The 1,144,520-nt window shown below is 36.0% G+C and overlaps 70 protein-coding genes, 11 long non-coding RNA genes and 2 other non-coding genes across 144 annotated transcripts; 38 read left to right on the top strand and 45 right to left on the bottom strand.

The window, feature by feature from the left end:
• Positions 1-963: 963 nt before the first annotated feature.
• Positions 964-14,931, bottom strand: LOC123864500. Its single transcript, XR_006795796.1, has 3 exons — positions 14,921-14,931; positions 9,397-9,398; positions 964-1,113 (listed from the first exon to the last, which is right to left on the bottom strand). It is a non-coding gene; the product is annotated as an uncharacterized LOC123864500 (long non-coding RNA).
• Positions 14,932-28,628: 13,697 nt separating this feature from the next.
• On the bottom strand, positions 28,629-35,580 carry LOC123864472 (beta-galactoside alpha-2,6-sialyltransferase 2). The gene is made up of 5 exons (XM_045904939.1): positions 34,571-35,580; positions 30,830-30,927; positions 30,508-30,653; positions 30,005-30,135; positions 28,629-29,150 (listed from the first exon to the last, which is right to left on the bottom strand). The coding sequence occupies exons 1-5, from the start codon at positions 35,337-35,339 to the stop codon at positions 28,909-28,911; spliced, it is 1,386 nt and encodes a 461-aa protein (XP_045760895.1). The 5' UTR covers positions 35,340-35,580; the 3' UTR covers positions 28,629-28,908.
• A 3,100-nt stretch (positions 35,581-38,680) lies between these two features.
• LOC123864478 lies at positions 38,681-51,719 on the top strand. 3 transcript variants are annotated; one of them, XM_045904954.1, is made up of 3 exons: positions 38,681-40,272; positions 41,942-41,954; positions 51,709-51,719. In XM_045904954.1, the coding sequence occupies exon 1, from the start codon at positions 38,988-38,990 to the stop codon at positions 40,266-40,268; it is 1,281 nt and encodes a 426-aa protein (XP_045760910.1). In that variant the 5' UTR covers positions 38,681-38,987; the 3' UTR covers positions 40,269-40,272; positions 41,942-41,954; positions 51,709-51,719. The 3 variants fall into 3 exon arrangements, with proteins under 3 accessions (XP_045760910.1, XP_045760912.1, XP_045760911.1); XM_045904956.1 differs by lacking the exons at positions 41,942-41,954; positions 51,709-51,719 and having other exon boundaries at positions 38,682-38,909; positions 39,355-40,496; XM_045904955.1 differs by lacking the exons at positions 41,942-41,954; positions 51,709-51,719 and having other exon boundaries at positions 38,682-38,965; positions 39,355-40,496.
• On the bottom strand, positions 41,091-48,253 carry LOC123864473 (transmembrane protein 43 homolog). Its single transcript, XM_045904940.1, has 9 exons — positions 48,097-48,253; positions 47,700-47,809; positions 47,395-47,499; positions 46,873-47,099; positions 46,278-46,471; positions 45,328-45,503; positions 44,123-44,351; positions 43,194-43,299; positions 41,091-42,328 (listed from the first exon to the last, which is right to left on the bottom strand). The coding sequence occupies exons 1-9, from the start codon at positions 48,188-48,190 to the stop codon at positions 42,199-42,201; spliced, it is 1,371 nt and encodes a 456-aa protein (XP_045760896.1). The 5' UTR covers positions 48,191-48,253; the 3' UTR covers positions 41,091-42,198.
• Positions 48,391-54,151, top strand: LOC123864471 (transcription termination factor 5, mitochondrial-like). 2 transcript variants are annotated; one of them, XM_045904937.1, is made up of 8 exons: positions 48,391-48,707; positions 49,052-49,286; positions 49,573-49,733; positions 51,004-51,344; positions 51,884-52,015; positions 52,808-52,926; positions 53,253-53,483; positions 53,864-54,151. In XM_045904937.1, the coding sequence occupies exons 1-8, from the start codon at positions 48,572-48,574 to the stop codon at positions 54,126-54,128; spliced, it is 1,620 nt and encodes a 539-aa protein (XP_045760893.1). In that variant the 5' UTR covers positions 48,391-48,571; the 3' UTR covers positions 54,129-54,151. The 2 variants fall into 2 exon arrangements, with proteins under 2 accessions (XP_045760893.1, XP_045760894.1); XM_045904938.1 differs by lacking the exon at positions 48,391-48,707 and adding an exon at positions 48,793-48,860.
• A 108-nt stretch (positions 54,152-54,259) lies between these two features.
• On the bottom strand, positions 54,260-57,248 carry LOC123864499. The gene is made up of 2 exons (XR_006795795.1): positions 55,878-57,248; positions 54,260-54,320 (listed from the first exon to the last, which is right to left on the bottom strand). It is a non-coding gene; the product is annotated as an uncharacterized LOC123864499 (long non-coding RNA).
• A 179-nt stretch (positions 57,249-57,427) lies between these two features.
• LOC123864483 (homeobox protein orthopedia-like) lies at positions 57,428-63,957 on the bottom strand. The gene is made up of 3 exons (XM_045904961.1): positions 63,267-63,957; positions 59,611-59,734; positions 57,428-59,341 (listed from the first exon to the last, which is right to left on the bottom strand). The coding sequence occupies exons 1-3, from the start codon at positions 63,614-63,616 to the stop codon at positions 58,691-58,693; spliced, it is 1,125 nt and encodes a 374-aa protein (XP_045760917.1). The 5' UTR covers positions 63,617-63,957; the 3' UTR covers positions 57,428-58,690.
• A 460-nt stretch (positions 63,958-64,417) lies between these two features.
• Positions 64,418-72,253, top strand: LOC123864497. Its single transcript, XR_006795793.1, has 2 exons — positions 64,418-65,071; positions 71,626-72,253. It is a non-coding gene; the product is annotated as an uncharacterized LOC123864497 (long non-coding RNA).
• LOC123864496 lies at positions 69,388-79,663 on the bottom strand. Its single transcript, XM_045904981.1, has 15 exons — positions 79,319-79,663; positions 78,465-78,686; positions 77,727-77,918; positions 77,122-77,262; positions 76,570-76,665; positions 75,993-76,189; positions 75,474-75,600; positions 75,152-75,333; positions 74,629-74,707; positions 74,406-74,543; positions 73,807-73,963; positions 73,443-73,586; positions 72,679-72,835; positions 71,616-71,802; positions 69,388-70,389 (listed from the first exon to the last, which is right to left on the bottom strand). Exons 1-15 carry the CDS (start codon positions 79,561-79,563, stop codon positions 69,444-69,446), a joined length of 3,210 nt encoding a protein of 1,069 aa, XP_045760937.1. The 5' UTR covers positions 79,564-79,663; the 3' UTR covers positions 69,388-69,443.
• A 2,084-nt stretch (positions 79,664-81,747) lies between these two features.
• Positions 81,748-85,732, top strand: LOC123864480 (mitochondrial chaperone BCS1). The gene is made up of 7 exons (XM_045904957.1): positions 81,748-82,191; positions 82,507-82,646; positions 83,161-83,373; positions 83,736-83,874; positions 84,533-84,727; positions 85,184-85,318; positions 85,558-85,732. Exons 1-7 carry the CDS (start codon positions 81,869-81,871, stop codon positions 85,676-85,678), a joined length of 1,266 nt encoding a protein of 421 aa, XP_045760913.1. The 5' UTR covers positions 81,748-81,868; the 3' UTR covers positions 85,679-85,732.
• A 1,853-nt stretch (positions 85,733-87,585) lies between these two features.
• On the bottom strand, positions 87,586-95,785 carry LOC123864457. Of its 2 annotated transcripts, none has more exons than XM_045904906.1 (4): positions 95,534-95,785; positions 94,908-95,042; positions 92,522-92,650; positions 87,586-91,353 (listed from the first exon to the last, which is right to left on the bottom strand). In XM_045904906.1, exons 2-4 carry the CDS (start codon positions 95,028-95,030, stop codon positions 88,906-88,908), a joined length of 2,700 nt encoding a protein of 899 aa, XP_045760862.1. In that variant the 5' UTR covers positions 95,031-95,042; positions 95,534-95,785; the 3' UTR covers positions 87,586-88,905. The 2 variants fall into 2 exon arrangements, with proteins under 2 accessions (XP_045760862.1, XP_045760863.1); XM_045904907.1 differs by lacking the exon at positions 95,534-95,785 and adding an exon at positions 95,393-95,481.
• A 6,031-nt stretch (positions 95,786-101,816) lies between these two features.
• LOC123864462 lies at positions 101,817-109,465 on the bottom strand. Of its 3 annotated transcripts, none has more exons than XM_045904921.1 (8): positions 109,269-109,465; positions 107,843-108,058; positions 107,217-107,360; positions 106,031-106,165; positions 104,321-104,441; positions 103,470-103,582; positions 102,532-103,127; positions 101,817-102,369 (listed from the first exon to the last, which is right to left on the bottom strand). In XM_045904921.1, exons 1-8 carry the CDS (start codon positions 109,290-109,292, stop codon positions 102,009-102,011), a joined length of 1,710 nt encoding a protein of 569 aa, XP_045760877.1. In that variant the 5' UTR covers positions 109,293-109,465; the 3' UTR covers positions 101,817-102,008. The 3 variants fall into 3 exon arrangements, with proteins under 3 accessions (XP_045760877.1, XP_045760876.1, XP_045760875.1); XM_045904920.1 differs by having other exon boundaries at positions 101,817-102,452; positions 102,534-103,127; XM_045904919.1 differs by having other exon boundaries at positions 101,817-103,127.
• Positions 109,466-110,831: 1,366 nt separating this feature from the next.
• On the top strand, positions 110,832-128,068 carry LOC123864458 (nicastrin). 3 transcript variants are annotated; one of them, XM_045904909.1, is made up of 15 exons: positions 110,832-111,029; positions 111,206-111,307; positions 111,859-112,054; positions 112,377-112,580; positions 113,076-113,177; positions 114,615-114,705; positions 114,981-115,050; positions 116,131-116,235; positions 116,671-116,912; positions 117,268-117,535; positions 118,030-118,184; positions 118,733-118,963; positions 119,580-119,682; positions 120,586-120,808; positions 128,038-128,068. In XM_045904909.1, the coding sequence occupies exons 1-15, from the start codon at positions 110,966-110,968 to the stop codon at positions 128,051-128,053; spliced, it is 2,172 nt and encodes a 723-aa protein (XP_045760865.1). In that variant the 5' UTR covers positions 110,832-110,965; the 3' UTR covers positions 128,054-128,068. The 3 variants fall into 3 exon arrangements, with proteins under 3 accessions (XP_045760865.1, XP_045760864.1, XP_045760866.1); XM_045904908.1 differs by lacking the exon at positions 128,038-128,068 and adding an exon at positions 121,236-122,246; XM_045904910.1 differs by lacking the exons at positions 116,131-116,235; positions 128,038-128,068 and adding an exon at positions 121,236-122,246.
• Positions 122,754-124,861, bottom strand: LOC123864484. Its single transcript, XM_045904962.1, has 2 exons — positions 123,431-124,861; positions 122,754-123,241 (listed from the first exon to the last, which is right to left on the bottom strand). Exons 1-2 carry the CDS (start codon positions 124,124-124,126, stop codon positions 122,828-122,830), a joined length of 1,110 nt encoding a protein of 369 aa, XP_045760918.1. The 5' UTR covers positions 124,127-124,861; the 3' UTR covers positions 122,754-122,827.
• LOC123864470 (cytosolic non-specific dipeptidase) lies at positions 125,576-157,023 on the top strand. Of its 3 annotated transcripts, XR_006795790.1 has the most exons (10): positions 125,577-126,014; positions 126,366-126,563; positions 127,067-127,328; positions 128,515-128,662; positions 129,877-129,977; positions 131,039-131,169; positions 131,633-131,755; positions 132,300-132,458; positions 133,152-133,287; positions 156,979-157,023. XR_006795790.1 is itself a non-coding variant. In XM_045904935.1 (9 exons), the coding sequence occupies exons 1-9, from the start codon at positions 125,607-125,609 to the stop codon at positions 133,200-133,202; spliced, it is 1,581 nt and encodes a 526-aa protein (XP_045760891.1). In that variant the 5' UTR covers positions 125,577-125,606; the 3' UTR covers positions 133,203-133,713. The 3 variants fall into 3 exon arrangements, 1 of the variants encoding a protein (XP_045760891.1); XR_006795791.1 differs by lacking the exons at positions 133,152-133,287; positions 156,979-157,023 and adding an exon at positions 132,775-132,863 and having other exon boundaries at positions 125,576-126,014; positions 132,300-132,555; XM_045904935.1 differs by lacking the exon at positions 156,979-157,023 and having other exon boundaries at positions 133,152-133,713.
• On the top strand, positions 146,698-163,856 carry LOC123864474 (serine protease inhibitor 88Ea-like). Of its 3 annotated transcripts, none has more exons than XM_045904942.1 (9): positions 146,698-146,939; positions 154,898-155,198; positions 155,837-156,004; positions 156,333-156,594; positions 157,091-157,189; positions 158,584-158,714; positions 159,107-159,233; positions 160,454-160,686; positions 162,452-163,856. In XM_045904942.1, the coding sequence occupies exons 2-8, from the start codon at positions 154,905-154,907 to the stop codon at positions 160,612-160,614; spliced, it is 1,242 nt and encodes a 413-aa protein (XP_045760898.1). In that variant the 5' UTR covers positions 146,698-146,939; positions 154,898-154,904; the 3' UTR covers positions 160,615-160,686; positions 162,452-163,856. The 3 variants fall into 3 exon arrangements, with proteins under 3 accessions (XP_045760898.1, XP_045760897.1, XP_045760899.1); XM_045904941.1 differs by lacking the exon at positions 146,698-146,939 and adding an exon at positions 151,478-151,533; XM_045904943.1 differs by lacking the exon at positions 146,698-146,939 and adding an exon at positions 154,403-154,424.
• Positions 163,857-175,171: 11,315 nt separating this feature from the next.
• Positions 175,172-254,766, bottom strand: LOC123864469 (Krueppel-like factor 8). The gene is made up of 2 exons (XM_045904934.1): positions 254,485-254,766; positions 175,172-177,657 (listed from the first exon to the last, which is right to left on the bottom strand). Exon 2 carries the CDS (start codon positions 177,202-177,204, stop codon positions 175,480-175,482), a length of 1,725 nt encoding a protein of 574 aa, XP_045760890.1. The 5' UTR covers positions 177,205-177,657; positions 254,485-254,766; the 3' UTR covers positions 175,172-175,479.
• Positions 254,767-258,782: 4,016 nt separating this feature from the next.
• LOC123864452 (serine/threonine-protein kinase mig-15) lies at positions 258,783-285,006 on the top strand. Of its 8 annotated transcripts, none has more exons than XM_045904891.1 (22): positions 258,783-259,073; positions 259,249-259,314; positions 259,915-260,122; positions 260,868-261,044; positions 261,798-262,029; positions 262,519-262,647; positions 263,145-263,375; positions 264,056-264,129; positions 264,748-264,832; positions 265,563-265,671; positions 266,578-266,598; positions 267,215-267,311; positions 268,269-268,398; positions 269,173-269,287; positions 271,350-272,180; positions 274,595-274,717; positions 280,442-280,643; positions 280,988-281,208; positions 281,706-281,896; positions 282,541-282,667; positions 283,251-283,385; positions 284,065-285,006. In XM_045904891.1, the coding sequence occupies exons 1-22, from the start codon at positions 259,008-259,010 to the stop codon at positions 284,311-284,313; spliced, it is 3,819 nt and encodes a 1,272-aa protein (XP_045760847.1). In that variant the 5' UTR covers positions 258,783-259,007; the 3' UTR covers positions 284,314-285,006. The 8 variants fall into 8 exon arrangements, with proteins under 8 accessions (XP_045760847.1, XP_045760844.1, XP_045760846.1 ...); XM_045904888.1 differs by having other exon boundaries at positions 280,262-280,643; XM_045904890.1 differs by having other exon boundaries at positions 269,155-269,287.
• Positions 285,007-290,496: 5,490 nt separating this feature from the next.
• Positions 290,497-302,309, bottom strand: LOC123864486 (basic salivary proline-rich protein 1-like). 4 transcript variants are annotated; one of them, XR_006795792.1, is made up of 10 exons: positions 302,044-302,308; positions 301,698-301,900; positions 300,995-301,114; positions 300,312-300,501; positions 299,829-299,921; positions 299,312-299,380; positions 298,611-298,730; positions 298,118-298,242; positions 291,549-291,656; positions 290,497-290,971 (listed from the first exon to the last, which is right to left on the bottom strand). XR_006795792.1 is itself a non-coding variant. In XM_045904965.1 (9 exons), exons 1-9 carry the CDS (start codon positions 302,121-302,123, stop codon positions 294,692-294,694), a joined length of 1,011 nt encoding a protein of 336 aa, XP_045760921.1. In that variant the 5' UTR covers positions 302,124-302,307; the 3' UTR covers positions 294,323-294,691. The 4 variants fall into 4 exon arrangements, 3 of the variants coding, with proteins under 3 accessions (XP_045760921.1, XP_045760922.1, XP_045760920.1); XM_045904965.1 differs by lacking the exons at positions 290,497-290,971; positions 291,549-291,656 and adding an exon at positions 294,323-294,702 and having other exon boundaries at positions 302,044-302,307; XM_045904966.1 differs by lacking the exons at positions 290,497-290,971; positions 291,549-291,656 and adding an exon at positions 294,709-295,955 and having other exon boundaries at positions 299,844-299,921; positions 302,044-302,309.
• Positions 302,310-303,838: 1,529 nt separating this feature from the next.
• Positions 303,839-304,231, top strand: LOC123864716 (p53 and DNA damage-regulated protein 1). The gene has a single exon (XM_045905339.1). The coding sequence runs from the start codon at positions 303,839-303,841 to the stop codon at positions 304,229-304,231; it is 393 nt and encodes a 130-aa protein (XP_045761295.1).
• A 717-nt stretch (positions 304,232-304,948) lies between these two features.
• Positions 304,949-306,591, bottom strand: LOC123864494 (60S ribosomal protein L30). The gene is made up of 4 exons (XM_045904976.1): positions 306,497-306,591; positions 306,338-306,388; positions 305,886-306,031; positions 304,949-305,150 (listed from the first exon to the last, which is right to left on the bottom strand). The coding sequence occupies exons 2-4, from the start codon at positions 306,356-306,358 to the stop codon at positions 304,976-304,978; spliced, it is 342 nt and encodes a 113-aa protein (XP_045760932.1). The 5' UTR covers positions 306,359-306,388; positions 306,497-306,591; the 3' UTR covers positions 304,949-304,975.
• A 1,202-nt stretch (positions 306,592-307,793) lies between these two features.
• LOC123864715 lies at positions 307,794-327,019 on the top strand. The gene is made up of 9 exons (XM_045905338.1): positions 307,794-308,082; positions 311,887-312,004; positions 320,861-321,090; positions 321,543-321,794; positions 322,379-322,555; positions 322,819-322,954; positions 323,913-324,065; positions 326,074-326,225; positions 326,803-327,019. The coding sequence occupies exons 1-9, from the start codon at positions 307,988-307,990 to the stop codon at positions 326,999-327,001; spliced, it is 1,512 nt and encodes a 503-aa protein (XP_045761294.1). The 5' UTR covers positions 307,794-307,987; the 3' UTR covers positions 327,002-327,019.
• Positions 314,709-319,438, top strand: LOC123864467. 3 transcript variants are annotated; one of them, XM_045904933.1, is made up of 2 exons: positions 314,709-315,316; positions 318,332-319,438. In XM_045904933.1, the coding sequence occupies exons 1-2, from the start codon at positions 314,721-314,723 to the stop codon at positions 319,203-319,205; spliced, it is 1,470 nt and encodes a 489-aa protein (XP_045760889.1). In that variant the 5' UTR covers positions 314,709-314,720; the 3' UTR covers positions 319,206-319,438. The 3 variants fall into 3 exon arrangements, with proteins under 3 accessions (XP_045760889.1, XP_045760888.1, XP_045760887.1); XM_045904932.1 differs by having other exon boundaries at positions 314,709-315,320; positions 318,336-319,438; XM_045904931.1 differs by lacking the exon at positions 314,709-315,316 and adding an exon at positions 315,328-316,368 and having other exon boundaries at positions 317,292-319,438.
• Positions 327,020-328,579: 1,560 nt separating the features above from the next.
• Positions 328,580-329,481, bottom strand: LOC123864714 (nucleosomal histone kinase 1-like). The gene is made up of 2 exons (XM_045905337.1): positions 329,433-329,481; positions 328,580-329,286 (listed from the first exon to the last, which is right to left on the bottom strand). The coding sequence occupies exons 1-2, from the start codon at positions 329,479-329,481 to the stop codon at positions 328,580-328,582; spliced, it is 756 nt and encodes a 251-aa protein (XP_045761293.1).
• Positions 329,482-331,636: 2,155 nt separating this feature from the next.
• On the bottom strand, positions 331,637-361,362 carry LOC123864477 (bystin). Its single transcript, XM_045904953.1, has 10 exons — positions 361,357-361,362; positions 349,932-349,951; positions 340,876-341,022; positions 340,011-340,134; positions 339,394-339,634; positions 339,023-339,179; positions 333,289-333,480; positions 332,587-332,795; positions 332,147-332,297; positions 331,637-331,762 (listed from the first exon to the last, which is right to left on the bottom strand). The coding sequence occupies exons 3-10, from the start codon at positions 341,005-341,007 to the stop codon at positions 331,682-331,684; spliced, it is 1,287 nt and encodes a 428-aa protein (XP_045760909.1). The 5' UTR covers positions 341,008-341,022; positions 349,932-349,951; positions 361,357-361,362; the 3' UTR covers positions 331,637-331,681.
• LOC123864456 (potassium voltage-gated channel unc-103-like) lies at positions 354,510-390,851 on the bottom strand. Of its 8 annotated transcripts, none has more exons than XM_045904904.1 (19): positions 390,710-390,851; positions 389,262-389,516; positions 371,019-371,105; positions 369,204-369,351; positions 368,497-368,678; positions 367,634-367,654; positions 364,487-364,641; positions 364,300-364,413; positions 364,030-364,151; positions 363,404-363,522; positions 362,968-363,158; positions 362,316-362,458; positions 361,918-362,111; positions 360,554-360,682; positions 359,512-359,656; positions 358,006-358,083; positions 357,147-357,547; positions 356,489-356,737; positions 354,510-356,361 (listed from the first exon to the last, which is right to left on the bottom strand). In XM_045904904.1, exons 2-19 carry the CDS (start codon positions 389,325-389,327, stop codon positions 356,212-356,214), a joined length of 2,694 nt encoding a protein of 897 aa, XP_045760860.1. In that variant the 5' UTR covers positions 389,328-389,516; positions 390,710-390,851; the 3' UTR covers positions 354,510-356,211. The 8 variants fall into 8 exon arrangements, with proteins under 8 accessions (XP_045760860.1, XP_045760853.1, XP_045760855.1 ...); XM_045904897.1 differs by lacking the exons at positions 389,262-389,516; positions 390,710-390,851 and adding exons at positions 375,310-375,747; positions 381,021-381,567; XM_045904899.1 differs by lacking the exons at positions 389,262-389,516; positions 390,710-390,851 and adding exons at positions 375,310-375,709; positions 381,021-381,567.
• A 4,322-nt stretch (positions 390,852-395,173) lies between these two features.
• On the top strand, positions 395,174-427,129 carry LOC123864451 (ATP-binding cassette sub-family C member 4-like). Its single transcript, XM_045904885.1, has 25 exons — positions 395,174-395,536; positions 399,727-399,858; positions 401,179-401,383; positions 402,191-402,416; positions 403,317-403,414; positions 405,383-405,580; positions 408,178-408,304; positions 410,199-410,351; positions 411,158-411,336; positions 415,371-415,535; positions 416,502-416,639; positions 417,319-417,486; positions 417,604-417,732; positions 418,011-418,261; positions 420,627-420,676; positions 421,525-421,734; positions 422,133-422,363; positions 422,903-423,009; positions 423,359-423,482; positions 423,764-423,937; positions 424,562-424,689; positions 425,238-425,360; positions 425,445-425,567; positions 425,857-426,017; positions 426,452-427,129. The coding sequence occupies exons 1-25, from the start codon at positions 395,310-395,312 to the stop codon at positions 426,729-426,731; spliced, it is 4,107 nt and encodes a 1,368-aa protein (XP_045760841.1). The 5' UTR covers positions 395,174-395,309; the 3' UTR covers positions 426,732-427,129.
• Positions 427,020-428,515, bottom strand: LOC123864498. Its single transcript, XR_006795794.1, has 2 exons — positions 427,739-428,515; positions 427,020-427,372 (listed from the first exon to the last, which is right to left on the bottom strand). It is a non-coding gene; the product is annotated as an uncharacterized LOC123864498 (long non-coding RNA).
• Positions 428,516-430,404: 1,889 nt separating this feature from the next.
• On the bottom strand, positions 430,405-473,436 carry LOC123864713. The gene is made up of 38 exons (XM_045905336.1): positions 473,205-473,436; positions 471,952-472,080; positions 471,051-471,199; positions 468,249-468,555; positions 467,440-467,652; positions 466,591-466,827; positions 463,147-463,332; positions 460,907-461,149; positions 459,781-460,035; positions 458,830-459,049; positions 455,881-456,008; positions 454,963-455,031; positions 451,715-454,711; positions 451,032-451,237; positions 450,573-450,704; positions 449,258-449,468; positions 448,526-448,751; positions 447,972-448,069; positions 447,452-447,649; positions 446,055-446,181; positions 445,585-445,731; positions 444,679-444,836; positions 444,000-444,164; positions 443,360-443,497; positions 442,023-442,190; positions 441,609-441,719; positions 440,452-440,696; positions 439,781-439,833; positions 439,337-439,546; positions 438,531-438,761; positions 437,519-437,625; positions 436,732-436,855; positions 435,568-435,741; positions 434,098-434,225; positions 433,771-433,893; positions 433,171-433,293; positions 432,702-432,862; positions 430,405-431,070 (listed from the first exon to the last, which is right to left on the bottom strand). The coding sequence occupies exons 1-38, from the start codon at positions 473,217-473,219 to the stop codon at positions 430,788-430,790; spliced, it is 9,195 nt and encodes a 3,064-aa protein (XP_045761292.1). The 5' UTR covers positions 473,220-473,436; the 3' UTR covers positions 430,405-430,787.
• Positions 473,437-488,538: 15,102 nt separating this feature from the next.
• On the top strand, positions 488,539-535,225 carry LOC123864230 (ATP-binding cassette sub-family C member 4). 2 transcript variants are annotated; one of them, XM_045904517.1, is made up of 25 exons: positions 488,539-488,977; positions 519,436-519,570; positions 520,521-520,725; positions 521,080-521,305; positions 521,660-521,757; positions 522,843-523,040; positions 524,682-524,808; positions 525,556-525,708; positions 526,003-526,193; positions 526,300-526,464; positions 526,543-526,680; positions 526,765-526,932; positions 527,400-527,546; positions 527,623-527,846; positions 528,174-528,304; positions 528,699-528,908; positions 528,993-529,223; positions 529,315-529,421; positions 529,812-529,935; positions 530,337-530,507; positions 531,002-531,129; positions 531,765-531,887; positions 532,300-532,422; positions 532,670-532,830; positions 533,908-535,225. In XM_045904517.1, exons 1-25 carry the CDS (start codon positions 488,754-488,756, stop codon positions 534,179-534,181), a joined length of 4,182 nt encoding a protein of 1,393 aa, XP_045760473.1. In that variant the 5' UTR covers positions 488,539-488,753; the 3' UTR covers positions 534,182-535,225. The 2 variants fall into 2 exon arrangements, with proteins under 2 accessions (XP_045760473.1, XP_045760472.1); XM_045904516.1 differs by lacking the exon at positions 524,682-524,808 and adding an exon at positions 524,000-524,126.
• A 2,740-nt stretch (positions 535,226-537,965) lies between these two features.
• On the bottom strand, positions 537,966-538,717 carry LOC123864245 (uncharacterized protein CG16817-like). The gene is made up of 2 exons (XM_045904541.1): positions 538,037-538,717; positions 537,966-537,991 (listed from the first exon to the last, which is right to left on the bottom strand). The coding sequence occupies exon 1, from the start codon at positions 538,533-538,535 to the stop codon at positions 538,062-538,064; it is 474 nt and encodes a 157-aa protein (XP_045760497.1). The 5' UTR covers positions 538,536-538,717; the 3' UTR covers positions 537,966-537,991; positions 538,037-538,061.
• A 1,526-nt stretch (positions 538,718-540,243) lies between these two features.
• Positions 540,244-544,140, top strand: LOC123864240 (decapping nuclease DXO homolog). Its single transcript, XM_045904535.1, has 4 exons — positions 540,244-540,837; positions 542,114-542,372; positions 543,286-543,424; positions 543,829-544,140. Exons 1-4 carry the CDS (start codon positions 540,303-540,305, stop codon positions 544,018-544,020), a joined length of 1,125 nt encoding a protein of 374 aa, XP_045760491.1. The 5' UTR covers positions 540,244-540,302; the 3' UTR covers positions 544,021-544,140.
• A 1,986-nt stretch (positions 544,141-546,126) lies between these two features.
• Positions 546,127-557,135, bottom strand: LOC123864238. Of its 3 annotated transcripts, none has more exons than XM_045904529.1 (12): positions 556,977-557,135; positions 556,274-556,414; positions 555,005-555,279; positions 554,323-554,433; positions 551,933-552,024; positions 551,127-551,227; positions 550,626-550,691; positions 550,304-550,421; positions 549,678-549,795; positions 548,843-548,878; positions 546,649-546,836; positions 546,127-546,256 (listed from the first exon to the last, which is right to left on the bottom strand). In XM_045904529.1, the coding sequence occupies exons 2-11, from the start codon at positions 556,396-556,398 to the stop codon at positions 546,715-546,717; spliced, it is 1,164 nt and encodes a 387-aa protein (XP_045760485.1). In that variant the 5' UTR covers positions 556,399-556,414; positions 556,977-557,135; the 3' UTR covers positions 546,127-546,256; positions 546,649-546,714. The 3 variants fall into 3 exon arrangements, with proteins under 3 accessions (XP_045760485.1, XP_045760486.1, XP_045760487.1); XM_045904530.1 differs by having other exon boundaries at positions 556,274-556,416; positions 556,967-557,132; XM_045904531.1 differs by lacking the exon at positions 556,977-557,135 and adding an exon at positions 556,859-556,957 and having other exon boundaries at positions 556,274-556,416.
• Positions 557,136-558,895: 1,760 nt separating this feature from the next.
• LOC123864244 (uncharacterized protein C9orf85 homolog) lies at positions 558,896-560,508 on the top strand. Its single transcript, XM_045904540.1, has 3 exons — positions 558,896-559,268; positions 559,882-559,982; positions 560,301-560,508. Exons 1-3 carry the CDS (start codon positions 558,957-558,959, stop codon positions 560,437-560,439), a joined length of 552 nt encoding a protein of 183 aa, XP_045760496.1. The 5' UTR covers positions 558,896-558,956; the 3' UTR covers positions 560,440-560,508.
• A 3,527-nt stretch (positions 560,509-564,035) lies between these two features.
• Positions 564,036-570,951, bottom strand: LOC123864232 (golgin subfamily A member 4-like). Its single transcript, XM_045904520.1, has 8 exons — positions 570,611-570,951; positions 569,769-569,841; positions 569,086-569,198; positions 568,404-568,511; positions 568,045-568,242; positions 567,760-567,843; positions 564,534-567,674; positions 564,036-564,074 (listed from the first exon to the last, which is right to left on the bottom strand). The coding sequence occupies exons 1-8, from the start codon at positions 570,692-570,694 to the stop codon at positions 564,051-564,053; spliced, it is 3,825 nt and encodes a 1,274-aa protein (XP_045760476.1). The 5' UTR covers positions 570,695-570,951; the 3' UTR covers positions 564,036-564,050.
• On the bottom strand, positions 569,344-569,447 carry LOC123864991. Its single transcript, XR_006795877.1, has one exon. It is a non-coding gene; the product is annotated as a U6 spliceosomal RNA (small nuclear RNA).
• A 676-nt stretch (positions 570,952-571,627) lies between the features above and the next one.
• LOC123864246 (U7 snRNA-associated Sm-like protein LSm10) lies at positions 571,628-575,142 on the top strand. Of its 3 annotated transcripts, none has more exons than XM_045904542.1 (4): positions 571,628-571,838; positions 572,983-573,162; positions 574,156-574,273; positions 574,982-575,142. In XM_045904542.1, the coding sequence occupies exons 2-4, from the start codon at positions 573,020-573,022 to the stop codon at positions 575,120-575,122; spliced, it is 402 nt and encodes a 133-aa protein (XP_045760498.1). In that variant the 5' UTR covers positions 571,628-571,838; positions 572,983-573,019; the 3' UTR covers positions 575,123-575,142. The 3 variants fall into 3 exon arrangements, with proteins under 3 accessions (XP_045760498.1, XP_045760499.1, XP_045760500.1); XM_045904543.1 differs by having other exon boundaries at positions 571,628-571,865; XM_045904544.1 differs by having other exon boundaries at positions 571,662-571,678.
• A 176-nt stretch (positions 575,143-575,318) lies between these two features.
• LOC123864236 (cryptochrome-1-like) lies at positions 575,319-588,042 on the bottom strand. Of its 2 annotated transcripts, none has more exons than XM_045904525.1 (10): positions 587,541-588,042; positions 586,022-586,409; positions 585,276-585,527; positions 584,616-584,800; positions 581,475-581,646; positions 580,159-580,384; positions 578,730-578,870; positions 577,759-577,910; positions 576,824-577,026; positions 575,319-576,132 (listed from the first exon to the last, which is right to left on the bottom strand). In XM_045904525.1, exons 2-10 carry the CDS (start codon positions 586,363-586,365, stop codon positions 575,480-575,482), a joined length of 2,328 nt encoding a protein of 775 aa, XP_045760481.1. In that variant the 5' UTR covers positions 586,366-586,409; positions 587,541-588,042; the 3' UTR covers positions 575,319-575,479. The 2 variants fall into 2 exon arrangements, with proteins under 2 accessions (XP_045760481.1, XP_045760482.1); XM_045904526.1 differs by having other exon boundaries at positions 586,022-586,274.
• Positions 588,043-589,526: 1,484 nt separating this feature from the next.
• Positions 589,527-590,618, top strand: LOC123864249. The gene is made up of 3 exons (XR_006795736.1): positions 589,527-589,577; positions 589,827-589,895; positions 590,507-590,618. It is a non-coding gene; the product is annotated as an uncharacterized LOC123864249 (long non-coding RNA).
• Positions 590,619-592,085: 1,467 nt separating this feature from the next.
• LOC123864241 (60S ribosomal protein L8) lies at positions 592,086-595,573 on the top strand. Its single transcript, XM_045904537.1, has 6 exons — positions 592,086-592,226; positions 592,378-592,537; positions 593,418-593,574; positions 594,069-594,272; positions 594,833-594,991; positions 595,422-595,573. The coding sequence occupies exons 2-6, from the start codon at positions 592,400-592,402 to the stop codon at positions 595,535-595,537; spliced, it is 774 nt and encodes a 257-aa protein (XP_045760493.1). The 5' UTR covers positions 592,086-592,226; positions 592,378-592,399; the 3' UTR covers positions 595,538-595,573.
• A 1,115-nt stretch (positions 595,574-596,688) lies between these two features.
• On the bottom strand, positions 596,689-601,972 carry LOC123864233 (zinc finger protein DZIP1L). Of its 3 annotated transcripts, XM_045904521.1 has the most exons (8): positions 601,499-601,972; positions 601,021-601,088; positions 600,634-600,801; positions 599,505-600,509; positions 598,682-599,103; positions 598,416-598,566; positions 597,424-598,334; positions 596,691-597,182 (listed from the first exon to the last, which is right to left on the bottom strand). In XM_045904521.1, exons 1-8 carry the CDS (start codon positions 601,611-601,613, stop codon positions 596,831-596,833), a joined length of 3,192 nt encoding a protein of 1,063 aa, XP_045760477.1. In that variant the 5' UTR covers positions 601,614-601,972; the 3' UTR covers positions 596,691-596,830. The 3 variants fall into 3 exon arrangements, with proteins under 3 accessions (XP_045760478.1, XP_045760479.1, XP_045760477.1); XM_045904522.1 differs by lacking the exon at positions 600,634-600,801 and having other exon boundaries at positions 596,689-597,182; XM_045904523.1 differs by lacking the exons at positions 601,021-601,088; positions 601,499-601,972 and adding an exon at positions 600,891-601,010 and having other exon boundaries at positions 596,690-597,182.
• Positions 601,973-602,093: 121 nt separating this feature from the next.
• LOC123864239 (opsin-1-like) lies at positions 602,094-606,689 on the bottom strand. 3 transcript variants are annotated; one of them, XM_045904532.1, is made up of 9 exons: positions 606,526-606,689; positions 606,149-606,317; positions 605,751-605,871; positions 605,558-605,675; positions 605,168-605,381; positions 604,660-604,807; positions 604,168-604,278; positions 603,133-603,299; positions 602,094-602,629 (listed from the first exon to the last, which is right to left on the bottom strand). In XM_045904532.1, the coding sequence occupies exons 2-9, from the start codon at positions 606,286-606,288 to the stop codon at positions 602,503-602,505; spliced, it is 1,146 nt and encodes a 381-aa protein (XP_045760488.1). In that variant the 5' UTR covers positions 606,289-606,317; positions 606,526-606,689; the 3' UTR covers positions 602,094-602,502. The 3 variants fall into 3 exon arrangements, with proteins under 3 accessions (XP_045760488.1, XP_045760489.1, XP_045760490.1); XM_045904533.1 differs by having other exon boundaries at positions 606,149-606,319; positions 606,529-606,689; XM_045904534.1 differs by having other exon boundaries at positions 606,576-606,685.
• A 3,770-nt stretch (positions 606,690-610,459) lies between these two features.
• On the top strand, positions 610,460-612,155 carry LOC123864243 (DNA replication complex GINS protein SLD5). The gene is made up of 2 exons (XM_045904539.1): positions 610,460-611,213; positions 611,715-612,155. The coding sequence occupies exons 1-2, from the start codon at positions 610,637-610,639 to the stop codon at positions 611,786-611,788; spliced, it is 651 nt and encodes a 216-aa protein (XP_045760495.1). The 5' UTR covers positions 610,460-610,636; the 3' UTR covers positions 611,789-612,155.
• Positions 612,156-613,819: 1,664 nt separating this feature from the next.
• LOC123864231 (ATP-binding cassette subfamily C member 4-like) lies at positions 613,820-678,835 on the bottom strand. Of its 3 annotated transcripts, none has more exons than XR_006795733.1 (25): positions 655,930-656,597; positions 650,337-650,582; positions 649,425-649,632; positions 648,943-649,168; positions 647,604-647,760; positions 645,553-645,802; positions 643,790-644,041; positions 642,131-642,298; positions 639,582-639,719; positions 635,977-636,144; positions 633,569-633,709; positions 632,849-632,933; positions 630,814-630,946; positions 629,815-630,021; positions 628,719-628,908; positions 628,398-628,534; positions 627,552-627,692; positions 621,806-621,909; positions 621,119-621,408; positions 619,884-620,006; positions 619,146-619,268; positions 616,649-616,809; positions 615,875-615,980; positions 614,484-614,732; positions 613,820-613,963 (listed from the first exon to the last, which is right to left on the bottom strand). XR_006795733.1 is itself a non-coding variant. In XM_045904518.1 (25 exons), the coding sequence occupies exons 2-25, from the start codon at positions 656,001-656,003 to the stop codon at positions 614,541-614,543; spliced, it is 4,020 nt and encodes a 1,339-aa protein (XP_045760474.1). In that variant the 5' UTR covers positions 656,004-656,124; positions 678,819-678,835; the 3' UTR covers positions 613,820-614,540. The 3 variants fall into 3 exon arrangements, 2 of the variants coding, with proteins under 2 accessions (XP_045760474.1, XP_045760475.1); XM_045904518.1 differs by adding an exon at positions 678,819-678,835 and having other exon boundaries at positions 613,820-614,732; positions 655,930-656,124; XM_045904519.1 differs by having other exon boundaries at positions 614,495-614,732.
• LOC123864242 (COMM domain-containing protein 2-like) lies at positions 660,690-663,561 on the bottom strand. Its single transcript, XM_045904538.1, has 5 exons — positions 663,336-663,561; positions 663,167-663,244; positions 662,950-663,032; positions 661,923-662,096; positions 660,690-661,174 (listed from the first exon to the last, which is right to left on the bottom strand). Exons 1-5 carry the CDS (start codon positions 663,400-663,402, stop codon positions 660,860-660,862), a joined length of 717 nt encoding a protein of 238 aa, XP_045760494.1. The 5' UTR covers positions 663,403-663,561; the 3' UTR covers positions 660,690-660,859.
• LOC123864235 (AP-3 complex subunit delta) lies at positions 665,578-681,596 on the top strand. Its single transcript, XM_045904524.1, has 19 exons — positions 665,578-665,813; positions 665,903-665,998; positions 666,387-666,656; positions 667,283-667,412; positions 669,720-669,859; positions 671,427-671,500; positions 672,715-672,863; positions 673,762-673,907; positions 674,259-674,460; positions 674,913-675,084; positions 675,671-675,842; positions 676,344-676,537; positions 677,098-677,253; positions 677,710-677,857; positions 678,194-678,323; positions 678,889-679,011; positions 679,301-679,427; positions 679,817-680,196; positions 681,242-681,596. The coding sequence occupies exons 1-19, from the start codon at positions 665,718-665,720 to the stop codon at positions 681,310-681,312; spliced, it is 2,976 nt and encodes a 991-aa protein (XP_045760480.1). The 5' UTR covers positions 665,578-665,717; the 3' UTR covers positions 681,313-681,596.
• LOC123864237 (succinate--CoA ligase [ADP-forming] subunit beta, mitochondrial) lies at positions 671,520-700,912 on the bottom strand. Of its 2 annotated transcripts, XR_006795734.1 has the most exons (11): positions 700,736-700,912; positions 699,578-699,775; positions 693,938-694,008; positions 693,305-693,467; positions 691,718-691,858; positions 691,128-691,251; positions 690,387-690,530; positions 689,966-690,093; positions 689,364-689,516; positions 688,677-688,916; positions 671,520-671,531 (listed from the first exon to the last, which is right to left on the bottom strand). XR_006795734.1 is itself a non-coding variant. In XM_045904527.1 (10 exons), the coding sequence occupies exons 1-10, from the start codon at positions 700,799-700,801 to the stop codon at positions 688,737-688,739; spliced, it is 1,368 nt and encodes a 455-aa protein (XP_045760483.1). In that variant the 5' UTR covers positions 700,802-700,912; the 3' UTR covers positions 688,542-688,736. The 2 variants fall into 2 exon arrangements, 1 of the variants encoding a protein (XP_045760483.1); XM_045904527.1 differs by lacking the exon at positions 671,520-671,531 and having other exon boundaries at positions 688,542-688,916.
• Positions 683,514-685,787, top strand: LOC123864248. Its single transcript, XR_006795735.1, has 2 exons — positions 683,514-684,571; positions 684,660-685,787. It is a non-coding gene; the product is annotated as an uncharacterized LOC123864248 (long non-coding RNA).
• Positions 700,913-702,978: 2,066 nt separating the features above from the next.
• Positions 702,979-704,722, bottom strand: LOC123864356 (transcription termination factor 5, mitochondrial-like). The gene has a single exon (XM_045904720.1). The coding sequence runs from the start codon at positions 704,566-704,568 to the stop codon at positions 702,994-702,996; it is 1,575 nt and encodes a 524-aa protein (XP_045760676.1). The 5' UTR covers positions 704,569-704,722; the 3' UTR covers positions 702,979-702,993.
• A 616-nt stretch (positions 704,723-705,338) lies between these two features.
• On the top strand, positions 705,339-707,140 carry LOC123864980. Its single transcript, XM_045905806.1, has 3 exons — positions 705,339-705,584; positions 705,869-706,144; positions 706,349-707,140. The coding sequence occupies exons 1-3, from the start codon at positions 705,446-705,448 to the stop codon at positions 706,612-706,614; spliced, it is 681 nt and encodes a 226-aa protein (XP_045761762.1). The 5' UTR covers positions 705,339-705,445; the 3' UTR covers positions 706,615-707,140.
• A 1,298-nt stretch (positions 707,141-708,438) lies between these two features.
• On the bottom strand, positions 708,439-862,498 carry LOC123864435 (pseudouridine-metabolizing bifunctional protein C1861.05). The gene is made up of 11 exons (XM_045904854.1): positions 862,390-862,498; positions 833,248-833,501; positions 832,641-832,863; positions 828,708-828,841; positions 828,381-828,582; positions 826,664-826,795; positions 825,892-826,175; positions 731,502-731,676; positions 729,051-729,166; positions 727,887-728,001; positions 708,439-709,016 (listed from the first exon to the last, which is right to left on the bottom strand). Exons 2-11 carry the CDS (start codon positions 833,470-833,472, stop codon positions 708,523-708,525), a joined length of 2,100 nt encoding a protein of 699 aa, XP_045760810.1. The 5' UTR covers positions 833,473-833,501; positions 862,390-862,498; the 3' UTR covers positions 708,439-708,522.
• LOC123864442 lies at positions 711,563-715,660 on the top strand. Of its 2 annotated transcripts, none has more exons than XM_045904866.1 (7): positions 711,563-711,796; positions 712,419-712,557; positions 713,704-713,843; positions 713,964-714,119; positions 714,537-714,623; positions 714,853-715,024; positions 715,500-715,660. In XM_045904866.1, the coding sequence occupies exons 1-6, from the start codon at positions 711,790-711,792 to the stop codon at positions 715,002-715,004; spliced, it is 681 nt and encodes a 226-aa protein (XP_045760822.1). In that variant the 5' UTR covers positions 711,563-711,789; the 3' UTR covers positions 715,005-715,024; positions 715,500-715,660. The 2 variants fall into 2 exon arrangements, with proteins under 2 accessions (XP_045760822.1, XP_045760821.1); XM_045904865.1 differs by having other exon boundaries at positions 711,564-711,796; positions 714,853-715,031; positions 715,505-715,660.
• On the top strand, positions 720,181-726,590 carry LOC123864441. The gene is made up of 5 exons (XM_045904864.1): positions 720,181-720,376; positions 720,865-721,073; positions 721,740-721,935; positions 723,839-723,967; positions 724,295-726,590. The coding sequence occupies exons 1-5, from the start codon at positions 720,337-720,339 to the stop codon at positions 724,459-724,461; spliced, it is 741 nt and encodes a 246-aa protein (XP_045760820.1). The 5' UTR covers positions 720,181-720,336; the 3' UTR covers positions 724,462-726,590.
• On the top strand, positions 745,722-824,066 carry LOC123864438 (CD82 antigen-like). Of its 2 annotated transcripts, XM_045904858.1 has the most exons (5): positions 745,722-746,050; positions 772,459-772,541; positions 797,311-797,355; positions 815,553-815,645; positions 817,199-824,066. In XM_045904858.1, exon 5 carries the CDS (start codon positions 817,266-817,268, stop codon positions 818,370-818,372), a length of 1,107 nt encoding a protein of 368 aa, XP_045760814.1. In that variant the 5' UTR covers positions 745,722-746,050; positions 772,459-772,541; positions 797,311-797,355; positions 815,553-815,645; positions 817,199-817,265; the 3' UTR covers positions 818,373-824,066. The 2 variants fall into 2 exon arrangements, with proteins under 2 accessions (XP_045760814.1, XP_045760815.1); XM_045904859.1 differs by lacking the exon at positions 772,459-772,541.
• LOC123864439 (ommochrome-binding protein-like) lies at positions 755,424-756,618 on the top strand. The gene is made up of 2 exons (XM_045904862.1): positions 755,424-755,517; positions 755,654-756,618. Exon 2 carries the CDS (start codon positions 755,659-755,661, stop codon positions 756,511-756,513), a length of 855 nt encoding a protein of 284 aa, XP_045760818.1. The 5' UTR covers positions 755,424-755,517; positions 755,654-755,658; the 3' UTR covers positions 756,514-756,618.
• Positions 835,858-916,540, top strand: LOC123864434 (EF-hand domain-containing protein 1-like). The gene is made up of 16 exons (XM_045904853.1): positions 835,858-835,890; positions 837,623-837,818; positions 838,537-838,753; positions 855,115-855,270; positions 882,820-882,983; positions 891,290-891,386; positions 893,553-893,640; positions 898,071-898,221; positions 902,271-902,340; positions 903,172-903,288; positions 911,620-911,842; positions 913,163-913,323; positions 913,802-914,010; positions 914,333-914,534; positions 915,308-915,460; positions 916,221-916,540. The coding sequence occupies exons 2-16, from the start codon at positions 837,631-837,633 to the stop codon at positions 916,479-916,481; spliced, it is 2,457 nt and encodes an 818-aa protein (XP_045760809.1). The 5' UTR covers positions 835,858-835,890; positions 837,623-837,630; the 3' UTR covers positions 916,482-916,540.
• On the bottom strand, positions 866,480-867,554 carry LOC123864447 (microsomal glutathione S-transferase 1-like). Its single transcript, XM_045904870.1, has one exon. It carries the CDS (start codon positions 867,454-867,456, stop codon positions 867,004-867,006), a length of 453 nt encoding a protein of 150 aa, XP_045760826.1. The 5' UTR covers positions 867,457-867,554; the 3' UTR covers positions 866,480-867,003.
• Positions 868,558-870,297, bottom strand: LOC123864446 (microsomal glutathione S-transferase 1-like). The gene has a single exon (XM_045904869.1). It carries the CDS (start codon positions 870,191-870,193, stop codon positions 869,741-869,743), a length of 453 nt encoding a protein of 150 aa, XP_045760825.1. The 5' UTR covers positions 870,194-870,297; the 3' UTR covers positions 868,558-869,740.
• Positions 870,714-871,408, bottom strand: LOC123864444 (microsomal glutathione S-transferase 1-like). Its single transcript, XM_045904868.1, has one exon. The coding sequence runs from the start codon at positions 871,337-871,339 to the stop codon at positions 870,887-870,889; it is 453 nt and encodes a 150-aa protein (XP_045760824.1). The 5' UTR covers positions 871,340-871,408; the 3' UTR covers positions 870,714-870,886.
• Positions 875,827-875,900, bottom strand: Trnan-guu. The gene has a single exon. It is a non-coding gene; the product is annotated as a tRNA-Asn (tRNA).
• Positions 916,541-919,241: 2,701 nt separating the features above from the next.
• On the bottom strand, positions 919,242-928,084 carry LOC123864443 (probable Golgi SNAP receptor complex member 2). The gene is made up of 4 exons (XM_045904867.1): positions 927,762-928,084; positions 927,464-927,569; positions 926,699-926,879; positions 919,242-919,617 (listed from the first exon to the last, which is right to left on the bottom strand). Exons 1-4 carry the CDS (start codon positions 927,890-927,892, stop codon positions 919,409-919,411), a joined length of 627 nt encoding a protein of 208 aa, XP_045760823.1. The 5' UTR covers positions 927,893-928,084; the 3' UTR covers positions 919,242-919,408.
• LOC123864436 (multiple C2 and transmembrane domain-containing protein-like) lies at positions 920,328-967,517 on the top strand. 3 transcript variants are annotated; one of them, XM_045904855.1, is made up of 14 exons: positions 920,328-921,260; positions 948,885-949,017; positions 953,468-953,601; positions 955,220-955,363; positions 956,834-957,017; positions 959,713-959,906; positions 960,256-960,475; positions 960,729-960,874; positions 961,804-961,943; positions 962,401-962,471; positions 965,541-965,644; positions 965,899-966,008; positions 966,193-966,290; positions 966,607-967,517. In XM_045904855.1, exons 1-14 carry the CDS (start codon positions 921,256-921,258, stop codon positions 966,673-966,675), a joined length of 1,752 nt encoding a protein of 583 aa, XP_045760811.1. In that variant the 5' UTR covers positions 920,328-921,255; the 3' UTR covers positions 966,676-967,517. The 3 variants fall into 3 exon arrangements, with proteins under 3 accessions (XP_045760811.1, XP_045760812.1, XP_045760813.1); XM_045904856.1 differs by lacking the exon at positions 920,328-921,260 and adding an exon at positions 939,654-939,905; XM_045904857.1 differs by lacking the exons at positions 920,328-921,260; positions 948,885-949,017 and adding an exon at positions 952,394-952,603.
• Positions 928,668-932,649, top strand: LOC123864440 (neuronal membrane glycoprotein M6-b). Its single transcript, XM_045904863.1, has one exon. It carries the CDS (start codon positions 928,835-928,837, stop codon positions 929,582-929,584), a length of 750 nt encoding a protein of 249 aa, XP_045760819.1. The 5' UTR covers positions 928,668-928,834; the 3' UTR covers positions 929,585-932,649.
• Positions 967,518-967,671: 154 nt separating the features above from the next.
• On the bottom strand, positions 967,672-976,155 carry LOC123864712 (multiple C2 and transmembrane domain-containing protein-like). Its single transcript, XM_045905334.1, has 13 exons — positions 976,097-976,155; positions 975,064-975,142; positions 974,440-974,555; positions 974,093-974,239; positions 973,453-973,621; positions 973,016-973,197; positions 972,461-972,680; positions 971,289-971,434; positions 970,371-970,516; positions 969,831-969,877; positions 969,282-969,385; positions 968,585-968,694; positions 967,672-968,095 (listed from the first exon to the last, which is right to left on the bottom strand). Exons 1-13 carry the CDS (start codon positions 976,153-976,155, stop codon positions 967,959-967,961), a joined length of 1,662 nt encoding a protein of 553 aa, XP_045761290.1. The 3' UTR covers positions 967,672-967,958.
• A 202-nt stretch (positions 976,156-976,357) lies between these two features.
• On the bottom strand, positions 976,358-981,269 carry LOC123864448. Its single transcript, XR_006795780.1, has 3 exons — positions 981,185-981,269; positions 978,454-978,459; positions 976,358-976,368 (listed from the first exon to the last, which is right to left on the bottom strand). It is a non-coding gene; the product is annotated as an uncharacterized LOC123864448 (long non-coding RNA).
• LOC123864433 (protein suppressor of hairy wing-like) lies at positions 978,580-998,155 on the top strand. 6 transcript variants are annotated; one of them, XM_045904849.1, is made up of 27 exons: positions 978,580-978,871; positions 979,193-979,363; positions 979,645-979,770; positions 980,941-981,019; positions 982,890-983,049; positions 983,800-983,923; positions 984,582-984,715; positions 986,579-986,664; positions 987,219-987,330; positions 987,995-988,215; positions 988,804-988,901; positions 989,376-989,442; positions 989,854-989,909; positions 990,006-990,057; positions 990,695-990,867; positions 990,990-991,062; positions 991,414-991,523; positions 991,890-991,993; positions 992,343-992,601; positions 993,203-993,394; positions 994,037-994,164; positions 994,696-994,813; positions 995,269-995,346; positions 995,625-995,685; positions 995,973-996,094; positions 996,605-996,707; positions 997,430-998,155. In XM_045904849.1, the coding sequence occupies exons 1-27, from the start codon at positions 978,722-978,724 to the stop codon at positions 997,498-997,500; spliced, it is 3,228 nt and encodes a 1,075-aa protein (XP_045760805.1). In that variant the 5' UTR covers positions 978,580-978,721; the 3' UTR covers positions 997,501-998,155. The 6 variants fall into 6 exon arrangements, with proteins under 6 accessions (XP_045760805.1, XP_045760806.1, XP_045760804.1 ...); XM_045904850.1 differs by having other exon boundaries at positions 980,941-981,025; positions 996,605-996,692; positions 997,436-998,155; XM_045904848.1 differs by having other exon boundaries at positions 980,941-981,025; positions 997,436-998,155.
• A 589-nt stretch (positions 998,156-998,744) lies between these two features.
• Positions 998,745-1,025,740, bottom strand: LOC123864568. The gene is made up of 3 exons (XR_006795812.1): positions 1,025,729-1,025,740; positions 1,008,276-1,008,280; positions 998,745-998,887 (listed from the first exon to the last, which is right to left on the bottom strand). It is a non-coding gene; the product is annotated as an uncharacterized LOC123864568 (long non-coding RNA).
• Positions 998,764-1,054,203, top strand: LOC123864566 (aquaporin AQPAe.a). The gene is made up of 7 exons (XM_045905118.1): positions 998,764-998,894; positions 1,040,862-1,040,953; positions 1,042,132-1,042,256; positions 1,044,017-1,044,286; positions 1,049,851-1,050,015; positions 1,052,117-1,052,248; positions 1,053,310-1,054,203. Exons 2-7 carry the CDS (start codon positions 1,040,866-1,040,868, stop codon positions 1,053,346-1,053,348), a joined length of 819 nt encoding a protein of 272 aa, XP_045761074.1. The 5' UTR covers positions 998,764-998,894; positions 1,040,862-1,040,865; the 3' UTR covers positions 1,053,349-1,054,203.
• LOC123864569 lies at positions 1,003,968-1,007,086 on the bottom strand. The gene is made up of 3 exons (XR_006795813.1): positions 1,006,836-1,007,086; positions 1,005,644-1,005,653; positions 1,003,968-1,003,979 (listed from the first exon to the last, which is right to left on the bottom strand). It is a non-coding gene; the product is annotated as an uncharacterized LOC123864569 (long non-coding RNA).
• On the top strand, positions 1,032,246-1,034,138 carry LOC123864711. Its single transcript, XM_045905333.1, has one exon. It carries the CDS (start codon positions 1,032,246-1,032,248, stop codon positions 1,034,136-1,034,138), a length of 1,893 nt encoding a protein of 630 aa, XP_045761289.1.
• LOC123864567 lies at positions 1,047,144-1,048,418 on the bottom strand. Its single transcript, XR_006795811.1, has 2 exons — positions 1,048,193-1,048,418; positions 1,047,144-1,047,881 (listed from the first exon to the last, which is right to left on the bottom strand). It is a non-coding gene; the product is annotated as an uncharacterized LOC123864567 (long non-coding RNA).
• A 2,082-nt stretch (positions 1,054,204-1,056,285) lies between the features above and the next one.
• Positions 1,056,286-1,066,992, bottom strand: LOC123864564 (exostosin-3). The gene is made up of 10 exons (XM_045905117.1): positions 1,066,729-1,066,992; positions 1,064,470-1,064,595; positions 1,063,748-1,064,259; positions 1,063,120-1,063,425; positions 1,062,041-1,063,052; positions 1,061,451-1,061,653; positions 1,061,017-1,061,118; positions 1,058,539-1,058,713; positions 1,057,773-1,057,877; positions 1,056,286-1,056,911 (listed from the first exon to the last, which is right to left on the bottom strand). Exons 1-10 carry the CDS (start codon positions 1,066,846-1,066,848, stop codon positions 1,056,807-1,056,809), a joined length of 2,766 nt encoding a protein of 921 aa, XP_045761073.1. The 5' UTR covers positions 1,066,849-1,066,992; the 3' UTR covers positions 1,056,286-1,056,806.
• Positions 1,066,993-1,069,926: 2,934 nt separating this feature from the next.
• LOC123864550 (zinc finger protein 91-like) lies at positions 1,069,927-1,075,634 on the bottom strand. 2 transcript variants are annotated; one of them, XM_045905095.1, is made up of 3 exons: positions 1,075,510-1,075,634; positions 1,074,942-1,075,060; positions 1,069,927-1,073,643 (listed from the first exon to the last, which is right to left on the bottom strand). In XM_045905095.1, exons 2-3 carry the CDS (start codon positions 1,075,051-1,075,053, stop codon positions 1,069,937-1,069,939), a joined length of 3,819 nt encoding a protein of 1,272 aa, XP_045761051.1. In that variant the 5' UTR covers positions 1,075,054-1,075,060; positions 1,075,510-1,075,634; the 3' UTR covers positions 1,069,927-1,069,936. The 2 variants fall into 2 exon arrangements, with proteins under 2 accessions (XP_045761051.1, XP_045761050.1); XM_045905094.1 differs by lacking the exon at positions 1,075,510-1,075,634 and adding an exon at positions 1,075,308-1,075,363.
• An 873-nt stretch (positions 1,075,635-1,076,507) lies between these two features.
• Positions 1,076,508-1,090,623, top strand: LOC123864549. 2 transcript variants are annotated; one of them, XM_045905093.1, is made up of 9 exons: positions 1,076,508-1,076,924; positions 1,077,613-1,077,759; positions 1,078,428-1,078,523; positions 1,082,731-1,082,847; positions 1,083,726-1,083,801; positions 1,083,880-1,083,940; positions 1,084,503-1,084,592; positions 1,085,447-1,085,508; positions 1,085,721-1,090,623. In XM_045905093.1, exons 1-9 carry the CDS (start codon positions 1,076,638-1,076,640, stop codon positions 1,088,793-1,088,795), a joined length of 4,011 nt encoding a protein of 1,336 aa, XP_045761049.1. In that variant the 5' UTR covers positions 1,076,508-1,076,637; the 3' UTR covers positions 1,088,796-1,090,623. The 2 variants fall into 2 exon arrangements, with proteins under 2 accessions (XP_045761049.1, XP_045761048.1); XM_045905092.1 differs by having other exon boundaries at positions 1,085,715-1,090,623.
• Positions 1,084,284-1,103,729, top strand: LOC123864552. Of its 6 annotated transcripts, none has more exons than XM_045905099.1 (9): positions 1,084,284-1,084,294; positions 1,097,571-1,097,749; positions 1,097,868-1,097,991; positions 1,098,551-1,099,553; positions 1,100,332-1,100,537; positions 1,101,499-1,101,608; positions 1,102,098-1,102,304; positions 1,102,688-1,102,914; positions 1,103,139-1,103,729. In XM_045905099.1, the coding sequence occupies exons 2-9, from the start codon at positions 1,097,624-1,097,626 to the stop codon at positions 1,103,362-1,103,364; spliced, it is 2,229 nt and encodes a 742-aa protein (XP_045761055.1). In that variant the 5' UTR covers positions 1,084,284-1,084,294; positions 1,097,571-1,097,623; the 3' UTR covers positions 1,103,365-1,103,729. The 6 variants fall into 6 exon arrangements, with proteins under 6 accessions (XP_045761055.1, XP_045761057.1, XP_045761059.1 ...); XM_045905101.1 differs by lacking the exon at positions 1,084,284-1,084,294 and having other exon boundaries at positions 1,097,517-1,097,749; positions 1,098,551-1,099,127; positions 1,099,176-1,099,553; XM_045905103.1 differs by lacking the exon at positions 1,084,284-1,084,294 and having other exon boundaries at positions 1,097,517-1,097,749; positions 1,098,551-1,099,177; positions 1,099,298-1,099,553.
• Positions 1,094,070-1,104,697, bottom strand: LOC123864556 (decapping nuclease DXO homolog). 2 transcript variants are annotated; one of them, XM_045905107.1, is made up of 6 exons: positions 1,104,690-1,104,697; positions 1,104,140-1,104,145; positions 1,096,601-1,097,092; positions 1,095,750-1,096,014; positions 1,095,002-1,095,140; positions 1,094,070-1,094,404 (listed from the first exon to the last, which is right to left on the bottom strand). In XM_045905107.1, the coding sequence occupies exons 3-6, from the start codon at positions 1,097,076-1,097,078 to the stop codon at positions 1,094,141-1,094,143; spliced, it is 1,146 nt and encodes a 381-aa protein (XP_045761063.1). In that variant the 5' UTR covers positions 1,097,079-1,097,092; positions 1,104,140-1,104,145; positions 1,104,690-1,104,697; the 3' UTR covers positions 1,094,070-1,094,140. The 2 variants fall into 2 exon arrangements, with proteins under 2 accessions (XP_045761063.1, XP_045761062.1); XM_045905106.1 differs by lacking the exons at positions 1,104,140-1,104,145; positions 1,104,690-1,104,697 and having other exon boundaries at positions 1,096,601-1,097,271.
• LOC123864563 lies at positions 1,103,827-1,108,708 on the top strand. Its single transcript, XR_006795810.1, has 3 exons — positions 1,103,827-1,103,979; positions 1,104,661-1,104,665; positions 1,108,697-1,108,708. It is a non-coding gene; the product is annotated as an uncharacterized LOC123864563 (long non-coding RNA).
• On the top strand, positions 1,105,608-1,107,381 carry LOC123864561 (zinc finger CCHC domain-containing protein 24-like). Its single transcript, XM_045905116.1, has 4 exons — positions 1,105,608-1,105,809; positions 1,105,953-1,106,057; positions 1,106,620-1,106,757; positions 1,107,020-1,107,381. The coding sequence occupies exons 1-4, from the start codon at positions 1,105,786-1,105,788 to the stop codon at positions 1,107,206-1,107,208; spliced, it is 456 nt and encodes a 151-aa protein (XP_045761072.1). The 5' UTR covers positions 1,105,608-1,105,785; the 3' UTR covers positions 1,107,209-1,107,381.
• LOC123864551 lies at positions 1,108,411-1,113,566 on the bottom strand. The gene is made up of 5 exons (XM_045905096.1): positions 1,113,284-1,113,566; positions 1,111,256-1,113,166; positions 1,110,587-1,110,756; positions 1,109,844-1,110,038; positions 1,108,411-1,109,100 (listed from the first exon to the last, which is right to left on the bottom strand). Exons 1-5 carry the CDS (start codon positions 1,113,372-1,113,374, stop codon positions 1,108,855-1,108,857), a joined length of 2,613 nt encoding a protein of 870 aa, XP_045761052.1. The 5' UTR covers positions 1,113,375-1,113,566; the 3' UTR covers positions 1,108,411-1,108,854.
• A 585-nt stretch (positions 1,113,567-1,114,151) lies between these two features.
• On the bottom strand, positions 1,114,152-1,125,106 carry LOC123864553 (protein O-mannosyl-transferase TMTC4-like). Its single transcript, XM_045905104.1, has 11 exons — positions 1,124,738-1,125,106; positions 1,124,085-1,124,469; positions 1,123,487-1,123,729; positions 1,122,789-1,122,994; positions 1,122,485-1,122,659; positions 1,121,469-1,121,677; positions 1,120,622-1,120,729; positions 1,116,788-1,116,929; positions 1,116,133-1,116,247; positions 1,115,343-1,115,531; positions 1,114,152-1,114,291 (listed from the first exon to the last, which is right to left on the bottom strand). The coding sequence occupies exons 1-11, from the start codon at positions 1,124,956-1,124,958 to the stop codon at positions 1,114,158-1,114,160; spliced, it is 2,127 nt and encodes a 708-aa protein (XP_045761060.1). The 5' UTR covers positions 1,124,959-1,125,106; the 3' UTR covers positions 1,114,152-1,114,157.
• A 492-nt stretch (positions 1,125,107-1,125,598) lies between these two features.
• LOC123864554 (integrator complex subunit 14) lies at positions 1,125,599-1,131,141 on the bottom strand. The gene is made up of 10 exons (XM_045905105.1): positions 1,130,797-1,131,141; positions 1,130,547-1,130,701; positions 1,129,885-1,130,020; positions 1,129,379-1,129,491; positions 1,128,700-1,128,892; positions 1,127,963-1,128,063; positions 1,127,588-1,127,692; positions 1,126,912-1,127,098; positions 1,126,458-1,126,606; positions 1,125,599-1,125,859 (listed from the first exon to the last, which is right to left on the bottom strand). The coding sequence occupies exons 1-10, from the start codon at positions 1,130,981-1,130,983 to the stop codon at positions 1,125,623-1,125,625; spliced, it is 1,563 nt and encodes a 520-aa protein (XP_045761061.1). The 5' UTR covers positions 1,130,984-1,131,141; the 3' UTR covers positions 1,125,599-1,125,622.
• Positions 1,131,142-1,131,782: 641 nt separating this feature from the next.
• On the top strand, positions 1,131,783-1,133,333 carry LOC123864557. Its single transcript, XM_045905108.1, has 2 exons — positions 1,131,783-1,132,332; positions 1,132,733-1,133,333. The coding sequence occupies exons 1-2, from the start codon at positions 1,131,920-1,131,922 to the stop codon at positions 1,133,199-1,133,201; spliced, it is 882 nt and encodes a 293-aa protein (XP_045761064.1). The 5' UTR covers positions 1,131,783-1,131,919; the 3' UTR covers positions 1,133,202-1,133,333.
• Positions 1,133,334-1,135,625: 2,292 nt separating this feature from the next.
• Positions 1,135,626-1,137,098, top strand: LOC123864710. The gene has a single exon (XM_045905332.1). The coding sequence runs from the start codon at positions 1,135,626-1,135,628 to the stop codon at positions 1,137,096-1,137,098; it is 1,473 nt and encodes a 490-aa protein (XP_045761288.1).
• Positions 1,137,099-1,144,520: the final 7,422 nt, after the last annotated feature.

Genomic DNA, 1,144,520 nt, shown 5'->3' with positions numbered 1-1,144,520 from the left:
AGCTATCTGTGTACCAAATTTCTTCAAAATCGGTTAAACGAGTCGGGTGTGAAAAGCTAGCAGGTAAACAGATAGACACACTCGCGGATTTATAATGTTACTAACATTGTATTGTTTTTTATTTACTGGCCTTTCGCTACCCTTTGCCATATTTTGTATGGTGTTAAATACGGCGAGCCTCTATTAAATGCTTCGAACAATTTTCTGCTCACCAGAGCGCGGCGATGAAGGTTTCACCGTCATTGGAATCATATTATTTATTACCTAACTTTATTTATCGATACTTTTTTATTTGCCAGTTAAAACTGCAATGTAAATTTTGGCTCCGAAAAATAAACTCGTGCCTAATTATTTTGCGAAATTTAATAATCAGTGACTAATTTGTTTGACCGTAAGCAAACGAAATGCTTAAGCAATCGCAGTCCGCAGCATTGAGCTAAAGTGCCGTGAAATAATATCTTGGTTTTAAATTTTCAATTGTAATACGATATTCCTATTGATTCTGAAGAAATTCAAGACCCATTGATTTAAATCTATCAATTCTGCGGTTTACTGGATAAGTGATGATGAATGAAATATTACGATCTTGGTTAATTATGTAATGTAATATTATAAAATTAGTTTTTAAATTGTACGGTCTGCGGCAGCTGAACTTCCAAATTGTATTTTTCACTGAATTAGAAAACAAATGACATTAACTTTCAATAATTTTATTTTTTAATAATAATAGGGTATTTTACTCCAATTTTTTTATTGCTTTATTATAAACTAGGATAAAAATAATGACGCAAACTGAAAAAACTAATTAAATCGATCAAATAACAAAAAAGTTATAAGTATTTAAATATTTCAGATTAGACAGAGATAGCGATAATAGCATTTTGACGTCACTCCGTCACTAATGCCATAGTAGCTTCGTACGGTTTCATACAAATTTTCGTTTTGCGAGAAAGGGACAGAAGACCCTCCCACTCCAAAATTAAAATGCCTGTAACTTTGTAAATTTTTGTTGGATTTTAATATTTTTTTCAGCGTACGTCATTATTTTTATCCTAGTTTATAATAAAGTAATAAAATTTATCAAATTCGAAAGTAGTAAAATACCCAATTATTCTTTGAAATTGATTGTATGAAACTTATAACTAACTTGCACAGATTTTGTTGTGTTGTTTAAATTACGGTAAGTATATTTTATAAATGAAAACTTTTATGAAATAATATTTTCAAAATTGAATTTATCAAAATGTTACCAAAAATCTAGTAAACCTAGCTCATTTCGACTTTCGTAGGTATAATTTTGCCTAATCGCAGTCAAGTTCAAGGATTTCCAAGTGTGACATTCTATTGACACAGCATTTTATGTATATTTTCCTATTGTTCATTTATCAAACTTCCTTTTGATTAAAACGAGCGGAGTCGGTTAAGAGGTCATCCGTTAAATGAAGTCAGTCATGCGTACGATTCTGGAAATCTTGTAATTAGGGAAAATCTTATTGACTGATTACAATACTATTAAGGAAAAGTTAGCAGCTGTTGCTTAATATCTTTAAATCTTGTAATACTCTCAATCAATTTAAGAAAACCAAAAGCCACTGATACAACTCTATACGAGTATATATCTACTTTGTTTATGCGATACACAATTCCTTCCCGTTTCTCTAGATTCTATAGTAATTTTGGAAACTTTAAAAGTGCATAAAAAACTAAAAAATAAAAATGTGAAGTTAAAAAGGTATTGTACCCGTTATCAACATTATAATAGGTATGTCGTTAAACCAGAAAATAAGCTTAAAATCATTACTTTAGGACATGAAAATGAAAAAATTAAATCTTTGAATGAAAAATTAAAAAAATGCATTCATGCCATGATTTACAATCATGCTACTGAAGTATTCGACTAAGGTAACAAATGGCATTTAAGACAAATCAAGACTATACCACCACCCTTTACAGTTTTACGATATATCGTAAAACTTACGATATATCGTAAAACTGTGACTATACAATATTACATATAATATTACAACCACTCATCTACTACTTACTCTATCTTTTAGGACAAAATAGATATAGGTAGGTACTTATAATGTATTCATTCGGTATCAAAGACTGCATCATAGCTTCTCATCAGGTATGACTGTCGTGACCTTCTTTTTTCTACTCAGCGGTTCATTACCTACACTATATTATATACTTATCATCATCATCATCATCATCTCAACCAACCGCCGGTCAAGTGCGTATTGGTAGACTTCACGAACTACCAAGATTAAGAACATTAAAGGGAATTCTTAGGAATTTTTCCTTTACCACCAAAGCAATGATATTTAAATACTTAAAACGCATATAACTCCCCAAAAAAGGTGCATGCTTGGGATCGAATCGCGGAGTCCTCGAAAAGGAGACTGTCTTACCCACTAGGCTATCGCCACCGCAACCATATATACCTACATAATATGTATTACTAGCTGATGCCCGCGACTTCGTTCGCGTGGATGTAGGTTTTTCAAAAATCCCGTGGAAACTCTTTGATTTTCCGGGATAAAAAGTAGCCTATGTGCTAATCCAGGGTATAATCTATCTCCACTCCAAATTTCAGCCCAATCCGTCCAGTAGTTTTTGCGTGAAGGAGTAACAAACATACACACACACACACACTTATACAAACTTTCGCCTTTATAATATTAGTGTGATTATTAGTAGATGTTAAATATTACTGCACTTCCGTTTCCAGAATTTATGGTAATTTTACAATCCAAGATTCTTGCAGTCACTACCTATCGGGCATATTAAACAGCACGCATCTCTAGATGACATGTCGCGTACATACATGCAGATTCGCATCTCGTCGCATCTCATGAGTGACCCTCGCCACTTTCCTACTTCCGTAGGCTCACCAACAGGCAATACTAATGATTAAATCGCAAGACGGCAATTGAGCCAACAGCATTATCTAGCAAAGTCATCGTATAAGTAATTAATAGCTACGAATACAAAGGAAACATCAGATTGTGATTTTTATTTGCCTGTCAGTTGTTGCTATTCTTACATGAGCTACCATGGTTAATGATTTCTGATGTGTTTTTTTATGTTTAATTTTTTCCATACTATTTATACCTATACCTACCGGTAAAATAAAAGAGATCTTATTCATAGTATAATTACATTTATTTTGGTCAAGAACTATTATTATGTACATAAATTAGAACTCGTTTTCAATGAAATGTGCCCATGTAAATATTGTTGATGTTATTTGTTGCCGAATTAGGTAGGCAAAAATCAATTGCGCTCTACAATAGGCTTTGCAATATATTAGGTGCATTCCTAGAAACCTTTTTTGGAATAGATATTTTACTACACAATATTATATACTTACTAGTGAATCTAAACTGCAATAATATTTCAACACTCGCAGATGTTCAGTCAGTGAGTCATAAAAATTAATGAACTGTAGGTATCCTTACATTTTGTTTTATTTATCGTCTTAAGTTACTGTACGCTTAATAAATTTTATATTCCCACAAGATCTCGTTTAATTTTAAGAATAATTCATCATTAATACAAAATCATACATAATGCCGTCACGTTTGTAGAGAAAAAATACCTAGCAAGTTTCCTCTTAGTATTTACGTCAATGACATTTGTATTATGTGGATGACTCATAATTTAACAAGTGACCAAGTGCAAAAGTACGTAGAGATAGATGATAATTGTTTTGTTTATTAATCTAAACGACATAAGTTTAAGTAAATAAAGCTGAGTTTGTTGTGAGCTCTTCTCAGATCTGGGCGCGTTTGGAACCCTTGTAGCTTTAGTTTTAAGTTTACGTAGTTAATTATTAACACCACTATCAACATAAAAATCGAACAATTCTGACCATCAAAGGAGTACAATTAGTACCTATTTTGAATAAATATTTGACTTTGACTAAACTGGTATCTCTAAAACGAACTTTAACTCTTATAAATTATTTTTACTTACTAAAAGATCAAAAAAAAATTAAGTTTGTTTGCTTCCAAAGTTTAATAGCATAGATTAATCAATAATATTACTTAGATAATTACTAACAGGTCCTAATGGAATTGATTCAAGTTGGGTCAATATTGGAAACTTTTCAAGCTTTCTCTGTTCTGAATATTTTCTACCATTTGACGCTTCAGTTGCAAACAAAATTGGCTTAGATAGAAAACAATATGTAACTATTTTGAAATTTATTCATAGACGCATCCTCGTATCTAATACACAATCAAAATATAATACACGTTTTCTGTGTAAGTATTTCCTAATTTTATTGTAAACTTCGAAACTGTAACAATGCATATTAAGAGCCCCACTCCACTGGTTTGTTTGTTTTATTATATTACACTTATTGCTATGCGTAACGATGCTATCAGGTACATTTAGCTTTATCACTATAAATAGAAAAACATTTTGTTGGTACTGTATTGAAACAGTCACATTATGTATAAGTATTTAAGTTATGTTATGAATCGTAGGAATCACTAAAATAATTGAAATATTTTAACGATGATCAATTTGCTTTATTTGTGTTAGCAGTTAGCACCTTACGTCAAGCGGTAGGGGCAAAAACCAAGAGCAATTACACCGGTTATACCAGTTTAAAATATTCGACATGTATTCTCAATATCATGAATGACGCTATTTTCAAATACATTTGCTATAACATGCCAACAATATTACACAAACGCAGACGTCTAAGATCAGTTCTTTATCAGTAAGATAAGGTTTAATGGTGTTATCCGCTAAAGTATCTTTGAGGACAACATCGTACTTAGGTAGAAACATTTTCTTTTGTTGGTAATTATTATATTGAAAACAAAAATCTTCCTGCTAAGTATATTTCTGTATATACACCACATAAAAAGAGTGGCGGGAAGCGGCAAATAGTGCAGTGTGGTGGTACTCATTAGGGAAGGTCTATACCCACCTATATGTTTAACAGTGGACTTCTGGAGGTTGATATACTGATGATAGTATTAGGATGAAGTATATTTAAGGTCTTAACTTTTTAAAGCCTTTAAAGTTAAAAAACGTGAGACGAGCGTTGCCGTTTTGCAATTAATGATGGACAGCCAAACGGTAGAGCCATGAGTGTAAAAACTTCTCCCCAGTGTTGGCAGATTAAATTAAACTACGGATTGCAGTGTCATATTATTATTTCACGTAGGTACACTCACAGGGCACAGCTTTGAGGAGACATTCATAAATATACCTTAACACTCTAATTGCATATATTTACAAGTTTAATTATTATGACTAGATTAGATAGAGACGGTAAATAATATAAAATAACAAGTTAAGAATAGGCAATGCAGTCATCTATTTGTATCGTGTCTAACAAGCTTATACTGAGGTTGCATGTTATACGGCCTACATGGATTTTATGGATATTAATCAACTTTTGTAGAAGGCAGGTAGTGCAGGGATACCTATTTAGACTTTTGTATCTTGTTTTACTTGGCGTTTTAATTACAACATGATTGTTTATTCATCATCATCATCATCATCAATCTATCGCTGACTCGCCACTGTGCACAGGTCTCTTCATAGATTTAGAAGCGTTTAGGCCACGGTCCACCACCTTGAGTAAGTGTGCATTGGCAGACTTCACACACCTTGTTACGGAGAAGTCTCAGGCGTGCAGATTTCTTCACGCAGTTTTCCTTCACCATTAAAGCAAGTGAAATCTAACTAAGTACTTAAAACATTTGGTCAGAGTTATTTGAACTCCGAATAGTTAGAAGTTTGTGCCCGATTTTCATTCATCATCATCATCAGCCTGTGGACGTCCACCGTTGGACATAGGCCTTCCCTATAGAGAGCCAGCACACCCAGTCCTCAGCCTTCCTCATCCTGCCACTTCCTGCCAGCCGCTTTAAATCGTCTGCCCATCGTGCTGGAGGGTTCATTAATAGTTGCAAAATTATTTTGTAAATTTTCCTTACTGGATGAAAGTATCGGCACAAGTAGTAGGTACCTACTAACTCATTACATGAGCTCTATAGTTCACTCTGTCTATAGTAAATAAGTACAATATTTGGATATAAGTAATGCATTCTTCTTTACAATGAGCTCCCTTTGTTATTGACGATATTTATTTGTCCACCATAAAAGCCGCCAGTGTTCAGAGCCTATTTATTGTTTACTCTTAAATAATTCATCTGATAACGATGATACATCGTGCCACAATTATTATTCGAGGCGTGTTATACAGGGGACTGACCAGTGTATCTAGCATTAATATTACCAGATGACAATCGCAAATACCATACGTGTGTTAACTGAACAGTTTATTATTCCACATACAGCGGCTAAGAACTGTACCCACATACGAAGTTTACGTGATTTTATACTAAGTAATTGCATTGAAACATCTACTAATAAATAACAAAAGTTTTAAAGAAAAGTTAAAAAATATTGAAAGTAATTAATGAACTAGCTTTATTTTCATCTTGAGACAGCAAATCTAAGTACTGACCTAAAGCTTCAACTTCTTATATAAAATACCAGCTTTTATATCAACCAGTTTTATAGTATAATATATAGTGCTCGGCATTATATAGCTATCTTAGCCTACCCATGAGCGGTAGAATTTTCAGAATCGGATGAATTCGTTCCAGAGATTATTCCTGGCATCAAAACTTACCAACTTAACCTCTTTATGAAATTAGTTTAGATAGATTTTTAATTATTTTTGTTTGCAGGGATATAATTATTCTCATACAAATATCAAGTCACAAGTCTAAACTTAACTGGTAATCCAAAAAATTCCAAGTTTTATAAAATCTATTTACGGACTAATCTAACAAAAAAATCCAACTTCAAATACGTTTTTACCATGATATAAAAACCCGAATTTTCCATAATACAGCAACGTAACGTAAACAAGACGTAAGATAGGTACAATAAAAACTTTTCATTACTGATTGGGGAGTGCACTGCTTATCTATCAGCTGAAGGATACCTAGATACTGAAAGCGATATGATATGAAAAGAATGTTATCTACTTGCCTGTTCAAATCCCGATTTCACACAATCCGTACTACTTGAAACATTAGTTTGTTTCACTAGTGCGATGGTCAAACAAAGTCAACATTCACAGGGCACTACAGTCACCAAGTTCCACGGGATGGGAGGATCACTTTTTTCTTTGCAATTACACGAATTTTCAAAGAAAATGTGTGTTTCGCGTGTTTTGAGCGATCGTTGTGCCTTACGCGGCACGACCTATCGCTCGCGCGGTTTAGAGCGAATGTACGGCGCGCGAACCGATTCTCGTTTATAAACTACGGCGGGTGCACTTTGTATGGAAGCCTCCGCCCGCCCCTTTTCCCAACTGAACTTAATTTTGCTGAAAAGCTCGCATGAAATGTTGGTATGAACTTTGTTGCGAAACATTTGATTATTTGTCGCTAATCGCTTTCTAATCGGAATTTTAGCGTCATAATCAATTAAAGCTCCGTTTAATTCTTGTAATGGTGTAGATACTTGTAATGTTTCAATGCCAATAGTACGCAATTGAAACTTTAAATTAAGAGTCCCATTGATGACGATGGTGGATGCAATATTACAGTTCATTACGATTTTAGTTTACCGCTAAGGTTGCGATAAATTAGAATACAATTTAAATTGCAGTTATAAAAACTCGTGAGGTGATTGAACCCGCGTACTTTTATTTGTTAGATCTCTTTTAAAAATTTCAGGGACAAATGGTAGTACAGTTTCACGAGGTACATTTGTCTTCATTAGTCAGTGATTCACGAAGCCAATATTTTATACTACAACTCCTATTCTAATTCCTGCAAAATTTCTATAAAACACCGCATAAATATATTCAAAAAATATGTCAAGATGCAATTCTGCATCGTGGAGGTGTTAGAGTATCTTCTAGAAGATTTGTGTGGTGTTGTGTGTTGGTGGTGTGTATTGCTTGCTGTTCCTAACATAGGCAACATAACAACATAGGCAAATTGTTATTCTGATGAAATAATTTATAGTTGTCTAAATAAGTAACTAATATAAAATTCTATGGGTTCCATGCTCGGTATTTTTCGGACATTTTGCACGATAAATCAAAAACTATTATGCATAAAATATAAAAAAAATCTATTTTAGAATGTACAGGTACATACATTTCATATGATATTCCACTTGGCATAGTTATCTTACTTTGAGAATTGAAAATACTAATTAATTATTTTTTCAAGAACATATTTTAATTATTTCTTTGTGATGTAACCACAAATTCACGGTTTTCGGATTATTTCCTTTACTTATGCTATAAGACCTACCTACTGCCAAATTTCATGATTTTAGGACAGACGGACAGACAGACAGGCAACAAAGTGATTATAAGAGTTCCGTTTATCCTTTTGAGGTAACCCTAAAAACAATTTTTAGCTCTTCAAGTGAAAGCTATCTCTGAACTAAACTTAGTCAAAATTGAAAAGACCAACAAGTACACATTTGCATTTTTAAAATTAGTATGGATTTACTTTATATGACATATCCATTTTTTATCGCATTCCGATGATAATACTATTCCCACCTACTTTAGGTTTTGGCGATTTCTTGTAGTCAAAATAGTGGAAAATATTATAAAGTACTTATCGATCCAGTGTGTATAACTTAAAATTTAAAAAACCCCCGACACAAAAACCTCTATAAGAAAATTAGAAAAGAGCTGATAACACTCAAACGGCTGAACCAATTTTCTTCGATTATAGCTAAGAACACTCTCGATCAGACCACCTTTTAAACAAAAAAAAAAACAAAATTAAAATCGGTCCATTCGTTTAGGAGCTACGATGCCACAGACAGATATACAGATACACACATCAAACTTATAACACCCCTTTTTTTGCGTCGAGGGTTAAAAATTAGGTAGGTAGGACACGGTTAGTTTGAACTTTGAAGTGGTTGATTCATCAAAATGTATGTAGGTGTTTTATTGAATTTAAATCTTTACCACAAATCTATAAAGCATTTCCTTAAACTTTTACCAAGTATCATTTAGGTACCCATTGTGCATTCTCACTACCTAACTCGACGAAAGAATGATTTCATATTAAGTATTATATCAATACTATACTGTACTTATCGGAACAAAGGATCTGTGGTAAAATATTGATAGTGTAAACACACACCTACGACAAGAAAATGCTCATACCTATTGTATTAGGTAGGTACATCAAATTGTGTGTTTGAAAAACATACCTACAGAAATTATATTTAGCCATCTTTAGCTAACTTCCGGATATTTCAAACGCAACGGAACTAGTACTCCAATGCCATGCCCCTATGGTTGTTGAAATGTGTCATGAAAATAATATATGCGTGAAATCCATAAGTAAAGTGACTACTACGTACTGAAACTACTAAGCAATAATGAAAGCAGGAACTTTGCCATTCAAGATTCAAGATTCAAGAGTTTTTTATTTGCTGAAACATTTTTTACAGTAAGATCTTATTAAGTAGTACTACAAGTACATATTGTCCAGTAGAAATGTTTCACCTTATATAATCAGGCATGCAAAACTGTTCTTTGAATTCATTAAACTAAATTACATTATTACATTAAATATATCACATGTCAAATTATAATTATTACCTTATTATTATTTTAGTAAGTCAACCAATAAATAATATTATAGCAAATAGTATAATCACATCAAGTCAATAAATACAATATCAAATAGGTAACTAAGATATTTTAAAATTATAATTTTATTCATTCTTTATAATCAAAAAAATCATTTACAGTGTAGAATGTTTTCGCGCTGAGCCATTCATACAATTTTCTTTTAAATGGTCCCAGAGGTAATGATTTGATGTGATTTGGCAATTTATTGAAAACTTTAATGCACATTCCAGTGAAATTTTTTGTATACATTGCCGTTCTAGGGACACAATTCAAAACCAACCTATTAGGATTCCTCGTAGGATAAGAGCGAACATTATACGCTTTAGTGAAAAGATCATTATGCTTCTTAATAAAGACACAAATATCAAATAAATATAAACATGGCAGAGTTAACAAATCAAGTTTTTGAAAAGTGGTTTGCAGCTATCTATTGGTGCGGCACCACACATTGCTCGGACGCATTTCTTTTGGGCAATGAATGCTCTATTAATGTAACTCCCATTACCCCAGAACATCAGACCATATCTAAGACTAGAGGCCACGTACGCATGATACACTTCCAGCCTAGTTTTCATATCTACTATGTTCCTTAGCCGTCGCAGGACAAAACAAAACTTATTGACCCTTTCAGCAACCTTACCGATCTGCTCATTCCATGTTAGATTTGTATCCACGTATATTCCTAAAAACTTGATTACGTTCACTGATTCTAAATTAATGTCATCATAATGTATGTCTAATAAGGCGGGTAGATTTTTATTAAATTGAACATATTTGGTTTTGGATAAGTTTATTTGAAGATTATTAGTGTCAAGCCAATTTATAATTGATTTAATTGTCAAATTAATTTCATTCTCATGGAATTTGACACCAGAAATATTTTCGGTGGATACGACTATTGCGAAATCATCAGCGAATAATACTGTTTTATATATTGTGGCTTCAGTGATGTCATTGATGTAGAGAAGAAAAAGAAAGGGGCCTAATATGCTCCCTTGCGGAACCCCAAAGTTATTGTGCTTGAATTCTGATTGGAATTCTTTAAGTTCCCTGTCGACAATCCTTTTAATTATAACTGATTGTGTACGATTGGATAGGTAAGATTCAATCCATTGAAGCACCAGTCCTCTTATACCTACATTTTCCAACTTTGACAGTAAGATGTCATGACTCACAAAATCAAAGGCCTTAGATAAATCAAAAAATAGGCCTGATGTGAACTTTTTTAAATCTACTTTTTTAAGGACTTCACTTATTAAAGAGAAAATTGCAAGCGTTGTGGATTTATCTTTTTGGAACCCGTACTGTTGTGGTCTTATTATGTTGAATTTATTACAAAAACAGAGTAATCGCTTTAGCATACATTTCTCTAATATTTTTGAGAAGATAGGGATAAGGGTAATAGGTCTATAATTTCCTATGTCTTTATGATTTCCTTTTTTGTATATAGGTTTGATAATGGATAGTTTTAGAATATCTGGAAAACATCCAGATTCGTATGATAAATTTATCAAGTGAGTTAAAACCGGGACAATGTAATTTTTTGAAGCTTTTACTATTTTAGTGCTTATTTCGTCGTACCCTTCTGCTGTAGTATTTTTTAGTGATAGTATTTCCTTTTCTACTTCACTGTAAGTCATTGGCTCTATGTACATAGATTGAGCTATACTATTAAGTTTACTAGGCATAAAGTTATTGGATTTATCTGATTTAATATTTGTCAATTCTATAAAGTAGTCGTTAAATGTTTGTGCTATTTTCATAGGTTCGTTAATAATTTCTTTTTTACTCATAATACTGTCAATAAAATCATAATTCTTAGTGTTTGTTACTTCATCTTTAACAATATTCCAAGACGTTTTACACTTGTTTTTACTGTTATGTATTCTTCGTCTATTTGTCAGCTGTTGTGCATTATAAATACACCTCTTTAAAGTATTCGAAAAAAATTTATACTTATCTTTATATTGCTTATTTTTTCTGTTTTTGTAATATGATAAACGTAACTTTCTTTTAGATTTACAACTAACTCTAAGACCTCGTGTGATCCACTTTTTCTTGTTGTTTGTTGTATCAATTTTGATCCTAATTTTTGGAAAACACAGGTTGTAAAAGAGGCTAAATAGTTCATGAAACTTGTTAAAAGCAATGTTAAAATCAATTTCTTCAAATACTTCAGAAAAGGTAAGATTTTTAATAGAATTGTTGAACTTTTCTACGTTTTCTTTGCTGTAGTTTATATGCGTATATAGTTAGCCATTGTTAACAAGTATTTATTTTTTTGGGAAGAAAAGCATCTAGATGCGATATAGCTTGACGGGAAGCAACTGAAAATGAAAGTTTAGGCTGATGTAGAAGCAATATTTTCAAAACTTTAAGGAGATCGCCAAATTAGTACTAGGTACATAATAAAACTTTAAAAACGCTTATGCAATAACATAGGCTTCACTGTCCGTACTGTATGTAGGCTGTCATTTTCTACTGAAATCAATAAAAAACTTTGCCTTCGAATAGTGAGGTGTATGGGTTCCTCTCAGTAGAATTTGTTTTCCGAACTGGTGGTAAAATCTTGACCTACCCATACGTAACGTTTTTGATAAACGTAAACGTCTACAAAAATATTTGTTAGTTTACTAGAACCATGACATTTGGCATCAAAAATCCGAAAACCGTGAATATATAAATCACAAAAAAAAACTAAACTGTGTTCAGCATAAAATTAATTTACTAAATCAAATGTAGATGGCGCAGACCGTCAATAACTTGCAGTGTTCTACATAAAAGTGTTTAACTATCTTGTACGATGGTACGGAAGCCCTCGTGTGTGAATCCGACTCACAGTTGACCGGTTTGTTTTAATTAAGATTGAATCGTCAGTGTGTAGCCAAATTATAATGGCATGTGGTATAGTAACCTTCATAGGTCTGCGCTATGACGAAGCTATTGTCTGCGGTGAGTAAGGCAGGGTGGCTTCCCTGAACGCGGTGGAGGCATGACTACATGTGACCGAGTTCAAGGCCGCTTTTGTATGCCGTCTGTTAACCCAACAAACATTTGCGCCGCAACCGATGACTGTAATTTTTCTTTCTGACAAATTTATACATGTAGGAAAGCTTTTTAGGGTTTCGTACCTCAAAAGGAAAAACGGAACCCTTATAGGATAACTTTGTTATCTGTCTGTCTGTCCGTCCGTCCGTCGGTCCGCCGTGTCTGTCAAGAAAACCTATAGGGTACTTCCCGTTGACCTATAATCATGAAAAGCAGGTAGATAGGATAGCACAAGTAAAGGAATAAATCCGAAAACCGTGAATTTGTGGTTACATCATTAAAAAAAATTAAAATTTTCAAAGTAAGATAAGTGTACCAAGTGGGGTATCATATGAAAAGGATTTACCTGTATATCCCAAAATAGATTTTTACTTATTTTTATGCATAATAATTTTTGATTTATCGTGCAAAATGTCGGAAAATTACCCGAGCACGGAACCCTCGGTGCGCAAGTCTGACTCGCACTTGACCGGTTTTTTATAGGCATACGTTTTGCACATAAAAAAGCGGTGATAGCTTAGTGGTTAAGACGCCGGCCTCCTCCAGGCACGCATCTGTAACATGTTATATGCATTTTAATATCACTCGCTTTAAGGGTGAAGGGAAACATCGTGAGGAAACCTGCATGCCTGAGAGTTCTCATAAAGTTCTCAAAGGTGGGTGACGTCTGCCAATCCTCAGTCTAAAAATAAGCGTCTCTACCAATAGACAGTAATTAATAAATCCATGCATAATATTATAAATGCGAAAGCGTGTGTTTGTCTGCCCGCTCGCGCTAGCTTTTCACACTGCATCCATTTAACCAATTTTGACGGGTACAGAAATTTGGACATAGACTTCTTATCCCCCAAAATCAAAGAGTTCCCACGGGCTTTTTAAAACCCTAAATCCAGAGATAACCAGAGACAGCTTGCATCCCGTATACAAACACAAGCTACTTTTTATCCCGGAAAACCAAATCTCGGAATGCCTTTCACGTGAAAGAAGTTACGGGCACCATCTAGTATTTAATAACTTTTTGTTCCCTTAGCAATTAATCATTAAATAAAAAAAAAACGACTTTCATTTGAGTCATAGAGTAGGTAGTTAGTAGTTACTTATCTAATTATTTACTTTTACTGCAAGAAAAAAATATGCACCAGTTCAAAGTTCATTTCGAAATTATAGGTTGAAACTTCAGTTACCTAAGCACCATACCTTTATAGGCACATACATACATTAAAGTAGCTCTTATACATTGCCCTCAATGATATTCGTATTCCACTTAATTTACCTACGCAATGGAACTGCTCCATAAAATCAATGGGAAATAACTCAAAATTTTCCGCCAAACTATGAGGTCACAACTCAATATTATGCTCTAGATAATATCATAATAGTTACACTAAAAACACCTCGTGTACGTCTTTGATTTAATTTATTTACTTACCTACGAGGAAATAAGTAACCTATTTTATCATAATAACAGGTACGCGTAATTAATTGTCTATTATGAAAACATGATTTAATTTAATTTTTATAGGGGGTTTTCCTTTCTGGATTCTCTATTACACTTAATATATTATGTTTTTTGCCAAAACAGATTGAAGATAGCCCAGTTAGAGATCATTTTATTATTGGAACAAACTGGGAATCGAGTCTCATGAATGTTCGCCCTAGAAAGGTCGTCCATTGTCTCAACTGACTCAAACTACCCCTACAATATGGAAACGGAACTACATACTACATAATATACCTAATCTCAAGCCAAGGCAATATCATCGTTAAGGGCAAAATTAACATAAGCATCCATTTCAAGTTGATTTGCATCCCAAGGACTTTGTAAGCATAATCATGATGAAAAATATTAAGTTTGCAAGGACGCTACAAGGCATGGTTTTATGTTTATGTACCGAACAATATCATTATGTAGACTTTATGTAGATCTTATATTAGGTAGAGATACGTGTAGGTTTTCATAGACATACTTATATTTGTTTCCGATATTTTAATAAAGCCTAAAACACTACAGAGGCACAGATAATATAGTTTCTAGAATATTATGTTTGCAAAATTTCATGGACTTTGGTTGCTTAATATTCAAATGAGAACGGAGCTAAGATTGTATGGAGTAAGTGACGGAGAGTGCCCTGTTAATACAAAACAATTATTTAATCGTGGTGAGTCCTAAGTGAACCTAGTGTAACACATTATATTTTTTGAAAAAACATGCATCCACACTCCAAAAAAAATTGATAGCCTGTAATGGTTAAGACGTCAATTTTTATTTTAGTAGGCAAGGGATACAACCCCAGGCACGCACCTTTCATTTTTCAGAGTTATGTGCATTTTATCAATGAAATATCACTTGCTTGCGAAGAAAAACGTTGTGAGGAAACCTGCATGCCTGAGCGTTCTCAATAATGTTCTCAAAGGTTTGCGGCACTGGTCCAGCGTGACTAAATATGGCCTAAACCCTTCTTATTCTGAGAGAAGATCCGTGTTCAGTAGTGGACCGGTGCGCGATGGGTTGATCATGGTGATGATAATGATGATAACACTTTAAAAATATGTTTAAAAAAACTTTATAACCAAAAATAAAAATAATATTTTATGAGAGGTCCCGAGTTTGATTCCCAGCAGGAGCAATTTGGGAATATTTAATTTCTAATGGTTTTTAGCCTGATCTAGTAGGAAGCTTCAGTCGTGGCTAGTGATCACCTTACCGGCAAAGCCAAGCAATTTAGTCCTTTGTTTTGTTTGGATTCCATTTTTTTGGAAGATACGATGCCAAAAAAATAGGGCATTGTTTTATGTCACTCAATATACATTCCGTATTTTGTGTGAGGCTAATAACAATGACACGTGGCGACTATGAATGAGTACCTACCTATAATGACTAAAAGAGGTACGGAAGAGCAAAACGTGACGCGTGACTCGTAACTAAGCCAAAGTCAACAATAATAATAATTATTAGTACTCTACTATTATAGGTATGTACCTAAAGTATAAATAATTGATCGTCTAACGAATATATTTTACCTACCACCATGACGATGATGCATTTTAACCCCCGACCCAAAAAGAGGGGTTTTATAAGTTTGACGTGTGTATCTGTGTATCTGTCTGTGGCACCGTAGCGCCTAAAATAATGAACCGATTTTAATTTAGTTTTTTTTGTTTGAAAAGTGGCTTGATCGAGAGTGTTCTTAGCTATAATCCAAGAAAATCGGTTCAGCCGTTTGAAAGTTATCAGCTCTTTTCTAGTTACTGTAACCTTCACTCGTCGGGGGTGTTATAAATTTTTAATTTACACTTGTACCACCATGACACATTTTAAGTCCACGTCTTATAGATGGTGCATTTTTGTTTCAAACGATTACTAGGTAGGTTGTGTAGACAACTTTTTAAATTAATGATAATAATTTTCCAAATAAACTGCTTTAAAAGTTACTTATGAAGACAGTTATTTATAGAAGTTGTATAAAAATGTAATTTTATACAAAAAAATAGCTAGAACCATGAAAGTTTTAACCATGTCCGTTTTCAGTAGGACACTCTATCCTAATAAAGAATGGAAATTTCAATATGGAAAGGAAAGCAAAAATGTAAATAAAATAAGAGAATGTACATTCTTAAAATTAAAATAATTAGGTAAATAATTAATGGTAATATTTCTAATTTTTTATAAATTAATTCATTGTTAACTAAGTAGCATTATTTTGCCTGCTATAAAATTTATAACGTTTGACTTCTTTGCCCTTTATGATTCACGGACGCTACTATTACGCTGATAACAGCGTATTAATATTTTACGAACAACCCCGAGTAAATCAAAGCTTTTAACATGCTTATAGTTAATATATCATGAAATTAAATAAAAAAAGAGATTCTGTAAACATTGCAACGAAAATAAAACTTTAATTTTTTGACAAGACATAATTTAAAGAAAAAAGACGATTATAAAAAAAAGTAAAAATGTCCCAAACAATAATATTATAAGTCATTCGCGGTTTACGATCGAGTGCAAAAAGAAACACCGAATGCCTTCACGCACAGAGGTTTTTCAACTCACGCGTATATCACTGCGAACTCAACTACTACTCGTAAGTACTAACTATAGATTTTTATCTAATTTTTACAAGTAAAATGACGGGTGAGCTAAATAGACAAACATAATATTTGGTCTTAGATGATGCCCGTGACTTCGTGGGCGTGGTTATTAAAATCCCGTGGGAACTTTCTGATTTGGAGTAAAAAAGATCCTATATCCATCCCCGGGATGCAAGCTATCCCTATGCCAATGACAAAATCAGTTAAACAGATGGGCCGTGGAAAGTTAATAGACAGGCACTCTCTTGCATTTATGTTAAATATTAGTATGGATGTAGAAATTAAACAGAATAAATACTTACTCAAAATTCCTTTACTCTGTAGTACTTAATTAGTATAAAGTCGTTTCCCGATGCGATTCGATAGATCTGCTTTGGTACAAAAGTATATCTACCTGTATTATTTTAAAGAAGACGAAAGACTAAGAATTACGTCATTAACTAGTTACAATATTTAGGATACAAACCAGAGCAACAGATGTTTGGGTCGCGGTCGGCCTGATTAAATTAAATTGGGTAGTTAATTTTTTTGTGAGCGCGTGTAGTAAGTAATATATAGAGCACAATGCTAAACTGCGTGTGAAGACTGACATTTTTCTTCATATTCATACGATTTTCACTAATAGATAGATGGATTCATCAAAAAGATTTAGGTATAAAATTTAAAAACGTTTAGTGAAAAGTTTGGCGAAAATCGCAATACTTTAGAGCTTTAGATAAGGTTTATTGGCAAAAATTAGACTGCTAAACTTAAAACTGTTAGATTTATATAAAAGCAATTAATGTTGAACCGTGAGATTTATAAAATCGCACATAACTCGAAAAAGTTAGAGGTGCGTGCCTGGAATTGAACCCTTGATCCCTCGAATAGAAGGCCTTAACCATTAGGTTATCACTGCTTTTACCGTAACGTAGGATATGAATTTCCATTTTATTTAATCAATTTGTTTTGGAACCCAATTTGGAACCCACATTTACGAGTAGAGTATATCCTTGCGTCTTAATCGATGAGTCATCTGATTGTCTGACTCACGAGTTAAGTCTGATCTGTCAACTTTTTATCCGGTCGCCATGTGTGCGTGCCCACACTTATAGCTACAACGATAGGACAGTTTTTAACATGAATTGAATTCATCATCATCATCATTGTCAAACGATAGCCAGCTGGATATAATATTAGGTCTCTTGTAGGGACTTCCGTACGCCACGGTCTTACGCGGGCCTCCTGAATCCCGAGACTGTTGCTCAGTAGTGGGCCGGCAAAGGGTTGACCATGATGTTGATGATTCTTATGTCTAGCTAAATGCCTAAAGTGCTACCTATGTAGTTAGTATGCACTTAGTACCTACTTCCTACCTATGTACCTACCTACTTATGTTGTCTCTATGCCACATGCCACTTAAGTCCTTGCGTCACGATGCGGCACAGCAACTGTTCATAGAAAAACCTTTAAGTACGTATATTTCCAATACTGGTTAATCCATTATAAATAATGAATATAATTAGGGTGTCAGTATATATCAGGAAAATCCAGTTCCATCGTAAATGTGTACACACAATGAAAATTGTTCTTGGAATAACATCCATAATAAATGCAAAAGTGTGTCTGTCTGTTGCCTTTTCACGGCCCATCCGCTTAACCTTGCTTAATCTTGCCTCGCGGAGATGGATAAAGCCTACTTTTATCCCGAAAAATTAAAGTTTTCACGGGATTTTTTAAAACGCTAAGTCGCGGGCGAACGAGGACTCAAGTAATATTGATAGTACTGCACTTACTTATTATTAATAGTACTGCACTAACTCATTCCCGCGACTTCAACTACGCAAATTTCAACCCTGTATTTTACCCCCTTAGGTGTTGAATTTTTAAAAATCCTTTCTTAGTGGATGTCTACGTCATAATAGGTATCTGCATTCCGAATTTCAGCCGGATCCATTTAGTAGTTTGACAATTTGAGCTGTGCGTTGGTTGATCAGTCAGTCAGTCAGTGAGCTTTTCCTTCTATATATAGGTATAGATATTGAGTGCAGATTATTCATTATTTCCTGATAGCATTTACATGCTATCTGGACATCTGAATTTTTACTAAGGAACTGCGCAGAGTCAAGTTTTCTGTAAAAAAAAAAAGTAAAAAGTTCGTCATGCTTTTTTCTGTAATATCAAAGAGGAATAGGAGATCCTATCCAATAAAGTCAGTTTCTTAAAAAAGTAACACGTTTTAATTTTCAACCACTCGTACGACAGTGTGACCTCGTAACGGTCACAAGTGTATTTTGTGTCGTTGTTTCTGTTATGATGGCTGAAACAAAGCACGTGCTTATTACACTTGAAACTGTTACTGTAAAATTTTGTAACAGTAGTGTTACATAAAACATGAATAGGCGTGAGGAGGACATTCCGTGACTCGTACAACGCCGTTAGTTGAAATTCGGCGCACTTGTAATACTGCCAACTAAAGGTTGTTTTTGGATATCGATGTTAAAAGCTAAACTATTACAGCCGAAGTAAGCTTTACAAGTTAACGAGTAAAAGTCAACCAATTTTAAAAACTTGGAGTTGTACCTATTCATTGAAAAGTTTTAGTTATGTAAAACAGCCAGTAGAGTTGTAACGGGCAACTACGAAGCCCTACACTGTGCGTATGCCGGCCCGCACTTGACCGGTTTTTTAAGTTGTTATTATTTTCAGTGTTGTACCTGTATAAGAAACACAGAAGGATCTGGGAGTCCACAGCAATATCGTCCCAAGAATACTCTTCCATTACGTAAACAAAAGGGATATGAGAATTACAATGCGAAGAAATATGTGGAGAAATTGTGGAAAATTATAATATACTGATAAGTTCCGGTCTTATTCTTAATATCTTTAACATTCTCGTCTTTATTATTGGTTGAATCCAACCAATATAATTTTTTTAACTGATTTTTTAAGAGACAATTTGTAAAAAAAATATCTTCCTAACATCATGCTCCTACACATTAAATTATGAAGTTCCTATAACTTATCCCTGAAAATTCGGGTTTCAGGATTTTACATTTGGTAGGAAGCTAAAACCCAAGAGATGTTCTAGCTATTATTTCGTAGATTTGTTCTTATAAAACAATGAGTCATAACTTCCTTGTACTAGTCTAGTACAGTAGGTACGTAACATTATGTCCATATGCACTCGGACCAAATTGAATAAACACAGCTACTTTGTACAAGTCATCTAGTATTGAATTTGATCTTTCCCTTAAAGCTCTATCAATTTTACGTAAAATATCATCCAGTTAAAGATCCTCGACGGCTAATAAAATTAATAATCCACACTAATACTATAAATGCGAAAGTGTGTCTGTCTGCTACGTTTTCACGGCCCAACCGCTGAACCGATTTTAATGAAATTTGGTACAGACTTGGGATACATTCCGGGGAAGGACATAAGCTACTTTTTATCCCAGAAAATCAAAGAGTTCCTACGGGATTAAAAAAAACCGAAATACACGCGGGCGAAGCCGTGGCATCCTCTAGTGCTGAATATTAACGATATCAATAGAGATGATATTTTCTCCACCTTACTTATAAACTCGTGTATGTTGTGCTGTGGGACGTTTGATCTAGTTGATCCAAGTCGATAACTGGATGGGTGAACGATTTTGGTGGTCCGAATTTGGCCTTACCATGTCCTCCGTGCCTTAGAGAGCACGGTTATTATCGCTAACATCTGACTGTGAAAATCTAAGAGTTGAAATATAGTTCTCTTAATTGAGTTGTATGCGGAAGGATTTGGGAACCCACCGCATTACCAAGAAAACTTTATTCATGGAAAGGGATCACGACTCTCAGCACTAATAAGGAATACGACGCACAGAGAGTTATAATCTCCGTAGATTTTCGCTTGCTCAATAAAGTTGTATTATTAAAATTGTAATTTATTTAAATATTTAAGGAGTTACCTTAAATATTTAAATAAATTGTACATGACGTCCATACAATTTCATACGTCATTTGATAAACCTCAAAACCATGCTCAATGAATTAATAATTAATACTTGCCAATGAATAATATAGTTGACCTGCATGTCGGTTGCTACTAAGAACTCTAGATAATTTCAAAAAGTACCTACCTACAGCAGCTGTTAAACACCTTAGGACACAAGTAGATGGTTCTCAAAACTCTAACGAACTTAATACTTAGTGAGGTAACTACTTAGTGAAAATGTTTACATTATATCAGCTATTTAACGGATTTCGAAAAAAGGAGTTTTTAGATCTGGGTGTATGTATGTACCTACATACAGTATGGACAAATAGACACATCTAATGCAAATTTTTTAATAGTTTCACCTGAAAAATTGAGATTTTCCATACAGCGTAATTTGCATGTGCAACGATGCAATACATAATCTCGATATGGAACCGCAATATTGCTTGCTGTGTGCTATTTAGCCATAAGGTAGCACTCCCCAATAGAAAGCTTTCAACATTAAAAGTACACAATTTATACATTTAACTAGAAGTAACTTCAACTTCCTACACGCAAAACAAACGTCTTAGTCATATTGACGCATGTACTACTTACTGAAGATAATAATTAAGCCAGCACATTCAAGTAAAGAGAGAGTGATTCATACTTTGGCTCCAATTTATGTCAAAATAATAAGACTACACATACCGTTAGCCGTCATCCACCCACAGGGCAGTTTATCATCCATTCTTCCTTTCACTTATAAGTGCAAATCTAAAAAATTACAAGTTGAGAAGTGGAGACTATTATATAGCCTACCTATATAATAGTCTCCACTTCTCCACTCTACTACTCGTAAGAGAGAAAATAAAAAAAGCTGATAAAATCCACCTATGTTGTTGCCTTATTGTGGGTAAGATTATTCTTACCTACAATAAGGTAATATCCTAAAATATTTTTTACAGAAATATTACAAAAGTGTATTTTGTAATATTTCTATAAAAATTAAAAAGTACTTATATAAAATGAAAAGAAATGAAACCGAATGAAAAATTATTGTTAAATAAAATTTTGTGCTAGTAATAGGTATACCTATTATCGAACAATTACTTAGGGTGTTCATAGCATAAGTTCTGTCTTATATTGTTTAGTTGAAAATAGGTCTTTACTTATCTTGCCCCTTTACCTAACCTTAACCTTATAACCTTAGTACGCGTTGGACGAATCTACTGAGCCACTAGTATGTAAATAATAAGCCAAGTGGCTCTCCTACACGTTGCCCTTACCTGTAGGTATACTTGAGCTTTAAGGAGTAGTCATAGTCCATAGGCAAGGAAATGAAAAACGTTTGTTGTCGCTATTGTACCTATTTCATTGTTTTTATGTAAATATTACCTATCATCGCTTTATTGAGTGTATTTACTCTCGGCCACAGTATATCTTGCAAGGTTTACATTCAGCCGATTTTAGAGTATCTTGGAAGATGCTCTTGCAACTCAGAAGCACATACCCTACTGGGTATTTCATTCGTTCTAAATAACTATTTCAATATATATACCTAAATGTACAGATATTAAAATTCTTAAGCTTCCTTAAGCGTCCTCTTTCATTACATTTTTTGAAATATTTTGTGGTTACTGAATATTTGATTCTTAGCTACTGAAAATGATAAAAGCTATAACAAAGCGTGACGCCCGACACCCCCTCAAAAACCTAAAACAAGTGTAAATCATATCCGCGGCCACTGGTCAGAAGAAATAAAATAATTTTTAGGGTTCTGCAATGAAACGAAATCTGTTCGTTTTTTTTAACTAACTACCTACATTATGAATAGTCATTTTTAGAGAAATGCAGCGGTATGAGTTGAATGTAAACCGGATAAGTATCACTATTGGCATCCCAAGTATTACCTTCGATTGTCCATTAATATAATTAATATAACTTCCGCAACTCCCGCTGTCTTATGAGACACGTGTATAAAATAAATTATTGTTTACTATCTTCTTTATTTTTATTTATTTTTCCGTTTACTTATAAGTTATAACCAATAGTAATGTATTATGCGCCTATTATTTTACTAACTGCGAAAAACTTGGGCTCTGCTTCGAAATTTTGGAACTACGTTCACATGTTTTAATATAAGTAGATTTTTTTATAGATAGATTTGTTATAAAGCTACGGCTACTATGACCAGTGCCAGCTTTACCTACAGTGCAGGGTGAATAGAGCATTTTCATTTCTCCAAAGAGCATGTGTGACTGTCTCGTTAAATATTAACAACTTTTAACTCGTTAAATATTTTTAAAATTAACAACAAAATTCTATGTTTTATAGTTCCGTACCCAGAGTGCCAACGGGACTTTACTACTAAGCCTGCGCTGTCTGACTGTCTGTTAGCGGGCTACGTCTCGTGAACCGTAATAGGTTAAAAGGTGTTATTTCCTGTACGATGGTACGAAACTCTTCGAAAGTTCTCTTCCCGACACGCACTTGACCGGTTTTTTATTCTTGTCCTTTGAGTTTAGTTAAGTCCTTTCTCCCTAAAAATGTAAGTAACTCTGTATTTGTAAAAAGCATACTTACTCGTATTTGTACATTTTTATAGTAAGTATAAGTTAATACTTACTATAAAAAGCACAAATTACCAAAACTTTAGACGAATTAGATGTATTGTAGATACATTTTCTCCTACAAAATTGGGAAGGCACCTATCCGAATTGGACCGAAAAAGTGAAGTGAGCTACTGTTTTATATGCGCTGATCTCAAAAAGTCAAACACATTTCAAAAGTTTTTAACTCTAGATAGTACCTATAGGTATACCTAGTAAATCTTGTAGAAGCTTCCTATATAAAATTTTTTTATTTGCAAAGCCACGGGAAGTTGGCAAATGTTCTAGTAAAGAAAAGATCAAATATGCAAATTGCTATACCTTTGTTTAATCTTTAAAAGATCGCATAAATAATGAATACAGTTGATTTATCTTATATTTTTATTTTATCTATGATCTATCCTATCGTTGGACTACAGCCAGAGGTAGGTAAGCTAGGCAATTGTCCAATGCTTCCTTATTTACTGAATTAATTATATTCCTTACATAAAATTTGGACATCATCTACCTACTTGCAATAGAACGAATCCTTCGCTGAATTGAACAAGGTGCCTAGGTTAAACACGATTTTCGTACCTAGGTACCTACCTAGGGAGTTTTATCTACGTAGGGTAGATATGAAGTTTTGTAGAACTGACGTAGTGAAACGTGTAATTTAGTGTTAAACCGAAAAGTGTTTATGATAAAAACTTAAAAAGAAAACAAAATCACAACAAATTCAATTGTTTAATTTTAACCTTACTCGATAGGAAAGGAACGAACCAAATAAAACATTACAAATTACAAATAGCGATTTGTAATTTGTAATCTTTTATTTGGGAGCGCCCAGAGCCTTTTCTTTCTCCTTTTTTGAATAAATAGAAACTTTATTTAAAGAAGTTCGTCTACTAGTGGTAAATATTACCTACTTACTTGGTATTTTATTCTAATAATATGCGATTATTTGCTAATTAATAGAATGAATCCTGAAATCAGGTAGGTACCTAGTTCATTCGGTACCGTAAAATTTTATAGGTATCCACATTTTCTACGAATTCATGAGACGTTGACCTCATTCATCAGAACTCTGAAACATAACAAAGTTCACAAGGAAAAGTCCGCTGGTTCCGCTATCAGTACAATTTCAAGTAATTAGCAGTTAAAAAACATAATGTACTGTTTTCTGAATATATAATAAAAACGTGTGAGAATTTAATACGTCTTATTTACAAACTAGCTGATGCCCGCAGCTTCGCCCGCGTGGATTGGTCAGATCCCCTGCAGCATCAGGATTGAGGAGTTGGACTCCAAATTTTTTATGAAACAATGTCGCAAAGTTCCTCTATCGATTAAAAAAGTAATGACGCAAATCGGTTCAGAAATCTCGGAGATTTCGGTGTACATAGGTAGAAAAACACAACTCCCTTTTTGAAAGTCGGTTAAAAAAGTAGCCTATGTTACTCCCTGGTCAATCCTCTACTTGTCTGTGAAAACCCCGTCAAAATCGGTCCAGCCGTTCCGAAGATTAGCCTTTTCAAACAGACAGACAGACAGACAGACAGACAGACAGACAGACAGACAGACAGACAGACAAAAATTTTAAAAACGTGTGATTCTGTTATGGTATCGTTCAAATAACCATATGAGCTTAATATCAGGTAGTTATTTCGAAATTACAGACAGACACTCCAATTTTATTTATTAGTATAGATTAAGGGCAGGATCTAAGCAGGAACGTCGTAATCGCGCTATATTTAGCTACGTTGCGTACGATTTAAGGTACGGTTCCGTGAAAATCATATGATTTTTTGTATATAAGTATGAGCTGATCAATCCACCCATTTAAGTATGATATCGTGTATTTCTTAACAGGTCTAATAGATAGGTATCTATGTATTATTAAATGATAGAGTTCGAGTTAGAGTATAGGTATTGTAGGTCTGTGCTCAGTTACGACCTAACTTAGTATAATTGTGATCCAAATTTCAAAACTACTAATCCCCGTATTATTATGTATATGTACTATTATCTACATACTCGTATATCTTTTTTCACAGCCATGAAATTCAGGTAGTCTTCGTCTATGAACCCATTTACATAATACATCAAATAACGAATACCTAAGTCAAAGTCAAAGTCATTTATTCAAAGTAGGTACAATTGTATTCCTTTTGATGGTCCCTTAAGCAACACGGAGGAACAGTCCGAAAGCTTGGAATATAAACCGATGATTATGAGCCTTTAATTTTTTGCATGTATTATGATGCAGTAAAAACGTGCCTTTATCAGGGCTACGCAGTCGGATGTCGCTAATTCCGTACGCACATAGTGAATTACTAATCAGTAACACCTAGCAGCACCCATCAGTATTCTGAGAGCACCCGCGGACCGCGCGACGGCAAATCGCTAAAAATATAAGATACGGCAAGGGCATCTCATGGCCGACATGGCCTTACTCGAATCTCATAAAATAACAACCAAATGTTTGTTCCTGATGTGATAAACTTTTATAACTTTAGTCATAGCAAATCGTATCAATTAATTTTTGTCTGCAAAATAAGGATAGGTAATTACCAATTTCGATGTAAGAGTGGGTTCATACTTGACTTTTTTAACGATCACAACCAAGTAACATTGTCAGAATCTTATCGGAAAGTTCGCATGCCTATTTAAGTAAGTTTGGGCCCTCACTTTAGTCAAACATTACCGTCATTTAGTCTGATTCATCTGCTCATCCGATCAATATAGCGATCTCTGATTGAATGCTGTATATATTATGTGTTTTTCCATAAAACACGTCTATATCTACTCTGTACTTACCACTTACGATACGCATAATATATACGAGACCCAGTGCTGGTTCCTATGGTGTTTGAGATTGTGCCTGAACATCGCGGTATCCCGAGGTTGGGGAACTATCATCAATCATGATCACAGCAAGGCTATGCCGACAAATCGTGATCGGATAAAAGCTCAGATGTGGATAACCATTAAATAAAACAGAAGTAATGTAGCCAAGTAATGTATTAAAATGAAATATAACATTGTATGGTTTAAAATCAAGCACCTTCGATACATTTAAGGAAGACTAAGATTTTCTGAAATAATATGTACCTAGTAAATAAAATGCAATAAATTGGTCAAAATATAATTAGCGTACATAATATGGGATGCGCGGCGGCGTTGCCGTGCCGTTTCGTTATTATTCGTAGCGTAAGATGTATGGCCTCACATTTTTCCATATTTTCAAAACGAAACACGAAACATAAGAACTTTTTTAAATTAAAGTAAAAAATCCGATCCGCTCGAAAAACTTTCCTGTAATACTCATATTACTGGACTATCACTCCTAAATTTTTTATAGTAATTAAAAAGCAATCGTGCATATAATTAATATTAATTAGTGTTGGTACACAAGTACCCAAATAACCTAGTTACAGTTTTTTATATTACTCCATAACATGGAATTGCAATTTTCGTATAAGTATGAGCAATAAAACATTCCTCGATGAACTTTTCTAACTCTAAAAGTCTAAACTATATTGTGTAAATATACTGAATTCGGTTTTTTTCTGAGCGTAATTCTAGGCCTTTATAATGTCTAAATTATTTATTATTGTCAACAATTTTAGGTTAAATCGTCACGACCACAGATAAGACGATGAGTAAAACTTACAGGTGTAATCGCCGCCTTAGGCTACACACCATATAACATTTAGTATACCTATTAAACTATATATAATTCCTTTTAATATCTAGGACCTCGTTAATAGTAGCTATATGTAGAAAATCTAGTCGTTTTTACAAAGCCTTCTACGCTATGAACAAAGCTTAAATTGTCACGAGTGGTTCTCATAATAATTGTGATATCTAATAATTTCACAAATTGTAAAGAAGAATTTTATACCAGTAGGTACATGGCCAACTACGAACGATCTCTATACTTCTATGCCGATTACGACCTGAACCTAGGACGAGGACTGCATACCTTGAGTAAGCAATATTAGAAACTACATACTTAGTAAAAGTAGAATCAAGTCTGGCACACACAGATATACAAACTTGAATTTCAGCAGTAGGTAACCTACTTTATGAGAACCACTCACGATGATTTAAATTTAATTTTAAAACCAAACAAAATATAGTGCTTCCGAATTACCAAAGGGAAAAATTTCTACCACGTTGTGGTATCTTAGCTAGAAATAATATATTATGCTTATATTAAGTATGTAGACTCGATATATAATTTAAATATAAAACTTAGTTATTTATTGTAGAAATACATAATAATATAACTAAGCAAAGTATTTTCCGTGCAAACTGTAATTTTAATAATTTTCATGATAGAAAATGACAATATTATGGCTTTCCCTTTGTTAGTTCAGACGTATTATAATGAGAATTTTGCTTGTGTTAAGCATTGATATATTATAGTATTTAAGCTATGTCCTGGCACTCAGTAAAGCCTGGCTGGAAACTTTTCAGGTCGGAGTTGTCATCACGGGACGAAGAGACATATTTATTGATTGAAATACACCAGCAGGAAGGTACCTTTTGAACAAGTAGGTACCCATTCCAATTTCCACTTCATAGAAGATTATTGAACCGAAGCACGAGGACGGCTATGCACAGCTCAAGTAAAAATTTTTTATAAAAATTTCTAGCGCATATTTATGAAAATCGTAGGTATATAAGCCTTATGTACGACAGTCAATTCCTTTTTGTCAGCAATTTCAATAAAGTACCTAACTATATAATACCTTATATTATGTTGACTGCATCTTCGAGAGCCAGATTTGTGAGTCACAATCAGTATTTTGGCAAAATTTTTGAGGCATTTTCTTAGATCGAGGCCTAAGTATACTATCAACCTAATCGCAACCATATTTCACATAAATTTTCTAACAGCGTAGGCTAATATTTTTAAGCTATTTACGTCAAAGATCCTCGCCGGAAAACAGATTTATTATATCTATCGTACCTATTCATGATATCAGGAAGAAGCATCCTGAGTATACTATATTATATCTACGTATTTAAGTTACAGGCAAAACTCTTATCCGTCAAAACAACTATTTACTGCAAAAATACGCTTAAAAGTATTTTTGACAGTATGGATTGCGTAAAATAGTTTTGAGTGAAATCCCGGTCAAAACTATTTGCTGGATATAATAAATTATCAAAAAATTCATAAATAATGCATATGATTAAGCCAAATGTAGCCCAGAACGAAATGAAAGCACCCCAATTCCACACAGTCTTGTACGTCCTACCCCTAGAGAGTTTTTTATAAAGCGCGAAGCCAGAAGCTCGCGAAGGAGGTCCTGAATGAAGCGAGCTTATGAAGCCAAGAGGAGTAAAACGGAAGATGGCGAGCGAAGCGAGCTGGCGATCTCTGTATCGAAACGAAGGTCCAGTAGGTAAAGCTCAATAAAAAAAAAACAGCTCATGGTTAGGACAGATAAGGTACAGATTTAAACATTTAAAACCACTATTAACCAATATTTCTATTTTTTGCAGTTAAAAGTACTTAGGTTTGACTGATGAGAGATATTCTGACTGTAACTTTTCTAGCATTGTAATGTTCTAAGTCCGGGTACGTCAATAAAACCACGCTGAAAGATATCGAGGTCAGAGTTGTCACTCATTCGGTGGGCGAGTGCCTTTTCTTGTGCAAGGGGGTGCCATGCGCCGAGCGTGCAGCCAACGTCATCGCCCGTTGCATGGTAGTGGCACCTTCGCGTGGCGCGCACTGAAGGCACGTACTCGAAGACGCGGACACGCTTGCATCGGTGTATTGCGAACCATAACCCTGGATATAAAGATATGGAAACTTATTATTAGAAGCCAGTGTTTATATAAAAAGACGTTGGCGTTAAGTCAGGCGGTTTCCGCTTTAGGGTAGCGCCATAACGATGAGACGCAAAATGATTCCGAAAATGAAGCAAGCTACGAGTAGATACGTGTAAGTAGATGTGACAATTTGAGTTCGCGTTGCTTAAAATCCGGCTTCACACGAGTAGCTTATTACAATTTTCGCAGGGATCTCTAATTATTTTGAAATAAAATATAGCCTATGTTACTCAGGAATAATGTAGTTTTCTACTGGTCAAAGAATTTTCAAAATCGGCTCAGTAGCTTCAGAGATTACTTCCTACAAACAAACTTTCAAATTTTACCTCCTCATAATGTTAGTAAAAAAGGAGTTAATAATGAAAGCCATAAAAATTCAAAAATTCACCAATAAATAGGTAAGCACAGCAAAAAACTGTATTTCTTTGGCAGGTGAATGGGAGGAGTCCAGATCAGCCGGGCGATTCAGAACACTCGATTCGGTAAGTTATCGTTCGATAAGACGTATTTTTCAATGAAGAGTACGTCTTATCGAAAGGTAACTTACCGAAATCGCCCGGCAGATTACTTATCGAGCCTCAGAAAATCATCACCTGTCACTGCACTGGACAAAAACTTAAGATATTGTGAAAATCTTTCATGCTCGTACTCAAAGTCGCGTTCACATTTGAATATTAGGGAATAGGGGCATATAGTCCGATCTGACTCCATTATAAAAGCCTCTACCAGCACTACCCTCGAACCAGCACTGTTCATATTCATGCCTCAACCTGCTATAATCTAAATAATAAATATATGGTAATAGAACAATACCAATGAATCCTGAAGATGGGGGGTTTCTCCTTAAACGATAAGCTGATGAATCTTGAAGAACTTCCCACAAATCCCACAGAACACGAGGGTTAAGAAGGTGAACATCAGCAGTACCACGACGCTCAAGTAATCTACAAATACAAATAGCTTTTATTTCAACTAGACCTTACAAGTTAGGCACTTCGTCCGTCAGTTTCTGACGAAAGGTACAGAATAGCTTGCATCCCGAAAACAAATTTTGTCATAGTTTACTTGACTTACTAAACTACTTTGTCTCTAAATCCACGCGTATGAAGTCGAAGACATAATTCGGTCCTACTTAATCCTACGAAATGAATGCGAAAGTGTTAGTTTTTCCTTCAACTCCAACGCATGGAGCAACGCACAACTGATCAAAATATGAAACCCTGGGGAGTGACAAAGGCTAACCAGGGATCCACGAGATTGTGAAATCTAAATCCACGCAAAGTCGCGTGCATCATTCAGTACCTAATAAAAATTACCTCTTATAGACGGAAAATACTGGAAAATCAGGGTGAAGATACCATTCTTCTAAAGTGGACGAATAATTCGCTGGATCCCATATCAGTATTGAAATATTCTTGTACAAAGAATCTTCTAAAAAGTTAAACTCTGGTTTGGTGACTACCTGAAAATAAAATAAAATACAATTCTACCTAGGTAGGTAGTTAAGTGAAATTCAGATGGAAGGAAAATATCTATTTATTAAAATAACCTTAGGTAGCATGTTGCTAATTAACGATTTAAATTAATTTCGTCATTTTAAGTTGACAATTATTTATTACAAGAAGTAGAAATAATTACCTGAGAGTTCAGTACTCGGAAAGTAGTTTTAGAACCGACATCATCTGTATAGTTATCAGTCGGTGCGTTGTTAAATCTCAACACCATGTCATGAGAATCTGGAAAAATACCTTGTTATAATTATTATCACACTAATATTATAAAGGCGAAAGTTTGTATGTGTGTGTGTGTGTGTGTGTGTGCGTGCAGTAACAAACACACACAGTGTTTGTTACTCTTTCACGCAAAAACTAATAGATGGACTTGGCTGAAATTTGGAATGAAGATAGATTATGCCCTGGATTAACACAAGGGCTACTTCTAATTCCGGAAAACAAAAGAGTTCCCACGGGATTTTAAATAAACCTAATATAACGAAGTCTGAAGTCATCAGCTAGTAAGTAATAATGTCCTCGCAACCAAATTTCAGCCACGGCGGCCCATCTCTATGGATATATTATCATGGAGCACAAGCGTGTTCGCACTTTGCAAACACAACTGCACTCTCTATCTCCCTCATCAGAGAAGACAGATCAGACGCAGGTTCGACGGCTTTACGTGCTCTCTGAGGCATGGGGGTGAAACACTGCCAACTTCCTAACTCCAGATTAGTTTCTAGAATATGTCTGCAAAATTTCATGGACTTTGGTTGCTTAATATTCAAATGAAATTGGAACTACGATTGTATGAAACGAGTGACGGAGAGAGCCCTGTTGAGCAATGGATTACATAAAAGGTTTATAAAGTAACGCCAAAAAGGAAACGCTTTACTTACGATAACAATTTATTAATTTTAAAAAAGTTACTGTGTTAGTAGTTAGTACTTTTACCTACATATAACGCAATTGTTACACGTGCGGCCACGTCTATAAAAACGTAGGGGTAATAAAAATTAATTCAGTATAAAGGTTCTTGCAATAATAACATAAACTATTCAATAATGCATGTGGTGCAGTTCCGTGCATTGACACGTTTGCTGCACCTATTGTCCATACCTACCTACTTCGTGTGTTGAGATTTGAGACTCTAAGGACTCTTAATATCTAGACATGCGGCGCATTGCGCGTCGCGTGGTGCGTTGCGCCGCGTGGTGCGTTGTGTGGCGTGGTGCGTTGTGTCGCGTGGTGCATTGCGTCGCGCGGTGCGTTACTCGATTGAGTAGAGGCGTTGAGAGAAACCAAGCGACATACACCAGCGACGGGGCCCACGTCGTCAAACGCGAAAATACAATAATATGGCGATATGATTGTATTTTATGTATGTAAGCAACATGACCAATAACTACAAGCTTAAACTGGAAAAACATCCTAACGCATGTTGAAACGCAACACAGAATTCGCGTGTAAACCCCAACACTAGCGCATACTGAAATTAGACGAGAGATGAACATACTCCATAATTTACAACACAAAAGGGTTCTTCTCTTACTAGAATGCTCTCTAAACTCAAAATCTGATTATGTCTAGTCTCGTTTATGTATAATGTCGCGTGCACCGCCGCGGTGCCCGCCGCAGTGGCCGCCGCGTGTTGTCATGCGCGACGCTACGTGCTACGCCAGGCAACAACTTAAACATATTGGCCATACGTTTGAATTAACAGCGCGAAGCGACGCACACCACGCGACGCTCAACGCGCCGCGTTTTCATAAAAGAGCCCTAACGTTTTGGGATTTTTAGGATTTCATACCTATCTCAAAAGAAAAATAAAAATAAAAGATTCAGTTTAAAATAGCCCTTATAGGATCACTTCGTTGTCTGTCTGTCTATCGTGTCTGTCAAGAAAAACCAGTAGGGTATTAACGGGGTGGCTCTAAAATCAATGGGTATAACTTCCCGTTGACCTAGATCATGTTTGGTAGATAGGTAGGTCTTATAGCACAAGTAAATAAAAACCGAAAACCGTGAATTTACGGTTACATCACCAAAAAGTAGCTTGTAAAAAGCTTGCTTTGGTCAATAATATGTAGACTAAGAGCTTTTTCTGTAGACAAGACGAAAAAAGACCATGCGTGTTACCAAGGCAATACCTACCTATACGACTTTTTATTTTGTCTATGAAAATCCGTACCATCGCCATTGCCTAGATGGTAATATTATGTAGAGGTAGAGTATGTATGCAAATAAAAAATCCAATAGAGCTTACCTATACATAATTCGACAAAAACTAAGATAATATGAGCTAATGACTTAAGTCTAGTAAGTAGTAAGTAGTATCGACTATTCTCACAAATTAGTCAATACTAGAATTAATTTCTTAAACCTGTGAGGATGATACTGCCATTGTCGCAATTAAAATGCCATAAGCCTACGTTGTCGTACCTATTAGTTTACAAATTGCGAAAAACCAAATTACGAGTCATTGGACGTACTTTTTTAGTTAAATCGATAATAGTTAGCAAGTTAAAACTAACATCGGGCAAGCATCGGGCGTGGATTTTACGAATTTTGGAAGCCCCTCCATTTAATGACTCCTAATAAATAATTTATTTTAGAATAGGCATCATCCCATTTCTGATACAGAATATAGGCGCCAGTACCGGCGCCAGCGACACAACACATACGGCTGCTCGTTCCATATCAGCATATCAGAGACGACGCGCATTGCTGCAAGTTTAGATTGCGACCATCATGAATAAATCAACTGATCAACGCATAATAAAACATTTACAATTTACATGGTATGTAGAGAGAGAGCCAGCGAGTGCCAGACCTTCGTTTTTTAGGGTTCCGTATTTATAAAAGATGAAAGTCTCTCTGTGTATTGTCCCTAACACAGGGAGGAACGATCAGTGACTATGACGTTTGGATCATGGTGGCTTTGGGAGATAACAGGTAACAGAGGTGTAAAAAATGTTACGTCAAAGTATAAAGTGTATTTTTTTTCTTCGGAGTAATATTAGAAATCATGTAATGCATTGCCAGACACTTAAATCGTGGCAACCCCCTGCCAGACACCCTTAAACTTTTAAACTTTAACTTTTTAAGATTTTAAAAAAACTATATCCACGGGAATGAAGTCGCGGTCATCAGGTAGTGTTAGATATTTATAGTGTTTAGATAAGGTTTAGGTACTTATACTATCGTAGGCTATGTTTTGTGAAACAGTAAATAGGTAATAACGTTAGCTTCTTAACTTAAACCTTAATAATAGTTGATTCACACAATTTATAACCGCAGTTTCTAAGTATGTTGAACAGGCGGCAAATTATAAAGTGACTAGGTACCTAGTTGTCTGCCGTGATTTGTAGTCGTGAGTAATACAAGTGAAGTCCCATGAACAACAATTCGCATATGATTTGGGCCGTTCGCCGAAGAGTGTGGCCTGTGCATTACAATGCGTACTCATACAAAGCAAAGATCCGATGCGATAGCTGCACAATACCGGTCGATCACCTGCCATATCGTAGGCACTAGCAATCTTTATAATCTACCCAATTCAATGGCTAACACCACTATTTTTGGTGGCTGTGGTGTTTAGGGATATCTACCCACATCCAAGGCAGTTTATTCCTGACCAAACCTTACCTAATTCTAAAAAAAAATCACAACTAACCCAATCAGAAATCGATTTCAGGACACAAGGCAGCAGCAATTTAGCATGTTGAATATTTCTTGACTCGCCCTGGCCTTGAACGGAGGAATCTACTCAATTTAGGCTGATTAAGTTATTTAAATAATAGGTAACTATAAGTTCAGAAACCACCCAGTACAGTTTTGTTGTAAGAAGGCAGAATAAGTGGGTTTGGCCAAGTAAAGTACGTACCTATAAATTCTCCTAGACGAGATCCAAGCAGGGCACCTGCACTAGTTACTACGGCACAGGTGTTGAACACACGGCCTTCTTGCAATGGTGAATTTGGGATGTGGTACCCCAAACTTGCGAAAGGCTCATCCCGTGCTGTAACAGTTCTTATAAATACTTTTCCAAGTGCGCACAATATTTGTTCTCTACTTTCATGCTTCGAGGACCCCCTTTCGTATTTAACATCGTACGAGTTCTGTGAGGCCAAGCCGGACGTAAACACTTTGCTTTCACTCATCAAAACTCGATGGAATTCTTTCAAAAGCAGCTCTTTGAACTCATTCGACTTGAATTTACATTCTTGCGTAGTATAATCATCACATACGTATTTTTCGCTATCGAATTCTAATATTGGTTTATGAATATTGGGAAACCTCGGACTGCCGCGACTTTTAACCACTATATTATTAGACGGGCGACCTTGCCGGCCTGATGATTTGTTATGCCACTGGTGATCACCAGTTTTGAAAGCGACGACCGATCTTCTACTTTTACGCACGGTATCAAATTTTAACACCGAAACATTTATCACTGAATGGGCATTTTTCGCAAACGTCTCTTGAAAACTTATCCCAGCTATGCTCTTTGGGGGAGAATCGTGGGACTTGCTAAACAGTCTTTGTTTTTCTATGCTCATCCAGTACTGAGACCATATTAAATACAAGTAACCACACATACCAAAACAAAGAAGGTTGATGAAAATCCAGACAGACATCGCTGCGGCTTTCATTTCTGCTGTATGAGGTTGTGCTTTATTTTGGTATTTCAATATATTATCACAATATATTCATGTAATCAGAAATATGACCTAGATTACTATTGCAAGGAGTACAAACACTAGGCACTTATACTACAGATTTAACTACTAATATCACAACCATGGAACTATTAAACGTGGCTCGCAATCTAACGTAAGTCAATGGATGGAATAGAATCAGCTGTTGGCTGTATTGCAGCAAAAGTTCAGAGTACGCGTGCGCAAGCCATTCCTCCCATATTATTCTTATTCTGATGTGTACTCTGGTTCTTCAGTCAACTCCTCGGTGGCGTGGTGACGACCCTACATATACATATACCCCCCTACATATCTATATGTTGAATATATTATTATGTACTTAAATATTATCTACATCACTACATTTCATATACAAAAATTAATCTTTGTATTCTGTAAATGCTTCATTGGGTGATGCTACCCCGGTCCTCCAACAGGCAACGGCTCCAAAAGATCCTTGCGTGGCCTAAGTCGGCTCTACTTAGAGTAGGTAGATATCTATAGTTTAAACAGGTGACTATACAACTAGCTGACTCGTTTCGAAGGAGAGGTGAGTCAATGTTGTATGAAATAAAAATGACGTATTTCAGTAATCCTGAAAGTAATAAGGTAATAAGTAATAACACTGTAAACTTGTAAAGTAAAAACAAGATACAAATCAGAGCAAAACAACATTTTTCCGATGAAGTTATTACAACTGAGCAGGCGCTTTATTAATGCGCCGACGATGCAGAAGACGGGCGCGATCTGCATCTTATCGGGGAAATGTTGAAAAAATAGTTCAACCCTCTTCAAACTCCTTCTAAAATGGCGCTAGCTTCGGCAAAAGAGTATGAAATATGTATTATCTAATCAATGGAAATATGAATGTAACAGTTATTATGGAGTGAAATAAAGTTACCATAAAGATATTATGTTACAAACGGGTTGAATTAAGTCGATATGGAAAATTTAATATTTTTAGTGACTAGAGTAATTAGCAGTCCAGCATACCCTACATCAACGATTTATGTACTTAGTACGTTGTTTATTTCTCGTATTCATCCCTGATTTCTTTATTTTAAATTTACCGCTTTTTTTTTTAATTTACCCTTTGGCTACCTGTAGCGCGGACACTTTTTATGTACACGGAGATCGCACTCCTGTAGTCTTAAGTCTTTGCTCCTGACCAAGGCCGTAGCCAGGAATTGGTACTTGGTTAGTGGAATTTTAGCTTTCAATAATCAATTTGACAGCGAGATAGAATATTATTATCGGTGGCAGCCTCTGTTCTACAAGTACGCCCCCCTGTCTATGTCATTCAAGTGCCAAAAAATCCTTGTCAGTAACTTAGACTATAGGTCACTTATAGGTCAGTAATCACCATGCTATGGCAACTTAAAGCTATGGGAGTCCAAGACTTTTAGCAGCGCCATCTATGAAAAGGATAGGCTACAAAAATATGACGGATTACTCAGTGTTACTAGACTAAAATATACAATTGCAAGATGGGAATTTGTACAAGTTAAAAATCATCCTTATTAATTAATTTATCATTGAATGATAGAAAAAACACACAAAAAATATGTCCTGTTAAATAAATGTACCCTAAACCTTCCCAAAAACCCCTTCGATACCGTAAGCCCAAAATTGCTATTAAAAAAACTTGAAACAATCGGAATAAATGGCATTGCCCTAAAAATGTTTCAATCGTACCTAACCAATAGAGCACAAATTGTCAAATCAGGCGAACATCAAAGCAAGGCTTTAGCTGTAACATGTGGTGTTCCACAAGGTTCTATTTTAGGCCCGTTACTTTTTTTGGTCTACATAAACAACATCCAAGAATTAGGATTGCATGGTCATTTAACTCTCTATGCAGACGATACCTGCTTGTTCTATTTTGGGCCATCTATTGGAACTCTTATTAGTCAAGCTCAAGAAGATTTAAACACTTTGTCTGAATGGTTTAAATATAATCTATTAACGATAAATATTTCAAAAACATCCTACATAATCTTTAAAGCTAAAAATAAATTAATTCAATCATATCAACCTCTTACAATTGACAATATTCCGTTACATCAAAAACATAATGAAAAATACCTTGGATTAAGGTTAGATAATTATTTAAATTGGAATACTCAAATTGAATACGTTAGAAGCAAATTGGCAGCTATGACCGGGTCTATCAGAAATCTAGCAAAATCTATACCACGTGAGCTTCGTTACACTATCTATAATACCCTAATTAAACCACACTTAATATACTTAATTGAAGTCTGGGGAAGTGCTGCCAAGACAAGATTAGCTCATCTGCAAACTGCTCAAAACAAATTAATAAAAATTCTTTTCCAATATCCCTTTCGAACATCAACTAAAAAACTTTATATTGACACCAAAATTATGAACGTTCATCAGTTATATATATACAACACATGTATTTTTGTTAGAAAAACTATAAATAAAACAATCCACACAGATATCACATTTACAAAAATTAAAACTAAAACTCGTCGAGCCAGTTACCTTGTCCTACCCAAAACCAGAACAAATTATGGCAGAAAAACCCTTACCTATGAAGGAGCTAAACTATACAATAAAATACCGGCACAGATAAAAAATGTACACTCATTCAATGCATTTAAAACTGAGTTAGCTGCTCACATTATGAGCAATTCAAGTTACTTCGATAAATGCATTGAATGAGTACTATTTATTTATGCAATAAAATGGCGAATAGTGTATTCTTAGAGTTAAGTTCTCATGTGAATGACTTTTCTATGTCTTTATGAGAATAAATATCTTTAAACCTAAACCTAAACTCATTTTTGGCTGTAATGATATAGAGTAATTTATTGTTCTTTACTGATGCCCTATGTAAAAATGGTCATATTTAAGTTTTTACTATGGTATTACTTTATTGCAAATGGCTGCGTATGAGTTTCAAGTCGCTCGTATTAAACTTTTGCAATATATCTTAGGTATGGTTTGTGTAAGTAGGTCCAGTATGTCCTGTCCTGTCCTGCCCGGCTAGCATGGGCAGTAGATAAAAATTATATCCACTGATGTCATAGAAATCAGTGGATATAATTTTTATCTACTGCCCATGCTACAATTTTATTTGAGTAGGTACTACATTCTATAGCTGTACCTATAGGTAGCTATATATACGATATGGCAAAGTTTTGCCTAGACAAACACTAGATGGCGCTCACTCGAAAGGACCGCCCATAGAACCCGACAGAACCCGAGTTGCCTGTCTATACCCAGTATAATATTGTAGTCTTTGGTAATCACTATGTTGTCAGTTGTCACGGTTGTCACAGAGTACAGACCAATAACATAGCATGTCGTAGTCGCACTATGACTTTTGCACATAATATAAATAAAATATTTAAATATTTTTTATGCGGTTTTTGTAAATATAGTGATATAATTATGAGTAACATCTTTAAATCTTCTTTGGAAGGAATCCAATAGATTACTTTATGAAGGAACCCTACTAAGGTGTACATGCAAGGCTACATGTACATATTATTATTAGTAAGTTTAATATTTATCCAAATTCTATGAAAGTGGAAGTCTCCAAGTCTTTATAGGTAAGTACTAGAAAAAACAAAAATGTTACGGCGTGAAGTTCTTAGAAAACAAGCACGAAACGTGGTCTACTATGTCCATTGCTACATGGCAAAGGAAGCGGAGGAAGGCGTCCATAACGTAAAACAAATACAACAACGAACAGCTGAAGCTACCCAAACAAGCACTGTGACTGTACGCCGAATCGTGAAAGAAGCAAAGGCTAATGACATGTGTAAAATAACCAGAACCCCCGGCAAAAAAAGACTTAAACGTAAAAGAGTTACTGGATTTGATAATTCTGAACTAGGTGCAATCAAAAGATTTATTCATACTTTTCACTTAACGTGTAATGAATTTCCTACCGTTAGCAAATTACTACCTCAGTTGCAAAGCAAGTTTAATTTTAAAGGTGCTGCTGGCAGTGTCAGGAGAATCGTTAAGAGCATGGGCTTTCGATGGAAAAGAACAGAAGACAAAAATAGAATACTCATTGAAAAGTCAAATATCAGGCTGAAAAGAATTGAGTATTTATTTCAATTACAACAATATTGTGAACAAGGAAGAAACATAGTGTATAGTGATGAGCTTTATTTAGAACGAGCAGTGGAGCAAAAAGCAGCCTCCAAAAGCCAACGTGTGGTTGCTATACATGCTGGCTCTGAAGCTGGGTTCATACCTAACGCTTTACTTGTAGCTGAATCACATGATGACTATAGCAATATAAGTGATGATGTTTACTTTGATTGGCTTCAAAACAAATTAATCCCAAATCTTCCACCGAGATCAGTTGTAGTAGTTGATACTGCTTCCCCTCACGATAAAGAATATGACCCAGCACCAAGCTCTAATGCGAAGAGGTCTGACATGACGGCCTGGCTTGATCAGAAAGGAATTCATTATACACCTGACATGTATAAACCTCAACTGTACCAACTAATAAATGAAAATAAGGACCGTTTCAAAATACTCGCTTTAGACAAAATGTTAACAGATTCCGGGCATGACGTCTTACGTATACCCGCACATCATCCAGATTTAAACCCAATCGAAATGGCCTGGGCTGCAATCAAAACTTATGTCACTAGTAAAACCAAAGAGTTTAACGTAAGTAAAGTTAATGATTTCGTGAAAGAGAAAATTGACGCAATTGGTCCTGAAGAGTGGAAAAAAATGTGTCAGGAAGTAAGGGAAATTGAGGACAGTTACAGAAATAACGAACTTATAATAGACACATTAAGTGAGACTATTGTAGCTGGAGATATGGACAGCAGCTCAGAATCTGAGGACAGTGATACTTCTTTATCATCTGATGAAGACAAATAATATAGTTTAGCTGTTAACTCATAAGCATGGGGTGATGGGATAGCACATCATTATTTGGGTGCCATGAGCTGCATCAGTGGGAATCTGTGTTTTTAGTGATTCTAAACCGAAAGGTCGAAGGTTCAAACCCCGCCCATTGCACTATTGTCGTACCTACTCCTAGCACAAGCCTGACGCTTACTTGGAGAGGAAAGGAGAATATGGTCATTTAACATGACTAATATTCTTCTTTTTTTTTTAAATTTTTAACAACTCTGACCTTATCTGATCACATACAAAGTGGCTAATTATTCTATTGAACTCAATAATATCTTAACTAATAAAAAGACAAGTCTAAATAAATGTATTGCTACACCTTTCATAATGCTGTGTGAAAAAGGATAGTACCTGAAGTCCATACTTCCATACTTTAATATTATGAATGCAAAAGTGTATGTCTTTGTGCTAGATTTTCACAGCCCAACAGTTTAACCGATTTTGATGAGACACAAAATTAGCTTACATCCAGGGGATTGGACACATGGCTAATTTTTATCCTAGAAAATCAAAGAATTCCTATTGGGTTCTTATCATTTAACCTATGTTTGGTACAGAGTCATGGGAAATATAAAAAAAAAAAAAACTAAATCCACACAGGAAGGAACAGGCCTCATCTAGTTATTAATAAAACAGCTTTCACTGATTTACTTAACTTTTTAAATTATCAATAAATGAAGTAACAAAATAATAGCTATTTAATTTTATAAATTAAATAAGAAGTCAGTGTGATTTTATTTTAACATTATATCTGTGATCTCTTTAGGTAAAAATAAAACAAGTTAATTATAATGTATTTAAATAAATTTATTGTATAAGTGTTCAATGAAAATTGTACTTTTACACTAAACAAACCAATCTGATATCTGATATGCCAATTCCGACAAATTGAATACATTTTCAACAATTAGTATCATGTCGAATATTAAGTTAATAGCTTCTATTCTATTATACTATGTACCTTACTAGGTACACAGTATAATAGAAAAGAAGCTATTAACTTAAGCTAACTATTAAAATAATAATAATTAATTAAATGTTTGTTGTTTACAAGATACCATACCATTATGGCAAAAATTGTACTGAAAAAACATTATTTAATTACTTGCAGGATTGTTCCTTGTCTTAATATTATTATGAAACCTTCTAACAATAATACCATGTACATTCTCATTTATAATGTTACTCATTAATTATTATTATTATTAGTATTAGTGTTTTAAGTTATATTGTTTTTGGTACTTTAAATAAAAACATGTTTTGTCATTTTAATTAAAAAAATATTTATTTCTTAATTATTATGACTAGAACAAACATTAAAACTAAATAATTCAATTGAACAAATTGATAATGTTTAATATATTATTATTTTAATTCATATAAATATTTTGATTAAGGTATGTGCGATTATTTATTTATAAGTTTCAGGATTTCGAGTCTTATTAATGTCACTCTGCTGTCTGTCTGTCTGTCCTATACTTCTTCCTTCGCCCTCGGAAGTAGCCAAGAAATGTGACATATTAGCAAATTTTACAAATCTCAGTGATTTTTTTTGGTCTTTGGAGTTGTAAAAATAGTCCAGGTAAAAGTATTACCAAACCATACTAGTTTGTGTAAAAATATATCATTCTTATAAGTTATAACTCACTAGTCGTATTATAAATGCGAAACTGTTTGTTTGTTGATCTGCTCTTCAATCACGCCGAACAATGGACCTGCGTGACTGATTGCATGGATGTAATTCTCAGTTAAAAGACCCTGGATAGTGACATGATTTTTATCCCGGAAAATCAGAGTTCCCCAAAATTAATCCACGCAAATGACGTCGCGGGCATCCGCTAGTATTATATTAAACAACCATTTTGAGCAACTTCCACAAAGTAATGTGTATGGGTCAGCGATCTTCCCAGCGGGAATATCTTGTTGATTCGGCAGTGTCTCGACTAAACAGTGTGGAATAGTGAAGTATGGGCAGTATTGCGCCGCCAAGTATCATAACACCAAACGATGGCTTGTGAAACAACCTGGAAATATAAAAAATATTTTATTTGTAATATGAATTAAACGCCGAAGTAGATTTATCATCATCAACCCATTGCCAGCCCACAATCTGCTCAGAAATCAGTATGAGAAGGGTTTAGGCATTATACTGGCCACGCGCAGATTAGCAAACTTCACACACCGTCAGGCCTCATTCGCACGAGAGCTTTTTTAACGTCCGTTAAAAAAGCGTTCCAATAGAATAAATGCATTCCTAAGTATCTGTTCACACGTCAACGCTTTTTTAACGCGCACTTTGTATATTCAGCGCAACGCCGGGTTTTAACGCAACTCTTTTTTAACGCTTGTTGAAACGAGACAGATTTATGTCAGCGATATAACGATGTCTCGTTTTAACTGTGTCTTAAGTTTGAGCAAAGTCAAAGTGCGCTCTATAGATCTCAGCCTAAGACATGCAGGTTTCCTAGCAATGTTTTTTTTTCACAGTTAAATCAAGTGATATTTTAATTGCTACACACATAATTGTGAAAAGTTAGACGGGGATCAAAGCCAAACGTCTTAAGACTTAACCACCAGGCTCTCGTTGTTTACTTGTAGATTTAGAATCATTTTCTGTTTGCAATATAACAGTCAAAATTCATACTAATATTATAAATGCGAAAGTGTATCCTGTCTGTATGTTACCTTTTCACGGCCCATTCATTTAACCTATTACATATATATAACCTAAAAAAATTGTACTAAGATAGCTTTCATCCCGGAGACGGATTTAGGCTGCTTTTTATCCCGCAAAATCATAATCCTCACAGGCATCATCTAGTCCTATAATATATAAATTCTTATTAATATTGTTGCCTCTTAAAAAAATAGTCAACCTGCTTTACTTACCATGGTATAGATATAATGAACAGTGTATACGAAAATGATAAAACTAAGTTAATCCAAAGTCTTGTGCACCTCCTTAAGTTGCTTGAAATCCATTGGCACTGCATAACTGTAAAAGGATACAAACAATGTTTGCTACAAAATATTAAGATCAAAGCTTGATCAAATCCAAAAAGTTGAATAGTAGTTCATTTGTAGTATCAAAAATTAAAATTTCACTATTTGTAAATGAAAACCATTAACATTGCTTTAGTTTTTAACCGACTTCCAAAAAAGGAGGAGGTTCTCAATTCGTCGGGATCTTTTTTTTATTTTTTATGTATGTTCCCCGATTACTCAAAGAGCTCTGGACCGATTTGGAAATTTTTTTTTTTTTGTTTGAAAGGGTATAACAGTGCAGGTGGTCCCATATAAATTTGGTGAAGATCTGATGAATATCTTCGGAGATGGAGAACAGAACTCCTCAATGGATAAGAGCAAATTGCTCGCGATCAGTGTAATTGCTTGGTAAACGGTAGGGTTTTAACTGGGCATAGCATATTACAGTGCAGTGGGGCCACTAAAAATTGTGAAATAAAAAAATTTCAAAAGAAAAATAAAAAGCTTCACTCTTGGATTTCTAATTTTGTTTTAATATGCTCGCTCGGCTTCATACCTAGGTACATAACATGTGTAGCTAAACAAAAAATATTTTCTACTTTTTAGTGTTTTTGGTTTTTGAAGTCGGTTTTATTTTTCTTTTGAATTTTTTTTATTAGGTCTATTGGCACTCCGAGCACTATATTAATACTAGCATGTCGGTGACGAGACCTTGAATTTTTACTCATCCCAAAGCACCTGAAGTTTCACTACTTTCACTTCAATATAGGTCACAATATAACAATAATATCACATAGAGCAATATGGAATTTTCAAATTATAACACTACTTACAAAGAGTCAGCCATTCAGGATGAAGTGTCATAGTAGATGCAAAAACTTGTACGAATCCTAGCATCCTGTATTTCCATGTATGTGTATTAGCCACACTTTTCTCCAAATCATACAACTGCTTGAGACTGTACGAGCCCTTCCTCATTAATGATAATGGGTCTGCCGTTGGAAAATTCTCTGGACTGTACGGTTGAAGCACACCCCTCTCAACCACACCCACTGCTGTGTACTGTAAATAAAATTTAGGAACACCTTTAAGAGCTATCGCAAACAGACGGAATGGAGTCTTGTTGATGACCTAAACTCAGCATTATATACTTTGTCCATACCATTACTATTGGTATACTGAAAAGGTGGACCCGCGCCGCTCTTGGGCGCGAGTTACATATTTCGACGGCCGCGGCATTATCAAGAGAAACCGTGCTCTAATAGAGGAATTACATACACTTCGTGAGAAACGCCGGCGCATAACGATTTCAACTTTGCATATATGCTGATGATGATGATTATGATGATATTATGCTGGCGTACAATCACTAAAGCAGCACCGCCCGTTCCGCACTTTGATGTAGTACTTCCGAAGCATACTAATATCTAGATTAGGTATACGCTAGTACGGAATAAGGTATATAAGCTAAGGTTTAGTTTAGATGTTACAATTAATAGAGAAAGATGGAGGAAGTTTACGAGTACACCCGCAGGGTGCCACACTAAAATTCATTAAAACAGATTGCAAAAAATATAGTATTTAAAATAAAGCTGTAATAATAATAATATCATAATTAATAATGTCAATCAACTGTTACGTGATTTAAACTACTTAAAGAAAGTTTAGAATAAAAAAAAAAAAAGATAATATCTATCTCCATCCACCCTGCAAAAGCTGCTGTTTACTTAATTCACGCCTCGGCTTGCCACGCGGCATAGTAGCGTAGTGGACGAATCTTACTATGAATAAAATAAAGACGCCGCACCTGACTCTCCCGGTATGTATTGCCCCTAAGTATTCTTTTTCCTTCCTTTTCCTAGCCATAAATAATTTATGTTCTCTAAAGATCTTAGAGTTCATGGCATGCAATTTTATAATATAATAAATCATTCAGGAATTTAACAAAGTTTGCGAAAGAGGATACATTGCTCAATAAAGGAATGGAAAAGGTAGTCAAAATTTTAGTACAAAGCAGAGGGGGCAAATTTAGACTTACAATGTCATCCTCTCGTCCTGCATAAGAGAAATGAATTCGAAGATCACCTATTTCATGTTCCAGGGCACTGTTCCCATGATAATAAAAGCCGGAATGCAGTTTAATATCGCTGCGGTCAGGTCTTGTGTCTGACCAGATTTCATAATAGTCATTTACCTTCCTTTTTACATCTAAGCCTACAAAAAAAGGGAAAGAAAACTTCTGAAATAGTAAAGGTCACAATAATATTACGGTCTTGACACCTTGGTGCTAGAATGGCGACCTCGCACCGGAAAGCGCAACATTGGAGGACCCCTTCTATGTGGTCAGACAGGTCAAATAAGTTGCAGGGAGCCACTAGGTGGTGCCAGACCGTGGTTTGTTTATTGTGGATGTATCTACAATAAGAGACCTATGCCTAGCAATGGATTCCTATCAGTCGATATAATGATAATAAAATGTTCTAAGTTGTGACAATTCAATCGATTGCAACAGTACTGTTAAGCAACATTGACCCAAGTCACTGGATGGGTGACGAATTTAGCCTTTTCATTGTCTGTGGCTGGGAGATCACGTTAAAACCTCGGACCTGGATCACTAACATAATATGCGTAAGTGTCTACTTGTCTGTCTATTACCTTTTCACAGCTCATCTGCTCAACTATTTATGACGAAATTAGGTAAAGAGATAGCTTACATCCTCACAGCGTATACAAATACATACAATGGACAGCTACACCTAAGTGCAGAATAAATCCCAGGAAGAAAGAAGCTTACTTCCTAGGGATGGATATAGACTATTTTGATCTTGTAAAATCAAAGAGTTCCCACAAGATTATAAAAAAAACTAATACCAGACAAAGAATTCTTAGTTCATAGTTGTTATCATTGTCTTTTTAAATGGATATTTGACTGTAGACATTATTTACAATTTTTTTATTTAATAGGTAAACACACGTTTGCTGTCTTACCTAAATGCATCCATCCAATTTTAACATTATCTGCTATATGGGTTTCGCTAAACATCGGGAAAGAGGTTGGATTATGGTGGCCTGGTCTGATGTAAAATAAGGACGACTCCACCACATAGTCTCTCCAGTCTTTATGGTACCAATATGTTTTTTGAGATTCTTCAGCTGCCTCACTTAAGAAATTTTCTGTTTCACTGTTTGAAGTGTAAAAAAACTATATTACTAAAAAAATATTTTTGACTTGACAACATCTTATAATTCGATAGAGCTGGCTGCACGCACGAAAAAACATGACTCATGCGGCGTTACCTCGCTCTGAGGCGTTCCATGTAAAGCTTGAAGTGCAAGCGAGAGCGCGGAACGAGCGACAAAGAAGCACAATCGGCCTTTGTTGTCACGTTCAACTATCGTCAGTAAACCGACTTTACAGACAACCAATTTTTTTTACATATTATTATTATGTAATATGATTTAGTAAATTATTTTTTCGTGAACACATTTAAAATTTTTTTTTGTGCTAGAACCACTTTACGGTTTTTGGATTTTTTCCTTTACATGTGCTCTAAGACTCACCCACTTGCCAAATTTTACTTACGTAGTTTCCTCTATCCATTGATACATTTGCACTCTTTTTCTCAACTTCACAGCTTGGACGTGAATGTTATAGTCAGGCTCTGAGATTGGCTCCAAGACTCTCAAAGGGCCTACAATGTGCACAACACGGCCTTCGTAACGCTCTGCTTCATCTCCTGCATGCACATCTATACTCTCCGCAGCAGAAACTAGTTCTTCCAAGATGAGGTTACTTTGGATTGTTTGACCCTGTAATGTGTATTGAATAATACCATGCCAGGTTTACTTGGTCACGTGAACTCAGGAAATATGACTGCCTCTTTGATGGTTCTCATGTAAGTCTTATAAGAGAGAGATAAGAGTTTACACTATAAAAAGAGAGGAGTATTAAATTTTTGGCCACGGCACTGCGTGAGCAGGATTGCATTTTATTGCATTGTAAGAAGAATTTCTATTCAATTAAACAATTTAAATCTGAAAGATACTACTATATTAAGTATTCTGTGATAAAACATTATTTTGTATATGTACATGACATCCTTACCTCGGACCATATCAAGAAGTAAGTAACTCCAGAGAATAAAATCAAACTAAGAAGAGTTGTAAGCCAAGTTTGTTTGAATTGATTACAAACTGAAGTCCAATCCATCTGAAATAGTTTTATTTATTGCTAATATAGGAAGTGTTTACAGAGCATAATTACTTTAAAAAGTATTGTATTATTTACTCATCAAATCATGTTGAACTCTATGTAAATTCCGAAAAACCTAAGCTCATAGCATTTTAAAGGATTAAAAAATTATAACCGTTATTATCTGGAGTATATTTGTACTGAAATTAAACACTTACCTTTACACCAAAGAAATGATTAAAACTTGAGATTTTGCAGATTGCATTCTGCAAGAACCTACACCTCACAAGGAGACCTAGCAACTTATTTTGAGGGTCTGGCTGATCGACTGTAGTAACAAATTATATATTAGATTATTCATTAATGGTACTGATCATACTGATAATAAACTTTAGACAACTAACAGAAGTAATAGATAACTTTTGGCGAATTATTACTCTTCAGTCTTCGTATGAATGAATGGTGATGAAATTGAAAATCACAGACAGATAATTATGAAAATCACAGACCAATGATTAGGAATTTTCTTTTTTTTTAATAATTAATTTTGACCATAAACAAAGCACAAATCAAAACAAAACTTGAGAAACTGCATACCAGCAGCAAACCACTAACCAAAAAAACAGCAAACAAGTAACAACACAAGCACAGGCAAGCGTGTGGACTGATGACGGGGTGTAAGCGTATATGCCAAGCCAAGCCAAGCCATTGCCGTAGCTTGCAGTCTGTTGTTTGCCACAAGCAGCTGGTAAAGAGAATATAATCACTACTGGCAGCTGGCGCCGCCGGCATCAGAGATATGTATAGTAGTTATTATTAATTCAATGTCTGTACTCTGTGATTTCTCCGGATTACTGGTCTGTGGTAATTTCGAAGAACCCAGAGCCGGAAAACCATGTAATTAAAAAAAACATTTCTTTCTTTTCTATCTATCTACCAATTTATTTTGTAAATAAGAACCAACATAAACAAAAATCGGAAATCCTGGAATAGATTAGCAAAAAAAAAAGAAATAAAATTAATGCAAATCTTTACGGAACTACGAATAATGTGACATTTTAACTTCTGAAATAATAAGCGCAAAAGCGACATGTATCTCGTACAAATTATCCAATATTTTCAAAAATCAGCACACATCAGCATTTCATCTCGTAAAACTGTAATAAAACATTATCGCCAATATTGCCGTGGTGTGCCATTCATAAGTCTATATAAGAGAGTAATCGGTATGTATCTACCCACTGTTTTTAGTATTTTATGTATTTTCATTCAAACCTTTTCTGCCATTGAACTACATTATTAGTTTTAGTATTTATGTATTACCTGTAGGAGGGCTATTTCAAACAAAAATCATGTTCTATGAAACTGGCCATCAAGTTGTAAGTGAAAACAAATTGCAGTCTTCAAAAATATTTATTTGGATGGACCACCTTTATACTTCTTTGAGGTCATTGTTTTCTACATAGTAATAAAACACACCTTCAAAATAAAGGAGGAACATAACTTTGCCTACGATCTACATAATACGTAGAAGTGGGTTTGTTTTTTGTACATTAAAATGTTGTTACAGGCACTGTACCAGACAATATCTTATCACAACTTGAACAAAAACATCCCAAAGTTATAAGACTGACTGTTCAAAGCTTACAATGTACACTGCAGGTACTAAGCAAATTTGGTATCTCTGCAGAAGATGCTTGCCTTGAACCACATATTTTCTGTATGAATCCCATATCTATGGATAACTATGGAGAAATATTAAAAGAATGTGACTTTACAGTTATACTTCCTAAACATATAATAAGGTATTTAATGAATTTTAATGTCATATAGAGCTAGCGAATGATAAAACATAAAAGCCACATTTGTTAGAAATGTGGCTTTTCTGTGTGGTTAGTCTATCAAGAACTGTTGAAGGAACCAAAACCACATATTAATCTCTGATCAAAACCCTTAGGCATGCAATTTAGTAGCTATATCTTAAAGCACAAGGAAATACAAAAATGCGAAAACTGTGAATTTGTTGTAACATCACAAAACAGTGTTATTTCTTGAATGATGACTTGTACTTAACCAGTTACTTTATTTTAGGTACCATACGTTAGTTAAATCAAGAACTATTTCTCAGTTAAAAAAGCAAGGCCTTCTAAGAGATGATGCAAAATTGGAGGAATTATTACATGAATATTTGCATGAGTGGCCAAGAGAGTGTCATGATTTAAACAATTTTCAAGATACTGATACAAATATTTGTAGGTAACAACATACTAGTAAAAATCATTTAAAATTATATATTACACAAGTGGGTACCCGGTGTGTGCTACTAGGCTAAAAAAGTGTCCTTTTTATTGGTCTAATACCATCATTGTATTATGGCCTTTTAATGAAACCAGTTTGTGGCGCATCTGTTGAATGGTATCAAATTCTTTAACAGACATAGGTAGAAACAATTTTTGCTGTTTATCACACTATCACACTAATATTATAAAGGCGAAAGTTTGTATGTGTGTGTGTGTGTGTGTATGTTTGTTACTCCTTCACGCAAAAACCACTGGACGGATTTGGCTGAAATTCGGAATGGAGATAGATAATATCCTGGATTAGCACATAGGCTACTTTTTATCCCGGAAAAATAAAGAGTTCTCCCGGGATTTCGGAAAACCTAAATCCACGCGGGCGAAGTCGCGGGCGTCAGCTAGTATAATGAATAAAAGATAAGTGTAAATGTTATTCATAAATTTATTGGTTGATGTATAAATGCCTAAAACACATATTATTGTGAATTGGTTCACATATTATTGTGATTTGGTAAAACATATTATTGTGATTTGGTAACATCAAATTGCTGGGCCAACAGGGACACTTAATTTGTCCTTATGCAGTTCACATATGGCACAAATATTGACCAATTTGTGCATTAAGTCCAATGCCTACTAATATTATAAATGCGAATGTATGTCTATCTGTCTGCTACGTTTTCATGGGCTACTTTTTTAACCGATTTAGACCACATTTGGTAGAGATAGCATAGGAAATACCTTTACCTAGACTTTACCTTTTACTTTCGACATCTCGTAGTTGTGTCAAATGATGGTTTGACAGTGTAAAATGTTCAACGCTGTGCTCCGCCAGATATGAGCCCGTCCTAAGTCTGCTGTTTAGAGCTTAAACGTTTTGGGCTAAGAGCTCATGAGGGTCAGACCTTCGTTATTTTATAAAAGCTAAAAGTTTCTACACATGTTGTCCCATGTTGAAGTTTGGTTCATGGTAGCTTTGGCAGAAAACAGGTAACAAAGACGTAAAAAAAATTACACTACACTTTGCAGAAAGATTTTATACATCTTTGTTACCTGTTATCTACCAAAGCCCCAATGATCAAAGCTTCATAGTCGCTTGACTGCTCCTCTCTGTGTTACGAACAGTGGACATAGAAACTTTCAGCTTTTATAAAATAATGAAGGTCTGGCCTTCACAGGCTCCAAGTCTATTTAGGCTGGGGCTTAATCAATTGGGTTTTTTCAGTAACTGTACGGATGAGTGTTCTAGAAAGATATTTACAATGGAAGCTGTGCATAACAACAGATGAATTCAAAAACTACTGTAAAAATTACCTGCCATTAAAACACAGACCAATGTGTGACATCAAAGAAGCATTGAATATTGCTGAAAATGATATAAAATTCAATAAAGAAACTATAAGAAGGAATGGCTTCATAATATCATCAGATCCTGTGAACACTAAACTTATATTGGAGAATGTTGAAACACTGGGTGGCGTGGACATCAGAGAGGTTGTCAGATCGGAACCTGCAATTCTGAAGAATAACTACCAAGCCATTTTGGAAATAAGAAATTTACTGAAGGTATGATGCACCTGATTTAACCACGAAACACCACGCATAGCTCTCTCCATCGCCGCTGTATTCGGGCGGCGCAAGACCGTGGCCTGTGGAATTTCCTAATACAATAATTACAGACCTACGTCTGGCAATGGACGTCTATCGGTTGATGATGTTGCATCATCATCACTCTAAACCCGGTTCCGTACCCAACAAGTAAAATGGAGCCCTATTAATGTCACTCTGCGGTCTGTCTGTCCGCGTGTCACGGATCTCAAGTCTGACGAAATGAGTTACAAAATACAAAGGACCCTTAAATTTTGGTGTTAGAAAGTTGACCCAAACCAAATATTGAATTAGAAATTCAATTAAAATATTTTCATTAAAGGATGTTGTAACCTGTGACTATGTACGGAACCCTAAAAGAGTGTGACTTGACAGGTTTTTTACTTAACATGATAATGACAAAAACTTTATCGACTCATTTTTAAAAATGGAATCCTGCGCGTTATTAGGTTGTCTGTAACCGTTCGTAAAAGATTCACAACATATTTTATTTTCAGCAATACAACATCTCGGATGATGCTCAACAGCACTGTTTCAGAGTGTATTGCATGCGTCCAAGAACTGTCCAAGAGCGTCTCGAACAACTGTCTAACGTGAAGGAATATAAAGTTCTCTCAACGAATCCTAGAGTAAGAATGATTTTTATGACAAATGTTAACTTTGGTGTAATTAATGTAAGGCGTCACTAGTCGACCATCAGAAATGAAGATTACGACATAGAGAGTTTCGTTGTTTGTCTGTCGTGTCTGTCAAGACTCGTCAAGTGGATCAAAACCTATAGCAATATATAGGTAGCAATGTGTTATAGCACAAGCAACGGGAAAAACAAAAAAAAAAGTGTTATTTCTTGTACCTACGTCGGTAGGTACGGAACCTTTCGTATGCGAGGCCAACTCGCACTTGATTGGTTGTTTTAATATAAATAGCGAGCAAACAAAGTGATTACCGCCGCCCATGAACATATGCAGCTCTAAAGAAACCGCCAATACATGGTCGGTTTTTCGGGAATTGGTAAATCAACCTCTTGAATAACCCCATGTTGAAATCTAGTTGGAACACCACCGTAGGGAGTTAGTTCCACAATTTGTATATGCGTGGAAAAAGATCTGGCACAACAGGTGGTCGAAGTGCACCAGGCACCCAGGTTATGAGGGTGAAATTGCTCACGGTGGCATGCGGTGCGCTTGTAGAAAAAGAAGTGTAAAATGAGGTCAAACAACTCCTCAGAACACTTCTATTATAAAGCGAATGAACACGCAAAAGAGCTTACGTCTCTACATACCTAGGGCTTCAGGCTTTCCGATGAGCTGATTAGTTTGAGATTTGTCTAAAAGTCGGACGTATTAACCCTGGTATGTTAGTAAGCCTTGTTGTGATAATTATCCTTGTTAAACTATATTTAAATAGTATTTCTTACGCAGGTCCTTTACATGGTCGTGCATGAACGTAAAATGATGAATCGCCTGAACAAGATCCGAGCAGCCAAGAAACAGTGCTATAGTCTCAACCATTTAGTTTCCTCAAACAAATTGTTTAATACGTAAGTATTTATTTGCAAATCTTTCAACTGATTGACAAGCCTACTTGCCCATATTTTTCTCTTTTTCGTATTATACATATTATAATTATTTTTTATTTTTTATTGTTACTTCGGCCGCAGTGCTGTGCGAGCTGGATTGCACTTTATTACACCGTAACAAGAGTCGCTATTTATTTAAACATCTGCTGAACGAACCTTCTGTATCTCGAAGGTACTTTTAATAAGTTCTGTGGTAAAATCGCGAAATAGGACTGAAATCATTGTTCTGCACTTCAAAATTTCGTACTGTAATGGACACTTTTTATAAGTACATAACTTTATTATAGGTACATAAGTAGCTTTGGGGACAAAGTTTGCAGTAAAGATATTGGAATATTAATTAGCACTTCCCTCCACGCACGAGGAATAACTAGTAGATCTGTTTTGGACAAACTAAGAAGGCACAAGTATTGGCTACACACGGCATTGAATGATATAGGAGAGAACATACATTTGTTGAAGAAACGGTTTGACGACGATGTTATATTTGATAACTGCCAGATATTGTTATATCCTGTGTAAGTACCTGTTCTTATATATATGAATTAATTTAAAAAACAATGCGAAAATCTTCATCATCATGATCAACCGATCGTTGGTCCACTCTTGAGCACGGCTCTCCTCTCAGAATAAGAAGGGTTTAGGCCACAGTCTGCCACGCTGGCCCAGTGCGGATTGGTAGACAGGCAGACAGACAAAAATTCCAAATAAAATTATTTTGGGGTCTATTTCGATAATAAGGTTTTCTCTGATTAAAATTTCCAAAATATATTCAATGCACAGAAATTGTCCAGTTACAGTTCTTTTATTGCCTAGAGTCAGCCAAGCGAGTAGCGACTCCTATAGGCTATAATTACTTAGATAAGCAAGTAGTACTTACAATGTTATTTTATTTCAGGTTGGAATTAGAGCAATATGTAAACTTTTTACTAAAACTTCGTATAGGTGATATGTCTGCTGAAGAATCCAGTCAAATCGAACTCGATGCCACATACAATAACATTAACTGTGGAATACTGACTGACAGACAGATATTAAGCCTGGTCTTGTATGAGATAGAGAAGAAATATCATTTCAGTGGGGACGGAATATGGAACAGGCTGGATGGCGGCAAGGTCGATTCGCAAGCTACAAACAAGAAATTAAAACAGTGTGCTAATTGAGTGACTTGCCGACTGCGTAAAATTTATAAACACTAGATGACGCCCGCGACTTTATCTTCGTTTATTTAGGTTTTTACAACAATGGAAACTGTGATTTTCCGGGATAATCCAGATTATAATATGATCTATGACAAAATGGATCACATTATACATTCAGACTTCCATCGTATGAGGCCTCCGCGGACAATAGTGCTAAGAAAAAATATAGACTCAAGCAGATATAGAACTTTAATTAAAAAGATAGTAATGATACTTTAAATAAGATATACTAGTAAAGTACTACAAGTAGTATTAAAACTAAATATTACATTTATTCTTGTTTGTTTTTAATAATAACGATTTTTTTTAAAACATAGTCTACGACGTGCCACAGGCCCTGAGAAAAATTATAAACTCAACGTCTCTTTTAATTTCATTTTAATTAATATTGGGTTCATTTTTCTCTTATTTTTAAGCACGTCTATCAGTCTATCAGGCATGCTGTATACCAACTTCATCAAAACAGAACTTGAAATTTCAGCCCATGATAACTCCAGTCTTTCTTTTAGTTGGTTAAAATTCGCGATTGGTGCCTTATTTTGGTCATAAATATTCTTTGCTAATATGCTCCACACATTCTCGATTGGACTGAGATCGGGGCTTGCAGGTGGCCACTTCAATATCTGAATCCCAAACTCTTGAAACCATTGAATAGTAGTAGATGCTGCATGACATGGTGCATTGTCTTGTTGGAAAACCACATTGCAATCTTCAATTAAGGTGATAAAAGGCAATAAGTAATCGTGAAGCAAATTCTGATGACCGGCAGCGTTCATTCTACCTTTTATGTTGGCTAATTCGGTTTTCTGAAGTCGGGAGATACCAGCCCAAACAATGACAGATCCTCCTCCCTGAGCTCGTCGTGACATAATTTTTTTTTCGAATCTTAAATCGTGCTAATAGTAACTGAAACTGTCGGGTTCATCAAGATTAATTTTTTTTCGTCACTAAAAATCACATGCTGCCAAGTATCCGAATTCCTAATGTACTTTTCTGCAAATGCAATTCGAGCTGCAATGACTGCGTGACTTCAATACCGGTTTTTTTTAATACTTCTGATACTTGAAGTGTACAGACTGTACCATCCATTTCCTCACGAGGCTAGGATGGCAGTTCAAGTTAAATTGGCGCACCAGGCTTGAACATGAAATCCCCGTTTTAGAAAGTTATCTCAACACAGCTCGTTTTACAGTAGGTGCGTATTAAGAAGGTCACCCTGATCGTTTTTTCTTGCCATAATTTTCAATCCCCTGTTTCAACAAGTTTTTAACTACACTTTGAGATTTACAAATCACACTTGCTATCTCTCTTTGCGTTTTCCCACAACTTATTAAGTCAATAATTCTTTATTTTTCAATATCGGTCAATTGCTTACCATGGTGCATAGCGAAATGGAACAAAATGATTATAATAATAACATGATTAAAATAATGAAGATTAACTGAATCTAAAACGATGCTGAAAAAAACACAATGTTACTCCAGCATTTCTCCATAGAGACTGAGTTTATAATTCGTCACAGCTCACACACGGCTTACGGGCAACATGTTACGTAATATTGCGGAATAAAAATACCAACAACAAAAATAATTATGAATTTATAACAAGTGTATTGTGTTTCGTGGTTTTCATATTGCTTAGTAATATTTAGTTAATTAACATATTAGTTAAGTTCAAATATTAAGTTGAGTCTATATTTTTTCTTAGCACTGTAGTCAATAGTTGTTCTCAGCGTAGGCCTTTATGACGAATTTAAAAATATGCTTAGCCATTTTCAAATGTTTATTTGGAATTTTAAAAAAATAATCTTGTGAACATTGATGACTACTTTATCAATTTTTTTTCTTGGCTTTATTACTACTTTACTATTCAGATGTTACCTTGTTTATAGATTGTGCGCAGTCGGATAAACACAATTTTAAATTAAGGTAGGTAGTGAGTAGATAGACAGATATTAAAATTTTGTAAAGTAAATTTTTTTATGTAGGTATATTATCATAGAAATGTAAATAAAAAATGTAAATAAGCACATAGTAATTTTTATTTTCAAAAACATCTTTTATACTTATTCTATCGTATTGCTTTTAAAAACTTAGTTTACAAGTTGTCATGCGTTTTCCTAAATTTATTAGCTTGAACCTAAAAGCATAATTAAATACATTTCCACTGTAGAGTTACCCTGCAGTTGTAAATCGTCTCATTTGACATTTTAATAATTATTTCGTATCTATGAAAAATATTGCAAGTTTAACTTCTACTATTTATTCGAATTGTCTTTGGTTTCCTTACGGTTATAAAAAAGCGCACTGATCGTAGTAGATAAAGGTGATCGCATATTACAGGCTGTGTTCAGACAATAATTATACCTTACTCAGGGAAAGAAGTTACTATACTAACTTCTTTAAATAGTAGCTCTCGCTAGTATCGCTCCCTCTGTAACATAAATCGGTGTTTACCATTTTGAGTCACCAACCAATCAAAACAATACAAATTACAATGCAGCGCTGACGTTAAAATAAATTACAGAAGTAAGTATTTTATCAAAATGCAAAAAATATTATCCTACAATACTTAACTAAAGATTCTTCATATAATAATTGTCTATTAGAATCTACTAGCAATAGATATTTATTTAACAATTTTTATATAAATGTACTTATCTATTTGGCACATAATTCACTCCAATGTACTTATTTATTTATTATATTTACAAAATGCGTCACTTATATTACGTATTTTACAGGAGTTAGGTACGACTGCTTCCTTCAAGCTGTAAAGGAATAAAAACTAGTCAAATGCGTGTCAAAATTCAAAACACACAGTAAGGTAGGATTCCGTATCCATGCTAGTTGCTAAAATTATTTCTTAAACAGGAGCACATAAGTATTTGGTTCAAAAACTGTATAAAAAAACCTAAATACTTATTTCTTCGAGAGGGTTCATACAAATTTTATTGTGACTCAGTTCATGTCCGGAAAGATAACTGAAAATTCTTTTTTTAGGGTTCCGTACCTCACAAAGAAAAAGGAACCCTTATAGTATCACTTTGTTGTCTGTCTGTCAGTCTATCTGTCCGTCTGTCTATCAAGAAAACCTATAGGGTACTTCCCGTTGACCTAGAATCACGTTTGGTTGGTTGGTAGGTCTTATAGCACAAGTAAAGGAAAAAATCTGAAAACTGTTAATTGGTAGTTATATCACATAAAAAAAAGTTAAAAATGTGTTTACGAAATATTTAATTCACTAAAGCACATATAGATGGCGCAGACTGTTATTAACTTGCAGAGTTCTACATAAAGGTGTTAGGTATATTATATCTTGTAAGATGGTACGAAATCCTTCATGTGCGAATCCTACTCACACTTGGCCGTTTTTTATTTTATTTTAATATGCATCTGTGCAGCGGTAACAGGTTTCTATAATTACTGTACTTTTCAAATTTACAGCTAACAGCTGTTGGCTTGCACCAACCTTTTAAATGTGTTTAAGTAAAATTTTCTATTCCGGCCCTTTTCTTATTAACTAGTCTAAGTAAACCAGATTATGCAGTTTGGTGCAAGAAGAGTGCAAGTGGGTCATATTTATTTGTAACATGCCTATGACACACAGAAAGTACGGACGAAACTACGAGGGAAGGGATTATACGTACAACGGAACCCCGTTTTTAAAAATTACCAAGGTTTTTTTCTATGACCATGTATTTTGATGTTTAGCAGGTGAAACTTTTTTGTTGTTAATCTATAGATGCTTCATTCATATTAAATGGATAAAAAAAATCGTCAATTTTTCGCAATAAAAACATTTTATGCTAGGATTCAAAGCATAAGTATACTTATTACTTAATCATGCTTTAGCATAGCTACTTAACTGTATTTACAGCATTAACATTATTTGGAATAAGTATAGCTATCTTATCTACTTTATCAGATATAAATACACACATCCCTATTTTGATAACAGAAAAAACTATTCCCAACCGCGAGTTGAACCCGGATTGTAAAAGGCAACACATTATCTCTACTTACTATTTACTTACCCACTAAATTGTATAATACAGTAAGGCACGAGGAATGCACGAGTAAAAAAATTTACTATTTTGTATGTATATATGTATTTATAAAATCCTTCCAAAATAAAAACATCTCAATTAGACAACATCTATAGCTTCAGCATTTTACTTAGACGGCTCGTGAGGTAGGGCGTGGGTTGTGGGAGGGTGACAGTCGACATTCAAGAAATTCAAATTTCAACGTGCGTCGCTGGCATCCTTCCGCAACCCGCAACTCATCCCACGAGCCAGTCAAGCGATACACCTATAAAACTCGATCTCGAACTACTATTAACAATCTATCCTGTTACTTAAGTCTTAAGATTAAGTTTATTTCTAGCATACATACCTACCTACATACTTTCCCCACATCTTATTCAACTAAGTAAAAAATTCATTATATTACGCACTTATTCCTACAATACTCCTTTTCGAAATTGATCTGACCATTAGGATAATTTCGAAAAGGAGTATTTCAATTCAAAAAAGGGGGCAGTGACGTGTACGGCTGACCGGGACTGGGCTCCATTTTGACCACAATAGGCTGCGACAGGTCAGAATGGCGGTCGATTTCGTAGTGTTTGTCGTGCGAGACCATTCCACATTTCTCATAATCCTCAGGCGGCGGCGCGTACCGCGGCGGCTCCTCTTGTAACGCACACGCCGAATATTTATCCTCGTGGTCGTGGGTACGATAGTCTAGTTTTTCATCATGCCCGTGTGTCTCCATCTGAGGCGAGTGAGCTGCTATCATAGGATAATCTCTCACTCCGAGTGGAGGCGGACTACCTTCCCCGTATTCGTAAGAGTGCCGAGGAGCGAACATTTGTCCATCGTGTCCATTGAGCACTGTGGTGTAAGAATAGGCTGGTTGAGTATTGAACCCAGGGTACCCGCTGCTACCCGAAGACAGCAGGTGATGTGAAGAAAGCTCGTACGAGTGTTGATAGGACCAGGAATCCGCCGGGGCTGGTAAACCGTTTTGAGGGAAAGTGGGTAAGTTGCCTGCGATGCCGGAGAAGCCGCCGCTTAGTGTGGTTGAGCTCGGTGAACTGGAGCCGATGTAGCCAGTCTTGCGGGGTGGTTCTCGTTTGCGCCATTTCGCTCTTCTATTTTGGAACCATACCTGTTAAAATTATAGCTATTTAGCGATAGGTTTAGGTAACTATACTAATATTTAAAAAAAAAGATTTGTTTATTTGTAATCGATTAACTCCGAACATATTGAACCGATTTTAATAATTCTGTCACTATTACAAAAGCTACTTTATTTAGAAGTAACATAAATAAGATAGGTATAGACTATAAATTACATGTGTACCGCGGACGAAGTCGCGAGCATAAGCTAGTGAGATATAAAAATAGAGACGAATATCTTAGATATTGGGTAGGTACCTGAACTCGTGATTCAGAGAGATTCAACTTCAGAGCTAGTTCTTCTCTCGCAAACACGTCGGGATATGGGGCGCGCTCAAACGCTCTTTCAAGCTCCTCCAGCTGATATGCTGTGAATGTTGTTCTGTGGACAAAAATAAATATTAGGTACCTATTGCAAGAGTATACAAGTAAAAAATTATAACACCCCCGACAAGTGAAGGTTACAGTAACTAGATAAGAGCTAACTAGAGCTAGATACCTAACTCTCAAACGGCTGAACCGATTTTCTTGGATTATAGTTAAGAACACTCTCGATCAAGCTACCTTTCAAACAAAAAAACTAAATTAAAATCGATTCATTAGTTTAAGAGCTTCGATGCCACAGACACACGTCAAACTTATAACACCCCTCTTTTTGGGTCGGAGGTTAAAAACAACTTAGAAGTCGGTGCTGTTAAGTCAGCCATTATTAGGTGAGAATTTTTTCAAATTCAATAAGAAAATAGTGCAGCCTATCTCTGGTAGGTAGTCTGACTAATGCATCAAGAATTTTATTTATTTACTACGTTATTTATGTTTTTTAGGTTGCGTTTATGTCATTTGAACAGTTAGGTACCTACTATTGCCGGTGTTATAATTACAAAGTCAGGAATAAATAAATTCTTATCATCATACGGTGCATCCACCATCTGACGCGTGCAATATGGCTGCGGGCGCACGCGCAGAAATTGATTGAGCGTGAAACTAAATTCACCCCCGTCGCGCGTGAGCACCTCTAATTGCTTCCCAATTGGTGCACTTGCACTTTATAGTGGTGGTATATTATTAATTACCATATTCAATATTTTGATACATCTAAATTCTAAACTCAATGAACAAAAGCTTAAGTGGATCAGTCCGCTTTTTACCTTTTTTCGACTTAACCGATCTTCATGACATCTTGCATAGATATAATTTAGGTAATTTGCAGACCAAAATACTTACGGCCGAATTACTCCTTAAACGTCAGTTGATTGCTAGCGGGTTCCCTAGTGATTTCCGTACAAACGTAGTTTGTCTGTCTGTCTGTCATGACACGCCAGGGGATGAAAACCTATAGGGTACTTACTTCCCGTTTACCTAGAATCATGAAATTTTGTGGGTAGCAATCTCTTATAGCACAAGTAAAGGAAAACCCCGAAACCCGTGAATTTATGGTTACATCCCTTTGTACTAAGGTAGGGAATCCTTCGTGTTCGAGTGCGACTCGCAATTGACCGGTTTTTTATAGGTAACTTTAAATAGGTATTAATAAGTTTCATCTTATAGATGAAAGTAGGTAAAATAATTTTCGCTGAACTAATTGAAAACTTAAATACGATCCGCACAGCACTTAATTAGGATTACTTGGATGAATAAAACACTTCATCCAAGTAGAACTATCATACAAACAGAACGGTCTGAATTTATAAGGAACGATGATAGAAATGAGAAATAGACATACAGACTCTTAACGACTTCCACAGAAGAAATAAGATCCTGTCGGCTATAATATCTTGATGTAAGATAAGGCAATTGACTCCCTGTGGTTATACGGGTAATTAAACGCTATGACGCATTTCGAGCTGAATGGCCAAGGCGCCTGCATCAAGTGTTTTGTTACAGCATCTATAGTCTACAGTCTACACAGTCAAGGAAGGGTGATAATATTTTCGATAACAGTTATTTCAAAATGACGGAGTGCCAAAGTATAAAATTGAAGGGGGTAATTGCGTGCAAGAATTGTGCATTAATTTGAAAACGTTAATCAAAATTTCTGTTAAAAATGTTATTTATCTTAGGATTTTTGTGAAACATAAATACAAGGACTGGACTTCAACCCACTTTTTACACTACTACATTTGACACGTTCTTACCTACCTATAATATAGAATTGAGTACTTTGAAACAATACTGTTAGAGATATAATATTTTCCCGTAGAAACACTAGGCCGTGTCCAGCACGCAAACTAACTGTGCTGTGTCAGCGGTTGAGCCATGAAAATAAAACAGATTTCGCCGAACTATTACGTTTACTTTAAACTTACAGCTTTCATACTTTCTTTCAACCCCCATTTTATCCTCTTAGGGGTAGATTTTCGTAAAATCCTTTCTTAACTGATGTCTACGCCCTAGAAATAAGTTACCAACTTCCAAGATAGTAGTTACAGTAATTGAAACTTCATCCCCTATCCAGCCTATCATATAACATTCAAATACCAATTTAGGGTTAGGGTGCAAAATCCGGTCTTAGCGAGCACCTAATTTAAATATCAAGCTTCAGAAATTTAAACTCGCTACATTGGATTTTCAAAGATTTCATAATGAGTAACCCTTTTCTCTTTTAAGTATATTATATTTAAAAATCCAAATTGCCCCTGCCGGGAATCGATTCCGGGACCTACCCCGTCCATTTATAAGAAAAACCACAGCGCTGACATTGCGCCTGGGAGGTCATCAAAAATATAGTCATACTTATTAACAGCAGTACCTACCGTAACTGGACGTATAGTGACGGAATGTAGGGCCATATGTCGCTTATCGCGTTTTAAAAATCATCGCATTAGTTATGCAATGGGGAGAGCGATGCATTATCCGATGTTCAATTTGTGATGGATGCTGAACACCAGTTGAAGTGCCTACAACGCCTGAATACAATAAGAGACCTAAGAACCAAACGGTTATTCACGTAACTTTATGAAATTACTAGAGGTTACCCGCCACTTTGTCCACGTGGATTTAGGTTTTTAAAGATCCCGTGGGAACTGTTTGATTTTCCGGGATAAAAAGTTGTCTATGTCAATTACATGGACGCAAGCTACCTCGGTACTAAACATACAAATTGGTTAAGCGGATGGGTCTTTAGGAATCCCGTGGGAACTCTGATTATCCGGGATAAAAAGTAGTCTATGTCCGTCCCAGGGATATAAGCTAACTCTGTACCTCAGAATCGGTTAAACTGTTGAGCCGTGAAAAGGTAGCAGACAGACACACTTTCGCATTTATAATATTAGTATGGAAGTATGGATTATCATATACTTTAATTTCAATTTATGGCATTAATAACTTCAAAAACTTTAAACTGTACCAGAGTGAACTACTGTACTTTAAGTACCTTAGCAATAGGAATCTTTGATACTCATATCGATACCGATATTAAATTCATACTTTTCAAGTCTATGCTACAACTTTTTTGACGTAGCAATTAGTGCTACAACTTTCTTAACGTAGCAATATGTGCTACGCCCAGAAAGCCGTAACCGTCTTCGTCTTCGTAGCGACATCTTGGGCGTGTTGCGTAGACCATGCGTAGACATTGAGGTAGAAGTTTCCTTACGTGTAATTTCGGAATCTAGCTCAAAAATGATATATGTATAATTAATTTAAACTAAACGAACTAGATACGTCTAAAGATGTGAATTAAGTTACATATATAGGTATTTTAAGTACCTGGGTAGGAGGGTGGAATTTTTGGCTTTTAGTTATTCCAATGAGCTTTCATCGGTATTTTGTAGTGTAGCCTTCATCTCGGGTTGTAAATATCAAATAGCAAATGGAACTTTGTATAAGAAAAAGCTGTGCACAGTGGCCTGGTGTAGAGTTATGCTTTTGTAAGAATAATAGTGGTTTTGTTATCAAGTCAAAGTGCAACTGACCTCGTTTTCTTTTTCTTGATTCCGTTATTGTCACCTTTCTTCTTGTCGCTCTTCTTGGACGTGGTGGTGGCGGCGGCGGGCGCCGGCGGCGGGTGCTGCGGCGGATGCGCGTCCGCGGCCTGCAGCAGCAGCGGCTCGTCCTTGCGCTTGTCGGGGTGCTGCGCCGACGCGAACACGGGCAGCTCGTCGCGGTACTGCAGCTCGCCGCCCGCGCCCACCACCACCTGCACCTGGCGCTCCTTGCCGAACTCGCCGAACATGTGCTCCTCGAAGGTCGGCTGCTCCATGCCGCCGCCCTCGAAGGCGCACTCGTAGCGCGGGCCGGCGCCGGCGTCCCCGCACACGAACATGTAGCCGTCGGCGGCGGGCGGGTGCGCACCCGCTACCTCCGCGCCCACCTCGCTCGGCTCCGTGGCGCCGCTACCTGCCGCTCCTCGGCCCTCGGGCTGCGCGAGCCCGACTCGCGATCGAATTATCGGCTCCGATATTAAACAATTGAAGCTCGTTTAGCCTGCGCCGCGGGATCGACGTCGCGCCGTTCGTTTCGTCGTCTCCGTCCCGGTTAAATGGCTTTAATCAACTTTAACGAACTAACCGAATTTGCTCTACGGTTGGTCAATTTATATTACCATAATACGACTCTCGAAGCAGAGTTAGAGCCAATGAGTGTTGTGACCGAGCTCTGCGAGCGTGCGGGTGAGAATGCTATTTTATTTCATAGTAGATGTACAGAAGTGAGATATTAGATCGGACGAGGCGGGCGCATAGGACGATAGCGTAGCGCGGAGAGAGAGCCAATGGCGTCGCTCGGCTGCCACTCCCCCGGCGGAGGCCTGGCGCGCGCCCTCGCGCCGGCTGCGGGTGCCGCCGCGCGCTTCGCGGGCGCACGCTCGCTGCACCATGCGGGATTCCCACAAACTCACCCGAGATGTTTGTTTTCATGGCATTGTGGGGTGCGAACGCCCACATCATTATTTTGAAAGTTCATAGTGCTTTATTGTAAATCCGTATCAATACCACTCATATGTCCATTTCATGATTTATAGCCGTGGGAAATGTGAGTGTATGTCCAAAAAAAATTACCCAGTAAAATCACCACATATACCGCAACCAAAATTGTATACCTACTCTTCATTTAGGTATACTGACTACTGTAACTACTTCTTATATAGAAAACATCTAAGTTCGATTTTTTTTACATAATATTACGAACGGAGAGATCACGCGGTGTCGGCGGTGCACGCAAACTGATGCTGCCGATCAAGTCTACGATCACTTAATTATTAATTAATGGTTGTTGCTGGGGATTATTAATAAAACATTCGCCCTGACTATTGGCACTTAGATTAGCGTTGAGGGAGTAATGGCGCATTTCAACAATTTCGGTTGTTATTTAATTGAAGTCAATTTAGATGATCAGAGTCTATTTAGGTTGGTGCTGGCACTCGGCAGCGGGATCTCTCCTTCATTGGGCTCATTGGTGACTTTCAGGCAGCACGAATTGCACTCGCTGATGCACTTTTAGACGCATTTGCACTCGTTGCGACTACGAACATGTAGGTCAAGAGGATTCACACCTGATTCACGCACGAACCCGAAGATTACATAGCCTACTAGTGCTCGCTATTGGATGTTACCCGAACCAATGTGCAAAAAGATGCAGATGTGGTTTATTGTGAAAAGATTGTGCAGCGCTTCTATAGATTGCAGTGTAGTGATATTATGTCAATTGATACAAAAAGTGGATAGGTTAAATTTTTCTGTTTGTGAAATTAAGTGGAGCCCTGCGACTGTTCGTCTGAACTGTAAGTAGTATGATTCATTTAATTTTCTAAAGTTTCACTGTACTATTCTTTCATTATTCGGATTCATTGTTGCAATCTACTTCAAGTTGGTTTCGAAAGAAACTCGTAATCGGCACGCTACGTACGGCGCATGCGATGTTCTTACTGCGAACTAGCAATTAAACCGTGCAGGCGTAAAAGCACTAAATAGGCACTTATTATTCGTCTCTTTTAAGTCAGCTAAGGACAAACAGATTCTAAGTACGTATACGGTGTGATTTTATTTCACTTATCTGTAAGGTATACTTAGTTGTATATACTTAGTTGTTTGTGTTCAGAAGAATACCTACCTACCCGTTGAAGCATTGTTACGTTTTATTATTCGTTGGACGTTTTTATTCGTAGCGTAAGTGTGTTTCCACACATTCATTAATATTCTCAAAACAAAACATATTTTAATAATTTGTTAAATTATTTAAAATCCGATTGCACTTTTAAAACAAAAATCTTTCCTGTATTTGCCTGTAATTTTTTTGTGGTAAGTAATTAAAAGTAGTCGTATAAGTAGGTGCCTACCTAGGAAGGTACTCCTAAATTTGTAAACGAATGATTTCTGTACTAATATTAAAGTTTTGAAATTTTTAATCGGAGGTATAAAGTAGCGTGATAGATGCTGAGCCCATAATACTAGTTACTTATTTTTAGGGTTTTATATTCTCCAGAGAGAAAAAGGAACCCTTTAAGGTTCATTTCTCAGTTTGTCTGTCTGTCTGTGTCTATTTGTCGTATATGTCGAAGCGCGTTAAGGCAATCAAAACCTATAGGTTCTTTCCGTTGACCTAGAGCAGGTAGATAAGTATAGCTAAAGGAAAAAAATCCGGAAACCGTGAATTTGTGGTCACATCACAAAAAAAATAAAGTGTTATTTCTTGTATGATGGTACGGAACCCTTCCTGTACGAATCCAACTCGCACTTGACCGGTTTTGATAAAATTTGTTCATTTCCCCAATGAAACTTAAAAACAGGTCTCTTATTTTATCAGAACTGATTACTGAAGGGCTCATAGTAGGTAAGGTATCTACTATGAAGATAGGTAGGTACTTACCTACTTACCTTGTGTAACAAATGCCTAAGTCAAAATTGTTTATTATAAATTCAAAAAAATAACAAGCGGCTCGTCTTGACTTTTTCAGTTTTTCAGCTGTATTTTTAATGATTTTTAGGGTTCCGCACCTAAAAAGGAAAAACGGAACCTTTATAGGATCACTTTTTTGTCTGTCTGTTTGGCCATCCGTCTGTCCGTCGTGTCTGTCAAGAAAACCTATAGGGTATTTATTTCCCGTTGTTAGGTCAATCATGAAATTTGAAAGGTAGGTAGATCTTACGGCACAAGTAAAGGAATAAAACTGAAGACCGTGTATTTGTGGTTACATCATTAAAAAAAATTAAAATGTTTTTTAATGTTCAAAGCTAGATAAACTAGTATACCAAGTGGGGTACCATATGAAAGTGCTTTACCTGTTCATTCTAAAACTATTAATTTTTATTTGATTTAATTTATTTTATGCATAATATTTTTTGATTTATCGTGCAAAACGTCGGAAAAATACCCGAGTACGGAACCCTCGGTGCGCGAATCTAACTCGCACTTGGCCGGCTTTTCTAGTTATTAAAGAATTAGGCAACATTTAAATCTCTATTTGAGAGTAAGATAAGTTTCACAGGAGGCAGGCACATTGCTTTTATTTAAATCTAATAAAAAGAGCGTTCGCCAATAAAACTCTTAAATAGAGATTCTTGATGACCCTTTCGACTCGCATCATAGTTCGACTTTACAAATTCGACACGTAAAACTTCTGTTAAACCTTAGAATCCGTGTCCATTGGTGAAATCTACACTGTGGTTAATCTGAGATTAGCGCGAACAGGCAGATAATAATAATAATAAATACACTTTATTTGCACAACCACAAGTAGGATTACATTAAAGAATACAAAACACAGACAGAGGGAAGATACAAAAGGCGGCCTTATCGCTAATTAGCGATCTCTACCAGGCAACCTTAAGATAAACCCAGGCAGATGTATTTGGCGGAGGAAATTTTATTATAATAAGTAGGTATAGTGTAAAAACCGTGATAGTCTAGCAGCTAGCTCTAGTAAAATACTCAAGACGTCCGCCTACTAAACTTGAGGTCGGGGAATTCGATCCCGGGCACGCACCTATAACTTTTCGGAGTTAATATGTGCGTTTAAAGCAATTAAATGTCACTTGCACGGCGAAAGAAAACATTGCGGGAATACCTGCATGCCTGAGATTTCTTCATAATTTTCTCAAAGGTGTGATGTCAACCAATCCGCACTTGGACAGCGTGGCGGTTTGTGGCTTAAACCCTTCTTATTCTGAGAGGAGACCGTGCTCAGTAGTGGGTCGGTGACGGGTTGATCATGATGAAGTACAGTAAAGTAATAATGATAGTAATTAGGTTCTTTGCAAATGGCGATGACTAATAAGAAAGACGAGATATCTATCAAAAAGGATATACTTAGTTTCAAAATATTTGCATTGGCAGGTATCTGCACTTCATAGATATGTTATATGTTAGTAGCCTACTTACCACTGTTTATGCTACTCAATGTTGGAAGTAGGTAGGTACAGTAGGTAAGCACAAAGTTATCTTATTATTTGCGTAGATATACTTACTAAGGATTGTACAAACCTATTATATTTTATACCTGCAATTTCTACAATAAATTCTTACCTATAATTTCTATTTCTATTGATATGCCATGCTATCTGGTAGAGCTTCACAATTGTGTCGCAAAGAATGTTCCGACCGTTCAGACTTGTTATCCTTCCAACTGGTTGCGAATATACCTACACAATTATTTGATCGACATTGACAAGAGATATTTACCAATCATGTAGGTAACAATACCTACTTCCAATGTAAAAGCATGACAAAGACAGGAAAAAAACTGAAATACGCCGTGAGTCATGTGACAGTGAGCGTAGGCGCTTCACATAAAATCTCTCTGTGGACGCAACGACGCTGAATCTGCCGCCCGCTCAATTGAAGGCAATTGCTTTAATTGATTTCAATTGAAATGACCTCGCGCACCGGCTCCCACTTCTAGCTTGACACTCTTGCATCTATCTTTTTTGGAGCTGACATAAAAGCGATGATATACGTCAGTGCCCCTAGATGAACCCAATAAAACACCGCCACTTGCTTCATATGTTTGTTCTGTTATTTAGTATTTTGTACTGTTGTTACATAATCCTCTGTAACGAACCTATTTTATATAGGTACTAGTACGTATCAATTGTCTATCGACTTATGAACTTCAACTTTTACCGTTCTTTTTTCTTTTACCTCTGATGAACCGGTGAAAAAAGGCAACCTAATAAAAACGTTCCACGAAATATTGCAAATTGATCAGTCAACCTTAAGTTTTATAAAATTGAATTTGGATAATAAATAATTAATCATCCAAACTGAATCATTATGATATGAAATACAAAAATCAAAACTCAAGCAAACAGTCCTAAACTATTAGGATCTCTTGAACATTAAAGAAAAAAAGTCAATATACTTACCTACTAAACATTCCAAAAAAATCTCCGCTGGTCTTAGTTGCCATCTCAGGGTAAGCTCTACTTCACGGTCTAAATAACGAACGTAGATATAAACGGACTACGTTACCGAACTTCTTAGATTGTTATTTGCGCTATTTGATGTTTTTAGTTAGGTATAAAATGCAACCAAAAAATTTGGTTCACATAGGTAGGTATTGGAACGAGTGTATCGAAATCCGAAAGGTATTTGGTCCAATAATAATTTTATTAACCACTCCTAGCACACGCTTGATGGTGTAAGCCTTGTTTAAAAACTAAGTACTTTAAAAAACATACAATTTTATTACTCTATGATATTTGGACGGGTTGGCATTGATCTAAAATTAATCATCACACAAATAATTAAATGTCCTTAAAAACACGACATACATTTTGGCACGTGTTCTGTCCGGTCCACAATTGGACTTAATTAGGAAATGGCGCGCGGTGCGGCGAACGCGCAAATGTCTTCAACTATGTGGGCAGATGAGTGCTAACTGCTAAGTTCATTTATGGATTCTATAATAATTTTACAAGATTACATATTTAAGTTACGTGTAAGTATTGTTACTTACACGTAACTTAACAATAGGGATAAAAAGATAGACGAAAAGTTGTAGCCATTATCACTACAATATTGGTCAACATTAATAACTAAAATTTCAATTAGGTACCTCAATGAAATTTTTAGTCCTAATCATGTATAAACAAAGTGTAAATATCAAATTACCTAGTTGAATAAATAAATAAAAGCCCTTTAAAATATATTTATATTTAATAGTAACGTGCCTGCAGATTCTTTTCTTTCTTTTTTTTACCCTTTTTGCCTTTTGAAGTTCCCCAAAACCGCATGAAATCTCGGCTGCTACTCGCTTCAGATTCCATCTGGGTGATCATATCCAGATCTTGGTTATTTCGGCCTTTTGCTCCAAGAGCAATACTTCGCCTGCTTTCCATAGTGTCAATAGTAATTTCTTCATCATTTTTTACTGAAGGAATCATTGTAAGCTCTTCGTCGAATCGCAATCGTTTTGTAATATCAACATGTGTTTTGAGTTTCTCGGGATGAACTTCACATTCAACGCGTATATTCTTAGTAGCAATATTAGTGTTCGAATCACGTTCGTAAAGGGTACTTTTAATTTCTTTTTCATCATCTGTAACAATCACATGCCTTCTTGCCATTTTTCCTTCTCTTTGTTCGAAGGGTAATGCATCGAACTGAGATGAGGACCTGGTTTCTTTAATAAGTTTAATTAATTTTAATTCATCTATATATTTATCGCTATCGCTTTGATAATAATTGACTTCTGAATAATTGCCCGAATCTTTTACCATATCACAACCATATTCATCCTTCTTTTCTTTAGTATAATTTTCAAAGTGCATTTCTAAGCTCTCTCCAGTTTGCACGCCTTCCTCTCTCAGTGCGAATTTCCGCAATTCATATTCCGCAAAAGAAAACATATTTGGTTGATCTAATGGTGCTGAACTATACACTTCGTCGACATAATCAGAATGTTCTACACGTCTCTTCTTGCAAAGCAATAATGCACAACATTTCCTCATGAATCTTCTACAAAAGTTTTCATTGATATCAGCTTCTTTGAGCCCATTTTCATTCAAAATGTCATTATCAAAGAAACGTCCTGGATATGCACATTTGTATGATGATTCATCAACGTCATTAGGTGAGCGCATAATAGAATCCAGAAAGAGTCTGCGAAAAAAAGTTAGGCTCGTTAATATAATTTTTTAATTTATCCTAAGTAGATACCTATCAGTTTTTTACATAAATATATATTTTTTAAATATATTTATTTATGTTATAAAACAGTATAATATTAGGTATGCTTTGCGATTAATAAACGGACAAAGGGCTAAAAAAATTGATTGTAAATAGAGTAACAATAATTTAGTGAGGGAACCTCTTAACTTTAACATCTGTAAATTATATTATGTACAGCTATCTACCTAACTAATGTCTGATTGGAGGTTGTAGTTACTTAATATTATAAAGAGAAAAGATTTTCTTGTTTGTAATCGATAAACTCTAAAACTAGTGAACCAATTGTTATAATTTTTTCATGATATAATTTTTTTTAATAATAGTAGCCCCTAGCTTTGGGGAGCTTGTATGTAATACACAGATGTGACGTCATGAACATTCGACGTAATCGATAATAATTAAAAATGGTTAGAAAACTTAAAAATAATAGTAGACGTTGATTTTACTAGTTATCGAAGACCCTGTATTTAATAATTACTAAGAAATAATTTATTTTCGACATAGGCATCATCCCAATTATGTAGATAGGTGTATTATATGCCATCATCATCATAATCAACCCATTGCTGACTCACTACTCCCCCCCCCCCCCCCCTGTGTGTGAGGGGAGCACAGGTCCCCTCTTAGAACGAGAAGGATTTGGCTATAAACTAACCCCCTTTGACCAAATGCGGATCGGCAGACTTCACACATCTTTGATATTCTCAAATGGATGGATACAAGAAAATTCTCATGCCAGTTTTCTCACGATATTTTGCTTCAACGCAAAGCAAGTGATATATTTTAACGCACGTAGCTCTGAAAAGTTAGAGGCGTGCGTTCCCGAAATCGAACCCCGGGCCCGTCCGACTAGGAGGCCGTTGTGTTAACCAGTATTTTTTAGTACAACATTTTTAGTCATTTTTTGCGTAAGCTTGTTTTGTATACGTTTTTTTTTTGTATCAGAAAGTTGTAACAATAAAAATAAAAACAAAGAAAAAGTTGTCAGGGAAGCATTTATCTCTATAAGAGATCTCTACCAGTGGCCCTTGGCAGTGCGAGAGGTTGTAAAGGGAGTAGAATAGGTACAGCAAAGATAGACAGTAATTATGAAAAAAGCTTAGTAGATATTAGGTATGTTATATTATGTTTTAGTATTCTGGCAGGTAATAATTTACGTGTTTTCAGCGGCGTCGGTGTATAAGAAAAAGGCGTCGGATACTCTGGGCACGCATCGCTTGAGCCAGTAGTGGACGGTGCACAGCGTGATCAGGATCACCGCGAGGAAGGTGAAGGCAGCGATGTAGACGTTGTGCTGAAGACCTTTAGTCACGCCGCACTTAAGGCGGTCCTCGTCGTAAATGTCTGCGACATTGATGTAGAATAGTTATAGACGAAAGATCACGAACAAAATGACATCGTTCAAGTGGCCAGGTTTTTTTAAATGAGAACAAAAAAAAATTATAGAACTTAACACCTAAGCAATAAGTCTAAAGTCTAATTGAACTAAGGTCAACTATTATTTTTGCGTTTATTTTTTTGGGCCACTTTTGCTTTATAATTACAAATTGTGTCGATACTCATATCGTTGGTCTGCGTTGGTCATTATCAAAAAATAATGAAAACAAAAAGTCACACAGAAGTAAAACGTCGTCAAAAAAAAACATGCTTGAAAATCGTAAGATATAATTAATTCTTCAATACCTAAGGCGCTTACATAAGACATAGGCTCCTAACTTCATTAATAATAAGTAATAGTCAACTCTATGTAAAATTGAACTGTATGCATCCATCTATTAAAATGGTTTGGATATTTTTGTTGTTTTAATTAATTACACTTAGTCTAACTGTAATGACCTAATTTAAGTGCAATAATGGTGTTACATTGAAAGTGCTACGATGTTAAATAATTACAAGTTCAAAATCTTGTGAAAAGCAAATGTGTGCTTATGAATATTTTATATCGTTTATTTTGGGGTACCTAAACTAAAGTCATCCAACGCTTACGCACAAAAAGAAATAGAACGGAATCCTTATAGGATCACTTCGTCCTATCTGTGAAATTCGATAAAATGAACAAAATATTATAAGCAATTCCTATCCTTCAAGTCAAGAGTTAATAGGCAACTTCTAGGCAAGCGCGCTCCATCTCAGGCTGCATCATCACTTACCAGCAGGTCTGATTACAGCCAAGCGCTAGTCAGTAAAAAAATAAAAGTATGTAGAAAATAATAAAGTTACCATAAGAGCCACAGTTAGGCACTGTATCACACGCATTCATGGAGTCAATGCAGACTCGAGATCCGATGATTTGGCACTCCAAATACCCGGGTTCGCACAGAGACATACTGCCAACGAGGGACTGAGCTGGTGTTAGTACAAGCGTCATACCTTCCATCTGTTGAGTAAGTATGATTAGTTTATGTTTTGTACTTCCTCTAAGACGCGGGCATCATCTAGTTAGAGCGTAAGCTAACTAGATGATGCCCGCGACTTCGTCAGCGTGGATATAGGTTTTTTTTAAATCCCGTGGAAACTCTTTAATTTCCCGGGATAAGAAGGTGCCTTTTCTTCTCTTCTTCTCTCTCTGGGCTGGTTTCCGCACTTAAACGTTTCCGTCTGTTGTGCGTTTAAGAAGGTGCCTATATCCCAGGATTCAAGCTAACACTGTACCAAATTTCATGTAAATCGGTTAAACGGATGGGCACTGCATAGCTGGGAACTGCCAATGCATAGAAAATTACTTTTGTCACAGTTTTATAGAACACTGGAGATTATGATCTACACACTAGATAAATACATAGTGTAAAGTCAGCCCAACGGATCTCTGAATCAGACCAATGAAATACAAGTTTACCAAGAGATAGTGTCGTATTTCGATTGGGGATGCTTTCGAGGCATACCGAAGTATCACCAGATTTATATTTATTAATTTTCTCATCAAACCGAGGTTACTTTCAAAGAGTGAGAGATCTTCAGTAACGTAAATAAACAATCGTACGAACAGTAAAATTATTGACAGCAATAACAATTCTTGAAGCATTGAAGAGGAACACTTGACGAGACTTTGCTTCTTGAAAGTCACAGATGTTGAACAGAACTGAACCGACGTAATTTCGTAGATAACGTAACGCCAAACGACCTGCTATCTGAAAAACACAATAACAGGTAATAGGATAGAAACAAGAGGTTTTCAGCCCCACAGGAAAAAAGGTTAACAAATTAGATGACTTCATAGTCCAGGCCAGACCTGAGCTAATTTGGCAAATATTGAAAAGAAAAACTAAATAGTATATAAGGCCTCAGCGCACATCATTAAGTACCTACAAGAGATTTCGTCAATTTACACGAAAAATTATTTATTTGAACCTCGTCATCTTGTAACTCGACTAGTCCAGCCAGATCCTGTATGTCCGAAAACAGATAATGCGTTCCAATTTCCGTAGTCACTGAACGCTGCGTGGTCAAATTGCGTGGTCGAGAGCCTTCTATTTCTAGTGCATAGATGTGCCGTTTTTTTTTCGTCCTGCAAAGTAGGTACCTATTTAGCATTTTTAAAATTGTCATAAATACTTTTTCATCGATATCCATTCGATTGCATCAGCCTGTATGCGTCCACTGCTGGACATAGGCCTTTCCAAGAGCGCGCCACCAAACACGGTCCTCCGCCTTCCTCATCCACCCACTCCCCGCCAACTTCTTCAAGTCATCGGTCCAGGGGGCTGGAGGTCGACCCACACTGCGCTTAGCGGTACGTGGTCTCCACTCCAGAACACGTCTGCCCCATCGGCCGTCGGTTCTAAGACAGGCATGGCCTACGCATAGCCACTTTAGCTTACTAATCCTTTGAACACGACAGTATGAAATAATGTAACTATATGTCATGAACCAAAAGTTCCGTTTTTGCTCATGACATATCAGCTAAGAGAATAGGTCCAAAGTCCTGAGTATGGCAAAAATATTCATACCTTCGGTCGACCTTTGTAAGTTTCTCTGTGCCCTGCCGTGATTTGTTACTAAACATTTCACTTTTATTTAAAACAACAGCCATCACAGGGGCTGCTTGGACTATATTTTCCCATGATTCGTGGCCCACCATAGTTCCTCTAAAATAAACATAAGTTATGGGATCAGTAAGAGCAATTTTGAGTGTTGTAAATCATTAATTAATCTAAGGCATTAGGTACATACAATTTCACTTGTTCTATACAATTTTTTGTGCTTATATTATTTATACTTGGATTATCCGGCATCACCGTGCTAATGTTTTCTGAAAAAACATATACTTAGTAAGTAAATAGATACCCTTTATAGGGTACTTCCAGTTGACCTAGAATCATGAAGTTGCAGGTAGATAAGTATCATAATACAGGTACTTAAATGGAAAAATCCGAAAACCATGAATTTGTGGTTACATCACAAAAAAAATTAAAATGTGTTTGTGAATAAATAATTAGTATTTTCAATTTTTAAAGTAAGATAACTATATCGTCAGGCTTTACCTGTAGGTACATTCTAAAACAGATTTTTGTTTATTTTTTTGCAGAATAGTTTTTGATTTATCGTGCAAAATTTTGAAAAAATACCGTTCCCTGTCCTGTTTTACTTCTTCTGTACGGAACCCTCGGTGCACGAGTCTGACTCACACTTGGTCGGTTTTTCGTGAAGAGATAAGTTTATAGAACTAAGTAGTAACTTATAGAACAGTAGGTACCTGTTACAATATCGTACTTATTTACTGTGTTTAAAGTAAAACGATTTTGTTGTGTTGATTGAATTTTCTCATCAAGGCCAGTTTGTAATTTAAATCGATTATTATTGAACATAAATGCATCTAACTTTTTGGCCTTTACTAATAATGTACTGCTTGATAAATTATCCTTTATTGTATCTCCACTATCAAACAAGAAAAAGAATCATCATTTCGTCAATCGTACAGGTCTACTTAATATGGCGTTTTTAACATTTACCTAAATATTAAAAAATCTTCGTTTACTTAAAGTAAATAGGCATGGAAAATCAATAAAATCACGAACCTGAACGTAATGGGATGCATGGTTTTTTGAGAATCTAAATCAGAACCTAAGTTCAATTTTACATAAGCTTCATTATCAGAGAAAAGTTTATTATTTTTGTAAATTTGATCATTAGGAGTTACATACACTGGAAAAGAAAAACCATCAATTATCCTACTTTCTTGCTTTTCTAAGCAATTCTATTCATCTAAAATCTAAATCGATGCAGAGTTTTACCTACCTACCTACAAACAATTACCTAGGTATACTTACCTAGGTAACACTTATTAAATATGATAAAACTAAAATGTTAGTTACTACTAACATTTTAGTTTTATCATATTTAATAAGTGTCCAGAAATTTTAATGTTTAAACTTTAAACTATCGTGTGATAGAATGTACGTCCGTCTGTACTCACGTATTTACCGCCGAGTCCCTATGGAAAAAGATCCCGGATGGGTTCGAAACTAGTCGGGCTTACATCGACTAAATATGTGAGTATAGCTGGTGTCCATACTTAAAGATGTAGGGAAACTTACCACTAATATCATAATCTATGTTATAAATCTTATCTAAAATATTCCGTTTAGTAATATTATCTGCCAATGTACTGCGCACTGTAGTCTGGCTGAAGGGTGTTTCGATCTCCCAAGCTATCGAATTCCGAGTCGGAGCAACAGTTTTAGTGAAAGAGCGATTTTTGACGAAGTAACTCTTTGAACGTGGTGTAAATAATCTAGAAGAAGAAGCAGATATATAGCTACTTACCTTTTATGTATTTTTTTTGCCATTTGGGGTAGAGACTCTAGTGCCCGACTGCTTGAACGCATTTGAAGAATTATAATGGGATTCTATCTAACTCTAAGTTCTAGGGAATAAAGGGAATCTAGTTCATAGTTTCAAATTCATTTTCTATGTAGGTAACTATGTACTCTAACATTAACTCCATAGCTGATATATGTAATTATTGCAATAAATTATCGATTTTCGGTTGTATATCAATCGGCCAAAAGTTTTTTAAGTAAGAAGATATACATAGGTACATGTGCAGGTTTGAGCAAAGCAAACTACACGCTGGAATTTTTTATTGGTAGGTAAACTTTGCAAGATACTCACTTACGAAAGTTTTTTTTCCGAAAATTTAATCTTCTGCTCGAAGACCATTTTCTTTTTCTAGTAGACACTCTTTTATGAAGTGTACTAAATAACAATCTGAAAATTTACGAATGGTTCTCACTCCATAGATCTGATTGTGACGGTTATTTTAATTTCATACAAAATGTTATGTCTATTCTTTGACCGACTTTATCCAGGACATGGGCCCAGCCCTGTTATAAAGAACATAAATAAATGAGACAAAGTTATCCTGATTATACTTGCTGTTATTCTGTCTGCGTGCTTGTCTGTCTGTCTGTCCTTTATTTATGTATTTGGGAATCGATCATCTGATTGCAAAGGAACGTTGGACAGGTAATTTCCCTGATTTTTTTTTCCCCGATGGCATATAGGTGCCATAGACAATATGTATATAATATTAACGTCCTGGTACTAGTACCTACTGCTTATATGTTCCTTAATCTAAGGTACCTACATAGAGTAAAATCTAAGATAGCGCGCGTGAGTGGCTTGAAAGGCATGCCAATAAATAACTAAATAATAAATACTAACCGAGGGTCAATAGTAAATCTGTTAAAGGCGTAGTCGAGTTCGTAGCGTTGTTCTGTGTCGTAGCTTTCTGGGCCAACTGTTTGTTTCTTTATTGAAAACTGCACTAAAGGCAGCACGCTTGTTTCATATTCCACCCCGTTCCTTTTGGCATACGGACAGAATTATTTAACTAAGCAAACTTAATTGTAGTAGAAAAACACTTAGATTTACTAACAATAATATAAAGAAAATAAAGATTCGTAGCACAGGTGAGATGCGTAACCCTAGTGCGAACCTACTGTTAGTACCGAGAAGAAAGATGTCGCACACAGCAAAAAAGAGAAAAGGAGTGGAAGGAATTTAAGGTAACACTTCTGCACGACTTGAGAGTAACTATGTTGAACTTTTCAGGGCAAAAGCGCAAACTTTATTTTCGTCTCCATTTTAAAATGACTACCAAACAGAACAACTGTTTTGAAAACACTAATTCTAACATGACTTTGGACACACACCTACCTACTTACTTACTTATTTCTTTTTAATTTAAACTTAATATCTTTCACAACTTAAAATCTAAATATACCGTATACGTATGTAATTATATAGATACTTCGGTTTAGATATACTTCGGTGTGACGTCATAAATGAAGTCGAACATCTCCTCAGTATTGTACGTCTGTTGCGGCGGCCCTAATTGGAAATTTCCGGACACATTCACCAGCGGCACTTCCATTCTGATGAAGTTCTTTGGCCTGTCTGTGGCCATTGGTATCGTATTCATGAGAATTTTTGGTGTATCTGTTTTAAAATCTTTCGTACTGCAATGAAATCTGATTATTTATTTTTTAGGCATTATTATTATTATTAGGTAGGATTATTATGTAAGTAGGTATTAAGTAGGTACTTTTCTATGACCATATTTCTATTGTTCTATGACAGCTCTTATAGGTAGGTACTTTATTTTAAACTGGCTGTGATATCACACAGTGACAATGTATCACAGATGTGATGATGTGTGTGTCCTCTGTCTAGAGGACAGAATATGGACTAAGTAGATGAAACTCTAAAGGTTATTCGTTTTATTAGGTACGGAACCCTAGAAAGGAAGTCTCCCAAACAAAAAGTGTAGGTAGGTAAATTATTATAGTATTTATGATATTAGAGTGGTTTTAGGATTTGTGTGGTGCTGCGTGGTGATGGTGCGAATTGTTTGCTTGGTGGCCGGCTTTTCCCGCATGTTTAGCAGTGAGGGTGAGCGGGCGTTGCATATCACATGCTGCATGTTGCACTATACAGATTTGTCTATTTCAGCGGATTATAGCAAATTAAACTTTATTATTGTACGTTTTAACTTAAACATTTACCGTCTAATAGTTGTAGGTTTAGTAGTTTTTAGTGTATAGAACCGAGTGTAGTTCCTAGTAGTTTTCTTTATCATCGTATCAGGCAAATGGCCCCAGTAGCCGCCGAATGTTTCGCCAAATTCATATACGATCAGCTGGTTGCTGTTACGAGCGCAGGCATCCATCAAACCCGCTCCTGATAGCAACTGGATTACCATGATGATATTGTTGCCAGACTCAGTCCTAAAGTTGGGGAAATAAATGAAATATTAGCAGTAGGTACCTTACTACGTAATACCTATGTATACTCCTCAAATACTATATGATGCCCGCGACTGCGTCCGCGTGGATTGAGGTTTTTAAAAATCCTGTGGGAACTCTTTGCTTTTCCGGGATAAAAGTTGTCTATCTCTGTACCAAATTTTATATTAATTTTGGATTTTCCCCTTATGTGTGCTATAAGATTTATCTACCTGCCTTTCATGATTCTACGTCAACGGGAAGTACCCTATAGGTTTCTTGACAGAAACGACCGACAGGCAGACAGACAACGAAGTGATCCTATAAGAGTTCCTTTTTTCCTTTTGAGATACGAAACTCTAAAAATATCCCAAGTAAAAACAACGGAGCCAATTATTATCGGATACCTACAGTATTCCACGCGCGACTACAATGACCACTCTATAAAGTTCTATAAAGGGACTACAGCTAGAGATCACTATTTTTACTAGTCTGGACGGCTGAAGCTGCTACTGCTGTTTTAGAATTGGACGAAACAGTAAGTTAGGTAGGTAATTAGGTATATTGAAATATTGTTTTCGAAACCTACAAAAACTCGTCACTAAGTACCTACTAAGAGCGAAGCACTCACAAACCTCACGCTCATTGTGCAACTGTATGGCACGTCTAACTGTGAAAAGTGCATGATTTGAGCGCTGGCGTCCATGACCTGCTTCCCCAGGAACACAGAGGGCGCCACTCGACGCCTGCAATACTCCGACATGTCTTTCTGGTGGTTAAACTTTTGAACAGCAATGGCTAAATCAGCTTCTGGTTTGACGTACATTAGTAAATATAATATGCTTAAAACTCTACGGTCCATGTCAGTGAGATCATCCATTTTAAAGCGTTGCCATATGGATTTTGGTAGGTAGGTACCTAAGAGTTGATTATATGTTTTAACTTCGCTGTGAATTTTGCCTTTGATGTTTTCGCAACGTAAAAATGATAGTTACTTACTTAGGTAGGATATCTTAAATCCGCCTGCAATATTGCAGGATTGTGATCATAAATCATACCATGATGAGACCTATTTTTACAGCGAGGTCGATGTTTAGCAGATTAATTTTACGCACTAGCTTCAGAGTAGGTACCTAGGTAGTATAATTTAATAATAGGTAATTAAGTGTGAGGTTGATTAACTTTTACAATTTTTACTAATCTAACACTTAATGGTAGGTACTAATTGCTTGGGACAGGTATAATTTATACCTACGTTAGAACTTCGCGTAGGTCCCTACCAAGAAACATATTTCCTTGGTACCTAAGATCGTTTTAATCATTTGGTTAGCAGAAAACTGCTAAATTAAAGAATACGTTGCCCTTATAATTTATAGGTATCTATCGACTACTGTACTCGTTTATAAGGGCATCGTATTTTTTCAAGTTGCAACATAAAACACGAAGCCGCGAGCCCCAGCAATTGTATAATTTCGTAATATGAACACGGAGTAACTCAAACAATAAATTAAGACGAACCGCGACGTCAGTCGTCGACGATAGGGGTCGCGTGACCCGCAGCGCGTGGAAGCTTTTATTACGGGGAGAGGCTACTCAGTACCAAACCAACATCATCGCAATTGACTTTGTAGCATAATATTATTATTGTAATAATATGAACATACGCGGTTCAAATAAACTCTGGAGTTTTAGGAATCTAGAACCTACGTAAGCATCTTTCTAAGTATACCTATACCTACTAAGGGCGCCGGGATAAATCCCGTGACGACTAACGAGGCAGTAACTCCCGAGTATAGCAGAGGTGTTGCATCTAGAATCCTGAGTGAAGCGCTCTACTTTCTGCTCCTCGCAAGACAGTAAAATCAAAAATCTTGGTATGCTTAAACAGATAGGTACCTACAACTACCTACCGCTATCTGTCTTTAGAAGTTTGTGAGAGCAAATCGCTTATTATACTTTGAGCATTAATAATTTCCAGCAAAGATCACTACGTTTTACTCCTACCATCATCCTTGTCACTCGACATTTTAATTTCAATTGTAGTTATTCTAGTTTTCAGGTGATGAAGAAAAGAGATCGAATCTTGAGTATATTTTCGTACTCTAGTGACTCCAGTCACAATATTATTATAGCTTGAAGCTTCTTAGCTTGAGGCTTCCGGAACGCCCTGTCTCAGCAGATATAGATACAAGGCTTTCTGCCGCATAATATTATGTATTTGGTACTACTGAAACTACTTTTTGATTATCCGGGATAAAATCCGTCCCCGGGATTCAAGCTATCTTTGTACTAATATTCGTTAAAGTTGGTTAAACGGATGGTCCGTAAAAAGCTAGCAGGCAGGCCGACATAATATTTTCGCATTTAAAACAACGGATTTATTAATACGCTATACTTTTTTCATAGTATCCTAAAATTTTACGCCACTATAATATCAATGTTAACCGTTTCTACTGTACGCTTTAGTGTACACGCACCATTAAAAACTAAAAACGTATAATACTATCTCTATGGTGGACTTCGTCTGTGTTGGTGTTGGCTGGTGGGCGTTTCTGTCTTTTTGGAGTATTTTTTTTTTGTTAAAACTGACTGGGGTGCCGTGCGTATGTCGGCGAGCGCCGGCACAGACGGGGTCCACACTTGTATAGTTTAACTAACTTGTTACAAATAACTACAAACTTGACATTGGCTTATCTTTGTAAAGCCAGACGAGAGAGAAAAAAAAAATCTCTATGGTAGCTTTTTTTTTTTTCTTTAAATCTGGCTTTACTCTGATTAGCCAATGTCAAGTTTGTGATATTTTCAAGTTATTGAATTTATACAAGTATGGACTCCGTCTGCGCCAGCGCCCGCCGACATACGCGCGGCGCCCCTTTAGAGCGCTTCCCAGTCAGTTCCACCACCAAAAAACACCAACTAACACAAAAACCAGCCACTCTTAACAAAAAAACACTCCAAACAAGCACAGCACGCGCGCCAGCAAACGCCATCACAGACGAAGTCCCTATGGAAGCTAGTATCAGCTGATTGATTGTCATCTGTCATGCAAATGCCAAATGTCAATGTCAAATCAACATAACCAAATAAACCAACCAACCAAAACTTGTGGCGTAACAAAAACTGATTAAATATATATTATTTCCAATTATTTCTGCATATTTTGCAGTTGAAAAATATATGATACAATGACATTAGCTGAATATGTGGCCTCACTGTCACAGAATCCATATTTCGGTGCTGGTTTCGGCCTGTTTGGTGTCGGGGCAGCGGCGGCTATTGCACGAAAAGGTTTTCAAACATCTACAATATTATTTCGAAGACATTGTATGATAACTCTTGAAGTGCCATGCCGCGATAAATCTTACCAATGGCTACTACATTGGATCACAAAGAAGGGAGCAAAACAAACCCAGCATCTTAGTGTAGAAACTTCTTTTCTTCAGAAGGACACAGGTCAAATAAAGACTAAATATGATTTCATACCTAGTGTTGGCCAGCATTTCTTTAGGTATCTATGCATTCATTATGAATTACAATAGTATTACGGTAATCTTTTATAAAATTGCCTTTGTTCAAACTATTTTAATTAAAAACTTAATTTTATTGTGTATTACCTAATACACAATTTAGTAATTGATAAAATTTTACCTACTTAACTGTTAAACACATTTAGTACGCCTTATACACTGTGCTAATGATATTAGAGCCAGTAGAAAGATTCTACTGGAAACTAAAATAAAACATGAATGAAAAATGTTTCAAATTATTATGTAATTGTAGTTTTGAAGTTAAAGCAACATAGGTCATTTGTAAACTTTTACAGATATGGTGGAACATGGATAAAAGTGGACAGAACTAGAGAGCAACAAACTATAGATCTGCACATGGGCATTCCATTTGAAACTGTTACTTTAACAGCCTTTGGGCGAAACAAACAGCTCTATTATGATATTCTTGAAGAAGGTAAAATGATTTTTAGCTTTGCATGATCTACTTTATTTACTTTTATGGCTCTATAGTTAAGGTACAGTAATTTACATAATACATTGGAGCATCTTAAATATCAGTCCTATTATCAACATTGTGTGCAAAACCTATATCAAATATAAGTTGTATAATAATTAAGAAACTCTAGAGTATGGTAATGGTCATCATTAAGGGTCCAGTTTAAGAAATTAATTCTAATATCAACAAATTTGTGAGAATTAATTTCTTAAACTGGTCCCTTTCAAGTAAAGATTTTTATATACCTATGAGGATGATACTGCCACTGTCGCAATTAAAATACCATAAGCCTACGTTGTCGTATTAAGTTTACAAATTGCGAAAAACCAAATTAAATTTGAATTTCGCGGGCAGGCCCGTCTCATGCCCCTTAGTAAATAAATTTCTAGGCAAATGCGCTCCATCTTAGGCTGCGTCATGTCAGCAGCTCTAGGCGCTTGTCTATAAAGAACAAAAAAATGTATTTTTTCAGCAAGAACGATGGCTCTAAAAGAGCATGAAGGCATGACAGTGATGTACACGGCGATGGGGTCTGAATGGCGGCCGTTCGGACATCCTCGAAGGCGGAGACCCCTTGAAAGTGTAGTGCTGAAATCAGGGCTGACAGAGAAAATCCTAACAGACTGTCTGGATTTCATTGACAATCCCCATTGGTATACTGATAGAGGAATACCATACAGAAGAGGTACATAAGCTAATAATAACTTGAAAAATTGGTCTGTTCTAGTTAGGTAGGTTTATCTAAACATGTTAGTTGCTAGGAACTTTGGCGGTCATTGTAACTAATGCCATTGTACACAATCTCTTAAGTAAAACGAAATTGACAGGTCTAAATCTCATGTTATCATTTTCCACAGGGAGTATTATGAAAAGGATAGCAATATAATTAGACCTGTCATATTAGTTTAGGTATTGCACACAACAGAATTAGTACCAGTTATGGGAGTTTTTTTTTTCAAATACTGTCTAAAATAATGATTTTATAATACCTATTTAATATGCTATTACTTGTAAGGACAACTAAGAATTTTGTATCTCTATTTTCAGGCTATCTGCTTCATGGGCCACCAGGTTGCGGTAAATCCTCTTTCATAATGGCTCTGGCTGGACAGTTGGAATACAACATTTGTGTGTTAAATCTATCTGAGAGGGGCCTCACTGATGACAGATTAAACCATCTTCTTAGGTAATATGGTACATCGAAATGAAATTATAATTATTCACTTTTCCTCAAATTGAAATAAAGCGATAAAATGTGAGATAGAATCCTATATGATAGAGAGTGAAACAGATGAATGCTGCCAGATTGGCTTGGCGGCGCGTATTGCTCATTATTATGAGTGGTCGAGACAATGACAGAGCTCTGCTTCTGTTGAGAATCCCATATCACCTCACACCTTTTCTTTGTATCTGGCTTTTTGCTTCTGGGTTTCTATCCTTTTAAATTATTATATCACATCTTAAAGCCGTTTCAGATAAGCATTATGACTCAGACTAAATCATCACACTTCACACTAATATTATAAAGGAATGATTTGATCATTTGGATATAGATTATACCCTGGATTAACGCCTATGCGTTAACCCACTTCTACTAATCTACTTTTTATCCCGGAATATCAATGAGTTCCCACGGGATTTTTACAAACCTATATCCACGTGAACGAAGTCGCGCGCATAAGCTAGTAAAGTATGTTTTTGATGTTTTGACAGAAAAAAATTGGGTAAGAGGGGAGGGGACTGGGGAGAAGGTTTGACCTCCAAACCCCCTCCTTGGCCACGACCATGGTGTTATAATAAGTTCTTTTTTAATTTCTAAATTCTGTCTTTCTCTCTCTCTATAGTGTAGCACCCCAACAATCGATAATACTCCTCGAAGATATTGATGCTGCATTCGCATCAAGGGAAGACACGGCCAAACAGAAGGCCGCCTACGAAGGCCTCAACCGAGTCACCTTCAGCGGCCTACTCAACTGCTTGGACGGCGTCGCGTCCACTGAAGCGAGAATAGTCTTTATGACTACTAACTATTTAGAAAGGTAAATCGTGGCCACATGTTTTCTACATAGATCTTGTTTTCGTTAGAGAGGAATAAATCTTCATAGATACCTCAGTGCTGCAGGCATGCTGACGCTATTATGGATGCTGCTCAAGAACCTATAGACTAATAAAATCCTCCCCTCCTGCACTTTACCTTTGCATTCTATCTGAAAAATGACTGTCACTAGACATTTTGTCTTTGCCTTTCCCATTCGTCCTTTGTTTTATTATTTTCTTAGGGCTAGTATGGTGTATGTTATGATTTACTCGCCCCCTTTGTATAAGCCTCGAAAGAAAAAAAAGGTCAATTACCTTCACCGAACCACTGAACAGCATAATATTATGAGATGGCATTGCAGCCGCTATAGTGAGGGGACCTTTCTTCTTCTCTATTCTCTTTATTCTTCTTATCACGCGTATTTTACGTTAAATAAATTGTCTTTTTGAACTTTTAGGTTAGACCCAGCGCTGATTAGGCCAGGGCGCGTGGATATGAAGGAGTACGTAGGCTACTGTGAACAAAAACAAGTGGAACTAATGTTTCTAAGGTTTTACAAAGATCCTGGGCACGCTAAAGTATTTGCACAAAAGTTAGTATTTTCAAATAATAATAAATATTCCGTAAATAAAGTTATATTAATACTCCGATTGACTAAAAGAGCAGAGTACAGCATGAAGAATTAGAAGCGAGCGAATAGTTTAAAATTAACTTTATAAAAAATGGTTTAGCGGATGAGTCGTGAAAAGTTAACAGACAGACAGACATTTATATTTTACATTTATATAGTTGAATGTTTTTGTTCATTAGTTCTTGAATTTTAAATTTCAGGGTTATGGAGAAACAGAGGGATGTTAGTCCAGCACAAATACAAGGCTACTTCATGTTCCACAAACACTCGACGCCAGAGGAAGTATTAAATAATGTGGACGCGATATGGACGCTAGGATAGTACTGTGATGTAAAGCTAGTCTTAGAAAATAATGATAAAGGCACTGTAATAAGTAAAATGTCTTTATTTTGTTTAACTACTCATTTAATATTTAAGTCTTATTTTAGTAATAAAGTAATAGAAAAGTACTATAACATAACTTGTAATAATTTACAATAGGTACACGTTAACACACCAATAAAATAGTTACCGATACAGTTGCACTGAGACGGCGCATGAGACGGCGCGGGTTGCAGGAGGGTGATAGTCGTTTAACAGTCACGGCTCTCAACGTCGCTATTGGACCTTCCCGCAACCCGCACCCGACCTCAGGAGCAGTCTCAGTCCGTCGGCACCTATAATATCGCAGCAGATCGGCAGATCTTGAAAAATATGAGTTTTACCTACTTCACTTTAATGATTACAAAATATAACAATAGGGATGATGACTACTAGTCAAATCAGCGACTTTTTATCAAACGTAAAAACGCTCGCTTAGTAAGGGAGCTTGTATGAAATTCACAGATAGGACGTCATAAACATTTGATGTAATTTGACGGACTTTTTTAGTTAAATAGTTAGTTTATTTAAAAATGGTTAGCAAACTTAAAACTAACAGCGGACGAGAATTTTACGAATTTTGGAAGACTAGATATTAATTTAAAAATTACTAAAAACTAATTTATTTTTAACATAGTCATCATCCCCATTCCAACAATAGCTTAAAATAAAAGAAAAACAATAAATAGCTCCTCCTAGCTTTTGTTATAATTTAGCCTTGAATTATATCAATTTATTAGGTACTTTGAAATATAAATGAATATTTTTAATCTTATTAACTCGTTATAATCACATATAACCAAGTTTTGAGCTCAAACACTACACTAATATTATAAATACGAAAGTGTTTGTTGGTTTGTCCTTCAATCACGTCGCAACACGGAGTTACGGATCAATGTATTTTTTGCATGGGTATAGTTTAAGATTTGGCGAGTGACATGCTCTACTTTTTTACCAGATAAAGAGTTCATGGATTTTTAAAACCTAAATCCACGCGGACGAAGTAGCGGGCGTCAGCTAGTAATTCATAAATACTGCTAAGTAGGAACCATGTAACTAATAGGTTAGAAAATAGACGTAGTTTAGGCAAAAAGTAGTTCTCCGTTTATAAAAGTTGTTATGAGTTACGTTAGATGAAGTTTGTAATATATGACGTCATTCTGCGATCAATTTATTGTAGATATGACCCACAGCAAAACCTAATCACCTCTACTCCACGCAGCCTTGTCTATTTTATCCGTTATGATTTGTAAAGCGTGAAGGCAGAAGAGAGAGGTTTGAGTAAAAAAATGTAAAGTTAAAAAATGGATGTGTAATAAGTAGGTTGCTTACGCGTTGAATTTGAACAAAAGGTGATGCAAAAATTATTTAGGTTAGATTAAGAAATATAATTTAAGACAATAGCTTATAAGATTTGATGATAATTACTGTTAGTCCGTTAGAGGAGTCGATCATAAGCCGGCACCGAATAAAGACGTCTACTACAACGCCGTCGACCGTCGTACATCATTTAACACAACCAACAAATTTAATATTTCATGGCGCGACCCTGCCAGGATTGCATACTAGGTTGTGTTTTTCTACACTGTAGGTACTATGTACACTGATATCTCCGAGATTTCTGAACCGATTTGGGTAATATTTTTTAATCGATAGAGGAACTTTGCGACATTGTTCCACATAAAAAAATTTGAATTCCAACTCCTCAATCCTCATGCTGCAGGGGATCTGACCAATCCACGCGGGCGAAGCTGCGGGCATCATCTAGTTCAATAATAAGATTCCTGCGCAGGTACATCGGCGTAACTAATAAAAGTTATACTACTGTATGTAGGTACCTACTTTTGGAACCCCCGCACCCCGGGACCTGGTATCGATTAAGTCAAATATTAGATACGCGGCATTTTACTAGCGGCGTTTAAATCGTCATTGAGTTTCATTGCGTATTACAAAAAGAATTTTGCGATTTAAACGACCGGAATTCGACTATTTGCGTGCAACAATACATTTTTCACTCGACCTTGCATTTCAGGACGCAATACACCCATGACTATAAAATAAATAGGTACTTAATACAAACTTAACATAAAACAACTAGGTTTACATATACTTTTTGACCTTTGATAATAACTAAAATATTAAGTCAGAAAGCTACTAGTGGGAGATGACGAGTACCTGGCGACAACCTCGCGCTCCTTTAGGTTAACACTTATAGTGCGCGCAAAACTAGTAGTCCAATCTGAACACGAGGCGTTTAACTTCGCATTGTACACAAACCAAATCTCTGGCGGGCTTGTGTATTTATGCTCAGACAAAGAATCATCGAGTCCACCTACTCGACACCAAATTACCTAATAATAAATACCACGTTAGAGCAAGCTAAGTGTATGGAAAAGCTATGAAGAGTGATAAAGACAAACCACATTTTTTGTCTGTCATAGTTTAGCTTTTTTTGTTGGGCACAGTTGTCATCTGTGCTCAACAAGCTTCTGTGATAGTAATTTATTGCGAATATCACGAGTTTATTTAGTTTTCTCTTTTAAATTTAGTGTGAAAGTACGGAACCCTAAAAACACCCCTAAAGGTACGAGTAATGGGTACCAAAAACAACGGCCAAGTGCGAGTCATACTCGCCCACCAAAGGTTCAAAGTAGTAGTAGTAAAGAAACAAAAAAAAAAGTGAATCTGAAAGTTCCACCAAACGATAGTTAATAAGCCCTTGCATAAATTCAAATTCAAAATCATATCAGTAGGAAAAATGGGAACAAATCGTTTCAGCATTACTACTAGTAGGAATAGTGGGACTTGTCTTTCCGAATTGAATAATTACTTATGTTTACGTCATGTTTACACTATTACCAAAACTATAACAGGAACATTAAATTTATCTACCGGAAGATACATATTATAAGTTTACAGTTTTTCTAATAACATTATTAGTTATGGCAGGTAGTTAAACTTGGGAAAAAAATATTACACTTCCTGCTAGTAGTAATGTTGAAACAATTTGTTCCCGTTTTCTTACTTGCAGTATAACTGACAAAATAATCCCAATACTACTATTTACCCACTGGTAGTAATATAATTAATTAGTAGTATATCTGGGAAATGCCTGAAAAGTAATAAAATTTTACAAAATTAATAAAACATAAATGTAAGTATAGCAGCAGTAAGATTGCTAGCAACTACTATGAGTCTTTGGAAAACTCAATTGACCGTAGTAGATTTGTAAAGTAACTTGTATAATTGCACATTGGAACACCAAATCTAGAGGCACTTGCGAGCAGTTTAGGGACGACATCGTCACCTTTAAAAACCTTTAGTATTTCCCATTGCCAATTAGCTGAAAACTTAGCTATATCTAATTCTTTCATGTTGTGGTCATTTGCTTTTATACAGAAAATATTATTTTGACAATATAAAAGCAAACACAGTTTTACTGGTGAGTTGCTCTCTTGTTCAAAAACCACTTTAAATTTCGTAAGACACTGCATTTTATTTAATATTGCATGTATGCTATCTAACAAAACTAAGTTATGCATTTGTAGTAACTTTTGAAAATATCGAAACGGCGCGTCCGTTCTCGTGTTCGGTAATTCAACAGTGTTCAATCTAACGTATTCACGATTTTTCGGTACTGGTTTTGATCCTGGCTGATTAATAGAAGAATTAAATCCAACTGTTTGGACATCCTGCGTCTGTGGATAATAAACCAGATCCTTTTGTACAGGAACAACACTTGCAAATTGTGGGTTTGTTAAATAAACCATGTTACTGTCATTTGCTTGCAGCACAACATTTTGGCCCTGGCTTTCATTATTTACTGTCCATCCCGTAGTTGAAACAAAGGATGATGGATTTCGTTGGCTCAGTGCCTCATTAGACATTAGCTCAGATACAGGTTTAACTTTGATTTTGGGTAGCGTAGATTGTGGTCTGCTAGTAAGGCTATTGTTTTCACTCGCTTTTTGATTGTTATAAGCAACGTTCGGCTGTTCTACCACATTAGCTGGCGGCGCAAGTGACACAGTAGATGCTATAATAGGCATATGAAGCAGATCGTCATTTTTTTCTATATGTTGTTCTGAATGTTCAATTACTTCAGAGTCATTTGAGTATATTTTGACAATTGATGCTGGCTCGTTAGAGGTATTCTTTTTCGGTAGCTGTTTAGGGTTTGCCACTGGATTAGCATTTAGTAACTTTGTCCAATTTCTGTCCGCATCCAGCACAGCACGTAAATGAGAATTATTATCGTTTGATTTCCCCTCAGACGTATCGACGCAAGTCGGCAATTTGTCTGGAACATTGTCGTTATTTGAACTATTTCCAACAGATTGGATGTCAAGTTCCGTTAAATCGCTAAAATTTAATGAAGTACTTGCCTGCTTTTCTTTTTCATTAGAATTTTCTTGACACACTCTCGTTTCTCGAGGGTCAAGTTGAGTTAACTGGCTATCTTTTCTATTCTCGTTAATGCAAGCATCTTGTGCTAATTCTTTTTCAAAAACAAGAGCAAAATCTTCAGTTATATATTTATGAACAGATGTAATATTTTCCCAACCTTGTTTATTTTTATTAATATCTCCACTTTCTCTCGATCTGGTTTTTATTGTAACTTTGGTGTCTATTTTTGGAACCCAAACTACTTCAAGATTTTTATGTTCCATATATCGTAACAGTCCAGTTGTATTCACTCCTTTACCGTGAATAACTTTCCTTCCTATGCTTAGTATTTTATGTTTAAGAGACGATTCTTCTCTGCCTTTATTAGTGTTTCCTGCTTCAGATGCGTTCAACCTATTCAAATACTTGTTAGAACACATTATTATAATATTGTTAATCATTTCATCGTTGCTTGTTTTTGTTTGTTCACGATGTGGTGTTACCGATTCGTTCGTTTTTACACTACTTTTTGTAGAGTTGCTGTCAGAGTCTTCTATATCTACACATTCAATATCGGAAAGAATCTGTGTGTTATTATCTTTTCTAGGTTTTCTAGTTTTGGCAAATTTTTCACAATCAGTCCTCTTCTCAAAATTTTGATCAATCACAACAGTTTCGTTTGAACTTCTAGAAATCAGACGTTGTCTTTTACGTTTTTTTCTATCAAAGACAAAATCTTCATCAGATGAATCAGACAGGTCAAAACGATCATTTGAGTTATTAGTGTAAAGAATATAATAATTTGGCTGCCTGGACTGAATAATTCTGTTTTCATCACAAACAACATTTTCTATTGAACCAGTGAGGTTTGGCTCCGATCCTTTTCTATTTAATGCCACTAAACAGAATGGTTTATTTATTTTTGAATATTTCATATACAATTTGCACTGTTTTTGAATGTGATTGTTAATGGCTTTTTTTTCTTTAAACAATTTCGGACAAAATCGACACCCAAAATATTTTGTGTATTTGCTTTCCCAAGCTTTTACAGATTTTTTTCCTAAAACTGTCTTTCTATTTCTCTTGTGACTCAAATTGGTTATTACAGTTTCCGTAGAAGAAGATCTTTTGGGAACTGGTGTTTTTCTGTTGTTTCTTGTTGCCTCTTCTACTTTATTTTTATTTTCCGTTTCAGCTTGAGTGGAACTTACAGTGTCTTGTTGTTGCTGAATGATATTGTCTATTTTAACCTGAAAACAAAATGCTCTTTTTGAATAAAACAATATTATAGGCAGAATTGTTATATTTTTGTCTCTTTAAACCATATATAACAATAATAATAGTGTTTTATTTACAGCGCACAACAAGCTGCTCACTCAACATACAGTGGTGTGTATTATAATAATAATTAAGAACAACTACCTACTTCAGGGCAAAAGTACTTGTTACTTGTTTTATTTATTTTATTTTATGTTATTTATTTATGTATTTTGTCACATAAAATCATTCCTAACTTTTGGCCATCCATAAATATAGCTACGTAGGTACCTATTTAATATTTAACATAGCAAAATAAACAATCAAAAATTTTAACTTTTCCTGAATATTTATGTATTTTACTCGAAGTTAAAAATGTACTTTCCATGAACGCATTTTTTTTTTTTTTTTTTTTATTTTTTTTTTCCATTTTATTGGAAAAAGTTCTAATATTTTCTATTCCCTCTAAATAAGACATCATTAATTTTTAAGTTTCAGTCGTTTGGATCAATTTATTTAGTTCCTATTTTACAAAAAATCGGCCAAAAGCGAGTCAGACTCGCACACTGAGGGTTCTGTACTTGGGTATTTTTTCCGACATTTTGCACGGTAAAACAAAAACTATTACGCATAAAAATAAACAAAAATGTGTTTTAGAATGTACAGGTACCCTTTCATATGATACCCCACTTAGCATAGTTATCTTACTTTGAAAATTGAAACACATTTTAATTTTAATGATGTAACCACAAATTCACGGTTTTCGGAATTATTCCTTTACTTGTGCTTTAAGTAAGTTTAAGTGCTACCTGCCAAATTTCATGATTTTAGGTCTACTGGAAGTACCCTATAGATTTTCTATACAGTTACGACGGACGGACAGACTGGTGGACAGACAGACTGGCGGACAGACAGACAGACAACAAAGTGATCCTATGAGGGTTCCGTTTTTTTTTTTTGAGGTACGGAACCCTAAAAATTGGTATAAGTAAAAGAAACAAGAAAAGATATGGTGTTGTTGGCAATATTTTGTACAACAATGTACAACTACCCTACATAGGTATTTCGCAATTTGTATAGTTGCACTTTAAATGCAAATATTTCATGTAAGTCACAGGATCTCTGGTTGGTATAACAATACTTAACTAAAAGAAAACTTACATTTGAGTTCAATTTGGACTTCAGATTTTTTTGCTTTTCTTGAAAAATTTGTTTTATACCAGCATATTGGCTCAAAATAGATTCACATTTTTTACAAATTAGTTGTGGTAGACCATCAAACGGCTCAACCTGAAAAAAAGAAACCCAAACTATATATAAATATACGTAAAAGTAAAAACAGTTTCAGTTTTTTTCTTCTAATAAAAACTGAGTTAGTACGTGGTAGTTAATAAAGGCTAATTCTAGTACAAAATTCCTTGATCAAACTAAATTTTTTTTTTTTTTTTTTGATATTTCTAGGCTATCTGCAATCAGTCATTTGCCGACTATAATCAGATTGTATGAGTGCGTTGCGGGTTTGGAGAAGGTCACTCCATCAAGAGACTCTTCTCATAGGGCTATCCCTGGCTTTATTGTCCACAAGACAGTTCTTCTATTGTGGCTCGTTTTAGCCTATTTACTCTGCGGCATGTGGTAAGTGATACTGCCAGACTATTCGCATGGACTTCTAGCTTGGCTTTGTGTTTTTTAGCATTATTATTAATTTCTTCTTTGACTGTGGGCATAGCAAGATACTCATGTGTTTCACTTGTTTTAGTAAACCATGGAGCATTCAGTATTGTGCGAAAGACTGAGTTTTGATAGCGCTGTAGTATTTCTATGTTAGAATTGCTGGCTGTGCCCCACAACTCCAAGCCATATGTCCATACGGGTTTTAAAAAGCTCTTGTATATGAGTACTTTGTTATTAAGTGATAGTCGGGAGTGTCTGCCAAGTAACCACATTAGCGATCTCGTGCGTACACGCAGCTCTTCTCTCTTTTTTTTTATATGTGTTTGCCATGTTTGTCTTCTATCAAGATGCATACCAAGATATTTGGCTACATTACCATGTGGCAGAGTTTCGTTGCCAAGTTTCACCTCTGGGCAATCGCCGGGCCTAAGTGTAAAGGTTACGTGGGTTGATTTGGATGCACTAGCCTTGATTCTCCACTTTCGCATCCATTTATCAATATTATCCAAGTGGCCCTGTAGTCGCTGGGATGCTACCGTTGGATTTGAGTGAGTACTCAGTGCCGCTGTGTCGTCAGCAAACGTTGCGGTGAGGATACTTGGTGTCTCGGGTAAGTCGGCTGTGTATAGGGTATAAAGGGTCGGCCCTAGCACTGATCCCTGTGGAACACCAGCTTTGATATCGTAGAACTGGGAACAATGCTCTCCTACTACGACTTGGAATATCCTGTCTTGTAAATACGACTTCAGCAGAGTATAAATATTATGAGGAAAGTTAATCTTTATTTTGTACAAAAGGCCTTTGTGCCAAACCCTGTCAAAGGCCTGCTGATCAAACTAAATTGACAGATCTTATATCATTCTCCCTATTTACGCTCTGTTCTATCATCCTGGTGCCCTTTTGCCCTTAAAATAAATTCGCCATGTGACTTTTATTTTTTGTGTGCAATAAAAATCTAAAACAAAACAAACATAACTGGGTTTTTCGTTCTGTTTTTTAACCCCCGACCCAAAAAGAGGGGTGTTATAAGTTTAACGTGTGTATCTGTGTTTCTGTGTATCTGTCTGTGGCATCGTAGCGCCTAAACGAATGAACCGATTTTAATTTAGTTTTTTTTGTTTGAAAGATGGCTTGATCGAGAGTGTGCTTAGCTATAATCTAAAAAAATTGGTTCAGCCGTTTAAGAGTTATCAGCTCTTTTCTAGTTTTCTTGTAGAAAAGAAGGTTAGATAACCGTTAGGTTCATAATATTATGTCAATAGACAAATGTCAAGCTGTCAAGATGGACGTTGCCTAAATACATAATTATTTATTTGAAAATGATGTTTTGGAAAACTCAGATACTTTGGATCGTCGGGGGTGTTATAAATTTTTAATTTAGACTTGTTTTAGTTTAGCGATTGTGTGCAACACAATTGCCCGCTATGTTGGATTATACAAATTGGAGATAGACATTACAAGTACTTTTGAATCGTCAAATACATCTACCACTGGTTTGGCATGCCTCTACGGAAAATTAGGCAGCAATTTTTAAATAAGTTTATTATGTAAACCTTCAACAGATGATAAAAAACTGGCCAAGAGCAAGCCAGACTTGCGCCCAGGATTTGGTACTTAGGTATTTTTTTGAATATTTTGCACGATAAATCAAAAACTATTATGCATAAAAACAAATGTTTTAGAATGTATGTGTTATATGCTATAAGACCTACCTACCTGCCAAATTTCATGATTCTGGATCAACAGGAAGTACCCTATAGGTTTTCTTGACAGAAACGACAGACGGACAGACAAACAACAAAGTGATCCTATAAGGGTTCCGCTTTTCCCATTGAGGTATGGAACTTTAATAAATTGTTATTAAAACACTTACATCTATATCAAAACAGTATTTGATTTGCATTTGGACATTAGGCACTATTTGGTATTGCCCTGTTTCATCCAAACATAACCGACATTTGATGAAGAGTTTCGGATCAACTTCTATCATGTTCATTTTGGCTTAGATCTGAAACAATGAAAATATAAAATGCTTATTTAGACAGCTTTAAAACAATCGTAATAATATACCTACCTACCTACTAAAATTCAGATGATCAAAAATCAAATAAAGTATCATTTAACCATAGACTTCAACTGTTATTTAGATTAAACTGTAGGTACCGATATATTATTATCTAATTATTATAGAACTGTTTGAATTAAGTAACTAGAATTAGTCCTGGTTTATAGAAAGCCTTGTTTTAATCCTAGCAAGATAACATGGAACTGAAACTTGTAGGTATGTATGGTATAACGAAACATAAAATTAATAAACTCAATATGTAAGTATATTATTTACTAAACAACGTAACATACGATTAAATTCCTGTCGTAAAAAGGAAACAGCTGAAATCAAGACTGAAACCAGATAAAAAGTAAATTGATACGCTGGACACACATTGGTTTAAATTACACTTTCGCGGGCAAACAAGGTAAGATACACAATCAGAAACTTACTAATGCAATCAGAGATATACAACACTTCCGAAATCCTAACCATATCTTGATGATGAGCATTCAGCGAATTAATATTAAAGTTTCACAAGATAAAAAGCAAAAAACGCAGGCAAGGCAACGCACTGACTCAGACTGAGCTGTCAGAGTAATAATAATAATAATAATAACTAACACTGCCACCTATAGGCGAGTAGCTAAAGTTTTTCTTAACGCCATCTAGTGAAATTCTAATTATTACGGGAACAAAACAGATGGCGCTAAAGTCGATATGAGACCATATTAAATTAACATACAATAATATGTAATATATACATATTATTTATCGAAGGCCTGCATAGCTAAGCTGGTTCAGCTAGATGGTTCCTAGTTCATGGAAGGCACAGAGCCGTAGAATGTAGATTTATGACTCAGAACATTATTAAATGGTAGATAAGTACTAGAATAACAATAGTGTATAGTAGGGTAAAATTAAAAAAGTCACGAAGAAAAAACGAATACATAATTATACAATTAAATGTCATCAAGTTGCACATCTCAGGTTATCTTATCTGCCATTCTATCAACAACTTCGAATTTTTTCAGAGCGCCATCTAGTAGTCTATTTCTACTAGATACATAGCGCTAATAATTCTATTGACACAATACTCACTCTCAGTGTCGTAGTAACATAGTCGGCATACAATGCATTAGCTCCAAATGATCTAGGTTCGAATCTCTTATACGCCGTGAACCACGCAAAGGCGGCCACGTCGATGCTGTACCAAGTCCTCACCTCAAGACTATCACCGAAGACCAAAATTCGAATTTACGGAGCCTATGTCCGTTCGCGCCTGACGTACGCGGCCCCTGCGTGGTACGCTCTTTGTTCGGCTTACCAGAAGCGCCGGCTACAGGTTCAACAGAACAAGTGCCTGCGCCTGATTGTAGGAGCTCCGAGGTACGTCAGAAATGACGTCATCCATCGTGATACCAAGACGCCCACCGTGGAGGAGTACGTCCACGCACTTGCGCGGCGCATGTTTGCCCGCGCGGACCATGGACCGTACATACACCTCCGTGGGATAGCACCGCTACAACACAGACCACCCAATGGGCGTCCTCTACCTCGTGAGCTTCTGCAGTCACCCGCACCAGCGCAACTTGCTGGTGAAGATGATGACGACGAGGACGACGCAAGCATTACTGGACCTGACAATACCCCCGTGCGCGATGGCGAGTCCATCGCCCACAGTACGGGGGCCCTGGATCCAACACACATCCGAGACCTCGAGGCCCAAAGCCAAGAAGGCAGGCCTTAGCCAATAACGGCTTAAAGGACGTTAGCGGGGAAGTGTTCTTCCCCGCGCCACACCCGGGCAAGGAGGCCACGCCTCGAGGCCCGTACCCCCGTCTTGACCTAGGTCAGATGGAGAAGATCCCGCTGCTGCTCTATTGACACAAGATGTAGTTTGTCAAAGGTGGAAAGGTCAGGCGACACCAAAGCAAAGCATTGATAATGATAATTTTAATATTTGAAAAAAAAATATACATATTGCAACTTCAAAGCATCTCAACACTTGGATATAATGCCAGTCGGCTTGGCATCGCTGCAATGAATCCAGAATGGCTCAGGTCTCGATGGAATCGAAGGCTTTCTTGTAGTCCACAAACGCTAGACAGGGAGGCAGATTGTACTCATGAGTATAATCTGCCGTAGCGTGTAGATGTGGTCTACGGTGCTGCAGTCTTTCCGAAACCCAGCCTGCTCCGGAGGCTGAAATTTGTCAAGTCTTCGGGCGAGGCGATTCGTAATAACCCTCGAGAACAGCTTATAAATATGGCTTAGATTGGTCTGTAGTTCTTAATCAGACTTATCTCCATTTTCAAAAAAAAAGTACAGTGACACTTCTGTCTTCTACTTCATTTTTCAGGTGTTGTGCCAGTTTTGATGACAGTATTAAAGAGGTCTCTAAGCTTGTTGAGGATTGGTTTTCCTCTTGCATGCAGGAGCTCCGCTGTAGTACCGTCATCACCTGGAGCTTTATTATTCTTCAGCTGTCCGAGGGCTATACTTATCTCGCCAACATCGATATCCGGGAAGTCATCGGTATATACTGGAGCACAAGTGTCGCACGTTTGTCGTTCGCAGTTTGGGTGGGTGCAGGTTTCGTAGCATGGACAGGTTAGAACTGCCCGTAGAACTGCTCAATCTCAGCTAGCACCTTTGGTTTTGAAGCAACAGTTCGCCCATCACTTAACTTCGTCAAATGGCTCCTCCCAAGACTCTTAGCGAATACTTTAGCCCCCTTATTGCGTTCGATCGCATCTTTTATAGTGCGGCTAGTGGCAGCACGAATATCGAAACGTATTTGCTTTTTAATAAGCTTGTTTAGAGACCTCCACTCTGGCGAAGTTGAAGGCATTTCCCGTCTTTGCTGCATCAAGCCCAGGGTCTCGCTAGAGATCTTGGATGAAAAGGTTTTGCCTTCTTTTCGACAAAATTTACCACCCACTTCCCGAAAGACATCCATAAGATCGCCATATTTCTGATCAACCTTATCGGTGGTTTTCAGCAATTCGAAGAGGTTCCTAAGTTCTAGTTGGAACTTTTATTTTTGCAACTATGGGTTGGCATGATCTCGGACGAAGAGTTGACCTCATCAGACGTCGTTTCTGGAGCTGAAGGTCTATATTCAGAGAGCCTCTTACGAGTCGGTGATCGCTTCCAGTATTAAATCTGTTAATCATAGACACATCTCTAAATATACCCCTACGATCTGTCGTAATGAAGTCAATCTCATTTTTGGTCACGTTAACGAGGCTCTGCCAAGTCCTAAGAGTACTTTTCCTGGAAAATGAGTATAAACTCAAAATGAGTATACCTAATGATAAGAGCAGGCGTCGTCTTTCTAGGAAGTTGACTAGCATTTGGCTCCTGTGATTTCTGTCACCAACTCCATAAGGTACAATCCTCGATTTGTTGCGTTCTTGTACTCCCACCTTTGCGTTGAAGCCCACCATAACAAACTTGAAGTAGGATTTGGTCGTCTTATCTATAGTCTCGAAGATGTCTTCATAAACGGCCTCTACTTCTTTGTTAAAAAATGTTTTCCCATAAGCAACTCTATGTGACATGCTCAAGTGTATCAAACACGTAAAATCTTTATGTTTTGGCAAAAGATGGAACAACTAAAAACGTCGTTTATAAAAATGTACTTGAACAAGCTATTTGCAGAAAAATAGCTTATTTTAATATATGTATGTACCTAACTATGTGTTTTATTAGCAAAATAATTAACCTAGAAAATTTAAAATGCTGCCAAAAGTCACTATTCCACGCCGACGAAGTCGCGGACACAGCTAGTCACAATTAAATATGTATATGAAAGAAAAGGCTGACAGACTGATCTATGAATGCACAGCTCAAACTATTGGACTGGTCGGATTGAAATTTTGAATGCCGACGAAGCAAATATTTTTGAAAATTCAACTCTTAAGTGAGTAAAATAGGGGTTTGAAATTTGTTTAGACCACGCGGACAAATTCGCGCGCATAATATTATAATATCCTCTTTCTTTGGAAGGGCATGAACAGCGCCATCTATGAAGCTTTTAAGGGACGGACCCTGGAAAATTCCTCATTGGTCCTTGATTCAGCTCTACCAAATGTCTAAGTAGTGCCATCTATTGACTAGTAGAATACTTTATACTACCGAAATAAAAATACTTAATTGTTGGTAAATGACGTGGGATGATGATGCTAGAATTAAGAAGTAGGAATATTAGTTTGTTACAGCTACACTTCACAGTTCACTACGATGGGGAATGAAAGCACGGGACTTATTAGTCTACGAACATAATTTTTACATGCTACAAAATGAACGAAGAAAATTATGAAGATTTAAGTAGCTATCTATCTATTCCTGCAGACGCTACATAGGCATTTCAGTTATGACAGCAAAATCAATACAATAACCCGGTCCATGTCTTGAACTCACATACCTATATATGAATCATCAAACAAAGTTCTTAGTAGGTACTAAGAACTTTGTTTACTAGGTAGGTAGGTAGGTAGGTACCTCGTAGGGTAGATAATATTTAGTAAGTCTAAGTAAGTAAACATATATATTTTATCGAGATTTAGTTTAACACCATTTCACAAGTTCACAACTAATACTATTACCACCATCAGAGTACTTTTTACATGATAATTGATAAGTAAACGCGTCACACAATTTAAAGGAAAGACTAATAACATACAAAGTATTTAAGTAGATACTAGGTAGCACGCAGTAGTAAGCGTGATGTTGTCATTTATCTCTATTCATTCCACATTCAATATTTATGGTCGTATTATTCTCGAACATTCTATGGGTAGCGACATCTAGTGTAGAGAAGCAATATTAGCTTGTCAAACCACAGCTTTTAGGTCCATCTAGTGTGAACTAATGGAATTATGACGACATCGACACAGATAATTTTTAACCTCTAGTGGTCTGTGTAACCATAAAACGCGGTCAATATGGGATCAATAGGGAACGAAACCATAGAGTAAAATAATCTATAACTGAAAGACGAAACTGAACTTTACCTATTGTTCTCTCCTTGATTGACGGACTGGGGTTCATATCTATAAATGTTACGAAGGCTCGATTCCGATTCCGAAAGTTCGGAACTTCCGATTGATTAATGCAACTTCGATTTTTTTATTCCATCAGACCTGATGGAAAGTGATGATGTGGCCTAAGATGAGACGCGTTTCCTAGAAGATGCCTATTCACTCGTTTTAAAGATACCCAGATTGTTATTGATAAGAAACACAGAAACAGATCGCGGAAGAGTATTTCAAACCTTAACCATGCGTATAGTCCTACCGGTCGGCTAAGAGCTAAAAGTAAAATGATGACGCAAAACGTTTTGTGCATGTAGACGGAATATCGAGATTGATTTTGCACCTTCGGTATCCCGATACATTTTAATCGGAAGTTTCATCGAAGATGTTCATTACTAGTAGGTAGGTACTAAGATTTTATATTCGATTGTTTTTATTTTCAACACCCAGGAACCTGTAGGTATTTTTTTTCTGATAAGAATATAAGTGTTACGGTGTATGATTTTATTTTTTTATACCTGCCCTTAACACATGTCTCTCCTGCTTCCTCCTCCGATTTAACAACTTCCGTAACATCTCTGGTTCAGATATTAAAATGACAGCTACAACAGCGTATCAACGCGTAGACTGTAGAACAAGGCCATATTGGTGGGCACGCCATGCCACTCGGAATGAAGTAAGGATTCTAAGGCTACTCCATACATCCAAATCTGTTCAGGCATTTAGATTATGGAAACTTGTATCTACATTTTAAGATCTCACTCGCCATTTTAGCTCATGTGTCAATTGCTGTCATGTAAAATGTTCACCTTGAACCTGGGACTAAGATTCCACGTATCGCGCCCGGCTGGTGGAGCTCCGCGCCATAAAACAAAATTGAATTCCACTGACATAGGCAACAATTATCTCATAGAATAAATCGTACTTGCGTAATGGCGAGTGAGATATCAAATGATACGTCTTTCGTTTTAAAGTGATGAATGAATATTGATGACTCAAAAATAAAGAAAATGTTCTTACGTTATCTTTAATATTATTTTGTTATCAAATTGAATAACACATTAAACATAGTATAATAATAATTATTTCTACATCAGAATTTCAGCGCAGAATTTTATTATCAAAAACAAGCAAATTCATAACTACCAATTATTATTATCTCACTAGCTAAAGACCTTACTATACAGTGTTTTTTTAACTGGGACAGTATGGGGAAATCCAAACTCATAGGAGGTACAGGGAAAACTCTTGCGAAACTTCAGCTCTTTTTTTTGTGAAAACAATTTTGGCAGTCATTTTATGGTCAAGCGTGAGTTGTTCATAAAAATAAAATATTTAGTAAATTTCATTGGTTTTTATGGACAAAGTACTCACACTTGACCAAAAAATTTACCATGGCAAAATTGTTTTCACAAAAAATAAGCAAGTTTCATCAGACAGTTTCTATGTGTCTCCTATGGTTTTGGATTTTCCCATTAAAAAAAACCTTTCCTGTTAAAAAAAAACACTGTATACCTAATAACGATGGTGCTTCATATTACATTATGAAAAATGCTCGTCAAAGTTCCCAGTCATACATAAACATATTTATGAATTCACTGTCATGCACCTTTTCCAACAACAAAATTCTCACTCTGGGGTCACTTCAAATAATGAAATATTTTATTATTATCAGTATCTTATGTATAGAGCTTTTTATCACAGCACTTGTAAAGATTGCGGTGTCAAGAACTTAAAATATTTACAACTGAAAAGACCATTTCTCATGCACATGAAGAAACTCCCAGAGCGTTCGTCGTGAGATTAACCACGTTGTAACATAATTGTAACATTACATATCACTCATTAACATTCTTATTCTCAAGTAATTAATAATAGGGTCCGCTTATCTGCGGTGGCGGCGTTTTTTCTTATTACGGTTCCCGTTTCCAGTTTGCGGTTGCGCTTGAGACTGCGACGCGCTTGAAGAGGACGGCGCTACTGGTGAAGGGGCTACCGGCGCGAGTGACTCGATGACAACCGCATGGCCGATGAATGCGTTTAACCCATTCTCTCTTGGTTGAGTATCCGGGGCATTAGGTCTTGTCTGGTTTACATTAGATCTCATTGGAGTACTAGGAGTGTTTTGCCTCGGCTGGGTTACGGCAGTATTCTGTCTCGGCTGAGTTACAGGAGCATTCTGTCTCGGCTGCGTTACAGAAGTATTCTGTCTCGGCTGAGCTATGGGGGCGTTCTGTCTCGGCTGATTTACGGGGACATTCTGTCTCGGCTGAGTTACGGGGACGTCCTGCCTCGGCTGATTTACGGGGGCATTCTGTCTCGGCTGAGTTACGGTGGCGTTCTGTCTCGGCTGATTTACGGCGACATTCTGTCTCGGCCGAGTTACGGTGGCGTTCTGTCCCGGCTGTGTGACAGGGACATTCTGTCTAGGCTGAGTAGTAGCGGGTGGAGCTTGAACTTGATTTGTTTGGGTAGGAGCTAGAGATGGTACCTCCCCGTCGAGTGCTGCACGCATCCTCTGCCTCAAACGTCTCCGTGCATTGCGAGACAAGCCTTGGCGATCCTGCTGCGGTTCAGCCCGCTCCGTTGTCGGTTCCGCATCTGAATCCGAGGCGCGAGCGTTGCCCCCGGAGGAAGTGTCCGGAGCGTGTTCGAAATTTTCAATTCGGGCCAGCATTCGAGCCTCGGAGTGCACCAGAGCGTTTGCCTCGCGGCCCAGGGTGGCGAACGCTCGAGACAATCTCGCCACGTCGTCTTGTAGTTCCAGGAGGAAGGGCGCGATGTCATTGTCCGGGGTGTGGTTGTTCTGGTTGACTCTGTTGGCGATGCGCATCACGGCGCGCGGCTGCGACTGCGCGGTGAGCTGGTCGGACGGCGTGCGGCGCACGGACAGCTTGCCGCTGAGAGCCGGGGGCGCGGTGAGCGCTTGCGCGTCCCGGCCTTGCACGACTAGACAGTGGCCACGCTTCTTCAACGCGCCTTCACAAGATCTGACAGACCAGACCTGTTTAGGTAATAGAAACAATTTATATGTTATTTCAAAAGCACAAATCCATCTCTTTGCGAAGTATTCCTCGTAGCCGAGGGTCGTAACCTCTTTTCATTAATCATAATATAATGGCAAAAGATTTCTTATGACTTAGGTTTAGGATAATAATCTGAATAAAAAATAGTTCTCCGTATAAAATCTATCTCAGCCTTAGATCAGTTCACATACAACTCAACTAACGGCCGAAATTAATAATCAATCCAGCAAACATGGCAAGTAAGTTCTCAAAATATATGCATTTCAACTATGATGTTTTATGACCTACATTTTTTTTTTAAGTTTAAAAAATACACTTACACAGTCAGAAAATATAGCCTCACGATCATTACCACATATGGTAATTGTATAACTGAACTCGTGAGCTACCCACGGCGATGCGGCCATAGACAGCCATGCACACACCAAGTTAGCTGGAAGAAAAATATTTACTCATTATTTGCACAAATACTGCAGCATTATGCTGAGGCAGAGAGAGCCCTTTTGTTTACGTTTAGTTGATAATGTGTATGAATTGTATTTTTTTTATTGTACTCTTTTTTTTGTGTGAGCTGAATAACCTTTTATTTATTTATTTAATTATAAATGAGAGCAAAATATAATAATAGAAAACTTAAGAATATAAGTTTTTTGATTTAGATGAACATAATTAATATGGCAGAAGTTATATCCAAAAAGTGAGTCTCAGATTTTTTTGCTATTGTATCAAATGGAATGTCAAATGAAAGAGGAGAAGATTCTGAGTTCATAAAATAATATAAATATAGTACAATACAATATTAAAATAAACCAAGCAACAGGAAAACAATTTTACTATATTTCAGCATTTATTAAGAGGCTTTGTTCAATATGTATATAACGGTTCTTGCATCTGTCAGTTGTCCTTGACTCAGGTTGAAATCTATAGAGCGCACTTAACCTTTGCTTAGACTTAAGTTTCAGTTAAAACGAGACAGATTTATGCCAGCGGTATAGCACTGTCTCGTTTTAACAGTGTCTTAAATCTGAGCAGTCAAAGTGCGCTCTAATAGATCTCAGCCTCAGTGTTGCACTGGGCAGATTGATTTTTTTTTCTTATAAAATACCTATATCAGTTTCTGTTAGAAGTGTGTAAAAGTATATGAATTTAAATAAATGAAATAAACACTTACAATTTATTTCTATTGTCAAGAAGAATATCCCCATATCAGATATTCTGACTGCAGTCACAAGTTTGCCAGGCACAGTTGAAAATTGCCAAGCTTGTAAGTACTCTCCATTTTCAGAACGACCCTAAAATAAATTGTTGTTTTTAATAACACTTCACACTAATATTATAAAGGCGAAAGTTTGTATGTGTGTGTGTGTGTGTGTGTATGTTTGTTACTCCTTCACGCAAAAACTACTGAACGGATTTGGCTGAAATTTAGAATGGATATAGATATTATCCTGGATTAGCACATAGGCTACTTTTTATCCCGGAAAATCAAAGAGTTCCCACGGGATTTCAAAAAACCTAAATCCACGCGGACGAAGTCGCGGGCATCGGCTAGTATTGATATATGTAGTGTAAATTTCACAATATAGCTGGCGCCTCCTGTGTGATGGATAGCGTCCGCCAGGCGGGCCATTTTATATGAAACTAGCAGACGTCCGCGACTTCGTCCGCGTGGATTTAGGTTTTTCAAAATCCCGTGGGAACTCTTTGGTTTTCCGGGATAAAAAGCAGCCTATGTGCTAATCCAGGATATTATCTATCTCCATTCCGAATTTCAGCCAAATCCGTCCAGTGGTTTTTGCGTGAAGGAGTAACAAACATACACACACACACATACACACAAACTTTCGCCTTTATAATATTAGTGTGATAGTGTAATTGCGTGGACTAGAAGTGCAATTTCTATCTGCAATAACTTGGGCAATTTCTATCGGCAATAACTTTTCTAAGTCTTTTCAGAGTCAAATACAATTAAATATCACTTGCTTTAATGGTGAAGAAAAAATTGTGATGAAACCTGCATGCCTGAGTTCTTCATGTTCTCAAAGGTGTGTAAAGTCCACACTTGGCCAATACGATAGACTATATAGCCAAGCCCTTCTCATTCTGGGAGAAGCTGACAATGAGTTGTTGATGATGATGATGATTATAAAGAGGAAAGATATGTTTGTTTGTTTGTAATAGAACTTACTACATGAAACCGATTTTAATCATTCTTTCACCATTAGAAAGCTACTTTATCCAGAAATTACATGGGCTATTTATTGTTTACTAGCAAACCACTCCGGCTTCACACGGGTGCAATATAGATTATCGCAAATTAACAGAAAACAATATTAAACTATATGTATGAACCGTCCTCTTGAATCACTCTATCTATTGGTAAAAACAACATTAAAATCAGTTGCTTAGTTTAAAAGATCTAAGCATACATACAGGCAGCGGGAAGCAACTTTATTTTATATACACGTACTATGTAGAGAATAGAGATGTATATCAGATTCTAGCTAAGCAAAACCAGGTAAATCAGCTAGTATGTAATAAGGTTATATACTCAACCAAATTTTAGGGAGAGGTGTTCATCCTAAAATAGGGATGATGACTACTAGTCAAATTAGTGACTTTTTATCAAACGTCAAAAGGCTTGCTTAGTAAGGGAGCTTGTATGAAATTCACATTTGTGACGTCATAAATATTTGACATAATTTGACGCACTTTTTTAGTTAAATCTATAATTAAAAATGGTTAGCAACCTCATAACTAACAGCGGACATGGATTGTACGAATTTCGGAAGACCCTCTATTGAGTAATTCCTAAGAAAAAATTATTTTTGACATAGTCATCATCCCAATTCAAGGCTGAGCAAAGAATCGGTTGTCTTACCTCTAGTAAATCTGGAGCATGAAAATAACGAAGATGGTTGAGTAAACGGGCAGATGGTAATCTGGCTGCTTTGCCAGTCTTACAACAAAGGCATCGGAATAGGCCACTGCATGGTTGTGGTGGCCCAGGCGGTCTCTGTAAGTCATCAATTGATTTTATTAAATCTTTCCGGTCAGCTTAAAAAAATGAAAAAAGCTTCATCATAGAGTAGGTAATAGCTAATGCCCATGACTTTGTTCATGTGGATTTAGGTTTTTAAAAATCCTGTGGGAAATTTTTGATTTCCCAGGATAAAAAGAAGCATAATATGTCTCTCTCCAGGTTCTTTATCAACAAGTGTAAATTAAAAATTTATAACACCCCCGACAAGTGAAAGTGGTTACGGTAACTAATAAAGGGCTGATATCTTTCTAACGGCTAAACCGATTTTCTTTTAGCTAAGAACACTCTCGATCAAGCCACCTTTCAAACAAAAAAAACTAAATTTAAATCGGTTCATTAGGTTAGGAGCTACGATGCCACAGACAGATACACACGTCAAACTTATGACACCCCTCTTTTTTGGTCGGGGGGTTAAAAAAATCACATCAAAGCATTGCTTTTTCATGTTGTACCATACAGATATCTATTGAGAATTCTTGTGGTTCCTTGCTTGTCTACATCTTGATATCCATGAAATTAATTTTTTTATAATGCAGGGTTTGATTATAGATGAAGTTAATAATTAGGTTAAAATCTATAGAGCAGCGCACTTTGACTTTACTTAGACTTAAGATTCAGTTAAAATGAGACAGATTTACGCCTGCGGTATATTCAATTTCAATTTTAATCAATTTATTCTAATTCCATAAATACATTCCTTAAATATAACATTTGGAGTAAACACTATGATTATACAAGGTAGTACTATTATGGATATATTATGGATATTTTACGGCAGGCCCTGTCTTGTTTTAACAGTGACACAAGTTTGAGGAAAGTCAAAGTACGCTCTATAGATCTCAGTCTTACTGTCAATCAGTGTAGGGTCTTACTGTCAATCAATGTAGGGGATTTTACAGTATGTGATGATAAATTAGTACTGGATACACCCATGTTAGAGAACAATGGCGGAAGTTTGATCACAGTACTATTGTAAATATTGATTACTAAGTTTGCACAAAATAGACATTTTGTTTCTGCTCACTTCTACAATGTTAGTATTGTTTTCGTCTTCATCATTGTCATCTGCATCATCATTGGCATCGTTTTCATGCTCCACTGAGGTATTTTCTTTAGCAGGTGTGCTGCTTTCTGATGAGCCAGAACCGGAAGCTTTACTGCCTAGTTTCTGAAAAATTTTCAAATACACAATAATTTTGGTTTCAGACAAACACTATCCATGTCTATTTTTTTTTCTTATTGTGTAGTTAAAATAGTAGTGATATGCACTCTATTTGCTGTGTTATTAATTTATTATAATACGGATGATGACTACTAGTCAATTCAGCTACTTTTTATCAAACATCAAAATGTTTGTATGAAATACATAATATAACGTCATAAACATTTGACATAATTTGATGCACTTTTTTAGTTGAATCAATAATTTAAAATAGTAAGCAAACTTAAAAGTAGCAGCAGGTGTGGATTTTATGAATTTTGGAGGCCCTCTATTTAATTACCAGGAAATAATTTATTTTTGACATAAGCATCATCCCAATTGTGACCATTTTCGGAACTTCCATACTATGGATAAGACTTGTAATTAAATGTTATTATATTATAGCCAATATTTTGTATCATAACAAATGTGGCCTGGGTAATACTTACAAGACTGCGCATTTTTCTAAAGTTTGATATTAACTCTTCCATGGCATAGTTCCGAGTGCCAAAGAAGAGTGCGCGACAGACAGGGCACACGTCTAGACGCATCTTGCAACGCCCACAGACATGGTGGCCCTCGTTGCATTGAAAAATCTGGCCCGTTGGTATCTCGTAGCAAACGGGGCATTGTAATAAGTCATCAAGGTTCAGTAGGGATTCAGGCTGAAATAAACACTTTAATTTCAAAATAATTAAAGAAATAGAAAGAAAAATCTATATTGTTGTGATTGAACTTGAAATCAAAAACTGTCACAACTGTAACAACTTGAACCAGATTTCGTATTTAACATGGTATTTTTTTATTTGGTTATTAATGAAAATTGTATACATTAAATGCTCCATAATTATTAATTTATGAAACTCCAAAAAATCGAATCTTGCACCTCCACAAAATCAAAACTTTGTTCATGTGGATTTAGGTTTTTAAAAATCCTGTGGCAATTTGTTGATTTTCCGTAACCAAAAATAGCCTATGCCATTCTGTGGGATGCAAGCTATCTTTACACCAATCATTCTCTAGAATGCAAGCTATTTTTGGACCAAATTTCATAAATATCTGATAAAAAGACGTGAAAGCAACAACCTATTAAAAAGTGACTTGCATCAGTGTTAGTGGACCATGGTGCTAAAAAATTGTCACTTGGACCAACTTTTTATCTCAGAAATTATTCAATACTTTTAATCAAGTTTAACAGAGCAAAATATAAGTTTTTAAGGTGTTTGATATGATAACATAAAGTGGATTTTGCATTTTTGCATCAGTATGCAGGACCTATCCTTTAAATTATGATAGTAAGTAGTATATTATACTTAACTTAAAATTCTTGGACTATGTTATTCCAAAAAGATATGTGAGTGTGAGTGCCCTAAAAGAAACCTTGTAAAAGATGTGATAGAAATATAGGAATTGATCAAGATACATATTTGTTAGGCAAAGATCATCAATAGGCATACATTATTATATTGCAGATAGAAACGAGTTCATATCATGCCTAGTTTTTATTCTATTACCCATACAAAGATTAAGTCCATTGCAGTTATATTTCCAAGCATACAAACATGTTAATCTGCCCTCTATGAAAAAAAAAATTACAATCTTAGAGATTTAGTGGCAAACAATCAATATTAAAATTCAAAAGGTGCTTTTTACACCAAACGTTATGTTGTGGGGCGAAGCGTAGTCTTGAAATTGACAAAATGTTATTCATGCGACATACAATATAATAATGAGGATTAAATACAAATCAGTGTCATACAACTAAATTTCTATTAACATTTAAGGACAACATGTAAAAATATCGACCAGCCGACAAGGTTGAAACAATGGAAGTTTTATTGAATTTTCATTTTCATGATTTAACGAATTACATACCTTCACTTCAGCTTTTTCGACCATAATGCGAGTTATTTTATTGCTGTTTTTTCTTTTTTGTGAACAATCGTCTTGATATTAATTAACTATGAACAGCAGCCACGATGCTATAAAAATGATATACAGCTGTGCCTGTTACAAATGGCGGACATTTTCCACACAACACAAGACAAGACACAAGTCCAGTCCCTTCTGTATTTTACTTCTGACCATTGACAAATTACAAATTTGTCTTCCTATATTGGCATTACCTACTACTTCCTGTAATAAGTACAGTAGAAACGGGTAACATTGATATAGTAGTAGGGGTTTTTAGGACACCCATAAAAAGTTTTGGGTGATAAATTGTGGTTTATTTTGTGAATTTTAAATGTTTTTTATGTAACTAAACGATAAAAAATAAAATACAAAAGAAAAAACAAGGACTTTGGGGATTTTGGCAAATAACCAATTCTATTACTTCGTCTGTGTTGGCGTTTGCTGGCGCGCGTGCGTCTTTTTGGAATGTTTTTTTTAACCGAAAAAAGGAGGAGGTTCTCAATTCATCGGAATCTTTTTTTTTAATGTATGTTACCTGTGATGTTACGGGTAACATCACAGGTTACATACAACATAAAATAGACGTTAGAGTAATCGGGATTACTCTAACGTCTATTTTCAATTATCAATCTATCTGTAATCAGTAGATAAGTTACTTAACAACATTATTATTTGACATACAATTTTTGGAAATTAAACAACATTGCTAAGTAACTTATTTACAGATTAAAGGTAGATTGAACATTGAGAATGAACAGACGCGACTGATTTGAATTTTTTTTTTTTGTATGAAAGGGTATAACTACTTTGCAGTTGGTCCCATTTAAATTTGCCTGCATTAGGTATAATGAATACCTTCGGAGATGGAAAACAGAACTCCTTAATGGATGGTAAACCGTCTAGCTTTAACTGGGTATAGCATACTATAGTACAGTGGGGCCAATAAAAATTGTGAAATAAAAAATTTTCAAAAGAAAAATGAAACCGGTAAACCACACGGTAAGTGTACGTTCGATAGCGACAGCACAACACTACATGAGACGAGGCGGGCGGAGATGCTCCCGCTTTTTACCTCAGGCCCCAACTGCATTCAACTCGTACGCTATTTGTACATTACTAGTGTAGAAACAAAAATTATTTGTTACTTTTTAGTGTTTGTGGTTTTTGAAGTCGGTTTTATTTTTTCTGCTTCTTACTCCACTAAATCTGTGTAATGCCAGACGCGAGAAAAAAAAACCATTATAACGGATTTTGGTCTCTGAAGCTGAAGTCTCAGATTTTTAAAAAAAAAAGTTAATCATTAGTGATTACATACTGTCACTATCCTTCTTATCAAAAAAATTTAAGAAATAACTTTTAAAGTATCGACTAGTTTGTGAGAATAGTTGATACTTTAATTTATTTCTTAAACTGGACCTCTGGATTCTACCCTTAAAAAGGCTAGATTCCAGAGCCGTAAAACCAGTTATTAAAAAAATCATTACATGACATTTCACATTACGAACATTTTTTAACATTATCATTAGAACGTAGTGTTTATATACTCTTTGATTTTAATTTTCACTCATTTTGTTACTGTAGGGAATTAATTTAATTCTTAATTAGACTAATTACAATAAAATGCCTATGTAGGTATTTTATTGTACATACATCAAAGAATGGCGTCTAAAAGTATCTTATATCTTATTTATTTATATTTTTTAATGATAATCGCATTTAAAGGTGAGGTTAAAGTAATTATATTATTATGTACATATCAAATTCAGTTATTTTTAATAGAAAGTAATACTACTCTCCAACGAGAGATATAAACAAAGTATCTAAATAACTATCTTCAATAGGCGCATATTATTTGGTAAGTAATTGGTCTTTTAAATAATATTTTTGGATTATTTCAGTAATAAGATGTGAGAGACTGCGGGAACAAATTTATTCATCAATTGAAGGTGGAGCAGCTTGCTTTCGTAGGCTGAATGGAACTCATCAAGCAGGATGCTCATGTGAGAAAAACCTACTTTCACATAATTTTATATTGAAGATCTGTAGGTAGATTCAAACCAAAATAGTGTACTATGAAGATATCAAAATTAGTATGACACTGGTATAGTAGTTTAGAGATTGTGTAAATAGAAATAGCCACGTTATAAGCTAACAATTGAAGCCTATTCGGTTTTTCTGCATCCTGGTTTATCTGCCCATTCTCCTTTTTGTTCAGAATGTCTTCTCTTGTGTAGTACAAGATAAGAAAGGGCATACAGCCACTACCAACACTTCCCATACTTACAGTACTGGTAACCTTTACCACCAGGTACTACAACTAATACCTATTAAATGAATATCACAACTTCTAATATTAAGCAACCAATTAATTCATTGCATACATGTTTATCAGCATCAATGTAACTTGTCAAATGAATATAAATGTAATGAAACGCAACAAGTTAGCCCACTACCATCTTAGACTGCATCATCACTTACCACCAGGTGCTAACTTATAATGGAATAAAAAAAATTGGGGAAAAACAGTAACAATTGAAATATTATATTTTAGCTTCACTGAATGGGGAAGTTGGTGTTGTACATATGATATACAACATCTCAGATGCACAATGGCTAGTGCATAATGGCAGTGCAGGCCCCTACATGGCTGTTGTTAGTACAGCATTATATTATGATGTTATTGAGCTTTTGCTACAAGAACCAGACAATATAGCGGGCATCCTGCTGTATGATAATGCAACCATGAGGTAACTATAGATTTATTTATTAGCATATTTTTAACATGATGAAATTCTGTTGAATTTATATTTACTACACCTTGTTTATCAATACAACAGTTTTGAATGTGAAATCTAACTCTTACAACCAAACTTACAAACTTTACTTCTTTATGATATAAGTTTAGATAAAGAATCAAATATGTTCAAATGGCTAGTTACACACGTGATTTTTTAAATTTGCCACCATTTTTCATTCGGACAAACAGTTTTACTAGACAGGCTAAATAGGTATATTTCTAATTTTAATAGAGTGCATATTCCCAATATGTGATGAAAAAAATGGTTTCAGTCCAGATTTCTTCACTCAAGAATCTCGGTGTCCAAATGAATACTCTGCAGATCCAGATAGTCAGTGTTCTTCATCACAAGCTGGAGGTATAGTCTGGAACGAGCGAGGCACAGGCCTCTTAAGAAGAGATATTCCATACCCTATATTTTTCTTACCAAAGGCTCGGATCGATGAAATCAAAAAGATTGAAGAATGTTATAATAGGTAAGATTAATAGGTAGATTTTTTATTCATTATAGGCAAGTTCTTGACCATAATCACACCCGATGGAAAGTGATGATGTGGCCTAAGATGGGACATCTTTACTTTGAAGATGCCTATTCACTCTTGTTTTAAAGATACCCAGATCTTTTTTTTACAAATGTATATTTTTTAAATGCATAATTGTGTTTGTTTGTGGTTTTGATGGTTTGTTTATCAATCTTGGTTCAATACAGCAATGGATTGATGTGATTTTTTGCATGGATCTATAACTAAAGACTTGGAGGGTGACTTATATAAGTATATGTTATACTATTTATTTCAAAAAATTAAACCTTTTTCTGTGTGATTTTGTGGGGTCTAGAAACTTTGTACTACAAATTATACTACCAATTTTGTACATGTAGGTTATCTTTATGACTAGGGATAAGAGTGGTTTTGAGAAATTTCAACATGATCTTTAAAAACCTAATGAATTAATTTGAGTTTTTTTTTCAGTTATAATTTAGATAAGGATAACCAAAGGGGAAGGGCTTTATGCTCCCTTCAGCTGAACTCGTTCATGTATGCTGCAGTGAATAGCGTTGTTTGTTTAAGGAGGTTGGTATTTTATTACATTATTCAGACAACATTGCTTACTTGTTTGCTGGCAATTCATGTAATGGTTCAGTCCCACTATGGGGATTCGTCGAATGATTCGCGATATTGCAAATTGTTTACCTATAGTTTGTCAATGAAATGATTCATTTTTTAGGGTTCTGTATCTCAAAAAGAAAAACGGAACCCTTATAGGATCACTTTGTTGTCTGTTTGTCTGTCTGTACGCCCGTCCGTCGTGTCTGTGAAGAAATCTATAGGGTACTTCCCGTTGAACTAGAATCGTGAATTGGACAGGTAGGTAGGTCTTATAGCACAAGTAAAGGAAAAATCCGGAAACCGTGAATTTGTGGTTACATCACACAAAAAAAAATGTGTTTCAATTTTCAAAGTAACGTAACTATACCAAATGGGGTATCATATGAACGGGCTTTACCTATACATTCTAAAACAGTTTTTTATTTATTTTTGTGCATAATAGTTTTTGAATTATCAAGCAAAATGTCGGAAAAAATATCTGAGTACCTACGAAACCGAACGGCCAACGGCCTCGGTGCGCGAGTCAGACTCGCATTTGGGCGGTTTTTTTCATGTAGGAAACTTGTGCCAATTATGATATTGTCAAGATCGATTCAGAAAATAGATGAGACCTGGCAAGAAACTCAGAAGTTGTTTTTTTAACCGAATTACTTCGCAAAGCCCTCCCAGGATTTCGTCTGTGTTGGCGTTTGCTGACGCGCGTGCTCTGCCTTTTTGGAGTGTTTTTTTTTTGTTAGAAAAGGCCGGGTTTTGTTTTTTACTAGTGTTTTTGGTGGTGGAACTGACTTGGAAGCGCTCTAAAGGGGTGCCGTGCGTGTGTCGGCGAGCGCCGGCTCAGACGAAGTCCATACTTATATACCTAGTTTCCCTAATTTAACTTAAGGACTTCGTCTGTGTTGGTGTTAGCTGGCAGGCGTGTTGTGCCTTTTTGGAGTGTTTTTTTTTTGTTAAAACTGACTGGAAAGCGCTCTAAGGGGGTGCCGTGCGTATGTCGGCGAGTACCGGCACAGACGGGGTCCATACTTGTATATTTTAACTAACTTGTTACAAATAATTACAAACTTGACATTGGCTAATCTTTGTAAAGCCAGAAGAGAGAGAGAAAAAAAAACAACTTAAAGCCAGACGAGAGAGAAAAAATCCCTCCCGAATGTAGCTCGATGTTGAGTTGGCATTTGCCGAATCCCGATAGTGGAGATAACATTAAGGCTGAGATCTATAGAGTGCACTTTGACTTTATTCAGACTTAAGACACTTAAAATCAGATGGAGACCGTTGAAATAAATCTGTCTCATTTTAACTGAAACTTAAGTCTAAGCAAAGTTAAAGTGCGCTCTTTAGGTTTAAACCTAAGAGAGTGCATGCATCAAGCATAAAGCGGCTACAATTTTTGTTCAACAGATCAGCTTCTTCAGCATTTCTATCATCCAATAAAGTTTGTGATCCACTTGGTGATTACAATGTCTACTACTCTCTATTTCCTCGTGCAAAGGTTTGTAAACTAGGCAAATTTTTATTTTATTATTGTAGGCATTTGTCTACATTTTATTCTTGAAATATTGTTTTGGATGATAACGTTTTTAACCCCCCAAACGTTTATCGTTTCGCAACATATCGTATAACATCGAATTAGCCAAATATCCATTTTTATTAAACTACCTTCATTCGATAAATCAATAATTTTATATAATATTTTTGACAATTCAAATCAATTTTTAACAATAACCTTACACTTTTTACATTGAAATAATATGATTTCGATTTTAGGAAACTGAAGCGACGAAAAAGCCGGTCACCCTAGTCACGGCACGTATTGACTCAGCATCCCTTTTTGATGGTAAGTACGCCATTAGATTTTTGTTTGATTTAATTAATTGAATTCTAAGAAATCCAGTAATATATGTACAGTCAGCAACAAAGCTAGGTTTGCACCCGTTCATAGTCGGGCGGTGTACTAGCGGGTGGAAACCTAGTTTTGTTGCTGACTGTACTTACTGGATTACCTGTCCCAAACCCTTGCTGTGTTCAACATAAAAGTATGGATCGCACAAAATCTTGTTTAGTCTGGCCAACATAATGCGAGGTGCAGAGCGGTACTATAAAAATCGGCCAAGTGCGAGTCGGATTCACACACAAAGGGTTCCGTATTATCGTACAAGAAATAGTACTTATAATTTTTTTAAATTTCATGGCAGCCATTTTGAAATTTTTATTATTTGTTATAGCGGCAATAGGAATACATTCTGTGAACATCTCAGTTCTCTACCTGTTACGGTTCACGAGGTACAGCCCTCTGACAGACGAACTGATGGACAGACGAACAGCGGAGGCTTAGTAATAGGGTCCTTTTTGTGCCGTCCAGATACGGAACCTTATTAAACTATCCATAAATATTTTGTTGTGTCCGATTGACCCATATCTTTCATCTCGTTATCAGATGGATGAAATTCGTTACAATTATTAGGATCGTAGTATAGGTATTGGCATAAAGAAGCAAACCGGTACCGACAGGCCGGTACGAGTCGATATCGCCCGGTGCGTATAAAATAGCATTACTAGTTGATGCCTGCGACTTCGTTCGCGTGGATATAGGGTTTTTTTTTAAATCCCGTGGGAACTCATTGATCTTCCGGGATAAAAAGTAGCCTATGTATTAATCCAGGCTATAGTCTGTCTCCATTCCAAATTTCAGCCAAATCTGTCCAGTAATTTTAGTGTGAAAGAGTAACAAACATACACACATAGACACAAACTTTTTTGATGTGTGAGCTCATAAGCTAATATGGGGCTATTTTACCCGCACCGACCTGTCAGTACCGAAAACCTGGCTTTTTATGCCAGCAGTAGCGCCCTTAGACCTATCATTAAAACTCAAGTTTTATTTTTCGTAATTTATTTTATTTCCCGTCAAAATTAGGCATAGCTCCCGGTGCAGCAAGCTCGGTGGTGGGGATGGTGGCGAATATCGTCACGGCAGCAACTCTCGCGAAAATGATTCCTGTCACAGATGCAAAATTATATGGTAACATATTATGTATTTAAACGTTTTGCAGATTGTTGGACTGACATATACTACATATATACTAGATGATGCCCGTGACTTGGTCCGCGTGGATTTAGGTTTTTCAAAATCCCGTGGAAGCTCTTTGATTTGATCAAAAGTTGCCTATGTAAATTTCCAATATGCAACAAATTTCATATAAATCGGTTAAACGGATGGGCCTTTAAGAAACCCGTGGGAACTCTTAGATTTTCCTGTATAAAAAGAAGCTTATGTAATTTTTTCCACCTGGGATGTAAGCTAACTCTGTACCAAACCTTAAAAATGGGTAAACTGTTGGGCCGTGAAAAGCTAGCAGACAGACAGACACACTTTTGCATTTATAATATTAAAATATAGAATAGATGGTTGAATTTGCACTTAACACAGTGTTTGTTTATACAATCGAATTTCCAGATCAAAATGTACTGTGGACGCTATTCAACGGCGAATCGTTCGATTATATCGGTTCGCAACGGATCGCATACGACCTGAGTCGCGGGGCCTGGCCTCCGGTCGCTCCGCTCGCCCCTTCCGACGTCCGCCTCCACATCGAGCTCGGACAACTTGGAGGCTCCCTGCAATTGTTCAAGAATAATGCCTCGTGGCCTCTTTATGCTTTCGCGCCGTATAGTTCACAAACTGCTGTACCTTCAAAGGTGAGCTGTAGAGATAATGCGGATTAAGCGTAGGGCGGTCCGCCCCTGGTCTCGGTCTAGAGTGGCCTCCAAACTTTAAGAAATCCTCATTAGAAAAATCCCAAGGAGGCTCCTAATGATTATTTCTGTAAAATTATAAAAAAAGTTTTCTCTAATTTTTTCAGAAATAATCGACGAGAGTTCGAAAAAAAAATTACCACTCTACGGGCAAAACCGTGTCGCTAAGCGATACGATAAGGGGCATGGTTTTACCAAAACTGCCATAACCCTTCCAAGTTAGCTCGCTTTCATCTTAGCCTTCATCATCACCATGAATACGCACGCACCACTAAACTTAGCGTTACATTAATTTCAGATAATAGAATTTCTGGGTGAAATGTCATCTTACTCAAGTCAGAACAATATAACAATCAGTCCGGAGTTTACGTCCAACATACCGCCGTCGTCTTTGCACTCTTTCCGCCGCATCCTCAGGAATGTGACGGAAAGCGGGGCGCTACCGGAGATACTGTTAGTTGACCACAAAGAAACCTTCAACAACAAATTCTACGAGTCCGCCTTGGATGATTACGAAAACATTGGATATGTGTACCACAATATAAGCATCAGCAAAGATGGCACCTGTGAGTGTTTTACCAGATTTTATTTGCTTTCTCTGTAAATCCTAATATACAAGGTGTAACGAGAACGCTAGCAAAAACGAAGACAGGTGATAGTACTGATGTTTACTGATAGGGTATCACAAAAAAACGCGTTTTTTTAAAAAGTTCACAATATATTGAAAACAAGATGATGCCCGCGACTTTGTCTGCGTGGATTTAGTTTTTTTTAAAATCCTGTTTGATTTTCCAGGATAAAAAGTTGCTAATGTCAATTTCCGGAATGCAAGCTACCTTTGTGCCAAATTTCACATAAATCGGTTAAACAGATGGGCTTTTAAGAATCCCGTGGGAACTCTTTGATTTTCTGGGATAAAAAGTAGCCTATGTCCTTCCTTGGGATATAAGCTAACTGTACCAAATTTTAACAAAATCAGTTAAACTGTTGGACAGTGAAAAGGTAGCAGACAGACAGACAGACATACTTTGGCCTTTATAATATTAGTATTGATTTTCAGTTATCCCAACGGATGATCTGCTCGCTAATGGCACCATGAAGCAGACGGAGGCCCAGGTCAAGATAGCGGGCCTGGCGACCACGCTCGCGCACACGCTGTACCAACAGCTCGCCGGAAAACCCTACACCGGCACTGTCAAGGCGTCCGCACATTTGGTATGATAGTTATACATAGTTTGCATTTAAATTTTACTGAATTTTATTTTTAATACAGGAAATTATTTTAATCAGTTTGCACTATTTTATTTTTAAATCACACTTCACACTAATACTATAAAGGCGAAAGTTTGTGTGTATGTGTGTATGTTTGTTACTCTTTCATGCAAAAACTACTGAACGAAAATTGGCTGAAATTTGGAATGGAGATAGAGTATATCCTGGATATAGGCTACTTTTTATCTCTGAAAATCAATGAGTTCCCATAGGTTTTCTAAAAAACATATCCACGCGAACGAAGTCGCGGGCATCAGCTAGTAGGTAATGTAATTGGTAAATAGTGGTAAATTTGGTGATGGTAAAGTTCTTCAGAATCCAAATCCTTTATGCCCCTTAAAAATGTACTCCACGTCTATAGGAAGCCCCATCTGTAGATAAATGGAATAATTGGTAATGACATCGTGAGTAGCGTTTGGCGTCCACCCATTTGACTTCAATTAATCGGTGCGACGCCAAATGGACTGATCGTGTGTGTCGTGATTTACCAGGTGGATGAAATGTTATACTGTTTCCTTCGGAGCCAAGCATGTCGCCTACTGCTGGCGGCAGACTATGCGAACAGCGCAGAGGAGCCGCTCGCGGAGCGGCCGCTGCCGCTGTACGTGGGCGTGGCGGCGTGGGCCAGCCCGCCCGCAGTGTACGCGGGGCATCTGCTCGCGCTGCTCACCGGCAGCCACCTGCACGTCAACAGGACGGCTTGCGACAAGAACGCTGACACGGTGAGTGTTGGATGTGGGCTGTTGTCGCTTGTGACCTACTGCTGGCAGCAGACCACGCGAGCAAACTACTCTTGTATTTAATTTACATTATGTTAGAATGAGATCTCGGTATAAACATGTGCGGGTTGGCCCTTCCCTCCACCACCCGCGTGGAGTCGAATGTTTTGGGTGAGCGGCACGATGATTTTCACCGAAATCAAGCGCGCGAAAAAGGTTGAACAGTCATTTGGGAAAAGTATTTTTGAGAAAAAACTAGTAAGTTTATATCTGCAATGTAAGGTTATTTCAACTAATAAATAAACCGTGTCTAATGTTAAGTTGTTTTAGAATTTTCATACTCCTAATCTTATCTAATTATGCACAAAGTTGACAAAGATTTAGTGTTAAAATAGGAATCTTTCGAGATCCAACTTTAAAATCAATATATTTTTCAAAGTTTTATATATCAATAAACCTAGATAATGACGAGATAAATCTTCGTTTTGAGGGTACAATATCAAATAACGTAATAATCACCCTCCTACTTTTCTATAGAGAAAGCACCAGGTCGTGTCACCTTAATATTGATTTGTACTCGCTGTTCAAGTTCCATACTAAACAATAATTATACTTTCAGGGATTCTCATACTATTGGCTAAGGGGATGGAATCAGAGTGGTGTGTGTATTGAAACGACGATGAACTTCAGCCAAGCAGTGAGCCCAGCGTTTATTAAATCAGGTAAGATAGTACTTTTAAGTACTTACTAGTTATTCAAACTATCGTTTAAAAGCAAAAGCGTTTATTCATATACTAAAAGACAGGATTCCAACGCCATCATCACTAAAGGGTGGCAAAAAAGTTTGAATGTTCTCTTATCGAGATTCGAGATTGAAAATATTTTGAATATAGTTAATATAATAAATAAAATAAAATAACCATAAGCCTACGTTGTCGTATTAGTTTACAAATTGCGAAAAACCAAATTAAAGAATTTCGCGGGCAGGCCCTTCTCATGACCCTTAAAAGCAAAAAATGGTGGCAAATAAAAAAAATAGATCTTGTATTCCCACATTAAGGGAAGAATAAAAATATTTGTTACTTTTATTCTTAAAGAATAATAGAAAACATATACTTAGCAAGAAATTCTATCAAAATCTACTTGTTAAACAAGATTGGTTACCTGCCATTTTGTTTCCTCATATGGGTTATGAAAAGTAGTGCTTAAGTTAGGAAAGCCTATCATTTACACCCCTAAACATACATACAAGGCATACGTAAGCAACATGAATGCTTATGGCTCGCGTGATAACAAGTGGAAAGTTGACAACTTAGGCTGTTATCTATAGAGCGTACTTTGACTTTGCTCAGACTTAAGCTTCAGTTAAAACGAGACGGTTTTATGTCAGCAGTATAGCACTGTCTCGTTTTAACAATCTTAAGTGTAAGCAAAGTCAAAGTGCGCTCTATAGATCTCAACCTGAATGATGCAAGCGCGGCGGTGTCAGTAGCCGTGCTATTATGTTTGCCATTGCGACTCGTTTGATGTCCACATCCGATCTTCCAAAGCTGCGCTTTTCGGTGCGAGTTCGCCATTAATTAATATTATTGCTTGTGTTGCTTTACCCTTCGATGTATGTACAGATTATGATTTGACATCGGGCGAGTTTTCGACGTGGACGGAGTCGGTGTGGCAGGCGATATGGGCGCGCGTGTTCGTGCGCGCGAGCGGCGCGGGCGCGCGGCTGGCGGCGGCCGTGGGCGCGCTGGCCACGGTCGCCGCGGCCGCGCTCACCTTCTGGCTGCAGCGGCACGCCGCACGCGTCTTCGTCGACGCGCCCGCCTCCGTCAGTAGCGATGCCGCCGGGTGAGGCACCTCAGACAAACGTTTTTTTTATTCATTATAGGCAAGCGCTTGGCCACCATATCACCTAATGAAAAGTGATGATGTGGCCTAAGATGGGAGGCGTTAGATAATTTTTTTTTTTTTAAATTAATTAATTTATTATTTAAGCGCTTGACCACAATCTCACCTGATGAAAAGTGTTTATGTGGCCTAAGATGGAACGCATTTACCTAGAAGATGCCTTCTTGATTACAGTACTCAGAAATCTGTATGATGCAACGTGCTGTATGCGATATGCACCGTCATAAAGATTTCTTAATTTTTTCTTAATTTTGAATCATTGTTATCGAATCTTTTGAAAGCAAAGCCAATTTGCACCGTTTTACCATGAAGGCCGCCAAATTTTGTATCCTATCTTTATAGACTAAGTATATCCTATTTGTTTCAGGATAATCCGGACTGTCAACTGTTAGAAGATCCTTTAGCTTTAAATAATTAATTTAATTTATCATAATAAGAGGAAACATTCCAAATGGCCTACCATCATATTAAGTTGTAATGCTCGTACTCATGTTGGGTACTGACCATTTACCAAATTCAAATAATATTTATTAGCCTATGATGTAAAAAAGCATAATATATGAAGAATAAAATCCCTACTAATGTTACTTACACATCACTACCACTATTATTATAAAAGTGAAAGTGTGTTTGTTTCAGTCCAGTTTCAAAATATGAAAATGATTTCGGCTTTGTAGAGCGTAGTCTCTGTCATACTATTATAAGTCTTACCCATATAACGTTTCGTCGGTCTCAACGACAAAGACAACGCTCTACGAAACCGGTATCTCTTTCTGAAGTTCGATGTACAATATTTCGCGCCTGACACTGTATCATTTATCAAAATCTTTAGAACCGTTAAATAGTTACGAGCGGACATAGGAACGGGCACACATACAGGTTAAGCACATAACCCTCCTTTTGCGCGTCACCGCAGTCGGGTGAAAAGAAACAAAGTAGCTAAAAAGCAGCGTGTTTTGATCGTTCCATTTGAATACCATTTTGTCGCATACACACACAGAATATTTGACTACGCATTGTCGTCCGTCCACTACAGGACATGAGAAAAAATAGCCAAACACCGAGTGAACGTTCTCTGTGTTCAGACGTTTCATATTTCGCAGTGAAAGATGCGAATGCCGAAATCTAACATCGTTAAAGAATTCATTCATCACTTCTGATCTTTGAATCTGTGTCCAGACCTTTCACTTCGTGGGCAAGATGCTGAATGAAAGACAAATGAATAAATAGGGAACCGTCTGATATCACCTTAAACTCCGTTTCAATATTATATTTTACTGATCTCTTAAATGTATCATAATAGGTATTTGAACGTAATTAAGTCTGATTGTATAAATTATTTCATATTTTTTTGTTAACATTAAAATATAACCACAGATTTTTTATTTTATTTTTATAGTTATATTTACTTATGAGTGCCAATACCAATTTTTGGCTAAACAAGTGAAACTTTTTGAGTGCACATATTATTATGAAATTGGGTGAAACTGGACCTAATTCTATCGACGGCAAAATACAAAAAATATCTAAATTTGTAAAGTATTGTACCTACTCTGAAAAAAGTGTGTAGCAGATATAAACCACATATTTTTTTGATAGGTACCTACTGCCTACTGAAAATGATATTTATTTTGAACTAGCTGATGCCCGCGACTTCGTTCGCGTGGATGTAGTTTTTTAAAAATCCCGTGGGAACTCTTTGATTTTCCGGGATAAAAAGTAGCCTATGTGCTAATCCAGAGTATAATCTATCTCCATTCTAAATTTCAGCCCAATCCGTCCAGTAGTTTTTGCGTGAAGGAGTAACAAACACACACACACACACACACACATACAAACTTTCGCCTTTATAATATTAGTGTGATAGGTATTGTAAAACAAAGTATAATGAATTAAAATTTTATTAAAATCAACAGTGAAACTACCGTCAAACTTCCTAAAAAGAACTAAAAAATTTGTTTAAATTGCTGAATGTATGAACATAGATACTAAAGTTTTTCCTAAATCTTTTAAAAATACTTTTTTGAAAGATGGAGATAACATAGTGTCGTAGGTAGTTCTGATAAATTTCTCCGCTGCGTCCAAGTTGACTAAAGCCTCGTTAAAGCAGCTGCATTTCAAAATGTACGACAAAAAACTAATTTTTTTATCAGATGAATCGCCACACAGCTTGGGAAGCCATATGCTAGAATTCAAAGAATTTAAAGAATGCTTCTCACTTAATTTTACATCATGTTCCGTTCTCAAATATCTTTCCAATTCTGTATTAGTGTCTATGTCTTGATATTTTTTCACGCGGGTAGCTTGCGTCGATTGATGGGATACCTGTATGTGAAAGGCTATTTCTTTATCTTCTTTGACGACATTTCTACTCTGCTTTGTAATTAGATTTAATTCAACTTCAGTCGTTACCGATTTTGTGTTACAAATCAATCGCATACAGTGATTTAAATCACGATATTCATCCTTTGGTATTGGAAAAATAAAATTTATCATTACAGTACTGCGGGTGAAAGCTTTACACAAAATAAGACATAATGTATTATCACGTATTATGCTTATCGTGTTTATATTGATGTTTTTGAAGATGCTTTTTAAACGTAAGCCTTGAGTAATATTTTGAAAATACCATTTGAAAAACATTGGAGACAAAGCTGTTCCAGGCACGTAATTATTTGTAATTTCATTGTTCCTTGTTACTTGAATATTCATAGTAAATCTTAAATCTTTATCTGCTAAAAGTATACACCTTGGCTTTTGTGAAGGAGTGATTTTGGAGATGCTAGTGGAGGCTCTGGTTATATCACATGTTATATCCGTGGTTAAAACATAAGATGAGCTATCGCAACTTTTTTCTAACGATCCAGTGACCATCGTATTTATTGATTTATAATGATCATGAAAGTCTATATAAATTAGTATGAAGTTACCAATTCGTTTCCTGTTTTCAGAAAATGTTATAATATCTAGATCATTTTGCATATCATTAATTGATATTCCGTGACCCATTTTATTCGTTTGAGATTGAATCTGTAAGTTGTGATTATTCTCTTGTGTTTCAAAGTAAAGAAATATTTTGTTACATTCATTCCCAGATTTTTTCGGACATTGGGTGGGAAGTATTTCAGTATATTTTGAAAATAGAGAGCATTCATTAAATAAATAATCATACTGATTATTATTTTTCTTAGAATGGCTTTTGCTCTCCTTATTATGGTTTATATTGTTACTTACTGTCGTTTTGTTAATAGTATACATACTTTTTTGGTTGTTTCGGGAAATGATACAGTATTTCGATACTTAGGAACCACAGTTAGGAACCTCCAACGGAAGTTGTGGTAAGCCACAGAATTCGCACTTTTTAAAAATAACGTCTAATTTATATTAGTTTTATTTTTACATCTAAAACGCTTTGATTATTTCAAAATCTATTCTTTGTGGCATAGAACATTATTAACAATATTAATATTATGCAACTAGGTATTAATGCAAGAAATTGTTATAACTCAGAACCATATATAAACCCACTATTTCCTACTTATGGCCATAACTTATGACCTTCGATAACAATTTTAACCAGTAGGTACAATTTTCATTGTAAATGAGTTTTAGGTACAATTTAAATAGAAAATTTTAATTAAGGATACTTTAGGTACCTACACTGACATTTTCACTATTATCTAGTGTCATAGTCCTCTCATAATCAAAGTGGCATTTATAAATAACATTCATCCAAGATAAATAATCATAACTTATTAAAAGTGGCAATCAAAGGTGGCGTTTATATCTTAGCAGGAAGCAGGGTTTAATCTTGTAAAACTCTTTTTAAAAATTTTAACTTTTTGCGTTCAGTTAATAAAGTATGGGCCCTATCGTACTTCCTTGGGGAACCTTGATATGAAATTATTTCATTGGAACTATTTTCTAAGTCATTAGGTAAGTGTACTTATTTAGTTTACTTATAATTAGTATAAAAGCCATTTTTTGCATCAGCAATTGCGACGCATTTACTTTGGATAACTCTGCAAATTCGCTTGAAATTCCTGATTATACTCTGGTACAAAGAGTATATAATCACTACGCTCTGGTAGTGCATGCTAAACATCCATACTTCTACTATCAAACTAATATTATAAAGGCGAAAATTTATGTGTATGTTTGTTTCACACAAAAACTAACTACTCAACGGATTTGGCTGAAATTTGCAATGGAGATAGATTATACCCTGGATTAACAGACTACTTTTTATCCCGGAAAATCAAAGAGTTCCTACGGGACTTTGCAAAACCTAAATCCATACGGACAAAGTCGTGGGCGTCAGCTAGTAGTTTTATAGCTCGACGATAAGGGGCATGAGACCGGCTTGCCCGCGAAATTCAAATTTAATTTGGTTTTTCGCAATTTGTAAACTAATACGACAGCGTAGGCTTATGGCATTCTGATTCCGACAGTGGCAGTATCACCCTCACAGGTTTATACAAAAATCTTTACTTAAAAAGGTCCAGTTTAAGAAATTAATTAAAGTATCGATTTATTAAAGTATTCGCGGGCAGGCCCATCGCTTCCACCTTAAGGCACGACCAATAAAATAAAAAACCCTAAAAAAATGGTTCAGTATGAAGCTTCGAAAAAACAGGAATCCAGACCCACAGAGCACGTTATTAAAAAATGAATGTCATTTGTCAAATGTCATCTATCACTGTCAGTGTCAAGTTCAATTTTGGTTTGGTTGGTTGAAATGTCGCCTACTTTGATTACAACAAGAACATTACGAGTTTTATGTGGTTGTAGTAGATTGCCGGTGATAGCATCACCAAGTAATAAATTCCGCCCCTTTTGTTATCCATACTCAGTCGATCGCAAACAAGTGCCGAAGAAAATGGCAGCTGAGAAGGCACTACCTCAGATATTTCAGTACGTCGATCAGAATGTTGAATCATATAAAAGCCTTCTAAAAGAGGCTGTTGCAATTCCATCGGTTTCAAGTGACGCTAAGCACCGCGATGACTGTGTCCGTATGGTAGAGTGGATGCAGAATAAGTTGAAAGAAGTCGGTGCGTCGACTGAACTTAGGGATATTGGCTTCCAAACACTTGAGGGTAAGCAAGTGAAACTACCCCCGGTTCTTGTTGCTGTTTTGGGAAATGTAAGTTATTTATTTGTTACCTGAAGTCAGGCGTTACACTATCAATACTGTATCGTGATTCTAGCATCGCAGGACTTCAAGAACATCCAGATACATTGTGATACTGATCAATGCCATCAATAAGTATTTCCTCGATACAGAATCGCGATATCGCGTATCGCGTGATAATATTGATAATGTAATGGGTCTCTTCCTAGGCCAGTAGCAAAAGGAAAAAAAAATATATAATGAGAATAAGTTCTTATATTACCAATTGGTTCAGCTGTTTGAAAGTTATCAGCTCTTTTCTAGTTATTACCGTAACATCACTTGTCGGGGGTGTTATAAATTTTTAATTTACACTTGATTTAGGATCCTAAAAAAAACACAATCTGCATATATGGCCATTTGGATGTACAACCAGCCTTAATGTCAGATGGTTGGAACTCGGAGCCTTTTGAATTAGTTGAGAGAGATGGAAAGTTATTTGGGAGAGGGTCTACGGATGACAAAGGGCCAGTGTTGGGTTGGCTACATGCCATCAATGCTTATAAAAATGTTGGATCTGAGGTATGTACTCATAGCATAGCATAATATAGTAATGCATGCCATAGGATTTAATTTTATTGCTTGATTGAAAGTGATTAATAATACACACAACAGACAGAAAAGTGATAAATAATATTGTGTCAGTCTGTCTCATCAATGCATGTACTACTTCCGTCAGGTCTGTACCACAGGCAAGAGGAAGTTCAGAAGTATGTAATTCAATCAATCAAACAGACCATCTTCGGTTAAAGTGTTTTACTAAGTTGCTATAAGTAAAAGCTTAAGTATAAGTATATCTATATATAAGTTTAAAGTATAAGTTACAGTGAGAAAAATGGTGTTTGAAATGAATTCGGCTGAAATCTATATAGCATACTTTGACTTTGCTCAGACTTAAGTTCCAGTTAAAATGAGACAGATTTATGTCATATAACGCTGTCTTACTTTAACAGTGTCTTAAGTCTGAGCAAATTCAAAATGTGTTTTATACATTTCAGTCTTAGATCCTCATGTTTTGTCAACAGTTGCCAGTGAATTTAAAATTTATATTTGAGTGTATGGAGGAATCTAGCTCACAAGGACTTGATGAGTTGCTCATGGAAAAGTTAAAGCCTGAAGGTTTCTTTGACACGGTTGACTATGTGTGCATTTCGGATAACTACTGGCTGGGCACCACTAAGCCTTGCATCACATATGGCTTGAGAGGCATTAGCTATTACTTTTTGGAAATTGAGTGTGCCAAAATGGATCTGCACAGTGGAGTTTATGGGGGAACTGTCTATGAAGGTAATTAATATTTGTAACTTAAATAGGTAACTATGGCTGATACTTTTGAAAATAATCATTATCATATTTGTTTTGTGTAATTGTGGGTAAATAACAGATGTCACTACAATAGTAAGACCCAAACACAACCGACTGCCTCAGACAGTGTGCAAAAATATAATGCAACTACGTCCAATCAGTGGTCACTTTCAATGAATTTAAATTACCAAAATTACATGATTCTTCTCAGTCTGTCTGTCCTCCATCCGTCCGTCCGTCCATCCCTCTGTCTATATATCTGTCGGTCTGATCATGAAATTTGGCAGGTAGTTAGATAGGTAATAGCACAAATAAAGGAAAAAATCCGAAAACCGTGAATTTGTAGTTATCACAAAAAATTGATTTATTATGCAAAATTACGGAAAAAATACCCAATTATGGAACCCTCGGTGCGCAAGTCTGACTCGCACTTGGCCGGTTTTTATTATATCATAGCGCCCGCCCCGGCTTCGCACGGGTGGACATTTATTTTTTCTATTTTCCGGGATAAAATATAGCCTATACGGATTCGGAAGAATCCCTCTAAGTAATGGTAAAAGAAATTTTGAAATCGGTCCAGTAGTTTTTGAGCCTATTCAATACAAACATACAAAAATATAAAAATACAAAGGTTTCCTCTTTATAATATTAGTATAGATTTATTTACTTACTCTAGCATACAAGATATCAGAATAATCAGGCAGTGAACAGGATGTTTGCATCCGGTTATTGATTCTTTTAAAAGACACAATCATTGATATTGTTTTGTTGCTGCAGCGAAGCCGTAGTAATTTTGTTTTTAACTTTTTAACTAAGGCAGTCTGAAGGTTTTAGCTCTGTTATTTATTCGGAGTAAACAAAAATACATGACATATTAGTAAAATATTACTATTTCTATTTTTAGTTAAGATCTACATCAAGTCATGCATGGACTGCAAATTATTCATATATTGCATGATATTGTAAATTAAATATTTGAAAAGAGCATCTGCCGAGTTTCCTGTTCGTTCACGGTGGGAATGGCATCCTGACCCAGTGTTCACCTGTAAAAGTTTATCTGTATAAAAGTCTTTCTATCTCTATGACATACTACAGTAGTTTTTAAATAATCATAAGTGTCAGGTCTTTAGGTATTTAGAGTTATTAAATTATAAAGTTTAATTTTCAGCAATGTCAGATTTAATATATCTCATGAACACTCTGGTTGATAAAGATGGCAAGATCCTCATAACAGATATCTACAAATCTGTTGCTCCATTGTTAGAGACTGAAAAACAGCTTTACAATACAATTGATTTCGACCCTGAGGCGTACAGGTACGTTGTTATTCACCAGACTGTAAAATAGTTAAATCTAGTTTAGCACATGTATGACTGTGTGTTATTAGTATGTAAGTTCATTTCATGTTCCCTTATAACTCTCAAACAACATAATAGTTTTGATACATTAGCTTGATAGTTTGCTAGTTTTAGCACTCTGAGGCGGTCGAAATACGACGTCATGACAAAAATATGACACGGAGGACGTAGGTACGACGAAAAAAATACGCAAAGAAAAAATATAAAAAACTAGGGGATGCCCGCAGCTTCGCCCGCGTGGATTTCGATTTTTTTAGATCCCATGGGAACTCTTTGATTTTCTGGGATAAAAAGTAGCCTATGTCCTTCCCCGGAATGTATTCCAAGTCTGTACCAAATTTCATTAAAATCGGTTCAGCGGTTGGGTCGTGAAAACGTAGCAGACAGACAGACAGACACACTTTCGCATTTATAATATTAGTATGGATAATATGATTTGGTAGCAAATAAGGAGTACATCTCATTGTGTAGATTCTGATTTTATGAGTTTAGTTAATAACTAAACTCATAAGTATATTAGCAGAATCTTTAGAAATTATATAACTAAATCTTTAATGGTATTTTTAAAAGTACATAATATGTATTTAGGTAAGTAGCTTTAGAACATAAAACATCTACTTATTGCATTACAAAATAAGTTACGCTATCGCTTCAGATACGTATGAAGGTATCAGAAGTGAAATTTACGATAGGTGCCTATTTCAGTATAAATTGCTAGGTAACAAACAAGATAACATTTATTTTATCGAATGATTTCTATAAATCAATTTTGAACTGATAATAAGATAAATATTATCTTAATTCCCTATACTATATTTGAATACTTATTAAATATCAGATAAATTATTAAGTACATTTTGACCGATCGACCGACCGACCGACCGACCTACCGACACACAGCTTAAATTACTGGATAGTTATTATGACGTAGACATCCGCTAAGAAAGGATTTTTGAAAATTCAACCCCTAAGGTAAAATAGAGGTACAATTTTTGACAAATACCGAAGTTGCTAAGAAACTTATCGATAGATCACAGATAGATTATAAGGATGGATTGATTTAATTATTATTTATTTCGGATGTAAAACAGTAAATTATCCTGCAAAAGAAACCTTAAGGGCTTTTAAAGCTTCTAAGTGGTTAAAGATTAAACGTTATTTCTGACTTTCAGAAAGTCCATAGACGCCTATAAGCTCCCACACAATGCTGTTAAAGAACAACTGCTAATGCACCGCTGGCGGTATCCCAGTTTATCTCTCCATGGCATTGAAGGTAAACTACGGTTGACTCAAGTTTTACTAAAAATAAATATTCAATGCAAGGCACTTATCTGACCGCCGACGTAGCGATAAACGAATTGAGCTAAAAACTAGAAACGAATTTGCGAGCAACGAGAAGCGAGTGTGTACCTGGTTGAGATAGCTACTTATAGATAGGATAGGCAATTACTCGAGACATACATTAATTGATCCCTGCACAAATTGTGCGATTAGTTTGACCGCTAAGGAACGTCGCTGAGCGAGTTTTTCTTTGATAACTCTTGTCGCTGCAACAAACTAGTGAAGTGGAAGGTTTCGCCGACAGCGTGCACAATCAGCGATCAACTGTTCAAATATCCCTTTCATTGACGTGGTACATCGAGTGTACTGTCTTGAGTGAGAAAATAGTCGGTAGCTAGTCGCTTCCTAGTCAGCGGTGGGACAAGTGCCTTGGTTTCTATTTTTTGTAAACAGCATTTTATTAAGTACTTACCTTTTTATTCTACTTACGTTGTATTCATTCATAGCTTTATTATTATTGCGACGCAATTTCATTTGAAAACAACATTATCGCTTTTGAAGATTGCCGCAACACAGGAAAAATTCGAATCAAAGAGGTCAAATTGATTGAACTCAATCTTCAAAGAAACATCTTGTTATTGTTTTTTCCTCTATATTTTCCTTAGCCACAGTGGCAAATTCACCTAGCATGAACGTTTGATAGAGAAGTTTTAATAATATATTTATTGATATAGTAAACGCCTAGACATGTAAGACTGGCGGATATAAAACGTGGAAAAGATATCAAAGATATTTGGCTCTCGCTCGTTTTCACAGGACTTTGACGTTAGTGAAGCGCCGAATATCGATAAGGCTAAGCACCAGTGATTGCAATCGGACATAATATGTGATCGGTAATACCATGCACAAGCCTAGAGCAAATCGGTTTACGTCGCGATTGCCACGAGTCTTGATGTTTACTATAAACTAAACATCTAAATATTACTTGTCTATACTCGTATTATCGATAGAGATTATCGTTATTAGATTATAATATATTTTCATCCATTAAAGGTGCTCACCATCAAGTGGGAGCGAAGACCGTTATTCCAGGAAAAGTGGTCGGTAAATTCTCCATCCGCATCGTGCCAAACCAGGAGCCCGAGGAGGTCGAAAAATTAGTGTTTGACTATGTTAACAAAAAGGTATAATTTATTCTGCTCACTTTATTAAAATATGTAATATAGCGAATCTCGAAAATTTCTACGGTTTTCTTGAATTTTGATATTATAAAACTAGAGTTAAATGGACTTAATCTTAATGGAGCTTGTTTAAAAGTTACCGAACTTAATGTCCGGTTTTCGAGAGCTACTAAAACGTACCGCCTACTAGTACATATCTTGATTAAAGTCGGGATTCGGCCAAAATTGGCCAACGCCGAAGGTTTTCTAGTAAGCGCCAAAATTGAAGAAAACTACGAATACGTGAAGGCAATGGAAAAGGCGAAGGAAGACTTCGGTCGACGCGACGGTTGTGGTGGTAGCCGAATAAGCGGCTTCGGCTTCGGCCAGAAATCGATCTTCGTTCGGTCGGACTCTATAGACCACTAGATTACAAATAGATGGAAGAATTCAGCTGGTTATTAGTGTTTGCTTGTTTTATGTGCAGTGGGCCGAGCGTGGCTCTCCCAACAAGATGAGCATCTCAGCGCAGAGCGGCCGCGCCTGGACCGAGGACCCCGACCACCCGCACTACCAGGCCGCCGCCAGGGCCACCAAGCTCATTTACCAGGTAACTAATCCGTCTCACAAAATTTGAACTTGCGCAGTAGTCGATTTTAAGGAACTATGCGATGTGCAAAGGCTTTTATAGCACTGTGTGACCTAAATCCACACTTCAATAATGCTTATCCTCAACTGAGTAGTCTTTTTTGGAAGGGCATAAGACTACTTCACGGGTAAGCGTTACTAAATCGTGGGTTTTGGTCACGCTAGATGCTCGTGATTTGAGTTAGTCCAAGTCTATTATTGCACAATACTGTGCAACTTGGCTAGAATATGCTATAGTATATGCTAAGCTAAAATGCTCACCATTGATAGCCTGACCAGTTGAAAGAGAAAATCAACAATGCATTGGCAATTCCTCGGGTGCTGTAAATGATCATGGCCAGCGGTAATCACTGGTAGAAACATGTTTTCGAGACTGGGATGTAACACTGAATACTGTGGTTTGCTGCGGGAACCTTCCGTCCTGAGTAGAATTGTTTTCATTTTGCTCTAGTATTTTTGAGCCTCATTAGATGTGGTCTTATATATTACCTTGCATTTTTATACAGACTGACCCCGACATGTCTCGTGAAGGAGGTTCTATACCCGTAACGATCACACTGCAAGAGGCCAGCGGCAAGAATGTGCTACTGCTGCCAATGGGCGCCGGCGACGATATGGCGCACTCGCAGAACGAGAAACTCAACGTGCGCAACTACATCGAGGGAGTAAGTGTTACGTGTTCCTAGACTGTTCTGTAGATGGATCAATTCCCACGACCATACTGCAAAACGCCAGTGGAAAGAACATGGTGCTATAGCCTTAATAAGTGTAAATTTAAAATTTACTACACCCCCGACAAGTGAAGATTACAGTAACTAGAAAAGAGCTGATAACTTTCAAACGGCTGAACCGATTTTCTTGAATTATAGCTAAAAACACTCTCGATCAAGCCACCTTTCAAAGAAAAAAATACTAAATTAAAATCGGTTCATTAGTTTAGGAGCTACGATGCCACAGACAGATACATAGATCGGGGGTTAAAAACATACGGGGCCGGGGAACAATTTTTAAATCTTTGTTATTGTACCGAATTCTTTCAAAACCACCTTTTAATTACACATTTTAATTTTTTTTAATTTTCATTGCACGTATTTTAATTTTTTTATTATTTATTTTTATAGCGGCAATGGAAATACATATTCTGTGAAAATTTCAACTATTTCTACATATCACGGTTAAAGATATGGCCCGCTGATAGACAGACGGACATGAAATTAAAAAAAAATCAAGTGTTATTTCTTTTACGTACGGAATCCTTTGTGTGCGAGTCAGACTATTTGATCGGTTTTTTCGCATATGTATGCAACGCAACGACTACACGTAAACATTTTTTTTAGTAATTTTTCTTTCTTTTTCAGATTAAACTTTTTGCTGCCTATTTTTATGAAGTTGGGAAACTGCCGAAATAAAATTTTGTTTATAAGATTATTACGAAAGATCGACGTTCAATAAAGTTAAAACTATTTTAATTTTAACAATAGCATTTCACATGAAATGTTGATAAGTATTTTACATATTTTGCTGTATATTATTTTACAATCATAGTTGTATATCAGGGGTTTTTACATACCACGATTAGTTACGTGACACATAACGTCTTAAAATATGTTAACATTCCTTATTAAGTACAATACAATTTATATACTTACCGTACCGTAAAAATAGATTTTTTTGAATGATTTCGATGTATAATAAATATGATACGATACGATGACTACATATAGTGCCTTATACGAACAAAGCATAATAAATTGAAGTACTTATGTTATGTAAAAAATACATTGAAATATATTTTTTTTATATTTCGATAATTGACTATGAAACGTCGCGTCAGTTTGTAATGCATAATAATTTTCATTTTCTTCGTTGTATACTTTGTATTTGATATAATTTTATTGAAATATACAAATGGTTTACTTACCTGAATGTTTTCTTTATGTCCATACTCTATAAACTTTATCACAAATATTATAAAATAAAAGATCTTATTACTTTTAGTTTTTAAAAGCTCAAAGCATATTAGTGCAAAATCTTTATAACATAACTAGCGACTCGCCCCGGCTTCGCACGGGTGTTCTATGGAAAAGTGGTTATAATGGCTAAAATATAAATGTTTGGTTTATACTATCGCGGACTTTTTTGTAGGCATTATTGAGTTCTACAACTTTTCTATAGAAGTCAACCATACATCTCTAACCATTTAGGCAGCGTTCGCGAGAATCGTTAACGTACGGCAGTTTTTTCGACGCCTTACTCCACAATTTTCACTACCACGAAAAATCCTATCTATTTTCCGAGATAAAATATAGCCTATACGGATTCGGAAGAATCCCTCTAAGTAATGGTAAAAGAAATTTTGAAATCGGTCCAGTAGTTTTTGAGCCTATTCAATACAAACATACAAAAATACAAAAATACAAAAATACAAAGGTTTCCTCTTTATAATATTAGTATAGATTTCGTCTGGAACCCCGTGAATCAATGTGTCGCAATTCGCATAATATTGTTCCACATTAGGTATGACTTGGAGATAAAGTTCAGTAATTTATTTTTGAAATTAAATAATTCGTTGCTTGTAGCTTCGCTTGACGCAGCGCCAATGTACCTAGAGTTTAGACGCTTGATTAACGCGGCGGTCTCCGTTTTCGTCGATACTAAAGTTTACTAAAATGGAAATAAGTTAGGAACGCATGGATCGAAAAATTTGAAATTAATATATAATATTTTTCATTATATGCCCTTGGATTTGGTCCGATAAAAACATGATTGGACAAACTTTCCTCGATAGAAAAAAAATCAGAAGTTTGGTCTAAAACCTTAGACTTTTGGGTTTTTCTCTTTAATGACAAAGCTCTTAAAGACGTAACTTTCACCATAGGTGTAAAACAATCAAATAAATATTTCGGTCCGATCATTTCACAGTAAGTGCTATATTTCAAATTATATTCTAAATTATTTGATTTCACGCTTTCCTCGCTTATTCTCTTCAAATCGCGTACAGAGCGAGTACAAAGAATTTTCGACCCTATTGTTGAGTGTTATGGGCCGTAATTACGTTATCTTGTCAGTCATACCCGTCGCCTCAGCGCGGTAAGACCTGTATCGGGTTTCATAAGCATTTTGTCTGGTGGAATGTCGTAAGAATGCCATAGAGTAGTAAATTAAGTACTAGGTTATAAAGTATATTTATTTAGGATTTTTCTAGATTTTAAGATAAGTTGATATTGTGCATTTATTATATTAAAAAATAATTTAAGTTTTAAAAGATTTCAGTAAATATTAGATTGCAGTGTAGTGAAACTAATATTTGGTCATTATGGACCAGGACTTATAATTTGAAAATAAAAATAAATAGACCAGGTGTGGTGGCGCTCTTTAGGGAAGGCCTATGTCTAACAGTGCACATCCACAGGTTGATAATGATGATGATGATGATGATGATGATCATGATGATTATGAAAATGACATCCGCTTTCAAGTCCGAGATGTTTCCAAGGTTATCCAAAGGCTTATAATTATTATTTTCTTCACATCCTATGCAATGACATCATTAATTAGGGTTCCGTATCTCAAAAGGAAAAAGGAACCCTTATAGGATCACTTTGTGGTCTGTCTATCTGTCTATCTCTCTATATGTCTGTCTATCTGTGGAGACCACGTATAAGTAAGTGTAATGTGGGATACCCTCCAGCACGTTGGACTGATGATATAAAGTGGCTGGCGGGAAGTGGCTGCATGAGAAAGGCTGAGGACCGGGTGTGGTGGCGCTCTTTAGGGAAGGCCTATGTCCAATAGTAGACATCCACAGGCAGATAATGATGATGATGATGATGGTCATGATGATTATGAAAATAACATCCAATTTCAAGTCTCAAATGTTTCCAAGATTATCCAAGGTGTTATAATTGATATTTTCTTTACTTGCTATGCAATGATATCATTCATTAGGGTTCCGTAGGAAAAAAGAGAACCCTTATAGGATCACTTTGTTGTCTATGTCTGTCTGTATGTCCGAATGTCAAGAAAACCTATAGGGTACTTCCTGTTGACCTAAAATCATGAAATTTGGCAAAAACCATGAATTTATGGTTTCATCACAAAAAAAATGTGTTTCAGTTTTCAAAGTAATATAACTATATCAAGTGGGGAATTATATAAAAGGGCTTTACCTGTATATTCTAAAACAGTTTATTTATTTATTTTTAAGCATAATAGTTTTTGATTTATCGTGCAAAATGTCGGAAAAAATACACTAGTACAGAACCCTTGGTGCGCGAGTCTGACTCGCACTTGGCCGGTTTGATATGTATATACGTCACTAAGTATTATAAGTCAATAATAAGTTTGACCGAAAATTGTGGTGTCGTAAATGTTTTATAGATACAAAAATAAGTATGTATCTTATTCAATATCCTTCAACTTAGACTTTATTATCTCAGCCAAAAGTTGAACATGTGCAAAGCAAAATTTCATACCTACTTTTTGTCATAAAGCTAGTCCAATTTACAAGAAATAAAAGATCCTATTGTGTTTGCCTTTGTCGATACAAAGGATCTTAATGGCTTTTGTGTTCTCACTCACTTAGACTAACACTGGAATATCGGTGTTAAAATATTTGTTGTAAAACTTACCTTATACAGTTACTTTTAAAGTATACATCAAATTGTTATTAAGATGAGAGTTACTTCGTTTTGGAATGTCAAATTAGTGTATCTATTTTTCTGACTGATTTTATTGTTTTGAATCGAAATGTAAGAAAATTAATGAAATCTAACTACTGAAATCGTTTGTTCATAGCTTTCATTAGTCCGTGAGAAATTTTGTTGTACGATAATTTGGTCAATTCCAGATCCAATGTCTCAAAATCCTGTCTTAATACGGGTCTAAGTTATAGAGAGAATCTATTGCACCTTTTCAAACTTCAAAATCACCACCAGGCTCAGACTCTGCATTGTATTAGTAAGTCGCAGTACTATTTTTGACGGTCTTCAAGCCTACCTACGGGGTAGGCTTGAAGAGGGTAGCTCAAAGCTTCTGAATTAGAGATCATAATTACTACAAATTTAAATTTTTTAAATGTAAATCAATGGCCCGAATCTAAAAATAACAAAAGAGCTATAAAATATTATAATCCATTGTTGACTTTGTCCAGTAGTTGACTTCTCGAGCGCATAATATGCTTTGTAAGGTAACCATATTGAATAAACGAAAACGAGGATTATAAACAAAACAGCTTTTTATACAAACGAAATATTTTATAATGTTATCCTGTTATGGCTGCAGGTGCATATAATACCTTTCAAGTGTTTTTGCACCCCTAAAGCTTGTAAAATATTTTTTTACTGTGAATGTTTTGATAATATAGAACAATAGGATTTTACGACCCCGATCATTAGCGAAATGTAATAAATAGTAACTTGTATGATATCGGTGCTAACTATAGTTTCATTGAATTACTCATTACTTCTAGGACTTGATTTGTACATGATGATTGTGGAAAGTGTTGTTGAGATATAAAAATAAGATATAGGATTAAATTTACCTATAAGATGTAAGTAAATATGAATGATGGTATTATTATTATCAACTAGTAACAATTTAAGAAACTTGGACTTGTCCGTACTATATATAATCTTTCATCCTTATGAAGTATCTTTTTCAAGGCCAAGTTTAATGGTCACCACATTAATGGTCAAAACTGGCAGATAGGTTTATATTGAGAACGTTAACGTGAAATAGACCTTAGCAGCCTTGTTTTATAGCTCAAGTTAATCCATTCATGTATAGCCATTCAGACAGAACCAAAAATTAAAATCGGTGTTTTTGAATTTGGGACCTTAAATTAAGGTTATTTAGGTTCATTTTAATCTGATGTTACTGTGTTTTTACGATCTAATTCTACGAAATTTGATAAAATGTTTTAAAAGGTAAGTGTAATCACTTCACTCGTCTCGAGCATATTTTAGAGCATTAGGTATCGTTATGTATTGTACGAGTTTTTACAACGTTGATAGAATGGTATTGGACCTTAACAGCCTTGTTTTAAAGCTCAATTTCGTCCATACGTCTACAGCTAGTGGTGTGAATGGAAACATTCAAACCGGTGAACCGGTTGAACGAATCCTTATCAGCTGTTTTTGCACACTACACACAATAGCATTTTATAACCCCGATAAATATCGAAATGAAATAAATAGAAACTTTGATAGATAACTAGAGGATGCCCGCGACTTCATCCGCGTGTATTTAGGTTTTTAAAGATCCCGTGGGAACTGGTTGATTTTCTGAGATAAAAAGTTGCCTTTGTCAATAACAGGGATGCAAGCTACCTCAGTACCAAATTTCACACAAATCGATTTAGCGCATGGGTTTTTAGGAATCCCGTGGGAACTCTTTGATTTTCCGGGATAAAAAGTAGCCTATGTCCGTCCATGGGATATAAGCTAATCCTGTACCAAATTTCATCAGAATCGGTTTGTTCGGCCGTGAAAAGGTAGCAGACAGACAAACAGACACATGTTCGCATTTATAATATTAGTATGGATTAGTATGGAAGTATGGATTTCGGTGCTAAGTAATTTAGGTATAACCGAACCAGAAAGTAAAATCGGTGATATCGAATTAGTGACCTTAAATCAAGGACATTTAAGTCCATTTTAATCTGAAGTAACCCCTTATACACACACATACGTAAAACACGCAGGTTGTAAAAGATACCTGATATTATGATTGTAAAGAGATGACTCTAAACTAAAACAATAGGCATCAGCTATTTCTTGTTAGGTAAGTATACAAAGCAATAAAAGTATTTAAACTATTGATTGTAAATGATATTCAAATCATTTTAATCAGTAACTAGGGAACACTGTTCACTGTTTACTATTTAATGCCAAGTGGCATCAGTGTGGATTACAAAGTATATAAAACAGCATTTTACTTGTAAAAATAATTTTATGTACATGCAATCTTAACACGTGTGAACATGAACTTAGCGAAGTCGAATGCAGTCGATTCTGATGTTATATGTAAATACTGCAAGAAAGTACGCAGATTAAAATGCAGAAGCAATGCGATACTGATTAATCTACACTGTGGCGATTCGCAACCGGTTCAGGGGCGTCTAAGAGAGATGCCGATACAATGTGTATCGCCATCTCTAGATTTGAAATTATACCTGGTATATACCGCCGCCTTAAGTTTGAAAATCACAATTGCCCCGCGGGTAGCCAAAGATCATTGGGGTCGCATTTAATCTGCAGTCACTGATAAGAGCCGACAATAGATCAATCACGCGAACATTCAGACTTTCTAAGTGAATGCCTGTGTTCTACTGACACAGGTCATGAATATCGAACGAAACAACTTTTTTCAGTGCTGATACTGTCGATTCTTTGGTATACAAGCTTGAACAAAACACTGCTATATTATAGAGTCAGTAGGTTCATATCTAAAGTTACCTATTCAATAGAGTAGGTACATAATTGCATCACACTAAGGGCCGATTTTTTAATCGTCAGATAACTTTTATCTGAGGAATAAATTCGAGGGTTTGACAGTTCTGGTACCTATAGAAAATCGGTCAATATGTACCAATGTAAATTTTTGTGTGTGTGTACTGCGTATGTGTGTGTGTGTGCGCGTGTGTAGACGTGCGTGCGTGGATGCGTTCGTGCGTACGTGTGTGGAGGGGAGCTGTGCTGTGAGAGGCTGACAATATGTTAAAATGATGACGATGATGATGATAAGTATCTAAAAACTAGTCGATTGTCGTCAACATCACCGATTGTAATATTTCGATAGATCCTAAATCGTCAAAGTTGACAGAAATAGGTTGGATGTACCTACTAACTTGCCTAATAAATATTTTAATATAAAAATCAATCACTAAGAGGAAAATAGTAAAATGTTGCTGTGGATGCAAGTTTAGAGTACCTAGGTAAATACACCTACTTACCTACTTCGCGGCCACCGGCCTACCCTTATCATTATGATAATCCTCAGTTCTATGGACGGGGATTTTTTCACAACAATTACTTAATTAATATCTAAGTACCTACCTACTTATGACTTATGACACAGAGTACTTACTTAGTTCGTAATTATTTAGTTAACTAAATATTTTTATTAATTCAGTACACTTACCTACTTCGACTAATCCTTTTTATTTGGCCGTGTTGTGTAGGTCTTATCTTATAATTATTTTATGAGCTGGTTAATAAGGATAATTGGTCAATAAGGTGCCTTTATTTTATAGCACCTACATTCTATGCGAACGGTTATTCATTGGATTTTTCCAATTACCTTGTGGCGACCGACCACTGTAGGTTGGTTAGGCCGCGTTTTGGTCGTCGCGCAACTGTTTGTTGTGTGACGACGGTAAATCGCGGCGGGCAAATTCCAAGAATGCCACCTGCATATTGCAGCTGCGAGCGCACCTGCTAAACACACCTGCGCGCAGCCGGTAAGAACCGGTATTTACTGGCTTTTGCGTAAACAAGTACGGTGGACGGGGAAAGACTATAAAAAGGCTTTCCCCAGATTCCCAGTGTTCAGTGCGTTTCATCAGTCTACTTTGACACTCGTTGCGTCCCCTTCGTGGACGACTCGCGATAATGAATAGAACGCATTCTGTTCCATGTAAATAATTAGTTAGCATTGTAAATACAACTTTAGTGTAAATTTTCTTATTGTGTATTATATAATGTGGGTAACAATAAACCAGTGTACATAACTTTGGGTGTATCATTTAACACCAGCGGAGTCATATATATATACCCCACATATTGGTGACTTCCGACGTGATTAGTCACCACATATTGGTGACCCCGACGTGATTAGTCACCACATATTGGTGACTTTCCGACAATTTTAAATCAACATTTTTAATATTTGTGTTTAAATAATTACGTAAATTATTTTTAATTTTTATTATTTTTACGTAAAATTTTAAATAATGCCGGACACACAGTGCGCGAGTGAAAACGCGACTGACTCTAAACTTTTCCGGATCGGTGTTAAAACTCCACCGTTTTGGCCTGAGAAACCAAAACTTTGGTTCGCGCAGCTTGAAGGACAATTTTCTTTAGCTAACATCACCGCGGACAATACCAAGTTTTATCACGTGATCTCAGTGCTCGAACACAAATACGCGGCCGAGGTGCAGGATGTTATTGTGAGTCCTCCCTCGGAAAATAAATACGAAGTTTTAAAAACTCAGCTCATCGAACGATTATCCGCGTCGCGCGGTGAACGGCTCAAACAGCTGTTAATGAGTGAGGAGCTGGGTGACCGCAAACCTAGTCAGTTTTTGCGGCACATACGGAGTTTGGCGGGCGCCGGATATCCCGACGAATTCCTACGCACCTTGTGGTCGAGCCGGTTGCCTAACCTGCTGCAAAGTATCATTGCAATGCAGGAAAGCTTACCGTTAGACCAGGTGGCCCTCTTGGCCGACAAGGTCCATGAGGCTTCGCCCGCGCATAATACGCAGGTCGCCGCCGCGTCTTCTTCTTTCGCGTTAACCCAAGTGAATAGGAAATTAGATGATTTAGCGGCGAGATTCGAAGCTCTGGAGGCGGTGAGTGGTCACCGCACCACCGGGCGGCACCCTTCGAGACCGCGCGGACGCGGCTGCGGCGCACACAAGTCGCGCAGCCGCTCCCGCGCCGACGGCCAGGTTCTGTGTTGGTATCACGAGAAGTTCGGCGCAAAGGCAGCTAAGTGCAAATCACCGTGCCATTTTTTAAAGTAGCGCGGCCGTCTACGTCGGCCGCGATCCCCTACCACGAGTCTGATTCTCCCCCGTACCAAGAGTGTAATTTTGTCCCCTACTACAAGTGTAAGGATGACCCCTACTACAAGTGTAATGTTGTCCCCTACCAAGAGTGTAATTCGGTCCCCTACCATAAGTGTGATTCGGTGTGCGGTCGATTGTTCGTAACCGACGCAAAGACTAAAGTGCAGTTTTTAGTTGATACGGGATCGGACTTATGCGTTTTCCCGATTAGTTATTTAGGTAAACGGCAACGTCCAAAGACGAACTTTGAACTCTTTGCTGCCAATAACACCGTCATAGCTACTTATGGTTGGCTAAGCGTTACCTTAGATTTAGGTCTGCGCCGCTCTTTTAACTGGCGTTTTATAATTGCCGATGTCAGCAAACCTATTATTGGCGTTGATTTTTTATGTTTTTATAATTTACTTGTTGATGTTCGAGGCGCTCGTTTAGTTGATAAGACTACGTCGCTTACATCAGCTGCCCTGGTTGCATCCGCGTGCGCTTACCCTAAGGTCAAAGTCACGGTTACTGGTGATTCTAAATACCACCAATTGCTGATGGAGTTCCCTGACATTGTGAGGCCGACCGGATCTCCTCTAGAGCGGGAATGTAAACATCAAACGCAACATTTTATAAAAACTACACCTGGGCCGCCCGCCTGCTCTCGACCGAGGCGGTTGGCGCCGGATCGGTTAAAAATAGCGAAGCAGGAGTTTGAAGATATGGTTCGCACGGGTGTCGCGCGCCGATCTGAGAGTCCTTGGTCATCGCCTTTACATTTGGTGCCTAAAAAGGACACGGGTTGGAGACCTTGCGGTGACTACCGGGCGCTTAACGCTCGTACCGTACCGGATAGATACCCGGTACGGCATATCGCCGATTTCTCTCATAATCTTCACGGTTGTAAAATTTTTAGTAAACTAGACCTAGTGCGTGCTTATAATCAGATTCCTGTAGCGCCTGATGATGTACAAAAGACGGCAATCACGACACCTTTCGGACTTTTCGAATTTCCATACATGAGCTTCGGTTTGCGCAACGCTGCCCAAACGTTTCAGCGTTTTATGGACGAAGTCCTAAGGGATCTTGATTTCTGTTTTCCATTTATCGACGACGTACTCATCGCTTCGGTCGATGAGGCACAGCATGTCGAGCACCTACGCATAATCTTTCAGCGTTTCAACGAACATGGCATTTTGCTTAATGCTAGCAAATGCGTGTTCGGCGTTCAGGAAATAGAGTTCCTAGGCTACCTGGTTTCTCCTGACGGAACTAAACCTATCGGAGATAGAATCCAGGCCATACGAAATTTTTCGCGGCCAAAGACTATTCGGGACCTTAGGCGTTTCCTAGGTGCGTTAAATTTTTATAGACGTTTTATTACTGGTGCTGCTAAGTTACAGGTTCCTCTTCACGGTCTGCTTAGTGGCCCAGCAGTTAAAAGTAGTACCGAAATTAACTGGACTCCCGCTTTAGAAGAAGCTTTTAACAAGTGCAAAGAGAGTATTACTGATGCTGCCCTTCTGGCTCATCCAGATTCATCTGCCCCTCTTACTATCGTTACGGATGCGTCTGATTCCGCTATCGGATCGGTTCTCCAGCAACAAGTTCAAGGGCATTGGCAGCCGCTCGGTTTCTTCTCGCGGAAATTAACGCCAGCTCAGAGTAAGTACAGCGCGTACGATCGTGAGCTGTTGGCGATTTACGAGTCGGTTAAATACTTTCGTTATATGGTCGAATTAAAACCTTTTTACATACTTACCGATCATAAACCGATAGTCTCTGCATTTAGAAAACCCTTGGATTCGTGTTCTCCGCGGCAATTTCGATATCTTGATTTCATATCGCAGTTTTCTACGGATGTTCGGTATATCGCCGGAGAAGACAACGTAGTTGCGGACGCGCTATCAAGGACGGAGGCTATTACACCGGTAGATGGACTATTAAACGCGTTAGCTAATTCACAGGCTACAGATTCCGAATTAAGGGAATTATTACGAAACGGTTCGTCTCTAAAATTAGAAAAAGTACATTACGGATCTGTAAAATTATTTTGTGACGTTTCTGGTACTAAGCAACGCCCTTATATAACACCAGAGTTTAGAAAGATAGTTTTTGATAACCTTCATAGGTTAAGCCACCCTAGCGCCAGGACCACTATTAAATTGGTGACTGAGCGATACGTGTGGCCAGGTATTAGGAAAGATTGCCGCAACTGGGCACGCTCCTGTATCGCCTGTCAAAAATCTAAAGTTTCGCGTCACGTACATGCCCCGGTTAGCGATTTCAAACTTCCGTCTAGCCGTTTTTCTCACGTCCACATAGACTTAGTAGGTCCTCTCCCTGTTTCTGACGGGTACAGGTACTGTTTCACCGCGGTCGATAGATTCACGCGATGGCCTGAAGCAGTACCACTTCATGATATAACAGCGGAGAGTGTTGCTAAAGCTTTTATTTCCTCATGGATATCCCGTTACGGTTGTCCACTAAAGGTGACAACGGATAGGGGAAAGCAGTTTGAGTCGCACCTCTTCAGCAAATTGTCAGCAATGATCGGTTCTCAACATCTTAAAACGACTGCGTACCATCCGGCTGCCAATGGTCTTGTGGAACGTTTCCATCGACAATTTAAAGCAGCATTAATGTGTCACGCGAATGATAGTTGGACCGAACAACTTCCACTCGTTCTATTAGGAATTCGCAGTGCATGGAAGGACGATCTTTCAGCGTCCAGTGCCGAGCTTGTTTATGGAGAGCCACTCAGGCTACCCGGCGATCTATTCGAGCCATCTGCTGACAAACAGACTGACTACACCGATTTTCTTGACAGGTTCCGTCTTCATATGAAGAAGTTACAACCTACTCCCATTGCTCGCCATGGTTCGAGCAAAGTATTCGTTTTTGAAGACTTGTCAACGGTTTCGCATGTCTTTTTACGACAGGATTTTGTCAGAAGATCGTTGCAACCTCCATACGCCGGCCCATTTAGGGTGGTGGAACGGAATGATAAGTTTTTTAAGATCGACGTAGCAGGCAAAATAGTTACCGTTTCGATAGACAGGTTGAAGCCAGCCTATATCCTAACGGATAAACCAGGTAGCGTTACTCCAACAGCTGCTGTTCTACCTGCGAGGGATTCTATCGCGGTCCCTCCTTCAGAGCGACCACCTGCAGGTCAAACTACCTCTCGCTCTGGTCGCCGAGTTAGGTTCCCGGATTTTTATCGACCCTAAAGGTCTCCGGGGGGGCTGATGTGGCGACCGACCACTGTAGGTTGGTTAGGCCGCGTTTTGGTCGTCGCGCAACTGTTTGTTGTGTGACGACGGTAAATCGCGGCGGGCAAATTCCAAGAATGCCACCTGCATATTGCAGCTGCGAGCGCACCTGCTAAACACACCTGCGCGCAGCCGGTAAGAACCGGTATTTACTGGCTTTTGCGTAAACAAGTACGGTGGACGGGGAAAGACTATAAAAAGGCTTTCCCCAGATTCCCAGTGTTCAGTGCGTTTCATCAGTCTACTTTGACACTCGTTGCGTCCCTTTCGTGGACGACTCGCGATAATGAATAGAACGCATTCTGTTCCATGTAAATAATTAGTTAGCATTGTAAATACAACTTTAGTGTAAATTTTCTTATTGTGTATTATATAATGTGGGTAACAATAAACCAGTGTACATAACTTTGGGTGTATCATTTAACACCAGCGGAGTCATATATATATACCCCACATATTGGTGACTTCCGACGTGATTAGTCACCACAACCTAATTAATTATTTATAATGCACCCATGATTTTAATTAGGCACCACCGTTACTAATAATCATGTAGGTATATCGGTATCGATGGGTTGGGTAGGTACCTGCTATTGTACCTATAGGTATATTGTATCTAGGTAGGCCGTAGGCATTCGTACGCATCTTATGTTTCTGTAACATGAAATGATTGGTTTAACTTTAAAACATCCTTGCTCATGGCCACGACTTCGTCCGCGTGGACTACACTAAACCGCTATTTCACCCCCTTGGGCGTTGCATTTTCAAAGATGCTTTCTTAGCAGATGTCTCCATGATTATAGCTATCTGCATGCAATTCAGCCCCATTCGTCCAGTAGTTTGATCTTTGATTGCCTAATATTTGACATACCGGCGATTCAGGATCAAACCGAGAGTTTTCTCACTATTTATAGTTCACTCTGCCATTTCCAGCGACTTGTTCCGCATGGATATCGCGATTTTAAAAATCCTGTGGGAACTCTTTGTCCTCGAAATATAAACTAACTCTGTACCTATTACCAAATTTTGTCAAAATCGGTTAAATGGATAAGCCGTGAAAAGCTTTTACCAATACTATTATTATAAATGCGAAAGTGTGTTTGTTTATTGGTTTGTCCTTCAATCACGTTGCAAAAGAGCAACGGATTGGCGTGATTTGTTGCTTCGTTATAGTTAAAGACCTGGATAAGTGATGTAAGGCTACTTTTTATCCCGGAGGTTAAATCCACGCGAACATTCGCGGACATCAGCTAGTAAGTAATATGAAGAAAGTGCTTTTTAGGCTGTAATATCTAGCTAAGTACCTACTAACTGAAATATAAAATATTAAAATATCAAGTTTATCATGCATAGAACTATGAGATTAGGTGATGTGGAAAGCTCTCGGCCCGGGCTCATTTTCCGCCTAAGTATATACTGATTTACGGGTTCCAAATAACCTGAAAGCCAAATTAAAAATTCAAAAATAGTTTATAGAAGAGTTAAAAATAATTTTGCCCTGACTATTTTATTTTGCCGCCACATTTTCGAAATTGTTAGGTAAATATTTACCTAGATTTAGAAGTTTAAGTACAAATATCTACTTATAGTGTAATAAGTATAATTAGTAGGTATTTTAAAATGTTCGTCTGCAGCTCGGGTATAGTGATGTGATGATAATTTCGATCTAAGTACTTAAGTGCAGCTAATCCTTTCTTTTCGAAATTACTGCAAACACCTCAGCTTTGCTTAAAACTAACGTAATGTATGTTAAGGTTAATAAAACAGTTTCATTTGAGAAGTCCTCTTTGTCACCGACACGGCAGGTTTGTCCGCGAACGTGTATACCAGTTTACCAACACTCGCATAAAAGAGGATAGCGGCTGGCCCTCTTTCAGTCTGCCTCAGCATCTCGCCGCTGCAGAACGCTACGTTACGTGATTAAATAACGAATAAATACGTTTTGACATAATTTCCTTTCGATATTAACTTCGAAGTATCCAGTGAGTAAGACATCTAAAGCCAAAGAAGAGGAAAGCCGGTCGCCTAAACAAAATTTGTGGAAATTATTAACAGTAGGTATCTGAATTATAAATAAGGACGCCTGGCAGACGGTGAGTCCAGTTTTGTTTTATAAAAATGCATAAATATTTATTAGTTGCGTCCTGTGTGACTTGAATTATAAGATCACAAATCACTGTCGCATTTAAGGTAACTCCATTCCCTTCCAATGCACTGAGGATTTCATAGAAAACTTCGAAGAAAATGAAGCAGTAACGAATGTTTACCTACACACTGCACAGTGATTGTGACTAAGGATTTAATCGTACGTTATCTGATGATTAATTTTTGCTGGAATAGTAGTATTTACTGTAAAATTGCCTTTTAGAATTATCTATGTTTACAATCCACTCATTGTAGTATGTACTGTGTTAGGTACTGGAGAATTAACAGAGCGTTTATTTTTCCACCCGGTTTTGATTAGTAGCTAGTAGGTACGTATAGACGTACGCTTTCTAATTTACTATGACGAATGCTGAATACTGTCGTCAGTTGTTACAACATATAAGTAAACCCATGTCGAACACAAAGGTTGATTCTGGTATGTAAGGAAATTTTAAAGTTGAAAGAAAATAGAATTTTGTTACTTCTGATGGTTTTCCGTGTAAAACTTAACCGGTTGTGGAGGTCAGCTGATTACGTACCTACTTCTTTTGTTGTCCTGAGTGTTTTGATGGCTGACGAATCGTGGAAGGACATTAAATTATGAAATTCTGATTATGTTGCTTGTTAAATTCGTCTAAAATCTAATTAATGGTACCTACCTTCCTTGACGAAACACAATTTAGCGAAGACCTAACAAGATTCTGCTATATAAATGTATCTCAACCTCGATTTGAATTGCAGATAATTACATAAAATAGAAAAGACATGAAACTAATAAAGCATTAGGTATTATCGATATAGAGTCCAAAACAGTTATTTTTAAAATTTTTGTTTTTCTGTTTGTGCGCGCATCACGCTATATTATGTATTTCTTACTAACACTATTAAACGTATTTAAATGCATCTCTGCACCTACTTACAGATAATACTCTGGGTTAACATAATACTCGTAGTTGTAATCCCAAAAAAATCCATTGTTTTTCTCACAGGATAGGAAAAGAAAGCGGTATTACCTACTATGTAACTCCGTCAAATCTGAACCATTTGGAAAATTCATTTTTACCCTTACAAAGATTTTACTATCCTATCAGGTTGAACCCATATTATCAATTGATACTTAGTAAATATCTGAATAGTTTCGGAGACGGAGGTCGAAATTTCCCAATAGTACGTCGAATACCTATCTCAATCAGTGTGATAGCTTTAATAGCGTAAAAAAATCGACTTTTCCATACATCTATTGTTTTCTCTATCTTAATTCTTAACTTTAACGAGCACCATTAAAACACCATTAAGTAGTTGTACCTGGTAGTTATAAACCCGCAAATTTTATGTAGATAGTAAAATCACACATGCCCACAGAAATCATGTATTATTATGGTCAATTTCAAGATAACGCAGTTGTGATAATAGTAATAATTGCTTGCACAATAATATAAAATAGGTGACAATTTTTTAAATGACTATGCATACAATACAACGCGACGCAAGTAAATAGATATACAGGGCCGGCCGAGCAGTTTTGCCGGCAAGTGGCTAGATTCCATTTTTACATCTACTTACGTATAATATTATATTATTAGGTATGTGCTTTCTATTATTTTCATAAATAAGATCTCCAAATTTTTTTTTCTACTACTAAAAGCGTGAATACTATTTTACCAAAAAACGCGAGCGAAGTGCGCGCGATTTTTTAAAATTAAATAAACAGAAAGGCCTCTCGAAAAATACCTACTATTTGAGATATTATGGAAAAATGCGTAATAATTATTATTTATTTTTATGTAGGCACTTAAGTATATCATGTACCTATCTATTTTGTACACGTGCGTAAGAGCAAGTGATATATGATAATAATATGATATTTATTTTTAACCCCCGACCCAAAAAGAGGTGTGTTATAAGTTTGACGTGTGTATCTGTGTATCTGTCTGTGACATCGTAGCTCCTAAACTAACGAACCTTGTTACCAGTAGGTAACTATGCCAAGTTAGGTAGGTACTTTAAAATCCGTTCAGTAGTTTCAGAGTGATTAAGCGTATACAGACAAACAGACAGAAATTTAAAAAAATATTGATTGATTTGGGGTCTATACCTAAGATCGATAGTAATGTTTCCTCGAATTAAATTTTTCGAAATATATTTAATGTAAGTATACAGAAATCGTTCAGTTACATTTTAATTAAAAAGTAATAAATTATCTTCGACTAAATGCAGAGAAAAATGTGCACCTACCTAAAGTTTGTGTAACGTAATCCTCAGAACGCAACCTACCTATTATGATTCCGTTAGCGTATCGCTTCATTCCAACTCTTATGCAAGTGTTAGAAAAAGAATACCCACTCGGCCTCGTTATTGGAACCTGAACAAACATCGTACCCGGAGCTAACTAAAACGGCTTATATTCATTACTAGATGGTGCCCGCAACTTTGTTCACGTGGTCTACATAAATTTCAAACCCCTATTTTACTCCCTTAGGGGTTGAATTTTCAGAAATCATTTTTAGCAGTTGCCCAAGTCTTAATAGCTATCTGCGTGCCAGACAGCCCGATTCGTTCAAAAGTGAGCTGTGCTTTGATTGATCAGTCAGTTAGTCAGTCACTTTTTATTTTTATAATTATTTAGCCAACAGCTATATTTTCTATCACAATAATCAATTTTGTTTGTAGTAAAACCTTCTGAATAGATATTAAGATTAGTAAGTGTCTAACTATAAGATTTTCCTCTTCCGGTCTTTACTTAGAGAACTTTCCTTAAAGCAAAGTCCTCTATTTTTACCTAACTACCTATTTTATAGAACGCTTTGCATGGAAAGGGCATAATGTTGGAGTAGAATGTAGATAATATAGATACCTGTCATATAAAAACAATGCATTTCTCAAATAAATATTATAAGTATTGTTTGCGTGCTAAGTAGTCCATTTTCTTTTGTAATAAAACTGTTTGGTTTACTATTAAGATATTGTGCCAATTACCAAATATTATATACATGTATATATTCATATAATATAATTGGTGCCGAATCGTATAACGGTAGGTACTGTCATAAAATATTTATTATTATTTTTGAGAGTTTTACCGCAATAAATTACGTATCGTCATTGTGGTGCGCAGTTTGATAAGTGGGTATTCGTATTCCCACAAATAATAATATTAATGTAGGTATACCAAATATAATAATCAATTTATCGGAGTAATTAGCAAACAACTGGCAGAGCTATTATGTATGACTTAGCTTGAAAAATTTTCGCTTCATGCTAAAATCGTTGATGTCTTTTGTACGTAATTGGGGTTTTCCAAATCTTACTGCAACCAATGGTACCGATAAAATGAAATAACGTGAATTATTGATTTTCAATAGGAAAACACACCCGAACCATGATGTAAAAGTGTCCAACTTGCCTCGTAGAAGATGTTTAAAACAAGGAACTGTATGCAAAGCGCATGTGTAGGAGTCGCACTCCTGAAATCGCGGTCTATCTTCACCACGCTACTAATAAGTTGTGTTTAAGTCTAACCACAATCATGGTTGTAGTTAGCTACTCCAGTTTGCTCTATCACACGTAGTTACATAGGCTTATTTATTTTCTTACTAGGGAATGCCTTTTTTTTTTCGACGGAGGGAGGGTATGTGGGACTCGCCGGCCGAGAGGCGACCGGAATACCCACTAAACCCCAGCGGCGCTACTGCGCGTCGCCTGGCGACTGGGTCACGGGAACGGCCGAAGCAAACAACCGCAACCCAGCCAGCGACGTCTGCCGAGGCAGACCCTCCACTGGGGACCTGCTCGGTCCCCACCACCGCACCTCCGGGACGCACCAACGAAGTGCGTCCCCCGACCCTGGGACGCGCACGTCGCCCGTGTCCCGTCCTACGCTTCGTCCACTGTGCCCTCTGCTAGTCAGAGGGACTCGCGGAGAAACCTCCCCCCCTGGCAGGTCATTAGCCATAGCCAACAATATCTCCGAAGGGAAATTATTAGCCATGTTACCGGGGCGCACCGGCCCGAACACTGCTCTTCCCCTCGGACGCATCCAAAAGGGACCAGCAGCATCCAGGCACACTGGGAGGTTACCTGGCTGGCGCCCCTACTAGGGAATGCCTGGGACTTCGCTCTTTTTTTAAAGATTTTTAAAAATCCCGTGGGAACTTTTTGATTTTCCGGGATAAAAAGTAGCCTATAATGTGTCTTTTCCCGGGATGCAAGCTATCCTTGTACGTCGTATCCGTTAAAAAACGGAGGGGTCGTAAAAAGCAAGCAGACATACAGCCACACTTTCGCATTTATAATATTAAGATTTTAAGAGGTTCTCACTAACATAAGACAAAATTGAGATACTTAACCTTTTTTTTTAAATAATTTATAATTCGTATTGACACGCTTTTAGCGGTCGGATTGTGTAACAAACGTGACGTGTTCAACTTTCTCCGGCCAATCTGCACCGCTAAGGGAAATCCGTGCATTATGTAGCTATTGTCCAACAATCAATTGTCCAAGGATGGCTGGGTTTCCCTCTCGCGTCATTTGGGCATTAAAGAGGTATTTTATGAGGTTAAAAATCTTTCGTGCCAATTTTGATGAGTTACTTCCGATACCAATTTTATTATCACTGTAAAATCCTCGCCATTGTTCATTTTATGTACAACACTATGAAGTAGTGTGAAATTTCAGTATATTATTGATATAGTAGGATGATACTTGCGACATCATCCGCGTGGATTTAGGTTTTAAAAATCCTGTGGAATGCGGCATAAACGCACCTTTGTCCGTCCGTACGTCCTATTTTGACGAGGATCAGAAATAACTTTTATCCCGGCAAGCTATTTATGATCTTCGTCAAAATCGGTTAAGGAGATTGGCGATAAAAGGGTAACAGACAGACACACACTTTCGCATTTATAATATTGATATCGATGTAACGATGAACTTGAATATTATAATGCTGTGGATGTAAGCATCTAAATACTAAATAACCTTTTATATACATACATAGGTATGTAGGTATATAGAAGTACATGTACCTACCTATCTTTTCACGTTAAGAATTTCATATTTTATTATTTGCTGACGTATGAGTAGGACCTATATTACTTTGCATGCGAAGGTAACAGTATGCGCAGAAACATCTTGACCCACTGACACACTGATTGAAGCAGGTTAGGTAGTTCAATAACTTGTATGTAAAACCCAACTGAAAAAAAAAGTGCGGTTGGTCCGCTACGCGACTGCAACTTCTACAAGGCGGACGTCACATCGCGTCGTTCACGTAAAAAAAACGCGCTTACACTTGTACGATTGTTAATACAAGAGCCTATGAAGAGTATATGAAGTTCATATACATGAATCTCTTGTATTAAAAAAATTATGAAGCCCGAAACCTGCAAAGCGGCAACTACTTTGGTACTTATACGCGGGCAGCATAGAAACCCTCTTGCTATAGTTGATTCGCTAACTCAGTGTCTAACACTATGATAACCACTGAACTTGGTTGGTTATACATGGCTGCTTCACTGGGTGGTATCAAAATGTTTTTTCGTAGAAAACCTTCAATGGATTAAAAAATGAGTTCGACAGCTATCATTCAGTGTTAGACACTGAGTTAGTTAATCACGTCGCAGTACAAGTCTTCGTATTTCTGTCTTAGTACATTTTTCAAAGAGACTTAATTAGGTCTGTTTTTCATTTCATCATCATCATCATCATCACATCACATCGCCGGCTCACTACTGAACATGTGTCTCTTCTCAGAATGGGAAAGTTTTGGCCACAGTCCACCAGGCTGGGGATTAGTGGGTAGATATATTTTTACACCCCAAAAATCGACAAGGCAAATCCAACTTTTTACCCAGTTTAAAATGCAGCTATTAATTTTGATTTTTTTTCGTTTTTTTTTTATTCATCATAGGCAAGCGCTTGACCACAATGATATGGCCTAATTGTGGGATGCGTTTAGGTACCTAGAAGATGCCTATTCACTCTTTTTGACCCCCGGTCCAAAAAGAGGGGTGTTATAAGTTTGACGTGTGTATCTGTGTATCCGTCTGTGGCATCATAGCTCTTAAACTAATGAACCGATTTTAATTTAGTTTTTTTTCGTGACTTGATCGAGTGTTCTTAGCTATAATCCAAGAAAATCGGTTCAGCCGTTTGAATGTTATCAGCTCTTTCCTAGTTACCGTAACCTTCACTTGTCGGGGGTTATAAATTTTTATTTTCATTTTTATAAATTTTTAAATTTAAAGTCAGCGGCGCAGCGGCGTACCTTTTTAAAACTTTTCGTACCTTTTCAGGGTCTCGTTCGTAGGATACGCCATATATCTGTAACGTTGCGCGTTGGACACATTCCGGTCGCGCTGCGCTGCTTTCGCGCGTTTTTTGTTTCACGATATGTACACAAGACATTTAGGATTTCCCATATTATTACGCTCAGGGTTATCGCGACTGCATTCTGTTGAACCAAACAATCGTGACGAATCTTGCCTGTTATTGTAACCAAAGGTTATGTATGACGTAGGGCATTGTATTTTAAAATTATTAGAATTGCAATTGTTCAAGTCAAATTAACATTTACCTCAACTTGTGGTAAGTAATGCGAGTGAATAAGCATTCTTTAGTTGCATATTATATGGCTCTATTTAAATTTTACTGCCAATCTTCAGGCTAAATCTAGTACTAGGTACCTATACCTAGTACTAGATTTACCTAGGTAGGTAGGTACCGATTTTTGTGCAGTAGATTTTTCATAATTGTATGGGGTTTGAGCCTGAGTTCGAGCAATTTGAAGGTTTGAACGTATTATCTCTATTTTAATCGATGGCTAGGTTTTCATGTGATGGTAGAGACGAGCTAATATAACTCTATACTTTTATAATATACGATACAAAAGTGCGTCTGTCTGTCTGTCTGTTAGCTATTCACGGCCGATTCATTTTAACCGATTTTGAAGAAATTTGGTACAGAGTAACTTGTATCCCGGGCAAGGACATAGGTACTAAGTACTACTACTACCTTTTGTCCCCGAATATCAAAGTGATCCCGCAGAATTTTTAAAAATCTACACCGAAGTCGTGGGCACTATCTGAATAGATAGTGCCCACGGTAAGCTTGCCTTTCGGAGACGAATATTAGATACTTTATATTCCAGAATATCAAAGATTTTTAAAAACTGTAATTTACGCGGATAAAGTTGCGGGCATCATCTGGTACTGAATAAGAATTTATGATTAACATAGTTATCTCATAAGCGATAAGAGAATAAGTATCTAACTGTAGCTTGTCGTCCTCAGAAAGTAGGTAATGCCCCCTCTTGCATTGCCGCCGACTCCACTAGAAAGCGTCGCGCGTCGCGACGCGGTGACATGCAAGCAAAGATGAACTCAGTTGTCTGATAAACACACTCCAACACACCAGTGATTCATATTACTAATTTGGTAATTGAAGTATATTAGATTTCGTTCGCGACGCCATCCGCCTGAATTTAAGACTTAAGTTTGTTTAAATCCCGTAAGAGTCTTTTATTTTTTTGGCATAAAACCTTGCCATGGCTAAACCGCTATGGGGAGTCAAGACATCTTCAAACACAAGCTCTCAGTGCACCAGGACCTGATGTCAATTAAAAATTTACTTAATCCAATTCGTACGTGCGATGGACATACATATTATGATGTTGACATTTTGTATGATGTGTTTTTTATACAACAGGGTTATTACTACCTATCCAATCCATCAGCCTGTATGCGTCCACTGCTGGACATAGGCCTTTCTAAGAGCGCGCCATCAAACATACTACCCATATTACTAAATAAGCATAAATCCGAAAGTGTTTGTTTGTTGGTTTTTTACTTTATTGGTTTGTTGGTTTGTCCTTCAATCTTTTTTTATCAAAAAATTTCTTTTGTTTCAGAAGCAAGATGCTGAAACTAGGCGTAATACTATTACTTACAGTATCAACAAACGTAAACAGTCAATGTTTTTCCAAAGATGATGCCTCGAAGAAGCTTAATCCCGAAGCCCGCACCAATTTGTACAGAAACCAATTGGAGTTCACGTTGAATCTCTTCAATACTATAAACGAAGCAGTTCCAGACGATAATATATTCTTCTCCCCGTTCTCTGTATATCATGCTTTACTTCTCGGGTATTTCGCCGCTGGTGGAGAAACAGAACAAGCCTTGAAGCAATCATTACGTATTTCGGATGCACAGGTAATTTTAAAGTTAAATCTTGTAAGTAATTACGAGTACGTACCTTTTTTTCTTTATAATCGTGATTCGTGAAATAGTGTGTTCATGAACTACTGAAAAGTATTATGGCCGATTCACACCAATTGCGTATGAAGCACGTAATCGTGCCACGTGCGTAGTGACGCACGTGAACCCGTGGACGTAACGGCACGCATTACGTCTACGTGAACGTTTACGCCACGCAGGTGGTATGCCATGTTTCGTACAGTTCCATACATTACAACGCAATGGTACGCGCTACGTCTACATTTACGCAACGCTTACGCAGCCTGTGTGAACGAGCTCTTACTGTCAAAATCCTAAGATTTAGTTGCCAGCCCATCAACAAAGGCTTAAGCAGATTCGGCCACTGCAGCCGCCTTCTGGCATGTGCTGCGTCAATACGTAGGTCGAACCCCACACCAGCGCACGCCCCATCGACCATGGCATCGACGATGGGGCTCACTATAGTCAAGCACAAACAATCCGTTGACATTAATTTATTTTATGATCCATTAGTTTATCATCCGTATCCTAAATTAGTATAAAAAAACAATCTTCGTTGCCAACCATATCGGTAAATTGTAACCTACGTAAAACCCACGCATGTTTGCTTCCAGGACAAGGTGAACATGCTGATGGCATACAAAGTGGACAAGCGGTCGCGTGCTGCGAACAACAACAGTGACAGCTATGAGTTCACGAACGCCAACAAGATGTTCGTGGACTCGGAGCTGCACGTGCGACAGTGCCTGCTCGACATGCTCTCCGGTGAAGTGGATACACTGGTAAATGTTTACTTACTAAGGGGCATGAGACGGGCCTGCCCGCGAAATTCTTTGGTTTTTCGCAATTTGTAAACTAATACGTAGGCTTATGGTATTTTAATTGCGACAATGGCAGTATCATCCTCACAGGTTTATGTAAAAATCTTTACTTGAAAGGATCCAGTTTAAGAAATTAATTCTAGTATCGACTAATTTGTGAGAATAGTCGATACTAGAATTAATCTAAAGATCTTTTGGTTAGCAATAAAAAATAAACAGTAACTATCTTGACCACGTGTGAGGCTACATTTAACATTGTTGATTGAGTTTCCTCAATTATTCATTTCAGAATTTCCACCAAAACCCCCAGGAGTCACGTCAGCAGATCAACAACTGGGTGGCCGAGGTCACGAAGAATAATATTAAGGACCTGATCCCCGCAGACGGCATCTCGGAGTCTACAAAATTAGTACTAGCCAACGCCGCCTACTTCAAAGGCGTATGGGCTTCAAAGTTCCCTGTAGAGAGGACCAAGAAACAAGTATTTTTCGTATCTGAAACTCGCCAGACCCTCGTTCCTTTCATGAGGCAAAAGGGGACATTCCATTACAGTAAGTACCTACTTGCATTATTTATCCTAGTACGTACTTAGGTAAATGAAAAAGTTGCATCTGAACAATAATACTGTGGTAACATTACAATTTTCCCTCACCTATTTCGTATGCGTATCTTTACACAGAGATTTTAAATTTTTGAAGTAGGCACTAGGCATCATATTATGTTACCGATTTTTTTAGTTAGTTTTTTTCATAGTAAATAAAGTCTTATAAAAATTGTTGGCGCACCCTGATATAATACTTTAGTGCTGCAATTTTTTTCGGCTATAGGCAGAACATATTAATAGTTTGGATTTGTTAAAAAACAGTTTGTGGAAGATGGCTTATTGAAATTGAAAGACTAACTAAGTTCATATTTATATTTGGTCTTTCAATTACTTCAACATGTAAATTGTAAAATAAATATAACTTTTTCCTTTCTTGAGTTTCCGAGAACCGAATTTGATGAGTCTCCTGCTAAATACCTACTTATTCAAATTTTTGTTTACAGTGGTGAGTGATGACCTAGGAGCACAGATCCTCGAGTTGCCATACAAGGGCAATGACATCAGCATGTACATCCTGCTCCCACCATACTCGATGAAAGAAGGTATTTTGTTATTGTTAGCTAAATAACTTATTAGTTACTATCTCATGCCCATGCCTACGTCCGTGTGGATTTAGGTTTTTAAATTTCCGTGCGAAGCCTTTAATGTTTAGGAATAAAAGGTAGCCTAGTTCACTCTTCAGGTCTTTAAAGATATCCATGCAAAAAACCACGTCGATCCGTTGCTCCATTGCGGCGTGATTGAAAGACAAACCAACAAACATACACTTTCGCATTTGCAATATGGGTAGTGATTGCCTACCTACCTAATATGATCATTAAAGAGTACATAGTGAGTACGGAACCCTTTGTGTGCGAGTCCAGCTTGCACTTGATCGGTTTTATTTAAATCCTAGATCTGACAAGAAAGCACATTGTTCAAGATTTTAGGCCAAGAGCTGCATATCACTGAACATTACAAAGAAAATAATAATTAATCATTTACTGACCTCTATTTCTACTTGCGCTTGCTTAAAATGTATGACCGCAATTAATTTTAACCGGACGTGAGAAATATTGAAGTATCTATATTTATCATCTTACAAAACTTATGCGGAGTGACTACTCAAACTATATACTCTACCTACTGATCGATTTATCAACGCTGAGTAAGAAGTGTTCGGAGATACAAGCAATCTTGATTTACGCCTATTATTATCAAAGTTCATGCTTCTGTGCTCAATCTTGTGTCCAACCCATTAATTAAAGTTGCAGCCACTTATCGTATAGTTTTTTCTACATGAAAGCCTGGTTATTTAGGATGATTCGGGCGAGATGTGATCAGATCAAAATCTATACCTATACTTTACTAGAAAAAGATGTGATGGTAGAGACGGAAAAGCTAGCCTGAAACATTTTCTGCTCTTCATACAGAGAGTGATCTTAGTCCGTTTCATTTATTAATTACCTTACAAGACGAGAATATCAACTACCCCCATTTACCGCTTTTATCAATTACTAACGGTTGAAATTAATAAAATCACTCTTATCTGTATCTGTAAACTGTCGATATGTTACTTAACAACGTTGTTATTTGTCAAAGTTGTAGTATGGTATTTTTGACTATTAATAACATTTTCGATAACACCGGAATTCATAATCATAATAGAGGCTTTTTTTAGAGGAAGATTCGGACGACATGACGTGTCACACACAACCTTATGAATGGTCTCAGCCACATGAATTGCGTAAAAGTTGAATATGACACATGTCGTTTGAATCGTCCTCTAAAGAAGCCTCTATTTTGACTTTGAATTCCAGTGTAAGGAACATATCAACAGATTACGGATAGATTATTAATTTCAGCCGTAAAAAGGGAGATGTACGGCGGAACTTTAAAATAAATGCCTATTTATTCAGAAGATTTTGATTTTAAAGATACTATACAATTCCTACAGGAGTGTCAAACATCATCAAGAATTTAACTCCAGAGCGTTTGGCCGCCGTTGTCGAGGAAGGATACATGGGTCGTGAAGTGGTCGTCGAAATACCTAAGTTCACCATCGAGAGAGGATTGCCTCTTAGGCCGGTAAGCATATCGACTATTAAATACCTACATAACAATATAAGCATGAATTCTAAATCTAACCGAATTCTCACTGAATCGCCGTTTTCACAACCCATCTCCAAGTGCTTCAAAAAACCGGCCGTTAATATTTTAATGTTATTCATAGATTACATTTTCTCGTGAACTTGTACTTATAAGCTATGAGTCACAGGCAAAACTAGTGAATATAAAAAGAAACAAATAAATGAATAAATCTTTTATTCCAACAACAAGGTTCACATAAATAAGTAATTTGACCTAGTGAAAACTCTGTTAACGGAGTAGTTACCGTTGTCTATTGTCACAGCTTGACTTTATTTTAATTCCGGTTCCGTTATGCTTAAAAAATACATAGGAGTTATTATCTGTTTCAGATTTTGGAAACTTTGGGCGTCGGTGATTTGTTCAGGCCAACGTCCAATTTCAGTACTTTGACGGACGATAGCGGTATCATATTCGATGATGCTATCCATAAAGCCAAGATACAGATTGACGAAGAAGGTAAGTTTGTATGATGTTAAAACTAGGTGATGCCCGCGACTTCGTTCCTGTGGATACAAGTTTTTAAAATCCCGTGGGAACGCACTGATTTTTCGGGATAAAAAGTAACTTATGTGTTAATCCAGGGTATAATCTCTCTCCATTCCAAATTTCAGCGAAATCCGTTCAGTAGTAAGAGTATCAAACATCCATCCATACATACAAACTTTCGCGTCTATAATAGGTATTAGTTAGGACTGTATGGTGCGGATTAGATTTTACGAACCATTCGCTTTATTCCAGTGTGCCTCTCATGCAAAACCCTTACTCTTTTTTTTCTCTCTCGTCTGGCTTTACAAAGATTAGCCAATGTCAAGTTTGTAGTTATTTACAAGTTAGGGAAACTATATAAAGTATGGACTTTGTCTGTGCCGGCGCTCGCCGACACACTCGCGGCATCCCTATATAGCGCTTCCCAATCAGTTCCACCACCAAAAACACCAGTAAAACACAAAACCTGGCCACTTTCATCAAAAAAAAGCACTCCAAAAAGGCAGAGCACGTGCGCCAGCAAACACCAACACAGACGAAGGCCATCCTTACTCTTAATATTAGGTATAAATGCGAAAGTGTGTTATCCCGGAAAATCAGATTTCCCACGGAATTCTTAAAAAAACTAAATCCACGCGGACAAAGTCGTGGGCATCATGTAGTATCAAAAATTGTAGGATTATAATAAAACACACGTAAGATATTTTCTAAGGAATACTAATAGTATCCTTACCTACATTTTGTCTGGGGACCAGCTTATTACCAACACATAAAACTATGAGAACATAAAAATAGTACCTATCTTTCGCACACATGCACTATAATATCTCCTGCGTAGTTGACTAGTGTCCGCTTGGTCAGGTGAACATTATTATATATTTTCATCATTATCATTATCAACCCTTCGCTGGCTCACCACTGACCACATGAAAAGGGATTGACCGTAGTTTACTGAGTTGGTCAAATGCGAATTGGCAGATTTCACACATATTTGAGAACATTATGGAGAAATCTCAGGCATACAGGATTCCTCACGATGTTTTCCTTTACGTTAAGCAAGGAATACTTATATCTTTGAATCGCATATATAACTCCGAAAAGTTAGAGGGACGTGCTCGTGACGGAACCCCCCGGAGGCTATCATCGCTTTTTAAATATACCTATACTTTACCTGAATGATTTCTTTCTAGGGACGGTGGCGGCAGCAGCGACAGCGATCTTTGGGTTCCGATCCTCTCGACCCGCGGAGCCCAGCGTCTTCATCGCCAATTTCCCCTTCGTCTACATCATATACGAGCGACCCACCAACTCCGTACTCTTTATGGGAGTATACAGGGATCCCAAGAAGTAATACAATAGGTGTAGGGAATGATGCTAAGAGAAACACCATAGAACAGGGAATAGAAGTCCCTGTACATACATAATAATAATCTTTTTTTTTTTTTTTTTTTTTTTTTATTGTTTCCCCATAAAAAATTACATCAAGAATTAGGTTAAGCCACTGATGCCTAAAATAAGTTTTACACTTGTGTTATAGGCATCAGGGCTCTCCCCTTACAGAATTGAAGATTATGTTATGGTGAAGTTTAATATATACCTACATATATACATACTAGATGACCTCTCTCGGAAATAGACTAATATAGTACCTATAGTGTATGTCTGCTATCTGTGTGTGTATGTGTGTATATGAGAGAGGGTGTGTAAGATACAATAGTGTGAAAAATTTCAAGGGTATTTAGATGAAATCTATAACTTCAGTTTGTATAAGTTATTTAAAAGTGGTAAGTAAATTTTCGGTGTCTTCATAAGATAATTTATGTAAGTATGAAATTAGTGTTTTTTTGCAATTAGTTCTATTTAGTGGGTAGATATGTGTCAATGCATTAACTTTATTATATATATGAGGCCCCTGGAAGCAGTAAAATTTTTCAATGAAAGCTGTTTTTAATTTATGTGGTATGCTTGCTACTTTATGTATTCTACGATTGTTTAGATAAGAAGCGTCATACGTTAGTTCACTATGCTGTTTCAATAATATACTCAATATGAACAACTTTCTTACTGAAAGAACTTCACAATCTTTATAAAGCAAAAATGTTGGGTACCGAAACGGGCGAAAAGTGGACACCTTTAAAATAGTGCGTTGACCAACTTCAGCTTTCATTAAGATTGTTTTAGACGCTCCTCCCCAAGACGATATACAGTATGTAATTACAGATTGGCACAAGGCTAAATATATAGATTTTAATATTTTAGGTTCAACTACATGCCTAAGATTTTTGAAAATGTAGATCATTTTATTCAGTCTACTCCTTAGTATATTGATATGTTGCTTAAAATTTAAGTGACAGTCTAGGGTCACACCCAAATATTTTATATGCTGAACTTTTTCCAATGTTGGACAACTGCAAGGGGAAATATTAGAATGAGAGCATGAGTGAGCTACTATATGGAGATTATCGGGGAAGTTAGCAGTTTGACGTATTGAAAAGGTGATATATTTGGTTTTATTAATGTTTAGGGACAGAATGTTATCATGAAGCCATTTAGTAACAGTGTCAAAACCCTCTTGCGCTGCCTCAAACACCTCCTTCCAAGAGTCCGCAGCAAAGACAAGTGCAGTGTCATCCGCATACGAAACAATTTGCCCCTGTCTCAGTTGCAAGCGAGTAAGGTAATCAATGTAGATAAGAAAAAGAGTAGGTCCCAATATGCTGCCTTGAGGCACCCCATGCGTAACCATCAGGTCAGTACTTGTGTAGGACTCCACTCTAACACATTGTACTCTATCTGCTAGGTAATCCTTAAATAGTTTCAGCTGAAGACCTCTGATACCGATGCATTCAAGCTTATCAAGTAAGACTGGGATGGATACGGTATCAAAGGCCTTAGCCAAGTCTAAAAAGATACATATGCATTTTTTACCCTGATCGAGACTGTTAGCTATATAGTTTGTTAAGGTATGTACTGCATCATCCGTTGATTTACCGTGTCTAAAGCCAAATTGATTTTGAGATAAGAGATTATTATTTTCTAAAAATTGCACCAATCTTGTATTTATTATTTTTTCCAAAATTTTAGATAATGATGGCAAAATAGAGATTGGTCGATAGTTGCTAATGTTATTTTTGTCCGCATTTTTAAAAATTGGTCGAACCTCAGACTTTTTTAGGGCTTTTGGAAAAATAAGGTGGATTCACACCTGCACACGCGCACGAACCATGCACACAACGCTAATCGAACGACTATAGACGCGTCACTGCCTCATACGCACGCGCATGTCGCGAACACAAAAGTGCTGTCTGTATTCACTCTCAAAAATTCACGAACATGACGTACACGTCGTGACATTTAAAACATGCATGCGAACCGCTAGCAACCCATTTTGAACACGTCAAAATTCTGTTCTCATAATGCGCCAAGCGTGCGCGATTCTTGCGCGTGCGCAGGTATAGATCAGACTTTACTACTCGCGTTGGCTTCACGGGTGCATGTCACGCGGTATTTCCTCCAAGAATCTCTTGATGAAAACTTGTTGTTTAAATAGTATTGTATTTGTGGACAGGTAAGTCTTTGGCGGCATTTTTCTTCCTGGTAAATTCAACTAAAGCTTGACATATGTATTAAAGTACTTACTACTTGTGATATCAATAGTAAAACAGTAAAAGATTAAAACATAGCTTATTACTATTAAAGTAAAGTCTAAATAAATATATCCTGGATGGAATAAAAAAAGTAATTACTTATTAAAGGTTCATTGAAGTAAGGTTTATGTGGAAAATTCTTTTGGCCTTGCTTCGAAATCTATGACGTAGTCACGATGACTAAGGAATTTGCTTCCTATTTAGTTGTCTTTTTGCGGCTTACTTAATTGTCACATGAAATCTGTTGCCTTGGCGAGGTTTGGGTTCTGTTCCGCATAAGTACCTACGAGTAACTCTGGTTCGATCATGTTCGATAATTAAAAATGTTATTTCTTGTTTTCAATAAAGGTAGGTAATTATTTTTTGCATATTAAATATAATATTAAAAGTTGTTTCTTGAATTGAAGCTTCACATTTAAATAATTAAATTATGATCCAAAATATTTTGAAGATCTTAAAATTATTTAAAAAATGTAATTATTAATTATGTAAAAATTATTTACTAAAACTTAAAAGAAAATTGGACGTTTTCTTCAGCAGAGTTCCAATATTAGTCTAAACTTTGTAGAGCGCACGAGATCGCGTTATGTCGCTGATATTAACAGTCTGTCTCATTTTAACTTAAGCAAAGTTTGAGCAAAGTCAAAGTATGCTGTATAGATTTCAGCCTTAGGATTAAGTTAGAGTTAAGACGATGATTTTATAATTTATTTATTTTCTTAACATTTAAAGTAAGACGTTAGGTAGTATTTAGGTGCATTTCGTTTCTGTTAAGTTTTCTACAATATCACTGATTTACATAGAAATCGTTTTTGTTGATGTTTTTTCTCTTTATTGGAACACATGCAGCATTTTACTTTAACTACTAAAATAAACTATTATTATTTTGATAAGTTGTAATTTTGTATCTTGTACCTAATAAGAAATTAAATTAATTACTAACTGGTATCTTTCTTTTAATTATATTTCAATTATATTTCAACGTTTTTGTTATTTAATCATCTTTAGATTAAGTTATACTTAGTAAATAGCTAATGAGGTATAATTAGTTACTACATTCCTGAAATAATTTTAGGTAGAGGTTCACTCTAACTCTAACTTCAATGGAATTAAAAAAGCACAATAGACATACCTTCTTAGGTAACGTGTTCGACACGGCATCATTTCGGCATAAAATTTACGTACCTACTTACTCGTAAGTAAATAGATACTCGCAAATTGGTTAAAATTTAAAAATACCGTAAAATTCATATTTATGCAGAATAGGAAATATTAATGTTTATAACAAAGTTGGGTTACAACTGTAATAATTGGACAGGTGTGTGCGTGAAGAGATAGCAATATTTTTTTTATTTGTTATATAGAAGCAGGCGTTATTTTGCGGAAGTCCATGATATAGGACAAGGAACCAAAACCTTAATTTGCTAAAATCCGCTAAACCAAACAAATCTGTATGGTGCAATATGCAGCATGCGATATGCATCGCCCGCCCTCCCACTGATAAACATGCAGGAAAAGCCAGCCACTAAGCAAGCAATATGCACCACTACCACGCAGCACCACACAAATCCCAACACCACACGACGCACGTTTCGTCCCGATACTGGAGCATCCTCAGGAGATTATTTTTATATTTCCAAAGGAGGCGCATTTTTGTACATTTCGGCACCTCCTAATAATGGCACCCGCTCGCACCACTCCTGGACCAGCCCTGGGTGCGCTTTATCTTATGTTTTATCAGCATTACATTGATACTTGCCCCAAGTCTTGGCCAGAACCAATAAGAGAATCGGTCGACGCATCTATCTGCGATTTATTCCACGCGGCAGGCAACAGAGAAAAATGCAAGAGCAACATAGCATGTTAAAGGGGAGCCAAGATCCTTAAAGTTATGGGAGCTACGCCGAAAGAGGGAGTGTACTGACTACGTCAGTCAAGCCCTGGTAGCTGAGAGTAGTCCATGGAAAACTTTCAGCCAGTTTAATACTAAGCAATTATTGGGGGTATCAATAGTAGCTATGGAAAACTGGCTTGAGTATCAAGACGAGTAAAGCACTATGGACAAATAATGATTCGTCATAATATTCACATATCTAATGTTACAAAACATAAATTAGTGTCATTAAATTCTTAAAACGTCCATTAGCAGCATCACCGTAATAAGTGAAACGTAGTTATTAAAGCATTTATGGTAACTATTTATCACGGCTCAAAAAACATGTTCCTTGACCTTACTAATAACTTCTGATTATACACTGGAAAACCTCTGACGCTAAACAGACGACCAATCCGAATTTAGAAAGTTCGCGTGCTTCATAATAATCAAAACGTCTGTTTACATCTTTTTAACAAGCATTTGGACTAAAGGCCGAAGCAAACAAAATGCGTGACAGCAACGTGCAGCTGGTCGTCACACTGAACGCGCGCGTACGCGTGTACGATTGTTTGTAGTACAAGGAACTGTATTAAGCACGCCATACTGCAACGCGTGATGGCGCGCAAACTGCAAGAGTGCGGCTCCTAATGCGCTTTTTAGAGTTCCGTATCCAAAGGGTGCCAATGGGACCCTATTACAAAGACTCTGCTGTCTGTCCGTCCATCTGTCCGTCCGTTCATCTGTCTGTCAGTGGGCTGTATCTCGTGAACCATAATACGAGACATTAAAAAATGTTATTTCTTGTACAATAGTACGAAACTCTTCCTGTGCGAATCCGACTCGCACTTGACCGATTTTTTGTATTACAATCTACTATATTATATATATATTAAATATAATATACTACTAAAACAGGAATATATCACAGTGTTGTGTTGTGCCGTGACACGTCAGATTAAGCATGTCGGTTAGAGAAATAGATACGACACAAGGCGTCACGACATAATAATGTTGAACATAACGCCAGTCTCTCACTGCATCGAGCTGTCGACCGGTAAGCAGTTTGAGACACTCTTGAGGCAAGTAGGTACCTATATTATATACTCTAACAAGTTTAACTTATTTCTTAACTAGATGATGCCCGCGACTCCGTTCGCGTGCATTTAGGTCTTTAAAAATCCCGTGGGAACTTTTTGCTTTTCCGGGAGAAAAAGTTGGCGAAGTCAATTTCCGGGGAGTACGTGAAAACGTAGCAGACAAACAGACAGACAGGGACACTTTCGCATTTATAATATAAGAATGGATTAGTTTGGATGAATGGATTTTCGAATTATGGCCGATGTTACATGCCCCGAGTTACTATTGTCCCCGGTCTACTCTGCGTATGACCATATATTATACCTGACTGCGGCTTCGCTCGTAGACTCGTTCAGCGTAGAAACAGCTTTGAGCTTTAAAAGTTTCTTACAGAGGTTTGCGTGGCTCAATTCATTTGTCGCAGTACCTACACTTGCAATTTACATTTACTGTCTATAAATGAATGTCGCTTTCCGTTTCCGTTGGCTTTCTTGGCACTTGGATGATTTGTTTAGATTTCTATTCTACGAGTACCTATCTACTAAGTTATATGTCCTATAAAACAAACAAAAATACATTATTAAAATGAACATATGAAATATGTGCCCAAAAGTTTGACTTACCAATGGATAGAATACTTAGTTTAAAATTTAAAAAAGCCCCGACACAAAAACCTCTATAAGAAAACTAGAAAAGAGCTGATAACTTTCAACCGGCTGAACTGATTTTCTTCGATTATAACTAATCCACCTTTCAAACAAAAAAAACTAAATTAATATCAGTCTATTTCTTTAGGAGCTACGATGCTACAGACAGATACACAGATACACACGTCAAACTTATAACACCCCTCTTTTTGGGTCGGGGGTTAAAAAAGCGGTTCTCCTAGTTCAGGGTTCGAAGACACGCACCTCTATCTTTTCGGAGTTATGTGCAATTAAATGTCACTTGCAGTGAAGGAAAACATCAAAGAAACCAGCATACCTGAGTGTTCTCTATAAATGTTCTCAAAGGTGTGTGAAGTCTATAAATCCGCATTTGGTCAGGGTGGTTGACTATATCGAAACTCTTGTTGTTCTGAGAGGAGATTCTTGCTCAGGAGTGAGCTGACGATGGGTTGATGATGGTGATGATGATGATGAGATACTACGATAATATTGTTTATAATCACACCTAGGTATGAATAAAGAACTCATCGTATAGGTAATACTTTGGTACTTAGGTAGATACATCTTTAATGATGTCGTTACTCGTTACCGTAATCATAGGCAATGGTAAGTGGTATTCGTTAGCACCTTTAGGCAAGTTGATTAGCTTAATGTGCTGTGTTAGCGTCCGCAAAATAAGTTATTAGCAGAGCTAAGATGATTATCACAACATTCACGATCTGATCATCAGTAAGTGATCAATTATAGATTAGTTGCAACACACGTTATGTACAGGAAACAATATTACTGCGGGTATCCTGAGTGGGACAAGTTTTGCGTGTCGTGCGTAAAGATGCGACTTTGTAATAAATTATTATTTGTTGCTAGACGATGCTCGCGACTTCATCTGTCTGGATTTAAGTTACCCATTATCCCGTGGGAACTCTAAGATTTTTCGAGATAAAAAGTAGCTTATATCCGTTTTCACGATGCAAACCATCTCTGACAAATAAATGATTCCTGCTAACTCGTATTCTCGGATAGGTATAGGTTTTTGAAAATCCCAAAGGAGCATTTTAGTTTTCCGCGACCACAAGGAGACTATGTCCTGCCCCAGGATGCAAACTATCTCTGTACCAAATGTCAAAATCGGTTAAACAGATGGGCCGTGAAAAGCTAACAGATAGACGGATACGCTTTCGCATGGTACACATCAAATTATTAGATAATATTATTAAATCTTGGTCAGTTTATATTTTGTTTTTAATAACTAAACAAAAGTATAAAACCTGTTGTGAAACTTTTAAATCTAGTCATACAATAATTCGGACGAAAGTTAATTTACATTTTACGTAGCCATTTGAATACTTGTTAAAAGATAAATTCGTTTTATCTAAAGAGTGAACTGCGGATGAATATACCTAGATTTCCTACATTATTTCGAGAAAGTACCGCACGTTACAGCTATGTAGAAACTATTGATACACAATTACCATTATAATAATTATATCAATGGTTTCTACATTATATAGGTAATCTAGATAGGTGATAGACCAAAGTGTGATTCTTCTTGGACAGTGTCTTGGCACCTAGTGGGGCCCGCTTTCCCGCAACTCTGGACTTTATTAATAAGTAGTCTGAGTTTTGTTAATAGGTACCTATCTAGTAGGTATGTCTAGAGAGAAAATATTGTGTTTGTCAAGTTTTTCCTTTTCCAGTAGGTATACGCGGTTAATTTTTATTAGGTAAACTTTACCTACGATAAAGTTCATAAAAATGTAGGCAGGTACCTACCGTGCGATCTATTAATACTTTACATACAGTTTATAACCTAAAACCAGTTCATCGGCTCAATTAAATTTATTCATAATATTTATGAACAGCGTTTTCCTTTAGCTCAAAATAAAAAAAAATCGCTGATCAAGTTGGTTAAGAAATTATTGCAGGCCGAATAGTAAATTAATTCTAACTTAAAAAAGAAGTTAACTACTTAATCCATACTAATATTATAAATGCGAAAGTGTGTCTGTCTGTCTGTCTGTCTGCTACGTTTTCACAGCTCAACCACTGAACCGATTTTAATGAAATTTGGTACAGAGTTAGCTTACATCCCGGGGACGGACATAGGCTACTTTTTATCCCGGAAAATCAAAGAGTTCCCGCGGGATTCCTAAAGACTCATCCATTTAACCGATTTGTATGAAATTTGGTACCGAAGTATCTTGCGTCGCTGTAATCGAAATAGGCAACTTTTTATCCCGGAAGATCAAACAGTTCCCACGGGATCTATAAAAATCTAAATCCACGCGGACGAAGTCGCGGGCATCCTCTAGTATTTATCTAAGTTTCATTTACAATTTTTTAGGCAGCTGAACTTACTTTCTAAAAATAAATAATTAAAATACTTATACCTACTTAAAGTCTTAATATACAGACCAAAATCTTAAATTAGTAGGTACTATTACAGAACTTATATTTAGGTATCTACTTATAAATTAGTTTCATAGATAGGTACCTACATCTTGATTCATGGATATTAGGTAAATTAGTAGAGCCTTCGTTATGAAAATACTAGCTGATGCCCGCAGCTTCGCCCGCGTGGATTTAGGTTTTTAGAAATCTCGTGGGAACTTTTTGATTTTCCGGAATAAAAAGTAGCCTATATGCTAATCCAGGATATTATCTATCTTCATTCCAAATTTCAGCCAAATCCGTCCAGTAGTTTTTGCGTGAAGGAGTAACAAACATACACACACACACACACACATACAACTTTCGACTTTATAATATTAGTGTGATTCTTTTGGTTTTCCAAATTTCGTATTTTTACAGGTAGCAACACCATTATAGAGTGATGTCGGTATAAACTATAAACAATGAGTGGAAAGCGGTTACTTACGTAGGTAAATCCATCGGAAGCGTTGTCGATAGGATCGTTCTGGCCACAATGGAGCTAATTACGACGTGTGGCCGTCGAGGCCGGAACACCGCCGAAACAATGCCCGAGACCTGCTATCTGTTTTTATATGTGCCTTTTGTTCACTTGTCTTACTTTTATCACAATGGAATTAAGCGAATTATTTATATCATCCATGTACGAATTGGAATTTGTAGCCGTTACTCGCTTTATGGTTTTGTTGAGTTACCTATCAGCTATGCTGTGACACTGACACACAAAAAGATTTTACTAGGTACGTATACCTACCTTTTATCCAGTATTAGAAACAGCTGTAGAATCATATAACTTCATTATGCCATAGCTTAAAAAAAACAAAGGTCCATAATACGCAATTCAGTTACTAGTCTACAATACTTACGTTTTATTTGGATCGGGCCATTACGTAATTCTATCTTATTAGTAGGTAGGTAATTCTAAGTAATAGATAAATTAACGAGAAATAGGAAGTATAAAAATAAATGCTACACAAGTATGTAGCTACCTAGAGTCTAGACAATTACCTACGTATAGAAAATGTCGGGGAAAAACGTGTTTGATCAACGGTACCTATACTTATGTGTCTTATGGCGGAGGTCCGTCTGTAAATAACAGGGTTCCGGTTGGCTTAAATGTCAAGACTCAAGATAAGAACTCTCAACTATGTTGGATTTTTTGTTACTTTTGTTATACATTTGCAAGCTTTTTGACAAACGGATACCTTCGTAGACGTTATATAAAAATTTGTCCGTATCAAAGTGCTTAAAAAAATAACTTACCTATATTTTAATGTCATTAGAAAAGTACCATAATATATCTCATACATTTGGCTAAATAGCACCAGGTGTAATGAATTGAAATATTATATGAGCTACTATGGAGAGCACTCTAAAGATACAAACGTATTCTAAGACTTGAGACTATCAGATAATTCGGACTCATAAAAGATTCGAAATTAAAATTCTATAATATACTTACACCAGTGGTACGTAGTCAAAGATATTTTAGGTAATTAGTAGGTAACTATCTAACCAAGAGTAAGATGCACGATGTATTGGTGCCTAACGCAAATCACGTTAGGTACTAAAATCAATCACTCATAAGTTGTAAATAATATGAATGAAAATAAATATTTTTATACTAAGCAAAGGCTTTTAAATTTATTATTAAGTATGTGAAGTATGCCTTGTCGATACTGATTACTTTGCAATTTTGTACTTTCTTATTTAGTTTATTTATGCAAAAAGTTGCCTCCAAAGCTCATAGAATAAATCAAGGGTCATATACATTAAAAATACCATTTTAATAGGTAGGTATGTTGTATGCTGTCAGACATTATCATGGTACTTTTAAGGACACGATATCTAAGATGTCTAGAGAAATAAAAGATACATGTTATTTATATTATAAAAACATTTTATTAGCAAACTTAAATAGGAAAGTAAAAAATATAAGAAATTCAATACAAAACTGTAAATGTGTAATAATATTATGGTAGCTAAATAATTCATTCGTTACACAGAACTTACTGATACTGATATGAATGACAAAACTTAGTAAACAATTGGACAGGCTGATCATGTTATCTTTTGCATTTTTTATAGTTTTGCGTAGCTCTCTTTAAAATATCAACATTATGTTTACTTGTTATATATTATGACGGAATTTACTTTTATAATATTGAAATTATATTGTGATACTTACATAGGTATTGGGTACTCCTAAAAGTATTATATAAGTGATAATGCAAAAGACGTACACGACTGTTAAAATTGTGCATTTGGAAGACAGTTTCTGCAGTGTAAAATGTACGAGCCGTATCACATAAACTGTCGGTAGTTGAAGATGTTTAGCTATAGGTACCTAATAGTTTTCAAAACAGATACAGGACCGCTTCAACTGTCGTCAGTTGCAGTAAATTCATTGTACTGGCCCCGTATTACAAAAAAAATATGATTTATATGTGCACTATATCGTCACTGTTATTTTATTACAACTTACTGTCATTAAAATTACCAAATAATTTATGAATGCTGAAAGATGATATGCTCATAAAATGTCCGGAATGGCCAAAATTCACCTATAGTCGTTAATTAATTCTATTTAGAAAAAAATTTGAACAATCAAATTAGGCACTTTTGTTTATCTCGGTAGATTTTATTATTTCGTCTTTTGTATTTAATTTCCATCTTTCGTCCATTTTCTATATTCAGTATCTCACTTTACGTGAACTATTTATTCGTTTAACCGATTTTGACGAAATTTAGTACAGAGATAGCTTGTATCTAAGTGACGAAAATAGGCTAATATTTTATCCCGGAAAATGAAAGAGTTCCCTCGGGATTTTAAAAACCTAAATCCACGTGGATGAAGTCACGGGCATCATGCAGTCTGTTATATTTTAGGAAAAATGCTTAAAGCTCGCTTCTCTTTATTTTTTAGATCGTTATTAGTTTTGATTAGAATTATAATTTGATGCATTATAATTCATTTTAGTTCACCTCAGGTATTTTTTTGTAAGATCGGTAGGTATTAACCCTCTGGCAATTTTACCCAATATAGTAAGATGTCAACAATTGCATCAAATTATGGAATACAGTTTTGTAATACAGGGAGTTGGACATGGGCTGTTTCTAACATGCACGTTGTGCTCGTACAATTTACTGCATTACCTTGCGACTGAAATGTATCAATAGACATTAGCAAAAATCACAGCTCGGGTTAATCAAAATAAAATTACATTTTCATTTTTCCATTTTCGTCCTATTCGTAATTCTATAAATAAATAATAAAAGTATTGTACAGGACGGCTTTAGTTTAATGATAAGGTGGTCATTTATAAAATAAATTTTGCAATCCACATATTGAGCAAAATAAGAATTCCAAATAAATAAAATTATATTTACAAGTTGCAGGCCACTGTTCTGAGATACGACCCGAATATCATCAGACCTCCGCGACGTCCTCAAATCTAAATTTCTAACGCAATATTAAATTATACTTATATCAATTAATAATAGAAATCTTATAATAGAAATTATTAATAAAATCTAATAATCAACTCAGGAACAAATGCAATAATAATCGATCAAATTGAAAAAAACCTTTTCGAATAAGTACGTCCTCAAATAACCATCATATTTAATATATTACATGAATATATTAACAACCATTTATGCAATCGCACAATATTATATTAAGGTAGCCATAGTTTCTTATAACTAATTGGTAAATCTCTCAAAAGTTTCTTAATGCTTATTACAATATATCTATAAATTCGCTAACATTTCAAATACCACCTAATGAGATACAAAAGAATAAATTTACGTCACAAATTGGTTTCCCTCTTCAACCTGTTACATATATTTACAAATAATGAGTATTGTTAAAGGAATTTTCTAAAATTCATAAATCTATTTATACGCCGTACAGTAAAATCAACCTCTATCAAATCGATAAGGATCATTTCTTTCTCAATTTTAATTAAGTAGGTATATAGTATTTCTCGGTCCGAGTTATATTGGATTTACATTGAAAATAGATGCTGTTTCCAATGAATATTTCAAAGACTTTAAACAACCAGCCATTCAACGAACGAACTTAATAAACCTGCTTATTTTAAATTATAAATTATTATTAACCTTGAATATTTAAATAGGTAGCTACAATAAGAGTATGCATATTATGCATTTCTACATCATACAGCATTACTTCTTAATATAAATCTTACATTATTTTATCGTCTTTAAAGTCTTTCAGTCACATAGAAACTTTACAGGCAGTGTTCAGTAACTAAAATTAAGTGCGCATATAAGCTCATTAATTATTATTTTCTTGGCAAGAGAAACAGACTGATTGACGAGTAGGTATAGCAAAAGTATGTCTTAAGCTTAAAAATGAGTATCATTTTATTCTAGCACTTGTAAGTTATATATAAACGATGTATCAAGTGAAGTTGTAGGTTCCTACCTATTTATAAGTATATCTGAGTATTATTTTACAGGAAATCTACATACTTTTACTATTTTGTATTTTAGTAGTAGGTATATCTAGGCAATACTGAATATGGTTGTGACTCAATATAAGTGGAGTCATAAAATGTTTAAGGTAGATACCTAATAAGATTAAACGCCATAATATTTAATTAACCAGGCCCGATATTCTGTTTCACCTACAAGTAAGCCTGATAGTTAATTAGTCTTAAATGCAGATTATGCTCAACGAAAATAATATTATACTTTATACGAGCGATTGGCGATTTAATTGGTTTTTGGAAGCTACAGAAAGCATCTTTAGTCGCAGAGTCCCAGCAATAAACTCGATTTTATTTATTATTTAAATACACCAAACCGAACGCTGAAATACGTCATTATGGGATGCAGCAGTAGTTGCAAGATCGGCGATCACTTATGCTAAAAGCATTGTATCTGCTATAGCTCTAAAACAATGTATAGGAATAAGGTTTTGATAAAAACAATTAAGTATGTTTTAGAAACAGATCATACAATATACCTGCCTATTAAGATCGTTGTAATTAAATAACAAATCTAGGTAATAAGATAAAGCTAAGAGTTTGACGCCACGCCGATACACAATTATTATTTACTGCCATGTCACGACTCGATACCTATTATAAAAGAACCACATTTCCTGTTAAAGAGGTCGTTCAGATCAATTTAATTTTTTTAATATGCTTCGTAATCTCCTAATGAACTATTAATACAATACAGCTTATAATGTTTTTTCGTTGGTCGTTTATTAATTATTAAGTATGCATGCATAATTATTGAGAAAGTTGTATACATTATAAAATTGGTTAGCATTCAAAATTTCTTTTAGATTATTAAAACAGTTTTTTGCGTATAAGTTGTGTGTGTGTGTCCTTAATACCTACAAGGATAATCGAGTATAAAATATGTTGGTACCGGTAAAATATGTAGGTCGGAAATATGTAGGTACCTCTAGGGCTATCCACAATAGGGCGCGGTGCAGTAAATAAGAAAGGAGCAAAGAAAGGCCAATTTGTTAGATGAGAAAGGGAGCACAATTTTAAAGACAGCTATTGAAACTACTCGTATTTGAAATTTATAGCAATCTAGGTGCAATCAGGCCTCTCCCAATATCAGGCGAAAGATTTAATAATTTTAGGAGCGAGTTACCTTCACCGTACTCTTCAATGTAGAGAACCATGTAATATAATCGATTAGATTGTAGTAACTTGTAAGACTATTACGATAAATGTAGGTATAAACTGATAAAATTATTATCAAACCAGTCATCAATAAGAGAAAAGAAAAAGATACATAATATAGTTACTTGTGTTAGGCATCGCTGCTACGAGGACATTATAGAATCACTTATAAAAAGTAGTTTTTTGAGTTAAAACGTCGCTATTCATGAGTCGATATGAGGAAAAAATGACCAAAGTAACAGCAAGCAGTATAAAGATACGATAGTCAAGCGGTGAAAGATAGTTGGTAAGTACTGAATGCTCGTTCTTTTACTCTGTTTTTTTTTTCATTATTTTTTAGAAAGTTTGGTCGGTCGCGCAGCGAGAGAAATTACAGTGCGGCCAAACTATTGATAATCCTAAATTTGTTCATCATTGTTGGTCACTTATCTGATAATGTTGTCTATTAAAATTTATAGATATTATATACCTACCTAAAGTGCATAGAAATTGCTAATACTTGTAACATTATACTGTACATGACTAATTAATTATGAAGAATGGAATAGTTTGAATAATCTCGTAATTAAAACACTTAATTGTACCTGTTTATAGCTAAAACTAGCTAAAGCTAAAAGTAATCGGTAACGGGCGGAGTTACATACAAATTAACAAGTATGAGAATTTCTGACACATTCTCCTTTACACTTTCCTTAACTGTCTAAATTATTAATTTATTTAGCACCTTACCAAATTCTTCTGTGATATTTCAGCCTTTATGTATAAGCTTAAAAATACATTCGCTCTCAGTAATTCAGTTCAATAATTGACTATCAATACGAACAGGAAATTCGGTAAGAGCGGTTACCTCTGTTTGGTGGGCTTAGAGGCGCCGTTAGCAGCTGCTGTCTTTTGTGCTATGTGAGTCTGATAATGCTTCGCGAGATGCGCCTTCTGCCTAAAGCTCTTCCCGCACAGGGAACACGTGAAGGGCTTCTCTCCTGTATGCGTCCTGACGTGCACGTTCACCGAGTACTTATCCTTAAAACCCTTTGAGCAGATAGAACAATAATGCAAAGATCTCTCCTTCCTAACACCGTTCGATGTAGATGTAGCCGCCTGAACTGCTGTCCCTGATTGTGTTTGACTTGTCGGGGGCAAAGTTTTACTAGGTGGTCTTCTATGTTTTTTGCCAACTTTCGTACTTGTCACAGTTGGCGAAGCAGTTACTATTTGAAGGTGCTGTGGCAGCTGAACTTCACCGGCAGGAATCATAGTAACTAACTCACCGTTGACGTGGTGAATATTATATATACTGCGAGTGGGATCGATCGGCTCCACAGTACAGAAAGGTTGAACTGATTCACCTAACTCTGTTGCTATCCGTTTTAATTTTTCGTAATCGTCAGGGTAGGTGGAATCGAGCTGTGATAATATAATATCATCCACACTTTGTGTTGATGTTGGATTTTCACCATTTGTGATCACAGTGGCGGTAGGTTCTTCTAATAGTATAGATATATTAACATTGCCGTTTGGTGGTCCTATTGCCATTAATAATTCATTTTCTGTATCTTTCGTGTCTTGATACATTGATGGTACATCGGCTTTGTTATTATTGTTTATAATGACTCTTTTTAATTCAGTTTCAGCATCAATTTTCTCTACAGCATTTTTCAGTAGTGTACTATATCTAACAAAGGCTTTTCCTTGTAAGGCACTCCGCAGTAATGATTCATTTGACTCTGTATTTTGATCAGTTAATTTCCAGTCATTATTATTATTATTATATTCGACTTCTAACATGGTAGGTGTTACGATGATTGGGCTATGCGTAGATTCGTCTTTTTTATCATTGCTATGATATTCATTTTCATCATAGGTGAAAGGTTCTATTTTAACTAAGCTGCTTGTACTGAGTTCTGTGCTCGTATTTTGTGAATCTCCATCTTCATAACTAAAACTTTCTACTTTAGGTAACGTATTAAGTGAGTCTTGGCTGAAGTCGTTAGGAAAACCGTTCATATTTAATATAGTTTCAAGATCTAATGATGGATTTTGTTCCATATCCGTAGGACTGGACATAGAAACATCTTCTTCTTTAACCCAATAGCGATTTGTATTCGTTTCATTAATATCTTGATTAAGAACTGTCAGTGTATATATTTGCCCGTCTGTATTATTACTTATCAATTTATTCGAAATAGTAGTGTCAGTACATGAATGTGTGGTCATTTCATTCTCTTGGCTCCAGTAATATTTGTTAAGATCTTCTAACATTGACGTCTCAATCCGATCTCTATCTCGGTCGACATTCCATATGGAGTCAAAACTTTGTAGCGGATTGGAGGTTGTGGCGACAGTCATGCTGTTTGTAGTGGAGGACTGAACCCCAGTTACACTTATTAGACTATTATTGTTCTGTTCCTTAGGTTCTTCCGACAACAGAGGGTTCGATCTCGAGTCAGGCGATTCCATAAACACGTTAACAGATCGCATTTGCTGTTTATACTGAGCATCGGTTACTTCATTTGAGGTCACGAATTCAAAAAAATCCGACTTTGACAATTCTGGTGCAGTGGTCGTCATGACTACCGTTTATATATTTTAACCGAGGACGACGACTCGGCACGGGCTTAGTTTCCGATCCGATTTAGTTACATTAAGCAATCTTGTGCCGTGGTCAGTTATTTTTTGTACTACAGTAAGTATATCTAAGTTAAAATGAGTTACTCTTATAACCCGGTATGACTTGTACTTTTATTGGCAGTCGCTAGAGCGTCGGTAACTGATAGTGGGAGAAGGCGTAGATTGGGGTGCTAATCGGAAATGCCTAGTGCACTCAAACTAATGGGCGGACCAATCGAATGTGCAAACTTGATCCGAACGTTTCTTTTTCCCATTATTCACCCCAATCCCGTACGTTGCTAACGAAGGAGTTTAGTTCTTCACTTTAACGACACGGTGACTAAAATTCTTATATTCCATTATACAGGTGTATAAACGACGGCAACGCCCAACGATGATGGTCTTCTTTCAGATCTGAAATAAAAGAAAAATGAGTATTAGTTTCATTGTCAATCTACGTAAATGCTAATTCGGTTTTTCATAAATCTACATTATATATTATAGAAAATACAATACTTCCAGATCAGATTTAAAATGAGGGTATGCCCCTTTTGATCTCAATGTTACTATTTTTTGTCGTTAGTAATTTGCGTAGGTACACCCTTTGAGCGTCATTATAATAATTCAATTTAAAGGTGATTAAAAATATATTCTACCAATACCGCATCTGAACCTTTCATTAATATGTTAGTCGATTCTTGTGTTTAGAGCCTGTATAAAACCAGGGCGAACGAGTCACGCGGCGCGCCACCGACTAGGTTTCACGAACGCTTTCCGTCTGTGCTGTAGCATGGCTGTAGCTAAAGCTCTCATAGCGGCAGAGCAGTAGCGGATTTAGGGTGGGCTGTGAGCGGTGTGCGGGCCTCAGGTCTGGGGCTTGGAAACTTTGAAAAGTACTTATAATGATAAAATTAAAATGCCAAATATGTCCAAATTAGAATAAGCTTATAGTTATAAGCTTACAGAGGCACTCATAAAAAAATTAAAATAACGTAATTTCTGTCAAAAGCTAGTTTTGCTCGCGCTTATATTTCATTATTAATTAATTTATTTCATTCTGCGGGGTAATTCACTAACTCAGTGTGTACCTAACACTGACCGATAGCCACGGAGCTCATTTGACATTGATAATATATACATTGCTGCTTCACTGAGTGAAATTAAAATAATTTTTCGTAGAAAACTTTTAGTGGATTAAAAATAAATGAGCTCGATGGCTTTTATTCGGAGTTAGACACTGAGTTAGCGAATCAGCAGGCTGGTCTCCTCTAAGAATCAAATCCGAGAAAAATAAATATACAAGGGAACGGAGGCCTCATTTAATGATGGCACCCCAGGCCTCCAACGACCTTAGTCCGCTGCTGCGGTAAAGTCGTGCTCTTTTTTACCCGACTACGGAAGGCTATTAGTATTAGCATAGTTTGTGGTATTAGTACTTATTTCGGTTTATCGGTTCCCGTATAATATTGCCGAACTGATTTGATTCCGAACTGTGTGCATATTGCATATGTTTCTTGCATATTTATGATGACAATTCTATTCAGCGGACATAATAAGCTAAAAATACGTCTACACAGCTACTTCAAGAGAACAAAAAATCGAGCTTGATAACAATTTAAAAATGTATAAGCTCTAGACCAATTTCAAATATCTCTTATTTATAGACGGAGAAAATATAACTATATAACTTCATAATAATATTATACAGGCGAAAGTTTATATGTTTGTGAGTGTGTGTGTATGTTTGTTACTCGATACGGGAAACGCACTAAACGGATTTGGCTGTTTGGAATGAAGATAGATTATAATCATAATCATAATCATAATTAATTTATTGCAAATACACGTTTTACGATAGGTGGTACAAAAGTTTAAGGTTACAGTGTATTTACCATTATAGTGGTGTGCAATAGGCAACATATTTCATAATTATATTGATAACATGAATGACAATAAATGGAAATTGGAAATTATTATTGTAACAAAGAAGAGAAAAATAAAAATAAAGAGAAACGTAACAATTATTATGCTTTATATCTATTGGCGTATTCTTGAATGGTGTACTTACGCCTTGTCTGCTCTGGACTAACACATAAGTTACTCTTTATCTCAGGAAATCAAAGAGTTCCCACGGGATTTCAAAAACCTAAATCCTAACGGATGAAGTAGCGGGCATCAGATGGTACCTAATTAATAATCTGTGGAAATATTTTATAAAGAAGCAGTTCGCTTTTAGTTTGGAACTTTATTTTGTTACAAAAATATTCGACATTATGTACTCAAGTATAGACTACTCTTCATTAAGATGAATTGTGGCTCGAGTGAAGCGAACACAAGTTGCGGTTTGTTATTCTAATTCTTATCTAAGCATCCGTTACATTTTTTTTACGTTTGACTTTTCCTCGTAACCACTTGGTGTTAAGCTTCTTATGTAACCTACACTGAAGATTAAAAACACCGTTCTTTTTCATCAATTTATTAGGTGAAAGGATAAATGTAACTCAATGTTTTTTTTTAAACTTATAATTTACTAGCAGATACCCGGCGTGTGCTACTACAATAAAAAAAAAGAATGTGCCTAATGCATTGATTTAATGGTCTAAAATTAGGCACGTTCTTCAACATCGTATTACCTTTGGGTTGGAGGATTTCAGTCTATAACGACATAGGCAGAAACATTTTTGTGTTCTATATTTTATTTTAGTTTTATAATTAATTCGGTGTTTCCATTTTGCTTATTATTACACGTAAAATGAGAAAGGTATGTCAAACGACACGACGAATTGGAGCAAGCTGGCCAACCGAAACACGACGTATAATATTACATCTGTTAACTGATACAACTGTACGCGTTCATATATTTATAAGAAAGAAGTAGGTACCTTCATAAAAATATTCACTTTACCGACTTTACCAGTAATCATATTCACATTTGTTGCTACACTTTCAACAAAATCTTACAGTTATAACTCATTCATTAAGGTACATCAAACCCCTAATTCCATTAACAAAAAAAAATAATGCATCTTAAATAAGTATTATTAAGCCGAGATCAGTTACAAAAGAAAAAGAGATCAATACAACAATGACCAGTCCAGAGCAGCTGGCGACAGATGGAGGCAATTGGAAGTCTAAGCCAAAATCTTAACGAGGCAGTACAAGAATAAATAAATATATATACCGAATTGAAAAATAAACAAAATTAAATTGATTTAGTATTAGAAATAAGACGTAAATTAGTATAATCTCACAGTAGAATTGCAACTAATACTTATAAGTAGGTAATTGTAAAAGAAACCATGTCTGAATAATGGCTTACAATTAGGTACCTGTAATAATGAGATGAAAACAGAGCCTCAATAGCTCAACCGGTAAAGGAATGGACTGAAAACGGAAAGGTTTTCGCCGCCGCCCGTTGCACTATTGTCGTACCTACTCCTAGCACAAGCCTGACGCTTAGTTGGAGATGAAAGGGGAATATTAGTCATTTAACATGGCTAATATTCTTTTTAAAAAAAAAATGTCTCCCGGGATATTTTTTTTGATTGATAATTCAATAACATCATCACCAAACAAAAATATTGCTTAGTATATCAATATTGGTTGATCTTAATATTGCATTACAAAGTTTCAACTTAATCGTATAAACAATAAGCAAACCCTTAAGTAACGAACAGACAGACTGATAGACAAACATTAACACCTTACCGGCAAAGCCGTGCCTGCGTGTTTAGCGTTTCGGTACGATGCCGTGTAGTAGCCGGGGTACGGATTTAATGAAACCGCCATACCCCTTTCAAGATAACCCGCTTCAATCTTAGACTGCATCATCATCACGCACCACCAGGTTCGATCGCAGGCATGGGCTAACTCGTATCGAATAAAGAATTGTTACTAAAAAAGTGGGATTATGAGTTGCTAAGTAGGTATAGCAACTCACAACCCAAAAATATAACTTTTATGTAAGTTTACATTATATTTCAATTTAACAGTTGCTGTTACTCGTACGTTTAAACACACGATATTTACGTGCTTAAAATTCCCCGGAGGAATATGTTATTATTTATCATTTGACCTCCTGCTCTTTACTATATGAAATTATTATCCACGATTAATTTTATTATCACGGGTGTTGCATAATTTCAATTTACTAGTAATAGTGCCTACAATCTACATAGTATATTTTTGTAATCCGTTTATCTTGCTACATAGTAGGTGAATTATTTTCAGGTACTGAGGAGTGAGGATCATAAATTAGACTATTTAGTTTGGCCAGTTGGCCAGAAACGTGAGACTGAGGGTCGTAAAATTCAAAATCTAATCAATACTTATGTCATTGCGACACAAAAGTATTTAAATCTTAATAGTGTACTTTGCGTTATTACTTTGATGCGTTAAGACTTTACTACATTTGTATACGTAATAGGCGAGTTAACCACTTGAATAATGTTAGTTTCAGAGTGTGTAATATTTTAGTGATTTTACAATAAATGTAGGCAGTGTTTTACATTGCAAAGAAAGTATCTATTCAGTTTACCACGACTGGACCAAGCACATATATGATGTCCGTGACATCGTTCGCGTTGATTATAGGTTTCAAAAATCCCGTGGGGGACTTTGATTTTCCGGGATAAGAAGTAGTGTCCCTCTCCAGGATGCAAGATATCTCTGTATCAAATATTTAGATGTATCTAAGAGATTTTTGAACCCGCCCCGCCCCGGTTTTGCACGGATAGCTTATTACAATTTTCGTAGGGTTCTCTATTTTTTTTAAATAAAATATAATCTATGTTACTCAGGAATAATGTAGCTTTCTACTGGTGAAAGATTTTTCAAAATAGGTTCAGTAAGTATTTCCAGAGATTATACTTTCTACAAACTAACTTTACCTCTTTATAATATTAGAGATTTTCTTCAAAGCGCGCGCTACTTATTTAACATACTCATACAGACAAAAATCCCGAATAATAAATAATCTTTGTTAATCAAGACGTGAAAAGTAGGTACTTCAGTTACTAGCTAACTCACCCCGGCTTAAAGTTGATATTATCACTATTTATTGATATTATAAATTAGTGATTTAAAAATGAGTGAATAAATGAAATAATTTTACAACAGGAAAGATTGTAAAAAGATAATAATTAATAGATAATTTATTTATGAATTAACCTTGTTATTTTCATTTGGTTCCTGAAATAATCTGATAAGATTGATGTTTTTTTAATCGATGACAATATTTTAGCGCTCGACTCTGCTGAGTTTGTTGTGAGCTTCTTCCCAGATCAGGGCGCGTTTGGAAACCTCGTAGCTTTAGTTTTAAGTATATATAATCAATTATCACTATTGCATCAATTAATTGTTTTACAAATTCTACTACCTAGTGTAGTAGTCTGTGGTAAGCACCACCTAAGTGATGTTGTAGTCGAAGAAGGGGGCTAAGTTGGTAGGGATATGGCAGTTTTACTAAACCCATAACAACCCATAACCTCTATTTGGTATCGTGCCGGAGCACTGATGCGCTTGGCGGCACGTCTTTAGCAACAGTGTAGTCAGCAGCCACTACGGAAGACTCCCACCAGAAAACACCAGAGATAGCTGTATAGAAATTAAAAATTTTGAACCTGCCCGTGCCGGAAATCAAACTTCCTACTTATAGGAGTTCTACTGATGGTAGTCGAAATGGTTTTAGTCTTTTAGATAATGGTGTCTATATAATGTAGCTATGATACGAATGGTAGGTAGGTAAAGTATTGGTTTTTTAAGTACTTTCTGAGTACATTTTTAGGCAAGTTATTCACGTTAACAGGCATGGAAGGTGTATCACAGGAGGCAACGTCCACACTATGTGTAATAATTTGTATACTGTGATGTGGGTTAACGAGCGACGCTGGTTGCGCCACCGCAGCGTGCGCCCGCGCCGCACTCCTCCGACACAAGCAATTGGATCACGACACAATCGTTATGCCACAATCGATGAAAATATACCATAACCATTATAACCCTCATTTACATTTTACGATTTTAGCAGCCGCTAATTATACCTATGTATTGGTATTATGAAACGGATTTAACAAAGAGCTTTAAAATAATTATGTTAATTTATTTTAATTCCTCTTATAACCTAGGTAAAATACCCAGGTTTATTATTTCAAATTGAATTTTTACAATAAATTAAAATTTTACGTGACATACTACTTTGTTTTGGATATTTGGTAAAGCTCATATTGTAAGAAGTAGAATTATAAATAAAATGACATCATTGAGAATATGTAAGTATACTAAATTTGTAATTGCCTCGTTGGTTAAAGTGTTTAGCATGTTGGACTGTAAAGAACGAGCTCCTGATTAGATCCCCAGGTAGGGTACCTATAAACCTATCTGGATTTTCTGTACAGCTCTGGATACTAGCCCGGAGTTAGGAAATTGGTAGTGTTTCAATACGGTGCAGCCTAAGATTCGTAATTATAATTATTATAATTTAATTTCGTCACGAATACTTCAGTAATTTTTGGTGGTGTCTTTTGTCTAGGTGAAAAAAGCAAATAAAACAATACATGCCTTTGACTTACCTATTATTTTATCATAAAATTAAGCCTAGTCCAACGCTTCATATAGATTTTTTTTATAGATATCCTTCACATTTTATTTAGAAACACGAGGCTATGTATCACGGAGGTAATCATCTGTACGAAGATAGATGCTGAACTTCAATATTTAAAACAAGCACAAAGAGCAACACAAGCAAAATGCGTGCCTACTCTGCGCTGAACTATTTCCTTCCACTTGACCTTTATTCGATGCAAAAAACAGATATTTCGGTTTGAAATTAGGGTCCAGTTGCATGACAGGCAGTTAAAGTTACGTTACGGTTAACTTTGATCACCAATAAAAGGCAAAGTATTTTTAGCTCCGAGATTTTAGTTAAAGATATACTTTATATATATATATATATATATATATATATAATTTTGGTCTAAAGTTAACAAATCCTGACTTGTGAAACCTATTTTACTCTTATTGACGGTCAGAGTTTAACGGTAACCGTAACGTAAGTTTAGTCATGCAACTCAACCTAAGACATTAGTCGAGCAAAAAACGGCATCACAAAAGCAATTTTCTTTGGCCCACTTCTCTGAATATTCTTACACATAATATACCTAATTTACATACACAATTACTTTATAGGTACATACATACCTAAACATTAACAGGAAATGTTTTGGCACAAAATACATAAGTAGGTAACTATATTTACCTACCTAAACTTTCCGATGGGTTGAGTATTAATTATTTATCCGTAGGATGTATTAATTATATATGCAGACTATTAAATAGTTAATTTTTATTACTAAGTAGGTACCTACATATTATTATTTATGTTAATTCCCAATTAGCTAATAAAAAGTATATAGGTACCTTTATGAAACATAAATCTACTCTGCTGTATCGGTTTATATGCGTGTTCCCAGTCGTAATCGAAACCGTAAACGAGTAACATGATTCTAGAGAGTCTTGAGCGTAAATTTAACTATAACTCTAACAAGTTGGCCTGTAATAAGTTATCTTGCAATCACACTATAAACAAAATACTTGACTAACTATTGGTAATTTAGGAGTGCTAGGTATATCTCGTTATCTTAATTAACATGGAGCCGAATGACCCCAATAGGAACTACAGTGCTCCAATTTATCTTCTCCGGTGATCGAATGATGTCTACAAATTGTATTGTATTTATTTGCTGCAAAAATAAGCAACAATTAATGGTATAATCTCGATGGAAGCGATAGTGTCGCCTGCGCACGGTCGTGGACTCGCGGCGGACGGCGATTTCCTAAAGCGATATGAGCTCGACGACAATGCTACGGTTTTAATTGGCGCTCTTACATAGACATGTCTTGCGCCGACTTGAGGACTTGAGACTCTGTTCGTTTTCGAAAATGGAACGACGAGGTGCACGCGCAGGTGCACCACGAAGCGCGTGATTGGCAAGGCAAGTAAATTTTCAGTTGTCATTGTAATTTATGTAATGCGTAGTCTACCTCTACCACTACCCGTTCTTATTTGAGTTATTAAGCACCTATTGCGACTGCGAGAAATATAGATTTTACCAGTGGTAATTATAGTATGGTATTGGAACCTTAAGCCGTGATAGCCTAGTGGTTCAGACGTCCGCCTCCATTTCCAGAGGTCGGGGTTTCGATCTCGGACACGCACCTCTAACTTTTCGGAGCTATGTACGTTTAAATAACGTGAAAGAAAACATCGCAAGGAAACCTGCATGCATGAGAGTTCACCCTAATGTTCTCAAGGATGTGTGATGTCTTTTTCAGAGTGGCGGACTGACATTGCCTAAACCCTTTTCATTTTGAAAGGAATCCTGTGCTCAGTAATGGGGCGATCATGATAATGATTGAAACTGAATTTTTATTTATACTATTTTTGTATACATTTCTAAAAATTAAATCGAATAAATTAATATGACAAATGTTGACTGATCCGTGTAACAGGCGCAATTCGTGAAGCAAAAAACTCTGGCGCATACCAGAACGTCATCGCGTCACTCGTACTCGGCCGCGGACGGTTGACTTGCTCACCTCTGACATTCTCGTGAAGAAGATCGTTTGCGTGCCAAACTTTGATCTCTCTCGTACACGTGTTAACATACAATTCGATGTCAAATTCTTACGACTTTAAGTTCAATAACAGTAAAAGTGAAATTGCGAAGTTGCCTTCGTTTTCAACATAGTACAATAAAAATGTAATCAACAAAAATCGAGAACACTTCAAATAACATTCCAAATGGAACCAATGCATTTCTTATGAGTCTTTTCAATCGAATTGATTTTGTTAGTTGGTAGGTACTATAAAATATTTCCTTAATTTTATATTTTGTTCTAAAATTGTTACGTTGAGAATCACATTTATTATATAACTAGCGGCTCCGCCCCGACTTCGCCTAAGTTTAATAAATTGCCTATGTTTATCTAGAATACTGTATACCTTTGAAATAGTGAAAGAATTTTTCAAATAGGTGGAGTGATTCCAGAGCACATTTTCCACATAATTACACAAAGTCATAAAATTCGTACTTTTGCTTTATAATAATAGTGTACATAAATATTATTATTTTTATGTTCAGAGTTAAATAGATGACTAATTAATCCGAAAATCTCAACTGTTGTTCCTATATCAAATAGTGCAACGTGAAACCAACGCAAGAGACCTATAACTATTCAATTTGAATATTCGGTAAGGGTTTTAATTAACGTTACTAACTTTGTAGGTATGTTATTTGTCCACAGAGATTGGCCTCAGGTCCTAAGGCGATGTCTTCGCAAGGATGTACAATCCATTCGCAGCTAATAGAGTAGATTACTTACGAGTTCGTTCGGTAACTGGAGTGCGTCGAATCTGACGTAAAATATGGTTGAGTACGTTTTAACAGTATTACTGCTCGAGTTTCCCACGCGGCTAGCGGCTTGTCTGCTGGCATTCAATGACTACGCTCCCGTGTATGTATCTACATAAATGAATACCGTACCTGCTGCTATTGGAGAAATATCCTTTTGGCATTTATGTTCTGATAACTACGATTATGTGTCCCAATATAAATGTTTTTAGTATAAAAACTTGTGCTTGGCTGGTGTTTTATTTATTCATGAACTTTAACATGCTTGCCTAGTTATTATTAGATTCCTACTTAATCAAATTTTTCCCTAATCCTATCGCCACCCATTAATAGATGCGAAAGTATGTTTGTATGTTGGTTTGTCCTTCAATCATGCCACAACTGAGTAACGAATACGAAGAATACTCGTAGTTGGGAATGATTTCGGCTACTTTTATCCCAGAAAATCAGAGAGTTCTATCGGGAATTTAGAAATCTAAATCCATGAAGTCACGGACATCAGCTAGTTTATCAATAATTTTAATATGCAACGCACGGAAACCCGGATTTATAATAATTATGTTATATTTCTTCGTTTTGTTACTCATGTCAGTCACTTTCTTTGAACTAAAAGATATAAAACAGCGATAGACACTGAAATAAATTACTGCAAGCGGAAAACGCGTCAAAGTGCTTTAAAATATGATTTGCTTGATAAGCATCAATCACGATGCTGTGTCGAAATAAGCCAAGATTGTCCTACATCGCAGGTGCACTCGCAAAAAAGAGAAACTGCGGTATTGCGGTGTTAAAGAAAATCTTATTATCGACATAAGGGGCGATATTCGAGCCGGCCGGCCGCTCCAGTTACAGAAAACGCTCCCCCGATTTGGATCCGGTTTGCTCTTGTTTCGTGTGAACCTACCTTCACTCTTTAAAGTGTTTAATCACTGTTATTCCCTTGTGTACAACATCAACTTGAAATTGGATACGGTAGTGTGTATGAAGGTTTTCATAACTTTTTAAGTTTCACTTGTGACTTGCACGAACCTGACACGCCATTTTCTGCGTCTTACTTTAGATCATTTACTGGGTGACGTGCGATTTCTGTTTGTGTTTATTATATCATAGATCGTCAACGTTATATAATGCGCTAATACAAAATATCCTATAGATTATAGTGTGCAGCTAGGCAGCTGTCTAATTAATTAAGGGATGAGTTTGAAATAAATCTATAGTCCACCACTTGTATTTTCATACCCCTGATATAATTTTTTCTTTACATATAGGTGCCTATAGTAAAGTTGAGAGAGGATTTATTTTATCAAGAAGGTATCTACCTCCTCTAAACCAGATGTTAGTTAAATAGTCAATTTCATTTTTTATGATACAAAAATGAATTTATTTTGAACATCACAATAAAAAATATTATTTTAAATACCTATTTCAACATTAGACTATTTACGTATGCTATATTACGAGTATGTTGTGTTAAATATACTTTGGTAGTTATGCAGCAGGCAGCAGGTTGTTAATAATTGAAGAAATTAAAAATAATGTTGTCAGTAGGAAATTAGCAACTCGCGAAGGTACTTTACTTACAGAGCTTTACATGGATCACTGCTGTTCCAAGTATTTTATAAATTAAACAAAAAAGTCTCATTGCTTACTTCTACGGCTTCTTAAAAAGCTTCCGTGATAAATGTAATGTTAATGGTAAGTATATACTTGACACTTACATATTTTGATGTGCATTAAAAAGTTAATACACGAAAATATGTTTTTAATTTCATATTGTATGCGTTGAAAGCTTTGGGCAGTTTATATAAAAAAAATGAATCGATTAACTTAATTGGCTTCTTCACTGTTTAAAAATATAAACCTGCTTTAAAAAATATTATTTTAAGAATAGGTGCCTGATGCAATCTGTTGATTGGAGTGGTTTAGATAAAATAACATAGCAAAGAAATTGGGATGATTTTAAATATACATTTTCATTCACATGCGAATAATGATCGAGAATATGCAAGGCTAAAAAAATAAATAAATATGTAACTGAAAAGCCTTTAATATTAACATAATAAGCATCTTCGACAATCAAGTAGTAAATATTGTCAATAGCAATTCAAACCAAACACTATTGAAATTCACTTTACCAGTCAATTACAATTTATATATTAAGTATAATGATTATAATCATTCATCAAATCAACAAATCAGATAGAGCAGACGAAAAAAATAATTTCCGATTACGACATTATTGATGACTCGACATGATCGAATAAGGAATGGATATATATAAAAGATGATGCTATGACAAGCTTGATGGTAGTGTACTCGTTATAATAGAAACAACTAATTGCTAGTTATATAATGAAAGTTAATAACGTAAAGTAAAAAATTATACAGAAGCAAATTGCTATCAAAAATTGACAGCCAAACATGTTGGTATACCTATACTCGTATCTACTTCCTACTAGGTGTCTCCTTCAGGTGGTTAGAACTATAGCAACACAAAATTATTTTAATAATTAGTTTTTTATTTAATGCATGAAATCCAGATGAAATCTCACAAAAATCAAAAAATTTTGTTGACTAATTTTTATCACATTTATTTAATATTCATTTTAAAAATCAGAAAGTAAATAAGATTATCTACCAAAATACAAAAGCCGGGAGCTATTTCATGTTTTAATGAGTGGTAATGTTTAAAAAATATATAAGTTTTTTAATTGCAGAATGATCATAAAAGGTTTTAAATTGCGTTGAACTGCATTAAGTTTTTTAAATATTATATCACAACACTGTATAAGTACGAGTTAGTAAGAAGAAAAAACAGATTTGTAGGTATAAGTGGTTGAGTAAAAATCAGAGCAATAAAAAATGTTCATAATTTAAGTTTGACTGGACAAAGTAGTTGAAACGTACTGTTCAGGAAGTAAAATGTAGTATACTCAGCTACTAATATACGTAAAATGAATACATTAAGCAATGATAGGCGGGCATAATAAGCGTGTCGTGTTATTCGGTACCTACATGTGATATCTTGTTCTGTATCTACTACTTAATGGAGATAATATATTGCTGACCACGATTAACTAAGCAACATAATAAAAGAAAACTTTTAAGTATGTTGCTGTTAAAAATGTTAAATTAAGTAACATATACGTACAGTCGTACATACTCGTCTTGCCGCCGACATGCCTCTGTTTGCACTAGTAGGTATCTACTTCTACCACCAAGTGTCAAGTCATCAGTAGTAGAGTCACAAAAAACTAAAATAAGTACATGACGTTTCAAAAACCTAAACCTAGCCTACTTGTAATCAAACTGGTTTCTATTGTGATCGTATTTATGAATATGTATATTTTATACTGAGGTATGTGATTCTTAATGGCAAAGAGTTTGTACATTCCAAAATGCTTATATTGATGTCTTTACTGGATAATGCCCACGGCTATGCCCACTGGATTTCAGTTTCCTCAAATTCCCGTGGGAACTCTTTGATTTTTCAGAAAAAAGTAGCCTGTGCCTGTACCAAATTTCATCAAAGCCGGTTAAACAGATAGGCTGTGAATAGCTAGCGGACAGATAGACACACTTTCGCATTTATAATATGGAATGGTATGGAAGCATGGATTATAGTTGTAATATTTCTATTAATTATTATTTAACAATTAATTAAGTCAATAATTTCAAAAACGAATATGCGCCTCTTTCGTAATATTAAATAGAGTTTTAGATATATTTCTTCTTGCATACATAATATTATTACATTTGCATTACGGCAATTGCAATCTTTTGTTTTAGTTAACGTTCACTAAAAGTTAATACAAAGGCAGCATTAAACACGGTCCATTATTTTATACGATCATAATAACTAATCTAATACAGTACTTTTGCGATGAAAATGCATCGTCTAATAATTTCCAAGTCGTGATCTCACACCATCAGCTTATTTCACCATTAAGAGTTTGTCCTTATTTATAGGTATTATCTCGTCTATCGGTCGGTTATATTTCGTAACGCGGCAGTTTAGCATCATTTGCATATTCCGTGATGGTGTCGAAGCTAACCGGCCTTATAGGAACAAACTGCATACCCCATCAACAAATTGTGTCTTAAATAAGGTATGAGAAAACTAGTGACACCCACAGAATGTTTCAATCGAACCAGGGAGCCAATACTTACCTAATTATTCACTGAAATGTTAATATGTTAGCACTATTTTTATATAGGTAGAAAAGTATATTATCAATACTTCTATTTACACTACTACTTACTTAACTAACAGAACGGGGAAGAACATTAGGCTACTTTTTATGCCGAAAATCAAAGAGTTCCCATGGGAATTTTAAAAAACCTAAATCCACACTGAAGAAGTTTCGGGCATCTTATAATATTTGGCACAAGGACTGATTGTTTCCCAGAGATGGGTACATTTATATAGAGTATATATAGGATATACATCATATAAGTACTTTTTATGCGGGAGAGTCGAAAAGTTCTTAAGGGATTTTTAAATAGCCGAAACTTACGCGGACGAAGTCGTGGCCATCATTTACTTAAAAATATTTGGATGAGTGTGGCAACAAGTGTATATTTCTTGCTATTACAACTAAGAGCCAAAAAGTCTGGTCGATGTTGTAACATTTCGCTATCACGGCGTTTATGTATTAACAACCTATTCGAGAATGCAGTAATGATTTTATTAATACTGGAACATTGCGAGTGCGTTTATGATCCAATAATAATTTTCATAGCGTCGAAGGCTGGGATGATCCAGATTCATGCATCCTTTCACCGAAGGCCTTGAGGCAAATGCTGCGGCCAGTGGCCATTACCGATGCACCAATGTAAATGTCCTACCAAACTATTAACATAGATCGGTGCCGAAAGATATACTGAATTCAACCGGCATCTCGAGATCTGATTGTATTTTATTCCCTTGTATTTACATTCTATTTGTAAATTTGTATTATAATTCGTACGATTTACGTGAAGGGAGAATGAAACTGGAACTCCATTGTTCACTTAACGTAGTTAACAGTTCTATCTTTACATAGTTTGAATTATGTGACATATTTAGGGATACTATTAATTAAGATTTGTGAGCGTTAAAACGTATTATATTCGTAATATTTTCCGTCTGACGCTAGTGGAACAGTGAAGATTTATTATCAAGCTCGTTCCAAGAAAACGCTCTATAGCTTTAAAATAATTGAATTTGTGTTATTAAATAAACTGAGCTAAACGAAAAGATGGAGTCAAAAAGTCCTGATTTAAGCAGTTTTTAACCAGTTTTTTGCAAGCAAAAGTTGATACTGATATTGACACTACACAATTTGGGTGAAACATAATTTTTGTAGATAGACTTAAACCCGTCATAACTTGTTTTTAACACTTGTTGTTTTTTTTTTAAATGTTGTGTGTACAATAAATTACTTCTGTGTTAGTAAGTACTTTCGTAGACAATAGCACTACTACTTACGGAAAATTAAAAATAATAGCGTCGTAAGTAGTTATGTTTGCGTGCACTGTCGGTCATTATTTTGTCCGCTGGTCAGTTTATTACACTCACTCAAGGCAAAGTTTTAAACAACAAATACTTTGTCAGTGTTTCAATTTATTTATTTTATATTTTCCGTGTTTATTTGGGTTTCAATTTACCCAAATACTCGGTTATTCTATTACTAGCTGATGCCCGCGACTTAATCCGCGTGAATTTAGATAGATAGATAGAAAACTATTGCACACAAAACATGAAATAATCAATACAAAACAAAGAAACTAAAAACAATTGTATTGCTTAGAGCAATCTCTACCTGAAAGGAAAACCTAGGTGTGTTGGACAGTACTAAATTTAGGTTTTTTTAAATCCCGTGGGAACTCTTTGATTTTCCGGGATAAAAATCGCTTTCCAGATCCTTAACTATTCCGTCGCTCCGTTGCGGCGTGGTTGAAGGACAAACCAACAAACAAACGCCTGTATAATATTAGTAGGTATGATATTATGATAATGTCAACTACTATTTTTACCATATTTCTTGATATCGTGGTTTTCTATGAATTTTCAACGGTTTATTACTTCTTACAGTTTCTTTAAACTCATACCACATCCGTCAGTATCCAGTTTTTTGGCTCTTTGTTTATTTATATTATGCCGGTGCAAGTACATAAATTAAATCAATGATTGGCGTTGATCGCTCGTGAGCGTAAAGAAAACATCTTAGTTTTAAAAACACGTTTGTCCTTGTGGGAAACCTAGAGACTTACTTTCGATAATTTGTTTTAAGGGCTTCCAGTTCTAAAGATATAAGTTCTCAACAATTATAAAAAAAGTGAAAGTACGTTAATGGTAAGGAAAATCCAATAGCTGTAGCTTTATGCGAAATTGCAATAATCGTTCTTACGCTTATTAAAGTGGGGTGTGGGAAAGCCGTTAATTATCCTTTAGGTTTTAAATATAAGTAAGTTATCTTTTGGGCTCCCAATTTATCTACGTAGGTATAGTACTCAACAGATCGAGACGGCAATCAGGGTGGGGACGCCCCGCACACCAGCTGCACAGCCTCTCCGCTAAACAAGTGTAGAGACGATATAAAGCTCATATAATGTGTCAAACTCAAACGTTACCTACTGATAATATACTTAAATGATATACTCGTTGTATACTTACAACTTTATACAGCGATATTTAATATTTTAATATCTTCCTGGTTTCAGTAATTTGCTTTCAAATACTAACGCAGTTTTGTTGGTTTTGATTATAGTAATTGATATAAGTAATTTATTTACTAATTATTTAATTAATATAATTAATTTGTAATGTAGCAAATGTGTAAGTTTTGAAATCAAAACAATATAAACAGAGTAGTAGGTACTATAAAAGAAAAACTACCATAAAAAATGTTTTTACAAAGTAGCTGAAACAATCACACTAATATTATCACACCACATTACACTTTACATTTCATTACACTACACTAATATTATAAAGGTGAAAGTTTGTGTGTATGTGTGTATGTTTCTTACTCTTTCACACAAAAACTACGGGACGGATTTGGCTGAAATTCAGAGTGAAGATAAATTATACCCCGGGTTAACACATAGGCTACTTTTACCCTGGAAAATCAAAGAGTTCCCACGGGATTTTAAGGACCTATATCCACGCGAACGAAGTCTCGGGCGTCAGCTAGTAAATAATAATATAGTATTTTTTTGTATCTACCATCATAAAGTGAATTAGACAGATTTATATTATAATATATTAATATACATAATTAAGATAATAGGTAAATTAAGTACATAATTTACATTTGTACAGATTTAAATACACCGTAAGATATTCGTAAGCAACAACCCTGGTAAAAGGCCGCCATTATTTTTTGAAACACGCAAGTACTGTGTCAAAAATGTGTAAACCTCGCGTCAGCTATGTAGTCTGAGTTGCTCCGCGTGTCTGTCACAGACAAAAGCATAGAAGTTTGTCTTCAGTGTTTAAAATAAAAATAACCGAGCTTTGATTATCTGGAGGTTTATAAAATTTTTGGTAAATAGTAAGCAAACATAAATAAGTCACTGAGAAAGAAATCTATTGACTTTTAAAAGTCAACCCTTTATTTGTGTAAGGATTCAGTGGTTTCCATTTTACCATAAAATTTGTTTGCAACAAGCGTTTGTTGATTTCATAAAAATCAACTTCCATAATATTAAAATCAAATTACTTAAATAATAATTAAAACAAGAGCGGCGATATTAAGAAACCGGAATCTTATGTATTAATTGAAGGTTTAAAACTTTGTGAAGGCAATTGCAACAAGCTTAAAGTGAAAACAATTTATTTATAAACTTTCCTTTGGGCGCTCCAAATATTGACATTTAATTTAAACTGGTGCATATCGGAGCCGAGCGACGATTTGATTCTGATAATAATAATTTTAACGTAGTTGTATAAAAACACGTTATCATGATCGTCCAAATTGTAGCAGGAGCGAACTAACGGTGATCGAATTGACTGATAACAGTGTAGGTCATGGTAGATGACTTGGTTTCTTACTTTATCGGATAAAATTCAAAAATAATCGCTGAAGATAGTAGGTGTAACTCTAATATCGATTATACCTACTTCAAAATATTTCTTGTAGGTTACCTACATCTAATTCAATTTGTAGATACAGGGTATTTACAAATTAAATTAGATTAAATAAGTGATGCAGATGCTAACAATTTAAAAAGAACTAAGTACCTAAACATAAAGATATTGTGTAGTTTTATTTGCTGGAATATAAGTACAAAAAAGATCAAACTACTTTTTGATCAGTTCCAACATATTCTGCCAATTCGGCGTGTAAATACCTACTTAAATTCATTTACAATTTATAATTTAAATTCTATTTATAATCTATACTATATATAAAACACTTGTTCTGATTGACTGATCTATCATCTGGGCGGTGTGTCTTAGAGAAATTCTAAATTTTGATACTAGGTTACTTTTATGACGTATAAACCTCATAGGACTTTTATTGGTGCAATACTGTGTTTTACAACTTTTAGTAATTCCATCATTGAATCATCATCCATTTTTGAAGGTATTTTGTTATTATATTTGGGCTTTGAGGCAAAAATGAAAAGAATATGTTTCAGGAAGTTTTCACTATTTTTGAAAATTCCACCCCTTCACAGAATTTCAAAAATTCCACCTGAGCGAAGCCGGTGCGGGTCAGTTAGTTCCTACATAAAAACATAGTTAGGTATGTACCGAACATTGCGTACGTTCGACGGTTAAAATAATTTTCTAATGGACATTTAAGTGTACTCGCAACTCCGTAGATTATGATAATTCAATGTAAAATAACGATGCTTTCGCTGGAAGTCGAGTCGATGCGATGCGTGCGAGGTCGCAGTGCTACACGACACGTCCATTGCAAACGCTTCGAATTAACATTTACAACCCCGAGCCAATATATCTCATGATTTATGGAATCCTGGTAATTATTGTCTGCTAACATTATTCCACAGACGTCGATACTTATCTCAAGTATATTTAGGGTTCCGTACCTCAAAAGGAAAAACGGAACCCTTATAGCATCACTTACTTGTCTGTCTGTCCGTCTGTCCATCTGTCCGTCTGTTGTGTCTGTTAAGAAAACCTATAGGGTATTTCCCGTTGACCTAGAATCATGCAATTTAGCAGGTAGGCACGTCTTATAGCACAAGTACTTAGAGGAAAAAATCAGAAAACCGTAAATTTGTGGTAGCATCACAAAATGGCGTTTCAATTTTCAAAGTAAGATAACTATGCCAAGTATCATACGAAAGGTTCACTTGTACATTCTAAAACAGATTTTTATTTATGCTTATGCATAATAACTTTTGATTTATGATGCAAAATGTCGGAAAAATTACCCGAGTACGGAACGCTTGGTGCGCGAGTCCAACTCGCACTTTCCCGGTTTTTTAGTCATAGCTTTTCAGAACATTAATTAAAGTGATTATTTTCATGGCATCAAACAAAAATATTAAAGCATCAATAGATAGTGACTCAATTTGGTACTGATATAGCTTCCATGCTGGAGATGGACAAGAATACTTTTTATTACTTTTTGACACTTTCTTTTACACTCATTGCGATGTTCTAACTCGGAAAATAAATATTTCATACATACAAAATATGATGATCGTAATTATTATGTACGGAATCTTAAAAAAGCGAGGCCCGGCTCGCACTTGACCAGTTTTTATTTTTTTAACAAAGTAAGTAATAATTCCAACACAAGGAATGCCAAGTTTGTGACTACCAACTAAACCTATCGCAAGTATAATAATAATATGTGCGATAGACAAAGAAATTTAACTCATCTCTCAAATCATAGTTACGTTAATGTAGGTACCTACATTTCGATAAATTAGATACGGCTCTTGAACCAATCTCGTCCCGTAATCGCTTTTACGAAACGCCTCGTCCCTCGACCCTCTAGAGTCGTTATAGCGTTAGTCTGCGCCAAATAATATGTTGAGCGCCTTCAATGCTGCCGACGAGACTTGTAGGTAATGTGAAAGTTTGTAATAATAATTAGGTACAAGCCTGGTGCAGTGGTAAGCAATGTGGTCTTATTAGTGGAAGGTCCCGGGTTCGGTTCCCAGCAGGGGTTTGGAATTTTATAATTATAATTTCTAAATTTCTGGTCTGGTCTGGTGGGAGGCTTCGGCTGTGGCTAGTTACCACCCTACCGGCAAAGCTATGCCACCAAGCGATTTAGCGTTCTGGTATGATGCCGTGTAGAAACCAAAAGAGTATGGGTGAAATGAAAACTACCATATCCCTTCCAGGTTAGCCCGCTTCTATCTTAGACTGCGTCATCACTCATCACTTACCAACAGGTGAAATTGCAGGCAAACTTGTATCTGAATAAAAAATATGCTTATAAGTAAATTACTTTCACGCAATTACCCGAATACTTAATTGTTTTCAATCTTCCCGCCAATTTCTTTAAATAATAACATAATAAATAATACTTGTGATATAAAAATAAAATACAATTAATTTAAGTAAACGAAATATGACCAATAATTAAATCCATACTTAATATTATAAATGCGAAAGTGTGTCTGTCTGTCTGTCTGTCTGCTACCTTTTCACGGCTCAACAGTTTAACCGATTCTGACGTTTGGTAGCTTATAATATTATCCCGGGGACGGAGATAGGCTACTTTTTATCCCGGAAAACCAAAGAGTTCCCACGTGATCTTTAAAAACCTCAATCCTTGCGGGTATCCTCTAGTATTATATAAATGGTAGTAGTACCTAAACTGTATTAGCATAAAAAATATTATTTAATTAATTATTTAATCAAGTTCTATATTTTTAAAATTCTCTGTCCGGGAGTCCGGGGTTCGATCACGGGCACATACCTTTTGCTTTAAGGAAAACATCGTGAGGAAACCTGCATGCCTGAGAGTTTTCCATAATGTTCTCAAAGGTGTGTGAAGTCTGCCGATCCGCACTAATTGGCCATTGTGGTAGACTATGGCCAAACTTAGTTTTGAGAGGAGATCGGTGCTGCAAGAGTGAGCAGCGATGGGTTGATGACGATGAGAGATGATGGTGATGATTCAAATTCTAGCATATTCGGTGACTTTGATCGCGCGGATTTACGTTTTAGTAAAATATCGTCGGAATTTCTCGAAGAGTTTCATCTAAACCGTGTTTTATCTTTATTTACAGATATTAGCTACCCTAGCTTTATTGTAAAATCTTCAAAATCATCACAGCAAAGGGTAAAAATTTCAATTAGGTGCCTAGTGGGGCTGTTTCCACATTAGAATTCTTTGTATCGGGGGAAACGTAACAAAAAAACTTAAAAATTAATTATAAAAAATTAAGCATGCAACTGAAATTGAAGAAGTACGCGAACATAATAATTGACTACTTTATAAGCCCAGACATTTTTTGTCGTACGTTTTGTTATCAGAATGCGTATGATAGAAAATATTATATTAAAATATTCAATCCTATGAAGGTCCTCGTGAATAACTTTACGTAAGTATATTCCTATAACATGTACTATGGTTATTCTTCTACTATAAGGTAAATTCCAAAGTATTTCTGTAGATAACAATAATGTCTAAAAAGCGTTGTTTTAAGTACGTATTAAGTTGTTTAGTAGCCCTACATAAAAATGCTTTGGTCTTTGTTTTTTCCGTATATCCATCTATGCTGTACTTAGAGCGGCACTACGGTAAGTAGGTCACGATAAGTGATCGACCAACAAATGATAGATTGCAAGACAAGACAAGATCTCTTATCTGTCTGAGTGAACCGCGTAAAAATGCGCTCCCTGCCGACATTTCACTTATGATTTATTTTAGAGACGAGTACAAAGATTGAACGGTGTCAGAAATGTATTTTAGTGAGTAGGTATATTTTTCAATGAGCTTCCGAGTAGCTTGTTAAAATGACTCTACATGAACTTTTATCACATGAAGATCCATCTAAAACAATTTGATTCTGTAAATGAAAGAATATTGTTACTATTTCATTGCCAAACTATTTTTCTAGACAAGTTAGACCATGAGAGTAATCATGGTAGGTATTTCTTAAAAGTTCCTACGTCTTTTACTTGCAATCTTATATACATAGGATATGATGCTTAATATGCATAAACAAAGAAACAAAAGTAAGTAAACTGAAATCGTGAATAAAAATGGGCAACATTTGTTGAATGATTCAAAGGTCATAACTGCATATAAATATTTATATCTAATGAAACGTGTTAATAAAAAATTACACTTATAAATATTCAATTAATGTGGTCACGATATGTTATTTTAAAATAAACTTCATTTCAACCCGCGGGCTACCAATGAAAGAGAATTGAATTAGGTGCGCGCACGCGATCCGCGGGGGAATCCGTAAGCTGACCACTTAACTAGAAAATCAATCTCACTTGCTTTTTTTACATAAAACTACTTGACAAAAAAGCTTTTTAAGGTCACTATCGATTAATAGATACGAGTCTACTCCGTGCAAAAAAAGTTGAACAGGATTTTATAGTAAATCCGCATAACAATGACATAGGGACGCGGTTCAAAGTCAAGTTTGTGCGCAAAAACTATTGTGTCTTTGTCATTGGAGTCGTGCGCGTCCGGTCTTAGGACAAGTATCAGTGCCGGTCTTAAGCTACAGACACATTACTGTATTGTGGTGTCTCATGATATGACAGAAAGCGATCGGATGAATTGAATATTTTGTATGAAGACGTGCATAATAAATATCTATTGTAGCGCTAGTAGGTACGTCTTCTTATGCATCAGCACACGCTGATGCTACCTACCGGCGGAAGGCGTACCTACTGGTTGATCGTTGAGCTAGTTTGCATTGCAGTACCTAAACCACAACACTTACGTGTTTGTACCAATAACCATTTCAAGTAGGTAAATATTAAGAAGTAGCTTTCTGTGAACGAAATGTTTAAAAATTTCATTAAACCAGCATCCTTCCGCGATTTCACTCGACGTAAAAATGAATCTTCTTTATTCCCTATTCCGTGGGAATTTCAAAAAATCCGGCCTTATTCCTTATCCACATTATAATTAAACGAATTATAAAATAAATTAAATTAATAAATATTAAATTAAATTATAAAAAATAATATATATATCAGCTTTCTCTAGTACGCGACAGGTTGAAATGGCAATCGGGAAGGGAACACCCCGCACATCGGCACAGCCTCCGCGCTAACCCGATGCGGGCGAGCGCGGTGACGGGACGGGACGTTCCCCCGCCTCATATACCGATTGCTATCTAAACCTGTCGCGGACTATACGTCCAAGAGTTTGGGCTGGGCGTTGAAGTCTTAAAAAACTGAAGAAAGACTGTTTTATCGAAGTTTTGTAGTTAACCTTAGCAGGCAATCAATGACTTCGAATGCTCTAGTTTGCTGCCTTTTGTTGTCACGCTAATATTTTTAATTATGGACACTTGATTCTAATTCAGGGTTTTCCGGCTTTTTATATCCCTCTATGATGTATAAAACCGGCAAAACATCACAAAAACATTCACGTTGTACACTTACAATATATTCCTTTTACATAAAATTCTTCTTTGTCGTAACACTCTTGGCAGAGCGGTCGTGGTCATCACGAGGTGACGTTTTTGGGGGCAAATGTTATACGCCTCACGAGCATTCGCCACTTACTAAATTAAATATACTTACATTATGAATATACTAAATATGACCGGCTGAACGTTCTTCTTTGCCCTATTTCCAAATTCATCTGAGGTGCTTACTCCGTATTCAATGGGCATCTGCACAAAACCTAGACCAAGTACCTACTTTACTTTTTGGATTCTTTAAAAATAACAAATACTACGTTGCAAAAGTAAGTGTAAATAAAATGTGATTGATTTTTACAGGTTTTTAAGTTTAAATAAAATAAGAGTCTAGTAAGGTAAATAATAAATCAAATCTGGTAAAGTTGATACAGTACCTAGCGCGAGCGGCGCGTTGAAGTCTTTTATATGACATGCCGAACGCTGCTCTACGTAGCATGAAGTCGGTATGTTAATTATTGTTTAATTATTATACTACTGTGTAGACTGTCGAGTAAATATAATTAATATGTTAACTATAGTCTATATACTTGGCGTATTTATTAAACTAAGCCGGTATACTCATATACTTTGGTATGTTATAAAAAATTACCGAACAAAAAATCAATTAGCAACAATGAAATAACTAACGTTTTTTTACAATTAGTATTGGTGCTCTAGTTAGCTGATCGACCACATTAATTATACAGGTAATACCTGGAAACACGCGTGAGTCGAAGGTAGTTCCGTGTCAGTTGACGTCCGGCAAACCTTCGACATTTCCGAACAAAACAGTAGAAACTAGCTGCTGTGGAGCAGAGGGGCCGGGGGGGCTCCCGAGAGGGGCGAGGGAGGGGAGCGGCAGCGTGTTCGCACGCCGCGAGGTCGCTGTCTTTTTACTCGCATTACCTCCTGACATTCGATCTTAATGGAGTTGCCTTATTGAAATTTAAGCACAACGAGCACGACGTAATGGAATTAAATTAGGTTATCGTACCAAGAAAACGGTCCTCGAGTGGCCATCTTTAAACTCACGACGGCCCAATAAGAATTCGAAACATTCGACGTTTGTCGGTCGCATTGATAATATATCCGTCTTGCTCATTGCTCTGCGTATCCCAGCGGCGAGAGAGAAATAGATATAGGAGCTTACTCCTATCAACGAATAGTCATTGTTCTTGATCGTAATGGAACAAAATAAAGACAGAACAGCGGTATTCGTGATGGCGAGACAAAACTATCTAGATAGAGGCGTGCGAGCGGGACAGAGTTTAAGGTTTTTGGGTCGATGTCCGGACGAAGGAACTTAAAATTGGATTTTCTGAAGAATAACGTTTTATTTAGCACATGTCAATCAACAATGACTCATATTAAGGTAATTTTGATTCCAATTAGAAAATTTAACTTAAGTAGGTAAGTAAATAGATTCCAGGGTGTTATTTTTACTTATTGGTACGTCACTTATAGTGGATATAACAATTAATGGTCCAATAAGACTAAAATTCACGTTGGTTGAGTGTGAAGCTTTATTTTAGTTTCAGACAATAAACATTCTCTGTCTTAAAAAACTTTTAGTTCCAACAAAGAGAAATAGGTAGGTAACTATAGTACCTACCTACTAAACACCTAATTTTGATAGTGTTGGTCTATTCAGTATTAATAATTGCATCTAAATAAGATTATTTAGAAGCAATATTGATATTAAATGCTTTCTTCTTTTCCTGGTGGGATTCTTCGGCCGTGGCTAGTTACCTACTCTGGTTAAAAGCTATCAAATCTTGAAACACAAATTGGTACATTAATAGGTAGACAATTACATGAAGCTTAGAAGCAATGAAGAACTCTTTTCCACATTTAAAAACGCAATGCTTCCTTAAATAGCCCTTGTGTCGAAGTTATTTATGTTCCCGGGGTCAGTGTCCTGAACGAACGTCTTCTTTTCGGGTTTTGGTAAAAGAAGTTTTATAGTCTTCCCAAAACAATAAGGCCAGTTACACACTTGATTATTTTATTTTTGAGATGATGAAATTTTGAAAAAGAACTCGCCATATTTGCTCTTGGTGTCAATAATAATCATTGTCATATCAAAAGTACGCTTTACATTAAAGACTAACATAGTATTTTTGACAGGACAGTCGACACAGAACAAATATTATGATTTCTTTCTCCACATTCTAAGTATGTTTTACATGATAACAAATCTGTAACAAATTGGTTACTTTGAATTCACATAAATACCTATATTCATATTTTAAAATATTCAATTATGATATTATATACAAAGCTCACGCTGGTTTTGATAAGGTCGATCACGTTTTTTTATTTTTTCTGGTAAACAGGTAAATATTTGAATTTAAGAAGCGATTTCTCAACCAAAAAGTAATTGAGGTAGGTATAAATTGAATATTTTGTTGTTTTTTTTTTTTACAGAAAATCCGTCGTTTCTTCTTCAGTTAATTTTTTAAAACTATTAGATAATAAGTAATTTGTTCAAATTATGGGGCAACAAAGTAAACATACCTATCAAGCATGACACAGAGACAAAACCTGTATTGCCGGTTTATAGGAAAGTGGATAAAATGTCTAAAACATTCAAATGAATGAAGGCGTAAGTAAAGTTTATGTATGAACTGTCTACCGTACTGTTTTAGTGCTATTTATATGTAATACATGTCAGAGAGTTCTCGCAAATACATAAATCAGTAACCAATGTAGCTTGGCGAATAAGTAGTAAACGAGATAAGTACATCTAAGTACAGGTATGAGGAGTTGTACACCTTTCCCGTAATCAAGTTTAAGTAAAGATCTTCTGCGATGTATTTTTCTGGTGTGATCTTTGCAAAATAATTTTACTATCCAATCCTAAGGGTCTGTTTGTGATGGAGCAATGAATGGATATTTGGTACCTAAAATTAAAAAATTAATTCTTAAGGGATCGTAAATGACTTTTCTGGTGACAAGATAAAGTTCAACACTAAACTCTAACTACTCCTCTTAATTAACTTTGAAACATAGTAAGTAACCTTTTAACCCATCCTTATATCTCTGCCGGTGTTAGGTAAAAATACCTGTTCCACATAATGGCTCGATATGTATAATGTTGATACATACCTATGGCAGCTCTAGATTTAGGCATTTCGTATCATCACCAACATGATCCATGCCGTCAGGTTGAATTACCTAATCTAATCGTAAGTATTCACTAGTCACTTAAGTGTTTAATAAACGGAGTCTTAAAGCACACTCAATTATTTTAACATTGGTAAACTATGTGGTTGTAATACGAATACATACAATACAAATAAGACACGCAGGGCCAAGTATTTGTCATAATGTGTTATTTGTTTATTTTTGAGGCAACTGGAAACGCAGGATTAACGAAAATATGTTTAAACTAGCTGTTGCTCACCACTTCGTCCGCGTGGTCTTCACAAATTTCAAACCCCTGTTTTACCCCTTTAGGAATTGAATTTCCAAAAATCCTTTCCTAGCGGATGTCTACGTTATATATCCCAATCAGTCCAGTAGTTTGAGCTGTGCGTTGATAGATCAGTGAGGCAGTCAATTAGTCAGTCAGCTTTTCCTTTTATATATGCTACAGATGATAACGAAAAGATTTGTGAGTAATTTCCAACTACTCGTATGTGTAAAAGCAACCTAACACAGTATCCCGGTGCTGACGTAGCGGCACGGTTCCCAGCGCGGGCGAGGCTCTACGGGACCGTTACGCGGGCGTCCTTGGCTGAGTTCTTTCGTCGGGCCGCGGCAGGTCGTTCTCGACCCGTTCCGCGCCGCTGCCGCCCGCCGCCCGCCACGCCAACGTGCACGTGTGCGCGGAGGTGCACGTGTTACGTACCCGTCTTATACGTAGGGTTGAATTTTTGATATTACTTTGAGACGAAGTGAGAAAAATACACCTAGGAATGTACACTTATGGAAGTATAGGGTATGTGATAGCCTTGAGGTTAAGACGTCGGTCTCCTAGTCGGGGGTCCAGGGTTCGATCCGTGGTACGCACCTCTAAGTTTTAGGAGTTATATGTATTGTATCACTCGCTTAAACGGTGAAGGGAAACAAAGGTGTAAGAAGTCTCTCAATACACCCTAAGCCAGCTTGTTAGCATAATATGCCAAACCCTTCTCATTCTGAGAGGAGACCATTTATTTAGTAGGATGGGTTGATAATGATGACCATGATAATAGATAGCAAAGTTAGCTAAAGTTAAATTTGATTATTACAAATCGTATCTGCCTCTGGTATACATATTTTATTTTAATTATTTGTACCAAAAATGTGTAATCCAAACGAACGACATTCATTGTTATTTATTGTTACATACCATAACATCTATATTCATAATTAATATACGTGCTAGAACAGTACATTATAATATCCCAAGAGCACGCCTAAAGATTATAATTTGATAGCCCTACGAAATAATGTAGGTATGTGTGCAGCACACGCGCGAGTGAAGCGCTTGTGTGAGTGCATTGAATTAGTCCTAACGGATATTACGGAATTTTGTTAGATAAATACCGCAAATATAGACTAGCAAGTCGAAATGCCTACACTGGCTGTGGCATGAATTAGATATTTTGATAATTAGACTTTTTTCAATTAGGTATAAGTAACTATCACTAAATAGTATAAAGTCAGCCCACTGCGGCTTCCATTTTGAAAGCTCTAATCTCGAAATGTTTTTTTTTAAATTTTAACTAAAAGTTTTTATGTAAAGCGGGGGTGAGCGTCTAAATGGCAGCTAGTTAGTCTACTAAAATAAAAACAAAAACGATTGTTTCTAGATTTTTTAATAGATATCTAAACTAAGTAGGTAGATTTAATTTTTATAGATACGTTCCATATACCTTTTTTTTTGTTAAAACAGTTGACAATTCTCAAAAAATCAGTTATTCGTGTTGTAATTACTATTGATGAAACTATACAACCAAGTTCTAAACAATATAGAGCTATTAAAAAATGGGAGCTAAAGATAAGCTAATGCGTGAAAGTCGTGATTACTAGAATTTCAATTTTAGTGATTTGTTGAATTTATAGTATTCTTGCTGCAACGTTGCATTTCAGCCAATAGAGAGTTTCAGCCAATCAGAGACGAATGCGATTGTCATACTGTAGTTGTCTAATTACGACGGCAGACCTGCTTGTTTTATGTTGATTAAGTAGTCCAAATACCAATAAATCTGTTTATTGAATTATTCATAAAGTTCGAAACTTCATGTTGCATTTAATTATGTGTAGGAATATTTCTTTTTTACAAATGAATAAGTAGCAGATATGTTTTAGAAATCATTCTAAGCAAATTTTTATGATATGCAAAGTAAGCGAGGCCTAAGTATAAATCTGACATAATTTCCATATCCAAACCCAAACAAGAATTGATTGCATTTTCATTGCTTCATTACTTTGCGTGTGACATTATTGAGATAATTTACTAGCACAGGTTTAATTGTATAAGATGTAGAGATTGTATTGCGATTTCTACAATTATAAAATATTAATTACAGCCTACAAAATAAATGGAATATAATAAATAAATTGATACAAAATAAATAAAAGAGGTACAAAAATATTAACGGATCAAGAAAAGAGAGAATAATAATAAATACTTATGTATAATTTGCTAATATTATTCGACGGCTGGTTTGCAATCACCCAATAATCTTTTACTGATAAATGAGCTTTAATTTCTAATACAAAATCTGTCAAAACCACGAATTTATTCCTAAATTAAATAGGTCAAATATATAAAGTAATTGGCGATAGAAAAATCAACCCAAGCAAAACTAACATGAGAAGAGTTAAGTTTAGCTTGCGAAAATTAATAGTAGCTCCTAAATAAAACAATACCTGATTGTGACGAATAGTGTATTAGTCAGATATATTATAAAAGCCATAATTTAGCCACATGCCGAATATGTTTATTTTATGGTATCATAAAGTTTAAAGCTAGTAAATATCCACTAATAAAACAACAGCAGAAAAGAAAAAAAACACTTGGTCTTGGTATAGCTGTAACTTCCGTATTCGTGCACTTTTGATAATTCTTTGTTTGGAAAAAAACTCGTTGGCTCCACGTCAAAGTTGGTATCTTGTTTAAATTTTATTAATGGTCAAAGATTATCTTAATATCAGATTTAAAATGTTAAACTTTTGTAGTTAAGCTAATAATAATATGTACTTTAAATAGATTTATACTATTACTAAAATGATGCCCACGTCTACATTCGCGTGGATGTAGGTTTTTGAAAATTACGTGGAAACTATTCTAACTATGAGAACTTTTCCGGGATGAAAGTAACCTATATCACTCCCTGAGGCCTGTTACATTATCAATAGGTATTATCACGCGATATTGATCCTGTATCGAGGAAATATAAATGGTTTTGTCATGATCGCAATGTATCCAGATGTTTTTCAAATCCTGCGATCCAGAACCACGATAATATGGCATTATAGTGTAACCCTCTTTTAAGTTTTTCACTATATTCATGCCAAAAATCCCATCGATCTGTTAATCCGTTGCAACGAGACTAAAGAACAAACCCACAAACTTTCGCATATATAATATAGTGAATAAACCCAAAAGCACAGAATACAATATAATAGTAGGTACTGACGTACGGAAAGTGTGATGGAATTCGGATAAATTATATCAAAACTAAAATATATCGATTGTTATTGAATTCGATTATTACTTATCGAGTCTGTAATGACATTTAGTACGACCTTGCGACTTAGATCTTTAACAATTGGTTCACGTGTACAACAAGTATCGCAATTACGAAACTCTATGTGAGGTCAGAAAAAACTTGGGCGCCAGAAAAAAAAAACAGAATTTAATTAGCTGCAGCGTTTTGTTTTTATTCTGAAGGCTTTAATGCGATGCGTATTAGCAGTGCATTATCGGTGTCGTAAGCGGCAAGGACGCACGCTGATTGGTTTGTCGCAATCTCGAATAGGTACGAGCTTTTATGAACTAGTGGCTGTCTTGTAGATTATTTTACTTGTACTTTTATTACTAGTCGTGAAAAGTTTTCCTAATACTATGTGTTAAACTTGTTTACAGCATTAGTATTAAAAGATTATATTTAGTACTCTGATTTTATTCTCAATGAATTGAATACTAGATGTCCGCGTGAATTTTAGTTTTTAAAAATCTCGCGGAAACTCTGATTTTTCGAGATAATAAGTAGTTTGTGTCCTTTTCCGCGAAACAAGCTGCCTTTGTAACAAATTTCGTAAAAATCTGTTACTGTTAACTAGATACATAAATAGAACCTAGATACATTTCCGCATTAATTTATAATATTAGTTTGTATTAGAGAGTAACAATCATCAAATTTCTAATTCTTATGACAAAACGATATAAAATAAAATAATTGAAACATCAAGTAGGTAAGAACAGACATAATAGTATCTAAGATATGTCATTTATGCAAGCCTTTACTGCCTTCTCCCAGTTATTGTAGCTATAAATCTTTCGTCAATAGTAGATTGTATTAAGAGATTGATAGATCATATTATTATTTTTGTAATGTCTCTTAAAGTCAAACTAATATTATTTTGAAATCTATTTTAGGAAATAATTGTTGGCGGTAGTAATAATACCAACGTCTATGCTCGACTGCAATTATATGACATCGATGTACATACGTTCCTAATAATACAAAGAAAATTGTTTAAAAACTGCACTATGTCTGTTTGTTAGTTATCTCTTATCTCAAATTTCGCACTCTGACATACAATATTAACAATATATATTACAATAACAATATAATAATAATGATGACATATTACAATAACTGATCGGTCTCGGTAATTTTATCAAGATTATCTAGTTAATGCGACATTAACGATTTCTCTCCCTAGCGGTAATATATAAACCTAGATATCAATATGTATCTACTACAGTGCAATTAAGTAATGCAAATGATAAGCGATAATAGGTATTTAAAATCTTAATACCAAACGTCTTGCCTAACCCGAGTGTACGCTCGTGAATCAGATTACTTCAGTAGGTTTTTGTTGCACACGCATACAGTGGACAAGCATAATGTGTAGCTACAGTGACGTGCAAATGTGTGCGTGTACTCACACGAGTGTCGGAGGTTCAACGTGCTAGTTGCCACTCCACAAGTTCCTCGTTCCACTTTACGGAGCATTATTATCAAAGTTTCCGAATTAGAAAAAAATATTTTAATGCCATTTTAGTAATGACAAATCATATACAATTTCAATGGCAGCTTTAAAATCAATATGAGTATTTTAGATTTGAATATTTTACAAAAATGTATATATTAATTTATAAGCATTAAATTTTATTGGGAATGGTAATGATGTGCGATATGAAGTGGGATTATACGCGATAAGTACATTTTAATATAAGTAGCTACCTATAGCTATTTTGTTAATTTAATGATAAGTATAAGCATATTGTTTTAGTCTGTATAGTTTCTTTATATCATTACTTCATTTAATACGAATGATGCATGTGAGTTGGTCCGCGTGGATTTAGTTTTTTTAATGCCGTGGGAATTATTTTATTCTCTTGGGCTGTCCCTTGGATATAAGCTATCTTTGAAGCCATCACAATCGGTTAAGGGGATGAATTGTAAAAAGATAATAGATGAACAGACGTCAGACCGACACACTTCTCATTTATAATAATAGTATGGATTAGTAATTAGTATGCATATGGATAAGTAGAAAGAGTGATAAAATTAATATTGTAATCAATTATAATAATAAACAATTGATAATAATAATTAATTATAACAGTCGAATTTTTGTTTCTTTACAGCTGAGGTAAAGAAATAAAAAATCGGCTATTATAATTATTATTATAAATTCGAACGTGTGTCTGCCAGTTTGTTACCTATCCCCAGCCTATCCTCTTACTTGTACGAACTCTGGCGAAATAAGTTACGGAATTAGCTTAGCTTATTTTCTGGAAACAGACATAGGCCACTTTTAGTCTCAGAAAAGTCTCTCTCAATAAGTTGCCATCATCTTGACTTTTAAAACCTATATTAACGCGTATGAAGTTGCAGACAACATCTAGTATTAAGTACCTAAATATTTTATTTCTGCTGTAAGCATTTACAGCTTAACTCATTGTTGTAATCAGTTGTACAATAACTGCAAACATAAAGTACACAAGCATTAATAATATCAGCATAAAGGTTAAAGGGCGGTTATATCCATTCAACGACAATGACTCGTTCTCGTTAACCAACAAGACGTCATATTGATAATAATAGGTATATAGCAATATGTGGAATGAACAAAGAAACATTTCTTGTTTTTTTTTTTTAATTTTATCTTTAAATTTTGTCATTACATTTGGAAGTTTTATTATTAAGTATAAGGTTCGAAACTAAAAATCTGACTACAATATAGTAGAATGCTATATAAAAGTATTCTACTATCCATTCTAATAACTAATAATGATAATAGAAGGAGAAACTGGCAACAATGTCAGCATTAATTTTAACGTTCAACTTAATTAAAAATTTAAAACAAGAAGTTCTCTTGTCAATACATTAATCATATTATATCATAACAATAAATAATTTAAGTGAGATTAATACTATCAATCAAATACATAACTATGGAAAATGGCAGAACTACCAGGGATTGGCTGCAAGCGTGGCCACGGTTTCTTCACGGCCAATGTCGAATTTTTCTTTCAATAGTCTAGGCAACTGTTATATTATAAACATATAAATATATATTATATAAAGACATCTAGTAGTGATACATTACAGATGACAATTTACTTTGAAAGAACCATGTTATAATTGTTGTTCCGCCATCAAGCGCACTTGAATAAAATTATAAAACATTTTACAATGTTCTGTCGTTATATCAACTTTAAGCTCCTTCTTGCTGTCTTTCGGTCACGTTCACTTCACCTTACAAGGGTTGATAAAGCATAAAATATAAGCAAACGTTTTTACAACACCATGCTTTGCTAAGCTCGATCGAGTGAAAAATCTACGAAGCATGCCCCAAGCGCCGCAGTACAAAAGACATCAACGAGTTCGCATCGGTATAATTTATCTTTCGCAATGCGCCACCTTTATTTACGTTTTATATAAGGAAGTAATAAATATTGTATATTGAATTTATAATACGGTTCAGTCAATTTTATAGTTTAATCTTAAAGCATATAGTGATAAATCTGTTTTTACTTTTTTAAACCCAGATAGTGAATCGTTTCAATAAGATTTTCCAAAGGTTATAAATACCTAAATAATTTTTCAATGTAAATTACTTATAACATATGATTTATTTCATTATTAAGAAACACAAATTACACTGAACAAATTTTTTATAATATATTCCTATTACATACGAAAATAAATCTGTGTTATTAATAACTTGTTTATGCAACCAGTAAGTAAATTTCCAATTATATTAATATATTTCTTGCTATTTGAGTAATTAACTTAATTATAATAACATGTTAAGAAAGTATCAAAAACCTTTGGCAAACAGATATAGATTTGTATACTAAGAATCTCGTTTAAAGGCTTATGCACCTTCACAAGCGTCAAGCAGTATATATTAAATAACTATATATTAAAGCATATAATTATTAAATACATTAGTATTAGATTAGCAATTTCAAACACTGAGACTTGGCTTTAAATTATACATGTTATAATATTTATGTAGGTACACATGTGGTTGCAAACTAATTAAATGCATCCCACGAAGAACATATTATATTTGAAAAATTTATACAGCACTTTTTATTGATCATAATAATCTTATCCACAACAGATCCTTATTAGCGACAGTCACCCCTAAAGCCGGATGTCCCACAACAACTGTCATGTTTATATGACCTCAGATTAAGGGCCCAGCTGTTTTTAAATAGATTTTGCCAAAAGTAAATGAATATTTAGGTACAGTGGATTAAAAACTTCTGTTTTATACGAATTCTATGTTCTACTATCTACGAGGCGTTTTTCTTTATATAAGTTACACGAGGCCTAAAAAGTGATTTATGTTTCCGATCAATAATATTTCTGAGAACTAGTTAGGTACGAATTAAAATTCTGAATTGATTTGAATATTTCTGTAATAACTTATTTTGATATTTTATTAATGTTCATTCACACCTTAAAATCTCAAAGTTGAGTCAGTTATCTGATGAGTTAATCTGATTTATTTTAAGAAATCAAATTGATAATCTAATATCATGTTAAATGAGTCATAAACATTGTAAAACGGTTTTTACATCAATTTTGTCACACATTTGTTCGCCAAAACGGGGACAGATCGATAAAAATCCAATACATTTACTCATTTCAGCGTGTGGGTCCCCCCCCTTGCCCTCCTCTTGGTAAAGATGCGGAATTCTGGCGCCATAAATGTACGAAAAAATCAACAACTTATTCGGTATACCGTGGGCGTCTCATTTAAAAGATATAATACTCCAAGACTTACGAACCAAAAGACGATAAAATAAACATAAAGTAAAATGACAAACTCAATATTATTTTAAGTCTACATTATAATTATGTTTGTTACTACAATAAAACTTTGGTAATGGATCAATTTTTTTTCTTTTTTAATATTACATTTTAATTGAGAGTACAAAATAATATCTTGGTTTGTCAAAATAAAAAGGACCTCCCAAAAAAAAGTTCATTTTACTTGAGAAGTAGCTAAAAAGCCTTTGAAGATTTTATAATTGTCAATTTTGACTGAGCAATTCTTTCGTTATGATTTATTCTAGTGTGTCCATAACCTATTCAGTGGGTGTAGTCATATACCTATAATATGACACGGAAGTGCTGCGAACCAGTTTTTTTGCTGAATTCTACGTGTGATTTATCAAGATATACTTAAGATAATTTTGTTATTTTTTCAACCAAAATGATTACTTTCGCATAAATAAACGGGTAATATAAAAAATGAGAAAAAAATTCTCAAGTCACGACCACTAAGCATCTTTTTAAATGAACAGTCAGTAATTAAACCATTTAGCACTAAATGATTGCCGCGACTTCGTCCGCGTGGATACAATATGTACATCTCACCAAAAAATAGACCATGCCCTTCATTTTGTTTTTTAAAAATCCCCAGGAACTCTTTTATTTTCCAGGACAAACGTTAAAATCGGTTAAACGGACGGGACGTGAACTAGCAAACAGGCATATAGGTAGACAGGTACACTTTCGCATCTATAAACATTAATATGGATTAAATAAACTTAGAAAAAATCCTAATAATCAGTAGGTAACGTGTAGGTAAGTAAAGTGACTAATATTGTCGGGGAGTTAAGTCCCCCATCTCCAAAAACATTCATTAAATCTTCACTAAATTTACATGGGACTAATTTGGCAGTACAATACAACATCTCTCTCTACAAATACAAATCGAAATTTAACATATTTGTGACCTAAAGTTATAAATTTTGTAAACGATATTCCGTTGAGGGCCGGTCTATTATAAATTCAAATCATAAAAGATAAAAAATAGCTCAAATTTTACGGAAATGAAACTCTACCCTATCCGACCTTTACTGTCGAAAATGGACAATAATAATTTGATATGATTATTCTATACATACATATAAGGGTATTATTACCTACTTGAACTCGTAGTGAGCATAAACTTGATCTAGCCTTTCCACCTCTTAGAAAATGTTGATGACTGGAAACCGCTAAATGCCCTTGGCTCCTAAATGTGCATGATTTAAATCACGGTCGAACCTACATAGTTGCTTGTATAAGAATGCCAAATGAAGCATGATTATAAAACAAAAACTAGAATTGTTTTTACCCGACTACGGAAAGATTATGATTGTATTACTTTTATTTTATTGGAATTAAAACATTTTGTATGCACTACAAACTCAATATTAATTACCTATTAGATGATGACAGAGACAGAGATTTTTTTTTGTAACAAGTGTTAAAATATTCCAAATAATAGTAGAATCAATGTTATATATTACATGTAATATTAAATTACCTTTATATTATTTTGAATCGTCTGAACACGCCTGTATCTGAAACAAATAAAACAATCATCTTAGTAATATTATATTGATAGGAGTAAGGTATAGGGTAAGTATATTAACCCTCTATATACAGTGGGTAGTGAGTACATTGTAAAGCGCAAGGCACACCAGCAGAATCGAGTCGCGGCGTTTTTCTTGATATCAAATCAATTTAAAGTTTATTTGCTTTAGTATAAAGGCAGCGATGCATGACAATAGCAGGGTCACCCATACAGTGCATGCGGCATTCTTATTTGGTTTTCAGTAGGTATACAATAAATTTCAACTGTATATCAAAGTTAAGGTTGGGTATTTATCAAAAATACTCGACTCCACTCCACTCCGTCGTTTACCCTGGCTCTAAGTTTAAGTTATTTCGTAACATTTCTTTAAAATGAAAGTATGTATGTATTAGGAACAAGTGGTGTCACAAAAAGTTGTTTTGGTAGTCAATGTGGCAAATAATGCTTATTTAACGAAGTTTCAAAAGTAATAGACATTGCAAAAGGTGATAATGATGTGTTTCTCATTCTATCTTTTAAAAGATCATGTGTGGGAGAAAGTGTACTATGAAACTAATTACTCGGACTCACACCAAACACGCTTTTAGTATACAAAAAAGTCTACGTCTTAGGTAGGTAAGAAGGTCGAACGAGGACATAAGTAAATGGATATATATGATACGTAGGTACATTTGTAAAGCAAATCGCTCTTAATCACTACTCATCACTACCCATATATTAATTATGCGAGTGTGTTTGTTTGTTGGTTTGTCCAGGTCAATGCAATTTGACGTGATTTTGACGATTTTGTATGGATACAGTTAAAAACCCAGCGAGTAGCATCGCTAGGCTATTTTTATCCCGGAAAATCAAAGAGTTTCCACTGAATTTTTTTAAAACCGAATACCACGTGGCTGAAGTCGTAAGCATAAACTAGTCAGGTGTAATTTACACTAGAGACGTACATACATATAATATTATGTAAGTCGCTAAAATGTACTTTAAAGGATAGCGCCCACCAGGCGGGCCGGATCGGGACACATTGCAACGCAAAAATCCGCTTGCTATATATTTTATATGAAACTGCGTCGACTAGAGACGCGGCGAGATGGATAATTAATGCATACATTTTTTTTGTATTCAAATACAAGTTAGCCTTTGACTGCATTCTCACCTGGTGGCAAGTGATTATGCAGTCTAAGATGGAAGTGGGCTAAGCTGGAAGAGGTATGGCAGTTTTTATTAAAACCAAACCTCTTTGGTTTCTACACGGCATCGTACCGAAACGCTAAATCGATTGGTGGTCAGAAATTATAAAATTCCAAATTTTCCCCTGCCGGGAATCGAATCCGTTGCTTCCTACTGATAAGAACATATCGCTCACCAATGCGCCATGCGTCGAACATACAAACAAACAATATATACGTACAAAATGCTGTCTCGTGGATGACTTCCTTTACTGAAAACATGGGTGGCCTATCATCCATGGGTGGTGTCAATCACTCATACGTCGACGAACCACTCTGGCTACTTTTCTTTTTGTTTGTTTTACTTTACATAATCACATTAGTTCGATTTCTCTTGGTAGATTTCCGATATGATGTTAATTTCACTAATAATAATATTGCTAGCTAGTTTACCCAGCCCGGCTTTGCATGGGGGCCTACGTATCCTATAGACAAATGTGTTATACTATGTAGTTATATTAGAATACGTCTTATAAACCTTCAATGTGAAATGCTCTGAATGATCATGAAATTTATACTAAATTGCAAAAACATTTAAGAATCTAATAATTTTTATCGAAATGATACAGCGTTACTTATAGAAGAATGAAAATGTATGTATTATATTGTTATATAACTAGCTGATGCCCACGGCTTCATCCGCGTGGATTTAGGTTTTTAACATTCTCGTGAGAATTTCCGGATTTGTGCGTTTCCAGGATCCAAGATATCTTTGAACCAAGTATATGATGCCTGAGGATTCATGTGGTTTTACTTATTTTAAAAATACCGTACAAGCTCTTTGATTTCCCGTGCCCAGATCCAACCGTGATGTGCCGGTATACCTTTACAACTTTGTCTTGAGACCAATAAATAAATGTTTGAGAAAAAAACGATAATACATAGGACTTGGCAATTAAAAATCATTCACAGAAACGTCGAAGCAAGAAGCAATTAATGATCGCTTTCATACATGGAGGTAATCGTCACGACGCGACGTTAGTTCACGGATAATGACTACAAATAGCAGTTGATGCAGCATTGCAGTTGATGCATACATTAGTTAATTAGCATAGGGAAATAAAGAATAGCAGGAAGACTTGCTAATTGGTTTTAAAAATCACCTAGACTAATAATAACTAATAGGTGATACTACTTACCTACTTAGTGAACTTTTTATACCTACATAGTTATTTACACATCCAAAAACATTCAAAAACTACAAGCTCCAATACGGTTTGTAAAAAATAGTACATCCTACGGAAGAATCGTCCATATTTTCATTTTATTTCATTACCATATGGTCTCATAGACCAGACACATTAAAAATGCATTAAAATATAATAAAACATATCATTTGGTATTTGATCAAGGCGTTTTTTTACATTTCAATATTTTTGATAGGATTTTATTTTTCATGCTTCAGGACATGAAAAATCAAATCCACGCCATAGGTCATATTATCAATAGTAGGTTAGGTGATCAATAGCCTATACCTAAATTATTTACACGTGGAACGAAGATAAGACCAAGGCCACCTCATTTATCATAATCCAATAAGTTGTTTAGCAATTTTTAAGAAACTGTTGAACCGCTCAATGTTTTTTGGTTGCTATGATAAAATACACAATAGTATACCTTTATAGTGGGATCAAGCGATAAATATTTGACTGATTTTCGTTACTTTAAAGTTTGTTGTTGAATTAAGTGTAGTTAGTTCCTACCAAAGATATAAATTACGCTAGAACACGTTTTAAGTTGTCAATGTGTGTGTTGAGTAAATATCTAAATGTTAAGAAGGCTGTACGCGCACTTGATGGAAACTGGTGCAAAGCGAAGTGGTGCAAACCGCAGAACCAGTCCTGCGGCAGGAAGCGGCCTCGAGGCTCGCCGGCTCCCCCTCCCCCGCGCCCCGCTAGCCCCGCGCCCCGCGAGCCCCGCGCCCCGCCGCAGCAGCCGCCGCGGGGCCACCTGATCCAGACAAAGCGTGTCCTTCGTGTCACTCTCGTGACGCATACAAGTGCATTGCACTAATAATAAGTCGGTTCCATGTCCGGTAACAAATACTATATTTATGGCTAGAGGATGCCCGCGACTTCTTTCGCGTGGATTAAGGTTTTTAAAGATCCCGTGGGAACTGTTTGATTTTCTGGGATAAAAAGATGCCTATGTCAATTACAGGGACGTAAGCTACCTCGGTACCAAATTTCATACAAATCGGTTAAACTGTTGGGACCTGAAAAGGTAGCAGACATACAGACAGACACACTTTCGCATTTATAATATTAGTATGGAAAAACTAACTGAATCGCCCCAGCTTCGCACTGGTGTAGTGGGCTTATTCTATAGGCTCTCACACTAATATCATAAATAATTTTTAAATGCATTTGATATGTATTTAAAAATTATTTAGAAATTTTCTTGAAGTGTAGGTAAAACATTATCATCATCATCATCATCATCAGCCTGTGGACTTCCACTGTTGGATATAGGCCTTCCCTATAGAGCGCCACCACATCCGGTCCTCAGCCTTCCTCATCCAAAACACGATTATAAAAATATAATATCATAAAGGTAAAAGTATATGTATGTGTGTATGTTTTTACCCTTTGGGTATGGAACTCTAAAAAAGCAAGCAGATTGATGAGCTGGCGAACAAAACGACACGAAATACAGGAGCAGCAAAAAGCTGAATGAAAGCTTTTGAAACTCTACTAAATATAATACCTACCATTTTCATCAAAATCAAGTTTGGACTCGGTGTTAGCACAGTTTTAGGCCGTTTTGTATGAAAATGAGTTCAAGCTTGAATTCAGACATCGAAATCATGAACTTTGGATTCAATTTCAGTACTTACAGTTTCAGGCCGTTTTGCTCAGAAATGAGTTCAAAGTTGTATTTGTGGACCAAAAACGTAAAAGACGTATTTTGATGAAAAGTGTCCTTAGCCATTTTATCACCAGCCATCAGCATCTAAATTGATGACAATTAGGGAAGACGCACTCAGCTCGAGCTCGAGTCTTCAGTTAACATTGGCGGTTTATACCTAAATTGTTAAAATTGCTAAAAAATACTTATTTTAACTGGTGAGGATAATGGATGCATGACATGCTGTACAACGGACTAGGCACAAGCTTAATTTGCTATAATCCACCAAAAGATCTGTACCTATGTTACAACGTGCAGCATGCGTTATGCGCACCCTGGCACTATTAAAGAAGTAGGAAAAGCAAGCAATACAGACTAGAAAAACACAACATCATGCAAATCTTCTAGAATCCACTCAATGTACAATTGCTTTTACTTAATAGTTTCCTTGCAGTAGCTATGACGTACGTTTTATTTCGATACCAGAGCATCTTCATGAGATGTAGACTTTACAATGCACTCCACATACATTGTGTCTATCTTTTCTGCACGTTGTTGGTTGTACCCATCGATATACATCGATGGTTGTACCATACAGATTTGTCTGTTTTTGGCGGATTATAGCAAAACAAGGTTGACGTTCCTAGTGTCCGCTTAATTCACCCGCCCGTTCCATAGAGTACATGTTGCATCGCAGTTTTACTTATTAAAATTTAAAATACATGTTAGTCGCGCTCTCTCGTAGAATCATCAATCATTACCATACGGATGGCTAACTTGCAAACTGTTATGGCCTCGCTAATTTATCTGACGGTGGATAAACACTAACATATTGTAAGCTAGCACTGTTTTTCCATTGCGTTCTTTCTATAGAGTCGTGGTCGTATTCCTCATTGCTGAGGGTCGTGCCCCGTTCCGTTAATCACATGATGACAGGAATTCACTTGGAGTAGATCTTAGTTTTTACCTCAGAGACATAGTAGGTACGTAAAGTTTGGATTTTTTTAATTTATGTATGAATCTATGTAGCGATACTAGGATTTTCTGCTATTCAATTTCATCTTTACAGCCTACAATTTATTTTTAAAATGACTGTGACATACAGACATACGTACAGATGGACTTAATAAAACTTCTTTCTTCTTGTTATTTTACTATGGAACCCTAAAACTAGCATTAATAAGTATGTTATCTATGTGCCACATTTCATCGAGATAGATTTAACTTCTGAGGTATGAAAAGATAACAGGCATACAAACAAATTTTAAGCTTTTATAACGTTAGTATGTATTGTATTTATTGTCTCGACTACTGTGAATGTAGTGTATAAGAGACTTTATAAGGTGGTATTTCTTACAACAAAATCGTGACTTAAGCATATCTAGATAGAAACATAAAGCGAATTGTTATATAGAGAGTAAAAGAACAATGTTGGCAAAGAGCACGCGGTCTGGAAGCACGATAGCGAGCGACAGCCGAACAAAGCCTGCGTCACAGGCTGCGAGTCTCATCGAGCCGCCCAAAGAAACGATCTCATTGAAAGTAGAACGACTCATTTATTTATTCAGTGCAGCAGCGGGTGCGAGCGAGACGGAGCCGTGAAACTGGCTCATTAAAATAAAAATCCGATTTAAGAGTGCAACTCGCGCGGAGCGAAATAAAAGTTTCCGTCGAAATTTGCTCGAGTTATTCCAAAAAAGGTGCACGAAACGCCTCCGCGACGCGACGTCGAGATACAAGTGTGAAGAGAAACCGACCGCAATAGCCTCAGACTACTACGCGCAGCCTCACGACTGCGTGCTTTCGATTATGGACATGTTACTATAATGCTTGCCGCTATAGGTAATTACGGATCTCATGCGCAAGCGCATTGGCGCACTGTGCGCACGTCGATAATTTCCCAGGACGCACTATCGTAAAATGCAAACACCTCTAATGTTAGAGCGTTAGGTTCTTTCTTTTCCTCGCTAATGTCTACCTATGTTTTCACTGAAAATGAGCCATTGTCAGAGCATTACGCAGCTCCGGCATCGCATTATCGGCACGATAAAAGCAGCTCTATAATCATCGTTGCGAGTCACGAGATCCGCACGCGCATTTGCTATGTAAATAACACCATGCACGACATTCCACCGCTGCCGCCGACTGACTAAATGGAAATCATTTAATACATTTACATGAATGTTAAATTCTAAAGATTATCATCGAAAACCGTTCGAAAATCCTCTCAGATTACCAAACAGTAAAGTACAAAAGTTGCATTTAACAATTTCGACACAATCAGACACAATGGCTTTCATTTTGGTATGAGTAGGTACCTACTGATGCTAGTGAGTAGTGACAGCTGAACTGATATTTTCAGAGCACTACACGGCAATTACTCAACACACAAAATTAACCAAAATCAAAAAGCGGCGCTGCCTTTCACCACGCGAGTCCTTTCTAGCGTTTAATGTCTGAATAAATTTTATGATTTACCGACTCACGAGAGCAATACAGCGTAATGGTCCATAAAAATGATTTCCATCTGAAATTTATCCACCTCAATTATATTTAAGAAAATAACTTTTTATTAGTAATTTTATAGTAGGCTGTAAATCGGTATGATTAAAACAATAATTGACGAATTTCTCAATGACAAGGTTGCATGGAAACGGTTGGCTTTGCATCCAACAGTCCAGAACACTAGGTAGTGTAATATTTAGGTACATTGCTTATATTAACAAAAAAAATAAAAATGAAAAATTGTATTACTTATCTATTTAATCGTAACATTTTTTAAAGGAACAACTGCTTCTTGCTGGCTTTTCTCAGTAGACCGTTTTTTAGTTCTACTTAGAAAAGTTGACAAGCTTTCCGAACCGATTGTAGAGTCTTAATTACACTAATATTATCACATCACATCACACTTTGTTACTCTTTCACACAAAATCTACTGGACGGCTTTGGCTGGGAATAGAGTAGCTTGTACTTTGACTTAACACATAGGCTACTTTTCATCATGGAAAATCAAAGAGTTTCAGAGGGATTTAAAAACCTATATCCACGCGAACGAAGTCACAAGTATCATCTCGTATAATATCATGAGAGGCTCAAGCTGTTCTGCATTACATAAATCAATTAATTTTATTTAATTTCACAATTAATTTGATTTCATTTCAATCAATGATACTCTTTAGGTACCTACTTGCCATTCACATGACCTACAATAAGGTGATCAACTACTTATTTGTTTCAATTGTTTGGCTATAGGTAAGGGTCGTTGTTCTTTTGTGCTCTTATCATAACAACACTGATTGTTTTTTTTTTTATAATTAAAGTACGCAACAGTAAATATTGCAATTTACCGCTAATTATACCTATCTTTACATGTCCGTGACTTCGGCCGTGTGGGTTAAGCTTTTTATGAATCCCGTAGAAACTTTTTGATTTACTGGTACCAAAAGTATCCTACGTCACCAGGATACAAGCTATCTCTGTACTAAATTTCGTTAGTAACAATACTAGTATGGATTAGTATGGATTACTTACTACTTCTTAGCTGACCCGCCCTGGTTACACTTGGGTGGTTTTTAGTGACAACATAATGAAAGGAATCAACCCAGCGGCTTCTATACGTTTAGGTCAATCAGTAATCAGTCAGTCAGTGAAGTCATTTTATATGTACCCACTTATAGATGAAGTTAATGTTCTATAGTGGACTTCCATTTGAATTTAAAATATGACGTGATATTATTTTGCATTATAATTCATCATTATGTTACATCTTAGAATAATAATATAATGTGTTGAGAACAGTAATTTTTTTTCTAAGTCAGACTTTGGCTTACGTAACATACAATTTCAAATTGAATGAAAGAAAATGATGCGAATCAACTCTATGGTCTGAATAAAGATAGCATCAGCATCTACAAATGACTTCTCACCGATTCAAATGATAGCAGCTGTTCTAATTTGGATATAAAAAGTGCAATTGAATATTAGAAAGTGACTCATGAGTCATGACCCTACTACATCGTACGCGTAAAGTAAAAATGATTTATCTGTAACCACCTGTCTATTATAAATAGCTAAATGAAGTACAAATTAATGCTATTATAATAATGGTTTCGTTAAAGGAAATTCTTGCTATTTATCATTTGCGTCCTAATCACCTCAACTAATTCTTCCTGCTCTACTGGTATTGATATTGGTATCGGATACCTACTTTAGGTTATCAGATTGTTATCAGATGAGTGCAATCATTACAAGATCGAAATTTTAATCATTAGAAACACACAACACTACACTAATAGGATATAAGATATCCGATATGAAGGACATTCCAAACCAGTGCATGGTAGATTCTTTTGACGATTCAGATCACAGGTTTATTCGAATAAAAAACTTTCTATTTTGATGCCCCTTGAAATAGAGTTTGTGTAAAAATCACTTTTGGTTTTCCTATCCTTCAATAGGATGAACCTAGGATGCCTTGTTTACAGTCCATAACTTGTATGTAAATAGATATATTGTAAACTTGCAGCTTCTTCTGTTACACATGTTTACGATATGTGCGAAGTCCACGCTAAGCAGTTTCAAAGGACGTAACATATTATTAAAAGTAAATAAAAGGCACTAAAGGTAAGGTGAAATACCATAACTCTCAGAGAGACTGCAATTCGCATGCACTCTCCACAACTCTCCCATATTATAAAATTGCAAATGTATTATTTTACCGTAGATTACAATATTGATATTCAGAGTTATCTAAGTCTTAGTACTACGAAATCTATGAAAATATAAATAAATAAATAAATTATGTTTAATTTTTACTTTTAACCTGATATTTTCTTGATTTCCTGGATTTTCGTTCAATAACGTAATTTCTGTTAAAAGTAAATACGCTTTCATCCTCAATATTATAATGTTTAGTTTATAACTACTCTTCTTTAAAAAAAAAAAAATACTATATTATGTGAGTAACCTACTGAGTAACTTTAAGCTACTGTATGTTAATCCTACACCTGCAATTATTAACATTGCTACAGTTAATTTGAATATTTTGTAGTTAAACACATTGTATGGAAGTTGTTGGTGTAAATAAATAAAAAATGTATCTATGGAATGAACGTATATTTTCAGTTAGAGTATCACAATATGGAAGAAATGCTATTCATAGTTTGAACGCATTATACCTCTTTTGCGGCAAATCTCAAAAGCGATAAATACTGCAGTTAGATCGTGTTGTTATGTCTTCCATGTGGTAAAACGATGCACTCAGCTCACTTTTTATTTAATAATTTCACTTTCGCGTTCATAAATAAAGTTTCGCTTCATAGCTTAACTCGTATAGAAACTTTGATTTAGCTGGAAATAGCAACATTCACAGTTTTTGTCCTAGAAAATTCAAGCAAGTAATGAATAAGAAACAAATCGGAGATAAAAACCAGGCGGTGCCAATGACCACACAGGCTAAATAAATACCTACGTAAGTATATAGATATTATAAAATGTAATCTAAAGATATTGTGGACTATAATAGCATACTCTTTCTATACTAATATAAAAAGGTAGTTAGTTTGTATGTAAGGCCGGGGTAAGCTCTCTAATGATACTATTGATCCGATTCTGAAAATTGTTTCGCTGACAGCTCCATTATAACATAATATACTTAGGTAGGCTATAAATAATAATTATATGACTGTTTTATATAATATTTGTTATATATATAATTATATTGTGTACATATTATAATAGATATGAAATATATTTACATATACAGTACAATATGTTATATAATACCATTGCATTTATCTACTTGTACTTAATTAATATAGAGCGAAAAGATTTGTTTGTTTGTAAATTAAAAAGTAGTAAAAGCTAGTATATTATACATATAACTTTCTCTTAAATCAAAATGTCTCAATTTAAGTATGTATTTAACTACTATTGCCCGAAAAGACGCTTGCATCAAAGAGCTTTACCACTTGCGATTTCTCAGGCAAGTGACGTCACAGCGCAAGTTAGCTACGACACTGCGGCTTGCGATGTGATGTCTCATTATGGGATGATTCATGCACGTAGGTAGAGGTAATGCTAATTGGCTGCACTCAATGAGAATTCTTTATATACTCTTACGAAGAGATTCGAATGGATCAATAAAAAAATGATTTTGACTTAGACCGTTTGAGAACTGAAAGTATATGAATTGAGTGTGATTTGAGTATGATTTTACTAAGTTTGTGCGCTTGGACAGGATTTAACATCAACATACTACAGCATCGAATATGAAGACTAATAATATCAAATTATTATGTATGTGATATTAATGTCGTATCCCAGAAATTGATCCACGCCCTGCAATCCGGGGGAGCAATAGTGCCAGTGTCTTGGGTACCACAGCTTTGTCAAACGGTGATATTTTTTATATTATATATTTTTTTGACGTAGGTTATTAAGTTATTATTTACTTATGTACTTATTTTTTATTTTTTATTAATCTTTATTGCACATAAAAAGGTACCAACACAGAAGCTAGAATAAAATACTAAGAAAGAGATTCACAGCATGCAAAGGCGGTCTTATATCGCTCATGGCGATCTCCCGCAAGCAGCCATATTTTCTTTCATTCTACACGAGTTAATTTTAATGTAATCAAACATCTAATAAAGCCTACAGCAACGCAAAACCTAAAGCTTTAGGGGTATAGATACATTAGTAAGTATAAGAACATACAAATAAAGTCCATTGTCTTTGCTTAGTGCATGTTACTAAAGTGTACTTACCATTTTATTGATATTCAAAATATTTAATCAGACATCGCATAGCTTACAAGGGCCGCTACTGAATTTAAGCATTTTAAGCTCCAATCCAACCGCCTAAGTTACAAATCGATTCACTCGTCACGAAATCAAAAGTCATCTCTTTCGCACTTATATACATATTCGAGTGCTCACACCATTTGCTCTACGCAAACTTAGGTACTTCCGAAAAAACCGGTCAAGTGCGAGTTGGACTCGCTTATGAAGGGTTCCGTACCATCGTACAAGATATTTTAACATTTTCATGTGCAGCACTGCAAATAATGACAACAGCGCCATCTATATGTGATTTTTTAGTAAGTTAATTTTTTCGTGAACATATTTTAACATTTTTTTTGTGTGATGTAACCCCAAGTTCATTGTTTTCGGATTTATTCATTTATTTGTGCTAAAAGACCTACCTATCTACCAAATTTCACGATTCTAGGTTACGTAGGTTTTCTTGACAGACACGACGGACGGACGGACAGACAGACAGACAGAAAGACAACGAAGTGATCCTATAAGGGTTCCTTTTTTCCTTTTGAAGTACGGAACCCTAAAAAGAATTTAAGCAGAGTTAAGTATTTGTCAAACTGAAAGTACCAACCTTTTTTATACTTAGTAGGTAAGTCTAGACAAGCTATTTCAATAGAAGTGAAACTCTGCACTTTTGATTTTGAACGCGCGGTTGTCATTGCACATTTTTTGTTGACGCACAACTCGCGAGTCAAGATGTGAATGATGTATGATGATTGATGATCGTCTTTTTCTCTTATTTATTTATATCAGGCCAAGTAATATATGGCATCGCAGAATGATTGCTTAGAGTAAATAATAGAACAATAATTATAATTATTATTGGTGTACAGTACAGTCAACAGTGTACTGCAGTAGTAATAATAAAATAATTTTGAACGAAATAGACTGTCGGCCGAAATTAATAATAAATAATCAATCCATCCGTAATATGTCGATAAGTTACCTACTTAATAACGTTGTTAATTTTCAACAACACTATACAATTTTTGATATAAGTATCAACGTTACTCAGTAATCAATCGGCAGAGTACAGATATTTTTATCATTAATTTCATGTATAAAGGTAATATGATTAAGGTGATAAGATCTCAGGTTCTTCAAAGAAAATTGTGTTAATAGTTATTAAAAGATAGATATAAATAGACTATAAATTTCACGATGGCAAAGGTTGGTTTGATATAAAATTTATAGCGACAACGACACGACTAGCATCAAGTGGAATAAGAACTAGATCTGGTCACGGAGCTCGTGCGGTAAATATTATTAACATTGTCCTGGGTCCGGCTCGTTGCATAATCGCTACCGGTACCTGTCATTACATAGTATTTCTCGGTACTACTGCGACTTTAATTATATAGAATTATTCATTTAGATTCCTATTATACGCAAAAACTATTTTGATATACATTTTATAACGATTTTAAGATAACTCGTTTACCTGGTTTACCAGCAAAGAATTCTAGGCATGTCGTGTTTTCCAGTTTTTATAAGCGAATCGATTTTACAAATTTTTCGCGAATGTCTAATATTAAATACCAACATTAGGTACCAAGCATGGTTTCAGTGTAAAATAGTTAAATCAGGGGGCACGGCAGTGCCCCCGCCAAGACGAGCCAAACGCGGCGGCCGGGGCGCTACGTACCTTTTTCTCGAAGTGTTTCGCCGTATTTTCGACCCGTCATAACTTCGGTCTGGATGACGCTAGAAAGCTGAAATTTTCAGTATAAGGTGTCCTCAGCAAATTTACCAAATATACCAAATATCAAATATCTAGCTTTTATGGTTACAGATTTATTGATACCTAAAATACGCCGTTTTCGTCCCTCACTGATGATCATCACAATTCAAAGTCTGTAATTCTAGAGTACTTCCCGAAGTCCTAGAAGGCTGAAATTTGGTATGTAGACTAGAAATTGCATACAAACTACAGGAAAATTAAGACTTTGGAAATTCCCCCCCTCTACGCCTCTTATGAGAAAAGCAAATATGTAAATTCTGTTGCTAGAATGCTGATATTTTCAGGATAAGATGTCCTTGGCAGACTTATTAAACGCACTGAGTATCAATTGTCTAGCTTTTATAGTTTCAGATTTATTGACAATCAAACTTCTAGTCTGTAATTCTAGGGCACTTCCCGAAGTCCTAGAAGACTGAAATTTGGTATGTAGACTAGAAATTGCATACAAACTACAGGAAAATTAAGACTTTGGAAATTCCCCCCCTCTACGCCTCTTATGAGAAAAGCAAATCTGTAAATTCTGTCGCTAGAATGCTGATATTTTCAGGATAAGATGTCCTTGGCAGATTTATTAAACGCACTGAGTATCAATTGTCTAGCTTTTATAGTTTCAGATTTATTGACAGTCAAACTTCTAGTCTGTAATTCTAGGGCACTTCCCGAAGTCCTAGAAGGCTGAAATTTGGTATGTAGACTAGAAATTGCATACAAACTACAGAAAAATTAAGACTTTGGAAATTCCCCCCCTCTACGCCTCTTATGAGAAAAGCAAATCTGTAAATTCTGTCGCTAGAATGCTGATATTTTCAGGATAAGATGTCCTTGGCAGACTTATTAAACGCACTGAGTATCAATTGTCTAGCTTTTATAGTTTCAGATTTATTGACAGTCAAACTTCTAGTCTGTAATTCTAGGGCACTTCCCGAAGTCCTAGAAGACTGAAATTTGGTATGTAGACTAGAAATTGCATACAAACTACAGGAAAATTAAGACTTTGGAAATTTCCCCCCTCTACGCCTCTTATGAGAAAAGCAAATCTGTAAATTCTGTCGCTAGAATGCTGATATTTTCAGGATAAGATGTCCTTGGCAGATTTATTAAACGCATTGAGTATCAATTTTCTAGCTTTTATAGTTTCAGATTTATTGACAGTCAAAACTTCTAGTTTGTAATTCTAGGGTACTTCCCGAAGTCCTAGAAGACTGAAATTTGGTATGTAGACTAGAAATTGCATACAAACTACAGGAAAATTAATAAATTGGAAATTTCACCCCTCTACGCCTCTGTATGGGGAAAGCAAATCTGTAAATTCTATCGCTAGAATGCTGATATTTTCAGGATATGATGTCCTTGGTAGATTCATTAAACGCACTGAGTATCAATTGTCTATCTTTTATAGTTTCAGATTTATCGACATTCAAAACCTCTAGTCACAAATTCTAGGGTACTTTCTGAAGTTCTCGAAGACTGAAATTTGGCATTAAGTAGGAATTTCAACAATTATGAACAACAGATAAATTAAGAAATCGGGTCCCCCTTCATCCCCTCGTATATGAGATGCATATCTGTAAAATCTGTTGCTCGAATTCTAAAGTTTTCAGGATAAAATGTCCGTGGCAGATTTATCAAACGTACCAAGTATCTGTGTATCCTGAAGTCCTAAAAGACTGAAATTTGATATATCTGCTTCAAAATTGAGTTGCAAGATTCCACCCGAACAAACATATTTACATACGAGTACATTGCAAGTTTAATAAAAGCTTTTAAAAAAAGAGGTAACGATAGAGAGTGGGCCATGAAAATGATGTACCTACAAAAAATAGATCCAAAAAAATCTAGGGCACCTGCCAAAAAGAAATGAAATCCCACCAAAAACATTTCATGTAAAAATGTAGCCAAGACTCACAAGTTCATAATGTTTTCACTGTTAAAAAGTTATGAGATCTCTAGTAGAGCCAAGCCCCTAGCTGAGCTTAGATTTGTGCTGGCCATGGGACCTATCCCAAGTCCAAAGTAATATAGCTCTTAAATGTTCTTGACTGTATCAAATTTATAACAATAAATAACAAATCACTCTACTTACAAGCTCTGATTCTACAAACCCTATATCTTGGTAAAAAAAGTACGGCTTGGCCGTTTACAGTTCGTGGATTTTTTATCTGAAATGACATCTAAGCCCGGAATTGCTTCTGCGACCATCACGAAGTACAATACAAATTAGTAATTGTCGAACAAACTATTCTTAAGGCCTTAAAATATGTTATGTCATGTAATAGTTTTACGAACATTAAACGGCCAAGCCGTCCTTTTTTTACCAAGATGTAGGGTTTGTAGAATCAGAGCTTGTAAGTAGAGTGATTTGTTATTTATTGTTATAAATTTGATACAGTCAAGAACATTTAAGAGCTATATTACTTTGGACTTGGGATAGGTCCCATGGCCAGCACAAATCTAAGCTCAGCTAGGGGCTTGGCTCTACTAGAGATCTCATAACTTTTTAACAGTGAAAACATTATGAACTTGTGAGTCTTGGCTACATTTTTACATGAAATGTTTTTGGTGGTCAATAATTACTTCTATAATGAAAACAGTGGACGCATTTGGCTGCACGATAAGACGACTTTTTGCTCAGAAATAAGTTCATAAATTCATTTAAGAGATAACTACATACATTCGCTTGTCTCTCTGTTTAGGAATCATGCTAACCAATTTATTTCTAATACTTTGTAAGAGTATGTCCTAACTTGGAAAATGCACATTATGTTTTTTACTTCTAAAGACAGAACCTTCATAACACAATTAAAAAATCTGTCTGTATTTACGTCACAGTATAATAAGGTCACCAAATAATAACAAGACATGGTAAGTAGTTGTTAAAAAATGAAGACTTCATTGTGTAGACATAGGTAAAAATTTACTTATTAGGTAATATCTACATCTTAAAATGCTTACATTTACAATTAATCGCCACGGATTATTTTCCAAATGTTGTAAAAGAGAAAATGACTGTTAATAGATAATATTAATCAGCATATTATTAATTAACGCTTTCATAGGTAGATATTTGCATAATACGCATAATCTTCAAAATCGTAATCGATAACTCTAAGGCATGCAGGTTTTTTCGCAAAGTTTTCCTTCACTGTTAAGGCAAGTGATATTTAATCGCACTAAACGCACATAATTACTAAAAATCAAAGGTTAAGGCCCGGGATCGAACCCCCGACCTCCTGATTAGGATGCGGACGTCTCAGCCACTACTACTAAAAGGTGGTACTTAAATACGATATCTTTGTACCTACGTGAACTTTACGAACGACTTTTCTAGAGCATTTTTCTCTAGCCCGTGTGTACAACAATATTATAATAATAACAAACGGTCAAACGAAACTAAGGCTGAGATCTGTAGAGCGTATACTTTGACTTTGCTCACACTTAAGATACTGTTAAAAAGAGGCAGCGTTATAACACTCGCATCGATCTGTCTCGTTTTAACTCTGACTTAAGTCAAAGTCATAATACGCTCTATAAATCTCAGTCTAAGTAGGTAGGTATACCTACTCGTTTATGAAAAAGTCTAATTGTTTCCAATATTTTCGCGGAAAGTTAGATAATCATCTTTAAACATTAAGTACGGTACTATTAATTGATTACCCATAAAGTTAATTACATGCACAAATTGTATATTGGATAAGTACCTAAATAATAATATTACACCCGAGAGATACTTCCTGATTTCGAGCGACATGCGAGCAATATTAACTCTGGTTTGCTCTTTGGCATCATAACTCATATCTTGAGGCAGTTTATAACACCACATTCCAGCTAAATGGCCAATGCGGCAATTAATACATGTAATCATAGAGCAAATGTAAGCGTTGTAGTAACCGAGCTACGAGTAGGTAGGTAGAAGGTAACTGTATTGCTACTTGTTTGTAAAAATATAGTTAGGTAGTTATTTTAATTTATAACTCTTGCACCTCTAGCTACTATTTTAAAGAGTAGGTAAATACTGTTTTTATATGAGCTGCTAAATAATTTAAATGATATTTGATACGAGTAGGAAGATTGTTCTTAGAGCGATCGTACCTAGGTATGATCTTCGACAACTATGAATTTTAGATATTAAGATACGTTAGGAATGTGTCCCATCGTGATTTATGGCTTAAGACCTACTTAAGGCATACCAATTTGCTAAAAAGAATCAGGCTACGATAAACATTTGTTAAAAAATAAAGTTGATATCGTTAATCATAATAATCCTTCACAATGACCTTGGATGTCAAAATAAAACAATAGATTATCATCATCATGACCTATTGCCGGGTCATTACTGAGCCTGAAAATGAAAAGGGTTTGAGCACAGCTTACGACGCTGGCCAAGTGCGGATTCACACACCTTCGAGAACATTATGGAAAACTCTCAGGCATGCAAGTTTTCTTAGTATGATTTCTTCACTGTTAAAGTAAATGATACTTAGTTGCTTAAAACGTACTTAACTACAAAAAGTTAGTTGCGTCCCCAGAATCAAACCCTGGACCTTCAGTTGGGCTATCGCTGCTCATTTAGCATTATAATATAATGTGTACAAACTAAGAATAGAGCGACCTTCCTGTCCATATTATGACGTCGTACTTTGTATCGAAACTTATGAATAACTTACATTAAATTGAAATATATTTCCAGATAAAACATCATTGATGGGAAGTCCATCCTATTCTTAGTTTAGACGCATTATACCTACATTTTTAGAAGCGGAGGTTTGCGCGCAAACCGCAACCGGATATCCCTCGCCAGATGTAGTAAGTAGGTACTCACAATCACACTAACACAAACTCTCACGAATTTTTCTCCCAACGCTTTCACATCTTCCACTAATTATTATCCACTTTATCGGGCATCTTTAATTTGATTTACGTCTAGCTCTTACAACGTTCAATCGGTACACTTTTTCTTTTAGCGTCGCGTGGTAATTTAAGGTAATGTTGTACGCAACGCAACGCCGACCTCCACGCGCCGGCTTATTACTGAGCCTACTAATGCCAGCTATTAATTAGGTACCGACAGACAGACAGACGCTGTCTGCCATCTTGTTATTTAATTAACCAATGCACTAATGACACATTTAGTTTCTATTTGGAAAATCATGGCCTAATTTTCCTCTTTTTCGATGAATCTTGCGCAGCGATGTGAATATTCGCGTCTTAAATAGTATTTCCCAAGTAATATCCGTTAATATTATCATTTACCGCTCTCTTACCACCGCTTTTACACACATAGGTATATTTTTTTTTTCACCTAACAACCTTTTCTTCCTCTTTCCTGTTTTGCCCTTCCACATGCATACACCATACTTATTATATTAATATCATTGTTTTATTATACTAATATTTTAGTGGATAAAAATTTACAAAACCCACTGTACCAACAGAACAACTTACAAAGTAATAATTTTGCCATTTGCGTGGGTAGGTGGCTCTGACTTCTAGTTATTACTTACCTGTATTTAAAACGTCAGGCTCATTTTCCGCGGGGTTTGCGGCTTATAAAGTACCTACCACCAATTTCTTAATAAAGAGTGTATCGAAATGACTTAATGGGCAAGCGACGGGTCTGCCTGCGAAATTCAAATTTTACTTGGTTTTTCGCAATTTGTAGAGGCCCGGGATCGAACACCAAGTCCTCCGACTAGGAGGCAGATGTACTAATCAACACACTCAAAGGTATAAAAGCCTGAAAATATTATGACTTTTTTCTTCATGGACATAATGGATTTTAAAGAAGTGCCTATTTATAAATTGCTTATAAATAGGCTCATCATTAGGAAACATGTAACATTCAACGAGAAAGTTGACCTTTACAAACTGATGCCCGATACTTCAGCAATCCATAAGCTGTAGTCTATTACAAAATATATTAATACCAAGTAGCCATTGCTGAAGTCATAAATGTCTCACCGTAGTTATAAACTCATGAGAAATCTCGTCAAAGATCTCTCCTTGTACTAAACAGACTTGTTGCGATCGTTAAAAGCGCAATATCCTCAAATTTTATGTTTAATTTAGAAATATAGATAAGTGGTACCCATTAGGCTATTACAGAATTATACAGAATTATATTACTGAAATACTACTATAATATTACAGAGTTTATATGTTGCCCTACAATAGTTACATGATAACATCCCGAATTGCTTTCAAAGGCTAGTACGAGAGATCAAATTATTAAAATAAAGTGCTAACATAACAACAATGAGACCTAATAATAAGCAAAAATTGACAGTTAATTAGGAAATGTGAATAATAATTGTATAATTAATTACAAGGCCTATGTTTTATTCGCCGAACTAACTTTACCTGCAATTTTAAACATAAAAGCTATTTGACGATTGAAAAAATCTTACCACAAGATATAAACATATAATTTAAAAGTTTTCAAAAACCGGACTACAGCTTGCACTGTATAAAATCAGGTGTTTATTAAGTGAAATAATTGAAGACAAATTTCAGTGGGTCCTTGAAATCGCACCTTATATAGGTAGTCTCATTTATGTGTTGCAAAGTCACTTATCAGCCACTTATTAGCCATGCTTACTCAAAGTAAAGTTAACGTTACAAGTAAAATTTAATTGCTAATCTTACTAATTGTAATTAATAGCGCTAAGGTCTTAGGTAACAATAAGTTATATTACCTTAATAATAATTTTACTTCACTGAATATAATCTCATAAACTTTATAGCCTTCTTTAACGTTTAGCATAATCATAATGTCCAAGGGTCCAATTACTGAGACATGTTTGCATATGTCTCCATTTATGATATCTTATATTATTTATTACCGTTTCGAATCAATTTCATAGAATATTTAGTTATTTTGTACTACAAAAATACCTATGTTTAACTCTATAACGTGCCTGATTCCTTAATTATTTTCTTTTCCATCTTTGTCACTGTTTCTTTTTTTTTATTGACAAAAGTATTCATTGAAATTGCCACATTGCAGTGAAAGAAATTATTATTTATTTTTGACATTCGGAGGTGCTAAAGTGCAAATTGAACAAAATTGAATCCAACAGTCACTAGGTATTCTGCAAAATTTTGAAAGTTTTATTAAAATAACTTCAGTGTCAGTGATTCGACTTGTATGTTATAACTACCTTATGCCCGTGACTACCTCTTCGTGGACTACCCCTATGTTATCCCTTTAGGGGTTGAATTAAATAACGTTTTAGCGGATGTTTACGTCATAATAGCCATCTACATGTCTTTCAGCCGGACCCGTCCAGCAGTTTGAGCTATGCGTTGATAGATCAGTCAGTCAGTCACCTTTTCATTTTATATATTTAGAATTAACCAACAGATATTATACAAACAGATAATATAGAAACAAAAAATAATATTACTTATACTACTACTACTGAGTAGGAATAATTCATACTAATAAGAAAGCTCAGAGTCTCTCGGCGGGCGATGAAGGTGTTTCTCTACGTGAAAAATGAAGAGAGCCATTGAGAGAGATTTACTTGAGTAACGGATGTCCGTTAACTCAAGTTCAGCGGGTTGCGAAGCTGAAGTGGCAATGGGCAGGGCTCGTAGAGCGAAAAACCGACAGACGCTCTGCCTTGGGGTCCCAAGGTGTTGAAATGCCGCCATCGCATCGGAAAGAGTAGCATTGGTAGACCCTGTACTAGGTATATAGACGACATCAAACGAGTCGTAGGGAGCCGCTACAGTCAGACGGCGCAAGACCTAGGCGGAGGAAGTCCCTACAAGAGATGATCTATGTGCATCAGTGAACGTCTTTCGTTTAACGATGATCATGAAGAAGAAAGTTCAGTTGACATTTTCAGACGAAAGGTTTCATTAAAGTCAAAAAAGGAGTTCAAAGCGTATTTTTATATACATTGTACGTATTTACCATTAGAGCAAAATTTGTATAGATGGTGGTTAGGATTACGGGTGGGGCTAATGGAATGATGCACCGATAATACAAGTCGTGAGCGGTGTGGATGAAAGTAGTTTTGCGCGTCGCTATGGCCACTGACCCAAAGCTTCATAAACCGCCTTAAGCGTCACGGCCACCTCAAAACTTTGATTTTTACAACGTTAAAAAACTAATTTATTTTAGTGGGAATCTTCACTTAATTATAGCTTTAGAAGTGATTTATTACTTCCAAAGATCCGCATCTGCATGAATACTTGAAACTTATTTTTGGATATTATTTATTTATGAGCACTTACCTAAATACTGATTACGACACACGTCTTCATTCATAATCAATTTATTAGCACCTATCATATTAGACTGTTATTAAGAAGGAATCATCGCTAAACTGTTGGATCAAGGACAGGATATAGAAGGCAGTAAAAAGATACTTCTTTAGAAGGCACGTGTTGTCAGGAGGTTCTTCACTCTGGAGCCTTCACCACGGCCAGGTTAGGCCCTACCTTACTGCTAGTGGATGCAATTCAACCGCATTCTTAGGAATTTCCTATTATTTTATTATTATAAACATATTTTATAACTATTATTGCAAAGAGTATTGTAAATAAATGAGAGAAATAAAAATGCCCCATATCAAACTAACGAAGTAAGTGTGATCTCAGTAAAATTGGCTAAATACGTCAACAGCATCACCTGTTTGAAAAGCTTTTCAGCACTATGCAAAATAGATACAAGCTTCAACGGTCAACCCAAAGTGTGGCCTACCATGAGCATTTTGACAAACTGCATTAAAAGTTATTTTCATCCTTCACACTTGTTATTTTCTCACATATTAGATGGATATTATTTTCTCACACCAAAACAAATCAAATAAGATATGATAATAAGTGCGACGCTACTTTTGTTCGTAACAATAGTTGCAATCGAATTTATTCATTCTGATAAGTATTTGAATTATTATTCATAGTTTGCATTAAAGCAAGACAATCAATGCTTCATAGCGAGTCCATCTGTAATTACTAAATCTATTAAATTTTTCTCAATTATTTATGTGTTATCAGAATAAAATATTCTAAGATATTAACGTTTATTAATTTGTTTGACGTACCGAATTGAAATTATAAGCTATCAATCTAAGCTTATTCAAATTGAATGGAAGGGAACAGGTGTAAATAATGTTTTATGCATTATCGGAGTCACAATACGCGAAGAAAACAAATTATAAGTTGAGGTCAAACGGTCAATTAGTAATGATGATGCATTGACAAGCGACGGGCAGCGATGAAAGTGTGCGCAATTCAGCCCGCGCTAAATTGCCGTCTACAAAAAATGAAATGTACAAAATTACAAACACATCTACTTTGACTTTGATAAATAAAAGATTATAATTTCAGCGTGCGATTTAATTGCTTGAATTTGAATGAGTATGTGGGGTGCATGACTTTCGTTTGTTCACTTATTCTTTCGAATGTATGATTTAAAATGTGTCGATTTTTAAACACATGATAATATAATTAGCAGCCTATTATTTTATAATTTCTTCTTCATTCTAATATCATAATATATTCCTTATATAATTTAACCAGGGTTAGTTTAACTGACTGACTTACAAATCACGGAAAATCGTATGTTTTAGCGTCGGAAAAAGGTAGGTATCCAAATATTGTTGATAAAGGATGCCTTAAAAATCTGTATAATTTATCTTTCAAATGATGGGATTTTAGAAACATATTATAATATATCATATCCGAGTTATGTACGCCTAAAAAGCTGAAACACAGCAACACGAAACTAATTTATTGTTTGGTAATATTAATAAGGTCCGATATGCGTGTGATGCAGTAACCGTAATACGGCATGGGTGATGGCACGCCGCAGCCTCGCTCTGAGTCACGAGACTCGCTCGGTAGCCGACGTGAGAGCCACGTCAAACGATCGTGATGTGTCTAGATAATAGCACAAGCGCTGCTCCATTTGCATGATCTATGAGCAATCATGTTGATTTGTCATGTGTCTTTTCAGACTTTCCTTTTCACTGACGTCAGCTGTTTTCTCGAATTCCTCACAGGTCAAACGCAGTTCATTAAAACTCCTTAATAGGCACTCTACGAATACCAACAAAGTAACAAAAGGCCTGCTTCAAGAGTTTTGCTTTAGCTGTATTGCCATAATATAATCGTAAGAAAATAATCTTACTTAACATATTTGGTAGAGTTTCCGTGGCATTAAGAAACAGAACTCCGCAATAGTACTAAAGATTCGATCAAAATGCAAAAGGCAGTTCAATTATGCAAACTGTCTGTGTTTACTTGCCAAAAATCAAAAGAACAAGTTTGACGTTTTCAACTTTTAAAATGCATGGAAATAGAAATTTTTTTTTCTTCAAATAAACTTTTACAAGTGTTTTTGAATTGTCAAGTGAATTTGCCGGCCCTTCCAACATGGATTAAGCATAAACAAAATAAAACACTTACACACGCATTAAACAAATATTGACTAAGATGTAATATTATTTCAGAATTCAATAAAATCACGGTTCATAACTGTTCGATCGAAGAGAACATCACAAGAAATAGGCACTTGACCAACATTCTCTGAAAGATCAAATCAAATATACATTCAATGGCGAGGCAAAACGAATCACTTTTAACCATTAACACGTAATGGCACATCACACTCAATGTGAAGTAAAAATTATTGACATTTAAAAATACTTCACGTGATTCGTATGAGGTCTCGAAGTAACATCACGAATTAGAAATTTCTATTGCACGGCAAAATGGAATTAGATACACATGCCTAATTCTTGTTGACTGACTCTATATTTATAGACTTCCTGGGCGGTACGTTTCTCATATACTCAAATTCATAATATATATCCTTTTTTATAGTAGACGTACTCATACCTAACTACCTAGTGCTAAAAGCAAAGAACTCTGGACTCTGGATTCGCGTTTCTGTTTAATCCTATTCATTTTCATAGGTAAATAAATCTCTGTAAGGTACAGTAATAAAAATGCGATTTCAAACAAAGCGAGCGTTTAATTGTTATGTATCGGCTGATCGTTTTAGCATGATAATACTCGTACAGCAAGCCAGGCGTGGGTGCTGCCTCCGAACGAACCGGATCTAAGCCGGAGATAAATCATGTCCGGACCGAAACGAGCTCACCGCTCGGACCTCGGACACGTTTTCCTCTACTCCTCGTGATACTGTGCTTAAGAAAACTAGTCGAAGTCCTTAACAACGAACAAGCACTAGCTGACTCATACAATACACAGACCACGATAGCGGTGCTAGTAATACAATCAAATTGTAGTAATGCGATAGTTTATCTCATTTACGAAGTGAAAATGGTTTACAGTTAGATACATTAAAGTTACTGGTATCTTACATTGGAAACGAATAGAAATACCTACATACGAAAACAAACAAAAAGCCGCCATCGAAAAAGGATGCACTAAAATCTCATATTTGGTTATCTAAATCGTTTGTTACATATTAATACGTGTATACAGCCCGACCACGTTGTAACCTACCTACAATGTACCTACGTGTTTCTCGTCTTGCTAAGTTATGCGATGCAGAGTGAATATGAATAGAGTCATTGTTCTGCATCATACTCGAAGCTGTGTAACAAAATAATATAAAATGGTAACAAAGTCAATAAATGGTAGTAGACATTATTTTTTTCAATAATTTAATGTGATTGATCAATTAAATGAAATTTATTTGCTGTATAAGAGTATATTATAACTTAGTATAAGTGAACTTCATATTCTACTTACTAAATGTAGCATCCAAATATTCAATAATTATCATAATCACCAAAAAAATTGAATATGCCAAAAACAGTAGGTATCAGTTTGATCTCATGCATATTTTGAATAGAATAGACGACGCCATAGATTTGCAGATTGTGGAAAGATTCCTAATACAAGGATTAAAACGAAGGTAAGAAGTGTAAGATTGAAAGAAAATCATTAAAAAAGTTTTTTAGGTTGGTAAGTATGTATTAATTTTATAGGAGATACGTATATGTAACCTCCTAAGTTGCAATAAATATATCTTTCCAAGAAGTATTATGAAGTTATAGTAAAACATCTAGAGTCTCTTAAACTGGTAAATTAAACACAGTTTTAATCAAAGTTAGATCACAAACTGCCGCAATAAAAGATGTTGTCCGAGAGAAGTAACGAGCTTCATTTGTTATTCAATTTCTAATACAAAGGTGTAGGTGTAAAATATGAATAAATTAAGGAAACCATTTAACAATCAATTTCATTAATCCTTCGATCAATACGAGGTTTATAGCACGTTTTGAATACATAGTGTGAAATCCAATGTATTAATATTCACTTCATAATAATTGTAGTTCGGTCAATCAGGTTATGCAAACGAAAGCGCGAGCTCACAGTGTTCACAATTTGATCAAATCATAAATCTTTTGATATTTTAAAACTGTATTGAAATAAATTTTACTTAAATGCTTGAAGAAGAGTTTAATAGTATAATATGGTACCTTAACAATACATCTCTATAAGAATTACATTGGATACCCTGGAAGCTTCTGCATCTCTACTAAGGTTTAAGAAGAAGAAAAAAGATATTGAACAAGTCGGAAGCGCCCGCGTCTCTACTAAGGTTTAAGAAAAAAAAAGTATATTGAATACTTAAAAAAAGTATATTAATCTTCTAGGATTTAAGAAGAAGAAGAAGAAGACGCATATTATTATTAACGAGCTGATGCCCGCAGCTTCGCCCGCGTGGATTTAGGTTTTTAGAAATCCCGTGGGAAAATATCCCGATAAAAATAAATTACGCAAATCGGTTCAGAAATCTCGGAGATTTCGGTATACATAAGTAGAAAAACACAACTCCTTTTTTGAAAGTCGATTAAAAAAGTAGTCTTGTTACACCCTGACTAATCCTCTACTCGTCTGTGAAAGTCCCGTCAAAATCGGTTCAGCCGTTCCAAAGATTAGCCCGTTGAAACAGACAGACAGACAAACAGACAAAAATGTTAAAAACGTGTGATTCAGTTATGGTATCGTTCAAATAACCATATGAGCTTATGAGGTAGTTATTTCGAAATTACAGACATACACTTCAATTTTATTTATTAGTATAGAGTATAGATAAGACATTCTGGATAGCGTCCGCGTCTTACTATACTCGTAATAGCGCGTCACCGAGGCGCGCGTTCACGTCTTCGCGAACGCTGAGCGGCCACTGCACTCGCTTCGATTTCACTTTTATTAGCAATCTACTTAATTGGATACCACTGTTGCGGCTTTATTCATTCCGCAGATTCATCTGAGCCATATTTTGGTAGTGCATTATGACAGATAAAATCTTTATTAATGTTTAATAGAACTCCATGATGAAGAACAAAATACGTAATTAAGTTTACGAATAGCATGAAAATGAAAAATGTATTTATTATAATTAATTTATTCTTCCTAAACATACTCTAAATCATATGGGTAATCTCGTTTATACCATCAATTTTTAACGAGTAAAAAATACAGATTTTCTAAATGTAAGTGTAGATAGGTAGCGTTAAAGTATTAACATATTATGAGTGTATGCGAGTATAGTGAAATCCAGGTTTACTATATTCCATAATAGCCTATTGAGGTTCTATATACCTAAAAATGCAATTAGATATTCTATATCTTTTAACAAACAGGTCTTTAAGCGCAAATTCCAAACCGAATTAATAATTTTAGTGCTATTATGGTAATGTCTTTGTTGCCTAACGACAATTTTAATACCCTTGAATGACTATTAAAAGTTTTGAACGAGTCATTGTAGGTCATACATAACAGTAGGTATACCTGATGTAAAATCATTGTTTTCGACATCAATATTTAGAATAATATAATAATGGGTTTGTTTTACGTTTTGGGAAACTTGATACCTAACTAAACTCCGCTTTTTAATATTCATTTTAACGCTATAAAATTTCACAGTTGTCAATAAAACTGTATAAAACATTAAAAAAAGAAACAATTCAATAAATAAATCATAATAATTCAAAACGAGCAAGTTGAGACTTCCTGGTATTTAACCCTGAATACTCGATCTCATTATAAAAGTAGCTGACCCACGCTGACTTCGCTTGGGTAAAATTTCTGAAAATTCTATCTGAGTGACGTTCTACATTATAGAAAAATCCACATGTAAAATTTCAATGGAATGTTTGTTATGTAATAAAAAAAAATCAAAAGAAAAATAAAACCGACTTCAAAAACCACTAACACTAAATAGTAAAAAATATTTTTTGTTTCTACACGTGTAATGTACGTATGAAGTCGAGCGAGCATAATAAAAGAAACTAGAAATCCAGGTGTGAAGCTCACAATTTTTAGTGGCCCCACTGCACTATAATATGCTATGCCCAGTTAAAACCCTACTGTTTACTAAGCTATTATACTGAACGCGAGCAATTTACTCTAATCCATTGAGAAGTTCTGTTTTCCATCTCCGAAGATATTCATCAAATCTTCACCTTTATATGGGACCACCTGGAAAGTATACCCTTTTAAACAGTAAAAAAATATCCAAATCGGTCTAGGCGTCTTTGAGTAATAGGGAACATTAAAACAATATTTAAAAAAAATATTCCGACGAATTGAGAACCTCCTCCTTTTTTTGAAGTCGGTTAATAAGTGTGGTAAATTAAGTAATTATTTAAAGAAGATGCTGTTATTATCTTACAGCTTCAAATTAAATTCGTATTAAAAATATTATAACGGTTACTAAATATTTAGGTCTGGTCAACTGATAAGATAATAACAGGCACCTATAGAAATATTTTAAGAGTGTTATTTGTAATACTTATAGACATTGAGCCGTCAGAGTTTTATTTATAATATACACATTCAGCTGCATAATAGGTAAGCGATGTTAATAGTATAAATCTTTTAAACTCAAATTATTACCATTCATGTTAAATAGGAAATGTAATCTTAGAAAAATGTGCACTTCATTAGGTTTTCTATCTCCTTGTGTTTGTTACAAACGCCTATTTGAGAAATTGTCATATATGAGTATGTCCCTATAAGAGTTATTCATCTTTTTAGAATCAGTGATCAATGCATTTGCAAGTGATGGTTTTATTAGTGACAAGGTTGTCTTGAATGAGGTACCTGTGCGAGGTAGATGCGTGACTTGAGCTAAACTATACATCGACGGTAGAGAGAGCATGATACTACATCCCTCGCACATCCGCAGCTCCCATATCCGTAGCTCTCATCCATCACGCATCCCTCCATATAAAAAACCACAGCTTTATTGAACCCATTTCCACGAATGCTAAGCTATGTGGAGCAATTGAAATGATTGCTGGATATCATACACATTCATAGGAACGTAGCATAGTATAGCTCTGGTGTAAAAGCAGCCTAACGCTATTGCAGTCTTTATGCATATAAAAATTCAGCTTCGTATGTTTGTGCCCGCAAATCTCGAAAGACGTCAATCGGATGACTTAAAAAAATTCCAATGTAGCATTTCTATACATTGTATTTTCGTATACTTTTTATACTGTAGAAGGTATATGAAAATACTCTTATATAGAAATGCAACGGTGAAATGGGAACGGGAATTATGACGTACTTTTTTTTAGTAAAAATAGCTAGCGAACGAGCAGGCGGGTCACCTGATGTTAAGTGATTTTACCGCCGCCTATGAACATTTGCAGCACCAAAGGAACCGCCAAGGCATTGCCGACTTTTAAGGAATCTGTACTTCCCTAAATTATTATTATTAATTAATATCACACTGAGCCAGGTTTAGCTAGAAGGTACGCAAAGATATTGTATATTTTTCAAATTAGCATCGTAGTAACTTTATTGCTAAAATATACAACAAAAGAACGGTACATATCCAGTAAGTAAAGAGAGAAAACTCAAAACAGAGAAACCTACTTATATATATTTTATAACCATAAGCGGCAAATATGCCGTGTTAACAAAAAGTTGCTAGTAGAGCTTTGGATATAACATTATTACAATAAATTGCTTATTAATAAAGATAAGGAAATTATCATAAAAATATATCCATATCAGTACTTCCAAAGCAAATATTTATCTGAATAAGTCTCCGTGATAAATGTTCCGGCTCCCCGCTAAAAGCTGAAGGTCAGATAGGCGGCTGGAAAAGTATACATTGAATAAAGTTTATACCTAAATCTGCGATCCTAATCCCACGCTCGAGAGACCGATTAAAGAATTAATCGAGTTTTTGTTATAGTCTTGTAAACATTGTGCTAGATACAATGCGCTAAAACTATTTGATACGCTAGGTAATGTTGATTTCTAGGCCGGTATTTTAATTTTTAGGTGCCCTAAGTACCTATTATTGGCGTCACTCAGAAAAGCAGGTATTATTTAAATATTTTTATCGAATTATTGGAATGTCCTCTCCAAAACCAACACGAAAAAACACAAGTTTAATGTGTAAGGTTATCCGAGAGTTTTAATCTAAACAAACTAATGCCAAAATAAACTATTTTAATTAGAGCGTGATTGCTATCACAACATCTAATTATTCAGTTCACAATCCAAATACCGAAAATATGCGATATCGCCCCGAATCTCGGAAGGAGACTAAACTACAACCTTCGAAACACCCGTATTTATGCAAGTTCAATCTTGTTGGCCTCCTAGCAACAGATTGTATGACATCGAATGAGCCAAATATCGATTTTATCAATCTACCTGCATTAGATAAATTAATAATTTTATATTATTTTTGACAACTCAAATCAATTTTTAAAAATAACCTTACACTATCTACCTGCACGTAGTTAATAGGTAAAACTCTATTTAAGCCGGCTCTAGAAACAAGAAATGTTGCAAAAAATTATTGCACAGACTTTTCAAAAATTCATCTTCTATGGGTCGATTCACATTGGCAGCGATTCGAAGCGAAATTCTGAATTTTTCAAATAGCCAGAGTGAACTAGAGTGAGGGGACTCTCGGTTTGATCATGAATGGACGATATGTCAAATATCAGGCTATGGTGACGTAAGATCAAAGGAAAATAGGGTTACTTTTATTGGCGTCACTCAGAAAAGCAGGTATTATTTAAATATTTTTATCGAATTATTGGAATGTCCTCTCCAAAACCAACACAAAAAAACACAAGTTTAATGTGTAAGGTTATCCGAGAGTTTTAATCTAAACAAACTAATGCCACTCAGAAAAGCAGGTATTATTTAAATATTTTTATCGAATTATTGGAATGTCCTCTCCAAAACCAACACAAAAAAACACAAGTTTAATGTGTAAGGTTATCCGAGAGTTTTAATCTAAACAAACTAATGCCAAAATAAACAATTTAATTAGAGCGTGATTGCTATCACAACATCTAATTATTCAGTTCACAATCCAAATACCGAAAATATGCGATATCGCTCCGAATCTCGGAAGGAGACTGAACTAAAACCTTCGAAACACCCGTATTTATGCAAGTTCAATCTTGTTGGCCTCCTAGCAACAGATTGTATGACATCGAATGAGCCAAATATCGATTTTATCAAACTACCTGCATTAGGTAAATTAATAATTTTATATTATTTTTGACAACTCAAATCAATTTTTAAAAATAACCTTACACTTTATAGGGCTACCTGCGTCAAATGTAAGTACTAACATTTGCCGCCTGCCAGTGATGTCGAAGCTTCGACGTTTTGAGTTCCTTAACTGCCGTGAACTGTGGCTTAGCTTAGCATAGCTTATTGACCTCTATCATTGATGTAGGATAAACAAACACACACCTGCCTAAAGCACAAATATCTACGAGAAAAATTGCGAGTAAATAATTATTTACATGGTGGAGATATAAATAAATAATATTATGCTGTGTAAAATTTTAGAATTTCGCTTCAATTCACTGACAATGTGAATCAATCCTAAGGGGATTGAATAGGTGATGATGATGGGATAATATCTCATAATTATTATGACTAGTTTTTATCAAAAGTACTTTTTACTAATAGACTAGTAACGAACGTAAATAATAAACTCCTCTAAAAATTCCCACAACTCATATGTAAAGGCTTTGTCACTAATTAGTTAGCCATCTGAATCAACTTATAGCTCGAGAAATCCACGGGGAAAATCGGGTAATTATAATAATTCTACATTCAATCTACTTGTATCAGTAGACTACAGTTAAAACTTTAAAAATTACTGTCTACCCTTAATTTAAAGCAGTTTATAATCATTAATTAGGAATAATTGCCTCTATCTATCAATTTACATCGATAAAAATTACGTGTAGGTCAGACTAACTGTATATAAGTAATTGTTTTTCCATGTAAAATATCTGGCAAAATTATGTAAACGGTTGGAAAATTGCAATGAATTTAAATAGGTTACGATACTATCAAATTATGTGTCACTATTCTTTCTTGCACTGTACTTACGTAGGTATTTGTCGACCAATTTCCGCATTAAAGTATCATTGAAGGACGGTCGATTGTTAGAATCTAATTTCGTCCAATGTAAATTATTATTCGATTTCATTTACTGATATTGAAGGCACATTTAACTATCAATAAAATTCATTTAATTTTTAATATTGCACTTGCTGTAGAGACATTTAACATTTTTTAAACAATAGAATAATTATACTTTAACTTGTAATAACTTTTTAATTTTTTTCAATTCAATTACACAACAGTTTATATTTTGAATCCGAGAAAATATGGTTGTTTGATTAATTTTGGCAGCTATTAATAAGGATATTAGTCACTAATATATTCAGAAATGACTCAATTCAAATAATCTGTTTATTGCAGACCCAGAGCGAGCCTAATAGATTTTACTAATAGATATACAAAACGGAACTATTTTTTATATGTAAGTCGATGATAGCTTTCACTTGCACTCTATCATCGAATATTTTTACAAACCAGTTCTTAATTCGACTACTTGGCATATTATTATCTACTACGAAGCCAGGCTAAGAATTGTTTCATATAACCGCAGTAGGTATCTACCTTCACAAATGTGGTCAGGATCATAAATATTACGATTTAGAATGTGAGTAAGGATTAATGTTATATTTTTGTTGATACGATTATAAATCATTTTTTATTGGATAATGGTGGCAAGAAATACAAAAACTTAATTAATGGAAATCAGTGTAGAAGATTATCTTCTTGATTTGATTTAATTCAAGATTACTTAACCTACTCTTGAATAGTTATTCATTTTTTAACTGAGCTTAAAAACGAATCGTCAAACATAAAACGCAGTAACATCTAGTATTCATATGTACGTCATAACTCTTTTATGTTAATTTCATATCTTTGGGCTGTAATTAAGTAAAAATAATAGAAAATTTCTATTAATTAATTTAGCATAATCAGAAACCATAACGATAAGTAAATTCATCATTTCAAATCCTCCGATGGCCAAATGTTTTATGTTTTTGTTTTCTCTTTCGACAATCCATTGAATAAATAAGAGTAAAAAAAAACAATACGGCCTATTATGAAATAAATTCTCCTTTGCCTTCGAAAGCTAAGAACATTTAATGAAACAAAACCTAAACAGGTACAGGATACAGGGCTATTTAAAGAGATACGTTGCTTATATGTAATTTATGAAAATATCTACGTTTGACGATATTCTTAGGTAGGTATATAGGACATGCCATTAAGGCAATAGAATACATATTGTGTTAGAAAGCGTTTCATAAGCTCTTCTACCTAGTAAAAAAAACAATTATCCTATAGACACTAAGTATAAAATGTAGTTGTACCGAATACATGTTAATTTGTTGCGGAATCCGAGAGCAATAACCGACTGCGGTGCTAGCGGTATTCGACGGTTTCTTTGCTTCTAATATTCGACAAAAACAACCGGACAGTGTATGTGTGTGCGTATGCATGGCCAAAAAATGTCTGCGCGTTGCTTTGAGCAAATTTCGACATATAAAACTTAATGTGGATATTAGTCACGCCTCCGAGCAAAACCACATTTTTAACAAATATGAGGTTTTATGTTCTAGATTAAAATATATATGTACTTACTATTCATATTTTTTATTATCTTGTAAAATATTTGCGATTAATTCGTGTTCACGTCAGCTGGTGAAATTGGCAAACTTAGAAACGTATGTAAAAACACAGCAGTTAAAATATTATTTAAGAGGGGTCTCTCCGTAACTCGCTCCATACAAACGTAGTTCCAATTTAATTTGAATATTAAGAAACCAAAGTCCATGAAATTTTGCAGACATATTCTAGCTAAACTAATATCTATATGTATGTGGTTTTCCAGATTTCTGTTAAAATATTCGGTTTCAAAGTTACGCGGTCTTAAAAATTCTCATGCAAATCTTTGAGCCCCTGTAATTTTGAAACTACATATTTTTAGAAAAATCTAAAACACCACAGGCACAGATATTAGTTTCTAGAATATGTCTGCAAAATTTCATGGACTTTGGTTGCTTAGTATTCAAATAAAATTGAAACTACGATTGTATGGAGTAAGTGACGGAGTGAGCCCTGTTAAATAAAATCTACTACCTATTAGGCTGCTATCGCTTATTTATATCTATCATATTTTAATCTGAGTAAAATTTAAATTAAAAATACAAGTAGTTATGTACATCAATACAAAAAATATAAGAATTTTCATAGTTTAGCAGCATCACATAACAACAGTTGTTTTCTTCTCAACATTTATTAAATGCACATAAAGACATACGGATATACAAATTTCACTAGCAGAAAGAAAAGAGGACGGAAACAATTTGATCAAGTGAACATTTAGAAGGAAGTAAGAAGTGGATCATATTTCCTATGAAAAAAGTTAAAGACAGGATATCATAAAAACGATTTGCTTCTCCATCGAGTGTCAAAGCGTCGTTAGTATTTTAATTAGTAATTAGTCATTTCTGCCATATTAGATTTCAATTTAATAATTTTTAAGTTAAAAAGAATGCTTGACATAGTTTAATTTTGAAATATGTATTTATAGCTATACACAAATTAACTTTAGAAACTAGTAGACCGTATATGCCTGATTATTATTTATGAATTTGCAAATTTAATTTTATAGGCTTAATTTAAGCCTATAACTTCTTTTATTGCATACATAATATGCATAATATTATTTATACATACCTACATGGCAATTTTAACTTTAGTATTGATTTTATTAAGGCCTAAGGTTAGTAAATACCTACTAAAGGTGGGCTAAACTGTTATAATTTTTCAACGAAATAAACTGTTGTAATATATTTTTATAACTGTTGTTTTAAACTGTTATAATATATATTAAATGTTATAAATTTTAATTGAAATTATTTACGCTGTTGGTTGTTGTTGTTGCAGTTTGCTGTTGTTTAGATGTTATAACATATTATTTAAAGAGGAATTATTACTTTAACACTCAGTACCAGGAACATGGTACGTTTTTTTGGTTTGCTTTTTAGAAAGCGTCTATAATCTAACTATCAATTTGTCATCAATTAGGTACAATCAGGACAAAACACAAAATACTTTTACTTTTATTTTTACACTAATTGTATAATTACATTAAAAACTAAAAATAACTCAAAACGTATTAAACAATATATTACACATAGTCATCTAATTTACTATTCACACTATATTTTTTCCAAAAACAATTACATAATACTTCAAAACGATGATAATAATTTTCAAAACACAATAGTTATAACAGTTTGGCGCATTTAAAAACTCTAAATTTAAACTGTGTAAATGCTGTAAATGGTTCACGTTGGAAATATTATATTGAATGAAAGTGTTGTTTTATCTAAACTGTTGTTTATCTTCGTCTCCTCGCAATTAAAAATAGCTCTTATGTATATACGAAGAGTGCTTACAATACTTTGCAATCTAAAACAACAGTGTTATAATTTTATTTCTGTTCGTCGCCAATAAAAAATAGCTTTTATCATCACGGCCGGAGTGTTCACATTACTTTGAATACTAGTACGAACGAAACCTTTCCGGTCAGGATGAGCGTTCGTGTACATAGATGGCGCTGTTATAGATTTTCAAACGAATTAAACACTAATTAATATAGGTAATAATTTATATTACAACAGTCTAGTGGCAAATTTTATAATGTGTTATAACGTTATAATAATATATTGTAATATATAATGTGTTGTATGTTATAACGCCCACCTATAGTAAATACCCTTTTTACGGTCGTTTTACACGTGGGTAGGTTTAATTATTCATTAGTTCAAAATTCCTGGACACCTAATTATTTCGAAAAATATACTATACCTGTATAAATCGTGTTATAAATGCGAAAGAGGACTTCGTCTTTGTTGGTGTTAGCTGGCGGGCGTGCTCTGCCTTTTTGGAGTGTTTTTTTTTGTTAAAACTGACTGGAAAGCGCTCTAAGGGGGTGCCGTGGGTATGTCGGCGAGCGCCGGCGCAGACGGGGTCCATATTTGTATAGTTTAACTAACTTTTTACAAATAACTACAAACTTGACACTTTTGACATTGGCTAATCTTTGTAAAGCCAGACGAGAGAGAAAAAAAATGCGAAAGATGTCAGTCTGTCTGTCAGCTGCTAACTTTTCACGGCCATCCATTACCTGATTTTGACGAAAAGTACAAAGAAGCTTGCAACCCGGAGGTACTTTTTGTCTCGGAAAATTATAGAATCCTTACGGGAGTTTTAAAATAGGTTACCTTATTGATACAGGGGAAACTAATAGTTGCCACGGGATTCTTAAAAAACTAAATCCACGTGGATAATGTTGCAGGCATTATCTAGTAATATTACGACGACGACGAATTAACTAACTGTTAAAAAATAATGATATTTTCTCCCATGGCCAAAGGTTATAGGCATTGTTCAGACAAGGACGAACAATTTCTACGCAGGAGCGTCACGGTCCGACGCCCAACAACCTTCCGCCTAGCGCTAAGGGTCAAGGCGGTCGGTTATTTCACTCCAATTGATCTATTACCAATTACGCTTTTTAGAGTTTGCTAAAAAGTTTGTGTTACTGGAAAATTTTCTCAATGAACAAGACTACGAAGATTATTCTTAGACGATTGAATTGAAGAGTGAATAGTCTCATCTCGGCAAGTGACAACAAAGTGATCCTATAAGGGTTCCGTTTTTCCTTATGAGGTACGGAATCCTAAAAATAAGGTGACCCCATATCAAAATTCTAAATGACTATTTTTAAAAAACCTTATTTTTTGTAAATAATAAAATAGCGAGCAAAAGAGCAGGCCGGGTCACCTGATGATAAGTGATTACCGCTGCCCATGAACATTTGCAGCACCAGAAGTACCGCCGATGCGTTGCCGGCCTTTCAGGAGTCTGTTGGTCCACCCCTTAAATAACCCCACGTTGTAATCTTCTACCGAACACCACCGAATAGGAGTTGATTCTACAGATTGCATGGAGAGTACAGGGAATTCAGGGTTCTGAGTATTATACGTACTCGTATCTATTCAGTATTTCTATAAGCGACAACATCAATTATGACTTACCGATAGCATTTATTATACGGGAAATTCACATAAAAACCAGTAGCAATTTAATATCTACTTATATCAAGTTATCTAAAGCTAGACATATCTATTTTATGGACTTAGAGTATCAATGAGGTGAGGACCGTGGGACAGCATAAAGTCTTTGTGTTAAGTTACGTAAACTTAGACCCAGGGTTGCAATTCCAATCTTTTATAACAAAATTCCACGATTAATTTTGGACTTGCCTTTACACAAGTTTAAAAAATCTATTAAAAATATGATCCTAATAGGAGCATATTATACAACTGAAATTTATGTAAATGATAAAAGAGCGTGGATTTGACCTGCAGCTTATTCCAGCCATGCGCGCGACTTCAGTTACAGTAAAGTTATGGCATAACATTTTGTATAAAATCTTTAAAAAGAGCAACCGCCGAGTTTTTTGCTGGTTCTTCTCGGTAGGAAAGGCATTCCAAACCAGTGGTGGATGCATTTGACGATTCAAAAATACTCGTAAAAGTAAAATTGAATAAAAAATATTTTTATATATTTATCTGATTTTATTATTTATCTTTTACACGACTACCCAAAAAAGGAGTGCAATGTTTTTAGATTCAGGGTGTATGTATTCGAGTTCCTTTATTCCATCTGACTTATTATTGCCCGAACAGATTTGTATGTATGGGGTGTCGTTAGAATCCTTGCGTCATCCCGATTGACACTGGCTATAATTTTTTTTATGGCGGCTGTATAGCGCCATTTTCAAAGTTGAAAAGTCTTCAGTAGTAGTCTTGTTTTAATTTTTTCTAATTACTACCTTCTTGTAATAAAAATATTTTATAATAATAAAAAATATATACCTTCCTAGTACTTACTTCATAATTAGCATCTCAACTGATCTGTCACAATAAAACTTAGATTATCGCAACAAATATTTATAAACTAGATGATGCACGCGACTTCGTCCGCGTGGATTTAGGTTTTCAAAAATCCTGTTGAAACTCTTTGATTTTCTAGGATGAAAAAGAAGCCTTTGTCCGTCTCCAGGATGCAAGCTATTTCTGTACTTAGTATATGATGCCCGCAACTATGTACACGTGGCTTTACGTTTTTTAAATCCCGTAAAAACACTTTGATTTTAAAGAATAAAAAAAAATGAAAGCTATTTATGTATTGAATTTCATAAAAATCAGTCATGTAGACAGACAGACACACTTTCGCATTTATAATAGTTGTATGGATTATAAGTCTGCCTGGCAACCTTAGGTCCACCGCATCGGTTCATGCTCATAGGGTAATAGATATTATAGCGCGGCATGAACAATGCAAGCTACGCCCTGCACCGCGCCCGCTGACTTTAATGGCATCTTTCTACGCCATAGGCAAATTCTTGGTTGTGCTGAAATGCACAATACTGCGTGTTAGATAATAAGCCGTGTGTCACGATTGATTTTGTGGTTTTCATTAGGTTTTAACATGTATCTACTTTACATGACCCGCTCTCTTGATATTCCTTATAATGCACACGATTCACATGTATTAGAAATTATATTTGATTTATTAAAAACATATTACAAGACTTGCCCTCAGTCATAGACTGACTAGCTGACTGACTGATCTATCAACGTACAGCCTAAACCACTGGAATTAGAAACTTAAAATTATGACAGTAGTTTTAATTTTTAACGTAGGAACTCACTTGATCTTTCGGTCAAAAATTAAAAAGTAAGTACGTAGGATTTTTGGAAATTCCATCACCTCAGACTTTAAAAAATTCCACTCGAGTAAAACCCGGGGGGCGGGGGGAGAGAGTTGGTCATCAAGAAATGTACTTATCTAAAATATAAGAAAAAAAAATCAATATTTTTCGCAATTTATTGCTTATATATCTATCTATAGAGCCTACTTGGTTAATTTTATGTTTTTGAAAGATTTATTATTTAAGATTCATTCAAAGCATGACTAATAATAATAATCTAACCCTTCGCACATAGCTTTGTGTTTATAGTAGGAATAGGAACAATAGTCCAAGGGGTCAGATGGCCAGACGTGATCTTAGTTTTTGAAATGATCAAGCAGGCCTTCTACCGTTGACTTGTATAATATTACCTATGCATTTCAGTATTACCAACACTTACCTAACCACAGTAATACAAGACAAAGTATGTACATTGTATCGGTTTTCTGTACTAATAAATAAATTTAAAGTGACGTCAAGAAATTATAACAAGTTTTTCTTAAATTAACGGTTAATAATTGAAGGTTAATCAAAATCCCAACACCCGTTCCCAAAATTAATGTGTTTGTTTCATTTAAAAATAAAGATTTGAATCATACCTATAGTCAGCTAGCGCGTATAGTACATCGGTTAAGAATTAAATGTATTAGAAGTAATTAAATGACTTAAATCTTTTTTTAATATAAATAGCAAGTAAACTAGCGGGTAGGTCATCTGACGTAAAGTGATCACCACAGCTCATGAACATTTGCAGCACCAGAAGAACTTCTAATGCGTCGCCGGCTTTTCAGGAATTAGTTGATCGGCCCCTTGAAAAGCCCCATTTGAAAATCTAGTGGGTACACCCGCGCCGAAAGGAGTTGGTTTTATCTATTCTATAAAATCTAGAAAATTACTTCCAAAAAGCCTTGAAAGGTGAGGAATAATCCACCTCATTTTGTGATTAAAGTTATTTATTTACCTAGAGCATCTAACTTAGGACAATGCATATATCCTGCTGATATTATAAATGCGAAAGTGTCTGTATGTATGTCTGTTACTTTTCCAGCCCTATCCTAGAGTAATTTTGACTAAAATACAGAGCTAGCTTGCATCCCGGAGACAAAAATGTAATTTAAAATGAATTCTTATATAATGTTCTAAGAGAAATATGAGTTGGTGAGTAATATGTATTATGTAGGTATCTTTATGAAAACTGGTAGTTAGATGTTTTATTATAAAATTAGGTGTGTTAAGTACCATATTTCTAAAATACCTAACTGCTAATTTTTATTAACTGCTGTTGACACAGAAAATGAAATCAATTCAACAAGGAGGCCGGAGATAACTGACCTGTAGGCGGATTACCAACCTTAATGCTACAATGACTTGAAGTTAGCTATTAGCTGAGTAGGCAACTGTTGCATATTTATGCTTTTTAATCTGCCCCACATCGGTTGCAAGCATTTTTTATTATTATCATAAACGCAGTATTACTACGTGGAAGTAATAAAGTACTTAATATGTGGGTAATTTATAACTACACTGCGTCATCGTTTAGCCATCGTGCTTGGTGACATTTACAGGTGATTTATATTATTTAAAATATGTTATTATAGAAATATTATAAATTCCTGTCGTTGTAAGGTCGTTAAATTCAAAACATTTAAGTTTAACTATAACTCAAAACTTTGAGCAAAACGTGGGAAGAAAAGACATCAACGCGCGCGCGGCTCCTTTGCTAAAACACTAGTTTCATGTTATCTAAAAAGACTATTAAACATTTTTTTAACAAGGTTACGAGGAAATTAGCGATGGATTATCTAGTTTTTAGTGGTTTTTATAATGTTAGGCGTAATGAGTTGCAAAAAAGTTTCTTTGTAAAGTCGATTTTCCGAATCGATTTCGAATTTACTGTAAAAAATATAATAATCAATTTAAAGGAGCCATGAGTCATTTCGTCCAATTCTCACCTATAACGCTTTTGGTATTATTATTAGGTAGATTAGATAAATAAAGATGAAAAATAACAAAACTGTCTTAAACAAAAATTATAACAAAGATGTTTGATAACGTTGTAGACAGTTTTGCTATTTTTACAATGGATAAGTTTATTTCAGCTGTATTATAACACGTTACTTTAATACACTCTAACATTCAATATAATCTGTGCAGGTAAATAAAAGTAGAAACTGACTGACATACCGACATAATGTAGCTCAAATTGCTGAGCTAAATTATGCTGGCTTCGCTTGAAATCATGACAATTTTTCATCTCATCTCTTATGTATCTGATTAGTTACTGAACACATCTCTTCTCTTCTTCGTTTAAGTCAAAACCGGAAAGTTGAACGGAGAGGAAATAAAGTACATATTCAGAAAATCCATTAAGTGAAGCTGGGCTTAGCTTGTACCTTAAGAATAACTTTGTTGCTTTTTCTTAGTAGAACCTGCTTTTCAAAGAGATGGTAGAGTCTTAACATTTCAGAAGCGCCATAATATGTTGGTGCACCTACAATCTACATGAAATAAAAATATTTTGGATGCTAAGTCATGAAATGCCATATTACGTAATTAAATTAATGAAAACATATATTCAGAAAACAATAAAGAAGATAAGCAATGTTAGTTAATACTTAAAAGTGGTAGTTGGCTCTACATAAATAACAAAAATAATATTTTATTAGTCTCATGCATTTGAATTAAAAATAAACAGACAAATGAATATGGATGTGTAACAGTGTCAAAATCATTGCCAAAAACGCGGAAAGAACTATCTATTGCAAAACAAGCGTTGCAACTAAATAAGTTGCATAAAATTCCAACGAGTGGAGAGTTAGTTTAATATGCCATGTGGCATAAACTAGTTTTGTTTAAACGCGATTCCTTCAGATTTAGAAAATTTTACTATTGTGAATCTATGTGACTTACAGTTTTGATGTACTCGTAAATATCAAATGATATAAATCAAAAAAAATCCAATAGGATTCAATAGAAATCGTAACTTTGTTTACAGTATTCTGATACTTAATTTAAAATACCCAACTATTGGTAATGTAGGATACATAATATACATGATGTCTGAATTTACAGATAGCTAGAGAATGTCCAGCGTTACAACTTACAATGTCATAACTTGTGATTCCAGCTGAAAAGTTAAATTATAATAACAATAAAATCTATACGTTACACCAGCATATCGACTTGTGGCATTTACTTTTTTATTTTACGTATTCTTACTTTAATTTGTAAGATATCAATAAAATGTTTTTTAACGCAGCAACATTAACGTGGAGATTAGTCACGACTAACTTTAATTAGGTACGTTTAAAACGCAAATTTATGTAGAAATTCCAATGAAAACCATATCAAGTTGTCGTTTAAATATGAAACTTACCTTCGTAGATACAAAGGCGATCCAATAAAGAACCAGAATTGGGATTAGCACTTCAGTGAAATAAGCACGAGTCGTAGCACTTCGTCTCTGAGTTAGAGAACAAGATATGTAGAGATTAGTCCATAAACACCCCTCGGAGTACACAGAGCTCAATAGAGTCCCGGAGGAAGTCCAGGAAGGCGAGGATGGTAATGTGGCAGTAGCGGAGGCCGGGCTACAGGGTGCCGGCGGCGCACGTTGACGGTCGAGCGTCGGCCGCACAACGCGCCTTGCAACGGTAAACTGGCGGCCGCCCGCCGCGCCAACACAGCCTCTCCCTCGCTAGTATGAGTGCCTCCAACCTCCCTCCAAACAAATAGTACCGTACACCGCACTTCTGTCTTGGTAACTTTTATTATACTTTTATTAGTGTTGCCGTCTGCGCTTGTGTGTTCTATTACAGCAACACACGCACACCCCGACCTGAAGTCGTGTAGGTGTCGGAGTTGGTAAAGTACCTATGCGTGCTTTGATCTTACGATTCGGTATGCACGGCCGAGCAGCCGCACGTAGCATCGAGGCTTTATTTTACTTCTATAATATCAAGTCAATAATTTAAGTTTGATGTTTGTGCAACAGCACACTCTTGCTGCGCGGAGTACAACTAGACCACAACCGGTTAGACTTAGCTATAACTACGCCTACCTACCTATATTTACTAGAACATTTTGGCTGTTATTCCATACCTCGCATTAAATTCTTCGTGCATTGTTTAATGTAACCTTTAGTCTAACAACCTTCACCTACCAAAATTAGATCACGTACAAAGATACTTCAATAAGGTCATGATTCAAGATATTGATATAACATTCTGATGAACAGCCACGTCTATGCACAGCCAGCTTATTGACAACTAAGGTTATCCTATAGATCCAGGAATTTTGCAAGTCATATTATTGTATTCTTAGCAATTTTATCCAAAAAAATTCGCTATAATTTTAAAATATATACCTTGCCTAGATCACACCATTAACAGTTAAAATGTTCAATTACTGTAAAGTTCTGTGTATCAATTACTGATTTTCTGTCAAGCTCTTGAATAAAAACTGATTCCTTTATCCCTGATACAATAGATAAAGAAGTGTTTACGCGATAAAACGAGAGAAGTTTATTTAATTTTCGGCCACAGCGCAATGTGAGATGAATTGTACTTTATTGCGTCGTAACAAAAGTCGCTATTTATGCAAACGTATTTACGAAGTGATCCTTCTTTATCTGAAAAGTACTGGAAAGATAACAATACATAGCTGCGAAAAAGCCGCAATACATAGCTAGCTCCGAATGATAGCCACTGAGCCAGTTCGACAATTATTTTTGATTTTGATCCACTGAAGGTTTTCCACGAAATATTATTTTAATATCACTCAGTGAAGCAGCAATGTAGAACCATGCAATGTCATATGAGCTCGGTGGCTATCATTCAGTGCTAAACACTGAGTTAGCGAATCATCCCGCAGTTCTCTAATTCGATGGAATGACAAAAACGAACACAATCAACTGAGCAAAAAGCTTTGAGAATTTGTGAATTATACGTTTGGTGTTGGACGTTTGGGCTAGTTGTAACAATTGCTGCATATTAATCGATTGCGATAGTTAAGCAACGTTGACCTAAGTCGGTATCTAGATGGGTTACCAACTTTGGAGATCCAAATTTGGCCTTTTTCATTCCTCCGTGCCTCGAAGAGCACGTTAAGTCGTCGGTCGCGGTTATTATCCCTATATCTAATAATCTGTAAAACCTATGAGTCGAATTTTACTCCTACCATTAGGTATGTGATTAATAGAAAAAGATCACGCCCCTCACAAATGAGGAATACGATGCACAGAGAGAGAGAGAATAAAATAATTACTGTCAACATTTTAAAAAGTCAACGCCATTTTGAAAGTCCATAACTCCTTCCTCCTTTTAAAAGTTGCAGTAATTTAGATTTTTTGCATGGACCGATTTCCTCCAGAATAGATTTTGCTATAATTTTATCATAAAAAAGAAACTGCTGCCAAATTTTTAAAAATACCCGCTGAATATTAGGCGTGTTACGAAAATAAACCAAGTTTCACTTCTTTCGCATGTACGCAACGGATTCCCGCAAACATTTTTTTATATTACGATGATGTATGAAGTAAGCCCAAAGGAGTATGGGTTTAATGAAAACTGCTATACCCTTTCCAGGTTAGCCCGCTTCCATCTTGGACTATATCATCACTTACCACCAGGTGAGATTGCAGTTAAGGGGCTAACTTGTATCAGAATTTAAAAAAAAAAAAACAGACCAAATGCGAGTCGGACTCGCGCACCGAGGATTTTGTACTCGGCTATTTTTTCAGACATTTTTTTACTATGCATAAAAATATATACAAATCTGTTTTAGCATGTACTTACAGGTAAAGCCCTTTCATGTGATACCACACTTGGTATAATTATCTTACTTTGAAAATTTAAATACCTTTTTTTTAAATGATGTAATCACAAATCCACGGTTTTCAGATCTATTCCATTACTTGTGCTATAAGACTTATCTAGTTGTCAAATTTCATGATTCTAGGTCAACGGGAAGTACCCTTGACAGACACGACGGACGGACGGACGGACGGACAGACAGACAGACAGACAACAAAGTGATGCTACAAGGGTTCCGTTTTTCCTTTTGAGGTACGGAACCCTAAAAAAGGAGGATTTATTAACAGATTCCATTTCGCATGCGTATCTGTAATCAATAGGTATGGCAACTCGTAGGTAGATAAGTACCTTCTAGTAGGTAGATAACTACCTACGTCTCGGAATAGTTTTGCTTGACCGCTTTTTTGACTGCTCTACATACCGAATATTTCTTTTGTTACTGCCCGCAATTCGAAGACTTTTAGCCGACCTTTAAAAAAAGGAGAAGGCTCTCAATTCGACGCTTGTTTTTATTTGGTTAGGTAGGTCTGTACACAACTTTACTTAGGTGGTGGTTGCAATAATTAATTTCCGCTGTTCACAAATAGATGTGGGTAGCAATTTTTACACTGAACTATAATAATTACTGTGACTTGTACCTACACTTTTGAAGCTTAAAAGTGTGTTAAATAAAATCCAGTTGGCAACCGCCATTTTATTTAAGTGATATTTAATATCAGTGAAAAATGGATCCCGGTAAATTATTTTGTTCCGATGTGTAACTCTACATATTTATTTCTCTTTGAAAAAAGTGCGGCCGAACGTACCCACGGAAACTTATGGGGAATCTACTCCATCCGAAACAGTACCTATGGAGAGATTAGTTTAGAAGGCTTAAAAGTGGTGATTTATTTACTTATATTTATTTATTTACTAGCTGATGCCCGCAGCTTCGCCCGCGTGGATTGGTCAGATCCCCTGCAGCATCAGGATTGAGGATTTGTAATCCAAATTTTTGTGAAACAATGTCGCAAAGTTCCTCTATCGATTAAAAAAGAAACGACGCAAATCGGTTCAGAAATCTCGGAGATTTCGGTGTACATAGGTAGAAAAACACAACTCCCTTCTTGAAAGTCGGTTAAAAAAGTAGCCTATGTTACACCCTGGTCAATCCTCTACTTGTGTGTGAAAATCCCGTTAAAATCGGTTCAGCCGTTCCGAAGATTAGCCTTTTCAAACAGACAGACAGACAAAAATTTTAAAAACGTGTGAATTTTAAGAACGTGGGAAGTACCCTTTAGGTTTCTTGACAGACACGACGGACAGACAGACAGACAACAAAGTGATCCTATAAGGGTTCCGTTTTTCCTTTTGAGGTACGGAACCCTAAAAAGACAATATTTTTGTACAATTTTAAACTGAAATTCTAAGCAGTCCTACATTTTTCGTTTCTAACATAAACCCGGACTACAATGAAACTCCACTCCGACGCTCCCTGATGCGGGGAAATTCGGACGGACGGCAATGGCAGCCCTGTTTAGTACATGGAGATGTTTAGTATGTTTTGCGTGATGTTTTGGAAATGGAAGCACAATGGCAGCACTGCAAGTGACATTTTCCGTAATATAAAGTGTTGCATGATAAGAATTATTGTTTCCTACATCCATGGTTGAATGTTTCTAAAAAGTCAAAAATCTCATCACAATCGTCAGAATAGCTTGTAATATTTGTATCGCTCAAAGGTGGTAATATTCTACTTTATAGTTTTAACAGCGGTGAAGTAAGAGCCACTATACTAGCAAAAATAGAAGTGTGGTAGGAATTTTGTGGAAACTTGGTAGAAAATATAACTTCAAATGACAGCAGAATTTGTATTCATGAACTGGCATCCCTGCCGGGTGGTGTGTGCGGCTTATGAATTGTGTATCTGTAATTTACTGTAATTTTAATTGTAAACAATGTATTTTAAAAATCAATCATATTCATACGTGCAAGAATAAAATCTAATCAAAACTTAAGCCAATGTTGTAATTTAAGGGCATTTATTTAGTTTTGTATTGATGTGAGGTGCTCGTGCTTTGTCTTCGTGTGTGACAATATACTCAAAATGGCGCATCAACTGGCACCGTCTGTAAATACTTCACTGGACGACATTGACCTCAGTGCATTAAAGGTAAACTTACAAACTTTAATATTATTTACTATGCCTCCAAATATTTGTAGAGACAATGGCCCTGTATTTGAAAAAAGTCCCAGGGAGCAATGATCTCACAGGGCGTGAATCATAGTTAAGTTAGGGATTATAATTAGCTTTTATCTATACATTTCTTGTGTATGCGTGATTTTAGGACCCGGCTGGCATATTTGAACTAATAGAAGTTGTGGGCAATGGCACCTATGGACAGGTATACAAGGTATGTACATTGAAAATAATAATTCAAACCCCATAACTTGGTAACTCTATGTACCTTTACTTGATTTGATTCGACTCTCACGTACCTAAATGTAATTTACTAAACGACCCATGATGACAAACTGTTGCATTTACTCTGTGAACTTTACAATTTAAATTGTTAAGTATTGTAAGGACTATTAATGTCAATGAACAGAATTAATTTTCATCTGCCAACCTCCAATAAAGCTGTGGCCTATTATTCTTTAACCCACATTATGTACCTACTCACACTTAACTCTAATTATGAGCTCTATCTATACAAATCCTGGTACATAACATATTGTATGTAATGTATATAGTTATAATCAAGAATAAAACCAATCATTTTTATTAATGTAGTACTTATGCCTAATGTATTTTTAGTTTTAGTTCTATCTTTTGTGATCATAGCTATCAGCTACATTTTCTATTTTCCCTGATTTCAATCTATAAGTAGAAAAACAATAAGTAAACTTAAAACAAACCTTGGAATAAAAACTCAAATAAATATTTATAGTAAAATACTTTAATGAAACTAACGAAAGATTATAATTTGATAAGTTAACATATTTTATTGTAGGGTCGTCACACAAAAACAGGGCAACTTGCTGCCATCAAGGTTATGGACGTCACACAGGATGAGGAGGAAGAGATAAAACTAGAGATCAATGTCCTAAAGAACTATTCCACTCATCGTAATATAGCTACCTACTATGGTGCTTTCATTAAAAAGAGCCCTCCTGGAAAAGATGATCAACTTTGGTTGGTCATGGAATATTGTGGCGCTGGTTTGTATTGCTTATTTATAATATTGTTTCTATTAAATAAATATGTTCTAATTGGTACATTGATGATATATTTGAAGGAATTTCTGAAAATCCTGAGACATTAATTTTTGCCCAAAATCTCAATGTGTATGTAGATTACAGATAAATTAGGGGTTTGGATCTATTTTTTGTGGCCAATTGGTATCTAAAATAATCTAAAATGACTGGTCTAAATGCATTTCTACCTCTTTCATAATGCTCCCTAAGGAAAAACTTAATAGTAGATTTGGGCTTGTCAATTTAAGTAGTTCAGTTAAGGGATTGTTTACAACCAATTTAGCCACAATATCATCTAGCTGCTTTATGACCAAGCAAAACCTGTAATCTTGACTGTTGCGACTTTGCCCAGCTCAGGCAAGGTGTTGCGTGAATCACATAAATAACATTAATTTTGTACAAAATGTATTCTTTTATTCTCTCTCGTCTGGCTTTACACTGAATAGCCAATGTCAAGTTTGTAGTTATTTACAAGTTAGGGAAACTATATGTATAAGTATGGACTCTGTCTGTGCCGGCGCCCACCGACATACACGCGGCGCCCCATTAGAGCGCTTCCCAGTCAGTTCCACCACCAATAAACACCAGCAGAACACAAAAACTAACAAAAAAGCACTCCAAAAAGACACAACACGCGCGCCAGCAAACGCCACCACAGACGAAGTCCTGTACAAAATGTTAATTAACATTGATAAATCCAATATTTCAGGGTCTGTGACGGATTTGGTAAAATCAACTAAGGGACAGTCATTAAAAGAAGAATGGATTTCATATATTTGTAGAGAAATCCTAAGAGGTCTCAGTTATTTACACTCCAATAAAGTAATACATCGAGATATCAAAGGACAAAATGTGCTTCTAACTGATAATGCTGAAGTCAAACTTGGTAAGTACAAGTTATTTGTGCTACTAAATGTTTATAAAAGAACTTATTATTATTTTTCATGACTTTTATGTACAGTGTAAACTCTTTTTAAACATAAAAATTTATATATTCAAAACTTTATTAGTTTTAGTCTGTAATTCATAATTATTGCTTGCATCACCTGTTTGTTCAATAGAAAATCTTAATCAATAACTAATTGTATGCATAGTGGCTTAATTATTGTGGGAAACTTCATACAACTGAACAATAAACTACATAAGCATAATATATTTAGCTCTAAGTACACCATAGATGAAATAAAACAGTTTCTCTTTAATAAAAATGTTCAGAACATAAAATGAAAACATAATCTTCTACTTCTATTTATATATATTCTGCTTCTTAGACCATTGCTGTATGTTGAGAACCTTCATGGATTTTAAGTTCACATAAATAAAGTTATCACAGTGATTTCACTATACTTGTAAAAATTGATGCTCATATTCCTTTTTCTTCATCTTTTCTTATCTATAGCTCTTGTACTGCAGGATTCTCATATCATTATAGGCTATAATAGTGTAATATTGTCTTATTGCATCATTGGCGAATTAAACTGTCCATTTGTTACAACTGTAACACAAAATTAAATTAAAGATACATGTATAACATAAATAAACAAACTTCAATAAAAAAAAACCAAATATTATGTCACCAATAGAAATAAGAAACTGTGGAATAAAATGGTGAAATTATTATTTTTTACGTTTTGTACAGTTGACTTTGGAGTGTCAGCTCAACTGGACCGAACAATTGGCAGAAGGAACACATTCATTGGCACTCCATACTGGATGGCACCAGAGGTCATCGCGTGTGATGAGAACCCTGAAGCGACATACGACAATCGGTCTGATCTCTGGTCACTTGGTATCACTGCCCTTGAGATGGCAGAGAGTCAACCACCTCTATGTGACCTGCATCCTATGAGAGCACTGTTTCTCATTCCAAGGTAAATGTTTAAGGATTTTGCACACTAGTAGTCCTAGTCCAAGAGTCAAGACTTCTTGCTGCATTTATAGATTATTAGGATTCATTGTATCATGGACTTGGTCGCTTACTCTTGTTGGTTGCTAACTCCTAGCTGGTGTCCAGTCTCGGATTACTAGTTGAGCGATATGCCTTACACTATTCACTGTCCTATATCTAAAAAGCAGTTCACTGCAAATTTTCTGGTATTGCCAAAAAAGTGGAAATTTTCAAAAACTAATGTTTCTAGAGTGTGCTAAGACCAAGGATTTTAGTTACTTTTAATAATGGTCCTACATAGCAGGCTTACCACAGATGTTTTATCAGTAAATTTGTAGAGATCTCAGCTGTCCAATTGATACGAATACTACCTGCACTAGTCTTATGAATTTGATCCTGCCCACAATGGAATATTATGGTTACCTTGATTGTCAGGATTGATTTATTAAATATAAATATATTTTTGTTACAGAAACCCACCTCCTCGTTTAAAATCTAAGAAATGGGCCAAAAAATTTCATGGTTTTATTGAAACCGTGCTTGTAAAAGACTATCACCAGCGTCCGTACACTGAGCAACTTTTGAAACATCCATTTATCAGGTAAAATAATAGATCTTGAATCTTGGTTTCTAATTGTTGGTGGATATTTGACGAAAATCTAGCTTGAAGGCACTCACATTTTATGTGGCAAGATACACGGACACCAAAAGAGCATTTCACAGTGCCACACCTTTGTATAGAAACTTTTCATGCAAGTAGATTGAATGTCGATCACACAAGCATGCCAGCCTTCTCTGTTAAGATATCCCTTAAGATTGTGAAGTTTCTGAACACACTGTCTTTTTTAGTGGTCTGGTATTTTTTGACAAATGATAATATGACTAGATAATAATTTATGGACAGATTTTAGATAGATGGAATAGAACAGTGAAACATAAAGAGTCTACGTGATCTGTCTGTGAAATATTGAGATAATATGAATTTTGAAGCTGTTTCTTGCAGTAGAAGTTACTTATAGTACTTCATGCAGTCCTTTGAGTTTTTTAATTTAGTTTAGAGATTAATTGTTGAGATTAATTCCTTTAAATTACTTCCAGGGATCAGCCTACAGAAAGACAAGTGAGAATACAGTTGAAAGACCACATAGACAGGTGTAAGAAGAGAAAGCAGGATAACTCAGTGAGGGAGGACTACAAGTACTCCGGTTCGGAGGGCGAAGAGGAGGACAACGCGGTCGCCGGGGAGCCCTCGTCCATCGTGCACAACGCCGCCGCGCACCAGGGCGGCGACACGCTGCGCAGGAACTTCCAGCAGATACAAGAGGGCAGGTTGGTGACCCACATTCATCAGACTAATCATTCATTCCACAGCTGCAGAAAACAAACAAGTAATTTTAAAAGTTTAAAACCCGACTGCGATTTGTCATGTGTTTATAAATGAACAAAAAAATGATTTTTTTCTCACATTCTAAGATGCTGCATATATCATCATCATGATCATCGCCGGCTCACTACAGAGCACTGGTCTCCTCTCAGTGTGAGAAGGGTTTTGGCCAAAGTCTACCACGCTGGCCAACTTCGGATTGGCAGATTAAAATTTGAACTATAGTGTCACTCAGAATGAAAAAGATTTTTAAGCATGCAGAAAGGTGGAAATTGGAATAAAGAAAAACATAGGTTTGGAGATATAGTTGTGGAATGGGTGTAAATGTTTCATTGGAGACAGTTATGGTTTGAGTGTTTTATATGTGTATTTTTCCATAAGGCCTCATTCGTACGAGAGCTTTTTTAATGTCCGTTAAAAAAGCGTTCAAATAGAACAAATGCATTCCCAAGTATCTGTTCACAGGTCAACGCTTTTTTATTGTGTACTGTTGTACTTTTTTAACGCTCGTGTGAATTAGGGCTTAAGTAAATAAAGCAAATTAAATTAATTATCAATTCAAATGTGTGGTGATTCCACCAGCTATTCATTGGTTAAAAACTAAACTGCAGTAATGATCTTTCAGAGCCGCCGAAGCGCAGCAGCCACAGCCGCCGCCCAAACGTAACAGCAAACGTGAAGAGCGTGAGGAGATACCAGGTGAGGTCTTATTCTACATTTTCAGATCGAAAGATGATGGTGGATAAACATCCTCGTCGAATGGCCTATATGCAATGGTGGCTTTATTGCCATCTCTTTCTGAGTACACTACGGTGAATAAATCTATCCTTCTCACATTTTTGCCATAGATCTGGCCTAGTTATTAGTCAATGTTCCGTGCTTAACTGCTGGCCCGTGCCTTTCGTACTGAAACACATTCATGCCTACATCATACACACTAAACTTTGTGTTGTAAGAAAGAACTGCTTTGGTTTATTGACTTGACAGATAAACAGATAAATGTGAAGGTTTATTTTGTTTCTTGGTTTATTGATTTATTACTTTGTACTTCAATCACGTCCAACGGAGCGAAGGATTGGCGTGATTTATTCCAGTGGAATACTTAAAACCCGGAGATCCTGGATAATCAAAGTTCCCACGCAAGTTAAAAAATTCCAAATCTACGCAAACAAAATTACGGGCATCAGCTAGTAATGGAAAAAACAGATTAGATTCAAGATAGACACAAAAATAAGTAGACAGACTATAAATAAATAAATTATACAGCAGAGATTAATTAATGCTATTTAATATGATTCTGTTTTTATATTCCTACAGAGCCTGGCCCACCGGCGAGGCCGTCCATTCCACAAAGACTGATTGTAGTGCCAGACCCGCAGGCACAACAGCCAAATAGATATAGGTAAATATTCCCAATTATAGGCTTCCATACCCGAAGAGTGCCAACGGGACCCTGTTCCTAAGCCTCCGTTGTCCATCCGTCTGTCAGCGGGCGGTATCTCATACGCGTTTATGAGATATATCTCATAAACAGTAATAGGCGGAGATACTGTACAATCCACCATCTCCCATGGCCCCACCAACCTTGCGGTTATAATATTAGGAGGAGAGTTCAAAATTTTCACAGAGTGTATATTTCTATTGCCACTATAACAAACAACAAATAATAAAAAACCAAGATAACGAATTCGATATCGCTGCCAAGCAAATTTTTTTTTTTAAAAGGACATAATTATTATGTAGTCCTTTAACTCTACACTTTATAGTTTTAATTCTTTTAAACCTTTACACACGCATTGTGAACTTTCGTGGTTTATTGCTGTGTCATAGTCATAGTCATAGTCATTTATTCTTGATAATATACATTATACTTCAATCCAATAATTCAAATTATTTTTATAATAAAATGTCACAAAGCAGACTCGTCATTTTATGATAATAATAAAAAAAGTAAAAACCGCTATGAACAAATGTATTGTTAAGCCTTTATTAACTATAAAAAAACTAGCCTGGGCGCCACTAGTATTTGGTCCTGTTTAATTTAGTTCCACGGACGCAATATAGCTAGATATTTTATTTTTTTGGTCAGGCTTGTACAACATTGTAAAATTGTACCTTATGGTTTACATCAGACCCCTGCCGCCCACGCCGAAGTCGTCGGGCTCGTCCAACAGCTCGGGCTCCAACAACGGCACGCCGCAGCCGCCGCAGCGCGGCTCGCACCACATATTCAAGCCCATGGTACACAACATTCACAGTTCTCTCATAAATCTATTATTATTCTTATCTTTTCAATATTATGTAACTCTGTCGCCATATCCATGCAAAATTTGGCGGCGTATGTACGATCGCTGCTGTGAAATCATTCTTACAGAGATAAGAAACGGTTTTTAATCTATATACAATTTTTCTGGGGGGACCTCGGCCGTGGCTAGTTACCCTCCTACCGTGCCGCCAAACGATTTAACGTTCCGGTACGATGCCGTGTAGAAACCGATAAGGGGTATGGTTTTAATAAAAGCTGCGATAGCTCTTCCAAGTTAGCCCGCTTCCATCTTAGACTGCATCAAATGGAAATTCAAAAAAAAAAATTTATTATTGTTAAAACATATCAGCAGTACCGCGTCTCCAGTTTCGAGTTGGCCACTATGAATATGGCTTTAAATTACTGAAGGTCAGTATTTTTGGAATGGATTTCTTCATGAGGTTTTGTTTGTTCAAAGTAACTCCTTAAATACTGCTCAAATATTTTATGTCCCAACATAATTAAGTATTACAATATTGAATATTTTCTCTTGCATGTGCGTCTCAATTGGGATGATGCCTATGTCAGAAATAAATTATTTCTTAGGAATTATCTAACAGAGCGTCGTCCGAAATTCCTAAAAGCCACGTCCGCTGTTAGTTTTAAGTTTGCTAACTATTTAAAATTATCGATTTAATTAAAATGTACATCAAATTACGTCCATCTATGTATGTATTTAATTCAAGCCCCCTTACTAAGCGCTCGTTTTGAGATTTGGTAAAAAGTCTCTGATATGACTAGTAGTCATCATCCCTATTGTGTATGTGATTTTTGTTTATTAGCTTGTTTTTTTGTTTTCATGTCACGCTGTTTTTGTTTGCACATCCAATTAATGAGTGCAGCTTCCGCCGCGGAGGCCGGAGGTAGGTTTGCTTTTTTTTAAATTTACTAGCGACCCGCCACGGCTTCGCACGGGTGCAATTTACTAATGAAGAATTCCTCTCATACGAATCTAGTCTCAAAAATTAAAAAAGCAACAAAAAAAACTGCTAAATCGGTCGAGACTCGATCGAATGATCTTTCATACTTGCGGCAATACAGAAAACTTAGATATAAATTATTAATCATTTATTCTTTTACTTGGTTTCTGCTTTACTTCAAACTGCTGAGTCTATTTAAATAAGCTATGTACGTCATAAGAATTGATCACTGTTATAATTTTAAGTAACACTATTAAATAAAATGTTGAAAAATTGATGTGGGAGAAAAGAAAATCAAAAGCCAGACCAGGGTAGGATACATACAAAGCTTTTGAGGATTTTTACTTTTAAAGCAATCCCTATAATTACGTATGGTTTTTTTTTTTTACTAAGACAGGAATGTAGGGTAACACATATTTTCATACAAAATATCACACCCAATGTCTAAAATGACCTCTGTCAGAATTCCACCAAATTAAAAATAAATCAGACAATAGGCCATTACCACTTTCAGTAATCAATTATTAACATGTCGAATATTAATGTAATGTTTTATTAGGATCTGGACAAATTGGCGGCGCAGCTCAACGAGTTTGCTGTCGTATCCGGGAACGAGCCGCCCAACCGACCGCCGCGCGCCCCCACTAATGGACAAGGTATATCGTAATTTTTTAACATCGCGCAAACTCAAACTCAAAATCATTTATTCAAAGTAGGTATCTATTGTACACCTCTTGATAGTCAGAATTGTTAGATTTGTAAGATGATATAGTGGTGATAATTAAATACGTAAACTTAAAACTAAAGCTACGACGAAGGTTCCAAACGCGCCCAGGTCTGAGGTTGCGTATGCGTGAAGGTATTGACGTGCGAATTAAAAACAAAATGAACGTTTTCATAAGAACTTATAATTTTTAAATTGTATTAATATAATAACTCAAAATTAAAAAAACACCCCCGACACAAAAACCTCTATAAGAAAACTAGAAGAGCTGATAACTTTCAAACGGCTCAACCGATTTTCTTCGATTATAGCTAAGAACACCCTCGATCAAGCCACCTTTCAAACAAAAAAAAACCAAATTAAGATCGGTTCATTCGTTTAGGAGCTACGATGCCACAGAGAGATACATAGATACACACGTCAAACTTATATCACCCCTCTTTTTGGGTCGGGGGTTAAAAATAAGTACCTGCTAGTTCATAGAAAAAATCATTATTACATATTACTTGGCATAAGTGCTCATTGTTTCAAAATTTAAGAATCGTTGTCTAAGGCTGAGATCTATAGAGCGCACTTTGAATTTACTAAGACTTAAGACACTGTTAAAACGAGATAACGCTGGCATAAATCTGACTCGTTTTAACTGAAACTCGCTCTGGCTTGGCCTACATTTGAAATCTATTTTCAACCTAACTGTACAAACGGCCACGTAAGTTTTTTCTTGAATTCATTTGTTTATTGTTTTCTCACAAATCAAAGAAAAGTACTATTCAAGCCGAAATAGCATTAACTGCCTCATTTTATTTAGTCTTTGCAATATTACTCTGCCGGCAATTGCTTGATTTCCGGCCTAGACAGTAATGTATAGACGGCGTTGTGGTGTCCGCAGGGCCGCCGGTGGAGCGCAGCGCGCCCGAGCCACCGTTCGAGGAGTCTGACAGCGACTCGGAGGCGGAGGAGAGCGGCGGCCGCGTGCGCAACGACGGCACGCTGCTGGCTAGCGACCCGCCCAAGCCGCTGTGAGTCAGTTGCGTTGGTATTGCGGCGCCTGAGCCGCACCGCTGCGTCATCCTACATAGAAATCACTGTACCATGCCACACGATGCGTTACGTCGGTTGACGCGCAACGAACTTGGGACCAGAAAGAGGGGAGATAATGCGTTGCGACACCATACTTTTTACCAGAGTGGGGACGCAGTGCCCGTGTAGCACCCAATACTAAAATCGTGTGATCGGAACGTATCGTGTGGCCTCAATCTTATAGCGGTTTGGTACGTCACAGCAGCGGTGCGACACCACACAATATCGATTATAAACTGGTCGCCGGTACTATCTCATGCACAACTGCCCAGAAAAGGCAGTGTTATGTTTTCAGGGGTCATGTTAGACGCGTGGATTTTGGTTTTTATAAATCCTCGTGTAAACTCTTTGATTTTCCAGCATATAAAGTAGCCTATATCTAGAGGATGCGAGCTCTGCACCAAATATATAAAGACTGCGAATTTATACACTTGGGTTTAGTTTTTAACAGTCCGGTGGGAACTCTGATTTTCAGTAACAAATTTTTTCACAATCGGTTGAACGGATGGGACCTGAAAAGCCAGCAAACAGACGCTCCCGCATTTATAATATTAAGTATGGATTGTGTACATTTTTATTATAAATTTACAGGTGTAACTAATTACGTTCCTCTTGTTTATTTTAATTTGCTGCATGTTTATGTTTCTGTTGACTACCCTGGGTTTTGTTTGGTTTGGTTCGGTTCGGCTTGTTAGTCCCGAGTTCTGCTACAGGCCGGGGCTGAGCGCGGTGGCGGAGGACGGCTGCGGCGGCTGCGCGCCCACGCGCCCGCTGCCGCCCACGCCCGACGACGACGACCCGCACGCCGACCGCACGCTCGTCAAGCGGGTGAGTCCCAGGCGCCTGGCGACTGCGGCGAGCCAGCCATTCACAGTTCCTGCACGCACGACGCCAACTTATAGCTGGATTGTGAATGATTATTCATTTAGCGTGGCTTCCAATAAGATGTTGCGGGATGTCTGCCACGTTCTGCAGGTTCCAACGGCCAACGCGCCGCGGCTATCCTTTAATCTGATATTCCGATAATCCTTTGTGGCACGTGGGATCATAAACCGCATCAGTGACGATTGGGTGAGTAGAGCAAATTACAAACTCAGTTCAGTTGTGTCTATGCGTTGCCAAATTAAAGATTTTCGGTCAATCTGTGTTACCGCGTCTAGAATTTCGTTGTTTTATGATTCTAGCTAGCAACCAAAGCGAAAATTAATTTTATGCATGGATATTGGCATTTTTGCTACAAGTATCAGTACCGTTGATGGAACAAGTTACGCGATGTGTGATAGGATGCTCTGCAGGGCGGTGTATGGAGCAACTGCTTCATTGGCGTATTGCGTGCAGGTCTGCGAATGGCTGGCTTTAACGAACGTGCTTACAGCAACTGGCAAACGAGTTGAACAATTAATGTCCACTACCGATTTGTAGGTTTCTATCAGACCGAAATCGGTGCGAGGGAATATTTACCGCGCAGGAGCACACACTTAGTTGATCAGTTGCCCCTTTCTTTCGTGATGCGCCTACCCCTACGCCGCTTTTTGCTCAAGTTGTTTACTGGTCTCAGTTTGGTTTAACCAACGTTTTACTAGAGTTTACTTCAGTAACTAAATTCCAAGATCATATTAATTTGCTGAGCCACATCTAGTGCACAGTATACTGCCGTAGATGTACAGTGTAACGGTATATCCTCAGCACGTTGATTCCGAAAAACCTGCATCGATCATTATTACAATCGCAATTGTTGTGATTGGCTGAATTTACGGTTTTCTTGTTTCAACAATGCATTGTAGCCAATAGTGAGCGATTGCGATCGTCACACTGTAGTTGTCATTTTACCGTAATCGAGCTGCAGATTGGTTGGCCAAAATTCATTGTCGCCACAAAAAGACCATAAATTCAGCCAATCACAATAATTGAGATTGTAGCAATCATTGATGCAACTTTTTCGTAATCGATCTGCTGGACTGTTATCTTGTTAACCTGAAGCCAAACTCTAATATCTCATATCTCAGATACGGTGGAATGCAGCGAAGTTAATTGAAACTACAAAAGGATTTCTTTTGTATCAAATATGACCAAAAACATGCATACACTTCATTTTAAATTCAATTAGTAGAAAAGTAGAGATTAAAATCTTCACGACTATTTACTATCAACATTTAACAACACGACTATTTACTATCACAGTTAAAATGCATAGGTATACGGGCCTATTAAATATTGCATCATCGCGTATCGCTTTATAGTAACTAATAACACTTAAGAGTTTCATTGTAATCATTCATTTCATTTTCCATCATTGTTCCTCGTTCAAGATAATTCCTTAAAAATACAATTCACTTCGCTTCTACCTATCGTATTTTTGCGAGTAGGAGATATAATTTATTCTAGCTGTTTTGTGTTAACAGTTTGCTCACTTAGAATATTTTGATCGAAAATGAAAATGACATTAGTTATTTAAAAAAATTACGGGTGATTCGAGACAAGAAAATTACGGCTGCCTTAAAAAAATGCTCGAAACAAGAAATTGTGATTGGTTCACACAAAATTAAATCATTTTCTGTTCGATCACTTGAGACCTGTCAATAAGTGTTAATGATTTTCAGCATTTAATCATAATATAAAGTATTATTACACTCAGTTGTTTGACTAAGTCCATTTTACAATTACTATAATATTTCTTTATTGCTAGGTCTATTTCATTTCTTTTTATGAATACTTTCATCAATAAAAGAATCGTAATATTGGTCGTGGTGGGGTCATTTTACATTATTTTTCACGCCAAAGTAAGATTAGTGAGCACTTAACAATATTTTTAACAACTTTTAATATGTTACTATTTTGGTGTTCTTATTCATATTATGTACTTTTTGTACTGAACATGTTTGAAAAACAGCAGAGGGAGTCGCAAAATAATAAAAGACAATCGGATGTCGACGAAGCAGTTCTGCTGAAGGATTGGGACTTTGCCAGATTTTTCCCTTCGAGAAATGCTGATAACAAAGAAGAAAAACAAGATCTCACGAAAGACTCCGAGCACATGCGTGCGCAACTCCAACGTCAGTCCCGAATCGAAATGGAGGATGCGTGGGTTAAATACAAAGCTACAGCCACGCCGCCGGCGCGGCACAAGCAACTCCAAAAACCTAGCGAAAAGACTACACAGGAAAAGTTAACCGATATTCTAAAGTACAAAAGAGACCAGGACTCCGAAGTACAGTCTCCTAACAGATTCTTCAGAGCATTCAGGCGCGAGAACTCCGATCTGTTTCCACTGTCGAGCACGAGACATTCCGCAATTTACTTTCCTAAGCACGACAACCAAGCGGGCGCGAAGCCGCTGAGATCCAGCGGGATCTTTAATCATTCGCGCAAGCAAACCAACAAGCCGCAAACCTCGGGCGAGCCCGTCCTGACAGATTTCATTAAAATGAACGATAGTTTAAAAATGGCACAGAGAAACGAAACAAAGAAAGTCGAGAAAAAGTGTGCGGAGAAGAAGGCCGCAGCTAACAACCCCGCCGAGGCTCTGAAGAGCGTCGCCGTGCTGCTGCGACAGGACAGCGGCGACAGCGCGGCGGGCTCGCCCGACGTCGCCGCGGACGCGCCGCCGCGCCCGCGCAGGGAAAAGACCGAGTCCGATATTGTATTTCGAAGGAGTTCCCTATATAACCGGCACACAGAGCTCGTATCGAGTGGGCAGGAAGCGGTAATCGCACAGGATCAGGTAATTGCTCACTGCTCGGGATAGTTTGATTAATATATTTTTACTTACGTTTGGTATGAGGGTTCTAATCTGTTATTACTTAACCTAGTTGTATGACTAACATTGGCGATGCTGTATTGTACGCATACATTGAACGTCCCGTACGTGGTTTTGTAGCCATTGGGTGTGACCTTGGTGGAGCGGGTGAGCTGTGTGGGAATGGTTGAGCTTTGAGCATTCGTATTCATGTTGACTGAAAGTTACCGCGTGCATTTTACAATAGTTTTGAAGCAAAATATTATTGCGATTGTATTGTCATGACAGTATATTTGCTCACGCGTCTTACATTTTGGCGTGACTACATTTTCAATATTTATAAATAATAGTAGAAGTTTTTATTATTATGGGACAATGTAGGGTACATGAAGCTTAAGTAAAAGTAATTGCAATGGTAAATTATGTAGAAAACTAATTGTATCGTAGATATTACGTAGCTAGTTTCTTCTAACCGAACAACATAACACGTATACTTACTAACCTTAACATTTTCATTTCTGCGCGAGTACCGACTTCCTGCCACAAAATTCAAAATGCCCTCTGCGATGAATTGTGCCACAAAAAGATATTTTAACATCAGGAATGACCGCCTAACGACTTGTCACCGAAGCTGCCGAGAACATTCATCATCTGTTATCTGAATGTGTTTTACAATGCATGTTTTATGCTACCGTGTTTGTGTTTGTCACGCTATGCTGTTGCAACGTTAAACCAATAACTAGCCTTTCCGACCGATGCCGGGGCACTAGCCACCTTGATAAGAGACCGCGCAAACACATCTAATTTGTAAGTGCGTTCTTGCACCTTAATATATTTGAAAAATCTTGGTATGCTTATTATTCTAAGCCTTTAATAATGTTTAAAACGGAATAGAATATAAAAGCAGATCCTTATTTAAAAAATCATGAATATGATTTAAAATAGTAAAGTATTCATCCAATGTGTTTGCGCTACCCATATTAACATAAAAACATTTAAGTTGATTAATGAACTTTATAAAACTACATATTTAGAATCATTTTTGTACTATATCAGCTACTGTCGCGGCAAGGTATTTTATGGTAAGTATCAATTGCTAAGTTCAACCTACAATTTATTATTAAGTTTTGTATACATATTATAATTATAAACGTTAACGTTTTCGTTAGCCAAAATTAGAATATTGAATGTCATTTTGTATTCTAAATCAACGCATTTTGCTTTAAAGAAATTCTATTTTACTATTTTATCCGAATATAAGTAAATGAATTAACTAGTTTTAGTACTAGTAGTATTTTTATCTTCAACAAAGGATCTTTCTAATCCAAAGTTTTAGTTGTATCACTTCTGTGGTACCAGGCCGAAGACATACTATGAACACCTGAAGCAACTCACCGTGCGCGTCATGTTAGAATGTTTCTAGTGTGATTCTATTATTTAAAAAAAAAAGATTTTGAATTGACTCGGTATATTGGTATCGGCTTGTTTGCTGTGTTATTAGTATGCTCTAGGCTTTAAACAGAATGTACGCAGGAATCTTATAACGTATATTTATCGGACAACTTGTGTTAGGTTATTATTTTAAAAATGAACTGATTTAATAACTGACTGTTCACGTGCAATCTCAATTGGTGCATGCCTGATTACTTACATTTGGCGTCAGGACTCAGGTGAAAATAATGCTAGACCTTGACCCGACGGAATGGGTGATTTATCGATCTATTTATTTCATGATACAAAGTGAGGTGCGGCGACGGGTTGACTGTACCGCTGCGCAATTGGTTCGCCAGTCAATCTTTCGCTTTACGCCCTTCTACTGCTTTCATCCAGGACTACCTGATGCCAACTCTGCCGTCCTAACGAAGAGAGCAATAACTAGGTTTCGACTACTTTCGAGATATTCGCGGTTATGATTAGCTACTTACAAATCGTAATATTACATATTGCAGTTTTGATAACCAACAGAACCGAAACTACTGAAGATACAAAAAAGACGTCTAAGGCGAAAATATAGAGCTCATTTTCCTGATTACGGATATGGTCTTAAGTCAATTTGCCCAAAAACTCGACTTATTGCACTCTTTGTTAGGACGGCAGAACTGTACGCTGATTTATTTTTCATAAAAATCTGGTAGCACTGGAAACGTCAAAAAATGTTGTTTAGTTACAAAATTCGAAGTTCCCAGTATGCTCACATGACAATCACTAAAGCTATCAGCGCCTCAATGGCTATAATAAAATTGCTTGAAAAAACGTCGTCAATCGCATATCTCGTGTAGGTATATTGTTATATATCTATGCTGCCATAATATCAATTAATGATGGGTACCACTTAAGAAACTTCATACTCTAAATCTGGTTTAATTTGAACTGTTGTGATTTCGAGGAAATGTACGCAGGGTCGATCGAGTGGTAATAACGAAGGCAGCGGCTCGCGGACGAGTTCCGTGCTACCGGACTTGCTGAGTCAGGCCGGCCAGCCGACCACCCCGCCGCGGCACGACAAGTCCACCAGCGAAGAGGTAACCTCACTAACCACCCGTTTTACTCGACAAGCCTATTTTTGTATACCCGAGTATATATTTCTAGCCTGTCATCTAAACATAGCCTATATTAAAGATTATCGCCTTAAGCTTTCCGCCTACTACGTGGGGGACGTACCTACATAGGATATGCCTAGGTAAACTTACTAGGTAAAGGCTAGGCTACATTTACAAGCATTCTAACTTCATTCAATCACTCTTTTTCATTAAAACTCAGATTGGAGCTTGCTAAAACCACTAGTTTGCGCTAACGACAGATAGATTCTGATGACAAAGCGACGTCGAGATACGAGTTAATTTCAACTACTGTGCTAGGCTATATTAGCTTTTTCGCTTTGTAAACTTCGGATATAAGGGGCAAATGACATTAGAAATTTTTCATATTATGTCAAAAATTATGTAAACAAAAATCTATCTTTCATACCCCACTTGATATACCACATTTTTAATTTGTGACCTTCGTTCGATTTGTTTTACAATGTAAAAACATAAAAATGTTTTTCTAATTCTTTAATCTTCAATAAAGTTTGGCAAGCATTGTTTAAAACTTTTCCTTTTGTGAATAGTATTAATATATCTATTGTAACTAGTCCTAGTTATATATTATATTAATACTATTCACATAGTAAGTAGATTATTACTGTGGTTGTTACTAAAATAAGCAGCTTTGACGGACGGACAAACAGACAGGTGAAATTGCACAACTTTTTTTACTATTTTGGTATGGAATTGACATTTTTACGTGAATAGGTATAAATAGAAAGTTGATCACAGGCGTGTTTAGTTCGTTTTTCCTTAGTTTGCTTACAAGATAAACAAAGCGCAGAAATCCTAGGTTTTTCATTCGTATCATGATTTCATTCATGTATAACTTATTTTAGGCATCAGTGGCTCAACCTAGTTTTTGGATGTATTTATTGAAACCATACATGATTATTTATTATTCTCAGTTCGCGGTAACAAAGACGTATGAACCGCCAATAGTGCGCCTCTTACGTATTAAAATAAATATTCATTTCAGCAAGAAGATACTTGTTTACCTTTTAAGTAAACTAAGTAAAACTAAAGTATATGTCTGAATGTAGTAGGCGGAGACCTTAAAAAATTTATTGCAGTTTTAAGTAAGCTCATATTTCATTAGGGCAAAATATTAGAATGTCGACATATCGAATTCACGATTTAGTATTTACCCATTCCACTAAATCAGTGCTTAATTTTTAACTAGAGTGTAACGTTCCGCGATTTTTCATATTTATTGCGACTGGGCTCCTACCACATTTATTTTTCTTATTTTAATGACACGTGAATACAACTGAACACAACTGATTAGAGGGAACACCTCGTATACGAGAAACAGGTAACTTCGCTCGAAGAAAGAACTGTACTATCAAAAGTTATTCAAATGTCTTTTTGTGTGCAGTTAGAATGAATACCTATAAATATTTTTTCAGATTCATACAGATACTTACAGATTTGCTCGATTTTTGACAATTAATGCGTTGTGAAGATAAAATCGAGTACTTTAACTCGATTTTATCTTCGAAGTTATCTTGTGAAGATAAAATCGAGTTAAAGTGTAAGCAACAGACGTTGACAATTTTTGTCGATCGCCACTGTCGATCTTTTTTGTTCTAACTAATACCAAGGTAAAAATCACATCACTTTATCGATCAAATCTGTAAGAAGTTTACAGATTTTATTGAACGAGCGAACATAACGATTGTCGAAAATTGAGATCTTTACCTAGTCTCTAGAGACTTATTGTGTCTCTTAAGACACAATAAGTCTGAAATAAGCTGTGGTAACAACATCGGAGTGCAGTTCTTATTCCTCTTGTAAAGTTACCTCTCGCATGAACGAGGTTTTCACTCTAAAGGCGACACCTAAATACGAATTACACTGAACACCTTATAAAAGCATTTCTTAAACCGCTTAATAATTTCGAGGTTAATTGGTACATATTATAAGACACTGTGCACCATATCGTCACTTTAATGCAATATATTTTATATCGAAATTCCATTACTCTTTATCATTGACCATTGACATCCAAATGATCTAATTTTGTTACATTGATGTACAAAACAGTACTTCTTATACGCCTTTAGCAGACCGACGCATTCGCATGCGGTATTCCTTTACGCCATAGCTATAAAGGCGGGAATAGTTTTGCGGGCGAATGTGTCGGTATGCTAAAAGAAAACCGTAACACAGCACTTTCCTTATTATCTCTTCAATACATTGGAAATGCGGAAACAACTCTTGTTAAAACATGTTATAAAATGTGCAATACTAATTATATTATGACATTTAGTAAAACATTCGTCAGTATTTACCTTATGTACAGTATAAAATAACGATATAGATTCCCAGAGTTAAACATTTTTTGTGTTAGGAGCCCTTACCCAACATATTATGGTGCCAAGCTTCTAGTAATAGTATTAATGTGATAATGGTTGTCAATCATGCAAACACCCTGGAGCCTCCGTGCCACCGGTTTGCAGACTGCTGTTATCACGACGTAAGTACGAATCGTATCGCAACAAGAATGCTTAATACGACATATCATAGAATGTTGTAATAGATTTGTCACTTCTTCTTGTTATGTATGCATTACCTGAATAGCTTACGTGTAATATCCATCCGCTGATCCATATACATTAGCATTGAGAGTAGTTTTGACGATATATCGAGACAGCTTTTAGGCTCGACGCATATTGCGGTAGAGTTGAAACGATGCGATACGACTTGTCCAAAATGTTGCTCAGTAAACTGGAGATATATTTTCCTTAACATTATTGACACAAATTACTCAAATTAATAAAAATTAAAAGCAATTCGTTACGAGCATTGGCCTCTTTTCCATTTTTCAGCCCATTTGCACAAGGATATTTGAACTGATTTACTTAAATTTTGTAATGCTGTCACTTTTTTAGGAAGAGTTTAATGCGGTTGCCAAAAAGCTACGGCATTAAAAAAAAATCAGTTTAAGTCAAATCTCGTTTTTGTACGTGTATGTACGCGCGGTTTTTGTCACGCTCATCTCATCTCATAAGAGGGTAGACGTGCTTGTTCGTATACGCGCGAGCCCCGGAAAACACCAATCCATATTACTACTTTGGTTCAAGCGAACACGTCAGAATGAGCGCGTTCACGTACATTCGGTTTACTGAATCGCAAAATATGTCCCGCGTGTAACTGCGGAGGCATGTCAAAACGCGCGGATAAACGATAGTCTGAAACCACCCATAGTGGAGATAAAGTTCGGATTATCTACTTTGTAACATTTAAGTAAAGATGTTTCGCTTCATATCAACTCACTGCAATGTGTCTTGAACCTTACCGTAACCGCTGTGGTACGATGGGCTCTAAATGTGTAAAAATAAATCTTTTTACTAATTGCAGCATTGTACAGATTTCTTAAGATAATAAAATTGATACGACATGAATATTAAAACAAAGGACAATATCAAAAATAGATTGTTTTCATTAAAGTTTAAAATGTTTTTTAATTATTTTGAAAGTGAAAGGTATGCACTCAAAAGATTGTCTGTTACATGAATTTAAATAGCATAGAAAATAGAAAATCATTTTCCATCTTTCAAACACATAATATTATATGAACGTGGAATGCGTCACAGCACCCTAGCTTTTTTTTTCAAAACCGTCATAATAATACATATTAAATTATTTTAAATCAATCATTACTGCTACATTCCGTTCATTGAAGTTTGCCAAAAATAAATTTGTAGATAATAGCATCGCAGCAAATAACTTTCCAATCATATTTGAGATGACAACTAATAAATGGGAGATGGATTTCAATATATTATTATGACTAACAAAGGATTTAAGGATCTTTATATGCGTTAAAACTCAAAAGCAATGAAACTAACTAGGATCTTACTATTCAAACAAGATTGACATGCTATTTATGTAAGTAGTTTTTTTCCGGTGCTGATATTTTATTTGTTAAAAAACCGCACAAGTGCCGCTACTTGACCGGTGTTTGCTCAATTGTCAAATTTTTAACTCTAGCTATTCATTCATTATTTATTTAGCTATTCTTAAGCGGTTCATGAGATACAACCCGCTTCATGACAGACAAACGGACGAACAGCGAAGGCCTAGTACTAGGGTCCCGTTGCGTTTCATTGCAGTTGTGTTTCATCGTATATTATAAAATCCACAGATTATAACAAATGATAACTATAATAATAAAAAGAGATCGGTCTCGATTATAATACTTAACTTTGTAAAAAGTTCGTTTTGTTTATTACGGGAACAAGGTGACGTCTCGGTCTTTCTCCTTCAGACAAAAACGACGAATCGAGACGACAAATCGTTCCTATTATGCGAGGTCTTTACACGCCTTTTCCTCATAAGTGCGATATTCCGACCGGGATATCGATCGATAAGACGGGCGATATTGACTACTTCAAATCGACTTTTATGTCGAATTTCACAGTTGTAGTAGTACTACCATACCAATATTATGAATGTGAAAATGTGTCTGCTTGATTTCTCGGCTCATCTGCTTAACAGTTCTTGATGAAATTCGAGACAGAGATACCTAGCATCGCAGGCTACTTTTGTCCCGGAAAATCACACAGTCCCAAAATATTTTGGGACTCTTTGATTCTCAATTTTTTTTACCCGACTACGGCAAAGCCGAAAGGAAGGGTTATGATTTTAGCAGTCTATTTAAATACGGGATTCTCAAAATACCTAAATCCATGTGGAACGAAGTCGCGAGCATTATCTATCTGATACACAGATAGCATCCTGAAGACGGGCATATTTCGAAAATCAAAAAGTTCCCACGGGATTTTTTTTTTAAACAATCCACGTGGACGGAGTCGCAGGTATCATCTAGTTAGTGTATTAATAAAAATAAAAATAATAATACATATTATACATTAGGTACAAATGCATAGGTAGCAATAAACTTTGTGGCAAATGGCGCAAGAGCAGGGGTCGCCCACTTTCTTCCATGCACCCGCTTGAATCCTAGACTTTGCACTACCCACAACTCCTAAACAGAGATTTCATCACGAGTCACGACACCAAGAACAAATCTTACATTGATTCCGGGCGGGATTCGTCACTTGTGCGGAAGAGGCGAAGGAGGCGTTAGACGAGCGTTACAGCAGAACAGAAACTCTTTGGCAACACCCAACCACACTACCTGACATGATGTTGATTCAAACAACGTGTGTGCTGACGGTGTCATACAAAGTACAGTTGGCGTCAGCTTAAAAGAACCCTGACTTTGGACGCGGCGAATGTGTGATTTTTTGATATATCTGATGTACGATAAGTCACGGAAGGGGTTTCCGTGCCGCCGCGCTATTGTTTCGTCAGTGAACCTTCCCACTATCGTCTACAGCTCCTTTTACCTGACACCAATTGTACTATGCCTTGATTTGGATCAACTTGCGTGATTAGCCAGGAGTGGGGTGTTGCCAACGCGTTTCTGGCGCTAACTGTGAAGTGATGGTATCCTTTCGTTGTCGGTTCCAGTATAGGCAAGCGATCGCGACAGGCGCGCCCCACCACCACCACCACCCGTCCCCGTCCTCCGTCCAGTCGACCCCGTCCAAGTCGTTCGTGGCGGGCGCGGCGACGCCGCTCGCGCACGGCCTGCAGCACTCGCCGTCCAACTCGTCGGTGGGCTCGCAACAGTTCCTCCCCTTGCAACAGAAGCAGCGCTCGTTCCTCACGTTCGGCTTCGGCGCGGGCGCGGCGGGCACGGGCACGGGCGGCTCGGGCAACGCGTCGCGGCGCGAGAGCCACGTCAACGTCAACGTCACGCCCACCGGCCACGACCTGTCGTCCGACACGCCCGAGATCCGCAAGTACAAGAAGAGGTTCAACTCCGAGATCCTCTGCGCGGCGCTGTGGGGTCAGTCCGCTTCACTTACCAGTTACCACACACTTCACATACACAACTTATTATGATAGGCAAAGTCATTATAACAGCGCAAATGAGCAAAAATATATTCACATTTTTCCTTTGCTTTAACATACTTGCGATTAATTAATGTATTTGCTACTCCCGAATAGTATTCGTAATACTAAACATTCTGCAAAAAGATATCACTCGCAGTCATAAGTTTCACTCCAAGAATTTATTTGTTATTAATGATTATTGATTTATATTAATGATGTTTTCGACTTACTTAGTGTGTTTTAACTTTAGTTTCCATAATGGTAACAAATGAAATAATGTGTAAAATGGTTTTCCAGGCGTCAACCTGTTAATAGGTACAGAGAACGGTCTCATGTTGCTGGACCGCTCCGGTCAGGGCAAAGTGTACCAGCTGATCTCCAGGCGCCGCTTCCAACAGATGGAAGTGCTAGAAGGACAAAACATACTCGTCACCGTCTCGGGCAAGAAGAATCGTGTTCGCGTGTACTACTTGAGCTGGTTGAAGTCGAAGATCTTGCGTACGGACGGTGCGAATGATGTTAGTACATATATTTTATATATTGATATAAATGTTTATATTATTATTATCATCATCATGATCTATATAAAATAGCAATAGACCATTACCTCGTGTACTTTAATGATCGAAGCATAAGTAGGGTTCCGCACCCACACAAAGGGTGCGTGTGAATCTTGTGACAGCCTGGTGGCTAAGAATTCGGCCTCCTATTCGGGCGGTCGGGTGTTCGATCCCGCGCACGCACCTCTCACTTTTTGGAGTTGTGTGTGTTGCAGGCAACTAAATATCGCTTGCTAAATGCTAATGACGAATATTCGTGAACCGTATAACATATGCTCCCAAAGACGTCTCTTTGACCACTCTGCCATGAGTGTTACGATGAAGAAGAAGAAATCCACGTAGATGAAGTCAAAGACATCATCTAGTTGTCTAATTTTAAACACTTAGTAGTAACATCGCCAATGTTTTTTTTCGAAAAGCTGTCTCTTTACAAGTTTGTAAATAATTTGTTGCAGCAAGTGGAAAGGAGGAATGGCTGGATCAACGTGGGCGAGCTGCAGGGCGCGGTGCACTTCCGCATAGTCAAATACGAGCGGATCAAGTTCCTCGTCATCGCTCTCAAGGACTCCATTGAAATATACGCGTGGGCTCCCAAACCATATCACAAATTTATGGCCTTCAAAAGTTTTGGTGACTTACAACACAGGTATTCACTATGACATTCAAATCGTATCTATCGGTAGTCCGCTCAGAGGACGATTTTAGGCTGAAGCCGAAGAAGATTAATCCGCTATAAGTACACCTTTCGACTAAAACCGAAGGTTTAATAATCTAGAAATTCAATTTAGGAATGCCTAATATTAACTAAAATTAAGTTTTTTAAGTTGACTGTTATAAATTGTAAATATGGCGTTGATTCTGATTTCTGATGTTTCTTCATCGGCTCTTTTGCGTTCTCGCGCATACCGAACAGTTCGTTCAATCTCGGCGCTTGCTAGAAACTTTCGGCTTTGGCAAAAACTTATGTTATTGAAACCAAAGCCGAAGAGTCGAACCCTATCTGTCAGATAAACAGCCGCTGGGTATACTATAGACTTGCGATAACTTTCTATAAAGACCTTTTAATAAAGGATTTTCAGAATTTCTACGAAACCGAAGCCACTTTTCGAAGTGACAAGTTGTAAAAATGTATGGTTACAAACGATATTATAAGTTGGTTCAACTACATACAAAGTAACATTGTAGGATTAAATAATTTTGTCAGTACTAAAAAATCTGAGCAGAGTCTGATCAAAATTTGTAAAAATCCTCATATCGTGGTAATTTTCTTACATATTTCTATATTTTCAGGCCTTTATTAGTTGATTTAACTATTGAAGAAGGAACAAGACTGAAAGTAATTTATGGATCAGCAGACGGCTTCCACGCTGTCGACCTCGACACTGCCAGTGTATATGACATTTATATTCCAAAACATGTAAGTTATAGTATGATAGCAACAACATAAATTTTTAGACTTGTTGCTAGGTGTTAAGTTTTATTTTAGAAACATTTTTGTTCTCATTTGAAAAAAACCGGCCAAGTGCGAGTCAGACTCGCGCACTGAGGGTTCCGTACTCGGGTATTTTTTCCAACATTTTGCACGATAAATCAAAAACTATTATAACATAAAAATAATTAAAAATCTGTTTTAGAAGGTACAGGTAAAGCCCGTTCATATGATACCCCACTTGGTATATATCTTACTTTGAAAATTGAAACATATTTTAATTTTTTTTTTAAATGATTTGACCACAAATTCGCGGTTTTCTGATTTATTCCTGTTCTTGTGCTATAAGACCTGCCTGCCTACCAAATTTCATGATTCTAGGTCAATGGGAAGTACCCTATAGGTTTCTTGACAGACATGACGGACAGACAGACAACGAAGTGATCCTATAAGGGTTCCGTTTTTCCTTTTGAGGTACGGAACCCTAAAAAATCTGGCCACTTGAACGATGTCATTTTGTCCGTGATCTGTCATCTATACCTACTATTCTGTAAGTCATGTGTGTTTCCAGACGCAAGGCGCTATAGTTCCACATTGCATTGTACCACTGCCTAATTCCAATGGCGTGCAGCTATTATTGTGCTACGACAACGAGGGTGTCTACGTCAACACTTACGGCAGAGTTAGCAAAAATATACTTCTGCAGGTAAGTAACAAGCACCAACTGTTATTTAATTCTAAAAGCTTGCATCTCCCCAGCGAATTCGCATTATAACTACACAAACACCTTTTCAATGGACAAAAGTATGGCTTTACAAGAACTTCTGCTTCGTACCAGCGTACAATATAGGTAACACAATTTTGTTTTAAATTGCGGCCGTTCTGAAATTCGCAATCTTGGTTTTTTATAATTTGTTACTATAGCGGCAGTAGACGCTATGGAAATTTGACTCCCTGTTAAGGTTTATGATATATAGCCCGCTGACAGACAGGCGGACGGACAGCGGAGGTTTAGTAGTAGTCTCGTTGGCACTCTTCATATACGGAGCATTAAAAACGATAGACGGGATCCCAGATGCTAGACTAGTGACCGCTCCGAAAAACGCAGTATTGGCAGACGACATCACACAAGTCGTACAGAGACGCTGAATTCAGGCGGCGCAAGATTGTGGTGTGTGGAAGTCTCTACAAGAGATCTAAATAATAATAAGAACTATTTTTTTTTATTCTTTTGGCACGTACGTAATTTTTCGTAATTGAGTGTGTATATAGATTTAAGAATGTATTGATATTATAATTTTCTGGTATCCTAATAAATAAATATAAATATGTCCAGCTGTGGACGTGTGACGGTTGGCGATGATGATGAATACGTTTGGTTCCAGTGGGGCGAGATGCCCACGTCGGTGGCGTACATCGGCACGGGGCAGATCATGGGCTGGGGCAACAAGGCCATCGAGATCCGCTCGGTGGAGAGCGGCCACCTGGACGGCGTGTTCATGCACAAGAAGGCGCAGCGGCTCAAGTTCCTGTGCGAGCGCAACGACAAGGTGTTCTTCTCGTCGGCCAAGGGCGGCTCGTCGTGCCAGATCTACTTCATGACGCTCAACAAGCCCGGCATGGCCAACTGGTAGTGACGACACTTGTGATAATGACAGATTGATATGTGCTCAAAAGACAATCCACAAATATTACACTTTCGTATTCGATGACCTTTATCTTTTGACGAATGTGGCGTTTTGTACTGAATACTGTAATTTCAATACGAGCTACTGAGAAATATATATTAGTAAGCAATAACCTATAGGATAAATGTTTTGATATTGACAATTATTCGTAAGTTAATACGCTTAGGTTTTACGTTGCAGGTGTTAATTTCTGTAAGAAAATGTAATTCAAATCAAACGATCATATTATGCCATATATTGTTTATAATGCTAGGCTAGTTGGGTGATGATTTACATACGTAATTGCGTTTGTTAATTTAATTTACACAAAGGTTGATGCCATGTTGAACATATTTGTATTATTATCGACAAACTTACAAATTAACACAATTCGATTTAGATACTGTAAATTACCCACGATTCTATAAGGTTTAAATAAGAAATTGGCACTTAGTCAAGTCACCGTGTATGATAATAATCACACCAAACTGCAATAATTTTATTAATGGATAAATCCTAAAAAATTTGGTACTATTTATTATTTATTTGTTATGTACTATATTATTTACATGTATAAAGATGTAACTGTGCATATTGAAAATTATATATTTGATGACTTTTTATTTGAAATTCCTTAGCCCAATAAAAAAAACGAAATATCTTATGCGTATTTTTTAAACCACGATGTTTTGCAGTATCAGAAGTTAGAACACCATGAGCAACATTTTTGAAAAATGTACTACCTACCTAGCTTTCATGATTCTAGATCAACGGGTACCTATTCATGATCAACCCATTGCCGGCTCACTACTGAGAATGGCTCTCCTCTCCGTATGAGAAGGGTTTGGCCGTAGCAACACCACGCCGCGCTGGCCAAGTGCAGATTGGCTGACTTTACACATCTTTGAGATCATTATAGAGAACTTTCAGTCATGCAGGTTTTCTCATGATATTTCCCTTCACCGTTGAAGCAAGTGATATTTGCTTAAAACGCACATAATTTCGAAGCAGGATCGAACCCTCTACCTTCCGCATGGGAGGCAGACGTCCTAACCGCTGGCACAGTAAGGGCCGGCGCACATATGGCGGAGCGCAGCGCAGAGCATGCCCGCGAAGTTTTCTAATCGCGCGACACATTACGTGAATTTCTACCAGAGAATGCGCGGGACTGCGCGAGTATCCGCACGGATGCACAATTGATTTTAGATATTTCAATGAGGACAATGTCGATAACATTTTGACTGAAAAATGCTCTGCGTTGCGCTCCGCCATATGTGCGCCGACCCTAAGGTACCTTGTACGAGGGGTGGCTGAAAAGTTCTGAGCCTAGGGCATTAAAAGTCTAGATAAAAATCTAAATAAAATTTATTTTTCAATATAGTCCCCATGGACTTCAATGCACTTTTGACATCTTTTATAGAGGGCTTGTATCCCTGAAAAAAAATAAGCCGCGTCTTTAGCTTGAAAATGTTCATTTACGGCCGCCTTCATCTCTTCATCATCTCCAAATCTTCGTCCCCGAAGGTCCTTTTTCAAATTTTTAAATAGAAAATAGTCGCTAGGGGCCAGATCTGGACTATAGGGAGGGTGGTTCACTTCATCGAATCCAGTTTCTCGCAAGGCTTGCCTCGCAATGCGCGCTGTGTGAACCGGCGCATTGTCTTGCAGAAACAAAATTCCTTTGCTGATTTTGCCTCTTCTTTTTTCAACAATGGCTTCGCGAACTTTTTTCAAAAGCCCTGCATAATACTCTGTATTCATCGTAGTTTTTTTTTGGAGGTAATCTATGAGTAAAACTCCTTCGCAATCCCAAAAAATGGTGGCCATGAGTTTGGAAGCCGATTTTTCCACCTTGAACTTCTTCGGCGGCTTTTCCCCCTTCTCTATCCATTGCATTTACTCTTGTTTCGACTCCGGGTCGTATTGTCGGATCCACGTTTCATCAACGGTGACAATACGAGTGCAAATTTCCTCCAAATTGTCCTTGCACAGGTCTATAAATTCTTCGGAAGTTTCAACTCGTCGCTGCTTGTCCAGTGGCGTGAGCATTTTAGGCACCTTTGGCGGTGGACCCACATCGAGGTCCAATAATAACACTGCTGTTTTATGTAGTAATAATTATATTTAGCTTTACTAATTACTAAAGTTAGACCGAAAATGTATCTCGCATGAGTCAACATGCCAAGAGCGGTAAAAAAGTATCTCTGTGTGACAGTGTGTGTCAGATGTGTGAAACGTCAGTTGTTGTGAGTGACGGCTGCGTTCAGAAATTGTTGCAGTCGCCACACCACCCCCCTACGGAGAAAAATAGGCACACGACAAAAAATAAAAATAAAAATTTTACATGTCAAATGGTTTTTTAAAATGCACCATACGTCCTGAACGGGTCCTGTAGTTTACTGAAGGTGCCGGTGTAGAGAGGTCTTCCTGTGGTACTTCTTCGTGGAAGTATGGCTTCACTCTGTCAATAGTCACTACGACAGGTTTCCCTTTGAAGTCAATAGTGATTGTTTTTTTATCCGATGATCTTTGCAGCACCTTGTATGGCCCGGTATAGGGAGGCTGTAAGGGGCGCCGTACAGCGTCATCTCTCAAAAGAACGTGTGATGACACTTCGAGATTCTTGAACAGGAAGACATTCCGTTGCGAATGCCGCGATGCTGACACTGGCCGGATGTTAGACATGTGCTGTCGCAATTGCGATACGAAATCGGCAACATCCTGAGACCTGGGTTGGTCTGGAGCAGCGACCACGATTTCTCCAGGGAGACGGAGTGTTTCTCCATATACTAGTTCTGCAGCTGTTGAGTTAACATCTGGTTTGAATGCTGAACGCATTCCTAACAGAACCAAAGGGAGAGCTTTCGTCCATGAATCTCCGTGGCACATTAATGAGGCTTTTAGCTGCCGGTGAACGCGTTCTATCATTCCATTAGCGGCAGGATGGTAAGCCGTAGTGCGGATCCGTCTTGTGGCGAAACTGTGCATTAATCGGTGGAATAAATCGGACTCAAATTGAGTACCCCGATCCGTTGTTATAACCGAAGGCACGCCAAAACGGGATATCCATTCACGGGTGAAGGTGGATGAAACTTCCTCCGCGGTGGTCGTGCGCATGGGCCACACTTCTGGCCACCGGGTTACTCGGTCGATTGCCGTCAGGCAGTATCGGTATTCTTCCGAGACAGGCAGTGGTCCAATTATGTCCATGTGGACATGCAGGAACCTACCAGTCGGTGTACTGAAATTGCCGAGTGGAGCGGAATTGTGTCTGGACACTTTGCTACGCTGACAAGCGTCACAAGTGCGAGACCACTCTCGACAATCTTTTTTGATTGATGGCCACACGTACCGATCAGACACAAGGCGTATAGTCGCTCTTGCGCTTGGATGGCTTAAATTGTGCAGTTTGGAAAAAATCATACGTCGAGAATTAGGAGGTACATAGGGTCGAAATTTGCCGGTTGAATCGTCGCAAACCAAGGCTATCTCAGTGCCAGGAATTTTGACTTTTGTCAAATTAAGACTGGATGAATTAGAAAGCATGAGTTTGTGCAGCTCTTGGTCATCGTCCTGGGCTTTGGCAAGAGCTTCATACTCTTGCTCAAGGCCGAGGGCGTCAATTCGTGACAGAGCGTCAGCCACTACGTTATCTTCTCCTTTTATGTATTTAATATCAGTACTAAATTGACTAATAAAAGATAGTTGATTAAGTTGAGCGGGAGGTAGTTTTTCGCGACGTTGTACGAAAGCGTACAACAACGGCTTATGATCAGTGTAGATTGTGCAGTGCTGAACCTCAAGGATATGACGGAAATGTTGTACACTTTCGTACACCGCCAAAAGTTCCCTGTAGTAGGCTGGCCAGTCTGACTGTTTTGGAGTGAGTTTCTTGCTAAAGAATGCGAGAGGAACCCATTCTCCATCAACTAGCTGTTGTAAGCAGGAACCGATGTGCATACTAGATGCATCAGTAAAGAGGCCTAAAGCTGCACCACTTATGGGGTGCTGAAGCAGCGTTGCATCACACAGATTTTTCTTACACTCTTCAAACTTTTTGAGCAGCTCAGGTGTCCATGGAAATGGTTTAGAACCTTTGCTGTTGGTTGAAACAAGAGCGTCGATTAATGGTGCCTGAAACTGTGCAGCATGGGGAATAAACCTGCGATAAAAGTTTAGCATGCCAAGGAACCTCCTCATAGCCTGCACTGTCTCAGGTGGTGGAAAATCAAGTAAATTTTGAACACGGTCCTGAGGGGGACGGGTGCCTTGAGCATTGATGATATATCCAAGAAAAAGAACCTCTGTTGCTCCAAGAATGCATTTGGATGGGTTAATTACTACTCCATACTCTTGGAACCGTTTAAAAAGAGCCCGGAGGTGCTCTTTGTGGGTCTCCACATCTGGGGAGAAAACAAGAACATCATCAATGTATGGGAAACAAAAATCGAGACCCCGTGTGACCTCATCGATGAACCGCTGGAAAGTTTGTCCAGCATTTCGCAGACCAAAAGTCATAAAAGGAAATTCGAAGAGGCCAAACGGGGTAACGATAGCTGTCTTCGCAATGTCTTCCTTATGGACAGGTATTTGGTGATAAGCTTTGACAAGGTCCAGGGTACTAAAAATAGTAGAACCAGCAAGGCTGTTGGTAAAATCGTTGATATGCCTAATGGGGTACCTATCTGGGACAGTCCTGGCGTTCAGGGCGCGATAATCGCCGCATGGACGCCAAGTTTTGTCCTTTTTTGTAGTTAAATGTAAAGGAGATGCCCATGAACTTTTTGAAGGCCGAGCCGTGCCGCACTGCACCATACTCTCAAATTCCTGCTTGGCAGCAATGAGTTTTTGGGGTGCCAAACGGCGCGGTCGACAAGATACCGGATTGCCTTCTGTCGTTTTAATATAGTGCACTGTGTTGTGCTTTACAAACCTGGGTAAGCCAGGGGGTCGTGTAATATCAGGGAACTCAGCAAGTACCTCAGAGAAAGGTGTGTTGCTAGAAGACACAGCTTTAATACTGTTTTCTTCTGTTTGTGCTAGAACGGCACAAACAGTCAGTTTTGTGTTCCCATCTATGATACGTTTGTTGCGACAGTCCGGTAACAAGTTATAATGACACAAGAAATCAGAACCAATTATTGGTATGCCAACATCTGCAATAATAAAATTCCATTTAAAGGAACGTCTTAATCCTAAGTTTAAATCTAACTGAATAGTACCGTATGTTTTTATGGTACTTCCGTTTGCAGCGCTCAGGTTATAATCAGCGGGATGCAAAATAGAATATATAAATGCCTTTAGAGTCGATTAATATTGAGTGCACACGGCGGCGCTCTATGTCTGGTCAACAACACCACACTGGGGTGTCATTTAATTTTGGTAACGATACCACCGCCGACTGCTGAGGTTCTACGTTAAAAAAAAACAATCATTATTATAGTCGCCGGTGGTGTCCTTACCAAAAAAAAAAATAAGTATAGACACTCCTCCAGGGACTTCATAAGTATAGACACTCCAGGGACTTCGTCTGTGTTGGTATTATCTGGCGGGCGTGCTCTGCCTTTTTGGAGTGTTTTTGTTGTTAAAGCTGACTGGAAAGTGCTTTAAGGGGGTGCCGTGCGTATGTCGGCGTGCGCTGGCACAAATGGGGTCCATACTTGTATAGTTTCCCTAACTTGTTACACATAATTACAAACTTGACATTGGCTAATCTTTGTAAAGCCAGACGAGAGAGGAAAGACACTCCAGTGCTTGTAGTCATTGGCATGCAACGTTTATAACCGCTCTTAAACGGCTAGTTCGAGCGACCAATACGAGCTCAACTTGCACACAGTAAGCGCGCGTACGCCGTAAGGGGGACTACGACGTTTTGCACATCGAAAGCGCCAAGCGGTATATGTTCAGAGGAGCCATAAAGATTGTCGATTACTGTTTTTCCCTAACTATGAAGTGGTTGGAATTTGGTCGACATCTAGGGTTTTCTACAAAAGAAAAAAATGCAGTATGACTTTTATAATAATTTATTTAATCGTGTAATGTCTTAAGAATTAAATTATTTATCATTTCTGAAACAACGATAAGTAATACAATTAACAGTGGAAAAATTTAAATAAATCTGGATTTATCGCACATTTACTCGCCTAGAACGCAGTATAGTACGCGCAAAACAAGTAGACTAATCTGAACACGACGCGTATGACTGCGCATTGTACTAAAACAGATCTCAGCGTTTTGCGCGCACTATAAACCTGACTGGACAGGAGCCGACGGCGCGCGGCCTGCCCGCGCGCTTGTTGGTAGATACAGGTATCGGCAAGATACTAGAGGCATGATCTCGATTGCGCAGAACTTATGTTTTGGATCTAATTAGCAGACTGTAATGGGCGTAGTGTCCGCGATGGGTTGGCTGGCCCGCATTGATTACCGCGCGTCTTTGTACACTGTACAGTCTGCCACGCAATCACGTAAGTGATGTACACATGCGCAAGTATCCAAGCTCATGCCTCGAGATTCGTGCCCATACCTATATTTATCGCAGAAGCCGAATGACGCAGCCTGCCTCGAACCCTGTTGCGTGTCGCAGACGTAATGTTCCCCATCCCAGAACAGCATGTCATATAACCTAAGTACAGAAAAATAATATGTTCATTAAAAAGTTTATAAAATACTTTAATCTTTATTGAATACTAGAGATGCCCGCGATTTCATCCGTGCTGAATTTAGGTTTTCTAAAAATCCCGTCAGAACTCCCGATTTTCCTGGATGATAATTGCCTATGTACGTCTCCGATACACAAGCTATCTTTCTAACAGAAAGATGCCGCGTGGATTTACTATCTAAAAAAAAAATTTAATTAGATTTTCAAAAATTCCGTGGGAACTCTGATTTTCCGGGACTAAAAGTAGCATTATGTTCCACCAGAGATACAAGCTATCTCCGTACACGTCATAATAGGTTAAACAGATGGGCGGTAAAAACGTAACAAACTTCTTTAGAAGCAATCCATTTATATAAAAGTTGCCTAAATAAAAGAATTGATAATGTTTAATCAAATTACTGTTGCCGTGTGTTTGTACGGATGTATTTACTTGATTACGGATGAATTTTGTCAGACGGTAAGACTATCGCCACGATTTACTATTATAGTCCGAGGAGATAGCGCCTTAGTGATAACCTAATATTATATCATAAATACCTACCTCCATTTCTGATGTCCAGCGTGTCGTCACTTGTATTTGATGATGAGTTTTGACTGGCATGTAAGTATCTTCAATACTTTTTATTTACATGTTATTTTCATCCATATTCTGAAAGTTTAGAATAACATTATTAGCAACATAAAAAAGGTAAATATTTAAATACGTAATATACTAAAATCCTTAAATAAAAAGTTTTTACTCAATCACATCACTATTTCGATGTTAAGTTATATTATTATTTTATTTACTTATTATCTAAATTCTAACGTATAAGACTAAAAACCTATATTTTGTATTACTTTATATAGGAAACGGTCGTCAACAATACATATTGTGGTAATATAGACATGTACGTGTGAATGCTCCAGTTAGAAAAAGTATTTTTTAGTATGTATTCTTATAGACTTTCCAGCCATATGTGACCTTAGTTGTTAGAGCCAAAAATTTAAGATGTAAATTTTAAGCCATTTTTGTGAACCCATCTCCAGAACAATAATTACAATTTCTTATCCTACCTATAAACTTAGCTTTAGCTCATTAATATTCATAAATTTATTTATGAATAATTGCTAATTTTAATAATCATAACCATTTAGTTAATAACTTCAAAATCGTTTCTAAACCCATTGTTTTATTTTGATTCTTATTTATATTGCATATTTATCGATATGTGTAATACGAATTGTATGATAAATATTTTTACTGGCTTAGATTGTTTCAACTATTTTTCTTATAATACACTAAATAATATATCAATCTGAATGTATTGAGGACAACACAGGTTATTGTCTACTAATCATTTCAAATTTCTATCACTTTGAAGATTTTAGTTTTGCCATTGTTTCTTATACATTCAAGTTATATCAACCGGAAATGTTATTTCCATCATACCTAAATCTTATATATGTATTCTTCGAAATATCTTAATCTTATACACTTTTCTATATGATATGCACTTTTTGATACAAGTATATTTTATACCTTGCATGCATGTCGAATCTTTAAATATTAATTATCAGGCTCTTCAAGGATAGCCATAACCCTAGGGAAAGACAGGCTATTTTCGTTCATCGTTCCAAGTTACCTGTTTCTGCATTGCATTTGCAGCTTGGGTATATTTTTGTTACCACTATTTTAATTTTCTTATATTTACTTCACCGCTAAGACGTCAGTATATTATAGTAAAATCAGCACGATTACGATACTGTGCAATGTATATCTTCGGCGTTATTTTTCTTTTCTTATTATTCAGTATTGGTTCATTTGCCATGAATGTCTTAAAACTAAGATTAAAATTTAAAATAACGTTTTCTATCTAAATATATCTAAATAATATATATGAAGCAATGGTTACCTGCATTTCATAACTATACTATATCTTCGAAGTAGTTTAGACTACTCTCGCTAGATCTGTCGTGCTGCTCACGAAGCTTGTGCTAGAATTGCATCCTAGTACGCTAATGACTCGGCTATTATATCTGGTACAGGAATCATATACTTGATATTATTATTCGGTTCAGATCCGATTATTATCATAATAACTATTGCGTGTAACCGATCCTGCTGTTCTGTGTAAAAAAAGTCACATAAAATAATTTCAACTACTTTTACAAAGTTACAAGTGTGTAAACTTTTGTAATTATTGATTGAACCAGAAAATATTACAAGTCTAAATAAAAGGTTCATATAGTATACACTCTACATTAAAAGAACTTTACTGAGAAGATTATAGAGTTTCTTTGTAAAGCAATCAAAATAATGCAATCTGCATTTTATTACCTGCAAAATAAAATAATTTTATAGTAGAACAGTATAATATAAATTAGTATAATTATATAAATTGTTACCTTTTGTCACTAAAGTGACTTAATCCAGAACGAAACCAGGGACACGGTTTGTGTCTGTTTTATGAGATGGTGCTATGTTTTTGCTACATTTGAAGCCTTAAATAGAGTAGCAATTTTCAACCAAAGTAGCCTATACTCTGTTCATCGAAATGAGCTAATAAATAAGAAGTAAGAAACCACACAACATCTTCGGTCACATAACGCACATAGGCCACTTTAAGGTGTTTTGTAGGGAGCAATATAAACACACACCTTAGATTTTTAGGTTACACCCACTGACCAATCACTAGTGCATCCTTTTTCCTTCCATACAATAATAATTGTGCAAAAGAGAGCGCTCTACGTTAGCTCGACTCCTCTAATTGTTAATTTTAGCTTATATCCAAAAGACATATCTATTAATTTCTACAGGATGATTCCTCTATAGGTACTAAAATTAGTATATTATTATATTATTCTAAAACATAATTATTATGTGTAAGGCATCTATTGAGCCTTTTCCAATCAAACCCAAAAAGATCTTTTGTGTAAAATGTTTACCTATGTTGCTAAATCCCAACAATTTTCCTGTAAATAATTTCTGTATTCCTAGACTAATTAATAAATATATATCATACAATAAAATGTAAAATATTTTTTAGAACTTGATAATGATATCAATAATAAATAAATCGTTTAATTGATACTGTACATTCGTCTCATTCTCTCGGAGTTTATTTCATGAAGGTTTCACTTCTACCGCGTGTGAACTTGCACACATCTTTTTTCACTTAAATTTATTAATTGGATCTTTGGTGATTATAAAACACCATTAGGTTTTTTCAATAAAGTACTTAAACATATTTTGCCATAGATATCAACAAATTATTGTTGTATACCTTTCGCTTTGGCTTTATGGAGATTTTCAAGGCAATAAAAAAGTGCGCAATTTGTAGCATTAAATTTTATTAATCATAAGTTCCTTATTTCTAAGCATGGTACTTTTTACATACCATTGGTTACCTATAAATGTTTTAATACAAAGTGTATTAGGGAAATTCATTTATCTTTGTGACGAAACACATTTCATCAATATGCTAACCTTCTTCTTATGACATTTTATCATATTTTAGTCACATCGTCATTAATATACTAGAGTCAATAATTTAAACAAAAAGTTACACAGATCATGTTATATAACAATATTCCTCATTATGACATTCAAGCATCCATTGATGCTTGGTATAAATTGTTCCAGCTTATCTATAGTTAGGGTTCTGTATAGATTTTCTTAGTTTTTCTTATGACTCAAAGAGATCACCAACTGCCTGTAATACAAACAAGTAACAAATATTGATGCTATGCTTAATTTGATTAAATTAAATGCGTGTGTATTAATAAAATCGTTGGTTCATAGAGGTTTTGCTAAAATTGCTATTCATAAGATTTCTAATCCCTATTATCTAGTGTTGAAATTTCTACTAGCTCTATACGATACATACTATATTATGTACTACTATGATACATAGACATAAGGTTGCAAGTTTTTGGAAATTCACAAATATATTGTGTTTTACAAATTCACACATTATAATTTACATATTTTTTCCTATATTATTTATTATTGTATCAATAGTAATTGTACTGGTCACTTTCACTTTATTCATCATGTATGCATTATATGGGTATTTTTTGCTAGCCTTGTCAGATTTTTTGGTTTGATTTGCCCTTTTCTTATTTATTTTCCTATTCTTATTTATTAATATTACGAAACATATGACAAATAAAATATTAAACGGGCAATCTGCGTATTGATCTTAGACCTGTAGTTCGTATTAAATCGTACATATAAATTCCTTTGGTTTATACTTTGTGGTCATCATTGTTAAACTTTATATTAGTTGCATTTATATAGTATAATAGTGAATAGTGATACTTTTCTATATCTATGTGAGGTTCTATTTAAATAAGTACCATAATCTGTATATACTCTTATGCACTCTGTGTGCACTTCTTATAAATTTTCACATACCTACATATTATGTTGTTTGTATAGCTTTCCATACAAGAATTTTCAACAAACTATATATCTAACTTTATATCTATTCTTTTCGTACTAAATTTTCTGAGTTATTTTTTTTTTAAATAAATAATCTGGGGTCATAAACACTAAATATAAAAAATCGTAATCCTTCCTTTCGGCTTTGCCGTAGTCGGGTAATAAGTTGGTAGCCTCAATCTAGGTACATATGTGGTAAAATGGAATTTGATCCCCACTTCACTAAAAACTAAGTATATTTTTGTCTAATTTAAACATTTAGAGGAAAGTACTAAATGTGGTACCAACTTGGAGATTTTGCCACTATATAATATTATTATGGTCAAAATTTTTGTTTTTTACCACGTTGTTAATATCACGTATATTAATTAGTAAAGGATTTCGATATTAAATTAACATGAATAGTTGTGTTTTTATCCTACTATTCTAGACGTAAAGTATTGTTTCATACTCCACTCTCAATGCCTGAGACATATCGACGCTAAATCTTGTGTTCCTAGTCGTATCGCCGTTGTTGAGGACCTATAATTATAATGCTGTGGTTCATTTTCATTCATAAAATAATGATTAATTTATTTGATTATACCTTTATAAGAAAATCTTAATTTTCATAAATGGCTTCTATAAAATATTTCAGACTGTTAACTTGGTAAAATTGCAACTTTGCCTGGGAGAGTGTTTGAACGGTTCTGTGTTCAACATTTGTGGTGAATATCATTGACGGGAAGATATCAATGTGCTATTATGTCTATTACTGATATTTTGAGAGAACATAAAAGTCCCTTTCGAAGTATCCATTAATATTAAAATCCTTGAAATGCCGAGTGAATTTTACAGCATCTATACATATTATAAAAAAAGTAAGTATGTACCACGTTTAAATGATGCAGTAGGTACTACGCAGGTTTGTTTTAGTTTTTTTTTTATATTTTCAACTTTTTAACTAAAAATATATTACATAATTATAATGGCTGAATTATGTCATCTACCTAAATACTTAAACTTAATGTTCAAAAAATTCCCACAAACTAGCATAACTTGTGTATCAAGATAATGCATTATTTACTTTTGATACTTGCTGACACTTGTAATGATGTCATGTTTCTTTATAATCAAAGAGAAGGCATAGCCCTAAAGTATGTTAATACACCTGTTGACTGTACCAGTCGACCTACGCTGTTTTAGTAACAAGCAATATTTCGTGCCTGAACATGTGACTGGAGCTAGATCAAAAATTAATTCTATTGGAACATATCATACAGATTAATCTAAGCAAGTCTATGTACAGTAGTACCTTGAAAAATGTTGTGTTATCCAGTAAAGTATAAAGGATTACCCTGCATTTTTCACCTATAGCATCTTTGACATTAAAATGTGAGATTTAATGCTGATCAGACGTGTCAGCCCACATTGCAAGTGTCATTTTTCAGTATTGAAAATGCGTATGACATCACCAGTGGCTCACATCAGTCGCACTACAGAAATAAACATGATGTTATTAACACGTATATGATCCCCTCGGCGCCTGCAGTGCGTGCGATGCCACATGATCATCGTACACTTATATGATTGTAAGTGTCAAAAAAAACACTTTCCGTGATAAACTATCTGTGATTATATCAGCGCTAGTGGTCTTAATCATAATTTCTAGTTATATTAATGTAGCAAACGATTGTAAGTGCGAAAATCGAAAAATTACATTCTGTGAAAAATCACCTGTGAAATCGACACAAATGAAAATAATCTAAAAGTAGCAATAATGCCCATCACTAGTCAAAAATTTGAATCAGTGAGTCAGTGAGTACCCATATGGATTCCAAGTTTCGACGAAGAAATGGCTCGCGCGCGTACGACAATGAGCTTATAAGCGCAAAACCTATGCTAATTTGAAGCCGCTCAAATGATGACTCGCATTTTCAGTGCTGAAAAATGGGCACTTGCCTATGCCTAGTGAGCAATCAGCATTAATTTAGCAGTTCAACATTTAGTGTTCAACAATGAGCTGTTCAACATTGAACTGTTCAATATTTAGGGTTCAACATTGAGCTGTTCAACATTGTAGTGTGCAAGCGGTACGATTTCCGATGGTTATAAGTGATGGCCCTAAATGCGCCTCAGCATACGCGTCTTTACAACAACATGAGGAGCAGGCGAACAAAACAATGTACGAAATTAAATTTTACAGGAGCAAAACGCTGAATGAAACCTGTTGTACTAATTTTACTATAACTATTGTATTTATTGAAATCACTAAGACAAGTTTCTCTTGGATATGAGTTCAGATTTGCATTCAGTAATCGAAATCATGAACTTTCCACTGCGCCGTTTTAGGCAATTTTGCTTGGAAATAAGTTTAGATTTGTATTCAATGAGCCAAAAGATGCTGATAATAAAAAAAATTGGCAGTCAGTCAACAGGGACTGTCAACAGAAGTGAAAATTTAAAAATTGTAGTATCAAAAATTAAAGTTTCATACCTTGTAAATTAAAACCACTAACAAAACATCTATCTATTAACATTAGCATGTCGATGACGCGACCTTCAAATTATTGCTAAAGAAGTTTTTACTTCAAAAAATATTTTGATCAGATACACAGTTTAACTCGCCGGCTCCTGATATTGAGTATGAAAGTACAGGGCGCGACGCGTGTGCTGAGGCTAGTGCGAGCGGGCGTGGTGCTTACCGTAGCTGTTGTACTGCGGCTGCGGCGCCTGGTAGGAGCTGTAGGCGGGTTGCGAGTACGAGTCGTAGGCGGGCGCGGCGCCGTACGCCGCCTCGCCCGCTCCGTAGCCCGCGTCGCCCGCGCCACTGCATCAAACACACATCTATGAGCTAGTACGCATCGGTAGATTGGCGTTGCGTAGCGTACATATCACCGCGCTCAGTACGGCGTTCGACGAGCGTTAGCAGGGCGTGAATACTTCTGGTTCGGTTCAGAGATATAGAGGTAAGAGTTGCTTGTGTTGCTCCTTTATCAACGACGGCAGAGGCAAAGGCTTCATATAAATTGGTTAAATAGATGGGCATAAAAAGTAGCCTATGTCCATCCCCAAGATGTAAGCTAACTTGGTATGTACCAAATTTCATCAAAATCTGTTAAACTGTTGGGCTGTAAAAACTAACAGACAGGCACACACACTTTATACACTATTAGTATGGATTTAAATTACATTTACCCATAACCCTCATTTTCATAGCCATGGCTGCCACTGGAGTAGCCATAATTGGAGCCGTAGCCGGAATTGTATGTGGAACCAGTCTGCGCTGGTGTCTGAGAGTAGTTTCCTTGATATGTGCTGAAACAATGACAGATGCTTCAATTGGCTCTCTTGTATTCCTCTATTTATTATTATAAAGAGATAAAATCAGTTTGTATAATATCTGCATCTAAGTATCAGACGGCAATTCCTATCGCTTTGTAGTTTCATCATGCTATTTACAGGTTTTGATGTTTACACTCTACTATTTGAAGATACAACTTAAGGAGGACCAAAATAGAGAATGGTTACTGAGGTAGGTATAAACCTTCATGGCTGTAAATTCAAACATATTGGGAAAAAGATAAAACAAGTTACTACTCCTTAGAGATAGACATTGCTACCTAAACCTGTATCCTGTGAAAAATCATGAAGCAAATCTTACAGCTGTCTTACACTTGAAAATTATTTCATTGTAATCTCGTTTTATTTTTTAAATATCTCACGCGAATGATTTGTCATAGTACCAAGCTAAGACGCTAAAGAGTGTACGAGCGAGGACACTAGCATTGCTGCGTGTTAGAAAAAGAAAAACATCTAGTTTTAATGTAGCAAACGATTTTAAGTGCGAAAATTGGAATATCATTTTCAGTAAAAACTAATTGTGGAATATTCATTACCTTGAGCCGTATGACTGTGGCGCGTACGGATCTGCCGGCGGTTGTTCGTAGGGCTGGTACCCGGTGTGCCTGAAGTTAAACAAGTGTATAAGAAAGTATATCTTGATAAGCAGTGTTAGCATAGTCCATCCCAAATATCATCAGTGAGGTTTATAGCGTCATTTGTGTATCAGACGGCACATTCCTATCAAGAACTTGGATCATCATATAATAATTCTAATACAAAATGGATATTTGCAGCATGAAACATTAAGGTTGCATTCAAAATAGGTGCAGTTTCGCGCGATAGCAGTACTCTATGATGTATTGTATATTCGTACACGTCTTATCAATTATTTACCGCACGATTTATTTGAATCAATGCAAGCCGCTGTATTGTAGCGCAGATGCAGTCTTTCAGTACAATAGGTACCACATAATATTTCCTAAAAGTTAAAATGGATAGCAGCAGGCATAGCATTGCTCTGAATCATAATCCTCTAATGCTTTCAGTACCATAATGGTAATGTATACATACTCAGATTGTCCGTACCCGTTGGCTGGCGGAGCATTATGGGCAGCCGCTGGCTGGTAACCCGCTGGCCGACCGCCGCCGCGTGGTCCTTCGAACCTAGACAAGAACATAACATTTGCAAAAACATTTACAACACGGCTAATATTATCTACAAAACTTATAAAAAGTTTCGTTGATTGCTCTCGATAGACCGCTGCGCCCGAAAAATTATATTGTTGATTAATTAACGCAGGTGCAATTTCGTTATTCCTTTTGAGGTATGGAACCCTAAAAACAATGAGGTAGGGCTGGGCAGGGCCCAGGTATGAGCAAAGCCAATTGAGAAGGTCAGAGACAGCACTATACATAAGCGACATCAGTGCTTCTCGTTCACGTAACAACAGGTTGAGAAATGAGTGACATAAGTGCTACTACAATGCAGGCTCTGATAAATTGGCTGGAGTATTGCTTCTTCATGTAGTACTAGTTAGTATTCAGTGGTAATACCTTCCGCGTTTCGGTGGTCCTCCAGGGCCGCCGTGTGGTGGTCCTCCGCCTCGCTTGAAGGGCGCGGCTTGCGGGCCGGGTGGCGCCGGGTGCGGCGCGGGGCGCGGCGGCGCGCTGTGGACGCCGGGTGCGGGCGCGGGCGCACCATGCGGGCCCGTCGGCGGCGGGCCTCCTCCTCTGCCACCTCGACCTGACAGAGTGAAACAACTATCATTCTTCTGTCCTATATCTATAATAATTTAGTTTTCAAAAACCTGACTGATATGCACTGTATCAGATCTGGTGTTTATTATGTGAACAAAATGCGTCTCTTTTGATAAAATATGATATAATTTAATATCTTTAGTATTATAATGTCACAATGGAACAATCAAACATACATAGACTGATGAACACATGACCATTTGTGTTGTGCAATTGGGTTAAAAGTGATTAGGTGCAAACATAGTTCAAGATTTGTCATGAAAAAACATGGGATTATAAAGTTATCAAGGCATAGTTGCAAGTCAATATTTGTTATTTTGTTGTTAACTTAGTTTTAGAGAATTTCTAAATTTTGTATGTATACAGAACAAAATTAGAACAAGTATATTAATATTATAGTTAGACAATCAAAATTGGTAGACTGAAACAATTTAATACAGACAATTGCAAAAATAGACAAAGCCAGAACATAATGTTACCTCTCATTGGCATGCCTCCACGACCTCCTCTATCAGTGCGAGGTCCAAAGTCTCCTCTCCCCCGGCCGCCTCTGCCCCGCATGCCACCCGGGCCACCTCTGTTGTTGTTGAAGCCTCCTCCTTAATAGATATTACATCAATAAATCACATTGTTACACCAAATTCTCTTAAGGGGGTCCTTTCTATGCACTTCTCCATACATAGGAAATAATGGGAGAATGATTGTGGGATATAAACTATCCCACAATAGTTTTCCCAATCCGTTATGAGATAAGCAGTGATAGCCTAATGGTAAGATGTTGGGCTTACTGTACAGATGGTCATTTCTAAAGTGGCAGCAAGTTTATTCCTGTTGTTTGGTTTACCAAGTGCATACATAGTGATTTTGATCATCCTGATGTATTTTAATGATAACTTGGATTGTTTTAAGGACAACTTACATAAGAAAACAAAAAATTATTTTAATCCTACTGATCTTGCAATCACACAGTTGGAACTATAACTTTTCCAATCTATGATAGCAAAATAATGTTTGTTAAACTTTTTAAAAATAACATTATTTTGTCAGTAATATGGTGACAAATGCCACAATTTCAAGCTCTCTGTGCGCAAGTTTGAGGTAGTTATATTGCTTGGTTAAACTCACAGCATGGTTCATAATTCAGAATGACCATAAAGATCGCCAATTACTGTAAATTATTACTTTGTGGAGGTCCTCGAGATTCTATTGTAGGTACAGGATGAGGGCCCGGTCCCTGAGGCCCTGGAGGGAATCTACCGCCTCTTTCGGCCCCACCACCGCGCATTGGTCCTCCTCGGAAACCACGTGGTCCTCCACGAGGTGGACCACCCCCTCTAGGAGGTAGGCCTCCACCGCCACGGCCTCGCATGCCAGGTCCGCCCCCCCTATTCAAAAAACGAAGACAATGATAAAACTGATACTTAAAACTTACAAATCAATATTTAAATTGAGTTAAATTAAAACTCTAAGACTACCTAATCTTTCTTTATTCCATGACTCAATCATCATAATAAGTATTTATGCTTACCTTCCACGCATCTCAAAACCACCACGACCGCGAGGACCACCGCGTCCGCCACCTCGGAATCCACGATTTGGGCCTTCCATGATGGAGCTTTTATTGTACAATAATTAATCACTCAGTTATAATTCAATTCTCAATCAGTTCATTTGCTTAAATTCTATAACTTTTCATTACAATTAATTAAGATATAATTTTGAGGTTATCGGTTTCCTACAGGACGCTATGCGCTACGGGGCTCGGCTTTACAAACAAAATGGCGGTCTGCTGCAGGCGGCGGCGGCGGCAGAACGTCAACGTAGGTAAGTGGTAGTATACTCTTTGGCGGCGAACCATAGATAATACACTAATTTACCTCGGCGGACTGTGACCATCAAAGAGTATGTAATCGGACTTCGTCTGTGTTGGTGTTAGCTGGCGGGCGTGCTCTGCCTTTTTGCAGTGTTTTTTTTTTTGTTAAAACTGACTGGAAAGCGCTCTAAAGGGGTGCCGTGCGTATGTCGGCGAGTGCCGGCACAGATGGGGTCCATACTTGTATAGTTTTATCTAACTTGTTACAAATAACTACAAACTTGACATTGGCTAATCTTTGTAAAGCCAGACGAAAGAGAAAAAAAAAAAAAGAGTATGTAATCACTCCGTGTGACCATTGGTTCATCCCAGTTCACCCATACAAAGTACCTACCTACCTACTCTGTGCTCTAAGATCCATACCATACAATGTCTGTGAACATGTGACATTGACATACGTGATTGACATGATCAAAAGAGCTAGAAACAGACCAATAACATATAGGAGCTAGAGCCCAGACTCCAGAGCCGTAGCCCGAAAAATCGGTTGAAAAAAAAAAACAAGAAATAAAATAAAGAAATAATTGTAATTTGATAACAATCAGTGACGGATTAACCCTTAATCAAATTAAGCAATTGCCTAGGGCATCACGTCTGAGGGGGCACCAGAAGAAGCACAAAAAAATCCGTCTTTAGGGCATTCACGTCTTACTCTCACGTCACCATTAAAACCACACCAAAAAACTTTTTTTGGTGTGGTTTTGGTGACGTGAGAGTAGAAACTTTTCTAGTACTAATTTGAAAATTCGCGTGTTTTAAGTTGACATAGAGTCCGATCTAGAATCATAACCCCACTCCCGCTTGCCCACTCGCTGCCCAACAATTCGAATGTCCCCGAAAGCCGCAAGGCGCATTTCAATAAATAAATAAATAATTAGGCTTTGGTTTTTATTGTTGTCGCACCTACTCCACTTCTAAAGTATGTTACATCTCATCATCTTATTTTACAAAACACTAATGTTTTTAGGCGGTAAAGGTTTAATTAAAGACCGATTCTAGTTGACATACGGATAGGGGGGCCCACAGGCATGGATTGCTTAGGGCATCAAGTAGTCTTAATCCGTCACTGATAACAATACAAGTTTGATAATTGATTTTACTGTTTCTGAATTCAGGGCAAAGAGTATGTAATCACCACATGAATATACGGTAATCACTAGTGATTCAGGGTTCAGGCACAAGTATAGCACAAAACAACTAGGTAGAAGATAGGTATTTACTATTTTAAGCAACAAATGTTGTCTCCAAGACAAATGTTAATTGTGTTAAAAGAAGTACTATAGTCATTACGTTATAGTGACAAGTAACAACTGGAAAATAAAAACTAACTAAAATAATTGGTGCACAACTGCACAGGGGTGCAAGTACAGATGACAGATCTAGAAGAAACTAAAACCAAATTGAATTTGAACTAAAATTATACTTTAAACTTTTTGTATGGATGACCAAGATGGACCAAGCCAAAGTTTTAAAGTATCTCATTTCAATTGAAAAATTAGCAGAAGAAATCCTCAACGATAAACATGAAATAATGCTTTTGGATAAAAGGAGAAATCAGAATCGTGAAGCCCTCAGAGACATTAGTAAAGCTTGTCAAACAAAGTGCTGGGTCACAGTGGGTTCAGTTCTTATAAAACACAAATTGAGTGATACCAAAACACTTCTAGAAGCTGATCAAAAACAACTTAACATTGATATTAACAAACTGCGAAGCAATCTGAAAGTTAAAGTCAATGATTTAAGAGACTTAGAAATGCAACCACCCATACCAGGTTCAATGCTAGTTCCTCTGTCTGATAAGGAAACTGCAGGCCTGTCAAGAAATGGTTTATTTTCATCCTAGAAAATTACTGTGATCAAGTGTTATACATTATCTACTGAATTTATTTGACTTAGCAGCAAACTTTAATTTCTTATTGGCTCCATTATTCATGTGAATTAGTGATTTGTCTTGTAACTCTAATATTATATTAAAATCTGATCTAGAGTATTCGTCACTAGTATATAATATATTATAGTAATTACATAATTAGAATTATCCTGTGCTGAATTTGAAAATAGCCTGTCTCCAGCTATTGTCTAAAGTAGCTCAAACTTCTCTATTATCCTCCAAATTACCTAGTGTGAATCCTACTAGACAAGTGCGCCCCATCTTAGCTGTTACTAAGCACCTATCTTGTAGCATTGATAGATAGATTTCAATTACTTATTTAGCACACAATTTTTTTTTGATGTAACTTAATATTTTAATAGTTGTTTTCTACTAGATTTTGTCTAATTTATAAACTACCTAAATTTTTTACCCTTATTAGTATAGGTAGGTACATACCTTGATAATATGAAAGTAAAATAGCAAACCAAATAGTAATAGACCCATAGCAAGTGTACAGAGATATTTTATTATTGCTTCAATATTAATGCATCTCAGTCATAAGGTGCTCAGCTGCTTGTAAAGAGCAGTCACTCAGGTGATAGCCACAGGCATCCAATTGAAAGTAACAGCAATAATATATTTTTAAATTTGTTAGAATAAATTAAGATATAAGAGGAATAAAAGAAGTTTTATAAAGTACTAGTTTTATTATATCTAAGCTGTCGCCTCTGGGAGTGTTGTAATAATGTCAGAATCTCCGGGATCCGTAATGGCTAGTGTGCACACTCTGTAGTACTTTCCGCATGCAGTGCCTAGTTCAATGTTGTTGCCACTGTAGTGGTGAACTCCAGTTTTGGCTAACAGGGCATAGTACTCAATTTCAGATTTCCTGTAACAAAAAATTTTTTTTTACTGGGGTCAAAGTAGTCACTGGGAGCCACTGAATTCAGGTGGTACACGACAGTGGCGTGTGGAAGTCCCTACAAGCAACCTATGTTCAACAGTGGATGTCCATCAGTTGATAATGATGGTGGTGGTCACGATTGGGTTCAAAAACAATGTCCTATTGTTCTTATATATTAAAACCTAGACCACTAAACTAGAATTGCCCATGTTAGGGTCGATAATATAATCAATGTACAGCGCAAACTATTAAGTCTAGAAACTTGAGATTTGGCATGTAGGTTTTTATTTTAGTATAATTTGTACATACCTTTGTAAATAAGAAACAATTACAAACAACAGAATCATTCTTCCACCACAAAATTAATATTAATTGTGGTATGTACCCATTATCTACAATATAAAAAATCTTTCCTCTATAATATTAGCTAGAATACCTATCTAATTTAAATAAGTGGATCTCACCTGCCTATTAAAAGCAAATGGATTCAGACTACTCCATAGGGTTCCCACAAGTATTGAAGTTCAGTAATTAAATGCTTACTTCAGATTAGATTGAAATGAAATTGATATTTAAGATAATAATTGACAAGTACTAAAGGTATTTAAATGAGTAATTTTACTGAACTTCATTTAGGGAAACCATACTTCTTAGTCCGAAGACTCCATATGCTTCCCAAGAATTCATTATAAAGGGAACTCTACTTCTCAGTAGTCTCACCTTAGTGGTGGTGCATTTTTAGCAATGATGACCAGCTTGGCCTTGCCCTGACGCAATGTTTTGAGAGTTTGCTTGTAGCCAAGACAGTATTTGCCAGATTTCATAACCAGAGCCAGTCTGGTATTGATAGACTCAATGGTCTTTTTCTGGAAATAAAAAATACACTGTGTGAATAATCTATGAAGGAATTATGTACCTTCTTATCTTAGATATTATTAAACCTGTATTAAAAATTAATTATTATAACAATGAATAAAAAGAACTCAAGTCAAGCTTGATTTAACCTCAAAAGTGTATGTTACAATCTCAACCCCGCAAAATACAGAAAAAGCGAGCCTATCGAGTAACATTTAATTTAGGACTTGTAGTAATAGGAGATTATTTAAAAGAAATGATAAATAATCATGCCATAAGTCCACATCACACTTTATGAAGAAACACGTGGTGCTTACCTGTTTCTTTGCGGCGACCATTATGACAATTGAAGGGATTGACCCTGATTACTGAAAGTGAAACACGATATTGAAATTTATATTTATAAAAATTGGTATTTAGATCAATAGAGTATCAGTTTTTAATTTCTAATTTATTTAATAAAAATAATTGCTAACCTTCGCACTTGAATTGATGTGAAAGAAAGGACCACAGATACAGACCCACAGAAGTCAGAACCACAGAGACCAATGAAAGGACATTAAGTGTTGCCACTTGTCTTACCATCAACTTGCCATCACATCACCGACCAGGAAAACAAGGTGCCAACCATAGACCAAGTACGATTGTTAACCAGCTCTCAGCCAAGGTGACCTTAATCGGTCCACGGTCGAGTAATTTCGAAATAACTACCTGATATTAAGCTCATTTGGTTATTTGAACGATACCAACACTGAATCACACGTTTTTAAAATTTTTGTCTGCCTGTCTGTCGTCTGTCTGTCTGTTTGAAACGGCTAATCTTTGGAACGGCTGAACCGATTTTGACGGGACTTTCACAGACAAGTAGAGGATTGACCAGGACGTAACATAGGCTACTTTTTCAACCGACTTTCAAAAAGGGAGTTGCGTTTTTCTACCTATGTACACCGAAATCTCCGAGATTTCAGAACCGATTTGCGTATTTTTTTTTTAATCGATAGAAGAACTTTGCGACATGGTTTACAAAAAAATTGGATTCCAACTCCTCAATCCTGATGCTGCAGGGGACCTGACAACCAAAACTGATGGGATTTAGAAACTGTCGGTTATAAATTGATGATTGATATTGAAGATATCTATACCAAGTAAAGACTTTGTCGTTGACCTCGAGAACCCAACTCCTCAACCCTGATGCTGTAAGGAATTACATCCCTAAATCCTGGTGATCCCTCGGGATTTTTAAAGGATCATCCGTTTAAATGTTTTTACGTGGTAGAGAAACACGTTGTATCCCGGGGACAGGCTATTACGGATAGGCTAATTTGTCCTGCAAAATCAAAACTTCCCACGGGATTTGCTCGCCCCGACTAAGCAACCAATCAACTTGATTTTTAGCCTAAAGATACTTGAAAGGACGCAGAGTTACAAAGCTACTTTTTATCCTGGCAAATCAAAGAGTTCCCACGGGATTTTTAAAAATCTAAATCCACGTGGACGAAGTCGCGGGCATCAGCTAGTAAATAATATAAAATGTCTATGGAAATGGTACCAAAAATGTCTATGGAAATGGTACCAGTATTGTTGGTATTTGCTTCAAGTTGCGACCAAGGTTGCGACAGACAGCAAGCACTGGTCGGGTGTAAAGACCAGACGTAGGTCCGTCTACAATCACGGAACTTGGTAGGTACCACAGACCACTGTGCCACTGGTCTGACCAGTAATCCGACTACATTGTACTTCTTGTACCTACCTGACTAGGCACTAGCAAAGACCTTACACGACACTAGTGATAACATCCTTACATACCAAGTTACATACTCTTTGTTACACCTCTTTGTACTTGATTAATGATTAATGACTTGAGTTACCTGACGCGAGCAACATTTTTGATTTTAAATTTTTAACTTAGTTTAATTTTATTTACGGTCTTAATAGTTGTGTTTGCCGTTTTGTAGGAAAAAATCAAAATGTCTAGTAATTCTTTAAAAAAACACAAACACACAGAACTATCTTTCGTGGGAAAGTCATACCTAATCGTTTATAACGGTATTCAAACATTGGGGTGAGTAGTAATTAGGTGTACATAATAATTTTATCCATATTATGTCTGTAATATAATATTATACGTACGAATGTGTCTCCGTTACGTTTTCACGGTCCATCCTTTTAACCGATTTTGGCGAAAGGTACAGTATTAGCTTGCGACCCGGGGACGGACACAAGTCAGGCTACTTTTACCCGGAAAATCAGAGTTTCTACGGGGTTTATACAAACAAAGTAGGTACAGAGATAGATTGCATACTGTAGACAAATATAGGCTACTTTTTTATTTCGGAAAATGAAAGCGTTAATACAGGATTTAAAAAACCAAAATCTACGCAGACGACATCGCGGGCATCATCTAGTTTAATATGAATCTATAAAATAAATTGGAAAATATTAAAGTGAATTAAGTAAGTACAATAATTGCTTAAAAGTTTTGGTATTGTATTTGGATATGCTCCTGAAGTAATTTTTAGGTAGGGTGACTGACAATCTTTAAATGGCCAAAGAAGAAAAGTTTAGTCGAATCTTACTGGGTATAAAATTCATTTTAAATTCTAACTTCTTGTTTGAATTGAATAATCTAGTTTCCAGGACTACATTGTTGGTGCATACATTTTTTCCTGAATCTATAATTTGGATGTGTGTATAGCCTAGACTAATCGAGAAAATATTACAATGCATAATTCTTAAATTATAGGTTTCTTCAGCTTAGTTTGGTTATGTATTAAAGCTTTATTCAAATCATTTAATTTATCAATAATGTACTCCATTCTTACTTTAATGCAATTTGGTACTTTAATGCAATTGGTACTTTAATGTACTTTAATGCAATTTGGTTTGGGTGAAATCAATTGCCAAATAAGATTAAATCCATATAATTTTAATACAATGTATGCAAATTCAAACTGAACAAACATTTTCTAGAAATTAAAAAGCTTTGACTTTTCTTATTTAAAGGCTAAAACTTGCTATCCATATATTTTAATGCAAAGAACTCAAAATCAAACTTAAAAATCACTTTCCAAAACTAAAATAATTTAAAAATTCAAATAATATAACTTACATAATATTTTAATACAAAGTAGATAGGTACTTTATTTGAAAATAAGCCTGAAAAACATCCTGCAAAGGGATTAAAAAAGGGACAAATTACCTTGCTTGCATATCTGCATTCATATTTTTTTTCAATTTTTCCGCTTAATTCGATTTTCCATAATGCAGTCCAATTATTATGGGTATGTGTGTAACTTTTATTATTATTATTAAATTCAGTCAAAGTGAAAGGTAGTTAGTCGTCTTGAGCAGGTAACATGAGTAAAACTTTGAAAGTTGACCACACCTAGTGAAAACAAAACTGTGTAGGTATACATTCCATTTTAACTCTCTCGATCTGAGCGCGCGATGTCAAAATTTATGAATTTTTATTTATTTATTTGTTACTATATGATTCCCGTTACTTCATCCGCGTGGATTTAGGTTGTCCGGGACCTAAAGTTGCCTATGTCTTTCCTCGGAATGCAAGCTTACCCTGCGTTAAAATCGGTTAAACAGATGGGCCGTGAAAAACCAGCAGATAGACAGACACACATTCGCATTTATAACAATTACTAGAGGATGCCCGCGACTTCGTCCGCGTGGATAGAGGTTTTTAGGGATCCCATGGGAACTGTTTGATTTTCCGGGATAAAATGCCTATGTCAATTACAGGGACGCAAGCTACCTCGGCATCAAATTTCATACAATTACATACGGTTTAGCAGATGGGTTTTTAGGAATCCCGTGGGAACTCTTTGATTTTCCGGGATAAAAAGTAGCCTATGTCCGTCCCCAGGATATAAGCTAACCCTGTACCTTTCGTCAGAATCGGTTAAACTGTTCAGCCGTGAAAAGGTAGCAGACAGACAGACAGACTTTCGCATTTATAATATTAATATGGATTGGTATGGATTTTATTAGTATGGAATATGGATATCGCTGTTATCAACTACCTACCTACAGCGAGAAGACTATTGTGTAACTATTACATAGATTGGTACACAGATACATGTTAAATTATTCAGTGAGGATTGAGGAAACACTTTTTGTTAAAAAACCCGGCCAAGTGCGAGTCGGACTCGCGCACCAAGGGTTCCGTACTTGGGTATTTTTTTAGACATTTTGCACGATAAATCAAAAACTATTATGCGTAAAAATAAATAAAAATCTGTTTTGTAATGTACAAGTAAAGCCTTCTTACTTTGAAAATTCAAAAACACTTCTATCTTACTTTGAAAATTTAAACACATTTTAATTTTTTTTATGATGTAACTAAAAATTCACGGTTTCCAAATTTATTCCTTTACTTGTGCTATAAGAGATACCTACCTGCCTAATTTCATGATTCTAGGTCTACGGGAAGTACCCCATAGGTTTTCTTGACAGACACGACGGACGGACGGACGGACGGACGCACGGACGGACGGACAGACAGACAGACAGACAACAAAGTGATCCTATAAGGGGTCCGTTTTTCCTTTTGAGGTACGTAACCCTAAAAAGCCTGACTGCAGTTTGCATCTTTTTCAGCCCGCTCTGAAAATCCGCCATTTGGATTTTTTTTTTAAATTTTATGTAGGTACCCAATGAGCAATTTTTTATTTTATTTTATGTAGATACTCAGTGAGACTCGCGCCATCAAGCCGAATCTGGATTCTAGTGACGTATCATTTATCAAAATCGGTTTAGCCATTGCGTAGTTATAAGCGGACATAGGAACGGACATACATAAATAGAGCTGAGTTCTCACGTTGTATAGGTCACTGTCGAACTTTGACTAGCGGAGCTCTGAATGGAAAACATATGGTCTTGATTTAGCGAGCGCTCGTCATGAATTCATGATAGGTACTGTGTATGCTTATTTGAATGATAGTGGAATTCTTCGTTAAAAGTACAGAATTAGATTGTAGACGTAGTTAAAAATGTATAAATACTTATTTTGTTTCTTTCTGACTCGCGCTTGGCCGGTTTTTTATTTTACTTAAGAATTTACCTAAGTTAATGTAGGTATGTGTTATAATATTTCTTCCGCAGTAGGTATATTATTATGACCTTTGCCTTAGCTTGTTGTGATGTTGTCATAGCGCACATAAAATATACATAAATCATTATTAATTACATACTTTTCCTATTAACTTTGTTAGACTATATACGAGAAATATTTACTCCGTTCTTCACTAAGTAGGTAGGTTCACTAAGTACTAAGTTGGTGGTAGGTACAATGTACCTACCTAAGCACTAACTAAATCAATGCCCGTGACTTCTCAATCTTGAAAAAAATTCAGCTTCCATTGGACCCTTGTTATTGAAATACTAGATGATGCCCGTGTCTTCGTCCGCGTGGAATTAGATTTTCTAAAAAATCCCCTGGGAACTCCCTTTTTTCCGGGATCAAAAAGTCAATATGATTTTCCAAGTCTTTAACTATATCCGGTTGTTTCCCTGGGATAAAAGCAGCCTGTGTCACTCTTGCCAAGCTATATATATTATTTATCTATGCAAAAAACCATATCGATTCGTTGCTCCGTTGCGGCGTGATTGAAGGACAAACCAATAAACCAACAAACAAAAACTTTCGCATTAATGAATTATACACGAGTATAACTCTATACTCTTTAACTAAAACCAAAACTTTGGTTCGGATCTGGTTTATTTTTTCTTTTGAAAGTATTTAAATACCTACTTATCTAGATGTTTCAACAACCTTGATAAACGAAGAGTAAGATTTCTCTCGTCTTGGTGGTCCGAATTTTTGATTTTCATTGCTCCCTATATTTTCTTTCAGATGGTCATATTTACTATTGCAGTCCTTGACGTACTTTTTAAATCGCGGTACACTAGATAATTTCTGGCAAGAAATCAAATGGACGGTGCTAATATTCCAAAACGCAGCATTGTTAGAGGTAAGTAAAATGACTTGGCAGGTACTACAGGTATAGCGCATGAGAAGGCTCCTGCAGTAGTGGAGCGGTGCGGGAGGGTGATAGATGTCACAAGTTGACAAATCACACCCCTCCTCCCGCATCTACGCTCCAGGCACGCGTTATATCTTCTATCCATTATATTTGTCGATCATATTCTAGAAATCAAATCAAATCAAATCTTTCTTTATTGCGAACTAGCTGATGCCCGCAGCTTCGCCCGCGTGGATTGGTCAGATCCCCTGCAGCATCAGGATTGAGGAGTTGGAATCCAAATTTTTTATGAAACAATGTCGCAAAGTTCCTCTATCGATTAAAAAAGAAATGACGCAAATCGGTTCAGAAATCTCGGAGATTTCGGTGTACATAGGTAGAAAAACACAACTCCCTTTTTGAAAGTCGGTTAAAAAAGTAGCCTATGTTACTCCCTGGTCAATTCTCTACTTGTCTGTGAAAGTCTCGTCAAAATCGGTTCAGCCGTTCCGAAGATTAGCCTTTTCAAACAGACAGACAGACAGACAGACAAAAATTTTAAAAACGTGTGATTCCGTTATGGTATCGTTCAAATAACCATATGACCTTAATATGCGGTAGTTATTTTGATATTACAGACAGACACTCCAATTTTATTTATTAGTATAGATATGGGTAAACAGAGGGGATGTTACAAAGTTTTGTTTTTGGTAATATCCCCTCTGTTTACAGCCAAATTCTGCCTTTACAAGATAAAGCTAAACGGCACTAAATCTGACGGCGACTACTACCGGCGAACTGCCGATAGATAGCGATAAATATACTGTAAAATTGCTTTTCTACAGCTCGGTGTATTTTAAAATTGTAGATACTATCATTTATTGTATTATAGATATTGTAGATATTTAAGAACTCAGAATTTGTTCCTCTTTCATTTGATATTCCACTCAATACAATAGGTAGCAAAAAAAAAATACAAACCTAATACATACATACATACACTAGCTGATGCCCGCAGCTTCGCCCGCGTGGATTGGTCAGATCCCCTGCAGCATCAGGATTGAGGAGTTGGACTCCAAATTTTTTATGAAACAATGTAGCAAAGTTTCTCTATCGATTAAAAAAAAAATTACGCAAATCGGTTCAGAAATCTCGGAGATTTCGGTGTACATAGGTAGAAAAACACAACTCTCTTTTTGAAAGTCGGTTAAAAAAGTAGCCTATTTTACGCCCTGGTCAATACTCAACTTGTCTGTGAAAATCCCGTCAAAATCGGTTCAGCCGTTCCGGAGATTAGCCTTTTCAAACAGACAGACAGACAGACAGACAGACAGACAGACAGACAAAAATTTTAAAAACGTGTTATTCAGTGTTGGTATCGTTCAAATAACCATATGAGCTTAATATGAGGTAGTTATTTCGAAATTACAGACAGACACTTCAATTTTATTTATTAGTATAGATTGACTGCTAAAATCATAAATAACCCTTTTCGCGTTGCCGTAGTCGGGTAAAAATAGCTATTGGTCAGAGATTTGATTCTCTGGCTAAAAGGATATTGTTTTGTTCATTACTTTCGTGACTGAGTGAACCGGCCTGGTTTAAGTTTTTTTACTACGCTTTATTTAACATTGTCAGGGTAACACAAAGCATCTACCCTCAATATTATAATCTAGTTAAGTGAATGTCATTGTATTGATTGTATTCAAATTGTCCAATTATGCATTTAAATTAAAACAATGGAAAGTAGGTAGGTAAATTACTGCTTTTCTGTTAGGTTAAATGATTTTAATTTAAATGATTTTATTTTTACTAACGAAACTTAGTAACTAGTTAGATATAATACAACTACTCTTTAAATTATCAACACACTTTGTTGGTTTAATAGGTAGGTACACTATGCACCTAGGTAGTACATAGTGTACCTACCTATTTAGGTGTTCGAGCCTTTAGGCTTGACCCACTGTGAGAGATAACCCTTTAGAACATCAGCGCCATCTAGTAGTTCGTAACGACACAACCCGAGCATTGATTCGTATCGGCTCGGTGATTTGTGGAGGGGAGTCAGCGCACAGGCAGGTAGTGTCGGCCATTTTAATTACAGTACGCTTTTGAATCTCAGCGTCGTCAGTAAGAAATTAATTCTACAGAATATTTTCAAACATTGAATAAAAATAAAAGATCATTCAAATGTAAGTACTCGTACCTACATTAATAACTAACTAATCATTAACAATCTTACATGAGTGTCCGTAGTTTGATACGGAAATCACTCATGTAAGCTGGTGCTAAAATATGTTGCTCTTGCACATATAATATTCGTAGCTCACGCTACGAACTATTTCATAATCTTATTATGAAATTCTTGTCGTCTCGCAATGAACGACAAACTGCCAGAAAACCTTTCTTAGGTAATGGCAGAGTAGCACCATGACAGGTCGGAAAGGATTCCAGTGTCAGTCGTATCGACTGAGACGGGGGTCGCATCGATTGAGACGTCCAGTCGCATCGATAAGACTCCCAATCCAACGACCCATGCGCCCGGTCGCATCAATCGAGACGACCGGCCGCATCAATCGAGACGTCGGCCGCATCAATCGAGACGACCGGTCGCATCAATCGAGATGACTGGTCGCATCAATCGAGACGACGGGTCGTATTAATCGATACGTCCGCGTCGTCGCGTCAACTAGTAAAAAGTTGTAGCTAGCACAACTCATCTCATATGACGTTTTCGCTACCTTTCCAGATTATGGCGTCCACAACTATGGGAGAACTATGTCTCAGACCAGTCTCACCAGAACAAGAAGGTTTCTTCTCCAGAATAATTCAAATTATTGAAGATACCTATCCCGATGACTGGAGGTCGTGGGAGATCCAAGATCTATCTTACTCAGACTTGTTTGGGGAAAAGATATCGTCCCGCATAGAGGCAAAATTAAGGTTCGCCATACCGACGGCCGAGATGGCTATGGCATACTGCCCAAATGACGCATCTCTATCGGAAAAGAAATATCGGTTGATTAAAAGGAAATTACTAGAATGGCCTCTGGGGAGGGCGCTATTATATTCCCCGCATAGCATTATGGAGAAGATCCATGATAAATCCTACGAGGATTTTATTAAGACAGTGAAATTACTGAAACCGCGGCTGACAGCAAGAGATGAAGCCTCGACTAGCGAATGCACACTGAGAAAAAGGGGCTCAACATCCCCTATCAGCTTGCGTGGCAACAAAACACCACGCTACGAATCGTCAGAACCAAACAGGGTTCCTGTGACAGATTCATTCATGGCAAAAATGATGGATCTCCTTACAAAACAAACCCAAGCGATCGAAAGCGTAGCAAACCGGGTTTCAATCCTCGCCTCTAAGAGTGACCGAGGCACTTCCGAACTAAACGAGTCTTTCGAATCAGTACCAGACAGTACCGAACCCGAGGATGTATTTGAAAGTCCCTCTCTGAATGTTCTACCCCAGGAAAACACCTCATCATCAAGCACCCCAATGGATGCCGATTCTGAAGAAGCTACATTAGTGGCGCAAATCGCCGAGGCCCAGCGACGACTGGCCACTATTAAGGGAACCAACAGTATTCCACAGTGTGACTTTTCACCATCCACAACGGAAGCTGAACCCAAACTGGCCAAGGCTGATCCGAACCTCGTGGATCAAGGTCGAAAGTGCCAACGACTGAATGAGGACGGATGGAAGAATATTAGATATGCCGACGTGCAAAAAACCTTCCATGCTACGCCAGTGTTTGCGGCACTTAAGGTAAACAGTCATTTAGCAACATTGACACCTAACTGGTCTTCAACAGCACAACTAGAGAAGACAGATATGACCCTGGGGGCCATTACATATGGGTTGCTGCTGCAAAGAAAAGCGTTCCAGGAAGCCTGCCAAAAAATGGATCCTAACACCCGCAGGGAAATCCAAGATCGTATGCTTGGCGCAGACAGCCCTTTTAGGAAAATTTCTGACGGGCTACTGCAATACTCTTGTGGCAGAAGGGCCGAAATCATTCAAGCCCGAAGAGAGATCTACAAACCTGCGAACAAAGTACTGAGCAATATTCTTCATGACATACCACCCTCTGACAATCACCTATTTTCTGAAGAAAAATTATCCGAAGTGATAAAGGATCAGGGGGGGGCACATAAGATCTTTCCGAAGAAAACTAGTCCCAATAATAAGACTGGAAAGAAGAATTCAACCTCAAAAGGATCTAAAAACTTTAAAGAGTATAGTCACAAAATTAAAAAACAGCGTAATTTTCGTGACTTTCGCTCAAAACAAGATAGTGGCACGTCCGGTACTAACAAAGCCAAGACCTCTCAAACCACTACAAAGAAGCCCTAATTTGCAGGTATTTCTAGCTGGTCAGCTTGGCTTTAACTTAGATCTATGGGAATTGTTAGGAGCATCAGAGACAATCTTAAGTGTTATAAGGGGTTACCGTATACCCTTTAGTAAAAAGCCACCTAATACGATTTTTTCCAACTGTAATATCGAATCGTATGAACCCAAAAGCTCAGACGAAATGTGTAAACAAATTAAAGAGCTACTAAATATGGGTGCAATTACTCTTAACACTTTTAAATCCGGATATTTATCACCAATTTTCCTAAGACGAAAACCTAACGGTTCTCATAGATTAATTTTCAACTTGCGTCGTCTAAACTCCTACGTCCAGCCACCAAAGTTTAGACTTATAAGCCTGTCGAAGGTATCACAGACGGTACAGCAGGGGGATTATTTAGTAAAAATTGATATCTCGAATGCATACTATCATATTCCCATCCAAGAGTCACACAAAAGATATTTATCTTTTGTGTTTAATAGCAATATCTACAACATGAATTGCTTACCTTTTGGATTATCAAGTGCTCCGTCAATTTTTAGTAAAACTACTAACTGGGTTGCATCTCTATTACGTGAAAAAGGAATAAGAGTTATCGTTTATTTAGATGACTTCTTGCTCATGAATCAGAATTCCGATATATTAGCTGAACAGGCATCCGATACAGTAGAGTTTCTCAAAAAATTAGGTTGGCACATTAACACAACCAAATCGGATCTGAGACCAAAAACACGCATAGAGTATTTGGGTTTAATTTGGGATACAAAAATCAATAAGAAAATCTTACCCACTTCAAAAATTTCCAATATTAAAGACTCAATCCTGAATACTCTCTCTAAAGGCAAATGGTGTTGGATGGACGCTAAGCGGTTATTAGGCAAATTAAACTTTGCGGCCAATGTAATCCCACTAGGCCTCCTATATTGCAGACGCATGCAGATCGCAGCAAAATCACTCCCGGACATACAAAGATACAAAAAGTACCCGTTGCCGGATCTAGTAAAGGAAGAACTAAACTGGTGGCTCCAAAATATTACGGAAACATCGGATATTCAAGTCGCCCCAGCATCAATCTTCATAGCCACCGATGCCTCAGACATTGGATGGGGCGCTATAATAAACGGAAAGAAGCTGTCGGGTCACTGGAGTATCTCTCAAAGTCATTGGCATTGCAATCAAAAGGAATTATGGACCTTATTCGATGCGCTTCGTTTGAACCTAGAAGAGGTCTCGGGAAGAACAATCTTATTTCAGACCGACAACAGAACAGCGGCCTCCTACATAAGGAAACAGGGTGGGACGAAATCAAAAAAACTCCTAAGCATTGCCTCAAAAATCCTGAATCTAGCACAGCAACACAAAATCACCATTATTCCAAAATACCTGCCAGGCAGATACAACGGAGTAGCCGACTGCCTATCGCGCCTAAAAGCCCACCAAGAATGGCACCTCGACCTAACGATACAGAAGGAAATATTTCAAAAAATGGGAACCCCAGAAATAGACCTCTTTGCGAGCAAATCCTCGGCAGTAGTTCCGAGGTATGTGAGCGAAGACCACAAGGACAATACGAGCGAATATACGGACGCTTTCAGCAGGCCATGGAATTACAAAGTGGCCTGGATCTTCCCACCACCAGCACTAATTCCACGTGTGCTACAACATCTGAATGGTTCCCAAGGACACTACCTCCTAGTGATACCGAAGTGGGAGAAAGCTTTCTGGAGGGCCGAAGTAAAGAAGAGAGCAATATGTCCTCCCTACAGAATCCAAAATCTAAAGGACCACCTTCGGGACTTACAAACCAACCTACCACCTCGGAACATTCAGAACTTGTCTTTGGAGGTATGGAAAGTACGGGCTGGTCCAATGAGATAACAAATTGGAGTGAATCGGAACGCACGCTAATACAATCAGCCTGGCGACAATCCACATTCAAAACCTACCGACCTGCTTGGAGAGCATGGTTACAATGGACATCAGACAACAATGTATCTCCAAAAACGCCAAGTCCCGGTGACTTAGCCAGATACTTAATTAATCTTTACAACGTTAAAAAGCTAGCCCCAAGAACTATACTGGTCCATAAGTCAGCAATCTCTACTTTCACAAAGCCTTGTAACACATCCCCTCTAAGTGATCATCCATTAGTGAAGAAAACCATTAAAGCAATCTTATTGAAAAACCCTCCTAAACGATGTTCATATATTTGGAACGTAGCTGATCTTGTAAATTGGATGGGCCAGAGAAAAATCGAGGATTCCAGTTTATTTCAAATCTCACAACATGTGGCAACTTTGCTACTCCTCGCTACAGGTCGTCGCGTTCATGACTTAACGCTGCTCCACATTGACGCGGAACACTGTCAGATTACAAGAGAGCAAATCATATTCTGGCCCTCGTTTGGGTCAAAAACAGATAATGCAAATTATCGGCAATCGGGTTGGTGCCTGTCAAAGAGCGATAAAACTACGTTTGACCTCTGTTATTGGATACCAAAACTGATAAACAAATCAGAACAGCGAAGGAAAGCAGACCCAACTTTAACGAACTTATTCATCACTACTCGGAACAGAGTCAAAGCAGCATCTAGATCTGTAATAACAGGCTGGTTAAGATTAATTCTGAAAGATGCTAAAATCAAGGGCTCTCCCGGCAGTTTCAGGTCAGCTGTTGCTACAGACAACTGGGTCAACAAGAACCTGGATATTGATGAGGTGCTACGCAAAGGTAATTGGCGTAGCAGCTCAACTTTCTTGAAACACTACTTTAAGGAAGTAGAGGCTAGAACAAGAAATGTTATTGCAAATCAAGCAATGTCTGATTTATTTTTTACAATTTAGAATGAATATATCTGTGATTGTGTTAAAGAGTTCAAATTAAATATACTTATTTATTATATTAGTGATTACGATGAAAGAATTATATTAATTACTAAGAAAATAATATCTTATTTTCTCATCCCTAAATGGAACATAATCTTTAAGTGGATCATACTCCATACATAGTCACAGTACGCTAAGTCAGCGCCGGCAGATATTAAACATCTCACAGTGGGTCAAGCCTAAAGGCTCGAACACCTAAATAGAAACGTTTTTCCCCCGAAGGGTAAAAAACGTATATTTAGGTTTCAGCCGAAAGGCTTGACCCACCATTAAATACCTTACCGGCTTCACCTCGCTTCGATTCCTGAAATCAGTACTGAAATTAAAATGGCCGACACTACCTGCCTGTGCGCTGACTCCCCTCCACAAATCACCGAGCCGATACGAATCAATGCTCGGGTTGTGTCGTTACGAACTACTAGATGGCGCTGATGTTCTAAAGGGTTATCTCTCACAGTGGGTCAAGCCTTTCGGCTGAAACCTAAATATACGTTTTTTACCCTTCGGGGGAAAAACGTTTCTATTAAATAATTTACTGGAAATAAATTGAGCATCTGGCGGCATTAACCTCTCAGTTAAGGAAAACTTGTAAGTTTTTTTGCCTTTGCTCAGTCTATTGAAGCTCGAGGCATAAGGTAAAAAATGAAACTGTTAACAACTTAATTTAAAAACAAAATTCATCAACTACATCACACTGATTTTCATATTTAGAGAATTATGTGCCTAATGTTTATTTTACACGATAAACTGACACAGAAAAATTCTTGATTACGTTAGCGCTCCGCGAATATCTTATTCTAAGGGCGCAATAACAGACATTGAAAGAAAAGAAGAAAAAAAGAGAACTTTTTTATTTAATCACCGCAATTAAATTTAAAACTAGTTAAATTAATTCAATCGAGGTAAAGATTCTCTCGCTCTTCAATAAAACAATCGCGATGTTTTTCGATTGTTTCGACTCAATGGACTCGCCGCTCGTGCCGAACTTGATGCGTCGCGTCGTCTATCCCGGCCGCGGCATCGACTCGAGAGTGGAATAGTGACGAGTCACGCTCCAGATTTCAAATTTTTGGTTAAAAATACTTGATTTAGTAGGTATTAGATGATGGCTCCTACTTCGTTCAGTTTTTGGTTGGTTCTTTGGAAAATCCCGTAAAACTCTTTGATTTTCCGAGACAAAAAGGTATAGCTTATACGTTCATCTTCTGAATGCAAGCTATCTGTGTAGGTACCAAAAAGTCGGATTGATAGATAGGACATGGATTAGCAATATGAACTTCTCGATAGCTGAAAATCAAATCTGCTAATTATTGAATTTTTAAGTCGATCGAGTCGAATATGAGCCGTGGATTGATACCCGATGGAGACTCGTCTTGGACTCGAGTCAGAAAATTGTTTCGATTGTTCAAAGTTTCTCGAAAATCATAAAAACGTTTCAACAATCGAATCAATCGATTAAACATCTTGCCATCGCAGATCAAGCTGTAGCGCTCGCGCTGGTTTTCATTGGACGGGGAAGTTCGCGATCGCGAAGGCGTGAAGCCACCCACACTTGTGTTCGCGCCGCAATTCAGAAAAGAGTGGGCTTAATTAAGTAGCGCCGTTTATTTTAGGTCCTGCACGCAGCAATCCGGTTAGTTCCATCCAGTGTCTTCGTAGTCCTGATGCAAGTTTACTCCAGAGTGTTCCTCGTGGCAGGCATCTTGCTGGCCACTGAAGCTGCCACTGTCAGTCCAGGCCTTCCACTTTGCGTCCTCGCTTGGTCTATAACAGAAATAATCAGATACGCTTATTACGCGCTTAATTTGGTTGATGCTGTACCACAGATGCTTACCTTCTTCAGGTAAGAACAAGGGTTATTTTTTTGAATATTTTCCGTAATATGTATGCCTAACTAGGCAAACTGAGTACCAATATTAGATAAGTACCAATTTTCATGCATATAACTTAAAAATAAAGGACGTTCATACAAACTTTCATGCGCTATTTAACCCTTTTTTAGGGGTAGAATTTCCAAAAATCGTGTCAGTCATAAAAGAAATCTACTGTCAAAATTTCAAGTTTCTGACCTCAGCGATTTAGGCTCTGTGTTGATAGATCAGTCAGTCAGAACAAATCTTTTTATATTAGGTAATTACCTAGTAAGGATTTATTCCAAACGTATGCCAAATTAGAAGAAAAGTTTCACTTAAGTAGTAAAAAATTCGTGCAAAGTAGTTCTGTCTTCTTCATAAGATTTTAAAGTGCCTGTAATGGTTGTGTGGCTATTATAAGTTTATTTGGTTTTTATTGCAGATATTCAACTTTCCTCGTTCTATATCCACTGGGTATAACTGGCGAACTACTCTGCATGTACCATTCTCTGGAAGAGATCGCCGAGAAGCGACTGTTCACCGTGTCCATGCCAAATAAGTGGAATTTCATCTTTAATTACTACTATTTCCTAATCTTTTACATGTTACTCTATATACCATTCTTCCCTTACCTCTTTGGGCACATGTTAAAACAAAGAAGGAAAATGCTTAGTGATCCTTCGAAAAAATCAGCGTAATTTAATTTTGTGCAATTGTTTAATATTATTATTTAGGTATTTTAATTTATTTGCATTTCTTAGCGAACTCCACTTTATTTTAAAACGCTCAGTTAATATAATTATTATTATTTGATAAGTAGGTAAGATTAAGACGAACTTGTCATATTGATAGGTTAAATATATTGATATACATAATATTATGGTTAAACATTTTGATTGCAAATTTTTAAATTGCGGATTATTAATTATTATTATACATGATACATATACTAATATCGATGTTATTTTAATTATTGGTTTAATGAATACATTCTGGTTTTTCATGTAGATATCTTTTATTTAAAACCAAGAGACCTATTATAAAGCCCCTTACGTTGTTGTGATTTTTAGTAATTTTGTATTCTATTGTAAACGAACTCACTTTAATTACCTACATTATTTTATAGCTCTGTTTTTTTTTGTCTTATTTATATGTTTCTATAATCCAAAAATAACTCGCACAAGTAGTATGTTGACGAAATAATTAATTAAGAATTAAGATTGTAATCGCTTTATGACCGAGATTACATACAATAATAAGATAATCAATATTATACTTATACTATATATATAATTTACTTGGCTCCGACACGTTTGTATTAAAAACGCATTTGTTTATGATATTAGTGACGGCCCAAAGGAGCTTAAAAATGGATAGAAAAAGTTTTAATCTCGTTCTATGTGTGTTTTCTATGTTAGCAATGGCAGACGCTAACCCTATGCAAAGCAAAACTGAGTATGTATCAATCATGAATATTGAATATGTAGATCAAAGTATATATAAATGTATCAATAGTCAATACTTAATACTGACATACCTAACTTAACTAATTTAGTTCGCCTGTTACTACGAATAACAATAACTAGCCACGTAGTAATTATTCAATCATCTTTGTTAGTTCAGATTATAATTTACCTGTTAAGTATATTCTTAACATAAAAACACTACCTATTTAATAACTAGTTTTGATAATAATTTATGTAACTATAAAATTACAGTGTCAAATGGGGCCACGGGTTATCAGCTACCGTCAACGATTATGTGGATAAAACCATAACAATGATAGTACCATTTTTACAAGAAAACGGTCTCGATCCCATGGATCTACCCGACATCGTCGAGGGTTTTGAAGTTGTAAGTAAATACTAAATAGGTAAACTAGTGGTTCGGTTCGCTCCGCTACGCGTCCTACTAGTTCGTGTGTATTGAATATTAGCAAAGGGTAAAGCTCATTTTTCACTATGTGATCTAAATTATATTATAGTTACAATAATTCGCATAGAGCTTAAATTGGTAAGTACGAATGTTGGGGTCACCCATATATAAATATATATAAATGAATTGTGAAAAGTCCCCACCGAACCCACATTTGTAAAAAAAATTGTATTAAAACATGGTGTCATTTTCGCCATCAGATCCCAAAAACTTCGAAAATGCCACTCATGAGTCATGATGACCCAAATTTATAATTTTTAACAAAAAAAATAATGTCCAGATTTTGAAAATGGACGTCATTTTCGTTATCAGGGCCTAAGAACCCTCGAAAACAAAACCCATATCAATTAAAAAAATAGTTACTTACTCCTTTTTGCCCCTACATGGGGACCGACAAGAAATACTTGGCAACAGCAGAAGTTAACACGGCAAGGGAGCCGTCCGGTGCGAAGGCAGGCCTGGAAATCGTAACTAATGAAAGGTTTGATTCTAAAATATGGTAATATAATTCTTGAGCGTCTTGTAGTGCAGGGCAAGGTGGAGGGTACTAGAGGGCGAGGAAGGTCGCCTATGTGTGTGGTAGTGGTAGATGCTTTTGACGATTCGAAAGAACTTGTAAAAGTCTAATTGAATAAAAACATTTTGAATTTGAATTTGAATTTGAATTTGAATTTATGCAATGGACCGACCGAATTAAGTCCGCTGTGGGCGGTGCCGTGCACGAGTGCAACAGACTATCGGCCAGCAGGGAAAAGTGGCGAATGCTCGTGAGGCGTATAACATCTGTCCACAAAAACGTCCATTCATGATGACCACGACCGCTCTGCCAAGAGTGTTAGGTCGAAAAAGACTATAATGCTTAAATTTAATGTTTTAGAAGCCTATAATTATAACGTACAGCGCCTGGCTGCGGCTGTATGACGGCCAGATGAGGGGCCTGGTAAACGTGGCCCGACACAGCGACCAGGACGTAAAATACTTCGCTAAAATGTTGCGCGTACGCTTACAGCTACAATTTACTGACTTGGAAGTAAGTTGCATTTTAACCTAAGTAACTTTTACAAGTTCAATTATTGCAGCCTATCTTAAATTATAACAAGTCTATCTTAACAGGGCTCTCTCCGTCACTCGCTTCATACAATCGTAGTTCCAATTTCATTTGAATATTAAGCAACCATAGTCCATGAAATTTTGCAGTCATATTCTAGAAACTAATATCTGTGTCTGTGGTGTTTTAGATTTTTCTAAAAATATGTAGTTTTAAAATTACAGGGGCTCAAAGATTTGTATGTAAATTTTTAAGACCGCCTAACTTTGAAACCGAATATTTTAACAGAAATCTGGAAAACCACAGACATAGATATTAGTTTCTAGAATATATCTGCAAAATTTCATGGACTGTGGTTGCTTAATATTCAAATGAAATTGGAACTACGTTTGTATGAAGCGAGTGACGGAGAGACCACTCTTAAATTATAACAATTGAACGGATAAAGAGCTCACGCTTTTTAAATAGAAAAGTAGATAGGTAGGTATCTAAGGCTAAGATCTATAAAGTGCGTTTTGTTCAGACTTAAGACACTGTTAACACGAGACAGCGTTATACCGCTGGCATAAATCTGTCTCGTTTTAATTGAAACTTAAGTCTAAGCAAAGTCAAAGTGCGCTCTATAGATTTCAACATGAATATAGTATAAGTGCATGTTCATGAACTCATTTATCTACTTAAGTAGGTACCTAATTGTTTTTTGAGGACTAAACTTCTTATCAACAAATTGGGTAATAGTCGTTGCAGATTAATATGATAAATATAAGGTACTTAGCTTAATTAAAGTTGCTTATCTCTGATAACTTGCTGATGATTGTTATGAAATGCCGAAGAGCTGCACAGACAACTATAGAAGTGGACTGAAATCCAAGAGATCGTCAGTTCAAGTTCAAAACCATAAACCCCACCCCGTCTACCCATCTGTTGTAGGAGCAACTACTTAGCTCCTATCCACATGCTTTATTCTTAGTGACATTTTTAGGGTTCCGTATCTTAAAAGGAAAAATGGAACCCTTATAGGATCAAAGGCAGGTAGGTAGGTCTTATAGCACAAGTAAAGGAATAAATCCGAAAACCGTAAATTTATGGTTACATCATTAAAAAAAATTAAAATGTGTTTCAATTTTCAAAGTAAGAAAACTATACCAAGTGGGGTATCATATGAAAGGGCTTCACTTGTACATTCTAAAACAGATTCTTATTTATTTTTGTGCAAAATAGTTTTGGATTTATCGTGCAAAATGTCGGAAAAATACCCGAGTACGGAACCCTCGGTGCGCGAGTCTGACTCACACTTGGCCGATTTTTGTTTTGAAAAATGAATAAGTAAGCAAATGTTAAATAAGAATGTATAAATTATCACACTATAACACTAATCAAAATAACAAAAACATGTTAAAAAAGGGAAAGTTTGAAAGTGTGTATAGGTAAGTATATTACGTTTCTCTACTCTTTCACGCAATAACTACTGGACGGATTTGGCTGTTTAGAATGGAGATAGATTATTACACAGGCTACTTTTATCCTGGAAAATCAATGAGTTCCCACGGGATTTTTGAAAAACCTATATCCACGTGAACGAAGTCGCGGGCATCAGCTAGTATATGATAAGTCGTATACTGTAGTGATGGTATAATTGTGTTTGTTGTACTGTGTGAATTAGTTCTTTCGAAAAAATGCTATCTTCGAAAGCCGATAGGAGGCCGACACGTCGCGTCGGCTATTAAGTGACGCTTTTTAACCGACTTCAAAAAAGGGGGTTCTCTATTCGACTGTATGTTTTTTTAATTATTTTTATGTTTGTTACGCGATTAGTCCGCAAATATGAACCGATTTTGTTTTTTTTGTTTAGTAGGTCAGGTCCAGAGGTGGTCCCATTTTAGTTAGTTACCTACCTATATTTATTTATTGTTCAAAAATCATATAGGTAGTTTACAAAAGGCACCAACTATGGCAGTATCCTATCGTAAATCCCACTCTTGACTTGCAGTTCGACTACAAATATCTGGTAAAGGTAATGAACATAGGACCTACCGGCGGCATCATCGGTTCGCTGGACCGATTCGTCGTGACCGCGGATGTCTTGATTGATTTCAACAACGATGATATTCATTTACAACAGTTTTCAATCACTAATATTGGGTAAGCATGTACATACACCTAGTTACCTAATATCACGGGATAGTTATTATAGCTTTTTAGGGTCCCGTACTAAAATGGTAAAAATGGAACCCTTTTGCACGGTGCTACTATATATTCTGTCCGTTCAAAGGCCGAAGGGCCGTCGAAATTGTCAGTTTTAGACCATTTTTGAGACGGGGGCTATCACAAAAACTAAACTAGTTAGGAATATGAAATTACAGTTGGTATATTATATACCAAATACCGTATTCAACAAATACTGAAAATAACGATTTATATAATATTTTGTAAACTGTGACCAAAACAAACGAACATTTTTTGGGGTTTTCTTTCACGGCTTATTGCGATGTTCGGAAAATAAATGTTTCATACACCCAAAATATGACGTACATAATTATGAGGGAACCCTTAAAGAAAGAGGCCCGACTCGCACTGGACCGGTTTTTAGGGTTCCGTAGCCAAATGGCAAAAAACAGGACCCTTATAGATTTTTATTCTCTCTCCTCAGAGAGATCAGGTATCTTGAGAAGATTCTCAAAAAAAAGTAATGCTAAATGAAATTATTGTGACTTTACAGACGTCTTCGGGTACGTTTCACAGGCAATATTCTGACCGACTGGCTGGTCAACCCGATCATTGGAGTGTTCACTAGAGTCTTCAACAGCATTATAATGAAATTCGTCGAAGTTAACATACGAAGTGCAGCACAAATGGCAATCGTCTCGATCAACTCAAATATACGTGATATCATAAATGTTATTGAATCGCACAACTGAAAATTGCGTGATTAATATAACATAACTTGGCAGAGACGTGACGCAGCCTCCCCTTTTTTCCAATAATAATTTAATCAACTACGTAGTATGTCGTTAGCAGTAGGTACCAGTAGTACCTACTGCTAACGACATACTTAATAATATAAATGCGAAAGTGTGTCTGTCTGCTAGCTTTTCACGGCCCAACAGTTAACCGATTTTGTTTGGTACAGAGTTAGCTTACATCCCGGGGAAGGACATAGGCTACTTTTTATCCCGGAAAATCAAAGAGTTCCCACGGCATTCTTAAAGGTGTATCCGTTAAACCGATTTATATGTTTAGTATATACAGAGGTAGCTTGCATCCCAGAAATTGACAGAAAACTTTTTATCCCGGAAAATCAAAGAGTACCCACGGGATTAAAAACTACTAATTTGTGAGAATAGTCGACACTAGAATTAATTTCTTAAACTGGACCCTTTCAAGTAAAGATTTTTATATGAACCTATGAGGATGACATTGCCATTGTCGCATATAAAATACCATATGCCTACGTTCTCGTATTAGTTTACAAATTGCGAAAAACCAAATTAAATTTGAATTTCGCGGGCAGGCCCGTCGCTTCCACCTTAATATGAAATGAAATAAAAATTTATTTAACAAATTTAGATACACGCATTTCATGGAGTCCTGGCCCCTAAACTAGGACACTACTATACAGGACTAATATAAACCACGCCTTAGATGCAATATAGTAGGTAATTATAAATAAATAATTGTATAACCAATTGTAGTTTGTTTTTTTAATTATTATCTGTATCAAACCTATACTTATTTTTAATTGCTGACAATTTAATTTATAAATAGTAGGTAGGTAATTGAAGTATTGTATTTTTCTTTTACTGACAAGTTAACCCTTGACTACAACTATAGCCACGTCCAATGCCTGCCAATCCAATCTAAGTCATTTGAAAATTTATAATTTCCAAATTGACCTTGCTAGGAATCGAATGATCTTTCATCCGGGTTACTGGTCTGTCTTTCATATTGACCACTGCGTCAAAGAGGACATCAAACATAAACAGCCATAAATTTTTAGGGTTCCGTACCTCAAAAGGAAAAACAGAACCCTTATAGGATCACTCGTCCGTCCGTCCGTCCGTCGTGTCGGTCAAGAAAATCTATAGGGTACTTCCGGTTGACCTAGAATCATGAAATTTGGCAGGTAGGTAGGTCTTATAGCACAAGTACGGGAATAAATCTGAAAACTGCGAATTTGTGGTTACATCATTAAAAAAAATTAAAATGTTTTATAATTAAAATTTTCAAAGTAAGATAACTATACCAAGTGGGGTATCATTTGAAAGGGCATATATCATACCTTTACATTCTAAAACAGATTTTTAATTTATTTTTATGTATAATAGTGTGGCGATATATAACGCCGCCCCTTTCGCTGTGGTGGTAGAATACTCTGTGTGAACCCAGCGAAAGGGGACTAGCTCTGTGGTCCAAGAGTAGGACCTAGGATTTGACAGATAAACAAGATAGATATTACTAGAGATTGTTTTATGTACATCAATAAGAGTTACGAGAACTTAATAAAAGCGTGTATAAACTCTGGTGTTTTTATGTGGTGATCCCGTGCCTCGTCCGTTTTGATCTCCATTCACAGCTTTACTTCCCTTCTTCTTCTTGCTTGTGAACTCTAGCTTGCTGCTTCTGGACACTCCTTGTGACTTCAGATAGGTTTCAAACATTTTCTTACACTTGCTGTAGTCGATACTGTCTTTGGGCTTCAATGTGTTAATGTATTCAAAGAATTTGATAAGGGCTTCAGGTACACTGCCAGATAGCTTGGTGATCTCCTTCCGGACGTTCCTCATGAAGGCCTCCTTCATCTCCTGCACGGTCTTGGGCTGCTGGAGACTCTTCTCCCAGGGCAGCTGTCCTGTGAGCCACTGCAGCATGTTGTAGCCCAGGATCTCCAGGTCACCACGCGTTGTGGCCACTCCTAGATGGGCATCCCTGCTGGTATACTCAATGGTGCCATTGTGTGCACACTTGGGGTCGGGCTTGAATTCCTTGTCATTAATCCGTGTTGCGAGGCCGAAGTCCACGAGGTAGGCCTGATGCTCCGTCCCCTTCTTAAGGCCCAGGAGTATGTTACCGCCTTTAATATCCGCGTGAACATAGCCTCTAGTGTGCACATACTCTAACACATCTAGCATTTGCAAGCCCAGCAGGAACACAGTATGTGGGGGGAACAAAGAGGTAGTCGTTAGCGTGGACCGGGTCAAGCCAGCTTACTTGGAATCACAAGCTCATCCCAATGAAGACATTCACATAAACAATCAGACGCCTAAAACTTCTCACACTCGCACCCGCACTAATAATCCTAATGACACACCTGATTCTCAACCCATGCAGACATGGAAGGATGCTGAGTACACCACTCGGGCGGGTCGGAAGGTGCGTTTCGCTCGCCCGTTTGATGCATAATCTTCCTTTCTCCCAGGGGGGGTGGTGTGGCGATATATAACGCCGCCCCTTTCGCTGTGGTGGTAGAATACTCTGTGTGAACCCAGCGAAAGGGGACTAGCTCTGTGGTCCAAGAGTAGGACCTAGGATTTGACAGATAAACAAGATAGATATTACTAGAGATTGTTTTATGTACATCAATAAGAGTTACGAGAACTTAATAAAAGCGTGTATAAACTCTGGTGTTTTTATGTGGTGATCCCGTGCCTCGTCCGTTGGTCCAGCGGGCTTACAATAGTTTTTGATTTATCGTGCAAAATGTAGGAAAAAATACCTGAGTACCCTCAGATTAATTACCCTCAGTACGCGAGTCTGACTCGCACTTGGCCGGTTTTTTGTTGTTTTGGGTATACGCGTCTGTTAGGTCCATTTTGATTCTTTGTCTGAGCTAGGTGGATCAGTGCTGCCAACAGTATAACTTTTCAGTTACAATTTTTATTTTTTATCCACTAAATAAATACCTATATACATAATTAAGTAAATAGCTGGACCTTGTCTGTGTCGGTGTTAGCTGGCGGGCGTGCTCTGCCTTTTTGGAGTGTTTTTTTGTTAAAACTGACTGGATAAGCGCTTTATGGGGGTGCCGTGCGTATGTCGGCGAGCGCCGGCACAGACGGGGTCCATACTTGTATAGTTTATCTAACTTGTTACAAATAACAACAAACTTGACATTGGCTAATCTTTGTAAAGCCAGACGACAGAGAAAAAAAAAAGAAGTAAATAAGTCAAATATGTTATTGGTCTGTGAAATGCGAGATTATTGGTCTGTGAATAGCACAGAATACTTTTACGTGTGAATCTGAGCGCTTCCCAGTCAGTTCCACCACCAAAAAACACCAACTAACACAAAAACCAGCCACTCTTAACAAAAAAAAAACACTCCAAACAAGCACAGCACGCGCGCCAGCAAACACCATCACAGACGAAGGCCTTTTTTTCTTCTCTTGTCTGGCTTTACTGGGCTTTACAAACTTGACATTGGCTAATCTGTGTAAAGCCCAGACTGGTATATAGTGATCTGTGGGACTTCGTCTGTGGTGGCGTTTGCTGGCGCGCGTGTTGTGACTTTTTGGAGTGTTTTTTTTGTTAAAACTGACTGGAAAGCGCTCTAAGGGGATGCCGTGCGTATGTCGGCGAGCGCCGGCACAGATGGGGTCCATACTTGTATAATTTAGCTAACTTGTTACAAATAACTACAAACTTGACATTGGCTAATCATTGTAAAAGCCAGACGAGAGAGAAAAAAAAAAGTGATCTGTGGTAAAGCCAGACGAGAGAGAGAGAGAAAAAATAAGATTTTAATTTTTCCCAATAGTTTTCTATTACATTGTTCATTATTATATGTAGTTATTTAATATGAAATAAATGATACAGTTTTGCAAATGGCAATAAATAAAGAGGCTCTCAACCTTCAACAGGTACTAAATATAACCTAGTAGGTACTATAGTTTTCAATCCATGAGTTTTCAATTTTCCATTGTAAATACAAATCTTCAATGAAATATCAGGGTTGTTTAAACAGTAAAGAAGAGAAACAGACACTTTCAGTGGCATGAATGTAAAGTGGTTGTAATAACAATGCAAAGTCAATTAAATGTAGGTAATGTTAGGTGCCACAAATGTCGACAAGTGTTGCTATCAGATTTGAGTGCTGTATACAAAAAAACACCTTGTATGAAAAATTGTGATAGCTATGATTCCAAAAAATTTATATACCTCCTTGAAGATCAGTTGCCTCATTGGATTAAAGAAAAAGTTGAAGAAGAACAATGGACAAGGGGAAAATTACATTGTGCACATTGTAGATGTAAAGTGGGTACATTTGATTTTGTGTCTGGCAGGAAATGTGATTGTGGTACAACAGTTTTACCACCGGTTCATTTTGTTTCTAGTCAAATTGATATTCCAATTTTGTTACCCAATTTGAAAAAGTAGTTTTAGGTACATGAACATTAATTTTGTAAATAAATCTTTCATCTTGGGCCTCACCTATCCTATCCTACCTGGCTTTCTTTCTATCCTGCCTAAATTATCTGATAATAATATGTAACCACTAGTTTTTATTCTGACATGTTTTCATTATAATAAGAGGTATGTAAGGAAAATAAGACGAATGAGTTCATATAATAAACTTTATTAATTAAAAACAGTTATACATTTTATTCAACAATCATACAATTCTGTATTTGATCATTAACTTCTATGTCCCTGCACTTGGCTGCTTGTAGTTCACGTCTTATCTGAAAAAAAGTAATAATAATAATGAAGCTAATTAAGATGACGTTTGACACTTTAACAATTAAGTAATTAAAAATTGCTATAATATATTACACTATCACATCACACTTCAGACTAATATTATAAAGGCGAAAGTTGGTATGTATGTGTGTGTGTATGAGTGTTTGTTTTTTACTCTTTCATGCAAAAACTACTGGACGGAACACAAGTTACTTCTAAGATATATTACTTACTTAGATACTTACTAAGATATAGTAAAATCAAAGAGTTCCCACAAGATAATAAAATAAAAATAAAAAGATTAAAAAAAAATCTATATCCACACAAATGAAGTCGCGGGCATCAGCTAGTTGAGTATATTATTAAATAAAAAATAAGTTCTTTACCTCTAGAGTGATAGTGGGGTGTGATTGTTTCCGCAGGAGTTCTAGCAGTGCATCTCGTTGTTCTGTTGATATGTCAGCTTTGTAACGTTGAACAAAAGTCAGCAATGCCTGGTGCCACAGCACCGGTAACATTCTGGATTCACTTTGAAACCTGTGTTGCAAACAACATAACACATAAATACATATTTAAAATTAATGCAATGAATAGCTAGTTTAATTTTAAATAAAATAAAAATCGGCCAAGAGCGAGTCGGACTTGTACACGAAGGATTCTGTACCATGGTTCAAGAAAAACACTATTTTTTCTTAATTTTCATGGTGACCATTTTGAAAGTTTTATTATTTGTTATAGTGGTTATAGAAATACACATTCTGTGAAAGTTTCGACTCTACCTATTATGGTTTAAATTACTTAATAATACATTGAAACCATAGCCCACCTGAGAAAATGGAAAACAACTGAATCCACCACCCTGTATGGCAGAGCATATTTCTTATCAAACAATATTCTCAAGAATATAGAACTAGCGCCAGTGTAGTCCATTTCCGCGATCTTTAGCAAAGCAGCACTAGAATGAAGCACTGGTACAGAATTCCTAGCCAAAACCGAGCCAACAATTACAGCCTCGCGCAACGTGCAGTCTCCAGCCTGAAACCATAAACTTCATTTATAAGTTGCAAATAATAGCTGCTTTGTAAACCTTAACCATACTAATCTGTCTGTCTGCTATCTTTTCACAGCCCATCTGCTTAATTGACAATTAAGAAAAGGCACAGAAATAGTTTGCGGCAAGGGGAAGGACATAAGCTGATTAATTTTTGTCCCAGAAAATCAAAGAGTTCCCACAGGACATTAATACAAACTCTAATCTACACAGAAGAGGGCATCATCTAATTTTGCTAAGTACAGAGATAGCATGCACCCTGGCGACAGATAAGGCTATTTAAGCGAAACCGAAACTTACGTGGACGGGCATCATTTAGTTAATCATATTTTTTTTTATTTCAAGCTTAATGCTTGAAAAAAAAAATTGATCCATAATGTCTTGTGTGGTTTATATTTCTTACAAAGCTGCACCGATATGCATTTTGATGTACCAAAACCACATTAAAAGATAGCTTAAAACTATGATTACACTTACTTCTAAAAGTGGCAGTAAAATGCCTTTCATGAAAGCTCCTGGCTTGAATAGAGATTTCCTTAGGGCTTGATATAAATGAAAGTTTAATCTTTTATATTCAGCTAAATCATCTCTTACTCTAGGCAGGAGTACCAAGTTATAAAATCTCTGTGCCATTTTCTCTTTTAAATTTGAGGCAAAAATCCTTGTTGCCTGAAACAAAAGAGTATTAAGAATTTAATGCGGCTACAAGCTACAAATGAACAATTACACTACCAAGCTATTTATAACGCTACAACAAAGCTATTTATAATGCAAAAATCAAAATATTATTATATTACATTATAAAAACATTATTAAACATTTACAAGTAACTTTTGAATCATCCAATGCATCTACCATTGGTTCAGAATGCCTTTCCTATCGAGAAGAACCAGCAAGAGACTCGTTTATTGTTCTTTTCAAAGATTTGATTTACAATATTATTATTAAGGGTGGAGATGAGCGTAGGCTAATATAAATATGTCTGGTAGTCTGGGCTCATCTCTATTCACAACACCTGTCCGGTGTTGTGTCTGGCTGAGGGCCTGGGGGGAGAGTGCTGGTCATGTAGATCCCCTAGGTAAGGCTGGTGTGTTTCCTTCCCGTGGTTGCTGCCTGTTATTGGTCTGATTCCCTCTGAATCAGATATAACAAAAACCATCAGCCGTACCCCAATCATCCCTTACCTTGTGTCCCAGCTCCTATTTTACTCCTATTCTACCGTCCTACACACTGTACAGGCACTATCTTGCATCTACCATCAAACACCCCCTAGCTACTCAGACAGGCACGCTACACAAAACAGACATCTACACTTCAACGCCGAACATCGGGCGGCGGAAACTAACCCGATAAACGCGGGCTTGCTCGCGTCGGCTAGCAGGAGCCAGGAGGAACCAAATCCCCCCCAAAAGTCTGCGTATAGCGCCTTGGGAAAGCGTTATAACTATTTCTCCCAACCCCCCCTTTTTTATGAAAATGTCGAATAATGAGAAATGCGATTTGCCTTGCGATCCGGCTAGCCCCCGGCGCTCATGGGTACCCGGGCCTGTGAGTGAGAAGTTGGTTACCGAAGACTACACAGGAGCGGCCGACCAGGCTCCTGTGTCAGTGAATGCTACTGGCACTACCAAAAAGCTTATACAGCAGGCGTTCCATCCGAGCCTTTTTGTTACAAGACCTAGGTCTTCTTCAATGGGGAACATCTCCACAGCCAGCCATCCAACAAATATATCACCTACAAAGACAGTGGAACAGAAAGCTGAAGACTGTGATAATAATGAAGCACAATTCCCTCCTTCCTGGCAAAGACTACCAACTGAACGAAACCCTAAGAGGAAAAAAGCTTCAAATAGCCCACCATACAGCAATATAGACGTTCCCACAAAGAAAGGTGTCAGTACCTCAAATCGTTTCAGTGGATTACCTATAGATCTGACTGATGAACCAATGAATGAATATCCCAAAAAAATCATCAAGCCACCACCTATTATACTTTACGGAATAGAAGATGTATCAAAACTAACAGAGTTATTAAACAGTACCATACCTAGTGATAGCTATACTTACAAAGTAATTAATAGAAACCAACTTAGGATCACTACTCAGTCTACTGAAATATATAAAAATGTAATCGAACTGATGCGTAAAAATAGTCTCATTGGCCATACTTTTACTCAGAAACAGAACAGGTGCTATAGAATAGTGGTTAAAAACCTCCATCATACTACGCCAGTAGAGGCTATCATAGAAGAAATGGAAAAATCAGGTAACAAAGTTAGGGGTGAAGTGATCTGTGCAAAATCCAGAAAAAATAAGATGCCATTGAATATGTTTTTTGTGAACCTTGAACCCAGTGAGAACAACACAAAAGTAAAAGATATCGAATTCATATTCAACACAAGGGTAAAGATAGAAGACCCAAGAAAAACAAATGAGATCCCACAGTGTACTAGATGTCAACAGTATGGTCACACAAAAAATAATTGTATGCGCCCTTTTAGGTGCGTTAAATGCGCTCAAGGACATCGAACCACAGATTGTCCAAAAAAGGACAGAAACTCACCGGCCACTTGCACCCTTTGTCTTGGTAGTCATCCAGCCAATTACAAAGGATGTCAGGTATACAAAGAAATTCGAGCAAGAAAAATGGGTACGAAACCAGCAGACACGAATCTGAAGGAAAATAGGAAAACAAGTACACGCACGCCTGTATATCCTGACGATTTTCCACCACTAAAGCCCAAAAACAAGTATGCCAGACAAGAATCAACAAATAATAAAGAACAAACACAAGAAAAAAATGAACGCCAACATACCCACATGTCTAACGCGAAAACCACTGGATACTGGGAAAAAAGAACACAGAGCACTCAAGCTCAGCCAACAAATATGTTAGAACAAATTATATCAAAACAATCTGAAAAGATAGACATTCTCATACAACAATTAGGTACCCTTATGGGACTCCTAACGACTCTAATAGCCCAATGTCAACAGAGAAATCCCTAAAAATTGCTACATGGAATGTAAATGGCTTATCTCCGAATAAGAATGAAATTGAAGTCTTTATTAATTATAACAAAATAGACATCCTTTTAGTAGCAGAGACTCACATGACGGACGACAGGACAGTTAAATTTAAAGGGTATAATGTATATTTCACTAACCACCCAGATGGAACATCGCATGCTGGCGCCGCCATAATAATAAAAGAAAATATTAAACAACATGTACTTCCTAACTTTAGACATGAATACCTACAAGCCTCTATAGTATCCATAGATGACTGGCAAGGAACTCTAAATGTCGCTGCAGTATATTGTCCGCCCCGACATAGAATCACTGACAACATGTTTCGTGAGTTCTTTCAGACACTTGGCATGAAATACATTGCTGGTGGTGACTGGAACGCTAAAAACACCACATGGGGCTCGAGATTAACTACCACAAGAGGGAGAGAATTAAAAAAGGCAGTTGACGAAAACCATCTTAGAGTGTTGTCTACCGGAGAACCAACTCATTGGCCAACTGATCAAAATAAAACCCCAGACCTTATTGACTTCTTTATCAGTAAAGGATTGTCGGGGGTGTACACCAAAGTAGAATCAAGTTTAGATGGATCATCTGACCACACACCAGTTATGTGTACCCTAAGCACAACGGTTATCCTGAAGGAACCACGAGACGCTCTATGCAATATAAAGACAGACTGGGAAGCCTTTCGGGACTACATAGAGGATAAAACAAATCTGAGTATGTCTCTTAAAACAGAAGAAGAAGTAGAAAGTGCTGCCTGGTATACAACTAACCTTATACAAGAAGCTGCATGGTTATCTACTCCTCACATTGAATCTACAACACAAATTCGGGACTACACAATAGCAATCCGAAATAAGATAACTGAAAAGAGAAGCCTTAGAAGAAAATGGCACACAAGTAGAAACGCACATGATAAACGACTTCTCAACAAATCTCAGAAAGAATTAAAAATGATGTTGCATGAAAATGAAAACATAACCCTACAAGATCGGCTGAAAACCTTATCCCCCCACAAAGCAGAAGATTACTCTCTTTTTAAAATCACTAAGACTTTCAAAAGATCAAAGGAACATGTGCCACCACTAAAGAAGACTGATGGTAACTGGACTAGAAACCCCTCAGAAAAGGCAGAATTATTTGCCCAATTCCTACAAGGCGTATTTAAACCTAACGACCCAGATGTCTCACATCCTGAAGACGAGATCGACGTGTTTCTAAAGAGTGATCACCAAATGTCACTTCCAATGCGACCAGTAACCCCAAGAGAAGTTTGTAGACATATCAATAATCTAAAGTTAAAAAAGGCGCCTGGGTATGACCTCATAACAGCCGAGGTTCTAAAAGAATTGCCAAGAAAAGGAATTGTGCTGATTACAATCATTTTCAATGCAATTTTACGATTACAGTACTTTCCTTCGATTTGGAAAGTTTCTATTATAAACATGGTAGCTAAGCCAGGAAAGCCCCCAACGGAAGTATCCTCATACAGGCCAATAAGTCTTCTCCCATTACTTTCAAAATTGTTCGAGAAAGTTATTCTACAGCGTCTTCTTCCACTCCTAGAAGAACAAAATGTAATACCAGACCACCAATTTGGATTTCGTGCCCACCATGGAACGACTGAACAGATTCATCGAGTTGCACACACAGTCCGCCAAGCATTGGAACGGAAAGAATATTGTTCAGCAGCATTCCTAGATATCCAACAAGCCTTTGACCGGGTCTGGCACAAAGGCCTACTCTATAAATTGAAACGCTGTTTACCAAACACAGCATATATGCTTATGAAATCTTATTTATCTCAACGGATATTCCAAGTCAAATGTGATGACAGCTTATCTACCTTCTATGCCATCGAAGCAGGAGTTCCACAAGGATCTGTACTAGGCCCTGTCTTGTATACCATCTATACTGCCGACTTACCTGTGTCAAAAGATGTGATCACAGCGACATATGCCGATGACACTGCTCTACTTGCCTGCAACAACGACGCCAATATTGCATCGCTCAAACTACAAGAACATCTCAGCAAAATAAGCTCCTGGCTAAAAAAATGGAGAATAAGAGCTAGTGCAGCGAAATCGAGCCATATAACTTTTACTTTGAAAAAAGGAGATTGCCCACCTGTCAAACTAGACGAGACCATCCTACCTACGCAAACAACAATCAAGTACCTAGGTATGCATCTGGATAGGAGGTTGACTTGGAGAGATCACATCAAGAAAAAAAGAGATCAGGCCAACTGGAAGTTTCGAGAACTATACTGGCTGATAGGCAGACAGTCCTCACTGAGCTTTGAAAATAAGCTTCTCATATATAAATGCATCATCAAACCAGTATGGACTTACGGCATTCAGCTCTGGGGTTCAGCAAGCCACTCAAACATTGAGATACTCCAGCGCTTCCAGAACAATGTTTTGAAGGTCTTATGTAACGCACCATGGTTCACAAAAAACAGTGAAGTACATGCATACACAGAAATCCCCACAGTAAAGGAGGAAATAGACAGGACACTTGAGGCCTACAAACAGAGACTTGAGGGTCACAAAAACAGCCTAGCAGTCCAACTTCTGGATGCCAGTTACAGCACGTTCCGCCTTAAGAGGACAAGATTGGCCAGCATATAGTAATACTTATCTTGAAGGGATGTCACATCGCTGGATGTGCAAAACCCAAACTGATAAAACATTTGGTCCTCAAATCTGTTCATAGTCCACCGACTGATTGCAGATGGAAGAGATATGAAAGAAAAAAAAAAAAAAAAATTACAATATTATGCCAGGTATAAAAGTACCTAATTGAAGTCCCACACATTGCTAGAGCAAGCTGCAAGTCAAACCCACACTCTTTTATAATTCACATAATCTTCGATCGTATAATATGCTTTTTTCAGAACCATATTTTTAATAGTATTAATTTAAAAACCTTTTTCTGAGCAAATCCATACTAATACTATAAATGCAAAAGTGTGTCTGTCTGTCTGTCTGCTACGTTTTCACAGCCCAATCACTGATCCGATTTTAATGAAATTTGGTACAGACTTGGGATACATCCCGGGGAAGGACATAGGCTACTTTTTATACCGGAAAATCAAAGAGTTCCTACGGGATTTTAAATAACCGAAATCCACGCGAGCGAAGCCGCGGGCATCCTCTAGTGAAAAATAAATTACCTGATACATGGCTGCAGCTGACCACGTTGTAGGTTCAGTAATATATAGTATTTGTTCCCAGTTTTGCAGATGTGGTATCATTTTAAATGCCTTAGGCAATTTCCCAGATCTGTATTTCTGTAAGACATCTCTAACACCTTGATACATGGTCTTAATTCTGGAAAAAATTGGTCTTATTATTATATATTAATATTTACTCTTATTACAATATTGCAATGGTTATTCTTCTTACTTAGTATATTTTCAGCTGTCTCAAAAGAAATCATATCAAATATAATTACATGTAATATGTAAACAGTGATCCAATACATTCTACATCAAGATAAGAAATACTAGAAGTATTTCAGGTAAACTAATGGCTTGGTACTTACCTTGGGTCAATATTTTGTAATTTCAATGTTTCTACATCTGAGAATTGAGTTAGTAGTTCAGTTTGTTTGTCTGTAATTTTATCTTTTATGATATCTGCCAGTGTTCGTGTTTTCTCAGGTTTAGAGGACATAAACATTTTAAGAGCTTCCTCATCTTCTTCATTGATTTCAATGTTATCATAAAAAGTATCTGGTTCCAAATCATCATGGTCTGAACCGTCTTCATGGTCAGAAGTTTGATCTAAATATAAATAAAGAATAAAGTTTACTGTAACACCTTAGTGTTATGAATCATTCATTGCGACTTACTTCAAAATAATTAGGTGAGTATTTCATGAAAAAGATCATTATCAAGATATTTTACGCTAAGGACCAATATAAGTATAGCCAATAACCAAAGTAAGTTCTATATCTTAACATCAAAATATTTAATTGCACCATTTTTTTCAGTCTTCGAAGGCAGATAGAAATCATTTCTAATCAATCTTATGAGACCTCATTAAATGGCAACATGCACAATGGCAGGCCCATATGCATGAATAGATATCTGCCCTTGGTTACTGACCCATTTCAAATAAGTATCCCACAGTGGTAAATCATTGTTTGTGATCACTTACCATGAAGTGATAATGAAGCTGAAGGAGTGGAAACAGCAGTGGCAGAAGAAATTCCATTACCAATTTCAGCTTGTTGCCTCCTTGCAGCTTTTAGGATTTTTTTTGATAAGTCAGCATTAACAAACTGGAAAATATTAATCAAAATTATAAAAAACAAAGAAACTATTATAACAGTGGTGACAAATTATTACAAGGGTACCTCTCTGTGGGTAAGGCGCGGTTAGAAGGCAATGGTGATACACAGTACACACAGATAACGATAATTACCATTATTACTTGTGGAAATAACACAATTTTAATCCCACCAAGGAGATCACTTCGAGGAAGCAGGCTCTTATGTTAACAAGTGAATACTTAAATGTTTCTAATTAAGAATTAGTCAATATCAGAGTTCATTCGTCACTTAGCCAAGAATCAAATGGAAATCATTGAATGAAATTTTATGAAATGATCAAAAATAAAATACTACAATAGTTGTAAAAATTAATTCAGTTTCTATAAAGCATTATCCGAATGCAAAATGAACCGGTTATAACTAGCCATGGCTGAAGTCTCCCATCAGAACAGACCAGGGACAATTTAGATAGGTAGGTTTACCTATTATAAATTCCGCAAATGCCATAAACACTGCGCCAGAAAGGTATTATTGTAAATTAAAACAGAAAATATTGCTATTATATAGAAATACCTCAAAATATGGTCGCAACAAAAACTAGAATCGTTTGCTAATAAAACTAGAATATTTTTAATCTCATTAAGTATTTTAGTCGATAAAAAAAAACTTGGTAAAGAAAAGTTGATAAAACAATGATTTAAATGAAGACAGATATCAATGAGATTGAGGGATTGAAGAAAACAAACTTACTTCTTCATCGCCTTCGTTTCTGGTTTTCTCTTTTCTATTTTTTATTTTTATAGCATTCGACGTTTCTATTTGATCTGCGAGTGATATGTTTTTTGCCACTTGTGAGGGTTTAAATTTTTTAGCCTTCCCCATTGTTAAATGGATTATTTAAGAAATTAAGAAATATATTTTAATAAATAGAAACACACTGACAGATCACCTACTGATATCCATACACTTCAATTTCATGTACACCATGTGCTTTTTTGATTAGCCCAGTGTTTCCACATACGGTTTTAGTTTTACCCTAGTTTCTATAGGAATTCTTCCTATATTACATTTTTTTAAGTAACCTTATTTAGGGCGCATTGCAAAAAATAATTTGGAAGGTTAGTAATTAATTAACATCATTTTATGATCCTAAATATTAAGTCTTCTGTCTTAAATGAAGAAGTTGGTTACTATTTTCTTCCATTTTCAAATTTTACTACCTCTCAGTTTCATACGAATAAAAGACGCGACAGGCTGAAGTGGCAATCGAGGAGGGAACACCCTGAACACCTGCACAGCCCCCACGCTAATACAATGAGGGTGAGTGCGGGTGACATGCGGGGCGTCCCCCGCCTCAAACCCCGATTGCCATCTCAAGCTGTCGTGGACTATAGGTACCTAGGTACAATAGAGTCAAATATAATGAAAGCTGATAGAATATTGAAGAAGATAGAAAGATGAAGATACTTTAACATTTATAGAAACCTGCAAATAATGATAGGAACTACAGAAAATGTCACTTGTTGTTTTTATAACATCACCTGTTTTTACCGAACGGATTTATTTAAAAAAATATATATTATTCCACAATGCAAAAAAATAACTAAATTTAACCCTTTTGAGCCCTTTTATAAATCCAAGTAAATTGCAATGAGCTACCATCTGTAGTTTAATTTTACCTCGAATCAACATAAATCCCTCCCTATACGCATAAAAAAACGCCTTGTAGTTGTTGTTTCACCTCAAAAATAAGGAAAAAAAACTCTAAACGTGGCAACACTGAGCCCACAGTTTTTTTAAACTGTTTTTACGGCTCTGGGTTCTAGCCTTTCTGAGCCTATCAACCCATAGAGAACAGAGAATTCAAAGACAAAGAGTGTGACAACGTCGCGCGTCGGTAAGTATTGCTAATTTAGGGTATTCACCAAGAAAATGGACCCGCCAGTGGGTCAAAGCGGTGGGACCACGGATCTGACACCCAATAGAAACGGTAATTTTATGAAACACGTTGGATTGACCAAGGCCAGCTTGGCCGGTCAACCAAACCATGCAGATAGTTCGAAAAACCGATAGAAGTTGGGGTTCCAAATCCCAACCCCAAGGTGCTTGAATGGCGACCTCGCACCGGAAGGCGTTGGTAAACCCCCCCATTAGGTGGACAGACGATACCAAACGAGTCGCAGCGAGCCCCTGGATTCAGACGGCGCAAGACCGTAGCCTGTGGAAATCCCTACTAGAGACCTATATGCTATGTCCAGCCTGAACGTCTATCGGTTGACGATGATGATATCTCATTTGCTTTTACTTTGAAAGAAAATATCGTGTGAGGAAACCTGCATACAGTTGTCCATATCGTTCTTAAAGGTGCGTGAAGTCTACGAATCCGCACTTAACTAGCGTGGTGGACTTTGAACTAAATCCTTCTGATTCTGAGAGGTATAGTGGAGTTGATGTTGATGAAGAAGAATTTTTTAACTGACTTCAAGTTAAAAAGCAGGAGGCTTTCTATTCAATGTATGATATCTTTTACTGCTATCTGTTAAGCTGAACCGTTTTTGAAAATTATTTTTTGATTTGATATATATTTTCATTAGGACGTAATGAATACCTGGCTTCGGAGATTAAAAAGAATAAATAGTAAATTAAAAATAAACCAGTAATAATAAAGGAATAAAGAGTAAATTAAAAAAAAAACCAGTCAAGTGCAAGTCAGAACTCGCTCTTTTAGGGTTCTGTAGTACATTATTTATGAATATCATATTATATTTGGCTGTATGAAATATTTATTTTCCGAGCTAAAACATCGCAATAAACCGTGCAAGAAAACCCCAAAAATATTCATTTGTTTTGGTCACAGCTTCCAAACTTTTTTATAAATCGTTATTTTCAGTATTTATTGTTTAAATATGTAGGTTGGTACATCATAAACCGAAATTTTACATTCCTTACTAGTATAGTTTTGAATTAGACCCCGTCACAAAAATGGTTTAAATCTGACAACTTTGACGCCCCCCATTTCCTTATTTCTTGATTTCTTGAGATAAAAAAATAAAAAAAATATATATTCGTATTTCTAACCTACTTCCAAAAAGGAGGTGGTTCTCTCTTACTCAATGCCCTCTAAACAACCTGTGACCGGTGGATAGACAGATGGACAGACAGACAGACACCAGAGTGACATTAATAGGGCTCCGTTTTTACCCTTTGGGTGCGGAATCGTAACAACCAGGATAGCTACAGCATAATTCACTATTTTTGCACTAGTCTTGTACAAAAGAGTTCAACGAGCACAAAGCTCCACCTATTTTGAACGCTGATTTTTATTTTAAGAACTTTCGGCTTCACTGTGTTATTATTCAAAAAGCCGTTCATCCAACATTAAAACTATATACTTGGGTATTACATACTTTGCAATTTCGATTAAAAGTCTTAATTTTTATTTGAAGAGTAAAAAAATATAGTAATAGAGAAATGCTGCTTGTTTTATTTATTAAATTACACTAGAGAGCTTAAAGTAAAAATTCTTTCCAAAAAACAGACTTCCAAAGCCAACTACAATAAAAAAAAAATTGTGCTTGTTGAAGTCGGGCTAGAATATTATAAAAAACTTGAAATCCATGCGTGTTACTCGCCCACGTATAGAAAAATGTTAGATACCTACCTATTGTACTGTCAGTCTACTTCAGCTTTTTGAAAATAATTTTTATTCCTTAAGTTTTAGCGGTCAGTCTGTTGGGTAGATCCTCTCGTTAGAGAGTAATAATATATTCCTTGGGTAAATCTAAATAAAACAACAAACCTATCGCATGTGCGTGATATTTATTTTATTTTCTCTGAACTTATTTACGTACTCGGCGATCATAATTATTTGCGCTGTTCAAAATATATTCATTCGACTGTAATAATATGGCTAATGTGCTCAGTTTAGTTAAAGTAGTTACAATGACTAGTACACAAATAACATAGCATTGTAAAATAGATTTTTCATTGTACTGAACAATCTAAAATCATAACTTATCAGGAGTAGGTAAGTATATAAAAATTACATAAAAAGCAATAATTAATTAAGCTGTTAAAATCACAGTTTGTACTTAATACAGAATAGTAGCGTCAAATCATCTACTCGTTGTAGATTAATTACAATCTAGCTTATAATTTTTCACACAGACTCATCTTCCTCGGGGACTTTCACAAGAAAACACGTAACCCACTTTATTCTATACAGCTAGTTTCCGCACGCGCACATAATATATTATAGTTTAATTTAGTCATGGATCATCGTTAGTTGGTAGGTATAATTATATCTGTGATGGCACGTGTAATTTAAGTGCTTCCACTCAAATAGGTAACACAATTATAATATTTTCTAACACAAAATGTTACATTCTATTGCAAAGATGTTTTACCTACTCGGTCTCACACAACATTGTAACAATTAGGTATAAAATGATGACGTGTAGCAGAACCCCATGGAGCTGGGGTACCCCGGCGCGGGCGCAGTGCCACACCGCAATGTAATTAGGACCTAGATAGTTCAACATGTCTTGAGTTACGGGCGCCGGGAAAAATCCCAAGATTCTAGAGTAAATTCTGAGCGTAGTGAGGGTGTTGCATCTAGAATTCTGCGTGAATCAAGGAATTCAGAGGGGCCCGAGATGAAGACCGCATTACCCCTGCGTCGTATACTCCTCCTGGATAATATTGCACGCACAGTTAGGTACTGCATGAACCATGGATTCTAGCGAAATGAATGAAAGCAGCTGCGCGGTGGCGTCTTGTAAGTATCGCTTACCTATTATCCCCGAGAGTAGGCGTAGGCATAGAAATCAAGCAAAAGTAATATTTATAATTTATATAGTTGTCATTTTAATTCAAAGTAGATTTACTTTGAATTAAAATGACAATTGCACTATTAGCGGTGTGACTCATGGCGAAAGTGTGGGTGGAGGCGGAAACTGCTTCCTGGTGCAACTCATTGACCCCCTCCCAAATAACACACTCATTATTTGGGACATTTGGGAGGATGGTCAGTGAGTTGAATGTAGTTTTTCTAAGGACGTCAATTTTAAAGAAAAAATAAAATATAAGCTGCATTCAAAGAATCCTAAAAATACGTCTATAATCGAATCCGTACTTTTTCACAAAATCGTACATTATTTTATTGTGGTAATCGAGAGAATATGTTGTAAATAACATAGTCTCTAAAATAAATACAGAAAGAGCACAATCTACGATTTTTCAAGTTTGTCCTTTAACTAAGATTATATTATTATGTTTGGTTATTATTTCATAATTACTGTTTTGCCATCTAAAATCGACGTTATGGACCACTATCTGAATTTAGAACTATCACGCTGTGCGAATCTACTGTTCCTTTCGGCAATCACAGAATGCCGAAAGAAACAGCAGATTTTCGTTTTAGAAACAAGTTTGGAAAATCGTCAAGTCTAACTCTATTTTAGAAGCTAGGTTTCTTTTCAACAGTTATTTCCAACAATAAACCCCAAATTATTTTTGATAAATTGAACGCTTTTCTTTCCTGATATAAGTTTTGAAATGTGTGTGTAAGTATGAAATTTTTTAAATTTTTGAATGCATCTTTTATTTCCTTTAAAATCGACACTATGGTTTCTTAGACCAAACTCTTATCTCTATGAATATTTTTGCCCTTGCGCCGCCCTGCGACTCGTTTGATGTCTTCTCATCAGCTTTCCGGTGAGCGGTCCATTCCACATTCCAGCATCATCAACTCCCGCCCATGTCCATTTTACCTTCGTGATACACTTGTACCTACTTGTGATATTTATGCTTTTAGGGTGCCTTCAAATTGGCTGCAAAGTGCCGCCCTGCGGCCGCGTATCAGTGCGATTTTTATTTTTATGGATTTTCACAAACGTCCCGTGCCACTTCGTGATAGCAGAATATTTCTCTATTTAATTTGCTTAGTACATCTCACTGATCCATGTAGATGGGAGTTACCTGGTTTAAAAAATATACAAACTTACACTTAGTTAGACTTAAATTCGTAGGTACAGCACGGTGGCGCAACGCTAAGTTCGATAAGTACAACAGTAGGTAACAAAATAATCGACGCTCAACCTTTGAGTCGATTTGAACCACGTATAAAATCATATAAGTTAAAATTGCCATCTACTGAATTTAATTTCAATTGTGAAGTATACAATACGTTAAAAATTAAAAAAAAAAAAAACAGATTTACTCTAAGCTGTATCTATAAAATGAGTTTAGTAATGGGTAGGATGCACTTATCCACAATAGTTCTGAGGCTGGGTGCACAATGACTGCTAACGTTTGAACGGTTGCTTACTTTAAGCAGCTGATAGGTTTGCCCCCTTTTTTTAAAGCAATTGGAGTATTTATTTTACTTTTTGAGGTAAAAAAATAAAGTACAACGAAGAATCTTAACAGCATCTTTGCAAAGTTAAAATAATTAATAAATAACATTTTTTCCCGTATGTGAGAATCGGAGAGAGGCTTTTGGCAAGCCGTACTTTAAGGTTCTCATGAAATGTAAAGTAGTTACTTTTGCCTAAAATTATTATAATGTATGGGTGGTAACCTTAACAGCTGATGTGGCTGATTTTTAGCAGCTTAGGTTGTGGTTCAGGCTTCCAATTTTCATCTAGATGCTCGGGGGCGGCTTATGAGTTCGAACCCGGCTGAGTTTGTAATGAGCTTCTTCTCAGACCAGACACATTTGAAATTCTCGTAGCTTTAGTTACCATTACAAAAAACATTGTTATCTTTCAAATTTAACAATTAACAGTCAAAGAGTGTAACTTGTTTTGAATAAAAGCATTTGAGTATTTCATACCTATCGCAGACAAGCTTCAACTTGTTTTTAGGCGATATCGCTGCTGGATCAGATATACTTTCAGACAATAGAAGTAAATGAGTGCCTTGACTGAACCAAATACCAATCTGTCATCGAGAAAACAATAAATGGACGGAGTATAGTTCCATGATGAAAACCAGCCAGGCGCCAGTACGACTTGCGCACAGAACGTTCCGTACATCCAATCGTAAAATAAACTTGAACGATAATGATCTTACGATAACGTGACAAATATGATATATGGTTATACGCGTACAACGTTAAATAATACTTTTAACAATAAGAGAGATTAAGTTAGCTAGAGTAGGTAAAACTTAAAAGTAGGGAGTGACATAAATATAGGTAAGTACTTACAGTGCAGGAGGCGCCTATAATTTACTTGATGAACATGACCATATAATATCTCATCTAGATCCTTATGAGCACGTGAGCGGTGCGTGAGTAGGTAGAGGTGTCTATTTCTTGTACAGACAGATTAGATTCTAAGAAAGGCGAATTAATAAAATTCATTGGAAAGCAAAATATGCAACACAAATAAACGTTTTTATAACATTGTTTATTTATTGTGACTGAAATCCGTTAGGTATTCAGAATCTTACTTTACGAGTACCTACTTACATATTTTAAAACAGCAGCAGCATTCTTTGGGTTTCAAAACAGCGGAATTCAGCAGATATCCGCGCGCCTTATCTGCGCAGATGTCCTTAAAGGGACCTCCGTAACGCGTTTACCCTAACGTATTGTCAGCCACCGATTGTGAGCGAGCGTTACGCGGTTTACTGCCTATCCATGGAAATTCAACTTTTCATTCCCACCAAACCGACAATACGCTGCAGTTACTATTTACGCATATACGCAGTACTACGCTACGTCTACACTATTCAGCGCTAGTCGGCGGCTGATTTTACTACGCCATTTCTCGTCACGGACATAGACTGGCTACATACTCGTAGCTATTTACAGCGTTTGTCAGGATAGTGTGCACGAAAAATGCAGTCTGACTTCACGTCCACACTGGGGCTCACAACGAGCCTGCTTACAGTCGGTGCCGCGGCTGAGCTTAGGCCACGGATACCCCTGTAAGTTTTACTCACGTTAATAGCTTACATAATTAACTTACGATAAATTTATTAATGCAAACACTCTTATAAGTTAATTTACAACAGTAAATTGGGTGTCAATTAATTACGTAAGCTACTTGTGTGAGTAAAACTTACAGGTGTAATCGCGGCCTTACGTTAGGTGTTAGCGCTCGCTATATTACTCTAAGGTGTCACATAGCAGTATTCCTCTAGATTTGTTCCTTTACCCTCACGAGGCTTTGATAAAACCCCAGACACAGTAAGCGCCTATGCAGTTAGGTATAACGCTTTTACTAGTTTACTTCATTTATACACTAATCGCAATACAGGCAATAAGTAACCTACGGTAATAATAAAAAATAATACCTATATAATACAAAAAAACTACAAACAAATGGATAATTCACAAAAAACCTACTAACTTAGTAATAAATTTACATACGTGCGCTTAATTTTCAGCTTAACAATATAACTTTTTGATCACAGACAAAATTACTAATTATATTTATATATTATTATGCACGCCTTAACAATTTGCGCGTTTTATGTTTTTGAAATATAAAATACTAAACTTATGAATATAATACACTATAATAGTACCTACATTATGTTTGTGTGATTATTAATTAAGCTGAAACAACCCGTTTTTGTTACTAAAATTATTTCAAGGCAACAATTTTTAAAATGATAAAGCGAGTTGGTAACTTTTTGTATTACCCTTAACGCTTACGTTTTAAAATCTTAAATAAAAAAAACTATTATGATTTAATGAATAATTTACAGTGACATTGCTATCACATAATATGATAATATACGTACATACCTATATATATTATAAATTTTATTTGAGGAAACTGATATTGTGAGAAAATCCTGTACAGTCTATCATAATTCAATTGCTTGCTTAATTTAGTACATATTATGTACATGACATTAGGTATTAATGCAATGTCGGTCTTTAGCATAGGTTATTATAGTAATACACTTAGATGAAGTTGCGTTAATAAAACTGTAACTGAACGATTTCAGTACATTTAACATTGTATTTTAACATTTTTAATCGGAGGGAGCATTTTTTATTGATATAGAGTCCAAAACAGTATTTTTAAAAATAAAAATGTTGTTTGTCTGTCTGTTTGTCACTGCCTTCACACCGAAACAACTGAACAGATTTGAACGTAACTTAGCACAATTATAGCTAATGCTCCGAGTCAACAGATAGTTTTATCCCAAAAACAATATGGATCGATCGGGATAGCGGATGATTATTTATTTTTGTCGAAGTTACTACACGATATGTAGTAAAAAAAATTTGTTCACAGACATTGTCCTTTCAAGCGAGTCTCATGTTAATGTAGTGAAGATCTGATGAACAGTTTTAGAACTGGAGGATAAATCTCCTTAACGGGTAGCAGCAAATCGATGGCGATCAGTACAATACTTATTAAAAGCTTTTAAATTTAATTTACATAACATGATATTATAGAGCATACATTAATTAATGCCCTGTAAGTAACGCGTCCGATTCTGGTATTTTTTCATTCTCAGTGCAATTCAATATAGATTTCATTATCTATCAGAGCATTTCACGAGGAAGGTTTGTATGAATTATAACAATATAACACTGATATTCATCCATCACCCAAACAAAGCCGGGACGGGTCAACTAGTTTTATATAAGATGTTTGAGATCCAATAAATAAAGTGTAACAAGACAGACATTTCTATCTAAATAATATAAAAAATCAAAATAAAAAAGAAAATATTTTTAAGGATATTTATAAATAATTTATAATGCCTTGAAATCGCTAATCTTATGCCAGTGCATAGTAATTCGAAAAGTGTACGTAAGTTAAGTAAAACAGTAGCTTTATATTATGCTGAATATCTACAAATCTTATAAAAGTCTAAAATTAACGAAGAGTGTGATAAATGAATAAAGGTTCTTCTATATGAATGATAAAATCGATGTGAAAGCCCGTATCGATCAATAGCTAAGGATTGTCTAAAATTATGTAAGATTTGTAAAATTAAAAAAATACGCCTACTGTCCTTGACAGCATTTAAATTATTATCTTTTAGAAGATGGTCGCACTTGTACTGTGGTTTGAACTACTTATCCATTGCTGAAGCGACCAATGCCACCATAATCGTGAAATAGTCAAGTGCTTCTTGAAATGGCAATTGATTTAATTGTATGATGTGGCCACGATAGATACCGTCAAAAGGCCATATAAATGCGCTATTGTACCTATTTTTTGAAGAACAATCTCAGCATTTTTATATTCATTATATTTGATTACTAGCAGATGCCCGCGACTTCATTCGCGTGGCTATAGGTTTTTTGAAATTCCCGTTAGAACTCTTTAGTTTTCTGGGATAAAAAATAGCTTATTTGTCAATCCAGGGTATAATCTATCTCCATTCTAAATTTCAGCCAAATCAGTCCAGTAGTTTTTACATGAAAGACTCACAAACATACACACATACACACACACTTTCGCCTTTATAATATTAGTGTGATTTCTTTTAATTAGCTCATCAAGAACAGTAGTAGCTAGAAGGGCTTAGTTCACAATAAATTACATCATTAAAATAGCATAACACCCTGTGCTTATATTATAATACCTAGTTGACAGTCAAGCAAAATATTCTAAATTTACTTTTCGTAAAAGTGTAGTTTTAAAAACATTATACTAAAAAAAGCTTTAAACTACCATAAACTGTGTTATTTCAAAGTTAAAATATAGCTGCGTTAAAACAACGTTTTTCAAAATAAAAAAAATCTGGTGGGGTTGTGTCGGGGCGCATGGCCGTTGATTGATACGTTAGCAAGCTTTGGATAAAGTTCCTCAAGTGTTCCTTAGAGTTACAGATGGGCCATCTTATTCGTTATTCGTAGTAGATACGAATATGTTTCTTTCAAATCAAAGTCAATCACGCTGCAAGATAGTCTGAACGAATTGGTTTCGAAAAAGTTTTTTTTGTTCGTTGCACGTCGATGGTCTTGCATCATATCAATTTGATTGGTGTTGATATTTATCAGCCTGGATACATCTTCAAATTCATTGAGGGTTCACTCGTTACGGCTATTCAGTTACAACAATGGTAGAGGTGCTCGCTCGCGTAGGCATCCTATAATAATGTATCCGGATGTTCTTAAAATTCTGAACTCCAGGGTATTCATAGTGTAACATCATGGGGATACCTATGTGTGAATCATAACCTCTTTACAAAGATATAAAAGTAGATAGAGTTGTATAAAATGACACCTTGTTTTGTCCCTGAGAGCGTTAGGGCTGAAAGATATATGGTATATAGGGTTAGGGATGTCTTGTCGTCATTTCTGCCATGGTACCTACTCGTATGTTTTAATGTAATTGAAAAACGTTTCATTATTAAGTATAAAATATTAGTGATTTATTAATATTTATGTTATTTTTTTGCGAGAAATATTTGCATCCATCGTGGTCTTTCCAAACCAATGGAAGTGGAAATACCTAATACCATGATGTCCTTTTTGAGTCCAATATTTTGTAAATTTCATAGGGGGATATATATATACCTACTTCTCCTGGCGCTCATGTGTGGCTCTGTCTAAAATACTTATTAGAACTGGTTGATATTTTACTTCTCCGCATATTTTATATGATTCAGTAGGTAAGCGACCTTAAACATTAAAATGAAATGATATTGTAAGTACCTAATTAATAGGGAGACAGTGTAAGGATGCATAATTCTTGCTCTATTTCCCATGAAAAGTTACTTTTCTGACGATTATTTAGACGAAGAACTCTAAGAGCTTTTCAATAGCATGATTAATAACTTATATTAAAGGGAAATGTTAAAATTAGGATAGTAATGGTGAAGTTTTGCAATAGTATGCACTACAGTATCAATAGTAATCTATACATTTATGAAAATCTACTACTACGAAAGCAAGCCCCGATAAAGGCGTTCCATACCAACATGGGAAAGCAAAAAAAAATTTTTAATTTATTAGAACGTCATAGTATCTAATTACATTTCGTAATTGACCGATTGACGAGTATATACCTATTCTAAATTCTATATTGCTATCCTATTCTGATTGTGTAAATAAATAATGTTATTTAAATGTATTTTCAACGCTTGCATTGTGCCACTTTTGAATACTATTCAAAACAATAAATATTTACTTAAAAAATAAATTGGTTTGTATAGTTCTTATTAGATATTTTTTATTTTAAATAAAAACAACATTGAAAGTCGCGCCAGCGCTTTCTTCATGTGGTGTTTTAGACTGCATGCGCACTAGGCGGCGAAGCGGTTCTCGGCGGACAAATTGTGCGGCCGAGAATTCTCAGTTGACTTCACGAGTTGCTTTTAAATAGATGTTAAAGAAAAATGCACGATAAAAATAAAAATGCACGAAAAAATATTGGGTACACCCAATATTATCTGAAAGACAGTCAAAAAGATTGTATTATACTTGCTATTTAGATATCAAAATTATGAAAGACAAATTCTTCAGTTATAATAGCCTAAGTTACTCCTAACAGCATCATCTATCTGCCAGTGGAAGTCTCGTCAAAATCGCTTGAGCCGTTCTGTAGATTAGCCGGGACAAACAGACAAAATGAAAAAATTGCCGTGGCTAATGTGCTTGCAGTGTGCTTGAAGTGCGTAATTTCCAAACAAATTGAGTGATCTCGGCGATTGAGAAATACATGTTATCGAACGATAACTTACCGAATCCAGTGTTCTGAATCGCCCTGCTGGCCGCCTAGTGCGCATGTAGCCTTAGACTTTAGTACAGAATAGACAGGTTGTAAGTTTATGCCCGCACCCTATTACTTTTTATATATTCAATATAATATGTCGACGGTCGCAAAGAACAAACGGTCAACTAAAATTTTTGGTAAAATTCACTTTTTTTGCATAAATTAACTTAGAATTCCTCATATGACTGTTTTTTTATTATTATTTCTTTATACTTCCTCGTGTAATTACAACTACTTTCAAACAACAATTATATTCATTTTTCAAACAAGTGTAAATTAAAAGTTTATAACACCCCCGACAAGTGAAGGTTACAGTAACTAGAAAAGAGCTGATAACTTTCAAACGGCTGAACCGATTTTCTTGGATTATAGCTAAGAACACTCTCGATCAAGCCACCTTTCAAACAAAAGAAACTAGATTTTTTAATTACCGCAGATTTGCGTTATAAATTCACCCCTGAAAAATCGCGTTTGTAAATAGCCGTTTAATTATTTGCGACCGTTATGTTATAGTCAAATGCAATAACACCATGACATTCGGATTTGACTAGGCAATCCTCAGAATTGCCAAGAACCCTAAGGGCCAGCGCACATATGGCGGATCGCAGCGCAGAGCATGCCCGCGAAGTTTTCTAATCGCGTGACACATTACGCGAATGCACAATTGATTTTAGATATTATTTCAATGAGGACAATGTCGATAATATTTTGACTGTGAAAAATGCTCTGCGCTGCGCTCCGCCATATTATGTTCGTCGGCCCTAAGTCAAAGGCGAAATAATAAATACTCGTTTGTGTAAATTAGTAAACCATTTGGAACGAAAAATGCATTAGGAATAAAGTATGGTATAACTAGTCTACCCACTCATCGATAACAGACATGTAAGATGTAGTTACAAATTATAATAATAATATAATACAGTGTGTCTTTTAAATGGGACTGTATGGGGGAATCCAATACCATAGGAGGTACAGGGAAACTGTCCTAGGAAGCTTTTCCTAAGAAAACAATTTTGGCATTGTCAAGTTTTAGGTCAAGCGTGAGTTGTCCATAAAAATAAACAAAATTGACAATTTTTTTTTAATGCCGATCGACTCAGTTGATTATATATAAAGTACATTGCTTCTTCCTATCGTATGAAAAAACATTCACCTACTTTTTGACCAACTTTTGCTGTCCCGATTTTTTTTCTATAGATTCAATGAAATGATCCTTACATTAAACTAAGTCGACCGGCTTAAAAAATAAATTAGTCAATTTCATTGATTTTTGAGGGCAACGCTTGACCAAAAATTGACTATGCCTAAATTGTTTTCACAACAAGAGACCTAATGATTCTTAAAACAGTTTTCCTACATCTCCTATAGTTCGGGATTTCCCCACACTGTCCCAGTTAAAAAAAAACACACTGTGTATGTTCGTCATCGTCATCGTTTTGTATATTTTAGGTATGAAATATTATACGTATGATGATAGATGACGATGATAGGGTTATGAATAAATCAAGATTCAAATTTACTTAGTTAAACAAATTATAACATTTTCCAATACCTAAGCATAAAAAATCTTTAACCCTATCCTATAATAATATATAATATTATGTTTTAAGTGTAGGTTTATTTGATGCTACAGCTGCTTACCATGTAGTCATGAAGTCTGTTTGTTCTTATATTAGTGTATTCTTTATTATTGCTTACATGATATATTGGCGAAATGTCTTACCCGTAATTATTATCTACTGACACGATACAAAGATAATAATATAACCATTGAGCCATAATTTAGCGATAATAAGTCGTAGATATATAAAATAAATCTCACAAAGGTCGCGCTTAGGTTAACAGCTTCATACTTAGGTCTTTTAAAACAATATTGCACTTTTGCATTTTTACTCAGTTTCTGAAATGCTATTCAATGATCAAATCGTTTTTAATTCGCTTTTGTGTCCAAGGTGGACTTGCGAACGGGATAATCGTTAATTATATAAATCAGTTAAGTGTATAAATACCAAAGCAATAAATTTATTTGTGTTTGTTTAACGGTTGGTAATATTTCACGATGCGTTTCTGCAACCCGATCGAAATAGACCGCTTATTCGTTCTTTTGATTAGCCTTTCAGAATCTGAAGGTTGTATCTCTCGATTAAAAGTTCAATATAATCTAATAAACTTAAAGAACTTGTAATACAAAGGAGCAAGATTTCATTTTTAATAGATCAGAAGTCGATACAATATAACATTATTACGTAAATACAAAATAAATTAAGTCAGATAACTGTGCCTTAGTATGTACTTGTACATTAATTTACAATTATTATTTACCAGAAAAATGATTTATTTAAAATTAGACGTTAATCAGTCGAAGTTTGGGTAAATAAATTAACAATAGTTCGGTTTAAATGTTAATATGGGTATGCAACACTGAAGTTTACGCGGTATTTACATACACCTATAATAAATATTATTATGACAAGCAAACTTTCATAAACGCACTTCTACAAGGAGCATTCCAAAATGTTTGATCAAAGTAGTGTTAGATATTACCTAGCTACAATGTAAAGGCAAGGAGCAAGGACGGGTAGAAAGCGTTTATCGTTTACTCTCTTCTGGAAATACAGTTCACGGAGTTACATCGTGTCTCAGTCTTATAACTTTATGCTGTGCGGCTGAGATCTAAACTGATGTTTTCATTTAGATCAACGAATTGTTCACCCGGGTTTAAACGTGAACGATAGATTAACAAAAAGACGAGATCGATTATTTTAGATGTTTTATATATTATGTAATAAATCTCTCATGTTATTTGTATGTATATTTAACTCTCGCAGTTAATCTATGAAAAAATTAAAGCACCCGATGCGTCCACCCATTATTGCATGACAAAACATTCTTTTACTTAGATTGTACTTATAACAAACTTTGTAATTTAATATTGCGAATAAAATTTTCGAAATCGAGGTCAATTTTTATTCGACCCAAACTTGGACATTTCATTCGGTATTCAATTACTTACTACGGCAACAATCTGTGCAATTTAAATACAAATGGACTCGGCGCGAGCGGACATCGTCGGCGGCGGTCCGCCGGTAGGTCGAGAGGACATGTCGGTGTCGGGCACCGACGACAGTACAAAATTGGTCCATGCGTGGGGTCGGGCGCGTCAGAGAAAGGTTCTCGCGTCGTCGCGGCGGGCGCGCGCGATTCGCCGACAGAAGTGGAAACGCGCGCGGGGCGCGGGCGGACGCGTGGCGCCGGGCGCGAGCGCAGGCGCGGGCGGCTCGGGCGCGGCCGGCGAGCCGCCCGCCAGCGAGCCGCACGAGGCGGACTCTGCGAGCGAGCGCGTCGATGGCCGGGAGCAGGGGGCGCTCGTCTCGCCTGCCTCACACTACCTGTAGAACGAGTGCGAGTGCGGCGGCGGCGGCAGCGCCGGCGGCACCGGCGCGTGCGGCTCCGACGCCGAGCGCTGCACTCCCGGCGTGCGCTCGGCGCGCTCGCTGCGTGTGCCGCGCCCGTTCCAGTTCCACTCCCACTGATTCTGTAAAGCGACACGTGTTCATTACATTATTATAGAGCATACAGCTAAAGGAAAATTATTTTTATCTTATTTGATTGATGACAAATGGTTTGAAGTTATTATGTACCGCAACATACAAATGATGTACCTCGTTACTATGAGGAACGGATAACGAAGGCTTCGGTAAGGGTTGCGAGGGAGTGTGCGCCGACTGCGCGTTGTGAAGCGGCGCCTCGCGGGCTTGCAGCAGTTGTAGAATGCGCCGCACGTCCGCAGTGAGGCCGGTCTCCAGCACGGCGACCCGTCTGCTCAACTCTTCCAGTCGCGACAATATCGTGGCTACCGACGCCGCCGTCGCTGCTGCGCCAACGTTTTGGTATTGCGGTGATATAACATCCTGAAACAACGTTTGTATCACCAGTTCGGTAATCGAATTCAAACCGAATTGTAATAGCACTTACTTACTTGAATTATTCTGCTATATTATAATTACTGGTAATATTAAATTGTTCAGTCATTATTGAAGTCTTAATACTAGGTAGTTAATAACTTTCTGATTTTTATTTTGTGCAACATCGCTGGACAAATTTTCCAACCATGCTTTTTTTTAAATGGCACGGTTGTATTTCAACACGTTTATTCAATTTACAAAATTTAAATCAAGTTTCCTAAAATATCCACAAAAATTCTTTTAATGGTCTATTCAATGGCCAGCCTTCAGTTTTGTGAAACTCCATCTTAGTCTGCATCGTCCTTATCATCCATAAAAAGCTCGCCAGTACGCATAATAACATAATACTAATTACCTGCGTAATATTTTGTACTCTATCCGAAGTGAAAGCTAGGGCTGTGGGTCTTCCAGTTTGATGTAGGTTGACGGCGGAGTGCGGGGCGGAGCGGGAGGTCCGGCCGGCGGACGGCGCGTGCGGGGTGTGCGGCGCGAGGATGTCGTCGCACGAGACGTGCACGGGGCCGGACGCAGGCGCGGGCGCCGCCGGCGGGCTGGGCGACGCATTGGTGTAGTAAGAGCTTGGGTTGGTGCTGAGGCTTGACACTGGCAGCGTGGCGCTGTGTGCCGGCGTGCTCACGGCCGGCTCGCCCGCGGCCGCTCCGCCCGTCAGTGGGGAAGTGTCGTTTAAAGGACCCACGGACGATTGCCGACGGACACCTGCTGCCCTCCCTCTGTACGTTTGGGGCGTCGATTGCGCTGGAATGTATTAAAGCATGAGTATTGTTTAGTTAAAATGTAGCTAGAGCTACTATATCCGCTAGATCAAAAAAAAAAACATTTATTTTGTTATTTATTGGTAGGTATGATTAAATTATATAAAATGGTTTTCTTTTATTTAAGTACACAAACTTTTACGAATTTCATTTGTGTAGTATAAAAATGTTTTCAAAATCAGTCCTATTGTCTCAGAAATACTCGTTCACATTTAAATATGCGAAATAATCTATGATCAAAAATATCAAGCTATTTTAATAATAAATAACTCATGAGTCACGACTCACAATACTGATTTTTAATGATCCAGAGACTGTATTAGTCAAATATTCCCAATATTTTGATAGGAACCAACTAGTTGGTTAATTGGTCACAGAGGGTAGGTAAGTCGTTCTTACAGAAACATACATGCAGCTAAAGAGTTCGTAATGCATACTTACAGTATTTGTTGTGCAGCGGCTGGTGGGTTTTATGGTGGTAGAGGTCTGGGAAGCTCCGTTTTAGTTGCGCTAGCATGCCTGCACACAAGGGCCGCGCTCAGAGCCGGCGGCGGAGGAACGTGGACACGAGGCAAATGAGCCAAATTACACCATCAAAAACCTAATACTCAAATAACTTCAGCTCTGTTGAACTCAGTTCGAATTACTCAGATCACTCGTTCCACGTTCCATGCACCACCCCGTAGGAGAAATGTAGGATTAAAAAGCGTATCACTTCATGCTGCCTCAAATTAAATCAAATCGTTATCTTTAGTTTAGTTTATTCCATAGTATATTTAAATTAAAAATAAAGAAACAGGTAATGATTTATTATGATAATATATTGGAGGGTTAAAGATGCTGATAAACTTCATCATTTCCTCTGTATTTCGCAATGGAAAATATGAAGTCTATTGAAAGGTATCAGTCTACCTAAGAAGAAAAAAGATTTTTGTAATTAACAAGTACCTACTATTCTTTTAGAGATATGACGTAACTGATATCTATCAATCATTAGGACAAAGGAACAATGTTTTTAATAGCATTATGGAAAATTTATTTGCTTCTGATGTAAAGAAAGTAATATTAGATTAGCAAGGGACCTTATATCATATAGGTTTCTTGTGGACATATTCATGCTAGAATGTACCGATGGTGTACCTGGGAGGTATATTATAGTTAAATTATACAAGTAAACCTGCACAGTTTTACTATTTAGAGGTCTAGTGTACCTTCAAAAGTTAACATTACCTGAATCTATTATTTAGTAAGATCAGAAAAGGGAACGATTTTTTCCGCTATCTACCTTTCTGTCTATAACGAATGTCAGATTTAGGCACAGTTAACGATAACTGTCTGTCAACAGACAACTGTCTGTTAACAGTTAATGTTAACTTCAAAAGATACACTCAGGGCTGGCTCAGGTAAATCAGAGGAACTCCTTTGCGTGAATAGTTGGGTGACTTTACCGTAGGTACATAATTGATATAGACTACGCTACGCCATGTCATTAAAAGAATGATTTCAAATAAAAAAGTTATCAATGTTCTTAAAGGACTTTAGTTAAAAAAGGGGCTTGCACATCGTTCCATATTTTCTATGTGTGTGCATCTACTCTAAAATATTTTATAAATTTACAAGGAGCGGGACATAACAAACGTTTAAGAATCTCAATGATGTGCATAGAGTAAGCAGACAGAATAAAAAGCAAAAGTATAATTTGACCGTCCTAAACTTTGTTCGAAGCAATCGTTTGATATAGTTTTTGTTATTGACTAAAGAGCATATACATAAACGTACAATTATTATTTATATATTCATGTCAACATTGCTTTTTACTGTCTCTACCCTCACTGCATACCAATGACGAATCAAATATGTATGTAATGTGATGTCACGCTTAATATAATAGAAAAATAAATAAATAATACTTAACACTACATTCCAATAGTAATTAAATGCAATCACCTGTAATAGAATTAAGCGTTGTGGAGCGTTGTTTACTAAAATTAAAATTAAGGGGTGTGACGTCTTGACCCGCTTTGTCGGCAGAAAATTCTAGGATACCTCGACTTGGCGGCGATTCTGTGTCTTCATCGCTACACTGAGAGTCCTGGAAGAAAATTGTATCGAAAATGAACACTTGACTAACTTTAAATATGTAAGTAGATATAGCTCAGTGCGAAGTAAGATTTCAATAAACTACATTTGACGTAATTAATTTTAGACTAGGAATTATAGTTTTTCACAAAACGGTTCTTTACGATTATTGTCTTCAGATTCTCGCAGTTATATTATTATGATCATGCCAATTTAATTTTTGTTTATTGAAGTCTCAATGTTATGTGCATCATAGATATTAAATAAATTACCTAAAACGATATTTCTTTTATTAGTAACAACAATCCAATAGTTTTCTAGGTGCTTACGTATTTATTGCATGTAATTTTCAATGTAAGGAAAATTTTGTATCTAGGACAGTACCTAAAAGACAATGGGGTAAATTTTTGGGTGCGGTTAAAGGCTTGGAGACAAAAAACGCGTGACAACAACAAGATACAGCTTCTAGGAGTTATAATATGTAGATTAATTCAATTAGTTTCAAGGTTTATTGTAGTGTTATAGTCATCAAATAAAAAAAGTTTCCCTTCTTTTCTACCCCTTTCTATCCTTACAAACATTTTAAAATATATACGTTACTTATACTAAAACAGATAAGTCCTTTAAAAAGAATTATCTGATTGTACATTTCATGTTTCCATGTAGTATCGAAACAATCCTTTTCAAAGTATTTGAACACAACCTGACATTTTTTAACTAAATATTTGTGATGTGACTAATCGACTCTTTGCACTGGACCTCTAATTCCTTGTTTAACAAATGATACGAGTATGTATGTGACATCCTGCTGCGCGGTTGCGCACTTTACTGCCGTCACGCTTTGTGTGGGTCCAAGCCTTAACAATAATTTGTAACATATATGGTGCACATAGAAGCTTGAAGCACGCACCACCTTGTCCGCGAAGGTCTCAGTGTGAGGCCGCCGCGTCGTGCGCGCGTAAGCTTCGCGCAGTAGTCTCGCGTCGCATGGGTTTTCGTAGCGCATCCGCCGCCTAGGCTCAATACCGCCTAGCTCTTCCTAAGATTACAAAGAGAATTATAAAGCGCCATAAAAATATTTACTTATCTATGTATTTAAACATCTTTATTGTTCACAAAATTATAAAGAGTAAGAATACAGCATACACTTAACAAAAACAAAGGGCGACCTTATCTCTAAAGTGATCTCTTCCAGGTAACCCATACTTAAGAACTTATAGAATTGTAAGACGGGGAGTCGCAATGCAACGAATAAACATTGGATGAGAAATGCATGAGAAATGATCAAAAGAAAATTTAAAAAATAGGGACTAATTTGGTATGACCACTGATGTTGGAAACGCCACCCCTATGTACAGCATAGAGTCTACGCAAGGCCTACGCCGTAGACCTACAGTTAGACTACGCTGCGTGTCTAATCTATGTGTTTAGCTGCACTGCTACCCGGATTGTGAAAGACCAAACTTTGGAGGACTTTTAATCGACTGAAAAGTCCTCCTAACTGATCGGGTTTTCAAACAGAAAATATTAAACGTGGCTTGCTATCTAAAATGTTGAATTTCGTTCAGATCAATCTATTTTGACACTATTTTTTTATTTAAACACAACCCAAAGGCCACTTAGATACATTAATAGAAAAATTCCGAGAGACTGTAGGAAATTTAAAGAAGATGCTGAATGAAAAGAAGATGAATATGAAATACGAAAGCCCACGGATTTTCAAAAACGTAATTTTTCTATGGCATATTATGAAATGCTCAAATATTTTCGTTTGAACGGGGTAAACCACCCCTGAGTATCGACAGATAAGGTACTACAAATCAGCTTTTATGCAAGCACTAAGGCTGAGAAGGCATACTTAAATCTGTCTCGTTTTAACTGAAACTAAGCAAAGTCAAAGTGCGTTACATTTTCAACCTAAGGCCTCATTCGTTAAAAAAGCGTTCAAATAGAACAAATGCGTTCCCAAGTATCTGTTCACACGTTAAAGCTTTTTTATCGCGCACTGTTGTATTTCCAGCGCAACGCCGGGTTTTAACGCAACGCTTTTTTAACGCTCGTACGAATTAGGGCTAAGGCCTCATTCGTATGAGAGCTTTTTTAACGTCTGTTAAAAAAGCGTTCAAATAGAACAAATGCATTCCCAAGTATCTGTTCACACGTCAACGCTTTTTATCGCGCACTGTTGTATTTCCCGCGCAACGCCGGGTTTTAACGCAACGCTTTTTTACCGCTCGTGTGAATTAGGGCTTTAGTGTTTGGATTCATACTGACGTCTCGCATGTTATAGGTGATTTCCAGGTTGTTGACAAAGGAAGCTCGGAACTCGGGGTAGAAGTCGAGGACATCGAGAAGGTCGTCCCGATGCACGCGATGCAGGTCGCAGTATGTGAGCGCACGTACGCGGCAGTTGCTGCGGCCCACTGTACTGTGTATGCAGGGGTTCTCCCCGAAGATGTCGTCTTTGCCTAATAGAACACAATATCATTTTAGTATTTGTGACATATAGCTAAATCTAAAGCTATAGGTGGAGCTAGATTTAAGAGGAATTCTAAACTAGTGATAGATGCATTTGACGGTTCAATAGGTCTTGCAAAAAATTATTTTAATATAAAATCATTTTAAATGGCATCAAAAAGTTGCTTCTTGTTACAAATATGTGTAAAACTTACCTAATATGGCCATAACAATGTCATCTTTCAGAATTTCAATAGATCCTCTAGATATAAAGAATAGTGATGTGAGGACGTCACCCCGGTGAACTAATGTTTCTCCGGGAGGCGCATGGGTTGTTTTGAACCTTAGAGAAAGTGCTCTGAAATAAAAAGTTGTTTTTAATTTTTGTATTCCGATGTTTCTGTATATTAAAAATTATTTTCAAATACCTAATTGTGTTTGAAACATCTACGAGTATACAGCTAATAAACTTTAGAAAACATTTTGATACAATTATTTCATTTAAGTTTTAATTCATATTATGTATTTGAAAGTACAGTTTCGATTTTAGTAGTCAGCTATCTATATATATTATGTAGGCGAGGAAAGGGAATTTTTATCCTGGGTGATGAAAAGTTCTTATAAGATTTTTAAAATTTACATAAGTACGTGTGTAAAAGCAAGTTATAAAATACGGTATTGTGTCTATGGGTTTTATATTGTTTTATGACTTAACTCAATAGTTTTCTAATTATAATTTAAAACAAAGCTAGTAAAGTATCTCAAAAAAGACATGGGATAGTTTTTATCCCGCAGGGTTTTAAAAAAAGCTTGGGTAACACACACGGACGAAGCAGAAGAAAAAAAATGTCTTTTATTAGTATTTACCTTAGGCAACCTGGACTAGCACCATCAAATGCGGCACAGCTAGCCAGCAAATTACGGTTCAAATGAAGACAAATATCGGCTTGAAGACATTCAGGAAAACCCTTTAAAACGCTGGACGTATCAATTCCATTCGTATAGCTCCATGCATGTTGAAAATACTCTTCTAGTCTTTGTCGTAAGGGATTTGTAATCTGAAAAAGACAGGACTATTTATTTAAGTTACACTTCTATTATTTCACTTTGTTTACAAAGTAATTATAATGTAAACTTTTTCAGTAACAAAAGCTTTTCTTCATACAAATTACCTACCTAATACTCTATTTTATTCCAGCTCAGAACAACAATTACCTCAAAATAAATTACGTGTTATGAACGTAAATACAGTCTTTTAAAAAAAATATTTTTAAGATTTTGAGGGCTAAATTGAATAATTTACCTGATGAAATCGGATAAACTCTCGAACTCTTAATATTTGTGTGTGGTACCGTGCGGTTCCAGAATACAGTCTTTGTATTATTGCGGATACGTTACCGAATATGCTAGCGTACATTAGTGCTGTAATAGTAATATTAATATATTAGTATTACAAAGTAATGTTCAAGGCATACTTGCACGAAGCAACACATTATTTTTAAAATGATATAGGTACATTACTTTCAAAATGATTTAAAGATAAATTGCATTTTATCCACATCAATTTGTGCGATAAAAAAGGGCATTATACTTTGTACTCGTAACATTTTAGAGAAGCCCATAATCATGTTTTTGAAGTTGCGTTATAAGCTTCAAAGTTTAGTAGTCTTTATCGGGCAGATTTCTAATTGTTATGAACCTATAAAACTACTGGTTTTCAGGGCTTCAATAAAGCTTTGGCCATATTTAAAAGTAAAATCATTAGTTAAACCATCTATTTGGTACAGAGATAGCTCGCACCCTGGAGATGGACATAGGCTACTCATTATCCCGGAAAATCAAAGAGTTCCCACTGGATTAAAAAACCTCAATACGCGCGGATGAAGTCGTGAGCATTATCTAGTATAGAATATAATAATATTCACGTACATCCTACAAGCATGACAAATATCGTAAATCCCTTTTCCATGTCAGTATTAGGCGCTACATTTCCAAAGCCGACGCTCGTCAACGAAGTGCATGTGAAGTATAAAGCTGTGATGTATCGAGATCTAAAATAAGGAAAAAAAATATTAACCTCATTATTTATAGTAAAAATCATCATTATCACGATCAACCTATCACCATACTATATTTTAATGGCAAAGTCTGCGAATAAAGTTAAGTTTAAAGTTGACAAACAATTTCATTACTAGGTACCTCATAGACGGTCCCGTGGAGTTATCGTAAGTAGCCTGTACATCGTTAGCAAGAGCGTCAAGCCAACCAATAGGGGCATGCAGTTGAGGTCTCTCCCAACTCCCGATGGCGTACCTTAAATATAAGGATCATTGCATATAAAGTACTTAATAGTCAGAACAGTGTTTGAAGACAAGTTAGTGCTTACCATATACAAGCTAGCCAGTGCGCAATAAGGACAAAGGTAGCCATGAGAAGGAGGAGGACGGCAGTGCCATATTCGGAGTATCGGTCAATTTTACGCGCCACGCGGACCAGGCGCAACAACCGCGCCGTTTTCAACAGACCGATGAGTGTCGTCGTCTGCAAACACAGAAAGCACACTGAAAAAGCTAGACAACAAACACACGAAGCAATTTCTTTAGCCGCATATCGAACCCAAGCAGTTTATGAACGTTCGCGTATTACTAAGTAGCATTAATGAGGCTTCGCAGCGATGTTCACTTCAACCAAGCAGAAGTTTGTCTATGGATATACGATGCGTCTTCCGACTTCAGCCATACAGGTTTTGCAATTACAAGCGTTGTTTCAAACTAGTTAAATTAGCTGGCTTCTTTATAGGTTGCGGTGCATAAAACTGTATATTTCTATTTGTTACATTCAACATAATGTATATTGTTATTGTTTTTGTAATGACTAAACTAATAGTTGTCAAGGCAAAATGCTAAGAACTGTAATCGACTTAATGCTAACCTACTATTAATTGAGGATAGTTTACTAGTAAGTAGGTACCTACTACCTAAATTACGTAGCCTTATCACTCATATCTGCGTTAATATAATTTTCTTACAACTATGCATCCAAATATTATGAGTGTTTAGTTACAGGTGCAATGACGATTGTGTTGTCTTAAGCACAATATGAAGACCTAACTACTCCTAGGTAATACTAGTAGGTACCTATTAAATAGGTTCAGTACAGATTATCTCGTAAGTAAATTACTTATACGTAAGTACTAATTCTTATAAGTAAAACATTTTAGTCAATTGTAAAGATATTAATTTTCTTTGTACAATCGCATTTTCAATGGTGTTTGTTACAGACGATTTTGGTATTTAATGATCTTCATGAAAAAATTGAAAAAAAAATTTACAAAACGATATTTTAATAAATTAACAAAAGAAGTTTAAATTTACATTCTCTTTCAAAAAATTAAAATACACACAAAATAACGATTGCGAGGGATTGAGAAAATGAGTATTGTAAAAAGAAATATTAACATTTCATAAGTAAGTAGGTCTTATGGTTTTATGTAAGGTGGGTGCCACAAGAATGCAATATGTTTTCGATACATATTATTATTATAGTTTAGTGCTTTGTTATGTTGTGATAATGCGATTTTTTACAGAAATATACGTCTGGGAAGTGTGAGCGTATTTACTACCAAGCTCTGTGCACATTGTGCCTTGCACTTCTATGAACTAAGCTTATGATATATATGTTCTGCCTGAAATAAACAAAAATGATAGTAATAGTAATTTTTGCGATGGCTTTTTACCTAAGCTCATTCACGACTTTCTTTCTCCTGGAGCGATCTAACTGCATTTTATCAAAAAATCAATAGGATAGTGACCCTTTTGTTATATCTAGGCTCGTTGTTAGATTTTTCTCTTATTTTATTCAAATCTGTCTAAAGGAACGAAAGATATCATTGTTTTGTACAACTGTGAAATACCTATCAAGAGGCCCTTCAGGCTGCCTGAGAAAGATAGTTAAGTATACTTACTAAGTAACAATGTTAGTCGAGAGATCTTACAGAAATCCACTAAAAAGTTGAGAGTTGTAATGTTTTAAATAAGTGAATTCTGAATTTTATATCAATTAATTAGAATAAATTAAGAAATGAAATAATACAAAAACCCCGCAATTTTTGTAAATATTTGTATCGCATATTCGAAACGACTGATTGTCGTTGTTATCAGGACCAATTCCGAAATCCTTTGTCATTAAGTTGCTCTATATGACGTATTTAGTATATAATATTATTTCGGTTGACATTTGATGTTCGTCTTAGTTGGTATATGGTTGGTGTTAATTCTTCTTCTTTTCACTATGGTGAGAGTTATGAAAGATATAAAAAGTTTTAATGTTTGCCTGTCAGTCTGTTCGTAGGCTATGCGTTTGTGCATCGTTCATACGATCAAGTTACACAGTAACTCTCTTTTCTTTGTATAGTTGTTATTGTGTTGGTAATTGCGTGAAGGTTACTGCGCATGCTGGGCATTAGCTTGTGATAGACAAATCTTAAAGACATCTCATTTTTTTATAAATAGCCAGAAAACGAGCAGGTGGGTCCCTGATATTGTTGATTGATTACTGCCGCCCTTGAACATTTGCAGCACCAGAAGAAACGCCAATGCGGTGCTGATTTTAAGGAATTTTTGATCCACCCCTTTAGTAACTCCATGTTGCAAACCTCCAGTGGCGGAACGGAGTTGGCTCATTCACATAAAGGCAGTAGTAATATTTACGAGGGCAACTGATAATAATGTTCTTCCAGCTATCAAATGTAGAAAAGTCACTCACTGCAATGCGATTAAGTGCTAAAAATTCAATGCGATTAAGTGCAATAATCCTGGGGATGTACCTACTGCTTATATTAACACCAAAATTAAACTGTTTGACTACCCCCAAAGACATGAAGGTCAATTAAATTTCCTAGCATATATGCTATAGCATAGCAAAACTACGTTAAAATTCACACGATTAACACACTATTTATCAACGTATTTTTTAGATACTCTCTCACGGTACTACCTCCTCCTGATCATTTCTTACTTCAGTGGTAATTCATAGTTTTGATTATATCATGCTATAAAGATGAAGGCCGCCATTACCTTGCCTCTAGTTGCATTCTACTCCTCTGCAGGAAACAAAATATATAATTTGTCAATACTATGTAATTAATATAATATCAAGCTACCTTGCATAAAACAAAACCTGAGATGTAATTTTCAAAGTCTATACTGCATTTACGCACTAAAGGTAGAGCAAAGCCGTGACTACATTCAAATATCAATGCAGGACTCATATCTGTCAATAGTAATATTCTCGCCTCGTTATATTATCGGAAACAGGTGGCGAAGCTCGTGATAAGGCGAGTGAGCACTTCTTAGAACTGGCGCTGTGTAAAAGTCAAAACAAATTTGCTCATGGGAAGCGTCCTCATCTTCCATTAACGCATTCGCTTAGTGGATTTAAAATGGCTAGTGGAAATTAATTTGAAAGTATAAAAACTAAAACGTAATAAAATAGAGTGGCAGCAACATAAAAATAGTTCACAAAGATGGTATACCTCATCACTTTCCAGCCCCTGCTGTAACAAGAAACGGTATTACAGATTCAGTACCACCCACCTTGGGCTCTCTCCATACCGATTTTATGGTATCACTAAACTATTTATTTTAATTTGGAAACGTACCAACGAGGCATATAACTTAATTATTGCTCATAATATTACATCTTAATAATAAATTATAGTTATACAAAATAAAATAATTTCGAAATAATAAACATCAGTTAGGTATGAAATAATATAGAGCGATATTGTAATAATATGATGGATGAAGGTTAAATCCGAAATAAATATAGAGGCATATAACCAGCCAATTAGTAAAACATGTGGGGCTTTGTGATTGGCATATAATATCGTTTGGATAGTAGAGTAGTGTCATAATATTCATGTGACAGCTGCGAAAACTGCATTCCACTACTGTACGTGATATGCTAATATTTTTATCCAGAGCTTCATTTGTCCGAAACTAACACTGAGGCCTTCCTTTATTTAAATGCTATTCTGATTTTCTTCCCCTTAAAATAATCTTCGTGAAAATACAACTCGACCTACTTTTCTAACGACCCATTTTATCATTCTCTTAACAGAGTGAATCGTGTTCCGCGATTTTAATCTTACATAAGAGGTAGGTATATATTTTAAAATCGTGCCTAACGGTTTTAATTACTTTTCGTTCTACTGATTGTGTTAACTGTTACGAAATTGGTATGTCCGGGGTATAGTTTGTTATCGTCTGATTTCGGACAATTGATAATCTGGTTGCTATTATACCCTCTAGTTCAGGCATTTTTAGATACTATTGTACTATTTTTAGTAGTGTGTGATATGGTTTGGTGAATGCGTGCGAGGTAAAGGCGGCTCACTTCATCGGTGTCGGTGCCGAAGAGCAGAAGGTCGAAGGGAATGGCGGCGACGAGGTCGATGAGGAACCACCCACGCAGATAATGTAGCGCGATCTTTGCCGGGTCCGACTCCACCTCGTCTGCTGCATTCACGTATGTCGTGCGGAAGTTGATTAGGATATCTATTATGAATGTCACGTCGACTGAAAACAATACAAACAGAGAATATTTTTAGTTTTCATTGTTGAATCTGACCTACGAGATTATATTTTGGGATACTGTCACACTGTTGCTTTAAAGTAAGTAGGTACTCATTAATCACATCCAAATAATTTTACAATATTTACCTCAAAAATATTTTAGGTAAAATAAATTATAACATACTCTAATTTCACAAATTTTGCGAAGATATAAATACAGAGGGCCAAATACTGTAACGATTTTACATTATTTATGAGGTTAGTATGCCAATATGAAGAAAAAAAACTAAAATTTACATTTATGAATAAAATATTTAGAAAAGATAACTTTTGTTGAATATTCTGTTGTATTATCTCTAAACTAAATAAAAATAAAATTTTGGAAACCTATAGCATCACGAACGAAGTCGCGGGCATCATCTAGTAATGAATAAAGACGGCTTTATTCATCAGATAGTAATTAATTCTTTATTAGTATGAGCACCATTCACGATATTATGTTAAATTGTAAAACTCTCCAAATATTACCTATCATATCAATAACAACAATGGGATCCTGGCCGAAACCACGTGAGCGTTTGTCGAAATCAGGTTCATTCAGCTGGAATGCGGCCACGTAGGGGGTGAATATTGCGGTGTAGATGACCAGTATAAGGATCAACCAATCCCAAGCGGCCTGAAATAATACGATCAACTGTACTAAGTATTCATGCTTTTTCTATATGTTTCAACTATTTGTATATACCTAGCTTTGTTAGATGGTGATGACTAATGATAACATAAATAATACCCGGGCTGAGTTTTTAGTGGATTTAGGCTACAACCCCTTGAAGTCCCTTGAATATAATTAATTATTATTGCCTCATCATCAACACATCACCGCCCGCCGGCTTGCTACTGAGTATAGGTCTCCTCTCCGAATGAGAATGGTTTGGCTATAGTCCGCCACGCTGACCAAGTGTAGATTGGCAGACCTTTTTGAGAACCTTATATGGAGAATTCTCTGGCATGCAGGTTTCTTCACGATTTTTTCCTTCACCGTTAAACAACTTAATTGCTTAAAGCGCAAATATGAGTACTTAACTCTGAAATGATAGAGGTGCATACCCGGGATCGAACCCCAGCCTTTCCAACCAGCCGCTGTCTTTAAAACAAGTGGCTATCATTATTGCCTATTGAAAGTAAATGAATCCTACGGTTGGCCTCAGAATTCGAGTTCTTATGATCACAACACTTATGATCCTTTTCTATAAACACGCCACACACACCTAATGCATGTGCATAACCGTGCTACGCGAATATGATGATTAAGGTGCTAAACGACTTACGGCATTTGGCTGTACATGAAACGTATTATAAAGTATTGATTTATGGTTTCATGTACCACAGCGAAATGAATCCAAAACCTTACCTCGTTTACGCTACACCAGAGACTTCAAAACAATTTTAAAAAATATTTCTAATAAATAATAATTGCTTGGAAATATTAGTAGGTAGCGTGTGCTAGCGTAGGTTGCGCTTTTGCGTGCTGGTAACGAGCGAGGTCGATGCGACAAACATTTTTTATTTGCCAGCGCAAACTAAAAACGGAATTCCCTAAAGTACTGCTATGGCCATAGTTTAGCGCGCATACAGTTCAGAAACGATGCACGTAAAGTACCGACGCGAGTGTTACCAGAGAATTTCATACCTGTTTTACAGGTTTAAGACAGACTTTTTTCAGTTTGAGTATGCTGAATAGGCTCTACAGCGTCACCGGGTAGGATGGCGAGCGCGAAGCGTCGCCTAGGGGTGAGCTCTAGGGCTCGAAGAAATAATTGAAAAGGTCGGGGGGAAACGTCCTCCTAAGGGTGCATCCTGTGAGGCTCGGACCACGGCTTAGGATGACGTTGGGACGGGTGGGTTGGTTGGACTGGTTAGTCCACACGTCCCCGAGGCCGTGGCGTGAGTCCACGTCCGGGTGACGTTAGAAATCGGGAGCCTCGTCTTCGCCGACGCAGAATTAACCGCAGTGAAATGTCTCTTACTTTTTTCATCACGAAAACTCCATGGCCCCTGGGTCTAAATACAGCAAACGGAACAAAAATCTAATGTTGATAAAACATCTTTCAGTCCGACGCGAAAGAGGCAACCGCCTTCGATACCTACTACCTAATCCTGCTTCTTGCTGAACTGCGTCTTTGAAAAAGCTTACAAAAAGTTTCAATGTTTCTTACATAGGCATTTTCATATTTCTAGGCATACCTAGATACATACTATACTTTAGAAAGGAATAATGATGAAAGGATACTTTGAATGCTTTTTCGAAGTAGTTTTTGAAAAATTGGTATCGATTAATCTTACCTTATAAGGAGAATGGTGGAGGATAGTGCAGGGGTGGGATGGTTGCGTCGTTCCCTTGTGGCCGCCCGTCGCGCCCAGTGAGAGGACCTGCGGACAAGCGAGACCGTGTTTCATATTTATGTTCTGACGTCTGAACACACACACACTTCAAAAACTTTATAGTGTTTATAGAAATTTCACGATATGTATCTACCTAAACAATGATATTTTCTACTTCGTATAAATACTAATTATGCACTTATTACTCAGTAAATATATTCAAGCATAAATTGCACTATAATTTATATTACTTATATAAACTATAAAGGTACTTATAATGAAACTGTAACTGAACGATTTCTGTACATTAATGAATATATTTCGAAAATTTTAGTCGGAGGAAACATTATTATCGATATAGACCTCAAACAATTTTTTTTTCAAAATTTTTGCCTGTCCGTCTGTCTGTCTGTACGTGTATTACGCTAAAACTACTTAACGAATTTAATTAATGAAATCGCGATCTTTATAATAGCTTGATAAAAAGTCCGCTTATAACCATGATAAGATATATTACCTAACATACAAAACCTATTCATTTCTTCCCCATAAGTAACAGGTTTGATTTCGGTAAAGAAAAAAATTGTCAGTGCATTTCAATACGGGTTTCACTCTATTCAGAAAATTTCACTAGGAAGTTTATAAGAAGGTAGATTCTATAATAGGTATAACACAATATTTCTACCCATATTTTGTCTATGGAATAGGTAGGCTTCCCGTGCGAAGCAGGGGCGGGTCAACTAGTATATAATAAGTAAATACTTGTTGTTATAACATCCATGAACTATGTAAAATTCCAAATAACAATTGGTACAACATCATAAAAAAAACACCTAATAACTATAATTACTCTGTTAGTACATTCAAGCATAACCTGTACTATTATAATAGCATTTGTTGTTATACGTTAACGTCCATGACCATAAGGCTTCAAACAAACAGTAGTTGATATAGTCTTATCAAAAAACAGACTAAACGCAAACCCATCATGGGTATGATTTGTTTATTAAATTATTCGACCGCCTTGATTGTGACTGCATAGCTAAATTTGTTTTTAAAGAAATTTTCTTGTTTTTTTCTATCCTTTTTACCTACATAACCTTTATAGGCTTACGCTTGGAAATTAATCAATCTTACATGCGATTTTCATTTTTGCGGCATACGGGCACTTTTCCGTTAACAACTTACGTAACCATTCCATGGAGCATCAGCTTAGCTTAGCTCTTCAGAAGGTTTAAAATGGGCTTACTTCGCATAGCTTTCGTACACTAGAAATAACTCTAGCTGCACCATTTGCATTCCAAACCTATGAGCTATACTTCATTATATCCTTGTGACGCTACGCTTTGAATTTATGAAGGCTTTGTTGTAGTAATCAGTAGTATTATTTACCATACGTTCATAGCTCACGTATTGTCAGTAGCCGACGTGAGCGAGCGTTGACGCAGTTTACTGCTTTTCCATAGATGGTTCAGCTTTTCATTCACACCAAACTCACAATTTATGCTCCTATTTTGTTATGCGTAGTCGCTGACTCTCGGTTGGCGATTTATTATACTACGCCACTATTCGCCATGGGCGTAGACTTGGCTACGTAGCTACAGCGTATTGCTAATATATATATTGTCAACGAAAAATGCAGCCTGACTTCACTTTACACTGGGGCTCACAGTGACGTTTATGAGATTAAAAATATTCGTCAGCCAAGCCTTTTCATTTGTCTGTATTTTGAGACCGTAGATTATAAAAAGATTAGGAACAATGTTGGTTTAAGTGAAGTTTGATTTCTTCACAAGTCTAGTTAGCTCTACACAAAGCTAATACCTACTACCTACCTACAATTTTTATTTTATTATAATTTTATTTAGCTATTCGAAACATCTTAACAGTGGGTAAGTATTTTATAATAATAAATAGATAGTGAGACAACAATTTCCATACTAGGATTCCCTGTTTTATTTTATTGAAGAACGCTCTTTACTACTTTTCGTTTATTAAAGGTAAGTCTGGGGAAGATGGCCAATTCAAATATTTCAAAAACTACTCGTTACATGGGCCTAGTTGTTGTTTAGTTCGCTCCTCGCTGTGCCTAGGAACACCGGAGAAAAAGTAAAAGGTAAGCAAAATTTGCCTTAATAGTTATAACGGGTTCACGGGTTCCACCATGTTAATGATTCTTTCGTAGAAATAATGAGTTATTTAATCATTAATTGATCAGTTCATGAGTTTAAATGCTTTGTAATAACCTGAAAAAATTCATATGATTATGATTTGTTTACATAAGTACTTATTATTATTTTAGCTGTGACCATCTCACCCGAATACTTCGGGAGAGATATCCAAATGTGTTTTTTTAAACGTAATCCTAGAGTTGATTTCTTTAGAATATTGTATATTTTGCTTAATTATCTCAAAGTTAAACATTGAAAGTTTAATTACAAATAAAAATAATCATAGAGACAATCGTGGTTTTATTTTGTGAGATCAACGAAAAAACTACGGTCAACTTCCCCGAATTTCCCTAAATTAACTATCGTTAGGTAAGTATCTACCAACCTAGATGATAATATTTATTACAATAAAACAAACAACTAATAATAAATATCGAAATTAGACACACTGAAACTAAAAATCCGATAACCTAAAACACTTGTCTGAGTGCGCAATAGTTATCTTATCTCTAAACCGAATTAATAAAATTTAAAAGGAATAAAAAGAAATTCAAATCAAGACTAAATCAAGTTACCCGTCTAGACTTACCCGTATCTCATTACCCTCCTTCGAATTTGGCGCAGTAGGGATAGTTAAATTGATGGCATAGAATTGTTGTTTTTTTATAACCATTGTTAGGAATCCACAACTTGCGAAGTATTTTTGAGTTATTATGTTACTTTCCGACACATAAGAGTTGATTCACACTAAACTGCCAATTGTTCGTCTCTTTCATTAAAAATTTTCAAAATGCAAAAGCAAAAGCTGGTTAGTAAGCAGCATTTTGGTTTTTCTAAGATTCAAGAACTTCGATTTTTATGAGATACCAGCTAATGGCCGGTTGGCATGTGTTGCAACTTGCAATACCTCTTGCGTGACACTTATTTTGCATTAATGGCACTAGGTAGGTATGTCAGAAAATTTTCCGCAAATGCCAACAATATTTAAGCAAAGATCAACTCAATCGGAAGAACGAGAGAATCGAAAAGAATGCACGAACACATATTAGGTAACGAACAGACAAACATATTTATGATATTTAAATTGTACGGACGACGGAACGCAGCCGGCATTATTCTCTGAATCCTCAGTGAATGCACTGCGGTAGATGAATGATATTAGTATGAGAATCGCTTAAAAAATGCTAAAATATAATATACTTAGTGAATGACCCAAGTGACAATTAAATCGACTGCAACAGCTGGTCTTGGTTGGAAAAGAAACAATTACGTACATTTCATCTATCTATAAACATACGTCTTAATAAAATTCATCTGAGATTTTAACATTGTATTAGTGAAAATAAAACTGTTGCGAAAATATAAATTATAATTATCAACTGGGTTCTAAAGTCGTCGTTTTGTATAGCGCGTACAGCTAGCACAGTAGGTACAGCATAAACAGCAAATAACCATTTTTTTTAATTTAAAATGAACACAATATTGTACTCTGTACAGTCAGCATAAGCTTAAAGCTATAAAAACGCATAGGTATATAAATAAATACAGGCGTGGCACAACTCCGATTAGCATGTGTGTAACTTACCTTGGTATTTTAACATTTGTGTACATTATTATAGTTTAGCTTTATGTATTACGATTACAACTTATAGTATGATTTGTGGTAAGGTTCCTTCTATTAGTATATGGTATAAATATTTTAAAACTTGCACAAAATTAATAATATTTTGTGGTTAAATCAAATATTTATAATCATATTTCAAAATACTCGAACAAAATAATATGGCCTACCAGTGAATAAAATTTGTATTAGAATTCAATAAAATCAAAGTTATATTAAAAAAAATAGTACGAGTGTAAGTTTTGGCCTCAATTTAACCTCCATCAATTTTGCTCAATTGAATAGGAAATTCAATAATCAGTTACATTTTTGCGGCAACATAAAGAACATCGACATAATAACTAGGCTGAAGCTCTGCGAGTACATAAATGGGCATAATTAATTATTTTTTCGAAAACACAATCGGATGATAGATCAAATTAATTCCAATCGTTTAATCAGCCAGAGATACGTGAATTACCTCCTTGCCGATGGCAGGCAACCCGTTGAGGCCATTACAGGGCGGTTCGAGTCGTACGACGCTTTTTCGGGAGCCGCGGAAACTGGTGTCGCGCACACGCACCGAGGAGCGCCACGTGGAGGGCGGCGGGTCGTCGCGGGAGCCGCGCGCGGACGCCGTGCGCCGCGAGCTGGTGAGCGCCGCGCCCGCGCCCGCGCCCGGCGGCGTCACGATCAGCGGCACGTCGGCCGGCCCGCGCTCGTCCATGCCGCTGCCGTGCCAACGCTCTCACCGAAACCCGCCGTGCTCCGACGCCTCCAGGTGCTCACATTCCAGCACCGCTCTCTCGTAGGCCGACGCCGTCTCCAGCAGAGCGATTGCCGTGTTTTGCATAGAGGCGCGCTTATCTCCACTCGTTCCTCTGATTCCGATACGTATGGTTACGTTAGGTTAACTTAACTACTTCCAACTAATACAGAATTTCACTAACGAAATATCGATATGTTTACTATGGTATGGTTTTAGAGAATATATTTTGTGCTTATTAGGTGAACAAATAGGTACTTAGTTGGTATACGTAATGTGATGTTTGTTATAGTACCTACTTTGTTAAACGTTTAACTACATTATTTCACCCATCTAATCACACATGAGTATGTTAATGTGATGATGATAGATGATTTCGTTTGAATAAGAGCATCCATAACGCGCAACACATTCGATAAGTAGATTTCGATAAAAAGACAATTAGCCACGATTCAAAAACATGGCAATCAAATCAATTGACCAAATTAACCAGCACATGGGTAAGTAGACATGAAATATTTTTTAGTTAATACACATACTCATATACATATTATATTTAATAGTGTGTAGTTTTATAAATTTACTATAAGTACATATTATGTTTTGCCTAAATTATACTTATTAAAGTATAAAAAATATATAATTTTAATATTAAAAAATAAATTAATATCGTTTGATGAAAATTTGTGCTACCTAACAGAACCTATAATTTTTTTTCTTTGTTGAACGAGGAAAATATAGTTAGGAAGTCTAGTTAATGTTTCCTTTAGGAATAACTTTAAAGTCTTTTTCAAATCGGTCGTACAACAATCCGTTTTTTGAATGCAATAATATGGGTAAGTAGATATTTCTGTAAAAAAAATATCAAGATCGCCTTAACAGTTTAGGAAATAGTCACCAAAAAGGACAGACATACATACATTTGCATATATAATAATGTTAATTTGGGTAGCGTCACAGTTCACGACAGTGAATTTCTAATAAAACGTCGCATCGCGAGGCTTCGACGTCACTGGCAGGCGTCAAATGTTAGTACATTTACAAAAGTATAAAATATATGTATATAGTATTTGCGGGTGGCCCTAAGTAGCCCTATTATTCTTTGATAAAATCAATATACCGTCACCATAGCCTAATATTTGAGATATCGTATCAAACCGAGAGTTCCCTCACTCTAGTTTATTCACTCTGGTAGTGTGGCCTGCGGGAGTTTTATGCCTATACTATGTATTTACTAAGTACAATTGTTATGCTGTTGATGAACCTTTCCGCTGCAATATAGCATAAATTCTGCTCTGCATTTGTGACTCAAAAACTGTCGTTGCCGAATTGGAAATAAAACAATCGACGATGCACACAGACTCGTGACATTTACCAACCCAAAAAGTTTTTCCCAACGGCGGCATGCCAATAAAAAAAACCCCGGCCAAGTGTGAGTCACTCTATTAGGGTTCCGTTAGTAGAACCCATCACAAATTGGCAACTTTAACATTCCCCATTTTTTAATTCATTAATATAAAAAATATAGATTTAGTACAGTAAAAAGAATGAACAATACATTCGTACTTTACTCAATGAGCTCTAGACAATGATACCCCACATGCTAGAGTAAAAAAAATCCGTTCTTCTTTTTCATGTATCCTATACATGAATCCCTGAAAAATAATTTAACTGAAATACCAATTTAGTTTTGACTCAACGTTCTACACCAAATACCGAAACTCAGGTTTGCAACTCATTTCGTCTACGAGCTAGAGATCCGTGACACGCGGATAGACAGACAGACAGACATCAGTGACGTTATGGCTCCGTTTTACCCTTTGGGTACGGAACCCTAAAAACTCTTTTCAAATAATGGGCCATGATCTAGAATAATACATCGTGTTCGGTATAAATGTAGAAGCGAGGGCTGAAAGAGGTAAACGAGGGCGCGGCTTATTCAACACTGTGTCAATGGGTGGTCGGCCTACTTAGCGCCGCTACGCCTGTTCTCCTTGCGCGACCAACGAGTTTCATCTTCTAAACACTTCTATTCAAAAACGTTTTTACTAACTTCAAAAAGACTCCATCCATCCCAAATTCCATACTTGGGAGTAAGTGTAGCTACATCCCAAGCTATTTAATTTTATAAATGCGAAAGTGTGACAGGCGGTTGGCTATGCTACCTTTTCACAGTCCATCCGATTAACCGATTTTGAGGAAAGGCACAGAAAAAGCTTGCATTCCGGGGACGGACATAAGCTAACTTTTGATCCAGAAAATTAAAAAGTTCCGACGGGATTTTTATTGCGACGAAGTTGCGGGCATCGTCTAATTAATTGTTACAGAGATAGCTGGCATCATGAAGACGGATGGTAAGCTACTTTTTATCCTGAAAAATTCAGATTTTAAAAACCCTAATTTGGCAGAAGTCGCGGGTTATAAATGTGTTATCAAATGAATGAAAATGCATCTGTTTCTGTATGTTTGTCAACTTTTCACAGCTATTATAAGTCAATCTCAAAAAGAACGATATGAGTAGGTAAGTACAGAAACTTGTTATATATTTTTACTAAGTACGTATTCTTAAAACGGGCAAAGTCTGCGGGAAAATATCTTACTTCCAGGAGAAAAAAATATGGTAAAGTCACAGATAAAAGCGAATGAAAACAAAAAGAGGCTACTTTACTTTCACATTATTTTATTATCAAATAGCCGATGTCGTCGTGGATTTAGGTTTTTGAAAATCCCGTGGGAACTCTTTAATTTTCCGGGATGAAATTAAATCCTAAGTATAACTACTTATGGAAAAAATCACGTCAATTCGTAATTCCGTTGCAACGTGAGTGTAGAACAAACAAACAAACACTTTCGATAGTGATACATGTACGTTTTTTATATAATAAAGTTAAGCTCAATACTTGTTAGTATTATGGAAATATTTCCAAGAGTGCTCATAATAATAACGTACAAATATAAATATATATAAACATCAAAATATCCAATTGGTAGATACATTTTATAAAACTTTAATGACTGCTTAGTAACTTTTTAGGCTTTACTCTTACACTTAGACATGTCAATCAATTAAAAATATTATGGTTGCGTATTTTCCACGCAGGCGATAGCGCTAACATAAACTTCGTACCTACTAGCTACCTATAGGTATTTAATAATTTCAGCTCTTTCAGTGACTCTGTTGATTGGTCGAATGCGATAAGTCTGACTTTTGGTTAATTTTTTTTGTATACTTTTCCCGATTTTAATCGTCAAGAAATTTTTATCAGAAGAAAAATTTGACGTTTTGACAGATTTCCTTATACGAAAACTGTCAAAATGTCAAACTTAATCCTTAGATAACAGTCATTTGTCGATTGAAAAATCGGCCCTTAAACCTTAGTTATAACTTGTCTAAAAATAAATACTTTTTCTGTAAAAGTACCTACCTATTGTTAGGATTTATGTATAAGCATAATTTTTACCTAATACGTACCTACGTGGTCCGAATTACTTGGATGGTTAATAATATTATCCTTAAAATCTTGTAAATATTAATAAAGTAGGTAAAATATATAGGTACTTAGATAGGTATATAGTATCATGAGTTACAGAAGTATGTTTAAAACTTTACCAAGATACTTTAGATATTTAAGTACTAAGCACCTTAGTCAATAAAAGTAGGATTATACATTTTACTTAACATATATTTTTTTTTAGGCCTCTTAGGCCTTAATTGTATAACCTATATACCTATTCAAAAATAATTAGCTCTAATAGTAGTAAAATAATAATAATAATTGGTCTTCAAAAATGTAGAGACGTGATTTATTTTGTATTGTAGGTACAACTAGGTACTTAGGTAGTATGATTTGGTAGTATAGGTACCTATGAGTCCACCGGGAACCCAAGAGCTGGCAGCTACCTTGGACAAAGAATTAGTTTGGCCATACAAAGGACCAGTGGTGCCAACATCTTGATTGCGATGCCTCGCTGTGGTGGTTTCGATGAGGTTTTAGATTTAATTTAATTTATTTTAATTTTAATTTAATTATTTACTTAATTTTAATGAAATTTTAAGTGTATTTTGTACATTTTTATTTAGTAAGTAAATAAAAATAGTCCTACACAGTGCCTGGTTATGTATGTATGGAGTGCACGCAATTGTATAACAAGTTATTGATTTATTCGTTGGTCACATTTTCGGTTTCAGCAAAAGAATGAAGTTTTCTTTGTTCTATAAAATGTTTTTTTTTCAAACATAACGCTAACAGAACAGCAAAATATCCGTTCTGTTTAATTTGAAATATCGAATTGTTCGACGGGCAAGCGAAGTGCCAAGTTACGTAATTGTATAGCGCCTTAAATCTACGTAATAAATATTCATACATTTTGTTTCATTAGTACCGTCTACACTTTGTGACGTTATTAGGTAGCTACGGTAGCATAGTAAGAAATATTCCCTAATTTGTTCATTGTAATATAATAGCTGGAACTTATACATTTATAAAAAAATTGATTTAAAAACATTTTTAAAATAGTTTAATGTATTATAAACTAAAATGTTTAATGTGTGAACCTTTCATCGGCTTTAATATGAACATGTATTTTTTTATCATTCATAATAATACTATGCCTACTTATGCTCGTGCCTCGTACTGCTAAAATATTAAAATGTCTACATGCTTAAACTATGTACTATAACCTACTGTAGATAATCTACTGAACTACTGATTAAAATAAAGTTGTGTTGTGCGAAATGGTGCCAGTTCTTTGTAATAGGTATGAGGCATTGATATTCCGTCGAAATTTCAGTCCCCTTTCTTTAGACATTATGGGAGTGGCTACGTATGTTATTTGTGTCATTTACGTAATAAGTAACTGATGTAAATAATGTAAGTATGTCAGTAATTCCCTGAATTCACCTATATTTATGTTATGCATTGCATACATTTCATTTGTAAAAGGAAATATTGATTAAGTATAATTTTTACCTTTTTGCTGACTTAGTCTTTACGGACTAGCAATAGTGAGTCAATAAATAGCATTACAGCAAAGCACTCTTGAATTTTTTTTAATTCAAACTGTAAAAGAAAAGCCTCTCTACTTCAAGGACATAAAATGACAAAATGTATTAGATAGAATCATAATTATCGCAAAGATACGCAAGACTGATCGTTCAAAAAAGTTCAAAACGAAGCTCCTACTAAGAGTTCTATTGTGTTCTACCATGATTACTGCAATAAAAGGCTGCAAAAAGCTTACGGTATGTACTTCAAATTCCTCTCCTTTGATCGTATGCACAATATCATGAATGAAATCGATATTCATTCACAGGGAAAGCATAGGATACAATAATTCTAAAATGATTACATATCAATGTAAAGAGTAAACTACCTTTCTTTACTAAAAGAATAAGAGGTATATAATGTAGACAAAGGAAACCATACCATGGTAGTCATAACTCCAAGCATGGATCGCGTTTTATCACAATAATAGCAAAAAAATGTACAACTAAATAAATAAAATAAATCGCCAAAGCTCGCAACTAAATTAACGACAAAAAAAACACCTCTTAAGAACCGACGCACTGTCCACAGTATGAACTAAGCACAGGACGGCACCACTCGATACTTAATTTAAGTTGTGCGAAAGCTTATTCTTGACCACTTGGACTATAATATATAACAACGAAGCCCAGGAGCTGAATCGTAGCGCAACAAAAGCTGCAAAATTTGACCGCAAAACGATAATAACAGTTTTAACTTTTTAATGCAGCCGATCGATTAAGCAAGCACTCGACTCATTTAATATACTTTTTTACATTTTATTGGAAACCTAGGTCGAATTTCGGTATATTTGTCGTACGGAACGAATAAAACGGCATAAATCGCGACGTCGCGTCGTCCAGTAGAGGCGAGGCCCCCGGAACGGATATTTAGATAACAATTCGATGGCAGTGTGAGAGGCGGCAGAGTCCGCAGCGTGGTCACCGGACTCAAACTCGTCGGGGGTGTGCGGCGCACGCAAGAGGTCGCCGTGAGGAGTGCGCGCGCCGCGCCCTCCGCCGCGGCGGCGCCCAGCCCGCCCGCGTTGAGCGCCGAGCGGCGGCGGAGCCTCCCGAGCGCGGTGCGGCGTGACCTCTCCAAGAGTGTGCCCGTTACCGGCCATTGCAGCGGCTCCCACCCGTCGCACATACAGCTGAAACGCATTGTCGCCATGCTGCCTCACTAATCTCGACTCATATGCCTGCCCGCCCGCGTGAATTTAGATTATTAAAAACATCCCGTGAGAGCTCTATTATTTTTTAAAATAAATCGCAGCTTGCAAATTACATTATACCTATCTGCGGGATACAAGCTCCTCTGTACTAAATTTTGTCAAAATCGGCTAAGCGGATGGGCCGTGAAAAAGGAATAATTATGTAAAGGGATGGATCGATAAACTTTCGTATTTTGTACAAAATTCACGTGCTACTAATACTTATTAAGTATATAATAGTTTTCAGATTCCAACACATAAGTTATCTCTGTCTATACTAGAGTTATTAACAATGATAGTGGAAGATATAACGCACAAGCGTAACTTACATATAAATTAATACTATGCATAGACATTTATGCTGTTACATGCATTGCTTCAGTAGATTACGTGACGCATACCTCCAAACGCAAGTTGAAAGCGCATCAGCGTAGTCAGATAGACTATTTCGACGATGGGTTCTACCTCATTCAATTCCATCAATCGTGAATGATGAATGATTGATGGAGTAGAGAAAGATATTTTTTTATTACAGATGTGGCAGATATCATCTAAAGAATGCGTTTCCTTAATTTTATTACATCATTCTACATAGTGCCACCCGTTATCATTTATCATTTTACGTTAGCGCGAGCCATCTGTTAATTTGTGATAAGAGGTAGCATGATGTTTATTTTTTACGCACTCGAAATGCTTTATCATCGTGACTTTCGATATGACGGTAGATAGCATATTTGCATTGATTTTGTCAGTCTGTATTTTTCAAGTATTTAAACTCATTATATTATGAACGGTGATTATATCTATTGGTTAGAACGTCAGCCTCCTAGTGAGCCGGCGTTGGGTTGATCAGGACGATGGCGATGAATTATAAGAATAATTATTTTTGGGATTTACAACGAAAAATTAATTTCTTTCTGTTCTTCTGAATAGAAATCAATTCCCCAGTAATTCTTTTCTGAGAATATTCAGCATTCTCTTCCGAGAATAGTTATTCAGTTGGTTCATCACCCACATCGTCGTTCGCATAACTAACAGTGTACCTATCTCATTTTTAGCTGATTTAAGATAGGATTGGATTAATTCGGATATTTTAAGAGGCTGTTTCAACTTTCTATAGAGAAGATATTTTCAAAAACTAAATGCAAAGTCACAATGATATCTCTAAATAAAGCATATCTTTTGGAAAACACAATAATTTATATGAATTGATGATCCAATTTAAACAAGATAAAACTGTAGATATTCATGTACGTGCATTGGAAAATAGTCGATCCTACCTACGTCATATTTTTTTCAATAGTCCATTGATTTTAGGTATAATGAATGCATTTTGAGAACTGTTTTAGTACTATGTGCCAACCGTCATGTCAAAAATACCGTTTACCCTTATATTAAGGGCTAAAATCCATCTTTTGACATGTTCTCAAAATATACGCACTATAAGCTACGTTGAATTAAATGCGTGGAACTGCTACCCTGAGCAAAAATCGGGCGGTGTATATCTCATGCTGCATGTTGCACCATACAGTTTGGCTGGTTTAGCAGATTATAGCAAATTAAGTTTTTAGTTCCTTGTACCCTACCTCTCTCTCAAAATAAACCTTTTCTTCGTGTATTCATCGATTTCTTATGTTTTGTTACCTATAGAAACTGTGAGGGTTGCATAATCTATAGGTACCATGGGTTGTCGAAGGTGTGCGGTGCCCTTGACCTATCGCGTGTTAATAGCAGGTGGCTCAGTAATTCTTAACGAAGCGAAAGTCTGACAACAGACTTTACCACAATGTCTACTATACTCTTTGAGGTAGCCAGGGTACTAAAATCTGTCGAAACTATAATAACTCTACCCTGGTTAGGGTAGTCTTAAAGTTGACATGGTTCTATTCAATCAAACACAGGCGTACAGAATATGTAAAAATATTGTCGATTCTGCTTTATTTTATTTATTACAGAAAAACATACCTTATTTAACATTTTGGCAACCCGAGCTAATGTCAGCTAGGTATCTAAAGGTAGCTGCAATATAGGAATTGGAATACTTTCACTTTAACAAGTAAGTAAGTAGGTATACCTATTATTTCGCTCTGAAAACTCAAGTGCTGGCCTGCCTGCACTCACATCACGAAAATAACATATAGACTTGCGAAATGTTACACGACTTAACAACTAACCTTTAATTAGTTTTTAACTTATGGTTCGGTGCGTTTAAAAATTTTCAGTTAATTAAGATATATTTAATATGAAAACCGCGGTGCATGTTTTCAATTAAATGTTTAATTTGCTACACAAACCTTTTACGCTTCATATTTTTTTTGTGACTTCACATTGGCATCTTATTGGCACCGACGCCAAAAATAGTAGGTAATTTATGAAACGGTTGCGTAATACTATATGTATACGTAATATTTTATCTAAACTTATATTATCTTAAAACCCAAACCACAATGTGACCAACATTTGGTAACATTTTTAGGGTTCCATACCTTCAAAGCAAAAACGGAACCTTTATGATACCTTTATATCACTTTCCCACAGGATTTTTAAAAACCTCAATCCACGCAGGCGAAGCTGCGAGCATCATCTAAATAAAAAAAAACATACAATCAAATTCCTCTTCCTTTAAAAAAAAAGAGTAGGTACCTACTTAAACATGCTTAAACTTAAATATAAATATCACGATAACATGAGAATAGTAACAAGATGGAATATTTGTACATAATCTCAAGTCATGACTGAAATATTAATGAAGTAAGTACTTAGGTAATAAAAGCAGATAATGTGTAAATTTTATGACATTCATAAAAATTAAAAACGTCGTACAATCTTAGGCGATAGCTAAAACATGTTTTGTCGAGTATACACTCGCTAACGTAATTTGTACATTAATTACTTATTATTGCCTATCTATTTTATTATGCCTCTTACTATAAAAAAATTCTCAATGTTTAATCATGAATTCATAGTTCTTATATTTTATACACGACAAAAATGTATTTCAGGAAGTACTACGATAGTTTCAAAGTCAAATAATTTATTTGAAGTAAATACCTATAATTGCACTTTTTGACTGTCAAATATTGGATTTGTAAGATGATGTAATTAATGGTGATAATTATTTACGTAAACTTAAAATTAAAGTTACGAGGGTTTCAAACGCACCCAGGTCTGAGAAGAGCCCCACAAAATTAGTAAGACGGTATATGTATAAACCAAGAACTTATAACCAAATCTATACTAATAAATAAAATTGGAGTGTCTGTCTGTAATTTCGAAATAACTACCGCATATTAAGGTCATATGGTTATTTGAACGATACTATAACTGAATCACACGTTTTTAAAATTTTTGTCTGTCTGTCTGTCTGTCTGTCTCTCTGTCTGTCTGTCTGTCTGTCTGTCTGTCTGTCTGTCTGTTTGAAAAGGCTAATCTTGGGAACGGCTGAACCGATTTTGACGGGATTTTCACAGACAAGCAGAGAATTGACCAGGGAGTAACATAGGCTACTTTTTTAACCGACTTTCAAAAAGGGAGTTGTGTTTTTCTACCTATGTACACCGAAATCTCCGAGATTTCTGAACCGATTTGCGTCATTTCTTTTTTAATCGAGAGAGGAACTTTGCGACATTGTTTCATAAAAAATTTGGAGTCCAACTCCTCAATTCTGATGCTGCAGGGGATCTGACCAATCCACGCGGGCGAAGCTGCGGGCATCAGCTAGTTAATACATAAATTTGTGATGAGATTGCCGATGAGATGCCGATTGCGTAGTTATTCTATATGACTTTTAGAAATAAGTACCTGCATGTTTTTAAAACATACCTTTAATTCTTGGATGAATCATCAAAGCTCTTATTATTATTATATTGATGTATGTAAGTATGTACCTAAGAGTATCTGATATCGTTCAATATTTTCTTATTTTTATATTGTCTTGAAATACTTATCATCAAATATCACACTAATATTATAAAGGCGAAAGTTTGTGTGTATGTGTGTGTTTATTTGTTACTCCTTCACGCAAAAACTACTGCACGGATTTGGTTGGGTAATACAAATAGATTATATCCTACTACCCTCACATAGCTTACTTTTTATCCCGGAAAATCAAAAAGCTCCCACGGGATTTTTAAAAACCTAAATCCACGCGAACGAAGACGCGGGCATTGGCTAGCCTTAACTCATGAATTCATTATCCTTTCCAGTGAACGTAACTGGAATTGTTGTTAAACACATTTCATTTATTAATCCTCCAACCCATACTACATGCAAAAAGGTGTTTGTTTGTTGCTTTATCCTTCAATCACATAGCAACGGATCGACTTGATTTTTACATTGTTTTTTAGTCAAAAACCTGGAGAGTTACATAGGCTCGGAAAATGAAAGATTTAGTAAGCTAAATCTTATATTATATACCTACTTATGCACGTTTTCGGGATGCAAGCTATCATTGTACCAAATTTTGTCAAAATCAGTTTATAATTTTTTGTTGTATCTCTTTGATTGTCAGTGATAAAAAGCCTTTGCCAATCTCCGTCATGGAAGCTATCTCTATACCAAACATCAAAATCAGCCGGGAAAATATAACAGACAGATAGACACACTTTCATATTTAGGATACATTAGTATGGATTGATGTTCAAGCGGATTTAGATTTTATGGGTTCCGTACCTCAACAGGAAAAACTAACCCTTACAGTATCACTTCGTTCTAGAAATTAATTCTAGTATCGACTAATTTGTGAGGATAGTCGATACTAGAATCAATTTCTTAAACTGGACCCTTTTAAGTAAAGATTTTTATATAAAACTGTGAGGATGATACTGCCATTGTCGCAAATAAAATACCATAAGCCTACGTTATCGTATTAGTTTACAAATTGCGAAAAACCAAATTAAATTTAAATTTCGCGGGCAGGCCTGTCTCATGCCCCTTAAACGCACATAACTCTGAAAAGTTAGAGGTGCGTACCCGGGATCGAAATCCCCTCGAATAGGAGGCCGAAGTATATAATCCGAAAACCATAAATGCTAATAAGTACCTTTTACTGAACACGAAAATTATGCTACATTTTGCAAGGTTGTTGACGACCTGTAACCGCTGACGTAGCCAGAAACTCAATACCTACCGCATAATGACGGTGCAGATTAATTACGTTCGTTGCAATCAGAATTGAAAAGTTGAATTGAAAGCTAGATTTAAGGAGTTGGATAGGTACCTGGGTATCAATGAACCAAGGAGTATAAACTTTAGCCAATTCCTTGGTACTCCGGGACTATGGTGCTCTACCTCATGGTAGTTTTTTTGCTGTTTTTTGGTTAAATAAAGGATATTTAGTTATTTAAAATCACCTAACCCTGCTTACACAGAAATATTTTTCTATTCCATTCAACTCCAAAAGAAAACGATTAACTCATTTCCTCAGGGAGAAAAATGGTAGCTAGGTACGTGTAGAAATAGAAGATCTGCCGGGCGATTCAGAACACTCGATTCGGTAAGTTACCGTTCGATAAGACGTATTCTTCATTGAAAAATACGTCTTATCGAACGATAACTTACCGAATCGAGTGTTCTGAATCGCCCGGCTGGAACGCCAGTGCAGATACCTCTGTATCGTCTATATTGAATTTTACTTAATATTATATGATGCCCGCGACTTCGTCCGTGTGAATTAAGTTTTTTTAAATCTGGAGGGAACTTTTTGATTTTCCGAGATAAAAAGTAGCAATGAAAAGCTATCTCTGTGTCTACCAAATTCGTCAAAATAGGGCAAACGGATAAGCTGTGAAAAACTAGCAGACAGACACTTTCACATGTATATTATGTTATATAAATGCAAAGGTCCGTTTATTTGTTGGTTTATTGGTTTGTTGATCCGGCACGGTCACACATTGACGTGAATTTTTTGCATGGATATATTTAAAACCTGGAACATAACAAAGACTATTTTTTATCCCGGAAAATCAAAAAGTTCCCACGGGATTTTTAAAAACTAAATCAACGCGGATAAAGTTTCGGTCATCAGCTAGTTAAATAATAAAAATAAAATGCTGTTCGTTGCTAAGTGCGTCACTTGATATTAGCTGGACCGATTTGGTTATTTTTTTTTAAATTGTTCAACTTAAACCACTTAGGCAAATCAATTATAGGTTTTATGGAAAGTAAATTTACAAAAGTTTCTCGTTTTTTTTTAAATTCGGCAAAACTGAACGCTCTTTTTCCCGACTGCGGCGAAGCTCAAAAGGAGAGTTATAATATGTTTGATATTTATGTATGTCCGTTCCTGTATTCGCTCGTAACTACTCAACAGCTCAAGCGGTTTAATAAATGATACGTCATTATATTCGTTTTGATGGCGCGAGGGTCATTGGGTTCATAATATTCTTTAAAAAATCAAAATGACGGAGTTTATGCGCTTTAATGTGCAGACTGAAAAAATGCAGTGCAAACCGCAGTCAGGGTTTTTTGAAAACTTTTTAAATTACTTGTATCTATAGGATTTTTTGAACTCAAAAGATTGATTGGTTTTACTGCTGGCATATGCCATAACCTTCCTGGGATGAATTTTGATTCATCCAAGGCCATAAATCACAATTCAAACCATGCGGATATGGGCAATTCGTTTGTCTGTCTCTCTGTCTGTCTGTGCACGCTTCACGCTGAAACTACTGAACACATTTGAACGACACTAGGTAAATAATTATTATAGCTCTAACATTGATCTAATTTAATCGTTTTTGACGGGCATAGGCTACTTTTTCTCCCGGAAAATCAATGAGTGTTCACGGGTTTTAAAAAAATCTAAATCCACGTGGACGAAGTCAAAGGCTTGAAGTCGGGAGTATCACTTTGTAAGAAATAAAATAGTTAAATTTTTGTTGACAAGGAACAATCATGGAATTGTTTCACAATGTCTTTGTTTTAGCTGCAATTAAATTTAATTTAATTCTCAGTAGTAAAGGTTAATTTTCCATAGTCAATTAACTAGGACATAATTAGGCAGTGAAAATCGAATTGTATAACGAGTGTTTTAGAGCATAAGTTTGGTTATATTATAACAAGTGTAAATTAAAAATTTATAACACCCCCGACAAGTGAAGGTTACAGTAACTAGAAAAGAGCTGATAACTTTCAAACAGTTGAACCAATTTTCTTGGATTATAGCTAAGACCACTTTCAATCAAGCCACCTTTCAAACAAAAAAAAAAAAAAAATCGGTTCATTAGCTTAGGAGCTACGATGCCACAGACAGATACACAGATACACAGACACAGATACACACGTCAAACTTATAACACCCCTCTTTTTGGGTCGGGGGTTAAAAATAAATATGTTACTGACGTGACCTTGAAGTTTTTACTATCCCTAAATCCCCCCACGTGCGTAAAGGAGTTTTCACTTCTAAGTTAACAATAAATTAATAGACTTACCACTTTCTCCTCGACAATATCGTTATTGTTGTTGTTGCTCCCATGTTTTAAGGCACCGTTTTCCATGACCAAAAGTGACAGCCAGGATTATATACTTCCTATATATTGAACACTGTACTATTTAACTTATTTATATACACATTTTAATAAAATTAATTTAAGTTTTGTTTATAGTTGGCCGAGATAGCTGGTCACAGCCTGTTAGTTACACGCCAATAATTGCACTTCCATTTCATATCTATAATTACAAACGCACTTAGAGATTCTCAATATAAGTTGTTTATAACAACTTACAAGAGAGGAAGAATCAAGAATAACATGTATTTTTGACAGGCTTTCTTGTGTAAGTAAGTAATAGTGAAATAATTCTGCAGTACTCTATCAACGGGTTCTGAGATTGAACCTTGAAACACTCCCATTATTTTTTGTAACTCGTGATATTCGAGATAGTGATATCCCTTCGTCGCTATTGGATAGATATGGCCGATGGATCATTGTTAATATTTGAAATCTAAGTTTTTATTTATAGGAGTTTAATTTAGATTTAGACAAAATAAATTTTAAATACTTGATAAATCAATATTTGTACGGTAAAAATTACTTTTATTAGTAATTAACAAATACCGTCGAATATAGAGTACCGTCGAATTCCTTTTAGAAAGAGTTGGTTATCCTTTTAACCATTTTTATAAGATTTATAACAATAATTTAGAAGTATGAGCGTGGATGCAGATGTACCTAATTGTATTATTATATTCCACGTAAATATTAGCAATGGGCCAACAGATTTTAACGATATTTTTAGTATAGGTAAGTATGACCTTTATTAGGATGTTTTAATTCCTTGTTTACAATTTATATTTGTGTTAGTTAACATTAGATCCTTGTTACGAGAAGATAAATGTTAGTGACACAATTTCTTTATGTTATGAATGAAATCAATATTAATTGTTATTATTACTGCTTTTGCTTCGAATTCACACCTACAATAGTTTAATCAGACGAATTTTTATTAGATACTATCATTCATTTATCTCCAGTAAAAAATAAATTTGTTAGATAGAATAATATGATATTGGGTAGGTACATAGATAATGTTTGAATCAGTACTTATAGTTAACTTTTAGGCTAACACGTGGAGTAGAAGCAAAGTAGCCGATTCAGTTTTTAACACTTGACCGTTACGTTCAAAAGTTTCGAGATACCGACATATTTCTTTTTCCATTTAATATTTAATCGCGTCTCGCTATCCGATGGCAATAATTTAATAATCGATCACATACACAATTCCCGTTGCTACGCTACATTTCTTTGTAAACACTATTCTTTGTCCTTTCAATAACACAAACATTTTATCAATTCCGCAGCCTTGAATACTGTTTGAAAAATATTCGACCAGAAAGAGAACGAATTGCTTGTTTTTTCACTAATTAATACACTAACACAACCTTAAATAAACTGCGTTAAGATTTCGAAGGCACTGTTAGTGTATCGGTACACATGATATAGGATCGTCAGATAGAGTCGTCATTATTAGTTATAATCGGTGAGCATTAGGCGCATTAGCGATGTTGTAGTCGGGGCGGGCGGGCGGTTGGCGGGTCGCGTCATACTGCGGCGGCGGACGGCCGCGCGCGCTCGGGCGGACTCGCCCGCCGCATACCCGCACTCCAGCGAACACCATCGCTCTACGCACCATCGCTTATATTGATGGACCTTGGGCTACATACACTTTTACCACCTTCGGAAGCTAACAGTAGGTCAATGAATACTCCCTTACTTTGAACGCGCTGTTTGTTTGTAGGCCGAATTTGACGAATACATTTCACATATTGCTCTTTTTTTTGTAATGAAAAAAAAATTCTTTCATATTTTTTACACACACAGCCATTACATTATTATTGATGCGGAAGTATATTTGTTGGTTGGTTTGTCCTTCACTAACGTCGCAACTAAACAACGGATATCGGTGTGATTTTTACATGGATAGAGTAAAGACCTGAAAAGTGGCTACTTTTCATTCCACAAAATTACGTCCCCTTACCATGCTTAGATTTTTTAAATTCCGTGGGACATTAAGCACCCTATGCTCATCCCCGGGATGCTAACTATCTTTATACCAACCGAATTTCATCAACATCAGTTAGATGGTTGGGCCGAGAAAAACGAGTAGACAAACACTTTCATGTTTACAATATTATTAAGTATGGATAACACATTCATATTAAATGTGTATAAAATCTATCTATACATACAAAAGGCAAAGCTAATACAAAGCTAACTGAATGACTGATCTATCAACGCACAGCTCAAACTGCTAGACAGATTTGGCGCGGACTGCAAGTAGCTATTATGACATAGACATCCACTAAGAAAGGATATTTGAGATTTCAACCCGAGGGTAAAGTAGGGGTTTGAAATCTGTTAAGACTACGCGGGCGAAGTCATGGAATTAAACTTTCCATGCGAAGCCGGGGCGGGTCAACTAGTAACATAGTAATTTTTTAAAATACTATCTATCTAGCAATCTAAGGTAAAGACTGAAGTAGGTAAGTATCTATTTTTAATGACCCACATCCATTGCAAAGTCCCCTTATTCCACAAGCCTGCAATCTCCATTGTAGGCCGTAAGATGCTTTGTGTTATGACTAACGTCTCAAGTGTCATTTACGGCGTAAAGCCTGAAGCTTCCAGTGGCCTGAATAACGTTGCTTCTACTTTTTACGTACACATACTCGTTTGTGAATCGTGTGATTTCTAGCATACCTGTCTTCACTAATCTACACTAATATTATAAAGAGGTAGTAAGTAAGATGTGTAGGTATATATTTCAAGAAATGAAGGAGACAATCTCCAGAGTCAATGTCTCGCAGAAAAGAATTGCTTTAGAATATTAGATAGTTTAAAAGAATGCAGCTAACATTAGGTACTCACCTACACTTGACTTACTCAATAAAAGTTCAAAGCTCAAAAGAAAGTTTCAAAACAAACAAAACTCGTATAAAGAAAAGTACTTAATAAATGATATCCGCATGGTGAACCAATGTTGCTAGGATCCTACGAGTAGGGTAGAGGAATTTGATCTGAGCAACAATCTCCATACTAAACTGACAGGTATAAATTCAGTGCTACCCTTTTACGCAGAGAATATTAAATATAACAAGTGTAAATTAAAAAAATTATAACACCCCCGATAAATGAAGGTTACAGTAACTAGAAAAGAGCTTATAACTTTCAAACGGCTGAACTGATTTTCTAGGATTATAGCTAAGAACACTCTCGATCAAGCCACCATTCAAACAAAAAAAAAAAACTAAATTAAAATCGGTTCATTAGTTTAGGAGCTTCGATGCCACAGACAGATACACAGATACACACGTCAAACTTATAACACCCCTCTTTTTGGGTCGGCATTGAAAGTTATTTCTTATTATTAGAGACTAGCTGACTTTGTCCGCGTAAAGTTAGGTGCTTAAAAATCGTGTGGAAACTCTTTCATTTTCGGGGTATTTTGTAGCCTATGTCACTCCCCAGATTTTTAACTATTGCAAAAAAATCACGGCGATTCATTGCTCCGTTGTGGCGTGATTGAAGGACAAACCAACAAGCAGACACACATTCACATTTATGATATAGGTATCTAGTGATGCTGTATAATGCAAAAATGTGTTTCAAATTCAAATTCAAATTCAAATCATTTTTATTCAAGTAAACTTTTACAAGTGCTTTCGAATCGTCAAAATAATCTACCACTGGTTCGGAATGCTGTTCCTACCGAGAAGAACCAGCAAGAAACTCGGCGGTTGCTCTTTTCAAATGTACAATTTACAATAATATGCCATACTGTATACAAGCAATTGCAGCGCCGTGTATTGCTGGAGAGAATCAAATCCAAGCTTTTTTGTCATTTACATAATCTTCGATTGTATAATAAGCTTTTTTCAGGAGCATACTTTTAATAGATTTTTTAAACTTGTGTAAAGGCAAGTCTAAAATTGATTGTGGATTTTTTTTGGAGTTTTTCATTTGGTGTCACCAGTTTTCAAGGCGCCATACGATTAAGGTGCGACGAAATAGCAATATCAGAAAACTTTCACTACAGCAGCTGTTATTGTAAGTACCTGATCATTAAATCGCAGCAACGCATCAAAAATCTCGCTTGCTTCGCAAATCTACGCTGCAGCGTAGTGTATTATTTACTAGTTGACCCGCCCCGGCTTCGCACGAGGAGCCTACCTATTCCTCGGACAAAATATGGGCATGAATATGTTATAACTATTAGAATCTATCTACTCATAAACATGCCTCGTGAAATGTTCTGAATACAATGAAACCCGTATTGAATTGCATTGAGAAATTTAGGCGCATACCAATTTTTTTTTACCGGAATTAAACCGGTTACCTACTAATAAACCTTTATTAACAAAAAGGAATTGTGAAAAATATGTCAATATTTTACAGAGTTAAAGAGTAAAAAATCCGTTCAGTAGTTTTAGCGTGATACGCGTGCAAAAATTCCAAAAAAAATTGGTTTTGGGTCTAAATTTATAATAATGTTTCCTCCGATTAAATTTAAAATATATTTAATGTACAGAAATCGTCCAGTTACAGTTTTGTTATAAATATAGATGGTGCGGAACCCTGTCAACGAGAGTTCAACTTGCACTTGCCCGTCTTTTTTCTCACATGGATTGGGACCTATAACAATGTGATGAAAATAAATTTTGTTATATAACTATTACAAATTATACTACAATTAAAAAAAACCAATATTCATTATTATTAAATGTTTATACCTACCTACCTAATTTAACATTCACAAAAGCGATACGTAGACATATATAACATATCTATCTTAATTTAAAGGTCATAATTCCGATAGAATTACAAAAATATGTAAATTAAATAAATTCTAGCTACAGTTTCGCACGGTGGTACCTTTCCGATACCTAAAATTTTCTATACATAAGATAAAGTTCAATACCCGAACTGAAATACAGTAAAAAAGTATGTTTTTATCGTTTGGTATATTTTAATATTGTATTATATTCATATTTGTGATCTATGATTTTTTTTGAAATCCCACTCCATACATTAGCAATAACAAATTTTTGGAGACCCCACTAATTTTTTGGATATACTCGTAACATCTGTCGGATTGATTTTATTCGTATAAAATGTAGCCTATGTCACCCGAGCCATAATAAAGAATCGATTGACACCTCATTCGTCAAAATCGGCTCAGTATTTTAGGCGTTACCATGGAACAAACATAAATACAAACCTACATACATACATACATAGACGCTAAAATCATAACCCTTCCTTTTGGCTTTGCCGTAGTCGGTTAAAACTGTTGAATCGTATTTAAAAATTCTTTCACCGGTAGAAAGCTACGTTATTCCTTAGTGACATAGGCTATAACTTGCTTTCAAAAAAATATTCTTAAGAAAACTGTAATAAGCTACCCGAATACGAGTTCGGGGCGGGTCGCTACTCAATTTTTTAAAGACGAAACATTTGATTTGTTTGTAACTGATAAACTGTGAAACTACAGAATCTATTTTAATAATTCATCCAACATTAGAAAGCTACTTTAATAACAATTCTTCAAACATTAGAAAGCTGCTTTATCTAAAAATAATATAGGCTATAAATTAGCACGAATTATTTATTGGTATGCACCACTGACGAAGTTGCGGACAAAACCTAGTAAATAAAGAGTTACTCAATACATTGTATATTGTCGAAGTGTGAAATACCTAACCGTGTTTAAAATACCTGGCGTTTCAACTTGCCTGTGAGGCAGCAGCGATAACTACACCCACGCCGCGTCCGCGTCATAATGCTTTATGGATTAAATAGATATCGGTTATACAGTATATTTACATTAAAGTAAGTAGAGCGCACGACGGGAAAATTTAGCATTCTCAGTCGTCAGTCTGGATATGTATAACGACGCGCGCGCAACCACCACCTCTCATACGTGTTACAGTTCGTACGTCTAATTAAAAAAAAGTAGATATAAAGAGTGTGTTTCCAACAAAAATGGTGACAGTCAAAAATTTAGGAAGTCAAACCACCAAAAATGATGCGAAATCTAACGAATCTAAGGAGCCGCCAAAGAAACAACCCCCGGGGATGTTTTCGCGATTGTTATTTATATGGACGTTTCCGATGTTTTACTTCGGAAATAGACGTGATTTAGAGGAATATGATTTAGTGTCAGCGAGAACAATATACGATTCGAAAACAGTTGGAGATGAATTAGAAAGGTAAGTTAACGGATTCATGCTTCAATAAAAGTAAGAATTCAGAACTGGATTAAAATCAAGTATGAAAAATCGTTGTTCCTACAGGTATTAATAATTATAAGTTTAAAAAAACTGCGTGAATATTAATTAATAATAATAATTAAGCGAAAAAAATCTATTTTCGTGACAATTTCATAGCACACATTAAATTCAAAATTTCGCTTATATATTTTATTTCAAGTGTGTTACTATAACTCAAACCATATGTTTCACATAAAATTTTGGGCAATGAACCGAGGATTCGCAAAAATAACTGAAACAAGTTTATGGAATAATTAACTGGTGTATAGTCACATCAAGCTCACATTTGCAATGCGAAAACCATATCTATTTTACGGGCAACTTGATTAACTTGGCAGTATTAATAAACAGCGATCACTATGAATAATACCAATATAGTGTCGGTCGGTAAAAATAAAGTTTTCCCATATATTATCACGTGAACCGGGCAGTAACATGAGGAGTACCCTACTTAGAGCCGGGCAAAATATTTACTTCAAAATTACTACGTTTAAACTAAGTTGGGTAATATTACTTAATCGTACCTAACGTTTAAGTAATATTACCTAATAGAAACACATGGACATTCATGTTCTAACCTAACCTAATTTTAGATTTTGGCAAATATAGTAATGATTTACGTTAAAGTAAGGTGCAAATACCGGTAAAAATAACTTATTAATTACTTTAAACTTCAAATTTGATAATAATTATTAATAATTATTGATATTTATTATTAACTAGCCGATGCCCGCGACTTCGCCCGCGTGGATTTAGGTTTTTTGAAATCCCGTGGGAACTCTTTGATTTTCCGGGATAAAAAGTAGCCTATGTGCTAATCCAGGATATTATCCATCTCCATTCTAAATTTCAGCCAAATCCGTTCAGTAGTTTTTGCGTGAAGGAGTAACAAACATACACACACACACACACACACACACACACACACACACACACACACACACACACACACACACACACACACACACACACACATACATACAAACTTTCGCCTTTATAATATTAGTGTGATTACACTAACCGTGACAGTGATAGTGAACAAAAACATTACAGTTCATCTATCTCTATCCTCCATAAATTATCACCAGTTATGTTAATTTTTCACAAACACAATACTGAGTACCGCTCGCTTTAATATTAACCTATCCCATCAACAGTCACCAACTTTTTTGTTTTTCGCATGATTTATTATATCCCATAGTGAAATGCGAAATTATGTTACTCATCTAGTTTTGTTCTGAACAACTAAGTGTAGGTATACCTATTACCTAGTATATAAGGTTGAAACGGAATGTTGAACTTAAGGCGCAGACCGATGATAGCCCAGAAAATGGTAATAGCCCAGTGGTTATAGACATCGGCCTTCTAGGCGATTCCGGGAACTTTTAACTTTTAGGAGTTATGTGCGTTTTAAACAACACTTAGCATAAGTTTTAAGTATCACTTGCTTTATCGGTGACGGAAAACAACAGGGGGAAAACTGCATGCTTGAAAGCTCTCCATAATATTCTCAAAGGTGTGTAAAGTCTGCCAATTGAGACTTGGATATCCTGGTAGCCTATGGCCATACTATTGTTATTCTGAGAGAAGGACCATTCTCAAAAGTGAGCTGGCGCGGGGGGCTGGTGTGCGTCAAAAATGCTCGCACAATTTTCTTATGGATAAATAATTTAAACAATCTAAACAATAGGCATGGGAGATATAAATAAATGAAGCAAATTCTATCTCACAAGTCTATCCGAACTGGATAAGTTCGTGGGAACACTGTCGAGCATGCGCAACGAGCTCGACGCTCTAATTGCACTAACCAGGATACGAAATTTGTAAAAATTAAACGGATATAATACCTACCGACAACACTTATTAATGTTCAATCCAAGGTTCAATCGAACAAACAAAAAAAAATCAGTTTTCAATTATAGAAGTAAATAGAACAATATTTTATAGATTAGGTCGAAGGAACGATATCTATATTACTTACTTGTTATTCAAGATAATAATTTGATACTTATTAAATGTTACGCAAAATAGATAAGTTTTTTTTGTTTTAAATTCCACAAAATGCACCATTTACATTTTCATTAATGTAAATAAATAAGCTGATTTGCCCTCTTCCGCACGGGTGGCCTTACGTATAAAGATACCTACCTACTCTAGTGAGGTTATTACCAGTATTGGCAGATTGGTGCGAAATCTTGAATTTCTATTCTGTAGTTTTTCGGTTCTATTTTCAAATAGATAGGTATTTGCGGCACAGTGTCTTGAACAATTAGTACACTCGGTTAAGGCGAGCTAACTTTATTTTTAAAGATATTTTATAATGTCCCACGGGGTTTTTAAAAATCTAAATCCATGCGGACGAAGTCGAGTCCATCATCTAGTTATACCTATATAAACTATGCCAGAATATAGATGGTAATCATTTTAGGATCTTTTGTTTGCGAATCATACCTATAAGTATAAATATTAACCACTGCGCCAGAAAGATTGTGGAACCAAAACAATGTATGGACAGAGCCTAAATAATTAATTTATTTTGTTCTTTTTATATTACGAATAATTATGTCTCATTTAATTTAAATATATTTTATCCGTTGACACATTTATATGTAGTATTTAAATAGATGGATTTTATGTCTATTTAAATTTATAAAATTTAAAAAAAACGCAAGTTAATTACATGTATTTTACAATACACGTATATTTCGTCAAATATTATAGACAATCAATTTAAATTAAATCCCCATAACTTATAATAGAAATATCATCAATAAATTTATTTATTTATTTATTTATTTAAATAAATAAATAAATAGATCAATATCACACAAACATTTACCACATAGCTACTTAAGTACTTAGGATATAATTCAACGACATTTGTATCTTTGATATATCAAAGATACAATACAAGATACAAGATATTGCTCAGTAAGCAAGCTATATTTATGTTTTTGCTAAATAGAGAAGGTATTCTCGGCGAAGAAACGCAAAACTGTGCGTCATGTCCAGCTAGCGCGAGCGGCTGGAGCTCCTAAAAACGGGATTAAACAGAAAATGTTTACTCAGGATCGAAACCATGCTAAGGCGACCAGCTACGTTTTTGTCAGTCACTGTCTCAATTTAAACCTGCCTTTATGGATAGAAATGCTTAATTTTAATATTTTAAGTCGACATATAATTATTATGCTATGCAAATATACCAGTTGTTAAAATTTTATTATGCAAAAGTAGGCGATCTTGGAAATTATTAAAACAAAGATATTTCTTAATCATATTATTATGAATTTCTTGTCAAAATAATTATTTTAAGTATGACAAATATGTACTTAAAATGTTCTCATTTACTTGGTCTAGAAAATTGGTGATCTATATGATAGGCAAAATAGAAATCGTACTATCCTTGCTATTCCTGCGCACCTTTGAAAGTCTGAAAATCGCTTGTGGGAATGAGTGTAATCTGGAATAATAAAATTCCACGATCAATTTTAGACTTGCCTTTTCACAAGTTTAAAAAATTATTAAATGTGTGCTCCTGTAATAGTGTATTACACAATCGAAGATTATGCAAATGATAAAAGGGCGTAGATTTGTCTCGCAGCTCGCTCTAACAATACGCGGGACTGCACTTACTTTTACTCCTACAATCTGCATGGCATATTTTTTTTTACGGAACCGGAACACAATGACATGTACCATTACATTCCTTTTTTGGCATTCGTGTGTTATGCATTGGGCAAATAATAAACCTGTTTATTTCCGTGTTATGTTAATAACCAATTTCAATGTCGATAGTAAAGAAAACGAGTTTTTTTTTTAATTACTTTAATACAATTTTTTTATGTGCAAATTATCTCACACGAAATACCTACTTAAAAATTGCGTAAGAAATGTATGTACCTGATAATAATAATAATTATTGTTCGGTATTCTTCTTACTATCTCCTAAGATTTCTATATGATTTTGCTATTACAAATTTAATTGCCCTGACAAGATAAATTAAATTCAATTTTTTTTTATATGAACGATATTTTATCAGTTCCATTTATATATTGTACTTTGTATATATATATTATTGAAACTCAAGCACATAACATAGTTATTACTATACATTTTGTATTTGTTTCAGAAACTGGTTTGAAGCTGAAGCAAAGTCCAAAGTTACAGGTGAAAAACCTTCGTATATAAAAGTACTCTCTAAGACTTTTATGTGGTCCTTCATACCAGGAGGTGTAATGCAGTTTTTATATGTTGGCTTAAGGTTCGTATCTAAAACTTTAAATAGGTAAATGTTAAGTAGGTGCATCATGCCCAGGTAACATTCATTGCGTATTCCCGATTTTTTTCTTACGGATCGCGATGCCTACACTAATAAAACCATTCGTAAATTTTTATGATCTTACTTCCGTATCAGATTTTTGAAATATGAAAGTCTCTGTTTGTTTGTTAAATTACGCCGCTAATCGAGGCCTCAATTAGGTACTTTACAATTTTAGTGGAATTTGACGTAGGTATATCTTGCATTATAGAGACGGATAAAAAGTCTAGGGAATTTTCATCCCTGGAAAATAACGTTTTTACTACTATTTAAAAAAAAATCTGAATCTGGTCATACGTAAAAGATAGTATGTTACTCTATATTTCATCTTACAATATTTCAACGTTTAGCTTATACCTACCCCCTTTTGCTTGTTGGTCCTTTCTACATCGCTGGCCTCCACTAAGGAAGCATCTTTAATTATAAGATTAAAACATAAATCAATTAAGATAGTGGAAAAAAATATGTCCTAATATTATAAAAGAGGAAAAACTGACTGACTGATTGATTGATCTATCAACGTCCCGCTCAAACTATTCAATGAATTGGGCTGGAATTCGGCATGCAGAAAGCTAATATGACGTAGACATCCCTTAAGAAAGGATTTTTGAAAATTTTAAAATAGGGGTTTGAAATTTCTGTAGTCCATGCGGACGAAGTTGCGGACATAAATAAGCTAGTTACCTATAAAAGAAGAATAAGTACCAAAATAACGCGTGTGAGGGAGAGATCAGTTGAGAGATCCATCTGGTTAGTTTGCATTCATGCATGCAGTAACATTATGGAAGCTCAACGTGGTTCACTCCAGGCGCAAGTAATCGACATGAAAATGAATATTCAAGGTGTCGGTGACGACAATGCCGTCAAATTTTAATGACATACAGTTTGTGTCGGGACAAAGCGCTACCACATCGCACTTGTATCGGAACGACAGTGTTTTACATATTTGTTGGGGGAATTCACAATTTGTGTTTCATTTCTTCGTCATCGACCTCTGAACTGATAAACATCCAAAACTGGGCATCGGTCTCATGTAGGAATTCTCACACTCCCCGGTCTTATGCCGCTTGTATTAAACAGCTTCTTGCGACTCGTTTGATGTGCTTATTCTTTTTATCCACTCTAAAATAAGCCATGAAACTAGTGGTTAAGAGGTGTGTGAAATCTCTCGACTTGATTATGGATTGTGAACATATACTCAAATCCTTCCAAAATATAAATATATTTTATAGATTTAAAATTTGTTCTTTTTCTCCTCGATAGGACTGCGACTCCACTGCTTTTTGCACAGTTACTTAACCACTGGTCAGTAAACTCTACTATAAGTCAGACAACTGCTGCATACTACGCGGCTGCTATGGTGCTGGCGAATTTGATTGCTGCTTTCTTCAACCACCATGGAAATTTATATTGCCAGCAGTTTGGTATGAAACTGAGAATAGCGACTAGCACATTAATGTTTAGAAAGGTAAATAAGTTAGATTCATTTATTTATTTATTTTATGAATACCTACTCTTATACATATTTACATAGGTTCTTAACATCCTTGAGTCTTATCGACTTGTCTTGCTGATTACCCAAGTTACTCACAAATATAATACTACCCCCAACACACATACCCCCAACTTTCCATTGGCTTTAACGGTGAAGGAAATAAAACCGGCCAAGTGCGAGTCAGACTCGCGCACTGAGGGTTCCGTACTCGGGTATTTTTTCCAACTATTTGCACGACAAATCAAAAACTATTATGCATAAAAATAGATAAAATTTGTTTTAGAATGTACAGGTAAAGCCCTTTCATATGATACCCCACTTGGTATAGTTATCTTTGAAAATTGAAACACATTTTAATTTTTTTAATGATGTAACCACAAATTCGCGGTTTTCAGATTTATTCCACTATGTACTTGGGCTATAATAGATTGCTACTTGCTAAATTTCATAATTCTAGGTCAACGGAACGTACCCTACCGATTTTAATTCCCCCGAATTGACAGACAGACAGACAACAAAGTGATCCTATAAAAGTTTCATTTTTCTTTTTGATATACAGAATCCTAAAAACACGTCGTTGCTCTTCAACTACAGAGTTGATAAGTGCGGGCCAATGTGCTTTGTGCCTTATCTTGAAAAAAAAATAAGTTTTACCTATCTCATCGTTATTACTGTAAAGTGTAATAATTAATTTATCTGTCTGTCTGTAGATAAAGTAAATACCTACATCTGTTATCTTGAACATAATTAAATAATACAATTTTTAATGTTGTTTTTTAGATTATGCGAATGAATAACGGAGCTCTTGGTGAAACAACTGCCGGTAAAGTAGTGAACCTACTATCGAACGACTTGCAACGTTTCGACATGGCCTTCCTGTTTCTGCACTATGTCTGGATTATCCCCATACAGCTGGTCGCGGTATGCTATCTGGGATTCATTCAAGCAGGCTGGGCTGCCCTCATCGGATTTGCTGCACTGATCATCATTGCTCTACCAATTCAAGGTTAATAAAGTAATTTAATTTAAATAAATTTAAAAATGTGTAATCCATCTTCACACAAGATAAAGTTGAAAACTAAAACCCGACTGCGATCGTCTTAATAAACGCTAAAATATTATAGTAAAGTTGTTTTTCTGTGGCTTGAACTCAAAATTTTCTCCTCTTTCATTTGACACCCCACTCGATACAATAGCAAAAAAAAAAAAATTTTGGAGACCCCACTTTTTTTCATGTAACATCTGTTAGGTCAATTATTTTCATATAAAATGTAGCCTATGTCACCCGAACCTTTACGACAAATCGATTGACACCTCATTCATCAAAATCGGTCCAGTAGGTTAGGCGCTACCGCGGAACACACAGAATCTGAATACAAACATACATACATACCTAGACTGCTAAAATCATAACCCTTCCTTTTGGCTTTGCCACAGTCGGGTAAAACAGCTTATCTACCACCCAAATGAGAGCAGGCATACATAGGTACACCCTTTGATAATTTTGCCGTTTAGCTTAGGGCACATAATATATTATAATAGTACTATATGGTTAGTTTGAGTTAGCACATCCCGATAACATTGATAGGTTCAGACTCTAAATCGGTCTAGCTTTTAGATTTTACCGTCAGTAGAATTAGTGCAGTAGCTCATGCAAGCGACGCTGATGCTGGTTTCAATATAACGAAAACTTCTAAAACGTTATGAATGAGTGTTCGAACCAACATCATGTAAAACCATAGAACTCGAACATGAAAATATTAAGTCCGAACATTGATATAGTCTGAACAAATGCATTGGATAGAGTCCAATGAATTGATGAAGTGGACGAAGTTTCGAGGTTGGGGGAGATTAAACTAAAAAAAAAAAAAAAACATTTAGCAATATTACTTGTTTATTTTTTCAGGTGTACTTGGCCAGATGCTCGGTAGAGTGAGGTTACGTACTGCGGAAAAGACCGACGACCGTATCAAAGTTATGAGTGAGGTTATTAATGGAATACAGGTAGGATTTCTTCAAATCAGTAATTCCCAAAGTGGTAGCGTAATGACCTCTGAGATTTCTCTGAAATACAAGACGTATATAGCTGTGATGTAAAACATTGAGGGTGCAGAAATCATTATAGGTGCATATTACAAAAATTAAAGTCCCCTGTAGTACTAAGTTCGTGTTTGTTAGAGCTAATGTCCGAAACTATTGTACGAATTTTCATACGGTTTGTTTCCTCCAATCTAGAGAGAGAGGGAACTAGAATGACGGAACTCTCAGTTTGATCCTGATTCGACGATATGTCAAATATTAGCCTATGGTGACGTAAAATCAAAGAAAAATAGGCCTACTTTAGAGCTACTTGCGTCAAATGTAGTAATACTTGACGGCTTCTAGTATATGCCTGCCAGTGACGTCGCAGACTCGACGTTTTGTTAGAAGTTCCTCTGTTGTGAACTGTATCATGGTGCTGGCACCGAACGATGATAATAATAGATAAGCCGGCGTTTTCCACTCATAATTATTATCTAATTTCAATCGATAATGATTTTATCGTAATTGAGTTAAACGCCAAAATGGGGGCACAATTAATGGTCAAACCTACATAAATAATATCACTATCTACGACAATGTAAAATAATATGTCGGTTTAATATTTTAGATACGTGCATAATGTTTTTTTTTTTTTGTGAAATTTAACTCAAATGTTATAATGAAGAAGAACATTTACATAAAATATTTAGTTAAAAAAGGTACCAATGTTTATTGTAGCAATTAATGAAATCGACTAAAATGGATTTGTAACTTTGTAAATAAGTATATTAGAACTATAAGTATCTAATTGGTTGTTCAACATAACTATTCGACAGTTGCAATTAGATCAGGGGCGTCACTTTATTGTCTATTTTACTGTGAAAACAAATAGAAATAATATACTTCAATGTTATTTAATGTAGAAATTAATATGTCTATGTATACAGCACATATAAATCAATTGAGATAACTTGAACAAATATTCCAGATTGTGCGGCAAATACTTTGCACAACTATTAAGTCAGATTCACCAAGCTATTTGCAGTATGATATCTAGTACTTTATTCCTAAACCAATATAAATAAATGTATTACGAGTATTTCACGGTTGAATTAGATTAATTGAAGCCTTTTTTATTTGTTTCGAGTTTGTTTCCTTATAGACCCAAGTACCAAGTACTTGTAATAAATACTTAGTAATTGTACCTGCCTATATTTTTGTTCTTCTTTGTATGTATATTTCTGTATTAATTTTGTGGTGTACAGTAAAAGTATATTCATTCATCCATTCATTCGTAAGCAAATGATGTCTCGACTTCGTCGTAACGTTTTGTAAAAATCTTGTGGGAACTCTTAGATTTCCCATGATTAAAATGTCCCTCTCTAGGATGCAAGCTATCTCTAAGCCAAACTTCAAAATCGCTTAAGCAGATGCTAAGGTCGTGAAGAGGTAACAGGCAGAGGATATAATTCAATGACTTTGATAACGTAAATAATAATTAAATAGTAGACTCCGTTAGCAATAGGCCAATAACATTATCATTTAAGAGCTACTAAAAATCAAATATGGATTGTATGGATTGATGTATTTATATATTTTTGCATTTTGTTTAGCAAACATAAACAAAAAATGGCGATCTTAACATATTTCAGTACCTACTTGGCCACAAGTGATGTAGTCCAAGTAGCGATGTCAACAAAGACTATTAATATCTATTCTACATATGCAAAACATGTATGATAGATCAAGATTTAGAATTATATGTACAAACCAAAGTTATCTTTTTCTAGCTCAATACCTCCAGCAGATATGTCTGTGTCGACCAATTAGCCTAGGAAAAAAATGATATGTAGCGTAGATTTAAATATGTAATCCCTTAGATATCCCTTAGACAAAACGGGCTTCCTACTTATCACTATGAAACGCTTTAGATATCTAATTTATTTGCAGGTAATAAAAATGTACGCCTGGGAAATACCGTTCCAGAAAGTAGTCGGACAAAAAAGGGTAGATGAGCTTAAAGAAGTTAAGACGGCAACCATACTGAGGACAGTGTTTCTCGGTTTTATGATCTTCACAGAGAGGGCGGCGCTGTTTTTCACAATACTCACTTACATACTGCTGGGATACAGGATGACGGCTAATGTTGTGAGTACGATTTACTTATTCATTTTTTTAACACAATAGTTGCGATTACATTAATATACATACCTACTTACATTCAAAAGTGTAAAGTACTAGCGATCCGCCTCGGCTTCGCACGTTTATAGCTTATAACAATTTTCGAAAGAACTCTAATTTTTCTAAAATGAATATAACTGTTACTTAGGAGTAATGTAGCTTTCCACTGGTGGAAGAATTTTCAAAATCCATTCAGTAGTTACCTCCTATAAACATACTTACAAACTTTACTTCCATAATATTACTATACTTACTTAGACAATATTCTGCGTGTATCCTTCTCTTAACACGTATACTTCGCGACAAGTCGAGACGGCGATCGGGGTGGGGACGTACTATAGACTGAAGTAGTCACTACATTTCGATTCAAGATTAATATATAGAATTCGTTTTTAGTAAAACGGAATTAATTGTCTTATAAAATATATCGTCTATATTTTAATCATTGTAATGTATGTTATATTACATAAAATGCTACCTGTGAATTTTCGTCTAACTCTAATCTATGTAGTTACTGTTAACAATTGTAATTACCGCACTAAAATAAATATTTGATTATACGATTACTTTTGAAAGGGTGGCATTATCATTATCAGTCAAGAAAACTCTCATTTATTATTATCTTATGTAACAAGCTTTTGAGCACTATTCTGTCTTATCTGGTGCACTTGATAATGGTGTTCAAAATAAAAACCGCTCGAGTCGGACTCGCACGCGAAGGGTTCCTTACCATCGTACAAGATTATGTAATTTTAACTGCTATTTCAATCCACTAGAAACATTTTTTGAAAAATGAAAAAATATCCTTTTACGATATTAAAATTTTAATGATGAGGTGTAACATTATTTGATTATATCAACGTTTGAAAATATAAGTAAGGTGCGGATCGAAAACTTCTGAAAATTCGTTTGTGTATTATGCTTTTTGCCTACTTACCTCTTTATTAAGTCGGTTTTACTTAAGTGTACTCAGTGATAGCACCAAATTTTGAATTGGGTTCTATTGCATATGTATATGAAAAGATTTATCGCAAACCTAAACTGTGACTCTGTCATTAAGAGGGCTCTCTCCGTCACTCGTTTCCACTCGTTTCATACAATCGTAGTTCCAATTTCATTTGAATATTAAGCAACCAAAGTCCATGAAATTTTGCACATATATTCTAGAAACTAATATCTATGTCTGTGGTTTTCCAGATTTCTGTTAAAATATTCGGTTTCAAAGTTACGCGGTCTTAAAATTTTCATACAAATCTTTGAGCCCCTGTAATTTTAAAACTACATATTTTTAGAAAAATCTAAAACACCACAGACACAGATATTAGTTTCTAGAATATGTCTGCAAAATTTCATGGACTTTGGTTGCTTAACATTCAAATGAAATTGGAACTACGATTGTATGAAACGAGTGGAAACGAGTGACGGAGAGAGCCCTGTTAAGAGTATTTCGGATTTTAAAACATCATGTTTACCTAACTAAACGTAGCATTGGTAAGGAAAATCCTATTTCCTGAGCCCATTTGCTTAAAAATCTCTGAGTAAAAAAATCCTTTTTTTAAACAATAATTTATGAAACGTTTAAAGGGTTTTAAAACAAATCGGAGAAGGTGCCTACGGAGATGATGTGTAACAACGGAATAATTAAGTTAACGCTACCTATGCGGATAAAGTTTTTAGGTACAGAATAAATATTCACTTACAATAGGTGGAGAAGAACTATACCTAATTACTATGAATAATCTATCTTTCTTTAGCAAACATTAAAGATAAGCAAATCGCAAAAAAAACTCTCAAAAACCCATGGCGATACACTTAGTACTTAGTTAAATTTTTCGTAGTAGGTATAATAGTTTCATTGTTAGATCATTGAAAGGAAGTTTTTAGAGTCAAGTAGGTATAGCAATTTAACCTTTAACTATAACAAAAAAATACAGACACACACTTACATACCTATTTGCGCAAGTAGATTATGCCTACTCGTGAAGAAAGAGAATACTAATCGTACAGTCATCTTGCAAGATGCCAATCTTACAAAATGACATTATGAATCCATACAAATCTCACTTTCATAAATCACACGTAGGTAAATAACCACAAAGTAAATAACCTATAATACAATGTCACATTTTGATATAGTTGTCTGAGATTGAGATCAAGTACACAATAAACTAGGTAGATACCTACATATTATTTACAAATGCAAATTCCACCATAACAATATAGCTGTCTAACCGCATATTGGTAATACTCATAGTAAAGGCAATAAAAATGAAACTATTCGAAAATAGGCATGAGATAAAACTTGCAAGCTCGTTGCGTTGCCATCATCAATCCTATCGGTAATACGTCAATAAGTCTTCATTGAGCAAAGATCAATTAGTTTTGCAATAAATCAATAAATTATAATTAACTGTCCCTCCAAGTACATACAAAAAAAAAAAACATATTATGAGTTTTTGTAAAATTATTATTTATCGAACTGCGTTTTATCTGGAAGAGATGAAATGGGAATGAAATTTTTGCGAAGAAGGTTGCTTTTTTTTTAAATATGACTATTTTTGCAGATCTATCCACTGCAGCAATTCATAAGTGCAGCGCAAATCAATATCACGCTGATATTGCCGCTGGTGCTGTCCTTCACTGCTGAGTTAATAGTGTCTTTACGAAGAGTACAAGAGTTTTTGGAATTCGGTAAGTATTTATGAAAATGATCCCTTTCTTTCAACTCCCTTTGGCAACGTTTCCACTAGATTTCAACAGGGGTTATTTAAAAAGCAGATCAATAATTTCCTGAAAAGCCGGCAACGCATTGATTGTTCCTTTGGTGATGCAAAAGTTCGTTGGCAGGTTAATTATTTGTGAGCTGACCCATCTACTTGCTTGCTCGCTGTTTATATTTAAAAAGTATGAATAATACAAAAAAACCTGTCAAAATTTAGCAAATGTGGTGCAATTTGTACTTACCTACTTTACTTTTTTTACAGTAGAATTTAACAATTTAAGTAAATATTTGTTTCGTCGTAGATTGATTTTAAGTTATATTTAGTTAAAGGCAAACGTGAGGGGCTTCAATTCTAGATAGGTATAATAGTTATTAAACTTATCTAGCTTTCAAAACAGTTCATGACAATCTATTGACTCCCTGGCTATGTTATGTAAAAAATAAATATTAGCTATGTTTCTATGAATAAAGAGAGCTACAAGGTGTAAGCCTAGTGAGGAGATATTTTCTTACGCATATATGTGTTTCTGCCTAACAATTACATTACTTTTACATTACATTACTTTAATGGTGTCTTGGCATCAGAAAATACAACATTCAATTGAGGATTTTACCGTGCTTGAGTTGCTTTTGCATTTTTCATTTTACGAAAAGCCTGGTAGCCATCTAGCTGTTAGTAAAATTGGTTCAATGTAGAGAAAAAGAACTTCATAAATTCCTTGCACATGTAGTTCGTACCTTTGACCTATAATGGACTTAGACAGTGCAAAGTTTTTGTGCAATGTGTATAGTCACTTCGTACATGCAACAAGGTCGGCCTGATTGCAGATTTGAATATTCATAACTCTGCAGCTATAGTATGCAGTATGCAGTAATCTTTGGGTTGGCATTTTTACTATAATTAATGCAACATGATAATATTATGATTCAAGCTTACGTTGATATTTCAACATTCCGTTAAGAAAATATTTTATACTTAACACTTTTCTTTGACTACCTGAGGATGCCGTTGAACCAAAACTGTAAAAAAATATTTTTGTAAAAAACCTGTAAGAAACTAATTTATTTACTTACTACTTATGAATTTATATTTTTTCTGCCGCTATAACAACAAATATAACTTAATCAAAATGGTCACCATACACATTAAAAAAATCAAAATTGTTATTTTTTGTACGATGCTACGGAATTCTTCGCGTGCGAAGCCAACTCGCACTTGACCGAATTTCCAAATTTAAATTATCTGGGAAAACTAGAAGAAAAGCTATAGATAAATTCAAACTTTTTATAAATTACTTTTTCTTTGCTGCTAAAGCATATTATATTATAATTTTATGTCTTTATACGATATCTTTATATTTATATGATAATATTATGTTGTGGATCGTTCATCATACGAATATGACATTGTTAAAAGCAAAAGACATCGGGTCGTCGCACAAAATGCGTTTCTTTAGCCAAGTTAAAGCTAGAATCATTCTTTTAAAACGTACGACTTGTACTAAAGCAAATCTGATATTTATTATTAATATTGTAACTTAGTGATCATTCTGCATACTCGTAATTTTACTTACGGTTTAACTTAACTTCCCTAACGCCTGTCTTAAATCCATACTAATAAGTACATATTATAAATGTAAAAGTGTGTCTATCTGTCTGTCTATTTATCGGCTAGCTTTACACGACCCGTCCGTTTAACTGATTTTGATAAAACTTATACAGAGATGAACATCCCAGGGACAAACATAGACTACTTATTTCCCGGAAACCAAAGAGTTCCCACGGGATTTTAAAACGCGAGACGTCACGCGATAAAGATCTGACTCTGTCCCTTACTGCCCTAATTCTGTATTTAACCAACAGAAGACAGACCGGACTTGCGAGCGATCTCGGCGGCGCCACAGTCCCAATTGTTCCGAAATGTCACGAGCAGCTTCAGGGAGTCGAAGAAGTCCATCCAACCACTCTCCTACCACACAGTACCTGATGGTCCCATTTCGAACGGCGTTAACAAAGGTAAATTTAATCTAAGATATCTAAATCATAGAATCTTCTAAATATATAAAAAAAAAGTCCTGACTGCCTCATCAACGCACAACCGAAATTCTATAGGATCTAGCAAGCTAATATTTTGCACAGAGATTCCCTTTATTTTGTAGACAAGGAATAAGGCCAGGTTATTCAAAATTCTCCCGGAAAAGTGTCGTTTTAGCAATAATTAATCACTACTTATACTACACTACGAGTACTACACTATAAAAGCGAAAGTGTTTCTTTGTGGTTCGTCTTTTACCACGGAAATAGTTGGCCTGGCTAAAGAACCTGACTAAATCCTGAAGGACCTGGCTAATTTTTACCCCGGAAAATCGGAGTTCTCACAGGATTTTAAACACCTAAATCCACGTGATTGAAGTTGCAAGCATCAGCTAGTAACATAATACTATATGAATACTGGATATTTTGTACCTTATGCTTGAACATTCACAAAGCGCAACGGAAACTGAAACGGAACATCGCGCGCGTATGTGTGTTTCAAATTCAAATTCAACGATTTATTCATGTTTGATTTATAATAGTAGGGTCTAGAGTAGGTACCCATAGAGCGCATCAGCGACGGCACACAATACACAAACATTGCATATTAGGATCCGAAAAGTTAGTACAGTATGCTGCAGTATCAAGTGTATGCCTTCGTAAAAGCGATAGGTATAGCTAATTTGTTTGGAGAGAGATTATTATAATCAGGATGTTTTTTACTAGATTATATATCTAGGTTAAACGTATTTCGTCTTCGTAAATAGAGGTTCTTTACATGTTAACAGGTTCAATAGGCAGAAGATACCGCAGAAGTCTTTCACTATCCAACGATACTGCAGTAGAAATACGTGAAGTATCAGCTAGTTGGACGGGCGACCCCAATTTCCTGGCACTCAAAAATATTTCACTACGGCTCCGCAGAGGGAAACTTTGCGCTATCATTGGTGCTGTTGGATCTGGAAAGGTGAGAACTGCGTGACAACCTTCAAACTTGCAATATCATAATATTCATAACTCATATGTTACAAAAACTATACGCAACATTAATTTGTTATAATGCACTAAAACAGATAAATCTGTATGATGCAACGTGTTCATTGCATGCTGTACGTTGCACCATCCATATTTGCACCTATTGTACCATTCAGATATAGTTCCTTATATATGTATAGTATCATGTACTTTCGCAAAGTAACTCGTGCAAATCTGTACAATTATCGTAACTAAACTAAATGTAAACTGCAGTATCAAAAAATTAGGCCAGCCAGTTAAAATAGCGTGCAATTGGCATAAACTTTTCATTCCAAAAGCCAATTAAATTACTCAATCATCGAATAGGTGATTAAGAATTAATTTATGTAGTACCAATTAGTAACTAATTATCTTTAGTTTTAATAGAATATACATCTACGAATGTAAATACCCAGTATATGTATATGCTTCGGTCATCAAGTTGTTTCAAGAAAGACCATAAACATTTTGTTGGACCAATCGGTTCATAAAAAATTCATTCATGCTTATCCACATTTTTACAGTCTTGCGAATAAATAATATGACAAAATTTTCAAAATTTAAAAAACCCCCGACACATTTTTATTAGAATTTGGCTGGACACTAATTTGTATTGGTCGGATAGTAATAACCGGTCTAATAAGAAAACTAAAAAAGAGCTTATAAGTTTCAAATGTCTGAACCGATTTTCTTGGATTATGGCTAAGAACACTCTCGATCAAGCCATCTTTCAAACAAAAAAAACTAAATGAAAATCGGTTCATTCGTTTAGGAGCTACGATGCCACAGACAGATACACAAACACATAGATATACACAGGTACACAGATACACACGTCAAACTTATAACACCCCTCTTTTTGGGTCGGGAGTTAAAAATAATGACATAGGATCATCATCATTAACCCATTGCCAGTTCACTACTGAACATAGGTTTTCTCTTGAAATTAGAAGAATTTCGCCATACTCCACCTCGCTAGCCAAGTGCGGATTGGCAGCCTTCCTTACCTTTTGGCATACCTTTGATAACATTAGGATTACTTTCAGGCATGCATGTTTCCTCACGATGTTTTCCTTCGCCGTTAAACCAAATGAAATTAAATTTATTTAGTATTAATCATTAATAGTTAATTAATTCAGTAATTTAATTATTAATAGTCAGAGGTGCGTAGATATCTGGGATCGAACCCGGCTTCGGTACCCCTGTATAAGAGGTCGACGTCCATCACCACTTCACGAAATATGATAGGTACGATAGGTAGAAGTAAAGTAATACGAAAACATATTACCTATGAAAATAGCAACGCAGCAACTCTACCGGCTGTTCTAGTTTCCTATATTAAACGACAGAAACCTTCATTCATCTCTACAAAGGAAAAATTTGCGCCATCATTGAAGCATTGTAATCTGGCTGACACTGCACTCTTTGTTACTTGTATTATGGTTGTACTTAGTACTTATACTTACTTAGGAATTTAGTATATCAATCTATGCTTAATATATCTGGATGATTCTTCTATACTGTAATACCTATTGTAAAGAGGAAAGATTTATACATACAATATACATAAATTTTTTATGTGCGTATTAGAATTAATTATTACTTATTAGCATTACCAACAGCAGCGTTGGGAGTTGTGGCTTGTGATTCTAGTTTACCAGCTATTACCTAAGTTTAATTACCTACTACCTCGCCAATTAAAATGCGATGCGCAAGACTGGGTACGGTAGATACAGCAAATATAGATGCAGATAAAACTTTTGTATGGCACTTATATCCGGTGGGAGCGTGTTAACTTGGTTATAAACGCAAAACAAACTCCAATCTAATTTGGTATGAGTTTGCTTATGCCCTTAGCATAAATTGTAATTTAGAATATCTAGGACACACCAAAACTATAAATTATTCTGCCCCACTGCTATATATATACTAACTTATGACTAGGTAATTGAATTAGCAAATTAAGTTGATCATAGAATAACCAAAGAGTATAAAGTCACTACGTTTTAAGAATAACCACATGACAATGACATGACATGACCAATGAGTTGATGAATAGAATAACCAAATGATTGTCTTTTATAGAAATGGTTCGAAATCATTTGTCTGCACGTATTAATAAGTTTATGTATGTATGAATAGGTATAGTTAAGTACTCATGTATACGTACCAGTTATCTTTACTTAAGTTCAAGCAGTATGTAAATTTAATGGGTAGGTAATTTGTTAATTGATATCAACGAAGTAACTACCTACAAAATTAAATAGGATTTAAAGAAAATTGGCAGTCAGTGAGAACTGACGATAGAAGTAAAAACTTTAAACTATGAAATAACAAGAAGTTTTGTTTTTTTAATTTTCATAGTTAATGCAGATAGCATCAAAATATAAAATTATAGTTTATTTTTACATCTATTGGGACTCCGAGCACTATATAGCATGTCGGTGTCGGTTATCACACTTCACACTTAATATTATAAAAGCGAAAGTTTGTGTGTGTGTGTGTATGTTTGTTACTCCTTCACACAAAAACTACTGGACGGATTGGTCTGAAATTTAGAATGGAGATAGATTATACTCTGGATTAGCACATAGGCTACTTTTTATCCCGGAAAATCAAAGAGTTCCCACGGGATTTTTAAAAAACTACATCCACGCGAACGAAGTCGCGGGCATCAGCTAGTATGGTTATAATATGGTATTTTGATTAGATAGACTGATTAGCCGTTAGTCTTTAAAAAGTAATATATAAGTACACACCATAATATAATATGATGTCAAATAATTTATGTCCAAGCTTTTCGTTACACTCGTGTGTGTAATTCAGAAACGTACGCAGAATTATGTAACAAGAAACGAAGTCCAGGATCATTTCGTTGGTACTCATAATTTACATTTCATCTCAAGTGCATAAAAAATGTTAATTTTCAACCTGGTAGGAAATTCCGTGAGCTGGGATAAATTTTTATAATCTTAATTGTATATCTGATCTATATGATACGGCACGTAAATAATATCTAGAATGCAGTTAAGTTAAAATATTTTTTGCGGGATATTTTTGACGATCTCTGCGCAATGTTAAATAACAATATGATGTATTATAATCATATTTTAATGGTTTTTAGCTGTTATGGACTTCCGTCCTCCGTTTCTAGAAATATTTATCAGATCTTCACCTAATTTTTTTTATTCAGATACAAGTTAGCCCTAAACTGCAATCTCACCTGGTAAGTGATGATACAGTCTAAGATGGAAGCGGGCTAACCTGGAAGCGGTATGGCAGTCTCGAATGGAATTAATCTGATGATATAAAATATGACTATTTTGAATAAAAAATAATTTTCAGCAAAAAAAAATACATCGAATTGAGAACATTTTCATTTTCTTGAAGTCTTTCAAAAAGAGAAAAAAAAGTTTCAATACACGTACTTATCTTATTCGTATTTTTAGAAGCATAATATTTTGAACAGGTGCCTTTTGTGTAACGTAGGCATCGATGTATATGGATTAGCCTTTCCCATACAATTCCGTTCGCAAAAATACGCTTGAATCTTACGTCATTCATCGTCATTGACAAAGTCAATAGACTTTTGCAAATTCTATTGACTTTTTGAGCGCGTTTTTATCTTCGAAGGGCCCATCCATATACATCGATGAACGTAGGTGAGCATGATGTAAGAATTTCCGAAAATTGTACCCCTTAAAGGGGTAAATATGGGATGAACGTTTGTATGAAAGTTATTTATTTAGTGATAAAAATTGAAATCAGCTTTTGTAAAAGCCTAAATACCAATTTTCATATTTCCAACTTGAAAAATGCCGAACTTCCATACAGACTTTCATTCCCTATTTAAAAATTTTTGGAGATGAATTTTCAGAAATCCTTACTGCTCACCTATTAAAAAAGTTGTATGGTTGATGTTGCCAATGAAAGATCCCATCAAGCACACGGTAAGCAGATTTGTAACAGGAAATTTATTGTTTGCAGTCTTCCATTCTACAACTACTGCTCAAGGAATTGCCAGCGGCAACTGGCAGTGTTTCTGTGTTCGGGGATATATCGTACGCGTGCCAAGAGGCGTGGCTTTTCCCGAGCACTGTACGGGAAAACATATTATTCGGTGTGCCTTATGACGCGGAAAAATATAAGAGGGTATGTATTCCAAATTAGAATGCCTTCTTAGTTGTGCAATTAATTAGACGTTATTACTCATACTACTTTCCTAAATGGACACATTAAAATACATGTGGTGGATCACTTTTTTAAAAAATAAGACTGGTTAGGTCTATTTTATTTAAACACATATTCCTTTTCGCTTGTAAAACCATTTCTCAATGCTAGAAATTCAATTCCCATGTACCGCGTTAAATTTCGAGTTATCAAGCAAATAAATGAACAGAAAGTATGAAGAACATTTATTCATTGAAAGTTCAAAAATATTTTTTCATCATACCTATTCGAAAAACGAAAACTATAGGGATAGCGGAAACATAATTCCTCGCTACGCTTTGAATTCAAAATAACACCCTCACAAAATATTGAAAAGAAAATCCTAATAGCTTGTAATTATCTAGTTGTTAAAACGTGAATAAATGAACAATGTGTGGGCCAGAGGGTGTCCAGAAAAAATTCCCGCGTGGATTTAGGGTTTCAAAATCCTGCGGAAACTCTTTGATTTTCCACGACGAAAAGTTGCCTATATGAATTTCTAGTACGCAAGCTACCTCTGTATCAAATTTCATATAAATCGATTAAAAAGATGGGCCTTTAGGAATCCCGTGGGAACTCTTTGACTTTCCGGGATAAAAAGTAGCACATGTCATTCCCCGGGATGTAAACTAACTCCGTACCTTTCATTAAAATCGGATAAACTGTTGAGCCGTGGAAGCTAGCAGACAGACAGACAGACTTACTTTCGCATTTATAATATTAAGGATGGATTCGTCCGAACAAAATATTAACAAAAATAATGTTTGGTTTGATATGCGTAAATGAACATACACGGAGATTGGACCAAATTGTTCACCTGAAACTGTCGATGCCTACCGATACCTGTGTTTCGTAAATCTGAGGAGGAGTTCACTTCGGCAACTTGAGCAAAAAACTAATTTGTTCCAGGTATGCAGGGTATGCGCTTTGGAGAAGGATTTCAAACAATTTCCGTACGGCGACCAAACGCTGGCGGGCGAGAGGGGGGTATCCCTATCGGGAGGGCAGCGCGCCCGAATCAATTTGGCACGAGCCGTCTACAGAGAAGTAATTGATTTTTTATTCCTACTCCTAACAACGCCATGTGTTCAATGCTTCCAATTTGGCCTCTATTGGATTCGGCACTGTTACGGAAAAGGTTTCGTTCGATTAGATAATTTGAGCTTTTTTTTGTTCTACCTGAAACAACCAATATGTAACAGACTTTTCAAATTTGTTTATAGATAGCTGAATATGTTAAATGGCTGGATGACATAATGTAAAGTTCAATGTTCAACAGTGGTCAGTGGACGTTCGCAGGCTTAGAAGTTGATGAAGATTGCTTGATGAAATGATTTGACGAATAGTCTTTTTAACCGACTTCAAAAAAGGAGGAGGTTCTCAATTCGTCGGAAACTTTTTTTTATTGCAATACAAATACCAACCTAACTATAGCGTCAAAAGTAGCTTCCCAAAGTCTTGAATAAAAAAATTAAAATTTTTCTCGCAGGTTCCAATGTTTCGTTCTGAAAGCTACCTAACTCTAACTTTCATCATAATTATTAATGTTATACCAAGTATACAGGGTGTAACCAGAACGCTAGCAAAAACTTAGCGTTATTATTATACTACATTTGCCTTATTTTGTAGTTTTAGTGAATTAGTATTTTTCAAACCCGCATTGTATGTTTAATGTATTTTTTTATAACAAACATACTATGTATCTCTACTAATAATTTATTTCTAGGCCGATATCTACCTCTTAGATGACCCGCTATCCGCGGTCGATGCGAATGTCGGTCGTCAATTATTCGACGGCTGCATCAATGAGTACTTGCGCGGCCGCACACGCATCCTCGTTACTCATCAAATACACTTCCTCAAGGCCGCCGACTTCATCGTCGTTATGAATGAGGTATTCACTTCTTTCATTCATCAATATTTAGTCTGAATTCAATGACTACTAATGTGGTCCGAGGGCATTCATTCAGAGTCGTTAAAATCGCTATACATTATGTGATTTTTTTTTCAGGGTGGCATAGAAAACATGGGAACATTTGAAGAACTTGTGTCAGCAGGAAAAGAGTTCGCTCAACTGCTCAATGCATTGCAGGAAGGCAAGGAGAAAGATACTGCTAGCATTGGATCAGGCGCCACCTTGGTAATAGAATGCTGGTGAAATCCTATAGACCTTTGTAAAAGATCTAAGCATTAGCAAGTTAGATATAAATCTTTTAATAAAAAATCTGGCTTGCTGGATCTCGAGCGGTGATAGTTTAGTGGTTAAGATGTCGGCCTCCTATTCGAGAGGTCTGGAGTTCGTTCGTTTTCAGAGTTACTTTGTTAACAATAAAGATGTGTAAATAAATAAATAATGAATTTAAATACCGAAATACTCGTATGTCTATATTTAGCAAATCTGATTGCGTCATCTTTCAGAAATTAGAAGAAAACGAAAGACCTGCTATGCTGAGAGTATTATCAACAAAATCTACTACCCAAGAAGATGCAGACCAATTTGAAGCACAGAAAATGGCTGCCGAAGAGAAGCAGTCTGGTAACTTGCGATGGGAGGTCATATACTCGTATTTCACCTCTGGAGGGAATATATGTTTCATCCTCTTCACCATGTTTATGATATTGATTACCGCTGCTAGTGCATCTGCTGCCGATTTTTGGATCAGTTTTTGGTAAGTGACTTCAAAGCCTAACATGAAATGAAAATAAAATAAAAAATTTACTGTAAAGATATAGGTTCATCTGTTGATAAGAGTGTTGGGAACTGGTTGGGAATACTAAAGCAAGTTAAAAAACCTGTACCTAAACTCAGGAATTCAGGATTCTTGGCTCTTTCCGAGCATATAGTTAACCTTTAGATACGTATTTGACTATGAGAATTCAAATTCAAAATATTTTTATTCAATTAAACTTTTACAAGTGCTTTTGAATCGTCAAAATAATCTACCACTGGTTCGGAATGCCGTTCCTACCGAGAAGAACCAGCAAGAAACACGGCGGTTGCTCTTTTCAAGTATTCAATTTACAATAATGTGTGACACAAATGTGTGTATTGCTGGAGCGAGTCAAATCCAAGTTTTTTGTCATTTACATAATTTTCGATTGTATAATAAGCTTTTTTCAGGAGCATACTTTTAATAGATTTTTTAAACTTGTGTAAAGGCAAGTCTAAAATTGATTGTGGAATTTTATTATAAAATATTACACTAATCCCCACAAATGACTTTCCCACTTTCCTGAGGCGGAGCGTAGGATATGCGAGAATAAAAATATATGCGTGTAATTTATATGCGTCAATGTAAGTAAGTAGGTAAACTGGCAGATAGCCCTTCTTTCTTTAAACGGCATATTTTTTTCTCAAACTGAGATGGGTATACTAAGTTTGAGCTTTCGAAATTTCACTTTGCTTTTAATTTTACTTTGTCTAATCAATTGATTTTATTTATAATGTCTAAATGTGTAGGATCTTCATTCCGAACCGGCGGCGCGGTGCAATGGTGGAGTCATAGCCGTAGCATTAGAGATAGTTGACCAACAATGAAATAAATAAATTTTGGTTTTGATTTTTTTGATTTTAGCAATGTAGGCACACCTTAAAACAACTTGTCTAGAAAGTATTTTGTACGTACGTCTATCAAAGTTTTTGCTTCCCACTAAGAAAGGATTTTCAATATTGGATCCGAGCGAAGTCAGCTTTATTTATTAGTTCCAATAGACCTCGTCCGATAAATAGTGCCTTTGGCGAACTTACATCGTGGCTTGCACTTTGACCTTACAAAATAACAGGTTTTATATTATTATTTCAGTCATGATTTGGGACAAAGATTAGGTTTTTTTATCGATACCATAACTAATTATATTCTTGACAACAGGCATCCTTTTTAAAAATATTTGTCCGCGTATTTGTCTGCGTCCGCGTGATGATAAATGTAGCTCGCATCTAACAGTGAAAGAATTTTTGAAATAGAAGTTTCGGAGATTACCTCGCACATCCAAACTTACAATCTTTAATTCAAATTAAGGCACGCAATTCAAATTTGTAATATCGAGGAAATATCTGTGAATTTTTTTGCAGTTACAATATCATGTTGCTTGCGAGCTAATGCCCTCAAAGACGGTTTTCAAAAACTGAACTCTTAGTAACTTATCTGAACTGTTATTACTAAAATTGTTTTAGATAGATAATTTTTTCACAAAGTTGAAATAGCGTAGCAAGTGTCGTTTCATAAGACAAGGGTCATGGGCTCATGGCACACCACCAACACAGAAATAACACTTGACCTTTTGAGACGAGACTGCAAACAATGGAAGAGCGTCTTAGTTTTGGCTTTACGAGGCTCTACTATTATGATTGGACTATATTGTTTCATGTATTTACGAATCAAATAAGAAAATCGTGTTTTACTAGCTATTGCCCGCGACTTCTACCGCGTGGATTTAGGTTTTTAAAAATCTCGTGGATTTTTTTGATTTTCCTCGGTAAAAAATTGACGTAGGCACTTAAGACACTTTTAAGTCTTTAAATATACCCATGCTAAAATTGAAGGAAAAACTAACAAACTGGCAAACAAGTTACACATTTTTCAGTGTATGGGCTAGTGATTTACACTACTTTAGTATAATTCGTACTTTTATTTTTTGATAAGCCCGAAGCAATCAAAAGTATGTACCTGCTATGTAGGTATCTGTGCGTTTTAGGTATCTATACCTATTGTATAGATACGGGTTAGTCATTAGATTTGGATTTTAAATGTTACTAGTGTATCATTCATTTCGTAATTCATGATATCATAATGTAAAAACGAAGGAGATTCGTAACACATGCGTCTAAAGAGAAGACTTAGACGCTTTAGACTTAAACTACCGCATTTAGGTCACATTCGTAAAGCGCTATATTTTCTACTTTCATGCGTTTTAGTGTCTTCCTCATCAGCAGAAACGCATATTATACACCATGTACCTAATATCAACGTTTTCATTCTAAATTCAAAACATGTGGACGAAGTTAGTCGTGAATTCGACCAATTTTTGTTTCAGGGCAAACCAAATGGCAATATTTGAGGAAGAAATTGGTGAAGGTGATATTGGTTAGTTAATTTTTTTGTTCCATTACGTACTTACATAATGAATAAAACTAAATGTTAACATTTAGGTAAATTGTTAGTTTATGATGGTTTCTTCTAAATTGGCTGACATCTGATCTGACTTGAGCGGGGCTTACCAAAATTACCTTGAGGAACTCAGATTTAAAAATAATAAGTACCCCTTTTAGAATTAATTGTGTGTACAAGTACCTACTCTTACATAATTGCCTAATATTATCTTGTTGTACTTATTGATATAAGAAGCAATGGAAAGGAGTCTTAGTTTTGGCTTTACTCTTATCATTGGAATATTATGTTTCATAAATTATATTAACAAAGCAAAGAAAAACATGTTTTACTAGCTGATGCACACGACTTCAGCCGTGTAAGGAGGCTGTGAAAAGCTAGCAGACACACAGAGACACTTTCACATTTATTATTTTTTAATTTTTAACAGTAAAACTTATTTCGTAAAATATGTTGAATCTCATAATGTAAGATTTTTTTAAAATTCAGATACGAGTTAGTCCTTGGCTGAAATCTCACCTGGTGCTAATTGATGATGCAGTCTAAGATGGAAGCGGGCTAACCTGGAAGGGGTATGGCAGTTTTTATTAAACCCATACCCCTTTGGTTTCTACACGGCATCGTACCGGAACGCTAATACGCTTAGTGGCACGGCTTAGTCGGTAGGGTGGTAACTAGCGACGGCCGAAGCCTCCACCAGATCAGGCCAGAAATTTAGAAATTATATAATTCCAAACCCCTGCTGGGAATCGAACCCGGGACCTCCCACTAATAAGACCACAGCGCCAGGGAGGTACCTACTAAACTGTAACCATCCCTTACAGACGAGGACCTAAACACTCAAGTGGGCGCTTTCACCACGGGACAATACATCATTATTCATGGTTGCATTGTCTTTGCCTGCGTCTTGCTCACCCACCTTCGAGTTATACCTTTTGCAAATCTTTGCGTCAGGGCTTCGCAAAGACTCCATGACCTCATGTTCTCGACCATGATTAAAGGCATCATGCGGTTCTTTGATACCAGTTCTTCCGGTAAGATTATTTAAATTTTGTACAATTTTAGTAAAACCTACTATCATGCATTTCAAGGCAACATTTCAAACAAAATCGTCTTGTTTTATCTACAGAGATAAGATTGCTTGATCTGAAATTTGTCTCATGCGAATAAAGATGTATTTATTGATGTATAAGCTAAGGGTAAAAATCGTGTGGGTACCGTAATTTCTATAAATACCTAGTTATTAAAGTTGCCTATGCCATAACTATGAAACACTGACTTTTAGAGCGACATGTTTTAGGTGAATTAATAATATTTATATCTAGATAGGACATAGTACGTCTACGACGGGTGCCTACTTAATTTGCTTTGTATTCTCAATATGTTGTAGTGTTTATTTCAACGAATAATGTTCTTTTATTTTGTTTTTTAGGACGCATTCTCAATCGTTTCACTAAAGACATGGGTGCCTTGGACGAAATTCTGCCCAGAACATTGTTAGACGTCTTCCAAATCTACAGTACACTGATATTCATTTTGACCCTCAACGCCATAGCTTTGTATTATACACTGATTCCTTCAGCAGTGTTGATGATTATTTTCTTTTTCTTCGTAAAGATATACCTTAGAACTGCACAAGGTGTGAAAAGATTGGAAGGCACAAGTAAGTAGAACATTTTTGCATAATATAAGAATATCTCCGTAAAAAGACGCAAATATATTATATTTTTGTGGTGTGTTGTAACAGGACAGAAAGCATGTCGATGTTGTCTCACATTTGTGCGCCAAAGCTCGAGGCACGCTTCTATTGATCGATCGTCAACTCTCTGATGTGTCTGTGGCTTAATAGCAATTACACATTAGGTGTTGGACATGGCGTTAAACCTGCATTAGTAGCGTAAAGTTACTAATTTTTACTTACATGCTGTTAGAACTTAAACGACGAATGAACGTGAAAGTTTTTTGTTGCGTTTAGCTTCTCTAGCGACGCTATAAAAAACGATCGCAGAGGCAACGAGATTTTTGGGTGCCCCCAAATTGTCTACAGAATCATAATTAAGAAGTGTGGGTTTGCGTGTATAGCTTACTTGACCCTTTTGGTTCTTAAAACGCACGTTACCAAAGCACGCATTTCAAACCACCTAGGTTTGCTAGCTCTATTATTTATTAATCTGTTTTGATAAATCAATGTATTCCTTTTAGCAAAAAGTCCTGTGTTCGGAATGGTAACATCTTCTCTGAGCGGAATTGCAACAATTCGATCAGCTGGCGCCCAACAAAGACTTGTTGATGAGTTCGACAATCATCAGGTTGGAACTTATTCGAGTAATAATTTATCAATCTAATATTATAGACTTTTAAATGCTTCACTTATAATAAAGCTTCTAAAGGTTAAAACAGTCTGGAAGTGCCTGAGAGGTGAAATATAAGAACTCTATTAATAAATTTCGATTAAGGTCGTTCCCACAAGACGCGTGTTTGGCGCTCTTGACGAGCTTCATACAGTTTCTTACATTACAAATAAAACACGCATACGCACGCGTTCATTATAAAGACTGAGGCGCCAAGCTCGCATCGCAGGTTGTGTACATATAATGCCTGTAACTTCCAAGAAAATTTACACAGGCCATCGTAATAAAAAATCATTTTTAATTGCAGGACCTGCATACAGCAGCTTGGAATTGTTATTTGGGCGGCGGCAGTACATTTGGATTTTATTTAGATACATTATGCACTGTTTATCTTACAGTTATCATCTTCGTGTTTTTGTATGTTGACTTCGGTAAGTTTCATTATTAGGTAAAGACTGCCCAGTCAGTGACTGGCACCCGTATTCACAATCATTACTATGAGGTCTCACGGTGCGCTTGAACGCACAGTGTAGGTTCCACCAATCAAATGACTGTGTCACGTCAATTTACAATGATCTGATTGGTGGAACCTACACTATGCGTTCGAGCGCACTGTGAGACCTCATAATAATGATTTTATGAATACGGCCGTTAGTCACCTTTGCCTTTTATTTAGATTAAAGACTAATATGAGCTTAATTTGTTCCTACAGGGGATGTGATCCCGGTGGGCAGCGTGGGTCTGGCGGTGACGCAGAGCAACATGCTGACAGCGATGCTGCAGCACGGCGCGCGCATGCTGGTGGAGTTCCTGGCGCAGCTCACCAGCGTCGAGCGCGTGCTGGAGTACACTCGCATAGAAACCGAGGCCAACTTGTACGATGGACGTAAGTCTGTACTATACAGGGTGTAACCAGAACCTAGTACCTAGTATCCATCATCATCATCATCAGCCTGTGGACTTCCACTGTTGGACATAGGCCTACCCTAAAGAGCGCCACCACACCCGGTCCTCAGCCTTCCTCATCCAGCCACTATCCAGTACCTAGTATCCATACTATCTATCAATGCTTCTATTCTATCCATACTAATATTATGTATGCGAAAGTTTGTCTGTTATCTGTCTGTTTGCTAGCTTTTCATGGCCCATCTTGTGAATTTAAAAAAGTTTAAATCCACATGGACGTAGTAGCGGGCATCATCTATCTACGAGACCTGTGCAGGGAAAGCTTGCATTCCAGAGACGGATATAGGCTACTTTTTATCCCGGAAAAACATTACTTCCCACGGTAATTTTATGAAAACATACGTGGACGAATGGATGAAAATGCTTTTACCATTCGAAAAGTAGGTACATTATTCTTCGATATGAGATGGACATAGCTAGACTTTATTATCTTGCTTAACCCGAGCGAATCCGGGCTGCGCTACTATAGTACAGTATTAAAAGCTAAACAGATACGGCGAGATACGACCGGACCTATGTATTAACTGAATTCGTTCAATTACAGAATTGGCTTTACCTCCCACGTGGCCCTCTCAAGGGCGAATCATTTTCCAAGGTGTAAATTTGAAATATGCACTCGACGAAACACCAGTACTCAAGAACTTAAACATTACTGTTGATTCTGGATGGAAGGTAAACGAAGCCAACGGACTATCCAATTTTATTTGCAATCTATTTATAATTTTTACTATACTAAGCGACCAATTTCACCAATGTCGGTGGAATCGGCACTTAGCTCTAATTCGCACGAGCGTTAAAAAAGCGTTGCGTTAGAACCCGGCGTTGCCCTGATAATACAAAGTGCGCGTTAAAAACGCGTTGACGTGTAAACAGATACTTGGGAATGCATTTATTCTATTTGAACGCTTTTTTTAACGAACGTTAAAAAAGCTCTGGTGCGAATGAGGCCTTTGACACCGAATAAATTGTGCGTAATAACATCGACACCAAATAAATTGTGCGTAATGACAGATTTTGTAGTAAAAACCTATCAAAATATGTTTACTTTCGGATAAGACTCATTTTATGTTGGTGAAATCGGCTCTTAGTGTTTTACCTACACTTCAAGGATTCCTGCCGGTTTCGCACTTTTTGATTTGTATTTAAAATTACTTATTTATTCACAACCACTAAAACCTTCTCATAAATAACTAAATAAGTGAAATTTTCTACTTTCTTAGGTTGGTATCGTTGGTCGGACGGGTGCCGGCAAGTCATCTCTAATATCCGCAATATTTAGATTTGCCTTCATTGAGGGCAAAATAATGATTGATGGTATCGACACCTCATTATTAGCGAAGCAGGTCTGTTAAAATTTCTTATAAGCATTAAACATGTAAATATATAAATTTATTTTCTTCACTCTGTCATTATTTTTATCATTTCAGACTTTAAGATCGAAGATATCAATTATACCTCAAGAGCCAGTCCTATTTTCTGCAACTATACGATACAATTTAGATCCTTTCAATATATACAGTGATGACGAACTTTGGCGAGCTTTGGAACAGGTATGTGGAAAAAAGGCTAAAAAGATTTTTATACTATCCTACACAGCTTGAAAAAACGAGAGCCCCAAGGTGCTACAATGGCAACCTCTCACCAGAAAATGCCACCAGCGTTACAAGACCCCTAGGTGGACAGAGACCACATCAAAAGAGTCACAGGAAATCGCTGGATTCAGGCAGTCTCTACAAGAGATCTTTGTCTAGCAACGTCTATTGATTGTTAATGATGATGATGATGATGATGATGACAGACTGACAGATAAACATTTATTACAGTTTTGATATTTTACAGGTGGACATGAAATCAGCTGTTCCTTCTTTAGATTTTAAAGTGACTGAAGGAGGAGCAAACTTCTCGGTTGGTCAAAGGCAATTGATGTGCTTAGCGCGAGCAGTTCTCAGATCGAACAAAATATTGATAATGGATGAAGCCACTGCAAATGTAGATCCACAGTGAGTAAACTGATATTAGACATAATCTTATTTAGATACAGTACATTAATACATTTATAATTAATGTCAATGTACCTGCACAGAAATCTTATTTTTGAATGGCGCGTAAATATCTCAGCCAATCATAGTGCGCATCCGTCTGAGATTGATTGTTACCTACGCGCCATGTTTTGTACGCGTGGAATATCGAGGCACGAGTCTCAGTAATTGTTCTTTTGATTAAAATGTAGACGAGCAATAAGGTCTGTATGTCATTGGTGATATATATTCGGTTTAAATCAGCGTTTGGTTGCGCTTTTCTGCGCTAACGATTTTTTCCAATGCAACTTATAAAGGTGGTACCTAGTACGGTGATAGCATAGAAGCGAATCAATAACTGCTAAAAATAAGTACACTTTAAAAAGTTTACCTTACATAAATTGTTCATGTTACAGGACTGACAACTTCATTCAGCAGACCATTCGTCGGCAATTCGCATCATGCACAGTCCTCACTATCGCTCATCGCCTTAATACTATCATGGATTCCGACAGAGTCCTAGTCATGAGCGCCGGGGAAATAGCAGAATTCGATCATCCTTATATACTACTTTCCGATCCCGATAGTATGTTTTCCTCAATGGTCAGGGAAACTGGGGAAAAAACCAGTGAAAAATTATTCGATATAGCTAAGGATAAATATTTCGAGAGCAATGTACAAGAGATTGTCAGATAAAAGGAATATGATTTGTGTAGTGTTCCATCGGACAGATTTAATAAAATGTATATAAATACTTATACTTTTATACTTACTCATATTTTCTCGTTGAAATTCTATGATTTAAATGTGTTTAAATCCTATACAACAGGCTCGATTATCTAATGTAAGGTTCACTTTTTAGATTTGAGCATATGAGTTTCAAAATAACTCGAATGTCTTTTAAGAAATATACCTAGCTCTTGGACTACACGATAACTTTTGCTAGTTGTGATAATGGAGTAATGAAATGAGTGAAACATAGTGTAAATAAATAGGCAAATTTATTTCAAATAGGTTAAGTTAAAATAAAAATAGGAATGTTTTATAAAAATATTGTAACACGTTTGTTTAAGTATTAAATATTTTTTGTTACATATCTCACTTGTTTTACTTAGAACATACAAAGTATTCGAGTTCTTGGATGGCGGCACTTAAAGAGGCGGTAAGCTAAATATAAAGCCATTACAACAAGTCCCAATACGAAATACAGAGTTGTTGATTTGTTCCCAATGAGTGAGTTCTCCAAAAGGATATCATCATTCGTGCAACCATCGCAACAGCTCATTGTTAAAAAATCTTAGTTATTTTCTCTTTCAACCCGTACTCATAAGTTGAATCTAAAACAACAAGATAATTAAATACTTTTGTACCTGTACAAATTATCGATAGTGCTGAGCTAGTTGAATTGAAATTAATCATATTCATACATTAGATCGGTTGAGGAAATAATCTGTACAAAACAATAATTATAACTTTACTAAAAAATTTAGGACCTTTGTCGGCAACATCAAAACTTTACATCTTTGTGGTCTTAAGAATGCAATGCAGAAGTTAAACGACGGTCCTCATTATTTTGCAAACAAAATTTCACTGAGGCTCGGTCTATATTTAGATTTCCATTGTAAAATAATAGTTTTGCAATACCTATATAGGTACCAAGCTTAGCTAGTAAATATTTCATAAATACCTAAATGAATTCTCACCTTGGAATTATATCTCTTCTTGTTTGACAAATTAACACCGTCGTCGGCAAACTTCGCATTGGTACCAAGACCAGTATAACCATATGATTATCAATATAAGTATTCCGGAAATGATTGCTACGCATGGATTTTCAAAAAATATTTCTAGTACGTTTGAGTATATCGTGCGTAGCGAATATAAGGGCGAGAATTCAGTAAGCAAAGGAGACATGGGTGAGAATTTGCGATAAAATGGGATAAAGGTGACGACTTTGTACTTTTGTAACTAGTAAAAGAAGTGACTTTGTAGTCAACGATGATAGAGGCCCAAACGGACAGATTTTTCGGACAGTAAGTTGTTATTATGAATTAGGTGACTGTCCTGCGGACGATGATAAGAGAAGGCAGAATTTTGAGACCTACGTTGATTCAGACGAGGAATTGAATGAAAGTTTTGAGGGCGACGATAACTAGTGCAAGTATTTTGCAAGCAAGGATAACTCTGGTCAGTGTTTTGTGGGTAATGATACCTTTGGCGAGGATTGCGGTGAAGACTCTGGAGAGTATTTAACTGGCGATGGTTTTATGCTGTTCTTGCAACATGGTTTACAGCCCATTTTAACTTTTTACAATTATAATGCTACCATTTTATTTGTTCATGACTATTTATTTTGATATTTTTTTATTTGAAATTTTACTTCTTCCATTTTCGTCTAGATGCGTATCATAGCTGTTTGATTTTGTAAGAATATCAGGTTCACATAATTATTTGTAAATTAAACGAATGCTTGACAATCAATTGACAGTATTTTAATATGTATTCCTAGAGATAAGCAAAAATTATCACCAAAATATTTCTCTAATCTGTGTACATCTTCTACAAGACCGTGTGATATCGACACATAAGAGTACGCTAGATAAGGTGTGCCATACAAAATGAATTTTTGGGTTGATTCAAAGCACCATACTGAGCTTTCCATTCTATGTGTCTACTGCTGGACATATCCTTTCCAAGAGCGCGCCACCAAACACAGTCCAAGCTTACCAGGAACTGAAATTGTCACTTGTGTCAAATGGCCTCTGTGATGCTACTATGTAAATACCATCAGAATCAAAAAGACAAAACCGCTATATTCCATTTCATCAGAGTTTGAGTTGAGAATTGTCGCCTAGGTGGTTCCATAAAATGTCCAATTACTTATCCCACAGAGTTAGGAATATATAATGATTTGATTTGATTTGATTTGAAAAAAAGGTATAGGTATACGTGATTTATATCCAGCCCTATTTTGAAGTAACCCAACCGAAGTATTCGCACTGCCAGGCCAGAGGTCGTCAAAATAGGTCGCTAGGTAACGGATGGCCGGGTTTGGCGCCCAAAATGTTGAAGCAATTACTTGGATCGTTGCCGCTGCACTGTCCACCAGCCGATGACAAAGTTAATAATGTTATGTAGTCTTATTAAACTAGCTAACCAGCACCAGTTTCGCCTGGATGAAATTTTTTGAAATCCTTTCTGTACGTAGTATACAAAAATCATTCCTTCTTTGGATCTAAATTCAAATTCAAATTCAAAATGTTTTTATTCAATTAAACTTTTACAAGTGCTTTTGAATCGTCAAAAAAATCTACCACTGATTTGGAATGGCATTGTGTTTTAAAATTGGCAGGTCGCTCGCCTTCTCAATTCTTTTAAGGTTTTCGTAGGGTACAGAGTACAGACGTATACAGTAATAGTTCATAGTTATTGGTAAACAGAACACAATTCAATTTTCAACTGTGTCTTGATTTTTTTCCACTACTTATTGTCCAACATTTTCTGCGGCCGATAACTACATTGTACAGGATTTGCGCAGAGACGGTGTAAGCGGTGCGACCACACCGAGCACCACCGGCACCATCATAAGTGGTTGAGACTCACGAAATATGTTGGGCAACTCTTCGTCACACGCTAGAAAGGCTACCACACTCCGTGGTTAGAACAAAATAACAGTAGGATTAGTAGGAGAATTTACATGTTGCCAACGTTATCAGAATTCGAGCATCAAAACACTTTACCGTCAAAGTATGGCTCTAACTTAAGTTTTTGTTTGAAAGCTTATTAAGCTCGTCCATGAATTCACCCAGCGCTCCAAGCAGAAACTTTGAAACTTAGGCGGCGACTACGTCCGCATGGATTTAAGTTTTTTAAAATCCCATGGAACTTCTTTGATTTCCCGGGATAAAAAGTAGCTAATGTGTCAATTCTGGTAATAAGCTACTTTCATTCCAGATTTCAGCCAAATCGGTTCAGGCTTTGTGATGTGAAAACGTAACAAACATCATAACTTTTACATTAAGTAGTATATATTTTACACCTCCTTGAATGATAAATCCTACCTACCATTCAATCTCAAGTTAGATGGTCCGGATTTTTTGAAGACTCTTCGAAGAATACAAAGTGAAGCCGTAATAAGTACCATCAAGGTGGACGGAAGTGTTTACTAAAGATAGGATCGAGAACTTATTTGGACTCTCGAATTTTTACTCAGTTCTAAGGAGGAGTAGGTAAGTAGGTCTGCAATGTCATATTATGATCATCAAAATGATTTGATGTCTTGGATGAAGGATTTTTGATGTAGAGGAATTTGTTTGACTTGTTTTCTTTAAGCTCGCTTATTTGCTTGGAAAGACAAACACACAAAAAATACTTTCCAATTTCATTTAATAACAAAAACAACCTCCGTGCCTTCGATACAAATCTTCGACGAAATTCATGTAATCACCACAAAGTAAAGTCTCAGTCACTTGCCCGTGGATTTGTGGGCGGGACATTCACAGAGTAGGTATTACAAGTTACACTACACCTTCACATTCCCTTCATAGTCAAATATAATTAATTAATATTAAAAGCACAAACAACAAAGATAATAATATATTTAACGATAAACAAGCCGTCGTTTGTGAAATTCCATTAACTTCAATTTAACCTTCAAAAAAATTATTATGAGTATTCAAGTTAATAACAATAATATGAAGTGCAAGCAACGTCTTCTCAAGCTGTTGATACTACTTATAAAATAAAATTTATTTATTTGTCTTTCGAGATTTCTTCATTTTCACTAAAGTACTTGTTTTTCGCAGTCTCAAACAAGAGACCGCTCATACTGGTCCCCGTTTCTCTAACCATAAAGTTGAGTAAACTTTTGGGATTTGATAGCAATATGTGCGGGTGGTCGAACTCTGCTACCTCTCCGTTATCCATGACAAGAATACGATCCGAGTCCATGATAGTGTTGAGACGGTGCGCGATGGTTAAAACTGTACACGATGCAAACTGGCGACGAATCGTTGTTTGGATTAAAGCATCAGTTCTGAAATAAGAACAGGAATTATATAAGAAAACATACTATGACTAGTACCTATTTCTTAGCATCCTGCATCTTTTATTATGCGAAGGTTGCAGTGGCTGATGCTATTTACCGTTCCGTAAACGTCTGGTTTCTAAAGCAAAAAAGAACCCTTAAAGGATCATTTCGTCGTCAAGGACCGACAGGTCTGGCTATCAAGACCCATAAAGGGAATCAAAACCTATAGGTTTATAGCAGGGTGACCTAGAGTGATGTTTGGCAGGTAGCAGCACATGTCAAAAAAAAGACCAAAACCGTGAATTTGTGATTACATCACAAAAAAATTAACGTTCTATTTCTTGTGCGATGGTACGGAACCCTTTGTTTACCCACCCGACTTAGACTTAACCGGTTTTTATATACTGATACACTAGGGGCGCAGGTGTTAAAATATCATAGACCTGATATTATATTTTATCACTTGACACACGGTAGATAGTATCACTACATATTGTAGAACAAATTTTAATTAAACCCTTGTGTGATTGTGCGCACTAATCTTAGAAACTACTGTAAGGATTTTCATTTGGTTTTCATCAATAGATATGCGAGATTATTCTGCGTAAAGTTTTAGGTGAATGTTTTGTATAGGTTCAGTATGAATTAGCGGAACTATGATGATGTTCCTCTTAAATAGATCTTAATAAAAGTTCGGAACTCTAGAACTCTACCTTCGAAGATTAACTCATAATGACCAAAAATTGAATTAAAAAATAACCTGAAAATCTGTGGATACTTCAGCGACGCGTTACATTATTACAAATTATTTATTTATAATCTACCTACCTACCCAGGTTGTATAAATAAATATCTTTGAACATTACGCGTACTGAATTGAAAACGGACGATTACGATGCAATCTAATCTAATCTAAATCCTGCCAGTGTTATAAAAATAATATTATGAGTCTGACATCACTGCTCATATTATTAATGCGAAAATATATTTGTTTGTTGGATTGTTAGTTTATGCTTCAATAAGCCTGCAACGCAGCAACGAATCGAAGTGATTTTTTGCATGGTTATAGTTAGAGAACCGGAGAGTACATAGGCTACTTTTCATCCCGGAGAATTAAAAAGATCCCACGGGACTTATGGAAACCAAAAGCCACGGATGAAGTCGCGGATATCAGCTAGTGAATTATAAAGCAATGGTAACCACTCGCGACTTTGTCCGCGTTGAATTTATGTACATCCCAATTTGTTTTTCGTGGGATAAAACATTTCATGACATCATGACGTAGTCTGTGTTTTCGCATGTTAGCCATTTTAATATCCAAATTCATCAATATTGAGTTAATTGTACCTATAGGCGTAAAAGTTATTAACTCGAGGCAAGGCGGGAGTGAAGGTGATGACGTGTCCATTCCCCCCCCCCCCCCCTCCTTGACTTTGTCCACGGTACATACGTAATTTATAGCCTATGTTACATCTGGGCAGTAGCTTTCTTATGTTAAAAGAATTATTATTAAAATCGGTTCAGTGGTTTCAGAATTGATTGATTACGAAAATAAACAAATGTTTTAAATTTATAATATTAATATTAAATATTCAAGATTGTCGTTTTCCTCTGATAATAGCATAATATTTACTTACTGCGGGTCTACGTTAGCAGTCGCTTCATCCATTACAAGAATTTTATTAGAGCGAAGTACTGCACGCGCGAGGCACACCAGCTGACGTTGTCCTACGGAGAAGTTGGTTCCACCTTCTGACACGTTGAAATCGAGTGAAGTCACTGCATCTTTCAGCTCTACCTAATAAAAAGATATACATCACTGGTCTCGTTAACCATAAAGTTGCTCTAAAGTTAAAACTTGTTACACAAAAATTGTCAAAAAACCCGACTTCAATAACCACAAACACTAAAAAGTATGCATGAGTTAATGTAGCTCTATAATAATATTTTCTAAAGCCGGTGCCAACTGCAAATCAGCTAATTAGCTGCACAAATCATCTACTCTTTATATTTTTTTGAGACTCCACAAGCAACTACACCAGCAACCTCATTGGCACCGATTCCAAAAAACTCTTCGTCAAACTTCTAACGAGGAAGTTGACTTACTTGTTCAAGAGCCCTCCAAATTTCATCATCACTATAGAGGAAGAATGGATCCAAGTTGTAACGCAACGTCGCGGAAAAGAGTACGGGTTCTTGAGGAATGATGGATATCTTGGATCTTAATTCCTATAAATAAAGAACTTAATATCATTATCGTCATCACCTCATCTCAGAAAAAAAGAGTTTAGCTTGGGTTTAGCTTGGGCTTGGGTCTGGGTTTAGTGGGCTTGGGTGGGGTCCATCACGCTATCCAAGTGCGGATTGACAGACTACACAAACCTTTGACAACATTATGGACAACTCTCAGGCATGCAGGTTTTCTTCGCCGTTAAAGCAAGTGATACTTAACTGCTTAAAACGCGCATAACTTAGAGGTTAGAGGAGAAAGAGTAGGTAGTTAGAGGAGGTAGTGTAAGAAAGGAAAGGTGCTTGCCCGGAATCGAATCCCGAATCACCAGAATAGAAGGCCGACGCATTAGTCTTACCACTAGGCTGTCACCGCTTTAGAACCACTGTACTACTAAGAACATAATAATAATATGAGTAAATCGAATCTTATTTAGTTTATTCAGACCGTACTGCTTGGATTTTACATGAACTTACCTTCTTAGGTATATCGTTAGTGTCGACACCATCAATCTTAATGCTCCCTTGGATACTGGACAGCCTGAAGAGAGCCGAAATCAGTGAAGATTTACCTGCTCCCGTCCTTCCTACGATGCCCACCTATATAATAAATGATTCTATTTAGGCCTATTAACATTTCTTGACTATTTATTTACAACAAAACGATTAATTACCTACCTAAAGTTGACAGTGACCAAATTTTATGTAGACATGCAATTTGAATATTAACAAGAATGTTAGAGTAATTATTATTTAGGAGCTGAAATTGACCCTCATAATATACATGAGCTCAACTATAAATACCTTCCATCCACTTTTTATGGTGAAGGTCAAATTTTTGAGAACCGGAGGATCTTCTTCGGCGTACCTGAGACTAACGTTTTCGAATTGCACTTGTCCATCGGAAGGCCAGTTTTCAGGTGGAAGAATCTCTACGAAAAAACATCAAACGATTAGCATAACCGTAACTTTACGCACTAAGTAGGTACTGTGATCGGTAAAGACATCTTTCGAGTGAGAGTTCTCTTTTCTTGAGGGGTATCTACTGATATATGTATATCCGCAATCGACTGTTTTAGACGCTAACAAGCTTTGCTAGATATTTCGCCAGCTCACTTTGTCGTTCGTGTTAACGCGTTATTATTTACTTTTATGTTTACGTTCAAAAAACACTTTTCTCTGACTAACATCGGATTGGATTAGCTGAGTTGATCATACTTAACTATTCCAATTTTTTCTATTATTGGCCGTTTGTAATAGTATTTCTCTATATGTATATGGTTTCTTCTCAGTAATAATATTTTAACATGCAAAATGTAATAGAAAAAACTAATCAATCCATACAAATATGATCTGTCAAAAATATTATTATCTCTGCCAATTTTGGTTATGTATTTCCGAATTTTTCCATCTGCATAAAATATATTCGCGAGGTGAGTTGCCTATTAACGAAATATAGGTCACAACAAATTGAGCCAAGTGTGTTTCTTTACTGGCGCTGAATATTTTGTAAATAGAAAATATAAAAGGTTTTAAAATTTTAAACCCCCGAAAAGTGAAGCGTTACTAATAGATCATGAAATATTAATATGGCCAATTAATTGTACCCTCAAGCAGCGTAGAGCCTTCTAACAGACGAAACAGATTTACAAAAATTCTCTGCGTATTATTCCTTATTGCTGACGGTTGTGATCCCTTTCAATAGTATACTTAAGTAGGAGCTTTCTTGGGATAGTAATGCCATAGCCTTCCAGAGCCTTCCACATAATATGACTCTACTAAGAGTATGTAGGTATGTATATATGTATGTATGTATGTATATACTTTATTGCCCCCCAAAACACAAATTCGCTTTCGACTCTTCTTTTGATATAACTTAAAATCTATTCTAATGTTATAAACAGGTTAAGTTTCTAAGTTTGAGTTTAGAAGGTAATCTTCGGAAGTAATGATTCAATTCTGAAAATTCTTTCACTGATAGCTACATTATCCCCTATTTCTATTAATATGGCGTCAAAAAGTATTAGGGAAAAGCTAAGTAAATGTAAATGATTAGCTGATGCCCACGAATTTGTCGTCGTTTAAAATCCTGCGGGAACTATTTGATTTTCCGGGATAATAAGTAGTCTATGTCACCCTCCAGGTCCTTTAACTATATCCGTGCAAAAAATCCGATCAGTTGCTCCACTGCGGCGTGATTGAAGAACAAACCACCAAACAAACACTTTCCCATTTACAATATTAAGTAACTATAATGTTTACCACTGCACTTACTTGCAGTTTCCATATTTTCTTCAGCGGGAAGCAATGAGTACTCGAGCACCCTCTCTACAGAAGTCATTTGAGCAAGTAGCTCTGCAGTGACTCGCGCTGCCATCTGCAGCATCATGGTGAGCGCCATGGACTGGCTGACGGCCAGCCCCACGCTGCCCACCGCGACTGCATCCTCTTTACAATTGGGAATTTTCATATTAGGTAAAAGAGGTTAGGTAAACTTCAAGTCAAGATAGTCAAGGCTCATAGAATTGTTATTTTAAAAAACTGGTCAAGTGTGAGTCGAACTCGCATGCGAAGGGTTCCGTATCATCGTATCCCGATATACCTAACACTTTTATGTAGAACTCTGCAAGTTGATAACGTTCTGTAACATCTATATACATATGTGATTTAGTGAATGTTTGTGAACACGTTTTAATTTTTTTTTGTGCGACGTAACCACAAATTTCGTGGTTTTCGGATTTTTCCTTTATTTGTGCTATAAGACCTGCCTTTCTGCCAAACATGATTCTAGGTCAACGGGAAGTACCTTATAGGTTTTCTTGACAGAGTCGACAGACAGACAGACAGACAACAAAGTGATCCTATAAGGGCTCCGTTTTTCCTTTTGAGGTATGGAACCCTAAAAAGTGAAGATGTACTTAGACTAGCGGATCTTACGCATCTTTTGAAACCTACACCATGTGCTTCAAATAATGGCGGCCCGTTACCAGAGTCTCATTAGGGGCACGACAAAAATTAGTCACAAGGACAAGCGTCACTTATTTGCTACAATCCACAAGAATAAATTAATTTAATATGAGGCGGTTCTTAAGATTGTCTTGAATTATTATGATTCTTAAGTTATTTATTGCGGATTAGGTATGTCAAAGAAATCTTGATGAATATCTATGTATGAATGGATGAATGATAATATTATGTTTATTTGTTCTTATAACACGAGGTAAATATAATCATAGAAAGAATACAGTATAGGCTAGCACATATACAAACAAATATAATGAACTGGACTTATCGAGGACTTTTGTAGCTTCTAACATGTTACACTTACTTATGACAGCAAAAAACAGTTTTGAATGAATTATTATTAGTGAAAAAAAAACTTTTATGTTATTGGTTTAAATGAAAAATATTTTCAAAAGAATATTGAAATAAACTCACCAAAATCAATCAAAAGGAAAATGGCCAATATAATTCCAAGGTATATGAGACATAATAAATCCATATATAAACCAAAACAAGAAGAACCTCCTAGAAATGTATAAAAAGCACTCGTATTGATATCCTGAAATATAAAAATAGTTATAGGTTTCCAAATGCAAGGCTATAAATAATTTATGTAACTTTAATTTCGTCTGTAGTAACCAGGTGGTCCCATAATAACCTAGCCTAATATAGGTATGTGTGACAGGTTAGGATCTTATACTATGCTGCATTGTAAGAACATCTTCTCTCTTATCAAAATATACACATGCATTGTCAACGTGAAACTATTCGATGCAGCAGAAACTTGATAGAAGAAAAACGCATGGACATGCTCTGTAAAGGTCATCTCTAGCATAACGATAACGCTCCCGTTCGTTCTGTTGGTTTTTCAAGGGCTGCAATTCATGATTACAGCTATATGATATCATCCCCCGTAGATGTAGTCCGGACATGGCTCCCTCTGATTTTTTTTTCCTGATACGGAACTTGAAAGGCAAAATTTTCATACGCTGAAGAATTGCAAACGGCCCGGCCGTCTCGAGTTATATTGAAGACGAAGATTCTGCATATGTTTTGTAACGGGATATGTTAAATGTTAACACACATGTTAAAAGTGTGTTGATATTAAAATGGAAACTATAAAAATTATAATAATTTCATTTCATATCCTTTACTAATTAATTAATTATTTGCCAGGCAAAGTTATTATGGGACCGGCTACGTAGGTAGGTATATTTCGTACCTGAGCATCATCAAACATCCTAAGTAACCTAAATTGCGAGTTAGAGCTTCGTACTGTGGACAATCCGGCTATTGTTGAATTTATCATACTAAATACAGGACTCTTGGCTGAAAATTAAAAATTATATGACAATCGACGTAGTAAATAAATAGTTACAAAGTGCGAGCCGCACTCGCACACGAAGTGTTCCGTACCATCATACAAAAATAACACTTATTTTTTTAATTCTCATGGTAGCCATTTTTAGGTGTTTTATTTCTTGTTGTTATAGTGGCAACAGAAATACACATTCTGTGAAAGTTTCAAGTCTCTACCTATTACGATTCACGAGATACAAGCCCCATGACAGACAGACGGACGGACAGCAGAGGCATAGTAATAGGGTCCCATTGGAACCCTTTGAGTACGGAGCCCTAAAAATCAAAAATTTAATATTACGCGCTTGGGATTCTTTCATAAGGGCACAAATAAAAGGGGCCGGTTGGCACAAACAAAAAACAAATGCTTATACGAACAATTTTACTACTTATCTTTTTTCGGCGACTTTGTCCAAGTGGATATAGGTTTTAAAAATTCGAAAGAAAGAAGTTTCAAAATCCTGATTTTATGACTGGGTATGTTACAGTATATACATGTACGAAATCTCAAATTTCGAGACCTAGCAGTTTGATGTCAGTCAGTCAGTTTAACCTTTATACATATTTATTAAAATACTAGATGATGCCCGCCACTATGTGGGGGTAAATTTCAGTTTTTTAAATCTTGCGGGAACTCTTTGATTTTCCGGGATGTAAAGTAGCCTATGTCCATCACCTGCAACAGACGTGATGCAAGCTATCTTTGTACCTTTCGTCAAAACGGTTAAGTGGAGGGCTGTGAAAAGCTAACAGATAGATAGACAGATATAGATATAGATGGACAGACATTCAGATGGATAGATAGACAGACAGACACACATTCGTATTAATTTTATAATATTAGTATGGATGTTAAAAGTCAAATGGATACATACTAGTACTTTCCAATCTCTTCACAGCCTGCGCCGCGTTTAGATACCATTTAAGAAGAAAAACAAAGATAACTAACAATATTGCAGTTGGTATCAATGTATAAGGCAACGCGAGAGCATTCAATACAAGTACACTCGCCACGAATAAGTACATTTGTATTGACTCTAATATACTACGTGGTAACATTTCATCCATAGCACCCATGTCCTTGGAAAATCTGTTAAGTACTCGACCTATAAAAAGAATCACATCGTCACTTCTTTTTCCTAATAAAAGACGGCTTAAGGGTCATGAGACCGGCCTGCCCGCGAAATTCAAATTTAATTTGGTTTTTCGCAATTTGTAAACTAATACGATAACGTAGGCTTATGTTTATTTTATTTGCGGCAATGGCAATATTATCCTCACAGGTTTATATAAAAATCTTTACTTGAAAAGGTCCAGTTTAAGAAATAAATTAAAGTATCGACTATTCTCACAAATTAGTCGAGCACGAAGCACATCCTTAACGATGCTGACAATTAAGACATGACCGACAATGCACCATATCCATCGACCATATCTAATCACATCGTCTTATAAATAAAAATCTCATATTTAGGTATGTTTCAATAATTTACCATTAGATTTATACCTAGATAGATATCTATTGTTTTTATTAGGTAGTTATAATACTTATTATCCAATATCTTTAAATTATCGTTGATCTAGTAAATTGTAACAGTTAGATAAGACATAATTATCGCGGTTTTAATTTCCTCTTTTGTGAGGGATTGAGCTAAAAAATAGAAACTATTGTGCAACTTACCAGAAGGATTAGTATCGAAAAACCTCATAACGGCTGCAATCAAATTCTTAAACATAACGTCGTGAAGGTTTTGTGAGGCACGCATGGTCATCATAACGAAACCAGCAATTCGTACGTTGGTCATGATTATTATGAACAGTACCGCGCCACCATAGATCCAAAGGTATTGTCCTGTGGTTAGGGGTCCCATTTGTGTGCCTAGACTTGTATCTAAGGAAATTATTTTTTTATAAAGTAATATTAATTCGTAATAGATGTACCTTTTTTCTAGAATAGTTTCTAAGCAAATTCCTAGTTTTAAATGTTTATCGAAAACAATATTGACGGTAAAATAATTAAGCAGGTATTATAGAATATATGAAATGAATGGAAGGTGAAATTTTTGTGTTATATTGAGTCCGTGAATATTTTTATTTATGATAAGTATAATTTCCAGAAACTTACCGGGAGTTACACCGGGTGGTAGTGATAATTCGTAGTCGTCAACTTGGTTCGTCCTAAATAATAAGAAATTTTAATGCTACGTAAAAAAATATTCAAAAATATTCTCTGCTCCTTATTGTTGAAGGGAACCCTTGTCTAAGGTGGTAGTAGTTTTCTTAGGAAATCAATACGATGGCCTCCCAGGTCTTTCCACATATGACTCTATAAAGAGTACTGACGTTTTCGACTCTCCTTTTTATTTAAAACTAAAACACTAGATATTATAAATTAAAGTTTGTATTTGTTCAAGCTAATCTACTGACGGTTTTCACATGGTTTCCACCTATTAAAAGAGACACTATCTTTAAGAGGGTTACATAATTATGTACTATAATTAATGAATACTTTACGAAAATAAGCTACCGGTGTGACAAATGATGATAAATAAATTATGTCGGAAAATATCATCCTATCCTATAGCTTCCGTGGCGTGCGCTGCGTAAATGTTAAAGTTTATGATGTAAATTTTTTTTCCAGCAAACTATATTATATTTATATTTATATTTCAGACTCCTTGAGTATCGGAAAATTTAATTAAATACTAGATAACATTGCATAGTGGAAAAGCTCCTCTCAAGCTACCCGTACGAAGCCGGAGCAGGCCTCTAATAATAATGAAACAAAATTCTCACCAATAACTCAGCCAGTAGTCAGAAAAGGTTGCTCCGAACTGTGTAACCAATACCGCAAAAACAGCCAAAAAAACAACAAGCCAGGAATTAACGGACGCCAAATAATGCCGTATGACCTCCCACTTTAAATTCCCTTTAGCCCTTTCCTCTGCGGCCATAATCTGTTCCTTTTCTTCCTTCGGGTTCTCGTTACTCCTGACCGATACTTTTGATATGGTATGTTCTAATTTTGGTCTGTTGTTATCCTGCAAAAATATTCGTTATCATGACGCTAATCGAAGTAATTAGGTAGCCTTGCTTCAAACAAAAATTTGTTTTTTAAATTTTAAAAAGAATTTGTTGATTTTTGTGCTTATTTTTTAAATTTAATTATATTTCCTTGGTATGCTTTAGGATTTACATGAACCTACTAATACTTTACAGAAGAAAAAGCCTTAGATACAAGGAATTTTTATTAATTCAAATGTAGCTACAACATGCAAGCTCAGACGAGACGTAACCAGAGTGAACTAGAGCGAGGAAACCCTCGGCTTGATCCTGAATCAACGATGTGTCACATTGGCTATGGATGACGTGAAATCAAAAAAAAAGTTGGCGATTCATAGGCTGCCTAGCGTCAAATGTTTACTTATATAGGAACATTTGACGCCTGAACTTGTAACAAAACGTCTAAGCCTCCTCGTCAAACCTAGCTTTGTTGCTGACTGTACAATGCGCCATGCGGTCGATATAATAAACAATAATGTATATAGGAACCTTATCTAGCGTTCACTAAAGTTCAACGCCTCGTTATCTGCTTACAGCAACAATGTCATTCGAAGGTAGTGTAAGAAAACAAAACACTATTACATGATAAAAAACATTGATTTTGAAAGAGCCCTTGTTTATTCTAGGAAAAAAAATATAAATATATAAAATAAAATATATAAATAAGTACAAAGAGGCAAAAATATTTATTTAATAAATATTTTAATTAAATATTTAAAAACACTTATTTCAATCGATTAAAATTAATGTTAATGATATGTCTGTCTGTTGTTCCTTACCCATCTATGCGTTGGCGCATTGAGTTGAAATTGTGTACAGTTGTTGTATACATATAACTACAAATAAATAGATAATAATTATTATCACTCAAATAGTAAACTAATTATTACCTTTTCAGTTTTTCCTTCTTCAGTACTTTCTTTGACTTCTGATACTAATGACGAGAACTCCGCTTCCGATTTTACCAAGTCTTCATAAGAGCCCATGTTTTTTATTGAACCCTATGACAGAAAATACTATTAAGAAAAGCTGATATTGTATATTTTCCTTAATAGGTACTTGGTGCCAATAAACTACTCAATTGAACTAAGATGTAGCCTAGATAATTAAATTGGTGGCTAATTAGAAGTTTATTATAAATATAACTCTACGTCGGCTTAGTTGTCGAGAGAATATTTTTGAATTTAGCAGCATCCCTTATATTCTTCAAAAACTTTGTACTGATAAAGGAACCCTCCTAAGCCCTACTCCTACCCTCTTAGAGAAATCTTTCAATTTTCGCGAAGCTTTCTGTTTAAACTCACCTCTTTCAAAACAACAATGAAATCCGCAGACTTGAGAAAATGTACTTGGTGCGTGACAAGAATTCGCGTCCGTCCGCTTAAATACTTCTGTATACATCTTTCAAATAACTGGCGACCGACATTCGCATCCACTGCTGATAATGGGTCATCTAATAAATATATGTCAGCCTGAAATATTTAAATAGATATGTTTTAGGCCTGAATTCCTCATAGTAATGTCGCATGGATCGTATCGCCATGCACCGCCATTAATTTTGTACTGAAATGCAGTCTGGTGCTAAATAGCCGATGTGTTAGGTATTTATTGTACCTACGCGATTCAGGTCTAACACCCTTACGATTAAAATTAATAATTAGTAAATCAATCTACCTATAATCCATATTTAATATAAATGCGAAGGTGTGTCTATCCGTCAGTCTGCTAGCTTTTCACAGCCTTTCCATTAAAACGATTTTAATGAAATTTGGTAAAAGATAATCCTCAAAAAAAAATGATTAAAAAAGAAACTAGCTACTAAAAATCAAATAGAACCACGAACTGGTTGCAAAGTTTAATACCGAGTGCATGACATTTAATTTTGGCGAAGTTCGCCACGTAGCACCTGTCATGTACACAGTTCGGAACTGCAGCTGGTCTGACATCGCTCATATTGACTTTCATGAACTTCATATGCCAGACTAATAGTATGCTAAACTTATTTGCTTAGCCTGCAAAATATGTTGCAATTTATAAAATTTATGATACACTTACAAAATACAAAAGTCCTGTGGGAACTCTGTGATTTTCCGGGATAAAAAGTAGCCTATGTCACTCTTTTTAACTACATCCATACAAAAAAGTCGCGTCGATCTATTGCTGCGTTGCAATGTCATTGCAGGCTTGCAATAGACAGCGAATAACGATATATTATGAAATGTACGTATATAATATGTACCTATCTAACGTTATAAGCCTAGTATACGCGTTTGTTACGGTTTTTTTACTGCATAGTTATGCCTTGACTACAATCACACCAAATAATAGGTGATGATGCAGCCTAAGGTGGAGCGCGCCCGCCTATTAAGAGGTTACCAGGTACAAGAGCCATTGTGAAAATCGGCATCCTTTTATAGTCGGCATCTAATTCATTCACATGAAACGTTTTTGCTCAACGTTACTTACTGATTCGACCCGCAAAATTTTAGAATGCCCTTCCAGCGTCCGTGTTTCCTTCATACCTTCAAAGCAAGAGCAAATAAGCATCTTCTAGGAAAACGGGCTGCAACCTAAAATTGCTTTTTTAAACATGATTGTCTTCAAGCACAAGCCTATCACACAAGATTAAAATTTCACGTACCTCTCTATAGACAGCTCTAGCTAAGTTAATTCTGGCTCTTTGTCCCCCAGACAATGATACGCCGCGCTCTCCCACTAACGACAGGTCGCCATACGGGAACTGCTTGAAATCTGGCGCCAAAGAACACGCTCGACACACCTAAAATATAACTGCCAAATAAATACACTTTCGTATGAAAATACCTACAAGTTAGGATGTCCAGCTGTGGATATGCAGCGGTAACGCGTGATTTCCATTCTTTTTTAAATTTATAGACTAGCCCTTAGCTGCAATCAGACCTGCTAGCAAGTGCTGATGCAACCCAAACCTAAGATAGAGCGCGCATGCCACTCTTGTCAGTTCCACACGACGGAGACCTCTACAAAGCCAAGCTGCCGATAAATTTTTTTTCTGAAGCTTGTATGTGTAGCTAATAATTACCTACACTGCCGGGTACGGCAAACTTTCTTGTGTACCATAAAATTCAAAGACGAGAGCCTTTAATGGTTAAAAAAAGTTGCAAATCATTCCAGTAACCTAGAAATAATCGGTGTACCTACATACATTGTTATAGGTATACTAGTAACACTATTAATTCAGCATGTCGGTGACGCGACCTTAAAGATTTTACCCATCCTAAAAACTTCACATTTGTATTTACCTCTTTGTATCTTTCTACTTCATATGGTAGTCCAAAAAGTATGTTTTCGCGCACAGTCGCCGGGAACAGCCATGAGTCTTGGCAAGCATATGACATACTCCCTTTCACGTTCAAATGCCCGCTACTTATTGGCAGTTCGCGCAGAAGTACTTGCAGAAAGGAAGACTAAAATTTTCCAAATATCTTATTAGGTAAATATACTTTTTACTGAAAACCAGTTACAGAACTGTTCCAAACGCATTTGCGCTGCACTGCGCGAGTAGATTCGCCGTGGCAGGCAATTTGCTCTATAAAAACTCATACACCTAAACTACATATTATACTTATTTGCCGCGTCGCGTCGCGTCCAGCAGTGCAGCGTCGCTGTAGTGTGCTTTTCTCTATACAAACTCTTATAAACTAAGTAGGTATATTTGCGCAGCGCAGCTCAAGGCGTTGGGACCCCATGAATTCTAAATAAATCAACTCTTGTGCCTTTTACATAATTTACAAGTGGAACATGCGATGCAGGAAGCCAGCAAGTAGGTATATGTACGAGTACATAAGTAAGTGCAGTAAGAAGATTGGAAACATTCTCAAAGATTTTTATTGTTGTACATTGGATTTCAATGGTGGGATTATAATAATATTAAATAGGTATATTGTTTCATTTAATGGTCAAAAGAGTACTCATACTTACTTTTCCGGAGCCAACAGACCCGACAATAGCACACAATTTGCCTTTCCGTATGTTCACAGTAATATTTTTAAGTGTCATTTCATCCGATTTAGTCCAAGTAGCGTTAACATTGGATAGCTCCACAGTGTATTCGCCTACTGTGGGTGATCGCGGACCAACTGTAAAATCGACGTGAATTCATCCAATAGAAATTGTTAAGATTTCCTAGAATTTCCTATGAGTAACTTAGGTACAATTCACTAAACCAGATAAAACTGTAAGCTACAGCATGCAGCATGGATGTAGTTCTTGAGAATGCGCCGATGTCGGAGTGAAACATGTGTAGAGTGTTGGCTTCTTAAGAAGGCTCCATGTTGTGGTGATGTTGCGCAAAACTTGCTTTTTTTTTTGCATAATATTTAGTCACGAGAGTAGGGTGGGTGTAAACTATTCATATACCTAGTGCACGTTGCACTAAGTATATAAATTTATTTTATCTATCTTGTTTAGTTGACATAAAAAAGTTCGACTTATATTCCTTGTGCATCAAGAACTTTCACGAGGTAACGCATATTTCTATTAAACATTTGATACCTACTCATATCATGTTATTATTTTAACTGAAATATACTCGAGTTATAGTTAGAATGTTGTTATTATTGTGTAAGTAGGCAAAATGTTGATCAAATTACTACATATTTCCTAGTAATAAATTCTTATAAAGAACTAGCTTATTTATGCCCGGCATGCATTGTCTATAATGTGACTCGCGCTCAACTATTTGTCAAAAACCTTGCAAGCAACTGTGCAAGTTTCGACTCAATCGGATGAACGATGACTGAGCTTATAGCTAACGAACAGACATAACAACCAATTAAGTATTATTGTGTGCAAGATAATAAACTTAAGAATTCATTTTGACATTACCAATCGAGGGTCTAGACAACTTCTCCGTAGTAGAATATTTCCTCACTACTATTGAATTAGTTCCAATTGTTGATGGTTTGCCGTTGAATGTTATAGGAATTTGTGGTTCATTACCATTCGTTAGTAATGATAAATCTTCTCTTTCATCTGAATAAATAAAAAATTTATGCAAGTTTATTCAAGCAAGCAAGCAAGCGAAATAAAATAAGGCCAATTTTTTTGAAATCTACATTCCCATGGAAAAATGTTTGGGAAGAGAGTATCACTCTCTTGTATTGTGTAAGTACCTAATTGGAATAAAAATCTCCAACCTTCGATGGAAAATTTGAAATGAGATTTTAAAAATTAAAGCAATAAGCATCTACGGGTCGTAATAAAGTCTTTGCAATATTCAGGAGCAATCCCTTGGTTTATTTATTAAGGTAAACAAGTCTGATTTGTTTTTTGATTCTTTATTATTAGGTACTCACCCATTATAAGAACGTTCTGAATACGGCCTAAAGATACGTTCAATTCAGACAAACTTGCTATAGCTAGTGGTAAAATAAACGTCAAATTGATCTGCACTATTCCAAGAAATACCTTGACTGGATAAATCTGAAAATATATTTGACTGAGGTGGCTTACATATTACGTGTCGTGGTGTGTTGCAATGCAACCTAGCGCGATCGGGGGTTGAACATTTAGTACTCTTGCAGGACAGTGGCAGACTGCCACGGCCATCTAAGGCGCAGTGTGCACCACCTTGTAAAAGTACTTATAAGTATAACTTATCGCTTTCTATCGCGTCAAAACTCAACACAAAACAACAATAATGAGTTCGTGTCTTTATTTTTACTAAAGTAGGTCACACACCAGTTTTCCAACATTAGCCTTGGAATACATTATATCATAATATCGACCATCCTATTCCAAAAAACTGGGCTTTACTAAGTAAACTCTTGATATCACAGCCATTAGTTCTGATTTATCTCAAAGTTATCCTTTTTATCAACGCATACGTAATGCTCTAATCACAGACAATCCCTATTTTATATAGTTATATTATTATGTTATGTTGAGCAATAATACCATGTGAGCCTTTCGGCTTCCGTTTTTCTCGCCACGTATATACGACGTGTATGTAACAATATAATTTATAGACAGCTATAAATCAAGCTTCAGTAGTTAGCTGCTGTTTACAAAAAAATGGTCAAGAGCATAATATTATCATTTATTTATTTAAAAGTGTAAATTAAAAATTTATAACACCCCCGACAAGTGAAGGTTACAGTAACTAGAAAAGAGCTGGTAACTTTAAAACGGCTGAACCGATTTTCTTGGATTATAGCTAAGAACACTCTCGATCAAGCCACCTTTCAAACAAAAAAAACTAAATTAAAATCGGTTCATTAGTTTAGGAGCTACGATGCCACAGACAGATACACAGATACACACGTCAAACTTATAACACCCCTCTTTTTGGGTCGGGGGTTAAAAAAGAACAGGCTTACGGAGAGTTGCTAAAATCTTTAGCGGTCATAATTTCTTATATACCTATGGTAGTTTGTTTTCAAAAGCCTTCAAAGAAACCTCATAATAATTTAACGAGGTATCACTCAAGGGGGTACACGAAAAAACTTTAAAGTCTATGCTTCGTTCTATCTTTTCGACTCTCACTTTTCATGTTCAGTCAACCTAACCGGAAAAATCTTTATTTGTTCAAAATTTTAATGTGTTACGGTGATAGGTGTGATATATTTTTGGGTTCTACAGCTCTTATATGTAGTTTATTTTTAAAATGACTGTGTCACATAGACAGACGGACAGACGACGAAGGGTTACTTTTACTACGGAATCCTAAAAAGATGGAAAGATAAAAACATACCAGATCAGCTCTCAGCAATGTCCCTGACAGAATAATTGTCAACGATGTGATGAACAATGTGCTCCTCTCGGCGTACATCATGAAACCCAGAAACACGCTTCGCACGAATATAGATTTCCTCAGCGCCGCCAGCTCGAAAGCTCTGACGACTTTCACTACCTGCTCGAAAGACTTCTCCCAAGCGTACATTTTAATCACCTAAAAATAATTTGAAACGTCGGTATCAAAATTAAAGTGTACCGTCTTTTAGATATTTTGAGGGTGACGGGCATATCAGTAGAAGCTACAGTCTACCCAAACCCAGGTGATTGAACAAGTGGCAGACTTTGAAGGTCCCAATATTAGATAGCCTTCCTTCATACGTCAGAAAATAAAGCCACCGGTCCCGTTTATTCCCGTCATTGAAATTACAGATATACTTACTTAGTTATTTATATAGTAATATAAGTGTGGTACAGTTTCCCAGATACTATTAGGGACGCCTCACACCATTTATACAAAGAAAAGCTGTGGAACAAACCTGAATCCCTTTTATAATTTCACCCATCAACTTGATACGTTTGTCTGTTCTTTGCGCGACTACCCGTCTTATTACACCAGTAAATTTTGTAAGAACAGCTAAAAAGCAACATAAAATTGTTATAGTAACGTTTTGACAAATAAATACATGCAAGTTTTCGAAATATATCTTGATTTACAGAAAATGCTCAAGATAACCTGGAACTTCTTTACACCGAACACTAAGGTACTGGAATTAGTCCACAAAGAAAGAGAACCCATGTCATACGAAAGATGCTCTCTTTCTTCGGACATTCATAGTGAGGAGCACAATTCTCATTCCCAAGATTAGTGTTGGAAGGTAGAATTGTAGGCAAAAGAGCACCAGGTCGCCAAAGACGCAAATGGTCGGGCAATATAAGGGTAGGGATTAGACTTTACCCAAAGTCAAAAGAGACTGCTCTTGATAGAGCAGCTTTTCGAATGATGATCACCAAACTTCGTTTCGAAGAAGGCACGCAATAATGATGATGATGAAATTAATAAGCGAGGTTAAACAATTGATATGATTTTTACCTTGTATAGGAAGGATAAACAGAATAACTCCAAACAGACCGACAAATGGGGCATACCCTGCGGCGACATACAGGAAGTACATCACAACAGCTAGCTGCAGCGGCACTAGCCATAAGTAGTGCAAAAACATAAACGCCATGTCGAAACGAGCTACATCGTTTGACAATAGATTCACCAGTTTTCCAGCTGCAACTTCATTGATAGATAATTGACTCATACGAAGTACCTAAAATAAAGTAAATAGTTAGACGTCACACTAAACTCGCGCTTATGCGTGTATGAATTTTAGTAAGTTTATATAGACAGAGTGCAAATTTTGTAAGTTTGTGTTTATGTAGAGCACAACCTCCGGAACCGTTGCACCAATTAAAAAAACTCTTTCACTATTTTAAAGAAACTTTATTCCGTTGGGCATAGACCATAACATAATATTATGTATAATGTATAAATTTGAAATTCCACCCGCGAACACAGAATATATTTATTAGTACTAAACGTACAGAAGTTGCACGTACGTAAGTTTGTTAATTAATAGAAAGAAATTATAAATCCCAATTAATGCCTGACCTCAGCGCTCAGTACTGCGCCAGGAGGAGGTCCTCCAAAAATACCATAAATTCAGCCAATCACAACAATTGTGATTGTCGCAATGTAACAATCATAACTTCCGTGCTAGTGAAGTATTTTTAAAAAAAATTTAAAAAAGAAAAAATGTGAAGAACACATAAGTACCTTTCTATATATGAGAGAAGAGCACGCTATCTTCATTTTCAAACTAAACCGATTCACAAATAAGGAGTTATGATGTTGTGAGAAGGCACTAATCATGTTGAGTACTAACATGCCGATAGCATAAAATCCAGCTTCTCTGCGGGTTATCATCTGCTCAGGATTGGCAGACCAGTATGACAAGAGCTCGGAGAAAAGTAACGGTTGAACAGTCCTGTCAAATACACATTATGTACAGTGTAAATTAAAAATTTGTAACACCCCGAAGTGAAGGTTACAGTAACTAGTAAAGAGCTGATAACTTTCAAACGGCTGAACCGATTTTCTTGGATTTTATAGCTAAGAACACTCTCGATCAAGCCACCTTTCAAACAAAAAAAAATAAATTAAAATCAGTTCATTAGTTTAGGAGCTACGATGCCACAGACACACACATTAATTGATGTTCGATAAAGTTAATTACCTACGAGAAAAATATTATCTATCAAATACAAGATTCGTAAGAAGTTAGCTGTAGTATCGACTAATTCTGACTCATTAGTCGATACTAGAGCTAATTTCTTAAACTGGACCCTTTCAAGTAAATAGCGTTTAAATTGCAAATGTTTGCAAAAAACTGGTCAAGTGCGAGTCGGACTCGCATGCAAAGGGTTCCGTACCATCGCACAAGATATTTTAATATTTTTATGTGCAACACAGCAAGTTAGGACAACAGCGCCATCTATAAATGTTATTTAGTAAATTAATTCTTTCGTGAACACATTTTAATTTTTTTTTTTGTGATGTAAAGACAAATTCCCTGTTTTCGGATTTATTCATTTACTTATGCTATAAAATCCACCTACTTACCAAATTTCGTGATTCTGGTCAACGTAGTATTCTATAGGTTTTCTTGACAGACACGATGGACGGACGAACGGACGGACAGACAGACAGATAGACAGACAACAAAGTGATCCTATAAGGGTTCCGTTTTTCCTTTTGAGGTACGGAAGCCTAAAAGTACCTAAGTATGAATATATCGTATAACGATTCATGATATTAATAAAATTGTGCCAATTCATGCATTCAGCGTAATATACCTTATCATTTAAGATTATTTAAATTCATTAAATGTTGACAAAAAAACACATTATGGTCTTATCTGTCATGATCCTGAAGCAGCACTATAATTAGGTAGGTACATTTAGGTAGGCACAATTTATTTTTCGAAATGCAAAACTTGAGAGGCCCAAATCTTAAGGCTTGGTACGAGTATGTGTATGAACAATAAACAATGAATCTATTACAGATAATAAGAGTTTTCTTTAATCAATACCTTGCAGTAGCGTTTATCAGAAGTAAAATTGCTCCAGGCATGTATGCTAACCAAAAAGCTCTCATTAATGCCTTTCCCAAAGATGGCTTCCGACTCTCCTTAATAGCTCTCTGGTATTCATCTAACCAGTACCTAAAATTTTATAATTGATTTAAATTTTAAATTAATATCTAAGTATATTAAAAAGGTATCAACAAAATAATCGAACGAAACGAAAATATCAATAAAATATATATAATATATATATATATATCTATGCCACATGCGATAGGTTTAAGCCCCGATGATAACTGGTCGTCTTTAGCGCCTTGGGAGCCTAAGGTCTCTCGGTCTATCGAACTATGTGCCCTGCCCATTGCCACTTCAGCTTTGAAACCCGGCTGAGCTATCGGTTATTCTGGTTCATCTACGGAGCTTCTCATTTCTGATTTATTTGACTTTACAGAAAACATTTCATACCTTTGAATTTTCTCACCGAGTCTATCGGAGTCATATGGTTTATTTGGCACAATAAGATCATCTTCTTCAACGTCTCTCTTGTTACCTTTGAAAAGCACTGGACACACCCAGCATATAAAAAGTTTTGATATAACGTTAGGCTTATTTCTTTTTTTACTTTTATCACTATCGTCCGTTTTGTATCTTCCAATTTCTTCCATGTTTATTCAAGATCCTTAATCACCATTTATAATCTTTGATGTAATAAAGATACGTGGGTGCGTCCTTTAATACGTTTTAAACATTACTGCTTGAATGCTTACTAATCAACGAAGCATGTGATAACAAACGCGATCAATATGATACACAATAGTTTCATCGTAAGTAAAGATTAGTAGATATTATTATAAAAAAACTCGTAAACTAGGCCGCATCAGCGTAAACGGTAGAGCATAAACATTGTTATCATTTATATTTCAGTAATAAAAAACCTTAAAGTCGCATAATGAGTATATTTTCTTGACAAGTTTAAAAAAAACAATATAGCTATAGTAAATTATTTTGTTTATTACTATAACCACAGAAAAAACAATAGCACTGTTAATACTTATGATTTACATAGTCAAAATATAAATTTAACACCTATAAATTGAATATCCATATATTTTTTAAATAATAATCAATTTAAATTAAATTATCTCCTACGAATGAACTGGGCAAACTTGTGAATTTAACGAATCACATGTACACTTTGACTCAATCAATTTTTTTTCGATATTATTTACTAACATTTTCACGTGACAAACAGGTACCATTTTACAATCGCATTTATCCTTTTCCAGTTCGGAACTATTACTATCGGTATCTGTCTTAATACTTTGAATTGGTTTAGTTGAATAACTGGTAGTGGTAGGCAAATGTAAAGAATCGTAAAGAAATTTTGTGTTATATTTATCTATATCGTAATTGTCAATTTTTTGTAGTCCACATTCGTGAGTACAAGATGATGAGTCAACATTAGTATTCCTCGTACCAGCACTTGTTTCATCAAAGGCTCTAATGGTATCCTTTGTATCGTTAAAATTATCATTAGAATACTTTAACACTAAATTTTCATCGCTATCAGAAGTATTAACAACAGTGTCATTGAATTTTTTTCTATAGACGTCGGTCTGTATATTACTTGAAGATAATTTAGTCATATTATAAATAGTGTTTTTATTATTTTCAGATTTTTCTTTAGTAACCACTCTATTCATAATGTAAGAATATTTTCTAGGACGTGTTTCATCACCAAGTGATTTCCATATATAATCAATTTTATCCGTGTCATTTTGCACCAATGATTTAGTACTAAATGTGTAACCAATGTATGGGATTTTTGCTTTCAATTCTGGTGTAGCTTTAGTAGAATCAACGAGGCGTATACATTCTTTATTCTTTAAAAGTGTATTTTTTTTAACTAATAATGAACTTTCTATTGGATGTTTTTCTTCAGATGTGTTTAAGGTAACTTTTACACTATTGTTATTCAAAGATGCCAAATCAATGCCCTGGTTTACAATAACGTTCAAATTAGTTAACTCCGAAAATGTATGTTGACAATTACAATCGGTACCATATATTTTGAATTCACAAGATTTTTTTTTCTCAGATGTGCTAATGCTTTCGAGTACCTCGGCTGATTTATCAAAAAGAATACATGAAGCACTTTGACATAAAACATTCTGAGAATTTTTGGTAAAATGATCATCGTCATTTTCGGTTCTCGTGAATGTTTCAGCATTACAAACGTTGGTTATTGGTATTCTATTCAACTTGTCTGTGTTTTTGTTACCATCGCTGCTACATTTAAATTTTTCCTTTAGTCGCTGAAAGTCATTTTCTATTAAATCACATACTTTTTCCAGAATTGGTGCTAAAATAGATTCTACATTTCCGTCACTTGATACACAAGAACATTGAACGCGTTTAATTTTTACTTTCAAATATTCTTGTAACATGCCATAAGCTCTTGACCAGCTCCCCTCATTAGCGCTTGCTTCACAGCATTCGCAACTCAAACCTTTAGTACTTTCTGAAATTACTTCTTTTACTTTGAACAAGATCGTGCTAAACAATTTATTTTCTTCTTCTGGCGGCAAAAAGGAAGATTTAGAGGAATTAAGCAAAAACTCTTCTAATTTTCTTTTTATGTGTTCTTCCAGCAAGTTAAAGGTATTTAACTCCAAATCTTTCGACGTTTCTTTGTTATTACAACAAACACAGATATCTTTATTCATATCAATAACTTCATTTAGAACGTTATTTTTTTCAGTAAGAAAATCTAAATTATTACCTTCTATTTTTTTGTTTTCGCTCTTTTCTATACTCGTAGACAATATAGAACTTTTTTTATCATTTATTTTTATGTTTGAGAATACTTTTTGTATCATATTTTCCTTATTGTTTGTTACTTTGGCAGAGGTTTTCAATATATTGTTATTATCATGGCCTTGCTTTGTTTTATTTAGTGAACTTGAATTTGTAAGTGTAACACCTAAAAACTTTACAAAATAATCACACTTATTTGGAAACAACTGTGATTTTCTGACTATATCGTGAATAAAAATATCTTCACTTATTTCCACACTTTTTGTGCTATTAGTTTTCTTTAATGAATTAGTTTCTATTTCAGTGGTTTTAAATTTAGGATTTTCCAACTCTACTGAATACGCCTGTGATATATTGTTGATTTTAGATGACATATACTCATAATATTTAGGGTCTTGAAGTTGTTTGCTTGAAATAGAATCCTTACATTTACATATATCAGCATTAATACAATGGAAGGGCATATTATTATCAGGTAACATTTCACCATCACCATACATAATTTTCGTATTATTATTCACTGGACATCTACAAATATTGTAGTTACTCTTATCTAAATTTATAGCACCTAAATATTCAGATTCAGTAGTAGGTGGTAGAGTTTTTCCATATGATGTATCTTTATTATAGTCTTCTTTTTTAAACTTATAACTTTCAGAAGTTTGATTTACAGGAATTGATGACTCGCTATGACCTTTTTTATTTTCCAAGCTTACTAAGGCTGAATTTAATGACTTGTTTTCATTTTCTGTTTGATCACAAGAAAAATTAGTATCTTCAAGTATTTTATTCAAACTGCCATTCCATTTTGATAGTGTCTCCAAAAGTTTATCAATCGATGTGTTAGATGGAATTTTATGAAAACAAATGCAATCGCTTGGGCATACTGTTTTTGTTGATAATAATTTACTAGTTTGGTTGTTTTTTTCTTTACTTGGTATTGGCTTTGACTGTTTAATGCTAGGGATATTGGTAACTGAATCTCCTGAAATTTGTTGTTGTCTTAAAGATTTACAGTTACTACTACGTTGAACTGGTTGTTTCAATTTGTTTGGAGCGTCTTGACCACTGCACAGGCAAAGATTGACGGCAAAAGATTGTTCCAACTTTTTGAACATTTTATTAGATTTTTTGTCGATCCGTCCTAGTTGGTTATTTGAAGGTTTCTTAATATGTTTTTTTACGTTACTCATATTGACCTCTTTTCTCTTTACTATTTCGTTATTTTTGCCATTTTCATCACATGTTTTTGATTTTCCGTCTATTATGTCTGGATTATGTTTGATGCAATTAATATTCTTGCTTGTTGTAGGGCTATAATTGACCTTCTGGAATGAAGAAAAATAATTACTTTGTGCAAACTTACCTCGTTAATAATTTTATTGTTTCAACAACATTTTATCCACATATATCTTATCAAAAAGCAAAACAAAATAAGAGATCTCCATAAAATAAATTGGATTCCATATTGCAATTACATTAATTCTTAGTGTAAATATTTCGCTTGTGAATTGCATAAATCTACAAAAAATACATATTAACTGATTCTAGACATACTTCGTATGCCATACTTACTTACCGCAGCACGTTGAATTATCTTTGCAATTTTCTCTTCCATTTGGCGTAAATCCTCTTTTTTAATTGATTCCTATTTAAAAAAGTATTCTTTAATCTATCGCAAAAGCAAGTAGGTACCTACTTACTATGTTGGTGTCACGTAAACATGCCTCCGAATGAAACGATTGTGGCGGGGATGTGGGAGCGAATGGGTATTAATAATAATAAAATCGTCGATTATACTGCTGCTCTAAAGATTGACTGGTGGACTAAATAATGTGCGAAGGTATGAATGACCCCGTCGTCATCTATTCAATTCGTACCACCTATTCCCTAATTATAAAAGCACAAGTGTGTTTGGTTGTTAGTTTATTGGTTAGTTCTTCAAACACGTCGCAACGCAGCATCGGATCGACATGATTTTTTTCATCTTGAAAAATCAAACAGTTCCCACGAAATTGCAGCCCTAACCTAAAAATCCTAAATCCACGTGGATGAAGTCACGGTCTTCGACCAATATATCGATAAATCACCCACTACACAGGTTCAAGGTTAGAGGCCTTTTTACGTGACATCCATTGTACATACATTGTAAAGGAGTATTAGGGTGTACAATTTCGAATAAATTCATTTTCTTTTTCCCTCAATATAAATTAAAAGTTTTGGTATAACAAACTGGAGTCGCATAAGAAAGATCCTAGGGACGACCCAAGACGACTTGGATGTATTTTGGAAGAATTTTTTGTTCCTTATTTAGCTTTAAACTCTACCTTTCTTGGGTCTGGCACCTAACTACCTACTGTAATGCATACAAGTGAAATGCCTGTAATCAAAATGTCTTTGCACTATCTTTAATAACATAGGTAACGATTTTCCCTAATGGACAAGCTACAATTCAGACTCACGTTGATGTATCCAAAATATTTAAAGGATATATAACCTTTTTCAAGTCCTCGATTTGATGTTTCACATCTTGTATTGTGCGTCTCAAATTCGAAGGAGCTGCATCGCCATTCTTATGCGCAGTGTTGGTAGTGGGCGTCTTGACGAGGCAAGAATACACTGCCGCTAGTGAAAAATCATCGATATACTTAATTAAACGGCTTAAAGAGTTGGGTAAAAGTAACAAAAGTAAAACAAATAAGCATGTTTCTTACAACCTACCAAGAGCTACTAAGAATTTTCATTTCCTGCTAAAATAAATTAAGAACAAATTGTGAAAGTTCAGATTTCGAGAACCTATAATTTATTTGTAGGTTGGAATTGTAATGTACAGGAGGTGCACATAGTATATTAAATAGTTAATAAGTATAGTAATTAGTAATATTCAAATAGAATTGTATAAGATAGGACTTCCAGCAAATAATCCATAAAGACCGTATGTGGTTTCAGCTGTTGGAATCAAGTAAAAATACTTATTGTATTTTTGTGACTTTGAATTATAGAAAGATTAAAAAATAAATCGTTCTTCTAAATATCCGGAACTCCATAGTGAAAGCTGTGTAAACTTCATCTAAATTTATGTACGAGTATATAAAAGGAAAAGCTCACTAACTGACTGAGTGACTGATTGATCTATCAAACGGTCAATTCAAACTTCTGGACGGATTAGGCTAAAATTTGGCATGCAGATAACTATTACGACTTAGATATCCGCTAAATAAAGATTTTTGTTAATTCAACCCCTAAGGAGACAAAATAAGGTTTTGAAATTTGTGTAGTCCACGCGGACGAAGTCGCGGACATAAGCTAGTTTACTAATATTTGAATGAAGTTAACGAGTGCCTAAACTAAAAATAAACTTCTTATAAGATCTTAATTGCCTCATCTGGTGACAGAGAAACAGACTCATTAATTGCGTAAAGGATCACCTTGGCTGTTTAGTGTGGAAATGCAGCCAGTATTCTCGGCAGTATTCCACGTGAGCATGATTTATACAGTAATTAGATAAGGCTAGCTTTAAGTTTTATTGTAACATTAAAATAAATAAATAATAAAAACAGATCTTAAGCATGATATTTTCTGGAAGGTGTAAAAAATCCTTAACTAAAGATAAAGATAAAGATCACAATGATATGTACCATTCTATAAATAATTAATTAATAAGTACAAATCCAAAGAATTGCATGCATTTTATTTTACTTTATATAGTAAAACATATTTCTGTGGAAACATCCAACTTAGTTCGCAACGCACCTGAGGATAATTGCGCATTCCAATATCAATCATAATTATTGCTATTAAAAAAAGCTGTCAATGGTAAATGGAGACTTTGGTTGTCATAGGTATGGTCTATAATATTTAATAAGTAAGCAGACTTATGTAACAACCATTGACTTATTATGGAAGGTGTAGACGAGGGCTCACAAAAAATGACTTAGCTCAAGTGGACTGTTTTGCACACATATACCTACCTACACATCAATGTTTCTTATTACGATATGTAACAGTTTTGTAATATCAACAACTTAAGTTCATTATAAACCTTAACATTTGAACATAAACTTTAATAACGATTGCAAAATATTTATATTTAAGACCTCTTTTCATCGACAGTAAATTCAAAAATATTCAAATTTTTCAAACGAGAACAAAAATATTTAATTATTCTAAAAAAACAAAAACACCTGAGCAATAATAATCAATGTGGCATTGGTAGTTTTTCCTTCAACTGCAAGCAACTTATTGTTAACTTCTGAGTTGGTACCTAACTGTCAAATTTTGCCGATTGCGAATGCGTAGCGCATTTGCCCCCAAGACATTAACTTGTGGCAAAAGGATAATATGATCAAGATTACTCATGTTTAATGCACAGGTACAAAGAATAATGAATAAATATTAAATATTATGACGAATGCAATAATTATCAAGACCTTACAAGTACCATTTGAACCCGTTTTATGGCATAACAACTTTACGACAATAGCAGAAAATGACTTATTTTCTTTATGTCCTTACTTAACTAAATAGGCGAAATTATTTTCTTCACGTCTCATCAAATCGCGACACAAGGTATAAAAGATAAATAAGGTTTGCACGAGTGAAGTCTAAAAGCTATCATCGACATTAATTGAATCTCAGAGCTTAAGGTCTACTTCAATTTATTATTAAGTCTATTTAAACGGGAAAATACACGATACCTTAAATTCTTGGTTTTTTTAAAGGGCTTATAGAGTAGTTGTAATTCAATACAAATCGGAGTTTTAAAGCTTTAAGTTATGACAGTGGACGCCCATGTTTAAAATTTCGATATTTGGTAGCTGTGACGTCATATCAGCTAGGTAGTATTTACTCGTATGTTTTAAGTGCATTTTCATCATGATTATGAATCAAATATCAGCTATGACGTCAAATTTGCCTTATCTCTCTATTTTCATCATAGTTGCGGTTTGTGTTTAAGTTAAATATTTTACTATTAATGTTATCTATGTCAACTGTCGGTATGTTCTTGTCATGCTTGCTTTTTAGGAAAGCCATGACGTCACAAACTGTGTTTAGTTATGATTACGTTTTATAAATTTTATACATCATCCGTACATAATATTTAAACTTAAGTGCGGAAGAGTGTCTGTCTGTCTGCTGGCTTTTCACGGATCATCTATTTAATCATTTTTGACGAAATCTGATACAGAGGTACCTTGCATCCCATGTAAGGACAAACTTTTTGTACCTGCAAAACAGAGGGATTCTTAAAACCCCTAAACCCACGTGGATGACGTTGCATGCATCGTTTTTTTGGTACACAGAAGCTTGCATCCTGGAGACGATCATACTTTTGTCACGGAAAAACAAAGAGTTCACATTTGTTATACCTACCTAGAATATTGCAAGTAGATTTAATAGAGAAGTATTACACTTCTCTATTAAATCTACTTGCAATAATACTTACGTTGGTGTCCTTTACATTCACAGGGTGGTGGGCCACCAGACACGATGTCCTTGGCTTTTTGCTTAAGCTCCTCAGCTCTTTCTTCAAACATTTGCTCTGCCAGCTTTGTCGCTAGCTGTTGCGCGCGGCGTTCTACTGCCCGCTGTTCCCAACCTTCAGTCACTTCTTCCCTAGGATCTGGTATTAATTTTGCTTTATCTGCGCAAGATTCTCCTACCCACTAAAATTATAAAGACGATATGGTAGTTAAGATGACAGGAAGAATTTTTACCTAATATTAAAAAATTGTTACAGAGTGAGTAAAGCAAGCCATTGCTTTTAGCAAAATACAATAAGTATATTAAGTAAGGACACACAAAGTATGTCTGTTGCTTTAAAATACTAATTTTATAGACTAGCGGAGTAACGCTTGGCTGCAATCAGACCTGCTGGCAAGTGATGATGCAGCCTTAGATGGAGGAGCGCGTTTGCCTAGATGATGAATCTTCACTCTTGACTTGATGGTGCTTAAGTATAATAAAAGTGGAAAGAAAAACTGATGCTGGAAAAGTATTCCATATCCTAGCGGTTCGAATTAGATACGAGGAAGAAAATTACTTCGTTCGTGTCCGTAGCATTTCGACTACGTAGTACGTACCTACGATATACGAATACCTATTGTAATAGCAATCTCACGAAAGAAAAATTGTACATCAGGTTGTATTGACGGCGTTATAGGTAAAAGTCAAATCAATAAGAGTGAAGCCACACGATGCGTTGCGTCAGCGTGCGGCACCGCACCGCACGTACAAACGGACCTGGGACCAGAGAGACGAGGTGGGGAGGGCTGGTGCATTGCAACGCCATACTCAACTCAGTGGCGTACGGCACCCAATACTCAAATTCACAGCGGTGCGGTGCCGGAACGCACCGAAAACGCAACGTATGGCCTCAGCCTAAGTCGAAACTAACTTTTGCGTGATACTTCTCAATCGAAGTTGCGATTGCAATGTCAAGCTCGCCAACTAGTAATTGCGCAAAGAAACTGCGCAGGCTCGTTTTGACAGCTGAAGTGCGGTCCCAGTTGTGTCGATCATCTAAACACAATAACAGTGCGCAGGGCATCATTACACCCGACGTGCTCAGCTCTGCTTGAAGCCCTCCAAAAAGATCGGCTAAAAGGTTTGACAGAAGTTGGCTGCGTAGAGACGTACATGAACAGGACTCCTGAAAAACATTTGCCGTTGTCAATAACAATAGTTATGGATATCATCATCGTCAACCAATAGATATCCATATCAGGACATAGTAAAGGAGACCCTTTACCACTGTTTTACGATAAACAGTTGTGCAACACCTTTAATATCGAGCGATGCTACCGCTCGTAGGTAGCTGTATGAATTTGTAGGTAGATAATATCATCATGAAACTGTGCTTGGGACCACCACAAGCATGGAGTGTGTGTAGTACCTACTGCGCTTATTTGAGGTAATTCCAAAACATTGTTTGTATTGCTATGAATAAGAAATCCTTAAGAACAAATTAAGATCTTCTCTCTATACCACTGAAATTAAAACAAAAACTTATCTCAGTAACACTTCCACAAAAAGTCGCTTCACAAGAAACTGCGAATTTTTTAAACGTAAAATGAATTCATACTAATACGAAAATATAAATATACAAATGCGAAAGTGTGTCTTTCCGTCGGTTTGTCGGTCTGATATAATTTTTCACGGGCCATCCGTTTCACCGATTTTGACGAAAGGTACAGCCTACATTTCGAGGAAGGATATAGGCTACTCTTAGCTCCTGAAAATTAAAAAAAGTAAGAACTCTTAACTCTCGGAATTTTCAAAAACCCTAAATCCACATGGATGATGTTGCGGGCATCACGGAGATAGCTTGCATCCTGAAAACGTATCCTAAATTGCATACTTTCTGCCTGGAAAATAGAGAGAGAAGAGAACCAAAGAGTTCCAAAGGTTTCCAAAGTATCCAAAGAGAACCAAGGATTTTAAAAACCTAAATCCACGTGAAATCACAGGCATCATCTAGTGCTTAATAATATCATTTCCAAGCGAAAACAAAAGAAAAATACCACGAGCTTATCTTCTGGGCTGCAACGACACAGTGCTGCCAGAGACGGTGTGCGTTTGACCTCTATCGCAACATCAAGTGGGAGCTTGCACTGACAGTCCATAACTCTGTCTTTTAACTCTTTTAACTGATCCCTCTTCTGATTCAACGCATCCATTCGTGCTTTCATCCGACTATCGCACATGTCTTTGCAACCATCTAAATCTTCTATGATATTTGCTTTTTCTTGTCTATACTGTTCAAGCTGGAATCGAACAATCTGGTTTTATTTTGCTTATTTAATAAAATTAGTAGTTTTGGATTTTAAAAACCAAAGAAGAAAGTCAATATTAATTTTGGATTTATTTTACTAAAATAAATATAGGTACAAAGTTAATATTTTTTTAAATAATAATTTAACTAGTGATTAACCATTTCCCCAGTTATCTATATTAATAAATAAAATTGGAGTGTCTGTCTGTAATTTCGAAATAACTACCGCTTATTAAGGTTATTTGAACGATACTATAACTGAATCACAAGTTTTTAAAATTTTTGTCGGTCTGTCTGTCTGTCTGTCTGTTTGAAAAGGCTAATCTTGGGAACGGCTGAACCGATTTTGACGGGATTTTCACAGACAAGTAGAAAATTGACCAGGGAGTAACATAGGCTACTTTTTTAACCGACTTTCAAAAAGGGAGTTGTGTTTTTATACCTATGTACACCGAAATCTCCGAGATTTCTGAACCGATTTGCGTCATTTCTTTTTTAATCTATAGAGGAACTTTGCGACATTGTTTCATAAAAAATTTGGAGTCCAACTCCTCAATCCTGATGCTGCAGGGGATCTGACAAATCCACGCGGGCGAAGCTGCGGGCATCAGCTAGTTGTGTTATATAAATATTAAATACCTATTATTTTTGACAATTTCATCTTTTGTATACCTATAGATTTATAGCGCATACGGCATAGGTAGGTAATTACCTACCTAATTGCATACTCCGTGTAATCCCATAAGCTTATTACATCATACGCATAAATTATAAACTTCTGTTCCTATTGCATTGATGTCGGAACCCCGGAATGATGTCGGAAATAGCTCTATGGCTTAACTATTATTTACAACCTAACCATAAATGAAAGACAACACAGATAAAAAATAGATAGAAATACGTACAAAATACGTAGGTTATCTGAGATATTCTATGATCTTAATGAAGGTGATTGGTATATGCACTTTGCATATGTAACTAAGATATTTATCTCAAAACAATACCTACCTTATGTACAGTTACGTTATTTAGATAAAGCAAAGGAAAATTTTCTGCAAATCAGTAAACGAATATTTTAAATACTTAATAATGTCAATAATACCATCAACTGTTCAAATAAAAAAAAAGTTTTAGCGCAAACACGTATACCCATTAGGGTAGGCTATAAATAGAACTAGGATCTACCATTTACCTACCAAGATATTTTATAATTATCACAATGACTATTCTGAGTAATTTATTTACAACAATCTTTATTTACAACGATCCGCCCAGCTTCGCTCGGGTGGAATTAGTGAAATTCCAACGTGGTCTCTAAAACCTAAGGTCCTTTCTACGCGGACAATCTCACAGGAAAAAGCTAAGATACATAAGATAACCCTTCTTCGAAAAATATAGTATCAAACTAACTACGTTTAGGTGCACTGACCGACAAAAATTAAAATAATGCTTCATTATTTAATATGTAGGTACCTACTTACCGAAATCATCACAATTTTACTATAAGTAGGTACTAGGTATAGCTATAAATTGTCATGTTAACCTTTTATCTAATTTGTTATTGTTGAAAAGGAAATGTACACAATTCGGAACCAATTTAGAAAATGTGTTAAATAATTCGTCAAAGGATTTTTCGTATATACATTTCCTAGAATATCTTTATTAGATATGTTTTCTAGGAATTATATACAATTCCAAAACGGTACTAGGAAATTTTTAAAAAATAAAGTAGGTACAGATAAACTGAGAATTATTATGAAGATGATTAACCATGACCTTGATCATCATGGTTCTTCGTTTATCTCTGTTTTATTTTGTATGATGATGACAATGATTATGAAGTTGGTGATGACGATCATATTGATCAAAGATCAAGTTAAATGGGCTTCGCTAGAATACTCTTTTCGTCGACCTCCTTCCCGAGCTTGTGGCGTCGCGCTTATCTACTCAATACAGAGTTTCCTTTAAAAAGTCATCTTAAATGATTACCTCAGTTTTAATAGAATTATTACGATCCTCCTCTGCCAACAACTGCTTTGATACCTCTGTCACTTGCTCTTTTAACGCTGACAGCTCAAAACGCATGGCACGCTCAGCTTCATAAGTCACGCATTGAGAAGATTCCAATTCGCTCTCAAGGCTCTTTACTTTCCTACTAGCCTGTTCTTCTTTAAACTGTTTTGTGTGTTTAATATTAAATTATTATCAAGTAAATCAATTAAAATTATTAAGCATCAAAGATAATTATTATTCAATCAATAAATCAAAATAATCCTAAGCTTTCTCACACAGCATTGTATTGAGGTTCTATAGTTACATAATAATTAATGTTTTTTTAATTAAAGTTGTAAACTACTTTAAATGTTAAATACAACTCGAATTATTCACTCATTATAGGTGGATTAGTAAGGCCGTAATACTTAATTTAAGATGCAAGGTTTTGTTGGGAATGTAAAGAACTATTTCAATTAATTGGCCTACAAAGTCTTAAAATTTCTCAGTTTAAAATAAGTTTTCTTTGCTTTCCATTATGTTCAAACTTCGAAGTTGCAAATTGAAGTATTTGCACGGGCCCATGCACCGCGGACACGACGTGCGACGGTGACAGGATTCATGCACGTGACGTGAAAACCCATACAGTTTCAACGCTATTTATCGTTTATTCAAGGCATTATAATGTCAATATGCTAACAAGCTATAACATGAAGAGTTGGCGGACAAAACGATATATACACGTTTGACCTAAAAATATTTTTCTTTAACCTATTTTTGGTCAACTGAATATAAATCTGAACTCATTTCCAAACAAAACGGCCTAAAATTGTACTGAAATTCAGTCCAAAGTTCATAATTTCGAACACTGAACGCAAAGTTGAACTCATTTCCAAGCAAAACGGCCTAAAACTGTGCTAAAATTTAGTCAAAAGTTGTGATTTACTTATATCAAAACGTACCTACAATTACAGTAAAGTTTCTTAATAGCTTTCATTGAGTTTTTGGTCCACCTGTAAAATTTTATTTCGTGTAATTACATCGTTTTGTTTTGCCAGATAAGCGGAATTTACAATACAATACAATACAATAATCTTTATTGCGAATTTGGGTTAGTTTACAGATCTTAAAACTATTATTGTTAGGTGCTCCAAATTCTACCTTTCGGTATGCAATAATACAATAACATAGTCATGAATAGAATCTTGACATACCATTATAAATATATAATATTCTAATTATTATTATTACAAATTCATTCAACATTAATAGATTCAAAATTATTTTTAATATGTACCTACTCTAATCAACTTTAATTCTATATACAGTATATATTATTTTGATGTCAATATTTTTAGTGTAATAGGAATTATTATTTTACAAATCAATTATAGTTATAATTAAATAGTCTAATCTAATGTGCCAACATTTCATTTATCGAGTAAAAACATTTATCTATTAGCCATGTAAAAAGATTCTTTTTAAATTGTTGGAGGGGTAATATCCGTAAGCCGGGAGGGAGCTTATTAAATATTTTTATACACATGACATAGCTGCATTTTCCGTAAGATGCATTAAAAAACCTATGTGCAATGACCAGTCTGTCGCCGTTTCTTGTATTTCTCGGATAAATATCTCTTGCTTTTATAAATAGATCATTATGTTGTTTGACAAAAATACAGATTTCATAGATATACATGCACGGAAGTGGGAGAATACGTAATTTTTTAAATAGTGGTTGACACGAATCCAAATAAAAAGCTCCTGTCATAGCTCTTATACATCTCTTTTGGGCTATGAAAGCTCTGTCAGCCTCGCTAGAGTTTCCCCACAAGATGAGGCCATATCGAAGTACTGATGCGACATAGCCATGATAGGCTGCCAGGACTGTATTTAGAAAGGCCGTTTTTCGTAATCTATATAACACATAAACATATCTATGAATTTTTTGGCATACCATTTCGATGTGCTCTTTCCACTTTAGATTTTTATCTAGAAGTACTCCTAAAAATTTAACATGCAAGGCTTCTTCTATTTGGGTATTTGTATAATTTATATTGAGGTTGTAGTTATTAGAACGGTCACTTAAACTAAATTGCATAAATGAGGTTTTTTGTATATTAACTTTAAGATTATTATCCTGCAGCCAATTTACCACCGTATTAATTTCATTATTAATGTCATTTTCATATATATTGATTTCATTTTTATTATTGCATGTCACGATTATTGATATGTCATCAGCGAATAAATAACAGTCATTTTTTGTCACGCTAGGAAGGTCATTGATATAAATTAAAAATAATAATGGTCCAAGGACGCTTCCTTGTGGAACACCGAATCTATTAAATTTGAAGTTTGATTGGTGGGCTATTATGGTAGCCTTCTCGTCGATAGAATTGATCTCTACACATTGCTTACGATCTTTTAAGTAAGACTCCATCCAGTTAAGAGCTGGTCCTCTGATGCCATTTTGCTCCAACTTATCTAACAAGATGGTGTGTGATACGTAATCAAATGCCTTGCTCATGTCAAAAAATATTACACACGTGGGTTTTTTAGAGTCTATATTTTCTGCTATCTTGTTAACCAGTTTAAATGCAGCTAATATCGTCGACTTGTTTTTTTGAAAGCCAAATTGTTGCTTATTTATTATATTATTTTTTGTAAAGAAATTAGTTAATCGGCCATACATTGCTTTCTCAAGGACTTTTGAAAGTATAGATACGAGTGCAATTGGGCGGTAGTTATTAAGGTTTTTTTTGTCGTCTTTTTTATGTAGTGGCTTGACCACCGATAATTTTAGGGCATCTGGAAATTCACCACTTTCAAACGACAAATTGACTAGGTATGTTATAACTGGCACTAGTTCATTTTTGCATATTTTAATAATTTTTGTGAGAATTTCATCATAGCCTACTGCTTTAGTATTCCGCAAGGATTGTATTATTTTTAATATTTCGTTTTCCGTTACTGGATTGAGAAAGAGACTACTTCCAGTTATATTTTGATTTATTCTAGATTTCATTTTTCGCTTTGTCAAACAAATACCACTAGTATTAGTCAAGTTTATCCAATAATCGTTAAAACTATTTGCTATATCTTTAGCGTTAGTAATTTCATTATTATTTACCAGAACTGATTCGATGCAGTTGTTACTAATGTCACTTTTTGTTTCGCTTTTTATAATTTTCCACGTTGCATAACATATATTTTTACTGTTTGCTATGTAATGGCTATTACTCAATTTTTTTGCTGTCGCAATACAATGTTTTAATGTTCTTGCATATTTCATATAGTTATTCTTATTGCTATTGTCTTTATTTTTAAATATTTTATATCTTAATGCTCTTTTTATTTTACTGCTTATTCGAATACATTTACATGCTATTGATACTGTAATTAATGTCGTATTGTAAATTCCGCTTCACTCAAATTTACTTGGAGGTCTCTATCCAACTGCGAGGCACGGCATAGCTGCTCAGCGAGCGCCGCATCTCCTTTTGCTGACTCTTCGCCCAGCCGCATTCGGATACAAGCACGATCGCACACCTCTTTTTCAAGAGTCTTTAGACGTTCACGTTCCTTCTCCGCCGTAGCCCCACGTTGCTTCAATAATTCAGCCAAATTCGTAGAGATGTTCTTACATGAGTTCCGTTCCTCTATTGATTTCTTAATCTGAAAATCCAAATAAAAGGAGAGGTTTTCTGATTGACCCCTAACATTAACAAAGTGCAGCTCGAACTACTGGGACTAGAAATCAGAGTTTTTCCCATAGGTTTTCTCTATAATGTAAGTAGATCCCGTTAGTAAAAAGATCTTCAGAGATTTCACCCGAGTAAAACCTATTAATTTACTTAAACAGTTTAAGGACTGGCATTAATTAAAATTTCATCTATATACATAATGGAATTATCGTACCCATCCAAAAGTGATAGCAGAAAAGAAGAAGAATAAATAGGAGTGCGTTTCTTCAGAAATAGAACAAAACATTATGATACTAATTATTTTAAATGTAGGGTCGAACGAGGTATTATTTTACAGACTTCCATGATGATATACCGGAAACAACGAAGGAACAACCTATTTAAGCTTTTTATCTTTAATTTCAAAGTTTCAATCCGGTAACAGAGCATCCTAAGGAGACGTTCCTTAGGATGTTCTGTTACCGGATTGAAACTTGAGTGTTTTTTATAAGATTTGTTTGATGTAGTGTGATGGTGCACATATTGCTTGCTTAGTTGCTTGCTTTTTGATTTGATTCCTTCAAATATTACGAAAATGAAGAACCTGTTTGGCCATATCATCCTCTTTCTCTTCGGCTAGCGATAATCGGCGCTGATAGCCAAGCTCGAGGTCTTTCCAGCCAGCCTCAGCACGTTCCAGCAGTTCAACTCTCTCAGCTTCTCGCCGCGCCAGCTGAGCTGCCCGGTTCCTTAGCTCATTCACCGCCTGCTCTAACTCCGCCAGGCGTTGTATACAAGATGAGTCCATACAACATGCCTAAACAACAACTGCTATTATTAATAAATAATTATTCAACAATTGCTACTGCTTGTAATCAAAATCTAGCCATACTAATACATGCTAACTGCTAATACTATGAGAAATACGACTGTCTATCTGTTTGCCTACTTTCTCACGGCTGAACCACTGAACGATCTTGATGAACGGCACAGAGATAGCTTGCACGGTGGAATCGAACATTTTATTAACTTGTAAAAACTAAAGAGTTTCTACAACATGCCTAAATAACAACTGCTACTGCTAGATTATGTATTCTGAGCTGCTAGTAATCAATATTTATCTATACTAGGTAATACTAAAATGCGACTGTCTGTCTGACTGTTTGTCTGCTGCTTCTCACGGCTCAACTACTGAACCGATCTTGACGAATATAGGCATAGAGATAGCTTGCACTGTAGAGTCAGATATTTTTTCACTCGGGAAAATCAAAGAGTTTCTTCAAGTCAAGTAAATTACTAGTAGGTAAACAAAGCATAGGTATACATCAGATAGAATTAAATTAATATAAGATCGCGCTTAAATGCTAACTCTACTTTCGCTCTCAAAGTCAAAACAAGTAAATAAGTACTAACAGCATCTATTTTGTTCTTTATGTCAGCTTTAGTTTTCTGAGGCTTTTTCAAATGATGTTGACATGGTGGCGGTGGTGTGAACCGCATAACAATTTTTGTTTCCACTGGTAACTTCACGACAGGTCCCATTAGAGAGCATGTGTCAAAAACAGATGAGTCAACGTCATTAATACTCTCCGAACGTTTACGATCTGTATTGACTGGTTTTGTGGAAACACCAGCTTTGTTGACATTTTCAATATTCTCGTTATTTGACAAATTCTTGGAAGTATTGCAAACTGGTTTGTTGCGATTTTCTTGTATGAATCTGGAAAACTCGCCTATTTTATTTGGGGCATACTTGACCGTGACATAATTTGTAACGCGTGCTAATTGTTAAGTTTATGCGGAGGCGCCTGAGGCACAAGTCAATGAGAACGTGAACAGGGTACCCGCATCAATTAAATTTACGCTAACCGTAATTAGGCCAATGGCAAGAACTACTAGCTGTTAGTGCTGTGATTTAACGAGGAGCAGTACTCAGTAGTCAGTGTCTACGTGAGTGGAGTTATGTAACTGCAACGACGAATAGTACTTAACCAGAGATTCAGTTCTTGGAAGATTGTATTTGCACAGTTTACTTATATAAAAGTGTCTTATACGTCAGGATTCAAAAGAGCTCCCTCACTTTATATACTAACACGAATTGGAACTAATAAATATTTTTAATTGAACTTAATATTAAATTCATTTCTTTTTCTATCCTTACAATATACCGCAAGATTGAGTAGCGTGATAAAAATTCTATCAATATTTAATTGTTTATTTCACCTCATTATTTACTGAGTAAAACCAGGTACTTACATACAGGTACAGTCTCAATTTACATAAAATGGAATTGGTGCATTTTTTGACATTTTTCATCATAATCGATTTTAAAACTTGCAAATGAAACCGTTTCACATGATATTGATCTAGTAGGTAACCCCATTTCAAAAAAAATTCAATATTTACAATAGTCCATAAAATAAAATGGGTCATCCTGTTTACTGAGGATAGAAATGTTGATTTAATTATTATTATTGTTCCCATTACATTTGAAGGCGAAACAACATACCCTGTTTCGTTTATGAGGGTCTGACCTTAACTGTTATGTACATCGAGTTGGGTCATTCCCGTCGCAAATATTTTTTCAAAATATGCCATTTTATTTTAACCTTGTTGGCAGTTTTTTCAAGCGACGTTAAAAAAGAAGGAGGCTCTCAATTACACTGTTATATTATATACTCAAATATTATGTTTTTTTTTTCACTTCTCACGCTCGTAAAGTTCTTCTTTATGTTGGGTGTAAGCGGACTAACTTGATTTTTATGCTCTCGTGCATAAAAGTGTTGTATGGGTATAGTGCCTGAGCATAGCCTGCTATGGTCCCCTGGTACTTTATTCATGTAAGCTACAGTTGGTGTCACGTCAAAAGGTCTCCAACCTTGAACTTGCGCAGTGGGTGATATGTCGGTCTACATATTTGGCGCCTTGTTAAAAGGCTTCTGAACCTGTACCTATACGCAGGTGGATGATCTATTTATGTATGGCTTTGGCTAGAGCATACGTAATGACCAGCCGAAGGGACTGTTTTTAGGGAAATGAAAGCCAAGCGTTTTAAGACCTTCCACTAGGTAGACAAACGACATCAAACGAGTCGCAGGGAGCCGCTGGATTCAGGCGGCGCGTGAAAATCCCTACAAGAAACTTATATGTCCTGCCGTGTACGTCTATCGGTTCATACTTAAATAATTTAAATACGACTTAGGTTTTAAATTAGATTTTTTTTAAATATTTCGTAGTATTCTTAAATTAATTATATTAATAAAAAATTCATTCAGATTACTAATTCGAGCAAAGATAGGTACTTACTTAACATGATACTTACTTGCTATTTTACACGTTTTGTAGTTAGTCACTAGGTATTCACCTTGTAACATTGTAATCGTAAATGATAATTTAATATACTAAAGGTACTTAATTGGTTAGTAACGAATACCTGAGTACGCCTGTAACGATTAATTATTATTACTGTTATACAGGTATTTTAGCAACTATTATAACGTTCCAATACTGTTCCACGATATACGAGTACCTACCAGTAATACCTATGGATCTGATGATGTCTATATGCCAAACCTATCTCTATGTTCTATAATACCACAGTTATAATACCTAGCAAGCTTTATCATAAGACTGTTTGATTTTATTTATCCATCGTTTGCACAATTTTCTTACACGGTATAATGCATCCGAACTATGAATGGAAAGCCAGAAAGGCCATGTTTTCTCTAAAGCCTGCCAAAATCGATAATATACGTCCTTACTTACAGTTTATATTTAATCATAGTTTGATTTTTATTTAGCTTGTAACGTTGGGGTTAGTATTTAGTTCAACTATAAAAGCCCCTTAAAACATTACCTTAAAAAATCAGCAGTGCTCAGGTAAAATGTCGTTTCTCTGGTGAAGTCTGGTGTCTTTGGGGGTCATTCTACTCTCGTCGCGAGACTTGAGCTCGAGATGCTCGTGCGCCGCACGCGTTACACGCTACATAAAACGACATATACCACAGTGACACAATATATTGTCATACTGGCAGAGACCGTCGACGTCTGTGTGCACCAGTTGGTGCCAAGCCAGCAGTGCGGAGGTGAGATGTCGCTTCTCTGGTGACTGTGAGATAAAACTGCTCTCGTCGCGTGACCCGTGCTCGAGACATTCATGCCCCGTGAGCACTGTACGCTGCATCAAACGATATGCCACAATACTACATGTCATACTTGCAGAGACCGTCGACATCTGAGTGCCCCAGTTGGTGCCAAGCCAGCAGCGCACAGGTGAGATGTCTCTCCTCTGGCGCCTGTGAGATCAACCTGCTCTCGTCGCGTGACTCGTGCTCGAGACGTTCGTGCGCCGCGCGCACTGCACGCTAGATCAAACAATATACTGCAATTAATTATTTAAACCTATCTTCTACCATTAAGTACCTATAGTCTGAATATTACAATGTTAGAATTAAGATCTTAATAAATTATTTGTTTGTTTCAGTGGCTTTTCTGTAAGGTGTTCACAAGAAAATAGCCTATAGCTAGGTAGGTACTATACTAAATGATTCCCACGACTTCATCAGCGTAGATTTAGGTTTTTTTAAATCCCCTGAGAATTATTTAATTTTCCAGGACAACAAATAGCCTATGTCCATCCCCAGGTTTCAAGCTATAATATCTATGTACCAAACGTAAATATTGGTTAAACGGATGGGCCGTTAAAAAGCTAGCAGACAGACAGACACTTATACATTTTTAAAATTAGTATGGATTATTTATAATACACTGACAGATTTATTTCTAGACTACTTTTCTAGAAGTAGTTTTGTATTAGGTAAAAACCCGTGAAAACCTATCACCTCTAATTTTAAGCCTATTTAGTTATAATAATATATTTGGTTTTACTACAAATTCACGGTTTTCAGATTATTACTTTGCTTGTGCTAGAAGATATTGATACCTGCCAAATTTCATGATTCTAGATCAACGAGAAGTATTCCCGTCAAGAGAATCAAAACCTATAGTCACGAAAGACCTGAGACAACTATACTATGTGCCATATGATCTGATAAGGGTTCCTTTTTTCTCTGGCCATACGGAACCTTAATAATTGAAAAAAATATGTATACTCTACCGTTAAATCCATACTTGGATTATTTTCTAGAGCCTTGGAAATATTCCAAATAATAAGGGAGCACATCGAGGTTGGTTTAGTTGGCACCGAAAATGAACCAGTGTCCATGTATTTTCCATGGCTATGGGCCTGGAAATACGAGTAGTTGTTACATCATGTACTGTATATTTTCATAAAATGCTACGTTTGGATACGATCTCTTTAACATAGTATGTATTTCTACCAGTATAATATTCTGGTCATGTTGTGTTTGTTTCGAACTGTATGTATATCTGAACAAATCTAGGTCGCGGAGATCTGAGATCTAGAAGCATGGAATTTTTTACAGGAGTTCCATAAATATAACGTAGATACTAGGTACCTATAAGCGCTTAGAAAAGATTTTTGAAAATTTAGTTATTTAATGCGAATCGAAGCAAAATTGTAAATAAGTAGGTACATGTCATATTATTTACCCGTATGCCTGCCTGTACCATAAAAAAATTCGTTAGAAAAAGAATCTAGGAGAAGAAGGTTGTGAATTAGACCCTAAAGGGTAATAGGGGAAGATGGGAGATCTCATCGGGTATACGGCTAGTATTCGAATAGAATCAAACTTCGTTTGTACGGGGCGCGTTTGAAAGAAACTCCTCTTTAGGAACCCGGATGAATTTAAAGCTCGTCGGCTACCGAGAAAGGAAGTGACTTTATCTATGCCCTATTGGCCACAGTTGTTATTGTTGTTGGATGAGGAAGGCAGAGGACCGTGTTTGGTGGCGCGCTCTTGGAAAGGCCTATGTCCAGCAGTGGACGCTTACAGGCTGATGGATGGATGGATGGATGGATGTTATTAGGTAAATCTGAATTTAAAACCTGCTCTTAAAAATGTTATGCAATAAGTCGGGTTATGATTATGGTAATTAATAAAAGAGAACATTACGACCAGATGAAATCTGTAGGTACCTATGAGTAATACCACAGAATATTTAATAGTGCCTACAGATGCAAAAAGCTCTCACTTCACAAAGATTTTTAAATAAATAGTGACTCTTGTTACGACGCAATAAAGTACGATTCAGCTCGCATAGCCCGGTGGCTTAAAATTTAATAAATGCCTCTCTTTCTACCGCTTAATTTTACGTTTTATCTTTTCTCACGAATAAATTGCTGCCATCCAGAAGTAGGTATATTTCTGATAAAGTAAGCCCAGTCTGGTAATACTACACTGGTCTTCTGATATGCTAATACTGTGTCTACTGTCTAACCTGTCTTACCTGTTTATCAGACATTTTTGTGCAATTTTATAGCTTTTATTCCATCAATAATATTCACAGCTGGAAATACACAAGAGTTCCAAATATTATTTACTCTATCCTATCTTTATCTTAGCCAGGCATGCTTTGATATTCAATATGGTAAGTGTCTTTACTAATAATTTTGCGTTTTTGTTACCAAAACACAAAAGATCAAAATATTATGTACTTATAAAAACATTTTTACTTTAGATTGACATCTGACGTGTATCAGGCTCACATATACCTATACTTCATACAGAAATAGGCGGAAACCTCAGGAAACTCTTTCTACCATGAAGTTTTAATATTTTATGGCCGTTCCGTCCTAAGTAGTCATGCGTAAGAAAAGGCAAAAAACGTCTTTTATTATTTAAGCGTAAATTAAAAAAGAAGAATAATATCAGAAACAAAGTAATTTAGCCCCATCAAATTAGCTCAAAAATTACAAATTCGCATAGAGCTGCAGTTCGCTAGAGTGTTTGCACGAATGCTCGGAACACCATGATAATATAATTAATGAAATGTAAAAGGTCTCCATCGATCTGACATTTGCAAATTATTGTAAATTATTCAAGGTCAGATTTCGCAAATATGGGCCAAATAAAATAAAATAAAAATTCATTAAATTGTCATAATAGTGTAATAAATGAAAAATATTTGTAACATTCTATGTGAATGGTAACAATACAATACAAATAATGGGTAGGTATTAAATGAAATAATGCGGACATGATTGCGCTTACAACAAAAACATATTCTTGATATTGCCAGCTACATTGCATGGAAATTCTGTCGCCAATTTTCCGCGCCAAAACTCTACTAATTACAATTTATTACACAAATTAATTAATATTATAACGGGTATATTATGCATCATCATCCTAGCCAACCTTGGGGCTTCAAGATCTATCGGTTTTTAGGGTTCCGTAACCAAAGGGTAAAAACGGAACCCCATTGATGTCACTCTGCTGTCTGTCTCTGTCTATCCGTTCGGCTGTCTGTCCGCGTATCACAGGTCTCTAGCTTGTAGACGAAATGAGTCACAAACCTGAAATTTTGGTATTTAGTGTAAAACGTTGACCTAAAACCAAGTATTGAATTAAAAATTCAATTAAATTTTCTGGGGGGCTCCCATACACGAAAAGGTGCCGAAAGAAAATTTTTTTTCTTACCCTAGCATGTGGAGTATCATTGTTTAGAACTCATTGAGTAGAGTACTGTGTATTTTTTATCTAAGTATTTTTTTATCTTAAAAAATAAAGGAGTGGGGGGGCCATTTAGGAATATGAAATTTCGGTATACCTATTATGTGCTATATACTCTATTTAAACAACAAATACTAAAACAATGATTTACAAGATAAAGTTGGAAACTAAAACCCGACTGCGATCGTTTTAAATTCTGAAATATTAGAGTAAAATTGTTTTTCCGTCGCTTGGTATATTTTAGTGTTGTTGTACATTTATATTCATGAGCTCAGAATTTTATCCTTTTTCATTTGACATCCCCCTCGATACAATAGCAAAAATAAATTTTTGGAGACCTCCACTTTTTTTTGATGTAACATCCGTTAGGTCAATTTTTGATATTTAAAGTATAGCCTATACCTTTATATTCGTTATAAAGGTCACCCGGACCTTTATAACGAATCAATTGACACCTCATTCATCAAAATCGGCCCAGTAGTTTAGGCACTACGATGGAACACACAGAATCTGGATACCATACATACCTATATAATATTATGTACATACCTACTACATAGACTATTGCATAGACTGCTAAAAATTTTTGGGTTTTTCTTTCACGATTTACTGCAATGTTCTAGCTCGGAAAAGAAATATTTCATACACCCCAGAGGCCCTCTCCGGAGGATCTGGAATGCTGCACATGTAGGCGAGGTAATTTTTAGTTACAAGTAAGTAAGTACTAGCATAGTTTTTAAGTTATGATCGTTACTAACACTTTGAATTAGGTTTAGGTACCAATATAGGCTTAGGTAAAATAGTGTAACTAACACATCTATGGATAATATCTGAAATAAACAACTTAAAAATAAATAACTTATTATTAAATTATTATTTAAATGTGATGTTCATAATTATATGTACGGAACCCCAAAAGAGCGAGGCCTGAGTCACACTTGGGCCTTGGCCCATTGCCACTTCAGCTTCGCAACCCATTGAGCTATGCCAGTTACTCTGGTTTTATCTTATTTATAAATAGCTATTATTTTTAACCCCCGACCCAAAAAGAGAGGTGTTATCACAAGTAGTATCTGTGTATCTTCTGTGGCATCATAGCTCCTAAACTAATAAACCGATTTTAATTTAGTTTTGTTTGTTTGAAAGGTGGCTTGATCGAGAGTGTTCCTAACTATAATCCAAGAAAATCGGTTCAGCCGTTTGAAAGTTATCAGCTCTTTTCTAGTTACTGTAACCTTCACTTGTTGGGGGTGTTATAAATTTTTAATTCACACTTGTAATTATTAAAATTTATGGATCGGTAGTTGATTGATAATAAATAATCTGCCACGGAATATACTTTAATGTGGCTACTAACATAGTATAATATGTACCGTTGCAGAATTTTCGTAATGTTAACGCTAGTCTAAGATATTTGGTCCAAGAATGCAGAAGCACATTTTTAATCAAAAATGTGATATACAAGTATACAATAAAGACGTACTGCCGACAAGTACCTACCTATATTAAATTAGGTAAAAGGCAAATACCTAATAACCGAAAGTTGCGTCGAAAACAAGAGGCAAGTTCTACCTGTCGTAGATATATCTACCGTTATTTTTGTTTGTGGGTTTTGAGGCCCTGTAACTTTTAAGCGAGTTTAGCTAACGTGACGCCCTGACGTGAGCTTTATTTAAGTACCTAAATAATATGAATCTGTCTTTATTATATTACTAGAGGATGCCCACGACTTCGTCCGCGTGGATTTAGGTTTTTAAAAATCCCGTGGGAACTGTTTGATTTTCCTGGATAAAAAGTTGCCTATGATATAATTACGCAATAACAGGGACGCAAGCTACCTCGGTAAAAAATTTCATGCAAATCGGTTAAGTGGATGGATCCAAGATGGAAGTGTAATCCTGTGGATACTCTGAATTTCCGGGATAAAAAGTAGCCCGTCCCCGGGGTAGGTATAAGCTTACTCTATACCAAATTTCGTCAGAATCGATTAAACTATAGGGCCTTGAAAAGGTAGCACACAGACAGACAGACACACTTTCGTATTTATAATATTAGTATGGAAGTATGGATATGGATGGAGGGGCAACGTCATGATTTTAATAGTGTAGTGCAAGTTTTCAAGTACACGTTAACTTTATCTAATACATAAAGCATACCTTTACATATATTTTATCATATCAGCTATAGTCCATAACTTTATACATATCATGCTTGTGTGCTCATTGATATAAATGATATACAAATTATTGTGTGTGTTTTTGGTGTCACAATATTACAATTTTATGGGTTGTAATTTTATTGCCTGAAATAAAATTCATTTATTTTACTTTACTCTATTAATTTCTAAAGGCACTGTAATTCTTAAATTTCAATGCCTGATCCTTGGATCTAAATAATAAAAAGCATGTTTATTGATTTGTTCCTTCGCCGTTTATTTAATGGCTCATTCAATGTTAATATTTAATTTGTTTTAATTATACCTACTAAAAATTTACTAAGTGCAACTCTGTCTGCTATTAAATTAATTAAAACTAATTTGATTCTGTTAATAGTTAATCTTAAGTAGGTACGTATCGTGTTATTCGTTAAACTCATATATCAGAATTCAGAATCAGTGATCGGAATAGGTACATTATTAACATTATCAAGTTGTGGTGAGCACATAACAAGGAGTTGTTAAAATCTACCGTATTTTCTACTGCATTTGTTTTTGTCTTCCACATTCTTTTTTTTTGTTTTGAAATAAAGCAAAAGAAATAAATGATAGAGAATTAATAATAGCTGTTATTATATTGCAATAAATAAGAAATAACCCTGCAGCATCAGAATTAAGGAGTTGGATCCAGAATTTTTTATGGATACACCACGACAACCTCGGTTGATTAAAATAAAATTTGCAAATCGGTCCAGAAACCTCGGAGAAATCGGTTTACATAGATTAAAAAATGGGCTGAAATGAGAACCACCTCCTTTTTGGAAGTCGGTTAAAAATAGATGGCATTTAACAAACCATTTCAAAATCTAACACCGCAACGGATCGACGTGATTTTTTGCCATGCCTATAGTTAAAAACCTGGAAAGAGGACCTTTGATTACGGAAAATCAAAGAGTTCCCATGGGATTTTTAAAGGCCTAAATCCACGCGGATGAAGTAACAGCTAGTTCTAGATAGCTTAATAACACTTATGTATGATTACATCTCTACATGCCCTGATCAAGTCAACGATTATTATGAGCTTATGAATTCAACATTGGTTAATAAAATGGAAAAATATGAAACGGACAGTATTTTAACTCTAGGTTCCTACCCCTGAGCTAAAAGTAATAGTAGGTAATATACTTAAAGGTATATAAGCAGTGATTTAAAAAAGTCTATCCATAATTTACATTATTACCTATATCTGTAGGTAACAAAAACTGATAACAATTTGATTCTGTAGATATAACAGGTATTATGCAAAATACAATAAGCTAATACACGACATGGATTTAACTATAAATTAGAAATGGAAAAAAAAAATGTAATACCACTTAGTACATTATGCAATTAGTATTTTATGCATTCATAATATACAAAATTGCTGAAGTAATTAAACGGTAAAGCAAATACATATTGCCTTATTTTTACAACAAAAGCAAGAGAACTTTAATCAAGCTTCCACTTATCATGATATCCCATTATGAATCTTAAGTACCTCTTCATCTCGACGTGACATAATAAAGATAAGCGGTTTAGGGAATGCACAATGCACATACATAATTATTATTACTTAATAGGTATACATTTCTATAAGAAGTAAACGAAACATGTTAAGGCAAGGAAAAATATTTTTTTGGCTACTTTTTCATGTAGGTATGGGAGTACCCTTGAAAAATCATTTGATTGAATTTATTAATTCAGTTCATGTTCAGTTTTGGGTCAACGTTTTACACCAAATACGTCTTACGTCTACGAGCTAAAGACGTGACAGGCGGATCGACAGACAAACAGACGGACAGACAGACAGCAGAGTGACATTAATAGGGCTCCATTTTTACTCTTAGGGTACGAAACCCTCAAAACGCCTAGGGTCTTGTTTTGCGGTTATTACACGCTCTAGCAGTATTGTTAAAAATAGCTGGGACCATCAATTTTTATAGAAATGACACAGGTATTACAAAGATGATTCATCAACGCGAGCGTAAGTATGCGAACACATCACGCTTGATTTAAAAAAGCTAAAGCGAAGGGTCGATATACCCCAAGCAGGCGGCGGAGCCGGCGCCACCGGCCGGTTCCCACCGCTAACGGTGCGAGCCTTCCAAGTATAACCAGCATTAGCTGCCATGGTGCGGCTATTTTTAGCTCAAGCTCCGTGTCAACAAGAAACTCGCATTCATATATCGAGTGTCTGGGTACACATATCCGGTAATCCGTTTGTGATGCGACGACCCGTAAAACATGTTTACGAGTGTGGATATAATTTATCTATAATAAGATTCATTAATGAACTATTCGTAGTTGACCCGCCTCGGCTTCGCACAGGTGAGCTTATCTATTCCATAGACTAATCACCATCATCATCATAATCATCAACCCATCGCCGGCTCACTACTGAGTACGGATTGAAAAGGGTTTTGTCTATAGTCCACCACGCTGGCCAAGTGAGTGGTTGCCAAGCAGATTGGCAATTGGCGACTTCACACACTATTGAGAACCTTATGCGTGTCTCCTCACTATGTTTTAGTTCACCGCTAAGCAAGTGTTACCTACTTCATTGATTAAAATGCACATAGCTCCGAAAAGTTGGAGGTGTGTGGCCGGGATCGAACCCTGGACCAATGATAATTCTGTTGTCAGTTTGTTACCTTTTCCTGGCTCAAGTGCTTTGACCTTAATAAAATTTGGCAAACAGATGGTTTGTATCCTAAAGATGAACATGTTTGCCAAGTACCTACTTTTTATCCCGGAAAATCAAAGGGATCCTTTAATCGACTTCCATAAAAGAGGAAGTTTGTTATTCAAGGCATGCGCCTACAGAGATTTTTTGGAGATTTCTGGACCGATTTGCGTGGCTATTTTTAATTCAATACATGAAGTTTGTGAGCTGATTCCATAAAAAATTCTGGTTTGAACTCTTCAATCCTGACGCTGCATGGGTACTGCCCGCCTAAAGTGGGGGAAACTTCCACTTCTAACTCGTCAATCTTGATGCTGCAGGGTACAGCACTCCTATGCCGTGAGAACTCGTTGTTGGTGAATTGATATTGATTTTTTTAAAACCTGAATCTAGCCGGACGAATTCACGGGCATCATTTAATGAGTAGTTTTCAAGTTGTGAAGCAAACAAGATGGCAAGGTCAAGTGTCGGTGGTGACATAAGATGTTCGACAAAAATAAGTTTGAAACAGTAAAAGCCGTCCTAAATGATTTGCTCGTGCCTGGTATAAATGCTAAATTGTGTTGGTTTGTTGATTTGACCATCACACTGAAATCGATGGAGTTTCAGTTTGACGTAATTTTTGCATGAATATAATCCAACACATGGAGAGTAACATTTTCGTGTATTTTCGTGTATTCTTTTTAGGACACCACTTCCAAAATCAATGGTCAAGGAGCATTAGTGGAAAAGTGCCAGACGCGAGCTAATAAGGAGTTTTATATATTTTTACATAAAACCGCAGCGACATGCGACAGTGGTCCTATGCCAGAAATCGATTATTATAGATGGATTATAGTCCTAATCAACATCTGGCGCGCGAGCTTAGGTACTTATGTTTTTAACCCCCGACCCAAAAAGAGGGGTGTTATAAGTTTGACGTGTGTATCTGTGTATCTGTGTGTCTGTGTATCTGTGTATCTGTGTATCTGTGTATCTGTCTGTGGCATCGTAGCGCCTAAACGAATGAACCGATTTTAATTTACTTTTTTTTGTTTGAAAGGTGGCTTGATCGAGAGTGTTCTTAGCTATAATCCAAAAAAATTGGTTCAGCCGTTTAAGAGCTCATCAATCAGCTCTTTTCTAGTTTTCTTGTAGAAAAGAATGTTAGATAACCGTTAGGGTCATAATATTATGTCAATTGACAAATGTCAAGCTGTCAAGATGGACGTTGCCTAAATACATAATTATTTATTTGAAAATGATGTTTTGGAAAACTCAGATACTTTAGATAGTTGGCGCGGAATAGTCCAAGAAAATCAGTTCAGCCGTTTGAAAGTTATCAGGTTTTTCGGTCTTTTCTAGTTACTGTAACCTTCACTTGTCGGGGGTGTTATAAATTTTTAATTTACACTTGTTGCCTAACTAATGCTGTAGATGTTTTCCTATTAGTTAGGAAAAGTAGGTACAATAGTAATGTGGTCGTAATATAAAACGTTTACTATGAATATTACCCACTAGATATTACTCGTACCGATGCTACAAGTAGATGCTACAGGGAGAAATTTTTCAGTTATACAAGTGTAAATTAAAAATTTATAACACCTCGACAAGTGAAGGTTACAGTAATAAATAGAAAAGAGCTGATAGTTTTCAAACGGCTGAACCGATTTTCTTGGATTGTAGTTAAGAACACTCTCGATCAAGCCACCTTTCAAACAAAAAAACTAAATTAAAATCGGTTCATTAGTTTAGGAGCTACGATGTCACAGACAGATACACAGATACACACGTCAAACTATTAGTTACAATTTTTAAACAGTAGTTCATACTTAGATTATTATGTAAAGCATACGAGTATTGCACTAAGACTATAAAATGTTACTAAAGTGTTTACTATCGAACGGACCATACAAGGTCTGTGACGAAATAGCAGTGTATACCTACCTACCTATAACTATTGGACTAAGAGCCAGCGAGTGCCAGACCTTTGTTATTTTATAAAAACTGAAAGTTTCGCTGCGTAGAGCGACATGAATTAATTTAGATTATGATGGCTTTAGACTTTATATTTTGACGTAAGATTTTTCACACCTTTATCTCCCAAAGCCACCATGATCCAAACTTCATAGTCGCTGATCGATCCTCCCTGTGTTGGGGATAATATTTACGCAGAGAAAATTTCAGCTTTTATAAAATAACGAAGGTGAGACACTCATTGGCTCTCTCTTTATATTTCTTGTGTCCTTTTACAGACCCTTAACGTCATGTTGTAAACATTCTTACAGTCATTGACTCTAAGAGAGATGTAAGAATTAATTACAGTTTTATTATTCGCTATTATTTATAAAAAAAATTGAGGTGACAATCGTAATGAACTTCTTAAGAGCCCTTTAAGGCCAAACCTTCCTTAAATTATAAAAGCTGAAAGTTTCGCTGCACATCGCACCCCCAACACAGTTAGGAACGGTCAGTGACTATGGAATTTGGATCATCATGGCTTTGGCAGATAATAATTAGGTACCAAATGTGTATAAAATTACTCCGTTTCGTCAAATAATAACGTGTAATTATTTTTATATTTTCTTCGGAATAGTATTGCCAGATACTTTGTATCGTGGTCATCCCTTGCCGGGCATCCTAAAACTTTGAGAAATTGTAAATATACTTACGTCATAGACTGATTTATAGGCTGAATTTTACATATACGTTACTTGGGGTACCATCAGACATGTTTTCTTAGAAACCAGACACTTCTGATGGTGCTTAAATCTTGCTAGACAATTTGAAAGTCTGCTATTGTATGTATTGTCTGCCATTGAAAATACAATGACTGACCTGTATCACAAGTTGACGACAGCTAGGTAACTTCTGTACCTTCTGTATTAGTACATTTGACAGACAGATTTATAGCCCTAAAGTAGCCCTATTTTATTTTCAACATATCGTCGATTCAGGATCAAACCTAGAGTTCCCGTATTCTATTTCCTATGCCTATATTAAAACATGACGTACACTAACATCTTGGCCAGTAGGTAAAAGAAACGTGATAAAACTAAAATACGTCTCCAGAACCTTAAAAAAGAAAATATATGAATGGATACAACCCATTTGTGTCGAGCTTGGCAACCCTCTTTTGAAGTTAGAGCGACCATCATTTATTAAATGCTACGCTGGATATATTTCATAGATAATACATACGTAAGTATGTACTATACGTATGTGAAGTGAAGGTAGGGGAAGTGGGGCAGATTAATGCATGAAATATTTAGAATGACATTTCACTTCTTAAATATGTTTTTTGTTTTATTCTACGCATAGAAAATATTGTAGGTACTTAATTAAAAAACTGTGATTCGTATCAATCTGCGCAGTCAACGGAGCAGATTATTGCGTCGCTTGGAGCACTTTGACATAAACTGGAAAATAGGACAATTTTGATCATGATTGGAAAGTATTTTTAGATAAAAATACTTTTGTTAAACAATGGTCCAAATCAGTTAAAAAACCTGTTGTTGCGATTCAGGAACTGCTTGCAGCGCATTTTTGCATTGTCACGATTCAAATATCACTAATCCAGAACGAAATATCTTTGGTGCAATAACGTGCCCCTTGCATCTAACTGTTCCACTTCCCACTAGGATTTAAAGTACGGCCAATTCAATAGATCACATTTTGCATCAGTATACTGTTAGTTACGGGTATGCGAGAGGGCACAAAATATTTTTTTTTATATAACTGACAAATGTCAATATAGTTTAAAAATTTGCACATCACGATGACCGACGAAGCTTCCTCCGATAATAATGTACTTACTTAAAGTAAATACTATTTGTCAGTATTGTTTTTTATTTTTAGCTATCCACTGTAAACTTTAATACTTACTGTTTGTTTACAAAACAAAAATAAACTAAAATAAAAATCTAACTTCGAGTTATCATTCTTTGAGAACGGTAGGTACAACATTTTCAGAACCTATATTCTCTGTCAGTGCATAAGCAATTATTTACTATACTGTATCCTGTTTGGAATTTTCTTGAAATGGTCACCCTAAGTAAAGCGATTGTTTTTGGAGCAGAATCCGCCGCTGCACCACTGCAACTCACTAGAGTTGGTCTCGGATTTATTTTTAGATGCGCAAGTTTTTTAATGTTTCTTTCACCGTATACGCGAAAAGTTGGTAAGTAAGTACCTATAGATTTGAGGCTGGAAAAACTTCGCATATAGCACGCGCTAGGTGCTGCAATAAAATAGCGGGGTATTTTTCCAACATGTAAAGGAGTTTGTTTTCTTACAATAACCTCGTGGTTTATTCACTAACCTCGTGGGAACTCTTAATCGATCTTCAGGATACAAGCGTCTTTTTATCAAGTAGATGGATCCAACTTGGTCCACGTGGATTTAGATATGTTCCTTCGATTTATTTATTATTATTTATTTATTTAATTAATTATTTAATTAGAACGGACCTTTTAAGTCCAATTACACTAATTAAATTAAATTACGCACTAAAAATAAATACAGAAAAAAAAAAAAAGTCAATAATCAAATATGTCAACTACAAATTCTCACAAAAGTGCAGGATCTGACCTATGAGGTCAGCCCATTTGTCAGCAAATATGTCACAGCGAGGGGACTCCTTCAGCAGCGCGTTCAGCGCTGCCAAAGTGCGCGGTATGGGAGACCTGGCGCGCGCTACCGTGCGACTAAACGGACTCACGAAAAACTTGCGGCGGCGGCGGAGGTAGCTATAATCAGTGGGTGCGTAAACGGAGCAGAGCTTGTTGTGCAGCTCAGAGCAGTCAATCACACCCCTAAGAATCTTGCAAATTGTACCAATTTGGTCGCACTCTCGTCGGGTTTTAAGCGAGTTGAAACCCAAGTGCCCTTGAAGAAATTTTGTGGGGTACATAAATGGGTAATACCCGTACAATCTCTTATATAAATACCTTAAAAAGGCTTTTTGGACCTTTTCAAGAAGCAAGATGTAAGTGCTTTCGTATGGATTCCAAATACAGGCGCTGGTTTCTAGCTTGGCACGAACCAAAGCATCAAATACTAGTTTTATCGTGTGACAATTTTGGAAATCTCGAGTATTTCGCAAAACAAATCCCAACCGTTTGAATGATTCGGAGGCGAGTGTAGTAATATGGTCATGGAATGTAAGTTTATGGTCAAATATTACTCCTAGATCCTTTATATTAGTTTGTCTGGGCAACTGAACCCCGTTCATATTATACGGGAAGTAAACTGGACACCTCTTGCGTCCAAAAGTCATAGCCGAACATTTATTGGTGTTGAACTCCATTCTGTTTTCGTCACTCCATTTGATGACAGCATCAATATCATTCTGAAGTTCAACACAGTCAGCCTCAGATTTTATTTCCATAAACAATTTCAGGTCATCAGCGTATAGCAAACACTTGGCCCTTTCAAGCACTGATGGTAGGTCATTGATCATTATCAGAAAAAGGAGAGGGCCAAGAATCGAGCCTTGACTGACGCCTGAACGAGTGTGGTAGGATTTGGATTCATACAAGCCAAGCCGCACAAATTGTTTCCGGTCTTGAAGATAATTTGCCATAAGTTGTAAGAGGTTGGGAGCGAAGCCAATCCTACTCAACTTGGATAATAATATATCATTGTTGACCCTGTCGAACGCTTTCCGAAAGTCAAAGTAAAGGACATCCACTTGTCCGCCACGATCTAAGCATTCGGAAATGTAGTCGACCAATGTCAATAGGTTACTATTAACCGATCGCTTACTCCTAAAGCCGTGCTGTTCGTCAGAGAGAAACACATTGACCTGCTTATAAATTATTTCATGTAGTATGCTCTCAAAAACTTTAGCCGGTGTAGACAGGATAGCTATAGGGCGAAAATCCTCAACAGCTACGGTATTACCAGTTTTAGGAATAGGCGTAACTCTTGACAGCTTCCATTGTGATGGGTAAGTACCAGATTTCAGAGATAGGTTAAATATATGGAAGAGGGGGAGTACAAAATAATTGGACTTCTTGAGTATAGACGGTGGAATTTCGTCCGGGCCTACAGAGCTATTAGGCTTCAACTTAGTAATACCACGCTTTACTTGCTGTGGAGAAAAATTCTGTACACATATCATATTACTGTTGCGGCAGTTGTCAGAGCTATTCGCCTCCGAAGCATTCAGTGCTGGAACTTCGGGGAGAAATACGCTTGCGAAAAAGTTCGCAAAAGCTTCGGCTGCTTTGGTTCCCACCAGGCGCTCACCATTGGAATCCACTGCTGGTTCGAAACCACCTTTAGATCGCAGACCCGAGACATGAGCCCAAAACTTTTGAGGATGCTTCCTGATGTTATGCTCGACATCTTTGATGTAAATTTTATAAGCAATGTTAATTCGATCATTAAGGCTGGACCTCATATCGGTGAATCTTTTGTAGTCTGAGTCCAACTGTGACTTTTTCCATATCCTATGTAATTTCAATTTACGTTCACAATCTCTGATTATGTCTTTTGTGAACCAAACCGGATAACGCCGAACTACCCTAGATCTTACCTTCTTGGGGATACAACTGTCAAATAAGTTATAGACGGTTTGATAAAAGCAATGAACTGCAGTATCTACATTAGTTGAGTCGATAACATTACTCCAGGAGGTTTCACAAAGTAACTGTGATAATGCCTCATGATCGCATTTTTTAAAATTCCAATCCCTAGCCCTACCAATATTACTAGGTTCCATGCGATCTCTGGGACGTTGAGTTTCAAAACTGAATGAGATATCTAGGGGTGGATGATATGCATCTGGGTTGACCATGCCCTCCGAGGAGTTAACCGACACTGTGACATTTTTTGCAAGGACCCGAACTAATATGACGTCTAACATCGAACCATGTGTGTTTACAATGTGGTTTTTTTCGGAAAGATTACAGTACGACACAAAATAACAAAAATAGTTTTTAACATTTTGAGAGGCACTATTAAGATTTAAATCGCCTAAAATAATAATAAATCCATTCAAGTTATTAATAAATGATTCTACTTTGCAAAACCAATCAAAATAGTCAGAGTCACTTGCACTTGGCTTGATATAAACGACACAAACATAAACAGAACGATTGCGTAGCGTAAAGACCACCCAGAGGTCCTCACCGGCATCAGTCTCGAGGTCTCGTAGGATCGATAGTCTCGAGGGATCGATAGGATAAGATAGGTACATCTGTGACGCAACTTTTTACTTAACCTAATGATGTCAACTCATGTAAACCTTTTCGACCAGAAAAGAAGAAAAATGATGAAAAAGAAAGATGCGAATTATAATCCTGTAGGTAGCTTTCACATACGAGTGATACAAAATGGAAAGGCAAATCTAAACAAGTTGTAGAGTAAACCATTTCCAGGCCCAAATCATAGAGAAAATCCATCTGATTAATATCAAAACCATAAACTTATTAGATCATAATACTATAAAAAGTTATCTTAAGTAGGTATGCCCCAGACAGAAACGCCGGCTGGTAGCGCTTCACGAATTATTATCAATAATATCTCTTTGTGCATGTATTGTCACCATTGAGTATGATGACCCCACTGCGCGTAACAATGCCCAATACGAGCACGGCCTAACAACTTCTCAGCTGAATAGGTATTTTCCATTTGTACAAAGATACGAGTTACATTCTATGTCTCTTGACCTAAGACAGATTATATTTTATGATGATATAAGTAAGTTAATAAAATAGTACTCAAAGTGTTTTTAAGCAATCAATCAAAATAAAAATTAATAAACAAATATTGAAATCAACTTTTCAATTATTCAAAATAAAAGTCATGAACGTTTCTATTGCAATAATTATGAACTTTTTGAAATTAAAAACTTCTTTATCTCGCGTTGGGCGATTTTGGGATGAATAAAACTTCAAGGTCGCGTCACCGAGATGCTAATGCTCGAATTATCGATAGATATACTATACATATAGAAACTAAACTAATGTTAGTGGTTTCAATTGACAAACTCTACACTATTTAAGAGGGGTCCCTCCGTCACTCGCTTCATACAAACGTAGTTCCAATTTCATTTGAATATTAAGCAACCAAAGTCCATGAAATTTTACAGACATATTCTAGAAACTAATATCTATGTCTGTGGTTTTCCAGATTTCTGTTCAAATATTCGGTTTCAAAGTTACGCGGTCTTAAAAATTTACATACAAATCTTTGAGCCACTGTAATTTTAAAACTACATGTTTTTAGAAAAATCTAAAGCACCACAGACACAGATATTAGTTTCTAGAATTTGTCTGCAAAATTTCACGAACTTTAGTTGCTTAATATTCAAATGAAATTGGAACTACGATTGTATGAAGCGAGTGGAAGCGAGTGACGGAGAGAGCCCTGTTAACAAAATCTATTGAAAATATTTTTTTTTTATCAAAATACTATATTTCCAGATGACGTCACAACATGACGGAAAATTCTTAGTTCGAACGCACATAGGATTGCGATTGAAAGCTACGCTTTTTATAATTTATTTACGATATAATTTTGTATACATGTTATGTGGGTGTATAATATTATATACCTATACCTAGATTGGTATTTAATTGTTCGCTGCAGACGCAGTTTATTTTTAACGTCACTTCCGTTCACTCTTGAATATCTTTAAATTGTAGGTACTATTCTCTTACTTCGCGTGCCTCCGACGAGAATACTTGACTAATTGATATGTGCTAGATACAGTAATGAAGTTCAAGGAACCACAAACTTAATTCGCTATAAAATCCACTAAAACAGACAAATACGTATGATACAACGTGCCATTAAAAACTATGAAATTAAATTAATCTGTGTAGAATTGCTACTTTTTTACGGCTTATCCGTATAGCTCATTTTGCCGGGTACAGAGATAGCTTGCATTCCGGGGACAGATATAAACTGTTTATCCCGGAAAAACAGAGAGTTCCCAAGGGATTTTTAAAAACCTAAATCCACCATCACGGCATCATCTAGTTACAATATAATATAAAACTCTTAAGAGCTTTCGCGATGATTTGAGCTTTTTTAATGTAATTCAACATGTAAAGGCCTGCTAGACTTTGAGAATGTTGGAAAAGGAAAAACTTGCATAAAATTCAGTTCTAAAGCTCTAGAGCTAATTTATTAGTGTTAATTAGGTTGAAAGGTACACGAGTCTTCGTCGGACAAGACGCTGGCGCCGTCCAAGCCCCATAGGTTCATATAAACGTGAAGAATCTGCGCGCGCCGCTCAGTGGGAGGAGGTTTGTGTTCGATCTGTGTCGTTCATTGTAAGGCGCGGCGCACGCGCACCCCGGCCCTTGCGCCAGAATCGCGATTTAAATTCTTTTGACAGTAAACCATGATTTTCTAACCGCATTGATACATACCTTATCGGGACGTCAGCGTGGACTTTTGGTCGAATAAAATTGTTTTTGTTCTTATTGTTAATTTATTAAAAAATAAATATGGTTAGTGGTAATACAAACCCCGGCGATCCAATGAAAATACCAGCAAAAAATCGTGAAAAGAAGACTAATAACTATATGCGAGCGAATATATTCTCCAGAACATGGTTCGTGTGGATGATGCCTACTTTCTGGAGGGGCTACAAGCGGGAGCTGTACGACTCTGATCTCACCCAACCTAAAGACAACCACCTCTCCGACAAACTTGGTGATCGCCTGGAAAAGTGAGTATACAAATTAATATACTTTAAACCTACTCATCATTTTCCATTCCTCATTGGCGAACATTCAGCAAATCTTCGGGGAACATTCGTTGGTGGGGCCGGCTTCACGTATTATTTGACATTCGCAAAACATTTGCCAAACATTCCTGTTGAGGCGGCAATTTGGCTCGTATCAAAGGAAATTAGTCTAAGATCCGGCCGCTTGAATCAGCAGATATCTGTTTTTTGGTGAAACTTTTTTTTTACTGATACATTATAGTAGAACAGCTTACAACAGGGTTGCTTGGCAAAATTTTGCCGCAATTCTTTATATTGTAATTTAAAAAAATTGATTTTAAACAAAAATTTATTATTAAGTAAAACAAACATTAATTAATTATTTATTAAGTAAAACAAATTAATTAATTAATTATTAAGTAAAACAAAATAATTAATTTTTAATTGGGGCTAGATTTTGCCAGGCAACCCTGCTGTAGCTGTCTATTCTACTATTATGTATTATTCATAAAAATTAATACAATAATAATCTATACAAAACGAACAGCTGCAGATCAAGGCAAGCGGCCGGATCTTGGAGTCTAAAATATTCGCCGAATCCCAAATGTGGTGGCTACACTGTCAACTGGCTAGATTTGCTGTTTGGCCAAATTTCGCCAAACTCGCCCAAACTCGAAACATTCGTGCAGTGGGGTCTCACCAAAATAAACACCTTCCTTAAACTTATAACTGTCGCAAAACACCTTAATTTTAATTTTACTATTTTGCGTTTTTAACTTTGTGCGTCTAAACGGAGGCAGGTTGTAACTCTGCATTTATATCAAAAGTTTTCATGTTTTGGAACACTCAGGTTTGACAACTGGTTTTCCCAATTTTCCCAGTGCTAATCTGCTGCTGATTTAAGAACGCTTTATCAGGGTTATCAAGCTCTTTATTTACTTTTTAACCCCCGACCCAAAAAGAGGGGTGTAATAAGTTTGACGTGTGTATCTGTGTATCTATCTGCGACATCGTAGCTCCTAAACTAATGAACCGATTTTAATTTAGTTTTTTTTTGTTTGAAAGGTGGCTTGATCGAAAGTGTTCTTAGCTATAATCTAAGAAAATCCGTTCAGCCGTTTGAAAGTTATCAGCTCTTTTCTAGTTACTGTAACCTTCACTTGTCGGGGGTGTAATAAATTTTTAATTTACACTTGTTATTATTAAATTAAGATCAGCCTGCCTAGTTCACTCTGCCTAAACTAATCGTATACCCTCCGGAATCCGAATGTCTTGTTTAAAAGTTTAGTATTTAAATGAGATTCTTGGGTGAATTAAGATTCGATTTCCAACACAGTGTTGAAATTGTTTTTCAAACAATATTATTGTAATGAATTCAATGTGCCTTTTGTCACACATCAAGAGCCGGAAAATCGAGATTACTACATTCAATACGGCTCATTTGACGCATTTGGTTTGGGTAGGTACCTAGTAAGTACATAATATAATTCATAGGCTATAATATTATGATAGTTGAAATGAAATGAAATTATTTATTTTGGCAAGCTGCAGCAAATGATGGTACATTGACGCCTGACGGGTAGTCTCTTCACATTTTGCCATTTATGTATGGCGTGCAAAATATGCAGTTAAACTCTTGGGTTACAATAAAAATTATTATATAATATATCATTGTAATTCATTCTCGGAGAATTTTATTTTTGCCATTGAATAAATTTCTGGCACGTTCTAGTTCTAATAGCTACTTTGTTTTTCATTTTTGAAGCAAAAGTTTTCATCTGTGTTATTAAAAGATTATTTGCTATTTTATATTTAAAGCTATTTTAAACAATAAAATAGCAGCTAACCCCTACATGCTATTTTACTATATATACCTACATATTATAAATACCATGTTTGCTTATAATATTTAGCATATTACATTGATAACTGCGGAAACTGATAAGTAGGTGTTTGCATAGTATATAATAAGTAAGTTTATATTTACACTTGCAATTGTTGTACACACATGGCTTCCTGATATTCTATCAGAAAATCACTTGTGTAATATTTTTCCTAGCCTTTCCTAGCATTTGTATGCATGTTATTTGTGATAATATTTGATAGATATATAGTATATATACGAACGAAATTAAATTTTCTAGGTTTAGAAATAGCCTTATTTTAAGGTAAATCGATTAACTGAATTTAGGTACCTAATATTTCATCGTTGTCGTCAAACAATAGCTGTCCACTGTTGGGCATAGATCTCTCGCAGTAGTTTGCTTAAACGCCGCGGTCTTGGGGTGCCTAAATCCAGCGACTCCCTGTGGGCTGTGACTCCCTATTACTAAACCTCCACAGTCCGTCCGTCCGTCTGTCTGTTAGCGAGCTGTATCTTGTGAACCGTAATAGGTAGAGAGTTGTAATGTTCACATAATGTGTATTTCTATTGCCGCTATAACAACAAATAATAAAAATTTCAAAATAACCGCCATGCAAAACTAAAACGCGTTATTCCTTGTACGTAGTACGATGGGACGGACGTACCCAACACGTATCACTTCATGTATTGCTTTTATACATGGCATAATATTGTATATCAAATCTTTGAAAAGAGCAACCGCCGAGTTTCTTGCTGGTTCTTCTCGGTAGGAAAGGCATTCCGAACCAGTGGTAGATGCTTTTGACGATTCAAAAGAACTTGTAAAAGTCTAATTGAATAAAATTATTTTGAATTTTGAGTTTTTGAATTTTACGTTCAAAAGCACACGACTGATTTTATTCCATAAAAATGAAAGTATTCTTCTATTTTACACAATTGAAAAACCTAAATGCATGCAGATGTATTTTCAAGCAAAAGCTGTAGGATTTTACATGATGAGGCTACACCGTTCTTTGTTATAATCAGTAGGCTGTGATTAAATGTTTTGTGGAATATTATACTGTAAGTAACGGGTACATGCCACGAAATAATCATTATTTTGTGGAATGTCTGCACCATTCTGAACTCTATTGTCGGTAACATAACACCTATCCAACAATTTTTCCTCGTATAACTACCAAGTGTTACATAGGCGCCGATTAATTATTTATTTTACCAAATATGTCTCTCTCTATTTATTTTTCAATAATAGCTGATAATTCATGGACAAATTTAATCACGTGAACTATACCTACCTACCTTGTAGATATAGGTACATACCTAAGCATGTTCTTTGTGATAAATGATATCAAATTATGCTATTTTATTTAATACTTTGTTTAATTTAACATTGTGCAACTTGGGACTTCAAAAATATGAGCAACGATTTTTCATGCATATTTTATTTATTTATTTTACTCGTCGGCAAAATTTTCACGCCTGTCTTGAAATACCTATAGTTATAGAGTACTTTTTCATCGACTCTATATAACTTAGGTAGCTGTTTCCCGCAGTAGTAAAGTGTGACATACAAATTAGCATTCTATGACTATTGCGTGCTAACTTTCCACGTAAAGGTAAACGCACACAAACGAAATGCCCAGAGGAAATGGAACCGCAAGAACCGAAGGAGTGGTAAGAAGAGCATTTTTTTTGAACTGAAAATGCGACTGATGTCAACAGAATCGGATACACCATAAAAATGCAGACAAACGCATTTTTGATACCTGTTTAAATTAAATGACGTGGTTTATGCGCTCTGGTGGCACTTACGCCTCTCACAGTGGTCTCTCGGTATGCGATCACCATAAGTAGTTAGTAAATTGACACGGATAGGTACTACATTTTTCACCTAGCCCAGAAGATATCAGTCACAATGGCTTTTAAACTGCAGGATACGACTATCTAGCAAATTTCTTACAGCCAATCATCCGTTTAAGTATCACGATTATTCAGACGATTTTCGGCAATTTTATATATGTACCGAAAACTGCGTGATTTCTGAACAGAATTGCGTATATTTTTATTTAATCGATAGAGGAACTTTGCGACATTGTCCTATAAAAGCCATTGACCACCAAAGCTCATGGGATTCAGAAAATGTCTGTTATAAAATGATATTGAAGGTATCTATACCAAGTAAAGACTTTGTCGTTGACTTCGAGAACCCAACTTCTCAATCCTGATGCTGTAAGGAATTGCATCCCTAAATCTTGGTGATGCCTCGGGGTTTTTAAAGGATCGTCCGTTTAAATGTTTACCCGGGGACGGGCTATTATGGTCCTGGGAAATCAAAAGCTCCCACGAGATTTCTAAAAACTTAAATCCACGCGGGAAAAGCTGCGGGCATAAGCTAGTATTAGAATAAAACTATTATCAAATACTGAGTCACATTTTGCAGCTTTCTTGCACCCACTTATACCTACTCATTACATAGATCTACTGAATGTGACCTTCAGAGCTGTGATATATTAAAAAAAAATTGTACTCAGTTATGCTTGGTTTTAATTTTTTATCTGATATTTAATAGGTATTAACATTAACTCATACAGAATAAAATAAAAGATGTATTTACATAAGTAATCTGCACATTAAAAAAATGTTGGCATGCTTTAATAATTGAATTGGCATAATTAAAGTTTAATTTATTACTAAGCGGGATGGGGAAGATACTTATCTACTGTTTTATAACTCTGCGAAAATAATATTTTCTTTGGAAACTGTATAATAATTTGTAGGTAAAGGTAAATGTGTAGGTATGTCTGCATTATCAATGCAATCTATATAATACATTAATATTAAGTATATTGCTTGACAACCACTTCAATAAAGCCCTCAAAATATGTAGGTACCTTCATTAATACAAATAGCAGATGACTATTTAAACACGTTACAAATATTATAATTTTGCATAAGTTGAAAATGGCCGACCATCCTGTGAATCCCAAGTGGATCGAACCAATAACAATGCTCATTCTTCAACGTTAAAAAATATACAAAATAATATATTTATTGACAAAACCAATGCTTTCCATGACAGAAGAATAATTGCATAAAAACAAAGGTAAATTAAAAATTTATAACACCCTCGACAAGTGAAGGTTACATTAACTAGAAAAGCGCTGATAACTTTCAAACGGCTGAACCAATTTTCTTTGATTATATTTAAGAAACACTCTCGATCAAGCAACCTTTCAAACAAAAAACTAAATTAAAATCGGTTCATTAGTTCACAAACTACGATGCCACAGACAGATGCACAGATACACACGTCAAACTTATAACACCCCTTTTCTTGGGTCGGGGGTTAATAAGCTTTATTGTTTAATTATTGCTAGTCGTGTATACTGTGAGTTATAATATCTTATCTATATTATACATATAATAAAATTGTAGAAAAGTGGTGTCTGTACAATGGAAATATATAAAAAAAAAGTAGCAGGGGTTGTTATTATATCGATGCCGATAGCCGAACCCGAAATTGTAATTAATTTTTTTTGTGTGTCTGTGTGTTTGTGCGCACTAATATCAGAAACGGCTTATTCGATTTAGATACGGTTTTCACTAATATATTGTAGTAAGCTTCACTTAACATTTAGTGTTTATTTCATGTCAATCGGTTTATAAATAAAAAAGTTATGTCAATTTAAAGAATCACGGCGAACATTTTTAACGTACAGAGTACGCACTACACGCCTCGCGCCTGAGCGTTCGTGGCTACATAAAGCGCGGTCACTATTCCACGCGAACGAAGTCGCGGGCACAGCTAGTCTTAAATTAAAAGGTAGCAATAAACCATGCATGATAGCAATACTCATTGCTCAGTGCTGGTTTTCAGATTGCGCCAAAAATATTGATTAATAAAATCAAATCAAATCGCTCCGCGCCTGTTGCGTCTCCTGTTTATTGATCAATATTAAATAAATACAGGGTAACTTAAAATAGGATCATTTAAAAAAAAAAAAAACACCACAAACGAAATGTCCTTTTAGAGTTTATCAATAACGAACAAACAAGCAAACAAATCTTTCCTTTTATAACATTAGTTTATAAGAAGATTTCACGAAAAAACCTTATATTAAGTAAGGGTAGTATATAAATGGGGCGATTCGGTCAGTTTTTACATAACGAGACTTAGTAGGTAACAGCAGCTGATGATAAATATACAAATCTTCATCTAAAAACAGCTGCTCTGGAAACTTTTTTTTTGACTGCCTCGTTAGTCTAGTAGATTATCATATTAGACGGTGGGTCGTAATGTCTCGGGTTCGATTCCTAGGTTGAGCCATGAAGTTATTCCTATCGAGAAATCGTCAGCAGCAACCCAAAGTTAAAAAGTTCACCTCGGGATTTCAACACGGAACCCTTCGTGTGTGAGTCCGACTCGCACTTAACCGGTTTTTATTAAATTGCTCAAAAGTGAACTTTATTAGTTCACTTTAAAGTAAACAACATGCGACTAAATAAAACCAAATAGGTTATTGCGTAGATATTTTTGGTTTAGATACAATATAACTTCTATAGAAAAAGCACAATATTAAATATAATACACTAAACAGAATTAACAGATAACACTATGTAATCCTTTGTTTGGTTGAACTAAAAAAAGTGTAACCAGAACGCTAGCAAAATCTTAAGGTTATTATTATAATGCCTAAATACAATCCAATATCTATACCCATTTGCCTTATTTTGTAGTTTTAGTGAATTTAGTTTTTTCAAGTCTGCAATGCGTTCAAAACTCGGGCAATGCCCCACCTACGACGCGGCATTGATCCCGAGTGGCCTATTTACGTAACGTTCTTTGACATCTAGCGTCAGTCAGATGTTTATTTGCAAAGTATTGTGAACTTTTAAATTACAGGATTTTTCTAATTATTCCGCATTTTTTGTGGTATCAGTAATCATAAAAATTTATTACCTGTCTTTGTTTTTGCTAGCGTTTTGGTTACACCTTCTACTTATAATGCACTAAACCGGATCAAACAGCTGCCTAAAAAATTGAACTATAAAATAATCGTATGAACAACTAAGACTAACGCGCATAGCCAAAGAAAACAACAAAAACTTCTAAGTGATACGAGTATGTCTAGTTTCCATCATCAGAATAATGACTGAATCATTTATGTTTATTTGAGGCTCTGTAAATTGTAAAAGAAGTGCGTAGACGTGCATTCCTTCTCGGGACGGGTAAAAAACTAGACCGAATTCCCTAGTCCCTACTCCCTAGTCTATATTTAGAAGCCTAAGATTACCTGAGACTGGGTGCGTTTACCTTAATAAGGAGCACGTTTTTATACCTGGTACGAGTATAAGCTTATACAGTAGGTAGTATTTATTCTAAATGAACTTGCTCTTTAATCGGAAACTGGTCTGACGGATTCTATCCTTCGGGATTTAAGGGCCTAGCTACCTTATTATAGAACGCTCAAAACAGTATGAGCTATAAAACAATCTTTTAAATTACACTTCAAAAAAAAAACAGAAAACCATCATTTTAGGTACTTGTTAAACATAAAATATTACTGCCTGCTACTGACGTAGGATTTTTAATTGTTTTCAACAAAAAAAGATAACTGTATTCTTCAAGCGCTTGACGGCTTGTCTGAGCACTGCTGACTGCACTGGATAGTGAGGCATATACAGCCTAGGCAGCATAGGCAGCTCACGAACGATATGACATTAGCACACACATCCATACCTATGTTTTTTATTATAAAATGTAGAAAAAAGTTTTATAATATCAACGACTTCAGTTTATTTTAACGTTTAAACTATTTAGTGAGTGATTTCCATTTATTAGTCGGGCTAACGTCGACTAAATAGGTACTCGTAAGGATAGCAGTCATATAGCAATCTATTCGGTTTATAATTTCAGTTTGCAAAATATTGTCATCGACAGATTTTTTTAATGATAACAAAATAACATAACAAAATCAAAAAAAATTGTCTTATTTGAAATAGAGACATCGTCTCTATTTTCCAGGCCGCATTTGAAGCACTAATTTCAAATCTTTTAGACACTTAAATCGCTGCTGCCTGTGCAGAAATACTTCAATAAAAGGTAGACTGAAAGGCTCGCAAAACCATCTGTGTTGTATTTGTTAGTGTTACATTTCTGCACAAGAATCCTACATTTTCGTATTGAGCAGCTCCGGACCGGACGTGCTAGACGTTTAGACACTACCCGGATCCGGTAGGGGCAAAAATGTTGCTGGGACCTGCAGATTCGCACTGCAATCCCTCGCAACATAACGTATTATTTCGTCAGATAGAATCTGTGGAATAAAATAATAATAATTTTATTAGACATGATGGCTTACGGATTAAATCCCATAGTGATTCCATGTTGAAATTCGACTTTTGTTACGCAATGCGGCATGGGCTTTTACATTGCAGATATTTTTTTTTACTTCAACGAGCTATTTTGCCATTTGCTAGCATACGCTCAAGGCTTCTATGTGTATAAAAGCACGTTGCGTCACTGTCGCCAGTGCACTAAATCTATAATATAAAAATGAATCGCAAAATGTGTTGGTAAGCGCATAACTCAACAACGCCTGGACCAATTTGGCCAAATCTTTTTTTAAAATGTTCGTTGAAGTTCAAGGATGGTTTTTACGGCGAGAAAAATTAGAATTATTGCTGGAAAAACCCTAAAAATAGCCCTTTTCTTTTTCCCATACAAATGATTTCTAACTAAAACGTAGTCAATTTGAGCTTTATTGCTATGGTATAAAGTTCATATTAAATTACAAGCACTCACTGTTGTCTAAGCAATGTAGGTGTGTTCCTAACGTCAAAGATCATATCTATCAAAACAATGTGCGTGTGTGCGTTGGAGCACAGAATTGCTTAGACAGAACTAAGGAGGAGAACTTAGAACTTGGAGGAGTTTAATGTCGCGTTCCGAAACTCGCGTTTCTTTTGTATTAGTTTCGGCACGCGAGATAAAATGCATCAGTTTCCACGTCATTACATCAGTCAAACAAAAATCGCGTTACAAATCTTTTTGACAGGACGAAGTCTGTCGGGTCAGCTAGTATTAAGATAAAAACTATTATTAGGATTTTAAAAATGGTGGTGTACCTCTAACTTTTCGAAATTATGAGTGTGTTAAGCAACTAAATATCACTTGATTTAACGGTGGAGGAAAACATCGTGACGAAACCTGCATGCATAAGAGTTCTCCATAATGTACTCAATGGAGTATTAAGTCAGAGCCACGATAGCTCAACGGTTAGAGGAGTGGACTGAAATTCGAAAGGTCGCCGATTCAAACCCCACCCGTTGCACTATTGTCATACCCACAACTAGCACAAGCTTTACGCTTAGTTGGAGGGGAAAAGTGGACTACTAGTCATCTCATGATAAACTTGGCTAATATTCTTTAAATTGGTAAAAGGCTGAAACCTTCTCATTGTGATTGATGATTATGCTAACTAGGTACTACTCGGTCAAGCTAAGTTTGCACCTCGCGTCGATTACGTCACATTGAGGCGGTACGGTATGCGAACCGTACTGACGCGACAAAATGCGACAAAACGACCACGCGAAGGAGGTGAGCGGGAAAATGGGAGAGGCGCCGCATTACAGCGAGGTGCAAACTTAGCGCGACCGAGTTGTATGAGTAATTCTGAATATTACAATTAATAACTGTATCTAGTCAAGTTTTTTCACATCTTAATTCAATCATATTATTATCATTGCCTAGCATAGATCTTAAGAATTTATGTAAATTTTATGTTTGAGATCACAAGTAATCATAAAATACCTACAATCTTCTCAAACATCACGATCTTGATATACTTGGGCGAGTGACTCAGGACAAGTACAACGTCGCGGAGTCGTGTCTCGCAGCGATACCGCCACGTTACGGCACAGTTGAAAGGCCCAACGAGGCGTTGCGGTCACTTCATGCAGCGATCCGTTCTGCCGTCCTAACGAAGAGAGCAATAACTAGGTTTCGACTACTTTCGAGATATTCGCGGTTATGATTAGCTACTTACAAATCGTAATATTACATATTGCAGTTTTGATAACCAACAGAACCGAAACTACTGAAGATACAAAAAAGACGTCTAAGGCGAAAATATAGAGCTCATTTTCCTGATTACGGATATGGTCTTAAGTCAATTTGTTCAAAAACTCGACTTATTGCACTCTTTGTTAGGACGGCAGCGTTGCAGTCTCGTGGCATGACGTCGCGACTCGCAACGACACGGCGGAATTATCGTTGTACCGTAGAGATTATCCGACGATTTTTTCTTATAATTATTATTATTATTTTTGATACCTAAATCCAATTACAATATAACTTTTAAAATATTTTGTTGTATAACACCTGTAAAGAATTGCATAATAAAGAAGTTTCACTCTGCAAACTATTTCTTTATCGTTTGTTTACTAATAAATATTTGTTGGCAGTTAAGGTCACCTGCTATTTTAAGTTTGACGTAACTGTTTCAATAAATACACATCTCACACGCAATCTCTACAAGTATATATTATCAAATTCTTTGTTTCATTGTTTGCACAATTAAAAATTATTTCAACCAACCAATCAGTGGTGGCGGCATTCGTTCCTCATACGAGGTTCGTTCAGATAGACCAGCGGCGTGGAGAGCTGAACAAAGAGCGTATTTAAAATTGAGTTTTAGGATATTGTAAGGCTTATTTTTCTTCAATGACAAGAGGATGCTCGAAGTTGTTCATAGTGGGTTCAGTGTGAAATATTAAAAAACAGCCGATTTGCTACTCTTTCGCTGTTTGTATGCTCTTTTATGCTCCAGCTGCTGACTTGCTGATTTACGTAGAAAAAAATGCTTTCCTATCTGGTTTATTTGAACGGACCCTTATCGAGAAATATGTGTACAATAATAACCATTGACTTATACATCAATGACAATAAGTTACAAAGCTGTATCATCTGTTTTATTTATTCACATTCAAAATTCAAAATTTTTTCATTCAATTAGACTTTCTCAAGTACTTTTGAATCGTCAAGAGCATCTACTACTGGTTCGCAATGCCTTTCCTACCGAGAAGAACCAGCAAGAAACTCGGCGGTTGCTATTGTCAAAGATTTGATATACAATATTAATTATAACATGTATACAAGTAGGTAATTAAAGCCCCGCGTATTGCTGGAGCGAGCTGCAGGTCAAATCCACGCTATTATATTTACTATTATCATTATCAATTTGTTCCGCTAAAATCAGTAGTAGGTAATCCTGTATATGTAGAGACCAGACTCGCTTATTAGACCTATTGAAAAGTTTTAAATTTTTAAAAGAAGTCAATATACTTAGATGACAAATATAGTCAGTGCGGCAGTCAATATTATTCCAAACCACATTGAATGAATATCACTACCCATATTATAAATGCAAAAGTGTGTTTGTTTGTTAGTTTGTCCTTCGGAATAGAGCAACGGATCGTCGCACTTTTTTGCATGAATATAGTTAAGGACCTGGGGAGTGTCATAGGCTACTTTTAGTCCTGGAAAACCAAAGCGTTTTTAAATATCTAAATCTACGTGGGTCAAGCGCTAATTTTTATGAATGGATTGGCAGACACAGAGCCACCTCGGTCCCTGTGGATATCTTCGTGACTAGATTTGACCATAACACATTTTACAGATTTTGACAGTAACCTCCCTCAAATTTTCAAAAAGAAAATAAAAAAAAATTCAAAAATAAGAATAAATTTATAACTGAATATATTATGTATACAAAAGGTAATGTAGTTCTATAATAACATTTTTTGGTGGCGGTGCCAATGAGGTGCCAATTTGGAGTCATAAACAATATTAAAAGTAGATGGTTGGCAACGGCTCCAAAAATGATATTATAGAACTAAGTACATTATCTCTTGTATGGTTGCATAATTTTCTTTTGATTTTTTTTTATTTTTTATTTGTTGCATCTACGCTTCTTCGTCGCATCAATCTGTATGGTCGAGCATATCACCGGTCTCGTCTGAAGTCAAGTTTGAAGTTCAAACATTGAGGACAATAACGCAATACAGCAAGCTTCCTGACCAATTTAACAGACTTTCCGGGTAATTGTGATTACATACCTTCTCATTGGGTAGGTAATGATGAGCTGTACTCCGACAACAGACGTGTACCACACAGGAACCGGACCGTCATTAACCAATTCAGAGTAGCACTTTGGAACCGTCCCATATTAGTAGGTATTAACGCAACACAGTAATATTATGTTAAAATACCGGCCAAGTGCGAGTTGGATTCGCAAACGAAGGATACGGTAATTTTGATTTTTTTTAGGGTTCCGTACCTCAAAAGGAAAAACGAAACCCTTATAGGATCACTTTGTTGTCTATCTATCTGTCTGTCTGTCCGTCTGTCCGTCCGTCCGTCCATTCGTCCGTCCGACCGTTTGTCCGTCCGTCGTTTCTGTCATTGGCAGGTAAGTAGGTCTTATAGCACAAGTAAAGGAAAAAATCCGAAAACCGTGAATCTGTGGTTACATCATTTAAATGTGTTTTAATTTTCAAAGTAAGATAATTATACCAAGTGGGGTATATTCTAAAACAGATTTTTATTTATTTTCATGCATGATAGTTTTTGATTTATCGTGCAAAATTTCGGAATAAATACCCGAGTACGGAACCCTCGGTACGCAAGTCTGACTCGCACTTGGCCGGTTTTTTTTTGTTATAGCGGCAATCGAAATACACACTCTGTGAAAATGTCTCTACTTATTACGGTTAATGAGATACAGCCCACAGACAGACAGCTGGACGGACAGTGGAGGTTTCCCCCTTCGGGTACGGAGCTCTAGAAACAAGTTCCATGCATAGGCACATTTCTACGTACAAGAGGGGTCTCTCCGTCACTCGCTTCATACAAACGTAGTTCCAATTTCATTTGAATATTAAGCAACCAAAGTCCATGAAATTTTGCAGACATATTCTAGAAACTAATATCTATGTCTGTGGTTTTCCAGATTTCTGTTAAAATATTCGGTTTCAAAGTTATGCGGTCTTAAAAAATTTACATACAAATCTTTGAGCCCCTGTAATTTTAAAACTACATATTTTTAGAAAAATTTAAAACACCACAACACAGATATTAGTATTCAAATGAAATTGGAACTACGATTGTATGAAGCGAGTGACGGAGAGAGCCCTGTTAACAATAAAATTATTTCCTGTCAGTATAGATATAAACCTTATCGTGACACGTTAGCCAGCGCGACACCAACCAGTTTCCAGTTTATATGCTAATTTATAGTATGTTATCAGTTATAGGAGTGCGAATACATTTTCCACGTTGAATTTCATTGCCATCAACTGATATTCCTCTCATTTACGAAATGTAAACATAAATGTAACAAAATAAAGTTCAAAACAAAACCCGGCTAAACCTATGTAGTAAAATTGTTTTTCTGTCGCAGTGTATTTTGTGTTGTATCTTCGATGAACTCAGAATTTTCTTGTCTTTCTTTGACATACCAGTGATACCACTCGATACTATAGCAAACACAAATCTAGAGACCCCAATTTTTTCGGGTGGTTTACCGCCAAAAAATGTAGCCTATGTCAACCGGCGAATCGATTGACACCTCATTCATCAAAATCGGCTCAGTAGTTTAAAGTTTTGGCGCTACGATAGAACATTACATACTTATTTACAAATACATACATAGATGGCTAAAACATAAACATTCTTTTTGGCTTTGCCGTAGTCAAGTAAAAATATATGGTCGATCAAAAGAATATCAATGTTTCATATTTTATGTAATGTAATTGCTTGCGTTTCTTTAGAAATGGCATAAGTACTTTCTTTATAATTTGATATAATATTATGATTTGACGATGAGTATTGAGCAGGTATCCAATGATGCACACTAATAGTGAAATCTGCGCTAATAAGAGATAAAGATCTGAGAAATAGTATAGTCTATATGACTTCAGCTATTCAATAACTCATCAGTTTCTACAGGGCATCACACCGAAAGTTGGCGTTGGGTTCCGTGGTAGAACATCAACTGTCAAACTCTTCTATAAAATCTTACAACAGTTCTGTAAGTTTATCTAAAGCAACGTAAGCATACAATCATTTCTCTGCTGTACATATCATTTAGGAGATAAAGTAAATGATTCAAAAGGCCGTGAGACGTAATCGGGCTAACACGTCCCGCCCTAATTCATTGCATGCCAACAACTAACGAACAGTTCTGCTCACTCTGGCAGCTGACATCACAGTGAATTCCTCCTCCTTTTTTCTCCTTTTGAATTCTTTTGAACACATTAAAATATTTAGGCTCGGATTCACCTTAAGCTTCACCTTAAGCTAAGGATTCATTTGTTTCATAACCACCAGATATGCACCAGATTGTCTAACGAATTTTGACATTTTGACTGATTTTCATTATACTACGATTATATGATTTTCAATACAAAAACTGTCGTAACGACATTAGGTTTTGTCTGGCGGTTGTAAAACAGGCCCTTAGTGCCCTTAGTAGCGAAGGTCAATTTCTCACCGAAACCAATTAAGAGGGGTCTCTCCGTCACTCGCTCCACACAAACGTAGTTCCAATTTCATTTGAATATTAAGCAACCAAAGTTCATGAAATTTTGCAGACATAATATTCTAGAAACTAATATCTAGGTATATGCCTGTGGTTTTCCAGATTTCTGTTAAAATATTCGGTTTCAAAGTTACGGACTCTTAAAAATTCACATACAAATCTTTGAGCTCCTGTAATTTTGAAACTACATTTTATTAGAAAAATCTAAAACACCATAGGCACAGATATTAGTTTGTAAAATATGTCTGCAAAATTTAATGGACTTTGGTTGCTTAATATTCAAATGAAATTGGAACTACGATTGTATGGAGTAAGTGATGGAGAGAGCCCCTGTTAATCGAGTATCGCAACAATATTTGGCCGAAGCCAAAGCCGAAGCAGGTAATAACTCCAAGATATTCGGTTCAAGATTGGCTAAAATTAAATTAAACAATGGGTTTATTTCTACTTTATGATAACTTTTGTCTTGTTGAACTAAAACACTTCGAAATAAATTCAATTATGATAGGTAAAATTATTTATATTATTAATTATCACATTATTTAAATAATTCAGACTCAGTTTTCCGTTGCACTCTCGCGCAGTCGTACATTGCTAGAGTCCCTGGCTTTTGCCAAAACTTCAAACAATTTTGCTGAAGCTGAAAGTTTGGCCGAAGATAGTTTTTTCGTTGAAGATGATCAAAAGTGGCTGGAGGTGGCCGAAGTCGAAGCTAAAAGATTTGGTCGGCTACTACTTGGCGTACTATGTTTTTTCTCTCTCTCCGGTCGTTCTTTCAGTGCTAAAGAGTGAGGCGAGAAATAGAACGGTAAAATGACACACAGACAGACAGACAGACAGACGGCAGAGGGACATTAAAAGGGATCCGTTTTTATCCTTTGTGTAGAGAACCCTAAAAAAGGATTGCACAATGTTAATTCAACATATTATTATACTACTAAAATCCATTAGACAAAATAAGAAAAAGAACATAATATTATTATTATACCTATTATGTTCATTATAAATCTGGCTATCAATAAAAATGTCACGATGTATCGCATACATAAAACTTATCTAGATATATTCGGATCAGGTTATTTTTAAATTATTTATTAATTTAGGTACCGGTTCAAGATTGTTTCTTATTAATATTTAATTTTATCATTAGGTACCCATTATCGTCTAGATTGTTCCTGCATCACGACATAGTGCGTGTTAACTTAGCAAACGATAATTCTACGTTACAAATAAATCCATACCTACTAATAGTATCATAAATCCGTTATCCAAAAATGTACCTGTCTGTGTGTCTGTGTACTATCCACGGTAGGTACATCAGTTTAACCGATTTGGACGTTTAGTACAGAGCTATAGTTTGCATCACCGGGATGGAAATTATAGCTGATATACAAAAATCCCGTGAAAACTCTTCGATTTTGCGAGACAAAATATTCTGTGTTTATCTCTCTCTCCCTCTCTCTCTCTCTATCTCTCTATGCCTCAAAATATCTCTGTGCCAAATGTTAAAAGATTAGTTTTGCGGTCGACCCGCGAAAAAAATACTTAAAAAACAGATAGACACACTTTCGCAGTCATAATATTAGTATGGATTGTATTATGGATTATTTAGGTACATTGTTCGAATACATTTATGACCTAAAGTTTTGTTTTAAATTATAATATACTACATAATAAATTTAGTAAATTTTCCTGCTTACATACCAGTAGGTAATTAATTATATTTTTATGGTAAGGTTTAAATAAATCTTAAGAAATTAATACAGCCATTTAATTTAAGCTGATAAAATTGAAGAATAAGTTTTTTTTTGTAACTTGTAATAATATTTGCATCTCTGTGTATACCCTAACGTTTCAAGCAAATAACGACGATTTGAATTAATTTGCTAACCGAAATGTTTCGGTAAAATCAACGATTCCACATATTTAAGCATAATTTATATACTTTGAATAAGTAATTAAGTTAGCCTATGCGTGCTTTTTATCCGACTACGGCAAAGATAAAAGGAAAGGTTATGATTTTAGCAGTCTATGTATGTATGTATGTATGTACCTATGTATGTATGTTCAGTATCAGATTCTGTGTTTTCCACAGTAGCGCCTAAACTACTGAGCCGATTTAGATGAATAGGGTGTCAATCAATTAGTTTTTTTATGGTTCGGGTGACATACCTAGGTTACATTTAAAATGACCTGACGGATGATACATCCAAAAATTCAAATTTTTAACTTCATGGGTCTCGAAACTTTTTTTGCTATTGTATCGAGTGGGATATCAAATGAAAGAAGAAAAAATGCTGAGTTCATAAAATATAAATACATATGTTAAAATATACCGAACGACAGAAAAACAATTTTAGTACATCTATCGCTATGTGTCGGCAGTTCGCGGGCAGTAGTCGAGTTCTAGTGCTGTTAATCTTGTTCATTTGAATCATTCGAAACGAATGGCTCAGAACCTATCAAAATTTTTTGTACGAGAAATATTATAATGCATATTATTATGGTTAAGTATTATGCTAAATTGTAGATTATAATAATGTAAATAGAGTGCCCTTTTGGTGTATGTATGTACTTACATAATATGTACCTACTTACATTTATTTATACTAAGAGCGCTACAGAACACAAAGGCCTAGAATCTGTGCGAATGGGAAGTACTAATCAAGGCGACGAGGGTCTCGTTAACATGCATTAAGTATACATTCTCGTACTTGTCAGAGCTTAGTCACACTGCACGTAACATTGACTTATACGTGTTACAACCAATTACTAAATACCGACCCGTACTGCGGGATATCTTACATCTTAAATGAATTTGGCGCATGCACGCTATCGTATTTAACGTTTGCGGAAAATCTCAATGGAATATTACCTATCTACAGTCATAGTCTACAGTTTACCATAAAAGCAACTTCGGTCGTTTATCACTACTCAATTATAAATGCAAAAGTGTAGATAAGTCGTAGATGTAGATGTGTCGGTTGGCAGGCAAGCGCTTGACCAGTGACCACAATCACACCCGATGGAAAGTGATGATGTGGCCTAAGATGGTCCGACGAGTTTACCTAGTCTTGTTTTAAAAAACACTTGGATTTTAATTGGTAGGAAATACAGATCGCGGAAGAGTATTCCAAACTTTAGCCATGCGCGTGAGGAATGATGACGCAAAACGTTTCGTGCGTATAGATGGAATGTCGACGCCTGAGGTCTTGCGTTTCGGTGGTAAAATGGTAAAGGGGTGACAAGATCGAAAAGTTCCTGTGCACACTCTCCGAAATATATCCAATAAAATACCGGATAGTTTCGAAGTTTCGCCAGCAAAGGACAGTCTTCGCGTATGAGTCTCCTAACTCGACGATCACCGGCATCCAGAACCGCTATAGTTACTAGACTCTACAGGTGACTGCAGTGCCTACTCACATTTAATCACACCGCAACGGAGCAACGGATTGACGGATTGGCATAATATTTGCACGGTTAATGACCTGGAAAGTGACATAGGCTACATTTTATCTCGGGAAAACCATCAATTCATGTGGGAAAGCATGCCATTTTTCACCCCGTGCCAGTGTTCTTCAATCACGCAACAACAGATCAACGAATTCACCAGGTTTGTCGCATGAATACCTTAATTAAAAACCTGGAGAGCGACATAGATGAATTTTTATCCCGCAAAATAAAAAGTTCCTATGGGATATTTACAAATTCTGAATTTATAGGGACGCGTCGTTTAAGTCGCGTCATTTAGTAATTATTTCTACATTTCCACTTCCCCCTCTACAGCGCACAGCCGATTCATTCATTAGCTTCATATAGTGATCACATCTGTTAGAAGTAAAATTTAAATTTGAAGCCTAATGTTACCCGTACTCACTGAAATAGTACTGTGTCTGATATGGTGTATATGCCCGCTCTCTCTCTTCTCTTGTCGGTGATCTCAGTAGCATATCAAGTTGTTGTAAATTATAAAATATTATTTAATTATTAAATCAATGATATAAAGTTATAGTGTACATTTTATTACTCGATTAAATCAATAACATCCCTTGAAAAAAACTTATACTTTTGAAAGAAACCTCTACGGATTCAATAACAGATAACAGCTGTTCATTTAAGTTTCCATGTGTCGGTAATCTGATAAGCAAGGTCTTCTGTGTTTGATTCATTAAAGACCGGCTACTTACTACCAATTTGACTGTATGAAATATTCGTTGTTGAGTTGATTGCGGATGTTAGAATTAGTTGCGCCAATGAACTAGATTTGACACATTAAAGACACAACAAAGAGTCGTTCAGTTCCAATGAATGTTACAGGCTCCAGAATCTTCTTTTCAACAAGGGCTGCGGATGCAGTAATGTCTAGAGTTCAATCATTGTTGTAGTACTCGTATGTGCAGTCTGCGTGTTATGCGGCGCTGTTTCCATTTGAACTTAATCGGTTATTATTTCCTTACGTTCGATCAGACGTTGGATAGAAATATTCTCTTTGAATACGAAAGAATAATGTATGCGTGTGCACACACGCACACACACACACGCTGCACGCACATTCTTATGTTTTGACTTACTGACATAAATTGTAAATTTTTAAGAGTAATTGGCGATATTTGTGTAATTAGCTTTTAATGAAATTTATTACAATTTCGCTGTAGATTTTCATGTAATAAATATAAAACAATAAAAGAAAAATTTCGTCATATCTATCTGTTTATAGATACAACTTAATATCCCCTCTTTTAATTATTACGGTACATTATCGCCATATTCATGATTCAACCCATCGCTGCGCCCGCCGCGCCGGCTCACTACGGATCACGGAGTTTCTCTTAGAATAAGAATGGTTTCGGCGACAGACGAAGTTGCGAGCATCATTTAGTAATTAAGTACCTAATATAGTTAGTTATTCAGTGCCATGATTCACAAAGTTAAATATTCTGTGACGCCCGTTATCACGGGGAGGGTTATGCCTCCTTATTCACCTAAACTTAGCAAGCATTTAATCAACATGCACGACGCACGTGAATTAAATCCGCACGTTTGTCTTATAATATGCATTACGTGTTACATGTAAATTAGTTTGTAGCGTCAATCTTGAGCTTTGGAAACTTTCTTACAACATTATAACTTTCGCCGATTTGATCTATTTATTCAGGTAATTATATTGTTTGCTAGGAGTATATCCTGAATATATTTTCTTCTCTTTTATATCTCTTACCTCAATAGTATAAAGCAAAGTCGCAATCCGCTTTCTTCCCACACTTGGCCACCGTAACTGTTCCCATTCTGAGAATAAGCCCCTGTTTGTCTAAGTATTTGCTAATTACTTCTTCAGTGAAGTTTTCACCATCATTTAGAACATGTTTGAGAAAGGAATATTATGTATTTATATTATAATTTATCTAAGTTATGTATGTAAACAGCCTTAGTATTTCTTTTAAGATGTACCTTACCTGATTAAACCTTCGTTTGCGAGTCGCATTCGACGGACTCACACTTGTTTACCATGCATAACCCTAAAATACCTACCCGTTCAGCGTTTAAGCATGTGTATTTTATTATACGTGTATTTTATTTCCTTCACGCAGATTCACAGAAAGATTGCTTTGGTAGGTACTGGTACCTACTTAGAATTGACGCAATTATATGTATAAATCTACGTATACTAAGAATATAGAAGCTTGATACTTTATTTGCTAGAAAGAGCAGTCGTTTTGTATTTCCAAGTATCTATTTTGCATAAATTTTAATAAAAAATCTATTCCACATCATGTTATTTTAGGTTATATTTTTATATCTTCTTCGTTGCTTTATAACAGCCTTGCCTTGTATAAACAAGTTTCTCTAACAGTTTCATAACATCCTTTTGCTTCATGGCAAACTATTACACCTGCAGGACTACTTCGACCACCCGTATCTACGAGATTTTTTTTCAGGAATATGTAAACTGTGTAACAAACTTCCTTTAGCGATGTACCCATTGGATTTGCACATGGGGTTATTCAAGTGGCGGATCAATAATTTCTTGAAAAGTCAGCAACGCGTTGGCAGTTCCTCTGGTGCGGCAAATGTGCATGGGTGCTTAACATCAGACGACCCACCTGTTCGTATGCACGCTATTTTTTATGAAGAAAACTTTTTCTTATTTTGCGTAGGTTCAGCATGAATTTTGGAGAAAAGTGGGAACTCTTTGATTTTCCGGGATAAAAACGACTATATACCTAATAATATATTATCCCCCGATTGCTAGCTATCTATGTACGAAATTTCGTCAAAATCAGTGAAACGGATGGGCCGTAAAAAACTAAGACAGACACACACTTTTGAATTTATAATATTAGTATGGAAGTATAGATTTCATACAGCTTCCAAGGCAGTGAGAATCTTAGTAGGTATAGTAACTACCTTCAGATATTATCGTCAAGCCCAACTTTTGGAAAGATTAAAAAACTATCTGGATCTTAACATAAGAGTATCCCAATATTCCTTATAGGTATACCTACCCCAGATTCTTAGTTAGAAAAATGCAGTAAGCATGCTAAGTGCATTACGAAAGAAAGTTAAAGATTTAATTGAGATGTCTAATAAAGGCCACGTAAAGTAAAGACTATAGCGACAAAACCATAATCAATAATACTGGTAATTAGACAGATTGTGCAAAGATTCGTGTCTGAATAAAATAGGGACAAGGCAAAGAAACGAATGCTCGTGACGCTATACTTAGCTCTACCGAGTATAGACTGAGTCGCGTTGTTTGAACAGCGAAAACTTCATCGTAAAACTGAACTCATTCAACTTAAACTTAAAAAGGATCATTAAACTTAAAAAGGATTGAAATTTTTGGTAGGGTCAATGGGCTTTTAATTGCTATAAGTTTAACTCGATAAAAAGTTACAGTTTTTCAATGCGCGCACCTACTTTCATACAAAAAGTCCCACTCATTGACTGAAATACATTTTACTACCAAAAATCAAAACACTTTAAAAATCAACTAAATGCGTATTTGATGATATTTTATTATTATATTATAGGGTATTATATATTATAGGGTATATATATTATAGGGTAGGGTAGGTATTATATATTATAGGGTATTATAAATGTGTGTCCTTTTTTTAAGTGTTGATTTGCATGCCATCTAAAATTTCGGCCTGGGTCTTCGAACTCTCGGTCCGCAAATGTTACTTGCTTATTGAAAGGTTTTATTTTTATACTTATATTTTGTTCAAATCTCAAATCATAGCTTCGGCTACCGACTTAACAGGGCTCCTCCGTCACTCGTTTCATACAATCGTAGTTCCAATTTCATTTGAATATTAAGCAACCAAAGTCCATGAAATTTTGCAGACATATTCTAGAAACTAATATCTGTGTCTGTGGTGTTTTAGATTTTTCTAAAAATATGTAGTTTTAAAATTACAGGGGCTCAAAGATATGTATGAAATTTTTTAAGACCGCGTAACTTTGAAACCGAATATTTTAACAGAAATCTGGAAAACCATAGACATAGATTTTAGTTTCTAGAATATGTCTGCACAATTTTATGGACTTTGGTTGCTTAATATTCATATGAAATTGGAACTACGATTGTATGAAACGAGTGACGGAGAGAGCCCTCTTAATATCGAATAATATTCGACATTATTCGATATTACTTAGGATATTAAATTGTAGAATTTGTATACGTGTATATTATACGTAAAATTTGAGAAATCACTCGGCATGTTTGCTCTACCAATTTGTGTCAATCAATTTTTGGAAAATTTTCGGTGCTATTGACAAACCAAATGGCATTCTAAGAAAATAGCCACCAAAGGGACTTTAATATTCACAAATCATTTAAATTTTCTGAAAGTTTGATGTAATAAAAACCATATTCTGAAAAATCATGTACGAAAAATATTTTTTATTATAAAGATTAGATATAATCTCATGAATGGTTGGAATCTATTGATGTTCTCTTATTAATACTTTATTAAGATCTTAAGGATCTTAGCAAATTCTAAACGAACCATCTTTATTTTAAACTAGATGATACCCGCGACTTCGTCTGTGAGGATTTGGTCTTTTTTAAAATCCCGTGGGAACGCTGCATTCCTGGATAAAAAGTTGCCTGAATCAAAATCCGTGATGCAAGCTATCTCTGTACCGAAATTCATATAAATCAATAAAAAAAAAATGCTAAAGTATACAGTCTAATTTTTTTTCTTTGGAATAGTATTAGAAATGACTTCATGCATTGCCAGACACAATATGTCGTGGCAACCCCCAGTCAGACGCCCTTTAAGTTTAAAAGTTTAATTAAAATAAAAACCACTGACCGATGAAATTTTATGAAAAAAACCATTAAAAATTATATCTCTCAACTACTAACAAGTGTAAATTAAAAATTTCCAACACCCCCGACAAATCATTTTCTGTATATCTAGGCAACGTCCATCTTGACAGCTTGACATTTGTCAATTGACACTTGAATATTATGAACCTAAGGGTTATCTAACCTTCTTTTCTACAAGAAAACTAGAAAATAGCTGATAACTTTTAAACGGCTTAACCATTTTTTTTCGGATTATAGCTAAGAACACTCTCGATCAAGCCACCTTTCAAACAAAAAAAACTAAATTAAAATCGGTTCATTCGTTTAGGCGCTACGATGCCACAGACAGATACACAGATACACAGATACACAGACACACAGATACACAGATACACAGACACACAGATACACACGTCAAACTTATAACACCCCTCTTTTTGGGTCGGGGGTTAAAAATCGCTGAGCATAGGGGTAATTTGGATTCCCCTTGATACAAGGTATTTAAACTTTTCTTTTAAACGTCACATTATAATATAATACACTGATTTCTCTCTTTATGGCATCAGTAATTTTAATTTGGTAGACGAAAACAAAGTACCTACCTATTATTTAACTCAACAACCGCTGGACAACGTTTATTGGTGATTTTGCATATCATGAAGTCGGTTAAAAATATCAAGAATTATTACGTGGAATTTCTTTTTAATGACGTTCGCCGATGGGGAGTTATGAACATACTGATTCTAATACCGGTTATCACTTCGGTACATATTATAACTACCTATCAACCGGTTAACTGATGCGCTTTCACTCATGCTTTATTTATATCATGCACATTATATTGACCTCAGCTTTTTCTAAATTGATAAGTTACTAGGTGATAACCACAACTTCGTCCACGTGGATTAAGGTTTCTAAAAATCCTGTGGGAACTCGCGGTACTAAAAGGCCTATGTCCATAACCGGGATTCAAGCTCTCTTTATACGAATTATCAACACATCGGTTAAACGCATGGGCCCTGAAAAGCTAGCAGACAGACACACACTTTTGCATTTATAACATAATATTAGTACGTATGGATTAGTATAGGTTATAGTGCCTAAATTTGTATGTGATACTTTTCTACGACGAACTCGTAGACAAAAGAATTATATCTTATGAACAGGCACCTAAGCTAGATAATCATTAAAGCGATGAATAATATTCGTAAGAAGCTTTGTTAAACAAAAAACCTTGTCGAGTAAAATATATAAAAATGGCAAAATTATTCAAATAAACATATCTGCTTCGAGTAGGATCACATTATTATTACATGACGTGCTAAAAAAGGAATCCCAAATTGCAAATTTATTCAAACAACAAGAGAAGGTTTTCTGCGTCGAAAACGATCGCAAGTAAATAAATTTTAATTAGATTGAGTCAGAACGATATCAGAAATATTACTAACGTGGAAGGGAACGTAAGCTGCAGACTAACAAACAAGTGTAAATTAAAAATTTATAACACCCCCGACAAGTGAAGGTTACAGTAACTAGAAAAAAGCTGATAACTTTAAAACGGCTGAACCGATTTTTTTGGATTATAGCTAAGAACACTCTCGATCAAGCCACCCTTTAAACAAAAAAAAACTAAATTAAAATCAGTTCATAAGTTTAGGAGCTACGATGCCACAGACAGATACACAGATACACAGAAACACACACGTCAAACTTATAACACCCCTCTTTTTGGGTCGGGGGTTAATTAGATAGGTCTGTACCTATCAAGAACAACGAAAGTAACTTTATACAGCTACATGAAAAACTGTCACTGAAGATAGAGAAAAAGTATGCATGGAAAATGGAACTGCTTGTAGAAACTTGTAGGTAGATTTCTGATTGACATAGTACGATCAACGTACAATAGGTGGCGCGCAAATTGCATTGCAACGCATGCCGGGCATCAGTTTTTCGATAGCAAAATATATACCTAACGATGCAAGATGTAAACAGTTGACGTACTTAGTGCTCATCCCTGGTTACTTTGTTGAAGATATTATGTATAAAAGGTGCGTCGACAATCTATTAACAAAACGTGGGAATTGTGAAGAAATTGCGTGAAATAGTTAAAAATTACAATAATCTACGATAAAAGAATACAGAGAAATCAAACTTCTAATTATTATACTTACGTGAAGGTTTTAATTCTTCTTCCTTATGCTCAAATCCTCAATTTTCTCCAATGCTTATCCTCAATTTTCTTAATTATTACCAGCTCGTTAATTTAATCATTTAAGCCTTATCTTAATCCTCTTTAATATCTTATCTTACAGGAAAGAAAGATTCGACCCCTATCCATACTTACTCGTAATATTATAAATGCGAAAGTATGTCTGTCAGTCTGCTACCTTTTCACGACCCAACTGTTAAACCGATTTTGACGAAATTTGGTACAGGGTTAGCTTATGTCCCGGGGACGGACATAGGCTATTTTTTATCCCTTAAAATAAAATAGTTCCCACAGGATTCCCAAAAACCCATCCGTTTCACCGATTTGTATGAAATTCGGTACCGAGGTAGCTTGCGTCCCTGTTATAGACATAGGCAACCCGGAAAATCAAACAGTTCCCACGAGATCTTTAAAAACCTAAATCCATGCGAACGAAGTCGCGGGCATCCTCTCATCTAATAATAAAGAAGTATGAAATGAAATGCCACTTTACTTAACTACTTTATTTAACACCACAAATACAATTGAAAGGCTAGGTTAAGGAAATGTTTAACGAATAACTTAGTTTATTTATGTCTTATGAACGATTGTTTCAAGGAATATTTATTCATTCAATAATAAGTATTCAATTAATGTTAATTGAATAATTAATTACAAAGTTCTATTGCTTTACCTATAATTATAACTTTACCTATGTGGCCTATAAGACTTCCTATAAAAAGACCTTTACGTGAAAAATTAGGCATTGTACTAAGTCAAAACATTCACCGCAGTTAATAGCCTAGCTAGCAGTTGATTCGTACAGTAATAAGATAAGGCTGACTATAAGTTTTATTGTAAAATATTCAATCAATTAATATATTATTTTAAAAGTATTACCATTTTAAAAAATACAGATTTTATGTATTTGGTGATGCTATTTAACAACGGTACATAAAATCCATACGTATGAAGTGTTTGTAAATCTTCTATAGATTTTAATACAAAATAATCTATATTATATCGATTGTAAAAATCTAACGTAGCTAAATGCGTATCATAAATTAGAAGCATGAACATAATATAAGTAATTTATTCAGATTAATATGGCCCGAGAACCAGAGAAAGAAAAAATAAAAAATTTTGAGGGAGAGCTTGATAAAAACAATTTTTTAAGGTAAGTAAGTATCCCACCAAAAACATTTCATGTAAAAATGTAGCCAAGACTCACAAGTTCATAATGTTTTCACTGTTAAAAAGTTATGAGATCTCTAGTAGAGCCAAGCCCCTAGCTGAGCTTAGATTTGTGCTGGCCATGGGACCTATCCCAAGTCCAAAGTAATATATAGCTCTTAAATGTTCTTGACTGTATCAAATTTATAACAATAAATAACAAATCACTCTACTTACAAGCTCTGATTCTACAAACCCTATATCTTGGTAAAAAAAGGACGGCTTGGCCGTTTAATGTTCGTAAAACTATTACATGACATAACATATTTTAAGGCCTTAAGGAATAGTTTGTTCGACAATTACTAATTTGTATTGTACTTCGTGATGGTCGCAGAAAAAATTCCGGGCTTAGATGTCATTTCAGATAAAAAATCCACGAACTGTAAACGGCCAAGCCGTACTTTTTTTACCAAGATATAGGGTTTGTAGAATCAGAGCTTGTAAGTAGAGTGATTTGTTATTTATTGTTATAAATTTGATACAGTCAAGATATATTACTTTGGACTTGGGATAGGTCCCATGGCCAGCACAAATCTAAGCTCAGCTAGGGGCTTGGCTCTACTAGAGATCTCATAACTTTTTAACAGTGAAAACATTATGAACTTGTGAGTCTTGGCTACATTTTTACATGAAATGTTTTTGGTGGGATTTCATTTCTTTTTGGCAGGTGCCCTAGATTTTTTTGGATCTATTTTTTGTAGGTACATCATTTTCATGGCCCACTCCCTAATAAATCTGCCAAGGACATCTTATCCTGAAAATATCAGCATTCTAGCGACAGAATTTACAGATTTGCTTTTCTCATAAGAGGCGTAGAGGGGGGAAATTTCCAAAGTCTTAATTTCCCTGTTGTTTGTATGCAATTTATAGTCTACATACCAAATTTCAGTCTTCTAGGACTTCGGGAAGTGCCCTAGAATTACAGACTAGAAGTTTGACTGTCAATAAATCTGAAACTATAAAAGCTAGGCAATTGATACTCAGTGCGTTTAATAAGTCTGCCAAGGACATCTTATCCTGAAAATATCAGCATTCTAGCGACAGAATTTACAAATTTGCTTTTCTCATAAGAGGCGTAGAGGGGGGGAATTTCCAAAGTCTTAATTTTCCTGTAGTTTGTATACAATTTCTAGTCTACATATCAAATTTCAGTCTTCTAGGACTTCGGGAAGTGCCCTAGAATTACAGACTAGAAGTTTGACTGTCAATAAATCTGAAACTATAAAAGCTAGACAATTGATACTCAGTGCGTGTAATAAGTCTGCCAAGGACATCTTATCCTGAAAATATCAGCATTCTAGCGACAGAATTTACAGATTTGCTTTTCTCATAAGAGGCGTAGAGGGGGGCATTTCCAAAGTCTTAATTTTCCTGTAGTTTGTATGCAATTTCTAGTCTACATACCAAATTTCAGTCTTCTAGGACTTCGGGAAGTACCTTAGAGGTTTTGAGTAGAGGTTTTGATGATCATCAGTGAGGGACGAAATCGGCGTATTTTAGGTATCAATAAATCTGTAACCATAAAAGCTAGATATTTGATATTTGGTATATTTGGTAAATTTGCTGAGGACACCTTATACTGAAAATTTCAGCTTTCTAGCGTCATCCAGACCGAAGTTATGACGGGTCGAAAATACGGCGAAACACTTCGAGAAAAAGGTACGTAGCGCCCCGGCCGCCGCGTTTGGCTCGTCTTGGCGGGGGCACTGCCGTGCCCCCTGATCTAACTGCAATAAAACCGCGGTTCGTGTGCGAGTTCGAGTTTTTTTTTTTTCATTTTAATATACTTAGTCTCAGAATATTAGATGAACAAAGTTTCAGGAATATCATGTTGTTTTTGGAAAAAAATCTACAATTAGTTATTAATATAGAGTAGTATTTACTACATTTAAACTGCACTGTTTAATGTCAAGTATGAGTGCATTGTTAGGCCATAAACTTCACAGTTCCATAAAAGATTTGGTAAAGAAAAGGTAATTTTGGTAAAGAAGTGGTGAAACGATCTACAGAACCAGCAGACATGCATACTAGCAGACAGGTCTATTTGGCCATACTCAGCAAGTAAGCTTCTAGAAAATTCAACGGGCTATTGAGTCAATAAGAATTTATTCAATCCACTACATATTATATCATTATATCACAAACGATTAATTTTAGATGCACTCCGCCAACTGGTTTCTACTTCCATATCATTTTATGCTAAAAATGTAACTTGATTCTAAGAATCATAAGAATGAATAATATTTTTTCTACGTATGTATGTAATAGACAATAAAAAAATGTTACAGCTAAAAATCAATAAATAATCCATTATTTAGTGTTTGGCCTAAGTTGTTGCTATCTCTGTTATGGAAAGTCTTGCACTGTAAAAGTTTTAACTTATGCTATAAGTAAATACGTAGGAATTTTGTCATGGTTTTTTCATTCATTAATATTTGTACGCTCGCTCACAAATTATTTTGGAAAGTACTCACAAAAAAATATATAAAATATCCTGAAAAATAATAAAATGAAATGGATTCCGCTTGTTCGAGGAAGGACCCAAGTAGCCGACTTTAATATAATTAAAAATCGGTTATTTAAAAATGTTTTAGTGTGTTAGTATAATCACGTTTCATCTAAATATTTATTTGAGTTGATTAAGTGTAATTAGGTGGATTGAGGATAGGGTTAGATAGGCCAATCATACTCTAAACTGCCAATCAAACCGCTGTAGATAATTGAATTAAAATATTTTTTGAAAATAACGTTACTTATATGAAACTATATCAACCGTCATGGCTTTCGACGGGTGCAATTTACTAATGAATAAAATGAGAAGTTTATTCATTAGTAAATTGCACCCGAGATGATTGAGATGATTATACAATCAAACAAAAAAACTAAATTAAAATCGGTTCATTCGTTTAGGCGCTACGAGGCCACAGACAGATACACAGATACACAGATACACACGTCAAACTTATAACACCCCTCTTTTTGGGTCGGGGGTTAAAAACACCATTCAAACCGACTTTTCCGGTCGAACCGTTCTCAAGTGATGATCCGTCATATTATTACATAATATATATGCGGCAATTGATTTATTTTTAATATAGATAGATATATAATATAATAGATCACAGTTATTTAAATATTTAAATAAGTTAAATAAATAATTTATTTAAATATTTATCTTATTGAAAAAAAACCGGTTACGTGTTACGTGCGAGTCGAACTCGCACACGAAAAGTTCCATTCCATCGTACAAGATATTTTAAAACTTGCATGTATATATGCAGCATTGCATTCTTTTGTGATGTAATCACACATTCACAGTTTTCGGATTTATTTCCTTTACTTGCGTGCTATAAGACCTAACTACTTGCCGAATTTCATGATTCTAGGTCAGCAAGGTTTTCTTGAGAGACACGACAGACAGACGACAAAGTGATCCTATAAGGGTTCCTTTTTCCTTTTGAGGACCCTAAAAAGTTGGCAACTCTAATTGAGGCATGTTCCATTTGACATGCATTATCTAGGTACACGACCGTTCTGGGTTAGATACATGCGTATGAATACTTGTCTACATTTTAATATCCGCGCAATTAGTCGTAACCCGGGTGGGTCAGACACATGAGTGGGCTGCCTTCACCTAACTTCACACACTGTACACCAGTGATGCCCAGCAAGCGTATCCGTTAACAATGTCACCCATGCAATTATACTATTCATCTTCCAATAGAACCTCTTCAGTCTTGACATGACCGTCCTAGTGACTTATAAACTCAAGATAATTTATTCATCTTGATTCATCTTATAATCATTACATATCTACTACATAGCTGCATGGTTAATAGGCATACGTAGATACTTACCTTCTTTACATACTTAATTCATATAGGTCTTAATAGCCTAGTGGATAAGACGAAGTGGATTCAATCCCGGACACGCACCGCTAACTTTTCGGAGTAATGTGCGTTTTTAACCCCCGACCCAAAAAGAGGGGTGTTATAAGTTGGACGTGTGTATCTGTGTATCTGTCTGTGGCATCGTAGCTCCTAAACTAATGGGCCGATTTAATTTAATTTTTTTGTTTGTAAGGTAGCTAGATCAAGAGTGTTCTTAGCTATAATTCAAAAATATCGGTGCAGCCGTTTGAAAGTTATCAGCTCTTTTCTAGTTACTGTAACGTTCACTTGTCGGGGGTGTTATAAATTATTAATTTACACTTGTTATAATGATTAATTTTACTAACATTTCATAATTTGTTTACAGGAAATGGCTGGAGGAAATAGCTTTAGCGAACAAGCAGAGTCGTAAGCCATCGCTACTCCGTGCTATGATTAAGACGTTCTGGCTAAGCTATGCACCTTCCGGCATCATATTCTTCGTACAAGCCCTCGTCCTCAAGTGAGTCAATAAATTAATTAATTATTTATTATCAAACTAGAGGATGCCCGCGGCTTCACCCGGATTTTGGTTTTTTTTTTTAATCCCGTAGGGACTCTTTGATTTTCAGGGATAAGAAGTAGCCTATGTCCTTCCCCGGAATGTATCCCAAGTCTGTACCAAATTTCGTTAAAATCAGTTCAACGGTTAGGCCGTGAAAACGTAGCAGACAGACAGACGCGGGCATCCTCTAGTTAAAAATAAACATCTGACTGACGCTAGAGATAAATCATATTGCGCAAATATACGTGCCGCGGAGTCAATGCCGAGTTGCCTTCGGGGGATTGACCCTGAGTTTTGCACGTTATACATTACAGGTTTGAAAAATACTAAATCACTAAAACTACAAGTACTAAATAAGGCAAAATAGTTACTGGTATTGGATTCTTCTAAAGTTATGCCTCTTTTGAAAAAATTGATGCTGCACCTTCGAAACTTTTAACTTTTTCTAACGTGTACCTATAATATAGGTACGTAGTATTCCAGACGTACCTACCTCGATAAATAATAATTAGTTCTAGTATGGATTGTTCAATAGAGTTTAAGATCATTCCATCACCCTTCAGCCCTTTGCCGGCTCACTACTGAGCACGGGTCTCTTATAAGAATTAAAATGGTTTGCCCATTATCCATCCCACCGCACCGGTCAAGTGCGGATTGACAGACTTCACACACCATTGAGAACATTATGGTGAACTCTAAGACATGCATGTTTCCTCACGATGTTTTCCTTCACCGTTAAAGCAAGTTATGCCTATTTAGTTGCTTAAAATGTACATAGCTCCAAATAGTTAGAAACCCGTACACGGGATCGAACTCCCGACCCCCCAACTGAGATCGACGATGTCTTGAGTACTAGACTAGTGGCTAGGCTATCACCGATACTTAAATAATTTCAATTATATTTTTAGACCGTTCCAGCCAGTGGCGTTGAGTATACTGCTATCGTATTGGGAGCCCGGTTCCAGCATGACGTACGAGCAGGCGGTGTATTGCGCCGCTACCGTGATCCTGATGTCTTTGCTGATAGCATTCCTCAACCATCACGGGACTTATTCCACCCAGCAGTTTGGCATGAAAGTCCGTATTGCAGCGTGTTCACTAATCTACAGAAAGGTTAGTAATTTTTATTAGAATTAAACTACTTTAGTCAGGATACCAGATCACACTAATATTATAAAGGCGAAAGTTTGTATGTGTGTGAGTGTGTGTGTGTGTGCGTGTGTATGTTTGTTACTCCTTCACGCAAAAACTACTGGACGGATTTGGCTGAAATTCGGAATGGAGATAGATAATATCCTGGATTAGCACATAGGCTACTTTTTATCCCGAAAAACCAAACAGTTCCCACGGGATTTCGGAAAACCTAAATCCACGTGGACGAAGTCGCGGGCGTCAGCTAGTTTATAATAAAATCTATAGTAAATAGGTACTTACAGTCCTGTTCAAAACTGTCTTTCTTTATTTTAGGTAATGCGGATGAGCTCTGGTGCCTTAGCTCAAACAACTGCCGGCCAAGTAGTCAATCTCCTATCCAACGACGTGAATCGGTTCGACTACGCGTTTATCTTCACGCACTTCATCTGGCTGCTGCCTCTACAAGTTGTACTTGTCTGCTACCTCATCTACACCAAAATCGGTTACGCCGCCATCATAGGAGTCGTTGGCATAGTTCTGCAAACTATTCCTGTTCAATGTAAGTTACATTTTTCAATCTTTTATAATCTTTGCAATATTCGCAAAGCTTGGGCACTGGCAATTTATGTGATGAAAGTACTGACACCTGAGTGAAACTTTTCAAGATAAGCAAATCTCCCGACTCCCAAAATGCATGGAAATGTAAATTAATCTTTTTCCAACCCTTTCCCGTCCATACTAAATGACCAATTTACGCTAGAACTGCACAAATCGCCAATGAAACCTAAATCAAGCTAGGCAGTGTGAGATTGTCACATGATTCGCCACTCGCCAGAGCCCAAGAAACTATCTCCATTTCGAAATTTTCTTAGGCCTAGTGTGAATTTTCATTTTTTGTGTTATGTATTTACAGCTTACATGAGTAAACTGTCTGCAAGGTTGCGCATGAAAACGGCGTGTAAAACGGACGAGCGTGTTCGCATTATGGACGAAATTATTACTGGAATGCAGGTATAATATAAAATTATATTTGTATAAAATTTTACATAAGCAGCAATAAACTGGATGAAAGCTATCGAAACTTCACTGAAATTATACCGCTTTGATCGAAATCACGAACTTTGTACTCATTTTAGAACAGATTAATGCAATTTTGCTTTAAAATGAGCTCAAGTCTGTATTCAGTGATCGAAATCATGAACTTTGTGTAGAGGCATGCAGCCTCTTTTAAGACCGGCAGCTGCGAAGAAAGCAACACACTTTGCAGCTGTCACTTAGAGAACACAATTTGAATTCGGAGCGATTCAAAATATCTTGCTGGCCTGTACGAACCCCGGGCAGGGCATTCAACCAATTCACTTCAGATCATCAAGACCGAAACACCTCGGTCTAGCATCAAGCTCCGGACCTCGTTTTTCTACCACAGTTTTAATTGTAATCAAAGCACATATTCTGGTGACCGCCGAGAAGAACACGCAAGCATATGGGCTACATATTCTGGTGTTATATGTAGCCCATAATATGTACTCAATTTCAGTACAGTTTTAGGCCGTTTCGCTTAAAAATGAGTTCAGATGCATTGTATTGGGCCCAAAACGTTTACATTAGAGAAAAAAAAGTATTTAGATCCGAAGTGTAAGCACACCGTTTTATTAACCAGCTCCTAATTTTATTTTTTAACATTACTAACACTTACCTATTTGATTCCTATTATGTTCCGTGTTCAGTAATGAGCCGGCGATGGATTGATAACGATGATGATGATAATATAAATACTTATATATGTCTAACAAATTATTATAATTTTTATTTGACTGTTATCTATCATATCATACGCTACTATGATGTTTTTCCACGAACTGTCCATAAAAAGGTTCACTCATGTATGTAGTACTTAGATATGTGAGTTATCTTATTCCACCTTCTAAATGCTTCAACAGATTTGAATGTATCATGAATGGGATATCGTTATAATTCTTACATCATCCCGAGTGATACATGGCTATTAGTTTTTTGAAACAAATTTGAAAAATTTTAGGTACTTTTCAGTTGTTTTAGGTAGGGCACACGTGTTATTTTTTTTAAAATTATTACAGGTTATAAAAATGTATGCCTGGGAAAAGCCATTTGAAAAAGTGGTGGCTATGGCTCGCAAGAACGAAATTGACTGTATCACATCTGCTTCATACCTCAGAGGAGTCTACTTAAGCTTCATGGTTTTCACGGAACGATTGTCTCTTTACATTACTCTTTTATCCTACTCGTTATTTGGATACCAAGTTACTGCTGATATTGTAAGTACCTACTGACCTAATCTTTAAATAGTAATTTATGAATTTGAAATTTCAAATTTTTTGATTTTCCCCCCTTTTTTAATTGAACAAAAAATAATTTGCAATTTTTTCTATTCCAATGATGTTGGGCTACAATTATATACAACAATAATCGACTGTGACAGACGGACGGACAGACAGACGGACGGATCAAGTCGATAAGAGTGCAATTTTTACCAACTTGGAACGGAACCCTAAATACCAGGATAACACTAACTTATTTACCACGATTTTCAATTACATTAATGATAATGTTATATTTAGTCAAAAGCTGAAACACCTGGATTGCCTAGAGATTCTTTAAAACGTATTCTGATAGGTCTTAGTGTAAAACTTTAACTTTCCTTTGGTGTGATTTCGATATGCACAATATTCAAGGGGCGACCTAAAAATCTACATTAAATCCGAGTGATCAAAATCCTCAAGCACATCCTACCTACTTTAGTCTATAGACAAAAGATTCATTGGACAAAGTTCGAAGGCTTATATTTATTTTTGAGGCAGGATTGTCTAGAAAGCCGTCTCCAAACTCCGGTCTGCAGCCAAAACCGGCGGAAAATGCCTGATATCTGGCTCGCCATGTTTTATTATTACTACATTATATTAATAATTTAGGACAATAATATTTAAAATATGAAATGTTTCTAGATTGATCTTGGCACTTTGAACTTGAAGAATTAGTGTGGCTTTTAGGTTAAAAGGTTTGGAGATCCTTGCCTAGACAAACCTAAGTTTGACGGTGTACATATCTGCTTTTGACTATGAAACATTTTATTCGATACGTAGATACTGCTTATTTTCAGAAAATAAATAATTGCTGGAAAACGAAAAATCATACCTATTATTGTGATTTCTTACCGCGTCAATAAACTAAATAAACTTGTGCAGATTCCGTGAAAGCTAAAGCTAATTCATTCCAGGTGTTTCCCTTGGCGCAATTCTTCAACACACTCCAAGGAACACTATCCATAATAATGTCAAATGCCGTATCATTTTTGGCAGAGGCACTGATATCTATCCAAAGACTCGAAGCGTTCATGCTAATGGGTATGTGAGACCTTTGTGTCTCAACGCATGCCGCATCTACTGTGTATGCATGATACGTTTAAATGTTATACCTAGATATATCTATCTACATATTATATTTGCCAACGAGTTCTTATTAATTGCATCAAATGTAGTCAAGTGTCTTTGACGACGGACTGCATTTGGACTGCAAAATTGCAGTTGGATTGGGATGTAGTTTTATTTCAGTCTACGCAACTGCACCGCAGTTAACCACAGCGTGCAGTTTACACTGAAAACCCGTACTATAACACTACTCGCCGAAACGCAGTCGGTTGATAGTCGCAATGCAGTTGTGTCAACTGCAATAAAACTACATCCCAACTGCAATTTTACAGTCAGTTTGCAGTTTAAACGTAGTCTGTCTGAACAGACCCTTATGTGTTAACAAAAGTATACTTAACTAGATGTTGACTAACTAGAGCATGGCCAGTTACATGTAACGTTAACCATATTGATAAACTTCTTAGATGTGATGGGATGAATACGCGTCATACAGTTTAGTAATGAATAAGTAGGTAACGTCAATTTTCGCAGGCATTCCCGTTGGCACAAATGTTCAATATTCTTCAGGCTTCAGTAGCTATCCTAGTGCCATCGGCTCTATCAATGATGATGGAGTCTTATACTACTGTGCTACGGTTACAAGATTTTCTCACTATGGGTACGATTTTAAATATTTCAGTGTGTGAGTGGCTCTTGTGAAACGTCAGAAGTGTGAAAAATTCATCATTATGGAATGTGAAAAATGTAGCTCCACGTATTTTCACGATATTCGTTAACAAATTCTTAGTTTGTGTGTGTGAAACGCTTATGCTTATACTAACAAATAGTTGAATTGGTATGGGGAAAATGCTCTAGCTAACAATTAGAACGCAAGAACAGCTTAGGTATTTGGTACCTAACTATTTCTATCGGAATGGTATAGGATATCCGGGTAGCGTATGAAATGAAGCGGTAATAGCCTAGTGGTTGGTTAGTGGTCGGCCTTCTATTCTATTCGGTCGGAGGTTCGATCCTGGGCCCGCACTTCTAACTTTTCAGAGTTATGTGCGTTTGAAGCAATTAAATATCACTTGCTTTAACGACGAAAGAAAACATCGTGAAGATCCGGTTCACCGTAATTTTCTCAAAGGTGTGTGAAGTCTGGCAAGGTCCTCAGTAGTGGGCCGGCGATGGGTTGCTCATGATGATGATGATGACGATTTAAAATTAATTCATTAATTAATGTAAAATATTGGTTTTATAAATTCTATCCAAACGCACAGTCTTTTGCACTAAGTATAAGATAATATTGATAATTTTTTGGGCCAATAGATACTTATCTAATAAAAATATAAGCACTATACCATGTTTTAATTTCATAATTTATACCTGATTGCAATTAATTTATACTATGATATATCAATAGATGAAAGAGAAGACCTACGTGGGGTAGCAGACGTTGATATCGCTAAATTGGTTCAAAGCGTTAAAAACAAAAAAATTAAGAACCTTGGTGAACAAGACCTTTGCCCTAATACTTTCAAAAAGATTGAAGAAGAAGAAGGAATTTGTAACCCAGGTAAGGTAATCTTTAGAAAATTCTAAAAATAATATAAACAATATATCTTAACCTACTTAGATTAGGCTAGATTAACTAGTAATAAGTTTCATTGCAAGGTATATTAGATTAAAAGTTGACTGTTCGATTTTCCGGGACAAAAGTAGCCTATGCTCCGAGATTTAAGCTATAGACCGTATCTGTGTCTATACTGATTTTCATCAAAATCGGTAAATCGGATGGGCCGTGAAAAGCTCAAAGTCAAACAAAAAATGAAATATTTATTAAACAAAAGCGATGTCATCTTCTTTTCAGGATTCGACTGCAATGAAAAGGGGTTAATGACACCAGTCCAACACGTTGCTGTAAGCTCCGACGTCGGTATACTAATACAAAACGTTTGGGCCAACTGGACAGGGGATGGGCCAGTTACATTACGTAATATTAACCTCAGTATTCCTAAAGGAAAGTTGTGCGCAATTATTGGCTCAGTCGGTTCTGGAAAGGTATGCTTACACTAAATTGCTTAAAATACAGAAAGATATTAATCTAATTCTGGACAAAATTATTCTGGCGTCTGATTTATTTAACAAAAAATGTTTTATTTTACAGAGTTCCATATTACACCTCTTGTTAAACGAGTTACGCGCGATAAGTGGAAAAATCCAGCTGTCGGGGCCACTGTCTTACGCTTGTCAGGAGCCATGGCTATTCGTCGCTACTGTTCGACAAAACATTCTCTTTGGATTGCCATATAATCCGAAAAAATATAAAGAGGTGCTTAAACTCTCCAAAACATTACATCTGTTTGTTTTAATATGTTCAAGACAAGAAAATAAATTTGAGTTTTTATAGGTGGTCAGAGTATGCGCGCTACAGAAGGATTTCCAACAGCTCCCTCATGGTGATCAAACGCTCGTAGGAGAAAGAGGTGCTTCGCTATCCGGTGGTCAAAGAGCACGTATAAATCTTGCCAGAGCAGTTTACAGACAAGTTCGTAGTAGAATACAAATGCAATATGTTCCTACTCCTCTTTTCTCTATCCCAGTATATTCAAAAGGTTTTTCTTGATTACAGGCAGACATTTACCTACTGGATGATCCTCTTTCAGCGGTGGACGCTCATGTGGGTCGGCAACTCTTCGACGAGTGCATCACTGGATACCTTCGTCACACCACACGCATCCTAGTTACTCACCAACTCCACTATCTTAAAGCAGCTGACTATATTGTAATAATGAGCAATGTAAGATATAACAAAATTGTATCGCTTAAATCGATGGTTTACGAGTATGTTTATTAAATCAGGGCATTTTTATAATTTAGATGATATGGACTCAGCTTTCATAGAAATGCCGTAGGAACTCTTTAATTTTCCGTGACAAAAGTAGCCTATGTCCGTCTCCAGGATGCAAGCTATCTCTGCACGAAACTGATAATGCCCGCCACTTTGTCGCAGTGGACTTAGGTTTCTTAGAAATTCCGTGGGAACTCTTTGATTTTCCGGGACAAAAAGTAGCCTATTCTGTTCTTGTTATCTCTCTACCAACTTTCATCGAAATGGTTTAAACGCATGGTCGGCCGTAATAGACAGAGAGACAGTCACACTTTCGTATTTATTTTAATTTTTCGTTTTTATTTTTCGTATGTATTTTAAGCTTATCAAGATTGTCTAACAAAATATTCATTGTAATATACTTATATAAATTACAGGGTGCTATAGAAGCAAAAGGGTCATATGAAGAACTCTCAACTTCAGGCAAAGACTTCGCCAAATTATTGTGTTCAGTCCAAGAGAATAATGACCCACATTCAGAAACTGAGAAACCTCTCGCAGTAGCCCGGCGAACATCATCTAGAGTGAGCATTAACTAAATAAATTTATTATTTGCATTTTACTTAGATAGGTACAGAACTAATTTAAACTCTTGTACAGCTCTCGACAACGAGGCGTCCGTCTATCGCAGAATCTATGACAGGCTGTGAAGTTCCTGCTCAAGAGATGGAAGAAGAAGCCAGAGAGTCTGGCTCGATGGGTTGGCATGTATACGGAGCATATTTGCGAGCTGGTGGAAAACCAGCAAGATTGCTTTTTATGTTCCTTTTACTTGTTATCGGTCAATTATCGGCCACGCTATGCGACTATTGGGTTACTTTTTGGTGAGTTTTCATTCAAATCTTGCTATCTAACTTGATATTTAAGTAAATTTTTATAAACTTTGCTAGCTTAAGCCCGCGATTTCGTCCGCTTGGATTACAAAACTTTTAAACCCCTATTAATTTACTGCCTTAGAGGTTGAATTTTCAAAATCCTTTCTTAGCGAATATCTACGTCATAAATCATAATAGTTATAAGCATGCCAAATTTCAGCCCGATCCGTCTAGTCCAGTAGTTTGAGCTGTTCGTTGATAGATCAGTCAGTCAGTCAGCTTTTCCTTGCATATATTTATTTAGATTTGAATTCAAAATTATTGCTGAAATTACAGGACAAATGAAGTCACACGTATGAAGGAAAGAGAAGCTAACCATACGGTTAAAGAATACGAAAGAGTAGGACCACCTGTGAACACAACATTCTCTTTATCCAGCTACTTCTCTGGAATCGAATTGCAATCTGGTATGAAATATAGAATAATACAAAATTAAATTAAATTGTCTTGGTTTATAAGCACACGTTACCAATTTTAACAGTAAAAAATTTAAAGTTAATAACTCCAATATATTTTTCTGAAATTCATTTTAAGTACTTAAGTAGTTTTAATAACGGTAGAAGCACAGTGGAAAAGAATTTGTGTGGGATACTTACTCGTACCTGCATGTAAGGATAGGAAATTTAGATTTTTTTTTGTTAAGAATTTGTGTAAACTAAGACAACTGATTTGAATCGACTAACCAACTTTTTACATCTTGTATCACCTAAATTGAGCTAAGTAGTACGTAACTATTTATCCAAAGATACATCTCTACATGCCTATCTCAAATGGTTTTACTTATTTCGAATATTTTTTCAGATTTAGACATCGATGCTTTCATAGGACCTCTCAACACATCTCAATATCTATATGGATATACAGCGTTGATTATCTGTTGTATTTTCTTTATTACGGCTCGTGCGTTCATGTATTTCAAAGTCTGTATGACTGCCTCAAGGAATCTCCACAACGACATGTTCCACTCTATGCTTCAGGGTGTTATGCGTTTCTTCGATAGCAACTCTTCAGGTACCTACAAATTACAAATATTCCGTTTAAAAACTTGTAAATTTAAAGAATATCATATTTAATTGCAATTTTATACGATTTCAGGTCGCATTTTGAATCGTTTCTCAAAAGATGTTGGTGCTCTGGACGAGTTATTACCAAGGTTTCTCCTCGAATGCATCCAAATATACCTCGTGATGTTCAGTATATTAGCGCTTAATGCTGCTGCGTTAGTTTGGACTTTGTTACCGACGACCATAATTCTACTTTTGTTCTACGTTATTCTACAAATTTATTTGAAATCTGCGCAGTCGATTAAACGTTTGGAAGGAACCAGTAAGTAAAATTCTATTAAGTATGGATTGACTGAGACGGTTTGTGGGGTAAGGAGCGGCTTGTTAATTTTTTTTTTTTTGATAATTTGCAGCAAGAAGTCCTGTATTTTCTCATATGTCAGCAACATTGAATGGTATTAGCACCATTCGATCGTCTGGAGCGCAACAACGACTAATTCAGGAATTCGATCGATTTCAGGTACACATTTACTTCCATTCCGTTATTTGAAATATGTACTCTGTTGTTCGATATTTAAGGCTTGCTTTTAATTTAAGGAACAGGTAGCTTCACTTATCTGTACTTAAAATCGAATCTGCAACGGATATTTCAATTATTATTAGCACTGAATAGATAACTTTCTTTTCCACGATAACATAAACCTTAAGTAATCTTCGCGGGTTCCTACTCCTCATTTCTGATAGTACAGGGATACTTCACAAAAAACCGCCATAAAGTATATTTTATCTGCAAATTGTGCGGGTGCCAATATTTTGAGTTGAAGAGAAAAATTAAATTGCACGAGTCTACATAGATATTTAATGTTACATACCTATATGACTTGTTTTAAAGAAAATATAAACGTTTTAGGACATTCACACTTCAACCTGGAGCAGCTACTTGGCTAGCGGTGTGACGCTTGGTTTCTGGCTTGACTTCATCTGCGTGTTGTACTTGACCATAGTCATCGTTGCTTTCCTCGTGATTGACAGTAGTAAGTATTTATACTTACTCCATCATCATTATCATGATCAACCAATCAATCAATACAGAGCACAGGTCTCCATCACGCTTCAACTTGTAAAAGTCTAATTGAATGAAACAGTGCAGGTGGGCAGATTTCGCACACTATTTCAGAAAATTATCGAGAGCTCTCAGACATGCAGGTTTCCTGACGATGTTTTTATTGAAATGCTTCAAAGTTCAAACCTACCTTTAGCTTTACCTTACCTACCAATACTGCCTAGAATCTCATCTATATCATTTTCCAGTAACTACACAAACTATTCGAAGCGGCTGTTAAAATTCAGCCGCTTCGAAGATGGTCCCATACTAACAAACGGATAGAAAATTGAAAACACTACTAACATATAGGTACCATCTTTTTTAATTCAGAAACAATATTCTCTGGAAACGTGGGGCTGGCGATATCGCAAACTCTCATCTTAACGGGGATGCTGCAGTTCGGCGTCCGACAGACCGCGGAAGTGATCTCGCAGATGACCAGCGTGGAGCGCATCCTGCAATACACACACATTGAGAGAGAACCTCAGTGGGAAAAAGGAAGTAAGATGTCTTGTTATAACATATACTAGCTGATACCCATGACATCATTCGCGTGGATTTAGGTTCCAAAAATCCCGTGAAAACTTTAATTTTACAAATTCCTGAAAAGCCGGAAAAGCATTGGCGTTTCTTCTGGTGCTGCAAATAGAATAAGAATAGATAAGAAATATTTTTACTCAATTAAACTGTTACAAGTAGATACTACATTTTAGTAGTCTAATGCATCTAGGTATCTACCAATATTCGGTTCGGAATACCTTTCCTACCGAGAATAACCAGCAAGAAACTAGATGGTTGCCCTTTTCAAAGATTTGATACCTATATTATTAATTATACCGTGTAAAAAAGTAAACGTTCATGGGCAGTGGTAATCACTTAATGAGTAAACTGTACAATAGGTGACCTTATAATAATATAATTATATAAGTAGGTACCTACCGAACTCGAAAGATTTTGTCGCTTTCATCATGAATCTATATTATGTTCTATTTCAGGTAAAGAAACCCCTAAAGGTTGGCCTTGGTGCGGCCGCGTCGAGTTTCGCAATTGTTATATGAAGTACACTCTCGAAGATTTGCCTGTACTGAAGAATCTAAATTTGGTTATTGAAAGTGGGTGGAAGGTTAGTTCCCTGCAAAGGTTGAAATATATAACAAGAAATTCGCAAAACAATTGAGTAATTGAGCTTTTTAAAGGTCATTTCAGCTTTGAACCCTAGAAAAATTGTTGAAAACTTTAAAATTGTATTTGAAACTAGCTGATCCGCCCCGGAATTTCTAGGAATCTTTTTTACCGCGGCCGGTCTACTTATGTCATACATCGCACCATAACGAAAACTTACCTACTCAGTCTAAATCTCAAGTTTGTAGACCCAGAACGTAAGTTGTACGTTGACATAAATCAGTCAGTTTGTTTTTTTATATGTATGGATATTAAAATACTAGCTTTTGCCCGCGACTTTGTCCGCGGTACATTATGTTATTTATCGCTTTGTTACTTCTAGATCTCTATCTAGATTTGAATAATTCTTTCACCATTAGAAAGCTACTCTTAGCTTTGTAATGGTGAAAGAATTATTCAAATCGGTTTAGTAGATAGTTTTACAGTTTAAATTACAAAAAAAAATCTTTTTATTAATATTTATTGTAGTAGGTACCTACCTTTAGATATAAAAAGAACAAAGTGATATGATGAAGTATTCACTCACATAGCGCTTTTTTGCGCGTTTTGATTGAGTGATTTTGTTTACCTATCCAGGTTGGAATAGTAGGAAGAACGGGTGCTGGAAAATCGTCACTCATATCTTCACTGTTCCGCCTCGCCATAGTGGAAGGTGAAATCCTCATCGATGACGTCGACACTTCTCAGCTCGCGCTTCAGGTTGGTAACAATAAAATTTGCCTTTGTAGTTTGTGCAAACTGTAGCCGTTTCTGTCTAAAGGACTTGAACGCAACTTTGCTTATTATTAACCCCGACCCAAAAAGAGGGGTGTTATAATTTTGATGCGTGTATGTGTGTATCTGTCTGTGGCATCGTAGCTCCTAAACTAATGAACCGATTTTAATTTAGTTTTTTTTTTGTTTGAAAGGTGGCTTGATCGAGAGTGTTCTTAGCTATAATCCAAGAAAATCGGCTCAGCCGTTCGAAAGTTATCAACTCTTTTCTACTGTAACCTTCACTTGTCGGGAGTGTTATAAATTTTTAATTTACACTAATTGTTATTTACTTATGGTTACCTACTTAATACATTGTTGAATCCACTAATAACTTATTTTTTCAATTAATTTACAGGAATTGCGTTCGAAAATCTCTATTATACCTCAGGAACCAGTGCTATTTTCCGCAACTATACGATACAATTTAGACCCATTCAATAGCTACGACGATGACCAATTATGGAAAGCTCTTGAAGCAGTAAGTACCAGGAATGTAATGTTACTTTTTAGGGATTCCATACCCGAAAGGAGCCAATAGGGCCTTATAACTACTATACCTATGTCTCCGCTATCCGTCCGTCCGTCTGTAAAACAATAAAAATTTCAAAAAGGCCGCCATGAAAAAAAAGTGTTTTCTTGTCTTCCCTTCGTGTGTGAGTCCGACTCACACTTAAACGATTTTTTGTAAGCACATACGATATTTTTAACATTTTCAACGATTCCAGGTTGATTTGAAGGCAGCGATTCCGTCGCTAGATTTCAAAGTTTCAGAAGGCGGATCCAACTTTTCACTCGGACAAAGACAATTAGTATGCTTGGCGCGGGCAATTCTTCGTGGCAATCGAATTCTGGTGCTCGACGAGGCTACTGCTAATGTGGATCCTAAGTAAGTACTTTTGATAAAACTATCTTACCTGTGATAAGCCATCATCAGTTTTATTTCTAGTTTTAAGTTATAGGTACTTGTGAGTACTTTTCTCACACTGAAAAGCGTGCAAAACTTTCGAAAGAAAGGGCTATCCCTCCATCATCTTCATTCCTACTATCTCAACTCATCCTTGGGCCACTACTGAGCACTGAGGTCTCCTTTCAGAATGAGAACGGCTTAGGCTATAGTCCACCACGCTAACCTTATGCGGATTGACTGACAACACACACCTTTGAGATTGGAAAACTATTTATGGCATGCAGGTTTCATCTATGTTTTCCTTCACAATTAAAACAATTAATGACATTTAATTGTTTACGTGACTCCGAAAAGTTACAAGGTCCGAATCGAAACCCAGGATCGAATCCGGGACCCCACAATTAGGAGGCCGAAGTTTTAACCATTAGACTATCCCCGCTTCACTCCACTGCTCTTAGTAAATTACAACTTCATTTTATTTACTATAGATAACTACCCTATGCTACACATATTTATATAACTGTTGAATACTACGTTATTCATAGGTTGAATAGCATTAAAATAAGAGCCTCGATTACCTACATACATACCTACCTCGATCATAATCTATGTACCAACTTGGATGTTTAATTCATCCAAGTCTATCTATCTATTGGTGTTAATTTAAAGATTAGGTAAATGCGTGTCATTGTTTTTTTTAATATTTAGAACGTTCGCATAGGTATTCGGTTATGCATTTATCCAATTATGGAATTGCGTCAGCTTTAGCCTTCGTCTTAAACATCGCAATCGCATTCCTATTACATAGGTACATTACGGTGCTAAAGTATCGCAAATAAACGCATTTGCATTGCCCTCATCATTGGTTTTTATCAAGCACTAGATAACTTATGCCCGCGATATCGTCCGCGTGAACTACACAAATTTCAAACCCCTATTTTTACCCCATTAGAGGTTGAATTTTCAAAAATTCTTTCTTAGCGGATGTCTACGTCATAATACCTACGTTACGCGGATCACGATGCACACTTGACCAGATTTTGTTCTTATTTTCAGGACAGACGAGTTTATCCAAAAAACAATTAGAAAAAGGTTCGCCGACTGCACGGTGGTCACAGTGGCTCATCGACTCAACACAATTATGGATTCGGATCGTGTCATGGTAATGGACTCTGGTCGGCTGGTTGAATTCGACCACCCATACAGATTGCTTAACAATCCCCACGGCTACTTCACGAAGATGGTCAAAGAGACCAGTGACAAGTTGTCGGAGCAGTTGTACAAAATTGCAGAGAAAACATTCCTGGACAGTGGCGGTGTAAAAGAATAATGTTAGGTAATAAGTACCTACCATTTAGGCTCCGCGCAAACGGGCAACTTTACACAGCCCGGTGCCAATCATGGTTACGAATAGCTCGCTTCAATACCTAGTCCCATGACCATCAGCCCATAGCCGCCCACCACTGAACATGCGTCTCTTCTCAGAATGAAGTATGCACTGGCGTGAAGTTGTGGCAAGGCCTGTTTGCGCAGACTCCTATGCCTACTGTTAAGTTTATTGTAATTAGATAAGTAGGTTAGAATAATTATCGTTTTGGAATCATGCAGTTAGGTACTTAGAATTATAATTTCATACACGTCCACAGGAAAAATAATTCTTAAGATATGCATGTATTTTATAAGTTTACCAATTGCTGTTAGTATAAAGTGTAGCTAATAAATTACGTACATACCTAATCGCTAATTATATTATTATCTTAAACATACCAATTGGATATTTTAATTTTATCACTCAAGTATTTAGGTAGGTAGGTATATTATTTCTATAAATCTATAAATAAATAATAATTATGAATCCTTACCCAGGCTGTAGTAAATACCTGCATCTAGAATTTAACGTGAGTTGGTTCGTTCGTCAACATGCGTTCGCGTTTGTACAGTTATTATTGACACTTGTGTAAAGTTTTTTGATATAGTACCTATCATCAACCTACAAAAGGTGGTGTAAGAGTTGTTCAAATACAAAAGAGGCATTGCAAGTTGCAACGCATAGTATCTACTGGGCAAACTATAGGTACCTACCTAATGTGAAAAAAAAAAATTAAATTTTTTCATAAGGTTTTTTTAAATATCTACCTACCTTGTTTTGTACATAACGGCATGTTATTCCAATACGGGCTGAGCGATGAATGGGAATGAATGAAAAGTATAGTTGTTTAGAGATAGTCTATAGACTATAGGGAAAGCGCTGACGAAAACTGTTATTTATTTTTATTAAAATACCATCAAATATGTTTTATAGGTACCTTTTGAGACATTATAAATAATGTGATTGCCATAGAGGTCAACCTCGAATAAATAAATATGAACTTTACGAACGTTTTTTATTTTTATCTTTGTAATATTAGAGGTAGATAGCGCGTGCCGTGTATCTAAACTGTGAGAAACTTAAGAAAACTGCGAGCTACCTAGCTGCCTAGTATCCGAGATAAGTATTCATACCCGCAACCCTTGACAAGGATCCACACTCTTCCTAAGTTACTTTCCTAACCTATCATCAAGCATCTAGGTACTTCACTGAGGTAGGTACCTACTCATAACGTTATCTTTACCAACAGATCTAGATACAGTAGGAAGGTACCTATGTCACTCAGTACCTAGGTAAACCTAAAAAACTATTAAAATGGATGAGTATTTAATTTTCATATATCCATTTTATTTTATTTTGTCATGCGTCATCAATCATCATACAAATATACAGGTAGATTTGAGTTCAATTATTATAGGCGTTGCGTATTATAGGCGCGGCGAGTGAACCATGTGCAGTCATTTCGACGTAGGTGTGGTAAGTAGGTAAAGAAGGTAGCGGGAACCTGATAGTAGAATAATACAATTAGCACTTGTATGTTTTCAAAACCGACGGTATAGGTATCTACTTAACTAGAAGAACACTATGAAACGACAAACAATAATATTATAACATCGCTATTATCCAAATTACGTCGACTGGATAACGCCTCATTCGCACGAGAGCTTTTTTAACGTCCGTTAAAAAATCGTTCAAAATAGAACAAATGCATTCCCAAGTATGTATCTGTTCACACGTCAACGCTTTTTAACGCGAATTAGGACTTAGTACATAATATTTAACGGGAGAAAACTAAAAAAAGAATTGGCACATGAAGATATGTAAGAAAACTAGAAAAAGTAGTAAATGGACCTAGCTATGGAAATGAGAATTAGTGTTTCGATTTTGGGTTGGAGTGATTCAGGAATAGGGGAATAGTGAGAAGATAATGTAGGTACAGTACGCGACAGGTCAAGATGGCGTCCCAACGTGACTTCTGGTTGTTAAAATATGCAGAAGTATGCTGCAGTATCCGACAGCATACGCTTGCATTTCATTACACTTTCTCCACTGATCGCATGCGGTTGGGTACTGCAGCCTGCGGGCACAAATGATTCCACGAGACTCGATGCAGCCGTTTGATGTGAATCGTCCTTACTATTTTGTTAAGGAACACTAAAAATTAGCTAAACTTGCCAATCCCTTTTTTTTACTAACGTCAAAAAGAGGTCAGGACGATGTGGCCAATTCTGTTGTACACAGTCACTAAACTAAAATCTATAATTGTTCACATCCACTTATCGCACTCCCCGAAGATGGCACTAGATTTAGATGAGGTTTGTGTACAACAGAATTAGCTACTACATACTTTAATAATAAGTAAAATTCTGCTTTAGAACTACTCATAATTTATTATTTTTAGTTGATAACCATAATTATTAAGCATTCAAGTTTTTGTAAATGATACTAAAGTAAAAAGGCATTGATTGTGGTAAAATGTTGGCTAAAGTGCAACAATCACGATCTCCTTTGCATCAATCATTATTACAATGGCAATAGTTGTGATTGGTTGAATTCATGGTACGTATATCAATGGAACGGATCACGCTGCAACAGAGCAATGGATCAACGTGACTTTTTACATGAATATAGTCAAAGACCTGGAGAGAGACAATAAGCACTTATGTATTAGCTGGAAAATCAAAATATTTACACAGGATTTTTAAAAAACATAATCCACACAGTCCCAGGCATCTGCTAGTAAAATATATACTTGTAAAGATTTTATAAAGATACATAGGTGGGCTGAATACAATATTTGTCTTATAAAATATTAATAAAAAGAAGTAACTAAAGCATCTCTTTAGCATTTATAAAAACCATACTATGGTGCATGACCATATCAACATAATATAACATGTTACTTAATTCAACAAACACACGTGCAAATATAAATCTAAAAAGAATTATACCATAAATTATGAAGATTAATACTATTAATACTGTTGGATAGAAGTAAATGTTACCTTGCTGAAGTCCATGGTACACAAGGAACAATAGGCTCAATTTGTTAACATTGGCACAGATAAATCTGTATGATGTAAAATGCAGCAAGCAACGTGCACCACTCACCCTCCCGCTACTAAAAGTGCACAAAAAGGAAGTACCAGGCATTCAAGATGCAACAGCACATTAATATTCTACAACACCCTCAACATATGTTTAACTCCAACACTGGTGCATCCTCAGGTAATGTACTCTACAATGCACTTCATAATTATTGTGCATGTACAATCACATGACAATTGTGCATTGTACATCTACTGAGGACGTTCCAGTGTTGAAGTGAAATACATATATATTATCTAAACATTGAATATGTTTTAGATTTGTGTGATGTTGCAGTGATGTCTTGCTCTTTTGCATGTTTAGTAGTGGGAGGGCAAACAGTGCATACTACATGCTGCATTTTGTACCATAAAGATCTTGGTAGCTTGCTTTTCCTGCATGTTGAGCCGTTGAAAGGCAGGCAGCACATATTGCATTTTATACCCTACAGATTATGTTTAAGCAGATTATAGCAAATCAAGTTTGTTTTTGATTTGTGTATTAAAACTGTTTAAAACAAATTCAGACGCTTTACTTGTGATTTCATAATATTATAAATAAAATTATAACTCAATACCAATATTCTCAAACAATAAAAACTTCAACCCAGTTCATTCTATATATCGTACAACTAATTTTTCAATATCAAACAAACTACTCTAAAATTCCTTGTATAATTAAGCACATAGTAACATTATGCTAGTTTGCTCACAATTCCACACTTAACTATTTACTATTGGACTATTTCTTGCTGTTATTGTATATCAGGCAAGTCCTCCTCTTCATTGGAACTTGAGTCATTAAGCTCATAATCCTCTCCAAAAGGTCTTGAGTTGAACATGTTGTCAGAATCATCATTCATTTGCTCGTCGCTACTCTCTTCCTCATCCTGCCATCGGTCAAAATCCACTCTAAGCCAATGGTGCTTCTTTCTATCACTTGTCAAAGAGGGCCAGAATGATTCCTCTTGTTGCTCCTTTGCCAAAAAAACCTCAATAATTCTGCCTTTATTCAAATGACTACTCTTTTCTGGATCTATTTCTGCATACAATGGTATTTCAACTTCATATAACTTCTGTTCTGGTGCACATATACCTTTAAAGGACACTAGTTTTCTCTCTATTTTGATATCCGGTTTTTCACACTCTACGTTAAAAGTTAAAAACACATAGGAATTTCTCTGCGCCCAAGACACTGATGGTGGAGTTGTGATTATTTCGGAATTCATGTTAATGATTAATAGCTTCCTTGTAGAACTTGTATTGATAAATAATCTATTCTAACCTTATTACCTTGGAACTAAATGAAAATTCAAAACATGAAAATCCAGAGTACTTTTTACGCTGATGAAAATCTAAAATCTTCAATTTTTGATTTTAACCAAAGAGAATATAATCACTTTAACATGCAAAACAAAGAGTATGTAACACGCAGATCACCAAGTACTGACCACAGACCAATGACATATGGTCTTGCCAATTCAAATTGTGACTGACGTTATATTATGGTGGCGTCACATGCTTACGATAAACAAAATTACGACATATGTACAGCAAGCATTGTAAATACCACCAAGTCCACAAATGACTTATTATACTGTGCGACCATTTAGGGTAGAAATTAAATATTTTGGAACTAAAATGCATATTTTGAAAATAATACATGTCAAATACAATAAGGGGAGAATAAACAGTTTTTACAAGGGACTACTTTAAAATCTTGTAGTTGTTTTGAATAAATTACAATAATTAATTAAAATTTCACAAAAAAATTGCACATGTTTATAACAATAAACTAGGTAACGACGACTTTCATTTTGACTACCAGTATTAATAAAATAGTGGTACACCTGACTCCTGGGATATAATAGGTCAAATCTAGGTAACAGGTCCCTTAGGTTCGTTTGTAAGTTGTTTCAATATCTATGCAATTCACCCATGTAGTTAAGTGTAAAAGTTTTAAAATATTATGGAGTTTGAAGCAATTTGATAGTTTACTCGAAGTATAATATTATAAATACTACTATTATTAGGTATTATATGGACTTCTCCAGTATTTTAAAAAATATCAAATATCAATATTGTTTTGGTTGTAATACATGGTGTTCCCACAAGAACCCTGCGCCTTCATTTAATTTCGATTATTTTCGGTTGATCTATACAGTGTTTGGCCTGCAGCTAATCGAATCGAAACGACAAGCGCTCCCAAACGTTGGCAAGCATATGCAAATACCCGTCCACACGACACGCTTGCCAGTGCACATTGTTTGTTGTTTGCCACAAGCATGAAGCGGCTTCAATGTTCTATAGGTACATGTTTGAGTTTTCGTATATATGGAGCACAGACTAAGTATATATATGGAGTACCTACTTTATAAATTAGTCTATGGACTTCGTCTGTGTTGGTGTTAGCTGGTGGGCATGTTCTGCCTTTTTGGAGTGTTTTTTTTTGTTAAAACTGACTGGAAAGCCTCTAAGGGCGTGCGTAAGTCGGCGAGTGCCGGCACAGACGGGATCCATACTTGTATAGTTTAATTAACTTGTTACACTTACAAATAATTACAAACTTGACATTGGCTAATCTTTGTAAAGCCAGACGAGAGAGAAAAAAAAATTAGTCTATGGTGCCTTGACAATTTATAACACAGACTAATTTACATTTTACATGAGTATCTATAATACAAGCAAAGTTTTGTTTGGACTTCGTCTGTGATGGCGTTTGCTGGCGCGCGTGCTGTGCTTGTTTGGAGTATTTTTTTTTGTTAAGAGTGGCTGGTTTTTGTGTTAGTTGGTGTTTTTTGGTGGTGGAACTGACTGGGAAGCGCTCTAAACGGGCGCCGCGCGTATGTCGGCGGGCGCCGGCGCAGACGGAATCCATACTTGTATAAATTCAATAACTTGAAAATATCACAAACTTGACATTGGCTAATCAGAGTAAAGCCAGATTTAAAGAAAAAAAAAAAAAAGTTTTGTTTACTCCAAAAATATTTAACAAAATGAGTGAGAAAAATGGCAAATTATCAAAGGATAATAGATTATTCTTGATTAAAATGCGAAACTCTCGCAGTCATTGCGGCAAAACCCTTATTAAACCTATTATTATTGGTTACATGAGTGTTGATGGTGACCGCCAGTATCATTCTGATTTATCGCAGCTCAAATTCTTAAACTCTATTAATAATGGATCGACATCTCTGGACTTAAACCATAATATAGCAGCAGCTGTAAAAAGGAATACCGAAGATAACGAAGAAAAGATTGATCTACTCCTAAGATTTCTTAAAGACAAACATCAGTATATATTTCCTTCATTTGAGGCGGACTTCATTACCTATAGAAGAACGTTAATTAGTGTTATGTGTGCCGCTTTTGATGCAAAACCTACAATTATCAGAGCATGCTTGTTTAAAGGTTCAATATACTTATGTTCTATTGAGAATGCACAGGAAATATCCAGAAGAAAAACTCGTAGTAAGGAAGAAATGAAATTTTGTGCCTGGGGATACAAATTCGAACAATATATGTCATCAGGTAAATGATATTCTATCGCCTTTATAATGCGGAGTGTTCAAAAGAGTTGTTTGAATTTACTCCACCCTCCTTTATCTATAACTGCACCGTATGCCACCATACAACGTAAGCAATTTCACCCTCACCGCCTGGGGTGTGTCAGATATTTTTCTCCACATGCAAAATGCTAACTGTAGAATGAACTCCCTTTCGTGGTGTTTGCACTAGATATCAACATGGAGGTTTTCAAGGGGTGGATCAACAAGTTCTTGAAAAACTGACATTACAGCTGGCTGGTCCCTCTGCCACTGCAAACATTCATGGGCGAGGGTAATCACTTAACATCAGGTGGCCCACCTGCTCATTTGCTTTTTTTATTTAAAAAAAACCCAGCCAAGTGTGAGTGGGACTCACGCACCGAGAGTTTCAACTTCCATACTACAAAAGAAGTAAAACGGTAAGAACAACTTCTGGTAACAAACTGCAAAACTAACTTTGGTTGTAGAGGTTTATTGTTAATATCAAAAAACTATGACATAGCTTTAGTTTTATTTTTCCTCTAAAATATACATAAATGTCTATTGACCATAATTATTTCAGTTTTGATTGGTAAACTTCAGAGATGAGGGGGAAGAACTGTATTTTTTTCAACATTTTGTGTGATAAATCAAAAACTATCATGCACAAAAATAAATAATAATCTGTTTTAGAATGTACAAGTAAAGCCCTTTTATATAATATCCCACTTGGTATATTAATCTTCTTACTATAGGTTATCTTGACAGACACTACAGCCAGACGGACAGACAGACCGACAACAAAGTGAAAATAAGGGGTCCTTTTTTCCTGGTTAGGTAGGAAACTTTAAAAATACTAAAAAAATAGATAAAGTTGTCATGTTAACTTATCAACAGCACATATAGGTGTACCTATTTCCAATCATGGTTGATCTGATGGTTTCAGGGATACTTTTTGATGTCTATAAGATCATCTAGAGATTATTCATCATAGTGACTAATACAGACTATAGATGATTCATTTTTTTATCAACTTATTAAATTAATGCATATTAAAGTTTGTTGATTTCATTGAATAAAAAATTATTAAATAAAAAATAGTGCATATTATTATATGAGTAAGTACTGATAAGATTATCACAACCAAACTTATGAGAGGGGCAAAAGCAGCGCTAAATGTTTCATGTAAATAGTAGTCACTGCATGCTTTACCCAGATCTTTGCTTGGTGAGCTGCTATGCATGTCAATTTCAATTAAATAACACAATATATTTTTACAGATCAACCTAACTTAGAACCTGATATAAACGAACCCGTAATCGAAAATGCAGAATTTTCAATGTTTTATTATTCTAAGTTGGGTGATTATAGATTGGTATATGGAGCACAAATTGATTCTTTACTTACTGAAAAATCCACTTTACCAACACCAAAGGCAAAAGATTTTGAAACTAATTTGAACTATCTACGAAGTAACAGCTTTGCAGAGTTAAAAACAAATAGAGAAATACAAAACATGAAGCAAGAAAGAAATTTTAAGTATGTATGTACATATATTATTTTTATAAATTACTAGCCAATGCCCACAACTTCGTCCGCGTGGATTTAGGTTTTTGAAATCCCGTGGGAACTCTTTGATTTTCTGGGATAAAAAGTAGCCTATGTGCTAATCGAGGATATTATCTATCTCCATTCCAAATTTTAGCCAAATCCGTCTAGTAGTTTTTGCGCTTAGTGTGATATAATAATAATATGGGCCATGTCAAATTACACTATAAATCTCAGCCTAAGAGACAAACAAAAAAATGATGTGTGGATAAGTGAACTTCTGTTTGCTTGTCTCAAGATAAAGTTTAAAACTAAATTTAAGACTTAATAAATGCTGAATTATAGTAAAAACTAGCTGATGCCCGCGACTTCGTCCGCGTGGATTTACGTTTTTCAAAATCCCGCGGGGACTCTTTGATTTTTCGGGATAAAAAGTAGCAGTGTTAATCCAGGGTATAATCTATCTCCATTCCAAATTTCAGCCAAATCCATCAGTAATTTTTGCGTGATTTGGCAACAAACATCCAAACATCCACACTTTCACATTTATAATATTAATTAGGATTGTATGTCGCTCGGTATATTTTAATATTGTAAGTACTATAAATTTTATGAACTCAGAATTTTCTCGAATTTCATTTGATTTCCCACTTGAAATAATAACAAAAAAAAACATTTTTAGATGTAGCATTTCATCATATTATTATTGATTTGTTCATATCACTAACGAATGGATTGATTCCTCATACATCAAAACACAGTTACAGTCAGTAAAAGTACAGTTGTTTAGATGCTATGGTGGAGCATACATGAATACAAACATGCATACCTACTATACATAATATACCAGTTTCGTCTGCCTTTGTTTACTGAATTTTACTACTCAGTACCATTCTTTTTACAGAAAACACAAATTACTACTATGTTGGTGTCAATGTTACTTAGCTAATCTAAAAGGATTGTATGTGGGATTTAGAAATGATCAAGGTGTTGTTGAACGGCTGCAGTGGTTTGATACTCAAGATATTGTCTCCTATTGTAAGGTAACACTATTTTCATTTTATTTTCAACAAGTGTAAATTAAAAATTTATAACACCCCCAACAAGTGAAGGTTACAGTAACTAGAAAAGAGCTGATAACTTTCAAACAGCTGAACCAATTTTCTTGGATTATAGCTAAGAACTCTCGATCAAGCCACCTTTCAAACAAAAAAAAACTAAATTAAAATCGGTTTATTAGTTACGGAGCTATGATGCCACAGACAGATACACAGATGCACACGTCAAACTTATAACACCCTTCTTTTTGGGTCGGGCGTTAAAAACAGCGTTTGCAGAAGACTGGAAGATTAATTTCAACAAAAATTATATTTGTAGTGTGGGTAGATAACAAGTAGGTATTTTGTGCAGATAGATATTTCTCATTAATTTAATAATTCTGTTTCAGTATGAATGGCATCCACAAATTGCATTGGATTATTTAAACCAATTCTTAGCCTTCGTCAAACACAGCTTTGAACAATATCAAAATCAAGCTGGTCCCGTCACACTACAGTTTCAATTTAATATTGATAAATCCATTTCAGTAACTGAAAACTGTGAGGATGATATTTTGCCTGCTTGGTACACTGGAGCTTAGTGTCAAATGGCGAATTTCGAATAAGTACAAATCAATTACGGTCACTAGATTATTATTTAAGTATAAAAATAAAATACATATGTAAGAATTTATCTAAAATAAAATAACTTTTTAGAGGTACTTTACGTGTTTCCTTTTAAAGGTTTCCCTAGGTATTTATATTTATTTTATTTTTAAGGCTCCGTACCCGAAAGATGCTAACAGGACCCTATTGCCAAGCCTCTGCTGTCCGTCCGTCCGTCCATCCGTCTGTCTGTCAGCGGGCTGTATCTCGTGAACCGTAATAGGTAGTTAGTTGCAATTATCCGAGAACATGTATTTCTATTGTCGCTATAACAACAAATACATAATAAGAAAATGTAAAATGGTTACCATAAAATTATAAAAAGTGTTATTTCTCTTAACCGTAACGTAAACTTACTCGTACGTCTTAAATCCGTAACGAGGAAATCCGTAGGAGAACCAGAGTGACCGACATAGCTCAATGAATTAGCCAGCTGAAGTGGCAGTGGGCAGGCCACGTCTGCCGCAGAACTGATGGCCGCTGGAGCAGACGTGTTCTGGAGTGGAGATCGTATAGCATCAGCAATCGCGTATCAGCAAGCGCAGTGTGGGACGACCTTAAGAGGATAGCGGGAAGTGGGCGGCTGAGGAAGCCGGAGGATTGTATGTGGTGGGAAGGCCTATGACCAGCAGTGAACGCAAACAGAGCCATTGACTTGATGTCTATCAAATCTATGAATAGGGTTCCGTTTTACCCTTTGGGTACGGAACCCTAGATAATCATGTTACTGTCTGCAATCAGACAGTATTGTCAGAGTCAGAGTGAACTAGGCATTGTCATAGACGTCATACTCGTAGATGTCTATTGTGACATAAATAATTGTAATAATTTTACACTTTACATCACACAAAAATAATAATGATCATATTTTTACCTAAAACTACTAAAATATACCGAAAATGAAAACGAAAACATATCAAATAACAAATGATATTATACTTCAGTAAATTATCAAGAAACATGATACCATGGACCTATGATACCTTGTAACCGAAAACCATTAACCTAAATATAAAATCATCAAAGTGACATGGGGCAAGTACACAATTCAGATTCTTCAGCGAAGATGGCCAGGAGCTCTTCAGCAAAAAAATCAGCGGGGGGTCGTGGGTTCACAGACATAAATTTTTGCGATCCTAAAGTACAAGGGATAGTACTGGTTGGTCTGTTAGTTGTACTCTCTATAGCATTGTGGTATGGGTTCACTAATGGGTGCTTGGGACGCCGTCGTCGCGCAAGACGTTCTTGTTGGTAAGTCATTGCAATTGTTATTTACCAGTTTATAGCTGGTAGTGCTAAATTCCCAACTGGCCTTATAAGGCAAGGCAAAGCCTTCATTTTACAATAATGCGCGCGAAACAAATAGTCCAATCTGTAAATGAAGCTGTAACATGGAGATTTGTGCAGGTGCCAGTATGACTAGGATTAGATATAGGTACAAAAGCTTGGCTGAGATCTGTTAAGAGGGCTCTCTCCGTCACTCGTTTCCACTCGTTTCATACAATCGTAGTTCCAATTTCATTTGAATATTAAGCAACCAAAGTCCATGAAATTTTGCAGACATATTCTAGAAACTAATATCTATGTCTGTGGTTTTCCAGATTTCTGTTAAAATTTTCGGTTTCATAGTTACGCGGTCTTAAAAAATTTCATACAAATCTTTGAGCCCCTGTAATTTTAAAACTACAACCTAAAAATCTAAAACACCACAGACACAGATATTAGTTTCTAGAATATGTCTGCAAAATTTCATGGACTTTGGTTGCTTAATATTCAAATGAAATTGGAACTACGTTTGTATGAAACGAGTGGAAACGAGTGACGGAGAGAGCCCTGTTAAGTGTTTATTTTTTATAAATCCCGTGGGATTTTTGTCATCTAAAAAAGCATAGATTACACTTCAGGTAGGTATATAACTGTATCTGTACATGTACGCAAAAAATCACGTGTATTCATTACAGCGTGAATGCAGGCCAAACCAATAAATAATTACACTTTCGCATTTATAGTAGTATTGTTGCAGGCTTACTAATAAAATGCCATTTGATTTATTTTTATCTGTATATTATATATTTATGTTTATAAGTAAATACTTAATACATTTTGTATTATGGAAACAGATGCAGAGTCCGGCCAGCAGCAGCAATACGATGCATCATGGTAATGAAATGGCTGGAAACAAAAGCAAATTGATATATTTACTTTGTCCGATGAACAACAGAATAAATAAATTAACATTTGTTTAGAAAAATAACTATTTATTTAGCTTTTTAGGGTTCCGTACCTCAAAAAAAGGAACCCTTATAAGATCACTTCAGCTTCGTTGTCATGTCGGTCTGTCGTGTCTGTCAAGAAAAACCTATAGCGTAGGCACTTTCCGTTGACCTGGAATCGTGGCCAGATAGGTAGCTCTTATAGTAAGCACCCATAGCAAGTGCCGATTTTTTATGCTTCACTTCCAAGTTCCAAAGTATACGCGACTTTGGAAGTTGGATGTGACAAGTTAATAACAAAAAATAAGTAATTTAATTAGAAGCTACCAGAGAAATAATTAATATACTTACAAACATAGACTACATAACTGTCACTTTATTTTAGTGCAGTCAGACAAAGTTATAAAGGGTTTGATATTAAGCAACATCATCATCTTTCTTAGTTTCGTCCCAGGCGCCGCTGCCGTTGCCCCAGTCAAAATTATCCTCTGCAATAACCTCTTTTGCCCCTTCTTCCTTTTCATTGCCATTCTCTGCCACTATATAAAAAATATTGCATTAGGTTTTGTTTTTTTTTTTTCAAAATATTAAATATTGAGTGTACAGGGGCCCTACTACCACCGCTACAAGTAATAATGTTTCAATATTGTTTTGACAATTTCATACAAGTTTTATATGAAAATGTCAAAACAATATTGATACATTACTACTTTAAGCGATGGTAGTAAGGCCCCAGATGTACAGTGTGATAGATGAGTGTGATGCATAATTGACTTTAAATTTGACGATTCAAAAGTACTTGTATAGTTCAGTCAATATGCAAGGAATAATTAGATGCCCTCCGAAAAAAGACCTACCGTACTTTGACATAATGTATCGTTAGGGGGGCATGTCAAGAGGTCACAGGAAAAATAAAAAGGTCGTGCTGATTGCTGATTTTGAGAAATTCAAAAAATGAATAAAAAAATTTTGAAATGCTTTTTTCTTGGAAACTATTAGTTTTAGGAAAAAGTTTTTTAAATAAAAATGTAGAGGGCATTGCGAACTACATTTTCTGTCATTGGAGTGACGTCATCCGACTTGAAATACAAAAAGTAGAGGGCGCTAATGGATCAAAAAAGTGTTTCAACGCTATTTTCGATAGGAAAAAATGATTTTTTTATAATAATGTAAATTGGAAAGTTGTTCGTCACAAAATTAGCTACAACTTTTATTTAAACAAAATTTTTATAAAACTTACCATTCTCGAGGTACAGGTGAAAAAGTGCAACGTTATTGCATTTAGTTAACTAAATGAAAAAACAAAATTGTCGAAAAAATGTGTTTGTTTCAAAAGAAAGAAATAAACGTGGTGCAAAACATAGATAAATTCACCTAAGTTCAAATTTTTGTTAAACAAAAGTTCAAATTTTTTGATAAAAAAGTAAGAAAACAATTACTGCTATTTCATTTGAATTAAAACAAGTGTAAATCAAAAATTTATAACACCCCCGACAAGTGAAGGTTACAGTAACTAGAAAAGACCGAAAAGACCTGATAACTTTCAAACGGCTGAACTGATTTTCTTGGACTATTCCGCGCCTACTATCTAAAGTATCTGAGTTTTCCAAAACATCATTTTCAAAAAGATTTTCAAATAAATAATTATGTATTTAGGCAACGTCCATCTTGACAGCTTGACATTTGTCAATTGACATAATATTATGAACCTAACGGTTATCTAACCTTCTTTTCTACAAGAAAACCAGAAAAGAGCTGATAACTCTTAAACGGCTGAACCAATTTTTTTGGATTATAGCTAAGAACACTCTCGATCAAGCCACCTTTCAAACAAAAAAAAGAAAATTAAAATCGGTTCATTCGTTTAGGCGCTACGATGCCACAGACAGATACACAGATACACAGATACACAGACACACAGATACACAGATACACACGTCAAACTTATAACACCCCTCTTTTTGGGTCGGGGGTTAAAAAAGATAAAAACTGAATTGCATGAGAACTGTGCAACGGCACGGTACATAATGTACAATTTGTACACTTCGACAAGTTCCGGCTCGAAAACGGTAAGTTTTATAAAAATTTTGTTTAAATAAAAGTTGTAGCTAATTTTGTGACAAACAACTTTCCAATTTACATTATTATAAAAAAATCATTTTTTCCTATCGAAAATAGCGTTGAAACACTTTTTTGATCCATTAGCGCCCTCTACTTTTTGTATTTCAAGTCGGATGACGTCACTCCAATGACAAAAAATATAGTTCGTAATGCCCTCTACATTTTTATTTAAAAAACTTTTTCCTAAAACCAATAGTTTCCAAGAAAAAAGCATTTCAAATTTTTTTTATTCATTTTTTGAATTTCTCAAAATCAGCAATCAGCGCGACCTTTTTATTTTTCCTGTGACCTCTTGACATGCCCCCCTAACGATTCATTATGTCAAATTGCGGTAGGTCTTTTTTCGGAGGGCAATTTGCAAATTGACTGTACTATAAATTAAGTAAAAATAAATTCTATTTCTATTTAAGTAATAAAAAAATACCTTCCATATCTTCATTAAAATTCTCCTGTGTTGCATCTGAAAAAAAGAAAAGAAAAAAACATACAAAAATCAGAACAGCTGTTCTTTCACAACAAATAAAACACAATCGATGTTGAAAAGGTTGTATTTCGTTATCAGGCAAACAATACCGCACAAATACATACAAATAAATACAGCATTACAATTTTATAAGTTACCCCGATCTGCGCAGAAATCTAATTTTGAATCATGTGAAAATTCGCTATTGGTTATTTGTTGGCTACGCACCATGTTTTACATAAATACTAGATAATGCGAGCGACTTCGTCCGCATAGGTTTTTTAAAATGCCGTGGGAACTTTTCGATGATAAAAAGTAGCTTATGAACATCTCCGGGAAACTATCTCTGTAGGTAGCTTTCTTCAAAAATTGTCATTTATAATATTAGTATGGATACGTACGCCGGTGTCAGACGCGTAAAGTTGCTGATGGCTGATATCTCAAATGTATTTCTAGTTTCTACTATTTGAATATTATAAACATTCATTATAAGCAAGCGCATGGGCACAATCCACACCTGATGGAAAGTGATGATGTGGCCTAAGATGGGACGCGTTTACCTAGAAGATGCCTATTCACTATAGTTTTAAAGATACCCGAATTGTAATTGGTAGGAAACAGATCGCGGAAGAGTATTCTAAACCGTAGCCATGCCTAAGGTATGGTGTCGCAAAACGTTTCGTGCGTGTAGATGGAATGTCGACGACATAAGGATGGAAACTCGCCTGTTTGCGATTCGGTGGTAAAATGCTGAAGGCGGGACAAGATCAAAAAGTTCCTGTGTTAGTTTACTCACCAGCAGTGGAGTCATCAGCGCCGCCTTTCATCATCTGGAGAATGTGCTGCTTCTCCTTACTGAGATGCCTCTTGCCGTTCAAGTGCATCGTCATCTGCTCGGTGCAAGTCACGGATGTCTACAAAAAAACCATTAGAGGTTTTAAATAGGTTCATGGGATCTGTATAGACTGGGAATGACATGAACTACCTATTCATTTTTATTCACATACTTTATAATTAGGTGCGTAATTTAATAAATAAAAGTCCAAATGATAACTTACAAATTCACTAATCATAAACTTTTTCTTTGCGCCACGCTGTGCAAATAACACTATATGTGGCGCAAAAAATGTTAAATATATATTTTTATAATAGTATGTTTGATAGGATACTCCTACTTGACATTGGATGGTCATGTTAAGATTTTTCGGCTGCAACGGCCATCACCCCTACAACAAGCATAACCTTCGCCTTCTAACTGCCACTTCAGCTTGCTGATTGGTTTGTGCTATGTCCTGATCTGGGTTGTCCTTCAGATTTCTTTGTTCAGAACCTTATCCTTCAGGGGAAGGTCTTAGAATTTGTGGATCTGGCCGCTTTTGAATGTCAACGGTTCATATGCAAGGGATTCACAGCTTACTATACCTTGCAAATATCGCAGTACAGTTCTGGCTGGGTGTTCTTAACCTCCTTCACTTTCTCCTCTTCTTCCTCCTCATCGACAGCCTTCAGGTGTTTCTTTTCCCGGCGGATAAGTTGCGAACTGCAGGGTTTATCAACAATGGTTAGCCACACACAACACGTCAAAAGGGCCCGTGGTTACTTAACAAACTTTTATAAAACAAAAAAAAAATATTTCCTTTATAAAAAATAAAATTCATGTAGTCTGCAAATTAAAGTCAAAACTAAGTGGATTGTTTCTTTTCAAGATTTAATTAATATTCAATATTATTTAATTGTTACTTACACTCTATCCTCCATTCCGGGTTGCAGCAAAAATGGATTTTTCGGCATCTTACGCCCTTCGACAATTCTGAAATAATGGAGAATTAAAAATAAGTAAGGTGCTGGCGAACTTACACTACACGAAATAAAATTTGACAGGACCAAAAAACTGAATGAAAGCCGCTGTAAGTTTACTGTAATTAAATACTGTTTTGATCGAAATCACCATTTTTGGACTCAAATTCAACACAGACCATTTAGATTGGAAATGAGTTTAAGTTTGTATTCAGTGATAAAAATCATAAAATTTTAGACTCAATTTTAGTAGTTTTAGGCCATTTTGCTTGGAAATATTATATTAGTAATTAGTATTATTATATTCAGTGGACCAAAAATGTCTAGATTAAAGAAAATATTTTGATCAGAAGTGTAATTACTACTTGATCAGAAGACGTGTAATTACATAGTTTTGTTCGTCAACAACAAGACAACAACTCGTACGAGAAGATAAAAAAATACGTACGCTCGATGCGGTCTTCCCGCATAATGCGAGTCGGAGTGACTCTTGGATGTAATGTGAACATCGCACAGCTCACAGTACAGCTCGCGCGCCTTTAGTGCTACCTGAAATGTCACAAATGTCATAGCGCTCATGTCATATTTCATACTGAACACATATTATATTAAACAGCTTTTGCTTTTGCAGCTAATGCTTTTTGACTGTCATATGTTCAAACATTTATTGTTTCAAATGTGCAATCGGATTTTTCTTTACTTTAATTTAACAAAGTTATTAAAGTTTGTTCTGTTTTGAAAATATACATACACTATGCTATAAATAACGAAATGTCATATCCATTAGGAGACTACGAAAAATCTATACTTAATAGGTGTTTTATTGGACATAAAAAAGTGGGTTAAACGTTTGAATACATTCTAACCAAATAAAAGTGGCTACCTACATTGTAATTTAGATCAAAAAATGAAAGAAATTGAATAAATTTTTTTTACCTGTCTTCATTTAAGACAACAATGTTTCGTCTTAAATGATTTCAATGCATTAACTCTATTATTTCAGATAAGGATTGCATGGACATGTACACTTCACGTCTTTAAAAACGTGAAGACAGACAATTTGCTCCAATGTAAGTTTCTATTTTGACGACAGTGTTCACATAAGACTCGCTTGATACAGTCTGTCCGCGAGCCCAGAGTTCCCACCAACAGCGTCTCAAGCAAAGCCAGTAGATGGAGCATTCCAGTGTTATGTGAATCGGATGGTCGCCAAAATCTCTACGGAAACGTTACGTTGGCAAATTATCTAGTTACCTGCTTGGGACGACGGAAATCAACTTCCGATTGCTGGTTTAACCACTTCTTTTGACTCTTAAGGTGGTTTTTTGAAACGTAGTGAAGGCGGGCTGTAACAAATTAAATTTATATCGCGGTTCAATCCAAATAATAATTTAATGAATTAATTCTGGTCGAATTTTTAAGTAAACAAAACATTTTAAGAGGAGCTAATGTGGCTAGTTTTGTTTAAATACTCTTACATAACTAAAATGACTCTTCTAAAATATTTTGCTATCCATTACATAATACTCCCTGCGAAAAAGAATAGCATTAGACTGAGACGTAGCCAATGTCAAATTGTAAAATAATTATGCTATGTTGGAAGTAATAGTGGCGTGATGTGATTTAGTTCTGTCTTATTGTATGAGTCAATGAACCAGTTTCTACTTTATTATTTTCGGCTGAGCTCACATAACTTTTAGTAATACGTACATACATATACTCTTTAGACTATACATTCATATATATCTACATACAATCGAACATGTAATCGAACCCATGGCCCATGGTTTCGAAGCCAGTTATTAATCACTAGAGCAGTGGACGACAACAGGCGGAAGGGCCGCGGACGGTCGAATCTTGGCTGAATATTTTTAATAGTATACCTATGAATGAATGAATTACTTTGACACATTTTGCATAATAAATCATGATAATATGCACTTTATGTACATGATTATAACATTCGCATTTGCTAGTTCCTCTTTTTTTTTTTTTGTTGACGCTGGGGAATGCATTTACGCATCCTCCCCGGAAGCTAGCCAGCCAGCCGTGAGGCAGCCAGCCAGCTGAGGGAGGGTATGTGGGACTCGCCGGCCGAGAGGCGACCGGAATACCCACTAAACCCCAGCGGCGCTACTGCGCGTCGCCTGGCGACTGGGTCACGGGAACGGCCGAAGCAAACAACCGCGACCTAGCCAGCGACGTCTGCCGAGGCAGACCCTCCACCGGGGACCTGCTCGGTCCCCAACACCGCACCTCCGTGACGCACCAACGAAGTGCGTCCCCCGACCTTGGGACGCGCACGTCGCCCGCGTCCCTTCCGCCGCTTCGTCCACTGTGCCCTCTGCTAGTCAGAGGGACACGCGGAGAAACCTCCCCCCCTGCCAGGTCATTAGCCATAGTCAACAATATCTCCGAAGAGAAATTATTAGCCATGTTACCGGGGCGCACCGGCCCGAACACTGCTCTTCCCCTCAGACGCATCCAAAAGGGACCAGCAGCATCCAGGCACACAGGGTTCCTCTTGAGAAACAACTATAAAAAACTGGCTCAAGACTGTTGTCAGTCATCATTTTTCACATCAATGTTACCAATTATTGTGATTTATATAATGGTGTAAATGTCGCAAAGTGAAAAATAAGCAGTATGAATTTTTTTCTGGACCTCGATAAAAAAATTCAAAGTATTCGGGCCCGCACTTAAAATTACTTGCCAACCCCTGCACTAGAGTAACATGACAGTCTACATCGTACTGAGTGATTCATATCAATCACTTTTTGTCCCAACACTATTTATTTTTCAGCAAATATGGCAACTCAGGTAACGTCAATCCGATTTGTTCAATAAAAAATATAATATATAAAATGCAGGGCTGAAAAATTTACCCTTTTACTTTAACATGAATTGTGTCCAATCTATACTAATAAATAAAATTGGAGTGTCTGTCTGTAATTTCGAAATAACTACCACATATTAAGGTCATATGGTTATTTGAACGATACCATAACTGAATCACACGTTTTTTAAATTTTTGTCTGTCTGTCTGTCTGTCTGTTTGAAAAGGCTAATCTTCGGAACGGCTGAACCGATTTTAACGGGATTTTCACATACAAGTAGAGGATTGACCAGGGTGTAACATAGGCTACTTTTTTAACCGACTTTCAAGAAGGGAGTTGTGTTTTTCTACCTATGTACACCGAAATCTCAGATTTCTGAACCGATTTGCGTCATTTCTTTTTTAATCGATAAAAGAACTTTGCAACATTGTTTCATAAAAAAATTGGATTCCAACTCCTCAATCCTGATGCTGCAGGGGATCTGACCAATCCACGAGGGCGAAGCTGCGGGCATCAGCTAGTATTGAATAAGTTGCTAAATACCTAAACAAATATGAAAAGAAAATAAATGAGAATACAAGTTGATTTGTTTATCTGCTCGAACTCGTTTACACATTGCATAATGTTCAATTTTTTCATTTTACGCATCCTTCTTTTCAATTTTTTTTTTGGCCTACTATCCTGTCAACCATTGCTGGACTACTGCACATGCCCAAATATGGCTCAAAATATTTTTAATTTATGCTACAAGGTTAATTAATTAGCGGGATTAGAAAATACCGTGTTAAAATAAGTTGCAATACTCACAAGTCGCAAATGATTCAAAACTGTGACCACAGAGACCACAATACTCAGGCTCCATCAACTGTAGCATGTCCCGCGGCAAATTCTTCAAATGTTCTTTCGCAACACCACATCCTGTCATGAACATATAAAAATCCACTATAGCTGCTTTCAGCTTAGGAATGTGTTCGCATTCGCAAGTAAGAGCGTGCAAAACATTTAGACCAATCTGAAGTTGCAACAAGGCAGACTGCCCAGTAGACTAAAGATTAAATACACAAGTCCAGCAATCCACAAATTTAAGTTTTAATTTGGAAGTATGAAGACCTTGGATTTAAGGTTTATGCAATTGATAATTTTATTAATCAAATGGATGGTTCACAGTTTCATACATACATTAGGTACCTATGACAAGCCATGAGGCTCGATAGGAAACTTGTAATAAGTAAGGATGCACATTACGATTCGATTTTTATGAAGATTGACTTAAGCGTGTACAATAGCAATTTTTGTGTATAAATTCATTTTAAAGTAAGGCAAATCGAATCTTGTAGATCATGTTTGTAAAGTGATAAATGTGATGTGAATGGAGATTATAGCTAAACTGGACATCTTTTCTCACCAAGTACTATGACTTTATTTAAAGTCTATGACTATACTATGACTTTATTTGAAAAATTGACACCCATTTTTTATTATAACTTACGCATCAAGTATCTGATTGTCCTGTCATCCATTGGTTGCCTACGCATCGGCGGTCCTTCAGGCCCAAATCCTCTTCCCCACATCAGCGGTGGAGGGCCCTGAGGGCCAGGGCCAAACATAGGGGGTGGTGGCCCAAAATAACGTGGTCCTCTCCCAAAATTGCGCCCAAATCCTCCACCTGGCGGACCAAACCCGCCACCTGGTGGGCCATACCCACTGCCCGGTGGACCATACCCACCACTGTAATCCCCATAAGCATTGTTGTAACGATCGTTTCTGTAATCAAATAAACTTTCTGTTTATCATGTCACTAGAGAACCCACCCCAGCTTTGCTCTAATGGGGTTTTTGAAAATCAGTGAAGTGGTGAAATTTGCAAAAATCACATCCTCCTTCATTTCTGTCTCAAATCCTAAAGTACCAATTTTCATAATTCTATAATATAATATGTACAACTTATTCCATAATTCTATAAATAATAAAAATCACAACTTTTCAAGTTATATGTATCTATGACCTTGTTTATAAGTTTAGGATAAGATAATGTTGCTTACTAGCTTCACTTAGCATGCCCTTTTTGGAGTGGAATGTCTATAAATCCTGAAAAACATATTTTCTTATTTTTAACTAATAATACAAATTCCAAATACCAAGTTTCATAGATATAACTTGAAAATTACAGATTATTACCATACAAATTTTCATCCCCTTAAGGGTGGAATTATAAAAAATCCTTTCTGAGTGTCATTCTGAACATTTTCACAAAGATCCTACAAGTCAAAAAACCTCCTTTTGCCTAAATTCTGTGAAGTATGCTCAACCAGGAGATGCGCCATGCCTGACTCCAAGTAAGAGATTTCTACATTTCTTCATTACAATACAGTCCACATACATTAATCATATAAAACGAGTGTCACATTAAAATTGCATGCAAAATCATACAGATATCAAATTGTATACTCTGTTTGAAGTAGCTATATTGCTGGACAACTATGATGCTGACATTTTCAACGATAACTGATAGTGGTCCTAAAGTTCTACATCTGATGAATTATTATAAAAAGTATTATGAGTTTGTTGACTATAAGGTTTAGGACTTTTTTATATGAAAATAAAAACTGAGGGTTTTAAACATCACAATTGAATAGGGCCACTTAGTTCTCTGTCCATCTATCTATTTGTGTGTCAAGGATAACTGTCCATAAAAAGCCAACAAGCTTCATGTCCATCACTTTCAGAATTCTAAAATGAAAAGAAAAAAAAACACTTACTGGAACTTTTTCTTCTTTTTTGGTGGTCGTGGTACTTGAGTTGCCTCAACTTCCAAATCATCTTCAGCAAAACTTGCATCAGGCCCATCTTCAATCTCTACCACATCACTGTCAAGGGCAGCCATGTTATTATGATCGTCTCTGTAAATTATAAAAAACGGTCAAGTGCGAGTCGGAGTCGTACACGAAGGGTTCCGTACTATCATACAAGTAATAACACTTTTTTTCATGGCGGCCATTTTGAAAATTTTACAACTTAGCTGTTGTTGATATAGCGACAATTATTGCGAATATTTCAACTCTCTATGAGTTTAAATGAAATACCTTTAATTTGTTAATTGCAGATGCCACAAGCACAACACAAACGCTGTACCTATGTATAAACGGACAACCTCCAAAATTTGTTCTAATTGCCTCAAACTTAAGAGTCCAACACCTCCCGGCCAAGTTACTGGCTACGGCCTTTCTTGGAGTTAATTGTTAGTGCAATAGCAATTGCAATCGTGACGACTATTCACGAATCAACAAATAAAAGGACTTGAGGAAATACTGTAACTTGGGCCGGCGTCAGATAGGTACCTAGCTCTGGCTCTGATACAAATTACAGGATTCTTTACAAGTTTAAATAATGTACAAAAATCCTATCTAACCGCGATGCTCGTGCTGATCTGAAGTTTCGATCGATAAAAAAAAATTAACTTACCAAACCAAATGATAAAATTAATAAATTGTTAATCTGATTCTGACTTCTGTATGGAACAAAGAGTATATAATATAAATTATAATTTATAATGAATATATAATGAATAATCACTAAGTTATACTAAACGCAAGTCAAGTGAAGTGTGAGTGCAACAGTCTATGATGCTGTGTTGGTCTCGGTTGGTCTGTGGTTAAGTCTTGTATTGTCTATGAAGCCAGCGTTACAATTACAGACCAATAACATATTATGTTACAATGCAGCGTTAGGTATGGTTTTTATGCATTGGCCAGAATCTACCTGCCTTAGTATTCGATCTACGGCAACTTGCCTTTACTCTATGTTTGGACCTCAGAGTGCATGCAGATTGCAGCGTACCAAAGCCAAAGAGTATAATAAATGTATGTACCAGCAAATGCGCTACCTGCCTATATACCTGCTTTTGATCTGTTGATCCTATAAATACGTCCATAATCGGATCATATAGACCATAGAGTAAAGTATCTATATACCACATCTATAACTGTTTGTTTCAACATGTAAGAACGTAGTGATTACATACTCTTTTTTTTTTCTCTCTCGTCTGGCTTTACAAAGATTAGCCAATGTCAAGTTTGTAGTTATTTGTAACAAGTTAGTTAAACTATACAAGTAATGGACCCCGTCTGTGCCGGCGCTCGCCGACATACGCACGGCACCCCCTTAGAGCGCTTTCCAGTCAGTTTTAACAAAAAAAAAAACACTCCAAAAAGGCATAGCACGCCCGCCAGCCAACACCAACACAGACGAAGTCCTTCTACCAGAGACATGCTACCTAAACTAGATTGTGCACTGAGACAACAAAAACGAGCCTATTGAGATAGCGCTAAATTGGATTGTGTCCCTTTCTATTAGGGTGACAACACGATTTGATAATGTAAGACATTTGACGGATTATAGGAGAGGATGAATCATCATGATAACCCATCGCCGCCCACTACTGAGCACGGGTCTCTTCTCAGAATGATAAAGGTTTAGGCCATAGTCTGCCGCGCTGTAGTTATAAAAGTAGAGAAATTCAATTTTTTTTTTGTTCTGCGAAAAAGTACCAGTCATGTTAAGTATGGGTACCTATAATATAGGTAAGTAAAATTATTTTGTATAATCTGATGCATGTGTTTAGGTCCTAAACAGTTTTAGGAAGTTCGTAAGCAAGGCATACTTTTGGGAAAATTGATAGTACAGCGTTTCTTTTTAAAAAAAAATCAGTGCACACGAAGCCGTAGCAAAATCTTCCGCTTTAAAAAGCATTCCGCAAACTGCCGATTATTTGGTGATATTTCCTGGAACGACAGCGATCCATTTTTGCCTTAAGTCTTCATTTTTGGGAAATCTATCGTAAACAGAAAAAAACACTTCCATTAAACAATCAAATAATGGTTACCTTACTACTTCTGTATAGTATAGTACAGAATGTTCGCCATATTGTTTTGCTTGACACCCAGTGTTGTCATCCTATTAATTTGAAAAAATATTTATAATACTTTTTAAACTAAATATGATATTTTAATGACATTATAAAATAAAGATAAGGGTATGAAAATTACTGCGAAAACAAAAGAAAGTAATCTTGTTGTTTGAAATTAAATAAACAATGAATAAGAACTTTGTGAGCTACATCATAATTCGTACCATAGAAAATATTTTTTTATGCTTGCAATCCATTAGACAGTGACACAATCCAATTTATAGACCTCTCGCTGGGCTTGTTTTTCCGCTTAGCATAATTGTATTAGAAATTGGACTTTATGCTAATGCAACAGAGTTTATTTATTGGCTAATCTATGTAAAGCCAGAGGAAGAAAAAAAAAAAGTACCTTGTGATTACATACTCTTTGGTACCTAATACCTATGTAAAAAGTACCTATTCTATGAAAAAAAAAAAAAAGTATTCTGTGATGACTGATGGTAATAAAATAAATATTTTAATTTTTATTCGCTAATATGAGTTGTTCTAGAGGAAATATTATCCGAAAAAGGCCCCAGAAGCATCAAAATAAAACTGCCTTTAAAAATGATTTACATGATACAAGTAAAAAAACTAAAGTTCTTAATAATTTGGAGGTTAACGGCGTATGTGAACGTTGTAAAGAAATAATAGAATGGAAGATAAAATACAAAAAATATAAAACATTATCTGCACCTAGGAAGTGTGTGGGATGTGAACTAAAAAAAGTCAAATATGCTTACCATGTTTTGTGTACCGATTGTGGAAAAGAAAAGAAGATATGTGCTAAGTGTTGCACGTCGTTCGATGTAAGTCTTACAAGCTTCAATACTAGAAGAAAACCACTGCTAGCTTGAGGCTTCCCTTACTTAACAAGATGTTTAAAAATCTCTGATCTGCCATCATTGGCTTGGCAGTACCATGCCATCAGAGTTTTCTTGCCAGATGAACAACGTATGAACTCTGAATACAGAGTAGGTACTACATTTGGCACTGACTGATAGCACATGATGTACACCATCACTAGCCATCATGGCCGTAGCCAGGGGGGGGGGTTCAATGGCTGAGCATTTTTACCTTTTTTTTTATATGTATTAAACAAAAAATTGCACTTGCGCTCCTATGTCTTCTTGTATTCTATCCTGCTGTCAAATTGAAAGGTAAAATTCCACTAACCAACCCAGTCAAGTCGAGCAAAAGATTTTTTTCTCATGGAAAGATTCAGTTAAAACCCAGATAACCCCCCCCCCCCCCTCCCCCCTCCCCCCGAAACCGATTCCTGGCTACGGCCATGCTAGCCATATCACTATCACTAATATAATATGTAGTATCACTCCATACATTCAAAGCCTTACATCACATCAGGCACCTTTATTAAAAAAAAATCTTACTTAAACTAACATGACAATGTTATTTTTGTAGGTTATCAAGAAAAGTGATGAAGAAAATGAAGATAATAATGTTAATAAATATCAGTCAATACTGAAAAATCTACCAGAAAGAAAACGAAGAACATTGCTTAGGTAGGTGTCATTACCTATAATATAAAGTGAAAGTCTGTTTGTTTGTTGATAACGATCGACAAATCATTCCATCCATTCCATATAATTTCCCTTTTTTTTATCAAATTCATTTGCATCATTTCTTGCGAATGCAAATGTCAAAGAACATGCTAATGTGAAAAGTTCCTCACTATTCTATTTATCATAATTTAGGCCAAATTTTTGTTTGCTGATTTTCAACACATGTTTGACTTCGCTGGGAGACATCTAGTAAAAAGAACTTAATTTTTATTTTGTAATTATTATTCTTAGATATCCATCAATACATATATTTTTCAGGTATATTAAGAAACAAGAAGATGGACAAGAAATTTCAAGCACAGCAATTGAAGCACTGCTGTCAGAAATTGATAAAATAAACCTAGATGACGATTTAAATGATGAGTCAAGTGAAGACAACCTATGTGGATCCGATTAATTTCCGTGACTTGTTGTTGTGCAAGTGTTTTATATAATCCTTTTACTTGAGAATAAAAGACATTTTACTTAATTGGTTGTTATGTGCTAAATGAAGATTAGTAGCAGACTAATGGCAGTATTCACAATCATTAAGTTATGAGGTCTCACAGTGCGCTCGAACACGTCATAGTATCCACCAATCAGATCATTGTAAATTGACGTGACACAGTCATCTGGTTGATGGAAACAACATTGAGAGACCTCATAGTGATGATTGTGAATATGGCCGTTAGTGTGGGACTGCCAGGCCCGGAGTCTAGGGGGCCTCCAAACAATAATCTCAATCCCAAATAGTATTTTCAGTTAATAAGAGCCACTTCGGGGCTTTCTAATTGTTTGCTGTTCATCTCATGGTGTAATTCACCATAGCTTTTTGAGATCTGGCTTATCAACAACTGCAGACGTCTGTTGTGAACTGTTGTTGTGAAGGACTGGAATAATAATGGTGAAACTCAGTGAAACAACACTGACGCATCTACCTTCGTCATTATTGCTCCATGATAACGCACACACACTCACACTGTTCGCTAAACGCACACTCACACTTCACTAAACGATTTTAACATTACAAGACCTGTAGAGCACTCGTAGAACCATGCCTGCAGTTAGAAACCATAAGTACATCTATCTGCAAGAACAAAATACTTGTTCACAGAAAGCAATACAAGATGCATAGACTATGTAGAGTCCAGAATCCAGATCCTCGCAGTTCTAACTCAAAAGGCGTAAATGATTTTCTTTCAGGATAGCAGATTTATGTAGATAATGAGGGTAAATACTTTAATGAAGTAAGTAAATCTTTGCTTAGGAAAAAAAGTTGCTTGAATTTTTGAAGTCCTAAAGAAAGGGTAATGATTTTAGCAGTCTATGTAAGATGTAAGTATAATGTTTGTATCCAGATTCTGTGTTCCAGCGTAGTGTCTAAACTACTGGGCCGATTTTGATGACTGAAGTGTCAATTGATTCGTTGTAAAGGTCTGGGTGACAGGCTTGAGGCTATTTTATTATACACGAAAAAAAATTACCTATCCGGTGTTACATCAAAAAAGGGGAGGTCTCTAAAAATTTTATTTTACCATTGTATCAAGTGGGATTTCAAACGATAGAGAAGAAAATTCTGAGCTCGTGAATATAAATGTACAACAATATTAAAATATACCAAGTGACAGAAAAAGAATTTTACTTTAATATTTCAGCGTTTATTAAGACGATCGCAGTCGAGTTTTTTTCAACTTTTTGTCTCATGCGGAAGTTTTCAACAAGTAAAAATCCGTCCAGTAGTTTTTGCGTGAAACCGATCCCGGAAAATCAAAGAGTTCCCACGGGATTTACCTAGGCGGTCCCATAATGAATTGGCCTAGCTATGAAATAGTCAACAAAATGAAATGAAACCAATTTTATTTTTATATGTGATCTCCACTAATATAAACACACTTTTGAAATCTGAGAATTAACACCTCTAAACCTTCATAAAAGTGACTTCAATCTTTGTCTTCAAAATGACTAAAAACGGCCGCCTGCAACTCTTCATCGTTTGAAAATTTCCTTCCTCTTAAGCCCCGCTTTAAATTTGGGAACAAATAATAGTCTGATGGGGCCAGGCCTGGACTATACGGTGGATGTTCCAGTTCCGTGAACCCGCATTCACAAACTGCAGCCTTCGGAACACCGGCAGTGTGAACGGGTGCGTTGTCGTGGAGCAACAGGACGCTTTAAGACAACTTGCCTCTGCGCTTCTCCTTAATCGTGTCTCGCAGTTTATATAGTAATGAAGCATAATATTCGCCGTTTACGATTATATTACGTTTTTTAAATTCTACCATCAAAATCCCTTGAGAATCCCAATAGATTGTACACAAGACATTTTTGTTGGATTTTTGCACCTTTGCCTTACTAGATGGCTTTTCACCCTTCTAACACCATTCCATTGACTCGCGCTTGCTTTCTGGATCATGATATAAGACCATAGTTTCATCACCAGTAACTAGCCGCTCGATTACATTCTTTGGTTTTCGTCACAAAGACCTAAAAACTCGGCTGCACAGCGCACTCGCTCCTGTCTTTGGACAGCTGAAAGAAGTTTCGGAACTCATCTTGCACTAACTTTTTTCATACGAAGATGGTCATGGATTGCACGATGGATGGTACTTTTAGAGAGCCTAAGTCTAGCTGCAATTACTCTAATCTTCAAACGTCGGTCACTTAAAACCTCCTCTTCGATTACAGCAATAGTTTCAGGAGAGAGCACTTCCACCGGTCGACCGTCATGGCCGAAGTCTTCGACCGTTTCTCTCCCGAAGCGAAACTCTTTCACCCAGTTTTTTACTGTGCTATACGAGGGGAAAGACTCCTTGTACACATCATCTAATCATTCTTTTATTTGGGCGGGAGATAAGTCTTCTTTAAACAGAAACTTGTGACGCTTCGATATTCGGTTTTCGACATTTCCAAAAATCACGCGAATCTTGATGTTCAAACCACTGCTGAGCTGAGACTACGCTTTTCATGTCGATGCATGTTAGTATATAAAGTAACACGATAAACGTACTGTCCGATGTAACATAACATGTATCGATATGTTGCTTAGAACTATATCAGGCCAATTCATTTTGGGACCGCCCACGTAAAAACCTATATCCATGCGAACGAAGTCGCGAGCTTCAGCTAGAATATTATATGAAATGATAAGACGCGGCCTAGATCCGCACGCGGGTGGAACCCCGCATGTCAGGATAATGGCCCTATAAAGAATGACCCACGAAAGGTTCCGTACATAATACAAGAAATAACACTTTTTAATCTTTTTTTAAGTTTTATAGTGGTCATTTTGAAATTCTCATTATTTGTGGTTATAGCGGCAATAGAAATTTGCACATATTCTTTGAAAATTTCGACTCTACCTATTATGCTTCACGAGATACGGCCCACTGACAAAGTAAAAATGGTGACAGGTGGCAGGTGACGCACGCACCGCTCGTTATAACCTGAACGCTGCGCAAGCGCCGCGTCACGCACGTTATCGGAAAATTCCAGTATATTATGTTCGGTGACCGCCTGGAGAAACAGGCTTACACTTACAGTTACAGTTACAGTTACAGTTGAACTTACAGGGGATCTTCGTGGAGAAAGTTGCTTTAGTTCAAAATGAAACATTATTTTCATCGTTATTTTTTTATTAACTTCATGTAAACTTTATTACTTGTACACTAATATTCATATTATAATAAAATTATGTGTTAATAATAAGTTATTTATAGTTAGTGCTTAACAGAACAAAATTTACAAAATGGCATCATTGCAATACTTACACCTCATACATATATATCTTAGATCAATAAAAATTTAGTTCCCATAATGGTAAAATTCTATCTTTACAAAATTAACCTACCTATTAAATACACTATTCTAGTTCAGCGGCAGAAACAAAAATATTGTTTTATGCTTGAAGAGCATATTTATTTTGGTATAACATGTTCAGTTTTATATACGAATTAACATCAATATAAGAATAAATAAGGTTAGTCCGTGGATTATCACTCAATTTTTCCGTTCGTCTTATTTTCTGTTCTATCAAATAATTCCAAGTTGTCGCAACTGAAAACAAAAGTGTAAATACAGTTTATTTTTCCATTTAAATTGAATAAAAATCGGCCAAGTGCGAGTCGGACTCGCGCATCGAGGGTTCCGTACTCGGTTATTTTTTTCGACATTTTGCATGATAAATTAAAAACTATGATGCATAAAAATAAATAAATACTTTCATATGACACCCCACTTGAAATAGCTTACTTTGAAAATTAAAACACATTTTAATTTTTTTTAATGATGTAACCACAAATTCACGGTTTTCAGATTTATTCCTTTACTTGTGCTATAAGACCTACCTACCTGCCTTTCATGATTTTATGTCAACGGGAAGTACCCTATAGGTTATTTGACAAACACGACGGAAGGACGGACGGACAGACAACAAAGTGACCCTATAAGGGTTCTGTTTTTTCTTTTGAGGTACGGAAACCTAAAAACTAAATAAACATACTGGAATCAACTTACAAAGCCTTGTCTTTCTTTCTCCTTCTGTAGCACTAGCTCTGTTTGTCTGTCATCAAATTTAACTACCGCTGCTAATACCTTAGCTAGAGTTATGGAATGTGTTCCAGTACCAGTCAAGTACTCATAAAGAATATTTTTCAAATATTCTAATTCAGTATTTTCTTGAAGAGCATGCAAATGCCTTAAACTAACAAGTGCTTCGTCTAATCTCAAGCCCAATTTTTCATTAGAAAGTTTCAATTTATCGTTATTTGCTTGCATTAGTTGCATATTTCCATTTATCGATTGATTCATCAATTCTAAGTCACTTAATTTCTTTTCTAATTTATTTTTTGTGTCCAATAAAATATTATATTTAGCCATGAGGTTATCAACGTTATCGCTACTGTCAATTCGTCCTGTCGCGGTCGATTGAGAATAAGTTTGTGATTGTAATTGATCCTTAAGTTCCAAATTTTCTTCAGCAAGGAAAGAATTTTCTCTAATTAAACTCTCTATTTTGTCTTTGCCACTCTGAATTTCATTTTTTAAAGTTTCCAGGTCGTGCGATAGTATATCAACCTTTTCAGGAATATTTTCTGTTGAGGCAATTATCTCCCGTAATTTATCATTTAATTGACTATTTTCCTTAGAAACTTTAGTTATATGAGTTTGAAGACCTTCAATATCAGACTGTAGACGTCTATTATCTTCTTTAAGGTTATCAAGTGCAACATTACGTTGCTTTAATATTTCATCATTCTCATTGATGATTGATAGATTGAGCTCATTTTGTGTTGATAATGTCGTATTCACTTCTTTCAACAACTTCATCTCTTCTTGTAATGTTTTTATAATTTGATTGCTTTCCACAAGTTCATCATTAATATTGGAGCCAGCTAAATCTGTCTGTGTATTTGTATCATTCAATTGTTTACTTGCTGGCGAATTCTTCTCGAGGTTATCTATTACTTTAATTAAGTGATCTTTTTCCATTTCAATTTGTGTATGTGACTTTTGAACTTCTTTTAACTCGAACTCGATGTCAATAACGTTCTTCGAAATTGAATCAGATAGATTCTTTAATGATATGTTTTCTTCTTTAAATTCTTCAAGTCGTTTTTCTAAATCGTTGATTTGACTGTTTTTTTTCATATTAGCATCTTTTAATTCTAGTAGTTCATCATGCTCTTTACTCAAAACTTCAAAACGATTTAGCATTTCTTCATACATATTAGAAACTTTATTGAACTCTTGTTTTAACATTTCTTTTTCAACCATGATAGACTTTTCTTTAGTATGTAGTTCGTCATTTTCTTTAACTAAATAATCATTTCGTTCACTTAATATTAGTTTTTCTTCATTACAAAGACGCAATTTTTCGTTCAATTTTTCTGATTCTGCGATTAATTTATTTATTTCACTCTGAGTAATTTTATGTTGTGCTTTTGTACGCTGTATTTCTTCCAAGTATAAAACATTATCTGCCTCGAGTTGTTTAATTTTTAATTCAAGTGCTTTATTTTCGTTTTCGTTACGGATTAGTTCATTTTTTATCATATTACATTGTTCTGTTATCTTTTGAACTTCGTTTTCTAATGCTTTATTACGTATTTCCAAGTTCTCGGATGTTTCAATAATGCTGGCTAAGTCTTGTTTTGCAGTTTCACTAAGTACGGTAATTTTGTCTTTTACAGTATTTATAAATGTGTTTATGAGTTGTTTAAACGTTTTAGATTGTTCTGACGCTACAGTAATTGTATTTCGCAAATTATGTATTTTGAGTTTCAAGTCTTCACAACTTAATTGGAGCCGTTGCGTGTCTTGTACTTTATCTTTCAAAATACCAATTTCCATCTTTAATTCGTTTACAGTAATATTTAAGTTCTTATTGCAATTCTGAACTAATTCGTGATTAGCTAAGAGTTTTTCAATTTCGGACTGTAATTTTACTAGTTCTATTCTTTCATCTTGTATTTCAGATTCCAAGTTACTGCATTTTACTTTCCATTCGTTCAATTCTTCCACATATTTACTAATTTCTGTAGAATCTACATGTTCTTCAATTTTTAAACTTTCAATATTATTTTTAAGTGATTGTAGTTCTTGTTCGACTTGGCTGATCTTTGAATTTTTTTTTGAGTTTTCTTCAAGCAACTGTGCATTCCTATTTTCTAAATAAACATTTCTATCAACCATTGCTAGTTTTTCAGCATTTTCTTGCTTCATTTGTAATTCAAGACATTTATATTCTTCATCCGACTTATTGATCAAACTTTCGAGACGTTGACATTTTTGTGCGAAAGTTTCTAATTCAGTTTTCACCTCTAAAATTTTTGTTTTATCAGTATTGAGTTCATTTATATCATTTCTCAATTTAGAGTTTTCTTCTTCTAAATGATTTATTTTATTCTTGTAATCATTTAATATTATATTGAGGCTGTGCATCTCATTTTGACTATTATTTAAACTTTCTTTTAAGGATTTGATTTCGTTTTCTTTTCCTTCTAATTCCTTATGAATACTAAGTTTATTTTCAGCCAGAGATATAGCATATTCTTCTTCTCTTTTACTCAGCACTTCAATTTTTTTATGCAATTGTAGAACTTCTTCTTGTGCATTTTTTAAATTCAACTCTAGGATTGACATTTCTTTACTTTTCACAAATTCATTGGAATTATTTTTGTTTTGTAATTCTTCTATCTTTTCGTTAAGTTCCTCAATTTTTTTTCTGGCTTCCAGTAAAGATATAGATGTAGCTTGTAATTGATCATTTTCTCTTACTTTCATATCCAGTTCGTTTGAAATTTTTTGTAACTCGGCAGTTAGCAGAGAATTCTTCTCTTTAGTTGTCTTGAGCGAGTCTTTGTATTTATTAATTAACTGTTCCATTTTTTCTACTTTATTGTTCAAAACAGTCATTTCACAAGGCAAAGGATCTTCATTTGCTAACTTTTCCACGCTCACATTATCTGTGGCCAGAGTTATTAAAGGGAGATCCCTTTCATTTCCTTCAGATAAATTTGGATTTTTATTGTTTTCCAATAAATTATTGCTCACAGTTGCATGATTACTCTGTAGAAGACTTAGTTTTGTATTAAGAGTTTCAATTTTCATATTTTTTTCTTCTATGTCGATTTGAAGGGCTTTCTCAAGATGAGCCTAAAACCAAGGCATACAATATAATTAACTTATTAATCACTATATTAATCACTAAACAAGTAATGAATGTACATTTATTACATACTTTAGCACTTTGTTCTAATGAACATTGTTCTCGCAATTCAGATATTCTTCTTAGTGCCTTGTCCTGTGTCTCTACAAGAACATTCTGAAAAAACATTTGACTTCATTAAATTGTTTTACATGTTTAAATTATTTATTTATTTTGTTTATTTTTTATTTGCACCAGAAAGTTGTAACAATAAAAATAAAAAGTAGACAAGTAAGCTTGTATAAGATAAGATTATACTAGTCTGATATTCCTTTCTCATAGATTTTTATACCTTAGCAAGTCATGTTTAATATTTACCTTAGCTTTTGCATTTTCTCTCTCTAGAAGTTTGTAATGACGTGCAAGATCTGCATACTGTGTTTTGTATTTGGTACATCGATCCTGCGTACGGCGATATGCAGAGTAGAGTTGCTCTTTTGTCACACGGTCAAGATTAACTGTCCCACCAGCAAACCCTCTGTCCTCAGCTTCACTCGCCGATACCTCCATATCTGACTGAAAGCATATAAAAAATGTCTTATTTGTAACTGGCTGCTCAGCAATGGCTTCTAACCCCTTTTGAACTTCTTACATATATATTATACATTAATAATTTTTTTTTTTTAGTGCAACATAGCGTTTATTATTCACATGACTTATAGAATGTAATAATTTACTTGTAAGTGGTACATAGACGGACTCTCATAGCTAGGTAGTCGAAAAGATATGTCGCTAGCCAAAGAACTGTTGGATAATCTTCGTTGTCTTTGGCTTTCTTGAGACATCTGGAACAAAGTATTATAATTTATTATTCGATTTTTGCTTTGAATGAATGCAATGAAAGATATTCTATTTGTATACCTTATTTTGCTAATATCAATACTTTTTAGCCTATCATTAAAGTTGGGCTCCCTAATTTCAATTTACAAATTTATAGCAAGTGTTTCACTCAAGTATTCAACTATTTTGGTTTCTTGACCTTAAAATAAGTATTTGCCATGGTCCATTCACATTAATGATAGAGGAATGACTGAGAAAGACTGCATTCAGCCAAGTGTAAAGGTAGTAAGACAATCTAAATAGCCAGCAGACCTCTCTCTCAGTTAGCGTCTTTTTCAGTTAGCATTTTGCTTGTGCTTTTTTGCTTAGCTCACGCAATTGTGCTTTTGACATAGCTGCAAGTCGACGACTTGCATCGTAAGACTTGTCTAGGTAGAACCTATAAATTATATTTATATGTGAAAAGATCAAATTCAATAGCTGCTGCATGGACATAGCCTAAGTCTATTATTGTATGGCCTAGTTCACAACGTGCACGGTGCAGTATAGACTATTTAAGTCACACATATTGTAATGTACCTCTTGAGTCAGATGATAATCCATAGGTTCAACATTTGCTTGCACATTTCCTGGGTGAACTTCCTGTAAGTTATTTGGTTGGTTGTTGGAAATCCGATTTTTGCTGGAAGCATCTAGAAAAGTTTCATGTTAACAAAAGTCAAAAAGCTAATCATCACTGAAATGGTCATAATATACAATTATGCTAGAAGATGTATCTTAGGTTAAGAAGTTATATTTTGTGTTGAATGTGAGTACAGGAATTAAAATTACACAAACATAAATGTGGGATGCTTTATGATTTTGCAGGTCATCTTTGCACAAGGGCCATGATAATCTCTGTATTACTCCAATTGTAGTATATATACTGTTGAAGCAAGTACCTGAGTCCAACAGTGGACATGGAAATCCTTAATGTCAGTATTATATAGATAATATTGAAATTACTGGGTTCAATATGTTAAAGTGCGGAATTCCGCACAAGATAACTTTCTGAACTTTACCTACTTAATGTTAACATTAAGGTATACTAAACTGTTAAATGGAGGAAAGCTATGCAAAAAAAGTCTGTAGTATTAAAGAAACTACTAAAGGTAGGGTAGGCAGATGAGGTGATGATGATAATTGATTGATTCATTTGTAGTGGGGGTCCAAGAATATCAGACAGACTTAAACATTATTTAGAAGTTCATAATGCTTATTACCATTATCGCCAATAGAAAATAAATCATTATTTGTAATATCTGATATACTGCTTGAAGCTGAAGATACTGCTGCCTGGAACCAAAATTGAAATGTATATTAATTACCCAAATATGGAACAGAAATAGTTATATATAAAACAAGTTGCACTGGCAGATCATAATAAGGTAATTCAATAAAAGTTGAAACTAGAAAGCAAATATTTCTCGACCCACATTCTGCAAATCCCATGTGGAAATATGCACTTGCCAATAAGTTGGGTCATTGTGTACTGAAGTGTAGGCCTAATTTAAATGACTTTCAGTCATTTACCTAACTAAATACATGAAGATCCTCAGTTTTGGTTTCAGTTAGTTCCAGTCAGATATACCTATAAAATGATTTATTAAAAGTAAATTCAAATGCAATATTTGTATACTCTACTAGATAACAATCCACATGAAGTATTTTGTAATTGCACCTTAAATGAAAGTATTTCAAATCTGTGGATCCAGTTGCATGATAGGCCGTTAAAATTATGTTAGTTTTCTTTTTCGTCTGCTTTCTCTCCTTCCATGATTAAGGTTAAAGGTGAAATTTTGGTCCACAGTCCACAACCCTTGAGTTGTGAAACTCATTTTGCATTTATTCATTGTCCAAGGTTAACAGTAACCTTAACGTTACTTCAACCGTCTATCATACTACTGGACCTTAGTAGATACGCTAGTTTCAATTTTCGATATTAACTTTTGAAATATACTTGTAACGTCACAGACTCGCACTTCACAGTCTAGGTACCTATCTAGTACAAACTGAGTACAAGTTTAGGAGTTATAACATGACTTCAACACTTCGAAACAATTACCTGAGCAGCTTGTGCAAACTGTTGGATCCTTTGAGGAGATGATTTAACTTCCTCGGCCAATTTATCTTTGAACTTCTTGAACATTATTGCTACCTAATTTAGAATAATACTAAATTCTTAAATTTTAAGATTTTATCAATTGCTACAATTAAACATAAGTGCTACGATTGCATGAATGGTAATTATTTCAATAGGAATATTAATATTTTTCTCAAATTTAACACAATCTAAAACACAGCAACATGAAATGAATTTTAATAATTTAAAACACATACAAAAATCTATGTTCACATAAACTCTGTGATTGCTCTGTGACAAAAACCACAAAATCATAAAATACAAAATCTCACAGCACAAAACGTCCAAAACCAAGAGAGCTTTTTTCTGGTCGGTGGCAAAGGGATTATGGTCTGTGGATGATGTATTTTTATACAGTCCGACAAGGCTCTTTTGGCACTTGAGTGAGGGCGCAGTTGTCGATTTATGCCAGAAGCCAAAAGAGCCTTGTAGTAGGTCTTATTATACTAGGTCTGACTCTTAGATGCAATGCAAAGGTTTCACCAAGTCTCAAAAAGGCTAGAATCCAGAGCCGTAAAACAAGTAAAAAAAAAATTAAAAGTCATAAGGTTCAAAAGAGCTAGAATCCAGAGCCAACCAAAATCAAAGTCACCAAGTGATAAACCACCTAACTGTCAAAAATTCAGATTTTTCAACTGGCTTTACGGCTCTGGATTGTAAACTTTTTGTCGGACTTCGTCTGTGATGGCGTTTGCTGGCGCGCGTGCTGTGCTTGTTTGGAGTGGCTGGTTTTTGTGTTAGTTGGTGTTTTTTGGTGGTGGAACTGACTGGGAAGCGCTCTAAAGGGGCGCCGCGCGTATGTCGGCGGGCGCCGGCGCAGACGGAGTCCATACTTGTATAAATTCAATAACTTGAAAATATCACAAACTTGACATTGGCTAATCAGAGTAAAGCCAGATTAAAAGAAAAAAAAAAAAACCTTTTGTCAGAGCCGCAAAGCCAAAGAGTATATGGAACCACTACGAGTACTAGTTTAAAAAACTTCATTTTGTAGGTATTTTATTTTTATTTGCTTGTGATTTGATTGAACTCACCGAGGTAAAAGAAAGATTAATTATTGATTGCTGAATTTTATTAAAAAGTGATTATCAGTGAATTCAGCAATAGAATTTAGACACATTCCCTTTGCCTCGTGAAACCAATTAACAAAGTAAGTTCGAGCCGCATACTTATACAGGTACTACCTTTAGGTGCCTTATTATGACAATATCAACTCGAAGACTTGTTCAAATAGCAGCATGGGGTGGCTTGGTGGTTGCCTCTACTGGATTCTATTTACAAAACAAGCTTGTAGATAGAGTAAGGAGCTATGACTATTATAAGGACGCCTTGAAAAAGCTTCGAACCCATCCTGGTGCAGTTCGCTATCTTGGAGAACCGATTAAAGACAGAAAGTTTAAATTGAGCGACAGTGAGAATAACTTTTCAGATGGAAAAACAGCCAGATTTCGTATCCCCGTAAGTGGGCCGAAAGAAAGTGGAATTTATTATTTTTGGGCAGAAAATACAGACAGTAAATGGTCAATAACCAGAGCAGAGCTGGAATTAAAATCAAAACCAGATGAAAGATTGGTGATCGTTAAACAAAGTTAGATTTATCATAAAGATTTAGTTAGTGAACTATAATAATAATTAATTATAAATCAACCATAGTTATTCAGAAAATGAACAAAGCTTTTGCGTAGATGAAAATTTGGCACATGAGTAATGAGTTAAATTTATTGTCTGGAACTAGGTACTTAGATTGTTTGCTCAATATTCTGCTGAAGATCACTTATTTTTAGCTTGTCAATTCATTGTTATTATGTGCCTACCTAGTAATATAATATTATGCTGAAAAAGACTAATCATGTTCATCTTTAAGTGTCAAAAGCAGCTAACCTGTAGCATGTGGTCTTTTATTTTTTGTTCTGAATGAAAAGCAGTTTGGGCTGTTTCTGCAAAAAATTGTATCACCAATGACACAGTTCACAACAGTTAGGGAACTTCTAACAATGACGCTGCTTCGACGTCACTGACAGGCGTCAAATGTTAGTACATTTGATGCAGGTAGCCAACATAGGCTAATATTTAAATATCGTCGATTCAGGACCAAGCCGAGAGTTCCCTCACGTTAGTTCGCTGCCAATGACCAATCAAGCATTCATTTTTAGAGTTTTATATAGGAAGGAGGCTATAATTATTTGAGTGAAGTATACTTAATAATTAAACTTTTTAAGGTTTCCATAGTCGACAAGGAAGCCTTAAAGTTTTATTAATTCAGACTCGGTCTGAAAATAAATATATTTTTTCAGTTAGTTTTATCAGACCACAGGTATCAGCGTTAGTAAAATGAATTTTGAGGGTACATCAAGGGAAAAATTCTTTTACCACAATACATTGTTGTGTTTAATTAGATGTTTGCAAGACAAAAATATTACAGTTGACCTTCGCAATGATTCATACGTTTGTGGTCAATTAGTTGCAGTGGATGGGTGAGTTGGCAATTAACCCATCTATGTATGTAGGTATTCAATATTATAATACAAATAATTGGTACAGACCACAATTCATTTAGTTATGTGCAAGTTAGGCTCTCACAGCAATATGGTCCCATAGTGACAATGACAGTCTGCAACTAGGTTGAAATATTAATTATTTAAAATCATTAAATTAATTTTATTATGTGTTTAAGTACCCATTATTTGTATTAAAATATGTCATTAAATCATGAAAATGTTTATAGTAAAAAAATGCTACCACTGTCTTGTGTATTATTGAAGAAATATCCTACATAGTTTTTTTTTATAGTAATAATTAATATACATACACAATAAATATTTGTAAGTTATAAACAAAGTTAAAGACACCAGAATCTTAAACAGCGGAGTACTTATTTTGTGTGACACTTGCAATTTATTGCTAATGCCACATACAGACTAACGGAAGGTAACATGCAATGAAAGAATTTGCCGTCTACATTGGCGCATTGTACCACACTTAGTAACAAATTCTCAGTGTGGACGCCTTGCGTACGCTACGAACGTTTAAAATCGCGCGCAGTGCGCTCAGAGCGTTCAGTTTGAACAGGTTGTGCTGAGAAGCGGCCGAACACAAACTGAATTAGGTAAGGATACAGCAACGGAAAAATCAAGGAGTGAAGAAAAAGCCATGCAATTAATATATGGCTTTTTCTTCTTTTTGTAACAAAATAATGAAGCACTGACAACCGTCAGAGTCAGCAATTGGTCACACTCATTCTGCTCCCGTGTTCTCAGCAGAAACACATGAGCATAGGTTCGTGCACGACCTACGTCCACACATGAACTGCTCCTTTCATCTTACATTGCATGTGACCTTGCGTCAGTCTGTACGTGGCATAATAGTTATTCATCAAAATCTCTAAAAAATGAAAACTTATATTATGGTATTACTAAGGCTAAGATTTCTATATCCCCAAAAACTAAATTGTAAATTTTACTTTACAGTTTTATGAATCTATCATTCTGTAAAGCTGTATATTGTGATACACAACAAAATGAATACTTTTTTGATAATCTATTTATACAAGGTCGGAATATTAGATATGTTCACATACCAGAGACGGTAAGAAAACTAATTTTATCTTTTATACTTAAACGTCTTTAACATTGAAATGAGTTAAGATTCCCTTATAAATAAAACCACTTGTTTATCTTAAGGCTTTCTTTTTAATAATCATTCACACCTTGTTTACAGAATGAGATCTAACTTGGATTGTTTATGATATACCTAATTAAATCATTACCTATATTATAAAATGCGAAAGTGTGTTTGTTTGTCCTTCAATCACTGCATGCCGCAACAGATCAACATGATTTTTTGCAAGGTCTGGAGTGACAGGCATTACTGTTACTATATATCCCACGGCATTTTTAAAAATCGGTCAAGTGCATCGGCAATCGGTCGGTCTCGCACAGGAAGAGTTCCGTATCATCGTGCAAGAAATTTTTAGTATTTGTTGTTATAGCGGCAATAGAAGTACACATTCTGTGAAAATTTGAGGTCTCTGCCTATCAGCGGGTCTCTAGAGGTCACGAGAGACCCGCTGACAGACAGACGGACGGACAGCGCAGTCTTAGTAAAAGGGTCCCGTTAGCACCCTTCGGGTACGGAACCCTAAAAACGTAAATATACATGAAATTAAGTCGCGGGCATCAACTTATATTTTTTAGAATGATGCAAATTTTGTACACAAATGTTATTTTTTAATATTATGATTTTTAATAGTTATATGTATTGTAACTGTGTACATAAATCCTTTCTCCTATTTAGATGACCATCTTAGGAAGTCTTACTAATGAGTTGAAAAGAAACAAAGGCAGAAAACCTGGTCTGAAACCAGAAGTAAAATCAACAAAAGCAACAAAAGCACTAAAACAGCACATGAAGACTGTTGCAGAGTTAGACAATTAATTCAAACATATTAAAAGATTAATATCACTTTTAAAAAATAAAGTATATTTAAATAAACTATTTCCGTAGTATGTACTTATTTACATTTTATTTAAATCCATTGAAATAGCGTTAGGGCCGGCGCACATATGGCAGAGTGCAGCGCAGAGCATACCCGCGAAGTTTTCTAATCGCGTGACACATTACGCGAATTTCTACCAGAGAATGCGCGGGACTGCGCACGGATGCGCGAGTATCCCCACGAATGCACATTTGATTTTAGATATTATTTCAATGAGTAAAGGTCGATAATATTTTGACTGAAAAATGCTCCGCGCTGCGCTCCGCCATATGTGCGCCGGCCTTTAATGGTGTGGTTTATTTCTCACCTACTGTTTTTTTGTCATCTGCTTTAGTTTGATCTTTGTCGACTTCCATGTTATGAACACGTGTAGTGTCATCAATATTTTGTTGTGATTTTTCCTTTATATTGTAATCATTGACATATGACTGGGGTATAAAATTTGGTGCGTTATCATCATGGGAGATAACTCCATTATCTATAAAATATAATTTAGGTTTACTAGTAGTGTATTCGTCTAAATTAACATTTTGCTCATAGGCTTCCTGTTTGTCTGTCGTTTCGTTCACAAATGTATCTCGTTCATTAGGAATTGAATTGTTGATTACTAATTTCTTGAAGTCGTAATTCTCCGACTTGACTGGACGTTGCATGTTGTTAATGATGTAGCTAACTTCTGCCGGTGGCTGGCGTTGTACCCTCTGACTTTGATCTTGTTGAATAATAACGATTTGTTTGAAAGGTGTTTGTTTATTAGGATCTACTTTAATCCTATTATTTCTAGGTTTCAGGAATACATAGTCCTCTTTAAATTCAGGCGTATTCTGTGGCGGTTCGGGTGTTTGACTGCATAAATAGTTGGACTGATTTATGTTCACAATTATTGATGTAGGGCTCGGCGACGACTGCATGACATTTGGCCTTTGCACTATTTGCGGATTTAATGACCCTGCAAAAAATTAATTCAGATACTAATTAATAGCTGAAGTGTGCATTTCTGTTTGTATCTTGGTTCATTTCTTATTAATATTAAGCTTAAGGTGACGCATTCCGGTGCTTTCTTCATTCAAATGTAGGAGGGTGATCACTATTCACTACATTCTTTGATATTATACGCTTAAAACTATTATATCGGTTTGTCTCGTCATTATCTAGATTTATTGATATATAAAACAGTAAAAAATATTGATTTTAAAGTTATGGGCCTCCAAAGATTCTTATTTTAGCACTAAAACCTGTGCGTAAATAGATAAGATCAGAAAATTCTAAATCAATTAAACTTTAGACATAGTTTATTCATTCATTTTGATAATTACTGATTGAAGAAATCACACTGTGTGTGTGTGTGTGTGTGTGTGTGTGTGTGTGTGTGTGTGTGTGTGCGTGCGTGCGTGCGTGCGTGCGTGCGTGCGTGCGTGCGTGCGTGCGTGCGCGCGTGCGTGCGTGTGTGTGTATGTTTGTTACTCCTTCACGCAAAATCTACTGGACGGATTTGGCTGAAATTCGGAATGGAGATAGATAATGTCCTGGATTAGCACATAGGCTACTTTTTATCCCGGAAAACCAAAGAGTTCCCACGGGATTTCGAAAAACCTAAATCCACGCGGACGAAGTCGCGGGCGTCAGCTAGTAATAAATACCTGGAGGTTTAAACTTGGCGAGTTGCGCGTACACCTGCTTGATGCGCTCGATGTTGGTCTGCGAGGCCTTGTGGTGGTCGACGATGGGCATGGGGTAGTCGCGGCCCACGAGGCAGCGCGCCGCCTCTTGCACCGCCGCGGGCGCCTGCCACGGCTCGTGGATGTATCGAGTCGGCATATTCTTTAGCGCTGGAATGTACTTCCTGAAAAAAAAGGACACTTAATTGGGTATTTTCCTAATGTTAAATTTGATAAATATTATTACTTTATTATAAATATAAACCAGGATAAAAATAATGAGGTACGCTGAAAAAAAAAAATTAAAATCCAACAAAGATTTACAAAGTTACAGGCATTTTAATTTTGAAGTGGGAGGGTCTTCTATCCCTTTCTCGCAAAACGAAAATTTATATGAAACCGCAGGAAGCTACGATGGGATTAGCACGGTGTGACGTCAAAATGCTATATCGCTATCTCTGTCTAATCTGAAATATTTAAATGGTTATAACTTTTTGTTATTTGATCGATTTATTTAGTTTTTTCAGTTTACGTCATCATTTTTATCCTAGATTGGATCAAAAAATTGGAGTAAAATACCCTATTCTGACGTTCGCCCATCCTACTAATATTATAAACGCGAAAAAAAAAACTACTGGATCGATTTGGCTGGGACTGAAGATAGATTATATCCTGGATTAATATTAATGAGTTCCCGAAGGATTTTTAAAAACCTATATCCACGGGAAAGAGGTCGCGGACATCAGCTAGTAATTAGTGTGTAAATAAAAAACTTGTGCTATAAGACCTACCTACCTTCCAAATTTCTAGTTTCTAGGTCAACGGGAAGTACCCTATAGGTTTTCTTGACAGACAACAAAGTTATCCTATATGGGGTTCCGTTTTTGCTTTTGAAGTACGGAACTGTAATAAAATACCTAATGAAGTCCCCGTTGGGGTCAGTCTTGCGGCCGAAGCGCACGGGGCAGTAGCAGTGGAAGAACTGCTGGAAGAAGGACGAGCACGACAGCCACATCCACATGCCCGCGTTCACCGACCAGTCCGCGTCCAGCAGCAGCTCGTCGAACACCTGCGCGCCACAACCACACAACCGTTAGCGAAACACAACACAACACTACCTGGAAATTATACATCAATTAAAAAATCGGTCAAGTGCGATCGGACTCGCACACGAAAGGTTCCGTACCATCGTACAAGATAATATACCTAACACTTATGTGCAAGGCAACACTGTAGGTTAATTACGGACTGCGCCATTTATGTGATTTTTTCGTGAACACATTTTTTTTTCTGTGATGTAACCACAAATTCACGGTTTTCAGAATTTTCCCTTTACTTGTGCTATAAGACCTACTTATCTGCCGAATTTTACGAGTCTAGGTCAACGGGCCCTGTAGGCTTTTCTTGATAGACACGACAGATAGACAGACAACGAAGTGACAAGAACGGAACCAAAAAATCAAGCAAATCCGCACCTATATATCCGCATATACACCTTGAAAAAACGTTACGAAATTTAACTTTATGGCGTAGTGGTTAGCGCTGTGGTCTTTCTTATAAGTGGGGAATCCCGGATCCCAATTTGGGAATTTTCAGTTTCTAAATTGTCTCTGGTATGGTCTGGTGGCTACGGCCGTGGCTAGTTATCACCCGACTTCTTCCGGCAAAGCCGTGCCACTAAGCGATTTAGCGTTGCGGCACAGTGTACCTACTCATTTCAAGTTAATCTGCTTCCATCTTAGACTGCATCATCACTTACCACCAGGTGAAATCGCTGTCAGGAGCTAACTTGCACAGTTGTAATTTTAAAAGTTAAAGTGAACTAAGGGGATAGGAGAAATGTCTGGCGTCCATTTAAGAGAATTAAAATGAAGGGTCAACTACTTGCCTTCATACCCTCTTCCCATGAGATCCACAGATCGCCTCTAGTGAGGAAGCAGGCGACGGCGTGTCGCGCCAAGTGGTGGATCCAGCCCTCCTCTCTCAGCTGAATCATGATGGCGTCAATCCAAGGAAACCCGGTTTTGCCCTGAATCAAGATATTGTGACGTTCCACTATCGGCCGAAATTAATCAAACTATCTATAATCTGTAGATAAGTTACTTAGCAATGTAAATTTAATATCAAAGTTGTAAGGTCATTTAACAAATAACATCGTTTTAATACTTATCTACGGATTACAGATAGATTTGATATAAAAAGTTTTTATATCAAAGTTTAAAGTGTAATTTATTATCTAGGGCTTCTTAACAATGCATTGTTTTAGCCAAAAAGACCATAGGCACATTTTTTGACAAATAACAATGCTGCTAAGTAATACATACTCTTTGCTAAGTAACTTATCAACAGATTACAGATACATTTGATTTATTATTTTCGATTATGTTTTGATATTTCTTATTAAGGTCATTAAAAGTTAATATGACATTTTATTCACCAGGCTATAAAGTGTAATATTGTTGTTGTGTAAGTGTAATATAAAGTGTAATGTACTACATTACATAGTAGTGAAACAGTACTGATACAAAAATCTCTAAGACCCATCTTACAAATATACTCATCTGCGAGGGTTTCCACCCTGTAGCTATAGGAACATACCCTTGCCCAATTAGCTAGATATGGATATTACTTGGAAAGTTATATGGAACTACAAATTTGAATTACCCAATACTCTCATTATTTCGATAAAATAAACAGAGATGTATTTAAAAGGGATGTTGAAACAAGAGCAACATTGTGGGGGCGAGGAAAACCTTGAGAAAGCTCTTTTATAAGACTTCTCGACTTTATTCTTACTCCAATGATTGTTATTTTCTCGGAATCGCTTCGAATTTGTTTAAAAACCTTTATAAATTAATAACAAACGAAAAGACAAGTACATTAATGTATTCAATGTTACTAAGAATATTTTTTTTTAACTAAAAACTTAAGGTGCGTTGTGCGATGTTGGGATGTATGAAATTTCAATCACACTATCACACTAATATTATAAAGGCGAAAGTTTGTGTGTATGTATGTATGTATGTGTGTGTGTGTATGTTTGTTACTCCTTCACGCAAGAACTACTGAATGGATTTGGCTGAGAATGGAGATAGATTATACCCTGGATTAGCACATAGGCTACTTTTTATCCTGAAAAATCAAAGAGTTCCCACGGGATTTTTAAAAAACCTGTAGGTATACACGCGAACGAAGTCGCGGGCATCAGCTAGTTTTTGATAAAAACTTGAATTTGAAAATCCAAAAAAAACACTTACTTCATATTTTCAAGTTTTCACTTCTGTCGGTAAATAGCGAGTTTTTTTTAATTTACTTACACTTGCCCATTTCGCGAGAGCATCTTGATTTTTCTCCCATGGAATTTGTACACATATTGGATTGCCTTCCATTCGATCAAAATTAGGGTTTTTGGTCGCGGCACAATAAAAAAATTCCCTCCAAAGTATTTGTCCATGTAACGATAATGGCGGCCGTACTTGTTTTACTCTTTTATACAATTCCGTCAATTGATAATAGAAAAGCCTGGTGGATAAACAGCCGAACCTAGAAAAAAAAATGTGCAAATTCAATCACTGTAAAAATAAAGTCATATATGACCTGTTTTTAAAAATAGGTATGACAGTCGTAAATCTTTTCGATTAGGTACCTCTATAGGTAACCCGCCCGGCAAACAACTTGGACCTAGCACTCGCGCCGACTGATCAACCAATCGCGTGCACGCGCCATTCGCCAGCCAGTCGCGTCAATGCTCAAGTTGTTTGCCGGATACTATACCTATCAATATCAATAACAAAAAAACCGAATAAAAACCGAGGTTTTTTCCTATATGATATAAACACACATTACACTTGGCTAAAATCTAGATCTATGTTTTAGCGTTTAAACTATCGTGAGTGATATATCCATTTGAAACATAAATAACTAACGACACTGACGTGATTAGTCGGAGTATGCCCGATTAATCCCTCTCATTCGCTCCGCGTTTCGAACAGAGGCCCTTTGAAAAACCTACCAAGTGCGAGTCAAACTCGCGCACCGAGGGTTCCGTACTCGGGTAATTTTTCCGTACGCGGTTTTCGGTTTTTTCCTTTACTTATGCACACCTACCCTAGTCTACCTGCCTGCCAAATTTCATGATTCTAAGTTAACGGGAAGTACCCTATAGGTTTTCTTGACAGACACGATAGACGGACAGACAGACAACTAAGTGATCCTATAAGGGTTCCGTTTTTCCTTTTGAGGTACGGAACCCTAAAAAAGACCTTGGACAGGGTTCCAAACTAGTCGTGCATATCCCGACTAATCATGTGAGTCTAATCGTTAGTTATTTATACTTAAAATCGACCTATGTTTATTAAAAAAAAAAACATATTACCTTAATCTGAAACATACAATTCAGGCGAGAGATGGCACAAAGTTACACAACTTTGTGGCATTAACATTCACTCTAGTTATGGTCAGCCTGCTGGCATTTCATCAACTTATGTTGCAAATATGTAATTGTAAAAAATGAACAAAGTAAAAAAGTTCGTCTATCCTTAGGTACACAATATGTATTATTAATACCTACAACAGGTAATTAATATCCTATAAATAAGAATGTCAGATCAATAAAAATCTAATAATAACACACCTCAAGTAAGGAGACAACCCTGTTTGGCTCGCTAAAAGAGATTGGGGTGTCATTTTAGGCCGGCCGAAAGAAGCAACCCAAGCTTTTCTCTCCAAATGGCGTTCTAGCCTTAATAATCCTTCGTTTTCACCACCAACCCATATGGGAGGCTTCAAACCTTCTGTCTCAAACCCTGAAAAAAAAATAGCTTATTTGTTATGTTATATTGAAATTGTTATGTTAATAAAAAAAAAACCAGGTAAACACGTCCCCTCTTAGGCCACATCATTACTTTCAATCGGGTGTGATTTTGTCAAGCAGGGGCGCCGACTCCGTGGGTGCTCGGGTGCTCCAGCACCCACGAGAGGTAAATAGTGGGTGCCGAGCACCCACAACTATAAATATCTAAAATAATTCTCATTCTCATCTTTTAACAAACGCGATCTAAATAATATACTTACCATACTCAAATAATTTTAATTAATTGTGATTTATCAAAGTTAAAGACTTTTAATGAGATAAATGACGCACAATTTAATTTATTTTGAATCGAATGTTTTAAAACAAAAGTTTGTGTGTACAGTACTATTGGCGTCACTCAGAAAAGCAGGTATTATTTAAATATTTTTATCGAATTATTGGAATGTCCTCTCAAACCAACACAAAAAACATCAGGTTCAATGTGTAGAGGTTATCCGAGAGTTTTAATCTAAACAAACTAATGACAAAATAAATAATTTAATTAGAGCGTGATTGCTATCACAACATCTAATTATTCAGTTCACAATCCAAATACCGAAAATATGCGATATCGCTCCGAATCTCGGAAGGAGACTGAATTAAAACCTTCGAAACACCCGTATTTATGCAAGTTCAATCTTGTCGGCCTCCTAGTAACAGATTGTATGACATCGAATGAGCCAAATATCGATTTTATCAAACTACCTGCATTAGATAAATTAATAATTTTATATTATTTTTGACAACTCAAATCAATTTTTAAAAATAACCTTACAGTTCGGCCGTCCTGAATTTAACACGTCCTCGTGTTTCTAATCAATCTTGTCATGTCAGTCGCGGGCTTCCTTGCCCTAAGTCAAATCCAAATCATGGGCTATCCTGCCCTCCGTCAAATCATTAAAACCTACCCTTGAACTGCCGAACTCTCAGTTTTAATATCAAGTTAACAATAAATCCAAACGACTAACTTCTCATTCGATGTATACAAAATCTGAACCACTTATTGCAAATTACTTTCCACTTCACAAAAGACTAAATTCTTAAAAAAAAACTAAAAATTTTAATCACCAAATCAAACTCAATAAAAATTTTAATCAAATGTGGGTTGTTTACAAAAAGATACCAAAGCGAAATTAAGACAACGTGAGACACATCCCACTTCTGAATTATTGGCGTCACTCAGAAAAGCAGGTATTATTTAAATATTTTTATCGAATTATTGGAATGTCCTCTCAAACCAACACAAAAAACATCAGGTTCAATGTGTAGAGGTTATCCGAGAGTTTTAATCTAAACAAACTAATGACAAAATAAATAATTTAATTAGAGCGTGATTGCTATCACAACATCTAATTATTCAGTTCACAATCCAAATACCGAAAATATGCGATATCGCTCCGAATCTCGGAAGGAGACTGAATTAAAACCTTCGAAACACCCGTATTTATGCAAGTTCAATCTTGTCGGCCTCCTAGTAACAGATTGTATGACATCGAATGAGCCAAATATCGATTTTATCAAACTACCTGCATTAGATAAATTAATAATTTTATATTATTTTTGACAACTCAAATCAATTTTTAAAAATAACCTTACAGTTCCTACTGATAAATAAAAAAAATATCAGTAGCTAGGTATGTCAAAAGCTGGAGCACCCACGGGAATTTTAAAAACCCGGCGCCCCTGTTGTCAAGCGCATGCCTAGATGAATAAAAAAACGTTTGAGATGATCGCTTTTACCCAATGTTTGCCTAAAAAAAATATTTAATCCATAAGCACTAATATTGTATCTCATGAACCGTAATAGGTAGAGGGTTAAAATTTTCAGTGTGTATGTATATTGCCACTATAGCTGCACATAGGTACTTAATTTTTAAAAAAATGGTCGCCAAGGAAACTAAAGTGTTATTTTCATTAGTTTTCGTTTAGTCCGACTCGCACTTAACCGGTTTTGGCAAATTACAACGTTTCAAGCGTTTTCTAAGAAACCAATCGTTAGATTATAGATATGATCGGTTATCATTGATTTCGGCCGAAATCGCCATTTTAGTTTTCAGGGTTCCATACCCGAAGGGTACCCACAGGACCCTGTTACTAAGACTTCGCTGTCCGTCTGTAAGCGGGCTGTATCTCGTGAACCATAATAGGTAGAGACCTGAAATTTTCATAGAATGTGTATTTCTATTGCCGCTATAACAACAAAATACATTTAAAAATTAGCGCCATGAAAATTAAAAAAAATTAAAAAGTGTAATCTCATATGGAAGCCTCCTGTGTGAGTCCGACTCGCACTTGACCGATTCTTAATTTTGCTTTACATCGGACGTTGAAAAGCTTCTGTGCGAAGGAAGAGTTATAAAGCTAGCCTTCCCCACAGCACGTGTTTAGGCACGGTTCTCACTTCTCAATGTTTCTAGATGCCAACAAAAGGAAACTTTGAGATTGTGCAACGTAATAAAATTGCGCATACCTACAAATTGGAATATTCTGGTAAATACTATAAAATACGGAATATTTAGGTTATTATACTAAACTTTTAGGGTTCCGTACCTCAAAAGGAAAACGGAACCCTTATGGGATCACTTTATCTATCTGTCTGTCGTGTCTGTCAAGAAAACCAATAGGATGCTTTCCGTTGACCTAGAATCATGAGATTTGGCAGGTAGGTAGGTCTTATAGCACAAGTAAAGGAAAAAAGCCGAAAACTATGAATTTGTGGTTACATCACAAAAAAAAAATTAAAATGTGTTCAATTAGTAGGTAGGTAGGTATCTTGCAATTTTCAAACTATACCAAAAAATAAAGTATTCGGACCCCACTTAAAATTACTTGCCGAATGCCGACCCCTGCTGAAGGATTATTTACCTACCCAAGATTTTACCCTTTACATAATGTAAAAAAGTTAAAGTTTTAACCACGAACCAAGTTCTTCAAGACTAGGTACGCCAAAGCGGTCATCGTGATCGTCCGCGATGGGTGTGACAGCGCCGTTAAGTGTCTGCACTGTTATGCTCGCCTCGGCCGGGGGCGGCGGCGGCATGCTCGCTATCAGCGCTTGAAACTGGTGGTATGTTAAAGGAGCCTTACCTCCATTACGCTCTATAATACTGAAAACCAAACCATACAATTAATTCTTTTCTATACATCCTAGCAATAGTGTATTAGTGTCCGACCGAACCTTCGGCTTCAGTCATCTTCAGCCAAAAACCCACTTTCGGCCAAACCTTTGGCTTCGGCCAAAATAGTACGAAATTTTGGCAGAAGCTGAAGGTTTCTAGTAAGCGCCGAATTTGAAAGAACTCCATTTAGAAGTAAGTCTAATCTACTTCTAAGTAAATAAATATCATCCCAGTTAACATTTTTTAAAGTGTGAACAGTGAACATAAACTTTTAAAAAACCATTATTTTATTCATTTTTAGCAAATCTTGAACTGAATTTCTTAGGGTTATTAATTCATCTTTAGCTTCGGTTACGGCCAGAAATGGACTTTCGGTGGGACACTATTCAGTAATATGACAACAGCTTTCATAAGCCTTCCAAAATTAATATTCGGGCGATTAAATACAAATTAAACAACTTACTTGTCTAACTTATAAAGAGTGTGAGAAACCCGTGAGGTGACGGAGATGCCGACTTCTCGGCATTTTGTCATAATGTTATGGTCTCGCACGCGCCCGTAGGGCTCCGGGTCCTCCTCAAATGTGAGCGCGGTGGTTCCCCATTCGCGAAACAACTTTGGCAACGCGTCTGCGGGCTGCCCTCTAACCACAAACAGTCTGGAATTTAACTTCTTGAGACTGCTGTCCAGATCTTCGAGACATTGTAAAAGAAACCTAAAGCGGAAAAGTTAAAGTTTACGAGTGACCATACTTAAAACTCTGGGTTAACACTCATTATATAGGATTATTCTATCCAGCAATTTTTTTTAATGTTACTCTATAATTCTATCAAATTAGATCTGATTTTGACAATTCTTTGGTTATTAACGAAAGTGGAGGACAAAACTCTTCAATGGATAACAGCAAATCATTAACATAAGACTTAACATTAACTAGGTATTTAGTGCATGCATTTCATACATACAATTATATGACTGCTAGCCATTATTCACATAATAGCAGGGGTTGGCATGCCTTCTGGTATATGCTTCCATACCCACTCTCATACAACTCAACTACAGTATAAAGAGTGACATACTATCCTTACTCCGTGGCTCAACTAAGGACATGATTATATTATTCTGCCAACTTGGATCAATGTTGTTACACATAAGCGAAGCCGGGACAGATAGCTAGTACATTATTAAATCATTTGAGCAAGTACATACCTCCATTTGTTTATTCCGACATTGGACGAGCTAGCAAACCAGGGGTCGATGATGAAGACGCATCGGAACGTCGTAGCGTCAACGAGGCCTTCTCGTAGAGCTGGATTATCGTGAAGGCGTAGACCTTTCCTAAACCAATGGACGGTGTGCTTTCCGGTCGGGTTGCGCGCCGGCGGAAGCAGCCTGGGCGCCAGGCCCGACGCCGGCAGCGTCTCCACGGCAGCTAACATAGCTAAGCCACTGACATCTTTGCCTACAAATATTTCCTTATCTGAGATATTTAGTACCTTTGTTTTAATTCCTACATGATGGGCATCTTTTGCCTGTTTTAGGTATTTTACCATGTTTCTAGGTTTTTCTTTCAACAGTCTATCTTTCAAAGTTGCGGCTAATGTAAAACAATACAATCGTAAAAGTTAAAAGGGGTTCAATGTTCATCCTTTATACTTATATTTTACAAATGATGAATGATGAGGAACCATTCTGCTGCCCTGATTGAAGAGTTCTTAAAAACCAAACAGACATAGTCAGGGCTATTAGTTTAGTATGGTTCTTGGAGCAAATAAAGGGCTTCTGAGACAAGCATGTCAAGCATGTACATTTTTTGGCGACAAGCCGCTTGCTAAAATTTACTTGGTTGACATCAAGCCACTTGCTTGACGTCAAGCATGTATATTTTTGCTTGAGTCAAGCATTTTTAGGTAGGTCTTATAGTGGCACAAGTAAAGGGGAAAAAACGATTTAACCGTGAATTTGTGGTTAGATCACAAAAAAAAATGTAAATTAAAAATTTATAACACCCGACAAGTGAAGATTACACTAACTAGAAAAGAGCTGATAACTTTCAAACAGATGAACCGATTTTCTTGGACTATAGCTAAGAACACTCACTATCAAGCCACCTTTCAAAAAAAACCACTAAATTAAAATCGGTTCATTAGTTTAGGAGCTACGATGCCACAGACAGATACACTGATACACATGTCAAACTTATAACACCCCTCTTTTTGGGTTGTGGGTTAAAAATGTGTACATGAACTAATAATAATAATAATTAACTAGTATTTTCAATTTTCAAAATAATATGACTATACCAAGTGGGGTATCACATGAAAGGGCTTTACCTGTACATTCTAAAACAGATTTTTATTTATTTTTACGCATAATCGTTTTTGAAAAAATGTTGGAAAAAAATACCATTCCTCCCCCTTATCTCTGAAGTTTACCAATCGAAAAATCTGAAATAATAATGGTCAATAGAAGTTTATGTATATTTTACAGAAAATAAAACTCTCTATCATAGTTTTTTTTATATTAACAATGAACCTCTACAAACAAAGTTAGTGTTGCGGTTCGTTAGGCAAGTGATTTTTACTGTTTTACTTCTTCTGTATTACGGAACCTTCGGTGCGCGAGTCCGACTCGCACTTGGTCGGGGTTTTAACAATAAATTTACATTTTTAATTTTCATTATAAAATTCAAACACAGATAAAAGTATTATGAAATGATTTCACTCACCTTGTAATTAGTTCAATAGCAGATTTAAAGAGAATGTTCTTTTGAGATAAATATAACAATCCATAAAACATTCCATTTTCAAAAACAATTATTAATAATTTTACTATGAGCTGTATAAAAAATTAGTTACAGTCCGTCGTTAGTAATAAATGTAAATATTATTAAATCTTATTGATTTCTCACTAAACTGATAAAGTTCGTATAGTAGCACAAAATGAGCACACAATAGAAATCGCCAAATCAGTTTCAGAAAAACTATCGTATTCCACTTATTTACTAGTTTGAATTTTTGTAATAATATTTTTAACAATTTATCAAGAGATTTAGCAGTTTCTAGAAAGTCTTAAGTAAATTGTAAACTACGTCGAAATCGATAAACACAATCCGAACGTGGTCTAACTAAAATACCGAGTCTGATACTACCAAGTAGGTACTTTTGTCAGAATATGCCACAATAATAATGACCCACGCCGCTTGCAACGTGACTGCCACTGTAGGTATTTAGTATTTACTATGTAGAATGTAGATGTACGTACATAGTATATACCTAAATACCTATATATAAATAATATTATGCACAAGTCCTAAGTCAGACAAGGATCTTTTGGCACTTGAATGTTGAATGACATTGACAGAGGGGCGTAGTTGTAGAACAAAGGCTGCCAACTAAAGAGTACCTATGTAATCACTATAATCTCAAGCTTAATATTGAAGGGAATAGTATATTGAAAATATCAATGTTGAAAACCGAGTAAGTTATATCTTATTTTAACTGAAAGAGAAATAATTGGAAAAACCGTCCCTGTTTCCACGTCGAAAAAGAATCATAAACCCCATTGATAGGCCATGCACTTGCAACCTATCATGTTTATTACCTCCTCAAATAGTTACGCTATTTACATGGTGATAATATAATTAGGTACCTTTAAGATGCAAACAGTGAAATTCAGATTTGAATATGGTAGGTTGCAAGTCCTTGGCCTATCAATGATTTTTATTATTCTTTCTCGCTGTGGAAACAGGGACGATTTTATTCATTTAAATTCATTCATTCTCATTCAGTTAAAATTAGATAAGACCATCGGATTAGTGTTGAGTAGGACTTACAAGAGGCACTACATTTGTCCCGTACAAGACGTCAAAATGTAAGAGCGGCTCAACATTTCAAAATGTACTACTTCACATTTTATGTCGCGTTCGTGCGTACGAGTTTGAGTGTACTAGAGTGAGAGAGAATGCGTCGCGCGCCGTCGTGTCTCGCCGCCGCGTAGCGCGTGTTGTCTCGCTTCGTCGCGCGTCGCGTTACCTCTTTGCCTCTCGGTCGCGTTTGCTTCTTTTGAAAGAATAATATGCGCCAGTACGGGATGACATAATCACTCGTAACCTCAAATGAACCGCTATGCTTCAAGACGGCTCGCCTCTTTTGAAGTGGTACATTGTACTGGCTTAGTACAAAAAAAAAGGCTACTCTTACAAACTCTTTTTCAAGTCATGTCCTACCCAACACTACATCGGATAAAACTTACTCGGTTTTCAACATTGACATTTATAACATATTCCTTAAAATTGAGAAGATTTTATTCGCTGGCAGCACAGACCATGAATCCGGAGGCTGGCACTGGCAGTCTCCGGATAATGGTCTGTGGCTACCAGCCTTTGTTCTACAACAGCTACATGAGCTACGCCATAGAGATATTATATAAACAATAGAGGTAGTCATAGGTTGTTGCCGCTCTTGTACATCCATTTGTCAACTAGATATTGTTATCTCGGTCTATTTCACGGAACCTCCGTTCGGGTAAAAGCGATAGCTCATATAAGTCTGGCAACAACGCACTGTATGTGTAACTGGTGACAGTAGTTGTCAGCATTTGGAGACAAAACATTGGGATTTGATGCAGCGTTTTTATAAAATTTTAAAAATCACAAAAGTCTGGGTTAAAATTAAGATAAAAACTAAAAAATGTGTGACGCTGTGTTTTGTGCCTCCAGATATAAGAAAGAAGGCGTCCAAGTTCCTGAATTGCCTTTTCATAGGTAAGTCTTTAATAACTATTTCATCGATACCAACCGCGACTTTTATTCCGAAAATCGCTAAAAATTAAAGATTTACATGTTATAAGTGTAATTATTTCGTGTAATACTGACAAAAATCACGTTTTACAGCGCAATTTAATTTTAATTTATGAATTATTTTAGGCATCATTTGTAGTGATGTGTACACACTTTATCGATAAAATCAAATTTGTCTTTTATCGTATAAATAACATTTGCTTACTTTTGTAGATTTCCAAATTGTCCTGAAATTAGAACTGCGTGGATTTGGACAATAAAACGAAAATCTGGAAGTGAAAGGTATATTCTCGTCTATGCTCCAAACATTTGGAAGAGTCTTGTTATGTTTCTGGTTTAAAAATAAATAAATTGAAATCAGATGCAATACCTACTATATTTGAAAGATATCCTCAAAAGTCAATACCATCAACCAGTAAGCACTAAGCTCTTTCAAATTGTATGTAGGTACTTATCTACAAATAAATATGTAGTAATGTTACACTTTTCTTTATTTGACAATAGTTAAACAAAAAAGACACCAACAATTAATTAATTTATTAATTTTTTTATTTGTACAAGTATATTTGTATAAAGTGGACAGGGAAGCACTTATCTCTATAAGAGATCTCTACCAGTGACCCTTGGCAGTGCGAGAGGTTGTAAAGGGAGTAGAATAGGTACAGCAAAGAGAGAAGTAATTATTATGGAAAAAAAAACTTAGTAGATATTATGTTATAATATATACTTAATTTTAAGGTTTGAGGTACAAGTGAGTTTAAATAATTTCTAAAATTAAAAAGTACCTAATTGTTTTACTGATATTTATTTAAATTTTATTATCATCATAAAGAATTATGCATTTTTGACTAACTAGGTAACAGCAAGACATACATTAATTCATTTAATTTCAGGTTATAAAGGACGAACGAAACAAACTTCGAGAGCTGGCTAATAATGAAACAAAAACGAAGGTTTTGAGCATTTTCCTCAGTCAGTTTTCTACGTCCAGCTCTCTATAATTTTGTTGACCTAGAATTCATGACTTTTACTTGGCTTTTTATTTTATAATAGAGCAAGATCCCGGAAGCGCCAGACTGTATTTATGTACTTATTTTCTGAGAAACGGCCAATTTATAAGTATCAGCTGCTGCCTGCTAAAGGTACATATGTATAACATTACTCACTTTTCTTAAAGTCTGAGTATAGATATAATATAAGTAAGTATGTTTTACAGAAGATTGTGAATAATTAATATTCAATACTGTCAGAAACTTTCCGCCACAAAAAGCAACATAATATAAAATATGCCTTTTATTGCCTACGTTATTAATTATAGTAATAATACTAATAAATTGATTTGAATTATTTGAAAAGTGTTTCATTTTACTCTTGTTTTTACTGAATATATAATAACCGTCCGCAGGAATTTATAGGTTTTTAAAAATCCCATGGGAAATCTTTAATTTTCTGGGGTAAAAAGTTGCTTACGTCAATTTCCAGGACGTAAGCTACCTATGTATCAAATTTCATATAAATCGGTATAACGGATGGGCCTTAAGAATCCCATGGGAACTCTTTGATTTTTCGGCGATAAAAGTAGCCTATGTCCGCTTCCAAGGTAACTCTGTACCTTTCATTAAAATCGGTTAAGCTGCTGGGCCGTGAAAAGCTAACAGACAGACTGAGATACACTTTCGTATTTATAATATTAGTATGGATAAGTATATATTGCACGTAGTCCGTCGTAGTAACATAGAAAATTAATTTGGATGTGGTATCGATATACCCAAATTCGCCGTCCCAGCCCTAGATGGTGCACACAGTGACAAAATGACTTACGCACACAAAAATAATTGACACGCATTTTCAGTTTATTATCGGTCCATAGTTATAATACGTCCATGAGCTACGCCAAGTCGATGTCTCTCAAGTGCCATTGAAAGATCCTTGTCAGACTCTAGGTAGTATTAGTTATCTGTGTATGTAAAAAGTAGGTACTCTGTGCATAAAAACGTATAGTGGTTATATTCTCTGTGGACTTCGTCTGTGTTGGTGTTAGCTGGCGGTCGTGCTCTGCCTTTTTGGAGTTTTTTTTTTTGTTCAATCTGACTGGAAAGCGCTCTAAGGGGGTGCCGTGCGTATGTCGGCGAGCGCCGGCACAGACGGGGTCCACACTTGTTTAGTTAACGAACTTGTTACAAATAACTACAAACTTGACATTGGCTAACCTTTGCAAAGCCAGACGAGAGAAAAAAAAATTTTTTTTTCTTTAAATCTGGCTTTACTCTGATTAGCCAATGTCAAGTTTGTGATATTTTCAAGTTATTGAATTTATACAAGTATGGACTCCGTCTGCGCTGGCGCCCACCGACATACGCGCGGCGCCCCCTTAGAGCGCTTCCCAGTCAGTTCCACCACCAAAAAACACCAACTAACACAAAAACCAGCCACTCTTAACAAAAAAAAACACTCCAAACAAGCACAGCACGTGCGACAGCAAACACCATCACAGACGAAGTCCAGAAAAAAAATTCTCTTTGTGTGCATTTCGTTGTCAGTTGATAGGGTTGTCAGTTTGAACTTTTGATTTTGAAGTTTCTTTTTCTTTCTGAAATTTCCCTCATTGAAAATGTACGTAAATAGATGGTATAATTTTTACATCCGAAGTTATCACGATTTATTTCGTTGTTTTTTATTCAAATTCTTTAAAATAAAGTTTGGATTAACCTGACTAAGCAGACAATGGTATTATTTCGTGCAATAAAGTGTAACATGTTTACAGTGAGGGTTAACGGGACGTGACAATGGGTCGTGTGATTCGGGCTCAGCGAAAAGGTGCCGGTTCAGTCTTCGTGTCTCATACTAAGAAGAGGAAAGGAGCCCCTAAACTCCGTTCCTTGGATTATGCAGAACGTCATGGTTACATTAAAGGGGTTGTAAAGGTGAGACCGTGCTTATATGACTTGTAATCGTGGCCCAAATGATCATAGTTATTTAAAAAACGAGCCAAATTTTGCCTAAATATATGAGTTAAATACTTTATCGTTGACTAGACTCCTGAAATTGGTGTGATATCCTATATACGTAATACTATTTTCCATCCATTCATTTAATAAACACTAGTCAAAGAATTTGCAACTAATATTAGAAAATCTTTGAATTTGAAACCTTTGTATCTATATTAAAAGTTAGAATTAATGATTGGTCGTTTTCTATTTAACTATGGTCATTTCTTTATTATGAATTGCTAGAATTGAAACTAACTTTTTTGTAAAGCTTTGGTAATGATGACCTTTACTTACCTACTCTGAATCTTTTATGATTACACAGAGGCTCTTTCTGATGTACCAAAGTATTATATTTGAAGAGCTGGTGAAAAAAACAGTGTACACTTTTGATCAAGATATAATTTTATATGACTCGTGACTTTGGTGGCCTACTAAATACAAATCTGAACTCATTTCAAAGCAAAATGACCTGAAACTGTACTGAAATTGAGTTCAAAGTTAATAATTTCCATCACTGAATACAGACTTGATTTGCTCGCTTCTTCATTTACAAGCTGTTTTGAAGGATCAAATCTTGTTATCATAATCACTAATCCACGAATTGAGTCATAAATTGGTTCCAATTATTGTTATTCTGCAGTTAAGTAGGATTGTGACTTCATTGGTGTGGATGTAGGTTTTTGAAAAACTGTGGGAAGTCTTTAATTTTCCAGGATAGAAAAAAGGCAGTTTTATCTTTTCGTAGTGATTTCTAGTTTGGTTTAGGATTAGAATAATGTTAGATACAAATTATTGTGAAATGGGTTGTTTTCAGGACATCATTCATGACCCTGGCAGAGGTGCCCCATTGGCCGTGGTGCACTTCCGTGACCCATACAAGTTCAAGACACGAAAGGAGCTTTTCATTTCACCTGAGGGTCTTTACACAGGCCAATTTGTATATTGTGGGAAAAAAGCTACACTTGAAGTTGGTAAGTATTTATTGAAACTAGGTAAAAAGTTTCTGGCTTGGCTACCAGTATTTTTTCAGCAAAAGCCCATAAGCCATTCCCATGTTATTTTTCTATTTTTACCAAAAAAATGTAACAAGCAGAAAAAAAAGATAAGTGAAACATAAGAAATAAAAAGAAAAGATAAAAAGTTGACAGGGAAGCTCCTTATTTCTCAGTGGGATAAGTTGTGAATTAAGAAGAATAGGTACAGCAAAGATAGAGATGGTGGGACTGGTATTGTAAAATATAGTGTTGTAATAGTGTACTGCAAGGAAATTTGATTTAACACACATGCAAGGAAGCGCTCACACAAGTGGAGAGGAAGACGAGTTTAAAATCTTGTTGAGTCTGAAATCCCGACTTGAACCCCATGCACATGAGCTTAGACACTGGTGGCTATGTCCACAAATCACTATCACTTTGTAGGGTGGTGATAAAACTAGTTATGTATTAAATATCTGATGTTTGCTTAGGAAATGTGATGCCAGTGGGAGCTATGCCTGAGGGTACTATTGTCTGCAACCTGGAAGAAAAGATGGGTGACAGGGGTCGGCTGGCTCGCGCCTCTGGGAACTTTGCCACCGTCATTGGCCACAACCCTGACGCCAAACGGACAAGGGTCAAGCTACCTTCTGGTGCCAAGAAAGTTCTGCCCTCTAGCAACAGAGGGATGGTTGGTAAGTAAAAATACAATAAATATGTAAAACAGAATCTATACTTACTAATAAATAAAAATGAAGTGTCTTTCTGTAATTTTGATATAACTATTTGACCTATCCACACAGGCGAAGCTACGGGCACCATCTAGTAAGTAAAACTGTTTACAACAAAGAAATGTTCTTGAAATTTTTTAATAGGACAATAATTTTTGCTATTTATTATGTGGATTACTTAAAAAATTGCTTTAACCTAGATAATCCGCTCATGTTTTATTAAATATTAATTTCTATTGTTATTAAGTTATTATGACATATTATAATTTATAACTAAGCTAGAAGATGCCCTCCATTTGCGTGCATTTCAGTTTTTTGAAAATCCCATGGAAACTCTTTGATTTTCTGGGACAAAAAGTAGTATTAATATGTATGGGTAATGGATTTTGGTAATGATGATCTTTACTTTTACCTACTCTGAATCTTCTATGATTACACAGAGGCTCTTTCTGATGTTTAAAATTTTACTCTACCATTGATCAATATAAGTTTATGAACTTTGACTTAGGTTAACAATTTTACAGGCATAGTTGCTGGTGGTGGACGTATTGACAAGCCTATCCTCAAGGCTGGTCGTGCGTATCACAAGTACAAGGTCAAACGTAACTGCTGGCCATACGTGCGTGGTGTGTCCATGAACCCTGTGGAGCATCCTCACGGTGGTGGTAACCATCAACACATAGGTGAGTGATCATTCATCAAATTCAATTACACATAACAGCAAATTGAATTGTCTTTGAAAAAAGGAGCAGTGATAGCCTAGTGGTTAACGCTTTGTGCTTCTTATATTCACTTTCTCCCCCCTGCTTTTTATCCTTATTGTAATATTGTGGTACCTTCAAAAGAAAAGTGAATAAGCACCTACTAGGCACTAGGCAGGCGCATTCTACCTTAGGCTGCATGCATCATCAGTCATCACCTATTTGGTTTGATAGCAGGCAAGTGCATGCCTGTTTAAGAAATAGGAGGAGCTTGTGTAGTGGAGTGCTTGATAACATCTGGTTAACAAATGTATTAGCGGATAGTCTCCCATGAGACTCCAAGGAGAAGAACCATGTCAGTGGTTGTTGACTTTACATGAACTATTCATTTATCATGCCCTTCACTCCCCAGGTAAGGCTTCCACTGTCAAGAGAGGTACATCTGCTGGTCGCAAGGTTGGTCTTATCGCTGCCCGCAGAACCGGAAGAATCCGTGGTGGCAAGACAGAAACAAAGAAGGAGACATAAATTTAAACATAACATCAATAAAAGTTATAAAATCCATGCTGATTTTTAATTTTAATTGCTTTACATCTCAATTATAAGAAGACCATCATTAAGTTCGTAATTAGTTAGGTATCATAATTGGTAACAAAATTTGTTTGATATAATTATTATATTACAATATAACTAGAAAAAACTGTGCAAGTGTGCATAAGGTAGTGTTTCTGTAGTCATGCTAGTTGCTAAAAACTGGAACTGTCATTATTTAGAGTTACATACTTATTTAGTGTATTACGTCCTATTACTAAGCATCCGCTGTCCGTCTGTTTGTCAGTGGCGCGGCCTATACATCTCATGAACCGTAATAGCTAGTTGTTTCTACATTTAAAATCTATCGCCACTATAACAGCAAATAATAATTTCTAAATGACCGACATGTAAATTAAACATTTTCAATATTGAAAATGTCAATGTTGAAACCGAGGCAGTTTTATCTAATTTCAACTGGAACAAAAAATGGGAAATCCGTTTCCAAATCGAGAAAAGAAAATAAAAACAATTGATAGGCCATGGACTTGCAATCTATCGTGTTTATCTGCTCAACTTTTATATTTACGCAGTGCGAAATATTTTATAAGATGCAGACACATTTATGCTGTATCTATTAACAGTACCTACCTATATCGTTATGTTAATGTATATGGAATGGGTCTAATATTAAAAAAAAACAATGAATTTCAGATTTTTTTATTAGAATACCTAGCAACTCCACACAAACTGTGGCAGCGTGCTACTTCACAAGATGGCGGCGTTAGTTCCCATTTTGGCCACGCGCCAAAAGATCCTTGTCGCACTGTAGTTTAAAATCGTAAGTTTCTTGACAGTTTTTGGAAAAACAACCGTTAAAAAAAATGACCGCCAAAGTTGGGGCCAGGTAACGCGCGCTTTTACCTAATCCATACTAATACTATTAGTATTAAAAATGTGAAAGTGTGCGTCTTTTTGTCTGGTAGGTAGGTATCTTATTAATGCCCATGACCATTCCCATAACCGATTTTGACGAAATTCAGTATAACGTTGCCTCGCCATGCCAACCCCCGACCCAAATTTGAGCGCCCTAGGCAGTCATGGCCGAACGGGCTACTATATCTAGAAAATATGAGATAGATATTTGGATAATAAATAAAAGATGTAAGTAGCTATTTTTATAATATGTATATTAAGCAATAGCTTCAATTAATAAGCATGTACCTAGTGTATTTCACTTAATTATGTTATTCAGGTATTATATTTTGCTTATCCGCCTAGCCAATGATTTCAATATTTCTTATTCACTATTTTATTATCAATTAAATCTGATGTTTCTATTTCGCTGTCGTCTTTTTCAAATGCTGCCCTTGGTTTGACGACTGTCTTTTGATCGAGAAGTCCGCTGTCTGTATCGTCTAGGATCGAACTGCCGAGACTAGTGTTACTGCCTCCATGGCTTGCTGCTTTTTGTATTGGAGCAGCTAAAACATCAACTCCTCCTACTAGCGCCGTGGAAAGCGTTGGATTGCGTCGTGTTAGTTGTGATTCTATTGTTTTTTTTAATTCAGCAATTTTTGGGCTTGTATGGGAAAAACTATGAGTCTTGATTCCGATAGTTCTTACAGGTTCGTTTTCTATGCTGTAAAAAAATTAAAATCATTATAATCTAATTGTGTCGTAATTTTACCTTCATTACGGAACTAGATCACTCTTTGACTAGGCCAATTCAAGACACAAAACGAAGATTTTTCATCTGGACCAATAAAATTATTAAGTAAATAATTTGCCAGTAATTGCTAGCACCTTTACCTAACCATTGTTGTTCAATTTATGGATGCTCATTACTTACAAGTTATTTTGACTTTTATGTTTTAACTTACCTTGATATATCCCATTCCTCAGTATCTAAATTAACTATACCCGTTTCATATTTCTTTTCGTTACTGTCACTTTTCTCTGTTATACTTTGCGATGGAGATGCACTCACTGACTTCATTTGTATCGCATCCATATCAAACAAAACCTTCTTCTTATTAAGGGAAGACGAAGAAGATGCATTTTTTAAAACTCCCTTTGTTTGTTTGGGATTATTGAGATTTTCCTCAGATGTAAATTTTCTTGGTGATGTAATATCAACTATAGATTCAACGTCGTCACTGCTATTGTCTTTACTATCTAAAAATGTTTTTGTGGTTACATTTATTGCTTCTGATTTCAATCCATTTTCGTGGAGGAAATTCCGTTTTTGACTGGCAGAGTTACGGCTATCGATATTATCTATAGAATGATGTTCAGGAGATACGAAGAGGTCCTTGCCAGTTTTTGATGACTGCTGATATTTATCCTGCTCATCATTTTCAGAATAATTTTCGTTACTAGAATCAGTAATTTGATTAGTCTCTGCTGGCTCGTTCTTTGTTTTTATTTTAGAAGACTGGTATCGAGCATTCTTACTTTTCAAAACATAAGGCTTTTTTTCAGGTGAATCAATATTAGTACGACGTAGTAATAAAGGGCTAGATTGAGCAGACCCTGGCGGAGTTTTCAGCAAAGCCATTGCTTTTTTTGCTACGTCATCGTACGTCTTATTTGGTTTAATACTCGGCTCATTAGATTTAACTAGTGATAAAGCCTTCGTTTTGACATTTGATAAAACTGAAGAGAGACTGAAACTTTTGTGAGACTTATTTGGCGAGAAGTAATCATTTCGTTGAATCGAGTTTGTACTGCTTGTATTTTGATCCAAATGGCACATTATAGAATGCAGTACCTTTTCACGTGAAGGCCATTTCTGAAAAAAGCGTTAAAACGTTAAAAATTACACACAGTCGTAGGTAATTTATTAATTGTCAAAACAATATAAATAGGTAACCTTAGATTTGCTCTCTTGTTGCTCTTGCAATAGCTTCCGTTGTTTCTGAAATATGTGTTGGGGCAATCTGCTGCTAAGCGGATCCACTCCGAGAGAAACTAAGCGATGATTAACCTCTTCAGTTATTTTTGCTCTTACAATTTTTAGTGGACTGTAAAAGGTTGGACTTTATTATTTGAAAACACTTTATCAATAATTTATTATCTAGTTAGTAGGTATGCACTTAAGTAAAATATAAATATAGGTTGGATAAATTAACTGGGTACCTGCCGGGAACATAAACGTAGCCGTTTCCTCTCTTCGATGTTGTATTTACTGCGGATTTAGATTTAATATTTAATTGTTTCTTTTCCATATATTTACTTTTAACTGGTTCCACTTGATCTAAATTCTGTAAAGTAGTTTTAGACTTAGGTTTGGCGATATCTTTGTTATTTACTTTTTCATGTATTTTTTTCTTTTTAACGTCAGCTTCATGTTCTGATCTTTTTTTTGCCTGTTCAATTCTGTCAATGTCTTCATTTGCACTCGAACTGTCAGAAGTGGTTGTTTGATCGATATTTAGTAGTTCTTGTGCTTTTTGCTGCAGCTTTTTCAGAGTCATAAAGTCTGCCGTTGGTTTTATTTGCACGTCTTTTGTAGTCTTCAATTCTCTTTTTGTATGGGCCTCTTTAATCTGTTTTGAAACCTGTAGTAACATTGCTGTTTTAATATCATGTTCAAAATAATTAATTCATAGTCACTTATACTACAAACGAGAAAGTGTGTCTGTTTGTTGCTGTTTACATCTTAAACCGTTAACCGAGTTTGACGAAAAGCAAGCTGCCTTTGTACGTAGTAAGTTGTAACTAGCAATATTGGCTGTACTAAATTTTGTCAAATTAATGGGTTACTTTTTACTCCGGAAAACACCCCACGGCATTTTCTGCAAATCTAAATTTACATGGATGAAGTAGCAGGCATCATCTAGTAACGAAAAAATTATAATAATTGGTAGGTAGGAATTTTACACTAATAAGTAGGTAGATACATATTTAAAATCCAAAACAATATGTTGAATAGAATAATATAGATTAGTGATCAGCTTACATTTTGTTCATTTACCATATCTGATTGTTTTGGTGATATTTTGTTAAGTTGATTCTGTAACAATTTTTCTAACCGATTCGCTCTTTCGTTCTCTGTGCTTGCCTTAAGTTGAAATTCTCGTGCCTCATTTGCAACATCGTTTAGCTTTTGTAACAATGATTTACATTCGTTAGATTGCATTTCAGCTCGTTTAATCCAAAACTCCATTTGCTCTTCAATTTTCGTTCGTTTTTCTTTTTCACTACTTTTTTCTTTAACTAGTTCTTGTTTCAATACTAATATTTCACTTCCTTGCTGTTTTATAGTAGCATGTAATTGCTCCATCATATTTATATCAGTATGCACAGACGTGCTATCTTGTTTTTCTTTAGTACTCATGATTTCTATTATTTGTTTTCGCAATAAACTCAGTTCTTCGTTGTATTTTTGATGTACTTCATTCTTCCATTCCTCAATTTTATCAAGTATATAACCATCCTCGTTCGTTGAAACTTCAGCGTCTTTCAATTCCTTTGTGCGTTTGTTATCACTAATAACTTCATCATTTTTAGCAGTAGGCAGCTGCGAAATCTCATCAATAGAGGTTTGGGTGTCATGATTGTATTTGCTTGCAATGAGATCTTCCATTTGTTTTAGCTTCGTTTTTAGCTCATCAACTTCGTTAGCTAATTTTGTATTGGTGCCATTATTTACCTCTCCTTCAGTCGTATCTCTTTGGGGTATTTCAAGAACATTAGCATGTCGTCTGGATATATGACTTTTTAAATAAAGTTGATTCAAAAACACCTTTTCACAATAATTACATTTATTGTATTGCATTGAATCTATTTGTGACGTAGACGCAAATAATTCTCCTTTATTCTGATTTAGTGTTTTCAAAATCATTGAAGCTATATTCTCATTGCCATAAGGTAAAGGGGTCCGAATGGAATGTTTTGATTTTCGTTTTAATTTTCTGTTTTCCTCTTCTTTTTCCCTGAGTTTTTGTTTTGTTTCATCAAGCTCCTGAGTAAAAATTTAATGAGAATGTTAGCCACCAGAAGAAGGGTAGGTACAATTCTTGCAGTTATATTTACGGTACCTAATTTAAATTTGAAAGCACTAAAAAGGTTTCCTATCGAGTACCTACCTGTAGCAAATTAGTAACTTCTTCTTTAAGAATAAAAACACTACGGTCCAGGTAATGTCGACAAAACTGCTGATACTCGACTGCCAGTTGTGCTAAACGAAATATCTTCAAAACACCTTCATCAAGAATCCTCACATCAAATTCTGATTCAAGCACACAATCTAAAATCTATTAACAAAATGTAACGTCAACATTTAAATATCTACTGAATTCTGCTCAATCATAGAAGAATTCAATACATTGTTGTAAATATTTACCTAATCCAACTTTACAAATAAATAATAATTATTAATTTGGCCTGAAACGGCATCTCATCGAACTATTTTATTTAATTGTTCTAAAAAGTAAATAAAATAAAAAAGAGTAATTAGGTACAAAAGGCCTTACATCATTGATGTGTTGTTCAACCAAAACAAATTTTCTGTCTCTTATTAAATGTTCAATGTCGATAAGTTCTGGAAAAAGAAGCTTATGTTGAAAATCAAAAAGAAACTTCAATCCTACATATTAATTCTCCATACTAATATTATAAATGCAAAAGTGTGTCTGTCTGCTACCTTTTCACGGCCCAACAGTTTAACCGATTCTGACGAAATTTGGTACAGAGTTAGCTTATATCCCGGGGACGGACATATGCTACTTTTTATCCCGGAAAATTAAATTGTTTCCACGGGATTCCTAAAGACCCATCCGCTTAACCAATTTGTATGTTTGGTAACGAGGTAGCTTGCGTCCCTGTAATTGACGTAGGCAACTTTTTATCCTGGAAAATCAAACAGTTCCCACGGGATCTTTAAAAACCTGAATCCACGCGGACGAAGTCGCAGACATCCTCTAGTTAACTATGAATGAAGCATTAACTTACTTATTTTGTTCCAATTAATATGAACTCGTGGCTTATGTAAGTTAAATGTGAATCCAGTTTCTTCTGCTAGTTTTGGAAAATTGTGGTGAAGTTCGAATGATGTTTTACAAGCCATAACTGATTCTCTATTTATTTTCTAATTGTTTTTTTCAAAATGTAAATGATAAACAGTAAATTTTAATTTATTGTCACTTGATTACAGGCACTGATATTATATTATCACATCTCCCTGTCCGAGTATTTGATTTTATAGGAATTTTGCCAACAATGTCTGACATATTGTGATTGCGCTAATGTGTATATTTCTCGTTGCTAAGCAACATCAAAGAGAATGTCTTTTAAAAGGGTTGTTATGAAATAATACATTCGATTAATATATCAAATCAATGACTACTACATTATTATCATCAACAGAGCTCCCAAAGCCAGGTTCTTTTGTCTTTTTACGATTTTATTTATTTTTACGTCAAAAATTATCTAGACGTACTAGATATCTGTAGACACCTATGTCCCATACCAAAGTGAACTACCTGTACCAACCTAATTAACGGCTGTATTAGGAGATTTATAGGAGATTGAAATAATAAGTCTTGTGTATGTGGTCATAAACCACTTTGCCTGTCGTTAACTTTATTTGTCCAAGATACAAAGCGTCTTTTTCGTCATTTAGATTTCATTGCGTTACGTATTAGGTACTAATGGGAGCAGTCTCATGGTTTCTGGGGCGGCCTAGCGACATGATTCCCTTCACTTTTTTTGTATTTTTTATGCCGCCGGCCAATGTTTACAAACAAAGGCATAAATGTGTGCAACGTTCAACTCGAAGCACACAACGCGAACGGAAAATATGCAGGATGATATCTACAAAGGCTAAAGGCAAAGGCCTGAATACTTCGGCAGCTCGCGTTCTGTGCTCAAGTTATTAACTTTGTACAATAATGTTTCACGTATAAAAATAATAAAGATCGCGTTGGCAGAATCGTCGGCAGGTGGAGCGGGGTCGTTCACGCCGAGGGCTTCTCTTCGGTGGCCGTGGCCGCCGACGCCACGGAGCCCGTGTCGGCCGCGGGCTCGGGCTGGCACGCCAGCGCCGGGAACCGCGCGTACAGCGCTGCGCGGTATTTCGGGTGGCTGCAAGCATTGTATTATGTGTCAGTGTTGTGTTCATTTGCTGATTTCTCTCGATTTTCCACTATAGGTACTTAGTTAGTTAATAAATTTTCAATCGTCGTCATCAACCGACAGCTGTCTCTCTTATGAACTTCCGCAGGCCTCGATAGTAGATAATTGTAATTACATTTATACCTATCCTATCATATCTAGCAGCTTTGAAATCAGTTAACATTTTTTTTCATCATTTAATTACTCAATCCCAAATTTGTTTATAGTCCAAGGACTGATTGCAGATAGGAGAGAGATAGAAAAAAAGATTTAAGTACTCGGTCCAAAGTTAGCTAACTGTCTTCGAATAATATGCTTCCGCCATTGCAATATTTTTTATTAGATAGCAATAATTATTGTTGAGTGCAGCCAATTTTTGGACATCCCAACACAAATATGTTTTTTGATGGTAAATATTAGGTAAAGCCGTTTTATCTTTCCCCCATCTTTCTTTTTTGTTTTGGCCCACTAACCTTATGCCGTATACAATAGGATTGTAGACGGCATTAGCCTTGGCGAAGACAGACCCCCAGATGGTCACGAGGGGGCTGATCGTCATGGTCTCGAAGATACCGGCGTAGTTGATGACTAGGTAAGGTGTCCACGCCATGAACCATAGTGAGATGGTCATTAATGCCACCTAAAACATGTAACTCACATGAATTCAAGCATAATTCGAAGGACATGATCGCTACGTGGTATACGAAATTATTTAGGTAACCTTCTTGGTCGTTTTTAGGGGTCCATACCCAAAGGATAAAAACTTAAAACGGAGCCCTATTAATGTCACTCTACAGTCTGTCTGTCTGTCTGTCCGCCGGTCACAGCTCTCTAGCTCGTAGACGAAATGAGTTATTAATCAGAAATTTAAGTATTTATTTATTTTAGTATTTGGTGTATGTAAGTAGAACGTTGACCCAAAACCAAATATTACCTAAATTGGAAATTCAATTAAATTATTTTCAGGGATGCTCTCATACATACATAAAAAGGAGCCGGAAAAAAATATTTTTTCTTACTCTAGCATGTCGGGTAGGTATTATTGTATACAGAACGAATATATTTTTATTTATTTTTTATCTTAAATTTGTCAATCGAATCAAGATTAAAATATTTTAGACCATTTATGTGACGGGAGCTATCTCAAAAACTAAACTAGTTAGTTAGTGATATGAAATTTCGGTATATGTATTATGTTATATATTGTATATTTTAAACAACAAATACTGAAAACAACGATTTATGAAACAGTTTGTAAGCTGTGACCGAAACAAACATTTTTTAGCACTTTTTGGATTTTTCTTTTAACGGTTTATTGCGATATTCTAGCTCGGACAAGAAATATTTCATAGACCCAATATGAATTGAAAATAATTTCAAAACATGTACGGAACACTAACAGAGCAAAGCCTGACTTGCACTTGACCGGTTGTTCGAAATATCAAATGTCTTGCTTCGTCTTGTGAACTTAGAAGTCGTTTAAAATGTGTTGTTATGTTTCTACTTACCTTAGCCAGTTTGCATTCAGCGCTCGTGTTCGCCTGGTCCGATGACCTAAGAGATGCCACATTCATTTTTTTTGCCTGCTCCCTCATCGCTTTCTCGTGAGCTGCTACAGCCTGGTTTCGAAAATCAAACAAGATGAAGTTAAACAGCCCTAAAACCCGACTACTACCCGTCAACTGCCGATAGATAGCGATAGATATAGTAAAATTGATTTTCTGTCGCCCGGCGTATTTTATCATTAGGTATACTAGGTAGATTACATTTATGAACTAAGAATTTTTTTCTCTTTCATTTGATATTCCACCCACTCGAAACAATAACAAAGTAGTTCTGTAGTTTAGGCGCTACTGTGGAACAGACATAAACACAAATCTACATAGTTACTTACATACATATTAAAACCGACCGATTAAAACAAAGCCTTTGTTCAACAAAATACCTTGCAATTGATATTTTAAAATATCTATTTTTTTTAAAACCAAACGTTATCAGACCTGAACAATGAAGAAGTAAGAATAGATGATGAGAAGGAGAGGCGTGTAGTAGACGAAAATCGAGTAGATCAAGATGTAGCTGCGGTTCGCCCAAGATTTGTCGAAGTAGTCGGTTCCACATGCGGTCATATTGCCCTCTGGTACATATCTATAACGAAAAAAAAAATCATTTTATTCTACCCAAATCCAGTAACAATACCACTTTTACAGGTGCAACCATAAAATCGAAATACCTTGGAGTGCATGCTTACAACTAAAATAATAACTATCTGCAATAAGGTGTTTCTTCCATACACATGTATAAACAGCACAGTGACTGACTGACAAACACACAGGCAATACAGGTGGAAATAGAGATTTGGAATTTTAAAGAAACAATTTTTTAATAGGATGAGTAGGTACTAGGGATGCACTCTATAAAGACTATAGATACAGTACCTAACTTTAGAAAATGTAAAGGCGTGATATAAAGAATTCTGTGAACATATTAAATATGAAATTTTCTAACCTGCCCCATCCGAACATAGGTGCTACTGTCCATGCCAATGAGAAGACCCAGATAGCCATAACTCGTAGCAATGCACCATTGATTGTCATTGGCTTTGCGGCGATGCCCTTTACGATTACATTGTAGCGGTCGAAAGCGATCATCGTCATCGTCCAGATGGATCCACAGCCGAATAATGAACCCGCACAAGCGTATAGTTGGCATGCCAAGGGTCCTAATAAAAAGGAAAATTCAAATAGAGATTGTGAATCGCTTCAAGCCAATCGATTCCGAACGAAGCGCTAAGAGAACAAAATATTCTGTCATCTTTAAGGATTTTAAAAATATGTCTCCATTTGTTCGATGATGTAAAATTCGACATGGGTTTTAATTATTTATTATTTTACTTACCAAACACCCACGTTTCATAGAAACAATTTACCACCATGGGAGGCGACATTACTGTCATCATAAGGAAGTCGGAAAACGCTAAGTTCACTACGAGGATGTTCGATGGTGTTTTGAGAGTCTGAAATAAGAAATTGTTCTTAATTAGAATAAGATATCTTCACGAATCGTATGTTCAAATTGGAGCAATGCAAACCTTTGTGGTTGTGAAGATGTATACGACCATTCCGTTGCCTGCAATGGAGATGAAGCCTAGAACTGCGATCACGAAACCGAGTAAGCCATGCCATAGCGGGTTCATTGGTGGGAACTGATACCTATAAAAATTAACACACATATTTGAGTAGGTAGTATGATAAATTTAAAAAAAACAGAATACTTTTGGAACCATAATGTTAAATACTAAAAGTTATACTTTTAAATCCTCTTAATTCCCAATACTATTGTCAAGAAACTACTTATACTGAGTTAATTTCTGAGATTTTAAGAACCGAAAGACATAATACCTAACCCTAATGTAAATGTAGTACACTCAGGCCATAATTTGTTTTGGCTGTTTACATGACCGCTCTAAAATATGTAACATTTGTTTACCAGTGTGGGTCGATGAGGTGCAGCATGTCTGGAGGTACTCTGTCGACGACAGTTTCATTGCTGCCGTACGCCATGGCCTGTCCGCCCCACGCTTGCAAAGCGGCTACACCAGGTCCGGGGTCCATGCTTGTGATTGCCATGTCTGTTTATGGCTTATTTATGTGTTAACCTTTAGAACAGAATAACACTAGTTAAAAACAATTAGCACACACGAGTATACAAAAAGCGAAAGACCCTCTTGCAGAAGATAACAGAGATATTAAATTATTTTTAATATTATGTTTTAGCTCTAAATTACTGTATTAAAATTTTATAAAAAAATATTTTAGTCCGGGATATTTTATGGTGTTCAAACAAATTCTTTCTTTAGGACTCACTAAAAAAAAAAGGGTTACAGGTGGATAGGTCGCCCCGAGATGGTTAATACCAAAAATACTGAAGAAAATCGCTTCACGAACTACTCCAGTCTTTAGTTTGCTATAACCAATCTCCGGCGGGGATGCCAAGGCGGTGCGGAGGCTACTCGATCTTTGGACCGATGAACTTGTCTTTTATAATAACAGCAAGGGGATTAAAAGTACCGTCATAAAAAAATCGATATTCATAATTAGATATAGATAATAGGGTGAATACATTACCCGGCAACTGTCTTATACAGGGAGGGCTTACTGATCATGTTGTTTTCTCTCATTTATTTATTTTTCACATTTTATCCTATTTTTAAAAAATAAAATAACAAAAACAACAGAAAAAATAACAGAAACACAGAAAGAACAAAAAATAAAATAACATCAACAACAAAATCAATAAATAACAGAAACAAAAGAGAAATAAAATAACATAAACAACAAAAAACTAAAGTAACGGAAAAAAAAAACATTGAATAAAAATATGATAAAATGGATCCCACTGGCAACACTGATCATATTATTATTGCAAGGAATATTTATTGCAAAAGGGGGTAGATTATAAATTATGTATTTGGATGTTATTTTCAAGGACCACTTATTTGAAACTAAAGACTCGCCCCGGCTTCGCTACTGGTGGATTTTGATATTCCATAAACCACGTGATTAGAGTCAGAAATTTGTACATTTATAAGTAGTAATTAGGTAGGTACTTGCTTGAAGTATGTATCGGAAGTGAACTAACTCTTCAATTTCATGATTGGTATTAGATACCTAGCTGTTTTACCATGCTGTTTTACCTTCACTATGAAATTTTACCTTTTATTCGGATGCACTGTGCGCCTTAACGGTAGTCGGTAGGAAATGAATAATGTAGACGTACCCATAGACACGGGCCCATAGACATAATATAGGCACGGGAATTATTATAAAGTGGGTAAATAGTTACTCAGTAAATTAAAAAAAAAACGTGAACCCAATTTCAAAAAACTGAAACCCACTGAAAAAGCTTACTATAAATTAAATTACTTTCAAACCAATTTACTCTAAACAAATGAACAAAACGTCCAAACCTATATATGTGGGTAGTTTTTGAAGTCGGCGCTAACTCAAAGAGGTACCTATTTAAAAACTACTGCAAATGGCAATCAACGGTCAAGCATAAAACAGCGATCACTTGGAAAGTCATGATATTACAAACCTAATATTTTGCTATCTAATATTTCTTCACCTGTTTGGTCCCCTTCCTCACTTGGCTCCCTTCAGCTTCTGCAGTATTGTAGCGTCAAAATTGAGGTGAAACTTAGAATTAAATTATGAAGTCAATTATAAATTGGAGTTCAATTGTGAAGTGTGAAGTGCTCGGTAGCTACAATGTTACTTTACCAGCAACCATTCCTGAATCCCCGCCCTTTAGGAGAGCTGTACTACCCCGCAGCATCAAGAATTCGGAGTTCAATGATCAAATTATGTTCGTTGCCTGCCGTATTAATTCACTATACAGTTTCTGAATCCCCACGGGAAAGGTGTGCTGTACCTGTGCAGCATCCTGCATCAGGGTTGAGGAGTTGTCTACTGTCTCCTTGCAAACAGTAGTTGAACATAATATATTTCATGTATTGGATATAGAAAAAAAATCTATAAAAACATAATGTCATTTTTCTTTTTCGATACCTCCCTGAGTTTCCTTAAGTCGGTTAATATAGTTACGGCACCACTAAGTAAGTCACTGGAAATATAAGTCTGCTAACAAGATTATACACAAACAGCATCGCAAATTCTTGAATATTTATAATATAGTTTATTTTCTCTATAGTAATTACAGCTAACATATACCTACCGAATACTTAACTCATGGCTACTTACAAATGACTTGTTGTTTATACTTCTAAGGTATGTAAGTAGGTATTTGAGCCGTATGTTTTCGCGACCCCACCGATTTTATTTCTGTGCCTTAGCTCAGTACTTAGTACTAATACATAATAGTACAGGTACTTTGTACGAACTATGAAGGCCCACGTATTAGCTTTCAATTTTTGTAATAATAGCTGTAGGTGGCTGTAGTATGGAATAAAGTATGACTCAGCTGACTACTTATAACCACAGCTATAGGTAACTTGTTGATTTCCATAAGTAGTCCCCTCGGGACAGGTAAAGATCAATGACTCAAGAATTTGGCCTTTGACGTCGATCTAATTTGTGATGTTTTATTTTATTGCTAGACAGACTTGCTCTCGACAGCGATCATGCTTTTATAATCAGCAATCCATCGCCGGGCCGGTTCACTACTGAGCACGAGTCTTCTCTCAGAATGAGAAACCCTGCTATTGTTACAGGCCATATTCATAGGTCATAGTATGTCTATATATATCTACCACGCTACAGCCAAGTGCGGATGAGATAGGCAGACTTCACACACCTTTGAGAACATTATGGAGAACTCTCAGGCATGTAAGTTTTCTCACGATATTTTTCTTCACCGTTAATAGCAAGTAATATTTAAATGCTTGAACGCACATAGTTACCTACTAACTCGGAAAATTCAAATTTAGGTACCTATATATTCTATCTCTATGGAAAAGTTAAACGTGCGTGCCCGGGATCGAACGCCGGGCCTTTCGAATACGAAGCCGACGTCCCAACCAATAGGCTGTCACTGCTCAATCATACTTAGTAAAAAGCAATGATGAAGCCTGGGTAAGAGTGTGCTGACTAGAAAAAGCAAGTACCTATTCACTCTTGCTGCGAAAATATAATTAGGTTATAGGAAGGTAGGTACGTGGCAGAAAACACGGAGACGTCGGAAGGGCATTCCACACCTTAGCGGCTCGGGTAGCGGGTGTGTCAGAGTCAACTCTACAATCCATTTGTTATCCATTCCTATTCATAATAACTGATGATGTTGCATGCAAGTGGAAAGGACTAATTCAACAACAACTAACAGCTATAAAAAGTACCTATGTATCGCAGAAACGCTATTGGCGGAAGAACCTTTTTTTGACGGGGGGAGGGTGTGGGGAATTTTCTTGAGATACCAGATTTCTTTGGGAAGAGAGGAGCGGATTATGTGAGAATTCTATCCACTAAAATCCTTTCGGTGGCAATCCTCAGCGCATACCTATTAAGAGACCCCGGGAACTCTAAAGAATGTGTGTCGGCTATGGCCATCAATTTAAGAGGCCGCGCGCCGCGCTTCAAAGTTCAAGTTCGCTGCACACTTGACGGTAAACTTATGGCCTATGAGTATGACCTAATGCTTCTTGTAGTACTTAGTAGCTGGTGCTGTACTTGTAGTGTACCTACATAAGGTCGCCCTTTGTTTTTAAGTGAATCCTGTATTTTTATAATTTTATATTTCATGTAATTTTATATGTCACCTGGGCCATTACAAAGAATCGATTGACACCTCATTCATCAAAATCGGCCCAGTAGTTTAGGCGCTACGGTGGAACACACAGAATCTGGATACAAACATACATACATATTTACATATATACACACATACATAGACTTAACCCTTCCTTTCGGCTTTGCCGTAGTCGGGTAACAATCTGAAATAATCACTAATTATATTATTATTATGACAAGCACGCTGAAAAAGGTTGCCATACAAAATGCCAGTAATTTCTTGTGCCGATTCGAAGCGCCCACCGAGCGAACCGTAAATCAAAATTTGATTAAAATTAACTCTTCGTGTGAAATGGTTTTTAAGTTAATAGATGTCTTGGCTTTAACATTTTAGTTCATAGTTCCGAGCGGTCCGAGCACGCTCTCATGACGCTAAGATGGCAATAATCAGGCTGCTTCAAAAAACAGTTGGCAATCGCAAGTCCAGCGTACTTGTGATATTAGAGGTCAGTGTTGACTATAGACAATAGAATTTCACAAAGTCCCTGTGGTCGCTGTCATCTGTCAAGTTGACGCGGATATAATTTATAAATACCTAATAATATTCAGATGATATAATGACTGTGTTTTCTGTTTTATAGTTTAAACTTTAAAGTCTCAATGCAATCTTCAATTCTAATGGAATAACAATTATTGAAGAGTATTTTAGACTGAACTGGTATTATCGAAAAGTATGAACACCGAAGATCTAGACTTAAGTGACGAGGAGGACGAGATCACAGCCGAAACAGTTTTGAAAAGACTCCAAAGCGCTTGGCAAAACGAGCGTTTATCTCCGGAAATACTTCCGCACCGCAACGACATGGTCGAATGCATGCTGGGACAGATCCAGCACATGGAACGAAATATCAATAAGCTTCCCAAAACAGACCTTCGTGTGTGGATCCATAAAATGGAACTTAATAGAATTAAATATATTATTTGCAATTATCTTAAGACAAGACTAAATAAAATAGAAAAATATTGTATTTCAATTGTCAACGATGAGAAACAACGTATAGAATCTGGCACAAACTACTTAACACCATCAGAATTGATGTATGCTCAAGAATATTTAGTGAATATGGAGAATCATTTGAAGGATACAGTATTGAATCTTGTCCCTAGTAATGTGCGAACGTTTGAACTGAATAAAATGGCTATTTATCCTAATATGCAATCTCACATCTTCCTAAAAGCAAATGACACAATACATGGAATTATTTTAGAAGACTTGATAGGTGATCAGGATGAAGAAATAGATTTAGAGGGTAAATACCATTGAATTAAATGTATGAAGTGCCTACTCTTTTTCATTTCTTGTTTGATGGTTTTTGTAGTGCTAGATTTAACAAAAGTGTAAATTAAATATTTATAACACCCCCGACAAGTGAAGGTTACAGTAACTAGAAAAGAGCTGATAACTTTCAAACGGTTGATCCAATTTTCTTGGATTATAGCTAAGAACACTCGGTCAAGCCACCTTTCAAACAAAAAAAAACTAAATTAAAATTGGTTCATTAGTTTAGGAGCTACGATGTCACAGACTGATACACAGATACACACGTCAAACTTGGGTCGGGGGTTAAAAAATGGTGTTCTATGAAGCTGTAAAACTTAATATGACACTGGTGCACCATTATTTTTAATTACTGTTGGCACATTTCTGATTTGATCATGTAGACAAACTTCAAGCATAGCTCTATCCTGTGGCTATGAGCTTTCTTATGAGGCTTTTATGATACATCAAATACTCCTGTTTTCTTTTCCAGAGGGCTCGCAACACATACTGCAGTACAAACCAATTGCAGACTTGGTCAAAAATGGTAAAGTTCAGCTAGTATGATATATTCAGCTACAAATGCTCATTTTAATAATACACAACCTTTTGCAAAACATTTATTGTCCTGATATATATCAAAAACATTTAATAAACATTTAAAATTGAGTATACATTCATATGGATACATTGTGGAGTACCTACTTAGGAATTAATAATATTACTATTGAACTTGCTGTCTTTGTAATATTTTATAATAAATTCTAAATGCACCTTCAAGTGTAAGATACTAAGTAGTTAATACAAATAAAAATATTTATACATAATATTCGTTTTTATTGAGTATACAATATGCATGTTATTATATTATAGTACTTGCACCAATTTTGTGACAGTAAAAATATAGCATGCAGCATGCTTATGAATGAACACATTTAATTTTATACATATGCTTCTTTTTGTTTTAAACATAGCTGAAGCCTTTTAATGTCTATTTTGTATTTTATAAATAATAGGTAGGTTTTTCATTATTAGGTAAGTACTAACATTGGTCCATTGGTTGAGAGTAAAGATTTTTCAGTTTGAACAGATTTTTGTTACAAATCTGCAATCATTTATATACCTCCAAAATAAGTACTAATGGCAAAATATACAATATACATGTACAAAAATGGATATATATATAAACTAAGTACAATTATTATAATTTCTGGGTTGATGGTTAATAATAATCGGTCATATTTAATGCAAATTCAAACAGATTGAACATTTTATTCAAGAAAATAAAATGATTTAACAAATTGTACAAGCTTGAAGTAGGTACCTACCTAAATAATTTATTTTATAGCAATTTATTTGAATATTGCATACAGGATCAAGATTAAGGATCAAAATTGAGGAGCTCTTTGCTAATATTTAGTTAAATAGGTGAAATTTAATAGTATATTATTAGACAGTTGTACTGTTTTTCAAGTATAAAAATTTACTAATTATATAGCTAGGCACTTTTGTATTATTTTATGATAAAGCGTTTGTATAAAAATAAGTTTACAATTATACAAAATACATCTTTAGGGTATTTTCCCATAAAATGTAACAGCAATATATAAGTTAACATATCAATTCAAAATACCTACACTAATTACTTAACAAACTTAAACACTCTGTATCACCTCTATAGACAATTATTTCGAGAAATCATTACTCTGTGATCACTTACGTAAGTACTAAATTATATACCAATATAGGTAATATTATACCAATCACAGCGGTTTTGGTTAGGGGTTTAAATATAATCACTTTGTCATTACAAGATTTACATTTAAATGAATGTAAGTACAGTTGGTAAGTGTTGAATGCCGTCAGTGCGAAAATGGATTCATGGTTCACCCTTATAAATATATAAGGATCTGGCTTTACTCCCGTGTTTAGTTGACTTCAGCCTGACTAGTTTCGAACCCATCTCAGCTCGCAAGCACGTCGCGGTTAAGTCGAATCTATCGCGTCCCTCTGGGTCCCTGTGAAAAGGGACCCCGGATCGGTTCGAAACTAGTCTGGCTTACGTCGACTAAACAAGTGAGTAAAGCTGGATCCTTATATATATTTTATAGTGGAAATCTCTCAAGATAATTTAAACACTAAAATGGATGCACCCTAATAGTGTTTTTTAAATATTATAATATTAAATTACATTAAAATATTATTGTAATTAAATTAAGTAGGTATGGACCATTATAGCAAACACCATTTATCTCAGGTTACAAGGAAACAAACTATGAGCAGGTATGCATAAAACAATTTTGAAATACTTGTATTGTGAATTCTTTTACTGCCAGCCACATGTCTTAATTATATTAAGTAGAATAAATTAAGTAGTAGAATAAGCGCGCGAATTGAATGTCTTTATGCCATAGGGCCCGGTGTTTTATTTTCATTTCAGCTGGCAAGTGGTAAAGAAATATCGACCAAATAAATCTAGCACAACTTCGCACATTGAACAAAAATGGCACTATCCAATAATTGGCAGTACTGATTTACATTTTTTTTTAAAACAGGCCCTGTTGTCTCGATAACTTTCGCTAGATCACTATAAACGTCAAGCTCAATAGCTAAACGCAAATCTTTAAATGGTCATAATAATCAAGATTTTGGATAGGGTCACTTTTGTTTTCAATGTGCGACGTGTTATCTTAGTTTCCGAATAATAATTTATCGACAGACGACAATATACTGTCTCCTTATCTACTGCTGCGTACAGACCGGCCAAACGAACGCCAACGAACGGGTTTCGTTGACCTTCGTTGCTGCAATCTGGACGGCTTAGCGAATGCCAACGATCGCTCGTTGGCGTGTGCCGGCGATCCGAAGCGTGGCGGTAACATCAAAGAAATCGAGCTATTTGATCGAACTCTGTTTGGACGGTCGCCGAAGGCCAACGAACGAACGCTCAGTTGAAGCAAGAGTGCGTAGCGTGTAGACGTCTAATTTGATAATTACTTGGATATTTCTTATCGTTATTTTTTTCTTGTTCTTGCTAACTCGTTTTGGTATATAAAACTAGCAATTATAATGATGTCGTCGTCGTCCATGATTAAATTGCGAATGAAAGAGAAAAGAACCGGAATCAAGTGCTAACGAACGTTCGTTCGAGCACTAAATGTATTTGGATGTATTAACGAACTCCAACGAGCGTGCGGAAGCCAACGCTAGCGAACGATAAATATCCATCGTAGGGCGTTCGTTGGGCCGGTCTGTACGCAGCTTACTAAGTATAGGTCACATTCACAGGAAAGTCCTCTTCTCGCGCACTGTCTGTAGTTTATTTAACTTGAGGCTGGTCTTCAGCGTCTACGTATTTAATATGTTGCATGTAGGCGTTTCGGGCTTGCTCACGCAGGCTCTGCTCCGACGCGGAGCCAAGCTGCTTAACCATGCGAATGAAATGCCCATCTTCTTTCTGCAGGAGATCATGAGGGTGGCCGCATTCTACTATTTGACCTGCCTCCATTACCTGTACAAACAAAACATACTTGAGTTTTTTTTTCATCAAAGACAAGCGCTTCATCACAATCACACCAGATGGAAAGTGATAGAAAGTGGCCTAAGATGGTAGGTTTACCTAGAAGATGCCTATTCACTCTCGTAAGTACTAAAGTCTCCTAAGTTGCCTAAGTACACATAAGAGCTTTTAATTGTCTCATCATCATCAAACTATCGCCGCCTCACAACTGAGCACAGATCTTCTCTTAAAACGAAAAGGCTTTGTTTATAACCCTGCCTTTTGGCTTTGCCACAGTCGGTTAAAAAAGCGCCCGCGCAATTACTTTAATTGGACGGTCGTGAATATAGCATGAAAAGTAAAAATAAACAAATAAATATGTACCCAATAAAAGGCGGATATAAAAGCCGATACGATTTTGGGAAGCGTCAAGGCCAAGATGACGACGCCGCGACAATTGCATTTCAAAAATCTATAAATAAGTACTACTTATATGGTGGTGGCAACAATCAGGTCGTGTCGTTTAGGTGATGTGGCCTCCCCAATATGTTAACAATATAATTAATGAATCCAAATTGACATATTTCAAAATATATATCTATCTAAATCCTTTTGAAAATTATTTTACTCGCGACAATCATGTTTTAGCGTGACGAATATTTTGCAGTATTTGTGTATTAGCACCAATTTGCTACTTAGAATGTAACACTTAGCAAATGTGTATCCGCCATCCGCCTGCAAGTAGCGAGGTTATATCAATTTTAAAGATCAAAAATGTCAGTTAGTCATTAGATTAGAACTATATAGGTGCTTAGATCTATTTGTTTATTTTTGTTTTTCTTTGTTTTTGGGTTCCGTACCTTAAAAGAAAAAGAAAGCCCTTATAGGATCACTCTGTTGTCTGTCTCTCCGTCTGTCTGCCGTCCGCCCCTTTAATAACCCCATGTTGTAATCTACTGGGAACACCGCTGATCGGAGTTGATTACCACATTTTGCATGTGCGTGGAAAAAAGGATTTTTGACACATATGTTACGGATAAAATCTAAATCGTCAAAAATCAGACAGTGAAGCAGTACTGCAGGATACAGAAACGTCTGCGTTCGATCGTGAAGTCTCAATCCGAAGTAGGTAGCTGGAATAAAACGGTACTCACCACAACTCTGTCTGAATCTGCGACCGTGTGTAAGCGATGCGCGACTGTCACCACTGTGCAATCGGAGAAATGTTTCCGTATGGACTTCTGGATTAACGCGTCCGTACTGTAAAAAAATAAGTTATAATACCTACTAGATATTCTCTTACTTCAGTTCTAAAGGTTAACAAGTTTGAACTTTGAAATTCAGCAAATTGAGATAAATAGGCATGGTTTAAATGTTAGGTGGGTAGAAATGGTTTCATAAATAATAATTACACATTTCTAAAGAAAAAGTCGATAAGTGAATGCAGTTTAGTTATGACGCCTAAGATTTTTTCCGTGGATACAGTATAGCGACTGCCTGCGATCTCCCGTGGAAATTTTTAAAAATCTGCCCTTTTTCCTTGTTTACATCAAAAAGGGAAATGAACCTGTGCAAAATTGCAATTCGGACTGGACAACTGATAGTGAGTCGGTAGTTTAGTTGTGATTGTATGAGATGTTGGCCGTTACTTTTGCGACACGTTCATTATATTATTACTGCATCTGTACACACTTTTTGTTGAGTGACTCTTATTTATGGCTTGTATTACCTGGTTATTATTGTCATAATCTGCTATGTGTGTCTAATAGATCCTCGATAGCTCAACGGTTGAGGAGCGGACTAAATTCCGAAAGGTCGGCGGTTCAACTACTGTCGTACCCACTCATGGCACAAGCTTTACCCTTAATTGGAGGGGAAAGGGGAGTATTAGTCATGATTAGCATGGGTAATATATATTTTTTTAATACTTGGGGTCGACGTTGGCGGTGGCCTCGTCCAGCACCAGCAGGCGGTTGCGCGCGAGCGCGGCGCGCGCCAGGCACAGCAGCTGGCGCTGCCCCGCGCTGAAGTTGGCGCCGCCCGCCTCCACGCCCGCCGCCAGCGACGACACGCTCTGCTTCAGCTCCACCTGCCACCACGCGCGTAGCCCATCAACTCATCATCATCCCGACCCATCGCTTTTTGATGTCGAAACTAGATTGCGGTACCTACCTAGTTTATGGGGCTAGAGTTCATTATTAAAGAGAATAATTCAATAAAAAAATCATGGTTTCTATTCATTTTTATAAGCACTAACGTCACGCTGTACGGAAGGTGATTAATGACGTCATAAGGCATAAAGGACAAAATATATTTTCCAATTTTTTATTTAATATCTATGAAAAGGGTCATTTCTGCGGGAAAACATTTTTAACCCCCGACCCAAAAAGAGGGGTGTTATAAGTTTGACGTGTGTATCTGTATATCTGTGTATCTGTCTGTGGCATCGTAGCGCCTAAACGAATGAACCGATTTTAATTTAGTTTTTTTTGTTTGAAAGGTGGCTTGATCGAGAGTGTTCTTAGCTATAATCCAAAAAAAATTAGTTCAGCCGTTTAAGAGTTATCAGCTCTTTTCTAGTTTTCTTGTAGAAAAGAAGGTTAGATAACCGTTAGGTTCATAATATTATGTCAATTGACAAATGTCAAGCTGTCAAGATGGACATTGCCTAGATACATAATTATTTATTTGAAAATAATGTTTTGGAAAACTCAGATACTTTGGATTGTAGGCGCAGAATAGTCCAAGAAAATCTGTTCAGCCGTTTGAAAGTTATCAGCCCTTTTCTAGTTACTGTAACCTTCACTTGTCGGGGGTGTTATAAATTTTTAATTTACACTTGTTATGTTAAATAATTGAATAAATAATTGAAAAATATATTTTAGTTCTTTACGCCTTGTAACCTCATTAATCGCCTTCCGCACATTTCTTCTGACGTTAATAATAATTATTAATTATGTTAAAAATAACGAAAAATCTATTTTTTTTTTAAATTATTCTCTTAATGAATTCTAGCCGCATAAACTATCGCTATACAAAACGTCACATCATTTTATTACTACAGTCCAAGATCCTATTGTAATAATGATGGGACATAGATAGGTTTTGCGTAGAAGTGGTGAATCAACCTGTAGTTTAACTGTGGTTTAAGGCCTCATTCGCACGAGAGCTTTTTTAACATCCGTTAAAAAAGCGTTCAAATAGGACGAATGCATTCCTAAGTATATGTTCACACGTCTACGCTTTTATAACGCGCACTTTGTATTTTCAGCGCAACGCCGGGTTTTAACGCAGCGCTTTTTTAACGCCTGTGCGAATTAGGGCTAACTGTCCTTGTACAAGTGGACCAGAATCAATCATGTCAATTTTAAGATTGCGATCTACTATTGACATAATCAATATTGGCGTGTCAAATATCTATCTTATCGTGTCGGCTGTTTTTCAGCTAGCCTCTCGGAACTCTACTGATAACTGATAAGACTCCTCGTGTCATTCAGCAAAAAAACCTCGTGACAACGCGGGTTGACTACATCTATACTAATAAATAAAATTGGAGTGTCTGTCTGTAATATCGAAATAACTACCGCATATTAAGGTCATATGGTTATTTGAACGATACTATAACTGAATCACACGTTTTTAAAATTTTTGTCTGTCTGTCTGTCTGTTTGAAAAGGCTAATCTTCGGAACGACTGAGCCGATTTTGACGGGATTTTCACAGACAAGTAGAAAATTGACCAGGGAGTAACATAGGCTACTTTTTTAACAGACTTTCAAAAAGGGAGTTGTGTTTTTCTACCTATGTACACCGATTTGAACCGATGTATTTCTGAACCGATTTGCGTCATTTCTTTTTTAATCGATAGAGGAACTTTGCGACATTGTTTCATAAAAAATTTGGATTCCAACTCCTCAATCCTGATGCTGCAGGGGATCTGACCAATCCACGCGGGCGAAGCTGCGGGCATCAGCTAGTAGCTAATAAATAACATTCTAACATATCGACTACCCACTGATAATGAAATTCTAACAAAGTAATGTTAAAGCCGGTTTGATTTTATCTCGTTTTGCTTACGGCATTACTAGGTGGGTAATTGGTAACTAATTAGGTATAAAATTAGAGGATTACCAATAACCTAGGTAATGTAATCTTCACACATGATTTTATGATTTCAATCTTGATATTTTATATACCATCTTATCCTTTTCCTGTTTACGAACAAGAATGATTTATGATTTGAAAAGAGCAACTGCCGAGTTTCTTGCCGACTCATCTCAGTAGAATCTATCGCAATTTCCGAACCGGCGCGGTGGTGGTATTCATAGACGTAATATAAGTACCGTAATAAAAGAAGAGTTGTCCTAGGTAAGGTGCATAAAATAAGGTTGATTATGATTTCTGAGAACAATTAAATCATTAATACCTGCTCTAATGCCTTCCATATTTCGGCGTCAGAATATTTGTCAAAGGGATCCATATTGTATCGTAAACTAGCAGAAAACAGCACCGGCTCCTGAGGGATGATAGAGATCTTCGACCGCAACTCCTGTGAATTTTAAATATCGATTTATTTAGATCAGGCACGATTACGATCTACAATAGGCATAGCAACTGAGGGATTGACATTTAGACGAGGTACTCTCGTACTTATTGTATAAGGCAGGCTGGTTTCACTTGACTGCACCAAAACTGGTTTGGTACCTACTTTTATAAATCAGAAATTTTAACATGTACATATTTTAACTCAATATAGGCACAGGTATGCCCAATAAGATTTTTAAGATAGTAAGTTTGTACATAATATCTGACTTTTGAGATTTTATTTTCACTTGTTTTCAGGGAATAAGTTCTGTCATTATAGACGGACAAAGTTAGCTATTTTGATATTTTCAAGCAACCTTAGCTAACTCCCTCTCCCATGTCAATGAAAAGGTGAATAGGTACAGTCAAAGGCCGTAAGTCGTTTAGCACCTTAATGATGATATTCGCGTGGCACGTTATGCGCATGCGTTAGGTGTGTGTGGCGTGTTAATAGAAAAAGTTCATAAGTGCGGCAGGCACCTGTTTGATGCAATAGTTTCGCAGAATTGCTACTCGAGTTTTGAGGCCGTCCGTACAATAGCAGCTCTGAAAGTGTGAAGAAAAGACTTGTAGAACTTACTTTAAGGGCAATCTCTCCTGTGTCGACGTCGTCAATGTAGACGTGTCCGTCGATCGGCGCCAGGCGGAACAGCGCAGCTATCAGGGACGACTTCCCTGCTCCGGTTCGGCCTACTACTCCCACCTTTAAATTAATCATTTGCTTAAGTATACAGGGTTAAATACAAATATCAGAAAACTCTCGGTAGGTAATTGTTATTATTAAAACTAAGAACTTTGATCTACGACTTTTTTAATTCGATATTTTGTGAAATATAAAATACTAAAGGACGCCGGCGACTTCATCCGCGTGGATTTAGGTTTTTAAAGATCCCGTGGGAACTGTTGCCTATGTCAATTACAGGGACGCAAGCTACCTCGGTACCACATTTCATACAAATCGGTTAAGCGTTTGGGTTTTTGGGAATCCCGTGGGAACTCTTTGATTTTCCGGGATAAAAAATAGTCCGTCCCCGGAATATAAACTAACCCTGTACCAAGTTTCGTCAGAATCGGTTAAACTGTTGGGCCGTGGAAATGTATAGCAGACAGACACACACTTTCGCATTTATAATATTAGTATGGATTCAATATTTTACATAGATTCTCTCCTTGTATGTATGGCATTGGCAGTTCATTGAGTCATTAGGTTTGATAAATATGGTGTCATGGTTGTCTAAGCGTTCTGCATATCTAGTATGACGTCAGGTAGTTACCTATAATTGTTACGTAAGTATTATAATTTATAATATAGGTACCTAGCTACTCTCAAGTCTCATATGTAACCTATCAATGACCTTAATATTAATTATATTGATCTTATGATATTATGTCCCTTCATTACCTAATCAAAACTGCACTCTCACCTAGATATAAGTATATCTAGTAGGTGCTTGATGAACTCGACAGGTTTATCGATAAAACTTATAATACAAGTAAGTGTTTGCCTGTACCATTTATCAGATAAATTAATTTTATCGATTACTATGCAGAAAGTGACACTTAAGATCATGTGAAAACGTATTGCATTGCAAAATCAAAATCATTTAGGTATTCAAAGTAGCTAGGTACTAATGCACGCCTTTTGATAGTCAGAATTGTTAGATTTGTAAGATGATATAGTGGTGATAATTAATAACGTTAAATTAAAACTAAAGCTACGAGGGTGCTAAACGCGCTCGGGTCACCCCTCCACACACAACCACAAGAACCTACCACACAAAGCTACTTGCCACAAGAAGAACACACTTATCTTACCTTCCATCCACTCTCAATAACTATATTTAGATTCTTGAGTACAGGCTCGGCCTCTCTGTCGTATCTGAGATAAAGGTCCTTGAACACGAGCCTGGCTCGGTGCGGCCACCCCTTCGGCGGCGAGGGCCCGTCCGTCTGTTCCTGGGGCAGCTTGGTGAACTGCAGCACACGCTCCACGCTGGTCATCTGCGATATCACTTCCGTGGTCTGCTTTATGCCGTGTTGTACCATGTTCACTAGAATGAGCCCCTGACTCATTGCTAGACCTACGTCGCCTGACGGAGTTTTTTCTAAAAAAAAGTATTACCGAATTATTTATGTGCTGTTGTCCTTTACTTCCTAGTTCCTACTATCTATTATTACTATCAGTAGTTACTATTTTCAAATATATAACCAAACCGACTTCAAAAAAGTAAAGGTTCTCAATTCGTCGGAATATTTTTTCACTACCAGCGACTTTGTACACGAGGATTTAGTTTTTAAAAATCCCTTTGGAAGTGTTTGATTTTCCGGGATAAAAATAAGCCTACATCACCACCAGATCTTTAACTGCACCCATGTAAAAAATCACGTCTATGCGTTCCTCCGTTGCGTTAACCGTCTTTGCCAACTAATATTATAGGTATATCTGTAGAACCCCTCTATAAAGTCTTACATTTTTTTAAATTGATGCATAAAATAACTTACCATTACCCACCATCAGGAAGGTATAGGACACTATCACGACATAAGACGCCGAGATGAGACTCAGCCATATACAAAAAGCCGTGTTAGTGATCAGGGTTAGGTACCTGTAACAAAAATTGTATTAAGTAATAGATCATAAATGGGTATTCTAAAGTAAATACTAAAATCATAGATGCCGAATTCGTCTAGTTAGATACAGTTTTATTATAAGTAGGTAGATGGAATATTCGTTAAATGATCCTTCTTTATAATCTGGGTTTCGTGGTTTCTATGCAACATGAAGATCGAGTATATTATATATAGTTTTAGTATAGGTATTTTTGACAATATTTTCACAAACATTAAAGCTACGAGGTTTAAGTTCCGTTTTCTCGAAACTGCCATTTCTGATCTGCTGCCATCTCGATCGCCACGGACGGCAGTGTAGGTAGGTATATTATACGAGTACTTATGTATATATGTCTCGATAAAATGTATGTATGTATGTATCATCGAGTATCGTCGTTATCAACATGATAGGGCAGCTGGTTCAATGATTGGGCTTGTCGAGTGGGAATAATATTGTTATCATTTGTACATAGACTTCCCGATTCCTCACATGAAAACCAATAATGATATTTTGTACATAATAGCAACCGCCGAGTTTCTTGCTGGTTCTTCTCCGTAGGAAAGGCATTCCGAACCAGTGGTAGATGCTTTTGACGATTCAAAAGAACTTTAAAAGTCTAATTGAATGAAAATACATAATTTGAATTTTGAATTTTTTTTTTTTGAATTTTGAATAGTTTTTACACACGTGAGAGAGGCCTGCTGCGGCGGTCAGGATAGGCCTGTGTTCAACACGGGCATGTGGCCTAGTTTGACATCACATATCAATCGATTGCGATTGTTAAGCACCGTTCACCCGAGTTGGTAGGTAACGATTTTGGGAGGTTCGAATTTGGCCTTTTCGTTTCCTCCGTGCCTTCGAGAGCACGTAAAGCTGTCGGTCCCGGTTATTATCATTAACATAACATCTGATAGTAATTGAAAATTAACCTGAAAGTCCAAATCTCGCTCTCAGTCTCGTTGTATCAATGTGAAAGGATCTGGGAACCTATTGCATTATTATCCCAAAAGAACTCCTAACATTATTTGATGAATGTACGAAAGTCGTTCGTGGGAATGAGTGTAATCTTTTATAACAAAATTCCCCAATCAATTTTAGACTTGCTTTTAAAAAAATGTAAAGAATCTAATAAAGGTATGATCCTGCTCCTGAAAAATAACACGATCGAAGAATATGTTATTGATACTGTGGTGTATATAGTTTAGGTTAACAAAGACAATAGCATGTGTCAGATGGACATCAAGTGTAAAGTGACTTTGACAGACGACAGTGACAAGTGAACAGACTGTGATTTGGCAGGAGAGCAGCAAACATGTAACCACGTGAGTTCTAGGTTATAATAGTGGCGACGAGAATCTAAAAACATCTCAGTGATTAGTGCGTGAAAATAATAAATTAGGCCGGGATTACACGGAAAAACGGGTGCTAACAATGTCCGAAATAAGATTTCAGGAATTTAACATAAAGAACGACGAGTGGGAGTCGTACATCGAAAGGTTTGGTTTTTTTGTCGAGGCAAAAGGTGTGACGGATATTTCAAAACAGAAAGCAATATTTTTCGCATCATGCGGCGCAGATTTGTTCGGTTTGGTGAAATCATTAATTTTCCCGAAAAATATTAATCAGATTACTTTAGGGGAAGTAATCAATGTACTGAACAATCATTTTAGCCCACGACCAAATGAAATAGTGGAATCATTTAAATTTCACATGAGAAAACAGGACAAAAACGAGCATATGCCGGAATACATCGCAGCACTAAGAAAGATGTCGAAGTACTGTAATTTTGTAGATTTAGAGAGAACTTTGAGAGATAGATTGGTATGTGGGGTGTACGATACAAAATTACAGGAAAGCCTATTAAAAAAAACAGGTTTAACCTATGAATTGGCAGTCGAGATGGCATTACAGGCTGAGAAACGCGAAAAAGACCTAAAGGTCATCAATGTAAGTGAGGTAAAGGACTCAGAGCCGGTGGCAGGGACTAGTAAAATTAACAGTGAAGATGAAGCGATGGACGTGAGCACGGTGAAAGAGAAGAAGTCTTTCTGCTTCCGTTGTGGGGGGAATCACTTGTACAAGAAGTGCAGTTTTGCTGCGACAAAGTGCTTTAAATGTTTTCGGGTAGGCCACATTGCCCGAATGTGCTCGAAGAATAGAAAAGAGCAAGGGGAAGTTAAAGAAATAGATGAATTTATGAACGGCATGCACAGTGTAAGTGGAGCAGAGCGAGTGCCGCCTGTATTGGTCGAAGTCAAGTTGAACGGGAAGATAATACAGTTTGAAGTGGACTCAGGGTGCTCATACACCATTGTATGTGAAGACCAGGCCCGGGGCATATGGAATGGGGCATTGCCGCAGTTGACACCAACAAACCTGAATCTACACACGTGGACTTATAAGCCAGTACAGTTGCTGGGTAGTGTGGAAGTGCACATAGAATATGGAAAATTCAAGGGGCACTTGACATTGCTAATTGCAAGAGGACGGGGACAAAACCTGCTAGGAAGAAACTGGTTCAAGTGTTTAGGGATAACAATTGGGGGTATTAATTGTATGGAAGTCGACAGCCTAGCTAAGACCTTGGAGAAGTATGAAGAAGTGTTTAAGGAAGGATTAGGTGAATATACAGGACCAGAGGTAGAAATTACTTGTAAAGAAAATGTGCCGCCCCATACCCTTTGCTATACGGGATAGAGTGTGTAGGGAGATAGACAGATTGGTAGAGACAGGCGTAATTGAACCAATACCGTTTTCAAATTGGGCTACACCAATTGTTCCAGTACAAAAAAAAGATGGAAGCATTAGGTTATGTGGTGATTACCGGTTGACAGTCAATGCAGCGACTGAAACGGATACATATCCCCAACCAACAATTAATGAATCATTGTCAGAGTTAGCAGGTGGTACAATATTTTCAAAACTTGACCTGAAAGAAGCATATACCCAAGTAAAAGTTACAAATAATACAGCAAAAATGCTAACCATAAATACTCCAAAAGGCTTATATAAAGTGAAAAGATTACCATACGGATTAAAAGCATGCCCGGGGATATTTCAAAGGCTAATGGCCAATACATTAGCGAGCATAAAGGGGGTGACAGTACTCCTAGATGATATATTATTAGCAGGGAAAAATGAGGAAGAACACATTCAGATTTTAGATAAAGTGCTGCAGTGCCTCAAAGATGTAGGATTGAGATTGAATAAAAAAAAATGTGAAATAGCGACAGACAGGGTGGAATTTCTGGGATATGTGGTAGACAGGTTGGGCATCCACCCAAGTGCAAAAAAAATAAGCATGATAAGTAATTCCAGAGCACCTCAAAATGTGAAAGAGTTACAAGCGTTTCTCGGGCTGTTGAATTTCTATGAGAGATTTATAAAAAACAAAGCAACATTATTGGAACCGCTGCACAGATTGCTAGATAAGGATGCAAAATGGAAATGGACAAAGAAGGAAATGGATGCTTTTAATAAGGCCAAGTCTGTGTTGTCCAATGAAGACACATTAATACATTTTGATAATACCAAGCCGGTAGTGTTAACATGTGATGCCTCCGAATATGGAGTAGGGGCGGTATTGGCTCACAGGATGGAGGATGGAAGCGAAAAGCCGATTGCTCTGGGATCACGAACACTAACTAAGGCGGAGAGAAATTACAGTCAATTAGATAAGGAAGCGGCGGCCATTATGTTTGGATTAGAAAAATTTAATCAATATTTATATGGTAGACAGGTATTGATATATACAGACCATAAACCGTTACTAGGAATATTTAGCCCTAATAAGGCGATACCAAAAGTTTTATCACCTAGAATGATGCGATGGGCATTAAAATTGAATTCATATGATTATGAGTTGCAGTATAAATGTGGATCTAGCATAGTGGGGGCCGATGCACTGAGCAGATGGCCAATGGAGACTAGTGAGGAAAAAGCTCAGAAAATATCACCAGAAGTGTTGTTATTGGCCGAAAAACCTAGTGCTATAGAATATTCAGCTAAAGATATTGCAGACCAGACAGCAAGTGATGAAGTGATGGCGAAAGTTAAGTATTGGATCTTGCACGGTTGGCCAGATAGAGTTGAAGATGAAAGATTAAAAATATATTGGGTAAAAAGGAAAGAATTATCAATTAGCAATGATTGTATCATATGGGGAAGTAGAGTGGTTATACCGCCCCCTATACGTCAGCATATGTTACAGGGTCTACATGAGACACATGATGGTGTGGTGGTGTCGAAATCGATTGCTAGAAGTTATTTTTGGTGGCCGGGGCTAGACCATGAAATTGAGAGTTTAGTGGCAAACTGCGAGAGTTGTCAGGTGCATCGGAACATGCCTCAAAGTACTGCACATTCATGGATTACCCCTGCCAGCCCATGGCAACGATTGCACATCGACTTTGCAGGCCCTGTGGACAACAGAATATTTTTAATAGTGGTGGATGCTCACTCAAAATGGCCTGAAGCTAAGGTTGTTAGAATCACATCAACTGAATGTGCAATTAGAGCACTGAGAGAAATATTTGCAGAACAAGGGCTGCCCGAGGTGTTGGTATCGGATAATGGGACGGCTTTTACATCTGCAGAGTTCAAGAAGTTTATGCAGAGCAATGGCATAAGGCATATCTTAACCCCTCCATATAGCCCATCATCAAATGGTCAAGCAGAGAGGACTGTACAATCAATCAAAAATAAACTCAAGATTATGTCAGGTGGCAACCTAGAAGTTAAGTTGCCTAGGTTATTATTTGGTTTGAGGACAGCGCCAAGTACGGTTACAGGAAAGACACCAGCGGAAGCGTTAAATAGAAGACGATTTCGAACAAGGTTTGACATAATACATCCATTCTCAAGGAAACCAGTGGCAGATAATCAAATAGAAAGCAACAAAGAAGTCCCTGTAAGAACTTTTAAAATAAATGATAAAGTATGGCTACGGTCTTACTCACGAGGGCGAAAGTGGGTAAAAGGTGACATCTATAGGCTGAAAGGACCGGCAAGGTTTTTAATCAGAATAGAGAATGGCCCAGTGGTGACCAGGCACATCAACCAGATACGAAGGCGAGATGCAGACAGTGAGCTGAGCCCAGAGGAGATGCGGGACAGGTTAGGGATACCCCAGGAAGCAGTGGTTACGTGGAAGGGGGGAATAATGAAACATTAGTTAGTGCAATAATAATAATAAAAAGACTAAAGGGGAAGGTATGTGGTGTATATAGTTTAGGTTAACAAAGACAATAGCATGTGTCAGATGGACATCAAGTGTAAAGTGACTTTGACAGACGACAGTGACAAGTGAACAGACTGTGATTTGGCAGGAGAGCAGCAAACATGTAACCACGTGAGTTCTAGGTTATAATAGATACAAAAGCTTGAATTTAACTTGCAGCTCGCTCAAACAATGCTCGGCACTGCAATTACTTTTATACGTGGAAGTAACTGCCGAGTTTCTTACTGGTTCTGCCTTCTGAACCAGTGGTAGATGCATTTGGCGATTCAAGAGTACTTGTAAAAGTTTAAATGATTTTTTTATTCTATTCTATTATAAATGGAAAGGGGACACGACCCCCAGCAATGAGGGATACGGTTATACAGAAGAAAGCAGGCTGACGAGGACGATGTACTCACCAGGCCGCGGTGTGCACGTCCTGCTTGTCGTCGAACTGCACGCGCAGCATGTCCTGCGCGCCGCACGCGCGCACCGTCGTCAGCCCCGCCATGCTCGCCGACACGTGCGAGAACACGGGGCTGCGCGACACGCCCTCCACTCTGATCAACAAAATACAGGGTGTAACCAGAAACGCAAGCAAAAACGTTATTATATTTTATACTACCTAAACACAATCTATTGCCAATAACCTTAATAAATAAATTGCCTTATTTCGTAGTTTTAGTGATTTATTATTATTCAAATCCGCAATGTATAGCGTGGAAAATTCGTGTCAGTGCCCCACCTAAGACGCGGCATTGACTCCGAGTGGCCTACTTACGCTACGTTCGTTGGCCTCTAGCGTCAACCAGATGTTTTATTTGCAACATATTGTGAATTTTTTAAAAATACAGGATTTTTTTATTTATATTCTACTCTGTTCAGGAAAACGGGCTAATAGTGAAGTAAGAAACCGCAAGTCATCGGTCGCAGCGCAGATAACAGACATATTTTATGGACATGTTCACGTTGCGACCAACAACAATTACGTGTATAAAACAGGTCTTATTATTATTAATTTAATGCCTAATAATAATCCTTTTTCGCAGACCTTAGAATTTTCATTTAAGTTTAGAGTTTGTATACAAGAATTGGCCATATTTAGTCAATTCTTTAATGATGGGCATATAGATAGCTCGCATCCCGGAAACGAACATAGTACGCGAAATAAAAAATAGTTTCTATGCTATTTTTAAAATCCATAAATCCATAAAGACGGAGTTGTGGGTGAAAAAGATGAAAGCTGGTTTAAAATGTTTGCTTACCTTTTAATAGCTTGTGCTGTATTCAGATAAACTATAGTCCACAAATACATGAGTATACCGCAGAAAAATGTCGTCAGAACCATGTAAGGGTTCACTATGGCCACCATGATTAATATACCGGCCATCACCATGAACATCTGAGGACAACAATACCTACTGAAAATCTCCTACTAGGTATTACTTTATATCATCAATCATCAAAATAATAAAATTAATAAATTGATAAATAAAAATACCTAGTTACTTCAAAAAAAATAATCCCCGGACAGTATTGTAAGTTGGATTAGCTATTAATCAAGTTCAAAAAATTAAAATTCTTACCTGAATACTATCAAGGAACATCTTCGGTAAGATCTCGTCCACAATACCCATATCTTTGGAGAATCGGTTAAGGATGCGTCCAGAAGGGTTGGTGTCGAAAAATCGCATCGTTGCTGACAAGATGTTACTGAACATTTTGTTGTGCAGGTTTATGGAACTGCACATGCACACCCACAGGAATAACAACGATCTAAAATCATATGAACAACAATAGTCACTTCAGTACTAAGTGACCATACATATCACAAATTTCTTCACTGGCAATTTAAGTGATATCGTGGCTTAGCGGTCAGAGCGTCGGGCGCGAACTCTGAAGACGCACCTTGCCGATTTCGCAATTTTTATATGTATTTAAAAATTATTTAAAACATACGAAATTTATTTTAAGCTTTATTCATGACTAAAAGTTGCCCGGGTCTTCATCTGCGTACAAAGACCGAAATTTTTCGGAAAAAATACCCGAGTACGGAACCCTCGGTGCGCGAGTATAACTCGCAAATTTCTGAATCTTGGGTCAAGTAAAACATGTCTGTGATATTTAATGATATCTACTTACTAAATCGATCAATCACGATATTACCAACTCGTGTACGCGATAAAAGTTGTCTTGAAGATACTTACTTTTTTAAGAAAGATGTAATATATAAACAAACAAATAAGTATCTAAATCAGACAATGTTGGTATAAATAGTTACCTACTGAATATTGTGATTAGAGTAGGTCTTCGGGCTTTTTAACTTTATCACTATGTGGACAACAAACGTCGTAAATGTTGCAAGGTACGCTAAAAATTGAATTTTCCTAGTTTCTGCGATCCAGCAAGTAGGTATCTAGTTATGTCTAAGTTAGATTATCTAATCAGCTGTTTTATAAAAAAAATACTTAATTTGTATAAAACAGCTAACAACGCTACGTTCATTGAATGAAGGGACGATGGAACAAGTCTTTTGGCGTAGCCCATTCAAAAAAAATCTCACCTTTTGGGCCGCTGCTAGTGAATTAGTCTATCAATATATAATTTAAAAAAACTTCTTATATCTATAAAAAAAGCCAGTCATCTACCCTACCACAGTATCGTCTTATGCAATATGTTTACCTGCCGGTCGTCAGAATCATGCATGCAACTATGGCAGAACCCCAAATAAAAATGTAAAAGTTATGGTCGATTGACGGCAAATATCCATTCTCGCTGTTTGAATCAACAGATGTAATATTAGTTGTAATATCAGTCGTAATATTTGCTGTTATATTTGTAATTCTCTCGTTTATCTCTTCAGGGTGCATCGCGTCTGCTGTATTCATCCTGAAATCAATGTTTTTTTGTAGGATTTAGGATGCTTAAGGGAGATAAACAAATTAAAATAAAGCAAGGCATATTGACTTTACTACAAGGCGACGCCTCATTTTATCTAAAATATTACCTAACTACATAGTGCAACGTTGTCTTTTGTTAAGCAAATTCTTCTCGACGAGAACTAAAGATTTTTATTATAGAAAAAATTACATGAATCTTAAAGATTCAGAATCCCTCCGTTAAGTTTTCTCGTTACAAGAATTTTACACTAAGTAGATACCTACGTTCTAAATACATAGAGGATTTGATTGGTCTCTGCTCCGTTCGGGCTGAGCGCAGCATTGGTCCGGTATAATGGATAAGTATAAAGTTCAGTATGTAAGTACATTTTAATAGAGAAAAAAGTTGTGTAACTTCGACTCTGTACTGTATCAATATGCCTTGACCATAACTACGGCTGAGATCTACAGAGCGTACTTTGACTGTGTTCCTATCTAAATTACTTCGAGTTAAAACAGGACAGATTCTGATTAGATGCACTTACGCTGCGCTGCGCGACGCGACGTCTTGCTCCATATAAACTCATATAAACTATATCTGCCGCCGTCGCTTAGGTGCACTTTGCTCCATGTAAACTCATATAAACTATTTATATTTGACGGGTCGCGCCGCGTCGCGCAGCGCAGCGTAAATACGTTTTGACCTTTATATGAGAGACAATACAATACAATCTATCTCGTTTTAATCATGTCTGAGCAAAGTTAAAGAACGATCTATAGATCTCATCCAACATAAAATTACCAGTGAGTAAGCCACAGGTCACCAGCAGATGTGACCACTTGTGCGAGAACAATGCCCAAAAATGTGACCACCAGCAGAGCCCAGCTGCCGCCCGCGTGGAAATACTTCCTGTACACCGAACTCGATACACGACCTGATGCCAACAAAATACATACAAGTCCTGAAAAGTCTGCTTTTAGCGTGAAACATCAGTTTTCTTTTTATTCCCAGACCAGACCTGATCTGTGACAATTGGAAAATTTAAATGATCGTTTCGGGAATCGAACCCAGGACCACCCACTAACTCTTTTGAATTTTTTTATTTCACAATTTGTAGTGGCCCACTGTACTATAATATGCTATGCCTAGTTAAAACCCTACTGCTTACTAAGCTAATACACTGATCGCGAGCAATTTGCTCTTATCCATTGAGGAGTTCTGTTCTCCATCTCCGAAGATATTCATCAGATCTTCACCAAATTTATATAGGACCACCTGCAAAGTATACTCTTTCAAACAAAAAAAATATTTCCAAATCGGTCCAGGCGTCTTTGAGTAATCGGGGAACATACATAAAAAATAAAAAAGATCACGACGAATTGAGCACCTCCTCCTTTTTTTGAAGTCAGTTAAAAATGTGATTTTCAAGGTTCCGTACCTCAAAAGAAAAAAAAGGAAGCCCTATAGGATCACTTTGTTGTCTGTCTATGTGTCCATCCGTCCGTCTATCGTGTCTGTCAAGAAAACCTATAGGGTACTTCCCGTTAAGCTAGAATCATGAAAGGCAAGTAGCATAGCACAAGTAAAGGGAAAAATCGGAAAACCGTGAATTTGTGGTTACATCACAAAAAAATGTGTTCTAGAACAAAATAATAATAATTAGTAAGTATTTTCAATCTTCGAAGTAAGATAACTATACCAAGTGTGGTGTGGTATCATAATATAAAAGGCCTGTACATTTCCAAAACAGATTTTTATTTATTTTTATGCATAGTAATTTTTGAGTGCAAAATGTCGAAAATATACCCAGAGTGCGAAACCCTCGGTGCGCGAATCTGGCTCGCACTTAGCCGGAACTTTTTTGTACCGATTCAAAGCGCCCCACCGGACGTACTGGGAAATTCGATAAGCACAATGCATATGTCTATTCGATGTAGCTATGACCCAATTAAGGCTATGACCTATGCCAACGAAGAAGATCGTTCATTAGCGTAATAAAAATACAATTTACTATCAATAAAGATACCGCGTATCTGTTACGTTGAATGTTATTCAGTATTTATTTTGTTTATTTACATTTTGATACCAAATTATCCTACTAATATTTTAAACGCGAAAGTTTGTATGTATGAATGGATGTTTGATACTCTTTCAAACTACTGGACGGAATTGGCTGCAATTTGGATTGGAGATAGATTATACCCTGAATTAACACATAGACTACTTTTTATCCCGGAAAATCAATGAGTTCCCATGGGATTTTTAAAACGAAGTCGCGGGCATTAGCTAGTATACTATATAGATGATGTTTGCGATCTAGCCTACGTGGATTCAAGTTTTCGAAAAATCCCAAGGAAACTTCGATTTTCTTTGACAAAAAGTAGCCTATTTGAGTTCCATATATATAAAAAATATACCAAACTATGATTTCTAAATTAAGTAGGTAACTATCTGATTAAAGATTTCATAATAATTACGCTTGTCAGTTTTTCCCTTGACTTGTACTACAAGACCTACCTTCCTGCCAAATTTCATGATTCTAGGTCAACGGAAAGTAGGTTTTCTTGACAGACACGACAAACAGACAGACGGACAAACAGACAGACAGACAAAGTGATCCTATAGGGGTTCCGTTTTTCCTTTTGAAGTAGGGAACCCTAAAAAGGCCTAAATCCAACAGTCGGTGCATATTGGTTGTAAGTAGATGATATTAACTCTTAATGAAAACAGACAGGAAATCAGATCCAGACACTAAATGTTATAAATTAAAAGTTTGTATGCGAGTTAAGAAGTATCTCGCCGATGGTCTTCCAAATTGAAGCGCATAGTATCTTACCAGTTTCCATTAGCTCAGCAGTTTCCTGTGGATCATCATCTTCATCTTGTGCACCGTCTGCTATCGTGCTGACGCTTGAACGAGACTATAATAAATAATAATTAAATGAATCCTAAATAATCAATACCTTGCCTATTATTATCCTATTATTTAGCAAAATTCACGACATGTGAGTACCTAAGTACATTATTATTATTAAAGACTAGCTGATGCCTGCGACTTCGTCCGCGTGGATTTTGACTATCAAAAATCCCGTGGGAACTCTTTGGTTTCCCGAGATAAATAGTAGCCTATGTGTCACTCTCCAGGTCTTTGGCTATGACCATGAAAAAAATCACGTAGATCCGTCGCGTTGCAAGGACAAACCAACAAACAAACACACTTTCGCATTTATGTAGTAGTTTCGCATTTAGGTAGTGATTTAGTTTTTTTTTAATCTCGTAGGAAGTCTGTGATTGATATACGCAACACAATAGCTTTTCAATGGAGAAGTTTTATAATTATTTTTGTAATGGATTTATGGATAAGTAGGGCTAAATGGATGTCGTAGGGCCAGTGGTGGTCCCTTGTGCTCCGTCGTCAGTGAAGCGGTGGGATAACTTTGTGAGGTTTTTAGTCGGTAGGAGTCCGACATAACCACTGTGCTCCCCCGTGGCCAGTGGTAGGTATCCATGACGGATTTCCTCACGAAAAAAAGGCCAGTGGGGCTGAGCAATTTACCTGAATAGACATTGTGCGTTGCCTCTGCACCTGTGCGTGTGGTACTTCCGCTGTGGCTGCGGGCTCCTCTTCTTCCAGCAGCTCCTCAAACAGCGGGGTCTTTGAGACCTCCTCGAAACTGCCTTCTATTTCTATCTCGCCCTGTGTATAAGTAAACGAATAAACACCTACCTAGCTAAAGTACACGACAGTTTGAGATGGCAATAGGGGTAGGGATGCCCCGCACACCCACATAGCCCCCGTGCTTACCCGGTGCGAAATTACCCGATTACCATCTCAACCTGTCGCCTACCTACTAGTTATAGGATAGGTACCTAAGATATCTAGGTACATGGTTTACGAAGTAGGTAGGTGCCTACGATATTTAGCAAGAGTTTATTACCAGACAGTATGATCTTATTAAATATCTTTGTTATCACGTTTTAGGGTTCCGTACTCGAAGGGTGCCAACGGGACCCTATTACTAAGACTCCGCTGTCCGTCCGTCCGTCCATCCGTCTGTCTGTCGGGCTGTATATCGTGAACCAAAATAGGTGAAGACCTGAAATTTTCCCAGAATGTGTATTTTGTATTGTCGTTATAACAACAAATATCTACCTACTAAAAATTTCAAAATTGCCGCCATGAAAATTAAAAAATTTTAGAGGCTGGAGGACCGCTTTAATCTAGACTAATAATGATAAAAGATTATCATTTTGTTAAACACCTAATGTAAATTATATACTTAACCTCAAAGCCCCAATAAACAGCTTAGATATACCTAGTGTTTCTAGATACCTAATCTGCAAGTTTTATGTACAAAGCAATTTGCGTTATCAAGATTATGTTTCAAAGAGTAAATAGAACTCTCATTGCTGCACTAACACCATTTGTTTAGCGCAACTTTATGCTTATTAACATTAACTGTGTTTAATTTGAACCGAGATCTCTTAACTTACATAATATTCCGTACGATTAATGTGTAAGCTCGTACGGACAATATTGAGCGTTACCATATTATTATTTTAAGACTATAGAGATAGACTACTTATAGGTTTTCCTGTAATCTATAGAACTTACCTGAAGAACTATTTTTTATATATTTTTTTCAAAATCTTAGGCTCAGTGGTTTCGGAGATAAGGAGGAGGAATGGTTAATTTTCATCTATTTTCTTAAATACAATAAAAAATACTTAATAAAAATATTAAAATTATAAAATTATACCTTAGATCCTCACAATAAGCCTTTTCATTTGACACGATATAGGTAGGTACAGTTTGCAAAACTTTTTTAGGGTTTCAAAAGATTTAAATCAAATTGGATGTGACAGATGTCCATCTGATACATATAGGTACAGATCTGTTACAGATAGACAGACACACGAGTTCCGTTTTTTAATTTGGACTTACGGAACTCTAAAAATATCTATACGTAAGCCTAGACAATATCTTTTTATAACAAGAGATAAAGAATTTGTTATGTTTATGATTTATACGGGTAATTAATAATCGGGGTTTTTAATAGGCAATTACTTGAATCTCCATTATGAAGGTAGGTTGGTCATATCTATTTTTCTTTTTTTTTTAAATTTAGAAATATTAGATAGGTATAAAGTTTATTGTGTTAGCAAAACCTACTCAGATTCCTCATTTAAATGTTGCTGAGCTTACGATTGTGGTTAATTGGGTAAAAAAAACTAAAAACTTAATTAAAGATGACATTAACAATAATATACCTATTAGGTAGATATTTGTCAGATATTAATAGCGGTTTTTGCAATTCATAATGTTTATAATTATCTGCTTTATCGTTCAGATTCTCACTTTATTTTCATATAGCAGAGGTGAACTTCAACTGCAGTCTACAACTAAAATTCGAGGTACTTTCTGCCACCCACCCATATCAATGCTACTTTTATACCCTTCAATATAATATAGAACCCTAACTAGGTACGTAGGGCACTTCGGGTCGCTCCTTCGTCCCGCACACTCCACACGATTACTTTGTCTAACCTTTGTACTTATGTAATGTCATAATATGTATTATCCGCACTCGTGCTATGGTTCCAGCTTCCACCTGCACAAACTACTATTACCCACTACCTCAAAACTCTGCCAAGGAATTCTTCAAAGGGCTTATTAACTCCAGTTCCAATGGTGGGCGGCGGAACATAACATTATGTTTGCTCGCTATACAAGATAATTTAAAAACTAAAAACCTAGTAATCTGAGGTTATGAGTGTCATGACCGATGTGTAGGTATGCATCAAAAATACAATGAAACCCATTAGCTTAGTACTCGTACGAAGACTAAAGAATTTACATACACACCTGACGTGTAAATGAAATTGCAAAACTCCGAACTCGTAAATATTAAGCCCGGAAGGGAGCTCCATTAAAGTTATATATAAAACATGATAAAGACTTACATTTCTTAGTATAATGACTTTGTCGGCAGTTTTGAGATGATGCAGCTGGTGCGTGACAAGGATGCGTGTGGAGTGTCGGAGAAGCCCCATGACACATTCTGTCACCAAGTGCTTGCCGACGTGCGTGTCCACTGCCGACAGCGGATCGTCCAGGAGGTAAATGTCTGCCTGTTGGTACAAACAAAGACTTCTTAAGTTATTAGCATAAATTCTAAAACTTGTAGACCACAGTTTCACTAAACATGAAAAATATGAGTAAAAAAATAAGTTTTGTCATACCTCCTTGAGTAGTATTTCATTGAACAATCAAAATCATTGTTTATTGAAGTTTTTTAAATTTGAAATATAGCCTATAAAGTACCTCGCAGTTTTATGAATTAAATGTCCCATTTCCTAACTGCTAAGCTTTATTAAACAATCAAGGTTATAATACATACGAAGAACAGAAAGGGACCTAAAATAGAGCCTTGAGGAACACCTAGTGAGTGGATTTAGATGACTTCACTAATTATGTATACCTACTAACCCATTAGATAATAATAATCATTTACATTGTAATACATGATGCTTATGATAATATTATGTAAATTAGGAAATCGTTTTGCATTCGAATTTTTTTAATACGTTCGCAGGCCCATAATATAGTGGCTTCATAATATTCACATTCTACGCGGAAAAAGTTGCTAGACAGCAATAACAGTTGACCGCGTTTCAATAAAAAAAGATTATTGAGGTAGGTATTTCTTGATATTATCGCTTTTTACGTATCTAAAGATTTTATTCACATACTTGCTTACCCGTCTTAGTTTCGCTCGAGTGGATTTTTAAAAAACGGTGAGAGGGTATTTCCAAAAATCCCTTACACTCCTTCCCTAACACTTCTTCATTTCTGACTAAAAGCCCAAATACCAATTTTCATAATTAGGGTCTAGGGAAAAAGCGCAAATACCAAGTTTCATGTTAGGGTCTAGGGATATGTTAATAACTTAGGATTCGAATTTCCTAAAAATTCTCTAGTGGGTGCCTACGTCGTAACAGAGACCCACCTACCTACGTTTTTAAAGCCAGCGGATTAAGGCCATGCGTTGATAGGTCCGTCAGTCAGTCCGGAAGAGTCTTTGCTACATGTGGGTTTACATCAACATAGAGAAAGAAGACCAGCTAATTTATTTTCAAAAATCCCGTTAGAACTCTTTGATTTTACGGGTTAAAAGTAGCCTATACCACTCTCGGTCTTCAACTATATCCATGTATAAATCAGGTCAATCAGCCACTCCGTTGCGGCGTGACTGAACGACAAACTAATAAACCCAACAAACACACTTTTGGAAATTTATGATATTGGTAGTGATAAATAATAAGAACAGCTAGGTCTAGACTCTAGGTAATTATACATAGGCAGTACTTTGTTGTCATAAATTGTGACAATGCGTTTTACCTACGCCTTTTACTTTGCAATGACGTTATCTTTAATTTTATATCTTTTATTATATCTCTGTCTATGTAGGATCGATGTCAATGACATAGATGTCTCTAAAGTGTAACGGTCTTTGTAGATACATATCTACCGATATTGGGACTATCTCAACTTATCATACCTTTTCTTTTTAACCCCCGACTCAAAAAAGAGGGGTGTTATAAGTTTGACGTGTGTATCTGTGTATCTGTCTGTGGCATCGTAGCTCCTAAACTAATGAATCGATTTTAATTATTTTTTTTTTGTTTGAAAGGTGGCTTGATCGAGAGTGTTCTTAGCTATAATTCAAGAAAATCGGTTCAGCCGTTTGAAAGTTATGCGCTCTTTTCTAGTTACTGTAACCTTCACTTGTCGGAGGTGTTATAAATTTTTAATTTACACTTGTTAAATCTTCATTCTGTTACATTCTGATTCAGGATTTAGACAGATTTGAATCCGATAGGCGTACGTTTGCTACGGTAGGAGTGGTATTTGGGCTTAAATTGGTTAAAATAAAAAATTATATTGTAGGTAGGTACTTATCTCAGACTTTTTGGACAGACCTATATCAGAAAGTCCACTCCACGGAAGCCCGGGCGGGTCAGTTAGTATATTATAAAAAGAATCAAACTTCGTTTAGGTAGGTAGGTAATTATGGATTATGGAGCGTGCTTGGAAGCTCTCGACTCTCGAGGTGTGGCCGTAATATGTTTGACCCTGAGGCCTACCTCAGGGTCATACATATTATAAGCATCTACGTAGATTATTACCTACTTGTAACATGATAAAAATCAGTTTACTGACTTCATTTTAATATAATTCAAGGATTATGTGACTATACCCAAACCCTTCTTTTTCACTCTTACTTGCCTACCCAGTAGCAGAGTGAGCTAAAGTGAGGGAAATCTCGGTTTGATCCTGAATCGACAATATGTAGAATGGGTAGGTGACGTAAAATCAAAGAAAAATAAGCTACTTTAGGGTTACCTGCGTCTAAATTTTGATTAAAAAACTGATTGGACTTGATTGTAAAATTGGTATTTGAAAATAAAGAAATATGTTTCTCGATTTTTGGAAATTCTACTTCCTCTCCATTTTTAACAAAGTGCGAAGCCGGCACGAGTCAACTAGTTATTAAATATTAATACACCAAGAATCAAACTTCGTTTGTATGGGACGTCCTCGGGAGAGACTCCAGCTCTTAATTGTACTCATTACTCTTATATTATACTCATACTCGTATTATTATTATTTCTTAGAGATGTTTAATTGAGCGCATAATTACGGAGCATAAACATTTTTTGCACATCATCGTACGGAGCGATGACCATGACACTACATAAATTATACCTACTCGATAAATTTTATACTTACGTAATTATATATAGATATTATATATACTCGTAGATACTAGCTTGATAAGGAAAATATATAGGTACTACTAGTTGGTTCTATTGGTGGTTGGTATGGTTAGGTTGGTTGGGTTGTTTATTGGCTCCTATTTATTTAAAATACCTAAGTATATGTATAAGGCATATAAGCTAAGGAACATTTTGTTTGTTTTAATTTAGGTTGTTGATTTTTATTTTTCCACTAACACGTATGTCGTGTCATCCACAAGCATATTGCCGTGACTTCGTCCGCATGGATTTAACATTTTTATAGATTTTGAGATTACACTGAGCCTGATGCCGCGTTCGCCCACCAGCGTGGAGTCTCCGTCCGGTAACTGCTCGAAGTCACGGACTAATGGTCACGATCTTCAGGAATGAGGAATACGATGCAGAGAGAGTGGACTCTTACTTGTCGGTAACAAGCGCGTGCGAGGCCGATGCGCGCTCGCTGGCCGACACTGAGGCTGATGCCGCGTTCGCCCACCAGCGTGGAGTCTCCGTCCGGTAACTGCTCGAAGTCACGGACTAATGGTCACGATCTTCAGCAGTGAGGAATACGATGTAGAGAGAGTGGATTCTTACTTGTCGGTAGCAAGCGCGTGCGAGGCCAATGCGCGCTCGCTGGCCTCCGCTGAGGCTGATGCCGCGTTCGCCCACCAGCGTGGAGTCTCCGTCCGGTAACTGCTCGAAGTCACGGACTAATGGTCACGATCTTCAGGAATGAGAATTACGATGTAGAGAGAGTAGACTCTTACTTGTCGGTAACAAGCGCGTGCGAGGCCGATGCGCGCTCGCTGGCCGCCACTGAGGCTGATGCCGCGTTCGCCCACCAACGTGGAGTCTCCGTCCGGCAACTGCTCGAAGTCACGGACTAACGCGCACGCTGTTACCACCTATGAAAACAAAAAGATTAAAATGGCTCTAAACGTTTGTTATAACTTGTAGTGGATCGATAACGTTAAAATGGAGCTAAACGTTTATTTGACGTGTATACTACAGCTGTTATAGCCTTTCTAACATCTTTCTTTCTAAAATCTTTAAAAGATGAGAAAAAATTGCGGCAATTAAAACTGGATAACTATTACCTACATAAGTAGGAATAAACGTATAGGTATAATCCGTTATTTTTAGGGTTCCGTACCTCAAAAGGAAAAAAGGTACCCTTATAGGATCACTTCATTGTCTGTCTGTCTGTCGTGTCTGTCAAGAAACCTATAGAGTACTTCTCGTTGACCTAGAATCATGAAACTTAGCAGGTAAGGTTTTATAGCATAAATATAGGGAAAATCTGAAAACCGTGAATTTGTGGTTACATCAGAAACAAAATTAAAATGTGTTCATGAACAAAATTAGTATTTTCAATTTTCGAAATAAGATAACTATAGCAAGTAGGGTATCAAATGAAAGGTATCATACCTGTACATTCTAAAACAGATTTTTATTTATTTTTATGCATACTTAATAGTTTTTGAATTACTAGGTAATTCAAAAACTATTAACCATGCAAAATTCGAAAAAAAAAATTGCAAGGAACTCTCGGTGCGCGAGTCTGACTCGCACTTGACCGTTTTCTTTAATATTTTGACTGTAGTTTACGTAGGTATGCTGATTGCTTACTATAGTAAGCAATATATAATAGGTAGGTATACCTACCTACTTATTGGATTTAATGATCTTACGTTTTCTTCTATGGAGGTTTTCATAGCAGAAAACGTGAGATTTTAAACACTGCACTGCATCAATAATATACCTTAGGTAAGAACTTTGCGAAAGTGTGTCTGTCTGTCAGATTTGTTTTCACGGCCCATCCGTTAAACGGGTTTTGACGTTGGTATAGAATACAGATATATGTTAGCATACATCCCGCTGATGAACGATAATCAATTTCTCGGCCTTGTTAAAATCTCTTAAAAGTTTTTACTGAAGTAATCTTATAATGATCTTTCTGTTACAATTTTTAGAAAATATTTGAGTAAGTACCGAGTTGACAAAAAAAAAACTAGATAATAAAATTATGTTTCAAATAAAAATAATCATTTTTCTACCCTTTTATTTGGCGGTCGTCGCTACAAAGTACAAACATAGGAAGGTCGCAGGGAAGGTAAGTGACCCAAGCCCTCCGTGATCAATACAATTGTGACGTCACCGACCTGTCACCATCTAATACTCTACAGGACTTCGTGTGTGTTGGTGTTTGCTGGCGCGCGTGCTCTGCCCTTTTGGAGTGTTTTCTTTTTGTTAAAAGTGGCCGGGTTTTTTGTTTTACTGGTGTTTTTGGTGGTGGAACTGACTGGGAAGCGCTCTAAAGGGGTGTCGCGCGTGTGTCGGCGAGCGCCGGCACAGACGAAGTCCATACTTATATAGTTTCCCTCACTTGGTCATTTAAGCCGAGACCCCAGAAATATACGCGGCAGAAAGACAAGTGTTTAAATTATAGGCTGCAGCACTGTGCAAGCTGAATTGCACTTTATTGCGTCGTAATAAGACGCTTTTTATTTTAACGATTTTGCGGAATGATCCTTCTGTACATGAAAGGCACTACTATGTAGTATTCTGTGATAGTAGTTTACTCAAGAACACCGTCATTTGAAAGGAAGATGACCAAAAATTAGAAAAAGTGAAACGACTTCAAAAACACAGAAAAACAACTTGACTTGCAAACTAATTTTCTTTAAAGTAACCATTAAACCAATGAATAAAAAATGCAAACTTATATTGTAGGTAGGGTATTTTGAAGTGGCTCCAAACCAAAGAAATACAAACCAAACAAATATTATAAGTGAATTATAAAATATATGTACTTTATAAAAGGATATAATAAGTTTTTCAGTGTTTTTGAAGTTGAGTTTTCCTTTATTGATAAGTATACTTAGTTATTATTAAGTCGGAGTGTAAGACGTACCTACGTGTGTTTTTCTTGAAGCTTTGCAAATACTCGAAGAACATGAATTGTAAATTATAATTTATAAATAGCAAATGAGGTATTATAATATTATAGTAGGTACCTATTCGCGCTCATTGTACCTACGTACTATTGTGTCGTTTGGGGGCAACGTACAGTAAAACAATGGATTTGAAGAAAGACTTACAAGAAGAAGCGATAGTAAAATAATAGTACGAATATCGTAGCTAACGTAGGTATATGTAAAGAACCATTGCTTACAGTTATAGGTAAACTCCCGATAGACAAACAATAATTTTTACATGTCTACAAATCATTAAGTAGGTACATTTCTGCATCTAATTAATTTACAGAATAGAACTACACCTAGTTTTGAAGACTAGAAAAAAACATGTTGCTTACCTTTTTATATCGCATTCGATCGTAGGGTAAACCGAAGAGGATGTTCTGCCTAACGGTTGCCACAAAAAGCCAGGGTTCCTGACTCGCATAAGAAATGCGAGCGCCACCAAGTGACACTGTTCCTTGCGATGGCTTCAACTCTCCCAAAATTACTTGTAAGAGGGACGACTGTATATAAAACAATATAAAATAATATATTATGACAGCTGTTGTAATTCCTGAACATGAAAAAATACTTACCTACACAATGTGAATAAAATGTAAATACGTAATACAAAAGAATTACTTTACATACGTTTAGTATAATACGCGTATTAGATTTAATATAAAATTGAAATGCGTTATATATCATACGGCCGCTACGTGAAGATTCTTATTTGTTTTGAGAGATTCTTCATTTCAACCGTTAGTTTTTAAAGTACTTACCTACTTATAAATGAATTGGAATTGTGATTGACGTATAATGTTATATTATGAATATTAAATTACTTTGATTATGACTACAACTTTATGTATCCATCCACAACCATTGTAATGTTGTAGATGCGACAGTGTGTCTGTGTGCTAGTTTTTCACGGCCCATCCGTTAAACCGATTTTGACGTTTGTTACAGAAATAGCTTGCATCCCACGGGATTTTTAAAACGAACTCGTAGATGATGCCTGCGATCTAGTATACGTGTAATACAACTTTTTGGAAAATCCCAAGGAAACTTCGATTTTCTTTGACTTTCTTTTTGTCAAAGAAAAACGAAGTTTATATATATATGCGTGATAATGCAAACAATAATATGTAGGTAGGTACCAAGTACACAATATATTGACCTAGTTATATAAACTGGTTTCAAAATACCTATCTTTTCCATCGTTATATTATACCTACTGCGAAAGATATAAGTGCGTGTGTCTGTTCAATCATTTCATCGATTTGAATGCATATAAGACAATAGATAATTAAGTATAATTTATCTGAATATACCTAGATCACATCCAGAAATACGCAATCTATTTACGCTTCGCTTCACGACCGTGCGAACATCCGTAGATATTATTAGAATTATTTCTAAAAAGTTCATCAAACACTTTCATGTGAGTTAATATTTCCCGTAGTTCGTGTTACTGTAAGAGCTCGAACTACAGTACCATATTTAATGTTACTGTTAAATTTACAGTAACAATGTTACTGTAAAAGCTCGAACTACGAGCCAACGAATATTTTGTAGGTTTAATCAGTTTCTCGTTTTATATCTAGATTTCTTGTGTTGTAGTTATTACCGGAAATATGCAATTTACGAACTGTGAAACATTCTCACAGGACAGACAATGTACGGTTTGTTATGTTATTCACCAACCAGAATTCTTAATCACACTTGATAATGCCGTAATGTTGGAATATTTTAACAAATTGTACAGGTACCTACTTACATCCGTAAATTCTTACTAAGTAATTAATAGCAGCATTTTTTGAAAAGATGTTATTTAAAATTAATGGTTGCGAATGTCATTGTATTTTTCTTATGGATAAATGAAATTAATCGGATATTATGTACCTAATGAGAATATTACAGTTCAAAAACTGCACTAACGTAATTTGATTTCAAGGACACTATCTTATAAGACATACCACTTAATCCAATAAGGAAGCTTACACATTTTTTACCTTTCCAGATCCAACTAGTCCAGCAACTCCGACAAACTCCCCTGGGCTCGCTGTCAGTGATAAATTCCTCAGTGTGGGCACAATTGGGTTAGGCTCATAACTAGCGGACACACCAGAAAGAACCAAGCCCAAGGATTTTACTTTGCCATTGCCACTTTCCTTTTCTTTGTCTATACCGTTGCTAAGAGCATTAGCACTAAAACCGTTGATTTTCGGCACCTCTGTTTCTAACTCTTCGAGAGTTAGAAAGTTCTACAACAGTAAAAATATATATACTTATGTGTAATAACAATATAAATACCTAATTAATTACCACAGCCAATGCGGGATTTGTTATCAACAGCCCAAATTACCCCATATCATTCTGAGGAAATAAGTACTAGATGGAAGTTGGTTCCACAGTTTTTTGATCAATTTTACTTTCTACCAAAAAACCCACAACGGTAAAATAACAACATCGTCGATGGCTCGACATATCTGAGATCTCTAAAAAAAGCTTAATCATTCATCCATGAACTTTATCTTTACAAGAACATAACACATTTTTATAATTTAATAAAAAGTTGACACCAAATATGTTTTTTCTGAGGTTCTAAACTACATCTAAACCGCGAGATCTAGGTATGTAGGTAGTTAAGTACATATGAATAGGAACCTATTTCAAATGAACGCCGACACTCAAGGACTTTACTTTCAAGTTTCAAATAATGAGGAAGGTATTGATATTTATACCCAAGCACAAGTAGAATATTATTTGATGCGTTCTCATTTACCTACCTAACCAAGATTTTAATGAAATTGCCCATTATCTTTCAAAGTTTATTACCTAGTTACCACTAAGGTGGTTTACACCATGAATTTAACGAATAATAATATTTACAGCTACAGACGAACTAACAGTTACCCGCGCAAAAAACCGTCTTCCAAAGCCGCTATAAAATAAAATAAAAAATTTGTTTCTACACAAAGAAACCAGAAATCAACGTGTGCCTTTCGAAGTCAAGTTTTTTAGGTTCATACAAGTCATTTTTTTTTTCGTTTTTAGGGTTCCATACCTCAAAAGCAACGGAAGCAAGGAACGGAACCCTTATAGGAGATCACTTTTTTGTCTGTCTGTCCGTCTGTCGTGTCTGTCAAGAAAACATGTAGGGTACTTCCCACTGACCTAGAATCATGAAATTTGGCAGGTAGGTGGGTATTATAGCACAAGTAAAGGAAAAATCCGAAAACCGTAAATTTGTGGTTACATCATAAAAAATAAATTAAAATGTGTTTAAATTTTTAAAGTAAGATAACTATGGGGTATCATATGAAAGGGACTTAACTGTACATTCTAATAGAGATTATTATTTATTTTTATACATAATAGTTTTTTATTTATCGTGCAAAATGTCAGAAAAAATACCCGAGTACGGAACCCTCGGTTGTTTTTTCACACGTAAACAACGGCAACGCCCGCGCCGTTAGCAACAAAGTATAAAAAAATAAAATATAAATACAAACAGACAAAAGATTCGATGGATTTCGAAGGTCTGGTCACCTTCGAAATCCATCAACAGATGACGGTGACGAATTACACATGTAAGTGAAGTTAGGTACCTACTAGGTACCTACTCGTACTTATATATCGCGCTTTTTTAATTAAGTATTTTAGATAGGTACATATCTTTTGAGAGTTAATTAAATAGTGTCCATAGTTAGTAGGAACTTTTACGTTCTTATTATTGTTTAAAATCTAGTTAAAATTAAGATTAGGTACCAACCTCAAGCCGTTTAATGGAAACTCTGGATTCAGCAAGAAATGCTAGTGCCATTGGGAAGAAGATGTTGCAAGCGAGTTGCAGTAAATTGTAATACTGTACAAGGCAAAATGTAATTTCTGCACTTATGTGTCCCCCGGTCAATACAAAGGTGACCACAGCCGCAAAGAGAATGAAACGCTCAGTAAACACACTAAGAGCAGTAGAAAACCCTTTAATAAAGGAAGTCCGTAATATAAATTTCACTTCGTACCTGTGAAAGAAAAAAATAACAAGGTCTGATATGTGGGTCAGGTCATGCGTATGATTATGAACACGTCATTGTGTGTTATGCTGCCAACGTAAGGTAACGTAACGTAACAAGGAGGTGGTACATCCTGTAAAAGCACGACCTACCTGCGCGCTGTGTTTTAGGAGTTTCCGTAATTCGTGCTTTTACAGTAACAAATAGATCTCGTGTTTCGTAAGCATGACTGATGTACTGTGTGAACATCGGCGTATTATTTCTATTCAGGCTTTACATAGTTTTCATTTAATTTGAATAAGTAGCGTTTTAAATTACAACATTACCTAACTATTAATAAATTTTCCCACGATGTGTATAAATTCAAACATGTTTTGCAGTCTTACAAAGTTTATATTATATTCTCAGTTAATACATAATTAACAAATAATTATCACTCATTATACTTACCTCCTGCAATGATAATCTGAATATCGTGAATGCAAATTTTATTTCCTGACTAGTTTAAGCCAGCGATTCGTCCGCGTGGACTAAGCCAATTCCAAACCCCTATTTCACCTCCTCTCCTCAGGGATTGAATTTCCCACATCCTTCTTAGCGGATGTCTACGTCACAATAGCTAACTGCTTCAATCCTATCCGTCCCGCAGTTTCGAGCTGTGCGTTGCATGCATAGTTCATACATCAGTCAGTCAGTCATTCAGTCAGTCACCTTTTTTTTTACCGGCTTCGCCCGGGTGGAATTTATGAAAATCTTTTTTATCGGGGGGTGATTGTTATAGCAACGTGTGTGATATTATGTGAGGTTCCATAATCTTAGAGTAGGTGGGTGATCAACTTTGGACGTCTGGAAATTGTTACCAGCCGGTCCCGGCTATTGACATCTAATAAATAGCAATCGTAATACCGATAACCGAGTCAAAATCGTAGACCCACAAGAAAGAATTTTGAGAATTTTCAAGGGTATTCTTAATAACCCTAATTCCACGAATCAGCTAGCGTGTAGGTATACTAAGTAATAAAACTTTAACTGTACCGACTGTAGAGCAAAGTGTATCACACACATGTAAGATAACGTCGTAGAGCATATTCCAGTGTGATTCCAGTTAGAAATAAAGCGCACTGCTTTTTAAAGCACGATTTAGTTCCACGGTCTTATTAAAATTACTTATAAGTTTTATGCTATACTTTTAGAGAGTGACGTAACAATGTGAATATCCCAATCCTCATCTGGGGAACTCTCAACGAGGTCAAACACGTTATTTCAAAACACGTGCAACTCCTAAAATGCCAAGACTAGACGACTAGCAAGAGAACAGATCAAAAAAATTATGATAAGTATGCTAGAGGGCTCTCTCCGTCACTCGTTTCATACAATCGTAGTTCCAATTTCATTTGAATATTAAGCAACCAAAATCCATGAAATTTTGCAGACATATTCTAGAAACTAATATCTATGTCTGTGGTTTTCCAGATTTCTGTTAAAATATTCGGTTTCAAAGTTACGCGGTCTTAAAAAATTTCATACAAATCTTTGAGCCCCTGTAATTTTAAAACTACATATTTTTAGAAAAATCTAAAACACCACAGATACAGATATTAGTTTCTAGAATATGTCTGCAAAATTTCATAGACTTTGGTTGCTTAATATTCAAATGAAATTGGAACTACGATTGTATGAAACGAGTGACGGAGAGAGCCCTGTTAATCGTGTGTGGTCAGTCGAAACCCGAAATGCGTACCTATTTCATATCTCACACGCTATCAATATATTACTTCGTGATGGGCTTAAATACTACTTGATCACTTACTTGCGTAATTTATCAACGAGTTTCTCAAAAGGTATTTCCCATGCATACATTTTTATCACTTGAACGCCATTCACTAATTCGCTCATAACTTTTACTCTTTTATCTGTGCGCCTTGCAATTTTTCCTCTTAGAGCGCCTTGAAGATGACTTAAATATGCTAAAACAGAAAAATAAATAAAGACTTATAGTAAAAGCTAAAAACTAAAAATGTTTGGGTATATCCATTGCTTGTGTACATGGTAAGTACATGTGAAAGAAGTGAAACTTGTTTTATATTAGAAACTCATGATAGCACTCGAAAAAAAAGAAAAATGAGCTTAAGCAATCTATTCAACATCATTGAACTAATAAACCTACTGATTACTATCCAAGCTTTCGATTTTTTTGTGGATCATTTTCGTCCATAATGTCATTTGATAGAATTATGACCTCCCTTATAACATCTCATCGGGATCGTAACGTTTTATCGATTACCCTGTGTATATTATTAAATATTTTAAACAACCGGACAAAATTGAACTCGCATGGAGAGGGATCCGTATTAGCATAGATATGTACGTATTAGAGACTAGCGACCCGCCCCGGCTTCGCACGGGTGGACATTTATTTTTTCTATATTCCGGGATAAAATATAGCCTATACGGATTCGGAAGAATCCCTCTATACTTAGAGGGATTCTTCCGAGTCCGTATAGGCTATATTTTATTTGATTTTATTTGATAAAAGAAATTTTGAAATCGGTCCAGTAGTTTTTGAGCCTATTCAATATAAACATACAAAAATACAAAAATACAAAGGTTTCCTCTTTATAATATTAGTATAGATGAGGCGTATTTTCTCGACCAGGTATTCACAACAGGTATGAGCTTCCAAGAATGCGTACGTCCTGGTTCGTCGTGGAGCTTTTTATATACTTTCAGCGATATAATATCAATGTCAATACATAACGAATTCGAATATAGATTAAGCTCCGGCTACACGCTCCGTCTTACCTGCAAATAAGTCAGGAGCGTGAGAACGGCAAGACGGTATTCCGCGCAGTTAAAAGTATTCAGACGGTATTCCGCGCAGTATTCTGTTGTTTTTTAACAGTAGGTAAACAATAAAATAAAGAATCTAGTAAAATCTACTCTTTTTTTGGCCACATTGCTGAAGTAGGTACTTATCAGTACAACACAGCCAACCTCCTCTAACGCTCCTAAAACAGCGAGTTTGCACAGTTTTAGTTTTGATGAGTTTACTGGTACCGTGTGGCCACTAGCCACTGCTGAGTGTTCCATCTTTGCGCAGGCAAGACGGAGCGTGTAGCCGGAGCATTACATTGAAAGAAAAGTCTTACCTTGTATTACCATTGTTTGGATGAAGATGACGGGGAGTACGGAAAATGTGGCCCAACCAATGTGCTGCCAGACCAGGTATAAAACAACCGGTACCACCAGAGGCATTACCCAAATGAAGTTCAAAAACCCGGCAGCAATATCGAAACGATTCACATCATTTGACATCAAGTTTATCACTTGTCCGGTTTCTGTTTGACTTAGACCAACACGGTTTAGTTTCAGTATCTACAAGAAAAAAAATGTATTGAGTAAGGTACACGGTATTTTACTTTTCGTGGCACGTTAGGTATAAGTACCTAGGAATCTACTTGATATTTTTTTCGCTTTGATAATAAAAAAGGTTGAGTAGTGTAAATTTTATTTTATTTTATGATCCTTTTGAAATTCGATTAATGAAAATAAGTAGTTAATTAAGAGTAAGACCTATCGACTACTAACTATTTAGCTAATTAAAGAAGAAGAAAAGTAAAAATATACTTGCCTTTCTGTATATGACTGAACAAGACGCTATTCTCACTTTCATACCAATACAACTTTGTGCTAATGCTGTATGATTTAAAGCCATGGCGGTGAATATACTAAGGAAATTCACTAAAAAATTATAAATATGCGCATTTCTATAAGTTTCTTCAGTTTTCTCCCCAGCGAAGTATTTTATAAATAAACGTAGCGTGAAAGGTATCATCGGCCTGAAAATAAAGTTGCTTAGCAAGAGTCTTTACCGTAGGACGGAAAAATAGTTATTTTTTCTTAGAATTGGGGTAATTGCGATTTATCTTGGGGTATTTTCGAATTATATCAAAAATGGTTTTATATTTCACTCCGACCGACCGTTTCTTTTTCGATCGTCTTTACCCCTGAAGCAAAATATCTTCAATTTTGCTAGTAGTTTCGCTAAACTGTTCTTTTACAGCTTTGGTAACTCGGAACTACCCCAGATCTTATTGACCATAAAGACAATATAGATACAGTATCTGAATTACCCCAGAGGGCTATTTATGACTACAATGCAAGAACAGAGCTAACACGTTGTGACCCTTTACTGCGTAAAAACCGATTATTTAGCGTTAAAACAAATATTCAGTGAATTATCTTACCGAGATTCCAAGATGTAGGGATTATTACGAAGCACAAAAAAATTCGCGTAAATCACCTGTTTGAAAAAGATCGACATCGTATGCGCTTGACACCAGTCTGGTGATTCACGACGCCTGGAGTGTCAAGGACAATAAATATGGCACCTAGCTTGGTGATCCTATCAGTATAATAACGCTAGTATTGGTAGAAAAAATGAACTATCGCATTGTCCCCAATGCACTCCATTTCAAAATAAGAACAGAAGAAGGACGAACACGACTGTTTTCGACGGAAATGGTCCTTTTTACCCACTCACCATAAAATTATAAAAAGTATCCCAACAACTACTCCACATAACATGTATTCGACCCAAAAGCAACTAACAATTGCTCTTGATAAAGATGGATCTATTTTCTTTTTACGTGAATTTTCTAATTCTTTTTCCCATGCTTCTTCCAATCGGTCACCCAGACGTCCGGACTGGTCTCCACTGCGAGCCTGCCATAGGTCTTCTAAAGTCAAACCGTGTTTGTAGCCTCTTCTGAATAAACGAAAACTCCACCTAAAACAAAAATGTTCTTCAAACCTACCTATCTATATTTTTCATCAATCATTAAAACCTCTTCCTTCGCCGTCTGTTACGCCATAAGAGAGTTATCGAGAGAAGGTTTTAAACATCTAAAGCTATACGGTTTAATTCGGTACGTACCTAAAACTGTAACTGAACGATTCCTGTACCTACTTAAAAGTAAATATACATATTTTGAAAATTTTTATTTGAGAAAGCTTTGTTATTAATTAAAATATAGAGCCCAAAACAGTATTTTTAACATTTTTATATACTTACATAGATGATTGGCATACAATAACACATTCTTATTTTACCTGTGGAATAGCTGGGGCGAGTCATGTCTCTGATTATTTCAGTACTTAAAGGCTTTAGTGTCTAGTACATATTTTTTAAACTGTATTTTGTTTATTTATTGCTCGAATGAGTAGATTGGGGCGCCAGCCAGGTAACCTCCCAGTGTGCCTGGATGCTGCTAGTCCCTTTTGGATGCGTCCGAGGGGAAGAGCACTGTTCGGGCCGGTGCGCCCCGGTAACATGGCTAATAATTTCTTTTCGGAGATATTGTTGGCTATGGCTAATGACCTGGCAGAGGGGGAGGTTTCTCCGCGTGTCCCTCTGACTAGCAGAGGGCACAGTGGACGATGCGGCGGATGGGACGCGGGCGACGTGCGCGTCCCAAGGTCGGGGGACGCACTTCGTTGGTGCGTCACGGAGGTGCGGTGTTGGGGACCGAGCAGGTCCCCGGTGGAGGGTCTGCCTCGGCAGACGTCGCTGGCTGGGTCGCGGTTGTTTGCTTCGGCCGTTCCCGTGACCCAGTCGCCAGGCGACGCGCAGTAGCGCCGCTGGGGTTTAGTGGGTATTCCGGTCGCCTCTCGGCCGGCGAGTCCCACATACCCTCCCTCAGCTGGCTGGCTGCCTCACGGCTGGCTGGCTAGCTTCCAGGGGGGATGCGTAAATGCATTCCCCAGCGTCAACAAAAAAAAAAAAAAATACCTCAGATTAGGTAGGTACTCATTACTAAGACTAACTAAGGATGTTTTGTTAACAGTCCCAATTAATTTTATTGGTATGCGTGCAGCGAATGATAGAACTTAAACAATATGATCTCCACTTGAGTGGGGTCAGGAATTAATTGAGACAATGACAAAAGTAAGGGGCCGCGCAAACACGTTGAATTTCACTTATCGTTCTCGAGTGTACTGATTTTTATCAATCAACGTTTTATTACTTGTTAACATCTGTTGAGCCCTCAACCTGATAAGTGCATATTGTGTGTATGTGCAGGATACTTTTTTATACCGGTAAATCTATTTCCACGAGATTTTTAAAAACCTAAATCCACGTAGACGACGTTGCGGGTGTCATCTTACTAGATGACTATATAGAGACTATATAGAGCTATAAAGTAAGTACATAAATAAAACTAAGCTAAACTTATGCGAACCAATACGTGGACATCCTCATCCAAAGCCATAAAAGCAATAACAGGTAATATAAAGTGAACTGTGCAGCACACACGGGCGCAGGGTCTGCCTCTGCGGGCGCCAAGCGCCGCTCATGACGCGACGCGTCCAAAAAGCACGTCAGGGCAGGGGTGCCAGGAGTCAACACAATATTATGCTCCAAGGTTGAAATCTATAAAGCGCACTTGGACTTTGCTTAAGACCTAAGTTTCATTTAGAACGAGACAGATTTATTCCAGCGGTACTGGGTACAACACTGTCTCGTTTTGACAGTGTCTTAAGTCTGAGCAAAGTCATATAGATCTCAGCCAAGTATCGTAATACACACCACTCAGTTTCACTGCGGGCACTGGTTTTCAATTTTATTGTATTCTCCTTACGATCAAAGACCATGAGAGTATGCGAGCTGGCATACCCTTCACTTATTTTATGAATAGGTTCGGCGTTATATTATTAATTTTAACTATGGATTAGGAACCAAACATCTTGGATCAGGCCGCCTCATAACGTCCATAAATAACTGATCTAATGTACCTACCTACCTAGTAGCTATATTTATGGAACAAACATTTTTTTGCGGTTAACGTCTACGACCTTGGTGTCAATTAATATTCTAAGGACCGAGTTGCTTGGCTGTATGCTACTTTTTCACGGCCAAACTTAAACGTACTAGCATCATTTCTAGCTGTCATTTTTGTCTTTGGGATTAGAAAATTGACTAAGTACCTATAGTTAGTTTTATTATGTGTAAATAGGATTAGATAACGCTGGATAACATTATTCGGTACACTGATAACACTCTAGATACCTGTTATCACAATGGATCTTAGTAGTAAAATAATCTCGGCAGGTATCTATCCTTACTTTTTTGAATCTGTGACTGAGGCCTACCCTGCATGTACTGACCTCTGGCATATGACTTGACCAGTTATTTTTAGGGTTCCGTATCTCCAAAGAAAAAGGAACCCCTATAGGTAGTATCACTTTGTAGTCTGTCTGTCACGACTCGTCAAGGGAATCAAAACCTATATAGGGTACCTACTTCCTCTTGACCTAGAATCATGAAAGATTTTGAAATCACAAGAAGCGGCTTATTCCCACGACCCACCCCATCCATGGCTATCACATAAGATCAAATAATAGTAATTTTACAGTTTATTCAAGTGCTTGTTGCGTCGGGGATCGCTAAAGATAACAGAAACTATTGTTTGTACAACAGCTGACTTTCATAGCTATTTCTTTTACATTCAGCGGTCCCCTGACACGTTTTAATTCCAAGGTTTTAAGCAATTAAATGTCACTTGCTTCAATAGTGAAGGAAAACGTTGTGAGGAAACCTGCATGTTTGAGAGTAGGTATCACTATCACACTAATATTATAATATATTATAATCCTTCATGCAAAAGCTACTAGACGGATTTAGCTGAAATCTACGCGGGCGAAGTCGTGGGCATCGGCTAGTGCATAATGTTCTTAAAGATGTGTGAAGTCCGCCAATTCGCATTTGGCCCCAGTGTGGTAGATATGGCCATTCTGAGAGGAGGTACGAGCTTGGTAGTAAACCAGCGATGGGTTCATGATGGCGCATATAATAAGATACATAATTATTTTTGGCAGATTGTGTATAGTACGCGACAGGTCGAGATGGCAATCGGGGTATGAGGCGGGGGAAGGCCCCGCACACCCGCATGTCACCCGCGCTATCCCACACCAAGTTAGCGCGGGGGCTGTATGATTGAGCATTTAACTGAGTTTGAATATTGAATCAGAAACTAGTCTGGCGACAATATAATAATAATCCACTGAACTTTACCACAGTTCACGAAAAACTTCTAATAAAATTCGAGGCTTCACATACACTGGCAGGCGTCAAATATTACCTATATTTGACGCTAGGTAGGCTATGAATCTACGAGGTTTCTTTAATTACACGTCACTCATAGCTTAGGTATATTCGACAGATCGTCGATTCAGGATCAAATCGAGAGATTCCTTACTTTCACTCTGCCTGAACTGTGCAAACTATGGACGTAATTACGACGTAACCTTGAGCACTCGGACGTCCGATAGTCATCTCGCAAGCGATGTCCTAAACGAGCGACGGTGCACCGTGCACTCCCTGTCACTCACTTATGATGAGTTTAGACTTTTGACCATGAAGAACACCCTTTTTCTGTAAGCGACTTAAAGGCGTGAGAAATTACCTTAATTTTGAAAAGACAATTCGGTTGAAGGTTTGTCACTATTTATAGACGAAATTAAATGTTTAAAAATAGGTATATATTTTTTAATAAAATTATTATTTCTGTATCTTTAATTTTGTAGTTTTATTTTTATTCAAGGGTAAACCCCAAAAATAGGTATAAGTATGAGGAAATCATTTAATAATAATTACCCAGGCCTTGCACTTTTAAAAATACATACATATTATTTTGTACAGCTTGTTTGACATAAGCTGAACAATTTTAGGGTAGGAATCATCTAAATAACTACACCATATTATAAATTTGAAAGTGTGTTTGTTTGTTGGTTTATTGGTTTGTCCGTCAAACACGTCGCAACGGATGGACGTGATTTTTTGCATGGGTATAATTTAAGATTTCGAGAGTTACATAGGTTACTTTTTATCCCGGAAAAAGAGTTCCCACGGGTTTTTGTAAAATCTAGTTGATTTAGACAACAAAGTTTTTAGCAAGTTACATATGATTATTATGATAGTCATTATTTCGTAAAAGGAATTATCGAAATTTTCTGAAAACTGTCTCTCCGTGGTTGCTCCAAGCAACAGAGCGTGAGCGCATACTATATTCCAATATACACATACGTCCGAATAAGGTCTGAACACACTCGACTATGAGATCCATAAAAGTTGGCGAGAGATATTTCAAGGGCCCTAACTCCTAACATTCAAAATAAATATCCTACTTAATTTTAGTACCTACTTAGATATTGTCGAGTATAAATAAAGAAGGATAAATCGATAAACTTAGTTTTATAAGTTAATCGATGCAATACGTTTGTATGAAGAAGCGCGTATGAAGTGTAAAAAGTAAAAACCTTATTGTTTATCAGGATAAAAACTCTCTTATAAGTTGTGTTGAGTTACGCTATCCCGAAATATTAGTTAAGTAGGTTGTATATTATGTAGGTATGCCGAGTTGCGTTTTTAAATCAATTGAGTAGGTACCTAGGTAATTTTTGCTCATTCCCAGACAGACAAAAAAATAGGTTGGTACTGTTTTGGGCTCCATATCGATGATCTTGCTTCCTCCTATTAAATTTTTCAAAATACATATAATATTCACTTATTGCTTAGAGGAATCGTCCATTAACAGTTTTATTATGTTCCTATGGTTCCTACCGAAGCATTCTTCGGCTACACGCTCCCGTCTTATCTGCACAAGCCAGTTTGCACAGTTAAATGCGTGCGTGTGGACTGTGGACGGCAAGACGTATACCGCGCAGTTCCACTAAACTGCTAAAGATTGGACTGCGCAGCCAGGTCGGAGAATGTAGTCGGCGCATTACTGCCTACCTGTAGATTTCCTAGGAATTCTATACCCTTTAATGAAGGATTACCTACATGTATAGAATTCCGGTAATATGTAGGTATAGACTTAAGGTAACGGGAGGTACCTATTTCAGAATATTATAATAAATACGTGTGCTTGAAAATAAAATAAGTACTTATAGCCTATATCTCATACTCTCGTACTGAGGAAGAATATAGCTTTCTATTAAAACATTTTCAAAATCGGTTCACTAGTTCCAGAGATTAATTCCTACAAACAAACTTATAAACTACCTTTTTATAATATGTATTAGTATTTAATAGAATTAGCTTATAATTACTATTATACCTAGTAGTTACTTACCACAAAAATATTTTAGAGAGTACGTTTGCTTTGTCGTGAGGATTTTTTTCTTTGAGTACAACCTTTGAATCCATATTGCACTTAGGTAGGTACCTACTTGAGTAAGTAAACTTTCAAAACAAAAATCCGCACTTAGATAAATAAACCTATTTTAGAATAGGCACATACATAAAATGACCACTGATAGCTAACGTTCTATGGAAACCACTTAGTTCAATGAAAAAATATTATTAAAAATATATTTAAGTAACTAATCATCACGCTAAGTAATTATGCCCATTAAGATATGCAACACATTCATTATTCAACACAATAATAGATGCAAAGTATCACTGTCGCTTTTGTTTATATTGCCAATCGCATTTTATGTGTCACACGGCACACCGATCACTGATCTCAATACAATTTTCGGAATTGTATTGCATAATGAGCTGGCAATTCGATAGCTCTTTGAGGAACTTTACACTCTTTATTCACTTAATAATTAGTAACAACAATACAGTTGAATTGTAAAAGTACGCAAATTACGAGGAAATATAAAAGGCCGGTATGAATACAATATCACAGAATGTATGGGAATAGCGGGCCGGTGTTTTAGCGAGCGTGTGAGCGCGCCTCGCCCGCTCTTGCACTGAACTGACGTACGAACGGACACGACGCGGACGACTGTGCGCACTGTTGCCAACTGCTAGCTTTCCCAGTTGCTAGATATTTTTCAAAATGTTGCTAGATTGCCAGTTTTTTTTACCCCAAAAAGTTGCTAGATAGTGCTAAATGTTAAAACTTAGGCAAAGAATATTTAACGAACTTGGTATTATGGTAAGTGACAATAAAATGACAATTTCTAAGAATCATTTTTATTTTCCTTAATTCTAACATTGTTAAAGTTAAAAATGTCTAAAGTATCGGTGTACGTCATTGAATAAAAAAAATGTGGTTAAAGAATTTAATCTCAAAAGAATTTATAGTAAGAAATTAATAAAGTAAAAGATAAAAATAATTTAAAAACTAATTAATTAAATAGGAAGATTTCGATGGCTGGGGTTCCGGGTCTTGCGCTGGTTTTGAATATTTTTCCGCAGTACCCATTTTATGCAGAACATCTTTAGGCAAAACACAGTTATAGCAACATTTACCACTTTTCCTGAGGAAGTCTCTACTGCGGAGGAATGAGTTCAGAGTTAACAAACTTAGCTTATTTTTCACTAAATTCATTTGAGAGAATAACCTCTCTACCTCTGCATTTGAATGAGGCAGTGGAAGTTGCTAGAAAAAGTAGCTAAAAAGTTTAGCTACAAGTTTCATTAAATTGTGGCTGTCTGTCACCAAATAATAGCTAGATCTAGCTATAAAGTTGCTAAGTTGGCATCACTGACTGTGCGTGCAGACTGTAGGTACTAGGTCCCTAGTTCAGTCTCTCGCTCTACATCCCGATTTTGCGAAATCATGATTACTATATTCGCTATAATGTACCTACATATAGGCAGATGCTAGCCAAACCTACATGATAAGAACTTTTTTACGTAACTTGGTAGGTTACTGATGATTTGGTCAAATATTAACGCCCGCTATTATTGCGCAGTACCCTAAAACATAGCTACTCTACTCATGTGTTAAAAGTTAAAACTAACAAAAACCGGTCAGGTGCGAGTCGGACGCCCTTTAAGTTCCGTACATTATTATGAACATCAAATTTTGGGTGTATGAAATATTTCTATTCCGAGCTAGAACATCGCAATAAACCATGAAAGAAAAACGCAAACAACGTTCGTTTGTTTTGTTCAAAGCTTACAAACTATTTTATAAATCGTTGTTTTCAGTATTTGTTGTAGGTATAAGTACCTACATAATATTTTCATATTCCTAATTAGGAATAATTAGTTTAGTTTTTGAAATAGCTCCCGTCACAAAAATGGTATAAAACTGACAACTTTGATGACTCCCTATTTTCATATTTTTGAAAAAATAAAATAAAAAATATGTTCGTACTCTACTCAATGAGTTCTAAACAATGATACTCTACATGCTAGGGTAAGAAAAAATCCGGCTCCTTTTTAGCAGCTCCGAGCTCCCCTGATTAGGTTTGTTATTCATTTCGTCTACGAGCTACCTGTGACACGCGGACAGGCAGACAGACGGACAAAGTGACATTAATAGGGCTCCGTTTTTAGGGTTTGGTGAAAAGTGGAACCGAAGGATCACTTTGTTGTCTATCTGTCCGCCTGTCAAGAAAACAGCTGCTCACGTAAGTAAAACACAGTAACTAATATTGGCGTGTCCTCCCATAAGCAACACAAAAAACACAAGTTCAATGTGTAGAGGTTATCCGAGAGTTTTAATCTAAACAAACTAATGCCAAAATAAATAATTTAATTAGAGCGTAAGATGTGGTCGGGGCTTATAACCACTACGTTTGTTTATATAGTTTATAAAATTCGAGTATACAAGCATAAATCAGTATAGGCATAATACCTACTAATAATGACAACTTTTATTTTTATCCATAAGTTGCGCATAATATTCAGTTTAACATCGATTTAACCCGTGTACCAGTTAGAGGTACCTCGGCTGACCTTAAAATATTGTTTTACTAAGCTTCACTTACAAGAATTATTGTAATAAGTTGGTAGGTACTTGCTGGGACCGCTAAGTAGGTCGTAAACAATAACAACAGGCTACACTCAATGAACAAAGCGATGCTATATTGACGTACAATATAATCTCTGAACCTTCATACCTACCTACTTACCGTTTTGATCTTCTTTATCACCCAAGGTCTCGTCACTTCTTTAGTCGATGCACTTTGACATAGTGGCAGAAATATAGTACCTACGCGACATGGCAAAGGGGGGGATTAAGCGGATGATCCTTCAAAAGTCCCGTGGGATCATCAGGATTTAGGAATGCTATTCCTTACAGAATCAGGATTTGGATTCCAACTCCTCAATCCTGATGCTGTAGGGGATCTGACTACCAAAGCTGATGGGATTTAGAAAATGTAAACCAAAGGCCAAATAGCTACCTATACCTTAGTTTTATAGCGCATTATGATAGGTCAGGTTCAATGTTCTACGCTTCTACCATCGTTTTAGAACTTCCAGATTTACTGAGGAAAGCTCACAAGAAAGTCTGCAATGACTGGGTACTTAATTTATTAACCCACACTTAAGGTGCATGAGACGGGTCTGCCCGCGAAATTTAAATTTAATTTGGTTTTTCGCAATTTGTAAATTAATACAACAAAGTAGGCTTATGGCATTCTAATTCCGACAATGGCAGTATTAACCTCATAGGATTACATAAAAATCTTTACTTGCTTTCAAGTATGTATAAAATAATAAGTAAAGTATGTATAAATAATAATAAGTATGTAAAAAATATGTATAAAAATCTTTACTTGAAAGGGTCCAGTTTAAGAAATTAGCTGTAGTATCGACTATAACTCACAAATCAGTCGATTTTTCGAATCGAAGATTTTTATATAAACCTGTGAGGATTATACTGCCATTGGCGCAATTAAAATGCCATAAGCCTACGTTGTCGTATTAGTTTACAATTTGCGAAAAACCAAATTAAATTTGAATTTCACGTGCAGACCCGTCGCATCCACCTTAATCATAATGGCTAGAGAACTCAATAGAAATAAGTAAATCTTCTGTCTATAATATATAATAACAGAATTTTCATATTTGCATTAATTAGAAACAACGTTTTCAAATAAGTAATACTGAAATGTGCCTGTAAATATATTTATTACATTTACACAGATACTAGATAAATTTGTATTATGACAATAATAATAATACAATTGTTTATATCTATAATAATTTCTATACTTATAATAAAACTGTAACCGATTAAATTTTCAAAATATTTTTAATGTAGTACAGAAGTCTTACTGTATAATATATTTTAACACATTTTGAAAAATCTAATCTAAGGGCCGGCGCACATATGGCGGAGCGCAGCGCAGAGCATGCCCGCGAAGTTTTCTAATCGCGTGACACATTACGCGAATTTCTACCAGAGAATGCGCGAGCACGCGTGGGACTTCGCCCGGTTGCGCGAGTATCCGCACGGATGCACAATTGATTTTAGATATTATTTCAATGAGGACAATGTTGATAATACTTTGACTGTGAAAAATGCTCTGCGCTGTGCTCCGCCATATGTGCGCCGGCCCTTAATAATCTTTTTTTTCTTAAGAAAGGTATTATCAGGATGATACCATGTAAGTTTGGTGAAGATTTGATAACAGTTTTGAAAATAGAGGATGGAATTCCTTAACGGGTAACAACAAATCGGTCGCGATCAGTATATAGCTTACTAAAAAGTAGACTCTTAACCATAATACATCCATACTAATAATAATCCATACTAATATTATAAATGCGAAAGTGTGTCTGTCTGTCTGCTACGTTTTCACGGCCCAACCGCTGAAACGATTTTAATGAAATTTGGTACAGACTTGGAACACATTCCGGGGAAGGACATAGGCTACTTTTTATCCCGGATAATCAAAGAGTTCCCACGGGATTCCCAAAAACCCATCCGTTTAACCGATTTGTATGAAATTTGGTACCAAGGTAGCTTGCGCCCCTGTAATTGACATAGGCAAAAATTTTTATCCCGGAAAATCTGTTTCTACGGGATCTTTAAAAACCTAAATCCACGCGAATGAAGTCGCGGGCATCCTCTAGTAGTAGTAGCATATAACGTACAATACATTTTGATTCCGCTAAAAAAAGTTGGTACGCCCCTTCTCCATGCAATTGAGTACAGGTTTCATTGTATTCAGAACATTTTACGAGGAATGTTTTTAAGTTTGTAGATTTTAATGGGTATAAACACATTCATACCCATAATATTTAGTCTATAGAGTCAGTAGGCTCCCGAGCGAAGCCGGGGCGGCTCAACTAGTTTACTATAACTATAAAGACCTTTGTACTTTACGTACATGCTGACTTTTAGATTCTTTAAGGGCTTCGTCTAATCTATTAGTTAAATGCACTAAGTTTGGCAAGTCACACTGAAGTAGAAGGTGGTTAATAACCTGCTGGCACTGACTGGCCGACTTAGCATCTTGAATTGGCGAGTTAACATTTGAATATGATACGGAATTTATGTGTTTTGTTGAATTTTCTGAGTAATCCTTTTCATACTGTCCATAGTTTTTTGGTGTCGTCAGCACAAAATCTATGGCAACCATTGGTACTATTTCTTCTGGTGACGTTTTAGAAGCAACCTGTTGAAAAGTATAAGAACAATTTATATTGATACACTCATTAGTGCCTGATTGACTGATCTATCACTGCACAGCTCAAACCACTGGATGGATAAGGCTGAAATTTGGCATACAGCTATCTGTATGCCAAATTTCAGCTATTATGACGTGGGCATCCTCTAAGAATTTTTGAAAATTCATCCCTTAAGGTGGTAAAAATAGGGGTTTGAAATTTGTGTGGGCCATGCGGACAAAGTTGCACTTAGCCAGTTTTTTATTTTTTATTTAGATACATGTTAGACCTTGACTGCAATCTCACCTGGTGGTAAGTGATGATGTAGTCTAAGATGGGAGCGAGCTAACCTGAAAGGGGTATGAGTTTTTGTAAAACACATACCCCTTTGGTTTCTACATGGCATTGTACAGGAACGCTAACTAAATCGCTTGGAGGCACAGCTTTGCCGGTAGGGTGGTAACTAGCCACTGCCGAAGGCTCCCACCAGACAAACAACACAGCTTTAAAACAAGACCTTTTTAAAGTTCGTTTTATACTTTGATGTTTTTGTGTTTTAATACTCAAATTCTATACATTCAAAAATTTTATACATAACACTTGGAATTTTATAATAACACCTAATTAGTTGTTAATAGTAACTGTATGTTGGAATTTGCTCATGGTAGGTAATTAATGTCAATGGCATACCCTCATAATAGTTTGTTAATATGATTTGTATTTAATCTAACTGGAATATAAATAATTATACCATACCTGTATTTCAAATCTCCAAGTTAGATCCTGGTAGCTAGGATCTTTTTGCTGGAGCAAGTTCAAAGCTGCAGATATTTCACTTTTTTTGGTGTCATATAATTTAAGCAAAACTTTTTGTTTGTCTTCAGAAAACCCTGCTATAGCTAGTGATGACTGTAAATTAGTTTCTGATAGCTGAAATTAATTGTAATGTGTAGTAGGTAGTAGTAAAGATCAGTAAGGTACTTAAATTTACTAAAAGTAGCAAAATTATGTTTAATTATATTTGATATTGTGTATAGTTTAAAACAAAGTTGCAAACTTTATTTGTCTGTGTACTAACTTCTTATTTTTTGGTGGATTTTAAATTTATCAATGCAATTTTCACTGCAGCATTTCATGACGAAGGTTTATATTTATTATGAAAGCATATTTAATTTACTCTTAAGAATAAGCAACTCCACCTTTGCATAGCCAGGGCCTGTCAGCCAGTATTGTTTATACTAATATTATAAAGAATAAAGATATTTTGTTCTTTGTTATTAGCCTAGTGGTTAAGCCCTCCATCTCCTACTTGGGAGGTCAGAGGTTCCATGCACCGCTTACTTTTCAGAGTTTTAAACAATCAAATTCAGATTTTAATAAGAATCAAAACAGAGTTCACCATAATGATCTTAAAGGTATGTGCAGACTGCCAATCTGCACTTGGCTAGTGTAGTAGACTGTGGCCAAGCCCTTCTCATTCTGAGAGGAGACCCATGCTCAGTCAGTGCAATGGCTTCATCATGATTATGATGAATCTATACAACTCTGAAATAACTAAACTGATTTAAATAATTCTTTCACCATGAGAAAACTACTTTCCTCAGAAGTATCATAGGCTATAAATTACATAATTATGTACCACAGATGAAGTTGCATGCAAAAGCTAGTATAATATAATTTATAAATGTTCTACAATTATACTTCCCTCATAATTAACTAGAAATAAAATTGATTTCTGTCTGAATTAGGTACCTATTAAAAATAATGTTCAATAATTACTAACATTGTGTTTACATGCTTCGACAATCAAATAAGCCAAAGCATGTATGAGGTTTTGCACAGCCACTTCAGGTATGCATAATTTTTCTGTAAAAAAATAGATTAGTGTAAACTTTAGCTTAACAAAAAACTTGGTGCATTAAAATCTATATCTCATTATAATATTAAGATCACAGATCACTATTGATTAGGGTTAATATTGTGATTCTGATTAAGGTTACCTGCAGCTATAGCACATTTCTTCTGATTTACTCCATTACTGAGATAGTCTATTGTAAGCTTACAAAAGTCTACTAGGACTGTAACAAAAAAAAATTAATGTAGCTTTTAGAACTAATCCTTCTAGATACCTTAAATATGAATTGACTAGTTATAATTATAATTCTATACCCTGTATGGAGTGCTGATGTAGTAAGTTCAGATGTTGTTTTTGTAACTCACTCAGGAATATTATCATTTTACTATTAGATAATTCATAAAATATGAAGTAGGTAGATACTTTAAGGTTAGGTTTAAAAGCAGCCCATTGCAATTATTTATAATAATTACGTATTTAATTAGTAGATATTAGATAATTATAAGTAAACGGTTATCTTCTAGTTCTAAGTATGCTTCTTAAGCACTGTTGCCAACTGCTAGCTTTCCCAGTTGCTAGATATTTTTCAAAATGTTGCTAGATTGCCAGTTTTTTTTACCCCAAAAAGTTGCTAGATAGTGCTAAATGTTAAAACTTAGGCAAAGAATATTTAACGAACTTGGTATTATGGTAAGTGACAATAAAATGACAATTTCTAAGAATCATTTTTATTTTCCTTAATTCTAACATTGTTAAAGTTAAAAATGTCTAAAGTATCGGTGTACGTCATTGAATAAAAAAAATGTGGTTAAAGAATTTAATCTCAAAAGAATTTATAGTAAGAAATTAATAAAGTAAAAGATAAAAATAATTTAAAAACTAATTAATTAAATAGGAAGATTTCGATGGCTGGGGTTCCGGGTCTTGCGCTGGTTTTGAATATTTTTCCGCAGTACCCATTTTATGCAGAACATCTTTAGGCAAAACACAGTTATAGCAACATTTACCACTTTTCCTGAGGAAGTCTCTACTGCGGAGGAATGAGTTCAGAGTTAACAAACTTAGCTTATTTTTCACTAAATTCATTTGAGAGAATAACCTCTCTACCTCTGCATTTGAATGAGGCAGTGGAAGTTGCTAGAAAAAGTAGCTAAAAAGTTTAGCTACAAGTTTCATTAAATTGTGGCTGTCTGTCACCAAATAATAGCTAGATCTAGCTATAAAGTTGCTAAGTTGGCATCACTGTTCTTAAGCAATAAATAAACGTACAGTATGACAAGGATCTTGATCTTTATAAGCTGCGTACAGACCGGCCCAACGAACGCCCTACGATGGATATTTAACGTTCGCTAGCGTTGGCTTCCGCACGCTCGTTGGAGTTCGTTAATACATCCAAATACATTTAGTGCTCAAACGAACGTTCGTTGGCACTTGATTCCGGTTCTTTTCTCTTTCATTCGCAATTTAATCATGGACGACGACGACATCATTATAATTGCTAGTTTTATATACCAAAACGAGTTAGCAAGAACAAGAAAAAATAAACGATAAGAAATATCCAAGTAGTTATCAAATTGGACGTCTACACGCTACGCACTCTTGCTTCAATTGAGCGTTCGTTCGTTGGCCTTCGGCGACCGTCCAAACAGAGTTCGATCAAATAGCTCGATTTCTTTGATGTTACCGCCACGCTTCGGGTCGCCGGCACACGCCAACGAGCGATCGTTGGCATTCGCTAAGCCGTCCAGATTGCAGCAACGAAGGTCAACGAAACCCGTTCGTTGGCGTTCGTTTGGCCGGTCTGTACGCAGCATTAGAGTTTTAGCAGCACTTGTCACTTGAATTTAATTTAATGACATTGACAGGGCGTAGTTGTAAAAACGGGGGCTTGTTTGGTTATGTTGGCAGTACTGTCTTTCTGTCAGTACGAGTGTTATAATGTTGGTATTGAAGTTTGCTATCCATAACATATATTTTCATAACTTTCAGATATTGGACTTCGTCTGTGATGGCGTTTGCTGGCGCGCGTGCTGTGCTTGTTTGGAGTGTTTTTTTTTTTTGTTAAGAGTGGCTGGTTTTTGTGTTAGGTAGTTGGTGTTTTTTGGTGGTGGAACTGACTGGGAAGCGCTCTAAAGGGGCGCCGCGCGTATGTCGGCGGGCGCTGGCGTAGACGGAGTCCATACTTGTATAAATTCAATAACTTGAAAATATCTACAAACTTGACATTGGCTAATCAGAGTAAAGCCAGATTTAAAGAAAAAAAAAAACTTTCAGATTTTTATGAAAGTGATTACATACTCTTTGATCCTTTTTAACTGGTTTAACGGCTCTGGGTTCTAGATATTTTGAAAGCGAAACCAATTGAGTAATCAATTAAACCTACTACGTTTTAAGAAACCACTGATAACAGCTGCTGCAGTAAACACCGGCTACTGAGACATCTCCAGTCGAATATTCTATTTTAAGAGTAAATCACAATCATTTTCATACAAAATCGATTTCGTACATCATTATTTTTAGAGATAAAAAATTGGCAACATTATAGCCAACATTGCATTGGATAGCAATGGGCTTTTTGACATCTGACAAAACCTCTAAATTATTATCATTCCTCACAAATCACTAATTTTTGTTTTAATTTTACTTACCTAATTTAAAGATAGTTAAGTTATGAATAGTAAAGAAAAATCTACAACATGGCTTTGAAAAAGGTTAAAGGTAACTTCGAAAGGATGTTTGACAAAAATCTCACGGACCTAGTTCGTGGTATCCGAAATAACAAAGATAATGAGGTATGTATTCGTTTAAATAATATAAAAGATTATCGAAAAGACTAAAAATGGATAAACACAGGAATTTGATGTGTTTGAAATTCTTCTAGGCAAAGTATATAGCGCAATGCATGGAAGAAATAAAGATAGAATTGCGACAAGACAATATCGGAGTGAAAGCGAATGCGGTCGCAAAACTAACATATGTAAGTAAACGAATAAAATAAATTGTTGATTACTATCCACAAGCGGTAGCTGCAACGACAATTAACGACATAGACTATACATATATACCGCGATTCAGTTTCCATGTAGTTTGTTTTGTGTCAGAGAAAAAATGATCCATGTTATTAATTGTTCTCATAAGGTGTGAACTCGTGCCAATCTGACTATGGCCTAAATGCTTCTCATTCTGAAAGAAGACCCATTCTCAGTAGTGAGCCAGTGATGGGTTGATCATTGATAATGATGTTATTAATAGCATAATTAATCGTTGTTATACATACTATACCTACTGTGTTTCTGACGAATTTTCTTGAAAATAATTAAAATTTGAACTTAAGCTATTTATTTTACTTAAATGCATTTTTTCAGCTACAAATGTTAGGGTATGATATATCCTGGGCAATATTCAATATAATAGAAGTGATGAGTTCTAATAAGTTCACTTACAAACGCATTGGATACTTAGCTGCTAGTCAGTCATTCCATGCTGATTCTGATTTATTAATGCTTACAACAAATATGATAAGAAAAGATTTGAATGCTCAAAACCAATATGAAGCAGGCCTGGCCCTCAGTGGACTTAGTTGTTTTATATCACATGACCTGGCGAGAGATTTAGCTAATGATATCATGACTCTGGTAAGTAAATGATAAAATATTCCACCCTCCTCCGTACTGGATTTATGATTATTATAATAACTATTGTTAGTGACTCAATTTAGTGTACAAATGCAGTCAGGTAAAAAAGCTCTGGATGACAGTGGAGAGCTGTGTCTGAACTGCTACTCTACTTTTCTGCAACACAAGATGCAAAGCTTGTGTGTAGACCATTATTGTGGCGCTTGCAATAAACCTACTAAGTCTCTATGGAAAGATTTGAGATTTTTTCAAAAAGTTTTAATTACATTCACAGACTACTTTTTAATTCTTTTACGTTATCAATTTTTCTGGCTTTGGTATTGAGTTAACTAAGAAAGGATTTTTGAAATATTTAACTCAATTAAGTGATCTATTTCGATGACGTTAACTAATTAATTTTTTTACAATAGATTGCAAAAAACTATTTAACTAAATGTTTTTTTTTATCTAACAAACTTGATTTAAAAAAAAAAATTAAAAAGCATTTGTGAAGCAAAAGTAGAAAAGTGTCCAGACTTGTAAAAGTTGTAGGTATTGATGTCCAGTGCTAGGCCACTGCAGTAGGTTTTTACTGTTATTATAATATTTGTCTATTTTGGGTTATATTTATGATTGGTAATTTACAGATGAGCTCAACTAAACCCTACCTTAGAATGAAAGCTGTATTAATGATGTACAAGGTATTTTTAAGATATCCCGAAGCACTCCGACCAGCCTTTCCTAAGCTAAAAGAAAAGCTTGAAGACCCAGATCCTGGTGAGAACTATAATTTTCTTGAAGTTGTGTTGTGTATCTGTCATCGGAAAATAACAAGAACTGCTGGTTTAAAAATTTCCTAGGAAATTTATAAACCTTCGTAGGATTCTAAACGAGAGATAAATTGTATTAATTTACGCTCACATTTTCTCAAATTGATAAACTTACGGAAATCACGCGTAAAATAAAAAGTAAGCAATAACCAAACGCCATGTGCGCTCTGATTGGTTGAATAAGTCATGTGCTCCTTCTCCACCGCTGACCGCCATTGTTCGCCACGGAACATAAACAAACCGGCTGCTCCTGTGTTTTAAAAAGTTTTTAATGTTGTAAGTGTTGGATATGTGAAAATAGTTTTATTTTAGTAGGGTTACTAAACCAGACCCATAATGAGTGACCTAGAAGCTGCGGACAGCCAAAATGGTGAAGATAGTACGGTAAATGCTAGAAAAATTGTTGACGAAGTGAAATTTACCACAGAGCTACGAAAGTTTTATAGTGGCTATAACCAAAATAGTAAGAAGTCGGAATGGACAGAGGAAAAAATTAAAAATGTAATTAAAATGATAGAAAATTTTAATAAAGCTAAAGTTTTGGGACGTCGGCCCACAGACACAGAATACTATCACGCCAAAAAGTATGATATTGTGACTTTTAAGAAAAGAGCAGCAGAAAAAATTATAGCACATTCATCCAAAAAATTCAGAAATATTGATGTTGGTTCTACTGTGTTAGTCGAAGTTCCAAAAGTAGATAGAGGGCCTTTAGATAGCAAGAATGTGGTCGGCAAAGTCATAGAGAAAAGGAATGAACTATACAAAGTTGGCACTTCTTTTGGAGTCATTAATGACTGGTTGCCTCGAAACGCTGTCCTTCCAACCCCAGGAGAAATTTTGACTAATGATCTTTCAGAGGTTCGATTTATATTTTTACTATTATACCTATAAACATGAATTCCATTTTTTATGTGCTATTTTTTTAATATTTTTTTTTTAATTAAATAATTTACAGACCAAGTTACCATTAAGAAAAATATCTGCGATGTCTTCCGCATTTGGTGGGCAAGGAATGAAGCAATGCAACTGCAAAAAATATTCTAAGGGACAATGTTTATCGAATAAGTGCAATTGTAAAAAAGCTAATATTTTGTGTAATTCGAGGTGCCATAAATCTTTGACGTGTTGCAATAAGTAGATAATCGGGAACTCAATTCCGTTGCGATATAAACTTTTAAGTTTCAATTTCCTTATTTTTTTATTGTTTTGTTAATTTGTTACATGTTTTAAGCATATCCATACTAATATTATAAATGCGAAAGTGTGTCTGTTTGTCTGTCTGTCTGTCTGCTACGTTTTCACGGCTCAACCGCTGAACTGATTTTAATGAAATCTATGTCCGTCCCCGGGACTTTTATACCGGAAAATCAAAGTTCCTACGGAATTCTTAAGTGTCTATCCGTTTAACCGATTTATATGTGGTACAGAGGTAGCTTACACCCCGGAAATTGACTTCCCGGAAATTGAATTGATTTTTCATCCCGGAAAAGCAAAGAGTTCCCACAGCATTTTTAAAAACCCAAGTCCACGCAGACAGAGTCGCGGGTATCATCTAGTTCTTTATAAAGCACTTACTTACCTATCGTCTCTTTGGCGATTCGCCTGAGGCTCACGATTTTTTTGAAATTTAATTAAATATCGCATAACACGATTTCTGTTGTTTTATTTTGATTGGGGTAAGTAGGGGTCATTAGCATATTATGTAAAAAAGTAATCCTGTATTATAGGTACCTACCTAGTTTTAAAGTAAAAACACTGTTAGGTAGGTAATCGAAACTGATAAATTTATAATTTGGCAAGTCTGATTGTACCTAAGTCTATGGACACAAGCATTGCCATTGTCAACATCGACCAATAAGAGAGCAGTGTGTTACTTGCCGTATTTTAAAGAAGCGTAAAATTAAAAGCTCTTCTGTGATTGGTCGATCCGTTTAGAATCTTACGAATGGATATCCGCTAGTTTATAAATTTACCACGAGACAACGCAAATTGATAAATTTGCGAAAATGTGAGCGTAAAATAATATAATTTATCTCTTATTTAGAATCCAACGAAAGTTTATTAATTTCCTAGGAAATTTACAAACTTACGAATCTTGTTATCTTCCGGTGACATATCCAAGCTTTTATAATAATAACTCATAAACTGTAAAGATGTCAATAATAGATACTTTTTTTTTGTGTACCGTGTAGTGATGTTTAATTAGTCAAATGGATTATTTCTACAAGAACAAACATTTGTATTACAACAGGTGTACAATCAGCAGCAGTAAATGTAGTGTGCGAGCTGGCCAGAAAAAATCCCAAGAACTACCTTTCATTGGCCCCAGTGTTTTTTAAACTAATGACCACTTCAACTAACAATTGGATGTTAATCAAGATTATCAAATTGGTGAGTTATGTCTATTGTAAACTGATTTGCCCCAGCTTCACACCTACTATGTAAACTGTAAGTTTTAACAGAGATCCATTTTGTGAAAACTTTTGATATTAAAGCTTTCAAACAAACAAAATGTGAGGTGGACTTTTACTTCATACTATTGAGTGATATATAAGATAATATCACATTATTAGGCTATACCCTGTATCCATACAGCAGGCATGTGCCGTTTTTACTGATTAGTCAAAGATAAAACTACACATGTGTTACCCTGCTTAATATTAATGTTTGCTTTGTTTTGTAACTATCACAGACAACCTTCTAAACTGGTTAAATTGAAATTTCTGTATAGTACATATTCATCAATGAATGTGTACTAATAAATATTGATTAGCAAAAAAAGTGTTTAAACTGTGATTAAAGGAGCATTTGTCAAACATATTATTTACATGAAATAGTCTATAATTATCTTATTGTTGATTCTCCACAGTTCGGTTTAATGACTCAATATGAACCCGATATTGGAAGGAAAATTACTCAAAGCCTGATAGACCTAATTTGCAGGTACCCTTAGTAAGAGAATGAGAATCAGTTAGCAGCTAGATTCATTTACAACACCTCACTTCAACTGTACTGAAATATCACATTAACGGACAGGCTTGTGAGGTGGGCGTACTTGTAACACTCCATGCCATGCCACGTATCGACTGTGAACTTGCAACCGGGACTATCTCAATTTTAACAATTTTACTTGATGAAGTGAAAAACTTATTTCCTTCAGTAAAATAGTGGTTGTATACGCTTGGCCAGTGTAGGTGAAACCTTGCCAGTATACATATCCTTCAAATTTTTATTCCAAGCTAGATGACTGTATTGAACTAACACTGCAAAGTACAAAATAATGTAAAGTGTAATCGTCAAAAACTTGTCATAGGACGTTGCCAGTACACAGTTGATATGTTGAATTAATTCAAATAATTGCATTTTCTATGACTAGAAACATCCGATATGATGTGTTGGATGGATGTTTTGTGTTGGTCATAGAAAGTATAATGTTTTAAATTGACTCGAGAAGCGTTAGCGTAACAAAATGTGGAATGGAATGGCGTATTTCAAGTGTCCTTCTGGCATAAACCATATGTTGCAACCGCTGCCCATTCCCGCTCGCAACATGATACCAGCCCAATTTAGTGCAAAACAGCTTTCTGATCCATATCTTCAGTCAATATTCATGCACATTGTTATTTTTGATCATAAAAACAAATGGGACATGTTGAATGTTGCGAAAGTCATTGAGGTTGCAAATATGCAAATATCCTGCTCAATTGTTCACTATACACAGTTTACACAAAATTGGCATGTCACACATTGATTTTATATTATTTTCGCCGCTGCTGACAAATTATTTATCAGTTGAACAAAATTTACACAAGAATTAGGAGGGTACATTGATAATAATGTGCATATGTTTATCCGATAAGAAACATTTAAGACAATGTTTTAAGCTGAATGACTACAAATCATTAATGGCCGCTCCCGCATAAGCTAGTTTTATGTAGTATCATTGTATTTGTTCCAGTTTGGTGCCTTAACCCCATTAGAGCCCCGACTTGGCAAGAAACTGATAGAACCATTAACTAATTTAATACATAGGTGAGTCAGACGCAGTGGCCTTTATCCCAAACTGCCTAATTACTAATTAGTGTGTTATTTATTGGACTCTATGGGGTAAAGGGAAAGTAGTGCTAACAAGCCAATGCGAAAACATATCCACAAAAAATATGAGATCTAGTGATATTATAACCAAATAATAATATATGTAGTACATAATATCAAATAATAGTGCTTTGTCAGCTTCTTTTAACCGATTTGTAAGTAACGCTTAGTTTGGTTTTGTGTATCATAGTTAGTAGGAATATAGATAATCTAATTGAAATCACAGCCTTTTTATAACTAAACATTTAAGCTTTTTATAGCACTAATACTCACTAATAATAATTGTTAGATTATATTATATCTGTTTTTGAGATCACTCAAAGAATACACGTTTTTATTTTCACAATATTTTTGCACAAACTGACTGATAAGCAAACCTATTTGTTTGATTTGAAAACATTTTTAACATCAAGTGCTGTTTAAGACAAAATTTTGCAATTTTAAATGTTTGCAAGTGCCTTCAATTAAATTTTGTTTTACGGCGCGGAGCTGCACCAGACGAACTCGTAACAGTCGGTTTTTTCGGCAATATGGACTCAACCTTGCACTGAGTTACTAAAGCTTTATTATCTGCAACCAGTAGCATTTCGCACATACAAGTAAAACAGCAGTTGAAAGTAGTTTTCGATGGGATTTTATATCCATACTAATATTATAAATGCGAAAGGTTGTCTGTCTGTCTGCTAGTTTTTCACGGCCCATCTGTTCAACCGATTTTGACGTTTGGAGCTTGTATTCCGGGGAAGGCTTTTGCTCCCGGAAAATCAAAGTTTCCACAGGATTCTCAAAAACCCAAATCAACATGTAGAAAGTTGTGGGTACCATTTACTCAGTAGCTTACATCGTGGACACGGACAATACGAACATCGACTACTTTTATCCCCGAAAATCAAAGAGCTCCTAAGGGATTAAAAAAAAAACTTAAATCCACGCGGACGCAGTCGCGGGCAAAATACGAATCAAACGAGTGCACAAGCGAACTGGTAACTGGAAAAGGCCACTTCAAATCGTATTTTTACAAAAATGAATACCTACGAATTGAATACGAATTAGTGCATCAACGCCCTAAGCCAATTGTTGTTCATGCTGTTGTGTGCGTCACAGCATGTTGGCAAAGCCTACTGTTGTTCATGCGATTGTGTGCGTCACAGCACGTCGGCAATGTCGCTGCTGTACGAGTGCATCAACACTGTGATCGCGGTGCTGATCAGCATCAGCAGCGGCATGCCCGGCCACGCGGCATCCGTGCAGCTGTGCGTGCAGAAACTAAGAATACTCATCGAGGATAGCGATCAGAATCGTGAGTCTATTTATTCAGATACACTGATCTATACAGGGTGTAACCAGAACGCTAGCATAAACTTAACGTTATTAATATGCTACCTTAATACAATCCAATACCAATAACCTTTTGCCTTATCGTGTAGTTTTAGTGATTTAGTATTTTTCAAACCCGCATTGTATAGCGTGCAAAGCTCGGGCCAATGCGGGACCTACGATTGAATTCGAGTGGCCTCTTTACGCAATGGTAGTTAACCTCTAGCGTCAGTCCCATGTTTTATTTACAATATATTGTGAACTTTTAAAAATACATGACGAAAAAATAGTAGCTTTTTTAATGGTATCTTATCAGTAATGTTCAGTAATATCACCTGTCTTCGTTTTTGCTAGTGCTTACACCCTGTATAACAGAACACTAATTATTATTATGTAAAGAAACGACACTCTCCTCTGCCAATCTGTCGTCACCCGCAGAGTATTGGCACGGCTACCGTCACTGCCGTGCTAGCGTCACTTGGTTTTCACCTTGTTCTCACGCGAGTGAGCCGTGAGAAGTACTGATGTGTTGCTTACGTATATCGTTGTCCTTACCCCGATTGACTACGCTCAGACATGAGCCCTACTGTTATCCACACATACATCGTGTGCGGACAGGCCGGTATTCCGGTAGTAGTAATTTATAATATAGGTAATTACTTAAATCAGTTTAAATAGAGTGTGGGGAGTCTATCTTGTATGTACTACACACTAGATTTCGCGAACCGAACACACATTCTGTTCAACTGAACTGTACAGCTGTGCACCTTGTTTAGTCTGGCTTTGATATTGGCGTGACTGTGTGTAACAATAAATCGTCCCTTTGGCGTAGTGATTGAGATGTTTTTTGGCGTAGACATAATATTTCTTTATTTCCACAGTGAAGTACCTGGGTTTGTTGGCGATGTCGCGCATACTGAAATCGCATCCGAAGTCAGTGCAGGCTCACAAAGACTTGGTGTTGGCGTGTCTCGACGACAAGGACGAGTCGATCAGACTGAGGGCGTTAGGCCTGCTGTATGGCATGGTATGTATTTTTTTATAAAAGGGTATTTTTTATAAAATATGTAGTAAAGAAATTTTCAAAATAAAGAAATTTTCTGTCTGTATTTTCAATTCTTTAATAAGAATAAAAATTAATCCATGTATTGTAAAAATCCGAATGAAGTGAAACTTCTATCGGTTAAATCCATATTGCTTGTATTGTATTGTGTTGTTGTTATATTACATTTTATTCGAGTGCTTGTATTGTGGTAGAAGTCAGTTTAGATTAGCTTTGTAGCGTAACGTTTGCTACGTTTTGTACTAGACGCGGATAAAGCACCCCACAAGACCTGATAGGCATAAAAATCGTTTTTCAAATATTTGTTTTTCGTAGGTATCAAAGAAGAATTTGATGGAGATAGTCAAGAAGCTGATGGTGCACATGGAGCGCGCGGAGGGCACGCTGTATCGCGACGAGCTGCTCACGCGCATGATCGAGATCTGCGCGCAGAACAACTACCAGCACGTCGTCGACTTCGAGTGGTACATCACCGTGCTCGCCGAGCTCACCGAGATGGAGACCAGCGCCAAACACGGTACAGTGCGAGTAGACAAGTAAGACTCCCTGGACTAGAACTCGAATCAAAGTACCGCAACCAGACAAGAACAGATCCCAGTAGCTAAAGGGCAAGACTAGCTGGTATAAACTTTCTTCCGTGATGGTCAACTATTATTTCTATAGTGTGTATGAGCGTGATTTTGTTTGTAGGCCTTAAAGGATTTGCATCCACGGCCGTAAATAAATAATGAAAAAGATTTATTTATTTATTGATAACATATATCCACGGAGAATTACAGAGAGGGTTCGAAGACCCCCTCCCTCCACTAGGTGGACGGACGAAATCACGTGAGTCGCAAGGAGCCGCTGGGTTCAGGAGGCGCAAAACCGTGGCGTGTGAAAACTCCCCACAAGAGATTTATGTCCAGCAGTGGACGTCTATCGGTTAATGATTATGTAGAGGTGGTATTAACTGGTGGCTGCTCGCAGGGTGCATGATCGCAGCGCAGCTGACGGAGGTGGGCGCGCGCGTGGCGGAGACGCGCGCGTTCGCGGCGCGCGAGTGCGCAGCGCTGTGCGCGCGCGGCGCGGCCGAGGCGCCGCGCGCCGCCAGCCGCGAGGTGCTCTACGCCGCCGCCTACGTGCTCAGCGAGTACTGCACGTGAGTCACTACGCGCTCTCTAGCTCTCCATGATTAAAATACCCGATCGCTTAATAAGACGCGGGTGCAGAATGCAGGGCCATTTTATAGCCGATCCAATTGGAATGACACATGTCAAAAACAAATTATTTCTTAGGAATTATAGAAAAGAGGGTCTTCTAAAATTCGTTAAATTTATGTCAGCTCAGTGTTTAGTTCCCTTACTAAGCGAGCGTTTTGACTTTGATAAAAAAAAAATCGCTGATTTGACTAGTAGTCATCATCCCTATTGCCGCTAGTGAAGAAGCGCGATATGCGAGCCGCAGCGTGCTGTTCGCCGCTTCTCTTGAGTGCGGCTGTGGGCGGGGCGATCTGTATCTCTCGAAAAAGCGAGAGGTTTTTAATTCGTTGCTTATTTTTTATCGAACATTCGATTTCTCCGAAGTCTAGATCGATTTGCGTATTTCTTGAATTGGTAGATTTTGAAAAGAAATTTGTCTATCTTTTAGGGTTATATCAGTCTGCCAACTGGCTAATAATAAGTAGGTAGTAGTTTGCATTCGAGGAAATATAGTGGCATTTGTTAGCTGGAAGTGTTTGTCGCTAGGGAAGAGGACGTGATGCGCGAGGCGCTGTCGCCGCTGGCGCTGTGCGCGGGCGCGGCGGCGGGCGGCGCGCCCATGCGCGCGCGCGCCGTGTGCGCGCACGCCGCGCTCAAGCTGGCCGCCAAGCTGCTGCTGCTGTACGAGCAGCGCGGCGACCTGCCCGCCGCACTTGCGGTACGTATCTCTTTGATATTAACGTGCTTATGCAAAAGGAAACGAGGAATGTGTGGCGTAGTTGTAACAGTCGATTTAGAAATAGATAGTTTTTTATTCAAATAAAATAAGCTTTTAACATTTAAGCTTTTGAATCGTCATTGAATCTACCACTGATTTGGAATGCCTTTCCTGTCGAGAAAGAACTAGTAAGAAATTCGGTGGTTGCTTTTTCCAATATTCAATTTATAATAATATGCCACTTAGGTATAAATAATTATAGTCCCTCGCTTTTAATATATTTTTTTTAATTTGTGGCAAAGCAAGTCTAAAATTGACTGTGGGAGGATCTCGGAGCCTACTCTTTGTTAACCCAAGAAAACGATTATGAAATCGAAAGAGTCACAACTCTCAGCAATGAATATCACGACGTAGAGAGTATTTTCTCATCCAAACAAAAAAATCATAATTTATCAGAACATTGGACAGAACACTTAGATCAATTATTTTGTCTAAATACAGGTACTACGCGAAACACTAGCGGGGATGCGACCGTTGCTATGCAGTGAAGACATGGAAGTGCAAGAGCGAGCTCATAACGCGACCGCTCTGCTGACGCTCATACTGCGGAGACTCAACCCCACGGACCCTGCCCTGACTGACTCCGTCCCTGTGCAGAATGACGTCATCGGCACACTTGTAGAACACGAGCAAAGGTAAGACATGTTACTGAAGCGAGCTCATAGCCCGACCGCTCTGCTGACGCTCATACTGCGGAGACTCAACCCCACGGACCCTGCCTTTACTGACTCCGTCCCTGTGCAGAATGACGTCATCGGCACACTTGTAGAACACGAGCAAAGGTAAGACATGTTACTGAAGCGAGCTCATAGCGCGACCGCTCTGCTGACGCTCATACTGCGGAGACTCAACCCCACGGACCCTGCCCTGACTGACTCCGTCCCTGTGCAGAATGACGTCATCGGCACACTTGTAGAGCACGAGCAAAGGTAAGGCCCGTGTACTATAGTGAGCTATTTCTATTGTCGCTCATACTGCGAAGACTCAACCCCCACGGATCCTGCCATGACTGACTCCGTCTCTTTAGAGAATTACGTCATTGGTAGACTTGAAGAACACGAACAAAGACAAGACAAAAGATAAGGTTCTACACATTAATTTCATAGAGTCATAAGTTATAACATAACTGCTTGTTACAATAGGTACTAAATTGTTTAGCTGATTTTTGTAGTAATAATATATTATACAATTTTAGCAATGGTCTAGACAAGGACTGTACGGAAGAAATGAATGGTGAGGAAGTGAACCACAGTTTTAGCGGAGGACTGATTGAGGAGCTTGCCAGCCTGTTCGAAGGCGAACTCAAACCAGTAGCGCCGAAAGCGCAGAAGAAAGTACCCATGCCGCCTGAGTAAGTCCTTTTTTTCAAAATTTATGCAATTTAAGTCATAATATAGCTTTGTAAATGGTTTAATCCTAAGGCGCTAGCTCCACGGACGAGAGAATCGCGGTGATAATCTTATTGCACCAGATACAACTCCTATAGCCAAATCTCCACAGGGCGATACTGCCGCAGACGATAGTAGGTTGGACTACTTGCAATTCCCTTGCCCGTGGAGATGGCGCCTTGCAGTGTGGTTCTTGCATTAAGGGAATCGATATTGAAAAAAATCGGTCCACAGTGCATAATAACGAATCGATTGCCACCTCATTCATCAAAATCGGCTCAGTAGTTTAGGCGTTACGGTGGAACACATACATACATACCTACATAGACGCTAAAATCATAACTCTTCCTTTTGGTTTTGCCGTAGTCGGATAAGAGACATTTTATTGTAAAGGTGTAATAAACATGAACGTTTCATAGCCTCGACCTGAACCAGTGGCTGTCCCACGACGTGTGCTCGTCGGACAGCTCCAGCTCCGAGGGCGAGGACGACACCGCGGCGCTGTTCACCGCGCCGCAGCCCGACGCCAAGCCCATTCAGCAGTTCACTCCTGAGGAACTAGCCATGGTATGCTCTAAACAAAACGTATCACCATCATCCTCATCATCAACGTAATTCACTTTACGTTGATAATGAGGATGATGGTGACACCCACCCAAAAAACACTTCACTTTTTAACAGGCTCAGGTTTGGTCTGGCGAATTGAGTTTGTTGTTCCTTGTATATCATAGACTTTCACAACTTAACGTCTGCTTCTAACATAGTATGTATTTATATACTTTCTTGCACCACAAAACACATGATAGGTTACCGAAAAGAAAACTTAAAATATAGGTACAAAAAGGCATTCTTATCGCTAAATTGCCTTTTGTCATAATAGCCGTTAACACTTGATGTCGGCAGATGCGCGAGGCTCGCCGCCAGGAGCAGGCCAACAATCCGCACTACCTGAAGGACGACTCGCCGCGCTCCTACCAGCAGGACGACGTGCCTGTCGCTGAGATCGCGCTCGAAGTGCCGCTGATGGTGCAGAGTGAGTGACCTTCCGCACTTCCGCTTCCAGCAAGATACATCATCATCATCATCATCATCGTCAACCATAGACGTCAACTCCTGGACATAGGACGTCTCTTGTAGGCACTTCCACACGCTACGGTCTAGTGCCGCGCGTGCCAGCTATTGGGGGTCTGCCAATACTTGCTTTCTAGTGCAAAGTTGCCATTCTAGTCTATCAGTTTTTGAACTAACCCTGCCCTACACTTCAGCTTCGCAATCTGTTTATCTATGTTGGCTACTCTGGTTCTCCTAGGATCTCTTCATTAAAGATCAGAGAAGAATCTCAAAGATTAAAAACACAAGCCCGGCTGAGATTTATTTTTATAGGCGCAGTCATACGCCTCAGGTTCAAATTGGACTATGTTATTTTACGCGCTGGCCAAATTATACTGCAAAAGTTGAAATCGCTGAGATTCTTGCTGGTTTTTTTTGGTATGCCGGACCAGCGGTAAATGCATTTAACGATCCAAACGTACATATTTGAAAAAAAATCTTTCTATTTCTAATTCGAAATTTTGAAAGAAGTAAAATTTTTGTTACAGCCAAGAGATCTGATAAGTACTTAAGTATAAGAGAAAATTCTAAAAAGGGTAAAAAGGACAAACGGCCGACAAAGAAACGGAAGAACAAAGTAGAAAGACATTCCACAGACTCTGAAAGTGATGGTAAGTAAAATTCCTACTTTTTAAAATGAATAAATTTCTTTTGATCAAACTCCTTTCAAAACCGTTTTAAATATTATCTCATTAGTACGATGATAAATATTACCGCACGGTTTTGTAGGATAACTATGCGGTAGTTCAGTACCTAACTTTAAGTTTTGATAGTGGTGAAATAGGGCTCACTTTTCAACCAAATGTATTGAATAATTTCGTACATAGCAGTGTCTCCTGCGTGGCATCACGTTCGCACGTAGTGGTCACAGTGATAAGATTGTGGTGTTTGTGATGGCAGAAGGTACACGCACGGAGCGGCCGGCGGTGACGGAGGGCGGCGAGCTGCCCGACGGCGCCGCACTCTCGGACGACGAGCCGCCTCCACGCGACGACCCGCACCGTGCGCTCGACCTTGACCTCGACGTGTGAGTATTCGCATTCGATACAATAAATAGTTCATGCACTCTGATGACGAGTCGCCGCCGCGCGACCACCTGTACCGTACGCTCACCCTTATGTGTAAGTATCCACATCCGATACATTAGTGCGTGCCCTCAAATGACGAGCCGCCGCCCGCGGCGCCGCGCGACGACTCGCACCGATAGATTGATTATATTATTGATACAAATTTTGCCCATCACTCGCAATATAATAATTTACAAAGAATTGTAATCTTAATTAGATCATTGTTGGTTTCTCGTCGTGGTTGCATATTTTTGTCTTGCTCACACAGAATCTATCTTACATATTTGTTATATCAAATACTAGGAAATTTCCCATAAATTTAGTTGACAAAATATTATTTGTTTTTCAGGCCATTGCGTGAAGAAGAGCTGCTAACGTCGAGAGTACAGCAATATCCTTTGCCAGAATCTGGTTTATTGATTAAGAAAAAAGAATCTTCTAAGCAAAATAAGTCTACGGAAAAGAGGCCCTCTGAAAAAAGCGGTCACAAAAAGAAAGTCAAGAGTTCCAAACGCAGTAAAGCTGTAGATTTAATGCTACCGGAATTGGTAGATAATGATTTAGGTGACGATTTGTTAATAGAAACTGAAGAAAAGAGTTATTCTAAGAGTAACGCCACAGAAGATGCACCTGAAAGTCAACGGGAGAAACTTAAGACTGAAAAACACAAAAAGTCAAAGAAGGACACCAAGGATAAGGGTTTGAAGAAAAAGAAAACTTCGAAAAAAGGTGTGTGCAGCGTGCAATGTATTTTCTAACTCATAAAATGACGCCGAATCTTATCATTACGCGATTTTTAAAATAGTCGAAAATGCTTTGCTATTTGAAAGTTAACAAAATTTCGGCCTTTCTTTTTTAAATTAATTTTAAGAATATGTGAAAAACTAGTCGAGTTAAAAACTAGAAACGATTTGGCGAGCATCGAGAAGCAGGTGTGAAGCGGGTAGTTTTGTAGGTGGGCTCAAATTGCGTGAGGGTTTTGACCACCAAAAGAGCGTCGCTCAGCGATTTTTTTCTTTGATAGCACTTGTTGCTGCCACAAACTAGTGGGGAAGAGTTCTTGCCGACAGCATGCGCAGCGATCAACTTTTATTTTTAATCAATATAACTCTTATAGATATTTACATAGATTCTTAACACCCTTAAGAGGGCTCTCTCCGTCACTCGTTTAACCGAATATTTTAACAGAAATCTGGAAAACCATAGACATAGATATTAGTTTCTAGAATATGTCTGCAAAATTTCATGGACTTTGGTTGCTTAATATTCAAATGAAATTGGAACTACGATAGTATGAAACGAGTGACGGAGAGAGCCCTGTTAAGTCTATTACATAATACATTTATCTCTTATTGACACGGAGTCTCTTACATCGAATGTTCGTTTCTTGAGCTAGAAAATAGTCGATAGTTAGTCGTTGCCTCGTCGCGTCGGCGCGGTGGAATAAGTGCCTAAAGCATTCTTATATCTAAATATTCAATCATCTGTTAGTTTCATTCAAAGTTGAAGTATTCTTTTTAACCCCCGACCCAAAAAGAGGGGTGTTATAAGTTTGACGTGTGTATCTGTGTATCTGTCTGTGGCACCGTAGCGCCTAAACTAATGATTTTAATTTAGTTTTTTTTGTTTGAAAGGTGGCTTGATCGAGAGTGTTCTTAGCTATAATCCAAGAAAATCGGTTCAGCCGTTTGAAAGTTATCAGCTCTTTTCTAGTTACTGTAACCTTCACTTGTCGGGGGTGATATAAATTTTTAATTTACACTTGTTCTTTCAGATAAACATGAAACGAAACTCGGATATGAAGAAGCATTAGGTATTTCCACGCCAAGCAAAGAAGTTATATAGTGTACGGCGCGATACAGAAGTTTTAACGATTTACGGAACCCTTATCTCACGCTCTCAGTGCAATTGTTTGTTTGAACAATTAGTTATAATAGTTAGACTCATATATGAAATATATTACAGGCAATGTTTTCATTCATGTCTAAGTGAAACATGTCCATTTATATATTAAATAATATAAACGTATATTTCTATCGTAGACTAATAAATATATATAATCATGTACAGTTTTATTGAAAGTTTTAATTTTTAAGAATAATTAAATAAAACGCTATTCATCTACACGATTTATATATTTTACTCGATTTCATTTACATTACAATAAAAAATTAATAAAGGAATTCGAAAGTATTGTGATTACAAATTTTTTCAACAGTACAAAACTCATTTATGCGTTTCAAATAAGAAGTCCATTGGCAATATCTCTCAGTAACACGACCAGCAACTTATATTTTTATTTGAACTGAAAACTTGGAAAATTATATTAAAATCTAGAATTTGAGTACAAGTTTGCCAAATAATGCAGTTAGTCTTGTTGGAAACGCATTGTCTTTTGAATTACGGTACATACTATGTATTTTTCTAGCGTTTATTTTCTTCACAGCAAGAACCGCCACCTCCACCTGGGTCACCACTTTTGCTATAAGTGATTGCAACCTAAAAATATATTTTTTATTTATAAAGTGCGCAAGAAATGCATAGTTTTTTATTTTTTCAAAACTAGCTTCATCCGAAGTCATTTAGATTTTTAAGAATCCGGGGGAAGCTATTTTCTGAGACGAAAAGTATCCATTGTCTTCAGGGTGCACGCGATCCGTGTCTTTAGTCAAGATCGCTTAAGCAAATTAGACTTGAAAAGATAACTTTCAAGGCTTAATCACATCAAACTAACATTGTAAAGACGAAAGTTTATGTGTGGATTTGTTATTGGATATTTGTTACTCCTTCGCGCAAAAACACTGGACGGATTTGACTGAAATTTAGAATGGAGATAGATTATACCCTGGATTAACACATAGGCTACTTTTTATCCCAGAAAATTCGAGTTCCTACGAGATTTTTAAGAAACCTATATTCACGCGACGTCGCGGACATCAGCTAGTTGCTTATAATAGACAGACAGTCAAATCCAGACTTAGTAAAAAATCGTTTAGGATTTTATGCAATGCATATTAGAACCTTATTAGAACATGACTTATATTCGCCTTTCCCCCCAAGGTAACGTAAAGCTCGAAATGTGGTAAGTGGGAATTTTACCTACGAAGTTTCGCATTTCAGTCGGCCTCAACAACCGCTGAGCTATTGAGACTTTTCCAGATTTATTAAACACTAACTGTTGCCTGCGACTTCGTCCGCATCCCACGAGTACTGCCTTTTCCAAAAAATTCTTTGATACAAACCTTGTTCCTGACAATAATGAACACAAATAAAATAGAACTAATTGAATTTGGTGCAGTCGGAAGTTATGCGCGTACATACTCGTACAATCCGGCGATTTTTTTTATGTATAGACTAGCGACCCGCCCCGGCTTCGCACGGGTGGACATTTATTTTTTCTATTTTCCGGGATAAAATATAGCCTATACGGATTCGGAAGAATCCCTCTAAGTAATGGTAAAAGAAATTTTGAAATCGGTCCAGTAGTTTTTGAGCCTATTCAATACAAAAATACAAAGGTTTCCTCTTTATAATATAGTATAGATTTATTTTGACCCAGATGATGCCCACAACTACGACGTGAGCAATAAATTTTTTAAATCTTGTAGGTCCTAATAGTTTAATTAATATTGTGGGGCCGAGATGCTGTACCAAAATAATGAAATCTTCTAAATCTCAAGCAGATGGGCCGTGAAAATGTTGCAGGTAGGGAGATTAAATTATTTATTGGTCAAGTGGTTTTGTATAAGATGTTCAATTTTATGTCAACAAAGATCCCCTTGGAATTTCTCAAAATCCTTAGTGGGGTGTCATAGAGAGTGTGTGAACCTACATGCAAAATCTCAAATTATAATACCCAGTAGATAAGCTGTACCTTGATTTATTACGCCAGTCAGCCAGGTACCTAATAATTATATAAATCACAAATAATGAATTTCTAATACTAATACTTAAAAAATACACAACTAATATCATGTATGATATTGTATGATATGATGACCATAATATGAATGGTTTCTTAAATGTTTATTGATAAAGAAAACTACATTCTACAATCCAAATAGTTTATTATATTTCAACCACTGTTAACAGCCAAAAAATAAATATCACTTGGATAAATAAATAAACTTATTGTACTTCAAGAATACCCATTGACGAATACATAATAATATAATGAACTTGAGGTCAAAGTTCGCTATATACAAATGAACATACAAGTATGTACGGTACTATATGTACATGATTATTGCAACAATACACGTCTGGGGACACTTCATACAGTGCCCAAAAAATAGGTCGGAGTTTCGCTAATTAGTTTCGATAGTGTCATTTCTAATTATACAACTTAATACACAACTTAAAATAATGAGTTACAATACTCTATACGGTGCTTATTTAAGTATTTTAAAGATATATTCGAATTTCGGAAAAAAAATATCAGTTTTTATAAGAAATATAACAATTACACAACAACCAACATTGTTTTTAAAGAAAAATCAATCATTACTGACTATGGGTATATTTAACTAAGAGACTGCCCAAAAAAAGGAGTTCAACATTTTCAGGTTTCATATATGTGTTTCTTTATTGCACCATAACTTCTAAATGCCTGAATAGATTTAGATTATGTGGTATCGTTAGAATCCTAACAGCATCCCGAGTGACACTGGTTATGAATTTTTGAAACCAATTCAATATGGCAGGGCAGTTGTTATTTTTTTTTTTTTTTAATTATTACTTGTTTACTTCAGTACACACTATCTATATCTCGAACCTGGGGCCACTTGTATAGGAGACTTTCACTGCTACGCAAGAGAACAACAGGTTGTCATGTATTTTGAACACGAGAATAATTAATGTACATTTTATATTTACTAGAAGTAGTAGATATCGCGACACACTGATTGATTACTATGGTGATTAAACACAGTGCACTTACTAACTAATTAAAGGTCATAGCTCATTAGACCCGCCCGGCATCTAACCAGCACCTCGAGTGGTTAGTATTTTTTTTTGTATGGAGCACAATGAGTTTACTCTCTCTACATCACTGGAGCGCCTCACCAGCGGGCTGACCAGGCGCGGACGGCGAGTGGACCATACGGTAACCACCCGTTGCTCGCACGCTTTTGCGTGGCGTTGCCCACGCGCGGGTTTTGAATGTGGCATACATTCAAAACTCACATACACAGCCTGCGAGTGGTTGCGCGCGAGGACAATGGATCGGCGGCGCGCCGCTCCCCCAACCCTTAATTTCTAGCGTTTCTTTCGAACCTGTTGCTCGTATCATTTTGTTTTTAAAATGAATAAAGAAAAACTTATAGAATAATCGAAAATTTGTGGACCACGCGATATCCACTCGTCGACCACGCGACGTTCAGTTGTTGACCACCCGAGGTTCACAAGTGACAACGCGGCACCCACCCGTGGATAAGTTGTAGAAGAGTGGACGCCGAACGACGAGGTGGTGCTGGTTGGGTGCCGGGTGGCTCTAATGATCTATGACCTTTATACATTACTATGTAAATATCGATCAAGTGAACATGAGTAAGCTAATGGAAACTTAATATGACAAGGTACGATTAATACAATAAAACAGTTAATAAATAACATTAATTAAAAAAATAAATGAAACATTTGTTCCTACTATCTACATATCAATCTAATATGAATAAATAACACAGCTCGCATAATTCATATACATTTAGCAGTACGCTCACAGCGTGACTAACTTACGTCCCACGGCGATATTCGACGAAGTTATGAGATTAATAGGATGGCAAAGAGTATAATTATTATTCTTTGTATTTTTGAGGATTAGTGCACAAATATCCTGGGAACACTAATATAAATAGTCGTATTTATATTGTTCATCGTTTAAAGTTAAATCAATGTAAAGTAATTTATTGAATGACTTTGATGTAACATAAATCACCTAATTAAGTTTGCAGTCGTTAATTTGTGCACAAACCCCCAGTGTCGTATGATGTAAAGCGTGAATACGGCTTAGCTTTTATATAGTTCAGAAACGAATTTTTTTTTTTTATTAAACGATTTTAACCATAAGGCCTTTACAGTTAATCGCGAACATTTTAAAAGTATCATCATCATTCATCACATACCAATAAGACTGCAGTCTTGGATGTGATGTGATGATAAAGGTCTATATTTCTGGCACTTAGAACATTTTAAATTCAATATATTTTTAATTAAATTCAATAGTCTGACACTGCTCGTTTTTGAACTGTATGATAGCCGAGACCCCGTTCACACGATAACAACACGTCTTTTGCAGGATAAGTGCCGACGTGCGGGTAGCATTGAAACATACCGATAAACACGTAATGTTTACTTCAACCGTTTATATACTGTTTTAGAAGCATATTAATTTGTTTCAGGAATACGTGATTTTGTTTCTGAAACAGCGTTTATAAACAACTAGAATCTAGATGATGCCCGCGACTTCGTCCGCGTGGGATTAAATTTTTTTGAAAATCCTGTGGGAACTTTTTGATTTTCCGGGATAAAAAGTTTTGTCAATTTCCGGAAAAACACCACATGGGGCTCGAGATTAACTACCACAAGAGGGAGAGAATTAAAAAAGGCAGTTGACGAAAACCATCTTAGCGTGTTATCTACCGGAGAACCAACTCATTGGCCAACTGATCGAAGTAAAACCCCAGACCTTATTGACTTCTTTATCAGTAAAGGATTGTCGGGGGTGTACACCAAAGTAGAATCAAGTTTAGATGGATCATCTGACCACACACCAGTTATGTGTACCCTAAGCACAACGATTATCTTGAAGGAACCACGAGACGCTCTATACAATATAAAGACAGACTGGGAAGCCTTTCGGGACTACATAGAGGATAAAACAAATCTGAGTATATCTCTTAAAACAGAAGAAGAAGTAGAAAGTGCTGTCTGGTATACAACTAACCTTATACAAGAAGCTGCATGGTTATCTACTCCTTACATTGAATCTACACCACAAATTCGGGACTACACTATAGCAATCCGAAATAAGATAACTGAAAAGAGAAGCCTTAGAAGAAAATGGCACACAAGTAGAAACGCACATGATAAACGACTTCTCAACAAAGCTCAGAAAGAATTAAAAATGATGTTGCATGAAAATGAAAACATAACCCTACAAGATCGGTTGAAAACCTTATCCCCCCACAAAGCAGAAGATTATTCTCTTTTTAAAATCACTAAGACCTTCAAAAGATCAAAGGAACACGTGCCACCACTAAAGAAGACTGATGGTAACTGGACTAGAAACCCCTCAGAAAAGGCAGAATTATTTGCCCAATTCCTACAAGGCGTATTTAAACCTAACGACCCAGATGTCTCACATCCTGAAGACGAGATCGACGTGTTTCTAAAAAGTGATCACCAAATGTCACTCCCAATGCGACCAGTAACTCCAAGAGAAGTTTGTAGACATATCAACAATCTAAAGTTAAAAAAGGCGCCTGGGTATGACCTCATAACAGCTGAGGTTCTAAAAGAATTGCCAAGAAAAGGAATTGTGCTGATTACAATAATTTTCAATGCAATCTTACGATTACAGTACTTTCCTTCGATTTGGAAAGCTTCTATTATAAACATGGTAGCTAAGCCAGGAAAGCCCCCAACGGAAGTATCCTCATACAGGCCAATAAGTCTTCTCCCATTACTTTCAAAATTGTTCGAGAAAGTAGTCCTACAGCGTCTTCTTCCACTCCTAGAAGAACAAAATGTAATACCAGACCACCAATTTGGATTTCGTGCCCACCATGGAACAACTGAACAGATTCATCGAGTTGCACACACAGTCCGTCAAGCATTGGAACGGAAAGAATATTGTTCAGCAGCATTCCTAGATATCCAACAAGCCTTTGACCGGGTCTGGCACAAAGGTCTACTCTATAAATTGAAACGCTGTTTACCAAACACAGCATATATGCTTATGAAGTCTTATCTATCTCAACGGATATTCCAAGTCAAATGTGATGACAGCTTATCTACCTTCTATCCCATTGAAGCAGGAGTTCCACAAGGATCTGTACTAGGCCCTGTCTTGTATACCATCTACACTGCCGACTTACCTGTGTCAAAAGACGTGATCACAGCGACATATGCCGATGACACTGCTCTACTGGCCTGCAACAACGACGCCAATATTGCATCGCTCAAACTACAAGAACATCTCAGCAAAATAAGCTCCTGGCTAAAAAAATGGAGAATAAGAGCTAGTGCAGCGAAATCGAGCCATATAACTTTTACTTTGAAAAAAGGAGATTGCCCACCTGTCAAACTAGACGAGACCATCCTACCTACGCAAACAACAATCAAGTACCTAGGTATGCACCTGGATAGGAGGTTGACTTGGAGAGATCACATCAAGAAAAAAAGAGATCAGGCCAACTGGAAATTTCGAGAACTATACTGGCTGATAGGCAGACAGTCCTCACTGAGCTTTGAAAATAAGCTTCTCATATATAAATGCATCGTCAAACCAGTATGGACTTACGGCATTCAGCTCTGGGGTTCAGCAAGCCACTCAAACATTGAGATACTCCAGCGCTTCCAGAACAATGTTTTGAAGGTCTTATGTAACGCACCATGGTTCACAAAAAACAGTGAAGTGCATGCCTACACAGAAATCCCCACAGTAAAGGAGGAAATAGACAGGTCACTTGAGGCCTATAAACAGAGACTTGAGGGTCATAAAAACAGCCTAGCAGTCCAACTTCTGGATCCCAGTTACAGCATGTTCCGCCTTAAGAGGACAAGACTGGCCAGCATATAGTAATTAATACTTATCTTGAAGGGATGTCACATCGCTGGATGTGCAAAGCCTAAACTGATAAAATATTTGGTCCTCAAATCTGTTCATAGTCCACCGACTGATTGCAGATGGAAGAGATGTGAAAAAAAAAAAAAAAAAAAAAAATTTCCGGAACGCAAACTACCTCTGTACCGAATTTCACATAAATCGGTTAAACGGATGACCTTTAAGAGTCCCGTGGGAACTCTTTGATTTTCCAGTATAAAAAGTAGCCTATGTCCATCCCCGGGATGTAAGCTAACTCTGTACCAAATTCATCAAAATCTGTTAAACTGTTGGGCCGTGAAAAGCTAGCAGACAGACAGACAGGCATACTTTCTCATTTATATAATGAAGTATGGATTGTTTCACACTGAACACTTTGTCCTACAAAAAACGTGCGGTGTTAATGCCGTGTGAAGGGGACTTGAGCCGTGTGTGGCGTCAGTGTTCACTTCTCGAGCATGTATCGGGGGATGTCGAACTTGACCTCGACGCCGGCGCGCTTGGCGAGCCCCACGATCTCCGACAGCTGCACCACCAGCTTGGCCGCCTCGTCCAGGTCGTCGCGCGGCACGATGCGCAGCCCGGAGTCCGCGATCAGCTTCCGCGCCTCGTTCACTTTTGTACCCTGGAAACATACGAATATTGGCTTCACTCAAACTATCGTTAGATTGAATTTCCGATAGTCAATGCAGGAGAGATCCGTGGAAGAATCAGAGTAACGGATATAAAAAAATAACATCTAAAAGTGTTTATTTACATACTTCTTTTTTGTTAATTAAAACAAAAAATCGAAGCGAAACTTTTTTTCAGATTTATGTGACTATATATCAGAATTATCGCATGCTTCACCTAAAATTTACTTAAAAGAAAATAAAAAATCGATTACTTATTATTATTTATGTTCAAAATCACTGAAATACCTGTTCACCTGTTGTTACCTGCAAACGAGTCGCAAGGAGCCGCTGGGTTCAGGCGGCGTAAGACAGTAGCTTGTGGAACATCCTACAAGAGACCTATGTCCAGCAGGTGGACGTCTATCGGTTAACAATGATGATGATGATGATGACGTTACCTGCAAACGTACGATGACCGGTATCTGGATGTTGAGGTTCTTGGCTGCGTTGATGATTCCCTCCGCGATGACGTCGCATCGCATGATGCCTCCGAATATGTTCACCAAGATGGCCGTCACCTTGGGGTCTGACAGGATAATCCTGAAGGCTTCCTGGTGACAACGACGATGCTGATTAGTAAACTGTCACAATTTTTATGGTTCTGTAATAAAAGGAACCCTTACAGTCCTGTCTGTCTATCCATCTGTGGCACAGCCATTTTATTCAGAAACTATGTAAAGAGGAAATTTTGATGATGTCCATATAGTCATTCAAATAATAAATTGATCAATCGAAAAACAAACGATTGTTTCTTATTATTCAATTGTTGCATAGCGCGCGGGCCTGGGACAAATGGATCGAAAAGTTATCGATTGTCGATTTTATTCGATTGTTTTTTATGAAGACGAATAAATCCACAATCGATTGTTTAATGATTCGATTCAATTGATTGTTTTTTGCAACAATCGCCCATCGCTAGTCAAGTGGTCATCGCCAGACCTGCGCCGGTCACCTACACCCAATGCTGCGTAATATAGTCATAATATGAATAGTATATTACCGAGACAGCCTGCGCGGTGGCGCCGCCGCCCACGTCGAGGAAGTTGGCGGGGTCGCCGCCGTAAAGCTTGATGATGTCCATTGTGGCCATCGCCAGCCCCGCGCCGTTCACCATGCACCCGATGCTGCCTGCAATAAAGCATCCATACTAATAAATAATTATCACAGAGTTAATACCTTACACGTACGGAAGGCTCACTCCGCAAATACGTTTAAATAAAAAGCGACACTTGTAGCGATGCAATAAAGTCCAATTTAGCTCGCGCTGCATCAGCAGGAATAAGAGTTACGCGATAGAAAGAGAGGCGTATCGTAGGTGAATAAAATTTTTGGGTCACATTGTTGTGCAAGCTGAATTGGACTTTATTACGTCTAAAATTTAAAAACGTTCAATAACAAAGCAGAATTTGATTTCAACTTACCATCAAGAGCAATATAGTTCAAGTCAAACTTAGCCGCATCAATTTCTTTGGGGTCTTCTTGGCTGATGTCTCTGAGCGCGAAAAGCTCTTTTTGTCGGTATTGCGCGTTGTCGTCGAATCTGAACTTGGCATCCAAGCAGAAGACTGGAAAATATTTATAATTAAATTAGGGCTTTTAGCCCTGGATAAGCAGTAATCCAGGTCTATTCTAATATGACTATTCTAGTGGGAACTAGTGATAAAATGAGAAAAATCTATCCAACACGTCAGCTCATAGTCGAAAGACTGATTGCATGAAAAATGTTAGAGCTGCTTTTTCAATCGTCAAATAAACTTTTTCAGAAGAATAAATTAAGTATACATTTCGAAAGATGTGCAATAAAATTTGCTTTCATTTTATTTCAATTTATTTTGCTTGTTTTATTTCATTTGCCTTTTTCTTTTATTTAACCTACTATGACATGAAAATTTTATTTTTTTACATTAAATGTTGACTTATGAATGAAACAGACTAATTAAAACTGACAACAATTTACACACCAGTATAATATGGTAGAATGTGTAAGAATGGTTTTGCACCTGGTTTTAGAACATGCTCTGCCATCACAGATTTCTTTTCGTTGTTCCTAATTGTATTGATCATAGTACATAATGAGTACATACCTATTTACAATTTATTACTACTGTTTACATCTAAACGAAGTGGCAAGGTTAATTTGACTTGATAATTTAATAGCTCACATTGGCCAGTTATGGCATCTTCAGCGTAAGGGTTGATTTCAATCAAAAGTGCATCCTTCTGAAGAAACAGGTCATACATCTTCTTGATCATACCACAGGCCTCTTTGTTGTCATCAAGACCAATCTAAAAAATAAACATTTTTACTCAGTTAATTGTTTTATATTAAAAACAAGAATTTGAGTACATGATTTTTTTATTGCATTATAGGCTTGGCTTGAGTTTTTCGGACTATGTGCGACGTGCGTGGCTCGTTGCCACTTCAGCTTTGCTGTGACTCACTCTGTCAATCACTTTGATTCCTATGGCTGTCCTCATTTCTGATTTGATCTTGTAAAGAAACTCCAAGCATAGGACTCCATGAAATGCGTGTATCTAAATTTGTGAAATAAATTTTCATTTCATTTCATTTCATTCATAGTTCTCTCAATCGCCCATTGCTACTTCAGCTTCACCTGTTGAGCTATTATAGTTACTCAGAGTTTTTCTCTAGATCTCCTCATTTCTGATTTGATCATGTTAAGGAACTTCAAGTAGGACTCTCTGCATCGCCCATTGAGTGAGTAAAACGCATAGTAATGACAAACATTACCTTCTGAACAACCCGCGACACCTGTTCGTCAGTGATGCCTAGCTTGATGTCGATGGGCTCATATGTGATGGCGTCGGGGTTTTCCGCCGCCACGTCCTCGATGTTCACGCCGCCTTGCGATGAAGCTATGATGACTGGGCCCTGCAAGTAATAGATTATATTTTTAAAAAGTTGAAAAAACTATAATCCAACTACGGAGAAATTAAACAACTTGAACCCGACATGGTACAAGTAATATAATCTAAAAAGAAAGAAACAAGATAGAGCTTAATGCTATCATCGTCTTGAGTAAGACAAGTCTCATGATGTGTTCAATATGCCTGTTTATTTAGGTCTATTGAATTCTTCTGGCAGTTTCACATTAATAACATTATATAATTCATTTCAAATTCTGTATATTACATAGTATGGTTGTGAAAAATATTTTAACAAACAAGTAGCCCAAGTATTTAATGAAAAATACATCAGTAAATAGTTTCAAGGACAGTGATCGTGATACTAATATACTCAATTACAGATAGTTAAAATTAATTGCCATGTTTGCAATTAATTATGCTGATTTATATAGTTCATGCTGTATTGCTAGTTGCTATTAATACTTTTAAACAACAGGAAGGGACTGATAATAAATAATAATTATTATGTTTTGGTCAAGCATTGTTATGAAACTGATCAAATGCCTAATATTATAATTGTTTACTAGACTGTTTACTTATATTATGTAGACATCTAGTTATGCATGCGTCAACACAGATAAATTCCCAGGCATCATCTAGTTATGTTATGCATAACTAGATGGTGCCTGGGAATTCATCCATGTTGATTAAAAAGGAGTTTACCTACAGGTTGATTAGGATAAGCTATTTCCATTCAAATGCTTCACCTCAATCCTGTTATAATACCTACTTGTTAATAGTCAAGTTCATTGCCTTAAAACAAGTTGGGAGTAAGGTTGTAATATCACACTAATATCACACTAATCATACTAATATTATAAAGGAGAAAGTTTGTATGTGTGTGTGTGTGTGTGTGTGTGTATGTGTGTGTGTGTGTATGTTTGTTACTCCTTCACGCAATAACTACTGGATGGATTGGGCTGAAATTTAGAATGGAGATAGATTATACCCTGGATTAGCACATAGGCTACTTTTTATCCCGGAAAATTAAAGAGTTCCTACGGAAATTTTAAAAAACCTACATCCACGCAAACGAAGTCGCGGGTATCAGCTAGTAATATATAAAGCCGAAAGTTTCTATGTGTATGTGTATGTTTGTTACTCTTTCACGCAAAAACTACTGAACAGATTTGGCTGAAATTTGGAATAGAGATAGATTATACCCTGGATTAGCACATAGGCTACTTTTTATCCCAAAAAGCAAAGAAATCCTACGGGATTTTTAAAAACCTATATCCACGCGAACAAAGTCGTGGGCATCAACTAGTTATCCATATAATATCTATCGAATTCGTCAATCTCCGTCGACCGACTGTATGAAGTATTTCTTTGACTGGGGACACGGCGCGGTGCTAGCAACTGGCAAAGCCACATATAAATTCTGTGAAGAATGTTTTCGTAAAATACGCACATTGAAACTGCGTTCCATCATGATGGCGACGTAAAACTCTCGTCGCGGGAATTTTCTCTCCGTAACCATAACCATGTTGCAGATCCTCCCCGCCGCGCCAGTCTGCTTCGTCACTAAATACTGCTTCAGCATTTTGCCCACTATATCTCCGGCTGTTTGAGGGCTACAATTAAAAAAATAACACTTATTTGACTCATACAAGTTTTAACACAATCATCGTCCTATTGCCCTATTCATTCTGTGAATAATATTAAGAAAAATGGTGCTCGCTTCGCTTGTACTTTATCAATTAGCAAGTATAGTTCGCGACAGGCTTAGATGGCAATCGGGGTATGAGGCAGGGGGACGCCCCGCACACCCGCGCTCGCCTGCACCAGGTCAACGCAGAGGCTATGCGGGTGTGTGGGGCGTCCCCACCCTGATTGCCATTTCGAACTGTCACATACTATACCTAGATTTGATTTATTACAATATTCCACATATTGTGTATAAATAATAAAAAAAAAAACAATCACTGCACTCACGTTTATAGTGCATTTATGATATATATTTCTCTTTGTTGGTTTCAGTGTGATTGCTACTATATCATAATATATCCCTAATTTAATTACTATTTTTCAAATTTTAACTCACTTGTCAACCATTCGGACACCACCTTTGAGGCCATTTTTGAAGGCACCCTTTCCCCTGCCTCCAGCAAGTACCTTAAAGAAAACTTTACATTAGCTTAATTTATAAATATAGATACTCCTGTCTATACTCATGTGCTTAGTCGACGTAAGCCTGACTAGTTTCATCTGGGGTCCTTTTTCACAGGAGCACAGCTTAATTTATATTGAGAGTTAAAAAAAAAAAACACAAAATACAGTCCATCCTTTTGTAATACTTCTGTTAAGCATCCCAAGGTTGCTATAGCCAGAGGGATGCAGTTTCAATCCAGTCTGTCCCACAATTTTTGTCTAGAACTTGTAACAAAGAAAATTTTTCACCACCCAATAGGTGAAAAATTTAAAATAAAATTTATTTAAAAAAACAAAACAATAGAATTAATTCCTTACTTTTACTTCCAGCTGACAAAATATATATATATAAAATGGATATAGGGAAAACCTTCGGGCGCCAGCCAGCTGGATAGAAATCTCCACAGATAGACTTGCCGAGGCCTGGACTTTTAATCGCAAGTCAGAGATTCGGTCCACCTAGCCGTGCTCTCTATTCCGGGACGCCAAATGTCCTCAAGAAATAAATATTGGTGAATAAAAATCAAAGAATTTAAAATTTATTATTAAAAATTAATTTATTAAATTTCTAAAGTTTTATACAAATTTTATTTATTAAAGAGGAAAAAAAAATATGACAATTTATAATAGGTATCGCCCCTTTGTTCTTGTCTTAATTTTATATGTCTTATATATAGTTACAATGATCAAAATAAACAAACTTATAGTACCTGGGCCACATGGCCACACACTAGGTTATAAAAAAATAAAGTCCAAATTATCACAAAATTTGTTAAAATAGAGAATAAGCTAGGCACATGTCGAATATCTAACTAATTCCACAGGCCGAAAACTGCATTCCATCACACCAATTCCGGGATGGAATCCGATATAAAACGTAACATGTACGATCCAAAATGAAATTTACGGGAAAATTCCCATGATAAATGATCAAATGAGGCGTTAAATGATAACAATCTAGGATCAACGGAGATCTAGGATCAACGGAGATCTAGGATCAACGGCTGTAACAAGGAAATGTTAGGTTAAAATTTTCATTCATTTTCTTGTTGGAAAATTCAATGTTCTAATGGCGAAATTGGGTAGAAAAATGAACACTTACCGCTAAAAGCGCCGTGTCCTACCACTCTATAGCCCTCTGGCCCATAAATATGTATTATACTTATTTAGTTTAACTTTCACATTTTTTAAAAATTAATAATTGACGAGCAAATGTTTGCGTGTCTATGTAGGAAGAAAAAGTGAACCTTCAAAATGGCCACCGAAAGATGCCAACTTCATTCGGTAAACGAGCTGTCAAAAATGTTACTAGTTTTTTTTTCCAATATGAAAGAAGGTTTGACAGATCGTTGAATTACATTCCCAAACGTCACGCCTTAGAAACGTCATGGTGAAGTTTGGGACACTGACATATGACGTATAAAAGGTCTACAAACAGATTTCAGGTTATGTTAATAAAAATATGCGATCTAAATAAAGGATGTAACGGGACCGCTAAGGTACACGTTACAATTTCCCCTTTCTAGAGAAAAGAAAAAAAAACCCTTTTTTTTCTTTACCCTAAACAATTCTATAAGACAAAACAAAGGGAACTACCAAACAAAAGGAAAGTTAAATATCTAAATTTATGTAAGCCAAAACAACCAAATAATCATTAATAAATACAGATTGAGAAGCAATCCATTAAAACAAAATTCCTAAACTAGATTTGCATAGTATTGGTATACTACTGTCCAAGACACTAGCATCAACGCTGTGAAATGGCAAACCAAACTAGCGAAGAAGGGAAGAAAACTTTCTAAAGAGTGTGTGATTAGGATTGGTATACTACTGACCAAGACACTAAGCATCAACGCCGTGAAATGGCAAACCAACCTAACACAACATAAGCCAAAATAAAAAGAAGAGTCTAGAGTTAGTATGCAACTGATCAATCCACTGAGGCACCCTCGCCGCGTATTGACGAACTAACCTAGCTAAGGGGTTTTCGGAATGGTATGCAACCGAACAAAGCACTCAGGCACCCTCGCCGCGCATTGTCGAACCATCCATAATAAAGATGCGCTACAAAAGAGCAACACCTAAAACATCGTCCTGCCTAAAGCAAGGACCTAGCGAACATGTCCACATGTGTGAGACAAGGCCAAGGATGAGTACTAAAGACCCACATAGAAAAAAAATATATACATCTACTTGCCGATAAAACAGACACAAGCAGGAGGATAACATGGAGCATGTGCCAACCATGATCCCACAAAAGATCTGTACATATTTACAAAACTACCTGACTGACTATAGCAGAACAAGCAGGAGGATAGTACGGGGCATGTGCTAAACCGTAATCCCATAAAAGAAAACTATACATATTTACAATAAAATTAGGTAATACGGTGCAAACAAAGGCAAAACCGCAACCAAAAATGAGTTCTTCAAGAGCCTGGTAAAACGAAGCAACTGCATAACCGCTACCAAAAGATCTCTTATAAACAGAACTATAAAATCAAAAATATACAATATATACAAAAAGGAGAGGTAATGCGGAGCAACTGCATAGCCGCAACCTACAAATCGGTAGGACTGACAAAGGAGCCAAAAAAATCCTACACAAAATAATAATGAGTCCTTATTGTGTTAGCTTCTGCTAGATTCTTTTCCTGTTAAAATTAATTTTAAGTTTTAATTTTGTCAAATTTTAAGAATATCTTTTATATGGTATCTACCTGTACTATTTTTTTCCAAATCTTTTAATAAATATACTTTATCTGAAATTTTCTTTATTATTTTACATTTAACAAATTTAGGGGCTAATTTTGCGGAAAAGAAAGAAGCAGCATTGGATTGCACAAAGTTGCGCCTCCAAACTGTGTCTCCAACACAATAAGAAATGCTTTTTCTTCCTTCATTGTAGTATTTGGCATTTCGTCTATATGACTTGGCCAGATTACTAACAGTTTTATCAAAAATATTACTCAAAGTAAGAAGTGCGTCCGAATAATCTGAACGACTACCAATAGTTAACTCTGAAGGGTCAGAGATAGAATAAAATTTATGTAAGGATCCATCAAGGAAAACTTCCCTACCAAACATAAGAAAATTAGGTGTGTATCCTGTAACTAAATTAATAGTGCCATTAATAGCTGCCTGAACATGGGGTAAATATTTAGACCACGTTCTATGGTCACTTTCAACATAGCATGCTAAGCAAGTCTCAATAGTTTTGTTAAAACGTTCAACTGGGTTATTCTGAGGAGTATGTTATGAAATATTTTTGGAATATTATATTCTTTAGCAAAATTCAGATTTATTTAGGTTAATTGTAAGTCTAGAATCTTTTAATCTTTGATATTTATTTATCTAAAATGCTGAATGAATTTAAAATCTTTTGAAAGTAAAATAATAATATCATCTAGGTAACAGGACTTCGTTATCAAAATCTGGTCCAAACAAACGATCAGAAAGTCTGTGTAATTCGACGGTGCATTTGTCATACCAAATAACATCCTAACGAATACAAATAGACCACGACCTGGGACTACAAACGCTGTCTATTCTCTAGAAGATTCTTCTAACAAAATTTGGAAAAGCCTAAAAAAAATAGATAAAATTAAATAAAATAGATTTTCAATCGTCGTGCACCTATCATTTTCAAGAGAAAACTGGTCACAGCGACACCTATCAAGTTTTTGGCTCCGTTTCTTACAAAGAAATGGCCTTTTTAGGTAAAAGGTAGCATTTTCACTAGTAACACATAAATAATAGTAATATAAAAACCTCAAAATAAACTACGCTTATTAACTAGGCGAGCACACTTAAATTGCTATGCTAAGACAAACATCTTAGTATCTAGGCATACAATAGGAAAAAAATAAGTTACAAGAATACAATACACCTTAAAATATTACAAAAAATACAAATTAAGACAAGAACGAGAACAATTAAAATATTTATTCACTAATACTATGAGAATCAACACAACTAGGTTCCCAAATAAAAATCAGTCCCTGTTCGGGCGCCAATTGTAACAAAGAAAATTTTTCACCACCCAATAGGTGAAAAATTTAAAATAAAATTTATTTAAAAAAACAAAACAATAGAATTAATTCCTTACTTTTACTTCCAGCTGACAAAATATATATATATAAAATGGATATAGGGAAAACCTTCGGGCGCCAGCCAGCTGGATAGAAATCTCCACAGATAGACTTGCCGAGGCCTGGACTTTTAATCGCAAGTCAGAGATTCGGTCCACCTAGCCGTGCTCTCTATTCCGGGACGCCAAATGTCCTCAAGAAATAAATATTGGTGAATAAAAATCAAAGAATTTAAAATTTATTATTAAAAATTAATTTATTAAATTTCTAAAGTTTTATACAAATTTTATTTATTAAAGAGGAAAAAAAAATATGACAATTTATAATAGGTATCGCCCCTTTGTTCTTGTCTTAATTTTATATGTCTTATATATAGTTACAATGATCAAAATAAACAAACTTATAGTACCTGGGCCACATGGCCACACACTAGGTTATAAAAAAATAAAGTCCAAATTATCACAAAATTTGTTAAAATAGAGAATAAGCTAGGCACATGTCGAATATCTAACTAATTCCACAGGCCGAAAACTGCATTCCATCACACCAATTCCGGGATGGAATCCGATATAAAACGTAACATGTACGATCCAAAATGAAATTTACGGGAAAATTCCCATGATAAATGATCAAATGAGGCGTTAAATGATAACAATCTAGGATCAACGGAGATCTAGGATCAACGGAGATCTAGGATCAACGGCTGTAACAAGGAAATGTTAGGTTAAAATTTTCATTCATTTTCTTGTTGGAAAATTCAATGTTCTAATGGCGAAATTGGGTAGAAAAATGAACACTTACCGCTAAAAGCGCCGTGTCCTACCACTCTATAGCCCTCTGGCCCATAAATATGTATTATACTTATTTAGTTTAACTTTCACATTTTTTAAAAATTAATAATTGACGAGCAAATGTTTGCGTGTCTATGTAGGAAGAAAAAGTGAACCTTCAAAATGGCCACCGAAAGATGCCAACTTCATTCGGTAAACGAGCTGTCAAAAATGTTACTAGTTTTTTTTTCCAATATGAAAGAAGGTTTGACAGATCGTTGAATTACATTCCCAAACGTCACGCCTTAGAAACGTCATGGTGAAGTTTGGGACACTGACATATGACGTATAAAAGGTCTACAAACAGATTTCAGGTTATGTTAATAAAAATATGCGATCTAAATAAAGGATGTAACGGGACCGCTAAGGTACACGTTACAAACTATAAACTAATATTATAAAGAGGAAAGATTTGTTTGTGTGTAATTAATAAACTCTGAAACTACTAAACCGAGTTTCCTCATGATGTTTTCCTTTACCATTAAAACAAATGATATTTAATTGCTTAAAACGCACATAGCTCCGAAAGTTATAGGTGTGTCCAGGATTGGATCCCAGACCCCCGTATAGGTGGCAGTTGAAAGAAGAAATGCATACAAAAATGTAAATTACCTGGGCTTTCAATACAATGTCTTTGGTGTTAAGCTCTTGAGCAAACTTGATTGCCTCGTCTTTCGTCTTGGCAACATTGAACTTTGGCACGGGGATGCCATGGTCTCTGAGCAGTGTGTAGCTCACATACTCGTGCACGTTCAGGTGCCGCACCTGCTGCTTGCATGGTAGATTGCTTTGTGATGTTGCCGCCACCAGCTAAATTTTTTTGTATATTAATTTATCATATTCAGACTACTTATTATTATATGAGTGTCTATCTTTCTGTATGCTAGCTTTTCACAGCTCATCCGTATAACCAATTTTACATTTGACACAGAGATAAATTGGTAAATTCTTCTAGCAGGTCTATTTTACAGTCCTTTTTGTATAAACTAGACCTTACCTTTAGAGTGTTTTTTTTTAAATCTATGTTCTATGTTTTAAAAAGTATAAAACTTTTGGCCTATGTCCAGAATCTAGACTGACTGTTAATATTATGAACATAATGTAAAATATAATATATTAACTATGTTATGTAGCATAGGTAAATGTATCTATCTCTGCAAATATATTAAGTACTTCTTACATTAATTATTTATTTGTACCTTGTTAATAGTACCTATATAGTGATATGTGCATTATATTAATGCTGTGCTTACAGTGCTTACTCTATAAAAATATAATAAATTAATTAATTTTCACTAGAACAACATGACCAAAACAAGAATTAGATAAATGTTATCAGATGATATGATTGGATGATGAATGAGATTTATTTGATATCAAGTTATTTTTATATAAATAATACATATTATCTAGGGTATCAAGACTAATACAGGCATTAGAATAAATCTGCTAATCTCCTAATTAAAAAATAAACATTGTAGGTACGATGATGACGTAAGGACCGTGAGCTGAGCTGAAATTGACAAGGTCAGGCTTTTTAATTACATAAATTGAAACCAATTGCCTTTACGTAATTGATGAATAAACATGCAATGTAGAATTCAAAATGAGCGCGATTATTCTAAAGAAATTGACACAATATTTCATTCTGTAGAATTAAAATGCTACAAATTAAAACGAATCAAATTATTTTTTCTGGAGTATAGACACAAAAAATAATTATACCATTGGAAAGGTCATAAAATTTTGTAAAAAGACTTTGGTACATACCTTTGTTCCATTTTTCAGAAAGATTGTTTCAGCCAGGCCAAAAGAACGAGGTAGCAAAGACGCCATTTTTCATTCAAAATTGAATTTCAGAATTTCTGTTTGACTTAGTTCAATATGTCAAAAAGACAATGTTCATGGTGCTGCCATACCAAAAATTATTCTAATATGGGACGTATGGGACCGTATTTTATATTTTATTCTAAGATAGTACAGGATAATCACACACCATCACACACACCGATATATACGCAATGCATAGACGTGTGTCTAGGATAATCTATGGTCCAGTTTAATCTATGGTGCAGGCACGTTACCCGCGCAAGTTTGAAGTTATGGTTGACTTCGTCTGCGATGGCGTTTGCTGGCGCGCGTGCTATGCTTGTTTGGAGTGTTTTTTTTTGTTAAGAGTGGCTGGTTTTTGTGTTAGTTGGTGTTTTTTGGTGGTGGAACTGACTGGGAAGCGCTCTAAAGGGGCGCCGCGCGTATGTCGGCGGGCGCCGGCGCAGACGGAGTCCATACTTGTATAAATTCAATAACTTGAATATATCACAAACTTGACATTGGCTAATCAGAGTAAAGCCAGATTAAAGAAAAAAAAAAAAAAAAAGTTATGGTTTTTCATAATATTTTCAAGAATAGAATAGAATAGAATAGAATAGAATAGATTTTTATTTAAATAAACTTTTACAAGTGCTTTTGAATCGTCAAATAATTTACCACTGGTTCGGAATGCCGTTCCTACCGAGAAGAACCAGCAAGAAACTCGGCGGTTGCTCTTTTCAATTGTGCAATTTACAATAATATTCTATACTATACAAGCAATTGCAGACCCGCGCATTGCTGGAGCGAGTCAAATCCATGCTTTTTTATCATTTACATAATCTTCGATTGTGTAATATGCTTTTGCAAGGAGCATACTTTTAATGGATTTTTTAAACTTTGGTAAAGGCAAGTCTAATATTGACTGTGGAATTTTATTATAAAATATTACACTCATTCCCACAAATGACTTTCCCACTTTTCTGAGGCGGAGCGTAGGAGTTGCGAGCTTATTACGATTTCTAGTTGGCCTGCCATGGAAATCACCGAGTTTTTTGTAGCTGAGGATGTTTTGTCGTACAAAAATTATATTATTGTAAATGTATTGAGAAGCTACTGTAAGAATACCTATTTCCTTAAATTTCTCTCGTAGGGAATCGCGCGGTTTTAAATTATAAATTGCGCGTATTGCCCTTTTTTGTAAAACGAAAATTTTTCCAATATCTGCCGCTTTACCCCATAGCAAGATTCCGTAAGACATAATACTGTGAAAATAGGCAAAATATACAATTTTTGCAGTTTCCACGTCAGTTATCTGTCGAATCTTTCTAACAGCGTAAGCAGCAGAGCTGAGTTTGCCAGCAAGTGTTGATATATGGGCGTTCCATTGAAGCTTTGCATCTAAAGTTATCCCCAGGAACACGGTGGTCTCCTCTACTTTCAACATATCATTATTTATCATTAATTTTATGTTATTTGTCGTCTTGGTATTGGGCAGTGCGAATTCGACACACTTGGTTTTCTTTGCATTTAAAAGCAAATTGTTAACAAGGATGTGTGAAGTCTACCTATCTTTTGATTCTGAGAGGAGATCCATGCTTAGGACCGATGATGAGTTGAGACAGTTGAGATGATGTTAGTGGGTACCTACCTACCTAGTTAGCTAGGTAAGTAGGTATTAAACCTACATCCACACTTATTATTCACATGGTGTTCTCATATTTACACATCTCTTCTTATCATATTTTTAAAAAACGTTTATAAAAATAAATATGTAAACAGAAACAACAAACAATAACATAACAGGAACAACAAAAAAAAAATTAGAAACAACAAAAACTAATATAACACTAACACAAAAAAAAATACTAAAAATAATTTCGTGTTGAAAAATATTACTAATAATATTGAGAATCTAAACATATCCTACAGGCTGCAGGAAATATTAGACATCAAATTTTTATAAGAGAACGGTTTGCGGAGCGGCTTGCCCTTGTTGTTGAGACCTGAGAATGGCACATAGGTATGAGTGGAGTCTTTTCTGCCAGGTACTGTATGCAGCTTTTTGTGAGTTATGTACATATCTATGGAGTAATGCAATTGTTATTTTTAGGTTATTGAAAAGACAAAAAAAAAACATGAAATATTACTAATGGATAGGTTTTTGATGATGACAGGAAACTAAAACAAATTATTAAGGTTCTTGTTTGTATTTTTTCTTAAAAGGTTGAGATAATGGACTTGCGGGTTTCCTGTTCTTTTGTCAAATCAACAATGTTTTTTTGTTTTTCTTCTGACCAAACTCCATTTCCAGAAAAGTAATGATTCCTTTCAAGTATATATAAAATCAAACTTAGTTTTTGTGATTTATTAATTGCTTTCAAATCTAGTAATTCATTAAATAGCGGTTCAGTGCCAGAGCTTTTCTTCATGTTAAGCAGATTTAGTACATGCCGAATTTTATTCCATGGATATAAGAGAATAGTACAATTTTCAAAAATGTCACTAACTGTAAATTCACTACGCAGTTGTTCTTGGACATATTTTACTTGGATTAGAGGTATATATTGCCAAAATGGATGTCTTTTAATTACTTTTCCAATATCATTCATACTATACAAATTATCCAAGGATTGAGAGATACAAAAAAGAAGATCTTTTCCCTTTCCTAAGCGATCACCCTGAGCCCTATTAAACACATTGTAATGTGCTGAACTTCCTGAAAGTATGTTTAGGCTCAAGCATTTTTTGTTGTTGTTATATAAATTCATTAGTCTTTCTGATGCTTTGGTATTATAATGTATCATTTTTAAAAACCTTGGGTGATTATAAAATGCATTGAACTCTGGTGTGCTTCTAGCTTTATCTAATCTGTCCTTAATTGTACTGGGACTCAGCGTGTATATTTGAAAACATCTTCTTTGTGCCTCATCACCAATTCCATACTCTTCTAACAGTTTTTTTATTTCTAGTAGTGATGAACAGTTTTTAGTTGCTAACTTTGGGTGCATCCTTATAACTTCTTTTATATCAATTCCTCCAATTGTTCTAAGATTGTATATGATATTTTCTAAATTTTCTGGATCAGCATGCACTAAATAAAAATTTGATTTAATTTTATCATTTGTCATCAGTATTTGTCCTTGTAAAATGCTCAGTGTCTTGTTGATAGCTTGCAGGGGACGATGTTTTACAGTTGGATATGTCTGCAGCCCTCTATCAAATTCGTCTTGACTAAGATCCAATATTAGTTCTAAATATCTTTGAATAATTTTAAGCCTCAATGTATACAAAGTCATTTTATTTACATCTCCATAAACCAAAGTTGTAAGCGATGTTGGCCACTGGGTCATGTAACTTGCAAGTCTGTTCTCAACATTTACAGTTGCTGATATAATTTTTGAATTCTTTAATTCTCCTATAGTTTTTTGTTTCATAATCATCAAATGTGAAAGCAAATGAGATGGTGATATATTGTCAACTCCACATTCTTGTAACACTTGGAATCGAAATTTAAGTGTTACAGGTAATATACTGCAAAGAGATGGTTCTTTGAGGAGAACTTCTGTGTGAAATCCAAGTTCGTACAGTATTTCAATTACATTTTTTAGTCTTGTACTATCCAATTTCTTTATAACTGGATGTTTTAAAAGCAAATATTGAGCTTTACTTTCATTCACATTAAGATACTTGCATAAATGTTTTACATTGCTATCAGAGCAACTAGAAACTGAGCGTACAGCAATTTGCCGCCAGAACCTAAATCCTCTACGGTACAGTATTCTAAAAATCATTTATTTAATCAGTAATACGACTTTTTAAGGTGTGATTTTAATTATTTGTGATTTAATATTTTAATGAGTAACTTAGAGGAACCACAAATCACGACAAAGAAAGGAATTATACTTAAGTATATGAATGGGCTTAAATAAAGAACCTTCTAAACGAATATACCTTTTGTTTCTGGTCGGTGGAATATACTATCGCCAAGGCAAGCAAAGCACCTAAAATTTATAAATATCACTAAACTGTAAACAGTTTTTTTTTTCCCTCTCGTCTGGCTTTACAAAGATTAGCCAATGTCAAGTTTGTAGTTATTTGTAACAAGTTAGTTAAACTAGTATACAAGTATGGGCCCCGTCTGTGCCGGCGCTCGCCGACTTACGCACGGCACCCCTGGGCACCCCTAGCGCTTTCCAGTCAGTTTTAACCAAAAAAACACTCCAAAAAACCAGAGCACGCCCGCCAGCCAGCACCAACACAGACGAAGTCCGATTTAAAACTTTGACATTTGTACCAATTTGTACTTTAGGATTTGACCAGTTTGACCATAGCATTGTTGAAAAAATATTGATCGTAACATCGATATATCGATATTTTGTTTTCGAAAAAAGTGTCAATTCTGTAGGGCGTGGTGAAGAGCATTTATTGGCAGCACTGATTGAATGTGGCAAAAATACTCTGTGAGATCAGTGATCACAGACCAATAACATATATGTGAAGTGTCTATGTGAAGTGTGATGTTGTTTGTTGTTTGATATGTTATTGTTCTGTGATGGCCATTGTTGACAATTGACATTGTTGATGGTTGACTAAGCTTGAAAGTTGAATTGGGCGTTTTCTAAAATAGTTAAATTAAAAATTCATAATAGTTCCTCATTTTATTTTGAAATGGGCTCCAAATCCAAAACGGGCCTCTTCGCCCTAGGTTTTTATGGGCTGGCTTCTTTTTTTATAATTATAGCTTTTGTAAGCCCCTACTGGTTAGTTACGGATGGTAAGCTCAAAAATCCCAAGTTTCTCAAAATAGGTAAGTGGTACAAAATGCTTTAATGTTTTTTTTAGTAACTTTTTATTTAACATTCAAACTGAAATTAACATGTTTATAATTTCATGCTGTTTGTGAATGTTTTTGATAGCTTTAAAACCGCTGTAAGGCTTACCTCATTAGATATGAGGGTAATAACATTCTGTTGCTAATTTATATCTGCAAATCGACTATATTAAATATTTTCATGTACTAGATTTGGATCATCCACTAGTATGTCAACTGTTCTGTTATGAATTTGACGACAGGTTCATTTATATTTACAGGTTTATGGCAGGTGTGTTTCAATGGATTTGAAGAAGTTCATCATTGGTATGATGTATCGTTTAAAGGCTGCTGGTGGATATTTGAAGAGGAATACTACATTATACATGACATATTGTTGCCAGGATTTTTTATAGCAACACAGTTCTTTTTTACTGTGTCTATATGCTGCATTCTAATTTCACTTGTTCTATCGTTTTCATACATAAGGAAGGACCATGATGATGACAATTATGTTACTCTGTTAGTAACATTTGGCACAATTCTTGTTATAGGTGGTAAGTTCAGATATCATTAAGATATTTTATATCCATTTCTATTTAGGTTATTCCTTTCATTATTGAGAGTGGGCAATGAAAAACGACTGATAATTTCAGTATTGTCAATATATTTTTTTATTGTCTCTATCTTAAATATTCCTATCTTATTTAAATCTTATAACTAAAGTAGTAAACTACAAATATTATAATGTTAATTTGCAGGTTTCTCAGGGATAATATCTGTTGTAACATTTGGAGCTAGAGGTGATGGACGTGACTGGATGCCCAATTGGGAACACAATGACTTAGGTTGGGCGTTTGCTCTTGGTGCTATTGGTGTGATACTGTTGTTTCCAGCTGGCATACTCTTCCTGGTTGAAGCTAGGGTACGAAAATATAAAAGGTTACATGAAATGCAAAGTAGGGAGCCCTCTTCTTACACAATGCAAGAGAGAAAAATGGCATATCCAGGCCACACAGACATATAATAAGTTATAGTATCTTTTTTTATATAATATCGTAACTGCCTATTAGCTTTTGCAAGAAAATAATGAGCTTTACACATGTCCGTCCATTACCAAGATAATTATTATTAGAATCTCAGAAGGTACATAAGTAAATATTATTTACTTAATCTTTTTGTTTGTGTATTATTTTTATTGGTTATTTTTTTTTTGTAATTTTTAAGATAAAAAATGAGTTTATAAGAATCTTTTTGTACTCTAAAGTAAGTAGTAATAATATTATAATTATTATAAGATAAAACTAATACTTACAAACATCTTTCGACAAATAACTTTTGAAGGAAAATCCACACATGCAAGCTGAGCAACTCAGAGCTGCTTAGCTTGCATGCTGTACATGAATAAAGTTAAACAGCTTGTTTCACTCTGCACAAGCAGAGTTGTAACTTTAACTTAACCCATGTACGTACGTACACACCTGCAAACTTGAGCCATTATATTCGTAGGTATGGATTGTCCTTTACAGAGTTAAATAAATGTTTGTAAATTAGAATGGCTTTTTATTATAAACTCTTTTCTGTTATATATTTACTCAGAAAACATCTTTGCAAGCATAAATGGTTTAGTTTAGTATGGTCTAACATTACTTACCTACATTTATAATTTCAGTTGCTTAGATCTGTGAGTAATATGAGTAATTCTCCTATCTATAGTTATTTTTTACTTAAAAAACCGGCCAAGTACTAGTCAGACTCGTGCACTGTGGGTTCCGTACTAGGGTTTTTTTTCCGACATTTTGCACGATAAATCAGAAACTATTATCCATAAAAATCTGTTTTAGAATGTACAGATAAAGCCCTTTCATATCCCACTAGGTATAGTTAGTTTTCTTACATTGAAAATTTAATCAATTTTTAATTTTTTTTAATGATGTAACCAGAAATTTATGGTTTTCGGATTTATTCCTTTACTTGTGCTATAAGATCTACCTACCTGCCAAATTTCATGATTCTAGGGCAACGGGAAGTACCCTATAGGTTTTCTTGACAGACGACGGACGGTCAGATAGACAACAAAGTGATCCTATAAGGGTTCTGTTTTTCCTTTTGAGTTACGGAACCCTAAAAAAGCTTCAGATTTTCCCGACTTTAATTAATTAATTTAATTCCTTCATTATAATATTATTATGAAAATAAAATATGTATTTGAATATCCCGCTTTAACATCTGCCACAGACTATGCCATTTTGACCTTTTTTTTTTTTCTTTAAACCTGGCTTTACTCTGATTAGCCAATGTCAAGTTTGTGATATTTTCAAGTTATTGAATTTATACAAGTATGGACTCCGTCTGCGCCAGCGCCCGCCGACATACGTGCGGCGCCCCTTTAGAGCGCTTCCCAGTCAGTTCCACCACCAAAAAACACCAACTAACACAAAAACCAGCCACTCTTAACAAAAAAAAAACATTCCAAACAATCACAGCACGCGCGCCAGCAAACGCCATCACAGACGAAGTCCACCTTTTTTATATTACATTGAACTTATTGTAAGGCACGTTGTACACAACTTTAAAAATCGGACAATATGATTATTGTAAACTAAACTAACTAGTTAGGAATATGAAATTTCGGTATATCATGTAGTTACCATAAATACTGTATTTAAACAAAAAATACTGAAAACAACGATTTATAAAATAGTTTGTAGATGTGACCAAAACAAACGAGCATTTTTTGGGGTTTTCTTTCACGGTTTATTGTGATATAGTTACTTGCACGGAAAAGAAATATTTCATGTTCATAATTTATTATTATATTATACGGAACCATAAAAGAGCGAGGCCTGACTCGCCCTTGACCGGTTTTTTCATTTAACGAGAATGACGTAAATAGATCATACAAATAGTGACTTACGACTTGCGATACGAAACTTTATTTTTGGTTTTTGAGTCTTGACATATTAAATTTAAGCGGGACTGTTTCTTTAATAAGCAGTGCTTGCTTCGCAGTTTCAAACCCAATGGATATACTTTGAGATTCTTGTAAGTTTTGGAGGATACCATGTATGAAACCACTTGCAAAGCAATCTCCTGCTCCTGAAACATTCTCAACGGTATTTAATATTTTGGCGGGATATACTTGTACATCCAACTCCTTAACATATGGTTCCAACTTATTATTTATACGTTTGATCGTAATAGCACCTTTGGATCCTCTTGTTACTATGAGTACTCTGACACATTTTAATATAACTTTAGAAAGTTCAACAACTTCATCCAATTCATTTGTTTTCATAACGTTAATATCAGGATTCATAAAGTTTGCCATAGCTCTAAGTTCCATCAAATTTGGCGAAGCATATGTTATACTATGTTTTCCATGAAATGGTTTAATTGCTTTTCTTCTATCCGTTGGTTCGAAAAAGACTAGAAAAAACAAAACAAAATAAATATTACCCATCTTATCCAAACTGATACACTTAATTCTATAGGTAAATACGATAGTGTGTCTGCCTGCTTGACTGATTTTAGGCAGTAGACGTACAAAAATAGCTTAATTCCATTATTGGAGCTTACTTTTGTCTCATAAAATCAAAGAACCCCCATGGGATTTTTAAAAACCTAAACCCACACGGATGAAGTCGCGGGTGGAGGTACCTACCTATTGACAAGGCCTTGACTGTATTATTTATAATTTTATAAAGAAGCAAGATATGCTTGTAGCGATAAACTCTGACACTACTAAACCGATTATGACTAATAATAATGATTCTTTCACTAATAAGAAGCTACCTACTTTATCCAGAAGTAATACCTACATACATAATTATGTAATTATTAGTAAGTTTAATATATAAAAACATTCTGCCGGGTGGATCAACGGTTATGTAAGTCAAGTGAGTGTAGGCGAAGCCTAAATATGTTTTGAGGATTCCGTACCTCAAAAGGAGGAACGGAACCTTTATATCACTTTGAAACAATTGTTCGTCTGTCTGTCTATCTATTCGTCTGTCGTGTCTGTCAAGGAAACCTTTAGGGTAGTTAGGTACTTCCCGTTTATCTAGAATCATGAAATTTGGCAGGTAGGTAGGTCTTATAGTACAAGGAAAACATCCGAAAACCGTGAATTTGTGGTTACATCACAAAAAAATTAATATGTGTTCATGAACAAATAAGTAAATATTTTCAAATAGGTACGATAAATATCAAGTGGGGTATAATATGAAAGGGCTTTGCCCTGCCTGTACATTCTAAAACCAATTTTTATAAATTTTTATGCATATCTACCTAATAGTTTTTGATTTATCGTGCAAAATGTCGGAAAAATACTCGAGTACGGAACCCTCGAGTCTGACTTGCACTTGGCCGGTTTTTGATTATGAAAAGAGTTTGCCCGATTGGTAAACATAAACATACATACGCAAACACCCGTCCACACCCTTGCCCATTGTTTGCCATTCCTTGTTATTTGCCGCAAGCATGAGGCGTGTCCATGGGAACTATGAATGATTACCTATCCTTGACTTGGTGTTCTGTGGTTTGTCTGAGTGTTTCCATTTATAGGGATTTCACCCTATTTAACGGCAATACGGCTAATTTTATGTATATAGGGTGAATACTGAATATCTACAGAAACTAGGGTAAATGCAAAATCGTAAGTGTAACACTGGTTTGACTCCACCCAAATTCAGAATCAGAACAGAATAAAATGAATCCAATGTCGTTAGGTCGCCGCTTTACTTGTTACTAAAACTTTTGTAATTTTATCGACTATCATCGTGTTTTGTGAACTCAACAAGGTGTTCTGTTCAGTGTAAAGATTGTTTTTAACTGTTTAGAAATATACCTAGTAAATTACTATAGTTAAATGATAAAAACTTAAAGTTTGGTGCTTCTGTTTCAGAATCTAAAAGTTTGTTTGGAAACATTTTTTGTTTTTTTATAGTTTTAATCTTGAGTGACTATCATATTTGAGAAAATTATCGCTACTGCCGACTCAGGTATGCATTTTCTATTAATCTACAGTATTCGACTTTATAGCTGGTGGCAAAGCTGGACATTTTGTATTTGATTCTAGGATTCTGGTTAATTTTTCTTGTTCTCTTCTTGTTTCGTGGCTTTTTGAAGTGCTAGACTGTCTAGTACTTTGCCAGTGTCAAGTAACTTGAAGGGGGCCCAATAAATTTTATTAATTTAATTCAATTTTTGTAATTTTAATTAAAATACAATAGCTATAGGCATTATTTAGGTAAGTACTTCTTAGAAACGCTAGCAAGCTGATTTTTTTGCATTTATTATAAATTATAATATTCAAGTAATATAAGAAAACTTTTGATATGATAAAAATAGAATAGTAACTTCTATTCTATTACATCTTATCTAAAAACTAAATAAACTTACCACTAAAATCTGCAAAAAACTCAGAGGTTGTTTAAGCAAGGCCAATTTTTTAAATTCCATTACAAGTTAGCCCTTGACTGTGATTACACCTGGTGAGAAGTGAAGCTGCAGTCTAAGATGGTAGCTAAATAACTTAGCAAAGGATTAGGACAGTATCTGCTACACCCATGCCCCTTACCGGTTTCTACACAGCATCATACCAGAATGCTATATCATTTGGCTTTGCTGATAGGATGGTAACTAGCCAAAGTAGTAGCAAATTACAAAGATGCCATTTTCCTAAAGCACTACTCAAGCAGGGATTCCATTTGATTCAGGATGAATTTTAAAAACATGTGGGCTACTTTTTATCCCAGAAAATAAAAGGCATTTTTAAAAAACCTATATCCACCCAGACGTAGTTGCTGGCATCATCTAGTAATACTTATAAAGACTTCAGTTTTACCAAAAAATATGTTTTTTTTTTTTTGAGATTCTGATTTCAATTATCAAAATATTTGAAGCTTATCATATGCTCATATTTTTACTTATTTTTTTTTAAAGGCTAAAATGCTTCCTTTCCTGTATCTGTTAAACATAAAAAGTACTTTTTGTTAATATTTCTCACAGTAGGCAACGTGTGTGAAAATCTTAGCATTGTATATGTTACTTTGAATGTATGTCTACCATTCATTTAGCAAAGATTGCGAAACATTTCAAGTTTGTTATTCATCACAGTCACACAACCTTGTTTTGTGTAAAATGAACCTCAGTTTAACTCTAACACCATTAATGGTTTGTACCAAGGCTTTTGTGATTAATGGCAGGTATGTTTATCATAATGGTATCATGTTCTTAGACCTTAGAACACCACTGAATCAGTATTAAATACAGTACAGTTATGATTAAGCCCCATTGTCACCAACAGTGTTTGTTTATTTACCCTGCATGCAGCTTCCAAATACATTAGTGTGGATGTAACTTTTTGTAAAGGAAAAAACACTAGCTTGACTTTAATAGCTTATCAAGTGATAAAAGCTATTAAGTATAGAAGCTAATGAGAATGACAGATAAAGAAAAAATCAACTGCTGCGAGGCTGGACAAAAGCAAAGCTTCTACACATTTTTTGGTGAAAGTAGTCTCAGTCTAGAGTACTCTAGAGTGTTCACTCAGTGCTTGCGACTCGAAGTCTATGACACAAGTGTGAGCTAAAACATCCGTAGGTAATCACCAGCAGAGGTGAAGGGAACTATTAGAGTGAGAAAATAGTTTTCACCGGCGGTGATGGTGATGCGACGTCGATTTTTCTTTCATTTTATTACCAGCTTCGAAATAATTTGAAAACTTAGAGTGGGACCAGACGAGAGCCATTTTTGTAAAGTAAGGTCATTGACACCTTAGATTAGAATTTAATTATAAATTAGGTGTTTGAATTACTATTGTTACAGTAACCATGAGGAAAAGAAGTATGGCAGGTAATTGTGGGATCATTGTTTTTATGATTGCCCTTGTCACTGTGGCATTGGCGTTCGGTACGCCCAGTTGGCTCGTTAGCGATTATAGGATACGAGGAGCCAAGCTAGACAGGTGATTAATATTATGTTATGTTTTTTTAACTCAAAACTCAAACTCAAAATCATTTATTCAAAGTACACATTTTGATGGTCATAATTGTTAGATTTGTAAGATGATATAGTGGTGATAACTCATTACGTAAACTTAAAAAAAACTAAAGCTTTGGGGGTTCCAAACGCGCCCAGGTCTGCGAAGAGCCCACAACAAACTCAACGGTGTATTTTTTACTATCACCATTTAGAAACATAAAACAAGAATAAAGCATGAAACAAACACAACGCACGACGGAAACTGCAGGGTGTGACGTTTCACTGACACGCATCATTCATCAAGCTTAGATTAGTTTTACAAAGAACAGGTCAAACTCTAGCACGTGACATTGGCACGTACGCAACGGCATTGACAGATTTTTATCTACTAACACTCCCTTGGTGGTCACTCAGAGAGCATATTAGGAGATTCTAAGGTCGAAATCTATAGAGCGCACTTTGACTTTGCTTAAGTCTTAAGTTAAAACGAGACAGATTTATGTCAGCGGTATAACACTGTCTCGTTTTAACAATGTCTTAAGTCTGAGCAAAATCAAAGTGTACTCTATAGATCTCAGCCTAAGATCTGTTACGAACACATCAGAGCCTCCCTTGCGCAACACCCATTGGGCTCGCCTCGGCGAAAAGTCCTGCTCTGTTTACAGGGATATTGTCGGCCTACAAGAGCAACATAAGCGTGACCTTATGCGTACTTCACAGTGTGAATTTTCTACAGTTCAAATTCAAAATATTTTTATTCAGTTAGACTTTTACAAGTATACCTACTTTTGAATCGTCAAAAGCATCTGCCACTTGTAAGATAACCTTCCTCCTTCCTTGTAAGATAACTTTGTGCCGGGACGATAACGTATTCAAATATGTTGAACGTTAAATTGTCGCATGTTCTGTTTGTTTCAGTCTTTATTTTAATTTAATTTGAAACTTTGAAAATGAAATGATCCTTGCGTTTTGAGTTTGACTTTTGACACGCAACCCTGACCTAATTGTACGGTTATTTCTACACATTAACAAATAAGTTATGTAGATAATAAATCTAGTTATAGACAAATGCAATAATTTCAAATTTTTTTTCGAAAATATCGCGTTGACTCGGTCGTTTCTATTTTAGACTGGGATTATGGAGTCACTGCTTCAGATCACTGCCAGATCCTTTGGATCAGTATCAAAGACGATTTTTCGTTGGCTGTCGTTGGGTCTATGATCCTTTTACAACTGGATACGATAAAATTCGTGGGTATCTGCTGCCAGGTTAGTATTCGTTATTAACTAAGCAAGTCTTAAATATCACACTTATTAAGTTTATCCCAAAAAAAAAAAAAATGATTGAATTTCAAAGAAACCTAAACTACTATCCTATATTTGTTTCAGGTTTTATGATCGCAACTCAATTATTTTTCACCCTATGTTTGATCGGCGTGTTGATTTCAACAGTTTTGGTCATAGTGTTCTTCCTATGCTGCGGGCCCGATCAAAATCGATATGTTATGATAATCAGAGTCATAGGATTCTTAATGTTAGCTGCAGGTAAGAAGTTGTACTAAATTTCAAGTTAAGTAGGAACATCGACGTTTTTCGCACGCGAAAAGAGATCAACGTCTTTACGCCATTACTGTGAGCACACCGAAGCATTTCGCATGCGATAGCGAATCGTCATCGCCCTTATGTCAAAGGCATAAAGGTGTTAATAGTATCTATTCTCACTCTCATCACTACCTATCTCATCCGATAGTTGCTTAAGGGCCAGCGCAGTTTGCGGTCTGCGGCCCACCTTAAACGCCATGTGAAAATCAAAATACTTACATTAAATTAAATTCTAATATTGATTAAATAGTGATGTTTTAATATGACTGGAAAAAGATACATGTCAAAATTCCAGCGCTGCGAATCAGTTGTTGATGTGTTCAAATAAGAATTTTCAAGTGGTGTTATAATTTATTTCAGGCATAAGCGGCGGGATAGCAGTCATTGTGTTTGCTTCTTTGGGAAATACAGATGGATGGATGCCTGATCATGCTAACAATTATTTAGGTAAATATCAATAATAATATGATTACTAACACGTAATAATGACGAAATTAGGAAAACCGCTCCATGAACAAAGCTGATTTCAAGATGTGTATTGTTAATAATATATTCATATTATTTTGTCTAAGGCATAGCTAAATCCACCTGTACGAAGCTTAGTCGGATCAACCAGTAACTACTATAGTTAAATAATTAGATTACGAAACTTAAAGGTATTTATTAATTTTTATAGGGTGGTCGTTCGGCCTAGGCGTGGTAGGTGCCGTGGCCTGCCTCGTGACTGCCGCGCTGTTCCTCACAGAAGCGAACATACAACTGAAGAAACGTAAGAGACTAAAGGAATCCCAAACGCGCTTCGAGATGGAACACGAATCAAAAGCGTAACAAACCAACCTAAGCTCACACTAGTATCCATAAATTATACGTATAGACCAGATATAGATATGCAACTCTATGTTGTAATTTTTCAGAAATTCAAAACGCAAACTATAGATGGCGCTAGCGTCAATTGGCGCTAGACCTCTCGCTAGATGGAGCTGTACTAGTTTTGAACATAAATTATACGTATAGACCCAGGTTTTGAACTTTTACTATTATAGTATAATAAAGAAAAATTAATATTCTTTGCTCTAATCCGCCAAACAGAATAAAATATCTTTAACGTTAAAGATTTATTCTGTTGCGAAACGTACGTACGTCGAGTGTTTTAACTTTAAACACTCGACGTAGTACATACGTCGAGTAGATGCAAGGTGTCTCCATCTATTAGAAACCTGAGAACTATTTTTGAATTAGTTTTAGAAACATGTCCTATAGCTGGCGCTAATTTCCATACATTTATTTTAATAAAGTGGGTTCTATGGAAGTTTCACCCCCCTGCTAGTATCTATAGTTCTTGCAATTCACGAGCGCGCGTGAGCTTTACTTGTGGTTAGGTCGTATACAATTGGGATAATGCCTATGTCTAAAATATATTATTTATTAGGAGTCATTAAATAACTTCCAAAATTCGTAAAATCCACGTCCGATGTTAGTTTTAAGTTTGCTAACTATTTTAAATTATCGATTTAATTAAAAAAAGTACGTTCAATTATGTCAAATGTCTATGACGTCACATCTGTGAATTTCATGCAATTTCCCCTACTAAGCGAGCGTTTGGACGTTTGATAAAAAGTCACTGTATTGACTAGTAGTCATCATCCCTATTGCGTCTTACAAGCACATTGCGTGAGACGTATGCGTGCCTGTGGGTGTGGGACCAATCAAGCTGAGATCGCATTTTGACTTAGCTCAGACTTAAGACACTGTTAAAACGAGACAACGTTATCTGGCATAAATCTGTCTCGTTTTAATTGAAACTTAAGTCTAAGCAAAGTCAAAGTGTGCTTTATATATTTCAACCTAAGTCACACATTTACTTATAGCGATATGACTTAAACATGACCCACGCGTATCGTTGAAACGCAAGAACTATAATAAGCTACTGTCCGTGTACGATAACATGAAACCTGCCTTAATAAATAAGAAAATGTGATTGTCTGCTTTGCTACCTTTTTATTGCTCAACTACTAAACCAATCTTGACAAAAGGCATATAGACACAGCTTAGGTATATCCTGGAGATTGAAATAGGATACTTATTAATTTTTTATTCCGAATAATCGAAGAATTCTCACGGGTTTAAAAGACATCCTAAATTCGCGTGGATGACGTTGCTATTACGCTAAGATAGTGTGTGGGAAGTCATACCTGATAGGTCTCATGTTATGCTATACACTGTGTATAAAAATCCTTCGCATTTGTTCTATTGATATATTATTATTAAGGTGATCGTAGATTACAGCAAGATTCGCAAGAGGATAACACACGTAAAATGTTAAAACATAACATCCTAGCTGCTGTTGCTTTCGTCAGGCAAATTTCGTTGGCGCGTCTGATGTGGTCGTATCGTACTTTTGACTTCATTCGCATTTTATGTACCGAAAATGTATGTGCAACCGTCGCGTCGTGTCTTCTTGCGATTCTTGCGACTCACCACAAGTCTGCGATAAACTAAAAACTACATTTAAGCAAAATGTATCTGAAGTAAAGTGGGATGTTAATTTTGCTCTGTGTAAAGGGCATACATATGTAAATAACTTTTTCGTTCATATTTTTAATAACTATAATACGATGTGGATGATATAGATTCGTCAATTTCCCAGTGCCTGAAAACAAAAGTCTTTAACCAGTGTGTCTTTCCCGTCCTCACCTATGGTGCTGAAACATGGACACTGACAAATGACTTTGTCCACAAATTCAAATTTGCTCAGTGAGCTATGGAGAGGGCTATGTTAAGAGTTTCCCTGAGGGATGAGATCCGAAATGAGATCTGCAGGAGAACCTGTCAATACATCAAATTAATTTCTAAGTTCAACCTAATTTGATGCTTGTAAAATCCGGATGGACCTGTTTACTTATATTTCATACATTCCAACATAATAAGGTGCAACACCAAATTCAATTTTACACTATCAGGCATAGAAACTTAGATGTGAAATAAAATGATTATTGGAAATCTCAATACAAATATTTTTGAACGAACTGCACATTGGTGGCAATTTATTAAAAATTAGATGTATTAATTTGAATTTCTCTACATTTACATAGTGTCTATACTAATCCAATGTTGCTGAAGTCGAAGTGGATATAATTGAAAGGTGTGCCTTATAATATGGTCATTTTTAGTCCTAGCCTTTAATTAACTGAGTAGTTCCACCGAAGGTTTTGTAATAATTGATAATACAGTCAATATTTTCAGGACCAAACTTAGGATTTAAAAAAACTGCAGCAAAATATACAACGTTAATTTATAATGTTCGCTTGTTCGATAGTGCCTCTCCAGAAACAGGTTGCTCCTTCTGAAGAGGCGTCGTAGTTTATTCAGAAAATATTGTGTGACTGGCATCCCCCTCTGCACTACTCACCTCATATCCCAATTGCCATGTCGACTTGTCGCGAACTATAGATGTATGAATGTATGGATGAATAAGTGGGTGGATGGGTTGATAAATAATATCCAGTTATTTAAATGTTTCTATTCATAAATGTATTGTTGAACGTTGTATTAAGTATATACATGTGCATTGGGAATAATGCTGTAGGTGCTATTTAATACCTTCGCCAGCAGCCCGGATATTAAATCTTGCGCCTCGATTGTAATTATTTTATCTTCTATCACTAGAATAATAAATATGACTACATAATGTATTGAACAACCTTCTATTAAATGTTTTTATCAGAAAAAATCTTAGTTGGTGACTTGTACAAAATATTATATTAATTGTAATTTAAGTAGTTTTAATATACATACATTTATTTCTATTTAGTGATTACTATTTAGTGATGCATGCACACATTTTGTTTTCTCTTAATTGAGTGAATTTACACAACTCTTTGTACACGTTTAATAGGAAACCATTCCGTCCAACATTATGTAATATTATATTTGTTTTTTTGACTTTGATTTCATATTTTATCTTTATGTACTTTGTAAACTATTCAAATTATGTTGCGTTATTTAAGTAAATTAATTATTCCAAAGTAGGTATTTAATTCAAAATACATATCAAATAATATGTGTAACAATTTGGCGTCTAATTATGAATGATTTTTAATGGTATTTAAACGTACTTGTAATATTGATCCAAGTAAGAATAGGAAAGTCAGTGACCTCTTCATGTCAACTTCAAAAGTATAGTTTGCAAGGAACATACTTTGCATGCATAAAGTTTATTTTTAGATTAATTTAACTTTTCGGTATTTACAAAATCTATTCAAAATATATCAACAGCTAAGATGGCGGAAAATCATTCCTATTCTTACTTTAATTTCATAATAATGGGTTCAGTTGCGAAAATTGTTGCCAATTTGTTTGATGAGTATAGAAATAAGTATATCAATTGATATTTTAAATTAAACAAGGGTAAATATATTATAGAAATAAGTAAAAATATTTTAAACACAGATTCTGAACTAGGTGAACTATCCGTCCAAAATAATTTCTCAAAATAGGTACCTACTATTTCTAGGTATTATTTTTTGTAGATGAGCACTTTTTTTTAAATAAATTTTTAACACTATATTATTATTCTTTTATTCAATCATTTATTGAGAGTTTTACTTTAGAAAGTGAGATTGCATTTTATTGGTTTTGTTTTTGGGAAAAATTAAATTTTCTCCGTATATATTGCCAGCTCTTCCTTTGTTAACATTAAAAATTAAAAATTCAAAATATTTTTATTCAATTAGACTTTTATAAGTTCTTTTGAATCGTCAAAAGCATCTACCACTGGTTCGGAATGCCTTTCCTACCGAGAAGAACCAACAAGATCGGCGATTGCTCTTTTCAAAAATTATATCTTATTGATCTTATTTTATCAATAATTGCGGCAACCGGCCGGGTTCGAACCTACGTCTCCCCTGGGTATCGCAGGTATGAATCCTGCCGATTCCCTAGGCTGTTGGCAGTGACTTCGTAAGCGTGGATTTAGGTTTTCAAAATCCCGTGGGAACTCTGTAAAAACACTATCATAATAAAAACCGACGAAGTGCGACTTGCGCACCGAGGGTTCCGTACTCGGGTATTTTTTCCGACAATTTGCACGATAAAAAAACTATTTTGCATAAAAATAAATAAAAATATGTTTTAGAATGTACACTTTGTACAGGTAAAAAAGCCCTTTCATATGATACCCCATTTGGTATATGTAGTTATCTTACTTTGAAAATTAAAACACCTTTATTTTTTTTTTTGTGATGGAACCACAAATTCACGGTTTTCGGATTTTTTCCTTGTGCTATAAGAACTTCCTATCTACCTGCCTGTTGACCATGGCCATGACCATGACCATGGTCAACAGGAAGTACCCTATAGGTTTTCTTGCCATACACGACAGACGGACAGACAGACAGACAACAAAGTGATCCTATTAAAGGGTTCCTTTTGAAGTATAGGAACCCTAATAATTATAAATTCCTAGCTATAAATAGATAGCTAATAAAATTATAAATCAATTCCATGACATTGAAATTATTCGCGACCGTGTTAGTTTATCAGTTATTACCTATCACGCTTGGTTAGGTTCTTAGGTAGATTTTTTTTTAAACATATTATGAAGGTCCTGGTATTTTGCTTTTTGTTCAAATGTAACTACCAAGGTTGAAATTATATTAAAGTGACATTCTAAAATGTGACAGTGTCAAAAGTCATTGAAGTCATTATGTCAAAAGCAATCAAGTATTGCCAGACGGTTACATTTGTTAGTGTGACCTATTCCTTTACTCTAGATGCACTTGGCAGTGGCCAGAGACGTGCTACCTAGCAGTGGCAGCACTGGATACTAATGGCTCTGTCGATATATGTTCCTTGTTTTGTGCCTTGTTCTTCGGTTTCTTATCCGTTGCTAGAACCCAGAGCCGTAAAACCAGTTAAAAAAAAACTCATTCGGACCTTTGTAAAAACTATATCCTATATGTTATTGGTCTGTGGTAAAAACGTGTCGGTGTTATCTATGGTGGTTATATTCTCTTTGTCCGTTTGTTTCTTATTGGTTTGGAATAGAAATTAAAAAGGTCGAATAATTATTTTAATTATAAGCCGTTATTATTGCAAAAATAATCATCAAACCCAGGGTTTCTGACAGAGAAGTGAGAACTTAAACTAAAAAGTTATAATCATGACTGCACAGGGTAATAATGAATACCCGAAGGCTTCCAGTAAGTAAACTGTGGGCACGCCCTTCATATATTTGTTTATTCTTCAGATAATATATCGAAAAAAAAACCGGCACTTGATTCAGACTCGCGCACTGAGGGTTCCGTACTCGGGTATTTTTTCCAACATTTTGCACAATAAATCAAAAGCTATTGTAACTACATAAAAATAAATAAATATATGTTTTAGAATGCACAGGTAAAGTCCTTTCATATAATACCCCACTTGGTATAGTTATCTTACTTTAAAAATTGAAACACATTTTAATTTTTTTTAATGATGTAACCAAAAATAAGACCTACCTGCCAAATTTCATGATTCTAGGAGAGCGGGAAGTACCCTATAGGTTTCTTGACAGACACAACGGACAGACAGACAACAAAGTGATCCTATAAAGGTTCTGTTTTTCCTTTTGAGGTACGGAACCCTAAAAAAGGCAGCTCAGTATCAGGATTGATAATAATTGTTAATAATAACATATTTTTTTTAGATGCAACCCTAATTGGAGCAAGTATAACATATATAGCAGGATTGTTTCTGCTATTGTCTTTTGCGGGACCTTATTGGATAGAGTCTTATCCAGAGATGTTCTCTTCATTCAAGCATATGGGTCTTTGGGAGTATTGCTTTGAACGTTTCAGATTTCCGTCCTATCAGTATGACAAATATTTTCATGGATGCCATTATATTTTTAGTCAAGTAAGCAACTAAAACATTTTTTTTTAAATTTCACTATTAATTTTATTTGGGTTTAAAGCAAGTGGTTATAAGCAAATGGAGTTTACTGTATAACTGAAACACTAAGATATTTTGTACAATGTTTTCCTTGTAGTTTTTGCCTTTCATCAATGAAGATCAAGGGGAAGTACCCTGTACCTTTTGGTTTTTTAAGAAATTCAAAATATGCAGCATAAATAGTGATATTTTTTGATGGTGTTAATTTAAATTTTTTTGTACCAAACCATAAACTCAAGACCAACTACTACAACCAAGAGACCATAAACCCAAATATTTGATATTAATTTCAATTTGATACATACCTCCACATGCATTTGAGAAAAAGGTTTTTGACAGATAAACAGACAGACTGACAATGAAATGATCCTATTAGGGTTTAATTTTTCCTTCTCAGTTTCTTGCATATCACAAGTGAGCTTTATGCTTGTGTTTAAGTTGTATCAGTATAAGTAAAGCAAATGCATGCGTTTACCAGTGCTTGCTCCAGAGTGATTGGTTTGACAGGCATGCGCACTTACGCAATGTGCTTGTTACGACGTAACCACAAGCAAAGTTCACACACGCTCGTGAATTGCAACTATACAGGATTTTAAAAAGAATATTTTTTCATTAATCCGTTGCTTGTAGGAGCTGTATGTTATCCGGGAATGGCTGCTGCCGGGTTGGCTGATGGCAGTGCAGACATTTGTGACTCTTGGACTGATAATGTCATTCATGGCCCAAGTTCTGCTGGCCTGTGTGATTGTGCGGATGCCACTCCGCACTGTTTTGAGATATGAATGGATCTTTGTTTCTTTCTCCTTCATAATGGTGGCATTATCAAGTAAGTCCACTTATGAATTATGATACTATATATACTTATATATCTATATGAACAGGAAAAGGTGACTGACTGATTGATCTATCAATGCACAGCTCAAACTACTATATAGATGATTGAAAAGACAATGCCCATTCAAGTATGAACAAATGTACTGTCTTCAAGATTTTTGTAGCACCATCAAATCAAGTTCTATCTGTTCAATGACATCATCAGAATATTTGTAGAATAAATTAGTGAAAACGGTTTCCGCATTTTAGAAATATTAACCATAAAAAATTACAATATTTTGAGGTTAGGTCCAGCTAAAAAGTAAGAAAGGATCTTTATAGGCTTAATAAAACAGTCAGTTTCAGATTTTTTTAAACAAAATAGTCGAGTAGGTATTCGACTGATAGCAGAGAAAGAAAAATATAGCCTTTTATTTTACGAATACTTACCTACCTAGTACCCGTTCACATATAGGTACATCGCTGACCTATACACGATTAACACCGATGACAGAACTCTACATGTTCTGTAGTAATAATTAGTATGAATGATTGGATAGTAATAAGGAAATAATATATCACCCGTATTGGATACAGGAAGTGGCAATTTGCAGGGCACATAGTTCGAAAAAACGATAGGACCCAAACGGTCCCAAAAGTGTTGGCATCACTACCTCGTAGCAGAAAGCGCAGCGTTGAAAGACCCCTCACTAGGTGGAAAGACAACGAGTCGCAAGAAGCGGCTGGATTCAGGCGGCGCAAGGCCGTGGTCTGTGGAAGTTCCTACAAGAGACCTATGTCCAGCCGTGGACGTCTAGCGGTTGATAATGATGATGGTTGGATACCTAGCTTTATGAGACCAGATAATACATCTAGTGGGAGGCTTTGGCTGTGGCTAGTTACCACTCTACTGGATAATTCACTCTGCTATGAGCAAAGTCCTACAGCTACTCAACTCGGCGCGTAAAATACACAAACCGAAATAAAAACATACTAAATAGAATCTAAACAAACCAAAAATATGGCGTCTATACATACATATATCGCTAGGCATCTCGAACATAGACAGTATAGACTGATAAATCGATTCGACTTTCATCGACTATTTTTCTTCGAATTATATAAGTACCTACATTAAAACGTGTTATTAATTACTCCGCATTTGAGAAGGTTAAAAAATCATAAATGAGGTAAAAATAAAGATTATTCACAGTAAAAATAGGCTCTAAAAACAATTTAGAGTAACAAAACTCAAATTAAAAAAATCGATATCGTAGACCTAGATAATCGATATAACAAACAATAATATCATTTTTAAAAATGGACATCCCTTCTCAGTACTTTTGTGACAAATGAATGGCAATCAGTAAATAACTACAATAATGGCTTCTTACCAGGCTGCATGGTCTAGGGCCTTTGCCTTTCTTGAAGGGGATAAAAATTAAAAGTTAAAACTAACTACAATAATGGTTTACCGGAAGTTTAAAAGCACTTTTATTTACGAAAAAAATAATCCCAAAACAAATATTCATGAAACTTAGTGAGAAATTATGTTTTTATTTTAGCTTTAATAAATGAATAAAAAATTTAAGGTACAATGCTTCTTGTGAGAGTACTGTCCATGGGCATTCTCCTTTGGTATGCAGATAACTATTATGATCTAGACAACCGCTAAGAAAGGATTTTTGAAAATTTAATCCCTAAAGGGGTAAAACAGGAGTTTGAAATTTGTGCAGGCCACGCGGGCTAATTCGTGGGTATAAGCTAGTATCAAAACTCAAACAAATCCTCCAAAACACATTTCACTCCAACATTGGAGAACCCTCAGGAGTCATAGACCTAATCCTTGCACATGGGATGGACATCTAGCAAGTTTAGTTGTGTAACTAAATTCTAAGTATTTGATGTCTTTTAAGGTGTATTCCTGTTTTTGGCTGTGGCTATATTCGGAGGCAACTGCTACCGCCGTGATTGGCTCCTGTATCCTTCTTTTAATGTTTTATCGTGGTCATATGTATTTGCTGTTATTGCCTGCATATTGTTTGGTAAGATTTTTTTTTTCAAACTACCCTAATTGATTATATTTTGTTTGAACATTCATCTAGTATTGTGTGAAGATGTTCTACCTACCTAAGTGTTTATCTGGTCTGAAAGTAGTACTTTTCATTTAATCAATGTTCCCAGTGCTCCCATCAAAAATGGATGATATTGTTTTTCTTTTAAACTTAGGTATAGAAAGGTGGACTTTGAAATCGACTGTCTATGGCGTCAGGGACACTGCGACAGAGCGGCAGATTAGTGTATTAGGCAAATGTGGAAACGTCATTCGAGCGAAATAATTTATTTTTGACAAGGCAACATCGTTTTGACAGGTTTGGCAGCAGTCCTGCTGTTCCTGGAGGCGCGCAAGTTGTTCGAGATGCGCTTGGAGGCGAAGAACCTCGTGGCTCAGATGCAGCACAGCCAGCCCGAGCACGCGCTGCATCAGCTACGCCACCAGCTGCACCAACAGCAGCAAATCGGTTACTTCAGGAATTAATTACTTTTTTGGCGCACCATATGCTACTTACAGAGGTCGTCGTACCCTACGATTCCATTAGCCTAACAAACAAAGACCATCGGAGTGATTCACTTACTCGATGATCAACACTGATTAAGCCACCAAGCTTGTTTAACATTTATTTTTAATCCATAGAAGGTTTTTGACTGAAAATTATTTTAAAAATCACCAACCATTGTCAAATGAGCTCGGTGGATATCAGTCAGTGTTTATCACTGAGTTTGCGTTCCCACTCCCCCAATCCCACTGGTTAAAAGACAAAATTTGTTGTGTATACATACTCAATACTAGCCTGTACAGTGTACATCCGATTAGTTTAACATTAACAATGCATTTAAAACAATGGTTTAATCACACCATATTTGTAATTAGTGCATTTTATCAGTAAGACTGATTTTTTAACTGAGTTTTAACAAGTTCAATACAAAACTTTGAAAATGTCCAATTGAGTACACTGTTTTATTAATATTCGATTTTGTTAATATAAAAAAGGCTGTGGGGCAGACCACATAGTTATTTAATGAGTTTATATAGTGTAATTTTTGCTTCGCAATGTTCTATGAGACCCCGTTTAAGACGTAAGTATTGTCAGGGTTTTAATTTACAATAGATTTCAAGCTATATCACACAAATTAAAATTACCTACTGTGATTAAATTTTACACACTTCATTAGATTCAATAATAATAATGATACCAAATAGTTATTATATTAATGCAATGGTAAATATTGACCTTAATAATTTGATTTGATGATTTGAGCTTGTAAAATATTACCAAATTTTGATTATGTAGGTATGAACTACAAACTAACTGAAAAAAAATCCATCTCTGAATCAATAAAAGACAATCTAGTATTATTTTTGTACTAATGAGAATTTTAGCATTAAGATATTCATTTGAATGTATTTATAAGTATACATACCGTATGTAATATTTTTGTATTTACTGATGTCCTAAAAGGCGAAAAAAAGAATAACTTAAAAAAATATTTTTGAATCTCATTTTGAAATATTTCCGTCCAAAAAAACGAAACATTCAACTAAAAGTTGATAGCAACTCTCTTACTCTTTAGTCTTTAGGTATTGCATTGAAGATGCATTTGGAAACTCTTCTATTTTATATAATATTTTACCTTACTTCTGGCTTTACTGGTAGTAAGTAGCCACAGATGTGCCTCCTACCAGACAAACTATAACTAGTCACTCTAGTTTTTTTAACTGTTTTCTCACAAATGTATTGATGGACGTTGTATGATACACGGGAGTTATGGTTAATACCAACTTGCAACGATGGAAACTCTCGCCTACAGCTCGGGCTTATAACCGCAGCTCGTTTCCAATAACCTACTTCCCGCCCTTGGATCAAAATGCACTATGGCAGACAAAATATCTTAAACACACGTCTTAATATAATCTTTGAAATGCAAATAATAATTATTATTATTACTCTCCAGATTCCTATTAAGTATTTTTAAAGAATTTAGAATTGTATAAAACACTTCACACCGATATTAAAATCACGTAATAATTAAAGTTGGCAATTAACGAACTACTTAACTGCACGAGTGCATTATATGCTAATTGCGTGAGTAATTCTACAAATAAGGATGTAGGTACTTATATATATTTTTCTATCACTTAAGCGATTTTTACAAAAAAAAACCTATTTATTGGCAATTTTCAGACAGTTTATTTATGTGTTGTTTATGTGCCACATGATTATTATTTATTTAAAAGATACTTTTCAGTTTTAGTTTTTTTATATTTAAACTTAGTAAATAGATATTATGGTAGTAATAGTAGGTATTATAGTGTCTGAGTTTATTCATAATATTATGTTTTTTAGTTAAGTACGTATATTATCTTAATTAATATAGTAGATTTTTCCGTGGGTTGTATTTCAAGACTTGTTTATTTTGGTGATTTCATGTATTTAATTAAAGGCCATAAAACATTATTCTAACTAATAATATGTTCAATATTAAATATTTTATTATTGAATGAGTTGCTATTGATATGAAATTTATATTTTTTAACAGTCATCAAAATTGCACTTTAATTTAAGATGTTTAAGATTTTCATCAATAAAGGTATATTTTTATATCTAATTTATTTTTTATTTGGTTAGTTCCCCGCTAAGAAAGTTTTATACAGTAAAAGAGTGCCTGTCCACTAAAGCAGTGTGGAGAGCTGCAGTATTATCTCCACTCCGCTTCAATGGAAAGTCACCCTAAGGCTACATTCAAACTGAAGTATGTTTGACGCATACGTCAGTGGTATTATAGCGCGCGCAAAATAAGTAGTCCAGTCTGAACATGAGCCGTATAACTGCACGTTGTCCAAAAATCGATCTCCGCACCGTTTGTGTATTTTATCCTTACACCCGTACAAACCGTCACGTTGCAACTTCAGATTGGACCACTTGTTTTGCGCGCACAATAAATTACATTTTTATAAAAACAGTTCATAATGAGCTGTTTAATGTCATAAGCATATGCTGGAGAGTTGAGACAAAATTAAAGAACAAACGACAGCTTGCTATGGTAAATATCTACGTGCAGTAATCAGGGCCTTACCTATGGCCTTACGCTTCACAGATATTATGTGAGATTCACTAGGCTTAGTTGCGTTTAAAAACTGAATAGCTATTGTGTTGGACGTCATGTGAGTTGTTTTCAATCAATCAAACTAAATACATAACATTTTAGAAAAAAGCCTAGGAATATATTAAACAGCAGCTTGAAACACGAACAAACGACAGCTTGCTATGGTAAATATCTACGTGCGGTAATCAAGGCCATACGCTTCACAGATATTGTGAGATTCGTTAGGCTGGTCGCGTTCGACAACGGGAACACCTTTTGTGTCGGACGTGATGAGAGTGTTGCTTTCAAAATAATAAAATAAAAAGTTGCCAAATAATAATCTAGGAAAAAGCCTAGGAATATATTAGGTATATCATAAGCATAGCAGCTGGTAAATATCTACGTGCGGTAATCATAGCCATACGCTTCACATGAATTGTGAGATTCGCTAGGCTGGTCGCATTCGACAACGGAATGCCTATTGTGTCATACGTGATGCGAGTTGTTTTCAATCTAGCTAAATAGCCTTTTAAAAAAGCGACCAAGTGCGAGTCGGACTCGCCCATGAAGGGTTCCGTAGCAGCAAGTAACATCATATAAAAGTTCTTGTAGTTCGTTGTAACTTTGATCCATGTTTTAATAAAAGTATAAAAGTGTATTTGAAAAAAAGGGGCGGGAAACTGCGTACATATCTTTCCCGCCCTTTTTCCGTCGTTCTTTCATTATTTTATACCATTATTTTATTACCATGCAAAAAAAAAAAAAGAAATCAACAAGCAAACGCACTTTCGTCTTTTTAATATTAGTAGTAGATCTTACCTGGTTTTTGGAATTCTTCACATATTCCAAGAACGTAGTCCATAGTAGTTAGTGGTATATTGCCATCGAGGACAACGAGCGGTGCGTTTTTTAAATCATTTATGTGTCGATTTACCTGCGAAATTAGTTTAATGTCAGATAGATATTTATCCGTTTGAAATCACTAATTTCAAAAAAATGCTTAATTAACAGATATGATTCAAGGGTTCACGGTCCACGTTTCACCCTCACCGTTATATAAGTAATTATAAGTGATTTTATAAAGTGGAGATAGTAAAAAAAAAGAATACTCGGCTGAGTTGGTTGTGGGCTCTTCTCAGACTTGGGCGCGTTTGGAACCCTCGTAGCTTTGTTTTAAGTTACGTAATTAATTATCACCACTATATCGTACAAATTTAACAATTTCGACTATCGAAAGGAGTACAATTGTACCTACTTTGATTTTGATTTTGACTTTGACTTTGAGTATATTGAGGTATAATAGAGAGAATTAGTATATCTATCTACATTGTAGTTTTTGGAGATAGTTTACTGCTGCAAGAACTGCGGGAGAGATTATTTTTCTTATCTTAGTATTTAATTTCAATGCGCCTGCTGCGGCCGAATCTAACTGCTGACGGTTCACGCATTATCAGCACTAAAATGCATTGAGTGTAGGTACTTCTCGTAGTTATAGCGGCTCTTACTATTGTAGGTACATACGATCAAACCTAACCATGCGATGTGTTCTAAATAAACATAGTCTTTGAGCTACGCAACCATGACGCATAGCGGCAATACACACTTGGGAGGCGACACTTACGCACTGCTTTGTAAGGAAATGTATGGAGGGTATTTGAGGTAAGCGCAACATTAAATACAATCGCGCGATTCAGAGAAGCTGTCGCGCGTCACGGTTGCGTGCCGCAAAGTCTACCCTAAAGCGCTATCTCCACGGATGAGGGAATCGCTTCGAGTCCGATCTACTATCGTCGGATATCGATACCGCGATACTCGCCCTGTGGAGATTAGCCCTTATGATTTGTATCGAATTTGGTAGCACGGCGAGATTATCGCCGCGATTCTCTCGCTCGTGGAGATGGCTCCTAACCACGCGAAATGGTTAAGATGGGAAAGTATCTGTATTTATTTACTCAATATCACTAATTAATATTGGGTACTTACAAGCTCAACAGTGATTTGGTTATGAATATCCATATCTCCAAGACCGAGACGACACTCTCCTTTAGCATCAAAAACCGCAGCGTATTTTGCTGTTCTCGCAGATTTCACTATGCAATCTGAAAAAATGTCACAATATTTTAACAACTGGTATGTATTTTTCTAATGAGCAGAAATGGCAAGTGGCGGCGGCCGCAGGCGTGCACCGTGATGATGCGTTGCATGAACGTTTAGGCAACGTGGCGCGGGAAACGCAACGTCAGATGCCATACAATCACTAATTTTGAATGTTAGCTTTCTGTATTCTCAATTGAATTTAAAAAAAAATACTCGTGAAGGAATTATTTCAAAGGTCCAATAAGTTTTCAAGATTTTAAGGTAAGCGCGTGACGTCATAATAAAAACTTGCTCAGCCTGTTCCTGCTCTTCCGTGCCAGTGCCACAAAGTAAACCGATCCCTTTGGAGATTGAAGAAAAAACACTGAGTATAAAGTACTACTACTACAGCTGGCAACTTGCGATTAATTTACTACTGTGGTTGGTCTGCGTAGCGTTTCCACTTTTTAACTTGAGGGTGTGCAACTTTTCAAGTAAACGTAACGGTGCGTATATCTGCATAAGTTGTGGCAGATTTGCGCACAGGATCAAGACTGGAGCGCCTGACTATAAACGTACTAATTACTATAGGCAGACTATATAAGAGAGTACATTTATCTTCATATTACATGAAACTAACTGATGCCCGCGACTTCGACCATGTGGATTTAGGTTTTTTAAAAATCCAGTGAGAACTCATGGATTTTCCGGGATAAAAAGATACCCATGCACAAAATCACATCCACCGATTGCTCCGTTGTGACGTAACTGAAGGACAAACCAACAAACAAACACACTTTCGCATTTATAATACCTATGGGTAGTGAATGTAGTGATGTATGATTTCAATGGCCTTCTGTCGTACTACGTAATGTGGTCGATTCAGTATCTAAAAATGCTTTGTATCTATGATGTAGCCACTTTCGTAGCAAATAATGTAGCTTTAGCGTAGATAATGTAGCTTTAGCGTAGATAGACCGTTAGGCGTAGAGATTCTAGCTGCTACGAGAATACCTACATGATAACTGACACACATTTTACAAATTACATGTTAATAATTTTATAAATTAAATACAAATTTTAGTTTACAAAATAACAGAAACTATTCAAAAATTTAGTAGCAATAATTAAAATTTGAATTTTCAGTTACAAAGGGTATAATTTTCCTAAAAATATTTTATGTATTGACGTAGCGTATATGAATGACGTAGCGTATTCGTAGCATTTGCGTAGGCTGCGTAGCATTCCCGAGAGGTATTTTATTCTAGTGATGATGCTAACAAGCTTATGGTTTTGTAACCTTTTAATTAAATACCAAAATAACTTTTTTTTCTTTCATGTTTGTTTTACTACTATGCAATTTACAGAGGAGATGCCGAAGTGGAGTGCACTTCACTTAATTAGGTAAACATAACAATGTTTTGTGGTTTCTTATTCTTATTAGGATTTTTATTGATAGAACTAACATACTCGTATGATTCATGATTCATCTTGCTTGACAGTATTAATTAAAATCTAACTAAGCATCTACTATCTAAGTATGAACCAACGCATACCTTCCTCATACAGTTGCCAAAGATCAATGTTCTTAAAGTAACAATTCATGCCTAACTTAGGTTATTGTGATAGGCTAAACTTTGTTGGATATCTTCTTTATCCTGTTTATTCTGGCATTTTCATTTCTCGTCGTTTATCCGTGCTAAGGCTTTAGTTCATAAGTGACAAGAACGAAGACACAAGTATATTGATTTCACGTTCCAATTCATCTGCATATAATATACCAAGTTCCCTATGTATGACTAACGCCTTACTTGGTCGGTCTAGAAGAGACATTATTAAATTGGTGCCAAGTCAGCGCCATGTCACCTTCTTACCATGTCATTACCTTATGAAAGCTTTGTAGATTTTTTAATGAACTAGTTATACCTATTGCTAGGACTTCAATCATACCAAATAGTGGTGATTATGGAGGATAAGCTGGAGCTTCTTTTGAAGATTCCAATATTATAACTAGCAGGAAAAACGGAAACCAGAAGGGCACTCCATATTCTTGCATGGTAGTATAGAAGCAGGCGTTATTTTGCGGAAGTCCATGATATACAAGAAACCAAAAGCTTATTTTGCTATAATCTTCCTTCCTTTCCTGCATGTTTTTCAGTGGGAGGGCGAGCGGTGCATGTCGCATGCTGCATGTTGCACCATACAGATTTCTTTGGTTTGGCGGATTATAGCAAAATAAGTTCTTGCATGGTATTAAGAACGAGGAAGCGAATCGCTCGTACGAGTGTAATTCCAGCTATGTGCATGGGAGGTATAGGATCAGAACTGCTAATACCATCAAGAAACTATCTTACTTACCATCAAGAATTAATCCTGGTGCTATATTTTGTATATATTGGCCATCAGCGTCGTCCCCGATGGCTGTGAGGAGACGTGTTCGACCGCCGCGCAACCGCCACAGCGCCTCGGCGATATTCCTGCCGACACCACCGCCGCATTGCTCCGTCTTGCATGCATGGGTGCTGCCATCCAGCTATACAAAATAGGACAAATCATTTCATTATCTATACTTATATATAATAAATAAAATTGGAGTGTCTGTCTGTAATTTCGAAATAACTACCTCATATTAAGCTCAAATGGTTATTTGAACGATACCATAACTGAATCACACGTTTTTAATATTTTTGTCTGTCTGTCTGTCTGTCTGTCTGTCTGTTTGTTTGAAAAGGCTAATCTTCGGAACGGCTGAACCGATTTTGACGAGATTTTCACAGACAAGTAGAGGATTGGCTAGGGAGTAACATAGGCTACTTTTTTAACCGACTTTCAAAAAGGGAGTTGTGTTTTTCTACCTATGTACACCGAAATCTCCGAGATTTCTGAACCGATTTGCGTATATTTTTTTTTTAATCCCACGGGAAGTTCCCACGGGATTTTCAGACCCTAAATCCACGCGGGCGAAGCTGTGGGCATCAGCTCTAGTGAATAATTATACTAATATTATACACGCGAAAGTGTGTCTGACTGCCTTAGGTACGTGGCAAGGCAGGCAGATAGACTAATTTCGCAATTCTAACAGCTAGACCAATTCCTATTGACGAAAGTTACAAGAAACCACAATACAAGCTTAACTCACTCTTCTTTCTTACGTTTAGAAATGTTATACAGAGATAGCTTGTACCCTGAAAAAACCAAAATAAAAATCAATGAAGGAACTCATTGATTTTTATTTTGGTTTTTTCAGGATTTAAAAAAAACTCTAAATTTACGTGAATGAACTCTCTATCAGCCATGTCTAAAAACAAGTTCAAGCCTACAAGAAGTTCAACAGTGTCCGTTCAGACGCCCAGCCCAAGCCATCCGCGAGTCATTGAATGGGAGCTAAAAAAATTGCTGCTAAAAAGATCTAAGCTGCTGAAATTAACATATCGTACACCCAGCATTAGCTGGTCGCAAGATAAAACCGGTCAATTGCGAGTCGGACTCGCACACGAAGGGTTCCGTACCATCGTACATGGAGTAACACTTTTAATTTTTTTGTGGTATAACCACTCAGAGGTTTTCGAATTTTTCCTTTTTCTTGTGCTATAAGACCTTGCTACCTGCCAAATATCATGATTCTAGGTCAACGGGAAATACCCTATAGGTTTGATCCCCTTGACAAATCTTGATAGACACGACAGACAGACAACGAAGTGATTCTATAAGGGTTCCTTTTTTCCTCTTGAGGTACGCAACCCTAAAAGTACTTTTAGTGGAAGTAACAAATTGTAACGTTACGGGCAAACACCTATTGACTAACGATGTGAAAGACACTTTTTGAAAGGATGCTTTGCGCGTCGTCGCCGACCTGCGACATAAATAATGGTGCTAAGTCCGGTAAAGCTGCCTATTTATATTTTGAAGTCAGGTTTTTAGCGTTCCGTATCCTATATGTGCTAACTGGACCATACTGTAGAAACTACGTCTTCGCTATCCGTCCGCCTATCCGTCCGTACATCTAGGTAGAGATTTGAATTTTCACAAATTGTGTACTTCTATTGCCACTATAACAACAAATAGGTAATAAAAAAAAATGTATTGTACGATGGTACGGCACCTTTCGTGTGCAAGTCCATCTCGTACTTGACCGGTTTTCTATACGTCTACGTTATTTTCTATGTAACGGATGTTTTTGTAGTAGGTTTATCACAAAGGCCATAAACCAGCGCCATTAACTTTACTTTCATTTAAATCTAGCCTATCTATTAACTGTCTAATTTCTTTGTGAATAGGTAAGTTTTCTTTTCAGTTCAACTTTGCGTAGTTTGCAATTTAGGATATTGTTGTAAATTAACACAATTAGGTATCGCTATAGTAATAGAACGCTAGCAAAAACTTAGCGTTATTACTATACTACCTTAATACAATCCAATGCCAATAACCATTGGTCTTTATCTTGTAGTTTTAGTATTTTTCAAACCCGCATTGTATAGCGTGCAAAACTCGGGACAATGCCCCACATACGACACGGCATTGAATTCGAGTGACCTATTTACGGAACGTTCGTTGACCTCTAGCGTCAGTAGGATATTTTATTTGCAATATATTGTGAAGTTTTAAAAGTACAGGATATAAAAAAAAACATAGTTTTTTTATGGTATCTTATCAGTAATCATCAGTCTATCTGTACCTGCCTTCGTTTTTGCTAGCGTTCTGGTTACACCCTGTATCCCTACTTATATATAAATCCCCTAATCCCATCTTGTGTATTTATTCCTTGTCTACGTTATAAAGGAACTTATCTATGCAAAATTTCAGCTTTCTATATCCAAGGGTTTGGGTTGGGCGTTGTTGAATTAGTCAGTGAGTCAGCACTTTTCTTTTTATAATAATACTAGCTGATGTCTGCGACTGCGTCTGCGTGAACTCAGGTTTTTGAAAACCCCGTGGGAGCTTTTTGATTTTCCGGGATAAAAAGTAGCTTTATTCTAGTATAGTATATATAGTATAGCTTTGTTCTAGTATATTCTTTAGTAGCTCTTCAGGTGTTTAACTAAACCTATGCAAATAATCACGTCGTTTCATTTCTCCGTTGCGACGTGATTGACCAAAAGCCAACGAAAAAACACAGTTTTGCATTTATAATAACATGGGAAGTGATGTATCGATGTATTGTACAATGAATTTTATAATTAGGGGCGGGTTGTTCCAACTTCAAAAACACATGCAACTTGATGATTAGTTGTTGGTTGCGATATAATTGTTAAAACGATTTAAACGATTTATTGCATGCGAATAATAAAATGTACGAACAATTGTCACGATATTCGTGCCTTTGAAAAGTCATGTGTGGGTGCAAATGTCTTCATAAATCAACATTGGAATAGCCCATTTACATAACGATTTACTTTTAGCTCTGGAACAGAGTGAACTAGGGTGAGGGAGCTCTCGGTTTGATACTGAGTTGACAATATATCAAATATTAGATTATGAGCACGCTATGGGTGACGTAAAATCAAAGAAAAATAGGCTATTCATAGGATACCTAGCGTCAAATGTTGCCAGTGACGTCGATCATAAGATACCTCGTCAAATGTTGCCAGTGACGTCGGAGTCTCAATATTTTGTTACAAGTTCCCTAACTGTCGTGAACTGTGACTGGAAAGTGGGACTAGAAGAAAAGTTAGTTTTTTTGAACCGACATGCCTAAATTAAATTGTATAGTGCGATATTAAATTAAGATTATTTCAATAATAATTATGCCTCACAAGTATAAAGCTTTCTCAGAAGTAAATTCACTAAATAAAATTTACTGCTAAAATGCTAAAATATATAATAGTTGCAATATCAAGATCTTCTAAAAAATTGTGATGCACTTTTTAGGCGCTGCATTATCAATAGCTGCATATCTTAAGCTGCATCATCGCCTACTAAGGTATTTGTTATGATTGCAGTCAAGCGTATGCCCATTTAGCTAAAAAAAATATGTATTAACCTCGTATAACCAAGACTTACAAGTTGCTATAAACGGAAAACTTTGAACCAACCCTTTCTAAATAGGTAGGAACGAGGCTACGGCTATTATGTAAAGTTTGGTTGAAACTAGGCCTCTGTAACGTTTGTGGTATCTTGTGTTGCACTGCTAGGTTGTTGACCCCGGTGATGGTATCTACGTAGGCACTGCACGCGGTACTTTGCCCCTCATTTATGCAATCTATTTTGTGCCTGAAATAAATATAGCCTGCAAACGCCTACGACTTAATGTAAACGAGAACTGATTTAAAATATGCGTCTTTGCTTTAAAAAATTTGTGGCTTTGTGCATACAAAAATAAGATTGGCAAAACAAAAATAAGGATATTTAAGTAGTCTCGTGAGGTTTATTTAGGAATGACAGACAATTTCAGTTCGTCGCTAATATCGTTAATGTATAGCTTGAAATATTACTTGTTTGTTTGTTTGTTTTCTGAAAATCCTTTCAATTGGTAGAGCTCTACCTTACAGGAAAATCTCAAGTTTCTAGACTCACTGCAGGTTTACGTTGTACCTACGTTGATATGTGAGTTAGTTTTAACCTTTTACTTTTTTAATAATCTTTTTATTTAGGAAACAAAACTTACGCCAAGTAGGTAAGTAACTAGGTAGTGGTTTTTCCGTTACCATTTTTACTAGCGACCGCCCGCGGTGTCGCTCCCTTGGGGGTTTCAAAAAATCCGGTTTTATTCATTTGCAAAATTTTAGCTTCCAAGGTTCAAAGGCGTAGGTAGGGTTTAGATTGATGAATCAATCATGGAGTGAGTTAGGACTTTTTATTTTATATATTTAGATATATTCTAAAGGTACTTTAGTATATACAAAGCACAACAATTTTACGTGGCTTTTATGGCTTAGGATATTTTATCTTTGTAGGCACTTGATAGAATGTAGCCAGCCTAAAGTCTTTCTGCTTTTGGCCTGTCGTTGACCGCGGCTGTGGTATCATTAATCTTGCATATCACACGCGATGGTGCGCTGCTCTATTATGCAATCCACGTGGTTCGCACAAACATAAGTTGGGTAGGTACATGAATTTTGTAGATAGTAAAGCGAAGTTCTTTAAAGCGGTGATAGCCTGAGTGGCCAAGTAGGTGCTAACTTAAAATCTTTTTTCCACGGGCTAAAATTGTAATGCTCAATGCACACATAAAAGGGTGAGCGCAAAAAAAAAGGTTTTTTGTTCCCTAAGAACATGATTGTAGCTCAAAATCGCTAAATAGTAAGTTACCTACGATATTTTTTTTGCAGGTATTGTCAGAATATTGACTCTGTTACCTTTATTTATATATAAAAATAATACACCGAATACTCGTAGATAATAAAATTAAAATTATGTAGTCACTCAAAGTAACAACAATAAAAAGTACAAGGGTAGGCAATATCTTGATCCATAGTTATAGTTTACATACTAGTGCATAAAATATGCAATCTAATACATGTCTTGCGCCTGCAATAAATACTTATAATTTACGTTAAGGAAAATAATTTATTCTAGGAAGTAAAATGTACCTTAGTACAAGTTACAGTTGCTGACTTGCGAGTTTGGAAGGTTATACGTTTATAGACGGAGTTAATATCGATTTTCTTAACAAAAGGAAACAAAGGAAAATAAACAGAGTTACATTCACTCAATATCAGTTAATGTATAGAAAACTTATTTATCACTAGCTGACGCCGGCGACTTCGTCCGCGTGGATTTAGGTTTTTCGAAATCCCGTGGGAACTCATTGGTTTTCCGGGATAAAAAGTAGCCTATGTGCTAATCCAGGATATTATCTATCTCCATTCCAAATTTCAGCCAAATCCGTCCAGTAGTTTTTGCGTGAAGGAGTAACAAACATACACACACACACACACACACACACACACACATACAAACTTTCGCCTTTATAATATTAGTGTGATTAACACGATTACAGTGTAGGAGACTGTAGGTGGACTTTTCGAGGGTTTTGGGTGCTTGAGGCATTGCATTGAAACATTTTATTGAGGCACAGACTTTGACTATAACTTAATTGCTGTATAGAAAGCGACTAAAAACACGCCTTACCTTAACACAGTGGCAGCTCGAGCAAGTTCAATCAGTTGATTACAATATATTAGGTAAATAGACTGAGTGACTACCTTATGGAGGAGATACAAAGATAATAAATATCATTTCATGTTGGTGTTTCCAACATAGCGTGCATCGTAAGTGCATTTTGATAACTCTTTCGGTGTATACCTAATATGTTGAATACTGAATACCAATGTACAGAATTTAGTATATTGAGTATCAATATACTGAATTACATACTATAATGTATTCATTGTGCAATTTTACTGTCATCCAGAGCCAGAGTTAGTTGAAACGTATCCCTTTCTCATCTTTGCGTTTACCCAAATGAACCCAATTTCACTCCTGATTGCGATCAATAGATAAAGTTTCACATCACTAGCTAATCACAAGTTTTCAAGGTTGTATACATACCTACAGATTGAAGTTTTCCAGACAAATAGCTCAACTTCAGTTTACTCAGGTCTGGTCCCAAGGGTTGTTTCAGTGGGTAGTATATGCTGGGTTACCAGCCTATCAGAAAAGTCATGCCGCTGAATGATCAAATGTTTTGGTATGAAAGTGTTAAGGAGTATGATAGAAAGTAGGAACTGATCAGGCGTACCTACCCAAGTACTATGTTATACAAATTATTTAGCAATAAGACCGCCTTTGTACCCGTTTACTTATATAGTTTCTTTATCTCTTGTGTGTTGTGTCTCTGTTTCACACAGGCTGCGTAAGGGTTGCGTAAGCGTAGAAATAGCGCGTACCATTGGTACGCGTACGCAATGGTACGCGTTGTAATGTATGGAACTGTATGAAACATGGCACACCGCTTGCGTAAAGCGTGGCCGTATGCGTAATCCGGTGTGTAAGGGGTTTACGCGCGTCACTACGCACGTGTCACGTGTACGTGCTTGGTGTGAATCGGCCTTAAGTGTATGTTATCTATCAATCCTTCAGGTAAGTAGACTGAGATCGCAGTCAAGCCCTAACTTGTTCCACAAACAAACCATTGAGGCTTTGTATAGGTTTTGAAAAAGAAATTAAAAAAAATGTTACGAGTTGACGCTTCTTTTATTTCTCGTAGGTACAGTGTACTTCTTTTATTTCTCATACAGAAGACAAAGTGCTGTCTAATATAAAACGATCTCGAGCATGTATAAAAATAACGAGTGAAGACTGCATAAATGAAGCCGTCTGCGTCGCTAAAAGCTGTTTGCTGGCAGCTCTGCAAGCTACCGGTTTGCATAAAAAACCCATTAAAAGCTTTCCCGTTGACATTCAGCACGGGAACTGATTGCACTCCCCTGCTAGGAATGCACATTCATTACACAATAGCGATGTAACGAATGCAAATATTCACAGTGCAACACACAAACGAATATTTTGATACAATTTTGCATTTTTATTTCGTACTAGTTTTTTCTCGCGACTGTCAGTGAACAATATCTGTTTCAAGCGCGTTTCTAAATTTTTTTCCGCGATACAGTCTTCTTCTTCTTCCATAGTTGATTTGGCGAAGTTGTACTGACCTGTCTAAGGTCTATAGAGTCGAGCGACTGAAGTCTGACCTCCACGACCCGAGGGGTAGTGTACCGTGTTGCCAGAACCTCGTTTGTTGATCAGCGAGGTGGACCACAAACAGGTGACGTTAACTTAGCCGACATCATGTTAAAAGTGGCACATTGTACCCCAATTTCACGCGATAATGTTGCCTAGTTAAAAAACTCTGCACAAACCACAAAGATTTTAAATCTATCTTGCTAAACACCCCTGCTAATCTTTGGTCACACATATTATGTAGGGTAAGGTACAGTTAGATAGCGACTTATTAGTGTACCTACCAACTACGCCTATACTGAGATTAGTTTACATAAGAGTGTCATAAGCGTATAAAAAAGTGATTGTTGTGGCTAATTCTGTTGCATACAATTACTAAACTATACCCACTAAATTGAGAGGTCTTCATCTACACCTGTTTTTTTAGTTAAGAGATCGTGTATAAATAAATTGGCCACATTATTGAATACTCGTTATATGAAATCAGTAAAACCACTTATTCAAGCTAGATATTTTAAACTTATCAGATAATAATAGATAAATTGTTTTAGCCCGTAATCATATTGCTTTTCAAAGCACAGCCCAGGCATCAAATAACAAATTAATGAGGACGATTGATGGGGTTGGTGATGTCACGCTTCAGAGGGTGATTAATGTTTCAGTGTTGGCACCTATACCTATTTAGGTTACAATATACATATAACACAAGCGACCGCCCGCCACTTTGCACACGTTGGAAGTCGAATACTAGTAGTAAGGGATTCGCCGGTTCTGCCCCAGGCCCTGGCCCCCTCCCATGCCTCGCTGCCTCAGCCCCCTCCGTGCCTCGGTCAAAACCTAAAAAAAAAAAAAAAAAAAAAAAAAAAAAAAAGGTTTTGGGGTACGCTGAATCGATTGCGCTCACTCCCGACGTCGTATCTGTAACGGTTGCAAAGTTAGCTTTTCGTAAAACTAATCCCTAGTTCGTTATCTAATTGCTTAATCACCTACTAATGACGCTCTATTGTTAAAAACCCAAATCGTACCTAACATATTTAGATTTACCATGTCCCAGTATCTTCCAACAGGTGGGTTTGAATGGATAAATACTGAAACAAACTTTAAAGTATCAGACACATCGGATATTGGCTTTATTCTTGAAGTCGATTTGGAGTATCCTAATGAACTTCATGATTTGCATTCCGACTTACCTTTATGCCCTGAAAATCTTCGTATCGGGAATTCTAAAGATATCAAGTTAGTACCCAATCTTAATAATAAAACGAAATATAAAATTCATCATAGAAATCTAAAACAATGTCTTAGTATGGGTATAAAGTTAACTAAAATTCATAGAATATTAAAATTTAACCAAAGTCCTTGGTTACAAAGATATATAGATTTAATAACGAATATGCGAACTTTGGCTACCTCAGATTTTGAGAAAGATTTTTATATATTAATGAACAATTCCATTTTCGGCAAGACTAGGGAAAATATTGAAAAAATAGTCAATGTTAAAATGTTAACGCATTGGGAAAATCGTGGTAAAGTCTTAGGGGCACAAGACTTTTAATTGCTAAACCTGAATTCCATAGCTTAGCCGTTTTCAACGATAACTTGGTAGCAATACAGTTGCGCAGAACCAAATTAACTTATAACAAACCAATTTATTTGGGTTTTTGTATTTTAGACATTTCTAAAACTTTAATGTATGAATTCCATTATAATTATATGACAAAAAAAAAAAAATAACAAGAATATTAAGTTATTGTATACAGATACAGATAGTTTAATTTATCAAATTTATACAGACAATTTTTATGAAGATATAAAATGTGATCTAATTAATTATTTCGATACATCCGATTATAAACAAGTTAATATTTACGGCTATCCAAAAATAAATAAATAAAAGTTAGGGTTCTTTAAAGATGAAAATAATGGGAAAATTTTAAGAGAATTCATAGGATTAAGATCAAAAATGTATGCACTAGATGTGGACCATAAAACTTTTGCAAAAGCAAAAGGAGTTAATAAAAGTGTAACAAAAAATATAACCATGGAAAATTACAGATCGTGTCTACTTGACAAAAAAAAATTCAGTATTGTAATATGCTAAGATTTCGATCCATCAATTTTAAGAAATGTAGTTTAAGGAAATTTTATTGTAATTTGATGTGACTTTTATTCATTTTTTTACTTGTAAATATTATATAGTTTTAAGAAATTGATTTTAACTTTCGTAAGACGAATGTATCAATATCATTTTGTAAAATATACCGCTTGGTGTCATTATACGACAGACAAGTTTTATTAATGTTTTGTGTGAAAATCGCATGTTTGATGGATCGAAATCTTAGCATATTACAATACTGAATTTTTTTTTTGTCAAGTAGACACGATCTGTAATTTTCCATGGTTATATTTTTTGTGACACTTTTATTAACTCCTTTTGCTTTTGCAAAAGTTTTATGGTCCACATCTAGTGCATACATTTTTGATCTTAATCCTATGAATTCTCTTAAAATTTTCCCATTATTTTCATCTTTAAAGAACCCTAACTTTTATTTATTTATTTTTGGATAGCCGTAAATATTAACTTGTTTATAATCGGATGTATCGAAATAATTAATTAGATCACATTTTATATCTTCATAAAAATTGTCTGTATAAATTTGATAAATTAAACTATCTGTATCTGTATACAATAACTTAATATTCTTGTTATTTTTTTTTTTTGTCATATAATTATAATGGAATTCATACATTAAAGTTTTAGAAATGTCTAAAATACAAAAACCCAAATAAATTGGTTTGTTATAAGTTAATTTGGTTCTGCGCAACTGTATTGCTACCAAGTTATCGTTGAAAACGGCTAAGCTATGGAATTCAGGTTTAGCAATTAAAAGTCTTGTGCCCCTAAGACTTTACCACGATTTTCCCAATGCGTTAACATTTTAACATTGACTATTTTTTCAATATTTTCCCTAGTCTTGCCGAAAATGGAATTGTTCATTAATATATAAAAATCTTTCTCAAAATCTGAGGTAGCCAAAGTTCGCATATTCGTTATTAAATCTATATATCTTTGTAACCAAGGACTTTGGTTAAATTTTAATATTCTATGAATTTTAGTTAACTTTATACCCATACTAAGACATTGTTTTAGATTTCTATGATGAATTTTATATTTCGTTTTATTATTAAGATTGGGTACTAACTTGATATCTTTAGAATTCCCGATACGAAGATTTTCAGGGCATAAAGGTAAGTCGGAATGCAAATCATGAAGTTCATTAGGATACTCCAAATCGACTTCAAGAATAAAGCCAATATCCGATGTGTCTGATACTTTAAAGTTTGTTTCAGTATTTATCCATTCAAACCCACCTGTTGGAAGATACTGGGACATGGTAAATCTAAATATGTTAGGTACGATTTGGGTTTTTAACAATAGAGCGTCATTAGTAGGTGATTAAGCAATTAGATAACGAACTAGGGATTAGTTTTACGAAAAGCTAACTTTGCAACCGTTACAGATACGACGTCGGGAGTGAGCGCAATCGATTCAGCGTACCCCAAAACCTTTTTTTTTTTTTTTTTTTTTTTTTTAGGTTTTGACCGAGGCACGGAGGGGGCTGAGGCAGCGAGGCATGGGAGGGGGCCAGGGCCTGGGGCAGAACCGGCGAATCCCTTACTACTAATACTTCGGCCTTATTCCTTCTCTACAATATAAAGGGAACTTCTATGCAAAATTTCAGCTTTCTAAGTCTAGTTTTGAGCTGGGCGTTGAAGAGTACCTAGTTAGTTAGTGAGTCAGCACTTTTGTCATATTTCGATGATGTACTTTAATAATCTTGACTTAGGTAAGCTATCTAATTTATCCATACTTGAGGGACGACAAAAAATGTCATAAAAACACGATTTTGTAACTGTCTCCAAAATATACTGTAGAAAACTACATAATAATGAAAATAAGGAATTTGCGATTGCGCATAGTTCACACACAGTGGGCCGGGAATAACTGGACATCGAGTGGCAAATCACATAATCCATTCTATTTTAATACTCATCATAATACAAGCGCGAGCAAAATCTATTTTAAAAATCGACCAATTGCAAATCAAAATACACCTAAGCAGCATCATCTAGATATTTGTTGAAAACAGAGACACGCTTATTCGAATACTCCGCCGTTTCCATTTTTTTTAAGGGCTAGGTTATAGTACGCGACAGGTTGAGATGGCAATCGGGGTATGAGGCGGGGAGGCGCCCCAAACAACCGCAGCGGGTGAGCGCGGGGACTGTGCGGGAGTGCGGGGCGTCCCCACGCCGGTTGCCATTTCAACCTGTCGCGCACTATATTTCTAAAAAAATATGATGATAACATAAAGAGTGAAGAGCAAAGTGATAAGATGACGATAGTCATAGTAAAATAAAAACTTGAAGTTAAGTAAAACAAAATAATATTGTATGCCTGGAAGTGGAAATAAAATTCGGATACTCACTGGATATTTATGTCAGCGTAAATATATATTTCACGGATACATAAAAATTCCGCTTTCTGCGCCGGCATGATTTTATGATCTCGGTAAAATGTATTTGAGGCGAAATGCTGCCAACTAGACTTTACGGGCGTTATTTTTCAGCGTTCCGAGTAAAGTGAAATCGATTGCTCTAAGGCATCGAATGCACTCACTTCAAGACCAGCAGAAGACGCCAGCACTACTAGAGCTCAAAAAACCGCAAGTTGTACCTATCTACAAGTGGGACAAAAGTTCTGTACAATGGCTCGATTCTGAGGAAGCGAGAAGCGGCAGCAACTGGCGACAGCGACAAGCGACAGTGCCGCCGATACGCGACAGCGGCAGTGTCGACCAGTTTTACTCAAAATATATCTTCATACAATGTCATAGAAAATGGAAACCAATAGTGTTGCTTGCGGTCGAATCGATCCTTTGTTTCAAGTGATGAAGTTTTCTGCTGCACCGTGAAAATGTGTGAGTAGAGGTTGTGTCAGCGCCGATATATCAGACGTGAAGCATTTCTTCGACGCGCCTGAAGCTGCGGAATCTTGCTGCTATTATCACATTTTCAGTATTGAAACAAGCATGTGCGGTATTTAGGGTAAGTGAACTGTGTTACTATTATCTACTAGGTATAGTACTATTATATATTCTGTACCATTCATTACCTGAAAGGTGATCTACGAGTAGCTAAAGGCGAACGCCGGAGAGAAGTGGTTCATATTTTGTTGTCGGTTCCATAAATGTTTGTGTATATCATGTGTTTCAAATTTTAGTCGCAAACTTTTATAAATTAGCCGTATACCTAGTGGGATTTCCCATCATCCCCTATTTAACGCCCTTAGAATCGATTCACATTGGCAGCGAATCGAAGAGACATTCTAAAATTTTAAGAAGCATATTGGTTTTTATCTCCATGCATAATTTCTACCGAGAAAAAGTTTTGATTCACTGCCCTTGTGAAACTACCCTTAGGAGATGAATTTTATAGAATACTTAGTTCTCGCGTACGTTGGAAGTTGGAACTCCTGTCCAAAATTCCACGCTTCAAGACTTACCAGTTTAAGTTTTGCATTGTGTGTCAGTCGTTGAAAAAATTTCTGAAGTAGATTTTGTTTGAAATGTAGACCGTACACATTATAGGTACGTGTAAGGTACCTTCACTGTATTTAAATTAAGAAAGCATCTTATCTGAAATCTTCTATTATAAAAATTTACACAAAACTTACTTTTTTAATAGGTTCTACTTCACAATCTTTTATTAAAATGATTCACATTAGAATCAGCAGCTCGCTAGGAATAAAAGGAATAAGCTTTAAGCTGACACTTCAAACGCGCTTATAGAGGCAGTATAAAGCCTTGTAAATCCGATAATGGCCTGTTTTCCACCTCGGCGATACTTTCCATTCAATTAGGCGCAAGAAGCTATTTTGCATTTAATCTTCAACCTCATTCACTGAAGCACTGAATGTTCCGTTGTAACCGATGCATGAATTAAAGAGCTTAATAACTCTAGTTACGCTTTCAGAGAGTATTCGTGTTTGTCGTCCCGTTCTCGCTCGAAGACAGTCGTTAATACTGTATAAGCCTCCCCCCAATGTGTTCAGCTATCACGTCTTGGTATAATTTGATCTCGGAGTACCATTTTGTTTCGGGCCTCTCCGGAAAAACTTTTTGATTCGGTTTTATGAATAAATTTTATTATGGAATTCACAAAGATTGCAGTAAAGAGCAAGCCTATACAATAAAAAAACGGTGAAGTGCGAGTCAGACTCACGCACCGCTGGTTCTGTACTCGGGTGTTTTTTGACATTTTGCACGAAAAATCAAAAAACTATTATGCATAAAATATAACACCTTATACCTTTCATATAATACCCCACTTGGTATAGTTATCTTAATTTGAAAATTGTAAATTAATTGTTTATGAACACATTTCAATTTTTTTTGTGATGTAACAAAAAATTCAAAGTTTTCGGATTTTTTACTTTACTTGTGCTATAAGACCTACCTAACTACCAAATTTCATGATTCTAGGTCAACAGGAAGTACATATCCTATAGATTTTCTTGACAGACACGACAGACGGACAGACAGGCAGACAACAAAGTGATCTTACAAGGGTTCCTTTTTTTTGAGGTATGGAACCCTAAAATGGTCAAATTCTTAGTAAGCAGGACCTTTTACTAACCGAAGAGACAATTATTTAGAAATGGTATCTTTACAATAAAAGACTATTGCTTGTCACAATCCAATAGTAGGTAAATAATCGTTAGAAATAGTCCTAGTAATCGTTTTGATATTTCCAAAGATTGCGTTGTATCCGATCATTAATAGAGTGTATTGGATACTATTTTGGCAGCAAACAGTTGGTTTTTCAATGGTTTTGCAATGTGGGAGGGCGCTAGGGGGCGGCGGTATCGAGCGTAGGCGCGCCGCCCCGCGCCACTGAAGCCCTACAGTAGAGCCAGTCCGCCAGGAGGCATCACGCGCGCCGCCGTTCCGCGACCGTCAAACTTGTCTCAAGTGCACAAGATAGCACAAGTTTCATAGTATACCAAACCGATATTCACGTGCATCCACCAGACCACTACATAGTGGCGCCCCCGTTGCCAGACCACATTTTTTAACCTTCGCGTGTTCCTTGCCGTGACATCTTGCAAGAGCGGAAAGATTGGAAAAAATACAGTGCGAAATAAATTGAAATGATTTGTGACAGTAGGCCAGTGTTTATAGAATAAATTGGGTGGTGGCTGTGCGTCTACGGGATGCTACGAGGTACGTGAGTCATTTATACATAATCGTAAAAATTTTCTCAAGAGAGCTTTCAATTTATTTTATTACAGGACAGGAATACTGCTGTCGTGTTTTTTGATGATAATGGTTTTTAACCCCCGACCCAAAAAGAGGGGTGTTATAAGTTTGACGTGTGTATCTGTGTATCTGTGTATCTGTGTATCTGTGTATCTGTGTATCTGTGTATCTGTGTATCTGTGTATCTGTGTATCTGTGTATCTGTGTATCGGTGTATCTGTGTATCTGTCTGTGGCCTCGTAGCGCCTAAACGAATGAACCGATTTTAATTTAGTTTTTTTTGTTTGAAAGGTGGCTTGATCGAGAGTGTTCTTAGCTATAATCCAAAAAAATTGGTTCAGCCGTTTGGAAGTTATCAGCTCTTTTCTGGTTTTCTTATTACTTTTATCCCAGGACCACCAGAGGTTACGTATTTTCTGACACAGGAAATATGTACGATTGAGTAGTGTTAGTAAGTACTAAGAAAGCATGCCTAGCCTACGTGCTAGCTTGCTTAGACGGCCAATTTTCAGGTATCTGATAATCAAAGTACATAAAACCATTACTTACCTCACGTAAATTCTCCAAACTGATTTTTACGTATATTTTAGGCAATATCCTTAAAAATATGTCGCCAATACTTCCAGACACTTCCCGCGTCGGCCGTATTGCTTTGCAGACGCTTTAAAGCTCCCAAAATAAGTAATTACTTAACTGCACGTAAATTCTGATGCTCCATTTTTATATATGTCCACCAGACAACTATTTTAAAACCTTTTACAAGAAGACAGACCGATCCAGATCCAATTATCCCCTAAATTCAATTTTAATGCCTCTGTGGGTTTGAGCGCGAGGGCATCATTATCTACGCGCATGAGACTGAGTAAGACATGTATTAGGATATATTGACTTCTCTCTCACTCTCTTATAGTTTACTTATGTCAATTAATTATTAATATAAAAAAAATCAGCTAAAAATTAAAAAAATTGGAGAATTTACATGAGGTAAGTAATGTTTTTATGTACCTTGATTACCTGATACCTGAAAATTGGCCGTCTAAGCAAGCTAGCAGGTCTGTAGGCATGCGTTCTTAGTACATACTAACACTACTCAATCGTCCACATTTCGTTCGTCAGAAAATACGTGACGGCTGGTGGCCCTGGGATCTTTCACTATTGTAACAGAGGTTCATAATATTATGTCAATTGGCAAATGTCAAGCTGTCAAGATGGACGTTGCTTAGATACATAATTATTTATTTGAAAATAACGTTTTGGAAAACTCCGATACTTTGGATCGTAGGCGCGGAGTTTCTAATTTATAAAATATTATAATCACAGTTAAACGAGAAAACATCAATTCAATTATAATATCCAACAGTCAACCAAAGGCCACGAACAATCAACCCAAACCCAAACCATAGTCAAACTATTTTTAGGGTTCAGTAGGTATCTGTAGAAAAAAAAAGATGTAGTCGCGTAGGTGTGCATGGCACCATTAAATATCGTAGGAGGCGATGACCCTCCGCGCGGCTGAGGTTCCCGCATCGTAGTCGCTTTGTCGCGCAGGTTTGGATGATGCATTAGGCGCACCTTCTATATATTTTATCTGCTTGAACTCAGCTTATTTACTTTGACAAAATACGTTTCAAATTCATCATCATCAGGATCAACCCATCGCCGGCTCACTACTGAGCACAAGTCTCCTCTCAGAATGAGAAGTTACCACACTGGCCAAGCACGTATTGGCAGACCTCACGCACCTTTGAGGGAGCATTATGGCCAACTCTTAAGCATGCCGGTTTCCTGACGATGTTTTCCTTCACCACTTCGTTGTCTGTCTGTGTGTCATCTTTCAAGAGAATCAAAACTTATAAATTGGGTACTTCCCGTTTACGTAGAATCATGAAAGGCAGGTAGCAATATCTTATAGCCCAAGCACTCTACTCCTGTGGCCCAAGTAAACAGAAAAATCCGACAACTGAATTGTCATTACATAAAAAAAAACTTGTACGGAACTCTTCATGTGTGAGGCAGACTCGCACTTGACCGGTTTTTGAAAGTTATGTCAAATAAAAATTTGACATGCAATAACAAACAAAATGACATACAAGCCACTTTATTCCTTATTTCATCGGATGAAAGTCGATTTCAATTTAATCGTATATCTTAAAAAAAGCGAACTATTATACGACTACGTAAAATGGGTACATTTTTAAAGCAACGACATGTTAGAAAGAGATATTTCGTTTTGGTCGTGTTAAACTATGAGTGAATACTTTGTGAGTCATTCAGATAATTCTTGATTTAGTGATGTTCGGTTAAGAATATTTCATGGAACGTATAATTAACATAACATTGATGTTACTTTTGAAGAGATATTAGCTGCCTTATTGGATTTATATTATTATAGAAATTGGGTTTTAGAATGGCACAAATAAACGGTAATTTATGAATAAAAGTTTAAAAAGTGTGAAATAAAAATTAAATTGAAAATTTAAAAAACCCCCGACACATAAACCTCTAAAAAGTAAAAAAATAATAGGTAAGTATGTATGGGCCCTTTAAGAATAGTATAAATAGTAAAGTTTTTATCCAAGCGTTCGTTGCGTCGGGGGACCGCTAAAGACTATTCTTTCTACAACAGATGACTTTCATAGTTTATGATAGGTAGCGGTCCCCTGGCGCAACGAGCGCTTGGATAAAAACTTTACTATTTATACTATTCTTAAAGGGCCCATACATACTTACCTATTATTTTTTTACTTTTTAGAGGTTTATGTGTCGGGGGTTTTTTAAATTTTCAATTTAATTTTTATATTCCTAGAAGATTTCCTTTGCATTACATTAAGGAGAAAAAAGTTTGCATTAAGTATTTTACAAGACAAATTATTATTTGGATGATGGCGAAATTTAGGTAACAGTAATTGTCCTTTACTTATGTACTTACTTATTAATACTTTTCTGAAATACGGGTTTATAAGTCTAAGGATTTTTGACCCTAGAACTCCGCCTGAATGTATGTATTCTGTGGTATTCCTTTCATAATATATTAAGGCTTATTATTAGTCTCGTCGTTAATCTAAGGTCACTCGAAAACGTATGCGATGCCGGCATACACAAAATTATTTTTTCATGGCCGAAAATATTATTTATTCTTGTACCTAGATCTATTCTAGAAATAGGTCTCATGAGTTATATTTACTTTATATTAGATAAATCTACGTCACAGTTTGCTTATGAATAATTAACCAAGCAGAGATGCCAAGTCTGTTTCTTATATCTCACGAAAACAATCTCCTACGCACCGCATACTGTTTATAATTTTTGGCGATTTCTCAAGCGTTACAGAATATTATTAGCCTTGGAAATATTCAGATTCCGATTTCCTATTAATATCAATTATGAATTAATCACCAAGTTTGCATTTCTTTTTGTTAAACTAGAATTGATTTTGCGACGTAGAACCTGAGACATATACATAGAACATAACAACCAATCTTGTCCAAACAGTTCTGCCACTTGACAAATTAAAAGCTTATGATAGGGTTAAATAACAATTTATTCAAGCATTCGCAAGATAGCAAGCATACAACTGGCGTTTCAGTCTAGCAGTAAGCAATCTACATATAATCAGCCACACAATATTGACATGCAAAAATTAGTGATGACGTGCCAAACCACAGAATCCCATATACCTAGATGAGTTATTAGTGCTCCCGAAAAAAGCATATTACGCAATCAAAGATAATGTAAATAATAAAAGAGCGTGGAGATGACTATAGCAGCTAGCTCCAGCAATGTGCGGAACTGCAATTACTTAATGGCATGGGACAATATTGTAATTTGAAAAGAGCAACCGCCATGTTTCTTGCTGGTTCTTCTAGGTGGGAAAGGCATTCCGAACCAGTGGTTAATTCAGTGACGATTCAAAAGCACTTGTAAAAGTATTTTTGAATAAAATTCTTTCTATTTGGCAACAATGGATACAATATTATATTGTTCAACATAATACCAAAAAACTATAGCTGAACAATACGTTCATCCAATATTAACGTTAACAACGGTAAAGGAGCAGACTGGGCTGTTTGCTCGTTATAACTTCTAACGCCCTTGGGCCAGCCCAGGAGCGGAACCGCGATCAAAGTAAGACCCCTATCTATATTATTACGACGCAGCCTTGAAATGTTTTATGAACTTAGTAGACACCTTATGTTTTTTGATAAATAAATATTTTCAAACAACCCTTGGCGTGCTTTGCCTTACCAAAAAATGCCGTTATTCATACTCTACGCGCTTTAAGCTATTCTATTCATGCTTAGGTATAGGGGCACGGAGTAAGGTATCAGCTTAGCTAATAATTACTAAGCTGTGGGAGCAACTGACCCGAAGCTAGCTGTTATGAGTGATGAAGTCCTTTTTGGTGTGAATTGATTGGTTTACATAAAGTGACATCATTATCATCATGATCATCATCGACAACCGATAGACGTCCACGGCTGAACATAGCTCTTTTGTAGGAATTTTCACACGCCACGGTTTTGCGCCGCCTCTCCATGCGACTCGCCTGATGTCGTCCGTCCAAAGTGGCATAATATAAATTTTATTTTACCCGACTGTGGCAAAACGAAAAGGAAGGGTTATAATTTTAGCAGTCTATATATGTATGTATGTATGTATGTTTGTATCCAGATTCTGTGTGTTCCAACGTAGTGCCTAAATTACTGGGCCGATTTTGATGAATGAGGTGTCAATTGATTCGTTGTAAAGGTCCGGGTGACATAGGCTATATTTTATACGAAAAAAATTGACCTAACGGATGTTACATCAAAAAAAGTGGAGGTCTCCAAAAAAAAATTTTGCTATTGTATCGAGTGTGATGTCAAATGAAAGAAGAGTAAATTCTGAGCTCATATATATAAATGTACAATAACATTAAAATATACCAAGCGAAAGAAAAACAATTTTACTATAATATTTCAGCGTTTATTAAGACGGTCGCAGTCGGGTTTTAGTTTTCAACTTTATCTTGTTACAAAAAAATAATGTAAAAACCGACTTCAACACCTAGGTAACCACGAACACTAAAAATTAATTTATTACCGTATATATTATGTATACAAGTGTTAGTATAGTTCTATAATAATATTTTATCGAATTTCTCCCCGGCTCTTTTCAATAGAACCTTCTTTCCAAATCAGTGGTAGAGTCTTAACGTATATGTGGCACATGCTGCCCTACATGAAATAAATAAATTCATTTCAATTCATTGGTTTGTTGGTTTCCCAATAATGCCGCAACATGGCCGCAACGGAACAACGGATCGGAGTGATTTTTTTGCATATACCTCGTACCTAGTTAAAGAGCTGGAGAGTGACATTCGCGGAATTAAAAAAAATCTAAATTTACGTGAAAGAAGTCACGGGCAGCGGCTCGTGTATTGATAACTACAATAATCAAAATACTATGCCGGCTTCAATAAAAAAAAAAATGAGAGCGTCACTCAGTTTTAATTCGGAAGTGAATTATTCGATATTTTGGAACTCTGCCCAGAATCTCTACGTAAAGTAGACACTGCCCGGGCAGTCTTTGTTCACCCTTCGGACTTTGCGCGTAACAAATCTAGATACTCAAATACTATCATATCATAATATAGTAGTAGTAGCGCTGATAGCGTAGTGGTTAAGCCGTCGGATTTGGGGGTTCGGGGTTTGAGCCCGGGCACGCATCTCTAACTTTTCGGGAGTCGTTTTAAGCAATTAAATATCACTTGCTATAAGATAACCAAAGAATACTATCACTAGGTAAAGGTAGGCGCCTAGTGGCACTATGTATCACTACATAAAAAAGTTGTGTGCTGGAAGTTCCAGCGAAAAGCGTAGTGGACTACGGCCAAAACCCTTCTCATTCTGAGAGGAGACCCGTCCTCAGTAGTAGGCCGACGATGGGATAAAAATGATGATCTTATAATAGGACAAATAGGAACATAAACTTTGCCATTTCTATTTCAATTTTGTATATTAGTAGGTACATGGTAGGTACGGTCTAGCAGAAATTCCAATATAGTGTAGCAGCATGGTTTTTTACTCGACAACGAGATTAAGATTAACAATAGATTTAAAAAGCAATAAGTTACATTAACGTAATAAAATAAAAAGGTAATCTAATCCACAAACCTTGTCCGATTTTCATTTCCTAAAAAGCTTATGTACGAGTACCTACTTAGTCTAGAATAAGAATCTGTTTCGCGTACAAATTGGCTCCACACTCGGTGCCGTGTGTTTCAGTAATACTCAAACTAAGGCGAGTATAGGTAAGTAAATAGTAAGATATAATACGCATAAGTACCTATTATATTATCTCAAGTAGAGGAGGTACACTATAAATTTTTTTATGACTCGGTCACATACTACATTCACTTTATGACAATTCTTTTGGAAGTGAAAGCTTCTTTAGGCGCGTTGGGCGATTTTAGGAAGTTCAAGGCCGCGTCACCGGCATGCTAATAGCACAGTTTTACGATATACTATAAATCTGTGCTAATAGTCCTTCGATTTCCGGTTGATGTAAAAACGAAACTAAAGTTAAAAGTTTTAATTTACAAATTATAAATTTTAATTTTTGATAGATACTACAATCAATTTGAAAATCCAAAAAAAAAACATTGTTAGGTATTTCATTTTTGTCAGAACTTCCCACTGACTACCAATTTTTAATATGTACCTAATAATAATAATTGTTTGATATATGAATGCAACTTAATAATATTTAGGTACCTACCTAATCAGTAACTACATATTAAATTCAATTTTTTTTAAATCGTTCTATGGTTAAAATAAATACAGTGTGTGTTAAAACTCATTCTGCATCTTGCAATAAATTAAATATATCTAGTTTTTATGTGTGTTCTAAGAATACTACCATAAGTAGGTATAGTAGGTATATGTAATTAGCTAAGGGTGATTGGTTCATGAACCGTACCTATTTATTTATATAAAAGTTAAAACTTAATCGTTTTAGACTTCATCAGATTAGTGATTATTTCTCATGTCTCTTTGAGTCATTAGTACTAATCCTAGTACGGAAAAACTTAATTAAAAACTGAAAATGTCATTGAATGATAAAAACGTTTTAATCTAGCTAGCTGAATCAAGCATTCAACTACGAGTAGCTTGAGATTAAAAGGCGAGCTTAATTTCCTAAAACGCTTACGTATTCCGGAAAAGGCTCTCTCGGGAACAAATTGTTACCGTCCCGTATCTACTTTGTTTTTGTATTTTTTTATCAGCTCAAAGAATCATCTCGTACTTCGAAACGGCTACTTAGCCGTCATCATAAGTTGATTGATATAGACCTAAGTATCGGTGGTCGCAAGGAGTTCCTTGTAGATTTATTTCAGGGTCGGTTTTATTGGCCCGATTTGTCGGGCCTTAGCTCTTGACTATGATCTAACCTAAATGTGTAATGTTGTATTCTATGTACCTCATACCATACCCCTTCCGAGTTGGAAGGGGTATGGCAGTAATGATACCTAGTAGGTACGTAGGCCTTATTTAAATTCCAGTTTTTAAGATTGGTAAGGTATATTGTCTGAATGATTGAAAGTAGTTTTTATTGGAAGAATAGTTCATTCACTTTATTCTAATTTTCATTATATAACGATTCCCCAAACATCCAAATCAGTTCAGGCATTTAGATGTGAAATAAACAAACTCACATATTATATACCCTGAAAACATTACGCTTTTTTCTGGCAGTCGTGTAAAAAGGATATTGTGTATAAGCCATGTAAGCAGAGTGTAAATTTTTGAACTCGAGAGCCTTAAAATTAAAGCCTGGCTGAAAAATAATGTAGTGGATAATAATGAACTATAAATGAACAACTAATGGCGAACACATTAATCGTATGATGTTGAAGAATGATAAATTGTTTAAGTTTCCATTGGCCGGAAATGCAGCAGTTAAAATGCAGGGGATTTATGGGAGTGGAAGTAATAAAAGAATCATTGCAGTATTCTGACTATAGGATTAGTTATTATCCCTCTATAGTTTAGCGGTTACCTTGAATAAAAAGAAGGAAATGTTGGAATGAACAAGAAAAATTATTGAATATATGGTTGGATGTTGTTTTTGTTGAGATATACGAGTTTGATGGACGTGGAAGCTCTGCAGTCTTACAACCGGGAGGTATTTGGTGCGGTTGCAGGGAGGGGCCATTTGGGAGTTTAGATTTCTTATAAATTATCTCTGTTCTGATCTGGTGAGAGGTCTCAGCCGACACTAGCTATGACTCAGCGAGTGAAAATATTTTTAAAAATACACTTTACCTATTGGCAAGGCAGGTTTCATCCCTTATACTATTATAAGGGATGAAACCTGCCAATAGGTAAAGTACCAAACTGTACCAAAAGAACAAGTCAATAAAAATAACAAATACTTATAAATAGACGGTTGCCGCATAGATATGTTTGTATGGATGAGGATGGGCAACACATGGTCGGCGCAGTCACTGGTCACGGCACGATCTTGTGAGAGCTGTCATAAAATCACTATAACTATTTTATACGGCACGGCGATCGTGCCGTGACAATACGCACGTGGTAAGGGCCGGAGAGTAATGTTTTATATAATGTATACTATGCATAGCTACTATGGCATTGACATTTCTATTTACTGAGTTGCGAATGGCACGACCGAAATAACCTTTACCTATTAATAAATCCAACGTGCCGTTGAACAATGCAGAAGTGCTCTAAGTTCAACTTCAGGTCCTAATAGAAAGTGACGCCTTGTTTTTATAAGAGTTCAAAGAACGATTAATTAGTAATGGTATTATTTATGTAAATATATAATATTAAAACAAAAACGTATCCAGTACGTTTTGTAGTACCTACTAACATTCTTTATTTAAAAAACAAATTACCTATCTAGGTAAATATTAATTTCATAGAGTTTGTACTGAGAAAACACTAGTGTAGAGATGACATAATATGACTGATAACCTTATTCAAAGGTTATATAATATAAGGTAATAGATAGAGAATTTCATAGAGCGTTTTTTATTAATTTATTTGATCATTAATTTTGCGTTTCAATACTCCTGTAACCATAAACAGTTGGAGTTTTTATTACCCTACACCGTAATAAAAATATTACTGGGTTATTATTTCTATTTTTTTTAATGCTTGATCAAGAAATCAGGGTTAGGGCGATAAGTGAATTTAAGAAAAGTTAATACTTAATATCTTATATTACAGTCGCATAACATAACACTATTAGAATCTGCATAAAAAGGCGATCATTCTCTTAAACTAAGAATCTCCATTCGGATAATACCTATGATAAAAATTAAGGTACGCCTACTCTTTAGATTTCATTATTCTTACAATAATAATTACGCTCACATCTTTACTAACCAAACATCACTCAGTTATCAATCAACGAACACTCGGGTGAGTTATATAACTTATATTTTGTTAGACGTTGTACCGTGGAAATATTCCGATAAGTGTAAAAAAATATTCTATTATTGTATCAAAATCAGTTGATTTGTAAATATATTAACTATACATGTCTGTCGATTTTTAGAGAAGATGAAGATTCTACTTATGCTAACAAGTGCAGCAATTATACAGGCTGCTGTTATTGAAAACAAAGACCAAGAGGACAAAAAATGTGATGGAGTCATAATAGATAATGTATATCACGATATTGAAATACTAAAAACTGACATAGATAGACCATACTTATTAGCCGTAGACTATAGCACCAATACAGTTTATTTCAGCTATAGCCTTAATAAAGATGACGATGTATTCAAAACAGCGTATGTGAATTTAAACACAAAAGAATATGCTGATTTACAAGGTATTAATAACGGGTTTGCGCAGGCAGTTGATCAAAAGAATCACGAAATATATATCGGTGGAAGTGATGGGTTGTACAAATATAACCACATAACTAAAACAGGAGAACGTATTGGCGCTAAAGATAATGACGTTTGGATTATTTACTTCAAAGATATACTTTACTACTCTACTTTTCCAGATCAATTTTTTTATACGTTCATCAACGGAGAATCAAGCCGATTCAAGGATCTTGAAAATACTAAAGTAGATCAGTTTGTGATTGACAATGAAGACGTAATGTTCTTCACAAATGGAACTGGTTTGTTTGGTCAGAAGAAAGGTACACAAACCGCTGTTTTATATAAAGCATCCAGTGAAGGAATGAGAGCGCTAACGACAGATATCAATGGGAATGTGTATGTGTGTACTGTTGATGGCATTTATAAAATAGATAAATCTACAGTTTCCGTGGAAAAGGTTGTGGACATTGATGATGCATTTGGGTTGGCTTTCGACAACGAAAACAATATCGTTTACTCGGATGCCACTAACTTGGTAAGGCTTAAGCCGAATAAGTCTAAAACTTGTGAAATTAGTTAACAGTTTTAAAATCTTTTTCAGCGAACATATAAACAACAATGTATGTATTAGTATAAAACCACTTATAGCAAAGCATTCTTAGTGAAAATAAAGCAGTAAACGGTTTTTTGGTGTTTTTTTATATATATTTTTTAGAACAATAAGTAAACAAAAGAATACTAACTTTTACAACTTTAACTAATTTTTACAAATAATACTACCTACTACATATGTCTATCTAGTTAATTTTATTTGAATATAATGGCATGTATAAAAATAACTGGGTAGGTAGGCTTTAAGATATAGGGGCATATTTTGTGTTCAATGCTTTTAGATAATTACGTCGTCGCATATTAGAAAAGCTTATAATTTTAGCGGCAACTAGGAACCTGTTTCATTGTTTAGAGTTGATAAGGCGGCTCTATTGTCTGTTACGCCTACACAGCAGCAACAAAAGGAATATTTTCCATTTTCTACTAAAAGTTACGTTTGGTAACTTTATTATAGTGTATAACTGATTTGTTTAACAAAAGAATTATTTGTAGAGTGTTGACAAATTGTCTGTCAACATTATTTTCTATCTTATGCCTATTACTTATGTAAAACTGTGTGAGTGTGTGAGAGCTGGAGACGTTCGAAATCGTGCCCAACTCGTCGGTAGTAAAACGGGTGAAAGATACTCGTAATGTTATAATATTTATAGTTCAGTAGGTGGTGAAATATCTTAAAAAATATGAGCTTCATAAAATATGTTCATCTCCGATAATAATGAATTTAAGTATGTATATAAAAAAATCGATACAAAAATATTACATCAGCTATCATACTAGAACCAGATTACAAAAAAATAATATAATGCCGAGAATTTTATTTTATTTAATTTAAATTAGAATTTTTATTAAATTTAATTAGAGGAATATTTTAGTAATTCAAAGGGTTTCTTCGTAATAAGCGATCTGTGATAAAAAATCTTTCAATTGAGGAACAAGATGCTTAAAAAATGAAATGCCGTTTTTCATGCCCCTTCCTTGTTTCATAAATATAGGTATGCTGATACATTAATGATTATTATTATTCTGATTAAAACCAAAGAAATTAACAGCCCCATTTGTTGTATTTATCATTTGCTGGAATAAAACAATTTCAAGTTTCAAGTGCCGCAACGCTGCAGGAACTTGGGAAGTTGGAAGCTAGGAGCTAACTGAGACTTGTTCCATAATCTATATGGTCTGGCACTGCGCCAAACCGACATGGTGATCCTGCAATCTGTGTCTTACCGCCATTTCGTGTCTACAACTATTTATCAAGTTAAAATCTTTAAGATTATACTTGAATAGTTTGTAATAAGATCGTTATAATTTCTGATGAGAGACTTTAGCAGGTTACCACTCTGTTTTAATCTATTGGCATGGCAGGTTATATTTGGACCTTGTTAATGTTTTATTCCTCTCAGAATGAGAATGGTTTAGCCATAGTCTACCACGCTTGCAAAGTGCGGATTGGCAGCACACATTGGCAACACGTAGATTCACACTTTTGAGAATATTATTGGAGAACTCTTAGGCATGCAGTTTTCCTCGCGCTATTATCCTTCATGGTTAAAGCAAGTTATATTTAATATTGCTTTAAACGCAATTTACTCCGAAAAGTTAGAGTTGTAGGATCGAATAAAGGGGCCCAGACCCCTCAACTTATCGCCGCTTATACATATATGTACATACTGAAATTAATGAATAAACTAATCGTATCTAGAGAGAGAGAGATCATGCAGTCAGAGATGTTATTATCATCACGCAGTACTAGTGGTGGCAAATTGTGATGCTATGGGCTGAAAACAATTTTAAACGAAGCATCTATATATTGCTTGTTTTAATATGTCATAACCACTTCATTTTACATAAAGAGGTCTAAAACTAAAGCTATTATTTTGCGCAGCTTTATACAAGAATATCTAACACTATTTTTCAACCAAAATACTCGTAGCAACATTCATTTTCATTTAAAACATAACAGAACGCGTTAGTGTGGGAACAGAACCTACATTTCCACCTATTCTTATTTAAATAAATGGTTTTGCGTGGGTGTACCTATCTACTCGGGTTGGTTTTTCTTGAAGTCATCATTAAGTTCAAGTGGGTAGCTAGGTACGTGCCTCGTCATTGAGGGGTTGAATTGTCGACTGGCACTGAGCCAAAGCTTCTCGTTGATCGCGCAATCTGTGCCTCCCTACAACTTTGTTTAACAACAATTATTATCATGTAAAACACAACCAAACAATTTCAGGTTTTACTCGTGTGACAAGAAGAAATAATTTTATACATAAGAAACAACAAAGAGATAAGATGGAGATTGGGACAAGAATACCTACTGAGAAGAATTCCACATTCGGTCAGAAGAAAATCCACAACGAAATTTTAAAGAGAATTCACTGGAGTCTTGACTCTTGACTTATACGTAGAGAAAGGAAATTGCTTTTCCCTAAAAATGTGTATATACGGGGAGTTGAATAGTGGACTTCACCGGCTATGGAGAAGTGGCAAGTTTGCATCTATGTGAACTACGAGTATTTTACCTACTTTCTGTTTTGTCTTTAGACTTGAGTTTTCTTTTAAGAAAATCGGTTCTCGATTCGGTCGATCGGTTCGATTTCTCGGTCGATTTGTGTCTTATTCATAGGAAACATCAACTATTGGAGGTCTCTTAATAATTAGACTAAATCTATGTATAAAAAGTATAGATATAATAGGTTGTAAAGCAAAACGAACTGAATCGATTTTAACAAATTTTGATCGATTAGGTAGACCGCAACATAACAATGATAATCTAAAACAAGGAGACTAATTAATAGAGATGCAATTCCAAATGCTTAATTTGTCCTAAAAATTACATCTTTTATTTCCACAAAATACTACAGTAATTGCTTTTTTGTGTGAAAAAATTGGTCTATAATTTACTGTCTTCTATTTATAAATAAATAAGTGGTCAAACCCATCACTAGTCACTAGTAATATTATAAATGCGAAAGTGTTTGTTTGTCCTTCAATCGCGCACCGGATCGACCTTTTTTTTCATGGATTGATTAAGGTTTTACTTACTTTTTATTTCGAGAAATTAAACAGTTCTAATGGGGTTTTTAAAAACTTGATTGACGCGAGCAAAGTCGCAAGTATCACCTAGTCTGCAATAAATAATTGAAACTTGTTTGAAATAATTTAATTAACTTTAAGTGTTACGTAAAATATGTATTTCACAAAATTGATTTTCATAAACGTAAGTTGTAAAGAAGGCGTGTCTATGTACTCGTAAATTAAATTGCAGATATGTTTCGAATTCTCATTTATTTTAGCACGTGCCTATGAAACACATAAACAAAATATTTACGTACCTACAGGATAAAATTTATGTATAAGGTTTATGTCCCTACACAATTTTTTAATAAGTAGGTAGGTAGGTATTCGTAGTGGTTTGGTAAAGTTGATCACCTCATTTTATTAAAATTATAGATCTTTAAATAAAATAAATTATTCCTGCCTTTACGATAGCGAATTAATAAAAAAGATTGCGTTATTCAACTTCGATAATGATGATGTGTTAAAAATATGATTGCACAAAATACTTGAAATTGAATGAATAATGCATATCACAGAGGAGCGTTTAAAACTTATAATTTTATCAAACTTATTCTTGGTGCTCTCCAAGTTTCAGCAAGAGAAAGCTGCATTAAATTTATGAAGCTTCGATAGTTATTTTCAAGTAAAGGAAAGATCGCTGTAATCTACTACCTCACCCTTACAATCTCATAAATCAAAATTATTACGTCTTCGCATGAAGACTTAATCTTCTAGACCAAGTAAATAATTTTGTAGAGAAATTGGATCTTCGTTTATGACTTACCAGTAGGTACCTCCGGTATCGTGAAACCTTATGAAACAAATTCAAAAACGGTTCTATATAATATTTAGTTGGATGTTATATGGTTGTTATATTTGATTTTTGAGATGACTGGAGAAAACCCTTACCTTTTTTCCATAAAAAACTATCTATACATAGAAATGTACTGGGAATATTTGCAATCAGTCCGCAATTTAATAAAATATTATGGGCACATAGAAGTGTAGGTAGGTACGTAAAGTAAACAAAGAAGATGGAGAGATTTTGCAAAATTGAAGTCCTCAGGGAGTGAATGAAGAGCAAATCAAACTAATGGACGTCGCTCGGCTTGTATTCAATTAGTTTCCGATTAAAGGTCGTAGCCGACTTACACGACTCCGCTCCCACCCAACCAAAGTACGAACATTCAAATGTGGATTTAACATCGTGCTCTGGAGATGCACTTCACAGTAACAACACAAAATAGTAGCGTCGATAGCTCAACGGTTGAGGAGCGGGCTGAATTCCGAAGGTCAGCGGTTCAAACCCCACCCGTTGCACTATTGTCGTACCCACTCCTGGCACAAGCTTTACGCTTAATTGGAGGGGAAAGGGGAGTATTAGTCATGATTAGCATGGCTAATATTCTTTAAAAAAAAAAGCAGACAGCGCGCGGTAAGTGACCTTGCCGCAACCTTGCCACTTAATAGTAGAGCAAGACTCGAGAGAGGGGCCGTGCGCAGTGTGCACGGCGTCTGCTCGCTTGAAGCGTGCTTACGGTCGGTGTACGTGCGCGGATGGAGGGAGGCTGTAGGCGCGGGGTCAGTGAGTTGTCTGCTAGCTGTACAGGTGGTGTTGTATAGGAGTTGTGTTGGAGCGGTGTCGTGTAAGTGGTCTACGACCTTTATGATGACAGTAATATAAGAGAATGTTACCACAGTTAGGTACTATAGAGAACTTAATTATAGAGAACGACTCTTCGGGTGATACGGAAATCATAGATAGTAAATAATCGGTGATAGCCTAGTGGTTAAGACCGCGTCGGTCTCCTAGTCGGGCATTCCGATATTTCCTATACATATACTTAAAATTATAACCCTTCCTTTTGGCTTTGCCGCAGTCGGGTAAAAAGACTCGTCTACATCTTCTACTACTTGTAATTGAGAAAGTTTGGATGTTTGTTACCTATACCTCCTTCTCACTACAATGACTGAAATTTGGATTTAATTAACACATGGCTACTTTTTATCCTGGAAAATGAAGGAGTTCCCGCGGTATATTAAAAAAGACCGGTCACGAGTCGGACTCTCACACGAAGGGTTCCGTACCGTCGTACAAGAAACAAAACTTTATATAATTTTAAATTTTCATGCCGGCCATTTTGAAATTTTTATTATTTGTTGTTATAGTGGCAATAGAAACACATTCTTTGAAAATTTCAACTGCTTACAGACTGACGGAACGGATGGACGAACGGACAGCAGAGGCTTATAGTAAACGGGATCCGTTGGTACGGATCCCTAAAATTCATGTGGACGAAATCGCTAGTATTATCTAGTATTATACTGACTGGCATAGAATTCCCATTGTAGATGGACCGGATTCCGGTGGACTATCTAGAATATGTAGATAGTCCACCGGAGCATAGCCTAGGGCTAACTAGTTTACACAATATTACCTACTATGAGCCAAGCCGATAAATTGAACCTGGGCTAAACCTAAGTAGCTATTAAGAAAGTGAAAAAGTTCGCATTACCTAGTTGATTTTCATGTTAGGTCCTAAATATCCTAAGAAAACACACTCATGATTTTTTATATCACATCTCATTATCTGAATTCGTCCAGGCATGCGGGCAGGAAGAATTTGTGTATAAATAGGTCTGTAATCGGCATTGACCTGCTGTCAACCGAGAAGTGGGTTAGGGGCGCGTCGGCATAGGGTGAGCCTCGCGATATCCTTGCGTCAACAAAACTTCCCATCGATTTCGTTTGAAGTTTATTAGACACTAAAGCGAGATTAATGTTCTATTAGAAAACCCCTTGCAATAAGAGATGAAAAGAAAATGTGATGGAGAGATAATAGAAAGAAGGCATGTCCCAGCAATAGGTAGGTAATCGCATCGCAGAAAGAGACAGACGAAACTATTGCAGTGATAACGAATGCTTTGCTACCTCTGAAGGTATTCATCAGATGTTTTCCAAAATATAAGAGCACCCTGAAAATAATATAAACTATTATAAAAAAGAGGATTGTTGAAAAAAGTTCATACACTAAAAAGTTATGCGTGGATATCGACGAAAAATAAATAACACCCCTCTTTTTGGGTCGGGGGTTAATAAATACCTACTCACTGCTCGAATTAATGACGTCTTTTTTACCCGACTGCGGCGAAGCCCAAAGAAGGGTTATGTGTTTGACCTGTATGTATGTAGGTATTTAAAGTGTATAAATATAAAAGTTTTTAAAATTATGTGACTGTGTGGTGGCTGGATTGGCTGGTTGTTTGACCTGTATGTATGTATTTGAAGTGTCTAAATATAAAACTTTTTAAAAGAAAAAGTTTTTGTCATTGAAAATGGAGCTGTTAGTTTTAAGAATCAACACTGCACTGTATTTGTGCATGGTTAGTGGGTTAAAAAGAAGTTTCAAGATTATGTAATCTTCTTTCATCAATTTTCAAGATTCTGTCAGGTTTTTATTAGCTTTAGTCATTTAGAGCTGTGAACAAAAAATTAAATTGGTAAAAGACTGCCGTCCTTAATTTAAATCTGAAAAGCTGCCAACTTCGAATAAAAACTCAAAGACTTTCGCCATAAACCCGTGGATTTGCCTGCTGGACCGAATTACTTCGCCTTTTATGCCAAGAATTTCCCAAATAATGTGGATAGTGAAACAATCCAGCAATTTAGGCAAGATTTTTTAAGCCAAGTACCGGAAATGTGTTTATACTTACCTAATTTACACTGTATTAAGAATTAATACATATTTAACTAGTTCTATGATGTATGACTTAATTGCTCTATGACACCATAGATATGTATATGACACACACTATTAATAGCTTAGAGGTCAGCGCTTAGTGATATGTTGTATAAAAGGAGAATTAATTGACTCTTACAACTTACAAGGTTCTAGAAACTTAAGTCGCGGAATAATAATACACAAAGTAATAAACAATACATTATTTGTAAAATAAGTTATCTATTAAAAGAATTGTTGCTGCAATAAGGCGAACTCCAAGCTTCAACCATCATAAGAAATGATAGGTAATTTCTAATTTTAGTGCTACTACGACGGAGTTAGATTCCTGTCACCAAGTCACCGAAGCAAACGTCTTTACACCGTCTTGCAGCGAAGGAACAACACCCCAACAGACTATACAGTACTATTTTTAGAATTAAAAATCAATGTACCGGCCAGTAAGTTCATTCACAAGGTTCATTTGCTTGCAGTTTCTTCGTGGAAAAGACAGACGAATCGATATTGTTCAGGGTGAAGGTTGGAACGTTAAAAAGATAAATAGTTCCTAAGTAGCACTTACTTAAACTAATTGGAAAAGTGCGAGACTTAAATTTTTTAAACATGGATAAATAACATTTAGAAATATAACAAGTGTAAATTGAAAATCACCTGAAAATAAGTCTACATTTGATAAACCTTTTACTTATCCTGTTACCACCTGTTACTCATCACCCCCCTGCTCCAATATTTGGACCTTGTGTGGTCTAGTGCTTGCAAGCCAAATACTAATCGAGATCAAATCGATGAGTTCAATCACGATACACATTCTGCTGTAGGCTGTAGGAAGAGAGGTATTTCACAGACTATCATGGTTGCATGTTCCGAAAAAATTAAAGACTTTCCACGAGATTTTCAAAAATCTAAATCAACGCGGATGAAGTCGCGGGTTAGTTTGATATATAAATGGCATTTTAAATCTCTGAACTGAATGGTGATGCTGATGCATAGAAATAAATAAAACCTAGTGGCGCTCCAAAATCAATGTGCTGATGTGTCTTTTATTCGATTCGAGATTTCTGTTCAATAATGTATGTTCACGCTTCTCATACATCATTTAAATATGATCCAGAGAAAATATTCCACCGTTTTATGAACACAAACTTTTAAATGTCACTCCGTCTGTTACTATTTTCATTACATTATGCTGAAGCCTAGCTGTGGATTTTGGATGTTATATGGATATAAAGTAAGTTTCATACAGGCAACTGAGTTGGCTATAATGAGGGTATGGATATAACGATATGTGAGCTGTAACAAATAAATGCACTTTCTTTCTTTCTATCTTTTTTACTTTCTATAGTAAAACTGAACCAACCTAGGACTTTACATGGTTACCTGCTGTTAACACACACCACTGTTTTGCCCATTGAACCACCGCCATGTAGACAATTTTTGTGAGTTTTGTAACTGACAGTAAAATGATTGCACTTGTTTTCTAATTTAAGCAGTCAATAGAATCAAAATTATGAAAATACTGTAAATTATGATAATTATGATAATACCACAGTTACAGTAGGTACAGAAATACAAAAACCAATCATAACAGATTTCTGTAGGTCTGTACCTTCTCTTAGCTTTAGATGCCCGAAATTAGGTGTTCGATACCAGGCTTGTTTATGAAGCAACTTGATTATCGCCATTTTGGCGCTAATAGCAGCAGTGAGTGTCATGTGAGCGTGCTCGAAGCTAAATGCTAGTGATATGGATGGGACATGACATCTGTAAACATAGTGTCAACACGAATACCATTTGCCACAACGTTTCAATTTTGATTCCCGGTACGTTCAGTGAGGCGGGCGCTTCGAATCGACACAAAAAAAAAACTGTAATTTTGAATAGAACACGTCTTCCAATGTACTTGTATAATAACCATTTCAGTGGCATTTACCTAAAATCTAAAAGTAGGGCCCTTAGTAGCATATAAAATACCGTGAAGGAAGTTTATGAAACTTTCTTTTACTTCCTTAATATGTGCGTGGAATAGAGTGTTGTAGACGGTTCGATAATAAAATACTCAATCGTTATAAGTCGGCTCTTGACTTTTGAGGTCACACGTTTAGTGATACGGCAAATTCTATAAAGATCTATTTCCCTGTCTTGCCGAACTGGAATGAGTTCGGACACGCAAGTCGGCCTTATTTATTTTTGTATTCCTCCGCCCTAGCACTTTTCCGGTGCTTGTGCGTACAGGGATTGATTAGGTATATTATTATTATTCTAACGGCCGAATACTAAAAGCTATATTAACAGTTAAGAGCTTTTATAGGAGTTAAGAGAGTTTCAAAACGCCAAGTGACCGTTTTTTAACATATTTTGATATTTGACGGTTCACCATGATTCAAACTTCATAGTTGCTTCCTGTGCTGGGGAAAATACGTAGAGAAACCGTCAGCTTATGTAAAATAACGAAGGCGGGATCGTAGTCCAGAATATCATGCGCTGTGGATACAACTTGTAGGTCACAGGCCACAGCACACACAATTCGTGGTTTTTGGAATTTCCCTTGTTATGGGGCGTCAACCGGAACCAGTTTGTTCGACTAGCCTTTAGCTTATCAACGTGTTATAAACTTAAATTGCAGAGGAAGTAATATTTCTTATGGTAGACGTGAATTTTAATTCGAAGAATAGGTACCTATTTGCGCAGTGTGTACTGGTATAAATGATGTAAATATACATAATATGGTCAAGTCCATAACGTAGACCGTATGGTATGCGACAGGTCGAGATGGTAATCGGGGTATGAGGTGGAGACACCACGCACACCCGCACGTCCCCACCTTGATTGCCATCTCGACCTGTCGAGCTATGTACTATAGCTACTGTTTTCGATGGAATAGGTTCTTAGACTGTAGTAATAAAATGATGTGATGTTTTGCATAGCGGTAGCGGGCTACATTTCATTATTATATTCATAATCTTATATATAAAAATCAATGTTTGTATGTTCGTGTTCTATAGGCGGCTAAACCGCTGATCAGATTGTTATGAAACTTTGGTAGGGTGTGGTTGTGAGGGCGCCCGAGATGGTTCCTGCTTCAAAAAAACTATAATATGAATCAAAAAAAATCATGTTTGTTTACGGCATTGCACCGCATGCCGGGTACAGCTAGTATATTAAAAAAATATTGTATAATAATAAAATTTTATAGATTAATATATTTTGCGATTAATTCTAAGATTGTTAATTACTAAAAAGTAGGTATCGTTTGAGTTAACGAGGTAGTTTTTATTTAACATTCAACATAAATCCATAAGAAAGCCGAGTATAAGCGAGGATTATGCTAATTTTTATTTAGCTTGCATCTTACTATGTAAATTAGCAACTCAACTTCTAGTATTTTCGACATTTTGGCATAATATAGTGGTAGATTGCGTGATTTCAACATAAAAATATCACCTACGAATATTAGAATCGAGTAACTTCGTCGGGGGTTCGACTCTAGACATGCACCTTTAACTTTTCGAAGTTATGTGCGTTATGCTTTAAGATGACAAACGTCGCTAGGAAACTTGCATGCCTGAGCGTTCTCCATAATATTCTCAAAAGTGTGAGAATTCTATCAATCCGCAGTTGACCATTGACTTGTACGACCAAGACCGTTCCCATTATGAGAGGAGACTCGTGCTCTGTAGTGGGCTGGCAATGGGTTAATGATAATAATGATTGATGATCATGAAAGTCAGATAAGTATTAAAGTAATCTTATTTACAAATCCATTGCTTTATCCATTTCCCCTCTAAGTTTACGACTTAGCTATTGGACACGGTAGGTATGTATACTACAGAGAGACTATTTACTTAAAAGGAAAGGAGGAAAGATTACTTTCCTTTTCACTTAGCGGGGAACGCGGTTATTTATCAAATTATGCTTCATTTTCCTTTTCCAAGACTTTGGTTTTCACAGGGACACAGTTGACACAGGGATTTTGATGAAAAGCTGATACGGGGTTTCCGGAACGCTACCCCGCCGAGTTGGATTAGATACGCAATGAAACTTTTTTCATTTTTTAAATTAACTTAGATATAAAGAATTCACAAGATCCGGCTCGAAGAACCATTCAAAGTAAAGTTAGCGGACGCGGCTCAAGGTCGGCCAACGTTTAGGATTCTTCCGAAGAGTTTGTTGTCTCTTGGTCATGAATTTTATCTCGATAATGCTTGCTCTATCAATCACTTGAATTTGGCATTGGATCATGGATGGAAGCCTCGTGATTCAATCAATGCCTGATGTGGAAATAACTCAATATCGAACGATAAAAACTTTTATGGCAAATGATGATCGGTAAAAACTGTGTTTTTAACCCCCGACCCAAAAAGAGGGGTGTTATAAGTTTGACGTGTGTATCTGTGTATCTGTGTGTCTGTGTATCTGTGTATCTGTGTATCTGTGTATCTGTGTATCTGTGTATCTGTCTGTGGCATCGTAGCGCCTAAACGAATGAACCGATTTTAATTTAGTTTTTTTTGTTTGAAAGGTGGCTTGATCGAGAGTGTTCTTAGCTATAATCTAAAAAAATTGGTTCAGCCGTTTAAGAGTTATCAGCTCTTTTCTAGTTTTCTTGTAGAAAAGAAGGTTAGATAACCGTTAGGTTCATAATATTATGTCAATTGACAAATGTCAAGCTGTCAAGATGGACGTTGCCTAAATACATAATTATTTATTTGAAAATGATGTTTTGGAAAACTCAAATACTTTGGATCGTCGGGGGTGTTATAAATTTTTAATTTACACTTGTGTCTATTTTTCATCAATGTGCTATCAGACATTGCACTGACAGTCTGGAAATGAGTTTTGTGCAGTAAAATATGATGTCGTTTCGTCGACTCTTGACAGGTAGATCTATAGGTGTTACGGTTTTTGTTCTCGCATTTGGAAATAGAAATTAGAATAGTAAAGCTGTACCTTCTACTAAACTATTTAACGTTTAAAGTTAATAGTATAATGATGAGAGACTATATACACGTGGTTCATTCCGTGATTCCGCTATTTATCTGTTTGTTTATTTTTGAAATCATAATGTAGGTAAATCACAACAAGAATAAAAGACTAATACTAGTATGAATCCGGAAGTGTATCTGTTATGTCTTTATGCTTTAACTAAAGAAACGTGAAGAAGTAACAGGAAAAGATTGTCTATGGGTTTACAAAAATTTAGATAAAACTGTGGTGTAGTTTAGCCTTGTAGAATAGACCTTTAGTTAATAGTTGAGAGAGGCGTAATAAACTTCGAATCAAGAGGACGTGTTTTTAATTTCGATACACCATACTCCGCACACTTCAAAAATTACAGAATATTCTAAATGTAGAAATGTACATACTTTAGAACTACTAATAAATCCTTAGATCTAAATTAAAATTAAGGATGTATCGAGCCCAATCAACCGGTGCGTACCGGATATCTGTAAAGCAGAACATCCGGTCTGATTATCCGCTTTATTGTTCAGAATATACTCGGACTCGTGCACTCATCTTAAGCCCGACTTATACCTAACAATGATATTTACTATATTATGTGCACGTGAATAAAACTTAGTTGATTTAGTAGGTACTAGATAATGCCCGCGACTTTTCTGCGTGGATTTAGGTTTTTCGGAATCCCGTGGGAATTCTGCTATTTTCAGGATAAAAAATGCCGTAGGAACTCTCTGATTTTCCGGGATATAAAGCAGCCTATGTCCATCCACAGGATTCAAGCTATCTCTCTGACTTTCGTCAAAATCTGTTAAACGGGTGGATTGTGAAAAGCTAGCAGACAGACCAGACCAGACCAGATAAAATAATATTGGTAGGTAATAAATAACGCCAAAATTTCAATGTTGCTTTATTTTTTTATTTACAGTATTTGATTCCCCTAGCGTAATCACAATCCAGAGAGCTCAGTTATAATACGATTTTCCGACCATTTTGCCTTCAAAAGGACAATTGAAATTGCAACTGGAACTGGCTTAATGGTAATGAAAAATACGACCGAGGCGACGCGACGTATTCACTTTTATGTTTTTGGGATTTCCATATTTTCATTGTATTGTTTGCTGGATGGATGAGACGTTTTTAGAAGATTGTTTCAGATCGTTGTAAAATGATGAAATTTTTGTGTATCTAAATAACGAAACTAGATTTATCATTTATTAAAAACTAGAGGATGCCCGCGGCTTCGCCCGCGTGGATTTCGGTTTTTAAAATCCCGCAGGAACTCTTTGATTTTCCGGGATAAAATGTAGCCTATGTCCTTCCCCGGGATGTATCCTATGTCTGTACCAAATTTCTTTAAACAGCGGTTGGGCCGTGAAAACGTAGCAGACAGACAGTCAGACACACTTTCGCATTTATAATATTAGTAAGTATACTAGATAGTATGGATGAACGACTTTTAACGTCAAGTTAAATAAGAGTGTTCAAATATGCAAGAGGTTTGGGCGTTCAGGTAGGCAAATTGCGAGCCCACAGTTTATTTTCGTTCTTCATTTTTTACTTGGCAACATCGGTTATGCCATTAAGTGAACCTAGGTTTATTGCCAGCCTATTAAAGTGTAGCTGCAGCCTGATGAATTTTACGACTGTAGCCTCGTATAATATAGACTTAAAGGAAGCGGTTTTCAGATGGAGTATGTAAGTACCTAATCATAATAAAACAATACGAATTGTCATCTAGTTATTTTTACCCAACTGCGGCAAAGCCAAAAGGAAGGGTTATGATTTTAGCAGTCTATGTATGTATGTATGTGGGTATGTATGTGGGTATGTATGTTTGTATCCAGATTCTGTGTGTTCCATCGTAGCGCCTAAACTACTGGGCCGATTTTTATGAATGAGGTGTCAATCGATTCGTTGTAAGGGTCCGGGACATATTTTATACCCTGGATTAACACTTAAGTAAAGTAAAGTAAAAGTAAATATTCTTTATTGTACACCAAGATAAAATTATAAATATATAAAATTATAACAAAATGTATTTCTGTACAAAAGTAAGCTACTTTTTATTCCGGAATATTAATGAGTTCCAATGGGATTTTTAAAAACCTATATCCACGGACACGAAGTCGCGGGCATCAGCTAGTCTATGTATAAAAGTTAAAACAGTTGACTTTCAAACGTGCCCCTGCCTGGAACGCTTTTGTAATGAAGTTTAATTGAATTGCTATAATGCATTGTTAGTTTTAAAGAAATGTAATTATATATTTTGCTTTTTAGGTAATCTTCGAACTGAATTAGCTTATTTTAGTGATCTAGATTACTAATTACTATCAAAAATAGTTATACTTACCACGCCACATCTAGCCACGCGTAACTGTTAAAAAACTAAGAAGTTTCGCTTCGTGTACCTACTTTGGCAGCATAACCTGAAAACGGCATCCACGTTTTAATATTTCTGACATAAAGCAAAAAAAAAAAACAACAAGGTAGAGAGGTACTGAATACGTGCTTGAATAGTTCAAATTTTTTTAAAAAACGTTATCTGACAAAAGTTCATTCCGAATGGCAGTTCGCTGTCAGTAACTGCGGGAGTCGACAGTGCGGATTAAAAATGTACAATACGAATAACATCGCATGCCAAGATCGTTTTATACTTTTTTCTTTGTACGGTTCGTTTGATTGCTTTTATTCTTTGTTTGCTGCCATAGAAGCTAAGGAAAGTTAGCAAATTATAAAGGCAACCAGGCAACCATTGCAACATAAGTAAGTCCCAAAGTGTGCGATTGGCCATCGCGATAGAATTTTAGCATTTTTCGTACTAGCTTTCGAAACTGTTTTATTTGGCGTTTTAGTTCTTATCTACCCACTATAATATACTATACGCCTTTTTATTCAGATACTAGTTAGCCCTTCACTGCAATCTCACCTAGTGGTAAGTGATGATGCAGTCTTAGATGGAAGCGGGCTAACCTGGGAGGGGTATGGCAGTTTTATTAAATCTATACCTTATACTCTTTGGTTTCTACTCGGCATCGTACCGGAACACTAAAACGCTTGGCGACACAGCTTTACCGGTAGGGTGGTAACTAGCCATGGCCGAAGCCACTCAATACGTAGGTATATTATGAAATAGCTGACCAAAAAAATGAAAAAATCGTACAATTTTTGCAATAAATGCATTGTGTGCATGGTCTTATTATATTTTTATTGCTCACGTGTGGTAGAAGTCTAATTTATAGTTTTAACAATAACGGTGAAATAAAATCCACTTTACGAGGTACGAGCAAATGTACTTATTTATTTTAAATTGAATTTTGAATTCTCAATGAATACATTAGCTATAAAATATTGTCGGTACCTAATATTGCAAAACCCCGGGACTATTAATATCATAACCGCGTTACTCAGAAACATAAAATTGTTCGTTAGAGCTCTAACCAGCTGGTAGAGCGTTAAAATTAAAAGCCATTTTTTTCAATATTGAATTTGCATTATCAGATAATATAGGTGAGGAGCCCGTGGACTGAAAGATGTCATCGCGAAAATCAGTTTAGATGAAAATTGAATACATTGAAAACCATACAAACAAATAATTAATATTAAAACAATGTAATGTTTAAAACACTATTTTTGAAGAATTTTTATCAAAACGTTGAATTCAACCGTCTTCAAAGTCTCCGAATGAAGATTTTCCTTGCACTAAACCGTTATAAGACTAGGGCGACACAATCAACATTAAGTTTGCATGAAATGTAGCAAAGATAGGCAAATTTTTGTGTAAGTTATAGAAATCATGTTGGTTTTCATTCAAACTCGAATTCGCGATGTTAGTATGTACAGATCTACGTTTTATGTAACGTTGTTCAGTACAGGCTCCTGAGTCGTGGACTACAATATTTGCTAATTAAATATCTATGTACATTGTACGTACCAAACCCAGGTAGTTGTCATGTTACTAGAGTCCTCTAGTCCTTAGAGAGTAAAATATAGTCTCAACCTGGCAAGGAGGACGAGTTGTGCTTTTTTGTGAATAATATTTTTTTACCTACCTTGTGATTTTTAAATTTGAAAGGTAGGGTAATATTAATACAAAGCAGTTTCGTCTTTCGTCGTCTCGTTTGTATAATTACAAAGGTATCTCATTTATTTTGTTTCAGATTGCTGCAGCTCTGGCCGGAGCACTGGTTCAACATAATGAAGCTCGTTAGTAAACTATATAAAGAAACACTTGAAAAGAGAGGTACTAATTTACACATTATTTTAAACTTAAACACAAAATACCTAAGTTTATATTAATCACTAAGCATCCAGTCACCTTTTCCTTTTGTAGATTTAAATATATAAAAGGAAAAGCTAACTGACTGACTAACTGATCTATCAACGCACAGTTCAAACTACTCTACAGGTTGACCTTTGGAATGCAGATAAGTAGCTATTATGACGTAGACATCCGCTAAGAAAGGAGTTTTGAAAATTCAACCCCTATGGGGATAAAATAGGGGTTTGAAATTTGTACTTTTGTGTTTTGTCCACGCGGAAGAAGTCGCGGGCATAAGCTAGTATTAAAATAATCCGCAAGACAAAATAATTTAAATATCACGTTGCTTATTGTAACATGTAAAGCCAAAATCTCCTGAGGATGCTTCGGTGTCAAAGTGACATTGTGCGTTGACTGTAGTAGTAGTATTGTGTAATAGTGGTGCGTAGGTACGTACCTATTGCTGTTTTCCTGCATAGTGCATGCGTGGCTCGTTCGAAGGTTCGCTTCATCCAAGTCTACTAGAAATCTGTGCCTTTCAAGCAAGATGGCGTTTACGTTTAACTCTCTTACTCCTTGAAACTTATTTTACGAAAAGTTTATCGTAAAATCTGATCAAAAATAATTGAATTTGATATTGTCATAAAAAAGGAGTAAAACGTATTTTTAGAGTGATAGATAGGTAGGTATAGAGAACGCTGCGTAAACGTGTGATGTGGGTTCATAAACCTCTGAAATTGAGTTTGTTTGCGCTGAACCATGAAATTAAACATTTGTATCACATATTCTGTTTATATTCATATTGGCTACTGAAATAGGCTATATCTATTTGAAACATACAGGCTAACAAACTGTTTTGTTTTGTTAACTAGGTACACGTCGTGTATTAAGAATATATATGAACACGTGCTATTTCAAAACTTTTATGTTATACATTATTTTATTTAGTTTTCCTTAGTTTGCTTACTTGTAGGGTAGGTACCTAAACAATTAGGTAGGTAGCTTTCCGCTAAAATGCGTAAGAGGTGCACTAATACGCGGCTCATATGACTTTGTTGTTTGTTTGATGTTTGAGTCCCTTTAAATTTTCGCTTCACTCAGGAATGGTCATCCCAAAAAAACATTATAGGTAAAGTTCACAATTGAAACGCTGTTAACGATGTGTATTAATGGACTAGTGGTCTATTAAAACTTTTCTGTTAACTACAGGTTGTTTGTTGTTGTTAATCGAGAACTCGAATCCAATTTCAGCATTGCGCTAACGATTAATTGCTCTTGAAATTTTTCAAAAGCTGTTCATTTAAAGAGGGAAAGAGTTTCTATCGTATTTCAGAGACCTGTTTAGCTTGTTTTATAATTATTTCACGTTAGGTATATTTTTCTGTACATATTTAGAAATTACGAAGTCTCGGGTTTGATCCTGGGTACGTATTCTAACTTTTCGGGGTTATGTGCGTTTTAAGTATATATTTAATTTAGTAAATAAAAGAGTACCTATCACGAGTGAGTCATGTCTAAAATAACTAAGTATAGTGTTATTATGGTAAATAGGAAATCCTGAGTGGTATTGTTAGTAATTATTATCAGTACTTACCACTTAAATATTAATCACTGCTCCCTCTAATTGGCTTTTAAGTTACAACGTACGTGTCGTACCAATTTAATAACGGGGCCGGGGGTAAGCTTTTGAAATAAAAAGTCTATCTTTGAATCGATCTTTGATTGTTTTCGGAAGCTCAAGCGTAATTGATACTCTAACAGAATGGTGAACCACGTTCGAGAAATTTAATCACGTTCTCTTAACTGCCAATGTTAGCATTGTATTCAATCTAGCTTCTATTTAATCTAAAATTGATTTAATATTGTTAGTTTTCACAAACTAACAGTGATTTTTCAGAGTTTTTATTGAACTCTACTGGCGGAAAACTCTCATCTCACTCTAATCATTTTGATCTAGGCCAGCTCACTACTGAATAAAGATCTCTCCTCTCTGAAAGAAAAGGGTAAAGAGAACGATTAGAATGATAAACTTCGAGTTGGAAAATTTTACTTGAACTCTACTTGAAGTAAATTATGGTTTACTTTATACACCATGTTTGATAAATCGTATAACATGACAAAATGAGTACTCATGTTAAGCAAATAATTGGTGCTCTAGATTTATTCGTTGTCTCTGTTACTTGACAAACGTGCAAACGGTCCTTCGAGTTCACAGAAGTCTTTTACGAGTTCATTTCCACGATCAGCTGCTTGCAGGGTTGTTACATGTGAGTTCAAATCGAATTCTGTAAGTCCTCATTATCTCCCACGAGTGTCACACTATGAGGCTTATTATTTTTTGGTACGTTTACACATCGATCCTAATCTAAGCTTGCCGGGATGTTACGGACATTATCTAACACTTTGTAATAGGTATAAGGTGCACAAACACGGTCAACCTAGTAATTAAAATGTACCTTTACCCTTATCCTATTATAACCTTTATCGTTATTAATAAATAATGGGTAGGAACCTACTGCGGCAAACTTGCTTTGTGCGTCAACGTGGTTGATATAGACGTGCTGCCTCAGAAGAGGGATACGTTTTTGTCTCAGTTGAGTCAGCCCATACCAGCCACGCCAAGCAATGTTTCGCGAGGCAAAAAAATTGGGGTACAATAACAGCTGATGTTGTTCTGACGACAAAAGTTATGTTCGGGACTAACAAACAATTATTTTGACTACCATTTCATCATCCCAGTACTTGCTCAAGCGAGGCAAAAACAGTTTAATTAAAATGTAGTCGAAACCTTTCAAAGTCCAAACCTGCGGAGCTGATACAAGAGAGAGGCGAAATTATAAGCTTTATGTAAACTCCCAAAGGTGACGCATACAAACAAACAGAGCATAGACGACGCCATAATTAAACACATTGGTGGTCAATGTTTACTGAGATTGGGGATATAGGTATAGGGACAGAACAAAGTGAAGCTAATGAAGTTAACGAACTGAGGAAAAAATACCTACTGTAGCTTCGTTTGCGGCCGCGGCTTAGGTTAATATTAGTTTACTTTGTTATTTTTATAGTATCATCTACAATTCTACACGTACAGTTTTGCACGGGCGTCATTTTGAATTCGGCATCTAAAAAACTTAAAATTTCTACTCTCTACCTAATAATATTATGGTTCATGAGACACAGCCCGCTGACAGACAGAGGAACTGACGGATGGACAGAGAGATCGTCAGTGGAGGCTCACAGCTTAGTAATAAGGTACCATTTGGACACCCTTTGTGAACAGAACTTTATAAAGCTCTCTGAGCGTTTAATGAAGTTAGACAATGTTTTTAACCCCCGACCCAAAAAGAGGGGTGTTATAAGTTTGACGTGTGTATCTGTGTATCTGTCTGTGGCATCGTCGCTCCTAAACGAATGAAAGGATTTTAATTTAGTTTTTTTTGTTTGAAAGGTGGCTTGATCGAGAGTGTTCTTAGCTATAATAGCTTATAGAGGTTTTTGTGTCGGGGGTTTTTAAAATTTTGAGTTATTATTTACATTTTTTTACGGTACGATCCAAGCATTATAATATAAGTTCATCAGAATATGAATCGTAGGCCTTAGCGGGACTCTGTGAAGGCTATAGCATGGCTCTCTATTAAAGTATAAGTGGAGAATATAATACTTGTAAAGTCTTAAAAAAGACTTATTTTATATTTTGGAAAAATTCGTACTTGCTCATAAAATATTTATACTAGTAGAAAATTGTATTGAAATGTTCAGACTGAATTGATCATATGTAAAGTAAGCATTCACTACATATTCTACATATAGGTAATAGAGTCATAATATTGTTGCCCGAAAGAATAAACCAACCTAAAACTTCCATTACATTTCTATCAATAATATCAACAACATAACCTCGTTCCTTATAGATAAACAGACCACTTACATAATACAACAAACAGCCAACCTTCTTATAACAGTTCGTATCTGTACGTATTGCGAAACTTCGCTTACTTTTTTTCGAATGAGAGACACAATAGTCAAATATTGCAAAACTTCAGAGTTTCCGTGTGCCTCGGTAACTTATTGGCTCGTGATATTACACTACTATGTGCTTGCGTTTTGTGCCCGCGGGTACTAAAAGTTACATTATTATCTTGCAGCTACTGCGGTAGCTTAGGTATAATATTTCTTTCATAGCGTTGAAATTATAATTTACTAGTTGATGCCCGTGAGTAGCTACGTCCGCATGGATTAAGGTTTTTTTTATAAATCCTGTGGGAACTTTTTGATTTTCCAGCATACAAAATAGCCTATAATATCTATATATATCGTGGACTAGCTGTGCCCGCGACTTCGTTCGCGTGGAATACTCTGTACGTTAAAAATGTTCGCCGTGATTCTTTAAATTGACATAACTTTTTTATTTATGAACCGATTGACATGAAATAAACACTAAATGTTAAGTGAAGCTTACTACAATATATTAGTGAAAACCGTATCTAAATCGAATAAGCCGTTTCTGATATTAGCGTGCACAAAAACACAGACAAACAGATAAACAGACAAAAAAAATTAATTACAATTTCGGGTTCGGCATCGATATAATAACAACCCCTGCTACTTTTTTTTTATATATTTCCATTGTACAGACACTACTTTTCTACAATTTTATTATATGTATAGATATAGATGATATCCACGATTTCGTCCACGCGGATTTAGGGTTATAAATAACTCCTGGGAACTTTATGATTTTCCGCAAAAAATTAACCTACGTCCGTCCCCCGGATACAAGCTATCTTTGTACCCGTCAAAATCAGTTAAAATAATCGGCCGTGAAAAGGTAGCTGACAAACAGACAAATACATTTTCGCATTTAGAGTACGACTATATTTTTTTACTCACAGTTCAGTTAGTACTTCCTCTGGAATTTGTTATATTTTGTATCTATGAATTGTTAACAATTGGCCTGTCTATTGATGCTTTATCTTTGAAACGTGATTTCGAAAATGTGCTTGAAACGCGTTTTGATAACTTTTTGTGTTTTAGTATATTTTATCTGTAACAGTAATAGGTGAGAAAAATTTTTTCACCTATTACTGTTACAGGCAAAATAGGCAAGATATAGGCAGATAAGGCACGGACTTTCACTATCGCGAAATTGCCTTTTATCTTCAAGCACCAGCCTCGTTTCGAGCGTCCTTATTTCGGGCCTATCAAATCATATGATATAACTTTCTCAATAGGATCGAAGTAGTGTGGAAAAAGAAACAAAGGCCATCATTAGCGACAGCCCATTTTAGTTTTATCAGATAACGAACGACGAAAAACAATAGGCATAGGTACTTGTGTAAATAAATGACTATTGACCCAACCGAGTTTAACACAGCCTTGCGTTAAATATATTACAATAATAAACACCTTCTTAGTAAAAGGTTTAAAATAGTAATGAAACCAGTATTGAATTGCACTGAGAAGTTAAGATACAAACATTTTTTTACCGGAATTGTACCTGTTACTAAATTTATATGGGTCCAACCTTTAAAAAAAAAAGAAAATTATCAAAATTAGTTCAGATTTGACGAAATTATGAAGTAATATCGCTAAAAATTTTCATTTTTTATCCTGAAAGAACCCAGTAATTTTTCAGAACAAAACTTTCCTAAATGCTAACCCAAGGTCAGCTATGAGTATCATTCAGTAGTTTCAGTTTGATCCGCACACATGCAGACAGACCGAATAACAGACAAAGAAATACTGTTTTGGGCTCTATATCAGTAATAAAAAAAAACCTCTGATTAGTATTTTCGAAAAAAAAAACATCCACAGTTAGATGTTTTCGACGAAAAACGTACTTTGTCATCTCTGACTCAGAGGTTTGCAAATACGAAACCATTACGTATATGGTAACGTTGATCATCTAATAACAACCACTGGACCTTGGAACTTTTAGAAGACGCATCTAAAAATATGCAGAACATCGGAAGCTGCCAAATTTCGGTCTTGATTATTATCATTACAATTTTATTATACTTATATCAATAGGTGATCAATGCAGAAGGCGTCGTACGAAGTGCCACGACAGCTAAGGAAAGTTCTACTTTGCGCCTGGCACTGGTTCACCACAAACATTAGCAATTTACTTAACTGGCTGTGTTAGCACTGCTTTATGGAATAGATTTTCGCGCCAGCCACCGTTTTGCGCAGTTCGTGCCAATGAACTAGCTCAATTTGTGCAAATCGCAGGTGAACAACTCACCTTTAAACATCTACAATAGCTGAATAGAATTCAATAACTTAAATTGGTTGGATATCCCTGGTTAGGGCTGTCAAAAGAAAAAAAGAAACTCCTCGTCTTATTATCACTATCCATGTTACTACCCTTATTGTAAATGCGAAAGTGTGTGTTTGTTTATCCTTCAATCACGTCGCAACGGAGCAACCGATCGTCATGTTTTTATGCATGGGTTAAAGACCTGGGGAGTGGCATATGCTACTTTTTATCCCAAAAAATCAAAGAGTTCCCAGGGGATTATTAAAAACTTAAATCCACACGGACGAAGTCACGGGCATCAGCTAGTAATTAATAAGACGGGTCACGGCACCCGGTTATCGATGTTTATTTATTTTTATATTTGGTTTTATATTAGGTTTTATTTAGTGACCGAGGGAAATGTAGAACTTGTCTGGACGTTGGATTTGTCTTGACATATTCGTTTGAATACATGTTTTAAATAAAAGTTTGTTTTGAAAAAAAGTTTATTTTTAATTGATGATGTTATTATAATTATTGCTGTGAATGCTTTTCGTTAGGATTTTGGACAACCCTGTTGCAAGATGCAAAGTGTAGACTGAACTTAAATGATGTCTACGCTTGCCAAGTTTCTTGCCACGTTTCCATTTGACCTGAAAATAAATGCGTCTTTTCTTAGTTATTGACGATCAGAGTCTCTCGATTCCTATAAAATAATTATAATTTAAGAGTCAGTCTTTATTTTATTCTGACATATTTCCCGGTTTATGTTAAAGGAAGAGACCATTAAAAAGATGTTATACCTATAAAATATGAATGTACAAGTTAGTACTAATACTCCATGTCTGATATAAATTTATATTAAGCTCTGAAGCGCAGTTTCCCGGTGGTTTCCACGGAAATCGTACTATTTCCTAGAACATTCTGTAAAACCCGCTTTTACCGAATGTTTGTAAAGCTTAACATAATAGTAGCATTCCGTAAAATAAGCGCGAATATATGTGGGAAATATCGCGGAGGAAATTGTGTAGCGCCTCGCTATATTCATTTTTATACTGTGGTAATAGCCTCCTTGCATGTCATGAATTCCCACTGTACTATCATCAAAAATAAAATTTACGTATTCAAATCCATGTGTGAAATCGGGGTTTTACCGAGAACTTACACTTTTCACTGCTTTTCTTAATAATACATATGTATTTTTATTTAATTCCAATACAAGTTAGACCTTGACTGTAATCTCACTTGGTGGTAAGTGATGATGCAGTCTAAGATGAAAGCGGGCTAGGTTGGGATGGATATGACATAACCTACTTATGCCGGATTTCATGAAATTCCTGTTGAGTTTCTACTCTCTACGCGGCATTGTATCAGAACGCTAAATCGCTTTGAGGCACTGGTTTTGCCAGTAAGATGGTAACTAGCCACGGCCGATGCCTCCTACCAGACTAGACCAGAGAAAATTTAGGAATTTAAAGTCCTCCATATTTCAAAATCCTTTCTCTGTAGGGGGTCTATATTATTATAATGAAAACAGGCAAAGAACCTACATCAAAATCACAAGTATCTAGACCCAACGGTTTGAGCTGTAGGTACGTTAATACCTTAGCCATTATAGATTACGACCGATGGTACCTACGAGTATTATAAAATCTTATTTCCGCATGACGGATAAGGTGGGTTTATCTTAAGCCATGCACAGGATAGCATGAATAATTCTTTGTTTGCACATAGAAAATACGAGTATTATAACCGGACTGGTGGCTTAGCGACTAAGCATCTCTACGTGCCTCTGACCACGATCTTTTAATGAATATTTTATAAATAACTGATTTAAGATTCTTTACTTAGTAGGCACTATTTTTTTGTTATGACTCCGTCATATTTACAGCCTACTAGATGGATGCCCAACGACTTCATCCGCGTGGATTTAGATTTTTAAAATATCCCGTAGGTACTCTTTAATTTTCTGGGACAAAAGTAGCCTATTTTAGGTACTCTCCTAGTCCTAGTTATAGATAAGTACTTAGGTACTAGGTAGTATTATGGGTAGGTCTTAGGTATTTGGTAGTATTATATGTATGTAAGTACTTAGTCCTAGCTATATTTATGCAAAAAATTCACCTTTTCCTTGCTCCGTTGAAGCGTGATTGAAGGACAAACCAATAAACCACTATACCAACAAACTAACAAACAAACACACTTTCGCATTTACAATATAAGTAGTGTTGGGTAGTAATTGCACTCGGGAATAATGTAGCTATCTATCGATGAAAGAATTTTCAGAATCGATAATTTGTTCCGGAGATTACTTACGTCATACATCCAAAACAAACTTTACCCCTTTATAATATCGTGTAGACATTGAGTCTGAGAGATTGGTCACAAGTTTTTTGAAAAGCAACGTAAAGCCACGGTTAATTGCCTCTACGGTTATCAAAGGGTTGCCTCGTTACTTTCACAAAGAATCAGCTAAGTTTAGTGCAAAATTCAACCAGCATTCCTATTGCCATTCCAAGTGGACGCGATTGTTTAAATATAAGTTAATGCATGACTGTAGTTAATATAATAAATTCATATAATAATTGCGACAGTGTGTCTGTTTGTAACATTTTTAGGATTCAACCCGTGAATCGGTGCGATGAGCGGATCAAATCTCAGAGATGACGAAGATAGTATGATACTTTTTAGTTCTTATACTGAAATTCAGGTTCAATCCCTAAATCTACGCGAAATCGTCGTAATCAGATAGTTATAAATACTCATAGAGAATTCTTAACACGCGTAAATAAGCGTTCTAAAAGTTTAAATTCACGTGGGTCTAAATATGGAAGCAGAAGCCATTCTATATACCTAACAAAAGCTTCACGTTTCTTCCTACGCGCTAAAATTGTTATCAATGTAGATGGAAGGAAATAATATTAAGTACTTAGGTTATTTATGACTAAAATTATATTTTGTTTCAGCACAAAAGATTGCAGTAAGGTGTAGATTTGTATAATATTCTATTTATACAATCTATACCAACCTCAAACCGCGCCTTCACAAGCTAACAAAATATTTATTAAATAGAACAGCTACTTATTATTTGATTCACAACTACGTTATGTGCATTATTATATTTTATCCTGAATCGATTATTTTTTATATTGTGGTACGCAAACTTAGATAGCGTTTTTCTACAAATGTGACGTTCTAAATAAGTGATCTTTGACTGATTAAAAAATCTCCGATGCAAGTTTTGGTTGTCATAAGCTCCTGAGACCCCTGAGACTGACTATGTTGTTACAAATTGCAGCATTTTCCAAGCTGAGTTAAAATTAAAATCTTTAGGTGTCGCTGTTTATCTGCTTCTTTTAAATGTTTTGAAAACTTTTAGCAAACAAAAAACTTTGTCTATGGATATTGCAGGTCAACGATTTTCATTTAGAATGATTGAGCAGATTCAATAACTTAAATTGGCAGCCCTATAATATGGGCGGGTTGTCGCAAATACTAACAGTCACTTTACGTTTCATTACTCTGATATGAAAACCACAGAATAAATGAATACTCCCACTCTTGTGGTCAAAACGAACGTGTTCATTAACTCTTACGACGAACATGGCTTAATATTCCGAGAGCCCGTGGGAAATTTTGAGTCAGCCACGGTTCGACTGCACTGGAAGGTTTAGTAGCCAAACCGAGAAAAGGTACAGGTAGATTTGATTACTCATTTTCATTTTATAGCAAGAAATCCTCTGGGGAAATAATGCTTTTTTTTTGTTCCTTGGTGATTGCGATTAATAATTATGTATTAAAACTGATACAATCGATCCAATAAACAAATATTATTGAACAAATAATACATATTGAATAAGTAAATCATGTAGCTAATTCTGTTGCAAAGAATCTCTAAACTAAATCGGCTGCGGCAGGTTTAGGCATATGTACTTATATCTGATGCAATCATTTTACGCAGGGAGTATTATGACGGATAGCAATATAATTAGTCCTGTCATTTAGCAATTGAGTACGACAGAATTAGCTTTATTAACGAAATTTTCAAATGAAATCAATCTTAGTACAATAACCTATGGAACCATGGCTTCTTCAAATGTTTTCGGTTATAAGATGTTTCATTTATCTGTAACACTTGGCAACTCTGTAGTTGTTACAAAGTAGTATTTGCTGCAAACTGCAAACTTAAGTATCTCTGGCTTCTTCTTGCCAAATTTCACTTCATATTTTATTCCAGTTTTAACAGGGCTCTCTCCGTCACTCGCTTCATACAATCGCAGTTCCAATTTCATTTGAATATTAAGCAACCAAAGTCCATGAAATTTTGCAGACATATTCTAGAAACTAATATCTTAGAATTATTAATAATGTTTCTTTATGTTTTCGTTTTATAATTTTTTCTTTGTTATGAATTCTTAAAGCGGTACAGATTTATATTACAACTTATAAGACAGTAAAGGCCTATGTCCAGCAGCGCTGCTTATGTGTGGCATAAAGGCTGATGTAATGAAATTACTTATAAGACAAATACAACGGACGGAAACTATATTGCAGGACGTCATACTAAATGCGCGCGTATGAACTTGGTCAAAATAATATGATTGCCGCTATTTTAAATTATGGAATTCTCAAATCCAATTGTGTTTCGTACCGTACGTAGGTACTTCAATTTGCTACACCACCGCCGCGCCATAGAAGCAAACACAAAGCAAAGTTACAACATGCGAGTTTAAACTTATTTTCTACAGTAGTAATTGGGAGGAAGTTACGCTGTTCGCCGTTTATACAAACGAGCTAAAAAACCTCATTAATCGACGTACTCTTTGTTCTGCTAATATACTTACCACATACGTACCGCGGGCTGACTGTTTAATTAAAATTTTGAACGAAGGTAATTTTTAGGAACGCGTCGCTATAATTTAATTTTATATTCGCTACGGGCGGGGGCGATAATAATCTGTATTATTTATAGCTAAATATTTCCTATTCCTAACTTCGAGCGATGTTAATGGGAAATTTCGCTCATTTTACACGAACGAGTGAATGAATGAGCTTATTACAAAATGAAGGGCTCATAAAGAGGATGGTCTAAAAACGTTAAAATGGAACCCATTAGTGTTACCCAAATACGCTACGGCTCTGAAGTTAATACGATTTTCATTTCAGCAGCTTTGAAAAATAGTTCATAAAAGTTAAAACAACTTCTACCGACTTCCACTAGTTCTGATTTGTATTTTAAAATGACAGAAAAGTTGGGATTTATAAAGTCGTGGTTTATATGATTACTAATCTTTTTACCCGACTATGAGACTTACGAGTTCAGCAGTTTAGTAGATTGTCTGGTTTAGTATGTTTGTCAGTTTTTCGGTTTGGGTATAATAATTGTCAGACTGTCCATTCAATTTTGATAAAGGAGGTATCAATGACTGCATCTTAGCGTTCCACGTGCCTTAAGTTATATCGTTAGATACAGTAGATTCCTCCCATATCAATGTTTATATCCATGTTAAAGCGATAAACAAAAGTACGTCAAAAAGAATAATAAAGAAAAATATATTAAAAGGGGTTTATTCGTAGTGCGCTCCAAACAAACGTTGTTTGGTTCTCATTTGAATACTAACCAAACAAACTCAATGAAGTTTTGTAGCTACGTTCTAGGAAATAGCATCTATGTCTGTGGCGTTCCAGATTTCCGTTAAAATATTCAGTTTCAAAGTTACACAATCTCAATAATTTACATATAAATCTTTAGCTTGTATAATTTTAAAACTAGTTTTTTTTTACAGAAAACTGGCAAACAAATTGAATATTAGTTTCTAAAACGTGTCTATAAAATTACATCGAGTTTGATTAATATTCAAAAGAGTAAATATAGAATATGGGCTTGAAATTTGGTACCTAGTCCACGCGGACGATGTAGATAAGAAGACGGATGAACTAGTCAAATAATTATAAAAGGTCACATCGTATAGTTCCAGATAACTTATCACAATTTTCATAGGTATCTCTAATTTTTTGAAAATAAAATATAGGCTATGTCACTCAGGAATAATGTAGCTTCTACTGGTGTAAGAATTTCTAAAATCGGTTCAGTAGTTCCAGAGATTATTTTCTTCAAACTTTAGCTCTTTATAATATTAGTATAAGTAGTTGTAGTTTAACGTAGTAGGTAGTGTTTCTAAAAAGAGTAGTCGGGTTTTAGTTGTATCAAAAGATACACTACAATTTTTTATTAATTTTTATAAGGTCAGGTGGGGTAAGAGGGACGCGGGGGGAAGAGAAACTGTAACTAGTAAAAAGAAAACTATAACGGCGAGCTCTATGGTCACTACGTTGATATAACAGTATTAGGCGTAGTTCATATATTCTTGGATACATGGCGCTACAACACGGCAGATAAGCGAGTAAAAGAGAGAAAAAAAAAGCAGTTGTCAAACTAAAAAAACCTAGACCTAGCGGCGTTCCTTGTTTGTGTTATTAAAATATTAAAAACATCAGTTTTGCGGTTGATTGCTATGGTAAGTGTAATTATTACGTTTAATCTTTATTTTCTACGTATTGTATTGTTTGTAGTGTGTGTTTTTAGTGCTTTTTCGATGTCAATAAAAACATAACCTTCAAAATGGCAAGCTGGGAAAGAGGAACGGCTGTACTAGGTTAAGAGAAACATATGTTCCTCTTTCCCGGTTTCAGGGGGTAACAAACATTTTTAAAATCCACTAAAATACCGGCTGACTTTTAAGTACTGGCCAAGATTTGTAGGATAAACCTACCTATGAATATGAACAACTTTTTCTAAATAAAAAGTCAGCTGTTGCATACAAAAGTATCGATCAGCTGTGACCAAAATGTATGAAATACTTAGTAAACTTTTTTTTTTTCGAGTACGAAAGTTGGTCCAATACAAAAGGTTAAGGTTTATCCTACAAATTTTGGCCAGGACTTAAAAAGTCAGCCGGTATAACACGTTCCGTAAATAGCCATGATTTGTTTAACTGTTTATTTGTTACAGAAAAAGCAAAATGCCTCGAGCTTACGAAAAAAAGACCGATAGAAGTTCTTACCCGAAAGAAAAACTATTAGAAGCAGTTAGGGCCGTTAAAAGTGGCGCTTTGTCAGGTTATGCAGCCTCAAAACATTATGTTATAGTTATATTTCAAAACATTATGTTATAGTTTATATTTCACTACGAATGTTATTGTTTGTGACAGTATTTTTGTTGTGATACATTGTTGTTTACAATTACGCGTATAGGCCAAAGTGAGAAAAGTTCAAAATTGTTAGAAGTTTGTTTTGTTTCTTACGAGTTAATTTTTTAAATTGTTATTAAGTAAAGAAATTCACTAAAACCATATCTGTTTTTAGAATACATTTCTATCCCAACTATTCCGACCAATATTATAAATGCGAAAGTCTGTCTTTCTGTCTGTCTGTCTGTCTGTCTGTCTGTCTGTATGTCTGTCTGTCTGTCTGTCTGTTGCGTTTCCACGCCTAAACCACTGAACCTATCTTAAGAAATTTGGAAGGTAGGTAGCTTGACACCCGGGGCTAGGGGCATAGGCTTCATTTTAACCGATCACGGGATACTAAAGGGGGTTCATGTTTTGAAAAATTGTGCCAAGCGCGATATAACCAAAACGCGGACGAAGTCGCGGGCGGAAAGCTAGTTTTTAATACGTTCATTTAATACCAGAAAAAGTTTAGCACCTCTGACCTTACCTATATGTTCCTGTTACCCCAAATTTCGTTTTTGTATGCTGTCAGCCTAAATAAGACCTTTTTTTTAACGAGGTAAGGTTTTCATTCCCTTAACTCAAAAAAAAATTTAATACATGCTATATAAACACTTAAAAACACGAGTTATTACTGAAAAGTATCGAGTGTTCCTCTTACCCCAAATCTCGGGTAAGAGGAACATTTTTATGACCTAGCTTTGTTGCTAAATTGTGCTGTAATTATACGAACAATCTAGTTCTGTATCAAAAAAAATGTTAGTATATTTCAAAAGCGAAGATTTGTTTCAATTAATATCGAAATAAATGTATAATTTTGATAGCTGAAGGCCAAAATGTTCACAAACCAGTAAAGTATGTTTCTCTTACCCCACTTGACCTTATTTTTAATTTGATTGTTACTTTTCCAGACACCCTGTCGAAAAGTAATAAAGAGGATGCTCGTTTATCAAAATTAGATGTATAAAATACACCTGAATTACACTGAGATAGACATGGGCTTTTCACATTATAATTACGTAAACAATATTGTACAAAATCTCTTTATCGAGTAACTCGAGTGTTTACGCATCGAGGACTTCACCTACTTCCTTAATTAGAATTCTATCGGAACTCGTGGTGATGGGATAATGATATTAGGGGTTCGCGATAAAATAGGGCAAATACCTCTATATTTTCTGCTTAATCGGTCCCTTAGTGGCTGAGGGACGTGACCTTAATAATTCGAGATGTGGTCTTTGATCTGTTACGTGCTCCGGCTGGGGCTGAAATTTTCCAGCTGTGACGTTTATCTAGGTTCATTTTGATTCGAATCCTTATGTAATATCCAGCTTTTGGTATAATATTGAAAGGGGTGACATTTTATTAGGATATTTTACGCATTTAACATTCCGGTACGATGCCGTGTAGAAACCGATAAGCGGTATGGTCTCATTAAAACCGCCATGGGCTATCCAAGTTAGCACACTTCCACTTTAGACTGCATCGTCACTTACCACCAGGTGAGATGGCGATCAAGTGCTAGCTAATTGTAATCGATGAAAATGTTTTTAGTTTTGTGCAAAATTTAAGTTAGTGTCAAGAAGTAACAAATAAATAAACTAATAAACTAATACAAATAATAAGCAATTCGTATTTAAAATAGGTATGTATTCGGAGATATTGTATGCTTGGATATTCAAAGATACAGCAAAGTATCACATTGATATATTTCATTACAAGCAAATATTTGACAGACATTTCATCCAAGTTCCATTCGAGGGTAGAATTTCATTTATTTCATTCATGCCGTAATAACCGTTCTTAACCTAAATAAGGAATTTGTAAATATGGGCCAAGGTTCTTATGTGACGTCTACGCTCCTTTCCCTTTGCTAGCAAGGTCGTAAAATTAGCATACGCTTTCTTTGATTAGATAGGTATATAGGTACCTTACGCATACATACCAACACGATAGCTCTATAGCTGCCTTACTCAATACATAAAATAAACAACACTAGCTTTTATCCGTGACTTTGTACACGTGGACTAAGTCATATAAAAATGACTTAGATGTGACCGTGAACCCTTTGAAATGAATTTTCCCCAGAATAAGAATAACCTAGTTTGATATAGTCCTGCGAAATTTATCAAGTAGGTATGTCTTTGATACCATTGGGTGGGGGCGCTTTTTTGAGTCTGATTTATGACATTTATTTCTCTACTAGCCGATGCCCGCGACTTCGCCCGCGTGGATTTAGGTTTTTCGAAATCCCGTGGGAACTCTTTCATTTTCCGGGATAAAAAGTAGCCTATGTGCTAATCCAGGATATTATCTATCTCCATTCCGAATTTCAGCCAAATCCGTCCAGTACTTTTGCGTGAAAGAGTAACAAACATACACACACACACACACACACACACACACACACACACACACACACACACACACACACACACATACAAACTTTCGCCTTTATAATATTAGTGTGATGTGATTAATAAGTATGTTAACGAGATTAATAATACTTGCCCTCTCTCCGCTTCTGCTTTTAGTTAAGACAATAAATTAATAGAACTACCTAATCGAAATTGCGATTTATACTTCAATGAACGCGATTTGGCAAGTGCCTGAAATAAATTTAAATTTTCTATTTCCAGTTAAGATAGCTGAAAATAACACAAAAACAGTACTTACTCGACGTTTTGTAAGTTTTCACGTAGGTATTTAAAATCACACGTTATGCTGATGGCCATTAACGTTTGTGTAATGAATACGGAATGGCGCTTGACTGTTTAAAGTGTGTCATCGGAGCCGAGGGAAATGAGTTCCGGTGTCAACGAGTGAACATCGCGTCGTTCCTCATTAAGGGGCGTATCTTAACCGTTTTAATAAATTGAAACAGAAAGAGTTTTATTTGTGAACTTCGCATGACAAAATTGACACTATATAAAGCAGCAAACAGATAGTTAATTACTAAATGATGCCCGGGGCTTAGCCCACGTGGACTTAGGTTTTAAAAAATCCCGTGGGATCTTTTTGATTTTTCGAGATAAAAAGTAGCCTATGTCCTTCCCCGGGATGTAAGCTAACTCTGATTCTCCTGACTCCTGTCGCTCGATCTCAGTCTACAGTTAGAAGCGAAAGTATACCAGATGAGAGCATCAGCGGGGTTGTCAAACCAAACAAAACACTGCAACAATGCTTTGTTACTAAACTAGAGCGAAACAAGTGTCCGAACTAAAGGAACCCTCGTCTTGTCCACTGTAGCGTAATTTGTACACCAGCTGAGAGCACTCAACGAGAACCAAATTACGTTTAGCTCCCAGGAAGCATTGTTACCAGAAGATATTTTGAAAGCGCAATTCTTCGCTGCTTTCATTAAGACATCTTAATTAATTTATTAATATAAGAGGTAGGCCAGGCTGGGCTCACTTGAAAAGGTACTATAATATAGGGTTGCGTGCTATAGTTGAGAGCTACAGATGGGGGCTACGAATGGGAGCTACGGATAGGAGCTACGAATAGGAGCTACGAATGGGAGTAACGGATGCGCTAGTGGTGTACTAGCCCCGTTCTCCCCACCGTCGTCGATGCATCGCTTAGCTCGAGTCACGCTTTTACCTCGCAGAGCTACCTCACCCAGCGGTGGTGCATCTTTTTTTTTATTCAGATACAAGTTAGACCTTGATTGCAATGGAAGCGGGCTAACCTGGAAGGGATATGGCAGTTTTCAACAAACCCATATCCCTTTGGGTTCTAATCGGCATCGTACCTGAACGCTAAATCGCTTGGCGGCACAGCTTTGCCGGTAGGGTAGGTTCATAGCACATCATATAATCCCACCCCGCTACACCGCTTAGCATTAGTGGAAATAGTAAAATAGTTTCGTAGCTTAGCTTTGGTCTCCTCATAGCATAGCTGCATAGCATATCTTTGGTGGAAAAGCCGTCTAAATGATATGTTTTTTTTAAAATATACGTTAAATTGATAACCTCCTCATTTTATTAACAAACTGATAAATAACATCATCGTTATATTCTGCTATGGTAGAATATCGATCGTAATTAACAATGAATAATAATAATTCTATTTTTAATCTATCGATGGTGGTTTCGACATCAATTGTCGATAAGTTAACATAAATAGCAACGTTGTAATTTGACAGACACAGCATAAGCTTTCTTGACAAATTATAATCTGTTTGTGTTGCGAATAATAATAATTATCATATTATATCACAAATAGATTGATTAATTATTATTAATTTGACCGTTAAATGACTTTATCAAAATCAAACTACATTTTAAGGATATTTTATTTCTTCAATATTAATGAATATTTCAAGATATAATTAAAAACAGGTGTTGTAGGTCAACTGTTGTATTCACGGGTTCAGAAGGTGGTGCCGTTTGATCTTTACAAGATGGGCGTTATACGTTTTGTTTGACCCACAAGTTCTTCATCAGAAAGCCAACCAAGTATATTTGAGTATATACAAAGCTCGTTTATCATGTCCTCGATTGTTATGAAGATTAAGAATGCCGCCTTTAAATTATTCTGGCTTTCCTCCTTCTCTGGATTGTGCCAAGTTTTTGGTACTAAATCCTATACAGCGTAAAAGTTTAGGCTCGTATTGCTTTATTGTATCTTTGCAAAAGAAAGAATTTCGCGACTTTCACGTTAGTTATGTGGACACAAATGATTTTTTAATTGATGCGAATAAACGGTGATAGCATTTTATTAAATTCATCATTCATTGCTTAAATTACAACACAAACAAATTAACTCCGGAAGTATTTCAGAGAATTGCCACATTGAATCCAAAAAAAGGTTCGTGTAAATAATTAAGCAAGGTTATTTTTACACCGCTTTTATATGCTTAAATTTAGAAGCAGAAGAAATGCTCTCTGAATGGGTGCCTTCATTTGTATATTTAACGAGTTCAAGGTCCAGCTCTGTACTACAACCGTATGTGGATGCATTTCTCAATTCTCATTCTCATAATAAATTACCACCTCATTAATATTAAAAGTTAGAATGTTAAATATTTTATTAACATAAGAGTTAAAGTTAGAATTGAATTTAAAAAAAGAATCCAGCCAGTCTAGTTAAGAAGAATGCTAGTGATTCTGATATTAAAATCTAGTTAAATGCGTTATTGCAATATGCAAAGTGCAAACTCTAAATAAAATTACGTGAGAGTCATACAGTCGACGTCACAAACGTATTATAAACTACAAACTTGCTGTGCCGTATATTGGCAGTAATTGCTTAATTGCATATCTAGTGGAAAATTAGTGGTAGGTTTACTTGTGTGCCATGGATGAACTGAACTAAACATGATAAATGTAATAAATAGCTGAATAGCTAAAGTATCCAATTAGTCGGGTGGGTGGTTTACCCTAGTTACGACAACGTCTATCGAGTAATTACGTTGCAATACAGTGCTACGTCACTAGATGACTGATTCCACCTTATTAGTATTTACTGATTTTGTTTGTGGTTTAGCGACAACTCATAATATTAATCACTAGCTGATGCCCGCGATTTCGTTCGCGTGGATGTATGTTTTTTAAAATTCCCGTGGGAACTCTTTGATTTTCCATGATAAAAAGTAGCCTATGTGCTAATCCAGGGTACAATCTATCTCCATTCTAAATTTCAGCCTAATCCGTCCAGTAGTTTTTGCGTGAAGGAGTAACAAACATACACACACACGCACACACACACACACACATACAAACTTTCTCCTTTATAATATTAGTGTGATTAATCAGGGAAAACTATAATTTTATTGTGCACCTAATAATCCATTCTCAAAGAGCTCAATCAAAGATGGTGATCGTTTCGCGATGGACTCTAATTTTATAAATACTTTTTTCAAATAAATCAAATCGAGGCTTACGACAGTGTACTCACAATTCCTGCATAGTATCGCCAACGTGATAATTTTTTATTGTTTCATATATTCTCAATGCAAGCGTCCACACTTGTCAGTATCAATGATATCTCATTGCTTTAGTGGTAGTCGCCGGCAAGTAGAGTAGCTACTCTTATGTAATCGCTACGTTTTACCGGCAAACAAGCACGTAATTTGGCAAGGAAGATATTTTTAGTGGGATCACGGACGCCGCCGAAGCGTCACATACTAAGTTTTTAGTCTGGAGACCCGCAAAACTACTGAGAAATCACTGACATGAGTGAATTGAAGCTACTGCGTTATCAGTATAGTACTGAAACTGCGAGGTTACGGTGATGGGACTGTGATTTCACCGGTATTTGTAAAGAGGCCTTTAGGCATCATAATAAACATTTCATATAACAGATATCACCTATTTAATTGTAAATTTCATTCCGCAGCGAATACTCAAGGCCCGGGAATCAATTATATTATTATTGTCGTTTTGAGAGTCGCGAGAAAATTTACGATCGGTAAAACGGTCGGTTGAGTAGGTTCATTAAAAATTAATCGCCGACGGATAAGTACTCTCCCATAGAGAACGCCGGGTTTCGTCCAGTAATTGTAATCTAATGACATAACGTGATCTGACTGTATTGGAATAAATATAAGCATTTTGTTTAAAAAATATTGTATTGTGAAAAAAATATATAATTTTTATCAAAATTAAATTCAGATTCAAATTGAAATTAGGTAAATAATATTTTAGTTTTTTTTTACTCAATAAGTGGAGGTTTTATGAAAAGCTATTGTATTCGTACTTGGCTCAAATATTTGTGGAAGTTATTATCCTGCCTGCGACATATTTCTATTACAAATATTATTGACGCTGTCTGTACACGCGCTTTGCAATAACGAGATGTGGGTCGTTCCTCTTGGCTAACATTTCCAAATAAAATATGAATTAATGTACCTATGCATACTTTGTTAAAAGGAAGTATTATATAACTTAGAAATAGTTTAACTTTCAAACTATGAAGGCGATTAAATCTCAGACTACCTACAGATCTAGACACTAGAGTGTATATAGATATGACTTTACGATAAATATTTATTTACCTGATCGTTTCCAAAGTTTAATGATGTATGGAAACATTTTCGACTGACTTATTCAGGACCTACTATTATATTGTTACCTTGAATGTATCTCATACATGATTGTCTGAGTGCGTGCGTGTAACTTTCAAGCTACACTCGCACATTGCGTGTCAAGATGGCTTTCGAAACTTTTATTGAGACGAATATTGAGTAATCTACGAGTATAACCAACACAAGCCCTATCCATACGTCTCACTAACATTCATAATCAAAGTTATATATAGTATTTTTGTACTCGCACGGGTAGCTTGAGAGGAACTATTCCACTACAGGTACATAGTTTTCCTGTAACTTTACTATATAAGCAGAGCACGCTACGATAATTTTCAGGTGGGTCGATTTTTCCAGACTTGATTTACCATTTCGCAAAAAGTTCATTAATTATGGCCTATAATATAACCTTCTTAGATAATTCCTCTTTGTTTTGGTAAAAACCGTAATGAAAAAATATGAAAATCCGTAATCTGTAAAAAAAGAAAGGCCAAGAGAGGGTGACATAGGGCAAGTAACAAGTAAGCGAAACGGTTCAAATTCTATTTAGATTGCTAAAGTCAGGGTTCGTTAACTTTTATTCAGAACTTACCTAACCCTAAATCGGGAGCTACAAAATCGTTAAGTAGGTTAGGTATTATAACAACTCACCGCAATTCCCCCTTTGTGCAAGCCTGGTCCACCCAAGCGATGGGGAAGGATGGGGAAAGAACCCCCCAGCCCCTAGTGGCCATAATTTATACGGCTGACAGCTTCCAATTTTTTAAAACATAATCTAATTATACAACTACAAAGACATTTTGCAACATTAGTAAAATACCTACCTACTGTGAAAGTTGACTGTATTTATTTGTTACTACTTCGTTAGCAAATTCCTTGATCTTAGCGTCTATTTATTAACTCTAAAACCGTATTTGGCAAGCTGCGAATAATTATTATTTACTATCGTTTCAACTGAGTTCGGTAGCACTCCTTCGTTCTAATTTACCTCAGTCTTTGAGGTTAGAAGCACACTCCCTCGCGGCCATGATTTATATGTGCAAAGATAACAAATCTGACTCACCAAGGTCATATGCCCTGATGGTATCTTTATGTTCTGATTAAATAATGCCCGCGACTTCGTCCGCATGGATTTTTGAAAATACCATGGAAAATCTTTGATTTTCTGGGGTAATAATTATATTTTTCACATCCATTACCAGGATGCAAGCAACTATCTATGTACCAAATAGGTAGATGATGCCCGTGACTTCGTCTGCGTGGATTTAGATTTTCCGAAAACCCGCGGGAACTCTTTGATTTTCCGGGATAAAAAGTAGCGCATGTCGCTCTCCAGGTCTTCAACTATATCCATTTAAAAAACAAGGTCAATCCGTTGCTCTGTTGCGGCGTGATTGAAACCAACTAATGGAAAATCTACATCCACGCGGACGAAGTCGCGGGCATAAACTATTAAAATATAAAGTCAAAAATAGAACTCCAATAATAAATTGTTGATCGCTCGTAAAGTTAGCAGAAACAGTTAATATCTACCAGATTCGATAAAACTTTGGAAGCTATCATAGGAGCGGAACATATACACGGAAATCGATTTTGGCACGCATACGAGAACATCCAAATACATAAAAAGTTCGTATAAATATACGTAGATAATATTCGCACATAGTTCAAAAATCGATAGATATTGGGGTCCCAAAGTGCTAGACTGACGACCTCGTACCAGAAAGCGCAGCATTGGTAGACCTCTTCACCTAGGTGTATAGATGACATCAAAAACGTCGTAGGGAGCCACTGGATTCAAGTCCTTACAAAAGACCCAAGTCCACGAATGGACATGATGTATAGGTTGACGATGATGATGATGGTGATGATTATTATTCATGACTTAAACCTGAGTGTGTGTCTGTGCGCGTATGTATTTATGAACTTTGTAGAGCCTATGTTTAGTTTCTGTTGACAAGGACCCCTCGGCTATTTGATGCCATTTCTGCCTATCTTTGGAATAGAATTATTGATTTCTTTTCAAAACTACCTAACCAAAACTGGGACCTTTACTCAGAAAACGGCGGTCATTATGGCTACGTTGCGCATATTTTTTATTTTTAAACGAACCGGATATTATGTTGTTGTTTGTATAACATGTGATGTTGCGGTTTCAACGCCTGTAATTTCCTGCCCCAAATTATGTCATAATGTCGTGTGGACACTGCAGGCTTGCCAGAATATATTCATTTTCTACTGCATAAAATAATATCATGACTATATTTGTTAAGCAAAGAACGAAAAAATTATATTCCGATGTTGTTTTGGGGTGGCATTTACTGCCCCAGATTTTGTCGCATCAAGTATAGACAGTATTCGGATATAGCTGTAAACCACGTGGATTTCATATTCGATAATGCAACGAAAGCAATTATTTAATTAAATTGTCTTTTTAATTGTTTTTTTCACGCATTCGCAAAGTAATAAAAATGGAAGCGTGGAACAAAATCCTAACAAAATGTCTTGCTCTTTAACACGGAACGAGATCGTTTATTTTTGGCAATATCACAGAATACTTAATTGTACCCTCCAAGTGTAGGAGATTCCGCAAAGATGTTTAAATAAATAGATATTGTTCCACTGTAAAATTATACCAGCAAAACATATACAAATGTATATCCGGTTGTAGGTAGCAAGTTTAGTAATTTTCTTAAAAGCGTCGTATAAATTCACAAGAAAAGACGAGGTGTTTGAAATAAATTCTTCACATCAACAATGCTGTAATGCCCCAGATTTATAAGAGATGACTGCTGACCTCTTGCGAGATAAAGATAAAGTATACGTTTGCAGATATACGTGTCTCATTAAAATCTTCCTAAGTGATTTGCTTACTCTCAGCACTGCGTTGTTAAAGGCCTATATAAAAAAAAACTAACACATTCGCTGCGTTACTCGAAGTACTCGTATTTAGACGTATTTGACTTTCGAACTGTGGGAACTGTGCAGGTTTTTTTCGAACTGAGATTGACGGACGATGCGACAAAAAGAGAGACACTCTTTTTGTCGCATCGTCCGTCAATCTCAATTTGATGCATTTTTTTTCGTTTTCATGTATCTATGTAACCTATGTAAGGTTCAATGTCTAAAAATATCTAGTATATTTAGGCCTTCTACTGAATCCGCCGCTATATTGTTACCAAGACCGCCAATCTCGCCCACGCAACTTGGCACTAGTTCTACAGTCGGTACCATGTTATCTATGTGTAGTAAAATTGGCGCCAAGTGAATTTAATGTGATACACATATTTTATTATTACCATATTAGAATAGCTATTGCTATGGGAAATTATAGTCATAGATTTAAACGAAAATCTACTATTGCATCTTAGCACCCTAAAGATTTACTTGCCAATGTTCTATAATTTCTATTTGAATGGGATTAGTAAAGAAATGATATAAATTTTAAAGTAATGGCCAGTTTTTTAATACCTAACGGGATTAGTCAAAAGTTCAAGACCTTATCCTAAAAAAGGTCGTAACATATTTACACGTTTTTACAGAAGGTATAATGTAACGTAAATGAGTACTTAAAATTGAACGCTTACGTTTTACGAGGTCCCGGGCATAATATTTGCAATAGGTAGAGGCAGGGCATGGGATTAGTGGGCCGTAAACCTCGGTAATATAAAGTGTTGTTCTCGATCCATTTTCTCCGCTATTAGGGTGTGTTTTTACTTTTTACTGAAGCGGCGACAAACGAAGAGCAGATCAGTCGTGCAATGGCGGATGCAACATGTTACATAGAGTAGAGCGGAGGTTGTGATAGTTGCGCTAACCTTGTAACAAAATATCACAAAATGTATTTTAGGCTGGGATCGGATTATATAACACTAGCTGACGCCCGCGACTTCGTCCGCGTGGATTTAGGTTTTTCGAAATCCCGTGGGAACTCTTTGGTTTTCCGAGATAAAAAGTAGCCTATGTGCTAATCCAGGATATTATCTATCTCCATTCCGAATTTCAGCCAAATCCGTCGCGTGGTTTTTGCGTGAAGGAGTAACAAACATACACACACACACACACATACAAACTTTCGCCTTTATAATATTAGTGCGATCTATACGCCCTATCTAACCCATGGACCTAGGCTGCTATAATTTTGCACAAGTTTTCCCTTACTACTCCTTTTTTTTCTATAACTATTCTTCATACCTACTTTATATTTTTCTAAATATTCCTATATTTATTTATGATTTTCTTTTCTTGCAGGAAATTACCAGAGTGTAGGAGTACGAGCTTCGAAATGCCACCTAAGTAAGCCTATTTACAAATTCAGTTTACTAGTAAAGACTAGTTCGGCAAGTCCGGATTGATAACTGACTTCTTTTCACCGTGTGCTGAGTATTGAAAAGAATTGTTTATAGAAGGTACAAAATACGGGAAGTCAACAATCAGTCCGGTATTGCCCTTATACATTTTGATGAAGGCCTAATAATATACATTTACATATAATATTATGTTTTTTTTTTCTTACAATTCGTTCTCTTAGTTTTGTTGTAAACTATTGTAAAAAACCACCTAAAACTAATAAAAATAACAAAGATGCTCAACTTTATGTTCATACCGATAAATCAGGTTCACATCTTGTTAAAAACGTATTTGATATAAATCATGTATTATTCGCAAAACTATCCAAGTCCAAACAGATCTTCGAAATTAAAAAGCATAACATTTTTCATGAATAAAGATAATGCTTAAAGGAGTCAAACAAGAAAATTGATTTGTACGAGTTTTATGCCTTTATTAGCAGCACGGCGTAAGGCTCAGGAGGTGCGAACACGTCGTTGTGAAAGGGAGGCAAATGCAAATGTAGAAGTCAGCAATAAAATCTGGACCAGTTCACTTCACAGTAAGGGAATTCGTTCATGAGTTAGAAACTAATTTCCTGCAGCACAAAGCAATCGGCAGGATCGATGCGCCTCTCTGATAGACACCGTTCGGCACGTCCCGTTGATTGGTTTAGTATTTGCTATGCTTTTTTTTCTTCCAATCCGTACAGACTGGCCCAGTGTGTCATATACCTACCTAAGCCCTTTTTATTCTGAGAGGCAAGCCGTGTTTAGTAGTGGGCCGGCGATGGGTTGGTCATGATGCTTTTTTATAACTGTGAAATCAGTACATGTTGAACCGGTAAAATGGGGTTCCCGGTAAAAAACAGACAAGTGCGAGATGAACTTGCGCGAATAGAATTTCGTATGAAAAATCGTAAGTTTACAATATTGGGATATTTATTATGTCTATTTAGGACCTTAGATTTCTCATAAATTTTAAGTTTTACATTGGTGATCAAATTGGTAATAGACAGGCATAAGTATTCAAATAATTTTGAGTTTTGGATCCATTTTACTCTGACAATCGCGATTGAGTTTGGTTACCTACGACATATTATTTGCCTTGTTTACGACCCTGGTCGTGATGAATTATTGCCACCATTATTTATGAAATAGAAGGGAGGCGTACACGGTTGATCGGCAATTTTCCGATATAAGAATCTTTTCTTCTTTAAATAAAGTATACATGTTTTAAGTTTTAATATTATATGTACTGTTCAACTTATTGAACTTAATAAAATGGTAATTCTATGGAGTGAAAATATAGAAGTTCATCTTTAAATCGCTAACCTAAGAACTTGATAAGAATAAATATTAATAGGTATATTGATACCAAGTTTAGCTAGCCTTTATCTTTCTGAATTAGTGCGAATGAATGAAAAGAGTAGCTGATCTACCCTGTTTGAGTGATTTTAAAAATCTCGTAGAAATCCTATAATTTTCTGAGATAAAAAGTAGCCTATATCACTCTCCAGATCTTTAACTATACTCGTGCCAAAAATCACGCTCATCCGTAGGACAAACCAAACAATCAATAAGAACATTTTCGCATTCTTATTATGGGTGGGGATATGGGTAGTGACTATACGTAGTATTTTCATAACTACATGCAAAATCTCAAGCTTCCAAGCACCAATTTGGACACTAGGCAAGTGATGAGTCAGTATTGCTACGAGAGAGCTACGAGTTTGTCAGCCAGTTGAAAGACGATGTTTTACTCGTGAACGGTATAATTTAGTATGACAGGTTAAGAATTTGTAGGTCTTTGCGTGATATAAAATAATAAATAATAATTTAAAAGTTTTCAAAAGAATTCTGACTGCGATTTGTACTGCATCTTTTTTACTCGCTCGCGCCATCATAATGACGTATCATTTATCAAAATCAGTTGAGCCGTTGAGTAGTTAGGAGCGGCAATAAGAATGGGTATACATATAAAAGGTCAAAAACATAACCCTTTTGGGATTCGCCGCAGTCGGGTAAAACGTGTCGACATTATAGTTGATAACTTTCATGCATAATATTCTGTGTACTGAACTCGCTTCATTTTCTGTTAGTTGTTTTATAATTAAAAGCGCAGTTGTATACTTCACGTACATACGAGCAAATATACTCGGAATAAGTAGTAGTTTTAATTAACGTTGTTTAATTTTCTACGGAATTCATCTGATGATGAAAAATGTTATGTTTTGACTAGAGAAGAATATATTATTCAAATAAATTTGCAACCTCAATCGCATTTTCAATTATTTTTATTTGTTTTTGTATTTTTTAGGCTTATGTTACAGGCATAGACTATATATATAATGGTTACAGGACTGTATCGTTTGTACACGTCTACTGTATAACTAAATGTATACAATTTTGAAGATATACTACTAGATACTAGGTCAAGCCCTTGGCTTCGTATCATGGATTTTTAAAAATCCCGTGGATTTTTCTTATTTTCCGAGCCCAAAAGTAGTCTATGTCCTTCTCTGGGATGCAAGCTATCTTTGTGCGAATTTCCGTCAAAATCGGTCAAACGGATGGGCCTTGAAATATGATGATGGCTCTGATAGTAGACAGGCATACTATACTTTCACATTTATGATATTAGTACGGATAAGTATATGTAACGTTTCGGAATTTCATTTTTAACTATTTCTTGTACGTTTATATTGGCTTTCCAAAGTAAATTTTTAAGTAGTTAATAAGATAAGGCTAAGCAAAATATTAAGTAGTTACTTATCTGCATTGTTAAAACTCATATTTAAATTTATATTCCTACTTAAAACTTAACTGTGAATTTGATGTTTCCGTTTAAGATGCCGAAAATAGGTCTGACTTTCTTTTGTTTGATTCGTTATCCAATAATACTTACCTAAATACCGTACGTAAATAAACATTTATCCTCGCCTCAGCGACCTTGTAGGGTAAAATGGTGGACGTAATTAATTGGCCAAAACTATTTTAGGCTGAAGGACATTCTTAACCAAAATAGCTTCCTGAAACATGATTACATACTGAAATAGCCGATTTTTTTTTGGTTTACCCTATCGTTTTAAAATAGTTACATAAGTTACAAGTGCGGCATGATATTAATTGCGCACGTGTATCATAATGATAACGTTTTCCCAATAGTAAAAACAGTAAAAAAAACCTTAAAGAGTTAATTCGATACTTCTGTGTTTCATCAAATAAATTCACACAAAAGAATAAATCATCGACACAAAAACCCACACAACACACGTAGGTAGTTAGTAAGAAACAGAGTTTTCAATATCCTATCGTACTAATAACTACTTGGCACCTATTAAACACCTCAAAAACCTCCAAAACAGCCGTTTCGTGTGACAGTCATTATATTCCCACACTAGTGTGAATATGTAGAAGATTCCTACTCGGCGTTGTAGGCTAATTAACTGTAATGTAAAATATTTTAGTGTAGTTGGTAAAAGTATGCTTTAAAGTTTAATAGTGGTGAAGTAATTGAGAGGTGTTTCACGAGCTATGTATTGAATATTGTATATAGAATTTATAATAAATAGATAATAATAAGAGAAATAGAAATAATAAATTCTATAGTAAATAAATGTTGGATAGGTTTCGTCGGTTTACGGTTGAGTATTTTTGAATTGGTGATGTACCTATTAAGACCAAGTAGACACAACTGCCTCCCACTTAGAATTATTTTTAACTGAGTTTTTAGTACAATAATTTTCAGTCCAATTTACCAACATTAGAATGCAAATAGCATTCTAATGTTAATAGATAGATAGTCACAACTACTACGGATGGATAGTCTTGACGTTTCCAAAGTCCTGCTAAAGCAATTAATAAATAATTAAGGGGTTAATATTTAGCAGGGTGCGCTAATCAGCGGATATGTATCACGATATATATTACATCAATTGATATATATTTATGTGGATGTAGGTACTATACCCATTGATATAAAAGTTTAAGGACTGTAAGATATAATATTATAAGAGATTTAGGACTGTACCTATACTAAATTTTGATCCGCAGCGCTCTCTGTGCAAGCTGAATTGCACGTAGGTAATTACGTCGTAACAAGAATCGCTAATTATTTCAACGTCCTTGCGGAGTGATCCTTCTGTATCTGAAAGGTACTTTTTAATATTCTGTGGTTTAATATGGTTTGCAAAAAAAGAAACGCATTTCAAATGATATTTCCCGAGTCACACCTCGTTCTATCACGAACGGCGATTTCATTCTCTTCTCACTGAAAATACATAGAATGCGTGTCGCAGGCAAGGTATCCGCTGTGTTTTGCATTTTGCTCTAAGCGACTTTGGAAGCAATTATTCAGGTATTGAATGCATGCTCTAATACACGTCGTTCATTCGTTCAAACGGATCGGTAATGAGGGTGCTATAATTATAACTAAAATCTACCTATGCACCTACATCGAACGCTTCGCTTGCTTCGGCTGGTTGATTAACATATTAATAGAGGTGTTTATTTTGCACATTAAAAATGTTTTTTGCTGTATATATGTGATGTGTGAATTTTGATGCAACGATATTTTATTTAGTTTCGAAGGATATTTTATTATTTTGACAATTACCTGATTCGTTTCTTTGGATTCATAAAACACAAGCACTTTATAGTGGTATTTATAGTATTTGTATATGAAAAATTTGTATTTACTTCAGCCAAACAATAAATACTTACATATAAAAATATTGTAAAAAAAGTGCTAATATGGCTATAATTGTATAGGTAACATCAATACTCTTTAAACTATAACTGTACAAATAACATTAATACTATTTAAACACCTCAATCTGAAGTCGGGAATTTTTATTCGCCTGTCAGGAATATACCTAATTATAATTGCAGCAAAATTGTAGTCTTATACAAAGTATCTGAACACATAAATGTCAATATCTCTTTCGCTTAATCTACCGGAATAATAAACACACTTTAACGTCGTGTGTCTTTCATATGCAAAGAGCACATGCATGTCACACACTACCGACGCGACGTCGCGTGAACGTCCCGTGTTCCATAAGTTACCTTGAGCAACACCCATGCTCGTAAACGTGTTTTTCCTTTTATCTAAATAGCAACACGTACGCTACCACGCTATTAAAGTTTCTATATCTGTCACAGTTTTTTCTTCAGTTCAGTTCAGTTTTTTCAGCACAACAACAAACACAATTTCGCATTTATAATTATAGGTATAGGTAGTTAAGTAATAATAGTGAGGTAGTGAAGTAGTTATTTTTCGGAAAAGTTTCTATATTTACTTTATCCTACTTCAGGTTACTTATGCGAAATCAAAGTCAAAATCATTTATTCAAAGTAGGTACAATTGTACTCCTTTTGATGGTCGAAAATTTTAAACTAAAGCACTTCAACTACTTAGTCAGTACTGCTAAGTTATTTCTTACTAATTGGTGAAGGATATACATTCCATTTCAGACACATTGCTCTATCTACGAGTAGGTACCTACTACAATATGTATTCTACACGAATTATGATTTCGCTCTAAAAATATTTTCCGCGATGTTTTTGTTGCCCTCACTTCTACCTAAGTATCTTCCTTAACTGAAAACTAATAAAAACAGCTCAAAGTTACGCAAGCCCGCGGCTCCTTTCTAAGGATTAATGAATTTATAGAGATCCGCGTCAACGAATTCTAACTATACCTAAACCTATAGTACAGAAAATACACCTCGTTTAAGAGTAAGTAAATAATTTAATCAGTCTTATTTATCAACGGAAGGACTTGATTGACGAAAAGATTACACCGGGGACGCTTCAGAAATACGACTAAGTACGGAACTCACTGTGGTTTGCTACTACAGGTAGGTATGTAAAGCTACCTATATGGCACATAGGCATTTCGAATTGTCTATTCCGTCAACGATCCTGTTTCCAGTCACGTTTGTAACCATGTTCAGTCTTATGTACCTTTCTGTCGGTCCAAATTGTCAACATGTTCCAAAGGTGATATTTTAAACACATACATTCCCACTCCCTCCGCGTAGATTTATTGGAATTATACCGGAAAAATCTCTTGGGAACTTTTTGTTTTTCCGAGATAAAAAGTAGCTTACACCTATCTATCTTAGGGATGCAAGCTACGAGTATCTCTGTACCCAATAGACGACAACCGCGACTTCTTCACTGTGATCTACATTTTTTTAAATCCCGTGGGAACTCTTTCAACTTCTACTAAACGTAGCTGGATATATCCAGTCCTGGGATGCAAGTTATCCCGGTGCCATATTTAGTCAAATCAGTTAGTCGATAGACAGACAAACTTTAGTTTTAGTATGTATTAGTATTAGTATGGAGGTAATAATTTCTTATACTTTCGGCCGCAAGCTATGACCACAGGAGGTGCAAAACCAGTAATATGCATTAATTACAGTTTGAAAAATGCATTAACCTCTTATGTCTCGTTGTGAACCATCACCTTAAGCCCTAATTCGCACGAGCGTTAAAAAAGCGTTGCGTTAAAACCCGGCGTTGCGCTGAAAATACAAAGTTCGCGTTAAAAAAGCGTTGACGTGTGAACAGATACTTGGGAATGCATTTGTTCTATTTTAACGCTTTTTTAACGGACGTTAAGAAAGCTCTCGTGCGAATGAGGCCTTAGAATTAGTTCTGGGAATGAGAACACTCGGCACTGACTGCTATTGACAGGGAAATGGCTGTAGGCATTTGAATGATCAGCAATCCCGTTCGACGTCGGCTGCCAATGACTCATTGCCCATTTCTATTTGGATAGTTAGCTATTCTGCATAATTTCTGTGAACACAGCTACAGTTTAAAGCTTTTGTGTTGGATTTTTGGCTTGTGATAACTATTGAACTCATTTGTGTCCTCTCGACATCTACGCCGTAGCGGCAATTGGCTTATTAAACTCATGACTGATTTGTGGTTATTTTGAAGCAACTTCATTAAACTGTTAAATAAACTTTCGAGCCAAGCAAATCTAGATCATTTATCATCAATACTTAAGATGTGAAAAGAAAAGTCCTGACTCACTCCCTGGCTGACTCATCAACACTCACAAACTTTTGGTATTAGAAAGCTCAAATTTTGCACTGAGGCTACACTTATAACGCAGACTAGGTATATATAGAGCCTTTCTCAAAATTTCCGCGGGGGAATAAAGAGGATTTATTTTCGCCAAGTGAAGCCGCGGGCGGTCGCTAGTTAAATACATACATATAAACAACTAGCTGAATCCGTCCAGTAGTTTTTGCGTTAAAGAGTAACAAACATCCATACATACACACAAACTTTCGTGTGATATTGTAACTGAGCTTGTTAGCGACTTTATAATGTGATCAGTATTAATGAGTTCAGATTCAATATTATAATAGTTACACTGTTTTACTACTACAATAACATATCATACATGTAAGTATACCTACTTAAACCTATAATGCGTGCGTGATTCCATTGTAGCCTCGGAAGTAAGCCATCAACATATTTACATGTTAGATTTAATTAGCGCTAACGAAGGGGTGGATAAATACGAATTAGTCATGCAAGAACTAATTTGAACCTACGTGGCATATTTATCTACCTAATATCTTCGAAATAAACAGACCATCAAATTAATTACACACTTCGCAACGGGGAAACGGATCGACGTTATTTTTTGCGTGGTTATTTATACCTGGAGAGTTTCAAACTTTTTATCCCGGAAAATGAAAGAGTTCCCACGGGATTTTTAAAACCCTATATCCACGAGGACGAAGTATAAAAATATCAGGATTGAATCATTTGTAAGGGAAAATTCAAGGAAATGTATGTTTGTAGTTCGTATTCCAACTTATGATATGAAAGTAAAATTACTGTAAGACGGCGATCATTATAAAGCTGACACAGTGACGCGCTTCAGACCGCAAGCTACATTAGCAAGTCATTACTTCAGCATGTCTGCGGTTCACTTGTGATCCAACCAGAACAAACAAATAGGGAGTGACACAAGCTCCCTATTGGTATAACTATCGCGTCACCTTCTAAGGCTTAGCTTGCATAAAGAAGCAGGTTCTGGTGCCGACAGGTTGGTGCGGGTAAATTAAACTTATGTTATCTTGTAGCTATTATCATTACCTGCCTCTTTATGTGAGAGTGTCTGATAGACTGACAGTCAGCAAACCCTTAGACTACATGGATCTGGTTTCACTCTGACGCGGTTTTTAACGAAATGTTAAAATGGGAATCTATGACCGACAGGCTTAGGTACTCGGTCTGTGCCCCGAGGAATATACCAACGGAGGTGCGCACCTTCGATGGCGCGCTCTCTCTCTCTCTCTCTAGATAGATATAAGAGTTTACACGATAGAAAGGGAGGCGTTAATTTTTTAGGTTACAGCGTTGTGCCAGCTGAATTGCAGTTTTTCCGACGTATCGAGAGTCGTTATTAATTTAAACGTCTTTGCGAAGTGATCCTTTTGTACCGAGTAGAGTAATTAAGACGCGAACTTATTGGCTGGGCTAACACATAATTAATCTATAGCAATGAAATGATTTAACACGTCTCGCATAGGTATCTATAGAAAAGTAGCTTTCATATCGACCGATAACGCAGCCCGTACGAAATTGCGTCAATAATTAATATATTATACCTACCGACATAAACGACAATCAAAACGAAGACTCTTACACTGCGCTATAGTAGCATTTCTTGAATAAAAAATAATACTTAGCTATATGACTTAAACTAATCTCCGCCTGAACGTACATTTTGTAACCTCAAAGATGTAGCAAATAATGTGACACTAATTAAGGGTCATAATTACATTGTAACGAATAAAATTCTAAATTAATAATTTAATTTATATCCAATTCAGATGTGAAATAAAATTATCAAATTTTACTGTTTCCAATAGGTAAATGTGCGCAGAAACAGCAACTGTATCGTTTATTAACCCCCGACCCAAAAAGAGGGATGTTATAAGTTTGATATGTGTATATGTCTGTGGCATTGTAGCTCCTAAACCAATGAACCGATTTTAATTTAGTTTTTTTTTGTTTGAAAGGTGGCTTGATTGAGAGTGTTCTTAGCAAAACCTAATCGAAGAAAATCGGTTCAGCCGTTTGAAAGTTATCAGCTCTTTTCTAGTTTTCTTATAGAGGTTTTTGCGTCGGGGGGTTTTTTAAATTTTGAGTTATAATCATTTAACACACGAACACTCAGTTTTTTAAAATGTCTTTTAAAATTCATAGATAAGGTAGGTACGTAAACCATGTAGTATGGTTTACATACAAGTGTTGTCGATACTGCTAGCAATTTGCCAAAGCGAGACTATTATTTCTTGTCGCGTTGATAATAATAATTAATCAGTCATCACTCGTAGAAAGATTACTGCGCGTCTGGGGGACGTCTGGCAAGTCGCCAACATACTTAAATACATTAAGTTATGTTGGCCTGTGTGTTGTAGCTTTTTGATTTTGTCTAAAACTAGCAGATGCTTTCGTCTGCGTTACCGTAAAAAGGTTGTAAAATATACTATGTAAAATAGGAATGTGAATCCCATACAACCACATACAACGCACGTGTAGAGCATCAGTTTAAACCGCACCTAAGTTGTTATAATAAGACCCGTGTATTTTTCGTCGTTCTTTGTTAAAAATAAGTTTTGATCAAGGTTGTTGAAATCTATCGGGACAATCCATCATTTTCTTCTATCAAAGACTCTACAGATCTTGAATTTTACTTAAGAAAACTCGTTTCACAAGAACTATTAAGTGAGTTATTACTTTCAAATTGGATTTATCATGAAACGAACACTGTGGCGCAAAAAGGGTCCGTTGATTTGAAAATTACGATGACAGCTATATTTCACGACAGTTGGCGGTTGGCGGTAATTTGAGTCAAAGTGACGACAAATTAAACGTATTACTACTTTACAAAGACTTTCGCTGTACCCACTGTGTAAATTATATTTTAATCTATACATATAATAAAATTGTAGAAAAGTGGTGTCTGTACAATGGAAATATATAAAAAAAAGTAGCAGGGGTTGTTATTATATCGATGCCGAACCCGAAATTGTAATAATTTTTTTTTTGTCAGTTTGTCTGTGTGTTTGTGCACGCTAATATCAGAAACGGCTTATTCGATTTAGATACGGTTTTCACTTATATATTGTAGTAAGCTTCACTTAACATTTAGTGTTTATTTCATGTCAATCGGTTCATAAATAAAAAAGTTATGTCAATTCAAAGAATCACGGCGAACATTTTTAACGTACAGAGTATATGCTGCCCGAAAAGTCACTATTCCACGCGAACGAAGTCGCGGGCACAGCTAGTCTATAATAATTAAATAGAGAAGTCCTCTGATAGCTCACATCAGTCGCACAAAAATGGTATTGGTAGGTATAGGTAAAAAATATTTATCGAAGGTCATACTTTTACATGTTAGATAGATAATAATTAATACAATAGAATTTATTATGATATAAAGTGTCTCAAAATTATTATTATTTACTCTAATCCTTATAATTAATACTTCTCTATGTTCCAGTTAGAAGTAGGTACCATTAAGTATCTGTGCTTACAGTATAAATTAATAAATTAATTCTACTTATCAACGACTAAAAATAAAGCCAAGTTTTCGTATTATTTGGAATTATCGCCCTCAAAGATTATATACGTTTGAGAGCTTTGTTGATTTGACGATTCTATTTGATTACGATATTGTTTCACAACAAGGCAAAGTGAACTCATTGTTTTGTCTTCAATCTTCAAATGCTAAAGTAAGGAGTTTAATAAATATAAATATATAAATTACTTGCTATTGCCCGGCAAGTGCCAATGGCAACCCTACAAACTGAATCGGATGAACGATGCGTGAACACATACTCATCAGTAACGAACGAGCGGATACAGACATTAATTTTTATATTGACTTTTTTACTTGTCCAATACTGTCCTGTGGGAATTCTTTGAATTTCTGGGCTAAATCCGTCCCTATCTTCGTACCAAACAGATGATATCCAGGGCTTCATCCACGTGGATTATGGGGTTTTAAAATCCGTGGGAACTCTTTAATTTTCCTAGACAAAAATGAGCTAATGTCTGTCGTCGGGATCCAAGCTATTTCTACGTTTAAATCAGTTTAAAAGATGGGTCGTGAAAAACAAGCAGACAGACAGACGGACAAGCTTTTGCATTTATTATATTTTATGCATATGGATGGAACAGGTACAAACAGTTGGAAAACTTTAAAAGTTGACTAAATCCGCGATAATTCTATCCAATTTTTAATCTAATTCAAACGTTCCATACGCAGATAATATTATAATGCATACATACATACTTCGTTAGGTTTTATTCATTTGCAACACATTTGCAAGTCAAACATTAAATTGGATTGCAATATTGTTAGCTATTTCAATACTAGTTAACCTACATTAAAGCTAAATTGTTCTGTTTAGGTTTCTAGTATAAATTCCAAGTAGGTATTGCAAACTTGGGCGCACTGACCTTACAGGTAAACTGATTGGCATAAGCTTTTCGATATGCAAAAGATTTAATTGTAACTAATAATTTACCGTGAACTCGCAAGCATACTACCTCAATTTTAACAACTTTACAAGATGAAGGATGAAGGAAAAAAGGAAACTTTACAGGATTCAATATTATTTACTCGTCTGAAAGAAACAAATAGAAACAAGCGGTATACAATCACTATATTATCGTGCCAGTGTAGATGAAGCTTCGCTAGTGTACGTGCTTTTTCAATTTTTCCAAGCTAGATATCTTTCTTAAACTAATGGTTTTCTTTATCTATGACACTGAGGTAATGTTAAAAAGTGAAATCTTCAAAAGTTTGAGATAGGACATCTTATCTCCAAGACTAATGCGGTATAGCTGAAATATTCGCCTTCAAGCTCTATAGTAGTTTCAAACTAAAAAGAGTATGTAAGTACTAAGTAGGTACGTACTTGTTTTGAAATAAATGAAATATCTTTCGGGACGGAGATTCAATTTATCGTTTACTTGGAATTCGTTGAGTTGGAAAGATGTTTGCTCCTTCTGTTTATTATAGGAATTATATTGTATATGAGCAAACTCAAGGACGTAAGCTACTTGGAATCAGCGCGTAGGTATAGAACAATAACTTACAATTTTTCTGCGTTTGTTTAGTAACTTTTTTGTTGCACTCTTACATAATTTAAGTACTTACTCATAATTCATATCTATAATGTAGAGGTTAACTTACTAGGTACTACCAAAATGAATGCAGTATAACTTTCAGATCCGCCCTGTCGTAGTTTCGAACTAAAAATTGTATCCATGTTCTCAAACAAATCTCCTTCGAGCCGGATTTTCTCTTTAGCAAATTCGCTGACTTGTAAAGCTACTTGTTCTTTCTGTAACATGGATAGCAGGGTAGAGGGATTTATACCAATTTGCTTCACTCATTCAATGTAAGTGGCATGGAGGAAAACGGAAAACATTTAATATTATATTTCACATTTAACATTTCCTCAATGTTATATTGAACTAGGTAGTTATTTATTAATTCAAAATATTCGTTGGCAAGTTGTCTCTTAAAAAAAAATTATAAATATGAAACATCTTGCCAATTTTAAAATATCTAGATATATCTACCTATGAAGGTATCAAATAAATTAGATTCATGGCTACAAAATTTTACAACCTTCAAGTACCTGAAAATGACGATATAGCTCTCCAGATTAGTACCATGTGGCTTGTGCTAGCACGTTGAAGTGAAAGTGGACTGGTTACGTGTTTCGGAGGACCGATGGATGTCAGAAGATATTCGGGGCTATATATGGCTGGCATCGATTAAATGCAATAAGTTGAGGATAGCACGTTGGCGTTACATAAAAGAGGCCTTTGTCCTTCCTACTCGTATATCCGACAGTGGCTGCATATTTAGAATATGATAATAAATCTATAATCACCCCGCTGTTACGCACTTTATCAATCCGCGACAAAACAACCATGACCTTATTCCAGAGGCCTAATTTCCAACGTTTCCAATAATATCTTCACATTAAATCGACGTTGTACCCTCGTCAAGCTTAATGTGACCAATCAACGATACAATATCTAAACAGGGTGATTTACTGTGCCAGGCTATTACTTTCGTGGAATTTTAAATTATTTTGACTAAGGGGGTGTAACAAGCTATTTATTTGAAGAAAGTTATAAAAAGAATAAGTCTTTTAACTTTTAATTGTTAGTCCCTTTAGTTCGTTTTTTAATTGTTAATAATTGTACAATGGTGAACTCTGTGGTCTTATGCCTAAGTGGAAAGTTCTGGTTTCATTTCTCAGATGGGCCCAATGCAAGCCATTGTACTTACGTGTGTTTTGAAAAAAAGCATTTCTTTTCAGTTCCTTTCAATGGATAACAGATGTTTCTTCATTTATAGCAGGTATAGAAGGTAGGTATATAATAGGCTTCTGCTTATAAAAACTGAGTAGGTAATATTATTGTATAGTGATCCTAGATTTATTTTTCAAAAAAATAATGAAAAAGAGCTTTGACATTATAGTCTCCGTGATACCAATTCAATGCCTATGAAAGAGCGACACTTTAGGATCTTTCATTCAAAATCTAAATGAGACAGGCATTGTGACCAAGTAATGGTGATTATAGCGATAAAATGAGCGCTATCGGCTCTTCGATCAAGCGTGCTTTGAATGAAAATACCTGTTTATATTTCAGTTCGACATAGAGGACATAGATAAAAAAAACGTTTGATGTACACTCTGAAGCAGCTGTAGAGGGAGTATCGTAAAGCCTAATTCTAGGTATAAGTCGATTGTATATTTCTGTGGTTATTATATGCAGATTTTTCTTTCCAAATAGTAGGTATACAATCGGCACTAATATTATGAATGTGAAAGTGTGTCTGTCTGCTAGCTTTTCACCGCCTATCCGTTCAATCAATTTTGATAAAAGGTACAGAATAATTAGCTTGTATCCTGAGGATGGCCATTCGTATGCTACTTTTCGTACCGGAAAATTTAAAGTTCCCACGGGGATTTTAATAAACCTAAATCCACGTGGGCGAAGCCGCGGCCATCATCAATTTGGTACAGAGATAACTTACATCTCGGGTATTTTCTTACCCCGGAAAATCAAAAAGTTCTTACGGGATTCAAAAAACCTGAATCCATCATCTACCAAGTTTCTTATATTTAAGCTAAAACATTTATCATGATTTAACGAAAGAATTTTTCTAACAATTCTATTTACCTAACTATTCTAACTTACAAAGATGGCTCAAGTCACCCTTGACGACATTGCTATAAAATTTATAGATATAGAGTTGTAGACAGTGCAGTGTACAGTCAAGTGCAGCCCCTCACTGTCAACACTTCTTACAGCCCCCAGGGTGTGCTAAAAATATAACTCAATGGTATAACGAACCTAGATTAACAACTTGACATTTAGTTAGGTACTCTTTCATCTACATCGTTTATGTGTTCGTTTATATAATTATTTTTATCCTTCAAAGGCTACTTTATCTTAATTATCGTAAATGTGACCTCTACACTAGTAGATATTCTTTAGAATCAAAGAAATGACTTATGACGTGCCTATAACAAAAAAAACTCTGTTTGTTTTACTTACATCATACTCTGTCAAAGATATAAATCATCTTCCAAAGCAAAATTAGCCACGAATTAGCTACTCAGATAAGTTCAATATATTTCGTAATTTTTACAATTAAAACCGTTAATTTTATCAACTAGACAGAATTAACCAGTGATAATAATCACTGAAAAACGATGATTTCCAAAAGTAAATTAAATAATAAACACATAAAATAATGGAATTCAGTAATTAATATGAAAAAAATGGCGATCAACCTTTCGAGTCGCTGAAATATGAAAAACTATTCGTATCCATTATACATATCTATGGTATCAATAGAGATTTGCATACAAGCAAAAATTTGGTAAGTAGGTACATACAATTCGAGAGATAAGCGTTTGCCGAGACATCTTACCCCGCTCTCAATATCCTTGCAGCAAACTATCTCCAATCTTTATCGCCCTCTTTGTACGGACAGCAAAATAGATATCATAGGGTTAACGTTTTTTTTAATTTATTGGAATCTTAAAAAATACAACCGAAAAGAAAAAAGAAAAGACAGGAAGCACTTAAAACTCTTTAAGAGATCTCTGTAACCCTTGGCAGTGTAAGAGGTTGTAACATGTAAAGGAAGAAGGATAGGTACAAAGGTACGTGAGATTTATGAAAACGCTTAACAGGGCTCTCTCCGTCACTCGTTTCATACAATCGTAGTTCCAATTTCATTTGAATACTAAGCAACCAAAGTCCATGAAATTTTGCAGACATATTCTAGAAACTAATATCTGTGTCTGTGGTGTTTTAGATTTTTCTAAAAATATGTAGTTTTAAAATTATAGGGGCTCAAAGATTTGTATGTAAATTTTTAAGACCGCATAACTTTGAAATCGAATATTTTAACAGAAATCTGGAAAACCACAGACATAGATATTAGTTTCTAGAATATGTCTGCAAAATTTCATGGACTTTGGTTGCTTAATATTCAAATGAAATGGGAACTACGTTTGTATGAAACGAGTGACGGAGAGAGCCCTCTTAAATATACCTACATTTAAAATAAAATCAATAAATATTATGATAGAAAGAAAAGATAGAGATGTTATTTCAGTCGAAGTTTGAAGTTATGAGTTCCGTAGGCGTATTGCGCATATTTACGTACCTATATTATACTAAGAATCCTTTTGCATAGAATGGTATAAGATTAGTTTTATTTTATGAGAAGAATTGATATGCTGATATTAATAAAGAAGGTCTTCTATTGAAAAAATTGTGTAGAGTTAACTAAGTTATCTTACTTTAATACCAATCACAAGTTCGACGTTTACATATGAGTTTAATACAATTTCCAAGATAAAAGCTTGAACAAGACATCGACCGACGTACCCTGGTTTCAATATCCCAGTTGCAAACAATCTCTAATCTCGATCGCTCTGTACGTCTGCACTGGAGACACTCAAGTGTCTTCGACTTGCGGTTAACAAGCAACTCCGGTTTATAGACACTAAATCAAACGACCATATATAATATACCCTGCTAACAGAGATTGTATGTGGCTTATGTATGGCAATTTTCCTGCTGTAGAATAAAACTGATACGAAACAGATTTTAAAAAGCAAAGTTAAAGCCATGGAGTTCCATAGGATAGCCAAGGATTCCTACTTTCATGGATGATAAATAGGACTTACTAAGATAAGATAAGCCTTTATGGACAATTTTACATATTTCAACCAATTCTAAGTACCTTTTACGTTAAACTTGTTTCTCATATTATGTAAAGATACCGAAATAATAAATAAATAACGCTTAAATATGGTCTTGGTTTCCAGCAAAGGCCCTTTTTTCGACGATTTTAGTCCTTAATTTAAGGGTGAAACGTCCTTTTAATATGCCAGTTGACAGCGCAAATAATATGGCGAGTGAGCTCATTTATGCATCATAAATGGACTAGCTTAAATCACTTACTGGCCTTTCACTTACAGCCGCTATGAAAAAAGCCGAAGACCGAATATAGTTGAAGGCTATAGTTATCAATTACCATCGCGACGAAGGCACTTGATTGCAGACACGACCTTCCGTTATGAAGTATACAACCAAGAACAATAAATCGGGTCGGGTAGCTCGATATAATATTTCGTAGTAGTATAATATTATCCTTAACATAGATTTTGGTATCATTGAATGATAAAAGTTAGAAAAAGCGGTGATAGTTAGCCGAGAGGTCCGGGGTTTGATACCAGGCACCTATAATTTTTCAGAGTTACGAGCGTTTTAAGCAATTAAATATCCCTTCCTTTAACACTGAAGGAAAATATCATTTGCGAACCCGCATGCCTGAAAGTTCTCCATAATGTTCTCGAAGTCTGCCAATCTACAGTTAGCCAGCTGGCAAACTATTACTACTATTATTACTATTAATTAGATTAATAAATCATAAAACAATAATAATAAAAAATCATAAATCAATCAGTAACAATTAAAATAATAATAATATCATAAATCAATAATAATAATATGTCAGATCTTACAGCTATCTAAAAAATCTTTAACGCTATAAAAACATTGGTCAATTAGATAACTATGGCAAACCTTTCTCATTCTGAGAATGAGACTCGTGTACAGTACTGAGCCGGTGATGGGTGAAAAATGATAACGATGATTGAATGATAAATAAATCCTAAATAATATGAGTAGGTACCTACTTATTATAGATAAGGCTACCAAACCAAAATGACACGCAAAACTAATTCATGTGGAGCTGAATGTGAATAAGGAATGATAATGATAAGTAGGATATCAGTTTTGGAAAACTGTTACAACAACCTAAGTATGATTCTCTCATCTCTAGCGAAGTGACCTGCTTTCTTATTATGTACGATGTGTACTGACATTTATCTGACCCGCCCCAACTTCGCTGTAGTAGAATTTCTTATAATCCTTCCTACACGGCTACGAGAAAACTCATATCTAAATCTCAACACTTTAGACTCAATATCGCACATTGAAAACAAAATGGCTTTGCCCAAAAATTTGACGTGTGTATCTGTGTATCTGTCTGTGGCATCGTAGCTCATAAACTAATGAACCGATTTTAATTTCGTTTTTTTTTGTTTGAAAGGTGGCTCGATCGAGAGTGTTCTCAGCTATAATCCAAGAAAATCAGTTCAGCCGTTTGAAAGTTATCAGCTCTTTTCTAGTTATAACTGTAACCTTCACTTGTCGGGGGTGTTATAAATTTTTAATTTACACTTGTATAGTATAGGCCATATTGAAAAATCGAGATTTTGGATAGAGTCGTCTTTGATAGGATTACTTTTGTCTTCAATGTGCGATATCATTCGGCCAGTTTCTATTTCATCAAAACCTCAATAATTCAACGGTAAATTTGAAACTACAAACACATCTCTCGTTTGCTCGCTGAGTCAATCAGAGCGTTCTTATGATAACATTAAAATATACAAAATCTGTGCTTTTGCATTTATAGTTTTATAGCAACTACGCTTTGAATCTGTACCGACCCAGTTGTACTATGTTCTGATTTGAGATTGATGTTGTTTCAGGCCCCGCACCGGTCTGCTAGGCGCACTGCAAAGGCTCACCCGCCCCCTTCTGTGACTAGCTAGACTTCGAGAACAAGGCACGGGCGGCGGATTGTAAGGATTTTTTAATACTAACTACATTATTATTTTCTTTTCCTAATATAAATATCATAATATATGTATAAATCCATACTAATATTATAAATGCGAAAGTGTGTCTGTCTATCTGACTGCTAGCTTTTCATGGTCCATGGACGACTTTTCTACAGATCTACTTAGCTTGAATGCCGGCGATAGAGATGGAAACTTTTCATCCCGATTAAAACTAAAGAGTTCCTAAACCCTTAAATCCATACAGACGAAGTAACGGGCATTATCCTAGTCTAACAATGCTTGAGAACTTAGAGACATCTTAATATACATAACATAATATAACTAAATATAACTAACTAACATAATAGAACTGCATTTTTATTGTGTTCGAACTTTCGTCCTTTAGATAGGTTTTCCAGTTTTTTGGGTAGAATTTTTACAGTGAAAAATTCTACCGCAATCTATGTACCTCTAAGTGAAAATACTTTATCTTCAGAAAACTAGAAATTGAAGAATTGCTTTCTCTCATATCAGCTTCTAAGCTCCACGATTTCTATAACTTTTAAAAGAAAATTTTCAAGTATTCTTCACGGCAATTATTTACTTTGGAAGTTTGTAAGCGATTTTCCTGCCCTCGTTCGTTCGTTCTACTTGTGCTGTTCTGAATAGGGGCAATACTTAGATACTTAAGGCCCGGCATTATCTCTTTGAGGCTATTTATCATGTTGTAAGTAGGTTAGGAAGATTCTACAAGATATAAATCAATTAATAGTCTGTTAGGGCAGTTTCCCACAAAAACTGTGACGCTGCGAAAATGAATGGGCTCTATTTACAATTATGGTTTTGAGAGGTTGTGAAATATTCCTTTGTTCAGTGTACGGTAAACCAACAATTTATAGGAATTCCAAACTAGGATTTGGCAGCCATATTTCTGTCATATTATGTAGGTATAGCTAGAGATTACGAGTGTTTTTTTAGGAATAAGTGACTAATATAATCATGCGTTAGATTAGAACATAGCAAGCATTATTAAATACTATTCAAAGAGTATCACAAAAAAGTCGCAGAAATAGAGTTTTTGTGACCACCATTAGCTTCACCATCGGGCATCGGCAAATAATTCGTAATAATATCGCGATTCTATCGTATCGCTCCGCATATTCATGCTAACCCGAATGTATATCTTATAATTTACAAGCGTGGATAATATTATGGATTTTTTAAAATCCCGCGGAAACTCTGTGTCTTTCCGGAACTAGAGGGACTATTCGCTATCACAGAACGTCGTCTCTGCCAGCCAGCAGACTTACCAAACTTATTCAAAAATTCGCCAAACACAAAACATTCGCCGTATCTCGAACAGTGTGGTCAGTTGATTTGCCGAATGCCGAACTATTGTATGCCGGAGCTCGAATCATTTTCCGAACTCGGATAGTGGAGTCATAATTTCTAGACTAACGCGCTCCATCTTAGGCTGCATCATCCCTTGCTAGCAGGTCTGATTGCAGCAGCAAGCGCTTTTCTGTAAATTAAAAAAAAATACCTACCATAACCAGGGCACTGAATTGTTGCAGAGGCGTGGGGCGCGGCGCGTGGCGGCGGCGCGGGCGCGGGCGGCGCGATGACGCGGCGCCCGCCACCATGACGCTGCCGCCGCCCGCGCGCCCCGCGCACTACCCCGCTGCGCACCGCGCAATGCGCTATTACCGCATCTGGATCTACGCGTGCAACGGGGCACTGCTGCTAGGGGCGCTCGCGTTTTGTGCAGCAGCAGGCCGCGCGCTGGCGGACTACCGCCGAGCGCTCGTGCCCGGCCTCGGCGCTGCGCAGCCCGGCTTTCTCTACGGATACGCAGCCCTACCGGTGCAAGCCGGTCTGTTGCAACTGTTAGGTTGCTTGGCCGCTTTGCGCCTCTCCGAACGCATGCTCAACGCCTACTGGCTAGCACTCCTGGCGCTTTTGGTCGGAGACGCTGCGATAGGTGTCTATTGGGCATTTCGATTCGAACGTGTTTGCCGAGAATTACGACCGCAACTACGCATACGCTTAGCGAGAGACTACGACTTAGACGTCGACTTCGCGGAGGCCTGGGATCGCCTTCAGAGAGAACAGCGCTGCTGTGGGGTAACAGGCCCATCAGATTTCACCGCGTTCAACCGCACTGTATTACCACCCAGCTGCTGTCGGATACCAGCACACACTCCCGCCGTGACGCCGGCTTCGCTCGCCGCCACATCCGCTTCATCGCCCCTCCCGTTCACGCCCGTTCACTGCGTGCCGCATACGGCTGCTTGTGCTGAACGTTTACTTTCGTGGCTTCGGAGAACTGCGGACGCGCTATTTGTTTTAGGCTATTGCGTTATAGCATTTCTAAAGTTGTGCTTCCTTGGAATATTGAGATACGAAATAAAAGAAATGATTCAGAAAATTAGAATATTGCAAAGTGAGCTCGGTGCGGGAGAGCTACTCGACGGCAGTCCGTTACACGGCGGGCCTTTATCTCAAACCGTCATCGTTAACGCAGTGAACGCCAACGGAGGAGTTCGCACTCACGGCGGCAGCCCGGACCGAGCGGGCGAGCGGGAAGCCCTTCTCGGGCGAGCTTCGGAGCCTTGCTCGCGGCGCAGCTTGCACGACGAACCGCTCGGCCCCAAAACTGTAAACGGAAACAACAATTGCGAGATGCGGGAGCTGGCGCGAGGGGAATACCGACCTCTGGCAGCAGACAGTGCGGCGACTCGAATCTGACTAAGATGTTACTTGGAGCGATTGTTCGGGCGGCGCTGGCGCTCGTTCCCGGCAGACGGCTTCGAGGTGGAGCCCCCGATGGCGCGCGGCGTGCCCGTGTGCGTGCGCCGCTCGGGGGCTCGCGTGCGTCTCGACCACCGCCGCCACACACGCTCCGAATTCGAACTTTAAGCTGATCGCGTGGCTAGCGTTCGGTGCAGATGCCGCCGCGGCTCGATAGCGCCGCTGTCAATTCAATGAACTGATTTTATTGACTACGAATATCTTATGTTCTTAAATAGTAATCCAGTCCTGACTGTTTTAGTGGAAGGATATTTCGTGTTGTTATTTTAGATAAATTGTGATCAGCGTGAACTTTGATTATTAAGTGGCAACGAGTAATTTAGGTGAAGTAAATCGAATCCACGAGCAAAGCTTGTGTTTAGTTCCTATGCTTGGCAGTTAACACATTTATGAAAATTTCATAGTTTATTTAAGTGTTTTAGTTTACCGTTACAAACGTGAACGAATAGGCGTGTGATCAGAAGAAATGCGTAGCCACTGAAAGACGGTTAAGTGTGCGTAACTCGAAACAAGCAAATTACTAGACAAAAATATTACGATTAATTAATGATTAAATTATTGATTGTATTATTTATTAGGCATAAGTCGGCAGCTTTTGATTGTACCTATACCAATAGATTAAATATTACACCTATACGTTGTGCAAAGAAAACAAAATTATCTTTTTATCAATTCACTTATAATGTTGTTTAGGTAATGCTTGTTATTAATTAACTACTTCTGATCAATTCTTGGTTCTATTACATGGGTATACATTGTAAGGAATTTTATCTCCCATCCTACCTATTCGGTATACAGACAATGTATCCCCACTTTCATTTCAGTTTTTTAATATTTTCTTGTCAATAATATTTCTGTATCAGTAGGTATTATAATTTTTTTTTCAGTTGGTGGCTAATCTATTAATAGTATAAATTTTATCACCAACACCAGAAACTAATTACATAGGCATTTAATATTTTTATTGGTTTTTACGGAATTTCTGCTTTGGACCAACTCTTGATCAGAGAATTGTGACTTAATAGGGCCTTGGACTGTAGTAATAAAATGATATGGTGTTTTGTACAGCGGTAGTTTATGGGGCTAGAATAAATTATTAAAGAAATATCTAGATTTTTCTTTATTTTTAAGGCGATCAATGAAGTCACAAGGTGATAAACGACAAATATTTTTCAATTTTAACGTACCTACCTAAAAATAGAGTAATATTTGCGGGAAAATATTTTTAGCAGCATTTTAGTCGCTTAACAAACATTAAACAATAGGCTGAGATACTTTTCATAAAACAGTCCAAGATCCTATTATTATCATCCTTTGTTAGATATCAATAAATTATTATTGTAAATATTAGATTCGTTTTGTATGTAAATGTGTAGAATGCGAGTTGTGTATGGACAGGTCAACAAAATAGTACTGATATGAGCTTATTTGACGTAGTGCCTAAGAATAAAAGCTAATAACCAGTTTAAAATGAACTACAACACAAAATCTTTTTTTTTTTGTATTCTAGTAATACGGCAGATCAGCCTCTTTCTGATACGCAGGTTATACATTCGGACTTAATTTGATTTTAAAAGTCAGGTAATGGGAGCATTTACGTATTAAATGGCTGTGTATATAGGTGTAACCTAATTCCTAAGAGAATTAAACTTTGAACTGGGTACTCTTGCTTCTTACCTTTAACTTTTATTTCACTTAGCAAGCAATCTTAAAGATTTTCCCCGTAAACAAGTGATTTTCCGAGTGTTGACTGTTGAGATAACAAAGTTTTGTTTTGTTTTTCGCTGTTTTCGTTCACATGGGGGAGTGTTCGACCAAAAGTCGATTTTTGGCCGAAGCCGACCACAAGCTTTGGCCACAGCCGAGGCCGATATAATAGCCTTGTGGCGGTTGCAACAGTTGCTACAAGAGGGCGCTTCTAACTTATACGAAAATACGAAAATCTATCAAATCACTTGATACACGAACCCAAATAAACCGCTCGGTGGGAAATCTCCTTTTGGTACGGTCGAGCCTACACTCCGCTCCCGTACAGCCTTAAGAAATTCTGTTCAAGCTTAAAGAATTCCTCCAAAATGTGAATAAAATAATAGTTTTTTAAGTTTATGTTGACTGTTATGTTGTTGAAACATTTCGACACCAGCCCCATGCTCGTCGCCTCTTCCATTGCGCTCACACGCATTCACAGTTCGTTCAATTTCGGCGCTTGCTAGAACCTTCGGCGTGCGTCGGCCAAAACTTTCGGACACATCCGGCTTTAAATAAATAATGAATACTTTAATAATATTATGCCTACCTAATACTTTTACATACTTTAAAAAAAACTTTATTGCAGAACCAGAGTACAAAACGTCAACACGCAGACTTAACGCTCGGGTTCCTTATCTGCCTGTCAACCTGAAAGGTGTGAGAGGTTCGGGTTTTCTTGCAAGCTAAGTGAAAACAAAGATGAAAATGCCCATTTTAAGTTTAACTTTTTATTAATAAAGCTCATTACGTTTATGGTTGTTTCAGTTTATAGTGAATGTATTTGCTACGCAGAACCGTGAGGTAGAGAGATCGGGTTAATATACAATTAGCTATTCATAGGGCTTACGCATATACATCGATTTTGGATGTACGACATGCCATTTGAAAAGCAATAGAGATGGGTTATTGTCAAGGAGAATGCAATGTTTTTTCTATTTCTAAGAACAAAACTATTCTACCAAATTAGTTGAGACTTGTTTCCTAAAAATTCGGCTAACGTGGGGTTTCCATATTCAGTCTTTCTGTAGAAATGTTTCGATAAGTTACGTAGCAACTTTGTCAAAAAGAGGAAATCATTGCTGATAAATAACAACCTTGCTTGTCTTATATTAACTTATCGAGACATTACCTACTTTATCATGATAAATCCATTGCTGGCCCACTGCTGAGCGCAGGTTTTCCTCTTAAAATGAGAAGGCTTATGTTAGGTTAGGTAAAAACAAACGGATAGATTGAATATAGAAACCAAACGTAAAACGTCAAACCGTACGTACGATCAAGGCTAGTCAGTCGATGTTTGTGCGTAGGACCATACTCAGATAGAAAGAACTAGCATGATGTAGTAGAACACAATATGTAACTGTAAAATTTAGTATTTTTAAAAAGAACCAAAAATTACATAATCTAGATAAGTATTCCAAAGAAACGGGCAGAGCGCAATATGGTGAAACGAAACTATCCTTAATGTAGACCGAGAGTCAGAAAATAGGTTTCTTTCTGGATACATAATAATTATTCTTGAATCAGCTACACCTGTACTGAATAATGTGGATTGTACTAGAGCTGCAAATGTTTTTTGAAAAGTTTTATACGTGATTTCCATTTATCCACTCTAAAACAGCCACTTTTGGGTGAATACTCGGAACCGTAGGTATGTCTCTCTATCCATCCTGGAATAAAAAAAAATGCATTTCAATAAGGTGGATTGACGAACATACCTTTTCGAGTAAGTATGTACGCGATAGGGTGGCTGGTTTAGGGTGGATATACGGAATAAACTGTTTTATAACATTGAGTCGAGTGTAATGACAAAGATTGCTTACACAATTTGTGTTACTATGCAAATTGTACCTATAGTAGAGATGTATTGCGAAACGAAATCTTTCGAACGTCTCTCGGGCTATATCTAAGTACAGAACACGTCTAGTTCTTTCGCCTAAAAATGCAGTGGCGTTTTATCCATTTCGCAAAACTACACATACATTTGTACTTATATGGTGTAACTTTTTAGAAATATTGTAATGACTATTAAAATTAACTATTATGTTCGCTTAGAGTAGGTATAATATTTTGTGAATTTATGCAGAAGAATAGTTTTTTAATATTGTTGTCACTGAATGTACCAATCTTATTAAAATTTGTACCTATATTCGGAAAGTTGGATAATATGTAGCTAGGATCAAATCTAAATCCTGCAATTTCTTCCAAATGGTAAAATAACATGTGCCTTGGCTTATGAAATCGTATAACTGATGTTGAGTTTATTAAAGAATTCGATATTAAATACCATTGTTAAATGGACCTCAGAAACTCATCTCTGATGTGCGACCTACAGCTATTACCTATAATATACGTACCTTTTATAATCAATGGCTGACCATTTTTATCGTTGAACAAAATATACATATAAAGGTTTTCGAATTGATTAAAAAAACAACTAAACTTTTAAAAACTACCAGTAATTCAAAATTATGTTTTAATAAGAGCCGTTAAAGTTGTATAGTTTTGAACGAATGTTTCGATTTACCACTATATTTTCAATTAAATAGAGCGTTTGAGCGATATTTTCACAGTACTAGTAAAGTATACTTAAATTTGATATGGGAACTTTGTACTTAACAGTTAATTATAACATCGTGAAAAATTAAAGCTCAAACAGCTGTAGTCGTATATGTGTCATATTATTTTATTTAAACATCCTACCTATTAATCATACTAGAAATATGTTACGAAAATATTTGTATATTTGTAAAGCTCATGTTTCCTAGGATAGCGGTGTCTTCATATAACGGTATTGGAAGCCGTACCATAACGGTAGAGGAAGCGATCTATGTTACAATGTCAAAAAAACGCCTTCCTTCTAGTTTCAATAGATATTCTGATGTAACTGCACCGCTTTTCTATTAAATCAGAGCTTAAGTACACCAAAAGTCATACCAGCCTATGAATAATTTGAAATACCTGTGAGTCATATTTACAGTCGTCCTAACTCGGTATGAATAATTCTAACTTCTAAACCGCACTGGAATATAAAATAATATAAAATAGGCAACGTTAACAGGTAACAATTTTTGTGAACAGGCACATGTAGGAAGATACTACTTAAAGAATCTTTAAAAGTGCAGATAGGTATTGTAACTACCTAATAATATAAATATCATAAAAATGTCGCTGGGCTAAAATCCTTATTCCAGTGAGCTTTTTACGCCCATATGAGCGTTTATTATGTAATAGGACATATCTATGGTAATAGGTATGTTATCTGCGATAGATTATCCAGAACGTTGAAATTCTCAATATCATATTAATTTAAAGGTTAAAGGTAAGTACTAATCGTTTACCATGACTTTCCAAAGATGCAAGAGGTTCAAAAGCCGCAAGAGGCGCACCCACGCATTTCTCAAAAATAAAAATACGTATGATGTTATCAGCAAAGATTCGGCCGTATTGATTGTATCGAAGAAGTCGTCATTCGAGCTACGTGATTTCTGCTTTACGCATTTTTACGCTAAGTCCGATGGTGCTCGCGTCGCTTGCATTTTTCAATACAAAAAAAAGTGTTAAAAAGCGCCACACTTACGGCTCTGACGTCTCTTGCACCTCCTACGTGTCTTGCGGCAATGTGCGATCTCCTTTAGGAAGTGCGTAAGAATTGTGTCCAATGACTTACTTACCTGTTCAAAAAAATGTTAGTAAATATTTCAATATTTTCATTCATGGATGACTTTTGCCTAGTACTTTTTTAATTCTTTAGTTTTTAACGTGTATTTTCGAAAAATCTTGTTTCAAAATAGCCTTGTTACAACTTTCCGAAGGTACGCACTAGGCGACTGAGCTAATATTATCATAAATAAATGCATTAAATAAAATCTTTGTTAAAATGTTCTGCATTTTTTTATAAATCCTATAAACCAAAATCTATTTATTTTATACATTTACATTATTTCGAAAAAGTCCTAGGTTCCAGAGGCTAAAATATATCTAGTCTTCTCATCTTACTGTTGAAGATATTCCTCAAGATTTCCCCATGGCAAAAACAAGTTAAATAAACGAAATGTACAAAAATCCGTTAGAGGACATAGGTAGCGTGTTTTCTGAGGTTATTTACTACCTAAATTGCCAAAATTTGCACAACAATCCAACTATCCATAGTTACGGAGGTAGTTCGATGTTCCTCGAGGCAATTAACCGGCATACGGGAACTAGGCCAAACCGCCTTTGACTTTGTAGATACACCATTATTTAAGGCTATATTTTAGAAAGCAAACTCTAGAAGTCTTCTAATGTAAATTTTAAGCTAAAGACGGGAAAACAGCAACTATGTAAGTATGTTTTACTAAGAGTTACAAAAATTACGCTTATCTTTATGATGTACTTAGCAACCATGCGTTAGTAAACTTTAATAAGCTATGTAGTAACCTCTTTCTTTTCACGATCCTCATTGTGGAGGGATTTGATCCCTTTCAATAATCAAGTAATATTAGGCGACTTATTGGGGATAATAATACCACACTGGAGAGTAAAGAGTAGACATTCCTTACTTTGTGATAATATGGTAGGTTCTCCAACTTTTCTTACCATTGTTAAAAGAAAATTCTGATTCCGGCAATACTGTACTTACTCTGTAGGCAATGCTAGAGCTTTATTGAAACCTCTAAACAACAGCATTAAAGCAATATAAGGGAGAAAGGGAGCCATTTCGGGAATAGGTTTCATAACAGCTAACGACAGTTACAAAAACTACGCAAATCTTAAAGGACAAATGAGAAAAGTTGGAGCAATTTGTAAGTTGGCTAAATTGATTATACGTAGTGTGCTAAGGAACTAAATAGGTAGGCAAGCGGTGTGTTCTGAATGTCTGAAGCATAAATGCCGGGGCGGTATCGGCAGCAAAGGGTTGGTGCTTCGACGGTTTGGGTAATTTTTCGGGTTCTGTATCTCAAAAAGAAAAAAGGAACCCTTATAAAATTACTTTGTTGTAGGTCTGTCTGTCTGTTGTGTCTGTCTGTCTGTCGTGTCTGACAAGAAAAGGGGATCAAAACCTATAGGGTACTTCCCGTTGACCTAGAATTATGAAATTAGGCAGGCAGGTAGGTCTTTATAGCACAAGTAAAGAAAAAGATCCGAAAACCGTGAATTTCTGGTTACCTATATCACAAGAAAAATTAAAATATGTTCACGAAGAAATAATAAGTTTACTAATTTTTAGAGCCTCGATAGCTCAACGGTTGAGGAGCGGACAGAATTCCGAAAGGTTGGCGGTTCAAACCCTATCCGTTGCACTATTGTTGTACCCACTCCTAGCACAAGCTTAACGCTTAGTTGGAGGGGATGATACTGCCATTGGCGCAATTAAAGTGCCATAAGCCTACTTTGTCGTTTGTAAGTTTACAAATTACGATAAACCAAATTAAAGAATTTCGCGGGCAAACCCGTCGCATCCACCAGTGGATGGGCAGTGAAAAGGTAGCATACAGACATATTTTCACATAATTATAATATTAGTAGTTAGTACCTACTAATATTATAAATGTACCTACCTACATGTACTTACTAAGTAGTTGGTACATACGTATGTAATATGATTTTGGATAAAACTTCTTCCGATTACAATTTTCCAAACACATTTTAATGTACAAAATTCGTCCAATTACCTACATATCTATGCCTACAGTTATATTACAGGCATAACTGTCTGAAAACTCACCTGAACGGATTCTTCTGTCACTCTGTATGTCCTGTCGACGTTGGCTCCACCGATAACGAGCACGTCGCCTCCTAAATCATTATATTTTATCATATTTTCTTCTCCTTTGATACCCACAGCGCACGAAGTATGGAACCGTCTCGAAGAATTCGTCGTACATTTCCCCGGGCTCTTTGAGACCCCGATATTAAAAGCGTTCTCTAAATTGTCAACATTCCTCAGTTTTTGAAATTGGACGGCAATATCGGCGCCGACTTTAGCATTGTTCTTTATGAGCGCGATGTCTGGGAGTCATTAAGGGAAAAAATTGCGGCAATTAGCTTTACTGGTATCATTTTAGGAGCATTTATGTTTCTACACGTTAAATTTACTGCTGGCATTCGTTAGGAGCGGGTCAAGATTGTAATTAAAGATTTTTAATGGCCCAAGAAATTGTTTCTTATTATATTAAAGCGTCTTTCCTTATAATTGTATTTTATTGTTTCATTTCTGAATCCTTATGTCCTCCAACACTTCATACAAGCGACTTGATTTAAATAATTCTTCTATAGACAAGGGCAGAGGTATATTTATATCAAGTAAGGAGGAGTTTCGTTTGTTTAAAAAGTAGTAGTCAATAGCATTTTTTGCTACGATGCGATGCCATTGATACCGTATCGCTCTTATAAGTACATGATGTAACGTCCAAAATCTTACGAGAAGAACTCATGTAAGTATATCGTGAAATAACAGTTACGGTTTTTTGGTAAAAATTGTAAGTTCAAAAGGATACTGGCATCAAGCGATGCACCACCCGTTGCTGTAGACACTGCAGCCAAAAGGAATGGAGTTACTTCTTTGCCTGTAATTCCTTGTTTACTGGCTTCAACTAATGCGTTTTGGATAGCTGTTTCAATGACTTTACCTGTGCAAACGGGAATAAATCCTTTAAATATCATAAAAGTTTTTGTGGCCTATTAAAATGATTAAATACTTTGAGGAAACTGAAGAAATCCTCTCTGTTATCGAAACTTGATGTATGTTATCCAATTAGAATTCAATAAGAAAATGCTCGTACATTTATACACCGTTGCGGTAATTTACTTCAAAGGAGACCTTTAAATGCCACCACATTATATTATACCTACTCTACCTTTCCCCAAAGGTCTTTTTTTTAAAGGGTACGATCGTAAGAACGCCATTGAGCTTGTGTCGTATGCAAAAAGGTATAGAATGTATGCAAATAGCAAACTGGTACGCTCGGATAATATGATATGCAAATTATGACACTCTTTTTTGTTATACATTTTTAATTTGCATATCTTTTTCATTACTTTGGGTTAACTTTTATGAAACTCTTTGCTTTCAACCAATATTAGTTTTGTTGTAATCTTTTTAAATGAGATATTATAATGTTATTGATACCACCAACATAAAACTGATTCCCCTCTATCTAAAAATATTTTCGTAGACCGTCTTCAAAAACCACTACAAATTAAAAACTATCTTTTATTGGCCTACTTCCAAAAAGGCGGTTCTCAATTCGGTTCGGTTTTTTTTAATGTATGTACACAATTTTTTTTCTACACGTATACAAACAGTAATATTATGCTGAAGCGAGGCGAGTGTTACACATTGATTTCTAGTTTCTTTTTATCATCATCAACTGCAGTTCCTGAATCTGCACGGTATAGAATTAGAAGTGCTGTATCCTGCATCATCAGGATTCCGGAGTTGGTACTTGTAGTTCAATCATGAAGTCGTAACTTGGTACCTACCAATATAATTATCTACAGTTGCTGAATCTCCAAACTTAGGTGGGCAAAAATCGGCAGTATAGTCAGATTAAAGATCCAAAACTAATTATGAGACCATCTCGCGATCCTCTGTTCAGTAAAGAAAATTACATATTGCAAATCAGTTTACAAATATCGGAGATATCGGTGTACTATCGGTGTCGGTGTGCATAAGCACACACCGACATAGAAAGCAAACGCAACGAATTGAGACACTTCCCCTTTTTGAAAATCGATTAACAAGTGTAAATTAAAAATTTATAACACCCCCGACGATCCAAAGTATTTGAGTTTTCCAAAACATTATTTTCAAATAAATAATTATGTATTTAGGCAACGTCCATCTTGACAGCTTGACATTTGTCTATTGACATAATATTATGAACCTAACGGTTATCTAACCTTCTTTTCTACAAGAAAACTATAAAAGAGCTGATAACTCTTAAACGGCTGAACCAATTTTTTTAGATTATAGCTAAGAACACTCTCGATCAAGCCACCTTTCAAACAAAAAAAACTAAATTAAAATCGGTTCATTCGTTTAGGCGCTACGATGCCACAGACAGATACACAGATACACAGACACACAGATACACAGACACACAGATACACAGACACACAGATACACAGATACACACGTCAAACTTATAACACCCCTCTTTTTGGGTCGGGGGTTAAAAATGATACGTTTTAAGATAATAAACATATACTCACTGTCCATTGCGTATTTTTCAGGCACTGGTACAGCAATAACTATACCAGAAGAGAGACGTAACTGCCGCGCAGCATACAAAATTCGAGCTGCGTGTAGAGCATCGGTCACGCGGTTAGGCGCGTGATATCCTGAAGACGTGGTGTAAAATGCTGGAAAATCGTTGGACTCGCCAAAAGAACACACTGTCACTCCTTGAGTTTCCTGTCGTAAAAAATTCAAGCTGAGCTTTATTTATTAACTAAGTAGCTATTTAACAACCACAAAAAAGGTTCAAAAAATTGTGTTGTTAAACATACTATAGACCGCACGTCTACGCTTACACTTACCAAAAACTCGAGTGTTCGTCCAATATCTAGAATTGACTTGACACCGCTGCATACGACCAATGTCTTGCAGCGCCCCAGCTCAGTGAGATCTGCTGACACGTCCATTGTGTGTTCACCTTCACGATGCACACCACCTGGCGAATTGTTTCAAATCATAGCAATCTTCGGTATACTGACTTTGAACTGGGTAGATAAGTTCTAAACATTCAAACAATCACATTATAGCAGTTGTACAATAACTATACTATATGATATGACTATGAATAATTGAACGAGAGAAGACAACTGTTTCGATGAACTTCCTGAATAATTTCTCAGGCGAAAACAGTTTTTCGTTGAATGTAAATGTTAATCGAAGCTTACAAATCTCTTTCGTTGTATTAAAATGATGCCCGCGGTTTTTAAAAATAAAACCGCTAAGTACTAAGATAACCTTGGTACAGAAAACGTTACTTACGAGTAAATACATTTAATTCAAGTTGCTAGATCCGTTTCTGAGAAACCTTGTAAAGTATAGATAAAAGAAACTGTGAATGTCGACATACTTATTTGATCGACATGTCAATATAGTCGCACGAAACGTTTTCGTTCACGTTCATGATACGAACAGCTGAGGTGTGTCTTCCGTGCTTCCTCTAACATGTATACCCTAAATATCTTAGAAGCAAGAGTGAATAGGCATCTTCTAGGCAAGGGCGCTCCAATGTAGACCTCATCAATGCTTTTTATTAAGCACTATCGACCCGTCTAGGCTTCGCACGCATAGCTTATTACAATTTTCGTAGGCATTTTTTTTTTGATAATAAAACATAGCCTATGTCACTCAGGAGTAATACAGCTTTTTACTGGTGAAAGAATTTTCAAAATCGGTTCAGTAGTTCAAACGATTACTTACTACAAACAAACTTACAAATATTACCGCTTTATAATATTATTATAGATGATCAATCAATCAATCAATCATTTATTTGCAGTAAATGTAGGTTCACAAAGGTCTTAAAATTAATTACATACATTTCCACATTTTCCATGCAATGACGTTGCAAATATATTATACCTGCAATAAAACTTCATTATATTGTCGACAATACTACTACTGATAATCATATTATTATTTTGATATTGAATCGTTAATGCCTATAAAGTTATATAAAATAATAGAATGATTGTCGTCCTATCCAGACCTATCTTTCAATAAAAATGATAATATATTATGTAGGTACTCTTATAAAGTATAGGATATATACATTTATGGAGATTATAACTAATAACAAAGGCAGGACAGGCGAGAGCGGAAGGAAGAACGGTCCGGTGCCCGCGACTACCTACTCGTAACTCCGGCTTAAGTTAGCTGTGGCTTTGCCATTCAAATTGAATACATTTTCAGTGTACTTGTTTGAAATAAACCTAACAGGCTCTTTTGAATTTTATATTTTCTGTAAACTGGCATTCGGGTGAAAGTTGCGGTTTAATAGCTCGTTCACACAGGCTGCGTAAGCGTTGCGTAAACGTAGACGTAGCGCGTACCATTGCGTTGTGATGTACAGAACTGTACGAAACATGGCACACCGCTTACGTAAAGCGTGGACGTATGCGTAACCCGGTGTGTTAGGAGTATACTCGCGTCACTACGCACGTGTCACGTGTACGTGCTTGGTGTAAGTCGGCCTTAAGTCAGATGGTACCAGTTTAGTTTTGTTATAGCGCTAAAGTAATATTAGTAATAAGGCGAATAAACAACTTAGGTATAATTAGCGATATGAGTTCAAACCATGTTCAAACATTTTGCGCATCGATCGATCGATAAAATAAATGTCTCTATCCATTCATACCTTAGCACTTCTTTCCTTATTACAAAACTGTTTCAGCTATTTGACATAATTAAGTTAACTTGAACAAATTAAACATTCATTAGTTTTTAATTAAATTATTTGTCGAGACTCGAGAGTAAGGCCGCGCTATTTAAAAGTAAAAGCGTAGTGTTTGAAAACCTATTTCCATTTAAAATACTAAATTGAAAATAGAACGAATATATTACGTTTTAAATTAAATACCGCATCAAAAATTAATACAATTAATAGTTTAATTTTAATTAGAGCATAGGTGGGTAGAATAAATTATTTGCGGAGAGGTGAAACTATTCCATAAAATTTTAATTACAGGCAAACCGCATATAACATTGTACAAAATACGTAAGCATTCCACGGTAAGTTCAATTATCCGCTGCCGTATGGACTATGGTGGAATGCTCGTGAATTTTAGCACGAATGAATTCACTAGCAAGCACCGCATTCAATTAGAGCGCACGAGCTGCGTGATGAATGAGTGATGAAATTAATAACAAATTCCACGCGACCTCCAATTCCAATATCAACCCGCAAAATCTCGTGAGTAAACTGCGAACATACTTCCAATACGGCTCGCATAAATCTTAGACCAATTTGTTTACAGAATTACTGTGGACTCTGCGGTTTGAGGATTTGGAATATTTCATCGCGTTGCGTAACGAACAATAACTTTTTAATGACTTTTGTGGGATGTTGGCACTAATATATTATCCGCCTTGTTAACAAAAATCCTAGGTTATGTTTCAACTTATTGTTGATATTACACTTTACAAGCTACTCCGTAGGATATCGACCTTGCAAATAATTATGTACTCACACAGACCACGAGACAAAACTCTATACTTGCTTGGGTGAATATATATTCAATACGTAAGGACTTCATGAGACAAATAGACTAAGAGTTTAACATAAAATACAAATCAAAGGATCTTGATATAATTAGCAAACAACTTTCGCATGTAGGCCCGCACTTACCGAAAGCTTTGAGCCAACGCCAACTTTTTATACATAAAGGGATTTCACCGATAAAATTATACGGTACAGCGCCCTAGCTGTCTCCTCGCATCCAATATGTCATATTCTTGATACAGCGTAGACCTACTACAACATAAGCAATGCTTCTGTGTTACTTACTAAGTAAAAATTGTATTTAAGATTTATTTTATTTTATTTGGCAAGTTAGCCCTCGACTGCAATTTCACCTGGTGGTATCTAATGAAGACACAGTCTAAAATGGAAGCAGGCTAACGGGGTAGAGGAATGGTAATTTTATTAGGGTTGTATATCTATCGGTTTTTACCGAACACAAAAACGTAAATCGATTGCCGGGTAAAAATGGTAACTAGCCTAAGCCAAAATCTCTCACCAAACAAGACCTGATTCAATTTAGAAATTATAAATTCGGTCGATCCCCTAGAAATTAGAATTGCAGATATAAATTTTATAGACAGCAATAGCCACTGAAGTAAATCTGCATAATAAACTAGTTATGATTGTTAAGCTCTACGCTTCGTAGACTCGTAGCTCTTCCGCTACAACGCAGTTAACAGCTACAAATAACAACACATTTATCCCAGAGCAATCTTAAAATACTTATTGCTTTCATAAAATTCGGTCAGTATTGTCCTCTGACTATTATGCAATGTAATGAACCAGATAATTTCAGGAATTAAGATTTAAAAATAAATTTCAATATAGGGGTTATTTCGAACAGTGTGTGTAGCCAGTGATAACACATGGACTTGAGACATGGTCGCTACCTAAGGGCCTCATATAAGAATGCTCGGAGTCACTCAGTAGACTCCGAGCATTCTGTACTGACTCTGACTCACTCAGTACGGTTGAAACTCTACGTTGTCAAATCAGAAATGTGGAGTTGGGGTAACCAGAGTAACTGACAACGATTTGCGAAGCTGAAGTGGCAATGGGCAGGGCACAGAGCTAAACAAGTGTAAATTAGAAATTTATAACACCCCCGACAAGTGAAGGTTACTGTAACTAGAAAAGAGCTGATAACTTTTAAACGGCTGAATCGATTTTCTTGGATTATAGCTAAGAACACTCTCGATGATGAAAGGTTACTTACCAATGCCACCAGTCACAAATACTGGTATATCAGCTAGTTCAGTTGCAATGATAGTGCCGGCTACAGTAGTGGCACCGTCTTGCTGTCCTGCCATGATGGGTGCCAGGTCCCTCCTCGATGCCTTGATAACACCTTTGGCTTTTGCAAGATACTCCAGTTGTTCCTTTGTTAGGCCTACTGTTAGCACGCCTTTTAGAATTGCGATTGTTGCAGGCGTAGCTCCCTGAAATATAAAACTACTGTTAAAGACTAATTCTGACGCAAAAAAAATATATTTCCAACAAATCTATGTTAAACCAGTTAGTACATCGTTCGTTTGACATGACCACTATGTTTTTAAGCATACTCGAAGAGTTCTACTCAAAGTTAAGTAAATACCGCGCTACTATCTGGATGTATGTATGTATTTTATTCCGAGTCGCTACGAGCTTGGTTGTCATACTCTACGTATTTGTCTTCACGTCTTAATAAATGAAAGTATGATCTTTGCATATCTGGGGTTTCATAATATCTTTGGACATGGTATGAGTACCATAATCAATAACAAGTTATTCTCCTTAATTGACAGTGAAGTATAGTTAATAGTTATACTTTTCAAAAAACTTACCTGGTTTCGAATAATGTCTTCAACCTCACGAGCTGTCTCCAAATTTTTCGGATAAGGCATCCCGTGGGTAATAATCGTCGATTCTAGCGCAACTATTGGCGTTCCGTCCGCTTTTGCTCGGCGTACGTCCTCGGAATACACAAGGGGCAGAGCCGAATAGCGTCGCGTATGACGAGAAAATCCAGTCAGCTGTAGTCTCGACATAATTCCCAATAGACGCGACATCTTGATATTATTACAAACTTGACAGGTCACTGTGAAAAGATTTTTATAGCAATATGTAGCATATTATAATATTTAAGTTACCACGAGTCCTCTAGGACCTCACTTAATGTTTGTTTGTCAGTGTGTTACCCGGGCCTAAATTGATATAAAGGAATTACTGCATATATAGCTATTTATAAATTAATAGTTGATGCCCTTGACGCCATCCGCGTGGATTTAGGTTGAAACTCCTGTGCAAACACTTTGATTTTTGGGGACAAAATTTGTCTATGTCCATATGCAAGCTATCCCTGTACCAAATTTCATCAAATTTGGATAAACGGATGGGCCGTGAAAAGTTGGCTGACAGGCACACATACAGACACAATAATTAGTATGGATAATTGTTGGATCTATCGGGATAGCCATATCAGGATTCAAATAAAACTTATGAGCTAAAATCTTGTCATACTAGGTTTTTACTGAAACCAAACTAGTTGCCAGGAAACTAGACGCTTTAGTTTTACAAACAGTAAAATTGTATTTATACAACAGAGATAAAAATAGAAAGACTTTTATTCATGTAAACTTTTACTTGTTCGTTCGAATCGAGAGGTGACTCTACATTGGTCTATTCTAAATTCAATTGTAATATCAGCCTAAAATATATACATATATTGTATAATGCTACCTGAATAAATTTACTTATATATTATAGGTACAATACAACTTTCATAATATCTGTACCTAAATCTTCTGTACTAGCCAGCTGTTAACGTTTATTCCATTTGTCTGTTAGTCATAAATCTTTTTATGTAAATATTTGTTTATGTATGAATGTTGTTGGTGAGTCAAATAAAATAAATATAATATCTCTTAATAATTTTACATCCATACTAATTAAAGTGAAAAATAATTAATCACTTAAAAAAAAAATTATTCTTAACTTAAGTTTTTAACGGAGCATCAATAAATTACTCATTCCAACTGAGCACCTATTATAGAAGATAACAAAAGAAGTATTTGTTAAAAGAATCTTGATTATTAAAGTAAGGTAGACTTTAGAAATGATTTATACCTATAAATTACGTGACTCAACTGAATATCGATGAATTATAGCGGCCATTTAGTGCTCTACTGCTCTTTAAAACTAAGTACCTACCTAAAAATTAATACCAGTCTACTATAGGTCATATTTCACTAAAACTGCTGAGTTTGCTCATCAACTCACCAGAGCGTTTGCCGAGGCTTTGCCACTGACGAACGCCTCTTAAAAGAATAGCACTAAAAATAGAACGAGCACGAAATGATGCCTTTGTAGCAAAAATAAACAACAATAATAAAATTCTTTAGATAAACGTGTTGTAAAATAAAAGCCAGGTGGCAAAGCTTCTTTATTGACAACTAATAACTACTTAGCCTATAAATTCTTGGTTAAACTGTCGTTAGTACACAAAAATTGTATCCTTGATAAGGATAGTATTAATCTAAATTCAATATGACAATTACAAATATGTGATAGCGTTCAGTCGTGAAAGCAGCTTTTAGCAATTTGTTCACAGGATATTCGGCTCTCAACCAACACAAAGATACAACATTGCTACTAAAAAAAACTCAGTGATAGAGGAATGTGTAATATTAACCTTTATTACATTAAGCATGAAGTTTAAAGTCGCTTGAAAAAAAAACAGGATGAACTGGTAGTGAATTGGCGGAGTTTTTTAGCCCTGTCATCCTTTCCAGCATTTTTTTTCATTGTATTTTATCCATAACGAACTCGTTGAAGGGAAAAAGAATGAAAAATTTACTGAAGGGGAAAAGCAAATCCAATTGTATTAACTTTGAACCTTTAAGTAAGTATGTCTGTAAAATAAAAGCGGTGATAGCCTAGTCGTAAGTCGTCGGCTTCCTTGTCAGGGGGTCGCCGATTCGATTCTGAGCACGCACTTGAACTTTTCGGAGCGAATGTATATTTTAAGCAATTTAATAACTTGCTATAACAATGAAGGAAAACATCGTGAGGAAACATGTATATGCTTGAGAGCGCTCCATAAATGTTCTCAAAGGTGTTTGAAGTCTGCCGATCCGCAGATGGCCAACGTGGTAGACTACGGCTTAATCCTTCTCATTCAATAATAATATTAATTAATCAAACTATTAAAGCATTATCAAAAGGCTATGATGAACGCAACGTTAATAAACCAAACCTCTTTTACAAGGATATCATGGATATCGATAACTCAGCAAGGAGTCTTGGCAACCCAAGTGGCAACCAATAGCGTCATCTCTAAGCAACCAAATTGTTTATTTTTGACAATATTTGACTAATCTGCCAAACAAACAATGATTCAGAGCTTGAGACATATTAATTATTATTTTATGATTGGTGTACTTGCTTTTATTTTATAGCAAAATATTACTTTTATAATCCTATTTTTGGTAAGTCATCAATTATCACTTTACTTATACTTATAGTAATATAATGTATCAATGTATATATTTAACAGGGCTCTCTCCGTCACTCGTTTCCACTCGTTTCATACAATCGTAGTTCCAATTTCATTTGAATATTAAGCAACCAAAGTCCATGAAATTTTGCAGACATATTCTAGAAACTAATATCTGTGTCTGTGGTGTTTTAGATTTTTCTAAAAATATGTAGTTTTAAAATTACAGGGGCTCAAAGATTTGTATGAAAATTTTTAAGACCGCGTAACTTTGAAACCGAATATTTTAACAGAAATCTGGAAAACCACAGACATAGATATTAGTTTCTAGAATATGTCTGCAAAATTTCATGGACTTTGGTTGCTTAATATTCAAATGAAATTGGAACTACGATTGTATGAAACGAGTGACGGAGTGAGCCCTCTTATAGATCGTTTTCTCGTCCCATGGTCCCATCTATATATATTTTTTTCTTACAGTAACAACTCGGTTCAACTTTAATTTTCACCAAAAAAATTATTATTAGTACTTTGGACCTATGTATTTTAACGTACCATTAAACTAGATAGCCATTAGACCCACGTCAGTTTAAAATATTGTATAGTTCAATTCAATCCTCAACCTGATAGATCCTGATAAATGGGGCCATGAGGCGAACCTAGCCATGCACGATTCGGAGCCTCATTCGGAACAGTGCGTTTAGTGGACGAGCAGATCAAGCTAAAGCTTGACATTCATTTTGCTATTACGAAATTGAGGACGTCTCCTAAATACTTGTATAAATGGAAGTTTCAGTTACTTAAGGAATGCTCTTGCCAAGTTTGCATTTTGGTTTAGCAATTTGGCATTGTCCACTGATTTAAATTGCACAAGTTTCTCAAATGTTCGGCGTGAAATTTTAGTTATATTGTTCTGAAAATCCATACTAATATCCATACTAATATTATAAATGCGAAAGTGTGTCTGTCTGTCTGTCTATCTGTCTGTCTGTCTGTCTGCTACCTTTTCAGGGCCCAACAGTTTAACTGACTTTGACGAAATTTGGTACAGAGTTAGCTTATATCCCGGGGACATAGGCTATTTTTTATCCCGGAAAATCAATGAGTTCCCACGGGATTCCTAAATACCCATCTGCTTAACCGATTTGCATGAAATTTGGAACAGAGGTAGTTTGGGTCCCTGCAATTGACATAGGCAACTTTTTGTCCCGGAAAATCAAACAGTTCCCATGGGATCTTTAAAAACCGAAATACACGCGGACCAAGTCGCGGGCAATCTCTAGTACATAATATTATTATCACAATGTAGAACGCTAATGCTATTCCGATAATAATCGGACATTATGTTTTATAATTGGCGTTAAAGTAGGTACGTTGACACATTGGCTCCGTGTCGTATCAGTGAGACAGCATCAGGACCGGGAACCGAGTCACATTTTCGTTTCGTTGACCGTGGAGACCTTGGACTCATGAGTCTTAGTGCTGATTTTATGCGAGACATTTCATCACAGCTAATACTTAAATAAAACGCAATAAAACCTCAATTGGTGACAGAAAGGCTGGCTCATTTTTTTGCACAAAGGATCAGCGTGGCTGTCTGGCGCAGTAATACAGCAGCCAGTTTTCTTTGCACCATTCCTCCACGTGGACATGATTTGTACAGTAATTAGATACTTAAGGCTAACTTTTATTGTTATATTTTCAATAAAAAAATGTTTCATCAGCTTTGAACATGGCGTGGGGTTTACCGAAACTGCCAGGGCTGACGTTCGCAGACCCAACGAAGACCCAGCATCACATGCGAGGCTCACTAAAGTACTACCAAGGATATCGATTCCCAGACACCACGGTTAGAGCTCCCGGTGGTACCGCTACGGATGTGGATAGCAACGCTTTCGCTTTACCGGAAGATACTATAATGTAAGTTTTTTTCTTAAATTTCTCGTTACCTAATGTAAACTAATTCGGGATTCAGATGGGATTGCGAACAGATGAAGATGTTAGAGAATTTAGATCTTAGGCTCACTAGAATACGTTGGTGAGATTTGGAATAGGTATACTATAGTATCACATTACAGAGAAAACTGTATGATATTGAGTCTCATCATAATTCGTAATATTTGACGGAAGTTCTATTGGGAGTTAGGTAGGTACACTCGCAATACGTAGCCAAGTTTATTAAGATTGCTTGTATTATTGATATTGTCTTCAAATATAATACCTAATGAATCCATTTTGATAGATTTAAAGTAATATTGGTGTAAAGGAAACCTGTGTGAAAAATTACAGCCGTCCTGTGATGCCACCGAGGTCGTGACCTATTATAGACCCCAAAGTAATCGGGATAAGCCAATAACTCACTATCGACGTGAATAATGACGGTTCCAATATGAATGTGGCCCATGAAACTAATACCATAAAGTATCACGCAATAACTCTGTCAAACCAACTAAAGTAGCGAAGCCAAGTTTAAGATAAAGTGGATTTAATCTAATATTATTTTTTTATACCTATCGCTTATACGGGCATGTGTTTGGGTCATCCATATGCACCGTGCGGCGGCGTCGTGGGTGCATTTAAGCCCAGAATAAGTCTTAATTGTATCATATTTTACAGTGATGAAGTATATATTTTCTAGCTACGACCCTTCACTAACCTACGGCAGAGTGAAGCAGCCAGCGTTGCCAGCTGTGATACCACATTGGGTGCATTACGACAAACGGTGCTTGAACTTTACGGCTTTCTTCAAACAGCCGGTCTATGACAACCCTGATGAAAACTATAGAGTCCGAATTGTTAACCTGGTGTACTTTCTCGAGGACGATACCCTTACAGTGATGGAGCCACGAGTTAAGGTATAGAACCTACGATAATTTTCTGCACAGTAGGTTTCAAATTTATTGGCATATAGCGACCGTCTGCACCTTCATTCACTACGCAAAAAAATAAATCCTTATTTATGTCCTATCCTGTGGGGATTTGGAAAACTTCAGTCTTATTTCTTACTAGATGACATTGGGTTGACTATAGGGTTTTTTAATCAAGCAGGAACTCTTTAACTCTCCAGGATAAACAGTAACTTATTTGTTAATTCAGGGTATATATAAGTTATTAACTTTCCACAACGAAATCGGTTCAGTTATTATGGGCGTGAAAGAGTAACAAATATCCGAACTTTCACATTAATAATTGTGATGTACTCCTCTAGTATATTATGTACCTACTTTAGGCATGATTTATTTTATGCCGAGAACGGGCAGGGCTGGGTCGCGTCCGGGCAATCGTCAATACGTCAACACATTTGCGGTCGGTCTCGTTATCATTATATTTCAACTTGTCATGGACTCACTCACTACTGAGTACATAATCTGCTCTCAAAATGAGAAGGGTTAAGATTATAGTACACCACGCCGCGCTTGCCAAATTGGAAGAATGCACACACTTTTTAGTACATTGTAAAAAACTCTCAGGCATGCCGGGTTTCTTCACGACCTTTCCTGAGCTTTCCCTTCACTGTAAGGCAAGTGATACCTTTATTATTTAAAATGCACATCAAAAACGCATAGTTCCGAAACATTAGAGGTACATCGAGGATCGAACCTTGGACCCTGAACAGAAGGCAGTCTTACGAGTAGTAAGACTATCATAGGTCTGCAAGCATAAAAGGACCAGTGCTGACATTTACGCGGGCATACTCAAGGACATTTCTTGCCGCGAAGCTCTGCAAAACTACCTCCATTAGAAACTAGTAGATGGTCACAAGCATACTCAACATGCCGCTGTAGGTTACCACATTATAAGTATGTACCTACCTACGTATTCAAATTAAGGCCACCATTAGGAAGTCGGGGTGTATAATCTATTTAAATATGTAGCTACTTATGTATATCATAGTTACGTCGAAGAAATTACTTTAAAAGATTAACAGCAAGTTCTCAGAAAACAAAGCGCAAAGCTGTTTGAAGTTCTAATTACTCCGTTCGCTTAACCTGAGTACTCACAAAGCGGGAACTTGAACGGATAACAGTGCAAGAGCTTTGCGCTGAAACGTGTTACTGCCCTATTTTAAATGGCTTTCCATTCGGTGCGGGCGTTTCAAAGTTTACTAGTTAACCATATTAAATGTATAAGTATTAAGTAGTGAAATTATTTTTCAATAACGCAACAAATTCCTGAAAAGGCAGCAAACCATTGGCGATTTCTCTGTGGCTGCAAATGTTCATTAATGGCGGTAATCATTTAACATCAGGGTCGGCTGCTCGTTTTCTCGCTATGTAGTATTTAAGTATATGGAAATGACGTTACGTAAGCAATATCCAAGATTGATTAATTATTTATTAGAATAGAATAAATTTTTATTTAAATAAATTTTTACAAGTGCTTTGGAATCGTTAAAATAGTTTAACTACTATTAAGAGGAAAACCTATGCGAATGACATTGACGATTTCCCCTTCAAACTAGCAATTTTGACATGTCATGACCCTCTATTGACAATTAATCAAGCAGACATTTCAATCTGCGAAATTTACGCGGACTTTTAGTATTTTGACGTAGGAGGGTAAAAGATCCAGTACATGAACGAATAAGGACTACCCTGACTTTGACCTAAAATTAAGATATATGAGAATCGTTCTATATATAATTTTTATATTTTTTTTTATCTGTGTCTATACACAGTAGGTATACACTCTTAAATTATTTAAATATCAAAAACGCAAAAAAATGCGTGGTATTAATTATTATAAATTATTTTATTTAACAAAAGGATAAATTGCCAGTAAATGAACTGGGAATTTCAGTGAATGAACGAACTCTATCTAGTGCATAAACTCTCGATTCCTATTAATAAATTCTTAAGTATATTTTCGCCTTGGAATTTTAAAAAAAATGTCAGATTTTCAGTTTTTGACTTATTGTATATTTTTTTCTACATTTTGCGCGATAAATCAAAAACTATTTTACATAATAATAATAAATAAAACCTGTTTTAGAAGACTGCAAGTTACAATAGAGCCGCTTGGAACAATTTTTTTTGCTGTTTCTTCTGGTAATATTCACAATGCAGAAATAATAATCATCATGGTGTTTAGATGGTTTGCGCCAAATTATAAAATTTTTTTTTAGTAAAAGTAGTTAACTATTCTTATTTGCTCATAAACGCAACGAGGAAATACAGCTTCCACATATAAAAATTTGAGTCCAGGCCTTGCTGTTAGCTGCTAATGGGTTCTCAAAGTAGCCCGAGTATGCTTGTTTTACTGGGCACAAAAGGAAAGAATGAAAGGAGCTTACCCAGTACATCTTAAAAGATCCGTTATAGATACATGCATCCTGCCATGCCTTACCTATGCCAGCCAAACATGGGTCCAGACAAAGAATATAAAAAGAAATAGTGACTTGCTAAAGGGCGATGGCAAGGTGCATAAATTAAGCAAAAAATATTCAAAGTGAGAATTGAAGACATAAGAAAAAAGACAAAGCCTACAGACACCTTGAGACATGCCCTAAAACTGAAATGCAAATGGTCATATTGTATCGATTTTTACAGATGAAAGAAAGACAGGTAGGTAGACCGAAGACGCGTTGGTCTAATGCTATTGTGCAAATCGCGAGAGAAAATTAGCTTGATAGTACCAAAGACAGAGAGAAATGGGGATACCCAAGAGGGATCCATATCCAAGAAAGCAGAATACCAGAATAAATATAAAAAAAATTCAAAAGAAAAATAAAACCGACTTCAAAATCACAAACACTAAAAAGTAAAAAATAATTTAAGTTATTGTGGTTTTTGAAGTCGGTTTTATTTTTATTTTGAAAATTTTTTATTTCAAAATTTTTAGTGGCCCCACTGTACTATAATAATATGACATGCCCAGCTAAAACCCTACTGTTTACTAAGCAATTACACTGATCGCGAGCAATTTGCTCTTATCCATTGAGGAGTTCTGTTCTCCATCTCAGAAGATATTCATCAGAACTTCATCAAATTTATATGGGACCACCTGCAAAGTATACCTAGCTTTTCAAAAAAAAAAATCCAGATCGGTCCAGGCGTCTTTGAGCAATCGGTGAACATACATTAAAAAAAAAATTGAATTTGCTCTTATCCATTGAGGAGTTCTGTTCTCCATCTTCAAAGATATTCATCAGATCTTTACCAAATTTATATGGGACCACTTGCAAAGTATACCCTATCAAACAAAAAAAAAATCCAAATCGGTCCAGGCGTCTTTGAGTAATCGGGGAACATACATAAAAAAAAAAGATACCAACGAATTCAGAACCTCTTCCTTTTTTTAAAGTCGGTTAAAAATATACTAAGATTTACTAACATGGTGTTATACCATAGAGTAGCAAACAGAGGCAAAGCTTCTAAGAAGCGAGCAAAATTTATAACTATTTTGGTAGGGCTGGCACTGGAGGATACAATTTAATTAACAATAGTTATTTGTTCAACAAGATGGTAAAGTTTGTTTTTGTTGTGATTGCCTAGTTTAAATATCGATCTTTAAATATCGATCGATAGATCTAAATATCGATTTTGAACGAAATCGGTCAATTTAGAAAGAATTATAAATGGTGCCAACTTTTTTAAATTTTGGTTACAGGTTCCTATTTTGTGATCCCAGGGAGCTCTAAATATCGATTTTGAACAAAATCGGTCAATTAACAAAGAATTTCAAAATGGCGTCGACTTTTTTAAATTTTGGTAACAGTTTCTTATTTTGTGATCCCAGGGAGCTCTAAATATCGATTTTGAACGAAATCGGTCAATTAACAAAGAATTTCAAAATGGCGTCGACTTTTTTAAATTTTGGTAACGTTTCTTATTTTGTGATCGCAGGGAGCTCTAAATATCGATTTTGAACGAAATCGGTCAATTAACAAAGAATTTCAAAATGGCGTCGACTTTTTTAAATTTTGATAACAGTTTCTTATTTTGTGATCCCAGGGAGCTCTAAATATCGATTTTGAACGAAATCGGTCAATTAACAAAGAATTTCAAAATGGCGTCGACTTTTTTAAATTTTGGTAACAGTTTCTTATTTTGTGATCGCAGGGAGCTCTAAATATCGATTTTGAACGAAATCGGTCAATTAACAAAGAATTTCAAAATGGCGTCGACTTTTTTAAATTTTGGTAACAGTTTCTTATTTCGTGATCCCAGGGAGCTCTAAATATCGATTTTGAACGAAATCGGTCAATTAACAAAGAATTTCAAAATGGCGTCGACTTTTTTAAATTTTGGTAACAGTTTCTTATTTCGTGATCCCAGGGAGCTCTAAATATCGATTTTGAACGAAATCGGTCAATTAACAAAGAATTTCAAAATGGCGTCGACTTTTTTAAATTTTGGTAACAGTTTCTTATTTCGTGATCCCAGGGAGCTCTAAATATCGATTTTGAACGAAATCGGTCAATTTACAAAGAATTTCAAAATGGCGTCGACTTTTTTAAATTTTGGTAACAGTTTCTTATTTCGTGATCCCAGGGAGCTCTAAATATCGATTTTGAACGAAATCGGTCAATTAACAAAGAATTTCAAAATGGCGTCGACTTTTTTAAATTTTGGTAACAGTTTCTTATTTCGTGATCCCAGGGAGCTCTAAATATCGATTTTGAACGAAATCGGTCAATTTACAAAGAATTTCAAAATGGCGTCGACTTTTTTAAATTTTGGTAACAGTTTCTTATTTTGTGATCCCAGGGAGCTCTAAATATCGATTTTGAACGAAATCGGTCAATTAACAAAGAATTTCAAAATGGCGTCGATTTTTTTAAATTTGGTAACAATATCCTGTTTTGTGATCCTAGGGATCCTCAGATATTGATTTTGAACAAAATCTATGACAGTTCAAGAAAATAGATTTTAAACACTATTTAAATTATTATCATTAACATTAAATTAAATGAAAACACGACGCGCGACGTGTACTGCAGCCCCTGAGCTTGAGCACAGGCCGAGCCGGTATAAACCGATTTCTCTCCGTACGCGACGTAGCGCCTGTGCTCACGCACACACGCGCCTCAAGCTTGTAGTAGTGTACCTATCGTAGCGCGCTTGTATGAAGCTTTGACTCTGTTCGCTACTCATGTGGTTATACAACGCAATACCACACTAACAAACACTCGTACAAACATACAGACAAGTATATACTCACACACACTCACACACACACATGGACGCACGCACACGCACTTTTGAACGGTTTGAACGGAACACGGTTTTGAAATTGAAATTGAAAAAAGTGTAAGAATTTGTAAGAAAATATTTAAAAAAGGTATATCAGCCGGTTTTTTATTCCAACTCTTAATACATGTAAAAACGTCCAATCTGTTCATTTACTTGAGCCTTTACCCTAGTACCTAATTATATCGACCGCCCCATATCAAAACAAAGTAAATGTCATTTTTCCGAAAATCGTTTTATGTCATAAGCCTAACTTTCATAGTATGTCCCGTTGTATTGTAAGGACACCCACATTAAAGTAAAATTAAAAGCTAGTAAGTCGCTTTGACCATTTTAAAACATAGTAAGTCTATGAACTGGCTAGGTTTTTTATAGATTAATGCGCCTTACTAAGTTTTTCAAAGGAATTAGATAAAATAAAATAAATATCACCCATTATCTAAATACCATGTCAAAACAGTAAATACTTAATGATGCATTAAAACTTAAAAGTAAGATAGGAAAAGTCAATGACCTCTACATGTCAACTGTTAAATATGGCTTGCAAGGGAAATACTTTGCATACTTACATAATGTTTTTAAGGTTCCATATCTCAAAAGGAAACACGGGACCCTTATAGGATCACTTTGTTGCCTGTCTTTCTGTCCGTCTGTCCGTCTGTCGTGTCTGTCAAGAAAACCGATAGGGTATTTCCCGTTAACCTAGAATTATGGGCAGGTAGATAGGTCTCAACTCTCATAGCCCAAGTAAAGGAATAAATCCGAGAACAAATTTCGTGATTCTAGATCAACGGGAAGTACTGTATAGGTTTTCTTGACGGACGGACGGACAAATGGACAGACAACGAAGTGATCCTTTAAGAGCTCCGTTTTTCATTTTGAGGTACGGAACCCTAAAAAAGAAAGTGATGCACATCTAATGAATAAATGTGTAGGCCAGTCTTCACACTAAAATATTTAAACCCCTTTAATTTAAAAACTGTCATAGCCTAGTGGTTAGAACGTCCGCCTCCTAATCGAAGGTCGGGGGTTCGATCCTGGAATCACGCACTACTAACTTTTCAGTTATGTGCGTTTTAAGCAATTTAATATTGTATATCAAATCTTTGAAAAGAGCAACCGCCGAGTTTCTTGTTGAAGACTACGGCCTAAACTTCTCTTGAATTTAAACCACTTACTAGGTTTTGATCTGAGAAAGAAATTTGACATTAATTGACAAAATTGAGAGACCTAAGCTTGTATAAGAACACAGAAGTGTCATAATTCGTGTTCACTTTGCCTAACGTCTCTCGGAGAGCAGAGAGAGATTTAAACTGTTTCTTATAATCACTGGCCATATTTCAAATGCGAAAGTGTGTTTGTTGGTTTAATATTCAATCACGCTGCAACGGAGCAACCAGTCGACGTGGTTTTTTGCATGGATACATTTAAAGACCTTGAGAGTGACATCTCTCTCCGCATCGTATTCTTTATTGCTGAGGGTTGTGACCTCTTTCCATTATTCCTACATCTAATGGTAGGTTTTCTTGGGATAATAATGCGGTGGGTTCAAAGAGCCTACGGAACTCGACTAGAAAAACGAGATTTTGACTCTTAGTTTTAACGGTTATGAATTAGTTATTATTATCAGTGATAAAATTGATTAGGGCTGCCAGGTAAAATGACATTTATCTCGGAAAATCAAAGAGTTTCCACGAGATTTTTTCCAAGTTTGCGCTACTAAGTACATATATTATGAAGAGGAAAGGTTTGTTTGTTTGTTATCGATAAACTCTGAAACTACTGAACTACTTGCACTAAAGACATAATCATCAACATCAACCGACAGACGTCCACAGTGAACATAGGTCTTTAATAGGGTCTTCCACATGCTACGGGTTTGCGCCGCCTGAATCTTTGCGCTTGCGCTTGACGACAATCATGCTTTAAAGAAAGCAATGATGAGGTCCAAGTTGGAGCACGCTTACCTGGAAGATGCCTATTCACTCTTGGCTTGCAGGTATCTATGGTATATATGGCAGGAAACACGGCCGCCGAAATGGCGTTCCAACCTTTAGGCTCTCCCCATTGCCCGCAGCATGAATCTGAGCTTCCTTATGATGGTTATATTATGTACATATAATATCTCATAAGAAATCTCTAACACACAATCCAGCTAAGTAAGTCCAATTTCGAAAAAAGCTAGCTAGCCGACAAATCTAACTCAGGCAGCCTTCGGGAACCTTCGAGATGTCTCTGTCCAAAATTCCTCAATGCTTGAAGAACAGTCTTTGAATAGTGCATATTGTCAGTGATGAAATATGGATCCGAAATATAGGTCTTTTTTTTGTACACAGGAAATGCCTGACGCATACCCCTCCGTCATGTGGGGCTTGCACCAAACTTGCACTACTACGAAATCCATTTCGGAACACGGCACCCGGAACGAGGCGCGCTATCTCCTAACATAGGTATAATACCTATTTAGAACACTTACTATCTGTCATCATAATCTATGACAACCTCCGAGTATTTACCTGGTAAAACCGTAACTTTAGAATAAAATTTAGTATATAAGCAGGCTTCATTTAGAAATGAAAAAATCCCTATTTTATTTTTCAACGATTATAAACACAACTTTCATTCAAAAATAATAAGCTTATATTATATGATCAAACGAACTTGCAAAGTGAAGTTCGATCGATATTATATGAGTACGCTTCATTCGAAGATATAACTAACAAAATGGTAGTACCTTTACCTTGCAGGCAACACTTCGCACTTTTAGAAAAGAGAAAGTCAATTTATTTTATCTCTTGTGGGTAGGCTCTGTGACGGTTCGTCATTCTTTTTAGAGTAAGTAAATAACTACCAGGAACAAAATTTTCCTGATAAGGGTTTGGGTTCGGGAGGGTGTATATATCTTCGAATGAAGCGTACTCATATAATATCGATCGAACTTCACTTTGCAAGTTCGTTTGATCATATATTATATTTCGTCGCTTCATTCTTCAGATATAACTAACAAAATGGTAGATGTTTAGAGAGGAAAATTTTGCATACTTAAAAGTGAAAAATAAACAGCCAAACAGTAAACAGTGTTTAGCTAAACAAATCACATTTTATATTAGGTAGCAAAATAAATCTTACACATTTATTTGATAGGTATACAAAGAAAGGTAAGTTTTTAAACCAACTAGGTAAATAAGTCATTACTTATTAGAAATTCTATATTGTAGTCAATTCCTGTCACTAGGAAAACCTAATTACGTTTCCCTAGGTAATAAAATAGACTTGGCCAAGACACCGTCATCTAATACTCTGCGATGGTAAAATTTGGCAAAGGACAGTGAGCTGCTTGTCCAACCGACAGTTTTCCTAATGGTATCCACCGAAATACCGGAGGCGCGCGGCGCGGATGTGGCAGCGTGGCGCATGCTGTGCGCGCTGACCACCGCCACAAACACGCCACTTTCGTCCAACACTTGTTTAATCCACCTGCTGATGGTTTGGGCGGTCGCGGGCCTGAACGGTCGTTTGAATGTTAATACCAGGTTATTCGAAGTTACTGATCTAATCTTCTTGGTGAGGAATAAATAGTCCTCTATGACGGTAGCGAGACAAATGACCTATTCTCATTAAAATAAGGTAAAAACAATACCGGCTGCTCACTTCCAGCTGCAGAAGTTTTAATTACGTCTGATATCCCGATTACGATTAACGCCCGTGAGACCTAAGTACTTATCAATATATTATCCAATTTTATTAGTGAAAGAGTTTGTCCTCGATGTGCTGTGCACAGAGCAAATATCAATTTTTCGGTGATTTTCTCTAACGAAAGATTGGGTATCCAATTGGCGATATTTAATACTAACTGTGGGTCTCAAGTGGATGAATACTTCGATGTGGCTGGTCTTAACTTATAGGCACCTTTAAGTAATCGTTTCCCCGTCGCTGGTAGTTAAATCACTAGGTACCTAAAGTAAAGACCGTGCGGAACGGTGGGTGCAGGGAGCAGTATGCGGCACCTTTATTAAATTGTTCAGTTAAAAATATCATTATAGACGAAAGTGAACACTTGTAGGGGTCGAGTTTATTACCGAGACAGAACTGCCACCATAATTTATAGGTCCCGCTGTATTGATCTAAAGTATTTTTAGATAAGGATGCCATGATTAAGTCAAGTGCCTGTTTTCGCAATAAGCTCCCCAGCCTGCCCCGGATGCGTCTCTGAAAATTTCCAAGTCAAAATTAGGACTCATAAGTGTATTTGATGTGGTACTGAATGTTATTCGACTGCCACATCAAATCTGGCAAGATATCCACGTTGGATTTTAAAACTTACATCGTAACTTTTGTGCTTATTAAAAACCAGGCATTTCAGTCTTTCTAATTTCTTCGTATATAACCAGCCATATCTTGCAGCTGGGCAGACTGAGGTGAGAACACCTATTAGTTGAGCGAAATCCCTAATAGTACCATTCGGTAGGTATAAAATTTGTTAAGGTCCAGCTTGCACTTTAACAAACATCCCATACAAACTAAACAAACAAAGGCATTTCGTGGCTATTTATTGTAATATAAAGTGATGTTTATTATTATGTTTTTTTTTTTTTTTTTTTTTTTAAATAAATGGATGTTTACCAAAACTGTACAAATAGATTTGTTACAGAACCTAGTTTATTTTCACAAAAATTTTTGATTGAACTTAGGCTTTATTCAATACAACAAATCGTGTTATTAATATGATTCGTAAAACTAGGTACGGGAGATTGATCACTACAAAATAAATAAAATAGTTTTTGTAAATATGATACATTAAATGTTGAGACGAAAGATTGATTTATTTTTAAACACGTATTCAATTACGTGAAAGTCTTTTCTATGATGGTAAATTTGTAGCTTGAAATCTTAGATTTCTTGGTTTTAGTGGAAGCTTACCCTTAACTAGGTTCAAAATATTGTTTCGCTTATCTGAGGGAAGCGATATTGTCCTATCAACTGTGTTGTACATAAACCCTAAAAACCTGTTGAGGGTGTAAATTACTTTTATCGTAATTAATTACGAAACCTAAACAATTTAGTAACCTTACAGTTTCGTTTACGTTTCTAAGACATTTGTCAAAGCTGTCCACATGCACTTAATGTCGTCTAAATACACGACTGATTGAAATGCGATATATCCGCATACCTTAGATAACTAACTACCTCCTTCATTATTAATTTTGTAAACGTTAATTAGGGTAGGTAGGTAAGGTAATTAATTTTGTGAACATAGACCATAAGGCCGTTTTCCCACTAGACACGGCACCACATTTTTCCCGTCTGCTTGTGTCCTGGTGTCAATGTCATTTTTGTTCTCGTTTGTCGTGTGGTGCGGTGTCGTTCAGTGGGTAAACGGTCCATAGAAATGTATGGCACTCGGAGTCGTCACAGTATTATGTCGTGCCGTGCGGTGTGCACTGTGCAGTGGAGAAACGGCGTAAGGCATCACATTTAACTCGTAAGTTAGGTATTATTTGCGCATTTCCGTTTTCGAATTGAAATCGTAAATATTTATGTTGGGCACACGTTACTGGGACCAGTAAGTAGGACTCTTTAAGATCTATGGTGGCCATGAAGCCGTTTTTTGGTATCATTTTGATGCCGTTCTATGATCTTCCATCTTAAAATGAGAATTGGAAACGTATTAATTTAACTGTCAAAGATTGAGAATAAACCTATGGCCGCCGTTAGATTTTTGAAGCTAAAAAGGTGTTAGAAATAAACTGATCTTTTTGAGGTTTACACTTTCTAATAGCTCCTAATTCGAATAATTTCATAATGGCCAATGCCATTTCCCGTTTTTCTCCAACTGAGAAGGTATTATGAGGGATATCATATTGCACTACTTTATGAGTGAATGGTAGGTAGGTATACCGTAACCGTTGCGAACCCAATCTAAAACTACAGAATTTTTAGTAATCCTAAGCCAACAATTATTGTAATGCTGCAGTTTGCCAGCGTGTACCTGTGTTAGCGCCGCGTTGGGGCGCGCCTGTTGGTGGCGTTCGTCGCGCTTGGAGACAAAGATGAGTTCCGCGTTGACGGTGGCGGCTGCGTCATCGGCCGTGCGCGGCGGTTCTGGGTTCGGACTTCGATGTCAAAGTTTTCCCTTTTTTGATTTGGAGTCCCTGTTTCTCAATGGCCTTTGAGGCTTTTATTTTTTCCAGGTACTTAAGTGTATTTCCGAAAGGAGTTACAGATATTGGTCCCGAATTACAGATAAAAAGGATTTATCTAGTCCCGGGTGATCAGTTTCGATCTTACTTGTGTCTCAGTAAAGTGAAGATCGATAAGTATTCAGAAGCTATCCGATAAAAATTTTAAACGCTTGTACCTTGTCACCATCGGTCAATAACAAGGTCATCGCTTTATTTATGGCCGTTATACCTAGGCCCAACTGATCCTGCCTCGACTGAAGCTTTCTGTCTCGGGCCCTTACAATATCCGCGACAGCGGCAGATATATCTGTATTTAAATTCGGAGCTTTTAACAGTTTGCCATTTTTTGGAGTCACGTACTTTAAAATTGGGAGCCATCGCTGCGCCAATTTACCATGAATGTTGGGACTATAAGCCGGTATATCGTCCGCTGCGTCCCCCAAAGCATGTTATAATTCCGGCTCGAGTTCCGGCACCGACCGGCTCGCTGCATGCGTCTTGTGACGACGACGGAACAATTTCATCCACAGCTACGCAAGCTGACGGAGGCGGAGCCTTTGGCTGTTGTGGTGACAGCGGCGATGGCGTTGGCGAACGAGATAACAGGGGCGGTGCGTTATTGTTTTTATTTGACCCTTGTGATTTTTAAAACGAGAGAACGGTGTTAAAAGTTAAAATTTTGACGGTAGATTGAAATAATATTCTAGCAATAAATCTACCGAATTAAACATTCGGGAACAAAAAACGAGAAAACGGTGTTAAAAGTTAAAATTTTGAGGGTAGTTTGAAATAATATTTTAGCAATGAATCTACCGAATTGAACATTCGGGAACAAAGGGTGTTATTGGCATCCGCTGAACCATCGTGTTAACCCGCAGTTAACCGCCAGGTCAGCCTACAGATACCTTCACTTGTCCGGTTAAGTCGACCGGCGCTAAACCCGCCTGGGTTGATTTTTAGTGTCATGCTTGTCCTTCGTGCTAACCCTCAGTTAACCGCCAGGAAAGCCTACCTGACACTTTACGCACGCCAGGGAATTACACACTGTAAAGCATTGTTAAAGTACTTACATATATTGTCCTCGGAATCGGACGATGAGTACACAAATAATCGCCTATGAGTACACAATTAATTGCCTATGTTTTCTCTCACTTTTCCTCTTAATTTTTTCACTATGATATTTAATTTATTCTTAATTTTTTCACTATGATATTTAATTTATTATTTTAATTTGAAGCGTGCGCTTGTTGCCTCGCACGGAAAAAGAATGACGAACCGTCACAGAGCCTACCCACAAGAGATAAAATAAATTGACTTTCTCTTTTCTAAAAGTGCGAAGTGTTGCCTGCAAGGTAAAGGTACTACCATTTTGTTAGTTATATCTGAAGAATGAAGCGACGAAATATAATCATTTTAAATAATATTTTGCGACGAAATGACGCGCACAGTCCTTCCGCCATGACAGTCCAGTGGACACTGAATTCCATAGAGCGCCTGCAAGAAAATAAATAGCACAGGAAGTTTTTTGGTTAGTTTTAGATTATTTAAGAAACGAAAAACATTTAGTATAAAACTAACAGTTAAAATTGATTGCTAAACCTAAACATATCATTTTCTGGAGGTTGGCTTCAAAGTATCAAGATGTTAAAGAAAACTTTTACAGAACAAGTTGCGAACAGCAATGTTTTCAACTTGGTTTTTTTTTATTATTGGGATAATGTATACTAAATTAAAAAAGGCCCTTATAATCTTCACAAACTGAAGTTTTTAATTGCATGTATTTAATAGCTGTTAATGCTTTAGAAAAATAAACAATTTACTTCAAAGTACAGCATTTTTGCGATTTGTCAAATAGCAATTACCTTAAAACTTGATTTTTTTATAAAAGTAGCTTTAAGTTGTCAAAGTTTCCTAAGTTATGCGCGTGGAGCCGTTTTTACATGTTACTAATACTCAGAAATAGAGCAATTTTTATTGTCCTAACCACTGTAAAATTTTTATAAAATACTTAGTAAAAATTTTATGAACGAACCAACAACATTCAAATCTGCCAGGGATTAGTTTAACTCGGTTGCAAATTGAAGTAGATTGAGAGAGATATACATGCTTAGCATTTTTATAAAATTTTCAGAAGTAAAATTTGTAAGTTACCTACTTTCCATGGAAAAACTTGCAGAGATAGACTTTCTGCGACTGTTTATACAGTGTAATTTACGTGCAAGTGCGTATTTGACCTATAAAATGGAAATCAAATCATAATTAGTAACTTCTGCTGCTGAATCTGATATTCTAGGCATAGGATAGGCTGTTACATTACAATTATATTACATTACATAATGAAATAGGAAAGTATAGATATGACACTATGATTTTTTTTATCCATAACATTATAATAATACTATTTCATTATAAGTATGTATTATTCATAATATTAACAAATAACCTTTGTGTAGTTTGAATAGCCTCCGATTTTCTTTACTTTAATTGTAATAAGATCGTGTAAAATCTTCTTACACGTTGGGTGATTTTAGGGTGAGCGTCACCGACATAATATTGATAGTGCTTGGGGTGCCAATAGTACTAAAAAAATACTTACGACAGTGCTTTTAATTTATAAATTACTAGAGGATGCCCGCGACTTCGTCGACGTAGATTTAGGTTTTTAAAGATCCAGTGGGAACTGTCTGATTTTCCGGGATAAAAAGTTACCTATGTCAATGACAGGGACGCAAGCTACCTCGGTACCAAATTTCATACAAATCGGTTAAGCGGTTGGTTTTTTAGGAATCCCGTAGGAACTCTTTGCTATTCCGGGATAAAAAGTAGCCTATGTCCGTCCCCGGGATATAAGCTAACCCTATACCAAACGTCAGAATTGGTTATACTCTTGGACCGTGAAAGACAGACAGACACACTTTCGCATTTATAATATTAGTATAGTATGGATAAAATTTTAATATTTGGTGCTACAGTTACTTTGAAAATCCAAAAACCCACTGCTGTTTCACTTCTGTCGGCAGATCTCACTGCCTACTGCGAGCCTAAGCATTTTCGAATGGCTCCTTCGTCTGCCTTGGGCTTTACGTAATTACTTTAAGTTTCCAAGTGAAGTACCCTTATTTCTTGTTTGTTGTACAAGAATACTTTCTCTACAGTTCTTGATTAACTCAACAGCAAGTCGTAGCAAATAAAGCGTGAAAGTGTTAGAAGTTCTAATTATTCCCTCAGATCAACTAGAGTTTATAAAGTTTATTTTGCAAAGTGAGAAGTTGAGGACTGACAAGGTAATAGTGCCCGAGTTGTGAATGAAGGTTGAGGTGGACCCTGTTTCAAACGACTTGTCCGTACGTTTTCTATTAATTTTCATTGCCAAGTCAGTTAACCTTAATTAGAATTGGTACGAATAAGAGTAATAGTTCCTCTTCACTTCCAAATTATAGTGCTGGGAATAATAACATGATATTCCAATATTAAGACGAAGAATCAGAATCTGATTCTACGTGTTACCTATTGACGAGTATGATTATAGAGTTGACTTGTGCGGTTGATTATATAATTTACCTCGTATATTAGAAAAGTTTGTTTTATCTAATTTCAAAGTAGAACACGATTATCACTTTGATAGCGTTCAGATATTGTATTTTTTATTAAAATTCTTTCAGCAAACTATAATTATTATCCGTCCTCCATAATAATGCTATGTACATTTTCTTTTGCTGAGAAAATTATTTTTCTAGTAGATAGGTACATTATTTTATTTAATACTACTTCTTCGTGAAAACTTAGGTTTTTCTTTTTCATGCGATTTAAATTGCTTTCTTATTTTGTTGAGTTTTTAAAGAACCTTATAAGTTATACTATTAAATAATAGCAACTACGTAGCTAATCAGTGAAATAAACTGAAAGTGGCTTTAAGAAAACATTTTATGAGAAGACAATGATTCTTTTAGGTTAGAGTACTTTGTTGAATTCTCGTTTGCCTCAAGAAAATTTCTTTTGTTTTCTTTACAGACTCCATGCAATTCTTAAATGATATTAGAGAATAGAACGGAGCGCGCAAAGTAGAAAGGATTTTATGAAACTTTTCCTATTTTAAAGTGTCTAAAATTTTTATAGATTTGATAACTTTGAAATGTGTTCAAAGTTATCATATCTTTATACCCTTATCGCTTTTGTGGCTAAGTGGTATTTAAGTTAGTTCCAAGGTGGTTCCAAGTTATATTCCGATAATAAGTAATATGTATTATTATGGAAATCGGAAGTATAAAACAGAAGTAGCTGTATATTCTATTGATATGTATGGCAGGGACATCGTTATAAAATGCCATGATGTTATACCTTTTTAGAATTCCTTATCCTAAGGGTTCAATGGGACCCTATTACTAAACATCTGCTGTCCGTCCGTCCGTCCGTCTGTTAGCAGACTGTATCTCGTGAACCACAATAGGTAGAGATTTGAATGTAGAAAATGTACCTATATTTCTATTCCCGCTATGACAGCAAATAATAAAAAATTCAGATAATCACGCGGATTTAGGTTATTCAAAAATTCAGTGGAAATTTTCCGGGACAAAAAGTAGCCTATGTCCATTCCCGGGATGCATGCTTTCTCTGTACCAAAAGTCAAAATCGGTTGAATGGTTGGGCCTTGAAAAGCTAGCAGGCAAACAGACAGACGTTTCGCATTTGTCAGTATTAGTAGGTAATACATATTATTAGTATTTAATGGAGTATGGATTATTAAATAAATAAATATAAAATTATTTTATTATTAGTGTAAGAATACGAGTAGCCTTAATAAAAATTAAACGTAGAAATTACATTAACAATAATGTCCTACAGAATTCGGGATTATGGCAAGGAAGAATTGTGAAGCGAGGCAAGATACCCAAGAATGATCTCGGAGAATATTGGCACTGGAAAGATCTGGACATCGGGAAGGACTTTTGTATCTACGGCAAAGTGTTTCACACGGTCTCTTGCGACCTGTTTACTAAGGTAATTCTTTTTAAATATTAATAGCGAGCAAACGAGCAGGCACGTCACCTGATGTTAAGTGATTACTGTCGTCTACGAAAATTTGTAGCACCAAAAGAACTGCCAGTGCGATGTCAGCCTTTCAGAAATTATTTGATCCACCGCTTGAATTATATTGCCCCTTAGCAACTTAAACTTAGATGTATATTTATAGACAACTCATGTTTAATTTCATTTTACTGTATTATTAGGCTTGCGCTTGACGACAATCATCACTACTCATATTATAAATGCGAAAGTGTGTTTGTTGGTAGGTATATTGGTTGTTGGTTTGTCCTTCAATCACGTCGCAACGGGGTAACGAATCGACGTAATTTTTTATAGTTATAAAAATAAGACCTGAAGAGCGACATACGGGGTAGACATCCTGGAAATCCAAGAGTTCCCACTGGATTTTTAATAAACTAAAACCACGGGAATGAAGTCGCGGGTATCAACTAGCAAGTGACGGAGACTGGCCGCACGTGGAAGATGTTTGAATAATTCTGAACAAAAGTGTGCTGTATAATTGCCACTAAAATAAAGTTTTTTGCTTAATAATTTTTACATTGATTGTTCTGAATAACTTGTAACCCAAAGTATTTAAAAGTCGCCGTTTTTATTATTTGTATTCCCACTAAAGTTTTTTAAATTTATTTCAGTGCTTAACTCATATCTATTCAGTATTTTGAAACCTGTAACTTGAATTTACCACTCGTTTAACTACCCTTTAAATATCGGTATATTACGTGGTTGAAAAATAAGTATTAGTTCATCATACTTTAACTAACTGTTTTCGATTCCCGATGTTAAAAAAGCATGTTATTTATGACGGGTAGTCATAAATTAGTAGATTAAAAAAAGTTAGGGGATTAATATTTTTAATCGGTCCGTACCAGGCCGGATCAGCTAGTTTTAATATTACATATTGGGCACTGGGCATTCTGCCAGCCACGATATTATACCTACATAAAAAACTTTTTGCGAACATTACACGTCAAAAAACCATTATTATCTACTAAAAATTACTGCGTACAAAAATGAAATAATTTACAGCTAATACTCTCGGTTAACATTTAAGATATGTTTTATTTTATCCTGAAAAACAATAGGGGTTTTTAGCGATAGACAATGATTTTTTTAATAGATATCACACGAAAGGCGAAAGTTTGTGTGTATATGTGTGTGTGTGTGTGTGTGTGTGTGTGTGTATGTTTGTTACTTCACGCAAAAACTACTAAATGGATTTGACTGAAATTTGGAATGGAGATAGATAATATCCTGGATTATCACATAGGCTACTTTTTATCCCAGAAAATCAAAGAGTTCCCACGGTATTTCGAATAATCTAAATCCACGCGGGCGAAGTCGCGGGCATCGGCTAGTTACTCTATACAATTATTTTTATTTACAAAAGTTTTACTATCCGATTGCGTGTAAAAGTATACTAATAAATAGTTTGTGAGATGGAGGAAGGAATTCCTCAATGAGTAACAGTAATCAAGCGCGATCAGTATTAAAATTAACTTTTAACCATACATAATTATATACTTATACATAAGCAATGTAGATCTGAATATTCAAAGGAACACGACAATATACTCGTAAGTACTATAAAAGACCTTATTCCTAAAATTATGTGACGGCATTGCATATCCCGTTTTTATTTTTGGTCTAGACAGATAAACTTATATTGCAGATAGAGTAGTCTTTTACCGTTACGAACACTCGCTATTTGTATATTCACTTCATTTAAGGTGAATCATCATAGTTAAATCGAGTATTTTTAGTTCAAATGTCAAGTTTTTTCATACATAAATCTACAGCCACTGTTCCAAGCGGAAAACTTATGAAATTAGGTAAATGAGAGGTACTGAATTTTTGACTTTAAATCAAGGAAATTCAGTTTCACTTTACTTTGACGTTGTGTGTGACTCTGTTATTGTGTTTCGACGATCAAATTCTATCAACGTTGTTGAGATGTAATATTCAATACTAAGTAAGCATACTGTTATAGTCGCGGGGTGGCGTCGCACTTATTGTTTTCTCAGTCTTGGAGAAGAAGTTTTTGATTAGAAAAAAAAAAGAATGGATGAAAAATTAAACTGTGTTACAGCAATCTATGTGCTTACATAAGATTTGTTTAAAAAATTGCAAATATTTGGTTAGGTTTAGATTTAGGTTATTTATTTAGAAAATAGGATACTATAATAAAAAAAAAAGATTTACGATTCAAAAATTTTTTATATGATTCAAAATAATTCAAAACATGTAGTGCTTGTTATAAGGCACTGGGGAGCTGTTATGAGGCATGGTACGTGAGAATTCACTTTAACAAATTATTACTTTAAACATAAAACCATCTTTAAAGAATACAGGTGCATCTGTGTGAAATAGCAATTTGCAAAAATCTTTGAATAATACAGTAAGAAAGAATAATAATGTAACACGGTTCGGTAATTCATGCTTACGGTTTTTTGTCGTAATAAGGTAAATTAAAGAAATATACGTACTGAGCGTTAAATTCGTCTTAGTTTTTAATCTGACATTTTTAAGGGGATTTTATAGGTGATCCAGGTTATAGGTGATATGCCAGCCACATCCTTACTAACTAAATCAAAATCAAACTATTATTAAATCCAGAACATTAATTAAAAAATAATACCTAATTTGAGAGAATCACTAAAGATTTTGCACACTTTCACTGACGAATTTAAAATTAATTACTTATCAGGGCTCTCTCCGTCACTCGCTTCATACAATCGTAGTTCCAATTTCATTTGAATATTAAGCAACCAAAGTCCATGAAATTTCGCAGACATATTCTAGTAATATCTGTGCCTGTGGTGTTTTAGATTTTTCTAAAAATATGTAGTTTTAAAATTACAGGGGCTCAAAGATTTGTAATATGTAAATTTTTAAGACCGTGTAACTTTGAAATTGAATATTTTAACAGAAATCTGGAAAACCACAAACATAGATATTAGTTTCTAGAATATGTCTGCAAAATTTCATGGACTTTGGTTGCTTATATTCAAATGAAATTGGAACTACGTTTGTATGAAGCGAATGACGGAGAGACCCCTCTTAAGTGTCTAATAATTTATAATAGGTCACGTTCATATCCACCATATTCGGTTATAGTGATAATTTCACCTCAGAAGGCCAAAGACACCTCATTTAAAAAAATAAAAGTAGTGTGGCAGTTATGAGGGAACCGAGCGAGGGTCTAACATACAAAAATATTATGTACCATTACATTACATTACATATATACTTACTGCTAAACTCATATATCCCTTCCGTTGTCTGCTAAAAAGGTATTTTGCAAAAGTTACCTATTTATTCACTTTGCGTAACCCATTCAGTGTGATACACCGACTAGATTATGACCTTTTGTCGCTTTTTGCTCCTTCACATAGAATCATTTGAGAAGGGTTGTTTTATCTTCGTTCATCGAGGCGAGTATCTGCCCAACGACAGACACTTTTCATTTTATATACCTATCAAATATTTGAGTTATTTATAAATAATTGTACTGTTCATTTTAGCGATATACTATTCATCTTCTTATGTGCCTAAGCTGAAATTATATGCAAGCACATCACTATACATTACTGTATCTGTATAACTATAGCTATGGAATTACCTAGAAATATAGCTATATAAACATTCTGTTATTATCTCTATCTATTAAATCAGTTCAGTATTTAAAAAAAATATCGACGAAACGTTGTCTCTATTTTTCAGTCTTTGAAATATAACTTGAAGCCTATTTTTCTAAGCTTTCTAAATGAATTTTTATTATTATTTAAGTACATACTTACTTGATTTTGCCAATATAATATATTATGTTTTATTAAAACAAGCAATACCTACCTATTATTAGTAGGTAGGTAGGTTATTACCTACTATATATAATGTGAATCTAACTCAGAATACCTACCTATTAATATTTTGTCTCTACTTGAGAAAATGGCCGGGCTTCACACTACTCTATTATCACAAAATGACCTTGTTTTGTGGTAATAGATAGATGCAATAATTTATATTGTTAATTCTTTAACTCAAAATTTGAGTTTCCATTTTATTAACCCCCGACCCAAAAAGAGGGGTGTTATAAGTTTGACGTGTGTATCTGTATGTGGCATCGTAGGTCCTAAACGAATGAATCGATTTTAATTTAGTTTTTTTTGTTAGAAAGGTGGCTTTATCGAGAGTGTTCTTAGCTATAATTCAAGAAAATCGGTTCAGCTGCTTGAATGTTATCAGCTCTTTTCTAGTTTTCTTTCTTATAGAGGTTTTTGTGTCGGGGGTTTTTTAAAATTTTGAGTTGTCTATATAACGGCCAGTTCAGACATGCGGAAAACATGCGACTATCTGTCCTTACGCGCCACATTAATTTGCTTGTTACAGCCACGCGATTTACCTGTAGAATGTGGATATGTAGAGAGAGGTGGCGTGTCACCACACATATACGAGTACAACCACAGAACAATGAGTATATCTCATTCGTCGTCTCTTTGTTATGATAAGTTAAACAAATTGAACATCCTCTGGGCAGGTCGTAGTAAAAGTACCATGTAAACACCGACGCTGCGCGAATCTATTTTACGTCATATCGGTCGAATTGTTGCAGACAGGCATGAATGAATAAATATCTGTCTCAAAATTTGCAATAAAATAAACAAAAGTAAAACTATAAAACTATTTAAACTGCGCGGTATGACTATGTGCGAATTTTAACGCGTCTGAATAATTGGCCATTAGCCCTAATTCACACGAGCTTTATAAAAGCGTTGCGTTAAAACCCGGCGTTGGCGAGTATTAACGTTGTATGCGTTTAAAAAGCTTTGTCGTGTGAACAGATACTTGGAAATGCATTTGTTCTATTTGAACGCTTTTTTAACGGACGTTAAAAAGCTTTTGTATGAATGAGGCCTTGGGGTAAGCCCGCACTACGAAATTTCACCGCGCGAATTTTCTCGCAGAATTCTGTAACATAAGAAAAATCTACGACACAGCAGCCGCACGCGCCTGCGTAAAAATATGCGCGAATGGCTTCATAAAATTTCCACAATTTGGCTTCATAATATATTCCACAGAATTCTGCGCGAAAAATCGCGCTGTGAACTTTTATAATGTGGGCTTACCCTTGGTCTCACTCACCGCCCACGCACGAATGTGGCCCATTGAACCGGATTGCTTATGAACTTTCATAGCCCTTGCCTCCGTCACACTGGAGAGAGGTTTGAAAAGGGTTGCTTCTCGAGTATATTACAAATTGGGAGACATTTTTCATTTCTCGTATAACTTTTGACAATCACCCACTCATTCTTCTAAGAGTTTTCCTATTATAGAGCAAGATTCCGGAACCGCCAGACCTTACTTAGATATTTTCTGAGAAGCAAAATGTGTGGGATAGAGTACTGTTAGTGTGCAAGTTAATTAACTTGCGAATACCTGCTAAGTGCTAATTTGTACCGTGAGCCAATTTACAGTTGAAAAAAAATTTGGTTAAACCACTCGAAGTACGTGTTAAATAAAATCATTATAAGCCTTCTTCTTATAAGTATTATTAAGCATTATTCTTGGAATTTTTTTGAAAAAATTACCGTTTCAAAAATAGTGACCTCCAAAGATTTAAGAAATTAGGTAGCATACTAACTACTACATAGCTACCGAAAAACGTGCGTTGAAAACCTTGCCTATGCGATTTCTGACTTCTGATACGCCATTCACCTTTTTCTTTAAATACATTATTATGCTTCTTTATACTTATTACAATTGAAAATCGGTAGGTTTCAGACTTCTTTTTCGACGATTTCAAAGTTCTAGGCTGATGTTCGATGGAGCCATCTAACATCCCAAACTATTTAAGTACCTTCTTACCACCTACTTAAATCAAAAACTCAATAATAGGTACGAGTGTTACGAATAGATATTAAACCTCTTTAAGATGCATGAGACGGGTCTGCCCGCGAAATTCAAAATTAATTTGGTTTTCGCAATTTATAAACTAATACGACAAAGTAGGCTTATGGCATTCTAATTCCGACAATGGCAGTATCATCTTCACAGGATTAGGTACATAAAAATCTTTACTTGAAAGTGTTCAGTTTAAGAAATTAATAAAATAATGAGTTTGATATGAGTTACTCACAAATTAGTCGATACTGTAACTAATTTCTTAAATTTATTTATTTATTATTTAAAGTACACCCACAGCATGTTCACAAAACACTTAAAAATACAATAGGTATAGTCTTATTCAGTGTGACACACCACTTACGGGCACACACAACTCCTGCAGGTAAAACAATGTAATGACCGATCGCGTAATATTAGTACATAATTTTGGAAAAATTATATAGCTCCGAAGAGACAAGATAATATTAACAAATAGTACCTAAAAATAATGAATGAATTTACTTATTTCTAAATATTATATTCGTTATCAGTTTTTAATTATTAACTATGCAATGTGATTGAAATAACTACACAATTAGGAACTGGCCGATTAATTTCTCAAAGCAGAGACAGCCGCCGCAATACATTTTTTGAAATTTGAAAAATTGGACCCTTTCAAGTAAAGATTTTTATATAAACCTGTGAGGATAACACTGCCATTGGCGCAATTAAAATGCCATAAGCATACGTTGTCGTATTAGTTTACAAATTGCAAAAAACCAAATTAAATTTGAATTTCGCGGGCAGACCGGTCTCATGCCCCTTAAATACTTAGTTGGTTGGTAACATGTTTCCGATTCGAACTCTGTTAACCTTGATTCCATAAAAGTCTCAGACCACACACACGATTGTTCACATGTGAGAGCGAAATAGATACCTCATGCGGTCTCACCAACACATCTACCTATGACGTCACATAATAACACCCGGTTTTATCGGTCAGACGCTTCACGATTAGCGACTTATAAAGTTGAGTTATAAAGTTCATTTTATTATACTACTGAACATAACCTTACTAAAACTGACTCTGCACATAACGTGGGTAAAATTTATGATACCGTGCAATTGAGCGTTTACTATTGTGATTGTTTACTATTTAGGTATGTTACATTGAGTAAATTACTAGCTTACCTCTGCTCGTAGGTTATATTTTGAGAAAACCACGCGTTTGGCGGCCGGTCGTGAAACTGCAGGCAGCCCACGTCACAAAACTGGTTCGGCAATGGAATCGCTCAACTCGAACTGCCGAACTGTACGATTAGTTTAATAACGATAATACCTAATTATATTTATTTTACCTATGTACTTACCTACTGTTGTATCGATGTCATTGTATGTAATGGTGCAACCAGCGGTTTGGTCGACTCCACTTCTTTTTAACCCCCGACCAAAAAAGAGTGGTGTTATAAGTTTGACGTGTGTATCTGTGTATCTGTCTGTGGCATCGTAGCTGCTAAACTGATGAACCGATTTTAATTTAGTTTGTTTTTGTTTGAAAGGTGGCTTGATCGAGAGTGTTCTTAGCTATAATCCAAGAAAATCGGTTCAGCCGTTTGAAAGTTATCAGCTCTTTTCTAGTAACTGTAACTGCTTCACTTGTCGGGGGTGTTATAAATTTTTAATTTACACTTGTTGCTATAAGTAACTGCTTATCTAACCTACTAAGTGCTACTATTTGCTAACCTAATAAAAAATGAATAGGTATGTAGGTGATATGTTTTTATGGCGCTTGACCAGAATCATAAAAAAAAGCATAAATAGCTATGAAATGGCCTTTTAATGGTCATTGCTAGGCAAAGGGATCTCTTTTTCATTGTACTACATACCTACTACTCTAAAGCATATTACATAGGTATGTACTACGTATCTACTACGTACTGCGTCAGGACGCCGAATAAAATAATAATGGTTCTGGTTGAAGTGCGGAAAACGGGAATCGCAGCAATAAATATCAGCAGCCACCCCGCAATCGGCAGACCGACCTACAATGTGCGAACTGACGGATTACATATTCAACTGCTATCCATCAAAGTATCATAGTTCTGTTTATACAGAAGTGATTCTCATCAATGAGAACGGAGACGAGGCGCGAACGTCATTGAATTGTGAATGTTAAACTTATAACAAAAACACACCACGTTATATTGCTAACATAAATGTACCCCGTTTTAACTAAAACGTTAACTCTAAAGTCTAAGCATAGGCGAAGATTTCAGTCTGAGTACTGAGTCGTAAACCAACGCCGTTTTTTTAACTTTCTAAATAGGCGTGCAGATGACTCCAATCACACGAAATGTTTAGTCCTAGGTGATGAATGGTAATTAAAGCTAAAGTGAAGGGCAGCTGCCTAGAAGGTGCCTATTCACTCTTGTTTCAAGGTCCCAATACAAACATGCGTACGCGCGCGATGAGACGTCCTGCCGTGCCATTTCCATCATGCCGCATTCCACTGTAATTAATGTATTAAAGGAAAAGAGACAATATGTCGGAAACCAGGCGTGGTATCCTATGTAGGCCTAACTTCTACACACCGCACTTTTACGTAGACTGTGATGAAGGCATGCCAATATGCTCACCCATGAGTGAATTTTTGTATAAAGGTTTTTTTGCTAGAGTGCGCAAGTAGGGCATTCCCTTTTGGTCTTATAAATAATGTATTGCTACGTAAAAGCCTTATCTTAGCTTTACTCTTCGGTCTAAATTGGGATAGGACTTTTTGCGATTTTGCGGAAACTCTCGCAATTTAAATATCTATCTATGTATAATTATTATATAGTATTGTAATCATGCTTAATTGACTTAAAACAGCAGTGACAGCCTAGTAGTTAAGACCTCGGCCTGCTTTCGTGAGATCGAGGGTTCGATCACTGATTTCTCAGAGTTCAGTAACGAGCTGCAAAGGAAAACATTGGGAGGAAACCTGCATGCCAGACAGTTCTCCATAATGTTCTCAAAGGTGTGTGAAGTCATCCGCACTTGGCCAGCATGGTAGACTATGGCCAAACCCTTCTGTTTCTAAGAGGAGACCTGTACTTTGTAATGAGTCAGTGATAGGGTGATGACGACGAACAGACTTAGTGGCCTCTTCTCAGACCGCGTTTGGAACTCTCGTAGCTTAAATTTTAAGTTTACGTAATTAATTATCATCCCATTAGGTACATCTTACAAATTCAACAACTGACCATAAAAAGTGTAGATTATTGTACCTACCCAATTTGAATAAATGATTTGACTTGACTTGACTATTTTACTCTCCAGGTTTTGAATGATATCCTTTGAAAACATCACGTCGATTCTTTGCTCTGTTGTGGCGTTATTAAATAACAAACCAACAAACAAACACACTTATCAAATGTTAGTATCTAGCAATGTAATTTTCGTAAAGTACTAGGTGATATTACAGAGAGATACCTAGATCGTTATGGTTATGTTGGCTAGTGTCAAAGAGCGTTGCAGCAGAGCGTTCGGTTTCATCAATCATTCCGTGCCAGGTGGCGCCTTGACTAATTGTACAGCCTGCCAGCAGGGACGACGGTGACAAATAACACATTCCATGAATGTACAAATTATACAAACCCTTTTTGTTGTCCGCTCAGAATTCAGATTGGCAAGCGGGTTGAATTTCCCAGAATCCTGAAACACGTATTTTTTCATTTTTAACGGAGAGCCCCAATAGGTACCTACCAATTGTGAAAAATTGATTTTCCGGGATAAAAATAAGCTTCTTTCCTTCTCCGTGACGTAAGCTAACTCAGTACCAACTACCTACCAAGTTTCATCAAAATTTCAAGCAGACAGACACATTATTCTGCATTATTAGTACTTACAGAATTCAGATGTTGGGTATTTATAAAGATTAGCTTTTGCCTTTTACACAACATAAATCCCTTTATTCCTTGGGTCTTAACTATGTTAAGTTAAAAAGATTACCTACCTATAAAAAAGAAGGTAACCTAGTCGACAGGAAGCTGTTTGTCTTTGTACCAAATCTGTAGAGATATAAGTACTTAAATGTCTTTAGTAGAGAGTAGAGACGGAACAGTTGAGTGTTCGGTTCAATCAATCACCAGGTGACGATCTGACAAATCGTACTTTTCACTGCTGTCGATGTTAAAGATGTTAAAATAAAAAAGTTTCAAAGTACATTCCTATAAAATTGTGTGCTATTTAAAGGAGGAATATAATTTCGAACAGATAGGATATAAATATTATTATACCTATTTATATTTTTCAAGTTGATTATTAAAGTTAACGAATCAAGTTTTGACAGACGACAGTGGAGCGTTGGGTTCAATCAATCAGTCGCCAGATGTGATCATGATTAATTGATTCATTCATTATTATTAAGTACAACATGATTCCAGCGACTTCATCCGCGTGGATTTTCCGGGATAAAAAGTAGCCTATGTGTTAATCCAGAGTATAATCTATCTCCATTCGAAACATCCAAATTCGTTCAGCCGTTTTTGCGTGATTGAGTAACAAACATCAAAACATACAAACATCCACACTTTGACATTTATAATATTAGTGTAGGATTAAATTTCATGTCCACGTCAACTCTTCATATCTTTTTGTGACTCCATTTATTATTGGCACCTCATTAGCACGGACTCCAAAAAATATTCTATAGAAGTGCATTAACTCTTGTGTACAATATAATTTTATATATTCTGTAATAAATTAAATTATGTTTTAATTTTAATTTTTTATGGTTTTTCGTTTCTTTTTATCTCACAACAATATTATTCGAGCTCTTCGACCCAGAGCAAATGAACTTTATCCTGCTATTAATGTTATAGGCGATATACCTACCTATTACAAGGAAAAAACATTGTATGGTGAAACAAGTTGGCCCGCCCTGGCTTTGCCGGGTAGAATTTTTGAAAATCCTTTCTTATTGGGGTCTACATTATAGAGATATTTTTAGGTAGACCTATTTATCCTTACCTTACCTGGTTTGAGCTATTGCTCGTTGATATAATATGCCAGTCAGCCAGTTTCTCTTTTGATAAATAATATAGGTAGATAATAATTAATATTTCATCATGACGTAGCAGATAATACTAGTTTGTCGGTAATTAATAAAATTTTACCTATTCGTAGGATCAATTGGCAATCAGAACTTTACCAAACGCGTAATGGCGTAATAAACGGTTAATTTCAAATAACCACAAATAATAATAGGTGATTATTAGTAATAGTGATAGGGACTGGTAAATACAAACTTGTGACAGTATTGTTACAAATACATACATATCTATGTATATATCAAAGAATAATGAATAAATAAATTAAATACACACAATAATCAGTTTTTTATAATTTTCGCCAATAGGCTAGGTTAGGTAATCACATTGTAATACCTACCTAATGTGATTTCCGAAATAGAACAAAAACAAATTACAATCCAATTACTCACAATAATTCGCCCTTCCCTGGGTTTATCAATAGGTGCTACTTTGATATTGTTGGTAGGTACTTGGTAGCTCTTACAAGAGATAGAAAATTTTTTTTTGATCCAAAAATCATTAAAATCAGTCAGTAAAAGTTAAAATTTTAAGTGTCTGGAGTACCACAAAGATTAATTAGGTAGGTATATGGAGAACAAAATAATCTCGTCTTTTCATGGCGTAGGCAATTAAAATCAGTCAATGTTTCCATACTCGAAATGCACACTTTCTATACAACACAAGATCTGGATAGGTAAATAAAAGTATGTAATAATTATACTTATTTTAGAAATTATAATGCGCCCATGTAATGAGAAACAATTCTCAAACCCATAAACCAATTGATAAGATATGGAATTCCAAATGCAATAGCGCGCGCCGGCTGAGGCAATGGCTTCACAGCATAAACAATCGTGTGTAGGATCCGACCAGCTGTGAACACTCTGAACAGAAGGGTAGCCAACTCGGTGGAAGGTCCTGTGGTCAAATACAAAGCACCGAGCACCCAGAACGCCGGTATATTCTCCAAATCATTTAAATGAGCGCGTCGGGTTCTCTCTACGTCGGGATCGTCGAATTTTACAATTCCTCGGACCGATTTAGCATCCTCTTCATTTGCGAACACTTTTCTCTTGTGTCGAACCATTGCTGTTAACACTGACATACCCAACACTTTCAGGGCTAAAACACTCGAGTAAATGATGTAAGACCGCACTGCGGGCTCAGCGATGGACACAGGCACCATATTTATTTCAGTTATTGATTCTAATTGTGGCGAGACGTGCGCTCCACTCGGTTCACTAGCAACGAGTAGTCTCTGTCTGACTCAAAATCGTGATGGGATGATATTTTATAGCATATAGTTGCAGTTCCCAACATGCCAGTCATGCTTGATAAACAAATTAGGTTTAAAGATAAGTGTAGGTATGTTTTGGATAAAAAAGTTATTGTCATCCAACTTGTAATTAACAAAACTTTAAGGGTCAGCGTATATCGGGTGAGACCCAGCACAACATACATCAGGAGAAACAAAGAGGCATCTACGCTAGTCTGGTGGTTAGAAAGTGAATTTTCGCATGAATGATTGTAAGTGCGAAAATTCGCTTTCCTCAAACGTAGCAATCGATTGTTTGTTACATTAATTAAATAGTTTAAATATGTACCCTCTTGAAGTGATGTTACACGTGATTTTTCACATACCTACTACCTGTGAAAAATAAAATTACTAATGGTCAATCTCTAATTTTAAGTAATTAATCAAAACATGTCTACTGATGTAAAAACTATTACTTTCTACTACTAATGTAGAAACATTAGCAATAATAATAAATAGTTTAAAAACATAAGTAGTAGACAAAAAAAGAAACAGCTCACCACTGAAGTCTTTGTTAATCACTTAATTATACACTAATCTAAAAAGAAACGATTTTATCTAGTTCTCATTAAGAGATGGGTAGGTACCTACTATCGTCACATGAGTAGATATTGTTGTTCTCGAGGAGATAGAGTAGGTATCCCTCCGGGCAAGTTCCTGTAATTTATGCAGGTAGGTACTAGTTAGGTACTTACGTATCCTATCCTTCGTTAATATTTTCAGGCTTTGTGCTTGATGAAATCGATTAAGTAATTTAGGAGAAAGAGGTAACAGACAAACAAGTATCGTAAGCCTGTGCCTATACTATCGGGTTTATAAAATTAGTAGTTATGGATTTTTTGCAATTTTTCTGGTACTGAAATGTATGAGTAGGCAAGCAGTCTTCCCCACTCAGCAGTTAGTTTTTTTTTTTGGGTTCAACGACTTAAATTAATTTGTAAGGTTATGTTGCATAAAAAAGATAAAAACATATAAATCACATAAATTTATTTAATGTAGTTAGTTGTTAGTTGCTACCTATCACATAATCGTATCTATTAGGTACCTACCTACTTGTATTTATCGCTTAGGTATAAATAAGGAATATAATATAGAGATAAACTGACCTTCGATATAATAATTAACTCATCATACCACAATAATTAATTTAGAGTAGCAACTTGAATTTATTATGCTTGCTATTTTACACTATAGTATCTAACCCTTTGAATTACCTTAGGAAGACCTCTAAAAGAGCTATTTCAAACAAATACCACCCAGTTGCACGAGTCGCGGTCACAACGGATTTTTTTGAGTCCCGTCCTGACCACGACTTATGCGACTGGGTCAAAATACCGATAAAATAATTCAAAAGTATCATATTATTCGTGGTATGTAGGTACCCGTTATTTACATTATAATATACTAACATAGAGGTCGTTTAGTATCTAATACAATTTGTACCTATCAATAGGTAGGTTAGGTACATATTTCGTTTATAATACTTGTACTTAGGTGACAAAATCTCCTATTGCTGTTATTATTCCAGCGAATATCGATAAATAATGAAACCCCACTGAACCGTTTTAAATATCATAAAATCATGAAAATGCCAAAGTTTTATCTCCAAATCAAACCTCAGTCCCGTAAAATTACTCTTAAGCCTGAAACAAAACAAATTCGCTCGATGGCAGTGCGATGCGACGAGAACATCACAAAACGTTACACAAAATGCGCGCGTACACTGGCTGATGATACAAGGAATCGGGATTGCGTTACACAACGGTAGGTAGGGACTAGAGAAAATGATGTCTTGAGCGGACGGGCTCTGTGAAACAAAACGTACTTATGGTACTGTATGAAATGAAATACAACAAGCGCCCGTGCCCGGCGCCGGCCACCACGCGCCAGTTCATTCCATAGAGCGCCGAGCATTTTGCCTTCACAGCGTTCCGGCCGCATACCTGGGGCGCTTGCTATACCAGTCCCGTATGCAACGCCCAGTGGGTACGCTACTACAGAAGCGTAGCTTCAACGCGCACTTCGCCTTCATTTCATTCCTTGTATTACGACTTCTAAAAACCATGAAGGACATTTTCGTCGCGCCGCGCTGACGTCGCGCGTTATGTATGTTTCAGGATTTACCTACTAACTTCCAAGCTACATTTATATCCGTTTATAGAGCGGTTATATAATAAGACACAATGCGCACTCCCATAAACCAATTGATAAGATAAGGAATACCGTAAGCGATAGCTCGCGCCGGCTGGGGCAAGGGTTTGACGGCGTAAACAATCGTGTGTATTATCCGACCAGCCGTAAACACTCTGAACAGAAGAGTAGCCAATTCGGCGGAGGGCCCTGTAGTCAGGTACAATGCACCGAGTAGCCAAAACGCTGGAATATTCTCCAAGTCGTTCAGATGCGCGCGTCGAACTCTCTCGACGTCAGGATCGTCGAATTTTACAACTCCTTTAGTCGTTTTGGTGTCCTCCGGATTTGCGAACACTTTTTTCCTGTACCGAACTCTTCCAGTCAACACTGCCATTCCCAGCACCTTAAGCGCCAAAATACCGGAGTATACGATGTAAGATCGTACAGCGGGTTCAACTAACGATATAGGCACCATTTTTATTATTTACACAACTTGTTGTTTCGTTATCGTAATAAATAGCGCGTGCGGTCGACACGGCAAACTGACACTGTCTGTATGATCCGACTTCCGAGAGTCGAGAATTACTATGTAGAAACTTGATATTATGAACATGCAAGTCACGCTTGTTTTTACTCCTCATCAGTTAATAGTTTCGTCATAATTATAGATAGTACAAATTACTTGAATACGAGTTTTCTATCAACTTGTCGTTGTAATGTCTCTATGTTAATATGCCTTTATAATTTATATCTATTTACTTATTGTATATAGGTTCATATTTATTTGTCTATCAAGTGGAATTGCAAATTAAATAAATAAATGCCATTTTTATTAATACTATATGACTTGCCCCGGCTTTGCACGGCTGGGCTCACCCTGTTCTGTAACTATACCTAAAAGTCACCCGTTGATCGTTGATGATAAATGATAATAATTTTTATTGTTATTTTAAAAGATTCTGAACAAAAAGAAAGAAAGAAAGAAAACAAAATAATGCAAATTGTGTAAAGCAATTTAATGACCTTTTTTATTAATTTTAATATAAAATTGTAAAAACTAACACACCGAACAATTCCAAAACACACAGAACTTCATAGAAAATACTTACAAGTTATATAATGTTCGCAACACCCCAAAAAATTAAACTGCACTTAGTTACACCTTACTCTACAGAGCCGATAAATAGTACAAGATAACCTGGACTCCCATATACCATTTAATAATATACGGCACCATGTATGCAATTCCTCGAGCCGGCTGAGGCAATGGGATAACGGCGTACACCAACGTGTGAATGACCCGACACACTGTATACACTCGAAATAGTAATGTAGCCCACGCCGCTGCCGGTGCAGTGGTCAAGTACAATGCTCCCAAAATCCAAAATGCAGGAATGTTTTCCAAATCGTTGAGATGAGCACGACGTGTTCTTTCCACTATAGGGTCATCCAGTTTCACCTTCCCTTTAAAAGCCTTAGCATCTTCAGGATTCGAAAAAATTCCTTTTCCCATTCGCACCAGAGATGTCAGAGTCCCCACGGCCAATAATTTCAACGCTAATATCGCCGAGTATATAATATACGATTGAACTGTTGGGTTCGATAACTCTATTGCAGCCATTTTGATTCCGGGGGCAAGAAGACAGCTCACTTTGGCGGTTGATTTCAGAATGTGGAATATTTCTGTTTTGAGTTTCGTGGCGCTGCAAACCATGTGATCGGCTTAAATCACTTGCACATATTTTACTAAAGGTTCATAAAAGTAATACTTATATACATGCTCGTACATATTCTTCAATGTATCATAATGTAATATGAAATTCTTTATCGACGTGTGAATGTTATAGTGATAATGAAACTTATATTTTACTTTACACGGCTAAACACGGGGTAAAGGTTAAATTCAACGCAAGTATAATAAATAGTTTGATGATACTAAAGATGGGTACCTAATTCATTTTCCTTTAGACATGTTTTGTTTCTGAAAATTAGATTTCAGTCAAACAAAGTAGGTAGGTTCAATAGAGAATATTCAGCGATAAAAACCATAACTTAATAATATTTAAGTTAGGCATTGTGTTTTGTAATGTCGCACAGCTAAACACGATGTATTTAGATAAATATTAATTTATATTATGTATTTGAACTCAATTTTATAATTTTAAAATTTAAAGTTCAAGATTTTATTGTTAATTGAAACAAAACAATGAAAAGTGAAAAGTCATAAACGAGATTTTAATAGGTATTTTTTGGGTCAGGTTTAAGGAGTGTTCACAGACCTTCAAAGTAAACATAATAGACCCAGGAAAGAATTAAAATCTTTAACTAATTATGTGATTCTACTTACTAATTAAAGTGATTAATATTTTCAGTAAAGACTAACTTTTGACTTGAAAAGAAAATCCATTGATATGTACCTTTAATACGATAGCTTCAATTGTATTCACTCTTTTGTTCATCAAGCAAAGTAAAGCGCAAAACTGTTTGCAATAAAAAATACATTCAATAGAATGAATGGGACAGTCTTTTCAAGGGGCTCGATAGAATTTTGACGCCTTTTAAGGTTTGTGTCAATTTTTATTCAAGCTTAGTCAGTCCCTTCGAAACCTTTTCGTTAAAGTACACTCATTCTTTGATTACGGTTTCAGCAAGTGCACTCAAAAATGCGGCTATCATGGAATTTTTGGTTGGTTCAAAGCAAGTAGGTATTAATTGAATTCATTGGGTTATTTTGAATAATAATTTTTGTCGAACACTGGCGCCGCAATTGCCAATTCAATTTGCATGCTAATAAATACGGAGTATTTTCAATTTTTGTTTGAAAAATATCCTTGTAAATAAAAGAGCGGGATATTTTAAGCTTAGGTATAGGTAGATTCAGTCAGTGTCACATAAGAGGCCTCTTATCCTGAACTTGCGCAATAGTTGATTTATCGATCTATATATATTACCGGCAGTGAGTGTAATTCAGTCATTCTATAGGATACCTAGTACCTAGACATCCATGAAACAGTGGGGTTGTTCCAAAAGACCCGCTTCTTCGCCTTTTCATTCAGCTTTGCCTACTCGATCTTAGTTTCGCTACGGAGATAGCCGGCTCGCTTCGCTAACCACTCTCTCACTCTTCTCTCAACTCAGCCTCGTAGGCTCGCTTCACTCAGGACCTCCATCGCGAGCTCCTAGCTTTGCGAATTACAAAAATACTCTAGGGGTAAGATAGACAAGATTGCGTGGAATCGGAGTGCTCAGATTTTGTTCTGGGCCACATTTGACATCCCCTTGCATCCCCAGCCGTTCTCTACTTATTAAAAAGAAAATTCGAAATTCTCAAAAGTAGCTTACTAATTGCTAAGTGCTTTAATTTAATTACACTGTGAATATTTTAATAAGGTAATAGAATATAAAAGCCTGAAGCAATATGAAATTACGTTAAATTTCAGCCTTTGCCCTGCTTAGTAACAAGATAAGACTAGGCTCCTAGGAGTATGTAACTATGTACTATACGCCTATCACGTGGTTAGCGGCAGCTGTGTTCTCATGTAACATTGCTTTACAGTCCACTGAAGTAAGTTACATTGTTGTTATGTATTCCGCAGATCATCATCATCATCATCATCATTATCAACCGATAGACGTCCACTGCTGGACATAGGTCTTTGTATGCATGCGACCATTTTGAATTTTTTATTATTTGTTTTTATAGAGCGTCCTGTTCGCACCCTTTGAGTACGGAACCCTAAAAATGAGTCGCAGAGACAAGAGTTCCTATCGGTTGACGATAAAGATAATGATAGGATCGTCCCTGTAGAAATTTTCGCGCTCGCTTCGCTTGCATTTATATTCCATGATCAATTTATTATTATTATTATTATACGACTGCACTAAAATAGGGGTAATGTTATCGTGTGTTTGTAGGAAGGATACAATCTATCTCTTTATTGTAACACTGAGTGAATTAATTTATTCAAAAATGTAGCTTAAACTTAAACTCTACTAGGTAGGTATACACTTAAACACCTTAGTAAGGTAATTCCAGAAATAATATTATCATAAAACAGATGAGGGAAATTCTCCGCTGCAACACGTTCCCCTGCATTTGTTCACCTGGATTTATTTTCAGATCCGACTTGATTGATTAGACCGAGTTATTAATTAAAAACAAACCTACCTTGCCATCTAAGCTTAGAAGCTTACTTTGTTAGGTAGGTATATGAGGACAATAATTTATCTGTTTGTAATTTACTAAGCCCCGACCCAAAAAGAGGGGTGTTATAAGTTTGACGTGTATATCTGTGTATCTGTCTGTGGCATCGTATCTCCTAAACTAATGAACCGATTTTAATTTAGTTTTTTTGTTTGAAAGGTGGCTTGATCGAGAGTGTTCTTAGCTATAATCCAAGAAAATCGGTTCAGCTGTTTGAAAGTTATCAGCTCTTTCTAGTTACTGTAACCTTCACTTGGGGTGTTTTTTTAATTTACACTTGTTCTATCTTTATTCAATTTATGAATGAGAGTTCTACTTTGATAATAATAATAATTAATATAACTGAGGAAATACTACAAACACAAGGTCTTTAATTTTCCAGTAATAATAATCTAAATGGGCATAATCACCAAAATGTATAACCAAAAATAAAATAATGCTTAAATATAATAAAAAATAAAAAAAATACATAGTAGATTAGTTTTGTTAGTTTACATTTCCCTTATTTTCCTAAGTTAGTATGGTTAGTAAGTGAACAATGAGCCCCTTCGCGGGTAAAGGCCTGTCAAAGTTTTAACGGCTCCATAAGAAAAAAAAATTGTGTTAAAAGTATTTAAAAGTGGTATTATGTGGCTGTTGTATTCTTATGGAGTTCAATGCTTAAATATATTTATACCTAAATCTTATTAAATTTGATTAAAGTGTTATCTTACATTGTTCCTTTTAAATATTTTCCTAATTGAAGTTGCTTAGTTGTTGGTTCAACAGCTAATAGCTGAACACATAAAATATAAAATAAAATTCTATATATTTCTTGACTAAAACGTACGTAGTGTCTGTAATTCTCGGCTATCTGTGTATAGTGGCGTGGGTTTAGATTGCCCTCTGATTGCCTGATCGAATGGTTCCGTGCAAACATCGACGCGGTATACAAATTGCCGCGAGCGTATGACCTAGATTAGATGTTAAGGATGCGATTCGTTGTTCCGTTAAAGTGAAAAAAGCTCACCGAAAAGTTCTTTGCATTGCCGATGTAATGGATATGGAATTACAAATGTCACTAGTACTATCATTACTTCACTACTAATATTATAAATGCGAAAGTGTGTTTGTTTGTTGCTTTATCTTTAAATCACGTCGCAATGGAGCGACGGATTGACGTGATTTTTTGCATGGGTAGGTATAGTTAAAAGACCTGGAGAGCGACATAGGCTACTGGTCATGACGCATGCTCTTTGGAGACGTCGCAAGTAAACTCGGGGCTCCCTAGAACCTTTCCCCGTACCTATGCGCTTCAATCCCTTGCACTATAGGTATAGCCGACACTGGTAGAAGCCCAGCGCGGCGAGTGGAGACGACTCCGCGACACGTTGGTCGGGTATGGTAACTACTAGGTGAAAATCTGATAGATACCCCCTATATTTTAAACAGACATATTTTTGTAACCGCGTATAAAATAAGATTAATTGTCTCATTTTTTAACCCCCGACACAAAAAGAGGGGTGTTATAAGTTTGACGTGTGTATCTGTGTATCTATCTGTCTGTGGCATCGTAGCTTCTAAACTAATAAGCCGATTTTAATTTAGTTTTTTTGTTTGAAAGGTGGCCTGTTCGAAAGTGTTCTTAGCTATAATCCAAGAAAATCGGTTCAGCCGTTTGAAAGTTATCAGTTCTTTTCTAGTTACTGTAACCTTCACTTGTCGGGGGTGTTATAAATTTTTAATTTACATTTGTATTTTTAAGCAGTTATAAAAGCAGAAAATCGGTAAAAAAAATTGCTGGCTAATCGACTATTCATCACAATTCAGCCATAAGCTAAGTGTTTTGTACCTACATACCTATGTGTCGATTAGTCCAAAAATAAAGGTTCTAGCATATGATTGTTGATCAATTTTAAAAAATTCGCCCCCGGGTGGGCTCGAACCACCAACCTTTCGGTTAACAGCCGAACGCGCTAGCCGATTGCGCCACGGAGGCACATGAGGTATTGTCTCAATTTATTTACTCATCAACTACTATGACCATCACCTTGTCTTCTTTTCACATATCTATCATAAAGTTTAACAAAATAGAAAATACCTATATCAGTTTTCATATATGGTTTTCATAAACTAAGCAATAAGCATCAGATAAACATAAAATAGCTTCAAACTCGTTGTCGTTGTTCATCTTATTGGATATCTCTTGGAAGAATTCCTGCACTCCACAAAACATTTGTTGCAGAAGTATAGGGACAGATTTGAATAATAGACACTTTCCAATTTCACTTCACTGTATTTTTTGAGATTCGTTTTCGCTTACAATTATTATTTCTCAATACCCGTCTTTTTTTCGATACCTTCCCTATTTTTATCAGTTTGACAGATATATTTTTAAGGTAGGTAGGTACTAGTTTTCGGGTAGCTATTTGACAAATTACCACAGAGGTAAACCAAGGTGATGTAATAGACAATTAACGTAACAATTATATCAGCTAAATGTAAAATACGACACAATATGTATTGATCTAAATAGTTAATAACTAAATGTGATTTATAATCCATTCCCGCCAATTATTTATAAATAATAATAATTAATCTGATATAGGTCTAGATGTCTATGACTCATGATATAAGGCAGCATCTTGAGGTAGTTGTTAACACTCGGCCATCCTGGAAAGGCCGTGCCCCACGGCCCGCAGATAACATCCCGGCTTTCGCATCATCGGCCACCTGGCAAAAGAAAAACACCGAACAGTAATATGCACTTAAGAGGTTACCTAAAAAAACGCTTGGTCAATCTGTTTCGCCACCAAGTGATCAACATTAAAAGGCTAAATAATAATAGTTCTCACTTAGTCAACCATGGTGATGTAGACATTCATAATTTAAATTAGAAATATGTACATGTGATATAATATTCAATAGATTCATTTTAGTTATTACCTACTTCATATTAAAATTGTTATTGATTTTCTTCTTTTTTTTAATGACTTGCTATAAGATTTAGGTATTAAATAAAAATAACTTTTGATTACCAGTGGGTATGTGATTAACATTGACGAAATATAAGTAACAGATTTCGTTGTAGCGTCCTACTATCCAAAATTGTAGGTACTTAAATGACTATCAAGATAAGTTCTATACAGCTGACGTCATGACTCATGAGACAATTTTATTAAGAAGCTAAAATTGATTTAGAATTATATTTGGCTCTGCACTTATTAGTTGCTTATTGTGGTACACGGGAAAAGTTAGGTATCAAATTGTAACATCTCGCAGGTTTTGGTGGTATCTTTCGAGGTCGCTAACATAATATTATTATCATGTTGGTAACTAGGTAAGTAACTGACTTTCGATGCTTTAGCTTTTTTTCTATAATAAAGATGAATTTGCCACAGGGATGACACCTATAAACCTGGAAAGCAAAACAGTTTCCATATTTATACGAAATTTCATTTCTAGCCCTTTTTCTTTTAATCCGTACTAAACGTTTATTGAATTTCATACTCATTTTTCTCTAATGTATATGTAATTTTCAATTACTTGATATTTTTATAATTGTAATTTTATACCTAGATATTAACAGGTCGGCAGAGGGTTTTGTTTTAGCAGAGTTTATTTTTGGTACTTTCAAATCATGTTGTACATACGTAGTATGTATATACCTTTATTTTTCCCATTTTGAATAAATAATGCAGCATAAATTTTTATCATTGAAAGGTCACACAGATATTATAATAGGTATATATTATAAGTAGTAAATAGACTAGATAAGCAAAATAGACTCGTGGCGTAGGTCACACAGACCGTTTGCGTAGGTCACACAGACTCGTTGTGTAGGTCACACTGACTCGTTGCGTAAGTCACTCAGACTCGTTGCACAGGTCACACAGACTCGTTGCTTGGGTCACTCAGACTCGTTGCACAGGTCACACAGACTCGTTGCTTGGGTCACACAGGCTCATTATGTAGGTCTTATAGACCATTTGTGCAGGTATCCCAGATTATTTGCGTAGGTGACAGAGTGCGTCGAATAAGTAGCTCATTCAGATTTGTTGCACAGGTCATGCGGTCTTCTTTGTAATTTCATACGGATTATTCATAGGAAGATCTCACAGACATATTCTAAGGATATGCCTCAAAGTAGGTACAGACATTGTACTTAAAATGCATTTTTTTTTACTCAGAAGGTGAATTTCTATGAGGAATAAGGAACAGAATAAAGCATAAGTACGAGAGAACAAATCTTATTTCCACAAGAAACAAGAAACAGGATTGATACAAAACAAGGTATCTAGGAGAGCAATTTCGAAAATGAAAGAATGTCTTTTAACACTTATCCGCACTATTTGAGAATTTATAAAGTTACCAAGGTTTGAGATAGTTGGCAAATATTATCATGTCTCAGTTTATTATCAGATACCAGAATGCAAACAAAAGAAATCTCTTATTTTACAAAACACTATTACTCCATTAATGGGCCATCCGTGTCAAAAGTTAATTAGTAATTAATTAGGGCATATAGAGCTTTAGTCATAAGTTTAAAAAATATTTTATTTTATTCATGACATTTGTATTTCTGAAACATACTATATTTACTGAAGACAACCATACTGTTGGTCCGACGACATCACCAAGCTTGCGGGGAAAACTTGAAGGAAGCTCACCCAGCATTCAGAAGAATGGCGTGTATGTGAGGAGACCTACTTATGTCTAACAATGGATAAATAAGGGCTAACAAGAAGAGGATGTTATTTACTGTAATGCTTATCAACGGTAGTGAAAATAAAGTAAAGTAGTCTTGACTCTTGAGTCTACTAGCCTCTTTTACTACATTATCTATTGTTGTATTTTATCAATCTTCATGCTCGATGTTGACATATTTTTTTTTAAGAAGAAGTCACTTTAGACGATATTTAGTTATTTAGACGTCCTGTCAGGGAATTCACTAAGACGTTTCGTTACGGAAGTCATACATGCGTTCCGTTATGGATTTCACTCAAACATTCAGATAGGGAAGTCACTCAGATGTTTCGTTACTGAAGTCACACAGACGTTCTGTTAGGGAAGTCACTTATTTCTTTAAGTGAAGATACTCAAAAATATCTTTAGCGTAGACATTCAGACATTATCTTGATGTTAATCAGCATTTACTGTTTTAGTAATATCATAAGATTTTCTTTCGTTTCAAAATTAATAACTGTTGTTTTTAGTAGGTTATCGATATACGATATTATCTAGGTTATATATTCTATAATATGTGTAGTTATAGTGTTATGTATTTAATAAATGTAGAATATGTATATTTTAAGTGTTTCTTATTAAGTAAATCAATAAGTTAAATTTTATGCTTGGACGTTACGACGTCCTAGCTCGTTTACGGCAAAATAAGGTCATAATTTCACAATCGCAATCACCTCTAATTGGTCGACGCTCACTCATTTCCGGCTATGTCAATGCATTGTTGAGATAAGAATACCAATCACAGCGATTGAGATTGTAATAATGATTGATACTGTCTTTCAGCATTCGAACAAATTGTCTTCCTATAATTCGTAAAATAAAATAAATTAAACCTATCATACTGTTACTTATAAACTTCTGACCTTTACATAATCCTATTATTGAATTCCATGTACTATACTAGCCAATAGTTAACGTAGTTTGGTACAATAGTCTCTTTTGTATAAGTACCCATTTTTAGTATATATGATTTGTCAAAAACAAATAAAATAAAACTAGTAGCTCAGTTTGTTGTAGGCTCTACTCAGACCTAGCCTAGGCGCGTTTGGAATCCTCGCTTAATTTTGAATTTATGCAATTAATTGTCACCATTACATCATTATCTTATAAATTCAATTGACGATCAAAGTGTTCCCAATTGTGTAAATGATTTGTTTTTAACTATGAATATAGTAGGTAAGTATACATTTATCTAAAAATAAGTTCAGTACATACTGGCACTATCAAAAATTAAGTTTCCGATATAGGTTAATCTGGCTCTATTTTCTGGTCTTTCTGGTTAGGTATCATCTAGTAATCTCTATTATAATTAATTTTATAAATTTAATTATGTACATTAAGATTATTTGGCTGGAAGTATTACTGTTTTTCTTACTCTCATTGGGTTTGTCATACAGTCTTTAATTTGCATAATTCACACAGACTTATTTATATAGATATTTGGGGAGTCATTCACCCGTTAGCATGAATAGGTCACACAGTCACTAAAGTTAGCTAAGGATTAAATTATTAACATTTTATCCTCACATTTTAAAGTACCATGGTGAACTGATAGCCATCGCTAGTTGCGGTTTATTCTAACAAATCAGAGTAATTACATTTAGACATGAGCCTTTAATTTTTGGACTAGTACAGAGTCTGCTTCATCACCTACGTTCATAAGTTGTATACCTACATATTTCAATGCGGTTAACACCTCCAGAAATGAAATAGCTTAAATTATTTTGTCACAAGTTAGAATATTACTTACTATTAGAAACTACTCATTTATTTCAATTGTAAAAGATGTTATGGAAGAGCGGGGCCGTCTGCCACAAGTACTAGTAGCAAATCTAGGCACTTACTGGGATGGTCCTAATTCCTATGTGTTCTCTGTAAAATTATTTTAACGAAATAAATATTTTTGTATTTTGTATTTGTATATACTTTATAAATCAGCACACTGAGCTATGGCGGTAGAGGCGGTTGCCAGAATTTTTGTGATTCAATTCATTCCACAGGATTAGCGGTGTTTGGAGTACCTACTTAATAACGCGTATACAGGTTTTTTAATTTGTAAATAATAATCTCACAAAAAAAAATGATATACCTAAAATTATTAATTTATCTAACGAAGGTAGTTTGTCAAAATCGATATTTCACTCATTCAATGCCATACGATCCGTTGCTAAGTGAATTGGCCTACATCGCAGAGATCACAATTAAGTAGATACTTATTTTTTTCTGTTATAACACACGCATGCACATTTTTTACATAATCTGCTAAGTGATTGTATGTATGCGCACCCAAAACCTCCTCTATGATGAAAACTTTAGATACTTATGGTATTATCAAATCATTTGAAAAATTAACTTCCAGTATCAATGTGGGCAGGCAAATATTTTATCTGCACTAATGTTAATATTTTGAGAGACATTTGCATATGCTCAGAAAATTGATGGTTAGAGTGAATATACCTAAAACGACTCACCGGGTGCGGGTATGCTCGACTTTGTTGCTATGACGGCACAGAAGGACGAGTGGCGGCTGGCACGGTGCGGCAAGTGGTGGCTGGCACGGTGCGACGAGTGGCAGCTGGCACGGTGCGGCGAGTGGCAGCTGGCACGGCGAGGCGAGTGGCGGCTAGCACGGTACGGCGAGTGGTGGTTAGCACGGTGCGGCGAGTGGTGGCTGGCATGGTGCGGCGAGTAGCGGCTAGCACGTTGCGGCGAGTGGTGGCTAGCCCGTCAGTAGATTACAGCTGCTCTTCTTGTCCCCGCGTGGCGAAGACGTAGTAAAGTTTTATTCCCCTTCTCTTCATCTTGAAGCCTGCGCCTAAGTAGTAGAATCTTCTATAATTTTTCGATGATGATAAGTAGGTACCCTTAATAAAGTAAGTAGGGCTTCTGGTATTGGTAGACCGTAATTTTGCTTCTATAATTTTTCGATGATGTAGGTACCCTTAATAAAGTAAGTAGGGCTTCTGCTGGTATTGGTAGAACGTAATTTTGCTTCTATAATTTTTCGATGATGTAGGTACCCTTAATAAAGTAAGTAGGGCTTCTGGTATTGGTAGACCGTAATTTTGCTCGTAGGTATTTCAACTTCAAGTCCCCTGATATTATAATACACAGGACAGTCCTCGGGTCGCATCTTGAAGATGAGTTTGCGTCGATATAGGCCCATGATGTTATTTTCTAAGAGAGGCGTGGTGTCTTCAGAAGAGAAGAAAAAAAAAATTTTCTTTTCACGTTCTTCAATGTTCTGCTCTCTTCTCTTCTTGTGATCCCACTTCTGACTGTTGCAGAAGTATAGGGACAGATTTGAATAATAGACACTTTCCAATTTCACTTCACTGTATTTTTTGAGATTCGTTTTCGCTTACAATTATTATTTCTCAATACCCGTCTTTTTTTCGATACCTTCCCTATTTTTATCAGTTTGACAGATATATTTTTAAGGTAGGTAGGTACTAGTTTTCGGGTAGCTATTTGACAAATTACCACAGAGGTAAACCAAGGTGATGTAATAGACAATTAACGTAACAATTATATCAGCTAAATGTAAAATACGACACAATATGTATTGATCTAAATAGTTAATAACTAAATGTGATTTATAATCCATTCCCGCCAATTATTTATAAATAATAATAATTAATCTGATATAGGTCTAGATGTCTATGACTCATGATATAAGGCAGCATCTTGAGGTAGTTGTTAACACATTATTAAAAATTGCCGTTTACCAGTGGCTCCTGTAGATTTAATATCAACTGTTCATTTGTAAACAAAATAAAACACATATATATTTTTATTTTATTTATTATTTGTACCAAAAAGTTGTCACAATAAAGAGAAAAAGAAAGAAAAAGTGGACGGGGAAGCTCTTATCAGTGCGAGATTATATGTGTTGTGTGCTAATGAGAGGGTAGGTACTTTATAGTTCGGAGTCTCCAATCAAACACCTTGTGATCCCAACCATGTCTATCAGCCTCTAAGCTGTTTTCTCAGTCACTTCGTCGTCAATTCGTTACGCTGTGTAGATGATTCTGGATTATCTACGCATCTCCCTATTTCTGCTTTGATTACGTAGAGAAACTCCGACCGTAGCTTACTAATCACTACCTACAGATTATTGAGCATATTTTACTTTTGTGATCACATTTTAACATGGTCTTTAATTTTCTCAGGAATGGTTAGAATCTCAAGGCGTAGAGCTTTCGAAGGAAGAGGATTTGCCCGTGGATTCTTATTCTCAAAAAGAACGCTGGAAAACAATACAGCCGCCGAAAAGAAAGCAATCTCACGCTGATACCTTGCGAAGGTTCCTGGAATATGACGGAAAAGTCCTGACGTAAGTATCTATTGTACACAAAACATATATGTATCATCAAGGCCCAGCTGCAAAATTTTGCATAGAGGCTTTCTTTATAATGAAGATAAGGATAAGGTTGGATTTTTTGAAATTACAATAATATTAGTTCATGCAAAACGCAACCTAACTAACTAACCGGCTAACGGGCTGCCATTTTATATTTGATGCACGCTCAAGAGTGTCAAAAGATGCTTAAACCCCGCAGCACTTCACTTTTTAAAATAAGTTCAATTGTAAAAGCTTTGCTTTATGCCTATCGTGAGTTTTACAATATCTTTGGCAGAACTATAATATACTCCTGATACTTCGTGAATCCGCCTTCAGCACACTTGTCTAGCTTATTTCCATATTATGTCTGTAATATGTTCAGTTTACGTAAAGCGTGTTCTCGCGATTCATGAATATTGTTCGCTGAATTCAGTAGGGTTATTATTTACATAGTAGATATGAATTATGAGTTTTGATAACAAGAACAGCTGGATGAAAAGATCATGGCAACCTTGGAGTTTCAGCAAGATTGTTTAACAAGTAATTTGTTGCATTCATACCTATATTTATAGATATCAAACTATTTGGTAAGCATCAAAGTTTTCAATTTAGGAACAAAGCCGACTAAGTTGATTTCATAAAGATTTTTCAGGAAAGCCAATGTCACAAGCCCATATATTATTATATATAGGCTCATCATCATCAATTCATCACCATTCATCACTACTAGGCATGGGTTTCCTCTCATAATGGGATGGGCCCACCACACTGACCTATATACGGATGTTAGCAATTGAAAAACTTATTTAAAGAAATAGTATTTTGACTCATGTAGTAAGAAATTGTTTAAAAAATTTTTGTTATTGAAACGTAACCTTGCAAGTTTATAAATCCTTCATCATCAGCAACCCATCGCCAGCTCACTAAAGCACGGGCCTCAGAATGAGAAATGTTTGTCCTTAGTCTACCACGCTAAGTGCGGATAAGCTGACTTCACACACCTTTGAGAACATCATGGAGAACTCTCAGGTATGCAGGTTTCCTTACGATGTTTTCTTCAATGTTAAAGCGATAATACTTATAATTGCTTAAAACGCACATTACTCCGAAAATTAGAAGTTCGTGTCCGGGATCGAACCTCAGATCCACCGAATAGGAAGCGACGTCTCACCGCTTAGCGTGTGACATCTACTTAACCTGTAAAGGTAACCTTTTAAAGGATGAATTACTGAACCGATCTTAGCCCCACTGAAAAATAGAACATCCGAAAGCCTCAATTTTACTTGGATGAAGTCGCGGGCAACAGTTTGTATTAAACTAAAGCATAGAATACCTGTACTAAGTTATCAAAGTCATCCAATAATTTTAAGCAATCCAATTATTATTTGCCGATATCTATTCGTGCATGTTAGGCTAAATTCAGACGGTAGTCGGCACTTAATATTTTTCCCACTAGCCGTGAACGAGATTTTATCGAATAAAGCAGTAACAGCAGAAAACATGCTAAATTGTTCACACGCAACTGTTCACACACAAATCCCATGTTCGACAAATATTTCTTCCGTATAGGTAGCGTCCGAAATAGTCACTTTTAGTACATAGGCAATTATCAACTGGCAGATTTTTAACGTGCATTAAAAATGGATTATGTATATATTATGTAGTAAACCTCCTCCTCCTCCACCTCTCTTTTTTTTACGAATAACTTTTACTGTATCTACGGTAAAAACTTATTCGTAAAAAAGTCGGACTCGCACACGATGGGTGCCACGGTACAAGATATAACACTTTATGTTCAACGCTGCAAGTTAATGATCTATCTACTTGTGATTTACTAAACTAATTACTTTTTTTTCTTTTACTTGTGTATAAGACCTACCTACCTGCTAAATTTCATGATTGTAGGTCAACGCGAAGTACCCAATTGGTTTTGATTCCCTTGTCTTGACAGACCCGTCAGACAGAGAGGAAAACAACGAAGTGATCCTATAAGAGCACTTTTCTTTTTCGAGATACGAAACCTTAAAAAACAAATCAAATAGTCGCCGCGTGAACGTAGCCTTAAACTTCCAACTTGTACATAGTTGTAGTGAACGTTAGTCGAGCTGTTTGGTGTTCCACATAATTTGGCAGCGAAGAGTCAGGTGTCTGGAATGCACTACGATTTTCTGAATCTCTAACATAATCAAACTGTATGCAACTTGAACTTAATTCAAGTTGGAATACAATTTATAACTTTCCCGGGCTACGTAACCCAGGTAACCTAAAGTACATTAATGTTCACAGGTAATTGTGTTATGTTAATATTATACAAGAACATGATTACAAGTTTAACATAATGTTAATACTTCTTTTAATTAAAAATGTTAATCGGATATTGTTAGCCATGGCTAATTGTCTTGGATAGGAGGGGGTGTTGTCCGCGCATCCCTCTGACTGTCCCTAGCAGAGGGCGCAGTAGTAGACGTACCCATGGGGCATAGCCCCAGGAGCGGAGGCTGTGGTTTGACTGACTGAAACCCATCTAATCACTGGTTACCCCACCGGTTTCTCGCCTGTCCAGTTTGGTAGCGAGCGAGTGAGATGTTAAGGATAGAGAACGTGGAGGAGAATTGCCCTCCCCGCGAACCCTAGCCCTGGGGAGTCTTGTGGATGATGGATACGAGGTGGTCTGTCGTTCACAGTGTGGTTCTTGGGCTGGTGTGCTGTGGTTCCGGCATGCCTCTAACGAAGTTTGGGGGCACGTACCTAGTGTCCCAGTGGTGGGTCTGCTGCGGCGGACATCCGCTGGCGGAGTAACGAGGCGTTGTCGGTAACTTGTGCTCCATTGTCAGCGGTGGGATGGAACTTCGTGAGGTTCGTTAGTCGTTAGGAGGTTTTTCTCTATATTTATAACGAAATCATAAATAAATCATAGTAGGTAGGTAGTACAAGGGTTGCCAAAGTTAATTTAAAGTTCGTAGACGCTGGAAGTCGGTGAGAACTGCCTGCAGGCTATGTAACCCGTGTCTGCCGAGCCATTGTTGTTTAGAACGATGACGTTGTGGACGTTGGGGATTAATTGAAGTTGCCGTCTGTCGGCAAGAAACATGGATTTCTATTTTAGCATCTTTATGATTAGTTTGACCACATGACTTAAGTTGTTAACCCTGTTCGGTGGGTTAGTTACTAGGTAATGCCCGCGTAGATTTAGTTGTTATTTTAAATCCCGTGGGAACTACTTGTTTTTCCAATATAACAATATCCTATATCCATCCGCGGGCTATCCCTGTACCTTTCGAAAAATCGGTTAAATAGATGGGCCATGATAGTTTGCAGACAGACATAATCTATAGCATTCATAATTGTATTAGAATAATATACACCAGCAACCACCGCAGCTTCAGTCCCGTTGAAATCTCGTGGGTGTTTTGAAAAATCTAGGGTTATTAATTCTAGTCTGCATTGAAAAGGGAAACTCTGTGCATTTCAACTTTTCAGGTGCACGGTTTGGGCTGGCCATATACCGATATAAAATGTTACACTTTCATCTTCAGATAAACTTTGTACTATAACAGAGATATTTTGTTTTCAAAAATTTAACAAACATTAACCATAAATCCAACGAAAATAACTACTCTAGAATATCAGCATTTACACAACTATTATGTAAATGTCATATTCCTTCATACGATGTGTAAGCTGCCTCGTGAGAGCGCGCGCTGCCTTGCTCAGTTATTATGATCCATAAACGTACAGCTCTTCAAAGGCTGTAATCCACTGAAAGACCGAAGCGACTAGGTATGCAGTGTAATAACTAATAATCATATTTGAACTCCCTGGCGCGATGCTAGTTAAAAACCTATCGTTTGTATTCGATAAACGCTATCGTTTGGATTCGATTCCTAGTAGGAGCAATATGAGAATTTATAATTTCTTCACTGTCCCAACTCCTAGATCCGGAGGCTTCGTCCTCCCTACTGTCAAAGACGTGCTGTCAAGCAATTTTTAGCCCCCTTCCTTGACTATATCGTCACTTACTACTAAGTGAGAACGCGGTCAAAAGCTGCTTATATGACGTCTTCAATTTAAAAAATGCTAACAACGCAATTTACAATGTTTCTAACAGATTCATTATAGATAAAGTAAACAAATAGTTCGAAAAAGTTTAGAGGCTCTGAGATTTATAAAAATGCTGTAAATCTATACAACAACCAGGTTATCATGGAGCATTCATACTGTTTTACCGAAATCCGAACACACTCAGTAAAACCTAATGTCGTGGTCAAGTATGAATTTAGTAATGATTAATGAACTTTTCCTATCCAGAAGTTTTTATCGCACGGTCTAATTTAAATTGAGTTTTTTCTTATTGGAAATCCACCCTAAAGCAAGGATTTTACCTAGTGCCATAAATAAATTCAATAAATAGAACAGCTTATGCGGTTTATTGTTACGATAGAGCCAATAACTGGTAAGTTGTTGGGCATTTTTAACCGACTTCCAAAAAGGTTCTCGATTCGGTTAGTTTTTTTTCTGAGATAGTTTTTCTGTTAGCTAATGTGAAGAAAGATTGCTTAGTTTAGGTATGTGTTTATATCATTTCAGAAATGTTTTATTAACCCCCGACCCAAAAAGAGGGGTGTTATAAGTTTGACGTGTGTATCTGTGTATCTGCGTATCTGTGTATCTGTCTGTGGCATCGTAGCTCCTAAACTAATGAACCGATTTTAATTTAGTTTTTTTTGTTTGAAAGGTGGCTTGATCGAGAGTGTTCTTAGCTATAATCCAAGAAAATCGGTTCAGCCGTTTGAAAGTTATCAGCTCTTTTCTAGTTACTGTAACCTTCACTTGTCGGGGGTGTTATAAATTTTTAATTTACACTTGTACTCATATCTACTTAGTTACCAAATAAGTTATAAAAATTCTTGAATATTAAACACTCGAAAAAGTGACCTATAGGTATGTAGATATTAATTTTGTTTTATTCTAATCTTAATAAATTAGAAAATGCAAAGGTTTGTATGTTTGTTACTACTTTATGCCACAATAACTGAACGAGTTTGGTTGAAATTTGGAAATAAGATAGCTTACACCATGAGGCTCAGAATAAGTACATAATAATACATATTGGCTACTTTTTCCCGGAAAATAAAAGTTCCCCTGGGATCTTTAAAACTAAATTGGTCTAATGTACTTATTCACGTTAATATTACAAAGGTGATATTAGCTATCATTACTTATGAGTTACAAGATTCGTCGAAAAAACATATGTTTAAGAATATGAAGGCTGCAATTAGCCATAAAAGTATGTATAATTTCACAAACAATGTTCACGAAATGTAAGCGAATTATCCCAGCTATGGTGTCAAGACAAAGTTTCAGTTAACGCAAAGCCTCTGTGTGTAATAATGTCGGCTAACTAAAACATATCTAAGTACAAAAAGCTAATTTCTAGAAACGACAAACGGATATGAGCGCAAAACGTGAAAAAGGATATCAAAGGGAAATTGCATTTCAAAAAGAGCTCTTGTTAATTAAAAGTTATTTGGTTCAGCTGCGTGCTTTGTTTCGTAGTAAAATATAAACTTGCATTTAAAAAATGCTGCATTAAAACTGACTATCAACAAGCCAAAACTATAATTAACTTAGGTATCTCAAAAATTCCAACGTTTCAAGACATCCATCCATACTAATATTATAAATGCGATAGTGTGTCTGTCTGTCTGTCGGCTACCTTTTCACGGCCCAACAGTGTAACTGATTCTGACAAAATTTGATACTGGGTTAGCTTATATCCTGGGGACGGATATAGGTTACTTTTTATCCCGGAAAATCAAAGAGTTCCCACGGGATTCCTAAAGACCCATCCACTTAACCGATTTGTATGAAATTTGGTACCGAAATAGCTTGCGTCCCTATAATCGAAATAGGCAACTTTTTATCCTGGAAAATTAAACAGTTCCCACGGGATCTATAAAAATCTAAATCCACGCGGACGAAGTCGCGGGCATCCTCTAGTCCAAAATATATTTAGGCACGGTAAAATATTGTGGAAAACTCAAAATTAACAGCTACTAAAACTTGCTGGCTGGCTGTCTGACTTGACATGCGATATTAAGATTCTTGACATGTTTTCAGTATAGGTATTCGGGGATTCGCTTCGAACGAACCACTACGTACGGACATACTCGTAGCTCCATTACTGTCTTTCCTTGCCAAGTTACGCCAACCAAACTGCGGTAAAAATGGTGTTAGCCTAGTGGTTAAGATATAGGCTTCCTATTTGGGAGGTTGGGGGTTTGATTCCGGGCACGCAACTCTTTCGGAGTTAAATTCGTTTTATGTTTGCGAATTTATATATTAAAAGAATTCGTTTACTCTTGGTGAAACGAAACGAGTAAACCTGCCTGCCTGCCTGAGCGTTCTCCATAATGTTTCCAAAGGAACGTGAAGTCAACCAAGCCGCACTGGGTCAGCATGGCGAACCATGCCCAAAACCCTTCTCTTTCTCAGCAAAAATATTTTGTCCTCAGTAATAGGCCGGTGCGGCGATGGGTTGATCATGGCGATGATAACGTACAGATTCAGCTTCAACAGTCTGTCTTTTCTTGCCAAGTAAAGCCAACTGAACTTTGCCATCGCACGTGTGACAGAATGAATGCCTTAACAGCATGTATTTTCGAGATTTGGAAAACTTGGCAGCTTGGTATTAAAAATTTATTAAATGGTGTTAAAACTCAAATACGACCATATTTGGCTTGGCCGTATTTAATAAACGGAGTGTATGGGTTCACTCTGTCATATTTCCTTGCCAAGTTAAGTCAACCGAGCGAATTTCCCTCGTCGCTCGTGGCAGTTAATGACTGCCTCAACAGCATGTGTTTACGAATACTAGGTCATGTCCTTAGTATGAGATTTCAAATCTCACCTACATTGATAGAATTCGAGAACCCTAACTCAATAACGTCAATGTAAAATGGACCTAAAGATCCTTGATTAGAAGTCAAAAATTCAGTACCACTGATTTTACTTTCGCAACATTTCCACTTGGAACGCTGGATGTCGATTTATAGACAAACTTGAACTTTAAAACATGGCTGTTAAGATCCACATAACTACAACACTGAAGTTTTTTATTGCTCGAATACTATTAACGTTTGTGAATAAAATTTCATACTATGAGTACTGAATTATCGCGTATTGTGTGTGGTGTAATTAAAAAGTTGGCAGCTTGGTTAGTGGTAGTAAACTTTTCGTAGCCTGAAACATATTTTTCGTTAAAATTACAAGTGCTTTGAGTTTTTGCTTATTATCATGTGCAATGTGATATCCGTGATAGTTTAGTGGCTAAGACATCCGCCCCCTGTTCGGGAGGTCGGGGGTCCGATCCCGGGCACCCACCTCCAACTTTTCGAAGCTATGTGCGTTTTGAGCAATTAAATATTACTTGCTTTGACGGTGAAGGAAACCATCGTGAGGAAACCTGCATGCCTGTGAGCTCTCCATAATCTTCTTAAAATTATTAATTCCTAATTAACACAGCATGATTATAGTACAAAACTGGTTTTCATATTAAGTAGGTCGAGTAGGTACCTACAAAAGTTTCGGCATTTTACAACCAATTCAAAATTCATGTTAAAATAATGGATGTGAAAAATGGGTGGGTCGTTCAAGGGCGTCCTGTGAGTAATACATTATGAATAACGGGGGCTTGCAGGGCCACGTGATTTATTAAATAACCGGCACCCCAACACACTTGTACGGCAGAGTTAATATTACCTACTCCATTTTGCTGAGTTAGTTAAAAACCCCAATTCAGATTGTACCTATTATTCAAATATAGTCTATTTGAATAGAAAAGAACGACTTACTATAAAAACGATTACTCATACGACTAGAATCATCATCATCAACTCTTCGACGACTTACTACTGAGCACGGGTCTAATGTCAGAATGAGAAGGGTCTGACCATAGTCCATCCCACTAGCCAATTCCGGATGTGTTCAGACACCTTTAAGATAATTATGGCGACCTCTCAGGCATGCAGGAGTTCTCACGATGTTTTACTTCACGGTTAAAATAAGTGATACTAAAATTGGTTAAAAAGTAAATAACTCCAAAAAGTTAAAGGTGCGTGCCTGGAGTCGAACGGAACATCCGACCAGGCGGTCGACATCTAAATCACTAGGTCTATCTATCACCGATACTGGTTTATTCTACTGGAACATGCCGACCGACGAGCTACCCTAACCACGAGGTTAATCTATAAAGTTTATTTTATCTATATCAAACGTATTTTCTAATATTCCCCCAGGTTCAACGTTGTATGGGATAACCGAGACGCGGAGTTCGGCGAGCTCACGGAATACAAAATGTTCTACTTTTTACAAGACGATACAGTCGCTATTAAGGTAATCCACTTATTAGTTTTAAAAAGGCTTTACGGCGTATTATAGTCATCACTAGAATTAAAATATTAAGTGTAAGGCCTAAAGTACACTGTGCGATCACGAAGCTCCGCAGCGCAATATAGGACAGTACAATCGTGAACTAGGTACATAAAACTTATTTACGAGTTACGACCAAAATTAACAATCAATAAATAATAATCAATCTATCGTCTTTGATCTGTCGAGTTACTAAACAATATTGTACTTTATCAAAAAAAAGTTCAGTTTTTCAATTGCGAGGTAAGGCTAGTTTATTTTATCACTGTATAGAATTTCACATTATAAACAACAAGGTTCCTTTTAAAGGTATCTAAGTATTTATGGTTATAATTCCAAGTGTGAACCCATTGGACTTCCTTTATTATGTTTAAAACCCTAATTTTATTGACTATAATAAGGAAAAAAACAGTATACTTATAGTAAGGTATAGGTAGTACTTTTAGTTAAACTTAAACAATAGTATACTTATAGTAAAGTATAGGTAGTACTTTTATACTAAGCAGAGATATTCATTCTGTGTCGGTGCAGCGATTAGTAAATTCTCGATCATTTTCATTTCAATTTTACAGCGGATAAAATTTTGAGTGTAATTATTTGATATTATAGTCTGTGTGCTTTAGCCTTAATAGTAAGCAATTTTCTCGAACGGGTGAAAATGGACTTTCATGGCGTGCTTTAAAATTAAAATTTGCATAACGAAACATAAATGCACCCTTATTATTTATCAGGCTTCAATCTTTTCCTAACATTTTTTGCAACGTCACGTATAATATCGGGTTTTAAAAATATGCGGCATTAGCGTTACTTTATACAAGTTTTTTTATAAAAGAAAAACCTAGGACATTAGTAGCAAGTACTTTTTGTAGCTAAATACGAGTTTAAAGTTTAAAGCTTTTTAAACACTAGGTGACCATGTTCCATTCGAACATAATATTAATCATCATTTATTTTATTCGAACATAATATTAACATGTACTGTCTACCTATCTACATATTTTGTACATTCCAAAGAGTTAAATAGATGGACACAGAGTAGGTACATAATTAAGTAATTGGAAAGAATCTTGTTCAATTAAGACGTACTCGTACCAATCGTTTTAACTTCATTTTTTCACAACGTAACTGTGAGATGAGCACTAACTTTTTGCATCTGAAGCACTTGATACGATAACTTCACTTGAGATTCAAAATAATCGTGGTAATGGGCACACGCACAGCAATCTATAGTCATCACTCATCATTATCAACATGATCATTGCGTCGCCGCGCCGGCCCACTACTAAGGTACGGTCTCCTCTCAGAATAAAAAGTCTCAGGCTATAGTCCGCCCCGCGGGTCCAGTTTAGATTGACAAACTTCACATACCTTTGAAAACATTATGGAGAACTCTCAAGCATGCAGGTTTCCTACCAAATACGATACAAAAACCAAATATGATTTGCTTTGTTGAAGCAAATCATTTTTAATTTCATAAAACGCACATAACTCCATAGAAAAGTTAGAGATGTGTGGCTGGGATCGGACCTCTAAATGCTCCTCTAAAACCTTTCGGTACCACCAACTTTCCGAAGCCTTAGCCACTAGACTATCATCGCTTAATCTATAGTATTATTGATTAGACACAAAAAAGTTAATTAAAATCGTTAACACTTCCATCTACCTTGTTACCCAAAAGTTGTACGGCCGTTAAAGCGACGATAAAAAGCTTTTAATGGCAGTGTAAACTTCCCCTCTAATTTTGTAAAAGTTCAGGCTTGTAGGAAATCAAAGGGATGAATATATTTTATCCAACAGAGTTTGGCAGCGGGGCGCGGCGGCGCTCCGATTACGAAGTTTTGCTATAATATCTAATATTGCTGCGAGTTTACGCCCTAATTAAGATTTACTATCCTATGCGTGGAATTTTGATCTTACTACATGTTTCAACCCAGTTTTAGATTATAACTGTATATGGTATGATTTAACAATAATACCGTAACTAAGTAACTATGTACTGTAGGTATGTTATACCACTACTAATTTGATGTTGCCTTTACAAATGTTTTTTTTTTACTTTTAATGTTAAATTAAATAGGTAACGGTAACAGTACTTGGAAATATATACATATATTTATCAAATATTCGCAGGAACTTCATGACGGTAAAGGTGGTAAAGATCCTTTCCCTATGCTGCTTAAGAAAAGGAAATTGCCTAAAAAGTGGAAAGAAAGACCGGGTGAGTGAGAAAATTTGATTCAATATTTAATCAGAGGAAGATAAAAGAAAATGCACGTTTTGGTATTCTCGACCCAAACGAGTTTTGTTAAATTTCTTTAGCATTAATTGAACAACCTAAATGATTGGCTAATGCCATTTTTATCTTAGATATTCATCAAAAAAAAAAAATTGTAGAAAACTACCCGTTGTCTGCGGTTTCGTGTTTTTAAAATCTCATAGAAAGCTTTTGTCATCTCGGGATTGCAAACTGTCAAGGATACAATCTAAATCTATCTCAGGCCCGTTGGAATCAATCGGGTAGTTAAGGCGTAGAGTAGAAAAAATTTGCAAACAGACACACTTTCGTATTTATAATATAGCTAGTTACGATTTCTCTGTTACTAAAATATAAGAGTGATTTAAGGGAAAATAAACGAATCCATTTACAAAGTTTGAGTGGCATCCACTGGGGAAATCTTTAGAGAATCCTCTGTTGCTCTTAATCTTGTGGGTAAATAAACTAGAGGGCGCAACATCAAAATTTCACAGCTCAATCGTCTTAAGAGCACTCTATTAATATGAGCCTGTGATAGCTCAAAATTCCTGAGATATTAATATTTGATTAAATCGTCAAACTATTTGGAACATCTCATTTGCAACTATGCTAGCTGTACCTATATTAAAGAAAGTTTGGCGTATTTGCTTGTGATTTTAGTGTATGGTATTACTTATCATAAAACAGTATTAAGTAGACGATACCCCGCAACTTCACCCACGTGTTTCAGTTTTCTAAAAATCCCGTAGAAACTTTTTGATTTTCCGGGATAAAAAGTAGATAATATCCATTTCCGAGATGATCTCTGTACCAACTAGATGCCCGCGACTTCATTAGCTAGATTTCGGGATTTAAAAAATCCCGTGCGAACTCTTTGATTTCCGGCACAAAAGTAGCATTCCCCGGAATGCAAATTATCTTTGTTGTAATAAATTTCATCAAAATTATGGTGTTTAGATTAGTATGGACGTACCTACATACTTATAACGTCTATCTGGTGATTCCATAGATTCGATTTATTCACTGCTTCTATTGAGATTGCAATGAGATACGGTACTAGGCAATTTATGCCTGTGCCTGGATTATGGACCCAGGAAATTGCAGCATGTAACCGGAAAACATTTACGGGCTTACGTGTATTGTCGGTTTTGTCCGCGATTCTGTGTGCTTAGTACGAGTACCAACGTTGATAGAGTTTGACCGTCGAAACACAATAATGTCAAATTATAGATCCTGTATTTAATATAAAAAATTCACCTATTTTACCAACTATTTAATATCACCGCTTTAATTTTACAACGTTTCCGCCGGGAGCGGTGGTTGTAGATGTATGGATGGACTTGAACTTTAAAACAAGACATTTAAGATCTATTTCACTTTAAAGCTGATATATTTCGATGATCAAATTCTATTAACGTTGGTGTGATGTGAAATCTCGTACTAAGCACTGTTTGTTACCGCTCCCGGAACACAGCTTCCAATTTTCGCAGTGGTAACAGTGATAACACGTTTCCTACATTCCCATTACAGGAAACCGCGGATGCTCTAATTAAAAATTTGAACCCTGGGATTGAATTTAAAATTGCTCAAAAGTTTTTTTGACTTTCATTGGCATAACCTTAGGGGCACAACGCGCTGGGCGAATGCACTCAGCAAATCTAATAATACTTATCGCGCTGCCAATGCGGTAATAGAAATAGAGTACATTTATTTTATCCAAATAAACTTTTACAAATGTTTTCGAATCATCCAACGAAAATATTACCGGTTCGAATTGCCTGTTCCACCACGAAGAACCAGCAAGAAACTTGGGGCGGTTGCTTTATTCGAAAACTCAGCTATTCACTATCACTGCTTTTTTCATGAGCTGATTTTTAGTAGAATTTGAAACTTGTGTAAAGGCATGTCTAAAATTGGATCGTCGAATGTTATTTATTTAGTGTTATCGGTTTTTCAAACAAACATCAAGGGATTTCGGCACTATTCGAAAGCGTTTGACCGACACTCGCCGAACGTGTGGACTAATTTGAACTCTGCCGTTCTTTTTCTAAAAGTCGCTAACTGTAATAGTAGTATTTCTATCGCCAAAAACATGGGAATTTTCAATAATGAAATTATAGAAACTACCTATGGCCCAGGTTTTAATCCTAGATAGTATTCTGATTTATCCTAGGTTAGCGCAGTGTTAGCACTCATCCTTACTCTGTGGCATTAGTTTGACTAAATGATCGTAGCAAAATTTTTAGATGTATAAATTTTCCTTAATTTTCAATGCTTTGGCGATTATTCCCAAACTTTTTGCATTAGCCATTTTTAGAAAAATTACCTCAGAAATGAAAGCTATACTGGACTCAGTATCGTGCACACACTTAGAGGACGTTATCAAAAGTCAAAACCTCAACGCGACAAAACGGCAACGTCAGAAAAAAGTCAGAAAACGGCAATGACGCGACGTTAGCATTATATCTGCATTGGTAATTGGAGCCATTTGCACACGAAATGACCAGAAGTTAACGTAGGCAGATAAGAGTAATTCATAATTAACATACCTAATTGTATTTAATGCAATTGCAATAAAATGCAAAATCGAAATGCGATCCAAAGTTTAAGGCTGCTTTTCCACCAGAAAATATGTGCTATGCTATGGAATGGATTTGTGTGATATCCACCAATCATTTTCATTGTTCCACATAGCATTGATGGAAACGGGTTCAACGAAGCTATTTTTTTTTTTGTATAGAGAGATGCGTGTTATGTGTATAAATGAGAGCTACGGATGGACGCTACGGATGCGCGAGTGGTGTAGCATGCTCTACCGTCGATACATCGTTTAACTCGAGTCGGTATCCACCTCAAAAAGCAACCACGCATTTTTAAAACATCTTACGGCAAATCAAAATAAATCAAAATATTTTTTATTCAATTAAACTTTACAAGTACTTTTGAACCGTCGAATGCATCTACCACTGTTTCGGAATGCTTTTCCTACCGAGAAGAACCAGCAAAAAAACCGTTTAGCATTAGAGGAAACGGTCACATAGTTTCGTAGCTTAGCTTTGATCTCGTCACAGCATAGCTGCATAGCTCATATCTGGTGAAAAAGCAGCTTCAAACGTGTGGATTGAAATAGTATTGCAATTAAACTAAATTGAATCTGGGCTCTCGGTACGTTACATCTGCTTCTGCTCTATATAACAAACAAGAGGGATTAAAGAACAAATCCGGTTTGTCAGTGCCACTGTTAAACGAATATTGAAAAGGAAGATAAAATCAATGCATCCGTCTGTTTATTTATTTTTGTGGACAAAGTTGCTGGTTTTATTTTCAGACTAGCTTTTGGTCGCCATTTTGTCTGGATGGATTTATGTTTTTAAAAATTCAACAGAAACGGAATAAAAACTATAGGTACTTACTTAGTTAGTTTTGAACATTTTTCCTTTCTCTACTGCTGCTTAGCGTCGAAATTCAAAGGTTTCTAAGACTAGCCCAAACAAATAGATAGATTGACAGATAAATGGCAGTTTTTTACAAATATGTGTTGTTAAATACCTACACTTATTTTGATAACATTTAAATTACCATATTATGAGCTTAACAAAAGGCAATAATTTCGAAATCACTGACGGACAATTCATTTATTTGTATGACTGCTAATTGTGGCCATCATAATATTTTATCGCCCCACAATTTGATATTGAATATACTCGTACCTATCGAAACAAAACTTTGTTATATCTGTTTTCGAGATAGTTCTGATACAATATTTGATATAATGACTTATGGCATTTTTTTTATATACACGTTTTATAATATTCATACTATTACTATTTATATTATTATAAATCCGAAAGGGTGTCTGTCTCTCTATCTGTCTTCTCATAACGGCATATCCGTTTGCATCCCGAAGGATAACGTCATATGCTTTTGGTGCCGGGAAATAGAAGAATTTCCACAGGATCTTTTGAAAATCCAAAATCTAAATCCACATGGACGAAGCCGCAGGTATTCAGTCTATCTGTCTGTTTCGTAAAAGACAGCTTGCATCTCGGAGATGGATATAAGCTACCTTTTATTCCGGAAAAAGTTCCCACGGGATTTTTAAAACACCTAACGCACATAGATCAAGTCGTAGGCATCATCTGACCGCTGACGATACATTATGCAAATGCAAACTTAGCATGACTACCACGAGAAAACTATGCCACGGATTTAATCGAGAAACCGACTCGTTTATTCGAAAGAGTCTATTTTTCGATTCTCTTCTGGTGTGAGACATTTCCTTTGGGTCATTGCGATATTGCTTTTATTCGCCAATTCCCGATGCAGTACGGTCGAATAGTAGAAAATATTTATGGTTTTGATTACGTACACCTAACGCCTCTTGCTTTATTCAGTGACCTTCCCGTCGATTGCTCTGGAAATTACGGAGGAGGAGGTAACGGAGTACTATGCGCCCAGGGACCTGATTGTGGGGCAGACTGTGTTCGTGCTCGGACGGCGGTTCCTGATATTCGACTGCGACAGCTTCACTCGGAATTACTACAAGTTGGTACCAGTAGCATAAAATAAGTAAAGAAATTCTACAGACACATTATTATTCCTAGGTAAGTAATTATGCTTGTTGTTAGCACTATAAAGTCTTTATAAAATTATCGGGCGAATTAAAACTAAACAAATATGACGTATATTGACTACTTTTACTCAGGTTAGTACTTTTTGTATAACATAATTAGTATGCACTTGTACTTATGTAATATGCTCGAAGGTTTTTGCACACATAAAATAGAAATAAATTACGGTTTCTGAAAGTTAATGCGACTTAAGTGTAGCTTGCTTAAAATATAGTCGATTAATTTAATTTTTAAATGTGTTTTAAGTTACTGGATGAGGGAACTACTAGGCATTATTAAATTCACACTCTACACTAGATATAGGTACGCGCTCATACGAGAGCAAAACTCGTGATTCGATGTTTCAACTGTACTTAAAAGATTACTCTTTAGAGTGCTCGGAGCAGGTGTGGTAATACGTACTTAAGTCGTACTTTTGAATATTATACGTATAGAGTTTGAACTAAGTATAAGTGTTCAAATCAAATATATATAAAGGTATCTAACTACGTGTACATAGATTAACGGATACATAGTATTAATTTTAACAACTTCTGATTTATGTACCTACGGGTTTTATAGTCATAGTAGGTCTATAATATCTCTGACTAACGATAAATCTCTTCTCTCGAATTCTGAATTTAAATAGTTTTTAACTTAATTAAGCAAGACGAGTACTTAGCTAAGTGCTTGCGGCTCTTGCGGCGCACTGCCAGAGCCGCAAGAGCCGCTAGAGTACAGTTTTCGTCTCTGAAAATGCATGGACGTGCAGCGACATCGCAGGTGAAATTCTTGGTAGATTTTGAACAAAGGTAATTTTTAAAAACCTTGGAATTTTAAGAAATATTTCTTTAATCTTTTTGCTAATAATATTTTAATATAATCTATAATATGACGTACGCCGTAAGACTTGCTTCGTCGTCCTTTTTACACAAGCTCCTTCGCAATTTTTGCCCTCGCGCTTTACAAAGCACTCAAGTTGAAAAACAAAACTGCGTAGAATCGCGATGATTATAATATGATAGGTCTCTGATTTACAACAGATGAACATTCGTACTAATATAATGAATTAAAATAACCCTAATGCTCAATGCATTTTTTAATTTTAAAATTAATTATTGTGATGCGTAACATAACAAATTATCTCTACGATCAATCAATATATACAAATGTCATGTTTACAATTACGGTTTAACGGTTTACATACATATGGGGCACTCATCAATCACACTTAGCAGCTGTCAAATTTATGTTAATGGACTGAATTAATAGGTAGCTACTAATACTGTTAATATGTCAAAGATTAGTCATGTAAACGTGACATGAAATATACAGGGTGTAACCAGAAAAAAACGAAGATAGGTGATAGTATCTTAGTAGTAGTATTTACTGATAAGATACCATACAAAAAACTAGGATTTTTTTTTAAATAGTATTTTTTAAAAGTTGACAATATACCTACCTACCTATTTGGAAAAAAAAAATCTGACTGACGTCGGACTGTTATAAGGTTAACGTGTGCATCTTTTGGATTCGGTTCCGATTTGGATGCAGTTTCTTTTACTCGTAAGCCTGTTTAATCAAGATGGTTTTACGCTATATTTCAGCAAAATATGGTCAACCATTTGAAGATTATTATCAGTTGTTTTCTCGTGTGTTCTGGTGTAGGGATATCAGTTTTAGTCGTCCGACTGATATAAGTAGGTATTTTATAATTACTTACTTCCACTTGTCTTATGGACTTGATCCTAACCACAATGCAATATTATGGTAACCCCGATCTGACAAGGGGGTCACTTAAATTTGTATGTATCTATTTATCACTCGTTGTGCAGTGTCTTGCTAATTTTGACAGCTTCATAGAACAAGATTTTTGCTCGGAATCTGTATCTTCATACATTTCCCTATAATATAACTTCTGGGAGCTGGGCCTTGTGTCGTGTCTAAACTAATTATACCTACCTACTCAATTAATACAATAATTAAGGTAAGATAATCTTGTATTGTTGGTAAATGCCCCCGCATCAGTCACGTAGGTGCTTGTGGCTTATATCTATAGCCTACTAAAGCCCGCCTGTAATTGGGATAATTGCGTTTAGCATTACCAAGATGTTATCTAAAGTCTTCATAGCGTCTAGCTCGTTTGAACTCTAAACGCGAGTATTTTGTGTATTTTTATGAGTTTAGGGTTATGCGCGTCAAAAAAAAAATAGGAAATCTTATAGGATCACTTCGTTGTCTGTCTATGAAAAAAAAAGGGTCTGTCCGTTCAGACCCTTTTTCTCAAGGACGCGTTGGCGTATAAAATTAACATAAATATTAAATAATTAACTATGGTCCCTTGGAGCTGTAAAAAATTAAGCTCCATGTCAATCCAATGCAATTTTGGCACCTTCTAGGTAAACGCGTCCCATCTTAGACCACATCATCACTTTCCATCAGGTGTGATTGTGGTCAAGCGCTTGCCTATAGTGAATAAAAAAAAATACGGCCATTTGGGGCATATTTTCGCACTCGCAAATAAATCAAAAATCGACTGGCACTTGGCTGGATACCGAAACTGACTTTACGAATTACCGAATTCGCCGGTTACTAGACGAGAAAGCATATCGGTGCATAATCAAGAAACGCATTAACCACACCTTGCACCGCATTCTTCGTTTATCATTTATTGAAAACTATGCAAAAAGTGATAACATTTTTACCCTTTTAGAAAGCCTATAAATAGAGGACTTGTCCCCATAATTCATACGCTAAGTACCTATTGTATGACTGTTTTTTTTTTCGAGGAAATCTCATCGATTTCTGAAACAATTTTCAAGGAATTTTTACACTTGAAAGTGAGATTTCGAACCGTTAACTTTCAGATTTCAGACCTCTTTTAACGCACAAATTGCAAAAGTTTTTATGGTTCTTTAGGTACTGAAAGCAATAAAACAATGAAAAACACTTGAGAATTTAGACACCGTGACGATGAATTGTAGTTACTAACATTAGCTAAGTTTTACGTAATGGTACCTACCTACCTAACTAACAGACGGAAAGTTTTCACTCTATGTTTGCCATGCCGTCAACAAATGAACAGAGTCCATGCAAACTGTAGCTAGGTACGAAGTTCCAACTCTGCTCTTGACGTGCTATTGTCCCGTTTCTCCAACAGCATTGTACGAATTTATGGATAATAATAATCATAGTAGATAGGTACAGGATGTTATTTTGACAGCGCAGTAAGGCGAAAACTTAAGAGGGCTCTCTCCGTCACTCGTTTCATACAATCGTAGTTCCAATTTCATTTGAATATTAAGCAACAAAAGTCCATGAAATTTTGCAGACATATTCTAGAAACTAATACCTATGCCTGTGGTTTTCCAGATTTCTGTTAAAATATTCGGTTTCAAAGTTACGCGGTCTTAAAAATTCACATACAAATCTTTGAACCCCTGTGTTTTTAAAACTACATATTTTTAGAAAAATCTAAAACACCACAGACACAGATATTAGTTTCTAGAATATGTCTGCAAAATTTCATGGACTTTAGTTGCTTAATATTCAAATGAAATTGGAACTACGATTGTATGAAACGAGTGACGGAGAGAGCCCTGTTAACTCTTTGGAGATAGACAAAACATTTTTCACACCCACTACTAAAAACTAATAAGCAAAATGAGAAGAAACTTTTAAAAAATTATACCTGGCTATAAAGGACTACTTAACAGAAAATAATTGGAAAATAGTATTTCGATTCGAAAATACAAATTTTTACTTGGTTCCATATTTCCTTTGTATTTTCGAGACTTTATTTCTAGAGATTTATTTTAATTGTTTCTGTACATAATACTTCTTACAAAGTACCTACCTAGTGATGGAACTAAGATTATTTATTTCAAGGTTTACTAAATCAAACTTCTAATCTCCAAAGTTTTCGCGTAGCACCTCAAATGCCCGCTTCCAAAGTAACAGCCTGTATAATTAACTTTTGTTCAGGGCCATGCTGAACATAGAACAACCACCGCGAATAGAAGTTCGTCACGAAACTAAGAGAGAATTCCCTAAGGTAAGACGGAAATTATTATTGTTGTTTACAGCGATAGCCTCAGATGTTTTTCGACACCCATGTTCCATCTAGATTAATAATTATATCGTTCGATTCGAGACATTTTAATATAATCTTATCTTACTACATAAAAGTACATACTAGTTCCATAAAAGTGAAAATTTAGATGTTTGGATTTAGGTATGTTTCTCTTTCTAGCCACAAGGATGCACAGATTTGGCTGAATTTTGGCAACGGAAATAGCTTATACGCTGAATTAACGTAGCCACGTAGGCTACAGTTTATACCGAAAAATCTAAGATTTCCCAGGGGATTTTCTAAAACCTAAATCCACGCGGATGAAGTCGCGGGCATGATCTAGTGTTTTAATAAAGTAAGCACCATGTAAATCTAAATTCATACAGTGAGACGACGCCCGTGATATTTGCGCGAGCTAGCTATGCGGCCGTAGCACCTACGTCCTACCTACATAGGTATTAGGTAGGTAGGTTCATAATATACCAAACAATTATTGATTCAACCATTAATTCAACAAACAATTATTATTCAACCATTCATTGATTGTTATAACTAAGCAAATTAATCAACTATAGACGTCTAGGATGTGCTGAATAGGTACACAAAGACATCAACAGCTAACTAACTATGTTAGTTGGCGGCACAGCATTAAATAGCACTAGACAGTTGTAATCATTTGATAATATTACTTAATAGATGTTTTTTCTAAGTTTTTCTCTCACATTCTACGGTTCTGGTGGAAATCTCTTAAAGAAATAAGTTGTCCTTGCCCATTCAATATTTATTTTTTAGTTTATTCCTAAATATTTTCAGAGTATTCCTCCACATATCGGTATCGGTGCTCCGGAAGACACGTTAGGTTCCTGCTTCGGACTCATTCCAAAACCGCCGCATAAAGACATCATCAAGTACAATCTTAACGCAAACAAGGTAACACACACCTACCTAATACGTAATTATGAAAAATAATATGTATGCTAATTTTAAGGGTGTTGCCATAATACGTCAATTGCGTTGGTTAAGGTTGCCGATAAAAACACCTATAGGTACCTACTAAAATTATAACTGCGAAAGTGTGTAGGTACCTATATCTGTCTGTCTACTAGCTTTATTGGGAAAATAAAGCACAGAGATAGCTTGTAACCCAACCAAGGCCATACCTACTACTTTTTGTCCCGAAAAATCAAAGAGTTCCCACGGGATTAAAACAAAAAACATCCACACCGAAGGCTTCACGGGCATCATCCAGACACTTGGTACAGAGATAGCTTGCATCCTGGAGACGGATATAGGCTAAGTACTTTTCATCCCGGAAAATCAAGGAGTTCCTACAGGATTTTTTAAAACCCCGAAACTTACGCGGAAAAGACGCAGACATCATCGAATTACGAATATTATCCTTCAATAAAATCAAAATCCTTTGCTGTTTCATAAATGTACCTACCTAGAGAAAAGCGGAAATGTGTTTGATAGAAAATGTTGGAAATCGTTTTATGCATTCCAGGAGCTCACAATTCTATTTAAGCCATTTCTGAATGCAATTGTTTCTTGTACAGCATTCCCATAAACACAATAATACTTTTCAACTACCTACTTAGTGTTTAGTTTTTGTTACCAAGTTATCAGGTTCTTTTATTTTTATTGTTAATATAGCACTTATCTTTTATATATAATCCATTTCCTGCCCCCCATTCAAAATTCCCGCCAAAAGGACTCGCGCGTGAAATGAAACGCAACAGGACAAAATGCAAGATGGCGATTTCTGCTAGAACGCGTCCGCGCGCTGCTCGGAAAAACCTCAAGTTGTTTTTGGACTAACATGTGACCGAAATACCCGAATCAAACAATTCGCTGGCCAGCATGTGTTTTGTGAGTGTTGTGAGTCGTGACTGCAACTACCGAAGAACAAGTCTGAAACCCTAGTGCATCCATGCAAGATCAGCGCTGGAGATCAAGTAGGTGTTCCCATTTGGCTGTTTGATTATCCCTGGTTCGTTCCCGTCCCAATACTTAACATTTGGTCCTTCGAGCCGGATGCATCGAATTTTCGGTGTATATAAACTGGTAGTTCCTATGGGTTGCATATCGTCACACGGGAATAACTTGGGTAATTCGGGGTAAAGTTCACGAAAATACACTCTACAAGCCATGTTTATTACGATATATGTGTATTATATCGAGTGTAGTATAAATCCCTTATTTAATTGGTTGTAGTATATAATACGATATATATCTACAGTTAAAATAGCACCGTGTGACGCTCTTGTTAGAACTTAAAATGGTGTAACAAAAGCTAAGCATGCTTTCGTTCGTTTCTACGAAACGAATTTGGCGTAGGGCTATATATGGTTAAATTTCTATTTTGGGAATCGGATTGCGTCATTCGCGTGGGGCGAGCGCGTGTTCTAGGAATTTAGCTGTTCAAGTTGGAATTAAGGGTTACTATACACGGGCGTATTAAAAGCTTTGGTTATTATTTGTCGGATTCATTTTTCCCTAATAAGTTAAGGGTATGTTTTGGCTTATTAGGAATTTCTTGGGAATTAAGGGTCACGGCACACTAGTGCGCGTTTATTAAAATGTTTGGTTTAGTTGTTGGAAGCATTTTTCTCTAATAAGCTTTGGTCGGAATTTCGCTTATTAGATATTTCTTTGGAAATAAGGGCCGCTCCACACTAGCCAGATTTATTCAAGGTTTTGGAATTATTATAGGAGCACTTTCCCTAATAGGTTTAGGATCGGTTTCACCTATTAGGTATTTCTTTGGAAATAAGGACTGCTCCACACTAGCCAAATCTATTCAAGATTTTGGGATTATTCTTTAGAAGCTTTTTTCCCTAATAGGTTTAGGTTCGGATTTCACCTATTAGGTATTTCGTTGGAAATAAGGGTTGCTTCACATTAGTGCAGGTGTATTACAAATTGTAGTTTATGTGTGGGACGCATGTTTCCCTAATAATGGTAGGTTGTGGTGTTCCTTATTAGGTATTTTCAATTCTTGAAAATAAGGGCGGTTCCACACTAAGCTAATTTTGGAAAATTTTCTCGGGTTTTATTAATATTGGAATTAATCATTGGTGATTTGATTGGTTAATTAGGGTGGCTTTAGTCTTAAAATATTAAGGTAATTAATTATTAAACTTTAACCATGGGTGGGAAAAAGTTAATGACTAAAGTGCGTTATGATATGACCGTTTCTAATTTTGAGACGATACGCTCTCTCTCTCAGGTGGTGTTGGCTTCAAATGAGAATAAGCTTTTGTTTAAAGCTAGATGTGCTGATTTGGAAAAACTATTTCAGGATTTTCAGGAATTGCATGTCCAATTGGCAGCGGAATCGGGACCGGAGTTTGATCAGGGACAACACATGCTAGTGTTCAAAGAAATTAGTAATTCTTATTATATATCTAAGGCGAAATATGCCGAACTTTTTGAGGATTCGGAGCTGCCAAAGGCGACTGCAAGTAAAAGCGATGGTTCAGCAAGTCATTCGTATAAACCGAATCTGTTGCTACCTAAGGTGCAAATTCCAAGCTTTAGTGGTAAGATAGAGGAATATGAGTATTTTATGGATTTGTTCTTAGCGATGGTAGGAAATGATAATCAGTTGTCTAGCACACAAAAAATCTATTATTTGTGCGGGGCTCTGAGTGGAGAGGCGAAGAGTTTGGTACAACATTTGTCAATTACCGGGGAAAATTATCCGGTTGTGCTGGATATTTTAAAGTCAAGGTATGGCAACCCAAGGTTGCAGGCTGATAAATTACTTCACACTATGATGTCGGCGTCTCCGGCAACAAAAAATTTGGGTTCTTTAAAATCGTTTTTAAATGTGTTGATGGAGACTAGCAAAGGATTGCAGAAGTTAAAATTCCCGACGGAAGAATGGTCCTATTTGCTGTTGTATATTAACTTAAACAAATTAGACATTACGCTTAAGCGTCAATTTGAAGATAAATTTGGCGGAGGCCAGGGGTTGCCAACCTTTGAAAATTTAATCACTTTTTTAACCAAGGAGGTTCAAATTCTAGAGACTACTAATTCAAGTTCAAGGGGTACCAGCTCAACAAATTCTACTCAGCAGCATAAAGTGCACGTGGCTTATTCAAGAAACCAAACGCAAAAACAATCGATTCAGTGTATTCTATGTAACGGGGTTCATTATTTAAATCACTGTGAGAAATTTAATAAGCTGAATGTAGCAGCACGGAAAAACTTTATTATTGAAAAACGGTTGTGTTTTCGGTGTTTCCATCGGCATCATATTAATGAATGTAAGGTCAAATTATCTTGCGGGACCTGTAATTCTCGGAAACATCATTCTTTGCTTCATTTGGATGAAGGGTCTGTAGGGAGCGGCTCTACTGGCTCTGGTTCGGCTCCACCGGGTACGGGGGGTTCTAAATTGGGTTCACCAAATGAGGGAAAGTCGGATGCGGTTAATGTTTTGCATTCAGCAGCGGTAGGTGCTCGGCGCACGGTTTTATTGTCTACAGCTGTGGTGCATGTCTTGGACAAATATGGAAATTATCATGAAGTCCGTGCTTTGTTGGATAGTGGTAGTCAAAGTACCTTCATTTCGGAAAAATGTATATCCCGGTTGGGATTGAAGGTTCAAAAGTCGGGTTCTGTGGATGTACGGGGGGTAGGGGGAAACCTGTTATCCGGGTATAAAGGCTGTGTTACAGTCAGGATTACCCCACGTCACGTTGATAACCCAGTGTTGGTGACAACCGCTTTGGTATTGAATAAGGTAGCGGATGATCTGCCTAGTTGGTCACTACCCAGTCAGTTGGTGGATTGCTATCCGGGGCTGCAGTTGGCTGATGATCAATTTTATAAAAGCGCCAAAATTGACATGCTCATTGGGGCGGATCTCCTGGGGGACATTTTTCTGGGTGGAGAGATTATCCGACCTGAGGGGTTGCCATGGGCCATGAATACCATATTTGGTTATATTTTACAGGGGGCATGTCAAGTTACTAGGGAATCTAAATCCTCGGTACAAGTTTATTTTGCTAACACGGATGCTATATTGGAGAAATTTTGGGAGGTGGAGGAGGTTCCTGTCAAGATGAAGGATCCGAAAGAAGAGCCATGTGAAGTTCACTTTGAACAGACCCACCAACGGGATGCAACAGGACGATACGCACTGCGGTTACCGTTTCTAGCGGATCATCCTGAGTTGGGGGACTCTCAAAACCAAGCACGTAGACGGTTTCACGCTTTGGAGAAGCGGCTCCAGGCGAATCCGGGGTTAAGCAGCAAATACGTGGACTTCATGCGGGAGTACCAGCAGTTGGGGCACATGGTTCCTTTCAGTGGAGATCTTGAAGCATCTCACTATGTAATTCCTCATCATGGGATATTTAAAGCGGGATCGGAGAAAATTCGAGTGGTGTTTGACGCCAGCTGTCCTACATCAACGGGGGTTTCTCTGAACGATTGTCTTCAAGCCGGTCCTAAATTACAGCATGACGTTATGCAGGTTATCTGTCGGTTTCGGCTCCACAAAATTGCGTTTTCTACGGACATCCGGATGATGTACCGTATGATTGAGATTCAACGGGAAGATCAAAGGTATCAGTTAATATTTTGGCGGGAATCACCGAAGCTACCTTTGCAATTGTTTGCCTTAACAACGGTTACTTATGGTATGAAATGTAGTCCGTATCTAGCTATAAGGACTCTACGCCAGCTCGCGGAGGATGAGTCACGTGCGCCTAAAGGCGAGTCTGACCAAGGCGAGATGGATGCTTCCGGATTAGCAGAGGCAGCTCGGGTGCTTCAAACATCCGTGTATATGGATGATATTCTAAGTGGAGCTCCTACTTTAGCCGAAGCTCAACGGTTAAAGAAGGACATAATTCACCTGCTGTCCTTGGGCGGATTTGAACTGCGCAAATGGATGTCAAACGACGAACACCTCTTGGAGGATATTCCCTCAGATCATAGAGAGAAACCCCACTTATTTGACACGGACGGTCCTGGTTATGTGAAAATCCTAGGAATTCAATGGAATCCGGTTGCGGATACCTTTACTTACCACACGAATCTGGATCCAGACGCGGTTTGGACAAAAAGAGCCATTTTGTCCGTCCTCGCTCGTATGTTTGACCCCATGGGTTGGATAACCCCTGTGATTTTACAAGGGAAACTGTTGTTACAGCAGATTTGGCTGCTGAAGTTAACCTGGGATGAATGTCCACCGCCAGAAATTATCAAGGAATGGACTCACATATTTAATAACCTCCCCGCCATAGAAAACCTTAGGATAAATCGGTTTGTATTAGCTGACGAGGTCGTTCATTGCTCGTTACATGGGTTCTCGGACGCCTCGGAAAAGGCTTTTGGCGCCGCAGTTTATATTCGTACTGTGACTACGAGTGGTCAGGTTCGAATCTTTTTAATGATGGCTAAATCTAAGGTCGCTCCGATAAAGAGTAAACTAACCATACCTAAGTTGGAACTATCGGCGGCAGGGTTAGCAGTCAAATTGCTAACATACGTCTTAGATTCTATTAACGATAAAGTTGTCGTGCATGACATTTTTGGTTGGTCGGATAGCACGATAGCTCTTTCGTGGTTGAAATATCCACCTCATCGGCTTCAAACGTTTGAAGGAAACCGAGTGACCCAAATCAACAATAGTGGTTTGGATATTAAATGGAGATACGTGCCCTCGGAGGAGAACCCGGCAGATGTTGCCAGCCGAGGCTGTAAGGGGCACGAACTTCGGTCTCATGACCTGTGGTGGGGTCCACCGTGGCTGTTGTCGGACGAAGGTGATTGGCCGGTTAATCTGGTGGATACGGTTGACACATTGCCCGGTTTGCGGAGGGGCGGTAACGTCACTGTGTCGGCGGTTGTCGTATCGGATACATCTCTCATGGCCAAGTACAGCTCTTTGTCCACATTAATAGCGGTGACCGCGTATTGCATTCGGTTTGCGTCGAACTGTAAAAACCCGACTAGCCGAATCACGGGTCCCTTAACAGTGATAGAACGTAAACAAGCTTTAGAACGGCTTGTTCGGTTAGTCCAGGCAGACGCCTTTTCCAAGGATATTGAAGCAATTTCTAACAAACGAATGTGTTCCACGGGCTTAAGAAGATTGAACCCTTTTATTGATGAGTCAGGACTACTTCGGGTAGGAGGTCGACTTGAACGATCTAGTTTAGCTTTCGAGGCTAAACATCCGGTGCTTTTGCCCAAGTCTCATGTCCTAACATCCTTGATAATTGTGCATCATCATGAGCGATGTTGCCATGTGGGAGCAACTGCCCTTCAGGCAATCCTACAAAAACAATTTTGGGTCATTTCCGCTCGGCAGGCTATTCGAAGCCAGTTGTTTAAGTGTGTAAAGTGTTTTAGGACTAAAGCCAAGCCAGACGAGCCTTTTATGTCGGACTTACCAGCTGACCGGATAAATGCCACTGGATTGTTTCATACGGTGCAAACGGATTTTGCGGGTCCGTTCGCAATCAAATCTTCTCGTTTACGAAAAGCCAAGGTCTTAAAAGAGTATTTGTGCGTATTTGTCTGCTCTGCTACAAAAGCCGTACATTTGGAAGTGGTCGGAGATTTATCAACGGAAGGATTTTTAGCGGCTTTCTCCCGGTTTTCGGCGAGGCGCGGTTTACCTTTTCGGATAAGATCAGACGGTGGGGGAAATTACGTTGGAAGCAGCCGTCATTTGGATGAGGTACAGCGGTTCTTGCGGGCTCAGGAAGTGCAAGATAATTTGACCCATCAAGCTGGCCAATTGGGAGTCATTTGGCAGTTCAATCCTCCCGCGTCTTCGCATTTTGGCGGGCTTTTCGAAAGCGCTGTTAAGTCGGCTAAGACCTTACTAAAAAGGGTTGTGGGAGATCAAACCTTAACGCATGAGGAATTTGTAACTTTGGTGGTCAGAATTGAGGCTGTGCTGAACTCCAGGCCTTTATGCCCTTTATCTCAAGACCCGGATCAGTTCGAAGCTTTGACTCCGGCTCATTTTATTATCGGCAGGGCGCTTTTGGAAGTTCCCGAGTATGATTGGCATCATATTCCGGACTCTCGGTTAAACCGCTATCAGTTGGTTACGGCAATGTCCCAGCGGTTTTGGCTTAAGTGGAGTGAGCAGTATCTCCACACCCTTCAAATGCGAAACAAGTGGACTGCCACTACTGACCCTCCTACCGTTGGAGAGTTAGTCTTAATTAAGGACGAGAATTTGCCGCCACTTAAATGGAGGCTTGCTAGAATTAACGAGCTGCTACCTGGGAGAGATGGGGTAGTTAGGGTGGTAAAATTATTAACGTCCACTGGTTCTTTGGTCCGACCTGTTGTCAAACTGTGTCGGCTTCCTTTAAATTAGTTCAATGTTTAAGGGATAAAGGCTTTTAGCCTTTCTCGGGGGGAGAATGTTTAGTTTTTGTTACCAAGTTATCAGGTTCTTTTATTTTTATTGTTAATATAGCACTTATCTTTTATATATAATCCATTTCCTGCCCCCCATTCAAAATTCCCGCCAAAAGGACTCGCGCGTGAAATGAAACGCAACAGGACAAAATGCAAGATGGCGATTTCTGCTAGAACGCGTCCGCGCGCTGCTCGGAAAAACCTCAAGTTGTTTTTGGACTAACATGTGACCGAAATACCCGAATCAAACAATTCGCTGGCCAGCATGTGTTTTGTGAGTGTTGTGAGTCGTGACTGCAACTACCGAAGAACAAGTCTGAAACCCTAGTGCATCCATGCAAGATCAGCGCTGGAGATCAAGTAGGTGTTCCCATTTGGCTGTTTGATTATCCCTGGTTCGTTCCCGTCCCAATACTTAACACTTAGTACTACATCTCATAAGTCGATACCTAATTGCTTGTGCAGGAGACTTGTGTAGGTGGTTCTTAGCATCGAGTTAGACCTGCTTTGACCCTATTATGGCAGCATACTTGCCTATATTATATTAGAGGTTCTCTTGTGATTTTCATCATTTAATTTATATGAACGAGAAAACGCCAGTTTTAACATCTGTCTTTAAAATCAGCTAGGTACCTTCTACCGACATAATTTACATGCATTTCAAATTTCTTATTAATAAAGCGTGTTTGTAATTATTATTTATTTTTTGCAACTTTAAACTCCTAAGTCTGCTGACTGTGTAACAACGGCCAATTTAGGTAATTTTGGCTCGCGCTATATGCATATGCATGTTCGAAGTACCAATTCTACCTCACTTAGCATAATCAATGATCTAATGTTATCGTGTTCTGTTTATAGTACCTTCGCTACCTTTGCGAATTGGATTGGATTCACCCCGAAGATAAAGGCCGCCAATTCGTGCTCGCCTACAGCCTCGCTGATGGAACGATTAAGATCGGGGAGATACCACGGCGTAACTCGGGCATACGTGAGGGCACGTTCCTCAAAGCGATGCGTTTACAGACGCCCGAGTCGGATCCAAACTTTCCAACGTATTTTACACCTGATAGATTTTATATCGGTAAGATATTCGTCGTCATCATCATCAACCTGTCGCTGACTCACTACTGAGCCCTTCTTCTTACAGATTCCCCGGCTCTTCTCACAGAATGAGAAGGGTTTAGGCCATAGTCCACCAAGTGCGGATTGGCAGACTTCACACATTTTTGAGAACATTATGGAGAACTCTCAGATATGCAGGTTTTTTCACGATTTTTTCTTTTATGTTAAAGCAAGTGAGACTATTTCATTTCTTAAAACGCATATCACTGAAAAGTTCGAGGTGGTGTGTCCGAAATCGAACCCCTGACCCACTGAATAAGAGGCCGACGCGACGTCTTGAACACCAGTCTTTCACCGCTTAAAGTAAAATATTGTAGTAACTACTTACATAATATATTTTTAAACAGTTTTATCTTCACTTTCTTATATCATTCAAACCTTTTAACGTCCCTCACCAACTGGGTGGCTGGTGCTGTAAAGACATGCAAACTTAATCAACTCCCTTCGGTGGTTTTCTTGCTAGATTTCAACATGGGGTTATTCAAGGGGCGGAAAAGAAATTCCTAACGTAACTTATTATAGCTTACCTACTAAAGAGAAACCGTGGAGAAACTATCGAAAACGCGTACAGTACGCCACATGCACAATCACAGATCAGGGAATTCCCTGATCTGTGTGCACAACCCAAGATCATGATTGGTTTATGGCACTAAGTTGGCCATTTACTTGTAAGCAGTCCAGAATTTATGTAAAAAAAATCAATCCGTTAGGTAACTAGGTCGATAAGATTGGTATTATTTTGTTAGGACTGTTTTTATCAACTATGATATTCGATTGTAAGGACATTTTACTTTGTACGAGCATGCACCCATAGAGTGGGAATATCTATTAGCTAATATTATGTAACATGATTCCTCCGGTTAGAACTGTAAACGAAAACTTCATAGACTTGTAGCTTCTGAAGTTTGAAACTTATGAAAACAAGCGCGAATTCAGTGAAACTTTTAATTAAATTATACTCTATTAAGTAAGTAACTCCCCATCAGCTTCAGCGCTTTCTATCAAATATTTGGTATGATTTAGACTAATGTAGGTAGTTAATGTAAAAAAAAGCATGCTACAAAATGTTAGACACAATTGCCTACTGTACTTATTACATTTAAGTATAAATAGGTACAGTCGTCTGGAATAAAGTGTGGAATGTATTGATGAGGTCTAGGTTAGAAGACGATTACTTAGCATTAACATTTAGCATAGGGGTATATAGTTCTTTCATTTACGTATAATCCTTCTTTTTCTGTTGTTTGTAGTTTTTAATAATTTATTTCTATTCAACCAGGAGCAATAGTTCCAGTATTTAAGCATCGATTCAAGATAGTTGGTTGCGATTTATTCGTATACCGTTACATGACTGCGAACCCGGACAAATTCCCTCAGGAGGTGGTTGATAATGTCCGCAACTACCACATGCGGGAGGGCAATTTGAAAGACGAATTAGAGGTAAATAATTTATTCCGATAAACTACCCATACATAAATCTTTTTACAATATATTATGTTTAGGTTGCATTAGAATAGGCTGGCATCATTTTTCAATCGCTCAATATGCTTTATCGGTACTTATCGGTACCTACTACACATGTCTCAAAGAATCGTCTGGTGGGAGGCATCGGCCGTGGCTAGTTACCGTGCTGCCGGCAAATGCGTGCCGCCAAGCGATTAAGCGTTCCTGTACGTTGCTATATAGAAACCAATTGAAGGTACCTATGGGTTTAATAAAAACTTTCATACGCCTTTTTTTAGCTCGCCCGCTACCATCTTAGACTGCATCATTACTTACCGTCAGGTGAGATCACAGTCGAGGGCTAACTTTTAATCAATAAAAAAACGAAAAGCGTTGGGTCCTACATTGCTTGAATAGAATAGAATAGAGGATTATAAAAATATGAGAAAACGATTTTCCTTTTCGATTTATATAGGAAACGTCACGCGAAGAGCAAGCGGCTGAAACCAGGGCTCAGCTGGCTAAGATTGGCCAAGCAGCCGTCGCCGAGCCGAATGCTATGGAGCGTTGCCTTGCTGCCCTCGATGTGGTGGAAGGAAGTGCTGCCCCGCCGCGTCCACCGACGCCGCCTGCCACCACTGATCGCATATCCTACGACGACTCCTTACGCATTGCTAGATTGAGGTAGGTATAACCATCTTACTATCGCAAGAAAGAATTGACTCGTTTGGTCAATATTTGAGTTATTAAGTACTTACGTATTTTAGGTTATACGTTTAGGTTTATAGGCCTATAATACACCACTCCCCACTGTGCATTTGTTCGTTTTGCCCTAGCGTTAGTGTGGAAGAGATTGCTATTAGCGATAAGACCGCCTTTTTGTACCTCCATTTATTTTTAAGTTTTCTTTTTTGTAAACTGTCATTTGTGTTTTGTGGTGCATATACATTATAGCAAGTATATACGTTATACATACATATATTTACCAGCTAAATTTGGTTTACAGTAAGCCAACATGCGATAATGTAGTGCCACTAAAAGGCATCCTGAAATCAAGTACCGCTCGCGACGACCACCAGAAGGTGGTGTGCTTCAGTGGACCGAAAGTTGAAGAGCGCCACGATACAAGCAAGCCTGTGATGTACCCGCCTGGCCAACAACCACATTTCAACGAGGATGAGGACTTCTGCAACCGATACAAAGATGCGGTAAGATTGAATTTTATTTAACGTAGATATCCTATCTTAGATTTACCTGTATCTTCTATCTAGTCAGTGGTATTTTATCATTGTGGAAAATATTTAACGCCTTACCACAAAAAATTAAACAAGTTTAATTGATGACTGAACTGGCGTTTTGACAGTTTTTGTATGGAAAATATGTCAGGTTTAAAATAAACACGCGTTCAACCATAGATTTTTTAATGCGTACGTTTTTTGTGGTGGCTGAGGTCAAGACCGAGCTTCTGGCTCGCGAACTGTGTTAGACGAGGCAATTTAAAGAAGATAGTGCCTACGACACGGGCTCGCGATCTAATCCGCTATGTACCTACCAAGAATACCACCGTCTTTCTCATCCATTTTTTTCTCTCGTCTGGCTTTACACTGATTAGCCAATGTCAAGTTTGTAGTTCCTTACAAGTTAGGGAAACTATATGTATAAGTATGGACTTCGTCTGTGCCGGCGCCCGCCGACATAGATGCGGCGCCCTTTTAGAGCGCTTCCCAGTCAGTTCCACCACCAATAAACACCAGCAAAACACAAAAACCGGCCACTTATAACAAAAAAAAAACACTCCAAAAAGTCACAACACGCGCGCCAGCAAACGCCACCACAGACGAAGTCTTCTTATCCATTCCGCATCCAGCAATAGCACAAACTGAGGCGTCTTTGAGCATTTGGCGCATAATTTGGCCTATCAAAAGATAGAGGTGCAACAACCCTTGTGGATAATTTTACAGATTATATTTAATTTTTCCAGGATGCAGATGAGAGAGCTGAGCGGCGTGCACGGGACGAATGCGCGTACGAGATTATACCAAGCAAGCAGCTTCAGGACGCCGCTGGAGAGGAAACAAAGGATAAAACCAATCTACCAGGATATCTGGGCACATACGGCGTTGACTGCAAAGAGGTGATTTTGTTTCACCTTTCTCATAGTTTTATCACAACTTGAATTTCCTTTTCCAAGTTTGATCTAAGTCAATATTGTAGCCTTCAAAATGACTAATAGATAATAATAAGTTCACCTCCAACTCTGGCGTTTTAATTGAAATGGCAGTAGGTTAGTCGAAATTTCAAATTTTTAATTAGTTAAATTTTTGGAATGCTCGTCAAACGGTCTTTCGTCCTATTTGGGGTTCATAACTCATGTACCATGAAAATTGAGTCCGGGAATAGTTTTTTTCACAAATAATAGAACATTTAACAAATTTAAACACCATTTTTGGAAGCTACCTTTTCTGACATACCTACTGCCATCTCGATTATTAAGGCAGAACTAGGTATCTGCAACAAGAATAATTGTCCAACGGATCCAGAGATGGATGTACCATGTATACCGTTCCGCCCCTAAATCCATTTTCAGAAGGCTTCTTCTTCTTCTTCTTATTTTGTTTAGTGGTTTTTATTAGTATTTTCAAAAGGCTATGGAAGTCACATGCTTACCACCTACATACTGTAACTTATTAGCAACTGAAATGACATCATACTGTCGCAATGACATAGCTGTATATTGGGTACCTATTAGCTGACGACCTGGAGAGCGATATAGGCTATTTTTTATTTCCAATTAAATCAATTCCCACTGCATTTTGAAAAACCTAAATCCACGCGGGCGAAGTCGCAGGCGTCATCTAGTAACCCATTATAATTCGATTTTTTAATTTCGAAAGGTACCCGATTACATGCGATTACTACCGGACGCCTACGAGAAGGTGAAGAAACTTCGACGCGACGTGCCCGACATCTCACCGGCAGCAACTCGCATAGCTGACCATCCTCGCCAGCCGGCACCTCCCGTGGACGTCTGCGTGAACCCCCCACCTGAAGACACGGGCCCGTGCGCGACCAAGAAAGAAGATGTTTCTTTCGCTTGCCCACACGTCGAACCCAAACTACCTTGTTGTGTACCTGATAATAATACTGAAAAGTGAAGGTACCAACTCAATGTATTTATATCATCTGTATTTTCCATTATATGAAATATCATTAACATGTCTTTAATTTTAACCTTTCGAAAGTTTGTACCCAAACACCCTTTGAGTGGAACCTCTCCACCCGGCCCAGAGACGGACTATTATAGAACAAAGGAAGAGTCCACAAACCGTCGTCGTTCGATAATAAAAAATATCCGGCCATAATCCGTACCTCCAGAATACAATCAGTCAATCAGCCTGTTTGCGTCCACTGCTGGACATAGGGCGAGGCTACAACACTGCGGTGCGACATCGCATCGAAAAAACGATGCCGCATATCAATGCGATGCGTTGACGCAACGCAAAAATTTCATCGCTTACGGCATCGTACAAGAAAACTCTGATCATCAATTTCTAGTGAGCCATGGACCGCATTATACGTATCCTTCATCATGAAAAACAGAAAAGAAAGTACTTGGCGCAAAAACTGAAAAGATACCGATTACCGACTGAACGGGAATACGTCGTCGCATCGCAAGTTTGTACGGTGCCGCACCGCATCAGGCACGGTGCGTTGTGCGACGTCGTAGATTTTTACGAAATGAAGCGTGACGTCGCATCGCAGTGTTGTGGACTCAGCCTTAGGCCTTCCCAAGAGCGCGCCACCACACTTTTTAGAATTATAGGGACCTAATTCAAAATTTAAGGATTTCGAGGTTGAGTGATAAATTGACTTTGGGTGACTATTTCCATCGACACATTTAATCGTCTTGGTCGTGATTTAGTCACGTCTTGGTCATGTCTTATTACTGTCTTGGTAGTGTCTTATTCTTGTCTTGGTTTTATCTTGGCCTTGCTTGGGGTTGTCTAGATCGTATCTTGGACTTCAAAGGTAGATGAATCATGTTATTTTTAAAATTCATAAATAATATTGCGCGTTTAAACTTCAAAGGTTACGGATTCCCAAGCTTATTACAAAGTAGAGAAGTAGCTGTATTAGGTAGTCATTAAGCCCTATAAATAATACGAAGAATACACGAAACTACATGAAATATTTGGAATTGCACGCTACATAGGTTCGAATACCTAATTGCAAAAATGCCTTAATTAAAGATATGAAGGAGCCTAGTATTCATTGACCGAATGTGTTTGGTGAATGCTGTCAGCTGAGATTTACTCACTTGCCGCTTACTCTATTAATTGCTGCGTGGGGTTAGCACTGGCCACCGTGTACACTTCAAGGATCTAATTTGTTCAAAGGATAATGTTTTTTAACATCGTTTACACGTTAGACAGTTTCGAACTTCACGTGTTTTTTATGCCCCATATCTTAATTTACGTTGTTTTTTTCTACCTAAAAATGGAGCGTGTCGTAGAAGTAAATTGCCACAGCTGCGACAAGTTGCACGTCCATCCTCCTAAAAATGGTCATTGCAGAATGAGCAACGCCAGCGTTATTTATATTCCTAGTTTCCCTAGTCCGCCGACGCGTTGGGCCAATGTGAACTGGAGGCATTGCACATATTCTAATAAATAATAATTACAAACAGGTTTAATCTTACTGAACGTAACCTTCAATTGGACTATAGGTATGCTCAGTTTTACGATGTAGGTGTTTAAACTATGTATACGTCTTAGCTACGCTACAAGCAAAGTACATTTCAGAAAAAAATGGGCAAAAAATATTTTAGCTGGTTGGTTCACATTAAATATTTTCCCATGCAAACAGGAATGTAGGCCTGATGGGCTCAAAACTACGATAACAACTACAGATTTATGTCATAATAATGAACAATTAAACATTATTTATATAGACTGGACTCGGGGTCAACATAGCAACAGTGTAATTCATACTAATATTATAAATGCGAAAGTGAGTCAGTCTGCCTGTTACCTTTTCACGGCCCATCGGTTTAACTGATTTTGAAGTTTGATACAGAGACAGCTTGCATCCCGGGGACAAAGGCTACTTTTTGTCTTCGAAAATCAGAGTGCTCAGGAGATTTTTGAAAAAATATCACTTCACGTGGACGAAGTCGCAGGCATCATCTATTTGGTACACAGACAGCTTGCATTCCGTATATGGATATAGTGTATTTTTTATCCCGGAGAATCGAAGAGTTCTCACGGGATTTTTAAACACCAAATCTACGCATACAAAGTCGCGGAAATTGGTATCTGCCCCAATAAAACTATCGAAAAACCATATAGTAACAATTTATTTATATCTTTTTCCAAAGTGCATAAATACTTACAAGCTAAGTTTTCTCCTTGTATAGCAAAAAATATTTAAAGGTACCGATTATTATTATTTTACATTGATAGGTAGGTATAGTACGCGACAGGTCGAGATGGCAATCGACGTATGAGGCGGGGGGACGTCTCGCACACCAGCATGTCACCCGCGCTATTCCGCACCGGCTTTCGCTGATTCGACCTATCGCGTACCTACTATACGTAGTAAGCTTTGAAAGATTGTTTATAAAAATATATTTTTAAGCCTGGAATCGTTTTGAGGCGCGCCGCAGTTCTATAGTAAACATCCATACTATCCATACTAATATTATAAATGCGAAAGTGTGTCTGTCTGTCTGTCTGCTACCTCTTCACAACCCAACATTTTAACCGATTCTGACAAAATTTGGTACATAGTTAACTTATATCCCAGGGACGGGCATAGGCTACTTTTTATCCCGGATAGGTAATCAAAGAGTTCCCACGGATTCCTAAAGATCCATCCGCTTAACCGATTTGTATGAAATGTGGTACTGAGGTGGCTTGCGTCCATGTAAGTGACAAAGACAACTTTTTATCCCGGAAAATGAAACAGTTCCCACGAGATCTTTGAAAATCTAAATCCGCGCGGACGAAGTTGCGGGCATCCTCTAATAATATTATATGTGGCGAATTATTGCGATTCGATTCGACTTCGGCTCGGCGAGCCTTTACACAACATATATGATCACAAGCACAATCACAGCCAATGTGACTAACATTCCGCCGAATAGCACGTATTTGTCTTGGGACACTCGTCTTTCGATTAGTGAAATGGTAGCGTTGGATAGGCCTAGCGTATTGGCCAAGTCTATTATTCTCTTGTGCGCTCTTTTTAGCGTATCTCGGTTGTATCTTAACGTCTGCAAAATATTTGAACCTGTAACAAAGAATGATTAACATTATTTTTAAATTTTTTTATTCGTACTTACTTACTTGGCGCCAACGATAAACAATGGGACATAATTTAAGACGCCAATCCACTACTACGCACCCTGATATACGGTGTACCTAGGTTAGTAGCATCGTCCATTTTGTAGCCAGCATGAGCAGCGTGAGCGTAGAAGATACTAGATTCTTAAAAAATAAACGTAGCGTGTCCGTGCCCGTGCGCAGCATGTACTGGCGCCTTTAAGTTACGCCGTGCATGCACCAGGCCGGACCGCGGCCTGGCTATTAAATAAATAATAATTACAAGCATAAACTAGAGAACAAAAAACAATCGTTTTCACGTCATTATGATATAGGTAGGTAGGTGTGGAATTATTGTATAATTATCACAAGTGCACTAGCAAGTTCAAGGTTTCTCATGGCATTTATTTCCTTATTAAGTCATGACGTAAGTACAATTCTTTGTACTTATTCTTAAAGTTTTTTTTTCATTTTATACGAGTGTATACCTACTAGGTGCATCAAAGCCACGCGACGCATCTTTTCTAAAATAATGTAGATAGTACTAATGTACTATCTACATTATTTTAAAGTAATAGTAATAATAATAATAGTAATAGTAGAGGTAGTAGTAATGTAGATAGTAAGATAATGTAGATACATATATTGATTTAAAATGTTGCACTTACGTAGCCTTGACGTAAAATGTAAAATATTCTGCCGACTGCTTATTATAAAATAATGCTGTTGCCTGCGAATTCCTCCGGGGAAAACCTGCACTCGGGGATAATGTATTTAGCTATCCACGTGGGTATCTACTTATCAGTGAAACAATTTTCAGAATAGGATTAATGTTCTGGAGATTACCCGCTGCAACAAACTTTACTTCTTTGTAGTATTAGTGTAGATTTTTTTTTCTACAATACTATTTTACAGATCCTAATATGAAAACAGTGTGTGAATTGTCCCTATCTGATAGATGAATATAAAACGATAAGCAAATTGACTAATATATTTGATTTATGAACATTTCTGAGTGAGGGGACGTTATAGAGAAAACTCACAAGCAAAATCTAGTTTCTAGACCCAGAGGCTTAGATCGTAAATCGCTAAGCCAGGCCTGGTCAGCAGAGAAGGCAATAAAATAAAGATAAATATGATATAGGCATAAGATAACCACTTCCTGAATCCCAGCTTATTGTTTAGAACAACGACAAGTTTCAATTTTTGTGACTTTTGGTAATTAGTCGTGCTCTCAAGGTCGTATTGTGAGAAAACTAATATCAATGAACTTAAAAAAAAAAAAATCTAAAAACAAAAAGTTTGTGGAGTTATACTTATTAACATAATAATATTCCCTTAGCTTAATACAATGAGCAGACTCATTGCGATGCCTTGAGTTAGCTCCAACACTAAGCATTTGTCTCGTGGATGGTGTATAGAGCGAGTGGTTCTAAACAAACTAAGTTGCACGTACATGTAGTTCGCACAAAAACGTTTGAAAATAATTCACAAACATTGTTTTACGTTGGTATTATACAGTCAGTCAGTCAGTGTTACAAACACAACAAACTTTGAAAGTTACGTGCTGAGTGTCATTGGAATTGTAGCTCTGTGATTGGTCAAAATGTGGTAAGTTGCAAATTTAATATATGGACGACTATTATTAAACTAACTTACCTACGGAGTAAACCAGTCTATAACAATAAATTTTGAAGTAAAAACTTCTTTAGGCGCATTGGGCGATTTTGGAATGGGTAAAAATTTCAAAGTCGCGTCACCGACATGTTAATAGTGCTCGGAGGTAATCTATCGGCACAGATGTAAAAACTAAACAAAAAAATTACTAGTTTTATTTTACAAATTATGAGATTTAAATTTTTGATACCACAGTTGACTTTGAAATCCAAAAAAAAACCACTATTATTTCATAGTTTTATGTTTTCACTTTTGTCAGCAGTCCTCACTCCCCAGTTGCCCATCCACTGCCAATTTTTCAGCATTGGTTTTCATTTTAAGCGAACATTGAATTTTATTAGTAGAAAAAATATGTTTAGACGACCGCTCGCAGTGCAGCGGTGCGAGAATTTACCTTATTATGGTTCCGTAAAAAAGGGTAAAAACAAAACGACCGTCTGTCAGTAACTCTAACGCTATCGACTTGTGAAATAGTTTTAAATAATGCTTGCCCAACCTTATTGAAAATAAAAGTATTCAGATAAAAATACTTGCTATTGCAAAAGGAAAGTGGGGTCACTAATCAATGGGTAGCATTCGAAAGGGCTTCATATTATTATGGTCTACATTCTAAAATAGGTTTTTGTTTCTTTTTAAGCCACTTCATTTTTGAGCTATCACAAAATATGACAAAAAAATACAGTCTCCCCATGTCACTGAAAATTGTGAAGTGGAAAATCTGAAATAATTAAAATCATTATAGATTTATATAAAACAGGAAAAATACTTCAACTAGTAAGTAGTTTAAAAAAAAAATCAGCAATCTTAACTTTTCGGACTCAAATAAAAAGGATTTATTTTTAAGACATTTATTTATGTTTCATTCCAAGCTACGTTACCCTCGGTAGGCAAGTCTGACTCGCACTTGAGCGATATTTTTGTATTTGGTTAATTTTTATGGAACATTATTGGCTTGAGTTCAATTGATTTCTCAAGCTAGGCTGGTTAGAAAACCCTACCGACAAGCTCTTGGTGCAATAAATAATTGTCAGCTCATATCCATGTTTTATCCAATTAAATCTGTCTGATACGCCATCCAATCATTGCTTACTTATTGTTCAAGATCAAATTCAAGATTTATTTCTGTACGCTTGACGCAATACTAGTTTATGATGGGTCACAAAAACATCATTAGCACATATCGTTTTAATGGTCTTTATTCAAAATGTTAAAAGTTAAATCATTTTAATATAATACCCCACAATTCTAGAAATACCTATTTAGTTTTTCAAATTATCTTTAAAACTACTTTAATAACTTCAAAGTTTTTCTTTTTGAACAAAATTATAACCTTGGAGGACGAGTGCATGTTTTTAATGAGTGGAATATAAGAGACTTGTGTAATTAAAATGAAACCTGTATGCAATTCTACATAAGTACACGCAGTATTGCCTACCTAGTGCTTTCGGTTAGAATCCAGATCTAGTGCATCATTTGATCTAGGGCTTATAATTCGATTTTAGTGCCTAGTTCGCAATCTTGAATGTTTCATTTTTATTATTTACTAGCTGATGCCCGCAGCTTCGCCCGCGTGGATTGGTCAGATCCCCTGCAGCATCAGGATTGAGGAGTTGGACTCCAAATTTTTTATAAAACAATGTCGCGAAGTTCCTCTATCGATTAAAAAAGAAATAACGCAAATCGGTTCAGAAATCTCGGAGATTTCGGTGTACATAGGTAGAAAAACACAACTCCCCTTTTGAAAGTCGGTTAAAAAAGTAGCCTATGTTACTCCCTGGTCAATTCTCTACTTGTCTGTGAAAACCCCGTCAAAATCGGTCCAGCCGTTCCGAAGATTAGCCTTTTCAAACAGACAGACAGACAGACAGACAGACAAAAATTTTAAAAAGTGTGATTCAGTGTTGGTATCGTTCAAATAACCATATGAGCTTAATATGAGGTAGTTATTTCGAAATTACAGACAGACACTCCAATTTTATTTATTAGTATAGATTACTTTTGCTTAACAAAAACATACTGACACTCACGATAGTTTAAACATAAAAAAAAACATACTGATTACGCTTATCATAAAAAATCATACCTATAACTTAGATCATTACACATTGCATTGATAGATGCGTTATAAATTTGACGTGTGTATCTGTGTATGTGTCTGTGGCATCGTAACTCCTAAATTAATGAACCGATTTTAATTTAGTTTTTTTTATTTGAAAGGTGGCTTGATCGAGAGTGTTCTTAGCTATAATCCAAGAAAATCGGTTCAGCCGTTTGAAAGTTATCAGCTCTTTTCTAGTTCTTACTGTATATAACCTTCACTTGTCGGGGATGTTATAAATTTTTAATTTACACTTTTGCTTTGTTATCTATTGAAAGATAAACTAACAAGCAAACACACTTTCGCATTTATAATATTATACTAGCTGATGCCCGTGACTTCGTTCGCGTGGATAGGTATAGGTTTTTAAAAATCCCGTGGGGACTCATTGATTTTCCGGTATAAAAAGTAGTTATTGTGTTAATCCAGGGTATAATGTATCTCCATTCCAAATTTCAGTCAAATCCGTCCAGTAGTTTTTGGGTGAAAGAGTAACAAACATACACACAAAAATATTACTGTGAGTGTGAAGTTGTGATTGTTTTACCTATTAATGATTGTACACGCGTAAATTACGTTTGCTCTCAAGTGATATCTTGCAGTTGTTGACTTCGCGCTTGATGTGGGTCGAACGAACCCTTGAATGTTAAGGTCTACTAGTTGAATAAAGTTAAACCGCATTGCATGGCAGGTTTTCTAACTGCATTAATCAGAAGTGGATCGGGTCGAGGTGGGACAGTCCTCAAGGAAATCACGGATTTGCTATAAACTCTAAAACAAGTTAGCCTATTGGCATATATAGGGACATAATAATATAGTACTGCAGTTCCACTTGACACCTACGCATTTGTTATTTGTTGTGGGTAGGGCTGATGAGTGAATGAGCACATAATGCATGACAGCCATTATGACAGCATTACCATCGGTAGTGCAAGAAGGTATACCTGGTAGGTTCCCTTATTTAGGGATATAATAATATATCATTGCAACGTAAAAAGTTAAAAAACCTGTGGGATAGTTAACGAAAGCCATATTTTGATAGTCTTAGGATTGGAATAATTTTAAGTAGGTATGAGTTACTACAGAAAAAAAAAAAAACCTCGACCGAACGAAATCTCGGGTAAAGTTAATAACATAAGTTTTCAAGCGTGATAATGCTGATTCGTTTTTGATAATCGTGCAAAATAATTTGAAATAATGTTTCGTATTTTTCCTTATAAGTAACATTTGTAGGTATCAGGATGTACCTAATTATCTTTAAATTAATATTGTATTGGTAATAAAACCAGGTGATATACCTACTGTCGCATCAGCAAAATGACTACGGAAACCTGAAAAACCTTTTACACTGATCATCATCTTGTGAAAGTGAACACAAAGCGTTTGCGGATTTTTTTTGGCCTGAAACTATTTCGAATGCAGGAGCCCTACTACACACTTTTTTTTTCTCTCTCGTCTGGCTTTACAAAGATTAGCCAATGTCAAGTTTGTAGTTATTTTTCCCCTTTCAGTCAGTCACGCTTTCCAGTCAGTTTTAACAAAAAAAAAAACACTCCAAAAAGGCAGAGCCAGCCCGCCAGCTAACACCAACACAGACGAAGTCTACTACACACTTTCGTATTTATAAGTATTATTAGTATGGAAATATAGATTGTATAATAATAAACTTGTAGGTCGACTGCAACATAAATTATTGACCTATACTTAAACCTTTAATATCCGACGTTTTTTCGCTTGTACTTGGTCTTATTGTTCAGATAATAATTATCTGACCAGTTTATTTATGCGATTAAGGATCACGCAGCTAGTTTTAACTATTTTTAACCGAGTTCAAAAAGGAGAAGTTTCACAATTCGATGTGAATTTTATAAGAATGTACAGCGTACTGATTTGTCAAAGATATGATATCGCAATAAAATAAAATAAAAAGATTTTGGATCGATTCGGGTGATTTTGAAGGTGGTAAAGGATGCCGCATTCTTCGATGCGCCTATGATAAGTCAACGGCAATTACCTTGTCGTTTTCTTTGCTAGTATTATTACAATATGACTACAGGCAATCATCAATAAATGTTGTATACTTTTATCCATACTAAAATAACCAAAAATATATTAATATCCACCGCTACACAACGCTTAACGGTGAAGGAAACATCGTGAGTAAACCTGCTTGCCTGAAAGTTGTACAAATGTTCTCAGTCTGTGAAGTCGACAATCTGCACTTGATCAGCGTGGTGTACTATAGCCCAGCCCTTCTCATTCTGAGGAGACCCGTGCTTAGTAGTGAGCTGGCGATAGATTGATAATGACATTAAAATTACTTATTATATTATAACATATTGACTTCTTTTTCCACCACGTTAAACACTTTCTTGCCAAAATAAAAAATTCGCGGGATTTCGCGGGAAATTTCTTTCTCATTAGAAATTGGTGCTCGTTAAAAACAGTGTGGAGATAGCTAAGTCAATAAGCTATGTAATATTTAAGAAATTCGCTTCCATTCCCTTGCAATGTAAATAAGCCTAAGCGTTATCTATTTATTATATAATATTTGATTGTTATTATCATTGCATCAATATTCTATCAGAATAAGGATTGCTTAACTGCCCATGCTTTTTAAATTGATGTCATCATAACTTCAATAATTTGATTACATTAAAATTGCTCAAAAGTGATATTTTGAAATCATTTCAAAGGCTCAAATGTAACTTTTCATGTTAACGATAACTGTATTTAGTATGGACGGGAAACTTACGGGAAATTGTCGTGTTTAATATTTCAGTTCGATTTTGGCATATTGACGCACAGGTCATTATTTACTTAAAGCTATACTCAGTACTGTTAACAGTGTGACCTCAGTTAACTTAGTAGTTGTGGTATGCTCCTCTAGGAAGAGGCCTCTGATCTTAGTGTTCTGGGATTTTCTTAGACTTATACATATAATGTTATAATGGTTTAACAACACAATAATGTAAAAAAACTGTATTCACAAAAAAATTTATCATGGTATAAAAAACCAAGTTGAAATTGGTGTAGGGATCACAAAACAAGTTCTTCCAATCTATTCCAACGCAGTGTTCAGACGGTTACGTTGTCATTTGTGACAAGTTCAATAAGACAACACTCAATACAAACTTTAACTGTAAAAACATTATTCATTTTTGTACATCTGGAACTGAATTTTTTATGGGTATCAAACCTTTTCTTTTTTTCTTTTCTAATAAGAAAAGTATCCAATGATTCAGACTTTAAAAAATACACAAATATACCATACCTGTATGTATCATATCATCAACATTTCTGTGAGAATTCTGTAAAGAGTTTTGTTCTTGTGCCAAATAGTCAACAGTGATCTCTGTGTGGTCATGGCCAAACCTTCTGCTCAGTAACTGTTCCCTCTCAACTTTCTCTTGCTCACGTCTGCGCCTTTTGTTTGAAGCATTATTTAGAGATGCCTGCAATTAAAGATTGAACTTTTTTTTTATTCATATAAAAGCCAACCCTTGACTGCAATCTCACCTAGTGGTAAGTGAAATGCAGTCTAAGATGGAAGCCGGCTAACCTGGAAGTGGTGTGGCAGTTTTTATTTAACCCATACCTCTTTGCTTCTATAGCTTTGTTTTATAGGTTCTTATTAATTTAAGTGATACGAAAGTATGAGTGCCACCTGTTGTGCTTATATCCATTTATTATTGTTTATAATATTGTGTGTTATTTAAAAAATATTTCTTTAGATTTACAATATGTTACTAGCAGAGATCTCTTATAGAGATAAATGCTTCCCTGTCCACTTTTTCTCTTCATTGTTACAACTTTCTGATACAAAATATAAAATATATATACATACTCAATTAAGCAAGCTACTTATACTTAAAAATTAATTGTGTTTAACTTATAGCTGGTAATAGTTTCAGTCTCCAAACAGTAACATGTACATCCATCAGTCTATTTCTTAGTTTTCAAGAAATGTATGATTTACATAAATTATACAATGCTGTACAAAACTTTTCAACAAAATACTTTAATTCAAATTAGATACCTGAATATGTTTATTATCATATTTTAACTGGTCAACTCTCATTTTCGCCATTGCTCTTTGATTAATTGGTGTCTTGAATACCAGAACATCTAACCTTTCACAGTTTCTGAAATGTAAAGTACATACATTGGAACAACTATCGCACAGCATTAATTGTTATTTACGATTACATACAAGTGAATAAAGACCAAATAAAATTAAATTCAAAGAATCTGATGTAATATTCATAAAACCATTTATAAAAGAAAAGTAAATAAGTAGGTACTAAGTAATAAAAAACGATGATACAAGAACTTACGCACTAATGGTATTAATTTTCGATTGAATCGCGTTTTCTATATTTTCCCAATCTGGATCGCTCTCCAACTTATGGAACAAATTGGATGTTTCCTGTATTAGTTGACTCGTTTGATGATACAAGGTCTCCATTGTTCATATAAAAAGCTTGATCACCATAACAATTTATTTATATTATAAATGTGGCTAGTTGGTTACTATTTTCTCTTTATTTATTCTTATAAAATCAAACATTAAGAACAAAATTCCAAAATTGTTTACAATGTAACAAAATTTGACAAGCGGCGAGACTGAGTACGTAGGTAATGACGTGACGTCTGACCACAGAATCACAGCACAGAATACTTGTACTCCGTCTGACGCATAGACAATGGTTTGACCATGGTCTGGTGGCAACATTGGTCTGACGTACTAGTAGTACTCTAAAATTGTCATTTTTACGTGGTACGCGTTTTACTTGACCACTTGGCGCTAATAATGTGTAACTTGGCGTTTGCACTTGGCACTTGGATGGTACAAGCACCATAATACACAACCATCACAACGTGACACAGGTGGGCCGGGGCATGGCGGGGCAGGCCGTTCAAGCAGTCTTCATTATTTCAATACTCATGCAGAATAATATTGATTATTTAAGACAGTAAAAAGAAGATTGTAGTTCAGCGTTCGCGTTCGCGCTGTTGAAACTCAGTTTTTGCAGATGATTAAATTTTTTTATATTTTTATACCACTATTTCTATTGAGCGCGTCGAGTCACAATATTTATCACGTTTTTAATGTTACCCATGACGACCGTGTGTACTTGGCTAGACTTGGCTGCGTTAGTACGTATTATGGCTTTTATGGTTGACATTGACACCCAACAGCATTGTACTCTATGCCCTGTCTACGTCTATGCTCGACAGTTTGACTTGAGTCTTGACATGTTTGACAGATTTTTGACTCATTGGCGATTTTCGAAAGTTATTTTAAAAATAAACCTCGCGAATTCGTAATCTAAAAGTTAAACTCTGAAAGTGAATTTTGAAAATTTACAATAGTTATAAAGTGAAATAAGAGCTAAACAGAAATACAATGGGTGACGGATGTCAAAGATGCCTTACGAGGGTTCCTCACGCCACCCTAATAGCCACAATAATGTGCTGTTTGGGCGTGGGGGTGTTTTGTGGTACAATGTATCGAGGTTCTGCGCTTTCGATATTAATGTTTGACGAAGTGTTTCACTTTCGATTGATTTGGATTGAAGCGCTTCAAATGATTTTCATCGTAGGCAGTGCTTGCATGGCGGCGTTAGGATTCATGTTGCTGTGCCTCGGATGTCTCACGACAGGTGCTACGAGACAAAAGGTATACCGGGCGTGGAGAGCCCGTGTCGGCGGCCGTATATCATGCGCAGTCTTCATGATTATTACATACATACTAACATTCGTATGGTTAATATTACTTGGCTTTTTAGTTATAACAACATTCCTTTTCACGATATTCTGGAAACTCTGTTCGAAGCCGAAAAACATCGAACTATCGACTTGCATTGACTTTACCCAATTCGATTTCATGTTTCCGTCATCTGTAAGGCAAGAAGATTTAAGGATTTGTGAGGCGCACAAGATAAAGCTATTTTGTAAAGATTATGTGGAGAAAGCTGAGTTTATGTTTATCCTGGCTATGGTGTCATGCTTGCTTGTGATATTGAGCTTGGTGCATTACTTGATGTGCTTATCTGCGAATTATGCACATATCCGAGACCATGAGAAGTTCCAGGAGTTGCAGGAGCTCCAATATCTCACCAACCCAGACTTACACGCTTCTAAGGATAGATTCTAGTATATGGCCCGTGCGCCATTGCTGCGCTCGCTCGAAGCCACTACCAAGATGTGACAAAGCAGAAAAGTAACTGCATTTTAAAATGTCATATTTGTGTTCACAGATCAAAATTAAACATCAAAAGACTGATATTTTGTGAATGATGATAAAACTGCCAGAACCCAGCAGTAAACATTACACATCAAGCTTTAGATAACCAGCAGCTATGCTTTGTGTTAAGCTCAATGTGTAATATTTAATGTAGGTTGCTGTAAATTGATTACTGTTTTTTATATATTTGAAACCCAATGTATTTCTTTTTATTTCTTGCTGCAACATAACATTCCTTTAAGTTTACATTGTTAAACAATATTTTGACAGAATTTTATTTACGTAATTAAATTTAGTTATTGACTATGGTAAGCATTACTGTATTAAATTTTTGTTTATTTACACAGTCCAGTTCTCTTTGTTAGAATGTAAGTAGGTTAATATTGATATGTGTTTGATCTAGATTCCTCCATTTTCAGTTCAAGTTTAATGATAAAAGTTGCATCTAACTACAAATTATTGAAGTCCTCTTGCATATCAGATGTAATAAAAGGCCAAGTGGGCTACACTTACAGCAATACTTCTGTGAATTAAAATTAACAAACTATTATACTCTACTTGTGCAACCAATTTTGCTCTTATTTATTTATTTGTGTATTAGCTTAAAACTAAAACTTATACAATAAAACAATGTGCATGGAGGACACTTTATCACTACTGGATAAATTTCTTCCTAAAATGTTTAAAAATTAAATTTTGATGATGCTCAAAGTGTAACGTAACTAACATAACTTTAACTGTCTGATGTGCAACTGGTGCTTATTATCTTTTTTATTGTGTTACAATACAGAAAGTTTAAAATTGAAGCATTGTTATTGTATATTTTGGTAGTATTTATACAATAGAATGAAAATTTTTGAAGGAATTGGTAGTGGACTCTTTTAATATTGTAGTTGTAAGGTGTTTTAGGTAAAAGTAGTGAAGAGATATCCTCTCACAACGAAAGACAGCAGTTATATTATGTAATTAAAGCACATTATTTCTTAACCTACTTTTATTATGAAATAATGGGCAATATCTCTCAAATGTTTTTTGATACAAAATCATTAGATATGTTTTCTCTAAGAAATTTTTCTAAGTATACTTGCAGTAGTTTTTGATAGGATAAGAATATGTTTTCAAGCCAACTTGAATCGTGATTCCCAATTAATTGTTCAATGTTTAGTACAATAAAATATAGATTAAGAGCTGCACAAGATTTATATAACATAGCTGTAAGTTTTTAATATTAGTGGTCAATTATGACAATCTATGACTTCATTATATTGGTAGGTATAAAGTCAATCTTTTGAGACATATTTTACAAGCTTAGATTTTGTGAAGCAAATTGAATTTTATACAAGAAAATTCCCACCTAAATTTAAAATTGCAGCAGCTATTTATATTTGATAAGACTTTATTTTGGTGCAGTGATACTTAGGTATTTTTATTTATTAGCTATAAAACTAGGAACTTTCATTTTTGACATAATAAGTATATTGGTTTGATTCATATTAATCATATCAGTTTATATAGTTGTGATTCATCCCAGTGCAGTTTTGTATGGCCACTTCTGTTATATCAGTTTATTTAATCAACTGCTTAATTGCAATTTAAGTACTGATATGATGTCTACTCCACGATCAACAATTTAGTATAAACTGCATCAAAACTTAATGCAGTTAACTTACTGTTGAGTAATTATTTTTAGTAAAATTTTAAAAATAATATTAGAATAATGGTTTTTAACTGACTAATTACTGACTTGACTGTTAAAACGAAATAATTTTGATGAGTTATGACTATTGTGGTTACAATTTAAATCTTCTCATTTCTTCAAAAATCCATTAATTGCAAAAAATTATCAAGTACAGTTTACAGCTATAAACTCTTCAAGAGAATTCTGTATTATATAAAACTCTGGTCTTGACCAGTTCATAGTAGTTGGATATTGTCAAGACAACTCATTAGAACTCAGTTCATAGTTGGAGTCTGTTGTACTTGATGATTTTTGCAAGTTAACCGACGATTTTGTACTGTCCTCATGTATATCACTAAAAGTTCTATCATTAAAAGTTTTTTATCCTAACCATTACTTTAAACCTAAATAATATGATGTCTTAGAAAATCTGTGGCCTATTTTCTAGAATTTTTAACGAAACTTTCACCTATGCTTAAATACAATTTTTATCAAGCTTTATTCTAGCACTATACATACATTTAAAAGTGTTGTTTTCTAAAGATAAAATTTAGGAGGATGTAAATATTTTTTACCTGTGGAAAACATACCACCAGCACAAAAATTACTGAAAAAGAATAAAAATATTCAATTATCTTGGTTATCAACCAAATAAAGTTACATCCTGCTAAAACTTATTTTATGGAAATAAAACACATCACAAAACGTTTAGAATATTACATTTAAGATTTTGTACTAATATTAATCTATAGTTATAAGAAATAAAAAGAAAATATGATTAGCATGGCTAAAGATGACGAAAACAGAAAAAATAATTTGGTATTGTTCATTATCGTTAGGGTTTTTTTTTTAAATCTCGCCCAGTAAGTACCTACCTACGTTTCGTTAGTATGAATTATAATATAATAAAAAATCTAAACTACACATCTACCGTCAGCGTTGCGGTGAAAACTGCGAAATAAACGAAGCTACGTAGGTAGGTGGAAAAAATATGTTATTGAAACTCACAGAAAATTAGATTGTGCAAACTTGTACTAAGTATTCAGGGAACTAACTTTACATATTGATTACTTGTATTATAACGTTAACTACAATATAAGTAATCACATAGTGGGCCACTTGTATGCCAGATTGTATTTTACTAGGCGACCGATATCTTTGTTACGGTTACTTTATCAATTAATAGTTACATACATACTTTAGATAATATATTCTTGGTGTTATTATTACCTGCTAGTATTTTTGTAGCTACTATGTACGTCTTAAGTTTTATAAAAATTAAAAATTTCGTTTTTAATTGGATGTTTTTAATTTATTAGCTGTAGTAGCTAGTTAGATTTACATAAGAAAATATTTTTCTCTTCAGCAAATAATATGAAGGCGCCCTAAACGAAAATTGGCCCGTGCAGATCGAACCGACTATTGCGAGTAGGATGAGATTGCACTACGAATTTGCTCAGACTGTTAAAACAAACTCAAGAGACTGTTAAAACCAAACGAAGCGAAAATTGTACGTCTATGGTTAAAACGGTGATAGCGCTGACATAATATATCTGTCTCGTTTTGACTGAAGCTTAAGTCTGAGCACAGTCAGAGTGCGCTCTATAGATCCCACCCTTAGTATCATGCTAGTCCAACCACGTAGTTACCTACCAGCCGTCTCACCATCCCTTCAAAGCCTAATTATTCAAACTATAACGTATAGGTACCTATGTTCGCATATGGACAGCTTTTACAGGGTAGGTACAATGTCATGTGTCAGTGCTATAATTTGCGAGGATTAGAAGCAGCACAAATAAAAGAAATGATCTTATGTACTTATTTATACTATTCGTAAATATACCTAGGTCGACCTCTGTTTCAAAAAGTCCTTGCCTTCTGGCTCTAGGGTCAATCTCAATTAGAGTCCATTAAGTCAGCTTGGAGTGAGTAGGTAAGTAGGTATATATCTATATGAGTACTACGCTAGATTTTAGGTACAATACGGGAAATACCTACATCTCATATTAATTTTTCTATTTGTTGCAATAGAAATACACATTTTAATTGAAAATTTTAACTCTCTATCTATTACCACTATTACGGTTCACAAGATACAGCCCGCCACAGACAGACGAACGAACGGATATTCTGAGGCTTATTGATAGGGTCTCGGTGACACTTTTCGGATACGGAACCCTAAAAACGCACCGAATTGTGAACATCCTCCTTTTTTATAAATCTGATTGTAATCTTATTATAATCCGTTGCAACTGACAGTTGATTGCAACTATTTTTTATTTACCTCTCTTATCTACTCAATATGCTACAAGATGGCGTTAGTTGTAATAATGTTTATTGTTTTCCTATAATTATATCCGCCGTCCTATAATCAAAAGCCGTTATACGAAAAAAAAAATTGATTTATTGGGGAAAATACATGGAAATTTATTTTCAAAAACTAGGTAAATAAGTACCTAATGTTTCTAAAAAACAATGCTACCTAGCTAAAAACCTTAGTCCTACCTACGTAGACATTCTTTAGAAACATTAGTTTTTGAAAATTTTGTACCACATTTTTTGGTACAAAAAATATTTCTTACACTGAACGGTTTTTTAGTTAATATTGCTCCACTCCTCATCCTCCACTATCCGGCGTTCGGCGTGTTGCGTGGTGACGATCGGTCGTGTTCGTAGTTCTGTCGTAGTTCAGCGCATACGCATAGTGATCACAGATAAAAATGAATTTCTGACGTATGGTCCAATCCATAAGCGATGGCGGGCCAGATCATTGTGGACGAGTTTTTATGTTTCGTACAAAACAAAATAGATTTTTTAGATGAGCTTAGTATCATACAAATCTGTGCTACTAACTATACCGATGTGGAAGTAGAAACTGGCAAAAGTACCCTATACAGTGTATGCACCCACGACTTGAGAAACATTCATCGTAAAGGTGACGACAAGAAGAAGAAATGCATCAAAGATGTAATCAAGCTGTTGAAGGAAGTGGATCCGAACAGTTTACCGAATTTTGTGGCACGGGATCTGAGTCGGCTTCCTCCGGTATCCTTTGATCACGTAGACGTCACTCGATTACTAAAGGATATGGCACTTATGAAAACCGAGCTCATGGAGCTTAAGGCGCAGTTTATTACCGAGCTCAAGGAAATCCGCATGTCATGTCAAGAGCGCACAGAAAATAATAAAAGTATTCCCCGGACATCGGACTTACTGGAGAGAACAAATTCCACCTCACCACCCAAAAACACGCCGCTGCCGCTTGTGAATACACCACGCCCTACACTTGGACATGACGAAGTTGCATTAAGTTTGCATACACCGACATATCGGGATATTGTACACATTAGGAATAGCTTGCATCAAACGAAAGGCGCCCGTATGCCAAGTACCAATTCGGGTGATGTTCGCATGACTGCGAATCGCTCGGTTGCACGCGACTTACCGCCTGAATCTGTAGGTATATCGAAGAATTATATTGACGATGAGTTTATAATGGTTGAGAACAAAAAACGAAAACGAAAACTGACGAATATGAGAGGGACTTATTCAGATCAATGTAAAATACAAGTTGCTGACCCGGAATGCTCCATTTATATCTCTCGCGCCTTGAAAACTGTAACAGAGGCCAACATTGAGGAACATATCCGCGACATGGGCCAGAAGTGCCTCAGTGTTGAGCGTCTGGCACAGCATAGAGAAACTTCGTTTAACTCCTTCAAGGTTAGGATACACGCAAGTAATTTGAATACATTTTTAGATGCCAATTTTTGGCCTAAAGGTTTGGTATACCGGCGGTACAAGGAACGGCAATTTCGAGACGTTTTAAAATAACACAATATGGGAAGTACGACCACAACAAATATTACATTAGCTACTTTTAACTGCCGTTCTATTAAAAGATCTGCCGAACAGATTAAGAAATTGTGTTTGAATGTTGACATTTTAGCCTTGCAGGAGACTTGGCTCCTCCCCCATGACTTGGGATTTGTGAACGAGCTCAGTCAGCAGTTCAGTTGTTTCGCAAAGTCTGCGGTGGATACCTCGGCAGGGATACTAAAAGGCCGACCATACGGGGGACTCGCGTTGATGTGGCGTAAGTCACTCTTCCCCAGTGTTTCTATAATAGACTGTATCAGTGACAGATTGGCGGCAGTACTAATTGATTTGGGCGGACGCCATATCCTTGTGATGAGCGTCTATTTACCATATGATGATGGTAGCGAAGACAGTCTCGCAGACTTTATAAGTTGTTTGGGAAGCATTGAAGCCGTGATCAGTGACCATGATGTTGAAGCTGTCTACGTGCTGGGTGACTACAATGCACATTGTGGCACCAGATTCGGGAACGAGCTATTCGCCTTCTGCACAGACCATTCACTCGTGTGTGTTGACACTGAAATTCTGGCTCCGGGTTCGTTTACACATGTTAATGATGGTAGTGGGTCTAAGCGTTGGTTAGACCACTGCATTGTGACAGCTGCTGCGCGTGCGACAGTGATATCCGCGTGTGTGGATCTTGGAGTGTACTGGTCAGATCATTTTCCTCTTTTGATTACATGTAAAATGAATGTACTTCCAAAGAAAATTGCCATATCTACAGAAAATAAGTTACTATCTGGTGTGTATTGGGGTAATAGGGATGTAAACCAAACTAGTCTATTTAATACGTACTGTTGTGATAATTTAAGTGATATTAGTATATCTAGTCATTTTTTAAACTGTATAGACTGTAATTTTAGTAATTTCAATATATGTGATGCCCATTTGTTTAAATTAGATGATTATTATGACGTTATTGTTAAGATTTTACAAGAAGGTGCCAAAAGAAGTGTTTGTCGCGATGTTCCGGTGAAGCATAAAAAAGTACTAGGGTGGAACTACCACGTTCGAGAGAGTCACCAAAGAGCGAGGTATTACTTCCAACTTTGGTTATGGTACGGTAAACCTCAAACTGGTGAGGTTTATAATAACATGGTACAGAGCCGTAAAGTTTTTAAAAATAAATTGAAATGGTGCCAAAATAACGAGGATCAAATCAGAATGGATATGTTGGCCTTACATCAGCGAGACAAAAACTTTGTTAAATTTTGGAAAGACACAAAACGCCTCAACTATAAATCAAATCTACCATTGAGTGTTGACGGTGTCCAAGACCCAAAGCTGATTGCTGACTTATTTTCGCATCATTTCAAACTGGATCCATTACCTGCTCTAAGTACAAAATGTGCATCTATGCCCAGTGGAAAAATGATTTTAAACGATGGACAATCGCATCGTTACTCACCTGACGATGTGGCTAAAGTAGTATTGACAATGAAAAGAGGTAAGGCCCCAGGATATGACGGACTGAGCCTGGAGCACATTTTGTATGCAGGCGAAAAAATTTTTTGCTTATTGGCGGAACTGTTTACCTTATGTATAAACTCAGGTTATTTGCCTAAAAACCTTATGAGAACTGTGGTAGTTCCTGTCCCAAAGAATAGGACCGGTGATCTTTCCAGCCTCAAAAACTACAGGCCGATTTCTTTAGGTACCATTATAGGCAAAATACTGGAAAGAATAATTTATTCTGATGTAAATCAGAACATTAGGATTGATGACGCGCAGTTTGGTTTTCGTCCTGGGCTCTCAACAGATTCGGCTATCTTTAGTCTCAAATCGATAGTTAACTATTATACGAATAGAAACACATCCGTATACGCATGCTTTCTGGATCTCAGTAGAGCTTTTGACCTGGTAAACTATCAGTTACTATGGCAAAAACTTATTAAGTCTAATGTATCGCGTAAGACGGTAGATCTGTTGAGATACTGGTACGAGAACCAAACTAATTTTGTGAAATGGGGCGACGCCGGCTCTAATGATTATAGATTAGAATGCGGCGTGCGTCAAGGAGGATTGACCTCTCCGGACCTCTTCAGCATTTATGTTAATGATCTGATTGAGGGACTTAGAAATACTAGAGTAGGTTGCCACATAGGTACAACGTGCATTAACAATATCAGCTATGCTGACGATATGGTACTTCTAAGTCCCTCAATCAGGGGTCTTAGACGACTACTCAACATCTGTGAACAATATGCTAGAGATCACGGCCTTAAATATAATGTTAAAAAGACGCAGATGATGGTTTTCCGTGCAGGCAAGGGCCCGGAGAGGATCCCGTCGGTTTTCTTAGATGGAGTTCCTGTAGAAAGGGTGGCGCAATTCAGGTATCTGGGGCATATTTTAACTGAGGATCTACGTGATAACCAAGACATGGAACGAGAAAGAAGGGCTTTGTCTGTTCGGTGCAACATGCTCGCACGCAGATTTGCGCGGTGTAGTTCTGAGGCGAAGCTGACACTGTTTAGAGCATATTGTCAATGCTTTTACACGTGTCAGCTTTGGGTCAACTGCACCGCAAGTGCACGTAGCAGCATCAGAGTGCAGTATAATAACGCATACCGTATTCTGATGAAACTGCCTAAATACTGCAGCGCGTCGGGCATGTTCGCTGACGCCAAAGTGCCCGATTATTTCGCGATTATTAGATCTCGGGTTGCGGCTTTCTGGTTCCGCATCCGCAATTCTCAGAACGAGATCCTCAGGGTATGCTCTGAGTGTCCTGAAAATCGCATACCGAAGTACTGGCTTGCCGTGCATCGTGGCAACAACCGTAAATAATTTTTAATTTTTATTTTACTCTTGTATTCTATTCTATTTTATTTTATTTTATATTTAAGAAATGGGTGTAAAAAAAAAATTGCCTGAAAATAAACTATTATTATTATTATTATTATTATATATCCCTCCGTTCGTCCGTCCGTCTGTCTGTCAGCGGGCTATATCTCGTGAACCGTAAAATGTAGGTAGAGAGTTGAAATTTTCACGGAAGGTGTATTTCCATTGTCGCTATTACAAAAATCACTTCCCATATTATAATTGGTTTGTCCTTCAATCACGTCGCAACGGATCGGCTTGATTTTTTGCATGGGTAGAGTTAATGACCTGGAGACTGGAGAGTGACATAGGCTACTATTTATCCTGGAAAATCAAACATTTCCCACGGAATATTCGAAAACCTAAAACAACGCGAACGAAGTGGTGGGCATCAGCTAGTTAATACCTAATGAAAATTTCAAAATGGGTAACATGATAATTAACAAAAATTAAAAACAAGTCCGAGTCACACTTGGCCGACTATTTTTGACAATTCATATTACTTCGACTTACGCTTGATAGTGGGATAATGAAAACAATACGCGGAGAAGACCCGAATACTATTATACAGCTATTGATATTACAATTTGAATTACGTAAATTGTTTTCGTACTTAAGTCTTAAAGAAAAAAACCATTAACTTAATTTTAGTCGTGAATAACAAGAGAACTGAAGAGGCCAGAATGTTTCGCTAAAAATCTCTGATGTGTGTCAATCTACCGACTCCAGTCTGCAACATTTTCACGGTCAATCCGTTGAACAAATTTTGACGAAAGGTACAAAGATAGCCTGCCCAAGGACGCACAATTTATTTTTACATTTATGCTACTTTTTGTCCTGGAAAATCAGAGTCCTCACGGAATTGTTCAATACCCTAGAAGTTGGAGGTTCATCTTTTTGATACACAGATAGCTTACTTTGCGAAGACGAGTATTAGCCTACTTTTATCCTAGAAAATCAAAAAACTCCCACGGGATTTTTAAAAAACCGCCAAGTGCGAGTCAGACTCGCGCACTGAGGGTTCCGTACTCGGGTATTTGTTCCAACATTTGCAGGATAAATCAAAAACTATTATACATAAAAATAAATAAAAATCTGTTTTAGAATGTACAAGCAAAGCCCTTTCATATGATACCCCACTTGGTATAGTTATCTCACTTTGAAAATTGAAACACATTTTAATTTGTTTTAAATGATGTGACCACAAATTCGCGGTTTTTAGATTTATTCCTGTACTTGTGCTATAAGACCTACCTACCTACCAAATTTCATGATTCTAGGTCAACGGGAAGTACCCTATAGGTTTCTTGACAGCCACGACGGACAGACAGCAGACAACAAAGTGATCCTATAAGGGTTCCGCTTTTCCTTTTGAGGTACGGAACCCTAAAAACCTAAATCTAAATGGGCTAAGCCTCGGGAACCATCTAGTTAGTGTGGAATAAACAAATAAAACCGCTATTTACATAACCGTGATATAGATTATCAAGAAAAATCAAAATAGGTACACAACGGTGACGTTGAATTTGTAAATAATTTATGCGACTACATTAGTTTATAAAGTCCAATTTCAATGTGTCACCAGTTTATGTTCTAGTAAATGGCGAAGCGGTGTGAGAAAATCGTTTTTCTTTTGTATAATTACAAAATATTTGCTTTCGCCTTTTCTTTTCTTAGTCATTCCAAACATAAATATATGGGTACCTAGTGTTTACATATGGATATGAATCCGTGATACAAAAAAATGATTCGAGGAACCGCAAGGTGGATTTCCCTTGGTCGTACGGCTTGTTCTCGCTAACTCAGTCATTTGTGTACCTCGGTAACGATCGCGTCCACTTGACAGAGGTATGTACGCTCCATTGCATTCGAATTTAAATCGATTTTTAACGATCGATTCTTTAATTTATCAATTAAAGTGCCATCATTATATAATTTATTAATGACCAATTAAGTTTTTGACCCGAATAGGCCGCTAAACTTTGAACGTAAGACGATTTACTTAGTGATCATTTGGATGTCGCAACGTATTGTTTTCCTGAAAAAATATAACCTCAAGTACCCATCTATCGTTTAACAAAGCTGAAATATTTATTAAATATATACTTAAATAATATTATTTTAAAATAGTGAAAAACATGTGCATACCAACAGGTACGCGTTAATTTATTATCTTTAATGCGATATTCATTTATTCACCTTTTTTTAATTATTAGCGATCTATTCATGTAAAGTGATATTATGTCCTTCAAAAAGAAATGGTCGTTTAGGACAAAAGTTCAACTCGAATTAAATGCACCGGAGTGTCCTGCAGATACTAGTAAACAAAACGAGGAAGTTAATGTCGTAAAATCAGCGACCTTACAAAAGACTGCGTTGTCGGATGGTGATGAAATTGAATCGAGCGGAAAAATTGACTTTGATACAGTGTCGCAAGTCGAAAATAAAGATGTTGTGGAAAAGAGTTCTATTGACTTTGAAATCAATGATGCAACGTGTTTGGAAGTTGACACTGTTGCCCGTGAACTTTCTGAACAGTCTGAGCGGGTCGAGTGAGTAAATCTGAGATAGTAGAAAAAAACCGGCTAAGTGCGAGTCAGATTCGCGCACCGAGAGTTCCGTACTCGGGTATTTTTTCGAGATTTTTTGGCATGATAAATCAAAAACTGTTATGCATAAAAATAATTAAAAATCTGTTTTAGAATGTATAGATAAAGGCCTTTCATATATGATACTCCACTTGGTGTACCTAGTTATCTTACTTTGAAAATTGAAAATACTAATAATACAAATAATTTATTATTTGTTCATGAACACCTTTTAATTTTTTTTTCTTTGATGTAACCACAAATTCACGGTTTTAAGATTTTTGCCGTTACTTGTGCTACCTGTCAAATTTCATGATTCTATGTCAACGGGAACTACCCTATAGGTTTTCTTGACAGACGGACAGGCAACAAAGTGATCCTATAAGGGTTCCTTTTTTCCTTTTGAGATACGGAACCCTAAAAATATACATTGAATAGTTAAATTGATATAAGTATATACCTACTTACTTTTTATTGATAGGCACGTAGGTCCCTATAAGATAAACTCCGTTATCTTTTTTGTTTTTCTTAAATAAATTATTTACGTAAGATGAATATTCTGTTGCGTAAGTAAAATTCTATAAATCAACCTCGTGCTTTTTGTATTAAAACTTTACCGAATTTTCTTGTTGAAGTGTTTTTTTCTATTTTGAGATTTTTTTCTTGTTGATTTACTTATTTACTAATTTATTTAATTGACTTATGTTAGGTAAGATATGGATCATATTCCTCTGGGTTACTCATACTTATTGCAGTACAGGTATTAGTTATGGTTATGATGTTTTAAAAAGTTTTGCTAATGGGTACATGACATTATATAAAATTGTATATCTTCTTACCAAACCATTATTACTAAAGAACATCTTTACTTATTAAAAAAGGTAAGCGATTAAGGCGATTATGCGCTGACGTCCATGGATTTAATTATAATGGGTTGACATAATATCTTAACATTAACTTTGCACTTAATAGAAATCTGCGTGCAAAAAATTCAAAAAATGAAGAAAATAAACAAGTAAAATTTTCAAAATTTAAAAAACCCCCGACACATTTTAATTAGAATTTGGCTGGACACTAATTTGTATTGGTCGGATAGTAATAACCGGTCTAATAAGAAAACTAGAAAAGAGCTTATAACCACGATATCGTCCCTGTGGACTACACATTTTTCAAACCGCTACTTTATCCCCTTAGGGGTTGAATTTTCCAAAATCCTTTCTTAGCGGATGTCTACGTCACAGTAGCTATTTGCACGCCTTAGTTCGATCCAGCCAGTACTTTAACAGGGCTCTCTCCGTCACTCGTTTCCACTCGTTTCATACAATCGTAGTTCCAATTTCATTTGAATATTAAGCAACCAAAGTCCATGAAATGCAAACATATTCTAGAAACTAATATCTGTGTCTGTGGTGTTTTAGATTTTTCTAAAAATATGTAGTTTTAAAATTACAGGGGCTCAAAGATTTCTATGAAAATTTTTAAGACCGCGTAACTTTGAAACCGAATATTTTAACAGAAATCTGGAAAACCACAGACATAGATATTAGTTTCTAGAATATGTCTGAAAAATTCCATGGACTTTGGTTGCTTAGTATTCAAATGAAATTGGAACTACGATTGTATGAAACGCGTGACGGAGAGAGCCCTCTTAAGCTGTGCGTTGGTAGATCAGTCACTCAGTCAATCAGTCAGTTTTTCAATCTACATATATAGAAGACTAGATGATGGCCGTGACTTGGTTCGCGTGATTTAGGTTATTTAAAAATCCCAAGGAAACTTCGATTTTCCGGGATAAAATGTAGTTTATATATTATTATATCAATTCGTATTCGGGATGCAAGCTATTTCTCTACCAAAAGATGATGCTCGCGAATTTGTTCTCGTCGAATTAGGTTTGTAAAAATCCAATGAGAACTCCTTATCGGGGACAAAAATTGGTCTATGTCCATCTGCATCCTCGGGATGAAAGCTATCTCTGTGTCAAATTTCGTTAAAAATCGAGTATAAGCGAACGTACTTTCACAGTAGGTACCTATTACCCGTTACCTACGTCTCTGGATAGCAGGTAAGACATAGGCATTATAAAATCCTTGCAAGGACATCAAACAAAGGAAGTTTTCTTGTTTAGGTACTCACTGCTAAACGTAATCTCATTCTTTTGTTTATGCAATGTGCATAAAAATGCGCGGACAATTACTAACATTTACCTATTATAGATAGATCATTTATTTATGTATTATGTTGTGCTCACCTATTAGAATAATTTATCAGTCGTCTAGTAGGGACGTTGAATGCAAAATATCCGATTTGTTTGATCTCTTGGTTCTCTTGGTTTTATTGATATAGGTACTAGCGTACATGCCCGCGACTTTGTCCGCATGGACCACACAAACAGACCCTTATTTCCTCTTTAGGGGTTGAATTTATAAAAATCCTTTCTTAGCGGATGTCTACGTCATAATAGCTATGATTTAAGATTATATCTTCTGGGGAAATCTTATTTTAACGTAGTTTCTATTACTAATATGTCGATTTGTGCTGCAGTAATATAGTGATTCGTAGCTATAAGTACCTGAGTAACTTAAGAAAAATACTATAGCGTCTATGGGACAGCCTCTATTGCAAACATTAATCGAATAGGTCGAATCGATTCGAGTCCGTATAAAATAAATTAAATATCTGTTCTTATACGTGCGCTGCGGCGTCTGCCGAAACAAAAACAGATTAGGTAAGTAGGTAGATATCAATCTAAAAAAATCCGCCTGCGGTGCGATCAGCCCTCATAAAACAGCGTAATTGGAAAATGATAAAAAACCCCACAAAACCTGTAATTTTTTGTCTAGTTTTATTTATCAGACTCTACTTACAATATTAGATGGATGACGTCCACGATTAATAATTCGTCCACGTGATCCTAGATATTTTTAAATCCAAAGGGAACTCTTTGATTTGTATTTTGTTGGAGTAAAAGTTGCGTAGGTTAGGTATGACTTGTTACCAAATTTTTAAAATCGGTTCGGAAGCTGAGTTATTTCTTAGTATATTTACTTAGAATGTAGTTTTGCGAATGAATAAGACGGTTAGAAGAATATTTTGTAGGTGTCTATTTCTCATTTTAGTCATAAAAATATTTACTAGGTAGATAGTCCGTAGATTCTTTTTTTGAGAAAAGAGCGTGTTGGCTTGAGCAAAAGTTGCGCTCTGTGCTTTAACTAAATCGTTCAGCTAAACCATTTTATAAATCTAAATGTATTATCTTTGAAGGTCTGTCGCTATAACGAAGACACGAACATTTGGCTATTATTTTCCACCAATTTTCCGGTAGGTACTGATAAACTAGTACCTACCTGCTTAGTAAAATATTAATATACCTACTTACTTATTAGACTCTTAAAGCATAAACAGAGATTGTTCAATTGAATTATTTATTTTCTTAACATGCATTGCGTATTACCTACTCCTTGATAGCCAATAGGTAAATAAGTATATTTCTTTAGCACATCTAATAGTTACATGAGTCGTAAATGAATGCATGTACTTAAATCTAAATACCTACCTACCAGAGGTAAGTATTTAATAAAATATACTAGATGATGCCCGCGACTTCATGCGCGTGGATTAAGGTTTTTTCAAAATCCCGCGGAAACTGATTTTCTGGGATAAAAAGTTGCCTTTGTCAATTTCTAGGACGCAAGCTACTTATGAACAATTTCTTTTCGTATAAATCGGTGAAATGGATGGACTTTTAATACTGGGAAGTGGGGACTCTTTGATTTTCTGGGATAAAAAGTAGCCTATGTCCGTCCCCGGGGTGTAAGCTAACTATGTACTAAATTACATCAAAATTGGTTAAACCGTTAGGCCGTGAAAAGCTAGCAGACAGACAGACAGACACACTTTCACATTTATAATATTTGTATGGATTAGGTACATACTCTTATCTGTGAAGAGCCAAAAATAGTTTGTAAGCTGTGAACAAAACAAGAGATATTTTTTTGGTTTTTCTTTCACGGTTTGGTGCGATGGCTAGCTAGTTAGAAATAAAATATTTCATACATCCAAATTATGTTGTTCATAATAATTATGTACGGAACCCTAAAAGAGCGTGGCCGAGTCGCACTTGCCCGGTTTTTGTAGAAGAAACATCATGAAATTATCTATGAAGTAGCAAAACAAATGACGTGTTTATATTTTTATATATTTACCTCCTACTACCTACAAAGAAACCAGAAAAATTTAAAGCTGTTAAAATTCGATTTCTATTAGGTAGATAGATACGCTCCTAATCAGCAAGAAGTTGATTCAAACCTGTTTTTGCCCTTGACTAGTTTAGAGGCCAGATTCTTAGTTGAAGATTAAAAAAACTTGCTATTCTTTGTGCTACAGTAAAGTTGATTTAAGTAGCTATCTACTATAACCAGTCGAGAAAACCTTTTATACCTATCTGTTACTAGACAAAAGAATAATTCCAGTATGAGATAATCACCTGTCACGTAACAATCGTTAAAAGTATCTATGGAAAATTACTTTCTAAGCAACCATTGAAATACTTAATATAATAATAGGTCATTGAATTATGTTGTGATAGGTACCGGAACGCTAAGTCACTTGGCGGTACGGCGTTGCCCATAGGGTCGCAACTAGGCACAGCCAAAGCCTCCCACCAGACCGACCAGAGACAATTTAGAAATTATAAATTCCCAAATTGCCCTTGCCGGGAATCGAACCCTGGTCCTCATATTTATAAAAAGACAGCTAGTTTAATCTGACACAGCGCTCACCATTACGACAGGGATATAATATATATTATAATTATTCTGATATATTCGATTCAATTATTTGTTTATTTATTCGGACAACAAGAACCATCTAGTGTTAGAAACAATAAAAACTTAATAACTATGCTAGTACTTAAACACTAATATCCTCCTCCCTACCTACAAATCGCATTCAATTATTATTTAATTATTATTTACAACGTATGATTATTATAAATTATCTTACGATAATAGTTTTTTAGGGTTCTGTAGGTACCTCAAAAGGAAGAACAGAACTCTTATAGAATCACTTTGGTGTCTATCTGTGTCTGTCTGTCTGTCCGTCAAGAAAATCTATAGGGTACTTCCCATTAACCTAGAATCATGAAAAGCAAGTAGGTAGGTCTTATAGCTTGTATAAAGAGAGCTGTAAAGAATAAAGATTACTCCATTGACTGCTACATGATTGAAAAGCTAGATACATAATTCTTACTTATGAATATTAAATAACATAAAATATCTGTGCATTATGTGAGTTACAGCTTAAACAAGCTTGACTTTCAAATATAACGGTTAATATCATACGTACATCTCGTAACGTAACTCCCTACCTACAAAGAAAAATACCGTTGTTCTAACTGTTAAAACTGGACAAATATTATTATTATCGATACTAAATAATAATCAATCATAAAAAATTCAAATGTATCTCACCTAAGGCTGATGCACACTGCATTTGATTAATTACTATTGGTTTAATTATACATAATATTATAATAATTAATGTCAAATAGGAAAGATATTGCACATAAAATTATCTCACACATCTGGGAATATTTGGGAATTATATTACTTATATAGTGTCAATTTATTACTTATTAAAGTCAAATAAATATTGAGCTTTATAAATTTTTGATTGTGTAATTTTAGATGACATGACGTTCGTGATACAGAATTTATGATGAAACAAGATAAAGTTGAAAACTAAAACCGACTGCGATCGTCTTAATAAACGCTGAAATATTATAATAAAATTGTTTTTCTGTCGCTTGGTATATTTTAATGTTGTAGTACATTTATATTTATGAACTCAGAATTTTCACCTCTTTCATTTGACACCCCACTTGATACAATAGCAAAAAAAAAAATTTGAGACCCCTACTTTTATTTTCATGTAATATCCGTTTGGTCATTTTTCGTATAAAATGTAGCGTATGTCACCCGGACCTTTACGACGAAGCGATTGAAACCTCATTCATCAAAATCGACCCAGTAGTTGAGGCGCTACGGTGGAACACACAGAATCTCAATACAAACATACACACACACATAGTACATACATACATACATAGACTGCTAAAATCATAACCCTTTCTTTTGGCTTTGCCGCAGTTGGGTAAAAAACTTATTTTGAATTACTTACTATTTTTTTTTGTTTTTTTTTTAAAATTCGTCAATCGCTAAACTGTTACATATAATGACAGTTCACATTGAATATACCTTTGATAAATTGCATGCCCTTAAACGTGGAAAGCGATGACCGGAGAGGAAGGCCACTTTTGAGACACAGCATGCAGTATCCGTAAATCGCTTAGAGGTCATGGCACCCGACTGTCTGTGCATGATAATGTAATGTTAAGTGTTGAACCTTGAATATGACTTTAGACTTTAAAGAAAATCTTTGAGAAATTGCTTCCGAAGTTTAGTTCCTACCTACTTATAAGTGTATGCTATCACCATTCTTCTTCACTATCAACATCATCAACCCAGCGCCAGGCCACTACTAAGAATTAGCCTCCTCTTAGAATGGGAACGGTTTAGGTCTCAGTCCACTACGCTGGTCAAATACGGATTGGCAGACTTCATATACCAACCTTCCTTTGAGAACGATGGGCAACTCTCGGGCAGGCAGGTTTCCTTACGAATGTTTTCCTTCACCGTTAAAGCAAGGGTAAACGCAAATCCCGAAAATTAGAGGTGCTGCGTGCCCGGAATCGAAGCCTGGAATTCTCGAATAGGAGGTCAACAGCTAGGCACCAGTAAGTTAACTGTCATCATTATACCTACAACTATTGTAAAGGTAGGTGTCATAGATTTAGGTAAGTAGGTATATACTCGTAATCTCTCGTACACGCCTATAAAAGAAAACGAATAAGATTTTTGTACCATATGCTTATGGATAATATAATATTATCTGGAATATAATATGTAGTTTGAGTTTACAATACTTCGTGGAAAACCAAATATCAAAGACTAGCCGATGCCCGCGACTTCGCCCGCGTGAATTTAGGTTTTTTGAAATCCCGTGGGAACTCTTTGATTTTCCCAGATAAAAAGTAGCCTATGTGCTAATCCAGGGTGTAATCTATCTCCATTCTAAATTTCAGCCCAATCCGTCCAGTAATTTTTGCGTGAAGGAGTAACAAACATACACACACACACACACACACACACATACAAACTTTCTCCTTTATAATATTAGTGTGATTACCTACCTATCCAACCAGTTTGGTAGCTTAGATCACACGTCAATAGTTGTGTATTACATTATACTAGCTGATCCACCCGCCTTGGCATGCATCTATTTATTTACTTGTATATATATATCTATTAGTATATAGTACCTACCTACATAGATTCTATTTTGGGAAATGATTATTATCTATAAGCACATTATGGTAAAAATATTGTAAATCTAAATTAAATAGTTTTTTTAAAATTTGATCGGTGGAAAAATATTATTCTATCGACACAAAATAAAAAAAAACAATTCTGGGTAATTTGTCAATATTTTGTCGGTCTGTCTGTCTTTGCATTCTTGACGCTGAAATCACTGAATGGATTTAAATGCAACTTAGCGTCTTACCTATCTGTTTATACGAGTAACTAATACATTTAGTATGTAGTTTAATCTATTCGATAATAATCTTTGTCTTCGAAGTTCGAATTAATAGAATAAAACTAGTTTGCTGAATATTTTAAAAGTTGACTCCAAAAATCGCACAATTTTTTATGATTTTTGCGTTAAGAGGGGTCTCTCCGTCACTGAAAGATCCACCTTCCTTACGGTTTATGTAGGGGAAAGCAGGTAGGATTCGTACAGAGCGAGCATTACATACTTAGTTGGAGTTCCGTCATGTATGGCCCACAATGTATTGTCATGAAGTAAAATTCATGTGTTGAGTTTCATAAGAAGTCCGATTCTATGTTGGCTTAATGGGCCTCGCTGATGCCCGCGATTTCGTTCGCGTGGATATAGATTTTTTTTAAATCCTTTAATTTCACGAGATAAATAGTAGCCTATGTGCTAATCCAGGGTATAGTCTATCTCCATTCTAAATTTCAGCCAAATCTGTCCAGTGTTTACGCGTGAAAGAGTAACAGATATACCCACACACACACACATAATATACACATACATAGATACACACAAACTGTCGCCTTCAGTGTGATTGTATTAACCGTACGTGTATTTTCAACAGGTCTATTCCGATTCCGGACGGCCTGGTAATGGACCCGATGTCGCCCACGGCGCTTGCAGTCCCCGGTGAACTTATGGACCGCATTGGCAATGGGCTGAATATACTTAGGGACCACGGCAAGAAAGTTCAAAAGGTTAACTAATTTTTTATTTAAATTATTCATAAGCTTTTTGACAATATCACTTAAAAATACATTAAAATATTTTCCTAAATAAGTAGTACCTCATAGTAAGCTTTTAGGGCGTCAACTACCTAGCTAACCTACTAACTGATACAATAAGTAATAATATATAAAAATGTTTGAAACAAAGCCTCAAGCTTTTAATATTTACATTTTGCTCGCAACTCCTTCCACGTGTATTTAGGATGTTAAAAATCCCATGGTACTCGTAATTCTTTTTTTTTGCTTTAAATCTGGCTTTACTCTGATTAGCCAATGTCAAGTTTGTAGTTATTTTCAAGTTTTTGAATCTATTAATACAAGTATGGACTCCGTCTGCGCCGGTGCCCGCCGACATACGCGCGGCGCCCCTTTAGAGAAAGAAACACCAACTAACACAAAAACCATCAACTCTTAACAAAAAAAACACTCCAAACAAGCACAGCACGCGCGCAAGCAAACGCCATCACAGACGAAGTCCCCTCGTCATTCTTTGATTTCCCGGAACAAAAAATATGTCCGTTTCCGCTCCGTTTCCGGAATGCAAGATAAGAGATAGCTTGCATTTTTTGTAAAAATAAATATGTACCTAAAAGGTATTTCCCAAAGAATATTATTATAATCATTTTTTTTAATTATCAAATACTATATCTTGAATTAGTATATAAATGTAAGTATAGGTTCGGGTTTGTACTGATTCTGTTTTTTTACTCCAAAATTGCCGCCACGATTCTACATAGACCAAACTCTATCTCTTCAAGTTTTTGCCCATAATCTATTTTGACCTAATTATTTAGTAGGTAGGTACCTAGTTTTCCACTTGGGAAAACGAAGGGATGGTTTATAATAAACCCCAACATATCCGCTACAATCAAATCAAAATTACCAATTAACATCTTATTAAAATCAGATAAGTAGGTAAAGTACCTTTAACATCCTGTATGACGTCAACGTCAAGTAAAACAAAAATCAAGAATTTTTCTTGAAACCACAACAATAAAACACGAGTTTTATTAATGCGGATGTGCGGGCCGTCCCCACCCCGGTTGCCATCTCAGCCTGTCGCGCACTATACTTATTCGCTACAATCAAATGAAAAATTACCAATTAACATCTTATTAAAATCAGATCAAGTAGGTTGTACTTTAATATCCTGCATGACGTCAAATAAAATACAACTCACGCAAAAAATATAGTAAAACCACACGAATTTTATTAACCTGTTATTATAGAGTCGCTTGACTCCCCTTTCAGATTCTTTGTAGTTCATAGCACTCAAAGAGTTAACGCAGATTTTAATAATTACTAGCTGATGCCCGTGACTTCGTTTGCGTGGATATATTTTTTTAAATCCCGTGGGAATTCGTTGATTTTCCAGGATAAAAAGTGGCCTATGTGTTAATCCAAGGTTTAAACTACCACCATTTCCGAATTTCAGTCAAATCCGTCCAGTAGTTTTTACGTGAAAGAGTAACAAACTTACACACACATACGCACACATAGGCACACACACACACATACATACACACATACAAACTTTTGGCTTTATAATATTAGTGTGACAGTGTGATTTATAGGTACGAATGTATGTAAATAAAAAGTGACACATTCGTATGTGTGTGACACATACCTAATGGCGCGGGGTTTTTGCATTTTTTTACATAACACCCACGAGCGTCCTTCAAAAATGGCTGTTCGTTTTCAGGGTTGCCTACTTTTATATACCTACTTAAAAGAAGAAACTGACTAGTTGATATATTATCAACTGCATACGTACATATAACTCAAACCGCTGAGTCTATAAACTTAAGATTTTTCATATAGGAAAGGATTTTTAGAAATTTCAAAAGATCAGTTAGTCTCATAATATTGTAAGACATGCATAATACTCATAATACTAAATAGTGCACCAATGTAGAACTTTCAGCATTCTCTGTTTATTAAGTCGATCTCTAATAAGAATTTGTAACAGGAAGTTAAGTCAAATCAAAGTCAGTTTTTAGCACTTAGTATACAAGGTCCTTTTCATATATTAATTATGCATACCTTTTTATTGGAAAATTACAGTGTGATAAGGCAGCATACTTAACTAGTCATTAGTTAAAAAAAATCAGTCAGTAAAATATTACAGAAATAGGTACTTTATTATCGAATAATCGATGCGGTATCGCGTTTTGACGTCTTGCTGTTTTAGATTTCTACATTGACGTTCAACCGCAGCTCAGCACCGAGCTTCCGAAAAATATCTAAATCAAAAGCTAACTTCCGAAAAATAACTAAAGCTGATGCTAAAAGCATCGTGTCTGCTATGGCCCTAATTAAATGACATTGTGTTGACTGGAGCAGGAAGGGAACGAAATGCGTGGTTGGCCTTGAATGACGGTGGCATCATGACGGTGCCACCCCGTCATGAGCTGTGATGACCGCGTGTACAACGCGTAGCAGACACGCGGTGTGGTTTGTAGGTGATTCGAATGTTGTTGCCTCGTAGAGTTCACACTTCACACTGGCCATCAATGAACACGAGATCGTTTGCTAAATCTAATCTAAGTAGCAAGACTTCTTGTTGTTGTTCAGCGTGTTGCTTCTAAATTAAAAAAAAAGAACAAAATTCAACCAGACTTGTTAGTACAAAGTCATAATCCGGAACTTACAAAAGCAACGGACGAAATGAATAATGAATAAATATATAATCAATCCTAACTATGATAAATCTGTCCATAAATTACTTAGCAAAATTTAAAAAATTAATGATGTCGCTAAGTACCTACTTAACCTATCGACAGCTTACGAATAGATTGATTAATTTATTAATTTCGGCTATTCGAGAAAAGAAGAAAACAAAAGAAGATTTCGTATCGCTGAATATTTCTGAAGTCATGTTTAAAGCATTTCAACGTCTTATGATAACTTTGAAACATTAATAAACTATTTATTAAGTATTCACCTAAGCATTCTATATGCGATCGACCGGTCTACCTTCGAGGTTTTCGATGATAAAAATGAACTGAGCTGGTTGTTTAGCATACACTCTATTACAGCGTTTTAGTGTATAGGTAGAGTTGTTTTGCTTAAAGCACTGTGTGTCTAACTCATTGTCTTTTAAGGTCCGATATTATTAGCGATTTATTGCTAATTACACAACCGGTACAGAAACAAGCCACAAAAAGACGTATTTATTGATAAATCAGTGAAGTGTTACTTAAATAAACCGTCTTTCCTCAGTTCTGTTTAAGTCATCGATCATGCTGTATCATTAGGAAGTATAATATATACTTATTAAAGTACTTACAAAGGCTTGTGCTTCTAATTCGGGCAATACTTGAGCAAAAATAAAAAAAAATAAAAAAAAAAAAATTAATATATTCATTAAGATTTTAAGGAAATAGATACAGCTTATTTTAACCGCCGTGAACGAATCTCATTAGGTTGTTTACACGCGTTAGCGAAGGAAGTGGAGTAAAGTGGTTTATGTACCTAGTGTGTTTTAGTTCTAGTAAAAATGTGTGATTCTAGTTTTGGAACAGATTTACATGAGGATTTTGCAGCTATTCTCGCTGTGAGTACCAAGTACCTACACTTCTGTACATTCTACTTAGATAAACACAGTACGGTTCCCTAAAAGGGGTAGTTATGCTACCAGGTCCTCGCTGTTCTCTCTGCGAGAGACGCCTTTCGTATTCATTTTGTAATATTATCAATTTTAAAAGATTGTGGCTGGACTTCGTCTGTGTTGGTGTTAGCTGGCGGGCGTGCTCTGCCTTTTTGGTGTTTTTTTTGTTAAAACTGGAAAGCGCTCTAAGGGGGTGCCGGCCGTGCGTATGTCGGCGAGCACCGGCACAGACGGGGTCCATACTTGAATAGTTTAATTAACTTGTTACAAATTACTACAAACTTGACATTGGCTAATCTTTGCAAATCCAGATGAGAGAGAAAAAAAAATTGTAACTAGACACCTAATTTGTATACTACATAAGCAAATAAATGATTTAATTTGATTGATTTAATTTGACGGCCTTCCTGGCCAGTCGTGAGCGCTGTAGTCTTACAAGAGATCCCATCTTATAAGAGATATCTTATAAGAGAGGAGATCCCAGGATTCCTAGGCAGGAGGAATTTGGGAATTTATAATTTATAAATTATATCTGGTCTGGTCTAGTAGGAGGCTTCTCTCGTGGCTATTTACCAGTTACCACCCTGCCGGCAAAACCATGCCGTGTAGAGACCGATGCTGATGTATGGGTTTAATAAAATCTGCCATACCCCTTCCAAAATCTGTTCACTAATAACACAGAAATAAAAAAAATGTATGCACCATCACGTAACTTCATTGTCTGCCTACCGCAAACCTGCACATCAAGTCAGTACTCTTTTGCTTCCTCTAATGCTAACTTTTATATCAGTATGTTATCTTTTGTTACAGTATCTCCTAAAAAACAGAAAGTTTGAAGTTTCCAAGAAATCATGGACGTCAATAGTGAACATTGTTTTGATCGAAGCCAAAGACTTGCCAGACTTACCTGCGAATGGATCTAGCGGACTGTACTGCAAATTCAAGTAAGCATTACAAACCTCAGTTTCAGAGTAAACAAGCCTCCTAGTCCTTGGTTGAAGGCTGTATTTTCAATCCTATATCTACCTATTTATATATTTATAGCTCTTATTCTTAATTCATAACTTCATAGGTTTAGTGGATAGGTATGTATGGATATGAACAGAGGCTGCTCAAAAGAATAGCTCCTAAGAACTACAACATAATCAGTGAATTTGTCTTATAGTGCGTCAGATACTTCGAGGCAGCGACAACCTGTGGTTGACTCTAGCGGATACGAAATGCTCATATGCATTTAATTTTTTTATATTTAGATATGAGTCGAGTCTTCTTGCAGTTATTGAACTAGCTACCTCTATAATGTAAAAAAATCTCGCTTGATTGCATCTTTTGGTCTGTGCGGTTTACACAGCGTTAGGAAGTGACAAGTGTTGGAGTTGGAGTCTAGCATACCCAATACTCTCCTGTCAAAGTATTTATTTATTTATACACTAGCACTTGGCAGCAATCAGACATGCTGGCAAGACGTGATGATGCAGCTTAAGATGGAGTGCGCTTACCTAGAAGATTCACTCACTCTACACTTGTCAGTTGGCTCACTGACTCGTTGCGATTGAAACTTGTGATTGCACATTGCCATCATCAATAATAACTCACGTAACGTTATCGTAGGCAAAAAAATAGGCACGGTTTGTTTTCATACTAGTTAACGAAAATGCCGCATCTAGCTATTTCAAGTCTGTCCGTAACATTTTCAACCCTCATCTGTACTACGAGTACTTGCCACTTCTGTGTAAACAGCGCTTATACAAGATCACTGGCTCTTTTTTGTGCTATATACCTAATGTTAAATGTTATGTATAGATTGTGATATTATGTGATGCATCACGCAAACAATATAATCATATTAATTAGTTTCTGTCAAAGCTTATTATGAGAACGTAGCTGTACATCTTTATAATTATAAAATAATTTACTGCATCTGATCAGTCGATACTCGATAGTCATTGTCAAAAACAGATTGCGAATTGTTCACGGACAGCTTTAGATAAAATAATCACTTAATATCATCATCAGGTGGCCGCCCTGCTCGTTTGCTCGCTATGACTCGCGCTCCGAACACATGAGTAACAAGGTGTTCCGAAGGTTCCCTACCTTCCTTGAGAAAATACGTATAATTATATTTTGCTGCTTAAATTATCGCCAACAGTACTGCAATTAATGTTAATCGTAAAAAAATGTGTCCAACATTTCTTGTGGGGTAATTGACTATCTCAGACGTGTGTAGTTAAAAGTTGAAAGTGATACAAAATCAATATTATTTTCTAGCTTCTCGAATAATGCAAAATATTATACATGATTGATTTTAGAAGCGCAGGTTTTGTTTATTCTGAGCATACCAAACAATTAATTTTTGAAAATTAGTTTTAGAGCTGGTCGAACTGAAAATCACCTCCTTTTTGGAAGTCGGTTAAAAATAAATACGCGTTTAACTTCCAAGGTACGGACTACGGAACACTCGGTGCGCGAATCCGACTTGTCTGGTTTTTTTAAATATTGCGTATAATTATATATTAAGTGTGTAGTAAATTATTTTTTGTGAAGTTTTATTTCTTGTTTTAGGTTGGGTGGGGAATCCCACAAATCAAAACAGGTCCACAAAACAAAACCAATATGGCGCGAGAGGTTCAATTTATACCTTTACGATGATAACGCTCTAGAGGTCAACGTGTGGCACAAAACTAAGCAAAAAAACTTTATGGGAAGGTAAGTGACGATGCTTAAGTAAATATTGCACTTACTATGTTTACATTGTTTGTATTTCAATATATTTTATGTGTGTCTATCCGTCTGTATGTTTTTCTGTTTGTCTGTCTGTTACCTTTTCACGGCCCATACGTTTAACATATTTTCATGGATACGCATACCGAACTTGTGTCTTGGAGACGAGTATAGACTATTTTTTATCCCGGAAAATCAAAGAGTTCTCACGAGATTTTAAAACCCACGATCAGGAAAGCCGGGTGTTAACTAGTTTATAATAATCTTATATTACTTATTTATACTAGTCATAAATATAGAGCGTTGCATAATAGTATAAAAAATAATAATAAATAAAATAATAATAAATAAATAATAAAAAACTTCAGTCGCTTAGTAAAAATTTATCAATTTTTTTATTTTAACTTTATCGTGGAATTTCAGAAATAAACTAGCTTACACCCAGTGGTATACCGTTCAAAGGTAGGTAAGTTAGGTTACTGTATACTTAGTGACTGTCATGGTGAAAATTTACCATACAGCTATTTGCAACTTGGGTAAGCAGTACTTTTATGCCTCTATGACCTGCATGCCACTTCCAACATTTGCTTACGTCTAAGCAATATACGTGTAGGTAGGTATATCCTATTCCAAAGATTAAACGTTACTTATAATAATGATGTAGTTAAAGGGTCTCGGAAGTCATTAATCATAATGTCGTATTTCGTAATGATGACGTACTTACCTATAATGATATTAACGTAAGATTTATTTATGAATGCCATTTACGCTCATCTGACGTTTATTTTTGACTAGATGATAACCGCGACTACGTCCGCGTGGATTTAGTTTTTAAGAACCCCGTGAGAACTCTTTCATTTTCCGGAATAAAATGTAGCCTATACGAGTACCTATTTATATCTCCCGGATGCAAGCTACGAGTATCTCTGTACCAAATAGGTGAAACTCACCAATTCATCCTTTTAAGTTTAGATTTTTTTAATTCCGTGGGAACTCTTTGATTTTCCGGGATAAAAAGTAGCCTATGTGCGTCCCCGGGGTTATAAGCTAACCCTGTACCAAATTTCGTCCGGATCGGTTACAGTGTTGGGCCGTGAAAAGGTAGCAGACAGACAGACAGACAGACAGACAGACAGACAGACAGACAGACAGACAGACAGACAGACAGATAGACAGACAGACAGACAGACAGACAGACAGAAAGAAAGAAAGACAGACAGACAGATAGACAGACACACTTTCGCATTTATAGTATAAGTAAGGATAAGAATAGGGATTTGTTTAAAATTAAAAAAAAATTGTTCCATGTTAAGTGAGACTTACCTGTTTATGTACTAACAGTATATCAAATAATTAGTAAAAATAGACAGTTTATTAGTACACTGAGAAAGCGTTAGATCCATTTTCTTCAAGCAAAGATAGGCAAGTACTTAATATTCATATTTTTCGTACTAGGTGTGTCATCGACCTGTCTCAGCTGGAGAAGGAGAAGACGCACGATCTATGGCAAGAGTTGGATTGCGGCTTCGGCTCAGTTCATCTGCTGATCACTCTCAGTGGATCAGATAGGTGCATAGTCGCTGAAAACGTGCTCACAACTAACGGCGTACATCACGAACCACCTACGGAAGAAAAGTTTGTGAGTACCTATAGTATTATCTACTAAATAGATTTTGATCTGGTGGGAGGCTTCGGCCGTGGCTAGTTACTACCCTACCGGCAAAGCCGTGCCGCCAAGCGATTCAGCGTTCCGATACGATGCCGTATAGAAACCAAAGGGGTATTGGGTTTAATGAAAACTGCCCTACCCCTTCCAGACTTAAACTTAAACTGCATCATCACTTACCACCAGGTGAGATTGCAGTCAAGGGCAAACTTGTATCTGAATAAAAAATTTAAGAAAAATATGCCCGCAAATTCGTCCGTGTGTATTTATTTTTACAAAAATCCCGTGTTACAATTCTTCGATTTTCCGGGATAGATAATGTTTAGCCAATAGGTATCTGTGTCTGAGATGCAAGCTATTTCGGTACATAATAGATGATGCCCAATTTTGTTTTTTTTTTTAATCCCCCGGGAACTCTGACTGTCCGGTATAAAATGTAGCTAAATGTCCGACCCTGGGATGCAAGCTATTTTTGTACCTACGTCAAAATCGGTTAAATTGATAAGCCCGAAGAAAAGATAGCAGACAGACAGACACGCATTCACATTTATATATTAACTATGGAAGTATGATAATATTTACCTACTGCTATTATCTTTAGAAAATTGAAAACGGGGCCAAATCTTCATTGTAATTTGGTATTACTTTGCAATACGGTCTTGCAACTTGCACCAACGGGAGAGCAGGCGGTGCGCAGTGCTATGCTATATAATATGTTGTACCATGCAGATTTCTCTGGTTGAAGCTTGTCATGTTATTTATACAACAAGTGTAAATTAAAAATTTATAACACCCCCGACAAGTGAAGGTTACAGTAACTAGAAAAGAGCTGATAACCTTCAAACGGCTGAATCGATTTTCTTCTATTATTATAGCTAAGAACACTCTCGATCAAGCCACCTTTCAAACAAAAAAAACTAAATTAAAATCGGTTCATTAGTTTAGGAGCTACGATGCCACAGACAGATACACAGATACACACGTCAAACTTATAACACCCCTCTTTTTGGGTCGAGGGTTAAAAATGACTGCTACAGTTCCGCAAATCACGCCATTTTCATCCAACATACTGGTGATACTGCTATATTATTACGAGGACATATTTCATAAAGAACCAAGTTCAGTAAATCTTTATTCTTTATTCGTTCCTGTATTTAATGATGCATTGTTTCGCGCTAAGATCAAAAGGTTAGCATAAAATAAGATGTGATTGACAAGTATCTTAGGATTTTACGTTTAGTTGAAATGACGCACAAAGCCACTCATTCAATTAACAAGTTATAATAGAAAAAACAAACAGCAATCTCTTATGCCTTTATGTAGATATAAGAAGAAACCAACTATTTATTATCATCCATAAATATATAAAAGAATAAACTGACTGACTGTCGACTGCCATATCAACAATCCAAATTTATTTACAAAATAAATTTGGATTTTCGTTGGAGACTGTTGTGGTGTGTGTGCTTTGTATTTGTGTTACCTTTTGTTTATTGTTAATACTGTGTGTCTCCATAAAAAATAAAAAAATAAATAAAATAAAAATAAAGTTTGAAAAATTCTATTACATAGTACTCCTCTATACGGAAACCACATACCTAATAGTACGCGACAAGTCAAGCAACAATATCTCATATTTTATCAAACTCTTCAAACTTTAATGAGTAAGTAGTTTGGCAATCATGAGGGAACTGATAAACACACCCACACATACCTCCTAAAGACTCTACCTACTCTCCCTACTCGGGTAAAAATACAAACAATAGTAATAATTTAATATGTGCTTGGTCAAATAGTATCGATAAGGCTAGCCAAGGCTTAGATCTTTCTAGCGACGACCGCCACTAAGGTCAGTAATATGCTCATTTAAAATAATACATAATTTAGATTATGTAAAGCTGTATTTAGGACTTGTAACATTGAAATTTGAATAGTCTCGAGACGAATTTTGTTAAAACCAAGGTAAACATACTTAGGTAATAATATTTAACGATATTTGGCATAGAATTAGCTTGCACTGTGAAGACGATCATATAGGAAACTTCTAATTCCATGAAATCAAAGAGTGCCTATGAACATTTGAAAAACCTAAATCCACGCAGATGAATTCGTACTTAGATATCAGCTAGTTTGTTTTAAATATCTATTGCCGCACGTGATTCATATTAGGTAGGTAGGTATATGGCTCACTATCCTAGTAAGACATTCTATGATACAGTTTTGAGCCAAATTATACTATGGTTCACCGGGAGCATCCTCATCATCAACTCATTACCGGCCCACTACTGAGGACAGGTGTCCTCTCAGAATTGTTTAGGTCATAGTCAACCACGCTAACCAAGTTCAGATTGGCAGACTTCAGACATCTTTGAGAACTTTATGGACAATTCTCAAGCATGCAGGTCTCATCACGAAGTTTTCCTTCCCTGTTAAAGCAGATATTTACTTAGTTGCTTTAAACGAACATACTTAATTCCAATAAGTTAGAGATGTATGCCCGAAATCGAACCCCAAACCTTCCGAATCCAAGGAAAGGAAAATCCTAGCACTTCGATGACTAACATGCCTGCCATTACGGGCAAAACCTTGTATGGGCCACAAGGCCAAGGCTCCTAGTCTCCGGCGACAGCACCTATATAAAAATTTAATTGCCCTTGAATTTTTCCAGCAATGGTACAGATTTGACAATTGGAGCGAAGTCGGCCAGCTAACCGTAACCGTACATGGCGCGAAAGGGTTGACTGCGCTCAATATTAGTGGTAATATCAACGCCTACTGCGTGCTAGAGTTGGACAACTCAAGGATTCAAACCCATACTGTTAAAGGCACCTCGGAACATAATTGGAACAAGAACTTCAACTTGTAAGTATCCATTCGTATTTTCATCTACATAGATAAGACATAATAATTAATATTATCTAAATGTAATGGTTCAATTTACACTGCATATAGCCCGTCGCGTGGATACCCGAATGAATTCGGGTACACTTAAAATTTATTCTGTAAATGGGCATACTTCATATTATTACTACTACTTACTATATGTATTACTACTCGACATTGATCATGAAGATTCGTGTATTTAAAAACTCACTTCCTTCGATATTGTCGCGAGGTATTTACGAATCATATTGTACAAGTATACAAATACAATATAACCCTAAAATTAATATCGTCTTACTATAAGCAAGCTTATTTTATTCTTTTACAGTGAAGTAAATGATGTCACATCTACATTAGATATCACAGTATACGATGAATCAATGATACAGTCAATGAAAGGTGAAAAAATAGGTAAAGTGTCAATACCTTTGTTGAGGATAAATAACAATGAAAAGCGGTGGTATGCACTCAAAGATAGGTTAAAAAAGAATAGTGCAAGGGGGAACTGTCCTAGAATACTTCTGGAAATGTCGCTTGTGTGGAATCCGGTAAGATCTATAAGATAATATTTTTTTAAAGAATAATTAATTAATGTCTTATTTTGTGTGAAAGTATTTCGTAAAATGATCCCAAATGTATGTATGTACTTCATGTATTCAAGGGACCATTTTAGAGTCACCAACGATCTTTTAATTGAGGAATAAAGATGTTTCGACATTCCCTAAAATGTAGAGTTTACATCCTGAAATCTAATATTAATTTTTGCATATAAAGCTGTTGTTAAAAAAAATGTATTTTCAGGTAAAGGCGTCCATGCGTGTATTAAGCCCAAAGGAAACCAAATATATCCAAAAACCAGCGAAATTTGACATCCCTCTCATTTACAGTAATTTAATATTCGTCAAAAATATATTCAAAGTTTTCCAAATTGGAAATGAACACTTGAAGTAAGTTGATTATTCTATTGTTAGTAAGTCCATACGATTTATGAATATTTATTATATACCGTTCTACATTAACGAGTACAAAGATTATTGAACTTTACATCATCATTATGTTAAAATCTAACATGTCGAGTTAATAAATCCATCGTTTAGCACAAGCAATTTCGTTCCATTTATTAGGTCACTGAAAATGAGAGCTTTACGCTCGTTGAACTCTTTTTCCTAAAGTCTTATAATTTTTGACCTCTCGATTTCAAGGTTCTTGCTTAGAGGTGTCAAGGACTGATTCATGTTTTTTCAAAATTTCCCAAATGCACTAATATTTCCCAAATAAGATTGGTCGTTCCAGAAATAGGTAATATATACCCATATATATTGTACAAATATGTTTGCGCTTACTGACTATACAAAAATTCACGGTCAAGTGATTATAGTACTTTGAACTAATGGTGTTGTGATTTTTATAGGAAGTCATAAGTTTTTATTACCCAATGTGATTTATTTCACATTAATCTTACCTACCCAATTTTATTGTTTTTTTTTGTAAAGTAGGAAATTTCGCATCAGGTTTTTTTTAAATTATACATAATATTGTTGTACTTTGTTATGTTATAAATGTGAAAGTGTATTTAGTTATTGTTTTGTTGGCTTGTTAGTTTGTAATTTTTAGATAAGTATACCTGTATACATAGTTAATAGCCTAAAGAGCGACATAGGCTACTTTTTGTTTCCGTGAGATTTTTGGAAAACATAAATAAACGCGGGCAAAAATAGGGGAATAGATAAAATTCAAAAGTCGATGCATTTAAAACCCACCTAAATTGCTCTGATGTCGTACCTTCTCTTACCTGAAAAGGAAAGTCGAATTTCTTCATTTCTAATATTCTTGTTAATGGATTGTGATTAAACCAATAAATTAACTTTTTTTTCAGGCAAGTGTTTGAATGGGATAATCAAGAAAAATCGGTTTGCGCACTAATCGGATGGCTAATATTTTGGTACTTCTTTAGAATGTGGATGACGCCCCTTTTGTTAACTTTGCCTTTTGCTCACTACTGGCTCACCCAAAGAAGTAAGTGCCTTTAATTTAAAAATTATCTTTTTCACCTCTCACCCGTTCCAACCCTTTCTCACTAGTCATTAAATGATCTGCAACGTGATCGTCTTTTAGAGATCGCTTTAAAACTATAGGGTCCCAAATCTCAATTGTACCTAATTTTATTTTTTAACTTTATTTTTGTTTGTTTGCATTTTCTTTTGATGTACAAAGGAGCATATTTCATCCATTCATTTTGATTACGTGTATTTTAGTTTACGTTATTTTTTTATATTTTGAGTACGTACAAAATAATGGTTGTTATTAAAATTCTAGAATTTATTTAGCAAATGGGTTTTGAACATTGAAGTCAATATATTATTATAGATACTTAACTTAACTTAACTTACTTTTACCTAAAACTTATTTACACACCACATACTTAATATACTTATTTTAGCACAGTAAAGAACGACTTTAAATTGACTTTCAGATAATAATGTTCCTGTCCCCTTATACCAAATAGCTGATGAAGATTATCAAGAGGAAGAACAGGAACCTAAGGTAATATTGTTAAGTACCTACTGTTTTTCTAAATCTCAAGTAGGAGTGTGAAAAAATTCCATAGTTAGATATACACGATTTTATTTACTTTGATAAATAAATAATTTTGTACTTCAGTTGGCAAATAAAATTTTTGCATTCACATATTGTATACTATTATGTAAATATAATAGTATATGGTATATTAACACGGTAAACGAAAATGCATCTTATCGTCATAGAAATAAGTTTTTATTCGACATATAATTTTTATAAAGAAAATCCTTGATATTTAGCTACTTAATGATTTCCGTTATACCTAGGCACTAGTAATTATCAAATACCGTATAAAAGTTGCCGAATACTTCCTTATTCATTTCTAGAAAACCTAGCATATAAATTAATAAAATACAAACATACATTTTCCTTTTACTCTATAAATAGCGCGGAATGCCATCATAAATGCCACAATGGATACCTACCTAAATATTTATATGCCACTTGAAATTTGTTCTCTGTAAAACGACGCCGTCCATATCATAATTACAAGCATATAAAATGTAGTTTATAAACCAGTTTTACCGGAGCTTAAATGATGAGGATACATCGCGTATAATAAGACTTTTTTGCGAGCTTTATCGAATTGAACTTTGTAGTAGGTATCCTACCTAATTATAAAACATGATCAGGAAAGTTTTGCAAGTTCATATGTCTGGGTTTTTCCAGATGAGTCATGGAATTGCATGTCCAATTATCTTGAAACTTATAGTTAAACCGCAAAGGTTATTAATTAAGTCAGACGTAGGTAGCTCTATGTCCTTATATCAAAAAACAGGCCAAGTGCGAATCAGACTCGCGCACCGACGGTTCCGTACTAGGGTATTTTTTCTGTCATTTCGCACGATGAATCAAAAACTATTATGCGTAAAAATAAACAAAAATCTGTTTTAGAATGTACACCCGCCCTGAAGCCCTTTCATATAATACCCCACTTGGTATAGTTATCTTACGTTGAAAATTTAGACACATTTTAATATTTTTTTTGTGATGTAACCCAAAATTCACGGTTTTCGAATTTTTTCCTTTACTTGTGCTATAAGACCTACTTACCTGCCAAATTTCATGGTTCTAGGTCAACGGGAAGTACCCTGTAGGTTTTCTTGACAGACATGACAGACGAACAGACGGACGGACAGACAGACAGACAAACAAACAGACAACGAAGTGACCCTATCAGGGTTCCTATTTTCCTTCTGAGGTACGGAGCCCTAAAAATATAACATTGTACTAACTGATGCCCACAACTACGTCCGCGTGGATATATTTTTATTAAAAATCCCACTAAACTTTTTCGGAATAAAAAGTAGTCTTTGTGCTCAATTAGTGTAGGTATAAGCTATTTCCATTCAAAGCAGAACAATCGATTCATAGTCATTGAGGAGTAATTGAGAACAAACATCCAAACATCCAAACTTTTACATTTAGGTATACCTATTACTTAATTATTATTAGGGTTTTAAAGTCAACTTTACTTACTCACACACGTTATTACTTACCTAGTACCCACTTGTAAATATCGAGTCAGAACTCGAGTAACGGAACTCGAATTCACACCTAACGTTATGCCTTGATGAATAAATAAGAGTCATTACAGTAATTATACAAACTGTAATACATCACATTTACACAATACACAACCAGTGAGGTAGGTATATACATATAAAATAGTAAACTGGTTGACTGTGACATTTTAAACCGCTTGGTCTAAAAACCTTTTTTTTCTTTATTTAATAAGGGACTTTTATAGCTCTCTAGAAATTTGAGATTTTGTATCTACTGCACGGTTTATAACGTACGCCCCCAATAAGTAAAGATTTCCATATAAATATATGGAACTTAAAACATATAAATATACAGTTTATCTACGCAGACGGAGTCTCGGGGCAAAGCTAGTGTAACTATTTTCTTCTCAAACGTACACTCTTGAGTCTTAACAGAGTGGTCGTAGCTATGGATTCTTCACTGTTGATCGTGCATCCCCTTTTCTCATCATCATCCTCCAACCGTCTTCATCCTCGTCAACCGACTTCTGTTGGTGGCATTACGTATGACGTGCACAAATTGAGTCTTACCATAAAACTCCGGAAATTAGTATTATTTAATTAAAGTGTTTAAAAAAGCTTTGTTTATTTCGAATGGAAAAGGTTTTACATATTTCATTTATGTTCCGGTTTTAAAATGTTATTTCCTTGTTTACAATATTAATAAATCCTCTCAGAGACCTTTGAACTTTAGTTCACGTACAATATTGCCGGTGAACTTTATTTTCATCTATTAGTTTTTGCCCAGGTGCATAAATTAACTAACAGTTAACACCAAAAAAAACACGCTAAGGTCATTGATGCGATGTGATTAACGGACAGTTACACTTTTTTTTTTCTCTCGTCTGGCTTTACAAAGATTAGCCAATGTCAAGTTTGTAGTTATTTGTAACAAGTTAGTTAAACTATACAAGTATGGACCCCGTCTGTGCCGGCGCTCGCCGACATACGCACGGCACCCCCGAGCGCTTTCCAGTCAGTTTTAACGAAAAAAAAACACTCCAAACAGGCAGAGCACGCCCGCCAGCTAACACCAACACAGACGAAGTCCGACAGTTACACTTGCGTTATACTTAAACGAACAATTTGGATGGAACGAATGGATTGATTGGTAAAGAAAGATACAATGCGCAATCATGCGCCTCTTGTTCCAGACTTAAGGGCTATTCACACCCATTGCATATGCAGCACGTAGACGTGACACATGCGTGGTGACGCGCGTGAACCCGTAGACATAACTGTAGGCATTACGTTTACGCAAACGTTCACGCCACGCATGCGGTGTGCCATGTCTCATACAGTTCCATACATTACAACGCAATGGTACTTTTGTACCAAGGTACAACGCGCTACGTTTGCGCTTACGCAACGCTTACGCAGCCTGTGTAAACGAGCTTTTAAGATTGGACTATTTGTGTTGCACGCACTAATACCTACTTCTAGGTACTTTCTGATATTATATTTATTTCTGATATTTTCTATCTAACAGGATGACAAGACAATCAAAACTCGTATCAATGAACTTCAAGATCTCACATTAACAATCAAGAATGCGATCGATTATGTGGTGTCCCTTCTCGAAAGGATAAAAAAGTAAGTAATTTAAGCTTGTATACTGGCGTGACCGGTCTGTAAAACTTGTGTAGGTATTGGGAACCACTAACCAGTTCTGACACTGGAAGCGCGGACTGCGGAGCCGAACCATGCGGACCATAATTACTCGTAAGTAGGTATCTTCCGCTAGTCAACCGCTGAAAAAAAACTGGTCACGTGCGAGTTAGATTCGCAAACGAATCATCCGTACAAGGTTTCCGATCGCAATTAATAAAAATAATTTTGATTTTCAGCTTGGTGAACTTCAGCGTGCCATACTTGAGCTACTTGGTCATCATAACTCTAATTGCTTCGTCAATAGCTCTGTACCTGATTCCGATCAACTATTTATTTATGGCTCTTGGTAAGTTACGTTATAATTTCTTTAATAAGTATATTTTTCTTGTGTGGAATGGGTTTGAAATAGGGCATGTTATTGTAATGTTTCAGGGATTGTGTTTGTAACACATTAACCAGAGTATATAATTCTTCCTTTTCAGTTTCATGATTTCAACTTAGTTACCTACGAATTTTCTCGTTTGTTACAGGTCTTTATAAGTTCACTCGTAAGTTCTTAAATCCTGCGAGAGTCCCTAACAACGATCTTCTAGATTTCATATCACGAGTTCCTGATGATGAGATATTGGTAAGGAATCAAACTTTTTTGAATCTATATACTTAACTAACATTTGGCCGCATAAAATCTAGTCACAATACTTAACTTCTTTCTATTTAGGTACTTATTCATGTGAATAACTTATTAAATTACCTATCTCTACTGGAGATTCAGGCTGTGCCTAGTAACGTAGGTAGTCTATTATAATTATATACGAGCGGAAAGTACGTTTAAAGATTAATCAGAGATTTTTTTATTTAATGTTACGAGATACGATTGTTTTGTACAAGTGCATTATTTGAATTCAAAGAAATAACTTTTACTAACTCATAACTTTTTGTTTCAGAAACAATGGCGCGAGTTGAAAGTTCCTGAGCCAAATCTAAATCCACCAGATCCAGCAAAAAGCAGATAGTGAAGAATAATTTAAAGCATTGGTTGAAACATTGTTAAATTATGGACACAGTGCCATATTATGAAGGGCGGTGCGGCAGGGTGTTTTAAGGACGATAGGTTATAGCATGGGACGAATCGAGCGTGCAATATTATAACTTAATATTCCCTAAGAGCAGTTTGTAATTTAAATTAAGAATGCTCATTCTTGAATTATTGAGTAAATTTTGTTGCACTGCCAGATGCTCAATGCAAATGAATGAATAGTGATTGTATTTTATTAGATTTTAATAATAAAGTCAATTAAAAGTAAGCTGAGACTGTATAGTGTACACCTGTTACGTAAAGGCGGCAGTTTTAGTTAAAACGATAACACAAAATATAAAATTTATTATTTCGTTATTTTGGTACCAAAAATCACAATGATCAGTTGCTCCTTTGCGACGTGATTGAAGGACAAACCAATAAACCAAGAAACAAACACATTTGTAATATGGGTAGTGATACATCGGTATACTATTGGTATACCGCTACTAAAATTTTATATTTTTAACGTAACATAACGAAATGTTTAAAAAAAATGGTAACGGTAACCTTTCCTGGTTCTGAGATAAGCACTTTTTATTACGTATCTCAGCTTGCTTTAGGAATTCCGGTAATAATAATTCTGATTTTAATTTTTAATATTCTTTTTATTTATACTTATATTATAAATGCTGTAAATAAATTAATTTAAATTAGATATAATATTACACAATAGACTACCTCAAGTTAGGGGTACTTATTGATCTTGGAATCTTAAACGATTTACAAGGACGTTGGTATTCTTCATTGGGTTCTGGAACACCTAATTCTTTCCAATCTTTCTGTAAAAAATAAAACAATATTGGTATGAGAGAATGAGGTATTAGGAATATATGCTAGATATATAATGGATAGATTGATACATTATCTAGCATATATTCTCTATCTCGATTAAATAACATGAGGGTAGATACTCGTATTTCTAATACCAGATCTTAGACCATATATTCTTAGTAACTCATTTAATAATAAGACAAACAAAAACACATGTACAATAACTTTAGTTTATGAAAAAGAAAACAAATCAAGGTATAAGATGTATAGTGATTATTGATTAGTTACTCTGTTGATAGTCAGATATGGTTGCTTTTCTGTTTTCAAATTACTTAGTTACCAAGACTGTGATTAATATTGCATTCGAATTAAATATTATGTATATCGATTAGGTACTCAGTAAGTAGTTATAAACTTTAGAGGTAATATTTATAAATAAGTTATTCTCTAGTTGTAAGTAATAATGTAGAGACTGAAATAAGTTACCAATATAATATTGTCCGGTACTCTTGAAAGGAAGTCAATTAAATCATTATTTAACTCTCTGTCTGGGTTTAAATATTTTCTCGCAAATTTGTAAATTCCTGTAACAGTATAATGAAATAAAGAGTTTAAATCTAAAAGCTGAATTTTAATATTTTGAATTCGTTCGCTAAGTTACGGTGCCATGACAACCCCTTTATATTACTTTTAAACTTCCACACAATGCTTAGCAAAAACTTTAATAGGATCTTCTTATATAAACCTACAGCTAGTAAAGAATCATCGTCATCATCATGATCATCGTCGGCTCACTACTGAGAATGAGAAGGGTTAGGCCAATGTCCACCACGCTGGTCATGTGCGGATCGGCAGACTTCACACACCTTTGAGAACATTATGCAGAACTCTCAGGTATGCAGGTTTCCACACGATGTTTTCCATCGCAATTAAAGCAAGTGATATTAAATTTCTCAAAACGCACATAACTTGAATAGTTATAGGTGCGTTCCCGGGATCGAACCCACAATCTCCCGTGTAGGCTAACGCTGTTACGGCTACTGAAGAATAAGTTTATAAAATTAAATACTTACCTAAAATCATCAGGAAGTAATTAAATGGGATATAATACAATGCGACGGATGCTGCTAACAGTATAGTCATTGCAACGTAGCTTAAGAACGGAACTTTGAAGGTTAATAAACTGAAAAAGGTGATAATTTAACTAGTTATCGCTCAATTACTATTAAAGGGCAAAACTTGAAGAATTATATTATAGAGAAATCTGGCGGAATTCCGTAAGCGGTAAAACATGCGCGGTAGTTTGCTTTGGCATGGTCCGTGCAGATAATAACATACATATTTGGCACTCTCCTTACGTGGCCCTACCTACTATTGTTCGCCTGTATCCATCGCCCTGTGGAGATGAGTCTTTAATGTCCTGGCCACATTGACGGCCAATAACGCAATGTCCAACGGCGTTTCCCGTTAAACGTAGATGTAGCCACGATCAACGTGCAACGGCATTCACAATGCCATTTGGTAATTTAATTGGCATTAGACGTTAACCGTTCAAGTGTGGCCTCTCAATCTAACGCGTTGATTATCGCGATAATTATGGCGTTATTGGGCATTGACGTTAACGTTAATGTAAAGGGTTGCATCGAATTTGTTGGCGCGGTGAGACCATCGCCGCATTTCTCTCGTCTGTGGAGACGGTGCCTAACATTTCACTATCACACGTTACGGAATTCTGCTCGATTTGTTTCTAGTTTCTAGCCTAAAGCTTACTTATTAAGTCTTTCAATATAAGACACGATAAACTCTATCCCATTTGTAATAGTAATCGTCATTTTCTGTAAGTCCTGTATTCTTCCACCCACAGTCTTTTCTTCCTGAAATTATAGAGTCCGTTTAAATAAAAATCATATAATTATTACCATACTAAAAAAGAAATAATGATTCCCAAAGTAATATACCTATTCCCAAACGGTCCATGCCGGTAATCGAATCCGAGGCTCGTCAAGACCACAGTACTCACTACTGAACCAAGGAGATCGTCAAATATCCATAATTTTGTATTATGTATTAATATTATAAATGCGAAAGTATGTCTGTCTGTCTGCTAGCTTTTCACGGCCTGACGGTTTAATCGATTTTGATGAAATTTGGTACAGAGATAGCTTACATTTCGGAGAAGCACGTAAACTATGGACTTTTTATTCCGGAAAATCATAGAGTTCCCACGGGATTTTTAAAAAACCTAAATCCACGCAGACGAAGTCGCAGGCATCTTCTAGTAATGTGATAAAATAAAACTAACATACTTGACCTACCTACCTTAGTTTCGTCATCGTTGGCGCAATCCTGTACAATGTACACGTTATCTGAAAAACGAATGTCATTGATTACTCATAACTAGATTAATATAACCTAAACAATTCGGTCATGACCTAATAAAACTGTGACGGATGTTTGTAACCCAATTATCCAGTAAGTAGTTTTTTTTTTTTTTTGTAATGCGTTTGATAATTTTATAGGTGATCGTATACAGAGCCTGCCTAGGGGTAGGTACTGCAAGCGGGGTGCCACGACGACGCAACCACACATGCACATGACACTCCAGCACTCCAGTCATTTGGTACCTAATTTTAAAAACAACAAATGACTGCACTTTACGGAGCCTCTGTAATGTAGCGATTGGCACCTTTGACAACATCATTGAGAACGATCTAGCCACCTTTCAAACAAAAAAAACTAAATTAAAATCGGTTCATTAGTTTAGGAGCTACGATGCCACAGACAGATACACATGTCAAACTTACAACACCCCTCTTTTTGGGTCGGGGGTTAAAAATATAAAAATAGCAAATAAAATACCTCGATGGCGACCAAAAATCCATTGATAAGAGAAAGGTATTAAGACTAGGAGAGGAATATTCCACAGCCTGACATAATAACAGAAAACCAGCCATCCGACGAGTATACAAAAAGAGTATTCTCTATCATCCCATTCAAAGACGCACCTGTTGATCAAGCAAATAGAGAGTATTTTAAAATTCAAAGTAAGTAAAAGAAAAAGATTCTGTACCCGCATAATCAATTCGCATTGGCTTTAGAATACATACTAGGTATCATCTAAATTGCGAGTGTTAAATCCCTGTAGCATCAGGAATTAGGATTAGGTAAGAATTTGGAACTAGGAGTCCGCATAATCTTGTCGCGAGAATGAAATTCGTGTGCGAACTTCCAACAATCGCCTGAATACAACTAATTGAAATACATAAATCAAAAGTAAAGATATTACTTAATTAAAAAAAACCCGGCCAAGTGCGAGTCAGACTCGCGCACCGAGGGTTAGCTGTACTCGGGTATTTTTTCCGACATTTTGCACGATAAATCAAAAACTATTATGCATAAAAATAAATAAAAATCTGTTTTAGAATGTACACGTACAGGTAAAGCCTTTTCATATTATGATAGATACCTCACTTGGTATAGTTATCCAACTTTGAAAATAGAAACACATTTTAATTTTTTTTTTAAATCATGTTACCACAAATTCACGGTTTTCAGATTTATTCCTTTACTTGTGCTTTAAGACCTACCTACCTGCAAAATTTCATGGTTCTAGGTCAACGAAGTACCCTATATGTTTTCTTGACAGACGCGAAGGACGGACGGACGGACAGACAGACCGGCAGACAACAAAGTGATCCTATGAGGGTTCCGTTTTTCCTTTGAGGTACGGAACCCTAAAAACAAAATGTAAAAAAGTTTTTCAAGAGCATTACTTACTTATAATATTCATTTACTTCTGCAGCCAGATTAAAAAGATCTGATACGTATTTTGTATTTTTATAGACTAGTGCAAGGTCGAATTTTGGTGGCTTCTTTGTATATTTCACCTCTTTGGCTTGAAATAATTTCACGGTCGCTTTTACCTACAAAACAATAAGGTCTTATGGTAAGCTTATGGTATTATTGTAATCCAATATCAGTAGGATTTAGGCCGAAAAAAAAATTTATAATAATAAAAAAAAATGGTCTATCCACTAATAAATAGAAATGGACTCCATAAACGAAGGTAAATTATACGTATTGATTGATTTTCCGATGTTTCTCAAAATATATAGGTACTTGATCGTTGAGCTATTTAATGGTCGACATATCAAACCATTGTAAAATTAGAAAGCCTGATGTCTTCCTTCGGTGATCGCAATCACGTACCTACCTGCGAAGATACTATTTTCGTATTATTTTCACAGAGTAGTGAAGCTGACAACATTAGTGCCCGCGAAATTCAAATTTAATTTGATTTTTCGCAATTTGTAAACTAATACGACAAACAACTTGAAAGGGTCCTGTGTAATTATAGCTATAGTATCGGCTAATTATGAGTAACTCATGTCAAACTCATTATTTTGACTAATTTCCTAAACAGACCCGTCTCTTGCACCTTAAAGCACATAGGCGCGACAATCTTATATAGGAACTAGCTGATGCCCGCAGCTTCGCCCGCGTGGATTGGTCAGATCCCCTGCAGCATCAGGATTGAGGAGTTGGACTCCAAATTTTTTATGAAACAATGTCGCAAAGTTCCTCTATCGATTAAAAAAGAAATGACGCAAATCGGTTCAGAAATCTCGGAGATTTCGGTGTACATAGGTAGAAAAACACAACTCCCTTTTTAAAAGTCGGTTAAAAAAGTAGCCTATTTTACGCCCTGGTCAATCCTCTACTTGCCTGTGAAAGTCCCGTCAAAATCGGTTCAGCCGTTCCAAAGATTAGCCTTTTCAAACAGACAGACAGACAGACAGACAGACAGACAGACAAAAATTTTAAAAACGTGTGATTCAGTTATGGTATCGTTCAAATAACCATATGAGCTTAATATGAGGTAGTTATTTCGAAATTACAGACAGACACTCCAATTTTATTTATTAGTATAGATTAGGTTAATTACTCACTGGATTCCAAGCTAAAGACATCTGGAGTTGTATCCTTGGACAGTTTCCCTTCGCATTACTCCGTTTTCTACTGTCTTTCAAAGCGTACCACCGGATCAAATCATTGCTTATCCTGAGTAGTGGTATTGACACTTTCCCTATCGACTTATTTAAAAGTGCATTCTTCAGCGAGCTATCGTAAACTTTTATATCGAGAGTTGATGTTACGTCGTAAATTTTACTAAAAAAAAATATCACAGCTGTTAAATAGGAAGTTCAAAAGTGAGGGTTTTATATGGAGCAATTGTGAGCACTAAGAAGACATTTTTTACAAACTTTTATTTAACTTGCCGTCTTAATAAATCTTGCAAAGTGAATTTTAGACCCGCCAACCGATTGAGCTGAAATTTAGAACAGATATAACGGACGGACGGATAAGCTGATATATGTTGCTTCGATCAAAATCTTATAGGTGGCCTTAGGAACTTCTCAACATACCTAACTCCGTCGTGTTTGGGTTCGGTGGATTTGTCTGCCCAGGTCGCATTCGCGATCTGTTTAGACTAGAATACTCACAAAATGTAGCATTTGTTCCATTTCGGTTCCGAGCTCGGGCTGACGCGATTAGTCTCAACTTTCTCGTTATCGATTTCCAAAGTGCAGTATGCTTTTGGTTTACTGATTAAGCCTTTAGCTCCAATAACGTTCACATATAAATTTCCCACTACAGCCCACTCGTATGGATCATTTAAGATTTTCTGAAATAAAAATCTTATTACATTTGGTATTTTCAAAACCTACCAAGTTTGAGCTCTACCAGGTAGCAAATGGTTGAATGATAGGTTCGAAGAATAGAGGGCAACTCTCTAAAGCCAAATATTATCACTCTGTGTCTACGCTGATTGCGTTATACGTTTATGGCACCTGAAAGTTTTTTTGACCACAAAATTATATCATCTTCGTTTGACCTAAAGAATAGCTCTACTTACGTGTACTACTAAGTAGTTACTTACATTACTCTTAACAAAATCTCGTAGATCCACCAAGCAGTTGCTAGTAGTTTCTGACGAGCGGATGGCACACATCGTAATTGAAATATGTAGCATTCCGTATCCATCATCTAGCTGTTGCCAAATCTCGTGTGTGCGCTCTTTCTCGTACTTAGACAGATCTAAAATACAACTTAAGTACAGGAATTATTAATTATTTTATATCACAAATCCATTTTCTATCCACAAATTTCACAGTAAATATCACTAATAATGACCACCTCCCTGGCGCAATAGCTGTGATCTTAGGAATGGGAGATTACGGATTGAATTTCCAGGAGGGTCAAGTCTACTAAGAAATTTCTTGCAAGACCAATTGATCCGGGATAAAAGTAGCCTATGCTCGTCTCCAAGATGCCTGCGACTTAAGACTCTGTCTTTGTACCAAATAGATGATACCTGCGAATTTTTTTTAAAACCCCGCGAGAACTCTTTGATTTGCCGGGAGAAAAATTAGCCTAAGCAGGTATGTTCTTTCTCAGGATGCAAGCTATCTCTATACCTACCTTTCGTGAAAAACGATTAAACAAATGGGGCGTGAAAAGCTAGCAGACAGACAGACAGAGATACATACGCATTTGTAATATTAGTATGGATTACGTACCTGCCCATAGAGTTTTCCATTTTTCCTTTATCTGTTATAGATATATTCAATACATAGTGTTGGTAGACATGTAGTCGAAAGCTTTCTTTCCACTTTGGATTCTGACTGCTCGGAACACTTTTGGATCTAAACCATTCCGATCCTAACCTTTATTATACAAAGCAAAGTATTTTTATCATATAATTATAACTGATGGAACTGATGATATGAAACCTTCAGTCAAACAGTACATATTTAGTTTTTTTTTTAATTTACTAACTTTTTCTCTAAATTTATTTACTTTTACTAGCTTCTACCCTGCTCTGTTTTGAATTTGCATTAAGTAGGTAGTAATTGACCATACATACCCTAGTTTACAGTATAAACTATGACATATTCCATCATCAGGAACTGGTGGAAGATGTTTGGCTTCAACTAACACTATATTAACGATGGTATCCCAATTACGTTCGAACTTTTTAGCCTGCAATATTGACAAGAGTGTTTACATTGTTAAATTTTTCGTAAGTTTATCACGTAAGCTAGGTACCTACTTCCGTGAGTAAAACTTACAGGTGCAATTCCGGCCTTAGGTAATAATTAAGTACATAATAATATGTACTATGTAGGTATGCTGATAATAATCAGCATACTTAGGTCAATATTAAAGTAGTTCCTAATAAAGTCCCTTATCAACAACCCAATTTAAGGTTTTTACGCGACATCGCACACTTTTCAGTACACATACTTTAGGTAGTAGGGTAGATAGACTAGGCACAAAAAAAAACTTGAAAATCTTTGTGTATGTTGAAAGAAAAAAATAATAGTAATTGAATCCGCATCAATTACGAAGGAAGGTTGGTAGGTACGAGTACCTACGTATGGCGTTGCACTTTGCGCGAGAGAAGGAATGTTTTAAACATAGCTTTTTTAATCATACCTACCTAGTTGGGCGCAAAAGAGCGTACTTAAAGGGTTTATGAGGTACTTACTTTTATTTTTGATAGAGTTGAATCCACAATAGAACTGCTACTCAATTTAGACAAACTAATTAGAGAACTCGGGCGCCATCTGTTGGGATAAAAACCTGACATAGATAAATATATTTCTTTAGAAACCGTCAAATTACTCTTTACTTTTATACCCAATCTTGAGGTCCCGTGCCCCATAATCATGATGGTAGGCTTTAGCAGAAAAGGTTCGGCATTCAGTTAAATAAAGTTACCGGAAAAGCGTCTTTCTCTGTGCCCATAGCCGAATAAGAAGGTACTCGAGGTACGCACGCGCTCTCTATCAGCCTACGGCCAACTCGTAAAAACGCAATACCAAAGTTCTTTACAAATTAGCTAATTTTTAACCTTAGCCTATTACTAAGTACCTACCTACTAATAAGCCTTGCTAACCCCCGAGTAAGTAGGTACCTAAGGTCTAAGAAAAATTACTCTGTGGGTCAGGAACCTCCGCCTCAAGGCCCCATCTCTATCAGAGAAGAACCAGCAACATTACAACAACTCTTATACTGTTACCTACTACCTTTTTTTCTAAAAAGACTACAGCTCAAATCGAAAAAATTATAAGGGTCTGTAACGTAGATATTCTTCAGCAGTTTCATCATCATCATCTCAACCAATCGCCGGTCCACTACTGAGCACGGTTTGTCTCTCAAAATAAGAAACATTTAGACACGCTAGCCAAGTGCGGATTGTGAGATTTCGCACACCTTTGAGACCACTATAGATAAATCTTAGACATGTAAATTTCCACACGATGTTTCCTTCGCCGTTAAAACAAGATAAGTATTTATTTTATTTATTTACTCTCTAATTAACAGAAAAAATAAGTACCTACTTAGTTATTACCAAGCAATCTACTAGGCTTGATAGACTAACGATCACCAAACTAGGTAGGTACGTTAAAAGAGGCACCGTAAGAAGCAGAGACCTATCTATTTAATAATAACTGTAAATGGAATAAAAGACCTGCCTACTCTACCTGTAAAAATAATGTTAAAAAAAAATTACTTACAGGCCCCCATTTCGTTGCGTGCTCCATTGCGTTGCAGAATTTGTGAGCGTGGAATCCATAATAAGTAACTACCTACCTACTCAGGTATTTTTTAAAGTTTGTTATTAAAATATAAAGATACACTATAAAATCGCGTAGTTAGCTGAGAACTTGATGAATATCGTTACTTTGATTAAGTATTCTATATTTTCTTTACCAACAACAGCAATAATTATCTTATCGTTAATTTATGATAAAAATGTTTAATCCGAGATTTAATTGATGAGATTTACCTAAATGTCCCAACAAGTGATAAGCAACGGACTGTTTACTTGTCTAGCTAGGCAATTGTATGGGAACCTTCAGTATCCCCTACACAGTATAGTACAGTATACAGGTAGGTACAACCCGGTTACTAAAAGAATGGCCTCGCTTTTTTCAATTTCAATGTATGATAAATGCCAAACTAAGACAATACTAAGGCTGGTTTTACAGATACGCATACCGTCCGCGCGAGTGGTAAGCGCGCGGGTGGTAAGCGCGGTGGCCGAATTGCCGTCAGCGCGGTCCATCCGCGCGACTATGTAAGGCTGGATTTACAGTAACGCTTACCGCCCGCGCGGGTGGTAAGCGCGTGGGTGGTAAGCGCGGTGGCCGAATAGCCGTCAGCGCGGGCCATCCGCGCGACTATGTAACGATCCAAGAGACGCAAAGCTCGTGGCCCGCGACGCTTACCAACCGCGCTGGCGAAAGCGTGGCTGTAAAACCACACTAACGATCCAAGAGACGCAAAGCTCGTGGCCCGCGACGCTTACAAACCGCGCTGGCGAAAGCGTCACTGTAAAACCAGACTAACATAGCGTACCCAGAGTTTTTCAGAAACATAAAGTTTCATACCTAAATATTCTTAATGATGCTTTTTTGCACACCGTACCCATGCTTCGTCACAGTGACGTCTTGACGCCAGATCCAATCTTTTAGTACGGTTGTAGGTAAGTAGATTTTAAATTAAGATCATAGTGGAAAAGCGTCATAATTAAGTAAGGGTAGGTATCTCCTAATTTCAAATTTTATTATAGGCAGGTAGGTAGTTGTACTGTTAAGTACAGCTAATCATACACGACGACACTATAGGTACACTAGACGTTCAGTGTATACATCGAGTATCTACGTGTGTCCACCACATGTGTTGCAGGTTGTAGATAGTATACCAATGTACTCTGTGGGTTGTAGTGTCGGTGTCGCTCAGGGTCCGCGACATCACTGTGGAGACCAGTGGAGACCAATTATAGGACTGGGGTGGTGTCCGACACAAGTGTATGAATTTCTAACCTACGCGAAACTTTCATCTAGACCCATGCAAGACCAAAACGTCACGCACATGGTCTACGGAGAAAATATAATCTTTGATTCCATATTATGAAGCACTGGCGCTGCCACAACTACGATGAGTTATGATTTTGCTAGAATTATGATGACCATGTATGTAACTATTATGTTTGTACTATGTGTGACTATGTAGGTAATAGGTATGCAGATGTCAATTTTTTATTTATTTATACTTTGTTACACACACAAAATAAGCATATCGACAAACATAAAATAATCTTAATTTAATAGCTGTAGCTGTAGCGTGCAAAGGCGGTCTGAACTCTGATCACAAGTCCAGCGTACTTGTGTAAGTACCTACGCTGGACTTCAGTAGGAATATCAAATACAGTGCGACAAGGATCTTTTGGCGCGTGGCCAAAATCGGAACTAACACCGCCATTTTGTAGAGTGTCACCTATTGTCACGCTTTCCCCTTGTGTGTGGTGTTGCTAAGTAAAAAATCTGAAATACACTGTTTTTTCTTTTTAATAATAGAGTCATTCTATATTATATATTATTAATTAACACGATACACTGATAACAGAATACAGCACAAATGTGTAGTGCTAAACATAGCTAAAAATATGACTATATTTAGCACTAAATAAATATAGTAGTTATTTGAGCAGGTAAACATTATAGGTTGCTAGTGCATGGCCTATAAATGGTTTTTATTTGTCTCTCTCGGTGTGGAAACAGGGGTGGCTTTTCCAATTTCTCATTCAGTTAAAATTAAATAAAACTCACTCGGTTTTCAACATTAATATTTTCAACATATTCTCTAAAATTGAGGAGATTTTATTTGCTGGCAGCCTTTGTTCTACAACTAAAACCCCATGTCAATGTCATTCAAGTGACAAAAGATCCTTGTCGGACTGAACTCAGTGAATAGATGCACCCATAGAACCATAGAATATAATAATAGTGCACTAGAGGTCACGGTCGTTAAATATAAAATTATTTCATAGAATTTATTCTATGAAGTAATTTTCATAAAATCGTAATACCGCCATCTGTTGCTAAGAAAAAACAAGTTTGTTTTTGCTACTCCCCGCTGGGAGCGCTAGTATTTGGCGTCGCGCGTCGGTCGCGACTCGCGCGTCCTCAAACTAAACTGAAAACATTCACGGTGGCGCTAATATCGCCTATCGCGGAGTTTCGCTTTCCGGAATTTGGATTTTCGTAGTTACTAAGAGGTTATGTAGATAATTAAGAAAATATTTTTATTTAAGTGCAGTGCAGTGCTATTTTTATTGTTTTGGTTAAATCGTAAAAATGGAAAACAGAAGAGAGACTTTAAGTTTTGTGAAAATATGTCGCTTTTGCCTCACGCAAAACAGGCCTCTAGGAAGTTTGTATGAGAAAAGCAAACCAAGAAACTTAGTTACTCTTCCATTAAAAATTTTAACAAGCGTATCAATTGAGGTATTTTTAAAAGTTTATTTGCATGTAATTTGATTTTAATTGTGAATGAAAAAATGTCGACAATAATGTGCAGAATGGACGCCACCTATTTTATTCACGTTCTGTCCACCCATAGATCGTTATGGCGCCTTACTTTTATTTAACAAATTTTAAGTGCATAAAATTTTTTCAATAACTGATTAAATAAAATAAAACTGCAATTTTGTCCACTATATTGATCAAACCCATTTTGATGACATTTACAAGTTACAACATGCAAGCGCCACCTAGCGGTTAACAAAATATTGGTGATTTTTAGATAGAATAATTTTTATTTTCCAGGTACTCCCATCAGATAAAAAGCCTACATATATATGTGACAGATGCAAGTTCTTCATGAATATCTTCTATGAATTTAAGCATGTAGTCCGCCAGGCTGATGAATCTATCCTACAATATGTACAAAATGGTGCAGCGTTGGGGACAGTCAACTGGCCTTCTTCTCTTACTAAAGTACCTAATTTATTTACTTTTTGGGCATTACATAGAATAATATGACAGATATATCACATACATTTTAAATTTTAATTAACTAAGTATACAATGAGTTAAGCCAGCAGTAATACATGTAAGAACATAAAGTGTTAGGTATGTTATACATGCACTCTCACTTAAGTATTAAACCATCATGTAAAATTGGCTTAATGAAATCGAACGATTTTTTATTCAAATGAACTTTTTCAATAGCTTTTGAATCATCAAAAGAATCAACCAAAAATGAAAAGCTGTTTCAGATATTCCGTCACATAACTGACTCAGAATCAGTTAAAACAGTGGTCGAAGGCGGAGCAACTATTCAAGTTACATCTCATGATATTTCTGACACTGATGAAGAAGATGGGAATGTTTACAATGTCAAGGTCAGCCTCCATTTGTATTATTTGCCAAACAATCTTCATGGTCCTTACCTATGTGATTTAGTAGCTAGTAGCTGTGGCTAGTTACCACCCTTCTGGCAAAACTGTGCCGTCAAGCAATTAAGTGTTCCAGTACGATGCTGTGTAGAAACCAAAGGAGTATGGGTTTTATGAATACTGCCATACCCCTTCGAGGTTAGTCTGCTTCCATCTTAGACTGCATCATTATTTACCGGTTTAGGTTGAGGTTACAGTCAAGAGCTAACTTGTATCTGAATAAAAAAGTTATTTGTGCCTATTAGTTGTAGATTTTTGGAATAGCTGCATCTATTATAATATAACAATAACTGGATGATTCCTGTACATTTAATATATTTTGAAAATTTAATTAAATATATTTTGAAAATTTTAATCGCAGGAAGCATTATTATGGATACAGACTCCATACAATTTTTTTTGCAAATCTTATATGTCTCATTTATCATTATAACTAAAAAGTTCATTATTTAGAGAAAAAATCTGATTAGATGTAATAAACATTCATTACAATTTGCAACCAAATTAAATAGGTTGATAACAGTATCATGATCACTTACTTTTAGTCATAAACATAATATAACAAAACTTTTAGGTATCAATTTAACATAATTTTACTATAAGTAACATTCTGTACCAACAGAAATATAAAATGTATAGAAATATCAACTAGCACATGCAGTGAATTCGTCCATGTAGACTACATAAATTTCAAACCTCTATTTTACCCCCTTAGACATCAAATTTAAAAAATCGTAGTGGATATCTATGTCATAATAGCTATCTTTCAGCCCGCTCTGTCCAGTAGTTTGAGCTGTGCATTGATAGATCAGTCAGTCAGTCGCCTTTTCCTTTTATATAGGTTACCTTTTTAATTCAGATAAAGGCATTCTTACATTAAAAATTGTCCTGTTTTATTTGTTTATTCAAAATTATTCCTTTTAGCTATTCTGTCTTACACAGTCATCCTGAGTTTTATATTGTAAAACAGAGTAATCCTAGAGAACGACTATCATTTTTACTTGAATGATTTTTTATTTGCAAAAGTTTGTAATTATATACTTACTATATACCATATTTGTACATAATATATTAAGATTTGTTATGTTGATATGTTGTAACGTTAATATATTTTAGATTGGAGATGATGAAGATTCAAAAGCTTGTGTCAAAGTCGTAACAAGCAAGGATACCAAAGCTAAAGACAATGCAAGGGGTAAAGGTAATTTTGTGTGCACTGTATATGTTTCATTTTTATTTATTTGCATTCCTAATCAATGTATTTAGATGCGTGTGTTCATAGCTGTGTCCTTATTATTTTTATTTCCTTAATTTGTTATGTAGGTACCTATATAGAATGGTGGCTAATTCTGTTGTACACAATGTAAACTAAATTGGCATGTCTAAATATATTGCTATACCATTCGTAATGCTCCCTGCGGAAACAGATTTAGGCCTGTTAATTTAGTTTACAGATTGTGTCCAACAGAATCGGCCACAGTAATATTATATATAACATTGGTCCTCAAATCTGTTCATAGTCCACCGACTGATTGCAGATGGAAGAGATATGAAAGGAAAAAAAAAAGTAATATTATATTCTATACATTTTGAAGAGATTCAAATTAAAGTGAAAATCTAGTCTGTTTTACTTTTAAAGTATGATTTATGCTAGACCATGCCGGGCCCGAGCTGTGCCACTACCGAGACATACTGTTCGGAAAATGTATGAGGTCACACAGACTGTGCCATGTCAGGGTCTTCCAAGCCTCGTCCGTGTTACTTTTCTTCAAACAAAATTGCAATACATGGATCGTCTAAAATATTGTGTAATCTCAACTTGTAAATCTGATTTTTCCTCAATGGACTGACTATACATTAAAACTATAATTTGAATCTTCATTATGACTGTTATACACAATAATCTCAGTGCTATCCTTTTCACAGCAAGCATTATGAAAGGGATAGCAATGCTTTTAGATGTATCATTTTAGTTTTAAAGATTGTTTACAACGGAATTAGTGACATTTATTTTATCAATTTAGTAAAAATTAAAGATGTTTAAATAAATGCATGTTCATATTTTTTTGTGTAGGTGAGTAAGTTATTTTGCATGATGTAAGGTAATAAAAAACAATTTTTCTTTTCTTTTTTGCAAAAATTTAAACTCAAGTGGATGGGATTGGTTACACAATAGAAGAAGTTACTAGATGCTCTCTCTATTTATCATTAGATGATTTCTGGTAGTATACCTATTTAACCATTGTCACCTCTCCGTGAGTTATAATTCAGTCTGCTAGGAAACATCATCCAGTATATTACCACCAAGCAATTTACCTTTCTTGTGTGCGTTTCTGCATATCTAATCAATTTATCAGTCCGGTTAAACTGCCACGCCTGGTCCCGATTAGCATGCTTTCATTTCGAATTTTAATCTTACTATAAAGTCAGACAAGTGTAAATTAAAAATTTATAACACCCCCGACAAGTGAAGGTTACAGTAACTAGAAAAGAGCTGATAACTTTTAAATGGCTGAACTGGTTTTCTTGGATTATAGCTAAGAACAGTCTCCATCGAGCCATCTTTCAAACATAAAAAACTAAATTAAAATCGGTTCATTAGTTTGGGAGCTACGGTGCCACCGATAGATACACACGTCAAACTTATAGCACCCCTCTTTTTGGGTTGGGGTTAAAAACTGAACAGAAGAACTGTCATCCGTAATAAATACCTGTCATTTATATAATGATTACTAATTTATGGCCACCTATGATGGCCACATTTGGCTATTTACCTTTTCATGGCAAATTCGTTTAACAGATTTTGGCGACGGGTATAGGCTACTTTTTGCCCCGGAAATCAAAGACCTAAAGCCTTTCGGACGAAGTCGCGAGCATCAGCTAGCAATCCATATAATTACCTAATACACGATAGTGAAGTCAATTTGTAGCAGGCTGTTTGATTTTCTGGAAGAAAAGTAGCCTATCTGTCCCTAACTTTGTACCTTTCGTCAAAACGGATCTAGCGTACAGACAGACACTTTCGCATTTATAATAGTATGGATATGGATGTGGATTTTGTTCAGATACTCCCATTATTGAGGACATTAAGGAAGAAAAGCCCATAGAAGAAGGCTGCTATGCATGTGATGAGTGTGACTGCACCTATCCATTGGAGCAGCTGCTCAACTTGCACAAGATTCAGAAACACAGGACCAGGGATGTTGCTTGTGACCATTGTGACGCGTAAGTTATTCAAACAACTGTATTAATGCCCCAAATGCAAAATTTTGCGATTAATTTTTTTTGAATATTTCAAAGCTTTTTATTTGAATATAATAAATGAACTTAAATGTTTCAATATTTTTTCTGACATCCGTCATCTGGTTTTTATTCTCATATCTTAGTGTTTCTCCTTTTTCTTCTATCGATAATGATCATAAATCAAAAACCACTTTTCAAAACAAAGATTTAAAATTACAAGATGAAAATATAAAAACATTCCTAGAAGTTTCGTACATAATCTAATAAGTACTATTTGCAAATACCTAGTTATAAATTCAGTATCCTCTCAAAAGTATTCATAATTCCATTAAATCCCTTATAAGTAACATTTGTCCTTTTACCCTTTAAAAGTAACATTTCGTCGGTTAACAAACAATACCGCTCAAGTAATTTGGCGGTTTCATGCAGTTTTTACTCAAATTTCGATTAACCTATCAGATTCAAGCATTTCGATCGATAAGCAGCTGTTATTTAAAAAAATCAGGGTTACTGTACAACACCACACAAGTCGTCATTTCACCAAACTGTTCCTCCCACGCAAGAACTCCCCAATTAAAAAAAAAAGATTCTAACGAATTGAGAACCTCCTCCTTTTTTTTGAAGTCGGTTAAAAAGTATTCGTCTTTCCAGAAAAATAGCAAAACAGTACTTGTGTGGTATTGTTTGCTAACCGACGATTCCTAAATAATTGTATTGATGATTCTTTTTCAGTAAATTTTACACAAAGTATGATTTAGCAGCGCATCAGGTGCGACACCAATCAGATATGCCATTCCAGTGTATCGCCTGTGGCAAGAAGTTCAAGCGACTGATTTTACTCAAGCGCCATGAGAAGGTGCGTAATGAATATCATGGAAACTAAAACTGCCGTCCTATGTCTAATAAGTCTTCTGCTGTGGCGGTCGTCACAGTCATGATGACATTTGACTGACTTCTCATACGAAGGACGGAAAACAACTTACAACGATCCTACTAAGTAGATGGCGCGATGGGTTCTTCAAATATCCATACTAATGTGATAAATGTGAAAGTGTGTCTGTCTGTCTATCTATCTGTCTGTCTGCCTGTCTGCTACGTTTTCACGGCCCAACCGCTGAACCGATTTTAAAGAAATTTAGTACATACTTGGGGTACATCCCGGGGAAGGAAATAGGCTACTTTTTATCCCGGAAAATCGAAGAGTTCCTACAGGATTTTAAAAAAAAACCGAAATCCACGCGGGCGAAGCCGCGGGCATCCTCTAGTTCACTATAAAGCCTGACGCTTAGCGCTAATAAAGTGTTAACCTCAGAATCTAATACATATAGCTATATACAAGTTCCAAGATACAAAGGTTGGACCAGCTGGGTCCAGAGCACAAGGAAACTTTGAAAACATTATAGAAAACTCAGGCATGCAGATTTCCTCACGACTTTTTTCTTCACCGTTAACGCAAGTGATATTTAATTTCCTAAAAAGCACATAGATTACTCTTTAAGCTTGTTATATTTCAGATGATACACCCTGATTTACCTCAACTAATGTGTCTGAACTGCCCAGCCACATTCCTATCCATTGAACAGTTGAATGCACATCAAAAGAAGCATGTTCGCGTACCAAAGCATCAATGTACGCAGTGTGATAAAAAGTGAGCGCTTGTATTATACTTTTTCCTCAAATACTTGTTTACTCAAATAAAACACTGTCTCAGTCCCTATTCTAATTGGCAGGTTGGAGGAAATAGGTATAAGAGGGATGGTACTAAACATTTTTAAAGACTACTTAAAAAATCGCACTCAGTGTGTGAAAATTGGTGATTGTATAAGCCAAGAAGAACCATTAACTTATGGCGTTCCCCAGGGGAGTGTCCTGGGTCCGACACTCTTCCTCATATACATAAACCAATTATGTAATCTCTCTTTTCCCCTAGTTAAAATAGTAGCTTATGCTGACGATATGGCAATAGTTGTTCGGAGTAAAACCTGGACTGAAACGCAGACAATTGCAGAACGGATGTTAGAAAAGGTCATGCTATGGCTCTCTTCTAACTTGCTTTCACTGAACCTACAAAAAAGTAAATATATCACATTCTCTTTAAAAAGGAACTCACAGCCCCAAAACCCTTTTCTAATCAAAGCTCATACTTGCGGCTTTAATATTGCTAATTGTAACTGTGGTAAAATGGAACGAGTTGACTGTATGAAATATTTAGGAGTAATTATTGATAGTACACTATCCTGGGCTCCACAAATTGACAAACTTGTCGGCCAAGCGAGAAAAATGATATACATATTCAAAAATCTCAAGCCTATACTCGACACAAAAACCTTAAAAGTTGTTTATTTTGCTCTGGTACAGTCGATCCTGTTTTACTGTATCACAATCTGGGGTAATTGCGGAAAAACACTACTCTTACGACTTGAGCGAGCTCAAAGAGCTATCCTTAAAGTGATGCTAGGGAAACCTATTCTATTTTCAACCCGTGAGTTGTATGGTTTATGCGATGTTCTAACGGTGCGACAGATCTACATACTCCAAGTAATTTTACGCAAACACAAACGAATGCACTATGATCCTACGTTAGACCATCGTAAAAGAAGATCCGATAAGGTATGCCAGATCAAATCTTGCAGAACTGAACTAGCAAGTAAACATTTTTGCTATGCTAGCCCAATAATATACAACAAAGTAAATTATCACTTAAATATCTACTCTGCTAATCAACGAACCTGTAAAATACTTATATCTCAATGGCTTAAATCACTCTCTTATAGGGACACGGAAGACATCGTAACTTTGAAATAATCCATTCACACTCGCATGCACATACAAACAAACACACACACACACACACACACACACACACACACACACATGCATTTTAACTTAACACAATATTGATTGATTTTTAAGATTGTTACATATATATATATATTTATTTATTTTTCTTGTCTTTAGTAAGTACCTAATTTTGTTAACCCGGAGGTGGGCGTTAACAACTGCAACACAGTTTGTACCTAACTAACGCAGTTGTTATCGTTGTTTATTTTAAGGCAATGTTAAGTGTAAATAAAGATATTTTCATTTTCATTTAAATTACTATAAAGGTGCCCACGCACTCGAACTGAACTGCATCCGAATTGCGCGTCGCGGCTGGAGAGAATATCGTGCGGGGCGCTGCCGCGACGCGCAGTTCATCTGCAGTTCAGTTCGAGTGCGCGGGCACCTTAAATTAATTAATAACTATCACTAAAACGTACTGACGAAACATCATGATGTTTCGTTATTCGTAGTGTAAGTATAGTCTGTGAACACAGTTCCAAACATTTATTCATATTTTTAACAACAAAACAATCTTTGATAACATTGTTAAATTAAAGTGAACACATTTAAAGCGAATAGATTTAATTTGATAAGATTTTTTACAAATTAGTCCTTAATTAGTCATTAATCAAATGAATGGATATTTAATAGTGTGCTAATTATTATAAAATATCCTTTCTACTTTCAGATTCCACGACAAATCAGCACTGATAAGACATATAGATATAATACACAACAAAGAAGCTACACTGTGCTGCGAATACTGCCCGGAGCGTGAGTCTACACGGTTTCCCGTCCTCTAAGACAAAATATGAACCAAATCCGTCCAGTAGTATTTACGTGAAAGAGTAACAAACATACACACACACATACATACATACATACAAACTTTCGCCTTTATAATATTTATGAGCTATGAACATGCGCAATTTACTAACATATTAAATTCACAGTACCTTTTACCCACTGACCTCTACTATTATAAGTACGCTGGACCTACAATTTCTGACCTATTTTTAAAAGCAACTTATTGGCGCTGATAGCAGCAGTGAACATCACGTGAGCGTACTCGGAACTAAATGTTAGTGATGAGATCAATATAGTGTCCTTATGAGGACCATTTGACACAGTGTCAATTTTAATTCCCTGTACGCTTGGTGAGGCGCTTTAAACCAATTGGTACAGAAAATAACTGTCATTTTGTATGGTATATCTCCAGCATACTTGTATATAAGTACATTTCAGTGCTTATACCCTATAACTTAAGAGGTGAATTGGTACTGTGTTGGTAACAAAATTTGTAAACTGATAATGAACATGTTTTCTAGGTTTCGGGTCAATAACTAAATTGGCGCGGCATGTGAGAACGCATGTTGGCGAACGGCCCTACCCTTGCAAGTATTGTGGGAAGAGCTTCACGAAATCTCATCATTATACTAGGTGAGCTGTTTTTATGTAATACTGGCTGATGTACGCGACTTCGTCCGTGTGGATTTACTTGTGTGTGTGGAACTCTTTGATTTTCCGGGATAAAAAGTAGCCTATGTCACTCTCCAGATAAATCACGTGGATCCGTTGCTCCGTTGCAACGTGATTGATGGACAAACAAATAAACCAACAAATAAGCACTTTCGCGTTTATAATAATATTTGTAGTAATATTTTTAGTCCAAATGCTTTATAGAAAGAAATAAGAATTTGGAGCTCATTTCTATTAATGGCTATATTCCTTTTGGTTTAAAGGTACTATTATTTTGAATATGGACCCCTTGTCATCCTCCAAGTTTTTTTTTCTCTTCATATCTCTTCCAGGACTATGAACAGATTTGAGGACCGTAAATGTTTTAACAGTTAGATCCTCAGAATTAACGCAATATTGTTCATGTTGATTTACTATAACTTTTCCAAACATTTAATAGGTAGGGTGTAATTACTATGGTATTCAGACATTAAAATTAAACTGTCATATCCTTAATACCTGTCTTTATGTGATTAAGGCCTGTTTAAAGTATCTCTCAAAATTTAGTTTAGAGATTGTATGCAACATAATTAGCTACATTGTTAGAAAAATTCATAAAAATCAACACGAAGGCTATCTTTCACAGACATATCCGCATAAAACATGGCGGCCAGGCTCGCTCTGGCTCCAGTACAACTGGACTGGAGCAGTATCGCTGCGACCAATGCGAAGACGTGTTCGACGCGCAAGACGACCTCATATACCACTCTGCGATACATGCAACCCAGAACCTCATCTGTCCGCTCTGTCAGGAGAAGTTTGAGGACGTGGAAGCTGTCACTGCTCACATCAAATCGCATGTTAACGGTATGTAAGCAGCATTCAAACCCGTCGCTCAAATATTTAAGAGGCACTCTTAAAGAGTGTCTGTTTTTGACAATGTGAAGACATGTTGCACTTGCCAGGCTTCATATACAGGGTGTAACCAGACCGCTAGCAAAAACTTAGCGTTATTATTATATTATCTTAACACAGTCCAATGCCAATAACCTTAATAAATGGGTCAATTGCCTTATTTCGTAGTTTTAGTGATGTTGTATTTTTTAAACCCGCAATGTATAGCGTGCAAAATTCGACTTAATGCCCTTCGACGCGGCGGAGTGGCCTACTTACGCAACGTTCGTTGACCTCTAGCGTCATTCAGATGTTTTATTTGCAATATATTGTGATCTTGTAAAAAATACAGGATTTTTTAAATTTTTTTTTTCGTAGTTTTTTTATGGTATCTTATCAGTAATTAATTAATCATCGGTACTATCGCCTGCTTTGTTTTTGCTAGCGTTCTGGTTACACCCTGTATTTCTGCTATACATGCAACACAGAACCTCACGAATTTTAGATCATTATTATTTTGAGTACTTAACACCTTGACTAAAAGATTGTTTTTTTTTGTAGGTGTAGAGTTTATGTGCGACTACTGTGAACTAATTTTCACATCACAGGAAAAGCTTGATAACCATGTGATGTCGGTACACGAAGACGAAGTTCAGCATGTAAGTATAGAATAATTTTTTTTGTTATACAAAGTTGTTATTTTGACGCGAGTGTTTATATTGAATTCCAAGCAAGCGAAGGATTTCAATGTTGAACTACGAGCGATGTAAGTGGTTCAAAAATAGAATCCTGAGCGTAGCGAGGAATTTAAAGGCACGAGCGCATATAACTTTGCAGTCGTGTGAAACACTCAACTTTTTATCTCACTACAGCGAGATCTTGAACAGATCTTTTTTCGGGGGCATTGTCAATTTAATTTCACTATGGGATATTTTTAATAGAAAGAACATAAGTTAGGTACGCCATTAATATACCATAGTTTGTCACGTTCGAATTTCGAATGACTTTTGCACGCAGATTTCGAATGATAAAAAAAACCTTTCAGAGCTGTGAGATGAAAAATTATTATTTACTTTAGAATTTGTTACTATAATTGCCTGAATGTTTTAATGACAACAAACTTTTTGCAACAGGAAATAAATGATGAGTCCTCGATGGAAATGGAGGGAGAAGAGGATGATGACGATATTGCAATAAATGGTAACTTTTACTTAATAGCACAACGGTTAAAGAGTGGACTGAATTCCGAAAGGTCGACGGTTCAAACCCCAATTACTATTGTCGTACCTACTCTTAGCACAAGTTTTACGCTTAGTTGGAAGGGAAAAGGGGAATTTTATTTATTATTAATATGGTTAATATTCTTAATGTGCCCCCAAACTGCTTCCATTAGAAATAATAAGAAGATGGTTTGTTAAAGTTTAAAAGTTTAAGGGCGTCTGGCAATGCATAACGATGGTGCGGAACCCTTCGTGTGCAAGTCCGATTCGCAATTTACCGATTTTTTATTCATACTTATTACCTGGGTATTATGAATAATGCATCCATACTAGTTTTGAAACAGTTACAATGACAAGGATATATTGATTAATACTTGATGTATCTTTACAGTGAAAGAAGAGGGTGATGACATGATAATCGAAATAAAGAAACCTGATAATTACCTCGTAAGTTTAGACCATCATATTCATTGAACTGGCTTATTGACAAAAGCTATTATAATTCTAGCCGCTCTTGAAAAATGATTTCTTATATTATTTTAGGTAAATGACAAAGACGATATGGAGGAGAAAATTAACAACACAAACTCTGAAGGTTAGTTATTGTTAAAGTGCTTGACACTCATCTGATAGGTAATATTGTACGGACTATCATGAAATACCGAATACATACAAACATACTTTGAGGTTTTGATTTCTTGATAGTCTTATTAGGGGATTATTCTGAGACAACCCGAAATACGCAAACAATAGAAAAAGAGTCCACAAATGTCCTGTAAAAGCTATCTACCTGCCAAATTTCAGGATTTTAGATCAACGGGAAGTACCCTATATGTTTCTTGACAGACATGACTGACAGACAGAATAATAGACAGACTACGAAGTGATCCTATAAGGGTGTTTTTAACCCCCGACTCAAAAAGTGGGGTGTTATAAGTTTGACGTGTGTATCTGTGTATCTGACTGGCATTGTAGCTCCTAAACTAATGAACCGATTTTAAAGTAGTTTTTTTTTTTAAAGGTGGCTTGATCGAGAGTGTTCTTAGCTATAATCCAAGAAAATCAGTTCAGCTGTTTGAAAGTTATCAGCTCTTTTCTAGTTACTGTAACCTTTACTTGTCGGGGGTGTTATAAATTTTTAATTTACACTTGTATTATTTCTTTTTGATGTATGGAACCTTAAAATTGGAAGATCTAAGGAAAATCGTGTGACTTTATTACTCGTCTTACAGAGAGTGAGAGCGAAGTGACGTACACGGAACTACAAACAGTGGACACACTCGCTATACTGACGAAGGATGCGACAGTGAAACCGGCGACGCCAGAAAAGACGCCGGAAAAGACAGCCGTCACCACTCCGACCACGGATAGTATCAAAATTGTCAGCAAAACCATCGATAATCAGGTAACACTTAAGCTTCCGTCCGTTACGTATGCCGGCCAAGACGGGAGGATTTTTTGAACTACTAATCCATAGTACTTGATGCTGGCATTATTATTATAATAGTATTATTTTAATGATTCCAGACGTCAAATATACTGCGAAAAGCTGAGGAAATAAAACGCAAGGTGCCTCAATCTCCAGATGCAAGTGACGCAGGTAATAAATAATATGGTGTATATTGAATTTTTTCTATAGTTTAGTAATATTTAGTCCCATTAAGATACGAACTGTGTTACGGTTTAAATGATTTTTAGGGTTCCGTAACTAAAGGGTGCCAACGGGACCCTATTACTGACACTCCGCTGTCTGTCCTTCCATCCGTCCGTCTGTCTGTCAGCAGGCTGTATCTCATGAACCGTAATAGGTAGTGAATTCGAATTTTCACAGAATGTGTATTTCTATTGCCTCTATAACAAAAAATTAAAGCTATTTATGCTACAAGTGTGGCTTGTTGAAAATTACAGTCGAGCCTTTATATAAGCAAATGTATTGTAAATTCATTTTCAGTGGTCATAAAAAAAAGTAAACCAGTCCCAAAAGCTGAGAGCGGTAACAGCAGTGGTGCGAGCGACAAGTCTCTGCGCTTACTAGAAAAGGAACTGCAAGATCTTAAGAGAGTAAGAAATATTATGCTTCTATTATACTCTATCTACGGAGAGGAGTTAGTATAGCGCTCTCTCTGTTACGTAATTCCCTACAAATGACAGAGCCAAAAATCTCAATGAGCGTTTACCATTTTGAGACACCAACCAATCACAAATATGTTTTAAAAAAGAATGACAGCCAAAAATGTCAAAATAATATTACTTTATTAATTAATAAATAATAATATTACTATTTACTAAGTCTGTGAAATCGAATATCTAAATATTAATGTTTATATGCTAATTAGTTACGCATGTGCTTTGCGTTAGTAAATAAATGATTTTTAAAGTAATGCCCTACCCTTACACCCAACCAATTTTTTTATGAATTTCTTTCAGACAAACAGTCGGAACACGGAAACCGGTAAAGCCTCCTCTAACAAAGTCCTAGAAACATTGAAAACTAAACGGCCACAGTTCCAAACTTCTACTCCTAAATTAAGGTCAGACAAACTAATATACAATAATATCTCTAAACTTTTAAATGACAGTTCTAAATGTATTGCTATCTCTTTTATAATGTTCCCTGCGGAAAAGGATAGCACTAGATTTAGATCTGTCAATTTATTTGAGAGATCGTACGTACAACAGAATTAGCCACATTGCCCAATTCAATAGAAGCTTAAAATCAATAACAACGTCGAATTTATGATGTTTTTATTTTATAGGCCCTCTATTCTCTTGTTATTTACGTCTTTGGTTAACGTTTTGGTTATTACATGGGATATAAATGGTATTTGATAAAATAAAAAATTCACACTAAGTGAACCATTCAAACACTATTTTTTACAGAAGCGCCGAGGAAAGGAAACAAATTGTGAACAAGCCAGTCTCTGTAGAAAAGAAGCAACCAGAGAAACGTATAGTAACCAAAGAGAATAAAGAACCAAAAGAAACCAAGGAGGTTAAAAATAATAATGGTAATTCTAAAGAAGAAAAAGATAACAAGGAGAAAGATAAAGACAACAATGAAAAAGATGTAAAAGAAAAAGAAAAGAACACAGAAAAGGAGAAAAACACAGAAAAAGATAAAGGAAAGGAAACGCCAAAGGTTGGTTAGATTGTCTATAAAATTTTAGTTTAAGGGGTTGATACTATTTAACAACCTCTTATAAAAAGTAATTTAATAAAAAAACTGATATGTATTACATAGGTACTTTTATTTCATAATTTTTAGGCACTTTAAGAATTTTTCAATTAGGGCTCCAAAATGATTAGTTTCATTTTTGATTTTGTTATGTCGACAAGAGTGCTGTTTTGTCGACATAACAAAATCCTTGTCTACATTATAAAAGGAACCTCTTTGCAAAATTTCAACCTAGGGTTTTGGGCTGGGTACTGAGTCTGAGCGCGACTAAAATTATGAGTATTCACAACTCTTTCTTACCAATGTGATAAGAAAAGGACAGACAAACCTAATTTAGTTTAGAATTGTCAAACCTCATAACTTTAGCTGCCAGGCGCGAGTCTATTGTTTCAATTTGTAGTGTGCACTAAAATTAAAGACACCAAGTCTTTAAATTTAAAATTCATGTTCCGTCCCTTTTTAGCAGCATAAAAAAGAAAGAGATGCAGATACTGTAAATTTAAGAGAACCGACGCCAATGATGAGTCATTCAGGACTTTTCTTTTTATATGTTTTGATTTTGCAGAGTATAATCAAAAACGGATCAGCAACTGAGCGAAACAGTACAGATGAAGGAGTCGTCCGTCGGTCCACGAGACCGTCCAAGATCAAGGACTACGCGAAGATGATACGCGACAGGACACAGGTCGACGCTTCTGATGACGATGAGACCACGGAAGACGATGAGGACTATCGTGAACCGGATAGAAGCACTGAGGTAAAGATCGCAAAGCCATGAGGCTTCCTGTACGTGAAGCCACACCGATCACATTATAGCAGTGCCGAATCGCAATGGCTGCGTAGGGCCGTATACACAAAATGGCGGCGTAGGGCTTCACTCTTACGGTCCAGCACTCTACGTCGCGAGGCCACACGATGCGTTGCGTTGCCGCTGCGTCATTCTACATTGATATCGCCGTGCCATGCCAACTATGTGTTGCGACGTCGTGCTGCGCCGCACCGCACGCGCAACGGACTTGGGCCAAAGAGACGACTTTTCGAAGCTTTTCCTCGAAATCTTGCCACAAAGACAGCGTTTATCACAAGCGCGGCAGAATTAATGTTCTAGGCTAGAAAGTTGCATAGGCTTCTATGGCGTTACTTTGCGGACGTCCATGATACATATGGAACCACAAGCTTAGTTCGTTTAAATCCGCCGAAACAGATAAATTTGTGTGGTACAACATACAGCATGCGATATGCATCGCCCTCCCTCTGACTTACTAAATATACAAGACCACCACCACACAACGTCACACATTTTTCTTTTTTTTTTTTAGAAAAAAAAAGTCACACATATCTGTATAGTGTATTTTACAACGAATGCCTTGTGTCTAAGCTAGAAACTTTTGGATTTTAGAGTCGCAGAGGACGTCGTCCTGCGCAGCCGGCGAAAGTTGTTCCACCAGTTGTTAAGACACCGCCCGCGGCGACTCCTGCCAATCCTCCACGAAAACGCGGCCGCCCGCGAAAAGAAAACAAAGAAGTGTAAGTAACCTTGACATTAAAAAAGCCGGCCAAGTGCGAGTCTGACTCGCTCATTGAAGGTTCCGTGTAATTATTTTGTTGCTTAAATTATATGCAAACTGCACAACATTTGTAGTATAATCGGAAAAAGTAAGTGATAAAACGGCGAATTAACGATTATTATCAGAATGCTGTGAGACCTTGCGTCTTGCCAAATTTCTTATTCTAGGTCAACGAGAAAATATGAATCCTCTTTATTCCATAGAAATCCGGCTTTATTCCTTGTCTACATTATAAAGTGAAACTCCGCGCAAAATTTCAGCTTTCTAGGTCCAAGGACGTGAATAAGTCAGTCAGTGAGTGAGTCAGGACTTCTTTTTGTATGTATTAATGTCGATTTTGAATTTTTTTATTTCTTGTTTTAAATTTTCCCTTATCCCTTACCTACCTTATCTTTGTGTCGACATCTGTGAATGTGACAAGGGGGGATGCAACTATCAAGCTGTACTTTAGTATCTATTATCATTTTTTCAATGACTATGTTTTATTTAGGCCTGTAAAAATTAAGAAAGAAGAGTCAGAAGAAACTGAGCAAGAATCAAACACAACAGTTTCAGAAAAGGAAGAAAAAACTAGTCTCAATGAAGCAAGTGTGACGGACAATGATCAGGTAGAATATTATAATCATTATTTTATTAATAGTATACTTAGCTTCATGTACTAAAACAAATATATAAAATCTAACGTTATAATTTTCAATATGTTATCGCATCGTCACAAAACCTTCTCAAGTTTGGTATTCTTACTCATGCTTTGTTGCATAATACTATAGTTTTTGTGAGACAAAATCGACATACTAAAAAATGCGATAAACTGATAACATCGCTATGTTGCTGTGTAAAGTACAGAAATCTATATCCTTTGTCGGGCTTAGTATTTGCCTTTATAATATGGCTCCGAAAGAACTTTTAGATTTGCCATTACATACATTCTAAACAGTGTGTAAAACCCACTTGTTATCTCATAGGTAAGAACACATTAAATCGAGGCTATTATACAATTTAATTCAATTTCTAAAGTCATGTTTTATTTATTTCTTAATTTCACATGCCATATTTATTTCAGAATGTAAACAAGACTCCAGAACCGACAAATACTCCTACGGATGTATTAGTCTCCCCTACAGGACAAACGTTGAAAAAGGTAAACTTTAATAAACTTGAACATTTGAAGGATGTATGTATGTATATACTTTATTGCACCACAAAATACAAATGACAGGTAACAATAAAGAAAACTTAAAATATAGGTACAAAAAGGCGGTTTTATCGCTAAATAGCGGTATTTTCCAGACAACCTTAACGCTAGGGAGAAAACGAACAAATGGAAAGTGGACAAAAGGATTTTGAATTTCGAAGGATAATGTCTGGTATACACTAAGAAAAATCTTAAAAGTGACCATTTTTTCATTTGTTTGACAGGTGCCAGTCAGAGCATTACCGCCAGGAGTAAAAGCGATGCCCCTACCAGCCAATGCTAGACGTAAGTTATGTAAAATTGTTAGCTCTATTCGTAAGTTACATTCATACTAAAGGGTTCTTATATGTACATATATTTTTACTACGATTTTGATGATAATACAACGGGCGGGGTCCAACTCGAGAAATATACCTACGGTGGCGTTCCGCTTCGACGGCACTTGCATAACTCTTATCGAAGTAAAATCCTTTTCAGAATGAAAAGCATTTTGCCCATTGCTCTTTTACATTTATAGCCCACCAGGTGGCGCTGAAGCATGAGCTATTATATATTTTTTTTCATGTTTTCAGCGATGGCCGCTGGAGAGCTTTGCGAAATGCAAATAGGAAAGAAAGTTGTGAAGGTGCAGAAAATAGTCATGACCAAAGCTGAAGTGGAAGCAATGGCTAAGAAAGGTCTTGTCGAAATGAAGGTGCGTAACTCAAGAAATTACTAATCGTTAAATCGCCAATCAGATCTCCAGCATTCGTGTTTGCTGTCACATAATTCTTATTAATTTTCCTAAATCCTGTCTCATATTTTTCCAAAACACTGAAGTCTTTTTCAGTATAAATTTATTTTTATTTCAACATTTTTCACCCTCAAGATAGTTTAAGAAATCGCTTGAAATTGATTTACAGGATTTTTATATGATTACAAGGTTAAGTTTAGATGAACAAGGGCTTGTTACACTTTGGAGCGCGTCGACACGCTTTAGACTGATCTGATTCTGAACAATCCAATGCGTGACTTCAGATTTCGAGCGACAACGCGTAATCCAAAGTCTTTTCTTTTAAAACGCGCGTTACATGTGCATGACTGTGACTGTGTGTGCTATCTAGACGCGCGATTTGAAAACGCGCGATAGATTTTTGTCATCTGAACTTACATCCTGAACATAGCCTTAAAATTAAAATGTAATTTAAACGTAATGTTCTTTCAGGATGGTACAATGGTGTTAAAGCAAGGTATAAAACTTCCGACCGCCACAGATGCTACTACAGTTAAATCTACGTTAATGGGCGATGGAGGTAAACAACTAGCAGGTAATCATATTTAGTTGGGACTAGATGATGCCCGCAACTTGTCTTTCTCCAGAGTGCAAATTATCACGACCTCGTCAAAATCGGTTAAGCGTATGGACCGCGAAAAGGTAGCAGACAGACAGACAGACACTCTTTCCTATTTATATTAATTAATATTATGAATTAGGAGCTTAGGTGCTATTAAGCTTTATTTTTACTACTTGATAGTTGATATGGATTTAGGTTTTTTTTAAATTTCTGTGGGAAGTTTTGTTTTCTTGGAAAAAGTGTCTACTTACCTCTCCACCAAAGTTTGTCGTCGACTTAACTGTTGAGGCGTGAAAAGGTAACAGATAGTCATAAATACTTTCACATATTCATAATATTAGTAGGTATGGATTAAGTAGATTTAAAATTCTAATGCTGGGTTTTCAAATCTAAAATCAATTTAAAAATCTGTAAGTTACATTGCACTTGATATAAAAGAACAGACTATTGATTTATGGCAAAACTTAATGATTAATCTATCTGCAATAAGTTACGGACCAACATTAATTGTCAAAAAGACAATTTTTAGCCAATAACAACATTACTAAGAAACATATCAACAGATTACAAGAAAATTGATTTGATTGAAACTTTAATAAAAAGTGTAGTTTCACTTCATAGATAGATAGTTATACATTAATTACTACAGCAGAACTTTACAAAAAAATGTTATCATTTAAATATTTGTTTTGTAAATTCAGGTAAAGAATCTTCCAAAAAAGAAAAAGCAGCACCAACTCGCTGCGACCTTGGTGATGAAGCATAATCTAATTACACTTTATCATATTTTACACTAATGCTATTTTATTATAAGGGTAATCAATAAACACTATTATTAGACTAATGTTTTTTTATTTACGTCGGGTTCCTGCATTCAATCTATCTGTAACCTATCAATGGTCACCTAGCATGTAGCAGATCTGTCAAAAAAGACCATATTTCTGTCGAAAATTGCGACAAAAATAATGTCGATAAATAACATATCGACGTCATATTACAGGTAGACTTACTATAGGAACCTGAGGATAGTACATATTAAGTGAGATTAGAGAAATCCACAATTGATTTTTATGTTATTTTAACCTTGCATTATTATAGATCTTTATTAGTGACAGTGATTACAATGAAATGTTTGTCTTTACACCATCGGATGTTTGTTTACATTTACATTTAGTGTTATGTTTTATGAATTATTTAATAGCAAAATCTTTTTAGTGTCACAGACTTCCTTTAATAAATCGATATTAAAAGGTAGTTTTAGAAAATAAGCCTACATGTTTCACATTTATATTATTAGTGGATAAAATAAGATAGAAATTCCAGTTTGAATTATTTTATTTTTTATATATATTTGTATAATATGTTTGTCTTGTAAATTAAGAAGATTGTATAACTTAATAAATACATAATAAAAAGTGAAACAGTGAAATTATTTTGTTTTAATACCTACTAAAGCATCAATTTTATTATTTTTCCATAGTGTTTAGGTAAGAGCTAGGGTAGTTATTCTATACTAATACTAATAATATTATAAAGACAAAAGATTTGTTTGTTTGTAATATCGATTACATCGATCGAATCGAATCTAGATACTAAACCGATTTTAATCATTTTTTCACCATTAAAAAGCTACTTTATCCAGAAGTAACACAGACCATTTTAATGAAAAATTGTTCAGTGATCACCAAGGAATTACTATGTCTTACCGTACAAGAAATTATTATTTCGTACATCCATGGTGGCGTATAATCAAGGAACATTTATTGCGTATAATAAATACGTAGACAGTTATTTATCATACGATATAATATTATCACAAGTGCTGAGTAGCCACTTCAGAAATGAATACTAATCGCTATTCAACAATAGATGGCGCTTTTCGTTTATATTCCCGACGCACTACATAGATGTCGCTACATACCTAAGTATCATTAGTATTTCCGAGTACTATGTTTCCCGCCAAGAAATCGTCATCGAGGGCGGCGTGTTTAAATTAAGCAATCAAACGACATCAAAATCGCGTAGGTACCAGCCGGGTGTGAGTGAATTAGTTCGGAATAAAAGCGAAATAATAAAACACGAACTTTATTTCTTTTAGTGTAAAAAGTGATATCCATAAAGTAATATTAACATTTTACAGTAACATCACAAAGCTACCAGGTGAGTTAAATAAAATAAAAATAAAAATATATAACTTTTTTTTTTCATGTTAATTTTAGAAAAAAAAAGAAGAAAATAACACTTTTGGCTGTTTAAAAAATCTAGTAGTTCTTTCAAATTTACCGATAAAAACATCAAATATTAGACTTTATTCATTAAAAAATATATAAATGGATAAAAGCCCAAACTGCAATGGACTTGTTTTAGCAGAATTTTTGATAATCTAGATATTTTTGTTTTTATTTAAATGCAATTAAGTAAGCAAAAAGAAAAAAAAATTTTGTTTGATGATTACTTAGATAGTTGCATTCATTAAGGTCATAGAGATTTGCTAAAACAATTGATAATGATCGATAAGATAAGATAACAATTTTGTGATAATTCCTGCAATATTGTGTGCAACGGTTTGTTGCTGCTTTCACAAACTAGCACTTAAAGGGCTTAGCGGACTATTGTTTTAACCATGTCTTATTAAACATCAATTAAGTACTTAGATATAGGTACATTGAGTTAAATGTGTTAATTACGAAAGATCGTAGGGGGTTTCAGTTTTTATTTGTACCTTACATGGCTTGGTACCTATTTCTAAATTATTTAAGACTTAAGTAAGTAGGTATACCTGTTCATAGCCAGGTAGGTAGGTATTTGCAGTAAAAAAGTGTCTCCATCACAAAACATTCAATTTAAATATTCATTTGTTTATATTAACAACGAGTTCGAAATAAGGTATTACCCTTGTCATTCGTCACATCCACTATTTACCTATGTTGGCTCCCTAAACAGGAAATCGTAATTTAAATATTTACATTTGGTGTTAGCTCAGGACGCTAGGATATGGCAAAAACAAATAAACGGTAAATACTGGCGCAGAGGCAGCCAATCCAATCTACGCTGTATTATTTTAAATAAGTAGGAAATTAAGATCAGGATTTTTTGTACTTACCTACATAAATATTAGCGTTCAGGGATGTCGTTCTTTTTTGGTTTTTAGGGTTCCGTATCTCCAGCAAAAAAGGAACCCTTCGTTGTCTGTCTGTCAATCTATCGTGTCTGTCAAGACCCGTCAAGGGAATTAAAAGTCTATAAAAAATTAAAAAGTGTCATTTGTACGATGGTGTACGGAACCCGTCGTGTGCGAGATTTGTAATGAGTATATTTGTGTAGAATTTTTCATCTTACGAAGACTGTATTGTCACTTACCATCCGGTGAGATCGTGGTTAAACATAAATGCAATGGACATACAAGGATATATGAATAAGAATATTTTCCACTATCTAAATAGGTAGGTATAACATTGAGACGTGAAAATTACAAACGCATATAAAGCAAATTAAATATAAGCCATATTATGGACTAAGGTTTTTAGGGTTAAATGTAGTCAACAAGGAACCCTCATACTTTCGCCTCATCTGTCTGTCCATCCGTCGTCCGTCACGCGTCGGTCCATCTGCGGTTTATTTCAGAGACTTAGTACTAGAAAGTCTATCTCTTGACCTGCGGTATCGTTGGATAGGTCTTTCAAAAATTTAAGTTTATAAATCCTTTCTAGACTCATGGATCCGCTTGCGAAATAATATAAGTGTTAAAATGTGCTTATTTTTGATACAGTCTTTCGTCGTCGCCGTCCTCAGCTATATGGGTGTTTTTGGATAATAGCATGTATTCTATAAATGTAAGAAAAAGCTGGTTGAGTGACTGATCTATCAACGCACGGCTCAAACTACTGGACGGATCGAGTTGGGCATGCAGATAGCTATAATTATGACGTAAACATCCGCTAAAAAAAGGAATTTTGAAAATTCAACCCCTAAGGGGTCAAAAATATGGGTTTAAATTTATGTAGTCAACACGGACGAAGTCGCGGGCATTACCTTGTAAGTATTATAAAGTAATTAAAAGAAATACTATCACAGCTAGGTAGGCTTTACAAGTTAACGAGTAATAGTCGACCAACTTGTAAAACGTAGGTACTTGGAGTATTACATTGAAAATTACTTAGATGAAGTTGTTAGTTGTGTAAAACAGCTATTCTAAAGTTCTCATATTGTGACGGAGTGCAACTACGGAACCCTACACTGCGCGTGGCCCGACCCACACTTGACCGATTTTTTAAATGGGAATTCACACAAGAGTGTTAAACATACGAGTAAATGTCTCAAACAACTTGCTATTAACACAGGCCGCATTACCGGAAATAATTTCATGCCTTTTGAAGTTTAATTTGGGTTTCATAAAAACTTTGATAGTATCTTTGGGAGTAGTACTTACCTATCTATCTACTTATGTCAGTTTGTTGGTATATAATATAACTAGCTGACCTACCCCGGATTGTTAGACTCCTGTTCCCAGGTGGAGCAAATTCTAATACTAAAAAGTATTAAAAAAAATTACATATAAAGTAGGAGGCTGACCTATAAAAAACTTTTTGAAAGTCGAAGCTTTAAAGTAAAAAATACTTACCTATTTCTTACTAATCATACTGATAATAATATAATTAGTTTTGCGTGCGAGCGTGTAAGCTCGTCATACTAAGTGGTAGGTACTTACTTCATAACCGACCTTACCTATTTTGATAAAAATAATGCTAATTGTTTGCTTACGAGTTGCATACAGATATTTGTAAATACCTATTCAGATAGAGTAGATAATTAAATGTCCATTGATGAGTTAAGTAAAATTGCCACACCTCTTTTAGATAGGTAGATTCTTCATTGCATTCTATCTTCAGGCATTTTACTCACTGCATCTGATCTGAATCCGAGAACTCTCGATCCGAAGTACCTTCGTAACCGTACTTATAGTACTATGTATTTTTATGAGCGGTGTCTGGATCCAAATTTCATTTTATGATTTCGGAAAATCCCTCATACATATATGTAGTAGGTACCTACTACTGATTACCGCTACTTTGGATCGAGAATTCTCGGATTCGGATCGGATGCAATGCGAGTCCCTAACTCGTAGAGATCGTAGACATCCGTAGCTACAGCCGAGCCGTGAATATTGTGGCCTCAAATTGCAATCGGGATCAAATTTGACTTACTGAAGTCTTAAGGCTTGTTACGGATCAATATGTATGGTCTGTACGGACCGTACGCCTCAGTAATAATAATAATCCACGTCACAGTGATAGTAAAGCACTATTCTAACGCCTCTCTTCACGGTCACGCGTGTGTCCGCTCCAGAGATCCCCATACGCATTGCTCTGAAACCAGCCTATAAAGGTAGCCAAAGGCCATGCTTATTACGGTTGGGACTGGTTTGACATGGCTTAATATGTAATCCGCGCTAGATACTTGCAGTTGTGCGTGTTGAAAATGTAAGAGGTTTCAGGAGTTTCAGACGCGTACATAATATATGTATAACAATGGTTTATCTATATACCTACCTACATGCACGGTGTGGACAAGCTATTATGAATTTGCTTGATGCTTTGATCAATAAAGCGCTTACCTTTCAACGATATAACTATTATTTTTGACCTGTTAACGGAAACTTTTTTTTAACAAAGCTGTGAATGCGAACGTGGTGACTCACGGATTCTGATCTCGCCTATCGATTTTTAGAATGATTACGAATCAAGTTTTATTTATTCGAGGTTGCAACTCTAGCTCCTTTCCCATTATTTGGCAACTAATAATAGAAGCTATTAGACTGATTACATTAGCGAGGAGCATTCTTGCCTCTGGGCGCAGTATATGAGATATAAATGCAGAATATAGAACTAGGAAGACTCTAGTACACAAGTAAAGGTTAAACAGTCATGATTTATAAAACGATATAGGTATTCCTCGACCTCGTTGCTCTACCTCAGAAGTAAGGTGCCCGTAGTGCCCGACTATGGCATCATAAGCTATGTATGACAAGTGTGACGGAAGCACAATAGGGCGCGATTCATGATCATGAATAAATACTGAATGTCGGTGCTGCCGGAACGAATCGCCTCACGCGCACGGCTGCCTCACTGATTCTTTGTATATTACTATGTAGGTGAAATAATGGAACAAATTAGACATGTTGTGTAACAAACTTAAGTACGGCTTAAGATTTCCACCCGAAAAATTCGGCTTGCTTATAAATTAATTACCCAATATTAAGTCACTCGTTAGTAAGCAAATGCCATTTCTGAAATCCTTGATTTATTTTTATTATGATCGAAAAGCAGATAAGCAAATTTTGCGTGCTATCATCATAGTTTCTTACATAATTTCCAAAAACGAACTGTTCTCTTGATTATCCTACTTTAATATTATAAAAGCGAAAGTTTGTTATGTATGGATGGATGTTTGTTACTCTTTCACGCAAAAACTACTGGACGGATTTGGCTGAAATTTGGAATAGATATAGATTAACACGTAGACTACTTTTCATCTTCCAAAATCAATGAGTTCCCACGGAAGCTTTGAAAAAAACCACATGATGATCCACGCAGACAAAGTTACGGGTATCATCGTCACGTGAATGAAAGCTGTGATGTTTTTGTTAGTTTAATAATAGTAGAATCTGCCAATTCCAATACTCTAGCTGACATTGTTCATTATAGAACAAAATTAACATAATGACTCCAAATTGGAAAGGAACTCGGTAAAACGCGAGGGCAGAAAAAGCTGGCCGCATGCAATGTAATAAACGGTGGTGGTTAAATTATTTATTTATTAAGTAATAGAGCACATTAAAAATTCCGCATGCCACGAAACAACTTTGTATTTTAATGAAGCACTATACCTATATGTTTTGCCAGCGCGGCTTCATATATGCATAAAATTAAATCCTAATGTAAAAAATGTAAAGGTCCTAATTTTAAATTTAAACAAAGCAATTCTTAACCCCTGACCCAAAAAGAGGGGTGTTATAAGTTTGACATGTGTATCTGTGTACCTGTGCATCTGTCTGTGGCATCGTAGCTTCTAAACTAATAAACCGATTTTAATTTAGTTTTTTTTTGTTTGAAAGGTGGCTTGATCGAGAGTGTTCTTAGGTATAATCCAAGAAAATCGGTTCAGCCGTTTGAAAGTTATCAGCTATTTTCTAGTAGTCTGTAACCTTCACGTCTTGTCTGGGGTGCTATAAATTTTTAATTTACACTTGTTATTTACTACGTACCTAAGTACTGATTACTTAATCCCTTTGTGTTTGCAATGTGTGACCGTTTTTTACTATAATAATATGATAGGCAGCTGGACATAAGTAAACATAAAATATTTGTTTAACTTTATGGACAATGCAAACAAATATATACTTAGGTAGTTATATGTATACCTACCTACTAATAATACTACATATGACGTGTAAAAATATATAATTCAACGTAAAATCATAGTAAAATGCCTTGAAAATGTGTTGTTTTACACTAAGGTCCATTTCCACCGAATAGACCGGAGCAGAGGTGTATATCTAGCTGTATATTTTTGGCCAATCATTATTGATAGATAATAACTATATCTAGATGAAAAGGTAATTAAAAAAATATAACGAAATAAAAATTAAATATCAAAAAAGTGAGATCGCCAACAGTCAACGCTTTTGCATTTCGAGTTGCATATCCTTTACATGACGCGCTTTCTTTCTTTTTTAAAAGGATCATCTTTCGCTTAACTATAGAAGGATCGGGATCAAAAGATACTTAAGGGGAGGAGCCTGGGGCCTTTTTAGGAGTTTAGCATCTGTTTGCAATGCTAAAAAGACGTCTACAAACAAATACAACCTTTGACCTTTTCGTACCACAAAAGAAAAAAAAAGTGGCGTTAGATGAATAAATTACTTATAATAAATTAAGGCATTAGTCCACGGTAGAGCGCCGCCTTGAGCCGTGATAGGGAAATGCGGGTCAGATTTCCGCTGATATATTACCAGCACTAAATAATGGTAGAAACACATTTTTAACATGCCAACCCAATTTAAAAACGTCTCTGACATCATGTCAGAGGGTTTTCGTATATCAGGTCGTAAAAAAACATGCGAACTCATCCCACGCCACGGAACGAGTGATGGGCAAAATCATATCTTTGATATTTGAAAATGAGATGAAATTATTTATTTATGTATTTATTTAATGCCTACTAGATGATGCCCGTGACTTCGTTCTAGTGAATTTAGGTTTTTAAAAATCCCGTATCCCGGAATAACGTAGTCTATGTCAATCTCCTGAATGCAAGCTACCTCTGTACCAAGTACATAGATGCTCGCAACTTCTTCTTGTAGATTTAGTTTAAGTACCCGTCAAAATCGATTAAATGGATGGACGGTGAAAAGCTAGCAGACAGACAGATACGCTTTCGAAATTATGATATTAATATGGAAGTGGATAGTATGGATTTATTCATGTACCTACTAAAACATACAACAAACAGAAGTGCACGAAGGACAACTTAACCTCAGTACAGTATTTTGTATAGACAAAAACACGTACATTTATTTACCAACACTCAACCCAACGGGACGTCTGAAGCCATCTTGATGGCATGGTTGGCGATGGTGGCAGTAAACACACCATCGGATATGTCGCATGCAATACGTGTCAGATTCACTTTCTGACGTCGTTCGGTATTGACTGTAGTACAATTTCTACCAAAGATAACCAGAAATAATTGTCCACGATACACAAGACCTATGGTCAAGTCGCGTCAGGTAAACTAGGCACAGTAGGCATTCCAAATGTGTTTCTACCAATTACTGTTTCAACCTACCCCTAGCCACCTTGAAAACTGCATGCGCTACAAAATGGCGATGGAAAAGAAATGCGTTGTACCTATTTGTACCTACTTAAATGAAATTCAAAGAGCCACCTTGATTGAATTACAGGAATTACGGTGTACAATTGGTATTGTATAACATTTAATTTTGAAACCATCTAATTACATTAAAGCCGAGCCATTTAAGGTTTTCTTTGTACATTTGCCTTCCATTTATAAATTACATGATGGTGCCTAAATGTAAACGTGTTTTAACAAAGCGTGATACTTATCTACCTAACATTTCCATATCAGGTACATATATAGGTAGAACTGTTCCAAAATATAATTAGGTAGGTACTTACCTAGGTATATCGTATCAGGAAATAGAATAGCATTCTCAATAGTTTTATACCGCTATTGGTCCTGAACAGGTACCTACCCATAGGTTTTTATCACTAACATGCGATAAAAACCTATACTACCCGATGAAATTCCCACCATTAGGTATGTGATTAATTAAAGGGGGCACGACCCTCAGCAATGAGAATTACGAAAAAAAAGACCCGGAACATAGCAATCAAACAAACGCTACGGTCAAAACACAACCAGCTCTGAAACAATTTAGAACCTTTACCTAACTATAGTTTCCTAAATTCAAGAATAGGTACTTACGGAATCCAGAAATATGTAGTACAGGATCTCGTTTTAAAATCGGGCACTCAAACAGCAAACCGTTACATAAAAGCTTTCAAGAGCTTTTTTCTTGTCGCTCGGTGCTTAAAGAAATGCTCTTACCCAATTTTCTTTTGCTTTACTTCAAGCACAAAATATGTACCTTCCTATTTTGTGGTACAAGTGTGAACGTTGCATTGAAGATGCGGAAGTTCAAAAAACAATCTTATTCGTCAGAAGTTAATTTCCTGCTTTAAATGATAAATGGTGCCAATTTGCTACAATAAATGACTAAGAAATACTTATAAGAACGCAAAAGCAAATTGCCTTAGTTGCGTGGCAGTTCACGGAAAACAGTATGGTGTATTATTATAAAATTATCCTATGCAGATGGAATCATCTCGGTATCACATCATAATAAAAATATGTTATTCTATAGTACCTATACTATAACAGCTAAATTAACTTTGTTCGAGAAGATTTATGTCTCCAAAACGATTCAAACTTAAACTTTGTTTCCGCCAGAATTTAATTAGGTTTTACACTTTTACTTATACTCTATAACCTCTAAAATCTAAGTAATGCTTTATCGACTAAGAGTCAGCGCGTGTCAGACCTTCGTTATTTTTTAAAAGCTGAAAGTTTCTCTGCGTTTTGACCCCAACACAGGGTCTAGAACGATTAGCGACTACGAAGTTTGTACCATGGTGGCTTTGGGACACAAAAAGTAATAAAGGTGTAAAAAATCTTACTGCAAAGTATAAAGTCTAATTTTTTTATATTTTCTTCGGAATAGTGTTAGAAATCACGTCATGGATTGCCAGACACTATATCGTGGCAACACCCTGCCAAATTATTACATAAAATAGATTATTACATAAAAGATATATTTTATAAAAGGAGTAAAAGCAGAGTAAAATTGGAAACAAATGGACCGCCATTTGAAATAAATAGAGGCGTGAAACAAGGAGATCCTCTTCTCCAAAATATTTAATTAGAATCAATTTTCAGAACTCTACATTGGGAAAATTTGGGCATAAAAATAAAGGTTCCTCTCTAACACACTTAAGATTTGAAGATGACCTGTTCTAAATTATATAATATAATGTATAAAAATGAATGTATCTTACCAAACTTACTGTCGTAAAAAATACCGACATCGAATATTTTGAACAAATACAGTTTTCAGTACAACAACCTCTACGTATACTAAGCTCATCGGTTCAGTAAATATACCTATCACTGCCATCCATTGGTATAATAACATACTATTAATTTTCATTATATACTTAATATCAGCAGTACTAATACACTAATAAACACAAATATGCTGACCAGTTTTGGGTAAGGTCTGACGAAATCACAAACACAATCTTTATGATAAATTATTACACTTTTATTTCATATTTAAATTTATTAACTTTTACATTTGTGTCAAATAAATGTTGTTCCTCTTACGTTAGTATATTTTCGAATGTCGTAGTTTTAAAAACCACTCTTACAGGTAACCTCTCCACGTTTATTAGCCACTCCCCTTTTTATCTTATCGTTATCGGCCAATCCAAATTGTACAATGAATAAACTTAGTGACTAATATACAAATCATCAAGCTCGTTTAACAAATCGTCTAAGTAATAAAGATGTTTTCATCTTATATATTGATTACAAATATTATCCTTTATTATGTTACAATTCATCAACTAAAAACTATAAGAATTTTATATACAGTACGTTTATCGATCAGATGTTGAACAACTTCAGCCAATCAATGACGCCTTCTAATATGATGTTATGATTTGTTATGATTTGAGTGGCGCCAAATATTTAATCAGTAACTTGTACACGTTTATAGATAATTAATATGGGCCAAGCTTACAGCTCGGCCATCCTGTTTTAAGCGAGTCTCATCGCTTTTAAAAAAAAATTAAAACTTAAGTAACATGTAAACTTCACAACCAAAATGACAAATACTTAGTTCAACAAAACAAAAAAAAAATTAAGATAGTAATTAATTAAATTAATATTCTTGCTAACCTTAACTAGAAAGAATATACAGTTTTATTGTTACATTGGTATTGATTATGATTGCAACTTAATTTTAGAGCACTCGCAGCAACCCTTTCCATCCGATATAATTAGAAAATAGCAGACAAACTCAATTCAATTCCAAACTATTTACCCTCGCAACTTTACCTGCCAGTCTACAGTAGCACTCAAATTTAGCCTTTAATCTAAAATTCATTTTTCTGTTCTCTTCCGCTAATATTAAAATAAAAAGATGCAGACACTCTAAATTTATAAATAATTTTTCAAAAATCATAAAGATATCAAAAATTGCGAGACCAGTAGCAACTAAAGGAGGCCTCAATTTAATCAAAGAAGGTAGGTATATGCATAAAGTCCGAAGTATCAATTATAACTCACAAGCCAATATTTTACAGGAACACTCAATAGAGATTTGGGGATGAGCATGTAAAACTAATTACTAAAAACTACTTTAAAGGGTTTCAAGTATCTCAAAATAAATTGTTAAAAGTTCTGTTCCAACTAGACTCTCCTCCCCACTAAAGAATTATATAAGAAAACTGATGAACTATATTATATAAGTCAATTATACAAATTCAAAATATGTCTATTTGTTAGGAAAATACTATTAAAGTCCGTACATACACGCATCACTTTAAAGCTAAATCTCATAAATATGGTACACAAAACGAACATACCTATTATGCTACAATTACATAAAGCTAGGACTAATTATGGTATGAAAACTACCTAGCTCTACTACATAATGTACTTGCCGAAACTCATACTGGAGGAAAAATCTTTTACAAAGTTTAAAGTTTAATCAAACAGTGTCAAACACCATAGATATCTTAGCTAGATGTAGGTATAGTTTGTTAACGAATATAACGTGTTTTGACTTTTTATATTATTGTATAGTCACCATACCTTTAAAGATTATGTTTTCTTCTATATTTGTATTTAGAATCGGGAGCGATTCTTAATATGAATACGTGTAAGTGAACTTCTTGTCCTTTTGATAAAATAAACTCTTTAAACTTAAAGTTAATCGCCGCCAGTTCTCGATTTAAATCACAAAACATTTTCATACACTTTCAACGCAATAGTTTTACGCACATATTTTCTTCTTCCCTTCTTATTGGAAAATCGCGGATTCCGAGCCTTGGCGCGTCTCTCTTCTACCGGGATACATATATGATTGTCCTTATTTCCCTCCAGATCCAAATTTTTAATGACCCTTATCCTAGGGTCCACCTCCTTCCTCCTATAGGACTTTTTGTCCATATCCCGTAACCTCGGGGCTTACTTTTTCGTCCTTTCCTTCCTTGGGACTTTGTGTCCCTGACCCATACCTAGTTTTGGGTCATCCTTTCCCTCATTTGTTCATTTCCAACATCCTTGGATCCTGCAAACATAAAACACTTTGAGTAGACCGTTCATTTAATTTTGTTTCATAAGCATCCATCATAATACAATCCGACCTAAGAGAAGTAATTTTACTTGGTAACCTAAAAAACCTATTATCATTATTATAATTTAGTTTTCTCCAGTTCCGTACCCCTCGAAGGGTGCCTACGAGACCCTATTTTCTAAACCTCTGCTCTCCGTCCGTCTGTCCGTCTGCACGTGCGTCACGGCCTGAACCGTGAACGGCGTATCGTGAACCGTGATAGATAGAGAGTTGAAAGGAACGTGATTACGGATGTATGAAAATCCTATGCCTGGTTGCTTCCAATTCAAACTTTTTCTTTTAATGCAGATTACGCTTCCCATATTTCTTACAATTACCTATTGTTTTTTTTTTTTTCCTAGCAAAATCCACATTCTGAAGTACTAATGGACCAATGTTAAACAAACGCCAGGGTACAGTAGTTGCGTCACTTGTGCCTCTTAACCATATAATATCTACATGCAAAAAGAATCTTTGATTTATAATTTCACATGATACTTATATATTTTATTTTAGCCATAATATGCACCATATGGCGTACTTTGTCGTTTCGAGTAACATAAGCAGAACTACCAAATTCGACCCTGGGAACGACACAGTCGCGACTCGCCGCCGAATGATACCTATTAGTTTATCATTAATTCCTTTTCATAGAGAAAAGCGATATCAACATAATAGCAGGAAAAAAAATGAAATAAATATTCCGTTCGATACATCTCTATTCTCTACGACATCAAGATCTCTATCACAAGCTGATCGATCATAAAGATTAGAAGAAAGTAGGTACCTTATACATTATTTTATATGTTAACCGTAATGACCCGCATCTGTTCGATTTTCCTTTATTCGTTTCGTAAAAGATTCATCCTCGTACGTCCATCATCATCATCATCGTCATCTACATCGTCATCATCATAAGGTCACTGTTGAACATAAACCTTCCCTAGTAAGCACCACACGTACTGTCCTCAGCCTTCCTCATTCAACCCCTGGTTCCTATTGATACAAACCACTAAACCCCCCCCCCCCCCCCATCAAATGTGTACCTATCTACATCCATCCATCATACCCAAATGCCGTGCTGGTTGATGTGATGAGCGACAAAGTGTTAACCTCTTCAATACGTCATGGAACTGTAGGAATAGCCATGGAAGACCTCCAAACCGAACGTTGATATTTTGTGTAAGTGGTCCCACGAGTCAAAAAAAATATTCTTGTCCATAAAGGAACAAGCCACGATATAGATTCTTCTATCGGAACTTAAATATTCCAATCACTGCATGTATTCCAACTAATCAGTTTGCTACTGTATATTTGAAGTTGATAATAAATAAAAATGTTAGCTTAATTAAATTCCTATGATAATTCGATTTTTGGTGCATCAACCAGCTTCACCTATTATGTAAAATTAAATATATATATATTTTTTTTAAATTACCGGCTGTACATTTTAAACTAACCTAAGCAAAATATACTTTCTTACTAATAACTTAATCTTAAAAATTTTCAAGAGGATCCTTCCGCCTCAAATTAACTCAATGATAAAAATGAACAGGAAACTTTAAATGTTGTAAAATCCAGCCAATGCTTCGTACCTTGCCTTATTAATCCAATAGGTACTTCTTTGGATTTTGTCAAAACAAAATACTTTTACTTGTTGAGTGTATAATAAATAAATAATGTAATAAATCAATTAACTGTTAAAGCTAATAACTTTTACAGAAAGCGAACCTCATGATATCTCTTATGAGTTTTAAGCGTAAAATTACCACGCCGAAAACAAAACATGAGCTGACAGTATTCTTATTTGATATACGTAATCCAGTAATACTATATCTATCTACATAATTCGTAAATATGTATGTATAGTTTGTAAGTTACTATTTCACTTTATGCTGTTTCAATGCTTTAAGTTATTATTTTTATCTTTGTCTCATTTTTTTTAGTTTAGCCTCATTCTATTTTTAAACTTACTATTTCGCTATAATATTTACAAGTAACCTCATCGAAGACTACACGGTCTTCTGATAACCCAACAAGCATTTATCCAACAGCTATCGCTTTCACCCGAACGGAGGTTCCCTGAAATATACTGAGATAACAATACCTAGTTGACACATGGATGTACAAGAGCGGCAACAAGCTATGACCCCCTCTAGTCATAACTATATCTTTATGATTGTAACATTTCAAACAGTGAAAGTATGTATAAACGATTTCGTCCATAGGACATGCGCTCTAAAGAATGTTAATATAATTATCAGCAACTAAAAGCTTGAAGAAACTAATAGGTACAACTTGTCTTTGAAGTATGAAAATATGCACATTTATCAAGTATACCAGTTCATCAAACATTAAAGTACGCATTTATAAAATGATAACTCACTTATTAATCAAGATAACTACCTGTTTATCAAACCTACCCTACCAAATATAAATAACTACTCACCAAATGTAATACTTTATAACTTAAGTAAAAATATGAAACAAATGTGCATCAACCACATACATACACTCTTCAAATTCATCCATTTATCAAAATGTTATATAATATAACCATTCACCAAATCCATTATATACTTAGTTCATTAAATAGTTTAGTCAAACTTTACTCCACTTGCCACGATTGCAAATTTTCCAAAATAATCAGCCGCAAACATTGCAGCTCATCTCACTTGATAATGCATCCCTCCCTCAGAAAAACAGGCATTAGGAATGTCTTTCCAAGACGCGCGAGAGACAGCCACCGTGGCTTTTCGCGAGATTTAATCCAAATTGAACTAATGCCTAAATAAATGTTTTAATTAGAGGGCGATTGCTTTTGCAACCTCTAACCGTCCAATCAAACACCGAAAGTATTCAATAATCCGAGACGTAAATAAAACCCGTCAGAACACCGTATTTATAAAAAAAGAGACAAGAAAAAGATTCCTCCTCGCAATGAGATCGCGTGACATCCAACAAGTGAATTATCGACTTTATTACACAACTTATCCTCAACATGTTTTACATCATTTCCTACAATTGAAATCTTTCTATTTTAAATACCCTAACTACAACTTCATAATCCAACCAAAAATCACACTAGATTTATCCCTCGGTCCCACATCTTTAATGCTTTTTTTTTTTTTTTTCTGTTTCGGTAACTAGAACAAAAAAAAATATATATACTCATGTTATAAAACGTTGTCAAAGCTTTCCTGAACGCGCTAAATAAGCAAAAACATAAAATCAGGCGAAATGCCAGACCAGCCGAAAAACCTTCAATGCTTAATCAGCCTAAAAAAAAAATTATGATCAATATTCATATTATTATCATGAGATACTACCGGCGCTCCTAAGCGAAATTTATAAGGCACCGCATTTCGATTTTATCAAACAGACTGATCAATTTCGAGAGCACAACAAACGTGGTTTCCTGAGAGTTTCGTTAACTAAATGCATATCGAAACTGAACTATCGCGAAGCGAGTCAAGCGAGCGTGAATTTTTTTTTAAAATATATTTCTGGGATAATGTCATGCCACAAACGCGAGCGTAGTGCAAAGATATTTGCCTAAAATTTCTTTCGTACAACAAAGAAAATAGTATTTTGGTAGTAGGTACTTATTATCGCGCCCTGCCCTAAGGGCAGTACTGTAGGTATATTACCATTAAAAAAAAAACTTACTCTAATTTTAATAGAACATTTGCCAGGAATTTAACCCGCCAAGCGATGTTAATCCAATAAAAACAAAATCATATTGCATTTAAATGCGGCAGTACACAGTTAATTGCGTGAATACAGGTAAACAAAAAAAAACCCCGCTGCCCATATACTATACCTACCTACTACTCGTAGTACTCAAATTATTGTGCCAGTATTAAAAGTAAATTAGCTGTTATCTAGCGTGGTAGACTACGGCCTAAACCCTTCTCATTCTGTGAGGAGACACTTGTTGCTCAGTAGTGGACCGGCCATGGGTTGTTCATGGTGAGCTGTTATCAGCAAAGTTATGTTTAAAACTCAAACATTACGCGTTTCAAGTGGTAAAAATAGATAAATGAAAACATTTCTCCTCACTTTTGTAAAAAAAACACTTATTTATGCACCCCGTATTTAAAACTATCTGACTACCTACCTACCATAATTTTAAATTTAGTTAAAGAATAACCAGATAAGATAAACCTACTTTTACACCCATTTTAGGATTTATATTTCTCAAAATGCTCAATTTATTAACCCTGGTCACTATCACTTTATTACAACGGATCACCTTCATTTTTATCAATTAACATTTTATATCCCCAATCACTTAGTAACCATTACAAGTAGAGACGGATTATTTCACTGGCAGGCGTAAAACGAAAAGCTATTTCATGTAACTTTTTCTACCTTATCCCAAAGCGGTTTACAAAAAATAATAATTTCACAAAACAACATTCAAGATGCCCAATGAGTGCTGTGTGATAATATCGCGTCACTGTGTGCTAGAAAAAGGAAAACATCTATCTATACAATGAATGCAGCAAACGATTGAACCTAAATCCAGAAATTCACCTTCCGTAAAACAAAACCACTATGTGAAAATAAATCCCTATCGTAACTCTTAACCAAACTAATTCGGCACACGATTACAAGTGTGAAGATTGAAATACCACGTTCCGTGAGATATTCACCTGTGAAATCATTTAATGAGAAATAAAACCCCGGCAGGACATAGTAGATACATCCTGAAAACTATTTAAAAGTAACAATAACGCCCATCATTAAGTAAACCACACTTTTTATATTGTTTAACACTATGTTCACTATCTATTCCATTGTACCCACGATACAGGATAACCTAGTGCGGGTACCACCAGACACAGGAAAATTGTGCAAGACTGTATTTTGTAAATAAACATTTTTGTAATATAAGCCTTCTAAATACCTCAATGTTATTTAAACCACAATTTGAAGGTCGATCGCATTTGTATAACCAATATACAAGATGAATTATAAACATGTGGGTAATTCTAGGTATCATAACGTTATATAATTTCCATTCCAACTCGGAGCAAAGCTTTTTAACAAAATGATAACTAAATGTAGAACAAACAAAACGAAAACCCACACAAATAAAAAAAAAATTACCATTAATAGGTATCAATAAAAATAAAATCATGGAAAGATCCTACCCGTTTATCCAGAAATCCTTTGATGCCATGACTAGGTACTTTGATATATTGAGGCCCAAATATTGGCCTTGTGCTCCAAAATGTCTGTGGTCTACTAGACCTCCACTTCTTTCTCGTTCCTCTGTATATTTCCACTTGTTTCTCTGAGTCGTGAGCGTGACAAGAAAATATTATATTTTCTTGATGTCCCTCTTCTGACCTTTTGGGTAAGGTCTGACGAAATCACAAACACAATCTTTATGATAAATTATTACACTTTTATTTCATATTTAAATTTATTAACTTTTACATTTGTGTCAAATAAATGTTGTTCCTCTTACGTTAGTATATTTTCGAATGTCGTAGTTTTAAAAACCACTCTTACAGGTAACCTCTCCACGTTTATTAGCCACTCCCCTTTTTATCTTATCGTTATCGGCCAATCCAAATTGTACAATGAATAAACTTAGTGACTAATATACAAATCATCAAGCTCGTTTAACAAATCGTCTAAGTAATAAAGATGTTTTCATCTTATATATTGATTACAAATATTATCCTTTATTATGTTACAATTCATCAACTAAAAACTATAAGAATTTTATATACAGTACGTTTATCGATCAGATGTTGAACAACTTCAGCCAATCAATGACGCCTTCTAATATGATGTTATGATTTGTTATGATTTGAGTGGCGCCAAATATTTAATCAGTAACTTGTACACGTTTATAGATAATTAATATGGGCCAAGCTTACACCAGGTAAATCGATCTAAGTTATCACACTAATATTATAAAGGATAAAGTTTGTATGTGTGTGTGTGTGTGTGTGTGTGTGTATGTTTGTTACTCCTTCACGCAAAAACTACTGGACGGATTGGGCTGAAATTTAGAATGGAGATAGATTATACCCTGGATTAGCACATAGGCTACTTTTTATCCCGGAAAATCAAAGAGTTCCCACGGGAATTTTCAAAAATCTACATCCGCGCGAACGAAGTCGCGGGCATCGGCTAGTTATACATAAAAGTAGGTGAAGTTTGAACCTGTCAAGCGTTATGCGTCACGTCATGTGGGCTTCAGAAAAGCTCGTTGAAATCTAATACTTAACCACAATTAAGTAAGTGATCAATATCAGGGGTTTTTGCCTTAGTCAGCCACGGAAATTGCAACAGACTCATTTTATTTTGAGAAATAATAAATATTCCACCTCGACTTTTACTTTATGAGGAAAAATGTTTGTGTAAAGAAGTATGCATACTTACCTGCCTAATTAATGAAATATGTAAATTGTAAATGTACATTTTTTCTACGACTACGATACGGATATTTAGGTAGATATTTTATAAACTGTTTGCAAAATTGTAAATATAAAATGTTTTATAATAATAATTAATATTTTCAAGGTCGGAAAGTATATACCTATCCATGTTTAAGTATACTTTTTTTATTCTGGTATCGGAATAAAAAAGTATTCTTAAATTATATGGGTGTGTATAACTTGTATAAGTTAGCTCTTGACTGTGATCTCACCTGGTGGTAAGTGATGACTGATGATGCAGTCTGAGATGGAAGCGACATGACCGGTTTCTACGCGGTATCGTATCGAAACGCTAAATCGCTTGACGGCACGCTTTACCGGCAGGGTGGTAGGTAACTAGCCACGGCCGAAGCTTTCTACTAGATCAAACTAGAGACAAAATTTGAAATTATAAATTCCCAAATTACCCCTGCCGGGAATCAAACCCGGGACATCCCTGGTCCCTCTTATGAGCCCACAGCACTCACCAATGCGCCAGAGAGACAGACCATCATTTTAATTTAACTACCTTCAACTTCAATAAAAAAAAATTAATATTCTTCTCATGTCTAAATTCAAATCAATAATTAAAAAAAAGAATCTGACACTAGTGAAGGTTCATTCATTATCTGGGTAGTTACAGCTAGTTGAAAACATATTATGCCTATTTAATTTCATTAACATTAGCATAGCCATAAAGCCTTAAATAGTGCTTCTAACCTTGACACAGGGAAAGGAACCAGTTCTAGCCGTAACTACCTATCTGCTGCAAAAAACAGATGTGTATCTGTATAACGATTGAATCATGAATCAATTTAAATACGAAATCGTCGGTCTGTCTGTCTGTCGGTTACCTTCTCAGTTCTCATGGCCTATCCGTTTAAACGATTTAGATAACTTGCACCCCGAGCACGCACATACTTAACTGTTACTTTTCATCCCGGAAAACAAAGAGTTTCCATGGGATTAAAAAAATATGTATATGAATCCATGTGTACAAAGAATGCAGGACTCATCTAGTTTTGTGTAACGATATATAAAATATAAACCAAGATCTCCCAGGCAAGATAATTTATTTGCTTGATTGTTAGCTACAAATCAGATAGAGTAGGTTACCTACGTATTGTTATTCGTAGCTTAAAACCAACAACCTTTATGTACTAGATAGGTCACTCCGACCGAAAATCGTGTTTTATGAAGCTGTTGAAATTAGGTCATCAAATTATAAACAAAAGTGGGTTGCAGCTTGCTGCCCGCAATAAATTTTGTTCCAAATGACTCGTCTAGTACATAGGACATAGAGGTCGTTGCTTGAAACCATTAGACGACTTTTTTGTGCGGTATCTAGAAGCAGCATGGGTAGGAGTTAAATACAAAGTTAGGTACCTATGTATCTCACCGTAATTTGTCAGTTGTTTTTTATTAAGATTATTATCGTACGATTTTGTGTTACTCATTTATTTAAGTACCTACCTACCTACTTAGTCTTAACTAAAACTGTGTAAGTTTAGCTAGCTGCTTAGAAATTTCCAAATCACCCCAGTGGGCAATGGAACACTAAAACAAAAAGTTATCTAATACTTAAGAAACATTTAAAATATTATGTAAGTATGCAAAAAATCTTAGTCGGACAAAAATATGCAGCTAGTCTTCTTGATACAAATCCGTGCGAGCTTGATTTCTATAAAAATGTATTAATTAATTAGCATTACCTGCTTAATCAGATTAAATTCTGAGTCAGAGTTTCTTAATTCTAGCAACGTTTATGGAAATTGAAGCTGACGTCACTGAGAACATTTTATTTTATTGTTAGAACTACACTTTTGTACCTTTGTTATTATCTATTGTATTATTCGTTATAACTTAAGTCTGAGGTTTGACCTCTATTTATGTACTTAGTACCTACCTCCTAAGTAGGTAGTAGGTAACTGTAATATTTAAAACTCGTTAGAGATATATTGCGACTATAGCGAAGCCCTATCCAAAGTGTCAAAGTAGGTACTTTTCAAGCGTTTTATTCATCTGCAAGTACTTTTCACTACTTCAGAATGCCCATCAGTGAAAAGAACCAGCAAGAAACTCAGTGGTTGCTCTTTTCAAAGATTTGATTTACAATATTTTGCCTGTAAAAGTGATTGCGGCCCTGCGCCTTGCTGAAGAGAGATATTTTTGTAACTGACTTTTGGCGCGAAAACTAAGCCAGCCATCCTTGATCGCACTGTATACCTATTTAGTCGGCTGCGGCACGCAGTTCGCTATAAATCCGGGTGGAGAAAATTTTCTAGACTCTTTGCATAACTGCACATAGAGAAAAGAGAGTTAAAAAAAATAGCTATTAGTAAATATTTCTTATTAAGTAAGTATATAAATATGTAGGTCATTGACAAGAACATTAAACAACAATTTGCTTATGTATTAGTACTAAGTAGCTACCTAATAAATCCTACAGTACGACTACTGAAATTACGGTAAAAAGTAGGTATCTTATCTGGTATGTGCCAAACAAACACTGAGATCAGTATGTCATGATAACCCGCTTAATGCAATTATTTGCCTTTATAAGATACACTTCAGAAGGTAAAGTAGGTAGGTACTCCTAGGTTGTTACTTAACTAAGTACTTAAACCTACTCGTATACCTACCTACAGACTCGATAATATAATGTAGCATATAAGATACATATACATACATACTTATTTCTGACTTAACTCAATCACAAGCTAGGTAAATCCCAAACTCTAATATTTACATGAAAAGTAACGTTTGTGTGTTCATCCGATTGAATTGTATGTTTGTACAGTTGCTGTTAGAATTTGCGTGAAGGTTTCTGCGCTGTCACCAATTTCACAAAAAGTAATGATTATTTTAAACGCTCGCTCGGGACACGCAACAGACTGACCCTAAGAAAAAATCAAGTTTCAGCCTTTGCATAAAATGATCTTAGAAATGTTTCGTTCCGATCATCTCTAACGTAAACTGTGCATTTCATAAATGAAACACAAACATGACAGCGTGTATTCTATTACCGAGTTTATATCGCTCTTGAACCATTTACATAATAATGATTCATTTTTTACGCGCCTACTAGATAGAACTATAATTGGAGTGACTACCTACCTACATTAAACTACCTCTATCTCTGTAAAACGTTCAACAACAAAAAACCATTAAAGGTACAATAGCCCTACTCTTTTTAACATCCGTTATTAGAGCAAGAGATTTGAAAGGTTTTTTAGGGTTCCGTACTTGAAAAGTGCAAATATAATTAAACCCTATTGTTAAGCCTCCGCTGTCCGTACTCCGTACTCACCCTCCGTACGTCTGTATGTCAGCGGGATATAGAATAGGTATCATGATCTGAATAGGTAGAGGAAAATACGGATTTTTCTTGTAATTTTAAATAAAAAAAATAACCTTAATAAGCTAAGCTGATTCCTAGTTCTATGGGTAGAGAGTTGTCTCAGAGTAAGTAGTTATTTAAATATGTATTTCAATTGCGGATTTCAAAATAGCCGCCATCCAAATTAAAAAAAGTCCTATCTATTTAGTATTATATCTTAGACGACCGTACGGAACTTCTCGTGGGCAAGTCCGACTCAAACTTGACCGATTTTTTTCATTAAATCACCTCGTCATGCGGACACGCACCCCGCGGGCCGTAGCCACATGGCTGTCTGTACCTTCTCAATTCTCGGTATACAATTACGTTTCACATCAAACCACGAGCGCTTGATGCGATGCTAATATATCCACTCGATTCTCCATTACGACCAAAAAATAGAGATAATTACACGATGCCCGTGCCAGTGGTTTTTTCCCCGAAGCAAGTTTCGGCGTTTTGTGGACCATTGTATTGTTCCAAGTACCTACTTACTCAATTAGATACAATCCCGTCAGAATGTATCATGATTCATATTCATAACACTTATTTAATAAATAATCGGTCATTTTTTTTAACAACACACACGCCAACACGCAAATGCACTTTTATAAATAAAAATGCTCTTTCCTGTTATGTTTTACTTCGAGATTTTGTTCATCAATTTCTGTCTGGATCATGCAGTTTCAAGGCTATGGTAAAATTATATCATTTGGGCTGATTTTGAACGACAAAATTCACTAAACAATTTGTAGTCTTATTCAAATAAATATTTGTAACTGCTGGAATGGTTGCAGGTAAGTATAGGTTGTATTGTGGCCCAGAACGAAATCGAAGCATCCCGACTCCCGAGTCCAGAGTGCTTTTGTAAAGCGCGATACCAGAAGCTCGAAGCAGAATTCGAGGAGTACCTTAATGTAGGGGCAACAAAGTGAAGGGATAGGACAGGAAGCGGAGGGATAGCATGGAACTGTAAAACTACTTTTGATTATTTTTAGTGGCCCGTACCTCAAAAGGAAAAAAGGCACCCTTATAAGATGATTTTGTTGTCTGTCTGCCTGTTTGTCTACCTGATTGTCTGTCTGTCTGTCGTTTCTGTCAAGAAATCTATAGGGTACCTACTACCTACGTCTCGTTGACATGGAATCATGAAAATTGGCAGGTAGGTAGGTCTTATAGCACAAACAAAGAAAATCCAAAAACCGTTAATTTATGCTTACTTTACAAAAAAAAAAAAAAATTCAGTTCCGCACGATTATTTTGACCGGATAAGACTTCTGACTGAAACAAATCCATTATATCCTTAGACGAAATAAGGACTTTTGTATCTCTCGGCTGATTGAAAATGTGTAGAGAAAATTTCAAGAAATACAGCCAAAAAATAGTTGAATATAACAGTATGATTGTAGGTACCTATTTTAAATGGAACAAGACCTAATCATTACCTACCGAAGAACAAGGTCACAAATGATGCATGACGAACGAATGTCTTTTTCCTAAAATATTTACTTACTCACATAATTAAAAACTTTTAATAGGTAATTAATATAATAAAGTAGGTACCTACTTTATTCTAATTATTGTTATTAGTATGCATTGAGTATTCTCTACGTATTATTAGTAGGTATCTGCGTAACTATTTACCCTGTGATTATTACGACATAGGTAATAAATCATTAGCAAGCGTCCATGTCATACCTAATACCTAATTATTCAGCTAAAAATACTAAATATTACCCGCATCGATAAGTCTTATCAATGCGGGTTCAAATCCAATCAGTTCCACAACGGACCTAGTGTAGTGTGTAGAGTAGTTCTATAGTAGGTAGGTGACCATGATCAACCCATTTCAGCCCCACTACGTACTGAGTACGGGTCTCCTCTCAGAATGAGAAGGGTTAAGGCCATAGTCTGCCACGCTGGCCCAATGCGGATTGGCAGACTTCACACACCTTTGAGAACATGGAGAACTCTCAGGCATGCAGGTTTCCTCACGATGTTTTCCTTCACCGTTAAAGCAAGTGATATTTAAAATTGCTCTTAAAACGTACATAACTGAAAAGTTAGTGGTGCGTGCCCGGGATCAAACTCTTTCTAACCACTAGGCTATCACAGCTTTTTTAGGTAGGTAGGTATTTATGTTCAAATCTATCATCATTATTTTGAGAACGGCTCGACTGATTTGGCAACATTTTTATGTTAGGGTTCGTAATTATCAGGACAAGGTTTAGTATAACTAACAATTTTTGGAAAATCTTCATTTAGTAAATTGCACTCGTGCGAAACCTAGACAAGTCACTAGTATATACATACTAACAATTATACATAACCGTGAAATAGGTAGGTATACTTACTTAATAAATAATTATTGTCAATAAAAAACTTTCATTTGCAAAATGATGTTTCTCAGATGTTAGATGTGCGTGTCGGCAGAAGGTTAGACTTTGAAGACATTTCGTGTCACCGCGTACCAGTTCCTTGTTTCAACCTAAAGGTCTTCCGAGACGGTCAAGCGCCTTGACGCCAAGCACGTAGTTTTGTTTTGCTTGATCAAGCAGCTTGATGCGCCCGCCAAGCAGCTTGAGCCAGCAAACGGCACTATTCTCATTCCCCGAACACTGTTTGAATTTCGCTTGCGAACGCACTGTCAAGCACGTAAATGCTTGACTCAAGCAAAAATCTACGTCCTTGACCGTCTCGGAAGCCCTTTATAAGTATCTAGGTAAGTATTTTCTACCCAGTGGAATCAACCGAGACAAAAGTTACTTAATAGAGCAATTTCTAATGTGCAAATTCATTAGGATTCCGTACTTCAAAAGGAAAAAAGGAAGCCTTATCTGTCTGTCTGTCTGTCTGTCCATCAGTCCATCTATCCATCTGCCATCTGTCCGTCTGTCTGTTCGTCTGTCGTGTCTCTCATCACTCATGAAAACCCATAGGGTAGGTACTTCCCGTTGACCTAGAATCATGTTTGGCAAAACTATAAGACTATGGGAAGGTAGGTAGGTCTTATAGCACAAGTAAAAGAAATAATCCGAAAACCGTGAATTTGTGGTAGCATCACAAAAAATAAATTCATGAACAAATAATTTAGTATTTTTAATTTTCAAAGTAAGATAACAATACCAAGTCGGGTATTATAATATGAAAGGGCTTTACTTTTTTATTCTAATACAGATTTTTAGTCATCGTGCAAAATGTCGAAAATATACCCGAGTGCGGAACTTCGGTGTGCGAGTCTGACTCGCACTTGGCTGGGTTTTTTTTATATTAGGTATTATAATGAGCAGTAGGTAAGAGGCATGACGGTCATGGATTCCTATCTCGAGCGAACCTTATAAGTTAAATAAAAATACAAGGACAAATTTTACCTTAGTCCATAAAATATTTGGCTACTTGCATATATTAATTCCATTGTTCCATAACTTCCTTGGATACCGAAATATGAAAAATAGCTGCATATTGAAAGTAATTTAGAATACCAAATGTAGCATACCATAGAAAGGAAGTGGAAAGCCATGCTGAAATAACTTTTACGAAGCAGATTTATTCAGTTTTAATCACCTGGGTAATCACTTATAAAACGTATACCTACATTATTCAGTTTGGTTCAACCTACTCCCTCATTTGCTAAACAGAACTTACATAAGTACCTATCTACTTACGAAAAGAACTTAAGATCAACGAAAAAAGACGAAGTCTACGAAACTTAGTCTTATTCCCGTCTAGACCAATATTTTCCGGAAAAATTCAGAGCTTGAAGAGTACAGTTTGTGTTCGCAGCGTGCTGAAGTTTTAATTAATAAAAGTGGGAGTGTTGAAGCTATTACGGGCACTCCCGTAATATTTGCTAATATCTACGTCAAATCGGAAAGCAAATTAGACATGAAATATACCATTCTACTTGTGGCGACGGGCGCGCCTTACCCGAGGGAAGTCGGCTATTACCTTATTGCCAGTACAGCTGTCCATTACTTACCGTGCCGAATAGACCTGAGAATTGCAGCAATTCGCTAAACGGCTAACACCAATAATCCTGTTGTCAACTTCTCTCGGCCTACTGCTTTTTTAGGGTTCCGTAGTAAAACTAAAACTCCTTATGATTTCATACAGTCCGTCTGTGTGTCTATCTTTCTGTGTATTTTAAAAATAGGCTATAAGGACCGGTAGAGTCTAAAGTTGAAATTAAGTACAGTTATACAACACTGTTACAAGGCGTATTAAAATTGAAAACAAAAAATATTTTCAGCCTAACTCCTGAAAAAGAAAACAGAGAGTCGAAAAAATATTTGGGTTTCCCACTTGAGTGATACCTCGTTAAATACGTAAGTATTATAAAATTATCATTAGATATAATTTAGACAGTTTTTCGAAAAACTACCATTTCAGAAGTAATGACTGCCAAAGTTTTTAACAATTAGCATGGCTACAAAAAGTACAAAACCCTACCTTGTGTTCTAACACGAACTTGACCAATTTTTGTAGGCTACCTATATAAACGGCTCAATCATGATTGATTGAAATCATATTGTTGTCGACAACCCACCAGGAACCGGACGAAAGACTACATTTTTAGGGTTCCGTAGCAAAACAAGGAATCCTTATAGATTCGTCTAGCCCGTCTAGAACCGTCACGTAACGTGTAACTAACAATATTTTGACCAATGATCGCTATTCTTTATGGATATTTTGAAGCACGATTTAAATTTTTTAAACTGCATTTGTGTTAAGTATCAAATTCTGATCAAGCTGATTTTTTTAAGAAAAGATACCTGTAGAAACCTACTTGGCTAGAAGAATCCAGAAACAAAAACTTATAATAGTAAAACTACAATAATATTTCTGGAAAATATTTACTACCACGGAAGTGGTGCTTACTACAATGACAGGCGACAGCGGCACGCGATAATTACATGTATTTCTATTATAAATGGAAAATGTTTCTAGACTTTGCCATGCCTCCATGCAAATATAGGTGCAGGATAATTAGTAATTATACTAAGCCAGGAACGTGACAAGATTTACCTACTTGTACATACTACATATTTGTGGCTTTACGCAAACAATTCTACCCATAACGATTTCTATAAACATTTAATCCTTTTAGTCTACTATCTGAATTTTCTAAACCTAAAGTGCCTGAAAGTTTCAAGTAACATGAATAAAATAATATGTTCTACAGGCAATTTTGACGACATCATTGATCAGCAGGGCCTTTAATGCTTACCTTCAAATATTTTTAAGAAAATTGATAGCGATATTTTCAGTTTCATAAATTAGGCAGATAAGTACCCATTCTGGGCACAGAACTGTGACGCTGACTGACTTTTGAAAAATGATAATTAATCTTCAAAACGTTAAAAAATTAAAGCTGTCCTATATATCATTTGCTCGTGTCTGTTAACTAGTTAATTATGTTAATTTAAGTAGACATGTACATCGAAACATAAAAAGATAAATCCTGACTCACTGTCTGACTCATCAAAAGCCAGCCCAAATCTTAAAGAACCTAGAAAGCTAAAATTTTGCACAAAATTCCCTTTATAGTACCTATAGATAAGGAATAATTTAGATATGTTAACATAAGGGTACAAAAATGCTCACCAAAATGATTTTTAGACCCTAAGACTAAGCACCAAGTAAAATATGTTAATATAATATATAAGTTAAATTGTGGTGTTTCTTACAATTAACACTCAACTGCTGGCACACGAGGAGATGATATCAGAATTCTTACCTTCAACACCATATCCAGTGAGCTATTGAGACTCATTCTATGAATATAATAATAAATTATATATTTCATGAATTCGATGAAGCACAAGACTAGTATTGTAGGAAATATTTATCACCGTATTCTGTATTCCTAGGAACCTATAACTATGCAGCATTTTTTGTTTAAATAAGGCGAGAAACTATTATGATTTCACAATCGTTTTCTTATAATCCGTATTTGCAAATAAGGTCATCACGCTCATTATAGAGTTGCGAAGGCTGTTGTGGAAAAATTATGGTTATCGTCCCTAAGGGCGGATTTCTTTAGTATCATTGAAATCCCCTAGAGCGTTGCATGGGCATTCGTTCGTTGCAACAGCATTTACGGTCCTATTGCTAAATAACTATATGTTTATTAAGGTGATTGTGATTGTTTTATTAATGCGGGCGCGGCTCTAACTTTCTCCAAGGTGCGTACCTATCAGAACCTATTTATTATTCTTAGCTTACATACTTATATCAAGATAAAACAAAGTTCCAAATTGACCCCGTCGAGTCTAAAACACGGGACCTCGTAAGAATATAAGATTACAGCGCTCACTTAGCCTATTAAAAAACATAATATTATCATATTGTAAAATATTATAAAATAAATCTTTATTAGTAGATTATACAAGTAATTAGATTGTTAGATTATGTAATACACATCATGTCTGTGTACCTAACGCCAAAACTAAAACATGCCGTGACGCTAAACTTCAAAGAGATTATAAAATTAACGTTTCCCCAAACAATTTTCTTTTTGATAAAATTTTATCGTGATAAGAAAAATCAGACAATATGAATTATGGCGTGTGCCTCTTAGTAAAATTATATGTCTAATCGCTTTACAACCACTCGTCCCTAATCTGGATATCTGTGATTTAGCTGATAAATAATTCTAAACTACAAATATGACATGTACTGTACATGTACATAATATGTTATACACATAGATATGTGTTATACACTAAGGCCTCCTTCGCACGAGAGCTTTTTTAACGTCCGTTAAAAAAGCGTTCAAATAGAACAAATGCATTCCCAAGTATCTGTTCAGACGTCAACGCTTTTTTAACGGGCACTTTGTATTTTCAACGCAACGCCAGGTTTTAACGCAACGCTTTTTTGACGCTTGTGCGAATTAGGGCATAGATTAGGAACATGTAGGTAATTTAAACATATCATAGTCATGAACGATGTACACATTCTATGTCGTAAATTACCTTGTTTGGAATTGAAACTTTCCCAAGGTTCCCAACTTCAATGTCAGTCACAGTCAGTGACTTAAGAAGTGAAGATGCCCTGATAACCAATCTTATCAAAAATCATCCATCAAAATATAATCTTAACGTGTTAATATAACAAACTTCGTCAATGCGGAGTGCAAGTGCAGCGGTGCAAGTCTAATGACTTCTTCAAATTTCAAGTTCTTACTAGGTATCTACGTAGGAAGAAATGCCGTATGTCGCAGATTGAGTTATAAGTAGGTAAATATGAGTTACTAGCTGATGGCCACGACTTTCTCCGCGTGGATTTAGTTTTTTAAATCTCGTGGGAACTCTTTGATTTATCCGGGATAACAACGGAGCCGCACGGAGCAACGGATCTACGTGATTTTTTGCAATGGATATACGAATAGTTAAAGACCTGGCGAGTGACATAATTTTATTCCAGAAAATCAAAGAGCCAAATCCACGCAGACGTTGAGGACATGATCTAGTTATTATATAAGCAAATTTTATTAAAAGTAAAGAATTGGCACGGCGCGACATCGACAGCTAAATATTTCCACGTTACGGTTACGACCGGCCCAAGGCTCGCTGCAGCGGCACACAAACAGTATACAAATCGTAAAGCCGCGCTAATGCGTGTGTTACGAGTTACGGCCGCTTTTGATGCCGCTAAAGTCATTCTAGTGATGGGAACGATTCGACATCCTCATGATGACAACTAGAACCAAATATCGTACCAAGATGGACCATCATAGCGATAAGATCATACAAGGATCATAAGATGAACAAGATGAGCCAGTAATAGGCAATTATGGGAAAAAACTGACTTGGGCACATTCCCTAAAATTTGAGATATGATGAAGGCTCGTGACTCTTGACTCCGACCTTTCAACGACAACAACCTCCATGAATCTTCTGACAAACTTGACCGATCGATTGCGTAAAAATTGCAATGATCTTTGATACAATCTCTTTAACTGTGATTGGCTGGATTTATGGCATTCTTGTTTAAACAATGCACTTCAGTCAATAGTGAGGGAGTAAAAGCCAATCAGGGGCCAATTGCGATCGTCACAGCACTGTAGCATTCAAACTACGGCAGTTAAGACTTTGGGGGGGCCTTTTTGAGCCTATAGGCACGGCACTTAGAATGATAAAACCCCAGTGCACTGCGATTTCAGCGTGCTTGAAAAGTTATGAATAAGTATGACGCATCACGCAACTGAAGCTTCTTATTGCGTGTCAGAGCGTATTGATTGCGTGTAGGTACATAATATATAATGAAGGATTTTTTATGCTAATGATTGTCAATCGAACCAAGCGTAGACAATAGTCCATTTTCCATCACTAATGTAGTTAACATCAGACTTAATCTTAACAAACGCAGTCACGCAGATGCCATCCAATATAACAAAATTACTATCTTCGCGTGAACCTATTAATCACTGACGTCCAACTTCGTGTAAACACAATATGAACTCAATTCAACCTACTGAGCATGTCTAAATATTTCTTGATAAAGTAGCCAAGTAGCCAGGTCCGATACCCAGAGAGAAGCAAGGTTAATGAATCCTGCCGGTTCCGTAATTTTTGATGTGTCTTAAAATTATTTAGACATTTTCCTTTAAAATGTGGGTAAAACATTAAAAATGAGATTATAAAATAAGCATACCTTTTTTTTTTGCGAAATTGAGTATTGTTTGCAATTTTCTAGTATCTATTATAATAACTATTATTCAAACACTAAGTACATTATTAACATTATACGCTACATAAAAAATATAATACATTTTCTCGTTAAAACATCTATCCATTTGTTCTTTATGTTTAGATACTCTAGGCTTTCAGCATAAACGTCATATTAATTACCTACTATGGGTTATAATAATAATTTATAGTGAGTACCCAATAGATGTACCTATCAGTTACCTACTTACCTGATTTTCTATAGAACAAGAGAAAAGAAAATGTACTTACCTACCTACCTGAAAAGCGCTATACACAAAATCAACTAACAACTAACTAACTAACAATTTATTATAGGGTTCGTTTGATATTCAAATGAATAGACACAGCGGAAATAACGATATTGTCACTGTGTTCGTGAACTTTTTTCCAAGCTTACGTCATTATCAAGCATGTATCAGGCATATAACACCAACGAAATATTACCTACAACAACAATGCATTAGTCAAATTAGAATCCGGATATTCCGCTTGGCGCATATGTGATTGTAGTAGGTAACTCGTTACCATAAACTTGGTAAATAGGTAGTATATAGTAAGCGTACACCATAAACTGATTCGTAGTATTTATATGGCAGAAATAAAAGCTCTGATTTAAAGATAATACACTAATTTTGATTGCTGATGGAAATTTACACGGCTGCTTAAAAAAAACCGGCACAGTGCGAGTCAGACTCGCGCACTGAGGGTTCCGTACTCGGGTATTTTTTCTGACATTTTGCACGATAAATCAAAAACTATTTATAATATAATAAATAAAAATCAAAATAATAAAAACAAATTAATAAATAAACAAAAATCTGTTTTAGAATATACAGGTACCTAACGGGCTGACGGATGGAGTGACAGACAGACAGACAAACAGACAGACAACAAAGTGATGCTATAAGGGTTCCGTTTTTCCTTTTGAGGTACGGAACTCTAAAAAGGAGTGTAATGTATTCAGGATATATTTAATGACTAGCTGATGCCCGCAGCTTCGCCCGCGTGGATTGGTCAGATCCCCTGCAGCATCAGGATTGAGGAGTTGGACTCAAATTTTTTATGAAACAATGTCGCAAAGTTTCTCTATCGATTAAAAAAAAATTACGCAAATCGGTTCAGAAATCTCGGAGATTTCGGTGTACATAGGTAGAAAAACACAACTCCCTTTTTGAAAGTCGGTTAAAAAAGTAGCCTATGTTACGCCCTGGTCAATCCTCAACTTGTCTGTGAAAATCCCGTCAAAATCGGTTCAGCCGTTCCGGAGATTAGCCTTTTCAAACAGATAGACAGACAGACAGACAGAGAGACAAAAATTTTAAAAACGTGTTATTCAGTGTTGGTATCGTTCAAATAACCATATGAGCTTAATATGAGGTAGTTATTTCGAAATTACAGACAGACACTCCAATTTTATTTATTAGTATAGATGTCTATTAGAGTTTCTTAATCCCACCATAACTTCTAAATGCCTGAACAGATTTGGGTGTATGCGGTATATTTAGAATCCTTACATCATCCCGAGTGGCACTGGCATTGGTTGGTGACTGAAAATGGTTAACGCCCACTGAGATTTTTGTCTCTGTCATTTGTATGGTATTCCGTGACAGAAATAGCGCTATACTAACTTCTTTTCATATAGAATCTATATTGTAGAGTAAAGGAGTGGTATCTATTTAATTTATCTATGTCGTTGTATTAACCGCCATTTCACCATTCATTTGTTTTCAATCGTCAATAAATATAAAGGACAATTGTTTAAAATTTAAATGAAACCTACATTAGTGAGAAGCGATATGGTAATCGTGAGACATGTTACATTCAGTATAATTTATATATCCCTAGTGTATTTTGCGTGCGTATTCCATCGTGAGCTGAATTTAATTTTAACTATTTCTTTATTGAGTGGAAGCATATATTATTTTCATAAGATATGACTAGTAAGTACCTACTTCATATCGAAACGTTAGCATGCCTGCTTGTGTAGTACGGAGTACCTATATAGTTCTGGTACCTATACAGCACCTATATACCTCTGGTACTCTCACGGATCTCCTCATTTTTGATTTGATCACGTAGAAAAACTAGAAGCTTCGAATCCCTCCTATCTGATACCCTAAACTGATAAAAATGTTCAGGCACTCAATGGAGTGCCTGAACATTCTTCTCAGGTTCATTGACCATCCGAGACATGGTCGCCTATGTAAGTATACCTAACTGTAGTTATTGTAAAAATCTGAATAAATAATGAAGTAGGTACATTATGATTATTGCTTTTTAATGGTTCATGTATTTATGAATAGAATGATGGATAGATTGTCTGTTTATTTATTTATTATCAGTTGTACTTTCTTATCTCGAACTTGTCTAATTGCACAAGTATCTAGTTAACTAAAATCGGTCGTTAGTGTTAATGCCACTCATTATCATCCTGTGGCACTATCTACATCTCTTGCGAGTCTTGGCCTCCTCCATAGTTTTGTTCCATTTATCGCGGTCCTTTGCCTAAGTTTGTATATTTACCCGTTCTCCTCAGGCCTTCTTCTACACATTCTATACAACGCTTTTATGGCTTACTTTTTGGTATTTTCTGCTGAGGCCCCCACACCTATTCACAATTAATTTCACTACCTTTAGTTTTTTACTAAAAATTGCCTTCATTTGGGCTAGTAGGTATAGGTAGGTAGGTAGATAATGATAGATGCCATCCTGAAGAATCCATTAGTAATTTAAAAAAATACTGTTGTTTATACTAGGGTCTAGTCGCATAGCAGGTATGTAGTTATTAAAATTAAGTTACCGTTACCGTTAAACTTTAACCACCAATAAAAAGCGAAGTGGATGGCACAAGTAATTTACCTCGTTCATACCTCCATGATAAGGTAAAACTTTGGTCTACAAAGTTTAACGATAACATTACATCATGACCTAAGACGTTTACAAAACTTGAAGTCTTCTCTGAAACTCTCGGGCAATCTGCGAGCCTACCAAATACTCAGTAGGTTGTTGTACTACATTACAAGATTGACCAAAGAACAAACTCCTAAATTACCTCTCTAATAAAAAATTTTTCAAACAAAGGATATTTAAAATTATTTTTCCTATTTTTATCTCAATAATGGCTACTATGTTATTATTATGAGGCAGAACTAACATGTCAAACCGTCGTTATAATCACAGGTTTTCATTCGGTATTTTTCAGGTGGAGCACTTTTTTTACGAAAAGTTTTGAATTTTTTACTAGAGTAATCCATTAGTGCTTTCTGTAAAATCCTGTCATACCTATGAATTAACCGTGAAACTTTTTGCCCTATCATTAGCTCGCATTTTTAGTTCTTTTTCAGGTTCTCTTTTATGCTACGGTAATTTGTATAGCTCACTAGCTGATACCCACGACTTCGTCCGCGTGGATTTAGGTTTTTAAAATCTTGTGGAAACTCTTTGATTTTTGAGATAAAAAGCAGACTGTGTCACTCTGCAAAAAATCACATCAATCCGTTGCTCCGTTGCGGCGTGATCGAAAGACAAACCAACAAACTTATTTTTAATTTTTAAGTGATTACTTCATCGCACCTCGTGCGAGATAGACGTGTTGCGATTGCCTTGTGTTCTCGGTGCGACACGGACGAACGGGCGGCGCGCGAAGCGCGGACGCATTCTCGCGTCTTGTCGTGGCCTCGAATTCGGAGTGAATAGGTACATACTCATGAATGTGCGATAAACTCGGCTTCGGCCTGGGGTAATACTGTGCCTGTGCTGTGGTGTTGTGATATTCTACGTTGCTGCCTGCTGGTGACCTAGTGACACTTAAGTGACCTAGGGACGCTGTTAAGTCTAAGTTAAGATAGACTAATAAGGATAAGTTAGATTAATTAGGATAGGTTAGATTAAGCTAAGCTAGGATAGGAATTTATGCTTGTAGGCTAGGCTGTGTTTGTTCCCTTGATAGCTGACCTGCTTGGCTTTGCCGCCAGCAGGTCACCCATTTAGGTACAAATGGACGACGGAATCAGTACGGAGACGGATGTAGCTGCTGCTCGTAAGTTGCGGAGTCACGGGCTATTGTCGGTACCAAGAGATAGCTCTCGAACTCGGAGTCCGCTCCGATCAGGCCTTGACTCGGACCCGGACTCGGAGAGCTCCAAGGCTTCATCCGTAAGCCGTGGTAGGGCTAAAGGCCGAGGGCGAGGTACAGGAATCTCCCGTGCCAGAGTCAATCTCAGAAAGGCGAAGGAAGAGGCCAAAGAGGAAGCTTTCAACCAATTCCTACGAGATCGAGTGTGCCGCAAGAGGATATCTGAGCCCGTCTTGGACCCTGAAGACTTTCCTTTAGAGGCACAAAAAGAGGACCCCACCCAACTCAGCGCCGAGGAGCTGCGAGCCGTTGCAGGTAAAAGCGTGGCAACTATAGTTCAGGTTGCCACCAAATCAGGGCACCTTAAGGGCTCACATGCTAAGCTCCTTAAGGACTCAGCTGCCGCTCTGCAAGAGATGGTGGATGCTCTGGCATCCAGAACGGAAGCCGAGGAAACTCGACGACTTAGAGTGGACAATGGCCGCTTACGCCAGGAGGTGGAAAACCTCAAGACGGAGTTAAAAGCCCACCGAAGGGAATTTAGCGAGATGAAGGCGACCATGGCGGCGGCAAATACCACGTCCGTCTCCAGCCTAAGTGGGGAACTCATCGAGGAGCTAAAAGCATCCATTGCTATCTCCGTCGGTGCCATGCTGGATGCCCGATTTGCCGGAATTGAGGAAAGGCTTCTGCCCGAGAAGGTGCACCGCCCGCCCTTAGCAGCGGATAAGAGCCGAGAAATGGCAGCGATGCAGACAGTTACTGCTGCTCCAACGGCTCGGATGGGCCCGATGACTCGGAGTTTTACAGTGGCCTCGAAGCCCGCTGGGACTCCTGAGACAATGGCTGGACCCAGTCGAGTTGAGGCAAGGGAGGTCAATGACTGGGCAACAGTTGTCAAAAAGGGCAAAAAGGCCAAAAAAACCTCACCGCCCACAGCCGGCGCTGCCACCACCCCAACGGTTGCCACTGCCGCCAAAACAAGTCAGCCGGTTAAACCGAAACTTACGTCCCCTAAAACCGCGGCGGTCGTAGTCACATTGCAGCCGGAAGCGGCAGAAAAGGGGGTGACCTACGCTAAAATACTGGAGCAGGCGGAGCGTCAGGTCAACTTGGAGGAGCTTGGCATCGGCGAAGGAATAAAAATTCGCCGAGCGGCTACAGGCGCCAGGCTCTTAGAGCTTCCTAAGGGCCAGACGGCGGAACAGGCGGAATTACTAGCGAGCAGGCTCCGCACTGTTTTAGATGGCGTGGCTAGTGTGGTTCGCCCATCCAAGCTTGCGACCCTCAGGGTCACTGGACTTGATGACTCGGTCACAAAAGAAAAGATAATTGCTGCCGTCGTGCGAGCTGGGAACTGTCCTACCGAGTCGTTAAAAGTGGGAGAAGTGCAGTCCGGCCCCAGAGGGGTGGGCGCAGCCATCTTGCACTGCCCCATAGAGGTGGCTAAAGTAATCTCGGAAGCCGGGAAGCTACGGGTCGGTTGGAGTTCTGCCGAGGTCCATGTGCTAGAGCAACGCCCCTTGCGCTGCTTTAAGTGCCTCGGTATCGGGCACACAAAGCCAGTCTGTCCGTCCACAGCAAACCGAGGCGACCTGTGCTTCCGGTGCGGTGGAAACGGTCACAAATCGCTGGGATGCATAGCCCCAATGCGCTGCGCAGTGTGCAAAGACGCAGGGCTACCATCAGAACATATCATGGGGGGTAGGAGCTGTAACCCTCCCTCAGTGAAGGGTAAGATGGTCTCAATGGCTCAGGCCGCCACCAGCGCTGGTCGTCGTCAGGCGCAAGAGGAAGCTGAAATGTCATCATGAATCAGCCGTGTCATGTAAGATTTCTCCAGTCAAACCTTAACCACTGCGCTGGGGCTCAAGATCTCTTGCTACAATCAATGATGGAGTGGGGAATAGATCTGGCAGTCGCTTGTGAACCCTATTATATTCCTCCCCAATCACACTGGGTTGGCGACTTGGATGGGTCGGTAGCAGTTCTGACCAGAAACAATACCGACATCTCGCTCACGGTATTAGAAAGAGGTTCCGGATACGCGGTGGCAAAATGGGGGGAATACGTAGTGGTGGGCATTTATTTCTCGCCCAACCGCAGCTTGGCAGAATTTGAAGCCTACCTCGACTCCGTCAGAGCAGCTATTGATAGACAGACGGGAGCGCACATCGTCGTTTTTGGCGATTTCAATGCAAAGTCCCAGGCGTGGGGAAATCCCAATACAAATGCAAGGGGGAGGGCGGTACAGATCTGGGCTCTTCTTTCGGGTTTGTCCCTTCTCAATAGAGGAACGACACACACCTGTGTGCGGCAGCAGGGGGGATCTGTGGTAGATCTGTCATTTGCCACTCCTGCGGTTGCAGACAGAGTGGTCAACTGGAGAGTAGAGGGAGAGGCGGAGACCCTCTCGGATCATAATTACATCCGTTTTGAGATCTCTACCCGTCCGAGGCCGAGGAACCACTCAAGAAGCCCAAGCCAGTTTCCGCGCTGGAGCTTGAGTCTACTGGACCGCGAGTTAGCTAAAGAAGCTGCCATTGTACTGCGGTGGTCCTCGTCCAGCAACAATAGCAACATTAGTGCGGACGAACACTCTGACCAGCTGTGCAATGCCTTAAAAGACATCTGTGATGCATCTATGCCACGGACCCGGCGTCGGTCTCCTCGTCGCCGCGTGTATTGGTGGTCCCCTGAAATCGCCAATCTCCGGGCAACCTGCAACAGAGCCCGCAGAGAATATGTTCGGAATCGCAGGCGAAACGGTCTGAACCCGGATCTGGATAGCCAAACGCGGAGCGCTTATCAACAGGCGAAGAAGGAATTGCAGCTGGCCATAAGTAAGGCTAAGGAGTCTGCCCGTGAAGAGATGCTAGAGGCGCTAAACAGGGACCCCTGGGGACGTCCCTACCGTGCTGCACGAAATAAGCTTCGCACACAAGGCGCACCCATAACGGAGACCCTGCAACCTGATCTCCTCTTGCGTGTAGTTGGAGAACTGTTCCCTGACTCACAGAGTCACTTCCCCCCACCTATGTCAGCCCCTTTTGGGAGAGATGGCATGCCGGATGGCATTCCTCCTATCACAGAGGAGGAGCTGGACCTAGGACTCGACCGCTTACGGGCTAGAAAGACGGCACCGGGACCCGATGGTATTCCGGGCAAAGTTATTCATATTGCCCTGGAATGCCTGCGGGAGAAATTCAGGGAGCTCTTCGACGAATGCCTACGTGCTGGACAGTTCCCGAAATCTTGGAAAGAAGGAAAGCTATGCCTGCTGCGCAAAGAGGGCCGCCCACTGGATTCCCCTTCAGCATATAGACCAATAGTTCTGCTTAGTGAGACGGGCAAGCTCTTTGAAAAGATTCTTGCCACTCGCCTCATAAAGCACCTTGAGACAGTAGGCCCGAATCTATCTGAGGCACAGTATGGATTCAGGGTAGGTCGCTCGACCCTGGATGCCCTGGATGCCTTGAAGAGTCTGACCATGGAAGCGATCGATAGAGGGGAAGTGGTTCTTGCAGTCTCGCTTGACGTTGCAAATGCCTTCAATAGTCTCCCATTTGAGACTTTATTGGAAGCACTTTGCTATCACAGAGTACCACTATACCTCCAGCGACTGCTGGAGTCATACTTGCAGGACAGGCAAATCTTGTGGGAGGGCAGTAATGGGCAAATATTCCGGCGCCGTGTCTGCAGCGGGGTTCCGCAGGGATCGGTCCTTGGGCCGGTGCTTTGGAACATTGGTTTCGATTGGCTCTTGCGGGCCCCGCTGCTTCCACGGATGAGACTCCTCTGCTACGCGGATGATACCCTCGTCACGGCCCGTGGAAGGACATATGAGGAGGCGGCTCGTTTGGCGGAAATTGGCACGTCACTGGTTGTGGATAGGATTCGGTTGCTGGGTTTGAGAGTCTCTATCTCGAAAACCGAGGCCCTCCTTTTTCATGGTCCTCGCAGAGGTCCGCCACGTGGTGCACAAATCACTGTGCAAGGCACAACAGTAGCGGTAAAGGCCAACATGAAATATTTGGGCCTCGTGTTGGATGGACGATGGCGTTTTCAAAAGCACTTCGAGCTTTTGGGCACTAGGCTCGTTAATGCCGCCGCTGCTTTGGGAAGACTGCTGCCTAACATTGGGGGGCCAGAATCCAACTGCAGGCGACTATATGCGGGGATAGTTAGAAGCATGGCACTGTATGGGGCGCCAATATGGATACATGCCCTGACACCACATAACAAGATGCTTTTGCGGAGACCGCAAAGAATCATCGCAGTTCGAGCGATCCGGGGATACCGCACGGTCTCCTGGACAGCTGCAACCCTTCTAGCGGGCGACCCACCGTGGGAACTCCAGGCTGAGGTGCTCTCCGAGGTGTACCGCTACCGTGCAGAAATGAGAGCCCGTGGAGAGCAACCGGAGGCAGAGGAGATCCGCTCAAGAAGAGCTCTGGCTGAGGCAGCGCTGATCCGTAGATGGGAGGAGGATCTGGAGACGCCTGTCGCCGGTATTTGGTCAGTTGAAGCGATCCGGCCACACCTTGAGCGTTGGCTCAAGAGAAAGCACGGAGTACTGACGTATCGATTGGTGCAGGTACTTACAGGGCATGGCTGCTTTGGCAAGTACCTGCATCAGATCGCGAGACGGGAGGAGACTCCAGCTTGCCAGGAGTGTGGTGCGCCAGAAGATACGGCATATCACACTCTGGTGGAATGCGCGGCATGGGGGCCTCAGCGCCACATCGTGTCGTCTAGGCTTGGAGGAAACTTCTCGCTGTCGAGCATAATAGACGGCATGATTAGCAGTAAGACGAGCTGGAGTGTGATGGCCTCCTTCTGTGAAACTGTCATAACACTGAAGGAGGCCGCGGAGCGGGTGCGAGAGCTGTCCGCTGACGCTCACCCACGCCGCAGAAGAAGACAGGGGAGAAGAAGGAGACATTACGCTCATCTTCTCCCTCACTAAAACTGTGCCGGTTTAACGCTGAGACGTCTCAGTCGCATACGACACCCGGGATCCTGAGACGCCTCTAACCTGACGTGGACGGCACCGCTGGGTTTTTTAGTGGGTATGCTATATGAATGCAGCACAAATGCATTGCCAGTGAGCCCCACATACCCGCTTTTGAGCGGCATGCGTAATTGCATTTTTACCAGCGGAAAAAAAAAAAAAAAAAAAAAAAAAAAAAAAAAAAAAGGGAGGTACCTTACTAACCGACTTCTAAAAAGGAGCTAGATATGTCCCAGCAGGACTCAGGAAGGGACCATCAGGTGTGAAGAGGTCTACTTAGCATGAATTTTATAATTAAGTCAACCTGCCTACAAAACCTTAAAAATATTTTTGCCTAAACGTGCATGCACATAGGTACTTAATTAATATTTTTTTAAATACTTGAACACCATTGATTGAACAAGCAAGCAGGTATAAGGCCATCGTTAGGCATTTGACCAATAAAATAAATTTTCTGCATAAATCCACCCATCGTCCCATAAAAGTAAATTTTATTATAATTTACACGTAACATTTGCAAGCATTACTGTCGTGAAATACCAGTACGTACCTACCTCCCTTTGTTGTCCCAACTTATTAACATTTACAAGTCTAACTAAATTTAAATCAAAGGCAAATAGTATCAGCATGATGACTATACATAGTCTCTAGGCATGATTGCATTGGTTACGTAATATTTAAGAAAGTAATTATATGTCTAATATGTCTAATTTTTATGATGCCAAAAAAATGATGAGATAAATATTTTTATTTTTCTAGTTAAACTAACTTTCATAGGTATTAATTAGATACTTTAATTGTTTTAAACTTACAAAGGATTTCTCAACTAGTTAGATTGACCCGATTCCTATGGCACTTTCATGCAGTTTGCATTTTGAAATCCATTGATTGGCATTTAATTGGAAATCAATTCATAATTTTTTTAATGTTTTCCAAGCACACTTGATTATCCTCGTTGCTTACATGCATTGTTGAATTCATTTAATAATAATTATTGTACTTCCGAAAGTCACTGCCACTTCGGCAGTAGGTATTTATAATATAAAACTTTCATTCTGCGAATTGGTTAAATTAAACGCACGAGGAAAAGTTTTTGAATATAGGTACTTACTTACGTATTTACAAAAACGGAAAAAGGTCATTGTCAATAATTAGTAATCGGGAAAGGTATAAAGCTGGCTCGTTTATGGTCAGTGGTGCAGGTCAGCCAAGGCCCGGTCAGGGTGAACCACGAAAGCCTTGCGATGTGCATTTACTGCATACCTACTCTCGATGCATACAGTCAAATATGGATCGCTGCCAACTGGTACATTCACATTCGGCTCACCTCGTATCCTCAAAGCTTTTATATATACCTATCTACTAATAGGTAGGTACTATAAAATAAAGGTATACTAGCTGGTCCACTCGAGCAAAGCCGGGGGATTAGCATACTAAGACATTCCAGAATTTTCATGTGTGATTCTGCGATGACGTTTTTAAGAGGTGTAGGTATACTCGAGTTTTAGTTTTTAAATTTTATCATGTAGATTGTAGATATTTGTATAATGTACAATAGGCATTGAAATTTAATATTATACTGTACATAGTACTGCCACAGTGCTTATTAGGCCGATTGTTCATGACCATACGGTGTAGGTAACTACGTACAGCCCTTTGGTACCGCTATTGTGAAAGCCCTTCCGCTTTCCGTGAAAAAATGCTAATAGGCGAAAATAATGTTATCAGATTTACCGAACCAACGACCCGCATCGTTACCGAGATATCATTAAAAGTCACTATCAGTTGAAAGGTACCCCTAGTAGTTACATTATCTCTATTTACTTCGTTTGTATTATCTTTACATATAAAAAAAAATTCAGCTTTCGTATGTTTGTCTCTGTGAAACTAAAAGAACCCGAAGATCCCAAGGGAACGGAAATTATTTACTTCCCTAATATTATGAATCAAAACAGACTGAGTCACAGCGAAGCGTGATAGGTTTAGCTAGTTAAATAATACTGATATAATGATTCAATTACTAATCGGAATCTGTTTGTTTTGGAAAGGCCACGAATAAGAATTAACTTATTTGCCAAAACTCTCTTAAAAAATCTGGCTCGAAGGACCAATATATCCGAATATTTATAACTACCTAATACGTACGTACGCTAAGTTGCAAGCATATATTTCTGACCTTTCTCATATTGATACCTACTTCTAAAACTTCTAAACTAAAAAAAACTTCGAAGGGTGATCTTCGTAAAAGAGTCACAGACACCTTCCAACTAAATGCACCTTCAAATGCATTAGGTCATTATAAAAACGGGTGTCACGTAGTCACTTTAATTTTGGTAGATGGATAAAAGGCAAAACTGCTCCGTCATGCTAAATCGGGTTTGATTGTTGTCAAAGAAAGAGTGACTTGCAACCGATTCGAGATGATACTTTTTCTATTGTCTAGTGTTCTTCGACTTATTCGAATAATGTGCCAGGTCATCTTAGACAGCGTCAGCATAATAATGTCTCTTTAAAAGTACGGTGCATCAAGATAGGTACCAACTCAACAAAGTACCGTAAATGCACGTTTTTAAACAGGTTACGTCCAGATTCCAGTTGACTTCTAAAATATTACATTAACACCGCGTATCTTGTATTCCGAGAAATTTTAAGGATTCTGTGAACCGCGTCGCGATAAATCGCTGTTTGTAAATGATTTAAAGCAATAAAAACGTCAAAGCACGTAAAAGTAAAATAAAGCATGCTCTTTTAACTAGAGCCTCGATAGCTCAACGGTTGAGGAGCTGACTGAATTCCGAAAAGTTGCACTATTGTCGTACCCACTCCTGGCACAAGCTTTACGCTTAATTGGAGGGGAAAGGGGAGTATATAAGTCATGATTAACATGTCTAATATTCTTTTAAAAAAAATATATTATTGTTCAAGATGTTGGACCGTAGCCCGGTACGCAGTTTAAATAGTTAGAAAAAGTACCTATTACATGTAAACTTTAACAAAACTAAATCGTACAAATACAAATTACAATACAGTGCTTTCGAATCATCACATCTACACTTTCTCTACCACCGATTTAGGATGGCCTTCCTTCCGTAAGGTACTTGATACCTATTAACAGGCAGTTTTAGGATAGTTTTGTAGTTCACAAAATTCAAAATTTATTTCATGTGAGACAACTTATACCCAATGACATCTATGGGAATACCTAGAAGTCATTGCTAGTTATGCCTACAGCTACTCTACACTCGGAAAACGGCAGCTCGATTGCGGTAGAATGGCAGTGTCCCGATTGCAATCACCTCTGATTGGCTGACGGTCGCTGCTTATTGGCTACAATGCATTGTTGCAACATAATGATTGATGCAGGTTTTACGGAATCCAGCTACATATTCTATTGAGACGAGCCGGTAAGAAACTTCGGAGTGGTACATAGGTAGAATAATTTATTTCAAAGTACGTCTAATAGGAAGAAACCAAAGTAATTTTAGTAACCAGGCATATAAAATTGTTTTATTTTTTGTTACAGAACAATGGGTGAAATGAGTAACAAGCTCGGCCTAAATGAACTGTCCGGAGGAGCAAAAGGAATCAGCAAAGCTCTTCTCGCTGAATTTGTAGGTAAGTAGAATTTTGAGGTATTGTTTTAATTAGAACCATCTAGTCTTAAATATTCTTTCATCTCCCCACCACACATTATAAATACGTATTCCTAGCGTTCATTATATATAGGTCGGCCTCTTTACGGTGACTCAACCACTTTTCTCATTTTTTTCTAATTCCGTAGTCTGCATTTGAAACCGCAAATATGATTATAGCCTTTGGCTATGCAATTGAAAATAGAAATGTTTTTCATTCAAATGAACTTTTACAAATGCCTTTGAATCCGCCATGCATTGATTCAAGAAGTCTTTTCTACGGGGAAGAACCAGCAAGAAACTCGACGGTTGCTCTTTTTAAATGTCCAAGAACTTCTACATATCAAATACGAAGAAACTAGTAGGTATAATTGACCTTATCGCTCTAAATAATAAAATTAATACTTAGCTAGAATTTAATGGCAAACTTTTGCAACAAACTTACCAGGAGCTACCGATCTGAGCTTTATACCAACAGATACATTGAATTATAATGAATCATATTCCTCGACTGTACTAGGTAATTTATTTATTAATGCCTACTTATTGATTTACTCATAAATACAAAACGTATTGTAGGTAATTTAAATAAATCTAACCGCGAAGAATTTACATGTAAACAAATATTATTCTTAAACTAAAATTATTTAATTAATTAAATTTTCCTTATATTCCGAGTATGAGCTTCTGTTATTTTATAATTCTGGGACTTGGGATTCGTCATTTAGGTAATATAGGCGTTCAGGAGAGACTAGTAGTTGTTTTCCTTCTTGTTTAGATAAGTACGAAGAATATTATTGAATTATAAACCTATGCATACATACATTCACGACATCTAAGGTACCTGTATAACGTATCTTAAAATTTGTATGTTTTTGATTTAAGTAAGTAAACATAAATCAAGAAGGCTTTCGAGATTAAAATTATCCAATAAAATGTTTACTTAATAGGAAATTAGAATTAATGATATATTCGATGTTTACAAAAGGTTTTCCCATGATTACGATCACTGAATACAAACTTGAACTCATTTCCAAGCAAAACGGCCTAAAAGTGTGCTAAAATTGAGTCCTAAGTTCGTGATTTCGACCAAAACGGTACACACAGTAACACCGTTTTGTACGCCATCTCCTCAAATATGCTAATGATGTTATAACTCAGGTAACCTGCTGCTGAATCTCTTCGGATGCGGCGCCTGCATCAACGTCTCAAATGGCTTGGATGCCCCGGCTGACATCGTGCTGATTGCGCTCGCTTTCGGCCTCTCAGTCTTCGCTATCGTTTCGGTGAGTAAAACTACTGTTATCACTTACCCCTCATGCACCTTCGTAGCACTAAAGGCATCGATATGTAACCCACTAGTGAGTAGGTTCAAGATCAATATTTTTTTCGTATCGCCAACTCTACATAGGTACCAAAAATCTAGCTAATGCCTGCGACAGTCCGCGTGGACTTAAGTTTTTAAATATCCCGTGGGAACTCTTAAAAAAAGTAGACTATGTCATGTCACACATACTTAACTGATAAGTTACAAAATGATTTTCGGATTTTTCTTTTTACTTGTGCTCTATGACATTGCTTCTTGCCAAACAAGATAGACAACTTTGATATCAGTGAGTCAGTTCCTCCTTCTAAATAGTTAGATACCTAGGAACCTAATATTTATACATATTTTAAAAGGCAGACTATACGCAAATTTTTACAAAAGCTTTTATCACACCGTTTATTGATGTTCGCTAGAGTAGGTAATAAATACAAATAGAGGTTTTAAAACTTGATTGAATAATTTACTAAAGCCGGTTAGTTTTATCCTCTCGTTATATCTAACTTATGCATGCATTTCATTATGTTATTTTAGGAAAATTTTCGAAAACGAGAAATACCTACTTTTCTATACAATACTTAAAGCTCCAATAGGTTCCAATACAGTGCCGCTAGAACGCAGTTCTTCAGCAACCTTTCAATAGTTTTAAGGTTTTAATCATCACTAGCCCTATCACTAGGTACCCTAACCATCCTAGGTACATAGGTACCAAAACGTTACACATTATAAGTTACACCACCTTACCTTATACTTTGTTTGTTGGTTAACTGGTTTGTTGACCTGTCCTTCAATCACATCGCAACTTAGCAACGGATCGACAAGATTTTTGCATGCGTATAGGTAGGTATGTAGTTAAAGACCTGGAGAGTGGCCTAAGCTACTTTTTAACCGACTTCAAAAAAGAAGGAGGTTCTCATTTCTTCGGAATCTTTTTTTCATCTCGGAAAATCAGGGTTCCCACGTTATTTTTAAAAAACGTCATCCTTGCGGACAAAGGTCTTACAACAATACGTAGGTACCTTTTACATATTGTTATTGATTTTGGGTTGTAGCTATAGGATACAAAGTACCATATAATTTCAATGTCCTGAACATTCAACTTAATAATAATAATTTTCTGATCCGAGATGTATTTTTCCTTATTCATACATGACGCTACGTTCCACAGACCTCTGTCCTGAAAACGCGGTTAAATCTATTAATAATAATGATATACCTAGTAATTCTTGATGATCACACTTTAATGCTGCTTCTTCTGGTACCTACCGAACTAATAAATAAAAGAAGAAAATACTTTAATTACCTACTTACTTAATTACATATTTAATGCTGCCTTACTCAGTACAATTTAGAAACTTTTGTTACCTACTTTAAATTATACTTACCTTTACCTTCATTAGTTTGTAAGAAAAAACAGTTAGTTGGTAAATCATTCGCAAATCGTAATCCTCGTTCGCACGGAAGCTTTTCAAACGCGCGTTTAAAAAGCATAAGAATTAAACAAATAGCTACAATGGAAGTTTACACGTCAACGCTTTCTAAACGCGTTTTTGGTGGGTAGGTTGATATTTAACTCTAACCCGACTGTGGCCATTTTATTACATAGCTAAATATGTATATTCCATCTTCTTCTTTCTAATGGGTTGCTAGTAAGTTCTACCCCACTTTTGATCTACACCAAATTGAATGTGCATCTGAAATTTTATTTTCTTTGTGTTACAGACAATAGGACATGTATCAGGTGGTCACGTTAACCCGGCGGTCACTGCTGGAATGGCTGCAACTGGTAAAGTTAAGCCAGTGAGAGCAATCCTGTACGTCATCGCTCAGTGCGCAGGCGCGGCCGCCGGCTCCGGCCTGTTGAAGGCTTTCACCCCCGACGCGGTGGCTGGAAAATTAGGTGTCACAGGGTTGGGCAAGAATGTGACCGCACTGCAAGGCTTCGGCATCGAGTTCTTCCTCGGATTCGTGCTCGTTTTTGTGGTTTGTGGGGTAAGTAATGCATTAACCGTCGAATTTTTTTCGTAGCAACTCAAGAGATAGATACATATGTGTCTTTACTCTTTACCCCTTGCAGGTGGTATTTTCACGTGCAGTTGAAGAATGTCAGACAGATATAAAACACTCCAGACAGACCAGCTCAGCATGTTTAAAACTTTGCATACACTGTCGATGAGCGTTTGTAAAACGCGCGTTGACTGCACGTGAAAATATCGCTATATGCAAAGATCCAAGCTTATTTCAAGTAGGTGAAGTAGTCTAACGTTAGAAGCTTTGGTTTGTAAATTAAGACTAAGCATTAGGTACTAACCTACCTACCGATTTAAATACTTAAAAATAATTAATTACACTTAGTTACCTAATGTCTGTGCCTTATAATTTTTTGCAATACATTACTAATATCGCTCTCTATTTATAATACATGTTAAATATTGGTGAAACTCAATAGGAATTTGAGGAAGATTATTTATTTATTATCAAAATATAAAAAAGTCGACCGGCAACTTTGATAGGCAGTTATGAAGACAGGTTAACTTTTTGTTTGTGGTGAAGTGGCAGTTGTAAGTTTTCGGTGTCGGTTGGTGTCGGGTTCCCCGAATCTGCTCTCGTTTTTTAGAGATTCGGCGATAAATATCTATACTATAGGTATCACAGTAGATAGGTATATAATATCACTATGACTTGATTTAAACCGGTTTCCTTTGTAACAGTTGGAGGTGATTGGAGTATGTTACACGTCATTCTTTGAATAAGCTCACAATAAGCTTGAACTGAATCCTAGTGAACACAAAAGTTTCTTATGAAGTCACATGGTCGTTCATCTAACATTAAATTGAGGCCTAAGTATGGGTATTTACTTATGTGGAATCTTGCCAACAATTCCAGTCCATTTGGATACAATTTAAACTTCATTGAATACTAAAGTTCTAGATATCTATCTATCTATGCTAAACTATAAATAAGTAGCTAATAACTTTAACTTATCGTTTTCTAGTAGGCAGGTACTTTAAAATTCGTAAATGTTGAGTGTACAGCTACCCTAGTACATTTATACTCGTAGCTCGTATCTCAAATACCTAGGTAGGTACTATCTATTTTATGCTTAGTAGGTACTACCTACCCTGAGAAAAAGGCTGCAGCCCGTAGCCAATATCTACGTAGGTAGGTATATCTTTATTATCACCCAGTTCGTATCGTTTTATTTTTTTTAAAACGTAGCTATACACGATGTACCTACGCTAGGAAAAACTTAGGGTTATTATTATATTACCTAAAACACATTCCAATGCAAATAACCATTTGCCTTATTTTGCAGTTTTAGGTGCTTTAGTATTTTTCAAACCTACAAATTATATATAGCATGCAAAACTCGGGTCAATGCCCCACCTACGACGCGACATTGACCCCGAGTGGCCTATTTACGTAACATTCATTGACCTCTAGTGTCAGTCAGATATTTATTTGCAATATATTGTGAACTTTAAAAAATACAGGATATAAAACAACCGCGTTTTTTTTGTGGTAGGTAGTAGGTACCTACATTATCAGTTATCACCTGTCTTCGTTTTTGCTAGCGTTCACCTTGTGTATTTGCTAGGTGCATACCTACTTGCTTCAATAGCCTACCTATAATATTGCTAACAGTTTATAAAGGAGGAATAAAATTACTTGCTTGGAACATCAAGCAGGACAATTAGTGACGATAGGTTATAGGTATAATATTCTTTATTTCAGTTCGGAACATCGCCTTCGGATTAATGTGAAGCATCACATTTACTTATTTAAAAGTAGATACAATGATATATACGATCGTTGTTGAATACTTAGTAAGTACCTAATAAAAGATTAGCTTCCGTGACGACTCTCATTACTAAGGACCAAAGCACACACGTTCCTTATAGCATTGGCAATTGGCGATTTAAATGCCATTTGCTTGCTAGAAGCTAGAAGCTGCGAGTTATTTTGATAGTAGTTATAGTTTGTTCACTAAGATAGTGTCAGTACACTCACAGGTGAAGTTATTATTTTGCTTTTATCTTATTATTGTTTACTGTGTTTGTTAATAAATGTTTTCTAATTTAAGAATAAAATAGAAAGGGTACTATTTTATTCTTATGGTTATAGTATATAATACAATTCGAATACAAAATATATAATAATAAAGTTACAGAGGCAACCATATTTAAACGAACAGACTTGACCTATCGCAGCGACGACTGCACCACGGTAATATTATGACTGCACGTTTCACTCCGCACACATTCGAATTTCGAACGCCAATTTCAGCTTTGCGATGAACTTGGCATCGAGCTTTTGAAAAGCAATCGTTACACTGAAGATTGTATGTGCGTGGATTGGAACGTTGAAATGAATGCGGCGTCGAGCTTTCGAAAAGCAACTAATTCGCCGATCGCTGATCCTAAAAGTATCATGTATGCTATGGCCCTAAGCGATTCGAGCTAATCTAAGTAGGTATGTACGTAGTAGAAAAAACAGTGGAAGTGCAATGCACCAAAATTACTATAGGAACCGCTGTCGCCAAACTCATACAAATATACCGATAAACATATATTGCACTACAAAGAAACAAACCGTTTGATTTGTCGTTTTAAGTTTAGTCAAAACTAGCCTACGTCACAGATTTGGAAACAAACCCTGACGTTCTAGAAATAAGATTTATTTTGCTTTAGCGGAAGAACGTACTTACGAGCTATAGTCACACTAGATTCGATTGTCCAGTTAATTCCCCTACTTAACCATAGATGGCGGTATTCTAAGTGGTAGCAATTATAAACTTAATAGCGTTGAACATATGGTTGACATTTTCGTGATCGGTCGATTTCTAATGCTACTCAGCCAAGGCCGCACCACGTAGCTCATTGAATTATCTATCGATATCGATAGATACGCGTTATTTTGTTCATTCGCTAAAATAAAATTAGAAAAAGGTAAATATAAAATTGAATAAAAGTGCTGGTATGTGTGCATGCCTTTTACAAGTATGCACTATAAATACTGCAACGTATGAAAATAGTAAAATTTTATTTATTGCCCTTGAAATAAAACATATTTGTTAAGAAACTGGCGTTTCGAAAGTCTTATTTTTAATTTTAATAAATGATGTATGCGAACATTTATATATTTTTCGACTATTGCCTTCATCAAATCGGTAACGTGATTGGACGCAAGAAATTCGCCAATTTGATGGGAGGCAATATCGTTAAATAAAAGAGTTCCTATGAACTTTCGCATTATTTGAGTTATCGCTACTTCTTTTCGAAAATCTCTGGTTGAAAATGATGTGTCACTAATGCGTCAACACAGACATCACAGTTTATTTTTTTCATTAACATTCGGGCAATGTAACCAGCAATATGGGCTATTGCTTTATTACTGAAATCAGAAAAGTGCCCTCCTAGTTCTTCAATTTCTGAATCGTCCTCAATTTGATCGTGTTGTGACATATCTTGAGACATACTACTTCTGTTTATCCTTTCAACAGCTGACGAACAGTTCGGTTGGTATCCAATTAACTCTACTCGTTGCATCTATCCATTTCTCTTTGATGCTTGCATCTTTGGGAAACCTAAAAATATTTAAAATGAAGGTTAAAGGAACTACTGATGTCTATTTAGTGATCAATGCAACGTCTCACTCATTAATAAATTATAATTATTACTTTACTATTTATTTCCTTGTACCGATATAATCGATAAATTCAATATTCGACTTGGCCACATCACTACTTGAGTAGCGAACGAGCGCTATTGAATAGAATCAATCCAAAATAAACTTTATCTTAATGGTTTAAGGTTGATTTTGACTAACCGTTCTATTAAATATTAGTAAATTGAAATAAATTAAGATTTATTAGAAAACAATGAAAATCCTACTTACCGATGATACGAAATACCTCCATTTTTAAGATTTTTTGTCCTACTATCATTTTTACACTCCAAAACGGAACAGTACGGCATTGCTAGGGCAATATGAATTTGTCGCGAGACTACCAACTCTACGCGATGTTAGAACGCGACTGGGATCCGTTAAGCATAACGATGCTTAATTGTGGCACGCGTGCCACGCCTACTTAGCACTTCCACTGTTTTTTCTGTTCCGTGCGTAGTACGCTAATCTGTGCTCGTTGCACGTTGGAATATTTAAAACGTTGCTAGGTATTCGATTTGCAACAGTCATTTCCTTGCACGGTATTTAGATGCACAACAAAAACAAATCAATTTTTATACCTAACTACGAATTCTTAGGAATTAATTAAGTAGGTTTTAGTCGCAATATAAAACATTTACCTACATAGCTATACTAGCTTTTACCGACAACTTTTTCGACGTGTATATATGTTTCTTTTCGTGGGAACTCTTTTTTCTCGGGTACCTTCACTTTTTTCTGACCTATGCAAGTAATAATCTGGGGTGGTACGTAGCTAGGTACCTACCTTTATCTCTTTAGGGATGTACTGCTAATGTCTTGTAACAATCGATAAACAAATTTCGAGGCAGGCAGAAAGACAACAAAGTTTAAAATATAGACGTTTGGGGTTTTTAAAACGTGTTAACCATATGGGTTGAGTTTTTAAAATCCTTTGGGAACTCTTAGGTTTTACGGGATAAAAAGTAGTCGTGTTACTTTCCAAGTCTTTAATTCTCCATGAAAAATCACAGTGCTTTGTTGCAGCATAATCGAAAAGTATAAACCAACAAAAAGACTTTAGTATTTAAGTATAATACTTAGGTATAGATAGTAGGTAATTTAAATTTTAAGTAGGTATTATCTAGCAAAGCTATAGCAACGGTCTTTCGCCTCAGAGTTAACCTAGAATATTGTTTGCGTGGCTTTGCGTGTCAGATCATAGCATTCAGGCATGAACCGCTGCTGTCAAACTGGATAAAATTATTGTTTAGCGGAAAACGTTTAAAATCAAGAATAAATAATTAATTAAAGTTGCTATTACGGAAATTCAAATGTATCTTGCATTCGGTCCTTCGAACCGGAGTTTTACGAAAATAAAGTCTATCTATATTTACAGTATTTACTTAGGCTACCTTCCATTTTGGAACATCGCAGTAAAGTATGGACGATCTCCTAGGCGCAGCAGTGAGCGCTGTGGTCTTATAAGTGGAAGGTCCTGGGTTCAATTCCCTACAACTTGGGAGAAATTTCAATTTCTAAATTGTCTCTGGTCTGGTCTGGTGGGGGGCTACGTACGACCGTGGCTAGTTACTTGTATTACCCTACCGGCGACTGCGTGTCGCCATACGATTAAGCGTAGCGATACGATGTCGTATAGAAACCGATAAGGATATCTCTTCCAAGTTGTTCCGCTACCATCTTCGACTGCATCATCGCTTACCACCAGGTGACTTCACAGTCAAGGGATCTAATAGCGGCTTTTTGACAGACACGACAGACGGACAGACAAACAAAGTGATCTTATAAGGATTCCGTTTTTCCTTTTTAGGTACGGAACCGTAAAAATATGAAGCGCTTACTTGTAGCCGATCAACAAAACCTTTTTAACATTGCTGATGATTTCACAGGTTTGCGATGCGAACAAACCCGACAGCAAATCAACTGCCCCTCTCGCAATCGGTCTCACCGTGACGCTGGGCCACCTCCTCGCGGTCGACTACACTGGCTCCGCTATGAACCCTGCTCGCTCATTCGGATCTGCTTTGGTTGCCAGTGAATGGAGTGATCATTGGGTAAGAAAATCACATTACTTTTTTAAATAATCTTCCAGTTTCCAAACAAGTAGGTACAAAATTCCTGCTGGAATAGCTCCGATTGTTACCATCAACCAATCATGTTGCCAAACAGTAAATCAGAAAAATCCAATTGGATTTGTCGTATATTTGTTTAGGAACGCATGTGGCATCTTTGAAATATATTGGGTCCATAGGTAGATAATTCGCTAAGAAACGAGATGTGAAACGTAAGTTTTTTATTATTTATTTATTTTAAAATAAATATACGGTGTACGTATATTTGTTTTAAAATACTATAGATCTACCTATAAAAAAATTGCGCCTGTAGGTATGTGAGATAGCTCTCTTCGTATTCGGGAGGTCGGCGATTCTACCCCGAGACTGCACCTCTAACTTATGGATGGGAGTTTTGGGTTTTATGCAATTACGTAAATATCACTTGCTTTAACGGTGGCGAAAAACATCGTGAGGAAACCTGAATGCCTGAGAATTCTCCATAATGTTTTTAGAGGTGATGAAGTCTGCCAATCCGCAGTTGGCCATCGTAACGGACTATGGCATAACCCCATCTCATTCTGAGAGTATAGACCCGTACTCACTAGTGGGCCGGTGATAGGTTGATTAATTAATCATGATGATGATGATGTGAGATAGGCTTGTTAAACTTCTAAATCATTTTAGCTGCATCAAACGCTTTTTTTGAAGTCGGCGTAAAGTTATTCCATAGGGCACGATGATACCTAACATATTCCAGCATATCGGTATGCCTAGGCTATATTTACATCAATGATTTATTAAAATGATTCCATAGGCCCTAATATAGTCATAGTTGATTATAAATAAGATTGAGAATAGCGTGAGGTCATCAACAATCACGAAACCATACATCCAACTCCAAGTACCTATATAGCTATACCAAGTCAATATGTACTCAATACTCGTAGGTATGATCGTGTACCTAGGTACCTTTGATAAAAACTAAGTGCAAAACAACACCTGCTAAATACGTCATTTAGGTCAATTACAATATGGTACTTATTCAAATAATATCCTGTAGGTATTTTTAACCGTAATTAATGATTTTAATTACCTATAAGCTACTGGCTGACTCGCCTTGGCTTTGCTTGGGTGCTATCTTCCCTGCTTGGAGGGGTTTTAAAGGCATTTATTAACTTCTACGTTATAGAGAAAAACTACATGCAGAATTTCATCTTTCTAGTCTTAAAATATATCTTTGTTCAAGATCCAGCGCAGCGGTTTGAACTCCACGATTATCTATTATTGTCAGGTAGTGCGTTTCTCATGAAGATCTTTTTTGAGCCGAATCGCTCTACCGAGTGTACAGACCTTACCTACCAGGAATTTAATATTGTCACTTCGTGTCAAATGGTCTTCGTGTTGACACTATGTTGACAGCTGATCACTAACATATTTTAGTTTGTATCGAGGCATTCTATCGAAAGTACCTATCCTATCGCTGCCTATCCTAAAATCGATATTTGAGACCTTGGCCACGTGAGATAGGTAGGTATATGAGATGCTCTAATCCCGATAACGCTACCGAATCACCTGTATTGGCCTATATCTGAAACTAAATTGACTATACGCCGTAATTATTACTGATAAAAGCGATAGTATTGTGACAATATCGATAAAGAATATTATCTGAGCTTGCCGCTAACATCAATAGGTATACTTAGACACTTATCTGCTTAATTGATATTATTTTTTAACCATCAATGGTTGAAAGGAGTGGTAAGGTCAAAATTCCACAAAATATAGGTAGAGGTCAAGAAGGGAGCGAGTCTTCTGGCGGAGTCAATTTAAAAGAAACAGCCAAGTTTCTACAACTAGCGCTAAAATAGTGATTTGAGCTTTACTTTGCCGATATCGACTACTTAACTAGCGAAGATTGGCACTAGAGCGGTAAATTACATTTTGTGCGGTTTTTTGTCAAAAGAGGTCACCTATTTGGGCACATAACTATAGTAGGTACCACTAGCAGCAGAGACACTTCCTATAGTTATATTTTATTAAGAGTTAGACTCTATTGTTTGTATGGAATAGACCTGCTGATCAACTGTTTTGACCTTTGCAGGTATATTGGGCGGGTCCAGTGGCGGGCGGCGTGGCAGCGGCTCTGCTGTATGTGCACGGGTTCTCGGCACCACCTCCCGACTCCAACTCACTGTCACCGCGCTACCGACCAGTAGCCGCCGACGAGAAAGAAGTAAGTGGAGAATAGAGATTAATGCAGGCAGAAGGCGAGTAGAGTCAGATAGAAATGACTGGATGATTTTTTTTAAATTCAGATACAATTTAGCCCTTGACTGCAATATCACCTGGTGGTAAGTGATGATGCAGTCTAAGATGAAAGCGGGCTAACCTGGAAGAGGAATATTGAAAGGACGCGTCTGTGCGTGGGAATGGAAACGAAAGATTACTGACGAAACATTGAGAAGCTACAAAGTACAGACGCGCCGTACCCATCCTGCCTCAATTTGTACTTTGTATCGCCAAATATATCGATAAATCACTCAACATGCAGTTTCAAGTTCAGACTTCATTTTTCCTGAAACCGTACCAAGCTTGGTCACTCATTCAGTTACCGAATTGGGTCACTGTTGCTTAACAATCGCAATCGATTGATACGCGTTGTCACAATTGGGTCATAATATGTCCCTCCGCCCGCTGTGCAGTAACAAATTCTAATTAGGAAATTAGAATTTTAATTTTTTAGGTATTTAAGGCTCCTCACTATGATAATTTCTTTATTACAAGCGGTCTGGACGTCTCGCTCCTACTGCGTGGACTGTGGAACAAAGTGTAAGCTCGCTAGTCGCTTATTGCTTTAATTGTAGTAATTATTGCTTTTTAGGATTCCATACCAAAATGGTAAAAGAGGAATTAGGTGAAGTTTCGAGTTAAGTGTATATGGCGTCAGTGACGCCACGACAGAGAAACAGAGTAATGTACGAGTAGGTACTAAGTATGCAAATGTAGGGAACGTCGTTCAAGTGAAGCGACTCTGACGCTTGACTGACGGCGACGTTTATTCCTCCGCATGCAGTTAGGTTCTTGAAATCCCATGACTCTTTGATTTTTTGGGATAAAAAGTAGCCTATCTTACTCTCCAGGTCAGGCATATACCCGTGCAATAAATTACGCCGACCCGTTCCTCCATTATGGCGTGGTTGCAGGACAGCCTAACAAACAAACACACTTTCGCATTTATGGTGGGTAGTAGGTAATAACGACATTTTTGTGAAGCAATTTTTTTTCATATTCCAGCTGAAGCGATTGGACGGCAAAGGCGACGACATGGCCTGAAGGCGATTGCAGCGGGGACTGCCGCGACCCCCCTCACCCCTCTCCGTGCCCAGCGACATCCGCCCCGCGCCTCTCACCACCCGTCTCCACAACTACCAACGATGCCTGTGAATAACAATTATACAACAATAATAAACAATTGTACGTTTGTATTCCTGTATAGTTAACATATTGCAGCCGTCCTTTGTTACTCCGTCCTTAGCTACCCCGTTAACACAAAAGTTGTGGTTATAATATGAAAACAATCTCAATATTTGTTGTGATTAGCTGAATTAATGGTATATTCTTGCTGCGACAGCGCATTATAGCATGTCTGTCCAACTGTCATGTCAAAAGTATGGTTCAGCCTTAAATTATTAAGGGCTAAACTAAAATCATACTTTGGATATGACACACAGAGGAAATATGGCGAGTAAGTTCCCAAAATGTACGCAACATACTGTAGCTGTCGAACATCACTATTTGTTTCGTACTTGACCTGGTTTCAGTACCAAACTTACTTCCAATTGCCACTAAGAGCCCTAGAACCCTAAGCCAAGAATGGCAGACCCTATAGCCGGTCAAATAACGACTTAAAGAGTAAAGACCAAAACTGGGGCATTAAGTTGCCTTGTGCACCACCCGGGTAAGGAAGCCACGCCTCGAGGCCCGCACCCCAGCTGGCCAAACGGGGCAAACCCACACAGCAGATATCAGAATTGCGACTTTTCTGCTGATGGCTATGGATGGTCAGTTGTAACAAGATTACCACAAATTCAGCCAATAACAACGATTCCGACAATCACAATGTGCCTTTGATAAAATTGATAAAAAAACTTGATTAATGATTAGACAGTGTTTATACATAGGTACGCCGAAAATAATAAAATCATGCTATACACCTCCGTGATATAAGTACAAAATATATAATTATAACAGTAGATTTCATAGATAAACCATAATAACAATGATTTTACAGTGTAATACGTAAGTATTATATAAACGTACCAAATACAAGATTTTTATCCGAACCTGTTATTATTTGTATACCTATGACAGGTCAGATAACTACGTATACTTATTCCTTATAAATTACTAAGTAATCTTAATGTTGAGATGACTTTTGAAGTAAAATCAAAGAAAATAATCATATTTGTACTTTGTATTATTATTAATTAAGTACCACACTTACTACTTCTGTCTTGGTGTTGTTAAAGTATTTTTATTTTTATAACTACCTACAAAAATATTTTTCGTCTATTAGGTACTATTAAATTGGATCTTTACTGCCATTCTTATTACTTAAGTTATTGAAACGTTAGATATGTAAAAAAAAATTGTAGATAAGTAGTTACATATCACATTTTTTGTACCTACCTAATCTATTTTTTCTAATTCACCTATTTAACATCATTTTAGATATACCTAGGTACACGTTTAATATATACCTACTCTTCCTTTAATTATTAAATTGTTAATAATTCATATCTTTCTAATTACACTACAAAAGTAGGTTAATAAGAAATTAAATTATTATTGACACGAAGCTAGTAGGCATGAATATTATTACTGTATTGATTACTTATATTACATTAATTATTACGTTTGAAAATCCATGGGATGTCTTTTGTATATAGGTAGGTACACAATAAGAATTAACCCAGTAATTCTTCCTACTTAAAAAATTTTAAAACCCAATATAAATATTACTAATTTTATCATAAGTAGATCAAAAATTAAATACTCTTTCAAATTATCACACTACTTGTTATAAACATTCTAAATGTTTTTAAATAAATCAAAATTACATGTGTCAATGATTATGTAGATCTACTAGGCTAAGTTCAATACAATATACCTATTTTATTTTATTATCAATGTCTTTTTTTTCATATAATACCTACCCATCCTATTAATCCTAATGGCCTGTTAAATCGTGAAGCTCGATTTTCAAACAACTTTCAAAGAGGTGGTTCTTACATCAATGCGTATTTTGTACTAAACTATCATATAATATTATCACAACTACTGGAAGAGCTAGGAAGATTTGGCAGTTAAGTACTATACATCGGTTCTTCCTACTAATTTTAATTTTAATAAATGAAGTATGGTTAGCTTTGTCTCAGCGTTCCGCGTATCGTCTAGTGCCTAGGCCAGCCAGGCCTAATGGAGATGGCAGGTCGCGACCACAGACTAAAAGAATATATACGTAGTAGTCTCAAATTCTACCATTAAATGTTTCTGGGAATTTAATTTGATTTGAATAAAACACATATGTGCTATTTCATCATATTATATTTCCATAAATAAACAAAGTGAAATAAAAAATGCATATCTACACACGTCATTAGACATCTACTGTACAAATCCTCTTTGGAAACTTATGCGCACTAATACTATAAATACTTATCTACACTACAATAAAAAAATACATGAGCGAAATTAACAAAAATGTTAGTCAGTCTTAGAAACCACTATACTCATTATGTACCTAAAAAATCCCATTTCTTGATAAAAAAATATATCAAAAAATGCATTAAATAGCAAATTATATACTTAGATAGATATAATTTGCATTTAGCAATAAATAACTAATACCCCTCCTGCTAGAAGCTCTCCCGCGATTGTCTCAAATTAAATCATAACCAGGAAACAGTGTGGTAGGTAAAGCCTGACCAGATAAATAAAATACCTCGCCATGTTGTGGAAACCCCGTGGAACTAATTAATACAAGATCATTTATACCAACTTAGTGACCATAGACCATATTATACTAGTGACTCCCCTAGAGCTAGTTTTTATACCTATTTCTGGTCAGGTTTTAAGTAAAACTGACTACAGAAAAGTGGTTAATTACTCTACTAAACCATAACAAGTATAGTACGCGACAGGTCGAGATGGCAATCGAGGTGGCGACTAGCTGGTGTGCAAACCCCCCCCCCCCCCCCTGTTGCGTACTATACGTTGGAAGAGGTGTGCCATACAAAATGGCAGTAATTTTTGTGCCGATTCAAAGCGTGCCTATCGGTAATTTAAACTGACACTTCGTGTCTAATCATCTTTCTGTAGAACTATATTGACAGATCGCAATTATTAATAATACATAATAATTATAATTATTACAAGTATTTACAAACTTACTTCAGTAGGTATAAGACATAATATTATCTAGTGTGATCCAATTTAAGACTATAATAGGCTGCTGTATAAAGAGAGCATGAAGACAAAAATGTCATTATGATTTTGTATTAACAATTCCAATATTATTATTTTTCATTTAAGCATCATGAAATATCGTTTCAATATTATTTACATTTCATATTCTGTATATTTTATAAACGTAGCTATATAAACAATAAACAAAAGTTATGTGTACATGACCAAAATAATAATTAAAGGTACTAAGGCTATTTATTTCTTACTGAATATATTCTAACGTTATGTAATTAAATGTCAATATGAACAATGTTTAAATTAACTTATATAAATTTAAAACATTTCTGTTTGTCGTGAGGTATTCTCGTTTTAAATAGCACCGAATCGGCCCGATACTGCGTTGATAGTAGAGGTGTATAACCCATTACCTGATTTAAGAACAAACACGTTAATACAAAGCGACGTTGTAAAGCGGTTACTAACTACTAAAGTAATGCTTTTCGCCTCTTATAAAGGAGGTGGGAGGTTCGATCTCAGCCACGCATCTCTACGCACAAATCTTTTCAAGTTGTGTGCGTTTTAAGAAATTAAATATCACTTGCTTTAACGGTGAAGGAAAACATCATGAGGAAATCTGCATACCTGAGAGTTCTCCATGTTCTCATAGGTGTGTAAAGTCTGCCAATCTGCACATACTTGTTTCTCTTTCATCGTTTTACTACTGGCATTAGCACCAGTGAATTAATTTGAAAAAAAACCCCGCTAAGTGCGAGTCAGACTCGCGCATCGAGTGTTCGTACTCTGGTATTTATTCCGACATTTTGCACGATGAATCAAAAACTTTTCTGCATAAAAATAAATAAAAATATATTCTAGAATGCATAGATAAAGCCCTTTCATAGATACCCCACTTGGTATATCTTACTTTGAAAATCGAAAATACTAATTATTTGTTCATGAACAAATAATTAGTATTTACATTACATACATTTTGATTTCCTATTGTGATGTAACCATAAATTCAAGGGTTTTCGAATTTTTTCCATTACTCATGCTATAAGACCTACCTACCTGCCAAATTTCATGATTCTAGATCAACGGAAAGTACCCTATAGGTTTTCTTGACAGACACGACAGACGAACGGACAGACTGTGATTCAATAAGAGTTCCGTTTTTCCTTTTGAGTTACGGAACCCTAAAATTATCAGATTGGCTTGCAAAATATGTTTGATATAGTGGAAATTGTTGTACTTACATAAAAAATTAAGAAAAGTAAGGGAAGTCTCACCTGAGAGAAGAACTGTATACATTTATGTCTTTCGTGGAAATGTGTTTCGTCCGCCGATAACGTCACTGGACAACCCGGACAGCGGAAAGTCCAACGCGACGTTACCTAAAACAAGGTCACTCAGACTATCACTCAACATTGTAGGCACAAAAAATTTTCAATCAGTAGGGAGTTGGGGACTACAGACAGAAGTAAAAACTTTAAACTATGATAATAAGTGTTTTTTTTTTTGTATTTTCAAATTATTGTAAGTAGTAGGTATTAAAGACAAACATAATTTGTTACTTCAAGCCTTATTTAACATTGTGTTTCCCATACTGTACCATATATACCGTACTCCATTTATTTATACCTCCCAAATGGTACGGCCAGCACATTACAATTTAAGAAGTTTTACTTTTAATTTTACATTTAGTGTTTGTGAACACAAGATGCCTATTCAGTGGACGGCAAATAGTCCAAGTGCAGAAATAGGAACCCAGGAACGCAAGAAAAATCCATACTTAATATTATAAATGCGAAAGACTGTCTGTCTGTCTGTCTGCTAGCTTTTCACGGTCCAACAGTTATAACCGATTTTAATGAAATTTGGTATAGAGATAGCTTACATTTCGGGGACGGACATAGGAACTTTTTATCCCGGAAAATCAAAGAGTTCCCGCGGGTTTAATAAAAATCGAAATCCACGCAGACGAAGTCGCGGGCATCATCTAGTACAATATAATGTAACGGTATACATATAAGGTATTTAAGGTAAAGGTATAACCTTGACGGGCGGTTTCCGGGTGAGGTGCGCGACGAGGAAGTTCATGGCGATGTCCTCACAGTTCATGTACTCGTCCACATAGTCGCGCACGGCGGCCGGCAGCGCGCGCCAGTACGCCCACAGGTAGTAGCGATGCACAAACGCCGCGCCTGTGAGCACCATGCTCAGCTCGCAACTGCCGACAACACCGAATCACAGAGTAAGAATATTTTTTAAAATTATTTTTTTAAAGAATATTAGCCATGCTAATCATGGCTTATACTCCCCCCCCCCCCCCCCACTTAAGCGTAAAGCTTGTGTCAGGAGTGGGTACGATAATAGTGCAATGGGTGGGGTTTGAACCACCGACCTTTCGGAATTCAGACCGCTTCTCAACCGTTAAGCTATCGAAGCTCTAAGCTATATTGTTATGGGTATCTAAGAATAAAGTCAGTTGTCATCCGCATACGCGTTTCATTAACGCAACATGGTGGCAGCGGTGGGATACGAACTCACGCCTCCGAAGACAACAGATATATTACATACAGATGTTCGACGAAGCCTAGACGGAGCAATCGTGTGGTAAGTGCGGGATAAAGTAGCGACCCGAACTTGCCTACGTAGTTACGACCTTATGTTGAAAGATCGTCGTGGTAACCACGACATTAAAGGCGTTGGTCTACTGTGTCTCTCTCCGAATGTTTCAGAATTAGTTTGCAGGTACAGTCAAATCGTCAAACAGTGACGTTTAGTGACTTTTCACGCTATGCCTAAACCAGCAGCAAGATACTGCTTAATCAATGACTTTCTAAGCATGGACACATCGTGGCATACAACACAAGAGCCCAAACATGGCACACGTTTCTAAATTCACCCTATGTAGCTTCAACTGCTCCATTTATACATTCCCGCTAACATTCAAGTCCTGTAAACTAACCTCAGTGATTAAGCCGCAATGTAAATCGATTATTGCACTCGAAGCTGAATAAGGTGATTTTAGAAGCAAACTTGAACAAAAAATGGAATGGAGTAGTGTAGCACTATTAATTTTTGTTATTTCTTTGAGAGATTTTTCGTTTTTGTAAATATGAAACTATTATACTATATCTATACTATATACTATTCTGCTCGTGCTGATTCACTGACTGACTGACTGACTGACTGACTGACTGACTCATTTGATCAACTCTTCTGTAAAATTTTGTATGTTTTTTTTTACCGATGGTTTCGTATAGAGGACAAAAAATGATTCGGAGGAAAAATATGGATAGAGCTGATGATTGAGGATTTCGGTGAGGAGCACGGCCAGGGTATTGAAGATAGGTGGGGGGTGCTCGAACAAATGTCACTCAGAACTTCATCCAATTGACAGGGAGCTGAAAAATAAAACCAAAATGGCGGATTCAAGATGGGCCTTGAATCAAGATGGCCAAAGGCCTCCCACCAGCCGACCTAAACCAATTAAGAAAATCTCAATCGGCCCAGCCGGGAATCGAACCCGGGACCCTCGTCATACAAATCCACCGCGCTACCACTGCGCACCGGAGGTCGTCAAAAGATACATATAATACACTATACATATAATAAAATTGTAGAAAAGTGGTGTCTGTACAATGGAAATATATAAAAAAAAAGTAGCAGGGCTTGTTAATAATAACAACCTGCTACTTTTTTTTATCGATGCCGAACCCGAAATTGTAATTAATTTTTTTTTGTCTGTTTGTCTGTGTGTTTGTGCACGCTAATATCAGAAACGGCTTATTCGATTTAGATACGGTTGTCACTAATATATTGTAGTAAGCTTCACTTAACATTTAGTGTTTATTTCATGTCAATCGGTTCATAAATAAAAAAGTTATGTCAATTTAAAGAATCGTGGCGAACATTACAGATACACGCCTCGCGCCTGAGCGTTCGTGGCTATATAAAGCGCGCTTAGAGCTATTCTACGCGAACGAAGTCGCGGGCACAGCTAGTAATAAAATAAATGTGATACAATAATGGCCAATAGATTTTACATAGAACAAAAAAAAGCTACTCCACAGTTTTGTTTTTCCGACATTCGTGACGCGCCCTTCCATCTGTCTCTTTCCGATGTGCGTGAGAGAAAGGAATGGGAACATTGTAAATAATTTTAGATATTTCTAGTGTTTTCAATGGTTTTACTAAGTATTTTACACTTTTTCGCATGTTATCTTACGTAAATAAAATTAACTTACCGGTGGTAAGTCACACCATCTCTTTTCTGCGTCGTTAACGTATTATTTCGGCACTTTTTGATCGCGCATTTAGGCGTCTTGACAGCTTTGCAGTCAACATGCGACTAATGAAGAAAGTGTGCTTACACCGAGTATAAGCACACTTACTTGGTCCCTTGTTATGCGCGCCAGTGCGATGTCCTTGCTTAGAAAGTCATTGTGCTTAATGCTCAAAAACAAATAGTAACCGTTTTTAAAACAACTTCTGTAATAATAATAGGTGTAAGCATTATTGTGTTACCTGTAATTTGAATTGTAAAGGAATCCATTGTTAAAATTGAGGTCCCACGCGTGGTATCTGCCAGGAAACCCGACGATTCGGTCGCGATGTTCACGCCACACTCTAAAAAATTTGAAACGCAAATTGCGATCTTGATAATAATTTACTAAAGGCTGCTTTTTCAATCGCCAAATAATATTTATTAAAAGGAATAATTTTGACAGCTCTTGTACTGGAAAAAGGTTGGAAATCTACCAAAATGTCAAAATTTATCGATTAAGTTAAAAAATTTGGTGATTGAAAAATTAGCCCTAAGATATTTTTCATAACTAGATTTAATTTCATCAGTTTCGCCTTATCGCTGCGTAAACCCCACACAAGCGTACGAATTTGTCTTCACTTTTCAAAATACAATTGTATGAGCTTAGTCTATGGAGTTTTTTAATTGGTCTCACCTAAAAGCAAAAACGATCTCATCGTGCCTCAAGTGTGCATCGTCGTCTACACACAACACGGCTTCGGTCTCGATGACATTATAAGGCAGGAAGCGGTTGTTGAGGGAGTTTCGCGAAGCTCGCACCACGGCGACGGGCGCGCCTGACTCCGGCCACGCCTGCGTCGCTGCGGGCGCCGTCACGCCGTTCCACACCACCACCACCTTACGCAAACGGTCAATTTTAGGAATTAATAAAAGAAGTTGACGATTTTGACGAAAAATCGCTCACATCCCGGGGAAGGACGTAGGCTAGTTTTGATCCTGTAAAATCAGAGCTCCAACAGGATTTTTAGAAAAACACATATCCACGCGTGGTTCATGTAGTAAAATTATATCATGCAACCTAACTGTTTTAATAAAACCTCAGATAACCTATTTCTAGTCTGATCCAAATCTAAGAAAATTCTCACTAACTGACTGAATTCGGATGTCAGTCTGATTTGAATTCGGAATCCGAAAAAATACTTGGTGTTTGGTATTATCGCTGTCTCGAAGGCTATTATGTCGGATTCAGATCGGACTGGCGTACATTCAGTGATGTAAACTTACCTTGTTCAGATATGGTAACCCTCGCAGTCGTGCTAAAGCCGCTGCCAGCACTGCTTCTCTTTCGTACGTCAGTATGACTATAGTGAACTGCTCTCTAGGCCTGTCTCCGCCGAGTGCTTCGCTAAACTCCTTTCCAGAACCACCTGCGCCAGCGCCGATTGGCCGAAACCCAGCCGCAGAACCCATAAAGCGCGCTTCGGACGTCACCGGCGGATCCCAAGGCAACTGCGGGTACAGAGCGAACGGCTCGCCCCACTCATTCCACAATTCGTATCCATGCAACAGGGCTACAGAGTAATTTCTTCGATAGGCTGGACTCGGGTACGGAGCTTCCGATGGCCCGAGAGTCTCTTCAGGTTCGGTGTCGACGGCGGGTGGCTCTAATTTTGGCGGATAGTAAGAATCGTTGAATGCAGGCGCCCCGAGAGTCGCGATCGCCGGCTGAGCTGGTATATTCAACCTCGTTCTTATCGTTGCGAGCAGCGAGTCCATGCTAGCCTGTACAGAGCTCAAATAGCGCTCCCATAAAACCCGCCCTTGTCTCCTAAACGCGAGGAGATCCGCATCCGACAAAGCTCGAAGTAGAAAATGCAACTCCGTCACCCGGGCTTTAGGAAGGGACAAAACCGCTCGGCGCCAATCGAGCACTTCATCGAAGGGCAAGCGGGTTCGATCCCCTCCTAAAATTAAGGGTATAGCACCAGAGCGCAACGCTTCATATAATCGGGCTTGGAGAAGAGCTGTCGTGCAATAGTTATTGTCGGCCGGGGCAAGTATTAAAACAAAAGTAGAATCCCGCAAAATAGATCGTCGCGATCGATCAGTGCCGCACAGTGCCCAGTCGCCAATTGGAATCACGGCGCGCCTCTCTATCGGCGGATCGCATTCAAATTGTAAGAAAAACACATCGGACGACGGAGCCGAACTCGCGGTTTTTTGAAGAGTTTCAATGACGAATTTGTCATTATCTATCCTTGATCCCGTTAGCAGTGGTGTTTGCGAACCCTGAAAACTAAATTTTGCTTATGAATGCATACTAAAATTTAATTTTATGGCTAGATTTGCAGCTGCATACCTACCTAAGTATGTATTTGCGTCTCGCGGGTGCTATGGGAGCACAATCTGACCATACATCTCCACCTGGAGGCCCGAGGGCAGGTGGAGTTACCAGATCAAAACCCGGTCGAAACTGTTGCATGGTAAATGTAGATTGGGCGATCATAGCTCGCCCAATAGACGCAGTATGAAAGGCATCACCAGATCCCACTGAAAGCTCCCGCCTCGCCAAGTTCAACAGCACATGGTTACGACCGTCGCCACCCCAATACGGCAAGCTTTTAATAGCACTCTCATTCAACGACAACTTGTATGTATCTGTTGTTGACCTAAAATATAATAATTTTTTTATAATAGGTATGTTACTTTGCTTCAGCAATATTGCATTATAAAAATAAAATGTGCCTTCTATATTAATACCAAAAATGCAAAACTGTGTCAGTCTTTATGTATGTCTGTTGGCTGTGTGCTGATATCTTTGCACATACGTTTAATTGATTTTGACGAAATTTGATACTGAGATAGCTTGCATTACAGAGACAGACATACTTTTTTTAACCATTAATAATTATTTATTATCTTTTATTGTTAGACTTTTTATCCTGGAAAATCAGAGTTCCTACATGTTTTTTAATAAAGGCAAAATCTTACGAGGGGCTCTTATCCAGAGGAAATCCTTCGCCGACCAGGACAAGATATAGACAAGCTTCATTAGGATTGTGCGTCAAATGAGAATTGTAGCCTAGAGTTTGTCGCAAAGTAGTCTTGAGAAAGCCATCCACTTCCGCACCAGCGAGAGGTAAATATTTTTCAGGATCATAGAAGTAGATTGGAAAACCTGAGGTAAGGGAACAACGAGAATGATCAAAGCATGAATGCATACGACAGTGAACCTCAGAGGCGGAACTGATAGGTGGAAGGATGGGGGGCGGTTGTGAAGGCAGGATCTGTGCAGGTGGAGCCAGTTCAGGCGAATCTCGGCGGATAGCCTCCAGCTGCGCGAGACGTGCCTGGTCTGCGGACACGCGTAGCCTTTGCAGTTCAGCTGTTGCTCGAGAATACTCTGCTTTAACACTGTCTGCTTTAGCACTTGCGGCAGCTGCTTCCCTTTGTAACTTTCCCCGCCTTTCTTCTAGTTCACGCAATTCAGTTGACACAGAAGCCTAGACGAAATAAAAATTATTTCGAAGTTCAGCATTTGTTTGTTTCGGTATATTGATAATATTTCTATATTAAAAATTTAAGGTTTTGTGCATCAGAGCTAACAATATTAATGTTTTACAAAATATTTATGTAGTGTTATTAAATTAAAGTTATCATTATTTTTGCATCTTCATTTAACATAGTAAAACTTTTAAGAATAAAGATATTACCTTAATCCGAAGCATCTCTTCAATCCTTATTTTAAGATCCACCACATTCATTGTAGATAGATCCCCCAACGCTTCCAGAGTGTGCCTCATATTATTAGCCCCCGAGGACATGGATGAAGTTTCATACTGTGAAACAGTTTAAAAAATTAAATTTGATATTGTAAGTTCACTTATAGATAGTGGTGTAAGGTTATTTTTAAAAATTGATTTGAGTTGTCAAAAATAATATAAAATTATTAATTTATCTAATGCAGGTAGTTTGATAAAATCGATATTTCGCTCATTCGATGTCATGCAATCTGTTGCTAGGAGGCCAACAAGATTGAACTTGCATAAATACGGGTGTTTCGAAGGTTTTAGTTTAGTCTCCTTCTGAGATTCGGAGCGATATCGCATATTTTCGGTATTTGGATTGTGAACTGAATAATTAGATGTTGTGATAGCAATCACGCTCTAATTAAATTATTTATTTTTGCATTAGTTTGTTTAGATTAAAACTCTCGGATAACCTTACACATTAAACTTGTGTTTTTTTGTGTTGGTTTTGAAGAGGACATTCCAATAATTCGATAAAAATATTTAAATAATACCTGTTTTTCTGAGTGACGCCAATAATTCAGAAGTGGGATGTGTCTCACGTTGTCTTAATTTCGCTTTGGTATCTTTTTGTAAACAACCCACATTTTATTAAAATTTTTATTGAGTTTGATTTGGTGATTAAAATTTTTAGTTTTTTTTTAATAATTTAGTCTTTTGTGAAGTGGAAAGTAATTTGCAATAAGTGGTTCAGATTTTGTATACATCGAATGAGAAGTTAGTCTTTTGGATTTATTGTTGACTGGATATTAAAACTGAGAGTTCGGCAGTTCAAGGGTAGGTTTTAATGATTTGACGGAGGGCAGGATAGCCCACGATTTTCATTTGACTATGGGCAAGGAAGCCCGCGACTGACATGACAAGATTGATTAGAAACACGAGGACGTGTTAAATTCAGGACGGCCGAACTGTAAGGTTATTTTTAAAAATTGATTTGAGTTGTCAAAAATAATATAAAATTATTAATTTATCTAATGCAGGTAGTTTGATAAAATCGATATTTCGCTCATTCGATGTCATGCAATCTGTTGCTAGGAGGCCAACAAGATTGAACTTGCATAAATACGGGTGTTTCGAAGGTTTTAGTTTAGTCTCCTTCTGAGATTCGGAGCGATATCGCATATTTTCGGTATTTGGATTGTGAACTGAATAATTAGATGTTGTGATAGCAATCACGCTCTAATTAAATTATTTATTTTTGCATTAGTTTGTTTAGATTAAAACTCTCGGATAACCTTACACATTAAACTTGTGTTTTTTTGTGTTGGTTTTGAAGAGGACATTCCAATAATTCGATAAAAATATTTAAATAATACCTGTTTTTCTGAGTGACGCCAATAGTGGGGTGTGCCAACACTGTGTTTTCCAGTGTAAGGTCGCCATTTGAGCACCATAGGACCTCAGCCGCAATCGGTTTTTTTGAACTATGTGTATGTGCCCTACCCATTTGCCAGTCCAGCTGCGCAACCTGTTGAGCTGTGTTGGTTACTCTGCTTCTCCTATGTATCTCCTTATTTCTGATTTGTTTGTCTGTCTGTCCATCTCTCCGTCTGTCCGTCCGTCCATCCATCTGTCCGTGTCTGTCAAGAAAACCTATAGGGTACTTCCCATTGACCTAGAATCATGAAATTTGGCAGGTAGGTAGGTCTTATAGTACATGTAAAGGAATAAATCCAAAAACCGTGAATTTGTGGTTACATCACACAAAAAAATATTAAAATTTGTTTTAATTTTCAAATTAACATAACTATACCAAGTGGGTTATCATATGAAAGCGATTTACCTGTACATTCTAAAACAGATTTTTATTCATAATAGTTTTTGATTTATCGTGCAAAATGTCGGAAAGAATACCCGAGTATGGAACCCTCGGTGCGAGAGTCTGACTCGCACTTGGCCTGTTTTATGATCAAGTTGAGTTTTAATTTGTGTGAGCGGTCTAAGGCGCTCTAGGGGCGATACCCAGGGGAGGCGCAGGTTCGAATCTTGACGGTTCCTCAATTTATGATATGTATTAAAAATTATTTAGAAACTATACTGTATATCGCTTGGTTGTACAGCATAGCAGGAAAATCTACTATATCATCATCCATTTTTCTGTATTTGTACTCTTGTAATTATTCTAAGCTTGTAATATAACAAGAGTTCATTCGTACTTCTTACCTTTGATAAATAATAGTGTGTAATAAGCGGCACTATGAATAATATCACGGAAACCATCAGGATAACACGAGAGAGTTTCAAATGTCCCAGCCATTGGCAAATACGTTCGTGTAGTAACATTTTAATTGCCCTACAAATATTCGTTACAATAAATTTGTCATACTTTAATGTTTAAAAGGCATCTACTTTAATTTTAAGAAATTTAAAAAAAAATGCAAAATTACAACCCCAACCCCAACTTTCACAAATTGACATTAATGTTAACAATCACTCATGACAAGTTTGAAATCAATCAATTGACTGTCAAGTGTCAGCGGCTCGATAGATGACAGCTACAATGTCAATTCGCAGTCTGTGGTCACGAACGCAATCATATCTTGATTGGTTAACGCTCGCTTGCTATTGGCTACGACGCGACGCGACGAATTGTTGGAACAAGAATATCATAAATTCAGCCAATCACAGCAATTGCGATTGTAATAAGGATTGATGCAGTTTTGCCGTAATCGAGTTTGAAGTTGAATTTTGACAGTGACAATATCAGATAGAACCTCACATCCTTTGAAATAGGTAGGTAATCAAAGTTCACATCAATGGCAGGGCAGCAAATACAATGAGAATGGGTAACTTTAGAATCGACTTAATTATTTATTATTGTCTTCCTCATGATTGAATATTGATAACTAAATTAAAAATTCCATGAAATCCAGGTTTCCACTGCTCACCTAACTAATATTATATTGGTACTGCTCACCTAAACCTTGAGGACTTAGGATCTGAAGAACATGATCAGATATTATAGCACCAGTAGATAGGTACTACTTTTGTAACTATACTCCTGGTTCCAACTCCTCAACCCCATGCTGCAAGAGTACTGTGACCCACTGGTGCCCCATCACAGCAAGTTCTTAGATGTAAATAAGGTGAGTCACTGGGAATCGATGCATTATCCGTTTTAACATTTTTAACAGATTTGAAAAAAAGAGGTTCTTTATGCGACTGTTTGTTAAGTGATTACTCCGCCAAATATGAACCGATTTTGATTTTCAAAAATCGTTTGCTAAGTCATACTTCCAAGGTGGTCCCATTTTAGTTTTTGAAGATCTGATGAATATCTTCGGAGATAGAGAACAGAACTCAATGGATAAGAGTAAAATGCTCGCAATCGGTGTAATAGCTTAGTAAACAGTAGGTTTTTAACCAGATACAGCATATTTTAATACAGTGGGGCACTACAAATTGTGAAATAAAATATTTAAAAAAAAAACCCCCACATAAAATTGAAATTTTATGACTTGTATGTACATGTACATGTAAATGGGGTGTTTGTTGCAAACGTCCATCAGGCACACTCGGCGACGCAGTAGGTTAGGTACGAAAATTAATCGCTTTTTTGCTAATAAATCTCTATAATTCAGTCCATCCCCAAAATCAAGTATTAACAAAATATATTTTATTTAATTAAATACTGATATGAAACGCTAATTGTAGTAAGTAGGTAACTACTTCGAATATGACTAAGAACAAACAAGTGAATTTTTTTAAGTTTTATTTCTTTTTCTATAATAATTAAAATAAAAAACATAAAACACCCTGCGAATGATATTTCTAGAGGACGCCATCCTCCATACTCTATCGCCCATTTTCAATATACTTATCTTTAATCTGTAGATACATTACTTAGCAACGCCGTTATAGACATCTCTACCTACATTTTATTAACCTATCCATACATAATATTATAAAGACGAAGGTGTGTCTATCTCTCTCTTAACTTTGTATGGCTCACAACTGGTAACCGATTTCCATGGATACATAGATTGCTTGCATCCCGGAGAAGGATATAGGCTACTACTTCTTGTCCCGGTAAATCAAAAAATTCCCACCGACTTTTAAAAAGATATATAAAGACAGCTTTAGATATTTTATAAAGATAGCTTTATGGTCATCGATATGGATATTATAATGTCCGATAGTAAAGATTATTATTAAAAACCTAAATTCCACATGGAAGAAGTCGATGGCATCATTTAGTAGGTATACTTACAGAACTAGAATAACAAAAATAGAACAAAACAATATATTACGTTGGGCTTAACGATAAAAATACTATCCTACAATTTGTAAGCACTGCCTTATAATCCCTTTATATAATTCATTCTTTAATAGAAATTCTTAAAAAATTAATGCCTGTTTCACAACCTCCAGATAAATTTATCTAACGAATTTTGGCGTTATTACAGTTTTTGTATCGGGAATCTGTCAAAATGTTTTATCTGGCGTTTGTGAAATATGCCCTAATTATTATTATCCCAAATAGGTAGGTAGAAAATATATTAGCTTAAAGGTGTTAGTTATTACCTTAAATATTAACCTATAAACGACAATTAATCAAAAACTACAGTTTGTACCTATATCTCAGTAGGTACAGTTTTTAAATTTTATGTAACTATATGACGTGATGTACTTTGTAGTAGGCATGGACCAGGGTACATATAGGTACCATGGTTATTCCTTAATTATAGTTAAGGAAATTTTCTTCAAAAATCTTTAGGTACCTACCATAGATTAGGTAGGGAAGAGGACATCCGACCGACGTAAAACTGCCCCTTGGATCACTTGCGAGCTCATTTCTTCTTATATCAGGTACAGTTTTTTAGAAAAACTGTTAACTAACCAAGGGACATCACCCCGGCGACTTTTTGTAGCGATACAAACGCGCGTATCTTGAACGCCATCCTGAATGGCGCCATCAGCGAAACAAAATCGTGGGCAAAAGTACACGGGCCAGCAACGTATCTCTAAAGTATGGTTCTAATTGATGTGCGATCTCCTTAATCTTATAACAGTACCTCCCTCCATAATGTTTCAACCTCATAAAGATTCAACATGTTCAGGTAGGTATATCAGCATTTTAAGGGTCACTTTTCATGTTCAGGAATTGCCTACCCTGAAAATTTTCTTTTTTTTTTAAATACCTGTAGTTGGGTAGACTAGGTATCTATGTCTTATTGCAGCAAACAAGTTCCTTTATCTGCTTATTTCAAGCTTTCCACTATGATTAATATATCTCTAGACTCCTACGCATACAACCCCATTTTTATTTTATACATTATTATTATTAGAATTGTAATCATAGCACCATTATTATAAAAGATAATAGCTATTTCAGGCCACTCAGGCTGCACTGTTACTATAAGCTGCTGTATTACCCATCCTTCAGATTTTCAACTATTTCAAATTTAAATACAACATTTTTGTCCCCATGATGTTCGAGTAAATGTCTAAATAATCCATCTGACGTAAAATTAAGACCACATTTGAAACAGATTTGAATATTTTGCTTACTTTTATTCTTACCAGAGCATTTTTTCATATGTTCTTGTAATGATGATTGTTGCACATAATGTACACCACAGGAACATTTATATAATTTGGTTATTTTAGGATTTACATTTGTAATATGCTTAATATTTTCATTGCTATTCTTGCCATTTTTTTGTACTTCAATAGCCAAAAACTTTTTAGGTTTGTCGACATTTTTACTTGGTTTGCGATTAGTAAAAGGTTTCACTTGTATCGTTTCTTTAGTGAAATCGGGGTCTGTGTCATGTAATTTTAAATGTCCTTTTAGTTTCCCTTCATCAAATATTAAATCACATTTTGTACATTGAGACTTTGCAGCATCAATAAGACAAGAATGGTGAACCGTATTCCGCGCATCCCTTATGCATACTTCACAATCAATACATTTATGAAATGTATAATCGCACACAATTCCATTAAAGGTTGGTAGCAATATATTATTGTGTCTTTGCAAAATATTATTTTCCTCAGTTTTGTTACCGAGTAAGACTACTTTAATTTTATTTTCATTAAAACTCGGAATTAGTTTATGTTTCAAAATGTGATCATCTAAGTTTTCCGCGCAAAGTAATAAACCACAAAAATGACATTTTTTAGAATCACTACGGTAACATACATGGTAAACATAGTCGTAATTTTCTACAAGTACATGGCAGAATCTACATTCGTAGACGACATAGCATTTTTTAAAGTTTGATATGTTATAATTTATATTATGATCTTGTTGCCGATTAAACATAACAATTCTATAGGATTTTACGGTTATGTCAGGTGTCACATGAATTTTTTCATGATTATTTCTAGTTACACTGCAAGCAAAAGATAAATCACAAAAAGTACAATCACTCATTTCAGAATTTGGACAGCAAGTTACTATATGACTATAAATAGAATTAGAACCTATAATACAATCACATTTTTCACATTTGTACATCGTTAGATTGGATGGACCTTCTTGTATAACTTGCATTTTAATTCTAGTTTCATATTTGTATATTGAATCTTTAATTAGTTTATTTACTTCATCTTTAGATAGTGATTTAAAGATATGTTTTAACCACTTACTAGATCCAAAATACGATACATCAAAATTAAACCGTGTAAATTTTACATTTTCAAAATTTTTATGCCATTCTCCATGTTTATTAAAGGATGAGTTATCAAATTTCAACTGGCATATTGCACATTCAACACCATTTAGATCCACTTTGTTGAGGTTTGTATGTAAATGGCAATGTTCTATTACATCATCATATGTGCTTAAAGACACATTACAATTTTTACATGTATAAATAATTGGTATCGCTTCATCTATGTTTGAAATACTTTTATGAACTTCATTTCGTTTTTTACAAGTTTTGGTTTTATGAACAAGTTCATGACTTTTATTTTTCAATTTATAACTATGAAATGGCATGTGTAATTTATAAGCTGATTCCGAGAATTTAGTTTTGCAGACGGAACATATGAGATAATCATTTATATCACATAGATGTCCTTTTACCTCAGCCTTTGAAATAAAATGTTTTTCACATAATTCACATTTAGGGAATTCTGGTATCAGAGGTTTGATTACCTTGTTAGTCTGCATGCTGTAGAATGTTATGTCTTGCAGTTTTAAAGTCTTGTACTGTTGATGCCACTTTTTGTGCGAAATTATTGACTTATTGGAAAACATTAGTCCACAAAACTTGCATATATATTTTAAAATATTTACACAAAGCGATTTGAGATGAACATCTTTTTTAAAAACTCTGCTTATGTTGCATTTGCACACATTACAAAAGTTATAACTTAGCTGTTTTTTTGCAGAAATGCCAAATTTTGCTATCCTTGTGGCATCTTCACATTTGCTATCAACTTTTGTATTCGCAGAATTTACTGGATCAATCTTTATGGAAACTGGTAAAAAAGGCTTTTTTACTTTATATAAACCATCCAGGGAATTTTCGTTATGATTCTTGTCACTATTCTTTATAAAAGATGATTCTAAATTAATGATTTTAATATCAGACGGAGTCAAATTTCTTAAATTATGGTCATTATCGTGACTTGTTTTAATGCTAGATTCTATGAGAATGTCGCAAAATTTACAATATGATGAGTCAAATGATCGAGATCGTTCAGATTCACAAATACCGCAATGATCAGAAATTTTTTCTTTACTATAATGCACAGCACACATGGGACATTTATACAAAATTGTCGGCTGAACTTCTGCAAGAACCTTTATGATTACAAAATATTCGGAATACTGATGTTGTTTTTGATGAATCTTCGCATCTTTATCTTTAAAAAGTCGGTGACAACTCCTACATTCCCAATTTATTTTAAACCTTAAATGTTCTAAATGTTCGAAAGCAGCATCATAAGTCAAAAAATTAATATTGCATTCTGAACATTTAAAAAGTATAATTTTTGAAGCTAAAATTTGAATATCATTATAAATTGGCTTCTCATGATGTAGGCTCATAGAATTTTGTACTAATGTAGTTAAATGTTCATGTTTAGGATTAAAATTTACAATGCTACCTTCAGTTAAAGGCGTATTATTACTGTTGACTGGTTTTAGCATTTCAATTTTATGGCTTTTCCGCAAATGGGTATTATATGACAATATATCATCAAGTTTTAAATCACAAAACTTACACACGGGATTAAACGATGACTTGTCAATTTGCATGTTTTTCAATGCTTTATGCTTAATCATAGCATGGCTTTTACAAAACATTTCTTCATTGAAATAGTAAGAGCAAATCGGACAACTATAGATGCTTTTCGATTCACTTACTCTTTTTTTATTTTCCATCCCTAAATCTGAACTCACAATTACATTTTTTTGCAATATTTCATTTGTTTTATTTATTGATCTTTCTACTTGTGTTATTTCTCTCCCTTCCATATTTTCTGCCGGAATCCGCGCTTTCTTAGTATAAAGAATAGTATACAAATGATCAATAAGATCTTGTTGATTTGGAAACAGCTCATCACAGTGAAAGCAAGCTTCACGAAAGACATAGTTTGTTTGAAGATCAAATGTTTTGGCCACAGCTTCATCTTGTGTAATCTGCGTTGTAGTATGTTTATTGCATCTTTGATCTATGTTATGAATATTCCTTTCATGTCTTCTTAGACTACATTTAGAACTATACTCTCCCTGACAAAGGCTACACTTGTAACTTTTTTCGTGCTCAGGGTGTAAAGGATAATCTTCTTTAGTGTTACACTCCAAAATTGTATGAGCACTTGCTTTATGATGACTTAGAGACACATTATTCGGAAACAGTATTAAACATTTATCACAAAATCTCTTTGTTCTTATTAGATAAGGTCTTATATTTTGTAACGTAACTTTCAGGTTAGATAGTGGTGTCAAATTCTTTGTTCCTTTGCTTGGTTTTGATCCAAGAATAATTTTTCTATGAAAAGAAGAGGCAAAGTGTGACTCTGTTGTACCTGAGATAATATTTACATGATCAGTAATCTGAAGTTTATTAATCAAAATATTTTTATCAGTTTCCTTTGAATTTGTTTCTTTTTCTGGGAAACCTGAAAGAGGCATTTTTGTTAAATATTCAATATTTATAATTCTTAGATAATGCAAATGATAACAGACTATATACTTAGGTATAGCAAATGGCAACACTGCAAGTTCCTATATGATAATATGGTGAATAAATTATTCTAATGATTGGAAATAGATAATGCCACATGTTAACTTGACTTAATTTAAAAAAAATTCAAAATCCCCGACTGTGGTTTGCACTGCATCTTTTTCAGCCCGCACACTAAAGCGCTTAAAACAGCCATTGTGATTTTTTAAGGATTTTATGTACCCAGTGAAACTCGCACCATCAAGACAAATTTAATGACGAATAATTTATCAAAATCGGTTGAGTCGTTGAGTAGTTACGGGCCCGGTTACACTAAAATCAAAAAATGTAAGATTTCAAGCTCCACCATCATAAAAAGACTTCCACATAGTTAAATATATGTTTAAAAAAATCAATCTTGCCTATTGACATTTAATGTATCATATTTATAAAAACTATTTTAATTATTTTGTAGTGATCAATCTCCCGCACCTTGTTTTAATGAAAAAATAACAGACTCATCTTTGAAGCCCTTTATCTTTTCTTAGAAATCATCTGATTTACTTGAAAAAATACTTAAATATCAGAAATATAGTCCTGTTGACACAATATAATGTACTAGAATATGGATTTTTAATCACATTAATGGGTAAAAAAAAACTGTTGGCAATTTTTACAAATTATATGGCTAATTTAACACAATTTTTTATATTGAATAAAGCATAACTTCATTCTGAAATTTATCTGAAAATAAATCTTAAACAAAAACTTTATATTCTTAAAAAAATTCATTTATATAGTTTTTGTTACAATCCATTTATTTGATCAAAAAAAATTATAATAAACATCACTCTTAATTGTAATAAATAGCCACGCAATGCACAAAATAGTCCTTGTAAATATGATGCATAAATACAAAAAATTAAATGTTTATTTTAAACATGTATAATTCAATTATGTGAAAGATTTTCCTATGATGGTAAATTTAGCGCTTGAAATATTACATTTTTTAGTTTTAGTGTAAGCTCAGTCTTACAAGTGGATAAAGGAATGGACATACATACACGCATACAGGTCAAAAACATGATCCTTCTTTTGGGCTTTGCCGCATTTGGGTCTATGTCTAAAAGTACTCTATGTCCGTCCCCAGGATACAAGCTATATCTGTATCCAATTTCGTCAAGTTGGTTATCTGTTTAACCATAAAAAGTTAGCAGACAAACACTTTCGCATTTAGAATATTAACATGAATACCTTCATCAAAATCCATAATTTCTTGTTTTAGAACAGATAAATCTGGAAATATTCGTTGTATTATTGGATTTTGTAAGAGGTCATGTTCCTCTATATCAATGTCTTCAGACATTTTGCAGCTGCAAACAAACAAATTAAAGCAAGTTATTGTACATATAGAATAACTATTAGATACTACATGTTATATGTAGGTTTTTAAAAATTCAGTAGGAACTCTTGATTTTCTGGCAAAAAAGTAGCTAGTCAATGTTAATTCAGAGTGAGCTATCTCCATTCCAAATTTAGCCAAACCATTTCAGTCATTGTAGCATGAAGAAGTAACAAACATCTAAACTTTCACATTGTAATGTGAAACTTTGAAATCACCTTGGTCTAAACTCTACACGCCTAACAATATTATACAACATAATAATGATTTAATATGTTGGAGGTACAGAAGAAAATTACATTAAATAATATTAGCATAACAAACAAAGATTTGGAGGGTAGTTAGTTATCGCTCAAATTGTATACATTAGAAGATTGTTCTATATTTTAATATACCGTGTGTGATATTTAACATACGTACATTTTACGAGGCGCCGTATACTGTTTACTGAAACTTTCCCGAAACAATGAATAACGATGAAAAACAGTTTGTGATAATTTTCTCAAAATAACAATAATTAGTACAGTCGTCTGACAGACGCTCGACTTGACGCTGACAGGCGTTGATACTTTTTTTTTCTCTCTCGTCTGGCTTTACAAAGATTAGCCAATGTCAAGTTTGTAGTTATTTACAAGTTAGGGAAACTGTATATGTATGGACTCCGTCTGTGCCGGCGCTCGCCGACATACGCGCGACACCCCTTTAGAGCGCTTCCCAGTCAGTTTCAGCACCAAAAAATACCAGTGAAACAAAAACCAGCCACTTTGAACAAAAAAAAAAAAACAATCCAAAAAGGCACAACACGCGCGCCAGCAAACACTAACACAGACGAAGTCCAGCGTTGATACTTTACGTTGACAAATGACATCATTTGTTCTACAACTATGCCCCTCTATCAATGTCACTCAAGTGCCAAAAGATCCTTGTCGTACTGTTACGTAATTTTACATATTAACTCTGTGCTTAATAAAGGAAAATTACCGAAAAAATCACACTTAAATGTATTTTGGAATAATAACGGTTCAGTCTATTATTATAAATAATCATCGTCATCATCATCATCATCATCATCATCATCATCAGCCTGTGGATGTCCACAGCTGGACATAGGCCTTCCCTAAAGAGCGCCACCACACCACAAAATTATAAATAATATTTATACATATTTTTACTGGAAAAATTTAAACCAACCAATAAAAATAAAAATATTAGTTAGGTTAGAAAGTCATTGGTTAGGTACCTAATTTTTAATCCTATTTAAACCCTTCCAAACTATACCATTGTTACCCATTTCTACTGTACAATTGTTAGCTGTTCCTATTATCTATATTCTGCGATTTAGTGTACCTACGGCCTGCCTACGGCCTATCCCCCACAGAATATTAATATTCTATGTTAAGTACCCCCCCCTCACCGCACAGCTGATCAAAAATGTCAATTGTCTGATTGTCAAGAAAATGGAGTTTTGATACGCCTAAAATGAAATGAAAGATAAAAGTTTCAATATGAAATCGAATAAAATAAACTTTTCCAACTGCCAGGGTTAGAATGGATAATACGACTCCATTTCAACCTTGGGCAGCTGACGGTAATTCTAAAAATGTTAAAACTGAAAGAGAATTAGTGGATGACGCGAAACTTCATCGGGAAAATGTCAATCATCCAAAACATAGGCAAACTGCGTCTTACGATAAAGAAATCGTCGATGCTCCAAGTGTTGTTCCTGGACCTTCGAGTTCCCCGGCATCCGGTGCCAATCCCGTCGGTGGAAAAGAGCCCAAGATGGACTCTGGCAAAGTAGCTTCCATGCAACAAATTGTTGAGAACACTCTGAGGTATTTACTACTTAGGCTTAGGTACAAAGTAAATGTTTGAATCCTAATCTTATTGGTGCATTCATATCACTTTCTTTTATATTTTTGTGATTTATTAATGTCAAAATATTATCAATTAGTGGTAAAAAAAGTTAGGATGTAACTACATAAAATAATAAGTTATTCAACATGATTCTCATTTTATTCAATAAAATTATTTTCAAGTATCCATATACTGAATCTTCATATTCTTATGGGGAACATAAATAACTTTATTATGTTATTATTTATTGACTAAATAAACCCAAACAACTAATAATAAACTGTAAACAATTACTTCATTAGTGCATATATATCAAATAGACACTTAATTGCATATTTGCAATTTAAAGTAGTGCTTTGATTATGGAGTCAATTTATAAATTCCCATTTGTTTATGATTGTTATCACAGAGGGCAGAGCGAACTACATGAAAAAATGAAATTTGCTTCTGCATACTTATTATGTATGATTAATTACAATATTCTCTAATTTGTACTTAATTATGTACAATCTTTATTGAACTACAGTTGTATTACAGCAGTAAAGTATGCAGTTGCAGCTTCTGTAAAAATTGTGAGCAAATAATACTAATAGGTGGAAACCAAAAATAATAAGATGAAAATATTTTTTTCTAGCTTTCATGAGAAAATTTTATCATAAATTTCAGCCAAGAAGGACGACAAAGAGTATCGCAAATTCTAGAGGCAGTGGAGGCTCTAAGTGGAGCAGAGAGACTGTTATTGTATCTCCGACTACCAACCGGTGTACCTCCTCATGACCCTCTCAAGCAGCCTATCAATCCATTAGGTTCCAGGTACTTGATTAAAATATGAAACAAGTTTTTTTTAAATGAGACTTCTTAAATGGTAAAAAGTGAAAAAGAAAAACAGTAAACAAACAAATGCAGTGCAGTCATTCATTTGTTTGTTCACTACTGGTTTTTTTTTTTTGAATGAAGTAGTCCTAGATATAAGTTAGACAAAATACAGCTTTACTTCTAGTGAATGAATCAATATCCCTGTAGCTTTTTAAAGAATTTTTATATGAAATTACTTAATTGTTCATTTCAAAAGTTTGAATTATTCTTAAATACTTAATTTATTTATATTATGTAATTAATCTATTACAAGAAGGTAATAATTATATCTAATCAAATTGACTTTTTGAGGGGTCCATACCTCAAAAGGAAAAATGGAAGTCAAATGTTTCAATTTTCAAAGTAAGATAACTATACCAAGTGAGGTATCATATGAAAGGGCTTTTCCTGTACATTCTAAAACAGGTTTAGATTTATTGTGTAACATGTCGAAAAAAATACCCAAGTATGGAACCCTTGGTGCACAAGTCCAACTCACACTTGGCCGTTTTTTTTTATGGAAAACTCGATAGAAAACTTACCTGTCCTGACTGCCTGTTGATTAAAATACATTGTAGCATATGTATATGTTTTAATAAACCTACAAAAATGCGTCTTTCTTCTAGAGCTGAACTTCAACAAACTGTAACATGGATACAAACACATTTAGAAGTAGACCCAGACGTTTCATTGCCCAAACAAGATGTTTATGATGAATACATGTAAGTAATAATAATTATTATCCTTTTTTTTTTTGTGGGGCAATGAAGAGGGGAGGCATTGGACTCTTACTGACTAAAATCCCACAGTGTTGCACACATTGCCTCGAATCAACTTAATTTAAAAGAATCAAAGGTCCCGCGTTTGATTTTTAGGGTGTAAGTTGCGGCGCTCGATGTCAACAGCATGCCATGCGATAGAACGCCACACTAAACGCACGCAAACGCGTATACAATTTGTAGTAAAAGGGTCGATAAGTAGCATGTTACTGCAAAGCGCGAAGATAAATGTAAACACCGTAAAAGCCTTATTACATTTCCTGGCTTTACAACTACTAGGATGCTGTTACACATTATACATACCAAGCCTTAACAACGACCTGGCCACCTCTAAAAGTGGTATATATGTGATTAAATATTAAATGACGCCCGCGACTTTATGCGGATTTAGCTTTTTAGGTTCAGTTCCTCAAAAGAAAAAACGGAACCCTTATAGAATCACTTTGTTGTCTGTCTGTCCGTCTATCCGTCTGTCGTGTCCGTCAAGAAAACTTTTAGGGTACTTCCCGTTGACCTAGAATCATAAAATTTGGCAGGTAGGTAGATCTTATAGCACAAGTAAAGGAAAAAATCCGAAAACCGTGCATTTGTGGTTTCATCACAAAAACAAATTAAAATGTGTTCATGAACAAATAAGTGTTTCAAATTTTCAAAGTACCATAACTATACCAAGTGGGGTATCATACGAAAGGGCTTTACCTGTACATTCTATAAGATCTTTATTTATTCTTATGCATAATAGTAGTTTTTGATTTATCATGCAAAATGTTAGAAAAAATACTTGAGTACTGAACCCTCGGTGCGCGAGTCTGCCTTGCACTTGGCCAGTTTTTTAAACAACACTCAAAATAAAAAAGTAGCCTATGTTCATCCTCAGCATGCTCATCCATTCCATCTCTGTGCCCGTCAAAATCGGTTCAATGCTAACAAAAAAGTTAACAGACAGACACACTTTCCAATTTAAATAATTATTAATTTTATTTTCCTCTTAACATACTTTTACCTCTTATATCTACCATATTATAGAATTTGTGATTAACAAAAACTATGAGAAATAAGGTGATTTTTATTGATAATTAATGTACATACAAACACACACACATAAACTGCTATACTCACAAACCTTCCATTGTCTGGTAACTAACATATAATATTCATGCAACATTTTGCAAAATGTACATAAATGTTATTTAAATTAGAACAGTTAGGTTTTCTTATTATGTTATATATTTACAGTACATTATGATTGATATTATATATCGAGTGCAGCCAAAGTTATCAAGAATATTATCTGACTCTTCTTTTGATTAGACAAATTATAGTACCTATGTGTATTGTAACACCGACTAATAAAACTAATTTGACCCATCAATTCCGTGCTGAGGCAGTGCCCTTGATTGAGGATGAAACGTGTCACAATCCACATTGCGGTCTTCAATGAAAGTCTCAGGGACTCAGCATGAAAGTGCTGTGTGACTAGTGCTTTAGGTTTTTCTTGTTTATTAGGGCTCTGTACCTCAAAAGGAAAAACGGAATACCCTTATAGGATCACTTTGTTGTCTGTCTGTCTGTCTGTCCGTCCGTCCGTCCGTCCGTCCGTCCGTCCGTCCGTCCGTCCATCTATCGTGTCTGTCATGAAAACCTAAAGGGTACTTCCCGTTAACCTAGAATCATGAAATTAGTAGGTAGATAGATTTTATAGCACAAGTACAGGAATACATCTGAAAACCGCGAATTTGTTATTACATCATTTAAAAAAAAAATGTGTTTCAATTTTCAAAGTAAGATAACTATACCAAGTGGGGTATCATATGAAAAGGCTTTACCTGTACATTCTAAAACAGATTTTTATTTATATTTATGTATGGTTTTTGATTTATCGTGCAAAATTTTGGAAAAAATACCCGAGTACGGAACCCTCGCACTTGGCCGGTTTTATTTACTCTAGACATCAAATTCATTTGCTGTAAAGTATTATATACTGATGGTCGATATCCGGTAGTAAAAAAAGAATAAGTCCAGTAGAAAAAGTAGGTATAGGCCTGTCGGTCATTACAATTGACGAGTAGGTATTTAACATCAAAGTTCAAATACTTATCTTTATATTAACTAAAACATCGCGAAAAAACGTAAAAGTTGTTACGTAATGTTGGAGTAAGTGGGTATGTTTGTATTTTTGTTATACATATGTATTATTATGTACCTATTATGCCGTTTTTATCAGCGAGTATACGATTGTATCTCGTTTAACCCAATGTCATCACGCTGCCTTTATCATCATTTTTATGTCACTTATTAAGGGCCAAGTTATCGACGATATTACGAAAATGTTGTTAAAATTAAAAAAGTTACGAAAATTAAACATGTGTTATCCTCATTATTAATAAGCGATTTCGTCCGCGTGGATATATGTTACAAAATCCTTACATTTTTACGAGATAAAAAGTAGCCTATTTGTTAATCCAAGGTATAGGCAATCTATCTTCATTCAATTCGTTTTTGCCTGAAAGAGTATTCAAATTCAAAATATTTTTATTCAGTTAGACTTTTACAAGTACTTTTCAATCGTCAAGAGCATCTACCACTGGTTCGGAATGCTTCTTACAAACATACACACACATACACAAACTTTCGCCTTTGTTAATATTAGTGTGATTATTATTTAGCTTTTGCTCGCGACTTTGTCCGCTTGATATAATTTATAACCTATGGTAATCAGGAAAAATGTCATCAGTAATCACGAATCGTATCATTAGTTCCGGAGGTCAACCTCCTACATACAAACTCACAAACTAACTACCTGTTTATCTTAATATTACTAGCTTTTGCCCGCGACTTCGTCTGCGATACAGTATTATAATAATTTATAGTCTATAGAACCAAGTGGTATCAGTAAAACTTTTCAAGATCAGCTTAGTTTCGGAGATTACCTCCTACATCCAAACTTATAAACTTCATCTATTTATAATATTAGTGTAGATTATTTATAATTTAAATATTTATAGATATAGGTAGTAAGCGGGTAAAAAGATTATCTAGACGTAATGATTTAAATGGCTTTAGTCACAGTTTTTTTTATATTGTAGGTACTTAATATTGTAATTTAATGTTCTTTTTAAGCTTCTTATTATCTTAACCACCTTACCTTACCTTCGTACTTTTTCGTATTATCAATTCGGGAGTGTTTTTTTAAAAGTTCCGTACCTGAAGAGTGGGTACCTTATATTATTTATACTCGTATTATACTAATGGGCCTCCGATATCCGTCCGTCCGTCTTTCAGCGGGTTGAATCGTAATAAGTGGAGTAAAAATTTCCGCTATAATAGAGAAAATGTACAATAGAATTCGCCGCATCAAAGTAGTTTCATCTCGACTAATGTTTTCAGGGTTCATGTATGTTAAGTATGTGAGTTTCTTTATTCCACCATAACTTCTAAATTCCTGAACAGATTTGTATGTATGGGGGATCGTTAGAATCTTTACATCATCCCGAGTGACACTGGCTGTAAACTTTCGAAAAAAGTCAATATGGTGATTGTAAAGGACCATTTTCAAATGCGATTTTTTTCACTTTTTAGTTCGTTTTTAAAAAGTCAGTCATGTTTCTTAAATAATGACTTTTTTAAAAATTGACCCCAAGGATCTCTCTTATTAGTTATCGCCTATAAGTGACCGCTACCAAAATCAAACCTGTATAATCTGTAGGTATCTTTAAATTTTTGGCAATAAGAAGATAAAGAGATTTGGCATCTTGTGTATTTTTAGTCGTCATTAAATTGCTGGTAGTTGATTTTTAAATTAACTGTGCTTAGATGTTTTTCATTTTATCAATCGATTCAAATTATCAATTCGAAGCGCTAAACAAAAACAATTAAGGACTTATCGTAATATTCGCGTTTATTGCACCAAACATACCTACCTGTTGCAGTTATTAGGTACACAACATACGCAATTGGACTTGCTATTGTTTTTCTTTTAACGTCGTCATCGTCAACCTTGACAAAGATCTCTTGTAAGTTTGGACTTCCACAATCCACACGTCGTGGTCTTGCGCCGCCTGAATCCAGCGGCTCCCTGCAACTAGTTTAGTACCACCTGCCTATCTAGTGAAGGGGAAGTAAATCTATTTTTAATAATCTTTTTTTTCAGAGCTCATTGTATGAGCAGTAATATGAAACCATTGTCAACCGCCGACTTCGGCAAAGTCATGAAGCAGGTGTATCCCAGTGTACGCCCGCGGCGCCTTGGAACGAGGGGCAATTCTAGGTAACGTGTTGCGCATTTTTTTACCCGACTGCGGCAAAGCCAAAAGGAAGGGTTATGATTTTAGCAGTCTATCTATATATGTATGTATGTTTGTATCCAGATTCTGAGTGTTCCACCGTAGTGCCTAAACTACTGGGCCGATTTTGATGAATGAGGTGTCAATTGATTCGTTGTAAAGGTCCGGGTGACATAGGCTATATTTTATACGAAAAAATTGACCTCACGGATGTTACATCAAAAAAAGTGGAGGTCTCCAAAAATTTTTTTTTGCTATTGTATCGAGTGGGATGTCAAATGAAAGAGAAGAAAATTCTGAGCTCATGTATATAAATGTACAATAACATTAAAATATACCAAGCGACAGAAAAACTATTTTACTCTAATATTTCAGTGTTTATTAAGACGATCGCAGTCAGGTTTTAGTTTTCAACTTTATCTTGTTATACCTTTAAAGTTACGAAACAAACAATGCGGACACTTCTTTTGTACAAAACAAAATTTACCACAGTATGAAAATGGAGACAGCTCATGAGTAGACTGTAGACAATCTAGTAGGAGTGCCTACATAATTATAATCTCTACAGACAGGCCTCAATACTCAACAGTTACAGGAACATGCCGAAATCCGAAAGATCAAACCCGTTGCACTATTGTCGTACCTACTCCTGGCTAGCTTATTGCTAAAAGTACTTAATAGCTTAAAAAAATTGGATAGGTGTATAAGTAATTATATCTATCCTTTTCCTCACGGAACTTTTATGAGGGCGATAGGTACTTGACACCTGTCAAGTTGATAAAGATGCAATTTTTCATACTTGAAAAGTTGATCCTGTTTTAACATTATCAGCAAATATTACTAATGATAATTTCTTATACAGGTATTGTTATGCAGGCCTACGTAAAAAGATTAAACTTGAAGTGCCACACCTACCCGATTTGGGTGAAAGTTCTAAGGTACCTAATACATTTTTTCCAACAACATAATATTGAAGTGAAAAGTTGTATTAGCTTATAAATATGTTTTATTTTCAGGAACCTACTGTAATGAAAGAAAGTGAAAGAATCGTTTGTGAATGGGCTGAAAGTAAATTCGGTAAGTGTACACTTACTTACTTTTATCAAAACCACCGCCCAGCTCTTCTATAAACAAACCTAACAAGCTACAAGTTTTTACAGCGATTGCTGTGTGACATCGTGCTCCTCGATTACGGTAAAATGACAGCTACAGTGTGATGATCGCAATCACCTCTGATTGACCGACACTCGTTCACTAGTGGCCGAAATGCATTTATTTTAATTTTATTTAGTATAGGATTATCTACAGCGAAATATTACAATAAGTTTCTTAAACGCTAATCACAGAATGCATTGTTGAAGAATATTATAAATTCAACCAATCACAACAATTGCAATTATAATGCACTAACACAAATTACTTCTAATTTTGGTACATCTCGCGAAACTGCACAGCAGTTTGTTGGCGAGTAAATTGTAATAATGATTGGTAATACAGGTTTTTCGGAATCGACCTACAGATTCGCTACTTGTTAGAAATAATAGCTCCACGTGGAAGACCACTTGCTTAGGGGCATACAAGAGTACGCTCCTAGTGTTCATAAACTTCGTTGGCTTTATTATTGCTTTGTACTTTGCAGGTATAAAGTTTGTGAACATAACAGAGCTGTCGAGGCACCTGGTGTCCCCCCTCGGCCCCGCCGGCGCGTCGCCACCGCACGCCTCTCACGGTAAATATTAGCACCGATTTTGTTATTTTTCTCTAAACTTAATTTAGAGTATCTGCGTCCTCCTCCTTTTAATATTGTTGAAAAGGGACGGAACATGAATTTTACATTTAAAGACTTTAAGTTTTAGTACCTGCTATAAATTTAAACAATAGGCTCGCGACTAAAGTCACGAGGTTTGACAGGTCTAAATTAAATTTAAATCTGTCAAACTGTGTCCGTCCTCTTCATATTGCATTAGTAAGAAGAGGATGCGAACACTGTAAAATTACCCGTCTAAGGACGTTTGTACACTCATTCGTATTCGTTTTCGTGAAAATACGATTCGAAATGTAAATATGAGAAATAAAAATAGACTTGTAGGCTAAGTAAACTTAGCAATTCGTTTGTTGGAAATAGTGTACGTTTTTACAATAAGCTCACAGAGTACATATTGGAGATGCCTCTCAACAAGTTCAAAGTTATTACTAAACGCAAACTTATTGAAAAATCCTACTACAATGTAAAGGATTATTTTAAATGATAAGAAAGAAAGCTTGGGAATGATTTGCTGAACAGTTTTGATATTTCTAATAAGTTAACTGATTTTGTGAAATGGCGACAGTAAAAAAAATATCCGGCTGAGTTTGTTGTGGGCTATAGTTTTAAGTTTACGTAATTAATTATCACCACTATATCATCTTACAAATTAACAATTCGGACCATCAAAAGGAGTACAATACTACCTATTCTGAATAACTGATTTGAGTTTGAGTTGCCCACGGAAAAAGAAAGTTCCAGCTTGTTTAAAATATGCTTCCACCAGTTTCGCAAAACGCTATAGGAAGTACTTTTAAAAAACATCAATGTGTGTTCAGGTCCACCAGAGGAGACACCTAGCCCTCAATTAATGAAGCAGCAACTGAAACGAAAGTTACAGGTGAGTTACTGTAATTCATTTAGGGCTGATTTTTCAATCCTTAGATAACCTAACTCAAGAATAAATTTGGCAATATCACATACTAAAACTTGATAGTTATTATTATATTTGACAGTTGTAAAATCGGCCGTATTATTAATATTTTCTAAGAATGGTATTTAGTGTGTATTCGTAAATATGTTATTTGGAAATAATGCACTCGCCAGACGCAGGGTACACCAGGAAGACCCAAGAAAAACAAGGGGCAAGAGGTCTCTGGAGAATCTCCTCCGTCAACCTCATACGTCGGCCCGCAATTGTCCGTGAAGCACGAGAGCGAGATGTCCGAGCCCGCTTACGCCTATCAGCCGGGCTACGGGCCCGTGTACGACGTGCGGCAACCCTACCCGTACGCGCCGCCACCGCGCGCACACCCGCACGCCGCACCGCACCCGCACTCCGCGCCGCACCCGCACGCCGCGCCGCACACCGCGCCGCCGCCGCACGCCACGCCGCCTGCGCCGCACCCCCCGCTCGTGCACGACTACCGCCCCGACCCCTACGCCTTCGAGCCGACCTACGCACCGCGCGACCTCACCGTGCCCGATACCGCGCACAACCTGCCCATCAACCTCAGCAGCGACGCCTCACTCGACCTGTCCACGGAGCGCGGCGCGTGGCCGAGGCGCCGGCCGCCCGAGCCGCCCGCCGCGCGCCTGCCGCTGCCCGGCAAGAAGCTCATCCTGGAGACGTACCAGAGCGAGACGCAGGCCGGCTCGCCGCGCGCCGCGCCTCAACCCGCCGAGGAGTTCCCGCGCACCGAGTATCTGCCCAAGAAGATGCGCGCCGCCGAGATCCTCGGCGGCAAGCTGTCGGCGGCGCGGCAGGCGCTCGCCAGCGCCGCGTCCGAGCCGGCGGCCTCGTCCTCCTCCGCCGGCGCGGAGCCGTCCCTGCGTCCCGAGGGTGCTTTTTTAGAGGATCCAAAAAACTTAACGAGCCGGTCCAAGAGCACCGCCGCGGCGCTGGCCCGGGAGGAACAGGAGGCGGCGAGTCCGACACGGTCGGGGAAGGCTCCGACGCCTAGGTGCGACGGCGCCAGGGCGCGCCGGCGCGCGTCCCCGCAGCGGCCTGCGCACCCCGCGACGCCCGACTCGTGCTGCGGCCTGGACGGCATCAGCATGCGCACCGGCATGATCTGCGAGGAGAAGCACTCGGAGATCCTGAACCGCGAGCGCGTCATCAGCATCTGCAACATCGACAAGCACGACCTGGACGACTATCTCAACGAGGGCAGCAGCCAGGAGCACGAGGAGGAGCTGCTGCAGTACTTCCATCAGCGCGGCGCAGAGCCGGCGCCCGCCGCGCACGTTGCCGACGCCCAGGGATCTTTTTTAGAAACAGGTCAGGACCCACACGACGAACACAGTCAAGGCAAAAGTGAAAAAATATCGCAGTTGCGCGAATTATTGGCTAAAAATTTAAAAAACCAGAGTGGGTCCAACGCTCAAAATGTAAAAATTAATCAGATCTCTGAAAAATCAATGGAAAACTGTGAAGAGTTACACGGCAGTAAAACTACGGTTTTGGAGGGGGCGTTCAAACCGCTAGGCAACGGTAATGTCGTCGAAATTGTAAACGGCACGAATGGGTTGAAGGAAAATGAAGTGAATGTAAGTAAAAATTGTGATACTATTTCGAACGAAAATGGGATTTCAGTGCCATGTACACCTGAAAATAACCATAATCCATTAATGACATCCGTTAGCGGATCCCATCTTTATAACGGCAACTGTCACAACGAGCCTCAAAGTCCCACGACGAGAACGCAGCAGTACGATTTTGTACCTATATCTGATGGTTGTCATTCACCTGGAAACTTTCATTCGAAATCTCCCTTAGGTTTCGGACAGAGAGGACATAGTCCGACTAAAACGAATAAAACGATTATTATGGGAGGTTCTTTACAAACATCTCCAATTTCACATAGTACGGCAGCTAGCCCGTTCGTGAGTCCAAGAAACACACCAGTGCCGAGGTCGCGTTTCTGCTCCCGACCTATACCAAAGCATAATGGCAGGAAAAAACGCAACCCTCTTACGCTAACCGACCCTTGTAGTAAACAGTTTGCCATACCGAATGATCAAAAATTTATGCCGAAAACATCGTTAAGCGGTCCTAATATTAAGTATTGCCAACCGATGTCGGCACCTCCTTCTCCAAACATTCTGTCACATTACAAACAGCAAATGGCGCAAAACTCCGGTATTCCTAATGGTGGTAGCAACATGTGTTTAAGCTTCATCCCGAACGCATTCAGAGACAATATTAACGGTGAATTAGCAACACCCTTGTCAGCCGATCCTTTATCGAGTGAGGTGAGTCGATTTTTCCAAGAACCAGTGGTTAATTATAGACTAGGGCACGACACCTCCTTTAGATCACAATCGGTGCCACTCAAACAAGCGCCGATGAACATCGGCCTATTGAGCTATACCAACACTCCGGTCGGCTCTGTGCCGCCGACGCCGGTGCCGAACGAGTTCTGCGACTTCGGCTCTCTCGCAGACACGTGCGACATATCGAAGGCCGGCCTTAACCCCGAAACACTAGACAAGATCTACGACGCGATCGATAGCAGCAACGGAGTACTTAATGCAGGAGCATCGACAGCTATTATGAATACCAATGATGCTTTGACTAATGGTTGTGATCCTTTACCTGAACAGCAGATTCTCACCGATGATCAATTGCATTCTCTTATCCCGGTTAATAATACCGAGCTGGGTAGAAGCGCTCAATACAGCGAATCATTTCCGACCGATGCGACGAATGCTGATGACGTCGAGGAGTTTTTGAAACGAACGAATACTATTGACTATGATTTATCCGAATTGGTTACTGAAAAAAATAAATATTATACTTCACGCTCAGTCCCCAGCACACCTCTCCCATATAAGCGAACGGCGCCAAATTTACAAATCGATTCACGTCTTTCTAGAGAACTGTTCACTGCTGAAAATTATTCCAACATTTCGAACGGCATATCATCAAAATCTGTCCCGTCAACTCCACAACTGGCCGAAGATCGAAGTGTTTTTAGCTACAGTAACAGAGATTTTCTTATAAATGGAAATTCCGTCGACATGTGTAACTCCAATCAAATGCGTTCCGTCGAAAACGACCAAGGTTTAACCTCTCCGCTTGACATGTTACGTGAAGACATATTAGTAGATCCAATGACCCCCTCCATCGATCCATTGCTGGCTGACCTTGACAAAATGGATGGAACTCCATATGTTGACCTCTAGTCAGCAAGATGATTATCACCAATTAGAAATAAGATTAGCTTCATTAACTTGTACAGTCAGATATCGAGTATTGGATATCTTCTAGAGTACAACGTATTATATGCCTTCAGTGAAGGTAATTATTACCATAGTAGTTTAAAATATGAATCGCACACTCCCAAAAACGAGTCAATACAATGCACCACAATAATGTAATAAGAATATTTTAATGAATTGTAATCTCTAATTTACTAGGATACAGAATTACAATCCATGAGATTTATTTCATTAAATTATGATATAATATTGATCGTCAACGTAAATTAACCTTTTATTTTTTATTTAATCATGTAAATAAAAGGCCTAATAAATAAATTTAATGAATCATTTTTGAAGTCATCTCGTGCTGTTTTAAGAGAAGTTTCTCTCGAGCGCTCCGGATCACGCCCCATATAAACGAAGTTAGACTATTCTTATTTGAATGTTATTATAACTTTATTATTCATCAATCGAACTCAATGAACGCTCAAGAAACAGTTGTCTGTAGTTAACAGATCTTCATAAAAATATGTAGTTTCAAAGTTACACTGGCTTAAAGATTACATACAAATCTGTTAGCAAGTGTAATTTGAAACTCCATAATTATTATTATTGTCATCCGAAATTTCACAAAAGAATACATTATTTTCTAGTGTGTATCTACAAAGTTTTACTGAGTTTGATTTGTTAGTCTTGCATACTATTTATGTTTATCTATCTGTTCGTCATTCATGCGTTCGCGAATCGTTCATCCGATTGAATTGTTGTCGGCACTTTCGTGAAGATTTCTGACATAGTACAATCAATGGAAATAGGTGGCACACGAATCGCAGTGCAACGCATGGTAGGCATAATATTTAAATAATTTAACTTCTTTTGGAAAAGGTTCACTCGAGACAAACTCCTCTTAAAGAATTTTAATTGCAAAGTCGTGATATTTTTTATTTCTCGGGGCCAATATTAGTACCTATCTGATTTGGAATAATATTGCTTCATGACAATATGACACAGGCTCATAGTGAAGAAGAATAGAGAAACATCGAAATTTTGATACGTACGAGTATACATAGTCTGTAACAATGATAGCTAATCAATTCCTCCTGGATAGCATTAGCTACGTAGTTAGTAAGTAAGCAGACCAAACGGGCACGCCAAGCGTGCATTGTGAACTATGTATAAATATTAATTGGTTTCATAAGAAGATATTATATAAAATATAGTATATAGTTTATAAAAAATGAATTTATTGTATAAGTCAGCACAAAGATTTTAATATATTTTATTATCGCATAGGAGTTTTTCTCTTATATACTAAATTTACAAGATCGCATATGATGCGGCAAGGAATTTTAACATGCCCTTTACGGCTGCAGAGAGCTTATGGAGAAACCAAAATAAACATTAATGAGTTCCCGTCGACATATACTGCTCGGATTAAAGATAATTCTTTCGGTTTTGTATAGTAGGTCCTTGTAGATGTTTTTGTGCCGCCGCGCAATATGTATCGCCGGGGAAATTACGTTGTTGATGACACCCGTGAGGTCAGCACTCAGCACAGAGATATTGAGGTGGACTATATTTAAGCAGTTTAATATTGCAGCGTGTTGTTAAATAATGACTTGCAAATCGACAAAATGCTGGCTGACCTCAGTTGTTTCCGGTCAAGATAGACCTTAAAGTATCGGAATGTTAATTTCGATGTAATTGTTGTTATATTTTGTTATAGCTTCTTAAAATTATAAAAATAATTACTTTGTAATATTTCGTTAACGAATTGAATAAAAGAATGCTCAGCATTCAAAATGCCGTAGCCCATTATATTTATTTCCTTAAATTGTGCCTAAATTATGAATAATATGCAACAAGCTTAGTAGTTGGAAACGCTAGTACAAATGACACACTGATTCGACAGGGATATACATTTATGTAAGTGAAACCGAAGACTGTTAAAAGTTAATAGATATTTTGAATGTGAAGTTATTCATTTCCACTTATAAGGGTGTCTCAAAATTCACGCAAGTAATTTTGATAGAAAACACAGGGTAATAATTCAATTTGTATTTTTTTTATTTGATTCATGAAGTAAGGATCGTACAGTGTTGAAACAACTGATATACTATTTCATAATATATAAGCATAATACTGTATAAGTACTTCATGAATCAATAAAAAAATTACAACATTTAATGATTAAAAGTTGAGTTTTCTATCAAAATTACTTCTTGCGTGAATTTCGGGGCACGCTAAAGTTGTCTCGAAGTGTGACAATGAACTAAGCGAACATCCATAAATATATTCCAATTTGGTACAATTTACCAAAATAGTCTTGTACCTTATTACTTTAAGTGTACACTTGTCAAAAATGTTTTATAATAATAACTACGAGTCTGGAATCTCATTGGTAACATCGAAAATGATAAATAACTATTTAGGTTTGTCACCAAAAATAATTGTGCGTGGACCACAAGCCGTACAATAGAATAAGTAAACGTAGAACACACTGAATCTCGGCAGGAAAGGCATTCCCAACCAGTGGTAGATGCATTTGATGATTCAAAAGTATTTTTAAAAGTTTATTTGAATAAAAAATATATTTACTATTTATTATTTTATCATAACAGAATTAAAATTGAAAAAAAAAATTGATTGTCTGTAAAGTCGGTTTACTGACGATAGTTGAACGTGACAACAAAGGCCGATTGTGCTTCTTTGTCGCTCGTTCCGCGCTCTCGCTTGCACTTCAAGCCTTACATGGAACGCCTCAGAGCGAGGTAACGCCGCATGAGTCATGTTTTTTCGTGCGTGCAGCCGGCTCTATCGAATTATAAGACGTTGTCACGTCAAAAATATTTATTAGAAGAATTAAGCCTGTCCAAAAATTATAATTATAGGCGACCCGTGCAGGTTTCGCACGGTGCAATTTAGCATTGAAGAAAATGAGAAGTGTGTTGAGATTTTCATACATACCTTGTCCTGATAGTTACGAAACGAACACAGCAAAAAATCGGTCGAGCCGTTCTCGAGTGATGAAATTTCATACAATTGATTTATATTTATATTTATGTAGATAGTGAAAACAGCTAATTTAATAGGCAGCTACTCATTTCGATTGGAATAGAATTTAGGCAGGGAATTGTCGCTAATTCGGTTTGAACCTACCAATCTCTAAACTGAATTGGCAGGTCTAGAAATCTAGTGTTATTGTTTTCTGCAAGAAATATAATGTACACTTGTCATTTTAGTCCAGTTTAGAGATTGTGTACAACAGAATTAGCCGCATTATTTTAAACATATTTTGAACCAGATTTTTTCCAACGCTGAATTTAGTTTTAGTGCACGCAAATAAAACTGACCCAATGGTCCAGTTGTGTCAAAAATCATACTTCTATGTTATCAGTGAGATAATTTCAGAGGATTATGTAAATATTTTAAGATATATTTTTAGTAAGTGTTTAGTTACTAGAAAAATCATTAACATGACTGTAACATCCATCATACGTCTAATTTTGTCTCCATAACTTCTTAGCTTTAGCATTACATACTTGTACCTTGCCATGCTATATGATTGGTCAGGTAGCTGAGATTTGTTAAAGAATCACTTTTATAGGATGTATGGAAAGAATAAAATTGTGTCTGTTAATTATTATTATTGATGTTTGGTGTACTGCCATCAAATAATTAGGATCTATGCAGGTATTTAAGCATACTAAATGTATGTTTGTAGGTGCAAACAATTTAACGATAGATCGCCTAGTTACTATTGTTAATTAATCTTTCCTTAAAACCCGAATATACTTGCCAATTATAACAGATCAGAATATTCTGCTACTTGCTACTAAAACTTATGTGTATTCAACGTGTTTAAAATAACTTTTTTTTGGAAATGATGCACTTTAAACTAGAAAATAAAAATAAATGTCGTCATTACAATACCCTATCAGTTATTAATTTAGGCTAAAAATAATAACTTAATACACTATGTTGATGCAATTTTATCGATGATGTGTTACTTCCATACCTAATTCAAAAGCAATTTTTTTTTAAATGAATAAACAGGAATTGTTATTTTTTTAACATTGACATAAGTATTGTAATTAACTATTATTCTGCATAGGTGCATGTACCATGATAGATTCAAGATTTTATTATAGGTTTCTGGAATAATAATAATAATCAATTTGTGTAAATGTTGGTATGAAAAACATATTATGTAAATATTTGTTAACAAAGCTAAAACAAAAGTTAGTAAAACGAATGCGAACAAAGGAAAATAATCAGTAGGTACAAGTCAATTCAGTAGGCATAAAATATTTGGATGAGTAGACAAATTCTGAAATATTATGTTTATTGTTTTCCTTCAATAAGGATGTTGCCAATTGATCAAAATATCAAATGTAAATAAGTGTGCTTAGTATGAGAGCTTGTAATGAAGCTTGAAAAATCGATAATGTAAAAAGGTAGTAAGTACCTATATTATTAAAACTAATAGATGAGACGTGGATTTAACGTATTTTGGAGGATCCTCTATTTAGTAATCACTAAAATATACTTAATTTATTTTTGACATTGGCAATATCCTTTATTCCTAATCTAAAGCCTTTTTTATAATCTTGTTGGACAATAAATTATAAAATATAATAATTATGTGCATAATTTGGCTTTTAGCTCAAACAGTTGCAGGCTTATAATAAGTACCACATACTTTCCCAGACAAAAGTTTAAGGAAACAACTATCAGTCATATGATGGAAATTTGTTACCTACCTAAAATGATCGTTTTGTAAATATTATAATGATGAATTTTTAGTAGGCATAAAAACATGACATGTTTAATTTTATAGCGATTATGTTGTTCCGTTAATATTATTGTTTTTATTTCTTAATATTTTTATAAATGTATGATATATTGTATAAGGTTTTAAATGTATATTTTAAGTAAAAATATCCATGTTGTTGATTAGTCTTATGGATGTTGATTTACACCATTTGCTATACAGTGATAATAAATGGTATGATAGAATATTAAATTGTTTTAGTTAATATTTCAATTCAGTCAACTTGCGACTTTGTCCGCGTGGATTTAGGTTTTTAAAAATCAAATGAAAAGTATTCTATTCTACATAATTATCTTCCATCCCAGGGAGGCAAGCTATTCCTATATCTACAAGTGTAGATTGTGTAGGAATGACAGAATTGTTGCAGAATAAAATATAAAAATAATAAACAAGAATATTTATTTGTCAAAATAAAAAATTAAGTGTAAACACTTACATAATATTTGAAAAATATTTGCGCATAAACCATTCTGTATTTTCTCCCATAATTATGTCATGAAACATCCGTAAATGTTTTTCCAAAATTTTCTATGAACCATTCCAGTAATATGGGGTCATCTTCATGGCTATAATTATCGGATACATGTATAGATGAGTTTGGGGTCCATTCGAACAGTAAACATGTCATTGGTACTGCTTGTAAATTATTCAATAGCTTTTGTCCAAATTTGTGTTTAATTTTTTTTGCTAAACACTGTTTAACAAATGTTAGGAATGTGTCTAAAAAGTTGAAGCAAACATTTGGTTTCCAATATTTCTGCAACCAAAAAAGCAAATTGTGAACAATTCAAAAATAAATGGCAGTTTAGTATAACACTAACACATAATGGGCTGCACCTGGTTAAACCATACTATAGAAATTAGAATGAGCATATTTTGTTTCTTTTTCATTCTGTAGAATAGGTACATAGACCTAGTTCCTGAAAAAGCTGCACGAGTGCGGCAGCTGTACATTGACTTTGCATTTTTGAAAACCTATGCATCTTACTTATTCTTATGGTAACAGCCATAACACAAGTTGAATACTATAAATACAACAAATTTCTTAGTAAAATATATATAATTTTCTTTCATTTCTGTGGATAAATGGAGACGAGAGATATTTATTTAAACACAGATTTTAATTTCATATTTATAGCCAACTAGATAAAGTATGGATGGGAGATATCTCTGTACTGAGTAGAGGATGCATATAACTTTTTCCTTGTGTATTTAGGTTTTATGTCCTTCCTTGGGATGCAAGCTATTGCTGTGCAAAATTTCATGAAAATTAAACTGATAGGCTATGAAAAGCTAACAAATAGACAGACACATTTGCATTTATAATAATAATAAGTATGGATTTGCAACTTACCTGTGAGATATTAGCTAAATCTTTGACATTATACACCTTTAATTCTTCAACTATCCCAACATCATTTCTGTATCCACAGACTAATGTATCTATTCCAACAAGAAAAGACTGACACCACCACTTCTTGGTTTTAAATCTCCTGGACAGTTGAAAAAAATAATTAGTGGTTTGCCCTGGACTGAGGCATAGTAGTATGCAAGAAGAGCTAAAAAGTTATTGAAGATGGTTGAATTTTACAATAATACTTCACAATGTTAACAGCGCCATCGATCTATTGATATTATTGTGAAGTGTTATGCTAAAACTACTGATGGTCATTAAAAACAAAATAATTGTGTTTCTTTTTAATATTTATCTAATATTAGTACTTGTTCAAGTACAGGATATAACTGAGTAGCCGTTTTTGATATATAGCATTTGATTGCTTAAAAAGCTTATACTAAAATGGTTATCATCCTTTTCCATGAGGATATTGTGTAAAAGACAACTTTTTTGGGAGGTTTTGGCGGGAAGGCTCTCTTAGTATTGTGACCCAAGAAGTAGCAACAGATGCTTATTAATTTATAGGCTGCAGTGCTGTGCAAGCTAAATAAGCTCTTTATTTCATCATAACAAGTCACTATTTATTTCAAATCTTTGTGGAGTGAGTCTTTTGTACCTTTAACTCTGGGCCTCTGTACATAACTACTGTGTGTCTGGTGGTGCAAGTATTAAAAATATACCATAGATATAAAATAAATATACCTACCTAAAATTTATTTCCTGCCTAGGGAACTCAATATGTCTACTTGTTTTAAGTTCTATAAATTCATTAGAAGATAGATATTGCACTATGTTATCAGGATGTGATTCAGTATCAGGTAAAGGTGACACTGGCCTCTTATCACACCTTATACCATCCATCTCTGCTCCATATACAATCTTGTGATGATTCAAATGTGTTGTAAAAACTAGTGAAAACTCTTCAGTTTCGTCAACTGGTACATTTGGATTAGGTTCTAGGTCTGGTCTGTCTGAAACAATTTTTTGTTAACTAATTTCTAATATACTGTTCTATATTAACCAGTCACAAAAATACTTTAAGAATAACATATTTCACAATTGAAAAATTAAAAAACCCCAGACACAAAACCTCTAATAACTTTCAAATGGCTGAACCGATTTTCTTGGATTATAGCTAAGAACACTCTCAATCAAGCCACCTTTCAAACAAAAAAACTAAATTAAAATCAGTTCATTCATTTAGGAGCTACGATGCCACAGACAGATACACACGTCAAATTTATAACACCCTTCTTTTTGGGTCGGGGGTTAAAAACCTGTATAAATGACTTGCTTTGCCTTGCACTTTAGATGTTTTGTTTTTAACTTTTTACTTCTTTCAACTAAACTAAGAAATAGGTTGCAGGCCAAAATTAATAATCAACCATATCTGTAATGTTATTTATGTCCATAAGTTATTTAGCAAGATTATTATTTGCCAATAACTGTATGGTTTTTGTACATAACTATCTATGGGAGATATGGATAAGAAAATAATAAACTTATTGGACAATTAGTTATTATTAATTTTGGCCTCATAATGAACATAAAAATTACCAGATAGCATATACTGTTCAAATTTATATCCCCATGAGGTAAATTGTTTATCTTTCTCTGACATACAAAGTTTCTGTTGCCTCTTTGCTTCTGTATCCCTTGCACATAAGTATATGTTGCCCTTGTACAATATAGCAACAATTTTCCATGGTTCCCTGTTTTCAAATGGAGTACACGCTACACAAGTTAACAAGCCACGATAGCAAAAAAACTTTGCATCATCCAAGGTATTTGCTAAAGGAAAGATCAATCTGGCTTCATGTTCAATTAAAAACTTTAACAGCTCTGTTAACTTAACATCTAGGTCCGGTGGTTTTCGTTTAACTTTATCGAGATGTAAGTTTAAGTCAAAATTCACTTTTCCATCTTTTATTCGACGCGCATATTTCAGGTTCTCTATCCCAATATATCCAATTATTTTGGGCTTCCCAAAGTTTGGAAATGGTTTACAGTGATCCCGTGCTTCCACATGAAGCATTTTTATTGAATAAGTCCACTTTGAGTCCTAGTTCAGGCTGTTCTGATTACACTGCTTGTCTTGACTCTTGCTTCTATTATTATTTATTTGATATTTCTCAAATAAATGCTTAATAAATTGTTTCTAAACAAAAATATAGTCTGTACAAACTACAAATAAAAAATGAGTTCTCACGCGCCATTTTCCCTCTATCTGTCAATCTGTCAGCACCATGCACAGACAAAATCCGGAGATCTGTCAGTGTCACAGCGAACTATCAACAAGTGCAGAGTGCGCTTCTCTAGATGGCGGCTTTAGTTCCGATTTTGGCCACGCGCCAAAAGAGCCTCGGACTATATAAGTTATATCTATGGAAATCATAGTATTCTGTGGTTATATGATTTAAAAATGCTAGAACCCAAAGCCGTAAAGCCAGTTAAAAAAAGAGTTGATGACGTACCCAAATCTCTCGTTCGTTGCATTTTGAAAATGTTAAAAATGTTGACAAACTAGTTATGGTGGTTTTCGTTTGTTGATGCGTTTTTAAGACGCTTTCATCTATAACAATGGATATAAATAATCGATTTCATAAGTGTAGACTTTGTTTGAAAATTGGAGATTTTTGTTCAATTTTCGAAAAAGATGATTCGATTAAGTTATCAGAAATGGTTATGGCTTTTACGAATGTTAAGGTACTAAGTGCTATTTATATTAATTATAGTCTTAAACATATTCATAATACATGTAACAAGTTTTCATTTGCTTATGATTAAGTTATAAGTATATCTTATAAAAGTGAGTTTATTTCAGATTTACGAAGGTGATGGTCTGACAGACCGAGTATGTACTTCTTGTATTGAAAACCTAAGTACGGCTTATTTGTTCAAACTTCAGTGTGAAAGAATTGATGGTCTTTTGCGAAAATTTCCTGGTAAGTGCACTACCTATGTGACCAAACAATACTTATTCTATAACATAGCCGCTTTGGGAAACATTTGTTTGCTGTAAGGTGCAAATCGGTACACATGATAGCATGATGATGATGGTAGCTCATTAAAAAGCATGCTGTTTAAAACTGATTAACATGCTCATATTTGTGCATCATTCAAGCTTTTCTGTCAAAATGGATAAGTTTCACAAAGTTGTCTTTTAGTCCATCCTTGTAAACCATCTTTGTAATGCACCATTTTACACTAACAAATTGCCTATACCAACGAATATTTAGTACTTACATGCTGCAACATATTCAGACATGCTACAGAGCAGACCTCCTTCCACCTGCACTGTCAATAAAAATCAACTGGCTTGTGGTTTAGTAGAATATGCATGCTGTTTAGTACTTAGTACTTTTAAGGAATTTACTCTTTTGTGTGTGAAATAAAATGTTTAATATTTTGTTCCATATAATTATATCTCAAAAATGTGGTCATAGCAGAATATGTATGCTATAATATCCCTATACAGGTTATTTTAAATCTTTATTTTTATTACAGATATACAAATTGACAAGCCAGATGACAGACAAGATTATAATGATTTTTATAATCAGGAGTTCCACATGCACACTGCGTACATAAAAGAAGAGAGTGATGATAACTTAGTCAAAGCAGCCCAAGTTCAGAGAGACAGAGTCCCACTGAGCCCCTGTTTTGAAGCCAGTGATGAGACTGACAGTGATGTTGATTCAATCAAATGTGTATATTGTAACCAATCTTATAGTAACTACGGTGCACACACTTGCCATGTTACTTGCACAATTGAGCACAATGGGCTTGAACGATCAAGTAGTAATGAAACACTTGTTGCTACAGATGTTACCCCCACAAAAGCATCTAAACCTTTATCACCCATCCCAAACATTCCAGAATATGTTAATGTTTCTTGCGTACTTTGTGATCAGATGTATGACCAATATGATAATTATGTGACACATCTAAATAAATGCACGGCCAATGTGAAACTTCACCATTTTGTCTGTCCAGTATGTCACGAAATGTTCACTGATAAATTTTCATATTTAGAACATTTAAAGGTATTCCACTTTAGCGCAAATGATGAAACTTGGAGAACATGTCATGATGAATCTTTGGGAAAAGTTCGTGATGAAAGTTGGAGAACATGTCATGATGAAACTTTGAGAAAAGGTCATGATGAAACTTGGAAAACATGCAATGATGAAACTTTGAGAAAAAGTTGCGATGAAACTTGGAGAACATGTAATGATGAAAGTTTGAGAAAAGATCATGATGAAACTTTTAGATCAAGTAATGATGAAAGTTTGAAAACACCTCATGATGAAACTTTCAGTGATGCAGGTACTGATTGTGTTGATTTTGCTCCCATAATTGTTAAAACTAGAAAGCCAAAAGCGGTAAGACGGCAGATAGGTTGGTCAATTGAAGACATTTATCAGGAAATTGAATGCCAAAAAGTTGAGCAAAAACCAACTGCCACATCTAGTCCGTTAAAAAATTTCTTCTCAAAATTGGGAAATGAGTGAGTTGCACAATGCTATTTGGCATGCCTGGGACCTGCATCAGCGCTTTGCAAGAAAATACTAACACACTGCTTAAGTAATTATTTATTCTTTGTATTTTCTTTTTCAAAATATGGGATATTAACTTTCTTTAATGGGCTCTTTCTATTTCATTTCTGTTCTTCAAAATAAAAAAATCTATTATACAAAATAAAATTTCATACATACAAAGTCATAAATCAGGGAAGATTTCTTTAAATCCTTCAATTTATGAGGAAATTAATTATTTAGTTTTAAGTATTTTAATTTTTGACACACAAGATCTCGGGAGTGTGACGTCATTTTGTCTTGCTGAGATTGTTGCACCACAAGTAACTCAATCGCTCAATAGTGTCGAAGGGTGATATTAATTATAGTGCGCACTTTGACTTTGCTCAGACTTAAGATTGAGTTAAAACGAGACAGATTTATGTGAGAGATATCCATCTGTCTCGTTTTAACACTGTTTTTAGTACACTTTAGTCTAAGCAAAGTCAGAGTGCACTCTATAGATCTCACCCTAAGTCGCACGTGAGCTCTTGTTCTAAGTTATCATACAACTGCTTGTATTTTATTTATTGGTTTATTTTCAATTTCACTACTCACGCAGCTCTACTAGCATTGGTTGTGACGTCACACGCTGGAGCGCCGCGTGAAACGAACTTATTTTTCATCAAGAGCAACTTTTCACAAAGTTCCATGACAGAGTGCATGCACTGTATTACCGGACACTATAACACATTCTCTTATAAATTAAAGGTCCTCCAGTAGACAAAGTAGCCCGAAAAAGGTAAGCTTCCGCAAATTTATTGAAAATGGAAAAGCCAAGACCTCAGTGTATCTGCCATTCAAGAAGTACATAGAAAACTACAAGTTGAAGAAGAAGGTGAACAACTACAGTCCAATAAGTACAAAGGCACAAGTGACGAGTAAAATACAAGCAACATTTCCTGAGGAAATTTCAGGTGAACAACAAGATAATAATTGCTAAGTTCAATTTTGTAACTACTTTATACAATAACATTATAATATTTTGCAGAGAATAGACTATCATGTTTCGAAGAGGAGTTTATTTGTAGCGCGCTGCATACAAACGTAGTTTGGCTCTCATTTGAATAAAAAGTTTATTTGAATAAAAATCTATTCTATTTTATTCTTCTATTCTATTCTAATAACCAATCAAACTCAATTAAATTTTGTAGACGTGTAACTTTTAAATAAATAAAAATATTTTTTACAAGTTCTTTTGAATCATCAAATGCATCTACCACTGGTTTGGAATGCCTTTCCTACCGAGAAGCACCAGCAAGAAACTCGGCGGTTGCTCTTTTCAAAGTTTTGATATACAATAATATCATGCCATATGTAATTGAAGTCTGGAGCATTGCTGGAGCGAGCTGCACGTCAAATCCACGCTTTTTTATCATTTACATAATCTTTAATTGTGTAATATGCTTTTTCAGGAGCATATTTTGAATAGATTTTTTGAAATTGTGTAAAGGCAACTCCAAAATTTACTGTGGAATTTTCACCCATTCCCACAAATGACTTTTGGACCTTCCTGAGGCGGAGCGTAGGTATAGGAGTCGCAAGCTTATTACGGTTTCTAGTTTACGTATTATGCAGATCTCTAATTTTCTTGTAACTGAGAATATTATGTCTTACAATAATTATGTTATTGGAAATGTATTGATAGGCTACTGAAAAGATCCCTATTTCCTTACTCTCGACGAGAATCGCGGGGTTTTAAATTAAACTTAATATTTTAACAGAAATCTGGCAAACTACAGACACATATATTAGTTCCTTGAACATGTCTATAAACATTGAGCTTGATTAGAATAAAAGGCAAACTTACGTTTATATGGGGATTAACTTATTCATGGGGACGTCTCTTAATTAATCTACTCCAACATTTTTTTACAGACAGTGACTATGCTTCGCCAAGTGGCACTTCTGAAGACTCGTGGAAAATGAAACAGAATTTAATCTGTGCCTGCGATAAAAAAGTATTCATGCTATCGGAACATATTCACGTAAAAACAATTTTTATTAATACCTACTTTAAGATATATAAAAGAAATAGTCGATGCTATTACGATCTGTGCTATGATGAACATAACACGAATCATATTGTATAACTTTTCTGAAAAAAATCTTGAAAAATAACTTGGTACAAAAACACATTGCATTGGTGTGAAGTGACGCGACAAAAGTCATATGTGATATGAGTCATACTTTAAATCTGAATTCAAAATTATTATAGTCTAGTAGTTTATGCCCGCGACTTCGTCCGCGTGAACTGCACAAATTGCAACCTCCATTTTGCCCCCTTAGGGGTTGAACTTTCAGAAATACTTTCTTAGCCGGATGTCTATGTCATAATAGTTATCTGCCTGTCATACCAAATGTATGCTGCATAGATAGATTAGTCAGTCAGTCAGTTACTTTTTCCTTTTATAATATATTTAGATTCCTTTAGAGAAAAATAGATATTAATCTATGTATTTGGAAAATGTTTACAGGATCGCGATCGAATAGTAGCAATGGTCAATGAATTGGGCGGAGTGGTTGCCGAGAACACGAAAATGGAGATGTTGGCAACACATTTTGTGTCAGTGTTGCCAAACGACACGTTTTCCGGGATGATGGTGTGCGCCCTTGCCACTGGGAAGTGGTTGCTTCACATCAGTTTCATATACGACAGTTTTCGATGCAAGAAGTTCTTACAAGTAAGTCTTGAAATGTGTTTATTTAGAATGAAGATGTAGAATTATCTAGAATGAAGATGTTGGTAACAGGCTTCTGACATAGTATGATCTGCATTAATAGCAACTTTGTTTCTTACCTCCTTGAGGTACCTAAAAAAAATTATTTTTCAATATTTGCAATATCACGTTGTGTGCAGTATGTCGTGTGTTGCGTATCGTATGAGCCTCAATAGCTCAACGGTTATAGGAGTGGACTGAAATCGGAAAGGTACAAACCCCACCCTTTGGAGGGGAAAGGGAAATGTTAGTCATGATTAAAACGACTAATATTCTTTTTTTTTAAATCGTGACTGGAAATCGCGCCTTGTTTTTCTGCAAACCCCTAAAAATGCCCTAATTTGCAGGAAAATATGTATGAATGGGTAAGACACCCCAAAATAGTCGAGATCGACAACACGAGCGTTGAAGTGGCGAAGGCGGCCGTGTTCTGGCATATGGAGCTGCACAAAGATCGCTCGAAATACCCCTTCGAAGGCAAACAGATCGTGCTGATTATGAAGAAGAAGTACAGGCAGTACTATCAAATGATCTTCAAGACTCTCAAGGCGAAGCCTGTCACTTATGATCCCAGGTAAAACTTTCTTATGTCGATCGTTCTTCGTTTTCGATTTATATTCGTGTTAAACCCTTGGGCCTAGGAAGCTCATATTTTAGACAGAGGTCACCTCTGTAATATAGATAAAGAATCAGGCGAATTTTCGAAATTCCGAATTTTCGAAGTGGAGCCGCGGGCGGTCACTAGTTTAACCCACAAATCCATGCAAATTACAATAAAGAAATTCATTTTGTTTACAGAACTCCCGGAAGCTGTTGTTCTGCCGACTACTGTTTTGTGGACATGAAGATAATTGAAAGAGTCAAGTTGCGGTTTTTCTTCCACCACAAAGTACCTGTGTTCCCTTACCAGTACATTTTAGTGTATTTGCTCAAAAGAGGCCGTGTGGACGACGAACAAAAATATTTGCTACAAGACTGTACTAAAATTAACGATAAGGACTTTTTTTTAAATAACACTTATTAGATGAATGTTTAAAGTTTGTATCAGGTCAAAGACTGCTCTGAACGACAGTAGATGGAATGTATCTGCGGATAGGTACTACATTTTATGTGCGAGAAGTGGAAATTTTATGTATTATTTTAAGTTCAGAGTTCATTTTCCTAACGTCATTAATTATATGTACAAATACATAGAGGAAGTACCCTCATTGATGAGGAATTTGATTCAGCCATAATTTTTAAGGGGCAAGCGGCGGGTTTGCCCGTGAAATTTAAATTTAATTTGGTTTTTCGCAATTTGTAAACTAATATGACAAAGTAGGCTTATAGCACTTTAATTGCGCCACTGGCAGTATCATCCTCACAGGTTTATATAAAAATCATTACTTGAAATGGTCCAGTTTAAGAAATTAGCTATTGTATCGACTAATTTGTGAGTAACTCATATCAAACTCATTATTTTGACTAATTTCTTAAACTGAACACTTTCAAGTAAAGATTTTTATGTAATCCTGTGAAGATGATACTGCCATTGTCGGAATTAGAATGCCATAAGCCTACTTTGTCGTATTAATTTACAAATTGCGAAAAACCAAATTAAATTTGAATTTCGTAGGCAGACCCGTCTCTTGCAACTTAAGTTATGGGTATTTGACTAATCACGATAATGGCCATTTTATTCATCACGGAATATATTTTTATATTATATTGTAGATCACAGGTACATATCACGAAATGTTGAGCCAATTAATCATGGTACGTACCATATCTACAATATAATGTATATTTTTATGACAGACTTTTATGTAGGTATGCTGTTAGTATAATATTGTTAGTTGCATTTATTATATTAGAATATTATTAAATATTTCTAATTTCTCAATTAGTATAATTTTTTTTTAATGTCAATTACTTTAATTAAATAATCATTGGAGCTATTAACGAATTATTATATTATATTAAGAATTAAATATTTACAATAAACTTTAACATTAATAATGCATTTTTAATACATTTAATACAATATAATCTTAATACAGTGATGTTCTCTCCAATTCTGTTTGAATGGTGCAAATGGACTGTTGAACTTTCTGAAGCTGTAGTAGCCTCTTCTATTTTTAACTGTAAAAAGTTTTTATATGAGTAATGATAACAAAGTAATATGACGATGTCCTCCAACATTATGTAATCCTCAATGTATAAAAAAAAAATACTACTGTAGATATGATTAGGACATAACTAGACTAAGTAGACGGGTCAGTTTAGTTTAAACGTCTCTCGGCCCGAAATCTTTGTATGTCCTACCTGAAGCAGCGTAAAGCAATAGTGCAAAAATATTTTAGTGAAGAGGACCTTTGCATAGACAATCCAACAAGAATGGCCAAAATGGTGCCAACCATTCCAGAATCAGACCAAAATGTTTTTGGTCTGATTCTTCACATCTACAAAATGATTAGTAAATAAAATCATGATACTATCTAGATTTAGGATTTAGGGAGTACTATTTGATTTTAGGTTTATACAAACAATAAGTCATTTTTCAAGAATATTTTCTGACAATGCAAGTTTGCAAACTCTTTGAAAACTATCAAATCGCCCTGTCCACAATTTTATCGCCAAAGAATAATGATTAAGTTCTAGAACTCTGCTTTTTGCTTAAAACTTGAGTTCTTTGGGCTGAGACCACGGCTATGACATAGTTTACTCATCACTGGCCGTGATTTTCACTACTATAATTATCAGGTATGAAACATTAATTATCCGTCGTGTGCAATATCTCTCTCACTTCGCCATTTATTTAAATCGAGTTAGTTAAATAAATGAAGGATAAGCTTGAGCATAAAAGTCGTGGCGGAGAAGCAACAATATTCATTTCATACGCAAAATGAACCGTTTAAAGTTTTAAACGTAATCGGGCTGATTGCGATAAAACGATATGTCGCGTTTTTAAAATTTACCGCTATTTCTTTCATCCTTTTTTTCACCTGGCTTTACGGCTCTGGATTCTAGCTTTTTGAGCCTGATTTCATATCTATGGTATACTGTTTGTCGTATGTGACGCTGCCAACATAGAATTGCAAATACTAACTTACAGAATACAAACTCCTCAGTCTAAAAATTAACTAGCAATTATTTAGATTTTGATCATATGCTATTGTTCTGTGGTCGTGGCTTGGCCTCGTGGGGGTAAGGCTCAAGAGGACTAGATCCCAGAGCCGTAAAACCAGTTTGAAAAAAAATCGTGTGCGTAGAACGGTAATGCCCCTTTGAAAAGTCAAATTCAAACATTCAAAGCATATTCAAAGAAAGACGACAAATAATATACTGGGGTCATAATAACTTTTGATCTGAGATCAAAAGTTTTTTCGATCATTTCGTGGTTTTTCGAAGACGATACTGAACTTATATTCGATTTTGTTTTGTTTTTTCCCTTTTTCTTGGAAGTATGGGCTGCTTGTGGTCCCGTGAGGTATGTTTTTTACTATTTGAGTTCAAGTTTCAACTTTGTAGGTCTACAGTAACTTGATTCATAAAAAGTTGCATTTAATTTTATTGCTCCTAACTTTTACCGATGAAATATCTGTTAATAATTATTATTAAATATTATTTTAGGGTCGTGAACATTGTAAACATTGTAATCGCACAGCAGTGAACAATTTAGTGATCATCGACCATACGTGTGAAATATGCATCAGTACAGCTACCAGATCTCATTGTGTATGTATATTATTACTTCATACAAAAATGCACTTAGACCCAGGTCATCATCATTAACAAGCAACCTATCGCCGGCTCACTACTGAGCACGGGTATTCTCTCAGAATGAGAAGGGTTTGGCCAAGTGGGGATTGGCAGACTGCACACTTTTGAATGCATTATAGAAAACTCAGCATGCAAGTTTCTTCACGACGTTTTCCATAACTGTTAAAGCAAATGATATTTAAAAGCTTAAAACGCACTAACAACATAATTCCGAAAAGTTAAGAGGAAAGGACATATGATACTTTTTTAAATCGAAGTCTCCCAGGATTTTTAAAAACCTAAATCTACATGGACTAAGACAGTGCGACCACGGCCTCAAAAACAACCCAGCTGGTCACCCACAGCGTCCACATGCGTATCGTGAGCTGCATCGTCGTTTGAATACATAATTAAATTTCTTATGGACTGCATCCGGCCAGCTGGATTGTAGCTGTGGGTGCAAAACCAATGCACATTTGCTCTAAATTATGAACATAATCTTAATTCCTATGTACATTTTTATCATTCTTTGTTTAAGCCACCACCTGGACCTGCTCACAAATTTGGAGAATTCCGCTGTGGTGCTTGTGGAAGATACTGGAACAGTCGTTGGTGCTGGCCAAATAAGTATCAGATGTGTCAAAATTGTAAGACACCTACCCTGCCTTATAAACATGTAAGTTCGTGAATTACAATTTGTTTATTTTACAGTTACCTATTTATATTTTAATTTAATACAAACCAAAAGGCTGAGTCTACCTTTCTGTTAAAGTGAACTGGATCTCAAAAAGAAATAGCCTATCTTGTATTTTAACCATAGGTTTAGAATGTACGATAATGAGCGTAGCGAAAAATTCATAAGTCTATGATTTTAACCATCCTAAAATAAAAATCTCCTTTATAATAGGTAATTTGTTACTTTTATGGTCTAATTTCAGAGGGATTTAAAACCTACGGATCTAACTAGTTCAACTGACAACAGACATGAACATGTGAGAGAACTTTGCCAAATGTGTCAGCAGCTTGGCTATTCCTGCAAGGATTTTGATAAAAAATATAAACCACCAGCTCCAACTACTCATAAGTCTAGAACAAAACAGATGAGAACATACTCAAAAAATTGGTGATACTCTTTTATAGTTTGTCAGTTGTAGCATGGTGCGGGTGACGTGCGAGAGTTTGAATTTTTTTATTTTATTTATTAGTACAGATTCTTGCAATGCTAACAGCTAATGCCAACCCGCATTACAAGTCACGACTTATACAGATGTTTGGTAATTAGTATATAAAGACGACACGTACCCATAAATTATGTCAAAAGTTTTTATGACCCTAACGTGCCCTAACTCACTTAGATCGTTGGCCATCTTTAGATAGGCCAAGGCCAACGATCTCAGTGAGTTAGGGCACGTTAGGGCCATGAAAACTTGGACATAAAAAAAATTAAAATTTTGTATGGAAATTTTTATAATTTTATTTCGTCATTTTACTTCAGCATCGTATTTATCAGATCAAAGTGGCATGGGTACATGTCGTCATTATATACTAATTACCAAACACCCTGTATAATTATTAACAAATATTTTCTAATTACTATCTATACATCTATTCTATACATGAGATAAAACTGTTTATACTTATATTAAACACATCTGGGCTCTGGTGCTGACCAATCAACTGATTTAACGCAGAAAGTGCACGGAAGGTTGGCGCACTTTGAGATTGATATGATTATTTATTATTATAATAGACTAAGTAAGCAGCTTGTGCTGATGCGTCTATATCAGAAGTGCAAGGAGTTTTCTCACAATAATTGCTTCTTTAGTCTAATTTAATGAACCTAAATCCCAACTAAGTTACATTCCATTGTTCTGTTACCGCACCATGCTACAAGAAAATAGTATAAATACAGTCAGCGCTCTTTTTTTAAGGTTTAAGTATTTGGATGGAAATATGAATACCATATAATATGTACTTAGTAGTCACAAAACAGATATTTTGAGTATATTTTGAGTCTTAAAATATCACATCAAGATATCAATGCAAGAAAAAATCAACTCTACATATGTGTCGCAGCGAAATGGCATAAACCGTGAGTTGACCATATTCCTCAGGGATATGGTTAACTCCCGCGGGATGTTAAAACGACAACTCGATTAAGTGGATCATTTCATTAAACAAATCTAGTGATATCATAATAATTACTGAGCATAGTTTATTAAATGTAACGACAGACTGAACTGACCTACTCTGCTTCACGAAAATAGGCCGGGCACATGAATGTTTATATTCTAATCTAACATTACTAACTTTAGATTTTAGTACTCAGATGTTTTGAACCACATTCGATGTTATCACAAAATCCCAGAGCAAGAAGGAAGAAATAGAACCTATAATTGAGTTTTCGTTTAACATCCCTAAGGGATATATTAACTCCCGGGATATACAAATAGTTTGTATATACTATAGGGATATACAAACTATATGACTAACTCCCGGTTTATGCGTTTTCGCTGCGACATATCTAATTTTTCTTTGTAAATGTGTCCTCGATAATCCCAAAATATACACAAAATAAAATCATTCCCTATTTTCGCGTCATATTTTTGGAAAAGCTATATCCCACAAACAAAGTGCGTTGACTGTGCTGCATCAAGTTCAATCTGCTATAATAAGTATAGTGGTTAAGTGATCGCATGAAAATACTAAGCAATGTAGTCAACTTATTTCAAAGAAAATGGAAAAGAAAATAAAGATATTGGTAAATTATGTTTTATTTTGATACTTTTGTTAGATAAAGATTTTTTATCATATCTGTATGTTTGAACTTTCTCACTAAAGTCTGTGGCAAACCGGCAGAAAGATCCTCTTTTTTCTCGGCTATATAAGCAAAAAGCGGTAGAAAAATAGTTGCTAATTCTTCAATATAGCTTTCCTTTGCTGCGTTTTGGATTATTGCAAATTTTTCGAACACTGCTATCACTTGACTATCACTTAGTGGCACTTTGAAAAATTTGTACTGGAAAAAAGAAGATTTTTTTATTTATTTTGAAATATTTTATACTATTTTTTTTTAATAAATACGAAAGTGTGTATGTCTACATTCTATCCACTTAACTGGTTTGATGACATTTGGACATACAGAGATCGCTCGCATACGAGTTGGATATAGATTACTTTTTATCGAAGAAAGTCTGAGTTCTCACAGGATCTTCAAAAACCTAAATCACGCGGACGAAGTCACAGAGCTCATCTAGTTTATAATTTTATACTATATCAATGGTTCTTAGGTAGAGAGATAAGTAGACATATATTACATTGCGATAAAATGATTTAAATTTTTTATTTACATGATATTTCAGAAATTAAAAATTGGCTTCTTAAGGAGTAAATAATTGCATGATTTCATTGCATAGCGAATATTTGGATCTAAATATTTTTTTGAAAAAAATTGGATGAAACATTTTTTTTACATGCCTACATAACAGTTATATAATAGAAGAAGGCATCAATATTCTAATGCTTGTTTCATTTCCCTAAATCGAATTATGTTTGATCTTTAGTTTCATTTTTAAAATAATTAATGGACAGAGTAGCAAAATAAGATTTAATAAGAGTAGTTACGTTTCTTTGTTGAGAATAAAAATTCCTCATTCAGTCGTCTCTTTCGTCAAAGCAATTATTATGAATAGAATTTATTTACATTATGTAGTTATGTCTTAACTTTTTAAACAAAAGATTTTGCAGCAATGTTAAACTTACCCTTGTGGTAGCAACAAAGTTTTTCATACAGTACATTAGACACGCTTTTGTAGACTCTGTATGGTTTGATTTTTCTGCTACACATAGTAATAATAATGCATCATGAAATACATCTAATATTTTCACATTTTCAAATACTGTACAAAGACTGTCCCATATTTGGTACCATTCTTGAAGTATAGTGGAACTTAGTGTCTGGAATGGAAAGAAAGTAACAACATTATTAATAGTTACTTATGCTTTGAGTGCAGCACTTGCATTGCGAACTTGACATTTCAGATTCTTGAAAATAGGTTCCATGAATATCTCTATGATAAGTTCTTAAATCTTAATATGTCATGTAAGTGGAGTTCTTAAGTTTAATATTTTGTCAAACGAATTACTTTCATACTTGACACTATATTATAGTGTCAGCAAAGATGGCGGCACAAACGGCACAAACAACTCTATATATAATATGGCGGCTCCGAAATAGGTAGTTATTTCATATAGCAGCACTCACAGCTAATAAATTCCCACACTATAGTTCGTTCGCGTTAAGAATGCAGTGAGTCATCAGTGCAACTACAGCGTAAAGGTGTATTCACAGTGATGTTACTATTCAAACAAATTACATTTTTAAAGATTAAGTTTAATGAACTTAACAAAACACTTAAACTTAAAAATCAAAATTAAGTCATTAATATTTTAATCACTATCACTAGTATCCTCGTTAGTATTTATGATAAAAGAATTTTAAATACCTGTGAGAGCCACAATGACAAATGTTCTATATCCATATCCTTGTGTATGTGCATTCCACTAATGACTTCAACAAAGGTATTTCCCGGAGGATTCCAAAGTCGTCTGAAGTAGTAAATGTTCAAAGGATTTATATTCCTTAACTTGCTTTTGAGCCATGTGCTTTCTTTCTCTATAAATTAAAAATTTCAATCACCCTCGACATGACATTATTGTAAATTGTACATTTGAAAAGAGCAACCGCCGAGTTTCTTGCTGGTTCTTCTCGGTAGGAACAGCATTCCGAACCAGTGGTAGATTATTTTGACGATTCAAAAGCACTTGTAAAAGTTTAATTGAATAAAAATAATTTGAATTTGAATTTGAATTTGACAAAATGCCTGTTTGTTACTTCTGAAAGAATAGTCTTGGACTGTAGTAATAAAATTTAAAAAAAAAAACCCCCAAACTTCAATAACCATAAATACTAAAAAGTTAAACATAATTTAATTTATTACCGAATATATTATGTATGCAATAGGTAATGTAGTTCTTTAATAACATTTTGGAGCCTCTTAATAATGAATTCTAGCCCTACAAACTACCGCTATACAAAACATATCATTTTATTACTACTGTCCAAGATCCTATTATTTCCAAATTGAAAAATTGGTCCTAAAAAAGAAAATTACCTGTCATGTCATTGGTGTTTAATACTAATTGCAGCTGCAGCACTAGTTCTAGCGTAGATGGTGCTTGTGCAACATACGTGTTCATCTTCCAGCGGACAGTATCCAATGCCTGAGCTAGCATGGCCAATGTAGGCGCTCTGTATTCTCTCAACTCATCAAATGTGTACGCTGCCTGTAAAAGCTTACATTGAATACAGATCTGAGTAATGTCCTTGTGTACAAGTCCACTGTGTAAGTTTGGCATGATTATTAACAACAGTAACATTGGCCCAGGTATTGCATTTGCTGATTTTAAGTTTTTCAAAAAACATATAAAATTGTTTTGCTTATCTTCAGTGTCCAGATCACTTGCTATTATCTCCTTAGACACTAATACTATACAAGGTTCCAGACCCTCATCATAATAATGTTTAGAATATTTTTCTAAACATTTCATAACTTTAAGCATTATTTCAGTTTGATGCATATTTTCACTTGCCAGATGAAATATCTTGCTGTACACTTTTCTAGGATTCTGTAAGAATACAGTCAAGATATCTGACAAATCTGCATCTGGAGAAATGATTAATTTATTAAATATCTCTGTCATCATATTGTTGAATTCTGTAGTTTGCAAATTGTCATTGAAACTACCATTGCCATAATGTTCATCAACTATTTCATACTTATTATTACTAGAACAGCATTGAAATGCTTTGATTGCTAATAATAGTAGCATTTCTTTGTTTTCAACACTATCCTTAAGATGACTGTACACAATTTTAAATAATTTGTAGCACTCAACTTCATTGAAAGCTTCTAAATGGGAAGTGACTTGCGCAATCAAATTTATATCCTCACACAGATTTTCTTTATATAATAATGCTTTAATCCAGTGAGTACTTTCATTATCCTCTTTATTTATGTTTTGTATGATAGCAGTAGTGTCAGATTTATTGATAACTTCAGCCAAGTCCATAGGCTTACAAGAAATTTGCTGTAGCATAGCAACAACTGCATGATCTGACACACCATTGATTTTACACAGATCTGTGTGAACATTGTAACATAACTCGCCAATGGTTTGCTGCATGCTTTGTCCATTTTCTTCAAATTCACTCCACGCACAAAATATCTCTACACTTACTTCCATTATGAGGGTTTTACATTTATCCAATAGAGCTATATTACAATTGTTTATACTTTCTAATACATCACTGTTGTTACATTGGCTTATAGGAACAGCAGATTGCTCATTAATGACAATTCCATCTCTATAACTTAATTCATAAAGATCATGGAAGTCTATTGGCTTAAATTTTTGTGGGCTCATATAATGATTAAAGCATTCAGATACCAGCTGAAGCATTTCATGCAGACGGTTTCCAATATACTTGTACTCATCATCTGTACTCAATCTATCCAATTTACTACAATTTGGTGGCTCAGAAAAATAATTAAGACACTTTTGGAAATTGTTGAAGCTGCGAGTTATTTCATCCCCTTCTAAATTAAAATATATTAATCTGCATATCATTCTGTAACATCCTAGACTCAACATTTTTAATTTTTGCATACATTCTGTGGGATCAAAATACTTGAAGTGGACTAATAATGCTTCCGCTACCTCCAAGGATAACAGAGGGCAGGTGAAAACTAGTATTTCATAGATAAATTTGTCCATGTGGAGTTTCCAAAATATTTCACACATGAGACATTTAGACACAGTGGGTATAGTCCAAATTAGAAAAGCAATGCCATCCAAGTCAATCAGTTCTTCTAGAATTGGTAAATCTGAATTTAGACAAATATAAAAAGCAAACTTGCGGTTTTGAGTATTTTCCTCCAAAACTCCATTTTCTCGCATGTACATTCCTTTCTGTAAAAAGTTTCGTAAGTTGTCTACGACATATTCAATTTTTTCTTCATTGCCTGAAAAATATAATAAACAGTTCATATCAACTCCATTCAACTAAATAATGAAAATAAAATTAAATCAATTTATTTGTATAATAATAAGTTTATAAAATATTTTGTTGCGTTGGATACCTCCTCGTTCTTTCAATTTGGAGAAAGAATATACGCTGTCCGCAGTTATAATAATTCCTTGAAAAGCGGATAGTTCTGGAGTGAACTCCATGTTATTGTCAAGTGGTAATAAAAATAGTTTTATTTGCCTTTTTTAATATTCTTTTATAATGTAAATAGCTTCTCATTAGTATAATTTCCCGTTTTGAGAGAAACGAGACGGAAGTAAAATAAATGATATTACATTTAATAATAATAGTTATCTCTATGGTATATATTTTTATTTTCTAAGACAGATGAGAGATTGCACCACAATGCCACAGATTGCACACCAAGTACCTATTCTGGCAGTTTATTACTTTACTCTATGTTCTGGTACCACAGATCATTGTTCTGGTACAGTACGACAAGGATCTTTTGGCACTTGAAATTTGAATGACATTGACAGCAGGCCGCGTAATGTAGAACAAAGCTCGAACAAAGGCTGCCAGCATTTAGAATCTCCTCAATTTTAGGAAATATGTTGAAAATGTCAATGTTGAGAATAGAGTAAGTTTTATGTAATTTCTCATTCCATAGAGGGAAAAATTTCATTTCCACAGAGGGGATAATAAAAACCTATCATTTTTACTTGCTCCAATAGGTACTATACTTAGCTAGTTAGTGCTAAATATAGCTGCTATAAGATGCAGCATAGCTACGCTCGGGAGTTACTTTCTGAAATCCACGGAACTACATATCTATGCACGGAACAGAAAAAACAGCTGAAATCCCTCGTTACGCTTTATTTATCCCAGCACCCGTGACAAAGACATTACATTAGGTACACCCAAGTTTGAATAATAATGTATTAAGATAGTCATTTTGGTAGGAAAATAAAAGAAACGACAATGTTTTATATTTTTATTTTCAGTTTTTCCAAGTTTTGAAGATTTTTAATAGCACTTGGAAATTTTGGGTCTATTTCAAGAGCCCTTTTATACATTTGCTTTGCTAAATTAATTTTTTTCCAGCGGTGGTATAATACTCCTGCAACAGAAATAAAATACTGATGGGTAATCCTAATAAACTAAGTAGGTATCATTAGTAAAAGGTCACATCACTGAGTTAGAGTAGCAGACTTTATACCTTATGATTATGATGTCTGCTATCATGCCTGTGCTGCACGTATGATTCATACGAAATCATCGTATGAAAATACACGTAATGAGGATTATCGACTTCGAATTGACGAGTATTGTTCAATACGTACACATAATGTAAAACAGGCAAGGCTAGGTGTGTATAAGGCAAAAAATTTCATGTAAAAAAACCAAAAAAAAGCCTCATAGATGGTGCTGTTCATGCCCTTTCTAGGAGGTACGATTAGTAATAAATAAATCTAGTATCAAAACCAGGCGAGGTTAAACCAAGAGTGACACTTTCCACAGTGTTTTAGGGTATATAAACGCTAAATAATCACTGTCAGCTATATCTAGCACAAAACTTAGATTTTTCCTTTCTTTGTAATCTGTGCGGTTACCTCCAGGAACACTTAATTGCATAAAACATACCAACATACATATACATAGCATACTTGCGCGTCTATTTGAAAAACCTCGCTAATATACCTACCAATGTTACCCATCTCTATTATATTGTGCTTAACACCACAGCTGATGCTTAGACAGCTTATTGCATAATGATTTAAGGTGGAAGCGAGGGACAGGTCTGTCCGCGAAATTCAAATTTAATTTGGTTTTCGCAATTTGTAAACTACAAATTAGTCGATACTAGAATTAATTTCTTAAACTGGACCCTTTCAAGTAAAGATTTTTATATGAACCTGTGAGGATGATACTGCCATTATCGCATTTAAAATACCATAAGCCTACGTTGTCGTACTAGTTTACAAATTGCAAAAAACCAAATTAAATTGGAATTTCGCGGGCAGGCCCGTCTCATGTCCCTTAATAATCGTGAATCGTGATTTATTCCTAGTTCCTAAGGGTATGAACAGCGCTTTTTCCAGACAAATCAGTTAGAATAAACGAAAATTTGTAATGCGTTTGGTATAAAGATGGAAATGCATATTTCATACCGAGATTAGCATAATGGATAGCTTGTACACGTTCTTTGAATAAACTGATCGCCTGAAGAAAATACTTCTCTGCTGTCGTGTATTGCTCGCGTTTGCCATAAATATTAGCAATCGCGAAGTAGATGGATGGACTGTCTGGCAATTCTGTGAGAGCTTTCGGTATTATTTGAAGAGCTTTCTCAATTTGACCTGAAAAATTATAAACTAAATGTTAATTAATGATCTAGAAAACTTATTTCCCATCCACTTTGAATTTCTAGAATGCTTAAGTTCAATACATAATCACTTGTACTTGTATACAATACATAGTCATTTGTATAGCACATCTTTTCCAGTGTAGGTAATATTATGTCCATTTCAGTGTCACGACTCACGACACATAACAGTTGAAATGAATAATAGCTACGTTATGGCAATAAGTCATATAGCCTAAGTTCGAAATGTATAATGGTTTAAAAGCATAAAAGTCAAATTGTTTGTTAGTTTAATAAATCGCTTACCCTAGACAACTCGCTTTTTCGTCCATTTATTCAGCTTTATCTACCTTCAGTTATTTCAGGATGTTGCCGGCAAATTTCGCTCCCCCTTTGCTCAACTCGGTCTCTTAGACTCGCTTTATTCAAAACCTCACCTGGTGGTAATAGGTGATGCAGTCTAACATGGTAATGGGCTAACTTGGAAGGGGTATTACAGTTTTATTAAACTCATACCCATATGAACGAGCTTATAGCTTCGCGTTTAACAGTAGGGGTGAGAGAAGACTGCTTGGCAAAAGGCTGATATCGCATACCTGTGTTGTCCAATAGTGCTAGTAAGTTGGTCCAAGCGGAAACATGTTTTGGGTTTGAATTTATTGCTTGATACCAGTTCTCCACTGCCTTATCGGTCCTGTTCATTTCCAAATACTAAAACAGAAAGCAAAAAAGTATTAATTATTTATTTTTCTCCAACTTGATCGGAGATTATTATTTGCTCCAATTAAAAAAGAATCAAAATGTCAATCGGCTTGTTTCTCTACACTCATCAGCAATTTCCAACACGACAGTAGTAGAAATTGCTGGACAGTTTCATACTGCTAACGAGGTTTTTTAAATACACACTAACATATGTATGTGCTATATAACAACTAAAGTGCATTTTAATACACGATTTTATTATTTTAAATTCTGACTGCCAATGAAACCTCTTGTCAAAAGTTTAAAAACAGGACAAGACTGCGCGCGCATGTGCGGTAATGAAAATTTATGATTGTAGACCCTAGTCCGGTCCCTATCATAAGTTTAACAATTGATTAATAAAAATAAGAAGTTTCGCTTAGTGCGCTATACGAAATTTAGTAAAGAAATAGATGCACATTAGACTCCTTTTTGTCCCGGAAAATGTTTTCGGACGGACTAAGTCGCGTGCTAGCTAGTCGACAGTCGTAAATATAAATACGTAATTACCAAATTGCCTAAATTGTAAAAACAATCTGCATAGTTTTTCCTATAGCGTAGTGCCGTTTTGTAAGCGCCCTGCGATTCGTCATAGCGTCCAGTGTTCGCTAAAACTATTCCAAGATTCATCCACGCCGCTGGAAAGTCTTTTCTGAAAGAATCACAGGAAACATCATATTATATATTTACTACTACTACTACAACAAAATACTACTATAGATAAATGTACTATAAAAAAGTACTATAATAAAATATGTGCAAGTGGATGTCTGTATGCTGCCTTTTCACGGCTCGACCGATTTTGACGAAACCTAGAATTCTGAAAATTGACATGAGATACTTTTTATACCGGAATATCAGAGTTCTTACGGTATTTTTAAAGAAGGATCCACGCAAATGAAGTCGAGCTTCAGTTCATACTATTAACATTTAGAGTGTGTTTATTATTGGGTAAATTCAATACAGCTCAACCGTTGAACCAATAATAATAATCTTAACTAAACTAGCGGCACGCTATGATGGCCGGTTTGACGTTTGTCCGCTCATGAAGTTCCGTATTAATTGATAACGACTTTGAAGGAAATAATTGTATTACTTTATTGACGATAGTGATGTGCAGAGATTCATAAATTTTATCGAATGTAGTTTTAGGTTTAATAATAATAATAATAATAATAAGCCTTTTATTTTCTCTCTTCATTTCACATTTGGTTATTTTACAATATAATTATATACTAGTCATTATGAACAACATCATATTAAACAATTATAACTTATCTTATAGTAGTTTATATTTTTAGATAAACAAAAAAAAATTACAAAAACTAAGTAACATTTTTAAAATAATATAAAGTAGTGTACCTAAAGTTATTAGTGATATTGTTTAAAAATTACATTTTAATTCAATTTATTTTACTAAGTCTTATTAATTATTTCTATTCAGTAATTACTGTTTATAATATGTACATTAAAATTGATTACTAATCTTACAATAATTTACATTCTTTTTATAAACAAAAATTTATCTATGTCAAATTACATTACAACAATTCAATTTATCAATGTCAAATTACATTACAACAATTCAATTCATCTATGTCAAATTACATTAAACATACAATAGAGTAGTACAATAGAGAGTATAATTATTATTTATTATTGAATGTATTTCAAATGATTTTCAATTTAATTTCTGTTACTATTATTCTTATTCTGTAATTTATCGCTCTATTATTCTATCTCTTTCTACTTTTTTTTTTTTTTTTTTTTTTTTAAATTATGTTTACATGTTTATTTGTATACATATATATCTGTTAGTGTGAAGATGAGAAACCCTCTTGGGTGTAGGCCTCCTCCAAAACTGACCAGTTTTTCCTGTTTTTTGCCAACTCCTTCCAGTCTCTGCCCGCAACGGATATGATATCATCTTCCCATCTAGAGGTCCTAAACCTAAAACTTTTTAAGTTTTAGGTTTAGGACTCAAAATTTATTTATTAAATTGATTTCTTAAATGTATACAAGTGTAGAAAAATCAGTTTGCACCATTTAAGGGGTGAATGTACTTGTGAATATGAACAATTTTCACTATGTGGACAAACCTCTGAAATCGCAAAAAAATATCAATAAATTTTTAAAAATGGAATCTAATACGATCGTCACATAGGATCGCTGGCTAGCACAACTACTACCTCCGGCAAACTCGCGTCAATGCTCAATGCAAAACAAAGCAGTTTCGAATTGACGTTGCTTCGAAAAGTATAAACTGTCAGTGCAATGCGATTGTGATATAGTTTTGACCTGGCTTTGGATTTCAAATATTGATACTGCATTACTGTTGACCCTTGCTCGTTAATTTGGACTCTGTTCAAGCCCTTTGTTGTGGATTTCGTCGATATGACCGAACGTACGCAGAGAACTGTTCTAAATAGTCAGACACGTGAGTTCGTAATACGCCTTCGTAACTATTTCGATCGTGAAGCTCAAAATGGAGGGCCAATTTTACCTATAACGTCAGTGGTTGAACGCGTAGCTGATGCGCTTAATATTGGACAACGAAAACGAACTGTTAGACGGATAACTAAAAAAAAATATGGCGAGACTGGCACAGAAGAAAATAAACTTCACACACCAAAAAAGAGAAAACGAGCAAAACCAGTCGTAGGCATCGATAGCTTTGATGCCGATGCTATCCGAAGACATGTTTACGGCTACTATTTACAGAAGGAGTATCCAACAAGAAAAAAGTTGGTGCATTCACTGAAGGAAGCTGGATTATTCTTCGGTGGGGAAAGTTCTTTAACGAAGATTTTGAAGACCATTGGATTTCGATACAAAAAATGTAACAAACGCAAAATATTGATGGAAAGATTTGATATAGCGATGGCAAGGTATACTTTTTTACGGCAAGTGAAAGAAATCAAAAATTGGCAAAATGTTGTGTTCTTGGATGAAACATGGCTTAATGCTAACCATACTGTAGGCCGTTCTTGGAACGATGACACAGCAGCATCTACTTCCAAAGTTCCTGTAGGAAAAGGATCGCGACTTATAATTTGTCACGCCGGAACCATCAACGGGTTTGTCGAAGGTTCTCTCATGGCTTTTGCGTCAAAAACCACTGGAGACTATCATGAAGACATGAATGGAGAAAAGTTTACTGAATGGTTTACCTCAATGTTGTGTAGCCTCCCTGAACCATCTATTATAATTATGGACAACGCCCCATACCACTCGATGCAAATTGACAAGCCACCTGCCCAATCCCAAAAGAAAGCTGATATCGTCGCATGGCTTCGTAAAAATGGCGTAGATGCAAACATGAATATGTTAAAAGCGGAATTAGTACGTCTTTTAAAAGAAAACAAACCAACCAAGATCCGATACGTCATTGACGAAATAGCATTAGAACATGGGCACAGAGTTATACGGTTACCGCCTTACCATTGTGAGTATAATGCGATTGAGTTGGTGTGGGCTCAAATTAAGGGATATGCTGCAAGACACAATACAGAACCCCCATTTACTACAAAAAAAATGCTAAAATTATTAGAAGAAGCTTGTGAACATGTGACTAAAGGAGACTGGGAAAAGGTTGTGAATAGAACTGTTAAATTAATAAGGGAAGATTATGAAAGAGATGTGAAAATAGATAATATTATAGAAAACGAACATATAATTATTAATGTATGTGATGATAGCAGTGACGACAGTGAAAATAGTAGTATGGACGAATCTGATTAATTATGGCCTTTTGTGGCACCTTTTTTGGTATCTTTTGTATTCATATGTTTCTTGTGTGCATATAAAGTATGTATATTCATTTTCGTTCAAATATTCAGTTCGTTCAAATAAATTAAATAAACATATACATTTTTGTTTTATTAAACCTATTTAATCAGGTACAAAAACAAAACTTAATTGTTTTTTGTTCGAGAATAAATTGACATTCCACATCACTATTGTAATGTGTCAAACCGGCCATCATAGCGTGCCGCTAGTGTAGTTACTTTGGTACGCCGTAAATGTATATATATGTGGTAAATAATAAAATCATAATTGCAGTGCATGCCAGGAAATATTGTTGTTTATAAAGAGATAACGGTTTCGTAGAGTTTTGTCTCTGTCTTTGAGACCGAAGAAACGTCACAAAGGTATGAGTGACAGAGATAACGCTCAACAAAGCTGAAATCTCTTTCTAAAGTTCGATGTACAATATTTGCTACTGAGCACTGTAATAGTTTTGCTACCTCAGTGCTGAGTCCAAGTATCAATTAAAAAGTCTAGAATACTGTATTATGTCCTCACTAGGAAAATATATTTCGAAAATATTAATTATTGACTTACTTGTAATAAATGGCCTTCCTTAAATATGATTCCGCTTCGGAGTAATGTTTCTTATTTTTCAATAAATTTGCCAAATTGTTCATCGCTTGATAGTATTCTGGATACAGTCTGAAAGATAGATTCCAAATAGTTTTTGATGGTTAGAAAAGGCACAAAAATAGTGTCTGAGCGTGTAAAGTATCATCGTATAAGTGTAGGTAAGTATGTATAAACACATGTATGATGAGTGTGCTTTAGATATTCTAAACCTTTCTTTGCTGAGAGGAGAACCGTAATCATATTATATAGGTATACGACTATACGTACATGAGCCATCGAGTTTATTTACGTGTGACTGTACGTACGAGTGTGACTGTGCGTTTGAATGTACGAACGCTCGGGGCTTGATAATGTAAGTAGATACACACAGACAGACAAAAATTTTAAAAACGTGTGGTTCAGTTAAAGTACAGTTCAAATACTCATATGAGCTTAATATGAGGTAGTTATTTCGAAATAACAGACAGACACAGGAGAGGCGTTGCGAGAAACGTAACGAAGCATAGTAACCAGCGATGGAGCCCGTGTCGATGGCCGCGGCGAGACACGCTAAAATACAATCATATGGCGATATATGGTCTCGTTTACGAATGCTTATTGTTTTCACCGGCTGCGTAGTGTCATGCGACAGCGCTTGCGCGACGCCGCATGCTACGCCAGTTTACAAGCAAACGCTTCTACGAAGACGCTCTCATACTTGGCCATGTGTTTGAATTAACAGCGCGACACGTCTCCATAAAAAGCCATAAGAGTGTAGTGCGTGCGTAGTCTATGTTGTGTATGTAGATATGTAGTAGTTATATTTCACCTAAGCGCCTCTTTATATTCATCTATAGCCCAACTCGAATTTTGTTTAGCGTCAGCAACTTTTGCCACGTTGTAGTGTACTTTTGCATTCAGCGGACAAACAGAAAGAGCACTTGTAAAGAGGTTGTATTCGCTCTGCCAGTCGTAAGCTCTTCGCCAGCTTTTAATTGCGTAGATTAATATTATGCAGAAGAATACAGCAATAACTATCTAAAACAATATTTAAGAGTTTAGTGTTAAATTAACCCCAATATATTGTGCGAGACAAGTTGAAATGGTAACTGGGGTGGGGACGCCTCGTACACCTGCACAGCCTCTGCGCTAACCCGCTGCGGGTGACTTGCGGGTGTGCGGGGTGTCCCCCGCCTCATATCACGGTTGCCACCTCAACCTGTCGCGTACCTAGCACACTATATTGTATCACTACCCATAATTATAAATGTGAAAGTGTGTTTGTTTGTTGCTTTCTCCTAATCACATTACGAAGGATCAACTTGTTTTTTTGCATGGGTATAGTTAAATACCTGGAGAGTGACATAGGCTACTTTTTATCTCGTAAAATCAAAGTTCCCACGGCATTTTTAAAAATCTAAATTTACGCAGACGAAATGCCGAGCCTCAGCTAGTATTCATATCATAATTCCAAACTTTTCGAGTTTCTTGCTGGTTCTTCTCGGTAGGAAAGGCATTCTGAACCAGTGGTAGATGCTTTTGACGATTCGAAAGAACTTGTAAAAGTCTAATTGAATAAAAACATTTTGAATTTGAATTTGAATTTGAACTTAATATTTATAGTTATTTAACTTAAAGTTAAAATCAAATCCATTGATGAAATTGTAAACGTTAATAACTTCACTTGTTATTATTATGTTGATTTTTGTATTAAATTACCACTTGTGACAGTTTAGAGTAGACACTTCGTTACTGATAAGTGGTAAGACAAGATGGAGAAAGATTCATCCCTCCTATTCTTGGATGGACCATGCAGTCAGATGGTCAATAAGTGATGTTAATTACCTTTTGGAATTGTCTTTTATGTTGTAATATTTTTTCTAATCCAATAACAGTGAGTAAGCAATATCCTATAGATGGAATGTATAAAATTCTTTCAGCAATCACAAATCCCACTGGATAAATAATATTTGTCGCTGGCAAAAAGGGTATTAACATAAGCATTGAAGCCAGTAATATTCTGCAAAAAAAAATCTGGGTTTAAAATGCCAAAGTCTAAGCCTTAACTTTTCAGCAAAAACTTAAGTGGTTATATCAAATTTCATACAAAGCAACTAAGTGTACTGGATTAGAAATAATAATAAATTACCCTTTTCTTGATTGTTCATATTTTCGACTACTCACTGCTTTTATAAATAAGAATATGTACAGGTACATGACCAATATAAACAATATCCTAAAGTCTAGTACATTGTTTATGAGAGGTATACATCCCATTGACCAGTCGTAACACAGCCACTGTGGCCATATCAGCAGCAAAATATTTAAAAAATAAATATAATTGTAGGTTGCAATCTGAAACAATTGTCATAAAAGCATAGGTATAATATCCATACTGTTATCATACTAACATAACAAATGCGAAAGTGTGTCTTCACATCAGCTCACTAGCTGAAATATTTTGCGTAAGACTGATGAAAGATTCAGGAGGTTGGGGGTTTAATCCCAGAAATGTCGATCAAGTCCTCAAGTACTGTGCATTTTTAAGCTGTATGAATATCACTTGCTTTAACTGTGAAGGAAAACATCAGGAGGAAAGCTGCATTTCCCAAACCACACTTGGCCAGCGTAGTAGACTTTAGCCAAATGCTTCCCATTCTGAAAGGAGGGCCCATGCTCAGTAGTAAGCTGACAATGGGTTAGCAATGATGATGATGATCGGTTGATGCTGACTCTTGAATGTACAATATAATACGCTCACTAGAATATACATAGCATAGAATGTACATAGCAGGAGAAAGCAAATAGTTTGCCCAAATTATAATATTGTATTGAAGTTTTCCATACCTTACTAAAGAGATTATCACTAAATGCTGCAGGGTTATCAGTAGGTTTAAATTCTGGTTTAGTCCCTGCCATAACTGCCCATCTTGCATACAGAAAAAATATTGCAGATAAAGTCATTATAGTTATTCTAAAAATGCATTTTACATCCACATGTATAATTTTTAGTATATCTGTTTTGTTCTTCAGTCTTTCAAGTTTTCTTATTCTAAAGTGGAGGATTGCATCATATACACAACATACTCCCTGAAAATTGATATTTGTTTTGTTTTAATTCATCCATTTATAATTTCCATATTATAAATACAAAAGTGTGTTTGTTCGTGGGTTTGTCACACTCACACAGCAATGGTGCAACAGATTCAAAAGATTTTTACATAGATACTAGTTAAAAATTTGGAGAATTGTAGTCTATTTTTTTAACATAGTTGAGAGAACTTGCTGGTGGATAGTATTTTATATAGTCATGATATTTTTTAATACAGCATTTGTTTGTAGTAGTAATTTCATATATTGCTCTGCTTTTAAACAAGTACTTTATCCTGAAAAATCAATTATATTAAATCATGCATACTTTCGTTAAACTAAAAATATCACTTACCATAATGGTCACACCATTTTCTTTGAACAGCATTGATAATCCCGCTAATATTACAGCCATAAGTAAATAAATATTAAATACATTCTTATTCTTCATTGATATATCATAAATAAGGAATGATAAAAGGAATGTTATAGCTGCTAGCAGGTCTGCTCTTCCCACTATACCAGATGCAGCCTCTACATGTACAGGGTGTACTGAGAACAGCAGAGATGCTAAAAAAGGCACATCCACTGTATTATTTTCTTCATTCTTCCTTTTTACTTTTGCCCATATACAATTATAAGATTTCCATACCAATATACAACATACTGTATGACAAATTAAGTTTGTAACTTTAAATTGAGTTGCTGATAGTTCTTGGTTATTGAAAACATAGTTTAGCCTGAAATTAAAAACAAAAATTACTTAGTATTAGTACATAGGTAGGTATTTTATGTACGATCTTTTAGGTCACTGTAGGGAAACAGTTTTTAATTATGTCCTACACAGCACTACTAGTTACTGTAGGAATCACATCTTAAAACAGTTGTTTACGTTTTAAATATGACTTCTTTACGCTATAAATCCGCCGGCAAGTTGCTGCTTTGTATATGTTTCAGATTGAAATGCTTTTAGTCACATTTGTATAGAAAAACTACAAAAAAGTATACCTAAAAGTAAGTATTGTCAAAGGCCGGTAAGACTTGTGACTGTGGTTGCTCGTTATGCTTGTACCCCAGAAGTCGTTTCCAAAACTGTCCAACCAAGACCCGGAGGTAACATCCTTGTTCTTTACAATAGCTTCTGAATCATCAAAAACAAAATCACCCTCTAAACTAAATAAGAAAGGTGCAAGCGACACTATCACGATAAAGAGCGGTTTAAAATACATCGTATAACTTTGCCTGGATAAATGTTACGGCACAGTAAAGTCCAAGTCGTGTTTTAGTTTGCACATCATCACGTTCAATGTATTTAATTCAATAAGTTAAAGTTATATTTTTATAAAATATTACAATCACTTTCGTAATCCATTACCATTTTACTCTGTGACTCTGACATTGACATTTAAATTTTTTTCATTCAAGTTCATACAAGTTGTAGGTTGTGCTGTGGTTACTGGTTGTGATACAAACCATAGAGTAAAAGTTTGGTGTCATCAAATTGATCGGAAACCGTTTAAAAATCCCGTGGGAACTCTTTGATTTTTGGGGACAAAAAGTTGCATCCTTTTCTCTCCTCCTTGGAAGTGCTCGAACAGGCTTTTGGGAATACACCCTGGCTCATTGTATTAGATCGATTTTTAAATATATTCCGTTTTACATGTATTGCAATATACACCTAAGTAAAGCTTATTGAAGAATCAATCTATCCAAAATCTATCCACTATTAAAAGCGTATGAAAAACTATACAGTAGTTTCTGAGATTAGCATGACCAGATAGGCAAACTCAGCAGAGGGAATCTATTTTAAAATAAGTACGTAAACTTATGATAAGTAAAACGTAAATTCGTAATAAAACAATGTAGTTAAACATTTTAAAATTATATTTTTAATTAATGAGACATAGAAGTAACAGTAAAATTAGTAGCAAGAGGCTGTAACGTGTGCTTGATGTCGAGGGCAGTCCTCGGGTCCCGGAGCGCGGCGGCGGCGTGCGCGAGCTGCAGCGCGCACTCGGGCGGCGCGGCCGCCGGCAGCACGCTGCACTCCCGCTCCAGCGCGCTGCCCACGCACGTGAGCAGCTCGGAGAAACCGAGGGAGATGGCTGCTCGCCGTAGACGATTCAGTTCCTAGTTGAACAAGTAAAACTCATCGTTACCATCTGGGATGGTTACTGTTACTAAATTGTTTACCGTTAAAAATACCATACCATATTGTTTTGTTACGTTAAAAAAAGGTAACGTTAATAGTAGCGGTATAACAACATGATTTGACGTTACATTTTTATCGTTACATGCAACGGCAAAAGCGCGACGAGCGAATATTGCACATACGGCATCGTTTGATAGACAGAGGTTTTTAATTATCGGTATCAGTATCCGGCAGTACTTTTAATCAGATTTTTTTCGCGATCCATTGGCCGGTTGTAAATTGTCATCTGAAATAACTGTCACGAACAGAATACAGAGAACAGAGAAAAAGGTAATTACGTCGCGGGACTATAATATACCCGAACAATTAGGTATTGATCCAGCAAAATAATTAGTTTGTTCTGCCAGTCGGTGTACCTAATCCCTCCCCCGTCTCACCCCTGTGACCCTTGTCGGATGTCTCCGTCGATCGATTGTATGTAGCGTTTTTAGACTGTGCTACAGGTGATGGCTCAGCCCGACCGCGATCGCCACTCGCTCGCCGTGAATGACTCCGCTCTGAGTATGATAGACACACCTTGTACAGATGTTGTGTTTTGTCGGGCAGCTTCCGCGCATGGCGCAGCACCTTCTGAACGTCGGCGAGTAGAGCGTGCGGCCGCGCCCACGCGCAGCCCGACCCGCCGCCGCTGTACGACCGCCACGAGCGCACCGGGAATGACTCCGCTACAAAAACATAGTTGCAGAAAATTAACATGGCTGCAGACCAATATAGCGTGTACATGGTACATAGTACATAAGTAGCACAAGTTGAGGCAAAAACTCAAAATCATTTATTCAAAGTATATACTATTGTCCACCTTTTGATGGTCAGAATTGTTAGATTTGTAAGATGATAATATAGTAAAATAGTAGTAGTTAATGATATAATTAATTACACACTGGCGGATATCATGCTCCACCAATTAGAGGATAACTAGTTTGATATGCCATCAACTATACAACATCCTATACATGTATACAATACTTACTAGATGTTCCACTCTCATCAGCCGGACCGAGTTGGTCCAACGGTCCGAGCCAAGGCGCGGCCGAGGCTCCGGGTCTCAGGATGCTCAGCAATAAGCAAGACCGACGAGCGCGCGACGCCTCGCACCAGGCGGATATGGTGCCCCACCAGTCGGAGCCTAGCTGGACTATCGCGGCCATACCTTCCACCTGTACAAGTTGCGACTCAAACTTGAAACTCTTTATTTAAATAGTTCAGTAGTCAACTTTTTAATCATGTAGTATAGGTACTTATTTCAGAAGTCTACAACAACTCAACTGGGCATTCGTTTTGTATCCACCATCTCATCATGTCTTTAAATTAAGTTGCTGTAAGTTTTGACTGTGAGATAGGGATATTAGTTCCAAAGCCATCTGCCTGTGATCTGTGTGTATATGTAAGATACTGAGTTCGCCAGATTCTAGAGTACGGGCCCGGGTTTAATAGCGGTGGTTGTGAATAAAATATTATTGTAAAAATAAAACTATTCAAAGGTTCTACAGAATACTCGGGCAGGTTAGCACCAATAACAGCATATCATTGTAAAGTTAGCAAAATAAATACCCACAAAATAATTTCATCATCATAATCATAAGATTAAAAAAAAGTGAAGTGTATCGAACGTAAGATTGTTTTAAAATAGGAACAGTTGACAATACCTTAAGTGCTCCATGAAGAAGTACACAGAAGTTGGGTACTTTGCTTGGATCCGACATATTACTATCTTCATCTGTTGATGTTCCTTCAGTACTAGTACTTCCTTCCTAAAAGACATACAAATAAACAATCCACGTTTGTCTGTTTACCCTCTAATCTGCTAAACGGATTTTAATGATGATTTAAGCATTTTTAAAATATGGATATTTATGGTTTTACATCATAAAGTTTTAGAATGTAAAATTATTCAATTATTCAATTAACAAACTCTAAAAAAGCAGGCCCTATTTTCCAACAATACAGTTCAAGTAATTATTATAAAAATATGAGGATAACTTTATTCTCTTTAATCTTATCGAATCATAATTGTAATTTACCTTAGTTGGAGTTTTGGAGCCGTAATTTTCGCGCGATGAAGAATTGTTACCGCTTTGCGCTTGCGGTATTACTAAATGTTTGCTTATTGCTATTGGTGTACCTAAAAAAACAATATGTTTTAAAAGTCAAGTCAAATATAAAAGTCAAGTATATAATACTGAATACAGACTTTTCTACATTGCCACTGAGTACTGCCATGATAGTAGACAAGGGACCGAATTATCGGTATTTTTTTGTAGAATTATCAATGTATCGCATGTACTAAAAGTAACGATAAAAATAACGATACCCATAAATTCACTAACGTTATCTCGATCTATCTTTTTATCATAATATTACGGTTAAAGAAACTTTATTATTAAAAATTAAAGAATTTACTTACATTAGAAAAACAATAAACATTAGGTCTGTTATCCACAAAGTACTGCGATTTTATACAAAAACAACTGGGTAGAAATTGAATAAATTATAAAGTAAACAGAGTAGTCCAGTGCACCTATGGCAGGACAAAACATGGATATAAGCGACTAGATACGGCTTGGCAGCTTAAATGTTTAACATTAAAAACTAAGTAACGTTAACCATCCCTTTGTGTGGTCAGGAGTATCTAGTTTTAAATAAACATTTATTTTCTTCTTTGTGTACTGTAGTCAATAAAGCTTAATTTATAAAAATTAATATTGAAAGGGTGGACAGGCCGTGCCTTTTTGTTGCCATACTACTGTGTATATTATACCTAGATCTTGTTGCTGTAGAAATCCAACAACATGCAGCTGGTTGGACAGAGTGTGACTCGCTACCAGGCCTTCATGCGAGGCAGGCTGCGGCGCGGGGAACAGTTGCACCCTCGTCTCCAGCTGCCCACACTTGAGCGAGCACCAGAACTCCTGGTAATGCTGCTCGCAGAGACGTGTCATTGCTGCTACTACCTGACACAAACAACAATGGGCAAAATGGTTCTCATTGCGGCCACTTCTGAAACTGGTTTATATCAATAGAAATATATTTAAGAACAAAATGAAAGGAATAAACATAATTTAATATCTACTTATCAAAGTATTTATAGACATCGAAAGATAATCCATAATTAATCTTATAAATTCAAAAGTGTGCCTGTCTATCTGTTTGATAGCTTTTCGAGGCCCATCCGTTTATCCGATTTTGAGGTTTGGTGGAGAGATAGCTTCAAACCAAGGAAGGACACAGGCCTTTTTTTTTATTCAAAAACCCTAAATCCATGTGGATGAAGTTGCGGGTATCTCTATTTGGGACAAAGATCTTGAAGAATTGGAGATGGATAGAGGATACTTTTTAAACCCGGGAATCAAAGAGTTTTCATGGGATATTTAAAAACCTTAATCCATGCGGACAAAGTGGCGATTATTTATCAGCTAGTGAGGGAATTAAAAACTTACACCCGATACAGTAAGTTGGTCAGGACAATAGATAGCGCCTCTGCTTATATTGGTGCTGGAATTGTTTGTTGTATTGCTACCGAGGTCCACAATCTTCTGATACAGTGGCATGGCTAAAAAAGATTTCAATTAAACTTTAACAAGACTTAATATCTAATTGGGTACAACTAAATTGTTACCAACTTTTCAATAAGCTGATGTTATTCATACTAAATATTGTTAGGTGTTGTTATATTTAACACATTATCTGCAGCGCTAAAGTAATTTGTAATCTGTTTGAATAATATTATTTAGTTCGTAATCTAAATATATACTAATACAATTATTATAAAGAGTAAATATTTGTTTAACAAACTCTGAAACTACTGAACCGATTTTAAAAATTCTTTCACCATTAGAACAGAAAAACAAAGATTAAAAAAAATTACATAGCACGTTTTGCATGACTAGTACTTATTGGAATAAAAAATCTTTCTATTGCTACTCTGTATAGCTGTTGGAATTACCATGTTGCAGGCAAGTATCATGTGGTGCCACTACTGGCAGGACATGTATCTTCGCTGGGTAAGTGGGTGGCAGCGGAAGAGCCTGAATGATACGATTCCTTCCAATGGCACCTACTCCACAACTGCCATCAGTGATCTGTTACGCAATTACACTTCAATCAGTCATTTCAAAACTACATAGGTAAGTTACATTTTATTCAAATATACTTTTTTAAGCAAAAAAAGTATATATACAAGAAAAGTATATTTAAAGGTAGTCTATAAATTTGGATTCTAGGTAAAAGCCACATAAGCTAATGTGTTACTTCCTTTTACATCTATCATGTCTTCTATGAACAAAGTTGGGATTTACATAGGTAAGGCAAGGTAAATACTTATTACCACACAGAACTGCTATAGTGCTGTGAACAGCGTTTCTATGAAAATCTTTTTTTTTTTGTATAACAAGAATCTGCAGACTTTACACACTCCGAGAACATTGTGGAAATGTTTCTTTTAAATATTCAATTTTAAGGTACTGTATACAAAAACGAATCCTAAAATTGAATGTTTGAGGTAACTTTTGTGACAGCTGTTTCAGTACATAGTGTGTTTACAGTATTTTCCCATTCTATTTAATAAAAAAGGAGCTTTAAATTCAAGTAACATTAATAATACCTTACCAGGATGATTTGAACTGGAGTTTGGTATCCCCACTCATTCAGGATCAGTTGATTCAATCCATGCAGAGCAGTTTCTATACATGTTTTATCACCCTCCTCTAACTGTGGCAATTTAACTTTTATATTATCATATTCGCGTGTGAAAGGTACAGCAACTATAAATAGCATAAAAACATTGAATTAATATTAATGAAGATACTTTTGTAATACAAAACACAAGTTTTTTTGTCACCGTGTGTAAGCTGTTTACCTTCGTATACTGAAGAGAAAGTAACTAAGGCAACATACTCCAGCTTAGCGTGGATGCACAGGTAGTCCAGAAATGTGTTAATAGCCGCTGAAGCTATTGTAAATCGAGTGTGGCTCTCTGTAGTATCCGTCGTAGGAACTGGTCGTGACATCGACAGTGAAACATCCAATAAAATTACTGCAGGCATTGCTACTGATTACAACGCATTTATTATAATAATTAGGAAACTAACTACCTAAGTATTTTTTTAAATTTAGGCGCGGCGACAATAGCAAAATATTTATCAAAATATATGTAACAATTTTGTGATTGGTTTTGAGATGGAAATTTGACTTTTGTGTCGGTTTTGGTAAATATGTTATTACTCTGTGTTTGAAGTATTTTGTTTTTCAACTGACTTTACGGCTCTGGCCTGTAGCCTTTTTGGGCCTGATTTACTCAAAGACCTTACACCTTAGATTTACTCTATGGCGTTTGCCTAGATTTTTAAACTGGTTTTACGGCTCCGGATTCTAGCCTTTTTGGACCTGTTTTACTCTGTGACGCTGGCCTAGTGTTGGTGTGTCACAGATTAGATACTAAGTGAGAAAGTATAGTGGTTACGGATAACACATTGTAAATCAACGGTTCAATAGAATTATCGGTACAAAAATGATAACAACATAATAAACCACCTTCAAAAACGAATTTTGAAATAAGAAAGAAGGCATGGCTTAATTTTGGAATACTCTTCCAAGATCTGTGTTTCTTCCTACCTATCAAAATCAGAAAATCTTCAAAACAAGAGTGAATAGGCAGACACTAATAAAAAGCGCGCGCCCTACGCGCGGTGACCTTTCAAGGGGAGATGTGGCTAATTCTATTGTACACAATCTCTAAACTAAAATGGCAGGTATATAGTTAGGTAGGTAGGTACTTCCTGCGAAAAATGGTAGCTCTAGATTTAAGTATGTCTTATAATTAGGAAACCCACTAGATTATTGGGAGTAGACTCGTTTTAGTTTACTTACTCTATTATTATTATATTATTTTAATAAATAAATATGGACTTTGTACATTACTGTGATATACTTCCTGTGATTATTATATTTTTGAATTAATTAGGTTACCTATCGATTTTGAAATGGAAAATGAAAATTCTGAATTTAATAAATCGAATGCTGAAGATATCTCTGATACAGAAGAAAATAAATTCAATTATAACTTCATCAATACGCCATGGGACGATCGTACAAATAGAAGTAAAATGGGCGTTATTGCATTGCTCGTGGCCATAATCGCTACGACAACTGCTTTGGTTATTAATAATGTAGTTATACACTACAAAGGATTTAATTCCCAGTCGTTCTATAGTAACACTGAAATAGAGTGCAATGTGGTTAAATTGGACGATTATCGTTATGTAGCGCGAATACATTTGATATCATCCAATGAACTTGTTTGTGTAGGCGCTGTGTTGTCTCGATATTCTGTATTGGCAAATGAATTATGTTTAAAATCGGGTCCAATTCGACTACATATAGGAAGTCCTGCTGAGTGAGTAATCATCATCACCGTCATCATCAACCATCGCCGGCTCACTACTGAGCACGGGTCTCCTCTCAGAATGGGTTGTGGTCATAGTCTACCTCTTCTAGACTTCACACACCTTTGAGAACATTATGGAGAACTGCCAGGCATGCAGGTTTCCTCACGATATTTTCCTTCACCGATATGGCAATTAGTTACATTAAATTACTTAAAACGCGCTTAACTCCGAAAAGTGCATGCCCAGAATCGAAAGCTGGACCCCCTGACTGGAAGGCCGATGTCTTAACCACTAGGCTTATAGCACGTTGAACCGAGTGCTTAATAAACAATGGTACAGCAAAAATTTTCCAAAAACGACTTGAAATTTTGAAACTGATAAATTATTATTATGTTCTTATTTTTTCAGTCCCCGATGTAAGAAAGGTTTCACGGTTGATCTCGCAGCAACTATTCCTCATGATGGCGTCGTTACAAAAAACTTGGTCGTCTTATCAGTCCTTGAAAACATGGGTGACTGCATGAGGACAGTTAAAATTGGACTGAATTTGAATTTAAAAGAACAATTGTACGTTATTGGCAGATCGATCCGTGGAGGACGAGTTTTGTCGTTCCAACTGGCAAAGTACTTGCTAGAGAAAGTTATGTCTGTAGAACTAATACGCAATTTGAATAAGAATACAACAATTGCTGTGAAAACTTTTGGAAAATGTCCCGTGCGTGCTGGAGACCTACTGCTTCAAAAGGATCGGTTGTTTGGCTTAGCGTCAACAAGTGTACATAGGAGCGAAAAAACTAAAACTGTCTATTTTGCAAACTTGACTGCTGTTCAAAAAGAATTGAAGGCATTAGATATTGGGGTTGAATTTAGTGTGTAGGTTACTTAGTATCTCCGTCGTTGTCGTCTTAACCGATATTCATCTTATCCTGAAAGGATTTACACACTCTACGGTGATACGTTTATACTTATTATCAGTATTAAATCAAACCATATGGAACCTGTGAGATCATCAGTTTTGTTTTAATTTAAGAACTTATCAGGGTTCCGAAGGCTGCCAACGGGACCCTATTACTAAGCCTCCGCTGTCCATCCGTAACCGTAGGTCTATCCGTCCGTCCGTCAATCTGTCTGTCAACGGGTTTAAGCTCGTGAACCGTAATATTATGTAGAGAAGTGAAATTTTCACAGATTATGTATTTCTACTGCCGAGTAATAAAAATTTCATAACAGCCATGTTTTTTTTTATAATGTAGAATCTGTATAGTATGTATGTAGATTACATCAGTAATCATACCAACCTACTTATTACTTAATCATGTGGAAATAAAAACTATATAATTTATTTATTTCCTGTATTTAAGTTCAGTTAAAATGTATGCAGTTATAGGTACAGTATAAGTCTTTTTCCATTTGGTTCCCTCTGGTCATGGGTGGTTAGCGGTCAGGTTTGCGACGATACCGACCTCGACGGATAACTCTCACGGAGCCAAGATCCACTTCCTCGGGGACAGTATAACCTTTCAAGTCCGAGGTTAAAAAGTATAATCCAACCACCACTACGAAAGTCAGTAATGTGTAAGCGAGCAAGTTGTACTGATCCGCAGAGCCTTTTCTTAGAATTTGTGTGTCCAACATAATTGCTTCAATATTAATTGGCTTCGTACTTCGTGATTTTAAAGACATTCTGAAAAATAAGATAGATATATTTAATTTAGGTAATTAATCTGGCGTTTTATTAGGCTTCCGTACCTCAAAAGGAAAACGGAACTCTTATAGGATCACCTTGTTGTCTGTCTGTCCGTCTGTCCCTCTGACCGTCTGTCGTGTCCCTCATGGAAACCTATAGGGTACTTCCCTACCTAGACCGAGAATCATGAAATTTGGCAGGTAGGTAGGTCTTACAGGACAAGTAAAGGAAAAAATCCAAAAACCGTTTAGTGGTTAAATCATAAAAAAAATGTTTTCATGAACATATAATGAATACTTTCAACTTTCAAAGTAAGATAACTATGCCAAGTGGGGTATCATATGAAAAAGTTTTGCCTGTACATTCTAAAACAGATTTTTATTTATTTTTATGCATAATAGTTTTTGATTTATCGTGCAAAATATCGGAAAAAATACCTGAGTACGCAACCCTCGGTGCCCGAGTCTGACTCGCACTTGGCCGGTTTTTTGAAATTGTGGACTTGCCCAATCTTATGGACTAGTTAGTGGTGAAATTATAATAACCTATTAATCGGATGTCACACGCGCGATTGGACGTCACAGTGCTGTTCTCGGTGATTTTCCAGGCCGCGTATATTATGTTCGTCTAAAAGTGCTCAACCGATGTGGCATATACAATTAAAATGTTAATGCGCCGCGGCCTCCTGTCATTGCATTTTTGTTGCCGCGTTTGATGGACAGGATGGACAGGAATAATCGAACTTTACATGTACCTACGTCAGTTACTATACGAAACTCGATTAAAACTGAAAAGCTTATGACAGTGACCAACTTTGTTCAGTATTTCATTTTCAGTTATTTAGCTAAATAAAAATTTCTGAATATTGTCTAAATATTGTGTAGTCTTCCATCATCGTCAACCCATCATCGGCTCACTACTGAGAACGCGTCTCTTCTCATAATGAGGGTTTGACCATAATCCACCACGCTGACCGTGGATTGGCCGACTCCACACACCTTTGAGAACACTATTGAGAACCCTCAGGCATGCAGGTTTCATCACGATGTTTTCCTTCAATATTAAAATAAAGTGATATTTAATTACTTAACTAAAACGCATATGAAATGTTAGAGGTACGATGGCCTAGACCGAACCACTGACATCCCTGTGACCGACTAAAAACCCCTTTTAACTTTTAAAAGTTTTACGCGGTGGGGACCTTCAACTCCAAACTACAGTACCTACTCGGCTGGAAATATTGTATATCGACCTTTAGAAAGAGATAGCGGTTTCGTAGAGTGTTGTCTCTGTCGTTGGTCATGTCACATAGGTATGAGTGACGGAGACAACGCTCTACGAAGCTGAAATCCCTTTCTAAAGGTCGATGTACAATATTTCCTGCCGGTGTGTAGCCGGGTACAGCTCTTATTTATTGAAAATAATTTGTGATTTCATTAAAATACTTCAGTATTGAGGTGTAGACCGTGCGATACGGTCGCGTCTGGTTGCATCGAGTGAGTTATTTCACTGTGATATTCGAAACCGGTTTGGCGGCTAGGTGCAGCGTGCTTTATGCACAAGCGGGTGTTCTAGCCGCCGTATTGAGTGAATGTAATATGCGTTACATTAAAAATGGCGAGCGCAGAATTGCATTCGGAAGCCGAAGCTGAGATGAACGACGAGTCGGAACGTATTAATGAAGACTTACCAGAGACGGACGGTTGGGAAGACTACAGGAGTTATGAGCAAAATAACGCGCGTAAGAAGAGACAACGGGAGACGGATGAAGAAGAATCGTGGACAGTGTATTCAAAGAATAAAAAACGAAATCGTAGACGAGTGTCGAAGGAAGAAGAAGAAGAAAAAGATAAAATTGAAGTATGTATAACTTGTAAAGATAAAATTCCCAAAAAAATAGAATTAGCGAGATGCCTTAAAGAAGAAAATATTACCAATATATATAAAGTCAAATATGTCTCACCTTACAAAATTTTTGTATTATTTGAAGATGAAAACAGTGCTGAAAAATTAGTCACATCAAAGGTATTTCAAGAGAAGGGTTGGAAATGTTATAAATCGCAGGAGGTTTCTCTGTCATACGGCACCATAAGAGATATTGAAGTGGATGTTGATATAAAAGATATACAAACTAGTATTACGTCCGACATAGAAGTGGTCTCGATTAAAAGGCTGTTCCGAAGAGAAAGTGAAACATCTGATTGGGCTGAAAGTGAAACTATACGTCTTGGATTTAAAGGTTCCTCCTTACCACCATATATCTATATATATGGCATGAAAGTGAGGGTCGAACGCTACATATTTCAAGTCACGCAGTGTGGTAAGTGTTGGAGATATGGACACACTAAAAAATTCTGTCCGTCAAAAAAAATAGTCTGCCCTAAATGTACCGGCAATCATGATAACTGTGAGACTACCCATTTTAAGTGTGTGAACTGCTTGGGGAGACATACAGCATTTTTGCGGACCTGTCCTGTGTATTGTAAAGAAAGACGTATAAGAGAGTTAATGGCCGAGTTCAATTGTACTTATAAACGAGCAAGTACTATTTATGTACCCCCTTCCTCAGTGCCATCCAAAATATCCATAGACGAGGATAATTTTCCTGCATTTACGACCCGAGAGGAACCAACCAAGCAACAAGAGACAAACCAACCGAAACAAAATTCCAAAACATATGCAGAAGCTACGAAACCCACTCCAGGACCTAACAAATCCTCGAAATCTAATAGGCATAAAAGTGACAAAACCAATGCAAACACCGAATCGCGACAAAAGAAAAGATATCAGCCACGTAACACCATGGATTGGGATATGTCTTCAGATTCAGAGATATATACCCAAGAGATGCCCCACACAGCAAATGCTACACAAGGAGATAGTCGCTCTAATAACAAAAGGAATGACCCGTCGCGATCATTTAAGCTATTAGTAGAAAAATTAAGAGACATCATATTTATGCGCAATGTGACATTGAAAGACAAAATGATGCAGGCTTGTGAAGTAATATGGGAATGGACGGTTACATGGTTCAAGGATATAATTTCGGAATTACCAATACTAAAGAATATCTTCGCCTATGGGTAGAATAAAACTTAACATTATACAGTGGAATTGTAGAAGTTTGAAACCCAAATTGATTGAATTTGAACAACTGTTATTGCAAGAAAAAATACACATTGCCGTTCTCAGCGAAACATGGCTATCAACAAATATGGACATCAGGATAGCAGGCTACAATATATATCGAAAAGACAGGGGTGATGGTTATGGAGGAGTTGCAATAATCACACATAAATCTATTAGTTCTCAGGTATGCCAGACTAGTTTAAATAATACAGAAATTGAATTTCTCCATGTCAAAATTCATAATTGTGAAAGTGTTGAAAATATTTGTGCCATATATTGTGCCCCATCAACAAGAACATCGCAAACCGATTGGGATGAACTGTTTTCATTAAATAGCCATAGAACTTTATTACTGGGTGACTTCAACGGACACCACTCGAACTGGTCAAACAAGATAGATTGTAGGGGAGCACAAATTTTTGAATCCCTTATTGAAAGTAGCTTTATAACACTTAACAATAGCAGTAAACCAACTAGAATAACATTAGTAAATGGGAATCTACAACAATCTTCCCCTGATCTATCCTTGTTATCGTCAGATATTGCGTTAAATTTCGAGTGGCAAACCACTAACGAATTACTAGGAAGTGATCATGTAGCTATTAAGTTGTCATTTAATTACTGTTTACCGGTTAATAATTTTATTAAAAAAAGGAATTTTAAAAATGCGAATTGGAAGTCTTATAGTTCAGAGTTAGAATCTTTATTAGCTGATTTAGTTATGCCATCAGAATTACAATATGCTTATAATCTATTTTTGGACTGTTTAAATAAAGCAGCTGATAAATACATCCCATATATTAAAATTAATCTGAGTCCAAATAATAATTTTGCGCCTAAGCCATACTGGAATATGATTGTCTCAAAATCTATTGCAGAACGTAGATTGGCGCTCGTAAATTTCAGAGCAAGCCCCACGCCAAATAATTTAGATACATTACAAAACAAAATTTCAACAGCCCAAAGAGTAATACGTAATTCTAAATCAAAATCATGGCAAAATTTTTGCGATTCAATTAGTGAAGTATCTTCAATAAATGAAATGTGGTTCCGCATGAAATGGTTAAAAGGACGATATTCAAAAAAAAATTTTATTGATAGAGACTGTGCTAATAATCTTCTTCGAAGTCTTACGCCTGACTATGTTGTAAACAAGCGTCCAAAGTTTTACTCGAACAACTCACATCTAGAAACCCCGATCTCTAGACAGGAGCTGGAGGTGGCCATAAAATCTAAAGATACTGCCCCGGGGTCAGATATGATTTCATATTCGATGATCAAAAACTTACCAGAACGTGGCAAAGACTGGTTGCTACGATTATATAATATGTGTCTAGAACATGGATCTGTTCCCCAACAATGGCAAGAAATTAGTGTCCAACCAATCCCCAAACCAGGTCAAAATCAACAACCACAGGTAACATTACGACCTATTTCTTTAATATCTTGTATATGCAAAGTATTTCACTCGATTTTAAATACAAGACTTGAATGGTATTTTGAGAAATCTAACGTATTTTCTGCATACACGAGTGGCTTCAGGAAAGCGCGCTCGTGTCTAGATAACTTAAGTCAGCTAGTTATTGATATTGAAACCAATTTAGGCCGAAAGACTCCCACGGTTTGTTGCTTTATAGACATAGTGAGTGCATACAATAACGTAGATGTTGACAGCCTTCTGTACTCACTGGATTGCTACGGTATTGGATCGAAATTGTGTGGATATCTATGGAACTATTTGAATTATAGAACCATGAACGTAATAGGTGTAGACAAAATAAATGTAAGCAGACATTGTAGTCGTGGATTAGCCCAAGGAGACCCCCTATCTCCGTTATTGTTTAATGTAGTGACAGCACATATTTGTAAAAAAATTCATGATGTCTCGATTTCCCAATATGCTGATGACTTCGTGTTGTATGCGGCGAATAAAAATTTGGCTATGGCGGGAAATAAATTACAAGTTGCATTGGATTCATTTGGGATGTTAGTTCAAAATTTGGGCCTCGACGTTTCGCCGTATAAGAGTAAAATATGCATTTTTAACAGAAGTCATATTGGGAAATCGATCAATCTCAGAATTGGAAACCATCCTATGGAGGTTGTTGAGAATGTGAAATATCTAGGGCTGTGGTTGGATCGAAAACTAAAATGGAGTAAAAACATCAACGAAGTTAAACAAAAAGTTTTAAAGTTTTTAAATATATTTAAAGTGTTGGTTGGGCCTGGTTGGGGTATTCATCCTAAATGGTTGAGGAAAATATATATTTCTCTTATAAGGAGTAGACTTGACTATGCCAGTTTTTTATTTGATAACAGCGCACGATCACATTTGGCCAAATTAGACGTAATTCAAAACCAAGCTATGAGAGTTATTGGAGGATTTGTGAAAACCACCCCCATACATGTCATGGAAAGTGAATTATGCTTACCACCATTGACTGTACGTAGACAATATTTAGGTGGAAAGTTTTGGTTGAAAGCAAAGTCATCCAAAGAAAATAAAGTAATTGACCTACTTAGCAGATGTGCAACTGATTATCAAACTGCCTATTGGAGAAGTAAGAAAAAACCCCTATTAGTTTCAATACACTTAGAATATAAAGATATCTTCATACATTCCAGTACACAGTTAGAAATGTTTTCATTAAATACATGGATGTCTCAAATTAATGTTTCACAAAATGTAATTACAATACTACCAGAAGTTCATAAAGCTAAACGTTTATATAACTCTGTTGAACTTAGGTTAAAGTGCGCTGAACATCTAAATTCTAAATACCCTGATTTTTATAAAATATTTACTGATGCATCAATTGATAATGACAGTATTGGCGTTGCTTTTTACGACCCACAGACAGAGACCAATATTAAATTAAAGATAAGCTCGAGAATATCCATTATGCACGCGGAACTGATTGGTATAGCCGAAGCTATGGCTTACATTCAGACGATAAATTATGATAAGTTTGTAATACTCTCGGATGCGAAAAGTGCATTGCAACATCTGGCTCGGTGTACCTCGTCTATACGAGGAACACCAATAGCCTATACTATATTAGATCTTTTACAAAAATTAAAACAAAACCGAAATATAATATTACAATGGATTCCGTCACATATTGGTATTTCTGGCAACGAACGGGTTGACTCCTATGCAAAGCAAGCCTGTAGTGACGGAATCGAAATGAGCATTGCGCCGTATTATACAGAATACATATACGTGGTCAAAAAACGTTGCAAACAGATTTGGCATGAATACTTTGATCAAAGGTCCAAACAAAAAGGAATTTGGTACAAGACGATCCAACCTCAGCCCTGTGATATATCTTGGATGTACGACTGTAATAAATTGTGCCGGCAGGACTTAGTAATCTCGTACAGACTTCGCTCCGGACACATTCCGTTAAACAAATTTGCATTTTTACTAAAAAAAGTATCTTCACCTTTTTGCCCAGACTGCCCAGGTGCAAGGGAAGACGTTTACCATATATTGACGGAATGTATCCGAAGTGAAGTGCTGGACCGGACGTTGGGACACGTCAATATTATTTTGACAAACCCAACGTCCGATGCAGCAAAAGATCTGTACAGGATGGTCCGTAAAAATTTAAGACATAGAGTTAATAGATAATAAATAGTATGTAGATATAGTTTTAAGTGTTAGAATAAAATTAGTTAGAATAATGTTAGTTAGTGTTAGAATAGAATAATAGGGACCTACCAGAGCCACATGGTCACACTAGTGACCCAGCTCTCTAAATGAGAAAAAAAAAAAAAAAAAAAAAAAAATTAAAATACTTTTCAATGTTTGCTCTGCCTCCCCCAAGAAAGTTAGTTTCTCAAAACGAGATACGTAATACGGACAAATAGGTACCTATTTCCTAACATAATAATATTATTATTATCTACCAATTCGATACGTTTGCTCTGGAAGATCGATCTTATAGCTACGAAGCTTGCTACGAAATGGCTACGAAATTAATTATTCAGTCTACTGCAATTAATATCATAATAATTACAATAGATCGATCGACATTATTATGCATCGACCATTATCGACATTAGAAACTAGAGTATTATTCAAGTATGTACTTGCATCTTATACGTACATTATTTTTTATGCGTCTATCTCTGCATGCATAGCTATTATTTCCAAGATAAGTAGGTGTTTCATTTAAATTGTAATGGCATCTTTATTTTAAATAATCCAATCACATAGGTATTTAATGAATTCAAGCCATTATAAATTTTGGCTTTCTTATAGTTTCTTCCTTCTACTCTGTGCTTCTTCTACTGTTATGACATTAAAATTGACAAAGGCGAATAACTCAATTTTTTTTGTCAATTTCAAAGTTTTTTGAGATTTTATAACGACCTTTGTACCCACCATCCACTGCCCGGGATTACTTGCACAGACGTCAATGTAATTTAACCTGAAGAAAAATTTCCACGAAGTAGTGACGAATTGATAGGAATAATTATTATGCCGTAAAATAAATAAATTCTATGAGTTTCACATTGATAGTCGAACGACTGTCCATTAAATATTAATTGCTGTTTTTCTTTCAATCGTAAAGCATTCCGAGAGACGTTAGCAATAATTTCAGAATTGATGTTTCTGTAGGTAAGTACCTTGGTAAGTAAAATAGACTTAAATATATCATAATATAGTAAGTAAATACTTATCACTTTTTCTCAAAGACTTAAATGTTTTTCATTAAGTAAAGTCGGTTTAAGTCTTGTAGGTACTTATATAATTTTAAATCTCAAATATTTATCGAATTCTCAATAAAGATTACGATGAATCTCATTTTTATAGAGAGTATAGATATTCCAAATTATTCATAATTTTTGTACGGAAAATAATAATAATAATCATTCGGAAATCTTGAAACCATTTTTCATTTAAAGAATACCAGCATTGTAAAGTACGGCACAGATGATTGAACGTCGGATTAGGACGTCTACAAATCTGTATAAAAATATAAAAACCATTTCGCTTTAGACCCAACAATAATAATTCATTGAAGCAGTGATAGCTGAAATTAATCTTGCGAAATTAATTTAAATTAAAAAAATATATTTTAAGCATAGGCGCTCGTGCATATACCTATACTTACAGATTTTTTATAATTTTGTAATATTTTATTTGTATTTAGGGTTCTTTAAAATGAACTCTTATGGTGCGACTAAGTTTGTCTGTCCGTCCGTCACAGCTGCTTATTTCAATAACCACTTAATATGCATAAAGAAATGGTACAATAAAATGTTAATTTACATATTGTATTTAGATATTTTTTTTACCTATGAAGCCAAAGAGATACCACTTTTTTATTTACCTACTAAGCAAAAGAGAGAGATTTTCATCAATACACTGCATTGTTCCACGTTTACTAGCCAGCACGACGTAAACGTTCAAGACCTTGAAGGTTCAATGTCGATATCGGTAATCGATATTTTGCCTACTTGCTAGTTTAAAAACTATAAATAGATTAACGCAATCATTTGCGTACACTTGTCTACGTGTATAGGTTTAGGCACGCGGGGCTTTCAATTACCACACTTTTCCTGCCTACCGGGTCCAAATACCAAACGTGAGCGAGACGGCATTAACAAATCGTAGGTATTACAAGCATTACGTACGAGCATTACGTACGTACGAGATCCGCAGGAGAACCAAGGTCACTGACATAGCCCAAACTATTAGCAAGCTGAAGTGGCAGTGGGCAGGCCATGCCTGTCGTAGAGGCGATGGCCGTTGGAGCCGGAAAGTCCTTGAGTGGAGACCGCGTTTAAGCAAACGTAGTGTGGGACGCTCTCCAGCACGATGGACCGATGATATTAAGCGGCTGGCGGGAAGTGGCTGGATGAGGAAGGCTGAGGACCGGGTGTGGTGGCGCTCTTTAGGGAAGGCCTATGTCCAGCAGTGGACGTCCACAGGCTGATGATGATGATGATGATGATGATGACAAGCATTACGTATATATCATCAATCAGCGTTGATCATAAGTGGTTATTTAGTCCATTGAGTCCGTGGTTCAATTTAATACGACCCAAATTAACTGGCTCGTTGGAAAGCCTGGAGCACCCCATAGCACCCCACCAAGCACCACCTGGGTGCTTGGTGCACTTCGACCGCCCGTTGTGCCAGATCCTTTTTCCACGCACATGCTATAGAATCAATTTCCATCAGCGATGTTCCCAACAACATGGGATTATTCAAGGAGCGGAGGAACTGCCAATGGTCATGGGCGGCGGTAATCACTTAATATCAGGTGACGCGTCTGCTCGTTATTTCTTATTTAAAAAAAACGACCCTTGGTCATTCACTTCCTAATGTCTTTTAGGCCGTCATTTCATCAGATACCTGCGTGTAAATGAGTAGAAAAATCCTAATTACAAAACGGGTAACCTACTTCTGCTTATCAAAATCAAATTAGGTAGCTGTATCTACTGTTAAAACTTTTGAGAAAGTTATGTGAAAAATTAAAAATGGACTTCCGGTCCCATGGGAGCTAAAAGTTTCCACAGAACATAAAAGTACAAGTAGAGTGAAAATATTGTTAATGTTCGGACTTCTGTAATTTAACTGTTAACTTTTTAATGCAACTAGAATTAGGTACTTACTCATATGATTGAATTCATAAATATTATTATAATAGCTACTATAGCTATAAAAGTACCTACCTATCGTATGTTTATAGCTTTGAATAAAACTATGTACCTACGAGTGATTAAGAAATACAAATTTTCTTAATTAGCTGAGCTTCATTTGTTCTTGGTTCTATTTCCATTGATTCTTGGAGTCTATGCTCACTGACACCGACAGTTACAACTCCATCAGTCTACCAAAACGGAATTTATCAAAAAGCTGTCTTAATCTGGTGGGTAGTTTCAACCGAGGCTAGTCACCAATTACCATCGCATTCTTACCGGTAAATACGTACAGGATCAAGGAATCAGGCGTTCCTGTACGATACCTCTTGGAAACAAGGGGATGGGGTGTAATACTTGTAACATGTGTCCCTTCTTGGTCTGTAAGATCAGGTGAAATCGCAGATGAACGCAAACCTTTCCTCATTGAGTAAAAAGTGCTTGTCTCGCTACCCTGAGACATAGAACAGAGAAACCTACTGTACATTGTACCTACTTGCCTTCCTCACAGAATGATCACGTAGGTATTTCCTATCTCTATACTAGCGAAGGAAATAAAGATACGTAAATATAAGTAAATTTTATTTCTATAGAATACGGAAAAAAGCGTAGATGATATTATTTTATTTTATAGGCACAAGTACCTATGTAAAGTAACAACAAACGCTATAAAGCTTAATTAGTTAAATAAATCTCATGTCATTCGTCTTCTGTGTTAAGTTT

Source organism: Maniola jurtina, chromosome 4, assembly GCF_905333055.1.
Source record: "Maniola jurtina chromosome 4, ilManJurt1.1, whole genome shotgun sequence".
Lineage (NCBI taxonomy): Eukaryota > Metazoa > Arthropoda > Insecta > Lepidoptera > Nymphalidae > Maniola > Maniola jurtina.
This window is presented reverse-complemented; position numbering and strand designations above follow the sequence as displayed.

Coding starts and splice junctions, on each gene's coding strand:
- LOC123864472 (XM_045904939.1), bottom strand. CDS start 35,339: ATGAAAGCCGCAGCGATGTCTGTCTGGATTTTCATCAACCTTCTTTGT. Junction 30,928..34,570: donor TCGTCTAGGAGAATTTATAG/GTACGTACTTTA, acceptor GTATTTTTCCAG/ATTCTCATGACATGGTGTTG. Junction 29,151..30,004: donor CCCATCTTCAGGATTCATTG/GTATTGTTCTAT, acceptor CTTTATATCCAG/GGTTATGGTTCGCAATACAC.
- LOC123864478 (XM_045904954.1), top strand. CDS start 38,988: ATGTTACGGCGTGAAGTTCTTAGAAAACAAGCACGAAACGTGGTCTAC.
- LOC123864473 (XM_045904940.1), bottom strand. CDS start 48,190: ATGGCTTGGCTTGGCTTGGCATATACGCTTACACCCCGTCATCAGTCC. Junction 47,810..48,096: donor ACTTGTTTGCTGTTTTTTTG/GTTAGTGGTTTG, acceptor TTGTTACTACAG/TCGATCAGCCAGACCCTCAA. Junction 43,300..44,122: donor TCCTGAATGGCTGACTCTTT/GTAAGTAGTGTT, acceptor ATCCTTTTACAG/TTATGCAGTGCCAATGGATT.
- LOC123864471 (XM_045904937.1), top strand. CDS start 48,572: ATGTATCTCGTACAAATTATCCAATATTTTCAAAAATCAGCACACATC. Junction 48,708..49,051: donor TCTATATAAGAGAGTAATCG/GTATGTATCTAC, acceptor ATGTTGTTACAG/GCACTGTACCAGACAATATC. Junction 49,287..49,572: donor CTTCCTAAACATATAATAAG/GTATTTAATGAA, acceptor ACTTTATTTTAG/GTACCATACGTTAGTTAAAT.
- LOC123864483 (XM_045904961.1), bottom strand. CDS start 63,616: ATGTTCGTGTGCGGGGACGCCGGCGCCGGCCCGCGCTACGAGTGCGCC. Junction 59,735..63,266: donor ATCAAGAAAAAGAAAACGAG/GTCAGTTGCACT, acceptor TTTTGTCCACAG/AACAACATTCACAGCATATC. Junction 59,342..59,610: donor TCTCTGAATCACGAGTTCAG/GTACCTACCCAA, acceptor TAATTTTAACAG/GTATGGTTCCAAAATAGAAG.
- LOC123864496 (XM_045904981.1), bottom strand. CDS start 79,563: ATGGATGATCTCACTGACATGGACCGTAGAGTTTTAAGCATATTATAT. Junction 77,919..78,464: donor AAACCTACAACTATTAGACG/GTAAATGTTTAA, acceptor ATTTCATTGCAG/TACGAAAGATTTTAAAACAG. Junction 76,190..76,569: donor CGGAAAAAAAACTTTCGTAA/GTGAGTATCTTG, acceptor TTCTTCTTCTAG/ATTATTTACACCACGTTCAA.
- LOC123864480 (XM_045904957.1), top strand. CDS start 81,869: ATGACATTAGCTGAATATGTGGCCTCACTGTCACAGAATCCATATTTC. Junction 82,192..82,506: donor GTTGGCCAGCATTTCTTTAG/GTATCTATGCAT, acceptor AAACTTTTACAG/ATATGGTGGAACATGGATAA. Junction 83,875..84,532: donor AGATTAAACCATCTTCTTAG/GTAATATGGTAC, acceptor CTCTCTCTATAG/TGTAGCACCCCAACAATCGA.
- LOC123864457 (XM_045904906.1), bottom strand. CDS start 95,030: ATGAACATGATAGAAGTTGATCCGAAACTCTTCATCAAATGTCGGTTA. Junction 92,651..94,907: donor AATACTGTTTTGATATAGAT/GTAAGTGTTTTA, acceptor TCTTTTTTTCAG/GTTGAGCCGTTTGATGGTCT. Junction 91,354..92,521: donor AGTCCAAATTGAACTCAAAT/GTAAGTTTTCTT, acceptor TTTTGTTTTCAG/GTTAAAATAGACAATATCAT.
- LOC123864462 (XM_045904919.1), bottom strand. CDS start 109,292: ATGGTCGAAAAAGCTGAAGTGAAG. Junction 106,166..107,216: donor ACAATACTAACATTGTAGAA/GTGAGCAGAAAC, acceptor GATGACTTACAG/AGACCGCCTGGGCCACCACA. Junction 103,128..103,469: donor AGGCTATATTTTCTGACTGT/GTAAGTGTATTT, acceptor TTACCTAAACAG/GTCTGGTCTGTCAGATCTTG.
- LOC123864458 (XM_045904908.1), top strand. CDS start 110,966: ATGGCGTCTAAAAGTATCTTATATCTTATTTATTTATATTTTTTAATG. Junction 112,055..112,376: donor TATGATAATGCAACCATGAG/GTAACTATAGAT, acceptor AAATGGTTTCAG/TCCAGATTTCTTCACTCAAG. Junction 112,581..113,075: donor ATTGAAGAATGTTATAATAG/GTAAGATTAATA, acceptor TTTTTTTTTCAG/TTATAATTTAGATAAGGATA.
- LOC123864484 (XM_045904962.1), bottom strand. CDS start 124,126: ATGTATACTATTAACAAAACGACAGTAAGTAACAATATAAACCATAAT. Junction 123,242..123,430: donor AAAACATCAATATAAACACG/ATAAGCATAATA, acceptor ATTACAAAGCAG/AGTAGAAATGTCGTCAAAGA.
- LOC123864470 (XM_045904935.1), top strand. CDS start 125,607: ATGTCGCCTACTTTGATTACAACAAGAACATTACGAGTTTTATGTGGT. Junction 126,015..126,365: donor TTGTTGCTGTTTTGGGAAAT/GTAAGTTATTTA, acceptor CACTTGATTTAG/GATCCTAAAAAAAACACAAT. Junction 132,459..133,151: donor TGCGCAACTACATCGAGGGA/GTAAGTGTTACG, acceptor TTTCTTTTTCAG/ATTAAACTTTTTGCTGCCTA.
- LOC123864474 (XM_045904941.1), top strand. CDS start 151,493: ATGGCTGGGTTTCCCTCTCGCGTCATTTGGGCATTAAAGAG. Junction 156,595..157,090: donor AAAGGGGACATTCCATTACA/GTAAGTACCTAC, acceptor TTTTGTTTACAG/TGGTGAGTGATGACCTAGGA. Junction 158,715..159,106: donor GAGGATTGCCTCTTAGGCCG/GTAAGCATATCG, acceptor TATCTGTTTCAG/ATTTTGGAAACTTTGGGCGT.
- LOC123864469 (XM_045904934.1), bottom strand. CDS start 177,204: ATGACGACCACTGCACCAGAATTGTCAAAGTCGGATTTTTTTGAATTC.
- LOC123864452 (XM_045904886.1), top strand. CDS start 259,008: ATGGCGCATCAACTGGCACCGTCTGTAAATACTTCACTGGACGACATT. Junction 265,672..266,577: donor ACCACATATTCAAGCCCATG/GTACACAACATT, acceptor TAATGAGTGCAG/CTTCCGCCGCGGAGGCCGGA. Junction 280,644..280,987: donor CCTCTGCGCGGCGCTGTGGG/GTCAGTCCGCTT, acceptor ATGGTTTTCCAG/GCGTCAACCTGTTAATAGGT.
- LOC123864486 (XM_045904964.1), bottom strand. CDS start 302,123: ATGGAAGGCCCAAATCGTGGATTCCGAGGTGGCGGACGCGGTGGTCCT. Junction 298,243..298,610: donor TATGAAAATGAGGGTTATGG/GTAAATGTAATT, acceptor TGTTTGATGCAG/TGGCGCGGGCGACGCGGGCT. Junction 295,956..298,117: donor GCCGCAGTACAACAGCTACG/GTAAGCACCACG, acceptor TTATAATTATAG/GTCCTCAACAACGGCGATAC.
- LOC123864716 (XM_045905339.1), top strand. CDS start 303,839: ATGGACCAAGCCAAAGTTTTAAAGTATCTCATTTCAATTGAAAAATTA.
- LOC123864494 (XM_045904976.1), bottom strand. CDS start 306,358: ATGGTCGCCGCAAAGAAACAG. Junction 306,032..306,337: donor TGGTCGCCGCAAAGAAACAG/GTAAGCACCACG, acceptor TTTTATTTCCAG/AAAAAGACCATTGAGTCTAT. Junction 305,151..305,885: donor AAAAATGCACCACCACTAAG/GTGAGACTACTG, acceptor TTTTTGTTACAG/GAAATCTGAAATTGAGTACT.
- LOC123864715 (XM_045905338.1), top strand. CDS start 307,988: ATGTCTAGTAATTCTTTAAAAAAACACAAACACACAGAACTATCTTTC. Junction 321,091..321,542: donor CAGATGCTTACCTTCTTCAG/GTAAGAACAAGG, acceptor TTTTTATTGCAG/ATATTCAACTTTCCTCGTTC. Junction 321,795..322,378: donor GATCCTTCGAAAAAATCAGC/GTAATTTAATTT, acceptor AATATTATACTT/ATACTATATATATAATTTAC.
- LOC123864467 (XM_045904931.1), top strand. CDS start 317,466: ATGGGGCGCTATAATAAACGGAAAGAAGCTGTCGGGTCACTGGAGTAT.
- LOC123864714 (XM_045905337.1), bottom strand. CDS start 329,481: ATGCATCAAACGGGCGAGCGAAACGCACCTTCCGACCCGCCCGAGTGG. Junction 329,287..329,432: donor TTCCGACCCGCCCGAGTGGT/GTACTCAGCATC, acceptor ATTCCAAGTAAG/CTGGCTTGACCCGGTCCACG.
- LOC123864477 (XM_045904953.1), bottom strand. CDS start 341,007: ATGGGGAAGGCTAAAAAATTTAAACCCTCACAAGTGGCAAAAAACATA. Junction 332,796..333,288: donor TTTTACTGCCACTTTTAGAA/GTAAGTGTAATC, acceptor TTATGGTTTCAG/GCTGGAGACTGCACGTTGCG. Junction 332,298..332,586: donor GTTGTTTTCCATTTTCTCAG/GTGGGCTATGGT, acceptor TTTGCAACACAG/GTTTCAAAGTGAATCCAGAA.
- LOC123864456 (XM_045904897.1), bottom strand. CDS start 375,555: ATGGACGAGCGCGGGCCGGCCGACGTGCCGCTGATCGTGACGCCGCCG. Junction 362,459..362,967: donor GCTAGTCCAGGTTGCCTAAG/GTAAATACTAAT, acceptor TTTTTATTTCAG/AGCACTTTCTCTAAGGTTCA. Junction 356,738..357,146: donor GAGTACAAAATATTACGCAG/GTAATTAGTATT, acceptor ACGTTGTTTCAG/GATGTTATATCACCGCAATA.
- LOC123864451 (XM_045904885.1), top strand. CDS start 395,310: ATGGTGACAGTCAAAAATTTAGGAAGTCAAACCACCAAAAATGATGCG. Junction 403,415..405,382: donor AGGTTATTAATGGAATACAG/GTAGGATTTCTT, acceptor ATTTATTTGCAG/GTAATAAAAATGTACGCCTG. Junction 418,262..420,626: donor GATTTTTGGATCAGTTTTTG/GTAAGTGACTTC, acceptor TTTTTGTTTCAG/GGCAAACCAAATGGCAATAT.
- LOC123864713 (XM_045905336.1), bottom strand. Junction 438,762..439,336: donor TTTCGATACTAATCCTTCTG/GTAAGTTGCACA, acceptor TTCTTTTTATAG/GTCGAGTACTTAACAGATTT. Junction 437,626..438,530: donor GAAGAGATTGGAAAGTACTA/GTATGTATCCAT, acceptor TTTAATTTTCAG/CCAAGAGTCCTGTATTTAGT.
- LOC123864230 (XM_045904517.1), top strand. CDS start 488,754: ATGGTTAGTGGTAATACAAACCCCGGCGATCCAATGAAAATACCAGCA. Junction 525,709..526,002: donor AGAAGGAATTTGTAACCCAG/GTAAGGTAATCT, acceptor TCTTCTTTTCAG/GATTCGACTGCAATGAAAAG. Junction 531,888..532,299: donor CTTCTCAGCTCGCGCTTCAG/GTTGGTAACAAT, acceptor ATTAATTTACAG/GAATTGCGTTCGAAAATCTC.
- LOC123864245 (XM_045904541.1), bottom strand. CDS start 538,535: ATGAATTCCGAAATAATCACAACTCCACCATCAGTGTCTTGGGCGCAG.
- LOC123864240 (XM_045904535.1), top strand. CDS start 540,303: ATGAGTGAGAAAAATGGCAAATTATCAAAGGATAATAGATTATTCTTG. Junction 542,373..543,285: donor AAGCAAGAAAGAAATTTTAA/GTATGTATGTAC, acceptor TTCTTTTTACAG/AAAACACAAATTACTACTAT. Junction 543,425..543,828: donor ATATTGTCTCCTATTGTAAG/GTAACACTATTT, acceptor ATTCTGTTTCAG/TATGAATGGCATCCACAAAT.
- LOC123864238 (XM_045904529.1), bottom strand. CDS start 556,398: ATGGCTGCCCTTGACAGTGATGTGGTAGAGATTGAAGATGGGCCTGAT. Junction 550,422..550,625: donor CCCGGAATGGAGGATAGAGT/GTAAGTAACAAT, acceptor TAAACCCTGCAG/TTCGCAACTTATCCGCCGGG. Junction 549,796..550,303: donor TGTACTGCGATATTTGCAAG/GTATAGTAAGCT, acceptor GTTTTTTTGTAG/ACATCCGTGACTTGCACCGA.
- LOC123864244 (XM_045904540.1), top strand. CDS start 558,957: ATGAGTTGTTCTAGAGGAAATATTATCCGAAAAAGGCCCCAGAAGCAT. Junction 559,269..559,881: donor AGTGTTGCACGTCGTTCGAT/GTAAGTCTTACA, acceptor TTATTTTTGTAG/GTTATCAAGAAAAGTGATGA. Junction 559,983..560,300: donor AAACGAAGAACATTGCTTAG/GTAGGTGTCATT, acceptor TATATTTTTCAG/GTATATTAAGAAACAAGAAG.
- LOC123864232 (XM_045904520.1), bottom strand. CDS start 570,694: ATGTTCAAGAAGTTCAAAGATAAATTGGCCGAGGAAGTTAAATCATCT. Junction 569,842..570,610: donor AGTTTGCACAAGCTGCTCAG/GTAATTGTTTCG, acceptor TTTTGGTTCCAG/GCAGCAGTATCTTCAGCTTC. Junction 567,844..568,044: donor GAGAAAATGCAAAAGCTAAG/GTAAATATTAAA, acceptor ATGTTTTTTCAG/AATGTTCTTGTAGAGACACA.
- LOC123864246 (XM_045904542.1), top strand. CDS start 573,020: ATGAATTTTGAGGGTACATCAAGGGAAAAATTCTTTTACCACAATACA. Junction 573,163..574,155: donor CAATTAGTTGCAGTGGATGG/GTGAGTTGGCAA, acceptor TTTACTTTACAG/TTTTATGAATCTATCATTCT. Junction 574,274..574,981: donor ATGTTCACATACCAGAGACG/GTAAGAAAACTA, acceptor TCTCCTATTTAG/ATGACCATCTTAGGAAGTCT.
- LOC123864236 (XM_045904525.1), bottom strand. CDS start 586,365: ATGGTAAAATACCTAAAACAGGCAAAAGATGCCCATCATGTAGGAATT. Junction 585,528..586,021: donor GTCGGAATAAACAAATGGAG/GTATGTACTTGC, acceptor TTTCCGCTTTAG/GTTTCTTTTACAATGTCTCG. Junction 584,801..585,275: donor ACTCTTTATAAGTTAGACAA/GTAAGTTGTTTA, acceptor TTTGGTTTTCAG/TATTATAGAGCGTAATGGAG.
- LOC123864241 (XM_045904537.1), top strand. CDS start 592,400: ATGGGTCGTGTGATTCGGGCTCAGCGAAAAGGTGCCGGTTCAGTCTTC. Junction 592,538..593,417: donor ACATTAAAGGGGTTGTAAAG/GTGAGACCGTGC, acceptor GGTTGTTTTCAG/GACATCATTCATGACCCTGG. Junction 594,992..595,421: donor TGGTAACCATCAACACATAG/GTGAGTGATCAT, acceptor TTCACTCCCCAG/GTAAGGCTTCCACTGTCAAG.
- LOC123864233 (XM_045904521.1), bottom strand. CDS start 601,613: ATGGCTTGTAAAACATCATTCGAACTTCACCACAATTTTCCAAAACTA. Junction 600,802..601,020: donor TTGAACAACACATCAATGAT/GTAAGGCCTTTT, acceptor TTTTGTTAATAG/ATTTTAGATTGTGTGCTTGA. Junction 598,567..598,681: donor TACGTTTATGTTCCCGGCAG/GTACCCAGTTAA, acceptor AACCTTTTACAG/TCCACTAAAAATTGTAAGAG.
- LOC123864239 (XM_045904532.1), bottom strand. CDS start 606,288: ATGGCAATCACAAGCATGGACCCCGGACCTGGTGTAGCCGCTTTGCAA. Junction 605,676..605,750: donor ACATCTTCACAACCACAAAG/GTTTGCATTGCT, acceptor TTCTTATTTCAG/ACTCTCAAAACACCATCGAA. Junction 604,808..605,167: donor CCTATGTTCGGATGGGGCAG/GTTAGAAAATTT, acceptor TTTTCGTTATAG/ATATGTACCAGAGGGCAATA.
- LOC123864243 (XM_045904539.1), top strand. CDS start 610,637: ATGAACACCGAAGATCTAGACTTAAGTGACGAGGAGGACGAGATCACA. Junction 611,214..611,714: donor TGAAGAAATAGATTTAGAGG/GTAAATACCATT, acceptor TTTCTTTTCCAG/AGGGCTCGCAACACATACTG.
- LOC123864231 (XM_045904518.1), bottom strand. CDS start 656,003: ATGGATTCAAAGGTTGTACTCAAAGAAAAAAATCCTCACGACAAAGCA. Junction 650,583..655,929: donor CTCTCTAAAATATTTTTGTG/GTAAGTAACTAC, acceptor TTTTTGTTTTAG/GTGGAGTTTTCGTTTATTCA. Junction 649,169..649,424: donor GTTCAGTCATATACAGAAAG/GCAAGTATATTT, acceptor TTTTTCTTGTAG/ATACTGAAACTAAACCGTGT.
- LOC123864242 (XM_045904538.1), bottom strand. CDS start 663,402: ATGATAATATTCCTGAGTGAGTTACAAAAACAACATCTGAACTTACTA. Junction 663,245..663,335: donor ACATCAGCACTCCATACAGG/GTATAGAATTAT, acceptor TTTTTGTTACAG/TCCTAGTAGACTTTTGTAAG. Junction 662,097..662,949: donor TCGAAGCATGTAAACACAAT/GTTAGTAATTAT, acceptor AATTAATTTCAG/CTATCAGAAACTAATTTACA.
- LOC123864235 (XM_045904524.1), top strand. CDS start 665,718: ATGGCTTTGAAAAAGGTTAAAGGTAACTTCGAAAGGATGTTTGACAAA. Junction 675,085..675,670: donor GTGCTCAGCGAGTACTGCAC/GTGAGTCACTAC, acceptor GTTTGTCGCTAG/GGAAGAGGACGTGATGCGCG. Junction 676,538..677,097: donor CTTGTAGAACACGAGCAAAG/GTAAGACATGTT, acceptor ATACAATTTTAG/CAATGGTCTAGACAAGGACT.
- LOC123864237 (XM_045904527.1), bottom strand. CDS start 700,801: ATGGCGTCTTTGCTACCTCGTTCTTTTGGCCTGGCTGAAACAATCTTT. Junction 694,009..699,577: donor ACATTGTATTGAAAGCCCAG/GTAATTTACATT, acceptor GTTTTCTTTAAG/GTACTTGCTGGAGGCAGGGG. Junction 690,531..691,127: donor AGATGCCATAACTGGCCAAT/GTGAGCTATTAA, acceptor AATATTTTCCAG/TCTTCTGCTTGGATGCCAAG.
- LOC123864356 (XM_045904720.1), bottom strand. CDS start 704,568: ATGATTTTTAGAATACTGTACCGTAGAGGATTTAGGTTCTGGCGGCAA.
- LOC123864980 (XM_045905806.1), top strand. CDS start 705,446: ATGGGCTCCAAATCCAAAACGGGCCTCTTCGCCCTAGGTTTTTATGGG. Junction 705,585..705,868: donor TCCCAAGTTTCTCAAAATAG/GTAAGTGGTACA, acceptor TTATATTTACAG/GTTTATGGCAGGTGTGTTTC. Junction 706,145..706,348: donor CACAATTCTTGTTATAGGTG/GTAAGTTCAGAT, acceptor GTTAATTTGCAG/GTTTCTCAGGGATAATATCT.
- LOC123864442 (XM_045904866.1), top strand. Junction 712,558..713,703: donor CGAGGAGCCAAGCTAGACAG/GTGATTAATATT, acceptor TTTCTATTTTAG/ACTGGGATTATGGAGTCACT. Junction 713,844..713,963: donor TCGTGGGTATCTGCTGCCAG/GTTAGTATTCGT, acceptor TATTTGTTTCAG/GTTTTATGATCGCAACTCAA.
- LOC123864441 (XM_045904864.1), top strand. CDS start 720,337: ATGACTGCACAGGGTAATAATGAATACCCGAAGGCTTCCA. Junction 721,074..721,739: donor GCCATTATATTTTTAGTCAA/GTAAGCAACTAA, acceptor CGTTGCTTGTAG/GAGCTGTATGTTATCCGGGA. Junction 723,968..724,294: donor TATTGCCTGCATATTGTTTG/GTAAGATTTTTT, acceptor TCGTTTTGACAG/GTTTGGCAGCAGTCCTGCTG.
- LOC123864439 (XM_045904862.1), top strand. CDS start 755,659: ATGAAGATTCTACTTATGCTAACAAGTGCAGCAATTATACAGGCTGCT.
- LOC123864438 (XM_045904859.1), top strand. CDS start 817,266: ATGACGCTGCCGCCGCCCGCGCGCCCCGCGCACTACCCCGCTGCGCAC.
- LOC123864435 (XM_045904854.1), bottom strand. CDS start 833,472: ATGTCGCGTCTATTGGGAATTATGTCGAGACTACAGCTGACTGGATTT. Junction 826,796..828,380: donor TGAAAAATACGCAATGGACA/GTGAGTATATGT, acceptor CCGTTTGCACAG/GTAAAGTCATTGAAACAGCT. Junction 709,017..727,886: donor TGAAGAATTCCAAAAACCAG/GTAAGATCTACT, acceptor TGTTTTTTCTAG/TCTTTTTCGAACCAACGGAT.
- LOC123864434 (XM_045904853.1), top strand. CDS start 837,631: ATGGCGTGGGGTTTACCGAAACTGCCAGGGCTGACGTTCGCAGACCCA. Junction 838,754..855,114: donor TGATGGAGCCACGAGTTAAG/GTATAGAACCTA, acceptor AATGTCCTACAG/AATTCGGGATTATGGCAAGG. Junction 914,535..915,307: donor GCAACCGATACAAAGATGCG/GTAAGATTGAAT, acceptor TAATTTTTCCAG/GATGCAGATGAGAGAGCTGA.
- LOC123864447 (XM_045904870.1), bottom strand. CDS start 867,456: ATGGTGCCTGTGTCCATCGCTGAGCCCGCAGTGCGGTCTTACATCATT.
- LOC123864446 (XM_045904869.1), bottom strand. CDS start 870,193: ATGGTGCCTATATCGTTAGTTGAACCCGCTGTACGATCTTACATCGTA.
- LOC123864444 (XM_045904868.1), bottom strand. CDS start 871,339: ATGGCTGCAATAGAGTTATCGAACCCAACAGTTCAATCGTATATTATA.
- LOC123864436 (XM_045904855.1), top strand. Junction 962,472..965,540: donor AGGAAGAACAGGAACCTAAG/GTAATATTGTTA, acceptor TCTATCTAACAG/GATGACAAGACAATCAAAAC. Junction 965,645..965,898: donor CTTCTCGAAAGGATAAAAAA/GTAAGTAATTTA, acceptor TTTGATTTTCAG/CTTGGTGAACTTCAGCGTGC.
- LOC123864443 (XM_045904867.1), bottom strand. CDS start 927,892: ATGGAGACCTTGTATCATCAAACGAGTCAACTAATACAGGAAACATCC. Junction 926,880..927,463: donor ATGATAATAAACATATTCAG/GTATCTAATTTG, acceptor CTTTAATTGCAG/GCATCTCTAAATAATGCTTC. Junction 919,618..926,698: donor TGATGATATGATACATACAG/GTATGGTATATT, acceptor TCTTTGTTACAG/GTTCAAATATTTTGCAGACG.
- LOC123864440 (XM_045904863.1), top strand. CDS start 928,835: ATGGGTGACGGATGTCAAAGATGCCTTACGAGGGTTCCTCACGCCACC.
- LOC123864712 (XM_045905334.1), bottom strand. CDS start 976,155: ATGGATTCCACGCTCACAAATTCTGCAACGCAATGGAGCACGCAACGA. Junction 973,622..974,092: donor ATGGAAAACTCTATGGGCAG/GTACGTAATCCA, acceptor CCTGTACTTAAG/TTGTATTTTAGATCTGTCTA. Junction 968,695..969,281: donor TATATTGAAAGACTTAATAA/GTAAGCTTTAGG, acceptor CACCTTTTTCAG/TTTATTAACCTTCAAAGTTC.
- LOC123864433 (XM_045904847.1), top strand. CDS start 978,722: ATGGAAAACAGAAGAGAGACTTTAAGTTTTGTGAAAATATGTCGCTTT. Junction 991,063..991,413: donor TCCAGATGCAAGTGACGCAG/GTAATAAATAAT, acceptor ATTCATTTTCAG/TGGTCATAAAAAAAAGTAAA. Junction 994,165..994,695: donor CGAAAAGAAAACAAAGAAGT/GTAAGTAACCTT, acceptor TGTTTTATTTAG/GCCTGTAAAAATTAAGAAAG.
- LOC123864711 (XM_045905333.1), top strand. CDS start 1,032,246: ATGGACGACGGAATCAGTACGGAGACGGATGTAGCTGCTGCTCGTAAG.
- LOC123864566 (XM_045905118.1), top strand. CDS start 1,040,866: ATGGGTGAAATGAGTAACAAGCTCGGCCTAAATGAACTGTCCGGAGGA. Junction 1,044,287..1,049,850: donor TCGTTTTTGTGGTTTGTGGG/GTAAGTAATGCA, acceptor ATGATTTCACAG/GTTTGCGATGCGAACAAACC. Junction 1,052,249..1,053,309: donor TAGCCGCCGACGAGAAAGAA/GTAAGTGGAGAA, acceptor TTCATATTCCAG/CTGAAGCGATTGGACGGCAA.
- LOC123864564 (XM_045905117.1), bottom strand. CDS start 1,066,848: ATGTTACTACACGAACGTATTTGCCAATGGCTGGGACATTTGAAACTC. Junction 1,061,654..1,062,040: donor GGTTACCATATCTGAACAAG/GTAAGTTTACAT, acceptor CGTTTGCGTAAG/GTGGTGGTGGTGTGGAACGG. Junction 1,057,878..1,058,538: donor CCCGGAAACCGCCCGTCAAG/GTTATACCTTTA, acceptor ACCTTGTTTTAG/GTAACGTCGCGTTGGACTTT.
- LOC123864550 (XM_045905094.1), bottom strand. CDS start 1,075,348: ATGTTGTATAATATTGTTAGGCGTGTAGAGTTTAGACCAAG. Junction 1,075,061..1,075,307: donor CGTGTAGAGTTTAGACCAAG/GTGATTTCAAAG, acceptor GTTTGTTTGCAG/CTGCAAAATGTCTGAAGACA. Junction 1,073,644..1,074,941: donor AATTATGGATTTTGATGAAG/GTATTCATGTTA, acceptor TGCCTCTTTCAG/GTTTCCCAGAAAAAGAAACA.
- LOC123864549 (XM_045905092.1), top strand. CDS start 1,076,638: ATGGATAATACGACTCCATTTCAACCTTGGGCAGCTGACGGTAATTCT. Junction 1,078,524..1,082,730: donor GATGTTTATGATGAATACAT/GTAAGTAATAAT, acceptor CTTTTTTTTCAG/AGCTCATTGTATGAGCAGTA. Junction 1,083,802..1,083,879: donor ATTTGGGTGAAAGTTCTAAG/GTACCTAATACA, acceptor TTTTATTTTCAG/GAACCTACTGTAATGAAAGA.
- LOC123864556 (XM_045905107.1), bottom strand. CDS start 1,097,078: ATGCTTCATGTGGAAGCACGGGATCACTGTAAACCATTTCCAAACTTT. Junction 1,096,015..1,096,600: donor TGAACAGTATATGCTATCTG/GTAATTTTTATG, acceptor AAATTGTTTCAG/ACAGACCAGACCTAGAACCT. Junction 1,094,405..1,095,001: donor ATTTAGCTAATATCTCACAG/GTAAGTTGCAAA, acceptor TTTTGGTTGCAG/AAATATTGGAAACCAAATGT.
- LOC123864552 (XM_045905099.1), top strand. CDS start 1,097,624: ATGGATATAAATAATCGATTTCATAAGTGTAGACTTTGTTTGAAAATT. Junction 1,099,554..1,100,331: donor TTCTCAAAATTGGGAAATGA/GTGAGTTGCACA, acceptor TATAAATTAAAG/GTCCTCCAGTAGACAAAGTA. Junction 1,101,609..1,102,097: donor TGCTATCGGAACATATTCAC/GTAAAAACAATT, acceptor AAATGTTTACAG/GATCGCGATCGAATAGTAGC.
- LOC123864561 (XM_045905116.1), top strand. CDS start 1,105,786: ATGGGCTGCTTGTGGTCCCGTGAG. Junction 1,106,058..1,106,619: donor CAGCTACCAGATCTCATTGT/GTATGTATATTA, acceptor TCTTTGTTTAAG/CCACCACCTGGACCTGCTCA. Junction 1,106,758..1,107,019: donor CTACCCTGCCTTATAAACAT/GTAAGTTCGTGA, acceptor GTCTAATTTCAG/AGGGATTTAAAACCTACGGA.
- LOC123864551 (XM_045905096.1), bottom strand. CDS start 1,113,374: ATGGAGTTCACTCCAGAACTATCCGCTTTTCAAGGAATTATTATAACT. Junction 1,110,757..1,111,255: donor AAACACCAATGACATGACAG/GTAATTTTCTTT, acceptor TTTAATTTATAG/AGAAAGAAAGCACATGGCTC. Junction 1,109,101..1,109,843: donor ACTTTGTTGCTACCACAAGG/GTAAGTTTAACA, acceptor TCTTTTTTCCAG/TACAAATTTTTCAAAGTGCC.
- LOC123864553 (XM_045905104.1), bottom strand. CDS start 1,124,958: ATGTATTTTAAACCGCTCTTTATCGTGATAGTGTCGCTTGCACCTTTC. Junction 1,122,995..1,123,486: donor GTGATAATCTCTTTAGTAAG/GTATGGAAAACT, acceptor CAATTGTTTCAG/ATTGCAACCTACAATTATAT. Junction 1,116,248..1,116,787: donor TTTACAATTTAGGCAATTTG/GTAATTACGTAT, acceptor TTTCTGTTTTAG/TATTTGGAAATGAACAGGAC.
- LOC123864554 (XM_045905105.1), bottom strand. CDS start 1,130,983: ATGCCTGCAGTAATTTTATTGGATGTTTCACTGTCGATGTCACGACCA. Junction 1,130,702..1,130,796: donor TTTCTCTTCAGTATACGAAG/GTAAACAGCTTA, acceptor TGCTATTTATAG/TTGCTGTACCTTTCACACGC. Junction 1,129,492..1,129,884: donor TGATACTTGCCTGCAACATG/GTAATTCCAACA, acceptor AATCTTTTTTAG/CCATGCCACTGTATCAGAAG.
- LOC123864557 (XM_045905108.1), top strand. CDS start 1,131,920: ATGGAAAATGAAAATTCTGAATTTAATAAATCGAATGCTGAAGATATC. Junction 1,132,333..1,132,732: donor CATATAGGAAGTCCTGCTGA/GTGAGTAATCAT, acceptor TTATTTTTTCAG/TCCCCGATGTAAGAAAGGTT.
- LOC123864710 (XM_045905332.1), top strand. CDS start 1,135,626: ATGGCGAGCGCAGAATTGCATTCGGAAGCCGAAGCTGAGATGAACGAC.